This window comes from Aethina tumida, chromosome 3 (assembly GCF_024364675.1).
Source record: "Aethina tumida isolate Nest 87 chromosome 3, icAetTumi1.1, whole genome shotgun sequence".
Taxonomy (NCBI): Eukaryota; Metazoa; Arthropoda; class Insecta; order Coleoptera; family Nitidulidae; genus Aethina; species Aethina tumida.
Window position 1 is genome coordinate 28,947,978 of NC_065437.1, and position 990,207 is coordinate 29,938,184.

Genomic DNA, 990,207 nt, shown 5'->3' on the forward strand with positions numbered 1-990,207 from the left:
AGTATAAACCAATATTTATGGTAACAATAAAGTAACAATAAGTATAAAAATACTTTCTTAATATTAATATATTACAGACCTTATATTAAACAAAATATTTTTAAATGAAGTAGTGTATCAATAATTTAATGTATAGAAAGTGAAAATAAAATTAAATAAAAGAATTTATACTATCACAAATATCGGATCCGTCTCAAATTTAAGCGTTCAGTGGTTTCATTTTCATAATTTTTCATTAAAATATTTATTCTTGGGGGAACGATGTCGACTCATTCTCTTGGTTATTGATTAATCATGTTTAGATGTCGCCCCAACTCTTTTGCAGGGCCTGAATAAATGACCAGTTATTTATCAAGGCCACCTTGACGAATTGTGAGGTTTCCCCGAAAACCTCAATCGAGGATTCCAGGACTCGGAATGCACTAAACTGTTCGGGTAATTTATTTCGCTAAGTAACCAATACGTGCACTGTTGGTTAACTTGGATTGTTTCGAAGCGATACACTCGACTGGCTCTTGTGGTAATGAATTCTACTCTAGAATAGCCAAATAAATTTTCTCGCAACGGCCAATTTTAGAAAGTTAAGTCACTGAGAAACTTGCGACTCGGTTTGTGTTTCGTATGCATCAACAACTTATTTAATTGTGCGACAAATTTTACATAATGCTTCATAACGTCTTAGGTTGTGACAAATGTTTTTGCCATTAGTTTCGGAATTAAATATTTTATTTTCTCATAAAATTTTAAATGTATTAAATCTTTCATAGGTTCCCCTTAAAGTTCTGCAGTCGAGCCTAACAAAACTTTTCCAGAAGTTTGAAGCAGTGAAACTGTGAAAGACTTTTCTATAAATCATTTCACACAAATCTATTAATCACGCATGGATTTATAAAGTAATTAATTTTGGAATTTGAAATAAGGAATTTCGAATGGTTGATAAATTAATTTGGACAACACAGTGTTCTCCGCCCAAACATCTAAATTATATGAACCTTGAATTTCCAGGCGTACTTCTTCGTCACATCCATTATGCCTGTTCCTGTTTTTTTTTTGTCAGGAAAAAGTCTCGGTTCACTTCCACTCATCAATGACTGGTGATTCGCCTTTTTTCAGGAAATTAGTCCAAATATATGTTAAGGGGACCGTAATGAAGATGATTACATCAGTTGGCTCTAATGTTGTATATTGATCTAGTCAACCATTAAATTTGGTTTGCCAAAATAATTTCTTTCATTTAAAATATAGAAATAAATAAATAACACATACTAAAGAATCAAATAAATAAATAACGAAGAACGTTGATCAACAATGAAGAAGTTTCTTTGTATTGCATCAATTAGACTATGATTGAATTTTGACTGTCTGACTGACTAATTAGATTCTTCAGTAATCAATTAGAGTGTTCTATATGGTGTTCAGCCTTTTGTATGCCTATATCGAAATGTCGCAGTCTGTTTTATTTCGCGTCGTTTACCCCGTGATTCTGTTTTCAATATGTTAAAGTGGGCATGTAAAACGAACACAAGAAACCTTTTGCGTCCAAAAGCTAAAAGTCTTTTAAATAATTGGAGTATATTTTACAGAATTTTTTTCAACACAGTAGAAAGTTTTTAATGTAAAATTATCTTTTTATACTAAAATTTTATGTATTTGTGCTTTCAAACAAATAAGCTGATTACCCGCCATATTTTTTTGGAAAAGTGGGTCACGACTCCCTTTACTTTTATTACGTTGCGACCTAAATACTCCTTTCAATAAAAACAAACATCTTACTATTCCACTAAACTGATTCTTGAACTAAATGTATTCAAGACTAGAATTTACCTTCCCAAGAAATTTTCCGATCACACAAACTAATGTATTATGCATTTATATTATGCATTGTGCTTTATCCTCACAAATGCGTTGGAAAATATTCAAGTCGAACTTTGATCAATTTTCAATTACTCCAACATCAAGGAAAATGTTTATGTTTATTAATAAATAGTAATAAATAGTAATCTTTAGTTCAAAAATCAAGGTTCACTTGATAAATACAGAATGTGCACGAATATATCATTTAAAAGTGCTTTTAAAAGATATATTTAAGTATTTTAGTCACTTCTGAAAGTCAAATCAAATATTCAAGCTTTGAAAGTTTTCATTCTCATAATTGGAGGAGGAAGGAAGTCGAATAATTAATTGTTTTTCAAATTTAATGAGGACGTCACAGTTTAACTAAATTAAGTTTACTAAAATACTTGGTTTTATGATGTTTAATAATGAGATTAACCAAGTTGGTAAAGACGAATTTCCTAATGCATTTTAGTAAATCAATCTTTATGTTGGTTAGAAAACTTTTAATGGATTATGAACTTCCTGTTAGAAGATGATTTCTATAGTTTCATATTAAACGTTAGTCTTATCTATCGCTCATATGTAGAGCAACAAATTAAAAAAAAAAATCATTTTATTAAAATTCAATTTTCTTTAATTTGAATAAATTTTGTAATTATTAAGTGTCTAAACATTTCGTATCTCCCTTTATACACGGATAATATTCATTTTTATACTTTTATACTACTAACTTTTTATTTAGAGCAGGGTAAAGCAATCAAACTGTATATTTAATACAGTTAATTTTATAATTTATTTCTGTGTTTGACATCGTTTCTTAAAGATAGAACTTCTCCATTTATCGGTATAAATTAAACAACAAATTGTAGAAAAGTTCGTGAAAGGTGAAAAGCACAGTAAAATTGCAGTCGATTTAAATTTAAACAAATCGATCATTTCAAAGACGAAAAATGTATTAAAATTTGCTTATGTGACATTTGTAAAAATATAACTAATTACAATTTACAAAAGTAACTATGATTAAGCTGAAACTATACGCAGAATCGATATTGAAGTTAAAAGACCATTAATAAAAGTACTGAGGTAAAATTTCTTTTTGAACTTTATCGAATGTTTTGAATTACCTTGCCCAAATTAGAAAACTTTTAATAGTTTGTTATGGAAAGTTATCCCAATTAACTTTAATAAACATGTTATCATTTTATAAAAGAAATGTTCATAAGGAATTTCAAATGTGCATTTAAACGAAATTAATTTCTATTTGTATATATTACATAAGTTAAATTAAATATTACGTATATTTGTATAAATGTAAAATGAAGCACCGATCCCATATTAAGGAAGGTATTTAATATTTACAAAACCATGATGTGAATCCACATAAACATGTGCATTTTGCAATAGAACTTCTACTTTGCAATTATCAGTGAGACTGACAGTTTACTTCTGTCAGTCACTCTGAAGTCACTCATTTAAATGAGTTGTAACAGTGCATTTTAATTAAATTTTAAAAAACTTAGGTCAATTTTTTACGTACATATTGCGTTTGATTTTTAGGATGACAAATATTACTCAAGATCTTCTGTCTGTTGTGTTTGACATTGATAAAATAAAAACAATAGAGAAGGGAGCAAAATAAAACGCTTTATCATCCTATAACAGAACCGCCCGTCAATGTCTACAAAGCGAGATAAATAGGCAATAGCTTGAGAAAATGGCGAAATGGTATTTTACATATTAAGATATGCGTGGGATAGGTTGCGGCATTTATTATAAAAGGAAGAAACCATGACATGTTGGAATAAACTTTATGCTTTTTTAAATGTATGTGTTTCTTGATATAATCAATAGTTTTCGTTTGGAAGGGGGTTGTAAAAGTAGTACAAACCTTTTCCCTTATCGCGAGACAATTACGCACAAGCGACGAATTTTACTGCGTCTAAGATGGAAACGACAACAACATAAATCAATGCGTTTTGTATTTGTGTACCAAAGCAGCAGAGATACCTTGTCATCGTAAAGCAAAACCGTGTACGACTCCATAAAGGAAGTCGGAACGTGCTTGATCTCAACACAACCCATCTATTCGTTAATCCATTTCGTGAAACACATTCTACTAATTTGCTAAAATTGCTATTTGAATTGTGCTTTCATCCTTTAAACAGGATTACGTATGTACATTGTTAATCGTTCGTAGTAACATGTACTACCTTAACGACTTGGTTAAAAGTTTCATGCTTCGTCGTTCCGTTGGGAAGTGGAAGAAAATGTGTGTTTTTATTGTTATTAAATATAAGCAATAGACACTTTTTACAGTATATAGACAAATCTATGAAAAAAAAAAAAATACTGTAAATTACAAATTATCACAGGGATGAATATCAAAGCTATACATAATTTAATAATTCGTAAAGTTAAAAAAATATTCTATTTAATTAAAACTCTCTTATCCAGAGTAGCAAATAATTGGAGGCGAAAACAATACCAGTTTATTAAAGTCAAAATCCAAGGATGAAGACAAGATAATGACGTTGGAACTTTATGTAATTTGATATTCGAATAAACAAATTCGTAATATAATTATTTCGTGATTATAATTAATTATAATTGCAGAAATAAAATTCGACTAATTTTGTTGTTTGGATGTTTCTCATCAAACGGCGATTAACAGACTTAAATTTATTTTTAAATTTATAAAATAACTTTTTATGCAAAGAAAGCAGATCCCAGATAATGAAAAAGTTTGTTGGCAGTTAATTCATTAATCAATAAGTTACCTTCATTATAATTAATACTTTATCATGAATATGTACCTAATATAAATCAATGCTAATGATAAATATACCATATCATATACTTTTTTAAATTTAGAGAGGAAAATAATTTATGTGGAACTCAATTAACAATTAATTTGATTACGATAAAAAATAGGTATACATTTCTACAACAGTGTAATAATGGTATTTTAGTATTGTAAACAGTTATAAAATGAAGTACATACTAACAATCAGGAATTCCAGAGAAGTTAACGGTGTCAAAATTCAATTAACAATTTGGAGTTAACTTCAGCCCCCAGTTATATAATATCATATATTTTTTTAAATTTAGAGTGAAAATAATTTATGTGGAACTCAATTAACAATTAATTTGATTACGACAAAAAATAGGTATACATTTCTACAACAGGGTAATAATGATATTTTAGTGTTATAAACATTAAATACCATTATTACATACATTACATTATTACAAATTACATACTAACAATCAGGAATTCCAGTTAACTGCGTCATAATTCAGTTAACAATTTGGAGTTAACAATTCTGTTAAATTTAAAACACTCAAAGCACTCACAATTTGCCAGTGTTTATTAAAAAAATCACTTGGTAAGATTGGCAGGAAATAGAGCTGTTTAAGTTTTGATAGAATGTATGTTTTTTATTAAATTTTTTTTGTTATCAGATTAAGTAAAGTAGTGAAAGAAACGATCGCTTAACTATTATATATTGGGGCAAAATAAAATACATGGATAATTCAGGTATTTCACATTTTATTTATTCTATGACAAATAAATATTGGGACAAGGTACAACATTTTATGTTTAATATGGAGTCACATTATTTTTCGCTTTAATAACCGTATTCTTTTAGGCATTGACTCCACTAGGGATCTGTACTTTTCTGGGATATCATCAATTCTAATCTATTTTTGTCTTAAGTTGGGGTTGTTTGTTTTTATGATTCAATGACATTCAGATCAGGACTGCTGGAAGGCCAACGCCATTTTTTTGTGGTTTCGGCTGTGACAACATTCAGTATCTTGTTACTTGGCAGCTGGCTATTTCGCAGTATTTATTAATATTTTCGAACTTTTACAATATCATCAATAAATATAAATAACTAAAATAAATATAAATAAATAAAAAGAATCCTAATACTGCAACCGCCATTATCTCCAAGTCATAGCTCCTTTGAGAAACTTTACCATGCGTTTTAGGCAAACCTTATGTGAAGCCTCATGTTTATTGCAAATAAGTCGTTTTCGATCATCACCAACACAAACGTCGAATTTCGATTCATCGCTTAAAATTACCTTGAACCAATCTTATACATACCAAGACAGCTTTGACTTAGTCCACGTAAGCCTGTTTTGTTTTTGTTTTGACGCTAACAGTGACTTTTCTTTTGCCTATACAAATACAAAATTTTCAATGATACACACCATTAAGTTGTTATTTTAGTTAAACTTAATCCATTCAGCTGTAATTTAACCCATTTTTGCTTATTTTTATTAATATTCTTTTATTCCTTTCTGAAAATTTTGGACGATCTGGACTTTAGGAATATTAAGTTCATCTGCTATTGCATGTATTGTTTTACTACGACAATAATTTTTAACCATGAATTTTGAAACTTGGGGCTCTGTCACGCAACATTTTGCTCGATTAATCTAACCCGATAACAATGACGTTTCTTATTACATTACTTCGTAGTCCACTACGTCCACTTGTATTTTTGATTGATAATATTTATTGAAAACTAATTAATTATGTAGGATTAATTTTTTGAAAAACACTTGGGAATAAATAAAATGTGAAACACTTAAATTATGTAACATATTTATTTGTCCCAATACATAGTTGTTGGGGCTCATATGATTGAATGCAAAATTAACAGGACAATAATTACCAGTATTAACCAAAATATTAACTTCATTAATTAACGAATAATGGATTAAATCATTTAATTGAAACTATACATTTGGTAATATACTTGGATGATTATTATATTTAATACTGACGTCAATAGCCCTGCTCAATTACAGACATACTAATAATAAGTTCATTCATTATAGCTTACAATTGATTTTTTGTATTGTTAAAATGCAATCGATAACTATATTTAGAAAATCTTAAACTAATAATGTTATGATGTAACAATTGAAATAATTGTCAGTGCACATATTCGATGCGAGTAATTAGTTTCAATTGGAATGATGAATAAATTGCATGCAGTAATGGGCAATTTAAAAAAGAAAATATTTGTTCTATGTGTCATATGAGATTTTCAGTTTTTTAAGTTAATTGTACTATAATATAATGTATTTTACTATGACTAAAAACGCTTGAATTATGAAGAGACACTATATAATTAATATGTGACATTTTTATAAATTCTATAATAAAACAATGTGTTATATTAGTAATAAATTATATTAGTTAATTTTGAATGCTGATAAAAGAGTTTTCAATTATAATTAAATATTGTATTGATATATTTAAAATATTGTAGGAGAATCATATTACAAATAATAATAATTATCATTTTATTGCTTAAAAAATTGCTAAATTAGATACTATTAACCCGCCAACCATTATTCGTTTCTACCTGCAACTTCCAACTTGACTGACAGGCACTTGTTTTGTTTCAGAGATGGACTTGAAAAGACAGCGTAGCCATGAATGTGTCTGAACTTTACGAACGCACGGATTGGGAGTTCATAAACATAACAACGGCTGATATAAACTGGACCAACATTTCAGATCCGGAACGGGACGCCTGGGATCGTTGGAACTCCTTAATCCAAGATCATGTGGTTGTGGTGTCGCTCCTCCTGCTGTTTTCAATGACAACAGTGTTCGGCAACATGCTGGTTATATTAGCCGTGGTGCGAGAACGTTATTTACACACAGCTACCAATTATTTTATCACGTCGCTGGCAGTGGCGGATTGTTTAGTTGGGCTTGTGGTGATGCCCTTCAGTGCCCTGTACGAAGTATTGGACCATACGTGGTTTTTCGGACCGGATTGGTGCGATATATGGCGATCACTCGACGTATTATTCAGCACGGCGTCGATTTTAAATCTTTGCGTTATATCGTTAGATCGATACTGGGCCATCACGGATCCAATCACGTATCCCATGAGGATGACGCGAATAAGGTCAGCGTTGCTCATTGCTGCGGTGTGGATCTGTTCAAGTGCAATTTCCTTCCCAGCGATTGTTTGGTGGCGAGCCGTAAGGACTGAACCGATTCCACCATACAAATGCCCCTTCACCGAACACTTAGGCTATTTAATATTCTCCTCGACGATTTCCTTCTATTTACCATTGTTCGTGATGGTGTTCACATACTACCGGATTTACAGAGCAGCAGTCGCACAAACCAGATCGTTGAGACTCGGCACCAAGCAGGTGCTCCTTGGCTCCGGGGAACTTGAACTCACACTGCGCATCCACCGTGGAGGTACTTGCAAAATACCTGAATCCAGACATCTTTACTCCACTCAAGAAGACGAGCCTTTGACAGCATTGCAAAATAACGGACTGGCTCGTATGCCGTCAGCACGTCTAGGACCACACAGCAAAAATTTCTCGTTGAGCAGAAAACTGGCCAAGTTCGCGAAAGAGAAGAAGGCGGCGAAGACACTTGGTATTGTAATGGGAGTGTTTATTGTGTGTTGGTTGCCATTCTTCGTGGTGAACTTGCTCTCTGGATTCTGTCTGCAATGCATATGGCACGAAGAAATTGTCCTTGCGGTAGTCACGTGGCTAGGATGGGTCAACTCCAGCATGAATCCAGTGATTTATGCATGTTGGAGCAGAGACTTTAGAAGGTATGTTTGCACTCAAGTTTCTGTATGTAATGTAATGAATTTGAATATTATTTTGAGTGCAAGAATTTTCGTTGTTATTCGAAATATTTGTTTTGTTATTAAGATGAAATTAAATTTCTAAATAAATTATTACTGTTGCGTAAATTTCAGGACTTGTGTGATTATGATTCATCTATTATTACAGAATATATTACTTTTTTAAATTAGGTGTCATTGGATAAGAAAACAAAATAATATTATTTTTAGCTCAATTTTTTTATAATTTTTGTCAAGATTTCAATACTTCTGGTTAATATTCCATTAAGTTTTTTAATTCAATTTTATTATTTAGTTAGTTATTATTAATTTTGTATTCTACAGAAATTAGACTAAAGGAAAATTTTCAACCCGGATGAGAAATTGATTTGTCACTATAAATTGGATATATTCTATCCTGATCTGTTAAATTCTTAAATAATCAATGACTGCTCTTACACTATGTCTAACTTGCTTGTAGTAAAAAAATAATAATTAAAACTTAGTTTATGACCAATGTCCCAGATATTGAAGGAAATCGGTACAAGCGAAAGCTTCATAATACATAATGTTTGTATTTTAAAAAGTAAACAGAAGTAGACAATCAATGCATGAATATTTACTAATACATTATCATAATGTTACCTTTGTCAAGTTCTTGCTAATGCTATCAGAAAATATTAGTAAGTACCAACATTTACTTACTTTTATTCACAGGATCCAATACAGCATATTGTTGTAAAGAAAAAGTTTCATATTTTCAAAGAATTTCAATCCCTCTACCATCGTTACAGAATAAAAATGATATGACGAATTATTACAGTTTCTATCTATCAGAATTGCATTTGTAAAATTGCACCTGAATTTTTGCCATACAAAGCATTGCTCACCTGCATTTTCGTAAAATATTTTACAATGTAGAGAATGTATCCATTTTCCCCTATTTCAATATTTTAGTGTTAACAATATAATTTAATTTTCTATTATGGGCATCTTAAATTAATAAATATTCGTTTGTCTTAATATTCTAAGAGAAAAAGTGATATATAAATTTATTGATATGGACAAATTTTAATGAAATTTTAATAAAATGCCTGAAACAATAATCGAAACCCACAGAACCCGAAACTCATAAATACTGAAACTCCATGACTTTATCGCACATAACCAGCGAATAAAAATCCATAAATTGTTTTCATCCTCCACTTGGGCCCCGCGGAAGGTTAGCAGTCATTACTATAAGAATTTTCTGTCATCGACAGCCGAAGTAGTCACTTCGGAGACTTTCTTAGCGCGACAAAATTTGATTTAGGATATTCAATTTGTAGAGATTGCAGCCGTGATGTTCCGCTATTCAAGGTTATCACGGCGATTTTCACTGGAATATTTGGGACACGAACATGGAGATTATTATGAGAGACATGACCCAGTCGATATGTAAATTACATTTCATTTACACCGCTAAAATCGTTCTTATGCGTGTAAATGAAATCTCTTTATAGGAGATAATTAGAAATAAATCTATAATGATATCTGCTAAATAATAAATTAATTAAATGAATATGTGTACATATGGATTGGTTAATTTTAGGTTAAAGTTCAAATTATACAATACGTAACCATTAATAATTAAATTTAACAAACTAATTAATGTTTAATTAAGGAAGAGATCTCGTATATTACACATTACAAATATTTGGTTAAGTTATCAAACAACAGTTTCTGTTACTATTTTGACTGTTTGTTCCCAAAATTATAACTAAGTTTTAATGTGTCCTTCAACAATAGTGGAGATAATTCGGCTTCAAATAAACAGTGCTGCATAAGTTAGGGATGTTATTAATAATTTATAAACAGATTAGAAATCATTTATCGCTAAAAATATTTAATAAGTAAAATACTTACAAAAAAAAAAAATATTATTTTGTATTATTAGACATGGAGCCTTAATTAGTCGAATGTTCACCATTGGTTTCAATTATTGCTTGATACCTGTGTATTTTCTACTAAATTATAAACATAATCTTGAGTTATTTCCTCCCATAATTATGCAAAAATACCCGAAGAGTTTCTGGGGGTGGTACTGATTCGTAAGCCTTGTTTGTAGCATGTCCCAAGCATGTTCGATGGGATTGAGGTCTAGAGAGCATAGTGGTAGCTCCAAATGAGGGATTCCAAGCAAATTTCGTCTTCGTTCGACAATTGCAGCTCTATGTGGTCGGCGATTATCGTCGAGGAAAAAACTAATTCCCTCAAAACAGATTCCAGCACAAGTCATAAGAACTCCACCGCCAAATGAATGAACCAATTGGCATGTCCTTCGATTTTTTTGGCACCCCTGAATTACTGAACGCCATTTGTCCCTCCAATTAAGGATACTAGTAGCATCATAAAGCCGTAACACATCTTATTGTTTGTCGTTCAGCTACATCTTCCGAGTTCTGAAATCTACACGCAAGTCTAGTCTGAAAATGTTTGCAACTTTAGTCTGTAGGCGTTTTGAAGCCTTAATTTATGACGTGGCATATTTTTACTAATCACAAAGTCACTTAGAATTCGGTTTATTGCAATAAAAGTAAAACATGGAATGAACGTTTCGTGAGTATTTTTATTTACTTACTTATTTCTTTAGATAGTAAAAACGTAAAATAAAAATTGACCTCTTTTTAATATAAGTAAGTGACACGATTTAGAAAATAGGTACAAAGTCATTTTAAGTTAACTTATTCCGCACAGTGTACTTTTTCGGGCAGATTCAGGTGTAAATTATTTAATTAAATGGACAATAAATTATAAGATGTTCTTAAGATTGTGAGATCACGAAAAATTTATTATTTTATCTCAATCTACTATGTACAATCTAAGAAAAAACATTTTTATAAAAGACAAATTAAACGTTTGAATAATTTTTTTATCAAATTTAATTTATATTAAGTAAATATCTAGTCATGACCTTTATGGAATAAGTGGGAAAAAAATCAATTGGATATAAAATATAATGCCCCATGTTTTCCATTTTTAGTACCTGGTTTCCAGGATAACCGCACGATTGACGCAAGCTTAATTTGATTCTAAAAAAACCTGCGGTAAAACCGCCACAAACGTCCGGCAGTTTGTGCCACATGAAGGTTCACATCATTCGTGAACATTAGCAACACAAAATTGCGGGAGTCTCTCATGTTTACTTAATTACATGAAAAACTCATTGCTCTATATGTCAGTTTGTTTGCCGACTAATATTTTAATGTGATGTTTATTTAACGGTCTTGTTACAAGGAGAATTAATGTCGAGGATGTTGAATGAAATAATGCTCATAATTTAATTTATAATTTATTAAATTTATATTTAAAAATCAACAGAAAAACTGAAAGGGTAAAATTTAAATTTTAAATATGAATATTCATTTAAAAATATCGTTTTTAACCGAATAGAAGAATAAACAAGAGGTTTGTTATTATGTTTAAATAAAACTAAACTAAACAAACTAAATATTTGCATCATTGAAAAAATAAACAAATAAACGAACAAACCCAGAAGCCATATAATGATATGAAGATTTTTTATATGATTACAGTATAATTTTTTATTTTGTGAATTATTCAATATTATTTTATTCCTTTAACAATATTTGTAAGATAAATTTTATTTCTAAATTTCAGATTCAGTTTTTTAAACTTGAATATCATTTAATAATGAATAGTTTGCAATATTTTTTTAATAAACGTATCTTATTATTACGTATTAAAGATGATGGTTACAAATTTGATCTAAGTAAGTATTTTGTTTTTTTACAATTTGTTTTTTGTGCGCAAAATATCATTTATGAGATTAATGAAACGAGTCGTTTATTTATGTTAGTTAATTTATCAACGACATTTTTGAATTTACTTAAGTAAACAGTGGGTCTGAAGTTGATATTGATAAACTGATCAATATTCTTTAATTTTCTCAACAGTTTATTTTTAAAAACTCAATTACGTTTTAATAGTCATTATTAATAATTGCTGAATATATACGAATATATAGAAATTTCATAATTCACACATTTTTTACATTTAAAACAAACAAAAACTTTTTGTTGACAAATATACAATTTTCATCATAACTTCGGTCAACATTTTGAGGAACATCCCGGGAGACGACAGTAAAATTCATGAATAATTTCAAATTTATTCCGCCCTGTAGATACGCCTGACACAACACGCATCCATGTTTTATTTGAAAACGGTTTATGGGCATTTTTAAAAAAATTTGCCGTTAAATCAAAACCTTTAGTTCGCAAATAACAGACTTGGAGTTGTCATAAAGTTCAGGGATGGCAATACATTGCAGGGCCGAACATATGGTGCCGACATCTGAATGCTAGTCGGGCTAAGGATGTTGATCCTGGAAATCCTCGCTCTAACTGTTTTCACATTTTACATTATCCGAGGAAATATATGTTTGGGTTCGGCCGGGTTTTTGCCGGTGCATCTTTAATAAAAATGTAGGGGTGGAGTGAAAACTTTCCAAGGCATATGAAATTTTATGATAAAGCCGCTGAGAGTACAGTGATCCAATTCTCTCAAGTTCAGGAATAGTTGTGAAAATTGCGATTTCCCTTTAGAAAATAGGATTGAGGTTTACCAATTTACAGTAATAATGAAATTGAAACACGTGACACTGACACTGGTTTAAATTTTAAGAATAACAAAAAAGTATTTTCTGGCTAATAATACACCTATAAAAGCTCCAAACAATTTATGAGAAATGTTATTTGTTGAGTAAATTAAAGCATTCAATTTACAAACAACAGAGATCTAGGAAATTCACAAGGAAACTTCGGCTATATATTACCTAACTTGGTTGGTAGTTTATTTTAAAATGGTGTATACTGTCTCTTAGTTGAAAAGAGCTATTTGTCATATCTGAACTACCTTTCATAAGAAAAATACAGTTTGAGCAATATTATTTTTTTAATATCCATTTAAATATAAGCTTCACTGAGATAACGGATTAAACGACGATGATAAATTATGTGGATTTAATGTAAAAAATTATAAATGATACAGAAACTTAAACTTGACCCAGATCAATAACTTTGTCAGCAGCAGAGAAGCTACAAATACTAGTCAAATATGAAGTATTAAATATTATGTGCAAAATTCATAGCAACTTTTAAAAATGTTTGTCATAAAATTTATTAAAATAATTCATTTTTCTATATATTTTTTGAATTATATATAAAAAACTAAAACAAAATTTTAGTATTAGTTATATTTTCAAATTTATTTTCATTTATTGTAATTTAAAATTCAAATTGAAACTTGGCTCTTGTGAATTTTTATGTACTTAAACTAGATTGTTAAACGAAGTTTTTATGGCATGTTGTAACTGTGTTAAAGAACATTCACAAAAAAATTGCGAACAACAGTCGTATAGAAAAGAGCATCGCTCCCGGGATTAAGTGGTCGACTAGAATAAAGTCTATCCAAAACGTCCGATTACTATATGTCGACAACAAAGGGAGAAAAATTTAATGTGCTGGAAACTTTAGAGATTATAAGGGTGGTTTCTAAGAAGTTAGTTATTGTCAGATTGAATTAACGATGGACACACAACTTTTCATGTCGGAATTTTTAAATTAATTAAAACCTCTCTGCTTATACTTACAATTAGTTTATGGTCGTTGATGAGAAATTTGCCTGGATTTATGACAAGGGACGTAAAAAATTTAATTCTAAAAATCTGCTTTTAATTGCACTAAAAAAATTTCATTTAAAGATATGGAATGACGAATAGTTCTTAAACTTTAACGTTTTGGTTTATTTTGCTCATTTGCTTACCCTTTATGATTTTAATAAAACATTTTTGTTTTACAACGAACATTATGTTTCAAAACTTTCTTTCTGTCCTACTTTGGATTAAATGCAATTATTTTTTATTATTATTAGTAAAATGCCAATATTTGATTTTTATGTGAAATTCATCTCAAATTATTTTTTATATCTGTAATTTTGATCTTTAAAGTAAAACTGTTTTTTGGACAATGTATAACTAAGCACAATTTTTATTTGTTTACTTGTTTAAAGCTTTATCATTATTATTTTTCAAGTTGAACTAAATGCGTTTATTATACAGTCTTAAATCGATTTTCGACTATAAAGGCAAAACTGAAACGAAACTGTTTCAAACTGCACTTCAAGATGACAATAAATAACACTGCGTAAATAATTGTCCACTTATTTTATCCGTTTATTTAAAAAGGACCATTTATTTGGTCAAGTAATTTAGATCGAAATCTGGAATAAATGCGAATGCCACATAAAGGGGGCGAAGAATTTAAATAACGTTCTACAAACGAAAAAAAAAGAAAACATTCCGTTGATAATAGCATTATACGTAAAATGTGATAAGTTACCCTTATTTTATTAATATGAATGAGATTTTGTGAAGTGTGTTGTTAACTCGATACGGTTAGTCGTTATCGGAGGGATAAAAGGGAGTCGATTCTTTCCTTAAAAAATTACTTTATCCATGTTACAGCTCAACAAACAAATTAAGGTGATGTTTTCGTGACACTGCCAATTGATTGGATATCTCTTTTTTGATCGACGAAAAGTAAGAGATTCACTTTATCACGAAACGGTATCCATCATCAGTCGTTTTAAAGTGAAAATCGTTTTTTAATATGAATGACTGAACATTTGAGTCGTAGTTGGAATTATTTTAAAATTGTAACTTGTTTATAATCATAATCTTCAATTGCAATATTTTTTTGATCATGAGTAAACATACCTTATGAGTAAATTAACTCATCTTTATGAAATACTTATTAATATTTTATTAATAGCTTATCGCTCCTGTAAAAAATAATATGTCGTTAAGTTTAGTTCCTGGATCAAATATCCAATAAATTTTTATTAATATTCTAACATTAAGTTAATTTATTATCTAGAAATCAGTTCAAAATATTCATATAACATAATTTAGTTTATTAATTATTTTGTCGTCTCGGTGCATCAATTTTTGATAGCCTTGGAAACAAATTATTTTATGAAAAACTCTCTTACCTTAACTGTCAATTAATTATCGTCATTTCGAACGAATACATTGACATTCTTGATAGCACAATGCTAATAAACGACCAGTTCTAACTTTTTACATTTGCTGATAACAAATTTTCATCCTAATTAGAAAAGTTTTAATTGGATCACTCAGCTTTTCAAGCCCGGTATATGTATTAATAACTTCATTGAAATGAATTTTAAGCCCATATTTTCTGGGTTGTATATTTGATTTGTAAAGATTGGAATGTTCTTTGTTACGCCGAGTAGAATAGAGGAATTTATTAACGATGTCTGGATCTAATACAAAGAATATGTCGGGAATCTCATTGGAAAATGGTTATACTCATTCCCATTGAATAAATTCAAAAAATACATGATAAAACAACTCCGTTGTAACAAATTATATGGTATTATCATGTGTGTTTATGAAAAATACGTTATAATATAAAATGAAGAAAAAAAACTTAACAAGGCAGCCGCCTTCACAATCTGACTAGATAAAAGTAAACGTAAGTTGGGGTGACAACATGGTGACGAGAACGACAACGTGTGTGACACGGGATTCAATTTTCCTGACAAATAAGCTTCTAGTTAGGATTCTGTATTCCACAAATTTGTTGCGGGGACAATGAACCGAAGGAAATGCTAATAATTATATTCCAGATTACGCGATATATGGCACTAATACTGCAATCCCGAGATACGAGGTAATTTTCATAATAGAGTTAATTTTCAATACAGATGTATATCTTGACGTCGTTTAATTATTTACATTCTCATTACTCCATTGCAAAATTTGAAATCAATTTTATCAATTACAAAATAATATGATTGTTAAACAGATACAAAAATTTATTAGTTTTAAAGAGTAATTTGAAGGCTTTAGAGAATATACTGGATGTGGTTTAATGGATATTTACTTGTATCTAGTTTAACTCCTATGTAATAGAATCATTTACTGGAAACAATCTTGCAATTTATTTGGTAAGCAACACATTTACTTGGTTTCTTCAGGATCAATATATGTTAATTTCAATGAATACGCTTACATCTTATTTGATCATTTTTAATCGAAAAAATTGATGAGTATAAAAAATATTATTGAGTATGTATATGTGTAATATAAAACTCATGTTCAGAATTAAATATTAAAAGTGCTTTAACCACGAGAATTCATTACAAAGAAAATTTACATCAAAGATAAACAACATAATGTAATATTTTAAAACTAGAAAAGTAGAAATATAATATTTCTGTGTGTTTTTAAATTTAATTAACCTAATGTACATCACAAGTAATTTTAACATTTTAAAAAATATTTTTATAATAGAAATTTGAATGGTATAAATAACGTAACGTTGAAACTAATAAAGAAGCTATTATTTGAATGAGCTGAGAGAAGAGTGCTAAAGATAATCGTAGAGAATGGATATCTGTTTATTTTCGCTGAGCCTGCATCAAAATTGGAATATACTTTCTTTTTAATAGCAAAAATAATGTCATTTGTATCGAATGTTTTATTATAATGTTCAGATAATTTAATAAAAGTTTAATGTAATAACGAAGTTTACTACTTAGTTGTACTTTTTATCCTATAATTTCTGTAATAATTAGTCAAAGTATCATTTCCTCAAAGTACTACTTTAACACAAATTCAATTTAATATAAATTGTTTGAAAGTTTAAACTGGACCGTTTGTCGCTTCTTAAGAAAATTTTATTAAATTTTCTAATAAAAATTTAGGTACAAATTACTTTTTGAAATAGCACAAATGGTTCAAAGAGATGACGTGGACGTAATGTTTTAGTTTTTATTTAACAAAGAAAGTCACAGTCAAAGGCACGACAGTTAAACCGACTACAAGACACAAAATAATCCAGCTTTAACTGCGACTTTGTAACAGGGATACTTATTAATGCTCATATCAAAGGGAATCAGCAATTAGGGGTTGCTTGTATACAATCTGCGATTATTGTCTCTAGACAATTTCTCGGTTACAATTAGAAGAGCCTGAATCATATACGTAGATGATAGTTACCTGTTATAATACGTTTGGGATTGATCTATTGTTCAATGTTGAATGCAGTTTTAAAGACAGATCAAAACCAGATGTTTTCAAGTAAAATTACGTTTAAAAACCCAATCAAACAGTGCGGTAAAATAGAGGCCAGTAGACGTAAAATCAGCAATTACGGCAAACTGAATTAATCGAGATTTCGTTAATTAAGTAAACTGCTCTCGTTTCGTAGCTAAAAGAGGTCGAACATGTTGGAAATTAGGTGGTTTAATGAATTAAACGAATCCATCTGGGCAGAATATGAGAATCGACATGAAAAGACTGCGCCAGTAAATTAGCGTGGCAGTTTCGGCAGCGACATTTTAGCAAAATCAGATAAGCGGGGCCCGCGTGAGCGAGAACCAGTCGTATCGTTGAATCTTCGAGATAACTCAACGGATTACGCCGATCCCCCTGACTCACCCGGACCATCCACTTTGCCGAGGACTTACCACGCACCGTGGGCATAGCACGCTATAATTTCATGGTTTTTTAATTCGTTTTCATTTTTTAGTTCAATGCATTTGTACTGTTTTACTTTTTTATATTACTTTGTGATTAAATAAAAATTTATTACTAAAAGCAATCCGAAATATAAGAAAGAAACAATTTTTAAATTTTTAATTTGAGTTGCTGTATTTTATTCAGGAGAAACTTTTATTTAGATTTTTTTTGGACTGTTTCATTACTGCTCCCAAATTTTGTAATGAATTGTAAAATTCAGTTTTTAAAAATTAGTAGTTAGGAAACAAAGATTTCAATTGGAGATAACCTGAATAAGTAAGTAACCTTAATAATATTTTTATATTTTATACTTTATTTTTAAATTAAAAAAATAAACTGATTGTAAGGCAATTTTTTAGCAATTATCTTTTTTTTTTGTTTTCGATACATCAAACTTGTTTATTCCACGAAGTTCCAACTGGACTATTCAAAAACAATGTGTTTTCAATTAAATTTTATTGTTTTACAATTTCCAATTTTTTCCACTATTTTTTTATAATTTATAATCATTTTATTTGGAATTAAATTACCAAATAAAATATTTTAATATAGTATAAAATATTGCAATAATATAGAAGAACCTATTTTTGTTAATGTTTTGTTATGCATTTTAAAACCCACACATTTGTATCATCGCCTTTTAAAGTTTTTCCGTAGCAATCCTAAATCTGTATAGACAACCGGAAATTTCGTGATTCCGTGAATCGTTGTGGTGTCTATTTTAGGACTACAATCAAACTCCCCGTTTTATTCGGCATTCCAATCTTCACAAATCAAACATAAACCATCATTTTGTCCGGGGAAAATGCCACCTCAAAATTGCCTCCAGACCATTTCTGTGGCGAAAGTGCAATAAAACTTTTTTAATTGACGGGAATAGAGATAGAAATTGTTATCTTTCTAATTCCAATTTGCAGTTCCGAGCGCTGTTTAATAAAATGCTTACTATATCTCATACTTTTTTTCTATACATATAATTTTGGAATTCATCAGACATATTTTTTTGCGTTAAAATATTTTAACAACTTAAATTAGAGCACGTTATAAGGGAAAGATAAATCTTTAACGTATCTTAAAACCTTGTTTCCTTAATTTACAACGTTTCAGATTGTTCGTATAAGAAATACGAGAAACGTCAGCTTTTATTGAGATAAATGATTCTCGGTCTAAGATTACAATATATGATTGAAGTTTCAAGATGCGTCTTACGTTCCCCTTTCCTAAATTATACGTGTCATCAAAAACTTCTCATAAAATGTAACCACAATTAGGTTAATGAAATTTACGTTTACGTACAAAATGCCGTCATCGTTTATCAAAACTATAATTACCGAACCGACTTTCCTCAAACATTTGTATAACATCCATTCAGTGCTAACTATAAATTATGACATAGTGTGAATTACTTTACATCTATAGAAATTAGTGAACAATAGAAATTTTATTGTGTGAAATTAAATGGTACACTGGAGTGGTGTTTGTTGAGTCTGTTTCAATTATACAAATTAGAACTCGACGGTAAATGAACCGAAATGAAGTATAATAGTCCTTTTAGTCGGTTTATAAAATGTTATTATTTAGATTAAAATTAGCCAACCCTAAACAAAAGGGATACAAAAATCTACGTTGGTCGTAATCTTAATGCAGCTGTAAAATGTTATTATTCGTTTAAATTTTATAGCAAAATTATTTTATTATTTTAAATTCAAGATGCATGATATAGTATAGAAGTTTAATATCAAATCAATATGGGATCCAGTCATAAAAGGAAATGATAAATAAAAAATTTACGACTTCTACTACATTTAGAATGATTTTAAATCATAAATCTAAATCATTTTACGAAAAGCGGAATTTTCTGTACTACATTTACGATACAATTATTTAAGTATATTTACCTTATTTATGTATATTAAAATGTATTTAATAATTATAAGTCACTAATCTATAGCTAGTTTATAAAATAGCGAATGCGCATGTTAAAACTAGGGTGAGTTATCTGCAGATATTCGTACAGTTAATCCATTTAGTTTACGCATCCTTGTGTTATAGGTGTTTGTGGAGACTGCCACTTTTAAGGGTCTCCCTAATTAAATCCCCCAAATGGCTTGGCTTGATTTAGTCCTTATCGTTATCCTGGTAAGATTTAAATCTTAGGTATCCTCTTCTCATAAATTCAATTAATGAAAATGATCGTTTCTCCAAAAATTACCAATTTTAATCAGCACTTAACAAATAATTTACTTAAGCAGTGAACCTGTGTTTATAAAACTTGTACTAGCTATAATTATTAAAACTGAGCGCTGGAAGGATTTCATTAACATTCATTTTTCGCGTTTAATAATGATTCAACGTGGAACCAATGGCATTGAAAATACACGTTTTTATGTTTATTCACGAATATTGTTTCCAACTCCCACATTTGTGAAGATGTGTATGGAAGCAAAATTAAATAACTGAGAAGTTCTTAGAAAAGATAACAGAAAAAAGAGAAAACTAGATTATGTCTAGACTGTAACAAAGTACAACCGTTTTGAAAATACGATAGTCGCATATCAAATGCCAGAATGTCAAGAATGGAGACATTAAATAAGCAATTTTTGAAATTGAAACATGTATAATGCACACACACATTTATGTGTATTTTATATGACTTAATTACTTTATTAGATAATTTTGGTAAAATAAAAAATAATCAAAATATCATATTATTGCTATTTTAGCAATATTTATTTCATATTAAAAATTAAATATTTAATTTGTAATATGGTAATTGTGCTTTTAATTTACGAAAAATATCGAGGTTGGTTTTTGTAAAATTCTAATTTTGAGATTCGTATTTAATCTTAATAAAATAGCAATCGAAAATTACATGTTATTGACAGGTTAATGTACATTAATTATGGTTGCCAACAGCACAATTTCAAATGGAAAATAGAATTTGTCTGTAAAAGTGTGGAGAAGAAACAAAGTCTCCAAAAATATATAATTTTATCTTAAATACTAAGATAATAAGGATATATCTGATTAATTAATATTGTTATCTATGTAATGTAATTTTTCATACCTTAAATTATCTTTAACAAAGATAATATGAATATTTTGTTATATTTTGTGATAATTAATATTGTCGTCCCTGAAACAAGAAGGAAGTACATGATAACTTAGTATTTATTAATTATTGAAACAGTCATAATAAATTTTGTGATATATTTAGTGATATTTAAAAAGGGGTAATAAACAATGTAATTTTTGATAATCTAAATTATCTTTAACTGATAATGTTATTTCTAATAAATTTTAAAATAATTAATATTGACTATGAAGCAAATAGGGGGTAAATGATAATTTATTTTTGTTATGCTTTTGAAACAGACACAAATAATTTTGTGATATAATTACTGATTTTAAAATAATAAATACATAAAATATATAAAACCATATTTCGAATATCGTTATTTTTTTTCTGTTTCATAGACGACAATATTACATATATGCCGAAATATTATTAAACACACTATAACTCATATGTAAAGCAACTTTAATTTTAATTTGTTTTAATAAGAGTGTATGTTTAAATATTTATATTATTGTCAGTATATTTAACAATAATATGGTAATATCATTGTTTATTAGAGGGTTTAGTTAGGCATTTAGGAATTTCAAGGGTCAAAAGCTTTCCTTTATTTAGTATCTTAGCATATCCATTATTTTAAATAATTTTTAAACATTTTTTTTTTATTGATATAAGTAGTTTTTCATTCAAGTTTTCAATTGGATTGAAGTCTGTGCTTTGTGCTGGCAAAGATATTTCATTGACTTCTTGTCACCATGCTTCACGGTAGGTCTAGAGTACCTTTCAATAATTGGTCCTCTCATCCATGTAATGTTATCAGATTTGAATAATTGGAATCGACTTTTATCGGAAAACAAATTTGTTTTGCATTGTCCATCTCCCTAACTCACGTGTTCTCTTGCAAAAAGGCATCTTTGAGCCTTTTTGCCGATTTTCTACCATGAAAACCAGCTTCTTTTAATCTTAACTTTATGGTACTCACCTACACTGAATTTGTTTATTGATGATAGATTTTTTTAAATCTAAATCCACTGCAATTTTACTCTGATTTTCACCATTCCGGAACTTTTCTACATTTTTAGTTTTAAGAAACGGTGTCGGACACAGAAATAAATTATAAAATCTACTGTAATGAATATTTGGTTGGTTACTAATAACTACTAATAACCATGAAAATGAAGATATCCGTATATAAAAGGAAGTACAAAATATTTGGACACTTACTTAATAATTATAAAACTTAAATTAAAAAGAATCGTTCTATTAATAAATGATTATTTTTTTAATTTGTTGCTCTACATATGAGCTATAATATATATCACAAGTTAAATATTCCTTGAAAGCTTGATTATTTTGACTTCTTTTACAAATAAAAACGATCTGATATTATTTTGAAATTTAATGGAGATATATTTAAGATAAATGTAATACTAGGTAAAAAAGTTTCACCAGGAAATTTTTGTTTCATTCGTTATTTAAATAAACACACATTTTGGAAATCTTCCAAATATTAATTTTCGTGAATATTTTAGAAACGATCGCATATATCAAGTGTGAACTCCGGAGGCTGAAGTTATTTCTTTTGGACCGGTGGACCTATAGTAGCCAAAATTAACCAATAAGGGGCAGCTGTATGTTTACAAATCACTTAAACATTGGATATATGTCGTCAAAAATATTTGACAGTCTATCAAATATCAAATAAAAGTAAATCGCCCGTTTAACCGAAACATTTCACGAGCAAGATCATTCGGATAAAGTGTATGGAACCAATTATTCGACGAATTTATGATAAACCGTCGGCCAAGTTTTGGGGGCGGACGAACACAAAAATGATTTACGTCCTTTATATGCGTGCATTTTTTGAGCGTAGCAATGATGGGACGACGCCTTCGCCCCGAAATAGTTGTGTACGAACGAGGACACCGGGGAATGGGTCCCGGGACGAAATAAACAGCCAGCAGAGTTTGAAGGTCGCAGTCTGGTGCGATCGCGAGATGTGCCATCCAGGCGGACTTTTTGGCGCCGCGATCGTAGGCTCCTTGACCGACGCCAAATATGCGATGGTGCGGCATCGGCGTCCCTTTACTGCGCGCACATACGAATGCCGCGATTAACATAAATCTCACTATTACTTCTTCCACTTCGGGCTAATATCCCGATGTTGCTGTTGCTCCGCAGGAATTAACATAATCGCTGACTGTGAAAACAAGATACGGGAGATGCGTGAAGTCGAACAGCGTCAGCGTTGTTGGCGCGAACTCGAAATGGAGTCGGCCATAAATTTAATTGGGACCATGTGTTAGATTTAGTTTAATTGCATCTTGCGATTATCTCGCGTACTGTAAGGCGAAGAATTTGAATGTATAAAACGACAATACCCAAAACGCTCCGACATTATCATTATTACCTACTAACAAACATTTTCTTTCATACTTTATGGGTTCTTTTGTTTTTAAACAACTACGAACTTCTTATCTCAAGAATTACGCAATAAAATTTACAAACTTTAAACATGTAGATTCAGTTTTTATACTTCAGCAACATTTTCAGTTTACTAAAATTATTCTTATTATAATTATAATTATTGGAAAACAAGTACAAAAGGTTTTTCTTCATTCTCAAGTCCAAATGAAACATACACATTTTCTAACTTAAACAATAAGTTACCTTACTACATTTTGTGTCTTTTAAAGTACATCCTCTAAATTTTGGAGCTGGTGGTTTTGAGTGCAAATTTGTCTTTGAGGGCGGCCCCATACATGTTCAGTCGGATTGTTCCCGATTTTGCAACGTCAAATTTATCTCACGATAAAGTCAGACAAAAACTAAATCTGATCCAAGTTCTTGAGCAAATGGAATATTAAATGGTTGAATAATTCAATAGTGATATTGTCGAACATTTAAATTTTTCCGATTTAATATGAGCAACTCCGTTTCTGTCTCTAAAGAAATTGGGTGTGGTGACACTGTTACAGAATCACCTCCAAAAGTAACAGTTCGAGCCATGTTTTGTTTATGATATATCCCATTACCTTGCCGCCATGCCCATCTACGGTTCTTCAATTGATATAATAAGATCTGAACAAACATGCTCTGTGGGTAACCACATGCTCCCTATGTAACAGAGGATGTTGGAAACGTCTTCTGACAATAGACCAGATTCATGGAACCTAATGACAAATGATACACTTGCAGTACAGTCAACGTCTGTACGAAACCTGGATGAAAATAAGAAAATATGAGATTTCGTCTAGCAGAAATAAACAGAAACCTATCCTGACTTTTGATCATTCCAAGCACTACTTATTACACTTTGAGAGTGATACTTGACTACTTGTTGTTGTCTCATGTCCCAAAACTGAAATAATATCGGCAAAATCTTCAAAAAAAGCCTTCTATAAGCAAATTTATGGTTTTAACAGATCAACTAAAAAATGAACCGAATAAAATGTGTTTAAATCCGAAAAGTAAACTAAATTTATTATACAGTAGAAACTCCTTATTCGCGCTTCCTACACACGCGTTTTCACTATTCGAGGATTAAAAAAATTCGACTGTATTCGCGACTAAAGATTTCTTTATTCGCGGATCTAAATCTGAACATCGGTACAATATCCTTTGTAAACGCATCGTCAAATGCACTAATAATAAAGTAAAATAGAGCTTATGACAACTATGCCAAAAGTATGTTTTTAAATAATCATATTTTTTATAGTATTTTAAAGGATACTTTACTGATTAATTAAAAAAAATTAAATGGTACCTATTAAAAATGGATGTAACAGCGTATAAAATAATTTACTTTTGATATAATCAATTTATTCTTAGAATTTGTTTAATAGTAACTAATTATTGGAATGGTTGCGCATTCGCCATTTTCAACAACGGTTGTAAAAATGGTGAATGCAAAACAAAAAACTTAATTAAAATATTCAAATGAATTAGGATAAGATATTTGAAAACATAAAATTAATTACCTTTTGGATGTAGTTGTAATTATGCAATTTGTTTGCGCATTCACGATATTTAAACATTTATTAAACATCAAAATCATATTTTTTATAGTATTTTAAAGGTTACTTTACTGATTAATTAAAAAAAATTAAATGGTACCTATTAAAAATGGATGTAACAGCGTATAAAATAATTTACTTTTGATATAATCAATTTATTCTTAGAATTTGTTTAATAGTAACTAATTATTGGAATGGTTGCGCATTCGCCATTTTTAACAACATTTGTAAAAATGGTGAATGCGAAACAAAAAACTTAATTAAAATATTCAAATGAATGAGGATAAGATATTTGAAAACATAAAATTAATTACCTTTTGGATGTAGTTGTAATTATGCAATTTGTTTGCGCATTCACGATATTTAACAGCCATTTTTAACAACAGTTGTAAAAATGGTGGTTGCGACACAAAAAACATATTCAAATGAATTAGGATAAGATACAGTAAGCCTGAAGATAATTATTAATCAATATGGTTAAAAACTTCAATTAAATTGATTTTTTGTTTGTTTGATTTGTTCTTTATTTTGTCACCTAGGAACGCATCCCCTATAATCCCATATAAATTGCCATTTCATATACACGGTTTCTGTATTCGCGGCATATTTACGGAACATATAACCCACGAATAAAGAGCTTTTACTGTACTGTAAAATAAAATATTGAAAATATTGTTAGTCCGGAAAATTCAAATTACCCACTTCAAAAGACATGTAGTGTGTATTTTTTTATTAAACACGTTATTTTAAGCTAAATTTTATTTATTAATCTCGCAATCAGAACATTACTTTCGTTTTTATTTTCAGTAACCTTTATTCATACTATTATGTTATTAACCATTCGAAACGTCATATAAAGAACAAAGGACAAATTCAGAATATTTATTAGAAGTTTCTTAAGCGCTTTTTTTCTCAATTACAGTGCTCCTATTCCTAATTAAAGATAATTTAAAATTATGTAACAATTTGTTACAGAATTAAAATCAGTAGAAAAATTACAAAGGGGTAGATAAAATTGCTATTAAATTATTACATTCAATGGCAAAGTATGCAATTAAACAGAATCCTCATCAAATATGAATCGCACCAATTATAATTATGATTATATAGTTACATATTAATTACAATCAATATTATAGTTACATTAATTATATATTACACTAATTATAATTAATATCTAACTATTCTGTAACGAGAACAGTCCGGAAAGTGGTGTAGATCCGCCACCGGATTATAAGTTGTCCGCTACCGGTCGAGTAAATTCAAGACAGAAGTCGACTAGGTAGACATTGCGTGAATCGTCGGAACAGAAAATAAATCTTGAAATAAATATAGTGCAGCAAGAAATTAATTATACATTAACGGTCAGTGTTAGTGTTTGTTTAGGGTGCAATTATGTACAGTTGTGTTTTAATTTGGAGTTGAATTAACTGTTATTCGCACTAACAAATCACTAATAAGAATTAAAAGAAGTGTACAGCAAATAATAATTAACTTATTTTGAACATTCTTCATAGATGGATCAAATTTGAAATTGTTAAAAAAAATTTGTGTATATGTATGTAATCACAATAAATATTTCAAGCATAAATTTTCAAACATGTATGGCATATGCAGCTGCATTATTAGGGATTTGCAGAATGTGTAATGGTATTTAAAATGCGAGACATCATAGTGGATCAATTTTAGCACAGCAAATAGAATAAGTTAATATTGAATCTATGTAGATTCACATTCAATATCATTAGAGTAATTAGTGCAAATCACACACTCACTGAATTTAATAGGTGGTTTATAATGAATGGTAGTAACTGGAACATTTTACCTATTTACATTATCACATATTTAGGAGGCCAAAGACATATGCTTGAACAGTAAATGAAGAGAAGTGAAGTACTTTTAACATGGAATTTTTTATATACACTATCGCTCATATATAGAGCAACATATTAGAAAAAACATAATCATTTTATTAAAAGAACGATTGTTTTAATTTAAAATAATTTTATATTTATTAAGAGTCCTAACATTTTGTACCTCCCTTTATATACAGATATCTTTATTTATATAGTTTTTATATAATTTTATTTCTATGTGTGACATCGTTCCTTAAAGCTAAATATTCTTAGTGGTGTCCATTTATTGAACCAAATTAAAAAGCAAATTGTATAAAATTTCCGGAACAGTGAAAAGCAGAGTAAAATTTCTGTCAATATATATTTAAACAAATTGAGGACGATTTCCAATTTCACCAGAATGAATAAACTGAAAAGAGTTCCCAAAAGTAGTAGAAAACGCAAAACTAACATAAGCGTGGACAGGAAAATAAAAATGGATGCTGTTCGGGACCCTTTTATCAGGGCATTCCGCATAAATCAAGAAATAAGAAGCTGGTCTCTATGGTAGAAAATTAGGAAAGAAGTTAATTACTTCAAAAAATAGAGCAGCGAGACTACAGCTAGACAGATGGACAATGAGAAACAATTTTGGTTTCCGATGAAAGTTGGTTCCAATTATTCAGATCTGATGGCATTTCATGGATGAGAAGACCAATTAATGAAAGGAATAATTTCAAGTACACTAAATCTACTTTAAAGCATGGTGGAGGAGGTGTTATGGCTTGGGAATGTTTTTCTGGATTTTGGTATGCCCGCTGGTTAAGTTAGATGGTATAATGGATCATTTTGTTTATCGTGACACTCTGCTTCCATTTGCTTAAGATAACATGAGTTTAAGGTAGACCCTCCAGCATGGTAACGATCTGAAACACACATCTAAGTTAGTTAAAGGATGGGTCGCTTCTTAAGAAGAAAGTGTAATGTCTTGCCAAGTACAAAGGCCAAACCTCAATCCAGTGGAAAACCTTTAGGATGAAATTGGTCGAAAATCCATACAAATTTGAATGAACTCTACGAAGTTCAAAATTAATGGAAAGAAATATCGGACGATTATATTGAAAAATTACAAAAATCAAAGAATAAATGGTGTTTAAAAGTTGTTAAAGACAATGGATATGTTAGTAGATACTAAATAAAGGAAGGCTAAATGTACGTAAAGTTGTTTTATTTTATAGTTACTCCAGTTTTGAATTTTTTTCAAATATTAGTAAATATCTAACTTAACCTAATAATAAACAATTATATTGCCGCATTATTATTATCAAATATATTGCATAACTTTTATCAAGACACATTCATATGCTTTTCATATGAACGTTAGTGTATATCAACATTATCTTCGAAGTGACAGAATTTATATCCATTAAGTTCTCGAGTGGAACATACTTTTAGGCCATAAAAAATGAATGTTAGGTTTATGAATACCAGATAAAAAGAGTTAGAGAACTAAGAACAATAGACGATGAAATAAACATTTTATTCAATTTCTGCGTGGAATGAGGGTGCGTTTCTGAGAAGGAGAAAGTCACTCTTTTTTGTCTTGAAAGTGCGAGAATTTTGAAGTACACCCAACTAAAAGTTGCTCGTTAGGATTGCATCAGGATTACATACAAATGAGACTGACGAAGCAATTCCAAGGATGAGGGGTCCGTATCTAAATCCTGGCATCGGCTGAATCTGACTGAATTATTCCAATTTCTTTAGCTATTTACCTCTCGGAGATCCTCAGTTAGTCTTTTCACTTTTCTGGGTTTTCAACTTCTTCCTTTATTGAAAATAAAATACAAATCAGCCAAAGCGTACGGACTAAATTAAATTTCATTTTCTCATGCGGAATAGAATAAAAAGTTGCCAATGCTGAATAGGCAATATGAAATAACCTTAAGAATAAAATTTACGACATTTAGTTGGAATAATGCAAAATTTACACAATATATTTTATTTAGAATTAAGAAAGATGTTACAAAAAGGGGATGTAATTTAAAACTACACGAAATTGAAACGTCTGAACGGATAAACTCGGAAGCAAATGCATCCCGTAGTTTTTGCTTAATAAATCAGGCGGGTGCAGGACTGTATACCGGATTTTTTTCATTTAAAATCGCGACAATTTATGGAACCGAATTCTCGGCAAATTCTCCACTATATCGATTTTCTCCAAGAGTTTTAAAGCTACCCTCTCAAATGCACCGCAAAAAAAAATCCATTTTATAATTGAAATTTAACGCGACTAGCATTAAATCGTTTGTTTCGAGGGTGGATTTTCCTCACTTTTAACTAATAATGGTTACTAATTTTTATACAATCTGTTTTTGTTTCAGGTAAGTTCCGACAAACTAATTAGAGTAGAAGGTAAGAGAGACGGTGGTAATTCTCCACTAAATTTACAATTAGGAATAAGGACATGAAATTTAATTTAATAACGGTTAATTATGGTGTCTTCCGCATGCATTAACTGGTTCTAGAATGTCAACTACCTACACGAAATTTGTCATCTCGTACTAATCCTAGTGTTATCCCAAGTACGCTGCAATTGTACTAAACTGTGCTTGACCTTCGCATATCAACTTATGCAGATGAGCATAATGCAATTGAACTATTAATCTCAATTATTTCTCGTATATGCAGACAAAAAAAAATACTAACAATATAAATATATTTTTTAGTGGCTGTATACGTATTATATGAAATATGCGAATTTATTCAGAAAAAATATATTATAGTTTCCCACCTGAGAATATGAAACACATTCTGCTTATCCAAGTGTGACTCACGTTTTGTCATATATGAAACACGTGTTTATTAATGTATTCGTGACCCGTCTACTAAATTTTCACAGTATTCTTAGAAACATACAGTTTTATTTTAGCTCAGTAATTTTAACCTTTATTTTCTAGACAAAATATAACTATAAAATAAATACTTAATTTAATGTTTTAATTATACATATTTTGTCAGTATTGAGTTAGTATCTTGAATAGGAACACTGAGAATAGTTTGAATCTATGAAGAATCACTTTGCAGGCATATTACATTAATATTATCTTCTAGATACCTACTAAGAACATTATTTATGTACTTACAAACTGTCCCAAATTAATTTACTAGTGTTCAGCACTAAATTTGTCTAAACGTTGAACATACAAACCCCATTTTAATTTTCATAAGGTTTCTGAAATGTTTAGAATAATCAACTATTAGTAGATTTGGAGAAGTATCTTTTTTTTTTTGACAATGAGTCGAGTCAAAATAAAAATTAAGCTATATTAAATTAATAATTTATTATACATTAGAATATTTTTAAGTGAGATATGAGATGTTTCTTATAAATTTCGAGATATTTAATATAGTTGTTTGTTAAAGCTCCTAATATGATACTATATATAGAAATTTTTTATTAACTATCTTAACCAAGCTAGTAATTTTCTCTTAAAGAAAATATTTTTTTTATTTTTATCGATATAAAAGTGTCAATATTATACGACTTGGTATACAGGGGTTTTTGGAGTAAAAAAATTCAAATATGTTAATAAATACCATACATAGGAATTTTTTTATTAACTATATTAATCAAGTTAGTATTATTATATTAATATTTGAGTGTGTGGGTGTAAATATTTTTGTTACATACATAATAACACTAAATATATAAAAATTTTCCAGAAATATCTTAGCTAAAAATAATTGAACATGTGCAAATTTTATATTTTTATTTCATGAATACAATTTATCTTTAAAATATCCAACTTTCCAAAAATATACTGAGTGTCTTCAAAATGTCTGTCTGTATATATAATTTTTAAATTTATATTTAAAATATTCTGCCTTCCAAAAATATATGGGGTGTCAAAGTCAATAATTTATTTTATTTTTTTTAGTCTTATTGATAGAAAAGTGTCATTATTATAAAACTTCGCATACAGTGGTAAAAAATCAAAATATATTAACAAATCTGATATATGAAGTAGAACGCACCACATACCACATAATACATCGTACATTTGCAAACCGCTAACTTTTTTGCCATTTACTGTACATGATGGCAATATTTATTTGTCTACGTATTCCATGTAAAGAAATATACCTCGTTAATGTCATTAGTATCATCTGTTTGACAGAAAAATCAACACGCAATAAAATGAAAACGAAAAGATCTGATTTTTATTAATTATTCAAAAACATTTCAACATGTTTAACATAGTTAAAAACGTTCGAAAATAATATTTTGGAAACATGTAGCTTTAGAAGTCTATTAACGAATTCTAAAAAAATTGTTTGGTTCGCTATTTTCAATAATTAATTTTTTTTATTTGAATGTTTGAACTTTTTACTGGGTTAATATTTACAGTTTTAAGGTTAACACGTAAAGTGGACTGTCGCATTGTAATGTAACACAGTCGAGAATAATTTCAAAACTATTTTTTTATACATTAATTTTGGGCGAAATATAATATAATTTTCATCTGACTTCTAATTAAATATACTTGTAAAATTTATAAATATGTACTTGAACATATAAGTTATTGAAGAAATTGGTTAATTCCATAATTATTACACACACTAAGATATATTAAAATGACGAGTAGTTTTATGTTTTAATTAAATTGTATCCAATTGAGAATGTTGCGAATTGGATTTGCACATGCTTAAAAAAATTTATAGAAGATACAGAATTACATACTTCATGTAAAAATCCCAGTCTTATCTAAATATAACATAACTTATCTATTAAAGTCTTCAATTGTATCATTCTGTCAAACCCTGAGAAAATGGTTTTGCCTAGCTCAAACCTGGTCCGGTTCAGGATGGTGTGACCAGTAATTCAAAAGAATAAACCAAATAAACCAATAATATGAAAAGCAATAGAGAAAAATAGGAAACCGGGCAGCGAACCATAAAGGTCGAAATCTCCACAGGCCCGAGCAAATGTAATCCGAGATTAGACCTCGTCCTGCTGTCTCGGATAAGAGTCGCGTACTGTGGCGGAATGATCGTCGCCCCCTCCACCAAAAAAGGGGACGTTTTGGCTTTCTTTGTCTTTAACTCGAATACAAGCGGCGATTTATCCTGTTTATCACACACGTTTCTCCTCGTTTTGCACTTTTTATTCATTAGACATTAAACGGTCCTGTAAGTGGATTTATGGCAACCGGTTCCCCTCTTTATTGAATGTTGATGTGGTATGTATCATCCGGTGATTCAATTTTTTTGGGGGAAATTAAAATATGATGTTGTGGCAAATCCGAACATTTCTTTGTTATATGAAATTCCTCGAAATGAAAGTGTTATGTGTGTATTTTGAACTGTATTCAACACAATGCTTTGCGTGAGTATTTAAATTTTATTTGCCGTCAAAGCAGTAATAATAAATGTAGTACGGTATTTCTGGACCGGAGGTTGCAGTAGTGTTGAAGATTAAATTCAATCCGGCTACATAAAATAGTCTGACCTCCTTTCTGAGTTAAGCTTATCAAATGCAAATACTCCAGGTGAAATTCAACAGGTGGCCATCCATTTACTCGGTCTTTATATTTGTTTTAACTTAAACCGAGGTCATAATCCGATTAGATTTTGCGGACTTAAAAATTATTCGCTAACATAATTTTAGATTATAATTTATATAAAATCATTAAGTAAAGTAATTTAAGTTTTACCCATTCAAATTTTTATCCAAAAGTTTCGTTGAACTAAGATCAATTTGCATACTAAACTTTATTTAATTATATGCACCAATTCAGGTGCAGTTCCACCTTTGAGATTATTCATTTGTGTATCCGACAAGCGCGCGGCCCTTATTTGCTGGGAAAATTTTAAACAGGAAGTTTGGGAAGCGCATAAACGATGCACCGCGCTGAGTTGACATTCGCCTTTGGGAATTGCCGAGAAATTGGGATGTAAATTTCAGATGGGGTTATTTTGTTGCTCAATTATTAAGGTGAGTGTTTGACGTCAGGACCGCTGTCTGTCAGAAAATCGCTTTCGGGAGACAATTCAGCTTCACAGTAAATTTCTATACGTAGTTCAATTAAAATTATCGGACATCCCAGTTCACTGCAGTATAGCAATAATAATAAAAAAGTAAAAATAAAATTTTGTTGGCATCAGTATATTGATAGATATACTCATATAGCCGTGGCCAGAGAAATAGCACACATTACTATTTATTGTTAATCAGGAAAAGAAAACCTATTAAATGCAAATAAAATATTTTATATTTTATTTAAAGTTATTACACTACATTCTTTATGTAATTATTTATCTTGCACCTATATTAAAATAATTTTAACTTGAATTAAATCTTAAATAAAATAAATGAGCAATGTGGTCAGTCACATATTTAAAAAATGTGGAACTGGCAAATAGTTCCATTACATGATTCATAATAACTCGATACATGAAATGGTCCATTTCACCAATAATTTTCTGTAACCTCTATACCATGGCATGATAAGAAATCCCAAATCATAACGTTTTCTCCACCGTATTTGAAAAATTCTGGAGGATATTTAATATATTCTTGAGTTCTTTACTTCAGTACATCCCCACTAATTTTATTCTTTCAGTCAAGATTGTTCTACTAAACACTCAGTATTGTATGGCTCAATTAATTAATTTTTTTATTTTTCTTGAAAACAAAAACATTTCGTTTACTGGTTCTTCTAATTTGTCTGTCTATAAAAGGAATTGTTTTTTTGTTAGGACGTTTTCTTATTGTATTTTCAATTGAGTGCGTAGTTTCATAATTATAAATAACATCGTAAACCATTTTTCTGGAGCAATTTACGTTTTTAGCTATGTCAGCATTATTCAGACCTGTTTCATGTTAATTATTACTTCCTTCTTCTGTGAAGTGCAAAGTCTTTTTCCTCCCACTGGAAGTGAGTTATTCAGTAAAATAAATAATAAACAAAATTAACAGTATTGTTAAATAGTATCACAAAACGTACAACTTATAAATTATAAAATAGCATAACTAAATATAAAAGGAGACAGTGTATAACACATTTTTTTAATACCAAAAATAATGTATTTTTTTACTATTTATCGTATTTCTGGGTACCCGTTAAACGATTTAATTTAGTATCTTGTGTTATTGACTCAATATTCAATAATATTCATAATAAAAATACTTTTATTATTATGAAAAGGCATCATCTAAATGACAAACAAAAATTAAGAAAAATTGGAATGATAGAGGATAGATCATCACATCGTCATCAAATGGACAGTGTTACAAGGAGATTGTGAAGACATTACAATGAATATAATGCCGAAAAAGAAACACATCCAGGCCGCAGTAGGATAACTACCCCAGATAGGACAAGAGCTTCTTAGGACCCACGATGTGATTGTGACAGCCCAAACCGTCAATAACCTTGTCCAATAGTAAGCTCTATTTCAGAGACGACATTTAAGGGTACCCTTATTGACACAAGAACATCTTAGTTGAGGTTCTAATGATTGGTGCCATATTCTCTTTTCGGATGAGGGAAGATTTTGATAATATTGGCGGAAGAACCGAGACCTTTTTAATCTTTAACGAAATTCGATAACGCGACAACATAGTTTTACTCATTGTTACCCTATTTAACCAATATGAGCCCAAATCCCATTTTCCAGCAGGATAATGCTAGGCCACATACTGTGAGGATCGTTCGAACAGCATACGAATAGAATAAAATATGCGTTTTATCTTGATCAGTAAACTCTCCAGACATTAATCCAATAGAAAACGTATGAGATGCCATAAAAAGAAAACTTTTAAATCGCCAAAACCATTATGAAGAACACCAATAGCTAATTTTGGCGATACAGGTGATGTGGCGAAATCTGGACCAAAATCTATTTGACAGGCTGATATTGAGAATGACAAATCGACGTAGGGCGGTCGTAAAGAATCGATGAGCTCCGTTTGGATATTACGATATAATTACAATATTATAATAATAAATATTTAAATATTTGGAGAGTGTTATTATTTTAATTTATAAGGGATTTTTAACATCATTTTTTTAACACTTTTTTTATGAAATCATTATATTTTCACATTAGTTTTTTGGTTTTATTGCAATAATTTAAAAATATTTAGGTGTTCCCTACACACTTTGACCGAGTTTATATTTCAATGTTCTATTTGGCCAACTAAATCAAAGTAATATGCTAATATACCAAAACCAAAAAATAGAATATATAGAATATTGAAATATATTTTTATACTGACTAGACAGATTTTGAACAAAATCTCTTTATGAAATATTAAAAAAAATAAATTTTGTACTATTTCTCTAGTCACTGTATATTTTTGAAAATAATAATAAAAATTATAAAATTGTTGTTGTTGAGTAACATAATTATAATATTTATTTGCTTATAATAAGCAAAATGTTTATTTAAAACATATATTATAGCACTTAAATATAATGGAGGCACTTTAATACAGAAAGATTAAAATATATATAAAAGTGTATTCAAATAAATCCCACATACCAAAAACGTAAAATACTTTTTCCGGTACATAATATGTATGTATAATTGAATGAAAAGCTCTCGATTTAATTATTTAACCGAGAGTACCATATTTGATTTAAATATTTTTCCATAATCTTTACCGCATCATAAATTTATAAACGAATATAAGTACACTTTAAAATTGAATAAACCATTACGCTTTCTTTGAGTAGGTCGAATAAAACATCATTTTATAATGCAAATTGTATATGAGGGCTATGTAAATTTTTAATTTAAATTTTAAATGTGACATTTTAATTTTTAAGATTTAACAGCATTTAATTTATGTTCAATTAAAAGTGACGACAATCCAGTGCTAGTAACTTGCTGTTAATGCAATTTTTTATACGGTTAAAATGCACCCTCATAATTAGCAATACCTTACAGCTAATTAAGCAACCATATTTCCTAATTAAAATAAACATCCGGTTACGCGAGTAAATCCCAAAACAACAACCGGTGGTGCTTTTTATTTTATTTTATCTGTAACACACACCTAATAAAAATGCAAATCAGGCATTTTTATTTAAAACACGGACAAATTAATTCTTGTGTAAGGACTTACGGATTTGTGGTACATAAATTAAGCTTTATTGGAACCATGGAACACAACGTTGGGCGTGCGGATTGTTAAGCCGGGCGCGCCTTCTAACTGCAGGCCCCACGGGTATTTTCGCATAAACAGATTTTCAACCATTGTTAATATTATTCCCGGGTGATTACTAGACTAGCTTTATATTCACCACTTCAAAGAATTGTTTTTTTTCTGCGTAATCAGTTAAATTGTATCAGATCCTAATGCAAATTTAATAATGTTTATAGATTTAGGCGGGATAGTGAGAGAAAATGTTCAAAGCTCCCACGCCTTGGATTTGTAATTAAGGCGAATTTCGTTTCGGTTAACAACGCTCATGGGATGATCCTCTTGTTTCTTTTGTGGGTGGAAACGTTTAGTGGCATAATTATTATTAAGATTAATTAAAATATTTGCGTGGTACGAAAACGAGACGAAAACAGGATTATAAAAGAATTATCTCCATAAATTTACAAAAATAATTTATTTTTTTATGCCATCACAGCTATTTTTTTAATTTTATTTTTTATATTTTAAGCTTGATTTATTTAAATTTAAAAATTTTATATATATTACCATATAATAATTATATACAGTGTGGCCAACTTGAAAGCGGATTGGGGTAAGTTATGGTAAAATTCAAATCAAAATTTGCTCAAATATGTTTAAAATAAGATTTGTTGTACGAAATATTTTCTACTAAAACTACTATTACCTGTTAGTAATCATTGTTGTTAATAACTATTGTATAATTAAATAAAATTAATAAAAATTTTACATACCATATGTTTTGTTGTCATTGTAATGTTTAAATCAGTCTAATTTTAATGTAATAAAACTGAAACATAAGGTTGGAATGGAGAAAGTTTTAAATATTCCACTGAAATTTAGTAGAGTGGATATATAACATATGAGAATAGGGATGTAGACATCTACTTTTTCGTAGTATGTAATAATAATTGAGACTAAATATTATATATTATAGAATAATATACATAATAATTAAAAAAAAGAATTTTTTGATACTGACTCAAATAAAATTCTGTAATAACATTTGCATCAAGTAGGTGAAATAATTCTATTAATATCATTCAACTATTATTTGACAAAAATATTTGTTTTATTATATTGTATTGTATTTAGTTTCGTTATTACAAAAATATTAAAATAATTTACATTTATTTTAACTCACTAATTTGTAGAAAACTTCTCTAACATTTATAAAATAGTATTAATTTTGGATTTTTAATTTATTAACTAAAACAGTCACCAACTCTTAGACTAGTTACTTATTAAGTTTATTAAAATTGAGATAAAATCAATATAATATTATTGAAATAATATAATGTGAAATAAATTAAGAGTAATACCTACTCTTTGATTTGATTTTATAAAATTTGTTGGGCTAACAAGTAAAATATTTAATTTAATGATGTATTCTTTCGTAATATAAAAACTAATTTAGAAATGTTGCAAATGTTCAACAAATTATTGGGTTACTTTATCTGATAATAAAGTAAATCTTTAAAGATACTTGAAAAAATACGTAAATTTATTGATTTTGGGGTTAATAAACTTAATACTATAGCACAAGCCCACTAAAATAAGGAATTGAAAATAAATGTTTATAATCGGATTAAAAATACCATTTTTTGAGGATGTCCCTCATTGAATTGGTTTGATCACACTGTATATATGAATAGTTAATATAGTGTCGTTTAAAAACATTTGTTCAAAAAAATATTCAACAAGGTGCTTTTTGCATGCCAAAGAACCTGAGCCAAAGTATTTATTTATTGGTCTATAAAGAATTATTAAATCTTTAATTTAAATTTAATATAGAGGAAAAGCTAAATTTGTGAAAATTTTATTTTTTTTATACAAAGTTTTGCAATTACATTTTGATTTTTTATACATCTTTCCAAATCATAATGTTAAGAATTTAATAGAAATAATTGTTGTAAATTTTTGGAAAGTATTGAAACATAATTTTTATGAATATAATAAAAATAGTTATAATAATATATCAACGCACATTATGTAAATTAAAAAATTTTATGTTTTCTTTCTTGTATTATAAAAATAACATATTAATGTGGATAAATTTAATAATTTTTATACTAAATTTATTCTTTTTAAGTGTGAAATCAATGTTTGTTATTTTGACAATAATAGGACGAATAAATTTAATAAGATTAGATCTAAATCGTGAGGACCTGAAATAATGGTTAAATACAATTTTCTCAGATAATAAAACAAGGAAACACGTAATCGACAAGAATGCCGTGGATATTACAAATGACCTGGTATTTTAGGTTTTAGTGTGCCGTTTAAATCCATTATACACGTGCTGGGCGTAGCTGAATACAGAGCTTCGTGGTCGCATCTAAAAAACTTTAGGAATTTATGCCCTGCATTTGTATCCTGAATGCGATCCGATAGCGTACATAAATTTGATTGTTGTTGCCCAATGCGCCGGAATTACAAAATAACAATCTCAAAAAGTGTTCCCCGAAAAATCTAGTTTAGTTTCCAAACGACGTTCCGCCAAACATATTACGTGTTACCGTCCGTGTAAATTAATCGAAACGCAGGTGGGTTGTTTTCACGTTGTAACCCTCCATCTGTTATTCGTAAATTTCAGTAGATAGTAGGCAATTAAATTCAAATAAAAGTGAAGTAAATTTTTTAAACGCAAAGACAAATATATCTACCTAAATTGCAGTTAATTTTGGTTTTTATAGACTGCAATCAAAGTCAATTTAAACTTTTCTGAAATTACTACTTTTTACGATTCGCAAATAATGAATCCCATTGTGAGTCAACTCATTTTAAACATGGCAGACGCAATGTTTACTATCTATTAAGCAGTATTTAAATTTTAAATTTAAAATTATGAGGAAATATAGAAAGGAGAATAATTTAATTTTTATTTCACGACATTTATATCCCATCCAAGTTGCGATGTTAAAATGCAAACCGACAATAAATGAGATCATTAATGGAAAACCAAGTTATAATAAATATTTTATATCCCACAAGATGTTTTAAAATTTTCTCTAGATTCACAGATTGTAACCCAAGGGTTTTTGAGTAGTGTATGGAAAAGCGCAATGTCTAAATTCCATTTAAATTAAATTATTTACCACCAACTAATGGCATCATTAAGAAACGACTTTAATTTAAAAAGATTCAAAACATAAACTGAAATATTCTTACTAAGCGTCATGAAATTTTCGTATATTCTATACGACAATCAATATAACCGACTTAATCCACTGTCATTCTTAGACGGGCTAACACCTTAATTAAAGTTATCCAAGTCTATCATAAAGCGTCGCAAACAAAATCGATATTAAATTATCAAACCGTACACCTCTTTGAAATTTAAAACAACGGTATATAAAAGGAGGACAATTTAATTTCATGAATTATCAACTTCCTTACATCGGTTGCGAAGTTGAGGTGCAAAACGACAGATAAATAAAATCTGAATTCAAGAAATGTTTCACCCTTAATGGAAAATGCTGCTGTAATAAATATTTTATATTCCACAAGTGTTTAGAATTGTGTCTTTTATTCATGAATTACGATCTGGCAACTGAATAAGGTTGAGTGGTTATTGAAAAGTATTAGTATAAACTTATCAATCTTTATATATATCTGGTTGCACTGAAAATATGAAACGATTGTATTATGTTTATTAAATTTATTTTTAATTAATTAAAGTTTGTGAAATTATATTTAACTTTTAGTTTTTTCAGTTTTTCAGTTGAAATATCCTGCAGTTAAATTTGCCTAGCAAAATTTGCATGAAACTTATTGAGGTTGTAAAGAAACTGCATCATGCCAGTAAATTTTAAATTTAAATTTTATGTGTGTAATTTAAATTTATAAATAATGTAATAGATAAATAAAATGTTAATGGATTTTGTGTTATGTTATAGGAGTTAATAATTTTATTTAAATATTACAATTAATTCTCGATCAATGTTTTAAACCTCATAATTTTTAAATTAGAGGTTAATTTATTTGCTTTATTCTTTCGTAAAACTGTACGTTTCCAATTTAGGCGAATACCAAAACAGTCCAATACATGGTAAGCGTGTTGGTGAAATGAAATGGGATACGTTGAAAATGTCTTTTACTACCGACTGTTTAGTCGTTCACATATATACTGGAAATCCTTTTGCAAATCGACTGTGAATGTCTGCAAATACACCACAAGATTGCGGTAAAAGTGAGTAGTTTGTAAGGATCAAGAAGCTCCGAGCGTGTGCATATTCCAAATCGGAATGTAACTGAAAAATGCTAGGATAAAATGGCCTTTGGAAGCTTGAGAAAAATTCTAAATATTGTTCACTTGTAGACGACTTCAAAAAATTGAAAAGCAATATTTAATATAAAAGTTAAATTATTCACCTTCATTCACCTGTTGTATTGTATAAGTCTATTGTTTATAGAAGTGGACATATTTGTTAATAAATAATTTTTCCTGTTGAAGAAAGACAAATTAAACACAGACTAGTAAGCTTGAACAATTAGCTAATCCTCACAAAGGCCTAGTATAATATACATAACAGAGTTAATCCTTAATTGTAATTAGCGAGCACACTATGTCATTAAAAGCAAACATACCAAAGTTAATTTCAAGTAGATCCAATTCCATTAATGTATTGATTACTTGTATATATTTGTGGTCACTTGTTTGGTCACTTATCTAAGCCTATAAGAAAACCTTTTAACAAAATTTTCTCAAAATACTCAAATAATTCTGTATACATTTAGTCAATGATTTTATTAGTAATTTTTGACAATTTAAAATATCAATTTCCTAGCAAAACCTGAAAATAAAAGTCATAAAAATTAAAGCGTCTCTTGAGCACATCCGTGCAATTTAACAAGATGCAAACATCCGTAAACGAACAAACACATTTATAAAACCCGGAAAACGGAGAAATATATTAATAAAGAACATTGCACGATTACATTTGGATATTAAAACCTATCGGAGCTTTAACTTTGACCCAGTTTTTCAAAGTTCAGCAACATATGTTCAAAGTTATTTTAAAGGGGATAAAATATTTGATGCCGTTTATGAGTCCAAGTTTCATCGGTTTTTACGGTTGTCCTTGACTTGTCATAAACATCTTGATTTTATGTCGACGCTAAAACGGAGATACCACATTGTTCTTATTAAACTTCTGCCAAATTTTAAACATTGTTTTATTACAAACTCTATTTAAATTTCAGTTAAACTTAAACTGGATGGATTAAATGAACGCGAAGGGATGCAGGCATAAAAGTCAAAGCGATGTGAAAATATCTCAAGTGCATCTTAACGAACATCCATTTTTCTTTCGTTACATTCATCATTCATGAATACCAAATCAGAGTAATTTGTAAAGGTATTTTCGTAACACTTCTGATTTTTTTTTAATTTTTTTATTATTATTGTCTAATCAACGTTATACCTGAAATAATATCTCTAATTTAGTAGTGTCTTTACACAAACTATATTGTTTTTCTCTGTAATGTCGCAGTGGCACATTCTCAACGGGTTAATCTTGTCTTTTGTCTTCTGTTGATTAAAAGTTCATCTTATTCATTTATTATTTCATTGATTATTTCATTGACTTGTTTGATTTCATTTATTTTGCCATTGGTTGAGACATGACTGTCTAATATGGTTTTAAATGCATATTAAGGATATTTAGGAGTAGGAAGTGGAAGTGTTATTGTAATTTTTGAGGCTAGTTTAATTATTAAATATACAAACATAAAAATTTAGTTTTTTAACAATTATGTTGTAAAATTCAAATTTATCCATTCGTCATTTAAACGAATGATGTTTAAATTAGGTTAAATTTTCTGAATAGTTCTGGTAATTGTATAAAATAAATTTTAATTAACCACAACAACGAACTACACGCATACGCTCTTTATCGTCGAATTGACGTGCATAATGTTGCAGGAAATCCACAAAACTCAATTTTCATTAATTTGAGATTGAACTATATGATCTTCTCATCCGAAAACTAAATTGCCGCTAGACCACTGACGAAATAGCCAGTTAAATATCAATTACCGGCTTCGTTGCCCTCTTGTATGTTGCATGTTATTCGGAATTGCCTTCTGTATAAATCCCTGAAAAGACTACATAGATTATAGGATATGGGAATTAAAATTATTTTGCAATTTACAATTTCAATTTGTTTTTAGGTTTCTGTTATAAATTTCATTTCCTGATTATCCGAATTCTCCATAATCAGCTTACCAATAATTATAACGGACCGATTAATTAATTACGACACGACAATACATACATATCATACAATTATAATATACTATTGTCTATATGTAGTTTCAATGTAAGTGATAATTTATACAATAATTATCTGTTACATAAAAAAATAAGTAAAAAAAATAAATTACTCCCCATGACATATTATAAATCTAAAAACCTTTGATGTCAGTAAAAATAAATTAGGCTATTGATATTCCAGGTGCAATTCTCAATTCTGCACCGAAAATTGCTTAGAAAGCTCTTACAGAATTAGTACAAGTCAAACATAAGTTTAAAACTAAAATCAGCTGTGGCTTTACCCGAAATAAATACACCGAATTACGTAAACGTAAAAAACTCAACCGACAAACCCGAACGTGAATCAATATTCTTTTTACCCGCTTTTAATTAACATGACGGTCAGTTTCTAAGAGAAGTTTATTAAATCAAGAAAATTCCAATTTACATTCCGTTTCTTACTTCTTCAAGCTACTTATTAAGACAAATATTTTCTTGAAATCTTAATTTTATTTAACTCGTCAATAGAAATAAAAGTGAAAGTGAAATGAAACATTTAGATACTGATGTAATAAAGTTATACTTGTTTCACACTCGCTGAACGGTTAGAAGATATTACGGATATAAAATACTTCAATGTAATCAATTCGTGTCATAATCACCTTATACTCAGATAATAATCTTTACAATGTCATTTTCATCGTATAATAAAAACGCCCATTGATAAAAAAAACCGCGTATTTTTACCGTAACTGCCATTCAGGAAGCCCATCCGAACGTAAATTCAAACTGAATCGTTTTTTTTTTTTCAGCAAACAGAAACCGACAATTCGATCTAATCTACAATTTTCGTAGAGACGCACAATGAAAAGTTACGACGATCATTTTACGGTCGTTTAATGACGAAAACCAACTTGGTGGATTGAGTCTGCCTTATAATATCTTATTTCGTTTTTATAGCCACGATTTTTTCCTTGTGTTCGATTAGCCAGATTACGGTTAATATGACTATAAAGACGCTGAACGATTTAAAACGCCATTTCCTACTAAGTTATAGTCTAAGAAACGATATCTTCTTAATGGGGAATGGAAGTGAATTTAACAAATTTAATTATATGATTCTCGGTTTCTTTCCTAAATATTGTTCATGTATTATCTAATTTAATTTAAATTATGTTATTAAATGGATATAACCAATTTAAAATATGGGAAACAATTTCTTCAGGTGTGTAGTCAATCACATTAAAATACCATAAAAACTAATGAAAACCCACTGAAAACTTAGATAGTCCTACAAAATTAAATGTTTTGTTTTTAAAAGCAAAGAAGAAGAGCTTTACGATTAATTTTTTTAACCAGAATTTCGTTATCAACTCTAAATACCTTGAAAATAAAAAAGTCACCATGGTACACAGCTTTTGTTTGTACGGTTGTAAATCTGTAATTAAAAAAAATATACCTTGTGTTTCATAACTTATCAATTGTGCGGAAAATCTGGTGAATTTGGCGGATGGTGTTCCAATGAACGAGCATTGTCATGAAGAAGAACTGGTTCCTTTCTGTTGACTAATTCCGGGCATATACGCTGCAATTTCTGGTGCACTTCGTCGATTTGTTGACAGTAGTGGTCTCTATGCCAAACCCATCGTTGTTGTCATGTGATGATTCGGTCGTTTTTAAACCTTGATTGAAGTGGAACAAGAAAATTGTACGATTTTAAGAAAATGACTTTAAAGACATAGCTTAAGTAAATTGTTTAAAACAATACTAAAAAATATTATAGTCAGCTCTTTCAAATTAATTTTCAGCTCAGCACTGAAAAATAAAATGACGTGATGCTTAATTTACTTCACAAGTCATAATCCAACAACAATTATAATTAATAATATTTTTAATTAACTAAAAGCACGAAAAAATACCTTCAATTTTTTATTAAGATAATTAATTCCTCTTTAACCCCACATTTCCTGGTAATAATACATTTTCTTCTGGACATAAAATGAATTCACCCTCCATTTTCACTTTAAAAGAAATTTATCTGTAAGCTGCGGCAACAAACACGCCACTACATCTAAATTACCACGCCAAAATCAGTTTTGGGTGGGCATCCATTTAAATAATACGACGAGATTTGTGTATTCGTGCCAAATTTGATTTCTGAATTTAACGATATTGCACGTTTTGTGGATGGACGCGGCTTTTAAAATAAAAATATGTTCGATGGTAATAAATTCCGTGTTCATTAAATGACGAACAAATTAAGGTAATGTTCGATACTTGCGGCAAATGTTTTACAAATTGACGCTTCAAAACATTTCGATTAGTTTGTAGCACATTTTTATAATTGTTACCATAATATTTTCATAAAGCAATTTTTCGGCGTTATTAATCTAAACCCCTGCCATTAATCTATAAGTTAGAAGATAAAAAGTAAAGCGTATTCCCAAACCATTAATAACGTTTCTTGCGGGTGGCGTTATAATTCAATCTTAACCCATTGTAAACGGTAGGAACTTATGGAACTGTCACCGCATCGTCTTCCAATCATTTGCATGATTATAACAATAAATCGTTATCTTAATGGAAAGATAATGTACCATCAGTATAAGTGTCGAATTAGTAGAGTATATTTTTAGTAATTTATCATTAAATTTGTACCCACTAATATTTATTTATTTAATATTATTATTAAAACCACCATCTGATGTAACAAGCTTTCAAAATACTGTTTACGCATTTTAGTTCTCGCAAATACTTAAAATGTAAATTTAAATTCTATTTTGCAGGAAAATAAATTTCGAGATTATATTTCATAAATATGCACGAGGTTAATGCAGATGCGCAATGTAATTTAAACTAGTTTTTAATATCTAAAAATAGTTTTTGAATAATTATATACAATGAAAAAATCTATTAATGTAAGACAGCTTTTATATTTTTAAATGTCATAGTGGTAGACCATTTTTAATTACACCAACGGATTAAATGTCATAAAATGTCACATGTGTGGGGCAAAATATACTGCTCATTCAATATTCTAACTATTACAGACCTAATTAATTAAGCGGTGATACATATTGGTTGACATAAATTGTTACATTATGAATATTTTGAAAGAACATGTTGTGTCACTTGCAGCCTACATAAAATTTTACATTTATGTCGACTGAGAATCAATATAATCGTGTAACCGCAAAATAATATAAGCCATAATTGAACATTGATTGTGACTGGAAAATTCATAATAAGCAGAATATTCTAAACCGTCTAATATCGAATGAAAATCTAGAATATAATTAGATACGATGCAGTAATTCGCGTATACAGAGTGTTTCATAATTTATCCGAAATTGTTTAACCCGATATGCACTTCTAAATAATTAGTCAACTTCTTAAAAAATCTAATAATAAGTTATGAAACACCTTGTATAATAAAACTATTCATAAATGGCACTATTTTATTTAAGTTAATGAGTCAAATATCGATCTTTTTCACTTTTTATTTGTTATTTTGTTAACATACGATAAACATACTTGAATAAATAAATATTTCACTCAATATTTTTATTGTCTGCAAAAATTCTAATCTTAATGTAATTTGATAAATTGCATAGTATACGCTTTTCTGACTGATTTTTTCTATTAATTATTTTACTTTCAGGATTTTCTGCACAAGAAACTTTTGAATTCTATATTCTCTGGTATATTAAGAGACAACTAATATATATACAAGTATTAACAATTTACTCCCCTTGTGTTTTAATCTCGATATTCTCTTACACTTTACATAATTTTATACAGATATTTTGTATATCGTATTAATTTAGAGCGACTTTGTATTGCAAAATTTCTGACCTGGCAATAATCTTTTGCGTTTATTGTTGACAACGGCGTCTCCTAAATAGCTTATATTTATGCCTTCTTGTATTAAAATATCTGAAGTATCACAAAATAGCTCCCAACATGATATTTTTTCTAGTTTATTTGTGCTTCTAATAATAGTAATAAGTTTATTAATGTAATTTGACATATCAATTTTCTGATAAATATATTGTAAATAAAATTCATTCATGTTCATTTTTCTGTCTGATGTTTTCTTCTTTCATTTTATGCAAACAAAGTCTGATTATAAATTTTACACCTTATATTTATGTGTTTTTGTTTTTTAAATATTACAAAATATCTCACAAAATGAGTCTTTCTAAACTTTCTGTTAGATGAATATTGGGTTAATACAAAAAATTAGTAATAGGTTTGTTAATGTAATTTGATAAAAATAATTTTCTGAAACGTAAATTATATACAAGAATAGATTTGAGTAACTTTAAATGTGTATATTATTTAATTCAATATTTTTTATTTGCAACATTTCTGACCACACAATATATTTTTTTCTTTTATTGTTGGCAATTGCGTCTCCTAGATACCTTATATTTATGTATTTTTGTATTTAGTTATCTAAAGTACGGCAAAATAGGTCCCAACATGAGAATTTTTTATATATATCATTGGCGTGAAACCTATTTATGTGATGTTGGGGAATCATTTATGGCTTGTTTATGGTCTGTGCGAAGTTATGGCGAGGAAAAAGGCCAACATTAACTTCGCACAATGTAATTTAATAAACCTAAAAAATGGGGTATCATGTTTTATTTAAATATATTGGGCAAAATATATATAATGATGTATTTAATACAAAATGTATTACAAGGATTACTACATATTCAAACATAATTCAACAATGCCGGAATAGAATAAAACAATTAATTTTCCTGCCAGTATCCGTATTTAGCTCGCCTTAAAAACAGGATTTAAGCCAAGTCAAATAAAATTAAGCTCTTGACTAGTTACGTGATTTAGATACAGATGAAAATAAACAAACAAAAAAAAGCAAATAAACGCTGACCTACTAAGAGGGTTTAGATGTGACTAATGAAAAGACAGGCCTACTAGTTTTATAAACTTATCTGCAAATTTGAGGGTGGGGCGAAAACGAACATAAATTACCAGCGATATTTCTTTACTTTAACTGCTGTGATAAAATGCAGAGAGTGGGTTATATAAGATAAATAACTACAGATAAAAACATAATAAACGTGATACTTTTCAGGATTTATTAATATTTTAAGATAATATATTTAGTTTTGCGACAGTATCAAATCAAATGCGCACATTAACGGCAATATGTTAATTTTTTATGTAACTAGGTAGAAAATAAGAAATTCACAATTAAGTGGTAGACGACCCAAACGACAAATACTCTCGTATATCAAATCTGATACGCTGTGTCAAGCACAAATCAATACAATTCACACCATTGTAACCTAATGATTAAAACCTGATGCCCGGATAGTTCCATTAGGTTAATTCTACCATGTCTCTAGACGAATAGACACTTGTATTAAAACAATGTTGGAGGTAGATTAAGGTTGCATTATATCCTGCACTCAAGTGTGGACTGGGCACACAATTACTTGAACTAATGAGAAACTGGCTTCAATTGGAGCGTTGTTTTTTAAGAATCGAACGGACAATAAGCACAAAAGTCAACAGTTGGATGGATTAAATGGAATGTTGAAGATTGAGAAAATGAAATCTCAAGATTAAATTAACGAACGAGCGTGTTAAAAATGAAAGATGATTGTGCTGATGTTACAATTCAACACGTTGGTAAATTTGAATGATTTACCATTTTAAGACCCGCTGATTAAAATCCCTAATCTCAGTCTTATGCAAAATCTGCCATGATGCCGGACAATTAGGTTCTTCTATTAAAACAGTGCTGAAGGAAGTTTACGACTCAATTATGTTACATAGTCAAGTGTACTACAAGACTCTACAATTACTTGAATAAATTAGACCCTACAGTTAAATTGGGATCAAATATAATTTACATCGTTACATGAATTATTATTTATTTCTTGTTTTCCGTAATCTTTGAAAATGGTTTTGATTTATGCAATTCAATACTATAAATTCTCCCCCAAAACATTGTATAAATTATTATTTTTAGTACGGAATTCATATTAAGATTGTTAGTCTGGCAATTTGGAAAACTAATGTGGCGGATAATAAATTAGAAGTATCATTGTTTACGCTTAGACACGTTTGGTTTATCACTACTTATTTGATTTATTTTCTCGACGTTCACCTTCGACCGAGATTCGTGAATTGGATCTATCTTCAATACCTACGAGGCCCGGGTTATTATCCTCTTGAGACGTTTGTAAAATAAACAGAATTCTCTTGCCTTAAGGCGCTGACAAATGGCAGAAAAATGTTTGATGTTAAACCTTTCAATAAATACGGATGTTGTTATAAGAGACTTGTCTACTTTTGGAGGTAATGTAATGAAATTAAAGTGAGGTGGGAAGTTTTCAACAATTTCTTCAATTGCTGTTCTAGTCGGAACGGTTATATCGAGTCTACTATTAATTCGACTAACTTTAGTTATTTGAAATTTGTTTTAAGATTCTTGAAAACAAATATTAAAGTTCACTTTAAGGGTTTACTTTAAGGGTTCGTTTAAAACAGACTCTTTAATATAATTATTAAACTACCGGTTTAGAAAAAGATTTAGTAAAACTTTATAACTAATCAAATTAAATCAACGTAATGAGAGTTTTCAACCACCTATTCCGTTTTAAACCCTTTAATACAAATATTAATTTGACGTGGTTTAATTTAATAGATTTTTAACTTTATTCTACATCTTCAACATAAAATCCTTAGAAGATAGAAGATAATGGGTGGTAATCTTATACCGTAAAAAAAGACAAATTCTTGGTTTACTTTGCATTACAAAAGTGTAATATTTCAACAACGCATTTTTCCGAGGAAAATTAACCTTCAGAAGTATAATTAATACTTGAGAATAATAATAGGGCCATATTAATGCGGGTGAAAGAATTAGGAAATGATAGTGTATTAGGGAGGTAAGGCGGTAATAAGGGTTAACGGTTAATTGGACTGGTGTAAGACAGGCAGTCGCGTGGAAGGATATTTAGCGCAGTAAAGGTTTCTTTGCGGTCGGTTAATTTCGCTCTCGGAGTGAGCTGGTTGGAACGTGCTACGGCCTCTGACTCCTTCATATCCTTCATGACACATTATTACGATTTATTGTGACATCGGAGCTATTTTACAAATGAACACGATATTGATCTCTCCTGTGGCTATTCATTCTAAACGGGCTTTTATGTAAATTTTATTCAATTAATACGCCTAAATCTAATCAATTTATAATTTATGTTGAATGGATATTCGGACAATGAAAAAAAACTAATTCGGTTGTAATTTATGTTGCTAATAATAGTGGTTTGTTAATGTAATTTGCTCGTATAATTTTCTGAAAGGTAAATTATGTACAAGAATAGTCCTAATCAATTCATTTTTCTCTCTGATTCTTTTTTATTCCTTAGTAGAATTTTCTCAATCATTATTTTATAAAATATCTGTCTGGTATTTTTTACAATATTTCAACTATTAAATATACGAAAATAGATTTGGTTGAGATGATAGATTTATTTTCGTTTTATATCAATCTCGATGTTACAGAATTTTATTATGATAAAAAATATTAATGTTAAGAAAATATTTACATAGTTCCACTGTTAATAGTTCAAGGCAACTAGGCCAAGAGCCAAGTTCTAGAAAAATGAACAACCCAGTTTGATAAAATTGAGCCAAAACGGATTTAAAACTACCATATTGATAAAGTTGTAAATCTATATTAAATGGTCGAACTTTCTAAAGAATAAAAAGTACCACGATGTTACAATCTATTCAAGACCATTATTCTTTCAAACATATTGTCTAATCATACATCAGTGTCCAAATCACAGCCAAGAGAACAAGCTAAAAATAACAATATAAATTTATGTATCGTAAAGTAAAGCTGGGTCCCTGTCGGTTTATTTCGCAAAAGGGGTTCTTAATGCCGATGTATGTGTAAGAGTCCTGCAACATGCTGTACCATTATACAATGGCCGCTCTAACGAACTCGATTTTATGTATTATTGTTGCTTCAGTATAGCAGATGAACCGAATAGTTTTGTGCCTAACAAAACAGTATCATGAGGACAATATACCTAGTTCAATATACTGTATCAAGAAACTTTCGCATTGTGCCCTGACTACATAATGAAAGTTATAATTGGAAGTGAATATACATTCAATTTAATTATTATAGGAAAACTTCTCCAGACGGTTATGAAGTTGTTATAGAGGTAATCATTCTTAATTAACTACAGTTAATGCAACAAAACTGAACAAACGTAATCAATTCATTAGTTAGTCAACTATTCCAAGCAATTATTATCCATTTCTCAAAGTCCTAGGTTATTACAATATTAATAAACATTTATGACAAATACATTTCATTATATGAACCTTCCATGAACTTATATTGGATCTGAGAACACTGACATAACATTGCGAATAACAAGCTTTCCTTAAGGTTTCCCTTTATATTTTAAAATAACCCTTTGTGTATATTTATATTTTTATTTTCCATTACTGAATTATGAAAAAACATTTACAATTACTCAGCAACATAAAACATTTACACTTTGTCAAAAGTTTAACGAGGGATGAATTTCTAATTTTTTAATACATTAAATGAAAAATTACATCTGTGACTTAATATATATGTTTCAGCATCTAAGTCATATATTTTTAAACGTTACATTTTATGGAAAATAAGGGAGGCATTTTTATAAGCTATTTACAGACTCCTCCTGATAGAAACAATTTTTTTCTAAATCGAGTTCGAGAAGAATCAATCACATGCAAATAACAAAGACTTACTCAGCCCCAATTTTCGATTTTCCTATAAAGAGCTGGATAATAAAACTGTCTATTTTATTATTTACGCTTTGGTTGGTTGTTCCAATTCGGAACAAAATTACGATTTGGGAATAATAATGCTAACTACGGTTTTCTTTAAATAGGCTTAGTTAGAGATTTATGAACCGTTCCTTATGGCGGGTTTATAAAAGTTTGCTACAGTTTACAAGAGAAAGTTTCACAATTAAATCGGTTATCTAGATTTTGGTTCATTTTATGATCAAAATTTAAAAAATATATTTTTTTCTTCGACTTTCTAAGAGTAGATACCAATGAGAATGAATCTAAATTATTGAATGGACAATATATGTGACTCCCAGAAAATTCAAAATCAAAACAAATTCGTATTGACTTTAATGGAGCTAAAAGGAAATTAAAACGAAAATGTCATTTTAAAAAATACAAAAAAGCATAATATGAATTGTTCACGTTTGATGAAATATGTATACCAATCTGCTATTAAGCTGAAAACCACTCAGACCAAACAATGGATTATTAAAACAAAAGCCCTAGGTAAAATAATAAAAAAAACTACAAGTAGCACAAGACATATGTGAAGTGTTTTTTTCTATTATCATTTTTTTGGAGTGAGACAGACTGAAGTGGCGAACAAAACTTTGATAGCAAGAAATATGAAATAAAGGAAAGTCGTTGAAAGACTCAAGTGGCTGAGTGAGATTGTCACTTCCCCCATTTACTTGTTCCTCCCTCATCCTTATTATATTTTGCATTTTAAACCCCGCTCTATGCACAGTTAAATTATCCGGGATCGCACACACGTCGCTTTATTTTAGTTTCCGGGGAGTTCGTCGTAAAAAAATTGTTTGTTGTTTGTTTTAACTGGTTGTCTTCGCTTACGTGAAATGGTAATTTGTAATTAACAAGCCCTTAAACTTGGGCAAACATTTGTACTTCAAATGTACCGGACTCAGATACCTGCAACTAGGACACTTTGAAATTAATTGTTTTATCGTTTCGTTCCGCATTTGCGCAAGAGTTTTGAAGTTATGAGCATCAGTATAATTTAAGTAGCCGATTAAATGAGCTTACATGATGCATTCTACACTAATATTTTAGGTAAAAAGATCAAAAAATATTTTAAAAATTTATGTTTAATATAACAATACGTCAGAAGGTTTTAAAAATTCGTTTCTTCACAATACACAAAAAATACTAAAAAATTGTGTATATCAAAGATAACTTCCTTGCTAGTTTTTAAAGTAAAATATTAAAAACTTAAACAAATTAAAAATGATGGTTTGTCAGATGTTGCTGAAAATTTGGAAACCTAAAAAATATCAAAAAAAAAATCATTTTAAAAATGTTTAAATATTAATTTCTCATGTCATTCTTTTAGATAAAAAATCGAAAAAAAGCTTAAAATTGATTGCTTGTCAGAAGTTTCTGAATATTTTTTGTAGTTTTCTTCATAATACACAAAAAAATTCAAGAAACTATGAAAATTAAAAATTAAATTTTTTCGAAGGATCCGATTTGGTGAGCAACGCCCCGAAGAAAACAAATTCTTGATTATTGAAAGTCAATCCTCTAACAATCACACTAGCAGTAGGTACGTGTGATTTCATTTCGACGTAAAACACGAATTCAATAGCGAGGTTTTTCAATTTACTCTAAATCTATTCTGGAGCACCAAACATCGGATCGTCGTCTGACCACATTTCTGCTGATATTGGTCTTCTTTTATCCAAAAATAAATTGAAAGGAAATCCATATATGTTATACAATTACATGCATTATCCTACTTTTGAAATTACGGTGCATTCACGTAATGACATACGTATCCAAATCTACCTAACTAACTAATTGTTATTTGGAACACTGTTAACACGGCTATTATGATTTACAATGATTGCTCGTGCAAGGATCATTCATGATGTCTTTGATTGGTTTAATAATCTAATAATATCAATAGCTGCAGTTTACTGGTGATTAATTATTTGAAACGAGTATTGTGCATTAGTGTTTCGTGAATCTATTATCAAAGTTCTGACAAGCGCTGGACCTACTAAATACTCCACAATGGACGATTCACAATCGCTTACATACATTTAAGTGCATTATACTGTTAAAGCTGTTAGGAATACACACACAACTGTGAAAGATAAAACTTTTATACTGTGAATAAAATTATATCTATTGAATTTATTCTAAAAAATTGATATTATTATTTAAGTAAATTTAATATTGATTGTATACTTTCCAGGCTATAACAAAAACAAAATTTTAATTAATTATTTTCACTAATTAAATTAAGACTGTAATATGTGATTTCCAATCAAAAATTTAAAATTCAAACCTTAGGTTTGTTTAATTTTAATATATTAACAAACGAATTTTAATTATTAGACAAAAAATGAATACATTTTTATTTTTACGCCAGAAAAATTTGAATATGTTTTATGTAAATATCAATTTTCATTACCTATTTTATTAAATTTTGGGTTCATGTAAAATTTCAATTTTTTCAATACGACCCAGTTTTTTTGTGGAAAATACGTCGTTTAAAATGGCCAAAATCAAATTTACACACCAGCTGTAAATCAACTTTTTCCACCTTCACTGATTTAATATTTCATATTCAGCAACTTTATCTGAAAAAACGCTTTCATGATTTATGGTTGATAATCTGACATTTATTTTGGTATTAGATTTAATTTTCCTGATAATATTGTCAAATTAATTCTCTATTATTGCGTATGAATCCTGATGAATTATTTTTTTGTATCTAAAATTAACTATTACCTACATATTTATTTTTAGGAAAACTGTAATTTGGGATAATGTATTTTTTGTAATAAACAAAATTGTATAATGTGTTAGTTAATGGAAAACTGTATTAGATTAAAAATAAATTATTTTCTATACGAAAAAATTTCCCAGTTGGCTAAAATGTTGACAAAATATTTTCATTAGTGCTGTCACTTGGGATGAAGGGAACGAATTAAAGGCTCCTAGTTTAATTTCGAAATTCTTTGCCAAAAGTGTCCAAACACTTTTTAATTAACTTTTCTTAGTAGATGAATTTTATAGACAAACTTTGAAATTTTTTCGGAGGACATTAAAACCAGTGAATTTAATTTGGCAACATTTATTAAGTCATTAAAATGCAGTTACTGAATAATACAACGAAGATACTGAACTACGGATACACAAAGTGGTCAAAAAAGGAAACTTTAAAATCTCTGGCGGAATTATAAAGTTATAAAACCTCTTGAAACGTTCTATTAAGAACACTGTACGATAATGATAATGAGTCTCCATTTATTCACCGTCCGTACTTACACTGTTCATATTTGATAAAGATATTTTAAAATTTAATGTAACGTTAATCTACTTTATACAGTCATCTTATTTATGTGTGTAAATTTATTAAAATTGTAGATAATTATACCTACAACTTGAAAACTTGAGTCTCTGGAATGTGGCATAAAGAGACTGAAAGTGATTGAAATATCCCCCTGTGTGTGTGGCTGTAGTTAACGGCTTCATTAAAACAAATTTTGGTGGGTTCAAACAACTAACTAAGAGGGCTTGTTATCAGTTTTAATTGCAATGCATAGATTGGTTAGGACTTGAATATAGATCCGTCGTAACTATGTTAGTCGACTAAATTTGATTTTAGAGATTGGATTCGCAAATAGATGTCCCATGAAGTCTTGCTTTGTGCATTTGTTGGTATTAGGTGTTTAAACAAGGGATTAATTAGGGTAAGAACACGTACACAAATATACTAACATACTATTGTATATTCGACAATTTAGAGATTTCTTAACAAACAAAGCCCGTTTTATGTTTTTTCTACAAATACCTACTTTTATTGGATAACCAAGAAATCAAAAGCCGGATAATAAAAATAATATTTATATGCTAACATCGTCTTTAAACTTTCTGAAGGGAAACTTCAAAATTTATTTCATAAGTTTGCGTGTTACATTAAGCAGTCGTCTGGATTCTGATTTTCTGGTTGGTTTACACTCTTTCATAAAGCCTCTATAAAAATCCGGGCAAATTTTTACTTTGATGTCGACGGAATTCAAACAAATTATTCAAAACTCCATAATACTTGTGTAAATATCGATATCCAATATAAAATCTTTTATATTCGTACTTCGATTCCAAGACTGTTAACAGTTTTGTTGGATTAAAAAATATTTTACCATTTTATTAAAGCTACAAAAAACGAATTAAAATGTTACGGTGTATCAATTGATATTTACTATATTTTTTATTTGAATACAAATTTCTATTATATAAATATAATAAATAATTTAAATATAAAATAAAAAGTGTAAGATTATATAAATTATGATTGAAAATCGGAGGTACGTTTTTGTGACAAACGACAAATTTACAATCTAGGACGGGCATTAGATTAGTATTCAAATGATGGGTCTTTGTAGATAAAACGAATTCGTGAACAAAAAATAAGATAAATTGTACACGTCTTTCGATCCCGATCAGACTTCGATAAATGGTTTCCATAAAATTAAATACTTCTTCAAAGAATCTGAATGAATACATAAAACGAACTTCAATCTTGTGTTTTGGAAACAAATTACATCAAAATATTTACGAGAAAATTCTTATACATTTAGAAACACCGAAATTTCTTTGTAACCATTTTTTAAGAAAACAAATTTAATCAATTTTGTGGAACAGTTTTACGAACATTGTTTCATCAGTGTGATATATTCTTTGATGTCAAATGTTCTTGAGTTCTTGACGTGTTTGAGACCTTTACAATACTGAAATACAATAATCCGATACAATTTGATTAAACATTTAAAATAAGAGAAATATCTTAAATACTAAAACATTCATCGTAGAAAAAAATGTTTAAAGTGTATTTACAATACACACTCAGCACGTCCCCGTTTTCCTTTGTGTATTGTGAATTGGCCCTTGGACGTAATCTTGTTTTGTTTGACTCTGGAAAAGTCCACTTGAGAGACCACTGGGCGTGAAGTGCGTCTCCCAGTTCGATCCTCTTAAAAATTTCCTCACTTGGTTTAAGACGGTACGATTACACTTGGATGAAAGGGATTGTTGTTGCGCTAACATTTAATTTGGACCCTTCCCACTCCAGCAACTGGGAATTGTGTGAAAATAAAGATGTGGATAATTAGTGCGGCTTTTACACTTTATAATAACACACTCGTTTAGAACTTTAAATATAATTTTGTTGAAGTTGAGTTTGCGCAGAAGTTAAAATATAATAGATTTTTTAAAATTTTTTTAGTTTACACATTTTATTTTAGTTTTGTTAACGCTGATTTTTTATAGAAATATTCTGGCAAATTTTTAAGGTTTTCATAGTTTAAATATTTATTATATTTATACTTGTGATGCCTTTCTTAGAATAATATTTTTCTTATTTTCAAGTTTTCATTGATAAACAGGCACTTGAGGAGTTTATCTTCCTGAAGCCTATCTCAATACGCTGTTTTATTATAAAAGAAATTTGCAATTTACTTCACTTGTAAATTATGCAAAACAGACTCCATTTTTACAGTGCAATATTTCCATCTAGTCAAGTAATTGAGATACACTAGCTTACATCAAAACTATTCTCCTACTAAGGTATTTCGCACGCCATAAATCACATGAGAACATTTTACATGATTCATTATTCATTTTGACGTCTACTTAATTTTAAAATGTTGTTGTCCCCTGTCATTTGTACGTGTACTCGACCTAAAATCCTAATCTGTAACTAAATTCATGTACATGTCTGCTGTGTATCACAATATTGTGGTAAATTTGCATTTAAAATTAAATCACGTTTTTTGGCGAAAGTTTTCAGGTATATATAAATGGTTATTTTCAAAGTCGTTATCATATAGATTAGAAGACTTCTTTGCTGTATATTAGTTTCTTTCAATATTAAAAGAGAGGCTAAATTAAATGTAAATCGAGTAGACAGCTTTTCAATTAAATGGTCGAAACCAATTTATTGTATACATGGAATACATTTTCAAGAAACTATTACTCTAAAAGCAATTTTTTAATTTGTTTCTAATTCCTTAATTAATTACGTATTTTTATGCGATTTAAAAGCTTTCAGAATGTATTTTTTTATTCTCTATGGTTTTTCATGATTAATAGAATGTGAGCATAATTATCCGACGTGCAATAACCAATAATTTATCTTTCCGATAGCCGTGTAAAAAAAGGCCATCATAAATCCATATTGGCGGTTTCTAATAATATTAATGGGGAAAATTGACTAGACAAATTAAAGCTTTAATTCATTTTTGCAGCCGCCGCGAATTTTGCTTGCAGCCTTGATGCATCATAATAGTGGATTCTGGTAAATTGGTCCCGGTAATTGCTTTCGTCGAAGATATTCCAGTCGTCGGTTGGTTCGGCTTAAAAAGAAAATGTTGGCGTGATTTCATAATTTATCAGCCACGTCATCTGAAGGTGCGGGAATACTTTTTTATTAATAAAACATTTTCATGGCGCGGATAAATTATTCGAGCGTTGGTGGAGATGCATTTAGTCGTGCATAAATAACTGAGCTTCTGAATATTGTCACGGTGTAGGGCTTCATTAAAAATATGTGGGCACAGCATAGATTTTACGAATAAACATTTTACTATTTTAATAATATATTGTTTACTTAAATAACATTATGTGCTCTGTTTGATTTGAAATTTTAGTAAACAATAAACCAATCCTGAAATTTTATTAAAAATACAGGGGCATAACTTATCCGAAATTTTTTAACCAGATATGCACTTCTAAATAATAAGCGGATTTCTTAAAAAAATTCTAATATGGAATAGATTTTTTTTTCCCGAAAACCACTACCGACATTGCCTGCAAAAATGGTGGAGGAGGCCGCCATCCATATACCAAAAGTTTCGTCTCCTATCTTGTGAGATATCTTTGGGGCTTGTAAAGAAGTATCTCTTTAAATTGAAGATACATTTCCTCAGTCAAATTACTAGGAAAAAAAGTAGAACCTATTAGTTTTTTTTTTTATCGTTGAGGAATTTGGAGAAATCTTTAATAAATATTCGTAGAGTGAGACTTTTCTTGTATTAGGTTATTCATCATCCTAAACATATTCTTTATGCTTATTAAACACTATTTGGTGAAATTTGCTTCATCAGAGAAAACTGGACTGGTCGATACTGGTAAGCATACAACTGTTGTCCTCCAAACTATCGAATGCGGTAGTTGGTTATGACAACTATTGCATGTAAAGGTCGCTCAGTAGAAAGGTTTTTTAATTACTATACTCCATTTAAACTAGATACGAAGTAACAAATTGAGTTGCATGTTAAGCATCTGTTCTCAGCTCACCGATATGTAATTTGTTTCTTATTGGTTTGTTCGGAAAGGTTGTTAATACTTAAATTTTGCTAGCTATAAAGAGTTCCGTGCCATTTCATTAATTTTTATTTTATGTACAACACAATTCGACAATTATACAATACAATTACTGCTTATCACCTTACAAAAGCACATAAGCTCCCATGACATTCACTTAGAGTTAATAAAATATATTCAGAATTTGTGTGTTATGTAATTGTTACAAATACAAATATAAATATTATATTATCTTCGTCATTTCATAACCACTTGATTTTGTGGTATATGGAAATCTTTTTAATATTCTTCAAACATTAAAACTAAAATATCTTAAAAACGGCTATGATAATCAAATTTAATAAAAAAGTATTTTTTTCTAAATTAGAAAAATGAATATAAGAATCTTAATAATTTTAAAAAATATTCATTTGCGTATAAAATAGGACGATAAAAATGAGGAAAACCCCTTAGAATCTACGCTGTTGTGTTATTATGGAAAAAGTTGATTATATTGAATTATGGGTAGGTGTTTTAGCATAATAGATAGTGTTTAAACACTATTGGACAGAAATTACAGAAAAAAATGAAAAACATTTTTAAAAATTTAAATTTGAGTGACTGTTTTTACTTTAAGAAAAAAGTTTACTTAGATTATTTCTTTATGGTCGTATTCTATGTGTTTTAAAATTTTGACCACCAATTTAACGAATATTTGGAAATAAATTTTTGTTAAATAGATTGTCTAAGCGTAACTTAGAATCAAAACTAAAGAGACAATTTTAACATTAGCACCTAAATATATTCTTTAAACACGTTTAAGTTTTTACTTTATACTTTTAAAGTTAAAAAATAAATATAACCGTAATAATTAGATTGTGAAATTTACTAAAAAAATATAAGTACATTCATTTTTTTAATCACTTCCATTATAGTTAAGTAAAAAAATATTCAACAAGAACGATTTTGGCAGAGAAAGCATTTTACAAGACGAAAGTCGAGCCGCAGCAACCACCAAGATAACACATTTATCGTTCGATAAAGTATTTATCGTTCTAGACGAAATCGAACGGAGCGATATCCATACACATAAGCATAACATTATTGGGAGCCGATATTAACGTCTTTAGCGGGGTTCTGAATGCTCATATAAAAAATATAATACCTGTATGGGCCCTAGTAAATGTGATACTCCGTACGGGTCAAATATGCCGTATTTGCGTTCTACTCCTAATATTTCGCACGAGACCCACTAACGAGTTGAGAAGGGTCGTCGCTGAACTGAACTGGATGCTAGTTTGCATTTAATCTGATAAAAAAGCGATAAGAGTTAAGCGTCCGGTTGCAAGGCTCTTTCACTGGTCCTTTAACTGCCTGCCGTCAAAATCGGATTTCATATGAAATTTTCCGATACAGCCCCTTTAGTGGAAGACACCCGAATCCTTTCTGTATCCTTCGGTGCGGACAAGCAGATTTCATAAAGGATTTTTGTGAGATCATTGGCTAATACCCGTTCTGTTCACGTATAATGCAAATTGTCTACGCGTCAAAAAAATCTCATTTGATTTTATGTGGAAATATTTATTTTCGATTTGTTATACACTACTCAATTTTAATATTATAATTTTAATGAAATTCACCTTTTAATGTAATTCACCTAACTAATTAATTAGGGGTTATATATCTATCTGAAATTGTGAATGCAGCTATATATAGTCGAATCTTAAAGAAATTCTATTAAAACTCACAGAAAACGAGATAAAAAATGTCTACAAATTTTTTACGCAATTATTGTAACCCGAACAATTTTTGTCTGGTTTTTTGTTGTTTCAACCGGGTCCAAGTTTGCTTGCAGGTCAATGGAGGAAACTTTGAATAGCTTTTGTAGAGTAAGGTTTGTTACAAACATTTTTTATCTTGTATTCATTTGGACTTTTATTAGAATTTTTTTAAGAAATCGACTTATTATTTAGAAGTGCATATCTGGTTAAAAAAATTCGGATAAGTTATGAAACATCCTGTATATGGTAATGTTTATTGATTTCCTAAATTATTTTCAATGCATTGCGATTTAACCAGAAGCGACCTTAATTATCTATTTTAATTGAAATTAATTATTTTGTATTGTTAACTTTTATATGTTATTATGCTGTTTCAATTTGAAATAAAAAGTTATTGGCATTTGATGTGATAAAATAGTAAATAAAGATACTAAAACACTTCACATTTACGAAAATATTCATTTTAGCACTAAGATATAAAATATAAGTAGAGAATAAATATATAATATATAATAATAAATTTTTAATATATAATATAATCACTCTCCTTATAAACATCTTTTCACCATGTAGTATGCAAATTTTCAATCTCGGACTGATAAAAATCAATTGATTCTTGAGACAGATATCTCGAAATGGCATTTTGAACTTCATTTAAATTTACAAATTTTTTGCCACTAAGAAAATGTTGTAGGGATTGGAATAAATGGAAATCCGTGGATGCAATATCGGATGAGTGAGGTGTGTGAGACAGTACCTTCTACTCCAATTCATTTACTTTTTCCAGTGGTTGTTTTACATTGTTGTGTTGCAGAATGACGCCTTTTTTTTTCAGTTGATATCGCCGGATACTTTTCGACTAAATATTGCTTCATTCGATCCAATTGTGCACAATAAAGATCTGCATTAACAGTTTTTCTAGTTTTCAGCATCTCAGAGTGAACAATTCTAAACACACAGAATCGCCTTTTTGAGATGTAATCCCGGCTTCGTAGTACTGCGTGATGATTAATTCGGAGAGGACTGCCTTTTGCATTTTGGATTATCATATAGAATCTACTTTTCGTCTACAGTAATCAAATAATCAAAAAACGGTTCTGTATGGCACTGTTGAAGTAATATGTTGCCTGTGATGGATAGGTTGCCTTAGTTCTCTTCGGACACATTATATAATCTATTGTAAATGTTCCTGGATGGTCTACCAAGGTTGTGTTTGATAGTTCTTCGATTGTTCGTACTTAATATGCCGTTGGTCTTCCTTATCAATAGAAGTTTAACATTAAATTATTTGATGAACAGATCGTAATAACCTAACAACGACTTTGGCAATCCTTCGCAATACACAATAAGCTGACAATTAATGGCTTCCGGTAAAAAGAAAGAGAATTAAATTCCATGTGTGTTTTTTTTTTAATTAAATATCATAAACAATCTAAAGAATCATATGGGTGAATTCCATATATGATAATTTATATTACCAGCTTTCCCACTCTAAAAGGTCAAGAAAAAATTATGCCATCAATTATACAATGTGGCTGTAATGACAGGTTCAATATGAATCAGAATATTATGAGCATATTCAATACCTATTAGGACTGAAAATTTAAGCAACTCGAAATATAAATTTGTAAAACAGTTTTTCATTATTAGACGTCAACAATTTATAAGCTTAATAAAGTTCCCAATTTTTCGTGAAAGCGTTATTCACACATGAAATATATGATCTTCTAGGACAATTTATCACCGGAACAGATTCCACGAACTATCAGTCTATTTAATGCAACAAAGGACTATATTGTATTCAATCTGCTGTACACATTGCTGTGAAATATTACGGAAATATTTATGAACTTCCGTTGTTGGTCTCTTTGAATTTTTCAACGCCACACTTTAATGCCGCGAACATTCATTCATCAGTATGCACCAGAAAAATTATTTAACTTGAGATATAAGCTGCAATTAGTCATTTAGCCATTTTGTGTGGCACCAATTATGCTCATTTTTGATTTACACTTTTTTACACTTTTTTGTAGGTGGTAAAAGAACGTCCATGTTAATTTCAATGAGTTGTGAAGAAACGTTAGAAAGACACTAATAATTGGACCATTGTTTAGATTTATTAAAGGATTCCTTTGTCCAGTTCAATATCACTGATTTAAACGTCGCAAACTACAAATCAATGGAGGACAATAGTCCTTAATAAATCTAATCAGTATTAATCTTCGTGTAAAAGTCCTAAATTGGACCCTTATTACATCTTTTTCTAATTCACATTTTAATTATCGTGTTTTATAATAACAAATGGAATAACTAATAAAAAAATATCATAATGTTTAACATTTTATATATTATATTTTATGATACAACAATTTGTTTCTCTTCATCAGTACTTAGCTAGAAGCAAGAATGTAGCTATAAATATGGATATGTATGTACAATGCAAGTTCCCTACTTTGAATCTAGATTCTGAAGTATGTCAACATTTAATATGATTTTGTCATACGATAAAAAATTTTATATGTTTATTATGGCCCATAAAGCGCAACAAATCATAAATTCCTTAGAGTGCTTAGTTGATATAAGGGTCGCATTGAAATTTAGAACAGCATTTCTTGGGTCGACTATACGAATTTAGATTTCTCGTAAAAAATCCTTAGTCTGGGCGGGTCATTTTTTGCTTGACACTGCTGATATTGTCAGATGCGTTACTTTTTAGTATGATATACTATGGTAGAATAAGCTAAAAAATCCCATCCATTTTTACATCGTAATTTTTATTATATCATCATTTCCTTCGTAGAAATTTATAAATTAACTTTGAAACTGTGATTGTTCTTGACCGTGAGCAAACAAAAGGGATCGTAAAATCTGATTCGTTGGAAGCTTGCCGAAGTGGTTTTCTATATTATCCTTTGTAGGAAATACCTATTTCTAATATTGCTGACATTTTCTATGCTTTAAACTTTGGCAATACACTATTGTATAAATGAAAACATACAACTAAATAAAGTTTACAACCATGGCTCTATTTTAAGAAATGAAAGTAAATAAGTTGTGTCATTTTGTTTCTTTTGTAAGATCATCAAGTAAACATAAGGGTAAATACCTGAATGAATATTAATAAATGTACTCGATAAAACTCTGTCACGAACAAAACTGTAACCCTGAACTAAAATAAACGTAGTAACCGTAAGTAAACGTTGATACAAAAGTATCCGAGTGTTCCCCAGGAGGTCTAGGGTTCGTGTAATAAAAATGAACGAAACTTGCATTAACCGTGCGTTGTTCCGGGTTGGAAGAAAGCTGCTAAACGACTCGGAGTGCGTTCCGGACGGACGAATGCGAACAAGTAAATAATTTGGAACGATGTGCACATAATGGCCGTCACTGTAGCCGGAAGTAATTGAGCGACTGGTCTGGCAGTATCATGTCGCTCCGGGAGATTCTGGATGAAAGGGCCGCGCTTATGGAATCTTCTGTCAGAACCACGCAGTGTTGACAGACGCGATGCTGAGTGAAGTATGGCTTCAAGATTTATACTTGTACATGTGTAATACTTATTTATGCGAATATTTTTAGGTTTTCCTAAGGAACTGTATATTCTTTTTTCAACATTTGTTTTCCTTTTTTAATTTTATGAGTGTCTGGTGGTTCCGGATGTTTTTGTTTGATACTGAACAGCTTGTTTCTATTGATCGATCTCTTAATAATATAGACAGCATTTTAAGACAATGTAAATCCGAAAGAACTTTAATATTTATTTATTATGCTATTATTGTTATTATATTTAAAAAAATAATGAGATTCTAAAAAATTCTATTAGGAAAAGAAGAAAGAGTCCATATATGGAAAAAAAATAAGAAATATTGAATTGACCGTTAATAATGAAATTATTCGCAGTAATAATATTTTACCGTGAATTTATTGCTTGGAACCTTCATCAAGAAATTAGTGCCACCTCGTCATTGATTTGTAGTAATCTGACAAGCAAGGGCAATGGAGCCAAGATATCACCGTCTGATATATGTCTGATTTTCAAGGAACTATAATTTATTACACAAATACAGTTGTTTATGCAAATGAGACAATTATATGTAGTTTATATTACAATAAATTATTGAATAGGATCAATTTATCGTGAACACTTATTTATATAGTTATTTTAAGCAGGCAAATTACGTAAATTGGCCTGAAAATAGATAAAGGTTAGTTGTAGAATTAGCATTAGAATTTTTAGTTTTCTATTTCAGTATATGTGTTCACGAACAATTTTATTTGCTACATCATTGATTGAACACACATTGAACATATGTCCTCAAAAAAATTGTATTTTTCGTCCAATTATAACAAACTTTTTTCAATTGTAAATCGTGAAAATACATACTTATCGACAAAATCTCTCGTCATTTGGTCCAAAACTAAAACCTAAAAGAAAATTTTTTAGTCATGAAAACTGAAGAAATTATACTCCATTACTATATTAAGCACTCCCTGAAATGGGTATAAAACAATTTTCATAAAAAATACGCATATTTATAATTCTGTGGACAAATATAAAATCATATTATCTTTATGGATTTCTTTTTCAATAATACCGGAATATTATATTAATAATACTGAATGAAATTTGGTATATACCAATTTCAGGAGGTGCTTAATCCAAATCTAGTGAGTGAGTGTGTGAAGTCTAGTGAGACTTAATCTGTAATCTCTGTAATCTTTTGTTTTTGATCAAAAATCGTGAAATTTTGTCTAAATATTTTCATGCTTTACAATAAAAAAAAGTTGTGTTAAAATCATAAAAAAAAATATTTTAAAAAATTCTCAAAAGTCACAAAATATATGAACACATTTAAATGTGTTTGTCGTATACTCTCAATTTTACCAGCTGACAATATGGTAATCCTGAAAATTTTAGTTTTTAGCTTGTTTTATTATGTTACAACTGTAACAAAAAGTTTACTAAACATCGAGTTAGGATTTAAGCTGCTATCGTAATGAAAAGTTTTATCAAAATACGTAAACATACAGAAACACTAAAAGTTTATTACATGTGTATAAAATGCTCAGAAACAATATGTGTTAGTTAAATTTAATATTTTCTTTAATTAAAACCTAATTTCTTTATTTGAACTAACACACTAACAATTTGAATTATTTATTTTAAAATATATGTTATAAAGATATCTATTTTTATTATGTTTTAACAAAAAAATAGAATACATATAACGGTAAAGTTAAATGAGTTATTAAACCTAATTCTAATACATACAGTTTCAGTACAGAGGGCAGGAAAATTAGTTTGACTTGTTGTGGATCCAATTGTGGTAAATTATAAATTAAACGGAAGGGTGAGTGGATACAGGTATTTAATAACAAAATCAGTACAGTGTGTGTCAATGATTTTAGTTCCATAACTTTTAATTACAAATACTTGTTTAATTTTCACTGCAAGTGCAACAAATTAAGATTGGTGGTCGCATGTAATGGAATAATAAATCTATTAAAACAAACCGCCTTGATCTAATTTTAAATAATAGCCAGAATAGAACATTTTAATTCAAACCCAAACAGTCGAATGTTACCTTATCCCTACTAAGTAAATTGAAATTCTTTCAGACAATAAATTTGTTTTTTCTTCTATTTCTGTTCACCGTTAGAAATCCTAGCGGAATATAGATGGCCGGGTTAAAATCTGTTCGGTTTGAAGGAACGGTACTCCACCGACAATTTCATTCGGATTATACGGAAAGAATGCAGTCCGCGAGATTTAAAACTCCATTTATATTCCCGCAAAATACTTCATAATGAATGTCTTTTAGAAAATGAAATAAATCAGAATTTAGCGGGATAAGTTGGAATTAATTTGTGACAGCGATTATATGAAATCGGAGGCATGACCGTGCACATTTATGTCCTGGTAAAACAAATTATTTTTTTTTTAATTTGTTATTTCTACTTTAGGAAGTGAATTTAACAAAATAAATATATGCATTGCCTGCATTAAATATTGAAACACATATACCGAGATCGAGTGGTTCCAAGAAGACACATTTGCAACAGTATTTGTTTTGTGAAATTGTGTTTTCTGGTACGTTAAAATGTGACAAGTGACAGGCAGCGTTCGCGGTATCTACTTCGGGAGAACAGCAATAAATAACAAACCGAGTGAATGTTATTTTTATGATAGTTTTTATTTTGGTTTGTAGGAAAGCAGTAAAACTGTTTGTCTGGAAGTTTTTATGGATGGTTTTGAAATAAATTTCCTGGGATATTGTAACTCATCGAAGCATTTTCGTTTTAATAAAAATCCTTGTTTTATGGTGTTTAATGGATAACAAAAATATTGTTAAGTTAAATTAGGCCCAGTGTTGGCCATGAAGTATATACCTGATGGGTAGAGTGGATAAAACACTGGTAATAGTTGATGCGCCGATATGATTCATCAATTCGCCAATCTGCAAATAATGAGGATAATGCGTTTCCTCGATGCGATTCGTTGTGCGCCAATTCATACTGATTCGTCAAAAAGGCAATTTTTGAGCGAATCATCAAAAGAAAAATAGTGGTAGTTTGACAACACACCAGTTCTTTTCCGGCTCTTGGTGATGAGATCAATTAGTTTTTGGAATCCAACATACAAAAATTAGAAAAATAGAATCAAAGTTCACAATGCCTTTAAAAGTATTGCAAATAAAATGCTGAAATGATTACCAACACCTGGATGCTTTTATATAGAGACTGCATCTCTTCTTAATGAGAAATAACTATGTAGCAAGTTGCAATTGATCTTCTGAAAAAAAAATCCACACTGGACACTGACTGATACTTCAACAACGACTGAATATAATAAATCGCATCGCAGACGATTTCATAGGGACACACTGTCAATATGCATCATTGCACTATGAGAAGGACGCAATGCGTTGATTCACCAATGCGGTATATTAGCCGAACTGCATCGAGGAAACGCATCACGAATCAGATCACGCATGAGTAATCGGCTTAAAGTAGGTACTATCCATTACAGAATTGCATTACCACCTCAAGGATGATTTTCGCTTGCTGTGCTCGCTGCTACGCAACAAACACAGACCGATTCACATTGGAATTTAACTGCTAGACGTTGCACAAATAATTTTTTTAAGGTATTATTGTTTCCCTTTTCCTTCAACAACACGAATTTTTACTTAAATTCTAATAAAACATTGACATTCAGTATTGACCATTATATATGAATTTTATTTCTCTATAGTAATATCAATATTAATAATATTCTAAAATATATTAGACATATTTTATACTATAATGATTAGGTATTTCATCCACTCTGTATAGCACATCAAGAATTTTATGAAATTTAAATTTTTTGGTTGGACAAATTACTTTTTTAAAAAAAAAAGCTAGTATTGAGAATCTGAAACAAATAGATTGAATCCATGTCGAACTATAAGAGCCAAAGGGTACCATACAATATATTAATTTAATTTTTTATTTGTTAAAAAATAATAATAAAATATTTTTCGTCCAGCTATATATTTTTTAAATAATATAAAAATTTGAAGCAAAAATAATACAATAGTACGATGGTATCGCATATATCTAGTGTAGTACTAAAATTATTAACAATTACAATTTTCAACAAATTTTATGGCCAATTTATTAAAATGTTTATATTTAAACGCTTAAAGCAATTTTTTAACGTTATACTTTATTTAATTTTGAGATTAACATAATTGTGCCCTAATAAATATTTATTATACTAAATTGAACCAATATCAGATTGGAATTTGAAATTTAGAAAGGAGTCCCCATTACACGAAACAAATTAGGTAAAAGTAGCAGAGTAGAAAATACACCATAAGAATTAAAAGATGTCTACACTGAAGCACCGAAACTTTCAAAAAAGAAATTATTATACAATAATTTTGATAACCCAAAGAATCGCTAATAAATAATCAACTGAAATTCACACGGAACAATAAAATGAACGAATAAAACTATACAGTTTTTAAAAAAATAAAATTATATTGATTATATGCTTATGATGCTTCATACTAAACACAATAGTAACTAAAACAACAATAAATGAACCTGCATCCAATTCAAGCACTACAACTTATATTTTAATATTAATTTAATGAAAAATAATCCATAAAAAATTATTTATTTTATATTATTTTTAAGATTAATATTATTTAAATTAATGTAATTAACAAATATTATTTCTAGAATAAACAGTCAAAATTATGGCGAATGCTCAAGTTCACAATGAGGAAATAATTTATTCAAAATTACTTCAATTGCAATTAAAATTAATCAGTTAATAATTTGTGTGACCTATTCGATTTGTGACAACTGGGAACTGTTCTGGCCATGATAACACATCAATGTGGTTATTTTCCATTGCAATTCTTGAAGCTCTTGCATATAGAACGACTATTGATGTCAGTATCTGATAAACGTATAATCTAGCCGTCAAAAAGATCTCCAACAAAATGAGGACAGTTCTTCCTCCGATACTGATTGTTAGGTTCTCTCCACACGTGCACTTCTGGAATCAGTATAAATTCCAAAGCTGGATTCATCACTAAAAAGCAATGTTGTCCAATTTTCATTTTGGCACAATGAATGTTCCCGTGTCAAACAAAGGTCAAACAAACTCTCAAAGGTCGACGACGAGGTAGATTGTTTTCATATAAACGACCACGCACAGTTTTAGCCGAAATTATGTACTTGCTGCAGCATGATTTGCTGGTGCCGTCATAGTAGGGCGACTTCGTGCATTAAGTTGCAGAAAACGCCTTTCCCTCACATCTCTTTCTTCTCTATATCGTGCATAAATTCGTGAAATCACGCTTTGAGCAGTATCCTTTTCCTCCGCAACCTGAGTTTGATTCATACCACCGTCCAAAAGACTCACCGCCCTTATCATTTCTTCTCTAGTGAAATGTCCATAGTTAACTAGCATCATACCGACTTTCACGAATAAAATTAAAAGTAAACAATAGCTTTTTGTAGGGATAATTAATAATATTATCGATGAATGATTGTTTAAACATTAGACATTGCGGCGGTGTGTATTTTCAAGCTACTTAATTGAAAAAAAAAATGTCAAAATCGAGCAAAAATTACAAATTTTATAGTGTCCCTCTTTGAAATAGGCCACACTGATTTATATAATACTAAACGATTATAATTTTCCCAATTTTAAGAATATAAAAATGAAATATGAGAAACCTAATTTGTCTTTTTAGAATAGAAATTCTTGTACCCGTATAAATATTATTGTTATAAAGTTTATATTATATATTATATCATATTAATAATTTTTATTAGAAACTCGACATAAAGAACAAATATTCTTTTTTTTGTTAGGTACTTCAGGACTTTCACAAGTCCGTCCATGTCTTTTCTGAAAATAATACTGTTGATTTGTAATATATATATGTATATATATATATATATATATATATATATATATATATATTATACAACTTAAATAGAAAAAGATCAATATTTTTTTTAATATTTGACTATGTTACTTTTTATTCATTTCTTTCCGCATCAATTTTTTCAGCCGCCTCATTAGGAACCGAACATACTCTGATATGTAACAGAAGTGCATCCAAAGTATATCTGAAAAGTCATCCAGCAAACATGATTCATTTGCAGCGAGGTTTTTGTGTTAACACTAATGAAGCCATGTTAGGAGTATAATGAGCATAATTCTCCGCTGATTTAAATTTCTCTTGCTACCAAAGGGTGATTCGCATTGTTCATGGCCCATTTGTATGATAATTCGCAGTTAGAAATTAAAAAAAAAGACCTCAGCTCGACACTCATGCATTTAATAAAATTAATTGTTTATTGCATGGAGCCTTAGGGTTTCGAATTTATGGGATGCATTTTTTATTTAATCATTTCAATTATATGCATAAATATAACGTACAAATGAAACCGCAGATAAAAATGCATTTAAATATAAATGAAAGGTAATTTGACAAAATGAGGCTCATTTTATCTTTACTTTTATTATGAACATCGATGAAGCCATATGATAAGCTTAATCAACATAATTTGCCTGATTTAAAATTCACTTCCTCTTAAGAAACGGTTCCCATTCTTCAGTGTATATTTCCATAATAATTCCCTGATTTACATTTTAAATTAAAAAAATGTCTTGTTTGACGACACTTCATTTTTATTATTTTAATTTTATTTAATTAGAATCCTCATTAGTAAATTTTTCGTTGTTAAATAAATTCGCTGCTGATTTTAATCGCATTTAAATCTGACAAAAAATAATTACTTTTTGGCTAACGTAATGCATAAAGGGTCTTAATCTTTACGTCACACGAAACATATTTGTTATCCTGACACAGCAAAATAATTGCCCGAATAAAACCTAGCCTAATGTCTATTCAGGTTCTGTTTTGGTTTGGTTTAGGAATGCATGAAAAAAAGGTCGACTAGACACCCCAAACTGCGGTCATGCATTATTCATGTGAGGTAAATTAAATACCTAAACGTTTATGTCCTCATTCGTATAATTTCTGTTTTTACATGTCAGTGACGTCTGAATAGTTTGTAAAACGGATTAAATCTATCGATAAGGTTTATTATTAGCCAGTTATTTTCAGCTAATCGATCGTGAACTGTGCCTAATAAATACTAAGGGATCATTTCCATAACTCAAGTTTAAATTCTCATTTAAGCCCATACAACTAAGCACGACATAAATATTAATGCGCTTTTACAAATATTTTAACAGCATTAGACCAAACGTGCCACTATAATTCCGAAGACAAGATATTTAATGATATTTGAATATGTTATTTTTTTGGCCAAATATATCAGACTAATATATGAGTTTAAAGTAATATCTTTGTCAATTTTAAGATGTGTAAGAAAACAAACAAATATTAAAATATATTTTTTATGCTGACTGGACAAAATTTATGGTTTTTATTTTAAAATCTTGTACTATTTCTCACGTTACCACCTAATAAAAATAATATTCAATTGTAATTATAAGTGGTATATAAATAATAATAGGACATAAACTTTTTAAAGTTGAATTTAATAAACTGTATATTTGAATGTTCTCAACAAAATATTTCTAATTACTCACAAAATAATTTTAGTTAAATTGGAAATATTTTATCATAAATAATTTTATAATACCAAGAAAAAATTCTTACAAATCTACATATCTTATAAAATATATTTGGGAAATTAAATCAAACTAATATGTACGTTAAACTTAACTCCACAGTTTTTAAGATGTGTGACAAAAAAGTAAAATAACTTTTAAGAATATTTAAATATATTTTATATTTTTATTCATCAAAATAATAATTTATATAATCTCATGAAAAAACATTAATTTTGACCTCCTCAGGATTAAACAATGGCAAAAAAAGAATAGCCTAAAAGCCAACGTGTGGCCTTAATTACACCATTTTTTGACCCAAAAAAGGTTTTTAGTATAATGTAGGAAAAAGTAAATAGCTATTGTAATTTAGAAGGAGCCTAGAAAATAATATAAACAGTACAAACAAAACGATAAAATAAAATCGTAAATTTCTTTTTCGGTAGCTAATAGTAAAAATATATATTATAGTTCAATCATTTAATTCGAAAAACCTCCTAAAAACTTGTTTTGTTTTAATATACAATTACAATAATTTAATTTTTACCCAAAACACTTTTTTGGTTTAACACATTTAGAGTATTTATTTGTTGCTGTAGTTCAAATGTGATTTCCCTTCAAGCAGTGCATTTAAATCTCAACCATTCAGAAGGAATGTGCAAAAATTTAATATTACAGATATTGATCACACAATACTAAGCACTTTAAAGTGGTAAAGAACGCAATATATCTTTTTACGATTGACTTGCCCCGCTATATTTGATCTCGGAAAATATTTCTTATATCAAAATCCAATACAAAATTAAAATAACAAAAATACCGGGAACACAACAACAAGACAGAGTATTAAATAATTAAGTTCTTTTAAGTTTAGTGAGCAATTTTTTTAAGTAATGACTAAAATACAATTTCTTTAGCGCTTTAAATTAAATTAAATTCACTTTATCGTTTTTATTTTAGAATTTTATAAAAGCCATTGTATAAACACCTGAAAGGCAAATGAATGCACTAATTGTAAGATGAGTTCTTACTGAATTAAATTTATCCGCAGGTCCTCTTTAATTTCTAATCTAAACTTACGAAATAAAACAAAACGAAGAATTTTTTCAATTTGCATGGTAAATTCTCGGCGCATCTTGACTTTTCATTATTACATTTTCAATTTTATTTTTGGTTTAATAATCCACCGAGGGGTGAATGTTTTAACATTAAAATCCAGTGGAGGTTCAAAAAGTTGACTATGCCATAATGATGAAATTAACAAAGGAGACGATGACAATGAATGTATTCATTGAATAATAAGCACATCATATATTTAAACTGCATTCCAACTGCAACTAAGAACATTGTCCGAATATCCCTCATTGTCCTTGTGACAATTCTTGGTAAATACGTATGCATATCTATCCAAATATGCCCTATTAAATTGTAGCGCGCCAATCTCGTTATTCTACTATGTGATATCCGGTTGTCTGATCAATATTCTGTTCATATTGTTTTGCATTTTTATTAAAGCGAAATATTCAGTGCCATTAGATTCAATAGGAATATGTGCAATTTCGGAAAAATGTTGTTATTGAAATTCTGAGATAAAATTAAAACGAATGAATTTCCATACCTTAAATATTTGATATGATACCAGTTGAAATAAATGTTATGTTTGATATTTCTTATAATTTTATTTCTGTAAATACTTGGAATGATATTTTATTAATTAATTAAAAATTAATTCAGTTATTTTATATTTAACCTACAAAAAATAGTAAAGCCACACATTTTTATATATTTTTGTTTAAATTGTGGTAAATTTAAACCCACAAAAGGCAAGAGATTACCTGCGGAAACAAATACAAAATATAATCGAAATGAAAGTTCAAATTGGACCTGAGTTAAAGCATCCGGTATAAATTTAAAAAAGCTTTTAATGGGGTATCTGATGGCTGAATATTATTCTCAAAAGACCATTATTGATATTCAATATTGATTTTCCTTTGTTGATGTCAGTGTCGGTGTATTGAAGGATTTTATTCTACATTTACGCTGTATGGATCAAATTAACTTTATTAGATTTCCGCTTCTGAATAGACACAACGGATCTCTCAATTTAAATAATTTGCACGGCAAATTTAATAAAACCATTTCGTAACTTTCGCTTATACTGAATTGAAATCAAAAGCCGAAAAGGTAATAGAATAATTCTTGAGAAATATAATACATAAATAAATCGCAAATTTTGTCGTATATATACTTCTTATTTTAAAAATTAAGTCGACATTTCATAAAGTCATTATAAAAATAGTCTTTTTATAAACGAGTCTATTAAAGCAACTTTGAGGATGATTTATTATTCTAATTTATATACCAAAACTCAGAACATATTGATTATTAATATTAAGTTCTGAATATTATTAATATACGTATATTTGTGGTGACATATTACGTATTTACTACCACAATAATAATAGTATACAATAGGGCTATTAATTGATTAATTTTAATTGAAATTGTAATTGAAGTAATTTCCTCTTGCTGGCTACCTAGTATAGCATTCGCCATAATTTTAAATTTGCTTCATCTAAAAATAATATTTATTATTTATATTAATTTAAATAATATTAATCTTAAGAATAAAATAAGAAATGATTAATATTTTTCATTGATTATTTATTCATTAAATTAATTATACAATAGTGAACATAATTTGGTAACTTGGTAAATTATTTAGATATATTAAAAATATGAGTTTCTCTTACTGAGTATGTTTATTTTTTATTATATTACGAATTTCTCTGGATTATTTATTAGTGGTATTTTGTTCATTCTAATTATTTAATAATAGAATTTAGATTATCATATTATTAAAAAATTTAGAGAAACTGGACTGGAAAGTTGTAGCTACAAAATATATTGGTCGAGTTCCGGAAACTTTAAAGAAAACTGGATAATTCGAATACCAAGAAACAATTCATTCTTATCGTCAAATTAAAGCCGGAAATAGAACTTCCTAAAATTAGTTCAAGGACTATGAGGAAAAGTTTAGTAGATGGGAGTTGATTTGGTCGCAGATTTCGATTTGTTCAGGATCACGTTCATAGAACCACAGAATAGTCTAAACTTAATTTGTTTCAAAATGATGGACCTGTTAGACGGGACAAAACTACAAATTTTTTTTATACCAAGTTTGGAAAAATATAGTTAGACCTGTATATTTGGAAATTTGTTGAGTCTAGGCCACAGGGCTGTGGTAAATAAAAATTATATTATGAAAAGTACTATTGTTAAATTAAATATTACTCATTCATTCAACAACTTTTTTTAATAAAAGTTGGTAATATTTTATAAAATCAGAAAATATGGTCACATTTTGGCTATAATAGTTAGTTTTTTACAAAGTTTGTTATAATCTGTATAGGGTAGTCCGAATTTAAAAATATGGCGAATGCTCAAATAAATTGTCAGAGCTGATAAATTAATTCATTAATTTGAATTGAAATAATTATCAACGTGTCATCAAAAATATAAACTGCACGATATAAGTTAGGGATATTGTCAATAAATTATAAGCAGTTTAGAAATTCTATATTTTTTTAAATTATACACCTCTTATAGTAATTTACAAAAAAAACTTTTAACCCTAAAAATATTTAAAATATAAAATATTTTATTACAAAAAACTATATTTATTTGCATTAATATACATGGAGCCTTAATGTCCACCAATAGCATCAATTACTATTAAATTATTATCTTTTTTATTTCTTCCCATAATTGTGGTAACAATACTCGAGTACGTGATTCGTAAGCTTTCTTTGTATAATAGCATGCAAAGTATATATATATATATATATATATATATATATATATATATATATGCGGACATATATAGTGATTAAATAAAGAAGAACATGATATGATAGAATCCCTTTAACTAGAATAATTATTTCAGATTTTTTTATATTATTTAAACATTATTATAATATTATCACTTTGATTATTGTCAGTTTCTTGGTGAACTCAAAAAATCTTCATTATCATTATACAAATGTACTACATAGATTGATAATAAAATGAAACATCCTATAATTTTGACAGAGATTTGTCGTTCCTTTATGTCGTGACACAATGATAACAAAGGCGCAAATAGAATCACCCGGTATAGTCGTTCATATCTATCGAACACGGGTCGCAATTCCAAGACCGAAATAATAGAGCTTTTGTCGTTCGGCAAGTACATCATAATTTATACCGGCGGCACATTATAGAAGATTAGGAGCCGACTGCGGCACGCACATTAGCTGCGTTAAATTCGCATCATCCCGCTTTAAATGCCGACAGGCCCTGTGAAAAATTGTTGTTGGTTTATTTCGCGTTGTTAAACGCTAAACTTGTATATCTCTAATTCATATTATGACTACGTGTTAATTGCACGAAATAATTAACGGCTGGAAAATTCATTATGAATTATATAATATCATCCATTAAATTTGTAGTTTCAATGTTTATAACGTTATAAATTGTACTTGTTCCGAGAAATATTTTATTTGGTATCTACGATCGTTAAGAGAACTCTTATAAGGTTACTTCCTTTGTGTTACTTTTATAAAGTTAATGTCAGTTATATTTCAGGTAGTCGGACTTCCTGAGTTCTATTTTTAAAGCCTCCGAGAATAATACACAATACGTCTATTGGGAATAATACATTTTTCTATTCGTTGAAAGCCACACGTTTCATTGAGGAGGTAAAATGTTACATAAGGTATTTTATTATTTTAGTTGCTTAACTTGTCCATCCGCTACTTTACCTTAAATCTTCCGTTTGAGACGTAAAATCGACCTAAAGTACAATTTGTCTTTCTCAATGATGATTGCGTGAAGGCCGCACAAATAAATGTTAGCTTTAATAATCGTTTTCAAAACAGACTGGGGAGAAAAGTAAACAGAGACTGAAATAAAAAGGATGGTCTTTGTAAATATTTCGAGAGGCGGAAACTGAAACCGCCACCTCGAACAAAGCGTTTCCTTTACTTATTTTAAAAATATTTAAACTGAATTACCTATAAGTCGTGAAGACACTTAATATATTATACGGGGTGATACACCTATCTTATTCGTTAGAATTTTGTATAAAACTAAAAATAATATCTTCACATATTTTAGATTATTATTAATGCCTCCTGATAGGATATAATTTTGTTAAACCATATAATCTAATAACATTGTCATTGCCACATCATAATTTTGTGTGTTCTCACCTTTGTTAGAATATTGACCAGGAGTTAGTACTTTGTTTTTGTCGCTGTACCTCTCTGTACAGCTTATTATGTATCTTGAAGGAGTACCAAAGTCAGTTGAAATTTATTACAACGTGTTCACTTTTTAATAATTCAATATTAAACATTTTCAATTTGGGGTGAAATGGTCAGCCAAATACCAAAAGTTCATATCCGATATTGTATGCTCTTCGAGTTTTGCAAGAGTAATAACGCAACAGTTATGACCAAAAACATTTACGATGTTTGTCCAAATGCATTAGACGTTCATAAATGCCAACGAGCATGATTATATTATTGATTAAAAATAAAAACTTATTAAAAATTTATTTGAATTTAATATAATAAAGCGATTATTTTCCGGTCCCTCTAATGCTATACATACCCACCACCTTGTCAGTATGGAAGATGTTTCTAAAATAAATCAAAATCTGGGAGCAAGAAGATTATAAATATTTTTTTTTATGTTTCTCCTTAAAATAAACTATCTGTCAAATTTAAAATTTCAAAAATTGTTTTTCTTCTCCTATTTCTGTAACCTTTGATCCAATAGTATTTAAATTTAGTATGTATTATCTTAAAACCTTTAATTTAATGTAATAAACTTCAATAATTATACAGTAGTTTAGAATATGAGGGGTTCTCCTCTTTTTCTTGCTTTATTTTTTACGTCACAGCTATTTTGAAATATTTTATTTTTAATATTTAAAGAAAGTTAAAGTAATTTTTATACAATACAAAAGCAGGTAAAAAATATTTAGATTAAAACACATTTTAAATACACCTTGTATATCTAAATTTGCCATAAAAATGCATGATTATTCAATATATTGACCTTCCTTATTTGCCTTTAACAAATAAAATTCATACCAATTATATATATTCGCATCATTTTAATTTGTTAAAGACAAATATAAAATATGCCAAATAGATTAAAATGTCTACCGTCAATTTAACAAATTTCAACACCGATCATAGTAATAAACATGTAACTTTAATACATCCCAATGTTCCAGATGCATTTAATAAAGACTTCCCATAATTTGTGGCAAAATTGAAACGCCAGCGTGAGAAATTTGTGATACATTTCGAATACAAATTAAACATAATTTTGCAGCGCCTTCGGTTATTCTTGCGTTACGATTGCAATTACCGGGAACTAATAAAAAAGTTCTGCATAAATCAACATTTTTTATAACCTCCAGTCTTCCACTCCACTTATGTTTCGCTTGAAAAATTGCTGCAGATGCAACACAGTTCAATTATAATTTTGTACCTCGCATTTTGAATGGGCTTTGTAAATTTATAAAGCGTTTATAAAATAGGGTACAATGAAGGGGATGGTTAGTGAAATGTTTCGACAAATTGCTTGGCTTTAGAATTTTGCTAGTCAATTTGGAACAAACATACGATATCACTAATCTTAACGGGATAAGTCCTTGATTAAATTATCTTTGAATGTACCTTTGAAGTTTCAGAGGTATAACTTTAGTAAAAATATGGGTGTAATAGTCGCCTTCATCGAAAATGCTAAGCTCAGGTTTTTCCGAATCGATAGGGGATACGTGAGTTGCAAATTTATATACTTTTGAGTCTCTAATATAGTTGTCATATATGGTATTAAAATATTTTTATTTCTTATTATGCTTTTTAATATTTTTATAATTATAAAATATTAATTATACATTAAGAAATTTTAAAAATGAAAATCGTAGAGGGATATAGTAAATATTACAAACGCATATTTTTTATAGTATATAATTATATAATAAAACTTATTTATTTTTAATATAAAGTTAGCTTACTTCAAATCAAAACGAAATTAAATGCAGAATTTTTTATTAGTTGTAATTTAAAAATTAAATTTATTAATTAGTAATTTGCTAGTTAGTTGTGAAAATAATCATTTTGTCGTTTAATTTTGTATTTGTGTTTGACTGTTTGACTAATATAAATCACAGCAAATAACTTTGGAAATTTTTTTTTCCATGCTTCAGCAAATTAACCGTTAATTAGTCACTAATTAGTTTTGCAAAAACTGGTATTATCATTCCAATATATATATATATATATATATATATATATATATATATATATATATATATATATATATATATATATATATATAAAAATTTATAAAAATCCCTTTTATCTGCTTTGTAATTTAAAATTAAATAGTAGCCAATTTTTTATTTTTAAAATAAATATAAATGAATCAAATTAGGGCATTTAACAGTACCGTCAATCATTACAAATTCTTAGACAACTAAAATTATGTACCAATGTCGAGATTTAGTAAGTATTACACATTTTTTCCAATTTAAACTAACACGATGAGAAAACTTAACATCTTCATTTGCCATCGATGTCGCCCGATCTTAATCCCATCGAACACATGTGGGATGTTGTCCAAATAGCGTTAGAGACTCATGAACCGGATCCTACTATACTTCTGCAGTTACAGGATGCCTTACCTCAAATCTGAGACAATTTCAAAAAACGATTGACAACTTAATAGGAAACATGCTTTATTTTTAATCTTTCCTCCTGTTAATCAAACTTGCAGTATCCCCTATTTTTTGTCGACAATTTATATAGTCTCATACTTGCAATTTGTATTTTATTTATTGAAGTAATCTTTAAATAAAAAATTTAAAGAATACAATACAAAATTAATTTTTAATTTAACCTCTTGAAATTTTTATAAAATCCTCTGTTAGAATCAGAAAAATCGTAGAACAGCACATGACAAATTTACAAAGTCAACACAATAAAAAATATCAAGAAATTTGTCATAAAATTAAAATATGTCAAAAATGCTTTTGGTTCATGTAATTCCGATGTATCGAAAACAATATAAGTTTAACCTATTTAATTTAATAAAAATAAACCATATATTAACAAATAAAATTACATTAATTAGTTTCAATTATTTTCAAATTATTTTTTAATTATATTATTAAATTAAATATAATATAAATACCACCATAACAAAATCATCAAATATATGGTTAAATATTTGCATTTTAATTTGATTTATTACAGTTACATTTCGATAATCTTAAAAGATAAATTTGAGTGTTTTTTAATACAATAGTAATAATATCGAGTCTCTCAGTGAAATTAATTCCTAAACTAATGTAATAAAGAATCTCATTATAACATATCCAAAATTTCTTCAAATTTTCATATCAATCTCACAAATCAGTCAAAAAAATCATAGGCCATCCCGACACATTTATGTAAATATGAATATTAATTATTTATTTTATTATAGAATACGAATAAGTTGATAATAGTAATTTATAACAATATTATATAAATAATAAATCTTAAATATAAAGGATGAAGTTTAGTAAGCCGTACACACATTACACACGATATACATTACTTACGACAGTTCGATTGTACAAAAAAGCTTTTTATACAAGATAAATAAAACACTAGGATTGTACGATGCATCATTATTCATTCAATTCTGGTGTTCAACTTGGTGATTTCGTTAATTTATGTAAATTACACGGAAACCATTATTATTTGTAAATGAATTTTAATTTCAATTAAAAAAATGAATAGTAAGATAGATGTTTAAAGTTATTTTGTTATTTTATTTCAGGGCCTTCTTGAGGATTCTTTGTGTGTGTTGTCCACGTCAGGTGCGACGTCGATATCAGCCGGCGTTCAGAAGTAAACCAAGTCAGGTACTGACAACTATTTAGCACGTTCTTCGTCGAACAAAATCCTTTTTCCTTTCTATAAACGAAACTTGTCCTTTGACTGTGAAAATACAGCAAAAATCTATTTTAATTTTATTTCAGGATAAATATCCCTTTTTTTTCTTAATACTAAGTCTTAAAATAATAAAATAAAAAATCAAATATTGGTGGTAAAACTAACATTTCTTATACTTTTTCTCCAAATCAAATTACATTTAAATTCCACACACACATTAACTATTTGATATATATTTTTTTAATGTCAGAATCAATTAATTAGTGAGTACAATGAAAAGAAAAAAATATAAATAAATTTTCTTAAATGTAGTTATGTAATATTCTAAAAAATTCTTTTGATGAAAAGCACACAAACTATTTTATTTTCCCCATATTGCAAAATTATTCTGAACTAACAATATTTTATGTAAAGCTGTTACTTCGATTTTTATTTAAATTCTAAAATGTCTACAAAAACTGTTAAAGGTCAACATAGGTCAATGTTTTGTATTGACTGAGTAGCTTCCAGTTACCCGTATATCGAGTTTCTTTTATATAAAGGAAAAGATTATGGTGCGAAGGTAACACAGGATATTTTTAGTTCCCGGGCTCAAAAACAAATATTACACTGCCGTCTCATATGTGTTAAATGATAAAGCATATTGTTTTTTAGATAGACTCTAAATTGAAAGTATATTATTTCACAAGACACTCCAGAAAAAAATATGTTTTTATTACCGGCTTGTAAACTCTACTTTTTCTTCCAGCATATGAGAAGATTTTCTTGATGCATTGTTTTTAAATTACTCAAAATATTTTTGTTATCGGTTAAATTTAAGTAACGTTTTAGGTATATAAAATGGGATAAATATTATTTTATTAAAATTGACTTTTAATTACTTAGTAACTGTAAACTCGAGAATGGAATACAAGTAATATAGTTTTCAGGTAATATATTCAGAATAATTATAAACGACTGTTACAATATTTAATTAAATCTACCGTGTCTTAATAATTTAAATTCAATGGGTGATAAATTCATACAGGGATTGTACACTAGGTGGGCCCGATTTCCAAAGTATTATTAATCACAGTCCTACACTGACACAAATGGGTACTTGATGAGTGTGATTGTTGCAGAGATTCTCGTCGCAGCGCTATTACTCGTCTTACTCCTTGCGCCACAACTCCTGCGAACAGACATACATTTAGCACACGGCCCCGCCTCGTGCCCCCATGGAGATCGCTTCCAACTTACCCTTTACCAGGTCCACGTCCCTCTTCTACTTTTAAACACTAGTCATACCTTTATAGTCCATCAGGTCCAATCCTCTTTGTCGACCGGAGGCGACACATTGCTGGGGTAGTGTGCTTAAGGTTAGATTGATGCACTTGGTCGTGTGTATTGAATTGACTGTTGGTTTTTCGGTTTGTTTATGTGCGTCCCAAGTTACATGCATGTTAATCAATTAAGGGTTGTAACAGGGGTAAAACAATGTTCACTGTAATTAACATTGTGTGTGTAATCACATCTTTATTGACACTCCATGTTTAATCAACGACAGCGATTTTATATACCATAATAATTTGTGAACATGTTTAAAAATTTTCTAAATTACTATATAGTTTTAAATCCATAAAGGACCGTGGAAGAACCGTGAGCTAGTTTTTAAGCATATTAAATTGAGAAACGATTCTTTTTTACAATGCGAAAAGTTGCCAAGATAATTAAATTGGCCAAGTTCATTAAAACTTCTTGTTACAATGTAGTTATCAGATTAGACAAAACATCGGAGTTTGTATTAAAACTTTTGCTACAATTAAATGAAAGGATGATTTAAGGTTGTTGCTGGAGGCAAAATCAACGAAAACAATGCCCCAATGGACAAAAAAATCACTCAATCATTATTTTATTATTTCAACGCAATTTGGCAGTTAGTTTGGCAATACATTTAGATAAGCAGTTCCCATTTAGTGCAGTTTAAAAATTATCGTCATTTATTATCTCAGTTCCTTTCTCCAACTATTCAATTTGAACGGATAAATTTCCACTTGGCAAGTGCAGATATCGATGCCATTTATTTCTTTGCACTCCAAATATCCCCATGCGGATTATGTGAAAGTCCGGCCAATAAACAATTCAGAATTATCACGATTTGGAGTATTTATTTAGGATTCAATCAATCTCTTTTTATATTACTTCATTAATTATCCTCTACTTAATTTAACCCTCCGAATATATATATATATATATATATATATATAAAATTTTCAACAGAACAATAAATGAAGTTATGTGATATATAATTTGATTCTCGCAACGATTAGATATTCCAAAGGAAATAACTTTTCAGTCAGCCACGTTTTGCTCTATTATTTCGAGTAGTACGTACAATTCAATTCATTAAATTTTCATCGCATTATTCCATAACAGTCAATTCAATATGCCTGTAAAATTAAATGTTTCGCACTTGTGGTGTTCATTTGAACTTTTGTGTTTGTTATTCTTTCCACATACGTTTGTGTTTTCACCAGTATTGACACGTTTAATATTTGTGTTTATGTTCTTAATGTTATATGTAGCTTTTGGAATCCACTGTTGTTGTGTGTTGGCAACAGAATTTACTAACTTATTTGTTAAATTTTAATCATTGCATTAATTAATTATGTCTATCCAAGCTAATTAAATTTAATAATGTAAAAAGCAGCAGCATACATTAAACAAACTAAAACAACTAACTAACAAAGAATCTGAACAGTCAAAATGAACATTTTCATTGCAGAATTTCCTAATTGCAGTGCCTTTGTAAATAGGTTCACATGCGTGGATTTTATTGTTGACGTAAAGATTGCATCTTAAGCCTTTTTACTTTAGTGCGGGGATTTTATTTCGGTACACAGTCGTTTACTTACATCCCCCGCGACGGCTTTCATAAGGGTTTAACGGTGGAGCAAATACTCTTAATATTTGGCAGTGCCAAGATAGTTCACGAAAGATTACTTTCAAGTAATACATGTGTATACTTTGTGCTTCAGTGTTTTCAGATGAACGGTTTTCAAAAGACAACGAATTAGATTTTAAGATGTGAGAGATTTATATTGAGTCACGATTTGTGTTTTCAGGTTGATGAAGGATTTGGTGAGGTCATGTATAACTTTTTGAGCATATTTAAGGCCCAGGCGAGAGACTAAGTTAAATGTGAGGTTACTGTTAATATAGGCATGAAAATCTCGTGGATGAAATGAGATGCAACCGTCTAGAATTTATGATGCATTAAAATTATTCGATAAAGTTTTATTTCCTTTTTTGTATATACTATATTTTATAAAAATTTATTGTACATAATGTAATTTAACAGCTTATACAACTTTTGCATGTACGTTTTTAAAGAAAATACTGTTTATTTATTTTATATTTTTATAGAGTAATGAAATAATATTTAGATAAGCAGGGCCAAAATTAGTAAATAATTAAAGTAAAAATTTCTTAAAAAACAAAATGCTGTTGCATTTATAGTCTAGAATTTATAAAAAACTTATTTAAAGAAGGAATCTTCAAAGAGTAAGTAACTGAGTGAAAATCCCAAAGTGCCCTATCAATAAATTTATAAATGCCTCAGTAAACTTATTTACTTTAAAATTCATAATCATTAATTCTATTACTAATAAACTTAAAGTAAGTAAGTTTTAGAGTTGTTAAATCCAATAACTATTTATACCCATATTAGTGTTTCACCCACTTTTGAATGACATTGGTAAACTTATGTAGACACTCATTTATATTTCCTGTCACAATCACCCATGTTCTATCTTTCTATGTTCTAAGGCGGAAATGCATTTTTCAGTGTACCTTTTGCATTCAACTATTGTCACATATTTATTACATATTCTTGTTTGTTGTTATTTTGCAGTAGTTCGAAAACAATCTGCATGTTTGTGGATTTCATATTTTCATATTTATATGTGATTCTGTTTTCCAATATAGTACATTCCGTAAGTATTGAAGATATCAGAAAGTAAACAAAGTTTAATATAGTATATAAATTTCCCATATGATATATATATTTTAAGAATGGTTTATTATTTTTATACTTCAAATCGTTAAAAGTTTAATCTGAAACATTTTATTCCACCTCTTCAACTAATGAGTCAAACTTTTCTCAGAAATAGTTACTAAAAATTACAGAAGTTGGTTCTCCAACATTAATTAGTTCATAAAATCACATATTCAGATGAAAACATGCGGATTGGTGCAAATTTTTTGTCGACCAAATGTTCCTGCGATCTTTGAGCCAGACATTTTTGCAGCAATACTTCAACTCTCACCCGATGGAGTCGACCGCCGGCGTCACCTACTCGTCGGTCGGCCAGCACGAGCTGTACCCGTTGTGACGCCACGTCAGCAGGACGAGGCACCAGAACGCGACGCTGCCAGGATCGCCGGGCTCGCCCACGCACCGCGTCCTGCACTCGTGTTCGCCCTCGCCCAGCACTTTAAGGATAACGTAATGCGCATTTCCTGGAAGCGCTGGTGTAATATTTTGTAAATAGTCCGTGTAGATCTCTGCGTTTAAGGTTTTAAGACTCCGGCGTGGCTAGCACACATTTTTTTAAAGAATTACAGTTAAATAGGATAAAACTTTGGAGTAGTACTTTAATACAAAATCAAATATATGGAATTCTTTCTTCAATACTTGGTTTAAAATCGGTAAAACTAAAATCAATACTTTATCTTATGAAAACCTTAATTATTTTTAATATTTTTTCTACTTAATAATAATACATTAATATTGAAATTTAGCATCTATATTTATGTCACTTTTGTATCATTTGATATTTATACTTCGTATAATATGTCATAAATTAATTTTATTGAAACTCATGTAAAGCGTCCAAACCACAAAGAGTGTCATGTTCTATTCAAATGATTCTGATGGCCTCGGTTTGCTCATTGAACAATAAATTGTACAATTCAAATTTGATTATCATAAATATGAACAGAGTAGCACTGTCTTTTTTCTCTGAGTATTTTTAACTTAATTGTTTATAAAACCTTAAACGTGGAAATAAATATTGAAGGTAATGATATTATTTTATAATACTCATATGAACAATCAATATTTGTTTACTAAATCTTGCCTAAACTAGTATATTATTGTTTTTTGTACTTATGTCTAATATTTACACAATCTTAATATTGTATGTTTTGTTAGATCTAATATAATAAATCTCAGACTGTTTTAATAATTAATTAATAATAACCAAATATTAATAAAAAATATCTCCAAATTAATGGATTAATATATATATCTTGCTGGTAAAGTTACATGATAACGTAAAAAATACTCTATAAAGGAATTTTACTGTGTAAATTACATATATGTTAAGTAATATATATTTTTACTAATAAATTTTTATTTATACTAATTCAAAGCTTGCTTTGATACATTTCTTAAACAATTTGAAACACATTTAACATTAGTATTCAATACTATTGTTTCTTTTTGATTTGGTAGAAAATTTTAAGAACACATATTTTATTATACATTATATCAAACAGCAATTTGGTATAGTAATAGATTTAAATATGTCCGTTCAGTTACACGGAGATATAAATTTAACCATGTCGTTGCAGTAGATTTATCTTCCAATCTTTTAAAACGATAGCTCAATGTTAACACTTAATACTTGCTAGATTAAAATTGTATTGTCAAGTTTTCAATTTATGGTGGTAAACCGGAAGGATAAATTTTATATTTATGGCTGCATTGATGACACTAGAAGACGGAAATTTTAAGCAAATATTTTTGAAAACGGAAATACTAATGTCATAATAAAAATACAATAAAAATGATTCTTAAAATAGAAATATCTGGGACATTAAAACCAACTACTTTTTAGCTAACTCCTTTAAAGATTTAATCCGTGTTTTATCTGGTACTGTTTATTTATAGACGGATTAAATGGAACAAGTTTTAATTTTATTAGTATTTTATTTTATGAAATTTATACGAAAAGTGTGCATTGTATAAAGTAGCATTTAAAATGGAAAACCAGACACTTGATATTGGTTTGTATTGGTACTATATTCGCTTCCTCAAATACTGAAACTTTCAAGACATTCCAAATAGATTACAAAGTTTCTTATGAATGCTGAAAAGTTTAAAGAATTATGCGAAGTTATTACAAGAGTGATTCATTTTAAACTCTAATCTAGGAAAATGGTAGTTCACATTTTTGCTTTATACGCCCATTTAAGTTGTCGCCATTAATATTAGATTCCTTTTATTCGTTTTACAACATTTACTTGATAAATACTTTCAACACTTCTCTAAAAGCTGTAGTTATTCCCAAATATTTTAGGCCACTTGTAAGGTAATACAAATTTATGCCGACTACATGCTTTCATAGCAGCAAATATATCTGTATTCTTAATGCTTTCAAACTGAATCAAATTTTACTAAATGATTTTATAAAATTGTTTAAATGTTTCAGAATAGTAAAAGTGGAAAAATTCACCAATCAGGATTGGTATATTAGATTTTAAAAAATCAATAAAAATGTAGGTACAATTATTGTCACAATTATCACTAGACAATTCATTTAAGTAATAGCGTGAATCTAACATTAAATATAATGTAAATAAAACATTGTGAAATAACTCAATTAGAATTAGGAAGTTAGGATAAATGGGGAAAATTTACGCTTTTTAAGAAATGCAATGGTTTAATTAAAAATTTGGTAAACAACTTGAAACATATAAAAAATATTTTTTGATTTAGAACGACGTCAATGAAAATTCAATATTTTTTGTAACAATATAAAAACTAAAAAAAATAATGTTACATTTCTACTTGTTGCAAGGACATATGTTCTACTTGTAACAAATTACTAATATCAACAAAAAGTGATTGTTCAATAGGTTTAACAGGTGACGTAAAACTATAGTAATATACACAGTAAAGTTCATTTTTTATGTAAAAGAACCAGAAACCAGATATGTTGTACAAACTTACCTTACATTACTGAGTTGGTGTATTTTATGCAAATATACATGTTTAACTGTAAATTTTAAGTATTTAGCATTTAAACACATTATATTTAATAACTGAATCTTTTAATGTACCTATTTCCAGCTTGTATGTAAATAAATGTACAAATATATATTTTTTATTCTTCAACTGTGATACTATATGTAATTATTTAAACTAGAAATAGGTTGACTATATTGAAAAATTCACCTAATTTTTAAATTTTGTGTATTTTTATAAAAAGATATATTGTTGCTATTGTATATAATTTTATTTTTAATGTTAATATGTAAAATGTACAGTAGAAATAATTTTAAAAAATGTTGCTCTATAATTTATGATGATAAAAATAAATGGAATTAGTCAATTGCAATATATAATCACCTAAATTAAAAATTATGTTGTAAAATGTATCAGCAATGTTCTCATAACTGAATACTATGAATGTTATTTGTTTTTGATAAAATAAACTCTACAAAAATAGTCTATTTTTTCTTTCCTATTAACATTTTTATTAATACATTTGCATGTCATATAAATATGCAGAACGGGGTTGCTATTTGTTTTTTAATTCAAGAAGGAAATGTGAATGGTTAAAAACACTTGTTCGTGCGTTTTAAAAATTGTTTATTCGCCTGTTCATAGTATATTAGTTTATTTTTAGAATAAAACATGATTTTTTAAAAGTTTCTAAATATAAACGTTCCTATTATTTTAAGATTTAGTGTAGATAAGCGTGTACATTCGAGTCCAAAGTTCCTCAAGTACGCCATATAACTGCAGATCTGGCGCTGACCGTACAATGTATGTGTTACTTTCACTTAATAACTTGTACAATTTATTAAATGATAGTAACAAAATTTAACGAATTTCTTTTCTTAGTTTTATGTTTAAGAAAAATGGTCGATTTTCATCATTCGATTAGATTAAAAATATAATTAATTCAACTAATATTACCATGATTAAACCATTTTCCTTATATTTTTATTATTATTGTAAATAATAATTAAGTAATGTAAAATTATTTATAAACTAAATCTCTAAATTCTTTTGAATCTACAAAGATAATTTTTAATTTTTTAATAACCCATAATAAACCGTTCGTATAATTATGGCATACAAATCCATTGTTTTAACATTTAAAAGTTTTCAATAGAAAACTGCTAATCCTCTATCCATAAAATTTTACTACAAAATCCATTGTTCCTTTAAAGGCATCTGAATTTAGAAATTAAAAAGTTTATTTAGAATAATTCTTTTACAGCCATTGTAATAAATTCCCATTCCCTTTATCAATAAAATATTTTTAACTTATTAATTTGCACTTGCACTTAATGGATAAAATTAGAGGAACTTTATATTTTATGGGTCTTTATTGCTCTCTGTGAAATTAAAACGATTATTAAGAGTTTAGAGAAACTGCCCAAGTGGGACGTAGCTTTGAAAAAGTTCTAAGAACTTTAAAAAGTCGATAACTGGATAATTCGAATATCAAAAACAATCCAATCTTATCGTCAACAGAAATTAAAGCCAACCTGGAGGAAATGGTTGAAATCAGTTCCAAGATTATGGGGAGATAGTTGATGGGGGTTCGATTGATCTCGGACCTAGAAGAAAAACCGTGTTTTTCACTAAAAATAATATTAATTAATTAATTTTGACTTGCTTAGGATCACACGACAGTGGGGACGAATAGTTTTTAATGACGAGTCTAAATTTAATTTATAAAAAATTAATGGTTTTGTTTATGTTAAACCTACAGGGACAAAACTACACAAAAAATTTGTCAAACCCAAAGTGGTACATGTTGACGAATCAATTTTGTTATGAGGATGCTTCAATTCTTCTGACATAGAACACTTTAGACTGATTTATGTACAGAAATATATTAAGCAACTATTTACTACCATATATTGAAGAATTAATGTTCTTAATAAATGTGTTTCAACATGAAAATAATACCAAACACAAATCCAAAATTGTGACGGATTGGTTAAAAGATCAAAGCATCTAAGTTTTGTCGTGCCCGTCCCAATTTCCAGATATCAATCCTATAGAAAACAAAATGTGATGAAAAAAAGCTTAAATAATATCACTGCAATTTAAAAAGCTTGAGGAAAAAAGACTTGTCGTGTATTCGGAAAATAATCGAGTCTATCTCACAGAGATGGGATAAAATTATAAAACAAAGAGGATATTATAGAAAGTGTTTATAATATTGTGTAAAACAACAATAGTAAATATTATTTTATTTTATTTATTTTTTTATTTATTTAATTCACATTAACCCATTTTAAAAAGTTAGAATAATGAACACTACTGTACATTATTGTATTATTATTGCATTCTATATTTATATACAATTAAATAAATATAAGTAAAATATATAAGGTAAGGAAATTTTAGGATCAAGTCAATTACAGAAATACTCTTGAACGCCCTCTTTGCGAGAGTAGTCGGATTATTCCTGCACTGAAAGATACTTATTTACTGCTGAGTGAACTGCAGGATTAAACACTTCTTTGTCATTTCATTTAATTTACTTAAGAGATGTCTATAGCATCTAAAATTTGTCTACAAGAACAAGAATTTTAAAGAAGATATTCTTGTTGACCTAGGTATTTAATAATAATAAATTATTATTGTAATTTATTTATTTACTGACTTAATATGTTGTCCAGACGTATCTTACTCTAACTTTAGATATTCGCTTTCCAAAATATTTGTTAACCACAATTAAATGTAATTAATGATTAACAAACATTGGAAACCGAAAATTAACTAAATGCATTGGAAAAACTGGTCATACGTTAATGATTAATCAAATATTAGTTTGCCAGACAAAACATATCTCAGTTTAGATAGCTTTAAATTTATATTATAGTTTCCTTTTAATAAAACAACTGATATCGATTCGAAGTTGGTACAAAAATAGGTTTCACATTTTTTATAAACAAGTTAATACTTCTATAAAAAATAAAACTAGATTTTCGTTTTCAAATATTGGTCAAATTGAATATGTCATGTCATTAAATAAATTAAATCAAATCAAGTTATTAAAATTATATAATAAATGTATACGTAAAATAATAAGTATTATTTAATATATGTATGTATCCAGTCTATACTAATACTAATGCAATTTAAAAAATGTTAAAAGTCTGTGACAGTGAGACTAAAAATGGGAAGAATGATAAAGACACAAATAATATTGCTCATTTAAAATCAAAGCTTCCCTGTTAGGAATAAACGGTTTATTCCATGCCCATTTTTGAATATTTTCAAGTTGTTGAATCACACGTAAGTATGCATGTAAAATATGATCACATAGTATGGCAAAATAATACCACAGGAAAACGAAATCGAAAACATATGGTCATATTTCATTTTAAAATTGGCTCCAGTTTTCATACATAGTTTGAGTGATCAACAGATTGATTTTCGTTTCGTCTAGTTTCGGGAGTACATTTGTTTTTATTTGTCATTCGGTAAGCTTCATTTCGCAAACAGGAATTGTATTTGGCCGTTTAAATGACATCAGATACTTTATCCATTCAGTTCAGGAAAATGTTTCTATACATAATATAAATTAAATTATATTTCCAGTACTCAGTATTTGTTATTAAAATTTAGGAATACCTAACTATGTGTATGTTAGAGTGTTTTGGATTTACAAGGTTCTGTGAGAGATGATTATTGCTGCATTTAGACGATCACGACGATCTGATAACCACAAATTACTTTAAGTTTTGTGTGCCTGAGTCACAGCTTCATTGGGAGCTTTAAGTGAATTATGGTAATGGTTTTAATTCACTTTCATTTCTGTCGGGAAAGTAAGTTGCGTTTGGACCGCTTTTATCCAGGGCATTGGAATCTAATTTCTCCGAATTAGCTACTATTTTCTACCAATACAAAGTTAATCAATAAATTTCAACGGTGCATCTTAATTGAAAGCTATTCATATAAATAACAATATAATGGCTGACTTCTGATCATTGTCATTGCCTGATTTCAAAATTTATAAATTTAGTCAAATTTATGTAAGAAAACATTTTCATCGCAATTTCTTTTATTATTTAAGAGCTATTGTTGGGAACTAATGTTTACCAAACCATTTAAGTACATTGTTTATAATCCTTTGTCTAGGAAATCGAAATTATCAGTCCTTTACAGTGTGTGTAACTGCCAAGTCTATGAAACTTAAGATTTTAACTACCCTTTGTATCTCGATAAATATGAAGTGGCCCATGCTTTGTGGGAACCTGATGCCCTCTCTTTATAAGAGGGATTCGAAAACGTCTTCTGCCTCTATGACAAGCTCTAAGCAACCTTTTTCTGTTAGTAGAAGACTGGATATAGAAATAACCAGGAAATGGTAGTGTCTTCTGGTCGTATTTTCAAATACACAAAATGGAATGTTGCTTATTATTTTGTCTATTAAATATGTTAAAAATAAAATTACTGTTCAGAGCTAGAAATATTTAAATAATATGGCTGGTTAAAATATATCATATTGAAAATATTTTTAAATCTATTTAATTTAGGAAATTCAAATGATCCACCTGGAAACATACTGATATTAAAATGTCTTTCAAAATATAAAATTGGATTCTAAGATATTTTTTACATTTCATCCCTTGACTTATTTCATTAGAAGAAATAAATTTGTCAGAATACTCTGATTAATTGTACTGTAAGTGTACTGTGCAAGTGTTCAATTGTGACTTATATAAATATAAAATTATAAAATATAATTAATTGGTAATGTATATTAATAATAATGAGCAGTCGTTGCCATGATTTATTTTTAAATATGTGACAAAGTAAATATATTATTTATTTTATTTTATACTATTTGCATTTGCATCTCCGAAATTGGTTTACAGAGTTTACAGACTTTTTTCCCCATTATTTATTTTTCTATCAAATCTTGATCTTGGCTGCTTAAATTATTTATAACAAAATCGTTTAAAAATTTAAAATGATATTAGGAATATTAGTTATTTATAAAAAAATTCAAAGGGTCAAAAATTGAATGAAATTTCGTTAGTCATAATATTTATGAATATTAGTTTTCTTTCCATCCAAAGAGTGCTGTTGGATGCCTAAGTTCAATAAAATATTATTGATTTTGAACGAACTTTAACTGACAATTCTTTAAGTGAAATGATAAATAAAATGCACCCACAAATGCACATTGTATGGATGAAACAATTGAAACGAAATGAGTAAGTGATGTTGATTTTTCATTATTGGTTTAGTTCTGTTGTTTTATATTTTATTTTATATAGTTTATTTTTGTTGATTAAGATTCATAAAATATATTATAAATAAATTTATTTAATAAATAATTCAAATCTACTATATTTATAATTTTGAAGTATTGATATCAATTTAACATGTTTAACTGTTAGTCATTTACACAAAATATAATAAGTTATCATAAACACGTGGAGTGAGCGGGTGTGGGTGAGTACATTAATTAATTTTTACCGTGGCATATTTAATTTACTTGCATTAAATCTATATTATAAATGTTTATAAATTTTAAATTTAAATTTTATTCAATACATTTAGATAATACGTTTAAAGGATAATAAAATTTTGTTTTGTACTACAATTATAATAAAATTATATTAATATTGATGACACCTAAACTAAAATTAATTTCTAACCAAATATAATAAATAATATCAGCGTAACATAACCAAGATTTCTTCAAATTTTCATAATTCCGATGAATTCGAACAATATTAATAAAAACTATATTTTATATTTTATTTAGTTTTTGTTTAAATTTATTATTAATATGCAATTCTAGGAAATAACAATTAAAACGCATGAAACCAGTCACAAATATATATATATATATATATATATATATATATATATATATATATATATATATATATATATATATATATATATATATATATATTAAAAAATTAAAAATATTCAATTATAAATATAAAATATTATAAATCATTTTTTAAATAATAATAAAAATATATGATTTCAATTTAACTATTTCTATTTAATTTATTGTAATCATATTTAAATGATAAAAGAGAACAATTGTAACTATACATCAAAATTAAATTAATTTCTTTTAACTTCTTAAAATTAATTATTATTATACTAAACAAAGTCGCGACAAAACTTACCATTTAAATTTGCAATTACATTTAAATATTTACATTTATTAGACCAACGTATCTAAAGGTGTTCTACCAAAATTATCATATTTGTTTAATTCACTTTGTGGTGCATTTTGAATATATTCTTCAAAATTCTTTAGCTGCATTCTCATTACACAATACCTAGCTGGTAAGGATAAGTTATCAAAATTATCCAACGTTAACGAAACATTTTTTTCTTGGATGCTTATCTGAAAGTTCAATAATACTACACAAAATACATCTATCTATATCCACCTCATTCGACAATGTTTCTTCCTGAATTGGAATGGGATTTATAAAAAATGCATTTGCAGTTAATAGAATCTAAAATAAAGAAATATTATTAATATATAATAATAGAATATATCAAAATTAATTGATTAAAAATCAATATATGTATAAGCAGTTTCATTTTTAACAGGATTTTCAAATATTGTTTGAATGGAGTAGTGATTCCAGGTCCTCCATGAGATGTCACCATTCCGGATACCAACACGTAATCGTTGGAACAACATAACCTCAATGTTTTGTAAGTAACTAAATGAAAACAATTTTAAAAACAAAGGAAATATATTCGTTATATTTGTTTAGTTGATTTTGAATGCAACATAATATAAACTGAAAATGGATGTGGCGAAGAAACTGACTTCATTGCAAGAAATATCCAAAGCTCAACTCTCAAAAATTCTAAGTACTAATGCAAATTTAAAATACTTAATCCTAGAACCTGAAATTATTCGACCACTAGAGAAAGTATGTGGTGTTACGTGGTTAAAGTAAAATTTCTATGGTATTTTTTATATACTGTAATGCTAAAGTTACTTTTTTAGGGGAAATGGGGTAGAGAAAATATTTAAATTGGACTCGGTCTCAAGTTTTTCTAGTAATGCTGTCTATTACATGATATATGCTAACTTCAAAACATTTTGCACAGTTGTGAATCAAATAAGATCCCAGGTAGACATAGAAAATCCAATAAAAAATAAATTTCACATTATTGTAGTACCACATATCCTACATAATTTTGAAGAAGAATTAGAAGGATTAGGGTTGCTTCACTCAGTAGTAACACTGCACTCATTCCAATGGATGCCTTTACATATTGATACAAATATACTCAGTTTGGAAATACCTAATGTTTATCATAATTTATTTGTTAATCAAGATATGGCCACTTTGCCCACTTTGTCAAAAACTCTTTGGCAATTGAGTTTTGTAGTTGGACGGCCAAAGTTTACCCTGGCATTAGGAACACTTTCAACAGCTATTTTGAAACAGTTTGATGTAATGTGTGAAGACAAAGGTGAAACAGACATATTAGATTCAGACTTTGGAAGTCTTTTAATTATAGACCGCAGTGTGGATTACACTAGTGCCTTATTGTCCCCTGGGACTTACTCAGCTTTGCTTAATGAAGTTTACAATGTGTCTGTAGGAGTTTGTGAAAATAAAGAAGAACATAGTAGTGATTATGATTCTAAAAATAATCCAGTGGTAAAGAAAAAGGTCATGAGCTTCAATCTTGACAGTGTACAGGATTCTGTATATCTAGATATAAAAAATCGGTATTTTACGGAAGTGACAACAGTTTTAAGCAATTTAACTAAACAATTAAGATCTGAAAAGGTCAATTCTGAAGATATGGCTTTAGATGAGATAAAGAGGTGAGTTTCACTTGTTTTCACTTGAAATTAACATCAAATTTAAATATTTTCATAATATTTTAGGTATGTGCAGACACAACTGCAAGCTACTAAAGCTAGAAAAAAATTCATAACCAACCATTTGAATGCTGCAGAAAGTATTATTCATATTCTGGGTCACCGATACGAGAATCAACGTGAAATAGAAGGAAATATAATGAAAAACAGCAATAAAAGCAGAAACTATAATTATTTGGAAGAGATACTGGTGACTGAAAATGATCCATTAGTATCCCTTAGATTGTTTTGTCTAATTTCATTAACACAAACTCTTTCTGATGGTGAAGTCCATTCATTTTGGAGAAAGTACCTCCATCATTTTGGTTATAAATATGGATATGCTTTTCATAATTTGATTACATGTGGATTTATTCCTGAACCATCCCAATCTATTTCTAAACTCCCAACAAAGATAATTAAAATACCTAAATTTACTTCAAAAAACTTTTATATTAACGCAAAAAATGTAAAACAAATCATCAATGAACCAGAGAAAGTGAATTTAAAGTATCCTACATGTGCAAGTTATGTTTTTGGGGGAATATACATTCCGCTATTAGTTCAAATATGTAGTATGGTATTGAGTGCCACACCATTGGATGAACTCAAACAGAAGCTTGAACCATTTGGAACACTAGCCATAAGAAATGATCGCGGGTTTCCTTTACAGTCGCGGTCAGTTTTGGCATATGTTGTTGGTGGCGTTACTTATGCTGAAATTGCGGCTTGTAATTTACTCGAAACTATTACAGGGTCCAAAATTGTAATTTTAAGCGATAAAATTATAACAGGGAATGATCTAATGAAAGGGTTACTGAAATATCCAGATTAATATGTATTTTGAATTTATTAGCAATATTCTCTAATTAGATATTTCTTTTAAAACTTATTCTGTGATATGCTTATATTATACTACTAAATACTATACTATGACTTTTAATATAAATTGTCTAACACCAAATATTAAATTATTTATTAAAAAACAAATATTGTATTTATATAAATTTTATTATAAATATAACAATTAAAAAAAATTATATATACGCAGGTGTTTTATTTATTTAACTTCTATTGGTTGACTCCTGATAGTTTTCTCATCATTAATTGTCTCAGCCATTTCTGAATCACTGTCTGTTTCAAAAGTTGGTGATGATTTGTTTTTTATGATGACATCATTTCCATTGTTACTGCCACATAGACCATGTATTTTAAACTGTGATGTCCTGAAATAATAAAAAATAATTTTCAATTTCCATTCCAAAAGAGACAACTTACAGGTCCAACAGTTCAAAATTTCCTATTTGTTGTTGTATATTGCCAGTAGATTCAACAATAATCCCAGATTGTTTACAGTTGTTTATTGTTGAATCTGTTAAGTTGACTAAACAGTTATCCAAAATCTTTAATCCAATATCAACATCATGTATATTGCATTCAGTTAATGAAATATTTGAGTAAGCATTTCCTGTTATAGCAGTGCTAAAATTCTCTATTTCACAGTTAAATAATTCAAGTACAGCTCCTGGTAATACAATTATTCCCTGTGATGTAGATGCACCATTTCCTATAATTTTTACATTTTTTAAAATGGTTTTTCCCGTTCTCACCAAAATAACACATTTCAGATGTTTCACACTGATTGTAATATTTTTTAATTCAACATTTCCTCTTATGAAATCCCACATTATATCAGTTTTTTCTGTAGTGATAACTGTTGAATGCCTTTCTGAAACACCTATTAATCTTCCTCCTATTTCTAGAGCTCCACTAGATTTTATACAATAGTTTGACTCTTTTAAAATAAATGTACTATTTGCTTTTGCAATTTCTAAAGTGTTGGTCAAGTTTGTTGCGACACTTATTGTTGTAGAAGGACTCAATTCTTGTTTAACTTTAATTAAGAAATTTACATGGTCTTCAACAGTACCCTTCTCTTGTATTGCCCAAAACTGTTTCTGTTCATTTTTCAGTGGAAACTCAACATTTTCCCTTTTTATCACAATTTTCCTGAGATGCGGATTTTCGAGTATCAACATTTCGTTTTTAATTTGTAACATTCTTAAATTCATTTCATCAATTAACTCCTCATTTTCACTTTCACCAAGTTCTTCCAACATTTCATATCGAGCCTGTATGTTCCTCGCTTCTGTTAAAAGTGAATTGATGTGTTCAGCTGTAGCTCTGGGAGTAATGCCATTTCTCATCTCGTAATGCAGTCGCAGACGTGGTTCTAAATGTAGATCCTTCCAGTCAGTGCTGCTAAGATCCTCCGCATCCCAAGGCATGTATAATTTTGTATAAAAGAAGCGTACTACATCAAGAGCATTGGCAGTATTATTCACACTTAAAAGACTTAAGTTACTATTTTGTGTTTTAGTTACCCAGAGTTGAATTAATGGTACAACGTGCATGTCAGATAAATGTATGCTCTCATCTTCAACACCCAAAATTTTTACAAGTGCTTTTAAGTTATGTATGTCTGTATCTACTACTAAAACAAGGGCTATTGATGGAAATGGTATATTTAGAACTTCACACGTAACTCGTGGAATCTTCCAAACGGCCTGCCATCCTTTACGGCACAAGTTAAATTCTAAATACGTCTCCCACTGTTTTCTAATTGAAGACAAACTATCTTCTAAATCTTCGAATTCGACTAATCTATCTTGTAAACTCTTGTCTAGTATTATTATATCACTCATTTCGGTTCTGGTGTATAAATAAAATTATAATTTATAAAAAAGTAATTAGAATATCAGTTATTTGCTGTTACTACTTAAATTTAAACTGTACGGACTACCAACAACACCCACCTGTTAAACGGTGAATAAGTTTCGCCAACTGAGTTTCTTAAATTTGGAAAATACAGTCAAAATAAGTATTGTTATTGTTAAATACACATTTTTAAATTAGAAATGGTATATACCGTTCACACTTAATAGGATTTGTTTAGAAATTTGTCTTATAAAGAATGCTAAGTTTATAAAGAATATTTTATAAGAAATCCGTTGAATATTGGTAATCCTGTTTGACATTTGTTTAAATTTTCAAAGTTGTAACAGTAACAAGTGTTTTGTGAAATATCAGAAATTTTGTAGAAATGGATGGTGTATTTCATATCGATAAAAGTCTTCAAGAAAGGCTAACGTTGTACGAAGAAGTATTCCCCCCAAATTTTTCATCAATAAAACAGCAGTGGTCATGGTACTTACAAGACAATGTAGATACGAATGGATGGCAAGCTGTGTGGAAGATTCCCAGGGCCACTTGTGAATCATTAAACATTCCTTTTCCATCTATTGCCCTAGTTATTGTTTTGGATGTCAAAGTAAATCAGTTGGAAGCTGTTGTTAAAGTCTTAGGCGTTGAAGATGAGGACATACATATACCAGAAAGGCACCGAGTGCCTTTAGTACAATTATGGGTGACTAAAACACAAGACAAAAGTATTGGATTCCTAAGTATCAACTCAACTGCACATACTATTGATGCATTACGGTTCTTTTATTTACATTTATACATGCCATGGGATAATGATGAAATAGAAAATTATGAATGGAAAGAAAAGCACCTGGAATCCCGGTTGAGGTTGTACTATGATATGAGAAATGGAATAATACCTAGGTCTACATCTGAAACCATTAGATCACTGATATCTGAGGCAAAAAGGCTGTATACAAAAAGAGAATTTTTAGAAGAATCAATTTCAGATATTCAACATGAAGATGATCTATTTTTAAATAAAAACACAGAAAAATTGATGCAAATTCAAGTAAGAATGTTGGAAATAAAAAGTGCCATAGAGGTTTATGAAGATCCTTTGTTAAGAAAAGTGTTAATAAAAAGACAGAATCAAGAGAGTCCTATGACTATATCAGAAAAACAATTTTGGTTAGTATTTGAACAAGGAGAAGTGGAGGATTACCTCAAGTTTTTGGAGAAAGTTAAAGAAGATTTTGGCAATACTAAAACTATGAGCTTTGTCTCAAATTTAGCTCAAGTATTGGAAATAGCCAATGCAAATAGCACTTTTATTTTGAAAGATTCCATACATGTTATTCACTCAACTGGTGCTTTGGAGAATGGAGGAGAACTTATTGGTGTAGTAGATAAAAGTAAAACAACAATTATGTCTGATATAGATGATGTTATGTTTGACTTTGTTGATAATGTTAAAATAAAAAACTTAACTATAAATGCTGGGAATGCTAAATGTGCAATTCTTGTAAGAAAAGGGAAAGTCACTTTGGAAAATGTTCAAATTATTGGTAATGGAAAATCATCCACAGCTCAAGGAATTATAGTATTACCAGGTGCTTATGTTGAATTAAAAAACTGTGATATATCTAAATTTAGTTGTGCAATCACCGGAAATCCATCTTCTGAAATTATAATAACAAACTCTGAAATTCATGATGTTCATTATGGATTGAAGATACTTGAAGGTTGTTCTGTTAATGTTCAAGACGCCACAATAAGAAACTGCAAACACTATGGTGTTGTGCTAGAAACACAAAAAGGCATAAGCAAAAATGTGGGAGATTTTGAATTGCTTAGAATGTAAGTTATTTTATTTTTTAATATTTTTAGTAATATTGATTGAATTTCTTGTTTCAGTATACCCCATTTTAAAGTACAATCTATTAGTGGAAATAACAACAATAATGATGTGATGATAAGACAGAAATCGAAAATTCGTCCTATAGAAGACCTTTTTGCTGACCCCAGTTTAGATCTTACAATTTGCGAAGAGAGCGATGATGAAATGAATAATACTATGAATGCGACAGTTATAGAAAATGAAATTATAGAAAATGTTTCCTAAGTGCAGTTTGGCCACAATATTTATTTTTTATATATGTATATATTTTCCAAATGTCTATTGTTTAGTTATTGGAAGAATTAAAATTTTGTTTATTATTTAGTCTTTTTATTTTCCTTCAATTGCCTTTGTTTATTCTTATAATTAGTAAAATAAAAAACATACATAGAAAATATAACAACTTTATTAATAAAAAGTATATCAATATTCTAATATGAGATAAAAAGGTTCATCAGAACACTTAATTATAAATATTAAGTAATATAGCTTGTTAAAACCTTACATCTAATCAGGCAAGATAATTAAAACCTAAGGTCACCAATAAATTAGATATTACATAATACCATATATACAGAAAATAAAATGCAAAAAAAGTAATTGTTAAAAACTTAATAATACTTAACTGCAAATACCAGATATAATGATCAAAAGGAAGGTGTCTTTGTGTATAAAAAATGTATATTGACTGTTTAAATTTCATGATTAAGACAACTTTCCATATTGAGCATTACTTTAAAGAACAAAAAATATATAACAATTTTGATTTTATCTTGTAATACAGGACTCCGAAAATATACGAGCTAAAATTTGTACCAAGTTGATACCGGATATTTAGTATCATTTAATGTTGTAAAAAGAAATGAAGCTCACTCACTAATAACTATACATTATAACAATGTTTTAACTTGTCAAAATATAGCAACAAATTTATATATGTACAAATAAATAATGACAATGTGAGTAATAAAATTAATAACATAACTATGACTAGCTATTATAAAGTTATGTGTATAAGAAACAATTAAACAATAAAATTACCCTATTATACATAAAATCAACGTTATACATTCTAGTAATGGCTTTTGTAAAAATAAAACACAATATCTGAAAATATCACAAAGGTTTTATAAATTAGCTTTTGTTAAAGTTTTCGTTTTGTTTCTTCCTTCTACGTCCACCTTCTAGTAAGTATGAGACATCTAAAACTTGTTTTACGGGCATTTTACCAAGTAGGTTTATCAGAATTTTGTTTAAACGGGTTTTCTGTTCCGCCCGAGTCTGAAAAAAAAATGTTTTCAAGTTATGTAAAGATTTTTATGCAATATATATTTTTTTAAGAAAAGTATAATCACCTTTACAACAGGCACACATATCGTTGGCACGGAAAGAGCGACGCTCTGCGACACAATTTCCTTACTCTCTTTCGTCTCCTTATCCTCCTCTTGAGTTTTGCGACCACGAGGCTTCGCATTAGCAGCCGCTGGTCCCAGGTCATGAGGTGTGTACGTCCTCGTAACTTTAAGCCGCTGTTCAAAGCGTTCGAAGGCGAACGATTTGGTACAAAGCGGGAACTTGTTCTTTGACACTTTACTGAAAAGACGTGCGCATTTATCGACACGATACTCGCACACGTAGATGTGCTCTTCGGGGGCGCCTATCGGCCGTCCCTTGCAGTATGTGTTTAAATCCATTACCCAGCAATGGGATATTATTAGTTCGACGGGTACCGCCTCATACAGGGGAACACGCATTACTTCATTAGGGAAGAACCTGTAATAATTAATAAAGTTATTAATATTATTCTTTATTTTACAGAAGTATGTACTTACTTTCTTGTAGGCTCATGATAAGTTTCATGGGGACGTAAGTAGTGATGACCATAAGCCAACCGCTTTCCAGTTCCAGTTTCCTTCCACAGTCTTTCTATGCGGAATATGTCCAGCTCCGTAAATTCAATATTTCCTATTGTGTCATAAGTGTGCTTCTTGTCAGTTCCAGGTATTGGAATGTCACGTAGAACGTAGACAGTATCGCCTTGACGTAACTGCAAGTCGCCTCTCATCAATGTCAAGTAATACCTACAACATAATTTTTATTATTATGTGAATACAAGAATATCTGGTACAGTATTAGGTGTCAAGAATTGTTTATATTTATTACCTGTGACCATGTTCTGTAAATTCATCTAAAGGTATTTCATAATCTACGGCCCTAGGCACGCATATTTCACAATGATAGCTCGGTGCTGATGCATCAGCCTTGACGCACTCACAGTGCTGCCACACCAAGCAACGTTCGCACTGAATCATAAGGCCTTCATCACGATGCATGCCACATATGCATCTTATTATATCTTCCTCTTCATCTAAAATTAACAATTTATTTTTATATTTTGTATCGAGATTAAAATAAAGTTACTCACTGTTTTTCTTAGCTGATGTAAACGTTGGTGGAGGCTTCTGTCCTAAAGCTTGCTCAAATTTCTGCAGACTCTGTTGTTTTGCCTCGGTATAGATTTTCTTCAGTTTCGCAGCGGCTATTCCCAAGTCGTTTGTCCGACCGTAAAACTTGATGTAATTGGCAAACAATCTATTCATGTCCTCGTTGAACGCCTCCGGAGTTTTATACACTCCTGTGGCAATGTTCTGTTCGACCGTAGTCAAGTCGATGGGGTCGCTGATTCGAGTATAGAATTCGGGAACCTTTCTCTTTGATGGCATGGTCATAAATGGAGCGCTCATTAACTCATTTTGGTTATCTAAAAATTTATACATTGTCAATGAAATGGGTTTTTCTTTCACAAAATATAATTAATTCAGTTCATCATAAAAAATGTACAACAAAATTACCTTTAGCAGTTGTAACTGCCACCCAAATTTCTTTAAGTACAGCAGCCAGCTTCACTGTTTTACTGAGCTCTGGATCTTCTTCCGCCTGAGCCAATCGCCTCGTCTTCATATTGCGAGGCTTCTGGAGTGCATTCAGATGATTAAGAAAAGTGCTGCCTTGATGTTGATCGGCCGTAGGTGTGGCTGACTGAGCTCTCGCCGTTGACGATGACGCCGCTGCTGACATTGAGACAGCTGCAGCCATTGACCGGTCTCGTACCTTTCGTACCTTTGCAAGATTGCGCAATAGGAAGCAGTGATGTTCTAATACGAAACAACGCTGTTGATGACTGATGGGCTTAACAGCGACAGCGGGTATTGCTTGCAACTGTTGTGGGAGTTGAGCTGGAGCTGTAACGCTTTCTTTTGAGGCGTCCTTAGCAGATTTTCGTTTGGCTTCGGTCTTTCTCGGTCTACCAACTCTACCGGGTTGATGTTTTATTACTTCTAGACAAAATTATTGAATTTAATTAGTAAGAATGTTTTATGGTTTGTGTTGCTTAGTAACTTACCTTGTGGAGGAAGCTGTCTAACCCTTTGGGACTTGCCGCCAATGACGCCACGACACATCTCACTACCACATTTACACTCTTGACCTTCAGCTGCATTGAACAATGAAAAGTTGTAGTCGTACGTAAGCTCTTCGTTAGGTTCAATGTCGCGCAAGGCGAATAATGCCATGCGAAACTGGCCGTTCACCGACCATTTCTGCATCTCACAGTTGGGCTGACAAGAGTGATTGACGAATCTACCGTCTCCACCCATTCTGTGCCCATCAATAACTAAGCCACCATCCAGATGGAGGCAATAGTGATGTGTGTCATTCTGATAGATGGTACCCATGCGCTCTTTGAACTCTTGGTCTGAGACAACCTCACCCACGTACTCCAATATAAACTCGCCATTTTTGATGGCCAATTTTGTGCGTACACCCCATCCCTTGGAGTCTGTCATGAATTTTTCAAGACCTGGAGACCATTCGTGACGCTGGATTCTTTGATTGCCACATTTGTGACTTGCTGGACATTCTGCCAAAACCAACCTGCCAAATTTATAATATTGTATAATGATCAATTTAAAGTTGCATGGTTGAATCTTACCTATTAATGCAATCGTCGCCGCAATTTGAATCGGGCTTGCAGTTGCAGGATTGAGGTTCACACGCACCAGTCGTAATCTTAGCACTATAAACATTAGTCCGTATTTTACGGTAGTTCCACGACGGAACCAAGTCTCGGCCGGGCAACTGAGAGTGAGTGTGCTGCCACCAAAGATCAAAGGGCAATTGAAACGGTAGTCGTCGACACCGCAGGTACTTGCCACAATGATAAGGCGGCGGTAATAAACCGTATGGATGTTCTTCCGGATTGTATACGGCACGTGTTTTTGAGGAGGCTGCTACATCGTTACGTCGTTGACGAGCCGCTTCACTAAAAGATAAAATTATAGAGTCGCTATTATAAACAGAACTTTTACACTTACTCATCCTCTTTGTAATAATCCGAGAAAAGTCCAGCAACTAGATATTTCTTCTTCCACTTGGGTGGTCTCCTGTTTTTCTTGATTTCGTCGCCCGAAGCGGAAGCTCTGTCATCAGCTCTTAACCTCTTGTCGGTGATTGGTTCGATACTACTAGCAGGTGACACATCTCTCAACCTTCTTTTAGGATAACCAGTCGACGACGTCTCAGATTTGTCCGAACCACGTTTTCGTTTCCGCTTGTTAAGGCGACTCTTCAGTCTTTCGATGCTTGACTCCAGTGATATTGACGACGCATCGTCTAAATCGATATCGTCCAGTTTTGATTTATAGCTCTCACTTAATCTGGTGTCCACCGAAGTGGCAGGCGACGAGTCTCGCTGACGCAGTTGCATCCTGTGCTCCGATCTGCTGTCGTCCAGCTCATCAATCCTTTCATCCTGGGGCAAGCTATCACAGTCGCTCATCGGCTCCCACTTGGACAAGGAGATTCCATCTAGTTTGTCAGAGCGAGTCGGCGAAGTGTCAGAGTTCTTTGTTCGTTGCACGAATTCTGTGTATTCTTCACCGTCCTTCGGCACACGATCGCAAATTTCGTGATGTTTGGTATCAGGGGTGGCCTATAAATATAATCATTATTTAATATTTATAAATATGAAAATTATTAAGTACTTACATTTTCGGGCGCCAAAATAGGTAGCTTCTTTTTCTTCTTTTTAACAGTGGGAAATCCTGTTCTATTATATGCTCTTCGTTTACGCACCTTTTTCTTTGCGGTTTCTGGTGATAATTTCGGTGGCTGATGCGAATCGCAGTTCAGAGTTTTCCTCTCAACAATGTCAGGTTTCGTTTCCTCTTCAGTTGTAGGAGCTAATTTTGGTATGAGATTCCGTTTCATTTTCAGTTCATTTATGTAAGATTCAACTGAGATTTTTGTTTTATCCTCGACGGATGACAATACGTCTAGTTTGGAACACGCATAGACATTTTCATTAGATGCCATTTCTAATCTATGACGCTTCTTAGGTGTTGTTGCCGTAATAGATCCATTTGATGAATTTAATTTTTCCTCTTTAATTGGTGCATCTTCTATTTTAATAGCTTTGTCTTCTGATACTTTATTTGGTACTGGTGATGTGGCTGTACTGGATACCAGGCCGTTCTTTTCTTCCTTTTCATCATATTCATTGTTATTGATTGTCTGTAACTTTGGTGATGTATTATTTGTTTTAATTACCGGGACGTATTTGGCAGTTGTAGTCTTTACTTCTACTTTAGGTGCAGTTGATGATTTAACTTTATCGACCTTGGTCGATGTAACAGTCTGTTTATTTACTCCTTTAACTTTGTCACTTTTAATTTCAAGAGAATCCTTTTCCTCCTTTTTAGTTTCAATTTTTTCATCATCAGCCTTATCGTTATTTACAGATAGATGATAATGCCTCTTTTTAAGAGGCAATCTCTGTTCATTAGAGTTATTCGAGTTATTCACTTTACTAACTGTCGTATTAACATTCTGTTTCTTTTTCTTTTTTTCGTTATACTCGGTGGTTTTTCTTTTCTTAGAGACTTTCTTCATTGTTTTTATAATATCTGGTAAATTTTCTCTTGTCTTTATGCTGCCTATAACACAGTGCTTCACAAAATCTGCTATAAGTTTTTCAATTTCAATATTGATTTTTGGATCTACGACACCGATAGGTTTTAGTATTTTGAACTTGTATTTTTTATGTTTGTGTTTCTTGTGTTTGCTGTGCATAAGCTTCGCGTTCTTTAAGACGATGCTCTTATTTTTCATAACATCCAGCTTATTTTTTGTCGTTAAGACTGGTTTGTTATTCTTATTGTGTTTAGTTTTCAGTAGTTTCGATTTGTCTGAAGCCTTTTCCTGTTGTTTATTTTCTTGTTGAGATTCAACTTGAGGTTTGTTTTTTGGAGGTCGACCTGGACCTTTTTTAACAATAGGGGGCCTGCCAACTTTTCGCCTAGGCGGATACAATACCCTATCTGTATTGGCATATAAAACTCGGTCAAAACGATTGGATGTCACTGGCAATTTATTAAGGTCCTTTGATTTGCTAACACTAGGTAAACTTTTATTAAATACATTTGTCACTGATTTACCGGATTTATCACATCTTTGAGACTTTGCTTTGTCATTTGTACTTAATTTTTTCATGTCCTCCTTGCCTTTCATTTTAATGTTGGGAGAGAGCTGGGGTTCCGGACTGGAAACGTGATCTGGACTATTTTGTATACCGGAATCGGGCGACACGTTCGGATTAGCACAGTAATCCGACGAGAGAGCCTTCTCCTTTGCTTCCAGTGCTTTGTCAACTTTTTTGGGTCGCCCCCGCCGCTTCTTTGTGGACTCAACCTCCGTTTTGGTGCTTGCATTATCCCCTGCGTTGGCGTTGCCGGTGGACTTGTTCGCACCATCTGACGCCGGAATGGTGGTGGTGTTCAACATCTGCGTTTGGGCGACGAACTGTTGCAGCAAACTGTTGGCGTACAACGAGCTGGGCGGCGGAGGCGCGTGGGACTCCGATTCACTCGAACTTTCCGTGGTTCTCTGGATGAGGGCGTTGACCGCCTGCTGAGGCAACTCCATGTCGGAACCGGACAACTCTCCGGTCTGTGGCGAGTTCTTGTCCGTCCTGTTGCACTCGAAGTCGCCGAAGGCGTCGCATTCCTGCTGTTCGGGCAGTATGACCGCCAGATCCTCCTGGCTTATCTCCTGGAGGCTGCACTGGGCGAGCATGGCACTGTCGGCGTCCGAATCGTCCGAGTCCGAACTCGAATAGGTCGAACCTCGCGAAAGAGGCAGTGAAGCCATCTGAAATTGTGAAATTTAGGTTAGTTAGTACGTCGAATTGAGTTTTAAAAGTAACCGTAAAAGTTTATTTTTGGATTTGAAATGTGAGTTTGTAATTACAAATATACGAGATATGTTGGTAGTAGAATAAAAATTAAATTAAATAAATTATACAAGGTGGCCCAAGAAGGGGGCAGTATCTCGAAAACAGTTAGTAGAATTCAAGTGAAATTTGGAGTACATATATCTTTAGATGGCTTATGCATACTATAAGGTTTTTTATGAGAAAATTCGGGGTATTGGTAAGTGAAATTAAATCGAAAATATCTAGACATCTTAAAAATTAATAAAATACTAGCAACATATAAACAATTTAGAATTGTTGTGTTAAATGAAGTAGATATTTTTAGATGGCTCATGAAGTAAATAATTCAGTGATACCATTTTTATAGGAAGTTTTTATAAAATATTCAAGAGAAATTATTAAATGAAAAATATCTAGTTATATTGAAAATCAAATAACCTTGTTACATTAGTAATAATTATTTTAGACGTATTGTTGTTTATCTATTGTTGGCATAATTGGTAACCTTGTTAGGATTCTTAAGGTGATTTTTTTTTATGAAAACGTCATAATAACCATGAAATTCGAAGAGTAGAAGTATTAAATTTATAGTATTTATTTCATTTAAAATTCAAAAGTTGATGTCACGACGTCGAAAAATGATAAAAATCGAAGAAATAGATTATTTTCACATATATTGCCGACATATTCCAATAAAATATTGACGGTTTTAGCAATATGCATGATAAATTAAACATAGTATTTATGGAAAAACGTATAAATCATGTCATTTTTGGAATGAGTAACCTTTCAATAATCATAAAGTTAAAACGTATCAACACGTTTAATGAGCATTCCCAGTGAATGTAATTTAAATTATGGCATATACGGATAATTGATGTGTACGTTTATTAACATATTTAATTTTATCGTGTGTTTGATCTTTGCAATACTATTTGGCCGTTGTTGCGGGCGAGTGGGCTGTGAAACCAGATTAAAATGATCAATTACGTTAATGAAAACGGCCGTGCAAATAATCGACTGACTGACTGTTGTTCAGTAACGGCCGATACGACCGGCAAAGCATTTAAAGTGCATAAAAAAGTGAACCCGTTAAAAGTTCACAGCCGGAGTGGGCGAGATGCATTTCGCAACCTTTACAAGAGAGTACCACCGGTGCAGTAAATGAATAACGAGACCTTTTCCAGCATGATTGTCAGAATGCGGCTGGAGGAGCTCATGTTTGTTCGACGGCGCCGTGGCAAAAAGCGCGGGAACACCAACGTAACACACATGCACACCGGATAACGAACGGCACACTCGTTCGTTCACTCGTACACAATCAGCCTGGGCGGCGATGGGGTGGCGATCGATGCACAGGGGGATTTTGTCACCAAACCGTCACGATTCACCGTGATAAATTTGCGTGCCGTTAATACGTTGAGGAGGACCGTTTTTCCCGGCCGCCATTGACGTCGCTGCCGCCGCCGCCGTCGCCGCCGTCGTTGCACAACACAAAACGCATACGGTCGGGCAAATGCACGCAAGACCTGCACACACTAGCACGCGGGGCTCGGCGTACGTACGTGCGTAGTTGGCGCGGGTAAAGGGTGCATTGGCGGGTGCACGCAGCCATTGGGGAGAGAGGGGCCGGCCGATGTGAATATTTATTCGGGGGAGCGATAGCGCGACCACGCACGGTGCTCTCGTATTCCACAAATATAACTACAGTTGGGTTTTTGTGATTTATCACTGGATACATTTATGATTCAAAATGAAAAAAATGCAGAATTTGTTATAGAAAATAGTTTTTTTATTAGTTTTTTCTCTTTGGAACCAAATCGGTCGAAAAAGAAATTAAAAATTATAATTTTCTTTTTATAATTTGATAATTGCAATTAAATTTATTTTATTATTATTAATTATTTGTCTAAAATAATAAATAATTATACTTCTATCTAATATCATTTTTATGTATTTTTGATTATTATTTCTCTGAAATTTCGAATTTTATTGTTTAATGCCTGATTGTTTCTGAAATATTTACAAAAACAATTGGCATATTTCGACAAGGTTTAATTACTATTTTGTCTAATTTTCATTCATTTTAATTCAAAGGAAAACATTTTTATAGGCAATTTTATATTCCCTTCAAATTTCGAGATATATCCAACAAACTATTTAATAGTTTTCAATTGAAATATGTATTTTTAATTTTATATTTAAAATGTATGTACATATTTTTTGATATTGTAAATGATCTCAAGCTAAGATATCACTATATTTCTGATAGATAAAGAGATATTTAAATATTTTTACGTATAATCTTTATCAGAAATATTATTGTATATATATATATATATATATATATATATATATATATATATATATATATATATATATATATATACATTATATATTTAAGAAAAATATATTTTTTTCATTTTCCATTTGAAATAAAAAATATTTTTTAAAAGAAGTATTACGTTTTTTGTTTGTAAGAAAAAAAATTATACTTTATTGAAATCTGTCAAATGTCCCTTTTTCATAGACAGGTCAGAAATAGTCCGAGATATAATAAACTAATAAATAAAAATTTAAAGGGGACTCTTGTAAAAAGTAGATAACCAAAACCTAGTGTATTTCCTTCTATCCCTTTTTAAATTTTGAACCACCGTGTGCCGATCAACATCTACCGATAACGCGCCCACTGCCAGGTGTAGAACGTCGACATGGAGATGCAAGGTGTTTACTTTTCCTTAAACTGATATGTAACTGAAATGCAATCAACCACAATAATCTATTATACTTTTAAAGGTATTTAAATGCTAAATATTTTTCAACCCGTTATTTTATGGTGTTTTAGTAATTGAAATTTTATATTTTATTGTTATACTTTAAATACTAATTTAAGTACTAATCTGCATATTTAAACACAATGGAAATGAAGGAGGTAATTAAAAAATTATATCAAGTTTAATTTAATAAGGCCTCTCATGAATACGTTGGTTTATCAGAACTGTTGACCCTTTAAACGAATGAGGCGACCGAATTTAATTTAAATCGATACTGCTCGTATTGTAGTTGCAACTTCCGTATGACCCAGATTTGACTTCCATGCAACAAATTCATCTAACGAGCCAAATAATTTTAAATATACAAATAATTTAAATGACTTGCCATTTAAATTAAAATAAAATAAAAGGAAGACAGGACAATAAAAGAAGAGTAACATATAATCCTAGGTTATTACCATTTGAGGAGCAAAATATGCAACAACAAGAAACTCTTGAATTTCAATGTGCATGCAAATAATGACACCTTTTGTCTGCTAAAAGGATAAGGTACAAGCCGGTGAAAATGTCAAACTAGTTCCTCCATTCACTAATAACGTCTGCACAATTATCCCCTTTCTATTAACTCAACAAGTAGGAATATACAAAACCAAACACAATTGTGTTGTCTAACCTATGAATGAACCTTCAAGCAAACACATGCAAAGTTTCAGGGACAAAACACAAGATGCTAATACTAATACCGTTTTTTATGGTCAGAAGAAAGTGCACATAGTACCTGTAACGGGTACTCAAACCGAAACTAAACCAATTTATTTCAGATTCTCACAACAAATGGCAAACTGAAACGCAACGAGGATACACATTACTAACGGTTATGACGTGCACGGACAAAAAATTGCAACTTCTCAACATATGGCCATGTGCTGATAAATAGGAAACACCAGTTCTCGAAAAGGGGACAGAACCAACTAACAATTGCGGACCAATATTTTTAAAGTACAAATCAATCCGTTCAGGTAAACGATGTAATCATCCTTACTTGTCCTTGGCTCACTCGATTTATTTAAGACTTTGGCGACGTTTTAGAATTTCAATTTGTTGTTGCAGCACGTAATTGGACAAATATAGTTTTGCCGCGTTATTTACGCGCCTCGGTAGAAAGTTTACTAACCGTTTTATTAAGGCTATTAAATTATTTGATTTTATTGTTAATTATAGACAATTAATTGTTGTACGTAGTTGTTAAAAAATAACTTAAATTTAAAATAAGTATTGCACTGATGCTGTAAAGCAAATATTTATATATAGATATAGATTAGAATCTTTTGAAGTTTCGTTAATGTTGAGAAATATGACCACATGAAAATATCAAAAATATATATAAATTAGATAGTGACAAGAATGACGTAATGTGAAAAATGATCATGTTTTATATCTTTAAATTGTTTACTCCAAAGTTGTCATTGTTGTTTATCTGTTGCAGGAATACCTAACAAACTGAAACAAAGATTTTTGGAGCAACTTTTTTAATTAATAATTCCACTTATCAATATCTTGAATATTATATTGAAATTATATATATATATATATATATATATATATATATATATATATATATATATATATACCTTCTTCACGGTATAAAAAAGGCATTATTTAGAGTATTGGTGAGAAATTAGTTTTTTCGTTTTTGTGGAAAATATCAATTTATTTGAATAAATAACATTATTATTTTATTTACTGATAAAATTAAGAGAAACGTTGAAAATAAAATTTATATACTGTTACATTGTTGCAAATCCAATATCAAAATTACCAATTTACTTATAAATATCGCTAAATTTTGATATAATTATGACGAATTTTGAAATAAATATTATGAATTTTATGTATATCACAAATTTAAATATAAATAATTCGTTTAATAAAAAAATCGCTAATTTAGCTATAAAATCATCAAATTTAGATATAAAAATAAATTTTTGTTAAATTCTTCAAACTTTGACCTCAATCTTCTGTAGGATAAGAAATGAGTGGGATGATCTTCCTATTAAAATTAAGAGCTCATCTTTGGAGACCATTTTTTAAAGGTAGCTAGGAACCAATTTTTCGGTGTCGGAATATACAGTCGATTTTTTTTGGCTCACCCTAATACATATATAACAATTTTTATCTGAATCTCAAAAATTTTATATAATATTTTAATAAATATTTCTAATTTTGATATAAATATCATAAATTTTATACACATATCACGAACAACATATACGTATTACCATTTTTACCTGAAACGCACGAATTGTGACATTAATAATTCAAATTTAAGTAGTAAAGCAATTTATGTAGCTGAATTTGATGTAAATACATATGCAAATCACGATTTTATCTACATATCACAAACTTTATATACAAATAAATATAAAAAATGGTAACTTAGTTACAAATATCACTAAAATTGACACAACTATCGCGAATCTTATATTTATATCACGAATTTTGATATGCCACGAATCGTTATATCAAAATCAGTATGTAAATATCTGTAAATTTGTTATAAATATCAATAAATTTAAATATACCGACATTATTGAGAAATAAGATAATTTGTACTATTTTTGACATTTAATTGTAAGTAGTTTATAGATGTAATCAAGTTTAGAAATATGAATTCATAAAAAGAATATAATTTTTAATTTTTTCACAGAATTATGAATATGCATATTTGTTTATGAAATTTGATATATACCCATTTCAGGGGTTGCTTAATCCAGTGGTGTTAGATTTAAAAAATTATTCTGTAAGTTTTGATTTTTGTGCCAAAAAATGTGATATTTTATTAATGCTTTACAACTGAAAAAGTTAAAATGGGATAAAAATTACAAATTTTAAGGGGGGGGGGGGTCACGCTGTAGATGTAAATAACGCTAAATTTGATGTATTTTGATATTAAAATCGATAATTTAGATGTAACTATCACGAATTTTATACACAGAAAACAAATTATATATGTATATCACGAATGTTTATATAAATATCAATACTTATGATACAAAAATCACAAATTTCAATACAAATTAACGATATACATGGATAAATTGGACGAATTTTTATATAAGTATGAACATTTTTTATATAAATTTGCGTCATACATAATGGTAAATGTCTGTGAGCCTCGATTAAGGGTAATTAAACGTGCGCGTAAACTTATCGATTTTATGTGCGATTTCCTTCACCTATTATGCGGTGATTGTCGGCCAATTTGTACGCTCTCGTTTCGGCGTGCACGCATTTTTATTACCGTTTGGAATGCACATTTGATAGATATCGGACATAAGTGGTGGACAAAGACAGACACCGCTGACAATATTCTTCCATATAAGCGCATTGAAAATGTTACAGAGTTATGAAACTTACACCTTTACTTGATATTTTGTGACCGACTTCGGTGCAACCGCATGTTTTACTCTCGGGCCAATTATTGTCGTGTCTCCCGCGATTCGAGGCTATTGTAATTGGCGTTCTTATTTTTATTGATTGTCGAACGGCGAACGGCGTTTGCATATTTCCCATCGTTTATTGTGCGGGGATTATTGATATGTCGATTATGATTTCGCTCGGGCTTTATTGGCGCAGTTGCAACAACCGGGCCGTGTGCGGTTTATTGACTTTTAACATTATTTAACGATTGTTCACTGTAATGCACAGACGCCGTCAAATGATCGTGTACTTGTGCAATTTCTATGGGAAGCTACCACATTCAATTTTATCTGTCTAAACAAATTTATCTTGTATATTCACTGGATTCTGGAATTTAAATAGGCTGCGATACATGTATTAAGCGAACGGATGCGATATAATTATCACCTCACAAATTGCACATTATTTATATCCGTGTTGATTAAAACCATTGTTATTTATGGAATTGTGGTTTGTCATAAATAGAATATTAGCCTTTTTACACTGTACAAAAATGCTGTAATTTATACAAAAGCTTTCTAAATAAGACAAATTTATTATCAGTAATAGGCGTGAAACTGTCACATTGAAATACTATTTACATGTAATGTTTCAATTCGCATTAAAATCAATTAATCTTGTAGTTTCTTGAAGCAATTAATAATTCTGAATGTCAAAGGTGTAGTATTTATTTTGCTATGAGTGATTGTGTCGATTACATGTGCATATAATCATTACTTCCAATTTGGATATGAGTAGGTAGTTCAGTATCGATAGATTTTGTTAAAAAATAAAATGTAAATTCTAGTAAACGGTTATTTACTGTAATTTATAATTATGTAAAACGACAGAAACTGCAATAAAACTTGATTTTGTTGAAGCTAAACGTTACATTACTGGAATTTTTTAGAAAATAATCGATAAAAACATATTTATTTGTATGTCGACATTTCAGTTGATTGGAGGTGAACAATTAGAAAATAGATTACATACTTACAAAACCACATACGTAAATAGGGAAACTGATAAAAATAAGGTCAAATAAAACGCCGTCGTAAAAAATTCTTATGATGTGTTTATAAAATCTTTATTAATTTAGTTTAAATAGAAAGAAACTAATTACAAGTGACATTTGACTTTTAATTAGAGTTGTGTCATGGTTAATTCATCGTTAATTATTTTTTTAATTACTATTGAGTTTTCTCATTACTTCACATTATAAAAGTATAAACATAATGAGAGTTCGTTTTTATTTGTTACATAATAACTATAAATTTTCAACGCAACCAAAATACATTGAACAAATTTCATTCTGAAACATGAATCAGTATAATTTAGTATATGAAGATGTCCTTCAGATTATACAGTGTAAAATTCAATAAATTTGACTGCATTGAATGTTGTTTCTGGACTTTGCTTTTATATTCTTTGTTCAATTAATTTTAATAATAAATATGTCTTAATTAATTTGATTTACTTGAATAAACTGAAAATTTTAGTAATATAAAATTATAAATTTGGTATAAATTTAGTTTTTATTTAACTAATATGTTTTATTTGATTAATAACTATTTTATGTTTAATTTTATGTATTATTTTTTTTATTACTTTTATGATTAATTTTAGATAATTTTTAATAACTGCTGTTTCTTTTACTAAAAGAAATTTGAAGAATCAAAAATGATTTATCAATCTTCGATCTTTTTAAATTAATTTAAATAATTTTTAATATCTGCTATTTTTATTTATGTAAAATTTATGTTTATTTTCTTAATAACCAACATGTTACATTTAGTTCAACTTTTTGTGAAAGTTTTTTTATTTTGTTAAGAAACAAAAATTATTAATCGATCTTCTCTAAATTTCAACAATACGTTGTATCTGAATTACTTTTTTATTTTTATGTTTAAACTGTCTTCCTTAATAAATAATAAATTTTTATAGATAAAACTAGGAGATATAAAAATATATATCGATCTTTGATTTTTTTATTAATTTAAATGATCTTGAACTATATTTTTCATTTTAATATTTAATTATGTATATTTTTAATGACTAACATGTTTATTAATTAATTTGACCATTTTTAAAGTTTAGGAGGATACAAAAATTCTAAATCGATCTAATTTTTAATTAATTTATATATTTGTCGTAAAATTTATTATTATTAAACTTTTTTGGGTCAAATTCCTATTTCTGAAATTTTTTAGTCTGATTTAAGGATACAATAAATTTATTTATTGATCTTGGACTACATTTTCTATTTTTATATTAAACTTTTGTATTTTAATAACCGATGCTTTATTTAATTTGGAATTCTTTTGGACAAACTGTTATTTTCACTTCAATTAACATACATATTTTATTCAATTAGAATACAAAACAGATACAATTTTTTTTATAAATCTACGGTATTTTATTTTTATTAATATTGGAACATATTTTTCTATTTTCATATTTATGTAATTTTTATTTTCAGATTTAATTTACTAATTTATAAATTATTTTTTGATTGATTTTCGATGAGATTTTTTTTACCAATATGTCGAAAATATAAAAATATATTTATTATTAAAAGATAAAATAAAAAATATATATTTTATTTTATTTTTTAATAATAAATATATTTTTTTCGATTTGAGTTTTTTTTTGTACAATCTGCTATTTTTAAAGCTTTACTTGATTTTTGGGGATAAAAAAATTATTTATTGATCGAGAAATTGCTGTCTGAACATTTAGACGTATTTTGAAGATATACAAAAATTATTTTATCGATATATTTTTTTGTTTTATATTTATGTGTTTTTAATAACAAATATGTTTTATTTAATTTGAGATTTTTATATGAACTGCCTATTCTTCAAGTTTTATAAGTGAATTTTGGGAAATATAAATATTTGTAAAAAATAAGGGTAAAGTTGCAGAATCCGTTACTCTAAGGAATATTTTCTAGCGCATGCGTCGTGAGTCGCTTGTTTCGCGCTTCTGAACAATTTGTAATGCTGTGTTGTCGCTTTGCAACGGTCAAAATATTCGAATTGTTCTTTGTGAAAGTTTTGTGTTCTTTGAGAATATTATTGTGAATTACATTTTTTATTTTTTTGGTAAGTAAATTCTTTCTTCTAATTTGATCATTATTGCTCATTAATTAAACTATTTTACTTTACAGGTTATATTTCCGTGGTGTTTTTAAAACAATATATTTTCTTTACTCTTCTGGTAATTACATTCTTAATTTATTGATTGGTATGCTCATTTAATATATTTTACTTTACAGATTATTTCCATTATTAACACAGATTACAGATTATTAACATTATATTTGTACTCCTTTGGTAAGATCATTTTTAATTCATTTGTAGTAATTTTTTAAGTTATTTTACTTTATAGATTATTTCGGTGCTATATTTTTAAAATATTACATTTATATTATTATTATATTTATATTTTTTGGTAAGTACAATCTTAATTTATTGATATAATTGTTTCCATCGTACCTCCACGAGTTTATTTGGAGGAACAAATTTAAAAAATATAACTTGTTTATAAGCATACTAATGTGTATTAGGGAGCAATATCCTTTAGAATAATTTATATATATATATATATATATATATATATATATAATATATTTAATTAGACATTAAACTATCAAAGAAATATAGAGTAAATAAAAAATTAATATAGTAATTAATAAACTATGATTAGTAGAATTTTATCTTTTTTAGAATTCAACTACATAAATGACATAAGTCGTACACGAAAAACAAAATAAATTACGTAGAGATTTTTCTAATAACATTTTTCTCTAGATATTTTGTTAAAACTGAAATCTGGCAACTATGCTGTCTAAAATCTCCAAAACAGATGATTTCAAATCAAGTTGACGCATGCGCTAAAAATATTCCTTAGAGTAACGGATTGTGCAACTTTACCCAAAAAAATTCTTGAACAACATTAAACAATAAACGGATTTTTTTTAAATATTATGTATTTGGACTATTTTTTTATTTAACCCTCCATATTAATATATACATATGTGGTAATTTTCATAATTTAATTAAAAGTGCAAATAGTCGTAAGCAACATCGAATCGAATTTTTTAAAGAGGAACGTCAACCCTTGCGGACAATGGTAGCTGAGCGTTTCAAAGTAACAAGTAACCAAGCGACCGAAAGACGCGAAATATGTACGTCGCTCTCATTTCATTTTGATTGCTCCCATCGCCGATCTCGTTGAAGTCAAGGCCGACCGCTCGACATTGTTGTCTCGACGCGCGCGAACCTCGCGGACCTCGCGGACCGTTTCCCGCCCGCGTCTCATCTCCGCGCCCTTTCTTTCCGTCCGCGTACCTAATTAATCGCCCGGAATGCCGTGCGGACGTTCGTTGGCGCGCGGGATTAAGAAACGTGGCCCCCCGGAGATGTCCATTGAGGACCTGAATCCGGTCCCATTGGCGCGATCGCATCGGGAAAACGAGAGCTCTTTGCTGCCGATCAAAGGCGAGAATGCGAATTAGTTATGCAAGTTGTGCGAGTCACTTAACTAACAATTGTCAATGATCACGTTGCTGTTATTAAGAGTGCTAATTTAAATTTTTGTCCAAGTAATCGAACCATGATTTAAAAAAAAATAAATAAATAAATGCAGAGAGACTGTCGATAGAAGTAAAAACTTAGAACTTTTAGTATTAAAATTAGAAATTTATGGACAGTATTTGTATTTACTTAAATTTCAATGCACTTGATTTTTAACATTATTTTAATTATTTGCATCATTGTTATCATTAATTTCAACAATACTTTTAGACTTTTTGTACTTTCAATTATTTCATTTTGTTCTAAATAAATACGATAGGCTTATAGTAACTAAAGTAAGAAATGAAAATGTTTGATTCATCTAAGTATCGCGTAAAAACGGAATTGATGTCGTTTTATATTTTGTAATACTGAGTTTTCGATCATTGGACTTGAACATTCAAATAATAATCAATCAAACACACTATATCAACAATGCACAGTAAATACACATTGAATTTTTCACTAAATCCATTCAATTTCACTTATAAGATATACAAGCACTATACACCAGCTGTATAGCTACAGATATACTGCTATAAGCATGTCGGTAACGCGAATACACGAGATTTCATCCATCCAAAGAGTGTCTAAGTCGCCCAGCACACTGCGCTTGCGTCATTATCAACGCGATTCCCTGGTTGCTAAACAAACTTCGAACAATTGATGAACGAGCATGTCGGTGACGGAAACCCATAAGACATTCCCCTACCAAAAAGTGCCAAACGCGGCTAAAGAAGTTTTCACAATCGAGTTATCATAAATACTAATACTTATAGAAGTTTATATTTACATATTTTATTTTAAAATTTATAGCTGTAATTGATATAAATTGTTAAAATAATATTATTCTAAAAATTAATATTACATATATATTTCTGTATTCAGTGGGCCATAAATATGGTTGGGAAGAGCTCCTTTGTATAATTTTTATGGCGAATATGTTTAGCAACGAGTTTTCATATGTTTTCCAATGAGTTGATGCTCTGAAGTTACGACGACCAAGATAAATCGATGCTTTGATCGTGTAACCAATCCGTTGTGTTTGGAATCCTTATCACATCGAAATACATTTCTTAATAGCACCATTCTTCAGTATATGGAAGCACTTTGTTGTTCACTATATCCCTCTACATAATTCTGTTCACGTGTCGTTTTAAACGATGAAAGAGGTCTACGCCAGAAACCATACCGTGATTGAACCATCACTGCGATTCACAGTGAGTATAAAATTTTTTTGGGTAGTCTTGTTTCTATATGACATACAATAAGTAAGACCGTCATTTTTTAATACATTAAATTTATACTCATCACTAATAACTATCCACCTCCACTGTTCCGTTATTTATTTCGAAAATGGATCTTTTAGTAGAAAGCAAGGTTTTTCAGGTCTGCAACCACTCGACTTCTCACAGTCTTTCAGGAAATCATATTTCCTCCAGGACGACTTTAATTTGAATTGACGATAAAAATACATTGTTTTTTGACATCGAGTTATACGGATACAGATTTTCAAAATAGCCTAATATTTTTTCGTAGTTACCACTAACCTAGTTTCCTTAAATCTGTCAATAATCCGGAAACTGATTGACTTATTTAAATTCTTAGAAAATTCTATTTGTTTCTATTTCTATTGAGTAATTACATTAAGCAAAATACTGTTAGTGAATAATCGGGTGAAATACGTAGCAATGAAATACTATAAAGTAAAAAGTAGTTATTATAATTTTGATCAATTAAAAAATGTACGTAAAATTTTAATTAAAATTATATTGACCAGCTGAATAGATGAAACAAAAATAGAAATAATAATAAACATTTTATATACTTGCACCCAAATCTAAGTAGTACAATTCATATTTTTAATATATAGTACTTAATTTTTTGAAAAATGAATACTTTTTTATTAAAATAATAAATAAATTAAATAAAAAAACATTTTGTATATTGATAAAAATGAAACGAAGCATTGGAAAATAAAATTTATATCTTTAAAATAAAATATTTGATATAATCTTGTGAATCCAGTTACCTTAAAAATATTAAGAGGCATCGTATACTATATTCAGCAAAGGTGAAGTAAACAACACTCATACGCTATTCACGCACAGTACACGTGATTGTCGAAAAGTCTGGAATATTGCAATTAATATTTTTAGGCAAATATTAAAAATTTATTATTTTGAGTTACTGAATAGTATCCTGGAAAAATTTAGGTTTGAAAGAAGTATTAACACGAGCCAACCCTTCCGAACTGACCAATAAGAAACATGTTATCCATCAGTTCTGGGATCAAGTTCTTCCGCAACTAATTTGTTAGTTACTCCGTACCTAGTTTGAATGAAGTATAGAAAAACATTCTTATAGTCATCAGTGTCCTTGCTTGGCTGATCATTATACCAAATTCAGATTTGAGATTTTATTGAAACAACACCGAATTTTTTTCTCGTCAATTCTGCATATATTTGCGTTCTCAAAATCTGATGATAATCGAATTAAAAAAAAAGAGACATAAATGTGGTAGAATCCTTTCAATTAGTTTCTTTGTCTAGTCAACAGCATTACATAAAAGTATTTGGGTTAGCCTTAACATTTAGTCGTTTATGTATCTATTTTCATACATTTTTGCATAAATTAAGTCACGTGTATGTCTTTGGCACATATTACATAATACAAACAGCAGCAAGTTATGTTCATTCAGTGAGCGTTTATGTAAACGTACGTCCAAACATTTGCCACGATATTATTTCTATTTATGTGCGATTACCATTTCAAAGGAACAAGGATTTTCTAAATTTGAATTATTCATACGCGTATTTTTTGCAACGTACTTCTGTTTGTCCATTTAAACCGGGTAATCTATTCATAAAATTAAATTTCGATTCACCGTTTCCAAGACTTCATCTAATTATTCCCACAGAACAACCATTTCAGTAATTTAAGTGCAGCGTATAAAGATAACGACGGCGATAGTAAAAAATAAGGCGCCACATGCAAGCGTCGAGACGGAGATTTTCATTTATCGATAAATATTACCGGTCACAATTGCTGAGTAATAAATGTAATTATTAGATATGGTAATATGTTGCATTTGCATGTTCTAAACATGAAAATGTAATTTTTGATTTACCAGATTTTAGGATGGCCTTTAAAATTTCTAAATTATTAACATAATATATTTAATTTAAAAAATAAACATAAAAGAATATTAAAAACTAAATTTCAAAAAAAGCAAAATATAAAATTGTAGATAAGAAAAAATGAAATAGAAATAAGTTAAATTACTTTTTATCTAGTTTTTTCAGTTTAATATCACAAAAAAAGACAAACTTAATTAAAGCTTGTTTTTATTTGTTACATAATAACAATTAACACATAAATTTTGAACCAAACCAAATTATACTAAATAAATTTCACTCTGAAATCAGTGTAATTTAAAATTATAGGGTGTTATTTAAATATTTCTTAGTGTAATAAGTTGTACTGGACTTATTTTATGTTCAATTCATGTATTTTTTATAACAATAATGCTTTATATTATTAGATTTTTAGGGAAACAAGAAAAATATTTTTCATGGATCTTTTATTAGAAATTTTTAACTTAATTAGTCATATTTTTTGTTTTTGTTTTTACCTTATATACCTTTTTAATAGTAAACATGTTTGATATTTTTTCATACAAACTGCGTCTAAAAGTTTTTAAATGAATTTTGAAGAAATACAAAAATTCCTGATAGACCTCCCAATATGCATTTGTTTGTTTGTTTTATTATTATTTAAATTATCTCACTTTTAATAAGATATTTATATATTTATTTTTTCAGATACAAACTGTTATTGTTGAGGTTTCTAAATTCTGTGGAAATACAAAAATTCATTATAGATCTGCGACAGAATTTTTTAAACCTATATATATGTATATATATTGTATTTGAACTATGATTATTTTACTTAATTAATTTTGAAGGAATCTGTCACATTATTATTATTATTATTATTATTATTTATGTTTAAATTATTAATTTTTAATAACAAATGATTATTTTTTAAAACTATTTTTGAAGGATGTTCAGATTTTTAGAATATTGAGGGATACAAAAATTATTTGTTTTGATTACCTTTTTTAATAACAACGATGTTTTATATGAATTGTTTTTTTATTATTTCTGAACTTTTTTATCGAATTTTGGGAGAATACAAGAATTTTTCATTAATTTTCGATAGGTTAATAGTTGCTAGCAAGAAATTTTAATTTTTGTTTTTAATTTTTATATATCTTTTAATAGCAAACTTGTTTTTTTATTTTTTTTCAGGTACAACTTGCTATTATCATAAAGCTTTTTATACAAATTTTGAGGAATACATAAATTCTTGACCTTGATGTAATTATTAAAACATAAGTAATCACTAATTAACCATTAATGACCGACTCCTGCTGAGTACATTAATGGTTGTAAAAGTAAGTTAATTTTATTATTTATTGATACTTTTATTATTTATTGTAACATTCTAGATCTATAAGAAATTGAATATGTTAATGTAATTTCTAATGTCATATTAATTAAAATAAGCTAATAAAAAACATATAAAAACCTTAATAATAAAATTATTAATGCACACATTAATAAAACCCAATACAAACAAAGCAACTGGTGATCCAAGGTCCAAGAAGCTAAAAAACCGTTGAGATGCTAAGAATTTACATTCAACATGTATGGTGTCATACAAGCAACGGCAACAAGTTTCCAATCCCATGAATTGATTTGTGTCACACGTGAAATTTCCAAGAACGAGCCGATTCCGCCAGTGTCGGTTATTTTTGTTTATAACAAAGACATCAACAAATCACTCGTGCTGGACCACGTCGATGGCAAGAGAAACAGAAGGCCATGACCTCGGATAATGACATCCCACAAGGTTCCGAAAATCGCCCGGCGATCGGCTTTTTGCCAATAATTTTTTTTTGCCACCACGTTCCTGTAATTGTTTATCTGTCCGATTCGATGAGGCGATTCAGTTCAGGTTTCGCGATGGCTTTTTGTGACGCTGGTGCTTATGATTTATTGCGTAATTATGTTTCGACTTGTTTTAAGTTCGTTTGACTGACATGACTGGCATGCTGTAAATCGACTCCGCGGATGAACAACGCATGTCGCGTATGACGAATTTGTGTTCGATGTATTAGTCATTCTGTCCAGAATAATAACCACTTCTGCACCATTTGGAGACCAAACGGGCGTCAAAAAAATAAAGGCTTGAAGTACCACCCATAAAAAGCGATAAAAAACATTTTACACGACCGAATTCCTTTTGTTACAAGAGAAAGTTCTTCGAACACCTGACCCCTAGGCGCACCCTCCGATCGATTACAAACACCCCCCTGCACCAGCAGTTCGCAGATTTAATATTTGTACCATTGTGGCGCGTAGTACCCCCGTAGCCACAGGAAGGAGCTCGCCTTAGTCACCCGACAACAATGGTGGACAAAAGAAGGCTCTAATGAATGCGCGTAGCGAATGGGGGGTTCCTCTTCACGGACTCGTGGCGTAGTTCCTCGGAAGTCGGTCGGACGTGCGGCCTCTTCTTAGGAATACCCGCCAACACAATGGGAATTAGAGCGTGGAGGCACCCGAAATGAAAAGAATCACGCTGGTTCCAGCGCGGTCTTGAAAGGTTTAGGGATCGAGACAATAATTCGGGACCGTGACAACTGTTTCCACAATGGTACCCCTGCAAGTAGTCATTTCTATGTTTGGAAATTCACCATTTGGTACAAATACAGTCGATAATTCGAATGAAATTTGTTGGCGATTCGACAATTTTACTTGAAAACTTCGACCAATAATAGAATTTTGAAGGGGAATTCTTAATCCCAAAATATCTAATTGAAAATTCAATAAACTTAATTTTCTCCATCAAATATAGCAACGAAGATGCAATCACTTGATGATGGTGTCATATAAGTGTGAGATAAATTAAAAAAAAAATGAACGACCAACATTCTGAGTTGGGGGAAGGAGACCATATTATTTTCATAAGTGAAGGATTGACGAAAAATAGTAGAGACGACATTCAACTTAAAATAGAATTTGAGACTTTGAAACTTACTAAAAATTTACAACATGTTTTCTTTAAATATTAAAATTTCCTACAGATGAGAATATTATCAGGTTCTACAAATTTGAATTAAGATTCACAGTGTTTTGCATTCCTATTTAAAAAAATAATAAAGGTAACTTTCTTTTAAATGAAGCATTAAAAAAAATATTATAACAGCCTCTCGTGAATTAAAACTAACCAACTTTTAGATGAATTGCAGCTTCTCTCTTCAAAGCTTCTGGTGACAAATTCATTAGTCAAATCTTTATATAATTATTTATATGACTTTTTTGAAAACCATGGGCAACTACACTCTTGAATCAAAATGAATCAACTTTTAGGGAAGTCACTAGTTTTAATGACAAAAACAATTAAAATTAGCCAACATTTTCATAATGAATAATTACGATTAAATAAATGTATACTGGTCCTATTTTTTAATTGATATAACAAGTTATAAGTCTATAACTAAAGCATTTCATAGCAAGTCATTATACGAATTATCGAAGTTTTCCAATAACGCTTTTGATTGTCAGCGATCAAGAAGTAACAAGACCGAAAACATTCATACTTGAAGGAAGTCTCGCAGTCTGGTGCTTTGTTTCCGAGACTAATTACGGAGCGCTCGATCGCCGAACGAGGAGAAAACTATGCGGATTCGTTCGTTTCATTCCCAGACAATCTATCTCGCGGACTGCCCCCTACGTCTCGCCCCTCAGGGAGTAGCTCTTCCAAGGTCAATGTTACGCGGGTATTTATCATTATCTCTCGCATTATTATTGGTTATTCGCGCTTGTTTCACGGAGCCGAACGAAAAAGCCGGCATATAAAACTCCGACTATTTCATGAAACGCAATTCAAGGCCGCCATTTTTAAAATTCATATACTTGACGTCTGACCACCACCAGTTGTTACCGTTTCTTGTCTTAAAATCACCATAAATATCATGAATCTTTTTGAAAATATCATAAATATTGAATGAATATAAATATGTACAGGCTGTACCAAATTGGTTGATTTTGGCTACATAAAAAAGCTACGTAAAAAGTTTATACCAAAAATTCAATGGTAAAACTAAGATTTGTTGTAAAAAATACAGTAAAATTTTCGACTAAAACCTATGCCGATTTTTTAAATATTTAATCAGTTTTCCCAAAACTTTAGGTATTGTTGGTAAAATATTGTTTTTTGACAACCATGATAGTGTTATTGGCTAGAACTGTAGACAACCATGATTAGCGGCGGTTGGTGAGGTATCTGGTGAGGCACATTATATACAGAGTGTCCTAGAATATGTTGGCAATCTGTCGGATTCAGATAAAACTCAAAAATAATAGGACAAGTTCCTTTAATTTATTTTCCTACGGTCTTCTTTACGGAGATATGGGCCCATAATGGAATATTCAAAATAAGAATTGGACTGTTGAATTCTTTAACAACAAACATTTTGTCATGGTAATAAATTAAACTGAAAATATTAAGTAAAAAATTCACCACGTCAATGACATTTCTTATGTTAATAACTTCTTTCTGTTCTTATTGGTTTAAAATTGCATCCACCAGATGAAATTTAACGTAAAACTATTATTGCTTGTTTAATTGTCGGTTTTACAAGTTATATTTTAAAGAATAAAACATAAAAAATATTTTTTATATATTGACGTTGTGTGAAATAAATCATTTTCAAGTGAATCAAAACAATTAACGGTTTTTAATCCGATTAAATGGGCAATGAAGCAAATTGAATATTCAATATCTGTTGTGCATGTTCACACTTCCGTTCCGTGCGATCGATTTCATAAACATCAATAGCGCAAAAATCCAGCTCTGCGAAACCGCAAATTGATCTTTGTAATTAAATACGAGATTCAAAAACAAATTTAATTGCAGCATCCGGTTGATAAGACTCCCGCTTAATTGGATTTGGTTAAATAGACGGCGGGAAAAGTTAGTCCCAGACTAAAACTCCTCGCTTAATTAAAGTGGGTGTGTATCACTCTTCGTAATGTTTATTTAAAAATATTTAAAAGTCAGGTGATGTTTACTGCGACAATAGCACAGTTCATAGGTTATTGTAAATTTTAATTGAGTCATTTAATAGTTATGAATCATTTTAATAGAGATAATCCTTGTCCAATGTTGCACAATTTTATATTCTAAAATTAAACACAAATTTGTCATTATTTTTATGATAAATAACTAAAAAATAATTAAATTCGACACCCCTAATTAATTTGTAATCTGGGAGTGTTGACGCACTACATGTGTTTAACCCTCCAATTAATTATGCGTCAACGGTGTTCTCCCCGTGAGTGAATTGAGTGACTGGTTTTCCCTTTCGTCAGTGACTCATTGGTCTCCGGATATTCTTGACGTGGTTAGCACTCGAATGATAACATCAATAAACTAACACGAAATCAGCACCCTCACAAATATGAAAACGAACTGAAAATATGACGCTCGTAAAATGAAATACGTAAAAGGAAACTCATATAATATTCAAAAACTCCCCCAGAATTTTGTATTTATAGAAAATATGTTCTCTTTAAGTAAGAATGACGTGTGTTTTAGAATGTACACGAATATATGGCGGAGTAATATTCAATAAGTAAATTTTATCTGAAGACACAGACTATAAAGTCTATTACGTGGATTATTTATTTAATTTGTGTCACACAAACCTCGCGGATGAAGCTATAAACAACAGTAATAAACTACCAGCACTTGTTTATTATGGTTGTATTTAGTATAGTAACTTTAAAATGCATACATTGTTAGACAAGAATGCACCTAGCTCAATACTGGCTACAAGTTACAGCTAATGAACCGCAACAAAACAGAACCACTATGAAATAGAAAATAGGAAGTACTGAAGTAGTTAGTTGTCTCAGTAAATTTATAGTAATTAAACGAATACCTAAATGTTTAATGTCATTCTTCAGATTTAGGCTCTGTTTAAATTAAAAGTACAAAAAAATTAGTCAATAGACAATAGAATTAATGAACCACAACAAAACAAAACAGAGGAACAGAAGTCCTAACATATCTGTCTCAAAAAATTTATATTAATTAAAAAAATAATAGTATAATGTCATTAATTAGTTTGGGCTGTTTGGTTGTTTAATCTAAATTAAATTAATATTAAAAAATAATAAGCAATAGATAACACAACTAATGAACCATATCAAAACACAGGACAACTCTGTAAATTTATATTAATTAAATCGGTGATTCTAGAGATCCACTGACTTTTTTAGTCTAAATTATATTAAAATAATAGAATTTAATCAATAAACAACAGAATTAATGAACCACAACAAAACTTACTGTGGTTTAGAAAATGGGAAGAATTCAAGTATATATCTCAGTAAATTTATATTATTTAACTGAATAAATGACATTGAAAATTTGGGGATCTACTGTCTTTTTTAGCTTAAATTAAATGAAAATAATATAATACATAAATTTTTATTAATTAAAAAAAAATAAATATTTAACGTCGTTTGTTAGTTTAATTAATTATTAATTTAATTAATAAACATATATAATGAACCACAACAAAACACAGAACTCTCAAAAAAATTATATTATTTAAATAAATAAATGTTTACCATCATTGGTTAATTTGAAGATCTAGTGTCTCTTTTAGTCTAAATTAAATGAAAATAAAACAATTTAATCAATAAAAAACACAGATAATGAACCATAAAAAATATAAAACTGCTGTTTAGAAAATGGGAAGATATGTCTTAGTAAATTTATATTAATTACAAAAGTAAATGTTTAACGTCAATTGTTACTTTTGGAATCTAATGCCATTTTTAGTTTAAAGTAAATCAAAATATAAAAATTTAATCAAATACGAGGAATTTTCATTCAGTTTCAATTCATTAGTTAGTTTTGGGACTTATAGACAACACAGCTAATGAAGAGCAACAAAACATAGGAAAAGGGAAATTCCTAAATATCTGCCTCAGTAAATTTAAATTAATAAAATTAATAAATGTTTAATGTCAGTTTTCAGTTTTGTGTTAAATCAAATTAACAACAATATTTAATCAACAGACAAGTTTGTAAAACCACAAACCTGATATTGCTCATTTTCCACACTCTCCCTGGTCCGGTAAATCTTGACCAAATTACTGACATATTCCCAAACACCCTCCGCCAAATCACCGCTCCCCAATGTGGTGACCAAATCCACGTGTCGCACCATGACAAAACCAAAACAACAAAAAAATAAAGAAGCAACCTTCCAACACAAAACACTGCCCGTCTAAACAATATATATCGGAGAGTCGCGTGTACGCGGGCCCGCGAATTCGAAAATGGGGGAGCCGGGCGTTTCGCGCTCCGGCGACGACGTTTGATACGCGAATGAATGAACCGGCGACGTCGACGTTGTGTGCGGTGCTCCCGCGGCCCCGTGTTTTCTCGACGTTGTTTGTAATGAGCGGCCGGCGATTGGTTAACAAATTAAATTCTCGAATTGTTGGCTCGCACGTCGCGCCAAAACGATTCTTCCTCTCGACGCGCAGCACAATGCTGATATCGACGAGATCGATCCGATTATAATCTGTTCAGTTGTGAAGCGGAAATATTTATGTGCCGTCTTGACGACTAATCAAAAATTTATCATTTTTACAAACTTTTAAAGTTTTTTTTTTAATTCTTTTTATTGCTGTTTTATTTATCTTCACAAATCTCTCGGATATTTTAATAATATATTACTTTTAAAAGCTTTAAACTTTTTATATTTGTTGTTTTATTCGACTTCACAACGCCATCAGACATTTTAATAATTTAATACTTTCATAAACTTCAAACACATTATGTGAGCTCTACAATGAAATATTTCTTACCACACAACGATATTATATCGAAAAGTATTTCTACTTTTAAAAATAAAGAATGACTGTAGGAAAAAACATTATTGTGATTTTAAAGTTATCCAATTATGCCTGTAGGTTTCTTACGCATTTACCGGAAAACAAGCATCAAATCGTCAAGTACCTCATTATAAATTCCAAATTATAAAACCATCTTAAAGCGTATTATACGACCGGACCGGCAATAAATTGTAAAAACACGAATATATTTCACTCCGCCATTGAGCATATGTTCTCTCAGCGAGCCAGCTCCTAGTTAATGATCGTTTAGATCTATAAAAGGGTGCAACGAATGTAAAGTCCGTGCGATTATTTAATGAATTGTAAATGAGGATAATAATAGACATGCATAATGAGCGCGAGAGTCAGGCCTCGTATTTGTATGTTTTTCACTTTAACATTTAGACGGAATTTAAATCCTGTCTAAATTAAAATATTTATAGATGTATCCGGCATTCCACTATCGTGCCGATTACAATAACAGATAATATGCTGCTGCGTTTTAAAATATTACACTTCAGGAATATCGTTCAGTCTAAAAATATTCAAGTAATTGTAAATTTGCATGGCTGAAAATAATATAAACATCACCAGTTTGAACTTACTGACATTTACAACTTAAAACAAAGCTTGTTATTTCTTTATATGGTTAATTGGGTGTTATTGTACTAAATTTAATGCAATATGTTTAAATAAGAGATGTAAACAACTCATTCATTTTAGATTATTGACTTTATTTGCTCTCAAACCTATAATCTTTTCACAATTCACAAATTTCAGCAATGATTATACATATCAAAAAAAAAAAAAAAATATTGTAAAACAATAATCTCAAAATAATTAAAAGATTTTGAAATTATTTGTTTTCAATCTGATTCTAGTACTTATTCCGAATTTATATATGAATAGAAAAGAGTATTAGAAAATCTTTTGTTGAAAAAAGATAAAAACTTACCTTTTTGGTCTTTTTCTTGACTCTTGCCCTGCCATTAGCCCCCTTGGCAGAGGACAATGTTTCCTTCTTTGTAACCTTCTTGTCATCTTTCTTCTCAATAACTCTAGTTCTTGTTTTGATCACTGGTTTCTTAACATTATCCCTTAAACTTTTAACACTGCTTTTAGGCACTGGCAAGTCACTTTTTGATGAGTCTGAGTCACTGTCTGAATCCGTGGAGGCCGGACTGCCTGAACTGGAGCTGCCACTTTTGCAAGACTTGTCTCCAGTTTTGTCCATGCTTTTTTCATTAATTGGACTGCTAGGTGACTTTCGGACTGTCTGTATGGTCAGTCTCAAACCGTCAGTTTGGGAACTGGTGACAGAAAACTCAGGTGATGGGCTCCTAGATGAGGACTCTTGGCTAGATGTGGAGCTGTCCGAGTCCGAAGAATCGGACTGGCTGCATGATTGGGAAGCATCACTTCCAGAGTTCTAGAAATTTAAACATGTATACCAACAATTGAAGTTGCGATTTTGAAAAATGTTTACTTACACTTGAGTCTCCATCTGAATCGCTGTCTGAATCACTGTTGTCATTGTTTTGTGTGTTACTGGTTGGTTCAACATTTAATTCAGTGCTGAAAGCAGCCATATCAACTGTGCTGGGCAGTTCAGATTCCTCTGGTTCTTCAGATGGTTGGTGGAACACTGAAGACCAGCCAGTAAATAGTTCTGCGTTTGCACCCTCATTTCCAGCCATTTTTGATGCATCTAAAACGAATTGGATTTGAGCAATTGCCCAAAGACACTTTCACAAATCAAACTTGGCGCCAAAACAACGATAAATCCAATTGTCAATGGGTTAATTATGTTTTGTATATGATTGCGCTAATTTTTGGAACACTTGTGCTTACCGGTTCAACACTTAAAATGCATCTTCCATGTTAACACAAAAGATTACGGTCAAACTTTGTGATAGAAGTCGATTTCCATGTTTATGTTTTAACTGTTAAACAAAATGGCACCCAGCTGATTATGTTGACACAAATCCGTATTTCCGCGCATTTAGCACCGTTCCAGCCGCGCACTTTTACGCCGTCCTTCTGTTAATTAATTTTTAACTTAAAATAGTAAAATGTTGAGTATATTTTTCATTGTGACAAATGTTAAAGTATCTACTTGTCAGTTGCGCAACAGCGTCTTCTTTGAACACTTCTGTGACCAACACAAGAAATACAAAGAACTGTCAAAATAACGGTTTTCTTGCTGCTCAATTATAGTCATTGTTTGTTTTGGCGCTCATACACATTTTATTGATGGGGTGTGTAAAGTTCCAGCCTTTAGAAATGTTTACTATGTTTAAATTAATATGTTACCGCTCCTAAATTATTTATTGTGGGTATTTGTTTCAATGAAATCGTTTTACGTAAGTGCTTAGTCTTACTATCTGCGTATAGGTGGCACTGCCGGCTAAATATTTTCACAATCATAAAGTATGAAAATTTATTAGTAGTAACTTGGTATTTTTTGAATCAAAGCAGATTAGTGTCGCTAACAATTATTTATGCATTCATTTTATGTTTTAAAATTAATTAACACAACAGATAAGTTTTTTGATTCAACTTTTTCTAGCGTAAAGTGATTTTTGTAACAAATTTATTTTGTTATTCACATATACAACATTTAAACAGATTGTGCATTGATATTTTTAATCTTTCAGTTCACTAATTGGAGTTATTGCCGGCAATAAATTGCCGTTATGAAAATTGTCAGTGCTAATCACCATATTTGTGTATTCATTATTTCGTACATTAATGGTGATTTGCATTCAATTTAATATCTATTCAGAATAGTTATTTGGTAATTTAAATCTATATTTTTAAGTAAGCCTGTAGTATTTAATGTCTTTAACACTTGTTCAACCGCATCTCCATAAAATATAAACAGTAATTTGTTTGCAAAAGTAGTACAATGACAACTGTAAGCAATTAATTTCAAGACTAATTATTTAGTCACCTTTTAATAAAATCAGTTCGCAATGCGAACTTCGCATTGGTAGTTGATGATGTTTGATAATTTACCACTGTCGAACGTAGTTAATTCTGCAATTATATGGTCACGTAATTCATCGCCGTATATCCTTGAATATATAATTGAGAAGTGTTTCACATTTTTGTGTTGTGTATTTCCTACACCATGTGACTGACACCTGTATTTTAGAAGCATACAGTGGATTGCACAATTTGTTTGAAACCGTTGTTGGAGATGAGGCTGTGCGGTGTGTTGGCTCTGTGCATTTTTAGTGTGACATGCTTGGAAATTACGGAAAATCGTGTTAAGTTGGACATAAAGTATCGAAAAGAGGATTGGTGGGAGCACGCAACATTTTACCAAATTTATCCGAGATCATTTAAAGACAGCAACGGCGACGGGATCGGGGACCTCCAAGGAATTATTTCTAAAATAGACTTTTTGAAAGAGGCTGGAATAAGTGCTATTTGGCTGTCGCCGATTTTTAAATCGCCTCAGGTAGATCAGGGATACGACATCAGTGATTATAAAGACGTTGATCCAGATTATGGCACGTTGAATGATTTAAAGGAACTTCTGGAGAAAGCACATAAACGTGATATGAAAGTCATTTTGGATTTCGTTCCGAATCACACCAGTGATCAGCACGTTTGGTTTAAATATTCTGTTGCTGGCGCCGGAGATTACACCGATTTTTATATTTGGTCTGATGGGAAAGTTATTGATGGACATAGGGCACCGCCAAATAATTGGATTAGCAATTTCAAGGTAGATTAAATTTTATTTCAAAGGAAATAAGAGGATAACACTAACAGCAACGTGTAGGCGTAAATTATATACTCTGTAGTAATAACATTGTTAACAGAACAAATACAAATTAAATCTTGTTTGTTGTACCATAAACTGGTAAAAATTATTATATTATGGAATTTCAATATCCATAACGAAACTTGCATGATAAATTATAACTACATGTGCGAAATATATGCGAAAATACCTGAATTATTAAAACGTTCCAAAAACCAATTATGCATGTTTCAACTTTAATTTATGGTGCTTTATATAGTCTCTTAATATTATTAAAACTAAAATTTTACATATATCCAAACATTAAATTAAAATTAACTGGATTGTGTTTTATTATCAGTATATTTAATATTTAATGAATCAACAATGATACAACAATTTAATTTCAATTTAAATTATAATACATAGTACGTATATGTATTTTAATTATTGGAGATTAATGTGAATTTAACAACGTGTAATTCAAAATACCAAATTAAAAATTAATTAGGTTAATCATCAAATATTTAGTAAAATAATTTTATTATAATTGCGTCACAATTTTATGAAACATTTCAGGGTTCTGCTTGGAGCTGGAATGATGCAAGAGGCCAATACTATTTGCATCAATTCGCATCAGCGCAACCCGACCTGAACTACAGGAGCAAACAGGTTGTAAATGCCATGCGAGATGTACTAATGTACTGGCTCGATTTCGGCGTTGATGGATTCCGAGTTGACGCCATACCATTTATTTATGAGGACGCCAAATTAAGGAATGAACCACTGTCCAACAAAACTGGTAAGTTACTATGTGATATGATTGTACGATTTTCCGATACGATAAAAGCATTGTGAATACTCGAGTTGTCGCTTGAAGGTTGGGAATATCCATTTCATTTAAATGACACTGTTACGGGGTCAGTATTCAAAGGCGTCCTCATGGCGAATGTTTCCAGTAATATGAACGCGAGTACATTGTACAATTTGAAATTCCGAAGCGAATGGAAACCGCTTAAACTTCTATTGCGAAAAATTTTTTAATATGAAATCTTTTGAACGAAGTTTAGTACGATGAAATCACATCGTAAAATTGTCTAAAAACATCCTTGTGTGTCGACAATTGAGTAATCAAAACTAAGTGTAAAATGTGTTAGACGACACTATGCGTTAAATTATCATCGAAATAATAAAGTTATACATAAATTCAGTTAAACGTTGCACTTGGGAGATGCATCTACTATGAACTCCACTCGAGAACACTTGCCACAACAACATATTACGTTAAAATTGACTTGACGACCAGGAGAGTTTCGTAAACATCTGACAAAACGTATATTGTGCAACAAAAAAAAAAAACAAGACGTTCTTATTCTTGTTTTATTTGACCGAAAGAAAACTGATTTATTGTTGTTTGAACAGACTATGTAAGCAATACAAATAGTTGGGTACATCGATCTAGAAATTTTTTTATAAATGAATTACAGTATTGATGTGATGTGAAAAGTTAAATTTAATTTCCAATGAAATGTTCAATTTATATTGAGACGCAATAAAATGCTATACATATTTGTAAACAAAAGTAAATTGTTATTTTTTATCTTTCGTATGATTACTTGTGTCAGTTAATTATTTATTACTTTCAGTTATATAATACATTTGTGAAACTTGGTGAGAATGGGGAAATCTTACCAATTTTGTTTATCTAATCTAATAAATATGTAAATTATTATTAGATTATTTTTAAAAATACTTTAAAATAAAAAAAGAAAATATTTACACAAAGTATACATTTGAGTATTTCGCATTAAATTTATCATGAGTCCATTTTTTTACACAATTTTATGATTTTTTATTACTGCTATAAAAAATGTGTCATATAAAATGCGCTTTTTATATTCATATTTTTTTACAAAAAATTATTTCAGCTTTTATTATAGTATAAATATGAGATTTTTCGAAATAATTTTTCAAACATTAAGCATCATATTTGACATATTGAACTGGAGTAAATGCTTCAGTGAAAAATGTTAGAAATCACAATTACAGTCAAATATTAATATAACATTTTTTTCAACAGTAACATTGTATTACTCACATTTGTAACAAGGCAGTGAAAGAGTATCTGGGTCAAGCGTAAAATGGAAAAGTTTTCATGTTCAAATTTTTTGTAAAAAATTGATTAACAGTGATAACTTTAACTAAGTTCACAAACTATTAACTATTTTATTTAAAAATTTCAATTCAATGTACTTCTAAACCCTAATAGAAAAGATTAATTCTGCTAGTGCAGTTTTACTTTTGATGTCAAAAGACGGGGTTCAGCATAAGTGTTTGATTTAAATGACCACCTTGCGTGATTACAAATATTAAAATAATAAAAACCTAATAGATGACCGACTTTTTGTACTTTTTTTAACGTATTTGATGTAAATATATCTTGTAAAATAAACAAAATGGGATTATAGTACGATATCACAAATGCACGATAATTTTAATTGGGCAAACATTTATTATTAAATGCCACAGGTCAGTTAATTAAGTCAACAGGAGACTTGTTTAATTTGCTAAATTGAACTAGGCATACGAACTTGTTGAAAAACTCAAGCGAAGCATTTCAGTTTGAAGGATGATAAATATTGAGAATAAACATTAGTTTTTAAATTGTTTTCAACGAGAAAATTTAAATTACATTACCGTTATTTATAGGCTACAACTCAACAGATTACGCATTCCTGGATCACACATATACTTTTGATCAGGAAGAGACTTTTCAACTAATATATGATTGGAGGCAACTATTGGATAGTTACACTAAAACTCATGGGGGAGCAACTAGAGTTATGATAACAGAAGCATACAGCCCTATGAAGAACATCATAAAATATTATGGAACCGACAGTGGCAGCAAACTTGGTGCACATTTTTCCTTCAATTTTGACTTTATCACAAAACTTTCAAGAAATGATACCCTCAATGACATAGTTAATATTATCAAAGATTGGGCATCTAATTTGCCTGAACGTTATACCTTCAACTGGGTTCTTGGTAATCATGACAACTCTAGGGTAGCTTCGCGTTTAGGAAGATCCATTGCAGATGGTTTGAATATGCTGGTTTCTTTATTACCTGGTATACAGGTGACTTATAACGGTGAAGAAATAGGAATGGAGGATGGAGAAGTTTCTTGTGAAGAAGGTAAGGATCCTATGGCAATTAAGGACTGCACTACATTTGACGAGGTAAATAGAAATAACATATGTGAATTATTTTTTATCATTGTAATATCTGTTGATTTAGGTCAGTCGTGACTTCGAACGAACTCCTTATCAGTGGGACGCCACCACAGGTGCTGGCTTCACCGACGGTTCAAAAACGTGGCTTCCAATAAGCTCCAAATTCAAATTGACTAATTTAGAAGATCAGAGATCGGAAGGTGTTAACAGTTTCTACAACATCTATAAAATGATGATGGAAATTAGACGAGAATTGCATAAATTTAAGGAGGATAAACAATTCATATTAGAAAAATCGAATGAAAACGTTTTACAATTGTATCATGGAAATGGAGAATATGGTTACAATTTGCTGTTTAATTTGGGCGATAAAACCGAAAACGTTCAAATGATTGCAGCCGTCGAAGATGTTAATTATACGGTTTTGGTCAAAGGAATTTCGTCATCTAAACAACACGGGGATCCTATTGATCCCAGTTCAGTGGATCTTGGCGCCTTCGAATCTATTGTTATAAGTCCAGCGAATGCAAGAATTATAAACCTAGATAATTATTTGTATACAGAAAGTTCCGGAAACCATCACACCCTTCAGCTATTTACTTTTGTTATATACTTCGTTGTTTATGAAGTTATACTGTTAATTGTTTACGATTAAATAAATAAAATGTATTAAATAGTTGCATTTTTTTACAGCATAAGTTCATTTTGATGAAGAAAATAATAATTATCACAACTAAATAATGCGATTCACAGATATTTAGCATCGAATGTGTTATAACGCAATATATTTCATGTGACCTGGTTGTGAATGTCAAAAAAAAGTTGTAAAGTCGTTATATCTAGAGAATAGTATACTATGCAAAACTTGTAAGTTTTTATGCGTATGTCTCCCAAGTTTCTAGGGATTTCATAAAATATGCATCGAGTTAAGAATTCTATATTTATTATGTATGTACTTGTCTCGCCTGGACTTGAATTGAGTTGTTACTCATAATTGAGGGTTCTAATATAAATTTTAATTGAAAATCTGACATGTATTTTGAATTTTAGAGACAAAATTTTAGAAATAATAACAGGTTTTGTTAATTTTTAACTACTGAATTTGCCCATGGATATAACAATGTGAAAAATAGTTGTTTTTTAATTCCATTTGAAAAAATCCAGTTATTTCATTAACTGGGAAACGTATATGAAAGCACAGTACAAAAGCTGAAACATGTAATGGTAATCACACAAAAAAAAAATCAAAATTGATCATCATTTATTTAAGTCAGTCATAATGTGTTGATGCTAAATTATATATATTTTCAGTTATCTTAAATTTTATAGACATTGTTAAGCTTAGAGAGATATTAAAGTTCTATAGAGCTTTATTTTGTGCTCAAGTTTGTGGATGTTAATAAATTATATTTTACGTATTATAAAGTTAGTCATAAAAGAATAAATGGACTGTAAGTTGCTTAAGAGGAATTGAATAACGCAGTTGAAAATAATAGTCAATTATGTGTATCTAAAGGAATGAAATAATAAGTAACAGATATAAACATTTAATTCTTAAAATAAAGTGCCATGTGTATTTAAATGTATTTCATTTGATGATTTGTTTATGCTAAATTTGAAGAAATTTATTTCAGTTCTGTTAAATTGTATAGATATTAGATTAGATTTTATAGATATTATTATACTGAAATTCAATGAGCAATTAAAGTTGTATACAGCTTTATTTTGAATATTAGAGTATTCAAGTTTATGGCTGTTAATAAGTTACATTTTCCGTATTATGAAGTTGCGCACAAAAGAACCAATGGTTCGTAAGTTTCTGAAGAGGAATTGAATAACGCACAGCTGAGAATAATAGTCCGTTATGCGTATTTAAAAGAACAATAAATAACTGATATCAAAGCTTGATTGTTGAATTAAACCACCATAAATAAGAAATTTAAACATGTGTATTATCGTTATATAAGTTACAAATTTATTTAAATTGCTTCTGTATTAGATGTTGAAAACTTCATGTAGTCCAAATTAAACATTCATATTCATTTTACTAATATGGCCATTAAAATACTTAATTTAATGAATATTCAACATCCCGTTTCAGTTATTATTTAAAATATTTCAAAATATGTACGTTATTAGTAACGGAAGTTGTAACAACATACGTGACAACATAATGCTACTATTGTCAGCATATATCTACATAAATCCATAACCAGATTTGTTTTCATTGTCAATGGAGTTTTGTCACTATGTGAACTACGGTGTATTTAATAGTTGGTCTATATAATTTTATTATTATAATCTACATGAAGCATGGAGCCCAATGATGTACATAATTAATTAATTGTAAAAAAAATATATAATATGTTTAGTTTAATTAAATGGAAATACAGGAAAAGTGCTGTTGTGTTTATAATTTTGTAACTTTTCAACTGAACAATTTCTCAGTAAAACCATGACACAATCTAGTAGGAAATTATAGCAACTTAGGGTTAAATAAATGAAAATAAATTATTAAATACTATTAAAATTGTAGATTTTAGAGCACATTGGAAACAGGTAAAATTTTGTTTATACTGTGATTTAGTTGGAAGCTTCCAGATAAGCCAGAAATGAGTTTAACGCTAATAATTTTGTCTTGAAAGTAGAGGGTTTACAAAGAGGTATGTCGTTTGAATGGAATCTATAAGTTATATAGAAGCTGAGATACAAATTTTTGAAAATTAAATTTCAACAAATTATTCAGTGGCCAGATTGAATTGAATCGGGCTCAAATTTTGAGAATGATCTTTATTTCTGATGTACTTTCAAGGAAAAAATCAGCTTTACAATCAGATGCACGATAGAAACAGTAAAATTTACTTTGTAGTGGGAATCTTTTATTGTCTCTGTCAAGCATCATGTCTCTCTCAAAATTCAGTATGATCAAAGGCTTTCTAATTGGTATATATTTATATTGTTAATAGACCAACAATTACAACTAGCTTAATAGAAAACAGTTTTTGTGATATATTAAAGCGGAGAAATCCTGAATTGTTACTAAATTCAATTGGCGGTTTCCAAGACAACCAAAATATATAGGATTTTTATTAAATTACTTAGTCGTCTCTCGGATAACGAATGAATGAAGACAAGCGATACTAAATTTGCAAATACCTTCATCGGAACTTAACGAAAACTGAAAATTTAAAATGATTAACAATTGTATTTTAATTAATTATTTTTTTCTAAATATCAATGTTAACCAAATAAGGAATTTATATTAGAGGATACTGAATAACTTAATTTCCCTAACAATTTTGGCTGGCTCAGATGTGTTAATTTTCGGTATTGCAACTTATTTAATAACGTCATAGTTTGCAAATATTAAACATTCTTGGTTTTGCCCTCAAGTATTACATGTATAAAAAGTAATTACAAACGTGTACCAACAATAACCAACTTACTTCTAATTAATTCTATAAATTACAACTATTTAATTACATATTGATTTGTAGTAGTACAAATATACAAATATATAATTAATTAAAATACATGTATAGTAATTTTTTGCTTGTTATTTTCACCAGAATACTTTTAAAATATCAATTTAACTTAAATGATAAAATTATAAATGCGTTAATCTTAAAGCGACCACACTTCCTTCCATTATAAATGTCAAATTTAGATATTACACAGAATTGTTCATTTCGTTGTTGCTGTGGAGTAAAAATAATGTTTCTAAAATTATTATACATTATTTTAATATACAGTGCTAACGGACACAACTTTTGTGTTAAAGAGGTTGACACTAATTGGATTAACACTGAATTAGATGGTACGTGATTATGTGAATAAATTTAGATATGTCCCAATAAATATTGTATTTCAGGGATTTCTTTAAGTAATATCACTGGTGAATATGTAGTTGATGAAAATTATTGGAGTAATTTTGATACAAATATCGTACTAGACTATAGATGGTCTCAACTGCCTAAAAATATTATTGATTCTATCACCATTCATAAATATTTTATATTTTCACTTAAATTTAGTGACTATGCTTATATTACACTAACAGATAAATGTGGAAAATATAACATATCTATAATATTTGAACAATTTAATGAAATCTCCAACGAATTTATTTTGAAATGTAATATTTGCACTTACGATAATAAATGTGTTTTATTTGAAAATATTAATAGAATTTCACATGTAAAACGTGAAAAGTGGTTCAATTTTGTCCTTCCAATGAATGCATTAAAAACTAAGTTCAACACTAATTTTGAATTGTTAGAATTTAATTCTAATTATATATTAAAACATGATGAACATAATGAATGGAAATTCCATAAATGTATGTACTGTGTATATATTACTGTTGAAGTTGTCAGATTCTTAAACTACCCATTTTTTAGATAATGTTATACAATTAACAACAGGTATGAAAAGCTTGATAATTCCAAGCAACAAAAAATGGACTTATATATCATTAAAAATATATAGAAATATTACTGTAACTATAAATAATACACTTTTAGTAAGTATTTATATTATGACATTCAATGTTCGTATTATAATTGATAAAATTGTTTTAGAATATATCCAGTGATAATTGGTGTACTTACGAAATTCTTAATGACGGAAAACCTCTAAATATAAGCATTATTAATATGATAAATGATTCAATACTGATTGTTGCTGATAAGTATTTACCTTCAGGTAATTGTTAAAATTATATATATATATATATATATATATATATATATATATATATAACAATTTTTTTTAGATACACTTATCCACATTCAAAAGGACAATGATTTTGAATTTATATATTTCAACTTACAACAAATTACAAAAATGGATATAGCAAAATGGATAAAATATTCATCAATAAGTTTACTATTATTATTATTAATAATCTTATTTATTTCAATTGGTGTAATTTATATCAATAAGAAAAAAAAACGAAGTAACATAATTTCTAACGAAATTTATATCGGTAACGAATTTAATCCAGTTATAAATAATTCTGAGGAAATATACAATGATTTATATAGAAGCTATGGGCTTGAAACTCAAAATACGTATGAAGAAATTATATATAATTAACTAATTCATATATTTCTATTATTGTTTTTGATTATATTATTTTATATTATTTCTGGAATAAATTAAATGTTAACTTAATGTTTTTATTATTGTAGTATATTTTATAAAATAGTTAAATATACGTGTATATACACACGTCCTTGCTCTTGTGTATATATATAAAAAAAACAAAATAAAATTAAAGCCAAGCTGTTTAATCATTGAATGAGTAACTGCACAATTATCATAATTTATCTCGGGTCAAAGCAAGGGTTATCAAATTTCACCTGTTTCGCCTTTCCGGTATGAATGACCACCATGTTACTAATGCTGTTGACTAATTGTTCAAAGAAAACGAATGAATTATACTACAACAAAAAACGTACGCAAATCATTGAGACGAATTTTACTATTAACTATTTTAGATAACTAAACCTACAATTAGATGTAATTTAATTAAAAAATTAATGTATGGAAAAATTGAATAATTTTTTGTCTTATTACGTAAAAGTATAAAATCCCCATCAATGTATCTTTGTTAAGTATCAGGAAAATTAATTTGTTATTTATTGATATTAAAATATAAACTACGAAAGGGAGTAGGTCAGGTCGTTTTATACGTGTAAAATATATCAGTTATCAAGTTCTAAATGTGGTATTAAAACCACACATTAGAAACAACAGAAAACCATTTCCGGAAGTTGGGATTTTAATTTTACGTAAAAACAAATTTTAGCAGTAAATTAATTTTAATGGTTTAGGGGAATATATTTTTTATGGATGTAACACAGAAATATTGTTCTCATTAAATTCAATTTTTTATTTAATTGACGTTTGACCAAATACCAAAATAAAGAAAAATTTTAATATTTAATTAAAAATATGTTTATGTAAAAGTACTACATTTTTAGATAGTTTTTCTTATTAACTTATAAAATTACAGTAATATAATTAATTAAAGTCTGATATCTGGGAAATTATATTGTTTGTAGATATGAAATTATAAACGGCGAAAAGGAATACAGCTGAGTAAACGGAAATAATGAACAAGGTAACTTTTAACACCTAAAATATATCTGCTATTAAGTTCTACATTTTGTATTAAAACCACACTGTATTAAAACCACACAAAATTTATAGTGAGTCAAGAGAAAACCATGATGTTAAACGAAAGTTGAAATTATATTTTATATAGAAACTAAATTTGGCCGTAAATATTTATTGGGAATATAAATTACTATGAATGTTATACGGAAAAATTAGTTACGCATTAAATTAATTTCTTATTTAATTGAATATTTGGTGAATTTCAAAAATTAAATGCATTTTAAAAAACCATTTTAATTATTTATTATTTTTTTATAATTCAAATAGAGATAATTAAAATAAAAAAAAATAGATTTAGATAAAAAAGTAAATTTTTCTTATTCATTTTGTATATGTAAAATATATTATCAACTAAACTTTAAGTGTAAACCATAAATTAAAGTCCATATTGAAAAATCATATTTCATATTATAATATTGAAAACAAATCAAACTTAACAGTATATAAATTTCAATGCCAAACTTTAGTAAAGAAAACTTTGTCTTATGAATATAATAAAGAATTTTTTTATAAAATTAAAAATTTCGCATTTTTCAAAAATTTATACATCTTAAAAAATCTTTTTACATCCATACATCTATTATTTTAATTGTTATTTTACATTAAATATTTTAATAAATTAATTAAAATATATATGGAATAAGAAATAAAACAAAATGAGTAATGTTGAAAAAAATGGAAAATTGGAAAAAATAATGAATTTTATCAAACGGAATACTATTATATTATATTATATCTCATCTAATTATAAAGTCTAAAAAATGCACAAAAATGGCCAACAATGTAACTAATGTAGTTTATTTTTTAAATATTTATAATATGTTTTTTGTAAAAGATATACCATTATATTATTGTAAGAAAAATATGATTATATTTTATTCCACCAAATTTTATGAATTTTTAATTATCAGCAAAAAAAACCTGTGCGTAATAGAAGCTAAATTACTCTGGTTAAATTAATTTACGCATTGTTGTCTTCCCGGGGAAGTTGATTAATCATCTTTGTTATATAAATGCAAGTAATTTACTACATGTATCATTGTGTTGCAAATTTTCTTAAAAGAACAGTCTGTGGATAATTGTTATAATTAAATTTCAAACATTATTTTTTAATCATGTTGAAGTTAGTGTTATTAACAGCGTCTTTTACAATTTTTGTAAACTCAGCTCCAGTCCCTCAGGTAATTATATTTCGTGATGATACATTCAAATTAATCATTGATTTGTGGCTAATTGTAAATTATACGAATTAATTCAAGGTGGTGTAAAAATATCAACTTCCCTTGTCTTGTACATAAATCTGTTGCGAGATCTGAGAAAAACATTTTTCAGCCTTTAGATTTAATTTTTGATCCGAAAACGTCCGAAATCGGTGTGGAACATAAGGGATTTGAGGCCGTAGCCAATATATCAGGACCATTTAATAAGAAAGGGTTAGACTTTTATGTCAAAACTCCAAACGGTTATAAATATATGGGTCACATCGAACAAGAGACTGTCGAGAAAGGTAAAACATCAATATTTAATATGTACCATGAATGAAACGAATTTGTTTGTTTTAGGGGTAACAGCGGTTAAAGAAGCAACTAAAAAATTGGCCAAAAAGTTCCAGGCGAGTCTCGGGGGATGGAAAGCTAAAATATCAAATGTGTGGAATAAATTTAAGCAATGGGTTAAAAAAATTTTTGGTTAATAAAGTCTCCATATAATGTTTCGTGTTTACTTTATAACATCCATATACACTTCATTTTAAATAATAATGTGAGCGTGTTTATTACTAAAGTAGAAAACAACCGTATATTATTCGTAATTTCGAATTCAATACTTCAATTTATAACGGAACAGTGGAATTCCGATAATATTTGCCTGCAGAAACATGTAACGACTGGTAACAAAAATTTACAATTGTTTGTACAACTTCTCTTTTGCCGTTTTATGCGGAACGGGTAAACTGACAAAGCAAATATTAAAGAAAAATTTAAACAATCCGAATTAAGAGAAACGTATAGGTATAGAATAATATGCAAAGATCGCAAACGTTTTACCTCCTAAGCATTCTAGGCAGATAAGTAGATATTTTGCATTCTCTTTGTATCAAAGGGTAAACACAGTTTCCTAACAAGAGTTATTTGTCTGATATTTCGTTTGTTAGATACTTTACTTTTAACTGTTGTTTACACAAAATAACAAAAAACAAATCAAATGAGTGTAAAATAATCATATAAATAGGATGTAATACAAATATTAAATAAATTTATATTATTAATAAGCATAAATTTTAAACTGTACATAGAATTACTTGCAACGAAATAATTTTGCTGAAAAAAATATTTTGGTAGATTTGTTTTTTTGACAAGTTTAAATTTTTCAAAAATTATATTTCATCTTATTTCTTGTTTAAATATTATGTTTTCTATTTTTTGTATTATATATATATTAATCTGATCAATTTATCGCAGAGATTTGATATGAATATATCGTGATTTACTGTGGGTTTTATGTCTGTTTAACAACAAAACACACATTATTAATAATTTATTAGTGCAATACTATGTCAACAACATTCACATTTTACAAACACACATTTTCTAAATAATTAATTGTATACAATTGTAATTAATTTCCTTATACAACAATGTTATATATCGTATAATAAATTGAAATTGTCTCAAGAAATTAAATTAACAAAATAAAAAGAATAATAAGACAGATACTGAATATTTTGAAAGTTGTGTAGTATAGAATAAAATAAAACCAGATAGTGACGCAATTGATAATTTTTATCAATTAAATTGCTTAATTGTAATTGAATTTAGACTTATACAAATGAAGATTATAAATTTCATTTTGACGTGTTTTAATTATGATTTTATATTTATTCTTATCATATATACGTTATACGAGTAAAATGTGCAGATTTAATAAATAAAATACTGTATCAGCACAACGATAGATAAATTTGCGTTGACATTATTATTTCTGTTGTTAGTTTTATGTTTTGTGCTTAAAATATAATAAAAAAACAAAACGTGTATTAACTAAAATATAAATTACTTTGTGTTGGTATCTTTAACAAGTAATCAAAACGTTGTGCAAATACTAATTTTAATTTCAAATTTGTTTTTTTATTTTCGCCAATAGTAAAGAGTAACTAATTTGTAATTTGGAATTTCATATCAGGATACAACATTAATAAATTAGATATAACTTATAGTATTAATAAATTTATATTAGATTTATTAAGCAATTTATTCATGTACTCTCGAGTTATGTTTACTATTATGTCTTAGTTCATGATAAATTGGTATAATTTACTAAACCAGTGTAATTTACATGAATATTTAGCTAAAAATATGTACAAAAGATTTACGTTTATTAATTTGTAAGTACATAATAAGTGAGATGACTTAAACGTATGATTTGGATTTAGAACATAATTTGAATGAGACAAAATGTCTAATTTACAAAATATAAGTTATTTTGTGTATGTTTTTAATAATTAATATATAAGCTTATTTTAAACATCCAAATTTTAATTTCATTTTGTTTTTTTATTTTGCAAATAGTAAAAAATAATTAAACTATAATTAAGAATTTTGCACGGTAAAAAAAGTTCTTAACTTCAAATGAAACATAAAAAACGATACAAAGATCAATTCCGTTGCATGATGTTGAATGTATACTAACAAATTTCTCTACATTTTCCGAATATATTTTCAATAAAGTGTTTTATAACGAATAAACGAAAAAATGGAAAGTTGTCCAAGGAATTTTAAATCATAAAAAAAACTTTTTAAAAATGTATGTATATTGTGTAATACAGTAAATTTGCGAATTCTTGTAACTGCGACTCGCTTTTATCCAACAGTTCATAAAATTTTAATTTAAACAAAATATAAAGTAAGTGTAGCACGTTAAATTTTGTGTTGCAATGACTAAAACTTCGGTATAATAATCGCAAATGATTATTATGATTATAATTATGTTCATAAAATTTACTGTTAAAATGTTTTATTCGATAGACAAAATGGCATATAAAAGTACATTTCTCACTTCATCACACCTTTATGTGTGTTTTTAAAAATACCACAAACAATTTAAATAGATCTGAAATTTGAAATGAATACAAAAAATATGTGTAACTTATAATATAAATTTTAACTAATAGTTTAACAGCTTACTGTAATAATAAATATTTATTTAGTTTATTAAGCAATTTATTCAAATAATCTCGAGTTTCATTTTCTAAAAGGCCTTTGTTAATGATAAATTGGGGTAATTTACATGAACAGACACCTAAAAATATGTATCAGATTTACGTTTATTAATTTGTAAATACAAAATAAATGGGACAATTTAAATGATTTGAATGTAGAACATGAATTGGACGTAACAAAATATCTGTTATATAAAATATGTCATATTGTGAATGTATTTTTAATGACTAATAATATAGATTGTGTAAAAATTGTAAACTTTCATTTTTATGTGTAATGTAGTAAAGAATAATTAATTTGTCATTTAACATCAGAAAACAAATCTATGGTCCAAAACTCTTAACTTGAAATGAAACATCAGACACGATACAAATATTGAGTTCAGTCGCATGATGTTAAATAGATATCGACACGTATTTCTTGACATTTTCCTAATAGGTTTTCAATAAAGTGTTTTATATGGAATAAACTAAAAAGTAAAATATTGTCAAAGGAATGTTAAATCATGAAAAGCTTTTTGAAAAACGTGTGTTTGATATATTGTAAATTTCAGAATGCATATAATTGCAACTGGCTTCTATCCAACAATTCATAACGTTTTAATTTAAAACTTTCAAATTAATTTTCATCTCTAAACGTCATAAACGCAAAATAAAGTGTTTTTACTATGTTGAATTTTGAATTGCAGTGGTTAAAACTTTAGTATGATAATCACAAATGGCTACAATAATTTTTGTAAAATTATGTTTGTAAATTGTATTGTTACAATGTTTTATTAGGGAGACAAAGTTACATATAAAAGTGCATTTCTCACTTGATTATACTCCTTACCATGACTTAATAAGACTTAGAAATTAATTTAGAAGAGATAATTAATTTTAACAAGTGAAGAAACAAATTGTGTAATTTTTGCTATAAATTTTTACAAATTCTTTAACAAATAAGAAATAATTCACAGTAATAAAGAATAATTATTAGATGTTTTATGCAATTTATACGTATAATCTCGAGTTATATTTTTAACAGACCTTAGTTAAGTAAAATTGGTATAATTTACTGAACTACAGTAATTTACATGGCCAAAGAAGTAAAAATGCATATCATAAGATTGATGTTTATTAACTTAATAAGAGTGCATAATAACTGTGATGACTTAAATATATGATTTGGATTTAAAATATGAGTTACAAATTGGTGCTACCATTTTAAATCCATTATCCGCCGATTGAAGGTAAAAAATCAACAGTAATAAAAACGTTAATTAACAAAACTTAATCAAATATTTACTTAGGCTAGACGCAATTAATCTTACTAAATTCAAGTTTTTTTATATCATTTAAATAAATATAAACCATGTTCAAATACTGTGGTTAGTTGATAAATTAATATTCTAATTCAAGTCAGTTAGTACGACGCGACTATCCACATAAGCTGTTACCTACGTTAATAATTGAACGTATTTATATCTTTTAATATTTGTGAGATTTGAATACTTATTTTGAAATAGTGCTTGTTAATATGTAAATTTGTGTCGTTAATTGAAAATTAATAATTACAAAATTTTGACATGCTACTTGTTCAGATAATTATTATAAATGAATATGAATCCATTTAAGGTTTAACATGTTCTGGGAAAATGACACGTAGATGCAATGCGATTTCGATGTGAGTAGAGGCGGATTTAGGGAGATCAGCAGGAGTCTTTTACGAGATACACATTATTTTATTTTTTTATATACGAGCAATTATTTTTTGGTATATAAGTCAGATGGGTAAGTTTAAAACGTTGTTTTCTTTATAAGAACTAAGCAATTATTTAAGTTGTTCTCCACACATTTTATCCATCTCCAGGGTAATTTATAGGTACCATTATGTGTATTGATCAGTCAGTGCGTATTCCACCGATGAGAAGAGGTGATAATCAGAAGGGTCTAGTGAATACGGCGGTGGTGTAGAGATTCTTAATCCATCCTAATCCTAATCCTTATTTTGACCATTTTGGCGGAATGTGTGCGAACGTTGTTATGCTGCAGAATAATTTTGCTATGTTTTCGAGACCATTCTAGCTGTTTTTGGGTCAATGCGTGGATCAAATTAATTAATTGTTTTTCTTCACAAACCGATCCGATTTTGCACTCAATGTTGACGGTTCTCCTGGGGTTATCCATGAATTTTTGCGTTTGAAATTTTCAAAATATATCCATTTTTCATCGCTAGTTACAACCCGATGTAAGAAACCGTTACTTATTAGCATAAAAGTTATAGTTATCTACTTCAATACTTTTTGGCGTGTGCACACAGTTTTTCGCTTTTCCTTCAGTGAAATCCTTTTTCCAACCCTTTGAATTTTACACATGCCTTTTAGGCTATCGGAACTTGCTTGTTGAGTGCGATTTGATTAAACAAGAAATTTATCACATGCCAAAAATGCTATTTATTTGGCTTTTATTTCACGTTTGCCACGAAAAAAAGTATGTTACTAACCTCTAAACAACTAAATGAATATGACGTTTTGTAGTGGGGTGTATTTACCAACAAAATAACGCTTTGGGTTTGTACAATAGACTTTATGTAAAAACTCTGAACTACATTTTAAACTGACGTATTTTATTTATTTCATTTTTTAATAAATAATGCGTCACATAAATCATGCCTCAAACAAAGAATTAATATTTTAATAACTAACAATAAAGATAACTATAAAAATTATATTATATTATTATATTTATGACAATTTAACATTTCATTCAAAAGTTATAGTGGTTACAGTTTTTATTTTCAAAATAATGGATTCGTATGTTGAGAAAACATTGAATTTTTATGGAGAAAAACACAGTTGAAACGGAAGCATAGCTTGATAAGTGTTATCCGGACACTGCATCGGGAAAATCGTTCATTATTCACAGGTTCGCAGAATTTACCATAAACGTGGTTGCCCAAAAGAGGTGGAACACTGGAAAACATCAAAAAAGTCATAAACTCATTTTGACAAAAAGTAAAGTGAAGTTGCAGGAGATAGCTGGCATTCTAAACATATCAAGGGAACATGTGGGCTTTATTGTGCATGAATATTCCTCTATGAGAAAATTGTTTTCGAAGTGGGTGTCGTGTGTGATATAGTAGACCAAAAACAACAACGAGTCGATGATTCCGAGTGTCGTTTGGAACTGTTTTGGAGAAATAAAAGACTTTTTGCGTCGGTAAGTAACGATATAAGACCGGCAAGATTATAGCGTCCGTATTTTAAAATTTTGTTTATAAACTACTTTGAAAAAGGTAAGACAATCAATAGCGATCGCTACATGGCCCAACTGGTTTGTTTGAAGGAAATTTAAAAGAAACAGCTCCATATGCAAAGAAGTGACTAAGACACCAAGACAATGCATAATGCCGCAAGGCTTTGAATACGATAGCAAAATAGCATGAATTACGATTCGAATTGCTTCTGTACTCTCCTTATTCTTCAGATGTAGTTCCTAGCATCCCGAATGAGGAAATGATCGCCATAACAAACGTCTATTTTGACGTCTAGGAATGGTATCGAAATGTTAGAGAAGAAATGTTGATCCGCTTTTGAATGAAACTATATTAATGAATATAATTGAAATCGAAGGAAGTTAAATTATTAAATCTGTATGTATATTTATTATCTTGTTCTTGTAATTGTTTAAGTTTCATTGGGTTGGTTTCATTGATTTTCGTTCAGTAAATTACAACAGATAATAGTGATAATTCGAAAAAGATGTTTTTTAAATGTCTCCATTGTCAGCCTCAGACAGGGATAAATATAAGGAAGGAAAGCACTTTTAAGAGTATAGCTCTTTTGTTTATTCATCGACCTGTTTCCATTCAAATAAATTCTTTCTTTTTCTTATGTTTAATGTGAAACGAAATATATGTATGTATGTTTAATATATATTTAATATTATATTTATATAGGATAAAAGAAATGAACTAAGTAGTAAAATTTCTGTTATTAAAATACATATAAAGTAAATATATATTACAATCTCCCTTTTAGTAACTTGAATGGGTATAAATAAAAATAATTTAGTGGCGATTTATAATAAGATAAATGTAAGTATCTGTATGTATAACTTATTAAAATTAAACTGTACTAATTTGATTAGACTATATAACAATTGTTTCCATGTTATTATGCAATAATTAACTTACATTATACATAATATTTATCTGCAATTAATTATCTAATAATTATAGATCATGTTTTCATACACATAAATTCGGAAAATTATACCTATTCTGTTTTACAATTACAAATTGTGTATGGTAGTTTTAAGTTCACATTCCTCGATTGTTAATTAAGCCAAACATCTTATCTAAAAACTAATAATAAATAAATTTGCAATTAATGATATTGCTTTGATTGACATATTTATTTCCTTGTTTCTGATTAAAAAAATATTATCGATCTTACATTTTTTGTTAAGAAATAACTAAAATTAACATGTTGGTATAAAAAACAAATCAAAAACAGCTGTATTAAACGTATTATAAACGTTCCCCTTTTATACGAAAAATACAACTTGGCTGAATGAATGAATTCATTCATTAATTATCGAAAGTTTGTCGCATTTAACTATATGCCATACAAAAACTTCTATTCGAAATAATTGTTTAATGTTTAACAACCGACAAATTTCACAGTTTCAACACAATTAATTTGAATTTCATTTTACTTTCAAATGTGGATATCAATAATGGACAATTTGTATGCAATATCAATTTATCTCGTTCGTCACTGAGGATGTAATTACATGATTAAACACCGCCACCACCATTACCAGTTATCTAATCCACCAAAATTAAGGATATTTTTAACTCTAAATAATAATTTACTTGCTAAAAAGCTTGTATGCAATCATGGAATAAAACTATATTTAATTATTGATTTCGCTTACATTTTTGTAATAATAATAAATTCAATAATTTCGCAAGACCCCAAATACATAAAATAGTAGAAGTTAAAATATACATTTGGGAAAATTAACATATTATATTAATACCCACATGAATAGTTAATACGTTGTTAAATATGTGGTTACATGAAACGTGCGTGTGTTCATTAATGAAGTAGGTGGTGGTATATAGGTAAAATTAAAACATTGTGTATCCTAATTGAGGGTACAGAGTTATTGCAGATGTAACGTGTAATTCGGAAAAAGATTTATTGAGGGGTATATCACACTCTAGACGTGTGAAAGGCATGATATTTATTTATAGCCTATGAAAAATGCTTACTATGAATTGTTATATATTCGGCATTGCAGGTGATATTACGGTTGCATATTGATATTATCCTTTATTGAACAGTATATAGCATATTTACATAGTGTAGAAACTGCTACATCTTTATTGCAATTGCATTGCAGTCAGGATAAATTTTTAAAAATTTTAATATACCGAGTACATTTAAAGCCCTTGCAAACCAAAATTGAATAAAAAATATTGAGGAAGGAAAAATAAGTGTATCAGATTGCTGTTAAACCTCCAGTTTTTTTGTTTATGTAAAATACGTAAATCAATCAATATTATAATTAAAAGACTAAACAAATTTCTAATAACTACTGTAAATGGTGAATGCGCCAGTATAATAGTTATAGATTGTATGTTATCCTCTAATTAAAAACGATTAAAACTCAGTAAATCTTTCTATTTTGTTAAAATAGCGAGTTATTATAAATGACCTCCTACATTAATGAATAATTCACTTTTTCATACATTAACCCTCATTTTTGAGAATTCTAAAAATAATTTTACTTAATTTACAGCTTAAGTTGAGGTTCGTGTCGTAGGAAAAAAAATGTACGCATAATATATGTTAATGAGTGTGAATATTAAAATATATGTTGTTTTTATTTTAATAATTAATAAAGCAATATATGTTAAATAACATTTTTATTTAAATTGCTTCTATTATAGTACGTAAATATCAATAATTATATAAACTTTATATTATAAATATCTCGTGTTTAATCGAGTAGTTATTTCACATATTATTGAATGAGGGACACCTCCATAAAATTTGTATTCTTGTTTGATTGTGACTTTTTTTCAATTGTAAAGTATGAAAATATGTATTTATAGACAAAATGTTTCGTTTTTTGGCTCAAAACCAAAACGTACAATGTAGTTTTTGGAAATATTAAGTGTTGTTAAAAAAATTGTGCATATTCATAATTCTGTGGAAAAAGTAAACATCGCATTCTTTTTATTAATTTTATTTTTTCTAATCAAATAGTTTATAGGATAAACTGCCAAAAATAATACAAATTATATTAGTTTTCAATAATGTTGGGATATTATACTAATAATATTTATACTGATACTTTTATTACTCAAATTTTATTTACTTCTATCACTCTAATTTTCTATTCAATGGATTAATTATGTCGTAAATTCGTAGGTATCCAATTGTTCAAATTGGGGTGATTCATTAATTCAAATATGAACATAAAATTCAATTCTAAAGGTATTTATTTATCCAGTGGTGTAAGTAAAATTTGCTGGAAGAAGGTTTTCAATATTTATTTATAGTATTACTAATTGCTATTTAAATTTTATATAATAAATAATTCATGTTAAATTGAGTGATTATTTTAATATGTTATGATATATTTTATTATTTTAAATGTTAACTGATATTTTTATTAAAAGTGCTATTTAAACTGTTATAGAGCAGTAGAGTAATTATAAATAATATTTCAATACAGCAATTTGCAGTTTAAATTAAGGCAGGTTTAATTTTAGTAGTTTCAAATTAGTGTATGCTCAATATAGAATTAATATTATTATTTTTATTTAAAGTGTTGTATCTATATTTTATTTTAACTTATTTTATATTATATTTTATATATTATATATAAGATATTATATATTTTAAAATATTTTATGATGAAAATTGAATTCATAACGAACATTAAATTGCATTCTAGATGCGTAATATCCTCCTATAATTCTTGGAAGTAGTTGACTGGTTATCCAGCGCCAGAACCCGTGGTGAATTACGGGGGCGTTTGTTTCGTGTTTTGCGAGGGAAAATAGCGCATGACAACGGTACGAGTGAATGGGCGCCCCAAACTTTCAAAACGGTAGTCGCGCGCTATCTTCGCAGAAGCCGTTGCTTTCACCCGTAACCTAGTGCGTTCCTCAAAAGATTTTAATTAGTAGCTGTTAGGAGTTATTTAGCAATTAGAATAATTAAATAATTGTATAGCCATTAAGATAATTAATTTAGTGTGTTGTGCGTTTAAATTGAGTGTTTTCGGTTTTATTGTTTAAATTTTTCCGGTGTGTGGACTTGAAATTGAAATTTTTTGGTAAGAATCACTTATTTAATTTACAATCAATTACATCAATACAATTTTTATGCATTTAATTTTTACACCATTACACAGGAAAGTAAAAGTTTTAACAAAATTAAAAGCTTTTTGCAGATTCAGTAATGTACTTCCAATTACTATTTTAGTTCGTTTAAGGCAAGTCGTTTTATTTTTAATTAAGTACATTTCAAATTATGAATTGCAATAATAGAAAATTATTTTCTGTATATATTATGTAGAAGTGTTAGAAATAATAATAATAAGGTTCATAGAAAAATCAATAAAAATGTTTTATAACATAGTGATGAATGTATGTAAAGCTACTTTGTTGTTTTAATACGAAATAAAATAGTAAAATATTTTTCACCGCATATTAAATTTAAACATATTGGATGATATAAAAATTTCTATTCATTTAATATTTAAATAATGCGAACTTGTTTAATCATACTATTACGTATGAAGATGCAAATAAATAAATAAAATAACTGCTTATATATAAATATTTTGATATATCAATTTTATTTAATTTAGTACCTTTAAGAGTTAAGTGAAATAATTTTTTTTGAACATGATTTTCCTTTTCCAACTTTGACACTATTTAGAAAGTTTGTCGGCAAATTCTTGTTAAATTTAACTAGACAATGTCTAATTGTTAGTGAAGTTTTATTATATTGTTAAATATTGTGTGGTGCAAAAGTTGCTCAGAGCCCCCCAATATTTTAACAAGAAACTTCATAAATTAATCGTAATAAATTTCGAAGTGAATACGCTTAGGTGGAGAACTTTTTAAATTTTGCACTTTAGTAATATTAAAGAAAAGGTGCTAGGAAAAATTAAGTATAAAACCAAATTTGTTATTTTTACGATGATTTATATTATATTTAAAGTTGTTTTATATTATATTTACATATAAATAAATTCATAATACATTTTAAAACTGTAGGGAAGTAGTGGAAGGTCCAAACTTGCAAACACTGGAAACTTTCAGTAAGTACTTGTTCGGATCGTCAATGAGGGGCATAAAATAAAAAAAAAATGTTCATGCTCTCACGCGAGTAACTCTTTAACTTCGCAATACATTGTTACCTTAGGAAAACTTTGAAACAAAATATTTTTTATTAATTTACAATACAATACGGACACAATACAATTTAATTTATTATAGATAAAATAATTTAAACAGCGCATTCGCCATAATTTAAAATGATTGCGTATATTTTCCTTATAATTTAATTAATGTATTTTATTAGTATTATATTATAGTAGCACAACTTTATACCTTTACCAAATAATTTACTTTTATAATAAAGTTCTCATTAAATAAATCTCTTTCAACATAATTACTTTACACACCAGTGAGGTTCTTATTGCTTTTTTTTCTGATAAATATTCTCTATTAATTTAATATCCTAAAACGTGGTTAGTGAAATAATCTTTGATGAAACATCTCAACGACTTTTTTATATAGTTATTAATATAATTTTTAATTAAATTTGAGAAGCAAATTATTAAGTCTCTATTAAAATTCATATCGAAGAAGTTTCCAGTATTAAGTGATGTTAGAAATGATGAAGTTCCTTCTGGAACATTTAGCAGACGCTTTCTTAACTAAGCTCATCAGCTTTGAGTCACGTCAATATGTGGGTAATTTCTAAACCATTTATTTCTGATTCACCACAGTCTGGTTGCTTTGACTGAGAGTAAATGCTGGATTAAAGTTTCATCACTGAATTCGTTAGTGTTCCTTTTTATCTATGTTAATCAGTTTTTATTTTATAAATACAGTATAATTTTGAAATATACTTATTAAAATTTATGTGATGAGATATGATATAGAATAAAATATTATTAATTTTAATAACATGGTCCACTGCATACCTTGATTAATTTTAATAAACTAGCTTCAAAACGTTAAAATATGATTTTTTATATCTTATTATTTGCAGAGAAATTTGACCAGTCTCGATTTATGCAAACAATAGAGACTCAGTTATTTGGGCTAAACAGGACCGGGGTCCCGGGGGAGTGGCTCAGATAATGCGAATCGGAATTTAATCCGTCTTAACTTACCGTGACTTGAGTTGATTCGGCATTATCCAAGTGATAACGTGTGTTAAATTTAAATTGGAACACCGATACTCTGGTTTCTTTTCGGATATAATAAGAAACTTTACAAATTTGTTTATTATTATTTTTTAATTCAGACTATATACAGGATGTTAAAAATTGATTGTGTTACGAATATTTCCAGACCAGAAGTATCTAGAACTCAATTTCTTTCTCACTTCAAAATATATATATATATATATATATATATATATATATATATATCCATTAAAAATTTTGAGTTAATATGTAATATAATAAATTTTCTCGTAAAAATATCAAAAATACTTATCACCTATGAAAAATATATATGTTTCATATATTTTGTTTCAAGACTATGATATAAATGTCTCAAAATTTTAATATAAAAAGTCTTGCATTTTTATCAAATTTCAAATAAAAACACAATTATGGTTAAGTTAACTATAAAAAGTTATTAAAAACTTTTGAAATCCGCCAAAAGTCAGTTTTCGTAGATATTTTAGAAACTATCAGAAATAGAAAAATGTATTTTGGGGCAATCGACCTTTAAAAAAATGAACCCTTAATGCTTAAGCTATTTTATGCCTAGTTAATTTGAATCACCCTTTATATACTATGTATACATTTTTGGTAAATGCAAATGCCATTTACATAGGTATATTAATATTCTCTTAATTTGAATTGGAAATTTACTTCATATAAATCTAAATGTGAAACAATATAATGTTGCCCACGTATAATTTACAAATTACTGTGTTATTATATTTTATCAAATATGAGAATATTATTACCATAATCTGTATTTTGTTGATATAGGAAAAATAAATGAAACAAATATTTATTCAATATAAATTTCCATATCAATATGCATCTAAATATTTAAGATATATAATAGAAAACAAAGACAATGGATGATTTCGATGTGTGAGATGGAGACATTAACATTTGGAATCATTCAATAAAAGAAAGAGAATAAAAAGGACGCCGATAACAGAAGGATGTCAAAGGAAAGGGTGTGCAAATTGTTAAAATAAAAACAATTAAATCTTCCGTTAAAGGAACTACTTAGTATTTTATATAAAGAAAAATTCTAGAATGGTCTTAAAAAAGTCGTCTAAAAAAGGAACATTGTGAATCTGCATTTTATATATTTCTTAGTAAAATAAATGTAAAGTATATACGTATAACTTGGAGCTACTGTTGCTATAATGATCAATTAGAATGTTTGTGAAGAAATTCAGAATATGAAAAGCGTGTTTTAAATCCGGAAATAAAGCAAACAAATAAAAGAAGAAAAAGTTTGACTGTAAGAGGAGTGGTAAGAGAACTTATGCAAAACAAGTCAAGATGATTTCAATCAAGAATCACATTTTTGAAAGTTTGTGTTAAATTAAAACTCTATACTTATATCATATTAGGAAAAAAGTTAATCTTCACATTTCATTCGCATATTTTATACGAATATTTGTCAGGATGAATGTTAACTCTCAGATTTACTGAAGGTTGTTATTATTATTATTCATAGAGGAATTTTAACCGAAATTAATAAACGATATGAAATTACGCAGTTTCATAAAATGTCAAATATTTAATATCTAGTTCCAGACATATGTATGTTTGGAAATTTCATGTTATTGTTTTCTGAAAGTGACTACTATCAAATATTTCAATAAAATTCAACAGACTTTGTGAACGTTTAAAGCGTCATAGAAAATATGTTCATGATCTTATTTATTTCTTAAAGAGCAAGTACATAGAAATTACAGAAATAAACAGTTATATACATACAAAATGACATCCAAATAGACAATGAGGTATGGATGGATGATTTTTTAATAGTTTTCGTCAACTAAGTACAATAAACTAGTAGTTTATTCAGTTGTTTGTTCCTTACTAGAATCAACATAAAGGCTGTTATAATTGCATTTAAGTTCAATTCGCTGTCTACACCTCAGGAGAATATAATTAGAAGTTTGCAACTTCAATAAATAAGCTACTCATGTGTCACATTTTGCATTTATATTGGATACTAATAAACTGTACTATGATAAAATAAAGTAACTGTTGGTAAAAATAAAGAACTCTTTGTAAAATAAAGTTAATCCGAAATGTGATAAGCGTATTCGCGGTGGATTAGAAAAAGCGGAAAAATATTTTCGATTAGAAATCATATTTAACAGCTTCGGCAGTACGTAATCTCTTAAAACCGTGAACAATGTTGTGTGTGATTTAGGCGCCCAGTGATAAAATCAATTCTCCCTTGTAAGTTTGTGGTTCACGTGTTGCATTATTGAACTCACGCGAGAGATAGGCTTGTTCAATAAATGTAATCAGTGGTGGCAATGTACACGGTAAATTATTCTCATATTTACCCGATATTTACCAGAAAATTAAAATTATGTGTTATGTGTTTATTATTAAGGGCATGATAATTTATGTTTTAATCCCCAATGAATATTGGACTTGTTCAGTAAATGTGATGACTATTTTTTGGGTACTTATTCTGATATTTACCGAAAAAATGGAAAATAAATTATTGTTGAGTATTTTTTTAATATCTTATTGGTGAAATTTATTTGATTCTTATATTAAGAAAATTAAATGAAAAATGTGAAATATGTGAAATTTAAAATACAATGTTTACCAGTAAAAAACTGGTAAAAAATGGAAAAAAATTCCATATATCCATCATAATACTCAGATATCATAGCATCATATATGGTTGATGGTATGACAGATATATGTGTTGTAATGGAAGTAAATAATAATTAATTAAATTGAATAAATCATTGTTTAACTGTTTATGTTTTATGTGTATTTATGATAAATAATGTTAAACAGTGTGTAGGTTTTTATATTTATCCTCCAATATACTACAGCATATACATTGTGTTCCAAAAGTAAGGTAAAATATTTAAAGAGGCGATTTTTAGGTTAATTCTAAGAAAAAAAGTTATATGAACGTTTTAAAATACGTGCCTTTGAAATTTCCTAAGATTTTAAAATTTGTAAGAAAAAACGAATTATTAATAATAATTTTCAAACGTTTCAACTAATTTTATTAAAACTTCGGAAGTTGCCTCAGTACACCAAAATACATTGTTTAAAATAATTGGATTGAGCAGGTTTTTATCAGTAACGATCACTGAAATAATGCTCTTAGAATACTTTTTAAATCACGTAAGGACTCGCTCCTTCAAATATTTTACCTTACCTTTAAAACACTTTTTACAAGAGGGTCTTTAAAACAGTAAAAAGTTATTTTTATATCAATTTCCACGCTACAGTCATATGGCCATGCACAGAAATGTTTCTTATTTTTTTTGTGAAAAAAGAAATCAAATTTGCCCAGGAATTTGATTAAGAATTATAAAAATAAAGAGAAGAAGTAGTGGCATACTACATTTCCCTTTAAAAAAATATTGTTAAAGCATACGAAAATGCCTCTAGAAGAAAGAATACGTACTTCATATCTTTATCACTACTATATCACAAACTTGTATAAGGTTTTCTTAATAAAATTTCATAACAACAATTTTTATGTATTTTAGTTAAATGTGTGAAAAATAGAATGGAATATAATATGTATAATATAATTTTATATTTAAACATAAACATTTAATGCAAATTGAATAATAACGAACACCTTACACAGAATACTTATTTGCAAACAAGTTTTTTAATTATAATATAAAATTGGAGTTAAATGAGATGCAAATTTATAATAATTTTTATATACACATTCCATATTTACATTTTTATTAATATTAAAAAACGTAATATGCGTATAAAGATTTCTGAAAATTTCAGACTACCGAAAATACGAAAGTTGGTAAAGGCACACGCATTTTTAGTGTTGGCAATGTATATCTAATGATGTAAAAGCATTGTAGGCTCTAAAATGTAGACCTTCATTTTCTCTGCTTTCCGGACAGTTTTGATCGAATTTCGAGGGACAGATCTTTATTTAATTTTTATACGTTTCTGGATAGTTTCTACGTTGTTTCTTAAATAGTTGATAAGTGTGCATTAGACTGATATAATCGTGAAATTTTATTTCTATATTGATTTTCACACTGTCTTCTTCACAGTTTTAACGTTTTAAGTTGGAAATCAACATAATTCATTTTATTACACCATGAATTATGAATATAAAATAAAAGAAGTGAAACATATGTTTTAAAAAGTGATAATTAGTTTAAGAGATTGATTTTAAAATTGTAAATAAATCAAATATATAAAAATTATATAAAAACTGAAGAGAAAATTAAATTAACAAAATATGCCACTGTCACAAGTATTAACTAGCTTCAAGGCAAAAGTGGACCACATCCAAAATCAGATTACTTTTATAACAATTTCCCATTTCTTAGTTAATAAAATTTGCAATTAAGATGAAAACAACAAATAAATTTTTTAATAATACAGAACTTAAAACAAATATTTTTCAAATTTAGGATAAATGGATATGGTCACTACTGCTTTGAATCCCTCGTATCCAATAGGGGACCAATAAACACTACAATAATTAAAAGGAAGAGGCACTAACAATAAGTGAACCGCGCTACCGAATCACCAAATTAATTTATGATCGACCCGAAACACACTTAAATTTTGGTGGCGTTCTGTAGTTCAAATTGAGCCCCCAGCGATCTATTCATTTAAATATCTATTCAATGTGTGTGTGATCCACAAAATATGTACGGTACATATTTTTGTTAGCTTGTGGTGTAAGTATAAATATTTTATATAAATAAAATTATATAATTATAAGTAAATAAAGATAAATTTGGTTAAATATCTGAATCTGTTAATATAATCATATCAGACCTAGCTAACTTTGATAATTAGTCGAAATATTAGCGCCCTATAATGATGAACAAATTATATTTTTAGCGATGTTATTAGATTACGGTTAGAAACTATGCAAGTTTTAAGTTAGAAAAATTAAATTTTGCATGTCGTCTAATTTAAACCATGATGCTTTTACTTTGTCATAATTATAAAGCTCTTAGAATTTAAAGAAAATAAAACATACAAATAATAATATATAACATAATTATTCATACTAAATTATAGAATATAACCAATGAATTTGTTTATTTTATTTATAAATAACAAAATCTGTCGGTCACATTCAATTCAGACATTACATTATTTTTAGTTAAAGTTAAAAAATCGATTTATTAACAAGTATGTACTAATTGTTTATAGTAATATGTTACAAAGTTGAATTTGTCTGCTGTTTTCAGTTAAACACACAATTCATCAGAAAGGTAAAATGGATCGTGTGCAAAATGTAGATAACACAAATGTAAGATAAAACACGGGTTACAATTAGCATCCACAAAACTCGAATTTCAGACCATTTGAGCTAAAAGTAAATACATTTTTATTTTTTTAATTATACAGAATCTTCAGCATTTTTATTTTATCTAATCAGATATACAAATAAAGAGGCAACCTTTGAAATGTTAAAGGGTACATGCGATATATAAATGATAATTAACAGATGTGCAAAAACAAGTGGGTTTCTAATCCGTGTTCATCATTGTTACGCATAAACGGTTTGGGAGTATTACTTATAAAAAATCTTAAAATTTAACGGATCAAACCTAATCCGATGAAACAGTCAACTTCAAGCTTAACATGGGTCTACTACTTTCAACGTTAAAAGGAGAAAAAATATATACAGACAGATTTAAAAGATTTACTTTTTTGGTCATAATTTTTATAACATTGATTGTTAGATAAGTAGCCATGATTGTATTGGAAAATGTAATTAATGTTTTCGATTCATGATTTATTTTAACGTTTTCTACCTCTACTATTTATTTGAGTTTCAAATCAGCTTAATACGTTTGATTTCCAGTCGACAAATTTTATATCCACGTTGTTTTGAGCATTTTAATTTGTCTGCTATTAATAATTACGTACCTTCAAAAACTGCAATTTTGAATTTAAATTACCGTAATGAAAATTGGATATTCGAATTTGAATTCAGGTCATTCGAACTTAAAGTACAGTTTTAATTAAGTGACGCGTGTGCCAAAACAGTGTGTGAACTATAATGTGGAAACTTTACCACCACAATTATAGTTCTCTTGTTGAATTTAAAATAAATACTTGGCTACCTTTTATGAAAATCATGAACTGACTTTCAAAGTTAATACAAGAAAAATCAACATACGTTTTGTTGTTCAGATACACATATTTTAATTTTTAAAAGACTAAAATTTAAAATAATAATCTAAAATTTTTACCGTATATTTCAATAACTTAATATTCTTTTCTTGATGTTTGTACAAAATCTCTCTCCTTGTAAAAGTAGCGATTATTTCTGAAAAATTTAAGTACTGCAGAAAAAGAATTGAAATTCATACTTGAAGTTCATGTTTTTCCGCTACAAATCTAATTTCCACTAATGGCCTTTTGTGGTAACCAAATTAATCTGTTTTAATTTGATTTCGTTAATTATTAATTATAATTAAAGCCGCAAGTTCCATTAGTATTTATTTGTGCTGGTTGCTGTTTCACATTTTTATTTTTAATTTCAGTTAATTTAGTTCGTTACCGCAATCTGGATTAATTAATCCAATAAAAAAGATTTTATAAGGAATCAATATTTCAGCATTCCAAAACATTTGCCGTATAACTTTGAAAATAAATTTCCTTTATTAAATTTATTTGGTTGATAGGTATGTGAAAATTTCAAATAAATTATCGGGGGACTTCAATTATTTCGAAAATATCAAATATCGTTAAAGGTATTAGGTTCCTGCCATCTGAACGAAGTGGCAAATTCGAGAATGGTAAGTAATTTTCTGTCAAATTGAATGTTTGTCCTACATTTCCATTAATCATGTATATACATTCGCGACGAAGTGTATCACGGAAATACCAAATGTTTGTGTGTTCATTAAATTGTAAAAGGAAAATAAAACTCCTTTTACACGAGAAACGGGGTCTAATTGGTCGTATAAATTGAGAGACAGTTTTTCAAATAATTAAACGTCCAAGATTGTATTCTTGCAAAAAAACGTACATTGTGTAAAAGTATTTTTAGTTGAGAAAGCGAAATTTTCCTTTAAAGTGCTCCGTATTTTTCAGCTGATAGACCTTGAGTGTCTATAGACAGTTCTGAAAACATAAATTATGTTTCACATTACAGATTTTTCAATACACTTATTTAAATGGAAACACACTTACTTAAACGGAGAACAATATCACACATAAAGATCCGACTGTTACACAGTAGTAAAATTAGTTTTGATATTATATTTGCAATTAAATTGACCTATTAAAATCAATTGCTGACACTCGCGTTCTCCATTCGCGTTTGGCTAAATAGTTTACATGTAATTAAATTATGTTGTGAGAATATCAACAGTTGAGCGCAATCTAATTAAATCCGTAACACATTGTGAACGTTGTTTTATTAGATTCTACTCCGTAATACCTGATGTAACTGATCACGTTAAAATATAATTTTTGGAAATGATCATTAACCTTAACTAAATTTTAGTCTTTTATGAATCAAATTTCGCTAATTTATCGACGAAAAATCAAAATCGCACTAAAATGATTTTGGTAAAGCACCAGCAAGTATTCTACTATTTGTGCTATAATTATTTTTCTTAAATGATGATTAATATTTATCATGTCAATGTCTTTTATGAATCAAATTTTATTATTTTATAAATGAAATATTACTCACAAAGGTATTTTGGAAAAAACTTATTCTAAGTACCCTGTGCAAACCCTAATACCTCACAATCACATTAAAATGTAGTTTTTGGAAATGATCATTAATCATTTCATTCTAAAGCAGCCATAAGAACAATATGTATACAGTATACCAATAATAATTGATTATTATTATTTTCTGAAAACGGGTATAATAAACGTAATAACTCTTTTATTTATAATTGTTAAAAAAAATTAAAATTATATGTTTATAAAAAAAATAGTAACTTAATATGGGGTATTTCCACCTCAACCACGAATGACGGCCTCACATCATCTGTTTATACTCAAAAACTGGGTTCAAATTTCACTTTGGTCCAAATTGTCGTAAATTTCGAATAGAAGACGCCTTACATCCTCTAACTTATTCTCCCTAGTGTGTACCAGATATATTCTATTGTGTTAAGGTCTGGACGGAGAGTTGGACAGGCCATAGCATTAATCCCAAAGAAATGCTTTTCCTCACCATAATTGAGACCATAAAGGTGAGGTATTTATGAAGTTACATTGAGCATATCTAGGCAAAATAAAAAAATCATCTGTAAACAGAACTTGTTCCCATTCCGCTTCTGGTCAATGGACTATAAAAATTTAGCCGGGCTCAAAAGTGATTTTGAGCAAGAGTTGCGGCACCATTTCTACCCTGACCTGATTCCTAGTATGGTCAATAGTCTCCATGTACCGTTGTAACAAACGGGAAATAAATTTATGGGATACACCAAACGTTCCGGCTATTCTGCGGTAACTCTAACCTTCTTCCACTAAAACAACAGCTTGGGCGCATTCATCACGAGTAAAATGTCTAGATTGCCAATGCACATTAACAATTAGCAAATATTAAAATAAAAATGGGGATGATAAATGAGTTCTAACGAAACATGGCTCTCCGTCGACAGTTTAACCTGTTGTACTAATTACCAGTATCGGTATATTTCAAATAACAAAAAAAAAAAAAAATTATCATCTTATAAAAACATACACATACTTTTTGAAAGTAAGATTTTCTGTGTTGTCCTGACGAAATCGTGGTAAATTATGAAACGTATTTATAAATTTTAGTCTTTAATATATAATACATATAAAAATATTTAGACAAAAACTATCAGTCTAAAGTACCATATATATATATATATATATATATATATATATATACACCATATGCAGAAAATCTAATGTCGTGTTTTATTAGTTAAAATAAATCACTCGAATTGGAAGAATCTGGATAGTAGGACATTTATATCTGTGTGAATTGAAATTTATTTAGCATTTGGAGATTAATGTGTTTTCTAATACAATTTATTAGATCGTTTATTTATTAAATCACCCTATATTTCCACATTTTAAATTATACTACATGTATTGGTAATATTTGCTATTATACAGAAAATGTAGAATAAAAGGAGGTTAACTAACAACGATTGCTTATTAAATATATTTTTAAGTATAAGTATATTAAAACAAAATGTTCTTAAAATTCACAACATGCGATATCTCACATGTACATTTTTTTATAACATTTCTTATCTAATACTTAAAGATTTTTTTAAATCTCCACTGCACGATAAAAAATAAACTGGGGGCGCTCAGAAAATTGATATCGGCAAATATTCCAGACGTACTGGGTTAAAAAGCTGTCGTGGTTTTAACCTTCATAATAAACTCGGATTGTGTTAACAAGCACATCGTTAGAAGTACAATCCCCCTGTGCACGTACCCTGATCCTTAATGCCGATAGGATTTGGGGATTTATATAGCCATTTATCATTTTTAAATTATTTTTTTATATAGTTTTGTAAGACTTAAAGTTTTTACTGTTATGTTTTTTCAGACATTCGTTAAATTGAGTTGTTGGCTTTTTGTTTTATTTATTCATAAAAAAATTAATTTCAAAGTGTTATACATATTATATTTACTTAGAATTTAGTAAATAAAATTATTTTTAAATATTTAACGGTAGAACAATAGAACGGAAAAATCATAACGAGAAATATGTTTGTACATGTGCATAAACAATATTGACGCAATAAATAAATTACTGAATCAAACAATTCAATACACATTCAATTGTAAACTGTTTCATATCATATCAATTTGTACAAATTAATACGATATAAATATACATGTTGATTGTGCAATACTTTATTTCATATTTTGGACAGTAATCCGACCTATTTATTTTGTTTATGACTTGCATCCCTTCGTTGTACTCCAAAGCTTAATTATCATGCTACTGAAATTTTAATACCTGTGATTTTCGCTTTGTGGTCTTGTTATTTTTTTTCAATATGAAAGTTATGCCAGATTTTATATAATCAAAAATATTTATAATAAATAGGAATAAAATGTCAGTATTCAACGAAATTTTAACAATTATTTTTTTTTAGTTAAATACAATTCAGTTATCGTATAATCTTTATCTTACAAAAACTTATACTGTGAACATCACAATTTATTTCTGATTTAACGATGCAACAATAACATTACATTAATTACATTACATTTACATCCAACGTTACATAATACTTATTTATTTATGACTCATAATTCATTATTATGATTTGTAACTTTACTCACACACTTTTCGCTAAAAAGTGCTCTGTGCCAAATTGAAACGTATCAATTCATTGAGTCAATGATTTATACGTGCCCGACAGACACATTGATGAAATCTAACATAAATAATTTCTGTTCTTTGTAATTAATGTCAACAAATATTTTTGAATGTTCCAGACGGTTTTATTGGAAACGATATTAGCCAAATAAATCTTGGAATAGAGTATTTAATTAAAAACTTCTCCTATTCCAGGCGCCTCAAAGAGTAAGTTAAACTCTTGAACTATAAATTAGTTAGGTAAAATCAATGTTTATTTCATAAGTGACTTACTATTTACAATGACAACGATTTATTTATAATGAAAGCTGCCAAGACCAGACAGTAACTATAGGCACATTAAGAAGTGACAAGTCATTTGTATTTAATTCGGATAGATTATTTAGACCTGATTTTAGCTAAAAACAATTCAGAGCATTTATGATTTGTATTGTCTGAAAAACGAATTTCAATTTACAAGGTAATTTAGTCATTTTTTGTTATTATGACTTAGATATTTTTAACACATTTAAAAGCTACGAGTTTTTTATATGGTGCGTTAAGGTTTAACGATTAACTCGAGAACGTCTTTAAAAAAATGGTCATTATTTAGTTTTTTATTCGTGACATGCATTTTTATAAATGGATTCATATTCGTTTTATTCGTCAACATCTGTTTGAAATTATTATGTTTAAACTCCTCCTTGTTTTTAATATTACAATCATTTTTTGTATAGTAACTGTCGGGACTTGTAAAATAATAAGGTACCCTTTTATTATTCATCAAAAAAATTGTTTAACTTTGAATTGAGATGTTAACGTATGAGTAAGCATTAAACACTGTCAAATGTGATATTTTTCATTATAAATCAGCGGAACTACCATGAAATTAGATGAGTTTTGTCAGCCGTTGAAAATTACCACACCAATCACTGAAAGGTTCACCCTCTGATTTCATAATAAACATTTTTGGTTATTTCAAATTTATCATCGATATAGCATAGCATAGCAAAGCAATTTTATTCGCTTTAAAACCTGATCAAAAGCAATATTATACAACGATAAAACTTCATTTTCATGTTTCTATGAATAAAAAAAAAATACTAAACATATTTATAATCAAAATAATTACATTTTTGATTAGAAAAGAGTGTAAAACTAATAACATTCTTTTATCATAAAAAGAAAATTCAAAAACCGTGTTTTCGCTAGAGGTTATGACGAGATAAGTGGTTTTCAGAAAACACTTTGCACATCTTCCTTCTTTTTTATAGATTAGATTACTGAAATACTTTATTCTTTAAATGCGAAAGGAAGTGGTGATATAATTCTGAAAATGTGAATCCGGCAATTTTATAGAGTTATATTCTCGAGTAAAAAAAAATAATGTAAAGAAGCTTTTTATTGTTGTAAAATGTATCTGTCACCCTGGGTTAAATGCCTAAAATAATGTAAAGAGTAAGATCGATAATGGCTGAAAGCAACAGAAATTACTTGGATAATTTGGAAGACTGATCATCGGCTTTGACATTTATAAGTGGTATGCATGTTGACGGAAATAATGGACAAAAAAATAAGAGTTTCTCATTCAATTATTTTAGAACAACCATATTTTTTCTAAATTGTTATCGTTTTATTGCTTATTCCCAGCCTAAATAATCTTTGCTTATGTTTATCAAAAAATTAAGGTGCAACTTTAGTTTTATGTATTCTGAGAAAATTACATGTTGTAAAATAATTTTAATCACAACGATTCGTAATTTATAAAAATAAAACTAATATGGAATAATGGAATATAGATCCACTGGTCAGATTTTATTGATTTTTGGAGTAAGTGATAGTGAATGATTAAAAATTGAGATAAAAATATTGAATATATTGATTAGTATCATTTTTTGAACTAATAATGAGTTGGACATTCTTGATGATCCAGATACACATTGATTCATACTAGAATTGATCTATTGATGTCGATAATTTAGTCTTGAAGTACACCTCTACTGAAAATAAAGGCCTGCCAATGTCTGAATTTGCAGCGTTCGGACTATGAATCTATTTATTGCTTCAAATCTGGACTATCCGATTAGTATTTCCCACAAGCCTCTTTTAAGTTAATAATTCACTCTCTATGAAATCTCTATGAAATGCACTTAGTTATCTAAAATTTGCTCACCAACATATTAACAACAATTGAAATTCCTTAAAGAGTAATTTTCATAAATCACATTCCATAATTAAAATACATGCATCTTAAGCCATTATTAAATAAAAAATGTTTTATTAATGAAACAAAACTTTTTCTTACATATATTTTAATAAAATTATATTTTAATATTAAAGTACATATTTTATTCCAGAGAAATTCTTGCAGAATTAATTTTCGCTGCAATTTGAATATTCATTTTGTAATAACTTAAAAAATGCAAATTGTTAAATGAAATTTTAAAAAGTTTTATATATTTAATCTTGATAATTTTTGTGAAACTATATTTTATTCATTTATTTACTGCATGTATTTTAAAGTGGATAATTTGACTTATTTCAAAAATCAGAATACCAATGGAATTATATTACATATTATATACGTTTCAATAAACCAATAATAGAAAACAATCTCTTGAACAAATTAAAGAGAATTGCATCAACAATTTTTAATCCAGTAATAAAACTAATATTATAGTACAAACTTCCTTGTGAAATTAGTTAAACAAAATTAATTAAAAAATAAAAACAGAATATTAACCGCAACACTTTACACTAGTTAGCGAATACGTTGATCTATTCTAAGAGCATTAGCAAACTTCTTCAAATTTTGAGGCTGGTGGTTTCGAGTGTGTTTTTAAGCTGGTTCCTATGTGTTCCCTTGAGTTTCAGTCTATTGAAGTGAAGTTGTGAAATCGTCAAGTGTTCATAGTTTCTCGATTTAAGCAACTCCATACGTCTTTAAAGAAATTCCACCCCATACTCTTTCAGAATCACCTCCAAAAGCAACATTTGGTGTGAGTAATAGACACAGTGTCTACTTAGTGTGCAAAAAGTAAAGTAAGTTTAAAATATTGACCGTCTAGAGATGAAAATATTCAAATATTATCTATTAAAAAATTAAAACATGTGGAAAATATTTTCAAATCATTTTATTCTAAGGAATTGAAATTGTCCATTTTAAAAGACGCACATATATTTAATGTTACTTAACATTTTTTTTTGTTTCAGGGTTGATAATAATGTCAACAGTTTGCTCAAAAAGGTACCAACATCCATCTCAACCGGAAGAACTGATCTACCGACAATCGTACAACCCTTAAACAAAACAAACGATGGAATCAACAAGCGTCTGGCAAATCTACAACGAGATGAACGATGAACCTAATTCGAATGCCAGCAATTTGGATGCACATAACGGTTCCGACGAATTCAAGTCCAATCACACTGGTCCCCCGGAACTAATGTTGCAGCAAAACTTCACGGTCATTATTGTGTACAGTGCATTGTTCGTGGTCGCCGCCATTGGAAATCTTACGGTTTTCATCTCGTTGTTTCGGTCGCGGCATCGGAAATCGCGGATTAGTTTGATGATCAGACACTTGGCCATCGCCGATTTGATCGTCACCTTCATCATGATCCCCATTGAAGTGAGTATTTTCACCTGACGTTAATTTTTAGTTGTGTGTTTGTCCGTAAACACACAATACAATTTACATAATATCTAACCCTTGCAAATATAAATTAAACACTTAAAATTCATGACATCTACGTTATATTATTACAGCTCCTGTTATTTGCATATTTTTATAATATCCTCAGGTCAAGAATTTATTATAAAGCTTCAGTCCGTACTGAACAAAACCGCATAAAATCCAGTGAAATTTACTTGGACCTCAGATAAGTTTGTAGACCCGAGAAATATTACATTGTAACGTAATAGTAAGTTTAAGAATATAATTTGCATGTAGGCTTAGGGACGAGAAATAGCAATTTAACAAAAGATGTTTTAAGGGCATAATCACCGTCCTGGGAAAATGGCGTGGTTGCCTAAAGTTATGAACTGTACCAGATATTATTTACGGTATCAATAATTCACTTTCATAAATGAATATGTTAAATCGTGGTATCTTTAGTATTCACATATGTTTTTTTCTCCGTCTATACGGCATGTGATGGTAATTTTCGGTATAAACGAAAATTTTAAAGTCAAATTTACTGTTGCCTGTGGCTTATGAAAGCGAATAATTTCAACCAGATTAAAATATTAACGTATTTGTTTTGGTATTCTTATTGAAGAGACCATTTTGTATATATAATTTTAAGGTACTTTTTATGTTACATAAAATGTTCGTAACATATTCTTTGTTTTCTAAATTAAAATCACTGACGGCCTTGGCCGATAAACAAATAACCTAGCAGTCGGTTTTTATAATAACTTGAATAATTAGGTTATTTAATGTGCCTAATGTAGAAAACTGATCATGCAATTGTTTGAAACCACTTGAAAATCTATTTTTTATACGGTGTTTATAAAATTGACTTGACTATAAGTTAGTGATTTAAACTCTAATTAAAATATCCAATAAGACAGTCAAATAAGACCCTTATATTATAATTTTATTGAAAACTACTTACAGTTAATCCAGGGGATTTTGTGACATGTAAAATAATTTTATATGGCAGTACAAAAGACAAATTACTGTCATATTAAATTCAAATTTAATGGAACAAATTATAATATACATGATTGATTAAATTTTAATGTTACTTTGTTTGTACGGTCTAATTAAATAAAGTATCCAATAATAACATTTGTGAATATAAAATATTTGTAATGAAAATATTATTTGTAAATATATACTGCGGCGTAACTCCAAAAATAAACTTCTCACAATATCAAATGAAATTTATATTTTTGAAATAAAATAAACAGTTGTAAAAACAAAGTTGTAATCATTTTCAAATTTAAAAACGAATTAATTTAAATCTAATTTGAGCAATTTTCATCAAAATTCTGTTTCATTAAGTACTAGAAAATACAATTTTGTGTTACGTTTATTGTGTTTAAATGTATTTACCTTCGATAATCAGATAAAATTTAAAAACATTTTGCCAGTTTTAAAATTTTCTGAAAACAAAATCACGTTCGAAACGAATAATTCTTCCCAAACAAAAACAACAATATAACCCTGACGGATATTATTCGCATCTGTCGCAATTTAGTAATATTTCTCAATGTTTATTCCAAAGGCAGCGAAAAGTCGTTTAACATCTATCTAAACTAGGTTCCAAAGGTAAAATCTACTTCGTTTTACTACCGCTTGAAACCATTTTACCATTCCAGCTGACACGATAGTCGAATAATTCCTGAAAGAAATGCCAAAGTAGATTTAGTTCCTTAGTAATAACGAAATATTTGAATATTGCTACGTAAACATTATATGATATCTAAGTTATATGCTGAGAAAGTGTATGCACATATTTCAAATAGATTGAAATCAACAGTTTTAAGCAACATTAAGTAAATTTTGAATATACCGAAATTTCGTTATATAAATTTATTGGTATTGTTCTTAAGAAACGTCGAATGTGGCTCTAACATAAATTTACCTTACAAGCTTCCCTAGAATTTGTCATTTGGCATAAAAATCAATTTCGGCACTCCACCACGCTTTCTATAGGCAAATTTTGTGAAGGGTGATTTAAAAAATATAAAATTAATGTTCATTGACACGTGTTTAAAGTTTATTAATTTAATATTGTGGTAGTTACTTGAGACACACAAAATATAATTTGTAGTGTTCAAGGAATATGGTTCTTCCTCTCTATATATTTTGTCTCCCTTGTTAATTAGACTTAATTTAATCAAATGTTTTGAATAATTTATATATGCAATTCTGTTTTAATTAATTGTTTCAATTACTGTAACTTGTTTGTAATATGTCTGAATAGTTGTACAGCACTTATCCACTTTACTTTTAAGCGTCTTTACTATTTTTATAATGAAGTTATATTGTTTTCTTAATGATATTAACGTAATAATGGTGCATAATATTAAAATAAGAACCAATAAAAACTAATAACAATTGTAGTCATTAGTATTTTTTTTTTCCATAGGTCTATTTTGTGAATGCTATGTTGAAAAATATTAACGTGTGTATTAAAGACTCTATTAGTTTAATAATGAGGAAGTCTAACTAATTTTTAAAGGAATTCCGTATTTAATTTGTAGAGAGTAAATGGAGTTTTTGTCCCCACGTAATCGGGTCAACATTCGCTAACAAACAACGTACAAATTCAAGGATGATGGTTTTTATACCGTGCCCGTACATATATTTTATGTTTCTCTTTTTTCAATTGGAGTTAATCTGATTTAATGTTTTGCTGTAACATTGTTCTTTTTTGGTTTGTAATTTGTAAATGCCATTTTACTGTGACGTGGTTTTAATTTGTTGTTTAATTTATTATGACAAAAATCTAAAAAACTAAAATTTTAACTAATGTAACAGTGTGCAGAATAATAAAATAAAAAATATATATTATCAAATATTACGGATAGTGTTCCACGAGGTATTAGGCCCATTTTATGAAATATATTGAAGAACATAATTGGGAAAATACCAATGTTTTTTGATTTATTGGTGCATTCAAGTCCCAACTATTTAATGTTGTAATAGGTAACAAATTTTAAATTGTGTTCGAATTTTCAAAGATATACGGAAATTAATTAAGTTTTCGTTGCCACACAATCGCTAAGGTTCGTTAACTAACAACCTACAAATGTTCAAGGGTGGCGCTTTATATACCATATGTGTACACATATTTTTCTTTCTCCTTTGTTAATTGGGCTAATCTAATTTAATGTTTTTCTCTAATGTTGCGTTTTGTGCGTCTTAATTTGTTGCTTTTATAGCGCATTCACCATTTTTGTAATTTTGGTCTTCTCAATTATACCACTGTAAGAATAAATAAAAAATAAAGTGGTCATTAGAATTTTACGTATTAACAGAAGGCATGTGAGGGAGTTCCATGAGGATTTCTAGATGCATATTTTGAGAAAGCAGTGTTGAAGAATATAATTAGAATAATGATATAGTTCATTGACACGTGTTCAAGTTCCAATTAATTTAATATTGTGATACTTACCACAATATTAAATTAATACTGTTTTTATTAATTGTTTCCATTACTGAAATAAAAACTTAACAGTTTCTAATATATTTAAATAATTATACAGAATTCTAATATTTATTTTGCTTTATTCCTCACCTTCACCATTTTTGTGTGATATCATTGTAATAATGCTGTAGATTTTAAAATAAAAAATGTATATTATATTAACAATAAAAAAGTGATCATTAGTATGTTCAATATTAACAGAAGGCACGTGAAGGAGCTCCACGAGGGTTTCTTTACGTCTATTTTGAGAAGGCTATGTCGAAGAATATAATTAGGACAACATTAATGTTCATTGACACGTGTCCAATTTAATATTATGATAGTCATTTGTGACAGATTTTAAATTTTCTACTAATCCCTCAAAGGCACTCGAATTCAATTTGTAGAGAGTAAAACGTATTAATTGAGTTTTGGTCCCCACGTAATCGTTTCAACATTCTTTAACAGATAATCTACAAATGTTCAGAGGTGAAGTTTTTTATACACTACCTCTACATAATTTTTTTTCTTCTTCTTTTTGAATTGGGGTTAATATAATATAACGTTTTGCTCTATCATTGTTTTTTTTCATCTTAATTTGTAAATGCCATTCTATTGTTATATTATTTTAATTAGTTATTTCAGTTACTATAAAATAATTAGAAACTTAATTAACTGAATTTTGCTTTCACGTTCTTTAGCTATTTTAAAAATGAAGTCATTATTTTCTCAATGATTCTAATATAACAGTGCTGCAGAATAATAAAATAAAAAATTATATATTACCAATAATAAAACTGTAATCACGAGTATATTCAGTATTAGCAAATAATACAGATTATATTCGATAAGGTTTTTTAGTCTATTTTGTAAACATCTTGATAAACATAATTGAGGCAAAATTAATATTTATTGACATGTATTCAAGTCTCGATTAGATTAATATTGTGATAGTCACTTGTAACAAACTTTAAATTGTTTACTAATTTTCAATGATATACGGGATTTAATTAAGTTTTTGACGCCACATAAAACGTCCACGTTCGTTGCACAACAACGTACAAATGTTCAAGGGTGGTGTTTTATATACCATATTTTATTTTTTTCCATTGTTATTTGGACTTGGGATTTAATGTTTTAATTTATTGTTTCAATCCCTCAAACAATGATTATGTTTAATGTTTGTAATATGTCCAGATAATTGTACAGAATTAAATTAATTTTTATGCGCATTCGCCATTTTTGTAACAAACTATTTTCTCAGTGATACCATTGTAACAGTGCTGTAGATCCATCTTGTGAAGTATATTGAAGAACATAATTGGAGCAATATTAATACAATATTAATGTTTTTTTTGATTCATGATGTATTCAAGTCCCAATTAATTTAATTCTAAAAAGTTTTACATAATCGGACAACTTTCGTTAAACAACAACCTACAAATATTCAGTGATTTATATAGCATACGTGTACACATGAAACCTAATTGAATGTTTTTCTCTGACGTTGTGTTTTGTGCGTCCTAATTTGCAAATTTCATTCTATTCCCGTATTGTTATAATTAATTGCTTCCATTACGGAAACAAAAACTTGTAATGCGTATAAATAACTGTACAGGATTCTAATGCAGTTTTGCTTTATTAGCATATTTGCCATTTTCGTAATAAAATTATAACACTGTTGCAGAATGATATAATAGCAACAAAAAATATAGAAGACATTAGTATTTTTAGTATTAACAGAATGCACGTGACCGAGCTCCACAAGAGTTTCTCTATGTCTATTTTGAGAAGGCTATGTTGAAGAATATAATTAGGGTAACATTACTGTCATTGACACGTGATCAAGTTTTGATTAATTTAATATTGTGCTAGCCACTTTTGACAAATTTTAAATTTTCTTCTATTTTTTAAATTCAATTTGTAGGGGAGTAAAATGTTTTAATGGGTGTCTCCATGTAATCGGATCAACATTCTTTAATAAACAAGCTTCAATTGTTCAGGGATGATGTTTTTTTATATCAAGCTTTTACATGCATATTATGTTTCTCTTTTTTTAATTGGACTAAATCTAATATAATATATTGCTCTAACGTTGTTTTTTATTCACAATCTGTAAATTCTATTCTACTATCACATTGTTTTAACGGGTAGTTTCAATTGGACTTCAATGGATTTAATGTTCTGGTTCATAACTTGCAATTGTTATAATATAAACAAATAGATTTAGTTTCTATTGTTATAATGTTATTGTTATAATATCATATTGTTATATGTAAATAAAACTTCGAATATATTTAATAATTACATACGTTTTTAATGTTAATTTTGCTTTTATATGTATTCAGTATTTTTGCAACGAATTTATTTTCTCAGTGGTGGTAATGTAACAATGCTGCAGAATATTTAAATAAAAACATATTACCATTAATGACCTCCACAATATTTGTACAATAGGTCTGTTTGGTGGAGGCTATTTTGAAGAATATAATTGGACATTAGTACTCGTCGACACCTATAAAAGTCCCAATTACATTAATATTAATATAGTCACTTGTGACAAATTTTAAATTTTCTACTAATTTCCAACTTGACAGTAAATTTGAAGAGAGAAAAATGTATTAATGGAGTTTTTTTCCTCGCGTAATCTAGTCAATATTCGATAACAAACAACCTACAAATGTTCAAGGATGATGTTTTTTTTTAAAAAAATCCTTTTTCAATTGGAATTATTCTAATTAATTGTTTTCTCCCAACGTTCAATAAAAGTAATTTTAGTCATTATAATTTTTTATATTAACAATTATCTATTCTATTCAGTTCTAGATAAATTAATATTGCTGTATATATACATACCAATAGAAAAGCCTTAGATTCGACTGCATTTTGAAAGAGACATTATGCACGACAAAGACAGTAAAAGTCTGCAAATTTGCTCCTTAGTGGGAACGTTCACTGTCTCTGTCATGCATGATGTCTCTCTCAAAATTCTGTGGGATCAATTCAGTAAAAACAACTGTAGCTATTATTATTTTTAGAATTTACAGAAGGCTAATAATAGGGTACGAAAATACACCAGCAGAATAAGTATAATACTACTTGAATAAAAAGAATCGAGTTTGAAGGTTGTGACTTGACATGATAGAAATAATTCGATTAAATTGACATGCGAATACCTGTGAAAGTGGTCCAATTGAACCTGCTGGAAAATTGAATCGATCTGTGGAGTCATTGATTGCAAAAAATGTGAAAAGAGTTGTATCAAATAACGGTCGTGCTCCAATTAGCGTTTCAATTAATTTTTAACTGACGAATTATGATGTTAAAAATTAGAATTGAGATAGATAATGTTTAATATATCTGCGTGAATAAAATTTAATTTTATAGTTAAAATCGTAATTAAGAGAAAAATGAGTAATTTAAATACTAATTTCATCCCAGTAATGTGCTTTTCCGTTATAAAGCTATTCATCAAAATTTGTTTAAAAAAATTTTCCTGTAGGGATATTAAACTGGAGACATTAAATTTCAAAAAGTACCATATAAAGTACTATGAAAAAGTAAATTCATTTTTTATGGACATTTTAGTAAAGCTTTAAATTGTGGTAGGCAAGCTCAAAGCTTTTTTCCATCCGACACTACTTTACGATCATTCAACCGGCTGCGTTCAGGAAGTGTCTGAAAAGGATGAATCTTTTTTGTTAACCGTTTTACGTCCGACTCGACGATATATGCGAATTTAAATGGGCACGAATATCCGGCAAACATGTTTGACTTCAATCGAATTACGGAATTCTACATAGGAAATTCGTGATTTTTACCGGCATTGACCTCTGCAAACTTGACCATTAAACACTTTAATAACTTCCTGTATATTTTAATTTGATTAGTATCAGAGATATTTATAATCCAATATTAAAATTCGAGTTAATACAGATTTTATCACATCCGCTTCGCAAATTTGTTCGTACTGTATCTGTCGTGTGGGTCTAAATATTAAAGTGTAATTTACGTTTAAAGTTTTGCTGGAGAATGAGCTACTTAAGATGAGATGATATTTAAATGACATCTGATGTAATTAGTTTAAAACTAAGCAAACTTAGAAATTAAATAAGTTAATGCACAGACTCATAATTCATGGGAAGCTTTTAATCCGTGATGATTCATCAGAATTAAATTATTTTTTTGAATGCGAAAATATGTTCTTAAATTACAGATTACATTTTTTTGACAATAATAAAAAAACCCTAATTCCTTAATTAACTAAAACGACCTGATAAATTATTCAAGAATTCCTTTGTTTTTATTCGAGAGCATTTTTTTAAACTCAGCCAACTTAATTGAGAATATAATTTTAATGTCGGCCTTTTAAATCTTATTGTTAAATGTGCCTAGTAAATGAGTTTCTTTCGCATTGTGTTTTAGGTAATTGCCATTAATGCTGGTTTCTATTATTTTAATGTTTAAATTTTAAATTAAAATAAAATTGCTCCAAAAGATTTTATATGAAGAACTGCCAGCGGTTCAGTTACACGTGTAATAATTTTACTTGCAAATGCATGCACGGTTTAAGTTACATAATCTCCACGTGTATTTATTTCCTTTTAACTTGAAAATTAGTGCACCAATTTAAGCATTACGTAATTTCGTATTCATATACCTACTATTGAATAAGTACTCTTATCTTGTTGGCAAATATATTACTTCATTTCTTTTAGTAGAAATAAACTGACAAATATTTTACAATTTACGTTGTCATAGTAAACCCTCACTTAGGAGGTTGATGTTTTGCTATGCTTTTTGCATTAAAAGTTATCCCCATGGCAAATAAACTTGATGTGGTTTTGGATTTTATTAAAAGGTTCTTTCCCAGTCTGTAATGCTTCGCAGTACGTCTGTAAGACTTTTGTTTAAATTTGTGTCTATTTTAGTTTGAACCATTTAGTATAGCAATTGGTTTCTTTGACCCTTCTCAGAAGCTACAAATCTCCCATGGGGAGACTGTCCTCTTCGGCCTATTTTATAGTCAATAAGAACGCTTGGACAGTATCTGTATGTTTAACTTTATATATGTTTACGTTGTCCTCTGATTCTACATTTTTAATCATATTAATGCTAGTGCTTTTTTGAATAGTTCTCCCTCAATAAATCAAATACAAACACGTATTCTTCCAAAGTCAATGTAGTATCAATAACATTGTATAGTTCGGTGATATTTTCCGAATCTTTTTCACTTATTGGACCATATTTTATTGGAGTACTTCTCTTGAATGTAATGACCCCAAGCAAAACAGAACTTTGTTTCTTGTTTATATTATTTCCGTGCCCGAAGTATAGATGTAAAATCCACAAGGTGCCAGAATAATAAGCGTGTCAGGACTAGCGAAGGTGTATGTATAATTTTTGTAAATGTTTAAAATTACAGAGACAATAAATGTTTCATATACTCATAATTATAATCAAATATATAATATCGTAAACACTCTTGTACTATATATAACAATCACTGCAAATTCTCCCTACATATTATGCATATTTAATAAGACAATAAAAATTACTTAAACAAGGGGAAATTGATATTAATATTTGAGACCTTACTAAACAACTTTCGTATTTATTTCCCATCGGCTTTATCTCGATTCATTCTCTTGAGGATGTTTGAGTGAAGTTACATTGTCAAATTCTGAAACTTGCAAAACATACTAACTTTTATGTTTTTGTCATATGTATTATTATAAATTAAAATAAAAAACTTATAAATATTGTTCCATATTTATGATTAGAGTTTGTTAGTAATAAGTTCTAAAATTAAATTGTCAAAATATATTTTATGAGGTTTATTATATGATTTATTTTTGTCTTTGTCGCCGTTTTGAAGGATTTCAGTCAAGGTAATTTTATAGTAAAAAAAGTATTTTAACAGTTTTTCTTTCAAATGTAAACTAAGTAGCGATAAAAATATCTTATCAAAAATCTTTTGAAATTTTAACTAGATTCCACTGAAAAATATGTGCCATATTTGCTCTTACGAGCTCAACAAGAGATTTCTTTTTAAAACTCTTTGGTAAAGTTAATGTTATATTAAATCCCACGATGTTTTCAATTATTGGATAAACGCATATTCAAGAAGCAAAGATATTATTTAATATAAAAATTGTACATAACTGTAGAAAGTTTTTCTTAAAACGTGTGATATTATTAATATAATAATTGTTTATTCTCTGATGTCTAGGATAATTGAAACAAATGCGTCAAAAATAATTAACTACTGCGAAATGAAATTCACATAAACTTTTTATTTCAATTACAATTATGCAAGTTTATCAAGTGTGCACTGAAGAATCTTCATCACAGATGTTGTTATAATAAGTGCGGGTTTAACGGTAAGAGTTTCTGTCAAACAAATTGGCACATCTGCCGGAATACTAGTCGCTCCGGAAATAATGTTTGTAAAACTTTCTAATACACTATTGATGGTGGTTGGGATTTTTTGTAGAATTTTCATGGCATCAGCGGCTTTAGAAAATAAATTACCGTTCTTTGTCGGCAGCCCAAACAAACCATACACGACGGAAAACAGATCTTTGACTTCTTCAAGTAATCCAATAATATTATTTCCGAGAATGTCTAATTTACCTTTGAAGCAACCCGCCACATTTCTTAAAATTTTTTTCGGTATATTTTTACCCTCTTTAATTGCACAATCTTGCGCACCATGTAGTAATTTTTTAATTATGTTCAAATTTGGAAATATTTTTAAGCCGTTTATTCCTTGTATAACTGCATTTTCCAATCTTTTGACGACTGCATTGCCCCCCTCGACAACTTTCAATCCCGGCCAAATTATAGTTTCAAGAAGAACGTCGAATCCCTTATCCATTGTTATGTTCACGCCTTTTACAACATTTTCTGCCAAATTTATAATATGATCCGGGATGGTGTCGTTTTTTTTGCCTAAAAGTTGAGTATTTAATATTTGTTCTTGGAATGAAATATTATTTACCTTCAACGCAACTTGCTAGGACCTAAAATAAAGCAAAAGAGAAATTAATTTTAATATGAAAACCAGTGTTGTAGGAGATGGGTAATCTCAACTTACCAAAAACAAAAATGACAACAAAGCACTTTGTACCTTCATAATTATAACGACGTTGAAACGGAAACAAACAACTAACTGATCAATTTTTGTGAGAAATACTTGATAGGTTGCATATTCATTATGATAAAATAATAATTGACTGTTACTAAGATACTTTATCGACTAATATTTAATGAATAATTATGAATAAATGCCTCCTTAAAACATCATAAAAATAGAACATTTTTACCCGAACAAACAGAATGAGCAGCACGTGTATGAACAAACATGTCCAGCAAAAGCTCGTTCCGTTTAGTGTATTCGCTCAACTCGTAATGTTTACTGTATTTCCACTTGTAGAAAGTTTGTCTTTATGCAAATAGTTGAAAAATGAATATATATTTTTTGTTTACGATTGGTTTATTTTTTGCTATTTACAAATTATTAAAAAGTAGCAAAAGAACTACTTTATTGACGAATTTTTTGAGCCTTTGATAAATTCATGTATAAAAAAATTCCATCCCTCAATCAATTAAATAAATTGGACACTTTGATGATGGTTTATAAAAACCAAAAATTGTCGAAGATGACTTGATATACAGGTTGTTCTTAAATTACACCTACAATGTTTAACTGCGGAGTTAGGGCATAAATTATGTTTCACTTTGTCATTAATCCAATGACCTCATTCTATCCAACCTTTACTTAAATCCAGAGATTAAGTATAGGTACAGATGTGCATACTCAACTTTGTTCCAACATATATCAAGTAAATTCTGAGCAATTTTTGTAAGTAGGTCTCATTTTTTATCATATCAAATTAATTTTAACCCTATTTTCCTCTTTCTTGTAATGGTAAAAGTATCTGATTAGTGAGACCAATTTACAGATTGGATATACTGTCAACCACAACTTTTAAATTTGTTATTAAATGTAAAAAATATAATTTTTTAAATTGTTAAATGTTTCTTTGAAATTATATACATATACCAATGTTATATAAATATGTTAATTTGGTGGTCCCATTACATACAGTAGTGGTCATTATTATAGCAAATTTTTAAAATGTTGAATATTTTAGCCACAACTTAATACTATAACTACTATACTTTTATTCTGCAAAGTTTTCCATATATTTTTCTGAACTGAACTAGATTAAATTATTAAATCTCTGTTATTTAATTTAATTGACATTAACATTTTATAAAAATATTTTTTATTTATATTCCTTCAAGCTTGAATTGCTGTGATGTTGTGAGATTGGGACAGGTAAGACAAAACATCAATACTGGTGTTTTGACCAATCTACCTATTTTTAAACACATTTATTAAGATGATTATTTCGTCATCATATGGAAACAATGTTTTAAAATATATCTCTATCATAAATCAGTCTAAGAGGGCTAGAAGAATTGAAGCACCTCCATAGCATAATGGTACTGTCACCATGTTTCACTGTGGGTAAAAAAACTTTTTGTGTAGTTTTGTCCTGTAGCACCTTAAAAAAAATGATGTATCTAATTTTTTCTGTTGTGTTCACAGCTCAGTAATCAAATAAGTTCCGTATCATATCAGTTCAAGAGTAAAATTATTAAGATTATTTTGAGCAAAAAAATGGATTTTATTTTTTTTTCAATGTGGCGTACCGATTTTAAAAAATCCAAAAGCACATATATTTATTGAAAATTGGACGAGGAATTCAAAAAAAATAGTTTCATAATTGTGTCGTAATCGTAAGACGGTTAAAAATTGAAATTAAGAAAATAAACTCATTTTTTTAAGGTCCTTGTGAATCGATATAGCTCTCATTTTTTTTCCGAAAAGCTACCATCGTCCCCTAAAACATATCCGGTATCTAGATCAATCGATTCACACAGCGCTGAGAAAATTAATTTTTCCGAATTTTGAGTATTTTCGATTTACTCAGAAGCGGTTCTAGATAAAGACCTGAAACTCGCACTATCGAAGTATCTTATTGGTACTAAGATTCCCTGAAATTATGAGCCCGATCTCTTTCTGGGGCCGATTAGGTATATTTATCGTCTCATGGCCTTTGTCTTCCTCAATATACACAAAAGCGAGTTGAATATAATTCAAAAACACCCTGTACCAATTCTCATAGAAATTGAAATAACCTAATAAAAACTCTAAATGGATATTTCACTACCGTTTAAATGTATACAACACGAAATAATGTGTTGAGAGAAAATTAAAAATAGCGGCCATTTGTGAACATGTAAAAAAGTCTTTTATAATACATTATTAAAAGCAAATGTACCCCATTCATTCGATCAAAGAAATTGGGTAGCCCACTTACTAGGGTTGTGTTAAATGAAAGTATTCATGAGAGATGTCCTTCCCAATGTAATTGTTGTTGTTAAATGTTTCGTATGATTTAAAATACTCGTTCAACTTCTTTTTTGGATAAATATGAATAATACGAAGGAGCTTTAATAAAATTATTGATTGGCAATATGATACGATATTTTATCATGTAAATATGATTTACAATTTTTCTCTGAACTTATTATTAATGGAATTGACAGATAAATTTAAATTTTAAATTGATAACATGTAAATTAGGAATTATTGCGAATTTATAAAATTATATTTTAGTAAATACATAAATATAAATAAACAAATAAAATAATGGCACTGTTCAGTAATGAATTTAAATAATAACTCACCATTATTATTAGAATACGATTAATGGATATCGTAGTTTATAAAACTTAAGATAATAAACAAACACATATATTTCAATTTAATTTTTAAAAATATTTTATTAGTATATAAGTGATTATCAATTTAGTGATTACGATCCTTTTTTACTGAACATTTACATAAATCACTCGTTTTTCAGCTCTAATAGGTCCATAATTATGTCTAGACCTATAATTCGTTTGGGGAATATTTAATTAACTTATAAATTAATGTTTGTTGTTTAATAAACAGCTCACGTAATGTGGTAATAGCCTTTTGCTGTTCATATTTGATCCAGTTATTCTATCAACAGATCCACTTGTGTGTACCTGTTATAATGTGTTGTACATCGTACTGCAGTAATTGAATACTAAATCCCGCGTAAATATTGGATACGTACGAACACAGATTAATGACTACTTTATCTTTAAAATGAATCTCTTATATCTGACTAACGGCGGTATAATCTTTAAAATATATCTATTTCAATTTCCTGCCGCTCTAATTTATTATGTGGGCAGAAATGCTAAATTGATATAAGTTAAATCAAATTCAGAACCTACAGTTCTATTACCTAGCTTAACCGAATTGGAAACAGACGGTAAAATGATGGTCCCAACTGAAGCATTAATGAGAGGTCTTATTCAAAACGTAATTGCCTTAAAGAAGGGTCCAGTTTATACTGTTCCATATCAAGCAAAGTTTAATTATCATTTACCGAGGTTTGAATAAAGGCGACTATCGTGGTTACATGTTGTAACAGTTTAAATATGGATAAACCACACGCATATTTAAACTACTAAATGAATTTGCCATTTGTTTGGATTAACCGCTGTGGTTTAGAACAAATCTATCTAGATGTCAGGCACATTATGGTAAACGACATTTAAAATGAAAAGAAATGTCATTTTAATGAAGGATCTAAGTAATTAAAATTGAATAATTCAAAAAATTACTGTATTTATCTGAAACAATTGGTCAAGTATACCAAATGTTGGCTCATATTGGAAATTTTTTTTTGTGGAATATGGGCAATATATATATATATATATATATATATATATATATATATATATTAACAAAAAGCTTTTTACAAATTCACTTCGTGAAATGAAATTATAATGAAATACTGGTAAAAGTTTCAGGGTAAATCGGAATATAAAGTGATAAATGCATCGTTAATATTAAGAACTTTCGACTCGTTGGAAATATTCATATTAAATTCATATTTAAATTTGTGATAAAGTTATCTTTTTTCAACAAAAAATATTTTAATATAATATTACTCTCTGCTTTAGAACTGTTTAAGGCAGTTTAAAAAATATGTAATGGACTTTTTTATAAACGCAACCGAGTGTTTCCTATTTTAAAATTAATAAGTGAATTATAGTATGTGATATTAAATACAAGAGGAGAAGTATAACTTGAAATTGGTTATTGTAAGTGTTTATTTTAGCAGCAAATGAAATTATTTGTATAAACCTGAGTGGGCATATTATGGTATTATACACGCAGCGCCACTTTTGAAGTGGATAATTTGAATTAAATAGATTTAAAAATATTTCCAATATGTTTAGTTCACTATGTTATTTAAATATTTGCAGCTCTACAACAAAATTAACAACAATCGATATCTTTATTTTTATGTCAAAAAAAAAAAACAGGGGGAGAGTTTATATTATTTGAGGCATTCTTAATTTATGTGTTGTTTAATGTTAAAATGCCTCAAAGAAAACTTTCTTCTGAAGACTTTGCCGCTATAATTGCAATTTTGAAACATGGTATTCAAGACACGTGTCTCTCAAAGAGTAATAAACCCCGAAAGGAATCGTTATTGGCAAACTGGTAATGCTAGTATACGACTTCGTGGTGGTTGATGGGTTACGGCCACATGACACGACTTTTTTCTGATTATTTCTGCTACATGAAATCGCACATTAGATCTGGAGTAATGGAATATTTCGAGCACAAAGGATTCGTTACTCGAAGTAAAAGTATCAAGTACTCAATGAACTTGGTACTTGAGATCATCCTCATAGGCAATATTTATTTACTTTACTCGTAATGGTCATACATCTTATACTTTTACTATGTCCAAATTATTGTTTGTTTTATAAGCATTAGTTTTTTTCTATTACTCGTTAAATATTACATAGTATAATTATATTTAATATATTATTTTGGTATTTTGTTGTATTTCTAAAAGTAATCAGTTTAAAAGTATTATTTTTATAAGAACAACTATGTAAATCTTTTTGGGGCCTACTATATTTTTTAATATATATTGATTTGGGAATGCCATGGATGGTGAAAGGTATTCGTAGAGAAAAGGGCACTGACCAAATACTGATTGTAAAAATGTACCGCTTAATATTCTGCTTCTTTAATATTAATTAATTTTGTTTCATTAATTTTTTTAAGTAATTTGGTGATGTTAGTTTTATTATTGTTTTAAAAATTCTGTTGTTGATAGAATTTTGTTTAATTTATGAAGGATATCCTTGTTTATTAAAACTAATTTTAATAATATAATTTTAATATAATGTCATTGTATATATTATCCATTTCCACGTTCAGTGTATTTATTTAACTAATTAAAAGTTAAACTAATAATAGCATTGAAATAACCAACACGTTTTTAAAGCGATTACGAAGCAGTAAATTCACAGAATTTTATAAACAGAATTTCATATGGTATAAATTAACGATACACAGCAGTATAGCATTACAAATACAATGTTTCTAAAACTTGAATTAATTACGTTAAATGGTACAGGTGTGCCAGATATAAAATGGGGACCTATATTAGATTACAAATGGCAACTAAGTGTTATTCCATGTATTAAAGACCGCGTAGCCCAAACTAATTAATTTGAACCCAAGATAAACAAAATATTTATTTTGAATTTTATTATTTGATAATCACACAGATCATAGATGATAAATTATGTATTAATAATATAACAATCCAAATAAAAGTATGATTAATTTAATAAAGAATCCTAAAAAAAATTACAAGGAGAAATGTCTCAACTAATGATCCATCTATATTAAATATGGATGCTCTCTTTTCTTTTGATTAAAAATTTTCATGAGTTCATGAGCCTAAATTGAACAGTGAACCGGTACAAGAAGCGACATTTCAATATTCTTATAATGAGGTATGATAACTTAATTTGGGCAACGAAATTTTGATTATTCATTGTTTTTATATAGGCTCTTGTTTTAAAAGTAACATTTACGTTTCATTTACAATACTGTGTGTTTCGAGAGAAAAATTTCAACTTCTTAATATGCTGGATAATTCATAAATCTCAAGTTAATAGTTAAACTTAATGATGATGATGAATTAATTATAAAGTTCCTCATTTTATATGAAGTAAATATTTTATGGCTGGTTAGAAATTGAATTTTTAATATTCTTTATATGTCTATGTGAGAAACTAGGCCATATACACTACCACATGATGTTGACGCTGAGATCGTTAACATTTAGACAATAGATTAACGGAAGGCCAACGTAGGTACTAAACCCCAATCATTTATTTTCGAAATGTTTGTTATGGTACATTCAATTAATTAATTAAAAGTACATTAGCTTTATACGTAGAGTAATTAGCGTTGCAATACACTACATCTAAATAATACCCTTATTTTATTAATATGTACTAAAATAAATAAAAATAACTGCAAACAATTTCTAAGGCAAATTACAATAATGCACTTGAAATTAGAAATGCCTGCGGTAGAAGCAAGTGTGGTAACTCATGCAGTTTATTTGAGTTGAACAATATAATTAACAAACATTTTCTGTAATATTATGTTTACCAAGATTTGACTATTTGTCAAATTTGTTTGTTGTGCTTGACAGTTTGCTAAGTTGTTTTAGTTTCAATGATTTTTCAGAAATAATAAGGGGCAATATAATTTTCTTTTAAGGATGTTACATTAACATAGGTCAGTGATTAAGTGTAAATAACTCTTTCAAACCATGCCATTTTATAAAATAGTTTTTTTAATGAAATATTAAGTACCTGAAAAAATAATTTATGTTTTCAACGTCAAACAATATTTAAAATATGATATAAGTACAAAAATAAATAATAGTTATATCGAAAAGTATATGATCCATAAGAAGGATAAATTAGAACTCCCAATTATCAAGTTGAAACTATCTCGCGTTATCGTGAAAAAGCTTTCCTATTGATAGAGGAGCTTGTTTTGAATAAGTTTTTCATGAACTTGGTCAATTTGTGATGACGCGACAATTGCATTAATCGTTTAGCCTTTTGGTAAACAATCAATGTGTAAAATTTCATATGCCATAGTTGTTGTTATTCTTGAACAAAGTTTACCACCCATAATTAAGACTCTCAAAAATTGTCATGATCAACACATTTTTCGTTACATATAAGAACACGATCGATAAAAATTTTATTTGCATTGCTTGCAAAGACAGAATAGGTAAATGTCAAACTCATATTTTTGTTATTCTCACTTAATTCGTTATCCATTTGTCCAACTTTCATTAATTAATTTAATTTCTTCGTTGGTACAGGTTTCGGATCAGCCTTAACGATGTTCTTTTTCAATTCATTTATTGTCACTTTTAAACTAACAGTATCTTCGTGCCATTTCTGTTGTTTTAAGTTGATTTTTTGAACTCGCGAAGAAAATTTGCACGAATTATTATAGCAATAGTATTTAGGCATAGCGTGATAAAAAAATAAATAGTTTAGCTATAAAGCATGGAAAAGCTTTTAAATAATAATAATAATTCAGTACAAAAGTTTTAAAATTTAATAAAAATTATTCAAATAAATCATGAACCAAAAATATAAATTACATTACTTTTTCTGGAACGTTTATTGTATTGTATGTATAATAGTTGTAGCCTGAAAGTTTTCCGTTTTACCTTAAAAGGAATCGGTTGAAATGAACTTTCCATTTACATCGAATTTTACTTTTAACACATTAAGGCATCTCTCCGGAAAACATTTATGTCCTAACAGGAGTTCAAAGAGAAAAATGCGAATGGTAGAAAGAACCTTGCAATTAGTATTTAAAAAGAATTATTCGTTATAATTGAGAACAGAGATAATAGAAAAAATGCAAGCACTCAATATATTAGTAAAATTTGGTGTTAAATGACAAGCTTCCTTTAATAAAAAGTGAGACAATATTGAATTGATTTTCAGTTTTACAAATTGTAAAGTTAAATTAATATCGTTAGGGTTTTGTTGGAAAGCTTTTAAGAACGACTATTAAGTGCGACCACAATGGAAACCAACCAAAGGACTAACTTAAAATGCAAATTAAATTGTAAATTTGTTTAGTTTCTCTTAACTGAAGCAAGCAAAAAAAGTAATGGCGAAATGAGAAATTAATTTTGACGGATTTTATGTGAGGATTAAAAACAGTGTTTAATCATTATATTAACTAAAATTAAAATTAATTACACACTCTAAAATTATTTTTAAAATTTAATACGCTCATTGAATTAAAATATACGTATAACTAATATTGTCAGTTTAAATCGAAAATTAATGTTTGTGCCTCCCCTTGTTAGGATAAAAATTATTGGAATATCAATTATCATCAGTTTACATAAAAATATACGCCATATGAAATTATTATTCAATTTTCTTTTCACTTGGTCTATTCATCTAGGTAATGGTAAATTTCCGTTTTTCGGTTTTTCGTCCAAAATAAACTTCCTGTCGAAAATAATATTTCTTTTGAAACTCAATAAGCTTTTAACAGTACTCAATATGTTTCCATTTCGGCTGTAAAAAGTTTACATTTCAAGCAATTTTTTACTATTTTAGATTAGTTTATTCACTTACAAACTTTTCAACTTGTGGGCCGAGATCGATTAAGGAAAAAGGAAAGGAAAATAAATAAATATTTAAATTTCTTACTAAACTATGTTTATCAATATGATCTTTATATAAAAAACTGACGATAGTCAGCCATCATCTGATTATCTCTAAAGCTTTGACGTTTTTCTTGACGTATTAATGAAAATTTTTACTTTGTTTATTGTTTACTTAGATTTTCTAAGAGGAAAACTAAATAACTGAAGTCAAAACGATTCTTAATTGTCTCATTTGATTGCCTATATTTTTATTTAAAATTAATAAAAGTTTGTTTTTATTATACTATACCTATTATTAAAATATTTTCACATCTGTAAAGAACGAAATAAAATGCCTTCACCATCAACTAACTTTATTATCAAAAACGATAACAACAATATAAGTTAACAATTTACTTTAGAACTTCGTATTTCTAGCTCTGCTTTGAAATAAAGCATTTTCATGCCTCTTATTAGAAGATCAATAAATCCTTGAGTGATATAACTCTATTCTTCAACTGCAACCTGTAGTATGTGTAAAATAGTCATGGGAGGATTTAAACGACCCCGAATTAATCAAGGTAAATAATTCCATACATACTCAATTGGGAAAGCGATGGTCACTCAATTCTTTCAATTTCATCGTCTTTAAGAAAGTCCCGAACCGCTTACGATCGATGTGGCCGAACATTGTCGTCCTTAAATACGGAATTGTGATCATCTGTTCCCGTATTTGTTGTACCTACAATAAGTCAATTATAAGATATATGTAAATTTGTTCAGTCTTTGTGACTTTGTGAATATTTACTGAAGAAGTTCTTCTTCCATACATGATTCCACCCCCGAACATGACTGGTCATATATGGAACCACTTCACTGGAATAAAGGCAAGGCTGTGGGATGTTGTGGACCTCTTCCTCTCTAGAATCGAATTCGACTGATTGAGGCAAAAGCCCTATTCCAACCTTGATGTTTTGTGTAATAGACTAGACACTCTTAAAAGTCTTCTAGATCGTAATCAATTAGCAACAATGATGATAGTTGCATAAGAAAATAGTTGGTGGTATGTAGCCTGATAATGACTCCTAAGGCTGTTAACAATAATATACCTATTTCCTATAACTATTTGGAGCACGTACCTTTCTTGTCGACCTTGGTCGTGTTCTTCAGGTCTAGTTTCATCAGAAATCATTTCATTGCGTCGTTGAATTCAACTTAACCGTATTGTGATGAATGATCAATCTTTGAGCAATTTGCCCATTGACAAACTTTTTTCTACTATTTGTGAACTGAATGTTTTGTGATACACAACTAAATGCTTCTTTTTTATTATATTATAGTTGTGACAAGAATGATTTTCTTCTTTTCATTATTTTTGACACAAAAACCATTAATTGTACATACTGCTACTATACTGCTTAAATTAAATTTAATGTGTTAGAATAATGAGAATTGATTTAAAAATTGTGACCCGGATAAACCAATTGCGTTGTATTTTGTAGCAGTGCGTTGCTCTTTTCTACGTATTGGGACGTTTTGTATTGTCCCAAAAAGTTGTAAACGGGTCTTTGAAATGCTTCAAAAATTCATTAAAAACATTCTCTTTATATAGCGTAGTAATTTGAAATATCTACTTCAATGAACTTGTTGTTATATTGGAAATTTGTTTTTCAGGAAACAGATATTATTTAAATATCGTATCCATGTAATCGAAATTATAGGAAATCTCAATTTTGTATCGGTTTACAAACTGAATATGAAATATATTGAAATTTAGTATTTTTAATTAAAAACAATGACAAGCGTATATCGAAAAGGAAAAAATAATCGCTAATTATATTGAATTTTTATACTCCATTTCTTCCAAAATATCATTATTATCATCAATAGGTTAAATTAATTAAATTGTAAATAATATAGTAAATATAAGTGATAGTGTAAAATAATTATTATTGTATAATGAATTTTTGTTTTAATACATTAATTAATTATAATTGTTTGGGTAATTATTTATTATTAGTTAAATGCATTATAATATGGCAAAATAATTACATGCGTCACGATTATTCAAATTAGAGGATGCTTCACGACTTCATTTAATTTGCAATAAAGTTTAAATTAAAATTAAAACAAAATAAACAATGATAAGCTTAAACAATAACAAATATAAATTGCAGGATAATTCACTCCATAGATAATTTTAACAATTCTATTTTAATTAGTTGATATAAACATATTGCTCGTATTATATGTTACAAAACATAAAAAATATCTGGTATCTGAGTTTAAAATGCATAAAAACTATAAATAGGAATAAATAATATTTTTTATCTTACTCAGTTGTCGTAATTTATTTATTGTATAATTCTATCAAAGACTCCAATTCGACCGTTTCCGTTACTGACTTCTAAAACCTAATGAGCAATTTGTTATTTTCATTCATTTTATTTGTGCGTATATCGAAACAGAAGCACAATATTTCACATACATGATTCTATTTATCGTGATCGAATGTAACGCTCACCAGAGTGTATGTGTGCATAGTGCACTTTCAAATAGGACCGATATATTTATCCTATATATTTATAGGATGACATATTTCAATTTAAAATGATTGAAACATGCTTTGGATCTTGCTCTTTAATGATTAAAGAAAGTTGTTCGCTCAAGGTAAATAACTCTGCTGTAAATTTTTGAGAAAGCTCAAAGTAATGTAATGAGTTAGTGGTTTGCTACAGAAACAAATTAGATCAGCGATATGTTATATATTTCCTATTTTATCAATTAGTTTCTTGTAATAAATCATGCAATGTGTATGCGTGTTCGGTTCAAATCAAGTCATCAAATGAAACGTGATAATTACTACGTATACTGAATATTTCGGATGAAGTAAGTTATGTCGGCGAAGACGTTGATATTGAAAGCTTGTTTGTCAATAAGTGAAGAATGTCATCAGGAAATTATATCTGTTATTATGTAGAAATAGCTCCACCAACCTCTCCATTAAGTGCAGAATTATTTAGACAAAGCCAAAAAGGCACATGACTCCTCTGTTTGGGGATATACATGCTGACTCAACTTGCTAAACATGAAAGAATTGATAACGTTCTGTTTCTAATGGCCTTGGTTTGTGCGCAATGTTCAAATTATCTGTGATATCAGATGTCATTCATGCTCATTTTAATTTTTCATTCATTTATGTAGCTGTTCCTTTATTGATGTGATATACCCTGAACCTGTATGAGTAGGAGACCGATGCATGAACTGTCACTAATCTTAATCATCCTCAAATCAGTTTAAGTAAAATCAGTAAATTAATAGTATATTATGAGGTTTTATTATGGTGGATGATACACCATATTCTTATACAAAAAAAATAACTGTCTAAATATTAGAAAAATAATTTTCAGGTTCTCGAAATGAAGGCTAATATTACCGGTGGTTATTTTTTCTTGTTAATAGCCGTTTTTTTAATGAATTTTATTCAATCATCTTGAAATATGCCATAATTTGGAAGGAGTTATTTCATCGTATTTTTTGTAAGCTTTCGTTTATCACTTATGGAATGTAATTATCCTTTGGCACATACTTCTTCATTTCAGAATGTCTCAGGGATACGCCTATATAAATGGAACATTATTTTTGCCTTCATATAATGAAAAAAATGTGCTTATTTTCCATGTATTTGTTACCAATTGTTTCTCCCCAAAATTACTTTTTTCCAGGTTACACGTGTGTAATTATTTTTTTAAGGAAAATTTTAATTGCGTTTTTATTGAGTAAAGTGAAATGAACTTTGTAAGGAAATTATTGCGTTCGTTATTAACTCGCCGTGTTGCTAAAATATCTTTCGTTATAAACTTGTTCATTAAATAACAGTGCTTGTCAACATAATCTTTATTAATTATAATATTCATTAAAATGTTTAAAGAGAGAAGGAAAATTAAGTGAAAGGGAACCCGCAGTTTTTTACAAAGTTTGATTGAACTTGATAATAAATCGTTTTCTAATACTATAGAACTTCAAATTTCTTTGTTTTCGGCCAATCTTGTAAAATAATACACTTTCCTTAAGTCAATTTTCCAGATAATTTGTTTTAACTTCATTATTCTATATTAACTTAAAGCAAAAACGAGCTGTGAAATTTAATTATGTTGAGTAATATAAAACGTATTGATTAAATAAAATATTTCTTGTAAAAAGGATTATTATTACTATTATTTATTCATTTATAAACAGTCTCAATAATAAGCACGTTTCGAACTATAAACACACTCAGTATTCATTGGATACACATAGTAATGCAGAGTTTTCAATACAGTACCTCCCATGGTACTGTAAGTAGAAACTCGATCTAGGATAGCTTGGCTTGAACCAATTTAGAAGTAAGAAGTAAGTACGTCCTAAAAACATATACGATAACTCTTTGATTTTAAACAGAAAAACAAACTCAAAATTAAGATTATAACAATTTATAATATTAAATATAAAAATCTTAAAAGTGTTTCGCAAAGTTATATTTGAAGAATTTTTAAGAAATCTAAAAATATCAAAAATTAATATTTTAAGTATAATTTAAAATACGAGGTACAAATAGTAAAAGACTTCGTAAATAACATTTTGAAAAGGGCTAACAATAAAAAATAAATTCAGTTTATTTGTTACACCGTTTATCGACTTCTGCATTGTATGTTTTCCTATAAAAATAAAAAATTGTTTATACGGTGTTTTTAAAATTTTTATTGTTCCGCTGAAATTCAATGCAAGTGGAAAAATACCTATTCAAAGTAGTGTTTTACCGACCATTTTGTAAGTTAAGAAATTGTAGTTTATTTCATGTCAGAATGCAATTCAAAAGGACATGTGATTGATAATCATGAAACTCAAAACATTTGCAGACTTGAGAATATGTTAAAGTTAATAAATTGCTTGAGGCTTTTACCCGACATACTAAAGTGGACCCCATTTTTAACTAAGAGTTTTTTTTTTGTTATTGTTAGTTTAAACAAGTAGTAGATAATGTACTGTGGAAATTGAAAAAGGGGATTGATGTACATTTTAAAAATTTAAATAAGTAATTACGTATTACAAGTAGTGTTTTTTATGATGTGGGCAAATAAAATTTCTCAACAAAAAAGTATTATTTAATTTCAAGTTGATTAAATTAATAAGGCAAACCCAACTGGAGTTCTACAAATTATTATTTTCCCAGGAGAATCGTAAAATTCATTTTATATTTCGTGTCCTTTGTATGTTGGTCGGTAGGCACAATACCTAAATCTCGTCAATTTATTTCTTACATAAAAACACATTTATTGTTTTTGTTCCTTCTTTAATGAATTTCCATTTAATTTTTGAAACTGTGTTGGAATATTAAACCAATTAATATATTTCATACCAATGATTTACTATTTTAATTAAAAGATTTTTAGTAAGTAAATGATTGCTCATTTTGAATATTATGAAAATGTTAATTAACTAATTGAAATTGTCATTAATTTTTATATCTTTTCTTAGTATTGCAAGTAAAAACAAATCAATAAATTTAAGTTAATAAACACAAGCTTCCTAATTTATTTTTGCATCAGAGAGTACATGAGTATTTCATATTTGACATGTTTATTGCCGTAAAATGGCTTTTTGACATGACAGCTTCATTTACTCTTATAATGCTAATAATATTCGACATGAATATTGCGTTAATTAAAACAACATTCCTCATTGTGAAATCCGGAATAAATTAACAATTTAATATTAGATATTGTTATTTCATTATAACTATTGAATTACATGAAAATTAAAATTTTTAAAACTATAGAGAAACAAAGAACATAAGTTTTTAATAATAAAATTCTCTATGTCTCTATAATTGTTCAATATTTTTGATTTAATCTATTCAACTGGGCAACGAAATTTATATTTCAAAAAACTTTGAAATGAGTCATTGAAATTCCATGTTTTCATATTTGATACAAAGGCCACATTCATTTTATGTAATAAAAAATACCCAGAATAAAATCATTTTTCGAATAAAAGCAAGCCATTACATTTTGCAATTTCAAATTTCACACAAATCTACAGGAATTCATTAAAATTGAAGGTGATTTTTTAATTTATCAGTCCCTTTATGGGATGGGATCCGACAAAAGTTTATTAAAGCAGACACGAAAGTAATCATAATTATTTGCTGTACATTGAATATAAAAATCTACTAGATTTAATTAATTGTTGGAAAAAAATTCTATTAACTCTCGTTGTCACAGCGTACATATATTAAGAATATAAGTATTTATTTCAGGGTAATATGATATCAATTAAATTATTGTTTTTTATTAAGCTGCAAATTAAAATTATTAATTGTTAGAACAATAAAAAAACGAATCTATAATTCAGCAATGAAAGATTAGTAAAAATGTTAATTTTGTAATAAATTGTGTCGATTTCTAGCTTCTTACCTCTTATTGTAATCGTCGGGATACTTTCACTCCGTATTTCATTTAAATTCGCCTCACGCAATTCATACAAATTGTGGATATTAATGACACCCTACAATTTATTTTCTCGGTCGTTCATCTTTTATTGGGAACATCTATATTTTACCCAATGACTTTTGCAAACGGGGAGAGAAATAAAATTGAATTAACTTTTTTATTTGTGTTAGTTTTTTTAAGTACTTTCATTATGGAAATATTTAATTTAACGAATGCTGTGCGAAAGTTTTACGTATAAAACAAGTTTTCTAAGGTAAATTTGATGTAAAACCAAACCTGTTTTTTACATATAATTTTAATTATTAACGGTTGTATATTTACGTAAATTGAGGTATACATAAAAAAATACTGTTTACTGCTTTTAATTAAAATTCTTAACTTCCAAAACATAATTAATGTTATCTGCTTATACACATAGTTCACAAAGTGTTTCATAAACAAACTTGTTTTCTACTTACAAGTGTATATTAGATTTTTTATCTTTATGCCCATATTATTTATATGTGATTTTGTATAATTAAAAAAAAAATAAGCATCAATTATTTAATTTACAGATTCTAGATTTTATTAAAGCATCTCTGACAAACTTGTTTTTTAATTCGTCGATGTCATTTTTGACAAAATGGTAAATTTTTCAGTGATTAATTTTTCTTTTTGATAAGTCTAAGGAGGAATAAAATAAAAAATTGTTATAAATATTGGTGAACCAACTCTTTTTAAAGACTTGCCCATAAGAGCAAGTTGTTATCGGAAAATAATTTCCGATAACAACTTGTATTGATTAGAAGAGTAATAATGGGATTTTGCTTTCTATTACATTTTTGAAGGTGAAATTAACTTCAATAGGAATTTTCAGTTCCTCTCTTAACAAAACTTTACTGATAGAGACAGAAAGTAGTTTAAAACTTCTGTTAATTAATTGTTTTTGATACAATCAAATAAATTTAGGCGAACTTTACGGTTAACTTTATTTTGTATTTTAAAAAGATCGGTTAAAAAGTTTTACAAAATTGAATATAACATTTTGAAATGGTTTATTTATATTTGTTAATGAATTACTAATACAAAAATACTTCATATTTTATGAAATATAAACAGAATTTTGTATTTTTAAATTTATTTTATTTATTTAATTTTTTAATCTCGCCAAAAATAAATTATGTGTATATAGATGTAAACATTTAAATAATTTATTTATTTAATGTGTAATGATTACAGGATTCTCATTTCAAAATAACTTTTTATTTAATATTATTTTTATATAAGGAATTGTTATGATGTAGAAAAACTTGATTGTTTTCAGACAAATCACAGGCGATTTTCTTTGTTGTTCATCTCACGATAAAATGTCTTTCAAACTTTATAGATTGCTAGACAGTTCATCATTGAATCAGATATTACGTTTACAAATGGGATTTCAGAATGTTTCTTAACCGATAAATGTAAAGAAGCGTCTGAGGGTTAATGTTAAATATGCGGATGAAATTGAGGGCAAGAAGTAAATAACGTCTAGGACCATTTGTAAAGATGAGTACCACAAAAACTTTATTCATAGACATTTATTATGGGGAAATACTGAAAAAATTGGCGTTACTAAAATATTGTATTTAAATTTAACCAAAAAGATACATAAACTTCCTCGTTTATATAAACCATTTATTTTCGAATATATTTGATAAAATTCAGTCTAAAACAATATATTTGTTTTCCCTGAAGTTTTCACATTTAATAAAATATAAAAAGCGATATGAACGTACAAAAGTTCTTAAACAGAATAAAATCTTGTATACCTAGATGCACCAAAAACATATCCCGTTCATAAAATCTCATATAGATAAAATAAGAGAAGGAAACATTGCACGGGGAACCACATATAAGTAAATTTTGTGAAACTGAGTTAAATATTTTTCGTGTAGAGAATAAAACTTTAATAAATCAACCTATAACATATTTATCAAAAATTCTTAATACGTATTTTCATTAGATTTTCATCAATTTTATTACAGTCAACTTGATATTAATGAAAGTGTAATGGAGAGTTTGGTGGAATTACGAAGAAATATTTCAACAAACTTCATGAATAATTAGTAAATGTGTAATTCTAGACAGAAATTAATGTATATTACTATATCTCATATTTCGAACAATATCTAGAGTTAAATTTAAATGGAATGTTAATTAATGTGGCACTAAATGTATTTTTAACGAAAGTTGAAACTACAGAGACAAATGTATATTCCAACTAATATCTTATAAAATCTCCATAAAAATGAATTAGTTTATCAACGTTTATATAAATAATTCCGCTTCTATTGCAATGTGAAAGTAATCGATTCGCATTTAAGGGAAAATTAAATAAATAGCTCCCACGTAAATAATTTATACTTGTCTCAAAATGAGCGACTTAAGTGACATTTATGAGGCCATCGTAGATACAAATAGCTTTTCTTAGTTGCTATTATAGATATAATTTATATCAATCCTTTTGAATGCATTAAAGGTGAATTTCCACCATATGCACCTTAAAAAGAACATGAAAAATACATAAATATTTTGTGTCACAGTGGATTAACTTATTTTATCTGTATAAGCCAGATTCTCTTGGACTCATGGTTTTTTTGTCAAAAGTCTTCTATTAATCTGTAATCTTATTTATTACATTTTTTAAATGTCTAGACAACTTTTTTTTTGTTTTTATATAACACATTGCTTAACATTTTAATTGTCTTTTACGTACTAAACTGAAATATTTAAAGAATATTTTATATATTAAAATTCTATTTTTTTAAGGTTGTTCTCTAGGTTAGAATATGTCACAAATTACTTATACGCTTTACCACTTACATCCGCTTTCTAATACGTGACATGAAGATCTTAATTTAATTAAAACATTAATTAATTTCATCACACTTTAATGTATTTTGAGATGGAGTATTTGAATTAAACAAGATATTAGAGGGTAGCAAGGAAACCTTGTTCTGATAGTATTATAATTAGTTCATAAAACTATAAATTGAACACATTTATAGATGGTAGTTTGAACAAATAAAAGAAGTTGGCAATTTACATACAAATGAAATCTATAAATGCAATGTCTATTGCGTATGTGTTCACGATTATAATTATTGAGTAAATAGATTCTTTGACTGGAGATTAATTTGGATCGAAACCAATTACCAAGTCTATTTTAAGTATTAATTTACCTCATACAAAGGATTTATCATTAATAGACAATGGTTGGATTAACTGATTTAGGCAGCTCATTATGATGAAATTTGATGGAACAACAAAATCAAGTAATTGGCCTAATTAATGATGATTTTTGTGGGCAGTAATCTTGCAGTATATTAAGATTAATAATTTAATTGATTTAACATATTAGGAAAATTTATTTTTTCACTTTAGTTCTTATAATTTGTTGTACGTTAAATTCTTATGACTTGAAAAAACAATAAAAATAAAAAAATTCTCATTATATACAAATAATTTTAAATAGGAATAATAAGAAATACAGTTAAATAAAACTGGAACTTTATTTACTTTATTTAGGGAATCCTCCTTTGAATTGAGTGTGTGACAAACAGTATTAAAAGTAGAAAATCAAGTGTAAAAAGAACTATTCTATTCTTGAAATTGATTCAGAGAAATTGAGATGTATTTGTAAATATTTAAATATTCAAAAATGTTCAATGTCTTAAGTAAAATCATAATAAATCTTTATAAATTCACGGTTCTGGTACATGATTTATTTGAATAAATGAAGAAGCTAATCGATTAATGTAATTAATTACCTTCTGCCAATAAATTAAGCAAGTTCATGAAAAACTTATTCAAACACGAACTTCTCTAGTTAATAGAAGAGGCTTTCTGCTTCTTCCTGATAACGTATAACTTTATGTAATATTAAATATTTAAAGGAACCTTTAAAATGTTAAATGGAAAGTTCTATCTTATACACAATATTGATTAGATATTTCTCCGTGTTATGATTGCTTACTTACGATCCATGTATCTATAATCTTTTTCTTGTCATGAATTTTTGCATGCACAAGGTTTGCAAAATATTGCTGAGTAAAATAGTTACTATTTCGTTGAATAAAAATTATTCTAAAGAAAGAAATATTTTCAAACTTAAACTTTAAACCTTTTAAACGTAAATCATTTTTCACGTTACTTAACATATCCTGAACACCTTAAAAGTTTGCTTTGAAACTATTTATAAGGCTTGAATCCATAAATCGTGGTCTATTGAATTAAAATTAACGAAAATTTTTAATTTATAACATTATATTGTTAGACTGATTTATAGGTAACTTTTACGACATAAGAACCACACTTCTCTTCTTTATATTCGTATCAATTGTGTTCCATTCATTTTAGGACCACTATACAAACTTTAGATATTGTATAAATGATTTACTAACCTTAGTTTTATTATCTAAAGGTTTTATATCCTTGACGAGTAATTTTTTACACGTTTTTTAGTTCTACCTTGTAAGTCGCTACTGTTTCGGGCAAAAAATTTTGTTGCAACCGTCTCTTGAAAAAGAAATAAAATAAAGCCACCAGGATAAAATTTTATATCTCAATTGCTTCACAAAATCGAACCCGAAACATAGTAGTAAGTTTTATTGTTGACCTTTTAAATAAATGTGTTGATATTTTATTACTTGTATTTTGTTTATCAATTTTTTATATTATTGTGGTTGTTTATATGACATATCCGTATACATTATAAATTATAAAAAGCTTAAGAGAAATCTAATTTGGGTATAATTAGATTAACAAATTCATATGAGGGTGAATTTTATATGTATATACACTAAATTACTTAATTTTGTCAGATTAAAAACACAAAATATAATTGTTTTTAGTACATTTATTTATACACCATAAAGTAACCTGTTTTTAAATTAAATTGCAATTGATGACGCATAAATGAATGGTGTTTTCGAGTTGAATTTACAAATTTAACATTATTCGATTTGCAATAAATTAACTGGTTGTAGTAATCAAAATAGCGTAAATACTGTATTGAGTATATTTATTGTATTTTGTGTTAATTTAAAATATATTAATTATAATTATGTAGGTCAATTTTATGCATGCAATTTCATTTAATCTCAAAAATATAAAATACTTACATTTTCTCACTTTATGCGTATGCATTTTCCTATGCGTATCAAAATTTTTACGCCTCTAATAAAAATACCAATAACTTTTTATTAGTTTGCTTATGGAAAATTAAGAGAACAAAATTAAATTTCTCAATTACCCACTCGGAAACATAAAACACCGATTGAGAATTGTTGAAAAAGCACGAACATCACGCCGTTTGACTGAGTAATCATTAAAAAATCCTCGACAAGAAAAGGAACGTTTCCTAATCCTAGAAATCCTCTTGCAGGTTGGCTGGAGATTAACGGGACGCTGGATTGCCGGAAATGTGGCCTGCAAAGTATTCCTGTTTCTAAGAGCTTTCGGTCCCTACCTAAGCAGCAATGTCCTCGTGTGTGTCTCATTGGATCGCTACTTTGCCGTACTGCACCCACTCAGGGTGAACGACGCACGTCGACGAGGGAAAGTTATGCTGGCGTTCGCTTGGGGCACATCATTCATCTACTGTTTTCCTCAGGTGGGCACGAAAACACACGACACTATCTAGTGGTCTAATATACTCACCGTCAAAAGAAATATTTATATGTGTATTGGATTCTAATTACACTATGTTACATTTTTAAAAGTTTTTTATAAATCCCTTTACTTATTTTAACCTTGTATTGTGCATAGTAAAATTGAATATTCCGTATTCACACACAATTTTCAAAATGGAGCGAGCCGTTAATTTTTATGATATGGTGATGTTAAGAATTTGACACCTTTTTTGTATTTCATATTACTTTTATTACTTCTATTCAACACAACATTGGACATGAAAAAACATCATTCTAATAAATATAGTTTAATATTGAAATTTTTTGTAATTCCTATAATTTTAAATTAATTATTCATAATTTGGAAAATACGTCGTTGCACGCACAAATAAATTTTGTTTAAAGAAATATTTTCCATATTTTTATTAATTAATTTTAGAATAGGCATATTTTATAACCCTCGAATAAAAATTCATATTTATGAATGGGTGCATTTTATAAAATAACAATATCTCATGAATAATTCCATATATTTTAATATTTAATTCAATAAATAAAATATAATAACCACAAAGATATAAGTATTAATGGATTATGGTATCAGTTTAATGAAATTTTAGTATTAATATGTTTAATCAATTTGCAAAAGTTGTGGTAATTAAAATGAACTGCTACATAAAGCTGAACACAGAAATCTTCAGATTATGTGTTTATACTTTAAACTCGTTCGGGTGCAATATTTTTATGGACCATTAACCTATTTTATGATGATAATAGGGATTAGTGTGGGGATGTTTATCTGCATCCGTGGTTCATCAATTACAACATTGTTTCAAAAAAAAAGGTTACGACCAATTTCAAGAATGAAGTGGCTTTACTTGATGTGCAGACCCATCCAGAAGTAAGAACGATTCAATTGCAAGAGTAAGTAGTTTTGCGAGAACAATTTAAAACTCTTTGAAAAGACAGGGACATAACAATTTAATCGCGTGGGGCACAATTTTAGTACACTTCGATTATCTTTTTAGCTCGTGCACGACAATTTTAAATGGAATGTGCTTCAACACGAACAATTTGCATACCTTATTGTTTTGAAAAGTTTTTGATGGTGTTGGGTTAATTGGGTTGTGTTTCTTTAAGTTTCAAAAAAATCAATATTACCCACAATTGTCAGATGAAGTTTTGACAGATGTTATATTTTTTACGATAAAGGTCTCATCTCATCCATTATAAATCAATTCGGCTGGGTCAACCAAGCCATGCAAAAAGAACCTGCCAATTATAGTTGAACAATTAATCAATCATGGGATTAAGGGTGTCTTAAGTAAAATACCCGACAATGGAAATTTAATCATGTCTAATTTATGAAATTATCAATTATTAACTTTTTGACAATTTTTAAATCTACGTTATGAATGACAGTTAAAACGTTATCAGTCATGGGAAAAAAAGCATCTTAAGTAAAATATATTGACAATAAAAATCTTATCATAACTAATTGAAATGAAATCACCAAAAGATTTTTTCAATATACGCGGTCAATTACAATTAATCATTTATTTAATCTTGATAATAGGAATATTTTAAGTAGAATACACTGAAAATGAGAATCCAATCGTGACTAATTTATTAAGTTGTCAGAAACTTTTGTCATTTTTTAAAAATAGTCAATAATGAGAATAAAAGAAATATCCTGACAATAAGAATCTAATAATGACCAATTTATGAAGTTGTGTGAAATTCTTGCCTTTTTTAAATATGGGCTGCCAGTTACAGTTAAAATCGTAATCAGTTGTGAGAATAAAAGCACTTTAAGTAAAATATTCTCACAATAAGTACAACTAATTAATTAAAACACCTAAAGCTTTTGTAATTTTTTCAGTACACGCTATAGTTAAACATTTAGTTATGGGCCTAAGATTATCTGAAGCAAAATGCTTTTACAATGAAAATCTAATCATGACAAGTTTGTAAAGTCATCAGGAGTTTTTGTTATATTTTTTTAACTTATGCGACCAATCACACAGTGGATTACTTTGACAACAAGAGCCTAATCATAACTAATTTATGAAGTCATCAGGTTTTGTAATTTTTAAACATACGCTAACAATTACTGTTAAACATTTAATTAATTTAGAAAGTTAAGTGAAATATTCTGACAAGGAGTGTCCAATCATGATAAAAACCAGAAGTTTTTGTCATTTTTTAAACGTACAGAACCAAATACAATAAAACATTTAATTAATCATGACGGTAAGAACATTTTAAACGCAATATTCTGACAATGAGAATCTAACTATGACTAATTTATGAAGTCACCAAAAATTTTGGCCTGAAATGAGAATCTGATGATAAATAATTTATGAACTCATCAGAAGTTTTTGCCATTTTAAGCTATCCATACCAATTACAGTTAAATATTTAATTAAACATGATAATAAGAGTATCTTAAATAAAATACCCTGACAATGAGAGTCTAATAATCATGACTAATTTATAATGTCGCTGGAAATTTTTTACTATAATATTCTTTATAAATAACGGTGTCAGCTCGAACAATTTAATTTTAACTTTATTGCCATAAATAAATCCCATTATGCTTATTTTTATTTAAAGAGTTTCCTTATTGAAGTTTATTTTTGTACTTCTACTGTTTTTAACGAAGAACCTGATTATAGAACACATTAATAATTACTTCACAAGTCAAAATTAAATTTAAAAATGTCAAATCGTAATTTTCCTTTAATTAAGAATTTTAGCTGAAGCAGAAAAAAACATTAATATTAGTCGTATAACTCGACTGTATTTTTATCTCGTATTTTGTAGAAATGAATTATGTATCCTCAGTTGCTTTTATCCGTTTAGTTTATTCTACAATAAGGCAGTATTGTATAATACAATCAGAATTTATTTATAGTTATGTTTCAATTACAGTAGTATTTGTTCCCGCTATTAATGGTATCATTTAAATTGAATCCATTCAGTATTACTAATAAAAAGTGATACTCGAATAAAAAATTTAATTTGGAGTTTTAATTTATTATTAATAACTCCATTCATTTTACTCAACCCACGCTTTATGTGAATTGAAAATAATATTTCCGTTTAATTAGTATACAAGTTTATTTTAATACTTTGAAAGTGATTTTAAGTACCTAAGCTTGCCATTCAAAGATCATTATAAATTTATTTTAAATACCTAATTTTTATTACTTAGATCTAGATATGAATGAATGTCGTTCGTTTAATTTATCTGAAAATATCTTTTTCTATTCCATGTAATCCAAGTCATTAATGAGATTTTTTTTTGTTACAGAGTTTCGTCTTTCGGGTGCAAAAACATCCCGAGTACCCCCAGTATGAGCAGTGCGTGTCATTTGGATTTTTCACTTCGACTTCTCAAGAAATTGCGTATAATTTAATGTCTGTGATGTTTTTGTACTTTATACCTTTATTTGTGATTGTAATCGCGTACACCGCTATTATGTGTGAAATCTCGAAAAACTCCAAAGAAACAAGAGGTAAATATGCATGAAAACATGTTTTAATTAAAATAACTAGAAAATTGTAAATAAGTATATTTTGATAGTATTCTGAATTAATATCTAAGCTTTGAGGAGCGTGATAGCATTTATGAAATAAATATTATTAAAGTAAAGTTTTTATTAAGTGCCTGTAATAAAACACTTCTTCAAACACTTTTTAAAATATAATGATCCCTCTAAGAGGTTTGTAACAGATAGGTGCAACTTAATCCAAATTGCACAGTTTTATAACCATTAAATCTTCTGTGGGAGTAAAGGTTTTGACCAAAGTGTAGGAGTATATTGTAAAAGAGTTCAGTAAAACTTCTAAAACAGGCTATAAATACACTAAGTAAACTGATAAAATATTATGTGAAGATTGTCACATTATGGAAAGCCATGAAATATTAGAAAGTAAAATTGTATTTATACGTAGAATCATATTAGACTTTATTTTCAGACATTATTTTAAACTCTTAAATTAATATATAATATTTCCCCATTATAACTTGCTGCAAAATTTTGAACATAAATATCTTGTCTTGTTTTCTCCATATTTATTATCAAAATAACTTATAAACAGGTTAAATTACAAACAAGTGCAAGTATATGAACCAAGTTTCAAAATTCTCCCCCATAACATAACTATAACCATAAACATAAACCACAATCTAAGGTTAAACAGTGCCTTGCTGTTTAAATTTAACGAAGAGCTTTCAGGACACGTCCCAAAACTAATTCCGTTTCTGATCAAATAGTTTTCTATTCCAATCGACCATATTACCTGAAGGTGTCGCTATTAATACACTAATGAACATTATAACGGACGTGACAATGCATAAACTAACGGCAGTAACTTAACCCCTATAAACTGTTTACTTTGGAGTAAGTGCGTTTGGATTTATTTAAGCAAATCGTTTAAGGAGCTCTAATGTTTTGCGAAGCAAATAGTCATAAACAAAGGATTTAATTTTTTGTGTAAGAGGCTTAATTAAATAAAAATTCTGAGCAGTAATTGGGGTAAAGTGCTACTTCATTAAAATGTTTTTTTTATTCCTTATACATTAAAATTCAGTCAACCAGTTTAATTTCACTAATATATTTCTTAAAAATATAAGAATGAAGTTTATTTTGGTTAAAAATTTATATTTAGTCGATAGTCCAGATAGTCCATGTGTATTGAAATTGTCTTTATTCTATTCAAACTAGGTGCGGAGTAACAAAAACAAATTTAATTGCATGATAAGTATTCAGAAGGGTCGTGGCACACATATTTATTTAATTTATTATTAATAATATTTATTTAATGTTAATTATAATATTAATTTTTATGTTAAATTGTGTCCATAAGAATACTTTTTTATATTTATCTAACAATAGATTTAAAAATGTTATATATTGACCAGTAATTGAATTTGAATATTTGTTATTTTATTTTTTACATTTTTCAATAGACGTAAAATAAACATCCATTTCTTGTAAATTTTTTTTATTTTCAAAAATAATGAAGCCCCAAAATATGAAGGAAATTGGTAATGCTTCTAGAGAAGAATAGGGAAGTATGGATTTAGAATTTATTCACTCACTAATTTTGTGTATGCCTAAGAGGATGGAAGCCATTTGTCGACCAACTACTGATTGGAAAAATTTTAATAATCCATTTTTTTAATTTTAGTTAACTTTGTTTTATTATTTTTTCCAAGAAATTTGGTAGACATTAGTTTTATTACTGGTTTAAAAGTTCTGTTGTTGATAATTTTGTATAATTTATGTAGGAGATTACATAGTTTATTAAAACTTATTTTGATAATATATTTATTGAAATAATGAAATTTATATTCTGATTTTGGAAATAATTCAAATGGAAGTGAATACCATTTGTATTTAAGTAATTTGTAAATAAATATAAACCAAAGGAAGTATACGCTCAAAATTGTTAATTTATAATATAAATTATGTTTTAATCTTAATAAAAATCCGTAATAAATACAGGAAGGTCGTAAAAAGTTTCCCGAAAGTGTTTATGTGGAGCAAGTTGTCAAATGTAAATTAAACTAAATATTGACCTGCAATATTTATTTTTATTTATCCAATCCATTTTAATAAGAATGGTTCACTGTGCCCATATGGTTCTGAGCAATTAGGTACATGGCAAGTTTATAGTAAAATTTACTTGGGGTAATCTATATCTTCCATTTAAAAGTTATTGGGACAAACTCACCGAATAACAGACTCCTTCTAATTTGTTAAAAAAAATCTACTGCTTTAGGCTACACGAAATACGAAATTATTATTGAATTACAGCTTTTGGTTTACTTTAGGAAAATAATTATTAATAGAGATGATCCATCTTAAACTAAAGTAAACATCATATTTGTAACTTTAAATAAAAGTAAGTTTTAATTCGTGTACTTTTACAGTGAATTTCAACTCGTTAAAATAATATTCGTAACAGAACCGTTCGTTCAAAACCAGACATGTTCACTTTTTAGATTCATTTCCAATTATATAAATTGCGAATATTTTTCTTGGATTATATCAGTTCCACATAAATATTGTAGTTATGTCGGAATCATGCATATCTAGATATAAAATTAGTTTCATCTTATCGGTTAATACTAGACATCTACGAGAATAAAACGAAATAAGATATATTTATGTCTCTGTTTCGATGTTGCATTATCAATGAGAATTGGCGAAAATTTTAATCACTAGAGACATTGTGGAATATTTTTTGATATTTAAGTTTTCTCACCTTAACTATTAATATGTGAAACAGTAATATCATCTAATCTTCTACGACATTATGTGGAAATATATAGTTTTAAAGGAAAGTTAAAAATAATTTTATCATTTACCAATTTATTTTATTTTAAATCTTGAACTTCCATCATATTCTATTTTACGTCTAGAGACTTTACGTTGCAGGAAATTATTAGAATAAGCAGATCAAAGAGTTGATAATTAATAATTAGTTTGGTAGCTTTAATGTTTATAATACCTATTAGAGACTGCTCTGAGTTAATTATATCTGTACTTATCACCTAATTAAAATCTTAAAACAAATTTAGGCGTTATTAAATTTGTGATCTCTTACATTTATTAGAAAATTAAAATAAAAAAATTAAAATGATAACGTGATGTGCAAATGCACATCTATATTAGAAACGCCGTTTTATTACAATATTAAACACCGCATCAAAACCTTTTACCTTAAGCGTCTCATAAAGTTTATATATTGCTTCAACTAACAATACATTATTTGCAGAAAACAGTTAAGTAATGATATCAGAAAAATCGTTAAAGAATTTTCTTGAGGCGCTTCTAAAAATATTAAATTTGTCTAGCTAAAGAAAGTAATTTCAAACAAACAAATATAGAATAAATAAATAGTGAATAAGTTGTGCATAGTAATAAAATATACTATTAAAATCTACAAATATTTAATGGAAATTTTTGATAGTTCGTATTTTTATTTCAGATGCTTCCAAAGTTTGCAATTCAAGTTCAGAAGGTTGGTATTTTATTGAAACATCTTAAATCATCCATTTGAAATATATTATTACATTTATATTTTTAAATAGTTATACTTATTATAGCTATGACGTATTCTGATTATATGTATTATGGTTACAAATATATCTGTAACGTAAACTATTTTCTAAAAGTTATTACTAAATACAAAAATTACTTTTACAAAAGCAAGGTACAATAAATAATATAAAATATTATTAAAATTTAATTATTAAATTATTAGAGATTTGTTAATTCAGTTCACCGTTAATGAGTAAGTTTTTTATATTATGTCAAATAACTATTTGGAATACAAAAATTTTATATTTTTGGTTAATATCCGTTAACAAGATTTAAAAATAAACTTGCAAACCTTGATTAAAAATTCTTTCTCTAACGAATGTGATTTTCCAAACAAGAATGTTATATATTTTTTATCACGCTGGGGACCTTTAAATTGCTTGTATGTCTAAATATATCTATCGATATGCCCGTTAATCGAACTGATTCAGATCAAGCATAAAATATTCTATTGAAAATAGCCTAACAAATTCAAGCAAGCTTTCCAAATTGTATTTCTATTGATGACTATTTTTACTTGCCTCTTCGTAGCAAATCGTTTTTACTATCTACGTTTTTCACAGAAATGTTTTTACTTTACGTTTTTCAATATTGAATCGAGTTATTAATTTATTATAATAGAATTAAAAAATTTCATTAAAATATCAGTTACGAAAATTGTCAGTCAGACAGAATATTCAGGCATTCATTTATTTAAATCATTTTGTGACCCAATCCTTAACAGTCGCTCTTTTAACTTTTAGTGTTACTCAAAATCATTTGAATTAGCCTGGAGATCTTAAGCAAATTAGCCGTATCACTTGACGACGTTGTTGCTCCACTAAAATGTAAATCTGTTCCTTCATTTGAAACGTGCTTTTACAGTCTGCTAAAAATGCTTTTAGAAAAGTGTTGAGATGAAAGAACAAAATTGACTTCGTTTCATTCTTAACTTCAAATAAGAACAAGAAATTCTCTATAACGTGTCACTTAATGATGTGCAATGACTTAATAATCGTATCAGTAATTTATGTATATAATATTTGGTTAATTGTGAATCAAAAGATTGTTTGACATGAAACTGTAACCGGAATCTAATGAATGGGGAATTGCTAGTGACGCATGCACTGTAGCAATTGACTTAGTTTCAATTAAACAGCATATTCGGGCGTTATTAATTTCGCTCATCTCTACTAATATTGAAACATTCCTACATAAGACTGATATTACATACGCGTGTTCTTACTTTTTGTGATCTCTTTTGTAAGGTAGATTTTGTTTTATCCCTGAAAGTTGTTTAAAATTACACACATTTTGCTGTTATTTTTTTAACCATTGTTTGAAACGTTTTTAAAATCAATTTAGTGGATTGTGTTTACTGTTTTCGTGTGGTTTAATAAATTTTGTTTGTTTGTTTGTGTTTATATTTAGTTTAACTATTTTTCAATCCAATTTTATTCAATATTTATTTTTTAAACAATTTTATGTTTATTTATTTCAGGTTCTATTGCTGCGCAATTAGATTAATTAACCTTAATTAAAATTTCATTGAAAAGTTTATTTTTGTTTACATTTACGGCCACATCCTTCAGAATTAAAAGTAATTTTTCAATTAAAATTTTAATCAACTTAAAATATAAAGAAGATATTTACAGCGGATTTATATACATTCAGGATATTTTAGGCAATAAATCTGATCAAGGAATGTTACATTATTTTTAATTCATGATGTTAAAATTTACATTTAATCCATAACAAAGTTGTAAAATGTTTCTGACAAGATAATGTATATAATTTAAATATATTTAAATTTTCAGAAGGATCGTATCGAACGTCTAATGGGAGAATGAGATTAAGAAGATCCGACATAACAAATATTGAGAGAGCAAGGAGCAGAACCTTACGAATGACTATTACGATTGTTGTTGTATACGTTATGTGCTGTACTCCATATGTGATTATTACATTATGGTGAGTAAAAATAATTGTTTCATAAATTCATTTACCAGGTCTAAAAAAGTTTAAAAGCAATTCAAAAAGGTAAATGTTTACTTTAAAATTAATAAATCAATTTTTATTGAACTTTCTTGTCTCATAAACTTAATCCTTTAGAATATTCTCCGGCGATAAAATTTAATAAACTACATTTTTTTCAAATAATTTGATTTTAAATTCATTTACACTTTTTGCTTTGCTTTTAAGCTATAGCTTTTCTTATTTCTTTTGCAATTCCTTTTTTATTCATTCATTACTTATTTAAGGCATATTTTCCAATTTAATTATTTGTCTTTTGTCTTATAATGAAAAAGGAATTTAACGACTTCCATAAATGTTTAATTTAATTAAGGTTTGTAATATTGAGATCTAGTATTCATTAAATGGTTGAAATAAATATGGTGTATTTATTTTAGTAATTAAAATATTTCTCATTTGTATCATCAAATTAAATTTTACATATTTATAATGTATAATGAATGATTATATTATATAGTTAATTATATTAATATACATAATAATAAAATATTAATTAATAATATTATAATATTTAATTAGCTTCAATGATGAGATTTTAAAAACATTAATAATTATCATTAAAAAGATATGTCGTGATCGTCGTGTCGTGAAATATACTGATCCATATTTTAGTATCAAAATCCAACGTCTGAAATCTATTGATTATTCCGATTACTTCCACCTTAATTATATGTTGTAAATTTAAACATTTATTATGGCGCATTCGCCATTTTCTAGACAAGTATTTCACGGGTAATATACACTGCGTGTCTTTTGAAGTAGATAATTTGAATTTCCTAGATTAAAGGGATTTCGTGGAGATAAATACATTTAGCTTTGCAAAATTTCTCAAAGAAGACTTTCTTCTGAAGATTTTGCCCCTTCAATTTGAATTTTTTAGCATGACAACATCAAGTAGCTCAAATATATAATGTGTCACAAAGGGTAGTAATTTGCGCTTGAAATCCTTATTGGCAAACTGGTAAGGCCAATATACGGCAAGATGGTGGCCGATAACGAGCTACGACCAGAAGACGGGACCGTTTTCTGATTATTTCTGCTAGACGTCGCAATATCTTTACACTCAGTCTTCGTATAAACGCAGGAATTTTCGTAAGTTTGTCTATCATCAAAAGAAGGAAGCTGGTCATAGATCCAGATTTTATGTGTGATGCAAATGCAATTTTTAAATATGCCAAGAAGGGCGGAAGCTTTTCTGTCGACCAAGTACTAATTGGAAAAATATAGTATAATAATGATTATAATTATAGATTATATACATAGATTCAGTTGTTGATGAATTTTTTAAATTTATTCGTCTGTATTTCGATTTTCAAATTTTCCAATTATCCACTTCAAAAGAGGCGCAGTGTTGTGTTATATGCCGAAAAACCAACAAAGATCTATTGCAGAATGTAATTGATCGAACATGGTAATCAATCAAATGAATGTTGTCAAAAATTAGTTGACTTAATGCCGCGTATTTGTGCTGATCTTATATAAAATAAAGGTTTTGCAACAAAATATTAATTTTATTATATTGTTTTGTTATTTAATTTTCCTATAATTATCTATTCTTTTATTTTATTTTCATAAGTATATTTTATGGTTTATTTATTATACTTTTAAATATTTATTAAAATGTATTCTTATGATATTTACAATACATTTGTTAGTGAAAAAGTTTTTTTATTTTCATAAACATGTCGACTCATTTTAAAAAGTGTAAATATAAAAATTAAGAAATTATTGATGTTTATTCGTAAAAAAATCTTATTTATTTACCGAAATTTCGTTTCAATTGGTTCATTTATTAGAATTATTTTTCATGTTTTGGTTAAAAAAATATGTAATCAGCAAAACTGTCACCGCACCTTAAAAATGTTTAAGCAACATTTTAGAATTTTTAATTTTTAATAATAGGTAATGGTTTTAATTGTACTCCCTATTCAGTATATTTTTCTTTCTTCACTGAAATAAATTAAAGTTCTAAAATAATATCCTACTGAAATGTTTTATTATTCAAGTGTTGGCCAGTGTTATCTCAACCACTGAAAATAAAAAAGTACAATGGTTCTATCAGAATGAATTTTTCGCGTTTTAAAACGAATCCGCTGTCGGTTTAGCACACTCAGTTTTTTGAGTAAAAGACATACATTCATATGTTCTTGACTGACCTTTGTTGTTTTATCTCCTTTGAGTGATGCTGAATCATGTAAATATTCCATTTCTATAGTTTTTCCGTATCCGTATTTAGTATATTTTGGCGAATGCGCCTCTCCTTATTCCACTTTAAAATTAAAATATAAAAAAATATTTCCCTAATTAGCATTATTTGTAATAATTTCCATATTATACAAAAGTAAGCACTTTTAACAATTTACTGTAATACTAATGAGTATCTTTTATATAATTTTATTTTGCTTCAGTGCTTTTAAAATTTTTTTGGTTATAATCAAAGTCAGAAAGAACTGTTCAATAAATAATTTGTTATTCTAAATAATTTTTTAAATTTGTTTTATTATTCGTTTTCGGCTCAAAGTAGCAAATGTTTTATACAAAGAGTCTGGATTGCTAATTACCAGTTTTTCGACTTATATTGGAAAGTAATTTTGTTGATACTGTCTGCTGAAATATATATCCATTATTGTATTTAAATTTAACGGTATTGTAATTAAAAACAATAGACTGATGGCTAAACAATTTAAAAATACTTTCATAAGTAATCTGGTGTTATAGCATGGAATTATTTACGTAAGTCCTGTCAACACTACGTTTGTCACATCTGAGTAAATAACAGGAACTAACTTGATAATTAAGTAATAAAACAACAGTATCAGATTCAGGTCAACATCTTTAGAACATTGTATTAAAAGTTTATTTTGCTTGTATAATATTAGGAAGTTTAGTGGAAGGTTTATTATCCTTTCGTAGTGGTTATACACTTATATTTATAATTTATTTTTATATATTTTGTTAGTAAGAAATAAGACAAATTATCCTTTATTCCTTTGATTTATTTTTTAAAATTTAATTAAAAACAAATACAAATGTGAATATATAAATAAATATATCAATAAAATAGTATTAAAACTTCAACAAACTTTTTTCTTTTAAACTTTCTATTAAATCCAGTAAAGGAAAAAAAAAATGTATATGTCAAAAACAGTCATTCGACAGCTATTATTAATAAGAACATTTCAGAAAATTGCCTTTTCGTCTTAATCAGCACCCTATAAAATACTTTTAACATAACGTGACAGTTAGAAAATCATTTTATCAAAGAATACAATATCAGAGGGAAAGCGAGAGAAGCCGACACAAACATAATAATCCATACCAAAACCAGAATCCATCCGAGGCAATGAACTTTGACGTGAGTTACTTTGGAGATTATTCCTAAACCTAAGAAATATGCACATTTCCTGCTTTATGTTTTTGGGGAATGGTATAAGTTTCGCATAGATTATGGTCGTTAACGCTAACATATACGTCTCATCTCTCTTAATTTATCAAATATTCAAGACATCACTGAGTTTCTTCTTAATATTTTAAGTTCTTAATCTTTAACATGCTTTAAAGCAATTATGTTGAGAAACAAAAAAAAAAAAGAAATTTAGTGTCATTAGAAAATCAAATTTTCTTTCAAATTTACCTATTAAAGGTACATTTTAATCATCTGATATCTTGAGACATTTTTTATCATAATTTTTTTGTCAAATCTCATAAAAATAAAGTGCTTCTAATAGGTTAAATATTGGAAAAGATAAAACTTTATAACTTCAAACTGGCTGAACAAAAGTTGAAAACTTGAAAAAGTTTTTTCCATATTTCTAAATTGTTATACCTTTATTACATCAAATTACATAAAGTTAATTTTTTTTTTTGAGTTCTTTAAAATTCCTTTAAATTTTTTTTTCTAAAAATGTAAACTATTCTAAAATATCACATAGATATAGTGCCTGAATACAATGATTAAGATTTCTTACAAAATAGTGAAAATGTCCTTCGTTTGTATAAGACATTATTTATTTCACATAAAATTTGTTTGTTATCAAGAATTATACATATGTATGGGTTTTATCTTATTTTTCAAATGTTTTTGAATCCTTAAACATCAAAAATGTATATGGATTTAGCTGAGGAAATTTTATACCATCCCACCTTTGGAATGAAAGAGAGGTTCAAAGTCACAATAAACTTATCTTAAACTCCAAATCTTAGATTTATATTTTTTGTCCTTTAATTAACAGTCGTATTTCGGGTTCCTTGAGGATTTTGTGCGAATTCAGTCTCTGAAGTCTCTTTTTAAATGTATTTCCCATGATGTACATATCTAATTCTCTTAAACCAACGATATAATTAAAACTCAACAAAGTAATGTTTAATTAAATTAAAATGTTATTTGAAATTTTAAACAAAAAATAATATTTCCTAAAATTAACTCTTATTTTACTAGTGTTTATGTTCTCATTTATTTTAGTGTTTTAATTGTATTTCTTCAGAACTTTTGCAGCTTTCACAAAAAGGACTAAATTGTGTGTAAATAAATTTATTTTTATCTAATATTTAGTAACATAATCTTTCATTCTTATGTAATTGCAAGGTTCAGATTTATTCAAAACAGTCGTGATTGAGATTTTACAATTATAATATTAAAATTTATATTCCTATCAACTACAAGGGTCATTCTGTCACCCATAAATTGTATCAATACTACGTGATCCATCGTCGAAAAAGATACATGACATATTACCAGCAGACATATCAAGATAAGCGACAGTCTCCTGTGAAAATGTAAAAATGCCATATAAACCGTGTGCAATATGAAAAACGAAATTGTAGACATCCACGTGCTTTTACCCTTTATACGGTAATATCTGTCAAGAATATTTTCATTAGATTTATACTAATTGGATGTGTGTTGATTTGTATGACGGTTATTCAAGGAGAATACTATAAATTGTCATGATGTTTTTCTCTATAAATACATAAACTTAATTATGATTTACATGTGAAGGAAAGGAAATTCATTAAAAGTGACATAATTTTCGAAAACTTCTTGAACATAACTAGTAAAAGAAGTTGTTTAATATTTCACAATTGCAGATTTTGTGGCTTTCAAAGTTATAAATATATCTTTGTTTAGAATAAAATATTCACATACGCTGTAAATTGTGGTAAATGTTTTAAGTCACAACTCGGTGTGGATATCAAATAATAAATTAATTGCTAAAAGCTCTTTACAACAAGAATTTACTGCAACAAACTAGATTCCTTAAAATGTAAAACATGTTTATTAACACTTGCAAGATAAATTATACACTTTCAAACTGTAACTCAAAGTAAATAAACTTGAAAACAGTTACAAAAGCCCCGCTAGATCCTTGCCTCTTTGTCACCAGCGTATGTCCATATCAAAGAAAAATATGTCAAAAATCAGATAACAGATTTATTACTAAAATAAAGTAGAGCTTATAAACTGTCATTTACTAAAAATCGAGTTCATTACACTACATTAAATTTATAAAATTAATAAATCAAATATTTAATGACAAAAGTAAAGATAATAGTGGTGGTAAAAGAACTGCGAATATAATTACAAGGCTGTGTTTGGTCATATAGAGATAACGTACGATTAACACCGTTTAACTTTTTAGCTAAATCTAAGCCAAAAGTTAAACGTTGAGTTTTAGTTCCACAATTGGGGAACTAATTCCTTGTATACATTTAGACATACATCTAGATATACCTAGTAACGTTAGATCAGCACTGTTTAAAATCAGTTAATTAAAGTAATTTCTAGTCTGATAAAAACGATGTATTACAATATTTTAATTAAAATTAAATAATCCTTTTATTTTTACATTAAACCCGCACAACATTGTGTTCCACGAAGCTGATGAAATTTGCAGGCGGCTTTGATAGGAGCAAAATTTAATAAAACAAACCAACTTGATAATCATTTTAAATATCTAGCGCACGGCCACGAGTAGTTTGTTGCAAAGATTAGAGTAGCGAGGCAACAAAATAACAGTTGGTTAATTTATTTTAACTGGTGAGTTCCATCATAAATTCGCCTCGAACTGAGTATTTACTTATTCAACCCAGGGTAGTTCAGAATATTTTCCAGATTATCTTCACAATGTGTTTTTATTTCACATTTAACATTGTCTCAAGATGTCGGTTACATAAAATATTCAAAAATGTTAAATCTAATTATCTATCATCCGGTCAGAAACAATGTTGGCTACGTAGATGAATAATACAGATGAGTAACTATTATTATCTGACAAAATCAGGTTTGCATTGTGAATGTTATAATTCAAACGGTAAATGGGTTCTATTCATCTATAATAAGAGGTATAGATTGTCAATTTGATTTGAGTTAGTCCAATTTCAAGACGACATCCTTAAAATATTAAATATTAATCGATAAATTCCGATGCAATTGTTAAGAAATTTCAAATTCCTTTGACCACGTTTATGGATTAAACGCGGTTATGAAAGTATCTGAGGTAAAGTTTACAATGGCAACATCAACGCAACTCCATCACTAACCAGCATATTCAAAATTACTTACTCCTGTTTGGTCATATAAGGCAGTCCCTCGAGGGAGTATTGAAAATTCACAGCTACAAAGATTAAACTTTAAAAAGAATCCTCAGACAACCGAGCATTTTGAAGTTATATTCTAACAAAGGATTAATGTAAAACGTGTTATTTTGAAATTTATTTACTGAGTATTATATAATAATACAATAAAATAAAGAAGTCCCTATGTAGTCACGTTATATTTAATTTATTATTGGAAATGAGTAAGCCAATTTCAAGTTTAAAAAGTTTAAGTAAAATAATTAAAAACAAAAAAAAAATAAATCATACACTTTAATTTAATTCATACAATTGCAGTGAATTGATTTTTGTTAGTTTTGCGAGTGAAAACACCTTCTTATTCCATTTTTATTTTTTTTTTTTTTTTTGAATTTATATAATAATTGATACCTTAATTATTACAGGTATATGTTCGACAGAGATAGTGCAAAACGTCTTCCAGATTGGCTACAGGATACATTTTTTATGATGGTTGTGTCCAATAGCTGCATGAATCCTATAGTTTATGGTAGTTACGTGCTCAACTTCACCAGATCCAAATGCTGCTGTTGCAAAAAGGGTTCGAACGATGTCAATCTTAACAGTAAGTAACCATAAATATGCCTCTATTAAAGTACGTATAAAAGTATACTAATTAATATAATTATATGTGTTTTTGCTTAGGCTCAGAATACTTATAATATATTGACTACAATATACTTATTAGGAAAATTGGAAATATTGGTTTTTATAATAATTTGCACGTAAGATTGTCGTGATAAATACTTTTTTTCCGCTTGATAAATTGTATTTAACGTATGGTTCTGAAAATTCCCTCGTCCTTTTTATAATATTATCAAAATCAATTGAATTTTTCAATCCGTTGTGCTTTTCAGCAAGCAATTATCTCCATAGCAACTCAACGTATTTCAATTAAATCTAATCCTAAATTCTATCTCGTTATAATAAAGTTTTGTTAATCTAAAAAATCACCCCATATTAAGGGTTTAGTGTAGATTTATAAATATTTAAACTACAATCCAGGTTTCATAAAATTGTAGCAAAGCTTAAGAAATAACTTTTGTTAAATACGTTTAGAGATTATAACTTAATAACAAAAAATTTCTTATAAATATTATTTATTTATTTCTGTGTATATAAGTAATATTGTGTGTATTTGTCGTTTTTGTATCAGCATTCTAAATACTGTTCTTGACTATTTACCACATATTTTCAGTATCTAGTTCAAGGTAAAAATTTTTTAAATGCTCCATTAATTTAAATTCATACACTCGCTTCCCTTGCTGTATAATTCAATTGACAAATCTTCTTTTATTCACAAAACTGCCCAGCTGCTCGCCTTTCTCTTTTCCTCACATAATTGTAATTTATATACGTGGTTTCAGATTGCGAGGAACAGGCGGCAGCTGGGCGTGATACAAACAGAAGATTAGCTGGGAGAGTAATAAAGGGTGTCCTTAGTTTTCGTAAAGGTAAGATTAATATTTATCGGGGTTTTACATAAAAAATGAAAAGAAAAATATATTTATAGAATTCTCATTTTGAAAAATTAAATATTTCATAATGAATGAATGACTAATCTCTTGACTTTCTAAATTCACTGATTACCGAAAATATTCAAATATTAATGAAATTACATTGTTGATTATAAAAAAAATACACTAAATATATGTTAAGATTAATAATAATATTGTTTAGGCCTCACATACAACCAATGATACAGTATATTAAACACAAATTTTGTAGGTAAATTATTGTGTAATATATTAATTCCACTTCGTTTTATACATTCATTAGTACCCAGTAAATGATTGATGTTGACATTGAAATTGCCTCCATTTTCAAATAAATAGAATACTATCAATATGTCCACATTGTCACTTAACTGAGATAATAAATACGAGATAATTGACAATAAAACCGCAACTAAACTTTAACAATTCTGGAGTTTTAATGAAAATAAAACAGAACTGATTCAAATTTCTGTTTGTTGGTTTAGGTTTCGGATTTTCCCAAGTAATCTCAAACAAATTTTCAACGTATTGAAAAATAACAACCTAAAAATATCCTTTTATACGCCGTCAACTGAGACATTTGACTAGGTACAAAAAATTTATACAGAATCAACATGTAAAAGATTAAACGGAGACAATAAATAACTATAAATTGAATAAATAAAAAGAATACTTTTTCCCTTGGACCTGTGTTATGGTTTTGTTAAAATGATGTTGAAGTATGATTGTTTGAAATTCGTACAAATATATACAAACATAAAGCGGTTATAGAGTTTATCTATAACAACATACAAATAAAGGCACATGACATTTACGTATTCGTGCTACCTTTGTAATGTATAAGAAAGCCGTTTGTGAAGGTCTTGTATTTTTTACGCTTTAATGGGAACAGGATTTATTCAAAGGTACTACCTTTGACTCAACTAAACGCATAATTGCACAATACACATTATATATTCACTTTTAACATTAAAATAAGAAATTTCGTAAAAATGGTCGTGACTTCATACTGTACCAAAGAATGCGACGCAAAACCACCAGCCATTAGTTCAGATGCAAGGTCACTTTTCTCATACTGATCCGTATATTGCCCCCGTTGTATAATTTAAGGAAATGGATAGAATAAATTAATTTTTAGATTTTTTCTAAAAATTTTGAGATTATTTCATTATTTTTTATAATAGCCTTGAATCGTAAAAATTATTATTATTGTCAATTTTGTAGTAAACTAATTTGTTGTTATAGGTAATTAAGTTGATCTGTCTAGGACAACAATTTTAATCGAAACGTTCTTGTATCGAAAATCATAAATATTATAATTTATAGGAGTGCCTTTCTTTTTCTCTGATGAAATATACGAGGACTGTTCAATTAAATATTTTAATACTTATTTGTAATAATTGTTTTGAATTAAAATTTTTTGATCTACCGCACAATAATTTTTGAATTTATCAGTACTTATTTTCATTAATGCGGTACCATCTATTATTCGAGATAAGCCCTATCCCATATTCCAATAAAACTTTTGATTAAACTTCAAAATATAACTAGCTATTAACACTTACATGTAGTTCTTTGTTAAGGTGACAATATCAATAAATGTATTGATTCAGTTTGAAACATTGATAGAATTTTATAAAAACAATAAAAACTTCCCTTTGCTTGAAAACATCCTTGTCAAATTTTTATATCTTTACATTGATATTGAAATGGTTATTTGTTTCATATCAAATGCATATATTCAGTTTAACTGTCAATGTTATAGAATACTTATATTATTGTGGAGAACAGAAAAGATATTAACTTTTTTGATCGATGGTAATAAAATATTGATATACAGTAAATTTATTGTTTAAGATTTGAGAGGAAATGTTAATCAAAGGAAATTTGTTATTTTATTTAAATAAAGCAACAATTTAGCCAGTCGTATTTGGACCATAATTCATTTATTTCCAAACAATTACATACATTAATTAACAAATTTAACTACATCGTGACATTATCATTATCGAAATCAGAATATTTCAAGCAAAACTAATAAAAACAATGCCAGTTTTTCTTAAACACCTTTCCTTCGCGAATTAATTGGTTCACCTAAAATATCCGGTTGTAAGGACAACGCCGGGCTAAATAAGTTGATTATGTTGACGAATTTTTGGGCGTGGACAAGGTTGAATTTTCATATAAAACAGATCGCGAGGACCGTTTTGGTATCACTTGTTCGGGTTTCAACAAGAGTCAATACAAAATGAACACCTTCGTAAGTATTCAAATTATTCAAATTAAGTGATGTGCCTACAGGAAGTGATAAAGTGTTGTGAATTACCACCATGGTGAATTTAGCAGAGTTTAATTTTTGTGTTTCTAGCTTTTCTTCCTTGGAGCTATTGCTGCCGCCAGTGCCGGTATTCTCCCAGCCCAATTGGCTTACGGAGTAGCCCCATTGGCTGTGTTGCCGAGAGGCCATGGATTAGAAGGACAGTACGTTCCAGACAACCTCGAAAAACTCTACGACGATGGATCCTACAAACCAGAATTGAGAGCTGTTGAATTGAGCCCATCCCCATACGGTCTTACCCCATCTGGATCTGGATTGGAAGGTGCCTACGTTCACGATCTCACCGAAAAATTGTTCGACGATGGTTCTTACAAACCAGAATTGAGGGCTGTACCATTGGCCCCATCCCCATACGGACTTACCCCAGCCGGTTCCGGTCTTGAAGGATCTTACGTGCACGACATCACCGAGAAACTTTTCGACGATGGCTCCTACAAACCCGGATATTACCACTAAATCTTAGTCAATATTAGTCAATAAATTGTATAAAATTATTAATTACTTGTCTTGTTTATCCACATTATACATTTTCCCACGAACTTCCTATATATGGCAGCCTACAGAATATTATTTGAAATAATAACAATATTCGACTTGGTTGTTTAGCATTCAAATACTTATTTAAATTCAATATACACATGTGTATATTAGGCAAACACAAAATTATGCGGTAAGTCCTGGCAAAAAGTTTCATAAAGAAAACAAAACTATCATCAAGGCCGACAAAGACATTTTAAAATCATGTTTACTCATTATAATCATTTCCCTTCACTTAAGCCAGTCACTTCCTATTAAAAAAATTAAAGTGACACCCCAGATATTAAAATTTTGAACAACGAAATTGCGAAGATACTTATAAATTGTCTCTGATGGAAGTGAACACGTTCCACCTACATATTTGAGATAGCAGGTGCTATAAATAATGAATTTGTTACATAATTTAGCAATTATTAAAGTTTTCCTAACGTCTTTGCTCTACGTTATTTTAACGGATTTTCAAGTATTTTGCCTTTTTGAAGACCTTTTTAAATTAATATTATGATTCGTATTATAAAACTTAACTCAAACAACGCAGCCCATTTTTTTTTAATTTTTTTTATGCATGACATGTTTTTGATATAAGTAGACCGGTTTCACCCAACTTATCACAGTCATTGTGTTAATAAATAATGCCAATGGAAAACAGAGGAATATATCCTTCACTATTTAATAATGGGAATATTTTATTAATTTTCCTTTTTTTTTGCTTGTTTCAAAACGTTTACAAATTTATATTATGACTCGTATTATAAAAATTTACTCAAACTGCGCTGCCTATTAAATTTTTTAACTTTTTTATGTATGACAAGTTTTTGATGTATGAGACCAGTTTCATCAAACTTTATATCCTTACACTCTTTAATATTAGAGATATTTTATAAAATTTACTTTGTTTTACTTACTGAAAACAATAAAAATCTAATTATAATTTCATTTTAAATGCATATACATATACAAACTTTAAGGGGTCAAAAGTCTGAATAAACATGAACATTTATTATATTTATTATAATACAAGAAATACACAATATAATTTTTTGTTGCATCATTATTTTAATTGCTTAGGAACAATTACGTTCATAATAAAAATAATTCAATAAACTCATTTTGGGTATAAATTAATACAAAATAGTTATTATATTAAAAGTGGCAACCAGTATAAATAATTGCATCCAACTGTAACACGTAGATTGATGTGTGATATTTTATAGTTTCCATAATCTATTTATAACTTCATTAGATAAGCTGTTACAATTCCGGAAATTAATCGTTTATTAATTATGCACATTGGAAATGTAATAACGGAATATTTAACAAATAATTTTAATAAAGACATTATGGACAACTTTAAATATTAATTAAAATTATTTACAGTATCATCATAATAGATCAAAATATGTTGCCTATTTTGTCCTTCTGTTTACAAAAGCCAATTTTATCATTTGTTACAATACAATGTAAATATCATAATTAAAACATTGATGTGACAAATAACGACCCATTCACTATAAGTACATATAACTAACAAGCGAAATTGTGTTTAAAATGAAGTTTCTTGTTGAAAATAGAGTACAATAAATCCGGGCAATCACCGCATTAACCGAAAACATAGAGGCACACTTCAATGTTTTATAACTTCCTCTTTGTAACTCCATTACCTAATGGAGCTATTATGATTCCGGAAATTAATATTATATTTATGGATCATGTAATGAGGTAACTTAAATATTATCGTCTGATAACTAACTTTGTATAATTTATTGGAAGAAACATATATTTGTTATGAATTTTAATAAAGTGTGAAACAATTTTGTCTGGATTTTTTATAAATAGTCGACTCTATCATTTTAATGTAATCTTTTATATCTATATATTACTTTGAAGAGAAAAGTTAACTAAGAATAAGATCTTTCCTAAGGATAAATCAAAATATTATGAAGTAAACGTCATCCATTCATATATTTTTAAATATGCAAACTTGATTCTAGATTCCAGACTTTTTGCTATTAATGATCATAAAATGCAACTAACTACGCCTCCAAATATTATGAATGCTGAGTACTTAGGATAGTGTCATTAATTCATATTAATCATATTAATTTATAATTTCATCAAATATTAATTATGTTTAAATTAATTGATTATATTGAGGAACAACAAATTTATACATTTATTTACAATTACTAATATGCAAAAGAGGAAACAGTATTTTTTTTTATTATACTCTTTCAATTTAAATGAATAAAATTATTGCAAAATGAAATGAACATATGCATAGTTGACTATTTAAGTTTATTAAACAACATATTTTTAACACATATTTTTAAATATTTCACATATTTCACTGAAGAATCACTCTTTAAAAAATATTTATAATTTATCTGCTTTATGACAGATTTTATCAAAAAAAAAAAAACAATTAACACAACATTAAATTAACAAAATAATCAATATCACAAAATAATCGGTTTTTAATAGTTACTTCTTAACTATAAATTACACCAAACAATTAATTTATGCATCAGTCAATTGGGTTTCTTATTCCAACAAACATGAAGACTATTGTAAGTAAACATTTTCATATATTCGGTGTAAATATAATAAAAAACTTTTAAAAACTTGTTTATTTAGATACTCATTCTTGGACTAATTGCATTCGCCGCTGCTTTGGATAGTTCGGCACTTTACGATGATGGTTCATACAAACCTCAATTGAGAGCCATACCACTGGCTTATTCTCCATATGGCTTGGTTCCAGCCGGTTCCGGGTTAGAGGGGCATTATGTACCAGAATATTTCCACCAAAGATTTCTGCCACCTTTCTTATAAATACATCAATAAACTTTGAGCAATAAACCTAAAAATTTTATTTATTCAACAAACACAAGGGTTTTGTCAAAAATATCTGTTATAGAATCGTTTATACATATTTCGTTTTTTTATAAAGCTATTTTTGTTCCCATCTCATTTTATATCATGTTGCGAAATGTACTTGTAAATTGTCTCCGATGGATGTGAACTCGTTCCACCCACATATTTGAGATAACTGATGCCATAAATAATGAATCTGTTACATAATGGAGTTATATTAAAGTTTTTTCAACGTTTAGGCATCATCATACATATCTTCAAGTATTTTGACATTTATAAACTTATTAAATAATTCGTATTATAAAACTTTATTCGAATCACATTCGTTGTGATAATAAATAATAACAATAGAAAATTGAAGTTGAAGTACTCACACTCTTTAAAATTGGCGTTTTAAATTACTTTTAAGTTGCTTAGTGAAGGTAATAAAATAATGACATAAAATAATTTCATTTTAAACGCATATGTATTTATTGTCATCGAATTTAAGGGCCAAAATATGAATCCATGAACATATGTTTTTTGTATATATTTATTATTGTAATTTTTTTCTGTTACAACCGAGAAATATACAATAATAAAAGTAACTAAACTAATTTGGGTATAAATCAACACAAAATAATTATTAATTAATAAAGTTCACTGTATAAATCGTACCAATAATTGCATCAAATTTGCAGCACGTAGTTTGATGCGTGATATTTTATAATTTCCATAATTTATTTCTGTTATAATTTCGGAAATTAATCGTTTATTAATTATGCACATTGGAAATAAAAGAACGGAATATTATTATTTCAAAATAAAATTTTATCATTTTGATATAATACAATGTAAACAATATAATTAAGACATTGATATAAGAAATAACGACGTATTAACTAAGTACATATAACCAAGGAGCTTAATTGCGTTTAAAATGAAGTTTTTTCGTTAAAAATCAAGTACAATAAATTCAGACAATCACGAGAACAGAGGGCACACTTCAATGTTTTATAACTTCCTCTTTGTAACTCCGTTACCTAATGGAGCTATTATGATTCCGGAAATTAATATTTTATTTATGGACAATGTGAATGGGGTAACTGAAACTTTATCGCCTGAAAAATTACTTTATATACCTTATTGAAAAAAATATATGTATGTTTGTTATGGATTTTAATAACATATGAAACAATATATTTTTGTTGATACACAAGTTGGTTCCGATAAAATAATTTGTAATATTTTTAAAATAAAGGGATTTCTCTGGAATTTTATTTGACTCTTCTGTTTTATGTCGTTTTAATATAATGATTTTATATCACACTTTTTTAAGTTTGCAAACTTGATTGTAGATTCCTGACTTCTCCCTATTCATTATCATAAAATGCAACTACACCTCCAAATATTGTGGGCGCTGAGAATTTAGGACAGGGTCACATACTTGTTAATCAATCATATAAATCAGTAATTTTTAATAATTATATTATCATAATTAATGAAATTAATATTTTTATATATTTAATTAGAAATAACGTTAAAAAATAAGTGTTGTTCGTATATTTTAGTTTATTTTTCATTTTCATTATTTTTTTATTGTAATTAGTTTTCACTTTCTTTAATTCATTAATTAGGTTTAACTCATTATATTGAGCAATAACAAATTTATAGAATTATTAATTTGCAAAAGAGAAAATAGAGTATTTTTTCCATTATTCTGTTTCAATTTGAATTAATAAAATGACTGTAAAATGAATTGGGAATATTCACAGTTACGTAATTAAATTTATAAAACAATGGATTTTAACATATATTTTTATATATTTTACATATTTTTTTATTCCACTGAATCTCCCTTTAAAAACATTAATTTTATCTGCTTTATGATATAATTTAGCGGAAATATACATTAACATCACATTAAACATTGAAATATATTATCAAAATAATCACTATCACAAAATAATTGGTATTTAATTATCACTTCTTAACTATAAATTACACCAAAAAATTGATTCATGCATCAGTCAATTGGGTTTCCGATTTCAACAAACATGAAGACCATTGTAAGTAAACATTTTCATATATTTTGCTTTATATAATAAATAAATTTTATTTAAATAACTTTTAAAATCTTATTTAATTAGGTTCTCATTCTTGGACTAATTGCTTTCGCCGCTGCTCTGGATAGTTCGGTACTTTTTGACGATGGTTTATACAAACCCCAATTGAGAGCCATACCATTGGCTTATTCACCATACGGCTTGGTACCAGCTGGTTCTGGATTAGAGGGACATTATGTACCAGAATATTTCCACCAAAGATTTCTGCCACCTTACTTATAAATACATCAATAAACTTTGATCAATAAACCTAAAGGATTTATTTATTCAGAAGCATAACAGTTTCCTCAAAAGTACATGTTGTAGCACCATGGAATCGTTTGTATATATTTCCCTGTTTTATAAACAGCTATATTTGTCCTCACCCCATTTTTTATAATGGTTTTGATTAGTTTCTTTCCCTAAAACTGTCTTTGATACTTGGGCGTGACAAGGTTGAGCAGCGATATATAACCGCGTAGTACCATTTGTTTTGATATCAATCGTTCGGGTTGCAAACAACAGTTCATAATGAACACCTTCGTAAGTATAATGTGTATTATGCAATTGTATAAAATTTTTAACCCGCAATCCGTTCGAACATTTCATTATCCGCTTATTTGAAACGGTTCCGCGTTCGGCAACTGTACAGTGGTGGTTCATGGTGCGTCTGATTTTAGCTTTTTGTCCTTGGAGCTCTTGTGGCAACAGCCAGTGCCGGCTTGCTGCCAGCCCAGCTCGGTGTAGCTGTAGTGCCAAGAGGCCATGGATTAGAAGGACAATGGATCCCGGACATCAATGAGAAATTGCACGACGATGGCTCCTGGAGGCCGGAACTGAGGGCCATAGAACTGGCCCCATCCCCGTTGGGTCTCACCATTGCCGGTTCCGGCTTGGAGGGTACCTGGGTGCCAGATATCAATGAGAAATTGCACGACGACGGTGCCTGGAGGCCAGAACTGAGGGCTGTCGAACTCGCCCCATCCCCATTGGGTCTCACCATTGCCGGTTCCGGACTGGAAGGTGCCTATGTTCGTGACCACAATGGACATTAAATATTTTTTTTCAATTTCTCATTATGTAAACGTTGTAAATAATTTCTTAATTAAATAATATTTATACACATACCGTGAGCACTTTCATTTGATTGTCAAATAAACTATAAGTATGTAACTTCACCAAAACTAAGTGTACTTAAAAATATACATTTTAAACTGTATAATTTAACATTAATTCCAAGAATGAAATTTTCAAAAAGAGTAACTCAATCATTTTTTAAATTTTTAATTGTCAATCAAAATACACATTATACCATTCAAAAAGCAAATTACATGTATGTTCAAAAAATCTCGAAAATCTAATACCTATCTACAACTAATCTAGCTTGATAATTTGAAATTGAAATGCAATACGACGCTCATGCAACGGGGTCGATCGAACACTGGCAATTCGCATCGAAATTTTGTAATTAAATGGGTTTAAATTTGAGTTAAAAGTGCAGTTCTGATTAACTTTTAACTTACTCATACAAATACAATAATTAAATTTAATGAGTTTTATTGTTGTTGGAAGAAACTTTAACAACATTACTGTTTCACTGCAGTTTGTACCTTTGTTGGAATAAATATATTTGGTGTTGTATTACATCATTTTCAAATAACAACCGAAAACAATTGGAATTAGCAAATTTAATTGATGCTTCCCGTAACTTACCGGATATGATGATATGTGGTGAACAATAGACTGATTACAAATAATTACGACACGTTCGATTTTTAATAACTTTAACTACATTTGCATTTTATTTACTGTCAATAATAAATTTTCATTTACCATATGTATATGCAATATAGTTTTTTAATTGCGTCATTATATTTTACCTTTAATTTACGATGTTAAAGTAATCCCGAAAATATATAAAAAGTCAAATGTCAGTTCTCAAACATTTAAAGTATAATTTTTATACACTCTATTTAATTTAATACTTAATAAACAGATGTTGAGGATATTGAAAAAAAAAATGTTTTTAGTTAAAAGTAATATCTAATAAAAAAATAAAAAAATAAAAATTTTTATAAATTTAATTTAAAAATATATTCGACAGTAAATTTAATATAAATTAGCAAATTATTTTTTGGCTTGACGTTTATGTGTTTACTATAAAGTTAATCATTTCTTTTTGAGGTATATTAGGTCATATCGGCGAAATTATACTTATATATTATACGACGCTCTGGGAGAGTATTAAGGTGGGGGTTAATGGTCTGTCACCATTTTAGCATATTCCACGGATGCACAATTCTTGAACGGACAAGCATTATCGTCTACAAAAATGAAGATCTGCCCGATATCAGATTAAAAATTTGGAAGTAGTGGTGGGTAAAATTCTTAAACTTTTCAATGATTTAATGGAAAACCTCGCCCTCTCGGGAACCAGGCGTAAATTCGATAATAATCATCGATCTTACCAATTCTAGTTTCATTGGTGAAAAATGATGATTTCCATTCTTCCGTTTATATACTTCTAAATTACATAGTATAACAAAAATCATTTTAACATCTACATTTACCAATAGATCCTTCACGATAGCATCACCTAACATTGCTGCCAAAGTACAGGAACGTGTAGGCTTTTGCTTATTTTTGGTACCGGTTTTGCGAGTGGGCTAGTGATTTATCTTTCTGTCTCCTAAAAGAACCACGTACTTACCGCCAAGTCTCATTTCCAACTCACACACCATCATTTTAGAATCTTATCGAGTTGCTTCAGCTTGGACATGGGTATGTAGACAATCAGTGATTTTAAATGATTGAGTTCAATTTCTCTCACCTTGGTGATATGCAATTCTTGCAGTTGAGCCTTCATGTCAGGTCTGACCTCCAACTCAAACAACATCAAGCCACTTGACCTTCACCCTCACTACGATCGGTAGCACCAGATTTAATGATTTTCGACGACATCTTGTTAAACGGATTATTCAGATTAAACAAGTATTGACAATCTACATAATAAGTGTTAAAATAATAAATTAGTAAAATATTTAAATGCCAATTACGACCTTCATGGACATCAAAGGTATTTAAATTTTATTCAGTTGTATTAATTTAACTCGAAGTGTATAAATTATATAAACAAATTGCTCTTTAGTTCACCTATAAATCTATTTAAAATTCAATCCTTAAACCGCTAGTTTTACATTATTCATTAAAAATTCGTAATTGTAACTCGCACGTTAAAAATTGCACTAGTTGAACTTGAGACTAGTAAACTTGCTACACTAAATTAATATTTAATTACCTAATTTATTTAAAAGTAAGAAATGCTTGCGTAGGGCGTGTCAAGGTTGGGTTATAACATATAATACTGTACCCACATGTTACCGTCGAAGATATATATTTCCTCTGTGCAAACCGCTTTGGCCACTTGCTGGTGTGTGACATTTAATTTGTTTACTGGTTTTCTTGATACACTCTGTTAATTTTATTGTTGCCACGCCAAATTTTACTAGTCCTTTTTATCCTCGTAATAATTTAATGGTCGTGATTTATTAAAAAAATATTATCTCAAATTAACAGCATCACCTTGATTTTGTTTTCAGCCAACGCTTGTATATCGAGTTACTTTATGTGTGCTATTTGGAAATTGTTTATAATTTACTTCACGAAGTATTCCAATAACTGAAAACCATCCCATGAGATTCAATTGCTAAAACAATGGATTCAGTGTGCTTTAAAATGTTTTGTGAGTCAACAAAACAAAAGCAACTGGAAGCAAAAACGCTACCTTTGAGTAAACATAATATCAAATAAATTAGAATGCGACCACGATAAAAGGATTACTGGATGTTATAAACTTTACAAGAATTTTTTTAGGGTCCTTTGCCGAAGTTTAATTGTAAAACTTTTTTTATATTTCCGTATTTTGTCGGTTATTAAACGAAACCGCCCTAAAATATGGTTTTATGGTATATTACCGACTGTGCAATGTATTAGTTTTAAATCATTACAGATTGTGTAACACATCTGAATGTTGTTATTTCTTCTGAATTAGGAAGTGTTGAGATTTCGTTTAATTGCCACCGTCGACGACCATTGAACATGACATGGTTGACCACAATGGAACGACCTTGCTTTTATTATTATGTGTATTATTAATATATTGTTAAGGCGAGTGTCCAGGTTGACGCAATATATAGATCAACATTTCCTATAAGAATGTTGTTTGGGTGTTAATGAACAGTTGTCTTAAAATATGTCCGATAAAATATATAAAATATTTGTGTAATCGTTTTTTTCTAAACTATTTTTAATTTCTGTAATAGTTTATCCAATTCCAATTTGATACTTTTTAACGAACTTCAAGGTTAATATTCTACATTAGTTTGAGGTACAAGAATTAGATCAAATAAATTCTCTTTAAACAGTTTAAGTAAGATCGTGAGGCGCTCATAAAAGTTCAGAAAGCCATAAAATATCTGAAGCGAAATTACTTCATAATTTTCGATCTAGAAAACTCTCATTGACAACTTTTAATTATAATTGACTTCACTAGACATAGTTCCAAATACATAAATTTTCTGGATAATCACATTATCTTTTTATTCATTAGTTTGTATATTCGTGGATGGAGGTGGTTGATACAAACAATTTTTTTAATCTAATCTGGTTATTTCATATGTAACTTTGGACTAAATCAAATAAAAGTGTCCTATTTTTGTTCTCTTTCTTTTGTTGTCTTGCCTGATGGTGTAAGATTTTAAAACTGTCCATCCCTTTGATTTTATGAAGTGTTAAAATAATCAGAACTTTATACCTTTAACCATTTCCTATTCCCATTGTTTTGGAGAATATTTAACAAAATCGTTTTATTTTTCCCATTTTTCAATAAAAAACTTTTTAAAATGACATGGCACTTTGAACCAACTTTTAGACACCTTTCAACTAATTACAATTGAGGTCAATACATTTTTTTCGAAAGAATTTAACAAAATCATTTTGTTCTTTCCCAATTTTCAACAAACGATTGAATGCTTTTTCGAAAATTTTTCAGTTGACTCATAAAATGTTCTTATCCTTTATTATCCTTATCCGAAATTTTTTCAATTGACTCTTAAAATGTTCTTATCTTTATCTATCTTTTATTATCCTTATCCGATTGAAAGTTTCTTAGATATTGTTGGTACTCAAAACTAAGTTTTGTACACTTCCCAACCAGTTACAATTCAGCTAAGATGAGAAAATACTTAGGTTCTTTCTATTAAAAAAAAAAAACTTCAGGCACCTTCTGGAAAATTGGAAACTTGTTAAAATTAACTTGTGCCCCTGTAGGCCAGTTAACATATGATTCGAACCGTTCTTTTCGAATATATGTTATTTAACAAAACTATTTTGTACTTGCCATTTTGCAGCATTTTACTTTGACTCAGTTTTCATCATTTATTACTCGATTGAGAATCTTGCTGTAACTTGGAAAAAAACATTTAGACAACCAGTTAACAACCAGCTACCAGCTATACCCATTTTTTTCGAAAATATCAAAATCATTTTGTTCTTAGCATTTTTCAGTAAAAACTTTTATGTTTTATGAGAAAAAGTCACTATGACTCTTAAAATATTCTCATTCTTTCTAACCTGATTGATAACTTTCGAGAAAGGTTGTCAAAATCCCATTTGAGCACCTTCGAACCTATTCTTTTCGAGACCTTCGAACTAGTTACCATTAAGATCAAATCATTGTTTACAAAAATAGTAAATAAATAATTTTATTCCTTTTCATATGAGTTTAACGAATTATCGCTTCCAAACCAATAACTAAATCTGATTTTACATGTTATATTAATGTACTAAAGTTTTTTTATCGGATTTTTTCAGTTACTGCTTAAGTTACCGAACAGTACGTACATAAAAATTTAAATGAATATATTACTAAATTTATTAATATTAAATTCTTCTAATTAAGTATTTTTAAATACAGTTTTTAATTATTTTAGACTCAAACTGGTTGTAAAAACAATGAAATTCTAAACAGAAACAGTTGTAAAAGTGGCATTATAAAAAGGAATCGTTGTGCATTAAACCGAACTTAACAACAGGAAAGAATATCGCATATTTAATAACCACAGTCAGAAAGTTCTATATATCCCCCTAGAGAATATCACTAGCAAGCGCTCATATTAATTTGTAACTTTATTACTCGAAACTTACGCCATTAGACGTGCCTTTAAAAAGTATCGTCCGAATTCAATGTCGCTGCGAACGATACAAGTTCATTAACATCGCGCCGCGAATCAAGCAAGTGAGAGTAATATCAACGGTATCGTACAGGGTCGAATGGGGAACGCAAATTGCATCTGCGAAACCAGAGTTGAAATACCCGCACCCGTTTCACACGTAGGTGACAAATTTCTCAACAACATAGCAACCTGCAGAGAACACGATGCTGTTGATACTAAAACATTACTCTGTCGAATGCAACTGCTGTTTATTGTAGACAATCGTCAATTGTGTAGGTAGCATTTAATCTGTTAATTCGGAAGATCAATACGAGAGACAATAATGGACCGTAACCGAACGAATTAGGACGGATTTCTGTTGAAATTCAATTGGATAAAACGAAATTAAATTTTAAAGAAAATAAATTTTGTTCTTTATTGTTATATTGTTTATTGTTTGAAACGAAAAATGTTTATATGAAAGAAATATACACTATTTCTTTAAAATTACAACATACATTTTTTTTCTATTTATATTGGGCCATATTGATGATAGTAAAGTAGGGTTTCTAATTAAATAATCAAAATTTGTAAAATAATATATATTTTGTTAATTATCTATTTAAGAATTAAAAATGAGAATCTTAAAAATCCTTAAAAAGATTTAAATTACTATGTTGTTTAAAATTTTGCTACAGTATTTCAAAATTTTAAAATTATATTCGAATTTTCCGATAGTTAAATACTCAAATATTCGAATAATTTACTTTTATTAAAGTATTATTCGACTTACTCTATTTGCTTTCTCATTTGTTCTTAATTAATTATGCATTTGTGCCCGAGGTATACGCTTTAAGTATTAATATTTAACAAGTAAATTTTAACTCAACCAAACAAAAAAGGCCTGTATTACAAAAATTAAACAAGCTCCAGAATAGAATTCATTAATAATAACTTGGTGTAACATGTGGGAATTTTACGCCGGAAATGTAAACGTGGTTGCCTCTGTTCATTTGTTAATGCAAAGTTTGTGATACAGTATTTAATCAAAATATTCATTAATTACTATTGACGTTGTAACTAATACAAATATACATATATTGGCCATTATTTAAATATTTAATTATTGAGACAAATCTATATATTATTAGAACACATGCATATTTTTAAGAATGTAATATTTTATTTAAAATTTTTTATCATTGTTTATAAGAAAAATAAAATGGTTGGACAATATACTTTATTAAATTTGAATGAATTGCATAATAATAATTTAGTATCTTTGGTATCCAATTAATTTTTCAATATGCCTTTCTTCAGGCTTCAGACAACTTTTTGTATAAATATTTACTTGAATTGAAATGTGAACTCTAAAACATATTTTTAACAAAAAAGCTACTCTTGAAATAGTTTTCAGGTTTTAGAAATGTGGTGAACAAGACCTACAATATGTTTAACTGATGTAATCGAAGAAATATGTAAAATACATCTTAGGTATTTAAAAAATAAAATAACATAAACATATGATAAATTTTTTTGAATATAACTTGTATTATTATTGCATATTATATTATTTTTATTATAGTTGTTTGAAAATAGATTTGTTGCTTATATATAAACTACATTTGAAAATATAGGACAAGTTAATTTACTTCACAATACAATTTTAAATAAATGGAGACAACTTGACGTGTTTGAAGCAAAATGACTTTAACTTTCTGAACAAAAGTACTTACCTGCAGAATTATTTTTTATCAGGCAAAATTAGTTTAACTTTCTGAACAAAAGTACTTTCATGTGAAATTATTTTTTATGAGATTAACATCAATATATATTTTTTAAATTTCTTTGTTATCATATCACAGATATAATAAAAATGGGTGTTGGTTGACTAATGATAGTATACCAACTAATACATATTCATAACGTAATCTATACATGTAAAGAAGATCAAGGAAACTCTTCTTTGTTTATCTTATATACGAGTTTGCGTAATTTGAAACTTCGAATAGACTTTCAAATAAATGGGTTTTGCATTACATTTCATGATCAGTTCATCTATTTCATATTTTATATTTTCTATGAAAAAAGTTTCTTTGATACAGGGTTTCAGATTACTTGATAAATTATCTTTAAAATATCTCTATAAATATTGCATGATTGAACGTTATGGTTGATTTATTAATTAATGTATAATTAATCTCTCGCCTATTATTAACCTTTCAATAAATTTACACTTAATTTTATAGAATATTTGGAAATTTTATATACAGATGCATTTTCAGACGTACAACATTTCTGCATTAATATCTGAAATTGAATGAGCGTCTCCTTCGTTTTAAGAAGTGTATCATGGTTAAAGAAAGATGTTTAGCTCAAACCGCTCACGTACATCAGAAAATGCCTCTTGGTGCATAGTTACTATGTATTTAATATCATTAAAATGTCCAGTGTCATATTTCAAAATTTAAATAAAAATTTTTTCTTAAAATTAAACCAATAATCATCCCTTTTATCCCAGATTTGAAATATTCTGTATTTATTAGATATTTTGTCACAATTAAATGATTTGGTGGTGTGATTTTATTAAAGCTTTTCAGAAATAATTAGCATTTTTAAATTATGTATCGTATGATTTTTAATACTTTCTTTTGTTTCAGTGGGTTCAGGAGCAACCAGAAGTACTACAATGCACGGCAACAACGTTATATCACGATCACCAACTCCCAAAACACTCATAAACAACGTGACCCATATTAAAGTAAGATATTGCATTTTCCTAACTATTTAATCATAATATAAAATGAGTTTTGCACCTTATTTATTGACATATGTAAACACAAACGGGTTGTTGCATAGTAGCAAATTAAATTACGGTATCGACGCATAGTTCCCTGGAGTGTTCATTAACGTTTTGATTCACGTATCCGTTAATGTGTTTAACTAATTGGAAATACATTAATTAATACATTGATGACACTATGACCGACAATGAATAAACCTTTTTATTCGTTCACAGAAGGGTCGCTTGCCGGATCGACCCCCTAGCGTGGGTCACATTTCGTTTCTGGATGAGCCTGGCAGCAGAGGTTACAGGCAAACCTTCCACAGCGATCCGTGTTCGTCGCCCTATTTTTCCGAGTCGAGAGGTCTAGATATCGCTTACCAATGTGCTGATTACACGAATTCGGAGCCGAACATGTCGCCCAAGTGCAACATCAAAATGAATATTAACAGAGCCGAAGTATATTACAACAGGGAACGGACGAGGACTCGGTACATATAGTGTCAAAGTGATACCTTGGGTCAAAGAAAGTGGACTCAAGAGTACATGTGCTAGGCGAGTTTTCGGGTTTAGTGTTCTGGTGTTTTTTGACACAGGGTACGTGGTATTAGTATTACTGTTTTTGTAAATTGTAATTTTTTATACTTATATATGTGTTTTGTACAGTTACTGGTTAATTTAATGAAAAGTTTTATAAAAGTATTATAATATAATAATAATCATTATATGGTAATTTAATACAAGCTGTTACAAAATATTAAATGTGATATATCTAATAAAATGTAATTTTATAATAAGGACGCTTATTTGCCTGTTTATAAAAATATAAGTGAAGAATTAAAAGGTAAGTAATTGAAATTGAAAGGTCGCTTAATTTCTTGTTTATAAAATTGTAAATGAGGTAAGTAATTGAAATTACTAATTTGTATTATTGTTTTGAACATTCAGTGTTGTAATTGGCAACACTGAATTATTACAACCTCTAGGAATGTGATTAAATTGTTTATTCACAAATATTTCTTGAGGGTATCGCGCATTTCTGGCAAAGGGTCACTTTAATTAAATTTGGTTCTAATTAAAAACGCCCCAAAGTGACAAAAACTTTGGATATAGCTAAATTTTAATAGACCTAAAATTCTCTAATAAACAACATAAATTTATTGTTTGCTAAATGCCCTAAATTACAAATATATTAATATTTCACTTTGACATTTAGAGTTAAAACTTTATTCACGGTTCTATGGAAATAGTTGTTTATCTAATAATTCTCACTAAATTGGTTTTAAAGGAGCAAAAAACAAATTGACCGTAAATAATATTTATTTATTATTAGGTGTCAGATTGTAACATCTTTAACTTTAAAATAACATCGTAACTTTTATTCAACATCATTATAATCAAATTTGTATTTGGGATTTTTTATTAACTAAAGTAGCTTATTTTTGAAGGAGTTTTTAAAATTTAATTGTTAAAATTTAAATTTTTGAATTTTTATATCAATAAAATATACAAAATTAAATTGCTAATTTTATATTTTTAATTTTTTTATCTTTAAAAATATAAATTACTTTATTCTTTTAATTTAATTGGTAAATTTTAATTTACCAAGGTTAATTTTTAAAATTTGATAAATTTACATTAATAATTTAAATCTTTTTAGAATTTAATTGCTAAATTAAAATTAAAATTATTATATTTTATAATATATAAATATAAATTGATAATATATAAATATATAAATATAAATTGATAATTTTCATTTTTTAAGATTAATTTTATTATTTATTATAATTTATTAGTTTTTTATTTAATATTTTTAACCTTATTATCACATTTTAAAATATCAAACAATCTTTATTATTTAATTATTAAATTTAAATTTATTTATGCCTACTTTTTTAAGATATATAGATTTAAATTGCATTTTTTTTACATTCAATATTTTGGTTTATTTTTAAGCGTATTTTAATCTTTATTTGATTAAAATATCCAGAACGTTTTAAGGCATTTTTATAAAATTTGATAATCGGAAAATGTATTGTCAGTTTAATTCGTTTTTTTTCTCTTTATTTAATATGGTGGGGTGACGCTTAACGAATTTTCATTGCCCATGATATGTCAATGAGAGTCTTTTTGATTAATTTTTTAATCAATTTTTATTTCGTAATACGTTAATACTTTTCTAATAAATAAATAATTGGAATAAATCAATTATATCTAGGGGTTGCGTTTTTGTGTTGCATGCAGTGTATATATTATGTTATTTTGATTCATGTTTCCGGACCTTGACTTTGTTAATCTTCAGTGCGAATGCGACGTACTTTTTAGAAAAACCATTTAAATAATATATATAATTTAATCCAAAAATATTTGACGTTTTATTAAAATAAATTATGAACCAAAAATATTTTTTTCAGAACCTAATATTATTCCAGACATAAAAAATTTTTAATCCAGTTTTCACTTACACATTTTATACACGGTACGATTGTCTTGTGATGGGGTCACGTTAATTAATTTTGGAACCTGATCAAAAAGTTTATAGCTGCAATCTCTAAGGGACAAAAAATGTCAGTGATTTCACGGAACAATTGAATGACCTGCCAAAATAATAAACTAAACTTTTAAAACATTTGTCATTTATCCAATTTACAACAAATTCAATCTGTTGAAAAGGTGGGGTAGTAAAATACGCAATATGTATATAAATTGGTTAAAATGCAACCACAGGTTCTCATAATTTATGCGAGCTGTGGGAGCAAAAGGATCCATCATTTAACTGGAATCGTGGATATGTTTTTTTTCATATGTATAATTCAGTACGCGTGTGTCAGACATTCGTGATTTGTTAATAATGAACAAGCGTATACACCCTGGACCAAGATTTTTTACCTCGGCGATTCAGTTTCGTGGGTTTACGTACGTATATGTACATATATCAAGTCTCTCGTGCATGTGACATTAATAATGATGGCACATGAATGGCAAGTTCGGTTTAGTATTATTTATTCCAAAAACATTCTTAAAAAATTATATAAATAAATAACTGAATCAATATTCAGAAAAAATATATTTTGAAATTTACAATCAACACTTAAATTACTGCACTACCCACTATGTAAATGTTTTTATTACATTGTACTTTGTTATAACTTATGTAAATTGTTGTCTAGTATAAGATGATCTCTTTAGTATGTGTTTGTTATTGAGTTATTGAAAACGAAACTTCTGTCTGTGTTTTAGACGGATCTATCTACCTGTTAAATCAAATTTCAGATAGAGAATCAACTTTGCCCGTTATAATGGAAGAACTGGAAGTGACTTAAATTTTTCATCACTTGTATCTGGTTTATTGTAATAGCTACATAAAAAATTTGCACATAAAACATAATGGCAAAATTAAATTCTGTTTCGCATCCACTTGTTGGCCTCCTCTTGAAGCTAACAAAAAACATCTTTTTATTTAAAGTAGAATTAGAAATAATGATGTACATTTTATCACGATGCTAAAAAAAATCAGTAAAATTATAAATGTTGTAAAAACCATCGACTAGCTCTTAAATGTAAAAAATATTATTGACATCAACAACATCGTTGCAGTTATTTTTTGAAAATTATTCTCAAACTCATTAATATTTACAAAAGTTCTGTCTGTTTTCCGCTCCTGAATAATGAACTTCATAATTTTTATAATTATTTTTTAATTTATCTTACAGTAAATATGGGCACCACAGTGGTCTATAATAATAATTATTAAAATATATTGAAGAAAACTAAAATATCAATTTATAGTCAACTACATAAGTGCATACAACAGTTTTATTTGTTATTACATTGACTTTATTTGTTGTTCCCTCTAGGGAGAATAATATATTGAAAGAAACGAACATAATATCATCTACTGCTCAATTATCTATCGGTCGAGAATTGATGATTTGATGTAACAGGTTAAATTAATTGTCCTGACGCTTTTAGATTTTTTATTTCATTGACAACCTTCTAATGATTGCAACCCTAAAGCATTGTCGTAAAACTGTGCGGTGTCTGTCATTGTGAAACAAATTTATACATAACTTTGTGAAATGTTTTTTAAATATGTCACTGCTATTTGTAGTAATTTATTTGAGAATAATACAATTGAAAGTCATGATAAAATTAATAGAATAATTAAATTGAGCTTTTGAACAGAATAAAGGACGAATATTAAATGGGAGCTACTTAAGTAAATTTATGTTGAAATAGAAATTTTAATTATAATATTACGATAACAAGAAAGAAATTTTTGTGTGGGTGTTTAAAAATTAAAAAAACGAATCTAAACGATATTCATTTTTATATGTGATGGAAATACCGAAGACTTAATTAAACAAAAAATCAAATTGTTAAAGCAGACCACTGGTGGATTAAATTAAAAACTTATATAAAAGATACTACCAATTAACCAGAATATGATGTTTAATATCATGATTATAATCTCAATATCGGAATATTACAATTAAAACATGTCTCCCTATTTGTGATATATTTACCAAAGTCATTATAAAAATAGTTTTAATTAAAATTTTATGAATATAACGTCTGAAAATTTATCAGGAGGAATATGAAACTTGACTGAGAAAAATTAAAAAACATTAAAAGTTTCTATATATATATAATTAAGATTAAAACAGAGATTAAATAAATATTAGATTATATATAAATAACTACATTATCTAACAACAACATTTAAATGTTCAATTGTAATTGGAAAGCCTAAAAATTGTTATTAAATGTTAAAAGTGGTTAATAAATAAGTGCCAACATTTATCTCACTTTCACTTTTTAAGTGAAGAGTAGTCTATTTCGACATCTTGGCCAGTACAAATATCTTCCTGCACGTCATTATAAGTTGTGGTGGTTTCATCGAATAATTTGATGACACTGATTTTATAGTTATTAGTGCAGTCACCAAACTGAGATATCGTCATGTGGTTGCTAGTAGAAGAGAATGTTAGTTTCGCATGGCCAAGAATTATTGATCCCGTTGCGTTTTTGCCTTTGTCGCTGCTTAATGCTACGGTAACCGTCAAAGACTGATCATTCTACAATAAAGATTGGTTTTTATGTACTCAATAAATCACTGTTGATTTCTACTTACAACAACTGATAAAATAAATCCTTCAGATATGAAACCAATCCAATCCGTTTCGACCATAGTGATTCGGTGCCATCCACCTACGGTAGCGTTTTGTATTTCCCCACCCCACATTTCGTACCACACACCCTTCGGAAAATATACATTTAAACTGTATTGTCTCATGGTCATCGGATGTGCGATGAGAATGTTATTTCCAATCATATACTGCTGATCGAGGGATAATGTTGCAGGATCCTCGTAGAAATAATAAAACATCGGAGTTACCAGCGGTTTGCCTTCACTTAAAATTGTTTTGTAAAATGGTAAAAAGCTTTTCCGTATGTTCATAGCCCTTTCTACGATATTACCATAAAACTTATATTTAAAATTTTCTGGATTTCGTTTGGGTTCCACTGAAGTGACGGTAAATCCTGGTAATGTTGCAGCTAGCAAATATAGTCTCATGCACAGATTTTCTTGATTAGCTTGATTGTAATTGGCGTTTGTACCACATACGGGCAAATTAACTGCATAATTTCCAATTGCACTGTTAAATAAAATATTTCTTAAAAAATGTAGAAACATGGTCCAACTTATATCCACGTTGTCTAGGATTGACGGTTGAAATGAACCAAATGAATTTGACGAGGATATAATTGTTTTATCTGGGAATTTATTTTTAAAAGCTTCTACCATTGATTCGCCATATGTGTTGTGTTTGTAAATATGAGGCACGTTGTCTTTTGTGGTGGCATTCCAAGGTATTGTATTTGTAATGGCTGCCTTTAAGTCCTTAAATAAGCATTAAATAGTTGATCTTACTTAATCAATTGTAAAATTAAGATGATTCATTATACTTACTTCCCCTAAATAAGGAAATGTGTCTGTAATCTCCATACTCTCGTCATTTTGCGGCCAATTTTTAGTTAAAATAAAGCCTTCAATATAATCTTCATAATCCTTAATTACTTCTTCTATAGCATTCATATATTCCGTCACTGAAGGATTACTAAAATCTGGATAAACTACGGACTGATTTAAATATTTTCCGATGTAATTTTCATTATTATACTGATAAAATATGTCCGGATGTATCTTCGAGAAAAAATCTGAACTACTTATCACCTAAAATTAATTTTTGTATTACCTAGACATAACCATCACAACCATTAGTTTAAAGGATTTATAAATAATCCTGAAAGTTTAATCAATGAAATAGCACACTTCGTAAATTTACTTTCCATCAACTAACCCGATATACAATGTTTATACAATGTAGTTTGACTAAACATTATTGACTGGTTAATAATATTTAATTAATTTAAGCATAAACATTTATGTTATTTAGGATCAGAAGGTTTTGCGCTTTGCCACACCTTGAACGCTGCAGCTTACTGAGGTGTGGAAGCTACGTACGAATAGAACGATAATTAATAGCTTAAAACTATGCCAGCAAATAACCCCTTAAGAGGTTTAATACATTTCTGTACCTTTAACTAATAAATTACTAAATCTTTAAGGTAAGGTTTAACTTCACAAGATTGCTTTAGTTTATTTATGAAAAATTGAAATGTAACATTATCTCACTACCAAATAAAAATAAATAATTTTATTTATGGTTGTTATATAATCCAATAAATCATTTAAATTAAAACTTACATGAGGTGGAATTGCAAGGTAGAAGGATTTATTTAAATTTGTAATAGTCTCTTTTAAATTTTCAATTTCTTCGGGAGACGGATTGTTTGTTAAAGACAAAAACAAATTTTCATGGATACAATCACTATCAAAATTATCATCCATGTCATATTCATCTAGCAAATCTGTCAATGCAAGCTTATCACTGAACCTAAAAACGATAGAATAGAAACAAACAATTTTTATTACGAATCGTAGAACGATGATTTTAAAACATATGTCCGAAAGTATATTTACTAAATCAAAAAAAAAACTTTTAAAAGAAAAGTAGTTCGACTAGCATTTAAATAAAATGAAATGGAATGGAAACGAGTTCCGGAAAAGAAAGAATTCGAATGTTGTTTGAGTGAAATTAAATCGTCTGAAAATGATGTAGTCTAATTGTAAATTCTAATATTCCAATATTTATTAAATCGATAATTGCATTTTAGTTTCCTATAAATTGGAAATTGAATGTATTTCTCTAATAGCATCTTTTATACCTTATAATATTTTTTAATATTTAATTAAGACTAATACTGACCTGCATATATGTGTTTTTAGTATATTATCGATTATATCGTAATCCAGGGTAACATTATTTTGCAACTGTCTTAAAAACGATGGTGGTCCACCGATAGATAATTCAATTTCGACGTCAGAAGGACAAAGCCCCCTTAATATAATCAAATTTGAAGACAAAACTGTCACTTCTACTGGTCCTTCGTGTCGAATAACAATACCGTGAAAGTTACCATTTTTGAATGCCCAAAATACAGGGGGTGTGTTGTGGTTATTTTTATTAGGATATATCACTTTAGTTATAGACTCATTTTTCTCCAGTTGGATAAGGGTTTCGCCAAGACCAAAGAGCTGTTTTTCTGTTAAGAATAAAGTCCACTCCCAGTAATTTTCTGACATTATCAAAGGTCCTCTAGATGTTGTCAGTAAAACTTCGTCGTTTCTTTTCACTTCTATCATTAGCGGATCGTCCAATTTGTTTATATTAAAACCATTTGATTCAGTTATGCTATCTTGCTCAGTATTACTGCCATTGTGAAGTACTATTTTTACTTTGTTATCATTTAAAGTTGTAACTACCAGACCGATATTACTCGACATCTCATTTTTAAAAGGAGTGGTTGTAATTGAGGGATTGTACTCATTATTATTGATCGCATAATAATATTTTGATGGTAAATAATGATAGCAACTTTGAGAATTTACATCATAGCAACAATGAATATTTAAGCAATCACTTTGAGAAATATTTACTCCTCCACACGACACCCGAAACGTAGAATTTACTAAGCAAGTGGATGTTTCATTCTTCTCCTTAACAATTTGATCCATGAAAAAATAGACAACAAGCGGAACACATACCATGGATATTAATAACATGAGAAACACTGCCTTAAATTTGGCACTGCAAATAATAGACTGGACTCGGTCCATATAGCCATCTTCAGTGACATTATCGTCTTTATCATCCAGGCGCTGCTCAATGAAGTTTTTCTTAAAACTACTCCTTCTTGAAGACTCACTACTCATTTTAGCGCAACACAATTTTACATTTTATGTGGTATTTGTCAGTGACTGGTTGAACTGTATTACTGTGAATCGGATAATCTCTGATAAGTATTTTAATAATTATCTCACTATATTTGTCAGATAATGTAAGATTCTATTCTAATGAAACGATTGCCGTTATCTAAGTGATTGATAACTTTTAAAATTATTTTCCTTATAATTTTTGCTTATTTAATGGCAAAACTAATTTAATTTTATAAATATTGATAATATGCACTGTTTCAATAAATTAACAGATTGTAACAATAATAGATGACCGTTATTAATTTTTTTTGAAAATGATAAACATTTTGTATTTTTACACAAAAATATGTTTCATTTCGAATTACTCTAAAGAACACAAAAATAATTTAATTCTATAAAAATAAAAAATAATAACGAAAAGAGTATGAATAATCGTTTAATCATGTCTCTCCAAATTATTCAAAAAGTAACACTCAGTATTAAGGTTTCCATAAAGTCGGTATTGCTTAGAAACAGTTTGCATTTTATTTGGATAGGATTTTTACTTTAAAATTAATAGTTCGCGTTCATTTCTTGAATCAATGTAGTTTATACTTAAGTATTATTTAATATTTATAATAATATATTCAAACAGATTTTTATTTTAGGAAATTATAGGTCATACAATTATTTTTTAAAAATCAATATGTTGTTTATATTTAAATTTTTAATACTGCCTTTTAAATTCTTAAAAATATATTTTCTATTTTTAATATTATTGAAGTATTAATGCTACAGAGGGCCATCTAGTGAATAAAGGTAAAATGTTGAATTGATATAAAAAGAGTTCTTTTCCTAATAATTGAATAAATGTAGGTTACTTCACTTATTGCGGGAATTTTTGTTTATTTTGGGGAATTTAAATATATATTAAAGTAATTAATGTAATTTTCATACTTTTATAATTATTATAAAAATTTTAACATTAATTATATTTATAGTGCACTATATTAAACTGTGTTTACATTTCCTCCCAGGAACGTCAATTTTTCCAACTCTCGCGAACAAATTCTTTTCAGCAACTTATATTTTATTTAATTATAGACGCAATAATTCAGTGACTAATTTGTCGATTATTTTATAGGAACTAAAAAATTGGTAATTTTACATAATGGATATTATTAAAAGAAAGAAAAGTAAAAACAATCTACGAAATAAAACGCCTAAATAATATATAAAAATTTATTAATCAAATAAACATTTAGTTCTAAAAAATAAAACGTCCTCAATAATTGTATAATTTTTTAGGAACTTATTTTCTACCGAGCATGAATTACACAAATTTCAGTTTTTCAGTACATATTAATGCTTACAGAAAAATATATAAACACTCTAAGTAGTAATTTCTTAATTGTTATATAAAAAGAATTAACAAAATACATAAAATTTATAAAATTAAAAATGTTAATTTAAAGATTCACATCTAGTAATACTAAAAGATCTACGATATACATGATATTATGCAGTCTTCATGAAACCTGACAAAATATATTCAATCAAAAGGAGGAAAGTCCCTTCTTTTCAATAGCAGCAGATACAGCTGCATTTAAAAATTCCATTGGGTCCTCGACTTGCGAATTATCACATTCTTTATTTTCCTCATTTTCTTTATTATCGTTTTTATGATTCTCAGGTGCGGATCTGGCACGTTCTAATTGGTCCTGCACAGTATTCCAATCAAATCGGATATTATCAAACCTGGACATTTCTCCCACATGCAAATTCAATGAGCCTTCCCCATTTCTGTATCTACGTAATGGATTGCTAAAGCTTGGCTGTAAACCATGTGATTGTATTGCCATTAATATTCCCTCATCTTCAACTTGTCCACCATTCTCACAGTTCTCCACCAAATCACTGGCATCAAAATTTACTGGAATGCTCTTCCAGTTTTCCAGAATAGTATTGATAGTGTTGTCAACAAATCCGCGTGCTAATCTTCTGGTTTGCCACTTATGGAGAAGATACTCTTGTAATCTCACATTTGGATTGACCAAAGTGACCGGAATATCACAGACATCATTTGCCGAGACCCAGTCTTCATCTTCACTATTCTCCATGATGATACAGTGACAAGTTTCACCTTTCTTATGCCTTTTGGCAGTTAATATACCGTCATCGCTCTCTTCATTGTTGTTTACTTTTGAAGCTGAACTGGATCCATTGGTTTCCTTCAGGTGATGTTTACCCTTGACCTGCCATTCATATTTCGCCTTTTTCATCGGTTTCTCGTCGTTCTTATCGTCCGGTTTACGTGAATGTTCCCCTCGATCTTGGTCTGCCATTTCAATATTCTCTCCAACGTTTTTACACAACACAGCGATGTCCTGTGGTCAAACGCGATTTCACTATTACAACAGTATTGATTCGCCCACTGCGGTTAAAAATGTGGAAATTGGTATTTTTTGGTGTAACATTTCCATTTAACGGCGAATGACACTCTTCGGGCGTTTCAAATTTGAAAACTGAACGCTTGAATACAAGTCAAACTTGCGTATTTATGTATTGTTTTAATACTGTTAATGATCAGATGTTTCCAAACGAACTAAGTGGATTACTTCACGTCACACATGTGTTATCCCTCTTTTTTCATCCAATTAGGATAGGCGGAAAAGAGATGACGACGTTTACGTGTGTTTGTTGGTGGCGACATCGTTCGAGAGATTTAATATGGATAGGGCGTTTAGTTTATGTTTACAGCGTTCTCTTTTTGTACCTCCTGTTAGCTGATCGTCGTAAGACTCTTGACCTCTCCAGTTTGAGTTCTCACTAATAGATGGCGCAGATTCGTGGTACTGTTAAAAACATTCGAATGAAATTAAAGATTTCTATTTTAATAAGGGTCATTATTTGTATATTCACCAACAGACGGATATGTAGATTAGGTACTTACTACTTGAACGAATGTTTATGCATTTATAAACATTATTATATAAATTTACAAAACCAACTCAAATTAGTTAATTGTAAAAATTATGTAAAAAAATATTTTTCATTTGTTTTATTTATTAGAATATTAAATATACTTATTTTTTATTGTTCTTGAAAGAGTGGAAGGATTTATTGATAATTTAAGGACTACTTCTAATGAGTTATAAGAGAGATTCTAGTCCCTGCTTAACTTAATTTTTTTACTTGTACAACTAAGGTACCCCTAGGTAATAAGAAGTTATGAAATGATAAAAATGATCTATAACACATTAACATTTAACTAGTAGAATCTTCCCCGAGACATGCTGTTGGTACCATTTGACGCATATAACACTATTTTTAATTACTGTCGTATCTATAGAAGGGATCCCTTCTTTATAATTAATGTTTTCTTATTTATTTTCATTAATATTTTTGTTACACAGATGTCACATGACTAGATTTAGCTAATGTTGATGCTAATACACAATAAAACAACTTTTACTTGTTTTTTTATTCTAATTTTTGGAACAAAGGTGGGAAAATCTTATAAAAGACGCAATAAATAAATGTGGCTAACTCTAAGTATCTATTATTTAAATAATTGCTCAAAACATGATTTATACTGTAATTTTTTTAGATCATAAAACTGTTCATGAATGGACAAATACAATGCAGATTTACATAATACAAAAAATACTAAATATTAATTATAATCGATTTTTACTATATGAACCATCGACTGTCTGATACGATATTGCAGGTTAGAGAAGAGCCATGCTTGTATTGTAGCATGTTGGTGTGTGAGGCGTTTGTGAGTATGGCTTTGAGCTAAATTTACAATTTTAAATACAAATTTTATTGGTAAGGTCTAATTACCCAACGGGGCTTGTTAGCCGCAGGTACTTACACCATATTTGAAACTTTTGTAAGTTTAATTGCACATATGCTACAGAGAAACTTTCTGAATAGAATAATTTTACAAAATAACCGCCAATTTTAAGTTTCGAATATCAATCCCATCCGTTCTACCGTCTATCGAGCAATAAAAGAGAATTATTCACGGGAATGACTAGTTCTTGAAAATTGTACGTTGCAAACGACCGTTCAATGTTTTAAAGATGAACGTCAATAAAATGCGAGTTTTACTATTTTCGTTTACCGCAAATGTCGGAATCACGAAGCTACGTATTTTTATTTTTACTCAAATAGTTGGTAACATAGTTTAAAGGCACAACTTCGGCAAGTTTCATTTTATTTTAGTTTAAAGCTTGTCTACAAGATTTAAACTCAGTACACAGTAAATATATAAAAGTGCAAAGGAAAAGTCAATGATCCTGTTATAATGGTAGTTTAGTGGACTCGATTTTATTTTCCAACACATCTGTTTTCATAAGAGTATGTGGTATAATGTGTTGTGTGTTTCATAAATTTTATTTAGTTGATCAAATGAAATAGAATTTCCACAAAGATAAATAAAAACTTTAAACTAAAATTTAGTACCGACGAAAATTATGTGTATAATTTAAAGCATTTAAATCGTTTTTATTAAAAAGGCTTATTATAGATTAATTAGACTAAGTGGTGCTTAGCGTAAAATAGAAATAGATGAGAAGTTTGATAAAAATTTAAACGTTGTTTAATTGGTTGCGTGGAACCAAGGAAAATTGTACAATTCAATGAATAATTGTAATTTAAATGGATTGTAATAAAATTTGATTATATTTCAAGAAAATGAAAAGGATAAAAAACGATAATTTATTGCGAACGTCTCGCAAAACATAATATTAAGCTGTGGTAATGGATATCTCGAAACGAAAACACCAACTAAACAACAGTGAGTCAGACAAATTCGCTGGCCGTGCTTTCTACGTGATCGGTATAAAATTAACAAATTATCACGACGTACATGTCAGACGGCAAGTACTCACTGCCACAGCTAAAGTATTCCTTGAGAATGTTAAAACTGGTTAAAAATGGCCTTAGATAAGACGGGTCAAAGTTGAATTCATAAATTTTCGCCGAGTTTCCAGTTATAAACTATATGGAACTAGATTAATGCATTTGTCTTGTGGATCGTATTTTTATTTTTGTTAAATATGACGTTCAGTTGGTACATTCACGCGAAAGTAATAGCGGTTTATTCTCGATCTTCGCTGTTCGGTTTCTGGAGCAACGCTTTGCACAAAATAGAATAAAGAACTGTGTGATTCGGATTTACGATTCTTCTATTGTGATTAAATATGTATAAAATTATGAAATATGGACAGGCGAAATGTCATTTTTATGTGTTAAAATAAATTTTAATTTCAATATTTAGGTAAGTTTAAATATTATCACATAAAACATCACATAATCTAATGGATATGCAGCAATATTTATTTCTTATAACCAGTTAAAAAAGTATTATTTTCGAAAAAAGTTCTCTAAAAATTAGCCAATGAACTTAAAAAAAATAAGTTATTTAGCCGAATTCCATCACTGATTTAGGCCTTTTTAATAATAAATGTGTGAACCAGAGAATTTTCGTGATAAAACAACACTATCTTTTACACCACCATTTTTTTCCCTTAATTTTGATAATGAAGTGCTACAATAAATTCGCATCATACTAGGTTTGGTTCTTTTTTGAAAAAATTGCACGTGCGTCGCGTAAATCTTATGCAATCGCCTTACCAGCAGGCAGAAGTCTTCTCTTTCATTGAAGCCAGTTCTTCTCTTTCAGTCCATTGTTTTATCTGTTATTTCATCTCAGGAGTCTCATGACGATGTTTTTGTTCAAATGTGAGATAGATCTAACCAATCCATTGGAATATATTTTTTATACACTTATTCCTTTTGTACCTAAATCAAAATATTATCATAATATTTCTACTTAAATGAAATCTTATACAAATATTTTAAGCAATTTTGGAGACATGCTTCACATTATTATGTATGAAAATCCATACAAGTGACAAATTATTTTGGGAAATAATTCCAACCCTCTATGATACCTCTATACATGAAATGATCAATTTTATAAATAATTTTCTTTAATGGCCCTATACCAGTTCAAGAAATAGGACTATCTAGGACTTAAACTTTTATTTGGAAGAAGATGAATATATTGTTTACCATCTGATTCTATTATATTGAACTGGGAATAATCACTTGGTGTTCCTATAATATATTTTTGAGCAAACTTCTCTTATTTGAATATTCTTTTTTGATTCAATGATTTTTTTACTGAAATATATTCTTGCAAGTTTAGTTTATATCTAATTGTTCTAAAACTATTGTTATTATATAACTTCATTAATTATTTATTAATACTTGTTAATAACATTTTAAACCATATGTCGAAAATATCTTAAGGTTTTATCTATGACAGACAGATATTCATTCTTCATTTTAATTAATATTTTTGTTTTCTCTGGAGTGCAACGTTTCTCTGTTCTAGCTAGTGAGCTATGCCATTTCTTTAGTCAATCAAATCGGATTAATATATGCAAGCAAAAATAGCAATAAAATGTTTAGAATATTGAAATATTAAATTATATTTTATATACTGACTGGATAAAATGTGCTATTTCTCTGGCCACTGCTGCATATGAATATAATATTAAAAATTAATTTGAAATTTCATCAGCTGTAACTCCGCCATTTTTCATTCAAAGACGATAATTAAAAATGTTAATTACAAATTTTATTAATTATGTACTAAAAGTTGAAACCGCTAACTTTATAAGGTTTTAACAATTAACCAGTTTCACATCGCTTTTAAGCTGAGCCTCTCTAATCGATGCTAAAGTTTAACATTACCCAGACCAACATATTGTTCACAAACATTTGCATTTTTATAGTCTCTTCAATTTAAGCCTTTTACATTCAATATTTAACTCAAAACTTAATAAAAGTCAGTAAAACAGTTTTTAATTCTTGTTAGTGCCATTAATTGTACGAACTGAACGCCTGAACAAAAAAGTAATACAGAAATTAAACTGTGAATTTAGTCCTGACGATTAGATTACATTTATTAGCCTCCCCAAAGTTTTCTGGCTCAAATAATTAAAAAGTACTTTAGATAATTATTTAATTTTCATTTTAATACTGGCTAGGTATTCGAATGCTAATTTTCCGAGTTTTAGTTTTTAATTCCCTCGCTTCTCTTTATTTCAGCGAAATTTTTTCACCATTGTTAATAACTGAACATGTGTGTCTTTGGTGCGCACATGCGATATTAATTTCTAAGACAAATATTTTACGATGCATACGAGAACAACGTATGCTCAACTACCATAAAATTATTGAATATTCTAAGGCTAAATTTGTTTTGTTTTTGCTTTCCCATCTGAATACGGACGTTTCATAACTAGGGTTCATAACGTAAATGCTTTAATATATAGAAGGTTAGAGACTTTATTTAACAATCTCTATGAGAAATTTCAGAAAAATAATTATATTGAATCCTTATTCTAATGTACTTAATTATAATTAGTATTTAGCTTTGCCTCTAGTCAACATTTGTATTATATTTCTATAATTAAACATTTGAAATCAAAACAAACTGGTCTAGTCACGCATTTATATGCAATTTCACATCGAATATCGATAAATAGCTACATATGTATTAATGTATATTTGTTTAGGAATTGCTATTTGCCTAATCTTTCCTCAAATATATATTTGTATCAGCACGTTTGTGATTGATTTCGATAACATCGTATAATTATATCTATTCTAAATTTACTTAAAATAAAAGAATTATTATTATCCCTCGCGAAATCTCATCTAATTCAATTCAAGTAATCCAGAAAATGATAATTGGACGATAATTCAAGAATTACGCAAATCCTTAAATGCTTATGCATGAGCAACGTCATGATTCAGTAGTCCAATGATTGAGCCACAATCCAATTTTGAATTATAATTTCGAACAGTGTGAATACGTTATTGGCCCCGCATTATTGGTTCCTATCTCGAATAATTGTTTCGGCAATTAAATTTAATGAAACTCGTTACAAAGCAAATATTTTACAAAAGCCAGTTAAAAATGGCGAAATTTGAATGGAAATGTCTATGTTTAAAGTGTACTGGGTTTGAATTATTTATGTGTCCCTAATGGCGTATCGTTATATTTGATTTGAACTCGGGCGACGTTTTTTTTGCGTTTGTTTTACTTGTAGTTTCATCCGGAGGTTTACTTATCTAAATTTACTTTATGTTTAACGGTACAATTATTTTATGTGTTTCTGTATTGATTTAAGATGTTAATACAATAAAATAAACCTCTAAAGATATTCACAAACAATAAACATTGAGGAAAAATAGTTTCAAATAAAATCTTAATTTAAAAATCAAGTCATTACTTGTATTAACTTTGATGAAAATATACAAAATGAAATGAAATGGGAACAAAGTGGATGCATTTGTGCTTTTTTCAATTTTTTCCACTGTTATACTTTTGACGTTCAGTATAAGTAAATATTACGAGTTTTATATTTTATATTCTCTATTGTATATTTCGTGTGTTCTGAATTCGCTGCCAGTTGCCTGATAGCAATCACAAATACTACAATAGAAATTACGACAAACAAATAAATTTTCAATATACACGAAAATGCACGTACAAAGGAAATTTTTATTAGTCGTTTTACTTATCAAGAATATTACGAAGTGAAGATTTGAACTAACAATATTTAAACAACGAAAAATACATGTCCTTTGACTACTATTAGAGATGCGTTTCATTCAGATATCATTGGAAATGACAAAACACGAACAAAAATAAATAAAACATACACGAACATCGTGATTGTGCATTGCACATATTTCGGTTTATTTATTATTCGGTGTGGAAACGAGCCTTGTTACGAGTTGACATTCCGAACTGATGTAATTCCGTAGGAAGTCGACGTTCCGGCTGCGTGGGGACCTCAATGCTGAAAAAAAACTGCTCCTGTGGGTCACTCGACTTCCTTTCACACATCCTCGGCTTGTTCGTAGCTGAATTTTGATATTTTTCAAAGATGAATTATTTATGTGGGCTTGATTCAATTTTTTCCAGATTTGAACGGTTTATCTGTTCACGCAAAATGGTGTGGGATAAATATTGATACTGAATACAAGTTTTTTTACTTAAATAAGACATGACAAAGCATACAATATGCAAGGAATGTAAATTTACTTTCGGTGTATTTTAAAATCTTTGGTTTTACCCCCAGTCACCCTACATGGTTTACAAGTGACAACCTACCAATTGGGATAATCCACACAGTGATTTAAAAACTATGTTGATTAAATATAATATACATATGAGTAATATTATTCATAAACCCATAATTTGTTTAATTTTTGTTGTAATATTTGTACGTCCAAAATAGTAATCTTTTATCAAGGGAAGTTTTTGTGCTTATGTTAACTAAGCGTATTTTAAATATTTGCCACCCCACTTGTCTACAAATGACATCTTATTTAAAGTGCTGCTTAACAATATATAAAAGTAGTAAGTGATGGAATTATGTTAATTCCATATAATATACCATTATTATTCTTAAACAAAACAATTTGTATAATTTTTGTATATTGAAAATGAAATAATAATATTTTAATGTAAGAGAGAGAATTTTTTTACCTAACATATACATCACAAGTATACTATTATGTGTAAGGAGTGTAAATTTACTTTTGGTGTATTTTAAAATATTTGTTTTTATATCCAGCCATTCTACAAGTGACGCCCTACCGTCTGGAGTATATAAACGTAGTAAATTATAAAATAAACCAAATAATTTCTTTAATTTTTATGGTAATATTTGTATATTGAAAATGTAATAATGTTTTAATTTAATAAAGATGAGTTTTTGTATCATATACATCACAAAGAATACTATTGTACACTACAAGGAGTGTAAATTTACTTTCGGTGTATGGTTTTATCTCCAGTCACCTTATAAGTGATACCCCACCATCTGGGATACCTTAAATGATAGATTATTTAAAGTGGAAGTGATCTGAAAACTATGTTTATCCACTATAAAATACATATAATATAATAAACTCCACAATTTTTTAATTTTTTTTTGTAATATTTGTACGTTGAATATGCCACAATATTTTAATTTTATGTAGAAAAGTTTTGTACTTAATAGGCATGACAAAGTATACAATATGTGAGAAGTGTATTACTTTCTGTAAATATTATACCTAAAATGAAAGATTATTTAAAATGTTCCTTAACAATATATAAAAATAATATTTATTGGAAAAATTATACTATAACTCAATATAATAATCATATAATTATGAGTAATTATTAATCATAAATCAAAAAAATTGCTTCGTATTCGTATTCTAAAACTTTTGGTTTTACTCCCAGACATCTGTTGTACAAGCAATGTATCATTTAGTATATGCCGAATGATGAATTATTTAAAATATTACTCCACAATAAATATGTTTGTTTATCTAATTATCTAAAAACTATGTTGTCGTACGAAAATAATATTCTATTAGTTCTGTAGATATATAAACATTGTAAAAATTATATTTCATTTCATAGTATTTGTACAACATTAAAATAAAACAATAAATAAATACTATAGTGTTGGATAAAATTTTATTTAATTTATAAAATAAGAATGATTCAATTTTTCCAAGATGTTTAACATTTTTAAATTAACATCTTTCATATTAAAGCAATTAACGGCAATTCAGCGAATCCAACTTTCCGTTCTTAATGAAAACTTCTCTTTTCCCTTAACAATTCTTTATGGAATTTGATTTATGATCTCTTTACCAAAAGTTGGGTCAACATTCTTTCCCTTTCTGCCCGGTAACCAACCGGAAAACATTCTGATCTCGTTGCAACCTTGCGAAATCCTTCTAAATTTCGTCGATAATAACACACTTTTCTGACAGCGACGCGAACCTCATAAAAATTGTAATTAATTCGCCAACTTAATGAGATGCGATAAGCGAAAAGAAAAGGGAAGTTTAAATTAAATTCGCAGATGAAAGTGGTTAAGTTTAGTGGTAGATTGCGTTCAGAGGCGGTTAATTATTTTTTTTTTTTTTTTTGGTGAATACGATTCATAAAATTTAATAGAAATAGACCGTGGATTGCTATTTGTATTAAAACAAACATACATCAATGGACACGATTTATTTATTAAAACATCATTAATTTCCGGAGGGCCGATCGTCCCCACCCTGTATTAGTCACCGGTGACGTTTCGGGTTTTCACGGAGAAAGCGCTGGCGTTATGCAACTTGCGGCGGCGACAGAAGTTCAGACACAATCCGATACTGCATGCAAATGCGTATTTGAATACTGAAATCAATATAGCGAAACACGACTGAAAATTTTATATCTAAGTATCTATGTTCCAAGGTGACATTCATGGTTTGTGCCAAAGGGTTTCGGGGAAGACAATTTTTTGAATTGCTTTGTTGCAGGGAATAACTGATACCTAAGATACTGCTTGGAACTTTGGTTGGAGTAATGGTTTTTGTTGAGCCTTTATGTGCAATATACAGACATACTTCGTCCAGAAATCGTAACTCGTAAGATCTCTACATGTGTTAATTTGTTGAAAACCTTATGTTGTTTAAGGGTATCAATTTAAATATCATCGTACCATACAACAGTTAATAGTGTGGTTGAAATATTTCATCAACAAAATGCTAAGGAGATGATAAATGGACGGAACGAAATTCTACCAACGTTCATAACAGGAATCCGTTTTTCATGTGAAGCTTCAAAAGATTTCAAGCGACAAGCGACTTTACGATAACATGTGCAAAAGTTGATGCCAATTAACAGTACCAAACATTAACAAAAAGCAACATTCACTTAAAACTTAGTTACAACAAAATAATTGTTCATTAGGCACAATGCTCCGAAGGGGATACTTCAACAACCATTCCAAAAAAACCTGAATAAAACATAACCACTGCCAGTGTTCCATCCTTATCCTAGTGTTGATTATATTCACAAATCTGTTAAAACTATCAATATACTACAGAAGACTTGTTGAAGTGGCGTAGGTGAAATCTATAAAACACAATAAGGACTCAAGTTTAAAACAACTTATTAAGACATTTTATTGTTTGATTATATTTTATGTATTTCTTTTAAATTGGAGAAAATCTCATGGACGTTGTCAGAACTTGAATCCAGGTAAAAAGCAAGTTTGGTAACTTGTTTTAGGAAACAATTTAAAGTAAACTACACATTTTATTATCTTGAAATAACGCAAGACATTTATACAATATCCAACATAAATAAAAAGTAATAAAGTTTTATGTCCAATAAGTCCAATTATTATAAAAATATTTGAAATAAATATAAATACTTTTGTAATAATTGAATTATACTATATTTAAGGACATTTCAAACGGAGGTTTACAACATTTAGAACATCACTACGTAAGAAAATACATAGATTTATGGGGAATTGATAAAGTCTGTGATAATTTAATTAGTATTTAATTGCATAACAATTACGAAAAGATTTTTGTATGCTTCAACAAATTTTCTCTGATTATGAAGTATCAATAATCTACATTAAAAGCTTCAACCAAGCTTTTTCTGCATTTTATGAAATTTTTAATGAAGGTTTACATTGGTATTTTTAGATGCCCCAGATTTTGCGCCCAAGTTTGTGTTAAAATACAAATTCCTTTTCTTGTACAATCAGACAGAACAATAAATAAGGACGGGGAAATTCCTAGTAGTGTTGTAATTTTCTAAAAGACAATTACTAGAGCCGTCGCCAATAATGGAATATTTCTGGTTTAACCACTGAAAGGGGTAACTGTTAGTTGACACATAATGAATTTATAGATACGTAAATAAGACATTGATGTCTATTGCAATTCCACAGTCGGAAGTTTGCAATGTGTAAAATCTTTCAGTAGCGAATGATTACTCTTTGTAAATGTGAACGGTGCTTTCCTAATGTTGAACGTTTCTTAAATTTCAATGTGTAGATGTTCAGCTTTTAATTAAAAGAATATTAATCGCAAAGCTGCTAAAATTAAATGATATTTTTAGGGATATTCTATAAACCACAAGACGAAACTGGAGCTCCCGTTTGGTAATTCGAAATACGCGTACCGACACATAAACGGCAGCTGTTTCTGTTCTCTGGAATACGCACTTTCATTACTCGAACGTCTCGTTAACGGTATGCGGGATGCATGGCAACTTAAGTGATACCCATCCAATTAAATCCGGAGCACGGTCGAGATAATTCTCGATGTTCTCCCTCATTATGTTCGTGCTCTCTTCAGCGGGGCTCCGGAACTGACCCCGGGGATTTATAAGTAAAGTGATGGGACCCCAGTAAGACTGCACACTTCCAACGGTAACGGACCGATCGACTCCATTGTCAGTTCCACCGGCAAGACACTTTCACTTGCACTTTCTTAGCGATTGGCAACGATACAACATGGTTAGACAAGTGCAGGTATTTACTATTTTTATTTGATTTGTTTTTGGAATGTGGTTTTTCGTGAAGTGTTTTGTTTTGTGTTACTTTAAAAACTGGACCTAGGTTTGTTTATCTTGAAGTATATTTAATCAAGGAAAATTAATGATTTTTATTAAACTATCATAGACATTTTTGCTTTATGAATATGTGATTTATTATTATTATTAAGTTTAGTCATTAAGATTTGTTGAAATCATACAAATGGTTAAAGAGTGAAGTTTTTAAATGTATGTTAGGTTATGGTTAGAAGATTTAATTTTAATGATTCTTAAGCATTTACTCATTAAAATTTTAACAAAAATGTTTAAAATTAATAATTGAAATTCATCGAATCAGATTATACTGGTGTTTATATAATTTAATATGGGAGGTCATATTCAATACGGCAAACAATAATTGTACAATTTGCATTTTTAATTAACTAATTTAGAGTCGTCAAGTAAAACAAATAGTCTTGAATATATATGGACTCATTACTATTGATTCATATTTGCCGGTATTATTTTCGAATTGGTTCGAGACTTGTTGGTTGGTTATAACCATTCGAAATAAATGAGGTCGATGCCAAATAAAGCTGGATTTGTTTTCGAATTTAAATGGAAATACGCAATGATATTAATTCAAATTTTTTTTTAGTTGATTAATTCAAATTCATACCGTATTAACCAATATCGTAGTGTTTTACAATTAGTAATAACACTTTCTAATTCTATGTTTTCGTAGAACCAGAATTCTATTCTAGAAAAATATAAAAGAAAGTTGAATTTGTTTGTTTATATTGTTTTTTTTTTTGTTTGAATACAACTTAATTAAATAATTCAGATTCCATAGGTCAAGTGTAGAGTAGAGCTGTGTCTAGTAGACTGCAGTAATTATCTTCTCATTGAGATAAGTTAATTAATCTTTCAAAAATTACACTTTTGGTGTAAACTGGAAAAGAAAGTTACTCCTTGAATTCCAGGTAATTATCGAATATTACTAGCTATCTTTTGTAGCTTAAAACAAAAATAAATAATGTAAATAACATTTTTATTCATTAAGATTTATTGTTATACGTGACGTGAATAAAATATCGCAGTGATCTGCTTATTTGCATCACAGCTAATTAGTATTAGTTCTTGCATTTCATGCTTCAACACTACGACCTTTGCAATCGTAGGTAATTCCAAGAGAAACTAGGCGCAGCAACAACAATAAAACGATTTGCATAAAAATTCAACTTTTTTATTGAGAACATGTTACTAAACTTTCTGGGAACATGTGTAAATAAATATTCCTTTGTTGTAAATAAAAATTATTCTCCTGTTTGATATTCAATAAATGTTTGATCAGTGCTTAAATCAAAGTCGATGATTTATGTGAATAATTTAAAGTATTCCCTTTATCCGTTATTAATTATGATTAATATTGGTACAAAGAAATGATAATTCATAAGACGCCGGAAGTTTTAATCTTTCTTATTTTAGTATCGGTCCACATCCATTTTTATTAGTCCGATAGTCTAGAGTTTAGTAATCGCTTCATAAAATTTTACCCGGGAATAATTTAAAGCGGCTCTATTTATTTTCATTATTTCCCGTCCCGTAATTTAGTAAGCCCAAACAACTGCGGACCATCACAATTACACGAATTAGAACCATTAATCTCGTACGCGAATCCCATTTGGCGAATTTATGGAACTGGAGAACAAGTCAAGGAGATGTGGGACATAAATAGGCATATGCATAATTCCTAATTAAATTGGGAATTAAATGCCATGGTTGTAAAACACCTCGATGCTACGACGGCTGTTTTAGTGGTTAATGGTCAAATTAATCGAAATGATGTATGGGAAATTATGTAAATTTCCGGAAAGTTCCTGTCTAATCCACACGCGTTCTTTATTGATTACATTAAAAATGTTGATTTCAGATCACTTTTAAGATTTATAATTTTTTTTGTAAAATTTAGGAGAGTAGTGTAACAATAATTGAAACTAGTTCAAATTTGCATTTAATTAGAACAGTTATATTTTAAAATGTAAATGTACAGTGAAAATTATAAAATATGCTTTTGAAATAAAACAAGCACAGTTCATACGTAATTTTAAAATTTCAAATACGAATTTTGTTGACTTTAAGTTTCATGTTTATTTATGTGTATTTTTGTATTTTCTCCATAAATATTTTATGATATTAATACCCAGAATTACTTATTAGTTTTTAACATATGCTTTCAAAAAGAAAAAATTAAAATTTGAATTTGAATAGGAATAAATTTTTTTTGTTCAGTTTCACGTTTATTTATGACATTTTGGTACCCTTTGTATTTATGTTATTCATACCGACAAAAACTTATTTGTGTTTGTTTTTAATATTTACTATATGATTGTCAGATTTGCAAGTGCATCATATATTCATACAATCTCGAATAATGCCCCGAACAAAAGTAATCTTTATGATCAATATTCTAGTAGGCTACGCGCCACTCCAGAACGAATGGTTTCGATTTATTTTCAGCATTATTTATGTTTCAGTTTTGTCTTTTGGTTTGCGTTTTCGTGGCGGCGTCGGTGACGCTGGCCGTCAGTGCACCGCAAACCGGCCAACACGAACCGATCTCCGACGAAGCCATCGAATCCACGCTGAACGATCGTCGTTACCTTCAAAGGCAGCTGAAGTGCGCCCTCGGCGAGGCGCCTTGCGATCCAGTGGGACGCAGATTAAAAAGTAAGTTGCCGCCAAATTTGCATAATTCATCAGCCCCGGCGGATTATGTGTATTGCTTCCACATTTTTGTTTTTGATTAAAAATTGGACGCCGCCAACGAATGTGTTTTGCGATTTTGGTGGGATTTAATTGGATGGTGAATTGGAGGAAGCAATTAAAATGGGAAGACGTTCGCGGGACGAATTTATGGTGCTTAAATCAACAGAGGCTGCGGCCAAGAACGTGAAATTGCCATCTTAATAGGTTTAATGGCTTAAATTCCTTTTTGAATTTATAGAATTATATGTTGCATTCAATAATTAATGAGGCAATGTCAAATCGATACACGTAGAATTTATAATGAATACAAATTAATTTCACTATTATTTGATTTACATTGATAAAGTATTTTAAAATGATAATTTAGCAAATTATTGATAGAATATCAAATAATAAAATTATCATAAATATTCAGTCAGTAAAATGAAACGTATAATTTTTTACTTTTAATATTAATGTTTGCAACAAATTTGACATGTTGCGTAATTTTTTATAAATACGGACAATAACTATTTTTTTTTCATTCCGTTCAATTGTTCCACATTGAATATATTAATGAATATGCCAATTAAAAAATTTAAAAAGAAGGTATTATAAAGAACAAAAATAAGTAGATTATGTTTTAACTAAATAAATATATGCTAACTTTCTAAAACTTTTAAATTATATTCGTCAGCAAGATAACGTCATTATAAAGAAATTCATTATTATAATAATGACATAATTATTAAGCATGCGCATGTAACGTTATCAAATGAATGTTTTCACTTTCTTCCAATTTGGCCGTTGCATGTTTAAAATTGTACGATATTAATCTGTCCACTACTTTCTCTAGAAAGTGAATTATTCGTCCATCCGAAGTATTATGACATTCGTGTTATTAATTGGCGAATTCACCGGCCTTATTACATTGATAACAAGCAGATGGATTCTAATCTGTGTAATTACATGTTTCACTCATGTTCTATGTATCCACTTTAAGCTATTGTGCTCACTTGTTGTTCTAAATTATTCTGATGTACGATTACTTGATACAAACAATGTGTAGAGGTACCACTTACTGGGACAATGGAGTGGGATGCTTAAAATGATGTATATGTTATATAAGTAGAGAAAAGTATTCTGTTGTGGCTGAAAGTCTTTCTTGATGTTGCAACTTTAAGATAAAATGTATTAATATCTTTTTAATTAAGTTGAACAATTATAAATGCACATTTTCTCGAAGATTTAGTTTATTTAAAACTGTTAATCACTATTTTTCTTTTCTTTGACTTTGTACTTATTAATATATCATGAACTTTTCGTAAGCTCTAATTAAATATCCAGGAAACGTAAAAAATATAATTATAAGATACTTTTATGAATTTTCGTCGGAGGAAAATAATAATAAAATCACTTTGTTTTAGCTTACTTTTACTACAAACACATAACTTGATGTTTTGTTTAAAATTACATTATTTATTATAATGTATGTAAATTCTTTCAACACTCATACGTCTGTAAATGTGAGACGACAAAAATGATTAAACGTATTTTATACAGAATATTATACAATGCAAATGAGAAAACAGTAAATCTTAATTGCGTCAATTCTAAAGTTGCACTTTTTTTAAGGTCTCGCAGGGTGTTCAACCATTTTACCTCTACTTTATGCTTAACGAGAAATTTATAGAATAATTTACGATCCATAAAACGTTTATAAAAAAACTTATTTGAAAATAAGTGGTTATAAATTTGAATCCCCAGAGTACAGAAATATGAAAGCCTAGAAATAAGTATTTTGCCAAACGACAAAAAACAATGAACCAGTTATTGTTCTCCATATACAATTTACGAAACTTCAGTGCAATGAAAACAGTTGTAAATTAATTTAATTGCTAATTCGTGTGATTTTTTTTTGTTTCAGGCTTGGCGCCACTCGTGCTACAAGGATCTTGTCCCAACTGCACTCCGCAGGAAGTGAAACAAATAAGAAAAGTGTTGAGCTTTATTCAAGTTAATTATCCCAAAGAATGGAATAAAGTGTTGCAACAATATTCCGGTTAAAATTTATGGAATGCTTTTAATTATTATTTATTGTTTGTATATATTTTTATTCGAAAATATTAATGTTTATAAAATTGTCCCTTTAAATGTTAAATAAACTTATTTAAGCTATATTTTTATATAATTATTTTCCTTGTTAATCACATGAAATAATAGAAACGTTGACTACCATTTTCTGTTATCAAGTTAATTAACGGGAGTTTTCAATGAGAAACGCACAAACTGCTTGTTTAATTAAACAATTTTCAGGCTATATACTACTCTTTTCAAACCAACATTGGGGCAAAGTACATTTCAAAATTCCTAGTCAGTGCAAAACTGAAATTACATTCCTGGAGAGGTCTCTACAAAGCGAATTTTTCAGTCCCCTCACGTCTTTTCATTTCCTTAAATAGTGCAATACAAAACCGTTGTTCTCAAAGTCATTTATTCAACCCAACACAAAATCACTTGCTAATAGGAACATTGTTAAACCATACTTTATTATATTTTCCCAGAAGCATTTACTATAATTGGACCTTATGTTCATTGTTATATTATTGATGTTATACAATTGGTGCAATTATCCTTGAATAACAGAAAATAATAATAATAATAATAATAATAATACATCAAGCATCACTTTCTAAAAAGGAAATGTTTCTTTTGAAATAACTACGGACGAACTGTTTATTAAATATACATGAATTTTTGTGTATGATGATAATTTTTTGTTGTTGAACTTCTGGACATCTCTAAGGGGTCTTCTGGCGTCCCCAGTGGCTTTTTGGACAATGACAACTTCGCCTGGTGCCTTTGATCATTTTTTATCCACATGGCACTTTTGATGGCAGAATTGACATCTAATGGTTTAGCTCTGGAAATTGGCTTTAATAAAAAGTATTCACTATGAGTATTGTGTTCATTGATGTTTCTTCGATGGTCATGGATATAAACTGATATAAAAAAGTTAGGCATATTAACATATTTCGACCGAAATATAAATTGAACCATATTTTTATACGTAGGGAAAAGTAAAAACCTTAGACAAAAAACAACGAGGTAGAAAAAACGCATCATGCGTTTCAGTTGATATTTAAATATCCAGTTTCATTTCAACTCTGTTAAAAAATTAATAGTCAATTTCTACTGCCTTTTCTTAAAATCATGCAGAGACGTCATTTATTAGAAGCTGACCGACATCGTGTTGTAGGAATGCTTCAGGCTGGTTCAAGTTAAGTTGTTGGGGTGACAATCCGTACTGTGTAGACGGTTTCTAGAGACTGGACAAGTGCAAGATCGGCCTAGAGAAAGTCGACCAAGAGTTATATCTGATCGGGAAGATTATTAATCAGAGGAGTTTGGAACCAAATTTTTGATTTTTAGACGACAACGCTAGACCGCACAGATCTATTTTGTAGAATAAATTTTAAGTTACCTTTGGTTTAATTTCTTATTGATATTTATTACTTTTATTGCAATTCTACTATTACAATTTTAATTTTTAATAAATAATTATTTAATTCTAAAATATTTCAATTCAATTTTTTGTGGTCATTTTAAGTGATGTGTTCATTGACGATTTACACAATAATATTAGTTAATCCTAATTTGAATATTGCATTAGAAGACTCTTTATAAGATGACCTAGTTTGTTACTCTTATAAAAGGTCTTAACAATTGTTATTTATTTTCTGCGTACGTTATATTATAGTAAAGGCTTGTAACAAAATTATCATCATTTGCATCAAATACAATTCAATTTTTGATTAATTTTTAATAACTCTGGCATTTTCAGTGGCTTTTTAGATAATGAAACTTCTCCACTTGGCGCTGGTGCCTTAAATGAAGACATTTTTTTAATCAAATATAGTGAGTAAAAAATATTCACTATTGAATACTGGTTTTATTGATATTTATTTGACAATTATTGATATATGTTTGTCCCTTGATTTATAATGTTCAATTTGCTCTTTTAAGTTAAGAGCTAACACTTTTCAAGATTAGATTGTTACGGTCAAGAACAGTCTTGACCATAAATGTATTCATGTTTTTCAATGTCCAGTTAAACAAAATATCTAGTGCAGCTATATGAATATATATAGAAATCATCAGAATCGATCTAACAACTTGGAGGATGGTGTCATCCGAAATACAGGTTGAAATAACCGATATTAACTTAACAAATGAACAATGAATGAATCAAATACCAGAAATTCATCATTTTTGTCTTTTTTTCTTTTAATTATTCAATGTTTACTGAATGTTAATGTCAACGTTAAATCAAAACAGTTTCGTTGTCATCATACAATTAATGCATTAAATTTCAATTGTTTTTTATGTTAAAAATTATTTTAAATTAGTGGTGCGTTAATTAAGCAGTGTATTATAGTCTCACATTTACAGTGCTTTTGAATAAAAAAATTAGTCCAAATATAAATTAGAGAAGCGTAAATAATTTCTGAAACATATTCAGTTAGAAAACAGTGCGCAACAGATTCCACATAAATTGCGATTCTTGGCATAGCGCAAATCTAAAAGTGATAAAGTCAATTGGAATCCACTAAATAATTCCATTAGAGAATTCGGCCGGACTTGGTCGCCCCGAATTGCCGAACAGTGCCTCTGCGACCGGATTCCGGGCACGCAACTCAGTTTTGGTTCGGTTTTTGGTTCGAATGCCTTCTCTCACATGGTCGAAAATTCATCGTTAGCTTTGTTGATGAGAAAATGTAAATTAACTGTAATTTCTATTGAAACCAATGATATCATTTTGGGATTAGGTGGAAATATAGAAAAAAAAATTGTAATTTAGTTTTTCTTTTTTATTGTACAAATTTTTAATCATGTTCTTTATAGTTATAAACTATAGCAGAAAGAGCAAGGAAAACACGTTGCACAATATAGCTTCGAATTCCTCGAATAGTATCTCAAAATAATTAATCACATGCCACCATGTTTCCTCCCTTGTTTGTACTAAAGTAATACTTTTCAACTTGATTAGTGTAATTAATAACAAGGATTTTAATTTTGAAATCAGAGTTATTTTTGAAGGAAAATCAAATATTCGGTAAAAAACAAAATCATTCATTAGCAAATATTCAGATATCGCACAAAGAGTCTGTTTGGATTTAAAATTGAATAGAAAATACATTGAAAAAGGTCAATAATTATACTAGCCATTAGTAACTTCATTTAATTCATGTAAATAATTATGAATATTTTAATGTGTTTGCATAGTAAGCCTTCCAAATTTATGTTTTAAATTAACATTAATAATTAATGGCCATTGCTTCCATAATCGATAATTTATTGGTAAATTTGATTAAACATAGACGGTGTTAATTTATTTACAATATATATATATATATATATATATATATATATATATATATATGGCAAATGGTATAGAGAGAGAAGACTTTTTTTACACTTTTCGGTCACTTCGACTTTTTGTATTGGGGGCATAAAACATTGGTAGCTCGAGGAAATCGTCTGGAATCTTCGAATGGTATATCCAGAGAGATTGTCAGACTTGAAAGACTCCGCATTTCAAGATAAACAAAAACACGTGGACTATTCTATCAACACAAAAGATTGCAATGAGCACAAAAATTGGTTTGGATTTTGACTCATAACAATTTATTGACATTTGAAGGTGGGAGTATTATGATTTGTGATGATATTATGAGGGAAACACTGATGATTCTACTGGTTTTGGAGAGAAGAATCACTAATTGAACTGGAGGAATAACCACAATATGGTGGCCCTGACATGAACGTCATTTAATATGTCTGGAACAATGTCCCTCTTACACTGCCAGAACTACAAAATGCTGCTAGTGAATAATAGGACGCAACTCTGCAAACCCAGCTTGCATAATTTATTTTTAAATTTAAATAGTATATTATAAACTTTTCGCTTCGAAAGAATGTTTATCTCAGAGTTTTAATAAAATGATACCTATCTATATAAAAAAATATTTTAAACTTATTTTCGATTTCTCAAAGTGTTCCATTAAAACCACTTCCACTTTAATAATGTCAAACATAACTGGTACTAGGCACTAGAATAGGCTTTTATTTATGCATAGGGTGAGAAAATGTACGAACTTTTTCAGATGAAGATTGTGATTACCAAAATAACTAAAGAGTATCCTATCAATTTTTTTGTCGGCTAAGGTACTACTCTCAAAATATTTATTTATTCTAATTTTCCGTAACGTAATTAAAGTATTTTTTTATTTATGGTAACAACTCATAAGGTAATGTAAGGAAAAATTAGTTATAAGACATTTTCTCTCGTGTGTGAACTTAACTGAAAATATCCTTACAATTTAGAAGGATTTTAATGGTTTACATTATATATAAAAATGGGAGAGTATTTTGTTGTTGATAAATACTACAGTATTTCATATTAATTAATTCCCTGTATAAAAACTTATGAACATCCAAAGTCTGATATTACTTAATGAACGTTTTGCACGACAGGATACATTGTTTTGTATGTGCTGAACTCATTACTTAAATTTACACACAACACATTCCCGCAGGTTCTTAACTTTATTATCTTTTGGAAATAATTATGGAAGTTTGATTGTTAGTGTGTAAAAACTATGATTTATAGTACATTACTTAGTACAATTTAATGGATTTTGGTCATAACTTACTACAATTCTGAATCAGTTTTATTGAAATTAGCGATTATGTATTCATATAGAGCAGGGGTGGCCAAGGTCCTTGAGAATCCGAATCATTTTTCAAAGTTAATGTGTATTGAATTTTAATATTAAAAATTAAACACATTTATTTCACTTCTCTTGAATGAAAAGGGAACTCGGATACATTTATCGGGAGCCACAAATAATCCTTCAAAGGCTCGCCAACCGCAGGTCGCCCCCTTGGTATAAGAGCATCAAAAATTGATAAGCGAGATAAAATCTGAATTTGTCTGATCTTATAAAACATGTAATATAATAGCTGAAAGAGGAATAACTAATACAAATTTATTGTCTTTTTTTAAATTTTAAATTCTAGCCATTATACATTATTCCTAAGGTGTCTATGGTTTCAAAAATATATAAAAGATGACTATCAAATAAATATATAAAATAAATTCTATATGCAAATTTAATTAAGTTGAATACAGTGACATCACATTTAATACAACATACAAGTGAATTTATCGGTGTCGGGACGGATTTTGCCTTTTAAAGAGGAGATTCGTATTCGTCCGCTGTCCGCTTCGATGTACATAAATATCTCCGGGCCAAAACACCACGAGAGTTTCACTTCAAGACGTGAAATCGCCAGTTTTAAGAGTGTACTATAAACCACAGCTGCGAAGCCCCCCGCTCTTTTGTTCATTACTTTCAGCTGACACGAAAATCTTTACTCTTCTTTTAACTCTCTGTTAACGCAGCTTTCTATACACTTGATGTTGGCTATAGTTTGTTGGTCGGGTTGTAATTTCGGGCCGGACTGCGTTTGTTTATTCATGCAAGTTTTGAGCGAATGTGCATTAACAAAGTTCGTCGAATGCTCCAATAAGTTGCGTTTATTGAAATGCAATGCACCATGTGCTTTCAACTACTTGGCTTACTGGTTTTCGGCATTTGCCAACTTTTGTTAGTTTGTTTTTTTTTTTTTTTTTTGTTTAAAATGTATTGGGAAATTATTCATGAAATGCGTTTTGAGACATTTACTTAATTCGAATTTAAAAATGGTATGTGATAATTTTATTTCGTGAATAGTATTGGAAACACAAAAATATGCACAATATTATTTTTTATGACCTAGCTAGTCATTTATTTATTGAAAATTTTCAAATTTAAAATCCTTATCAAATTGTAACTACAAGTCGTACAATAAAAATGTTTTGTCTCAAAATTTAAAAGCGTAGATAAATCAAAAACAACTGGTGTAAATATTAATTAACGTGTCGTTGAGTTTTCGCAATGGGATAATTACTGTCTCATAAATTAATCAGTTTCACCGCTTCATGAAGTGATTTCATTACACAGGGGGATAACGTAGAAGACTAATTCAATATATAAACAATGAATTTAGTTCCGGCGACGTTATATTCGTACTATCAGTATTCTGTCTCAATTTCGTTCCGTTCCGTTGAATTTCACTGGTCTAAACGACATCGTTTGCCGATTATAGTATTTTATCAATTACCTTTAATGTCATGAGTATTAATTAGTTAATATTATTCGCGCATTCTCACTTTTGTGATTATTTTCAATAATAGTTTATAAATAAATAATTTATAATAAGTTTAAAATAAAATATGTTAGTCTAGGGCATTATTACATATTAATATATATAATTTGATGAAAATATGGGAGAATTACTAAAAATATGCACAAAATTGTTCTTATTGTTCAATAATACATTATCTACATATTAAATTTTGTGGGATGGAGTTAAATTATATGATGTTATATTTTATTTGTTTCGTTTTCATGGAAATTACAGCAGCCGTGTAATTATTATATAAATTAAATACGTATTCACTAAATTCATAGCGTACATTATTAATTTAATCCGGTATAAACAATAAGGTTTGTGCCAGCAATATTATTATATAGGAATATCATTGTGCTGTCTGTATTGCACTGCAGTTGGCTCCATTAATTATAATTCCTAAACAAGAAGATGCTTACGTGAAATATTAATTACAAAAGTCTTTAAGCTATATAAACTTACATTAATCAATGAATTAGTCAAATTTTAAATATAAAAACAACGTGTTGTCAATTTAGAAACACGTTAATGTTAGTGGATTAGTAGTTAATTGCTCGAAAAGGCTGAATGCAAAAAGGGGGCATCCAAATTATTTCAAACTCGAAATTAAAACTGTCATGGCACGCAGAACGAAAATGTGGTTTTATTCCATTTCGTTAATTGTTTTTACTTGGTTCTTGCACTCCTAGTAACGTGTGAATATGTAAAATTATGGCGGAAAAGCAATGTTCTGTTTTAATTACATTCTACGCTAGCTAGTGTCTATTGCGTAAAGTGAGAATTTTGTTAATAGGTAATTGTTTCTGGGAGTGAGTTAATGTGAGTTTTAGTTTTAATATGTATAAAATATATAAAATAGTTAATAATATATATTATAATATTAGTTAGAGGGTGTCACAAGTTGTTCTAGAATTGTTTCTTAAATATTAACAAAAACTGACATTTAGTTTCTTAACTTACCTCAAAAAATATCTTTATCTTGATTTTTACATTACATTTTAAATTTTAAGATTTAAAATTGTCGTCAGTGAAATTTATCACAAAGTAAGTATTAAATAATAAATACTTAATATAAATATTGTCTGTTATCTGTTTCGTATATATGTTGTACGTTTGATGACAACAATACGGCAATATTAGTTTATCAGTGGGTTTAATTAAGTATTTATTATATATATTATTAATTTGAAAAAAATTCAAGCATCAAAAGTAGAGTAACTAGTAGCATATTCATAATCTTTATTAACTTCTAAACACTTCCCCATCCATCGTTCGATATTTCTTTCACTGATTTTGAACTTTTTCGTAGAGTTCATTCAAATTTGATAATCCTTTTGCATATACTTTTAGATCAATTTCATCCAAAAGGTTTTCAATTGGTTTGAGGTATGGCTTTGTGTTTTCCAAGACATTACACGTTCTCCTTGAGAACCGAAACATTTTTTAACTAATTTAGACATGTGTTTCGTATCGCTATTGTGCTGGAAGGTCTACCTTAAACTCATGTTATTTTCGGAAAATGGAAGTATATAATTCTCCAAAATGTCACTATTAACGAAACGATTCATTATCCCGTCCATCTTAACCAGCGGGCCGATGGACGATAGATGACGGATAAGTCGCTAACTCCATGATGACCTAAGTCGTTTAAAATCCCCAATAAATCATAATTACACAATTAAATTTTGGATTTTTTATATGTTTTTGAATAAAATATTTTATTATCATCATTATATTATAGTTAGTTCTACATCTAAAACTTTTGTGATTTATGAATGCAATTTGTTCTTCGATCTGTTTGTAAGTAAAAGTACGCTCGGTACACTTGCCGATTTTATTATTGGGTCCATCCTTAAGATTTATATCGTTACGCAAAAGCAAAGTTCCGCGCATATCGAACACGGCTCATGCATTTTACAACTGAGTTGTGAGTTTCCGACATCCGCCCGGGCAAGGGCTTTGCGGGACACCGGGAAACAATATACCGGCCACGGAGGAAAGCCTGCGGTTGCCTTGTTTACTGCTTCAATAAACTAGACTTTACACTTATCGCCGTTGCCGTTTGTTTACCTACCGACCCCAAATCCGACCTTTAGTGCAGCTACGTCGTTTTGTTTTATTGTCATTAATCCCGACCGTGTCTCACATCTTAATCCTGATTATGATAAATTGGCTCGGCAGTGATATATACATATATATTCAGGAGAATCGAAGCGTATTGGGTCCACTACGGTGGCAACAACCGCCACCAGTAGTTTGCTTAGTTCATAAACATGGGACAGTAGGTTTCGTAATAATCTTGAAACAGGTCACACGAAACAAGTATTGACCAAGTCAATTCAATTTTAACACATTAGTTATGCTATTTTATTTATCATCTACGAAGTAGTGCTCAATGTTATTGTTAATAAATTAAACTTTACTGCAGTGCTTGTTTTATGGCCATGAAGGTGGTTTCTATCTGTAACTTTACAGCAATAAAATTTATATATTATATCTTTAGAAATTGCTCATCCACTATTGTGAAACAAATATTAGTTTTAAGAATGGTGGTTGGGCTACATGATGGAGTGGATTTGGAGCTCTCAAGCAACTCAAATATAAAAATAATTTTTAAAAAATATCATTTTTGTAATATTATAATATTACTGCAAAATCTATTTCCATAAATTTATATTGCAATATAATAATATAAAGGTGCACAAAGGAAAAACGAATAGAATTACAGATTTAGAAGCAATCTTTTAGATTTTAGATCTAGATCTAGAATTTAAAACAAATTCTTTTATTATCCTCGACTCTGCGCATGTTAATTTGAGTAAGTAAGAGATAAGGTGAACAATGAAATTATATCCGTTTTTTCTAAGAAAAAGCTTTACCATCCTCTCCCTTAAGTTGAGAATCATTCAGATCATACCGTTGGCTCTTCTGTTTGAAGCTGTGCAAGACTCTACTGTTAAACTTGAAAGAGTTGATAACCTAAGGCTTTTGTAGGAAAACTTGGTAAATCAGTAGTTGATTAGGAGTTCGTAGAATGCAGATATATTGGTAAATCCATTAGATTAACATTATTTACATTAGTACAAAATATATAAAACATTACAACAACAGTCATTTAATTCATTAAGTCATTTAAATAAAAAATAATTATAATATACGTTAAAAATATTATTTGTATTTTTTATCTTATCTGGAATTTAAGTCAAATTTAAATTTAAAAATTTTAAAAATGTTATAAAAATATATAGTTACAAGCTTTTTTAAAGCTAATAATAAGTACTCTTGTATAGGTAATATGTCATCTCCCGTTATGAATGCATCGATACATGTGGAACTTTTCCATGGGCATTAAATTTGAAGTATATGCATAGTAAATCAGTCACGTTTCCTGAAACTTTTACTACTTTAATACGGGGAACATACGGAAAATGGTGTGAACTGCTACATACTTAATACTTTTTTAGAATATACACTTTGGAAAGTGTGTCGCCTTTGCAACGATTTATAGCTATCATTTCTGTCTTTATCAAAAGTTTTCGAAATCCCACTCAAACAACTCAGACACGACAAGAACTTAGATTGAATTTATAAGAGTTTATTATTATCTAAAGTGTTAAATTAGAAAAAAAAAACTGGGAATCGATGAAAAATCCTTATTATTATACAGCATGATTACTAAATAACTTTTGTTGTTTTTATATTTCTTCAATGAACTTGCAATTGATGAAACTGAGGCTTTTGGAATATTATGTTTTGATGATTTTCTTATTTTTCACACTACACTTTATAGATAAGAAAATGAGGCGTGGACTGCTGTAACAAGTCTCTAGGTTTCACGAAATCGCAGTACTACGAAGATATATTTGAAGAACGTCTTCTTTAGATAATTTGATTATATTTTTTTCGTTATAAAACAAAAAAATTTTTTAAAATTTACTATTTATGGGCATCTTATAAATCATTTTATTCTTTCTCTAAAATCTATCGAAATATCATGGAATGTAAGAAATATATAATAAATTAATCAACAGTTTCAAACCATAAAATATACAAATTTAATTAAAAAATATAAGAAGTAAATTTGTAAGTGATTTTAAGTAAGAGAACGATCCTGATTTTTCCCGAGTCACCAAGATCAGTTTTTTCTACGGTCTCAAAATTAAAATTTAAATACAACTCATTAAAAAGAATGCCAAAACGGGGTTATTCTTGGAGGCGATATCGATTTACGTCCGAGAAGTTGGGACAATGGTTGTTTCCTGTGTTTTATAAATACCGAGGACCGTTAATAATATGCCTTGGTCGGCTGTGTTGTGCCTGCAAAGATCAATTTTCTGATAATTCCTATAAATTTATTACGTCCCCCCTATCGGAATATATATTGCGGGTGAATTATTGAATATATTTTCTCCCCGGTTTATGGCTTAAAGTTTTCTCAACTTTATAATATCGGTGAGCATTTTATGTATAGTATATACTGGTTAAAAATTTATTTCGCTCTCAGTTTCCGAAAGACTTGCATTACAGTTTTGGGATTGAACTACTAATACTTTTAGGTAGGTAGGTGGAAAGTTAAATGCTGGATCGAACAGAAATACGAAATCGATTTATATGTTAATCAAATTACTTTTATTCGATCTCTATTAAAATCCTCAAACTTAGTGTTTAGTTGGAGTTTCCTAATAAATCTAGAGAATTAACCTGTCAAGTGATTTATCCCTGTTTCTTTAACCGTATAATTAATATATAATTTAATTCTTGTTACAATGTTGTTGGGTAACTATTAATCACAAACTTTCATTCTTCTTACTGGTAAATCAGTTGATTCAAAGGGGGGTGTTTGAAATGTTAATTAATAGATAATTGGAAGTTTTGATGATTAATTTAGTTAATATCATTTAGTCAATATTAATGAAATTATAGATGCTAGATATGAAGTTTTTCATTAGAAAAATATAATTGTTATTTGTTGTTTTTAACAATATCCTAAATTCGAGTAAAATTTTACTCATACAATTTTTATAGTGTTATAGAATTTCACTCGCCTAATCTCATTTGCTCAATTTACCATACTCTAAATGTCCTTAAAATTTCAAATTCAGTCGCATTAGGAACTTTCAGCAACTTGGGGTGGATGATAATTTGAAGCGCTGATTGAAAAGTTCGCATTAATATAAATGTATGCACAATTTCGGTTCGGAATAGGTGCGTGTTTTCAACGTCAACACATGTGTGACATATTTTCAACTTTCTTGATTTAAAATTTCCACTTGACGGTGCGAAAAACTTTTGTGAATAAATTACCGCAAACGGCAAAATTCGTCACGCATCTGTGTTCTTTCATTTCCGACGTCGATTTCGGATAGTGAAACGTGTTTCTTTATGTGAGAAGGACGTGTATGTTAAAATAGCTTCCCATATATTAGATACCGGAAAAAGTAATCTACGTTTTCGACGCTTAACTTTATAATAATTGCAAGAAATTTATAACAGGAAATAATAAGAAATTCTAGATTCTTGAAACTGAAGAAAATATTAATTTCAATTTCCGCTTCTTCAGAATTAAACCGTCTATTACGTAAAACGTAAGAATTTAAAAAAAATAATTATACAAAAAATATCTGGAATCATTTATATGCAATCTATTTCTCCAACTATTTGATGAAATTCATTGCATGAAATCTCTTTTTAACTATTTATTCCACCCAGTTGTGTAATGTTCCACGAAGAGTTTGCACGAGATTATGCTTAATTTATTTGTTGGTTCAAGTTTCTAGACGACGTTGACGACGACTTTTAAACTGACAAAACCAAAATCATAAGACTTCATCACTTACAGCGTCTTCTCCAAATACATTGCGTCTGTTGGTTTAAAACTTTTTGAAGTCAGAAAGCAAAAGTAAAATATGTTTTAAATACAATTGTATTAAGTACAGAAGGTGAAAAAAATATATATTTAATATATAAGAATATATACGTTTGACACAAAAATGTTACAATACATATATGAAAAAACATAAATTACTTTTTCTAGACCCTACTATTATTACATGAATAGAATCTCTATTTACAATCACATACAAATATAATAAAAATAAAATTCAGTACAATATATAGAACACAACAGTAAGAATATTTAAAGAAACATTTTCATTCTAACAAAATGACAATTTCTTAGGAGAATTCAATTATCAATATGTCGTTTATTATGATTAAAAATTTAAATTATAACTCTAAGTAGATCTATATATTTTATTTTAGTTATTATTCCCTTACACAGAGAGTAGAATCTAGTCAATTCCCAGAGCAGTGTTTTGGTCTTGAACATTTCAGACACGTCCCAACTTATGTGGATGAGGTAAGCGAATCGTGTCTGTGTCTCACTGTATATGTAAATTTTTCATATTGGATTGAAATCTTATTGTCAAATACCAAAAATAGTCTGAATTTGAATTGGATATGTAACAATGACCAATTCAAAATCAACATTGTGTTAAACTGTTTAAAACTAATTGTAGTAGGTGTAGTTAAATTATAGTTATACAACTTTTATAATTTATATTATTGGAAAACAATCTAAATCTTTCACTGACAAAGTTGCAGTGCCGAAAACTAAATTGTAGGAAATTAGAGTCCGTCGTGCTTTTTACTTTACTATTATAATTATAGCTCCACGATATTTGCAACAGAGCTTTCCGTAAAATAAAAACTACTGTTAAACGTCAATTGTTGGGAGTGATGCCTCCGGTTAACATAATTACGACCGCTGTAATCTAGTCACTAAATCGACTATGACAATAACAACAGGATTTCTCTCGAATTTAACCCTTATGCACCGAGTGTCCAAACGATCGATAGTTAGACATTTACGTTAAACAGATTCATGATTTTATTTACCAGCTTAACAAGGATTCTGTTAAACTGCAAACTTGTGTTAGCGGATGTTGTATTCAAAGGCTTACTATTAAAAAAAATATTTGTGATGCATAAAATTAAAAAAAGGTTGAAAAAAATTTTTATAATTTATTGAAGAAACCTGTATGAAATTTATTTTTAAATTTGAGTAAAAAATTAATTATCAAATCATATTATTTAATTTGCCGTATGAATTATTTCTTAGCCTAGACTTAGATTTGATCAAGATCGAACAGGTCCTCAAAATAAGGTTATTACTTCAGAAAAATCTACATTATCCTAATAAACAATCCGAGAATAAAAGTGTGTGAAATTGTTGAGACTTAACTGAATAGGTGCAGAACAAATTTTCTGTAAAATACATGACGAGGTTCATTCATGTGTGTCAACTTTAAATTATTGTTTGATTTGCTTCCTCATTTATTAGGTTTGAAAAGGTTTAGCACTCAGCAATTATTTTTTATTTTCAATAATGAAATGATTATTTCAAAGGACCTTTGAATTATGTGTGTCAATGGCAAGGATACTTAGCATATATCCCTCGTACATGCATATTAGTTTTATTCTTTATTCATTTCCACAATATTGGACATCATTATCACAACGTATGACAATAATAAGAAATTATAATATTACAGTTTAATTATTTCACGTATACAAAATTATACCCTTAACAATGCTAATGCCTACGGAAATTCCGGACGGTAAATTGAATTTCATGTTATTTTCTTTTATTGCCACAGTTGTTATTGTGTCCATAGAACGTGAATAGAGTAAGGGATAAATATGATCTAATTTTAATTTAATTACAAAAAAAAACAGACAACAATCTTTTCAATTTCCTTCTCAAAATTACCACGTTTTGTTTACACACAATTGCAATTTTTTATATTTTCCTTTTCTCTCTTGCAATTTTTTCGGATCAGAGGAGTAATAAGAAAAAACGGATAATGAAATACAGACCTTTCCGGTAGGATTAATCACATTAAACAATGTAAAAAAATCCTTATAAATTGTTTCAGAATTTGTATTTTCCAAAGTAAATATATTAATCACATAAATACAAATAAAATATATATTAAATAACAAGATAACAATAATTTGTTTTTGTAATTGTTATTTATTTTGTTTAAACAAACATATACACTTTTAATGTATAATAAAAATATGTGCAGATTATCCCAAATTGATTGGTTTGGTACTTATGGGTATTTTCAAACCAAAACTAGTAAAAAAACTGATATTTTTATATTTTACGCTTAGTTTTATTAACATATGGTAAGAACTTTCAACAAGGACTTTTCGATGATATATTAAAGGTTTGTCTCAATAAATAAATAAAATTTCGAAATATATTTTTTTAATTATAAATGGATTTAGAATGTCGGAAATAGTAAAATTTTTTGAAAATGATTTAAAACATATGGAAATTAGAATTTTAATGACTGTTTAAATTATCAATAATGATATTTGACGAAGATACACTCATGAATTTTTATGATTTTAAAATAAACTACTAATATCTTTTTCTAACATAAAATTTTAAACAGCCTGTATATTAAATTATTGACCACACACTGTAAAAATTGTCAGAGGCTACCTTGACGAGCTAAATATTCTGTTGATGAACTGGTCAACTAGAAGTCCGGATTGAGCATCTATGGGATTATATGGGAAGACAAATAAAATCACTTCAACCACCATCTTAAACTAACTAAAGAAAAAGATAATAGAAATTAGGAAGGGCATTGATCAGGATGACATACGGACATTAATTTTAAGTAAGAGGCAACGTTGTCCAAAGGCCATTAACGTAGTTGATTATATTCCATATTAATATAAATAAGCTTAACTTAAAAAATGTTAAAATTTTGTTATATTTAATTATTTATTGTATTGAGGATTGTGTATTTTTTTCTTCTTCAATATAAAATCATAGATTATCATTAAAACTGTAGTTTATATAATTTATTTAAAAAAAATAATATAAGAAAAATAACATACTTATTTCAGTTATTTTAATTTTTAAAAGTATTCCATAATATTGCGGCGCTGTGTAAATTTTAAGATTCTTGCTTTAAAGTAAGGTTTTATATTATTTATATTTATTATAAGTGCGGAAAAGTTTTTACAGTAAGTTAAATATAAAAATTAAATAGAAGAACGAAATTTCCGATAAATTTCGAAATAATTTCTGTTGTTTATAATAAATATTTGTAGAAATTTTTTAACGTTAATCAAGAAAATAAATAAAGAAATATTTATATAATACTTTTCGAAATTTGCAAATTATAAGTTTTGGAAAATATTTGAACAAGAATCAGTGGTATTAAAATATTAATTCTGGACAACTAATAATTGGATCCCTATTTAATATATTAATTAAAAAAAACCTGCTTTTATATTTGTTAATTTAATAAATCAAATTTTTAGTTATTTTACTTTACTATAACATCGTATAATAGTAATAGTCAAATATTAGACATTTATACTTCAACAAAATAAAATGGCAATGGCAAACTGTTACGCTTTTTAGTGTGACTCTTAAATGTGGTAGTTTGTACTAAAAATGTACGCCACGTCTTAAATGCCATTACATTTGAAATTAAGCTCAAGGTTTACATAAAGGATAACATCTACTAATCGAGCCGAGTAATTGCCGTTTTATTTCAGGACATTTTGCTTCACGTTTACTCTGTCACACAATATGTTTATCAGCATTAGTTTTAACTTTAAGTACGAAATTAATAATCTATTATTATTTTGTACGTAGCAACAAAATTAACAAACATAATTTAATTTGTATTATATTTCAGTAATTTTCAAACCACAACAGCGTTTTTGTTAAACAACATTAACATTAACCCTTTAATTAAAATCACTTGGCTTGGGGAACGAATTCATCACAACGAAATTATACGGTTATGCGGGCATAGTTTTAGTGGAATACATTTCGCGATGTGGCAATGGAATGACAGTGGATAAGTAGTTTGGGGGTAGAGGTTGGTGACAGACTGAAATATTCAGTTTTTGCTACTTAACGCGGAAACGGAAGCGTGTTCTTGTGCCATGTACTCGGGGAAGTGATGCGATGCGCGCTTTAAAATCTAGACCAACACATCTGTGCCACTTCTCACGATGTGCCGGAAAATACATTTTCAGACTTGTTTGTTTCATTTGGTTAAAACATTTATTTTTATAAATCCACGGATCCATGCGCATGTTTATTCGCGTTAAAACTGAAATTTGAAACTGGATTATTGTCAACGATCACTGAATATTGGTCGAATGAATGGTACAGATAACTTTTATCCTGTAGTAAAACGGGGTTTATACTTGATGTATTTGGCTTTTATTTTATATTGTTTTTATACTTATATAAAAATAGTTGTAAACTTTATTAGGTGGTATTTATGCGTGTTTTACAGGCGGCTGCATCTAATTTAAGATTGCAAAGGATTCGTATTAGCCAACTGGCTGAGAAAGAATACTCTTAACCAAAATAATTAATTGGAATGGCAAGAAAAGTCTTAAAACAGACAAACTTGTTTCAGTTTAGGTTTGTTTTTATGGGTCCTTAAAAGTTTAGGTAAGCAGTAAAAAAGGAAATAAGATAATTTACAATAGTGGAATAAATTTGAAATTTAAACTAGCTCAATGTTTGATGCACATCAACTCGACATTTTCAAATACGAAATGCTCTTAAACCTCTCATTTTACTGAGTATTTTCCCCTTGTCGAAATTTTAATACATTATCATAATAGATTATGCATTTAGTGGAAAGAAAATTTAACCAGTCGCATTTCTGTTCATTAGATAAGCATAAAAATGGCATAAAACGGTTTTAATTTTTACTGAAAAGAAAAAGAAAAGATAATCAATTCTACAAAAAATTTTATTATAATTATATAAAACAAGAAATATTTCTTATAAATGTGTTTTCATATATATTTGTGGTTTCATGTAACAAAAATATTCACCCAAAAAAGAATATTTAACAAGAAACACCCTGAAAGAACACCATTAAGACACTATATTCAAAAAGAAACATTCAAGATTGGTAAAACATAAAGATGGTATTCTTTTCGAAAGATACTTTGAAAAGCATACTAATTAAGACCAATTCGAATGAAACACTAAATCCGGTATGTATGGCGTGTGAAGAGTCCTGTGATAGAGGGACTACAAAAATTTGAGAATACCCAACATGGATGAAAGTATAAAATAAAATTATTACATAAAGAGAAACACTGATGAAAAAGAAAATTTTAGCAGCAGCAGCTCTTCAATGGGATCATCACCCTACACAAATTTTTGATAGATTATATTATAATATAAAACGATTATTTTAATGAATATACATCAATATACAATGTTGTGCGTTCAATATTCAATCCTCATCAAGGTATATCGGATCTTATATGTTATTACTCAAGAGAAGAAGCAACAAAGAGAAAATAATTAGAAACACCGAAGGGATGGTCAAGAGTATTAAAGTATCTTAAGTAAAAGAAAAATCTGAGATTAGAAAGACAGTATGCAGGTTTCATTGTCACCCACCGTAAAAATCATCAAACAACATAAAACGGTTTTATTTTTTAATGAAAAGTAAAAGTCAATCAATTCTGCAGAAAATAGAGGATTTCATTTCGAATAATTTAATTACCATATATGAAATTTGTAAAGGTTTTTATCATAAAATGAAACAACAAATATTTTATTGAAAATGATAGATATTGATGACAATGCAAGTAATATGGAAATGATATTCTCTTCCATACTAACCAGGTCTAAACTCAAAATACTGTAATATATAATATCTCTCGTTTGAAGACACCCAACGTCCCTTTCAAGTTAGATTCAAAAGCTTCTAAAAAAGCACACATAGAGAATATTTGGAATTTGGAATACACATAGAAGAAAAGACATAAAATAAACTGGTGTAAGCCATTACATAAAGAGGAACACTGGCATGAAAGAAAATTTCAGTAGTAACACCAGCATTCATGTGGATTAACGACAGCTACAGCTCACTCAGTGTAGAATTTAGCAAACGGTGGAAGTCGAATGGAGAACTATTTAAATGTCGGAAGACCAAAAATAAATATGATAAAACAAGGTTGGACACAAACTTATTTTAACTTTTATAAACTGTTTAACGTATGTTACCCATATTTATGAATGATATTATATAAAAAAATTAACATTTCAATTAATATGTAAATAAGTCTTCTTGAATAAGATAGCCTTTGTTCCCTCAGTAAAATATGCAGTACATAAAATTAATGAATAAACTTCTATTGTCGTATCCAAATTTAATATACTCGTAAGTATATTTAGCTACTATATTTCTTTTTGACATATTATCTTAAATAAGGTTATAAAATTTTTGCAGAAGCTCCTCACGTTTATTATATATTTATTACCTTTTATTTTTATTTCATTCCTGCTTCAATATTTATTATTTAATATTGCAGATATAATAAAAATAAGTAATATTTGTTCACTTGTGCTTATTATAATAACAAAGTTAAAATAATAAACATATAGATCATAATATCTTTGGATTGTGCATTTTAATGAGTTTAATAAAACACCGTTTTTAATTAAGGAAAAAATTTAACAGTGAAAAAGTTAAACGTCAAGTTTTTAATGTCAATATATTCATAACGTTAATAAGTATTCGTGTTTGCCGTGCCACGTTCACTCCAAACAAAGTTTCAACCTTCATTATAGCAAAGTTAAAACACTCAGTCAGCATTAGATCCCCAGCTCAAACAACACAAATATAAATTAAATATCACGAACAATAAATATAGACGCCACTTTTCAGCGAACGATAAACAAAAAAAAACGAAAGAAATAAAATTAGACGTCGGTCTGGCAAGTTTTAAAAGTTGTGCAAAACGAAAATGATTTTCCGCTGTGAGTGATATTCTGCCGATTTCCTCAGCTAATGAGGTTGGGTTGTAACAGGGTGTGTAATGTTTGTAATCTGCCGTACAGATGGGCGACGAATTCAATGATACGATTATACTGATGTGCTGTAATACATATTTAATTACTTTTATTCCTCGGGGATGGAAGAGTGGCGAAGGCGGGCGGTGGAAAAAGCACGGATAATTGATCTCGGTCTTTCTGCGTCGCATCATAAATAGCCCTAAGAAAATAATAATGTCAACCGAAATGTTTTAGAAATGTAATTAAGATTTTAAGCTGACGCTACTACCTACGTAATGTTTTTCAGTTTTATCGGTGTTCTCAAGCCGGGCCGAGGCCTTTATTCCCGTGATGCTATGCGGAAAGGGAATTTTGGCAACAGCTTTGCGTTTTAATTTTATTTCTTTTATTGCGACGTTCTCCTTCGCGCCTATTTAATTTAGGCTACGGGTTATGTGGATTCGTGACAATAAACTCAACAATCTAGTGTTTTTATAAAAGTAATATACAGTTTTATGATAATAAAAGGTACAAACTACAATATGTAAAGCCTTTTTATTTGTATATGTATATTTAATGGGAGATTACTGCAATTCACATACATATTATTTTTAAAAACATCCTTTTCCACAACAAGAAACATAAATTATAATTATATATATATATATATATATATATATATATATATATATATATATATATATATATATATATATATATACAGAAATATTCGAAATATTATATATTTTTTACTTTTACACTAAACCATATTTTCCAACTCGAAATAATAAATTATTGTCGGACTGCATTTATAATTTAATTATCAGTTAAAATTCCCGGCGTCGCATTTTGACCAAACCAATACACAGTTTATATCTTAGTAAAAGGGTCCAGTGATTAAGTAACCCTATATAGATATTATTAACATTTAATGGCGATAATAACACAGGTTCATTATCGTTAACGCAAAACGGAACCGAACCATAATTCATTTAGGATAGGTTTAAATTTTGTTTGTGTCATTATATAGAAATTTTCTCTTACATTTTTTAAGGTTTGGTTCATTTACTTAAGTAATGACAAATTTGAGTTTTTGAGGTGAATAACATTTCGTTGGAAAGGCGATTAAACTATGCGTTCAACTACAGCTACATAATTTGTTTCCATAAGAATGAAAATAGCTTGGCTACAGCTGATGGAACTTCTTTCAATTTTTCACTATTTTCAGTAAATTTTTCATCAACAAATAATTAGTTTTACTGGGTAAATAGATAAAAACTATCTAACTAAAACTTATTATAATTTCATTGGTGTTTTAAAATGGTATTCTATGATGTTTGAACGCACTTAGAAACATAACAGACAGGTGTGAATAAGGTTTATGTTTTCCCAAGACATAACTGAGTTAAAAATGAGGCATCAGTGTCATGAAGGACCAAATGATGGAAAGCTGTGATTGACTATAGTCGATGTTTAAAAAGAAATAATTAAGATTCATTTTCTCTTCAGTCACTTGGATATCTTTCCAAAAAATCCCACTGATCAAAATGATAAGCGATGTGAATGGTTTCCTCAATACATGACGGAAATAGAAATAAAATAAAAAAGCTTCATGGAGGACCTAATGATGGGATATTATTGTTGATTTCTTATACGAGAAGATAAGCAAAATAAAGAAATTTAGTAGTAAATTAAAAGATTTATTTATTATTCTTTCCATTGTGTATTAAAATTTTTATTATGCTTCTAATTTTGGTCTACCTAAGCCTAAAATGACTGTGGTAGATTAAATTTCCAATCTAAAATATGAATGAAAATTAGCATATTGGGATTATTTTCAGTCACCTTAGTAATTTTTCTGTTATGAATAAAAAGATCAGAGTATAAATTTGCCGCTGATTCTCAATTCATAAAAACTGCGTATGAAAAAACGGTATCTTCTTACTGAAACAGAAATTTTTGATATTACCAAAATCTTCAATTAAAGTGGATATTTAGAACGCTATTCAATGATGTTTTATGGCAGTTCATTTAAGAATTCCAAGGAGTCGTTATCAAATTATTGGGACAATAAAAGTAAAAGGGTCTCAATTATGTCAAAACTATGAAAGTACAGAGCTTTTGTTGTAATAAAAAGAAATACAAATAATTACCAAAGAATAATTATCTCTTCAGTTATTTACTTTTCTTCCCAGACTAAAATAGAAATAAGATATCAATCAATGCCAAATGGACCAAATGATGACAGACTATTGTGGGGAAGAAATTTAGCAATAAATTTAAATATTATTTTCCTTTCCATCATATAGTAACAATTTCAGGTACCCGATCGTTGTTGAAATGTAAATGTAAAAAATATAAAAATTGGAATATTGAAATTATTCTTCTATAGTCGTTTATTCTAACGTTAAATAAAAACAATACATTGAAAAACACCATTGCTTAGGCAAATGACCAGTACTAGTGATGGACATAATCGGATTATGTTAATACTCAGGCGGTAATGCATATGAAAAATTTAATGATTCATCTAACCCACAGTAGTGAATAAAAATATTAAATCAAATTGGACATTTTATATGTTTTAGATGAAATAAATCATTGACCAAAATTTTTGGATAAATTTTTTAACAAATATTTAACCTTCATTATATTTTATTATACATTAATTTGAGTTTGTTCAATAGTTCAATATTTTAAAAGTCATTTTTTGGTCAAATTTTGATTATTATATATTTACGAGATTGATTTTTGTCCTATTAAATCTTAAAATACACACATACATTTTAAACTTATGATTCATTTCTGTTTATTTCAATTAAAACAACCGCACTATTTACATTTATTTATATTTTATTCCAATTAAACACTGCACCATATTTCCCAACATGAAACCATAAATTTCTGTCGTACTACATTCATAATTTAATTATCATTTAAAATTCCCCGCGTCGCCTTTTGACCCGACCAATACACTGTTTATAACACGGCATGGTAAAGGGGCCCAGTGACTAAGTAACAGAGATAACATTATTAACTTTTAATGACGGTAATAACTCAGCATCATTATCATTAACGCACCAAACTGAGCCATAATTCATTTAGAACAGGTTCAAATTTTGATTGGGTTGTTGTAATACATACATATAAACATGGGACTGTAGAACATATATATGGTAATTTCTGAATAAAAACGTGCCAACCACATAACGGATCTTGTTGATTAGAAAACTTTTACTATTTACATTTGTCCTGTAAAATTAATTAAGATATGACAAGAGATGAAATGTAGCAAATTTCATATAAACTAGGTTTTAAATAAACAAACTTGCGGAAATGTAGGAAAAAGTACGTACATTAGTTGATTAGAAATTTTGTAGGATTTTGATAAAATATTAAGTAATGAAAATTTTAATAAAGCATCTCGTTAATATATTCTGCATAATACTTATTTTATTTCTCTTAATATTTTTAATATTAAAATATTAAAGCTGGACTTTTATTACAGACTTGCATATTTTAGTGAGTTTTATTTTAATTTCTTAGCTGTCTCTAAATAACTGTTATAAAAACAAATTTAAATCCAAATACGTCTCCAGCTCATAAATATATAAAAGTTTAACAACTGAGCAAACTCGGAACTTATTCGTAGGAATTTCATAAAATTTCTTTGAGTGTTGACAAAAGAAACAATTTCGTTTATGTTGTAATATCAAATCGGCTCACGTACCGATCTATATTTTCTGTATTTTACAAAAATTTATTACACGTGCAAGATATGTCATTACGGTTATTTTCTGACAGTGTTATCCTCTTAGGCTTTTACCAAATTCGATGTAAAATTTAATTATAACTTTACAAGTCTCCGTGACGGGATTGCAAGAAACAATTTTTATATGTCCGTCCGGACATTCCGTAAGTTTGCTGACTTCAATAACGATAATATACGATCCTATAAAAATATATCTTAGCACACAATTAAAGTCATTTTTCATTGGATAAATATTGAGAGTTTGATGATGTGGAAATTGAAAATAGTTTTATGTCATTAATCTAAATTGATTGCACATAAATGTACAGAAATCTTGTTTGGAGGCCATAACTTATAATAAAGGTCGCGGTAACCTACGAAATTAGTTTAAAAGTGTGTCTAGGGCAATAAAGATTTTCAGCGTTTTAAAGTTTGCCTAAGTATAGGTTTAAGAAAATTTATTGTGTAGTGCCAAAGTATTAAAGATGAGTTAGGTCCTACTTTTATGCAGTAAGTGTCTTCAAACAAATATTTATTTTAATTAGCGACCATAAAATTATGATTCATGTCAATTTCACTGTTAAGTCGTAATATTTACGATGGAATCGATTTGGAACAGTTGCAATAAATCTTTGGTGAAACTACATCAGTAAGGCGGAGTTGGACCTTATCTGATTTCAATCTACATCTACACCAGAAATGTTTTAAATGTATTTCATAACTCATCAATATCAAAACAGTCGTCGAATAGAAATTCAATCGTGGAATTGACATTTTTACTTAATACATCTAATTAAACATCAATTTGGTCGATTAATTTCCAACAGTTCGGTGATCCTCAGAAAATGTAAAGACCGGTGTCAAAATGATACCTCGTATTGTTCGTTAGAATTAGAAATAAATGCTTTTAAACCCACTTGTGCCATTGCTTCTGACAAGCGAGGCAGCTTGCAAAGCTGTGATAAGTTATATCTTAAATATAAATCCGACATCCACAGATTCAGTTTTTAAACTAGATTTGTCAGCATGACATGAATTTGTATGATTCTTTTTATTTTTTAATAATTGGATGGTCATGTAATTAAATTTTGAAGTTGTTTAAAGTTTTTAATTAACCTTTTCAGCTAAAATGGTGGATGCGCCGGCTCTCTACATAAAATGTATAAATATATACACTACACTTATTTTAGGCTTATACGTCTATGAGCAGTACAATCATAATTTGTTTTTGAGGTTTTATTTATTTGGCTTCAAAAACTGATTATATTTTGAATTTTGAAATTCTATTTTTCAGAAAATAATCTCAAAAACATGAATCCCCATAAAATTAACTTAAATTGTCTTAAGACATGTTTTGTTTTGATTAAAAAAAAAATATATTAACCAATTTGGAATTTTAGTAAATAAACTATTGGTTTCAAAAAAGACCCAATAAGGCTAAAGATTTCACAAAACATAGATTAATTTCCTTTTTCTCCGGATTTTTAACGAAGCATACATTGGAGTGATGTTCTAAACGTCCTTCCAAATAGTATTGGTCTCAGCTTCACTACAAATAGTTTTTTTAGTATGGAATAGTACAGTACAGGGGTGGCCAAGCTCCTTGATAGCATTTTTTAAAATTTGAAATGTAGCACTAGCCGCAATTAAATGCGTATTTAAAAAGTATGCAAAAAAGGTAAACAACATTTGAAAACATATAAATAAAAGTAGAAAATATGTATATTAAATTTAAATATTAAAAATTAAACGCATTTATTTCACTTCTCTTGATAATTATTGAATAAAAAGGGAACCCTGGTACATTTATCGAGTGCTACAAGTAATCTTTCAAAGAACCGCATGTGGCTCGCGATGTTGGCCACCTCTGGTATAATATATTACTGAAAATTGTTGATAAAGTGAACAATTCATTTATAGAGAGGGATATTATTAGAGATGTAATGGAACCATTTGCCAACAATAATTTATCTGTTATATGGATTTTTGTGCTTGATAATGATCCGAAGCATGCGTCCAAAGTAGTTTAGAATTGGTTAAATGATAATAATATTGAAGTTCTCGATTGACCTGCACAATTGTGGTTTTTAATGAGAGTCGTGGAATTTAATTTCAAACAATCATCGTTGATATTTCGTTAAAACTAGGCCTCGACATTCACAGGCAGTTATAACCAACAAAGTGTATCCAACAAAATATTAACATTTTTAATATTGATTTTAATTATGTGTAATTTCTCTGACCATTACTGTATATACCACTAGTGGTAATCGAAAAATCTAGTCAACACGACATGATTCTTTATAATATTCTTTATTTTTTAATATTCTAATTTTAATTAATTAATTTTATCATATAAAATAAATTTATAAAGTGTAATACTTAAATTTTTCAACTTAATAAAATGGTGAATGCGCAATTTACATACATACATCACATTTCACAACATAATATTAATATAAACGTATAAAAATACAAAATACAAAATTTATATATACATATGTACCCTATATAATATCAGCAGGGTTTTATTTTTTATTTACAGAATGGTATATAAATTCACAAAATCAACACCAGTAAAATTTAAAACAAATATAAATTTAACGTATATTTATGATATAGTCATTTAGTCATATGTAGAACGAAGAATTTGTTTTCTTTCATAACAGTAGTTTATTTGCTATCCATTGATATTAATTATTACAATTCTGTAGAATCCAATTTTATATTATTAAAAAAAAGTTTTAAATATTGAATAACGACTTTGTTTTATAATCAAAGACAAACAAATTAATACCGCTAAATCGAGGCCTTCATATTATGACACGTAAATTGTAGATGAGTAATTGCCGTACGAAATTTATAACAAAATTTTGCGACGCAGTTAAAACAAAATGTTGTAATAAATTTAACATACATAATTGATGCTACACCACATTATACTTTATTTTATTAACAATAAATAAACTGCAAACAAGTCGTTAACACGAGTCCATATAGTCGCAAATCTAAAATTTTAGTGTCACCATAAATTATGTAACTATAGCACAAAACGTATGCTCCAGCAAGTTAATTTTTACAATGCTTTTTGTTTTGGATATTTCATTCAAGTTGAACGTGATATATTAGAACAGAAGGTCGAACTTTACAATGGCAATACGTGACATGTTTATGAGAATGAGAATTTTACATAAAGTTATTGAAACACCAAACTAAAAAAATGTATACGTGTATTTAGCAATTTATGTTTCCGCTACATTAATTTCATCACAAAAATTTTATATTATTCCCTTTAAATTTGTTTGATTTACTTGAATACTTTTGTGAACTCTTGTTACAAGGTTTCGTAATAGCAGAAGCAATAAAGATATCGAAAGAAAGTTGATAACAAACGTGGATATAATTGTTTACTTTGAAAGAGTGCCATTGTCGGAACAAGAAATAAGTTGGAAATAATAAGTTACAAAAATTTGAAATGTTTATATTCACTTGCCGCAATATCTGTAAGAAAGAATTTATTGTGCCCCCGTTTTAAACACAAGATGTACTTTTAAAACTTTTAAATTGACTCAGGAGAGTAAAGTTTCCGCTTCATAAAAATGTTCGTGAATTACATAAATCTCAATGTTTTTAATTTTCACTCTGGATGTTTTTACGTGCACTTTCATTCGCATCTTCGCTGATTATTTTAATATATTTTCATGTATCTTGGGCTCAGGAGAAAATGGAAAGGTAATATTACATACTGATTCGTATGCAGAAGGGTGTGTCATATTAAGCTGATTTATATGTGGGATAAATATATAAATTATTTTTTACGGTTAAAGGTAAATCGTTCGTATAAGTAAATAGTTAATCATTAAAATGTAGTAACCATAAATAAGCTTTCTTACAGTTGATGTAAAATTTTTAATATACACGGTGATACAATTGATTGAGATTGAGAAGATATTGGAATTTCCAGATAGAAAAAAAAAACAAACTTAAGTATTCAGAGCATATTTTTATTGACAAATAAGTAAAACTTTCTACAAAAATATTTTCATGTAATTAAAATATTTATTTAAAAAAATTTTGAGATAAAATATGTAATATACAATTCAAATTTAAATTAAGCATCAGTTACACTCTAGATGACAATATTAAATATCTCGAAATTTATCAGAAATATCTAATCTAGTATGTCACAAATTATATATTTTGGCAACCTTTTTGAAAATTTCTCGATAAATTTTATATATAATATTCCATTTTTTAAACATAACATATAATATATTTCATAGGTGACTAAAACTAATCATTAGTCACTTGGTAAATTTCATAAACAACAATATTGAATATCTCGGCATTTATCATAAAAGTCTAAACTTGAGATAGTTTAATATATTAAACTAAAAAATTCCGAGAAATATTTTGATATGTATATTTTATAAAATTAAATATAATATTGTAGTTTATTAAACTTTCTATATATGCATGAATATTTCATAAACGATAATATTAGTTGAAATTTAGTTCATATATTTATATATTTTTGAAAAGGTTAATTTTAAATTCCGAGAAATATGTCTAAAAAAGTGTAAGTCAAATATAGGAAATAAAATTTGTTTTAACGTTTTTTAAAAAAGTATTAAAAATCCAAAATATTTCCCAAATGAATACTATTTTTAGCAGGAGGTGGAAGTGAAAATTATGGTTAGTTTAATGGACATATAGTATCTCATTTTGAACATTTATTGACTTATACTCGAAATTTAATAGAAATAATATTATATCTTAGATAAAGATAATTTTTTGTAACAAATTATAAATATTTTAAAAGTTTAGTGAATTTAAACGAAGAAACGCGTATGCGTATTGTAGTAGTGCAAGAGAAGAATATAACAAATCTGTAATATTTTAATTTTTAATTAAAAGAAAATTACTTGTAGGCTTTTCTTGTGTTGGTGGTGGGTTTGTCCATGGTTGGTTGGTACATGATTTGAGAATGATTAGTGCATGATTTGTATTTTTGGTAATTAAAAATGACTAAATTTTCTAATGGCCAATTTTACCTTATGACTGATTTTACCTTATGGGCAAATTTATCTTATGATCGAATTACCTTATGACCGAATTTATTTTATGACTAATTTTATCATATGACAAAATACCTTGTGACCAAACTACCTAATGACTGAATTACCTTACGACCAAATTACTATTATTAAATGAATAAATGTCGAAAAATAGTTAAAACTACAAATTTTCTCGAAGTTGGGAAAGTTGTGGAATTGAATATTTTAATGGTAAATTTAAAATTAATTTGCAATGTGGTAGACCACTTATGCACGCTACAGTACGAATTACAACTTGCAATATGACAAATTATTCTGCGCTGTAACACAATTTTTTAAATAAAACTAAATTTTTTTAAAGGAAAAGGTATCTTGACAAACGGTACTCCCTAATTTATAAAATAAACGACTGTTTAACAAGCAGGAGGATTTGATACGTAACGAAGACCCATTTGGAAAACTGTAATTGTTTCGCTTAATTGGTGGAAAGCAATTTCAATATCGATTTATGACGCAGAAAAACATATAAATGAATTAGGCAGAAAATTTATATGAATTCTATCGAACGGCCGAATGCGGTGTGACAGCGTGGGGTTTAGTGTGTTTGATCGGTGTGGAATATTTGTGATACTTCGTAGTTAATGCGATTTCAACAGCAAATTTAATTATCAGCTGGTATTTTAATGAAGTAAAACGTCGGTCCAAATTTGTTAATATAATACTCGTCAACAGTTTAACGCCATTGGACGCGTTGAATATACCTCTCACTCCATGATGTGAACTATTTCATAAAATAATAAATATACTATTATAATTTTCTTTTTTATTTTAACTCGTCTGTTAAATCGGAGATTTAAACATTTTAAATTAAGTTGTAGCAATGTGAGTTTTTAAATTGCATTTGGATGGACTGTTTTACCGTAAATTGTCGAAAATCGTATCGATTACAATCGCGACTGATCAGAACTAATCGAATTCACTAGCACAGATAACTATTGCAAAAAGAACACGTTTAATTTATATCCACTTTGAAATACGATTAGGTTTTTTATACTACTGCAATCGTGTAATTTTATTGTTCGTAAATAATGTATGAGTACATTTCCCCGGCACTTTTTATTTTGCAATTGAAATTAAATTAAAAAATAAAGCATAAATTATACCCGAATCGTTCTTTAAAAATGAAAATCAAGAACAACAGAACCGCGTAAAATGATTTATATTTGAAACCTAAAGGGTAATATGAAGGCTCCAATGGCATTATTATGCAACCCGTACAGCGGTGGATGCCTCCGGAATTTACAGGGTAGTTAAGATTTATTGTGTAATACGAAGTGGAAAAATAAAAGCCAATCTACCTAATGCACAAAGCGAGAAAAGAGAGCCAATATGCCGTATAAATACTGGGTTTGTTACACTTGTTACAGTTTCCCTTCCAACGGTGATTCGCTTACGAATGGACTGTGGGCCCGGCGTATTTCCCCGAATTATATTTGCATTATTTGTTTCGATCTTAATTCCAATAATTGGTTTCACTTTGCAAGAGATTGATTTTTAAAATAAACAATTAGAAGTCTATCATAAAAATATTAAAACTAACACAGATATAAAAATATTCAATTTGAATGTGTACAGCTCTACACGGTTAGTATTTTAAATTTATTTTACTTTTTATTCAAGTATTTATTCGTCCAAAGTAGCGTTGACTGCTTTGAAGATGTTTAGGTCATCCTGAAACCTGTAATGAAAAAAACATTAAAACTGGTTAGTTATTCAAAAACTGCAATGAATCAATCATTAGAAATAATTTCATTAAATTAATTTCAACAATAAGTTGGTAAAATTTCATATTCCACATAAATTGGGCGAAAACAACGTAATTAGGTGTTTGACTTATATTGTTACAAGTCACAAAATTCAGTTGTTTAATGTAATTTTTATCGAGATGGTCAAGAGTTTGAAGCTAGTAAACCCTATAGAACAATAGTTTTAATCCAAGAAAAATTTTGATAACTTGTCAAAATTAAATGTTTAACTCTAAACTCATCAAGTCAGACCTGATGTTGTTCTCTTCTTCAGTTCCAAGAACTTAGAAATGATTGTCGTGGCATGAATTTGCTTCTAGAACGTTGGCAAAGGATTGTTGATTACAGTTAACTTATTCGAAATTTGGCTAATCTTTGGATTACAATAATTATGGTTCCTCTATTACAGTTTTATTATCTATTATCTTAAAATAAATAAAAATCTTATTGACGCATTTATTTACATAAATTTATGTGATTTGAAATGTAAATTGTGCTAAAAATATTAAGATAACCAGTGGCTATACCTTTCACTTTGTGCATTTACCTTTTAATAAGTTCCCATGTACACATGCTGTATCAACGCGCTGCAAAATTCAGAAATTCTCTCAAAATGACAGTCGTAAATTCAGTGCGACCATCAAAAACAAGCACTATGTAGCGATGGCCCAATCTGCAAGGGTAAACATGTGATATTAACGTAGTCTCTGCATTGGCCTATAAATATATGGAGGTGCATAGATAAGCTTCGCATCTGTCTCTTCAATTCCGCCGTGCAAGTTTCATTACGGAAGCTGTGAACATGCGATTCGAGTATCGCACCATATCTCTCCTTAAGTTTGTTAATCAATATAAAGTATCCTGGACATGGTGCAGTGATCACTTGCATGTATGTTATTGTTTACTGAACTTTGAGTGACCTAAATGTTGCATGTTCCATGTTTGTATAAATATGTCATGATAATTTAATTACATTTATTTTTGTGGTAAAGGCACATCTGGATGTGATGTAAATACACCTTGACGTAAAAAGTTGTAAAGCATTGTTAATTAATTAATTATAATTCATTATTGATCCATGTGAAATTTAGGTTAAAAGGGATTTATTACAACATGATCTTAAGGAAGAAATCTAATTATGTAGTTTGTAGTAGATCGTATAAATATTAAAACCTCAATCCAGCAAAATTACCCAAGTGAAATTTGATTGAATTACTTCACCGAGACTTAATATAGTTTAAGTTTATAAATCTTTAAAACTTCGAATGCACCTTGGGACAGATTCGGATCACTAATGATATTACAAGTGGCAAAAGTTTAGCTCATCAATCAGTTCTTGGGTAGTTAGTACGACCTCAATAAAGCAAAGTAAAACAAAGTAATGCATAAGAAAATTCTAAACACACAAAACCACTCAAGCTATTGTTTAAGTTCATAACTCAAAGCCGCAATTTCTTGCTGACCCGCACTTAATCTACCGCTGAAGGGTTAATTACCAGAAAGAGACGGCCGAAGAGAGTAAACTTCGATGCGGTTTGCGGAATTCTGTCCTGGGTTCGGCGGGACGCTGTTTTATTTTGCTATTATTAACAAATTACATTCTTACTACTGTCAGGACCGGGTAATGGATTTATAATGTTGCAGCAAAGCATTGACATGTTTGGAACTTGGCTGTTGAGATGTTTTTAGAAAGTTCAAATTTGGCATAAAATAATAAACTTCTTCATTTAGTCACTTAATTAAAATAAGGATAGAAGAGATTTTCAAGCAATTAACAAACAATTTAGTGGCACATTGAAATAAATTCTATTGGTAATAATCGTTAAGATTTATTTTTAAAGCTAGATCGGGTAGCGATGAATTTCGCCGTACATTTTTCTAGTTCCATACGATATCTTGTGAAAGCATGTAAACAACTTTTTGCTTATAGTTTTAAGTCGGATCAATTTTCAGGCAATAAACTCCTTTTAGCCAGTTTAGAAAATGTTCGCAAACAAGTGTTTAAGATCGGATTTTATGATTTCATCTCAGCTAAGTACGACGTTGAACGTTTTAGGCAGAAAGAAAAAAAAAATACTGATGAACTGTAATAAACTTCAATTTAAACTTCATTGATATTCAATAGGTATGTGAAATTAAAAACTTTCTAGTAATTTTCCTGATTCTTTGACAGAAAACAAAGTTGTAAATACGAGCCAAAAGTATAAATTTGTTTTAAAATTAGATAAATTAAACCGGGCTTCGTCGAACAGATGGTTTTGAACAAACTTTCGAGATCTAGTTTCGTTAAAAGTTATCGATATACAGTTAGTTTAAAAATGTTATCAAACAAGCATAAAGATCCTTAAAAAAACATAAATATGTATGAAATTTTCCCTAAACGTTTCATTAAATATTCTTGTTTGTCAATTGGAATAAAATTATTACTTTAACTGTTTAACAAAGAATACTTATTACCTATATAGTAAAATACAAATATTCCGATTTCATATGTTAGTTTAAATAGAAAACAAAACGAAAATTAAGTCAATCCATGAGATACGGAGAACATTCAAAAGAATCAGAATTTAATATAAATGAGATTCCCAAGGCAGTGGCTTAGATGTTAGAAAGGTGAAAGCTGGATCTAGGAATCAAGCATTTTCCGAGGATTCTAATGGCTTGGATTTAATAAAAAATTAATTGGCCGGAGTTCATTACCTATTTAATTTTTAAGCTGTCTTTATTAAGTTATTTGTACTCATTCATTCAAGAGATCTAAAGTTTTTAAATCTTGAAAGTTTAAAGGTGTCTTACAGTAACAAGTGTATCGTTAAATGGATTAATTTTTACTTCATTTAAATCTCATTAGAATCTTATAATTTGGTAGACATAAAAATATTTGTTTAAGGTATGATTGGTTAATTAATGTTAGTTGTTAAACGAAATTTAAAAATTGAAATTATATTAAGTGATTTAAACCCCAGTAATAACGTTCTGATGAAATTTCAATATTCAAATATCATTCTTTATAATAACCAATGAAGGGGAAAAGTTGCTTTTGAAGAAAGAACAGTAGAAGAACAAAGTAAAAGGACGCTAATTAAATATGGGAAGTTGAACAAAAGAAGGGTGTTCATAGTCTAGAGGGATTTGTTTAAAATGGCCTTAAAACTTTATTTCAGATATTCTAAATGGTAAAATTTTGAAATTAATTTTGATAATAATTAAAACAATGTTGAATAATACATTTTACTGATATTATTGTCTTAATATCATATCAATATCATCATATTTAATTGCATATTAACTTGAAAATTGATTTTTTATCAAAGTGATGAGAAACAGTGTATCCAATGAAATCCCCGATTAATTACTCGAAATTCAATTAACTATCCTATTTAAAAGGAATTCAAATAACTCGTTAAACCTTAAATTAACTTGAAAAGAATTGGAGTAGAACACATTAATACTATAGCTTCAATTTTAATAGAATTTCGACGATCGAGATTGTCGTATCTCTAACGCAATCTGTGTCGACATTTATCGAATCCGTTTTCCGTTTCGTAGTGCGATTTAAAGTAAATCGAAACACATTTGCAAATATTGACGGCAATCATGTATTTGGTTATAAATTAAAAAAGGTTTCCGTCCAAAATCCGAATATAATGTATTGGTTTAAAATATAATTATATTGTTTAATTAAGTGTGATAAACAGTTATGAGTGACTAACTTGTTATCCTATTAGTATTAAGACTAATTGTTTTAGAAAGACTAATTTATTTTATACAGAGATGAACTATAATTTCGTGGACATATTGAAATTTTTAAAATTGTAGTTTAATTCAATTTAATTCTTGGAAATTCGATTTGTGTTTAGAAAGATAAAAAAGAAGAACAATTCACAAGTTATTCGAATAATTTTAACCACATATTTAATGAACAATATTTTAATATAAGTACTTCACTGAAAGACATTGAATTTTTTTAGTAAACTGACCTTATAAAGTGAAGCGTATATAATTTTTATAAATTAATCTATATTATATGTAAGACTGCGATAGTTTTATTTTATTGAGTAATTTTTCTTCGTAAATGTCGTGAAGACAGTGAATTTATGTATTATTTTGTGTTGCCGCAAAGCATAAAATTCACATAAACTGCAATGATCTTTCTGCTTGCGATGGAATTTTCTGAAATTTTCCACTTAAATTGCATTTGTAAACAATAAAATCGGATAGTGGCTTTATTCGGCGTGGGGAGACATACAATAAAAATAATAGGATTTTCTAAATTTTCCGTCAAACTGTTCGGGAACACGACGGAATAAAAAACGTTTACGAGTTTTACGGACCGGCTACCCTAAAATAAGGAAACTTTTCATTGACTCAGTCACCATCTGCTTTAAGTAGTTTTCTTTTTCAGTTTTCCTAATTTACACCATCTTAGACATTGCGTTATTTGTGCAACTTTTGTAAGTGAAATGAATTTTTATTAGCTTCCCTTTGTTTAATTTTAAATGTATGTCATAATTAATGCGAGTTGACCCATGAGTCCAGACAGGGTTAAATAAAATAGACGGCCCCCATGTTTGTGTGGCCAAGCCCATGATTACTTTAACACGGTTATTCCGCTAACAATAAGATGGATTTGAAGGAGGACCTGAATCGAAATGGAGTTAGTTGTCTGGGCTACAATTGTTATTTGAGCAGGTCGACCCGAAGAATGAGCCTCCTCAGTTATTTACCCTCGTATTACCTTCCTACGGATTTGATTTTATCACTTTTGCAAGTTTAAGGTATCAATTAATTAAGTGGAAAACGTTTGCTAAATAAATTTGAAGTAATTTAATAGCAGACACGCACAGCACTTTATAATTGGTGGAAACTGTACGTTTTAAGAGTTATTATTTATGTAGGAGTTTTGTCTTACTTTCCTGTTATTTGTCAGGAAACTATTGAATAAAATGTATTAAATTTCTTGTACTCTCACGAGCACAGGAAGGAGAAATGGAATCCTTTTCTTTTTCTGATAGCAGCCGTTATCATTTGTCAGAAAAATAAATTGAGCGTACTTTTCTCCTTTAGGCATTATTAATGTTACTGAAAAGATCCCGTTCTTAGTTCACCTCTTACAGGAATTTTAATGTATATTTATACTAGAAATATTAATTATATAATACGTGTTTGTGAATGGAATTAATATAAAGCTCTAGGAAAACTTTTACGTCATTTATCTCTGTCCAAATTATACTTTGTGTGTACCTGTAGCGTTCACATGTTTTTATTACAAATGATCATAAAAAAAAAGGTGGAGAATAAATACTGTTCACGAGATATAATCATAATAAATAGGTGAAAATAATTTTATTTCTCGTTGACAGAAACTGTATGTCCTTATAGAGTTTCACCTAGTTTAAATATATTTTTGTGTTTATTAGACATTTTTGCAAATAAGACCGAATAAAGTTAAAGAAATGATTCATTAAATGAAAACATGTGTATAATCTTATCAGTTTATATAAGGTGTTCCTGAAATAGGTGGAAAAATTTTTGGAACATCTAATAATGAAGAAAATCTAAATTAAATTATTTTTCAAAGTTTCTCTTAAACAAAATACGGTCCATAAATTTTAAATTTCAAAAATTTGATACGTATTATATTAACTTAACTTTTTCTATAATGATGAAGTAGCGTAAATTATGGGAATTTCTCACTTTTTTTCACTGCTAAATATTTTTTAAAACTTTTAAGATTATCATTTCTTTGCACAATTTCGAAAAAAAAATTCGCCACCTATTTTAGAAACATCCTTTATAATAATAATTAATTTTAATAATTTTTAATCTAATTACAAAAATAATAAAATATCAATGTATCAACTACTTTAAAATTTGCTCTGTTCCCTACATTTTAGGAAGCTTCAATATTCTCGACAACAATAAGTTGGAGATATTGCGGTTCTTAAGGCAACACAATTCACTAAATAATTGACAAAATTCAATCACGTGAGTGAATGTGATATGTTGTATTCAATTTTGTTTGTGTTTCAATTTTCAATCACACTTGTTTGTCTTGTAAAAAAATAATTCATAGTACTTTTAACAATGTTGCAGTAAATGGAATCAGGTGCTTGAACCAACCTGAATTGATCCATTATTACTGCGAAAATACCAGACCACATATTTTAAAACATAATGCGAGGTTTCAACGGAATATGTAATGTTATAGCTCCCATTATCCCACATTCCCTGTTTTCGGTCTACCTTCCATTATAGCTAATCTGTGACATATTTTTATTACTTCTGTTCGGAAATAAAACAGTTCTGACTGAAACGCATTTTTGTTTACACGTACAGTGTATTTTTGGATTAGGGAAAATTGATAAAGCCCATACAAAGTGAAATTGTTGCGTTACATAATTAAAGCTAAAAATGCATGTACTCATATTTTATGTAGGAATAGAGTGCATGTAAACATTAGTTTAAACACTTTTCGCATTTCTGTTGGTGTCAAAGTGTACAACCAGTATATCGATTAATATTAATGCCAGGGAATATTTCAAACTTGACATACGTGTATATTATACGTCAACCCTTGTTAAAAAATGGACTACCAAAACCTACTGTAACATAGATCTTCTTTTAACTACATCAACAGTTAAAAAAAGAAATTTGACTTTTTGTGTTAATTAGAGGTGCGTCAAATATTATACCTGACAAAGCGTTGCTCTATTCCGCAGTCAATTTCAAGAAATTTTTCAATATTTTGCCGTAATAAAAGCGGTGCATTTCATACACATCATATATTTCAAAGATGCATATTTTATTATACGTTTATAAAATGGTGTGTATCATGTGACGCTGTCTGGCAGGGTGGTACACTGACTGATGTTTTCTCTTGAAATGCGCCGTTCCCGCCTCCGGCTTCATTATCTTTCCGGTTCGAATAATCTTGCTTATTATTTTCATGTGCCAAGAATACATCAGCCATGGTCGGAGAAGCACACTTGTAACGCATTTCAACTACATTGTGTTAATGTTAGAGTTTCAAATTGATGCCACTTTCTTAACACTTGTAATTATAACTTTGGTACGAGAGAAATCATAAATATATATTTTATTTATTTGTTATGGAAACATTACCAATCTTTTCACTTTTATTAAATCGTTCTTAAACGATCATTAATACGCTTTTCCTGAAAACATGATTGAACTTGTTGCTCGAATTTAATAATAAAAGTAATGATACTTTTAAAATTCTGATTTTATAGATAGAACCCGTTTATTTTGGTGACCCATATTTATTATGACTTTTCGACTTATTCTGCTCAATATTATTCGTTTTTTCAGCACTATATAATAGAGTTCATAGAATAGTAATAAAGTTTATAAATTTCGCAAGTAAATTTAATAATTTATTATTAATTAACAATCTAAAAGTTTGTCTAGTCTAATCCAAGATTTATAGATATTCATTTTAAAATAATTTAATAAATTCAGGTTGTCAAAAAGTCTAAATAATTATTCCGTAACTAACTTCAGTTGTCCATATATGTTGTTATTTTAAAAATAGAACGTAAATAACAAAGAGGAAAAAATTAAAGTTTGATCTATCACCGATACAATAAAATAAACAAAAATAATATAATAAAAACTGGCAATATTTGATAACTACCCATAGGAATAATAACCGAGTAATTTACAGGCTCGATTTTACATAAAATATTGGTAATAAATAAACAAAAAAATATTTTTATATGTACGCATACCATTTGACACAATGTGACCAAACACAATATGGTAATATGCATAAAATTATCTATGCGTCGAACATCAGTAAGTACGCTTGTTACTCTACTCCTAAAAGTATCTAAAAGGAACGTTTTAAAGTTTGTCTAGAAAAGTTTATAGCACATTCGTAAAATATTTACAGTACACTAAACTTTTATACAAGTGAAATATCTGCGAAACTTTCAGGAAATGTGTTTTGTGTACGTATCCTTGCAACACATTGTTGTATTTAAAATATGCGAGGCCAAACACAATTTTAATTCAAGAATGTATCACACGATCAATACATGCTAAATTATAAATGTTGCGGATACTTTTATTGAACCATTTTACTTGAAAACCTATGAATTTATTAGGATGTATTTTATTTGTTTCCTTTGAATATCAGATCATCCGTCGAGCCCCAGGCAAATCGCATATTCCCGATCTTCGGCGCATATATTATAAAACGACGCCCTCAGATATCAATATTGACATATTAGATTGTGAATTTATAAAATCAAAGAAAATCTCTATTCTAAACGTTGCCTGGTTGTCCCCAGTTTCGGCTTTCAATATATTGAAATCTGATATATAATGGCTTCGGCGCCATTATTAGATATCTGCGACAAACGTAAGGACTCTGACAGTGTAAATTGAGCTACAGCTAGGAATAACCAAAGAACGATTTTTCTGACTGTTGCAAATTGATGATAACAATTGATGTAGGTTTAAGTTACAATCAGATTATTTACACCATTTATTTCGGGTTGACAAATGTGCAGTCTTGGCTCTCGAAAGTATAGGATGAATCTGAATTTTATATCTCAACTTGCAAATTCATCAACGAAATAAATTTCAAATGAATTAACTAAATATTTCAGTGTCTACCTTTAGAGGGTGCAAAAGTAATGGAAAATCGTACCGATGTGTTAAATCTGAAATGAAGATCTTCTTCAAAAATAATGGTTTTTAAGGATAGGAGACGATCTACATGAACTACACAAAAAATTGTTTACAAGATATTGGAACATTCTCGACAAAAATTTAGTAGAAGTTCTAGATGCTGTAAGCTTTTTTTAAATAAAATTTGAAATTCCAAAACATTTGTGTAAAATGGGTGTCGTAGAATAGAACAAAACCTCATTCAAATACACTGGTTTTTGTACGTTGTTTCTTAATTATGAATGAGATTTAGATGTACGACTATTAATCTAGGGAACAAGAGTCTAATTAGAAATATTCAGGTTAAAAATCAGTCAAGTAATAGTTAGACTCAGCTTTTTTTAAATGCAAAAGGTACCTCCAAATTGGTCAAAAAATAAACTCATATTATTATTGTAACATTTTATTGCAGTCGTATGCAAATATTTATGAAACACAACAAATAGGATAATTTTTTATCAGAATAAAAGTGCTCACAAAGAAAGTACCATAGATTAAACTGCTGTAAACTACTTGTAAAGGACCAATTTTTGGAACATACAGATTTAGTTCTCTCTTACCTCAAAAAATCTTCTCTTGAAAATGATTTTTTAATTAAACAAACAAGTAATACCAGCAGTAAAGAAATAATTCGCAGGACTTCACAGAAGGGTTATATACACTAGAGACACGTTGGAATATAAGTATTGAAATAGAGGTAAAATGTAGTATAAAATAAGGTTAAATTTATTGAATAACCGAGTAGAATTATCTGACAAATTAATACAGTCATCTTATTATTCAAATAGTTTAAAAAATATACACCATATAGTAAAAAAGTATAAAGATACGTGAGATAAAATTCCTAAAATATATTGGAATGATACATTTGCGTAAAACGCCTCCATATAGTTTTTTGAGTTTAATCAACTTTTACAACAAAAAAATAACATGTCTAGTATTTTTATGATACGAAATAAAATGAAATACATAAAGGAATTGTGAAGGTAAAACGGAAAGCGGGACATATAAGTACATGAAAAACAAAAGAATGCGACTGACATGTTAAAAATATTAGTTCAGAGATGCATTTGTATGTAATGGAAACAAACTAGTATATTTAAAATTATATTTATGGAAACATCTTTGACAAAATAAGACAACATTTATAATTTTTTCTATTCAAAAATAATACGACAACATTAACATTTAACACGTATCATTTAGAAGAATGTTATATATGGAAAAAAGTTATCTCCGTACAAAAAACAATGCCACTGGAGTTTTCGTATTTCACATCACTTAATCGGAAGGGTATAATATTCGCTTTTCGTTTATACTGTAAATATTGACTTTCGTCGCGGTCTCAATAGGATCGGAAATAAATTACGTTCAATTGTCACTGTGGTATTGTATCTGAGAGTCGTGCAAACATATTTTCCCTTATAGATCCCCAAGTATTGAACAGATATCCACCAGCATTATGGTATCAATGGTCCGGACCCTTCATCAGTCATATCTGAAATTAGTATTACCCAATTCTGTCTTCAAAGAGTTTATTATTTGGTGGGGAAATGTAATAGTCATCAAAGATAATTTACATTGTGAGTTGTATAATATGTAGAATTTATGTGTATATGTTACAGTTGTGAAAATGATCGAGTATTTAAACTAATACCATGACCTCAGTTTTGCAAAACTTGTTTGTTTCTGTATGGACCTATTCTGCGACATAACAGAAAAAAATATAATAAATAAAAATTAAATTCAGAAACCACCAGTTATTGCAAAATTTGATTAATTATTATGTCCCATATATAAATAATTTAATTCTTTATTTCAGAAAATATTGAATTTCCTACAAGTTTCTGTTTTATAGTTTTATAGGACAGAAACATAAAAAATAATCATAAAATCAAAAATATAATAATTGAATAAGCCTTGCTAAAAATTAAATAAGATTAATTAAATTTAAATCTTTAAAATTTTTAATCTTGTATATTTTATTTTTATAAAATTAAAAAATAATTTTGAAAAAAATGTAACGATTTAATTAAATTTTAGAACACATTTTAATTTATTTAATTAATTCTTCCTTGCTTCAGAAATAATTTAAATTACTGTTAGTTTCAGTTTCATAAAACCATCATTAAAAAATATTAAAACCAGTAGCAAATTAAATTATTTCTAAAGCAAGGTAGTATATATCAATGATCAATTTAAACAAATGTAATTTAGTTAATTAAATTTAATAAATTTGTAAAAGTTTAAATAGGATTTTCTCTATTTAAAATTGTTAATATTTCATTTTATATTTCATTTTAGATGATTAAAAAATAACCTTGAAAAATTTGTTAACGATTTCATTAAACTTCATATCATATTTTAATTAATAATATTTAATAAAAAGAAAAGATTTAATGTTCAGATTATCATCAAAATACTAAAAACTTATACATATTTAAAATTTAATTCTCAAAAAATATTTTTGTGTCATTTCATATGAAAAAATTGATTGTTTCGATATTGATCCATTGTATGATTAAAAATTAAATTATACTACAGAGACACTACAGGCCAAATTATGATTATAAATGTGGTTCTCTCTAATTATCAATTAATTGTGCAGTGAGTATATTTATAAAATCAGTGGCAAAATAATTATTTTCTTTTTTTTTCAAGAGTATATATATATATATGTTTGTATGTTTGAAACATAAACATAAATTTAGACAATTTGGTAAGTCATCATCAGTTCTTATTTTAAATAAGTCAATGTTTAACTGACTGCCAAAACAGTAAAAACTTAATTCAAATATTTTTGGATCTTTGTCATATGTACAATCAATATTTGATTAAATCAGCCTCTAACGAGTTGTAGCACTTATTTAATTAATTACAAATACATAAATCTAAAACGGAATTATGTGCAGCCATAGGAGTGTTATAAAACATTGACCCAGCGCCTAAAGTTATACGACCGTCCCGTAGGGTCATATGTTAGTGGGTAATACTGCTTTCGGTTCCACCTCTGAATTTCGTATTACTTGTATCAATTTAATTGCTTTAACTAACGCAAAATGCAATCAACTTCGCAGCAGTCGCTGTACAATTAAATGTTTATTCTAGTTCGGTTGCAGCGTATCCGCCGAGTTTCGTTCGAGTTGTAAATTTCGTATTTGGTCTCTCTCTTTCTTTCTCTGTGGGGACGTAAAATACGTTGGGAACTTTATGGATACCAGTTTAATTCAATGATCGCCGCTTTGCCGCTGCCCCCTGCGTTTCCGGGTAATTTTGATAATAAAAAAGTTCATGTTACCTTTGTATCTACTTTTAATTTTAGTTGAACGCTGAAACCGATCATCCATACTACACATACTTTTAAAGGTCCCTGGATTTATTGGTTTTCGAAACTTTACGATATTACGAGTGTGGGTTTCGTATTTTACCCAAAGTTGTCTTACATATCACGAATCGAATTAATCTTAATCAGAAGATTAACACCTTTAACACATCTCAGTTTCATATACGTGACGAATTACCAACTTGATCTAGTTAATTTTACCTTAATCTATCTAAATCCACCCGTGTTATTTCCAACAAGGGTGGTAGTATGCTGTTGCAAGTATTAGATACTCCAAATTCAACACCGATGTAAATTTATATTACGTAGATGATCCTTGGTTAAAGTGACGCCGAAGATATTGTCAAATACATCGAGACGCTGTGTTCAACTTAATTAATTGTATATGGAGCTTTCCTCATGTTTGCGTAATTTAAATCTAGTGATATAACGCTGAATTGTCTTTATTAAATAAAATTAGATTTGAGAAATATAGTTTGGAAATATTGTTTATTAGTCATAATTCAAGAACAACGTAACTAAAATTTGATACACTGAACACGTTTTTTCTACATTGTTAAATATAAAATACCATCCAAATCTGTGTAAATAATAATTTTAGCATATTCTGCACAAAAAATCTGCCTAAATTTCACAAGCTTGTATATGTATGCAGAGAAAACAAAACGTAGGTATTTCTACAATGTAAACAATGTAATTTTGTTTAAATTAAAATTTGCCCCACAAAATAGACCGTAATAAAAAATGGTGACAAAGGGGTAAATTTAATATAATTAGAATCTTTTGTATATATTGTTAGTATGTCACCAACAAATGTGTAAAGGATAATATGTATTAAAATCAATATTAAAGGTTTTACTTATGTTAAAATAATAATACTAATATTTTTTTTTTCAAAATATAAATCTATTATTTGTATTTTTATTTAATTATTGGTTATGGTAATAATAGAGATAATTATTGTTATTAAAAATATTAGTACAATATTTTTTGATACTAATTATTATAAGGGTCTTGTATTGAATAAGTCTCTTTAGTTTGTAAAATTTATTAACGTTTCAATCATTTTGTCGTAACCTTCTCCAAATTCATTATTCTAAAATAAAATTTTCCAAAAATACAATACATTTATTAAATACACTATTTACACTGTTACGTTGACAATTAAAACTAACAATTAAATCGAATGACAAACACTCCAGATTCATTTTGTTAACTACACAATGTGGTGGAATAAATTTGACGTAAAATTATTGTTTTCGATGTATATTTAGAATTTTGATTATTTTGAATAATGTTTACAGAGAAAATAGTTTACATCGTAAAATGAAAATATGTAAATAATAATCAATAAACAGTTATTATTTATTTATAATTCGGTTATTATATTTAATAGTAATGCATAGAATAGTTGATCTAATCTACAATTTAGATACTTTAATACACATATAAATATTATGAACAGATTAGAAATATTTATAGATATTATGTATTATTATTAATTAAACATATCTTATAGTAATTTTACAAATGACTATTTTTACCTTTAAAAAATATTTATAAAATAAAATATTTCCATACAAAATAAAAAATATTATATTGCATTAATGAAGTTTTAATAAGTTGTACATTTACCATTGGCATCAATTATTGCTTGACACCTGCGGTGTGGTACATGATTCGTAAGTCTTACTATCTGCATATCTCGAGCACGCTCGATGGGATTGAGGTTTGGAGACCAAGGTGGCAACGCCAAATGAAGGATTCAATGCAAATTTTGCCTTTCTTTGACAATTGCTGCTCTATATTGTCGAGAAAAATACAATTATGTTTCGCCTGCAGATATCACTTCTCTTATTGGCCTGACAAATGTATGAACCAATTGGCATGCCCTTCGATTTCTTGGCATCCCTGATCTTGTCCATAAATGTATTAATCGAAATAAGGGTACCAGTAGCATCATGAAGCTGCTGGGATAATGCTCACGTAGTAGTTAATGACTCCCTTCGCTTAATTAAGATAACATGTCGGTTATATTGAGAGGTGGTAACACTAGGCCGACCTGTTTTTTGTCGTTCAGCAACACGTGTTCGGAAACCTAGACGCAAATCTGGAAATAACACTTCGTGAAAATGTTTGCAACTTCAGTTTGTAGGACACCATTTTGAAGCATCTCCACAGCTCAATTGGCTTCATCTTGGCTTAATTTACGACGAGGCATATTTTTACTAATCACAAAGTCACTTAGAGCTCGATTTATTGCTAAGTAACAACTGGAATAAACGGTTAAAGCTTAAAACAAAAAAAGGTCGTTATTTATTTATTTAATTTTAAGCCATAACTTATACCGCCCAGTTTATAAAGATGACAGAATTAATTTATTGAACTACGCAATATGATGAAATAAATTTGGGGAAAAATAATTATATTCGATATCAATTACTAATTTCGATTAATTTGAATATTGTCCCACATTTAAAAAGAAAATAGTTTCCATATTAAAGTTATAATAAATAAATACACTGTAGCTAAACTAGGCATTTTTGGGTAAATCTATACAGTAAAAATTATTGGTGTTTAAATATTGTCGTCACCTTATTCAAATGAAATTTTACAAACAATAAAATAAATTTATTTAAAATACATTTATTAAAATACAATTTATTTTGTTAATTAAATTAAATCGAACATAAACACGCCAGAATTATTTTACTGAATTATACATTATTATGTCTATTATTTAAAATAGTTCGTAGTTGTAGAGAAAAAATAATTTTCATATTAAACTAAAATATATATTTAAACTAATTGGTAATAAAATATTTTATCTAATGTACTAATATGTATACAATAATACATATACCAAGTAATTTGATAAAAATTGAATATTTCAAGCAAAACGATAAATTCGTTTAAATTAAACAAATTATTTATATTGTCGTGTTGTTAAATCCAACTATAAACACACCAGAATATTTTTGCTATAACTACAATATAATGGAATAAATTTAATGTAAAATAATTGTCGATTTTCAATCTGTTTAGAAAAAATAACGTAAAAATGTATAATTAAAATCATTTTATTGTTTTATTGGTAATAAATACCATAGAATAGTTCATCTATTGTATTACATGGATACAGTAATATAAATACCGTGTAATTTATTAAACGGAACTGAAAAGTTGTTTATTAATTAACTACGGTTGAAATGGAATTAATTAAACGTAATAATGGAACTAGTAATAATAAATTAATAAATTACAACAAAAATTAATTCTGAGCTTTCTTTGTGTATGTAAATTTAAATTACATTGAAACTTCAAATAATGGTACACATTTTTTATTATAGAAATATGTACATTAAATTAATGTTTAATTAAAAAAAAAATCAACAGACATATTTGATTGTATATTAAATAATTTTGTAATTTAAATAATATATTTTTATGATTACATAAATTTAGCCATTCGTGCGTCATTTTAATGAAAAACGAAACGAATCCGGCTAAATTTAATTATATTTCGTTCAGGAGTAATAATAATAATTAAATGTAAAAGCAATAATTGTCGAAATTTAATTATATTTCGTCCGATAAAAAATATATATTTTTTTATTTTAAATCACCTAATTATATAAAATAAAAAGGACACAGGTACGTCAGTTTAATACATACAATAAGATTTTGAAAAATGTACACGTACTCAATAATAACAAGTCCACGCAGCATAAACTGGAAATTCTGTGAATACAACACGTATAATGAGTTTAACCAACAAGCTTACCAAATATAAAATTGCATCGGGCGCGAGTGTACCAACCGTATCGACAGTTCGGATCATTAAATTATTTCGTACGAGATTCGAATATACGCTGTTTTATCATTACGGTCCTAAAGTTAATTGAGTGTGGGTAGTCCGTAATTGTTATTATTTTTTCGAAACTTACACTGTAAAATAATGAAACCAACCTTGCTGTGGCGCCCGGTAAATTTTCGTACGCTCTAATCGTGCAAAATTCATTTGCATATGTCCTTTCAAACACCGGTCATTTTAAAACGCTCCGAGTGATTACAATTAGTGTTAATAGCTTCCACAGGCTTGGACTAAGCCCGTTTTTGGACGTGAAGCTTCACTTTATTATACGGGCATTTAAGTCATTCCTTTTTTATTGTTTCGTCGTTCTATCTATAAAAGCTAGAGTTTTAAAACGAATGCCGGTGAAAATGTTGGCTCTGTCAGTAAATTGTCTTTTTAAATTCATTTCCATAATACATATATAATATAGACAATCGTTCAAGTCAACTGATGTTTATGTTGTACTGGGTGACGTGTTTATAACACAAAGCATCCTGAAATTGCGAATTTACTTATTGTTTAATGAAGCTTAAATACACTCCAGGTTATTAATTTATCTCTTAGGCAAGTTTAACTAGTTCTCGAGCAGTTTTGATAAAATAAGTAACTTGTAATGAAGATTCAGAATCTGATCATCAAAGTTGTTCCAAGCGATGGCGAGCTTAATTGTTCATCGAAACACTATTAAGTCGTAACAATTAAATTATTGTCCTAAGTTCCGAACGCAATTAGACAGGGTCAAGGTGTGTGCAGGAAAATCGATAAAGGATTGATGAACCAACTGCTTTGGAATACTTAAGGTCCACTCGAACAAATCCGGGACCAGATCCTGTTGGCGGTGTTACAATGCTAGTTTGTAAGGGATTATTGGATAATTAGCACTTTGAAGGAAATCCTCTACAATCTAGGCATTTTACGAGTGGGGTGTCCTACATTTCGTCACGTACTGTGTAAAATCCTTCGTTTATTTTGCCTGATTTTACTGATGGATATTGATTCCAGTCACTAAAAGCGAAACGTGTTTGCCAAATCAGATTATTGGTGTATCCATACAGTTTTGCTGTAGCGACAAACATTACATTATACTAACTGATGATAAAGTTTTCACGGCCCACTGGGTAACTATAATGCATGTATATTTACAATTGTTTCAAAAAAATTCTTTCTACTTTTTTGTCCTTTCGTTCTTTAGAGTCGTTGTGTTTCCGGTACAACCCATAAACTAGTTCGTTTAAATTTTTCCATTCCTCTTATTGGCACGAACGATGTGTCAAAATCGATACAACACATGCAGTACATCAGAATGGCTGGAGAGAAGGTGGAAGTTGACTTTTCGGCGATTCATAAAAATAATAAAATTGATGATGTTTCATAAGCCGTTGAGTTTGATGGAGGCGGCGAGGAACTGAACGTGTCACGTCATTTTTTCACTGTCGAGAGAAAAGCAGAGAAGTGTAGAAACGAAGTTAAGGGACCCTGGTGACGTCACCTTTGGGAAATAACCTGTAACCTCCTCATATACCACAATACACTCGTCTTTAGCGCTCCAGGCCTCATACGCCTTCTGGCTGATAATCATTCGTTCTTCTTAGGATTAATCCCGCCTCAACAGCTTGTGCAAACGCCCTCAACACTTATATTCGCATTCCGCTCCCGAAGATTTTATTCTTATAAGTGTTGATGATACCTATTATTGCGGATGACTCTATACTATTCAGGTTTCCTTATTTGTACAATTTTTGTTCGGTTCGCTCAATTATTATGACACGTAAGACTTGTTTTTTCACACTTCATGTTTCAATTAAAATGCAGAGTCGATATTGGAAGCATTGATGAAGAATATTATTGCATATTACACATATTTTATTTGGAAGTTCCTCTTCCATAATCTTAGTAACATCTTAAAAGAAAAAATATTTATTTAGATATATACTGTTTCAAGTATAAATTCTAATACATAGATTGACAATTTATTCAATAAAATGTTAAGGTAGATAACAATTAGGTAATACGGATGTAGAAATTGGTTGGAAGTAGTTGACACTGGTAGAATGTCGGGTAAAAAATTATATTCATCGTAAAAATTTAAAACTCCTCCCCTTGATTTCCTGTCACAATATTATACGACCCGATTTACCAGTAATTTAGATAAAGTTAAATGATGTGATAACATAATGACAAAATGACAGTTCGGCTAAAAAAGGCCATCGGTAAATACCAGGAAAACCGGTCCCATTCAAAGATATTAGATTATTTATTATAATAAAAGAAATAAAATTTGGCATTTTAGAAATGGCAGAGGCAGTTATCGAATGGATGTGTCAGAGGGAATGAGTCTGGGCCAGGCAGTAGAAATGGGTTATCGGCCGCAATCCAGACCACTGGGATGCGTATTTCGGATCGCAGTGATCGGCGGTTTCCAGTAATGGCCTACTTTACAATCTTGCGACCAATATCTCATTATGGGAAGACACGGCTGCCGATTTTACGACTGTAGATCCAATACTTGTGCCGGCGACGATATCCTATTACCGTTTCGGGCCTTGATCATCCTTTTATTGCTGTTTAAATTAAATGTTGATTATTTATTTTCTCCCCTTCGTACCTCTGTTTATCGCTCGTAAATCAACAGTATCTGACTTCGTAGCGAACGGCCACTGAACTTTCAACGCCTTCAATGGAAGGTTCGGCAAGCAACAATTCAATAAAAATTAGATGTGGAATTGATTAAATTTTACGAGATGAGAAAATAATAAATGTCTAAAATTATTTTAGCAACGGCCGTTATACACGGCTCTTTGTATTTTTCATAACCTCAAACACAATATATTGTGCACATTGAATTGGATCTCAGAAAATTAGATTTCGATTTATATATTAATTTATTATTGCTAATAGCCCTAAAATATTTTTACTCAACGATTTTCCATAACGTCATATACAATACAATGTATAAAAAAGTTTAATATTGAATTATTTAGAAGTCAACAAGTCACAATAACCTTAAAGGGTATCTGGTTAAAAAATTTCGGTTAAGTTATGAAACACCTTGTATACAGATATATAATATTTTCCCTTAAGAATTCAAATAAATGCCAAATTATTAAGTATTTATTTTAATTCTAGATATATAACAATGTACACTCTTTTAGATAATAAAAAAATTAATAAATAGTAAATTTAATTACTATTTGATTATGAAATATCTCATTATGTTGGATGGCTTTGTTCCAACATAAAACATACCCAGAGGTAAAAAAAAAATGTGACATTTCCAAAAGTAGATTAAAAATAAAATTAAATTGTCTGTTTAATTTTTAGAAGCGTTTAAAATTTTTTTACATGCATATCCATTTAGGCTATATTTTCCAATAAATTGTTGCGGCTTGTGTTTCTGACAATAATAAATTATAATTGGAGTTCGATAAAATTTATATTTTACGATAAAACTACAATGATAACGAATAAATTGTAATATCATGCAAATGCGAATTAAAACCTAGGTATGCACCACACATGACAACAAAAATGAAAATTACATCAAATTAGGTAGAGGGATTAATTATTTTTGACTTTATGCCAATTACAAATAAAATTTATTGACGTTGCCGGGCAAAATTAATTAAAAATGAACATGGAACTTAATTAGTTGGATAGTTAATTACTCTTGCATATTAAAAATCGTACTCTGCTGTTGCGGTTTAAAGACAGCCGGGATTGCGGATTGCAAAAGTTGAAAATTCAATATTCACTTGATAGGGACAAGTGACTTAATTAAAATTGCTGCTCACATAGTGGCTTTAGAAGCAAGTCGTTTCTCCAGGATTTTGCTGCATAATTGCGTTATTTCATTTTTTATGTTTTTTAAGAAATTACTCTTTATGCTGTGTAAAATAATAATGTGTTTATGGAACATTGATTTCTTTTTTTATATAATACAATAAATCTGTTTTAATTTATAATCGAATAAACATAATTAATTAAAAGTACAGACTTAGTTGATTATTTTATATATATATATATATATATATATTATTATATATTATTTTTATTATTTTCTTAAATAGCTTTTAAATAAATTTTTAAAAGTATTATTGGATAATTTAAAGTTTTACTCTATATTTATTTTCAACTGTTAAAAAACATTTTCCAAGAAATAATTGACCAAAAATATTGACTGTGATGTGCTCATAAATTGAACTTGTCTCTCCTGTATTATAAATGAAAAAATTATAAATTTATTAAAAAGAGAAGTAATAAACAACATATACAGTATCAAAAATGATGAACGTGTCTACTCGCGTATTGAGACGGAACATCAATACCCCTTTGTAAACAAAAAAGAAAGATATACATGCAATTATGTGAGCGGGCCGGACTGACTGGAGGGGATCATTTGGTTTTGCTGTGTTTAGCATGCGGTTCGTCTCCGCAGACGAGTCGGTGTCTTTGAACACTTTATTTAATTGTTTTTAGTTTTTTTATTTATGCATTTATTTATTTTATTTAATTTTTGGGATACATTTTATTTTGAAAAAAGAAGTTTATTTTTAGAATACTTATTTTTGTTTTTGATATCGCATATGGAGAGTTACTAAATGCATTCGCAAAGATTAATTTATATTGTGCGCAAGCGCGCACTAGCACGGCGCATTGTCTCTGAGAGTGGGGATTCCTACTACCGGGCAAAATTTTTCTCCCTTTGTCGTGCATCCATCTTTTACAACATCCAGACACGGAGAGTATATTTCGCACTGTATACATACAAATTTATTTAAAAACACGTTTACAAAACTTTGACCACTTCAGGGGTCGACGACAGTAATATGTTTTCAAAAAAACTGTTATAAAAAATTAAGACAAAAAATTAACATCTTGTATGTATAAAATAGTACTATAACTTACAAAAGAGAAAATGGAAGTATAATAATTCCTCGATGCTGTCTAGGAGGCGTACTTATTAATTAATTAAATTGTACTCACTTGAAAACTAGATACGTAAAACCCATAAAACGAATAGTTCCTTTGTTAATATAAATGCAACTGTATATATTTGAATTTCTGTTTCTCTGCGTTGTATATTCGTTTACTCAGTAACATATTCATTAACTGATGAATGGATGAAGAATGTACAGAATTTACTTACAATTCGCAACTAAATTTCAATCTGGTTGGTTGGTGTTTATAGCTTCTAGTTATTGCAAATGGTATGTGTTATTTAATCAAGGCAGTTAGAAGGCAAACATTTTCCGGTAATTGAATGTGCGTCGGTGGAAAACAGTAAGTAAGGATGCGGGCTTAAAATTTTAATTACTCAAATATCTAAGTTCAAATTTAAATCGTTTAACTGAAATGGTAATTTATTAACCATCACTGGCAAGTAAGGTTGATTTATTATTCACAAAGTGTTTAATTTATGTGATACATTATCATCATATGTAGTAGAAATTTTGATAGTAAATAGTTAAATATTTAGCACTTTAAATTATTTTATACTATAATATTATATTAGTGTTATTACATTTGACATGCTTTGGTAACAAGTTATTTGTTTGTATTGCAACATGAGCTATTAAATTTTGGATGATATATCATGTACACACTAATACATTAATTCTATTAATATATTAATGTATTAATTATGTTCAGTATAATATGAACTATGTTAGTTTGTTAATTTTGGTTAAGTTTCATAAATAAGTTCCATTTAATGTGTTTCTTACAAATGATATACAATTTTAATTAACAATTTGACATACTGATTCCAAAATATTTTAATTAACAATAAAGGAAACCGATGACGTTATTTGAACTAGGTCTTCACAAGTATAATTTCTAAGAGCACCATTCGAATGTATTTCAACAACTTTTTCATATATAATGACAAAATGTGGCTACATTTTGAATACTACATACATAAGAAACTTTTAATGAGTACATACAACTAGCACAGGTAATTCACAAACTAAACAAATACTTGCAAGCAAAATAATCTCACATTTCCCACAAGTCTATATTAAAGAGTTATATTTGACAATAGTCAACATGTTACTTTAACCATTATTTGAAACTTTTAATTAATTGAAAGTTGGTCTTTGAAATGAATAATATATAATAATACAAAATGTAAAATAGGTAAAATTTGGAATAAAATTTGGAACCAGTTCTGTCTCGTTCAATAATGATGAAAATCTAATTAATTTTTTTCTTGATGTAAATGAAAAATGAAACTTAAATTTAGAAAATTGTTTTTTCTTATATTTTCATAATTTTGTGTTTTAATCATATTTAAATTTTGTATGTATTATTAATAAACTTTTTCCATAGATTCTGGCTTCTTCTCCTTTTCTCATCCTATTTTTTACGTCACTTTCTTTCTTATCTTTTAACACTAATAAGCCTTTCATATTATTTGCACAATATGGAAAAAATATATTCTTGATATTGATATTGAATTAGTAACATCAAAGTAATAATTATTTAATCCATTTTTAAATTATATAAAACACTTGTTGTTTGATTCGAATTATTCTGTACTCTTGAAAGCACAGGGTAAATACAATAATCAACTTAATTAAAATAAAATTGCTGGAGGCAACTGCATTATAACAGCAGTTTAATGTTTATTTTCAAACAATAATGTTGTAAACAATGAACATTTCTATCAAATTGATAACCCATAGTGGGGTAAAACTAAATACAGTAAAACTGTTGCATAATTTTCTACCCTAACCCACAAATTTAGTTTGGTTCGTCCCAAGGGCGAAGAACATTACTATTTACTCCCAACGGTGGAATTAGTTACTTGAAATTCGTCCAACAACTCTTGTAGAAAATTCTCGTTAAATTAGTTAAAAGCTCCTTCGCAGGAAATGAACATAAAACTTCCCAACTAAATACTTATTATCGTTTACAGTAAACGTAAAAGTTTTTAGATTACTGATTCTCTTATATCAAGGAGTCGAAAGTTGCTGGTGTCTAATGCCAAATGGATTAGCCATTTTAAGCTCAATTTTCAGCTTCTTGCTCTATTTAATTTCAAGTGTGGAGCATTAAATTATAATTTCCTCTAAGTTCGATGCAATTATTGCACGTAATAAAAGTTAAACTTATTTCAAAATGAGTAAAACAAATAAAATAAGAATTTAAGTTCAATTATTAATATATCGATCATTCGTTTGAATGACACTCGAAACCTACGAACCGTCTAAAAGCCCGTGATGCATTTCAGCATTTTTATTTTCGTGGCAAACGCATCTAAAAGCACCACTGCATCAGCGTTAAGATTTCATATTACAAAAACCAGTTGTATTTCAAAGGAAGTACCGAAATCAGTGTGACGCGAGATCTATTTGCTCGAAACGGTTCCGAGTGCTTGGCAAACGTGGGTTCACATCTTTAAGCATGACATTGAAACCTATAATTATTTCACAAATTGATGAATTAATGAACATAATCATAAATACGTTGATAAAAGCATTTAAGAAGTAAATAGGATGGTATGTTGTGAAATGGAAAAAGCTTATAACGTTGTATTGAGTGGAAATGGACGAATTATGTTCGGAAGGGTTACAAATTTGTACACTTGATTGAAGTTCAATTAAAAATTAATATTAATTGGTTTAATAGTAAATGTGTAACACAAACATTTTCGTTTATAATTGAAGACAAACACTAAAAATACTGTGTAAACTTGAGATCGATGTAATTCATTTGACAGGAAAATATGCTGAATAATTCATTTTAATTTAATATTCTCGTTCTTAAATAATCGATTTATTAAACAGATGGATAACATCAACAATCGTGTTTCGTTTGTCTTTTATTTTCATTTGACTGAATTATTGATACTTCAGTCAAATCAATGTTTTTTTTTTTGATTTCAATGTCTCCCAAATGTAACTTTAAATTTTGATTAATTTGTAAATACTTATTAAGATTATATTAAGATTCCCACTTCATAGACACAACAGCTTTGTAAACAAAATACATAAAGTAAAGACACTTAGTAGTTACAATGACCAACGAGATGTCGTCCACACGCTTTATTTTCAACAAAGGACCTTACACACATTTACAACAGTGGACATCAGAGAAGCTCGTATTTTCATTCTGTTTATTTCAGCAGAAATGCAGCTGCTATTGTTTACACCAAACTGAGTTTCCGGGATAAATTTCAAAACTGGAAACTCTATGCCGCATGGTGGATGGTAGATAATCTTAATATCACGTGCAAATTGGTGCATAACATACATTTGATTTAATTTATAGAAATTAACGTTGCTTTTAATTGGTAAAACTCACTTTACCAAAAACATATTAATTACATTGTATGTATGTGGGTAAGTTATATAAATGTATATAAATTAAATTATTATTAAATTACATTTTTTGTATCAGTATACAAAAATCTTTGTAGTCGCACCTTAAAATATTTGTATAACTTTATGATTAATATTATCTTCTTTAATTAAAAAACACTTTTGAATCTAATTGTTTTATTTTCAAATTTAAATATAATTGTAAATTAAGTGAAAATGATATAATATTTAATTAGGTAATGTCTTCAAAATTACTATTAGTGGCATAATGCAGTGATATTTCGAACGTGATAATTATGTGTGATTATCTTGTCCGTTATTAAGCCCGTTGATCAGCTATTCGCATTTACATGGAACGTAAACTAACATTATGTGTTATTGTAAAATAATCTTGTTATTGCACGTAATAACTCACAGCCACGAAATGAAGGATCATTGAGGCATTCTGGCTGGCATAATTCGGCTAAGGCTAGTCGTGTGCGATAAACGGAACTAAATAAGGGATGAATAGGTGGCACAATATGTGCGAGATAAGCTTATTATTTGTGGGTGACATATGATGTTGGTTAATCATTAATCAAGCAACCGAATAACACGTCCAGTAGGCGACATTCTCTATTAACAAATCAACATACCCTGGAAATTGGCCGCAGGATCGTTGCCAAATGCGCCAAATTAGCACTTAACGTACGCGGGGTGATCGACTTATCCAGGTCTGGGTAATTAACACATCAAAGTCAAACTCGAAAGCAATTGGTTTAGGTACTTTAGAAATATGATGATGCGATTTAAATTAAGTATTCCGAAGTGTTCATGTTTAACTGCTTGTATCAGCAAAAATTATAGGCATTGTTAAATATGTGGTATATATACAATTTTTATTAAAAATATTATTTTTTCTTGCGCAAATATAAACAATTTTTCAACAATGTCTTAGTCTTTCTTTCTTTCTCTTTCATATTTTTCTTAGAAATCTACAATAATAAATATTTTAATATCCCACATTTTCTACTTTAATGAATAACAAAATTTTGGGTGTTGGAAACTGAATTTCAGAAATGTTGCCTGTTGTTAAAAATATGAACAAAAACGAACTTTTATTGTATGAAAACCGCTAAACACAAAATAATTTCTGTTTATTAGTATCAAATAAAAATTGTATATTCAATTATAAGGTGAAATATTTATCCAGTTAAAAAATCAGTTACCAGTTTTTGTTGTGTTTAGTCGAATACGGATAACAGATAATCAATTAATTGTTAAACAATTTTCAAAATCTACACTTTTATTGAAATACATGTATAAGCAAAACATATTTCGATAGTAATGAGAAATATGAATAACTTAAAAATAAAGAAAACCATTTTGTAAAAATTTCAGATTTCATGAGTAGTTTATAAAATATGTTTTCTATTCAATTAATAATTAATTGATTAATTATACTATTCAAATTATATGGAATTTCAATAATCTCAATACAAAAATATTTTTCTACATTTATTAATAAATTGATAATTAAAACTTTTTTAAATCGTCAGCAATTAAATAGAAAACCTATATGATTTAACTTGTATTTTTCAGATCTTCAGTTTTTTGTTGGTGTTGCCCTCCCTAGTTGTCAGTTTTCGGTAATTGTACTTTTCATTTGAGATTTTATTACCATTTCTGCCTATAGATATGACCCAGAAAAATATTAGATTTATATATTTCTTATTGATCTTTATAAGGATTTCATTAATTTTTTGTTGTAGAGGGTGTTTTATGAATAGTTGTTTAATTGTCCTTCATATGTTATGTAAATGACAATAAAAAAGAGCATTTAGATCGAGACAAAAAAATTGTATCAATCCCATTTTCTAACTGTGCCAATTATTTAATTCTTAAACAAACCTATGATAAAATCTGCAAATTTTATGTCACACAAACCAATGAAACTACTGGAAATAAAATAACTGTGCTAATACAATTCCAAGAGGTAAATCCGGCTGTATGTAGATCTCGGCCCGAGATATACCTAGTATCTAGTTAAGATTAAATGTCAACAGTCTAAATAAATGAAACAATGCAAATATAAACAGACAGAAGGGTCTACCGGTGGCTCAATGTCCTTATTATAAGGGTTTACCTTGTGTTCAGGTTCAGTTCATGGAACCTTTATTTTCTAATTAGAACGTAGCTGTTTAATTTGTATTTTATATTGATTTTTCACAAGTTGAAGATTTAGTAAACCGTGTAATATGTCAAACCGTGTAATAGTCATAGTTAAGAGGATATTTTAATTTATGGCCAACATTTACTCCGGTTGAAATTTTCATCAATATTGTGGCTAAAAATTAACGTGGCAATGCAAAATTGATCATAAAATAAATTAATTGAGACACAAAGAGCCGCCCAATATTGAAACGAATAAGGTAAAAAAATAAAATTTTCGAACACAAAAATTGAATTAAACTATTACAGCAGTAAAAGCTGCGCAAATATAAAAGTTTTGTCAATCGATAACGTTTCAGTCTGGAGAGCCGAATTCAAAATTGAGATTTTAAATAAAAAATGCCCTAACTGAAAATCGACACGATTACACCGAAGGAATAATTGATGATGGGAGCATTCGGATACGGATGCATCAAGTTTTAATTAATCTTTTTGGTGGAAACAGATCGGAATGAATAAAATATTTTTGCGGGCCCTGTTTGCAGATGTTGTCAATCGTACTTTTGTTATTTATATCAATATGTTCAAATATATAAACATGGTATATATATATATATATATATATATATATATATATATATATATATATATATATATATATATATATATGTTAGCTTACGTCATCACCTTCACCGATGGACCGATGCGACGTGCTCACATCTATTTAGACTAGTTTTGTTTTATAAGCAAATCGAAGTATTTGTTTACATTTAATAATCGGGGCAGTTCTTAAGAAAGAACCAGGCAGTCAAGCTTTAGATGTCGAGGGTTAAACCACGTTTGTTGTAATAAAGCGTATTATTGTGAATTTAGTGTTTTAATCAAACTAAAAAGACAGATTAACAGTCGCTAATCTATCATCAGAAGTGGGATATCTTCTCGTGAATTATTTCCAGAAGAAAGGACCTAAAAAAAAAAATTAATTTTTTTTTTTTGTGTTTCTTTGTGAACGAACAGACAATAGTGAAAAACACAAACGCGCAGTGAATCCGAACGTTGTGAACATTACCGAAAGTGCATCGGAGAGAGACTAGCAGCAAGAAAGTAACAACAGATTCCAAAAACAAAACATGGAAATTTTATCGACAATGGCCAACGCCCAAACTACTCAAGCAACATTGAAGATGGCTGCGCAGAAGGTTTAAGTGTGGCTGCAGCGCAGTTTCGACTTGTAAGATTTAGAAATTGCATTTGAGGAATATGACTTGAATTTGTCAGGAATGGACGAGTGGGTTACGAAAGAAATAAAAGAACAACCGAATGCCGTTTGATCTCATAAACTCTCCATCAGATTATCAGAGCGCCATCGTTAAAGCCCTTGGACCACTTAAAGACGATATTGCGTTTGTTTATGTTGATGATGTGTTGTGCCCTGCTCGACCCATTCAAGAATGTCTTAAGAATTTAAGAAAGGACATTGACGCCCTTAAATATACAAAAATGTAACTTTTTCCAAACATCTGTGAAATATTTAGGTGTGATCGAAAAAGGACTGGCTGGATATTTTAGACATCTTGTGAAAAACTTTGCTACTTTAACAGCACCGATATCTGCACTGTTACGTGAGGAAAAATCGTTTGAATGGACATGTAAATGTGAAAATGTACGATTGACTTCTTATCCGATTTTCAACATTTTTGATCTGGAATTGTCAACTGAACTACATACAGAAGCAAGTTCGTTAGGATTAGATGTCGCTATTAGCTGTCGAATGGAGGAAAGTTGAAACCAAAGTATCACGGACCCTTTGAGGTAACGCATTGTTTACCTAATGAGAGGTACGCACTCCGAAGGATTGGCAGCCGAGGTAGAACTACAATAGCAGCGCATGAACAGTTACGAACCTGGCCAGATACAGAAATTCTATAAGGTATGATGGATATAGATTTATTTAATAAGATTGTGAATGTGTGTAAAGGTCCCTGCTTAGTAGGCTGTTTAAGGTCCCTGTGTATCAGGCTATATGTGAAGGTCCCTGCTTAGTAGGCTATGATTAAGGTCCCTGCTCGGCAGGCTATTTTTAAGGTCCCTGCGTCGCAGGCTATGTTTGAGGTCCCTACTTTGCAGGCTATGTTTAAGGTCCCTACTTTGCAGGCTATGTTTAAAGGTCCCTGCTTGGCAGGCTATTTTTAAGGTCCCTGCTCTGCAGGCTTAGATTGTTGTGTTCTGTGTCTGTGAGACAAGCGGGTAATAGACCTGGTAGTGGTTGAACCGCCTCTGAGCTCCTGGCTAGAATATGGTATCTTTTGATAGCACTTGAGAGACATGGGTGTAACAGACCTGTTGATGGTTGAGCCGCCTCTGTGCTTCTAGTGGTTGTTAACTGTGCCACATAACAGTCTATTTTGTTAAATGAAATAAGGTTTAGACTTAGTTCTTCGAATATATTTTGAGCTTGTACTGCTGCTGTTATAATGTTTACAGATTACCGGTGTCAGGTGAATCTTTGCAGAACTGAGGAAGGTGCGAGGACGCCCCACATGTCAGGAAGGCCGTGTTAGCTTACGTCATCACCTTCACCGATGGACCGATGCGACGTGCTCACATCTATTTAGACTAGTTTTGTTTTATAAGCAAATCGAAGTATTTGTTTACATTTAATAATCGGGGCAGTTCTTAAGAAAGAACCAGGCAGTCAAGCTTTAGATGTCGAGGGTTAAACCACGTTTGTTGTAATAAAGCGTATTATTGTGAATTTAGTGTTTTAATCAAACTAAAAAGACAGATTAACAGTCGCTAATCTATCATATATATATTAGAACACAAAATAATAGAATTAATTAAAAATATTTTTCAGTTATTGCTTTATTTTAAATTTATTATCGGTATTCTGTTATAAGATATTCAATTTTTATTAAAAAATTCTATACTTTCTCCACTGCTCCAAAATTAATTAAAATCAGAACTTTGTACTTCATTTATAAGAAATTTTGATGGCTTAAATGGATACATAAACCATGTAAAGTTTTACACTTAGCAATTAGCATATTTGTTTGCTATTTTACTAAGTCATAATTTAAACTTGCTTTATACACAATGCTCTGTTTTACATTAACTGTACTAAGCCGTATTCACATTATACATAACATGAAAAGTTACTAAATCCGCTAGGGGTATTATAATTCGATTAACAATAATCTACAAAATAGATAAGGGTAGACAATAATTAAATTACTGTTAATAATTCCGATCAAGTTTTGGTGAACTTGCGAGGGTCTTTGAATTATTGAGACACTATTAGTCGGTTGCTAGTTTTCACAATTATTAATTTCTGAATCGTGCTGCTCCTATTGTTTCATCTATTGCCTACCGTGATAATGAGTTTGATAACTTTTTGCTTTGGTCCCACCTATAGTTATTAATTACTATGATTTGTTTGCCAAGATTGATATTAACCAAAGTTTTGAACATAAAATACGTTATTAATATCAGTAAATTTCATAATATAATTTTTGTGAACTACATAATTTAGACGTCACCATATTAATCACAAGGGAATGTGTCTGGAAAATATTATACAGAATAACCAAAAGTTTCAGAGTTCGTTCGGATCCTTTCAGACAAATACATATTTATATAAACTTTCGTTAAAATAAATTGCGGCATTTGTTTGGGGCATAAATAAACGTCCGGAGTTGGGCAATTACCCGAACGAAGTGAAATTCATTATAAATTTCTGTTTAGTTTCGGTTACTTCGAGCCAGGCGTATGAGACGCGGTTGTCTGGTTTATCCTCCTGAATTCGAAACACGTATCAGCAGAAAGCACTAGATAATTCCAGAATCCCTGACGCGTAAAATATTTAGTTTTGTTCCCAAATACTAACAGACTGACTTCATTATAGATAAAATATATCGCAATGCAGGTTTATTTTCTTTATTCAATTTTCTTTCAGTCGGAGGCTCAAATATTTAAAGGGACAACTCACGTAGAGAGAGAGTATTTCTTTGTGAGGGCTGAACAAAGCTTTAATTATAAGATAAGACCGGTCAACCTTCTTTTTAAAGATAAATCATTGTCAAATATAATTGTACCATCAATTGGCGTTTACACATTTTTGTTTTCGTTGAAAATGAGAGTCCTTCGAAGCTTAACACAATGTACTGGACTGCAGAAAGAAATTAAATTCCTACGAATTAATTTATTTTTAATTTAACAGGCGCGTCACTCACACGCATGATGTATCATAATGGAAAATATTTTTTACTGTTGTTTTATATACACTTTGCTGTCGGCATTAATTGCAGTACATACTATAAAAAATCAAATAGGAATTGATAATTTTGATTAAAATATAAATATTGGATTATTGCAGATTATCATTTAACAAAGGCTCAATTAGTGCATGTTTCATTATTGACATTTTGATTGTTTTCACATGAATTAATTCTATTTAGTTTGCTTTGAATATTCAAACCTGTTTTAAGCTGATGTTTTAATATTAAATTGAGGTTGAAATCAAATGGTGTTAAAATACAGATCCAGCTCAAAACTAAACTGTCAGTAAAATAAATACTTTCATATTTTTCTATTAAACCAACAACAAAACTGATTTTTAAACCTCCAAAATTTAATTTGATTCCCGAGCTTTAGAAACTTCAATATACATAAATATTTCAATTTTTATACCACAAAATTAAATTTAAGTCAAATAAATTAAGTCAATTTACTACCTATTTATAAAATATATGGTTTATACTCTTTATATTTATTTTTTTCTTAAAATAAAATTATTTGAAATATGAATTGGAAAAATGATACCAGCTTGAATATATTTAAAAAGTGCCTGATAGATTAAGGTAAATATTTTCAAATATTTTACATTTAGGTCAAAGCGTCGATAGAAAAAAGCTTTTAAGCTAAAACTACTCTCGTTTATAAAGAAAAATCCATTTAAAAGTTTTTAAACTTATCCATATTTATATTATGTACACACCTAATTTTTTGTCTGTCACTTTACTAATAGTTTAAATATTATTGTTTTAAATATTAATAAACCCTTATAATTATATAATGTTAAATAATTAAGACACTTTTTTATAGTTCAAACTGAAAAAATAGCTTTTGAAGTCAGTGTATTTTCTCCAATAACACCTCACAAAAAATCGACATCACCTCGAGCTTTGGTGAAGTAATGAACTGAAAATAATTTATATAATCATATAATCTGTGGGGAATCGCTGTTTGTCGTCTCACACGTACTATTGAATATAGCTGCAGCAAAAAATATTTTCTATTTGAACCAGCAAACGAGGAAAAGCGTCGAGAGACGTACACCAGGCAACCGATATGAAATTAAATATACTTGCAAAAAAATGTGCGAATATCCCTAGATGTTCTAAATGGTCAGCAAAAAAGTTGAAACCTGCTTCGGAAATGGACAACATGTGATATTGCTGTTGCTTTACTAATTTTTTCTTGTGTTGAGATAACATATCATTTTTGGTTTATTGTTTTATTTTATATTGCCGTCCGACTTCAAAACTCGTAAATAATAAAATGGGTTAGTTAGACAATGGAAATTTATCGCTTTACGTCTTTGGATAATTTAGCTTAAATGTCTGCAAAACGAGTTTTTTATTAACGTTAAATAAATCTTTTCGTGATAAGCCATGTGCCAACCTTCAAACGTGACTGAAACCTTTGCCAACATTTAGTAGGCAATAGAGACGTCAACAGTTTTTACAAACTTCAACAGCACACTTTATTTTCTACTCCTCCCGCCAACGTAACTAAATAATGGTTTATGTTCTTTCAACATGATATTTCTTCAGTTATGAAATACTCTGGAAAATATTTTGAAGTAAATTGTGTCTTAGATATATCGTATACTACATACGATGTAGTAAAAATTATTTTAATTTTAACATACACAAAATTTAAATTTATTTAATGGACAAAAAACATTTAAAAATAACTTTATATTTTAAATTAAATAGGCCAAGGTATAAATTAGCTGCTGTTATGTATAGTCACCACAAAGCAAACTTAATTGGATTAAATTTAAATTAAAATAAATTAAATACGTTCGAACACAATCAAAATGTTAAAAATGTAAAATATCAGTCGCTTTAAATGGAAATTGGCTATAAAATTGTAAAACACAAACACAAAACGTTTTACAATGCAAGAATTTTCACACCTACAGTTTATTACCAGTTATTTATTTATATTTTTCTTTAATAGATTTATTTGTACCATAAATGAATAAGTTAAATACAATTTAATTTTATTTATTATAAAACATTTTTTTAATTCCATGTGAGGAGATTATAATAATTTGTTTAAATTTTTAGTAATATTTTCTGAATAAAAACTGAATTAAAAAACTAATATTTCTGTTTAATATTATTTAATATGCGATACAAATAACACGATTTAATTAAAACAGAATATAATTTAAATTAGTTTGGACTATCTTTAAACCTTCGGTTTGAATGCAACACGCAAAAATTCCGTATGTGTGCTGAATAGTACGAATTCATTTGTGTACAATCAAAATTTAGCGGTTAAATACGCGAAACATCGGTTGCGTTGAATAGAAATTGGCAGCAAATTGCAATTTGCACAAACGTACAATATGATACGCCATTTTTTTATTCCCAAAAAAGTGTTGAATTTTTATTTCAGATGATTGAGATTTCCATATTAATTAGAAAAAAAGCCAATACGTATGTTTCGGAACTATGATATTTCATCATATTATCGTATCGTAATAACTAATTAATGTAATTATAACTTGGAACGCGAAGTTTTATTGAAATTTCAAAGCCGACCAAAATAAACTTCCTTGAAACACAATACAAGTGTCCTCACCACTGACTCTAATTATCCCCTAAAGGGTTATTTATATGAGAACATTGCGGAAAGTTTAAAATTTAGAGGTAATAAGTTTAATCATAAAGAGTAATTATGTAATGAAGCGGCAGATGTTGGTGTTCAAGTGGCAGGAAACTTTTAAGCGACCTATTATGGCTCACTTTACTCAACTTTATATAAACACCTTCACCCCAACTTGGTCACAAAATAGGTTGTATCCGAATTTAAATGTAGTATGCACATTCCTCTTAACGATTATTAGTTTACTTTTAATTGTAGGCCCCCACCAATTTGTCCTTGCTAATGACAAAAATTTCCCTTTTTAATTCCCTTCCACAGCTCACACCTTTTTAGTACATACTTCATCGTGATATTGTATTATGTAAATTTATTTAAAATTAAGACATAACTGTCTGTTAGATTGAATATGAAACGATATCTTATATCTTCTTTTTATCCATAAAACTGCCAAGTTTATCTATTTTCAATATATACCATCGTAAATACTGATATCGTTTCCACTGTATAGAAATATATGACCCCAATGTCTAAACTAAAATGCGTTCGACGTTTGAATTGTTTTCTGAAAGGTTTTATATGCTCATTTTAAAGAAGGATACTTTTACACTTTATGAAATGCTTTCTAGATAATGAGAACAAAAGGACAATTTTAATGCCAAGTCGATTCTGCGATTTTTCGCTAAAATGAAATACGTGACAGTATTAAATTGCAACACTATTGTTAGGAAATGAGAAATTTTTAAAAGAGTTGTATGTTCACACCATGAAACTATTTAATCAACACTATAAATCAAAACAATTTATTGTCTATGTACATTAAAATAATTATAATTCATTTTAATGTTCAAACTTTCAGTTGATAATAAAAAATATGTTGAAATATTAATATCGCTAAATAAAAGAGTAAATATTACATAAAAATTAAAGAATTAAGTTGAACTAAACAAATATATTCAATTCTCACACATTATAAATTATTTTACAAAATTAATTCATATTTTATGTTTGGCGTCCTCCATAATAAATATTAATGGATTCAAATCACTAATAAAAGGTTTCAATCAATTCATAATGGGAAATTCTATAAATATTTGTAATTTATGTTCATTTGAAACACTTTTAACAACAATTAATTAATAATGACAACAAACGTACTAATGCAATATCGTAATAAATATAAATATAATAATAAATAAATAAATAAGTTTTTGTATTAATCAAATAATTATCGTGTTAGAGTATTTTACATTACTAGGCTATTTAACTAATTAATAAATATTTAAAATTAATATATAATAGATGTTCAGTGTATACTTATTATAATTATACATGCATATAAAGTTAAAATGGGAACAAACATGTTTTCATTTCAGTACAACTATTAAACGCACGCTCTTGTCTAATATTGGCTATGAAATTCTAATAACAATAAGCGTTGTAGATATTCTCTTCTTTGTTCTAAAATAGTTCATATTAAATTTCTAATGAAACTTCATGCCATCTTTGACATTTTATCTGTTTTTTGAATGGTTTACATGAATGTGTTATATATTTGGTATGAGTCTGCATGACTGACGTAAAACTACATGTTTGTACGGTATTTTTATGATTTTAAGTTTTAAAAAGCTAATTTACATAATGCAAAAGTGTAAATAAATTGAATATTTAACAAATTTAATGAGAGATTGTAGAAGCCAACCAGTTACTTATTCTAAATTATAATTTTAATCATAATTAATAATTTAAATTACTTTTTGATTTAATTTATTCCAGTTGCATTCGCCATATTTTAAACTTTAAAATAAAATTACATATATTGTATATAATTAAATCTGATAATGTCTATTGAATATGAGTAAATTAAATGTTTAAAACAATGAATGTGGTATGGAATCGCTTAAAATAAATATGTATCAGTAATATATCAAATAAATTTGTAGTAAGAGACAACCCCAGACATTCAAATAACTGCGGCGAGACAAGTTGTAGTATTTTTTGTTCACACGCCCCCTGAATGTGTATGAGATATTCCAATAAGCAAAAAAAACTATAATGGATGGTGACAAATATCAGTTTCGGTATATGCCACGTTATTAATCTGTATTTAAGATTTACAGACGGTGGGCTGTAATTTTTGTTATGTAAAATTGGTTTATGTTACATGTACGACAGTATTTTCTCTAGAAGTCTTCGTTTTTTTTGTGAAATGATGGATCATCTTATGTAAAAAACATTTTGTCTATACGGGTTTTTAAGTACAAAATGCAAGGTTAAAATTAAAATAAAACTAATGAATATACTTTTTTCCAAAATATTTAATCAGGCGAAAATAAAATAATATTAATTAATAATTGATTTATTCCATTTTTTTTAGAATAATATTAATCTATTACTGGATAATAATTAAACAAAATCTTAAAGCATAAATTGTCAGAAGCTAATAATTAATGCCACAACAATTAATGCTTTAAAATTTTTGTTTAATTTTTTAATAGATTATTATTCTTTGATTAAGACACTCAGTGGTATCTCAGCTTAAGCGAACTGAACCGGATGTACTAACAATAATTAAATTTCATCGTATTAGTGTCAACAATTTTACCAATCTATCAACAATACCGAAACTTTTGAGAAAAATATTAATAAATTTTAAGAAGCTCCAAGATTTTTAATATTATTGTAAATTATACTAAAGATTTTTTTTATAAAAACATTGTAGCCGATTCGACATGAAAATTAATTATGAACAAAAATGTACATAAAATTATAATATTAAAATATTAAGATTGTGGTTCTTATGATACTATAAATCTTTCAGAACAGAACACAGAAATAATTCTGCTTTTTTATCGAACGCAGAAAAGATGATATCTGTTTTAGAGATCTATTCTTCTCCATAAACAATCACTGTAGCGTGATGGATTAAATTTGTGAACAAAAATAAATTATTGTCTACGTATCTGACGCGTTTTGAGATTAAAGTACCGACATTTCTTTTCACGTGTCCTTAAAAACGCATGAATGGCGGCGGACAAATTGAATAAAGATATTGTTAAAGAACAATAAGTCTCGACGTATTATAGTTCTAATATTGAAAATGTATACAGTAACCGTAAAAAGTGAGGTTTTTATCGATGGTGGTGTTTGCAACAAAATAATAAAAGTTTGGTATCTTTATGTAATTAATCACGTACTTATACAATGTAGAACCGCACTTTTAATTTTTATTTTCGAATTATAACGAAGATTTATTGCTGCGTCTTTTTAAATAAGTTTATTTTAAGACAAAGCCCATAAAGAATAAAGCTGTAATTTAGAATTATATATCGATTATTGAACGATATAAATTATAATTGTATAAAAGTTCATTAAATAAATATAAATTAAGAAACTTAAGGTGGTTGATTTAACTCATCAACTATAAAGCAAAGAGACAAAAATTAACACGTTGGAAAAGATCAAATTGTGTAATTACAATTTCTTCCAACGAATACATGAAAGTACTGTATTTTTCTTAGCGAAATATGATCGCAATTCCTTTTCACTCGTTTTCGGGTGTTCCGAGACTCCTTGTAAATTCACTGGGGAGATTACGATGTTAGACAAAATTGAATTAGAATCGTCTGGAAATAATTTAAATACAATACGAGATGCTTTTATTTACTAATTTGCATAGTTGATCCGATTCGTTTTCCGAATTTTCTGATCTGACTTGCCGTTCAGAATTGATATATCTCCTTTAAATCATTAACATTCCTTAGGCTTTATCACTCTTCAATTACATCACTTGTGCATTAACAGAGCCACTTTACAGCCTATGGCAATGTTAGGTTTATACTCTAGTTGTATCCAGACTATCTCAGTAAATTATGTTCCTGTTTTATACAGTGCTAAATAAATAATTAACGCGAAGATGAAAAGCGTTTAAACTTTATAGTGGATTAGGAAACTCATAAAATTTCACCCGAAAAATATGCCAGCGAAAAGTTAGTTAATAAAGTTTGAAATTTGTAAGTGTTACCCACCTTAGGTTTATTTAATTTTTTTTCTTGTTATGCTTAACTAGTTTTGAGTTAATTGTTAAAATCGTAATTAAGAAAAAGTTGCCCTGAAACAAAATTTTTATGTTGGTTTTATTGCCGAAGTTTGCAATTTTGTAAATTTAATTACTAAAATTTATGATAGTAGAAATATGACTATGAAATATTTTTACTGAAATAAATCTTTTATAGAAAAATATTTAAATTATTTAAATTAAAATCAGAATTTACCAAATTTGTTATTTGAATGCCTAACCAAACCTAAATCTCAAATTTTTATATATACAGTGGAACCAAAAAAAATAGCAAACATACTCTTTAATATCAATATTTAAATATTTTATTTTTTAAATAATTTTACTATATTCCTTCTTCCGTTATAACTATTTATAAACGGCGAGGCATAGATTCAAAGAGATACCAGCAACAGTCGCTTGAAATTAAATTCTTCAACAATTTAAATCTTAATGTGATGATTTTTATTCATTTAATTTAATTTAAGTCGTATGATAGATGCCCAATTTATCCAGCCTTTACACTGGTCAATCGAGAAACTCATGATTATCTTTTAATCAATTTTGAACAACTTTTAACGATTGCTTCATATTCATTTATAAAAAATTCATGTAACTGGTAAATTATTGTTCCATTACATATACGAAACGGTCTCTTTGATTAATAATATTCTGTAATAGTTTTATACAATGTCAAAAAAAGATGTTTCTTTTCAAACCTGCGTTTCCTCCACCATCTAATTTTTGACAAAATATTGGAGGATAATTAATATTTTTATTCAAACTTTTGCCTTCTTTAAATATTCTTTTTATACATACCTACTTAAGGATATTTTACTGAAATATTACTTTGCAATATGCAGTTATCTGATAGACACACTGATATTGACACACACAAATATTTCATTTTTTTATAAGATTGTAAACCATTTTTCGGGAGCAATTTAAATTTTTAGCTATGTCAACAATATTTAATCTTTGATGTTTCATGTTAATTATTATTTCTCTCTTCTCTGAAGTGCCCTCTAAAAGGCTTTCTTTTGATGAGAATAAAAAAATGGGAATTTATTCTGAAAAATACAATTTTATTCGAAATATAAACAATTTTAGACCTTAAATAAATAACTCAAAAACAAAATTTAATTTCAAATTTTTTCCTGTTGATGTGTGAGATATTCAAATTTATATTTTTATTTTAAAATAGTAATAATAACAATGTTCTATTGTCAATGATTACATTTTTATTTATTGAAATATGTAAAAGTACGGTACAAATTTATTACTAACCATTTTAAAAGCACGTTTCTAAATGTAGAATTTATTTACCTAGATAAAAACCAAAAGCATTATTTGCACCAACTAATAATAAAAATTATTATAGCAATTTATCTCATGTGTTCCTTATGATTTTAGTATGGAAATTTCATCATAAAAACGTCAAAATATTTTTCCTTGTGCAATCTTACATAAATAGGAATTGGTATTTTTTGTCATTTATATGTAAATTGAAATGCCGCACACCCTTGTAATACGGTTTGCAGAACAATAAAAATACTAACCGAAAAATCGAATCAATTGCCAGTCGTAAATAAAAGTTATTATCCTTGGTTATATTTAAATTTCCTGCACATGCCAGTGTAGGTCGAGTACAGTAAAATGAATTTTCGAAAATGAACGAAAATTTGTATTTTATTTAAAAATTAAATAAAACATTCCTAAAGTCTAAATTAATAACAAAGATTAAATTCCTGAAATTTATGTCCAAGTTTTTGTAACCTTCATTATTCCCTTGGATGACATTTCAGTATCTACATCTGTATTCTTCGGAAGGCATGTAATGCAATGGGACGGTTTAATTAAAACTTTCGAGCACTTTTTATATTTTGAAAAATTCCTTGTATTTTCAACAGACTGCTCAACTCACTAATGGCTTACAAATTTATGCCAATGAAAATTAGAAATTGTATAAATTTTGACTTCTACGTAAATTGGGAAAATTAAAATTAAAAACGTTTATCTCTTCAAGGGGTTTTAAACTTTTTTTTTTATCGCACGTCATCCAACTGAAGTTTAAATTACAGTAAAATTAATACAAAGTTATTGTTCGTAAATAAATATTATTGAATGTTAATGACTGTTCCAATTAGAGGAAAACATTACTAGGTTTTAATAAGTAAAATTGAATTGAGTTGAATTTATTAAGCATATTGCAGAATATTAACGCGAGATAAGTTTTAAATTGAATCAGTTATTTAGTGTAGAAATTAAAATAACATGACTAGATAAAATTAAAAGTAATTTAATGTTTCCAAGATATTTACTTTAAAACTGTTTTAAAATGTAATTTATGAAAACACAATTTAGTAGCAATTTATGTCTACGGCTTTGAATTAATTTGCATTTTCTTCATTTACATTTTTATACGGTTCAACGGTGTATTTTTTCCTGTTAATAACGTTACACCTTGTGCATATTCCCAAGCTTGAATAAATTGTTGGGAATATAGGGGTTTACACGAAAAGTATTTTTAAAACTGTTCCCATGTTTAGTGTACTGAAACAGCTTAAACACAATATTTAAATCAATTAGACTTTATTTGTAAAACCATCAATCGTTTACAATAAGTTAATTGCAATTTAATAGGTAACTAGGATATTCCTGTAGCTTATTGACATCTTGTCTTGAATTGAATCCCGCAATATCATTATTAAGCGTCAAGATATTGTTATATCAGGAATACTAATCCCTAATTTACTAGTACAAACCATGTGACCTGAATATTCATTATAATTATAACAGACATTATCAATTGTTACTCGTAAATTGGCATGTAAATGTGTCCGAATATAACAAAATATTTAAAATGCGGTCAATTATTAACATCATACCGACATACCGAATTGTCTGAACACATGATTCGGTTTGCCGAAACTATGAAATTCCTCACGGATTTACCAACATATATCGGAAGCCCCGATTATCAATCCGCACTTTGACGATTTATCGCGTCTAGAGAATTTAATCGATTTACATAAACCTGGGTTTGTTGAGATGACGGCATAAGCTGATAATAAGTTTTAGGAAGTTACGGGATTCGTACGCTTGGTTTTCGGAAACGCCGTCCTAAACGGCTGCTAAACTAGTTTCTAGAGGACAATTCCTTGAATCGAAGTATTAAAACTTTGGTCACTGTAGAATTATGCCTTAATAAATGTATTTTTTGTTTTAGAAGTACGCAGACTAATAGACTAGGTTTTAAATTACGTATATTAACCGAGATTGAAGCTGGTGCTGAAACTTTTCGGCAGACGGGCAATTTTATCTGATGAACATTAAACAATTTGCTTTTCGTTTCGTAATTAAAATAAATTTCTGCCGCCTGGAAACAAATTGAATATGCTTTAACCTTGTGCTTGAGCTTTCACGGTCTAATCAAGTTGATATGTCGATGTAAAGCAATTTTATTTTGTGAGAACCTATTTCCACGTTAATATATATTGCTCGGAAGGTGTAATCCATTCAGTTTAATTGGCAATTAAATCTTGCCAAAAGGTAAACGTATATGAATCCTTAAACGCTTCTAAGAGAGTTTTCTCGTGTAGAGTGTTGAAGATATTTTTAGAAAGGTAGTAGACAGATTTAATCCCTTTAAATCGGGTTTTTAGAATTTATTTATTCCGCATTAATATATAATTATCTCAATTCTACCAAAGCACAAATAATAGGTTTTAGAGCAACATCAAAAACGGATAAAGAATATCCCTGTTTAAATATTTTTAAAGTTTTGTTTGTTGTTGTGCTTTCAAGCTGATAAATTATTTGCTTTTTGTGAGTAGTTTTATAAGCTTAGCAAATCCGATGGAACTTTGCCAACTCCATAAAGTACGAATTCGATTTCTCATTATTTAAAATTTTAACAGTGTTTTATTGAAATAATCGATTCCACTGCGACAGACCTGTTGTCTTAATGGCTTTCAAATAATAATGAGGAAGTTCATTTCCGATAGTTTCTTTTATTGTAGGAAACTGATAAATTTAACGAAGCATGTAGTAAATTTTGTAATAAAGATTATTTTATATTTCCTTGCTAGGATTTTTTTGATTTCTATTTCTTGTTTCGCTCTATCCAGGTTTAGTATCACGTACAAATTGTCAATGCATTTTTGATTTACTCCCATAGTGTATATCTTACTAACCGGACCACGGTAAATCCACCATAATCTCTCAATTTACACACTATTTCTAAAATTTAGTATCAGATAATATAGTGTTTAAGTCACCCTGTGTGCTAAAAAATAAATCCACTGCTGGATATGATCAAATACACAGTTTTCTGCTTAGGGACTGTGTTTCGTTTTTTTTTCCACTAAGTATTATTTTTAACATATTTCTTATAATCCATTCCATTCCGATAAATAATTATCTTTTTTTACAAATATTTTGAAATAACTCTACATCAACTGATATTCTCTTTTATTAAAAATCTCCGAAACAAAATGGATTCTTTCTGACAAGATCAGCCACAATAATTTTAACTTTAATTTAACAGTATACAGCTGAGGCTTGGATTAGTGTCAGAAAGTTAATATTATATACAGAGTGTCCCAGAATATGTGGGCGTTTATCATGTGCCTGTATCTCTGTAAAGAAACTCGTAGGAAAAAAATTTATAAGAAATTGTCCCATTATATTTATGTGTTCTATCTGAATCTGGGAGATTACCCACATATTCTGGGACTCTTTATTTTGATTTGCGAGGTGTGCCACAAGGTTCAAATTTAGGAACTCTTCTAATATTAATAACTTGATTAAATGTCAAAAGTTATTTTTCGATTATGTTATGAAATTATATGATATTTAATTTACAGAATTATTGCGCCTCACAAACTCTCATTGTTTAAGTTAATTATTTTTTATTTATTTTGGAGTTGGTTATAGATAATTAACGATTTATATATTTTTAAGGCTTTCGTGACCATTGTTTTCATTTCTATAGTTGTTTATATTTCGATGTTTGTTGGAATTATTTCCTGACGTTTCACTAGCAGTATTTTTCATATTGTTTTTTTTTTATCGTATTTTCTTAAAATGTAATGGTATTACGATGGTACGCCGTATCAGGAATGGATAATAGAATTCCTTCACTTTAAAACATATTTTGATTAATTAAAGATTATTTCCGTTTCCTACCCAAGATTGTTTTGCTTTATATTTCTCATATTTCACTCCTTCCAATATTAGCAATATATTCAGTTTTTATTATAATACGTATCAAGTGTCTTCTGTAATATGCAAAACCCTCCGACGTAATAGGGAGTGTGATTCGCTGAGAAATACAAAGAGTGTAAATGACTTTTACATATATTGGATTCAGAGGATTTGTAGCCAACAGCTATGAAACGATATTCGGAAAAGTAATATTTGTGCTTGATCCTTGACACGGTTTATTGCCTACGTGATGTCAATATTCAAGTCAGCCGTCGGCAATTCCACATTCACAGCCGAAAGGGTGGCGATATTTTATCTACCGTTGCTGACTACACTGACCATATACGGCATTCTACGAAGCGGCCCTCATTGAACTGAAGAAGGCGGTCAGTGATTATTATGACTGTCCCGAGGATGATAATTTTTTCTCATGTCCCATGAGTAATTGATAAATTGACATGACCCTCGTTAATTTCAACACTGACGCCCCTATACGATTTATCACAAATAGTGTTTTATATTAATTGACAATCCTTTTTCACTGAACGTTATACATTACATGATGAATCAGTTTACACTTCCAGTGCATTATTTAAATATCACGGAGGTGCTTACAAATAATTTTAATGTACACCAGCCAACAAACAGAAGTGTCCAAGTAAATTTTATGATGTCAGAAGATTAATTGTGTTCTGAGTGGCGCTACAAGGGAACGGTTTATCCTCATAAATTAACTTGCACACAAACCGTTATAATGGTTGCAAATATATTTGCATTAGAAATTTATAGGTAATAACACCATCAAAGATTACGTGCACATTGTTAGTGATTAATTTATAGGTAAGGGAGTTGGTTAGTTCATCTTCGAATTATTATATACTGAAGAAATTAATAAGTATCCTAAAGTTTAATAAAATGTTTAAATATAATTTTAGCAGACCATTACGATAATTTCAGGGATAAGTAATTAATATGTTATGTATTTTACATCACTAAATTGTAAAAAATTTAATTAATAAAGTTCCTTTTTATTTAACAGATTAACCAGTTATACATACATTTATAGGAGAATACATTAATGTACTTACATATGACAATTATGAACCAAGATTTTCGGTTACATAAATAAACATCTTAAAATGTTTATCGACATAGTAATTAAAAATTTCGTTCGAGATTGCTTAAAATTTTAATTATTTTTTAATGCTTGTAAAAATCTGGTCTAATGAACTTTCTGTTCTTTTGGTTAAGCCAGTTTGTGAGGACTGCCAGCGATAGGAAACCGACGTGCATAAGACGCAGCTGGAACTACATTCTTTTTATTTATGTTTGTGCCTTGCGAATTTGAGTCATGTTTTAAAGAAAAATCTTTATATTTCGATCTGATATAACGCAAAGCAACGAGTTCTATAACTACATTACCGTGAAAAAAGAGTATTTTCGGTATTAAAAATTTTAAAACTTTGGAAAACTTTTAATAGCGACTAGAGTTTAGAGATTAACACGACGTAAGAAAAATTAGTTACAGGAAAACTTTTAATTAACAATTATTTATTAATACAGTTTTATAATACATAAAAAAGAAAATAATAATGTTTTTGTTTCACACCAACTAATAATAACTTTTAATTTATGGAGGAAATATCAATATTGCCATTGTTTCATCTTAATTAGACATATTTGTTTAATTTAGATATATGTCTAATGTATCGTAAATAATTATTATTATTATCATCATATGTTTTCATGTAAATTTACAACGATGATTTTTAATAATTATTAAAATTTAATGATCAAAGAAAACAAAGTAGTAAGAATATATTTGAAAAATAAATGAAAATAATATTTTTCTGTATTTTTCATTTTTTTAACATTCATGGAAATCATTTATTAAATAAATGTATGTTGAAATACATAAATGAAAATTAAAATAATAATTTCTAGTCAAATGAGTTTTTTGTTATTGGTAATTGTCAAACAAAAATATTTTTATCAATACAGATACAAGCTTTAAATAAATTTAAACCTATTATTCGATATAATACAATTTTTGTGAATAAACTGAAACAAAAACAAAAATAATTGCCGATAATTTTTCTTTAGAATATGTTGTTGTTGTGGTATACATAAAATTTAAATTGATCATTAACTCGATTATTCAATGTTCAATGTTATTAAAGCCGGATGTATAATTTTAATTACTTTTAAAACATATTCTAGGTGAAAGAAAAATTGTTGCTTTTAACAAGAAATTTAAACTACGTCCCACGCACATATAATGTCTCTTCTTGCTAGCTTTAATGATGTTTTCGTAAATCATGTGTACATTAAAGTTGAAACTCGTTATAAAATTATTTTTATTGAATTTAAACATTGGAACAAACACAATATATATTTGTTATTCCATTGTTAAAATATCAATTTGAAACGTAAAGTTGTTTGTAATAGGTTTTATGTAATTTTATTATATCGAATTTTGTTTAAATGTTGAGGTGTATTATACAACTAGAAATTGGATCACATATCAGTTACGGGAATATATTGTCATACATAGTTAATTTTATAGTTTACAGGTAAGTTCACAAGTTCTACACAGTTATAAAGTTAGTCCATGTTTCATGTATTTTTAATTAATAATCAATATTTGGTAAAATGGGTAATGAAAATAAAGTTGTGAGCATATTTTTGTAAATATTTACCGGCGGATAAGATTGAGATTGAATAATCTTCGACAAATTTATCTTACTAATTTAATCACTGCTAAAATACCATTTTGAAAATATAGAGAAGTACTAGCGATTCCTTTTAAATTTTAATTGAGCCGTTAAAGGACCACATAGTTACTAAGTACTCAATATGTTACTTAATTTATTATATTTAAATGTGGTTAATAACTTTTTAATGATTCGATGCGGATTGATTTTAACTCCGTACCTCTCATATTCAAGAAAGCTTCAATAATCAGCTAAGGTAAATTGAACTAATTCCTTATGACATAAATTATTATCTAAGCTAATTTAGCTCATCTTGCCATACGACACTAATTGAACAATGGCTCGTCCTCGTATTCAACCACAGATATGAAGACGTATGAGTAGGTTTACAAATTAATCTTAATGATTTTAAGCGAATGTCATTAATTAATGTTAATTAAATATTCTAACCATTAAATAATTTAAATAATTTTATATTAGAAGAAAAATGACAGAAATTGTCTTGTCTTTGCCAAGAGAAATAAAGTGCATTTGCTTAGAATTATTGAACAATTTTCGATAAATTTTAATTATTAATTGAATAACTGTCAAAATATCATAGTGAAAAACATACAAAAGTACTAGTGATCCGTGTTTACCCTCTTAAATTTTAGTTGAAAATACGTATAACAGTTACTAGATACATTAATTATTGTGTTATATTGAGAAGTTAGTTAATAAGTTTTTGAATTATCATTGACTTGAATCAATGTTTGTCGTACTCAAGAAAAACTTCAATAAGTAGTTAGAATAAAATTAATTTTATAACTTAAATTTACTAACACTTACTTATTTTAGATGAAGAATGGAACAAATTTAATGTCCTGACTTGCAGAAAGGAATACACTTGCCTAGTTTTTTATAAGACCATTGATTAATGTCCGCAGATTAATTAATCTAATAGTATTTAGGTGAGTTTGATAGACAAAGAACATCAATATGTCAGCATTTAGTGTTGTTCACATTTAAAATGAAATACAGAGATTCATTACAATCTAGTTACCTTATAACAGATTATGTTTGTTAATCATGAAATTCCTTTTGATTACACTATATTAGCAATTTCTGATCGTCTTTGATGCTAAATTGTGATTTACCTTTATTGGAAATTGCACTCACATAAAGTTCAAAACACCTGCGTCAGACACTTTTAAAATTCTTATTTAACGTCTCGTCTGCAATATCGGTGCATAATTGAATTTCGTTGCACTACAGCACCCAAACTAATAAACGATTTCTTACCCTCACCCTTGATACTTCAAGTAAGTGCAGAGGGAACGAAATTAGTTATTATAAATTATATATTAGCTAGGTCTTCTGTTGCCCTAACAATATGCGGTAAATTGGATGGAGTTTGATTGCCTAATTTAGATTAGGGGAAAAATTGTATTTAATGACTACTTTATATACAATGCATAAAGTTTGGTATAGAATGCTCCGAATTGGGCGTAATTATAAAACATAATTGTATAAGGTACTCATGCTGCCTTAAGACAATGGAATGCCGCGTTCCACGTGGAGTGTTAAATTTCGAAACGCAAATATTTGATATGTAAAGTAACAGTCAGTTCCGGGTAAAGCAGAAATGTTAATAAGTGTCTTACATCCATAATTTCCATACCTAGACTATAAATGTCTAAGACGATTATAATTGTATACATTAGAGCTTTCAGTCGCATAATCTCAGAAGTTTGCGCTGGGCGTAATAAATCTGATAAGTGGGAGTGGAAGGAAGAAAAAACGAACGCAATAAAAGTTCGTTATTACTCCAGGATCCTTGAGGGCATGCAAGTTTGTATGTTTTAGGTGAGAGTGCCCGTTTTTATGAGTGTTTGTGGCAAAACCTAAGCGATCCCTCAGGACGTCGGTGATAATCACGACCGCATTATTGTCGCACAGTGGTGAAACATCTAATTGACGAACAACAATTGCGGACACACTAAAATAAAACATGTCAGCAACATTTTGTTTGGCGTATTCGGTTCTCTACCGTAGATTTAATAAAATGTCTCGATGGTGTGTTTTGCTGTGTATACAACAATATTAATTCGTCTAATTTAACACAAATGTTTTCAGCCTACAAGGTCCTGTTGTCGTTGGCTACGGTGAAATTTTCCGCAGTGGAAAAATAAACAGTCCATTTAATCTTATTCAAATATATTTGGAGTAGCTAGGGAATAAAAAAGTGTCATTACCATAATAGTCTCATTTCCGAGATATCTTGCTTTTTGTACTTATTTGTCTGTCGTTTTACACTGTTTTTCCTGTATCTAATTAATGTGCTTTGACCAGTTTTAAGGACAATATTTTTCTAGACGTGAAAACGTTTGAGGTGGGCAACATTAAATACGAAAGTATTTTTTTTTGTTTGGTAAAAGCTTTTGTAATTTTATTTAATTAAATGTAATCTTGTTTAATGTTAAGTTACAACAATATTCCTTACTTATTGAGTTTATTTTAACAAACGGTCGGGGAAAAAAAATATATCACATAATGTTGAAAACAATTTAATCAAATGTGGTATAAATTCGCACATTTATGTTTTATCTCATAAATTACTCCTTTATGGGTAAACAAGTACTCAACAGAATAAAAATTAATTTGTCACATGAAATGTTTTTAAGGAAGTATCCAATTACGATTTCGTCCGAAGTGATAATATGACTGTCATAATTTTATAGAAGCTCGGGGCTCGTATAAAAAGGCACGTGTTCCAAAATATTGCCTATATGGAACTTCGTCCGCCCTCGCGTAATTCTGCTGATCGCATCAGAAAAGTTAACTACTTTAATTGAGCGAAAAAAATATAACCATTTAACACGACGATTATATGTTCAGCCATCTCAGCAAAAACCACAAATTGAATAATCAACAGAACACACCCCTTGCAATTCATCGTGTAATGTCAAAAATAACAAATTCATACATTTTCCAGATTAAAATTATAATCGACACTTACAATTGTATGGCTTAATTTACATTTAGACGAATATGCACTCTTGGTTAAATTTGTTCTGTTGTTAAAGGAAGCACCTAATATAGTTTCCCAGGATTTCATTTTAACTCTCAGAATCTCTGTTTGTCTAAAGCGTTGCCCACAAAGGAATTTATAATTAATAACAGCTGACACATGCATTTCTCTAAAAAGTACATTATTTTATGTAACAATGCATTATCTTGAAGATTAAATTATTATTGTTGAATTTTACTTATTAATGTGCCTTTGTCATTGGATTTATGTGTACTGTTTGGGTCATTTATAAAATTGTTGAATGTAGTGAAAGAAAATTACATTATTTGGTTCGAGCAAAATTGGAGGGTGAATTTTAATAATAAATCAAATAATTTTCTTTTATGTCAACAATAAACTACACAGTACATAAAATTTTAAAGATATAATATTAATTTCATATATCAGAAACAAATTAATTCATTTTCAAATTTCTTATTTAATTAAGTTAATATTTTGTGGCATCGCTTATTTGTTTAAGTTTTTTTAAGATAACTTAGTTATCTATTTCTCATATATCCAATAAGATTACGAATTTATTGTTTTGAAATTGGGTCTATGGTGCAACAATTGCATAATACAATTTTCTATATAAGTTGATCGAATTCCTTATCCACCATCCCCCAAAAGGGGATTAACATGTCATATTGTTTTGGAACCATTATGTTCCAACTTTTGACATATCATTGGCATCATTATCGTACCGTAGATTTGTGTTGTGTTGAAATGAACTATTTCTTCGCAGATTTTTGATTGATTATTGAAGTTGATTCTTCCTCAGACGATCATGAGCCGCATGTACAGACAAAGGGTCCTGCACGGAGAGTTGTACAGTGTTTTTGGCGACATTGCTGGTTGTTTTTCAAGGTCTACATTTAAGATAATTAACTATTCCTCTTTGTAGAAAAGGTTTGATGGTTTTTCGAAATAATAAACTTATTTAATTCCAATTACCTAAAAATGTGAGATTGTTTAACTCCAGCCTTATACTTTGATTATAAAACTTAAATGAACAGCCTCTATTTTTATCTATTTAAAGTGAGATACATTTTTTGGTGCTCTATTTTTGCTCGTTGAATTAAATTCAGAATATCTCTTTCAAATAATTAATAATTGTAAATTAAATATTTTGTATCTATTTCTCTTATTTCGTTCGATGCTGTAGGTCATTTATTTTACATTTGTTATACATTATTTTATAGTGGATAATGATATTATGCTAAAAACTATTAATTAAATGCAAATTATGTATTTCGGAATTAGATGGGCTATAATTAAATGAAACTGTGAAAAGTAGACAGAACAACAACATCATTAAAAGCTCTATGTTTTAAATTAAATGTAACTATTATATAATAAAATTTTGTTTGGATATTTTCTACTAGCCTCAGAGAACTTGTTCATCGTTATCGATGCCTTTTCTTATCGTTGCCGCTGAAGTAAAACAACTTAAGTCAACACAGCCGGATTTTTTTCTAGTAATATATGATGCTCATTAAGAACAACTAGCTACAGCTCTGCCACTATAAAAAATTGTTGTTTCGCAGATAGAGTAAATTATCACCGTAGACAGCTAGTGTCAGAAAAGATGGTGGCGGGAAAATTTATATGCACAATAAAAAGATGTTGTGCCAGTGACAGACACAGTAATTATGAAGCTCACGATAGTGGTGGTATGCAAATATTACGGGACTTGGCGCCCCTCAATGCTTCTTGATTATATTGTTAAGATAAACTTCCATCCTGCATCCCGCTTACAGACAAATAAGGCCTAATGACGTCAGAAATGCGGGGCTAGTCGTTGCTTGACTCTGGTTCTAGCAGGAAATTAGCGTACAAGTTTCGGTTTATCCTTCGTTAGCTTCTTATACGTTGTATTTCCTGCTCACTCATCGTTTGGCTGCTTGCTTCTGAGCCTCCACTCTTGCCGGGAATAATTTTAAATTGGTTCTAACAGATGCAGCTTAATTTTGTTTTTATTTATTTTTTACTGATTCGTTAATTAAAAAAGATATTGGTCAATTATTGAGATTTATTACCATTACCGATTGTTGTAATAAAAACTTCAATAGTTATTATGTGGACAAGTTTGATTTTATTTTATTTAAGCTTTATCTTTATTACGTTGTCCTTTCTACTGAAAACCTAATTAAATTTGGGCTTAAATGGAATTAAAAACAAACTAGTCGAGGTCGTGAAATAATCAAGACTAGAATCCATTCAATTTTAATACAGATGAACTTCCGCTCCTTAGTCAATATTTCATACATCCAAATGCACACGTACACACACACATACACACTATGCTGAGGCTTGTGTCAATAGGAACATTTTGACATCGAATAGTATTGTCTTTGTGCCGCCTGCTACAATAACAGCCTTTGAGTACCGAATAAACATAAAGCTGTGTGCTGCGCAAACCTGAATATAATTCAAAAACGTTCGACTATATCTATTTACAACTCTATTACTTAGGAATTGGCAATTAAAATGAATCAAAGGGAACCAGGTGCTTTTGGGCAATATCTTTAGTAAATCATCATTTATAATCTGTGGCAAATTAAGTGAAATTCTTTTATAGTAATCTTTGGAAATCTTTAGAAATATATTATAAATTATAAAGCTATATATATATATTTTTCTATTTATTTGCTATCGACTATTTAGCAATTGAAAACCTCAAAACTTCTTTACTAAACTATTGTTAACTTTTTACTCCAAAATTACCAAATGTTATAGATGATAAAATTTGTATAATGACATTTATTAAATCAAGTTATCTCATTGGTACACATTTTTGATCTCGACAATAAAAAAGTATATCACCATCAATATTAAATGCAGTATGTGTCAATTTACTAAAAAATATTCTTTAATTTCATAAATGTCTTTTGCATGAAAACTCACCTGTATAATCTAAGCATAAAGTACCGGTCTTAGATATTAGAATCCCCCAACATTTTAAGTGAAAGGAACACAACTCCGGGGAGTCATTAAGTAAACCTTATTATCCAGGTTCCGTGTTCTATCATATTTGCTGAGTAGTACAAGAAACTAAGCTTAATTTGCTTACGACTACATAACTCATGGAATCGCATTTACCTATGATAGTACACGCGAAGAAAATGTTGATTACTTTATTCAGAACAAGTAGTTACGAAGTTTGTAATTTTCCACCAAGGGGACCTTCACAATACAAATTATGGTTATGACAATTTTGTTTAAACTTTGACTAAAGTTTTCGAATGAATTATGAGAAACTGATGCAACGACTTCACTTAACATTTTTGGCCATTACGTTGCTCATACATATTATTAAATTTCATTCTTATAAATTATTAGACAGGTTTAAACATTATGAGTGCTTCGATACCTTAATTTATTTCACAATTATTGTTTTGTAATTTAAATATTTGAATTTGCCCCCTTTAATTTCCCTTGTAGAATAGAGAAATCATTTGATATATTTACCATGTCAAAGGAAAGTGTTGAATTACATTAGCAGTAGTTGAATTACTCGAGACGAAATTCCATCAACCAGAAAATAATTATCGTTCGAAGTTCCATGAGTACAAACATCCTAGTGCTTATTTTAATATAAACACAATGCCATTGTAACTTTAATTGAAAGCAATTATTTGCTAATTAATTTTATCTAGTTTTGATGTTTTATTTTTAAATCGTGTGTATGACAAAAGCACACCCCTCATTACAAAACAAGGGCAACAAACAGTGCAAAGAGCTTTGAGAATTTATATTGTTGTGACACACTGACTGATGCTGACTAACACACATGAGAGATAATATGAAGATACATTTATAATTATTATTATCATCGCCTCTTGGGTGTACCTTTCAAAACAGCTTTAAGTTTAAATTTAACAAGTATGTCACTGTTCATGTGATAAATAAAGTACGTATACGAAAAAAAAAGGTTTATCTTAAAAACACCAACACAAGTTGAGTTCAGTTATTTAGCGGTGAGTGTTGGGGATTGTGGCCGAGTCTTAAAATTCCCGGAATGTCGGGCCTTCGACAGGGATTGAGCCGAGAACACCGGTCTCGTTCTTGCGATGCCCGAAATCTGTTCCGAAATGTAACAAAGATCTGGCGCATGGGCATCCGTTCCGAAGCGGCGAAGATCCGATTCGCACCCAGTGCCAACTTGGTTTTCGTGTTGTGCGGGAGACGAGCACGTGCGTCGGTTGGAGAGACGCGCGTCGCGACGCCGTTTAAAAATCGCGGTACGCGACAGTGATTGATGCCGGATCGGGTCGCCGCGACCGATTAACGTTCACGTCCGCCGGTGTAGCCTCCGGATCTCGAGATAATCCGCTCAAACAGTCGAACCGTCTGATCTCGCGTTCGTGGACAATTGAGAATTGGCGTGGTTGTCACAAAGTATTTTTCATAACTTCTGTTAGTCGGTTGGTTTGTTTTGCCGACAAACGGAAAAGTCTTTGGTCTGATTGGAGGTTCCGGATGTATGAAAAATGAATTGTGAGGCTTAAATTATTTTTAAATATTGAGATAAAATGTCATATAAAATTAATTAGGTTAAACAATATGGATGTTAGTTTAAATTAATTAGTTAGTTAAAATTAATTAAACGTATGTTTTTAATAAAATTTCGTACTTAAATATTTTTTTTTTAAAAATGACATTTGAAAAGGGTTATTAATATTAAACGACTATTCGAAAAGTTTGGTATTAATTTTGAAAATCAAATTTGCTCTGTCCATTTCAATTACTAATATTTGTATTAATATTGCGAATGTGACAAATGGAGGATTGATAGTGAGGATAAATTATTTCTCAATATTGAGATAAATGTTATTTGAAAATTAATTAGGTGAAATAATATGTTTTTTTTTAATTAAATAATTACTAATTTATTTTAGATATTTTTATACAATTAAATGTATAAATATCATTTTCTGTACGTAAATTTCTCCACATATTCATTGGATCTAATAATATATCCATATATATTAGTTTTCTGTATGAAAGATGAATATGACGCTAAATAATTTTTAAACACTGAGGCAAACGTTCATTTGAAATTTAGTTTTTAGTTAAGCGTGTGTTTTTAACAAAATTTAAAAAAAACATATTAAAAATTAATTAAAAAATATGAAAAAATATTTGATTAGTGATAATAAAAATATTGCAATATTAAATTTTATCGATCGATCGTTTTCGTAAATTAATTAATCGTTTGTTTTTAACAAAATTAAATGAATATTTATATTGAAACAAAATATTTTTTTAAATGACATTTTTACAGTTCAGTATTACAATTTATTTTTTATAGTTATTATTTTCTGTATGTACATTTCCTGTTTCTAATTTTGATTTACTAATATGTGTAATATATTTCACATGAAAGATATATAATTAAGCTTAATAATTTTTGAATATTGGGGCAAATTGTCATTTGACAATTATCTTAATATTGTGAATTCACGTCTTTACAATTAATTAAGGGTTTGCTGTTAACAAAATTATTTTTTAAAAGAATGACATTAAAGAAGAATATTAAAAAAATATTTAAAAATGTTAATCGATTAATGACCGCAAAAAATAAAGTACTGCACTCTAAAAATAAAATTTATCTGTTTTTATTTTTTTAAATTAATTAATCCTTTGTTTTTAACAAAATTAAACAAATTTTTGTATTAAAAAAAAATTTTTTTTAATGACATTTATATATAATTATTAAAAAATATAAATAAATTACTATTTAAAAAATGTAGTACTCTTTTTAAATATAAAATTTATTTTTTAAAGTTTTTAGTTTTTTTAATTATGTTTGTATTATCAAAATAAATAATTTTTGATATTTATAAGAACAGTATATTAAGACAATAGTAATAAATAATAATAAAAAAATAAATTGGTTATTAAGTGGTACTTATTTTTTTATAGATGTCTTGAAAATAATGTTAATTTTTGTTCCGTATGAAAGTCAAATAGTTTAGTTTAGTCAAATGGCACTTAATTTGTTTAAACATTAGATTTTTAAGTTAATTAAGCTTTTGTTTATCACAAAAATTAAATAAATCATAGTATTAAAAAAATTAGAGTTAAAAAATGATACTAAAATTATATAATAAAAAAATATTAATTGATTGGTGAACAAAAAATACAATAATTCAGTACACTTTTTTAAAACCAAATTTATTTCCTCTTTATCTTTTAAACACAAATATGTGGTTTACATACAGAAAATAATATATCTATACATTCTTTCTATGCTTAATTTGATTTTATAATATATGTATTAATATTACAATTATAAAAAAATATTTTATTTAAAATTTAAACGGATGAAAAAATTATATGGGTGACTGGTGACATTTTCCAAATGAGTCGTTAATAATAATTTACAGTTGCTAGCTTTTTAACATTAATTACTAGTATTTCTCGATAAATTGTGCCAATTATGTGAATTACATATTTGACAGCTGATTGCACTTCACCAATTTCGATATTTATACAAATATTTACACATGTGCATCTCAATTCACATATTTGTAATTTATTTTTTTATCAACTTAATTAATTATTTTTACGTACAGATAGTATGTTTATATAAATTAATATATACATATGTATGTTTATCAAAAACAATAATTATTAGTTTCAAAAACCCTCAGGACGTGAATTATAATTATAGAGCCCCAGGTCTCATGTAAATATGCATTTGAAGGACAGTCTAGTTAAGTGCATTATTACCGGGTAAAACTCTGACCCACATATCCATTAACGGGATCTTCAAAAGAATCGCCAGTTGGAAAATCGTTTTAAGGGTTTTATTCATATGGAACTGCCCGCTTGCACATTCATTTTGAACCCTTCGGACAAACACATCTGTTCGAATTTAAGTGCCCACTGTACATTATTTACAATCTAATAAAACCAACGAGAGTATAAAGTATACAAATTTATGTGGTGGAAGACATAAAATTATAAATTATTTGGTTCAAAGTGTTAAACGTAAAATAATAGAAGTTTCAAAATACTTGTCAAGAGTGTCTTGGAATGGAGAGTTACAACGGAGGTATAATAACAGAAGTGTTTTGCAAAGAAGGAAAAATCCAATGAGTTTAATTCTAAATCATTTCCAGTGAGCTGATTTTTCCCTGTCAAATGGATCCACGCATAAAATTTTGTTTGTTTGTTAAACATCATGTAGATGCTTTTGATCTACATTTATCGACAAGGTTTCAGGCTAAGTTACTTACTCCCGACAGCCAGCCGAATTATAAAAAATAAATTGCTATTACATGGCAGCACGGATAATAAATATTTACTGAAACGTTAAAAAAATACCCGGGATTTATTGATCTATGTTAAATTTGAAATTTCATTCATATTTCATCGCACTAACTAAATTTGATTAAAAATTGAAATATATCCGAGTATTGGCAAAATGTTTAACTAATGTCAATAGTGAAATAATTAATAGGCATTCGAAATACATTGATTCAATTAAACAATTTTTAGTTTAGTTTATTACGAATATTACGAATAAAAAGTTACTTCATTTATCCATTATGATCATCCTGCTTTCTCATTTTAACATACACTAATTATTAAAATATAGCTTTATATCGTACTTTGTCTTAAATTATAATTATTATCTTGAACTTCTTAAAATAATATTAGGAACTGATAATAGGTGATGAATAAATTACAACCGAAGAATTATATGTAAACATGAAGCTTTGAAACAAAATGTATTATGCATATTTAAATCATCGTGTGTGATTCTTGTTTAAAGTAAGGAAATTATTTACATATTAGGGCGATTTAATGCAAAACATGAGAGTTCTAAATCACTTTGATAATGTAAATACACTTCAAACTACATACTTTAATGCATGAGCATATTCCCGAACGAGGCATTTAATCCAGAAAGCCATTAATTTTAGATGGCTCTTGTTATCTTGGTTTATGAGCATTAATATTTTTCGTCCTTTGCCACTAATTAATGGTATTTATTGAGGAGTAATTTATAAGCTTGCTAAAAGTTATTCACTCATATGAATTATGTATGGGTTGGGAATTTTATCTGGGTATTTTATCCTCCATTGTGCTCAAGTAGTATTCAATCAAGTTTCAGGTGAATTTAAAGTTTCTGTACGTACATTGATGAATGGATAGATAGATATTGAATTCACTAAGTGACGATGCAACGTCAGACTGCCAATTGTAAGTTGTTTTTCTAGATATCATGGTTTTGTTACAATTTTTATGTTAAATATGTTGCTCCTCAAAGATGAGTTCTTAATTTTAATAGGAAGGTCCTCCTCATCTCAGTTTTCCATTTTTTCTTCAGCTTCATATACCAAAATATATACAAGAAGACACAGTTGAGGAGTTCCAAAAACTATATATGTAATGTAGAAATATCAGGGGAAACACAGAAATGAAAGAAAAATCAAATGGCGCCAGTAGATCAAGTTATGAACAACATAATTATGAACATTTGAAACTAATTTTTCAAATTCCCTTGACAAAAAATATTCATTTATAAATTTTGTGAAAAAAATAAATTGAGCTACATTCACGATACTAAATTGTGATAAGAGCAATATTATAAAAAGAAATTATTGTTAAAAAATTAATTAGAAAGATATGTATTGTGAAACAAAAGACATAAGTTAGAAATTGTAATTCTATTAAAATAAACTCAAATTTTTGTAAATATCTTCAAAATATAAGACTTAAATGGATAAATTTAAAATATTTATTAAAAAACTATTATTAAACTATACTAGAGAATGGGATTCGAATGCGAATATATTCTAAATAGTTGGAGTAATCGGTTAAGTACAGCAGACCTTTTGTGTAGAGCGTTTAATTTCCTACAAAAATATATACTGGGAATTTTCTAATATTCATTTATTTACGAGTTATAAAATTTAGAAGTAAAAGAAATTTTTGTTAAATTTTTCAAACTTTCACCTTCGATAACTACCGTTTAGTAGAGTTATAAAAAAACAGTGAGGCCTCTTTTATAGAGCATATATTACTTCCTACAAAAATGTATATAGAAATTTTTTGTACGATGATTTAATGGCGAGGTATGGATTTTGCCATCTTGGACTGAAAATGGGAAACTGAGATGAGGAAGACCTTCCTATTAAAATTAAGAACTCATCTGTGAAGAGCATTTAAGCAAGTTAAAAAAAGTTGTCAATTTTTTTGGCCCACCCTAATTAATATATAATATTAATATTAATTAAGAATCTTAATATTCTGTGACTGTTAATTAAATTGAATATGAATATTATGCTTGTAAGTTTTGTAACGATAAAAAGTGAATTCGTAAAAACTTCTTCCTCGGTAATTTTTTTATTAAATAATCTTAATAAACAAAATCACTTTTTATTAGTAAAATTTGAAACTTCGACAAAAAGTAATCAGGACAGTATCTCGTTTACTTCTGAGTTGTATGTATAAAATAAAATATAATTTAAATTTTAACGCGGATCATTTAAAACACGTTTCAGAATTTATAATTTATGTTTTGATGTTAAAAAATAAAATGTTCCCTTCAACATTCTGAGAGCTTTAGTTGCAACATAAAATATATAAGTTCCCGTTTCCTAACACGTTTGTAGTGAAATTAATTTAATGTTAACATTTTGTCAGCTTTGTATTAATTAAATTAACACGTTGACAAGCTGGCATTTAGATTTCCATGATTTATAATATTATTATCACTATTTTATGCTTAAATTTAACTCTGTAATTATAAGCGGAACAAGCCATTATTCTTCTCAATTCTATTAATAAACGAGCATATGTTACATCTGTCAGCTTTACAAATGGTCAAAATAGTCATGTAACATAATTCCCTGCATTTAAAAGTAAAAAACTTAGTCATAAATCAAATAAAATATTAATATGTAATACGGTACAATGTATTTTTAAACGGAGTTCATTTCTTCGTTAAATTAAATTGAACCGTATGGAAACGGATCCACGATCTTCAATGGGAACTTAAAATGCCAATTAACTTGAATTCATCAGTTTCTAATCTCCTCATCTTTGGTTTTATTTTCTAAGATAATTAAACACCCAAATTCTGATTAAATTAATTGAGACAACATTATTCCTGTACAAAGAACTACTTTCAGACACTGGCTGGATGACGTTTGCCTACAAGCGTTTGCTTTGACAATGAAATATTTTAAATAAGCGTTTATTTATGTTCTGTTAAGTTCTGATAATTAATTATAACTTTAATAAAGAAGCTTTTTAAAACATTACTTTTCGTAATATCACCTTTATACATTTTATAAGTAATAATTAAATCTGATTTTCTTTGAAGTTGTATAATTTTACTAATTATCCTTCGGTAATTAACACGGAACCATAAGCATTCATTATTTTTTAAGTAAATTTAATAAAATTGTTCAGTTTGTCGGTAAAATAACGATGCAGTTAATTACAGCTGCGCATTATAAAAAACAGGGAGGAGAATCGAGGCAATTTTAATAACCAAAGTGAATGGGAAAATTAAATCGTTTTATTAAATGTAGTGTGGAACATAAGTACGTGTTATTAAGAACAATGTTGTGTTTCATTTCTATATTGTTAATTCATGGAGCGGCTGCGATTAAAGGTAAGTTATTAGAATAATAAGCAATGGACTTTTCTGGAGGAATTAATTGAGATGTATTTTAAATTATCTTTCTCTTAAAAAAAATCTATTTCATCAGTTGATCATCCTTATAATATAAATTTGCATAAATTTCCTGAAACTGTAATATCGAAATTGTTGTCTTATTTACGACTGAATTTCTACTATAGACATTTCCCTTTTACAATAAGCATGAAACTTGAATTACTGTGTTTGTCTTAAATTTAGAAACTCGCTTGTTACTAGAAAACAACGTGCTATGTAACGGTTACGTTTAATCCACAAGTCCCATAACATTGACACAGACATATTGTCTTCGGTTTTGAAATTCACTTGCAACACTGTGTTATTATAACTACAGCTAAGAATACTGTCTGTTTAATTATGTGTAAAACTTTCCTCGCCCATGCTCTTTCAATGTGAAAGATCATTCATTTTAACCGAGGAGAAAAGATGGTAAATTATGAGGTTTAAATAACAGGCGGAATCCAACTACAACTAACCAAACGGAGTTTAAATTTAGAGTTATTAAGTACTTACGTTAGTTCTGGAAATACACTAAATAAGTTCTTTGGTTTATCTACACTAATTAAAGTAGTTTTAGAATTCGAAAAAATCAATAAGTTTTGAAATATAGCCAAAAGACATACTTTTGAAAAATTGAGCACAAGGTGGCAATAATAATATTTACATACTTTAGTCGGATTTTTTTATTACTAATTTATTGCTAACCAATTATGATAAAAAAGTAATTTTTTTGTCTTCATTTCTACAATTTCTAAGCATTAAGAAAAAATAGAAGACCAAATACTTTCTTTATTTACCTATAGGCATGAAACACTCTTATTCTGCTTTTCCTACCATTTCCTTATTTTGTATCGTAAAACTGATATTTTGTATACATGTCATTTCTTCTTATTTTTTACATTTTCATGCAATCATTAATTACTAATTTGCTGTGCAGGTTCAAATTAAGATTCAATTTGGCCAATAAGAAAAGTTAAATCTTCTTGTAAAGTTGTCCAATTAAAAAACTGTATCTAACTCTATATTTCAATATTTTTTGTCTAAATTATTAAAGAACATTTGTTAACACCCTCAAATATGTAAGCTAATGAATAAAGATGTTGAATCTGTGCAGAAATGAAATGAAACTAACAGTTTATTTTGGTTATCATTTAAAATTATTTATTGTTCTGGTTTTTATTTAAAATTTGCTACTTTTAAAATTACTACTTCTCATCTAGATTAGTTTTTCCCTAATTTTATAACTGAAAATGATGAATAATATTATTATTTTCAAACAAATGTAATTACTATGGAAATAAGTCATCCGTATTATTAGAAAAAACGTATTGTAGCTGTCTAATGCAGGATAACTGTATGAGAAACTTAATATATGATAATAAAAAAAAAAATGAAAATATAATTTCGTTCTTAAATTCAATTTCTAGTCATTGAACTACTATTTCAAAATAATGCATATTTCGAAAACGGTGGTACTACTTTAGAATATAGTACAAGATATAAAAAATTTTTTTCTCGCCTTCTATGATTCTTGAAAATTATAGAATGCGAAAAAGATGAAAACATAATTTCGCTTTAAATCATTTTTTTTTGTAGTTACTGAACTACTACAGAATTTAAAAGTTTAAATGTTTCTACTACAACTTAAGAACATAGAGCAAATTCTTACAAAAAGTTAAACTTCTAAAAACAAGTATATGACTTTTTTTGTGAATATTTCGAAATTTTAAAATCGATTTTTTCGAAATGTACGGGGAATTTTATCCTAGAAAAATTGGGCTTTGTTATTGAATTCAAGTTTAAAATCTATATTTATGGAGCCTTTTCAATTTATATGCCTAACGTACTATACAAAGCTGATAGGGCCAGCCATTACAAAAATTAGTAGTCCACCCTCGAACAATATATATTGTAAATGCTGCTCAAGAACCCTTTAGTCGAGACCTCATAAAACAAAATAAAACGGAAATATTGACTAATATTTCAAGCTATACAATTTGATATATGTCCGGACGATTTGGGTCCGAAATCAAATAGCCCGCTTACGCTCGTTGAACGGTGTATTTATAGACCATATTTTTCCACCATTTCAGTTACAGTAATATTTATTACACACGAGGATTTGCTGATGATATTTGAATAAAATATATTTTAAAATGCCACCGTCGCGTAATTTATGCGTGAGTTCGCGTCGGGGTTGCCGCATTCTTTATTTATGAACGCAATACAAGACGACTTGACAAATACACAACGTAGCAGAAGAAATATGTTGGGCTTTTAGATGTTGTAACCTAATCAATTTAATACGACCGCCACGAGCTGCAGGAGTAGACTTTAAACTCACGCTCACACACTCAATTTTAACCAAAATATTTCCGCATCTGTGGGAGGATTTTTATTTCAACACCCGATATGATTGATAAATGTATAAAGTATAGATTTTTATCCACCTGTTTCTCTTTAAAAAGTGATTGATTTAATAATTTAATAGGTCTTTTTAGGAAGTAATTAATGAGCGAATTGACTCTTAAATTAGTTGTACAATGATCGAAACAATTGATTAGTTGAATAATTACAACAATAAGGCGATAACGGTGTTACTGATCAATGAATCCGCTTTAGTTACCAATGATTGTTTTATTGGATCACAAAGGTCTTTTGTAAACAAAATTTAGTTATAAGATAATGAGGAATTTGTACAATTATCGTTATTGTTTCCACACATTGGTACGATATTAGTACCGGATTTTGTGTGATGAATCTTTTGATCTGAGTGTGTCATAGGCGGATTAAATTCTCTTCAATAATTCAATAAAGCTCAAAATCGTGTTTCTGTGTGACCAACAAGTTTACCGGCTAACAATCCAACGCTATTACATCGAATAATTCATTCCGCTTAATTAATCTGAGTAATATCAATCATAGTACAATAACAGGTCTACCGTACACTGGGCAAACAACTGTCAATTCGTTTGCAACAAAATCGTTTGTAGCTTAAAATTTCAACTGCGTAACTACTATTTCATAAACAAGTGTTGTTTATTGTTTGTGGAAAAAGTCATCAGTTGTGAAAAATATTCCAAATTAATTTTCAATATAATACTACGGGAAATTTATTTTTTCTTAAAGAAGTCATCGCATTAACACAATTAAACTTCAATTTATAAGAGAGCAAGATTTTTCACATTTAGCGACAACTGTTGAAGAAACAATGGATTCCCCGTCAAGAGATGCTTAGGGGAAAGATAAATGAGTTACCGAGGGACCAATCAATTTACGCGGAATTAATACGTACTTAGGAATTATCCGAAATATTTTTAGATTATTCCGAATAAAGAAAACTTATTTACATATTTCATATTAATATTAAAACACTACGGATGTAATTATCTGGAAACTCATTAATGTGTATTTTGCATATAAAACATAATAATGGTGATTATAATTTCATTGGGCAGGAATTATTCATAATTCGAGGCGTTATTAAATATTAAAGAGGCGTCCATTCAAAAGTTATTAATGACGAAACTGTTTTCACTTCGGTAGCACTTAAGGACCCCTGAAATTGCTGTTTTACAGTGAATTTACATAATAAAAAGAAATCTCTTTATCTACACCAAATTAGCTTAAATTTATAAGTAACCGAGTTGCCGGGAAACCTCCACCTAAGGGAAGAGATACAATAGACGCTTTGTCAGAAGTTCCAGCCAGGAGAGACAAATGAGCCGGCAAGGGAGTAATCAATTTCCCAACAAATTAAAATATAATCAAGAATTATTGAAAGTGATTTAGGGGGGGGCGACTTTCTTTTTCACTAATATGTCAAAATTAATGTCGACTACGAAAGTCAAATTTCAATCTAAAATTGATAAATTTGTGATCAGTAATTCCGGTGGATAGGAATTGGGTCCATGTTCACTGAGGGATTTTAAACTTAAATTAGTGATTTTATAATTTTATTAATGCAATTTCTCAATAATAAATATAGTCTCATTCATTGTTGTTAAATTGGCGAGACAAATTTTACTTAACCTTAAGTTTAATTTTGTATATACGACAGGTTTTATTGTTCTACAGGATAAAACAAAATTTATTATAAATGAGTTAATGTTTAAATATTTGTTTTATTTTTTTACAGTTTTCATAGATACATTTTAGAAACTTGAGGAATGTTTTTGTTATCTATAGTAGAGTAGGATTTACTAATTTACTGGTTTATTTATAAATATTGTTAAAAAATTAGGTAAAATATTTAATAAAAATATTATATTTTATTTACTATAAGTAGCTAATACTAAAGTTGATTTTTTTTACGTCCCAGCAAAATGTTTAATACCATTGTAAACTTCACTTCTTAATTATTTACTACTAAGTTCAGTGACTATTGAGTTTCTCTTATAATGTCGCTTTTAGCTTAATATCTTTTGCAACAGAGAGTCTAAAAGTTTAAACTAGGACGGTTGCTAAAAGACTTCGGTTCAATGAATTAAATAAGAATGGTTCTATTTTATAATGGGGATATAGATCACTTTTAAACTTTTCAAAGTTCATCGAGATGCAGCTGAATCAAAGTTTAATGTGTATCCATTTACTTTTTTGGTTAGAAGATTCATTTTTCCTCGGTAAGTCGGTAATTCTAACCTTTTAACTTTTCAACTTCAAATATGATTTTAAATTTAAAAATTGATATGTAGTCAGCTAGTAAAATTTAATTGAATCAATCCACACACATATTTGGCAACATTAAATTATAAATACCTCTAAAAATTGGTCAAATGTCGAAATTAAATTAATAGTTCAGTCAAAAATAATTTATATAAATATGACAAATTGATTTTCGGTGTTGAATATTTATTCTAATCACTAAATGAATTAAATTTAGTGGCATATGAAAGCAACATAATTTAATTTATTATTTATTTATAATTAATTTATATTAATTTAATTAGCTGTATCATGAAATATTATTAAAACAAATTATAACTGATTGATTTATGTATGTATAAGTCATCTGAAATAATTATATTGAAACCTATAGATATGTAACAAATGTGCATATTTGTAGTAATATAATATTTAGAAAGTTTCGTATTTGTAGAACTGTCACTGTAGAGAAAGGTATGCATTTTCTTTAGATCATAAAACTGGTAACTTTTAAAGGCACATCAAACTTTCTAGCGAACTTGAGAACACGCCATTAAAACACTGAAGTTTCGTATTTATCCTATATATTTTAATTCTTAGAGCAATGAATGATATTGATAAAAAAATAACTACATAAAAAACAAAATAAAAAAAAATTCCCAAAACGAAATATATACTTTTTGTTAAATTATTTGTATTCTACTTAATTGTAATAATAACTTATACTTTAAGCATGTCAAATCAATTTAAATGCTAAAAGGTTAAATTTACCTAGACATATTGGGAATTATCATGTCTAATGCAGGAATGCAAATCATAATTATTTGCGATTCAAATAGACATTTCGATGGCAGTGAATATAAAGCTGGCGCCGATGAGAGTAGACTTCTGCGTCGGAGGCGTCGAAGCATTTTATGTCAATCAGATTAGCTTGGGAATGTCTCCTAGTGAAATTCATTTTTGAAGGAATTGGAATAGACATTGACATACACACCTAGGAGAGATCAAATTCAATTCACATACAAAGTAGGAAATAAGAGCGGAGGACTGCTTGATAGATGTCTCGGTGGAATTGAAGAATTTATTGCTTCTATAATTTAAACTGATTTATGACGGCACTTTAATTTATTTTAAAAGAATTATCGAAGTCGTCGTTTAGTTCACGTTTAGTCAATGTAGGTCGGAATGAATGTGACGCCCGGCATTTTTCCTCCCAACGATTTGTGATCCAATATAAATTTTCTTTGAACTGTCAGTTTAGTTTGATAGAAGTAATTTATCTAACATTAAGCAAAAACGAATTGGAAAATTAAAAAATTGCTCGCGTTTGAAGGAAAACAAAAAAAAAATTAATAATTATGATCACGACATAAAATTGATATTAGCTAATTAATTATTAATTGAGTATACAAAGGAGAATTGGATAATATCGGTTTGCGATTTACGCACACCTCAACTCCCGAAAGGCATACTTAAAACAATATTTCAAATTTAATTAGCACCCTAAAAGAATGCTTAATTGTGTGACAGCTTAAGCCGTATTCGTACATTATTCCCAGATTGGAAAGCTTAAATAACTCATGTTAACGCTGCTGGTAGGTTCAAAGGATTTTCTGCGTTCATTATACTGTGCTAAGGGTGCATAAAAGCATATAGGCAATTTGAACTTACATGTTAATTACATAAACTTGTGGAACTTTTATGCGAATTTATGTTGCGCATAAACATTGCCTTTTTTCCTCAGGCAGGCAAGCTTTCAGTTTTTCACTCAATGAAATGCCTGTCGCATTGGATTCATCTTTTTGACACACACCTTTTGTTCGTCGACGCCCTTCATTAAAAGTTTGTTCCTACTTGGTTGTATTACTTTAATTAAATTTACTTACTTTATCTCATTATATTCTTAATTTATAACAGAGGCGGGCGTGTATGTAAAATTAATTTATTTTAATACTTCTTGAAAACTATAAGAGTAGTGGATATAGCACAATTGGCACGATGACAATTCTCCCAATAAGTTATGTCAGATACTCCCTTTGGAATATACAAACAAATACTTAATTTCTACTTAAAATTTTATTCTACAAATAACATTTTCTTATTTTATTCCATTTGTGTAATGAGATGTCTTTGTGATTTTTAAGAGAACAAAACTAATTAAATGAGGGGAATACAATATTTTATGGAGATAAAACGGATTCGCACGACACATTCGGTTGGTGTTTTGGTTTGGGGAAGTCAGGTTCTACGTGCTTTTCATGTTATTTTACGATATTTACCAGACCATTGTTATATAAAATTTATTAGACAATTCTGCAATGCCAGGATAATTAATTTTCTCCATTGTTTTTTTGTTGGATTGTGCTCGAAGGGTTGAGATTAAAAATGACAAGCTACGACATAGAATTGTATTAAGATAATACCAGTAACAAATATGAATCAGAAATGTGTCCATAGTTTATCAAATAGGATCTCAAAATGAAAATTATGTTGATAATTTTTTGTTTATAAAATGATTTTTTTGGGAACTTGATCCATCTAATTACTCATGCCATACGACCCATAAAGTCGCATTGTCAAGAGACTATGAACTTTTTAATAAATAAAAATATGACCGACTTTTCATGAGGTCACACCGAGAGAGCAGTGGAAGTTTGTGGTGTAATAAATTTTCTCTCGGTAAATTATGAGTCGTATTTTTATTTTCATAGAGACAATTCCGACTATCTGCGCCTGATAAACTATGATAATACGAATAACATGGAAATGGAACAATTATACTGAAATTTCGCAACGGTCACGAAGTGCAGCAGCGAAATAAATTTATTTATTGTCACTGAGCATATTCCATGTCTATTGTTCTGTATTGTTTTTTTTTGTAGTCGTGAAGGCACACTTCATTATCGCGGAGTAAAACTGTGACATTAAAAAAGCAATTTCGATTTGCATAATAAAAACGTAAAACGATTTTTTATATATTTGCTCTATGTATCAAAATTAATTAATAAACAAGGTAACTATATGTTTTGAATTTTCATTCATTGATTAATAAATTCATTTGTATGTGTGGATAAGTATTTTTAGTAATACATATTAATATGTGAATTAATACTTTATTTCAAAAGTTTTATTATTAAATGAATTTTATACATCAAAGTATAAATATGATAGAATAAATTGTTAGAGACGTGTTTTAATCATAAATTATATAAAATTTTCATTAAAATTGAATAGCACTCCCGAGATTTAGTTACTTTTATGTTATTGAATTTGTTCCAATAAACATATTAAAATGAATGCATTCATGTAAAATATTCATATTTAAATTTTCTTCATATATAATTTTTTATTTCATACATTGGTTACGACTAAATGGAAAGTTCGAAAAACTACATCTATAAAATTACGTTTAACGGTAACTTTTAATAATACAGGAAAAATTACTTTATTATTTAAAACAACAACAAAATAAATGTTTAAAAAAGTTTAATAGTTTTTTAGAAATTAAAATACAAATTATACAGGACTTTTTATGTAATATAAGTAATACCTCCATACAATTTTGAGGCCTTTAAAATATGGAAAGGGACTCAACTAATTATAAAACAATAATAGCAGTACCAAACATTTAGAAGAAACTAATTGACGTTAAAATTTTAAAAAGTTGTAAGCTTTTAATAAAATTATAGGTTTTATATCATTTTTACAAAAAAAAAAAAAAAAAAAAATCAATGTGTCCAATTCGAGTACAAATAAAAATAATATTTTGACAGCTTCCAGAGGGAACAAACAAGTGGAAGCAAAATACGACAACAGATGTTAGTTTTTTGGCAATTAAATTTCATGTGTAAACATTTTATGTAGCTTTTACAAAAAACCAAAAATAAGTGATGAAAAATTAAGCACATTTTCAATTTTTCCATTATAACCGTTAAAGTTGATTTCATTTTCATCGGTTCAATAATCGGTTTTTTTAATCAAATATATTAACAAACGTATCTGAGAATATAACTAAGAATAATATTAACTAATGTATTAAAAATATACATTGACACACAAAAACATTTTTATAATATAATATATGATGTTATATAATAAATATTTCAAATTTAATATTAAATGATGTATTAATTTTAACATATGAAAATATTCAATTGGTTAATTAATTAATTATATACGAAATATAAGAAATAATAATTTTAACATTATTATTAATTTTCATACAAATTATCAGTGGTTAAGTTTTATACTTTTGTTAAAAATTAAATGTTAGAAAAAGTAAAGGTTATGGTTCTCGTGACCATTGTTTGAATATGTTAAACCTATAAACCCGAACAAATATAGATACTCAAATATGAGAAAAGTTTAATATTATAAATATATTATTTTTCATATACTTTTTATATAACGTTATTAAATATCTAAAATTTGTCAGGAATGAGGGTTGTTGAATTTTTTCTATCAGAGTAAAGCTAAATTTAGTTTTCCATTTGAAAAAAAAAACTTGCATATGTTATCCCGAGATAATTTTCTGAGATAAGTACGTAAGAGTACTTGCAAACTCAAGTGCGTTTTATTTCTCTTAATAAATTATTTAAAGTATACCTGTTAGAAGAATGGGCTCAGTTGATATAATAGAAACCCAACAGTCTTATAAAACGAAACAGGTAATTCCTTTTGCAGAAAGGTGTGACTGTGAGTTTTTATTACAATAACTTATGAAGCATAGTTAACATCCAGCCCGGCGGAAAACTGGCTGATTTATGGATTAGTGCGGCGGACTGCCGGAACATTTTTCAGCAATTTATCACGGAATATAAATTAAATATTTACTGAATCATTTTCGGTATAATTTTAAAAACCTCTTATCCGGGTCAGCGATGACGTGAACAATAGCCCCGTATATGCGTTAAGGGAGACGAGTCGGGGCAATTTATAATGCCAACACATACTCGATGTCTGCAAGTTGAGAGGCCCGAGATTAAACGTAACGAGATTTGCAACCCCCGAGCCTTCAAGTATAAAGCTACAGCTTAGTGCCCTTCCGGGTATCATTGATGTGGAGGTCAAGATATGGTCATATTGTGGTTAAGTTATACCGTGGTCCGTTACATTGTTGTTGTTATTGTTGTCGGGGAGATAAGTGCTCACGTTAATTTACCACTTACGACGACTTAAGTATTCATGAGCATTACCGAACGGAACACGTGTACACTAAAATCGCCGCAGGAATAAAACACTGCACGTTTCTCGCTAATAATGTTATTTTACACCGAAGCTGTCTGACACTTTTTTATGGCTTGAATTTATCGTCCACGATTAGTAAGCGAATATTACCAATGGGACAGTTTAAAAAAGATGATCAGGAAAAATATGGTGTAGGCTTCTAGGAAGTTTAATGTATGTCCAATATGTGGACGGGTATTATCTTGCTGAAAAATTAGTCCGAGATCACTTTTTATATAGGGAAGAAAATAAGGCTCCAACACATCATCCATATATCACTGGAACGTCATATTGTCACTAATAAAAACTAAGGTGACCTGATAGCATAAGCAATAGCACCCCATTCTATTAAACCCATAGTGTTGTGAATATGATTCTCCACAGCGAGGATCACGTCTTTCTTCACGTCGCCGTCTTACTAACACATGACCATCATCCATGCATTGTGACTCCATTCCTCATCCTTCTATTGATGTTCCATACACCAGTCACGATGTTGGCGCGTATGCTGTTAGAGGTAAGACCAAAAAAAAGTGATAAATCCGAATAGTTTATTCGGAAGTAAATAGACCGAATACCAATTGGCCTACGTTCATCGGCAAACCCGCGTTGAACTCATCCAGTTCCTTAGGGTCAATAATCTAAGACGACGGTCTTGTGGCTCTTGCTCTACCTCTTATGACCTCTTCACTTCATAACTGCCAATATCGCATCACAGTACTCACATTTCTGTTCAAATGCTGCGCTATTTCTCGACACGAAAATCCTGCTTCATGCAGGCCCACTATTCTACGTTACTACCTTATTCCTTATTCATACTTTAGGCTATTAAACGTTTAATAATAATTACTGAATAAAACAAATTGTGACAAAAACTTAAATATGAAGAAAAAAACGAAAAACCGATAATACGTTTTCCGATTGATTTCAAATTTTAATCACTTCTTATTTCAGTATACCAAATTTTATGAAAATGTTTTAATACGTTCTGGATGTGGAACATATTTTTTTATTTTTGACATGTTCATGGAATCTGTCCCCACTGACCAGAAAAATTTATTTTTTTTTTTAATACCGACTAATATACAGATTGGATAAGATTAGAGCGACTTTCTTTTTGTTTAAATACAAAACCAAATATACTTACAAAACTGAATTTTGTTCCATTAAATAATAAAACACATATATAAATTATGTTATTTATTGACGAAACATGTCACGTTCACGATGACATAACCAAAAACAAAAACTACAAATTAATAATTTTTTTCGCGACAAAATTGGAGACTTCATAAAAATGAAAAAAAAAGTAAATCCAGCGTAAATGGCTTAATATTTAGTCCAGTATCCTTTATTGGGTATAACAACCTCACATATTTTTGGCATAGATGAGATTAGATTGGAAATTATTTCCTCGTCTATATTGTTCCAAACATATGTGATTTGTTCAAACAAATTTGCTTTATTTGGGATGCAATTTGCTCTAATCTTCTTACCCACAATCGTCCAGAAGTTTTCTATTGGATTAAGATCGGAAGATTGAGCTGGCCCATTTAGATATTGGTTTTTTGTTGAACAAAAATCATTCATTAACAAGTGTGTTAGTGGTCATTGTCATGCTGGAATATAAATTTTAACGGCATTTCTCAGTCATAATAGGGTAGAAAGATATCTTATATATATATATCTAATACGTTACGATACACAAACCGATCCATTTTGTCTTCAGTTTGTGAATCGAGTCTATACTGTAAGTGGAAAAACAACCACAAACTATATTTTGGATGTTTTAGGGCGATGAATAAACTATCCACCATCACTTCTGACAATATTAAACTTTGATTCGTCTCAAAATAGTACTTTTTTACAATCTCTTCCTGTCCAGTTCCGATGCCTATGACCGAAAACACATTATTCATGTATGAAAGATATAAATACAACTGAAAAATACTTGAGTCGCTTGAATTTTGTTTCGTACATTTTTTTTTTTTTTTTTTGTTTTTAGAAATAACTGAATAAAATCAATTTCTCTCTTACTGAACATGAAAAAAGTGTGGGACATAAGTGAATTAAAAGAAATAAAGTAACGGACATAAATAAATGTTTTATAATTTAGTTTTTAAACATTTTATTTAATATTTAAAATAGTTGCTCTAATTTTGTCCTATGCTATATATTAATTTTACAACTGTCAAACAAAATTTCTATATGAAATGCCTTAATAAAGTATAAATTATCAAAGAATTTGGTGAAAGTTTTTAAACCAGTCTACATTTTGCTATACTGTGGTATAGAGGTTGTTTTTTTTTTAATTTTTCTGTCGCCAAACACGTAAGAAATACCTTGTTCGACCAGAAATTCATAAAATACTAAAAGATGAGAAATTTGACCAAAAATTAAAATATTTGTTTCTACACTTCCATCTAAATTTTGTCACGAAAATTTGGGTGGGACGGGCAAGGTGAAAGTCAGTATTTGCAAAAAAGTTGAATTAGTATAAATGTATTTTAAATCTTCTTGTTTTAAATAAAACCCGTTGTTCCTGAGTTCTATTTATTTTGTATTTTAATCAAATTGAAATTTGATGGAAAGTTTTCTAACTTAAATTCATAATTAGGATACTTTAAATAACACAGTAGAAGTTCAACATTTTGTTGAGTAGTGTTATTATTATTACTCTAAGATTACTATATTATGGTAGATGTTTATTTCCCAAGTCGGATATGGTAAATTTTTTACATTATCACGTAGAAAACATGGGACATTGGCTTATCGTAGCCTGAAGGATTTATAAAAAATTTATTTACCGTATCTCTTAAAATACGGAGGTTGTAAAGGCGTAAATTTTTTTTCTCTTTACTTTGCAACACAAAATTTTGTATTCGCACAAAAAGAGTAAGATGTAAATTTTCAATACATTTGTCATTTCAGCCAATTTAGCCACAGATGTGCCATAATATATTTCATCACATGATATCTACATTCTTCTTTCTTTGTTTATAATATATACCTGTTAATCAAGAAATTAGAAAAAAGCCAATGATTTAGTTTAGTTTTTTGTGTTTTATTTATTTTTGCCAATTTATTTGAAAAACTTCAAATATATATATATATATATATATATATATATATGTAGAGTGGTCAGATTTCCATGTTGAGCCAAAATCCGCTTGTTATTTAGTCGATAAATCTGAAAGAGAAATTATTTTTTCTTGTAACTCAATAGTGACACTCCCTAGCGATTATTTTATAAATTTAACTACTAGCTTCTAGAATCTGGACTATAGTCTGCTCCATTGGACTTTTACAACTTTCCTTTTCACATTTATTTTACAAGACCATATGTTCGATATGTTCATAAAGTCATTAAAAGATTAACATATTTTTGTTACTGCACATCGACTGAACACTGATTTAACGAACGGCTTGCAGGCTATTGTGTATGAAATGTTCGACAATCGAGGAATATTCATCATGTGCTTTATTGGAAAAGAAAATTTATCGGTCAACGATATTTCTATTTTTATTTGCATCGGGCTTTTGTTCGTCATAATTAAATTCGGCCGAGCGCACTTTTATTAGTGTGAATGTCACGTGCATGCACAGAAAACATTGCAAAATTTGCTTGCATGTGTGTATTCTAAACGAAACGTGAAAATTAGAAAATGCATATGTATGAGAGTGGTTATCTTAAATTATGCCTGTATGTTAAAGTTAGAAATGTGCCACGCAAATTACAAATTACACAAACAATCAGCAAATGTAATATTTTGGAAGTTCTGAACTGAAAAGGGTTATTGTTGTAATAATATCATACGACTCTATTATCCGTTCTTGTCTGATAGGTTTTTGCGAACAATGACGTGTAAATTCAAATCTCTTGGGCACTATTGCTTTTGTTTACTAACTTCGTGCATAATAAGTTCAGGTACGATAAAAAGTTTTTAAATTAAACTTTTGTATACTGAACTTTATGATTTTCAATAAAATTAACCCTATACATTGCGCCGAACTTCAAGTTAGTTGAAAACAGTAGGTACGTACAGAGTAGAAGCTCAATTATCCTGCTTATGGCGGATTCTTTTTATTAGTGTGAAAAATACGGCTGAAATACAGTGTGCTGTAATACATTTCATCACATGATATCTACATTCTTCTGTCTTTGTTTATAATATGTACCTGTTAATCAAGAAATTAGAGAAAAGCCAATGACTTAGTTTAGTATTGTCTGTTTTATTTACTTTAGCCAATTTATTTTAAAATTTTCCAAAAATATGTATGTATGTAGAGGTCAAATTAGTATATCCAAGGCTAATGTAGAAATAAATTATATTTCAATAGTAATCAATATTTCGATTTATGTTGAGCCAAAATCCACTTGTATATTTAGTCTGTAAATCTGAAAGAGAAATTATTTTTTTTTGTAAGTCGGTAGAGGCAACCCTCTAGTCAAGCTCAATTATCCTGCTTAGGACATATTCTTTTTATTAGTGTGAAAAATACAGCTGAAATACAGTGATTTATTTATACTTTATATATTTATTTTTTAATTCATAAAATTTAATTACCATCAAAACTTAACTTTAATTAAAATTATGTAGTACTAATAAATGAATATTTCTACTATTACACATGCATTTACTCTGTGAAAATAATTATGTTTACATATTCTCCATTTTAATTATTAATCATTATAAAAATATTAATTGTATGTAAAAGCCACAATGAAAATTGGACATTAAATTTATTATATTAAATTATAATATATATTTAGTAATAAAAACATAATGTGTCATATAAGGGGTATTGTTAATGTAGAAAAATAAAGTAACAGATTAAAAAAATATTGAAATATTGAATTGTGAAAATCTGTATATTTTCTTTTAAGTTTTATTTTAAACTCTAAATTCGATAGTACTGAAAGCTCTACAGAGAAAATGTTAAATTATTCATTTATTCTTTATTTTATACTTGCAGAAAAATTTATTGAGAGTGCAAAGTGATCTTGCATTACTATTCAGTGTACCTCTCAAATTCTGTTTATTTTATTTCGTTTGGTTATATTCCTCTTTACGAAATTGTTTTTAAGTGTCCAAACTTTTAAATCGAAAGTTTAGTTAATAAATTTTCTGTTAATATTTCTAAATTGTCCGTTTCATTACTATTAATTAATTAATATTATTATAGAATAATTAAAATTATTCATTAAACACATAAATATAACATACAACTTCAACTTTCAGATGCATTCTTTGTGCACATAATTGTCAATTACAACTACCTCAGTAGCAACCAATGTGAACGTTTCTGCGTTTGTGAATGTAACAGTACAGTGAGATAATATGACATGAGGCAGAAGGTTCCGCTTGTATTTTCATATCCGTTTGGATATGGGTAACAAACAGTAACAAACTCAATATTATCTTTCTCACAAAAAGCTAAATGTACTTTAACACCACATCCACAATGTTTAAAGAAAAACCCTGTAAAAGCTTTGTTCAGTAAAATGTGTATTATTTAGGTAGAACTATTTACAAAACACAAAAATAGAAAATTCTGTGAGAAAAAGTTAGTTTTCTAAACATTTTTAGTTTATAACTACATCTGTCAATACAATACAAAGTTAATTAAAACTATCGTTTCATACATCAGAGTTTCGACAACCTTCAATTTACTTAAGTTCAAAATAATTAAATTTGTTCCCCATTGTCTCATATTTGATTGAAAGTTATTTGGGAATTTGACGTTCTTTACATAATAAAGATTCATTAAACTTTTGCGGTAAATACTACAGAGTTTCTTTGATAAAATTAATTTAATCAAAGGAAAAATGGTGTAGAAGTTTTATTTCTACTTTATTATTCGTCAAAGGTTTCGATTTAGTCTAAAAATGGAAATATGCTATTTTAAAGTTTTACTCATTTCTATTTATTTTATTTTATTTTATTTTATTTTTTGCTTGCTTTTGATCTTTGTATTGACATAAAACTTTGTCTGGTTTAACAAAAAAAAAATCAGACATACGTAAAAACAATATTGACTTTGGTCGAATTTAGAAATTTAATTTTCATTGTATTAACTTTTTTTTACAGTGGAAGACTTAAGCAGTATTGGAGGATCGAACATTCCAAATGGAAAGTTTCCCGTGGAGACTCCCAGTTTCATGGGGCCGATAAAAAATGTAACGGTTGCTATTGGAAGAGAAGCCGTGCTGAGCTGTTTGGTAACCGACCTCGGTCACTACAAGGTAAGATTATTGTTTCACTAAAACGACGATTTCCTTTTCGTTACTCGCAAAATGACGGTAAAGTAAATTACTGCATCCATTATGCCAACTCTATTAAGAAATCGTAGCCGCACATTAACCAAAGCATTCAAATTCAATTACATAAATTTCCTAAAGGAATTCCGCAACTTCAACGTGACTACTGGGTTTTCTTCGTGAAGCGCCATTGTGTTTAAACTTTCTTAATATCCACGAGTTATTCGTTTCGTTCTTTTATTGTGTCCAACATGACAGTTTTGCTTTTCATACTGCAACGTGAAAATTTAAATTTTTACATTTCTCAGACCCGTATTGGACTTCAACATGCAATTGCTTTTAGATTCAAAATACGTTATGCATAATACAACGGTCTCGATAAGGCGGTGTCGTTTTCCAAAAATGCATGTATGCCGCAATTACGATCCCATTGAATAAAGGATCAAAGTTCATTTCGGTTTGCGAATGTGTTCAAGAACGAAATGTTATTCACATTTCCAGATTGTTTTAACCATATGCCAAAAAACAATGATTAAAAGAAATAAGGCATCACGTGTCGTTAATATTAAAACCTAAATCGTAAAGTTAATGTTCTTTAATCTGCACTAACTCTAAAATGAAAATATAATTACTCTTACAACGACCATACCGTTATTTGGAATGCTAAGTGGCTGTTGGCTAGTCGAATTAAAGCAACTTCTGAGAGGTTTTAACATTTAATTGTTCGAGGATTACTTTTGGCCGAAATATCGCCATTAAAACGCGGATTTAAAGGCTGAATGCGAATGATGGTAATCAGGCAGTTGGTGAAATAATGGTGAGACCTTTGGCTTATAAAGGGCTATTCGCCCTTGTCCATATACAAATTAACCGGAACCATATTTTGAACCTTCGCAAAGTTCCAGCAATGTTAAATTAATGCCCTTTGTTATATTAATATTATTTTATATGCTCAATTTACCGGAATAATAGATAATAATATTTTATTAATATTCCTGCATCATTACATGATTTTGTTATAATATATTTTGAACTAATATTAATTATAGTTTTTATTTAGAATTAATATTATATGTTCATAATATATAAAGTTAAATTGTTAATTTTATTTTGTTCACATTTAATTAATAAATATTAATTTTTTGAGCTTATTTTTTTTTTAATTTTAAAAATTTAAAATATTAATTTTATATTTTTTTAAATTTAATTTATTTTCTTAAATATTATAAATATAATTAAAAAATTCTAAATTTAATTGTTTAGTTTAAATGTTTAATAATTCATTGTTTCAAACTAATTTATTTATTTATTTTATTTATTTATTTAATTTGGTTGTTTTTAATTTGATAAACTTAAAATTTTAATTTTTAAGTATATATGAATAATTTAAAATCGCTATTTTTTACATTTAAATTTTTACTTTTTATCTTATTTTCTTAATTCTATAAATATAAATTAATTTTTGCAGTTAATTTGTTGATTTTTAGGATTAATCTTCACTTCATAAGTAAACTTTTAATTAATTAATTTCCAAGTTTAATCTTTTAAAATATATATAAATTTAAATTATTAATTTTATTTTTTTTAACATATAATTGAAGCATTTTAATTTTTTGAGGTCAATTTTTTAAATTTTATAAATACAAATTGATAATTTCCAATTTAATTATTTATCTTTTTTTTATTATGTAAATTTCAATTGGTAATTTTATTTTTTTACATTTAATTAGTTAAGTTTAATTTTTTAAAACATACACGTTTAAATTGCTAATTTTACTTATTTTTTTTTTTTAATTTTAAAAAATCAAAATGATAATTAGAATTTTTATTTAATTTGATGAGTTGTTTTAATTTAATAAGCTTCATTGTTTAAATTTTGTAGATATAAATAATTAATTTTAAATTTAAATTATTTTGTTAACATTTATTTTATTTATTTTAAATTATTTTTAATTTATTAAGCCTAATTGTTAAAATTTTGTAAATATATTAATAATTTTATATTTTTTTGTTTATTTTCTTTTTTTTAATTAATATATATATTTTGTTATTTTTTATTTTTGTGGTTAATCATTGAAATTCATTTATAATTTGAATTTTTATTTATTCCGGACTTATTTCTGTAAAATTTATAAATTTAAATTACATATTTTAAATTTTTTTTGAAATTTAGTTTATAAATTTTGAGGCAATTGAAAATTGGTAAATTTTAATATTTTAAATTTTCTCTCGGGACAATTGTTTTAAATATTTTACTGATATGTAAATGACATAAGGCATTAATAAGTTGACTTTAAAGATAAAGAAATTCAATTCCATTACATCTGTAGCTATTTGGCTTTGTATGAAATAAATTTAAATCTCTTTAGTTTTTCTATTGCACTATTTTTACAGAAGGTCTGCTCCAGACGTTTTCTCTTATATTTGTTTTAATATCCTGGCACGAAACCGCAGTTCGCGACTCCACGAACAATACGAATCCAATAATTATGCAGTTGGCATCTGTTGTAAAAGGGTTGATAGCAGACACAACTTTCGATTCCCTCTAAGATAAGCCGAATGTTGCGTGGCTTCCAGCGTAGTTTACACTTCACAATGCGAAATGTTCCTGATATTTACACTTCTCCCGTTTCGTTTCACCCTCTCAGTATCTCATTACTTCGATGCCGGTTTTCCTTCTTGCATGCGTGAAGATCCAAACCAAATCATGACTCCATTTCCTGCTTTCCCCGTTTGTAATTCGTGGGATTTCATTTGACTGCTAGAATTTACGGGAGTGGGTTTGAATTTTGGACGATTGTGGTAATTTACTGGATATTGATGTTTGTTTTAACAAACTTTGTTATGGTGGTTAATGTGTTTTGTCTATAATATTTTGTAATGACATCATTAACAAGATTTTGAATTTTATTTTTTTATTACAAGATACAATTCATCCTAATAAACTTCGTCGTTGAATTGTTAAATAAAGAAAAAAAAAACAATTATGAATAATAATAATTGGAAATTATATTTATTAATAGTTGAAAATAATTTTTACCGACGTAAGCATTGAAACGTCAAATTAAATATTAATCGACCATTGTTCGGCATAATTGTTAAAATGCATAACAAATTGTTATATAATATGCATAATAAATAACATAATATAATTTTAATACCGTGTTTAATTCGTTTTCCATATTAATTATAAATTTAATTTGAAATATCATTATTATTAATATTGAAAAACGGCAAAAGTACTGTTCTACAAGTGAGGGTTTTATTTAAAAATACAATTGTATAAGTTGAAAGGATATTTTTGACACGACAAAAATATACTGGGCAAAGTCTGTTTTGGCATTCCCTTTCAATACCGGTAATCCCTCGAGCATTTGCTTTTTCTTTGTTACTTCCCGAACTTGTATTCCCAACGTTATTAATATTCACTCACTATCTTTTGCAAAACAAAATTTGATTTATGGTTTTGAAGGTTGAATTTTATATGAATATATTTTTTACTACAGTTTTTTGAAAGCTTAGTGTCGACAGAAGAGAGTTTGTGATTGATTTGATCTTGTCCATCTGCGAAAGCAATTAGCGTTTATGTCGTAATATTACCTAGACTTTATGGATACTACATAAATTTCCAAAATAAATTGAGAAAAATTGCTGTACCTGAAAAATTTACTCAATGAATCTTTTACATTAGAGAGAAGGAAGGCAATACTAAAAAGTGTAAATAAACCAACAATAAGCTTTGATAATCAACTTATCATAAAATAAAATAACCATTCAGTAACGTACGTACACATATAAACACAAAGACTGTATTGCTGTTAGTTGATTTTATTCGCATGTCAGCGGAGTTTCAATTATATGGCCTCTTTGTAATCTTTGTTGCTGACTATTTAGAATATTCAGTAATGATTTTATTGATTTACATAATTTTATAGACACGTTATTAAATCACCACAAGCAATTTAGGATAATCAAATTTTTAAATAGACACATAATGACTAATACAATCTAAAACTACTTTCAAAATTAATTTAAATCTAATTTCTGATGAACTTAAACAATAAATAAACAAGTCAAAATAGAAATTTAATTACAATCCACAGCCTAAATCAATTTGCATAGTTCCAGTTTCTCAGGGTGTTAAACTTCCTAATTTTCATCGATATTATATTAAACTTGTCAAATGGGAGTCGATTTAAGACAACCACACACACAAACGGCTTTTGAACACTATTGATTCTATTGTAGTAAACTTCGCTGATGTAATTTCGATTTAATTTATCCACCGTGAGACAAACTTTACAATACAAAACATAAACAATCTAATTGAAATTGGGTCCACATGAATAATTATTGTCATCTTATAAATAAAATTCATCTAAAGCAGCATATTTTTATTTGACATCTGTATCATTAGAAAGGCAAAGCAAAATGAACAAAGTAATAAACAGTTTTTCATTTTTGAACTAATTAATATGATAGTTCGTAAAATGAGTTTATAATTATGGAGTAACAAAATTGAATTAAGAGCAGCTTTTAGTTTTACAGCTTTTCAGTTTACTTTATGTTAATTTTTATATGTTGTTTTTGCACGAATTATGTATTTAACAACATTTTAAAATAAAATTTGCCCTGAAAGTTTTTATTACGTCATTAACACTGATGCGTTTTCAATTTTTTATTGTTAATTTAAAATGTATATTTTATTAAACAGGTAAATTTGAAATGAAAAGCAAAGATTATTTATTATTAAAATGCTTTAACTGAAATCAATATAACGTAATTAAATATTATTTCTATAATATTTGCCAGTTAAGCTCGAAGTACATAACTGTTCTTTTACAATTAGTCTACTTAACTAATAATTCATATGAGCGGACAACTTTAATAACTATTTCAGGTGCAAAAAGTGTACACAAGCTTTATTCAGTTAGTGCTGAAGTCGGGACACTGATTACAATTAGTGACAAATTTAAATTTTAAACCAAATAAAAATGTTAATGACAGGAACTTCAGTAGTTATTTATGCACAAAGGTTAATTAATTTTAATTTTATTTTTCTAAGGGGTAAAAAATAATTTATAACATTTCTTTTAAAATTGAAATATTTCCGGTTTAACTAAAAATTTTAAATAAAACTGTAACTAGGAAGTCTTAGTTTGTTTTTGTTATTGCTGTTTTCAACCCTAAAAGTAAAATGCACAAAGTTTAAACAAATTTTTAAACCATTTGAATCAATACGTTTTTTGCCAACGAGGATCAAGCTGATTTATACCGATGGAATAGAATTCCAGGGTCCTGGTCGCGACAAAGTCGTTGAAGACATTTTGTGCATTTGATTTTTAAAGCATATCATGTAAGAAATTCCCAAGGCGTTAATCAGTTGGCGAAAAGTTTGGTGGATATGAGGGATGACGCAGATATTCGAACCTCAGTTCGTTCAACTTGTACAACGTGTGGGCAAGCCTTGTCATGATGAAGAATTGGCACCTTTCTGTTGATCAATGCCGCTCACATACACCACAATGACTGGTATATTTCGTCGATTTGTTGACAGTACTCCACCGCTGTAATTGTTTCACTCGGATTCCAGAAGGTCTAATGGATCACACTGGCAGCAGACCAGCACTCAAACTTTTGATGCAATTTTGTTTCTGGGAGCTTGGTTGAAGTCCAACAATTGTGCTGAACATAGCCGATTATCGGACTTTTCGACACCAGTCATAATCCAATTTAGATTTTTGGCCTGGCTTGAAATGGAACAAGAAAACTGTACGAATTTTGAAAGAGATTCTTTTGTAAATTTGCATTGCAATTTATAGTTTACTTAAAATTTACTATATCTCAACTCAACTTTATGGAAAAATAGTTTTTAATTACATAGTTGTTGTTTTAGTTAATTAAGTTTGTCTAGCCTGGTCCTGTTTGTGGTAATGCCAAGTACTCATACACAACGTAGCTACGACAGATGAAAGTTTCATACATACATACATTCATTACTCGTAAAATTACATAATATAAAAATTGTTTATAAAGAAATTTATTATATATTTATTTAATTATAAGAAATTTTAGAAGATGTATCTATCAATATTCCATATTATTCAATAATGTACTTCCTTTTCTATGTTCAAATTATGAAAGTTATTTATCCTGTAGCTAATAAGTGTAACTTGATCCATCCAAAATATATAACATGAGACTACTTCTTAATTTCGCCTTGTAAATTCTTTAATTTTTTTGGTATTAAAAGATATTGTTTTTCGCGTATAAAATTAATTTAACCCGTTTCTACATTTAATTTATAAACACTTCTGGAACGAGTAGAATTTTTCTATTAAGCTAGTTCTGGACGTCTGCATAATTAAAGTAAATATTTATCCATTACTCTTGCTTGAACTTCACTTACCAGTGGTGCCAGAATTTTCCTAAAACTTGAACGTAAAATCTAATTTGAATTTTAAATGTAATGAAAATTCGTATCACACAATTTCTCAAATTAGCCAATTAACAATTATATAAATTTTTGAATTATTGAATTAAAACTAATTTTAAAATTTCTAAACATTTAGAAGCAATATTTTCCAGTTTCCAATCGTGTTTTTATACATACTTAGGGAATAAAAGTTTTTAAAATAAAACAAAATATCGTATTGTACGTTTTACAAGTTATATTTAACTTGTTGAAGTAATAGTAATTCAATGACACATTAGATTTCTTTCATTCCGTTTGTTTTGTATTTTAACCTGCTGTGTTTGCGTATATCCTGAACTTTTCCACGGTTAAAACGAATGCATAATGCTTTGTTTTCTTTTATGCTGAAACTTCAGGTATGCTCAGTTATGTATAAGTGTATCTCTCTGTTAGATTTATACTTTTTTAAGTTTCTTGCTTCTTGGAATATTGCCAAGAGAATGCACGTTTCCGAAGATAAACATAAAAGATTCCATATATTACTTTTTAGATTCGGAACTTATAAATTGTGTGTATTCTTCTCTTTGTTAAGGCATCGATCAACTGAAACCACTATTAAAACCTGACTGCTCAATTTCTGTACATAACCCTGAGCGTTTTTTGACTTTAGACTGTAATATTTGTGTCTTTATTATCGTTCAACATTCTGTCAAGGTTAGCCCTGGAGTGCTGCTATTATTCTTTACAAAACTTAACATCTGTTCACTTCTTGTCATAATAATGTTATGAAAATAAAATACTCATTAAATTCTGAAATAACATGTATAATCTTGCTGAAGAGATTTAAACAAAGTTAGTTTGTGCAAAATTATGCCCCCAATGAGAAAATGTGAGTAAACTGTTTTGATAAACTTTCGGTTTTATTTTGAACCTCATATATTATAACTAAAGTTTTGCAATTAGAATAAATTTCGATTCTATTAAAAAGTAATTAGTGACTGCTTGGTTCTTAAGAATGTCTGAAATTTTAATTAACCGCATAACGTAGAAAAGTTTGTTGAGTTGAAGGTTTTAAAAGTTCCGAAGCCGCTATTTAAGGGAATACAAAGGTTTACGTACTTTTTCTTATAGATCTTAAGTCTTCTTTGGAAGCTTTGACGGGTTTTAATTGGACTTTTTAAAATGAATATAATATGTACTTTGTTCTAAATTACATTTTTATGAATTATTCATCTTTTTTGTTTAATTGATTATTTGATGGCAAGTGGCATGTATTCAATTATACTCTTTATAAAATCTCAAATAACACAGATAAATAATAATAACAATACGTTTATTACTTAACTTTCACAAGAAAAAAGTTTTTTGTATATGATAATAATTGAAGAGAATGATTGATTATAATGATTAATGATGATAATGATGATAATGATGATAATGATTAATGATGATAATGATGATAATGATAATAATGATGATGATGATAATAATGATAATGATGTTAATAATTATAATAATGATATGATAATAATAATGACAGTAATAATTTTATATATATTTATATAATATTACTTTACTGTCACATCTTGATTACATGTTTCTCTTCACAATTTAAATATTAAATTAGGAAGTTTTTAATTTTAGTTGTCCTCAAATTCCAGGATATTGATTTAAAATTCCCCTACAGAAATCGATTCCAATTAAATTAACAATAAGTCTAATTTCATTTCACAACAGAACTCAACGTAATTCATTTTATTTGTTACAGGTGGGATGGATGAAAGCGGATGATCAAACAATTCTTAGTCTTCATACACGTGTCATAACACACAATCCACGCATAACAGTCACCCATGATGACAGCCTCAAAACCTGGCAGCTTCGAATTAGGCAGCTCAAAGAATCAGACCGCGGCTGTTACATGTGCCAAATTAACACGGGTGAAATGAAAAAGCAGCTGGGTTGCGTGGACGTACAAGGTATGTAATCCTCTTATCAAGATTTATGTATGTAAATTTTTTTAACCCCAAATACATAAAATAAATCAAATTATAAGAATTAATTTGAATTCACAAGGAACCGTGCAAATCAACAAATAAAATTTTATAAGAAACATTTGTCCACCTAATTCTTATGCGATGTTGATAAAAGTTCCAATGGAAATTGTGCTGCCCCTTATAAATATTAAAGAATGTATCTCGTAAATCCTACTTATACATAATATGCACATATGTATACAAAACGGATGTTGCAAGTGATATAAATTTGTTCGTAACCACAATGTGGAAACAAGAAATGTAACCGAGAGAAACGCTGACAAACTTGTTGAAGTGATTAATGATGTCAACCGAATGGATACCCTAAGCATCTTGTAGATTTTCTTTCTCTTATTATGGTATTAGCTAAATGAAATAAAATAAACGAACAGCTCAGTTTTACGACCACGAGAAGCGTATATATTCTTTTTATCTGCAATCATCTTGACATCAGTGTATTGGCTTTATATCCCGAAACTTTGTGCACAGTTTTTGAGATATCGGCCAATCTAACGGTGACGTATATTGGAGCAGATAAAGTTGTTGATATATATATAAAGTTTCATAAACTGCTAGAGAAACTTCACAACGGGTTAATAATAATTCATAGACAAGTTTTTATCTTTACATATATCTAGGTTAACTAATACTTCTTATCATTTGAGAAATCTAGGTTAGGTGTTACCTTTTTTTTGCTCTTATTTTTACATGATCAAAAGTTAAGAGACATTTGAAAAATGTCAATTTTTTAGTAATTTTCGAAAATTTGTATCTCAGCTTCTATATAAATTAGAGATTCCCTTCAGACGACATTCCTCTCTGTGAACCCTATACTTTCAAGACAAAAATAGATATTAGCGTTAAATTCATTTTCGGCTGTAAGCTGGAAGGTTGCAACTAAACAACTGCTCTAGCATAATATTACCTGCTTCCAAAATGCTCTCAAATCGACAGCTTCCAAAGTATAGGGTTAAATAACTACTCATATCTTTCGTAGTGGTGTATTCTGTAATGAATCCATTTAATTTATAAAAGTAATATCACTTACTTTTGAACATATTTATTTGTGAATATGAGTTAATAAGTAGAAGTATATAATATTAAATTTTGGTATTAAATATTGGCCCATATAAAAAGACATTTTTTGGTAAGTTTTACACAAAAATTTTCTTTACTGAAATCCAATTTTAATCAAGAATAATCACATATCGACCATTATTATCTACGACCTTCTACCATATTTCGGTAACTTCACAATTCCATCGGTGTAGAACTTGTGTTGTTGTGGTTTATCGTCGGAAAATTAGACCAACATTTTCAGTCGGTCAATTTTTTACCATCAAAAAACTTTTGTAACCATTTTTATAGTAAAAAAGCATCACATAACTTTTTACAAGAGGATGTATATATTGCCTGACATACATATAGGCATCAATATCTCCTAGTAGCAAAAACCGTAGACTTTTTTATGTCCTATTAATGGGTCATACCTGAGGTCTTCTTTTTTTCAGTTCCCAAAAGCACATTTGCTCGTAGAACGTTGACACAAATTAGTTGCTAATAATGGTGAATATTTTATTAAATAAAAGTTATTTTAAATAAAATTATGTTAATATTATATATTTAATTTATGCTTACCCACCATTAATCAAATAAATTAATGGAACAATAAATTCACTATAATTCACATATGCAAGTAATCAGTTTGGTAAATACTGGTATAAATGAAGCACTTTTATTAGTAAATTTGGAACAAAGCATTTATTGCAAATGCATTATGTCCATATGACACATTTTCAAATAGCTAGATATTAATAGTAAATTACAGGTTTGTGAAAAATAATTGTCGGTTTTGTAAATATTTATGTTAATTATTTGAAATTACTAATAATTTTCAAATAATAATATTACTTAATATAGGCAGTCACATTTCATAGTTTCAACTTCTATGACAAATACAATAATTGATTTTCATGTAGCCATTGTTATTGTATAGTATAATTTTGCATTCTATTTATTTCATAATTTAAACATGAGTTAATTATGTTTAATAAAAACTTATAATAGCACCATAAAATGTGTACACTATTTATTATTTAAATACAATTGGAATCCGGCAAAGTTGCAAAATCGCCGTTAAAAATACAGTTAACATAAACATACTGTTTGCTATTGTTGTGAACAAAGAGTATAACGAAAACAAGAACTTTTATAACTAAGCCTCATTTTTTGATATATACACACAATCGAGTTTTTATTGTTACATACGAAAAAAAAAATGTTTGGGGGAATTATGGACACGCTATGTTTAACTTACAACAGAATAAGGGAAATAATTTAGTGGTGTTATTGTATGAAAATATTACCATAAAATTATTGAATTAAAATGAACAAATACAAATAAAATTAAATCACACAGATTAAACAAAATAATAAATATTGTAAAAGCATATTCCGTAAATATAAAACGGAATTGATTTTAGATTGCCAACCATGCGTATTGAATAATTAAATAAATAAAATATATGTATATGTGGAAATAAAAAACAATTTTTTCTCTACTTACATGAAAATTGAAATTATTTAAATGAATGGTCACCCAAAACGAGAATTTATTGTAAAATTGACATTTTGTAACCGTTAACACATGAATCAAACACCACCACCCGACAACGAGTGATGAAAAATTGATAGACGATTTTTTATGTTTGCAATATGAAATGTTAGAAGTTTCCCTAAAATAAATTTATCAGACTATTTCATGGATTATCATCAATCATATGTGGCATGTTTCCGCAAAATTCCACCATTTATCTCGGCGCAAAATGCTTTTTTCTACAAGTGAGGAAAACAAAAACATAGATTGGATAATGTCCACGATCCACTGTGGTCCGTTTAAAATATGCATTTGATAAAATTCTATCGTTCGATCGACAACGTTCATTTCACAAAAAGAGGATTAGCCGATACGCGTTGATTCGAAAGTACGCTAATTTATGGCCTGTTTGAAATGCAGCGGCATAGGTGCATGTTGCATAAAACGCTTAGATCTAACGGCGATACGAAGCTGATGTATGATCCACAGATCATAGTGTTCCAGTTTAACAATATTTATCGCAAAACGTATGGAAAGCAATTTCAATCGTCCATTGAGAACTGGTGGTTTCAGTTTGTCAACTAACACAATGAATAAATTGCACTGATTTAATGTTAATGGCAAATTGAAATCATTTGATGGTAGCCTTTGAAGAGATCATTAATTTGATCAATTGAAGGTGTATAAATTTTACATCAAAATCTCATTATGATCATTCTCAAATTGTATTAAAGCATAATTATTTCCAAGTTTCAATTAACTCTGTTGTTATTTTTGACATATTTTCTGGCTTGGTTAATTTATCGATGTCAAATATCGGACATAATGTTAAAAATTTGACACATAATATATATATCAAGTGTAGTTTTTTATTGTAAAGAATATATTATTGGTTTGATGTATTACACGTATGCAGTTGACACGAGTCATTTGTCTCGGTATGTGTAAAGCTCAAAACTGTGGAAAAAGTTCGGCAAATTTGCTACCTTCAGTCCTTTCTGGTTGTAACATGTGTTACACACCAGACCAAACTAATAACGCGTCAGCATAAAAAGTGGAATATTTAAGTTACCAACTACGTTCCACGAGGAATATCAAACCATAACTGATAAAGATAAGTAGAATATAGTAAGGCCTAATGGCAAGGTCTAAACACGTTAGGTTTTAGACAGCTTGTTGGAGCATTGTTAGCCATTATATAACATATATATATATATATATATATATATATATATATATATTATTTACGTTTGATTTCTACTTATTCCATTCTACCGGATTATAAAGTCTCCATTGTATCAAAATTATTGTGTGCTTCAATGGAACGTTGTTATTTTACTTCGGAAAAAATGAATCAAGCATGCGGACAGGTTCAAGATAACGTAAAGCAAATCTAGGTATCTAAGAGGTTTAATGTCATTAGTCGGTTATGGAGACACTTTAGAGAAACTGGGTAGTTCTGATGAACATCATCCAGGTCCACACTGTACAACAGCAATAGATATTTGACATTAATTGTTCGAAGACAACATTTACAGCAAGCACCTAATTTGAGAAGACCAATAAGATGCGCACTTCTTGCCAGGAACAATCGCGAGGGAAGATTAGAATGGTGTGAGGATTCTCAAAACTGAATCGAAACTAATTGGACGATGCTCTTTTTTATTCAAATTATTCTTGGATAATTTAAATTACATTTCATACTATACTAAAAAATAATAATAAACTTTTTATATTTAAATTTAACAAATATTTTTTACTTTAGTTTGGTTTAAATAAACAGACGGGTAATATTTCGTATTTTATTTACATACAAGTCTACAATAAAATTCAAAATTAAAAAAAAATCTTTTGACTTTTCTTCCGTATATTTATATATTCTTAATTAAATTGTAACCAACCAATTTAAAATAACCTCAAGTCCAATATTTAAATGCGTGTAAAAATAATATGAACATCCACAAAGCACATTTCTAAATAATTTAATTTTTAATTTTATTTACCGTAGATTAAAATGCGGTTCCTTACCTCTTTGTTCAAGTTTCCATAAATATGTTTTCAAAAGAGACGTCCGGAGGTGAAATAATTAAATTGCGTTTTAAATTTAAATGCGTACTCTCCGCAGGCACAATTTATATACAGAAGATAACTGAAAAATACACGATTAAAGCGATTTACAGTTAGAAGTTTTGCGTAAACCTTTATCTTGCAAAGATTATCAGTCCATTTAACATGGCAATTACACGTATTTTATTGTACCGGTTCGTGATTTCTCTTTTTAATAAAAAACATAGTAATACATTTATCTCCGTAAATTCGGTTGAATAAAAACGCAATTTAACCTTTGATAATGAAGGTATTACAATCAAGTTTTTGTTCCGTTGAATAACAGGAAAGATTTAGTTCATGTAATATGTGTGAGAAATAGTCTAAAAAATTCAGCATTTTACCAAAACCATCAATCACATCCTGCACTATTTCACACATTCATAAAACGAAACTACAGCATGGTAAAGATATGCGGATGAGAAACTCGGTAGCATAATCATTCATTTTTGGGATGATGATGTCTCGGGGCAAATTTCACGGTTGCCGAAATATCCCTTTTCCACACATCCTATTTAACTCACTGATATTCGTCTGTATGTTGAGATATGCCTCGATATATCCCCTTTATTGCAGCGGCGGTCCAGTCAATTGCAGATGTGCTTATCGTTCGGCACATCTGGATTTAAGTCTCAACGAAGTGGTACCTATTTCAATCAGGATACCGTATCTAGGCCAAATAGATACTAACTAAACAAACCAATCGCAGTAAATAATAGTGCCATTGTTCTTATCTCTTTACGCCACTTCAGATTCCTTTTTCGGCTTCAATTTCGACGGATGGAAGAGCGACGACAAATTTGAATTTAAGCCGGGATCGTTGAGAGATTGAAAGGTTTTAGTGAAATTTAGCTCGATCTAATCTTTACTTGATAAAAGACTACTGATACTCTGTAATGTGAAAGTAACAAATTTAATAATTTAGTAGCCTCACAAAGAAGTCACTCATTGACTACAATTTAACTCCGAAACAAGTATATTGAAAATCTGAGTTTCATTGGAAGTCATCTTAGTTGCAAATTTCGAAACTCGCTTCGTATAATAGGTAGTTCGAAACATTCCGGATTTCACCTACCGATAATTTCACGGAACGACAAAAGTTTGGATTACCGAATATTGGGGTATTTTGTTAAAATAGGTCAAACACTATGGTCAGCTTTTAGACCGAATTATTGCGAACGGGACGTGTACCATGAGTAATGAGTGTCTTGATGAATGCTGCTACGAGGATATGTTTGATTAATAATACTCTAGTTATTGATTCAGATGTTTGATACCGCTGGAGTAATTATAATTTGAAGTGTATTTGCATAAAGTGACCATTTATTTAATGATGGGAATAGTCGATACTGGAAATAAAACAATATAATAAATTTCACGTGGTACATGAAAATTCCAGTAACATAATGGTTATTGTATATTTAAAATGTATGTAATAGTTACGACATGTATATGCAATATGAGCTAGTAATCCAGATTGAGATTTCGACTACAACGACAGCTAATTATTGCCGACTAGATATCTTCTCTTACAGTAAAATTAATAATATTTAAGTTCATCATTACCTAACACTCATATATACCAATATTTCCTTGAAAATTATAAATAGGAATTTTGTGCGATTAAAAGTTAGGTATACTTTAGGATACGAAATATTTGTGTGAGATTTCACAAATCATATAGAGGCTTTTAATGTATTATGTTGTCTAAATAATAATTTTTCGTAATAAACGTGTAATTAAAAAAATATATAGAAAATTATGTACATTTTTAGTTGAAGCTTAAGAAAAAGTGGTTGAAAACACTACCCCAGTGGCAGTGAAAAATGATTACCGTCAACATTAACGCCTCCCCATAAAGTGAAATGTGCAGAAAGTAAGTTTTATGAACCATATCCGTGTGTTATGACACCAATACAGGGTCGGTTTCCAACCAGTCAGCTGTTGTGGTAATCACGTCATAAAACTTACATGCCACAACCTGATAATGAGTATAGTAAAAACACTACCGTGGAGTAATCATAACATAAATCTGACAATAAGAATGTGACATATGATACGGAGGGGATGTAAATAAAACAATTTTGTAGTGGGATAAATATTAATTTGGGAATACGGTTAAAATTTATATAAAAAGTAATGAGCAGTTTGAAGCGTGTTGTAATGAGGTCATAAAAATCGTTTTCAGATTTCCAGAAACTGCAACATTTGCTTTATATTTTTTTTTGCTAGTATTAAAATATGAACATATTAAAAATATTCTGTTAAATATTCTATGAATATTTTAATAATAATATACACACCGTAAAAACTCTTGGACACCCTAATATTTTTGGGAATTAAAGAGAATGACATGTACGTATTAAATGTATATAATTAGTTGTTTTATTATAGGTTTTTAGCATATTTATTTGTTTGGTTAGGTGTGGTAGAGAGAAAAATAAAAAGAAACAATAAACAAAAAAACGTAGTTTATTGAAATTTATAAATTTGTAAAATAATGTACTTTAAAGAAACACAAGTCTTCCTCTTTTCTGAAACAATGAATTAACTCGCAGTCTCCAGAATTAAATTATTGATGTTCTTTTGCAAAATGTTGACCCCTTAGCTTTGAATTCTACAATTAGCTCCTGAGGAGTTGTAGGCGGATTTAGCTTTTACAATTTAGTTTTTACAATTATTTTATATAATTTAAAATTTGTGGCAAATTTAAATAAATACTATAATAATTAAATATAAAATTGTTTTACTTTACTAACACCCCTGTTATAAAACAGTTATTTTTCGAGCCCAAAATGTTTGCTTTTGGGCCGAAATTAGTCCATAGAGCCAGAAATTTCAGTACTAGGAACACAGAACCGGTAAATTTAACCGCTTAATGTCAGTTATAAAACTATCAGAACATACAAATCCTAAAATTTAAAAATCCACTAATTTTTGAGCCATATTTTTTTCTTTTGACCATTCATGAGCCCATGAAGGCCGAAATTTGCTTATATAGTAAAGGGTCCGAAATTTTATTACTATGGACATTTCAGAATCGATAGAATTAACCGTTTAATTATGAATTAATAAACTACCTGAATATAGATTTTTTTTATTTTGTCCATTAGGGAACCCATAAAGAGCTCAAAATTCTTGTATATAAAAAATTTTGAATTGGCTAGTCCCAGTACCCGAAATTCAGTGGACTTTATGGTCAAGCTAGACCCTCCCTTTTTCAGAAATAAAAAACCGATTATTTTTCGAGGCCAAAATTTTTACTTTTGGGCCGAAATTAGCTTATAAAGAGCCAGAAATTCCTGTATAATTATTATGCCATTTTGTCGAAGTGTTTCTGTGTGCAACTTTTCTCACCACCATTTTCTATGCTTTCTATGCTAAAGCTTCTAGCCGATGTTTCTGCTCAGAACCAACTTTTAAACATCTTGGAAATATTGGGTTGTTCGGAAAGTCATTTCGTTTTTTCCCGAGAGAGGATTTAATTGTATTTTTTTGCGCCCAACTTCACACTTAAGCCGTATAATTTTTATATGCATTGAGAGCTCCTATAGCAAGGCTTGTGTGTGAAAAATTCCAATTAATTCTACGGAGTAGTTTTTGGCTGGTGCCCTTTTAAATATGGAGAGCGATAAGCAGCATTTTCGACATATCTTACTGTTTTACTACAGAAAGGGTAAATATGCTGTTCAAGCCAGAAAGAAATTGACCGATGTGTTTGGAGAAGGTGTGTTGACAGTACACCAGTGCCAGAACTGGTTCACTAAATTTCGATCCGGCATTCCGGCCGGTTGAAGCTGATAAAGACGCGATAAAGGCATTAGTTGATGCGAACCGTCGAATAACAAGTGAGATCGGATTGAGGTTAAATTTATCAAATTCAACATTTTATGACCGCTTGAAAGGCCTGGGATTATCCTCGAAGCTCTCACAGAGAGAAAAAAAAAACGAAATTACTTTCCGAACAACCCAATAGTTACGATTGAACTTTCCGAAGTATAAGTATTTTTTTATAAACTCTGAACAATCCATTCTCCTTTCACCCATTATTTTATTTATTCATAGTTGATGGATGTTTTATACATGATGTTCTACTCTCATTAAAATGACAAAAATCTAATGTTTTATATTTTCATAAAATTATAGCCAATTTCTGTTCTCTTTGAAATAGTTTTCTTATGTGTCTAACTCATTGATAGGATGTGGTCTACAATTTTAAATCAATAATTGTGTCTAAGTGAATTTTGTCTGATTTTCTTGAGAATTTAAGTGATTTGAAAATAATATTGTTTTCAACGAGAAAAACGTGATATTGGTAGTCATTCACTTGAAATGTTCTTAACTTTTATTACACGATTCAAAGCTTTTAAACCATTTCTAAAGGTTTGTAATGTTTTAAGTGATTATAGTGTAAAGTACTGTGTGTAACATAACCCATTTATTAAAATAATCATAATAATTTATGAAAGTTTCAATAAAATAATAGGTAGCAAAATAACCATAAATTATAATTCACGAACTGCAAAATAAAATTATAAAATCATATATTCTTTTGGTTGGTTGTGCATGATTATACATGTTTACGGCCAAATTAAATTTTGCGCGAATGAATTCTCAAAAACAAATATAACGAATCCGTACTAAAAACGCAATTATTTAAAATTATTCATTCGCGTAATCATCATTATAAAATTCAAATAGTGTCGCCTCGTGTATAATTTCATCTTTTACCGCACAATTCCAGATGGAATATAAAATTAGGTTATTACGTGTGGCCGTTAAGTTAATTAAGTGATATGTTATATCAAGCTTTGAAACGACATTCTTCATTATTACACTCACACTCGTATTTATTCATTACGATCTTTTGTTTTGCAAAAAATGTTTTTCCAGTTGTTGCCCTCAAATGTGTGGATTATGGGATAATTAAAATACATTGTGTAACATTGACGATAATTCAAACTTAAAAACACTGATGACAGTATCAACAATGTGACCATAAATCCTGTATAAAATACATCCACAATAAATAAATACGTCCACATGCATTCACACCAATAAAAGCTTAATGCACTGCTCCTCCATGTGCAGTTCGATTCGATTCAGGTTTCCTTGAGCCCGCATTCGTTTTTATTAACGCATTATTTGTATTGTTAGTCCCGACAAATCCCAAGAAATATAGCCCGGATCTGACAAAAATCTTGTCGGGAAACGTTACAATAAAAATTGAATGGCGCACGTGCAACGTAGTTACGTGAAATCCCTTTTCCACCGCGGGTTATGTGCATTAGCCTTTCAGATGTATGTATGTGAATTACGAATTTTGTAAGTCAGACATTTTCAAACGTTCAGACATTTCGCACCTGATTCTCTTCATAAGAAATTGCGGTTTTGGTTTCAGAATAACTGAATATAAACTGGTCTGACTTGGGTTTAGATTTCACCTGAACGTGAAGCAGAAATATTTCTCTAATGTTTATTCGTGGATAATATTAGTATTATAGATGAAGGTGTCTTTTATTCAAACAGCACAATAGACCGCACTACATATTGGAACATTTTATTAAAAGTAGATTTCTATAGAAATTTTATAATACGCAGTTTCATAAGGATTACATTCAGCTCTCGGTTGTTGCAGATCAAATTGTTAATTTGTTTCTGAGTCTAAGAGTTCCATATTACTCAAATGTCGTGCAACAATTCTTCCACCTCTGGTCTCTTGGGAAGTCTTTTTCCCATTATATCCTACAAATCTACAATTGTAGTTGCTATGGTAAAACAATAACATTATCTAATTTTAAACACCCCATTGAAATACGGGAAATGTTTCTTGGGTGTTATCCTGCTGTAACAGTGCCAGAGATGCCTTGAACATAAGGTATATCTACGGACCTTAGCACTTCCTGTATATACTACCGGTGGGCATTCTTAGAAGTGCCCTGTATAAACATAAGAGGAGACCTACTTCCATAATAAATAGCTTCCAAATCATTACCCCCAGTGTTTGAGCCACGTGCGGTTCCACTTGTTACCCCTTGACGTCATTCATCCTTAGGCCAAACCAGAATTCGTCAGAAAAGAGAACTCTCATCCATGTACCATAACAATTAATTTAGTCATATTCAAACATTACATCTTCGACACTAATGTTCTGGGGTCAGTGGAAGTACCAAATGACTTGATAATACCATTTTACTGACCATGCATGCCAACAATCGACTCCTTGTAGACAAAGACTGATTAACTCTTGTAGCAATTTCTCTGATGGAAAAACTACCTGCCCTAAGCCTTATAATTCGTTCCTGTTCAAATTAGGTTAATTAACAGAACCCTCTTGGACTTTCAAGGGATTAATTTTAGAACATTTGTTGTGAAAAACATTTTATCCTACAAACTGTATTTATAAAAAGTTGAGAGCATACTGAAGGCAAAGTAAACACGCAGTGTTCTACATTATAAAATTTGCATAAATCTTGTATGTAATTTGCAAGCCCTTTAATTAATTTAACGAGTACTATTGATTTAATCATTTTGCTCTACTTACTAATTTATCTGCACTAGTAATTAATTAATCTTATTACATAATTCAAGCACAAACCGATTTTTAAGGGATAATTGGATAAATATGGTAACTACAAAATTTATTATTATTTAGATACACGCTGATCACGATGATATTGAAACTATTCAACCAGAACCATAACTATAATATGTATGTGGCATAATCCTAGGGGCATAACTACTCACTTGTACATGTAATTACGGAAACAGAATGTTAAATTAATCCTTGTATATCAGCATAACTAATCACGCGGTTCAGAATTCAAGAAATTAAACTTTAATATTACATTAAAATGCGGCTTGGTAGATAAATTATTCTCAATTTGAGATAAACGGTTATCACTAACTGACGGGGCAGCCGTCTGCAATTATATTGATTAATCAAATCTAAAATAAATTGAATGAAAAGTTTGTTCGGCTGGTTTTATTTTAAAATTACTTAAAATTGCCGACTAGATTTATGCACTATTGGCGGTTCTTTGATTAAACCGATCACTTGCATGAGTTAATATTGAAAATTTAATCAATTTCATTTAAAAAATTCACAAAAATATTTGTATTTATTAAATATATTTAATTGGAAGCAATAACACATTTTTGACCTGTTGACAATTATTTTATTGTAATATTAATAATATTTTAATAACAATTATTCAGTTTTATAATTGGAAGCCTGGAATTTTAATATATAGAACACAATTTGCGATAATTCTATATATTTTATTTAAATTATATTAAACAAATATATTTTCAGTTACAGTATTTAGATAAATAGTAAATACTATACTGTTTCATTATATGGTTTAAAATTATAAGACCAGGGTAAAAATTTGATGGAGCCTTTTAAATTATTCGATTTTTCATTTGTTATAGATTAATTACTTAATTATTATTATTAATCGAAATATAAATCGAAGGGGTGGACACAGAGGGGTCTGGTCCCGCTAGCCCCTCCTTAAATTCGTTTCCATTGACATTTCTAAGAAAGGAGTGCGATCAATCTTAAATCCGTGAAAGATTTCAAATTATTGAATAGACTGTGGACTTCGGAAGTCAATTCATGTGAATAGGCACACTTTGATGAGAAAATTTGACCTTATTGAAGTTTATAATTCCCAACATTCTTTTGGTAATTAATCTAGATGATATAAAACTCAACAAATCTAAAAAATAAATGTTAGAATAAATTAATTCATATTATATTATTATAATGTTATTTTCTTTTAATGTATAAACAACTGTTTGCATTAAAAGTTGGCCAATAAATATTCATGAAACTCTCTTATTAATAGGTTCAAAGTTTTGTACACTAAATTTATTTAAAAAATTGTCTCGATAAATTCGTTTAATTGTATATACTGTTTTACTGATAAAGTAACAAAATATTTTAATTAATTTTTAATCTCTTTCATCGCACATAATTTTTAATTATTATTATAATATTAAATTCTTTTCATATAATATTCTTTTTAAATTTGAAATAAATTTATATAAGTATATTATTAGTAACTTTTTTTGAATAAAGTCATAAATGTACGTTTAAGTTGTGTTTTCTTAGATTACCTTAATTTATCGTTTTACATCAATAAAGTTTACTATGTTTATTACGGAAGATAAATCCAATTAGAATTGCAATTAATTAAATTATTTTAAATTGCAATTGTTTTTGTATAGTTAAAAGTAATGGAATTGAATTATTTTATATATTTAACAACAAATAATATGTTTATTATTAAAAGTAAAATATCTACTAATAATTCGTACTTTTTATATACAAATTGATTTAACTGAACAAGAAACTTGTTTAGAACATTCTGAGCTTAACAGGAAGAACTTGTCAAGTGTCAAACCTTTAGCCCTGTGAAAGTATTGAACTTTGTCGACGGACCGTGGACGTTAAGAAACCATTTGCATGACTGAGCACACTTTAAGTGTATGAATATCCTATGGCAAATATCCATAATTGGAGTTTATAAGGGCAAAATTCGTGGAATGTTTACATAAAACATTCCCATTGATCTGTAACTTAATTTTCATATTGGAATTGTCAACATCTTGTAAGTAAATGGATCGAAATATTTCCACAACAGTAGTAAAATTTTAGATAAACTTTAAATATAATTACCAAATTGGGTATATCTTGAATCTGCAATAATCCTTACATTATATCTACTCATTAGTCTTAGGTAATTAGGAAATGGTTGAACAGTCCTCTAGTGACAGTTCTAATTATCTACATATCCGGTTGCGAATACTAAATCAATCTCCGGTTAGTAATTAGCACAATTTTACATCTGACAAAGTCAATTTATTTAAGCAGCAATTTCAGCGTCTTTAATCTTTTATATCTAATTACCACCGGTCCCGATTTTACTAGAAATACTGGAACTCATACATAATTATTAATCCAATTATTTTTTTGTTTGGTGATAACTGCTGTGCGAAACCATTATCATGTAAAATGAAGTCGAGTACTCCGTAAATAAATGAGCAACTGAGATTTGAAGTTGTTCACACCTTGAAACTTCTCAATTGTATTTTAAATTATGTAACTAAATGATCACGTGAAAGACAGATTTAATGCTTTGCTCGTAGCAAATTTCATAAAATTCAGATACAGTTCGTGGAAAAACCGAAAGAGTAAATTGGTGGGTTTTCAAAGGTGGAATTGTATCGAAGCGCTGCCTATTGTCTGCCTACGCTCTAGCAAATCAGTCCATCACGGGCACGAATGGAACGTCGGGCTTAAATTGACCTATATACAAAAAAAAACGTGACTCTTAACGAAGAATTATGAGTCATCAAGTACAGTCACCGCATTGTCCTTTAATAAATGGTGAAAAATTATTAAGTGGCTGTGCTTTGATTAACCAAGCTTAATTTTTGTGATTCGTTGATTCACACACTATTTAATAGCTTGTTGCAGAAAAATTGATCACCATTGTAGATGAAATGATGTCCAATCCTGTACATATTGAAACCAATATTGAGACTCAAATCTTTTGTAATACTTTTCACTCCACTTTTGTACAACGTAACTTATAAATTTTGCACTAAGATAGATAATTAAGCAAAATGATAAGAGATAATTGGTATTTTTTATTGGGACAACAATAAAAGGTAAAACAGGATACTAGTTATAGTATAAGTTATAAAGTTATAAAGTTGGGATTCAAAATGCTGTTGTATAAGTTGAAAAGCAGCCCTAATATTAGATAGGTCAATTGATGCAATTTCAAATCAACTTTATAATACATTTTTAATTGTGATGTATAGACTATACAATATTAGTACTATTTTCAAAAAAATTCAGTTCACAGCTTCCGGATAGCCCTGCTACGTCAATTATTTCAGACCGTTGAACTGAGCAATACAATATAAAACCGGATAAACAGTAGTCATGACAACTTACTGAACTGAATAAAGGGACATTAAATTCATTTAAAAATTTAATTCAAAACGAATGTGTGTCTGAAAGCACAAGACACAATTTATTATTCATTTCACCTTTATATATATAAAAAGGTTTGCCGAATCCACCGTTACGTAACAAATTTATTAGTTTACGAACTAGATGAACCAACCAGATGAATATAAAATACGGTGGACTGAACTCTTTGACCTGTGATTAGAATTTGGCTGGAGGTCGAAGACGAGAGCACCATCAGTAAAATTGTTCTCTATAGTAATTTTATATTGATTACACTCAACTACTCCTCTCAGTTTGCAGCTGTATATCAAGTTGTTAACTTTGTTTCTGAGACTAGGAGACTTCCATTCCGTTTGCCGAAAGATAACTGAGCTTGTGTTAAACAACCCATTGAAACACGTAAAATATTTCTTGAACTAAGCTCCTTTGAACCTAAGGAGCTTAAACTTTCTGCTAATTTTGGTGGGCATTTGTGGTGCCCTAAATGAATACAGGGGGCACTTCTTCCATAAGAAATAGTCTCCAAATTATTACCTACATTGTTTGAACAACGTGTCTTTCTTGAGTTCTGATTACATGTTTTTCTTCGGGTTTTTCTAATTCTTTGCTTTATTCATGCTTAAGCACATCCAGCATTCGCCAGAAAAACTTACCCTATCCCGTACACCATCCCAATTCTTTTAATCATAGCAACATTGTCACACCGACGTTCTGGAGTCAGTGGTAGCACCAAATCCTATGGTAATTGTATTCTGTATTCTACAGACCATGCATGTCAACACTTGAGTAGAGGCATATGGTAGACCGATTAATTCTCTAACTCTATGATGTACAGTATACAATTTATTTAAATCTTTTTTATAATCTACAAACATTTAATTAACTGGTCTTACTATGTAATTCAAATATGAATCGATTTCATTTATTTTATATATGTATATACATGTTACCTGCAAATTTATTTATTTAAGCAGGATACTATGGATAATATTGAAACCATTCAATCCAGAATGATATGTATATGTATGTATGTATTATAATATAATCCAAAAGTTATATCCACTCACTTGCACGTGTAATTACAGAAACAAAATATTGAATTCATCTTTGTATATCATCATAACTAACTATTTATTTCACCGTGACGAATTTGACGAATTCAAATTACGTAACAGTTATTATCAACCAATATGAATATAAAATAGGGTGGACTGAATCCTTTGACCTTTGGTTACAGTTCCGCCGGACATCGAAGACGAGGGCACAAGCAGCGACGTGACCGTGACCGAAGGCGACAACGTGACCCTAAGTTGCAGTGCCAAAGGACATCCCGAACCGCGTATCCTGTGGCGTAGGGAGGACGGCGGCCACATCAACTTACCGATCGGAAGCAACGATGACCAGAAAGGTAAGGGATGAGTGAAGGTGTAAATATCACTTTAGGGATTCATGTAAGTTCATTGAAGCTTTTTGGTTCGTTTGATATCTTGAATGGTCCCTGACTCAAAGTGAAAACTTCTTGCATGATGAGGTTAACGTAATAATTTATTCTACAGCATTTGAAATAAGAAGCAAATGATAATTACAAAGTAGGAATTTCCTTCCTATTAAATTGCTATTGTAAACTTACTTTATTCATGTTAAGGCGATAACTACTAAGTATTTAGTATTTTCATTCACTTAGATGAATGCAAATGTTAGTTATGGAATAAAATTTACATAACAGTAGCAGTTATTTGATACACCCATAGTTTATAGTATATAGTTTACAAGTCACGTTCTTCCTTTGTATGTACACTCAATAATATATTCTTGAATTGATGCCTAGCGATCTATAAACTATTCATAAGAAAGATTTTCTAGCTATCGAACATTCGAAGTACATTTATATTGTAACAGCATACAAGAAACTTCATTTTAAAACTAAATATTTATCATGTTTGTAATTTTTATTAGCATAACAAAACCTGAAAATATTCTACAATACGAAATATGCTAAGCAAATAATAAAACCAGAAATAACAAAGTGTTAACCGTTGTTTTATAAAAACTTTAAATAATGTTTTCGGCTTGGGAAACATTCAAGAACTTATTCATAACAAGGATTTTCTGATGGAGTTAAACAGTTCTCTTTATGGATAAATTTGCATTCAAAGATTAAATAAGGGTTTTAGGTTATTTCTAAAACAAATATCCACAGTATTTGTATTTGCACACGTTGTAATTGGATGGTAGGTCTAATATAAACTTTGTAAGTAAACTTTGCGAGAAATAAATATGTACGCTAATAACAATTTTGTGTTTGCATATTTAAATTATTTTGGTTGAAAGTATTATGAGAGATATTTTAATATTCATGGATGTAAAATAAAATGAAAGGAAATGTTAAAAATATAAATATTATATATGTATTTAAAATAGATTTTAATCACGCACATACCTTTATTCATATATGATTCTCCAAATTAATATAATAATAAATTTATTGAAAATATAATATAATATTATAAAATATATATATTTAATACTTTAATAATGTGTACAATTTTCCTTTAATTATTTTGTATTTTGTCATTCCAATATCATAGATCTAATTGTATTATGTTGTACTAATTTTACTTTTAAATAAAATAAAAGAAAACAAGAAGCATAAGAAATATTTCAATAAAGTTTAAAAATTAACTTTTATATAAAATAAAATGAGGAAATATGATCACATAGATTAACATTTCAAAAAACGTATTTTTGTTCCGTAGTGAACTGTTGAATTATTACAGCAGTATATATTTTCTAGAAAGAAATAAAATGTTTATTGTCAGATATGTGTATAAATTTTAACTTTTACTTAAAATAAACTGAAATTTTTATTTAATTATGTGTATGACAAAAATAATGCTTTTTTGGAATTTGTCTATCGATTGTACAAGAAATAAATTTATAAAGCACCAGAACACTGAAACGTGTTTTCCAGTGATGGTGTCATATTAGAGTAGTAAAATCGTAGGATTACGCCGAAATGAGTGATTGCATTAATAAAGTTGTTTGTGATTGGACCTCGGATGGTTTATCGACTTAACCATAAACTTGCGGAGACCACAGACATTTATGGTTGTCGTTACATTTTTACTGTGATTTAGTGATGCATCCTGAATTGGTCAATTTCACCAGAAAGCATTTAATTAGAAAGTTTAATTCGCAGTTAAACTAAAATAAGAAATACGTTTGGGGATCTAACAACTGTATAATAAATATAGACGAGAATTACAATCAATATTAAACTCGCTTTATGCTATTTTTACATCTAGGTGAACGGGCCAAAACATTATTATTGTTAATTAAATGTGTAATATAAATAATACACGTTATATTTTTATAAATGTAATAATTATGTCACAATGAAACAAAATCTGCCAAATATATCATGGATTCAGCATGATAAATAGAACATGTAACAAATTTTATAAATGGTGAATTCAGTATTAATTAAACTCTCCGTTGTTACTAATTTAAGTTTCTTTTGGATGTTAATAAATTAATATTTTATAGAGATATATGAACTACTATAAAATATAATTTCATTAAAATTTGTTTAAAATGTAAAATAAACTGTTGACATTGGTTTATATAGTTCCTTAATTTAATGGATTATAATTCGTTATAATAATGTACTACAGTAATTAAAATTGATTTAAAATGTAAAATAAGTAGTTAATATTGATTTTTTAGTGTATTCTTTAAGAAATGGATATTTTATAATTTGCTATAATATAGTTCATAATAATCGAAATATGAATGTATAAATAACATTTTATATTCGATTTTATGATAACTTTAATACAAATCACTCATTTGAAGCAAGATTTAGAGTCAATCGGTTTTTAATTCAGTTAAATTAATCTTTAATTTATTAAATTTAATATTTCTATTTTTATAAATTTATTTTATTGTTTATTTTTAACTTTTCAAGCGTACATTAAATATTTACTTTTTAATATATTTTTTTAAACGTAATATTTTAAATTCTATGAAATAAAAATATAATTTTTTTAAATGTTTTACTTTTTTGTTATTAAGTTTATCATTTTAAATTATATAAATTTAGTTTTTTAAGCTTAATATTTCTAATTTAAATTTAATTGTTCATTTTTAATTTTTTAATCTTAATATTTCAAATTATAAAATTTAAAATATTTTTTTGTTTTATTTATATTTTTAAAATTGTGTGAACTGTATTATAATGTATTATTATTTTTTTAATTTAAATGGTTATTTTTAATGTTTAAGTTTAATATTTAAATTTTTATAAATTTTATTTTTAAATTGTAAAATTTAAAATAAATTTTTTAAGCGTAACTTAAATATTTATTTCTTTAACATGATTTTTTAATTTAAAGGTCCAAATTTATTTTTTTTAATAATTGTTTCTTTTTAATTTTTTAAGCTTAACTTCATAATTTCATAAATTTAAAATAAAATTTTTATTTTTTTTAATTATTTTTTTTCAACTTTTTAAGCTTATGTTTTATATTTTATAAACTTTAAATATATTTTTTTAATTTTTATCAAAAATTATTTTAATTTTTAAGTTTAAGATTTTATAAATTTAAATTAAAAATTTAATTATTTACTTTTAATTTTTTAAGCCTAATTTAAATATTTAAACATATATTTTTTGGGCATAAATATTTTAAATTTTATAAATTTAAAATAAAATTTCAATTATTTTTTAATATTCTTTTTATTTTTTAAACCCAATATTTAAAATTTTATAGAAAAAATAAAAATTTGAATGTTTTTAAATTTATATTTAAAAATAATGGTGCTCTCAGAGATTAAGTTTACAGTTACATTTTCTTCTACTAAAAAGACTGGACAAATGTTAACAAAATTTTACCAAATTTTAGTGATTTGTGAATTTATTAATTAGATAGTTAATTTCTAAAACAGTCGAATATGTATATAGAGAAATGGAGAATAATATAAACACATATGTGTTTCTCTGTAAATAACTTCGCAGTTATTTAAGACTACCGATTGAATTCCGCACAAAAGAATTAAATCCTGTGTGAAGGCCAACGATTTTATCCTGCCCTTCACCATAAAATGGTATGTGATACACTGAATATAAATGTGTAATCCCTTTTGAAATAAGTTAATCCTATTTTGCGGAAAGTCCTATTAAATTTCGCCGATAATATTCGCGTCACGTAATGCTTTTTACGAGTTTAGGCTAAAAAAAAGTTGTATTTGTGTTCCAGTGGATACTTTCAGTGGGCCGACATTGAGGCTTTCCAGGGTTGAGCGGAGACAAATTGGCGCTTACCTGTGCATTGCGAGCAACGATGTGCCGCCTGCCGTCAGCAAGAGGGTTACACTCAACATTAACTGTGAGTACACCATTGACATATTTTAACCTTTATAACAGCCTAAAGCAGTTCTTCAATTCGAAAGGTAATGCGTTTGGTAAATGTACAGTTACTTCAAAATTATTAGATATCACCTCCACGCGTGTAAAAAGATTACATTGGAATTTTTATTGATATTTAATAATAAATATGTATGTCTCATATATCTTAGTAAAAAAGAACTATACATTATTTTCTTGAATAAATTAGTCTAATGTCTCATGTATTACATTTATTTTGATCAACCGAGATCTATTAACTATATTTTATGTTAGTCCGCTTGCTCGTATTCATTTATGCAAATTGTTTGTAACGTACATAAATCACGTGAATGACTTGGCAGATACATATAGTTATTTGCATTATAGATAAAAAGTTTGTTGTTGGGATTTCATTAATATGAATGGTTTCTTCTGTAAGAGACTGCAATAATTTTTGAAAGCTTATAAAGATAAATTTTACTTTGACATGAGTAATAAAAAATAATTTTGATAATATATACTGCCGGAAAATTTGTAAAATACAAAATACGAAAAGAAAAAAAAATTACGCTAATAAAAATAATTAATTTCACTTAAAATTTTTCTTAATAAAAGCTTTAAAATAATCGTTTATTGTCAGATTTAAACTATGTGCCATTATGTCCAAATAATGCATCACAATTAATCTTTATTAGAAAGATAAAATGATATATTAGATTTCCAAAATGGACATTTTTTACAAGCCTCAATGCATGTTTAAAAAACATAAAGAAATAAATTGCTCTCTTTTCTTGATAAATAATAATATTAAATATCTCGAAATTAAACAAACATATAGTTATATCTTAGCTAAACTTTATATAATGTATATTTTTTAAAGCCTGAGGACATCATGTATAATATTATATTCCTGATTCAGTACAAGATCTAGTTTCAAAAGATTTGTTAATAAAATTTTTTAAATATTTATTAGTATTAACAATGACACTGGTCTTCAACAAAATCTTCCTTTAAATAAAAATATGATAAATATAAGAATTTAAATATGCTGAATTACTTTTTTCAATCGCTCAAATTATGTGTTTTATCGGTGGTTCTTAATTAACTAACTTAACCTTTCGCACATGCAACAAACAAGTAGGAAAATTATGGAAATATGAAGTTATTAGAAAAAATTCAATATTATTCGTGTTATATCTGTATGGAGGCTACACCAAATTTTATTTTTTAAATGGCACTTGTGCAAGAGATAAGCACTACGTAGTGAAAAATCCAAAAAGAACATATTTGATACCTGGAAAGTCAAGAATATAAAACAGAAGAACCTTTAGATTAAAGTGAAAAAAATTTCTACCTCCACTCTATATAAAGCTAGGTTTTATGAAAAATTATATAAATGCCATGAACGAAGATTTTCAATAATTAAAAACAAATTTCCTCGAATTAGCGACACGAAATTGAAAGAAGGAATCTTTGTACGTCCTCAAATATGAGAGCTTATGAAGGACCCAAATTTTATAAGCATGAATGAAGCTGAAAAAACGGGCATAGATCGCCTTTATTGAAGTGTGTCATAATTTTCTTAGAAACAAAAAAAAAATTTAACTACCAAGAACTTTTTTCATTGTATAAAGCTTTGAAATGCAATACGTCCCTTAAAATTTATTTTCACCCTCTTACATAGATTTCTTCCCTGCAAATCAGATGAACACGTTGAAAGGTTTCATCAATGAAGAATTGGAAATGGTCAGAAGCAATGCTTGTCGATTATTGTTGGTCAATTCGTCGCGAAACTCTAATATGTAAAGAAAGAAAACTACCAGTGTAATTTACACCAAACTTTTCATAAATGAAAATCGATTCGAATTTAGGTCGTTAGTCCGAGCTAGCCGCTAAACAGGTGCATTAGGTCCGATCCATCGGATACATTACAGACATTACATCTAAAATAAGGTGGTGTTACCAAATGAAGCCTGAATATTGAATGTATATATTCTATTAACTCCGGTAAATTATAATGTAAAAGGTTTAAGTGGTCTAACACCAAACGATCCGATTAAATTTCCAAAATGTGTTCTACGATAATTTTCCACGTGCTTGGTTCATTAGCAAATAATTTTTATTGACATATGATTTGTTTTGACACTAAAAATTTACAATATTCATTCAAGTTATATTTATAAACATATTTATTAATAAAATTTATCTAATCTTTATTAAATAATTACTGAGTAGTTTTGAATACTTAAATTGTGTTAACTCTGTTAACATTAAACATTAACACTATCTAAACATTATCTATTAAATTACATTTAGATTTAGAAAGATGACAACATTAAATATCTAAAAATTATCTAATATATCACATAATTATAGAGATATATAGAATTGAAGACACTCAATAATATATGCCTAATTCGGTACAAGATATAGTTTATGAAGCATTGCCAATAATATCTCACAAATATTCATTATTATTAACTTCAATAACGTATACCAAACTTTTGATAAATGAATATCGAATCGAATTTATTTAGACCGAAATGGCCCCAAAACATTATAAGCATTAGAACCAATTTCTCGGATACATTAGAGATATTATATTTCAAATATTAAAAACGTATCCTGTAATAAATGCGGTAAATTATAATCTATAACAAGGTGTTTTACGACTGGGGTGAGAATATTCCACATGTTTTGTTTGTCATCAAATTATAATTATTAGAATAATTAAAATTATTGATAATGTTACTTTTTAATACACATATTTATTTATTCCCATTGCTACTCATAATTTAAATTGATATTATATTTCGAACACGTAAAATCAATAATTCAATTGTTCAGCATTGTAATACATTTTGCTCGCATTAATAAATTCGATTATTTAAAATTAAAAGCGATAAAACTGAAATCGCTCCTTCATTAAAATATGAATGGTAAACAGGCAAACAACTTTTAGATTCTTTTCGCTTTTCGAGAGTCCCTCGCTTCAATCTAGAAAGGATGAGCTAAGTATCGCTGGAGGCAGATTACATGTAACAATGAATTTTGCATATAAATACGAAGCGACTTTCCTCTACACAATGCCTTCAATTTTACAATGAAAATATTTAAAATTATTTTTGGCTCGACGATATTATCTTATCGTTATTAAGTAAACGGGTTGCATCCGATTTATTATATACGGCCCCGGTTGGAATTAAATCTTAAATATGGTGAATGCGCCCAAACAATACTGGAATTAATTTGTGTACCTACAGTCTTATTAGATTATCAGACACTGTTATAAAGTTATACAGTGGCAAAGCAGAGCAACAATTAAATGTTATTTCATTTGCAATTCCCCATGTAATCTCAAGTGCAATATTCGAAACGGCCGAAACTTTGTCCATTAAGTCGCAGCAATTATTCACTTCTTACACCTTGTGCATTGTGTTAATTAAGCCAGTATATCCCGTTTTACCGGGGTCATTGATGTAATTTACGGTCGATAGGCGTACAGGTCATTTATCTTATTTACGACATTATTCTCCGGATGTTTGCGATACATTTGTTTATGCAAGTCATGACACATGTTAAAAAATGATCATCGACGAACATCAAGTCTAATTAATTGTAATCTGTTTAGAAGGAAAAAAATATTGGTTTGTTTTCCGATATCCACATGTTTGACCCGCCCATATGGTTTGTAACCGGATGGTTTGGTGACATCCGTTTTGGTGCATTGGATGTTTAATTAAACAACCAATGGTACAGAGTCAATCTGCCCGCCTGTATTCCCGAATAGTGGCCGGGTTTAGTTTTAATATCGCTCCTGATTAAAGTTTGTCTTTTCAGTTAGTCCCAAGGTGCAAGTTCAAAAGCCTTTAGTGGGCGCGCCACTGCAGACTACGGCTAAACTCAAGTGCGACGTAGAGGCTTTCCCTAACTCCAACAACTACTGGGTTAAGGAAAATGAAGTCATTCTTAGTGGGTAAGTTACACTGGCCTCGCAAAGTGATTGGAGGCCACATATTATAATATAAACACAATGTGTTTAGGGAACACATAAACATTTTTAAATTCTTGCAATAAAACCAGAAAAACTTATGTGAATATAATGTATTAATATAAATAACTGTTTTTTACTAATTACATAAAATATATTGTAAAATGATGTTACAAATACAAATATCCAAATATTTATTATTAAGATATTTATAATAATTATGCCATATTTATTTTTTATTAATAACTAACATTGTTTAGAAGCTTATCGAGTAACTTTTGGTCCAGATTTCGCCATACCTCCGGTACCGAGTTAACACTCTTCTTTTCATAGCATCCCATACTTTTTTTATTGGATTAAAATCTGGGGAGTTTGCTGGTCAAGGTGGAACGCCTACGCTAGCGTAATCCTGCTGGAAAATGAAATTTGGGCTTATATTGGTTAAATAACACAATGTTGTTGCGATAACTAACTGCATTCAAGTTGTTTCCATTAAAAAGAGCTCAGTTCTTCCGCCAAATTTTATTCCCCCCCAAAACATCAATGAACCTCCTTCAAAATTTACCATCTCACGAGTATGATGCAGCCGTGCTTCGTTTCCTGGTTCTCTCCAGATACGTACTCTTCCAAAATTGGGGTGCAAAATCTTAACTCATCAGAAAATAAAATAATCAGGACCCCGATTAAGATATTCTTATACCCAAGCTAAACGAGTAGCGTTATTTCCAGAGAGCAATCGGGGTACCCTTAAAGGTCGTCTCTGAATTAGACCTTGTTCTCGGACATGGTTTCTGACTGTTTGAGCTGACACAATTACCGTGGGATCTAAGAAGGTCTTATCTTAATTATTTCCAGGTGTTTTCTAGCTTGCGAAGGCAACATGCGGTCTTGTACCAGATTAGTTATCCTACTGCAGTCTGGATGTCTTCTTTGTGATTATACTTAGTGTAACGTCTCCACAATTGACTTATAATATTCAGAGATGTCTCCATTTGATGAGCCACTTCGTGTTGTGATGATCCACCCTCTATCATTCCGTTTCCTCTTAATTTTTGTTTGTTGCTCATATGGTGTCTTTTCATAATATTAAAAGTGTTTTGTGTCAATAACACAAGATATAGTAAGTTGCACCGTTTAACGGTAGCCAGAAATACGATAAATAGTAAAATAGTTGACACGTTTTGAAGTTTATATTACGATTATTCATTTAGAGGATAAATTATCAATGTGACTAGATCTCTAGTAAATTGAACAAATTCATGAGAACTGTATCAGAGACTAAATAGAGTTTCAAAATGATTAATTTTATGCCATAATATTCGTATATTTTTCTTCATTTGATTATTAAGGGGTCAAAATTTGTCTTTAGTCACTTATAACTTAAACCCAATTTTTTTTTTCACCTGGTGTATATTTCGCTTAATAAAAATTATTTAAGTGACTTTATTTTATAATTATACTCATTCGACGTTGGTCGTATTCTAGTACTAGTACACAAACAAAAACACAACAAATAATTACACACAGTTTCGAACTTTAAAAATTTAATTAATAACTAACGAAAAGGTTGAAAAAAATAATTAACTTTAAAACCACTGTGCGAAAACTACTCAGTTTCTAACTCCGACAGTTCATTCTATAAAGAACTTATTTTAATAGGATGGTTCAACTTACGATTAGTCTAAAACTTCTAGAAAGTTCCGGGGCTTTAAAAAAAAATAAATGCAAACTTTTATAAACTCCGGGTGCATTATCAATATTGACTTTTATACACGTGAAATATATTGAAATTTTATGTATATTGAAAGCTTCCGATAATATTTTTATTCTGTTTATCTGAGATCCAAATAATGAGATTAATGTCCATTATATAATTAATTTCCAAATTGTTGCAGACATAGACATTCAACGCAGGAAAGACGAACGGGATTCAAAGTGGTTATGATATTAACAATCCAGAATATAACGGATAAGGATTATGGAAATTACAATTGTGTAGCATCTAACACAATGGGAAAGGCGGAAGAATCAGTTCGATTATATGGTAAGTAGTGAAATATCTCCTTCTTCAAAGTAAAGCGTAACTTTATTAAATTAAATAATAAAAAAGGTAACTTCAATTTCATGTCGTATTGAAGGAATACTTGCTCTTCAATGTCTGCACTTGTCACTACGATAGAATGTAATTTGTCTATTTAATCGGTTTCAATATTCCATTTGTTTCAGTAAATGTAATTGAATTTTATGCTGTAATTTTTATCAATTCCCCCTTTTTATATAATTCCATATCTCTATTTTATTTGTTCCTTTTTTAAGTCTATTACTTTTTAGTTTCAAACGTCAAAGATGTTTATGATCTAAAGACTATACATTAACATACATATATTTTTATTTATTTTACATGTACTTCTGTTTACGAAGAATAAAATTCTTAAATACTCAAATAGGACAGAAATCTTTTTATTGAATTGAAAAGTTAACCAAAAATCAATAAAAATAAGTTAAAATTAATGTTTCAACTGAAATTTGAATGGAGTGGTGAAACTAACCACACATGCAACAATAATTATTCTCCAAATCTCTCATGAACAATAAAATACTCATTAAAAAGCAATTTCGTGAAAAATCTTGAAACCTAGAGTTCTCGTGTCGTCACCTTCTATTCCAACAGTAAAAATAAAGCGGAATAATTTAATTTAAATGCAAATAAGAATACATATTTTAGGAAATCTCATTACCTGTCTTGTAAAAAGGTTGAATGTTTAGTCTTTGTAATATTGGATATATTTTTGTTTTGAGGTTTTAAATTAAACGGGATCATCCCTTGCTGACACTCTTACACCAACGCGCCAGTCTGAATAAATTGTTAGAATGGTTTATGCTTCAAAGCTGCACCGCTTGATGTGTTTTAACTTTTACATGTCCGTCCTTGGTATGGCTTTATTTCCTCCGTCTAGATTTAATACAATTATATTAAATTACGAATCACTAGATTACCACTGCACAGGGTAAAGAAATTTTTAATGAGATTTAATTAAACCAACTTAGTAGACGCGAGATAGAAATTCCCCCATTTATTTGTTAAATTCTTTTACGAAACTTTTATCAAATGCTAACTTTAAATTCTAAATGTTTTCTTAATTAATATTCTAGAATAAGTTTCTTGTACATGTTTCAAAAATGCTCAAGAATTTATTTTTTTTGAATATAATTGCTAATATAAATACTGAAAGCAGAAAAAAATTATATTAATTATTTCAGTTACACACAGCAAATAAAATTCTCAGTTCGAAAAAAAAATCGAAATCCATTTAAGTTGTTTCAGAAACTAAATTTATTGTAAGTTCTTTCAAAAACATTCCCTAACAGATGCTAAATTTTTAATATGGAATATTGAGATCAAGTTTATGTTTGAAATATCATATCATAAATTTCAATACTTAATGAAAACAAAAGATTTATTAGCATAATTTTAAGTTTTGGCTTGACCTGGATTTCGTTGGGCCATATCTGAGTTCAGAGCAGATGGTAAAACTTTTTAGAAATTACGGAGTTAAACTGGTTATAAGAAGGCATTAAAATAAGATATTTATTTAGTTTATCTTATTCTGTTTTAATTAAATATTCTTAATATTCTCCAGGGAAATCATATTATTCTAAATTATTCTTTTTTATTCTAAGTGCATGGATTTAGAGAGAGTTTTATTATAACATTTTCTAAATACTAAAACATTATTTGTTTTAGAAATAAGAATAACAACAACTACAACTACAACCACGACGACGACCACTACTACTACAACCACCACAGAAACAAATTTAATTTTAGGTAAGTGCTACGAAAATTACATGGAAAAATCCAACATAACAACGACAGAAAATATCTAAATTAAGTTAATTAAAGTAATTTACATCTAGAGTTTAATGTTCCGAGTTGTTTTCTTTGTTTGCAAAAGGAAGATTATTTTGTCCCTTGCTTTATTGTAAGACGGGTTATTTAATTTTCATTAGTGGGGATCGTATTATATACTTTCGTCCAAGTAATTTGAGTATCATAGTTTTTCTATATACAGGAAAGTACTTTCCATCGGACTTCTATAATTTTTTATAATATATATAAATAAAATAATAAATAATGTATCTATTACTACCTAAATATAACGATAATTATTTGTTTTTTTAAGTGATTAAATTGATCATATATTATTGAATAAAAATTTTATCCCTATAACAAGCTCATACACAAAAGTGAAATGAAATTAATTAATAACCAACAAAATTAATTGCCACTTTCAAATTAATTAAAATCAAAATACAGCACTAAATTGTAGTTACAATTTTATGGCTTTTCCAATTATTGTATAATAGTTGAAGAGAACTCCAATTTAAAATGGATTGCGTTGAAAACAGTAATTAACACTGAAATAATATCCATGTATTAGATTTTATATTCAGTCAGCGACTGATTGATTTACTTGTTATACAATTATTACAAATAGTGTTTTTCTTTCAGAAATAACTAGTAATATTAGAAGCACAAGCTCAATACTTCTCGGCAACCCTTTGGGTGAGTATGCGTCGTGTAATTACATAACTTATGTATTCCTAAAGGGAAACAAATAATAATAGGAGTGTAGACCATCTTCTTTGGCAATAATTTACTAAAGTGTTTATTCATTATTCACAAACTTTTCAGAATTAGGGGAGGGGTGAAAACTAAGCTATAATAATAGTAAATTCTAGGCTAGATGATCAACAAGGGACCATTATGATTATTATTAATGATAAGTGCAATTTTCGAGAGAGGTCCTCTTATTTTTGCCTCATGCCATTTTATAATTAAATTATTAAACTCATAACACATTCAATTTAAAATTAAAGATTTAAGTTTTCACATAATTAATGGAGAAAATAAATAAATATAATTAATTTACTTGGATTGTCGTCGACTTGTAAAAAATAAAAAAGAAATTCCAATTTAATACCAGCCTTTTTCCTCGCCGCTTTACCGCGATACGTCTTTGCCAAGATTTAATTCGATAATTTGTCCTGTTTAGGAGAAAGGGTGATGGAAGAGGACCCGTCTGAAAACTGGCTCTTTCCGAGCGTGGCGCCCGCCCCTCTGGAACTGGAGACTATCTCGAAGGCCTCTTGCGTCCAGAGATCCCTAATTTTTCATTTCCCCTTGATGATAATGCCGCTGGTTGCGGTTCTCAGGTGACAAATATTTTAAAACCGCCGTTGAAAAGTTCGCCGTTGAGTTTAATGATAACTGAGGAGTTCCATTTTCAGCTATGCGCATTTTTTTGTACACGTATAGGTGCCCAAAAACTTTTGACGTTAATCATATCAGAGAAGATATTGTAAAAATAAAGGTTATACTTATTTGTAAATGTTGCATTATGATGGGTGTATAAAGACTACGTTGGTAATAGGTAATTTTTATTGAACCGTGATGATAAAGGTGATTGGATTGGATAAAGGTAAAATTGACTATAAAATTAATGTCTCACGATTATTTATGTCCGGACATTACCAAATGCACACAAAGTAGTGAACATACCAAGTAGCATAAAGTTTTACACAGCCAGGCATCTTTGTCACTGTTGTATTTTGAACCTATGTTATAAATATTGCATCAAATTAAATTTGAATTTAATCATCATGTTTACGACTTTATCCATCTAAATCATACTCGATAGATATAATATCACATAGAGGTTACCCGTTTAAGTTTTAAACAATTTGTAACATAGATTTTATATGTATATGTAGAAAATCTTAAGGAAGCAGCAGTACTTAATATTATATTATTTATTTACTTTGCTCAATTAATATAAAATATGTATAGTACGTAAGTCAAAATTATTGTAAGCTAAATGGGAACAACTTTAACTGTCTAAATTTGTTTAACAAAGTATTATTACATTACTTTGTCAGAGAAATGTTCATGTACATGTGGAACATTGTGTTTGATAAATATTCTATAAGTATTTCCCATTTAGTGGTAAAAATTAAGACTGTAATCAAAATGACCTAAACTTGTAAATATACCGATAGTGAAATTTGTGTGATTCCGAATTAATTATAATAAAACAAATATAGCATAAATGTTCTGTAAATGAATGTACATATCCTGCAGTATAGCAGTAAGCACGTTATTAAAACAATAAAGTTAATTTATTATAAAATGTGGCCTATTTATTTTGGCCCACTACCAAAAATTCTTTAGAATAGTTCACGAAGGTAAGTATTGCAGAAGATACAAGTTTCTAGAGTTCATTTGAATATATACATATTTAATATTATGAATTAAATAAATGATTACATTGATTCAACTTGAAATGAAATTATAATTAAAAATATCGGTTAAAAATATCAATTTTAGAAAAAGGTAAAAATAAAAATGTATTGTTATGAATAATATTTGTACTGTCAGCTTTTAATTAAAACAGCCAAATATTAAAATATATACTAAATGAATAAAATTCGCTTTAAAAAGATATAAAATTATTAATATAAAAATTAATGAAGGGAAAAAGTTTATTACAGTTTTTAAATAATATTCAGTGGCAATGTATTTTATACTTACATTTTACATATTTACATTAAAAACAAACCATATGATAATAGTAAAAAGCAATGTTTAATCACTTGCCAACAATTTTATACGATTTTACCAGTAATTCAATAAAACTTTAACATTATATACTAACGGGTTATTTCCTAATAAATTGAAATAATCTTTTTCCTACACATATTGAGTGGAATTATCGTTTCGTAATTGCTTTTCCCTCTTGCTGAGTCCAATTCTCCCCTAAAAAACACGCCGTCGAAAGCCAGACAGGGTAATTTTCATGATGAAATTTTCTGTTCAATTCAAATAGCGAATTACTCTGAAATTCGTCGCAACACACGGAGTTACACCGGGGTCCGACGCCTGTCTCAACGATTCCGGGTAGTTATCCGAGATTAGTTGTTGTAATTAGCCGGAGAAGATTGAATAACTCCTTCTGCAATCAGGTAAGCAAAATAAATACAATTATCTTAATGAACTCGTTAAGAAAAGATAACAAGATTACTTAATTATTATTGCGGAAGGTTCACGGCGGGATGGGTTTAATGAAAATTGGAAAAATTAAATTTTATTAACAGACACAAATTAAGATGTTTATTTCTGTTAAAAAAATATATAAATTTAATATTGATGGGTGTGGATTAACTAATATTTAATGCACATATTGATTAATCAAAATATATTTATTTATTACATTTCAACATTTCACTTTGTTTGTTCATATTAACAACACATTTGAAATAATACCTATTTCGTCATTTGTTGTTACCAATTTATTAATGTAATCAAATTAGCATATCAATTAAAATGATTAATATGAAAATTTTATTAGCACATGCTATTGATAGTTGTCATTAATTTTGAAACAAAGTTTGATCGTAAAACTAATGTTGATTGCATTCAAGTTGTTATTTTCATTACTGGTAACTGGATTAATTAATCATTAGCATATAGATTTAATACGGGCATTGCGGCAATAATAAAATTTATTGACCGGTATTTAGACAGTGAATTTATTTGTACGTGAAACGTTTCAATATGTTTATTCAGTACAAAATGCCTACAATTATTAAAACTGAATTAGGTAATTAGAATTACATAAATGAATATTTATATTGGCAGAAGGTAAAAATGTCAGGTTAAGTTAAATATGTTCTAGTAAATCAAAGCTAAAACTTCCAGCCAAATGAAGCGTAATGTGATGAAAGTAATCAAAGTCTCTCAATTACCATGTATGCTCCAATGTAGGAAAAAACACGAATCGACTAACATTAGAATCGAATGACGCCTTCCAAAAAAAACCCGTTATCGTGACATTAAATGAATGGGGGAGCTTCGTTTTGCGACCCCGAATTCTCACATTCACATTCCGTAATTGCGAATCAACGAGGGCAAAGATACGATCCGTCCGATGGCATATATCACGTTACTTAGGCCGTATATCTGCGGCAGTAGTGAGTACTAATCGTGTGTTGCTCCATCTCCCAACTGAAACGCGACGTTGATGTATGTTTGTTCGCATGAGTGTGAATCCAGGTTTATTGTTTACATCCATTGAGACAGTGGCAACCCTCAAACACTATCGGATCATTTGCTCTGTATAAATCATAAGGAGGAGGGCGGGTAGGCTTTCTTACTTGCTAGAAGTTGATTTGTCTTCTTGAGAAGTTTTGGCGAAGTAATGGTCTGAATATTAATTGTGTTACTGTTTTAGATACAATAGTAGTAATGATAGTAACTTTTCGCTTTATTAATTGTCCCAAGATGCCATGATTAATTGTATCACGTTATTTCTGTAAATATTGTTTTGTCATTGTGAACCGAACATCTGATTATTTATTAAAAATTCAACAGAATATTGAATTTCGATGTTTAATTAAACGAACAAGACAGTGACGGAGTGTTTTACAGGTCAGCGATCTAATACGAGTTAATGTGTTGGCTTACTCAGAGTAATTGAGTGACTTAGGCGATGGAATGAAGGCAGGAGTATGTGATCGCCCAATTGGGATGGCGAACTCCCACCGCGATCTGTCAATAAGATACGGTACATAGACGAAGTGTTTCAATCATCCTTCCGCTCCAAATTCTCTTAGGTTTTGCACCATTGCAATAAATCTTTGTTGATGATTTATGAGCAAATTTAGATAAAAATGTTGACTGAGTTGAGAGTGGATTTATAGTTCAAGAAGTGTCCAGAAAAATTAGTACTTGCCACGGTCTATAAACGTTTATAATCAAAATATTCCAATTGGTTGGGTAAACTGGTCAGGTCAACGCTAAAATGAACACCATTATTCGTATATTGCCACATACAGCACAAGCGTTGTCCGATCGCGTCCATTGATTGTAATTTATTCGCTCGTTACAACGGGCTGCCTTCATACTTGTTGTATCTGTTTTGTACTGGCCGTCGCTATCAGGTAATTACATGGATTTGACTTAATGGGAAATTTAGTGAATTTTACCTTGTTAGGTTTAGCCAAATTCAATTTAGCAACAAATGATTCCATATTGATTCGAAGACTGGCGGTTAAGTATTAGCTTGTCGATCCGATAGCAAATTCAAACACGCTGACGCCGCGTTGTGGACAGTTGGAATTAATGCGTTTCTAATCAGATTAGTGCATTTGGACAAATTCAGAATGATGGATGTGATAGGTATTGTTTACTTTCGAATTGCAACAGGCTTTCCACCTTTACCGACTGAAGGTTTTACAGACGGATTGTTTTCTCCCTCCTTCTCTAATACCGTACGATAAACCATCCAATTTTTCATTTAATCTAACAATATTTACTTTATTTGAAAATCAAACAATTAATAATTAAAAAATTACAACTAAGACAATATAGTAGACATAGTGTTTAAAATTATCTAGTGAAAGTTTTAAATTTAAAATATAATTTTTTATTACAGGGTCATGAATTTAACGTTCAGTTGCTTTTCACATCTCCCATTATTTGTTGGATATGAAAGCTTTAATCCAAAATCATGCATTAGGTGATAATTTGTCATCCTTTAGACTCCATTTTATTTACTCTACAAATTCCTACAACTCGTTAATCATAAAAAAAATGTATCATAATCTGAGGTACCAAAATAGTTTTTTTTTTTATACAATAGCTGTTTTTTATATGGAATTATTAATTATAATTTATTTTATACTAAACTAAATCTAAGTACAATAATTAAGAAACTTAGTGAATGTAATAAATTAATTCTGTGTTTTTTTTTTGTTATAATTGTTTAGTAAAAATTTGAAACAAATAGAAATGTCTCTAATGTATTTGTTTTCTAACGAATTCTATAATTTTTATTTATTTTATTTTTTTTAATTATCTATTTTTGCTATATTTATTTAATAAAAAAAGTCTTTACCATTTACACCTATCGGATGATCACCCACCCCTATCACGTAATCACCCACTCCGATAATGTGATCATTTTACCCCATCACGTGACATTCCACCCAATTACCGAAAACTTTAATTAACAATTAATAGTAATAATAAATTATCCATATTTTATGTTAATATTTATTTTTTATTGATTAAGAAATTATTTTAGTATTTATGTAAAATTTGAAAGCAACACAATTTTTTAAAAAATTTAAATATTAAAATTTTAAATTTTAAAAATATTAAAATTTTCATAATTTAAATTTAAAATTTTAAAAACTAAAATATAAATTCTTAAAATTTATTTTTTTTCGTTTAAAATTTAAATTTTTAAAATTCAATATTTTAAAATTTTAAATTTGTAGTTATGATAGAAATGTATGTTTAAAAATTTAAATTTTAAATTTTTAAAATACAAAACTTGTTTAAAATTTAAATTTTTAAAATTTGTTAAAATATAAATCTTTTTTGTTTAAAATTTCAATTTTTAAAATTTTAAATATCAATTTTTAAAATTTAAAATTTCAATTTTATTAATTTAAAATTTAAATTTTTTAAATTTTATATTTCAAAATTTTTAAAAATAAATTTTGAATTTTAAATTTTAAAACATTAAATTTTAAAAATTTGAATTTTAAGAAATTATATTTTAAATTTAAATTTAAAATATAAATTTTTATAATTTAAAATATAAATTCTTAAAATTTAATTTTTTAAAATTTAAATATATATTTAAAATATTAAGATCTAAATTTATGGTTATGACCAAAATTTATGTTTAAAAATTTTAAAATTTAAAATTTAGAAAATAAAAATATTAAAATTTTAAAAATTTTAATTTTAAAAAATTGAATATTAAATTTTAAAAATTTTAATTTCAAATTTCTAAAATTTAAAATTTTAACATTTTTTTTTTTTAAATTTAAATTTTAAAATTTCTAACCATAAATTTTGGTCATAAATATAAATTTTGGTCATAACCATAAATTAAAAGTGGTCATAAACATAAATTTCGGTCATAAAATTTAGATCTTATACACAAATTTTAAAATTTAAATTTTAAATTTTTGAATTTTAAATTTTTGAATTTTAAAATATTAAATTTTAAAAATTTAAATTTGAGATAAAAAAGTTTTAAATTTTAAAAATTTAAATTTAGATTTTAAAAATTTAAATTTTAAATTTTAAAATTTTTAAATTTAAAATTAGTAAAATGATGGAAAAACTAAATAGCTTAGTCAGAAATAGCATAAAAGAGCTTTCAAATATCATATACGATTTAATATAATATATCTAATATAACAGGAGTGGCCAACCTTCTTGATAATCCGAGCCATTTTTCAAAATTTTAAATTTTTCGCGAGCTGCAATTAAATACGTATTTAAAAGGTGTGCAAAAAGGGTAATAAAAAATTTTTTACAGAAATTATATTTATTGAAAACATAAGTAAATGTACAAAATGTCTGTTTTGATAATTCTGGAATGAAAAGGGAACTCGAGTACATTTATCGAAAGTAACAAATAATCCTTCAAAGAGCCGCAGTTTAGCCACCTCTGTAATATAATTTAAAAAAAAAATTCTTTACTGTAGTGATAAATGGTGCAAATATCCTTTAAACAAAAACAAAAAAAATATTTCATCCAGAAATTACACTTTCAGTTTACTTTAGAAAGTATAATTTTAAGGAAAAACCTAACATTGACCTAATTCAACTCGTATTATTGGATTAAACAAACGACATGAATGATGAAATTGTTTGCCATCTTTATGAAGTAGGAATGAAAATTGTCATACACAAGTAGGTAGGAATCCCCGCGAATTTCGACGGTGGCGCATTGTCAGGACGGCAGAAATTCCTGGAGGTATTGTCACTGAATAAAAATTTGAGCCGACCCGCGAGACCAGGGGTTTATAAAATTTTCTGCACTAAATAAATATAAATGTCAAATGCAACCTGCATTGCTGATGTAACCGCAGGTTCTAGCACCAGATTTATTATCACGTTAGTTCCAAATGTGTAGGGGAATTTTTCATTATTTCCGCGGTGTTTATTTTATTTGCATACATGTGTTGCAATTGTGTTTATGCATTGCCATACTTAATCACCGTGTTTGTCAACATATGAATTAAAATATGATGGAACGGTATGAAATTATTTAGAACTGAAATATGGCACCATTTACATTAGCGTTGGGTCACATTGTTTCCATGAAGATTTTTTTTAAACAACTTGTTTGCAATTTGAGATTTGCAATTCGCGTGACTTTAAAGCATTGTTATTAACCGCAGAGAAATATTCTGTACCCACTGTTGGGTAATATTAATAATTAAAATTCGTTCAGATAATTTATAACTTAACACCACAATATCTGTCCTTTGTTCAAAGTTTTCATTATAGAACCTTCGTCAATACAAGCATTGGCGTCAGCTGGTAATAAATTACCGTATCTGGGACAATGCTATATTTACTCGGGGATTTCCATGCCGTATTATGTACACTGATGAGATGTTTGATTATTCCCAGGAGCAGGACTCAAAGAATATATCTAATTTAAATCTCAACAATTTAAGTTCTTAAATTGAAAACTGAAACGTTATTATACAAATAAAATGTTTCCTATATATTATATATAATATATAAAATTCTGATACTATTTTATTATACAATTATTACTGTTATTAGTTTAATTATTAAAATAATTAAATTTATGGTACTATATGGAATATCTAACAAACATTAATAACTGCACGTAATACTGGTGAATAATTTAGACAAAAATTATATTCGCAATAATTTGAAATTTATATTTGATATGCGCATTAGATTTAGTTCTTTTAAAGATACTTCTATAAAATAAATAAAAAATAAAACAGGTATTGCATAAAAAAGAATATATCGTATTCTGATAACTCAATGAAAAACTGACTAATTTTATAAAAAATTTATTGGACATTCTGGATTAGCATTAACAATTCTTTTTAATTATTTGCGTTAGATTTTATAGCCAACAAATATTAAAAATAATAAAAGTCAATAATTTATATTTGATGTATTAGGAATGTGTAATGTGAATAAAATGGTATGACAATTTATTTTCTATTTTATGATTTAGGTTAAAGTTTTCATACTGAAAGAAATAACTGTTGATTATAAAGTAATTGTTTTGCTGAAAAATTTTGCAAAGGGAGTTATTTTGATGAAAGTTATGTTATTTTAAAGTTCAACTTTAAAATTGTAAATTATGTTATCCAATATTTTATAAACATTAAATAATGAATATTATTATTTATATAATTTTTAATTTAAATACAGAAACCAATAACGACTAGAATAGTTTATTTTCAGTGGATTGTACATTTATAGTATGTAAAAAAGGAAAAGAGGATATTAATAAAATTAAAAAATATTCAGTAAATTATGTTAACCTGCTGTAACATAAATACACTGTGGATCTTTTTAGGTACTTGAAATAATTTAAAAAATCAGAATACAATTTCATTGTATAATAATAAACGTATCATCAAAATAAATTTTAATAAACAATTTAATCTCTGAGTTTTCGAGTGTTCATTGTATTACAGTCTGGTGAACGCGGTGACCACTGTTTCATCACAACACCAAATTTGTAAATTTTTTACTATATTGTCGTCTACAAAAATGAAGTCTGATCCCAATTTTAGTGCAAATAATAATATGTTGAATAATTATGATAATGTCGAACATTTACAGTTTTTCAGTTTTATATGAGAAATCTAAAGCCCCTCCTTAACAGAGGGTGTCGAAAACGTAGAGAATGTGCAATTTCGTTTAACAGAAATAATCAGAACACAGTAGCTCATTGTGGACCACCACCATGTCGTATATTTATATTACCAGTTTGATGATAATGATTCAAAGCTCAACTTATTATACTTTGTGAGTCACTATACATACTGGTTACTTGTTGTTGTCTTGGCGGATGTTCAGAAGGAAGATAAATTAAAGAACGAACCGAACAAAATGGAAATGAAAATTGTAAAAGAAAGGAATGTAGTATATTTTTATTTCTATTAATTTATATTATTGGCAAAAAATAGAGACAACTTTAAAACTATATATATTGCTAACGCTGTGTATATACAAATGTACTATAGCTGCTGTCAAAAATAGTATTTTTACTAAATGTCTCTATAAAATCGACAATAATTTTTAGTTTTACAGTATACATCTAAGTAGCTGAGTTAATAAATGCCTTGCGAAAAGAAATTATGTTGTCAATAAAATCCCGGATTGTATTCAATCCGTTGAGAGAAAAATCTATATCGCTCGACGATTGAGTCTAAATAAATCGATTGTAACACGTGTTTTACAACAATTTTTAAGATTTAATAATGTGGAAGGAAAAAATAAAACTGGCCAAAACCAATAGACTTCACGATAAACAAATTTTATCCTTATTCCAGCAAAATAAAAACTCTACAGGAGATACAACTTGAAATTAATGTTTCTCCAAGAACCATAAGAGATATATTACTATAGAGGGGTCTTCATACGAGAAGGTTAGTCAAAAAACCACTACTATTAGAAAAAGACAGGTGAGCCAGACTTAAATTCCGTTCACACTGGACTGGATGATTGGAAACGAATGATTTGGAGTGACAAATCCAAGGTTAGCTGGTTAGTTGTGATGGTATTTTACATGAAGGCGACCTATTTATGAAAGATTTAACCCAAAGTATAGCATATCCACTGTTAAACGTGTTAGTTTGGAGCATTTTATGTATATAGAAATATTGAGAAACATGATACCGTATTGTGATGAAAATATGACACTAACATATTATTTTCAAAAATTAATGTTATGAAAGGCCATCTTAATCTCTCGATCTAAACCCCATTGAAAATAAGTCACAAGATTTATTTACGGTTCTGCAGGAGGCCTGGCAAAACATGAATTCAATGATTATTGACCATTTGTTGATTTCCTTCAAGAGAGGTGTCTGGAAGTTAATTGTAAACACTTTATTTTTTTATTAATTGACTATGTAATTGTTAAATTTATAAAGGTAAGTTAATCTTTAATATATATTTTTTTAACATAATAATCGGCACAAAAATTATTTGAAAGAGTTGCTCTACATTCTGTCAATACTGTATAAAAAGTAAAATACTGAACGAAAAGCTACAAATATTCAAACATAGTCAAAGTAAAAATATTTTAACAACAGAATATTTTTAAATTTATTTAATTCAGGAAATTTAAATTATCCACTTCAAAAGACGTGCAGTATATTTACATAACTCAATTTTTGTTGAAATAAAATATATACATACATATAGCAAACAATATAATAAATAATTTGATCTTTATTGTCTGGAAAACTAATAATATTGATACTGCTTTCACTATCACGTACTTTTTCGATCCACTCATCCATAGCAGTCAATCTCGGAATAAAAAAAGGATAAAACATTAATTTAATCAGACTGAAAATGACAAATACAAATCCAAGTTGCCACCATCAATATCGGACGTCACCGGCCAATATATCTTACAATGAGGATTAGGACAAATATTTGCTCATCACGTTGAGAGAAATTCTCATATGTCATTTATCCAACCAGTAAACCATTAATTTATAAAATATATGCGCATTTTAAATAAATATAACAAATAAATAAACCATTATTTATTTAATTATTAAAATATAATTTATTTAATTATTATGTTCATGTAATAATGGGACTAAATATAAAATATATTAAATATAAAATAATTAATATTTTATTAAACGTTATATTAACTCCATAATTACTTGCATGTGACCTAAACCACTTCACTAAAATCAAACATATTAAATAAAACGCAGTAAATGAAATAATAAAATGCAAAACTTTCAATTAATTGAGTGGAAAATTTATAGGACGGATTCGTCGAGGGGGAACTAAAATACGATTAGAACATATTTCCGTAAAGAATTATAATAAAAATTGGCTCCTGACGTTCATGAATATTATCTAATAACCAACAGATAATTTGGACATCACAAATTCAAATTGATCTAACTGGAGTTGACGCCTTATAATGTATGTAATACGCCTCTAGCCAGTTCATCACTTCCGTTACTGAGGAGAGCGGTAATCAAATAATCTAAGGGCAGAGAAAATTCTGGAGGGCTCCGATCCTGACAATATCCTCCTGTCCAATTCCAGCCTCTTAGTTTTATGTATGCCATCAACGTGGAAATTCAATTTGTAAGTGTATAAATATTTCGACAATGCGACACTAATTTAATTTTTAACATTTTTTATAATATGTTTTAAAACATATGAAATAAAACATTTTGTTGTACTAATGTTGGGTATTCCCCAATGAAAATGTACCCATAAATTTACTTCCTAAATGTTGCATAAACTGAAAAGCAAGTCTTTTGAAAGGAAAGTTACAACTTTAGTCGGACAATTGAGTGGGTAAATGAACAAAGGATTTTACGTGCGAGGACAATTAAAGCATCCTGAAACAATGACCGTGCAAATAGATTTAGAAGTTTATATGACAAATTGCAACGAGTTCCATACCGGCATGAAAATTTTAGTGGTGACGAATTAGTGACAGATGGCGGGCAGGAAAATTTACACGTAAATGTTAAGCCAAAGGATCACGCTCGGCTATTGTGTAAATTGCTCTGAATATAGAACATCACGTACTTTGGTCTTCGTTACCGACAATGAGTGGAGTCTGCAAATTTCGACTATAATTTAAACAAAATTAGAATTACTCGAAGAACACGCCGGATAAACTAGTTTAACTAACTTTCGAGACGAAAAAATTGCGAGGTTTAATTAAAACGGTTGCCTTGTAAATTATTAACTTGAGTTTATTTAAATTAATTCATTGTTATTATAAACAAAACACTTTATTGGATTAATTTATTTGCTTACATACAACACTCTATTTAAGAGTAATTAATAATCCAGAATATCTCTGGTGAAACAGAAGTTTCATTAAGTCTGCAGTTTAGTGTAGATTAGCAAATATACATCATCGACAATGAATCATACTCTGATTGTAATCTTAGTTTGATTTATCGTTTTGGAAATTTACAGGGATAATATCCTTCCAACCTTGCTGGCAAACGTTTCAATAAAATTTTAAAATTCATAAAAATTGTTTTATTATGGAAAATCAAAATTATAAGGCCCATATATTATATTTTATAACAAGTGTTTAGTACTTTGACCTTTTGATTATTTCATCCATAACTTTTTGATGATTGATTGTTTAAAACGTAAAATGGAAAATTAACAACTCAATAAAATATAAACTCGATGGAATGTATAGTTTTTTTATAAAATTGCAAATATTTATTATTTGGAAATTTTATTATTCATTGTAATACAGGGATAATACCAATCATACCCAATTAAAAAAATTCTATTACTATTTTATTTTTTTGTTTTTAATTAAATCATTCGTTAATATTTGACGGAACCAAATATAATTTAGTTTAGAAATATTTTGTTATTATGTATTTTACACCATTAAATATGAATCCGTAACGTCAAAAAAGTTCGTATCAACTAGCATCAGAAATTCCTGTTAAAATAACTGTTTCATATTTATTAATTCAATGGAACATCAATATTATTCAATTTTAATTGATACTCTGATATTTCTTCTATGCAAATTTAATTACACTGAAACTCATTTATAATAGACGGACATTGTAAAAGTTATAAAGTACTTTTTAAACTTGCGACAGAAATGTGAAGAATTATGGATTAAGCTCAGAGAAAGATTAAAATATTTGTTGAAGTAAATAAAAAAAACAGTTCATAATAAAATTTTAATTAACCTATAATAGACACAGAATGAAAAAGTAATCAATTACTATTTGAACTTGCGACAGAAAAATTACACATTAAACTCAGGACAAACCGATCAAATATTTTATGGATATTATGACAAAATATAATTTTCGTCTTGTTAATAATAAATTTTATTGGACAATAAAAGTTTGTTAAAAACTTAATTTCAGTAGCAGCATTATATAAGTGAACCACTAAAGCACTAAACTAATTAAGAAAACTTTAATTAAATCTTACTTTATTGTTAATAGTAAAACCAATGCAGTAGGTACTAAGATAATATTACCCCATAGGCGACACATAGTATCCAAGATCACGTTTCATTAAAGGATGTCAAAAACTGCAAGTTTAAGGAAGCTTTTAAAAATAATGTCTTTATAGGATAATAATAACAACATATATTAAAGATAAGGGTGATAAAAGTTACATTGTCTTATCTAACTTTGAACGTTAAATGTAACAGAGTAAATCTTTTTGTAGATGTGTTTTATCTGAACTTTCAAAACTAATATAATTTTTATTAGTCTTATTTTATCTATAGAAAAACAAACCGTGTTATTATTATAGAATATTATCGAATATACATTCGTACCTAGTTCCCCACAAATATGTATGTTACGTTAAAATATTCGCAAATTAATTAAATTCCGTTAAAACCATAGTAACTAATTGTAAGAGCTGAATTAATTGTACTTGTAATATAATTTTCAAATAACGCTTCGAGTGCATAAATATACCCAAATTAAACCTTATTAAGTTCACCACCAACTCCAGTAACCTATTCATTTGCCATATACTTCGTTATTTATTTGGTTGCGGCATTCTCGAGATTGCCAGCAAATACTTACATAAATTTTAAAACTATGTACAATTAATTACGATTTTATTACATAAAAGATTTATGATTAGGATAAATTTAACTTTAAATATAATACACAAATGTATGTATGGGTAAAGATTGTTTCAGAAGTGTTCCTGAAAAAAAAAACATATTTGCTTATAGATTCCTATGTTATAATATCAAAATAAAGAGCTTCTTTCAGGGGTATGTTCATTTCTTTTGAATTTATAAAGTTGTAATTATGTGAAAAAATGTAATAATTTGTAAAACTTACAATAATTATAATTAATTACAATTTTATTATTATGAGAGAATTATGTTTAAATGTACTTAAGTCTAATTTACTACTGTTATTTTATAATGTATTTTAAAACTACTTTAATATAAATATAGCAAACGTTAATTTTGAATGATATTTTTATTGATTAAATCTATGTTTTTTAATGTAACATTAACAATTTCTATAATATCCTTTTTGTTTTTTAATTTTAGCTTATCTCTGTGGCATGGACACCACCAATTTTAGGATATACCGCAACTCCATATTCTTTCAAGTATCTTGAATTGACGTGAAGAATTCATTTAAGTTAAGTAAAATTTTTATGTTGAATATGATTATAAACGTGTTTGTACCAATTGTTTTCTATAAGGTTGATGTTTGGATATCGGGAAGAGCAAGAGAAAACCTAGATTTTTGATCTTTTAACCAATTCGTCACATTTATGTAGTTTGGAATCGTATATCATATTGAAGGATATTTATTAAGGGCATCATTCCTTCAATATAAGCAACGTTTAGCATGGATTAGTCTATACGTTCTACGTGCATTTCATAAGCATTGAAGTTGCTAATGGATTTAATTTCTCGGAGAGGAAGACTATGAAGTAAAAAGATGTTATAATTTTATCCAATGAAAAATAAAAAGTATGCAATTTTTTAAAGAATAAAATTAAATTAATCATGATAGAAAAAACAATAAACTATAATCCATTATATATTTATTTAAATTTACTGTAGGTAGCCTAATATCCCCCAGGATGGATCCACCTTGTCGTGGTCCTGGAGCTCAGTACCACTAGATAAACCAGTGGCAGTGGGAAGTTAACTCCAACCCCGCAATTCCAATCATCCCCAAAAAGGTCTCGGATCTTTCTCAGATGGGTCTTGCTCCGAACCCAGTTGACACGGGGCTGACATCTTTACCTGCCTTACGTCTTTTGGTTCAGCAAACCCGTATGTACCCTGCATATACGTCCTGTGTCACCTATATATGAGTTGCCATATAAATGAGACATTTGGCAATGATCTTCGGATCGGTGCCCGGCGAGAGGTTTTTAGTTGGTGTGAATCCGAGACTGCCTCCGAATTCCAACAGGAGTGCGTCTTTTATAAGATTTTCCCCTCTTTGTCCCTAATACTTATCTTATACTTATCTAGACTTATCCAATATACGTATATCAAAATAAAGAAAAATTTCCAGCGGTACTTTTGTTCATAAAATTTTTTTCTACAGATATAATTTTCCCTATGTTCACTTATTTTGTGTTATAGAATTTATAGTACGTAACTATTTTGTTAAGATTTAAAACAACTTAGTTTCTTTCAAAATATTTGAATTATTGAGTTTTTTGGTAGTGTGAGATTAGTACTCCCCTGAGGAAAATAACTCCACGAGTACTTTAGCTGATTAGATGAATTTTATGAGGGTTGTCGTAGTATGATTATTTTTCAAAAGAGTACTCATCCCTAATGTTGGAGAATTAGCATCCAGATGATCGATTTCAAGTTTCAAGTTTAACCACATATGTGGGGATTCAATTAAGTTCAGTAAATAATTAATTTTAAGACGCAGGTATTACCCATTAAGAGTATACATGTAAAATAAACTACTTATTTAAAGCATATACAGATTGCAAATTATTAATTACCAAAATGCAACTAAAATGATATATGGATTATGTTTAAAATATTTAAGTAGAACAGCTTTAGAGTGAAAAATAAATTAATCGCAAAAAGTTAAGCATATTGCCTTATTTTAGATCTAAATGATTATTTATTAAAAATTAAAATTGTATTGGTAGAATTGTATTAAAAGAAATAAATATCAATAAGGAATTAAACCAAAGCCCATTCAATGTTTATTTTACAAAATGAATAAGAAATTTTGTTCTCACAATAAAAAGTAATTCCTCCTCCTATTACAGTTTATACCCTACGTTGTATACTTCTTATCAGGTCATCCAGATGATTTTGATCCAATTCTATAATTCTGGAAGAAGTGTCTTAATTCTCTGATAGTATGAGCACGGGGCTGGTAGGCTACGAGGGTAGGCAAGAGATATAGTCGCCTTATGGGTCTCCTGCATCATTTCACTGATTTAAAACTGTCCTTGCGCTTATATGATGTCCAGTAGTCAGGATCAGGTCTTGTCTGAGAAATGAGCAGTTTCTTATAACGTCTGCTTGTGTTCCTCTGTTTAATAATCTTCCTTTCTGGGTCTTAAATGCATTAAATGCAGTGACCACATCAACTTTTTTGAGCCACCCATTCCTACAACACGATGTCGGTCAGCTTCTAATAAATGATATTTTAAGAAAAGGCTGTAGAAATTGGTTGTTAATTATTGAACAGAGTTAAAATCAAACTAAATATGTAAATATCGATTAAAAACCCTGATTTTTCGACAAAGTTTTTTTTTGTCTAAGGTTTTATTATTTTCATTTTTACGTTTTTATTCACAGATAATCAACGTATATAGGGCATTTAAAAATGTATGGTTAAATTTATATTTAGGCCAAAATAATATGCTTAACTCTTTTCGATCAGTTTAATAAGTTTAAATTTTACTTATAAAGAAATATGGTAATACACAAACAATATTAAAATTTTAACCATCTGCCATCTAGGTATTTTTATTGGAACTCAAGCCAGTAAAATGCATAGAATTGTAAAAGTCTTCTTTGTTTAAACACAGGAAACTGTTTAAGCTAATTTTCCCCAAATATCATCAATTGAAATATCACTAATTATGGGCGAAAACTGTTTAAGGAAATACTGAAATTATCCTGCGCATGAACAAGTATTATTTTCCGCTGTAAGATGGCACTGAATTCAGTGTATTGTAACCTGCTATTTTATCCTGCAGGACCCAATGCAGTTAGCATAGTTGCCGAGAGAGGCCGACGAGAATATCAACAAATTTGTACCTGATGCATGTATATCACAAGAACGATATTTACTTCAAATTTTGCATTTTAAATGTCAAATCCAACATAGTGACATTGGAAAAATTTTGTAATTATGAATAATAAATATGTCTATTTGATACTGACAGTTAGAAATTATTCTAACCATAGAACATGTTGATGATATATAAACCATTGTTGATATGTTATAAATTATTAAATGAAATAAATCACATTTTAACTAAAACAATTCTCGTAACACCTGGAATTCCAATTAATACGAATGCAATTGCAATTGCAATTGTATTTTATATTTGAACCGTCGAAAAAAAGATTAATCTTTTGAAATTAATTTCATCCTAGGTTTTAGTTGTTGAAACTAGTTATTCCTTTGGATAACAGCATTAGGATTTTATAATATTTAATAAAATGAAAAATATTGAAAACTTAAATTCATTCTAACCATTTCACTAAGATCCTTTGTATTATTTTTGTAAAAATTTCTGCTATATATAGGACAGAAACAGTAAGTCCTTCACATTAATGTCAAAAATAGTTAAACTTTTTGTCTCGTTATAATCGAAAACTAAATTTAATTGTTGTTAAATAAATAAGTTAAATCCTTTTTGAGTACAAAGTTAAGCCAGCCTGCAATAAGCGAATTGAAACAATCTTATTAGTTTTTTTTTAAATAAAATGATATTAGATGTTTCCTTTACATCTCAGGTTCCCATTGATCTAAAATTCCTGTTTCAACGTAATCTCTTTGTATCCTAAATAAACCGACTAAATAACGTCAAATTAAATCAAGTCTTGTTGCGAATCGAAAGCTCCCGAAGGTATAATTATTAGTTTCCCATCCATTGAAACGCAAAGCGAAACACATCAAATATTCGTAATTGTGTAACGAGACAGATATATTTTTTGCTGTCGTCTAAAGCAAAGTGAATGATAAAAGAGGCCGAAGAATTACATCGGCCATTCTCGTTTTTTCCTAATCTCACCTATGTCGCAGTGCTGTATTATTAATAAGGAGGAATTATTCGCTTCACTGACTCCATCTACTCTTTGATAAAATGCTCCAAGTACTTAGGTTTTGCTTTCATCTTTATGACTTTTTATTAAATCTGTCTAGCAATTAATTGTTGATTTAATATATTAAGATGAAGTAGTAAACTTTTGAGAAAACAACCTTAAAGAAATTTAAATAAAAATACATTTTCTTACATTTTTTATTTAAAAAAAGTATATGATATTAAAAGAGAGGTTTTACTTGCCACTAAATGCATGCGCAGCGGTGAATTAACGTAAATTAGAAAAAGGTCAATGTTTACGCTTAAACTGTGTAATTAATCATTAAATCCACCCCCAAGAATTCACTTCGTAATCTTGAGGTTGGCGTAATCTCTGATCACGTGTCATCCTTCTCTTACCACCACTTGGTTCGTAGTTACCTTGGCGTAATTTCGAAACTTAATTCGGTGGATCAAGTCCCTTAAGTCTAATCAGTACAAATGACTGGTCAAATTAAGACTAAACCACACTAAGCTACCCAAGTCATTCAACGTCATTGCTTACATTCGCTATCTCAATAAATTACCTAGCGCCGAGTTCGTACTGATTTTTTTCGGGCTTTAAACTGTAAACTTTGATAATCCTTAATTTATGGGCGAAGCCGAAGTTTTTTTATTAACCTTTGCCTTAACTAATACTTTTATAATTCCTGTATCAAATTTTAACATTTTCGTCATTAACCTACTTTAAAATAATTCATTCCGAAGTAGCTACTTTTCACATTTTTTTTTGTTCTTTTTGGTGTGGCATTTCAAGATTTCGTTTTATAAAACCGAATAGATCAGAAATAAAATAAGCTAAACGCCATATCCCCACATCAAAAACATTATTCCACTTTGCACGGGGAATTATACGCGGCAGCATTCGGTTAGATTCGTTATTTAAGGAACATAAAAACGAACGGAGGCAATAAAAGAAGCCACGAATACTTTAATACTTTCGAGATGCCAATCATCCACAAAATATTTGTAAAGTCTAAAAAGAATGTATGAAGATATTACCCAATTTTAAATTCAGCAGATGGGAAATGTTCGCGCTCGCAAGTTTATTCTTAGTTCAGAGGGGGTGGGGGTGGGGCAGCCCACGAACGTAATATTGAATTCGAAATTCTTTTTAATAAAAAAATCAAGCACCTACATTTATAAGTTGGAAGGAAACATTTGTGAAAGGGGATTAAGGTAGACAGATCTCGCCATCACAACCCCTAGGTCGTAGTGCCAAGTCGTTAGAAACAGAGAAGTAACCTAGCCGGTGATCAATAGTCTGCTCTTCCTGAAAAATCACGCGTCTTAAAACTATTATTTTCTATACTCTTGCAGCACCTTTAACACTTTTATCCATTAGTTACTTGACTTTCACCCTTTAATGTCTTTTAAAACCGGTTATCCAGACACAGATTCATCGATCATGTTTTGATGTTCAACGATAATTCACTTAGTCACTATTCAATTGTCGCATGTTTACTTCTTGTATTTTTTATGACATTTTAATCGATTCTGATGAAATTTCCTCTGAGAGGAACAAATGTCTTCGTTCAGCGAAATTTCGCATTTTTAAATTAAGTATCATTTTAAATAATAAATAAACAAGTCATTTTAATGTATTACGTTGCTTTGAACGAACATTAAATTACAAACAAAAATCATTTCCTCTCGAAATAAATCAAGCGAAAAATAAATGTTGTTTTTCAAATACACCTTTACTTTAATATTAATGTGTACTTTGTGATAATTTAGTCAATTTGGTTGTTAGTAAATATACACAGCCAAAGTGTCAGGAAACACCCAGAAAAATCGAATTAAATTTAATTAAAAAATAATTATTAATTAATAAAAAATTACAAATTATAAAATAACATAACTAAACATAAGAAACACATTATGTAACAAATTTTAATGAAAATATAATATTTATTTAATATTTATCGTATTTTTGGGTTTCCGTTAAACGGCATAATTTAGAATACCTTGTGTTATTGACTGCATGTTCATCAAATTTAAAAAACAAAAATTAAGAGCAATTGGGATGATAGATGGATCATCACAACGTGAAGTGGCTTGTCAAATGGACACATCTGTGAGTGTTAACACATTAATTGATGATTGAAGCCGTATTCTCTTTTCTGATGAATCAAGATTTTGGTACCACCCAGATTCTGGAAGGATACAAATCTGGAGAGAACATGAAAACCAAACACACACCAAAACATGCTCGTGAGGTGGTGAATTTTGGAAGAGATTCATTGATATTTTGGGGAGGAACTAATACTGACGGAAGAACCGTTACCCATAGTGTATCCTATTTTCCAGCAGGAAAACGCTAGGCCACATACTGCGAGGATTACACGAGCTGTATTCAAAGAGATTGAATGAAATAAGCGTTTTACCTGGATTAGCAAACTCCCCAGAACCTAATCTAATAGAAAACGTATGGAATACTATGAAAAGAAGACTGTTGAATCGCCAAAACCATTATGAACATCAGAAGCAGATAATTTGTGTTGGTGTAGGGCGGTTGTAAACAACCGAGGAGGTCCGTCCGGATGTTAGTTTTATTAAAAAGAATAAATATGACATAATTATTATAAATAACATAATAATAAATCATTTTACAACATATATTTTTTTTTTATTTTTTTTTACGTTTTTATTAATTCATTATATTTTCCCATTTTTTTTTGAATTTATTACAATAATTTAAACATATTTAGATGTTCCCTAGACACTTCGACTGTGTTTATGATTTACATAAAATAAGTTTACACAGAATACCACCTTAAAAGTTATGAAAAATATTTATGACAATTTTGTCATATATCAGTACATTTTTTTGACTTGAATACAAAAGTAAACTCATATTTAAAGGATATGTGTATTAAAAAAAGTAAGTAACACTGACGACTTCATTGACTTTTCGTTGTTTTACATTTTACTTAATTAAATGTAATGTTCTCGTGGAATATTTAATATATTATTAATATTATTATTATATTAGTTATTTTAATGCCAAAAAGTTATTTGTGTTTGACGAAAGGAGTTTTACTATCATTTTTAAAAAAGTTGCGATTAAACCATTCCAGAATAGCTTTGTTTACATTTTCATACATAGGTTTTCTCACACGAAGCCTAATAGCGAAATATAAGCATTACCATTAATTGGCCCACGTTGAAAAAAATTGTAGCTTGAATCTCTGGAAAAGTATTATGACGAAGTTCATCTCAGATTCCAACAGTCCAATTATTCTATGCCCCTGATCTGGAGTTAATTTACATATAATTTTCCTAGCAACTTTCGACAAATATTGCTCTATTGCAATCAGTTATAAACTAAATGCATATTGTATTGTCTTCTTTCAAAAATGTATATAGTTTCTTCATCTTTTTGTACAGAGTTCCAAAAAAATTCAATCAAGTACAATTAAAAATGATCCATTTTAATTTACAATATAATAACCAAATTTTTTTTATGGTATATGACAATTAATTCATATATAACTTACTATTACTATTATTACTACTTTATTGTTTTGTAAGTTTTTTAGTAAACGTTTTATAGATACAGATAAAAAATAATTTATGTGAAAATGTAACTTTTTATCATCAACCAGGATTATACGAATGTTCACACTAACATATATTCTTTTAAGGGATATATGTCAAAAACCCAATTCAAAGTTTTTAGATTAAATTTATCTAACACATAAGTTTCATCGCTCATTAATCTTAGGAATTTATCCTCCACCAGGTATAATAAAACTTGACAAAATTGCTCATTACTCAACAAATCTAATCAATTTTTACTATTAATAAAATGAATACCGCTAAAACTGGAGGAGAACTTTTAGAACCTATTATTTATTTACTACTCCATAAATATAATCCCATTATAGTTAACTTCCTGTTTTAGTAATGCGGTTTTTTTCTAAAGTCGTAGCATCACTGATATAAATTGAACATACCATAAATGTAAGTGACTATAAAAGGGGGCAATGGTAATCCGAAGAATTTCCGGATATTGTTATGATCTTCTTGAGTACTTTTACCTTAAAGACATTCGGAATCCTATCCCAAATTATATGGTTACGTCTGGTTCAAAGTACAAAGTAGTTTTAATGTAACGCAAAGTGTAGACATTAGTTAGAGTTATTCTTTGTGTGATAGTTATCATTTTTTTTCTTTTTAACTAGAGTAATCGTATGACGTTTATTAATTTTGTTGCCTGTGTTTTAGGATTTAAACCAACAAAATCCACATATTTGCTGAACCGCTGCCATTAATCTTCGACGATGAGCAAACCAAATATCCAATTGTATTAAATTCCGCGGGTGTATTGTAACAGCCATAACAATTCTCTAATTAAATGCATAATTCGGTAAGTGAAAGACGGAATTTTATGGGAACGGGACAGGTAAGAAGGTCCCACAGCACACACTTATACATATAATTTGGAGACTCCTCCAGGGAAATTAAAACAAAGTGTTTGTCTTTACTTTGACTCCATCTTATACGCTCCTGTTGTTTGCCCAGCACCGCCGAATCACTATTTACTATACCGACTAGTGCCACACACAACTTGTTCGCACTTCCACTGTATACTTTGCAATTTACCACCGTCATATTATTGTTCTTACAGAATTCCGTGTTTAATTTGGTTTTGTATGTTCCAAGTCGACGAATTAAAACACACACCAGCGAAAGGATGATGTTTGCACGTTAAATTTGGGTAAATATTGCCGAAACACGAAATTGACGAAATTCCTTACAACATATACGTTTTTAGTTATTGTTTAAGTTTCCAAATAGGCTCTACAAAGTACACACATAGTGTAATTAATACAAAACATTCCCACAAACAGAATTAGAATGATCATTGTTTTAATATGTTTTAAGTACATACAACATTTGTAATTATCTAGTTACTGGATTCTAGAACACTATTAATTTATTTTAATTATTCAAACTACTGAAGCTTATTTAGTACCTATACTATATTATGTTAATAAAACAGAAGGATATACGGGAATATATATACTCATATAAGTTAGGTTTATAACTAAAATTAAATTTAATTACTTTGAAAATAAGACTTTTTAATATTATTTGCAATATATAATATACTTTCAAAGTTAATAAACAAATATCTATTTGTTAACAAAATTTATAAAATATCAATTAAGAAAGTGTTAAGTTAAATACTCTTTATATCTTTTCATTAAACTGCCTAGCAATATTAATTAAATTTTAACAGACGTACATTTGATATAATTTTATAATGTATTTCACATTAAAACGAGGTTTTAGCGAATGCCATTTTGTGAACTTTTCGTAATTTAAGAGGAATTGCGAAGGAAAATCGGTCCAAATTATACTTGAAAGCCTAGATATAAAATTGCTGTAAAACTCAAATAACACTTTGTAAATAAAATCGACAATCTAGGTAGATTAAAATTATAAAATAACATACTTTTTAATGATTAAATAAAATATTAATTTCCTTTAATGTGTACCAACCAATGAACATGTGGAAGAGACAAAGTACAAATAATTAGTAAATTAATTAAAATTAATTAAAGTTATTATTTGAACTTAAAGTTGCAAAGTAATAAATCATAACTAAAAGTTATTTATTTATTTAAGAATCACACTTAACTCTAAAGGTCTTTTTCTAAGTTATATATGGTATAATTTCTTGACAACTAATGCTCATTAACAAGTATAGTTAATTTTTTTTCATATTAATAGTCTTGAAATATTGCATCAGGTTCTGTCCTGACAATTTGTTTAATAGAATTTCTTATTGGGTATGTTGCTGGTGATATTTTTTCTGGAAACTCTTCTCATTCAATCAGAATATAATTTACTATTAAACAACTTTGGTAAATCTCACATACTGGTTGCTTCTCAACACTCACAGATATCTTTGTGTGATCCTTATGCCCAATTCTAAGAAATGTTACATAATAAAAGAAAGAGCTGCATTTTTAATTTTGTTTGGCCAGGTGGGGTTATTTTGTTTTCCTGTTCACCTTCATCTGAGGTAATGGAGTTCTTGGCTGCATTGACAGATACCTCACAATCCACGATCTGATGAAGCCCAGATGAAATGAAATATTTCGTTTAGCTATGGCATTTCCTAGAGACGTTTCCATAATGGAACTTAATGAGTCTATTACTATAAGGATTGATCTAATGAGAGTTTAAAAAAGTGTTGAGATTTTCATGAGTGCTAAAGTATTCGATGTGTAACATTTGTAACACTAATATGAAAAAAGATTTATTATAGGAGTAATAAAAATTAATGATATAATTAATAAGCAACTAAGAAAATATTTTTTAATATTTTGTATTTTAACAAGTCTTAAATAATTTTATATATCAAAAAAGTTTTACATAAATTTAGTGTTTGTTACAAAGATTAATAGTAAGTAATCATATATAAAAACAAAGAAATAAATTGAGTAATCTAATATTAGTAAAAATTTTAACCTTTTGTACAGTTGTTTGTTATCAATGAAAAATGTTGTAGTTTTATTAGACTTACTTCTTTCATTCAAAAAGAAATTATGTTTTTACATATTGTTATTAATAAATCTAAAAGTTCTTAAATTTAAATAATTTTAAATCAAAATTGTATTCAAGATCATTTAAACAAATTTTAATCCATAATCAGTTAGTGATAACATAAACAAATTAAAAATATTGAGATTCGTAGTTTTCAAATGACATTTAATGAATTTATAAATTAATCAAAGTTGAATTAACTCTGTTTTAACGTTGAGCCATTATTATTTCATCCAATATCAATTGAACCTGTGCAGCTATTAATCACTTAACACATGTTTTATTGATTTTTAATATCCAAACATTGCACGAACTTACCGATAATTTGTTTAGTCGATATGTAAATTCGGAACAAACAAATATAAACTCATCCCAAGACAATTAATTATAAAGTTACCAGCAGTATATTTACATATAATATAAATTTACATGTTGGTATTGCCTATATAGTTTATTACCCAAGTTTCCAATTGCTCGTTACTGCCAAATATTGCATATAAAGTAGCAAGTTCACCAAATATTACACATGTAGTTCATTAGATTTAATCAGGTATGAAATGGTAATTAACAAACCAGCTACTCTGTATTTAATGAAGTGTAAATTTAAATCAAACATACTATTTCTAGAATCGATCTGAACGATTAAACAAGATACATTTTATACCAAAGTAAAGATAAAGATAACAGAATTTGAAATCACAGGAGGGTTGGCAATCAAAAAGTTGTCCGTAACACAATTCTCCAATCTTTGCGGTTTTTGTTCCGCAGATCTGTCAATTGAAACACCACCAAACGAAGCAAAGAATTCCCCACGGCCAGAATAACACACCGCTTTAAAACTTTAATTGTTTTCGAAAATTCACAGCCACAATATCTGATAGATCCAGTCAATCACAATCTAAATCGTCTACACCGTTTATAAAAATGATTTTAATTTAAATATATCTTGTAAATTTAACAAATATAAAAAACACTTTGGTGACTTGTTTGATATTATCTACAATTTATATTCAATTCCTTATACAAGTGCCAGTAAATAAACGCAATAAACAAAATCATGCCTTACGGACAACATTTCCTGTTGTTCGAGGGCGAGTGAAAATTATATTTTATACCTGGTTTCCTGGATGAAATTGGACTGGGAAGCTTTACGGAGTCGTCCTAGTTCTGAACAAACAAATCAAGTGAGTTTCGCAAAAAAAAATACATGTACGAAGTGTGAGTAAGTTATAAAAATATAGTTTGCAATTCTATTAGATAAACAAACCAATTTCCAGCACAGATAAAAGTTTAATTTCTTTTTACAATATTTAAATATGTTCAAGAAAAATATATAAAATATAGCACTGTTTTAAGAATTTAAATGTTAGTGTGTTTGTCATTTTTGAAGCTTACATTATAAATAAATTACCTGTAGCTGTAGATAATAATTTACAGTCAAAGTTTAATTTATACACGGGAAAAACAATTTTTTCATCTCCCCTTTATTAAATTTTTACAAGATAAAATTTTAATAGACTACAAGGAAATGGAATTAAGAAATTACAAAACAGCTTCTTTTATTTTTTAGTTAAAGTGGTTTTTAATGTAAATTTGTGATTATGAAATAGATTTTTTGTTTTTTGAATTCAGTATATACGAAAAAAAGTGATTTTGAAGTGTGAAACACATTATTAAACTTTCTCACTTTTGCAATACATACAATAAAATAATCAAACAAGATGATTATTAATTAATCGTATTAGATTAGCACTTCTTAAACTTTTAGAGGGCAAGGAGTATTATGATATCGGTGAATTTTTAAGTGACAACGTTGTTATTTAGTCTAGTTGCATAAAATTGTCGTTTTTGAGTCTTTTAATAAGTAATTATTTTATTATTTGTTGTATATTGTATACAATTTGTATTCAATTGATATCAATCATCATTATTAATAATCATTTTTACTCTTACGATTATTACTTTTATACAAAGTGTTTCTAAAATAGGTGGTAAAAAATTTGGGAGCAGCTAGAACATGATTAATAATGAAAAAAATCTCAATAAGTTTTCTTCAGTAAAAAATGCAGTCCCTCAAAACAAAATTTTTAAAAAATAATTTCTTTCTCATATTTCTGTAACCGTTGGACCAACCGTGTTTAAATGTGGTATGTATTGTTCTAAAATATCTATCTATGATTACACAGCCGTTTTTAGATCTTTCAGATTTAATGTTCATTTCAATTTTTTTCAAACATTAAAACTGAATTATCTAAAACAACTGTGATTTCCTACAGGATAAACTTTATTTGTTTATTTGTAAATTAATTAGTTTTGTTCTGTTTAGTTTAAAATTATCAATATAATTAGTTAGTAAATATTTATTACAATAAAATACTGAAAAACCCAAAACTTGTAACCTTTAAGCATTTAAGATAATTATTTACTAAGCTTCCTGTTGAAATCAACCAAATTCGGTTTCCCTCGTCATAGTTGCGAAGTTTAAATAGCAGCAATAATTAGAGGTATCAAATGCTGCCGACAGATTAGTTTCAATAGTAATAATATATTTACCTTTGTCAAGATTTGTAAGCGCTTCCTGTTGATCTTCCCTTCCAAAATCTCTAAAGGAATTTATTATATTTATGTTTATTATTATTAAATTATTTTAATATATAATCGAAATATAGTCTAGACTTTTTCTAGATACTTTTAAGTGTCTAAAGCAATTTTTAAAATTACTAAATATTTTAATCTACAATTTCAAACTAATGGCATCATTGATTTATTATTAATGAATAACGTACCAAATAATGAACGTTTCAGATTTCCATGAATATATAAGACGGGAAATTAGCATATCAGAAAACTTGAGTGTACATTTGGGGTCTAAACACTCAGTAAACGGTGGGTCATAGGAAGTGAACAGGTGCAACGTGACTTGAGATGTTCGAAACTAGTTTACAACTAGTAGGGCCACTCACGGATAGTTGCCGAGTAATGTCCGTAAATGAAGTAAAGTAAAGAGACGTATAAGACTGGTCGGGTCGCAGATCCCCCTGTACTTCGACACGTTGTTTAATTATTTACGACAAAAGTTGGAACTTTGCAGGTTTACCTATATGTAGTGAGCAGAATATAAACACGCTGACCTAAGCTCTAAATCTCTGTTTGGCTCCGCGTCTCCGAAATATGTGTAACGCCGCACACAGTGGATAACATTGTTGTTTTATAACCAGCATTTGATCTTAAAAACGTATCAATATGTGATTTAATTTGACACTTTCAAATCACTGGTGTGACTACACTTAAGTAAATATATTTATTTACTTTAGAAGAATCATATTTTTCTCACTAACTTAAAAAAGAGTAATTTAAACTGTTTCCTTACGGCCAAAATCTATTGATATTTGAAATAATAATTTTATTAAATTTTAAAATCTGGAAATTTATTTTTGAAGTAACAAAAATTCGTTGTCTAAAATTTTTGACGACTGTGCGTTGTATGGGTGCAGTATGGTGTTAGCTGATACTCCAACCCTCAAAGGCACTTGTGGCTACGAAATATTGCCAAATATACACGGGTCCGCTTCCAATAGCTATACAAATTGCCTGTCAATTTTTACAACGCGCCACTAATTTTATGTTCTTTCTCTTGCCATAGAAAATTTAGACATTAACCGGGACCGCAACCTAATTAGGAATTTTCCGATGATTCATGTTGACAATCCAAGTTCTAATTATTCAGAACAAAGTTCGTTAATTAAGTGTGGCCGTAAATTAACAAAAATGCAACCGATTACCGTAACATTTTTAATTGGACTTAACCTTACTGATTTAAAATTGATTATCTACGTGTATTTTTTGTAACTTAGAATAAATGTAATAAAAAATTTAATTTAAAATTTAATAAACGTCTGATAAAATTGCGCATAATAGTATGAAATATAGTTCGCTAATGAAGCTATTAATTTGAAACGATCATGTAAAGTAGTTTAATTATTATTACAATAACGCAATTTGAAGCTTAACACCCCATTAAATGAATTTATTAATGTTTATGTCATTATTAATTAAGTTATACGATGCATCCATTACATTGTTTAAAATATATTAGTTTTGTTAACACTGAATGAAAACGAATGACAAAATGAACAGTAGAACCATACTATGGAGGACATTAAAAGCAATGAGCATCGCTATATTGCTACAATGCTCTTTATTCCATTAAATACATATGAAACAGCCGAAGTAATTTAGTGTGGCGAATTAGCGAATTATGATTTCCTGTGTTTAGTCAAATTCGTTTATGAGATATTATAATTTATTTGTATTTCCATATATCAAACAACAAAATTTCAAACAAGCAAATTTGGAGAAATGCGGTAATGCTAAATTTAAATTGTAAAACTTTATTTTTCTTTTTAAAATAAAATGATTTTTGACATCTATTTAAAATTTAAATATCGTGAATTAATATTTCATTTCCGGTTTGCAAATCTAGTTTGTATTAGTCGCATTTTGTTTATGTATCGATAGTTACTGCTTAGTATCACAACTCTAGCAGTGAAACTAGTGAACAGTCTAACATGAAGCCCAATAAGTAAGTCTTATTTAGTAAAAAAAATTGTATGCACAGTATTTCATTTCATAAATTTCTCATAAACAAACCATTTGTAATAAATATTATCCGCATCCCTCGGTGCAATGTTTGTAGAACACAATATCGCATATTTCAGATCCACACAGGTATATGTGACAATGATACAGAGAAAGAAGCGAAACAGTACAGACCCATCAAACCTCCCGAGAGGATTACCTAGAGCTGCAGTTCAATTTGCTGCTACTGGCGACACCAATCGGTACAAATATTCTGATTCTTTTGTAGTTTTTTAATTATTTTTATTTTTTAGAATTAGAAAGCCGAAGCAAACGCTTATTTCAAAAGTTAAAATACGTATTTGTTGGTAAGTGATATACACCCTAAATTTTGTTAGTTAACATTAAAGCGATATTCTAAAGTCGCATGGCATACATTTAAAATGTTTTTTTTAGCGAAGTCTGTTCCAATCCATTGTCACCTAATATTATTCGCAAAATTAAAAGGAGGTAACTGCTAAAAATCAAATTGTTTTATTAAAATATATTAATTAATAAACGTAGACAGTGATTATTTAATATTAAAATTCTAATGAACGATATTCTAGCCTGAGAAACAAGTGCACCAATCGGAGTAATCTACTATCCCATAAGACAAACGCTGATCTTTCAAATATTAGGTATCTTCTCACTCTAACTGTTCATTCATTTGTTCTTATTTTAAATTCAGTCGTAGAATTGAGAATAACCTAGCAACCTTAGAATTGACTGAAAAATTTAAGCAAGCTATGAATATTGGAAGTGATGAAGAAAAGTTGGAATTGCAGACTAACCAGTAAATACTGTTCAAATAATTAATATGAATAATTTTTCTTAACAGCATTGCAAAATTTTTTAATTATTTAATTTTCAGAGATGTTCCGGTACCAAATACTGTGACTCAAGAATAATGAAAACTATAATTTTTAGTTTGTCCTTTAGCAGCTGTACATGTAGTTATAATTTTATGTAAATAAAATTGCTTATGACAAACAAATGACACGTAGTTTTATTGAGAACTCCGTAGTTTTATTAACGTCATGTTGGTATTCATTATTTGACCAGGGGAGGGCCGAAAAGGCACGAGCTTTATGTCTCGGGATGCAGACTGGTGAGAAATGGAGAGTTGGGGATTTGTAATATTTGATTTTATAAATTGGTAATAGACATTGCACAAATGAGATGAGCAGGGAATATCTAATGTCTTTAGTTGGAGAAAATAATTTACTAGATTTCAGAATAGTGAATCATGGACGCTATAACTTTGTAGATTTTAGGTTATAGAAGACTGACTGTCAGACAGATGTATTATATTTATTATAATATTTATATTGTATTATATTTAGATATGTATGTATTTTTAATTTGTTTTTATCATGAATAATAAAATTTATGCAAAATATATAATTGATTTATTTTTATACTCTAATGTTTCTTATTTATAACATTGGGTTGGTACTTCTTAGGTTCTTAGGTTTTCTATGTTTTTGACATTCTGATAGTGCTATACTATACTAGTATAATATTATGGCGTAAATACATCAATTTGATTTATTCAATAAACGTATCAACCAAACTGAATAGTGTATAATATTCATCCATATAGTGAATACATGTGTATAGAACTGTCAAATCTAGAAGACTTCATCCAAGTTGATTCTTCAACTAAAGTAGAAATTCGTTATACTTTTTCCAATATTTATTTTGGTTGAAGTTTCTTGGAAAGTACACGGTTGAAAACCACAAAAGCAATTACAGATTTGAAAGGTGGATTTCACCTGTTTCAATGTAATAGTAAATTCCAAATTTATCAACTAAACTTAAGTTTTTATATTCAATATGCATGTGTAGACTTGTCATATATTATATGAATCATCCAAGTTGAACAAACAATTAAACAAAAAGTGGAAATTTGTACTACTTTTTTCTGTATTCATATTGGTTGAACACTTTATTGGAATAGAAATATGCACTGTTCACTTGGTTGAATCAAAGAAATTGTTCAGTGAAAAAATTAAAAACAGGATTCAAATGAGTATTTCACCTGATTTAATTTAATTGCTACAACTATTAGTATCAATCAAACTGAATATGTATAGCAATTGGAATGTTGAAATCTGAGGTTAATCAAAATCGGGTAGACTGTTTTTAAAGTGTCATTTCCCGCTTGTTTTCTATTTGATTAAACTGATTCTACTTCACATAACCCAAGAGGTGATAAACCAAGGAAAACTACCAATATGAAGACCGATTTTTCTCGCTGAGAGTCATCATACAGCGCCCTCTTTGCAACTGATTGGTCAACAAGGAAACGTTTGGTAAATGTAGCTTTTCGTTCATCAATCATCACTGGAGGGAAGAATGGAAATGTGTACTTTTCAGATATGAAAGTATAATTGGGCTAAACAATGATCGTCAGTTTCACGTCTGGTCCAGACGGGGTGTGTTATACATTTGAATAGGTTTCCATTATGGTATGGGAAGAAATTTGTTTTTCTGGTGGTGGCGAATTGTATCTCCATGCCCAACGTTGGACAACATCCCTCGAGGGCACCTGACATAAATTCTATCGAGCATACTAAAACGGCGGCTTCCATCAACTCCATCCTAAAACTCATCAAGAACATCAAGGCTATAATTTCGACGAAATAGCCCAGTATATCCTAAGAAGAATAGAATAACCTCAAAGAAGATATGCAGAACAGATGAGAAGCAGTCATTGATGCACGTGGAGGACAAACAACGAAGTAAATTTTTTTTTTCACGGAAACATACTTTTAATTAAAAAATTCTAAAAGAGAAAATGCCGAAGAGTAAATGACAACACATACTTTTTTCAATATCTCTAATTTTCAAACATGAGTATAAAGTTTAACTTTGAAACGTATATTTCATTTTTTGTTTAATTTGTTTTTTCGGACTTTACGCCAGTTACAGTAAGAGTGAAACTATGCAAAATAAAGTGTTAATCAGCACTACCACACCATCAGTATCCATGGATCTGAACCAAATTCAATCTGGCCTAAAACAAATTTGCTGCAGGGTATCCGATTCCTCCCGCAAGTTTGTGTCGCACGCCGGAATTGAGATCGGAGTTATAGATCACCCGGGGTAATCAAGAAGTTCAGGTGGCAATCCAATGCGGTCTACACGTGAACCTAACTAATACTATTTAACCGAAAGTTAGTCGCAGTTATGGTTCAGCCGGTTGAACGGGGTGATGTATCTGGGTGTCGGCGGTGCGCGAGACTGCGTCGTCTCGGGGGACCCATACGGCCTCCTCACTACAGTGTGTTACTGCTTTTCACGTGAAATACAGTCGGCCCACCTGTAATTATCCGGTTTAATTGCCGAAGCGGATGCTAATAAAAATTAAACAGTTTATTTTCTGGCGGCACTTGTATATTTCCAAGTTCGCGACGACGATCTTTATTGACTTGAGAATTTCGGTCATTTTAATGCAAGCATGCTCGCTCTCTAATGTAGGTTTAAATTTAATAATATTTATTAAAGAAATGTGACTTAGAGCTTGCGTAATATAAGTTTGGAACCACGAAAAAGTTGGCAACTGAATTTAACAGAATTAAATAAATCCTTTCTTTAAGTTAGGTTATTAAACCTGTACATATGACAGGTTTGAGTTCGATTTAATTTGTTTTGACAAAATATTTACTTTTCAAAAATGTGGCAACAATGTCCAAATTAGTATTAAAACATTATTTTTTTAGATGCATGTTTATTGAAACAATTCATGCCCTTTATTTATAGAACTGCTCGACATGATACCCTTTAAACGACTCCACTGACAAAATATAAGAGGGAGAAAATCCCTTTCTGAGGGTTGAAGTCCTTGCTCGAGAATGCGTGTAACATGTTTCCCAATGCATTTGCCACAAATCTCTTAAATATCAAACAATTTTCCGACTAAGCTGGGAAAAAATACTACTTACAATAATTTAACATTATTCAGCCATACATTCTTTTTTACTGCTTATATGGCCAAATATCCTTTAATAAATTTTCCCTAAAATAACATAAATTATTAATTACATATTATACAGACGATCAAATGTAGGTTATAAACATAACAATGGTCTCATTTTAATTCCGACAGGATGAATAAGTTATCTTATTTAGTAAGTGGCAAAGTTTATACTTTTACTTTTAATACTTAAGTCCTATCACATTTTTCTCATATAAAAACTGATAAACCTAGCATTTACGTGGTGATTTTTCTCCCCAATGTACACTTAAAGAGAGCATTAAAATGATAAGCCGGTACAAAATGACTTGGGTTCTGGAAAGAGAAGCTGTATTAAGCCCCGTTAACTTTTAATACCTGTTAAATATATTAAAAGTTCTATGGAATATGTACGTAAATAAAGACAGCTTTTTAAAACTGATATTTATTAATTTAATACAGAAATTTATAACATTTTTGTAGCCAGAAGATGTATCAGTGGATATTATTTTATCTATTTAATTTTATAATAAATTTTTTGAAATATTTACTGAAATGAAGAAGGTTATGAAAAGCTATTAAATAGAAGAAATTTTGTAAAAAAAAAATGATCAGAGCTTTAATAATAAAAATGTAGAGCAACATCCCAAAATATATACCCAGTTTAAATTTATAGGAAATATTTATAAAAGAAAAGTGAACAAATATGTGTAAATATGTAAGTAATTTATTAGTGTTAGATACAAATAGTTTACACACCTCAGACAGTTGGATACAGTTACAATTCTGATTACAATGTATAAAACTAATTATTTTAAAACTAGGTTACAATCCAATCATTAAAATAATTATAAAATATTCCTCTTTTGAGTAAAAGCACTTAATCAACAAAAAATCATTAACAACACTAGCCAATTTTACGACAGTCAGACTCTTAACTGAAGAATCCCTAAGTGATGATGATCTTAATCCCAAAAAGGTATCATCCGCGAACAGAGTAACGTTCAACTCATGTAAGAATACACGAGTAAGATTGTCGGTATTAAAAAATAATAGGGGTCCAATGGCCGATCCTTGAGAAACTCCATTGTATATATTATATATTATTTCATTAGATGTTTCATTTTTGAACGAACTCTTTGGACACGATTGCTCACGTAAAATACTAAGAGCTTAGTTCTTTTGGGATCAAAACCATAGTAAAATAATTTATGCAACAAATTCTCATGTGATACTCAATCAAAGGCTTTACTTAGGTCCAAAAATAAAATATAGGAATAGCATTTGTTTGTTTTCAAAAGCCTCTATAACATTGGCATCAACATTAGATATTGCATCAGACGTTGTCACCCCTTACGAAATCCGAACTGATTTGAGCAAAAAACATTATTTCTACCAAGGAAATTCAAAATTTGTCTCAACAAAACTTTTTCGAAGATCTGAAAAAATAGATCTCTAATTATTAATATCATGACCTTTTTTCTGCACTGGAAGTACCAACGCTGATTTTAGACAGTTTGGAAATATATTGTCTCTAATGCAATGGTTAATTAACTTAGTAAGAGGAGTAACTATTTGATTTTTAATAGATTTAATATTTAGTCCATAAATATTCTGAGCATTGGTATTTTCTAACGTATTTATTATGTCTCTTATCTCAACAAATGTAACCTCTCTAAATTTGAAAACTTGCGTAATCATTGCATATATTCTGGGATCTTTTTGTAAATGTTAGAAGCAACATTTCTGAAGAAATTGTTAAAAACAACCGACAATAACTCATCTGGTATCACACATGAAAATAAAAACCTTCAACGCAACGAAAATAAATACAATCAAACAATATATAAACATGTACTAAAAATATAGTGTCAACTGCAACAATTTTTAAAAAAGGTGATCTACTTTTTCCATTGGAAGAAAATCTAAAAGAAAATAAATGATGGTCTAATTTTGAATGATGCTAGAGTGAATTGAATTCTAGTCAATAAATACAATTGACTAAATATTGTTCTGAAGCAAAAGTTTTTTTATTTGAAAAATCTATTAAATGAATGTCGAAGGGTTAACAGCATTTACATAAGTAAGTATGGATATCTTTCTATATTGGGTTATGCATCATCATGTTTGAAGTAAGTCTCTATGTGAGATAAGTTTGAGGTATCATATCATCATATCATTTTTGTGAGATTTTCTTTGATGTTATTTTAATCTTTGCAGGTTTTATAGTTTAGGCAATGAACCCATAAATCAACAGAAAATGTTATTTTAAGATTCTTCACGCTAGCATTTCAAAGAAGGCTTTTTTATGCGATGCAGAATTGGGTTTCTTGGATAAATCTGTTTAATACCAAGAATGATTAAACTTGTTGGCAGATTACAAATAGAAATAATACATGGCCTGACAAGACCCGGGCCTAATACATAAATAGCCTAGTTTTATTTCATTCACCTCTTTTTCAGTTAATACAAACCTACAGAAGACAGCCCTTAAAATTTTATAATATTTTATTAATTTGTTCGTGAGTTATTGTGCTAAGAGTGACGCTACTTTTGTTAGCGAAGTAACGAGCGCACATGACAAAAAAAAATTGTTTCATCAAGACAACGCACCGTGTCAAAACTACATGAATTGAACTTCGAATTATTCCCACATCCACCGTATTCGCCAGATTTAGCTCCCAGCGACTACTGGCTGTTCGCAAACTTCAAAAAATGCTCGCCGGAAAGAAATTTCCCACGAATAAAGAGGGCGTATTTTGAGGCAAAAGATAAACTATTGTACAAAAATGGTATTAAAATGTTAGAGCGGCGCTGAAATGATTGCGTTGCTCTTGGAAGAGATTACGTTAATAGATAAAGCTAATTTTGAACAAAAAAAAACTTGTTTTCTTTGTTAGGCCCGGGACTTTTCAGCCCATGTGTTATATGCGTCTGTATGGACATGTTCACAAAACAAGTCTAAGAGATAAATTGCCATAGCATTTTATTAGATAATAGTCTATCAGCAAATAAAATGTACCTACTCATTTAATTAAGTATTTTCTGAGAGACTAATATAACATCGTTGACAGTTTTATAATGCAAATTCCCCGCAATAAATGGAAAATAGCCATTTATTACGGGGACCATTTTACTGTGAAAGAGGGAAAGTAACCATAACTCATATGGAAACAGGTTAAAAGAACAGAAGAAGATAAACGCATTTGTGAGTATAAGGAATATACTTAAAATTCTCCACAATTGAATGTAGAGAAATGTGATTTCCGTTATTTCATTTCCGTTATTTTCATTGTCGGTCGCAACGTAGGTTATAAGGAACGAGAATTGCGGGCCTCCAGAAACACGTTTGCCACCGGTTGTTTGTTGATGGTGCTTTCTCTGGAGTTATGCCCACGAGACCCCGAAAGCCCGGACTGTGAAATGGGGTCCCATTAGAGGGCTCCGTCGCGTCGGACGGTACATGTGGCCAATCATATTGGATTTGCGGACTGAGCGCTGTCAATTCTCACGCCAATCATAACAAATTTACACTTTGATGTGCTTATAGATGTCCGAATTTCTTTTCTGTGTCCGGTCGACTGAAAAGAATCGTCGGGACAATAGTAACGACATTTGGTTTAATTTATTTTGTTTCTTGTCGAAGAAAAGTTTCTCCCAGTCTATATTCTGATAATTTATAAGATTTTATTGTTCACAAGACTGTATAAGATTTATATTGTTCGTTAAACATTCTCTCAGCGATGAGTTACATTTGATATATACATATGTTTTCCTTATAATAAAAGTTAATGTGAAGAAGTGGGTGTTTAATGTAAAAAATCATATCATATTAAAATCAGTGTCCAAGGAAAAACTGCGTCTAGACGGAGCGTAGAACATCTCCTCAGACGTTCTGCGATAAAACAAACAATAAATCATTTCAGCTAAAAATGGCTTATCTTAAAGTTTATCACTTTTCTGCAATTGTCGTTAGAGGGGAATGGAATGGATTATTTTGTCAGATCACAGAGATGGCATCTTCGGCGAGAAACGCGCGAATTCTCAGTTAGTAATCTCAAATAGCTTATAAACCCTCTTTAACAAACTTGAATTAAAAAAGTTTCCATGTAATCTGCGTACAATCTGATTAGATTGTTTTATAGGACCAGCAGCACCGGACAAGCCCGACGATGCCCTTCGCATCGCATGACTTGACGAATACCCGGAGTATTAGAACACTTAATGCGATTAGTTGATAACTTTCCAACTTAATGTATCTACTTTAAATATATTTCAGTTTATATTTGGTAGACTCCATTTCCATTACTCAATGCTCTTTTATAATTGGAGGAGATCAATGGAAGCAAGTTGTATCTTTAAGAATAACACAAATACTATCAGTTACAGGATAACTAGGGATCTTTTTTAATTATTTATAAAGTAATTTGTTTTGGAGATATAGCAATTTAATATTAATCTGGGTTAATAAAGTGAAAACTAAACTCTCATTTTCTAAATATTTTATTTATATAAGAGTAAATTGAGTATTAACCACATACACGTTATACAATTCAATAGGATTATTGCACGGTTCGTCCAATTATCTAAAATGTCCAATTATAATTTGAACTGATGTGAATGGCAATTCATATCTATTTCTACACTATGATTGTCAAAAGCTTCAATGGTTCTTACATTTTTTAATGTAGGATCAAATCTTCTAGTATACTTTTATTTTTTTAATGATTTTTCAATTCTAATAATGACAATCATGTTTCACATTTTATATCAGGATGAGAATAACTAGGATTTTTTATTAAATTATAAATTAAATTAAATTTTACAATTTTAAAATAATTTTATTAAGAGTACTGCAGTCAAATTAATATTTTATTAATTTTGCAATGTGAAAAATAAATTGCATTATCCTTTGTTCAACAAATATCTGACTTTTTTTTTTGAATATTTTATTTTTATAAGGGTAAATTCGAATAACCAGTCCATAAACGACATCGCACGCTTCGACCAGTTGTCTAAATTGTCCAACTGTATTATGAAGTTAAATTTCCTATATGTAAATAATAAACTTCATATAATTTAAATATCTGCGTAAATATAAAAAGGCATAGTTATTTTAATTTAGGAGAAAGCCTTCGTGTACTCTATTATGTTGGTCTATCTCTTCTTGAATGAAGTGAAATTTCAAATCAAATAATGAAACATGATGCAAACACATTTTTTTTAGAATCAGTATAATTAGAAATCTTATTATTTATTTATTTATAATTTTACTAAGTCGACAATGAACACGAAAGCGTTAGTTGGCCTACCAGCGTAACTGCACGCTGCTTTATCGAATTATCTAAAATGCTCTCTGTAATTTGAAGTTAAATTTTCTATATACACTAACGCTCATATGTAGAGCAACATTAGAAATTTTCATTTGTCTTCATTCATTATTTGAGAGTATTTTCGCATGGGTTTTCCCATCAATTTCATCTCAAATGTTTTCAATTCGACAGAGATCTGAACTTTGTGATGGCCAAGACATTATATGTACTCCTTGAGAAGCGAACCATTCTTTATCAAACTTATTAGTCTTGTGTGTGCTTCGGATCGTTATCGAAGGTCCATCTTAAACTCATATTAGATTCGCCAAATAGAAGCATGTGATCTTATCTTAACCAGTGGGCTCATGCCAAACCTACAAAAAATATCCCCAAACCTTTCCTCCTCCATGCTTAACATTATTTCTAGTATACTTAGGATTATATCTTTCTTAATTGGTCTTCCCACCCATGAAATGCCTTCAGATTTGAATAATTGAAACCGACTTTCAGCGGAAAACAAAATTGTTTTCCATTGTCTATCTGTCCAGTTCACAAGTACTCTCGCTGCTCTATTTTTGCAGAAATAGAAGGTTTCTTTGCTGATGTTCTACCATAGACACCAGCTTCTTAGTCTGTTATGGTACTCACCGTAACTCACTTTGTTAATTTCTTGATTTATGCGGGATGTGCATAAGATTTGTTTAAATTTAAATCGACTGCAATTTTACTTTGCTCTTCAACATTCGGGAACTTTTCTACAATTTGTTTTTTAATTTGCATCGATAAATGGACACCTCTAGGCATTTTTAACTCTAAGGAACGACGTCGAACACATTGTATTAAATATACACGTAAAGTTTGGTTGGTTTACTTATGACCACTGCTGGAAATAAAAAGTTATATGAATACTATCTAAATAAAGAGATCCATATATTAAGAGAGGTAGGAAATATTTAAAATATTATTGTTGCTCTGCATATGGCCGAAACTGTATGAATGGTAATCTACATCTGATTAAAGGGTCTATTTACATACATATGATTTTAAAAAAAATTAATTTTTTTAGTAGGATGAAGTGACATTTTAAAAATCTATTAATGAAAAAAGATTGCAAACACATTTTACATTGCGTAGCTAAAACAATCGATATGTTTTCAATTCGCAAAAGTAAACACGCAATGCGCGAAACGAATGAAAAACGCCTGGAACCCGCTGACCTGAAAATAATAGAATTTATTGGAAATTCCTGCAGGAGTGCGGCTGTAAAAAGGGCAAACTCATCGGCTAAGACCAGGTATGGCGCATCATTTCGTACACGTGACATCATTACGGGGCTTGAGTTTAATTTGTAGCGACAAGACTGCAATTGGTCCACAATATTCGCATGGAAACAAATGGATTCGAAAGTGATTCCATTTTCTGTATCATTAGTTCCCGTTGCCGGCGCCAAAATCGACTTCCAAAGCTCAAAATAAAACTTAAGGAATTTTCAAATCAACCGTTCTTTTACACTTTTTTTGCTTCTTTAATACGAAACGTGCCCAACGCTTGGTAAATATTATTTTGATTTCCCTTCTTCCTGCAAATAGGCGCTAATGTTCTATAAAACAATTGGCCGCACCAGTTTTCATTTCGTTTTATTTCTCTCAAAATTACCGGGGATGTGCGTAAAAACATCAATAAGAATAATTCGTACACCATTTATTTCACCTCCTGTTTAAATTTATTACAGGAATAACGATTTTATCGCCCAGATTCGTTTTCCACAATTGAGACTTTATTGTTTATCATAAATTGTAACATTGTAATTTCTGTTCATTTTGAACTCGATACACTGTCGCCAAATAACTATTAAAAAGTGATTAAATGCTGAAACTCCATCCATATATCATCAAACTTTTAATAACAAACTTAAATGAATCAAAACGGGAGGCGATAAAAATTATACGTCAGACTTATTGGAGTGTCTCCGTATTGTTAAATTATGGCATTTCTTTTATGTAATAAAAACGGAACAGCAGGGAATATAAAAGCTGTATCAGTTGTTATTGCAGAAGAAATTGCTTACAAATGAATCGCTGGAATAATTTAAGATGGTTCTGTTAGTCTGAGAAAATTGATTTCTTTTGCATAATGTTTGGCACATTAAATAAATTTGCTTAAAAATTTTACACATATAACGTAGCAAAATAATTACTTGCCCACCAGTATTTAATGCATGTGTTATTTAATTCATTAAATATATTTCATAACCACTCTCTTCAGTGATTTTTTATATAAAAATCTTTTTTATTTTAAAATTAATTTTAGAAAGAGAGAATGATTGGTTTTAAGTAAATGTTTATTATTAAAACGGATTAATCTGATAAATTTAATTTCCAGACTGTGAATTAGGTTTTCACATTTTTATCAGTAATCTTTATTTGTAAACTACTTATTATTTTTGATTTCTTGCTTTTATTATTCTACATATTTATATAGATTTATTATCTTAATTCCTAGAAAGATAAAAACAAAATACAAATATATTTTACTGTCTCTTTTTATATCTTTACACTTTAACTATCTTATTGGTTTCATTAATATGCTTATTAATTCCTTCGAGGACTTCAAATGAACCCTCTATAAAATTGTCAGTATCTAATGTCCACACCATAACTCCGCCAAGGTTGTTATTTAGTGCATATTTTACCTGAAATTATATTACAATAATTTGGTATTCAAAGAAAATTTATATTAATTTTAAGTTCTTACCTTTGTAGAATAAGTAGTAATATTATCATACGTTAACCAATCATCTTTATAATATGCGTATAATGTATCATCTTCCAATTTTTCTATATAACTTTCATTCTTCATAAACTCTAGCTAATAACCATTAGGAATTTTATATATTCATTACAAAATGTATTTGTAACTTACCTCATAGTAAGCTAAATATCCAATCTCACCAGTAAACTGACTGACTGGACCAGGTTCAGCATCAGCACCAAGATCATGATTTTTAGCATCTTTCAATTTAAAACGTCTCGCATAAAGGGGAAGTCCCAAAATCAGTTTCTTGTCATCTAAACCTCTATCCAACCACTCCTTAATACTATTTTTCTAGAAAAATTATATTATAAATATAGTCAACAGTTTAACATGAACATACTGGCACTTACGATTTTTGAAAGAGGTGCGTTTAATCCGGTAGCTTCGGAAGCAGATGTGACATAGTCGTAAGCCATAAGATGTACAGCATCGATATATCTAAGAATTGTACAAATATAATGTTTGCTTATTAATGTTACAATAAAAAGCAATACTTATTTAATTCTGGGACATCATATGCTTCGTCAATGAAATTGTCAGTAATGGGAACTGCGATGGTGACTGTCATACCCCACTTACTAAGTTTTTCTTTGAGCTCTCTGATAAGTGTGACGAAATTTTCTTTGTCAAAATTCCTACCACCACGTTGAGTTGGATACTCCCAATCTACATCTATACCATCGAAGTTATAATAGGCAAGGAATTTTATGGTGCTGGTAATAAATTCTTCACGAATATCTGGTTCATTAGCCATCTGTTATAAATATATGGTGTGAATTTTATACATACTTTTATTTGATTAATCATTTACCACTGAATATTTGAGAGATCCTTCATTCCATCCCCCGATAGCCAGAGATGTCCTCAAGCATGGATTTTTCTCTTTTAATGCAGTGAAACCTGATAAACCACCTATAATAAAAATATGTGATAATATGTATAAATCTGCAGGAATTCTGTAAATTTTTACCTTGATTTAAATCAGCCCATGAATCAATGGAACCAATATGAGCGTACACATCCAGACCAGCGAAAGCATAAATTAGATGAGTACATAGGTTTGGGTTAATTTCAGTAACGTTCAATGAGGCTGGAGAAGGGCGATAGATCGCCCAACTTGCATAATAGCATACTACTTCAAAGTCAGCTAAAAAAGTAAAAAATAAATAATAAAATTTTGTTCAACTTTTTTTGATCTTATTAACACAATAAATCCTTTTTAGAAATGTCTCATCTATCGATTGTTTACACTATGTTTTATACTAATAATAATTGTATTGTGTTTTAACAAAATATTATTATGGAAAATATATTAAATATTATTATTATTTACTTACGGCAATTATCTGCCTTGACAGCAAAAGTTTCAGTTTGACTTAAAGCAACTAAAACTAAAGCAAGTATCACCTTCATCGTCGAATACTAATGAACAAAAGTAAGACAATACACTAAAATAAATTTAATTTATCAATTATTATCTTATCAGATTGCGACTCGTTTTTTTGTATTTTTAAACATTAATCCATATTATCTTTATTTAATCAATCATCAATCAATTACTGGCATGTGTAGTACTTCACTTTTTTCGAAATTAGTTAATCCCAAAATATGTGTAGATTACAATAAGAGAACTAAAATAAAATAACTAAATAAATTCAAATTTTTAATTACATGAATGTACATCTTGTTTTGTATTTTTCAAGAACAAAAGATGTTCATTAAAACCCACACAATGGCACATTATGAGTATGAGTGATGAGTGTCGTTCATTTAGGCACTAATAACGAAATGACATCGCTGTCACGAACATACAATTTATGATTGGATACATGAAATCTTTTTTAAAATTTCAAAAAAACAAATACACAAATATTTAATATATTTAAAACAAAAAAACTTCATTCTAAAAACGGATTATTTTCGATGTTTTACATTGTGGTACATTCAGACAATGTTAGACTACAAAATAAATTCTGTTTTATTGGCAGTTCCAAGTTCAATTAACAGTCCGACGTAATTAAGATGATGAACCGCCCGGATCAAACGGAAATAAGCACATTTCCGGCACAATAAAAAGTGTCATATCGGAGAACAATACATTGTACGGCCATAATTCAAAGTGCACGAAAAGTGAATAGTGCGGTAATTCTGTAACGGAGTGCATCGATATAAAGGTGCAATAAAATTTCGATGCCGCGTTCCGGAAGAACAAAAGAACGGCATCTAGCACATTTATATCCTATAAAATCGCATGTGCATTTTATTAGAGTATCAGTTCGACCGCCAGAGTAACGGCCTTGTAAAGCGTGTTAAAACTTATGGTTAGTTGCAGAATTCGACGTAGAACCTAAAACCAACTTCGTCCATTATGTTAGGATTATTTAAAAACTGAAAATCTCGATATTTATGTCCTGGCTCTTGAAAACTCCATAAAACTTCGATACTTTGGGCGTCAGGTGCGTCGAAAATTTAATTCTGTTTGACTTTTTTGGATATAAACATTTATCTTAACCAATACAGGATATAAATAAATATTTAAAATATATAAAAACATATTTTGGAATATAATAAGCTCTATAATTTAATAATTAATTTCACATTAATTATTAATATTAATTAATAATACAATTTAAGATGAAAATTAGTTTGAAAATAGTTTTTCAATTTAGTCTACTCTATTCCCTATAAAAAAAAAATTTGGCAGCAAAGTCGGTTATTATGAAATCTAATATTGAATTAATAAATTCGTCGTAAATACCAGAGTTATGATTGAAACCCACTTGGCGTCTTTGTGAATTTGATAAAGTGTCCTATTATATAATGTGGTAAGGGCGACCACTAAGGGTCAAACGACACAGTTGCAGTCCCGTTCCTCTTCTGACCCCAAGAACTCCGGCAAAGACCGTAAGCTATGCACTTAATTGCCAATAGTGGAGAATGGTTTCGTTCCACTTCCTACAGCGGAATTCATTGATTTTGACTACTTTTATCTTTTTTTGATTTTTCATTGTTTTTCTTCCATCTAAAAAAAAAAAATATCTAAAAGCTAATAAAAATTTAACACACTGATTTTAAATTAAATTAATTAATACAACAAAATTAATAGTAATTAATACAATGTTAATCAATATTCTTAGAAGAAGTCACATCGTAGAATAAGAGAAGTTAAATAAAATTAATAACAAATAATTAATTTAATTGCATGAATCCCCAATAAAATCAACAGCAAATAAAATTGAAGGAGGAAGAACATATTTGTCAGGTGTCAAAGCGACCGAATTAATTACTAGTCCCGGTCCCATCGCATTTTTTCGTCTCAAAGGCAAAAAGAACACGGCGAAACGTGTCTCGAAATTGAGGAATTGATTTGCGATTTTTTCCAAGCGAACGAAAATGAAAAAAGTTCACGAAAGTTGAATAATTTATGCGGGAATTTATTAATGCATTAACGAAGTTATTGCTGACATAGCACCTAAGCAATGTTGGGCGTAATTATTTTTCTGTTTTGTCTTATTTGAAAAGAGCATAACAAAAAAAATTATTTAATGTAGTAATAAAATGAAAAGTAATTTAAACTTATTTGTAGTTAATGTACTAGATTTATGTGTCTCTGTTAAAGTTATTTATTATTACTATTATTATCATTATTTTTTCTGCATTGCAGTTGTCACCTTTGTCCTCATCAATTTTTTTAATAGTTCATATTGTCAGAGTTTTCTTCTATATGTGTTGTATCTTGGTTGGTTATTTCCTAGCACCAGATAAATTATAATCTTTGTTCATTCATTTCTACAAAAATATCGGGGCAAAATCCTTTTCTTATTTTAATTCACTTCGTGACCTGACTGGAATTGCGTTTATAAGTCCCTCCATCTTTGCAGATACATCTGCCATCTCTTACTTCCAATTCAAATTCATATCAAAGTAATATTTTGTAAACATGTGTTCGGATAAGAAAGTCTCAATTTTCATATCTCACACAATTATATTATTATATGTTGTAGAAGATCGAGAAGTTCAAAAGTTTTGTTTCCAGTAATAATTCTTAATTCCTGACTGGAGTTAGCTTTATAGGTTCTGCCATTTTTGCACGCACATCCACCTTCTCATTATCTTCAATCTCCACAGGTGCAGGAATCCAAATCAAAGTAATATTTTCGTTGTTATTTAGATAGTATAATAACTTTTAAGTTGTGACTAATGATTAGTAATTAGTCTTAATAATTGAAACTAAAAGAGTCTATACATATAAGAATATATAAATTTTTAGATATCAAAGAATGTTTTTCATAATTTCATTTGTTTGTTGGAGAAATCTGAATTTTGCATATATTTCATAATATTGAATTTATATCTTATTATGAATATTCTCCTTGGAAATCTCTCATTCCTGACATTACTTGCCATTTCATTACTCAATTATCGCATGTCCATATCAAAACAATATTTTTGTTAATACTTAGATAGAATATCTGATAACTCAGGTCTTTTTGTAAAACAGACTGTCTCTAAAAATTTGTATTTTGTATATTACTTACCTCTGTAAGTTGTACTATCTCTGTTGCATTAAATTTTAATAATTCTGAAAAAATTAAATTGTCAGATTTTTCTATCAAACATTTTAACAAAATGCTTCGTCAATCGGAAGAATTATTTATGGTGCCCAGGGCCCTGTTTATTGTGATTTATGTCATTACACGAAGTTTTATTATCAGTAACAGAGTTTTATCGATCGAACGGACATTGCAGTGGGCTCTGTAATCGACAGTCCATATATAACTTAAATCAGGAACAATTTTCCGACAAAAGAAGCAAAAATCAAACAGTGTGATTTTAGTTTCGATCAAGTGGCCGTGATAAATGACGTGGAAAACAAAAGAAGGCAAACTGTTACGTCGGTGTCTTGGAGAAGTCGAAGCCGAAGTCGGGCCGGCCGATATGCCACTTGACTCTGACCGGTCATATCATATATTTTCTTCGGTGTTCGAAGTTTCGGCGGGCGGACGCAAAAAACCATCCCCGGCATTTAAGACTTTGTGAAACAAATTAGCGCGATAATTAGTCAAAAATCCGAAATCAACTTTCGAACTTTTGCGCGGCATTTAACTTTCTTTACTTAACCCTCAACGAGTTTTTTGAATTAGGGAAATTTATGGTCGAGAAAATTATTTTTCATATTTTCGGGCAAATTGGTTTAGAAAGTTTTACTTCAGTTTTCCATAAATAGTTATCTTTACTTGATTCCAAACGCTTTTTTTAAACGGATTATTAATCCGATAAAGTTTCGAAGAATTTTAATATTTCACAGTATTATTCGTTTGGATAAAACTTGAAGAATTTTTTATCAAATTCTTTCGAATACGACAAGGCAAAAATATGAAAGTCGTGCATACGCTTTCCTGGATTTATTGATTATTTTAAACAAACTCAATATTTGAACGTACGGTCAAAAACATTTCCCACTTAACTGCGTAATCGAACCAATTATACTATATTCAGCATTAATATATTATCCTGATTAATGTTTTATAATTAGTTACGATAGCTCATTTAATATGTAATGTTACGTTTTAAATGATTTGAACATGTGCTGTAAATTCAATTTATAACTACAAAGTCAATTTCGACCTGAAAAGAATTAGCAGTAAAATATATACATGTTATTTTATTATAAAATTTACATATATACTAAATATAAATTGTGTCTGATAATTTCACATCATTAATGAAATGATTTACAAATGACTAACAAATATTTTATGCGTATTAATATATTTTTAACCACATACAATTATACATATTTCTATGTTGACAATCAGTTTTTTATTTGTTATATTAAATCTGATAAACAATTTAATTAATCTATTTGCATATTACATAAACTAATAGATTCATTTTACATATTCTATAAATAAATAGTATTGAATAGGGTCAGTTACTTTTCTATTTTACAAAAATATACTCGAATGAATACTGTCAAATTCAAAAAATAAAATATTCTTTTGAAGCCGGTGTCTGAAATACATAATGCATATCTCTTTATGGCGTTGAACTAACCAAATGTGGCATGACACTATGACGTGACTTTAAAATAATATACATACAGAAAAGAGGAATGAAATATGCACTTCTGCTTCTAGTAGTTGCAGTCACAAAATCCTTAAATAGTTAAAAATATACATGATAAATGTTGGTATTGATTAAAGAGTTTATTGTCTGACTCCATCAACAAAACACCTTTACTGAATTATGATTTGGATAACGGAAATCAAAATGATGAAACTTTTTCAATATTCACGTATAGTCTACACGTGTTATGTGTGCAATACAATCACGATAAATAATTGAGTTGTCATACAGATAATTTCAATGAACGCCTACAGTGACACTGTCCTGAGGTTTGATGAATTTTACTGTGGAATATAAAGGTACTGGAGCTTCGGTTTAATTGAAGCGCAGAGTTCTATTTGTCAATCAAGTTATTGTACATGCTTTTTATTGTCAAGGCTTATTTAAATCACGATGTAATTTCCGTATTTCCGAAATAATCAACCGTTCCAGAAAATTGGATTGCTTTGTTCCATTCTTTCCGTCGGCGTATATTTAATTGAAAAATTTCACCTGACTATTTCCACACAATGTTTTTATTATTAAAGAGTTTGAGAAACAATTTTAATATTTGCTAGCAGATTACTAATTGTAAGTAAACATTAAACTATGAGAATATGTTTTTGGCTCTAGGAAAATCGCGAAAATAAACAGTGCAGCTGTTGCACGCGGATCACCATCTAAAAATAAGGCTGATTAGAACAAGAACGTTAGTTCACCATGATGAAATCGCATTGTTCCATTATGGATACGTAAAGTGTCGAATGTGTGCGATCGCGGATTGAGGAAGCAGATGAAACGACAACACCAGAGGGTCTTATCTGCAGCCTGACAGTCGACTGCACGAAGCCAAAATCAACGGCCGCCAACTTGATGGATGTTTATTTTTCAGCTCTTGCGAAATTACCTAATAGACGTCAATATGTTTCAGATACGTGGAACGAGGATGCGCCTCCTTTCATCGGGAACACTCACAATGTCTCCTCGTCTGAACCATTTAAATTGGATGCAATTCCAACATGGAACGTAGAGATTGATATATCTCCCTCAGTATGGTGCACCGAGTATGTTATATTATAACATAATTAGTTCTTTACAACACCATCTTTTAAACCTAAATAATATACGTTGACGGTTTGGCATTCGAAAGAGAAAAATTATAATTTAAATTATACTCTTTTTCAATCGTCCCAAATAAAAAAAATAGCTACTCTGGAACAGTTAAGTTTCAGAAAATGTAGTTACTTCAAAGTATAATCCATTTTAAAACTTCTTAAACATGCAAACTTTAATAAAAACTTACTTAGAGAATATAGAAATGGATAATTCAAGTCCAGGAGCTGGATGCACTTTGTGTAATGAAGGTCCAATTTACTAATTAGATGCTGTTCGGTAAAGATTATCAAGCACATGTGGTATAGACAATATGATTCTGACGTTTAATAAAATTCATTGTTCTCCACACACTTAACGGATTTAAATTCTCCAACTTTCTCACTGGGGTTTTATCGAAGGTAGGGCAATAAATTTGGTGGAATTAGGATAACTTAACTAATAATACCTTGATTTATTTTATAATATTGACCGTTCCTATAACAACCTGAGCATAACTAAAACAACCTATTCAGGTTAGAAGTTTACTAATAAATATTATTAACTAATATCACCTGAGTGAAATATAATGTAATCTAATAATGGTCCTATAGTAATTTGCTTCTATTCGACGGGATGGGATTCTGATTTCACCGAATGAATGCATTTTGTACAATATTCGTTGTCTTGAAATCATACCTTTCACGCCAACAGTGTCTCAAATTTCATTATTGCGATATATTTAAGCCTGCAAGACTCCATGTTTGATGTGTAGTGTAATATCCACACATTCGCCGTGTGTACCTAATAGTCGACAGTTAGGGAGTAAATACTTGAGGGGGTGCTGAAAGCACACACATACTAGAACGAAAAGAAAAAGTGTGCTTGATTTAAGCTCTGTCGAAGTAAATGACCTCCTTTATGCTACTAAAAGGGGCATTTATTTTCGTAATACATTAAGAAGGCCACTTGCTCACTTGATGGCAGTCGTCAACATGATATACTTCTTCCCTTTGCACAAAATTAATATAAAACTGTTACATTCATGGCTTATTTACCGTTTCTAATTTGTCACATGACACTTTGGCCCTTTAAGAAAATCAAAGGCGTCCTTGGCTTAAATGAAGCCAGTTAATATGAATTAAAATCATTAAACTTTGTAAGAGTTGCATAATGGTACGTCAAGTAATTACTAAAATATCGTATTGTATTACTTAATCGGTTCTATTGCGTATCATCAAACCCCGGAACGTTTTGGTAGAATTTGAGAATTGTTTAATTGTTGAGGTAGGTAAAGAAATATAATATTAATGCCGGAACTACATTTCTTTTATTTCATAAATGTAAATATTCCGAAATATTTTTACGCGTTAATAAAAATACCCCCATTACATGTATAAAAAGATGGCACAGTGCCGAAAATGCTAAATTTATCTCGGTGTATCTAGTTTGCTTGTTATTGTTATGCAAAACAGCTGTTTAATTCACAGTGATCCACGAGCGAAATGTCTCCTAAAAATCAAGTGCTACCCTTAAGTTATCTGTCCCTGCAGGTTATTTCAAGCAAGATAATCCACGCCCTGGCTGACGACGAAGGCGTGAACTACACGATAGTGGAAGATTACTTGCTCAGTGCAACTTACGAAGTGATACAAGACTTGTTAAAAAATATTCTAAATTCTGTGAACTTGGACGCCTCAACAAGATACAGTTGTCTGCAAGTTTTGCTGCGCGAGGACGTTAAAAAGTTAGACACCGGCATATTTCCCAACTCGTATTACGCTCAAATATTAGAAACAATAGGTGCGAAGGGGAAAAGATTGCAACAGCTTAATTTGAAAGGTGTATGGGTGCGGGACTACCCCGCCCTGCTTTCAAAATTAATTCGAAGTTTAAAGCATCTAAAGGTTCTAATTATCCCGCACATGGCAGATGATTCCGTGATAGAAGCGATCGTGCAGTGCAAGGAAATATCGGTGTTAGACATTTGCGGAGAGGCGTGTTATACGACCGATGGCATTCGGAAATTAAAAAGTGACAATATTCGAGTTCTAGACATTGGAAATTTCGGCAAATTGGACTTGTGTCAGCAGGAATCTGGCGGTCCAGAATTAATTGCGGAGTTAATACAAACTTTACCGAACCTGACAAGTATTCGAACATACTCATTCACCGGACAGGCCTTATTGATTCTCTACAACAAAGATCCGACAATTAAAACAAAACTGGCATATCTACACGATACAGGAACGAGTTTAGACGTGATGACGGCAATAATAAATTCATGCCCGCATTTGGAAAGCATTCATATCGACAGTCCCCAGAGTGGTGTCATCGAGAAATTCGTCAAGCTAAAGCGTCTGAACTGCCTCAAACTGACTAAACCTATTGGGGATGAGTTCGTACAATATTTAAGAGTGGCAGGATCTCAGCTTCAAGTGCTCAAGCTGAACCACAACAAAAATTACACGCTGGATCTGTCCGAGATATGTCTCTGCGCTCCCAATCTCCGAACGCTGGAATGTTTCCAAATGAAATTAACATTCTCCCAATTAGATACTTTTTTCATGTGTCTGGAGAACGTGGAACTGCTTTACTGCGACACGTCCGACTTCGTGCTGAAGTTAATTTTATCCAACAGCCCGTTCCTGAAACGAATCGTCGTGGGCTGCGTTATCAACATGACGGACGGCGACGTGTTTCGTTTGTGCGCCGAATGCGAGTTTCTCTCACTCGAAGAGTTATGGTTTTCGTGCGCTCGCAGATTGACGGCAACTTCGGTCGAACTTCTAATGGGTCACTGTCCAAATTTAAAAGTTATAGGTCAACTGAGCGGATGGGATATCCATCAGGAAGAACTCGATTATCTGCGGCTGGTGATAACGGCCACCAACACTGATCTTACCTTGCTACCTGTTGGAAGTGGACCTTGATAATTGTATAATGTTTAGTTAATATGCATATTTTATATAATAAAATGGTTTATTAAGTATTTTTGTTTAATGTACACATGACATATTAAATTTATGTTATTAATATAAGTAATCTAATTTTTATTCTATAGTAACTTTAAGTGGAATTAATTAACATTAGTTTTTTAGATTTAGTTTAAGCTGATATTAATTTTTCAATCTTTCATAATTAAAATGATTTATCGTAGACTCATTAAAACTGAAATTTAAAAGAAATTATATTTTATGATAACTACGCTAATTCTATATCATTTCATTATTCGTTTTTAAGCATTATATTTTTACTTCCATTTTCTTTAGCAGAAATTTCAAATAATCATCATAAAGCCAAGGGAAACATAGTTTAAGTTACGTAAGTATGAAACGATGAAATTTTGCCACAATAATTCATACATAACTTAAAATTTTCGACAAAATTGAATCACACAGGTATGTCATTATTTTAGAGTACTCTCAAGATAACCAGAAGAAGGATTTCGCAATTTTAAGGGGTACGAGAAAGTAATAATGGAGGAGATAAAGTATCTAGACGAAATATCAGTTGAAAGCTTTGCAATTTTCTGGAATATCCGGAAATATGAATGAAATGTATGCAGTATTTTTTTGTAATATGTGGAGAAGAGATTTACACACAGCATTTTTTTGTTTTGTCGGCCTTTCTCTGCGATTTGTTTCAGCTCTGTCGCTCCACATAATGAGACAATCTTCCAAAATGGTACTTTTAGGTATAATGCCGGTGTATAACTACAAAGAACCGCACAAGAAATGCTTTGTCCGATGATAATGGAACAAAAATACTGCATTCGACCCGCTATTTAACATTCTTACATTGAATTTGCATGCGAATAACTTCCGCTAAACGTTTGTAATGTAGAAAACGTCCGAAATAATTTCACAAGAAGCTAATATATTTAACCTTTGTGTGTGAAAGAAATGCGTTGCACATTTTAAGAGCTTTCTTTTATTTTTCGACGAACAAAACGTTTCCTATGTTATTTCTTTTAACCGGTTCACGCTAATATTTTAGTAGGTATTATTATACTGGAGTTAAATTGGTTCCTCAATAAATTAACGATTTAAATTTCTAAATAAAAATAGTTGACCTGTAATTTAAATATCTTGTAAAATAAGCTTACAATTTTCTCAAAATTGTTTATTGTTTACTTTTGTCCATTATTTACTAGACTAATCTTAAAAAAGAATTTTCAATATTACCTTTCTAATATCTTTGAAAGTTATATCTATATCTAATTTCCGTTATACGTTTTTATTTTTTAGTTTCATTTATTTTTTCATTTATTTATTTTATAATTAAAGAATAAAAATGGATTAATTTAGTTTTATTAATACCTAATATTATTGCAAATTGCAAAAATAGGTGAGAAAACCTCTTTAAAAGCTTCTCTTTAAAACTTTTATAATGCCCTATATAGTATAAATAAAAAATTTAATAAGCTATTTTTATATATTAGATACGACAAGGTAGTAGATATTACTATATAATAGTAATAATAGTAGATAATAAATACTATTAATTTCCAATTTTCTAGACAAAATGTTTAAGATTTACATATTTATGAAATACATTAAATGAAGCAACTTTTTAATGACGAATGTTATAAAATTTAAAAATGAATTATTTAAATGTGAAACTATATTTAATAAATAAATACAATATTTATATATATATATATATATATATATATATATATATATATATATATATATATATATAAATTTAATATATATTTATAATAATAAAAAATAAGAATATTGGATAATAAATTCTATTAATTAAGTTTAGACATTCTAAATTTTCTCCTAGACAATGTTCCGCGTTTGCGTATTTGTGAAGCAAATCAAATGAACCAACTTTGATTTTTAAATTAAATTTAAAAATTAATTATTTTAGTGTTTGTAAGAAAATCATTTTTTATTATATAAAAATAACAAAATTCTTTAATTTTTGAAACTTATAAAGAAGAAATTACTCTGCTTCTAAATATTTTACCATAGAATCAACCTTAAAATTGGTATATAAAGAGTAATTTATACTGTAAAGTGCATTTAAAGGTTAAAACTGAAAAGATACCAGAGAACAATTTATTATTATTTTATTATTATTATTTTTTAAAAATGGATTAGTGTTTTACAAAAAAAATATTTAAATTTAAAAATTTTCATTTTATAGCTTTGATAATATTGTATATAGTATAAATTAAAAATATTCAAAAGCTACCATAAAATGTACAAAAAGTATTTCAATAAAAATTAAATATAATAATGACAATAGTAGATATATAATAATAAATAATATTAAAATAAAAGGTTTAAATATTTCAAATATCTAGGCAAAATGTTAGACGTTCACGTATTTATGAAACACATCAGATGAACCATAAAATTCGGCAACATTTTGAGTGAAGTAATATTCCCAGGATTTTAAGTAATTTCCGCTTCTTATAACATATATCTCAGTTCTCCCGGGGAACATCCATTATCGTGTAATCTGACCCTTTTCTATCCAACTCATGCGACAAATAAATAATTTAGCAACACAAAACTAACTCACATCCATTATCGAAATACCCTTTCGTGTGATACAGTAAGTCTTTGACGGAAAATTGCTGAATTAATTACATGAGAAATGTAGGTGGTTTGATATTTGTTATGAAAAACTACTATGCGCAAAGTACTAAGGAAGGATCAATGCATGTTTACACCACCATCTTTCCCATTCCAACTTATTATAAAGCTGCCATAAAACATACATTATCAGTTAAACATATCGCATTTTTTTCTTACTTTTAATTATAATTTCTACCTCGTGTATGGTTACAAGTTTGATGTTGAGATTAATTAAAAATAATGCCTTATTTTTGTAAGCAAATTTTAAAACACTGTTTAGGTTTTGTAACACAAAACCATAGATGATATTTCTTTGTGCTCTAATTAGATGTTTTTAATTATGATTTTTAATAGTCCGATATAACGCTTTTATGCGACATAAATAAAAAATATCCGAACCCCAAAAAGATATGTGTAATGTTTTATCGACAAAAACTGTTTTATTTGTGGACGGCAGCGTTAAATATTCACATAAAAACACACGCAGAATCATTTGGCACAGACTGAATGACTGTCGAACAAAAAGCTTTACAATTTATTTCAATATAAAATAATTCTTTGCCAGAGAGATTTGCTCATTCATCTGTTTATGTGAAAATAAACGTTTTCCAATTTGATTATCATAATTCTAGATAAAATAAATTGTTCACCATGCGTGTTCCATATCTGAAAATATAACGATTGTTGTCTCATTGTTTGGCCACAATGTGTCTCCAAATATCTTTAGAATCGAACACAATACCGCAGATGACACGTTTCCTTAATATCGATTGAAGATTGATAAAAAACTAATGTATACTGGCTTTTCACTTGGCTTGTTTTCTATGCCACTCGCTTTAATTGATTACTTTTCCTAACGTATTTCACGAGAGAGAAAAAAAGGTTAGTTTGAAAGGAACTGCATGGCAAAGTTAAATATATTGCTGCGTCTAAAATGATTGGCTGCCACAAAAAAGTCTCACGGATTTAATTTAATTAAATAATTTAATTATTATTTTTTGTTTATATTCAATCATTAAAAACCAATTAATGTGTATTCCTGATTGAGACCACTGGCTCAAATCACATTTAAACCTACTTTGATGAACTGAACAACAAAGTAACTTTTAATCAATCAACCCTTGCTATAAACAATAAGCCTACATGGCAACGAACTAATTTTAATTGATACTGAAACTAGTAATTACCGCCCCCTTTAATACACCGTAATCTCTGATCCAGGTAAAATCGTTTCGAACTGAGGATCTACAATACATCCCTGATGACGGCGGACGGTTCTGACCCGTTCCGAAGAACCGAATCTAAATAGAATAACTTGATTGTTAATTTGCCGGTGGAAATAGGCTCGGCCAGTTGTCAAGACTGTCCCAACAGTAAATCCACGATCCGTGGGAGTAGACGTTGCGATTGGAGTGACGAATGCATGGAGCGTAAAATTGATGTCGCCCGGCGCAGTCCTCCATCCCGTACTCCATACACCACCTGATCCCCCACCCCGCAGCCAAATAGGAGTCAGGGGATGAGCGCCTCCCCAGCTCTCTATATCGACACATGCCAATGTATTTATTTATCAACTGTCAACGATGTGCTTTTTGATCATTCGTTCATATAATACACGTCGAGCTGGAGTTTTTTATGGTGTTGTACACGAATCCAACTTTGCATTGTTTCGAATTTGAGTTTTAGATCATGTATTTAATACCCAGTTTATGAACAGGCGGCGATTTGACATGGGCTTTACTGAAAACTAAATCACTCGAAATTGTAAAATGAATTACATAATTTTTAAACATCTTTTCATACTAAATTTCAAGTGTATCAATTTTAAACAAATTTGATGTTCACCCTCATGAAGACAAAAGATGAATAGATTTGTTTGTGGAAGAAATTTTGTGTTATATTTTTTGTAGAATTTGAGCCTAAGATACTACTAATAGGAAGGCCTACCAATGAGTTCATCCCTTTAGTCAGTGATTATTAACATATTTATGAAATGATTCGAAGAAGAAACCATCCACAGTGAACAACACAAACTTGAATTAGATACTGTGATACTTTCATAATATCAAACAATGGTTTGAAAAAACTTAATTTAAGATGGAAATGGTAAAGATAACGTAATTCATTCTTAGATGTACGGGTCTAGAAACAGGAACATCAGCATCTTATCTTTATCTCCAATCATCACATCACCATTAATAAAGGTATCATTATATCACTTGTAGGTCGAACTAAATATTCCTAAATCTTTGACTGAAGAAATGTTAACAACGTCTCCGAAAACTTGAAATAAATACTACATAAAACATAATGTAAACCATAAACGACCAAATTCTTAAAATCTCCTTACATTAAAGGCCAAAATGAAAAATTAAAAAGAATACAATCTAAGAACAAAAAAGACACTAGACATTCTACTTATAAAAACAAAATGCTCATGCGAGTGTGAGAAATCGTATATAGGCGAGACAAAACGACCAGTATCCCCGCATTTAAAAGACCGTCAAAAGCATACGACAATAGGAGAAACCGATAAATCTGGAATAGCCAAACACTTTTACCAAGAACATCATAAACTACTGCGGAACTAAGAGTATTAAACGAAGAAGAACGTTGGTATAAAAGAAAGTTTCTGGAAGCAGCGTACATAGGGCAAAATATATCAGTATTTAACCAACAGAGGATAGAAATTGCCTGTGTGTAAACTGCTGATCCACTGGATTCCTTTGCTTGAAAATAACTGGAGATTCAAATCCTAAATAAAACCACTACCTAATTCCAAACCTTGTCTAAATTTCAAATAAACATAAAATATAGTTTTTTTAACTATTTAAAAGTTGTGCTTCCCTTCTGTGTCAAATATGAGCCTACAGTACCTATCGATTTGTGAATAAAGTACCCCAGGTCGTAATTTAACTTAAATCAGTACCGAGGCGATTCAATGACTGTCTAAATCACATTGGAGATCTTATTAAGATTATTTGTTAAAAAAATTATGTTATTCAATATATTCAATATTTTTATCTAGATTTTTAATCTATTACCATCTATTTACTCTTTATTATCATAAACTGTATAATAAAAAAATTAATGAAATCTGACTAGTGGATCTAGGATGTTCAATTTTTTAGCTTACATCTACATTTAAATAAATGTTTAATTAATATTAGACACACTATGGATGAATCTTATCAATACTTGAAGATGCCATTAGTTGTCAGAAAATCGCAATAAATAAATATATGAGTTCTGAATTCTGTTCCATTCAATTTTGCTGTGCGTCGGAGCTTGTGACAGGCAGGTCTTAGATTTACTCTTGATGGTGCACAATTTATAGTGTGAAACTTTTCCGGTGATATGTCAGATGTGTAGTCCTGCGAAATGCGTATCTCAAATAAGATATTGACAACCGAGAATTGGAATGTCCGAGTACATAGTTAGTCGAGCGTGGAGGAATCTGTATGTTAAGGAGCGATAACGGCGTCAAAGCGTAGAAAAAAACGACGCGACGCTGAAACAAGGGCTGCACGCAGTCGGAATGGAAAATGTGCACAAGCATTGTTAAATGGCATTCGGAAAACGCGTCACACACCTAAGTCCCCATTCAATCTCACAGTTAAAAGGGACGATGTGATTCACTTGAATTTTTATTTAGATTCTGCCACACATTGCCATAAAAAAATTACCGTGCAACACATGAGATTTAAGTTTAGTGCATGTGAACGGGAAGCTAGCTTTTAGCATTTACAAGTACAGATGTTTTGTTAAATAGGGGTTTTGTGAATAAAAAGACAATAATTTTTTAATACTCACTTTGCGTTCTCAGGCACGGTGTACCCCATGTAGTATTTACAATTCGAATTTTAAATGACTTCAAAGTAATATCGCTATCGATCGTATTTGTAGTTCCATTTTCCCATTACTATTATTTGATTATTTTGTAGTTCAATGAACTGTTAATACACAAAACAGATGATTAATTCTCACACCCATTGCATTTATTGGGCTCTAAATTATCAAATTAGTATCTACAGATATCACATTATTTTATTTTAAATGGAACCTTAGATATAAAACTACTTTTGTCATTGTATCTATAAATTTCAGTCAGAACAAATTAAGTAGATACTTCCAGAAATTGGTTTTCATTTGAAGGACAATTTTAGATTATGTCGTAGGGTGGGATTTTGCTGGATGTGAATGTTTTTGAAATATAGTTTTGTGTCATGGACAGGACTGTTCTTGAAGGAACTTGTTGAGACATCCGGAAGTTCTTATCTCTGGAGATATTGCAGGTAATCCCCCTGTCTTAGTTTTACACTTATCAGTTCGTTGTTCAGTAAATTGATTTCGTATCATGTACAGTATGACTTTATCTGAAACGTTTGATGCTGGACCTTATTTATTATTCGGCAACACAAAATGAAATCAGTTTAATAAAAACTTGACAGCAAATTTCCTCAAGTTTGGTTTGACATGTATGGTGTCTCCCCTAATCGCGGTTTAGGGAATATTCTGGTAGGGAGAAAGTAATTGTTTGGATTCTTGAATGATTTGACAGATTTACCCATTTAAACTGTTGGATAACTTTCAATTCCTTTCATTCCTGAATTTTAAATTGAATTTTTATGGATCGTTTCTGTATCCACATACAAGATTTCCATAAACAAAGTGTAAATGATATACTCTGCATGAGAAAATACTCTACTATTTATAACAACATTGAATATTTTATGCTTTACACTAAAAAAGTAATTTATAGTCATAAATAACTTGACACTTTGAGTTTCTACTGAAAGTAGCAATGTATCCTCCTGTAAGAGAAGAAATATTATTTATGTCGCGCTTAATACCGACACATGTGCAAATGTCGGAAGAATCTCCATAAACATATCCTAAGCCTTATGAATGAATTTGTATGGAGGATATTGATAAACTGTGACAAAAAACCCAGACAAAACTTATTTAAAAACTTAGTTTAAACTTATAATTAATATTAATTGAATTGAATTATATATTATATTAAAGATACCTACTGGAACTCCCCTTCAAGTTTTGAGGAGGATTGGTGAATTTATAATGATATCAGTGGAAATGTTTAATAGTAAGCATAATTGACATTAAATATAGTTCCACTTATATTAAAATTAATTAACTAATAAATTTAATACAGAAAATTGTAATTTTACATATTTATTTAAAATATTCACAAAAATTGGGAACAGAGACGGTGTTTGACATCGTTCAAAACATGCAAAACAATACATCGTCCGTCTCCTAAAATATTGTATAGCATCGTAAATCAATAGTCATAAAATAAATTTTTTCGATTTAAAAGAAATATGAGCATCGTAAATATCTAGTGCAAGAGGCGAAATCACCTGGTCCCTTCTTAAAATTTCCTTCATTCTTAGTTTTTCTGACAAGGAAATAGAACAGTATACTGGCACCCGTATTTCCTTGAGTGGTTTAGCGCCCCAAAGAATCCACACCTGAGCTCAACTCCACACAACTCCGTATTCACACTTTGCCCCTCGCGTTCTTCGCTTCTCTTTCTTTAATCCGTTACAGAGTTTGTTCCTTAAGATTTATTGTTTTTTTCTCCTTTCTGTTACACGTACATTATACCGGGAAGTAAGTGAAGTTCTCCACATAAAATAAGACTAGTTCTCGATGGCTGGAACGACGAAACGAAAAACCTGCAACTGACCACAAAAAGAAAAGTCATTACTGTTGCTACTTTTTATATAAGGACGGTTTGTAAATAGACGAGGAAACTACTTAATTTCACCAAAATACTTCAACAAGTACATTAAATTGTTGGAAAGTGTTGAGATAGGAATACGCTATTTTTACGATAAGTTTCCGAACTGCGACTACAAAGTTACAAAACTTAACGTTATCAAATCTTATATTAATATAATACTGAAACTGAAAAGAAAGTTACTAATATTTTATATAGATTTTAGTTTAATATTAAATCACTGTTTGAAGTATCGTCATTTTATGATACAAAGCATAGATTATATTTAATTGCGGTTATTGAATTTACAAGGGTTTGCCCTAACACATTAATTTTAAAGTCTGACCGTCGACCTTCTAATCCCATTGACAATGTTCGACATTTTCAATTTTTTGCATTAAATTTAACTCGTAAACAAGGAATTAAAACCTCTTTTCGATTCATTCGTGTTACTGTAACGTGTGACGTAAATTATTAATTTAATTTTATTTTTCCTTTGTCATGCCTAAAATAAGTGATAAAACATTTTTTCCTTACAGATGTAACTTTGATAATTCCCTCACCCCATGCCGTTGCTAAAACGACTTATGCACATTAAGCCTATTACGCTTTTTCCATTTTGTGATTGTATCTTAAACTGGCGGAAGCACCAGGAGTACTCTTAACACCGCTGAAGAGAGTGTGAGTAACAACCAGAGCGTGCAAGGTTTTATTAACCGGGACGAGTGAAGTTAATTTATGTTGAAGTGTAGGACGACAAATAGTAGAAACAAGTATTGCAGACTGGCAATTTGGCAAATTGCAAATTTTAAAAATTTTACAACTTTTTATCATTACACAATTGGCTAGAGTAATAGGTCACTTTATTTTTCAAACCAATTTCAATGTTAATTCAAAGGTTTATTATTAAACTATTTGAACTGTAAAACCTGAATTCCTTTGGGTTTAATGCACCTCTGTATATTACATGGTTTTGTTGTTATTTAAATTAAATATAAAATCTGTTGCAATAAAATTTATTACAAACACAATCATCATCAATACTAAATTTAAAACACAATTTAACAATGTATTTTTAGGTTAAATTTTTTTCGTGATATATCAAAACGAAAATATTCAATTTTTCGTATTTCTATTCATTTATTCAAACACAAACACTGAAAATATGTGTATTGCCAACTACGTATAACAAAAATATTTAATTAAATTGTTACAAATGGTGTTTATTCTGATAAATAAAAATGATACCTATTGTTTCACCCTCTTCCATCAACCCGGACAAAATTATACAGTCAGCCATCCCAAGTAGCTTATTACCATTTTTCAAACGTACAACAAGGAAGTTATTTATGAAGAAGGGCAGCAGTAATCAAATTTAAAATTACTAATTCGCTTCACAAATCATCACGATGACGACAGCGAAAAGGTAATGAAGATGAAGAGTAGGGTGGATGGTAAGCGGGCGTTTACAATGCGTAGGATTCACCTACTTGTGGGTTCGTGAATGAGAAATGTTTCGCTCATTTGTGTATCAAGTCGGACCCGGATTGCGGATTTCAGTCCTAATGATATCTCCATTAATTTATTAATTCATAAAAGCACATTCAATTGTGGTTTGTTCAGCATCATGGGACCGTAACCGACTCGTGAAAATTTATTTTTGTAACTTTGTGCACAATGTATATGGTTTACTTTTACCCTTATGCATCATATATTTCCATAGATTACAGATATTTCTCTCGCTACAAGAAAGTTATTTTTGCTTTAATACTCATTCACACATTTTATGAAGTGTAAGGAGAGAATATTTATCAATATGTGTCGCCTTTGTCATTCAACTTCAAAGACATACAAATGGGAGCGTGGTGGAATTTTTCGTACCTAATTCGGCACTGCGTATCCTGTTGGCGTAGAATGTTGCAGAGCTATAACTCATATAGGCGAAGACTAGTGAGAGAATTAGCAAGTTAATTATTATTGTAAGTGACATTTGAAGATTTGTATTTTGTTTGTCGCAGCCGATTGCACGAAAGGGATCATAACAGAGGTTTTATGACGTGTTGGAAGCTGCGAGCAACACTGTTAAGGCTGTAAAATCTGTTATGCCTAATAAAGACGGTGGGATGCTGAAGGTGCTTAGTTCATTAGGTGCATTAATGTGACAATTATTCAAAATTATACCATCAAGAGACAGTCCCCATCGGGGGCCGTAAATTAAACATCCCACTTGTGTTGGGCAAAACGCATAAATTTCATTTTAGCTACTTATTATATTTCTGTCTAACAGTGAGCACGATCAGTAATTGAATTTAAATTATACCATTTACTATTCTAGATAAACTTGTTTTTATTATTGTCTTTCACATACGTATTTTAAAATAAAATTGCATACCAAATTTACCTTTTAAAGAAAAGACAAAAAATGAGCCCTTTTGTCTCGATACAATTTTCCCAGCGATGTCCAATAGCTTCGATATCCTGTTTATAGTGATGAACGTCCACGTCTTTAAAATGACCATCAAGTAACATACAAACTTCATCTATTTATTGTTGAAAAATTTTTTACCACCGCATCATTGTTTCAAGGATATAGAAAATAGCCCGATGGGTCTAAATCATAGAATCTAGGATAAAACAGGGAACAATTTCAAATTTAATTCATTGATTTTTTTGCTAAATGTGGTAGTTCTTTCTCAAATTTTACATTCAAATGCTGTAGCAGACGTCTTTGTAGCTGACTCTCCTTTTTATAGTCCATTGTCTTAAATATATTACGTCTTAAGAGTATATTGCTTTTTAATTTCCAAATTTTCTATCAATATGCAAAATACATCCTTTTTTACATCAATATGTTTCTGTAGAAAACGAAAAAGCAGACTTTTCTGGAGTAGAATTTAACACGATTATGATATTGATTAAACTAAGACGTATCAAATGAAAGTATTGAATCCCATAACGATGACCAAATTTTTCCATATTTTCAAAGTACATGGAAAACCTTACCATTAATAACTGTCCAATAAATACTTAATGTAGTGTCTTAAAATTAAAGATTTAAACTTTTTAAAGATGACAATTTAAGTTTACAATTTTTAACAAATCTTAAATTTTTTTCAATTTATATTATTTTAAAAATAGTAATATTTATAGTATTTATCTGCTAGACAAAAAATATCAAATATTTCATGCAGGGTGTTTCGCAACTTATCCGACAAATTTTAACCACATACTCACTGTTGCATAAGTAGTCGATTTATCATATTTTTTTATATGTATATATACAAGATTTTTCACAACTTATCTGAAAAATTTTAACCACATACCCACTGCAACATATATAATATATTAAATTAATATACGGAAATATAAAATGTAAATTCCATTTAAATATTGTATTAATAATAAAATATATAGAACAATTATGAAGATTGTTTTACTGAAATGCAGTAAAAATGTCTAAAGCGAGAACTTGTTGCAAATCCGACGATATGAGCATAAAACTATTTTCATTAAATTTGAATTAAACTGAAGTGTTGCAGATATATTTGACCATGAATAGAGTTTGAATTGTTAAAGGAAACATATAATATGTGAAGAGTTTGCAACATTTCAAATATTTTCCCCGTTCAAACTATTCATATACTATCAACTTCTAATTGGATTAAAGAGTTAATAGCAGTTAACTTGGGAAGAATGTTAGCTGAATACTAATTAAGAGCCGGCTAATAGTTGAATTTGACTGTAAAGGAGACAATGTAACTGTATATTTCAAATGTGACAGTATTATATAATACTTGAAAAATTTATCTTTATCCAAAATAGAGAAACGGCAGTATTTTTCATATTTATTTATCCCATATACTGCGGCAACACCATAAAAGTCAAGCCCGGATTAGATGTGGGACTCATTTCCATACTGGAAACGTATCTAGGCTTTAAGGTCTAGTTTATCTAATAACATAACATGTATGTACGAACTAATGTTGCTTAAATAATTTAACTAATATATCTAAAGCATAACTTTATTCCGAAACATATTATGGGTAACTCAGGTAGTTTTGTAACATTGTACATAGGCAAAATGTGTGCTAGTTCCTTCTAGCTAGAGGTATCACAAGTAATTAAACTACATCTTTGACTACTATTGTAACATTTCAACGATCATTCAAGTAAGAGAGTCGGATTTAATGTTATTCGGAAGACCGAGCCGAGAATTATAATGTACAATATGTGCATATTAACACAATACAAGTAGGCATCTTAGTTACTACACAACTTTGAACATGTTTTGGTTTATTAATGAATAGAGTTTGCGAGTTGTACATTTTTAAATCCATAAAGGCCACTATAAATCAATTACGTGATTGCACGAAAGAGCGTTTAATGTTCCAATCGGAACAGCAGCAATTAGTCAAAACCAAATTAGTCAGTCGCAAGCAAAACAAAGTGGGGATTATAAAAATGACTCGATATCCATTTAATGATTCGAAAGCGGTAATCATTGCGGTTAGCTGTTATTACGTCGTTTTGACGGCCGTTGGAAAAATGAGTCGTCGCAGGGTCAGGATTCCCCACAAGAGCACTACAACCGGCGAACCGCACACCCACGCAAACCGACGACATAAAATGTTATGATTATTAGTGACGAGTTTGTTTTGAATTTGCTTTCGTTGTACGTTTAACACATTAAAATATAAGCGAAAAATTATTATATTATAATTATAATATAATATAGTATAACGCGAATCTTTAAAATATACTTTTGGTTAGTCACTCTATAATGACCTAAACTTATCTAATTATCTATCTTAATTACATGAATTAAGCCCCGTATCCAAATTATTAAATTTTTATGTAAAGTGGGCCTAATTGGTAATAATAATCTCAGCGTAATGTTTGGGTCACTGCAATTTATCCTTGATCCGCATTTGGATTAGTGCATCATGTGGAAGGTAACAATTAACCAGCATAGGTCCTAAGCAGTAATCTTCCAGAAGCATAGGTTGAGTATTCCTGATGAAGTAAGTTTTGACGACGATGACATTAAATGGTCCAATCAAGCCAAATATGTTGGTGCTATCTTTGACACTTAACAGCAAATAGGGTATATAAGATCTAAGACGAAGTGCATTATCATGAAATTATACCTTTTTCTGTGTAGAAATAGTTTCACTACTCTCCATGTTAAATTAAGAATTTTTCAGGCTACACCACGGAATCAGCTTCTGTTGTGTATCCCGTTCCGTCTTCAGTGAATTGATTTCTTTCATTACGCATTCTACAATTACAAATTCTTCTATAATGCTGAAGTGATGTGATTACAAATCATTATTCCGAGGGGAAAAGAAAATGACATGTATCGTCATCGACTCAAGAACCTACTGTAGGTCTCAGTTTCATATTATGAAGAAAGCTCTTACAATTTGTAGAAAAAACTAAATAAAAATTCTTTGTAGAAATAACTTCCCTGTTAACTTCACTCTGTTTGGTGATATCCATATAAGATTTCATTTGATGAATTTGAAATGGTTGAGAATCTACTACTTCGAATGGTGGCTGGCAAGTGAATTGATTTATATACCGTCATTAAGAATAAAGCTATCAAATCCTTTAGAAATGCTGTATTTGAATTACAATAATATATTATAATTGAAGTTTGTTATTATTCGCAGGAGAAAAAGTCGGATAATGCCGTTTATCATCGTCGGCCCAAAAATCTTGTATAGGTCTGGGCATTCGAAATAAGTAAGTAATTTTTTTGAGGTAAGTATCTTGAATCGGGTAAAAAGGATTCACCATTGAAATAAAGAAATAAATTATTACATTTTTTCGAAATTTGCCAAATGACAATTTTTATAGATCAATGCAATAAATAGAGTACGTTAGAGCTGAGACGAAGAACGTCCTGTGAAGAGCATTTTCTTCACTGATAACTCTATATTGAATGATTTATACACCTTCATTAAGAATAAATTTATCAAATTCTTCAGTAATTTTTCATCGTCGATCCAAGAACCTATTTTAGGTATTAGTTTACACAAAATCGAAATTTTAAGTAGATAATATTCAGCGGTTTCAAATAAATTTGTTGAAGCCTAAGCAAATTCAAAAACTAATCCATCCAATCATGTTTAGTTGTGTTGCTACAATTACATCGACACTGCGAGCTTAGGGCTACGCAACAACAATTGTAACCGTTAACAAACAAAAGTTACACCTCTGTATTGTCTATCTGCATTAAATATTGTTCGGCGTGGTGGCGAACTAGTTTAAAACGCAAAACTCACTAACAAGGATCGCGTGGTGAAATTAGAAAAAATGACTGATGCATTTAGGCATTGGACGAATTGACGCATGCCCGCTGCTGAAAAGTCCTGAAAACTGAAATACAGGCTATAGCGCTGCAGACAGTCGGTTCAGGACACTGCTCCGGTTAGCAAGCTGATTCCTGCGCGTGTCGCCGCTTCCACTCGTAAATCACGACCGGGATTCCTGCCACTGCGGCGGTAAAACACCGTGACAGTCCAGTAAAACGGTTCGTCACCGGTTCATGCGACACGAAAATTTATACGTGATATATGCGAATGTGGATCCACGATTGTTGAACTGTGAAGATTAAATAGAGATTTGAATTTCGTTTGGACCGGATTTCAAAGTGCAATCGGAGCCGGGTTGCGTACGTAAAAAACTTTGGTAATTGTGCCCCGCCGTCCAGTCCATCTGCCAAATAAATCGGAAACCACTTGTTACAGTAGATTTATGTGTGTAACTGAAAACGCAAACAAAGCTGTGGTGTAGTGCGGGAGACCAAAAAGAATTTGATCGATTTCGACACGGCACTGGGAACGTGTTGGTGGCGATACTTGCCCGTTTTACATTATGTAAGTTCGGTGGAGTATTTAATAAAGTTTTTAAGTGATGGTTAAAAGGAGAATGGGCAACTTGAGGGGGATTCGGCTGGCGATTGTGCCACTGCTTGCACTTCTTGTCACATCTCTTCACGCTTACCAAGGTAAGTTTTATCAATTAGTTCTGATTAAACTTTCAGGAAGTGTCCCACTGCATGTACAGCGAATGGCAACTAGATGTCTTCTGATATTGTTTAAATTCACTGCACTACGTTTTTCAATTAAACCAATCAAGTTCTATTCAATTTACTTACTATGAAAAGAACTACAATACATATTGTAAGATTTGTAAATTACTAACCATACATTACGACCAATTAATTTCAGTTTTATTACTTTCTTTCTCAATAGAAAATGCAATTTCTCAATTTACGCAATAAAATATAATTTTCAGTAATATTAACTTCTCCGAGGTGGGAATGTAATTTTGTTAATTAATTCTGACAAGCAATTCAAGTGCGGTATATTTGTCGCTAATTGAATTGCAGTGGGAAATGTTCTATTCGAAATTCCACATCAGGTAAACTTATTGTCATACTGCTGTTATGTAACAACGTAATTTATTAATTTGGTAAAAATTAAATTAATAATCGTTGACAATATCTATTTTCAGGATACCAAGTTGATGTAAATCTAATAATTATTCAAATTAACGACACGCAAATGTATTTTAAAATAATGTTTGAGATCTTTTTGTAGGATAAATGTCACTATTTGAAAGGCAATTAAGTATATTTGATAAACAACAACTGCATTTTCCCAATCAATTGTCAAATAAAACGCTAATAGCGTTTTATTGTCAGTGTACAATTGAAATTAAAAATAGAGGTATTTGTTTTACATTTCAAAATATTTTATTTTATTTCGAGGTAATAACACATTTATTTATCCAGCTTTATTTTCAACAACCATTCATCATACATTTATGTCAAATCTAATTATGTTAATTATTTAAGTAAATTTATAAACATAAAAATTAGGTGGCATAAATAAAGAATAAATGATCATTTAAACTTTTTTAAAGTTGAAACTGGTGGGAGTAATTTAACTCACACAGTTAAAATGGAGATAACAACTGCTAAGCTTTGAATGAATAATTAATTGAACTGAAAAGGGGAACTTTGAAACTACTTTTAAAGAATAAAATATATACTTGTTTAATTTGTAAAAATACACTATGTAATAAATATTTTCAGTTTAATTTACTCTGTTGTGTCATGTACTGTAATTAATATTTAATATTTATTTTATTAAATTAGACCTAATTTTATTAACCTGGGTATGTCTCTACTTTAAGGTTTGTTTTAAATTTTTACTGGGTGTTCCACAATTTATCCGTCAAATTTTTAATTTTTTTTTTAAGTCTGTTTATCAAAAACAAAAAATAAGAAAAGTTGTAAAAAGACAAAAAAGCTGTTAGAAATTGTTTCTATTAATTTGAATGCAAGCTTGGGCCCATTAAATTAAATTTTGACACACTAGTTGAAATACTCCTCTTTCCTACTGATCCCGAAGACATAATTTATCGTATGCCGTTCTGACCCGAATCCACAATTCTTCAATATTTTAAACATCAGTAACATACTTCATTTTTTAAATTGTTCCCACAAAAAGACCGTGGAGTCTAAACTAATTTATTGTTTTCACATAAGGTTTCTAATACTAAAGATAGAACTTTTTTATTTTTTAATCTCGTTTCTTGTTGTATTTTTTTTTTTTTTTTCGATAAATCGACTTCCTATAGAACACTGAGTGAGTGGTTAAAATTTGAAAAATTGTGAAATACCTAATAACACATTTTTATAAGAAATTATATATTAAATATTTTAAATTCAATTACAATTCGTGTGGTTTATTTACTGATGAGAAACCTTATTTAATAAAAATGTGTCTACGTCCTATCAAAACGAAACTATTTGAATGTGTTAATTTTTGGGTGTTGAGCTAACTTTATATGAACTCAACAAAGTACCTCCCACAAAAATAACCATAATAAACAGATAATTTTTCCTGGCTTATAATTTGTCGTCAATTAATCGGTAAATAGTTGCGGATAATTTTGTCATCCAAATTATTAATTTAACTTTAATGACTATTAATACTTAAGATACGATATATTATATAAATAAATATTAATATTCATATTTAATCAAATCAGTAGTTTTCATTTAATCCTTGTTTCAACTTTTATCAAAATAATTGTAACAAAATATTCTTTTTTTCTTCTTTCCACCATACATACAAAATAATTAACATGAATTGACTAAAACAAAAATCACATTTGAACTAGTCATCGGTGAACAATTTTATGTTATGTTAATATTTAATAATTTAAGAATTAATTTTCAAATCAAATAACTAAAATGATTTTTCCCTTTCCGATTTTAAAGAAGGAATAAGACGTGCCCACAAATTTTACTCGATTTTACGACAATTTTCTTCATTCATTAACTTTGTACATGCAACGTGTGGTGTTTGATGATTCCATTGACTGAAAATATAAATTCAATAAATTTTAAAAAATTGTTAATTTTTAACCATACATTTTTATAGTTTGTTACGAATCTGTAACATCAGCAACTGAGAAACAAAATATAATTTTTTGTTTAAAAATATAGTTTATATTAAAATGTTTCAAATTAAGGACCGATATATTCTTCATTTCGACTGGTTGACATTTACCCGGTGCATTTTAACCGATTTTATTCAGAGTCGATGCGTCCGCTGATTTTACACGGTTTTTTCGGCAATTTTCACGAATTTATTTATTGTGTTGATTTTGTAAATGTATATATTAATGTGGTTCAAATTAAACACAATTAAATAAATAAGTCTTTCGTGTAAATACCATTTCAAGGAAACACAATGTATGTATATATATGTGTAGAAATTTTAAGTGTGTGGTGTTGTATTTTGTGTTTCCTGTGATTGACGTAGGTACGTAAGTTTTAAAGTAGAAGTATTTTTAGAACTGTTAGGTTTAGAACTAATTTCATTTTAAGGCACACTAATATCATTACTACTAAACGAATATCTATAATTTTATAGATTAAATAAAAACTATATTTTTATATTTGGCTATAAATTCCATGATTCAAAAAAACTTGCAATTTTATTAGCCAACGGAAGAGAATGAATTATAGCAGCTTTAACGAATTTTATGAGAATAAGAAGAGCCTGCTATTTGTACTCGATTTTACTACCATTTTCGCGATTGTTTTTTTAGACATTGTGCCGTGTGATGTTCTGTTTTCTTAAACCTATGTGTGTTATGTTTATTAGTTTGGGAATGAATTTATTTTTGAAAGATATCCATATCATAAGCAATGTATTAAATGATACTTACTTTTTGTCTTTAAACTAGGTATTTAAATATTACTCTAATAAATTAATTAAAAATTCCAAATTTCATAATTGATCCTAATGAGAAAATGTCAAGAAATTTAATTAATTATTAATTTATGTTTTAAAATATTTTTTAAATTATTCTACAAATCTTTTAGTCGATGGTTAAAAAAACATTTTTAGGATATTTGGATGAGAATATTGATGATAATTTTTACTTAATTTTTGTGTGATGTTCTGTTGTTTTCAACTGAATTATGTAGATTTAATAGTGAATTTTATAAAAATTTGAGGAAATTACAGGTAAATTTTATTAGCATAGTTAAATTGAGACAGACGATATAATCATTATTATTGTACTAAACATTGAAAATTTATATTTTGTTTATTTAAGTTGATTATTTAAATGTAACCGCTACAAATAAAATAACCACAAATTTTTATAGTTAACTGTATATTTGCTATGGCAACAGAAAAAGTCAAAAATAATAATTTAAGAATAAAATATTAAAAACAAAATAAATTAATATGAACTAATATAAATATATTTAAAATTATTTAAAATACTTTGAAATGTTAATTGTCCCAAACCATATTCTGATATCTCTATTTAAGAAATATCTACGAAAACTGACTTTTAGCACATAACTCCTTAAAAAATATATTTATTTTGGTTTACGGTAACTAAAACAGATCTCTGAACACATAAGAATTTTTTTATGTTATTAATTTTTTCAAACTAATGATGATTCATATGAAGCGAAGTATTCAAAAATAAAATAAGTTCTTTCGTATATAATTAGCGACTAATTAACGGCAAATTATTCTTCTAATTGCGTTTTAATTTGCAGTAGGTACTTTAACAACTTATAACATATTCATACCTCTTTAAAATGTGAAACTACAATATAAAATTTGCGTGGAAACAATTTTGTACAAAATTAATAGTAAGTTTCATTCCACAACTCTGCATGTGTAATTATTAAAGAAAAATAGGTGCCGCAACATTTTACCCCAGGTTAATATGTTACGATATTGATATATTTATTACGGATTTTCGTGTGGCATGTCATTAACTCGAAGAACTAAGGTGAAAAATTAATAATGTATTTGCTGTAGTTCAGCTAATTGATAAACATTGTAATAAGTAATTTCGTACCAACTTCTATAACTGTAATTAAGCATGTTATGTGACACAATATTTAATAATTTTAAATTAATTATGATAGTAATCTTTTTATCGTTTTTTAATTGCAGTTTTCTTTTTAATTAAAACATGAACCTAATCAAACAGAAAGTAAGTTGTTTGTTCAAGGTGTTCTGAGAGTGACCTGTGCTTGATGAAATTTACCCTGTACACACCACAACTTTTTAATAACATATATTAGGTCCATGTCCAATTTTGACTAACTCAATGTTGCAAATCCTAAATTGCAATATCTGGAACTATTGATTTTTATTTCAAACAAAACTTCGAATCTCCGCCTTAATTTAATTTATGGAAGATCATTTGCAAACAGTGTTATTAAATAGGTTAACGTATAACAGAGCATATGCAAACGAATCCAATTTGTGCAGAAGGGAAACACAAACTATGATGAAACTGTATTAAAATTAATAAGCTTAAGTTCTACGGTTGTTCGACTATATCTGATATATCTTGTGCAAGTTTCAAGCTTCCGGAAGGGAAAAGAATTAATTATATATGACAGAATATAATTAATAACTGCTCTAGTTTTTATATTGAATGTTCAAAATACTGTTAATCTTTGTAATCAAAGCGTAATGTGTTGATTTATTAAATATTTAAATCATAACTTCATAAGAATGGAGAATTGGAATCGAATTTTTATGTCCATGAAGTTTATAACCCTTCTAAAGTTTTTAAACAAATTGTGTATCTATAGTAAATTTTGACAATAATACCCTGTACTTAATTATCTCAAGCGTAGATTGAGTGTATAATAAACACATATACATAAAATGTTTATTGCTCAACTTCATTTTAGTATTATTATATTTAATTAGTAGGTATTTTCAGTTTAGTTTAATTGTATGTACCTCGTCTTAGGTGGCTCATAGAAACAATTGAGTGAAGTTAATTATAAACTTGTAGTGTACATAGTGTCGAAATAATATCTTCTTTCTCGTAAATTTACAATAAGGGTCCAAATATTTAGAATATCCTTTGCTTTCTCTTCACAACCCAGACTCCACCAACTTAAGATATAATACGGCCTTTGACTCTCAAGTGCTACATCCGGGAAACCGGGAAGAAGTATAGGGTTGCTATTTTAAGGACATCAAAACGATGTTAAGACATCCTTGGCTCTTTGTTAACTCCAGTTGTGTAACGATAACTGCAATAAAATGGAAATCACTCCCTATGCCTTTATGCTTGTATTGTTGCTCAAGTAAAAAATAATATGTATGCAAGCACTGCATTTTAATAATAGTGTTTGTATTGATTTTTTTTTTCATATTTGGAGGTAGCTATTCATAATAATTTTAAGTTATATTTCAGAAAATACTGATATATTTAGACAATTATATAAAATTTATTAGCCCGAAAAACGAGAACAGCATTTTAATTTTTATGTCTAACTTACAACACTAACTTGCCACAAAAATTAATTTTCTGTCTAATTTAACAACTACATATGCATTTATTTTCAGAATATTCGTCATATTTTATATTATTTTTTTATTAGTGCGTTTTTTAAAATAAAGAGGAGGAAATTCTTTAAATACCGAAGAAAATTAAGGTCATAACCTCTCCCTTGATTAACGAACAATTAGGTATAAAAATAGAGTCTTTCAAATTTTGTAAATTATTTATAGCCTTATTACATTAGCCTCTGGAAATATTAATTTTAACCCTATATAAAATGAAATGGAATAAATTTTTAAGCAGAAAAATAAAGTACAAAAATTAAACATGTCTCATCATGTCATCTTTATTACCAAAGATATAAACAAAAATATTTGGTAAGTACTTACATATATAGTACTAAACATCATTCTGAATTGAAATTTCAATGTGTTATAATGGAGATGGAAATAAAAATGTAGAAGTCTATGTTGGTACAGGCGTATGTCCACGATTGCGTGGTATGTCGGTATATTTGTTTACTTTTTAATATGCTCAATTCTAGGAAAATATTAATTTGTGTGTAAAAATAAAATGAAGATCTAAATAATTTACCTAAAATTTTATTTACTTACTAAACTATCTAGACCTAAATTATAGAACACTTTGCTGAACATCTAAAAGATTTCACTACATTTCAACAACAGTTCCTGCTCCTGCTCCAAAACTCTAAAAGAACTTAATAATTACTATAAATTAAGGTGTAAAATTCTATTGGAACACTTGATACCGATCAAATTATATATACTCTCGATATCTTTCCTATGCCTCAACAATTCCTAACAGACAGTATTTACGACGACTCAATTTCAAAAAAAAAAAATACACAAAGGGAGATAGGCGTATCTCCATCGTTCAATCAATAAATTAAATTTTCAAGTAGAACGTGCCGACAACTTTCAACCTAAAGATTTTATACTCCGAAGTCACAAAACTTTTCTTATTTCTAATTTTCCATTACACTTATACACAGACAAGGCGGGACTTAATGATGCAAAAAGAATAAAACACTTGTTGTAGCTCCAGTCAAAATCTTATAAACTTAATAACTCCTTAATCGATGTTTTAACTTTTGAATATTGTTAAGCGTTTTTCGATCACATTCGCAAATAAATCAAATTAGAGACATGACATCCAGTCAGAGATACCGCTTAATTATTAACAAACGGAAACAAAATAAGAATTTAATTAAAACGAATCGAGTGAATAATTCTGTGCATTCCCTCAATTTCATGTTGCTGGGTCACATAATATTAACGCGTGTTTTCATTTCATATTTTTCAGAAAGACTGTTGACTTTGTATTTCAGGGGGCGTATATTTTAACTTTGTTTAAACCGTTTTATCCAATATTCTGTTTTATATTATCATATCACAGCACAAAGCTTCCATAAAATGTTGTGTCTTTTTTCACTTCGAATATTTTTTATGGAAATATATGACAGTGTCGTAGGTAAAATTTTTTGTCCTTTGAGCGAATGTCGTCATCACTTTTGTATTATCTTTTTCGGTGTCGAAATGTTCAAATACATTTAGTTTGGTTTATTAAAAAAGTTACATACACCAAATAATTTAATGTACAAAATTTCAATTTTGTAGTTTCGAATTTTTAACAGTAACAAGAGAATTTCAGTATCATATATCGCGGCAGATCATGAACATATTTTGTGCTTTCGTTGGCGTCCAATATCAGTTCTGCAGCGATAGAATATGATCAAGTTGATATAAACAATTTGAAAGTCCACGTCCAACCAGAATATAAAAATTTGTGTAAGCGTCGACATGCAATTGCGAAAAGTAAACCTTCTGAACTCGTAAACGGAAATAGCCGACGGAAACGTGATTTTCTACATTTTGTCCTTAAATTGATCTCGGGAAATGGACTTCTTTAAGCTTTCTTGCGTAAAAACACTAACGTATTGATCTTTTTATTAATTTCATGATTCACACGAATATATAAAATTCTTTCGACATTTAATGTATTTTTTAATTTTTTCCATGATTCGTTTTTAACACAGAAATTAAATTAGTTGTAGTTTACTGTTACGAGTATTTTCAAAGAGTGAGAAATTGAATTGATGGAAGCGTCCGCAGCACAATCCATAAATTATTCAATAAAAATTTATTACACATCTTTAAAACTTGCCAATAGGCAATAAATATTTAAGAAAATGCAGCAATCAATATTTAAAAAAAATTGGCCCTGGACTCTCAGTTAGTTTCTCTTTGATCTGAAAATACTGGCAACAGTCAAATTTAAATAATTTTTGGACTCATTACATTTACTAAACTGAGGTCAAGACACGTATGTAAAAATTCTGAAAGTAAACAACACTTCTTCTCTTATTCGTTTGGTAATACAATTTAAGGCAACGTCAGAATATTCAAATAGTGTAGTGTAGCAAGTTGTAGAAAACCACCCATTTCGATCGGAAACCTGCTAACGTACAAACCATGAAAGCTCGCAGTCGAGAAAACTTCGGATATCTATTTTCAAACTTTTTCAATGACCTCTGGATTGTCTGCACGCTTAAGTCAAATGGAGGATGACACTCGCTGTCGGAATACGTTGAATATATCCGATGTAGAGCTTTAGGTCAACGTATGAACTTATTTTAAAAAATCGGCAGATTGTCTAACTTTATATTGCTTCACTGAATGTAATTTGTTTGAAAATCTGTCATGCCCAAATTGTAAAATGATTTTCTACACGATTGTTATTGAATAGCGTCTAGTCAATTCGGAATGAATGAAGCAATTTATATACAATTAGCATCAAACAAATACCATTATAAAAAAATAACAATAACTAAAGCTTCATTGATTTAAATTCAGCAACAAACAGATTTTATATTTCTCTCTCACGCACTTCGATAATTGCAACACCATAATCTCCACTTTTCCCCATGTTTAATCACAATCCGACACGAACTCAGTGGCCATGTTCTACAACTGCTCATTACACAAGCTCGCACATTCAATTAATAAATTAAAAAAATAAACGCCGCTGATCCTTAAAGCGGCAGGAAAAGCTTGATCCACAACCGGACTATTTTTGCCAAATCAAACATTGAACCGGCAACATTAAATATTAAATGTGGACGGGCGTACGTGCCCGAGGGTCGAAACACAATTTGCAATGAATTACCTTGGACATATTGGAATTACCATTCAGTATAATAGACACCGACGAAACCATATCCGTGATAAACAGCCAACAGCCGCGAAATATCAGCAAACGGTAAAATGTTCCGGTTCAAGTTTTGCTGCGATGCGACGGTCATGCACGGTCTAACTTATATCATTGGATGGATTGGCGCACGAATAGCACGACAAAATTATTTGCCATGTGTTTTAAACCGCAATTATTAAACAAAATTGTGTGCAATAATTTAGTTGAAATGGTTTTAATCACATTTGTAATTATTATTGACCTAGTTATGTTGTGTTTTACCCCTTTTGACACGACAGGCAATTTTTGGTGAAATTCCATATTTCATAAAACCCTAACCGTAAATGGTTAATTATTAAAAATTGAATGAATGAAATTTTTAGTTTTATCCACATTACAAAAATCTTCATTAATTTCCTTGTTCATCAAATGAACAGTAATAATGCTATAATTAATTTAATTCTGTAGTATTCCCTAATGTTTTGAAAATAAATATTATTACATTATCTGCTCCAAATTATTATAATAGTTATTGGTTCAATATTTTAACAAATATTGTTTCAATGAGTTTATTTTATTGCTTTATTTGTTGAACCTACTCAGTCTAAATTGATATAAAATACACTTTGCTTTGTCAATAAGAAAAGTACACTAAGATTTCCAATTTCTCTAAGAGGAAATATTAAATTTCATAGTTTTAGTCTTGATAATAAAATTTAGATTAATATTTGGAAAATAAACTATTAATAATAATTTATACTCAATATTTAACATGTCTAGAGTATGAAGAAGTAAAAATTTTGACCAATTAAGCGATTTTGGTAGAGATAGAATAGTGGGCCTGGATAAAGCAGATTATTGAAATACGTTGTAGGCAATCAAGGAGTGAAGAGAGCACTAGGCTTACTTCTACCAGAAATCCACAGACGCCAACATAGTGACTGGTGTAAGGAACGTCAACAGTGAGATGAAAAATGGAATCACTATGTGTTTAGTGATAAATTACGCTTTTGCTTGGGTATACACGATGGTCATGTAAGTGATTCTCGCTTTGCTGTGAAGAGTCATAACACCATGGGTTTAATGGTATGGGGTACTATTGCTTATTGTACTAGGCCACATTCTGTTTTCATTAGTGGCAAAATGATGCCTCTGCGATAAGTGGATGACGTTTTGGAGCCTTATTTTCATCTCTACATAAGAAGAGAGGAACTAATTTTTCAACAAGATAATTGCCAAGACTACATTAAACTTCTTAGAAGCCTGAACTCACTGCCTTGACCACCCAGATCTTCATACCTTTCCCCAATCGAACATGTGTGGGCGTCGCTTAAGGAATTTACAACGCCCTCCACGTACTCTTAATGAACTAAGAGGTCAGATTTAGTTGATGTGGGATGAGAAACCACAAGAAAATGTCGATAATCTCATTAGATCGATGCCTCGACGCGTCAATGAGTGTCTTAGTCAAAGAAACCCCGACCCATTATTAGCTTCTGACAATTTATGCTTTTTAATTTAAAATCAATTATATCTAGTTGCTGCGTTTTTTGCACGCAGTATAGTATAACGTGGTTCTAATAATGTCACAGTATTGAAATGGTCAACGCAGTCCAGATCATAACTCCATTGAAGATGGTGAAATTACACATACAAAAAAAAAAAAATTTGAAAATTATAAAGAAAAGAATTATTTAGTGCATTTTTATAGTTATTTAATTTAATATTGTATAAAATAATAATTTATACTTTATATAATTTTAAATATTCAAAATTCAGTTTAAAGATTATCATATAAGATGTTATATAATATATATGTATGTATGATGTTAAAATATATAGAAATATAAAAAATTAAGGGGATAATAATGTGTACCAAAATCAGCAGAAAAGGTGGCTCAACAACAAGATATCTCTTTTTTTAAATATTACCAATTTGCATACATTTTTTAACATCTGTACATGAGAAATTCACTTCAATATTTTATTTTTGCATGTACCCACCGTATTAAGGTTTTCTTTAAGCAGGGAACTAATTTTAAGTTTATAAACAAAAAATACTTTTCTAAAAAAATAAATATTGAATTGAAACATGAATTAAACATAACACCAAATTCCTTTTTAAACATTTTAAGTTGTTAGACAACAAATTTTTACTGATAGATTAAATGTTAGAGCACAATATTTTTATAAAATAACTGAAAATTTTAAATTTACAAGGTGTAAACAGGATGCCCAACAATTAATTAATTATAAATATTAAACTGGGATTTTATAAATGATACGGTCCCAAACAAACAAAACCTGTCGTGGACCGCAATAACTCATTTAATTTATCAAATCCATGATACAAACGAGGCGGAAAATCAGAACAAACTTGGCCGACCTGTTAATTCATTGTTGCGTCGGTTCCATTATCTGAAGAGGATCATTAATAAAGGCCATTGCATTCGCCCCAACGCATATGCTACACACTTCCTCCGGATCCAATTGATGGAGAGACAATATTACTGTATCCTGGAATACGGATTATGAACGGACTTGTTGCGCACTGAATACGTTCTCAATTTAACGAGCGTTAGATAGTCGTAAACGTCATAATAAAACTGGTAAGTTACTATACTGTACTGTATTCTGACGCAGATGTGCCAAAACCATTTTTAATAAATCTTAGTTTGCCTAGTACATTTGAACACAAGCAAAAATATATATTTTTGAAGTGCATCAATAAATGTTAAATTTGGACTGCTGTTGTGCTTACCCATTAAACACGGTTCGGCAATTGACGTTTTTTTAGAAAATCAGTCAGTCCCAATGCGATATATGTCAATTCCTAAACCGACGAACGAACTATCGAGTGAATTAAAAGCAACAATTTTAAATTTTAATATGTTGAAACACATCATTAAATTTACCTGAAAGTCAAACAATATGTCCCTATTACATTAATTGAAAAAGGCCTAACAAATGTTAAAGAGATACAATAACAAATCTGGATAAAAGAACTCTTCTCTTTCTAAAAGGCTAAAATTTCATTAAAATATTACTCTCCCCCAAAATGTTTTCACATAATTAAATTTAAATAGGCCCAGATCTCATTTCTAACAACAATGAGAGTCACATGTTTACAGATTCATTAAATTAAATTTAACTCAATTATCTCGAACTGTTCGCTCGGAATCTTGCGTATCCAAATAATCCAATTGCTTTTGTGTGCAAAAGAATGACTTATTTGCCAAATTATATTTTACTTTTGTTCTTTGGGCGATGTTCTGTAACTTCATGATTTTTTTTATATTTCAGATTATCCGTTAATCAAATATTTAAAGCAACTTAAAATAATTCAAAGTGAAATAAGGATTAAGTCACTTATTTATGTAAAAATATTTATTTTTAACAGTATTAAAAAATAAATAAAATATAAAAATTTTAAATCACATTTATATTTAAAGCAATCATTGAAATATGGTTCGATTTAATGATGAAAGTAGAACAAAGTTTATTATAAGCCTCAGTTTTTCAATAAGTTTATTATTAAAATTATATTGATATATTATTAATATACAAATATAGAAAATATTATTTTTATCGTCGGAAACACATTTATAATTAAATGAGTTATAAAAATAATGACAAACACATTCCCTGTAATATTTACATGATTTTACCTTAAAATAAACCAATAAAATATTCAAATAAAAATATTTAATTTCTAAGAGAAACTAATAAAAACATTATATTATTTTTATATATATATATATATATATATATATATATATATATATATATATATATATATATATATAAAATAGCCCCTTATTATTTTTTTATGTGTCAGGTAACTTAAATATTCATATCTAAAGTAATCCAAACAGCAGTGGCTGGTTAAGCGACCCACTAAAACGTAATTTAAGGCACAAATCACGGTGATTTATTCATTGAATACTAAATCATTTCCCAGTAAACACCTGCAATAATAAAAATTTTACTGTCGCCTCTAACACTGTTCAAGCATAGCGTAAATCTTTACTACAAACTTGGAATGTTTGCCTTTGCTAGTGCTAACATAGTCTAGTATGTTTTATTTCAGTTTTGTTATTATGTCTACAGCCTCACTTCGCATTATCAAAACTAATGGATGCAGCCTAAAGCAAACTAATTATAGGTTTACAGCATTCACAGTAAAGTTAATTTATGGTAAAAAGTTAATTGGTTCTTACTGTTACTATTTACTATTTTTTTAATGAAATTCATTTCATGAATGTCAAATAGAATTAAATCTTATCCATTTGGAGATGTGAGATACACATATACACATCGTTCATATGTAGAGCAATTTTCCACTGATTTTGAGAGTTCATCCAAATTTGACAGTCTGGCCAAGACATTACACGTATTCCTTGAGAAGCGAACCATTCTTTAACTAACTTAGTTTACCTTAAACTCATTTTATCTTCGGTAAATGGAAACATATGATACTCCAGAATATTACCATAATCCCAGCGGGCCTATGATAAACCCAGAAAAATATTCCCAAACTATAACGCCTCTTTCACTTCGATAAGGCCTGGATGGAATTATTTCATTATTTATTTCCTCTCATATTAGTTGTGTCATCAATAAACGTTTGCTATTATGGGTATTATAACTATATTCAGTTACCAATATAAATATTATTACCTGAGACTACATTTAATTTTGTTATGTATTATGAAATAAAATGAATAGCATAAATAATATAAAAACTTCTCTTCGAAATTAACTCAAGCAAATAAAAATACTTACAATCCAGATAAAGTGATTACAAAATTGTACGGTTTGGTGCGCCCGTACAATAGAAATGAATTAAATATGGTGAAGCGGGTTTCTTAAAGATTCAACCCATAATCGTATCGGGATATAAACAACATCAACGTCTTAATGATTTTTGGATGGTTTCCCGTGCAACTTCGAACCGACATAATCTCTATCCCTCGTCTCAATTGTTTAACCGCACGAGAGCTTCCTTTGTGGCTAAGGTAATCTTTCCGAATTTACTTCAATATTTTTATTAGTCTCCTCAACTACTCCACTTTATGAGCAAACTTTTAACAAAAGAGTTGGACTACGGACGTTCAATACTATTGTGTATTTCATAACGGTCCTGCCGATATAAAGTTAAGTTCATGTTTTACGATGTAGATATAGGTTTTGTGCGGCAACTTTGACGTAATATCGGACCCACTACCCGCCACAGTTGCATACTAAACAAAACATCTCGGGCGTTTTATGAAATGTGTTGCGACGAAATATTATGTGGACAACGTATACAGCTTTAGGAAGATGGGCGTGTGGAGTAAAATAACAATCATGATCACGGCAACAAATGTTATATAAATGTGACAACCTTATTTTATTTAAAAAATATTACTTTAGCATTCGATGTAACTCGAAGAAAGTTCAATGTAGGAATTAATTTTTTTACTTCATAATCTGAAATTGTGTATTTCAGGATTTTCTATAAATGGTTTGTTTCTTTATGATTCCTTAGCAATTTAAAATTCTGTAGTTTTACTGGAAATTTCTAATTCATTCTTTATCGATGAAACTGCATACATAGGTTTGATGCCATTTTATAAATAATGATATTTGAGCGATTTAGAGTTAAATTAAATTTGAATAGTTTTCAATTAAAGATAAGCCTACCATTAATAATCATTAGAATTGTCCCACTGAAAATGTTTATTATTTTACGTTAGCAATTTTGTGTGATGATATGTGTGTGATATGATTTATTTTGTATAGATTTTAACGTTAAATTATCGAATAAGGCAGTTTTTGTTTGTTATGCCTGATTATACTTTAATGATGAAGACAATTAAATAATTATGTTATTCATAATGTATGATGAATAAAATATATTTACAACATTTAGTATATTAAATAAATAAAAATAGGTACTTTTTTTCTTTTCCCAACTATTAACTTTTTGGAAAAAGTTTTATTCCTAAATTGAATTTTCTTCAAGTGATAGTTGCAACCCCAAATAGGAAACTTTTAAAAATAAAATAAATTCATCACTTTTGTATTGTCACATATGGACAAAAAGGTATTCCCGAATGTTTATTTTTGTTTATAGTAATGTATGTGTATTTATTGTTTAAATAAATAAAATTTAAAAGTTGAGTTGTGGGGATAGGTGATACAAGGTGAAGTAGGTACAACCATGTAGTCACCCTATAATTAAAAATCGCCCTTAGCGTTCTAACTTACGTATTATTATTGTTTGTTTCCTATATTTAAATATTTGTTAATAAAGTTTATTGAATATAGTTAGATTCTGTGTTTATCAGAGCTACCTCACAACCCCCAATAAGTCACAGGATAAAATTACACAATTCATTACATTTAGTAGTGGTCATCTCCTATTTATGAATTTAAATCTATTATTTATTAAAAATTTTTTAATTATAATAATTATAGAAGAAAAACTATACCAAGAATTATAATTCAGTGATACAAAAATCTACTAAAACAACAGTTTACAGCTAAATAAGGTAATGGTTTCTCGAATTATTAAATATTTTAGATAAACTACAAATTCAAAATTGAGATAGACTAATTAAAAAACCAAACCATAAATGTTTTATTTTGCCCATCCCAATCTCCATACATCAACTCTTTAGAAAACATGAGGGATTACGTTTATAACCTAATTTTACGTAAAGATTTTAAGAAATATATATAAACTCATCACATTAATTCAAGAGGCAAAAAGTATATTATACAAAATATTAATGTAAAATTAAATATTGCATATTTAATTATTAAAAATTTCTTTCAAAAATTAAAGTTGTTAAATTTATGTCCAGCACAATTTAGAAAAATATATATAATATTTTATAAAAGAAGAATATAGTAGTTTTTATAATACTGAGAGAGAGAGAGGCGTCATGGACGACAGGGATAGTAAAAGACTCCCACTTAGAGGCAAACTTGCAGACCTTTACTGTCTTTGTCGTATACGATGTCTCTCTCATAATTCAGTCGGATTAAACAATTTTCTATCGGTATAGTAAATTAATATTATTCTAATAGTTAATATTAAAAAAAAAGTTGCACATTCATTTCTGGACAATCAATCTGGCTTAAAGATGTTATGTATCCATAGTAAAAATGTGATTAATTTATGAAGGGTATTTAAGTTTTATTACCGCATTTATTTTTTTGTAAATCCATAATCCATGACGCTAGTCACATACACTGAAGCTGTGCTTTTATCATTGTGATCCTGACCCATTTTGAGATAAAATTGTCCCAGTGCCTAGTACAATTTCGGCCAAATTGTGGCGTTTTTGCTTCAAAACCGGAAAGAACTTCCGGAATATTTTACAGGTAAACTTATCGCCGACGTGGATATTTAATATAGTCAGGTCGCAATAAAAGTTTTACCTCAGTCCGCAATAACAAAGAAATCGTAGAAAAATATCATTCTAATGCGACGATTCCGAAACTTTATTCTCTAACAAACGTTTTCAGTATTGGTTTGAGAGCGGGACTTAAAAACAAACTTTCTATGGAAGTTTGCGTTCCTCTCGACACCTCGAGCTTGTATTGAATCGGCGGCGAACCGAGTGACTAACCTGGGATAAATCGGCCTTCCGAGAGTTTATATGTGTATTAGGTTATGTCCGGTGGGTGAAGTTATATCTGGTTATATCGTTAGTGTTCGGGCGAGTGAACACTTCGCAGACCCTGTTTGTTTCCTCCCGACTTGCCGCACACTGATTTACTCCACTCCACCATCAATCCAGATTCCACCTTAAAACTCAGTTTCAAACAAGTTTTCATTTAATATGCTTCCTTCAAATTTGTAATGAAAGTTAAAACTAACTTGTGCCGAGATCCTGAACCAATTCGAAAATTTTTCCTTAGTTACATAAAATTTAGTTATTTCTTAAAATATTTTATTATTTATCATTTTAAACTATATGTTTCAAATATCACCATTTCCAATAAAAAAGTCATTAAGTATACAACAATAAATAACAAAAATAAATAAATCCAACTGAAAAAGATCATAACTTTGTACTTTATTTAAATATTCATTTAATCAATGATAGAAGAAAGGAAAATTTAAAAGGCAAGATGACATTAAATATTAAGTGAGTTCTAAAATAAAAATATTTATACAATAACTCGAATTTCACATCTTTAATTTATATTTGGTACCCAGTTGAACGTTGTGCAATTATTGATTAAAAACGGATTCCTGCTTCAGACACGATTCTCAATAATTCATAAACCATACTCCGCCTTACCAAAACTTGATTAAGTATTCATTTAAACGAAACCGCAAAATGGCTAATTCAAAAATAAACTGACTCCTCAATGTGTTGATATGTTTGTACAGTGCATTTTAAACGAAATCCACCCTAGCATAGATTAGAATAAATAGCCGAAAGCCAGGTTGGATCTGTTCCGGTATTACCCAATATAAATATTGAGCCATTTACAGAGGCAATCTGAAATTTTAGTTGCACTTTTAACTGTTTTATACTTAACATTTTGTTAGTAAAGTGATTAATATATAAATTTATGATTCTCGATTCTCGAGTATACCCTTTCATGTCAAATACGATAAAATTAGAACAACTTGGATGTTTTACAAAAAGAAAATGAAAAAGCTATTTTTTATTTAATTGATTGAGCCTGCCCCACATTTTATTTATTTATTTAGTTTTATTAATATGAATATTCTACAATTCAAAATTAAAACTTTAATCTGATCCTATAGTGTAAACTTGATTTTAATAAATACTAACATATTTATTGGATATATGGATTATAAAACAAGAAGTTTGTGGATCTATTTATCTGGGGGGAAGATTTTTCTTAAAAAATCTTGAAGGAGTTTTATAAAATGAAATAATTAATTTCTCCGAACTTTCAGATTTGTGGGTGCATATTTAATGTGATATCTTTATTATATTATGAATTTGTATCTTAATTTTGTTATGAAAATGGAAACATTTGGGGTGAGGGTTTGTCAATTATTGATGGAAGTTGGGTTTAACTTGTTATTTAAATTTAAATTGGGGTCGGGATTGAGAGAGCGATCAGTTAATATTTAATTAAAAATAGAATAGATAGTTGGCTAATCCAGTTAGTCTGAATGAGATATTAGTTTCGAAGTGTTTTATTTGATTTACGAAACAACTAAGATAAGCATAAATGGAAAAAAATCGGTCGCAGAACGTGATGCGAAAGATTTACAATGTACACCAGCATGCAAATTAAGACAATAACAAAAGCGGTAGGAATTTCCGCAGTGCAATTGCTATGCATATTAAGCGCTGGAAAATCTATCGAAATTGCGAACAATTGGAATGCTGTTGAGGTTATAGAGATGACACCCCTATTTACATAACGCCGTCTGCCTCCGATTACGCCAATAAAAAATCAATAGCAAATTCAGGCTTTGCCATCGGGTTGCATTTATTAATTTTCCTCGCAAAACCCACTGAATTTCTTTCGATTTACTAGTTCCATTTTCAGTTGACAACACAAGTTTCACCTCAATACTCGGAGACTGGCCTAAAACTTTTTTTAGGTCATTTATTATCAACAATTGCAATAATGAAAAGATTTATAGATTTATTTTTTTATAAAGTTATACATATATCAATAACTTACTTATTTCAAAGGAAAATTTGTTTTAAATACTTAATTTTCGAAACGTTTTGCCTAAAAGTTTAAGAAAGATAAAAGAAATGAAAAATAAACTTAATAATTAAATTTATAAAATGAAGCTTAAGAAAATAAACTAACCAATAAAATTAAAAATAAGATAGTTAATTACAATTAAAAAAGTAAAATAAATTAATAAATTAAGCATAAAAACTAAAAGTTATTAACTAAATTTAAGAGAATTAATAATTTAACTTTATAAAATATTAAAAAGTAAAGTTAAAAATTAGAAATTATCAAGTAAATTAAAAAAAGTAAAATTAATGATTTTAATTTATAACATTTAAAGCTTATGAAATTTAACACATTAATTTAAAAAAATAAATAAAATGAGTAATTTAATATTTTAAAATTTAGAAAGTTAACCTTAAAAATTAAAAATAATCAATTTAATTAAAAATAAAATAATTTAATTTGTAATATTTAAATAAATAAGCTTAAAAACTTGAAAATAACACATTGAATTAAGAATTAAATATTTAAAATAAACATTCTAATTATAATAAATTAAAATAAATGGGTAAGTAAAATTGATTATTTTATAAAAATATTAAAAAATAAATTTAAAAAAATTTACATTAAATTAAATTTAAAAAAAAATACATTAAAAATAATAATAAAATTATTAAACTTAATTTTAAAAATTTAAAGAATATTCTTTAAAACATAAAATTAATCAAATTAAAAATAGTAATTTAAATTTATGAAATGTAAGTAACGTATATAAATAAATAAATAAAATATATAAATTTATTAAATTTAAAAAAATAAACTTAAAAAATAAAAATTATCAATTAAATTAAAAAAATAAAATTAATAATTTTAATTTATAAAATTTAAAGCTTATTAAATTTAATTTGATCGATTTAATTAAAAATAAAATATATATTTATGCTTATCTAATAAATCAAATAAGTAAATAAAATTTATTATTCAAAATTAAAATTAATAAATTAAATTATGTATAAAAATAAAAAAAATAAAATTAAAATAGTATAAATAAAAAAATTAGTAATTTAAATTTATGTAACATATGAAATTTGAAAAATAGAAATAGAATTCTGCGTTGTTTATATATATATATATATATATATATATATATATATATATATATATATATATATATAAATTTGTACTGATTTTAAGTAAGGATGTGAATATAAAATTAAAAAATAATAATATCATACACAGCCGTAACGAAATTTTAGTTTGTTTTTTTTAACTTCCAATGCATCAGTTAGTTGAATTACCTCGTATATTGTTATTTCATAATATTCTAACTTGTCTATATTTATCTTCACCTTGAGATGTCGTAATCATTAAAAATTGCTTGTCTTTTGTGTCAGCTCTATATATAAATTGACAAACTTCCCATGGATACTGTCTGTCTCCATTGAGGCACATTAATTTTGATGAGTACCAGGAAACGATATAATTCACGGCTGACATCTTCCGCATCCAACCTGTAGATACGTCTGTCAAGTCTCATCCGGCGAATGCAAACAAAACGAGCCGAGTCTATTCCTATTTGTGTTGTTTCCATGCCCGCCGCGCGAAAGAAAACCACATAATCAGATAGTTTTATGGGCTCCGTATTGTGCGTAACTGCGAAGCCCTCGGTGATTCTTTATATGTTCCGAGGCCCCTTTGAAGCATTCCAAACCATACGAATAATGAAAACAACGCGGCGGTGTGTACCACGCCCCGCGACCGAACTCTCCAGTGAATACCGGGATCCATTTACAGCTTCCTCTGCAGATAAATTTCATTATAATCCTCTTTTGCTCTATCAAAGAACGAACAAAAGGTGGATGAAGTCGACTTTATTATTTACCAAAGGGTATTGTATTGTTACCATACATAAATAATGACTTAAATAAACAAACCTTATTTGGTGTTGTCGGCTTGTCCATCTGTCAAAACAACACGAACAAAATTTATATTTATTTTTGAACTGATTGAAACAATAATGTTTGTATTAGATGATAAACGTAGTTGTAGGCTTAGATTATATTTCGGACCACATTATAGTACTACAAAATGGTATGGTTGAGCAGTTGAATAATATTTAATCAATTAAGCACATTCCCCAATCACTACAACTGTTTACTCAAAATGTTTATTTATATTACCATTATTCATGAAAACAAACATCCCAAATTGTTAACTACCCAACATTTGATAAAAAGTGTTCATGTGTATTTACTTGTTGTTTAAAGTACAACTTAGAATCCTTTCCATTACTGAAACAATTAAATTAAATTTTGAGCAATTTTAAGTGCTTGCGAAATATTCGTTATGGCTTATTTTGCATATGTTTCTCCTTTACCCTCCATTTTTGTTATTCCGTTTTTCTGCTTTTCCCTCTTTGCTTATATGAAATAGAAATATTTTTTCTGTTAGCATAATATTTATTTTTTCATTCTTTTTTATCGTTTATCACTTGTATTTCAATAATAATACTATGACAAATTTTGTCATTTTTCAATAATTTAACACAATTAGCAATTTTATTATTTTTTAAAATTCTTTGGGAATAAAATTATTTTTATTATACGAGTGTCCCAAATTGGCTGATATTGGCTGTTATAATTTATTTATTACTCCAACCATCAATAAAACAGAACTGGAAACAGTTGATTTATTTAATTTTTGAAATTTATAACTAAATTTTACATTCACAAGTCCCAAAAATATATTCAAAATAAATAAATAAATAATACTCCTTTATATAATACCATTTGACAAATTTTTATGATTTTAAATTTGAAAATTTTATTAAATATCTCAAAAATTACCAGAAATATTATATGTTTTTGTAAATGTCGATTGTTAAATGCAAATATTTTAAGGATAATTATATTATAATTTCTATTTGAAATAAATAAGTTATTTAAATTTTAAGGTGATATATTTTTTGAGATTATTATTTTATATTATGTAAAAGTCTGTACAAATAATACAGCTTAAAAAATTTAGACATTTGTCAAATGTCAGTTTTTGGATATCAGATATCAGATAAAACATCTTAAAAGAATAACCTCTGAACACTCAGTCAGATTTCCTAACTAATTTGGAAATACTAATAATAGCCAAAATTAATTAATCTGAAACACCCTGTATAACAATTCTAATATACTCATAATCACATATTGAAAGATTAAACGTTTTTAAATTTAACGAAGAACTTCGTGACTGAATCTTTTGTGACTGAAATTTGTTATGTATTTTTTTTCTTCCTCGTATCCTTTATCCTTTAAATGCATAATATTCCCCATGAAACTAAAACACTTATCCCAGTTTATAATTTAGATAAACGTGTAAAATTGATTTAGTTAATTGAAACATCTACTCGTGTATTGACAATCATGTTTTAATTGATCTATAAATAGGGGTGCTAGTATTAGCATTCGGTATTAATTAGAATGATATGCGGCTAGTGTGGCACATTAAGACCGCTCTATCGTCGCGTTTTAGGATTAATCACTTTTGTTTAATTATAACGAAGCACCAAGGCTGTAACGGGGTTTATCCTTGCAGGCTGTGTAAACAGCCACTCTAACCAGTCTTACGGGTCCTGTGTATAACTGGATTTATGGGCGACGTATTACATTCAGAACTGCCTTAGGAAATGTATTCAAATTGTGGACCGGAAATAAACTGTAATGATATAAAGCTGTGTGTGCCGGTAGGAAGGTTAAAAACATAATACGTGGAACACTTGAACGACAAATTTATGCACCTCCGGCTTCTTAAGGCCAGGTTACTGTTTGCTCAGTTTATGTCCAAATCTAGCTATTCAAACAGAAACGTGTCATCCGGAGCCATATTTCGCAGCTTACTTATTTACAAATTTTATTGTGGCCCATTATAATTCACAAACAGTGATTTTTTTATTAAAAACTGTATTAGTTTTTAATACATATATTAGGAAAAGAAGTCTTGATCGATACTCTATTAATTTTATCTGCTTTAGACACAAAGCTGTAAACTTGTACTCAACAACCGTTCTCAAGAATCCCTTTTCAAAGGACTTGCTAGAAGGCGAGACGAAGTTTCACCCGTTCAGGCCACGTTTAATTATTTCTTATTAGCTTACAAATTAAAAGCCTTTATCGATGTTAATTATAAGAGGTAAATCCTTGTAAAAACGTTCGGATACAAATTAATTATCAGAGGGATAGATGCTCGGAATATCGAATTAAACCCATCAGACACAAAGTCCCGATTAAATTATTTGAACACGGTCTACTTAGAAAGACTCAAACGGCATTTATCTTAAAATTGATGTATACTTATCTAATTTCCGTTTCAGGTATGTAAACCGTGACTGGAGTAAAGGTAAACATGGTCTTTTTTATAATTAATTTTGTGTTCACAAATTTAATAATCAAGACTGGCGTCACTGAAGTATATTTAAATTAAGAAATTTAATAAATTGAGTAATTTCAAAAGTTCTGCGAAACGTGACATGACTTTCTGATTATCTATTTTCTTTTAGGGCTAATAGTATTTCAATATTTACCGAATCAATCCATTATTTTATTCAAATTTGAAATTCAAATTTGGCATCCAGCGGGGGTGTTGAGTGAAGATGAAAAAGTCGTTTAAATTAATCAACATCTCATTAAATAATACATTATCCGACGCTTTCTGAACACCTTCGAATCAATAAAAGCAATGAAAATGCACTTAATTTATAAATAAAATAATTAACTAATTAAATTGTTAATTTTATGCCAAATTATTTAAATTTAAATTGGCATATATTCAGATAAACTCCTTTCCAATCATGAATTATTTATTTTAGTCACAAATATTTTTAAATTACTTAAAAATAAAATCGAATTTATAAGGGAATTAATATCTGTCCATTCAAAATGCTTAATTTTACCAAATCTGAGATAAAACAAAATTATCTATTATCTACTAATGCAGTTAATTTAACTTTTATATCTCCGTGATCATTATTGTTGATTTTAGATATATTTTCAAGGAGGAAATGCAATGTCTAGACAGACTATTATTTTCCGATAAACGGACTATATCTCTGTTACCATTAATTATACATACAAAGTTACCACGTCCATTATCCATTCCATTGGTCTATTTCATAGTGAATGCGTCGGTATGTAATTGTTACTTAAAATTAATTGCTCGAGCAATTACTATAATAATAATTTACGTAATGATTTATTAAGCTATTAACATGTTATTACGGGTTATATGAAGACATTTATCTGCATAAATCATAAAGTATAGTCTGTCCTCTAACCATAAGTAAATAATTTACAACAATCCTCATATTATTTTATACTACAAATTATTATTTACTGATTTAATTATCGGAATTAAGATTAAATATTTAAATGTTACATTTTAAATCAACATTGAAAGAACCATTCAATTATTTTCCCCCTCTGCTACTTAAATAAATCGGATAAACAGCATATTTATTTATTTATATATGAAGTCAACACGTCAACTGGTAATTATGTGATTTTACCACGCAAATATGATAGTTGATATTAAAATTAGACCACCTGCGGTGCAAAATATACTAATTATTATATTATTTATATTTGTTTATTGACGTCAATCCAATATATTTTATCGTGCCACACAACCTATCAACATTAACATTCCTTGAATATTTCACATAAAGAGCATAAAGTAAATTACGAATTTTATCAAAATCATTGTTGTATATAAGCGGATTGTCTTTTGGGATACATTAAAAGATGTATGTTCCCAAAAATGTGAAATATTATAGGGAGTGTCCAACACTGAAAGAATATGTGGTTGCATTATTTATAATAATGGGAGCCCTGCTGGCCCTAAAATCATGTACACCACAGGAACAATAAGAGAGATCGTTCTCGTAAAATTCTCAAAGAACAATAAATATTATCATTAAATGTGACAGTCAATTTTATATAATAGTTTCTAAATATTTAGCTTGCAATTTCTTTTAAATTCACGTTGATTTGTTCCTGTAAGTATACTTAATTTTCATTTGTACAATTGTATAATTACAAATCTATTAAAAAATCTCTTGCTACTCAGATTTTCACAAATTTAATTGAACTTTAAAACTAAAGTTTGGATTAAATTGTTTTAAATAATATTTATTCATATTTATTATTCCCAATTATTATGCAAATAAAACGAAAACAGTCTAACTTTCATCAAGTAATTACTTAAAATTACCAATATAAATAAGGACACTTTATTTGAAATAAGTTTAACTTCCGATTCTACATCTTCCTTAATTAATTTAAATTCTATTTTAAAGAAAATATTCTTGCAGCTAAGATAACTTGGTTTAAAGAACATTTTATGACTTTTGTTGCATATAATTCAGTACAAACTCCTTTTCAAAGTAAAGTATCCCCCTTTCATCGCTTTGGGCGGATCAATGTTTTATCCGTACATATTGTTTTCCTTTTTGGGTAACATTACAGTGAAGACAGATATTCCCACATTTCATGTCTCCGTTTCTTTAAACAAAAGATACGGACGATATTATCTTAAGTGAAATATCGCGGGGAGTGTCCAACCTCCGAGAGAATATGTTGCTGCATCATTTATAATAATGGCGTCTGATGGGATAAGGCTGATGGAAGCGCTGAAACTGTAGTATAAGTAGAGCGGAAATATGCGACTACAGGGGGTTAATATTCACATCTTTATATACTTGTTTTAATGTTCAAATAAATACAAACTATGTTAAAATGTTTCTATAACAAACTTTAAAAATGCTATGTAAAATACACAAAAAATATTACTGTAATTTATGGTATTCTCCAGAAAATTTAACATGAATGCGAAACTCCAATTACTGTAATTTCTATCGAAATTATAAAAAACGAAATGCCTATAGAAAAATGTAATGCCAAGATGCAAAAATCGTAAGCATTTATTTTCCGGTAAGAGAAGGAAAAGACAGAAAAGCTAGCTCGTTAAAAATGCAAATAGTGATAATAGAATACACCCGAAGTTGGCCTTCTGTTCCCTACACACAAACTTTGTTTATCCTTTTATGTTTATTGACAATAAAATATTAATATAGAAAATATCGATTACCAGAACCCAATGTTACCTGCACACCGCCGCCAGCTTTCCATGCTAAAACGTTTTAGTTTTCATGCGACCCCGCCACATTTAAGTTTCATTAAGTGCACACTTTTTTTCTCGTTTCTATTAATGCACCTAAATAGATAGCCGCAATTTTCTTTGTACGCCTTACTTTGTATTTTTATTTGGGTCGATGATAGCTTTGTTAGATTAGAGAGCTGTAATGAGTTTTATTAAAGTTTCGTATCCATGTGACCGTAGTTTTAAATTTCCTCGTTATAAATTTATAATTGCAAATATGCAAATTTGGCACACGTTAAAAAGTAAAATTTCTAGCCTAAATTTGAATAACATTCGGCACCAGAAAAAGCGTATTTATTACAATGTATGCAGATTATCTTTCGACTTTCAATTTGTTATCACCATTCGTCGAGAACTGAATAGCAAATTGTGTAATTTTCTGATATGTAAATATTATTTTATTGAAGTTATTCCTAAAAATTATTTGCTATGTAATTATTGGTTTATTCAAATAATCGTGATTATTTACGGAATTTAAGTTGTTCCCACAGTTTCGGTAATTAACTGATGTCTTATGCACCCTCGAAAACCCGCATAAATTAGTATGTATTTAAAATTGGCACAGACTTATCTAATTTTATATTTTTGTGAAGCGTGTGCCATTTTGATTTTTATTTGAGTTTGAAATAAAAATGAATAAGTGTCTTTATTATGAAGTTACATTTGTCGTTAGAAAAGTTTGTTCCAACTTAACTAAAGTTTATATTGAGCGTAAAAAAATATTAAGTTAATTAATCATATAAATATGTTATATGTTAATATAAAAATATCCTTTTAAATGCAAAGTTGACAAATAAAAATTATATACAGTAAAAGCTCTTTATTCGCGGGTTCCGCCGCCAATACAGAAACCGTGAATATGGAATGATAATTTAATGGGATTATAGGGGATACATTCCTAGGTGACAAAATAAAGAAAAAATATATATAAAAAATCAATTTAATTGAAGCTTTTAACTACAATGACTAATAATTATCTTCAGGCTTAGGCAATGGCTTAAAAAATTTTGTAATTTTTTGTTGTTTGGCAGGTTTTAGAAGCTCTTTCAATTTAAACTTATATTCAGCAGAAGCATTAGTAATTTGCCTCTTAAAAATAAGACTTCATTCCATACACGGATCAATTTAATTTCATTTTTTGGATGCGGTCTTCGATCCATAATGATAACGCCACTTTATGGTTTTATACAATTTGTTTGCGCATTCACGATGTTTAAACGTTTATTAAACATCAAAATCATATTTTTTATAGTATTTTAAAGGTTACTTTACTGTTTAATTAAAAAAAAATTAAATGGTACCTGTATGAAATGCATCTAACAGTGGATAAAATAAATTACTTTTAATATCAACTTATTCTTAGAATTTGTTTAATAGTAATTAATTATTGGATTAGTTGCGCATTCGCCATTTTTAACAATAGTTGTAAAAATGGTGGATGCGAAACAAAAAACTTAATTAAAATATTCAAATGAATTAGGATAAGATATTTGAAAACATAAAATTAATTGCTTTTTGGATGTAGTTGTAATTATACAATTTGTTTGCGCATTCACGATGTTTAAACATTTATTAAACATTAAAATCATATTTTTTATAGTATTTTAAAGGTTACTTTACTGATTAAGCATTGATATTATTTAAAAACATACTTTTGGCATAGTTATAATAAGATCTATTTTATTTTTTTATTAGTCCATTTGACGGCGCATTTACAAAGGATATTGTACCGATTTTCAGATTTAGATCCGGGAATAAAGAAACCTTTAATCACGAATATTTAAATTGGGTCGCATTTTTTTAATCCGCGAATAGTGAAAACGCGAGTGTAGGAAGCGCGAATAAGGAGCTTTTGCTGTAATTTTTTTTATGAAGATGTATTAATGAGAAAAAACATACATGTGTTGCTATAGCTAGCGTGGACTCCCGATCTTAATCCTATTGAGAACTTATTAAAATTATTAAATTATATACATACTATTATGAGAAATATTAAATAACACGTATACAGAAAACTGTAACTTCCCACGTTATACGATTAAAAATAAAATAAGTAAATGGTGAAAACCATATTTTGCAAATTGTCAATAACATTATTTAAGTGTTTGGAAGTATATGGATCGAAAACTGAACTTCACCGGTGCTTCAGGTTCCCTCACGTTAACACATAACTTAGGAGAAATAACAATAAGTACAGTCGTGTGCAGTATTTGGAGCTGAATTATTCGGGAGGACCTTGCACTGAATGGTTGATTCACGCTTGGCTTGCCACGTACACATTTATGCCGCATAAACTCCTTATAGTGCATTAAAGTGCGCATTTGAAACAGGAAACCTAGCTTCGGGCTTATCACCTATTGATACCTGAATACCAGTATTGGAACGGGAGCCAATAACAATATAACGGTATAATTTCGAACATGGTTTGCAACATTGAAACAATATAATGGACAGTGCTAGATGGGTGAGAAAGCTCATTTAAACTTTCACTATATCATATTTTCATCTCATACACAATTGTTCATTCGAATTTGTTCAATCCAAACAATCCGGAAGTTTATTAAACCTGACTTCTCTTTTTACACAAGATCTTTCATATAAAGTGCGGCATCAAAATAATCAATCCATACCTTTTTAATTGCTTCCCATGAATCATAATCATGTTAGTTTATCATTAAAATAATATTAAAATTATTAATAAAAAAATACAGTAATGATCATAATTATAACAACTCTAAACTTTATCATTTTATTTGAAAGTAAAGCATATTTAATAATTTATACTTTTATTGGTAATGTATACTGAATGTGTTAGAGTTTTTTCTAATCCTTTAAAAAGTCTCTACGTTTTGCGTTGACTAAACTTTTCGCTTATTAGTATTTCTTTCCTTTATAAATTAAAAATTAATTTTATCTTGATTAAAAATTCTTGACGAATACATAAAACCACCCAACAAAACGAATAAATGTCTAATTTGCGTTGTTAAAACAATACATTCCAATGGTCAAATCAAATCAAAACCAATCGAAGAAAATATCATCATATAATTCGTCGCAGATTTTGTTTCAAAAAAAAAAAAATGTGATGGTCTGACATCACATTCCACAGAAGAATGAAAACATCTAGTATTTGAACTTGAATTTTATGTATGAAGACCCACTAAATAACAATTTAGTACCATATATTGACGAATCGATGCCACTGCGAAATGTGTTCAATGCTTGCTAGAATAAAACATAAATATTTTGTCGGAATAGTCTCCCGATCTTAATCCTATTGAGAAGTGTAATTAAACAAATTGTCTATTCAAATTTAAATGAATTCTTGAAGTTGGCATATTCCTATTCACTCTGAAATTAATGATTATTTTAATTTTTTTAAGAAAAAATATTTGAAGCTCCGATATTTTTAAAAGCATACAACATTTTTAAAAAGTTCTAATTATATCCATTATTGTATGAAGAACGTTAAATTGTTTATAGTAATCGAATTACTAGTAATATATACATAACTTGGAAAATACTATGGAAAATTGTGTTTAAGAAAATGCATTAGGAATGAAATTCAGGTTGTCGTTAACCGGAGTTTTAATATTGAATAAAGAAATTAAGGTTAATGCTACATAATGATACAAATAATAATTTTAAAATAGCATTTTTATTGCAGTTTTCACCTCTGTTCTATTTAGAAATACTTACAATTAGTGTTAAAAAAGATTTCTATAATTATTTCTGTAATTCGTTGTCTAAAATAACAATTTATGTATGTATTTAATAGTAAGGTATAATTACTTTTCTTAACTTAACAACTTTCACTGAGCTTCTGTAAGTGGAGTGTCTGTATGGCTATTAGAAACATAGACAAGTAAACTAATAAATGAAATTATTAGTCTTGTTTAAATAATTAGCGTTAATAGCTCATATTTTGAGCCCACGTAGATATTAGTTATTCTGCTTTGAAACATTATGGTAATATTTTGTAACATATCTTAGTTAACTACCCGTAAATTTCTTGTATATAGAGCTTTAATGATAACACAAAGCTTTGTGTTTGTATAATAAACTATGATTTCATGTGAATCAACTGCTTTAAATACATTTATGTAGATGTACATCCAATATTTTTATTTAATTAAATAAATAAGCACAGTAGAAATTCAGGATATATTTTATCGAGAAGTTGAGCCGTTTTGCGGCACAACGAAAGCACATAATTTTTATACACACAGTAAGTAAGCAACTTCTAAAATATCATCCTCAAAATTATCTTTAATATTACCTAAAAAAGCGTAATTATCTCGAAAGTTCTTGGGGTTGCCATCCACTATGTGAATAAAGTTTTACCGGGCTAATTTCAATTTTTCTTCGTTACTGGTCGGGGGTGTAATGCTGTCGCTGTAATTTCAATTTGTTTTTGAAGAAACTACGTTCTTATGTATTTCGAGCAATGAAGGAGAGCTCAGACATTAATTATTACCACGCTTCTTTTTCAAGTATTAGCACGTATTAATTAATATATTTATTTATTAATCTAGTAGTTTGGTACTGCATCCGTTATACCCAGTGTGGTTTTTGAGCGTATTAAAAAGCAATATGAATTTTTTCGTGAATTGTCCGAATATTTTTACGTACATACATTTTACAAATAGGACAATAGAATATTCTGATTAATTCTGAACAATTAATACAGGGCAAACATATTTATAATGAAAGTTGATGCTATTATTCTAAATTATCCAGTCTACATTAATTTAATTGTTCCTTCTTTTAGTCGCTTTTCAATTGTGCATTTAAAGACAAGTGTAAAATCGCGAATGAGCTCAAGAACCTAAAATTTGATTAAATCCCATTGTTCTTAAATGAAACATCGTCCCTAAATCCACCTTTCCTTTAGTTGAACGTTTAAATTCAATCAGTCTTGCATTTATTTCACACAATAAAAGTAAAAAAGAAATGAAAATAAACCAATTAAAAAGAATGATGTTAAAACTTGGTTTAAATTAACAAAAAAGTTTTCGTTTAAACACAACTCCGCATAATATTACTAATATGATGCAGTTAGTGTAGTAGTTAATGTAATTATTAATTATCTAAATAAACATCCTGTTGAACATGTGTCGTTGTTTTGTTTATTACGACAAACAGACGTAGGAAAATGCGCCGTTTGTAATTGTTGCTCGGATCAGCTCGTTTTCTTTCTACGTACACACCGTCCTAATTACGGAACATTTTCCTGCTCGTGTAATTGAATTCGTGAGAATTTCAGAATTTTCAGGCATTAAGCTGTTGTAAGACACATCGCTGTCAGCTTGATGCTTGAAATTCGGTAACTGTAACGAAATAAATGCATTTTCCTGTTATTCGTTGTGTGCCGTTTAAGTTTTATCGGTACAGGTTCGGAGGAGATAAGGCAAAATCAAATTTCTTTCGCGAATAAAAATAATTATAAAAGGAACGGCGTCGGATTATTCGAGGTTTACCGGGTTTACCTAAATTATTCCGATTATCTTGGTTTTTATCGTTCAAGCTTTCGTTGAAATTAAAACAATTATGTAGATAAATATTTGTGGTGGCACGTGCAATTATGTACTTGGTTCATAAAATTCACTTAGCTTTTATGATATTTACTGTACGGTATGTTAAATTCTGTTTTACATTACGTTAACGGTAACTGGCTTAAGTCCTGTTTTATAATGCTCGGCAATTTCTTTCTTTTGCCATGCAGATGTCCGTGGCCGATATTCATTGCATTTATTTTTGCCGGAACTATCGAATGCGGAGAAAAGTACAAAGTTTCGGGGCCACAATACGTATAATGCGACGGTAAAGCAATAACAAGTGGCACGGACCGTGACACGTTTGAAAGTGTATCTTTAGTGACATGCTCCCACTGCAATGCTAAGTAACGTACCGCATTCGCAAATACATTACGTGACAGCCATCCTGTACGACTACTGCACTGTCCTGTCTGGTGAAAAAAAAACGAGATGCTCACAGTCCTGCGCCGGCGACATTAAAGCCAATATTTATAGGGCGGTCGCGACTGCAAATTACGCGACGGCCCCGACCTTACGAAATTGAATATGGAAATCGGGATAGCTAATATTTACGACGACAAGGTTTTAAACAATTCATGCCTCCATTTTTTGTACCAAACACTTTTATCTACGTAAATCAATTAAATGCCAGATAAATAAAGTTATTTATGTAACTAATGCATGTAGGACTTTATCAATTTTAAAATTGTCCTATTTATATTTAAGTAAAAGTTCGATTTCACCCTAGTTTCTAAATGTTCCATAAATCTATTTATAAATATACTACCTCTGTTTCACTGAAATAAATCATAAAAATGTCAAGGCAATTTAAATTCCACTATACTTTTATTTTTGATGGTGTCCCCTAATTTAAAAGCAACGACTGACAATAAAGGGGAACTGTAAAACTGCCGATAAATACATGTAAGTACGCCGACGAGAATTCAAATAAAAATAAAATGAATCACTATTCGAATACATTTTATCTCTACTTTGGATGTATAAAACAGCTGAGGTTTCAGGGATGTAAAGAAAAAAATAAAATTTCAGCCGTATTGGCAATTTGTACATTTTTTAATCTGAAATACTGGGAAATTCTATTAATTTTATTGCTACATTTTGTTCGTATCTACAGTTTTTATATAAAAATCCATTTATTATATTAATTGAATAATGAACTAATTTCTTTAAAGCAAAGTATTAGCAATTTACAAACATGATTGATTTTCTCTATTCATAATAAGTTTCCTTTTATAACGTAACAGTTTTTAGAATACTTATTCAACTGTTGAGTGAAACATTAATATAATTGCTTTATGCTAAATTTTCCAACTACTCCTTATTATTACCACTTGAGTGAATAATTACAAGAGTTATTTTATTATTATAAATTTAAATGTAGAGTTCTTATATTACTTTGCAATAAGTTTCCATGCAAATATTCTGTGTTAAATATGGCCGATAAAATTCTAATTTAAAGTGCATTTACAAAATAGATAAAACAGAATAGGAAACCTATTTTATATGGTAATTATTTTATAGTTTAATTGCCCTATGTTATTCACAAAAGATCACTTAAAGGCCAACAATAATTATGCATTGCACACTCCGACTGAAACATGCAAAATAGGGAGCGATCCAAATTTTCCCTAGATAAAATTGGATAACAGAGCTTTTAAAGGAAACTTAGCGGCTAATTCCGGAATAAATTACAAAGTTCGGAGCTCATTCATTAAATTATATTAAGTTATTATTAGTAAAATTAAAATTGATTAATATCCCATTTAATTTTCCTTGTCGGGTTTTCCCACGTATAAAACTGGTGCTCTAGACCACGGTTTAATTAATTTTTATTTTCTTTACCTGCGGTCATTTTATGTGGTGAGAATGGTTTTAATCTATGAGGAAGATCCCCTCTAACGTAGTTTGGTAAAGACCAAGTCCTTAAAAGGTTCTGGATGTCTCACAATTGTGCTAACTTGTGTAAAATCCAATCACCATATAATAGTTATCTGGTTTTTATCTTACTTTTTTCTCTTTCAGTGTCTACGTTTGTACATTTAGGAGCTTAGATGTGTTAACTGTATGTTTGGCTTCTGTACAAATTAAATACTCAGCAAACTATCTGACTAAATCCAACAATATAATGCGTTTTATTATATTCATAATCATAATGTTAATTTATTTTATAACACAAAATATTCGTTTCAGTTAAATGACTAATCTTTCTATATAAATATTAGAGTATTTTGTATACAAATGAGCTGGAAGAAATACCTCAGAATAAATACCCTATCCAATCAGTGCGTCATATAAAAAATAGGTGAGGGTTTAAAAATAATAACAGTGCAACTGAAAATTGGCTCAGATAAATATGGATACAAAGAGTTTCAGAGCAAATGTCGTGTTATTATTACATAATCCGATTATAAATTGTATATGCTGTCTAATAAGAAACACACAAAGAGTATCTCAAATGGAGAGACTAACTGCCGAAGTTACACAACTGGATATGCAATTGCATTTTAGTTTAAAGTTATTGTTCTTTGAAGTTTGCTGCTTCGAAAATAGAATTATCTTAAGTTGGAAACTATTACTTACAACTAGAGGAAATTGCATGTATACTATAGAAAATACATTTGAATATTTCAAATAAATGTTACTTTTTCACATTCACATATTCGACGTGTAATATATAGATAAATGAAAACAAAGACAAATTTAAAATTTTTATTTTTAGCAATCAAATTCGTTTAAGTTATCACATCTCATATAACAATTAATTGAAAATTAGAAAATCTAACAAAATCGGACACGTACGTACCTTTACCTGATTTTGATATATCAAAGCCATTCACAAAAAGGAGTTAATTAACTGCTATAAGTAAATTCGTGTGAAGGTGTTGGAACGGTAAAATGACATAATATTTCGAGTTCGTTTCTGCGGTTATAGTTCATTAAGTTTACAAGACAAGTTCCCGTAGACAATTTAATATGGGCTTGTAAAAGGGGTAGGTGGATTAGAGGTGCTTAACTTTTCATGGCGAATGTGACGAGGTACAGAAAGATGACGGTTTTAAAAGGTTGTTCAATGTGCTGGAGGGCGTGAAGTAAACATCTGAATAATAGATTACTGTAACGGCGGCAACAAAAAGTAATTATAAATGTTTGTGCTAATCAGAAATATCCCCATTTGTTGTTACGTTTTATATGACGTTCTTATCGGTCTTAACAAATTATTAATTTTCAAGGGATTACTTTTATAAGTGAATAATTCCTTTTTGATGAATTAAATTGTGTGTATATATTTTGAGGAGATTAAAATAATGTCAAATTTCCTCTACATATGTAAGTTTGTTAAAAATTATTTTTGGGATATTAATTAAAATTTGCCTTTTTATTCAAGCAATATTATTGTTGTTAAATTAAATTAAAGCAAACAACATGTGTGTTATTTTCAATTTTTTTACGAAAAATAAAGTCTTCGTAAATAATATATGAAGGAAGAAGTTGATACAAACGATATAAATATAAATATTTATTAACCTTTATTATATATTCAATAATACAATAAAACAGTAATATTTACATATTTATTGTTAAAATACTATTCGTATTTTTCTAAATTTAGAATATTATGTTTATACTTGCATATACTTTTTCAATAACAATAATAGATCTATTAATTTCATAGAATTATTTTATTCTCTTGATTTCTTTTATGAATATGATAATTCAACAACTTTTATGTCAATAAATTGAAAATTGTACTTTTATATGCTTCATAAATTTAAATGTAACACTCTTATACCATTACAAATTTATAAATTTAAAGTACACGTTTCAAGTATACAAGATTCATTAATTTGTTGTCCGTAATCAGATATTGTACAAATTTGTAACTTACGATGCCTTCAATTTAGCTTTTTATTGAAAACATACCTCCGGAAATTTAAATCCTCTCCGAGACAAAAAGAATAAGCGGGCGAAGTGTATTAGGGGAGTTGAGATAATCAGATTATGAATGTTACAAAAACTTGTACTGAAACATATCAACGAATAATTTAAAACATGCCGAAATTTACACGATATTAACCATGTAAATTAAAGTTGATGTAGAAATGGGATATTTTATTTATATTTATTTGCATGATTTATTTCTATAATCGCAAGTACTTATTCAGAAGAAAAATTATAATACACGAGTAATAAATAAATAATTTGCACTTATGTTGTTTTGGCGACATTTTCCTAAAAGTTCAAAAATAGAAGTTTATTTAAACATCATTTTTTTCTATCAGAAGTTGAGGTTGTAACGTAAGATCACCTCTTGTTTGTGTTGCACAGGCAAGGTAATCTAACATCTCAAAACCAAATAATGTTAGGAAAGCAATTAAATTGATTATGTGAGTTTGTATCTTATTTTGTAGTTGAGGGAACATGTTTCAAAATAATTTCCTGTTAAAGGAGTAGCTAGCTATCTTAATTCCTCCACCACTGTGTGAACAACTGCAAAATTAACCCACCGTGTGGAAACTACAACGACAACATTTAAGTAAACTAAAGTAACACCGCGTGCTGCTTCATAATTAATATCGTTTCAGATTTCGGCGGAATGTCTCGCAGCCTGTCATGTTTGTGTAACGCAAATATATGTGATGACGGAAATTAGACAAGCAGAAATAATACGCTAAAATTTATGTGGAGAGGATAATGTACTGTCCCAACATCTCTGTAGATTAATTAAGATGTTACGTGTGATTCAATTTTGCGGTTTAATTTATTGTGATTAAGAATCTATGACTGCATAAACGGGCCGTAGATTACAGTGGCGTACCGTAATACGTTATAGATTATCAGGATCGTCTGCTTGACCTAAAATAGCCGGTGAGGTGAAGCGTAACAAATAGAAAACAAATTGATGATCCCCCTGTCCTTTGCATTATTTACGCACACCCTCTGAAAGTTTATTATTTATTGAGTTAGGTAAATTAACAGGGAATATCACTTTTATAATTTACCACCTACCTCTTTTTCGACGACAGCTTGTATCAGGAAATAAAAATTCTGTTTTGAGAATCTGCAAATTTTGTATTTATTCTCGTTTTTAGTAAATTACATTCACAGTAGATATATATGAGGATGTGGAATCTTAGATAAATACATGTTAAAATATAAAATCAGTCCCACCTTCGTTAAAAATTCACTTCAGGTAAGCGTGGACTATTCCCAGAAAAAGCCATGTATTGAGGCACATTGAAGCTAATTCTAAAATATCTCCTCTAGTGAACATTTTTCATATATGTTGGAGTATGAGCTTGAAGAAAATTGATATTGGACGCAAGTTAACTTCCTTGCGTCTTTTTTCTTCAACATTTTATTGTAAACAAATTTGCAGTTCTTCTCGCTTCGTCATTTTGACAGTTCAATGACAATACCTCAATAATAACCTAACAATTAATTAGACGTTTGCAAGTAAAACCACTTAAGATCCGTATTATACGCAAAGTTTTATTAAAAGGATACAGATAAATGTTATCGTCAAAGTGCGTTCACTGCCAACAGTATTACTGCTTTGTTTCAAATCTTTCACGTTCTGGTAATGATAAAATAGGAAACAGTGTCGTGCATATTCGACGCCACTGACCCCATCTCGCCCCCTCTCATCTGCTTCGTCAAGTTAGCTAACATAATGAAGATTACCAGTCCCCGGGGGCATTTTCGAACTAGAAGTCGGATAATCACGGCTCACGCCCATTCTTATCGCCGTACACATATTCCTTTCGCATGCTGATCAACGTCCGATCGAAAAAAACCTCAATCAAAAGATCCAATATGAAGTTTCAATATTATTAAATTTATGGTTAATGTGATTACATCAACGGACATAAAAGCGAATTTTTGTTTTTATCGAAAAATCTTAGCCAAATTTAGGGTATAAAGCGACGGGGTATTATCAAAATTGTGTATTTTTAAAACGAGTGAAATTGGCAAGCCGAGACTGACGTCAGTCTAAATTATTAAAAGCGTTTTATAATCCATAAGGCCGTTAGGATTTTATTTCGCATTTTAAAAAGCATTACACGTATACCTGTCGCATAAATAACTGATGTTATCCCAATATTTTTACCGTACGTTGAAAGTCTGCAGTTATTTTTCCAAGAATATAAATAACATATCGCGCATTCACCATTTTTACAAGGCTTTTATTTATGAAATTACAGTTGTTTACACATGAAAATTTCTATTGATTTTTTTATTTTTACTAGAAATAAATTTTCACCACAACTTTGTTATTTCCATTTAAAGTTTTAAGATGAGTTTGTGGTATTATCTTAATGTTATACATTAAATCACAATTTATGTCAGGCAGTATTAAATATAGAAACAATGAGTGTATTTTCAAGTCTAAAGAATTTTTTCATCCATTTTTATAGTGTCAATCTAAATATTCAAGTGTCATCTCCAATCAAAAATCACGAATGTCATTTTAAAATATTCGGCTAATGTAAATTAACATTTATAAAAATGAATTCCAAGTTGGCGCAAGTGCTTAAAATTGGAGTTGGTGTATTTATTATAATGAAAGTTCTAGAATGGATGAGGTAAATTTTTATCTTACGAAGAAAGTGTTAAAATCTAAATTGACTTAATTTATAATTTGTATAAACAAAAATAGCGTATTTGCGACAATAATATTAAATTGGACAATTGGACTTGTACAAAAAACAAAAAAATAGGAATTGTCTGTTTAAATTTATCGGGGAACCGGCACTTTTCACTAATTACATTAAACTAGAATTAATTTTGTTACTCGCATCGTCGGCTATAAAGAATAAATATATTTTGCGCGAAAATTCGTAATTCTCCCCATTAGACATAAAAATAGTCGACACTTGGGGTACCGGTATTCTATATCCGAGTAAAGGAAACACGTTTGCACCCCGGGCACGATTTAAATCCTCTATTATCACTGCCATCTAACTATTATTAATGGGCATAATTATGCTGGGCACACGCCACACTCAGAAAAATATTTATCGCGACCCGTTATTACCGCTATTTCCGCATATATTTATTTCCGGTGGAAATGCCGTCGAGCAAAAGAAAATTCATGAGTTACCCTCACTCATATTACGTCTGTAAATGTGCTGCTCTGGAACTTTTTAATGGGACTATAAATATCAATTAACTCGTGAATAATAAATATTTAATGATACTTGTATACAATATTGAATTCGAATCGATGATTTTACTATATTAAACGAAGATATAAAATGAGTTATTATTTAATTAAATAATTATCTCTCTTTTGTTTCAGGTAAAGACTCCAAAGATGCGAAAATATTTCGCAGGAACAAAATATGCAATGTAAGCTTCTTGTAAAAACTTGTGAATTCTGTAAATGTAAATAATAAAAACATTTAAAGGAATTTGTAAATATTATCTATATATAAATGTTACTATCTTTTTGTTACAATTTATATTTGTTAAAATTTATTTTTCTACAAATCTAAATGGGATCTCAACCCAAAGATGGCGGCACTCGTCAATAAAAGCTGGTTAACGTAGTTGTGAATCTTTTGAAAGTTACTCACTAAAGTTTGGGCCATTTTGGGTGCGCAGTTTTTAGTTGACAGTCCTTTGAATGAGTCGATGTGAGTGTGTTTTTGAAAATGAAAAGAACTGAGTGTCGAGCTGTTATTAAATTTTTGTTTTTGAAAGGCAATACGCCTACGCAAATCAAAGATGAATTGGACTATGTGTATGGGGATTCCGCACACATTAACATTTCCAACGCTCTGTTGGCGCAGTTTAGGCGCAATAACTTCGAGTTTTAGCGACTATTAATTACTGTAGGTGAAACTTGGATACACCATTATATGACCGAAACAAAAATGCAGTCAAAACAGTGGACTGCAAAGGAACCGGCTCCAAAAAAAGCAAAAACTGTTTTTTCGCCATTTTTTTGGATAGTCATCATCTTCATTGATTATCTTCAAAAAGTAAAAACCATTACAAGAGCATACTACACGTCACTACTTGACAAACTGAAGGGAGAAATTGGAAAAAATCGGCCACATTTCACCAAGACAACACGCCATCTCACACCTAAGCAGTTGCAATGGCAAAAATCCACGAATTATGGTTTGAACTGACTGACCATCCTCCTTACTCACCAGATGTAGCCCCAAGCGACTTCTTTTTGTTCCCTCATCTAAAAACTGCGCCCGGAGGACAGGAATTTTCGTCAAATGAAGAGGCAATCTCCTTTGTGAACAATTATTTTGCAGAGAAACACGCCAAGTACTATTTGGACCGGTTAGAGAGATGGGAGCATTGCTGAGAGAAGTGTGTAGAGTTACAAGGAGACTGTATAGAAAAATAAATAAAAAATTAAAAAAAAATTGTATCATTGTAAGGTCGGAAACTTTTCAGACTACCCTCGTATATATAAAATGAGGTTATATTCTGTCTGATTTGGATCGAACCTCTCAAATGCATGTTGGTCCATATACTAAGAATTCTTTATTAATCAAGAGAACTGATTAACTAGATCCGTCATTTCCTGTTGTGGTTAATCTGTTTCTGACTTGATTTCTGATTAGTTTCGAGTATATCAAGTTGGAAACCGTCTATTAGGTCAAGTAGTAACAAACCACAAAACCTCTTATCATGTACATACATCGACAAAATACAGTATTACATTGTTTTTTATAAAATTTCAGATAGTTTTAGATGTGATTTTGGAAACAACATCAGTTCATCAAAAATCTAAGTCCTGTGAAATTTAGAAATAGAAAATTAATCATGAAAGATTCATTATTGAGCTCTTATTTCTTGTGGTGGGTATTTTCATAACAATTTATTTTAATAAATCAAGACTACAAATTGAACAATGTAAATTCATTCATTGCTTACTTTGTGGCCAAATTCTGATCTTTACTTCATTGGCATAAGCTCGTTAAGTTTTTGATTACCTTATTAAAAAGTCTAACGTGATTTCAGCGCAAGATTCAGCGGATAATTAGATAATCTTTATTACAGAGTCAGTATAATGGCAAATTAAGGCATTCTCGTTTTTAGCAGATCCTAAAACTGGATTTACGCAATAACGGAGCAACAAAAAGAATTCTATACGAAAACTAATTTAAAGAAGAAAAAATAAAAGCATGTTACGATTTTTGCCTCCATTAATTGTTACATATACTATTGAATATTACAAAATTTATTCTAATTTGATTATTATAAATTGGAATTTTGTATCGACAAAACTATAAAACGTAAAAGATTTACTTTCCTTTTTTTGATTTAATAATTATACAATTTCATTCAGTAATTGTCTCATTATCACTAAAATCATTAAATGCCAGTCTCTTATAAAAAATCCTATTAAGAAGATTATTACTGTTCGACATAAATTTAGTTTCATTATTATTCGTATCTAACAAAGAAGCTTGGAATAAAGGGTTGGGGTCTTTAACAGAACTTAAGAAATTATTGATTTTATTAATTAATTTGAGGGAAAAAATCGGTGTAACAGCCAGCATTAATCCACTGTGGTGTTGGTTTTTGCTAAAACATTTTTAAGTAAATTTGGGAAAAACGTAAACGACAAAGTAAATTGTGAACCATGTTGAATTTAAAAAGCAAAATATCAGACACGCAGCTTAATTATATTCATCTAATAATCCACAGAGAGTTGTTTTATAAATAATAAATTTAATTATGTTAATTCATTACGACTGATAATCCCCAAAGTATCCTAAACGTACATTTAACTATTAAATTTTATGTAATTAGGTGCCCGGGTCGGATTCTCCAGCCGGCAATATAATATTTCACAAATCAATTGAACGGAAACTTAATCAACTAAAGGCTTAAGGTTTCACTAACCCCTCTTTGAATCCAACTTCAGGCCACCACAGTAATATGGGAATTTGACCTGAAACCGTACAAGGGCTGCATCAAGACAAACTCGGGGCTTGTCTTTGCGCCAATGATAAGAGGTTTACGGGGTTTACCACTACTTGACCTGACGAATGGTTTCTAATTTAATACACAACTAACTAATCTGATACAGATTCAACGCCTCTATTCACATGATATTCATAACGCGCGTGTCATTATGTCCTTTAAATTAGTCCCTTTTCAGTCATTTTATCTTCAATTTCAAATTGCAGTGACGAGTTGTTAATTAATATATGCCTGGGATTATTACTTATGCATCAGACTAAAATAACATTTTATGAATATTATATAAATGTAAATAATTTGTAGTAAAATAAATGGGATGTCATAGTACGACAGACATTATTTATGGGCATTGGACAACAAGTAAATATGAGTTAATAAATATTTATGTTTTAGTTCGGCGAAAATTTTAATAGTATTACCAAACAGTTTTATAAAATCTGAATATTTTATTAAGTAGGTGCTTTTAATGTTATAAACTTGTGGTGGAAATTAATTAATGGTACTACTTATTAGTCATGTTTGCAAAAGTATTAATTTATTATTAATTGTAGTTATAGTTATAATTTCAATATATATATTTCTATGGAAATAATAGAATAAAAGCGAGAGCGAGTAAATTAACAATATACACATTTAATATGTATAACAAGTCTGAAGAGAATTTTACACTCATCACAACGTATTTTGATAAAACTTGGCAGAGTAATGTAAGCTTACATCCTGGGTCAACATTTAAAACATTATATTCAGAGGACTAGTAAAACTTTGATAAATATGTGGGAGAGGTCAGGGTCATAACTGGGAACCAGTAAATTAATCAAATAAAGGAAAGAATCATTTTTACTGATTTCTAATAAGTGTATAAATATATCATATTCATTACACTGAAGACGAGTGCTAATTTAGAAACTAGTGCGATTAAAATTGAGAATATTTGCAATAACTCAGTTTGCGGTTTGTGCTTAACTTTGGCTTTGCTTTATACAATATAGTCCGGAAACATGTTGTGCATATGTGCAAGAAATCGTCGGCAATGTAATTTACCATAAATATAAATTGTATTGCAAGAAGTTGTAAGTTACAGTTGCTAACTACACTTGTGACACCCCAAGGAACAGATTTGTGCATCCCTTGGTGACCATGCACACGGAATATTAGACATATTTGTTGCCGACAATAAAGATGTTCTCCATTGTCATAAAACTTATTATTTGATTGTAAATAATTCATGGAGCAAATCTTAATAATACTTCAATAAATAAGTTTTATTCGCATTGCAATGTAGAAGCATAAAAATTTTATAGCCATAGGATTCTTTTAAATATAAAATATTTATCACCACATTGCACTGTAAACCCTTTGAAATTGACCGACTTCGTCTGGACGCTTCAATATTAATAACGTAGAAATTCGTCTAGGTCTTGATATTTAATATTGTGCTTTGTATTCAGGACCTTGAATAAACCTCACACGCAACATATGCGTGTGCATTTACCAAATTTATTTTTTATACAACTAACTACTAACATCTATTTAATTACTTAATATTTAGGTACAAATGAAACCTACCCTTTGATTAATGTTTATATCAATAAAAATATCCTTAACAACTACACAGATTAACAGCATAACATTAAATAATTTAGGTGTATAGATGAAAAGGTTGTTATTTTATGATAAAATGAACAACATACATTTCATTATATAGATATAAATCTGCGGTAGTTATTTAAATTAAAATATTATTTCACTTACATGAAATTTTCATTATTCTATAGTTGTGTATACCTAATTAAATGAAAAAATATTAAGCATAAAACAAGTGAATTATCCCGGCATAATGTCGGGTCCATGTGGTGACAAAGTTAATGTGCAGAACGTACCAACAAACGCGTGTGTTCGGGACACATATGGGAGGCTTAACATTATTCAGTGTGCACAAAGATCATATTCCATTTTTTGATTGTCTCGTGCTTTTATTTTTAATTAAGTCAACTTGGAATTATCTCCTAAAAAGGGACACACGAGCGTCAATATTTGTTATCACAGACATGATAAATTGCTTTTATCTAATAAACTTTATGCTGGAATAGGTTCAAAGAAAAGTACGGTAAAAATATTAAAAGTTTTTATAATAATTGTACTAAAATGCATATCACAAACGTTTTCTAACAGAGTAATAAATTTCCATGTAATGAACATTACATTTCAAATCTTATAACCTTCCTGACACTGCATTTACTGCGGAAAATTTTACGCTATTAATTTTCTTTTGTAACGCTAACATGACATGTGCTTTTAATTTTTAAAATAAAGTGAAGCTATATTTCAGAATTCCACCAGGAAAACATTTTAAACACTTTAGTGGAAAATCCTTATTACTTTCAGTTCTCGTTTTTTAATAGGATTATCAAACTTTAGTACTTGCAGTAATTATGATTGGTTGTTTAAAAGATAAAAATAAAATAATTGGAACAACTCCTCGGTCTCTGCATTTTAACAAAATTGCATATTATTTACGATTTGTTAAGTAACAGTATAGGTAACGATGATATGGAATTAAAACATTTTTTTTAATCGCCAGATTATTGTAACATAAAAAGCGGACAAATATATCAACCCGCATTTACACAGAAGAATCATTTAGAACACGTTATTTTGCATAAACGCAATATTTATGGGGTTTTACATAAAATAATAATAATTTACGGACTTTAAACTGACGTTTAGAGGGTTAGAAGTTGTATTTTATACACTCACATTTTAACCTCCGGGACAAAGGTTATCTTACATTTTGTGTGTGTGAGGGAGAATGCGTTAAAATGTGACCGTTCATGTAAATTTTTAAATTTGTTTTTATATTACTATAAAATGTTCTTTTTTAATTAAATTATCTTAAAATATCCATAATTTAGATTAACAAAATACTTAATATTTTTATAATACGTTAAAAATTTGAAGCATATATTTTTAAACTCAAATTTATTATATCATAAATATATATTTGGAAAGCTTTTTTCCAATATTTTAATGGCCAATATAATAATAGTTTCCACTTGAAATAAAAATGTGGGAGATATTTTTTTTGAAGTATTTTACACCATATAAAAAACGCCTGGTTGGGTTTTTATCATTTGTCACAAAAAAATACAAAAAACACATTTTTTTCGTTTATATTTCAGAAATGGCCATATATATTAAAACAGGGTTTGGGGCGATCAACTATTAAAAGATTAAACTCGATACACTTAAGTCATAATCTGGTTTGGATCAACCCAAATAAATAATTAGTGACACCCTGTACAATATTATATACAAATAGCCATAAAAATATATCTTAAATCTTATTGAGTTACCTAACGCAATTCTTCTGAAATCAGTATTTAATATTTTACCGTGAATCCAAATGTGTTTCATTTAACTAAATAAATTGTCGATATTTATTCTCAACTCTTTCATTTAAATTTGCATTATTTAAGCAATACAAGACGATGGGTGAACATGTGTACTTTGTTTTGACGCATCATGATTTTTGTTATTTTAAAATACAATTTTCAGAATGTTTAATTAAAAACTACTGAACGTATAAATTGCATACACTAAAAATAAAACACCCAATTAAAAAAAGGTTTTTAATCCATCATCTAGATAATTGTTTTTCATTATTAAATTTTGATAAACACGAAGGTTCTCGAATTCAGACAATAAAAATCAAATTTTTTTATTACGTGTTTGACTTTATTGTGTATTGTAAACTTGCTCCAAACAAACTTTATTGTTTTCAGAATAAAAGCTCGACCGAAATTTAGTTTTTTAATAGTCGTCTACTTAAAATCAATTGAATTATTAATTAACTGATCAGACTAACTTTTTAATGAGCCTATTAAATTTCAGCATATGTTTTTTTTACTAAAGGCACAGTATGATCAGCGGCAAAATTTTCTTAATTAATTCAGTAATAAGCCGTGCAATGTTAATAAACCGCACAACTAATTATAAATAAATTGTTCGCCACTTGTTTTGTATTCATAACGTGGCTTGAGTTTTAATACAACAAGCGTACGGCTCAGCCTTTGAGGGCGGGTTCGTTTCATAAGACAAAACATAAGTATAATAGTAATGAAACAGTTTTGAATACATGACACTTATAAAGAATAAAATGAAACACGTGAAAATGGCACCCGTAACTAGCCTATGTATATCGTGACACTGTGGGTCAGGATTCGATAAAATATGCCGATTTAAATTGTTTTTTTATTCAAAAAATTTTACTAGACTTTATCAAGTTAAAATGATCTTTTCTAAAATTAAATTTAGGTCAAATTGGAAAATCTCACCCTCTGTTTTTAAAAAATAAGTTAATTTTTTTTTAATTGTAGTTAAAAGATAAACGAACATTTTAAATCATTATATGACTTCGACTAAGAACTATAGTAATTTTGGCCTATACTTTGCTTAATTGTATTGAGGACACTTGTAGTAACAAAATAAGACTATAGACATACTTATAGTAGCTCGTATAAGATAAATATGGCTATGTTCTTGACACTGTCTGATTACCAGTCAGTCTATTATACTTCTTTTCGCACATGTTTCTTATTTGAGACTATATCTTCTTCTTTGTTTATCATTGATATACTAATTTCAATGAACAATATAAGTCTTAATCAATTTCGTGTATCTTGCTAATCCAGCTACTGTCGAAACAAGAGCAGTTATGTTAAATCATCTTTATGTAAAACTTCAGTTAGTACGCCAATGTAGAGATATGACAAATTTATGGATAAATTTAATGAAAATGGTTCATGTTCTTATCATTTAAGATTCTCTTACTAAAGAAAATTAAAAATTATTATGCTTGTACTATCACCTAGATTCTAAGTAAAAAGCAATGAACAAGGAGAACGTTTTCACAAAAACTTACTTATCAGGGTAATAATATATCAGAATTATTATAAAGAAGACATGGGTGATTATTGCACGAGAAACTGATAGTTGATTCAAAATTGTCCTTTGATAAGTCGTGATCACCCCACGTTGACGTTCAGCCCATAAGCAGGTTGCAGAGCACCAATTTAAGACACGTGCGGAGAACATTAAGGCAATACGTAGGGAATCGCGTGAACGTGGATTTTCACGAATCGTGCGAACATTCAAAATCAACATGGGACTCGATGCGAGTAACTGATTTTCCAATTAATCAATACCAGCCACTTTCCGAACGTTGAATTTGTACCGACGAATAAAATTGAAACCGCCCGCAGTCAGAGGTGCATATTCGATTCGCAACGTACTGCACTAAAATAGTAGTTGAAACTTGGCGTACGGGAAATGAGCGCGCTTGAAGGGGAAATCGTAAAACTATGAGTGTCTGTTGATATCTATTGCGATCGGCTCGATATATCGTTTCCAAGTGAAATCACCGTGCATGCAGGTAACATGACCTTCTTTCGAAAGTGACGGATAATGTATTAAGGAAAAAATGTAATATATGAAACTGACGTTTAGTCAATATAAGGTAATAAATAAACATAATGTAAATCTATTCATTTATATCACGCAATATCAGTTTCGTCGACTGTGCTAATTATCTATTATATTAGACTGATACTCTTTGAAGACTTTTTTCTAAAATGATTGATTATCTTAAATGACCAAACGTAAAATTAAATTTTAATAATAAAAAAGATAATACACAATTTCTTACACATTTATTGATAATTAGATTTCTGTCTAAGTAACAATCACGTGTTGTTTTAAATGTGTAATGAATACATATTTTTTAATCAAAATTAAATAAACAAAATAAATAAATAAAATATATGATTAAAACTGAATGTAGAATAAATACAAGTTTTTAATTAATTTAATTTAATTCTTTATAAATATTAAAAACTACAATATAACGTTAACAGTAAACTGGGAGTAATAATTAAAAATAACATTTTTCTTGTGAATTTTTTCCTTTAGCTCAACACTTAAAGCTGTTTAAACCATCAGTTTTCACAGTTAATTTAATTCTTAATGCCAAGAAGGCCACAAATTCAACTTGTCTGTTACATTAAGTTTGTTAATAACACTATTATATACTATTAAAAATAATAATTTTATTATTTTTATTTATTTTTGTGTCATGCATGGATTTTTCATTGTCTTTTGAGGTATTATAGATTAAATCTTGAAAATAGAAATTCTAGAGTGTTTTCATTTCATTTTTATTTAATGAATGTAATGAATAAAATCTCAAAAAATAGAGAATAAAGCAACATTTTTTAATGTAGAAAAACACCCAAATATATTAATTGGTTTTCCTGAAAAAGAATTTCTTAATAAAGCAGATAATTAATTATTAACAATTTCAAAAATATTTATTTGCTAATAACTAATTGTTTTTACAATGATTCATGTAGAATAAATACAAGTTTTAATTAATTTAATTTAATTCTTTATAAATATTAAAAACAATACAATATAACGTTAAAAATGTTAAAATATTTAATATAGACCCGTAAACAGAGAGTTTAAAATAACATTTTTCTTGGGAATTTTTTCCTTTTGGTCAAACAAACCTTAAGGTAAAATGTGAAAAATAACTCAGAATACCTAAAACTGCTTAAACTATCAGTTTTCACAGTTAATTTAATTCTTAATGCCAAGAGGACCACAAATTCAACTTGTCTGTTACATTAAGTTCGTTAATATACTATTAAAAACAATAATTTTAATATTTTTATTTATTTTTGTATCTGGATTTTTCATTGTCTTTTGAGGTATTATATATTAAATCTTAAAAATAGAAAATATAGAGCGTTTTCATTTCATTTTTATTTAATGAATGTAATGGATAAAAGCTCAAAAAATAGAGAATAAAGCAACATTTTTTAATGTAAAAAAACACCCAGATATATTGATTGGTTTTCCTGAAAAAGAATATTTTAATAAAGCAGATAATAATTATTATTTCAAAAATTATTATAATTTCAAAAATGTTTATTTGCTAATAACTAATTGTTATTACTATGATTGTTTCCATTTATAACATACGGTCAGTGACAGATCTGCAGTTACACTTCCAATTCAGAATCGTTACTATCCCTCCTTTTTACTTTAATACCAGTTGTATTTTATATTTTTGTGATTATATATTTTACACAGCAATATTCTTAATTTGTCAAATATTAATCCGTCGTAACAATACATTAAAACACTATTGTCGTATTTGAACACTTTTTTATACATTTACACAGTTTTTAATACCCTCTCTTCCACTCCGCCACACTCCCTGCAAGTGAATATAGCTTTCAAGGTGTAACTGCAGATCTGTCGCTGACCTTACATACATACTATACCGATTGAAAAATGTCGGACCTGACTGAATTTTGAAAGATACATTATGGACGACAGAGACAGTAAAAGTCTCCTACTAAGAAACAAACTTGTAGACCTTTACTGTCTCTGTCGTATACGATGTCCCTCTCATAATTCAGTCGGATCAAACGCTTTTCTATCGGTATATCTGTAACAAGGAATTACAAGAATTTTAAACGTAAATCAATTTATAAAAACAATATGTGTACAATGTATATACAAGGGTCAGTTAGATTAAAATATCCCCAAAACTAAACAAACGTAATTAATTAACTATTTCAATAATATTTTATTTATTATGAATTTAGTTTCCATTTATGATGTTACAGTGTACAAATATTGTTACTGCAGTATCATTTTCAATTACTTTCAAAACGACGTTTAAAATTAATGAATTGCATGCGCCCAAAGATAGCACAGATAAAACTCACGATGGCCGACTGTAATAGGTAAGTTGGACATCGGTAACGGGGAAAATTACGGGGTGGAAACAGGGGAGCAATGACTGCAATCGAGTTGTCTGCTGAGTCGCTTCCGGGGAGCTCTGGATATACAGTATTGTCTGTACTCCGTCTCGCATAATTGATGTTCTATTTTCAGTAAAGAGAAATCGTTACAAACGTTAATTGTGTCGAAGTGGGAGATTTTACTGGTGCTGCAGAGGTCGGGGAATTATCAGAGGGCGGAATACCACTTCTAACATAATAATAGGTCAGGGTAAGATGGATAAATTCTCTTAAATAAAAAGTTTTTTTATCAGGTCTATTATAAATTAATGCAGGAATATTTACAATATGCAAGGTGTCTCAAAATGAGTGGTTTTCACTGTTATGAATATTTCCAGGCTAGATAAAATATAACTGAATTTCTGCGATACCACTGCAGTCAGTTCAGCTCTGGACACTTAAGAAAGTTTTTTTTTGGAAATACTCATAATAATTAAAGACAACCACGAACATAAATATTAATAAAATTGTAAGAAAAAAATTTCCAATAAATCATTTTAGTCATATTACTCTATTTTGGCTATTCATTTAGAAATACTAACCAGCCATGACGTTACGTAAATCTAAATATGAATTAATCAGTTCATTATATACAAGTTATGCATGATAAAATGAACAAGCGACCGCTCCGTAAATTGAATTAAAACATAAAAACAAATGAACGTAAAACGCCAGTTACGACTGCAGCGTGAGGTTGCCAGGTATGCAGATAACCAATGACCGTTGGCGATTCGGTGGCAAAAGGTCCGTCGGTAATGCTGCCGCGGCACATCCTAGCTCCGGTACGGACAGGACTGCGACCATGTCGCTGACGCTGCACCCGCACACTACAATTGTGCCAATCAGATCAGTCAGCACCGGTCGAGATTTTAATCTGCCGCCATTACATTTTAATTATACTTATTGGAATGTTCGGGCACCGCAGTCCGCTGTTTGGTGTCAATGGTCGGCATTAATTGTGTTCGAATTAATTGATTGGTGTTTATAATGTCCACGTACCCCGGGGACACGTTTTACGAGGGGTTGACCGAACTGTTCTGTTCTTTACTGGTTTTTACACTTTGGCTGAATTTTTCGTCATTTTTATTGTGAGAGCGCTTCGCCTGTGCGAATTTAGAAAATTGTCACTGGGAAATACGGTTTGTAATTAAAAAATGTAACGTATTGATATAATTCTAAAACGTTTATGCGGAGAACTTTTTAATTGGATTATATGTAATGACATGAAACTCAGGACTATTAAAACTTTTCTTCAAATTAAGAAAGCCATAATTTATAAAAATTATAATTATATATAATTATTCATAAAATTTAATTTAGTGCTTTAGTTTAAAATGAACATTAAAATTATAAAACTAAATTATTTCATAACAACTGTACTGTAAATTTAATTGCATTTAATTCATATAACGTTAAAAGTGACTAGAGTAACTTGCTATTAGTAATTTAACATATGAAAAAGCTTTCACTTTAAATACAGTGAGGGTCATTTAACATAAAATGAAAACACCCGTTTTTTTATTTATAATTTTATTTAAATGAATAATGGCTTCCTGCAGAGGTATACCACAATATTTTTTGTATTAAAAATTGATTAGCGTAATAAATATAAAACAATAATTACATATTACTAAGTCTGTAAAAACTTCAAATTACAGTCTGTAAGTTTACAGGAAACAGATGTAAAAAATATTAGAAAAAAGTTCACACAATTAGAATACTGTTTAATACAATTACTTTAAAAATGTATAATATAGTAATCATAACAGAACATTAAACAACTAATAAAAACTATAACTGACTAATATTTTCAAATTTATATTTTGACATTTTATTTTATGAAAAAAATAGATTCATAGAAGAAATTTTGTATGTTATATTTTTTCGTCATTTCATGCTAAATTAAATGATCTTATTTTTCATGAAAAAGTCTTCAATTATAAAAAAACCTTTTGGTACCAATCGTATGATATAGAAAATATTTTTCTTGTTGGCATTAGTTTATTTTATACTTTTTAGCTATTGTTTAATACTATAAAAACATATATGAAGAAGTTAAGGAATATTTTCATATTGAATTGCAAAAATATATATTAAATAAATTTTAATTAAAATCTCGGTGCATTAATGAATAAAAAATTATCCTATAATATAATACAGCTATAGTATAAATTTAACGAATATACATATTTTATGTCTCTGTTACAAAAATATTAAAACTTTAAATTATTATTATTATTTGAATTACATGTGAAATATATATTTTCATATAAAAACTTGATTGCAAATAAAATAAAAATAAATGTAATGAAAAATACTTTAAAATTATATAGCACATCCATCAGTAACAGTGATTGTTTGTTTCAGGTATAAACAAGTCAGGTTTGCGACTATAAATCAGGTGAAGTAAAACATATTATGTACACGATATCTGTTGGAAATGTGCCCTACAATTTAATGCGATTTTACAATGAATGTTGTTAATGTTTATTGGAACTGGATATAAATGGTGTTTTACAACTTGAATCTGGATCACTGAATTATTAAAACGACAATGCTGTTGTAAATTATTTTATATTCCTATGCAGGCACTTAAATTACTTTCAGTTTATTATTATTTTTATAACAGTTTGATGTATGTATAGTATTTTGTTCATTTATTTTTACGACATAAAGTTTATTATTATTAATTTAATGTTATTACCAATTTACCAATTAAAACTGTTATTTTAAGAAATAAGCATTTTAGTTACGTATCAACTTATTATAGTTTAAATGGAATATGAATACATATTATTATCAGCCCTTTGAGTGTGAAATTTAAAACCCAATTAGTCGATAATTAGAGTTTAATTAATAAATGTCGGTAGTTTTTAAACTGTATGCATTTAAGCCGATTATTGCGTTAGATTCGGTGCGTGGGAAATCACAAAAATACCAGAAAATTCCCCCTATTAATTTTGGATCCCGATCGTCCTCGGAACCGGTCGACTGAATATTCACAGGCCGCTAAATAAAAGTCATAATCATACCAAAAACAGATTAAATTTTGTATAATTTGATGGTTATCTTTTAATGAAAGATTACCCGAAATGAATGTGCACCGTCCGCAAACAGGGCGGATCTATCGAAGGCAATATTTGATTTAAAACGGTTATAATCCAGGTTATTCGCGGTGGACAGTAATTTTAATATTCGTGCTCAATGTAGTAAGTTTAATGCAGTCATTAAAACCATCATCATGAAATGCAGTTACACGCAAATGTATTCATAAAATATTATGACAAGATAATGCCGGTTCGTTTAACGTACCAACTTCGATAATCCCGTCCTCGATATACACTGTTGTTTTTATTTCTGTCAGTAGGGTATATCATTATTTCGTATGCATTTTACTTTCTTTGACACCGCTCAATTTGCATATCAAAAATTCATGAATTTTAGTAATTGGTAACGGCTGATAATTTAATTGTACACATTGTTAGAGGACGTCCCAAATATTTACCAGTAATTAACTAGATGGGCAGTTATGGTTTGTTTAGTTTATAATTCAATTTCAAATTTACGTTTCGCTGTATTAGGATAATTGTAACTTCATTGTGTTCTAAATTATGCATTCTCATGCATCGTTATGTAATATTGACGAGAATCCTGCAAATTGATTGGCACCACAGTTTTACGAAAAATCAATGTGATTGTTACATTTTTTAGTGTGAAAATCTATATATAAATAAATAAATATATCAGCCATCACTTTTTTATTAAATGGGAACTGATAACTAATTTACTATTGTTGTTTTATACAGTATTATAAAAACTACTATAATCTTATTCTATAATATATTACAAATATTTTTCTGAATAGGGCTAGATATTATTATATCAACTTTTAATACTTTTATATTTTCCGAATATACGACAAATATATATTTTTTCAAGGTTTTGAATTGATGATGAGTTTATTTCAATTTGTATGTGAAATTAGGTTATGAACGTGATGTCCCATATTTTCCAAGGTGCTGATGTCATTTTCATATTGAAACACATCCACTACAGTCTTTGAACTAAGTTCAGGATTTAAATTCAGTTGACGATAAGACTGAATGACATGCGAATTACCCAGTTATCGATTTTCTTTCAAGTTTTTTATAATTCAGAGAAACTTATTTGTTTCTACTATTTGGCTAAAATATCGTTAATTTTTTAATAATACGTGAAACGATTGACTTACTTAACCGCAATCTCTTGACCATCTATCTCTTCTTGTTTCTCTTGGTCTTCGTAAAGCTAAATTTAACATTTCTTACAGTTTCACTTCCACTAATAATTAAATAATTATAATAAATATAAAGCTGTTAATAAATAATTGAAACCACTTAATTTAAAGTATGAATTTTTAATATATTATAATATAAGTTGCTATATTATGGCCACTACTGTATATATTCATCAAATATATTTTATAGTTTGGGAATGTAAGGAAATTGTTATTAATTCATATGTTTAATTTTCTTAAATTTTGATAATTTACATTTTAAACAAAAGTTTATGAATCAATCTAATAGAATCATTTTAAATTAGATGTTTACTATTTTAGGATAAATCATAAATTTACGAACAAAGAACTTACGAGAAAACCTAAATGTCTATCATTTTATTTCTCTAGCTATAAAATGTAAGAAAATTGTACTAGTTCATTTTTAAACTCCCCCAAGTTTGTTCATTATATTTTTTGTTGTAGAAAATTCCGAAAATTATTTTTAAACAAGTTCACTCAATTAATATTCCTAATTTTTAAGCATTTATGTCACATATGATTATGATCTTAATATAAATCATAAAATACAGTTTATATACAAACATCTTAATCAGTCTATTTCCTACGCTTTCAAATAGCCATTTAGAATGAATTTTTTATCATAGATCATTTTTTCTAATGATAAAGGTACTTTTAGTAATCTAAAAGAAGAATATCCTGGTTATGAACAAAATCCATTACATAAAATTGATAATAACAATGACGATAACATGTTCCAAATATATTTTTTTATGTATCATTATGTAATATTGATGAATGATGATTGAATTGAATCCTACAAATTGATTGATATATCAGTGTTACAAATGTCAATTTAATTGTTAACATTTTTAATTTGGGTATAAAACCAAAATATTCATCATTTATTTTATTTCTGTAGCTATCAGAATGTAGAAAATAAATAAAGTTATTAATTATTATTAATATTAATAAAGTAAATTATAAATTACTAATATATATTAAGTAAATTATTTTTTGTTACTTCTAATATTTAGGTAGTTAAAAGTTTTGTTGTAGAAAACCCAAACATATCTTTTTAAACATGATATTTATATATCAATCTAATTATCCTCAATTTATGTCACATTTCTTTAATATTTTGCAGTGAATCATAAAACAAAATTTATGGACGGGGATCTTATGTTAAAACCTAAATGTCCATCCATAAAAGATAGATAAGAAGAATGTTTCCAATTCATTTTTAAATTTCTCCAAGTTTGATAATATTAATTTTTGTTATAAAATTCAAGAAAACTGTATTTCAAAATTCATTCAATTAATATTCCTAACTTTTAAATATTTATAATTAACTTTTGTTATTATTTTAATACAAACCATAAAATAAAGTGTTGTTTTAAATTTTAATCTTTTTATCTCTTATACTTTCACATAACGATTTCGAATGAAGTTCTCATCGCAGAACATTTTTGCGAATGACGGAAAGAGCTCTTAGTAATTTAAAGAAGAATTTCCCGGTTATGCACAAAATCCATCATATAGAACTGGTAACAACAATGACGAACGGTTGTCTCTTGTAACAATGCTTTGTGTTTACAATGTTCACACAAACGCCGCGAATGCAGTACGAAAATTGCTTTACCCCTTAAATTGCTTTCTCATTGATTACAGCTCCAATATTAAAATGCAGTAACTATTTATGAGTGCAGATTGTGACGTTATCTTGATTTTGGTACTTTGCGTCATTCAGCAATGCTATAGGTATGAAGGCAATTCATATCAATTAATCGCGAAAGTCACAAATCAAACCAAGATTAACTTTGAATTCGCATACAATGCATATAAATTCCAATCCGGGCTTAATTACAACACAGCACTGACCAAGATAAAGCGAATAAAAAGATAGAGCCAGGTATGCGGCAACGAAACGTTGACTATCTACGATGCTACAGATTAAAATATTATGCGCGGACGATTTATGACGGCCTCTCGCTGACGGAATGGCCAGGCGGAATGTTGACTTAGATTAGCCAAATTACGGTGCATAATTCATCCCGGTTCTTATTCGAGGGACGAGAGTTTCACCCCTTAGCCCGAAATATTAAATTCGACGCTAATTATTTTAGGCTTTGCCACATTGTCGCATGGAGTTTCGTTTTAAGTGCAATTGTCAATGTTTGTCTTTGCGTTCGTTTCGCGTGTAATACGCTACAGAAACTCATACATCATTAAGATTTTATCGGTTCCGTTTTTAATTACTTTCAATATTTGCACAGTCTACAAATTATGTGCCACAAATACTTTGTTATTAACGTACCTAAATTCATAAGTCCGTTTGGCGACCTTTACAAATTGTACGTTAATTTAATTCATTCATTCCACATGTATGTCATTTGTGTGCATAAAATGCAGCTATGTAAATTATGTTCAGTATAAGCCGGATTTGAAAAATCAACATTTTTCATCTCACCTAACACGCTTAAATGCAATCACACACTGATGTGATTAATAAGCATTTTCCCTGCTCATAAATTATTAAAAAAATTTAAAAATAAATAGAATACAAGAAATATTTTAATTGCGAATTAATTCCACTTGCACATGCAATGTAGCGTTCGCATAAATCATTTCGAGTGTCTGACAGGAAATATAGAATATCAAAATTTGTCGTTAGTAAGCGAATAGATTGCGCATTTAGAAATGGCAAACACTGTTAATATTTCATATAAATTAGAATTAAACCAATCAATCTATTTCTGAGTCTGACAATGAATCGTGTAACTGAGTTTTAAAGTTCGTCTGATTCACAATGCGTGTGGAAAATTCATTTTGTGTTGTTATTTCATGAATTGGGAAAAAATACGTTTATTTTATGTAAACAATTTGTGGAATATTCGAGCTACACTACTGATTATATTAACATAAATCTTATTTTTAAAATAAGAAGATACGTATAATAATGGTCATTTCAAATAAATTAGGTCACTAAATGAAGATCGGAAATAAACGTTATCAAATAAACAATTTGGGTAAATATGTGAAGGAAATACAAATATAATTACAAAGTAAATATTGTTTTTATTTTATCATCCGATAATTATACTATTCCCACGTGAAATGTAAACAATACAATGTAGAAATAATATCACATCAAACATTTCCCTGAGGTGGTTAATGACAAATTTGTACTTTTTTTTAATATCAAGAAATGTGTTGTTTAGATAATACTTTTTCTGGAAAAAAAGATATTATCATTCAATTGGTCCATTATGTCTTGTTCTAGAAACACAAATTGTGTAAATTTCAATATATTAACGTTCAAAAAAAGGTGAGAATTCTTTAACAAATGTCAAATAAATCCTTACAATCTAGAATCTAGTTGCCAGTGTGTAGACAAAAAATATATATAATATAAACTATTGTTGGAATATCGGAATAAACTTTTCCATTACTTTCCAGTTTCGTTAAAAAAATATTATCGAATCTGCCTCATTCGTTATAGGAGGTGCAAATTCTTTTAAATTCTCCTATAACCCGATTATAAGTATCTATATTTGTTCGGGTTTATAGGTCGACGTTTGTTGGAATTATTATAAATATATTTAATAAGGAAATTACAGTTCTATAAATAACTAACTCTACATTAAACGTTAGGTATAATATATAAATGCACAATTCATTATCTTGTTATTTTATTAAAAATAGAGTGATACATTATATAACTATAGTAAAAATTCAACAAAAAGAATAAAATAACAAGAAAATTAATTATACTAGTAAAACTTCAACACAATTATTGACCAAAAGATCCTCTTTAGGTTGTCCCCACTGACTTTAATTCCAAGTTGAATAGATTTGGCTTCAGGAATGGTAATTGTATCCTTCAGTCTTAAAGCCGTATAGCCTCGACGTGCCTGCAAATAAATTTACTAAAAAATTCTGACCACTCACTGAATTGTATTTTAGAGGGTAGTGGTGCTCCACACATATAGCATAAAAAACAACAGAACAAAAAACTAAATGTTTATTTTAACTTAAATCTAAATTGTTTATGTCACATTTATCAGGAATCAAATTATGGACAATTTCTGAACTATTGGAAGTAATTTCGTTCTGTCGTCTTACTCACTGAAAGGATGTGGTCAACAATTTTAAATCAATAAAAGAGTATTGAAGTAATCAGAACTTAATAAATTCTTTTCAAATAATTGAGAAACGATATATTGTGAGTATTTCTCTTAAAGTGTTCTCATGCTTATCGGATTGAAAGCTTTCAAGGCATTATTGATACTCAAAGGTCACATTTAAACCAATTACGATTAAACTCAGTTTATTCTTTACGAAAACAACAAAATCATTTTTTTACAATACAAATACACTAAATATATTTTGTTGGTATGATAGCGAAAGAACGCAGTAACGTGCGGTCATTAATTCGTGTCCTTTGCACCGTCAAACGTCATAACGATTATGTCAGGAAGGCTAAAACTGGTCATCAATCAGGGAAGGGTATAAAATGGGGAGGCCTAGGCGGCAGCTTTGTGAAGCTTGGGCCCGACGTCTAATAGTGCTTAACATACGGCCGGAGAACGATGCGGAACTATTCAATGCAAGCAGTAATCTATCAGATAACCCAGTAACGAAGGTTACATGTTCTTGAAGCGATTAAATGGTTGTACCTGCCCTCAACGACCTAATCTAGATCTATATGCCGACTACAAGCTAAAGTAAGTTAGATTATACACATCGTCTATCAGGTAATCACGATAAAATACTTGTTAGTTCATTTAATTTGCCGTAAATACACACTTTGAAGCGCCGGTCGAACTCAGCGCATACAAAACAGGCAATGTTAATGGAAATTAATTTGTACATGAACGACACATTTTCAAATGCACGGGGAAAAACTGCTTGCATACATAACGGCGAAAAAAAAATCCTTTTAATACAAAACAAGGTAGAATTATTTATTTTTTTTTAATAAAAAACATACTTGACAATTATGTGAACAATTAGGTCTTTATTTTCGTTTTGTTCTTTTGAAAACTGTTTTATTTAACTGCCGCACAATTTTAATAGCGAGTCGAAAAATTCAACAAAAGAGAATGCTTTCTCATTTGCGACTCCTCGAGGAGTATTTAGTTTCATGTGAGGCGTGTAAACTAATGATCTGTCTAGAACGTATAGAATTAAATAAAACGTTCCAGAACAATACACTGGCTTAATGTTCCATTAGGTGCAAAGAAAACTTTAGATTTTAAAATAATAGTACTTATTAATTACATTTTATAAACATAATCATATATTAACATATATTAGATTACTTGGTACATGCATCTGCAGCTCCGCAACAAATATGTTCACAGAATAAAATCCATTAATCAACCCTGTTATTCAAATCCGCATCGCAAATTGTGACAATTTCGATACTAAGCGCGAAACAGCGATTATTATACCAAACATTAAACAATGCCAGTTATACCGAGGATTAATTGAATTCAATTTAGATACCCTAATTACGTTCAGTTACTTTGTAATTTGTCAAATGCGCAGAAATTGAGTTTTTTAGTTAATCACTGCAGATTGCAATTGCAATATACAATTGAATTATTCGGACTAAAATGAATGGACTGTGTCTATATTTAATCTTGTATTTGGGTTTAATACAATTTATTGTTATTAAATTATGAAAAAGTGTAAATTATAAATTTTACCGTATTTTACATTTAAATGAGAATTGAACTATATAGGGTGTAACGTGAATTCTAATAATTAATAATATTTTCCTTGATAGACTAGAATACTCATTCCTGTTTAAAGTGATGCGATAAATTCAAATCATAAGAATGACGGTCTACTTACTCATGAATTCGCACTCATATTATTTACTCTTTGTATAAATTTTGCAAATCATGTTCCAAAACTTTCCTAATTAAGACTGTGCTAATGACAATAAAATTTTAATAGTATGGAAGCTCATAAATCAAATTTAATTAAATCAATCGGGAACTTAATTAGGAAACATGTATTGAAATTCAAACAATTTTTTCAACCTTATTATTATGTTGTGTACACGACTACATTAATGATATTAATAATGTTTTATTACGTTCGGAAAATGAAGTCAAAAAAATGTCAAAAAAAAGTGTTTTCATTCCCTGTTATTAATATCCATAATATTAAAATACAATGATGCTCATGTCGTGACCAAAATGTTGAATATTATTAGGAAAGAAATATAGTTGAAAACGAAATAAATGTAAATTACATTTCTGTGAACGATAAAATATATAAAATGAATAAATTAAAAGTATGAAATTTTATATTATAATTCATAAAAAAATTTGTAACTTATAAATGAGAATTATTGTCAATTTTAATGATTAATTTATTCTTGAATTAAAATAATAATTGTTATTTGGTTAATTGAAGTTGAATGAATTCTACACAATTATTTGTTAATTATCAATTTGTGTTTTCACGGTATTATTATTATACTTTGTTTAAAATGAATATTTATTTTAACATTAATTTTGATTGCATTTACCAACAGGGACTATTGAATTGTATAAATATTAAGTAATTTAATTTAAAAATAAATATCAATAATACTCAAAAAACTTTTTTTATTCCAATTTAAAATAATATTTTAGTACGAGTGTAAAAGTGTAATTTTAGCCAAACCAATGGCTAGTTTTTATTTAATAAAATGTTCACTTACTATTTTTAAATTATGAGTTAGTTAACTTTTAATAAATATTTTCATGAAAGTTTCTAGATTGTGTTCTAATTTTATAAAACTTTTACGATGAGGCTTTTCGTTTTACTACTTGGTTTTGCTACTTTTGAAATAAATTTTACTTTTAACAAGATATACTATATTACTTTGATTACTATACCCTACTACTTAACAATATATTCTTGTATATCCTATTTAAAATTAATTAAAACCTTACCTTTATTAGGATTTAAATATAAATAATGTATTGTGTTTTATTTGAAAAATAACTAAATAGAAATTTGAACATAAAATATTAATTATTTTATTTCATTATGACATATCCCTACTATAATAAAAATGAACAAACGATACTCAAAATGATCGTTATCCTTAAAATCCGATTTTCAAACTCAAACTCGTAATTTTGTATTGTTAGTTAATGAGTACTATTAAAATGAAACATAAAACGGTAATTAGACCTTTTATTTACCAACAGATTTATTTAATACGTACTAAACCAAATAAATTATTATGATTATATTTTATAGGAACAAAGCGTGGTTTATACATAGAAGGGAAATGCGGCGAAATGTGGTCTATAAAATGGAATTTTACACAAATGCTTTATAAATTAATATCCATTTTGTTTTTAAAACCGATCATTACTTTTGTAACCAACTTTTATTTTACCGCAAACTATTGTGTTAGAATTACAATTTGTATGTAGGTAAATTCCACTAAATTTATTTGTTTCCCAATGAGAGCGAGTCAAATTTTGATGTGAAAATATTTAATATATTACATTTCGTGTTACTTTATATAAAACGTAAAATGTTTTATGTTGGTTGTTTTATAACAAAGCTGTTCGTGCTAGACTGTCTAGACCCAGTTGCTTCAATCTCATGTCATGCAATATTTTTGAATACATCGAAAATATTGTAAAAATTCTAATGATGGTAACAACACCCTTTTGCTTTGTCATAAGATAAAAAAACATTCTCATCAACGCCTTGCGTGCTCCACATAAAACCCATCGGAATCTTTTGTCAGTCCAATTTAAAGTTACGTTTTTTGCTTAAGAATAATTTTCCAAGTCATTTATCTAATTCACGCCGAAAAAGGTTTAAAAGGCAACCAGATTTCTATTATGCATACATTAAAAATTCCGAATATTAAATAAATTACAAGAGCTATTTCACGTTAATTGGTCTACCGCCATAAAAGGCCAACCATCTCAAAAATAATTTCTTGACGTGACTAATTGGACACATACAATTCACTCGATTTTTTGTGTTATATGACTAGGGGAATTAATTTGTAGTAAACTTAATACATAATAATAATTTAGCACATTGACTTGTTTGGCTGGCGTATGTCTGACATAATTAGTGTATGCATTATTATTGTTTTGTTAAGATTGCGTGAGGCGACTGTTCTATGTAAAATCTGAAATTGAAGCTTAATTGCAATTAAAACGTGATTGTAACTAAGGATTAGCGAACAAAGTTTCGTATATGTAAATAGAAATTGAAAACCTTCCGAACTTAATTAAACAAATGTAAACTTTTCCTGTTTGTTTGCAACTGAAATCTTAATAACGTTATATTTGTTAATAAAATTTTTGGACGCGAATTTGGGTCGTGTCACCCTTTCATGAAAATTTTACTGCAAATAATAAAATATATTTATTTTATGCACATGTGTACATTAATATTTATAAAAAAATATGGTTGTAGGTTTATCAACAGCAATGGTAATGTTTGGTATTGATGGAAATATATCGGTGTGTTCCTGGATATCTTTATTTAAGATACAATAGCGTGAGAATAGTATATGAATTCTGAATATGTAATTATCATGTTTAACCATAAACACGAAATGCCCCAGGAACATTTATTGTTGTTTAATTATTGTACAGTGCAATAGCAGCAATATATATTTATATACAGGATCTCCCAAATTGGTTTATTTCGGCGACTACTAAAACTGACGTTAGATTTCGAAGTGTAATAACTTTTTGGAGAAACAATAAAATTTCTTAATTATTAATAATATAATATATACGCATCTGGAAGTTAAAAATTGAAATATTATCTCATAAGTCATAATGTATAAGTACTATATAACTATCTGACTGACAAGAGTATTATTAACCATCATTTTATTGACGATTTTTTTTGTTATATATTAATAATTTCGAAATGTACCCGAAATTTTCGTCTTTTGAAAGGCAAACTCTTCGCTTTCCGTGGAAATATAGAAAAATTGTACTCCAAAGAAGAGAGAAATAATATTTAACATGAAACATCAAGGTCTAAATATTTTGCTCATATTGTTACAATAAATAGACGTGGAAGAAAAAAACTTTCAAGGATATACTTCAGTAAAGAAACCATTGGTATCATAAAAAAAATCTAGGACGGATCTAAAGTTTGCGCAAAAATGTATTAGTTATCATTCAAAATTATGGTGAAGAGTACTTTGAAGTGTTAAATCCAATATAATAAATCAGATGATAAACAACACATTCGTTGTTCCCCATATAAGAGTTTAGAGCCTAGATCCTTCATAAAAACTTTTTTGATACACGGTGGAGGAAGATTCCCTTTCTTGACCTGGTATAGGACCATTACAAAAATGTTTATGCATAAAGATATCATAAGAGATGTAATAGAATCATTTCCCAGAGATAATGATACGAAGTATGCATCCAAACTAATTCAAAATTAAAGATTAAAAGATAATCATGTCGTAGTTCTCGATTGGCTAGTGCGATGTTCGGATCTAAATCTAACTGAAAACTTATGGGACAACATGAAGTCTCGATTATAATACTAGTAACCATCAATTTAGATAAATGATGTGCGGTTATAAATTAAAGAGTCGTGTATTATTTAATAAATATATTTTTAATATTTTTATTTATTAAATATATATTTAATTTTTTTATTTAATAAATATATAGTGTAAAAATAAAATTGTTGCTATTTTTTTGCCATGTCATTTTTAGTAAATATATGCAAAGTTCAAAAAAAAAAAAAATAGAAAAATTCTTAATGGGTATTGTAAATCTTAAAAATAATAATTTTAAAAATATGTTGTATATATTTTTGAAGTAAATCCTTAGTAAAAGATTTAGAGAAAGCTATTTTGAACCCTGTAAATAAATATTAAATTTATATTAAATATAAGTTTTTGATTTGATATCGAAATGGTGTATTGAACTTACATTGTATAATGTTTCTCTGTTGAAAAATCAGTAATTTTCGAGTTCACACAATAAGCACTTTTAAATGTGAAACTCGAACTTGGCAGTTGTTGGATTTTTTTTCATGTTTCGATTTGCTATTTGCTTACATGCACATGACAACAATAGCAAGAGGGATGTCGCAAAGAATTCTGTTGAATACAGAGGGAGCCGGTGACCTGGGACTTGAGTTCTGCATGAATACTCAATCAAGTCGCCCCGACAAGATGCAGTCGGAATTTATCATTATACGTAGCTCTTTGCCCGTAGTTTACATTCTATCACTCCTACGATCCGCGGACACGAAAGCCACCGACTTGCACGACCGATGCGCCTTCAAACTGGCAATCTCCCTTTGTGTCTTGCACAGAATGGGAAATTATATTGAGGATGTCCGTTAATGATATATAAGCGGATTTAATATGTTGATATTATTCGATAATCGACATAATTAAGTATGAAATTAAATTTTGAATACATGTACACAAAAATTATATTTATTATTTTATACATATATAATAAAACACAGATTGAAATTAATTTTCTCTAGTATCCTTTAAATATACTTACTTGTCCATTTTACGTATATTCACACCTATTTCGCACCCAGTAAATAGTGATTTCAATTAAACGTTTTTTGGTACATTAAATTAAAAATTAAATACAAATGTTTTGTGGTATGATATTAATTTTTTTTAAAATACGTGTAAGTTCATTTAATTTAAGTACTTCATTCTTTAAAATCGTAGCGGGTGCTTGTAATAAAGTCCCGCTTCCTTCAAAAATCCTATTAAATAATATTCAAAAGTCCGTTTCCTCACTGCGAATTCCATTTAGTATACATTAATTACTGAATTTTTAATTAATTCGGTTCCAAAAGATGAAGTCGTCCGAGAAAAACAAGATTAATTTAAAAAGTTGTTTTACCAAGTGTACTCTGTAAGCATTCGTTAATTTTTTAAGTAATTTAATTAATCATTTACACAAGTTTACTAGTGCCCTTTTCCAGTTCAGTAACTTTTCATTCTGTTTTTCTATTTAAACAAAACTAATGGGAGTCCCTCCTTGTGCAACTTTACTACGTTCACTTCAATTTCTTTACTTTTTTTTTATTCGTCCTACGACGGACTATTGTGCCATAACCATTTTTAAAGACTAGGGATAAAAGGAAGTTCTACAACTTTCAAGTTGATCAAGATTGAAGCAAAGAATAACGGACTCGAGAAATTATTTCGGACGTTTTTATATAACCACCAAGTCACTTACATACAGTCCTTAAACCTATTGTCACTTTTAATAACTAAAAACTTTTTAAGGGACCTAAATCTTTATTTTATTTTTGTTTAATTGTCGAATAATTTATTTTTTATTATTATTTTATGGTAAAAATAAGTTTTATTTTAAAGGAAAGGCGGAGCAGCAATAGGCCACAATCAGTGTAATAAGATAAAGCCGGGGAGGTTTTGCCGTCCACTTTAAAATGCTTATTTATGACAGGCTTATCTAAATCCAATTCTTGTCGTGCGGTTTGAGAATTGGGTTTCATTTTCCCCTGAACTGGAAACATATTTTTCGATGCAGTGGTTTTTTCGGAGAATTTATAAGTCGGAAAATTAGCGTTTTATTTTCTTTGCCAGACAACAGAGAATTTATGTTTCGGAATTGTAAGGAATTTTGGTTGAGACGGCTTCTTTAGCCTCGGTCATTGTGTATTCGGTAAATTTTGATGGTAAAGGATTTCGTTCATAAATTTATCGTTTGAATGTAAATTTTTGGTATTGTTTTAACAAAGAGCTTTAAACTACATAATTTTGGAAGCGGTAAATCCAAATAACCAATGATCTGGTAGTTTATGTTTATGCGGTCAGTTTAAATACATAAAACATTTAAACAAAACCCGAAACCGTGATAATAATCCAAAATGTGAATTGTTTCTCAATGGCTTTACATGTGTAAAATATATTTAAATTAAATATCAGTAATGCTGTAATTAAAGGTTTATGTTTTAATAAATTATCCTATCAGTAATTGGTTTACACCACGTTTGATGGACTAAAATTTATTTAAAATTACGGTTTTCCTATTATTTTATTTACGGATTTGATTTAAATATTCATGACTGTGTCATATATTATTCAAATTGGATAAACATTTTATTTATTAATAAATATTTTTATGATCGCAATAAAAATTATTTTATGTTTTTTCATATTCAGAATGGATACATGTATATCCATTAATTAATAAATTTTACCAGTGTTTTAATTTTCAATTATATACCTTTATTTATACAATTATACACTTGGAATAATTGGAATATATTTACAATAATAAATTCCAATATTTGCATAAATTTTCAATTAAATTAATCCTTTAATTATAAAAATGTTACCTTGTATATATCATTTAATATTTTTAAAAAAGAATTCACATGCTAACTAAAATACTAATTCTAATATTGACATTCTTATTTATAATAGAACCACCAGAATTTTATTCTCTAATGATAATAGCATAGTTTAAATGTTTTGAAATGTTTGACAAATAATATGAGTAATAAATACAACAATATGAATAATTTATATATAATTAGATATATAGAAGCGTAACTCTAATCAGATTTAGTTAGGTAAATCATCTCATATATTGTTATGTAAATAGACATATTAAAATGACGTGTTACAAAGTTGTCTATAAATGTAATTCCAAAAGTCCACATCGAATTACAAACAAATTTCCTTCTGATAAAAGCAGCATACATATGCATGTTATGTGCGGCTTCGAGTGCAATTCGTAGAGATATGGCCTTTTAAAATTTTTATAACACACTTCCTCTCTTCCAGCACCGGTGTTCAATTGGCAATAAACTCCGCTATCTTAATTGAAACGGCCATGTCTCTCGGCTTCATCCACTGCACAATTTCCCTAAATCAATTCAGTCCTTTTTTGCCGATGCGTTCATGTTTTATGGAGTCAATAAGTGTAATAAAAAATCCGAAAACGTCGCTCTCAGGACATGGACCATACGTTTACGAGCTACGTTTTACAACGGTTGCTGCGGTGAAGCGAGGCCGGCTCGCAAGCCGTCCACTTCAGAAACGGACGCGCCACGTTTTATGCCGCGCCTTCATCCTTCATCCGACAATCTTTTTTATGTACTCCCGCCGCCGGCTGCTTCCATCGTTTTGATTGCTATTTTATTTTCTATAAGGTCCTTCCGTACAAGGGTTTATGATCTCTTAAAGAGTTTTATTTAAATTAATGCCCCGCTTTATATTCGTCCCGATCGATTTGTACGATGCGGTTTTCGATATCTGAGATGAAGGGAATGGATACTCGCTTTCTTGTTTGTCGAAAGAAGTAATATTACCCTTCTCCCATGCTCCGGACAAATAAAGAAGTTGGACTATTACAGAATGTTCATATTGCATAATATTACGTATTTCAGAATATGTGCATAAAGTATTTATTTAAAAAATACTTATCACAAAGATTTTGAAATTATTGGAGTTTATCCTTTCAAAAAAAAATAATAATAATAATTAGTAGTTAGTAATGACTTAAAAGCTTAAAATATTTTAAAACAACTTCAATTCAACCACTTTTCAATGTAAATACTTGTGATATCAAACTATCAAGAAGTAAATAGTATTATTAAATGAATTAATGTCGAATTGTGTACAAATTTTAAAAACAATAACAATTAACAATCTTATCAATCTTAAATATTAAATAAAATGTTTAAAAACTCAACTATAAAACATTTATTTATGTCCGCTACTTTATTTCTCTTAGTTCATATATGTCTTACACATTTTTCACGTTCAGTAGTAGAAAAACTGTTTTTATTCAATTATTTCTAAAAAATAAAAAATATACGCTACAAAATTAAGCGACTTGAGTATTTTTCAGTGCCATTTATGTCTTTCATATATGAAAAATGTGTTTACATTAAGAATGTCACGTGATCAACATTGGTCAAACAATTTAAAAAATAAAATTATTGTGACCTATAATTCAGGAAGATTGCAAAAAGTTATAAGCGAACAGTTTCTTATATCAAAATAAATGGTATCAAAAACAATTAAGAGGTTTCGAGTTAATGGAAGTGTGGAGAATCGAAAATGAGGTGGGCGGAACAGAAAAACCTCCAGAGCTTTAGATCGTCGCATAAACATGCTTATTAGAAAAAATCCAAGGATGTACGCAACTCAAATTTTAAGATAGGAGAGATAGGAGATTTAGGAGACATATCAATTAGTTCGATAACAATTCAGCGTCAGTTAGTGGAGGCAGGGATGTCAGGAGGACATTCAGTAAAAAACCTTTCAGTTTCAAAGAAACTGGATAGCAAGAGATTGGAAAAAAGTACTATTTTCGGACGAATCAAAGTTTAATAGTACTATAGTAGATAGTTTAATAGTAGATAGTAGACAGTTTGTTCATCACTCTAAAAATAGTAGACTTCATCCAAAATATGTTACAACTTTTAAACATGGAGGTGGCAATGTTATGGTTTGGGGTTCTTTTTCCTCTTACGGAATGGACCCCATTCACAAAATAGAAGACAAAATGGATCGTTTTATGTATCGTAACATATTAGACGCCATACTAAATAAAAAGAAAGTCACTTTAATTTTGTCCGATACTGTAATTTGTAATGTTTATAATTTAAAGATTTTTACAAAAAAGAAAATGATTTTTTAAATGATACACCGTTTTCTAAAAAGTATAATTTTGTTTATATGCTAAAAACAGATTGGAATAATATAAAAGAATAATTGAGTAAATATACAAAGTATATTTGTAGCTCTAACAATAAATTGTCTCCAAGACTCCAAGTAATTCTTCTAAAGGACGCAATAATATAAATTTCGAGATCGGATTCGTCGCTATTGAATAATATAGCCAGCTTATAAATAGCTGGGGGTTGACTTATTGGCAATGGCAAATTACATGCTTCGTGAACAGGTTCTACTCAGTTATTGACTTTTAAGAAAGTTTACGTTGAAGCTAAGGACAGAGATTCCAAAAACTACGAATATTGTCGAATACCCGGAAACCTTTCCCTATTGTCGTGAGGTAAAGGTATATTGGAAACCAAGTTCTTGTTGGAAATTAATATTTAATAAAATTATATATATTTAAACTCATACAAAATAAATAAAATATTCACTGAATTTTCCACCCAACCAATTTTGTTGAATCATATAACTGTAATTAAACATGAGTGTAATGTAATTTTATTACTTTTATATCTTAAAATTAGAAATTTAATTATATCTGAAAAATTATGTACATACAAATATTAATATTAAATGTTAATTCATATTTTAATGTACTAAAGTAGTATTATTGTTCACTTCAATCAACTAATTAAATGTAAATTCAAATAATAATTATGTCAACTGAACTAATTAGATAACATAATAAATAATTAATAAACATGCATAAAATAGAATTTATTAATATAACACTAATGAATTATAATTATACCAAATTATTATTAGCTTTATGATATTAATACAGAGATTCAACCCGTCATTAAAAGCCTAAGTAGAATGCTACCATTATTGTTGTTAATTCCAATAATAGTTAATTAAAGGTACCATTTAATTAACGTGTAATAATTAACATTATTTTGAATTAGTTTAATGTAGGAATATAATGCAAAACTTAGTATCAAATCAGGGGAAAAGTAAATGCAGAAATGTGACACGTACAAAGATTATTAAAAAAGCTCCAAAGTTGTTTGCGACACATCGTAAAATATTGTCATGTTTCAGTTTTAGTGCGCAATCAAACGCAAGAAAAATAAGAGGCTTTTTCTGCAAGTGCTCTATGTAGATGTATATCCGTGTAGGAAATGTGATTCGGCAATATACACAGGGCAAATGAACTGTAACATTACCAATGGCGCACCTGTAAACATCGTAAAATGGCACTGTCAACCTTTCAAGATTTTAGCAGTAACTTCCACCTTATTCTCTGTATGCCAACAAAGTTTTTTTATAGAGCGCTCTTCAACTTTCATAGAACTAATATTTTTTATTATGTATAAATTATCAAAATTCACTGACGTAAAGATATGCATTAATAATCCAACTTGAATACGAAAGAATTTTATCAATTTCGACACTAATAAAATATTAATGGAAGTTTCAAAAATGTTTTCCGTATTTTGGTTTATTTCGTTTTAACAGTGACGCTGTTTGAAACTGCCTTTATTATTTTTGTTGCAACAGATAAAACACGGCACATTTTCCGCCAGTAATAAAAAACCTGAAGAGAGTGAGATGTAAAAGAATGTTCAACATATAAATCCCGAAAACATCTATACTGGCCCATTCCGTGTAACGCCATCATAAAAAATATCGTCGAAAATATGCGAACACTGAAATGTGTCATTTTATGACATATTTCGGCAAATTAATTGCGCCAAAAAAATGTTAAAATATGGAATATCTATTGTTTGGCTTTTCCAGGAAGGATCGTTTCATTCAATTTTATTTTATAGGGGTAGTTGTTTGGACGATATTATTAGCATTTCAATAATTTCTTTTGAAGTGTATTTTATGGAACGTGTTTTTCACAAAACTTCAAAAGCAACAGCAAAATAAATATTATTCCCCATTTTATTCCCCGTTGCTTTTTTTAAGTTGACGAATTTACTTTATAAACTAAACAAAATATTCTGAAATAAATTCACTGACAATTTTAAAACATTCCATTTAAAATTCGCAAGCATTTATTCAGCAACTTGCATCTTTAGTGAAGGTAAAATTTATATATTTTTTTAATTTATTACATTTTTATAGTACAACGTAACAATTCGGAGTTATATCCTTTATAATGCTGGCGGATACTGGAGTTTTAATAACATCGTAACATTCATTCAGGTTACGATACAATAATCCTCCACGTACAAAGAAAGTTTTTAATTAAAAAGAAGTATAAATTTAAAAATAAAATATGTGTTACATACTAAAATATAAATGTCAGTGGCATAATGCGATTTTTATCGAGGTTACATATATTCATATTTATATAAATCTCAAATAAATTATCAAAAATATTTATATTATTTTAATTTTGTTCATTTTAATGATGCCATTATAGAAATATAAAATATTTTAATGAAAATTTTTAATAATATTAAAAGTATTTGTGGTTACATACATTGGATTTTGCTCCTGCATGCACGTAAATAGATTTTTAGGGGCACGTGTCTTCACATGTGAAATATTTCTATATATTCATTATTAAAATTACCCTAGGTTACATGAAATTTTATGTTCTTTTGTAGCATGTGTATGAAGTTGAAAATATGTGGGAAATAGTAACTTGAAATTATTAAAAATAAACTAATAAACTTTTACAAAAGGTAGAGTGTTAAATTTTATAATGCGAAAAATTCAAGACTTTGAAGGAACGGAAAACTTATTATTGCAGTTCGTTTAAAATTTGAAAATAAAAAGCTACTTGAACTCCTTAAAACAAATTTTCCAAGTTAGTTATGTTTAACTTTATAACGAGTACTTCAGTATCAATATAATTTAACACGATACATACTGAATCGACTACAACCGCCGATTGCCAGTTTACGTTTAGTGTTTTGGCGCCGTGATATGTTTGTCAATCAGAAACGTATTGTGCTATACCCCTTTCAATAATTGGATGGTTCGTTTGATATTAAATTACTCCTGCAGGGTGAGAAACTCCTGCCATCACCGACAACTAAAACTATACGCGTCTGCTTTATTGGGAATGGCGGCCATACACTGAGGACCAATAAAAAGGAATAGAGTTGGTATAACAGTTTCAATCACACGAATAAGCAATTCCCCCTAATTGTACGGTACAGTGGATTTTATTAATTGAAATCTCTCTGTCTGGGGAAATTAATGTGTCAGTACAAACAGAGCATTACCATAAATAATTATTTCGAATATTTGAAGGTGTACATAACTTTTACATTAACGTCTAAACCAATTTTATATTATATTTACTTGATATAAAAAGGTAGTCATCAATAACGCAGTTGATTGAAAACGAAAGCAGCGGTAAATTATCACCTGAAAATTGCATTTAAAATGAGCAGACGGATGAATACAAATTGGGAAGTAAGACTGCCAGTGAATCTATTGAACGGGAGTCGATCAAAAGATGGTCCTTCTATGACAAGCTGTTCGAAAAACATAATCTTCGTAGCTGAATAGCTTATGAATAAAACTGGTCTTATTTGAATACATAATTTTCAATTATAAAACGGAATGTTGCCAACCTCATTCGCTCCGCCTTTATAATATACCCACTTTATGTTTATTCATAATTGAAAATGAAATTTTGACTTAGTTACTACTAATAAAGTATCAATTAAGTAATCGTTGAGTCAAAACTCTCAATTGTATTAGTATCTTAATCATTTAACTTATCTTAATCGACTGACAAATAATTATGTATTTAACAGCCAAATAAAAGTATTTGTTTGTGAATTTATACATACGCGGTTGTTGTGATGTTTGTTTCTTTTGTTATCTTCCCAACGTTCGATAAAAATAATTTAAAATACTTTAATATTTTGAATTGCGGATTCCAATGTAAGTTTGTCATTTATTTGCATGTTCCCAGATTGTCAACATTTTATTATTACTTCCTTTAACCTGACATAATATTTCTTTGAGTTTTACAAATCTGTCATATAATGTTTTGATAACAAATCATAAAAGGTTCATTTTTTATGACTACTTAATTATATAATAATAATTATTTTGAATTAAAACGAAACACTAAAATGATTTTAGATAGTATTTTACTATTTGTTAGGCATCCAACTAAAAATATGCATATTGTGAATTATAAATATTGTGAATATAAACTTTTTGTAAATTAATAATTATTAAAAATTTCAAATATTTTTTCTTTTATTATACAGCCTCAGGACATGAGCATCCAATAAATTTTATTTTATTAATTAAACTATGTCGCATCCACCATATTTTAAAGTTTTTATAAATGTTATAAATGTTATTATGTTATATACACTAAAGCCCCAGCCTAACCAATTTTGAAGATTTCTTTAAATATATTTTTAAAATGTTTCTAAATTAAAAAACAGGATAAAAGTCAAATGTGAAACAAAATGTTAAGAGAACGTTAGTGGAGTGCCAAATTTAAAAGAAATATCCCCTCTAGCAAAATATTTGTTAGAATAAATTGATCTGAAAAGATTTGATGCTCTATAAGTTGCCAGAAAAATGTTATAGTAACTTACCTTTTAATGTTGTTACCTATTTGATGAAGATGAAAAATTATTTTATTTAATATGTTACCATATTTTTATCTATATAAAAATTAATTTTAAAAGAAAAAGTTTAATGGACTTCTAATGTAAATTTATAAAATACCAATTACAGGCTATGTCAACATAAAAAAATGTTAATTTATTAATTGAAATTGATTGAAATACAAACGTTGTTTTAAAAGACTTTTTTATATTCATATAGCTTTATATAGATTGTTTACCATATAAACGAGGTTTTCATCCTTTCATAATTTATCATTTTAAGAGCCTATTATTGAGCCAAACAAAATTCTAAAATACATGTCTGTCATTTTCTATACTATAACACTAAAATTGTTTTATATACAATTTTCTATATTGTTAAAAACTTCAGGTAAGCAAGAAAAAATTTTTTTTTTCACATATTAAATAAATTATATTTAAAATGTGATCATATTTCTAAAGTGAAATCAAATAAATAGGCCTTAAACGGTGTGGAAATCCCTAAGAATAAAATTTATTATATTGTCCCCTTTAGTTCGAACATTTATCTAATATTGGTAACTTGGATTGCAGAAGATTGGTCGACGGCCCGGATAATCGACGAACCGGAATTCTTAACGCCCATACACAACCTGACAATACCTGTGGGACGAGAGGCAATTCTATCGTGCACAGTCAGTAATCTTGGAAGATACAAGGTAAGTTATCATGATTGTTTCATATCTTTTGTGCATTAGTTTCCCTGGCGTTGTTCGATGTGCAGGTTAAGTAATACAAATTACGGTATATCAGTTGGGATTTATCTTTGTATCGATTAAATTTCGTTAATACCCCATCAAACATCGGAGTCCGTTTTCCAACTCTGTGTTTGTGTTAAAACCGGTTATGTAGTGAAGCAACGGAATGAAAAAAATATCGTCAATTTTCTTTCCACTTAATCCTGCAAATTGTTAAAATTACCTAAATCTTTCACTTTCTGGTAAAACGCTAAATCTGCATTGATTTATAAATAATTTTCTTATCAAGTCGATTATTTGTTTCGCTTTTATGCCGGGATTACCGACACAAATCCCCGATTTGCGATAAATCAGATAAAATTGATATTAACAGCAAGAACGTAGGATGGAAATGCATCAACAAGTTCCGGATAATTTATTTACAAGGACTCAACGTAAACTCTGTTCGATTTACGAGTCAGACATTTAAATCCGATATTTCACGGTATTTATGGGGATGCGATCCTCTTTCCATTAATAATTGCAACCGTTTGCTTATTTACCAAGACCGAATTACTGTCTCCTTTTATATCACATAGTATTACTTATCCGTGCATATTTTGTTAATCCTAATTTTTTATAATATTAATATGATTTTTGATAAAATTACGTCTACTGTAATAATTAGTTTTCGTTTCCCACAATTAGTTTCAATCAAAGTTGAACCATTTAAAATGGTCTGGTGCGTGACTCGCGAAATTCAGGCAGGTATTTTACATCGATGCGTGAACTAAATATCTTAATTAACAGAAAGAGAATGACACAGACGTGCCCGGCGTTCCTGCATTTTAAACTTATGGGCCGAACATAATACGTTCCGTTGTGGCAGGCTCGAGCACCTAAAAATAGAAGGAACGCGATGTGTTCGTAAATAAGTTTTTTGATGTGTTGGATAACGGTCTTAATAGGTAATTTCACCTGTCAAGCGATTACTTCATTATTGAAATAGAAATTTAATACTTCCCAACATTTTATTTCTACGTCCAAAAATTCTTAGCAGAATTAATTTTGTTTCTTGAATTTCCAATAAATTTTGTGAATGAATTTTTATTTTTTTTTTTTGTTTAGATATAGTTGATGCCTGATAAACTGGTTAATTTAGGTTATTACGAGTATTTTAAACTAGATAGTGACTTAAGTGTCCAGAATTAAAAATTTTTAAAATCAAATTTTCCTAAAATTTATAATTTTGGGTTGTTAAATTACTTCTAGAGAAAAAATGTTAAAATTTATTCTAGACATATATTAACAATTATTATATCACATTTATGTATCACATTAATATTTTAGAGGTAATGAGTTCACATTTATAGATTTTAAGTTATATAACCAATAAAAATATAAAAAATAAAAAAGGTATAGAAATGTTACTTAACATCTTAAATGAGACTGATAGTTGTGATGACTGATATTTGATAATACTTATTTAATTATTTTATTTTTTATTTATTTATTTTTTTTTTTCTAAACATTAAAACAATATTTAGAATACGAAAAACTAATTGTTCACTACATTAGTTTTTATAAATAGTCGATGAAACAAACTATTTTTAAAATTGAAATAATATAAAAATTAAATAATATTTCGGAACCAAACTTTCTTTAAATATTAAAACTGGAATATCTCAAAAACGGCTTTAATAATCTTAATTAATTAAGTAGTACCTCTTTTCTAAATTGTGTAATAAATATGAAAATCTTTGACAATTATTCAGTGTCGTAGAAAATACAACGAGAAAAAAAGGAGCATCCCCAGAATCTACGCTACTGCATATACCGTGTCATCATGGTAAATGTATTAATACCAAAGTTAAACACGATTGGACTAAAAGTTACCAGAATATTAGAATAAAACAATTTTTCAGATTTCAATATTGATGGTTGTTCTCTCTGGTTCCAAATGTTGATAACCTATTTTGGAAACACTTGGTATATTACATTAAAATTTCTGGTAAATTTCAAAAAACTTAAAAAATATATTCAGAATTTTTCTATTATTGGATGTGTCCTACCCATCCCCAAATTTTGACCCCCTATTTTAGAACACGTTTTAAAAAATCTGCTCACTTTAATCAGTATTTGTCTATCCAGCCTGTAAATATTCCTAATAGTCAAAATTAACCAATTTGGAATATTGTTTTGTAGATAGTTGTTTACTGTAATTTTACTGTGCTTTAATAATATAGTAGACCAGCTTATATGCATGATATGACGCAGTGAAAACTTTTCTGTGTATGTATTGTCATTAAAGTTTGTCTTTGAAAGATAAACACAACTTTTGAGAACGGGAGTTTAACAAACTTTCTGTCATATTTATTAATTGTAACGAAGCATTATTAAGGGAAACATAGAAACATATAGTTTGTACCAATTTAACTCGGTAATTTTCCACAAAACATTAAACAATTTTAATTTATAATTAATTAATACATACATGAAATTTACTAGGTTAATTAAAGAGCAAAAAAAAACAGGTTATTTAAATTACAAAGTTTAATTCGTTAAATTTTCTATAGAAAATAATTTTATTTATAGATATGTAAAAATACATATTCAAAAAATGTCAATTATAAGTATTAAATTGATAATATGTGTGATTTGAAGCAGAAATTTCTGCGAGTTTTTTAATAAAATTTTTGCCGTTACGTAATAGCTATTAATTATAATTTCAAAAATATTTAATTTAATTTTATTATGACAGTGAAATATAAAATACATTAATTTAGCATTTCTCAATTTCATTTGAATGCTCGTGTTTCACTTTTGTCAGTTACTTTATATAACGAGTTTATTAAACTATCAACTATGTTAAGAATTAAAAGGAAATTGTTCAGATATTCAACTCACGCGATTTATATATAGACAGCTTTCCATTTTCAAAGATTTGAAAGTAACTAAGATAAGAATAAATTAATCGTTTATGTTTTTCTATTTCTAATTAGACTAATTAATTTAATTAACATAATAATAGTATAATTGCAAATAGATTTAAAACGACCTTTAAATAAATATATGTCTATAGGTATCTTTGTCGACGAAGGGGGGAAATAATTACCTTAAACACCAATACGAATTTGAAGCAATTTGTCCATTTCATCGTCTATATCGAAAACAGACTAGTCTAATCTGGCAATGAAACTGCGGAAGGGGAATAAACAGTCGGCGGGTTTTAATTTGGCTAATGTTCGTCATTATTTAAAAGTGCAGAAGAAAGAATCCATTAGTCGAAGTTTCCAACTCAATTGAAGCCGACCCGGTGTGCGGGAGTATCCCGTTTTGCCGGTGGCACGTTTCCACCCCGTGAGAGATGCGGACGAAATGGAGAGAGGACGGGCCTACCGCAGTCGTACGTCTTGCGACGTCCGGACCGTAATTCGGAGGGTGAGTTCGGGCGGTTATCCGTTTTCTCGAGTTGCCACCAGTGCGATGCAACGTGTGGATGGTATTTTCACTCACGGATACCTGGGCTCCCTAAAGTTTCTCTTGGATTAGTTCTATGTGATCATATTTATTGCATAAGAAGTTTTTGCATCCTTTATAAAAGGAATTAAAATTATTACAACTGTTAGGTTACATTTAAAATGTGTCACAAGCAGATGTGAAAGTTAGATTAGAAGCAAGTTTCATTTTAAAATTTGCCGTTTCCTTCACATGAATGAATGTTTATACATTTGGTTATAATAATACCATTTTAGCTTTTAATATCGATTTTATTAATAAATAGTAATTTTAATCGCCGTATTTTGATTTCTCTGTCTGTTACTGTATTTTTAGTATATCAGATTGTATCATTCGTAGGGAAACTAGATATATCAGCCAATAAATTTATGATATAACTGTTCATTATTAATATTCTTAATGGCCAAAAATCAACATGCAATCCCACATGGCATAAACTTCGTTTATTCAGCAAAGTAATTAATATTAATTTTATAAATTATATTGCCCGAGTAATACAAAGTAAAAAGTACATTAAGTATATTAGTATTTTGAATAAAAAGATATCGTGAAAGGTTGTGAAACTGCTCGTTTGAAAATGGCAAAAACTTGTAAATTTCTATAGAATTTATCACCAACTCTTTTACCAAAACAAGAACAAAACTTATCGAAAAATTGTTTTCCCTATGTGCAGAATCAGATGGCACTTGGAAAAGAGCGAGCTCCGGAGCATCGGGAGTTGATGCTGCGACACTCGCTATAACTCTTCGAGAAGGCGGCCAGTCGTGTAATAGCCTAGTGACTAGACTCCAGTCTTTCTACAGCCCGGGGAAACTTCACTATTTACTGTTCGTTGCCTGTATTTATGCCTTGCCGTAAGAACCTTTTGAGTATCGTTTATAGTACGGGTGGAAAACAAAAGTGTCTGCTTCCCTTGAAATATTTTATCGGGGGACGAGTCAAGTATAATGTGAGCTCTTAGTATACTGGCACTTCCGGTTAACGTTATCGACTTTTTAGGAAACGCTATGAATGTCCATTGGTTTCTGTGGATTTATTGTATTTGGTTATTGAATGGATAGTTGAAATGACATTCATACAAATTTCCATTGTTTACTTATTTTTCGTCACAAAAATAACGCATATTAAGGTAGATTACAAATTGCTTGCAGCATATTATCTATGTCAATCTATAAAAAGTTTGAAAAATATAAGTACAACATAAATAACAATACAATAAGTCTAATCATGTTTGCTTGGTTTTATCAAACGCACAAAGGCTAATCACAAGATGATTATCTAAAATTACGTTGAATATTTTAAACGAACGATTTCATGCCCTTTTTATGGATAGAACAAGCAGTAAACTTTAAAGAGCTATAATTAACAGTGCTATTTTTATATATGTGGGTTACTGCGGTAGAAACAAGCACTGTTTTGTAAATGAGGTAAATTACACGCCTACACATTGTTCAAATTCAAGATAAAATAATTCTATATAAGGTAAACGACCTATTACTTATATGAACATTTGTTTCACAATTGGTAAATACTAAATACAAAAGCATCTGATCAATAATGTACAAATACCCCAAAATAACAAAATGATTCTCATAGTTTTTTTTAATTCACTTTTGATATTTTTGGACTAAATATATTGATAAATTTATTTACAATTAACAAATTTTCGGTAAAATAAGTAAGTATATCAAATTAGATTGTTGGATATTTGTAAAATGATAAAAATATAATTAAAAACTAAATAATTATTTAAGCAATAACGGTATTTTTTAATGTCCACAGATTAAAGTTTAAGTTTTATATACAATAAAAATATCTAAAGAACATATTTATGAATTTCCTGAAAAAGCAGATGCAAAAATAATTTTAAATCCCATTCTTTCTATATAATTAAATCGGAATTCGCATGTATATGGACGCTGGACCTTGTGTTGGGATGAAAAATTCAGTTTTCAATTAGCCCGCTTTTTCCCAAAAGAATTTGTTTCCAAAGTGGCCTCCGATTGCACGTTTTGTGTAAAACAAAAAAGAGGAAATTGTGGTGCTAATGAAAACACGCATATCCAAAGGAGATTTGCAGTTACCTAGCCTCTGGTGGGACAATGAAAATAGTAAACAGTAAAAAGGAACAACACTGGATACAGTAAAATGCACTTAAAGTTTCAATGGCGCTTGATTTAATACAATGCAAAACGGGCGCTTTTTGGCCCGCAGCGTATGTTTTGTGATTTATTGTTGTTCACCCCTAGGGAGAGGTTAAGTCGGTTTCCATTTCTTGTTGTCAGGATATTTTATTACCAGTGTTTTATACTGCAAACGGCGACTAAGTGATTCTAACTTTTTCCCTTGTTTAAACTAAGTTTTCCGATTTATATGCCAACTTATTTGAATACGATGTTTCGAATGGGTAATAAACTAACTCTTTAAGTCACTTTACACGATGAAATCGTGTTTTCTTTTCTTTCAATATGTGAATTTAAGTAAGACCGCAAAATTACTATGTTAATCATTTAATATAGTATGTCACAACTCGTAAAAATATTACTATTAATACAAATTTAAAATTTAGTTTAGTATAAAATAAATAACTGCAATATCTGTGCCAGCAACAAATATTAAAACCATCTAGACTTTCAGTAGTTTTAAGCATCTTAGCAAAATAACCGTGATAAACCTAAATGAATATTTCCATTAATTAAAGAGGAAGAACAAAGAAACAAATAAAGAAACAAACGCAATAATTAGTAGTAAAAATCCGAATTATGCATTAAAACCGAGTTTCGAATACCGTAAATTTAAAGATAATAGCCGGATATATCAAAACAACGGAGTAAGCTAATAAACTCGGACTCATTTTATTGTATTCGCACAGAAAACGGCAAGCAAATTGTTCCTAGGTTTAACAAAACGTTGCATTAGCGAGCTTGCTGCTTTCCTTGATTTATTCAGTTCCAGCCGCCATGTCAATTCATTTATTTATTATTGCATTTCGTGCAGTCGCTACTTTAATGTCCCAACTTGAGTACTTCACCTATACAGTAGTAGCTGATTCAATTAGATGTTTGATTTACTGCGTAATGCTTTGGCTGCCATTTAAGCACCGTTAAAAATCAACAATAAAACACTTAACATTATTTAGATTTTATGATAATTCTTGAATAGAGTCATTTGTCAAGTTTACAAATACATTTCCTGGAATAATTACTTAATCATATCGTGCACTTAGGTTATTCTTATTAATTCGCTAATTGTTGTTAAGGAGAAATTTGCATTTTTCGCATAACAATAAATTTTCATCAGATTTGTGAAAACTCCCGCATGTTATATATTGTAACGTGTAATTTGAATTACATTAATATTTAATCCAGGAACGAATATACACATCAAGTATGTAAAAGCCGTAATTTTACGTCTTGCATTGTTTATGAGAAAATTTGTTAATTAATTTGAATTCTTGATAGTAAATCTATAACTGTAAATTTATAATAAGCTTGGATAATAAATTAAAACAAACATTTTACATAATAGAAACTGATAAATGTATGTCCAGCTATTGCTGTAATTTTATACATTTTACCATATAGACAATAAATCGTACAACAGAAAAAAGGTTATTTCAGATAATAAATGAATTGAAAATACATAAATCTGGAACTGAAATTTTTTGTGATACAAGATGAATACTAAATCTCTATAAAGCCTGTTATAAAAACTAGACTTTAACCACATCTAATTTTATATAAAAATGATAGTAGTTTGAATACAATGTGTTCGCTTTCTTTGTTTCTAGTTCGAATAACCATTCTTCCTATTTTAATAAAATATAACGGGAACACTTTCCGTAATATTGATTTCAAATATGCAACCAGTTTTTAACAAAGTTATTTAATTACATTAAAAGAACGATATAACAAATGTTTGTAATATTATCGACTATAGAACTCGTTGTTGTTGTTTATCAATAGTGTTTTAAAACATGTAAATTAAACATTTATTTCATTTTTTTTTTTTTTTCATTGTGATTTACCTACGTGTTTTCGCAATATCACAAAGATTTTAAATTTTACTTGCTGTTTTTGTCTAAAATAAATCGACAACAAATGCAAAATCGTAATTTATCTGAAGCTGAATGCAACAGAGTCGTTACTCTTTATGAAGGTTACACTTAAGATAAGCTGGCTCAAAGGTTGAACCAATCAACAATCTACAGAGTTCTAAGACGACTTATCGTAACGGATAACAATACAAGAAGGCCGGTTAGGAGAAGGCACTTCTTTGCAATTTATGGAACTTTAAGAATAATTTAAGTGACAATTACAAAAAGATTTACAGAAGATAGCTAGGAGCTCACCAGTATCGGAGAGGTCGAAATTGAGTACATATATTATATGATTGATAGACTAAGACAACTTTAAGAAATTTGGAACGAAATCACGTCAGTCCAAATTCAGTCATTAATTAGCACGAGAGATGACTGTCAAGTTGTAATTAATATCTATCGAGAAAGTATTCGATATTAATTTTATTTTATTTATTTAAAAAAATAATAATTTTGCAGTTTTTTGAATATTTTAATATTTTGAATAAAATCAACATTTTTATTCAAAATTTAGTAAATTATGTTCACAAGAAAACATAATGTTTAATTTCATTTCGTAATGACACAATAGTACATTTATAGAATTATGCGTTAATATATTTTAAGCAATAGTTAAAAATTATAAAATTACAACAATGTAAAATACATGAAAATTTACACTGTCGATAAATTCTGATTACTTCTTCTGTGATTTTTGTTTGAACTAAAATTATTGAGAGTATCTTAGATAGAAAAAACTTTATATGAGATGGTACTTCATATAGAACCAATTTTAGAATTGTTATTGTATTGTAGGAAAATGCTTGGACCAATAAGCTAATTTAAAGTTTGAGTATGTCAGAGTCTCACAAACTCAAATTCACAATTTAGTTTGACATGAATAGTCTTTTAAAACTATTTAGCATATACTGCAATAGCTTCTTCTAAGTAGAAATTTATGTGTACAAACGTAATATTTCGTGAGTGCTACGAACATACAGTGCCATAAATTAATAAATTGAGCTATCGATGTGTTCTTAGCTATGAAATCGTCGAACCAACCTTTCACATAAATTACAAGATAGGATTCCAGTCGGTTAAATATTAGATAATACGTAATGATCAATCTGTCTAAAAATAAGGTTATCAGAAACTACTTCTATTAATAATGGGACTGGTTGCACGCTAACGTTTATTTGTATTCTATTTATTGTAGTTATAGTACACGCGAACGAGTTTTTGAATGGATAATGCGCACACCAGCCAAAAGTGGGAGTAGCTGATGAAAGGATAAGAGTGATAATTTAAACTTCACTCCAAATAATAATAATGCAATGTAAACAGTCGTGCAGATAACATTTCTTGAGAATATAATCTTCGCAAATAAATACAAAACCCTTATTATCGAGGGAGTGTTATGGGGTTTATTTGTCGAGGTTTAATCCGCGTCACTTCAATTTCCTGTTCACTTGCTAATGAAAAATATATTTTCATAAAGAAATCAAATATTTACCAAATGACGCGTTTGTTTTTGTTCTCCCCAACTTTATTAAGAGATACAAGTTTGATAAAATTGTTTCTCAATTATAAATGTGTTGCATGTGTTCAAAAATTTGTACACGTTCGGTGTTAACTTTTGAAAGAGCTTACTTGTCGGTAAACAAAATTAATTTAGTTATAAGCAAAACCTATTACGGTCGGGGACCGTAAAAAATTGAATAAACAATGAACTCTTATCGGAAACACTTTAGCCTATATTAAAACGTAGAGGAAAGCCCATCGATTTAGAACATTAACATTTTCGTAGTATAGTAACAAAAAGCGGTTAATGCTGCCGTTGAGTCTACTTTTTATGCATGGTTATCGGCCGACCCTCTTCGAAGGATCAACTAAAGGTCTTTTAGCTTCTAGTTTTTATCAGTACTGCCAACACTCGGCTAAGTATTCATTTATCATAGAAACAACGTTAGTTTTATGCGGGGATTTATATAAACCCTTATTCCCCGTACTTGATAATCCATATGTTACTAATCGTAGAATATTATGAGGATACAATCGAAGTTATTAATTTAATAAATATTCATTAACATCTCACTTATTTACACTGAAACACTTCGATCCATTTTAAATCCGTTTTTAACTTAAAAATAAATTTTGTACAATAAAAATTGCACAGCATAATTCAGCAGTTTGGAGTTTTCCATCCCTCGCACTCTAACATAGTTGTGGCAATTTTAAATTAAAGTTATAATGAGATATATTTATCATTTAAAAGGTCGGGGAACCAATTTAAACTTTTAACATTTATGTTCCAATTATTAATAAAACTTATTTTTCTTGCATTTCATATTCTCTTGGCATTTCTTGATCATTTGGTCTTTTTAGAATTTAGAATCATGCACAGCAAATGTTCATGATTCTAAAAAAACAACTCGTATGTAAAAGCATATAGTAAATTATGGGACATTTATTTCTGTCTATTTTTCCATGTACATGACATTATGGAAGTGGTCGTTCCACAGATATATGTGCCATTTTATCGTTTTAAAAATGTAAAATAACCATAAATAATAACAAATGTGCCATAGGTTTATCGGAGTATCAGTTAAATTGAATCATTCATTTCCAAACAGTCAATTTGGAAAATTCATAAGTGTAGTAAAACGATCTAGTCTCTGTACATTTTTTTTAATAACAGTGTCTATAACTTTGATATCTCATATTGTATACTCTTTAATTTACTTTTCGATATGCAGTGGAAGACATTTCTCAAACCCAAGAAGGAGGGTTCAGCAAAAATATTGCATTGAATTATTTCTTGTGATGTCTTTACCGAAACAAATTATGCATATTGAATTATGGAAGAAGTAGGCGACAATCTGGCCGTGATGTAAATCCGACGGGGGTTCATGAGCAGCGAGCGAATGCGGCCAGTACAGACACGGACTGCATATTTGACTTGCATTAGTGGTGTAACGGCTAATTAAGTTAGAGTGCACTAACTACCCAGTAGCGAAATGCCATCTAAATCGTGTCACCGGTACGAAGTTCCGCTGTCTCCATGACCGAGTACGCTGCCGGATTTTCTCTTTCTTCCTTAATTGTACCAATTATGAAATAATGTATGTCTACACTTGCAAAATGTATAAAACTTAAAAACTGTATGCAAAAAGAACCCTCAACCTTTTTTTTAGGCCAATAAATAATAATTGTGTAATTATTGTATTTTCAAAAATGCTAATGTTATTCAAATAGAATGTATAATTTTTTGTAAAATGTAATTTTATAGATTGTTTTTGAAATTATACGAAAAAGCAACTCAACTTAATCAAAAATATAGAGAACTATAAAATGTCAGTTTCCTGACCTGTGTCTTTAATGAATACGAATAGAATAACTGAGTATTCGTTGTACCTCTATCTAATGCTATCACAGAAATGCAAATATGAACTTTCAGGGAATGGTGGTTTCCAAGAACTGTGAATAAAGTTCCCAGAAAATGTCAAAGTTTACATAAATTAAACAAATGCGAAAGGGAATAAGTAAATAGATGGTGCTAATGCAATTGAATACCTGGAATAATTAATTAATCACATGAGAGTAATTTAGATACATCTGATTAATCAAGGTTTATCAGTTAAAATAAAAACATAAAAAATATCATCAATCATCAGACTATATCAAACATTTGCCCCTAATTAAAGCATATACTACATTTAAAGGAAACTGCGTATAAAACAAAATCGTGTAGACCAAAAGTTTATGTTCGTAATAATGGACCGCATTTTACGGAACATTTGTACTGTAAGTCATAACCCGTTTATGAAGTGCGAATCGTATACGCTCTCCCAGTGCCCTAAACGCAATAAAACACACTGTTAATGTCCGAATAGATTATGCGTTATGAATTAAAAGCAAACCTTGATTGGGAGGACCGTAACACCACCATGAAATGGCTCTGCAGTTTTTTTTTTCTGTTTTGTTTCATACAAACTATAAATTACTATGCAGTTTGCAAATGAACTGAAAGCAAAAATAAACGGAATAAAATAATAATTTTATTTATTGAGCATATTTATAAAAAGTTTCGCAACGCTTTAATTTCTAAATTATCAAGTAACATCTATTTATATCTAAACTACACACCCCTTGTAGAGTAATAGTTACATTTTTTTTAAATGTGAAGTGACTTCATTTTCTGTTTGTTCAAACTGTAATAAAAAGCATCTCATAGAAAGTATGAAAAACTTACTATACCGTTTAATTCTTGGTAGTTTGGTATTACCAGTTATTACATTGGAAGACTATGGATTTTGATTTTATTATATTTTTAATTTAATTTTTATAATTAATTTAAATTCAATATTTTAACATTATTGAATAGATAATTTAAATTTGAGGGTCGATAGACATTCAAAGATGTCATTTTATACTTATAATATAAAAATTAATATTTGTAATAACGTTTTGTTCTCCTTTTTAATGTTACCTACACTTGTTTTAATTTAAAAATGCGAATTTATTGAGCAATTTTAATGAAATCTGTACAACCTAGTGAGATATATAATATATACAAATGAGTATAATTTGGTTATATTACAATGAAAATTGTTCGACTTATTTAATACTGTGTGGTTTCGCAATTAATAATATTATACATAAAATGATCAATTTCTGCCTGGCTTATCTCATTCCAAGATTGCAAGAGCATCCCAAATTATTAGGAGGATGGGCCAAGGAACCGAGTCGTCTACCTATAACATCCCAAACATCTTCGATGGGATTTAAATCTGGTGACATTGTGGGCCATGGGGACACCATTATATTGGCATCTAGCAGGATGTGCCTTGTGATCATTGCCGTATGAGGGCGGGAATTCTGGGCATTTTTAATGCGTTGTCTACTTAACACCCAACATTAGATCTAACAAAAATCCTATATATTTTTGTATTAGTTGTATTTATTTTGAATATTTAATTAAAATTCTAAGAGTTACATTTTTTATTAAAAGCAGTGTATATTAACATTTATAAAGATATTTTTAAAACGTGAAACAAGAAAAATTTCATTCATCATAAATTAATTAAAACAAATTATAATCAAAATTGTCAAACATGTATTGATACACAATATTGTTTAATTGTCTTCATTATTAAAGTACATTCAAACATACAAAATAAAAACTGCCTTATCCTATAATTTAACATTAAAATCTATCCAAAATAATTCATATGGCGTGTCATTACACAAAATTGCTAATGTAAAATAATAGGCATTTCCAGTGGGACAATTTTAATTATAATTAATGATGGCTGATGATTTAAATTGAAATTTAATTTTAATTTGAATTGCTTAAAAATCATTATTAATAAAGTGTTATCAAACCTTTTACACAATTTGTTAAATGAGGAATGAATTAAGAAAGTGCTAAAACCACATAATATTAAGATTATAACAAATAATAAAGAAACGAGGACTGGTTTGGTATTTATTAAAATCTATTTTATTTGTTTTTATTCAGTTTTTAGATTAAAATAAAATATAGAGCTTTCCTTCGATTATAATCTACCGTAGACGTTATTAAAGAGATTAAAACATAAAATAAAAAAATAAAAGTAGACGGATTGCATCTGGTTTCCGGATTCTTTTATTTTCTCATAAATTGTCTGGTTCATAATTCAGAAATAATTTTTTCCATTAATTTCAAATTTTAATCCATCGAAGGAATACTATTTTGCACACGTATCTTCATAGTTTACATACAATGTATATTAATCAAATAGTTTCCACTGTGCAATGGCGCAGTAGGTATTTAGGTATACATGTACTTGCATGTGTAATATAATTAACTAAATAGTTCCTAAATAAACAAGGAAGTTACATGTTATCAAATTGAAATTATTTATGCACTTTATTCGAAACACGTTTGCTGTTTAAGGTAACAAGATTGTGTATATTAATTTTCATATGTTTGCTTCATTACTCACCAAGAACTACATAAACGTACGCTAAAATTAATTGATTAAACCTCGGGCATATACAAACAAAGCGTTAGTGTGCTTAAAGACGGTCATCAAAAACGTAGTCTGCTGAAATATATAACAATTTAATGTTGTCAACTTTCAAGTTGATATATTTTTAAATTTATACTAATATAATTTAATTCTAGTTATTAAAATTAAATTTACGTTTAGCTAAGCAAATTTAGGCGTTTACCCTTACACTTAATAAATATTTAGCATAATCTGTGGCTGAAATGCTGTAATAATAGACTTTAATGTCCACAATTTTTGTTTAATTTCCGCTCAGGAATCGTTGAAGTGCGAATTTAATCTTCCAGATAGGCATCAAAATGCGATATTAAAATATAATTTAGTTTCATTTGACATTATTCCTAAACAACGTACGGGAGTTGAAATTCATTATTAGGGGCGGATGTAAATGTTCTCATAAAATAAAATTTACTGAAATTTTACCACTAATTCCATAATTCAATTAAATGTATGTGCAAATTTTGTATACAGTTTGTATAGGACACAAGATTGTAACCATAAATTACCAGTTGATTTTATCATTTCAGCAAAACTCATTTAGCAAGTTTTCGGGCCGCTTAAACCTCCTATGTTCATACCAATATATCCATGCAAATATGTTTTAGAGGGCTTTTATCTTTATATACACAAAATACAGTAATTACAATTTGAGGACACACCTAAAATAATTGATAAGTTACATATTTTAACTTTTCCATCTTGAAATATTTAGTCGCAATTTTAAGAATGTACTCTTGCGTCATTTTAAATATTTATAAAGTTTCCAAAGATTGTCGTAGTTCCGTTACCAATTTAAACTAGTTCCCTGTTGCTCGTTCTTTCTCCAGTTTTCAAGTTTTCCTTGCCACTTCCATTTATTTTTTAATTATTCAGTATTTACAGTTTTCTAATTCCGATTCTACATTAAAAAAGAGCAGTACTCAGATGTGAAAATTTGAAAATTAATTATATTTAATTAGTAATTAATTATTGACTATTTAATATTTATTTGACAAACGTTATGTACTTTAAATGTTTTCACGCTCTAACAAAATACATAAATATATTTGTTTGTATAGGTCTAATCTGCTTTGTCATTGGGGAGAACATCAATATGCTTCTTAAATTTCCAACATAAAATCAGAAAAATTTGCTGTTAAAAGCAAATATGGTAATTCAACAATATAGTGGATTTAATGGATTGGAAAAAATGTTTCAAGCTTGATATTTGATTTATGAGTTGTATTTTTTCTCGAACACATCAGTATATCTCTTAACATTAAAGTTTTTGTTATAATTTAATTTAAAGTAATTAACAATGAATGAGTTTGCAAATCGATTGCCGAGACTACAAATTGAGTAATTTTAAGTTCTTAAATAATGCATGGAATAGAGAAATTGAAATTTAAAAATCGAGACTCAATGCACTCTGATCAATATGTATGTCCATATAAATCAGACCAGCAACGTCGAAAAATCTAAAATACATAATTTATAAATTCCACAATGCAGTGAATAACACTTGCACGGTATCAGTAAAATTCATTCATTTCTCATTATTGGAAATCATACATTATTGAAACGGCAAACCAGTCCAAATCCGTCTTTTATGCGATACCAACACTATTGTATAAAATTTTGTCGTGTATAGGAGGTTTTGAACTCAAACTTCGAGCTAGTTGAGTAAATCTGATAAGCCGATTCTCCGATATCCGGCCCTACTAAGACCGGGTTTTACTTGTTTCAATTGAAAATGTGTCTTGGAAACACTTAGGTCTAATTTACGAATGATATCCCCAAATACGTTCTTTATTGGACACTATCCCGCTTAAACCATTTATTGAATTAGGAAATTAGTGTTTCGAGAAGATGTATGGTAAGGCTTTTGCCAAGTGGCATGTAAACTTTGTTCACATGTCGTCCGAAAATTCGACGATAGATTAAACACCTAAATGACACGAGAAGATTAATGTTTACAATTGTAATTAAATAACGTACTAAATCCTAACGTTAAACAAGTTCAAATTGTAATGAGACATACACTATCACTCATATGTAGAGCAACAAATTAAAAAATATAATCTTTTTACTAAAAAAACGTTTCTTTTTAATTTAAATTAATTTTGTAATTATTAAGTGTCTAAACATTCCATACCTCCCTTCATATACGGATATATTTCGACCAAAATTCATAAGTAAAGCAAGAAAACCGTATATTCAGTTGATTTTATAATTTATTTCTGTGTCCGTCATCGTTTCTAAAAGCTAAAAATACCTAGAGGTGTTCATTTACAGATACAAATTAAATAACAAATTGTAAAATTTCCGAAATTGTGAAGTAAAATTGCAGTCGATTTAAATTTAAGCAAATCGATAATTTCGAGGACAATTTCCAATTTTAATAGAAGGAATACACTGGAAGGAGTTTCAAAAAGTGGTAGAAAACACAAGACTAACACAACCGTGGAAAATAAAAATGTTTGCTATCCACGAACTCTTTATATAAAAGAAGCAAGTCTATATGGTAGTGAATCAGCAAATAAGTCCCATATTAAAATTAGAACAACGAGACTACTTTTTGCAAAAGAACATGTGAACTGGACAGATGGGCAATGGACCAATTAATAAAAGATTTAATCCTAATACTAGATCTACTGTGAAGTATGGTGGAGGGAGCGTTTGGGGATGTTTTTCTGGGTTTCGTTCGTTTCGTTTATCGTGACATCCTGGTGAATAGTAAGCTTCCATTTGCCGAAGATAACAAGAGTTTAAAGGGGACCTTCCAGCACGATAACAATCTCAAACACACGTCTAAATTAGTTAAAGAATAGTTAACTTCCCAAGAAGTACGTGTAATATCTTGGCCACGTCAAAGCCCAGACCCCAATCCAAAAGAAAACTTTTGACATAAAATGAATCGAAACAAGAAACTGTCAAAGTTGAATGAACTCTACGAGAAGTTCAAAATCAATGGAAAGAAATATTTAACGATTATATTGAGAAACTACTGAAGTTGATGAAGAAAAAGTGTTTAGGAATTATTAAGAATAATGGAAGAATATATATACATACATTTTCTAAAATACTTCCTCTGAATAAATGAGTTAAATTCGACAAAGAACGTTGCTGAATATATAAAATCATTGACGCACAATATCTAGATATTAAATAACAGCGGTAAGGCGAAATATAAAATGGAAAGACAAATATTATAAAAAATAATATATAACATCAAAGCTATATTTTATGGAATTTACATTACAAAAGGTTATACTAAAATAAAAACGAAATGTAGAGTTGTTGAGCCAGTGAAAGAAACAAGGAATACATAATTTAAAACTGGTTGCATTTCAAAACTGAGTTCTCTGTGACATTGAATAAAAGATTGGACAAAAAAAGGCGATTGCAAAGTGGCTTGACATGCGAATGTTTGCATGCGCAATTTTTCCACAGTTAACTCTCATCCAACATCGCTAGACCCCATTTAATAAACGTTTAAAGTTAGATTTATATCACGAAACGGCGAGATAATACTTATTGTTAGTTTCCATGATTCAAACCATAACCATCATTGATTTATGGTCCGAGGGGTGAATGGCTGTAGCAAATAAAGTCGTGTAGATGATTTGAATAAATAACTACGTCAAAAATATTTCACTACGTCTGTATCGACTTTTAACCGATGTTGACATACACGTAACGTTACATAAATTATAACAATTGTTGCCAGTTTTTTGATTGGAAAAGTTTCTCTTCCATTAGTTTATATTTATCTATTGAAAGTTATTAGTCAATAAACTTCATAATATAGAGTCATATATAACTATTGAATCAATTGATTATCATGTTAACAGAATACAAGGTGTTTCTAAAAATGAGGGCAAGATTTGGGAGCAGGTATAATACATCCAATAATGAAGAAAATCTAAATAATTATTTAGAAATTTAGAAGTACAACAAATGTATCTAATTATAAAACCTTTCTTTCCACTGAGTGACGTTTTCCTGAAAAGGTACATTTAGAAGTAAAATTACAAATACAGGAGGATCAAGAAGAATTAGAACAGTTAACAGTTAATAATTGAAATAAATTGAGAATACCTTTAGTCTTCTAATTTATGCAAAAAAATTAAAAACTTATAAAAAATATTCAGACAGCGATTGTAGAGAAGACCAGCTTTTGTACTGCTTTCTACTTAAATAAATCTTATAAATAAATGATTGGTCTGCTGTGTCCCTATCTACCATATAGAATCAGTTAATAGACAGATTTATACATTAGCTCAGTGATAATTCTTTCTACATTTGAAAGCTCACAATTGTCAGAACAATACGACAGTATTTGAAATTCAAATTAGACAGATCAGTTGAATGAAGTGATACATGCATTTAGCAATGACCTCATTATTCAACTGGGCCATTATTAAATATAACTGACGGTGTACTATTTAATAGATGCATATAAAAGTATTTTACACAACACCTATTTGCTTTATAAAATTAATCTAACACGTTAATTGTGTACTGTTCTACAAATACTTTGAAAATGGAACAATAATAATAGTGTTTGTTTTGTATCAAGGCGATGCGACGTAACTTTGTGTATATTCGTTATGCCTCCTTTGGCGTAATTGTTTTATACGGTCCGGAATAAACTATAAATTACAGCGTGCCACACAATCTGCGCATGCAAGGACTATTACGTACCACAGTTTATAACTGAATTTTCTGCAATAAATCTCAGATTTTAGTAGCAGTTTTAGTGTTTTATGTACCTATGCGGCCAGTATCAAATTGGATAAAAAAACGATTACAATATGTGTGTAGAATTCACTTACGCCTCCGAATGTGCACATGAAGTAATTTGTTGCAGGATACGGCAATGCACTAGATTTTTCATTTGAGTACGAATGCTCGGTTTCCATAAGTAAAGCAATTTATTTAAACAGCAACATTGTGACAGTACCAATAAACGAAGTTATTGTTTTATATGGATTTTCGTTGATATTTTATCTGAACAATTTTTACATTGCGTGTTCATAATCCGAAAATATCCTTTATTCTCAGAACCATATCATATCAAATTTTTTCTTGACCTTATTAAGTTCATATATAAGTGAAAAATTACACTAGGTTAATTCAATATTTCTTAAATAGTCAAGTAACTGAAGGCCTAATACATGCAGTATGGTACGTTTCAAACATCATGCAATTTTTGATACACGCCAACCAGTTGTTAGTTTAATTTTGATCGATATGGTGCTACATGTGCTCATTTCATTTTCAAATGTTAACTCAGGTGAAAATTAAATGACCCGTATAACGCGCAATGTTGTTTAATACAAATTTAATAAATTTATGATGGAAAAAACATATAATAAACTCGCTTTAATTAATATTATTTTAAACAATAACGCAAAAACGTATATTGAACAGGCTTATAAGCAAGTGTTGAACAAAACACTCGATTTTAACAATGGATTCATATAATTTGTATGAAATTATAATTGGAATATTAATTGAAATTTATTTAAATTCAATTATTTAAACAACCTAGCGTATATTTTTTTAATCCAATATATTAGTATCAATTCCATTTAGAAAAACTTGTTGTGTAGGCTTGTTATACCCAAAAAGATTAGGATATAATAAATTAGGAAGATCGCCACATGAGAATCCCTTGAGTATAAACAATCTCCCCAACTCTCCTGTATGTATCTATTTATCTTTCAACGATAATAAGTTAGAGCTCCTAATCCAATTTAGTATTATCTCAATGATTATTTTATTAATTGCTTTAATTGGACGGGAAAGTATATAAATTTTGCTGAGTGCTTTCGCCTTTAAAGTAATGACATAATATAATGTATATAATAATTTGGTTAATCCATAACATTAAAAATGCAGTGCTCATATAGCGGAAAGACAGTAAAAGAAACAATAGTATAAAACAATTATACTTTCAGCATGGTGGAAGTTTGGAACACTTTTCCAAGGAACATTTTCCAGTGCTTACTGCTAGTAATATTCCAAATTATACCATCTAATGGGTTAGACACTATTTATGTCAGTAGTTTTTATTTAATTCCTGTTTAACGAGCACTTACAGAAAATTAAATGATCTGAGGGATAAAACAACGAAGCGAAGTGTGCCATTAAGGCTATAATATTAAAATATGATAAATCCATGCTGTGAAATATAAAAGATTAATACTGGAGAAGGAGTGGAAAAGTTGAGAAGACGTAACCCGATTTGCAATGCATATTAGTCTTAGACAAAGAAATAACTTGTTCATGTGCCATTTAATAGTAAATTTCCGCATGAATGACTGTTAGTAGCTGATGTCGTTTATACAAGAGTGTAATAAGATGCTTTGTATTCAGTATTCAAAGATTCACGGCAGGGAGGGAGTAGAGGGTCTATGATCAAGATGCCTCGCTAAGAAGGATTTCAAGAATATGCCTCCGCCCCCGCCCGAGGCTTTTAAACCAATTACATGCACCACAATTAAGCGCTCTGCACGTTTAATTATAACTAATTGTTCGAGGATTGAGGTAGCCCGGAATTTTACAACGTGCTTATGCTAATTGTTGTCTGTCATTTTTTTCTTGCCTTCCCCACAGAAAAGATTGCCAGCCATAATTATGAAAACCGTCTTAAAGGAATTGTTTCAATGGTTAATGTCCGGGGGTGGCTTTTTTATCATTTATTATCTTACACATCAAAATAAATCTCATAAAATTTAATTCATTAATGGTTATTACAGTGTTAATTATTCATGTCGTTCTAGAATGACTATAAATAAAAAATACTACACAAATCTATTTGTATATTGTGGACGGCACAGTGGCAATTTTCCGGACGGGGTCTATAAATAAAAAAGTAATTTGACGACATCAATTTTACAGTTTATCTAAAAGATTTACGAAATCCGCCCAACTCCGGGTCGGGAGCCGGAAGACAAAAGTGTCAATAGTGGTATTTTCTTGGTGAATTTTCGGTTCAGTACGTGCGCCTAGGTCGGAGTGTTTTCAGCCCCCTTTCATTCCGTCCATTTCGTTCGGAAACCACTTAAAATGTTGAACGCGAACAATTATAATTTTGGTGAACAATAAAGGTTTAATGCGTGGTGCTTTTTGAATAACCGTTGATCTGCCATCAGTCTTGACAAATTCCATTAATTTCGTCAAATTTATTTGATTCATCGGAATTTCAATGACTAACAGATGTCTAAGGGTTGGATTGACACATTTGAATTTCTTTGAGAACAAAACTGTAAATGTCTTAATAAAAGCGTAATTTAGTTACTTATTAACAATAAGCTATTATTTTGCATTTCTGCTTGTATTCCTTGTTTTATGTTTAAATACATGTAGCCGTTATTGTTTAGGAGAAAATTATATTTTATTAAAAGCTAATTGTTCATTATATCATAATATAAGCAGAAGGAGTCCTTGAATCATTGTGAGCATCTAATTTCGTGTATTTAATTAACAAAATGAAATTCCAGTTTATTTTGTTGAAAATCTATTATATTTGACGTTTGCAGCTTCCACCAGATATCTCTCTGAAATTTAATAAAGTCAGTCTTAAGTAGTTTAAGAATTTACAGCTTGAACTTCCATAAAAAGATGGAGAGAAGTGCCAAAGTAATTCTAACTTTTATTGTTTTGCTGTTATGAGAACAGACCCACATCTAAAATTTGTTTCATACACTATTCGAAACTAAAAGTCATAAATAAGGGTCGTGATTTTAACGCAAAGATATTTAATGTCCAAGAAGGATTGCAAATTACAGATAGGGGTCACAATTTTCTAAATACGCCTTCGTACAACTAATCTTATTTCATTTGTTTTCTTTACAACACATTTATTTCTTAATTAGTGTACTTCTGTCTCTTATTTTATTTTGACTATCATTTACAATGATATTCATGATTTGACTAGATAACAAGAGTTATTTTAACATTATTATTTATTTCGCCTATCATATTATATTATATTATTAATGGAAATTCTTGAATTCAAATATATCATATTTTACATTGTCCAAGCTGCCCTAATATTTTTATTTTCTTATACAGTAACGCTTTGGGAATAATAATTTTCGTCGGAATTGTGCCATTTTGCTAGCATTTATGGCCTTTAAATATGAAAATGAGAATATCCGCTCTGGATTCCATACGATGGTAATGGCAATAATACGACATCATCTCTAGCATAAACTACATCTGGTAAAATGAAACCTGCGTGAAACGGCGACCTTTAAGGATTTAATAATGTTGACTAATGCAATGAAACCTTCCATTAACATTTGCCTCCCCTTTTGTTACCGACAATTTAATTAAAAGTAATAATAATCATTTTGAAAAACCTTCCTTATGTTGCCAAGTTTTATCTCCCAAAATCTCGTTGGGTGGGAACGAGGTTTAATAAGCAACACCTTTACTTATTAAAAGTTTTGTACAAGGTAAATAAACTAATTAAATAGCTGTAAAACTGTGGCTTTTAAGTTTATTCGTGTTGTTAGGCATTATTTTAAGATGTATTATAAAAACGAAGAGTTTAAATGAAACCGCTTTCCGGTATATATTTTTAGAGTATCTATAAAAGTTAATTGGTTGCAACATTTTTGCACCGTTTTCTTTAAGATAACGGTTTGTGTTTATAGCAAAGTTTTAACAGTGGATAACTGTACATGAAGAACACTTAATTCAAGTTTACCAAATTATATTGCAGATGATGCTTAACTGAAACGATGATTATATAAAGATTGGTATATATAACAAAAACCCACCAAAAGTTTCCAGTTTTTTCTGAATGAATTGAAGGAACAAAATTCTTTCAAAACTTATTCACAACAATAACTAAACATCTAGAAAATGTTTGCTTTATTAATTTATTTTATTTTAACAGTAACACAAACACTAAATGATGAAAATAATCCGTACTTGTAACATGTTTTGAAGAAGAAATGATAATAATAATGTGCAGTGGTAAAATAAATCACATTTTTTAAAAATTTATTTGATTATTTTTAATTTCTAAACTTGATATTCTAAATTTAAACGAACACTTTTTTATTAAATTAAGCAGTTTGCTTATGGATTAATTATAATAACATATTTTCTTCGTATTTAATAGTGTTTTAATGAAATAAAAATATACAATATAATTATAATAAATTTTATTGATATACTATTATTGACTCATAAATTTATTTGTCAATCAATAATATTGTTAAATGTTTATCAAAGGATAAATCTAGCAAATGAAATAAATTGTACAAATAATAATAATAACATTAAATAATAAATTTATATATTGTTCAGCAATTCCTAAAAAAATATATTAGATCACGATAAAAGCTTTGTTATTAAATAAAAGCGATTTTGTACGTCGACATAAACATATAAAAACTGTAATGCATTTCGCTCAATAACGGTGACAAATATCGTGTCATATATAAAGAATAGAGGCCCCACTTGCAATCTGTCGGATGACAGATTAAGACAACCGAAAACAGTAGAGTGGACAATTGTGACAAGTCCAGATTTATGATTTGAATTAGTACCCGAAGGTTCAACAAATATGAGACAGTTATAGCGGCATGGGTCCGCACCAAACAACACGACTGTGGGTAACCTGTGCGAATTCTGCGTTGTGTCCCTCAAAGGTCCGGTCAAAATCGATTCGAGGTCCAACCAATCTCTTACACTGTACGTGTTCTTAATATAAATTGATGGTTCAAACTTGTTACAAGTTTTCCTTTATTGTGCGCCTTCCTTATTTGGTTTATTCGCATACAATACATTGAAAAGATTAATAACTTGTACTACACTCTAAAACGTGGTGGTGCTACACTTTGAGGTTTGAGTATAAATAGAATGTTTTACAATAATTGATAAAATGAATAAATTTTTATGAGTTCAACTGATTTTGTACTAACACTGATTATACTAAAAATAATTATTGATAAGCCATTAATTGCAGCACGCCAACTGATCCAAAGCCTCGGATCGTTTAATGCTATGCGATTTAACTTTACCGAAAATGGCCCATTAAATGTGGTATTAAGTTTTACGAGCTTTAACTGAAATACTTTACAACACAAACTGTTTATTAAAATAATACGTGTTTTCAAGTTTAATCAATTGAAATAGAAATGATTTTACTGGTGGTAATAAAACTTAATGATCCATCAAAAGAAATATTATATTTCATACAGATTTATAATGTTAACACATTTATTTTTAGGTGTTTTTTTTACATTTCTACAGAATTATTTACATTTCTACAAAATTATTTAAATAAAACCAAATCACTTCTTTTATTTAGGATACTTTTGGTGCATCAAACAATACCTATATATTTAAGAACAGTTTTTATGTCTCTTAAAAATTAACAATTCAATGTCATCTAAAGCATTAAATATTTGAGCCTTAAATTAATAAATATAACTATGAATATGACAATAACAATTTGATTAAATACTGAAATTCTATTTAATACATACTACTGTTAGTAGCATAATATATTAGCAAATTTGGAACTGGAACACCTGGGTAATGAAGAGCCTGACAACTAATTAAAACTACTGCAGCATAAAAGATTGGTAATAATTCAATGCGACGAACTATGTAGGTCAAATCAATAAGTTATTTACATTAATAATTAAAATTTAACTTGTTAAAAATGTAATTTATAATTTTATTCTAATAAACAAGTTGAATTAACACTTTTTCTTATTTAAATAGGATTGATTTATCGATTTTGATATTACAAATTATAGTACTCATATAGATAAAGAAAAATATTGAAGTTTTTTTTCTAACTGTAAATATTAATTTTTATATTCCTTATTCGACACACATATAAATTAAACTATTTTCACTTAGAAATTACTAATTTCATTAGTATAATTTAGAATATCTCATATTCTCAAAAAGTTGTTAAAATTAAAAATTTCAAAATTAGCTTAAAATTAAGAGAAATCATTAACATCCAATTTTGAATAGTCAACCAAAAGAGATCACTCCTTAACAATTTAATTACTTTTCTATTAAGTATCTGTTATATGTAACACTATTTTAAACGACATGAAAAATGAACATTTGGAATAAATTATGTAGGTAATAGTTAAAAGAAAATTACACTTCTCGCTTACAAACAATTTAGAGCTGTATTTTCTTTATGATTAATGATGATCCGAAAACAGATAGGATGCACGCGTTGTTATTTGCCTTTCGTTTTTCCACTATATTATCGTTTTCATCAAACATGAATGTTCATTCGAAAAATGGTGTAGATTACATAATAGCAGCTGCTCCCATATTCAATTATAGAAATATGACAGCAGACAAGGTTTAATTAAATTATATCAATCAAAGTGGAACATTGTATTGAAATGAATCACCTCAAATGACTCAATGTTATACAAGACTTGGCTTTGTTTAGGGCTTGGTTACATAAGACAAAGGAATAGTACATTAATATGTCGTACTATAAATTTAATTAACAATTAATAAAAATAATGTAATTGTTAATTATCTTTGCACTGTACTTGCAACTGTTGTACTTGTACTCTTGCAACATACAACTAGGGAGAACATATTTAACTGTTCCAAGAAATTAAAGCTCCACAACAATAATAAATGATCATATTTAATTTTTGTGAAAACGGAAAATAAATTATGAACTATTTGTTTTGATACATAAAAATATCTTTCGAATTATCTCAAGTAAAACTAAAAAATAATTTAATTCTAAAAAAATTCACCTCTTTTTCCAATTACAGCCTCATGAAAACTGTTCATACTAAAAATCATTCGAATTTTGTTTTGATCCAGATTATTCCAAATTTCTACAAAAAGGTTGCAAGCATGTCCCAGATATATTTGAAGGAATTAAGGTTTGAAATGTAGGCTGGGCAGGCCATAATACGAATTCCAATGGAAGCAAGATAACCCCATAAACACTGTGTGGTAGAGCATTTTTCAACATTTTAACAATTTTGAATCAATATATGGAGCATAATGCATGACATTTTCTTCCTAAATGTCTAAAATGATACATTCTGCATTAAGGTTGCCAACACAACTAAGTCAGTGCGTACTGTTAACTAAATGCCTGCTCACACTATATTTGCTTCTCTGCCAAAAAAGGTGATATTTAATAAGTTACATCAGTTACAGTATCTATCATAAGGCCGTGGAAACACACGAATCAATCTATTGCATGTGTACTGGCAAAATCTAGGCTCATCTGTAAAGAGAACTTGTTCCCAATACGCTTTCCACAATTGACGTACTCTCTAACACAAATTTAGTCGGTCTCTGTGATGCCTAAGACCTCGTTGGATTGATTCAATATTTATTCGGACACCTTTACAGTTTCTAACTACGACTGTAAATTCTTTTAGTTACAAACCGTTGTCTTAAATTTGAAAGTTTCTAACTACGACTGTAAATTCTTTTAGTTACAAACCGTTGTCTTAAATTTGAAAGTTTCAAAAAACGATTTTGGGCAGGAGTTGCAACACCGTTGTGGTATTCGGGAAATTAATATTTTAGACGCACCAAACCTTCTGTCCTTATTATCTATCCTGCGGTAATGTGAAAAGTAATTCAAAATAAAAACCAATATGTAATACAAATCATTTATTGTTACAAACAACAAGCAGGTTATTCATTTTCATCAACTTGTTACAGAAGTTTATCTTTAATTAAAAAATATAGTAAACTAAATTAATGTTGATATAAAATAATATTTAATAACACGTGTTTCTTTCAGTGTGACTAATACTTAATTATGTCCGGACGAAATTAAAAGAAAACATGTTTTTCCACCGGCAAAGTAAACGTTGATAGATTATATTACTGGGGACAGAGACTAACTTTTACAAAAGTAAATTGTTATTAAACTTTACCTCTCACCAGTTGGAGTTTTATACGAAACGCAAACAAGGAGATAACTAAAAATAATTCGACTACGTGTAATTACCTTGGGGAACCTATTACTATTTACATACAACGGTATATTCTACTATTTTACGAACGAGAAAAAGAAAATAGAGGGCTTAATATAATTCATACTGTGTAAGAGCAAATCTCGGTGGGATCAGTTAATTTTGTTCCTTGCATTTTTATTTGAAGATATCACATACCAGAGTTGATCGTGTGGCAGCAAATTACAAACATTTCTGGCCGGGTTTTCCCACCTAGTTCACATAGTTGGAATAAGCGTCTGTATTTGAATTCCGGTTCAGATTTGAAAGATCTTATTTAAGATTTTGAAATTTTACCACAAACGACATTCTGCTAATTGTTTATTTAAATATTCCTAATGACATATGCAATGCATGTATTTGTTAATTAAATGCTTCGTTAATGTCGTTGATTAGTTTATTAATTCATTTACATGTTAATATGTGCTGGTCTATCCGCAATAATTCAACACACTTATTTAAATTATTTACAATAAATCGATGTAAATTTGGAGAGTTGGATGGATTTTTATAAATTAGTAGCGACCTACAAGTAATAAGACCTATTAGTAATATTAGTTGTAGTTAATTTGTGTATAATTATGGACCGTAGTTCATGGTAAAATGATTTAATAAAGCTACTTTTTGAAAATGTTATAAATAAAGCTATAACATTTTAAATTCTAATTTAGCTTTTACTCAACGGCGAATACTATTCGACATTCGAAGTCATTTTTACAGTTGTCACGATTTCACTTACATTCACATGTTATTTCCGTAATTCACTGACAAATCATTTCCTTTTTATAAATTGCAAAGTTTTCTTTAACTTCAATTCGACGTTTTATATTTGAGGCTCTCGCCTCTTGGCTCTGTATTTAGGAATTTAATTCAGTCGACCGATTCCATTCAAAGTATATCGCTTATGTTTAAAAGTAAAATACAGATTATACGTCCATGATTGTTTTAAATATTGACAACCATTCCAATATAACTTTAGAAGTCCATTGAAATTTCATTGATGACATCGTTAAATAGCTGGATCGCCTATCTCTTGTCTGTTTTTGAAGTGAACGCCAATTAATATAAAAGGTCCTTTAAGGATCAAACATCTCATGCTGCGTAACTCTGCATTGTTATAAAACATCAATGCATTTGATTGGTTTGCACACAAAAAAGATATTTCCTTACCTGACATATTTTCCTTTTCAGTTGTAAGCTTTTATAATGTATAATAACCTGCGCTGTACAATTATATCGAAAAATCTTCATTAATGAGGAATCTAATTTCATTCTATACGTCAACTTGTCATAGTGAGAAAATAATTTGCCAAACAAGAACAACGTTGAACTGAGCATCAACGGAAGCCAAGTGAAATTAATTACTTATTAAACACAAATTACAAAAGCCTGTAGACTAAGTGTTATTTGTTCGACTTTAAATATGCAGATTGTGCTCGCTCTCGACGAAACTATTTCAGGTCCTTTGTAGTTCGCCTTTGCATATTTATATGAATACTGCAATTGAGGTTGGATTGTATTAAAATAGTGAGATTAAAAGATCAATTTCGGGGATTTAGGAGAATCCTTATGGGCTAAATTTTAGATTTGTATGCGGAATATCGATATTATAATACATCATAATTCGTTTTGGATATTTGAATTTGTAAGTCAATGCGAAAGAGTCATTTTAAATTTAAAGTGATGAAATACTAGTAGGTGTGTATTTATAATTAATTTTAAAAAATCATTAAGTTTGTCTTTGACCTGCTTAGTAATGATTGAAGGAACTGTCAAAATCTGGTTTAGTCTGGCAGGTCTTTTATTCTTTAGCCAAGATGATTATCTTTTATTTGAACCCGCTCCTTGTTTATACGAGTATTACTTACATAAAGACGATAAAGACCGTTCATCAAAAAAATGACCTTATTGAATAGAATTTCGTACACGACATCGTCGCCGCGATAACTAAATCAATTACTCTTAAAGGATTCCCGCCGTTCATACAGATCTAATGACGCGCCTGTTACAGTTTACGATCCCTTGTTACAGGTTGCCTGGGTTCGGGCCGAAGATCAGACCATTCTCAGTCTCCACACGAAGGTGGTAACTCACAACTCCCGCATCAGCGTGACTCACGATAATTTGCGTACGTGGCAGCTCCGCATCAGACAACTCAAGGAGTCGGACCGCGGCTGCTACATGTGCCAGATAAACACGAGCATTATGAAAATACAGAAGGGATGTCTCGACGTTTACGGTAAGTCGGTTTCTTTGCACTCTATCGATTTAGTCGGGCACGAGAGCCCGCTGATTTATGTAGGTTCACGTAGACCTTGCCTTTTTACAAGCTATTTTCTTAAATTGAATTATTTTGTTTATTTAACATAATAATACTAATAAATTATTTATTAGGGGGAGGAAATTTAATAAAAAATATAACTTATTTTTTCGAAATTGAATAATTTTATTTAACACGACAATTCTAATAAATTATTCATTAGAAAGAAGAAAATTAATCGTAAAGTATAGGTTTAATATAGATATTCAAAATATAGGTTTGTTAAAATAGTTTTTTTTAAAAATGTGATTAGGTTCAATAATTCGATTCGATTTAACAACATATATGTACCTGTAAATTATGCATTAAAATATAATTTGAAATTATATGTAACATGTCGATTATGTGTTCATATCTGTTTATAATGTGTCAGCAGTTTCTATTCTGGTTATTAATCAAACAACCAATGATTTGATGCAAATAAGCACTATATGTTCGCATGACAGTTCTCCTTTGTTAACATCATTCTATACTGATAAAATAAACATTCTCTAACAGAACATCACAGTCAATTTATTAAAACCACTCTGTTTCAAAAGTTTCCTGTACAAGAGAAGAAATACTATAATGAGAAAAAAGCCTTTATATTTATTATTTTAGTAAATGTAATATTTATTAAATCGTAGCCTCAGTTAAAAATAAATCATTTGACGTTTGTGACCATTCAAATCCGATTAATCTCAATAATAACACATGCTAAGATACGACATCGGATTGCACAACGAAAATGTAAATGTCTGGATGAAGTTTCCATCTGGCTTATGCTGGCTCACTTGTCAAATTACGCTAGCATAATGAAAATTCAGACGGGATGTTTAGAGGAAGTTTTTGTTTCGTTAAGTGCTGCACCTTCGTTTCGGAATATTGATTTTAAGCCGGCGCTGATGCTGGAGACAAACGTTTTCATTCGTTTTCTTGGCACCGGATAACTGTTTACCTAACGTGTGGTGGATACTAATTAATAAAATGTGCCTAAACGGTATATTAGATAGACAAAGCCAAGGGTTGGTCGATTAGGCGCATCATATTCAATGTCGGTCTAAATTTTGCGTAACTAAAGCAATATTTTTTATTAAATTAATTAATTCTATATATAAATTGTGTATTTTTGCTACAACATACTATATTTTAACTCAAAACTTGATATTATTAATTAAAAATAGTCTAATCTGTGTAAAGTTCGAAGTTTACAACTCGTTAACTTTCAATTTAAAAGTATTGTAAAAGTTTTTGAGGTTGCCAGATTACAGTTAAACTTCGTCTGAACTCGATAATCACGCATATATTTCATATTTATAATTTTAAAGTCGCACCACGAGTGCAGGAACTTTGCAAATACATCCATTGAATTTATTTTGTAATAACTAATATTATTGAGTTTAACTAGGCCAATAAATGTGCTCATTCAATGCTGCACGTCGTGTTTATGTAACATAAGGTTCAACTTATGCTCTTTTAATAGTGCTGTTCAATTTTGTATTAATACTCTTTTTTGATAAAATATCAGTTGTTTAATGTCTCTTTTATGTATAATCTGAACTCATTTGGTTGCAGTTTTAGACAAGCTTCTAAATGCAAATTCTAACATTTAGCATCCTCACACGCCATACATGACATCAGTTTGCATTGAAATTGGTAGATTACCATCGACACGTAAAAGTAGAGTGTTAAATGAAATCCATAAAGACATAATTATAAGTTTAACTTTTTATCAATTTATCCAACTTCTACTGTTGGATTAGGTAGCAAAAAGTGAACAAATATTAAAATAATTACCATATCTCTTGAATTTTTTTAAAAAAAAGTAATAATTAACTTAAGTTGAATTTTGTTTGAAATAAAAATGTAATTAAATTGTTGATCCAGAAGAAAAATATTAGCTAATTTGCATTAACAATAGTTATATTAGTTTTATTTCTCACTATGAAAGATAATTATATTTATCTATTCAATTCATCGTGCCCAAAAAATATACAAAACGCATTTATATAGAAATGAGTAACATTATTTCGAAATCTTATATGATCGGATATAATGTGTACAAATGTCAGACATACGGAGGATAGTCTGATATATATACGTAACTGTTACCTTTCTCTCTGAACTGTTATATATTTTTATTCCGAGTCGCGAGCTGGAACATAACAAATAGAAATACGTTTTCTGAAAGATAAATTTATATATCTGAAATGGGAATGATGGTACAAGTTAGATCTGCATTATGTGTATGCCCTACTATCTTTTCAATTTGGCGTGATGAGACACGCTGATCTTGTACTGGTTAAGGGTTATTTTTCACCGGATTTATCGAATCCTGAAAAGAAAAGTGTGTAATATAAGAGTACGAAAGTTCAATCCGAAAATTCAATTTACTGGAAATAAATATTACCTGAAATGAATCATATACGTTTTCTAAGATTAATTACATTTGTGAACTATTGTTGTAGGAATTAACCTAACTTTACTCATTATAATTTCGTTATCAAGTCTTCCAAGTTAAAAACAATTACGTCTTAGATCCATTGACTTCTTCTGAAACAAAGTTTTCCAAGACGTCTAATATATGACATAAAAATACCTTAAAAATAAATTAGTGGAACTCGAGCACAAAATCTTCTTCAGTAGTAGTTAGTGCAACCGTGCACTTCTTGCGAGAAAGTGAAGTATCTGGCGTTAACAGCTGCTGTCGCCGCCAGAATGCCGTGTCTCATGCAAACGTAGAAGCATGATTGAAGTTTTTATCGTGGGTGGCATCTATGTGAAACTTGTCTGAGGGCGCCGCAAACTATCGAACTGAACGGGAACTGATCAGAACGGATTTTAACGAAGGTTTCGTTGATTGGAAGTCTGTCTAATTCCTGCTATGTGTTCAGTGCACAGCTCCCAATTTAGGCAGATTTTAGATGCCGCTTTCCAAATTGAATTACGGAAATCCACACTGCTACTGAAAAATTTCGTTCGATGACACAAAAGTTATAATTAGAATAGTTAAATAATTTATCATTCTGCAAATATATATGCATTCAGTTGAAAATTAGTTATTAATGAGCAGAAACAGAATAATCTAATTAAGTATATAATGTATTATTCACCAATTAATGTTTCATAAAGAAGTATCCGCATAATATATACCTTAAACTAATGCAGCAGAACATTGCATTTTAATGGAATGGAAATGCGACGAAACAAAAACTAAATTTTCATTTGGTTTACCCACTCAATAATTAAATTTTTGTTACGGAATTTTATACTCTTGTAATATTAGTAAAATAAACACCCCTCCATATTATTACTGTCAATAAATTGTGTAATCACAATAGTTTCAGCTATAAACTATCAATTACACTCTTCAGTCCTTGAAATATTTTAAACATGAACATAAATAGATGGAAAAACTTTTTATAAATGAAGAGTTTTTTCCAGTATTATAACAACATCTTTACGCGAAGTAATACAGATTTTAAAGCACCAATCAATTGTCCTCTTGGGGACCTTTCTGCGTCATTAAAGTGTCACAGTCACTAAGGGGCAGGAATTTATTCATACAATTAGGGAAAACAGTAGCTGTTACGATGGGATTCCGTAAAATTTCTTGTCCATTTAAAGACACGACTTATTTGTTGTTATAAGTTAAATTACGTAATTCGGTTCACAATGGTCAAGCTTTGGCCAACTTTCCTCAATCCGGAGTTTCGTTAAAACCGACTCGGCTGAAAGGGATTTACAACTTAACTAATGATTACACAAGAATTATATAAGGGGTTTCGCTAGAAATAAAAGTTTTTATTGTGTTAATACAATTTTGGTAGAGTAATGCTAATTACATTGTTGTTAATTAAATTTTTTTAAAACTAGTAAGCTGCTGAAGGATGCTTCGGTTAACAAATTTGGATTCATTAGAGGTGTGCTCTCAAAGTAAATATTGTTTAATTAAATGCACCGAATAAACGAAAAAGCGTATTTTTATATTTTTCTTTGTTAGACATTTTATTATTCCTGTCTGAAAGCAGTATGTCATTAAACTTTTATTAAAGAGAATAATTACATATAAACCATTTTCGTAATTATAAGCACATCTGACTAAAGTCAAACAAAAGTTGGGTAAATTTATTGATTTTTTTATACTTTTTCCATTAAACTTTTATCAGAGTTAGAATGAAATGTAATTAAAAATATGCAGTTCACTAAATTCTTTCAAGTGCAGAATTCAACTAATTTAAGTTTCTTTAAGTTTAATTGCAATTTTTAAGGCACATTTATACGTATCTATGCTAATTAAAAACACGAATTTAAAATAATTAGTTTTGTCAACATGATAGCAGAAAATAATAATTACTCCCATTCTCGTAACCGGTGAATGTTTTAATTAATTTTTTGACATTAGCAATATTTCTTGACGCTGGCAACTTGTCAGTTTCAGAATTATATGAACATCACAGGCTACCACACATATTTTAATTTTTAAATTCAGGAAATAAAAATATCGTAGAGGATGAAACTAATTTAAGTTGTTTTTAGAGTAACATTCACCTTTATGAATGCGTTTGATCGCTCGTTGAATTTAAAAGAAACAGCAGCCTTCGTAAAACTTTTAAAACCCTCGATATGTTTATATAAATTGAAATTCACAGAATTAATTTCCTGCTCGAAGCGAAATGCTAATTTCAATTTTATCAAAATTCTCTATTCGTACATTTTCTATTGCATGTTATTTAATACATTTTACCTAAACACTAAACTGCGATATCATGCAAATTGAGGAGCGGAATATTCGTGAATCGTAGTAATATTTTATAACAGTCAATGAATTATGCCTTAATAAAATTCAATTATAAATTCAATATCAGTACACTCATAGTTATGCAGCACAAGAATTTGCCGAATAGATAAAGTTAAAATTTAAACACCTACTTTTCCAAGGATAGCATTAAGACTTCATGAAGCTGTTTTCAATCTGAATTGTAAATTTTCACCAGACTTTATTCAAAAATATACCCATTAAATATTTATTTCGTTATAATGTATGATTTATAACTAAAATACTGCAGTAGTAACATTTAAAACATACATATATGTCTAATAAATATTAATGATACACGATATCGCCATTTTGCGCTTAACAGAAATCCTAAAATTAATAACAGGTATTGATGTTAACGGATTGAAACCGGCACTAATTCGAGAGATTATCCTTAATTTTTATTGTCAAATGAAATGGTTCTTTTAATCAATTCAATCCTTGATCATTTGATCATTTAAAATAATTACTAATACTACTAATTGAAACGAATAGCAGTATTTATTATTACTAGGACTTCTAAAAGAATTTGTTACTTACATTTTTAATTAAATAAATCAGACAGATATTTTATTAAAAGTAATTTTGTGAACCGACGTATAAATTCCAAATTAATAAATCTTTTTTATTCCTATCCCGATCTTTCCATTATACTGGTTAATAAAGCAGAGAAAAAATGGGACCTAATTTAACGAGAATTACCATCAATTAGTCTCGTTTATGGGTACAACAAACGAAAAACACCGCCAGTAAAACTTAGTTTAACATGGTCATAAACAAGGGGTTGGCCATGTCGCAAACTACCACATATATAATATCGTATGTGGTCGCCTAACGCAATATACAAGAGAAGCAACGAGGAGACTAAGTCCGATCCCCTGTATGATATATTAGACAGATAATTTGAAGGCCCGAAGATGGTGGTCTTAACCACTGGGAGCATAAGAAACGTTTTCAGGCGGAGGGTCCGTGAGCGGTGTATTATTTACATATTACAAGGCGGGCTGACACCGTCGGGATAATATATACGACTGGCCGAGACCACCCCCAAACTCGGCCAGTTACTATTTAGGATATGTTGCCAATTTCTTTCCTGCGTTTTAGCTATCGCATACCTACATTTTATAATAAAATTTCCTAATGGTGAAGTTATTCCTATAAATATTAGGACCTATTGTCTTTTGTATACATTTCCGTGACAAAGTTTTTGAATTGACCCACGTGGGATACATCAATTTGATAACCAGCTCACAGTTCCGTTGTCACGGAAATAACATTAATTCTAGTTGAAACAATGTCACATATGACTTATAACTTTTGAGACATCGAATAATTATTCCAACTGTCCCGAGAGAGATTTAACTTTACCCAGCTTGTGTCCCTTGTCAGTTCAATTTTAGACTATTTGATGCAAAAGATATTTTCCATGTTGAGTGGCTTTCTATAAAGCCGATGCAAAAGCGTAGTCGCCCACAATGACTTGTTCTCGACAGACTTGAATTTCTCGACATCGAATAAATAATATATCAAGCAATTTTGACAAAATAATGATATTTCTGATCATCTTGATACTTTATTATTCAAATCTCTAATTAACTATGTCTTCAAATATAGTATTGATTGAACAAATTTATATATTAATACAAATTAATTAGAAGAAATAGAACTGACTTAATTTTATCCTATTATGTACACTGTTTGATAATATATCTAATGATAATGCACACCCTTTTATATAAAGCCTATTTAAACGAAGGGTATGTGCATTAGATTTAAAGGGAAGGGGATGGATTTATATATAGGAAGATACAAGGGATGTTCTAAAAGCGTAAGTCCCATTAACCACATTTCACATACACGATAACAACTTCAAATAAGCTTGAAAAGGTTGGTTGGGTTACAAAAAATGGTTTGCCTATCCAAACACAAATGTTTATTATGACTGGAGTAAAGTTTTAAATAATAATAAATTATATTAAACTTCCAAAATGTAAAATTAACATATTTAAAGTTTATATAAATTAAGTTATAAACTCCGAGTAAGTATACAAGATAAAATTTCATAAGTCGTAAATCAAGATATTCAGAATTAACATTATAGAGGTTCATTTAACAAAATTCATCAATTCTGTTCTGCTTCTGTGTTTATACCTTTATAACATATTATGATTAAAATGAATTTTCTTTTAGTTTTTCGTAATTAAAAATTAAATTAAGATATTTTTCTCACTGGATAAAGTTTAATGAATATTAAGAAACGAATTTTATCCACATTATAGTCACGCCATTTCTTACTTAGTGTTTTCTACCCCATAATAATAATCACATTAGTAAAAGGTTGACATTTCCCAGCAGGTAATATTGGCCTCATTTACCCAATTTGTCGAACTTGGAAATTACATCCCAACAGGATCAGCGTTTTTGTCAACAATTTCTGTATTAATTACAATTAATATTCCTTACCTTGTCTATATATTTTTTTTGGTAAGTTAAATGAAAATAAATAAATAAAAATTGTAACAACTTTATATTATTTTTTTAAGATAACAATTATAAACAATCACATAACATTATACATTATTATATTCTATTTATAGAATATAATTCCGGGAGCCACTTTTAAAATGAGAAAACGGTTGCATAAATTTCCATAAATTCTTAAAAGAACTGTGTCTGGTGCAGATGGATTCGAGTGTGTCAGGGGTTATTGCATTATTCACACACCCTCTCCGAGATTTCTTCCGCTTTGTAAAAATTTTAAAATAAAACAAAAATAATATAATTAATTGGTTTCAAACAATAAATCCACGGATGATTTGTTTGTTTTAATACGTCGTTTGGAAGGCCCGCGATGATTCTGTAATAAATGGAACGGCTAATCCGTTTTCTCGTCCGTAATTAAGAATAAGTTGCAATAGAGGCGGGTATCGACTATTTCTGAGAGTGTAAATTAATCACGACTTTCCGGCAGCAGGCAAAGACGCCGGAGATCAGAAATGGCAGATTAAAGTTTCCTTGTACGACTATTGTTTATTTATCCTTATCGAAATAGGAAACAAACTCACGTTTCGGCCATTATTAATTACATCGTTAAACGGATTTTCACCCCTCTCACTGTCTAACATAAGTCGTCTATTTATTGCCTCCGAACCCCGCCGCCCCCAACTGATATGAACATATGATGCATGGCTTTGCCCTTTCAAAAACTTTGGATATTAGTTTCTCCTATATTGTTATTGCGCTCACAAAATACCGGCACATCCGTTAACTTGTGCAGATAGTTAATCTATACGACACAGCCATTAGCGCATCCACAATAATCATCAATCGTCTAAGAATGTATGGGACGTTAATGTGCATGCAAATTTACTCACAACTATTTTATCGCGTGTCTATTTTCCAGATTCCATAAATTGTCTTATAAAGAAGTTGATAAATAGTTGGTAGTTTGTTCTACAATCGATAACACGTTATGATGATTAAACATCACCAAATTTGGCTACTGCTGGTCCCCGTAATGGTTTTACCGATCCAAAAGCCTTCTTTTCGTAGCACCCCATACTTTTTCTATCGAATTAAAATCTAGGAAGTTTGGTGGCCAAGGTAAAACATTTATGTTATTCTCTTCGAATGTTGTTCGAACAATCCTCGAAGTATGTGGCCTATCGTTATCTTGGTGTAAAAATGAATTTGGTTTTATATTTATTAAATAGGATAACACGATGGATAAAACGTTTTCGCGCTATCGAGCTGCATTCAAAGTAATTTCCATTAAAAAGAGCTCAGTTCTTTAATCAATATTCCTTCTCAAAACATCAATGAACCTCTTCCAAAATTCACCACCTCACGAGCATGTTTTAGCCGTTTTTTGTTTCTAGGTTCTCTCCAGATACGTATCCGTATGGAATTTGTGTGTACCGGAGTAGCTATCCTACTGCGGCGTGAATGTCTTTCTTTTACTTCATTCTACTCTTCACAATCTGCTTATAACACTCACAGGTGTCCATTTGATGAACCACTTCACATTGTGATGATCCACCCTCTATCATCCCAATTGAGAGAAAAAAATCATTTTTTGCATTAAAAATGTGTTATGCAGTATGTTCTTTTACATTTAGTTATGTTATATTATAATTTATATGTTAAATTATTTTTTAATTTAATTTAATTCGATTTATCTGGGCATCTCTACATACTTATATACCCGAATATATAAGTATGTAGAGTATATAATTTAACATCTAAATATAAATAATAATAATTTTGCTTTTTGTTGTTTATCTATGGTTTAATACCAAACATTATCTAACTCATCATCATTTAACAACGGAAGCCAATAAATCGATTACTTAAATTCATTTAACAGCCGATCAATTATGAATATAATTTAAAAGCCGGTGTTCTCGATGGAAATTATTCAGCTCCACCTTGTTTCCAAATCGAACGTACAATAAAGCTAAATTATGAAAAATGATTTCAACCACCTCCAACAGGTAAAATATAAAAAAATCACAGATCGTATATCAGCTGCATCCTGTCCACCATAATTAATTTTTTTGCATCATTTTTGAAGCAAATTTAATTTCGCCACGTATGTGCCATTAATAAATCTTGTTTATGTGTTGAGCAATAATACGCTTTTATTACGTTTTTATTGAGAATTCTCTCGTAAAATTCATCCGACAAAGTTTTTTATGACCAAGTACTCAAACTTCATTAAATATTTGGTGTTAAATAGCTATGGCATACCCCTATACCATTATTAACCCCACAATCGATTGCTCCACGTGTAATATTACCTTCACAAACTTCGAAGTAAAGTTATTAAAGCAGATGAAGCACATTCGGTTTTAGAGAACGTTTATGATTATTGAAAAAATATTACGTGTAAGTTAATACCATGTTTTAATTCAGTTTAACAAAAAATATAAATACTTTAGCATTATTCCCAAATACGTCATTCCACAAAAGTTTCCTTAATAAAGTTTTGTTAGGCGCGTCTGGGAAATGTGTACGATCATGAAAAGCTTTGGTATTGTTTCTTAGGTTCGTGCTTTTTTCTTGGTTCTGGCAGTTTATCCGTCTTCTATTTATTCTAATAAATCTTTGATATAAATTTAAGATTATTAACTCTTAGTTTATATAAAAATGACTATATTAAGATGATTAATAAAGTTAAAATTATAAAGATATTATTAAAAAATAAATTAATCTGGAAACAAATTTAATAATATTTCTGTTTAATAATAACACTAAATCCTAAACTGAATGTTTCAATAAGATTTTTCTTCTATTTCTACCAAAAATATTTAAATTTTAAAGACATTAAATGATTTTAAACTTTCTAAAAATGAATAATAAATATTTTTCTATTCTATAAAAACCATAAGTTTTTTTAAAAAGTAATTTAATTCGATTTTAAATAAAGTCTCTAATATAAGTAAATGAGTTATTTACACTTTCGTTTTTAATATAAAAACATTTATACCTAGATGATTAAATAATCTTATAAAGTTTTACATACATTGCACAAAAATTAATTCTTAAAGTTGTATTATACATGTATATTAAGAAAAATAATTTGAAAACTGATGAGTATGCTTCAATAATCACTACGTCTAATGGATTCAAGCTTAGTATTACATGTGTAACTTTATCGGTAAAACCCGTTCACCATAAAGGAAATACATATCTTTTCAAGTCTTTGAATAGATGCGGTGCCATTCTCCGCTCAAGTTTTATCTGTTTATATTTAAAAGCAAAACTTTCAGATATCCGCGTCTGCTCGTTGATTGAAATTATTTGAAACCGCCAACGTGTCTGTGATTTTCAACAAAGGTGCGTTTCAATCCTATTGAAAAAGTTTTCATTTCCGGAACTCTATCTTGATACAGACTGTTATTACTTTTATTAAACAAATATTGGTTTTAAATTCTTTCCAGACATTGGTCGATCGTATTTATTTCATCCTTTTAAATCTATTGTGTCAGTCGAGGGTTGAAATATGATTTTAATCCATTATTCGCGAAACTAAATTAAAATCAGAATAATAAACAATGTAATTTTAATAGAATCGTACACTAATGCGGAGGACTATATGTGACAATATGAATAATTCGATATAAATCAGGTACGAGTTACGTATAAACAATATCATACGTACTAGTGTTTTGCATTTGGGTAACACATATTCCTATTAGGACACGCCAACATCATCATCATTCATAATGTCAATTTGATCCATGCGCAATTGGAACCAATTTTATTTTGTAATCCTTATACCAAGTTTTCATATAATTTTAACAAAATCACGTTACTAGTGGGTTAATTGATCATTTAAAAAGTATGAATAATTATGTTTTTTTAATTTATTTTCATTATTTAAATTACAATTCGCAATAAATACATTCACTTGGTGTAATTTATTGCTAAGCTCATATTGTTTTTTTTAAACCCGCTGTTTCAATTTGTTTTCCTTTTTTAACTGGGAATTTAATTCTTTGGAGAGATCTGTGGTATAAAAGCAGTGGTCCTTATAAAAATATTTAGTTCTTTCAAGTCTCAGAAACAAAACGAAATTTTACATCCACAATTTTATGTTTACGACTACGTTTTATTTTCTATTGAACCTATTCGTGTTTGCAAAGCAATTACACCGGAAAATAGGTTTTAAATTAATTCTCTCGTTTACTCAGAAAGGCTGTTTCACATTATTACTTCTTATGAACGGTTTATGAAGAACTGTGAATTTTATTTCTGTAAAGTTCGAAAACAAGTACCTAATTATCAGTGTAGTTATAACAAATCAACTATCACAGTTTTTTCTAATTATTATTAAAACTTTCAATAAAAAAATATTTCATCCAAATTTTGATTAAAAATAGATTTTAAATTAATTCTCTCGTTTAATCAGAAATATTGTTTTATACTATTGATGCTAATGAACGGTTTATTACAAAGAAGTGTGATCTTTATGACTGTACAATTCAATAACAAGTACCCAATTATAAAAGTATAAGTTATAACAAATTAACGCTCACAATTTTTTTATTATTATTATTATAGATTTTGAATCTTAGGAACTTAATATGACAGAAACTATTGATTTAATTTATTATTATCAAGCTCATATTGTTTCTTCTAAAATCCAATGAACCAATTTGTTTCAATTTTTCGACTAGAAATTCCATTCATTTATGAGTTATGAAAAAGCATTAGCCCTGATAAAAATATTTAATTCTTTCAAGTCTCAAAAGCAAAACAGAATTATTTATCCACATTTTTATGTTTACGTGTACGTTTTATTTTCTATTGAACCTATTCGTGTTTACAAAGCAATTATGCCGGAAAATAGATTTTAAATTAATTCTGCTGTTTATTCAGAAATATTGTTTTATATTATTACTGCTTATGAACGGTTTATTACAAAGAACTGTGATCTTTATGACTATACAATTCAATAATAAGTACCCAATTATCAATGTACAAGTTATAACAAATCAACTATCACAATTTTTTATTATTATTTTAACATATTCAATAAATATTTAATTAATTTAAAAAATATTTCATCTACAATAGATTTTGAATCTTAGGTATTACAAACTCTTATTAATATGTACAGGAACTAAATATAAAATTCTGAATTGTTTTGGTTATAATTACGGTTATTATTATAGGAATCATTAGAAAATTATGATTTCAAATAAAATTCACTCACTTAGTTTAATTTATTAATATTAAGCTGCTATTGATTTTTCCGATTAACCAATATGTATCCCTTTTTACTTAGAAATTTAATACTTTTATGAATAATAAAAAAGCATTAGCCTTTATAAATATATTTAATTCTTTCAAACCTCAAAATCAAAACAGAATTTTATATATGTTTTATGTTTCCATTTTATTTTATTGAACCTATTCGTATTTGCAAAACAATTATGCCAGAAAATAGGTTTTAAATTAATTCTCCGGTTTCTTACAAAGAACTGTGAACTTAATTTACTATATTATTCGATAAAAGGTCATCAGTTTATAAGTTGTAACCAATTCACAGTTTTTTTTTGTTAGTTATAAACTATAAAAATTTAATTAATTGACAAAAATGTTTTGTTCAGAGTTTGATTTTTAGTAATTACAAAAATAAATAATAGTAAAAACTAAATATTGTACCCTAAATTAAATTGTGTTTATTATAATTATAACTATTATCGTTGACAATAATGAAAATTTTAAGAAACAAGCGTTGAAAGCGTTGGTTGTTTGTTCATAATCATACTTATTGTTAGTCACAAAACGAAAGTTTCTCTCGAGAATTTTCAGATTTCTAGTATCTTTTTCCTTATGATGACTACATTCATGCTACAAGTAATAACACGAGGGAACTAAATACTACGAAACTAGTTTGAAAGTTCATTAACTCTTAGTAGCTTTTAAATTCTTTCTTTTTAACGCAAAAACGCTTATTTTATTTTATAAACTAGAAAATCGTAACATAAAATACAATTTAAATTAATCAAAAATAATTTTAATAAAGAGTGTGTTCCCCTTGCTTTATAGTATCTCTACATCTTTTGGATATGGACACAGTGAACTGATTAATATCATTTTGAAGTATTTGAATACAAATACAAATACCTATACAAAAACGTTGTGAATATTGTTTATTTGTGGCGAAACTCTTCTTTAAAGGATGTTTAAGCCTGGTGATTGTGTAGGTCACAGCGAAACCTTAATTATGTATATAATGGAAATTTATATATTTATAATAAGAGTAATGTCAGCAAATGGAACGGCAATTGTTGTTTAAATATTACTATGATTACACCAAATCATTATTGTGCCAACTCTATACAAAACGAAAAGCGATTGACTCACCTGAATCTTGTGGGAAACATCACGCACGACAGAGACAGTAAAATACTCCCACTATGGAGAAAACTTGCAAACTTTTACTGTCTCTGTAGTGCATGATGTTTATCTCAAAATTTAGATGGATTAAACGCATTTCAATCTGTATGTAAAAACTTCCTGAACGTGTACAAAATGGTTTAAATTTAAATCCTCTACAAACTCCTATTCGACAAGAACTACATTAAGTGCTTGGAGCTGCGTTACAAGGCAGAATTTATAATAAAAGGTTGTTGAAGCAGTTAATACCAAACATCGATCCTTAATTACAATTGTACATCATCCATGATCTACTTGTTCGGTCAAAAAAGCCACATTCTCTAAAATGTCTCTACAATCCACTAATTTACCTTGAGATACCTTGATGCTGTCCCACTTCTTGAGTCATTTCTTCTAATGTCACATGACATCATTCCGTCGTAAAGCACAATAATTTTGATACAGCACTTCAAAAAATGAATCAAATCATAAATGTTAAAAACGTTTAAACTCAGCATACCACCGACAAATCGTTGGTTTGGATGTAGAGTAGTCTGGGTAATGTTTTTCAAGCCATTGCTGGGATTCTACGGTGTTTTTACCCATTAAAAAACAATGTTTTATCAACACGCAAAACTCACTTTTCTCCATTTTTCAAACAAATTACAAAGTGACTTTACTCTAACCTCGATAATTCTGCTGTTTGTGGTCCGATCGACGTGAAATTTTTACACGTTTCATGTAAAGGTTCGTACTTTAGGGAAATGTGACCAGTTTGGTACTACTAGTACCACTTCTGGGTTAGTCTCGGGACTTATTGATCGATGTGTTATTTTCATACAACATAACGACTTCACAGTACAGTCCAAAAAAGAATGATATGAATCTATGTTAGATAAAACTATGTATTCACAATTATTTTTTTATTTTTTATACATCCAATTTTTACAGGCTATTGTAACACCCGAGTTTAATCGATTAAATTTTTCGTATAACTCGAGTGAAAATTTTACCACGATTGATTGTGAGATAGACCGCAATCCAGCAATTCATTGCCGGAGGCTGCGAGTAAACACACGCGTCATGTAATGGGAAATAATTTACCACCCTTATTACACCATATGTTGACACGGAGGTGCTGACGTATATATATTTCGGCTGATTGCAACTTGTAAACACCAACAGTCATAATTACAATGTCAGTTTGATTCCTCCAGAAGATGAAGAGAGACAAACGCAACGGATGTCTGCGGTCCGGACGTGTCGCAATTAAAATAGAACCAAAGTGATAGTTCGCCTACAATATTTAGATATACCGCAGCGGTAACATGTTTACTGCCACGAATTATTGTTACTGGCTTTCAAATATAAATTTTCAATTTAATTTGCATGTATAAATTATGTTTATTTGTACTGAATGAAGTAATATTAAATTATGGATAACCCACAAAGGTACATAGCACTTTGTTTGCTGTGTGTCTGTTAAATAAATTTTTATTATTAATTTATAAACTCTTACTTACTTCTTTTTTATTTCGTTTATATTTCAAGTAAAATATTAATATGGCTAGTTCTTATTATAAAAGAATAAAATAGAATGTTATCAATTCCGCACATACCATATTTAGTGTGCAACATGGACAGAGATCAAGGATTTGACTTAAATAAATTGAAGTTTTGTGGGTGAGACAAAATATTGGTAAATATTTAAAATATGACCTTTTTAAAATAATTTCAGAACAGGTAAGCGATACATGACTCAGGAAATTGAAAATAAATTTTACACATGTATAAAAATGCATATAATAAATTACGTGAATATTAGAGTGAGCCAAAAAAATCGACTATTTTTTTTAACTTCCGACACTGAAAAATTGGTTCTTGACACCTTTAAAAAATGTTCTTCAAAGATGAGATCTTAATTTTAATAGGAAGCTCACCCTCATCTCAGTTTTCCATTTTTTCTTCAGTTCCATATGGCATTTACATTTCTTGTAGGAAACTGAATATTATAATATTATTATTATATATATATTTACTGTAAGTAAAAAAAAATTTGTTAAATTCTTCAAATGATACTGGAGTCATTTAAACGGTACGAGTTATGAAAAAGTTGTAAGATACCTCTTTTGTACTTGTTTATTTATTTTTTCTTGTAATTTCTGTAATGTAGTGTCTGCAAATACTTATTTACTACGATTCCACAACTTTCAGTACTTAGAGAAAATTTATAATTTTAACTATTTTTCATCATTTCGTCATTTGGTAATTTGGACTTAAGGTAATTCGGACATTAGATAATGAATTCAGTAATTTGGTCTTTAGGTAATTCGATCACTAGGCAATTTGGTCATAAAGTCATTAGGTAATTTGGTCATAAGGTGATTCGGTCATTAGGTAATTTGGTCATAAGGTAATTTGGTCATTTTTTATTAATTTTACGAAGGGCCACAGGGTCATATCGTAATTTGGGTATACTGAACCCACACAATCATTTAATTCTTTCTGCAACTGGCATAAATTAATTTTCCATTCACAAATATGAATACATTTTTCTAAAATTTTCAATTTTCATTGAAATTTACATAAAAAATTGTCTAACTTGTGTAATTATGTCGGCGTCTGCTCACATTTAGAATTTTCTAAAAAAAAACTATATTTTCTGACCTCGCTGAATTTCAATGATAAATCTGAAATATTAAAAAACTATGGAACTACGTATAAGTTGAAGTTAACTGTAAGAATTAACAATATATATTTATATAGACATTTTATAATTGAATATCTAAATATCTTCGACATTACATAAGCCAACTAACAATATATGTGAAATTACTGTATCTGACATGTGAAACAATTCAAAAGAACAGTATTTCTTCGATATGAATACACACTGGCAAACAAATGGAATTGTACAACTTGCAAAATACTTATGCATGGACGTAAATATACATACTATAGAATATGTCTATAATAAATAAAATTAGTCGTAACTAATTTACATTTCCAAATTAAATAAAATTTGAAATGTTAACATATAACTTTATAATGCAAATTAATGCAGTTAAAAGTTGTTACGGCGCTACTAAAGTACTTGATATTTGAAACGAAAAGATTTACATAATAATACCATCACAATTTAGCTAGAAAATTAATTTAATTTAACTTGTGAAGTTTAATGTTTAAGAAACTGTTATTTTTTATAAGTTCGTGTAAAACTTTTTCAACATACACACAGTTGTTGCTGAGAATGTTAAATCCAACATTTCAGGCACTTTTTCTTCGTTAATCAATTTAAATTAAAGCAACAACTATTTATTTTGCTTACCGAATTGTATTCCTGTGCGTTTTGGGCCCAGATTCATTAAGACCTAATCAAGTTGTCCGCCTGACAAGAAATTATTTCTTTCGTGCGGTTTATTCAAGGAGCAGTGTGAATTTATCTTCATTCAACATATCATGTAACGAATGGAAGTGAAGAGCGAAGGGAGTCAGTGTCAAAGTGGAGAGAATAAATTGCACGGCATAAACGGTCGAAAAAACACACGGAATACAATTAAACGGCTTGCCTAAATAAGTGTTATAAATCCTCGAGTCCATAATTTAACGCTGCGTTAATTATAAGTCTGTCTTCCTAATATAAACGAGGAGAGCTTAATGCATGTGAAGAGAGTCGGAATGAAGGAACTAGTGCTGGAAAATATAACAAATACACTTGTAAATAAGGGAGTGGAAATTGTGGAAACACGGACTGGGTAGACTAGATAGACAGGCCTTGCGTTCATAACATTCTCTAATTAGTTAGGCACATGCCTCTGTCGCATCTATTGGCAAATAGAGTTTCCAACTTTCCGCATATTTTACCACTTAACCTGTGTTTAAATACAAATTGATGGTTTCTTTTCAACTAATGTTCCTGCCCTAGTTCCAAATTGCCGCTACTCTTCCGAACTAATTTGTGGGGCTAAAGTGTGTCGTTTTGAGATGTTCTGTGCAAGACACGTAATATTACATAAAATAATAATTAGCTATTCCAATTATTCATTGGAAACCTCATGTAATTGACATGAATAGACCCCGAGGTAATTTTACTATTGCAAACACGGGTGAATTCATCGAACACACAAATTCCCAAGGAATAACTAAATAATCATCGTTAAAATAGTTGACTGAATGGTAAAACCCACAATAATGAGTTATTTGTCTTCTGTATTGACATTTTGCGGTGACGCAGATGTGTTGTACATTCTTGGCACAATCAAATCTTTGTTATCGAAGACAAAAGCCATTTTGATGAAAATGACGATACAACAGAACGGTGCAACTGTGTTGAAAAGGCAGTCGGCAGATTGAACTATGGAGGCCCATTCTGAAATCATATTCGGAATATGTTCGATGAAAGCCGACCGACTTGTTTATGGTACATTTGCTGAATGAAAAATAGCTCCCATGTTTATTCGTGATTCCTGACGCTACGCAAAGCGTAAATTTGATTTATTCGAACGAATTAGATTATAAGAAAATTGATACGGTACAATTTTGTTTTACACGTACACAAGTGCCGTAAAAAATACATAAATGGGATTTGATGACGGACCGACGAGAACGGAAAAATGCAACGTCCAATAAACAAAACACTGCATTTTATGGCTGATGCTCTAAACCTGTGAATGTACTATAAACTACTCGCTGAATTAGAATTTGTCAAGTTTATTGATATTTGACTTATTTCTGAAACAAAACACAAAACAAATTTTAATTTTAAAGTTAATATTCTACAATAAATTTCTTATAATCTTATAATAGATACTATAATAATGTTTAATTTTTTAATAACAAATTTGTTTTTTGAAAAAATTTCATTTTATTTATATTATTATTTACCAGATTATTCAATTAAAATAACAAAAACATAAATATTAATCACAGTAATGTCAACTAAAATCTGAATGATAACCCCATTTTATAATACAAGGCTACAAATTTTAAAGAAGTATTATTTTATTTTTAATTTAGACAGAGTACTTCGTAATACGAGCCCAAACTTGTACATAATATAGAGTACTCAAAAATAAAGTTTCAGTTCATATCTTCTCAATTTAAATGAGATATTTTAAAGTGATTGTTTTTTAAACCCACAGTATATTCGTTACAAAATATAAAAAGAATTTTTTAATAAAATCTCTGTATTCTCTATGAAAAATATCCAATAACGTTCATCCTACTTATTAACAAAATGTTTTGATATTTATATATTTAAAAAAAATGTAATGACTGAATCATGGGCTTATTGATTTAGTGAAACAGAAACTTACATTTTAGAATTTAGGTAATTATAGAATTATCAATTTCATAATCAACAAATAATAAAATATACTATATATAAATTTATACTTAATAATTATGCAAAACATCATTTTATTAAACTGTGCTACAATATTCGAAATAATTATTAATTTTATTATATTAATTTATTTTTAAGTTTTATCAATCAATTATGCAAAAGTAATACTAAACGAATATTTTCAATACGTCATGGGTTAATAATATTAATTATCAAAAACTTACATTTTCGAGTTTAAAATAAACATTCATAATAATTATATATTGGTTTTAATAAAATTATCAATTTCATAAGACTTGTAAACATTAACGAAGAGCAATAATTAACATCAACTAAATAATAAATTAAAATAAAATTATATAAAAAATACTGAAATATTTGAAATACTTATTAATTTATTTTTAATTAGAAATATATCAATTAATTATACAAAGAATATTAATAATAGCGAATATCTTCATTCAAAACTTTTCGAGTTTAAACTAATAATCAATTTTTTGTTTTAATAAAATTATCCAAAAATAAATTAATAAAAACAGCGCTATCAACAAGAAGTAATTTTATAAAACAAGTATACAATATTTGAAACAATTATTAATTTATTTTTAATTTAAATTTTATTAACTACATTAATTATACACATAATTAATAAAAAACAAAACAAATACTTCCAATGCAATCGTCGATTTATCATATCAATTTTCAACTTTGGAAGAATTATTTATTTATTTTTACGCGAATATTTACGCGGTATATCATATTAAATGATATTATCTAAAACCAATAATAATAATAATAATAATAATAATAATAATAATAATAATAAATTAATAAAAATAACACCATCTGAAATCAGGATAATTATACAAACCGCAATTTCATAAAATAAACTGCATTGTTTGAACGAAGTTTCATCTTAAACTTCTTTAATTAATTAAACAGAAGAATAATACTAAAGGAATATTTACAGTTAATGAAAAAAGTGTAATTTTCTTTTTATTTTATTCACCATAAAACAATTTAAAAGACACACAACTTTAATACAAATCCATCTCAACTTTTATATTATAGTTTCGCCTTAATTTGCTCATACTCAATTTTCTTTGAAGATTATAATAATATCCGTGAAGTAGAATTTATGATATTACCGGGAAGCAATATTTTTTTCTTTAGTTTTACGGTAGTAAACTAGATGAAAAAACATTGGCATCGCGATGCATGATGCATCGTTCGCTTCGGGGTCCGTTAAAATAAAACAAAATGAAGGACGATTCGATTCGAATTGCATATTAAATTCGCTGCAAATGCAATTCCTGTACATTATGGGTTTGTCAGGATCTGAATTCGAATTTGTAAGGATCTCTTCTTATTCAGTATCCACTTATTCCATGAATTAAAATTTATGCCAATATTATTATGAAAATAAAAAATAGTATTCTGAAAAAAGATAAATGCCAATTTGTAATAATTATTCTAACAAAATTGGAATCAGATTATTATTGTCTGTAGGATAAAAGAAATATTTGTATAAATGTAAATGTATTTTATTGTCACCATTTGATATTGATTTCCTTTGGTAACAATTTAAACGGATAATTTACTTTCCGAGTTATAAATTAATTTAAAGTGTCAATTTATTATACGATTGAATATTGCCACAATATTTAGAATTTAAATTAGTTCAACGACATGACGCATATTTACATTTTGAAGTGCCATTTTAGAACGTAATTCACTTAAAGTTCTTACCGTCCTCTAAAATTTAAACCTGTCATCTGGAATGACACGAAATATTTTCAATTACATATTATATTAATTATTCAATTCTTCAAATTTTTTACGAAAATTGGTAGAATTTGTTGTGTGCACTATTAGTTAATATTTTTGTTAAGAGATGTGTCTAAGTATACAAATTGGTTAAGATTTAGTCATTTTTTTACCGATAATTAATTTTAGCTCGTACCATTAAACAAGTTTAATAGGCTGACTATAAAGAAAATTAAAATTGCAAGTCTCAGCTATATTATAGTAATAATCGTGCTCAGTTATTTTACATAATTTTTCCGGAACAGTCTATTAAGCGCACAGCAGATTAAAGTGATAAATTTCATTAGACCACTTACAGCAATTAAAGCTCAATTTTGATCTTTTTGCGTGTGTGGCAATTAAGATTATTCAAATCTACGTAAAAATTCTTGCAATTTGTTCCTCCGCAAAGCAAAAATTACGTTATCTAAATGGCAATTATACCCAGGAGGCAAAATTTGTGGTGAACATTTAAGCTTTAATTAGTAGGGTCGTGTACGGTCAGATAACGGTTTTTTAACTTTTGTCTCACGCCCTTTTCTACTACTTGTTTATTTTCCGCAATAAATAGCTGTAATTAAATTACTTTAAAAATATGCTCCTCATGTAATAATACTTAATAATTGCTAAACCGCCGGCATTAATTTCGTTAATTAAATTTTCCCCAGTGACGTTTTGTTTATAATATATTTGTGCGCTATAAATTAATGCCTACGTGCTACACTACTTTGGAAGAAGACATTTGCATATTTGTTAAATGTGTATGCATATTCACTCCGCACTTCAACTCGTCCATTCGAAATTCTGTATTTTAAGGGAATATTACACCGCAAAATAACCCCTTTTAAAATAATTTTAAGACATTTTAAAATGATCTTGTTAGCCATTAAAATGTTTATTGAAAATATGTGTAGATTTTTTTATATTCCGGTCTCAAACTTCAGTGCCATAAGGTGCTTGAAAGTGTATTTTATTGTAAAAAAAAATAATGCTATTTTTCATCTCGCTACCTTTCAAAGCCGAATGAAAAATGACTTCTCAATACGATGTAACCTGAATAAGCAATCGATTTTTATAATTGAAAATATAAAATATTATAAATTTATGTGTAGCATTTCCGCGAGCAAACATTCTTTAAACATCTGTCCGATGATTAATAGAGGAAAATAGAGGCCGTGAAAAATCGAGCGCTGTATATTGATGACAGTAAATGTCAAAGGACGACAATTTATATTTTCTTCCGGTGGAACGGTTCGCCTCCTCTCGGAAATATGAAATTGCACAGATGAGATGGAAACATATTTTTTATTTTTCTAACACCAGTCTGCAATATAAATAGGACTACTTTCATTTGGACACTCTCTTATCTCTCGGAGGGGATTATTCCGACTGGATGAATATATTCCGGCTTGTGTGCGACTTTGTATTTACTTTAGTTGCACCACGTTCTTGTCTCTCTTAAATTAATATTAAAGGTCAGCACAATATCATCTGTTCGTGTGTTAGTACGAATAATATTAATTTTACTGATTTAATTTTCTTCTGAAACGAAAATAAATTTAGTTTGTTTATTTTTGTTTCTGTGAAACCAACCATATTACAAAATGTTGATTAAAATCAATACATATATTTATTTAAAAACAGTGTAGCTCATTTAAAATAAAAACATCTTTATTACTTGATTTTAATGAATTGTAGAATAGATAATATTTTATAACATTTTTGAATCGAAAAATATAAAAGTTGATTGAAAAAGGCATAAAATGGATGAATATCAAATAACTCCAAAAAATAGGTTTCTATCAAATAAACCATATAATTTCTCTCAAAATATCACAGAAGATATTAGTATCACAATTAGTTTTATTGCTTAGTGCTAACAAGTTGTTCAAATTCAATTTTGTCTGTTACTCAATGGCATAACATGACTCTATGCAGTTGAAAGATTTAAAAATATTTTCACATACTCTAAAATATTTTTTGTTTGTAAAGTTTATTATGTAATTTAGTTAATCAAATTAAAATTAAATTTGATTTTTAATTCTGTCGCAGATTATTAAAACTCAAAATCTTCTTTTTATGAAATGTGATTTGTACCATATTTTCAGTGGGCTACAATGAACAGGATGTCTAAAATGATTAGATTGTTACGATTAGTTTTAGACCATTTAAAAATGACTTAATGTGCAGAGCTCAATTTTTTTTATATCTGATTGTTTTTGAGATATCAATGAAAGTTCTAATTCTGTCGCAGAAATTAGAATGTTTTTATGAGATGTGGTATGTTCCGATTTTAAGAGATGTTTAATTCAACGAAATACTTTTTTATAAAGTATATCCCAATAAATTTTTCACCATCTTTTGGCAATAAAAATTTAAATAGAAGGCCATGTAAGATAGAAAAAATAGTTTATACAATGACTTTTTTATTATCTGTCTTTTGTGGCATTATCCATTAAAATATTAGTTTAAATAAAAAAGTTACAGGGTATTTCTATATTCAATAGGCCACAAGGAACTGGGTGACCAAAATAATTTTGACAATTACAAATATTTCCAGTCCAGATGGTAAAGAACTGTGTATCAAACTTAATTATTTTTTGATTTATTTAGCCTTTTTTAATTAGAAAGAGCTTCCCAAGTATATACAATTTGTAAAATATTAAATTAAACATTTCTGGTAAATTTCAATATATTTATTACTTTAAAACATTTTTGTCAATATAAACAAAATTTGAATATATATATATATATATATATATATATATATATATATATATATATATATATTTCGAAATATACATTGATATTGACTAATATCGGGATAATATGTGCAAGATTATTTCAAAGAGAAACTATAATTTGTCTTTTATAAAAATAAGTTAATATATAAGTTGTTTTCGAAAGTATTTCAGAAGCAGGGGCGTACATAGAGCACAAAATAAATAATAATTTATTTTTTATTCTTTTAAGCTTAAGCTATACCCTTGTGATAAAATTTCAATTTACCGACTTACAGTGTTTCCAACAAGCATCCAACAGCAACCAACTACTGGAGACGTGAAAGCGATTCACTTTTACTTAAGGGATTTCTGATTTTCATATATGAATTTCAGATAGGAACTCAATTTTGACAGAGGTGTGAGATGTAAAATCATGTTTGTGTGGTAATATCAACATAACAACCAGCAGCAGAAAATTATTTGAAGCTGTAAATACAGAATGTAAATCACGTGTACCTGTGTATTTATTGGCCGATGACCTGATTGAACTGATGATGTTAATTAAACTGGTTTGTTTTGTACTTTTCGAAATAAATTGACATTCATTAGTAATACTTTGATTTTAAATTAACGCGAATGTGTACGTATCGTACAAACTGAATTTTTAAACTCGTACTAGTTGGTTTGCTTCATCGATATACGTAATAAAAACGAGTTTTCTATTTACAGAGAAAAGTTCAATTAAATGATAAGAAACTTCACGAGCGTGTACGAGCCCAAAAACAAATTATTACGTATATCTTCACATGTATCAATCATGTGAACATGACAGCGTCAATAGTGAGAATCTATTTTCACACATAATTGATAACCTCGAACTGAATTAGAAAATTCGAAAATCTTGTCATTGAAGATTGATTATTTATATGATATTGGATCTTATTTGCACACATGTGTCATTACTTGTATTCGCATGACAAATTTGAATTAAGTTGTTCCATTAAAAAATGTTCATCTGTTAAAATTAAGAATGGAATTGACAGTTATCTTAACGTTTTTTATTGAAACTCCAACGAAAATAAATAAATAATTGTATTATTATTAGCCCTCTACAAAATTATTTTTGATTAGCTAACATCGAACGAGTAATTATAATTAAAAGGGATAAGAAAACAAACAAGTAAAATCCAATTAGGGATGCTGTTGTTTATTAGATTCTAGTATAATTGTTATCAAGATTATTTCCGACCTGCGATCGCAAAGTACTCGAAATTAATTATTCCGTAGTGCACAACGGTCGAGATAAATACAATTTAAGCGGAGCAATAGAATTTCCGGCATTTTATTGTTTTATTTAAAACCAATTGCGACATCGGCACAACGATTTTCGCCATGCGAATTTTCTAATTATTGGATATTTACAAAGGACTATTATTACGACACTCACGTGAATATATTAGAGCGTTTTCCGGAACGGAAGATGTTTATAAAACAAATGCAATTTAAACAATAAATACATTGAATTAGATTAAGGAATTACGTGTTTAGAAACTCAAGACTTTCGTCCGTACCAATTTCCTTCATTGCCGCTATTATTTTTAAATTCCCCAGGCTCTAACAAGATTTAAAAGACCGGTTTTATTAGTGAAAACATAACATAAGATTTCCACTGAAAATTGCACGTGTTCAATAGATAGGCAAAAAAAAATAAAATAAAAGGAAATATTTCAACTTGTATAAGCTACACACAAACTAATTTAGATTTCATTTTGTTGGCACGAATGAAAATTAGATCTCGTATAATTTTCTACCCCAGAAATGCTGTAACTGTTAAATTCGACTATATAAAAGCAATTAACGAAACGAAATTAGCCACTAAAAACTATTAAGTAGTTTCATAAACTACTAATTCAGGTTTTAACAACAAATATCAGGAATAGTATGCAAAGAGCTTAACTCCACTTTATAATAGTTAAGACCGAAGAAATTACTGAAATTTTTCCAGTTCTAGTTTATGTGTCTGGTACTTCAACTGAAGCGATCGTTTGATTTTAGTGTGGAAACGTTTTATGTCTCATCTAGATATCAATTCCGTTTATTACCACAGAAGTTATCAGGAACTGGTCCAGTATTATATTCCTAACGGTTATTAAAATTTTCATTGAAAGTATATATAGTATACAGTAAATGTGCAGTCGTACCAAATTTCAAGTTAATGATTAAGGTTTATCTACTCATGTAGTGCAGTTCAGATTCGGAGTCTATTCATTATTTTGTATGTTTAACAAGCCGATCTGATGCTTACTGAAAATTATCAGCTATTTAATTTACCTTTAAAGTAGATATTTTTCTTTGCCAACCAAAAAAGGTATACTTTTAATATTTAAAAGTTAAATTGAATGTTTATTCAGTTGAAACTGATTTAAGTATTTACATAAGTAAATTAAGAGCTTTGCTTTAATATTTTTTAAATTAATATATTCTTCAGAAATATTATAAATCATTTAACCCAGTTTAGAGATATGTTCACTAAAATATTGATTGTTCATAAAAAGTAATTATATATTCTAATTAGAATACAGATGTATATTTAAATTAAGTTTTTTGTAAAATCGTTTCATAATTATGAATATTTTTGTACCATAATATTTGTTTAATATACTCGTAAGTTAATTGAGGCGTGAATTTTGTTTAATGAAATTCAATAATTTTAACATAAACATTTATTGCGCCCGAAGGGTTAAACGAAAATTAAAAATTTCGTGAGAACCTTTTAGTAACCTGAAAATTGAAATATCTAATATTTTATTTAATTTACAATATTCAAATTTTGTGTAAACACAGGGTAATTCATTAGAGATTTATAGGGAACTAGTTGGAAATTTTGGTTGAAACAACAGCGTGGTCTTACCTGTTTAATAATGTTAAATTAGTTTCAGTACTTACTCATTTGCTATTCAATCAGAAGTGACATTGTCTTTTAATCTTAATTAGGAAACGCACCTCCCTAAATGCAATCACAATATTTGTTCTTACTACTGAATTTCTACTTAAACGAAATTTAAAAAATAAAAATAATAAATGAATGTGTTATGTTCATTTGCAAACGGCGAGGCATAGTTTCAATGAGATATTGGCAATTGTCGTTTCAAATTAAATTTTACGTCTCTTCAATTAATGACCACAATTCATATAAATTTGATAGTTTTTGGAGTTTCAATCGAAATTCCATTATCAATAATTTATTATAATATAATAATATTGATTCTTCCAATTCATCTATCTATAAAACTAATACTTATTGTATTTTCAAATTTGTGTGTTGTTTCATATTTGTTAAATATATTATATTATACATATGTTATATACATTTATTATCGTAAAGTATGAAATGTAAAACCATTTAAAGAGTGCTTGTAACAATATACAGTTTTTAACATTTTTAGTAATATGTAGTATATTATAACAAATTTTATTTTGATTCCATTTGAAATAACATATTTATTGGCATTAAAAGAGATTAAAATCTGAACGTAATTTCCAAATCCTCGGTGTAATACTGTTTAATACTGTTAATAGCTCTTAATAGGATACTCTTTTTTCTTAACATATATAACCAAATTTTCTACATTACACTATAGCCGATTTAGTTACTCACTCCATGTGTAGAAATTAAATACGACAAAAAGAAATGAAGTAAGGGAAACGATTTGAAATGTAATAAACCAACAATTTTAAGTAAAATTAAAAATGCAGTTCCATTTGAAAATTAATTTAGAAAAGCATATAACAAATTTTACGTTGATGTCTCTATAAACTTTAATGTATCACCCTATGCATATATATAATAAATAATAATTTTAAATTAAATAATTAAAATTATTTGAAATGTATATAAGCTCCAATAATAACGAATTCACTTTTTTTACGTTTTTACTTTAACAAATGCAGAATGTGTAAAAACAGCAAATTCGTGAGAGCTGAGTATTTTAATTAATTCGGGACTCAAGCTCAACGGGAAATTTATTTTCGGAATACTAAAAAGAATTAAAATATTTTATTTGCTCAATAGATTAATTCGTATTCATAAAGACACTTATTTAGTTTTACGTCCCTTATTTGTGCAATCGTGCCGGCACGATCTGGCAACCTGATTATAGTGCGGACATAAAACAAACTAGTCCCGCATCAAATGATCCAATATAAAAGCCGTAATTTATTTCAGTATTCGCTGAGCAAACTACAGATGGAAACAGGCTCGAACGCTTAAAACGGGCAAATAGCATCGACAAAGGATTGCAATGGTGGCCGTTAATGAATTTAAAAAAAAAAAGGAAAAATTAATAACAATGCGCAGGCCGCGAACTTTTCTTTTACTTGCGTAATTTATATTGCCGCAAAAACAATTTAGCCGGTTTTATTAAGCGCGACGCCAGTGCCGCAAATAAAAATAAGGCCGGGCGAATTTTGCGAAACAAAAACCGTAATAAAATTGAAGCGTACGTACTCTTAATTTGCAACACGGACCATTTAAACGGTCGGTTGTGCATGTTTGAAACGGCATTATATTGTACAATCTGAAATAAAACAAAAAGAATCGACGGCGGCGGCGGCGGCGGCGGCAACTCTGCCGAACCTAATCCGATATGATTTAGTGACGAATGATCATTTTATGATTATCGGCGCGCCGTTTTTCCGTCGTACTCCATCAGAGTGGATTACAATGGTACGAGTAATGGTTCAGAAAGATTTGTAAAAACAATACTAATGATTTAAATTCACTGATAGCGGTCGTAAATTTATTTGTATACTCGGCTACAGTGGCTTTTTTTGCTTTATTACATGCTATGTCACAGTTCGGTTACTGATTAAAATAAAGCTGTATGCGATGCTCAACCGAGTGATTTTATTTATTTGTTTGCCTCCGGGGATTATTATTTATTGTTTAAAATAACAAAGGTTTCATTCTTTTTTTTGTATGCATATTTAAAATATTTTGCCTCGCTGACAATTAAAAAATAAATAATTTGTCTACGATATATTCGCCGAGTTCAATAGTACATTGGCCGTATAGCCAGATTATGAACGTAACTATTTTGTTTTTCTTAGAAGCAAACGTTTCAAGCTTATCTCATATCTTCAACGAAAAGCTGTTTATGTCAGTAATACCTCGAGGAAAATATGATGCTATCGTGAAGTCGAGTGTAAGAAACTAGAAACTGTATACATAATAAATTTTATTGAATACTATTTTAGACAAAAATCCTTCATCAAAGTAAAAGCTTACTTATACGGAGTGGAAGAGCGAAATGCAATAAAATCGCTATTTTAAATATTGAGCTTGCTTATAAATAATCATAAACAATCATGATTGTTATTAAATATGTTCCAAATATTAACATCAGTTGCCTTCTGAATATTCCAAACAAATTTCACAAAATGTTGCATATTAATAAGCCCTCATATTTTCAAATTTAATGCAAAAATTAATATGAAAACCCCAAATTAACGTAACATAATTTATTCAGTATTGAACCGCCCAATGTAATAAATTCATTTTTTTTAAGTTTGAAAAAATCGAGAAACACGTTAATTTGATATTTTGAAATAATATCCTGCACCAAAAAAAATAATCCCTACATTGAACCACCCTCGAATGATGGTTTAAGCACAAATTTATTAATGGGATGATACTTTTTTAAAAATGTTATTGTTTTAAAATTTATTGCAAAAATTACACTAAAAATAAAAAAATCGCGTATAGGCTTAAAATAGATAAAATACTAACAATTTATTAGATCATTTTTAAAGAATGAAATAAGTTCTCTTCTGAATTTGGTATTCTTAAAAATAAATATTAATAAACCAGTATTCACATACTTAGTGAACATAATAAAACAGTCGAAATTGAATTTGTGCCTATTGTTGACACTAAAGAATTAAATTAACTAACTAACATATTTCACAGTTTACTTGAATAAAAGTCATAAATTCATTAGAATGGAGACATTTAATTATCCTGCACCTCCGTATTCTGACTTACTTTACATATTTTAAAATTATTAGCACGTTATCATGCACGGTACCAATAGATTCTTGATATTTTTAAAAAATTACCTTTAAATAAATTAAAAATATCTATGTTTCTATGTTTAATTTTAATCTAATATTAGATATACAAAATGGTTTGAATTCTTCGTCAGACATATTGTTGCTATTTCATAATATAATTTTCTAAATGAGTCTTTTAATGGTATTATTTGTCACCCATTTTCTTTTGAAATAAATTAGAAGATGACGCTTTTACTTACGAAGTTGAAGATGAAGCAGCTTTTTACGTAAAAAGAATTTATCGAAAAGTTCCTTCCCTTTATAAATGTATGGTGTGGTGGTGCAAGCAAATAGAAAAGTCATTATTTAAGTTTATTCATGAACTTAATTTTACAAATTTGCCAAAAATTCTACCCTTTCAATGAACCCCCTTAGAAATGATCCTTAAAAAATATAGTAAGGGTATATTTTTTTTCAAATGGAACTAGAGATTAAGTGATACCTATTTAAAAAAAATCGATACAATTAAATTCAATTAAAAAATTATAGGGATGAGATACTAGAAATATGACTGACGAAATGATTATACATGTGGAATAAAATATGAAAAAGAGCTCAGAATAGCATATAGTGATTTAACGCCTTAGTTCCCACAACTAATTTGATTCTTTTAGAGTCAAACACAGGCGCAAGTTAATTCAACTTCATCAGTTTAATTATGTTCATGATGTAACTTTATACAGTATTAAAGTTACTTATATGCTTTGTTATAGAATTTATTATATACTCATATTTAAGAGATACTAAATTCAGTAGATAACTTTATTAATTCCATTAATAAACTTGAACCTGCCATCATCAATTCAAGTTGGTTCAATGTAGGTATTTTTTGCAAAATGTAATTTCGTAATCTAAAATTAACGTGTTTCGATATTTTCAATAATTAAAAAAATGAATTGAACCCATTTGGCGGTACCCTACTACATAAATTACATTGCGTTCATTCGGCGTTCACGAAAGTTGAAACGTTCGTGGAACATTAACAGGATAATTTTCTGGTGGTTCAAAGAAAATTTGACATCAACTGTACAGTAACTTGAAGAATGCCATTACATTTTAGAACATATTCTATATATTAAATTGTTCTGACTCGATTAACAAAGTCAGACATTTGTGGAGATCTTTAATTAAAAACAATTAAGGATCCCACCGAATTGAGAATAATTTATGCCAGTCGAAAAGTTTTCTCACTGCTCTTGAATGATGTTGATTCTGATACGAACCTATTGTGTCGAGGAATTACTATAAGCTCTTTATTATAATGTACATTTCGAATACATAAATTCCCTCAGACAATTGATTCAATAATTAATCCAATCTAACATTAATTGGTTGTCTGTTTTATTATTATCACTTGTCAAGAATCCATTAAGTATCAGGAATTATGCTGTTCTTGTACATAATTACCTACAAGAACTTTGGCAGTCGATTCCGAATACGATGCTAATGATCAAACGGAACCAATCACAATTGTCTACAACAAGATGTATTGGTTATGAATATTTGACTACAGTAATTTTCGATAATTGGTATTTGTGAATATTATGGATAATTTATTTTACTTGTTGGAAATTATATATTAATAAAAGCACGTATCATTTTTACAAATTATTGAATAAAGAATTGAAAATTGTTGTCCCTGATATAAATAACGTGTTGCCTTGGTAATTAATCATGTCCATGAAGACCTTGCAGATATAAAAATAGGTATGTATGGATTTCTAATAGTAAGTTTCAAAATATTATAATATTGGCAAAATTACAATTATATACATACACTTACAAATACCTACAAATACTAAAGCTTTTTTAATAATTTAATTTTACTTAGGCATTAGTGCCATTACTGTGTTTCATGCTTTAGAGGCTTTTAATCTCTAATAGTGCATAGGAGGTTTCAAAATAATACTTAATCGTGAAAAATTCCCGCTGCCTTCGTCTGATAAAAGTTTTAATATTTTACTACATAAAAAGTCCGCAGATTAAAAGCCGCATATGTCACGGTGATTATCCGGAATGTAGTGGCGGGACAGTTTTCCGAGATAAAGAAGAGCGATGGGTTAATTTGCATTATCCGGTGTTGATGTCGGTCCGTGCGGACTGGTGTGGTCTGCTCGACACGTGCCTAATTACTCCTTGGTATCGGCGGTCCCCCCGTTTAAGTGCCCTCCACCTTAGCAAAATCCCACATCAGCCTACTTACGACCATTATGTGCGTCGACAATTGCTCCGGGGTTTTTACCCGGATACCACCACTCGTATATTTCACCGTCCACCGACAAATTGCGCTCATATAAAACGTGTTAATCTCCTGCGATGCCGCTTTAAACTCTAACCATTCATAAACACTTCAACAATCGTTTAGTTATTGCAATTTAATTAACCGCCGTGGAAGGCAATTATGCCTCCCATTGTCGCGAGCTCTCGCCTTCGCTCATCTGTTGTTAATGGTTAAATTAAAAAGTTGAGGGAATGCGGCGGCATGTCATCAAGGCGGTCGCTTTTTTGTCACTAGTATTTCGCAAAAATTCTTTCGAATATATAAATATATTATTAGTATTTATGTGAATTTCAATTAGCTTGAATAAAAAATAGTTATTACGAAAAGTTTTTTGATTATAAATAATATTATTAATAATCTGAAATATTCAAGAATTACCCTTTCAAGGCAACAGCATCAGACAGAAGATAATCCCAATCGGAAGGGATTCTTCTCTAAGCTCTTCGTGCATAAGATCTGGAAAAGCAGCTTAATTGTCGTACACATCATCTATCAACATAAAGTGCTTGATCACTATCGATGAATTTAAAAAACCGTAAACTAAAATGAGAGCTAAAACAGTTGGGCCTGCGAAAAGTTCAGCAGGTGCCGGCGGGGTCTCAAGAGCGTTTGCTACTGAGTGCATTACCATGTTCCCAGTTATGTAGCTTTATAATCTCGGCATCTGTAGCCGATGTTAGTGAGCTTAGTGCGGCAATCCGATCACTATAACGAGTGTGCACTATCAGAAATACCTTCCTTCAGCCACACTTTCCTGACATCAACCTTTTACCGAGGATAAATGTATACACACTACGAGCTTGTCTAAAAATAAGCTTAACTCTCTAAGCAGATCTGAGAGCATATCGAGCTTGTTTGCTAACTTTCTAGATTTATGTTTATCTCCGCATTCATGTATGCAGGCTTGTGTACTTTTCGAATGCTTTAATTCTTTAATTTTAAAGTTTCACTTGTCTATTACATACAGTAAAAGCTCTTTATTCGCGAGGTATATGTTCCGTAAATATGCCCCGAATACAGAAACCGTGAATATGGAATGGTAATTTATATGGGATTATAGGGGATATGTTCCTAGGTGACAAAATAAAGAACAACTATATAAAAAAATTAATTTAATTGAGGTTTTTAACCATATTGATTAATTATTATCTTCAGGGTTAGGCAATGGCTTAAAGAATTTTGTAATTTGTTCTTACTTGGCAATTTTTAAAAGCTCTTTCAATTCAGACTGACATTCAGCAGAAGCATTTGCCTCTTAAAAATATACATACACGGATCAATTCTCATTTTTTCTATTGCTGGATTATGAACAATTTTAGCTGAGAGTGAAGTTGAAGACGACCTTATTTCTTATCTTCGGATTTTTTTATTGATCAATTACTCAATCACAATTTTTGTAACGAATGGAAAGATGAAACTATAAATGCACACACAATGCGGCTCTTACCAAAGGAAGAAACTGTTTGTTTAAATTAAATTATGTCAAAGGTCGAAAAAATATAGCGGTATTATTTAAAAACATACTTCTGGCATAGTTGTAATAAGGTCTATTTTACTTTTTTATTTGTCCATTTGTTCAGATTTAGATCCGCGAATAAAGAAATCTTTAGTCGCGAATACAGAAATTGGGTGGCATTTTTTTTAATCCGCAAATAGGGAAAACGCGAGTGTAGGAAGCGCGAATAAGGAGCTTTTACTGTATTAGATTGGTCGCGCATTCGCCATTTTTAACAAAAGTTGTAAAAATGGTGGATGCGAAATAAAAAACTTAATTAAAATATTCAAATGAATTAGGATAAGATATTTGAAAACATAAAATTAATTGTCTTTTGGATATAGTTGTAATTATACAATTTGTTTGCGCATTCACCATATTTAAACATTTATTAAACATCAAAATCATATTTTTTTTAGTATTTTAAAGGTTACTTTACTGATTATGTAAAAAAATTTAAATAGTACCTGTTAAAAATGGATCTAACAGTGGATAAAATAAATTACTTTGAATATTCTTAGAATGTGTATAATAGTAATTAATTATTGGATTGGTTGCGCATTCGCCATTTTAACAAAAGTTGTAAAAATGGTGGATCCGAATCAAAAAACTTAATTAAAACATTCAAATGAATTAGGATAAGATATTTGAAAACATAAAATTAAATGTCTTTTGGATTTAGTTGTAATTATACAATTTGTTTGCGCATTCACGATGTTTAAACAATTATTAAACATCAAAATCATATTTTTTATAGTATTTTAAAGATTACATTACAGAATAAACATACTAAACTAAAATTTAAACAGTACCTGTTGGTTCTAACAGTGGATAAAATAAATTACTTCTAATATTTTACATTTTTATTAGTCCAATTGACGGCGCGTTTACAAAGGATATTGTGCCAATGTTCAGATTAAGGTCCGCGAATAAAGAAATCTTTAATCGCGAATACAGAAATTGGGTCACATTTTTTTAATCTGCGAATAGTGAAAACGCGAGTGTAGGAAGCGCGAATAAGGAGCTTTTACTTTATTAAGGTATAACTTCACTCAGTGGTTTTTTATAAATACAGAGAACATATCGTCATTTATAAATTGTAAAGAATCGTTTAACATAAGCGCTGAAAAGGTAAGGAGTAAAAAAAGTTTTGGTCAATGTCTTATGATTTAAGCAGAAAGAACGATTTATGTTGATGCTCCAGCCAGAGGAGCAGGGTAAGGATTGAATTTCAGCCGGCGTAAGATATAAAAATGTGGGCCAATATATAAATGCTCAACTGCCCATATATGGACATATTTCATCCAGAAAAGGTAGGAAAGTGAAATTTATTTCAAGATTTCTCGTTCATTTCCATACAGTTATACATGTCCATAAACCAAGGGGATAAAGAATTACTATTCGTCCCTAAATCATCTCGGATTAAGTGTGCAACACTGAACAGAGTTCTTGCTTCCCAGTTTTTGTTTTAGTTTTTTTTATTATAATGCGATGAATAATATTATTTGAGATTCCTATTACGTCCATAAAATGAAACGGGTTTTAACTTTTTGTTGCACTTAGGAAATACAAATTTTAGAGCTGTTGTAATTTACTGCTAGAAAATCTAGAAAAAATGAGCAGATTACTTTTTCAGGATTATACATATTATATCTAAATATACTTTTGTAGGCGATAATTTGGCATTTTTCCCATTAATGTACTGTTGTTATGAGCTTCAAATTTATCAAGATTAATACATAAAAAACAATATGATGCAACAATGTAATGTATTTCATTTCAAATAAAATATAAAAGTACTTATAACCCGAAGTTTAAAATTATTGCCTCGTTCTTTAACTTCAAGTCCTCAAATAAATCTTCGCCGGATCTTTTAACTTTAAACTACGATTTTATTTTAGTAATAAAAGTTCCAGTCCTTTCATTCTTGATACATATGCATACTGAAGATAATAAACTGCCAAGCACACTGAAATTGTTTCAAACGTTTATTTAAAGAATATCGTTTGAGATATTATTTTTACTCTTTTTAAATAAACTTTAATTTCGACTATTTTCAAATTTGGTAAATGCGATAATTAAATATTGAATTCTTTAAAAAAAGTTTAGCAACTCAGTAAAAGAAATATTTTGTATTATGGTCATAATTAACTGATATTTAGTCGTTATTCAACTAAAAATCGATTATCCAAATGATAGAGTTTTTAACAACTACAAATATTCCAAATAATAAATAATTTAAACTAGTATCTGTTATTATTATTTCATTTATACATGGTATTTGTATTTTGTAACATCCATACCAAACCCCACATAAAATATGCATAAATCTAGTGCAGATTTGAATTTTTTAAACTAATGTGAACGTAGAAAGAAATTTAATATCCTGTGCGGAAGAAATCCAGACGCCCGAATATTTCAAACTGAATTTAATATCTTTGTAGATCGTAAAGATCAGTGTGCTGTTTCATTATATTTACCACAATCATGTTTTATAAATTGTTCAGTTATTGGGGTTTATTAAAAAAATTATGGTACAGTATAAAATTAATTTTATTAGAATTTTGAACGGTTCCATAAAGCGTGAATTAAATTTCTCTCGAATGAAACGGGTTTATAAATTAGTAAATAGGAATCTGAAAGGGGACAGAAAGCAATAAATCTTGAATAATTTTAGAGCAGTTAATATTCTCCATTGAACACGTCTCATAAAACTAAAATATGAATAAAACTACCGAAGTACATAGTTATATCCCCAGACATAAGACATTTATGCACATATGAAGTTCATCCTATTGCATATGTGCATTTGTTAACGCTCAACTTGTTTTCACTGTAATAGAAATTATAATTGTAGTCTGATGAAATACTACAATGCGTCTGTTGCTGTTTATCTACCGCAAACGATTTTGTAAATTAATTTTGTGTTCACTTCGACTACATGTACCTTCAAATGAAATTAATTACAGTACAATGTGAATTGTTACAATCCCATCAGCGAAACGGAAAATTATGAGTAAGTTATTAGTAGTTCTTAAACCAATTATAAATCGTTCACTAATTGTGTAAAATTTATTTTACCGCCGAGTTCCTGTCAAGCACAAATGTTGGCTGTATATCGAAACGACGAATATAAATCCTAACACTTATGATTATTTCAGTCGCACGGCAAACCTGGATTAACGTATAACTGTTGGTTAAATCAACAACGCTATATCACTTGTTTTCCAACACAAATTAATATTACAACACGTCATTAATTTATTAGATAAACAGGACCATATATTTGTTGTGTAAATATAATTTACATTATTTGCAGAAAAATTAATTACAAAATATCATAAATTAATTTGCAATCTAGAAAAATACAAAAATTACAAATCACCCCTTTAAACTAGTGAAGATTATCTGTTACAGATAAATTTTAAATTATATGACTACAATTTATATTTTCTATTTATATTTTTTATCCCGAAAAAAACCATTTCGCGTAGAGTATCTTACGGTACGTACCCAGCAAAATTAATATAGGATTTCCGCCATATTTAAAATTCTGCATGCTCGTGAAATAAAAATAGCACCCGGGAGTTAAATATAAGATGAGCTTTATATACAGTTGCATAATATCCTTTGGTGTTCCATTCAGGATAACGGAGTATAACATAATACTTCCTTTATAATAATAAAAAGTTGTTATCTTTATTAATTCATATCCCTGTGTACATTCAAAATGAATACCAAATGAAATGAACATCGTACTTTTGGGGATGTAATACTAGCGAGATTAACTAAAGGAGTTTTGTTTTTATTTTAATTATTAAAGACTTTTTGTAGATATTTATATATTACTTCTAATCATAAAGGTTATTGTATAAATTAACTCACTAAATTCTATTTGAAAAATTGTAATATATGTTCTAAATATTGATGGTTTGTATTTATTTATTAACGGTTGAGTTATTAGCAGAGATTCGCACAGTGTCACAGAAACTGCATTACATTTTGTTTAAATTAAAATAAGCCAGACACAAAATTCAATTTGAACCCAAAATTATTTTTATTTACGATGACCAATTCGAATGGGCCATGAATTATTCCGGGCTGGTGCGAAGTTTTAAAACCATTTTTTATCGTCAAATTCTCAATTTTACAACTAAAAACACGGATACGATTATGTGTCAAAGACAGGTCTGTTTATTTGGGATGATTTAATGCACGTCGTAAAGATAAATTGCATGAAATTTATTCCATTTTAAAGACGAACCGAGAATTTTTTTTTTTTGTCAATCCTGCCTTTTAAATTTTCCCTACCTGTATTTGATTATGAGGCGCATTTCATAAAACTCATTTATATTTTGAATACATAGGTATGCATAGAAACAATAAATTTAAAAACTCTGTCGTGCTAGTTTTTAATGGAAAAATACGATTCTGTTTCATTGACTGCAGTACAATATTAATAGCGGTAAATTTGCATTTGTGATAAAAATTTACACCCATGCTTAAAATTTTACGCTTTGTCAGGCACATCTTATTATTTTAATAATAAAGAAAAAACAAATTTTCATACTAAATGAACTAGTTAAAAAGTAATAATGAATTATCCTTGTTTCAAATAATGTTTTGCTGATGGATTAAATTTATAATTACTTTTTATGTCAATTTTATTGGCAATCTCCTCCCATCCTAACGCCAAGATGGGATAATACAAAATAGACAGACAAAATGGCTATCGTACAATTTAGAATGCTGTAAAAGTGTAATAAACAGAAGGCAACTTTAACGTTGGCAATATAATTCTACGTCTTATTCTCTAGGTTACATAAGTAATATTGCAAAGGGGCCAGCTGTTATACAGGTGTAAAATCGTAACTTTCCTAGGAAATTTTGTTCTTATTGCATGTTTAATTTATTTAGCATATAAATTAGAATGTATTTTAAGGGATTCGGTGTTACATAAATACAGAAAGTTTACGTAACAACTGTTGCAAGTGTTCATACGCCCTTATTTTATGACGTTTGCTTTGGTAAAATTTTTAATATTTGAACAATACGGTATTATGGTGTAAACTGTTCTCGTCTTATATTACGTTGCAATATTACCAAGTTTCTGTATTATGTAGATGCATAGCTTCTATCTACTACTATATTTGGATTTAATTACAATCAGGGAATGTTATAATTAACCATGTATGTGTTTGTAGTGCCCGTGACAAAATACCTTGTCATTTGATTGAAATTAAATTAACAGTTAATTTCCAACAAACTTTATGTGTGAACAAATTAAATGTCTCATATTCTATGCATGTCTATCTGGTACATCTCTAAATTCGAATCTCTTACACATTCGAATGTAGTTGATATACTGTAACATATTCTTATTTAATTTCATGTATGTGAGTAAATAATGAGTCAATCCATGCGTTAAAAAGAAAGAACGAAATCTGTAAATGAATCCAATTTAACAATTTAATTTTTCAGCGGGACGTAATTGGATATTTCACACATAGCAAATAATGATTAAGTACTGTTTCCCTCGTGTAAATTGTCATCAGTTCAATTATTAAAGTGTTACTGAAATTGACTGTTCATTTATCAAATATAACATGTGTATACGCATGTGAATTGGTCAAGCCATGTTGCTTTCCAAAGCACATTAGATCTGATTGTTTGCTCAAATGAAAGTGGGCATACATTTGATGACATATCATTAATTAGCAATTAATAATAATTATATAACAACACATGATGAACATATTAAAAAGAACAAAACTTAATATACTATCTCATAAACTTTAAATAAAGACATTTCAATTCAAATCGTTGGCCATACTAAAAATGGAACCCTCGGAAACTACACACCAAAAATATCATAATTAAAAATTAATCCTTTTAGTCCGAAATAAATTGTGCACGTGGCACTTTGATTGCCTTATCTTTACTGAGTAAATTTCACTAAATGAGACAAAAAATAAATTACAAGGGCATAATTTAAAAACCCCTATACAAAGTCTTAAAATGTCTGAATAAGTAATTGCATTGCTCAATATTTTATGTCAGGAATTTATGAGCATATTATTTCAAGAATTAAATGTCTGAATGTTTTTAATTTGTAACAGTTGGTGGGTAGCTTTTCCAAGACAACTTATAAATAATTGTATATGTTATATTCAAAAGAATTTGTAATTTCATTACCGACAAAGCAAATGTTTACAACCCTTCTACAAATATTTATATGGAATACGAAAAACATTTAATCAAAGTTGTTGCATATGCATATGACCATAAATATTCATGAAAAATCTATATTTGGCGCTGTCTATTATGGGGAATTTACATTTAAAATCATACTGCGTTGAAGATTTTTTAATTACATATTTTCTATGTTCAACTAAATAGTAATACTTTTGTAACAAATAAAATGACAAGTGAAACGTTGGTTTCTAATAAATCAAAACTGATTTATAAAACATTTTATGAATTTATAAAAAAATAAACGCAACTGTATAAAATATAATATTTATTACAATGGGTAGTTTTCTAACCAGAAAAAAATGTTTTAAACATTTTTAGAGGTAAAAATAATTATTTTTTAAAATTACCCCTAGTCAAGGAAACAAGGAGGGGGAGGGGTACTAATTTTAACACTAACGTGTTGATCTGAGTTATTAAATTTTTATTATGATTTTTTTTTTGTAGAACGCTTATTAGATTTCCAAGTTTCAAAATCCTCATCCCGTATATCTGTAATCATAAATTGGTTAGATTTATTGAAAGTTTTTCTTAGTGTCAAAAAACATTGTATGTACTACTTAAATAATTAATTGTTAAATCAATTGTTAACCAATAACAATGTTATAGTTGTCATAAAACAATAATATTAAGAGATTAAAAATTTTTAAAAGCCCTTTAAATAATATTACTCGAGTAAGAACAAAAAGATTTTTTTTTCAGCCAATTAATTTCATGTATAAACTTTTAATGTAGCTTTCACAAAAAAAAACAGACAAAATTAGATACTTTTTCAGTTTACCTTTCGGAAATTTGATTTAAAAGGTATATTAACCCATCAAAAACGTAACAAATCACTTTCGGAAAGTTTTCATCCTCAGGCCAATAACAAAAGTACATTAAAATAATAAATTGTATCCTCTTATAACACACGCCCTGTATGCTATTGCAATTCCTTAATGACGAAATTTATTTCTCTTTAACTAAATTGTAAAATTGCAAAATTATCAATAAGTGAATAACACAAATTCAATTTTATAATCTTCTGTACAAATTTATATTGTTCATATTAAAGTCTGTTGTGTGTTTTAAAACTTGCAAGTCTTAAATTATTAAGTAAGCCTATCAGTTTGTTCCGATCTATTACATATAAAATCTGACGCAGCGTTGGTTCACCAGGAATAAACAATGATGAAATTTATAATTGTTGGCGTGGCAGTCCGACCTACTTTGCCCTCCCTTGATGTACGACCGAACATAAAAATTACATTCATTGGTGAATCGAGCGAGATTCACAAGTAGGTAAACATTATTCAATCTGTCAGCTGGTAATGTGGAAATAGTGTATCAGCAATGACAATTTGTTTCGCATTCAGTCGCGGTGGCTGCGAAAAATGAGCTGCTTTATATGAACAGACGAGTGTTTCTGTTGTTGCACGACAATTGAGAAATTTCAGTTTGTGCGAATTAGTTCGAGGCGTACGAAAAGTTTTATTCGATATTGCTCCTGAGAATTTCAGTTGACAATGCTTTTTACATAAACTAGCAAATGATGTACATGAAGTTTTAATAATGAAGTGTTTAAAAACGTGATGATTTACTAAACGTAAAAGAAATGTACAAGAATGTGTCGAAATTAATCAATAAATTGTTTATTAATAATGAATGTATGGTATAATGACAGTTAATTTATATTGATTAGATTACGCCGTTCTGAAAAGAATAAATTAAAATGTACCCCGTAATTTCTTTGTAATAACCTAGGAACAATTCATGCTGCTACTAACCGTTGTAGAATTGTGACTTTTTATCATGTCAGAGGAAAAACAAAGGGAATTTTACTCGACCGATTATCTGAAGTAAAAGATCAAAGTTGGTAATTTCACAATTTTGTTCCAGTTCCTCCAGACATCATTAACGACGACACAAGTGGCGACCTGTCGGTATCAGAGGGAGAGAATGCCACCCTATGGTGCAGGGCGACAGGTCATCCTACGCCCCGTATTGCCTGGCGGAGGGAGGACGGACAACCGATTATCATCCGACGGGGTGCCAGAGAAACCATCAAAGGTAAAAAATCGAGAGAAAATGAGCGTGGGATGAAAACCCTGCAATTTTCTCTCGAACTTGAATCACTTCTATTATGAAATGAAAATCAATTGTCTGACATTTTATTTATTTGACGAGAGAAAATTTGTAATAGATAACGTAAATTTCAAACTGACCATTTCATCATTTAATAAAATGCTTATGCTGATGCTCATTTGATTATTCCGGTCAAATATGTGATATTTTCTGATTTAGGTCGTTTGACACCTCTAAGCTATTAGCACGAAAACGTATCAAAGGTGGAATTAAAAATGTACCCCAGTTATTTAGCTTTTGCGGCAAATCCATCCGTAAGCATGCTTTGTTTGCTTTAAAAGTTAATTAATAACAGACGCACGTTCAAATGGAGAATCAAAGTCCTTGTTTGTTTGTAATCGCATCGAGCTTTCATCCTATTTCTTTTCAACGTTTTGTTTACCCTCATGCATGAAACCTATGTATGCATTCATGACTCATTTTAAATTTATTTTTTAAAGAAACTAAAATCACTGTATAAAAGAATTTATTCATTTACAATCCAATTCTGTTTCTATGTGTAATTAAAAAGTACATAAACTAAGAATTTAATTAAAAGTTAAAATGTCGCTGAAATTATATGTAATATAAAAACAGAGTAGCATCCTATCATTTTGAAAATTATACAGAGTGTTTACTTATTTGGGTAGACATTTACTAAAATGTCAACCCTAAAAGAGGTAATCTAAAATTAGAGGATGGGATAATAACGTATTTTGTTCTGTATTCAGGGTACCAAATATAGCCACTATTTCTTCACAATTTCAATATTTATACAATGAGGTCGTAAAAAGTCCTCCTCCTTTGAGCAGCTTCGAATAAAGACAATTTAAAATATCTATTTAAATTAATTTATTAGTTGCTCTGAATATTGTCGTGTATATTATGACAATAAAATACACTGTTCCAAGAAATTAACGCACCACATCAATAATAATTGATTATTATTAATATTTTCTGAAAATGGGAAAAATAAACATATAAATACTTTGAATATTTATTTCAAAATAGGTTTTTACTTATAATTGTCTTAAACAATCTTAAAAAATATTGTTTTTCTAAAAAAATTCAAAATTAATAAAATTTTGTTTATAATAAACAAAAATTTGAACTTAATATGGGTATTACCAGCTCTACTACAGATGACTTCTGTTTATACTCAAAATCTGGGTTGGAATTTCATTTTGGTCCAAATTTTCCCAAAATTAGGAGTTATTCCAATGGTTAGTATGGTCCCTTAAACGTCTCCAAGAATGTACCAAGAATGTCTATTTGGTTAAAATCTGGACTACGCATGGGCTGTATGTGGTCGCGTATTATTCTGCATTAGTAAAAAATTTGAAATAAACGGGGCATATGGCACGATATGTTCTTCTAGAATGTCCAAAATGTGACACTCAGCATTAAGGTTCCCATATTCGCTATGACACGTACTGTTAAAGAAATACCGCCCGTTGCCGTGTTCAGGCAAAATCTACATTCATCTATAAACAGAACTCGTTCCCAATCCTCTTCTATCAAATTGACGTGCTCTCTAACAAAATTTAACCAGGATCTGCGATGATCCGTTGTCAAGATTGTCGAATCTCCAGTGAAACTCAATATGTATTTGAAAACAAGTAATCATACACAAACTCAACTTTTCTAATTATTATATGCGGTACAATAACGAAGGAAAAGCATGAAAACGACACAAGAGTTAAGAAGAAAATATTAAAGTAAAACCAGAGTTGTTCTGAAAATGGCAAAATAGAGAATAACATGCTTTTTATGTTAATCAAAATTGCCAAGATAAAACTTCACGAATGCATAAAATTTAATTAACCGCTTACTGTAGTTAACAGTTGTTCATTATTCCAGTTCCACCCTTATGAATAAATATTAAAGTGTGCCTGATTTATTCTTACTTTATGCTGAACTTACGTTACTCTTGTTTATTCTTTGTTGTACCTGAACTTTCCGACAATGGCAATAAAGGCTAGGAGAAGCGATACTCCTGTGAAAAAATTGTGTTCGCTCGTTAAGCATGAAAATTTAATGTTGCAGAAGCTTCAATTTTCAACTTAAATGTGTTTTTCTTGTTGAAGTCTGATTGAATTATATCTGCATCGGGATACTTATATTTCTTTTACCATGGTTTTATAAAAACTATTAGCACAAATATGAAAAGAATTTACTTTTTTTTTAAATTTGGCACGTTTAATTTGTAATCAGGAGGCAAAAACTGCCCTAACGAATTGTGATTGGGTAAATTGCACAAAATTACTTCAGTATGAAAATTCGACAACATTTAAATTTGCATAATATTTATGGAAATGTGATTTTATGAATCGAATATGCGTGTTTTCATTATATTTATTATTTAAAATAATTAAAATATACAGTAAAATTTGATTTGCCTATATGAACTTTTGATTGAAAATTTATGAATTATTTGTAATCTGTTTAAAAATTTTTTGATTTCGTTTTGCTCGTTTAATCTGTACGTACTGACGTCAAAACCCGAAGCTTAAAATAGTATTTTATTGATTGTGCTCAGATGTAATTCAGTTTATTGAAATATTTTGTCAGAGTATGAGGATTAAAAAGGTACACATTTATTTTCAATTTTATCATATTTATTATAGTAATAAATTCATATTTATGTATATAATATAAATAATTGAGTAGTTATTTAAGTTTTTTTGACACAACATTATTAAATAAAGTAAATTTTATATTTTGAAATGAGTTTTCTTATTTCAGTCGAAAGCTACAACGCAACAAATTTACATTTTTGGAGACTGGATAGGAAGCAAATGGGAGCTTATTTATGTATAGCCAGTAATGATGTGCCACCAGCAGTGAGCAAACGGATAGCATTAAATGTAAACTGTAAGTATATTTTAAATGTTATACAAAATTAAGTCATTCAGTTCATTTATATTGAGAAAATTAATATAAAATTTGTACATGTATTTTTACAATCTGTACAAAGCAAATTTAATTTGTTTAAAATTTCTAAATAAGGTTTATAATTGAGTAATGTTTTTGTTTCGGATTCCATTATCTTACGAATTTTTGTCTGCGGCGTTTCTTCTAGGGTCGATTTCCAGACATTTTCAAGCTAGAGAATTAAGAGGAAGTTTGTGATTTATCTAAAAAAGAAAATAACTAGAGATTCAACATCAGTTGAACCGCTGCAGATAAAAGTTCTTAAAACACTACATAATTTTAATGAATAGAATTCTTCGGCAATTATAATTATAAATCAAGATAATAAACTAATTAAAGTTAAATTATACAATTTACAACCAATATGATTTCAATTTCGACAAAATAAATGGAATATCAAATGTAGTTAAATTTAGTCCATAGTCCTTTCCTTAATAGGACGCTATAAACTTGACTGAAAATTAAATTTTCCGGATTTACCTACTACAGTTTCTCCACAGTTTAGAAACTCCTTTATACCTTCTTATCTTATGATTCTACAAATATACTTCTCACCTTTCCGTCTCAACTGCCGGGTGAAGTTTCAACAGAGAATCTTCGTGCTCCTACATTCATCACAATTAATTTCTACGTAAACATTATGCTCCAACAAATATACAAAAGCTCGTCGTATTTCCGAGTGTTAGAATGACGGATTGTTAAAAAGTTTGAAACACTGTTTTAATTAGGTAGTTAATTAACAGTGGAAATATTTCGTAGTTATAAAACTTAGTTCAATATTAATAGTGAATGGATATATGACCGGACTTACATATATTTGTTTAATTAAGAATCCGACATGAAATTTTGCACTGACGTGGAAACTTCGTCAATTTCCATAGATGCTCGAGCCCAATTACGCGTTTGCTGGCAAGTTAAACAAGTTAATTAAATAGTAAGGGGGTATTACGCGAACTAAAAAACGTATCGCAGAAGAGCGACGGTTATTTTGTGGACGGAGCAACTTAAACAGATAGTTGAATTGTGTGCTCCGAAGCACTCTTCTAATCCCGGCTAAGTCGGCCAACTTCTCTGAACCATTTATCGGTGGAGATCACACACCACCCGACATGTCTACCAACTTTTGCCCCGGGCAACTTCCTAATTACTTTATGACCATGTGTTAATTCCCATGTCCGAACGCTGCCACTGCCTCAGAAGTCAACTCGCCAAAAAGGAGACGTCAGACAGTTTACTTACTCGTTATCGTCTGATGTACTGAATTATTTGTACTGGGAACTGTTCTAATTGTGCTAAATTAGATCTGCATATCTCGTTATCAGAAAATTTAAAACCAACACGATGCATAAATATACTCATTTAAATAAACTAATTTTCAGTATATATTCACTGATTACTTCATTCAAAACTCTGCTACTGAGAGTCAGTGTAACTCCACTTTATAATCAGCATAATTTCACTGATAAATCAGCCTTGCACCACTGATTAATAAGCTCCATTAATTGATCAGTATAATTCTTCAAAATAATCAGTACAATTCCAATAATGAATTTACTGACAAAATAGTTATTATTATTTTAAATTGGCGCCTATTGATGACAAATTAATCAGTAACTTTCAGAAATAATAAAAACAATCTGTTATGTTTTACTAATTAGTAATATTTTAAAATACTTAATAAAATAGTAGAATTTTACTAATAAATCCGTAGTTTTCTGAACAATTGAATCAAGAAGTAGAAACTCTACATATACTAATATATAAGGTTTCTTCAAAAATAATTGGTCAATAGGTAGAATACAATAACAATTCTTTGATGTAATTATTATATAATATCTTATAGACCATCTCTTTCATTTGGTTCCATACTGTGAAATCCATTGAATTAAAATCTAGAGTCCAAGTTATTGCCACAACCAAACATCAAACCATTGATGTTGTATATTTCTAGACAGTCACTGACTACATGATCTACTAAAATTGGGGCCAGTACCGTCATGCAAATATCAAAGATCACTTCTTTTGTTCAGAAAAATATCTTGGAGGTCTGGTAACTGAAGATACATTTCTCCAGCGATCAAAGAAAAGTATAAAACAGTAGTTTATTTTTAATGAGAAACAAATTATTTAGATTTATTTTAAAAAATATTTATATTTTTGATTTTTTTTTTTTTTTTTTTTTCATTTGATCTATATCAGTAGTTGAATCAACAATCTAGTATTTTTAATTTAACATGTGGTAGTTACAACTCTCTTGAAATAGTTACTTTGCACACCAGAATCATAATATTACCAAATTTGAGACAATTGTATGGTTAATAATAACCAAACCATTATGAATTACCGGAGCTTTAATTGATATAACTGTTTTTGTAATCAGCGGTGAATTGACTACACATTCCATATTAACTCGTTCATTTATTCAGCCATTACACATGTTACCCGATATTGAAAATGAAGAGATAACGATATCGAACTTTACGCGGATTAATTAAGCGGCGGATCGCTTGAAACCTTTTTAACTTCAAAAGAGCACGCCAGACGGAATTATAAAAAAGTTAATTAAAAAATACTCCAGCTAATCACCCACAAAAAGACATCAATATAAACAATATTATTCAAGTAAATAAATAATGAATAAATTGGTAAATTGAAAGGTAAGTATGATTGACATGAAACTTTGTACGTGATCTTTGAAAGATGTGAAAGAGTCTAAAACGCGGCAGTAATTTATTTCGATAAAAGTTTCAAAAACAGATTGAAAAGTTTAGACTTAAGCTGCTTAAAATGAATAAAATAAAATTACAATGTAAAAAGTTGTTCTTGGTGTAATATAAACTTGAAAAATCATAGCTTTACTGCACTTAGTTTCAATGCGTTCGGTGGTATTATGGTCTCAAAGTTTCATTTGGATGTTAGAGGCGAAGATAAAATTCAATGCCGTTTTAATACATTGTTTACAGGGAGCAAGAGACAAAAGTTATTCCAGCGGGAAAGTATGTTCAAGTTGTAAACCTTGTCAAATAAACAACTGGTTTTTAATTTGAATAGCAAGATAAACTTTGACTTCAATTATTTGCAATAACAAAAGCTATTGTGATTTTTATTTTATACTATACGTCTTTGTTGCTTACATTAAATTGATAAATGTTGAACCTAACGTTCATTTGATAAACAAATTTTCTTTTCAATTAGAACGAATATGGGCAAGAAAATTAATACAAAGAAAAATATATATTATAAACTGTAATTTGTGTCGCTGTCATCGCAATTAAATGTTTATCGATGATGGCAAGGTCCCTGGGATTATTAACAGAAACTGGGATCTGCCAGCAGTCTAATTAGATTGTAAATCCCCGGACCCAAACCATTTTATAAATATTGTTCTGTTGTTGCTTCGTCTAATTCGCTTTTATGCATTAAGCCCATCTAAATTGGAGCACTCAAGAAACTTTACAATTATTGTGAATTTCAATATTACCTTTTTAAATTTCTTAAAACCAATTTTTTACATATATAGAAATAGAATATGATTAGATGTTATCTGTTTTATTTGTTATTTTACTCAAATATAAGTTCTGTAATATCAGATGTACTACAATGACAAATGTCGATAAAAATGAAAAACTATGTCAAGAGAGGAGTTACACACATAAACAACTAGGTAAACAGTTTATGTATTTGGAACACCGTGATTTGAAGAGTCAACAATCCCAATTATTGACGAAACGGTTATGTGATGTACTATTAACGATTGATCTGTGATGTGAGTAATACTCTCGGACTGGAATTAATATTTATCAAACAGGGTATGGTCGTTGACTAAATTTCATAAATTGTCTAACGTAACTTTGTTATACTTGTAGCAATAATAATGTATACCAAATTTCGTTAAAATGAATGTAGAATGATATTAAAGATATAAAGAAATTGCTTTTGAAAATCATAAATACAGTGATGTGAAAAATAAAAGGTCACTTATCGATATATAGAAAAAATGTAAATTAAACCAATGTTTTCAATACGTTTCGGAAGGAGTATTTATTTTTAAGTACTCTTATGTTCTTAGTGTACAAAAAGTAAAAAAATATTACAAATTCCATTAAGAAAAAAAGAATAACAATTGGTTTGTAAAGAATGGCCAAAAATGTATATATTTGAATGAATTTCTTTAATGTATTCGGTACTTAGGTGTTAAGTCTTTGTTTTTAAGAACAGCCAAAGATCGACGAGGCAATGAGTCTATCATTTTTTGCACATTTACTGGGGAATTGAATTTCACACTTCCTCTACCAGGAACCAGAGAGCTTCTTTATTAGTAACACTTTTATCCCTCAGAGTTATCTTCACAACGTGCCACAAGTTCACGATAGAATTTAGGTCAGGTGATTGAACAGGCCAGCTTAAAAGCTGAACTTTATTGTTAGAAAACCACTTCTTTACCACCTTCGATGAATGTTTCGGATCGTTGTTTTGTTGAAACACCCATCGCAGTCCTATATTGAGGACACTGTTGTTGTCATTTCGTTAATACAGTATATTGAACCGAAATCTTGATAGTATTGAAGTACTGAAAAAGGATTTTTATCAATTAAATCGATATCTCCATGCACATTTCACAAAATGATAAAAACGCGCAAGCCGATAATAACATTCTACCCCAAGACAATTTTTTTGTGCCTAAAGATCCCAATTGCCAATTTTATATGTAATTTCGAATAAATTTAGACAAATTATAACCCCGGGGCATTTTCAATTTATTTCATAGAAGTGTTCCTATGATTTTATATAGTTTATAAATATTCAGTAACGTAGAAAATAGGACAAAAAAGGAGAAGAACCTTCAGAATATTTGCTAGTGCATAAATATGATTTGTTTTTTAGGATAATACATATAAAATTTAAACATTATTGGACTAGAAATTACGGAAGTATAAGAAAAAAGCCATTTTTAAAATTAAATTTGCGAAACTGTATTTTATTCAAGAGAAACTTTTGAAAAAATTATACTTATACTTTGTAATAAGTACATTTTTAAATATAATTTATATACAATTATACTTCCCTATTCAAAAAAAATATTTTTTATAATTTACTAAGTAACTGTAATTGGAGTAGCACAAATAGTAGAATGATCTATAATTAATTAAAGAATTAAGTGATATGTTTTCCAAATTATTGTAATAGGTCTAAAAGTTAATCAACCGCATATTTATCTCATAAAAGATAAATTAAAGAATATCTATTAAAGCAATTTATTGTCGCAATATTCCCTTTAATCCTAGCGTTTTATAGCTTAGAAATTGATATGAAAAAGTCGTAAATTTTACCCACACCAAGACTATATAAGTTTTATAACCGAAATGAGCAGTAAAACAATTCGGATACCTCTAAAGTAATATTTATAATTCTCCACACGAGTTCAACTAGTTTTCCTTTTTTCCGTCTGCTGAAATCTCCACTTAAGTTGTCTGTCTGCGGCAAAGGTATAAATAAAAAAGTTTACTGCCAGTCTGTTGCGTGAAGTTGGTATCAAAGTATCACTCAGATAAATCAATGCATATTCATGTCTAGGAAGAGCTGTTAGGCAATAATATTGTTAACGGGAAGTAAAGCTCTTTAGATAAGAGAACGTCAGAACTGGTGGCATGCAAATATATCAAAAGCGAGAAAGCATCTTTTCATTGATAGGCGGACGGTTTGTTTGTACTCCTCAATTTGCAGCTACTTAAACCCGTATTTAAAATGTAACTCGTTCTCTTTATCTTAAAAATAAACAATAGCATTTAGCATTCATTAAATAAATGCTATTTTCGAATACATTTTACAGCATAACGATAAACAGGAGGATTATGCAAATCATGCACTTATCTCAGTATCGTTTATCAACGTTCCAAGTTTTCAGTGGTGGTCAATTAAACAATTAGAAACAGTGAGTTTGGTCGAGATTTCCATCAGTTAAAGTTCAAACTTGTCTGATTGTACCTTTGGAATAATAGAATCTGCGGTATCTGAGTGCAGTACTGATGGAGCATATCAATTTCGACGGTGACATGACTAAGCGTTCAAATAATGTAAGGCTGAAATTAGAGTAATCTGTTCTACAGAAAATCTGAGAGTTTCGAGCGAAACTATTAATCGAACTGTCGGGAGCGTAATTTTTCAGTTTTCACAACGTTTAATTACCTTTATACCACGTTGCTTTTATCGTTCTCTTACATTTACTATTACTAATATTACTTTATTAGGACTAATATTTATTTTGTATGAACAAAAAAGCATTTTTTAAAATCATGTGACATTAACAAAGTTTAACCAATGTTGCACATTCGCCATAATTAATACTGGAATATAATTTAACATTCATTAATATATAATATTTAAAATCAGTTATAAATTTAGGAAGAATTCATTCATTCTACGACCATTGAACAAATGTGTTTACTTTAGATGTTATTAGAATCTGGTTATTATAGTTGGTTATAATGTAATTTTGAATGATACATTAGTGGTGATTAAACGACACATGAAAACTCTAATAAAGCATTTATCAATGTCCATTTAATAGTAATGAGCCGATGTCCGATAAAATAAAATACGGGTACATACAAACTTCCCACGCAATGCTATGTTACTAGCCCATTATTAGTCTGATAGCGTACGTAAAAATAATTATTCCACGTCAAAAACTCGAAAATTTTATTTTTGATCTTGTTTACCTACCCAGTCAATTAATGAGATTTTAGTAAAATATTGTGCGCGGTCAACGCTGTTTTAATCTGAACAGTAAATAAAGGTTTTACAATACATTTTAGAAAGTATGGCCATTATGTTCCATTAACTAATCGATTATCGAGACTAATGAAGGTAGGTTGTTACAAAGTACTGTTCGCTGAGTCTGAAATGCATTTTATCCACAATTTCATATTAAACACTCTCCCATGATAAATTATCATAAAGTGTTTTTCATTAAGTGCACGGATTTATCCGGAAACTCACTGGGGGCCGTGGAAATTATGTCATGTGGAATTTATTGGGATTATTCGGTTAGTTCTGAAGATAATCGTTTTTGGTTTTGTTAATGTATTACATTATGGATTAATTAACAACGTATAACATAATAATATTGTTCACTGAATCATAATAAATGTGATTTTAGTAAAATACCAACTAATCTTATTAAATGCACTGTTCAACATGTGTAAGTACGTACAGCTAACAATAATCTATTTATTATAATTATTCTCTACAACTTTAAACAATATTTTCCAGTTATTTAACGAATTATTACATATATACATGGACACATTATTCTATCGAAATTTATCTGTATGTTGTTTGTTACAGTTGCTCCTGTAATTAAGGTTCCAAATCAACTACTTGGAGCGCCTTTAAATACAGATGTCCAATTGGAATGTTACGTAGAAGCATTTCCAAACACAATAAATTATTGGGTCAAAAATAGAGGAGAAATGCTTCTGAACGGGTAAGTGTTGTTTTAAATACACTGCACGATTTTTGAAGTGAATAATTTAAATGTCCTACCTTAAAGAGATTTAAAATTAATTTTAGTACGTGTTCTTTTTATCATTATTATTATTTGAATTTTTGCCGCCCTGGCCTTCGATGCAATAGCCCTTGCGTTCACCTGACTTAAATTCAATTAAATTTTGAGTATGTGATGAATTGTGGAGGCGGCTCGTAGACCAAGTACTGAATGGAAAAATGTAGTCATTAATATTGTCTTTTTTAATCTTAATTAATTTTATTTTATTATAATAATTTTTCAAGGAATGATAATAGTTTAATTATTGGTTTTGAAGTTCTGTTTTTATGCAATTTTATTTAATTTTTACACGATTACATTGTATATTAAAACTTATTTCGATAATATATGTATTACAATACAAAGACATTGGTATTTTTAACATAATTCAAATTATCCACCTCAAAAGACGGGTCTTAAATTTTTAATGTGGTAATTATTGAGAAACTATAAAGTAAATGATACAATTAGTTAAAATTAGTTCATACAAAAATTTTTCATATAAAATAATAATTATTATTCTCTGTATGTCCACAAACTCTACGATAATACTACGATAATATTAATAATGTTATTAAGGTTAAATTGGAAGGCGTACAATAGTACATTGGTTAAAATTATACAACCATACCATTGTAGTTTCTGGGAATTTTCATGTTGATTTTTGGAATATTATGGAACACTGGAAGCCACAAGTTAGTTGAAGGGTTTGCTTTGACAAAGTTTTAGTAAATGTGATAAATAGTATTATTTAAATACACAGTGCAAACTTCAATTTAATCTAGTGATTATCATGTTAAAAATTCACGTAGTTAATTATAATTAAAGTTCATTCACCACAAGTTATCCTTTTTGAGTTATAATCAATGTTTTGTAATAAAATACACAATAATTATCCTCATTATGCTTGTTCTACATATGATATTAACACTAGGTTATAACGTAATACAGGTATTTAAATGCGTCAGAATAATATTTCTCCCGCAGCGTTGATACTGCGCAGTGATAATAATCTGCAACTGGCAGGACCGAAGGAGTCCTTGGCGTTATTTTTCACTTGTTTGCTTCACCGGTCACACTGGTACACTCTATCTCCGAATGGAATCCGTTTTATTGGTCCCATTCTCTCCGCACATATCACCGATCTCTTACTGCCGATGAAAACCAGTAAAGACGGGAACACCTTTCTCGGTTTCTAGGAGATTATCAAACGGCAATTATCGGTTTATAAAAGGGGGAAATCGTTTTGTTTTCGGGCTAAACGATGGATTTTTTCATGTGACATGTGTAATTTGTTTTTTGCTCTATTATTTCTTTATAAACATTTTTTTATATTAGTAAATTAAACTTAATGTTTAGAGAACAACATTTTTCTGACTACTTAATTATGTATAAAAAAGTATAGTTTACTTTGGAAACTTCCAAATGCAACACGCACATCTACCCTGATATTTTAAACCAATTTCTGTTGATGTCATATTCCGTGTTTTATTTTATTACCATACATAAACTTCCCTGTAATTTGAGCATAATATAATATTTCAAAATTATGCCTCTGAGTAAAGTTTAATATTTCAGAATCGATTCAAAATACATTGAGATTAGCTATGGTGTTTGTAGGTAATGGTTTCCAACATCATCTTGATTTTCACAAACAGAATATCTTTTTTTGTAATTCAGTTTAAAATATTTTATTTTCAAAGTTTAATTTACGTTCTTTTTAAACAAATGTTGGAATAACTTGCTGGATATAAAAGAAGTTCAGCTCTGCTATTATATTTCAGTAAGTTGTAACTTGTTCCTTTTGTTTTTAATACGGTTTTTTTCTTCTGTTCTTAACATACAACATGTAATTACTTTCAAATCTCTGTCAAGTGCGTTATGTATGTATTTATTGTTTCAAATTTACAGGCCACATTGTTTCACAAAATTGCCAATCATTCTTGGAAATGGAGAAAATTTACATTTAGTAAAAACTTCATTAATCCGAAGGTTAGATTGACGAACAATGGCGAGGTCAGCTTATTTCACAGGGGGAAAAATTTATTAGCAAGAAGTGACTATGACCCTTCATTCAATGGACCCCATCCATTCGCTAAAGCATATTTCAATAGCTTCCCGCTTATAATGGACAACCAAAATGTACCTTTATAATCTTTGTGTACTAAAATTCTCCGCACTTAGGAGATAAATTGTATTTCCGAAAAGAAACAGTCGATCGTAAATTCGTTGTATGACAAATAAGTAATCAATCAAAATGCGTTGTTGTACTTGCAACACAAATCATTAATCTGAAATTTCTTTTGTTCAGTTTTGTTACTATTTTTGAAAACTTTACTTGTTAATTATGGTCTAATTAAACTACTGATTCTTTTTAATGGATGTTAAAGTCTAAATAAATTCACACGTACAATACAATTAACAATTCGTTTCAGCAGTAATAAAATCCAATAAACTCCATTTAGGGCATCGAAGCTTAAGTACTCGTTCAAGTGAATATACACAGTCACGCTAACATCGAAGTAGAAAGTTACATCGTAGAAATCTGTTCCGTTTTAACCACACCACACCTTAGATTATATTACGACATAAGATGTAATAAAATTATTTACTAACTAGAACTGTGCAATTTTGTGCTTTTACCACAATGAAGCGATATGCATGCAACTGTATATGAAATCTATACCGACGCCCCAGAGAGCACTCCACGTAAATGCATACAGGAAACACTTTTAGCCAGAGTCAATATGTTTCTCCATTATAAACACCAATGAAGTTACACGATTTATATAATTAAATTCTAAAACGTAAGAGTGTTTTCCGAGAATTTAACCCGAAAATAATTAATTAGCCACAATTACTTATTATCGATGTCATAATTTATATCTCGATGTTGAACAAAACCAATGAAAAACGGGAACACGTAAAAGAGCAATAAGATTGAAATATTAATTTAATTAATTCAACTTTCCCGCTACCCACACCTCGAAATTAGAAATTCAGTTCAAGTTAAACAAAACATTTCCCGATTTTCCGTTCCAACGCGACCATAAATAACAATTCCACGGAAAGTTGATTTGATGAAGTATACTATTTTATGTAGACTTCGTGAAACTTAATTATGGCGCGAAATTATCGAGGACAATGGGATATTTGAGCGAACATTTTTAATTCACGGCGACTTTTACTTCCTACAAGTGCAGTTCTCGATTCCCTATTTTGTCAATTAATGGCCCTGTCCTTTCTGCTTTATCCAACAAAGCGCCGCTTATTTTGCAGATTCCTTGTAATAAATCAACTAGTTTAGAACAACACATTCATTATTTAGTCGTCCGTCTTTTGATTATTGCATTCTTTCTGTGATTATTTTCGTATCTCAAATGAGAATAAGGCGAACTGACAGCCGACGAGGCACTGTTGCAATTTAATTAGAAAGTAGAAAATTGTGCACAGAAATAAGATAAATTGTACACACGGAAAGTCAAATGAGTATACTTATTTGAAATATAATATCCAGGTCTGAAATTCTATTTCAAATTGCTACTACAAATTATTATTGCCTGTGTTGCTATCCAAAATAAACAAGTACATATTTTATTATTATTTAACAAACAGAATAAACTTTATACAGTTTAACGTACGGAATACAAGATATTTAACTCAAAATAATAACTGAGATACCTTTAAAATATCCAAAATTATCAACATTTACGAACATTTATAATTTATTAAACAAGGTGTTTCATAATAATTATGACGAACTGATATGGGTATAATAAATTATAATATAAATATAATTAAAATATAAGGAAATTTCTGTTAATTTTTTTATTTTATTATAACATTGCAGTCTTGAGACACATAAAAGACAATTTTTTACTTCAAATAGAATAAAAATTACGGAAAAAATCGAGATTTTCAAAAATATGTAATTTATGATCAAATAAATAAATTATATTGTAATGTGTAATTTTTTATTTTAATAGGATAATTAACTAACTATGACTTTAATTATGATTTTCATTAGAAACAAAGTTTACCAACTTAATAAAACTAATGTAAGAAGTATTTTAAAAGACTGAACTGAACACACTCATTAAATTTAATAAAATAATAAACAAATGAAATTGAATTATATGTTACCCTGTTGTGATTTATAAAAATTATAATTAAATTAATAGTTAATTAGATGAAAGGACCAGGTTGCAAATTACTAGTTGGCACTTATGTAACTTTGTTGGAAACCCGAAATTAGTTCGGTTTGAGTATTACTAAATTGCTACTAAAGCCACGTCCGACAGCTGCTTTCCTAACAAAGAAAATCTGCTGTTGATCTGTAATACGCGATACATTTGGTAAATGCTCCTGTTAATTACAATGTTGTTGTTAATTTGAATTTACTTGCTGACACATCGTGATACGTCACAAATGATACATTGGACAGCCTGATGCTACGATGCGCCTTCCCCAAATTGTTTCTGTCTAACCTGTGAAATTAAAGCAAGCAATTTCTTTTTAACATTTCAGCGTGATTGAATAAAAATGCCTACGAACTCAATTTAAATACTAGGACTTTATGCAAATTGCATACGACAAGAATTCCATTACACTTGTTCCAAACGCGAAATTTATTTACGATTGAAGCAAAAACATTTTTTAATTCGGATGTTTCGCTCCATAAAATTTCCCCAGGGAGTTGCATTAAAAACTCCTGAGAGTTAAACGTGTCCGCCACTGAATACACTCTCCCTTAAAATTTACGGGAGTTCAAGGGATATTTTCACAGATATAAATTTTCATTCTCAAATAATGCAAATAAGTTTGGCGTATAAGAAGATTGGACATCTTTTTACTCGTGATAAAATGTCGTATCTCATTTTTCGCCCAGTTAGCCAGAATTTGTGACAGTAAATAAAATCTGAAAGACACTTCGGTTTGTTATTTGTTATGGTCGAACACAAATATATGAGTCACATTAAGTCCCTGCTTGATCACAACAACAATTTCATCACTCGAAGTTCATTTGGATGATTGTTCAATCATTACACCTCCTTCAAGTTGAATAGATGTAATTTACACACAGCCTTATTTGGCTTAAATTAAGTATTTATCTGAATAATTTTATTAAAATAACTTAACAAAATAAATTTATGTCCTCAAGAATTTACTTAAATTGCAACCAGGCACATCAGGAAAGGAAATGTAAATTTACTTAGTCTCATCGTAATTTACAGTTTCATTAAAACTGTTTACCCTCCCCGGCCTCACAAAAAACCATCAATATTTGCATCTGTATGTCTCCTTCCATTTGTCCAAGTACACACAGATGTGGTGTGTTTCTTTGTGAATAAATTATAATTTTGTCGCCTCCTTGGTCACAAAAATTTTCACCCCTGTGCTTGCACAAATAATATTTTTTTATCCTTCCAAAAAGGTCAACTGATGCATTTATGATAAAAGTTGGATAGCAATTTGAAATAGTATTTACGACAATATTGACTGATGAACCGAAATCGGTAAAAAGAGAACTTGTACACGGTAAAAGTAAAGAGAAAAATGCCTGAACGATTGAAATACATATTCATGCGGACTATGCACACGTGGTAGTTGAAGGTTTTTATTCGTTTCTTTTCCAAACTTATTCAATTTTAAAGCTGTCACACGTTCTATCTAGTCGCTATTGAATTTTTCAGCAGCGTATTTCATTTAGCGAATCTCATGATTCAAAGCTGACTTGATTGTAAACAGGCCGTTCTGCTTTTTATATACGCGGGCAAATATTGACTGTTCATAAATTTAGTGTGCTGAAATGGCGCGTCCACGCCATCGCACCAAGCGGCAGGATAAACTTTGAAATTAAAAGACTGGAAAATGTGTGAAAAATGTTTTCTCTAAATAATTTTTCCCCGAAATTTGATATACATAAATTATAAGGTGTTTCTAAATGGATGATGATAATTTGAAAGCAACAATCCAATAATGGAGACAATCTAAATATTCTTTTTTTCAAAAGTTTTTCCAGAAGTAAATAAAGTCAGTGGAACTTAAATTTTAAAAAGCATTTTGTTTTCTTATACTTCCGTAACCTTTGGACCACTCGTGTTCAAATTTGAATTGTCTTATTTTAAAACACATACATTCGACTTCAATGTAATAGACTTTGTCGTAGTTCTCCTCTTTTTTCTCGTCCTATTTGCTAGTCAATGAATATTTTTTAAAACTATTAAGCTTTTCACAATTTAGAAGAAAAAGGGTACCCTTTATTAGTTTAATGTTTAAAAAAGAATTTCATACAATACAAAATTAAATAAGATACTTTTGACAAGTTTTCATAATTAAAAAATTTAAAAAAAGTTACTATATATTTTTATTAATTTAATTAGCATAAATTTTATTCATATTTCAAAAAGCCCAGCTTTAATGCTTTTACTGTTTGCTAATTTCATTAAATGCATTTTCAATTATTTGATGTAATTGTTTTATGTTATTGACTGGCAGAGGATAGCACCCTCTTTCATTTGACCTCCGGTAAAATCTAATGGATTAATGTCTGGTGACCTTGAATACCAATTTATAGGATCATCATTCCCACGGCCAAATCATTGATTTGACGAACAACTTTGCGGACTAAAATGGGTAACTCCGTGGTGCATATCCTTAAGACCACGTCTGTTTTTAGTTTTCCTCTATCTGTAATTTTAATTCTTAAAGTGTCTGGTTTATATAAACGTCATCCAATGGACGGAAAGTTTCTAAAATTAAGTAAATATCTTTTTTTCTGCAAAAAACATATAAACAAATTTGTGTATATTAATTTAGTAGTATTTACTTATTACAGACAGAATTGCACACAAATACAATCTGAAATTATTTCATTATATCATACCTATTTGATTTTGTATTTTATAGAAATCTCTAACTTTCATCAAGCATTAAAATCAAAATTGAAAATCAAGTGTAGTTTTAAAGAATATTCAGTCGTATAGAAAATAGATCAAGAGAAAGAAGGGAACCTCTCAGAATTATAGAAATAGTTTATTACATTGAATTGTTTCTTAGTTTATTACTATACTACGGGAGATTCTTTAATAACTTATTATATAATAATTTATTAGAGAACATTAATTAACATATCCAAGAAAATAATAATAAACAACAAGTCGTTAAAAACATGATAATAAGCGACTCCACTAATTGAAAATTAAAGTTTTCCTATATTAAAAATAAATTTTAATAGGAGATTTTACTTGTTTATGTCGCAATTAAAAATGCAAACTACATCATGAATCGTTAATTACTGTCTCATTTCCTTTTTGTTCCAGGACCAAATACACCATCAGAGAAGACCGTAGTGGATATAAAGTATTCATGTGGTTGATTATAAGAGGTTTCTCAGCTTCGGACATAGGGACCTACAACTGTGTTTCGACAAATTCGTTGGGAAGGGCGGAAGGCACCTTGCGTCTTTATGGTAACAATATTTAATAATTTAAATAATTTATTCATTCTTCCGATTAGTAAATAAATGTTCGATTTTGTAAACGAGTCGTGCAATAAATTCGAAAATACTCACTTAAATCTCCGGTGCGGGCGGCAATTTACATAAAATTCATTCGAATTTTAAAGACCAGAAGTAGGAAAGTCGACGTTTTAATACACTTCAAGTCCGTCGATGAAAAGACAATATCCCCTGCCGGATATAATTCTGATCCCTAATGTCGTTTTCTGTGATGTCATTAATTCTTACACTGGAAAATCATTGATTCGTGTTGTTTGAATTGGAGCTTCGACTGACTAGTGTTTGTATAGCGTGATAGAAAGTCTAAACGGGAAATTCACTGTTCCACTCCATTGTTTCAATACATTACTCTTTGCAAGTCCTAATCGCGTTTCCAATGAAATTAAGTATTTTCTTCAAATTGTTGCATTCTAGATTTCCAATCAATTTGACATATCCGTTTATTGTACGGTTGTATTTTCGTTCATTAGCTAAAGAATTGGATAGTTGAAAACAAATTTCTGATCGTCGGTCACGATTTCTTTTTTACAAAACAAAATAAATAAATTTGGTCATATAGTTTAATAGCTGCAGATGCAGACACACAGATCATTGATACATGATTAATCAGGAGCTCACTTAGTGTGGTTTGAGTAAATAACCACTTCCAATGGTCAAACATTAATTAATTAAATTGGTCATCATGAATTAATAATGCCAAACTGGTGGTTCCTAACCAACATTACATATTCCCACAGATACAAGTTTCATTGATTTCACAATTGTCACAAACAAGTTGGAGGAAGTTCATATGCGACCTCAACTAACGTTGCATTAATTGGCTGGGTATATTTTCTGTAAATATTATACAAATTGGATAAATTCAAACCTTTAGATATTGTTACACAGTTATTCCATGTTTAAAATTCAATTAAAAATTGGCTTCACTTTTATTATTTTTATCTCCAAATATCTAATTACATAATTTTAAAACCAACATAACTAGCAAATAAAACAATTATACGAGATTGAAGATATTTAATATTCTGTAAAATAGTACTCGCTACATATAAATAATTCACATGGAAAACCTCTTCATTAATTCGGGATAGCTGTTAGCTAGATTGACATCTTTAAATAGCTCTGTGTTTGGTGCGTCATTTTTGGGAGTAACATTGAATTCTTTGGCCAAAAAAGCGGATTTCGTAATGTAATCGTCAAATGTCTCGCAAGAATCCACTTTGGTGGAAGTTTCTTCCATCCATTTCGTATACATTTGAGAAGATGATTGTATGTCGTCAATGTCGCGACAAAGTTTATCGACGTCATACATACTTTTCGTAATCTCATCGATTTTCTTTATGGTTTCTTCTGAGGGTGTTACTTTGCCTTTTTTACCACCAAAGAACTTACCGGTATCAGTGAACTTAGTAAACTTTACATCGGTTTCTTTTGAAGATAGTTCGGGCGGCTGGGCAATACTTTCAAGGTCTTGTTTAATGGAATGTAAAGTGCTCATTAGTTTATCTGATTTTGTTTCCAAAGTGTTAAAGTCATCCTCAGCATATTCAGGTTCTAGAGATCGAATTTCATTTTTGTATCTTTTTTCAAAATTATTCTGCTTTGCTCGCCTTTCAAATTTCTGTATTATGTTGTGGTAACTATCGAAGTCATCGGTTGGTTTATAACAGTCACCCATGTCTTTAGCTTTGAACTTTGTTTGCTTTTGTTCTTTCTTCTCTGTTTCTGAGTGTTCCTCTATACTACGAGAAAGTTCTTCGTATATCTTTAACAATGTTTTACTGTCTTGGTTAATTTTTCTCACATTTTCTTTGGAGTTATTAAACGAAGGTGATTCGTTCCAAAATTTTGTTTTCATTAAAATATCTATTCCTGGAGGTGTACTATCCTTGGTAGATATATCAGTGGTTTGGGACGTCCTGCAGTCGATAGAACTTCTGGAATTAAACTGGTCAAAATAATCATCTATTGACCTATACTTCATTTTAATATTGGTGAGACTCTCTAATTTGCTATGTGATGCGACACTTTTAGATATTCTCCTTCCCCTTTCTGATAATGATTTTCTACTTCTCTGCCAAATGGGCGTTCTGGGAGTTGTTGGTCTACGTTGTTGCTTCCCTCGTTGTTTATTTGTACCTCTGTTGTCAATGTTTACCTCCTTAAAAAGATCTATTTGCTCTCCTACAGATTTCGTGGAAAATTTCGCTTGTATTTCCTTCTTCGAATAAGCAGGTACGACTCTAGAAAATGCATTCTTCTGGAAATGCGCCCTCTGTTTGAAAATTAAAGGATCTGATGATTTCCGAGGTACGGCCATTTTAGCCTTGTTATCTAGTACGGCCTTTTCCAATCCAAATGTAGGAACATCAATTCTCACCATTTTTACTTCTTCTTTGTTCGATTTTAGGTTAAGTTTCATCAAGTCTTTTTTCGGTGTTGAATTAAATGTGGTCGGGTTGAGGTTGTAACATTTCTCTTTCTGTGGATATGCTTCTTTGACCAGCACATCTCTGTAAACGCTTTGGAATTCTCGGAAATGCTCTCCCCGTTTGATGCTGTCGTAAATGTGACATGTGGGAACTCTAGGAGAAAACTGATCCACACGTAGGATCTCACTCGGTCTGGTTTTTGATGTTTTCTGAATATACGAAAGCATTTTCACATGTTAATTCATAGGTGTCAATAAATAAAATTTTGAGGTTTATTAATAATGTTTATAGACGATATCTGTGAATTATAATTGACGTATTTGTCATAAAAGGTATTGACAATTGTATGAAATATTACAGACTATTTATCTACATGTGAAAGCCATTTAGGTTTTGGTTATTTTTATGCAAGCTCAATAAAGTGTTAAACGACACGACATTTTTTTGTTTCAGAAATAAAAGTAGGACCAGGTGGTCCGCATGATAACCATGTCACAATAGTAGGAGGTAAGTAAAAATACCATAATTAATTGTACATGTTAAACGAGTAAACAATTAATGTGTTCAAAATTGGGGAGACAGTTTCCATGTAAATTTGTCTGCCTAAAAGACCCAAATAGAACAGATTTTATTTTAACATAAACGTAACAGGAGCAATTCGTTTCACCATTTTATTATATTGTATTGTTAGAGCTCACATATGCTGGAATGGCATTTTATTTTATTATGTTTTGTTCCCTTTTAATTTATGAAATAAAGGCACAAAAAGAACCGCAAAATGTTCTTTATTGTCGCAGTTTTAAAAGGATCATTATAAACGGGAAGATTGATTCGTGTTTGAAAATATTTTATAATAAATAGTGTGATGAAATGTTGGCCTAATTATCCCAAATTGGTGTTAACGAGTTTCACTAAACTTCAGTAACTTATTTCATTCACTATGTGTTCAATCATTATAAAATTTAATATGTCTAGTATAATTTTTTTCATTATATGGAAGCTGTAACAAACCAGAACAAAAAGTTCAGTTTTTAAATTGAAACTCCGTCTGAGCTTCGAACAATTAGAGGTGCTTTTTCATTCTCGCTGGCTGAAGAAACCAATTTAGTCCAACCCGTCCGTAAGACCGAAACAACCACCGGAATTTTAAATCGAACAGTCAAATTAAAGACCGTTTTTTCACAGGATTGGCCGAGCCAGCCCGAGGTCACCGGTCAAGAGGAAACGACGCGTTTTCATCGGCGGTACTGGCTCGTCCCCTGCTCCTCGCCCTGATATCGGGCTCGCTCTTGTGCTCAGTGGCAATCCGGTGACGCCATTAGTGTAACCGCAAGATTGATGAAGAATTTACCTGTTCGACAGCCAAATGAACTGAGCGCCGAGACGCGTACCAACTACCAAATCAGCCCAGTGTTTTGGTGCATTACCAGAAACTCAATAACATCACATCCATCCATCATTCGAAAGAAAAACTGGCTTTCAGCCACGTGAAAGAACCGCCGCGAAGTCGCTAATAAGACGTGACAGTGCAACGTTCGATTTGCACCCGGCCCATTTTTCAAATTCGTATCCATCAACGTGATTTCAATGAGGATATTTCTAGTGAAGATTGATTCACGTCTATACATGTGCTATCAGTTTGGCATGTTATGTACAATTCTTAATGAAAATGGTGGAAAATTTTTCTTACATTGTACTTCACCATCAATTCTTGAGTGGAATTACTAATACTACAATTAACGTATTCGCGTATAATAAACAAAATGATAATTTAAACATTATCCAAGCTCTTGCCACATGTATATTCACGTCGTGTATAAACTTAAAAATTTGTAAAAAGCCTTTTTATAAAACGATATTTTTAATAAGTCGAAGTAAAATTGATTTAAATATCAACACGGTCTTTTTAATAACTAAGACTTAATTAAGAAGTGATACCATAAAACAATGTGAACAAAATTAGTAGCTAGAAATCTTGGTAGGACAAAACTGTTTTCCATTATTAGCTTTATTAAAAAGATTTATTTCAAAAACGTTTGACACAACATATTTTGCTGCAGTTCACTGCGACTCAAATCCATCAAAGGCTGAAAAATAAACTTTTGCACATGAAAGGAATATTTTTCTGTGTATTACTTTCTTGAAATATGCAGCAGTTTACGTTTGTCTATAATTTTTTTTTTTTTTTTGAGTGGGGTTTCATTGCATTTGTAGTGTAAATAATAAACTGATTTGACAATGAAAAATGTGGTTTTATAAAATTAATTTGAAAATGTGACGTGTGGGTAAATGCAAATTTTAATAACATTTTCAATGCGCTTGCTGATATTTCCGTCCAGTTTAATTACCTTAAATCAAATATCCTGATTATGTTCAACTCCATTACATAATGGATACGAAACCGCAGCTGAAAACTGCAAAGCCAATTTTTGTTCATTAAATAATGCAATTTAAATTTTAAATATCGATTTTTAAGGAGTGTAATTACATACTTCAATTCACATTTTTATAGTCCACGTAGGAAATAAACACTTTTATTGTTCCGCAAACCATTCCGCTTTCAGGATCGTATCGATAAAATGTACTGGAAACATTTTCAGTTTATACATTAACCACAATAAGCGACATTAAAATTAAAGTTTTATACGTTACATATTTCTATTAATGGTTGCAACTGAAAATGATTACAAAGAAGCGAAAAAAAATATAAAGTTACACCAAAAACGTTACTTTCGATTGGTTGAATTTGATTGCACTAAATTTCAGTTCGATTCGCACTTCATATATTGTAGGACGCGTTTATTTATTTAAATTTAGTCAAATTTCAATTAAAAACTCGTTTTCCAAATAATAGTCCGAAATGCAAATCCCATTTATTCTTTCGGTTTATTGATTTAACTTATGCCGAAATAAGGGCATGTTTAAGCTATTAAATTAGTTCTCGCAGTGCGGTCGACCAACGTGTTTACATGATACGCCTTTTATTTATCGTAGTGCCGTTGTATGCTAATACCGGGTCCTGTTCAAAAAATTTACAATGTTACATGCCGTTTTATATACTCGGATTTAACTGCACTTCTCCATGCAATTTTTCAATTTGGGTTAGTTACGTACATCGATTTTCAACTACTATGTATTTTGTGTGCGTATTTTTAATTACAAATTGTAAAATAATGAATTGTAGCAAAATATATTGTTTATAAATGTTTTTTTAAAACTCTGTATTTGTGATATTATTGTGTTGTGACATAATATAATACACAATTTTTCAATTTTCTGTACGATTTTTATCATTTTTTGTATTATATGTATAAGAATCGTGTAAAAATACTTTACTAGATGTTTAGACAAGAAGAAAATGTACATATTTGTAAATATAGTTAAGGTTTTAGTTAAGGCTGTAAGTGTAATTTTCTTTTTTTTTATGAAATTCTCAGTCAATTTATGAATCGATGTAAATCACTACGATGTAAATATGTAGGATCAATTTAAGGGCTATTATTACTCAATAATATGTATTGATCATGGTGCCAAATTATGAATAATTTTTAGGTTATATATGCAAATATATGTAAAAATTTTCTTGTCTTTTAATATTTTCAATTCTCATCAAATATTATTATTTTAATTCATCCTTCTGTACATAGAAATAAACTTCCATGCAGATTAAATTTTGTAAATAATATTATAACTTTAACATCACTTCGTTCAGTACTATACTGTGAGGTCGTAAAAATTTCCCTCCTCTGATTACTTTTGAACGGAACAAGATATCGACCTCGAATAAAAACCACATACAATTTTGACATAAAGTTGATATGTGCCAAATTACCTAGTAACATATGGGCGCTATCAATTATATTTTTTTAATGGAAAGGGTGGTCTTGTGATAATTAGAAAGGTATTTTTATTCATTATTGATTACTATTTTACTGGCTAAAATCGAGTTAGTACTACTTGTTATTAAAAAATTCGATATTATTCGATATTCGATTATAACGTAAATACAATCGGGGCTTATTTCATCACATCATACCTACTTTATTTTGTAATATATAAAAAATCACTTTAATTTTGTTCAAACATTAAAACTGAAATATCTCAAAGAATATGGAAAGCTTAATAATCTTAAAATACATTAGATTGATAGAAAAAAATTATTAAATTGAATTATAGGTAGGTATTTTAGGATAATATTCTGCGAGCAAAAAGACGCAACATCTAGATATAATTAATTTATTCCAATTTTTTTTTTAATATTAACTTAGAGAAAAAGCATCATAATATGCCAAACATGTTCGATTGGTGTCTGAAGATCTGGGTAGCCTAAGTAATAAATTCACATGGGAGACTTCTAGGAAGTTTAATGTATTCCTGGCAATATGTGAACGGGCATTATCTTGCTAAAAAATTAGTGCGAGATCTATTCTTATGTAGGGAAGAAAATTCATACTTCGTATGAAAAAAAAAGAATTTTTTTTTTAAATTTTCTTCATTATTGAAACTCCCAAATTTTAACCACCTATTTTAGAGACATCTTGTTTAATAAATAAACCTGTTATATTTAAAAAAATCTGCTAATAAAACTTATCACCGTTTCCACTTTAGGTAAGTAATCTTTTATCATTTACATAAACCAACATAAGTAAAATTATCATAATAAATCGTAGAATCGTGTTTCCGTTTCAAATGACCGATCATCGTCGATTCAACTCACACAAAATCAATCAATCTCACTTTACAAGTGAACGTATTTATTCAACGGCGAAAAAATATCGTATGCGGTCCTTCGGACCGTTCACTGAAACATTAACGTCGCACTGAATACTTAATGTCGGTTACCTTCATCTTGACATGCTGCGGTATATCGTCAAAAGCTAACTGAGTATCGAAAAGGTGTCTTAAAACACATGGCACGTTTGATGTGCTTAGCGATTCACCTCTACGCACGGGGGTCCACGCCGCCGGTGACCCACTGAATAAGTAATGGCGTCGCTTCTGCAAACGTCCCCATCAAAACGGGGTTGTGCCGTAAAGCAATGAACAAACTGGCCCAATAGGGGCACACTGTTTATTCAAATGTGTTTCAGATTGTACTCCAGTTTAAATCCCGGTGCTAACAAATTGTGAGCTACGCAAAATCTTTGCAATTAGATATCTTGGAGTTTGCTGTTAGTTTCACGTTTTGATAAAATTAGGAAAGTTATTGTTGTTGTTGTATAATAAATTAGCAAATAAAGAAAATATTTAGCCAACATCTACTTATTTGTTTTCCTTCGCATATGTATTTAATATTCAACAAACTTTACGTTAATTATCCTATTTCCAATAATCATCACTCTGCAACAAATTTCACCGTGTAAGGTGTATTTTCCTACTACACATAAATCGATACATTTATTAAAATAAATAGTGTAGTTATCCAAACACTAAACTACCGTTATAATAATTGATATGGTGCAATATTATTGACACGTAAAAGGTTAAAATGTCCAACAAAATTACTATTTTTTTATACATAATTGTTATATTTATTTTGCTACTTCAATTGTTTCATATTATTTATACATTATTTTACATTACTTTATTATTATTTACAATAATAATAAAAGGAAAATAGTTTAATCTTTAATTATATTTTTAATCTAATCGAATGAACATGAAAATCGACCATTTTTCTTACATTTAAAACTAAGAAAAGGATTTTGATGAATTTAATAACTTGTACAAGTTATTAAGTGAAAGTAACACATACATTGTACATTGCCTTAAGTAAAAAATAAACAAACTCACGGAAATAATGATTAATAATTACTCTTAATTAGGATATACATATCTCTAATTAAATACAATCAGAATAGTTTATATTTTATTTTAAATAATTACACGATATTTCATTTATTTTGTAAATAAATCAAAATAATTTATGATTAAATTAAATCTTAAACAAAACAAATTAGCAATGTGGCTAACCGAAGAAATAACACATATTTAAAAAATATAACATAAGTTATGTACAAATTATTATACACATATTTAAAAGTATTTAAAAATAATTCGCATCATTAATTTTTGACAAATTAAGATTATTGCTGTGTTCACGATATGTATTTTGAATATAATATTAGTGTATACAACTTTTTTATAGTTATTGTTTAATTCGTATAACAGCATCTAATTGTTATCCTAGTTCTAATATATTTATTCTAAAAGATATTTTACTCAATTATCATATGTTGGTAATTAAGAATTATATTCATATCGTACGTTTTTACCATATCGTATTCGTTAAAAAAATTAATGTAAAACAAATGAATTAAAAAATAAGAATATATTTAACAAAACAAAACATTCTCAGTATTAAATGTCTATTTTAACAAACTATTGTATCTATAAATAACAATAAAAATGGAACAGTTTACCGAGTTTATAGACTTTTTTTCTCCATTATCTATTTTTTTATCAAATCTTGTCCTTTGCTGCTTAAATTATTTATAACTAAATCATTTAAAAATTTAAAATGATATTTGGAATATTACTTATTTAAAAAAATCCAAATTGTCAAAAACTGAAAGAAATTTGATAAGTCATAATATATTTATGAATATTAGTTTTCTTTCCACCAAAACAGTGTCATTCAATGATGCAAAATGCACACACAAATGCACATTATATGGATGAAACAATCGAAACGAAATGTAAGTATTGTTGATTTTTCATTATTTGTTTAGTTCTATTGTCTTATATTTTTATTTTATATCGTTTATTCTTTTTGATTAACATACATAAAATATATTATAAATAAATTAACATATACATAATTTAAATCTACTATTATTTAAAAGTTTAAATACCGCCCAAAAATTCATGTTATAAATATTATGCATATTAAAATTATAACTGAAATTAAATTTAATAATAATTATGAGCAGTTTTTCATATAAAAGATTCTCAAAAAATGAGAAAACAAAATAGTAGTTGTTACTGATAATTAGAATTTTAAATTTAATTACAAGGTTTTAAATTTAGTTTTCCGAACAGGATACATTAATCTTTCACGAATTTTATAAAGATATTAATAAAAATTTCATGATAATAAATCATAATTGTATTTCAAAATGTGTCACACTGCATTTTCATACATATAGAAACACAATATATAAAAAATATTTATAATTTTGGGAGTATTGATGTCAATTTAAGTTTAGCTGTTAGACAATTACACAAAATAAACACATTTATAATGGATTTTAAAACTAAAGATAAATTATAATATTGGAAGTAAAAAAGTATCGAATAAATAAGTAGTATGACCCTGAACTATATGTGGTGACACACTTCTTCGCTACATAAAAAGTTCACTAAAAATAAAATAAAATTAATAATTCATGCTTTTGCTTATTGAAAACTTTTGAATATTGTTCTGCAAATTTGGACTAAATTAATTAAAACTATATTTTAGATTATGATATTACATTTAAGTAAATTAATTAATTATATTTTAAAATGTAAATTAAAATTTTTAATTTATATTCATTAATCCAAAATAATTTTAAATTATTATAAAAATATAATTTTTAACTTTCTCAGTTGTCAGCAAAGCAAATTTATGGCTACATTTTAAAATAAGTTTATAAAAGTAAATTTAAATTTTATTTGATACATTCAGATAATATGTTTAAAGGATAATAAAATGTTTTGTACTACAATATTATATTAATATTGATGAGTCTCAAACTAAAATTAATTTCTAAACAAATATAATATTCCGATGTTAAAATCACACAATTTGGACAAAAGAATCCTACAACAATGCAAATCAAATTCAAACAATATTATTAAAAACTATATTTTATATTTTAATTAATTTTTGTTTAAATTTATTATTTATGTGAATGACACATGGACGGACCTTGAATATATTAATTAATAACCACAATTTATATAAATTTTATATTTAATTGTGTTTTAATCGCGGCTTTATGTTATTCCACCAGTTTTCAACTGGATTTAGATCCGAACTTTATGATGGTCTAGTACTCTTCACTAAAAATTTGGAGGTTATTTAATAAATTTTTGAGCAAACTTGTCTTGTTAGAATAACTAACTAAACACACTGTAATTATATGAGTCAATTAATTCATTTTTATTTGCTTAGTATACAAGAAAATATTTCGTTTACTGATTTCTTCAAATATCTGTATATCTATGAAAGGTATTCAGGTAGGTACTTTATTCATATTATTATGTTCCAAGACACATTTCAATTTGCAGTATGTTATTATTTTTCTAATTTAACTCGTCATTTCATTGAAAACAGAATTAAAAATAAAATATTTATGTACTGGATTATTCTAAATAAAAACATAAAAGGAACAGTATGCGCCACTATGCAAGTGCTAATACCGTGCCGAATTCGATAAAATATTATTTATTCAAACCCGGCTTTTGTGCAACGTCCCCGCCATTCATCCAACCAAATAGCTCAAATAAAAACTAGGAACGTCAATTAAATAATTGAGTCGGTCTGGTCAACAGTGGCCGTAATTAATGGCATAAACGTGAAACACACTGTTATTCGACTTTATTGTGTAGTTATCATATTGTGCAAAATTTGAAATCGGTGGCAATAAATAACCGTGGCATGGCGGCCATACAATTGAACTTGGACTGAATGGCAACCAGTATAGAACATCGGATCTAGTTTCTATTGAGGAGGAGATTATGCCATTTCTGGTTCGGAAATTAAGGTTTTCACCGAAAAAAATATATATAATATTTGTGAAATGTGAATGGATACGAAAAAACTTTAGAACCATTTAAAAGAAGGTAGATCTATAGGAACACGGTTTTGATACATTATGACGCTGGTTTAAAAATATACTATATTTTGAAATATAAAAATTTTGTCTTTCTTTTTTAAAGTAATTCGTGTATCAATTTTTGGGACGTTCACTTAAATCTGCGTCGAGAATTAACCTCAATTAAACTATTTAGTGGAATCATGTATCTTTCCATGACCTAAAAAACCAGAATGTTGTGATATAAAGAAGAAGAAAACACTGTATCTGTTTCGTGAAAAATAGATTTCAGATATTATCAAAAAGTTCATTAATTTAAGTAGGTAATTCAGAAAGACCTTCATTAAATCATTACGTTGTATAATGAGAAGAGGTGAATTTCCTAGACCAAATAGATTTAAAAAATATGTTCAACATCTTTTATTTTAATCAGTAATATATTTGAATATTCACAGGTCCACAAGTCTTTTGCTTATTATAATTATATGAGTGGTACTGTATCATGCACTGTACCAAGGCCAAGAAAAACAAGTAGAGCCTGCTGAGAGTTTAGAGTAAAATAAGTCAGTCGTTTCCTGTATTAATAAAAATTTAGAGAAATAAGCAAGTGGTAGCTTCGAAAAACTTGAAATTTCCAGGTTCTAATAAGTTAAGTATTATTTTATTTTTGTCATTTGGTTTCCCTTTCAAAAAATCTCAAAATGTTGAATAATATGAAAGGTTTCACTTAATATAGTCTGATAGAAAACGTAAAAGTTTCAATCGAAATTTAGTAGTAAATTAAAAATATTTGTTTATTTTTCTTTCAATCATAACATTTCCATTATGTATCCTATTTTGGTTTATCATAGCTTGAAATGTTTATAATTCATTCGATTAAAAGTGTTGAACATACAAAAATATTTCACTAGTACTTGTTTTAATTAAATTAATTAATTAATTTTGTAAATGTTGTTACTTTGCTAATAACACAATAACATATATTATTGTCGTTATTGGACAAAATTTGCTTTAACTAAAATAATACGAAACATTATTACTTTTATAAAAAATGAACATTTTCCTTGAGAAAAATAATTTAGTACACTGAAAGTTCCTGTAATTTCCAAGCAAAAACACTCCCGCAGTCTTTTTGTCATAAATTTGAAACAATTTGCTGAATTTTACTAAAAAGTTTCATGACTTAGAGAATAATGTTCATGAAATTATCTAAAATTAGATTTTATGAATGTTTTTAAAAACAAACAAATTGTCAGTTTCCTCTATAGCTCCTCTTAATCCTCGCCTAGTCTACTTCAATAGTGCTTCCGCTATGGAAGCTTCTCATACATACACACGTATATCGGTACGTACAATTATGCACATTATTCAGACAGCCAGCACAGGACCATAAATTAACATTCCGACCCATTTAACAAAAGGACCCACAGCATAAAATGGTCGCGGACGATCTGCGGTCCATCCCACGGTGACATCGCATTTGTATCACGTGTGAAATTGATTAAGGACGCCAATAAATAAAGAAGCAAACAACGATCGAAACGGTTTCCGACCGTTGCCAGAGCTTGTTTCTACTGAATTTTTACATGGAAAATTCAGGCGTTGTAAATGCTGTTTAATTTTGATGTGTAATCTAGAATTTCATTAGATATCCAGATCATTCAATACCACCAATAAGCTGAATCTGATTGTTTACTTATGATACAATTACTAGATTTATAGAGAATTCGGGATAGCTAACAGAAATGTAATAAGTAAATTGATCCCGTATTAACTACAATTTAGGTCATGCTCTTTGTCAACGATTCAGTGAATGCCGGTATTAGTTGAGTTCGTATTTGAATTGACTAAATTATAGAGGCGAGAGACTAAAATGTTATGCATTTCGGTAGCAGTATAAGGCAGCTTGGCGTCAAATTTATTATTCCAATGAGTACATTCACCGCACTCTTCGACAGCAAATATATCAAGTATAAAGTAACGATATTACATTATTTGGATAATGCATAGGAGAGGCTTAAACTGGCTGTTCTATTTATGTTACTTATTTAGTATGTTGGCACCATGCACTAATTTCGCTGTCAACGTAAAGATATTATCTCCACATTCTGCAAGTTTGCATTCACATTTGTGGTCTGTCTTTATTTCCATTCTATATACGCGCAACGTTTACTTATCGCACTATTCAGATGTGCCGTGTCAACAGAATAATTTACTGCCTAATACATTGCAGACGTTTAATTTTCTGCGGCTCATAAACAAGTATTTCTTCAGACGGGATCTTCTAAATAAATTGGCGCGTTTAAAATTTAACTTTACGGTGTCTATGCGGGCTCCAAACTTACATTTAGTTTGAGATTTATTTAGCTCTCGTTTAGATCACTGACACCATAATATCATCGATTACAAATAAATCTACATTAATATGTATTTAAACTGCCCTGAGCATCGTTTGGAGGGAATAATATGAATTATTTAAAAAATCAGAAAATCAGTGCTGTTGTAATGCAGATTTAGAGTGTTTATGCAATTTTGTTTAATTTATGTAGAATATTACATTGTTTATTAAATCTTATTTTTTTAATATATTTGCTGATTCCATATAAATTAAACACATTTGCATATAAACAAGCATACTTTTATCCCAGCAATAAAACTGATATCACCAAATTCCTTGGGAAATTAATAAATGAAAATTAATTAAAAACAATATATCCGCTACATTTTTCCAATCAGTCTTTGTTCGGTTCCCTCCTGCTTTACAAATAGTTTTTACTCTCCTTGGCGTACTCAAGGTTACTAAACGAATAAATTTCTTGATCAATAGCTACTATACATACTTCTCCAGAAGCAAGCTCCTCCAAATTTTGAGGCTGGTGGTTTCGTATGCATATGTGTTTTTAAAGTTAGTCCCAGTTTCTCGGTTTAATATGAGCAATTCCGTATATCTCTAAAAATATTCAACTACCCTGTTACAGAACCACCTCCAAAAGCAACAGTTGGAGTAATATAATGTGTACTTAAACTTATCTGTAAACAAACAATTACGCCATTCAGCTATAGGCCATAGGCTATCGATCGATGGCCCATGCTCTGCGGCAAACCAATAGTTCCTCTTCATCGGAGAATGTCGAAAACGTCTTCTGGCTCTAAGACCAGATTCATGCAAGTTTCTTCTGATGGTAGAGAAACTTACATTGATTCCAATGACTGCATGAAGCCTGGGTATATACAATGAACGTCTAGCAGGAAACGAAACTGTCTTCTGATCGTAGCTTCTTGTCGATCAACGCCACGTCATGTGATAAATAACATATAAAATAAGACTGAACCGAATAAGGGTGTTCAAATCCACAATATACGTCTTTGGAAATATGTTATTAATAATCATGTTATTTGTTTTTATGTTTATTAAATATATAAGGAGTAATGTCAAAAATGCTTAGATTAAAATACATATAAACTCTATAAAATCATAATTATAATTGAACTTTAACCTTTAAGCCAAAATAAAGTTTAGTGAAATATAATAAATTTGTAATATGTACAAAATAAATAAGTAATTTTTATTAATTATACCTCATTTTATTACTAACAAATCAAATCCAATCATAACTTTCAATAAATCGAAAACCAATATCGAAAAAATGCAGTATTTGAGGTAAATATTCACTATTAAAAATATATGAATATTCAATTAACTAACATAACGCAGCAAAATTCGACCATTTACAAGGAAATTAAAAATTCCTATATATACATCAAATAGAATATTCATTTTTACACAGAATATTTTGTACACGTATGATAGATTGATGATTACGTTACAAATTCAGTTTCACAATTTCAAAAAAAAGGATTAAATAGAAAAAAAATGGATATGTGTGGATAAATATATTGATAGTTTAGAACAATGTAGATAACCTTGTTTTAAATACAATGCAGTTTAATTTAAAAAAATAATTGTTTTGATATTTTATAGTATATGGATAAATTATATTTGTGACGAGTTTCAAAAAACAAATTTCTTAATCAAATCCTTTTAGTACCAAAGCTAATACGAATATTATCAGTAGATCTCATATAAGTATAATTTTCAATTGTGGCAAATATCTCAGCAAAGCTTTGAAACGAAATAGCTTCAATTATTAACTACAGGCGTTTCTTTCACTCGGTTTAAAGGTCTAATGTTCTTAGAAAACAAAAATCCCAACAATCCAGGAAATGAGCTGAAAAGGGAAAATTGCCAATAAAAATACAATAAAGTTTAGTCGAGAGTGAGTCAACACACATTCGCCCAGAAAAGTCCCCGCGTTTAGTATGTGTAAATCAGTCGTCCTCACCCAGTACAAAGCTTTAAATCACTCACGACTACCATTTAAAGCCCATTTCCTGGAACGTCATGTACCTGTTTACATACCAAATTGTCATGTATAGGATCACGGGACACAGTCAGCCTCAAACACTGCCATGACGTCGTTTATTTAAGTACTTTGGCCGTACAGACAAAGCTGTTTGTGACAATTTAGTTATGTTTTTGTAAAATTATGGTTGTGGCTTTGAATGAGTGCCAACTCCAAAAATTATGTTTGTATTGTTATTGAAGAGGTTGTGTATATTAAATTATATAGAGAATATTCAAATATATTAATTTATGAAATCATACAATATAATATATAAACAATAATAGTAAAAGCTATTTTAAAATATTTTTAATTTTAGAAACACAACTAAACTCAAGTTCAAAAAATATGAAGATTAAACTTTTTTTGAATTAAAATAGGTACACATTGATTATACTAGATGGTATATATGGCATGATTATTTTATTAATTTTTATGTAATTTAAAGCAAAAAGAAAACTTTGTACGTTTTTAAAGAAGTCAATACAATATGTATTTAGTATATAATTTCAGTAGTATATGTTGGGTATTTGTCGAAATTTGTTCAGATAACATGCTTAAAGGTAAATTAACTCAGGATGAGAGGATTAGAACCATTGGAAAGTTTGAATTTGGATTCAATTAGATCGAAATCGCAGATAGATCCAATGTTGTACATAGTGTTATTTCCCGCTTACGTGGTCTATTTCATCAAACTGGCTTTACTTCAGAAAGACTAAGGAATGGTAGACCAAGGAATACTCCCGCAAATGAAGACCAATATTTGCCATTGAGAGGCAGCAGATATCCTCCAACGTCCTCCTCGCAACTAGTTGGTCAACTACTACTCAAACCACTTCAGATATGATAAGGAAATGCTTGGGATATAAAGGTTTTGTTCACAAAGACCATAAGTTAACAGAAAAATGAAAATCTATACTTTTTACAGATGAAATAAAATTGAGCTATACAATAATGATCGCCGAGTTCCCATCTGGTATCGATGTGTTCCACGAAATCATAGAATATTTCAATAATTTTTCACATTTCAATGTGGTCAATGGACGAGAACTTTTTGTTAACAAAATGCTCGTCTGCATTGCTTAGGAATTATGCTCCATCGTCTCGAAACGCTGGTTAATAATACCTTACAAATTCCGTCTAGGTCACCTGACCTAAATCCCATCGAGCATGCTTGGGATATGTTAATACAGCGGTTTTCGAATCATCAACCCCGCAACTGAAGTTAAATAACTTCATACAAGGTATCAAGGAGTGACCAATACGCAATACAACATAATACGTGGTGTAAAATAAGTTAATGTGTGCATAAATTTGATAAAAAAATAAAAAATGCTAGTTCAATTTGTTAGGTCGCATATACATGAGTTTATTTATCAATTTGTTTCTCAAAAAAAAATCTCACTATTGTTAAATAATTGTATAGTGAGTCGATCATCCTCTATGGTCAACCATCATCATAATCAATACATTGTCCAGCGAGAGACATTTGCGGTCTATTAATTAGGAAATGGTACAAAATTAATATAGGACAATCAAAGCATACGTGTCAATTTACGTGTTAAATGGATTACCTGCCTACGACTCATTTAATAATACACCTATACATTGATTTGATATATTGGGTACAATGAACTGATTTGATTCTGATAAATTGTAAATTATATATATATATATATATATATATATATATATATATATATATAATTTACAATTTATTTAAATTTGAAATTTTCTGAAATTTTTGAAACATTTTATGAATATGGTTGAATATTAGTTAAAATATTTAATATAAAAATTATTAATTTTGTTATATAAAAATAGTATAAATTAATAATATAACGTATAATAATAATATATAATAATTTAAAAATCATTCTAAACTTCAATATTAATTGTTGATTTTGTTGCTTAATAATTCTACAAATATAAAAACAACATAAATGCTAAGCGTTTTTAATAAAATAATTCTCTTTGTATATTTACCACAATATAGGCAACTCATATCACACATTCATTTTTATATGAAATATTTAATAAAACTATTATATGAAACGTAAAATGAATAATTGTAATACAAATGACAATATATATATACATATTATACGCACAAGTAAATCAACAATTTATTCTCATTTAATCAAAACTTTTTGGAACCATTTACACGTCATGTAAAATCATCTGTCAACTCAAGTAATTTTTCATAAACAAATAAAATGGGGGATTATTCTGTAAATCAGCAAGACTTTTATTGGGGGCAACAAGGAGATGCTACAGGCAATGGATATTACAACCAAGACTACACCCAATTTGAGAATCAACAACTTGGTAAGGTTAACTCCCTTAATAAATCAATTTGTTCTAACATATACCCGGTTCCAGACTTCAAGAACGTTAGCGAATATGAAAACACAGCTTACGCAAGTTACGCGGCACCACAAATGTATACACCCACGGACTTCGTTGATGAGAAGGGCGGTGTAGATGAATTTGATGAACCACCCTTACTCGAAGAGTTAGAAATTTATCCTGATAGAATACTGGAGAAAGTCTGTGCGGTTTTAAACCCATTAAGAGCCCACAGTCTAGCTGATGACGCAGATTATCTAACCAAGGAAGCAGATCTGGCTGGACCCATATTTTTTTGTTTATTATTAGCCAGTTGTTTGTTTATGTCAGGCAGCAAAGTACAATTTGGTTATATCTATGGAATATCAACTACATCTTGTGTCTTAATGTATGTGTTATTAAATTTGATGTCACACTCCAGTGGTACTTTCTCTCTAAGCACTGTTGCAAGCATACTAGGATATTGTTTGATTCCAATTGTGGGGCTATCGATAATAGGACTGTTTTTTAAATTCAGTGGACTGATTGGTGTAGTTTTGTCTGCCCTTGTAGTCATTTGGTCCAGTTTCTCTGCTTCCAGATTGTTTACAACAGTGTCAGGTGATAAACAACAGCAACCGCTTATTGCTTATCCCTGTGCAATTATTTATGGTGTATATATTTTATTGGTAGTATTTTAAGTAATATATTAGAGTTATGTGTATCTATTTTTTTACTAAATTGTAAATAACAGCTACTACATGCTAGCAAAAACCAAAATGGAATTAATAAATAACATCATCTTATACTATTTTTTTATTACAAAATATTAAACATATATTTATTATTCAAAATATAATACAATGTGTATAAACCTTACTTTAGAGCATCAGGAGTTCTTAGTGTGTCTGCTGACCTCAATACTTTGTTCAATCTTTTTCCTATCAGTTTTGGGTATGTGTTATTTTTAATCAAAAACTCTTTACTTTGATGTGACACTGCTCCATTGTTAATTTGAAACATGCACAAGGCCTTCAGAGGCTCCAACAATTTTTCTTTGTACACAGAATTTTTCTCAACAATTGATAATGTTTCTGCTGCTGTTTCTAATGTACTAAGACAACCATCTGTTGGTTGTGTCCGAATTATATATTCACTTGTACTGGTGGTTAAAAGTTTAACCTGTTTCAATTTATGTAAGTCTGGACTGCCTGTATAAATGGCTTTAGCTTGTGGCCAAGTTCCATCAATTATAATAATGTTATAACTTTGTCCTGGGTTTTCTTCAACCAATTTGTTTATATCAACAGCAGAGGGACTGGGATACAACAACAATGTGTTTGGCTCATTTAGAATATCACTCAGTACTTTGTGTTTGCCTGGAAATCGTTTTCCTTTAAATATTAAGCATTTATCCTGTTCTAATCCCAACTCAAGCATGGGAGCTGTACGTAAACATCTTTTCTCCTCAGCTGGATGTTGAATTAAAATTATCCTGCTTTCAGGCGACAAAGGGGGTTTTGGCACCCATTGGCAATAACATACGGTTTCGGGACGGCTAAAAGTGTATGATTAAATATTGTATCAATTATAATAGGGCAAACTTACCCACATTTGTCGCAAATATCTCTTTTTATTGGTGGATCAGTTGGAAGCCCTGCTAATTCTAACATTACGTCACATTCTTCGAACATTCTGATTTACACAATATTGTTTCTTCAATTTTTATTCTAATTTATTAGATTTATTCACAACTAACCTATAAATTCCTTTTATCTAATGGAAATTTGAATATTTGGCATGAACATTTTCTTTTTATATTCGAATGTTATAATATTTAATAGTAAGAAAATATAATTTAATCTCAAATATATCTGTATAGTTCATATTCTGACAATCCAGAATATTTTTTTAATTGTTATTGTTGTAATTAGGTTATTGTTGTGATGAAAAAATTAACAGACTTAATTAAATAAAATATTTATAACAAATACAAATGCAGCAAAATAATGTATCCAAATAAATTATGGTACTCATTAGAAATTGGAAGTATAACACCTTTTATACTTCATGAAACTAATTACTCCAATAGAGTAGTCATTTTAAAAAATTACACACAACTAAAAATTACACAGGTAAATATGTCACTATTGATATATAGGACCTAACTTATTCAATTCAATTTTATGGAGAAAAGAAAATGTATTAAAATATAAAACAATTATAACATGAACTACTTTTCTAATTTATTTTGAACAAAATTTCATTGCTGGTTTTTCCAAAATTGACAACTTTGTTATTTCCAATAGAATATCTGCAGCTATCAATTTTGATGTAAAGAAAATTAGTTTGGCATAAATGTTAACCAAGTATCATCCTATAAAGAACATTATTAGTGCTCCAATACATTATACAGGGTGCTCGTTATTCAGTTTAATTTTGTGCATCTTGTATCGTCAATAACTTTATTTTTAAAACTACATATGTTTTAGCATATAAAAATTAAATTAGTATAAGTAATTCTCTATATATACAATGAATATTAACAGAGTTTGCCAAAAATGTAAAAAACGAATAATTTCCTATGTACATGTATAGAATTGTCATGGATGGTATGTATTTTGTAACTAACATTACATTATATTTTTGGTAAAATCTTTACCTATTATGCTTATACCAATAAGTTTTTTAATGATTATTATGACAACACATTGAAAATTACAGTTATTGATATTTTAAAATGCACAAAATTCAACGTAAATAACGAATACTCTACACATTTGCAAGTACTAATGGTTTATTATAGGACGGTACTGACGAAACTGATAATAAAATTTTGTTTCAAATAAATTAGAAAAATAGTTCAATTGCTATAAAAATTTCAAATCAATATCTTTTTCTGTTGTTCTTAAATTGTTAATGATTAAGGTGAATCATATGTACATTAAAATTATTATTTTACTCAGACTCATTCACAGCATTTTACTTACAATGAACTGAAAAAGTACATTGATTGTAAATTTGTGAATAATCAGTTTATTAAATTCAAATATATTGAATCAAGAATGAAAAACAAAGAATATTCTTACATTAATTTTTTTTGTCAAACTATATATATATATATATATATATATATATATATATATATATATATATATATATATATATATATATATATATTTAATATTTATATCACTTTTAAATATAAAATATGTTTATTGCGATTTGAAGACATAAATATAAATATTTTATTAAAATAAAGTATTGTCATTATTTTATAAAATTAAATTTTGGTTATATTTACTCTTGGTTTTGTATTTGTGATTAAAACCTTACATGTGCTACAATTATATTCATAAAATTTATTAATTTCCCAAAAATTGTAATAACAAGCAAAAAATATATGTTGATTTAAAACAACAAAACTTACAAGTTTATACAATCACTAGGAAATATTAGTCAAAAATACTATTGCATTCATCAGATGCTAGAAACCAGTATCAAAGTTTCAAAAGCATCAAAGCACGACAAAAATTAACGCCAGTGATCGTGAATGGTCTTTAAATGATTATGTGCTCTTTCGGTGATCATGAGATCGGGATAAATGGGACTTAGGCCCTCCACACCCATTAGGCTCAGTCCTGCCAAACCTAAGCAAGTGTGCATCGGATCGGGCACGGAATTTATCGTCTTCGATATTCCGCCGTATTTGTCCTGCGTGGTAAGTATAAATTTCTCGCAGTCTTCGGTATCAATGAACTGATAGGAGTTCAGAATTTTTAATGTGCCTCCAGTCCAAAATGAGTAACACGTGTCGAACGGTTTGTTGGGTCTGCCGTTGAAGCCACCGTTTAATCGATTTATGAGCCACAAACGCAATGCCCTAAATTGGGCGTCGGATAATCTGTGCAGCTGGTTACTCAGCTTGAGCGCCGCTATTGCGCAGAAGGTTGAACCGCTGTGAGCCTCCAGGCCAGGCCCTTGCCCTATTCCACCTTCATATGACTGAAAAATACAGAGGTTTAAGTAATTTGAAGGTTAATATAATTTATTTATGAAATTTAAGTTTTATTTTTCATTATGCACTATTTCAAATAATTTACGCACGACAAAAATGATCATTACTAATTAGTTTTTTCTAAAAGTGAGAAATATAAAAGTATACATTACTTATTTTTGTATATAAAAATATGTTTCCTTCCTAAATATCCTAAAAAAACTAAAAAATAATTTAATAAAAAAATGGGGAATAAATCTATATTTTTATATAAATTAATTAATATCATTTAATATTGGGTACTATTACAGTTTCACACCATCTATTTATACTTATTTTCACATATGTTCTATTGGGTTACACTTTGGACTGTGGACCAATCCCAAGAGAAACAAGATAATTTTGGACTACATAGGCAATGTGTAGTCCAGCCTTATCCTGCATATGAAGCAACGAGTTTTTATTGTTAATAAAAAATACACTTTTTAAAAAGCATTTATGAAGATGTTATTATTAACAAGCTATTTACTTTGACCGTTTTTTTTTAATTTAAAAAATATTAATTTTTGGACAATTTTTGATAAAAACATAAATAATCAAAAGGATTTTAAAATTAAAAATAATTTGTTTACTTAAAATTTTCACCTTATGTATTTTGTTTAATTAATAAAGTTATATTGTAATGAAAAATTAAATTGATTTTAGTCATAGTGATGTAACAAAGCCAATAAATTGGCATTAATATACACTAATCACAAAGAATTACAAAAAAAAAATATAATTTGTATTTCATTTGTTTAAAAATAATTAATGACACTTACTATACTGTTTAAGATAAAATCTACCATTTTCTCAATATCTACTCCACTCCAGTCATCCAAAATATAGGATACTGCAGCAGCACAATAGACAAACCTCATGTCATCTTCAGTTCCTTCCACTGCTGCTTTAAATGAGCCATTTGGTAGTTGGAGTGCTTTTAAACCTGATAATAATTGTAAAAATTAATTGCATCAATAATAATATTGAATGTACTTACTATTTATAATTGACTTCCTGTGGACTCCACTTAAATCATCCCCTAATATTATTAATGTACATAAGGCGGCATAGGTTGTTGCGATATGACCCCATTTGTATAAACTATTTTGGCCCCTATTTTCTACAGTATTAAGTATTCCAGTTGCTTGAAATCCACTTACGAGATCTACAAGTACATTAATAAAAATTACTCAATTTATTAACTATGATGTTACCTCTATCATTAAGGACTTGAAACGAATACAGTGAATTGATTATTTCTTTCTTTTTCTCTTCTGTGATGGCATTTAACTTATCAAGAGTATCCAGTCCTGCTATGCTGAAGAAGGCCACTACTACTCTAAAAGTAGACATGTCCATTTAAAAATTAAAACAAGCTCCAACTGTACAAGTAACTTTACCTACTAGGCTCCAAGTGAGCATAATAAGACGGCAATATCTTAAAAAAGTTTAATAAAAATTTCTCATGCAGTTCTGGAGTAAATATAAATTCTATATTGCTCATGTTTGTAATGGGTAACGCCTCTTTTTAAAACTATATTAATTTGGGACCTCTATAAAACATATAATCTTGTTTTCATACTTAATTCAACAATATAAAAATGGTTTATAAATAAATACTAGTTATCCCATTATATATATTAAAATACTTAGAACACATTTAATAAACGTAAAATATGACAGGATGTCAAATTCAACTGGTGTCAGTAGTTCCAATATTTCGTAGTTCGTTTCACACGCACTTTTAATATAGTACTACTATATTATGGCATTTATGTATTTCCTTCATATTTTATGTATATAAATGTGTTTTGACTTTTGAAATACAGTAAATATGATTACCCGTATTTGAAATACAATGATAATAATAGTTTGTAAAATGAGTTGCCTACAATAATAAACTTGTAGCATAAAAGCTCAACATTGTTGTCAGTTTTCCTGTAGACAACAATCACATTTAAAAATAGTGAACAATAACACGCAATTACGAACTCATAAATACATTTTTCTTAACATAACTTTAAAATTAAAAGTACCTACAATGTCATATTTTAAAATATATGGCAATAAAAATACGATTGCATACAAGTACGTCAACAATGCCGTCAGAAATTCCCTGAGCTTTGGAAGGTCGTCTGTGTGTAGCAGGAGCTTTCGTGCATGTAGCCTTCGCCCCCCTCCATGCGACCGTAGTATGATACCTCTTTTCAATGTTTACCATCGCGATGACAGGCACCAAACAGTCGTTTTCAGTTCTTGGAGCACGTCACTAGGACTCTTGCGACCGTGTGGTGAGCGTGGACAAGTTTATGTGTAAATTTTGTGAAGGAACGAACGTGTGTGTGCACGATAATTTATCAAACGAAAAGCTGTAACATTCTACGGTTGTTAGAAGTGGAATTTCCATCCTACTGGCTCAGTTCAATTATTTTTGGTAACGTTGGCCTGTTTATGTTATTGTTTATTTTAATTTGTTGTGGACATTCGGCAAACTTAGATCACAGTTCACGACACTCCTTTTATATTTTATGCGAATATGTAAATTTCTTTATAAATATGCGATACTTGCTGTTTGTTATTTCATTTTGTTTGAATATAATAAGAATATGTGGTTAAATAATTCCAATTGGAGATACAATTTTCATAATTCTTTCTTAAATGAATGGAAATACATAATTTAATACGATATTAAAATCCCATTCCTAGAATTTTAGTAATATGATATATTTCAACACAATCATTAAAAAATACACTATAACAATTGGTGATGAAAAATCAAATATACTGAAGATTATAAATCATTTGTTTGTCCACAAAAACCGTTAATGTCTTTTGAAAATTGATAATTTTGTCCATTATGATAATGTAGATCTTAAATGCTTTTAAATTGCACTCATTATATTATACATAAATAAATTTCAATAACTATTTAAATATATTTTATATAATCTGACCTTATTTTATTTACATATGTATTATGCATACTATTTGCAAATTTAATAAATTGTACCTTAGGTATAAAATATTCCTAAATGTATTTATTTAAATTTAATTTATAAAATAAATTTAAAGGGATTCTAACTAAATATATATAAATATTTACAGAATCAAGAACCTATTTTTATTGTGTAGTAAATTTAACTAAGATTAATTGATTAATTATCAATATCAGTTGTCAAAATAATTATTATATAATTTAAATATATTTAAATTTTTTATTTTTAAACATTTATTGATAGAATTTACTTGTATCAATTATTTTTCTTATAATTAAATTATTTTATATAGACAATTTAAATGAAATTTGAAACTGTAGTTTTATCTTCCTGTAACTTACTTTGTGTCGCAAACACCACTATTTTATGGCGGTTTATATCGAACATCCTAAATATGTTTGTTTAAACGCTACCTGGCACTACTTAATTGAATTTCCCTGTGATCGCAGGATACGCATTGACATTTAATATATCAATTTGCAATTTAATGAGTTTTATTAATCATATTACAATGAAAATAATAAATAGAATATCGGAAAATCATCCCCTGAGCAATTACTGTTCAAATTTCCCTCACCACAAATAATTAAAATGAAAATGAATGTAAATTATATGAAATAATCTGATTAATTACAAACTGTCACAGTTAAAAACGTACATTTCATTATCGATATGCATTCTTAAATTATTACTAATCTCAAATACAAACGTAATTTGTAATGTTATTATGCATCGTAGTAATGTGGTGATAAATAAATAAAAGCAGTTCCCAGAACCTCAATAAATATGCTCTTGTGTCTGTATATTTTCCTAATTGCTCGTAATTGTTGTTAATTCGCGGTTGTCTGTGCTGTAATTAGACTGTAAGTTTCAGCAGATATGTGCAAATAGGCGAGCCATACACACAACATGTGTATTTATGTTTTTACAAGCACTAATTCGGTCATTACACTTCTAGACCTTAATGGTCCCAGTGTTATGCTCGTTTTTATCCCCGGGAGCTACATTTCATTACGAACGATTTGACGTCGCAACAAATTTTACGATCGGTGGATATTTTGAGCTTTCGTAAATTCGGGACCGATGATGGACCATTAACATTTTCTATTTCGCCACAGTTCAAAGACCTCGAACTTAATGGTCTCGGTTCCTGCACCGAAAGTCGGGAATTTATCTCGAAAACTCAGAAAGATTAAAGAAAACATTAGTTTTCTTCGATGTTAAATCCCCATTTACAAGTACGTGTTTAATCTCTGAAGTACAGAATCTGTTTGGCTTATTGACGAGAACAATTGTGATTCATCATCAATTAAAGATTGGCTGAGTGGAACCAATATAGATCGAGCTTTGTAATTTGCCATCGTTTATCGCAATTGCATAGTTAGTTTAGTTGCATATTGTAATGATTGTATATAAAAAAAATTAATAAGACTCTGTAAGGAATTGATACTGTTTGGGGAATTTTATCATAAGCTAATATTTGCTACTCGTATCTTTAAATTTTTTAACACACATTATAATTCATTATAGTCAAACATATCGAAATATCAAAATGCAAACAATAAACATTCATAGCACTCATCATCTTGTCTAAACTTATTTCCTGCAACGAATGAAACTTTGCATAAAACATTATATTTCAATCCACAATCAGGCAGATAAAACATGCCTTAATTTAAATTTCAAATTACAGTTTCAATACAGCACTTCCTATTTAACCATCATTGGCAACCTTGACTTCTCATGTAAATTATAATTGTTGCGCTCGTTTTTAATCTCGCCAATAATTATTTGCTATACGCTATAATAAATCAGATCTCAACCGTTAGTAATTTGAACACAACTCGCAGACCGAATAAACAAGTTATCAAGACTCGAGGAGAACTAAACATAATAATTATACCTTTACACCGAATATATGTTTGAAATTAATTAACATTTGATGCTTCAATTTAATTTAGTTCACAATTACAGCCTTACACAGATTTTACTTTTAACTAAATTAAATTATAAAATAAAGCTTTCACATTTGAAATCCGGCAACAAAATTCAATTAACCTTAATTTAGGTTGTCAAAATAGCATTTTCACCTAACAATCAGTTTTAAATTTATTTTGTCGGAATGAAATTTGCGAAATTAAATTTGCCTAAATGCATCGAAATGTCCATTAATATCAAATTGATGTAAACTGGACAATGCCACCTATAATACTTCCCTAATATTTGCATCAAACTGATTAATATCCCCGACGCCGGGTTTCGTTGTTCCTGTATCCGAGTAAAGTTTTGACATGATTGGTTTTTAGATTTATTTCCTAGAAATTCCCTATTCAGGACCGACGTTCTGAAATATCAGTTCGCGTGGATGATAAGAATGCCAAATGAATTTCTTCAGCGGAGGGCTTTAGTATGTCTATATTTAGATGTATTGGGTGAGGTCGCCCGTTCGTGCATTCATCTTATGAATTTCAAAATACATCTTTTGTCAGTTTCCCACTCCGAAAATACGGTTCTGCGAAGGGCCAAAAGTTAATCTAAGCAATTTAAATTTACATCGATTAAACTTCCAAGATATACTCCCCGCCATCAAAGGACTCCAGATAATTCACGAGGCGTTATTATCCGAAAGTGAAAATATGTCTGCTGCTCTAGTTCGCCACGGGCTGCTCTATTCATTAATGGAAAATCAATTTAACTTTCACTAATCCCCGGCATCTACGGGAAACTAATTTTCCAAGAGACCCATTCTAATTTTGTTCGTATTAAAAATAATATAAATGGCAACTCTAATCACAGTTAATAAATCTGTAAATTTGTGACTAAACGTTTCGTTTGTTTCGTTTAAACTGCCATGAGTAATAGCTAATAGCAATGATTCATTTACGAGTTGGTCAATGGATGTTGAGACATTCTAGTCTGTGTAAATATTTTTCTATTATTAATTTTATACCATTTACAATACAAATAAACGTAAACCAAGAAAAAATATTTGAGCAAGTGGGTGAAGAATGCCATTAAACGTATGTTAAAAATATGCGTGGTAGTTATAACAATGCGATTGCAATTTATGCCAAGTTCAAGATATTTTAGTCTTCATCTTTTTATTGATTGACAATCATTATGCAAAACATGGATTTATTCAAACGTGGAAATGTCTAACTGCAACAATTAAATAGAAGCTAGTGAAAAATTATTACTAAATAAAAAAGAATTATTTAAAAAGAGAAAGAGAGAGGGTGAATATCATCATCAAAAATTGCGATATCTTCATTTTTGAAATGTTTGAAATACATAAATTGAATAAGCATAAAAGAATAATATATTAGGAATTTATCATACTATTGTTTGTGTTAAGCTTTTGAAATCACATATTTCCAATATGATACATATTTCGAAGTTGTAACTATTTTGCATTAACAGTGAGACAATATAGAATATAGTATAAAAAATATTTTAATGAAATAGAAATTAATTAGATTATTTCAATTATTAATATGCCATTTGTAGCATCAGACATACATTTTCAATAGACGCAATAATTTTCAAGGAGACAAGATTAAATTTTAATGACTCACTCAACAATATTTTACTTTTTAAAGTACTGAAGTTAATTACTGAAAAATGTTATGCTTCATTACGATAGTAGATGAAAATACTGTTATGAATTAATATACATAATTAAATTATAAAATCTGTAAATGGTTCCAAACAGATGATTGGTGTCCCAGTTAAATATTATCTAATATAAAACCACAAGATAATGCTGGAAATACCACCATTATAAAAAATCTAACTGTATATAGTTTTTATGATCTGACACGAAATTCAATACTGCAATTAATTAGGGGAAAATATTATCCAATTTATTATAACTTAATGGCTGAGGTTCAACTTTTTAATTAATGAAGTAAATATCATTAAATTATGTGCAGTATCTATTACGCAGTGCAAAGTTTAAATATTTGATAAAAATTGTGGTGAATTAAAATTATCGACTGGTTTAAAAACGGAACAAAATTAAAATATGTAATTTATTTAATTCTGAGAAGTAAGTTTTCAGTATAATGTTTGTGAAAATTTAAGTAATTGAAACCCTCTTGTTTTGGTAAAGTAATATAATTAAAGAAGACTTGTGTAGCAAACCTTTACCGTCTGATCACTTATAAAAGCAGTACTAGACTTGGAAGATGAAAGGCTGTTTGTTTATGATAAATAATAAAATTGAAGTGCTTTGAAAATTTCATTAACCGACAGTTTATTATCAGTTAAATGCAAATTGTGGTACGGAGCACAAATCAGTTTATCAGTTTTGGCATAATGTGAACTAAATTTACCTTTGGCATTAAACTTCCACCAAATGCAACGAGTCATTTTATAAATTATTTTAATCGCAGTAAACGACAAGAATTAAAAAGCAAGAGTTTGAAGATTTCCCCGATCTTCGTCGTCAGAAGATGGGGACGTCGGACAGTGCCACTCTGCATCGCACGAACGCGGAAGGTCATTGCCGAGTGGAAAGAAATTCCGTCTGAAAAATGAAAAATAAAGTGATGGAACGTGAACGGCGTACATACGTATAAAAGCGCTGGGGACGTTATATCTGGTCGAGAGGAATCTGACCCGTTTGGAATGCGTGCCGTTCGCGGCCGTTCGGAATACGATATTGCTTCGGTACCTTCAACAAAGTGTTATGATCGATCTGTTCATAATATGTATATAAATTACATATTCCAGATAGATAAATATATTTATAGTTGTTATAGTTCGATTATAAAATTAAAGTTGGCCAGACCAACTTCTTAGGTTAATGAAATACTCCTGGCGGAGTCTATTATGTGGAAAAGTTTTTTGATAATTTACATAAAAATTGGTTTTTCTTCGATTTCTGCGCCTCTGAACTTGAAATACAACTCATTCGTAACGATTACGCAACAGCCCGAAAGCCAGCTGATCCTGATGTAATATTGATGAGACGTTGTCTTCAGCATGTCTCTTAAACATTAAAATAGTTTTCGTGAATCCTTTCGACCGCCAACAACATCAGATTGACAACGTGTCACTGTCATCTTATAAATTTCGTAACAAATGTGTTTTCAAAAACAATTTGATGTTTGTACGAAGCTAGTTTAGTTTTCTATTTTTTTACAACCAATTTTATTAGAAAATACAGTTGATGCTTTGATTAGAGAACGTTTTTGTTTTGTTTCGTTTAAAACAAACAACTTTATTGCTATATCATGGTATTACTCAAGTATTAGAGTGATAGAATTTAATATATTTATAGTTTTAAAAGTTTTTTAAGTAAAACATAGAAATTTTGATTTTCTTATTGCTACTCACATGAGTACAAAAAATATCAGATTTGGAAGAAGGAAAATATGAAATTCCCATTTCTTTTAATGAGACCTGTACACCAGACAGCTGTAGTTATGGTTTGGGGTGCTACTGCATATGGTAGACAGTCACCTTTAATTTTCATTAGAGGTAAATTGTCCGCCTAACAAAATAACCTTTTAAAATCCTGATTTTCAACAATGATCGACCTCATATTGCGAAAGTTACTTTAAGCAATTTAAAACTGAAAATTTGATTTTATTACTGCTGGTTTGACAATTACTCATTGAAATAGAGTATAGAAAAAATATATCTAGTGGTTTAATTTTAACATTAGATGTGTATACTGCCCATATGAGCATATGAGAATAAAAAAATATTAGAATTGTAAGATGGAAAATATAAAATTTCCATTTTTTAATGAGATCTGCACACCGAACAGCTGGAGTTATAGTTTGGGGTGCCACTACATATGGTTGTCAGTCACCTTTATTTTTTATTAGTGGTAAATTGACCGCCTAGCAATTCATCCAAGAAATTGTGGAACCCCATTTGCTACCATACATTAGAACCTTTCAAAATCCTGTTTTTCAACCGGATAATGATCGATCTCATATTGTGAGGGTTGCTTTAAGATGCAACATTTCGATGTAAATTTGTTGCTACGACTAGTAAAATATCTAGACACTTGACAGACTAAAAACACTTGAAGATCAGAAGACTTCCAAATTGATGGACATTCAGTATCAACTCATGGAGATCCAACTCATTTAGTTTAAAAAATATTACTCATCTATATATTCAATATTTCTGCCTGTAAATTTCTATTATTTCAAACTGAATAGCAAAAATCAATGAAAACTGAATACTGGATGTGTGTATTCTATTTTCTGTGTCCCTGAACATGTTTTATAAACTAATTCCAGTATTGTTGAAAATCTCAATTTAATAATATAAATTTGTTTCAGATATACTCCAGTTCATGAGAATACCGACCAAATTTACATATCGATAATAAATCGATATTGCCTCAAACTTAAGTAAGTATTTCGGACCCACCTCAACATTATGTTAAACATATCCGGTTATTCTTCAATCATAACATGAATTAACATTATACGAACATAAAATTCAATTGCACAAACGATTCCATTCCTTCCTGGAAATGCGTATATTCCACGTTTCTGCCTCGGTTTTCCTGATTCACGCTTGATTAATGTCGCAATTTCCAACGAAAATTATGAATTCGTTTGAATCGATATGTTTAAGTTATTCGAGCTAACGGGACCCCTTACACCCCGGATTATATTCACAAAAAAATGAGTGCAAAAAACTCTTAAAGCGGCTTTGTTCCCGCTGTTACATTTACTTTTTTTCGCCCGAAGTCTGGCGTGTTCATCTTTATTATTCGTTCGCGCTTGTCCCATTTTTATATGAAGGATATTTCTTTGAACGATTTATACCTTTTAGTACCAGACATGGCAATTCCAGCGGTAATAGATTGGATCGTTCGGAGACTGCTTTTTGTGCCCAGCCTTCGGGTAAAACGGTGACTAAGCTCGAAACAAATTTATACGCGTAAACGTCTAAAATCGTGCGTTACTGCGATTGCGAACGCCAGTAGTTTCAGCAAATTAGTGCTGTAAATGGCACATTGTGTGCAAATTTTATTTGTTCATGAGTAACGGTCGTTTTGTTTTTTTTTTCGAAGAATTCATGATGTTTTTCTACCGAAACTTTAGCTGATATGCGATCTGAGTCATTTTTAATATTGTCAACGGAAGTACGGGTGAAAAAAATGTAATCAAGTTATTTTTATAAAAGTTCAATAAAATTACATTAGTAATTTATATAAGTGGTGTAGGTTGAACCAACTTAGGAAGATACGTTTATGGCATTTGTGTGTAGGCGTACGTCATTTTTTAAATCGGTATTTTGAATGTTTTATCTAAATAGGTATCTTTAATAGGACTATTAACGAAATGGCTTCTATTTGTATGTAGGTTGTTATTTACGCGTACTTTTATAGATAAAATTGTAACTAAAACCAATTCCAAAATTGATTGTATTTTGATTTATCAAAATAGATTCCTGAGATAAAGAGCAAATTATTTGTTATTAACTCATAAATAATAAAATCAATCAGTTGAGTTGAATTTACGGCACAAGAATAAATGGTAAATAATTAATTTTTATTTTTTTCAAATATTAATTTTAAAAAATGATCCTTAAAATTAAACAAACAAAAAAATATTCAATCTACTGGGTTTTAATATTTTAGCGACAATTTGTAATTAAAAAACAAATCGGCAATTTTTCTCGCAGTTTCTTAAAATGTATAATTCGATATTAATTATTATATATATTATATAATTATTATTATTAACTATCTGCATGCTACATATTTAACAAGTTTCTTAAATTTATTAAATTGTATACTTTTCATAATTTTCTTGTATAAATTTTTTACACTAATACATTAAATTGTGATTATGAATTATGAAGAAAATCTCTAATTTTTCTGCAGAGTAAACGACAAATAAAATACAAACAACACTAAATTTTAATTTTAAAATAATTTTATTACTCATAATTACTAATAATCGGAAAATATCTAAATGATGAATTTTAATATATTAAACATATAATCTAATAATTTGTGATTACAAAAATAATGACTATACGTTTTTATAATTTATTTATTTTTTATGCAAAATATTAAAAACCTTAATAAGAGAAGAGAATATAAATACATTTTATTTATTTATTTTTTTATATAATAGAATTTTGTATACTGAATATTATTAATATATATATAGAATGTGAAATTTAAATTCAAGTTTTTTGCATATTTCTATGAAGAAACTGTTTCTGATTCTTCTGAACAAATATTACATATAAGAACAGGATTTATTTTTCATACAGGTCTTTGAAATTATAACTTGAATAAAACGGTATATTAATACATTTTGTTCAGAATGATACATTGATTATATTACTATTATAGTATACATTTAATAATGTTTTTAAACTTATCAAATCTATGAAGAAACTATTTCTGATTCTTCTGCGCAGAGTAAATGACAAATAGAATGTATTCAACATAAAATTTTAATTTTTTACATATTAATCTTATTCATAATCATAAAAATATTACAGTTTAATTTATATTATTTTAATATAAAATAAAATAAATGTTAATATAAGTAGATGATATAAATAATAGAAAATATTCATTTAATATTAAATTTATATTTTATAAATAATTATATTATTCATAATTTCATTATAAATAATTAAAAAATATTTAAATAGTGAATTTTAACATATTAAATAAAATACATCGTAATTTGTGACTGAAAAAATAATGTATATTTTGTACAGGGTGTTTCATAACTTATCCGATTTTTTTAAACAGATATACACTTATAAATAATAAGAGGATTTCTTAAAAAAATTCTAATAAAAATTCAAAAGAAAACGAGATAAAAAATGTTAAAGTTTGTAATAAACCTAACTGAAACAACAAAAAACCAAATAAAAATTGTTTGGGTTACAATTAGTGAAAATATTTAGATGTAAACACTGCAGAAAAAGTACATTTTTTATCTCATTTTCTGTTGAACTTTTATTAGAACTTTTTTTAAGAAATCGACTTATTATTTAGAAGTGTATATCTGGTTAAAAAATTTCGGACAGTTATAAAACACCCTGTGTATATTTTTTAACAATGTTCTCAAACTTATTGAATTACGTACCATTATTTATTTTTTGTAAATAAATTATTTTTTTTTTTAGTTTCTAATTAGGATTAGTATTCGGATATATTAGTTAGTTAAAATATTTGTATAAGAAACGGCATTTTTAACACTATTATGTTTTATTCTACATGCATAATTTTATTTACAACCGGTTTCTTTTAATACAGTTAATTCTACCTTGAGGAATGTCAGTTTTAGACTTTATGCAAGAGGACAACAGATTTTGTTTGACTCTAACTACAATATGCACTGGCAAACTTTTCCTACAAATGTTGCATTACTTAATATGTAAACAAGACTAAGTAAAACCGCAATTACTTTATTGCAGTTCCATTGTAATCTTAAATCAGTACGTTGACACAGTGTAACAAGTTATAAAACTTGTCAAAAACATTATTGTCGCACACAAACGCATTTATCTAGAATTCCATCCGTGATGGACACAATAAACACAGACATGTGTGCGAATTTACAATGGTTATTGTTCGTCGACGTATCAAATCCCACACGTGCATCAGTAAACAAACAATGGTCGAGTTTGCTGCGCCTTGTACACCCAAAAGATTTTCATCTTTCCGCCCGTCTGTGCCTCTAATCGTCGCTCTTCAGCGGACGTGGAAAATGGAACTTCCCGCGATCTGTTTGCGAACAATCGTTCCGAGGCACGAGCCGATGCAACCGTTACGGAAGGCCAGACGTTACCCACCTGGAGGCCAGGTGCGTCTCCAACGACTTTCACGTTGTACAAGGTCCAAGGCGGTCGTCAAGACGTTGTCGTTCAGCTGTTCGTGGCACATGCGAATGGGGTTGTTGGCAAAGGGTCTTCGTTCCTTTTGGGAACGAGAATCATTTATACGTTATTCGATTGAGGTTACGCCGGAGATCACTTCTTTGTTTTGCTTATTTTAATTGTGAATATATTGAAATATTTCCTTCTAATGGAATGACATGTTAAACAATCTGATGATTAAAATCATAAACTGAAATGCGTCACAATTTTTATTATTCACGTTATTTTATTTGGTACGTTTATTTAAATAATGTATAATATATCATAATAGGATGTACAATTTATCAGAATAATATACGTTGTTAATAATAGCTGATAAATGAATAAAGGATAAAAAATGGTATTTATAACGAAAACAATTTTTTCATTTTATTTAAATTTATTTACATATGTTATATAAAGTTTATATTAATAATATTTTTTAACTTTTTGTATTACAACAAATCAAGAAAGTAATTAATTGCGAAAAATCGTGATAATCCCTTCCTTCCTTCTTAATATAAATTAAGTAATTTATATGAAAAAATCCTTTCAAAAGTGCATATATAATTTTTTAAATATACATATTATGTTTATCTAAATTCATTTTATTTATTTTTTTATTTGCAATTTTTTGTTTATACTTTTATTATTGGTAAATTGAAATATGAAATTGTTTTTAAACTTATCATATTATAAGAATCTAGAAAATATTTAAAATGCTAAAATAGGGGATAATTTATATATAACATTTTCATTCAGAATTATTATTTTATTTTATAAACTTGAAACATATATTTATAATGAAACCCTTTCAAAATATTTTACTAATATTTTGTAAACTTTAATTCACATGCATCATTTTATTAACATATTTATTTTTATCATTCAAAGTATTCTGTTTATTTCAAATACATTTTATTGTTATTTTTGTTTATTTTATTTAAGTTGAGACAACTCTGAAATCTTTAATAAATAAATTTAAGATATGAAATCCACAGTTTCAGCATTTTCCAATTTTACACACTTTTTCAATCTTATTAAATTACAAAAAATGAAGAATATAATTGAACTAGTGGATAAAACATATTTTTATTCGAGAAACTGTTTCATAATTTATTCTACATGTGAAATTTTATTTACATATATTTATTTTTAATATTCACAGTATTCTGTTTATTTCAATTACATTTTATTATTTTTACCTTCTCATTTTTATTTTATTTAAGTTTAAATAACTATGAACGAATATATTAAAGATATGAAATCCGTGAAATTATCATTGTTTCTCATCTTTACAACTTTTTTTCAAACATTAAAACAATTCAGGAAATTAAAACAATTCAACAAATTAAAACGATTCAGGAAAATAACTAAACTTATAAACTACTGGATAAAACATATTATCTTTGAAGAAGCGTTTTCAGAATTTTTTGAAATTTATTGTATATGCTTAATTTTATTTAGATATATTTATTTTTAACATTCACAATATTACGTTTATTTTAAATTCATTTTATTGTTTTTAATTTCTGACTGTAATCATCATTTGACATTTTTATACTATTTTTCACTTTAAAATAATAATTAAAATAGTAGATAATTCTCTTAAAGCATACTTCTTTACATTTTTTGTATAACATATATTCACAACAAATCAAGAAAATAATTAGATTTCTAGATCTTTATTACCTTTACTACAAATACATTTTATTACTTTTAACTTCTCACATTTATCTTCATACGTATATATTTTTAATTTTATTTAACTGTAAATTTCAGTGAATAACGATGCTATGGGAATCTTAAAATTTTCAATATTTCTCATCTTTACACTCTACATTTAAACTTATCCCACCTACCCTTATACTCAAAATAGTGAACAAGTTCTGAACTTTTTTCAAATTTATTGAACTAAAACATGAAAGTATCTAAATAAAATAAAATACAGAATAATTTACACAAAAATTTTTTTTTAATTTTTACACCGTATTTCAGACGCATAATTTACACGTCTCTATTTTTTATTATTTATAGTCTCATGTTTATCTCAAATTTATCTTATTGTTTTTATTTTTTATTTTTCAACTTTATAAATTTTTATAAATTTTGAATAATTGTGCTTGTTATGGGAGATAAAGATAAGAAGATATGATAACAATTTCAAGGATTTCATATCTTAATGTGATTCGTTGAAAGTAAGTGCATCATATAATTTTTAAGGCAAGTAACAACAATTTCTTATTAATTTCCTTTAAAATAATATTTCCTTGTATTTCACGCAAACAGAATTTTAAGCTAAATACGCAGAATTATCAGTTTTATGTTAATGTCTTTGTTTGTCCAGAACAAAATGCAAATTTTGTTTATTACTCTGGATGCAGGGTACTTATATTATGAATTGAGTCGTATTATTATGGAATGCTTTTATTGGTGTCAAGGACTTTGGGGATGTTTAATACATATTTAAACTGGGAACTTATTTATAGATATTAATCCATATTTTTCCATTATTAATGTACTTACGAAGTAAGTTTGACGCTCCCGATGTGAAACACAAACCGAAGAATCTTAATGACGATAATTTCAGAATTTTATAATACCTGTTCTACCGCGCTGCCTCTGACTCAGACGTCCTTCCTCACATTCTTCGGCATATCTTCAACAACCTGCTCGCTGCTATTTACGAAACCATCGCCATATATGACGTACTACATCCATATTTAATCCATATTTAAATCATACTAAATATGGCAGTCTCTAGAATTGTGAATGGCGTTTCACAACGCGTCATGAAATAATCTGTGACAATATTACTAACTTGTTCTCCGGTGTTTAAATTATCGAAATAATTTATGAAATATTTATATGTTCTAAATCCATCCGGAAGCCCCTTACAATTCAAAAAAGTCCATTTAATCTGCGGAAGAACACACGTGTAAGTGTATAAAAGAGACGACAGGTCCCTGATCAATCAGGCTTTAAAAATATTTCAATGAATGCCACATGAATCGGACACAATGCGGTATTCACCTCGATTTTAATTGAATCATGCGAAACAACAATATGCCTCTTGCAATATGCTCATTTATCTTTACGTATTGTGTCTATTTTTGGAATCACGTTGTTTTATGAATTGTGTAATTATTTGGAAATGAAAAAATTGCATGTTATGACGAGTAATAAATCATAGGTTTGCAACTGCAATAAATCTAACCTGATGATTTATGAATTCGTCAAAAATAGAACAAATTGCGTTGGATTTAAATTTGTTTATCTACCAGATTAGTTTACCACATTCCAACCGCTATGCATTTAAAATGTAAATAAATAACCATTAAATTTAATTGCAGTTTAATGAATTCAATAAAAACTTTTTAAGGTCTAAATGTAACAAGCTGTGAATGGTATTTAAGTTTAACAGGTTTTTTTAACGAATTAAATATAATAATTTGTCACCTAATTATGAATAAATTACTAAAATATGTAAATGATAATTCTGTAAAAAACTTCAGCTTTACTCATATAATTAAAAATTAACTAAAACAACAGTTTAATTTTTTAATGTTGCTCGTAATTATAAATTTAATGTAAAACAGTAACGATTTACAATTATACAATCGGTTTCGTTACTCTTCGCATGCAATGATGATGTAATTAAAAGAGTTGAATGAACGAATTGGATACAAAGCGAAGATTGCAATTATGATTATCTTGATTGTGCTCGTTAATGATTGGATAACGGCATGTAGATTCACGGAAAGAAAGTCGACGTTCAGTTTCATGCAATTTCTAGTTTAAGTTAATAAGCACACCACTAACATACTCAGCTGGATTTGATTATTTATTCAACGCAACTCGAGGCCTCTTCTGATTGAAATTGCCAAAAGATTAATTGCTGCAATTGATGTTGAAATGTATCTATTTTTTTAAGTATTAGTTCATTATAAACTAAATTCTCCTCGTAAAAGTTACATAATACATCAATTTATGCAATCGTTGCAATGTGGGTATAATAATTCAATTTCATAGACATTATGGGTTATTATCTGCACATAAAGTTTAAAGCAATACTTTCGCTTGGTTTATAATGTCATCTAAACGTTGTTTAGAGGAGGAATAATGTTTCAAGAACGGAGTCCGTTGTTTGACTGGGCTCAATTATTTTAGACAGGTGCCACACCTTTCTCATGCTTTAGCATTCGTTTACTCTGTTATTTGAATAATTTACCTAAATTGGGCCTTTATAAACATTCTAGATTACATTTCGTACTTGAGACGAAAATATTTTAAAATCTTTTTCAATTATATATGGGTTTATGATATACGGAGTGTTTGGATATGCTCACACCAACATGAAGATGACTACTAAAAGTACGTCTTCGGGCAAAATTTTGTGGGCAATTGTATTTTAGGGTACGTTTTTAAATAAAGATTTTGTTGATATTGAAAAAATTATGAAACAATATCGTTGTCGCTGTCTCTTTGTTATAAGTAAATTCTCTTAATAAAATAAAGATATAAAATTTATTTAGTAAAAATATATACAACTTAATAAATTTCACATAAATCAAAAATTTTTAATTTTAAATAAATACACATCACAACAAAACGACAATATAATTGTTTATTAGTTGGTTTAGTTAGGTATTTTTTAATATTTGAAAAAAAATCAAGATTCAAAAGTAGAACAATAAAATAGAACAACCTTACGTACATTTAGCCTTCCTTTATTTATCTAGTAACATATCCATTATTTTTAATCACTCTTTCACACCTTTTTTTTATTCATGGATTCTCCGATCAATTTCATCCCAAAGGTATTCAATTGGATTCAGGTCTGAGCTTTGTGCTGGCCAAGACATTACACGTACTCCTTGAGAAACGAACCAGTCTTTAACTAATTTAGACGTGTGTTTCGGATAGTTATGGTGCTTAAAGGTCCACCTTAAACTCTGTTTTCTTCTGCAAATGGAAGCATATGATTCTCCAGAATGTCACGACAAACGAAACGATCCGTTTCTATCCGTTCAGCGGGTCCATGTCAAACCCAGAAAAACGTTCCAAAACCATAACGACTCCTCTACCATGTTTCACAGTAGGTCTAATGTACTTAGGGTTATACTTTTTATTAATTGGTCTTCTCATTTATGGAATGCCATCAGATTTGAATAATTGGAACCGAATTTCATCGGAAAACAAAGTTGTTTTCCATTGCCCATTTATCCAGTTAGAGTATTAGGGCGGGGTTGGTGGTACGGAAGTTTTTGCATATCCCATGCATATTCGATAGGATTTAGGTCAGGGGACCTAAGGAGAAGTTGTAAGGTATCGATACCCAGTTCTTCAAGCCGTTCGAGCATAATTTCTTATATATAGGGATGACCATTATCGTCAACAAAAACGAAATTCTCACCGATAGCAGTTTGAAAATTTGGTAGTACACCGTTAGCCATTATAACAATTTCCTCTTCATACCATAATTTAGTGGACCAGACCAGACTCGAATTCGACAATCATCATTGTATGGTCCAATTCTACTTTTATTGGTGAAAATTATCCATTCTAATCGTTTTCCTGAACGAATCTGAAGCGGTACGAGATCCTGTAACGTTTTCTAGCTGACCAGACATTTGCAAGTAAGACGTTGTAGGGTCTCTGCTAACTCTCAATAGCAAATATCGGTTTTCATCTCCTGTAGTTTTTCTTAATCTACCACTCCTTGGCCTTTCTGAAGTAGAGCCAGTTTATTACAATCGAGTACATAACACTTTACGTAACATTGAGTTTACCTGCGATTTCTAGAAGGTTAATTTTAGATTCTAACATACCAATTGTTCTATACCTCTCATCTAAAGTTAATTTATATGTACGTATAATTATCCAAACAAATTTCGACAAACACTACTGTAATCAATTATAAACTAAATGCACACTTCTGACTTCTTTAAAACGAAAAGTGTCACCTTTTAAATACAAAACCTACTTTACCAGTGTCCACTGGTTTTTAATACTTTTTACAACTCGTTTAACATGAGCATATCCAAACAACTTATATAATTTAGTAGATATATAATAAAATGATTGATCCAATGCAAAGAGGTCTCAATCACTGAAGGTTAATAAACCATTCAAGTGCACTAAATTTTAGTCAAAATTGATCACCTAAAGCTACTACACTCACTCGGTATGAACACGAAAGACCTGTCAATCTGGGGACGCCTATATATAGAAACAGGTTCGTTGAAACTTTCCACAACAATTAAAATTAATTAATTGTGAATTCTTTTTAAAATTTTTAGCGCATCCACCAAAATTCCAAAAGCACACTGTCGGAACTGCCTGAAATAAAGTTTGGCTGCAATTATTAATTGGAATTATTCCCGCTGAATACCGTGATAAGCTTTAAATTACAGCGCGAGAGAGGTTAAGGTCATAAAGTGCTACTTGGAATTGTAAATTCGTAGCAGGCATGCAAACACGCGAATCGGACATTAAACATTATTTTTTTTTATTCGCATGTCTAAAACGGCTGCATAGTTTTCATTAAACGGCGACAGAAACGGGTCCGTTTCGTATTTCGACGGGACTCACTGAAAACATTACGTTCCATCGAATCGATAAAACACCGTGCCAGTTCTTTCTTGCCGTATCCACTGCAAGGTTGTACGTAAGTCATACCAATTTGGCGTGACGGAAAAGAACCACCCTTAAAATCATTAGGGCCCAGCCGGATTTTAATGGTATTAAGTTGCGGCGAGTTCAAGGCGAACGATCAGCCGAAAGTCAAGTTTAACATCTGGGTTTGCATGTACATTATTAAAAAAATGTTTCTATGTAAGTTTGTGTAAGTGCGAAGTTATAAAAAGCTTATTATACAGGGTGATTCACCTAATTCACTCATTAGAGGTTTATAGAGAACAAAAAAATATCTAATCTGAAATTTTGTTCTGTTATATTAGTCCTATAGTTTTAAAAAGTTCACTCTTCATTAATAAAAGAATAACTTATCAAAAGATATCAATAATATTCCAGAATATTAAACAAGGTGTTTGGTAATTACTTTCTTATCTTTTTAAATGTCTTATTACATTCTTATTCATTGAATGACCATTCGATGTAGAATTTTATTCTCTATTAATATTAATTTGTTGTAATATTTTTGTAATATATCTATAAATATTTGTCTTAGATGTAGAATATACTACAATATATCAACAGAGAATAAAATTCTTAATTGAAAAGTTGTTGTTTATGTTGTTTCTATTTGTAGTAAGAAAGTTGGAATTTGAAGTGGTAAAAAAGTACGAGAAAATACCACTAATATATTGGATTACTATTAAAGGCTTCTATTAGGATATACTAAGAATGAACTTTTCAACTTGTTGGTAATAGACATTTTAGTTGGAATGACCAATCGTTGCAAGGTATTCGTCTCTATTAATACTGAATCATTTTTAGTAATATATCTGTAAATATTTTGTGTCTTTATAAACATCTAATGAATAAAATAGATTAATCAGTCTGTATATTTAAGTAAACAAGTTTAATCTATCCTTTAAAATTTAAGTAGAAGACTTGAAGGCCTCCCGAACATATCGCACCTTTTCCAACGAAGGAAGTAACGTTTCTAAATGAATTTGCAATAAACCGCAATCAGAAAATCCTCCGGATTACCACATTGTATGTTGCATTGAAACGTTGGAGTTTATGGCAAAACACTTGGCTTAAGTACGCATCATAAAATCGAAATGTCAGTTTTATCGTTCCCTTGGAAAATAATTTGTACGGAAGAGTCATTAATCCTGACACTGGTATGGCAACTGTCCGTTTGGCACGCAAAACAACCCATTATTGGTCAGACAAGTTCACGGCCCATGGACGATCGATATTTCACGGAAATTCGATGAATAATTTTAGTAATATTATCTATTAATATCGGACCGGCGAATAACTGGGTCAAATTTCCTTCGTGCCATCCAGTAAGATTAATTGAACAGTAACAATGGTTGTTTATTCAGGAAATTGTGATGTAATAAGAAAATCAGATACAATGCGAAATTATTCATTAAAACTTATTTATATTATATGATATATTTTATTTCTAACATAAAATATATGAATTAAATTGTCGATGTAAATAAAGTTACTGCTAGTTACTAAAGTTGTATTAATCAAAAACTCAATTATAACTTTATTAATGGATTATATTTAATCCAACATGACCCATTTAAGTTCAACTAACAGTTACTCAGTATTTAATTTGATTTATTTAAAAAAAAAAAAATAGACCGCCTCCTATTTGTAAAATGTTCTTTAAAAATATTATTATAGTACCAAGACTAATATTTTATTAATTTAAATTATAGTTTAAAATATTTTCACTTATTTTATTATTTTTCGATGAAATAACCTAAATGTCGATAATAGATTTGAATAAATGCTAAAGAGATAGACGGAATAAAATACAATATTGAAGTCTGGCCTTTTTTATTATCATAATACACTAATCCAAGAAATTAGGCATTTCTTTAATAGTACGTACCGACTTTGTGGTGATAAATAATGGGAAACTTAATGCTGAGCGTTACATTTTGAACATTCTAGAAGAACATATAACCCAATAGAACATATCTGGGACAATCTTGGGAAATGTTTAAGGGACCATTCTAACTATTTGAATAATTTAAGGAATGTAGAGTGTCGTTTACTCAAAATTTGGGGGAATTTTACCAAAATGAAATTCGAGTATGAACTGACTCGTCATTCGTAGTAGAACACCCCATATTAAGTTCAAATTTTTATTTTTTATGAACATCAAATTTTGTTAATTTTTAATTTATTTAGAAAAATAATTATTTAAGTTTTACATAATTATAAATAAAAAGTTATTATTAAATATATACTTATTTCCTCCGTTTTCAGAAAATATTACTAATAATCAATTTGTATTGGTGTGGTGCGTTAATTTCTTGGAACAGTGTATATTGAAAAATAATTAAATAAACTATAAAATATAATAAGAAAATGTTATTGTAATTAAGTTGTTCATGTATCGTTCATGAAACGAATCAATAAAATATAATCAGGTTGTAATTAAAAACTACTTCTTATAATTGGGATCTACCCAGTTAGTATACTAATAATTTTAATAGTTTTACTCTTAAAATTAATTATAATAAGTTTTTATACAGAAACTTGAGCACTTTGATACATACAAACCTAATAAATATTATGAGAGAAGTATTATTAAAAACTAATTAACAAAACCTTTCTAAATATCATTATTTACCTTTACAAAGGCATCTCATTATTACTTATTTATTTGACAGTGAATTATATCATATTTTATTAGCTGTGATTTGTTATTTAACGTCAAAAAGTTAAGGCGAACTTTAGTAAATGCATTGTAAAGCGTGCTTATGTGGGAGTCCAAAGTATGATGAACGAAAATGCAACAGGAAACTGTCGAGCACTTGTAATCTCAACAGCCCACGTGCCAGTTTTATAAAATCCTCTTTGGTATTTCGCATTGTAACAGTATTGTAGCGCTTTTGGTTCTATTGTTAAAATAATCACGGTATTTTTGTTCATTGCATACATAAATGATTGTTTTGAACACAATTCTCGAAACAGCAGTGAGTAACTTTCATTGTCTTATCAGCGTTACAATTAAAACATGTGGTTTCGAAATTAAATTCTCGGAAACTTTATTACAATGGACAACTTGGAAACGACTTCGGTGCGATGTGGAACAGGCAATTTCTTTTGATGGACCGCAGCTACATCGAAAACTCCGATCTCGTTAAATTCCCGGATTATTTTGTATTTGTCGCGGGCAATTTAAAGTTTCCCCGAAAGCCGTAAAACCTTTTGATGTCTCAACTTGCAAGATTAAGTTACACCCGGTTCGATTTATACCCCCGTCCGGCCGAAATTACAACCCGTTCCCGACAAAAAGAAGGATCTACGTTGCGGAGGATTGATGAAATTCGTTGGGAAGCTGTGCCTCTGTTCCTTTCAACGTTCAACCTTTTTTTTGTCGTAGAAATAATTTTTGAATATTTTATAAATTTTAGAATTTTAACACGAAATGTTATACAAGACAAAACTTTGAGAATGTTGCGAAAAGTTTTCAAGGATCAAGGTCTATCAAAAACAATAACATTTCATCGGTACAAAATGTTCAAAGAAGGCAGACAACGCGTTGAAGAGTGTTCCGAATAATCATCCACATCATGAGCAAATGTCAGTCAAATCGAGGAACTGGTGCGTGCAAACCGCCAATTAACAATAAAAGACCTTGCTAATGATGTTGGCACACCAGTTAATACTATTTTCAAGGATATTTTGGACCTCAGATGCGTCAAATCTTGATTGGTACCAAAAACACTGATTTTTTGACGTTAGTTTTTCGCCAAAAATGCGACAAATATCATTCCACAACCACCGTATTTTCCTGATTTAGCCCCGTGGCTATTCGATAAACTCAAAAGACCACTCCGGCGACGCCGTTTTGAGCCGTTTGAGGAGACAAAAGCCGAATCGAAGGTGTTGAAGGTCTTTCCGGTAAATTATTACTGGATGGGGTTACTTTGAAGGCGATGAAATAGATTTGGAAGATTAAATAACATTTTTCATTTTACAACAAGATTCCGGGTATTTTTGGGACACAGTAATATTTTATTCATGTGTAATAAATCTTCTCGATTTCCAGTTTCAATATTTGACGTTGCCTTGAGGCGTTTCGCGTGTCGTAATTAAATTCTCCGTGGTTGTATTCGCCCCTAACGAACCTCCGTACGCATGTGAATATTCATCAGAGTCCGTTTGACGATCCGAATGTAGGACAGATGCGAAACTCGCCCGAGTTGCCAATTAAATTTTGATTGCACACGGCTACATTATTGACATGCAAAGTGCAACATTTAATTACTGCCAAACCGGCACTCAACAATCAGCGCTTCCGGGGATCAATTTCCGACCTCGTTGCACCAAAATCGATGCGACGCCGATTTTAAAACACCCGGAGAAAAATTGAACGGTTCTTGCGTTCGGGACCGTGGGAGTTGGCTCATCAATTGTTCAACCTGTCTTCTCGCGACGGACGGTTTTTGGAGCGGGTATTTATGTTTCCGGTCGCGGTGGTTTATCTGTCGTATATTCGACGCACGTGCCTCTTACGTTTGTTCACGCGTGCGGTGCGGTGTTTTTTATTGGGTCAGGTGTGCGGATGGTCAGAACCGTGGCCGAGTCCAATCGATAATTCATCCCATATTTGGGATGAAAGCCCTCACCTTGGACGATAAAGTTTTACGGCTCCGCCGTCAACCGTAGGACTAACTTCGTTTCGAGTGGAGCGCCCGGATCCATAACGATGCGAAGAGTTCGTTGCCTTCCCGGAATAAATAGAATGTTTTGTGGAAAATCAATAGTCGTCGCAATTCCGGCTTTCACTTTTCGCGACTTTCATTGTGGCTGAATACGGCAGGGGCATAAAGAAATTTTTTATTCATATCAGCTGGTGTCAGGACAGGTGCGGAAGATGGAGAAGAGGAGGAAAATAGAGGCCATTAATCTCAATGAACGGAGACGTTTGCAGCTAATGAACACATTATATTGTTTATGTGTTTTACACGAGTTGACAGATACTGAGTCGCTTTTATTAAGTTTATTTCGCCGTTTTATCCTGCCCACTAGACTCAGACTTCCGTTTTGGATTTATAAAGCAATGAGATTTTAATTAAATAATACTTCGTGTTCCAATTTAGAAATTCCTGTCTTAAATAAGTGGATAGAAATGAGGAATTAAATTTTAATGAGTCGTCTTAATAAAAGCTCGAAATATCTTATTTTCATATCAACTGGTATCAGAACAGGTGTGGATATTGGAAAAGAGAAGGAAGATAGAGCCCATTAATATCAATGAACGGAGATTTTTGCAGCTATTGAACACATTATATTGTTTTGTGTTTTACACAAGTTGGCAGATTCTGCAGAGCTTTTATTATGTTTATTTCACCTTTTTTTTTTCTTGTTTCACTAATCTCAATATCCGTTTTTGATTTATATGGTAATGAGATTTTAATTAAATAATATTTTTTGTTCCAAATTAAAAAATGCCTTAAATAAATGAGACTGAAAAGAAAAAGACGATTTTTTATTGAAACGTTGTTTTAATAAAAGCTCAAAACAAATTATTTCATATCAGCTGGCATCAAAACAGGTGTGTAAGATAGAGGAAAAGTGGAAAATAGAGCCCACTAATTTCAGTCAACGGAGATATTTACAGCTGACGAACACATTATATTGTTTATGTGTTTAACAGAAGCTGACAGATTCTGTACCGCTTTTCACAAGTTTTTTTTGTCGTCTTTTATCTTACTAGACTTCCGTTTTGAGTTTATGTGGAACTGAGGTTTTAATTATATAATACTTCAGTTTCTGTTTAGAAATTCTAGTTTAAAATATATCGAATAAAAGAAAAGAACAAATTAAGTTTGAATGACACATCGTCGTCTTAATAAAAGCTGAAAATATCTCATTTTATTATTTCCACGTTTTTCAATATCTTATCATTTCTCAGTTAATTATCAATTATTTTTGTTACGAAAACTCGAATGGAATGCCTAAATATAATATTCTCGTATACCTTTAAAATATCAAAGTTCATGTCTTCTATAATAGTATAATCTTCTTACAAAAACTCCCAGTGGGATACTATGTTGAAAAATAAATTGAGCGAAAAGTGAACTGTCTGAAAACAAATGCACAGATTATCGATAATGGGAAAATTCACAAATAGGTATGCTTCCTCTCTGTCTTTAAATATAAAGTATACGACACAAAGAATAGCAATGTAGTAAATCACTACAAACTGAATATATTTCCAGAACTATAAATAACATATTACACATATCACATTTCGTAGAATAATTTAATCAATTACCTGTTTATAATTTGAGTTTCATGTGTGTTGGTGATTAATAATTTTAGAAACTATAGTTTCGTTTTCATTCTTAATTACCAGGAAAAAATAACTGTAATTAATATAGTATAAAAACACAACTTGTTCACATTTGGATGCAATAATTATCTAATATAACTGTTAGAATCTAACACAAATTACTGTAACAATTTAAATACTCCAGTAATTAGTAATATTTTAATCAAATAAATTGATTAAAGAATTTATGAATAAAATACGTACATACTTAAGCACATATAACTTCAATGTATGTCAAAACTAATTTCATTAGAAACTGGGTTCATTTTTGTTATTACATTGGTGAGAGCTGTACTCACAGAACTGGTAAACAATATGTTTTATAAAAAAGAATTTATAATATGTTTCTAATTAATTAATCTAATTTTAAATAAGCTACTTGTAATTTTACGTGAATGTTTCAAAATAAAAAATAACAAATCGTAATCGTATAATTCCAGTAAAATGTTAGTAAATGTCTTGTAAAACTTATTTGTGAGCCGTAAACCTAGTTTCAAACAAAATTGTAGGTTTTGTTTTTTTCCTTGAAACTCAACTTGTTGACAATTAAATGCGTGAAATTGAATTTATGTAAGTACTTTTTTCTTATCTAGTTATATATATTTTAAGAAGTGTTATGTTATAAGATAACTTTGAAAAACACTCTTAAAATATACACTTTAAATGTATTACATTGGAAATAAACAACTTTTGCTTGCCGACTCTTGAAATCAATTAACTAATTACTTCATGCAGATTTTATTATTAAATTAATTTATTAACTTAAACAACTGAGCGTGTTCCAATCCACGCACGTCATAACTTAATTATATTTATAGGCGACTATAAATTTTTTTTTTATAATATAAATTAATATTATCTACTTTATTAAAGTGAATTTCTACTAAAACCTGATTCGTTGTTCATCAAATGTAATAATCATAATGTGTCATTTTAAACATGTAAGCCCGGAATATTGAACGTCGTGTTTGTTGACTTTGCAGACAGTGTAGTTATTTTCTACATTCACTGCCCCCTGCTGCCTACATCAAAATGACAACCATGGTAGAACTTGAAAGCTGGTTAATCTACCAGTGCATCGCCACCGAATGCAGCAACTGTCTCTGTAAGTGGCGTTTGTCGAAAAAAAGCTGCACTTTGACTTCCCTTTTTCGTAGCGCACCAGCTGCTAAACATTTATTATTTGCGTTTTCGTTTCCTTGTTTTATTTTCGTTTGGTTTTGATTTTCGTTTTTTATTATTTTATAGGTATTTTTTCTGTTGGTCCCAATTTTTAAATAAGCCGCCAATGTTGGATTCAGGTAAGTGTTTTTATTTTAGCTTACTTTTTTATTACATTTAAGCATAATTCTTATCCACTTTGTTTAACTGAATTTTAATTGTAATGGACATGTGAAAGTATCTTGTTAGTGATTATAGGTTACATGCATTTATTTTTCCCTCGTTTCCATTAATGATGTGCCTTATTATATTTATCTGTATCTAACTTTTAATGATGTCGTTAACCATAATTTTACAAACTGTTTAACAAAATAAGGGAAAAATATACGTAGTCGCCTTAATTATAGCAACTTATCAAAATATATTAAAAGTATGAGCTGTACGACTTATTGTTGGTTTTTCTATTTTCCAACTAATCAATATAATTTTATTCTTTAATAAATTGGAATTTTTACCTTCATTGATTTGCGAATTATTTACTAATAGACTTTTGCTGATAATTATTTAATTCAGCGTTGCCAAGACTGAGAAAAATAATAAGAGAAGTCTCAAAGTTTACGGCTTCAGGTTAATCGTTTCCCGAATTCTTAAAAAATTTAAAAAAAAATGGCAAAAAACTACGAAAAAAATTGTCTGAATTCATAAAAATTGCTTTAAAATCGATAACAGGAATTTGTCAAATGTTAAAGCCAACATAGAAGAAATGGGACCTGCTGAAATTAGTTGAAGGTCTGCGAAAACATTACTGGATGGAAGATCTTTTGACCTCAAACGTACAAGAAACACTCTAAAACTGTCGAATTTTGAATCATATTCACTAGACCACAAAATAGTGGGGGCAAGTAGTTTTTAGTGGAGTCTAAATTTAAAACATCCTACAAGGATAAAACTTGACAAAAAGTTTGTTATACCCACACTGAAATATGGTTGCGATTCAATTATGATATAGGGATGATTAAATTTTTTTGTCGAACTGCGTTTCCACATGGAAACGATCAAAAACACAAATCCAAAATTGTGATAGATTAGTTAAAAGACAAGAAACATATTTTGACTTGCCCATCTCAATCTTTACAGATCAACCATATAGAAAACATGAGAGACCACCTTTATTACAAAATTTGACATAAAAATTTTACATAATTTAAATGAACCCGTAACAGCAATTCAAGAAACTTAAAGAAATATAGACTTGTCGTATATTTGGAAAATGGTCGAGTCTATGGCACGGAAAAATTATGAAACAAAAAGGATACGTGTTATAGTTAAATTAACATTACACAGATTTAATGATTAAACCTCCCTTTTAATATTAGAATTGCTACATTTATATCCAGGTCAATTCAGAGAAGTTTTTATAATACTGTATAAAACAACAATAGTAAATTAAATTATTTTAACATTTCGTATTAATAAACGAGATATGGCTAAAATATTTAACATTTTAAAAAGTTGCTCTAATAATGACCACTACTGTAACTTATCACATTTTCCTATATTAGTAAATTTTTATTTTAAACAATATTTTAGATTTCCTCCCTAACATTTTATTTAATTTTTAAAATTTTATATTTCAGTAAGATCTCATTAAATTAACTAGTTTGAAACTGATAATAAACATATCATAATTCACAAATCGTAAATATTTGGTTTATTGGCAATGGTTTTCTTTCAGTTATGACCGAAAGCGCATTCAAAGCGCGAGATATTGGCCTAAGGGCCCAAAAGAAAATATTATCTCGCATGGCTGGAAAGAATGTCGCCAGAGCCTTCATAGACGACACAACGGCCTCACTTCTGGATAACTTATACCGTCTCGCCAAGCAATATGTAAGTTTTCATACTTGAAGACGTTCCAACTTCTTTTTTTATGTTAAAATTCATTCATAATTTCCATGCAATTAATTCTCATCACTATTTTGTCACTTCCAGTCGAACAACAAAAAAGAAGCAGAAAAAATCGTAAAGAACATAATAAAAGTGGTGATCAAACTAGGCGTACTGCATCGCAATAACCTTCTCACCGAAGAAGAACTGCGCCAGGCCGAGAAATTCAAGGCGAAGTTCCGTATCGCCGGGATGGCGGTGATCTCCTTCTACGAGGTGGACTTCAGTTACGACCGCAATTACATAACGTCAGCGCTGAACGAATCACACAAGTGCCTACAGTACATCGTTTCCAATCATCTGACCGACAAGTCGCTGGCGAGGACTGACAGTGTTTTTCAGTTTTTCACAAATGAACAGTTCCTGGACGCACTTTTCAAAAGGGACTCCGAGTATAGGGAGGCCTTGGGTAGGTTGGTGGGAGATCTAAATAAGGCCATAGAAAACGGCGACTTGTAACTGTTGTTTGTGTGAAAAAAATCTTTATTGTCTGATGCCCCTGTTCATATGTATGGTCTGTTGTCTCGGTTGAAGTCGAGCCAAAATTCAGAATTATTATGCACCAAAAAATATATACTTAATTAAATGTGTGCAAAAGATCTGAATTTTGACAAAACTTCGACTTAGATTGTAGAGCATACGGTATTTCTGTGATTCGTATAGGTCAAATTTAGTTTGATGTTAAGTGGTTATGTTCGTGGTTAATGTATTCAATCGATGGTTATTTCTACATAGCTAAATGGTTCTAAAACTTGTACTTAACTTTTAATTGGAATGTTAATACGGCGACTCTTTTAGTGAGTGTCGTCGGTCTAAATGTGGAAACGGATAATTTTGAATCACGATCAACTCATTTAAACTATGTATTAGTCAAGTTGATCTACATTCAATGTTTGTCAAATATGTATGTAGAAAACGATAGTAACGTGTTTATTACTTTAAATTGTCTGCTCAAAATTTTCGCAGGACATGTGTATGTAATAACATTACATATCTATTTATTTATTATGAATTCTAATTTGGATTTTCTTATAACTAACTAGATATTAGAGATATTCATATTTTTGCACCAAAACACTTCAATAAATTTAAGAAACGGTGTAAATATATTTAAACATCCGCACTTGATTTACAACAATATGAGGTATTTAATCTTTATGGTATTATTTCCGAATAACGATATTTAATAAACTGGTATTACATATCTAAACTTAAGTTATTCATAATCAGATTTATTAATCTGAATTTTATATTAAACTATCTATGTACGTATTTATTAACATAATTTGTCTATTATCCATCTGTTAAGACAATAAACTATTATTTAAAAGTAAGGTGTATAAAATGTTTCTGAAACACATAATTTTTGCTAGTCATAAGAGTCATTATACTTTTTAAGCTAATTTTCCAATAGTTTTTTACTGGGAGTATAATTTAACTAATATTGCTTCTGTTGTTATAAATGCAAAGTTTAAGATTGAAGTATTTCTTGTCATTTTTATCTGACCGATTAAACATTTCCTTGAGGTTGTTCAGAGTATAATATGTATAAACTTTGTATTTGCGTTATATCTGGAACTTAATTTTTCTTAATAAACTGAACTGAACTTTATTTTAGAAAATCGACTAATAAAATTCTTTAGGGATAAGAAGGATAGTGAGAAGGTGTACATAATTCGAGTCCGATAAAATTCCATTAAGCGACCAAAAAGTAACGATTTAAAGTAGTCGTGAAACGACTATGAAATGCTTGCCACGTCTGAAAAGATGATCGCCTAAATACTAGAGTAGCTGTACTTGCCCACATTTTAATGGACACAATATATTGTTAGCAATACTTTAATTCATGCGACAAGCACAAATGAACCAAATAAAAAATATATCTGATATATTTTCGTTATTATTAAACAAATATCATTTTACAAAATCATAAAACCTCCTATATGTAAGTAGATCTCAGTAGAATGGTAAAAAAATAAGGTGGATGATGTTTTTAATGTTTTATGTATTTGTTTGTATACATGATATGTTATAATAAATATAAATATGTATAATGTGTTTCATTTTTATTGAATAAATGAATAACTCATAGAAAACGACAATACGAAACGTCATAAATTCGTTTAATGTCATTTGACTTTACTTAATTCTCAGTAATTTGCTTTATCTACCGCTATGTCCGAAACGAAGGTTTTAAATCGCCCTTCTAATGTGGTTCTGTTGAGCCAATTGTAAGTTAATAAATCTTAATTTTATTACATGTAAATGATTCTGTATTATTTTAGAAATGAATCTATTATGCAGTTTGATGTGTCCCGTAACTGGGTCGATCATCCTAAAAGACATTTAGGGCTAACTTCATTCTTCCTTGAAATGAGGCAAGAGATACATGGACTCGACAACGCATATAAACAGGCAAGTATAAATAGTTACAGAAATAAATGAAGATTAACTTCACAGCTTCTGTATGTTTAAAAACTATGTTTGTTAACAAACATTTAATATTTAATTAGAATTCAATTATTATTAAAAAAATCAAAAACTACAGTATTTGATATTTCTCGTGAAATAATTAATATAAACAATGTATTATAAAATTAATACTATATTCACATTTTTGTACAATTACATTTGTATTTGTTTGTTACACCTTATGTATAATTCATATAAAACATTGGAAATTAAACATAAAATTGTATTTATCAACTTGGTCTGCACTTCTTTTAGTTTCTGAGTTGGAGACTAGGAAACAGGTTCTGCAAAATAAACAATTATTTAATATTACAATGTTTTAGATCAGACATGACCGAATGAGAGCTCAGTTGATCCAGGATTTTTGGAAAGAGGATGCAGAATTAAGGGAAGTCGAATTGGCATACACCAACACGCAGCCCTAAATGAAAACTGTTTGTTTTAAACAAAATTTATTAACAACTTCTTTTTAAAACATTTTCAAGATAAAATTACAGCTATTCTTTAGCCACATGTAAAATTTTATGTGACAGGAACTAATCTATTAAAAATCACTTTATATATACAATATATCATTTTTTAGAATTAAAATATTTAGTATAAATAATCAAATTATACTCTTAATAAAGATATTGCCAAAAAATAAAATGAAATTTTTCTTTGAAATAATTAAATTAATTTATAGAACGAATTATTCTTATAGATTATTATCATAATCTCATTGTTTTACCCTAATGGATGTATTTAAGTCATCTTCCTCAGATCGTTCTGCTCCCGATTGCGCGTCGGAGCTCTTGTCTGAATAAATCGGACCGGCTTCGCCTCTCACATATTCTTCGGTGACATGAACGTTTGCTATTCCTGATCCAGGGACTTCAAACATAGGTTCCAATAATAAGGATTCCTTTAAAACACAAAAAATATAATTAATCTAATACTGTCAAATAGTTTGTTCAAATTACCATTATGGCTCTTAGACCTCTTGCACCAGTTTTTCTTTCCATGGCTAAAGTAGCGATGGCGTTCAGAGCTTCAGGTGTGAATGTTAGTTCACACTGATCCATAGCCAAAAGTCTTTGATACTGCGGAATTAAGGCGTTTTTAGGTTCAGTTAGAATTCTGACGAGCATCTTTTGATCGAGACTGTGGAACGGAACGAGGACGGGGAATCTACCCACAAATTCCTAAATAATACAAACAATTTAGAGATATATTTTAACCAACCAAATATTTTATACATACTGGAATCATTCCAAAATCAATGAGATCCCTAGCTTGCACTTGTTTTAAAGCAGAATCTTTCTCCATGTTTTCTTCTTGGGCTGTTTGTGACGACTGGTGTAACGTTGCTTCCTGCGCCACAGCCCTTCTACCTTGACCCGCCGATGAAGGCGCCCCAAAACCTAAATACTACACAAAATAAAATTTTTAACATTAGAATAACCTAGTAAAGAAAACGTTCGTTACATTTTCGTTATTCCTACGCTGAATAAGCCTTTCTAGACCGTTGTAAGCACCGCTGGCGACGAACAGTATATTGGTGGTGTCGACCTGGATCGTTTCACCTCGTAATTTCCTCGGTGAGTTTCTTTCAGGAACATTTACCACTGTACCTTCCAACATCTTTAGCATACCTTGTTGTACACCTTCGCCGCCTACGTCTCTTAATTGGTGAATGCCGGGCACGGCACCAATTTTGTCCACTTCGTCCAAAAACACGATGCCGATTTGTGCCCGGTCCACGCTATACCCGGCATCCTGGAGCAACTTGCCTATTACGCTTTCGATGTCTTCGCCAACGTAGCCAGCTTGGGTGAGCGTCGTACAATCACAGATCGCGAAAGGCACATCTAAACATTGAGCTATTGTCTGGGCTAATAAGGTTTTACCTGTAACAATGGCAAGTTAAAACATGAATATCCGAGAGTGTGTTGTTAAATACCTGAACCGGTTGGTCCTAATAGTAAAATATTACTTTTTTCTAATTTTAGTTCATATGACGTTTTATCTAAGATTTCTGAGCCGGCTGCACTTCTACTAGCGCTTGTCATCGTTGATTCGCTTGCTGAACCGAAATTAACACCCATTGATCCGTGGCCCATGCCTGTTATATGGAGAAGATCTGCACAATATATTATGATCAATTTAAAGTTTGAAATCATTAATTCTCATGAAGGGATACTTGATCATTGATTTAACTTCTAATTTGGGAAATACATGATTTAGTCAGGGTAGTTACACCTTCATTTGAATTACTTATTATCATATTCATATATGTATTTTATTAATATACCGACCTCTATGTGAAAAGTTTTGATGGGGACCTTGTTCCATGACCGCCATATCTTGCCTAGTGTTTGTACTACCGGGATTATTGTTATATATTCTTTTATAATGATTATATACAGCTACTGATAATACCTAGGAAAATAAAATTGATATTACGTGAACATTTTATTTATGCAGATTTTACCTTCTTGGCAAAATCTTGACCGACGACGTGCTTGTTCAAATAGTCGTAAATCTTCTTGGGAGGTGGAGGCGGCTTCCTGAATTGTCCCGTTTTCGCATCCACACCTTCCTTCTTCTTGCTGTCGACCTCGCTCAACACTACGAAAAAGTGGTGACACTTCTCGCACTTAACGAAACGAGTCGAACTGACGAACGTTTCGACGTGGGTGCAGGGGTCGCCGCATTTTGGACACGAGAGCGTGTTCTTGCTCTTGCCGCCGCCTCCATCACTCGTGGTTGTGCCGCCGGTGGTTTTGGAGGGCGGTGGCGTGGTGCCGCCCGTATTCGTTGGTGGTTCCGTCGATCCCGCCGTTTTCGACAGAGTCACCGAGGTGGACAGACATTTGTGATGCGAAGATTGGTGGTGGTGATGAGGGACATACAGGGCCGAGAGCATACCTAAAACAAACAAAAAAATAATTTTCATTAAAAAAATTTATTTAATATTGACATTACACGGTTAATTCTGTCGATTCCGAAGTGTTTTTGGTACAGAAATTTCGGGCTTTTTATGGGTTAATTTCGGTCCAAAAGTAAAAATTTTGGGCTCGAAAAATAACCGTTTTTTTTATTTTTTTAAAGTGCGGGGTCTAGCTTTTTTTTAAAAAAAAATAAAAAAACAGTATTTTTTGAGTTACATTTTTTTCTTTTGACCATACGTGAGCCCATAAGAGCCCGAAATTCCCGCACGTAAAATTTTTTGATTCATTAGCCACAGCCTTTGAAACTCAGTGCGGGGTGCAGCTTTACGGTAAACTTACAATTTCACCCAGTTTTTATTTATTCTGTTAAGATTTTTTTAAAACTCGTATAAAATATGATAGAAAATAATTATTATAATTACATACTACAAAATTCCAAATATGGTATACACAGTGATGAAGTCAAAAAAAAAGAAATCTTGATTTGTTTTACTACAGATTTGCATTACTATGTTGTGACTTTTCAGACACTCCAACAATTAAAATATTCTTAAAAAATTAAAATTCAAAACCAAAAAGAATTATTTGAAGAATTATTGTTACTAGCGGTTATTAAAAAATTGACCATTTTATTAAATGATTCTTCAATTGACTTGCGCAGTATTTGCACGTAATTGATTTAATGAATAAAAAAATTATATACATGTATATCAAATTCATTACTGATCTTCTGTATTTTTCGCTACAAATCTCTAACACTTAATATGATGTCCTAAATTTTCAATTATAATAATTAATAACCCTAAAAAAGTCAATATAAAAAAGACACCGTTAAAGATTTGGCAAAAAAGGATGACAAGGATGAGTTTCACATGTAAAAAGTTTATTGTCGGATCTTTTTGTTTAAATTGACCCAATTTTTATGTGTAGAACCATCCAACCTTGAGGTCGTTTACCTGACTGGTCGTGTAAGCAAATAATAATAAAACCACTTGTTTTGGGACAAGGACTTTCAGTAGGGTTATTCTTATCACAAATGTTCAATAAAATAAATACATAATTGTCGAAATGACCCATAAATTGCTCGAATTGATGTAAACTTTAAATGATTCGATAAATAACCGAGGTGTTAATATTTCTGTTACTAGTCAATAAATTTAACAATAATAATTGATTGATCAATATTATGATGTTACATTGTGTTTTAATAAAATGAAACAAATACGTAGTTGCAAAAGATCGTGTGTGAAACTCTAATTATTTCCCATTATTTATAATTATGTTGTTAATAACAATTGCAGCTTTTATGCGTTTATTAAACACTTATTTATAAAGTGAAATGAGTTGTTGTGCAAATATTTCTATATACTTATCATATATTTAACGTTTTTATGTTAATTAAAAAAGTACGCAAGATTTTATACAATTATAAATAAATATCAAATTTCACTGATTAAATTGACGAATGTCACATTAAAAAAAAATATTTAAAGCAGTTGCTGGTATGTTGTTAACTAACTACCTTGAATATACTGGTCAGATCAGTTTATTTCAATAATCTTTGACACTGACCTTACTTACGTTCTTATTGTATTGCATGAATCTTTTAAATAAAAATAAATTAAATTCTTACAATTCTGAATAATATATTACAACATAAAATTAAACGTATACAGATATAACATAGATCTTACATTATGTATACGTAATTTGTTTTTATTTGCAAAAATATTAATATATTTCATAAAAATAGGCATGTGCGTCGAAATACAAAAAGCACACCTATCACTAAAATGTTTGGCATCAATTTTCCATTCACCGTGCCAAAAATTAACGATCCAACTGCTAAACACTGTAGAAGTAAACGTTTCAAATAAGAAGCTTGGTCTCCTAATTGACGCATTCAAATTGGTATTTTTACGAATTTTATGACAAAAATTGCAGTGCACACATTGTGCATTTCAATTTCATTATCCTTCTTGTTTAATACGTGTGTGTATTACAAAAAATTAACCATTATAAGTACTTGCAACACGACCCATATGCATAATTGCACATTCAGGATATCAATTGTTTGTTTTTCGTTTCGATCATCGAGAAAAACCAACATCCTGCAACGTCGCAGCCTAGATCTCTAAATTAAATCAGTCTAATAATTAGCATTAAGTTTTCTATAATTATCGCAATTGGCAATCGTTAATTTATTACCCGCCTCATTTAGTTGCAGTTCCCGTGAACTGCAATATTTCCTGCATTCACCTTGGCCCGAAGCAACCGCTGTCGTGAAAAAATTTGTAATTTATGCGTATTTCAAACCAAATTGCGTGACTGAAAATTTAATTTATGTGATATCCAGTCGGAGATTTGCACAAGCTGAAACAGCCTGCAAGGTTTGTGTTACTGAGGACAGTAATTTTTTTAACTTTTAAGTTTTAAGAATATTATATTTTATAACAACACAATAATTCCAAAGGACATTGAAAAGAATTACCTAATAAGTGTCGAAATCTAAGAATTTTCAAGAGCAACGCAGCCTTCTCATAAGAATTTATTTGAATCAAGTTAATTTAGTCAGCGTTTTATAATTATATAACCAAAAACAATTATAGAAATCGATCCTCATTGAATCATTTGAAGGTGAATTTCGTGCCACAGATTGCACGCATGCCGTTCATCAGACCGATTGCTCATCCTGAATTTTACATATAATGCGCCCGATTGTATTCAAATTAGATAAAATTAAATTCTCCAAGACTAGGATCTCCACACACCACATCGACTGTCTGTTAATAAATTAGTGCCCTACTTTCCAAAAACTGATTAACAATTACTCTATTGTAAATTTAATATCATTTTTATATATTAGCACGTAAACAAATTAGTTAATGATGAAAAATTTTAATAAAATTTATTGGTAATTAAAAGTTAATTAATTAATAAAACGGAAACCGCAAATATTCTAATAATAATAATGCTTCCAATGTTTCTAATCGAAAACTGGAATGTCTACAAGAAAATGTTAGACTTATACGAATTAAAACATAATTAGTTGACGCAACATTAATTTTACCATAGTATATTCTTATATAACTCTAGTTACATGGTTTTAGTTTAGCAGTAGTAATTTATTTGTTATTACAGCTATTTTTCTTTCAATTACACTGAAATATACAAATCCGCCGCATTAGCAGAGAAATATATGTTATTACGGCAAGAAAGTATCATTAAACTTTACGAAAGACTGGTCATTTTAAACTCAAATTTAACGTTTGAAGTAAAAAGTAAAATTATAAACTGATATTAAAATAGCATTAAATGTAATAAACAATCTAATAACACATTTATGATTAGATATTTTGTTTTCAAACAGAAATTAAGTAAAACGGCATTAACCTTGAATATTTCGACAATGATATATGCTGTTTATCTCCTACATAGTGTAATCAATAATTGGTACAGTTTATAGACTACAATCTATTAAATAAATAAAATATTTCTGCTAATTTCATAATTTTGTATGACAAATTACTAAGTAGAAGCAAAGCAACTTTATGCATTTAAAAGATTAGTAATTATTGACAACATTCAATAGGAAGAAACGAATTAACATGGTATTAACCTCAGTGATACAGGGTCTAATTTGAATGTAATAACGATAAACACGTCCAAATTGTGTGTTGGCACGGTGACTATCAAAATAAACCACGTCGTTAAATTATTTTTAGATAGACACTTATGTACAGATTAGCACTGCACTGTTTGTAAACTAAAATCGCAATAGAAAAATCCGACTGCGTGCACCAATAGGTCAGGATGTTATCAATAAAAATTTGATACCGTTGAAAATTAGCTTGAAACCTGCACCACACTGTGAAGTAACAATTACGATTCGTCGGTGAAAAAAAGTCTTATAGGGAACTGAAAGTTACTTTCCCTAGGAGCATTTTTATTTGCACACGACCTCAACACGACCGTATCTCACGCGCAAGGATTATTTTGCATTAAACCAGATCTCCCGTGTACTTACCGAGCTGGTATTTTGGAGTTCGGGCAGCGAGGGCATATTTCCCCGCGGAGATCAGAGTACACCTTACACTTGTCATTATATTAATTTGTTACTGTCTTGAGTTCGAGGCGCGTGTATACCATTCACCTTCAATAACACTGTTCTTCCAACGTTTAAAAAGATCCAATTCTTTGGCGCAACAATCCACTTGGTTAAACCTTGATGTCCAGTCAAGGCCCGTGTGTCATGACGCAATAAAAACAAATATCGTTTGGTTAATTAACAGTTTCGTTGTAAATATTTTGCGGCGGACGATGCACTTAGGTGTTAAAAGTAGCGAAATGTTAATTTGTAATTGTACTACTAGAATTTTGAAACAAAATGATTTATCGGCTAGTCAGCCATAACAACTGATTTTTAATGTTTACTTCACTCTTGACAGATGACAATTTTGATAATCATTCGCACTACTCGTAGGAACCTGTAACTTTATTTATATATTAATTGTCAATACTTTCAAAAAATAAACTACCAGTAAGAATGCATCCCTAAAAAAATTGTATTTTTGAACAACAAATATAAATTTCATTAGTTTTGTTGTTTTTAAAACAAATTTAAGACAGTAGTTGAATTATAAAATCATAGATGTCGCTTTAAAAATTAAAATTGTGTTTCTCATTAATATTTTTTGCAATTTATCTCCTTTATCAAGAATATTCAAGTAAGTTTATTTTCGTCTCCAATAAGATGGAATTAGATAATACGATTTAATGAATATATTACAGACAAACAGTACTATACAATACTATATATTGTTAATTATAAAATGCGCATCTCCAACTAAATACAATGAACATATTTTTTAGTCAATTTGAAACAATTATATTATATTCTTTCTACAATTTTGTACCTTTTTTATTTTGAATTAAACTTGCACAAAATAAATGAGTAATGGTTACAGAAATGGCACACATTAAAAAAAATATATTGATTAAATAATTTATACATAACTTAAAAATATATTAATTAATATTTTATTAGGTAATCTTTGTTTGTTATAACCTCTTAAAAATGGTGAGACATAAATTGAAGAGAGGATTTAGGAAACGGTCGTTTGAAAGTAAATTCCAAGACTTCAATTAATAACCATAAATCCTCTAAATTTGACGTTTCTTGTTTTTTTTAATGGAGACTTTATATAATTCCATAAGTTTTCAATTGAATTTAGATCCAGACTTTACGTTAGCAATGGGGAACTTCAACATGATTATCTTTTTACCAATTTTGAAAAGTTTCGTATGCATACTTCAGACCATATCATACATAAAAATCCATGTAACTGGTAAGCTAACGTTGGTAAATGGTCCTATTACATTTTCCATAAAACACTCTGTGTTACCAATAATTTTTGTAGTGGTACTATACCATACCAAGAAAAGGAACCCCAAATCATAACGTTTCCTCCACTGTGTATCAAAGTTTCTGTAATGTATATATCATATGATCCATTTCACCAAAACTCTGGAGGGTCCGTATTTTTCTACAAATTTTAGCCTTAATTGAATATTTTTTTGGTTACCAATTGTTTCTTTACTAAAACACATCTTCGCTAGTTTTGTAAACCATTTTTCGAAAGCATTTTAAGCTTTTGGTGACGTTTAGATCTTGATTTTTCAATTTAATTATTATTCCTCTTTCCCCTACCTACTAAAAGTAGATATTAAATAACATCCTATTAAGAATAAATTCTTACTATTAAGAGGACTGTTAAATAGTACCTCAAAACGTATTTGAATGTGCTATTTTTTTGGCTAACCAAATGTGCAGTTAATTTCTACTAATAACTATTAATTTAAATCAAAATTATTAAATAAAATTCTTGAATTATTATGTGTATAAATTATTAGATAAATTGAGCTCTTTAGTAATGCATCAAGTCAATTTATTATTTTAATAAATGTTTGTTGAAAGTTAGTGACTAAGAAACCAAAGACAAGATAATATTTATGGGTTTGGCCCATTTTGTTCTCTTCAATTATAACACTTATAAATAAAACAAAAGACATTAACTTTTAATTTTTCTATTCATATACTCCTTATAAACTTGATGATCATCTAGCAATGACATATAAATAAATAAATTTCAATATGTGGCGATATTGAAACAATGGTAAACAACGGACCAGAATGTTTCTTTAGACTAAAATGGCAGATCACAAATGTTAAAATCAAATAAATATTGAAATATAAATAATACTGGAAAAAAAAAACATTTTGGTTCTATCTCACCTATTATTTACAAAAAAATGCAAAAACAGAAAAAGTTGTTAGTTATTTACATGGTAAATTGTGTAAATTATTACACAAGAATTAATGGCAATCTGTCATTTTACAACACTGTATTACTTATGATTGAGCATAAAATTAAATGAGGTCAAATGCCTACAGTTTACGATTTTTGAACTTTGTCGCAAATTTCGTTGGTGAATTCAGAACATTTGGCTTTGCCACCCAGATCTCCAGTTAAATATTTGGCTTCCTTGATGGTCTCAAAACAAGCGTTCTCAATTCTGTTGGCGTGATTGGTGAGACCCATATGTCTCAACATCATTACTGCAGAAAGTAAAAGTGCAGTGGGGTTGGCCTTGTCTTGACCAGCAATATCAGGGGCTGTACCATGCACCTAATTAAAATAATTAAATTAATAATGGTGTTTTTGTGTGTTGTATGAACTTACTGATTCAAATAGAGCTCCATTGAGGCCAATGTTTCCTGATGGAGTCAATCCCAAGCCACCAACAAGACCAGCACACATATCTGACAGGATATCACCATAAAGATTTGGCATTACAAGAACATCATATTGGTTTGGATCTTGTACCATGTTAAGGCACACAGTGTCGAGGTATTTTTCTTCAAATTTAATCTCAGGAAACTTTTTGGCCATTTCTCTGCAGCATCTCAAGAAGAGACCATCGGACATGCGCCTGCAAAAAAGTGTTTAATTAATATGTATTAAGTTTTGGGTTAATTTGATTCATTACATAATGTTTGCTTTGTGAACAGCAGTAACTTTCTTTCTGTTGTTTTCTTTGGCATACTGGAAGGCAAATTCGGCGACTCTTCTAGACGCATCTTCTGTAATGAGCTTAATACTTTGTACGACACCATCAACAATTTCATGCTCAATGCCTGAGTATTCACCCTCTGTGTTTTCTCTGATTGTTACTACATCCACTTGATCATAGAGAGTTTTGTAACCTTCTAAACTTCTGCAAGGTCTTACATTAGCATACAAGTTGAATTCTTTTCTCAAAGCTAAATTGAGTGATCTGTGTCCTTTTCCGACGGGTGTCATAAGGGGGCCTTTCAAACCGATCTTGTTTCTGTTAACTGAGTCAATGGCAGCTTGAGGAATGCCAAATTTTCCGTCAGGTCCCTGAAACCACAATGTTAGTTGTGTTGTCAAATCAACATACCTTATCACTGGTTACCTTGACTGGGGTAACATCAACAGATTCCCATTCAATGGGGACATTGGCGGCAGCGAAGATTTTTTGAACTGCGGCTGAAATTTCGGGGCCGATGCCATCACCAGGGATTAGGGTGCACTTTTTGACGTCGCTGCTGTAGAATCGGGATCCTAGCGATGGTGTCTTCGACTGAAACAAAGAATTAGGCATGTGACATAACCTCTACACATAAACGTCAAAGTTACATTACATAACACTCACAGTTATAACAGTTTCTTTGAGTTGTTTATCGGAAATTATGTTAAAGTAACTTTGTAATTTACTGACCAACGCTCTATAATAGCTTTTGTCAATTATATTTCTTATTAAACCCGACATAACAACGAAATAAGGTGCACACACACAATCACATCAAAGGAATGTATATGAATGAGTAATCAATGAAAATTTATTATATAACTTACAATTTTCCTCAAAAATCTGCTTGCCATTTTCAGTATTTAATATAATAAGATATTGCTATTTTTTCGTCAATATCGAATAAGTCACCCCTTATGTCACACGTTGTGGAAGAGGACGTTCCGTGAAATTAAGTTACAAGAATGCTAAACCATAGATAAACGCACCGTAGATAAGAAAGGAGTGTGTTCCGAAATTATCCGAAGTGTATGTCTATGGAAAATTATTTTAGTTTTTACGCTATTGATAATAAAAAAAAGGTCATAGGGTATTAGCAGGACCGGGTTCGGAATTCTGATCCCTTGGGTGCAATGTCCGGTGCATATTCTAAACTTTTTCAATTTCTTTCTATTTTCATACAAGTGAATTAAATAAAAAATAACGTAAATAATGAAATGTTATCGGTGTAACGGGGTCCCGAGACTGATGGAGATGTGAGACCTAGACTCTACTGACCCTGTGCCAAATCCACCTCTGGAGATAAAAATATTTTATTAATTGCTACTTCAGAGATACGTAAGTAGACGATACAAATGATAACCCTTAAAAATCACACACGTTTCCGTAAATAAAAAATGCAATGTATCACATATATTAAAATAAATTTTCCTCGAGAACGACTTAATTCAGAATGATAAAATTTTAGTATTTTACAAGGGAATATAAAGAATCTAAATGTAACTCTATTACATAAATATATATTATTACAAGGAAATAAAAAAATATAACAAAGTGAATATTATAATGGAATAATGATTAGATCTATATCAAATTGTTTATTTAGGTTTAATCTGGAGAAGAATTCCTCATTAAATATATTTTCTAATTGATTATATAAATTAATGACAATTGAACTGTATTACGAAAAGAAAAATTAATAGTATCAATTTTCTCTAAAACTTTCTTTGACTTGTGGTTCAAGCAATTTAAAATAAATATAGTTATATTTTTACAATATAAGAAAAACATAAACTTGTGTATTTAAATAAGTCGAATGTAAAAGATTCTTATCAATTATACATTATATTAAAAAATATTATATGATGCCAAATATTTTTTATAAAATATTGTATACTAAAGATGAAATGTTTTTCAAAAGAAAGTTTTTAGAATTACTTTTATCTGAATTTATATATAGTATCCTCGAAGTAGAAAATTAGTAGTTTAGATTTTCTCAAAAACTTTCAAACTATTCCAAATAAACAAACTAACATACCTATACAAATAAGTCGAATGTAAAACGTTCCTAACCGTTATTCATAGTAAAAATTTTAATAATATAATAAATAGGTAGGTACCTGTAAAAGTTTTTCAAGAAAGTTTTTGCAGTGCTTACGTTTTTTATCTGTATCTACCAGTGGTGACCCGTTAAGTTTCAGTCTGGTGAGGCAAATATCTTCACTACCTTTTGAAAATAAAAAAACATGGTTAGCTAATAATTTATTCATTACTTCGCGTTAGCCAGTTCAGTTTATCATATGAAGGATTTTGGTCCCGTAAATCCACCAGACATAAACACGATCAAGCAGTTTTTGAAACCAAAAACATTGGCAATTGTGTGGTATTTGGAGTTCTCTCATTGGATAGAGGCGCACCTCTACTCCCCTACCGTTGAAAGCACATGAGTGAATGTTGGAACCAAATAGAAGTATTCAACATTGTCTAATGAAACGAAATGGCGCGAGGAGGAGTACCTGGAGAACTTGTGTACAAAAAATACTTTAAAATGAATAGAAATATTGATTGTTTAATTGTTTCTTTTACAACATATTACCCTTCTATTTTAGTTTAAATAGTATGTTATATTCTATTTTAAAGAAGAAAAACATAAAAAAGCTTTCTAGGTAGTCATTTTTATCTGTATTTGGACATCGTCAAAGTGGAAAATTAAGTTTCGTATTACACATATTATATTATACTAAATTTTTTTATATAAATTATTATTTAGTATTATACTAAAATAGTTGACTTCAAGTGCTTCAAGAAAGTTTTTAGTATGTTATCTTTTAATTATCTGTATTTATGATAATGATCATCGATTTAAAATATAAAATTACAAATTTCAAAATTTTATTATTAAAATTGAAAGAAAAATATGTAAGATGAATTGGATCCATTTTATCCCAAAATTATGTTGATGTTTTGAATACAAAAATTAAATTATTTTGAATATTTCTTGTTAGTTCAAATGGTTAAAAATGTCGAGGAAGCTTAAAGGTTTTGTTATTTAAGATGCATTGACGATAATTTATTCTATTGAATAATAATAAATATTACTTTTATTTACTCAATAAAAGATATAAAAAATATATAGCATAGAAATTTGGTGGGCATGGTGGATTTAGATGAGAAAGAACGTAGAATCAAAATATGCACACAAATTATCCAGTCAACATTAATTTAACATCCGATGCATACGAAGTTATAAATCTTACTTTTATTACTTGGTTTTTCATCTTCCTGGCACCCTCCTTGTTTGCCGTAAATATTAGCTTATAAATAAATTTAGTAAAAACGAATATCTACTCGCTGTCAGCGCCGACAATATAATAATGATATTATTTCCTAAGCGACCGGTGATTTATAAGGGATGCCATAAATTGGAAAACTTTTCTTAAGGGTGGTTGGCAGCTAACCATGTTACTTAAATTTTTGGTTTAGACAACTTTAACAACGTAGGCATGTTGCAATAAAGAAATACAAAGAAAGTAAAGAATGTTACTGGTTCCAAAGAGTTTTAATACGTACTTAAATATAAATTTATTCTCGTATAATTGAGGCCTATTTTAAATATATTGACCGTCACGAAAAAGGAGCATAAAAAGGCGATTATTATATTTAAATCGAAGATTATACAGTGTAAGAAAGAAATTGAAATCTCCAAGCCGTACACCCAGACAATATTTACATACTCCTTAGGAACTGTCTGAAAATATCTACCCATTTAATCGGTTTTACGCTTTATTCGCATCAGATAATTTGTCGGATGCTTTAAGAAATCCATCCCCTCGAGGGAATATAATGCTGAGAAAAGAGGCGATGTGGTTGAGAGTGCATAATGTGTCGTCATTTGCTGCGCCAACTTCGCAGACTCCACTGCCAGTGGAAAACTGATTTATCCTATTTTATATCTCCACTTCATTTCTTCGGCATTATCCTTATTATCGTCCAATTTCCACCACATGTTCCCGTTGACAATAATTTTTTACTTTTCCCACGTGATGTTTTTCTCGCTTTTGTCGCAGTGAAATCGAGTTCCATTTCCCTCGCCGAGTTTATGTTTGTTGTGGCGTAGGCGATTATTACACGCGGTGCTTTTTCCGTGATTTTTACGTAAAGAAAAGTTATGTTTTAATATATGACATGAATAACGTTGCCAAAAACTTTAAACCGCATTGTACCGTGCACGAAGACACACGATTGTGTCCATTGTAAAGGAGAGACCAATGAATATTTAATAGAAGTTTACGGGGTGGGCACACACAATACGCTTATTGTTGTAACACGCGTTTAAGGTTATTCGCAACGTATGAAGGCATCGACTTTGTCGGATTGTGAGCCGATGTCCAAAAACAATGGAAGACAGTGGAAAAATGGAGTGGAGTAATGTTGGCGAGGCATCCATCAGGAAACGAGCACTTTTCAAGAACAAAAACACGGGGGGCACGAGGGACGGAGGGGGTCGCGGCTCCCACACACCCCTTCCGCCGCCGCCGCCGCCCCAGTGCCGTTTCAAACACGCAAACATCGCCTCGGCGCGCTCTGATTTCAATATAGCCCCGACATCAACCCCTTCGGGGGCGATTTTTACATCGAGTCGTATCAACCCCTTTGAATCCCCACACTCGGTCCGACGAGCACAATAAGGATTTGTCAATTGTGCGCTAGCGCGCTCTATTTGCTTACACAATACTCTCTCGCGCGTTGCTATGATATCCATTCGCGGATATCTAGGAAATGAAAAATGTATGTTTGCCATTAAAAGCTCGTTGCAAAGTATTAATAGGATCGGCTGATGCCGCTTTATCCGGCCCTGTAATGAGCACATCTATGACTTTCGGTTTTTTCCTATTCCATTAACGGTTATTTATGTTTGATGTTAACGTTGCCCGTCATACGTACATATGCGGTTGGATAAAATTCTTGTTTGATGAGTATTCCTGCATTTTATCCGCCCTTTTATCTCTTCCCGATTCTATGCATGATAAATTATTACTTTTTAAAAATACTTTATTTTTAGTATTCAAATTTTAGACCAAAACAGTAAAATAATATTCTAAATCACTAATTAAAAAGTAAATGATTTTATTTTTGGGAATTGAATATGAAGAAAATCATAAAGTAAAAAAATATTTAAAAGGCTTATTTAGGTTTAAAACTTATAAGCAGAAAAAAAAAATTAAAATAAATTTAATATTGTTAAATTTTATTATAATAAAATTAGAAATAATCTTAGTTTATAGTTTATTTCTATATACTAAAAAAATAACAAAAAATCAAAAAAAATATTAAATATAAATTATTTTCGTTTGTGAAAACGAACACAGGGTGAACCAAAATATTTAAATAATATTTAAAATTTCATATGACTTAATTTAATTTTTGTCCTGGTTATTTTATTCAAAAAAATGTATATTGAAAATTAACTTCCCTTTTATAAATTTAACAATTACATAGTTACAACAAACAATAAAAAAATAAAGAGTTTAATTTTACTGATGATTATTTGTTTTGGGCTACCAATACTGTAATTAATAAATATTATTTTGGCATAACATTGTTGTTTATCTATTGCTAAGATAGCTGATAACCTAATTTTTATGTGACTGTATTTTTTATTTAATACTTTTTTTAATTTATTTTTTATTTTTGTATATTTATTTCCAATATTTGTGTTATTATAAAAATTTATGGTAATTAAAAAAAAATGGGGATTTAATTTTGAAAATTGAGTATGAAGAAGATCAAAAGTAAAGTAAAGTAAAAAACTATATAAGAGAAAAGTTTATGAAATTTATTTTTATTTATTTTTTTACTACATATAATTGAAAGCTTATTAAATATTATTATAATAATCTTACAAATTACATTTGTAACTTTGATTTTTATATGTAACTTGTTTTTAGTTTAAAAATTAAAAAAATAATAATGTATAAATCATAATAATCATAAATCTTTTTGATTACAATAAAGTATATATTCCTAGGGTAACCCAAGGCTCAAATCTACTTTCATATTTTTTGTTCTTTTCTAATTTACTTTATCAACTGTCTCAGCAACACTAAAAATAAAGTTATGTCAAAATTATTGTGTATAATAATCGTGCTTACAAATTTTCGTATGATAAATATAATGATTTGCATTTAGAGAAAGTGTCATAAAATTGATTTTTTCCTTTGGGGATATTTGAAAGATATTGAGTAAGGTACAACAAGTAATTTGAAATATATGCAGGATACTCAGTAATCTAATTTGGATTAGATTATTATTTCTTGAAATATGTTTCATTTAATAATTTTTTAATTCATTATTTATGTTTAGAAATGAGAGACTGAATTTTAGGGCAGACATTTTATTGTCAAGAGGGGCAAGATTTTAGGGAATTAATAAGTTAAACATTCATAAATTTATACTTATTAGATTTTAGCCAACAAAAATTAAATGAAGAATAAAAATACCTTTCAAATTATCTATCACAAGATTACAGTTGATAGACGAGACAATTTGGCATATATCAACTTTATAGAAAAATTTAGTTATATTGACAAAATTTTACATGGTTGTTATTTGAAATTGATATTTTGTTCCATTCAAGACTTTGTACATCTTGAGTGAGTATTTTTTATTTTATTAAAACCCCATTATAGAGTTTTAACTTTTTTAATGAATATGATAATTTCTTAATTAATCCAAAAATAAAAATAGTACTCTAGAATAATGTAATATTCTTTTCCTTTGTAGCATATTTTTCTTAAATTACTTTTTAATTAGGTCCATTATAAAGACCATGGATACTACTAAAAAGGAAGGGAAAAGACAGAAACGAATTATGGACCCTTCTTTTTAAAAACGCCTATTTGAAAGTTTGTTAATTATTAATATATTTAATTCAACGTGTTATATTCTAAAAGTAGTTGCACGTTTAAATCTAGATTTTTGTCCAGTGCATTATATGTTAAATTGATTTGTTTAATTAAATATTGCAATATTTGTGTGTGTTTTGTGTTCACTTATTGATTTTAATGACATGTTCATTAAATAAATAATTTGTTGATCGTATTGAGTTTCCAACTTTTGTACAGATCATATGCAATGTATCTGCAGAAGCACCTATTATGCCCAACAATGAGTTATGAACAGTATTCTATCATGAAAATAATTAATTAATTTTAATAACACACTAATAGAAACAAAGCCCATTATCTCGATAACATTATTTAACATAATAGCATAAAATACAATGGCCACATTACAGCTATAAAATTATTGTACTTATTATTTCATTTGTAAAACTGTAGCCAAAAAGTTGCACCAAATGCAACGGTTAAATCAAGCGAAATGGCATGCAATCATTTGAAAGGGAATCCGCAAAATAATTGGATTAAATTGTAAAGTGCGAATGGATTTTGTTTAATTGATACTTGATAAAACGATATGAATTCGCTGCGGCCACAAAAACAAGCTCAGCGGTTTGTTGAGCGGATGAGTTATGGCTTTGTTGCACAATATCAATAATAAAATATAGCCGGGGTCTCAGCCATGTGTGGTCAAATTGAATGTTGAGTGTTGATTGGCAAGGGACTGCTGGATGTGTGATGCGAATGTTGGGGTGCGAACGGGGGTAGGTTAATTTCGAGCCGGATCTCGTTACATATTTGTGCGAATTGAGGGTCGCGCCATCAGACATCTCTAACACGTAAAAAGACACTCGCAGGACTGGACTTATGTCTTTTTATCGAATCCTAATTTTATTTTTATTTTCAGATATTTTATCTTTTAATATTTTTTAAAAAAGCTGCCCCAAGCTAAGCTAACAAACTATTTATTACTTTATTAAACTCAATGAAATTTAAAAGTTTAACACGTATACGAAATAGGTTCAATTTTAGCAAAATTTGTACTCTCTCCCATATGAGGGCAATAAATGAATTGAAGCAGAGACGGCTACTCAGGTCAGTCAGGTGAGACAGTGCTTCACCTATGAAAATTATTCTTTTTACTATTAAAGTTAATTTTAAAGAATACATTTTTTATGATTTTATTGTTAAGAATAGAATAGATCTTAATATTTAAATAAATGTAGCGGAGTAATATGTTGTAAAACCGACAATTAAACAAGCAATAACAGTTTTATATTAAATTTCAATGAATATTTTTTGCACACGTTCTCCTGAGGCACTTTTAAATGTGCCTCTAGACGCCAATTCGTTTCATAAGCAAATCTTGGTTTTAAGTTGGATTAAGTTGTGAAAAGATTTTTAAACCTGGACCTCTTTTTTATTACGATAGTGTATAAACTAATAATAAGATGAATAAAAATTATTAATATAAGAAATGCAGTTAACGTGGTAAACTTTTTATTAAATAAATGTGTATTTCCAGTTTAAATTACTATTAAAGAATGAATCCATTCGATTTCTAATTTGAATACTTTATTAACAAATATTAGACAAAAAACCGTAAATTTAATATATTTTGGTACGATAAATTTGATTGGCCAACAGGAAGTACGCTAAAGAATAAATTATTTTGCTGACCATATCTTTTATTTCCAAAGTGTGGTGAGGATATTTGGTACAAAAGGGATTTTTGTGATTTAAACTAAATTTAATTAATTTACATGACAAAAACACTGATCATTCGAATTGTATGTTGTTAATTATGCGTAAATAAAATTTGTGTGTTTTTTATTCTATATATAATGTGCCCCACTCAAACCTCACGAGCTGTCACTGAATGTTTTTTGACGAGTTATTATGCTTCAATCCCCTTTTTTACAATAATTTTCTCTTTTTATAAACTTCATGTGTAGATGGTACGAAGATGTGCAAATTTTAATCACCTAAATGAGTTTGATAGAGGGAGTTTTTCTTTTTTTTATTGGTTATCATGGAATATTGAAAGTGAAGAATATAATGCTCAATGACATCCTTTTTTAAATGAAAAGAAGATATCCTTTAATGTCTACGATTCTTAACCAGAAAATGATAATTTGCAGCACCTTCCTGTTTTATTTTTACTCCAAATACTATTACCACTACAAAAATTAATAAAAAAAATCAGAAAAACAAAATGATGGGTTTTAATTACTTCTAACATAATTAATCTTATTTAAAACTGTTAGATTTATTATAAAAAAACTACATTAATCAGGCCCTGTTGCGAAAGATTTGCGTCAGTTTTTGCCAACGGCAAGAAAAAAAAGGGCATGTCATCCGACAGGCCGCAATAATGAGCTGGGGCCACGCGTCAACGGCACTTGCGGTCTAGTGCGATACACTGAAAATTATTAGTTTTCCTGCCGTGGTTAATGTCAGGGGTGAGTAATTCCTTTAAGGCCCGCCGATGTCCCATTAGGGGCCGTTTGGGGCCACTGCGACCTTTCACATTGCAATCAATTAACTCCCCGCTGGATTTGCAGCGGTGCAATTTGGCAAAAATTCGCACACCGTTATGAGAATCCAATCACAATTACCGGATCGTTTCGCTTTAATGTCCTTTCATTTAATTGGACAAAATGAAATCCTTACATGCAATTATTGTGTAAATATACTGAGTGTGTGGTTTGAAAAAGTCGCTTTTTTAACTGATCCATCAATTTATAAAAATACATTCATTTAGTGATGTAACCCCTGTCCCAAAGGAACTATCCTTTTTTAAAAAAAATAATGGAAGTATGATGCATTATTGTCCATCCTTCATTCAATTTTGTTTCGAGTGTTTGATTTATTTTCATTAACATAAGTGTCACTAAACTTTAATAAGTAATAAAAATTGTTTAATTGTTTCGATAGTTTTTTATTAATATATATTTTATATTATATTGTCAAATTACGAAGCTAATTGTTCGGTTCTACACATGTTCAATCGGAGATAAGTCGGAGGATCTTGTTAGTTAAAACAAATTTTTTACTGTTATGTGAATAATTTAATAGTTCAATTGCTCGACTTGTTACATATGTATTATAATTTACTAAAAAATACAATTTGTGTGCTTTTTCATTAAACCAAATGCAAAAAAATTAATATAACTTAATATAAATAACCATTTTTAGGAAAACTCAAATAATTCTGTTTATCTTATTAAATTCCTATGAACACGATTTAGTAGACATTTTTTACATTTATCCATAATTATAATTGAACTTCGATAACTCGAACCATAATTTGAAACAAAAAAATCTAATTATAAAGTCTTCGAGTTGTATTTATGACGCAAGTATGATTTAAGCTATACCTAGCTTGTAATACCTTTCAAAAGATACAACGAAAGTCACTACCAAACTTATAAAATATGTAATACATAATACTATTATTATTATTATGTAAAGTTTTTATTTTAATGCAAAAAAGTCAGTAATTTGTTTTTGACGAAAGGATTTTATTTTCATTTTCAGAAAACCATTAAACCATTCCAAAATAGCTTTGTCGACATTTTCATATATTGGTTTTCTCACACGAAACGAAATATAAGCAATACCTTTGTATAAGTTGTCTTTAAGACATTTAATTGGAAAAACTATTAATAAAATGTACTTCCATTTAGAATTTAAGATGCTGTAATCATGTAAACACCATAAAGTAAATTGTAGGAGTTTCCGGCATTATTCTAATCAATCGATAAGTGGTCTTGTTGTCGACAGAGAATGCCGTTCGGGCAGATGTCATAGGAAAGGAAAAACACAAGGAGAAATTCGAGTTACCGAAGGTTGTGCCAAATATTTAGTTCGAGTTATCAAGTAAAAAATACACATAATTTTTAACCTGGATTCCATTGCCAACCAATTTGCTTCAAGTTACCAAAAATTTGAGTTATCGAAGTTCGACTGTAATATCCAAAAGATAAATAAAACAACAAAAACATAATTAATTAAATTAATATTATATTCATTGTTAAAAAGTAATAATTTGCTTATCCTACTGACTTTATTTAAAATTGTGGCTTCGTAGTGGATTCAAATTTTGTTCTGGTCTGTAAGTCATAAAGCATCTTCAGAGGTCTATGACTTACAGACCAGACATGTCTATTATATCATGGGGAAGAATGTGGTCAATCACTTCTGGACAATGACAACCAAATATCCTACCATCATTCAGAAACAATTCATTTTTCAAATATAATAATATTTTTTTAGAACCATTTGAAACACTGACCCACTTTTTTGCGACACTTACTGTTTTCGACATTTGAGTCATGTATTAAGTTTTTTGATATTCTGCACAACTCTGAACAGACTTATGACCATGACTGGTATATTTTATCTACCCTTATGAAATCTAAATTCTGAATGGTTCTAATGTAAGAAGGCTTATGGAAAATGAAGGTGACAGACTACTAATGACTCCCTAAACCGTAATTGCATATCGCTACACAAAATCGATGTTGATGGAGAAACACAAATTAAGTGTGGCAGAAAACTCCAAAAATCCCGATTTTACAGTAAGCTCTTGCTTGGTAAGAAGAAGAAGAAGCGTTCCTTCGACCTTTTTCAGGTGTCCAATAATTCATAGTGCTCCAAGGTTAATTCATCCGATTAGCAATTTCCAACAATATTTTTGACCCTTTTACTATCTGTAATTAATTCATCTTCTATCAAAATCACATGGATGACTAAAATTTGCACTCCTTTGTACCAACAGCTTTTGAAATGATTGAAAGTCTCTTTTAGACAACACTAAAGTGAAATTAATACTAAATTGGACCACTGAATCTACGAGTTCTATTTTCTATGTCTATACACAATAATTAATAGGAAAATGTGTTCAGTCAGAATCCGGCACAAGTTTTTGAATGCATATGTCATAACTTCCCTAATATTATTCCCCTTTTTAGCCGGCGGAACACGGAGGCCGGTAGTAAAAATGACAACTATGTTAGACATAGACGGTCGGATTTGTTTAAAATTAATATCATTATAATGAAACTCGTCAGGCTGGGGGCATTGTTAAAATTACATGCAAATGTGGTGTTAGGATAGGTTACGCGGTGGTCGGCGAGCTTTCAACGTCCAACGTTATGTAAAATGTGTAAATATTCACACATACTCGAACTCGAGCCGTTCTTATGCATATTCATAAACTGGCAAATATTAACATTCGAAATTTTACCTCACCTAACTTCAGGGGTGGCGATATTCCACAACGGCTCAATCAGCATCCGATATTGGTACATACGTTTTCAATAGTCAAACACTACGGTACTGCTTTTGTCAACAACCCTCGATTACATAATGTTTATGCAAGAAAATTTCAAAATAAATCAATGCTTTATATTAAATCAACTTCCATTTTATTCTCAATGGTTTGGCTGTGGTTAGATGAATATTTTAATGTTCAATCATTAAACAAAAGCACTTTTTAATATTTAATATTATCTATTATTAATTTGAAACTGAAAAGTGAATATTTGTTTACTGTTATTGTTTAAGATAAATATTTAATCTATAATTTAATGTAAAAGTTTTGTATTATTATTTATATTTTAATGTTGCATTCAATAAATACAGTTGTAGAATTATTATTTAAAAAAATCTATTAATTATTTGAGATCAGTTATAAATTTAAAATTAGTTCAAGTGTGTGCATTTTTCGTGGACGCCCCTGGATAACTACTTTCCATACATATGGTCCGGTCGCCAGAGGAAAATTTTGAAAAGTTTATTAATTTCCCTCACATTTTAATTGAATTTTACGAGCGACCAGTCAAATTTATTCTAGTCCGACATCACCGACAACTATTGCACGTTTCATTTTGAATACGTTAATAAAAAAAGTTACGTTTTATATTTCGGCCTCGGGAAAATGAATATAGTTTAAAAAAAATGAACATTATTCACAGTTTTATTTTATGAGCAATTATTGTACCCAATACATACATGTATGACATCGTTTTTGTATTGCAGTTTAATTGATTTTTAATTTTTTATTTAGAACATGTATATTTAAAATATTTATATATTTTTTCCATCTATTATGATGCTTAAAAAAATTTAAACTCTTTTGGTTTTTAATTGTTTAATAAGTTTTTAAAAATAAAACAACGACGTATTGTTAATAATTTATTTGACTAGATTTAACATTGAATATATCACACTAAACATCTAATTCTACAATTTAAACTGCAAAATTGATTCGTATTTACATCGAAACAAACACAGTGCCTTAAGATTCGTCATTTACTGCCACCACTTCCAACGCAGGGCTCCCGATTGATTCAAAATCCGTTGAATTTACTGATTCAGCCGAAGATGAGTTGTGCACCGATTTTGTATTATTCATGTAATCAACAACGAAATCTAATCCAAAAATGCTTTTCAAGTCTTTATTCTTTTTATGTCTGTCATTGCTGTCCTCATCCGAAGCGGATGGAGATTTGATGTCATGCTTCACAACGGTTTCATCGTATGTCACGTTGTCATGTTTGGAAGCATAAACGTTGCCGTATATGCTCTTGATATTGTTCATTATATAATTAGTGCTGGTTTTATTGCTGTTCTTATCAAACCCCATAGATTTAACGTCAAATTTGGTTTGCTGCTTCTCACTCGGTGGATTGGGATGTGACAAATTAATCGGTGAGCCCTTGGAGGATGATGGAACAGAAAAAGCGGATGCATGTCTTGACTGTCGGAAAAAATCTTTCGGCGATTTCCTGTCTTCAACTTTTGCCTCGGGCACATCCTGCTGTGTCTTTTCCTTGGACAAAGGACTGACAATGGTGGAAGATGGACTGTTAGGAGAGTCCTTTTGATTCTTTCTGTCATAAATGTGTCCTGACACTCGTAAATCAATAAAAAAGTGAAGGGGATCAATGCCATAAGGTGGTGCTGGATACAGTGGCGGATACCACATGGGAGGTGGTGGAGGTAATACCAGATTTGATGAAGGATTACTGTCTTGATTTGCAATCGGATGCAGGGGAAACATGTTCTCTGGTAGGGGTAGCTCTGGCTTACCACTAAAAGTATCTAATTTAGGGTATAACATAGACTTATTTTCCCTCGGTTCCGGTTCCCTGTTTGTTTCGTATTTGTTCATCGTTAGTTCCAGAGGTATTTCTTCCTTTTTCTCTGCGTTGTTGCTCTTTAACATCCAGTCGTTTGGTGGCTCAGGTTTTTCGGCTTGTTTTGGAGAAGTTTCTGGTTTTTGAAATAGGTCTGCCCTCGTTGATGTCCAAGTTCTCTTTCTGGACCTCCGATGAACGCCAGGAACAGGCGCTCTGTTATGTTCCGCTTTGGCTTGAACGAACGACCGGAGCATTTCACTGAAGAAAAATGTGTTTGGCAACAGGGACATGTTGTAGAGGTAGGGAGGCGTGGCCGCTAAAAGTCTTGAAACCAAATCTGTATTTCGGAAATCCAGAGGTGACATTCGAGGCTTCAGAGGTGGCGGCGGTGGAAAGTGCTCGTTAGCCGAAGACATCTGAAATCAAATGCCATTTATTAAATTACGATCTATTAATAAAAATAGATAAAAAGTATCATGTTTCAAAGTTTTAAAGTTAAAGGTAAAGGAATATATTCATAAAGTTTGAGCTAACTTAAATTACAGATCCACTTGTGTTCTTGCACCATAAATTTTAATAAGTTAGCATCAATATATTTCAAAGGAAAATTGTAGAATTAACATTCACAATTTGCTGAGCAGGCGGTGACCAACTGTTATCTTAAGAAAGTTTCCCTCAAGATATAAACTTTCTGCTCCGCATCATAAATATTATTTCAGTATTTACTTAATGCACTAATTATTTGTGTAAGAAAGTTACTCTCCAACATCTATCTAAAAAGTGGCATAGAATAAGTTTCTTGGGAATTGAACGAACGTATAAGTTAGACAATTTTAAGTTTTAATAAAATTATGGGAGAAATGCCGTTTTAAATATTTGTCATTTATTTACTGAATTGTTAAAAACGATTTGATTTGTGAAAGTTTGTAATTAAACCTTTAATCCATCCTTAAAAAGTTCCAGAGATAGAAGAATGAATTACTCTCCTTGAATTAAATGTAAAAGTGGAGAACAAAAACGATCGAATTAAGTTAATAACCCAGCATTTCTGACTTATTAAAAGTATTCCAATGCTCTGCGCATTCTGTTTATAATTCAGAAAATGCTCTGCTCGGAAGGATACACAATTATCCGCTAATTATTCGCCGACGAAAATGCATTACACAAAATCAGAATTAATGAGAGCCAAGAAAAATTGGCAACATTTAGAATTCCCTCGCTTATATTCAAACAAAAAGTGGGCAATTTATTTCCAGCAACTTCTTCGCGTTTTGATAAGTAATTATTCTAAAATCCAAGCGAAAATAATATTGCCAACTTAGGGACCGTTTCGACCGGTTCATTTAAATTACCATATTTTTATTTCGGTGTATTTTATTCAATATATTTTAGAGTAAGAGAAAGTAATGGTTTGTCTCCAGCAAAATTTGATTTTCGTCGTTTATTCACATGTTTATTTAAATTTTTTTAATAAACCTGAATGAAACTGCAGTGTTCCAAGAAATTAACGACCTATAATTTTGTAAATATATTTTTTTATTTAAATAAATAGTACATTGTTTGTATTAACTTCGTATATGACTTTTAAAAAGTGTGTAAACCTTTTTACAAAATGTTTAGTTTTCTTGTTATTTGAACTATATAGATTCTGTTAGATTAATATAAGTTAAACCATCGTCGTAGCATTTCGTTAGAACTCATTTATCACCCTCATTTTTTTTAATTTTCGTGATTTGTCAATATGCAACGACAAATCTAGAAATTTAACTAGCAATGATTGTGCCCAAGTGGTTGTTTTAGTGGAAGAAGGTTGGAGTTTCCACAAGATAGCCGAAAGGATTGATGTATCCTATATATACATTTCCCGTATGTTACAATCTGTGCATGGAGACTGGTGACCATACTAGGAGACCAGGGGGTCTACCACGAACCTGAGTGAGATATCTCACCCGGTGAGTTAACTCACTTATGAAATCAATGTGGCAACATCGCATTTCGTCTTTGTTTACAATATTTTCTCCACTATAAAGTCTATAGTAATAAAAAAAGTCCAGGAGAACTTCTACGAAAATCTATGAGATATTTTATCTCTATTTTATTTAGTATCGGCGCTCTCGTTCTATATATTTTGCTCATCTCTCAAGAAATTTGTGGGTACCATTCCAAACAAGAACTTCATCTTCCATTAAACTCCATTGATCATTTGTTGTCGGGGACGGACGTAGTTCACTAGTACTTTCGGATCCCACTGCACACATTACATCTTCATCTACCCAAACCTATCCGATCTCGCACTCAATGTTTGTTACCCATTACCCATTATTTTTTTGTCTTTGAAAATTTCAAAATATATTAATTTTTGATTGTGATATCTTTTCGTTATGGCGTAAAAGCATCATGTCACGTAGTTTTTCGTTTTTCCATCTGTTATTCATTCAGTTTGTGTTAAATCCATTTTCCAACCTTTTGAAGCTTTCCTATGGCTTTCAGGCGATCGGAAATGGTTTAAAGAGTAACATTCAACTCCTCCGCCACCATTGTTTGTGTTTGTATATCATGTTTGTCCAATAATACTTGTAATTCATCTTCAAACTTCTTTGGTCGATTTTCGTATTCTTTGACAATAACATTGTAATCGCCACTTAATGGTTACAGCACGATTGCTGTCTCGACAAGAATTTAATCACTTTCCTATGCCTTTTTCTTTGATTAAACAAAAAAAATATCACAGACCACAAATGCTATTTATTTGGCTCAACATTCGTCATGTTGACCACGAAAAAAAATATCTTATTAGCTCATAAACAACTAAATGAATATGTTGTATTGTAGCGGGGTGTCCTATCAACAAAGCAGTTGTTTGCGATTACCTTTTGCTTCAATATGTTTTATGTACGGACTCTTGATAGAAAAACATTTCAAACTTGCACACCTAATAAATAAATTGATAGTTCATAAATTGTATTTTAATGATTAAAATATACACAAACCTTTCTTTAACCATTCCAAGTTAATTAAACATTAATTTTTGCACTTGTATGAATTTTGTTTGGATGTTAAATTTTAAATTTGTAAATATAAATTAACCTAAAATTTGAATTCCCCTAAAATTTACCAAATATAAACACGAAATGCGCTGTTGCCACGTTGATTTCAGAAGTGAGTTAACTCACCGGGTGAGATATCTCACTCGGGTTCGTGGTAGACCCCCAGGTCAGGGTAGAAATCGTGCTACAACTCCTGCTCAAGATCGCTTTTCGTTCTTCGTTCGTTTTGGGGAGGCATTTCTTTGACCTTAACCTTAACCTTAATACAGAGAGTTACATTATGGACATTCTAGAAGAACATGTCATGCCATATGCTCCTTTTATAGGTCCAACTTTTTTATTAATTGAGGATAATGCACGACCACATACAGCCCATGTTGTCCGAAATTATCTTGTTGACGTTGGAATTAATGCTATGGCCTGACCAGCTCGCAGTCCAGACCTTAATCCATTTGTAGTAGAGGTGGAAATACTCCATACTAAATTCAAATTTTTATTTTTTATAAACATAAAATTTTGTTAATTTTAAAGTTTTTTTAGAAAAACAATATTATAAATACCAATTTTTAAATATGTCAAATATACAAAGAGTTACGTATATTTTTCCTGTTTTCAGAAAATAATAATAATGTTAATTTCTCACAAGAGAGTTTTAATTAGGAAGTTGTTCTTATAGTTGAATGATGACAATCAGAATTCGCCAAATTATCTGAAAGTCCATGTTGGCGAGTAAGTAATTTAGAGAAATAAAAGCGTCGTCGGTCGTTTTCTGGAACAACAAGTCCTGGAACAGAGAGCGTGGAAGTTTCAGGTAATACAGTGTGTATCGAGGGGGCGGCGTGCACCGGGTGGCCGACCGCCCGACCGCCCGACCGCCTCCATGACGATGTTGATGGCGATTGTTCGTAAGTATATTGTGTGCGGGTTGCATCGCCGTGTCCGGACACAATGCCCGTCTCGGCCATTGTGGCCGGTCGCATATCATCACCTGCGAACCGCCAGCCCGCCAGTTCCGTGAACTCTGGATAGCCGTCGAGGGACAGGAAACGCGACCCCATTGTCCCGCAAATGTAGGCTAATGAAATCGAGCCTTTCGAATCTCGACTTCATTAACTCTTTCAATGGGATTCCTCGATGTTTTGTCCCATCCGTTTTTTTGTTGTTGATGCTGTTTTCTCGTAACTGGTCCAAAAATGCTATTTTCAAATTTTCAATTGTAATGTCGGATTATGATGAACGTGACATGGATGTTTTATCCTTTGTTGGTTTTTATATTTTGTGCTGAATTTGTTTTAAATTTTAAACTCATAAATACCGATCAATTGAACATAAATATTGGCAAATTGTGTTTTATCATTAAAACCTGAACCGCAATCAATGTCAGATGTGTCAGATGGAAACCATTTGTTAAACCACACAATAGACCGCTGAAGGTGATTTCCTTATTGAGTACGGTCTATTCATACAATTATGTGAATATCATAGATAATATAAGATGGAATTAAGCCATTTGTAGATTGCTCGAGATGCAATTAAATCATCCGTATTTGCAGTGCGCTAGATGTCTATCGTCCCTCCAAGAAAGGGTTGAAAAGACGACGTCCTTGCTGGCTGCACAATTGTCCCTCCCATCTTGGGGAAATCCCTTCTCTTAGCAGGATAAATGATCCTCCGACGGGATGAAAATTATTAACAGATGGGACATTTTTCCTTGCAGTCCATTAATAATTAGTAAGACAAGTTGAATTAATGGGTCAATCTAGGATTACATTATGTTTCATTTTTTAGCTGTGACAATCGGTATTCATTAGTTAATTCCTTTAACAAGTACGTGCAGACACGCATTTCAATCATTAATCTTATCTAATCCTGTATGTGCAAGACAGACGTCTCAAGCAATTATCAGTAAGACTAATTACTACGTAACAATGTTTTAATTAATATCATAGGACGACTGACTGTTGGGTAGCACGTTGCCCCAAACTACCTCTTCTTCAAACTAAAACTTTAATTAATTCGCCATTAACTGTATAAGTTTTCCACAATTGAAAATAGAATTCCTTAACAAATTTGAACTAAGGAAAAACTTAATTAACTAAGATAGTGCAATAAATGATAATTAAAATTTATCCCGTTACATTTTCTCGAGATTATTATTGACGAACTTAATTTTGATGGATTGTCGTCGTGTCTTTTCTGTGTAAACTTTATAATGTTGTAATAAAACGAAACTGTCGAATGCAAATTAATTGAAAATGAAATGAAACCGCCGCTTTATTAGCTTTTCTTGCCAGTCGCGCTTGGTTTCTTATCGTTCATCAAAACTTCAGCATCAATTTTACATTGTATTAATTAGAGAATGTGCTACAATTTTATTTGTCTTTGTGTAAATTGTAATTTTTTAGCTACTCTTCAAATATTTTTCCTTTAAGTAAACGGTCTGAAATGTGGCGTTCTCCCTTATTTAGTGGGTTAACAAACATCGAAAACGCTTTTAAAAATCCACCTCCCACAATAATAAGAATATTCAAAATCCGTAGCTGGTGATAAATCTCCGATCCACCACCGGGAAAGATGTAAATTGAACATCTTCCCCTCAAATTATTTTAAAGTGGGCTTCGGAATTTAAAAGGTTTTTATCGTGCAGATATCAAAACCTGAGTGTATTTTGTTGTAAACGACACTGGAGACGTGATTTTGCATGTTTTCGTGAGTCGTGCCGAATAAGAGCCTAGACACTATTTGCTCACACTTTGATTTCGAGACGACAACACGTGGAGATGCATACGCAAATACCGTTTGCTCGTTGTTTTCTAAATTTAATTTGTCTAGTTTTATTGACGGGTAAGCCAGAAACCTGATAGAATAGATTTAAAATCGTTCGTTTTCTATTTTGTTACAGGAGTTACGTCAGTCTCAATAAGGGTGAGTGTATTATTTAACAAGTTCTTGTATTCAAAACTGATTGATAAATATTGAAGTTGAACTTATCATAATTTCTTAGAATATGATCAATTATTCCACTAAATTTTACTTTTAAAACAATTATAGGTACCCCTAATCGATTTGGTAAGAGAATTTTGAATATAGATGTTTTTGGCTAATATATATTTTAATTAAAAAATGTAAATAAGAAAACTTTATATTAGTTTTGATATATAATATATTCATCATAGCAAAATTTATATAAAAAATTATTTATAAAACTGTTGTATCCATTCTACCAAGTAATAATAAATCAAATATATGGACTTGAATCTCTTTAATTTCCTTTTGGCAAATATGTCCATTGAAAAATAGTCTCGTTTCTTCTTGATATGTCTCAGTTTTTCTCCATATGCAATTTCATATTTTCTAGGAAAACACAAGATATTAAATTATATTTAGTATATAATTAACAAGTTTTAGAAAATGTTAAATGGGTATCCCCCCCCTATCTAAACTTAAAATACCAAATTTTTATGTAGTTTAAGGAAATGTGAGAGTATATATAAGAGATCAAAAATCTTTATCAAAAGCTGAGTTTGTGTTTTAGTTTTCCTGCCTTTGAAATTTTAGTCTTCTGTAGAAACTCAAATTATCATATGTTATCGGAATATAACTGGTTACTCAGATTAAGATAATTTGACTAAAATAATTATGGTTGTTAATAATTGATAATCAAAATAATCGATAATTAAAATAATCGATTAACAAATTGGAAATAAGTGTTTTTTTGGTTATTCAAAAAATTGATATTTAAGTCACTTATTATGGATAACATTTATATAAAATATCTTTTTAAAAAGGTTCTGTAGCCATTCTAGTAAGTATTTTAGTATAAATGTTGTACTTGAATTTATCCAGTATAATTTTGGCATATAAGATTGTTGAAAATTAGTCCTGTTTCTTTTTGTTAAACTAGTTTTTAACTTTCCTGCTTTTGAAATTTTATATCTTCTTTCAAAACTCAACTTAGTTTTGATAGAAGTTTTAATATATAAGATATTCACTAAGGATACAATTTATATCAACACACTTTTTAAAAAGCTGCTGTGGCCATTCTAGCAGGTTTTCAATCATAAATGTGTCTTTGAATCTTTCTAATGTCGTTTTGGTACATAAATTTTCGGAAAAATAGTCCTGTTTTTTTATCTATATTGTAGTTTCCTGCCTTTGATATTTTATTTCTTCTTTTCTAAATTTGTGAAACATTTCAAGAGACAGTGGTTCCATCAGAATGAAATTTATATCAGTAACTTTCCAGAAAACGATATTTATTTAAACATCTGAAGAAACTTTAATACGGAACAATCCGCATAAACTACGTCTCTTTGTATAAATCTGGACTTTGTTGTCAGAAAGATTTTTTAATCCCAACCTACTCAGAAACAAAGGAGTAACCTCACGTAATCACTCATCGTATCTGCATGACAAATGTCAAGCACATATTAGTATGGTATTTTTTTGGTTTCATACATAATCGTAGGTTTGAGACAATCAGTACTTCCAAGAGATTTCTAATCCCAAATAAATGAAACGGCTTTCGGATGAAAGCGAGTAGTTTTTTGGATTAGCCGAAATTGTGGGCTGAGATTGGAAACGAGTCTGGCTTTTTAATATCGCCGTTGAGAAAACAAAGTGGCAGCAATTACCAGGCATATTGAGGGAATAAGATATGCAAAGATTGTTTCCATAGAAGTGAACAAACAAACTGGGGAGTTGATACCGCGTCAAGGCAAAAATATTTCTTTGCAATTTCGTTAAGCCGTTCCAGTCTAAGAGTCGAACACAATGCGGGCGCTGTGGAAACGTCCCGATCCGCTGCGCGAAATCATACAAAAGGTTCGCCCACAAAAGATTATTAAGTTTGATGAGCCTTTAGTGCATGCCAACGTATTAGGGTGCGGATTGTCAAAGCGACGGATAAACGACAGTTTAATTGCTGAGAAACCGCTCACTGAAAATATTGCGTTAGTAAGCGGCTTAACATTACCTCGCTGAAATTGCAATTCACTCTCAAGTGACTTCATTGTGTAATATCTTTCCAAAAGACAATTCCGTTTTAAATGTAGCCTGTTCAAACACCTGGATCCGTGCACGGTACCGAACTTATTAGCCGCCCCCTTAGTCCCACTTTTATGACGTCTTGCCAGACTCGATGCTAATACCATCCTAATAATATACCCGTTCTAACCCACTGCCATTGTTCTTCTTTTCAGATTTGCAACAGGATGACACCAGGCTGCTCATCCCTCAAAACTTATTAAACTTCTTTAATAATGGAAATGAGCCACCGGTTTATTTCTCACTCTTATCTGTACTTTCCGAATAAATCTTTGCTGTTTTTACAGGTGAAATGAGAGTCATTTATATGCCACATTATTTTATACCACTTCTTAGAAGTGATACTTTTATCCCGCAACTTCACAAAATGGCCATAGTTTTAATGTCATTCTGTCCCTGGATTACCTAATTCCATTCAATGAACTAGTTTTATCCATTTTTAATGGTTCATACTTACGTATTTTTGTAGTTTTTAAGCCATTCAAATTTAAAAAAATAATTCCGACAATGTGCAAATGTAGTCTAATATTTATTTAATTGTTTAGTTTGCTTGTTATTGGTATATCCCATTCTGAATGCAATAAAAACAATTTGATGCACTGTTGTATTGCTGATCAAAATGCATTGTCCAGATACGATTCGTGCTTTTTTTATTTTGTTTACAAATAATTTCCATTTTTGACGAACCCGAAGTACAGTTAATACCGCATATGGAGTCCGTATCATGTATCTCAAAGGTTTTGGTGTCAATAAATTAAAATTCGGATACACGTTCCACGCTCTATTATTCCAATTTTGTATTGTACTTTTATTTAAAATACGAATTTGTAGCGGTTATCGGGCACATTTCCACACATTATTGATCACAGGCGAAAAGTACGATGCGATTCACAAAACACTCGTTTCGAATTTGCACTCGAATCGCATCAGTTCTCCTAAAGTTTTAAGAATTATTTATTAGTTGATGGATGCAAAATGGGACAAGATAAACAAAGTAAAGAATTTTTTTTTAATAAAACCATTGTTTTTCTTAGCACTGGAACGTTTAAAACACTAATTGAGTCAGTTACTTGCTAATTGAGTCGACATTCCTTCCAGCTAAATCGCATGTCAAACACGAATATGTTTTACCTCACCTTCCGTAAGATAATCCGCATTAAAAAAACGCTTCCGCCGGTTTATTCCAAGCTGACGAACTTGCATACATATTAACTTCTACCCCTCGGGAAGTGTAAAAAATGTACTATTAGGGAAACGCGCATTGTATTTATAGAAAATCCCTCTTCTATTTCGGATGCTGACGGATACGGTGTCCCTTAAGTGTTGCCGTGTTTTCTTTGACGCGCCAGAATGAATATATACGTATTTAACGCCTTGGGATAATAATCCCTGTGCCGCACAAGAGCAGTTGTAACAATTCTGAAGACTAATGGATTTATCGATGTTATAAGTAGCTCATGTGGTCTGGTAAATTTATATAAAAAAAGGATTTATATATAAAGTTTTTTACTGTGGTTTAGTAGTTTTCTAGAAGCATCTGAGCTTTATTTAAAAAGTTATTTCATTCCTTTCATAAGGAATTTAAAAAATATTATAAATCATTATTTGTTGGAAAAAATTATATGCTTAGCTTTATATATCTAGAAATTTAAATTTACCTTCCAGAAATATCGTTGCTTCATATATTATTTATTCTTGTTCAGATCTTTTCTATAATAAACTTTATTTAAAAAATTCTTAAGCGATTTTATTAATAGAATAAAAAACTATTTGAAGAAATTTAAATTCTTAACTTTGACATAAAAAAATGTATCTCAAAAAATATTTTTCTTCAATATTAATTATTTAGAAATTTATTTAGCCAGAATATCGTTGTTATATTTTATTTTCTAAAGTTTAGATATTTTATAGATTAACTGAGCCACGTTTAATTTTTTTAAGCGTTTTCATTAATAAAATAAAAATATAAAATTGTAATTTGTAGGAGAAATTTAGATTCTTAACATTGTCAGGAAAAAATTTTTAACTCAAAATTGCTCTACCTGTAAAAACCGTTATATCGTATATTATTTTCTATAGTTTTGTTCTTGTTTTGTGATTTCATTAATGGATTTAAATAATAAAATTGTAACGTTCACAGTATATTGGAGAAAAAAAATTTTCTGATTCAAAAATTATTTTTCTTCAAAACATTCAGATTTTATAAGGCTGTTCCAAATTGGCAGTCTTTAATGGGCGAATTTCAATGTTTTAATGACTTATTTATTTATTTAATCATTTAATAAACTGCTACAATTTTATACAAACTTTTTTCTTGTTAATATAAAATACTTAACTAAATAATCTCGATATTTAATATTGTAGTCTATGAGAAAAAGAGACCGTAACTGATTTTTTTTAATTATGGATGTTTTTAAAACTAATTTTATATAGTACTTGTGGAAATTTGTATTGTCAGGAAAGGTTAAACGAAATAATATTATCCTTTTTCGAAATCTAATAAATGTCAGTGATTGTAGATGTTTTAGAAATGATCAGATATATCAAAATTCGATCAGGAAATCAACGATTTAAAAATAATGAGACATTTAAGTTAATTTTATAATATAATATATTAATTGAACCCTTTAATTCTATTTTAAATAGAAAGTACATCTCTCATTTGGATTTAATAAAATATAATAACATTTTAACTAATTTTAAAAATATATAATTATTAAAATATATTTTTTATAGTATATTTGCTAATATGTATTTTTTTATAAAAGTTTTTTTGCAAAATTTTACACAGCTTATTTTTAATAAATTCAATTTAAATATTTTAAACTTTTAATTCTTTTTTAAACTGAAAATATTTTCCTATTTATTTTATTTCATGAATTTAATAAAATATACACTAATTTTTTTAGATAGAGTATCAAAATTACTAATTTTAATTAATATACCTTAATAACAAGTTTATCAAATATCATAGTTGTCTAAGATAAAATATTTTTTTCCGACATTTTACATTATATTACATTACATTTTTAATGTAAAGAAGTACTCGTGGGAATTTGTTTTGTCAGAAAAGGTTAAAAGAAATAATCATTAGCCTTTTTCGAAATCTAATAAATGTCAGTATTTGTAGATGTTTTAGAAATGATCAGATATATCAAAATTCGATCAGAAAATCAACGATTTAAAAATAATGAGCTCTAATTGGGATACCCCGTATAAATTTTTTAAACAAGTGTCATATATTTTAAGTATATAATATATAGTACGACCTAAAATATAACGATTCTTTCTTTTTGGAGCAATGGTATACTTTTCTTGACTGGTACAAAACAAACTTTAAAGGGTGTAGTATAATTTAAAATATAAATAACATTATTTAATGATCATAGCACTGATTTCGGAAATTCCAAGGATTATTTAGGATATTTCTATTGCATCAGAGCATTTTATCTTTTCTGTTCTTATTAACAAAAATATACTATTATAGTATTTTAGATCATTGCGAGAATTAATTACATTTACTATTTAAAGGACTTTTTTATTTATTTAGTTAAAATGGAGTATGCAGATATATAATATTTCTAAAACTAAAGAATCAAAAAAAGTTTACTAATGCTAGAAGAGAATAATCTTCTATATTTCGGAAACCGTTTATTAGAGGGTTCATATTATTAAGAATTTTTGTAATATTTTAGCTCTTACAATACCATTTCCCTTAAGTTTTTATTTTTTTAATATTTTAAATAAATGCTGATAGATCAAGAATTAAAAATATCAAAACACATTGTATTGTTAAAAAAAAACGACGAAGTACACATGTTTCCGGAAAACAACCGTTGGTTCCTGGACGTCGGTTCGAAACGAGGGGCACAAAATCGAATTGACTCGATAGTGGTATAAATGTATAAATTTATGAACGATGATCCGTCACACCCTCGATGCGGAAGTCGTTGGACGTTGACAGTGACGTGAAAAGTGAGAGAAACGGGGGGACGATGGGGGACGGTTTCTGACCTCCGTCGCGACACATCGACAACCTGCACGGACCTTTGGCCACGACTGTTGCGGCGACGGTGGTCGACGTCGTTCCCGCCGGATGCCCGCCGACAATACAATACACGGAACATCAAAATCAGCTGTTACTAATGCCTCCTGCTGCCGCCGTTGTACAAACGTGTGGGCTTTTATCACGCACTAATGCGTTCCGCTATTTAGCTACACCGATTTACTGGGCTGTTATAAACCGCGTGTTTGTTTTCGGAAGTATTATGGGGGTGAAATTTATTAGAGCTTGTCTAAGGTTACTTGGTTTGATGTTTAGATATTATTTTTCAGTTTAATTTTATGCAAATTACGTACATATCTCAGAAAATGATTTTATTGAAAAATATTCCTTAAGTGACCAACGTTTATTTAAAAGTATTTGAATTGATTTGTAACGGAAAATTAATTATACAAATTAACTATTTTGTGACATAAATCTTTCAGAGAAGTTATAAATTCCAGTATAACTATTATTACAAAAATCAATCAGATTTCTCTGAATTCTTTGTCTTTTTTACTTATATTTTAGATATTTTACTTTTTGGGTAAAATAATATTAAAATAATTATTAACATTTAATAACAAAAGCTGCTTTGAAAATATCTTTGAATATGCATTTAAAAAATTACAAAATACAAATGAATCTTACAAAAAAATATTGTAAATAATAATAAAAAAATTGTTTACACCACCAAAAGCAAATCCATTCCATAAATTCCTCATTAACAATCTTAAACAACTAAATTAATTTGATTAATTGATCTTTTCATCTTTTCATGAATATTTTAAACACATTTTATGTAAAAAAGCAATCAGATTTAGTAAATTAGTCTGTTGACTATTTTTTCAATACCATATCGAAAACATCAAACATCATCACTTTATTTATATTTTGGGATAATTTTTTATATCCAAATTCTTTATGTTTCTGAATTATTTTGAGAACAATTAAATTAATAATTATTATATTTTGCTTAAAAGAAAAATTTTATTTGAATATATTTTATAAGTTTAATAAATTTAATAATTGAACCCTTTAATTCTCTTTTAAATAGAAAGTACATCTCTCATTTGGATTTAATAAAATATAATAACATTTTAACTAATTTTGAAAATATATAATTATTAAAATATATTTTTATAGTCTATTTGGAAATATGTATTTTTTTAGAAAGTACTTCTCTCATTTGGATTTAATAAAATATAATGTATTAATATTAATATATTTTTATAGTATATTTGGAAATATGTATCTTTTTATAACAGTTTTATTTTTTCCAAAATATTACACATCTTATTTTTAATAAATTAAATTTTAAACTCTTTTTTAAACTGAAAATATTTTCCTATTTAGTTTATTTCATGAATTTAATAAAATATACACTTATTTGTATTAGATAGAGTAATTATCAAAATAGTTTTTTAAAAACTATTACACAGCATATTTTTTAAAAAATTAAATATTTGAAATTTTTAATTATTTTTTAAATGGAAATATTTTATATTTTAATTCATTTAATAAATTTAATAAAATATAATAACATATAAATAAAATATTTATAATAACTGATATATTTGAAAACTGTCAAGAAATTTCAGCATAAACTATTCAAATATTCAAATAAAATTAGAGATTATAATTACCTTAATAATTATTGTATTAGTTGAATCATTTTGAAAAATTCAAATAATTGTATTTTATAAAATAATCTAATAAAATAAGTATAATCTATTTTCTATGAGGTACTTGAAAAATTATTTTTTAATAAATTAAATAATTTTTTTAATTTATTAAATATAACTTTTAATCCTTTTTTGAATAAATAAAATATTTAAAAACTGTAAAGCCATTTCAGCAAAATCAAATATTCAAATAATTTTATTAAATAAAATGATTATTAAAATATATTTTTTTTATGGAGTACTTGCAAATATGTAATTTTCACTATTTATTTGACAGGTTCATTTCTAATAAATTAAATATTTGACTTTTTAATTTAAAAAATAGAATGTAGTTGTCTTACAATTATCTTAATAATTATTTTCTGTATTTGAAAATAATCAAATAATTGTATTATATAAAACCATTAAAAATATATATCCTTCTATGACCTATTTAAGTATTATTAAAAATAAATGAATAAATAAACTACTCACCTTCTTAAAAATGACGTCTTGTAGGTAGTAGAAGCACAAACACACCGGAAGAAGCCAAAACCAAAAAACAGCGGCACCGCGTCGTGATGCGTCGGTTTAGGAGTACGTCGCGACGCTCAGCCACCACGTGTTTTCCCGTTGACAGCGAAGCACGCTATGAGCGTCCATAAATGCGATAATAATGACGGGGGTGGGGCAACAGCGGGCACGTGGGGCGGCGTCTACAGGTGACACACGCACCCTCAACTTTGACAACACCCTCTCGCCGCGGTACTCGCCCGCACAACACCCCGACGACACACCGTCTTCTCTTTTCCTGTTATGTGTTCGACGGCTGTCGCAGGATCGTGCCACCGCTGAAGGGGGTAACGTGTTGATTCGAGTCGGGGATGAAATTAATTTCGACGTGCCTTCATTATCTGGGCGGATTACAGATTTTTATTCGTTGTGTTTTATGAATGCATATAGAAAAAAATGGTATGTGGGTTGAATTGTATTAAAAATATTTGAGGTTTACAAATTTTTTCTGTATATTATATCAGGAATATGTACATCAAAATATGTTCTAATTAATTATAATATAAGTATTAACTAATACACCACCGACAACGGTTAACTATATAATTATATTGATTGTAATTCAGTAAGAATACCTGACGGTTGACATCATATACAAGTAATTCCTCGGCGTATGTTAATGAACCGCATGTGGATGTGAAAGGGCCATATGGCAGGGGTTGATTTTCGGCTCGTCATTGTTTGATGGACAGCTAAACACGACACATTTTGCCTCTGCCCGACGTAGATTACACCGATGATCAGATAACCGGGGTACGGGCGACTGATTTTGGGGTGGAGTCCTCGGTTATGCTGATTATGATTTTCAATCAAATGGCCGCTACGGTTCTGGCTAAACTCAATCACATTTTTTCAGACTATGAAAGGAGTAATCCGATAAAGAAATATTGTTTTTTTATTTAGGTCCAGTTCGCTGAAATAATTTATTATCTAGTTATGTATTTATTTTATTAACGAATTTTGCATTTTTGAAAATACTAATTGTTGATTGAAATTAAATATTATTTTTGTCAAAATTTACGGAAAAGTAATTCAGTGGAACAACAATTTCTTGTTCATTTATTGAATTATAATAAAATTATTCGATATGAAGCTAATTCTAAAATGTAAATTAAAAATAAAATTTAAATTATAATTTATTTTATTGATTTAAAAAGTTAAATAACTAAAAAAATGTTTTGTACGTACAGATATATTAATAATTTAATATGAATATGAATGAATATTATCGATTTATTACTAAATCGATAATATTCAAAATGACATACATTCATTGTAACAATTAAACTATCAATATTAACTGGTCTCTATAAGACACTTATTAATATTAAGATATAGTAAAATAATATTAATATAAAGTTATTCTCATAGTTCAATCAAATTTGTAACTTTCATCATTGACCCTAATTCAAATATTAAATTATAGAAAATATAATAGTTTGTGGAACTTACAAGAAAAAAATTAATCATTCATTAGGCTTTTATTATTTTTATGGAAGTATTTGCAGATACGTCTATTGCCGAAGTATTTGAAATATATGATACACTGGCGCTATCTCTGAGGTGGAGGTTGAAGCTTAAGTTCCATTTAATGGAATCGCCAAGTTTGTTAGATGGTTCCTGTTTTTAAAATCAGTAATTCACTAATTAACTAACTTCTAATTACATTTTATCTTTCCTAACTCATAAGTATTTAGTGATTTTATAAAAGAATATTTATCAATCTCTCGAGGAACAATTTCATATAAGTACAGAAGAAATAAATTTTCAATAATTTAGATTTTGTCATATTATTATATCATTTGGTTCATTCAATAACCAATTTTAGTATAAAAATAAAAGGGTTATTTAAAATTAGAAATATATTACCATCAATCATTGGAAATATACGTATTAATAACTGCAAAAATTTACATTCAAAGAATAATTAAAAAAAATATATTTTCATTAAATATAAAATAGTGATGAAATTGTTACATATCACATATAAAACGAATTTTCCTATCTATTCAAATCTGAATAGGATTAGAACAATTATTTTAAAAAAGACTGCACTATAATTATAAATAATTTCTATTTTATATAAAATAAAATTATATTTATATTTAAAATTAGAAATATTATAAAAACAAAATTAGAAGCTATATTTAAGATTACAAATATTTTAAAGGAAAATCAAATTAATGCAACTCAAAAATAAAAAAAATCAAATATTATCAAACATTGGAAATATACTTTAATTTTAAAAATTGACATTGAAAGATAAATTAAACAAATAGTAATGAAATTGCCCTCTTTCATTTATTTTCGTGCTCCAACAGTTTATGTACATGTTCTGAAAATATTCCTCAAAGTAACAGATTGCAATATCTAAAATTACCTATTCATTTCATATTAATTATCATTCATCATAACGACTCATTAGTATTCGAAGGTTTCATATTTAATTAAAGAAGAATTCAAATCTAAATAAGAATAGAACATTTATTTCTAAAGATAATAGAAAATAATACTTCTAAACAATTCCTAAATATTACTATTAGTTTTACTAATTTTAATATATGTAATAAAAATACGTCCATCTTTTTTGTTGGCTTTGAATATTTCTTGCTTCAACAGCAGCAATTTGTATAACTAGTTGTTCCGTCAATTTTACTAATAATTAATGAATGACCTAAACATGGTATGGTAGTTATTCATTATCAAGGCCGTCGGAGAATTAATACAAGTTATATTAAAATATCTTTATTTAACATTAAATATTAGAAGTACATATGTATACGATTAATAAAATTCGGAGAATGAATGCAAAACTATATTAAAATATCTTCATTTAACATCAAACATTAGAAGTATACGTTTAATAACTGAAAAATGTATAATAAAAGAAAATTTAAAGTTATATATTTATTAAATGTGAAATAGTGATGAAATTGTTAAATTTTTCTTACTTGTTCCAATAGTTTATGCAATTTACATATTTATATAGTTTGTTCTGTACAAGATCTATGATTTTACCTAATCATTCCAAACGAATTGCCACTCATCGTTATGACTCATCGGTGTCGAGTGAAAATTAATTTATTAAATAATAAGTATTGGGTTAAACACAGTTATTATACTTTCAGATTAAATATCAAAATACAAATATTATCGTCATTTATATAAAGAAGTCATTTCTTATTTTAAAAAATAAAACTTATTGTCACTTTTTTTGTTAAACAAATAACATTGAACGAATTTTCGAAGTCTTTTAAAATCTAAATGAAATTACAATATTTCTTTAAACAGTACTACAAAATAATACTAATAAACAGGTTCTAAATGCTAACACAGTTAGATATTATATTATTCAATGTACTTTGATCAAATTAAATAACCACATTAAGTATAAAAGAACATTCAAATTAATGCAAAACTCGAAAATATTAAATAATCATCACACAACATCAAACAATGAAAATGTGATTACTAATAATCATAAAAATGACGATGAAAGAAAATTTAAACAATCATTTTCATTAAGTCAAAATTGGTGATGAAATTGTTACATTTTATTTATTCATGTCACTGTTGGCATTGTATCTTTCATGCTTCAACAGTTGCAGTTTGTGTAACTAGCTATTTCCCAATTTTACTCAATAATTAAGAGATTACAAGATCTATCATTTTACCTAAGCATTTCATGATAGTTATTATTCATTATCGAGGTTAATTTAATTGGGAGAATTAATGCAAAACTATATTAAAATATCGTCATTTAACATCAAACATTAAAAGTATATATTTAATAACTGTAAAAATATATATTGAAAGAAAATGTTAAGTTATATATTTATTAACTGTGAAATAGTTATGAAATTATTAAATTTTACTTATTGTTCCAATAGTTTATGCAATTTACATATTTATATAGTTTATTCTGTACAAGATCTATGATTTTACCTAATCATTCCAAACGAATTACCACTCATCGTTATGACTCATCGGTGTCGAGTGAAAATTAATTTATTAAATAATAAGTATTGGGTTAAACACAGTTATTATACTTTCAGATTAAATATCAGAATACAAATATCACCATCATTTATATAAAGAAGTAATTTCTTATTTTAAAAAATAATACTTATTGTCACTTTCTTTGATAAACGAATAACATTAATCGAATTTTCGAAGTTTCTTAAAATCTGAATGAAATTAAAACATTTCTTTAAAAAATACTACAAAATAATACTAATAAACAGGATCTAAATGCTAGGACAGTTAGATATTATATTATTCAATGTACTTTGATCAAATTAAATAATCACATTAAGTATAAAAGAAAATTCAAATTAATGCAAAACTCGAAAATATTAAATAATCTTCACTCAACATCAAACACTGGAAATATGCTTACCAATAATTATTAAAATGACGTTGAAAGAAAATTTAAACAATCATCTTCATTAAGTTAAAAATAGTGATGAAATTGTGAACATGTCACTATTGGCTTTGCATCTTTCTTGCTTTAACAGTTGTAATTTGTGTAACTAGTTATTTTTCAATTTTACTCAAGAATTAACAGACTACAAGATTTGTGATTTTACCTAGACATTTCATGATAGCTATTATTCAATATCAAAGTTGATTAAATTCGGAGAATTAATGCAAAACTATATTAAAATATCTTCATTTAACAACAAACATCTCTTCAAATCTAAATAAAATTAGAACATCTCATCATCTTTTAAAAAATACTACAAAATAATACTAATAAACGGAACCCAAATGCTATCACAGTTTGATATTATATTATTCAATGTACTTTTTTGATCAAATTAAATAACCACTTGAAATATAAATGAATTATTGTATTTAGATTTAAAATTAGAAATATTTCTTAAGAAAACTCAAATTAATGCAAAAGTCGAACGTATTAAATGATATTCACTCAACATCAAACACTGGAAATATATTTACTAGTAATTATAAAAATGACTTTGGAAGAAAATTTAAACAACCATTTTTATTAAATCCAAAATAGTGATGAAATTGTTTATTTTTATTATTCATGTCACTGTTGGCTTCACATCTTTCTTGCTTCAACAGTTGTAATTCAAGATCTGTGATTTTACTTAGATGTTATCATTCATTATCTTTCTTTAACATGAAACATTAGAAGTATACGTTTAATAATTGTAAAAATGTATATTGACAGAAAATTTAAAGAAATATCTTTCTTAAATGTAAAATAGTGATTAATCTGTTAAATTTACATACTTGCTCCAACAGTTTATGCAATTTACCTTTATATAGTTTGTTCTGTATAAGATATATGATTTTACCTAATCATTCCAAACTAATTGCCACTCAGCATTATGATTCATCAGTGTCAAGTAAAAATGAATTTATTAAAGTTATATTAAATTGAAGTGTATTATATTTAAAATTAGAAATATTTTAAAAGCAAAAGCAAATTAATGCAAAACACGAAAATATTAAAAATCTTCAAATATAATCACATTTTGAAAATTTACTTTTTAAAAAATTAAATTGATTGAAGGAAAATTTAAATAAAATAGTGATTAAATTGTTTCCTTTTACTTACTCTTATCAGTATTGATTTTGTATGTTTTTTGTTCTAGCAGTTCAAGCAATTTTTCTACTTGCAAGTTCTGTTAATGTTCCTCAATAATTAACAACATGGCACATTAGTATTTGAAGGTTTCTTTAAATAAGAAATTTTTTTATATAAAAAGAATTTATTAAATTATAAACATTGGGTATAACATAGACAACATAGATTCACATTAAATATGAAAATACAAATATCACTGTCACTTATATAGAGAAATCATTTCTTACTCTGAAAAATAAAACTTATTGTCACTTTCTTTGTAAACAAAAAATATAAAAAGGAATTTCAAAGTCTCTTCAAATTTGAACAAGATTAGAACATTTAGCATAATTTCATTAAAAAAAAATACTGCAAAATAATACTATTAAATGATTCCTAAAATGTTATCACAGTTTGAGAATATATTACTCAATGTACTTTGATCAAATTAAATTGAAGAGACTGATTTCTTTAAAATAAGTTACATTCTATTAATCTAAACTAAATAATAACACACTAAATAGCATGCAAAACATCACAAAATAAAAACAGTCTTCTAATAACTCGTCTTTCCAAAACTTATTATTTCTTGCGTTTCTGTAAAATAACAAACACATATTAAACTACAAAGAACAAATACATAAAAATAAGTAAAATAATACACCAAAAGCAAAAGATCAGGGAATAATAATTACCAAAAAAAATTATGTTATCTTATTACTAGGAAGTATGTTTTTGGTTTCAAATATACTTATAAAAGCAAAGTCAAATTACAATACTCAACAATCTTAAAAATCTCAAACATCAAACATTTCAAATATACTCATTAAAACATTATAAAATTGACATTGAAAGAAAACTTATTGCATGCAAAATAATAGTAATAATTCTCACCTTTTCCTTATTCTTGTCACCATTATTGGCATTTGCTTTGGATCTTTCTTGCTCCAACAGTTTATGTAATTTGCCTACTTCTTCTGTTAGATCCTCCTTCATTGTTGTAACTTTTTCCAGTTCCAACAAGACAGATGCTTTGTCCTTCACTGTAAAATTACATTAATATTAACAAATTGTGTTTTTTCAATTAGTTTGAATTGATTGATGTGATTTTGATAAATTTATGCTTACTTTCTCCCTGACTTAACAGACTGCATAATGTAGCATTTCGAGCTTTAACAATAGCAAGTTCTTTATGAGCAATTTCTAATTCCTTGGTTAGAGTAGCATTCTTTTCTTTTTCTTGCTCATATTTAGCCTTAAAAAAATAATATTTAATAAATCAAATCATTTTTATTTGTATATATAACATACTTGATACTGAGCTAGGGAAATTACTTCATCAATATTTCTTTCCCTTTCCCATCTCTTGGCATTAATTTCTTCTTTCGTAAGCTCCTTCTTTACTGTAGCAGATATTTTATCAAAAAAGTTGGGATCAACATCATCATCCTTTGGTGCAACTAAAATACAAATCATATTACAATCTATAAGTTAATCATTAAGAAGTTTGTACCATTCTCATTTACAGTTCTCTGTTCAAGGAACTCATCTAAAGACATGGTCTTACTCTTTTTCTTCTTGAGCGTTGAGACTTCAGTAATTTGTACAACCGGAGGGTTTCTTTTTTTCTGCTCAAATTCCAGCTTAGATTGAAGTATTGCACATTGCAAATCTTGTTGATAATGATCATTGACCAGTTCATCATCTTTTTTCTTCCATTCTTCCCACTGCTTGTCCTCCTGTTTTGCCTTCGACTTTTTCTTTTGTTGTCCATTAGTCACCTTAATAATAGAGCAACTGACATAAAATATAACCGTTTGACAATCGTTCAATCACTTACTTGTTTATTTGGTTTTTTATTTGTATTCGCATTTGTGGGCTTTTTATCGTTTTTTTTCTTAGAATTTTTGTTTACTACAGGTCTAAATTCATCGTCTTCGATTTTAAGGCAGGCGAAGCGAGATGGCACGGAAATATCCGTGCCGCAATTTCTCTGCATGGTTATAATTTTTATCTAAATTGTTTAGCTGCCAACCGGCTTCACTCACAATCAGATGTCAGAAAATTTCAGATGTTTAATAGCCAACCACAGCGTATTAAAATCACCAGATTAGCCGCCACTCAGAACGTGCGATTTTCGCTATGTTTCGATTTCTCGGTTGGTAGCACTGAAAGGCAGACTTTTTTTTTACCGTAGCGGATCGTTTTTGTAGTTTGACAGGTAGTTTCGTTCAGGTTGGTTGTGTTTTATAGGTGAGTTCTAAACGGCGTTTTCTACGTTTTAATGATAAATTATGAATATTTGTCGTCAGAAATGATTTAATTCGTTTATTTCTATTACCTGAAATGGTTAAATATGTATGTCAATGTTTATTTTACTTAAAAAATAAGAAACAATGTTGTCCAATCGGACATGACCTACCATAAATAAATTATGTTTCCAAGGTTCATCTATTATACGTATTTCTCTTTAGATTTTAGTTATTAAACTAAATATTACGATCAATTGCGTTGTTTATATAATATATCCCGATGATGTTCCTCAAATCCAAGGTTTTCCTATTGTCCGTAAAAATTGCGTCGTCATAAATTAACCGGTTCGTATGAAGTTCCTAGTTTTATTCCATATATATCGTACTAAGTATTATAACAAATATTTATGTTGAATATGAAGTCTCTGATGCGTTTGTGATCAGTTAAAATCGTTCATCTCAATATTTTTAACAACTAAAACTGGATCAGTATTGACATATTTTTTAATTGACATTAATTTGACAATTTTTAATGTACAATTGAAATTGAAATGTATTATGTAAATACGCCTTTTTATATCATTTTGATTCCAGCAGACATCATCAATTTATTAGTGTACAAACCACCTAATTGATTACATTATATATGTTAAATAGTCTGGACTAAAAATAACTCAAGTGCTTATCAGCTTTCGTGTTATGTTGTGAAAATAACTGTGCAGTATATTGATAATATTGTTATTCTTAAGATTACTCATCGAGTCTTCGTACTAACCTGCGAAATTAATCTGTGAGAGTGATTTAGCAGATGTATGGTATGATATTTGAAAATATCTGAAGGATACTTTCAAATTCCAAGTATCTTTCATAAAAAGAAAGATAAACATTAAATAAATAGTATACATAAGTGCATACAAAATAGTTTAGAAACACTCTACAGTTACTTAACAAGAACTGTAGCACAAAACTCGTATTTATTTTCATTTGTTTAAGTGATGGTTGACAGCACATCTATGCACCAGTTCAGATTTTTAAATTATATAATGTCGGGTCACTGATACATTTGTTTTAAAAATTTCAAGTATCAAATCAAATTTCACTATAACAAGATTATATAAAATTGTCTATACAAGGCGTGAACTTTGGTTTGTTTGATACATTTCTTTTCTTAAGTTTTCTTCTTAAAATTTTAAAAATATCTGTTGCCCCAAGCTGGATACTTTTAACTAACATTTACATGAGTGAATACTGTTTATAAATCATTCTATTTTTAAACGCATAGTCATTTCTATGGAATATGAGCAATATTAAAACGATAACATGCCTGTTAAAATGCTTCTGAAAGAAATTCAATATCAATTGTTTCCCATGTATCAAGTTTCGGACACCTATATTTATGTTAAGAACAAAATTTCTCTCATTGATTATTGGTGTGGCATAAGTGAAGATTCGCGACTTGTTTATTTATAATTGCAATTGTATAATAAAAAATGTTTAATCTTTGCTTGTACTTTAATTGATATAATTATAACACTATATCCTTGAACCAAGTTCAGTAATTGCGATTTCAAAGGTATCATTCTATTTTATTGCACTTTGATGCACACTAGTTCATTGCGCAACAGATTCTGATAATGAAAAAACACTTCTATTTGCCAGTATGCAAAAAGTATGAGGTAATTTTACTAACCAACGACCCGCTTTATAATTCACATTAGTAGTTAACCATTATTTAAATTTCAGCTTCCTCCCAACATGACAGACAGATTGGATATGTTAATTTTGGGCGCAACCGGATTCACCGGTAAACACTGCATCGCACCTATCGCAAAATTGTCCAAGGCTCACGGTAGGAATCTGACATGGGGTGTCGCCGGAAGGTCCGAGTCTAAATTGAAAGATGTTTTGGACGAAGTAGGAAAAGAAATTGGTATGACGATGCGATTGTAATATTTTCTGAATTCTTATTGTGCATACTCATTGTAATTTGATGTAATTGATCTCTCGCACGCATTTTGTATTCATTTTTATTTTACACGTATCATAGGTTTCGCAATTAATTCATCTAATATAATGTCTAGCCCACAATTGAATAATTTTAGTAACGGTCGGCTAATTGATTTGCATATAATAATCATTATGCTGCAGCACTAAAAATAAATTTCAACACATGCATAAAAAATGTGATTAGATAACAGAGCCTTAACAAAATCCACAGATAAGGAATACTTGAATTTGTAATATGCCCAATTATTTTAAAACTGTTATTTTTCTCTCTGTTAATTCGATAATTTATAATATATTATGTACACAGTTCTTGCAGTAATTCTTAATTAGTTACAGTTAATTATCACATTATATGTTTATTACTTTATTTAATGTAGCATGAATTGGTGTTAATCAATTATTGAGAATTTTCTTCTAATTTGTCCAGAAAGCTTGTGAATAAAGGTTTGCAGTCACAATGTATAAATATATATGCAATCAATAACTTCTATTTCAAATAGGTCATTTGGAAATATCTGAGACTGTATCTGTTTTAGCAATTATATTCTCTTTGAACAAAAATACCACGCAACCTCTGAATATTGAGTTTATACTTTATTTTATCTATTTAATTAAATACTAATGAAAATCTTTTCTAGGACAAGATTTATCAAAAATTCCGTTGGTTATTGCCGATATTCATGATGATGATTCTTTAAAATCCATGGCCGAGAAAACCAAATGTGTCATTAATTGTTGTGGACCATATCGTTTTTTGGGGGAAGCTGTGGTTAAGGCCTGCATTGCTGCCGGTACCCACCACGTTGACGTCAGCGGTGAACCGCAATACATGGAGAAAGTACAGTTGGAGCAAAGTGAGGAAGCAGAGAAAAAAGGAGTTTATGTTGTCAGCGCATGTGGTAAGTATTCTTATTCGTTCAATAAACACCAGTATCACAATTTTTTTTAATTTTTGAGGTTTCGATAGTATTCCAAGCGATTTGGGCGTTGTGTTCCTCGAACAGAAGTTTGAGGGAACATTGAATTCAGTCGAAACATATTTGAAACGATGGGAAGAGGGAGAAGTAGCCGCTTCGGGACCAGCAGGGAACTATGGAACTTGGCATTCTGCAGTTTACGGATTAGCACACGCTGCCGAATTGAAAACTATTCGAAGGATGCTCTATCCAGAACGTTTGCCTAAATTTGAACCACAATTACAACATACGTGGGTATCAAGCAAATAATTATGGAATTCGGTTATTAATGTCATGAGAATTTGTTATTTTTAAAATATTTTTCAGTGCTCTCCCCCACAAGGTGGATCTAGAACCTGGATGGGCCTTACCTTTTCCCGGTTCTGATAAATCAGTCGTGAGAAGAACTCAGAGATATTTTTATGATACAAATTCCAAGAGACCAGTCCAAGTAGACACATATTTTATGGTCGATTCTATTTGGATTGTACTATTGATGGCGTTCTTTGGAAGCATCTTTGTGTTACTCACTAAATTCAAGTGGGGAATTCAACTACTTTTAAAAGTAAGAATTTATTAACTGTATATTAATCTACTACTAACAATAAACTAATCATCCATGTTTTTGTAGTATCCAGGTCTGTTCAGTGGCGGTTTGTTTGGCACAGAGAATCCTTCAGAAGAAAAAATTAGCAAGTACTGGTTCAGCATTACGTTTCGTGGAAAAGGATGGAAGGGTGATAAACAAGATGGACCAGAAAATAGGGAAATTGTGGGAAGAGTCAAGGGAAGAAATCCAGCATATGGCACAACTTGTATTGCCCTGGTCTTATCTGCAATTATGATTTTAACTGAGAAGAACAAACTTCCCCCAAAGTATGTTTTTTTTTTACATTTTATAAATAATATGTAATATATTTTAAATTGTAGGGGTGGCGTATATCCCCCTGGAGCCCTTTTCGCCAAGACAACCTTGATTAATGAATTGAATGAAAATGAAGTAACTTTTGAAATATTATCTCAAAAGGACATCTAAAATGCAGTGACTGTTTCAATATTAATTATTAATTGTAATCGTGCATTTATATATTATGTATACGTAAATTTATTTAATGTTATTTGCTGAAGACTTTTGTCTAGTTATTATAATATTACTAATAGTCTGAAATTTATTGAAAAGCTTTATATTTTTATATTGTAATAATTGAAGTATTAATAAAAGTCGGCAATGGGAACGTGTTTTTTAAATTAAACTTTACCTTCAAGTCACTTTAAACTAGATATTTGTATATCAGCATGTTGAATATGTAGAATATATATCAAATGTAAAAGTATTATTTAAAATATATTTTTATATGAAATTAAAACAATGTAATCCTAGAAGCACTAATGGAGGTATTTGTTACACTTCAAAGGACACTCATTAGTAACTTTTTAAAATCTTTTATGAATGTGCTGTAAATTTCAGTTTATTAAAAAACCTGGAAGCAGTTTCGTGTAGTTTTGTGTTGTGAGCTTTTCTAAACATCGTTTGAATAAATTTAATTAGGGGTATCAAACAGAGTCACCCTCAGAATGCTTCCTCTAAAATATTTCAAATGTTGAACCTTGGACGTCCTTTGAAATATCAAACCAAAACTGAGCAAATTGAAGGAGTTAACAGTCAAAGCCTCATAACTGTTGTGTCCTCTTATAATCTTTCTGTGTTCCGCTTTTCATTCTTTTTTAAATATACTTTTGGAATTTAAAAGCGAAACGAAATGTTGCAGCCAACTCTGTTCGTTTAATTATGGTCAAAATATTTTTTATGCAATGCAATTTAAAAGTCCGTTGAATGAACTCTGAAATTAATTGAAAACTAATTAAAGGAATAATGGTTGCTTTTAATTAGTTTCATTATACTGCGTTCCACTGAATCAATTTATTTGGAAAAATAGATCTGACAGACAGTTTTTTGCCAAAAGCTCATTTGATTTACAAAAATATTTACTATAAATAGAGAATTATTTCAATTAATTTACAAAATAGCGTTTCATTAAAATTTATATTGTGTTAATCTCACTGTAAAATCTATAAAAAAAATTAAAATATTATTCATGAAGGACTCTCTAAATTATATTTTAAAAACTGCTAGTTTCAATATAAATTATTTAAATCGGTATTAAAATACATTCATCAAAAAATATAATTTATCACTAAAAGTTTGCAGAAAATTGATGGATGAGGGACGTTATAGGGCTCAGGTGCCGCTGGCTGTTTTTTTATTATGACATAATGACCTAATAAATCCATATCAACCTTTTCATAAGATAAAAGTTCGAGATAATATCATCATGACTAAATTGACGTGTTAATATGGAAGACAAAAGGGTAGTATGACCAATTTTTTTAAATGCATGTATGTATCTAATATTAAAATGACTCAAACATTCAAGACATGTATGAGTTTTATACTTTGTATTATTGATTTGATTCCCTACAGAGTTAGACCAGTGTAGGACTTAACTTGCATTCGTACAGTAGCAAGCTTCAAGCAAGTGTTTGAATAAAAATCCGAAAATGAACGTCACTAATGGCAGCGGCGCTGGTTCGAGCTTCGCTATGACTTATGCATGGAAGAGCGGCGGCAAGACCATCTGTCACTACGTTTGGTCATTATGCTCCCAGTTAAAACACCCATTTAGTTCGCAAAGTACTGTTTAAAAACCTGACCGTGCTCTCGTATTTATTTTTTTGCTTGCTGCTGGTAATTTATCGATATAATTATCTGCACGCTACAAGCTTTCAATTGTAAGGTTCATTCTAGATTATAATTTATTCGGATGTGAAGACAAAAACGTTAGGAATATGGTTGTGGGTGCGTTTTATAAAGAATCGTTTAGATAAACACGCAGGGGTATAAAATGATTACGCAAGGGTAAAGACAAAAACGTTGGGTTGTGCGGTTTCACCTTTGTTTTATCCCTCTTGCAAACTAAATAAATACACTCGACCGCAAAATTTACCAGGCACTAGGTTTTTTTAGAAAAATGTGTTAAAAGGTTTTTAAAGTAAAATTACAATAATTTGATATTTATGATGATATATATCTAAAGGTCAACTTCACTCTTTAGTGCTATGCTTTATATTAATGCAACGATCACATACTGATTCCCTCTGTGCAACACATCATAATCCTATCTAATCCTAGCACCTAGGTGAAGGTGAAGGTATTAGAAAAACTGCGAAATAAGCCTGTATTAATATCGATTATTTACTTATTTTATCTAAAGGACAACTTTACTCTTTGTGCCATGCTTTATATTAATGTCACATACTGATTCCCTCTGTGCAACACACCATAGAACTATCTAATCCTAGCACCTGAATATCAAGGTGAAGGTGAAGGTACCGACGAATTATTAGGGCTGTCTAGCATTATCTTACAATAAAAGAAAATTATTTCCAAGTTGTGCAAAAAGTAGACGTTACCTTTTTTTCTCGGCACTCCCTCTTGTGCCTTTCAATGTTGGTGGTATCTTCCAGAAATGACAGCTGGATGTTCCCTTAGTTTTCTTACTACAGTAGTTTAGGTACTGTGGACATCTACCAATCTGTCTGTCAGAACTTAGAGTGGCAGAAAACGATGTTCAACAGCGTTTGTTAATGGTCTTTCTTTTACAAATTATCTTGGGTAAGAAACTGCTTCCCTTAATATTTGGTATCAAATACTGTACATCAAGGCATGCTAGCAAATTAGCGATATGTTGTATGTTTTGTCTATCATAATGAAGTGCGACTCCTTCTAGACCTTGGAAAAAATTATTGAAAGTTGGTCGTTTGAATGGATGTAGTGATGTGGAGAATCATATTGATGCAAGGTTTAGACAAGTTCTTTCGAAGTTAAGTAACCAGACGACAATTTAGTATAACAGATTTTCTAAAGTCTGGATGCGATACATCATCCGGCGAAATTACACGCCATACACCTGGAAAGTAATGGGGACACGCACGACACAGTACGCCGTGTCGTGTGTCGGTTAATCCTGAACATCTCGACTTGAACGATGATCTTAAAGTAAACTCCCCGGGAATCAGACATTCATAATTAACAAGTCTGTAGTTTTATTGGGTTTAGGGAGACAGTTAGGGGCATCTATTGTATTTATGGGTCTTTCACGTGAGATGAATTATGAAATAAAATCCGACACATCTTGCGAAAAATGTACTACAAATATTACTTTTACCGGAATTTACGGCGAGATTAGAGTGATTAAAGTATGGAAATGTAAAACAAAACGTATAATTCATTAGCCACAATTATGGCTTTTATACACTGCGAAGAACCATTAGCAGTTTCGAAATACAAACCGCAAAATATTTTAGCGACCATTGTGTCCATTCAGTAAAACTCTTTCGGCGGGGTTTCATGACGCACACAATGGCTTTCTCAGTGCAGAAACCTGAAATTATTTCCACGCCGTGCTGAATCATTGCACGAATCTGTATTTAACGACTGCTGCGGAATACACGCTTCTGATGCCCACTGGAAAATTTGTGTCTATTTTGTTCAGGCGGCCCTCGCAACAGGCCTAAACAATTCGATGAGGCGCATTCACTCACTTTGGACATTGTCCTATGGATTTAATCGGCAATTTAAAGCTGAGCTACGGCGCAAATTTCTGAACGTACCGATTACACGTCAAAAATGAACAAAAGCTTTTGCTTAATGAAACGCTTGGGTTAAGAGATTTTATTTTAATGTACGTCAGACTAATGTAAATAAACGAGTCTTTTTCTCAAGAAATAAATTCAAAGGGAAATCAATAAACCTACAGAAACAAGCTTTGGCTGCCGCAAAAGCCGAAAATTTACGGCATCCGAGTTAGCGACCCGAACATCATTTTAATGAATAGGAGGGAAACCGTTAAAGAAAAGCGCCAAAAAGAAATAAACTTTATAAACTATCGAAGGTTCGATGACGAAACAATACATTTAAAAATAAAGATACAAGAAGTATTAAAAAAGCTCTCCTAATAAATATAGTAACACAGATTCATTAATATAGTACGATAAAAATTGATAATTAATACTTCGAATGTTTCTATTTTCAACACAATGCTGCAAATCCATGGTTGGTTTTTATTAGCTAAAAAGCATTAAATGCAAATCTATTTTCAAAGAGTTATATATGTAATATGTTTGTATTTGGTGTTAAATTTTTAATGAACGGTTTTTCGTGTTGATTTGAAAAAATTATTATGGTTTGGATTTTGTAGTTACGTTATTTTTCCAATAAAAAAATTATTCGTTTCTGGCCCAAAAAGTTTAATAAAATGTGTTATGTTAATATTTTAAAATGGAATAAAGTTGATTTTAAATTTAAATTTTAGGTTTAATTTAAATTTAAATTATAAATAGAACATGTTAAATATTATTTAATTTGAAAACTGTTAATTTTAACAAAAGATAAATATCATCGAGAAAATAATTAATAACGTATAACATGTGTATCGATTTTTCAGGTCACACAATTTAATTCTAACGTTAATTTTTTTATAAAAAATCAGGGACGAAGTTTATATAATATATAAAATGTTTGAAGTAGATGCCGAAATGTTGATAAGATTGGTTGTGGGTATTTTGTAAAGTGATTATATTTAAACAAAAAAACATTCCGGTACGGCCTTAAAGTTTAGAAGAAATAATTTAACAATTTTAGTAACCTTGGACAAAAATAAATCAGAAATAATTACCTGATTTCAGTATATTCAATTACAATATTCAAAATATTTATAGACAAATTGTGTTCAAATTCATTTTATAATTCTGCAGATAAAATGTAAATATAAAAACTTAAAATAAGTTTTTACAATTATTATTTTATGATAGTATGTAACATGTATTTTGTAAAAAGGTGATATGAAGATTATAAAAGAAACATATGTTAATATGGTCTTGGTAAAGGATTGAAGAAATAATTTAACAATTTTGGTGACCTTGGGTAAGAATAAATTACAAATAAATATCTGAAATCAGTTTACTCATTAAGTTACAATTTCAAAATATTGATAGACAAATAATTTAAAATTTTGTTAAAAATAGTTTTAATGTTAATATTTATTACAATGTCAAATATTGAAGTGATAATTATTATTATATTCATTGTACTTCTGCTAAGGTCACACATGATGTGAAGTAAAGCATTTGTTCGATATTAATAATTTTGACATGTTGAAATTAACAGATCATCAATAGTTTACAAATAATTAGTAAATACCATAAAATACAGTTCAAGTCGCTCCATTTTCCATATACATACATATATGAAAATAAATGCCATTCTTTCACTAGACGAAGTTCTACGAAGGCGTTACATATCAAGTAATCAAATTAGATATAATATTTTAAAATGGTAATAAAAAATTATTAACAATTTTGGTGTCCTTGGATAAAAATACAACACAAATAATTAATGAATTCAGTCTTTTCAATTAGTTACAATTTCAAAATATTTATAGACCCATAATTCATTAAAATTTTGTTGAAAATATTTTCATAAATTCTATAGATAAAATGTAAATATTCGAACTTAAAATAAGTTTTAATATAAATTTTTATGACAGTGCCAAATATTGGAATGGACATTGTTTATATTCATTGCTGTATTAATAAAGACACTTGATGTGAAGTAAACCATTTATTGTTGGAGATAATTTGATCAATTTAGTTGTAATAGATCATCATGAATTTACCACCAATAGATAGTTACTATAAAAATAAACTTAAAGAGGTGTAATTTTCCGTACGTAGTTAATGATGAGGAATTGCACAATATTTGGTGCAATGGTGATTCCATTTTTCCACCTCATGAAGTGCTGCGAAAGGGGCACATAAGTCAACAAACAAGCGGCAGTTCATATTGGTAGTGAATATTTTTGTAAAATGATGATATAAAAATTAAATAGAAAAAAATTTTATGAATTTTGTAAAGATTTAATGAATTAATGTAGCTATTTTTGTGACCTTAAAAATAAATCATAAATAATTATCTGATTTCAGTCTATTCAATTAGTTACAATTTTAAAATATTTGTAGATAAAAAATTCATTAAAATTTTGTTGTATTAAAATATTTTATTTAGTTTGAACTTAAGATAGGAAATGAAAATTATTTATTTCCGTTCTATTTAAATCAAATATTATGTAAAGTAAAATATTTATTTTTAGAGATACACAATTTTAACATTTTGAAGACAATAGATCAACGTCAATTTACAAATAATTAAAAATATTTGATAATGATTGTCCATTCTTCACTCGACCAAACTCTGAGAAGGTGGTGTACAAACTTAACAAGTAAACTGTACATAATAAAAAACTTGTATTGCCTGTACAGACTTACTTAGAGATCAAAATAATTTAACAATTTTGGTGACCTTGGATAAAAATAAATTATAAATAATTGTCTGATTGCAGTCTATCCAAACATACTACAAAAATAAAGTTCATAATTTTTCATATAGATAATGATCAAAAATTTGAACAATATTTGAAAACGATTGTCCATTCTTTCACTCAGTGAAGCTCTACGAAGGGAATACATAATGTTGACAAATAAACAGGACATGTAGGTTTGTTTATAATATTGGTAAGTGATGCTATCAATATAATAAAAAAACTTGTAAGATCTAGTGATCTAATAATTTATTAAATCAATTTTTATAAATTCTACTGAAATGTAATTATTAGAACTTTAATATTCTTTTTTACGACAGTGCCAAATAATGAAATAAACATTATTTATGTTTATTACTCTTTTACTAAATTCAAACTAAATATTGAAGTAAAACATTTATTAAATTTTAACATGATAGTATAATTAATTTACAAAAAATGTGTAGATACAACCAAAATAAAGATGAAGCCACATAATTCCTTACGTAGTTAATGATGAGGAACTTGAACAATATTTGAAAATGATTGTCCATTCTTCCACTCGACGAATTTCCGCGTGGGGACACATAAAGTTAACAAACAAGCACATAAATCACCGCAAATCGATCCGTAAGAAATGATCTAAATATTGGAAGCGGGATATCGGCTCTGTTCCAAAAAGGACATGTTGTTTTTCTTTTTTTTTTTTCGTTCTCGCAGTGTCACACGTCGAGTTGACACCTCGGGACGCATTCGCGCAAGCTCCTTCCCCGAAACGTTTCCACACAATCCTGAATCCGAGCGCCAGCAAACGTCGCCACCAATTTTCCATTTCGCAGTTGCGACGCGAATGCTCAGGCGTCCCGACGTCCCAGGCGCATCAGGCTTTCGGCCGGCATCAGAACGTATTCTGCATGTCACACAAACCGGTACAGGTTTCCAAACAACGCATCAGTCCCGACACAAACGTCGACTCAATTTCATCGTAATTTATTATGTTTGGTTTATTCTAATTGCGTTGGCACAGTAAACAGTAAAATTTTTGCAGTGTTTTTTTTAATTTTTGACTCTGTATGACTGGTTAATTGATGTGTTATCCTAAATGACCTCGTAACGTATAGTTTTGTAATGTGTGGAACTTGAACTCTCCTGAGAGCACCACGCTGTGGCAGCAGGTAATATAAGCAGCTTCTTATCAGTGTCCTTGAGCAAAATTTTGTGGATGACCACGTTTTTTAGACAGTCACATTAATTAGTTGTTTAGTAGTTAAGGCTTAGTTTATTGTTAACAATAGTTGCTTTATAATTGTCGCGTACTCGTCAGAGTTTGTTTCATGTTTTCATGTGTTTTAAGGTTTCTGCGACATGTCCTGACCTACATTAATTAAATGCTAAATTGTGTGAGAAAATATGATAAACCGGCATCTGTTAATCTTGAAACACGTGTTCTTTTGACAGTGTTTTTAAATTCTTAGAAATGTTTTTAAAATCTTTGTTCGGGTTACTAATACTGCATGCTGTGGACTGAATAAAAAAAAGTTAATGTAAGATGTCTTGTTTGGGAAACGTTGCCATACTATCTTCTTTATAAACATGAAATTCTTAATAAAAATTATGAATTTTTTGAATTTCAGTGAGCCTTTATTTTATTACTTTGAAAAAACGAATCGAATAAAAAACATTAATTAATTATTTTTCAGAAAACTAATAATAATATTGATTAACACACAAGAAAAACGAAAGCATATACACAGATAAACAATTTCCCCATATAATAAAACCAGCAAAAATAACACTAAATTTTTTATGTATATTTTTTTTCCATCATTTATTAACGCCACCAGTTTATCTCAGTATTGATAAATTGGATTGTTGGATGTTAAACAATAAAAAATAAATCGAGTTTGAATATAAAAAACGCTGTTTAAATAGATTTAAAATAAAAAGTGTTTTAAAAAAATGTATATTTGTTCAACATTTGTATAAAAAACTGTTTGTAAACCAGTGGACAAAGAGATGTTGGTACCATAGAAACAAATACCACTGGTAATAAAAAATGTTTATTAAATAAATTCTTAGGTCGAATAATCTATTTGTTTTTTGTAACTAAATGATAAACTTTATTGAAATAGATCTGACGTAATCTTACAATTCGGCTGAAGTCTTTGTCGTCGTATGGATGTGTTCAAATTTAGATAAACAAATGTGGGATTTTAATAGAATAATTGCATTATGATAAGAGATAATGCGAAATTTATTATTCACATACTATTTGTATAAATTTACCGAAACGGATAATTTATACTGGAATTTCAAATCGAAAATATTTTATTACGCTGATTCGATTTTATTTTTATTTACGGAATTGCAAAAAGATTATCGATATTAATGTCGAATCGTTAAATTTTTAAATTAATTAATGTTTGTGTGAACCGTTTACCTTTATGACCGTATAAAAATATTGAAATATCGTAGAGGCTAGTGTATAAAAAATATTGTAACGCGTGTCTATCATGAAAATGATCGCTAAAATTGATCTGTAACAGCACGCACGTAAAAATTTAATACATGAAAATATCAGTTACACGATAACCTATTTATAAGCGTTTAAGCATCTCGTTGGAAATAGGTTAGTCAAATTATATAAAGCAAATTTTTACAATCTCATTTTGTTCAAATTAAATAAATAGGCTTCATTTATTTTGTTACTAAATAATTATTGAATTAAAATGATAAATTATTGATTGAATAATTGGAATCGTGGTTGTTTCCATTTCTTCTTTACAAATCACTAAAATTATTCTGATAGATAAACAATAAAAAATCAACTTTAAACAAAATACATACAAATTGTTAAATTAAAAGCTATTTATATTACACCTAAAACAATTCTGGTACTATTAAAAGTCGGTATAAATACAATTTATACTTTTGTTAATACATAAAATTGAAATTGCATAGTTTATATCGGTAGTATCGACTTAAAATAAATAAAATGGTCGGTTTAAAAATACATTTCTATGCAAGTGTCAAGGCCAACGACTAACAAACTGCTAATATTTGTTAATAAATAACTTGAAATGGACAGCGAACCTAAAAAAATAGGATATTGTACAATTTTGCAATGTTGGACGTTCGGTAATTGAATGTTGAAAAGCAAGATAATAAAGATCTGAATTTGTAATTATGCGTACGCGGTGAATTGTTATTAATGTTGTTAGTTTCTACAACGTCGGCTCATATATTAAAGTTTGGGGTAAAGAGTAAATTAATATTTTATTAGGGCCGGCGAATTTTAATTAATTAATTTTTAGTTTCCGTACGATGTGAATAATAAATTTTATATTTTCGTTGAAGTTAAGTAGATTATGAACCGTACAGGTGAATGCGGATGTGATAACGAACCTAAGCTAGGTATTTAAAATCGATTTCAGTGGTTTGGCGAAAAGATGAAATGATCCCCATTATTTCAGCAGCCTTAATATAAGCTGCTTAGGACCATATGTTGTAGTCTATTATATACCTCGTATTTTTAACAACTTTTGCCCATTCAATTTTATTTCATTCGTTCTGAAAACTCGTACAAATGGAGCCGATTGTTAAATATTCATGGAGGAGCAGAACGATTGACGTATGTTATTTAGGTAATATAAAATTTCTATAATGTCTTGAACATCTTTTGCCATCTTGAAAATCTATGCATCAGTTGGACGTTTTTCCGAATCTACAGAAAATTACTATCGACAGATACAAATGTGACATAAATTGTGCGCTTCGGTTATTTTCTTATTCCGTTTCAGGATAAATCTGAACTGTATGCTTTGAATATTTAAACGTTTTAGAAGATTGTCATTAGAAATGTGATGATACGAGGGCAATCCCTTGAGAACATCAACTATGAAAGAAAACACAAAAATATTAAGAAAAGAAATTTAATTTTTAGTCCATCTACTTATTGTTGGCAAATCTTTAACTATCGAGCTAATTTTTCAAGTTTGGAAATAGGAAATAATCTAATGAAGCTAAATTTGGTGAATAGAGTGCGTAAGGAAGCAATTCAAACTTTAATCCATAGATTTTGGCCACTGCAATAATGGATATGCGAGTTGATCGGGATGATATACTTCTTCTTTTTCTTCTTTTACGTCAAATGCAATTGTTTTTTCTTAATTTTATCAGTCCAACACTGCAATAAGTTCGCATAATACCCGATGTTGATGTTTTTTTCCTTTTTAAGTATAATCAAGGAAAATTATTCCATCCCAAAAAATCAATGCCATCACTTTTCGAATGGACGGAACAATTTTCGTCTTCTTTGAAGACGATTCTCTTTGTTTAGTTCATTGTCTTTACTCTATTTTCATCTCAGGTGTGACACTGTGGACCCACGTTTCATCCATTATTATAAATTGACGTAAAACTTCGGTTTTATTGCGACTGAACATCCTATTATATCACCTACTTATAGTCGACGATTATCCATCAACTATTTAGTGGATTTTTTAACCACTTAAGGTCAAGTCATTTGGCTTCATCATTCATACCTCTCAATATTTTATTGTTGAAAACCGAAGAGCAGACTTTCTCAAAATAAATCTTAACTAGTTTTTTATATTGACTGGACTTCTCAAATGATATTTTTCACACAGTCATTACTATGTTTTTCTGTGTTCACAAAATTCACCGAGGACGTTCATTATTGATGACAAATACATAAATACTAATTAATGTAGCGCCTTGAAACTTGAAACTTAAACATTTTACTAAGGTTGCTACTTTCAACCAAAGCAATTTAAATTTTTTCAATTTTAATCAAAACGGGTTATTAAATAAAAAAAAATATTAAAATTAAATTTCAATTTAAATGAATGAATTCCAGACTTAATCTCTTGCTGGATCATTTATCCATATCCTAAAACGGATATCACGATTTAACCTACAAAATTTATTCCATTTTACTCTAAACGTTTTTATTTATCGTTGTCCGGAATTCCGTGAATAAAATTTCGAACTTTCAGAGAATATTGAAAGAGTTTTTTCATAATGAAATTGATAAATCATTCTTTGCGGTAAAATATGTATTTTAATTTCACAGTTGGTAGTAAAAAATAATTCCAAACTTGACATTTTCTTCTGCTCTTCGTTAGCATTCCCTCGGGGGTGGAATATTTTAAAATTAAAATTGTGTCAGTTCTATCACAAGTTACTTTTCATATTCGTTGCATGAACAAAGTCCAATCAATAATTTCCGACAACTGCAAAAAGTTATTCCGCATGTCATATACGCTTTTGTGATTGATAAATTTTGATACGGTTCAGCCGTGATTACAATTTCTTTTTACTTTTTGTGCCTTTCGTCTTTTGTTTAAACTAAAACAAATTGAATTGATAGATCTGATTAAGATTAAAAGGTAAACTCTGAAAGTGGGTAAAAAATGTAAGTGCTTAAAGAAAGATTGAATTTCTTATTTGTATTTCTGGCATTCACTTAAATAAAATTTATTGTAGTCGACACTGATTCGATTTTCCATTTGTTATCTGGGGATTTACAAAGTTTCTACTTTTCAGTTTACGTTTCAACATCATCGGTCAAATAATTTTTCTACGTACCCAATAAATATTTCTTGTTTTCAATTTAACCGACATCAAGACTGTTTAAACTTTAATATATTTACATGAAAACAAATGGTAACAACTTAAAAATTCATTGTTTACATTTGTCTAAGTAGTTTTACCACTTGCAAGTTCACCAACTGTTTTAAAATGAAAAGAACTTCCAGACATCTATTTGTTTAGTATAAATTTGTTCTTCGCATAAATCCCAATTGAAATATTTAAGAAGACGTTAGACTCTTTTACTTAACTAAGCATAATTTAATAATTGATGCAGTTGCATACATAATTAATAGTATTAAGGCCGTAGGTAAATAATTTATAAAATAGCCATCGGGAATGATTATTTATGAATTTTAAATCACAAACAACTGTTCGTACAGGGTGCACATAATTGTTTTCAAATATCATGCAATGGATTGTGGTGAAGCGATAATTTCAAATGCAGATGGAATTTACAGCAAATTAATATTGCACAAAAGCAATTATTTTTGAAATACACAAATCAACAAATTAAAATGTGAATAATTTTGGTAGATTTATAATCAATTTTTAAACATGTGGGGCCAACTTTAGTATTTGCTTGTTACATTTTGTTGCAATTATTCTAGTCTCGGCTAAAACTGCTCCAATGTTTATTATTCATTAATGTTAACATGTTTAATTAAATATTTGATCGAATTGCAATTTGTCTTTATAAGTGTTTCATCAGGTCTCTCTACTTTAAATAAAGACTATTAACAATATTAAAAAACGTTAACACTACGAAAATCAGAATAATGTAATAAATTTCAGTTTCCATATCTTCTTTAAATTTTTATCATTGTCGCAGGTTGTTGGCCACACATGACATAGATACTTTCTGTTCGGTGAAGGAAATTAGGTTAGTAGTTATAGATGTTCTGTGGTGTTGATTAGACATCTATTAAATAGTATTTAACCACAATTTTTTGATCACAAATGTGCTACATTGGAGGTTTAATCAGATATTTGTGATATTTTTATTTGGCTGATTTTCAGGTCTATCTTGATTGGTTAGAAGTGTGTCTTTATTTATCATTTATTGTTTAAGTTGATTCTCTGATTTCGTCATTGGTAGAAGCTAACTCTAATAAGGATATTCTGAGAGTAGGAGGTGGAATAGTATGCAGCCAGTTCACATGTAATTCAATTTTTTTCTTTATTTATTATTTTTTTGGATTTGGTGGTGTTTTCTTGTTCGTTGGTTCTACAAATAAGATATTATTAGTGTATGATATAGAATGGTGTATGTTCATTTCGAAATATATCTTCTTTATTCATTATTTATTTGATTTGATGGACTTTATTTCTACACTGATTCCATTCATTTTGTTATTAGCAGAACATGATTCTCTAATATAGATTTTTTTGATAACATATGAGATATTCTGAGAGTAGGAGAGTAGGAGAACGACGTGTGGTCAATTCATAATTCTAAGTTGTCTACTGCCTTCTGTTGGTTGGAAGTGTATCTTCTTTATTCATTATTTGTTTGATTTGGTGAAGTTTATTTTTAGATGTAAAAATTGTTTGGCAATTAATACTCTGAAATTACAATTTCTCTTTTGTATGATTATTGGATGAACTGCTTTATATTATGAATTCCGTAATAATTGTATGGACGATTTTAAATCTGTTTATATATTTTATGCCAAACTTCGCTATTATGTTACAAAATTATTATTATTCGTAAATGTCAAGTAGCATTAAATAATTAGCTTGAAATTAAATAATTGGCCGATTCCGAATAAACTGCTAATTTTACAATTTACACATATTTAACGTGAATCGATACCACATAAATTATTTTATGCTACATTATGCAAACAAGCTGTTTTATTCGAATTAACCGAACCCAATGACATTTTCAGGTTTAATCGGGTGATCCCTTGGATATCCCGATTTAAATATAAAATCAATGCCTGTCGGAAAGCGGTTTTTTAAAAACACAGGGACACATCTGTATTAGACCAGGTTTATGTCGAAGGACTGAATAAATGAATATATAGCGTATTAATTATTCATGTGAAAACGACCAACACGATTGTAAATAATTTGTAATGAATTCCATTTTGTTGGGAAAAGGGTAACCTTTAATTTTACTATGTAATTCTCCTTCTCAGGATCACTGTTTCTGAATTAACTAATTATTAATTATTTAACCATTGTCTTGTCAAAAAAATAATTAAATTCCATAAATTCACTTGATGCTCCCACTTCGAAATCGGCCTAATCTTTCAGGGCAGTCAGAAGGTATAAAAGGAACGGTTTCCAGATGTAAAATTCGATTTGTTTTATTGATTGCAGCGTCAGAGGAGGCGTAATGATTGCGTTTCGGTATCGTTTTTTTCTCAAACTTTTTGCCGATTCAGACACTGTCGCATTTCCAATTCTTGTCCTAGTAATTTAACCAACTACCGATGTTCAAATTGATTTTCCGACATGTCGCATACAAGGCCCCCAGGTGTTCATCAACGCCAAAGTTTGCTTTCGAGAATACAAATACACGAAAACTAGTCCGGACCCGGCAGCGACGCTTTGTGCTTTTTCAGGCGTCGCCGCCGCACCCGGAAACGTTCCTTTTTTATCTAATACCATGCTTTTTTTTCTTTATCGATACGATCGTGAAGTGATTCTTTAGCTTTGTTCTAACGTGGTTTAAGATGGACGAGCGGGGAATGAAAACGAGATGAACTGGTGGATTGCTTGGTAAATAATTAAATAAATTATTCCAGAACGAACTGCAAAATTTATTAGCACAGATAGAGTTTTACCTGTTAAAACATATTGTACTTTGTATGGTCGAAAGTTTGAATACGTATTGTGCACGGTAAAGCAGTAAAGTTGCAGCATAAAACCAGCACGATTTCGTGGCTCAGAAACCAAGCAACCACCATTTTATTCACTGAACGAAGTTGGACGGTAAAATTGAATAGTGAAAAGTTTTGAATTGGCAACAACACTATCTAATCAATAAGTGAAATGGGCCGTCGTCATCAAAATAGTAACGAACCCTACGATTATCTAAAAGTTTTTGGATGGAGAATTTGGCCGTCATGTCAGAACTTGCAGGACATCACGTCGAAATTGTATTGATGAAAACAAGTTTAGTGGGTCAAAGTTAAACACTGTTATTAATCGGTACAGCTCTAACCAACCGATTTAAAATAAGTTCAAACCGATTTGTTGTATAAACATATTTTAGACAATACACTATTAAATTTTGGTTTTAATCAAGGTTGTGCCGTTGTACAGTAGTTTGATGTAAACAATGCTTACAAGATTATTGCGTGTAATTAATTCGGTACCAACAACGATATAACAGAGTATTAATGACAGAGTTTATGTTGCTATTAAATTAAACTGTCGTATAACAACGTAAAGTTAATTGTACCGAAAAATTAACAACTGGTTAAAAAACTATTTGCATTTAAATTAAATCAAGAGCATAGTTATTTTAATTGCAATATAAATGTACACTTAATAAGATTAAAAAGGAAAATGTGCAACTGAATTTGCCGAGTAAGGTGATATTAAAGGGGGGTAGATGAATTTTCCATTTCTATTATTTTTATTTATCGATTAATTGAGAACTATTGAAATATTTGATGCCAAAAAGAAACAGCACACATTACTATTTATTGCTCATTAAGGAAATTCACATCTTTAGTTAAGGATAGTTAAGGTGTCTAAAAATTCATGTAATAGATATATTATCGTTGGTAAATAGTTAAATCTCATATCTATACATATACATTGTACTAATAATTTACTGTAAGGGTCCTATATCATGTCAAGAAAAGGAACCCCAGACCATAACTTTTATTTCACCCTGTTTCAAAGTTTTTATATTGCATCTAAGATTCAAAATTTTATTTGGACGTATGGTAATCATACCATCTGATTCTATTCTATTGTATCTTGAAATCATCCATAGTACTCTTGGCCAAATTCTTGGAGGATAATTAATATATTTTTTTTCAAACTTTAGTCTTGTTCTTCTTTTTCAATTCTTTTTTGTTACATATGCTTTCGTTACTGAAAGCATCCAATGACATAAATAATTCATTTTTTTTGCCTAAGAAAGTAAGAAAGAATTTCATTTCCATTTCTTTCAATTTTTCTGTTGTTAGGATGTTTTCTTGTTTAGTTTCAATTGAATGTTTTGTTTCATATTTGTTAATAACATTGTAATTTATGTTTTGGAACATCTTAAGTTTTTTGCGAGGTCACGAATATTTAAACCTGAACGTTTCGTTAGTTATTATTTCCCTCTTCTCTGGATTTTTACTTTCAAGATATTGTTAAATTGTAGCACAAAAGTTTTAAATTGATTGATTGGTTAATTTATTTGAGAGTGCTATTACTTTGTCCAACCGAAATAGAATGTTTAGAATATTGAACCATATTTTTATAGTGACTAGTCATATTTGAATTAAATCCTTTTATAAAATGGCTACCACAGATTTTCTTTTAAACAAATTGAATACTTGTTTGTCTTCTAGGTTTCGTTTATTCCTTTTTAATTTCCAGTTAAGTTTCAATGAAGTAATATTTTGAAATAAAGATATGAATCCGATAAGAGGAGCTTTGTTTTTATGTTATTATTATTTTGCTTACAATACTTATTTTATGTTTACATTTTGAACATGTATAAGATATTTCTATATGTTTCTTGTTATAACAATTCAATGCAGTTCCCACGTTTAAACCTCATGCTGGTTTTTGCCTTCATGAATTTCCCTTGTGTAGGAAAAAATAGTATTATCTACGTGTTGTTCACAATGCACGGCGTTATCTGCAAAACGTCCTTTTGTTTTTAAATGTCGGTGGTGTATCTACACACTAACTTATCTATGCACTTTATACTGGCGTAACTCAATTAGCTAGTGGCGTTAAACGATTACCTTTATCACCAAAGAGTTTTCGCACTTAAAGCCACCGTAAACATAAAACATAGATGATATATGAAGGTTAATAAAGGATATTAATTAATTCTAATATAGCATATACATATTACATAAATATATTACATAAACATTCAGACATCTTTGTGTTGGCTTAACAATCGGTTAATAACTTGAACCGTTAATAACTCGAACAATTCCAGTTGAATTGCCAGGGGTCTTAGTCGGGCGATTATTTTAACTTCTAAATATTCTGATGTTCTATGACTGTTATATTACTGTTGTTGTTTGTGAATTATTGCTGAATGTATATCAGGTATAGTTTTTTGCTTATTAGTTGGTTGTTTATTTCTAAAGTTTCTCCTCAATTCTACCCACTCCAGTATACCGTGAAATTATATTAGTTAACTTTCAGCAATTTAATTTAATTAAGTTTACCTTTTACATTTAATGAAATTTTTAAAATACTAAATAATTTTATTTTATTATTTATAAATTAAAATACGGTATTTTTTATCAATCAGCTTTAATTGGACCAGATAAAAAGTGTTTTATATTTAACAATTGCAAAAATATAACAATACTTTTTATAAAAATAATAAATTATATTTTATATACATTTAACAAATAAACAGTGTCACATTGGATACATTAGACGCCTATCTTCGGTGGGCCATAAGTTTCAAACGGGATGCCATATTCTGGTTGTGGCGCTTTTACTTCTGGAACACCATAAGTCATAGCGGGCTTAGGAGCTTCTTGCGGAATGGAGTAAGAAAATTTAGTAACAACGGGTTCTGAATGTTGAGGTACACCATAGACTTCAGCCGGTTTGACAGGTCCAATGTGTTTTTCAATGGGTGCTCCGTATACTTCTGCAGGTTTCACTATTTCGGGTACTCCATAAACAATAGCAGGTTTCGGTGCTTCTTCTGGAATTGTGTACGAATATTGGTTGACGACAACAGGTGCAGGCTGAATTGGCACGCCATATACTTCAGCTGGTTTTGCTGGTTCGACAGTTTTTTCAATTGGTACGCCGTATGTTTCTGCAGGTTTCGGTACATCTGGAATTGAGTACGAATATTTGTTGGCGACCACGGGGGTCACTATTTCGGGTACTCCATAAACAATAGCAGGTTTCGGTGCTTCTTCGGGAATTGTGTACGAATATTTGTTGACAACAACGGGTGCAGGCTGAATTGGCACCCCATATACTTCAGCTGGTTTTGCCGGTTCCACAGTTTTTTCAATTGGTACACCGTATGTTTCTGCAGGTTTCGGTATTTCTGGAATTGAGTACGAATATTTGTTGACGACCACAGGGGTTGGTTTAATTGGTACACCATATACTTCAGCTGGTTTAACATGTTCGACAAACTTTTCAGTTGGTACTCCATACGTTTCTATAGGTTTTACTACTTCTGGTACTCCATATACAACAGCTGGTTTTGGTGGCTCTTCCGGAATTAAGGATTGAATAGTAAAAGGATCCAAAATAAGTTTGTCGGGAATTCCATAAATTTTATGGGGGATTACTGGAGCTTCCCCATTAACCATTAAAACACCAATAAGCAAAATTAACTAAAAGAAATATTTTATAATATTATATATACATATATAAATCCATATTTTAGAATTAATATGCTTACACACTTCATGATGTCCGTTACAATGCACTCACAAATATGACTATCTAAGTTTTTGCTCATTATTTATATATATTTTAAAGTCTAAGACTGGTTTTTTAAATATTTTACAAACACGTAAATTTTATTACCAGTATTTCTGCATTAAAAACATTTTTTGGATTTAATGAGCTTTTAACGAATCTTCTTTCTTAATGAATTAGGATGAATTGCTTGTGAGAGAAAATTTAACCGGTTATCCTTCAGTGAAATAAATAACGTAAACTGTGAAAGGAAAATATACTATAAAAGTCACTTTTCATTTTTAATTTACACGTAAAAGAAATTATATTAATTGCAGTAATTTTCATAACAAATTAAATTTAAAAAACAAAATAACATAAATATATATCAAATAATTAGATATGGACCAACTATTTTTTACCAACTTCATATTTTCTCTGAATAACAAAGTTTGAAATAATTTAACTTAATTTACTAATTGTAAGTACATTAAAACTTATGAAAATAAGTCAGTTAAATAAAGTTAAAGTAAAAAGTAATTTATTTTTTAGCATATTCTTGAAAGAAACTGTTCTTAAAATTAAAATATATGAAGTAATTATATTTGATTCTTCAAAAATTTTCTTTCTTATTTTATAATTTTTAAAATATAAAATACTGCCTAATTTTGAAATTAAATTGTTTCATTCATTGATTTACCATCACTAATAGCTTTGTGCACTATAGAAATAAATCAGCAGATTCTATTTTTATACTGTTTATTTAGTAAATTGATTTTATCATAATGGAAAAGCTTGCTTAGAAGTACACTATATACATAAATGCAATGTTATTTGATATTTTCAGTGCAGTGGGTGTTTAAAATAATTTTACATAACTTTTTTTACATATTTTTTATTAAAAATGAAAATTAAACTTTTATTTATTGTTGTTCAGGATGATACTTAACACAAAACATTTAAATACAGTATTAATTTATTAAATACAAATATTATTTTCTGTTTAGTCAAAAGGAACCCATTCGTGGTTCAAGATTTTCCTCTCACGTTCAGCTTTTAGCATAGCTTCTTTTATCATTTCATCTAAAATCTTTTCTGAGAGTCTTGTTCCAAGTAATGGTACTGGTCCGTCAGGAATTTTATAAACTTCGACCGATGTTTGAGATCCAGTTGGTACATTTTGGTTATGATCTACTGGCAAGCTTTCAGGTAGTTTTCGTTTTTTTCTCAAATGCCATACGAATTCCGGTGTGCCATAAAATTTACTAGGTGGTTCTTGCGGTTCATCATATACTTCACCAAGTTTTGCGGGTTTAATAGAATTTTCAATTGGTTGGACCGGTACATCATAAACAAAAAATGGTTGTAGTGATTCCAGGACGAAATATCTGTATTTGGAAATTCTAAATGGTTCCATTTTATTGACTGATTCGGACGAATGTTCAGTTGTCAACAAAGGTTCTTCAGTTGGTTCACTTGGTACTCCATAAACTTGGACAGGAATGGCTGATGTTCCATGATTGATGATTAAAATACCGATCAGTAGTATTAACTGAAACAAAATTTTACGAAAAAATTATACAAAGAGTAGGTGTCTGTTTTTGAAGATGATGCAGTGTGGATACTTACGATATTCATGGTGTGAGTAACAATGGTGACTAAAACTGACCACAAACACTTCTGGATTTTATAAGTTTTGCAACTGATAAGTATCTTAACTGGAATTTTTTAGTTGCTCACATTTATTAACCCATAATTAAATGTCAATTAGTAAAAAATGTTTCATTTTCAAATAATTATGAATGAAATTCCAGCATATTTTCATAAATTCACTTCACATTGATAATATTTTTTCTAATGGAACACAAAAGTAACTAACGCAGCAGAAGGTTTTATTTCATAGTTAGTATTTAAATTACAAAGAAACTAAGTGGTGAGTGTCTCACGCTTATTTACGCAAAACTTTAGCTCGAGCAGTAAGAAACTTTTAAAAAGACATGAAATTCTGGAGGAGTTTTTGCGACATATTAAGTTCTTCAACTTCGCACTAAAGTGTAATTTATAGTGAGCGGGTTTTATTTTAAGACATCTTGAAATGTAACTTTTATTTTATAGAATTTGATGAGAAATAAAGTGCTTAGTTGATATAATATTGTTTTGACTCTATACAATACACAAATGTTAGTCTTGAATAATGAATTATTACATTTTGCTTGTAGGTTAAGAAATTTTCAAATAAACAAAAATAAGCTTTTAAGATTTTGCAATCAACAAAAATATCTATTTGTGGAACAAACGTACTGTAAAAGATTCTCTTAATTTTAAAGTATTTGAATAGCCAAATTTAAATTGCAGTATAAACATGGAACGCGTCTACTCATCTAAGAAAAATAAATTGGTGCGTAACGTAAACGAAGTTTGTGTTATAAATAAAGAATAACAAGATGCAGGGGAAGATGGTGCATATGTTCAACATATATAAGACCGAACAGCACAATATATAACAATATTTTTGAAGTCACATTATTTTTTAGTTTTTAGGTATTTGTTGCCAGTATTTTATTACTTTAGATTTCAATAGTCTTTTATTGGTATTTCAAGATAATTACATGGAGGTGGTTAGTTTATTCGACATACCAAATGCGGTAATATATGTTTACTTAGTTTTTCATTTACGATTCGTGAATGTCGCCCGGTCGCAAATAAATTCGGATTTTATAAAACAATCCAACCGCAGGAGATAAGGAAAATTTATTGTGCACGCTCCTGAAGGTGGAAATGTTCCAGGTGGCGTAATTACACCGGACAAAGAGATATGAATGCGGACCGTTGTCGTTCCGGAATAAGAACCGTCCACCGTCAAATAAGTTGCAGGGATTCCGGAACTGAAAAATATATAGTTGATCCAATGGCCGCCGGTTCCGATATTTTATTCTCTGGGATTTTCCCCTTGCGTCTTTGTTAACCAACAATATCCTTTTTAAGGCGGACTTTCATCAGGAAACCAAATAAAGTCTATAAATTCTTCATGCGACAACTCCGAAAAGAATTTATGGCCATAACGTATAGAAAATTTATATCTCCGCCCGTTGAGTTCGGTCTGCTAATGCACAAGTTGTGCCCAGTTTCAGGCTACTTTAAACTAACTTTACACTCGTGACGACAATTGGACATTAGCAATGATATACAACTCTTTAATGACCGTTCTATTTCTGGTTATTGTATTATTATATTCATAGAGTTTACATTAAGGTCGATAACAAATTACCTTACTTACTATTACAAGGTAAATAAATCATTTATTGCTAACTATTAAAGTAACTGTTGGTTATTAACATTAATGAATCACCATTACCGTTAATAAAATGTTTTAAATTCCCCTCCCAAATGTTGGCTTATTATTTACTTTTAGTACTTAAACAGTTTTAACGCTCGTTAGAATAAAGGTCTTGGTGGTTTGTTCCAAGTATATAAATGCAAAACTGGCCGCTCATTATGGTTAACTAAGGCGAATTTGGAAAGTGGCATTCCTTTGTAGGTTTAATAATAGGTGACCCTTTATTACCCCTATAACCGCCATGATAAAATCTACACATCAACATATTATTACGTAGCATGTAAAACACATTTTTGTTTTATTTGTGGATTTTTGAGAGGGTTCTCACCCAAACTCATAATTATTGTCGAAATGATTGATGTATTGTAAAAATTCCGCAAACATTGTTTGTCCAGTTACATTCCCTATAAGTGATAAATTGTTCTTGGGCCAGTATTGGTATGGGATATAATTAATTTTACATTAATTTGTGTTTACCAATAACCATTAATTTTGCCACGGATGACGACGTTCTAATTGCATTCAGTTCACCTTTTGAGCATGTTAGTCATTAACATGTAAAACACGATTTATATATAATAATTAATCTGTATTAGAATTATATCAGTTGGTATTTGATATTACCATAATAAACCAAAATTAACATGTCACTGAATCTGTGCTAATGGTGAATATTTGAAGTACAACTTATTTATTCTGTAGACTGGAAATAGTATTTAATAATTTTACTTGTTCAAAATTAGACATGTTTTCTTGATTAAATAAAGGTTCAGTATGGTTTTAGAAATATCGATATTTCTAAAGCTGTGGTGAACATTTGTTGATTGTTATAAAATAAACTTCCAGAAGGCTCATAATATGAAGAAAAGAATGAACATAGGTCAGAAAATAGCTGGATTATTTTTTTTTATTGCATTAAAGTATTTTTTAACCTCTTTCTTCCGAAAAATATATAAAAAATATAAGATGTAAAAAAATATTTAAAGTGATTATGGATCAAAATAATCAGAACAATCTGGGTATGCAACTGAACTAGGACTGCTACCAAAGCACGACATCATTATGGTGAAGTTTATCCATATTACTAGTTTTTTCCACATTGTATCTTTAGAAGAATAGGTACCGATTCATTGACTAAACAGCGCTAATAATCCGATTGAGATCTGCATCTACTAATATTCTTCTCCTGTTTCGAGAACTCTCTACAAACAGCTGTTTTATTTACTCCGTGCACAATGAGAACATGCCTTAAGTCCACTTGATCATTCAAGTTCTTTACTCCTTACTACTTCTTCGCGAATATCCTCAAGAAGTTTGAAGAATTTAAAACAAATTGCGTGGCAATGAAAAATTGAGCAAACGGTGCTATATCTAGAACAGAAGGAGAAATTTTGTCATGGATGACAGAACATAATCTGGAGACGAGCTTGAGGATAATATTAGGGTAGGAATTAGTTTTCCTCCTGTTTGGAAACTACTACTGGTTTCTTCTCAACGATGCCGAAGATCTTCACTTTGATAATTTTCATTTTAAGACTCACGTTTGAGCTGATGAAAATATAATGTTGATGGCAGATTCTGTGGTTTTACCAAACTGATTACTAGGTGGTGCTTATCTAAGCTTTATGTATGATATTTCTTTAGAATAAAGAAAGCAAATCATTTAGATAAAACCTCTAAACGTAGATGAAGAGAAAGGGTTGAGATTAAATTATATCCTACAAAACTCCCTGATTCAAATCTTTTAGACTTCATTTTTTAGGGATATGTAAAAACATTAGTCAAAGGTAGTTAGAAATTCTCTCGAAGAGCTTAAACTATGAATGAAACAAAAATGCCACGAAGCCATTTTGGCGGATTTAGAATGTTTTCGATCATTTACTCATTTACATGTGTTGTCTACTTAGAAATGGAGGAAGACAGTTTGAACATTCTTTTTTGTTTGTTTGTTTGTACATGCCAGTGTTAAGAAATTACAAATAAATGTTTTATAAAAGAAACCTCTCAATGGTTGATAGATCTTTTTCCTTATTTTGGTTCTTAATACTATTATGAGAGAAAACATTTCTTTGTATATTCCTTCATATATATTATATTATATTTAAAAGAATTTCCTTTTACAAACATTAACACATCTATAATATAATTTGGTTCAAATTTCAAATTAAATTACGATTTCCTAAATCTTTAAAGGTAATCCTTCTGTGATGCTTTGTTCTAGTACATGTAGTACAGCTAGTACATCTGGAATGTTTGCAAATATCTACCCTCTACATAAATTTAATTGAACTCACTTGTCATGATCAGTTCGACATTCCGTGTCTTTGAAGTGGAAAATCCATGTGCACTGTAAAAGCTTTATACTATATAGAACCAACAATAAGCAACTACTTATTTATTATCCAACGAACATAATTTGATTTCATCAAACAATAAACTACAGTTTGAAGAGATTCATTAATTAAATTTACTGGTCATTATCATCTGCACATTGTTGTGAATTCATTTACGTTAACTTGTGTGTTTAATTACGTTGATTTATGTATGTTGTTTTATTCATTTATTGGATATTGGATTTCCTTATGTTAACATTTACGCGGACTCTGCATGTTTCCGATGTCGCAAATATGAAAACTTGAACCAAGATAAATAATAATTTCTCGTAACGAAATTGAATTTCAACCGCTGCACCGCAATTTTGTGGTCCATTTAATGTCAACATTAAACTATATCGTAACTCAATTCAAATTTACTGTAAAACCGTTAAAGGCAAGCCATAAAAATTTATCGGTAATATTTTTCTAGTAAAGTTATGTGAGAAATATTGCGGAAAATCTGTATATAAAGCGGCAAAAAATAACAATATTGGATGTCCATAATTTTGCGATGTTTACACGACAGTGTTTGGCGACATTGTGATTCCGGTCATTTTAAATTTAGATGCAACGTTTGTTTACTGCTTTATTAATAGACAAGTTTGTTACAAAATGTTTGAATATTTATCATAAAAGGCAACTAACACTTCTTACCAGATTTATGTAAGTTACGAAAAATGTTCCCATGTAGCTCATAATAAGACTAAAGTCATGTTTTGCCTGCAACATTAAATTTTAACGATACGAAAAACTATTCCAGCCGTGAACGGTAATCTCCGTTCTACAATATCAATATTTTACATGTTACGTTGCGAAGTTTCGTTTCCGTGACTTGAAAGAGTTTACTATTTTAAATTTTATATTTGGTTCCATTTATAATTGATGCAAACGGGGAACAGGACAAATTGTGTGCATTTGTTGCAATTTATTGAGGAAGTCATTAAGCTCGCGAATTTCGTAAACTGCATTTATGTTCGTTCTTTGTGCGGGGTTTATTCCGTGAGGTAGGAAAAAGGCAGCTTATTATTCATAAAGTTATCTTTTACGAAAATCATTAGGAACTAAAACCGCGACATAATTCTATAGTTAATGCCTTGCGAAGTTTGTAACTCAGTTGCATTTTGATGGTCGAAATGTGAAAGATCATTAAAATACCTTCCATTTTAACAGTTTATATTTTTTATGAACAATGCGGATTGTGGTAATTAAATGCCATTATTTAATGTATTTTTGATAATGCTTTGTCCCGTTCATTAATTGTGGTCGTACAAATTTTAGGTTATTATTACTCGTTTTGTTCCGATATATTTAATAATAAATTTTGTAGTGCAATGCAGCCGGTTAATAAAAGGTTATTTTTATGAAATAATATTATTTCATGGAATTAAATGCGTAAATTACACTCATAAATTTAATAAAATTTTATTATTGTTGTTTTACATTTTCAATTAAGTTTAATATGTGTAAATTATTACCATTTTATATTACGTTTACTTTATACCCTTAATTATTAGTATATGATATTAGCACATTCAGTATCGTTAATTTCTACTTATACTATAATGATATACATATCATAGTCAATTTATTATTACTTATATATTTTATATTTACCTTATGTTCTTAACTACAGTACAGTACATTCTAAAAGTACTATTTACTAAATACATGATTAATATTAAAGTCTTTAATATTTTATACCAATCTAATTAGTTTTTTGTTTAACTTTTTATTATGCCTTTGTATAACATTTACTTTACATTCTTAATCATTAGTTTATACCATAAACACTAGCGAAATTGTTAGAAAATTGTCAACATTTGACTTTAAAAGTCAATGCAAGAATTTATTTTATTTTGATTTACTTATCAACAATATAGGTATAGATTATTAATAATGTAAAATTATTTAAAAATCTTGCTGGAATATTATACCAGTGTATGTTTATTTTAATTTTTTATTATTATGTATTACATTTACTTCATATTAGCACTAGCTAAATTGTTAAATGATATACATTTACATAGTTAATAAGATGTCTTACTAGTAGTTTAGTTCAGTATAATTTTTTTTTGTTTTTTTGTTCATATTACATTTATTTTACATTCTTAATTGTCAGTATCATTATTTGTATTATTAACACTAGTCAAATTGTTAAAAAATCGTTAACATTCTAGTCCTTTTAATAGTCTAGGTGAGAATATACTATTTATATTATTAATGTTATATGTTATATATTATATATTTACATAGTACATTCCATTTTATGTACTATTTATTATTTATTTTTATTTTTATTTATCTCTCCAGTCTTTCCAAAACTCGTGGTGATATTTTCTATTTTTTATTAATGATATACATAGTTTAATAAAAAGTCTTACTAGTAATTTATTTAAATACAAAAATTTTTTAAAATGAGAAAGTTCTATTTATTATAAATAATATACATATATATAGTTAATAATATGTCGTTGTAATATAACACTATAAAAATTATCAATTTTTTATTTAATTTTTTATTATAATTTCATATATTTTTAACTATTGGTTGGTCTTTTTAAAAGTTAATTTCAGAATTTATTACTTCTTCCTAATATACATTATAGTAACACTTAAAATGTCTTATTGGTATATTATACCAGTGCAATGTTCTAATTTTTTATTATGACTTTGTATTAGCCAGTTTTTTTAAGAGTCAAAATGAAAATTTAGTATTTCTCTAAATATATACATAGTTCATAAGATCTCTTACTAGTAGTTGGCTCCAGTATAATTTTTTTAAATTTTATTATTACTAAGTCATATATCATTATATTTCTAATTATTAGTATTCTATCAGTACAATTCATTAGTCAAATTGCTAATTGCTTATTAATGATAATATCTACAAACGTAGTTAATAAAATGTCTTGCTAGTAATTGTACCGGTAAAATAATTTTTAACATTTAATTTAATTTTTATTACCACTATATCTTATATTTATTGTATATTGTTAAATATTGATATATACTATCTGCACTAACCGAATTGTTAGAAAATCATTAATTTTCCAGTTATTTTAAAATTCATTGTGAGGATTTACTACCTTTTTCTAATATACTTATACATAGGTAATAATTAAAATGTCTTACTAGTATAATAATTTTTAATTTTTTATGATGACTTTGTATCTCGTTCACCTTATATTCTTAATTATTAGTATATTTTATCAACACCAGTCAAATATTTAGAAAAGAAATTTATTATTTTTAATTAATAATACATACAATAGTTTATAAGATGCCTCACTAGTAATTCGTACCAGTAAAAAAATATATTAATATTTGATTTAATATTTTATTACCTCTATATTACATTTACTCTATTTTCTTAATTATTATTTATTTTAATGCAATTGTTCACAATGCAATTGTTAGAAAATCATGGAGAAAAATGTGTTACTGGTATTTCATACTAGTGTAATAATTTTTGAAGAAAATTTACGTTCTGTAATAAAGTCTCCACAAATGCATGAAATTAAAGTGGTTGACAAACTGCTAATTCGGCCGGTCTTAACGGCGTATTTCCATAAGTAAGAAAATAGTGCCCGCGGGAACCACAATACTTGATTACCATCGTGCCCGACTCGCAAATGACATCGACGTCATCCATGTCGGGATTACTTATCGCCACTAGTCGACAACGAACTGAGGGATACCGTTCCTTTAGGACATCTCCACATATTATTCCCGGCGCTTTGCACAAGGTGAGGCGCAAACAGTAAAACAAACTTCTCTAATGATAAACTTTAACGTCACGCTGTAACTTAAGTTTAATTATGGCCCGCCAGTTTCATTACCTTGGCGTACAGATCTATAAATTCGCCGTTTAATGCCGAAACGAACGTGTGAGTGTGTGTGCATGTCACTCAGAGTCTGTCGGAGGTAATTTCACCAGGCGCTTATTAGTAAAGTTGTTAGTGTTTACATGACGCTACAAACGGGACGCACTTCAAAAAAAACTATGTACTCCACTTAATGACATGTTTAAGTAATGGGACTCTTAATTAAACCCGTCATCGATGATTTTGCAAATTAAATTTATGCGGAACTTCGGAATTTGCCTAGTTTAATATGAATTTATTAGTCGTATGTATATTACTGGATTAATTTAATAAGTCATACCTCACAAGTATTTAAAAAAATAGTCAATATGTAAAATTTCCTGCTCCGTCTAGCATAAAGTCATCAAAATCTTGGATTAGGATTTTTTTGACTAAGTTTATCAGCTTCAATACAATGTTCAAACCGACAAGGATTCCTATAATCAAGGTATTTTTAGTTGCTAAGATAAAACAATAAAAGGGGCATGAATGCATGAAATGCGCCGTGAATTATTTGCAGGCTGTTTTTTCTTTTTTAATGATTTGATTTTCTAACTTGTATTTATTTTATTTTTATATTCATTTCATTTTATTTTTATATTAGGATTATATAATTTTGATCATTATTTTGTTGTAGATTAAAGATATACGATATACGGCACATTTGCGTCGCATGCAAGGGAGGAATTGGCCATTGTCAAACGCCTGATTTTGTTATTCTCACTTAAATTATGTGGAATGCTTTTTTCCATCTTCTTGAACATTATGAATGTGATGTGCTAATATGCTTTAAGCTTATCTTTGAACTCATAATACAAATTTACACGAACTGTAAACTGCACTTTATTATGACTTTGGATTTCATTTGCACAATGTATGACGCTAAACAAATTTTCTATTTGTACGCGTATCGCAAGGAATGTACTTGATAAATTTTAATGAAACTAGCCATAGTAGTAGTTTATGTCTTTAGATTAACGTACATGCTATTTTTATAGGAGAAAATATGAGACTTTTTTCTGAAAAAAAAACAAAAGTCTGTTCAAAATTAAATTTTCAGGTAGCGACATCCATCGGCCAAAACCAAGATTCGAGTACCGACATCTATTATTGAGTAGGCAAACTCTGATTGAATTGGTAATAATAATAAATCAAATAATTGGTTTTAAATATTTAATAATATTTATAGAAAGAACTTGGTGTTTTCAGCCACCATTTGATGCAAAAATATAATAATCGCTAATAAGTGTATTATATGTAAATATAACATAAATCCCTTTATCTGCTATTCACATACATTGGTAGTAAAGCTTTACTTTAAATCACAACAGTTTTCAGGAGTGCACAATCGGCAATATTTCAAAAGGATTGTGTTTCACTGCACAATTTACTGCCAACAAATAATTGAATAAATGCGAATTTTTCCGTTTATCTTTGCACTCAGATTTATGAAACAAAAATATTTACAACAGTATAGGAAATAGAAATACTTATTTGTTGATAAGACTGTGACATTGTAATATTGATACAATTTGTAGAGTTTATTCATTACTTATTGTTAAACAATTATGGAACACACATTACGAATGATAAAAAGCTTTAAAACAATAGCATTGAACCAAATTGGCTTTCGAATAGCCTGCTTGGAAACCAGCAAATACCAAACAAAGAGAAGGAACACAACCGTAAAATTACATGTTAGTTTTCGATTCAGTTCCGGTTGAAATTTTAATAGCAAATTTACCTATTCCACCGCCGGTACTTTAGAATGCCGTTTTGATGTCCCAACCCCTGTCAACAACAGATTTATTTAGATGTTCGTTCACTTTGAATAACCCGTTCCTTTAGAGTCAATTTATGTGTCATCGCATTGTTTTAAATCCCACAAAACTGTTGTGTAAGCATTTTTACTCATCACAATGCTCGTGACTTTTTTCGACAATACGAAATACGTCAAAATCAGCACGTTCCGCTTTATTATTAGTTTGATCTATAGAAATAACTATGTCGATGTTGTCCTTCCAATGTAAAATAAAAAACATTTTTTTTCTTGGGATCATTGTAGGGATCTTAACACGTTCGTGTGTCATTCACGTTTTCACGAAGTACTTAATGAAGTAATGCGTAGCTGAAAGTTTACGGGTAGAATCATTTTTCAAACTTTCCTGCATTCCGACTTCTTAAGTAGAGCTGTCACGGTATCACTTAATCAATCTTAAACGTGTTTCTGTTATTTAACTCGATAATAGAAACTCGCTTCGCTTTCAAAGAGATTTAAGTTTACTTTCCAAGGAAACATATATATTGCTTTTTTATATCAATACAAATAGTACTTGAATAATCTTGTTCTTGGGCACAGTATAATTAACTGGTTAGTATAATATTAAAATGACATTTGCATATATAATAACTGTAATTTACTTTTATTTACTTGTATTATCTTATTTTTACTCGAGGTATAATTAACTGGTTAGCACCACACATCAAGTTAGTATAACATTAAAATAACATTTGCATAAGTAACAACTATAATTTAGTTCCCCCCGAAACCCTCTTGTTTGAACACACTTAAAATAGATACAATCGCTCATATATATCCCGTATCCACTTGAGAATGGCGTGAAAATTGTATCCTGCACTATATAAAAGAAAATACTCTGAATTAATACTCAATCCCCTCGCTGTGCATGTATATTAAATTTCAACAAGACGAGCATCAACATCAACACACAAAATATAATATACACGTACCAAGTTTTACTAGATCCTTCATACGCCTATTCCGCATTCAAGCTACGTTGTATGTGTGTACATTTGGAGTAAATGTACGCTCCTGTTGGAATAATTTTAATATTGTTTGGGGGCATGGTTCAATTTACTAAATTACATATTTGTTTATTAATACATGGGAACTGTGCATGTTTAATGTATACGTATACTGTTTAAAGGTAATACTGGAATAACAGGAGTATTGCAACGTAGCATGTAAATAGACGTATTTTTTTTAACAATTAATGTTGTTTAAGATGTAATGTGCGCATCCACCATTTTTTAAACTTCATTTTTTCATTAGAATATACTTTAGTAACTTGGTCAGTCCTTTTGATATGTAATTCATTAATTTATTTATTTGGTTATGAGAAATTTATTTATAAATTGGTAGTATTGTGTTATAAATTTATTTACTTTTATTTGTAAAATGTTGAATCAAACTTAAAAAATGGTGGATGCGCAACGTGAATTATTTGTAGGGTGTTTCTTCTTTTTTAATGATTTAATTTTCTAACTTGTATATTAAGTAAAACTTGCTAATTTTGATTTTTTATTTTATTTTTATATTCATTTCATTTTATTTTTATATTAGGATTATATAATTTGGATCATTATTTTGTTGTAGATTAAAGATATACGAGGTATCGTATGACACTTTGTATACTTTCTACTACTATGAAAATTTTAATATTTTATAAATAATTATTTGTCCAGTATTTTTGGTAGAAAATATCTCGGAGATAATTTTCGAGGTATGTTTGTTTAATAACTCAAGTTAAATTTTGATCATCATTTTACTGTAGATTGAAGGGGACACCTTAATACATTTTAAAACCATTATAACATTTTTACATCTTGGAATACATTCATGTTTTATAAAAATATTCATCCTGTCTTTTTAGTATAGAAAAACCTTATGAATATCCCTCAGTGTTTTAGAAATATTGATATCTAAAATATTCGATATAATGAATTAAAATTGATAACGTTGTAATATTTTATCAATTAGGCTTCGATTATATTTTGTAACATTTGAATAAATCAGTTCTTTGAAGCAAAATTCGGTGAAAGGTTTTTTGTACACGAGAAGAAATTTATTGTAAAGAGTAAATTGTAAGCAAAATTTGGTGAAAACTTTTTTAATCCAACTAATTAAACTTTGAAAAATTTTGATCATTATTTTATTGTTCATTAAAGGGGTACCACGTACGATACTTTGTAATCTGTAAAATGATTGCAATATCTTAATGAAATTTTATAGTTTTTGAATAAGGTACGTTTAGTTCAATCTCAATATTTTTTCGATATAAATATCGTGTTAGCTACGAACATTTAATTATGGGAGACCCTGTAAAGTTTCAATTTGAACACTGAATAAAAAGTCAACTGAACCAGAATTTTAATGGATGATCGTTCTTCCCACCGAATTAATTCTATTGTTATACATAAATCGATTTCGCTTAAACAACCGTTTAAGGTAGACTTGCTATCAAATCCAGGGGAACGTAGGAAATGAAAACATTCTCCGGCGTTTCTCCAATTAATTGGATGGAAAAAGGGTCACTGGTAATTCAGTAAAAACTGCCAATAAACGACGTCCAACTAAATCTTGGGACGAAAGGACCTGGCAACATTTGTGCCCGTGCTTTATTGCATATAAATTATCTTTAATTTATTTATAGAATAGATAATTGCAAAATACATAAAATTGCAACTACTTTCGGAAATCGTGACCGGATTGTAAATGTGCTCGTGTTTGTACACCAACGTTTTAATGAATACATCCGGAACGGTTGATGAAGTTGCACAGATGCTCGAAGGCAACTAATCGATTGCAGCTTTGTTCTAACATATTTTACTGATATGCAAATTAATCACATAGATTCATAAATATTTTCCTGGAATATTAAATAGCATAAATCCATGTTCAAAACTCATAACCATAAAATACACACGAATCGTATTAATTTTATTTGAAACCACCGTTACACCCTTTCTGCAGATTTCGCGTGAGATTTATAATGTTCGGCCCTGTAAATGATTCTTGGCATCAGATAAGCTCGGGAATTGTATACAGAGGTGCTTGGAACATCCCCTATTTTCAGTGAAGGTTTCACGAATTGTTTCCTCAACCCATGTTTAATATGAAGGGTGCGGTAAGCTCCATTTTATCAGGGTTACACCGTATATGATCCCCATTTAATTCACGCATAAACAAAATTTAATTTTTCTGTTCACCTCTATTTGTAAGTTACTAAATTATATGTTATTTTGCAGGGCTACATTTATGGCACTCCACGAAGCGGTTAATTTAAATTGGTTAGTATATTTCTTAGTTATTTAATTTAGTTCACTGAGCTAATTGATTTGTAATTAAAACAAAAACAAAAACGAGTTTCGAAATAAGGCATTTAACTCAAAAAAGGGGGCCTCTAATGCTCGGTAATCTCCGATTTAAGAAAATAAACAAAAAAGTTTGAAACTTCTATTCGAATTCCAACCCTCACCAAGCATTCTAATTTAAAGTAAATTCGATGTTTTCGTTTTATTTGGTATAAACTAAGCCCCTGGATTATATGGAGAAAATAAAATCAACGCTAAATTGATCTCTTCAATGGACAACTTTTATCCCATTTAGCTGGCCCGAAGTTTCTATTAGAATGGACTAACAGAGTTTCAACTTTTACAATAAGCCCAGCCCCAGATAGTTTGCATCGGCAACTTTGTTAAAATAAAGCGGTTTATTTGATTGTATTTATAACAGACTAAATTTGTTTACTTGTCAGAAACTTACGTTGGTAAATAATTTGATTCAGTTTGAATAAGGTACGTAAGTATCTTTTTATGTGGGTAATTTGAATTATTTCAAAAATCAGAATATCAACGGCATTATATTGCAATAAATATCTCTTGAAAATATGTTTTAATAAACAATATAAGCTCCTGTATAAATTAAACATATTGCGTCAATAACATACATTGTAAACCAGTAATAAAAATCCAAATTCCTTGAGAAATTAATAAAACAAAATTAATTAAAATTAAAAAACAAAATTAATCGCTACATTATTCCAATAAGTACTTGGTCTGTTTTTACCCTTTTTGGCATTAAAATTAGATAATGTCATTCTTTGCCATCGCAAACTTCTCAAATTTTTGTGTCTGGTGATATTGTACGTAAAGTTGTCTTTGAGGACGATCCGAGTTAAATTGGATTGCAGTCCGAAGCTTCATGCAACCTCTTCTGATAGTAGACCGACTAAAGTCTGCTTGGATGTGTGATTTTGTCTAGCAGAAATTATCAGCTCGTGGCTCGTAGACCATTACCATGTCGTACATTGGTACATTATACAGTTGGACTACTTACTGACTCAGACTGTTCTAAAATTACAATTGTAGCGCCAAAATCATTAGCACAGTTTTTGGGACATTTTTCGGTGGTAAACAATTGTTAAATTAAGAATGAACTGAATATAATATTAAATTTCATTAAAAAATTATTAATATTCTTTTTAAATAAAGTGGTCTATGGAATAAACCGTAAAAAATAGCATACATCATATTTCAACAATATTGAAATATTGTACTAATGGTACTATACTTATACTCTTAATTCTTTTGTTTAGTTTCACCAATCCATTGTTTATTTTATTAATTCTTTCCAAACTTTCAATTCTTCCACAAACTTAAAAAAATGTAAGTCTTAAGAGTGTTATTATAAGAATAGTATAATTAGTATTATTACTAAAATATTATTGAAAGTTTACTTTACATAGAATATTTAATTAAAAAAAAATAAATTTATAAGAAAAATATATTTAATTTTTACCCAGAATTATGAATGTGCATATTTTTTTAATGAAAGAAAAATAAATTTGATATACCGACCCCAAGGACTGCGAATATTCAAATAATATTATTGATCAATATAAAATATATGAAGAATATTCTTAAATTCATCTAGGGAAATAAAATTAAACACTTCAAAAGAATTTACTTAATGACGAGTAGCAGAGAGTAGATAAGAATTAAAAATGAGCATAGAACTTTTTAAGACATAGCGTGGAACAAGGCCCCCATAAGGAGCATCTTGTATATCCCGGGGGTCTTGAGCACAAGTTTGAAACCGTTACATAAAATATCAATTAAAGTCACTCCATAATGTGGTCAGAGAACAAATCTGTTGGCTCCGCGCTAAAAACAAAATTTCACGAGACATTTTCGTTGACGTTTCCTTTCCGTCTGTTCCATGTAATAGCGATTTTAATTACTGCTCGGCCAATTACCGGCATCTCCCGCAGTACATAACCGAAGTCGTACTTTGAGACGTGAAACTTCACATAATTAATAATTCGTCATGAATGCGAACCGATCGACGAGAGCACTTATCGGAAATTCAGGGCCGCGACATTAAACATCAATTAGGACGGCGCGAGTCCTTAATGGCGGCCTCCCATGTGGTCAGACTAACAAATTCGCGGTGCAGGTGACGTTGCACAACTTGGACCGATCGCGGGGGTGGTGCATTTAAAGCGGTGTTGTGGCGGTCGTCGAACGCCATTAATTTAATTTATTGCGCCGCCACTGCACTTCGTTATTCGGACACTTACGATAAATAACGCTTCTGTGGTATACACGGTTATTAATCGAGGAGTAGGTTTCGCACCGTTTTTTTTGCTTGGTAAAACGTGTGTACTGTGCTATATAACAATAATGCTGTAATACATGTACAGAAACAGGCTACAAGAATTTTAATGTCGCCATCGATTGCCGTGTCTTTGCCTCATGTACAACAGTTTTACTGAAAGCTTTATGCGTACTTCTTCTACTAAGGCATTCAAATGAATAAAAGCAAATTTAAAAGCAATTTATTGATCGTGAAGTAAGTTTCAAGTCATTATTTCTTATTAAAACTTGTAGACTGTATGATATAACAATAAAACTACATGTAGATATTGGTTTAAATACGACATTTTACGTACAACAATTTTACTGAGAAATTTAATTTTTTAACTAGATAATGAAAATGTTGTAGACATATGAGATAAGTACTAAGAAACACAAATCCATAAAAGAACCTAAACACATTCTCTTAACTTCATTAAAATATTTAGAACCGTTTATTATTCGTGGGATAGGTTTCAATTAATTTTTTACTTATAAAAATTTGTAGAATGTTTGTTATAACAATAAAGGTAAATGTACAGATATAGGTCAAGTCTACAAGAATTTAAATGTCAACAGTAACATTTTAGGTGTCGTTGTCTTATGTACAACAACAGTTTTACTGAAAGCTTATGGGTAGTTTTTTTTTTTACCAGTCACGAAAATTAAAAAGTTAAACAAGTTATATACTAAGAAATGCAATTGCACAGAAGTATTGATACTTTCATAAAACATTTTATCAATTTCATTTAAAATATTTAGAACCGGTTAATATTCAAGGATTAGGTTTCATCCCTTATTTGTTTATTAAAACTTGTATACTGTATGATATAACAATAATGCTACAAGTACGTATATAAGTCAAGTCTACAAAAATATAAATACTAGCAGCAACATTGTACTTGTTTTTGTGTCATGGTCAACAACATTTTTACTGAAAGCTTTATGAGAAGCTTCTTAAATAGTTACAGAAACGCAAATGCACAAAAGTATTTTACTTTCATAAGACATAACTCTATCAAATTTATTTAAAATATTTAGAACGGTTTATTATTCAAGGATTAGGTTTCACTCCATTTTTTACTTATTAAAACTTGTATACTGTATGATTTAACAATAATGTTACAAGTTCAGGTCTAGTCTACAAGAATTTACATACCAACAGCAACGTTGTACGTGTCTATGTCTCATGTCCAACAACAATTTTATTGAAAGCTTTGTGAGTAACTTTATAATCAGTCAAGAAAATTAAAACTTTTAAGACACACAAGTTATCTATTAAGAAATGCATAAATGTAACTTACTTTCATAAAACACATTCTATTAACTACATTTGAAACTGTTTATTTATCAAATTATAGGTTTCTCTTATTAAAACTTAAACCGTATACTATTTAGATATGTCTACAAGAATTTAAATACCAACAGCGACGTTTTCCGTATTTTTACCTCATGTACAACTGTTTAACTGAAAGTTTTATGGATACTTTTTAGCCAGTCACGAAAATGACAGTCATGGACATAAAAACGTTAAAGACATACAACTTACTAAGAAATGTCAGTGCATAAAAGTAACTTGCGACATCTAAAATATTTAAAACCGTTTGTGTTTCATGTGATGAGAAAACTTTGGCATTAGTGATTAAACGCCAAGCAAAATTTTAATGCGAAGTAACCTTATTAGGAGATTTTCCCCTTTATGAAAAAGTTATGCCACCTTAAGACACATAAATTTTCGCGTCAAGTGCGAAGGAAACTTTCTCAAAGCCACTCCGACATTTCTATCAATTATTAAGGGACGGACGTGAGATGGAATAAAAATGCGAGTCTCAGTTTGAGTGAGAATACGTCGTTGCCGGGGCGAAGGTTGTGTACGCCTCCGACACGTTGCGATAAAATCAGAATCCAAATAATGCTTACGTGTTATAAAACCTAAGCACCGTTTTCAATCTAAGCTTGTTAACTTAATGATCTTTGATTTGTGTGCTATCTAAATTGCATCCGAGTTTCCACCGTAATAAAACCGATCATTAAGATTAATTGGCCGATGCAGTTTAATTTCGTTCATTTATTTTCTTGTCATTAATTTGAATTTTTGACGTTGTGTACAAGAATGCGTAAAATTTTAATGGGGGTATATTTTATAATACGACTTGTTTCGCGTTTATGAATTTCTATATGTATATTGTTAAACTGAGTAATAGTTTGAAATGTGTAATTACATTTACTTAACTCTTTGTTACAAAAGGACAGAAAATATCAGTCTTGTAAAATACGATAATTTTCTCCCCTTCAATTGTTTGTTTGTTAAATTTAAATTTTTTGTGAAAATTAAGCGTTCAATGCAATTTCACACCTCCTAAATTGGATAGACTTTTTCAAATAATAATATATATTATATCTAATAACATTAAATTAAAATTAATTGGATTAACTTACACATCTATCTGTAAATTTAACATCGGGTATTACACAAAACATCTCTCTTCTCTATTTAAAAGTTAAATTAGTTTTTTACACAAGCTCCCTCCAATTCAATTAACTGAGATTGATCTAAATAGAAAAAAATAAATCGTTCGCTTTATTTATATTTACTAAAACGTCATTTCAACCCGAGTGATTTCCATTCAATTTGGTACTGGAAATTTCAAACGTTTCGATTTATATTCTTTCTCACTTATTTTTTGCCCGGATAATTGATAAGAGTTCCTTTGAAGACGTTTCTCCCAGCATTCCCTTAACTTCCCCCGAAACGTTAAGGTTTATTCCGAGCAGAAAATTTAGTGGTTTAAGTTATTCATTAAACTACCTTTGTAGTGTAAATCCAAACATGCTCCCTAATTGAGGTAGGATACATCGTTCATTTAGGTATACACTTTCCCATCCTGCATACCATTATCCTTTATTGAATTCCATTGAAATCTCAGATTACTCGGTTATGTTTCATGAATCACAGATTTATTAGCATCCTTCTTTGTTCTGTTTATAGCCGTTTCTCCTGTACGAAAACCTTAAATGTAATTTATTTCAGAATGAATGTCCTTGTGCAAATTTCTTGGTGTGTTTTCCAACCAAACAGAATTGATGGAAGCCTCTTCCACACACGGGTTCTCATAAACCTTTTACTGATTTCGTTTAATCGATACTTTAAAAACCAGCAGGGCGTAAAATAAATAAAATGAGGCAAATCTATTTTTACAAAACACCTCTCCCTGGAATTCAATGTATATTACTTACCTGGTCAATACGCTTGGTTACGATAATTACGACTAAAGAAATAGATTATATGAACAATAATTACACAATTTTTGTCGACGTTAAAAAAAGCAATTATTGTTATTGAATCGTCATCAAATTGAAAGGAAATTCGTTTCCTATTAGTTCCTCTTCTATTTCGTGCTCGAAAAAATCTGTGCATTCCCCGACGAAATAAATTGTCCTTGTTTCCTTACATCCTAAACTTTTTTCATTAAGTTCCCGGATATTCGTTTCGAACAAAATTATTTCTAATCAATTGTTTCGATCCGGAATTTAATTTGCTGATTGCTTTCGGTGGGTCTTGATTTCGATTATAATTAACCGGCAAACTTGGAAATTATGATGAACAAAACTCGTCGAGGCATAAAACTTTTCTAACTATTGATAAACACGATAACGTCAAACAGATGTTAATTATAAATTTACTTTGATAAATCGTTGTATTAATTTTTTAACAAACTTGCAAATATAGTATTCATATTTTCACAGATATATGTATAATTATTTTGCATGTGCATTTTTTTACAGATGTGGGAATAGTATCAATTTTTGAATAATTCGACTATTATATATTGAAAACTGGAGGTATAAATATTTTTCGATATTTATGGTTCACTTGTGTTGCTAACCGAATATTATATTTTATTGCTATATAATATCATTTCTTGTCTCGATTTAAAATTTTTGAAATTGAACTGAAAAAAGCATAAAATATTCGTTTAAAAATTATATAAATTTGTACACACAATTTTAAAAATAATCAAACATTTCATGACATGAAATAAATAAACGATATGAAATCACAAATTGTAAATATATTATATTTGACTGAGTGGTGAAGGAAATTCTGTCTTAAATATTTACGGTTACCATTCACATTATTATTTTTATAGTGTTTGTGGGAAAATATTTTGATAAAGGAGTTTTCCCACTACACTGTATGGAATGCTTCTAAAAGTTTTTAAAATATTTTCATCGAGCTCATTATAATTGGTTCCAAGGTTTCATCTATTAACAATTCTATTGAATTGGATAGCAACGAATTGCGTCTTTAACTTATTTGTTAGGGTAGGTATCGGATTCCTCCCAAAAACACATGCACACATTATGCAAGTTGCATAATTTAAGTGTTTCACATTTTATTTATTCCTGTTAAAAATTAATCCTATATAAAAGGTAAGGTAAACTGTAATAAAAAATATATATACAAGTTTACTAGTGGGCTACGAAGTAATGTGTAAAGAAACGTCACTACTATCGGGTTCATTTCAGAATTTAGGAGTCGTAGTAAAACAATACGAGAAGTGGCAGATGAAGGCTTTATAGTCAAACTGGAAATATTCTTAAAAAAATATATCAAAATTCGACGTTTGTGTTGGTGATAATTGAAAACAAATTATTCGTCATGAACATGAGGCTTTTCCCAAGGATTGTCTAAAACTCAAATTTATTGAGTATACTACACTATAAATACTTCAAAATATTAACAAACACTGCAAAATAGTCTGCTGCCAAGGATGGAGCAGCCTGTTATACAGCCAAAATCACAAACAACAATATCAATGTTCTGTTGGCCTTCCAGCAGTCCCGATCTGAAGGTCATTGAAACTGTATAACATGAAATGAAACAAACATTAAGAAACAACCCACAACGGACATTACTACAACTTAAGGCTAAAATAGAGGAGATTTGGCATGAAGTTACCCTGGGAAAGTACAAGTCCCTAGTGGAGTCAATACCTAAACGGGTTCAAGCGGTCATTAAAACGAAAGGTAATATGACTTGTCATACCAAATTGATATTTTTCTCCTCTATAAATTATATTACTAAGAATATTTTGTTTTTGATGTTGTTCATTGTTTTCATTAGTTGTTATTAAGGTAATATATAGTATTAAATTAAAAAAATGTATATTAAAATAAAAAAAATGTGTAAAATTATTATGCATATTATGCATTAATTTTACTTTGTTCTTAAGTAAAGAGTTCGATAAATCGTTATCTGATTTATTGAAAAAATGAAAAATAAATAGATTTTGTTTAATATAAGCGAAAAGAATAATGACTTAATTATAATGGCTTCGAAGGTCTCCAAATAATCAGGGAATAAAGGATGAAAACATTTTTAAGACTTGAATGTTCTATAAACTCCTATCAGTAGGCGAGATAACTGAAGAAAGTTACCTCAAAGGGTACATAAATTATTTTCACTGAATTACTCTTACATAGTGTTAAATAATTTTATTCTTACAATTGTTATTAGGGAATTAATATAAATATTTATCATATTTACGCTCAGTAACTATTATTATTATTATACTTGAACTGTCAGCAAAATAACGAGGTAAAGTAACATATAACATATGGCAATATCTACTTCAAAACAATATTATTTATTGAAAACCACAGGCAGAAATATTTTTCGTTATTTATGATTCACTTGTGTTGTGTTAACCGTATATTGTATGGATGTGTGACATCAAATTCCGAAGTTGTACGGAGTAAACGCGATGTTTGTCAATAGGGTGCCAGACGAAAAATATTTATGCCTAGATTGGTATATCCCACTTTCATATTCACACTTCGTTACACTGACACTTCATTATTTATCAACAATACTGCAGGAAACTAAGGCGTTATGAAAGAAACTTTCTAGAAATTCACGATAGGCAACAAAACAGAAAAGAAACTTTGCGAGAAGTTTGAAATTTCATCGTGGCCGCGGAAGTTTGTCAGTTAATCACGTTTGAAATGAACAAATCCCTGTGAAAAGCAATCGGCAAATTAAATTTGTATTTGCTGGTCAAAGCCATTGATTAGAAATGATTATAATGAAGCAAACGGTCCCAAACTTTCCAGCCCCAAACGAACGGGGATAGTTCCATTCACTGGGGAGTTCTCTGATTTTTTTCCATTACGGAATAGGGGGAAACTAATAGAAAATTACTCCCCGAGGGACCCTGATACATTTCGAATTCGAACTGTACAACCGAATCGATTTTGGTATAAAAATAATAAATAGATTCACACGATAAACATAAACCAAGAAAAACATCGACATTTATATTGAGGTAATAAGTCGATGGTGTTTGATTGTATCTATACAAACACAAATAATTACTCAACATAACCCGAATATTAAACTGACATTTCATTTAGTTCCCTCCATGGTAAATTCACCGCACAGTAAAATTAATGTCGGCGCCTAATTTCCATAATACTGGGTTGATATTTGGCCACACCGAAAACTGTCCGTGAGACATTTAGTGACATTCACCTTGCGATCAATTGCAATTTTGCCGGAAAATAAACGAGCTGTTCGCATTAGACCCCGTTCCCTTTAACTAATTAAATTGTTTCTCGCCAAGACGAAATAAACCATAACCGTTTCAATTTCCAGTGTTTACATTAATCACAACGAAATATATATAGCGTAAATTGAGCACACAAAAGGCCCAACTAAATTGCCACACTTACCTACGTTATTAACACTTAGCGAAATTCTTGATAATTATGTATATGCTTGGGGAATTTGGAGCATCCTCCCAATGATTTATGACAATTAAGATGCTGTAAATGTTTTGTGATTAATGACTTTGTATATTCTTGTTATGTTTCTTGGAACAAAGCATGTGGTACACTCACTGTTAATTGTTTTTATGGCGGCTTAACATCGAGAGAAATTATTTACTACTGACAAAACTCCTGGTGTAAGTTTATAATAGCAATATTAATGAAGGGGGACCCCAGTGAGATAACTAATTATCTATATCTCTGTTATGTAACGTTTAGTAAGTTCTACATAATCATATTTACAGTAATGTCAAATAATATTACAGCTTTATGAAATATTGATTGATAGTCAATGCAAATTTGCATGTTGCAGGTTGATGGATTCTACTTTTAAGACTTTTAAAAAGTCTGATCAAATTTTTTTATTAGAAAAGTCATGATATTTTGCCTGTGCTGCAAATCTTTATTCGTTAAAATCTTTGACTACTGATGAAACTTCTGGTTTAAGTTTGCAATAATAATATTAATGTTGGAAGACTCGAGTAGCAGAGCTTTAAGCAATTGTGAGTTTTTTGTTACCTAGCCGTTAATACTTAGTAAGATCTGTTTTTTGTTACATATTTGCGCATCCGCCATTTTTTAAAATAAAATCATGGTGAGTTTAAAGTAAAATTTGCTGCTGAGACCCGTCTCCTTCAATATAATGAACACATAAATTATTAAACATGTAAACACCATAGTTAATCACACAAGTAATTTGGCGCTTAAATATTTATTTTATAATTAATACTTGGAACAAAAGGTGTCACACGTAATGAGGCAACAAATCCCCGCATCCCAGTTTCTTCGCTAATTTCGAGAGACGTTTTATAGTAACATAAGAAGATTCTACTTAATATGCAGAGACACGCTGATAGAGCCACAGTCTGCATACAAGTAGATACACCTGTAAGTAGTTTATTAATAAATACATGCAGTTTTGATGCAAGCTGCTTTAATCAATTTTCTTTAAAGCACCTCTAATATTCTTGATGTAATTTCAGACACGTATTTAATACCCACCGTGTGCAATTACTTTTAAAAAAGTCTTAAATTGTATCAAAAGCGTAGTGGAAATTTAAATTTAATCACGAACTTGTATGGAGGTAATTAGTATACTCTTGTTGGTTTTAGAAATTGAAACTGAATTACGGCATTGCCTGTTTTTATGTGTTTATTTCAAAATGTGGCCTTTTAAAAAAATAAAGGAATGCATAATAGTGAAATTATATATCTTACAATGATCAATTAATTAATATTTTAATAAAATCTCGTTAAAATATTTGTGGGAATGAATATAATTAAATCTAATAAAAGTAATACGATTAGTAGACCCATTTTAAAATACTTGAACTAAAAAATCTAATTTTGGATTATTAAAAGGTTTGTTTTTAAATAGTTAAATATCTATTTTTAAAAAACAAAGAGCAAATGTATATTTAAAACAGAATATATATTATTTCTATAACAATGTATGTGTAGCTAAATTAAATATTGCATTAGTAAACAAACAATGTTTATTGATTAATCGTTAAAAACAAATATTTTTGATATTAGTATACTTTATCAAATCTAATATAAAAAAAAAACTAAAGTAAATCAACAGTGAACAATACAGCATAGAATAGTTAGAATAGAATCTGTGGTGAAGTAAACAAGCCTTACAATTTTTTTGAATAATAATTAATTAAAATTATTTTAAAATTAATAAACATTTCAAGTATAAGAATAATTTATTTTTAAATTTTATGTCGTACATTATCCATTACTTTTGGAATGGGGAAGCAAATATCGAAGTAACAAACTCTACTTTTGGGTTACCAAAGTTTAACTTTAAATTAGCATTTTACAAATACGTTTTATATATTTTTAAAATACAATATGAACATTAATAAGTATCTGTTTTTAAAGAGGCACAAATCTATATTTAAAACAGAAATATATTTTACTTTTTTAATTGTAAAGCAACATGTAATATATCTTTTTTTGTATAAATAAATATTTTATTAGAATTACTGAACTAAATTATACATTAGTAAAAAACAAATCTAAAACTAAAGTGAAAAATACGAATATCTACTTTAATTTAATATTGAATATAATAAAAAATAAGTAAAAATATTTCTGAAATTAATTAATTTTATTTAGTCGTTAAACATATTTTTAAAATAATATATAAATCTATTTGGGATATGTAAACGAAACAATTTTTTTTTTATTTATAGATTTATACATAAATGGACAATAAATATATTTTTCTGTTGTAATATGTCGTTAAACCTAAAAAATATTGAAACAGTAAACAATTTTACGTTAACAATGAAGAATAAATAAATCCACTACTTCTTTGTAACACAGATATTATTTTAAAATTAATAAAAATAATATTAAAATTTAAATTTATCATTTTGTTTAATAAGTACATTTTCAATAATTATTATATAAACGTTTATATTTTAAGAAGTTAATATCTAAGCTAATATCTATATTTAATATAGATTATATTTACTTTATTTTTAAAATTGTAACAATAAAATTAATTTCATTAAAAAATGATAATTAACCAAATTTGTTGTTATAGTTAATATTTGTAAACCAATAAATACTAGGATGGCAAATGTAAATATCTCTTTCTAGAACAGTGTATAAGTTTTTAAATATTTAAAATAAACATATTTCTGAGATTGATTGATTTCATGTAATGGTTAAAACATAAAATATTTTTAAAATAGAAAATAAATCGGTTTTATATTCGAAAACAAACAAAATTTATTTTTCAAATGGATAATAAACATGTTTTTATGCTGTAAAATATATCGTTATCCTAAAATAAAAAAATAATAATAACTTTTAGGACATTAACTAAGTTAATTTATTTAAAGTAAAGTAAATTTAATAAAGTAAGTGGGAGTGTAAAAAACATATATTTTTAAATCGAAAAATAAACTAGTAAACAAGTAAATAATTGAAGGTAAATAAACGATCTATATTCGAAGTAAATAATAGTAAAATCTCTTTTAAAATTAAACAGAGCCTTTTATGTCTTACGTTACACAAATAAGTCGTTTTACTCTATTTTGCAAGAACAACAATTTCTGACAAATAAACAAGCCAAATCAATATTTCTTTACTTTTGAACATCCGAGTACGGTAATTGCATTTACACTTCTGTCGTATTTGAAAATGTGAATTTTATCGCGTTATCGTAGCATTAGAGAATACTTATGGAAAATTGGATTTCAGCATTTGTAAAATATTTCTTTAAATCCATGTATTATTGAAAGCAGTAACGCATGTCCAATCTTTACATTTCGAATATAGGAGGAAATATTAAACTTGAAACGTCATCCTGTGAGTCCGCACATAAAATAATTCCGATGGTTGTGATAATATTCCCATGGGAAATGCGGCAAATACGGGGAATCTGGAGTCAGGCATACAAGAATGCACTGAACGTTTCCTTGGTGTGCATGCCTCCGCGCAATCGGTACGAATGCCTCGCCTTATCCTGAATCCGACCGACTATGGTTGCATATGTGGCGGATGAATGGGTCACCTGGATTATTGATCAACGAGCCGACGGCGTGCCACAGGCGAAAAGGTACGCGGTTCCGACGTCAACGCTCAAACGAAAGTACGTGATGTGATTTACTGAAACAGCATTCATAGGAAATGGGCCAAACTGGTTTTAACTATCGCCGCAATGCCAGGAATAAAAGTTTTCCTACCACTTCACGCGTTTAATTTTTGCGGGGTTAATTTTAAATTTTGATTGAACGTAAAATTATTTCTTGTTTTTTTTCATCAATTAATTCAATTCATATTAATTTATTAAGCAAAGAAAGTGTCTATGTTTTTCTTTTAAGATAAATATTAAAAGTTAAATGAAAATGAAGACAAATAATTTAAATATCCAAAGTTTTTTATTTTAGAATTGATCAACTGGAGAATAATTTAGAAAGGTAAATTAACAGTCTGTCTTGAGTTAATCAGTAAATCATTAAGCAATAAATGAAAATAAATAATTTAATGGTCCAAACTCTAAGTACAGAAGTTTTTCAATCTTCTAAGTGATAAATCACAAATAATTAATTTAATTATACAGAAAGTACTCAATAAATAAATTTGAAAGTATTAGTTTCCCATAATTATGATAAATAAAAAAATTATAATTTAATTAACCAAACTCAAAGCAGCCAATAAATAATGTTGAAACGTTCCTTATAATCCGATATTCGTAACCCTAATTCTGATATTCAGTTAATTTGAAAGTGATTAAAGTTCCATTGTCAATTCTTTCTTCTGGAATAAATAAATCAGGTAATGATTTTGAAAGGTACAGTATTGGAAAACTCAGATTAAATGATACATTAAAAATAAATAATTTAATTATCTAAACTCAAAGTACTCAATAAATAAATTTGAAACATACATTATAATTCAATATTAGAAAACATAATTCGATAATTAATAATAATTAATATTAAATCAAGGATGATTAATTTTCTCTAACTTTTTTTTTCTTTTAGATAATAGTTACAACTCTAGTAGGATAGTATGTCTTTATTTTTTAACTAAAATAAATTAATTATGAAAAAATAATAATATTAAAAAAAGGATTTCTTACAAGTGAGACAGTCTCTCATTATCCTGAGTTAAACAATAAGAGCAGAAATACTGTAATCCTTTAAACACGATAAATGAATAATAAATAATCTAAATTTGAAACATTCATTATTTTCAAATATCTGAAATCATAAATCTAATATTCAAATAATTCAAAATCAAGAATTAGAATTAACTTTCTTTGTCAACTTTGTCAATCTGAATAAATTAATTATATAATAATTTTGAAAAGAACATTTATATGATAAATATGAACAAATAATTTAATTATCCAAACTGAAGGCATCAACTTTATTTGCCATTTTTTAGAATAATCTTCTCTCTGTCTAGAGATAAGTAAAAGATATGAAATAGTTCAAATGTTAAGAACATAAAGCAGTCAATAAATAAATATGAAATGTTTATTATAAACAAAATAATCGAAACAAAAGTCAAATTCAAATAATTCTAAATCGAGAACGAAACTTCCTTTGTCAATTTTTCTTTTTGTAACTGGAATATAAGTTGAAGTCTGTCTCGGAATAAGTGGTAGGTGCACAATTATATTAGAAACTCATTTAAGTGATAAATGAGATATAAATAATTCAAATACCCAAACACAAAGCAGACATTAAATAAATACGAAACGTCCATTATGATCCAATAATCGAAACCATAAATCAAATATTCAAATAATTCGAAATCAAGAGCGATTAACTTCCTTTGTCAATAACAAATTGGTTTTAGCTTTCATTGAGCACAATGTGCAATCCACGTTAATTTTGAAAGTTTTGTGTCTGCATTTATAGATCCACTTAAACCGCATTTGTGTTAAACACTATTTGACTAAAATTGCGATTTATCAAATTTAATGTGGCTCGATGGAATAATTTGCATTTATATATTATTCTCATAAATCAATGAATACGGGCTATATGTACCATGAACTATTGCTAAAATTCAAAATATAAATATTGTTTAATATTATATTGTTATATAATGCATTTAAATAAATAATAATATTTTAACATGCGCATTCACTAAATTATATTTAATTATAAACATTTAATTAAACCCATGCATGTTTACAGGTTGGGTTTATTTAACGACATATTTTATACTGTACAAAAATGTTTAAAACTATAAAATAATACAAATTGTTACCTAAACCTAATGATTAGAATTTGGTTTAGTTCAATCTTATCATGGCTTGCAGGTGGTGTCAACACTAGGCAAAGAAGGACCCACGGGTAGAGTATTCTGTCATTTGTGGAAATTCCCGCCATTAAATATTTACTTCTATTATATATTTTTTACTTTATTGGCATCAAAATTAAGCATGTTATAAGAAATCTGTCATTGTAAATTAAGTAGTAATTATCTCAGATCTTTGCAGAACATTGCCTCACTTCGATTATGTTCCCAGATTATTTTGTGTGTCCTTTTTCCTTTACAAAAAATGTATTACTATAACAGTTAGCCAGAAAGTAAATACGTTTTAAGCCAGTAACTCCAACAAAACTATTTACTATATTGTAGCAAGTTAACACATTCAATTTAACATTTAAACTTAACGAATCGAAAGAAGAACGAGTGAAATAAATTTGGTCGTTTAAACTGCCCCGACGTGAATAATGTTAAACACCATTTTATACTAACGTTAAATGGAGATCTATAACATTTATTTTTTATGCTCAGAAGTGCGCAAAACAGAAAAAAAGTAGTACAAATCGTGGTTCGAGCGTTCGAAAATCTTGGGAAGTTTTGTAACAATAAATTGCTACCGTAATAAACCTTGGCTAGCGCGAATGGTGTTATAAATGGTTATAAAGTTCGCAAACCGCATAACGGCACTATTAATAGAACACCATAAATTTTTCGGTAACTTCCTTTTGTAGCTCGTATTATAATGGAAATCTATAAAAATGTATGCGAGTTAAAAACAAAAAAAAGGAAATGCCGCAAAGGCGACCGGGCCAAAGGGCGGAACGAACTACTTGGGGGGAGAAAAAATAAAGTTTCCAGTCTATCACACAGTAAAACACTTTACGATCTTAGAGAGCAGGATTAACTGCCTTTATTTATATGTGGAGGGATGTGGCGAATAACATATTAGATTTTTTTACCCCCCAATGATCACAGTAGCGTTTCTATTTCTACTTCAATTAAAAATGAATGTACAAGAATACACACAGACGTTTATGTATGTTTGGAGTTAATGGCGTTGTGTAAAAAGATTATATTTTATTATACCTTGGAGATTTGCCCGTTACCTTTATACATATTTAATATTGCATGACTATGGGATTTTTTATTTATTAAAATGATTTAATAAATTTGTTGCTTGAAATTGAGCATTCAAACATTCCGCTAATAAAATGGATTTAAAATGAAATACAGTAAAACCTCGATAAAGCTAACAATACCAGCAATAAATGTTCCATTTGTATAGAACATTGATAATAAAAATAACTCAGCACGAATGGTTCTATGGATAAAAAGAACGAATTAGTCGAAAATAAATATCTGGATACCGAGCTACATCGAATATCCGTTATTTGATTACCTCATATTCGTTGAGCCTTTCTCGAATTCCCATATATTGTGGATTAAATTTTTATATTGCACACGAATATTATCTCTGTTTTATGTGACATATTACAATCTAGATATTTTTGTGGATCCAACTGCTTTTTAATTTAAAGGCGAATTGCTATATAAAATTGTGCACTCATAGAAATATTATTTTCAGAAATTAATGTTTTGATAAGGTTTTAAAAAATTGAGGTAGTTATTTTATAATATATATATAAATATTTTCAAACTAAATAAATATTTACTTAGTTTTTCAAATATATGTTTCGTTTATTTGGTTGTTCAGTTTGGAGTTTACTGTAAAACAACAAATATTCCCAGTGATATAGAAAATTGAACACAGATTCAGTGGTCCAATTTTAACAAAATTATTAAATTATTATATTCATCCATATGAGGACAAAATTATTAGATTTTAAAGATTATTTGTTTACTTTTTGTTTATTGTTTAATTCAATTTAGTATTCATTTCATTTTTGTGATGTTTAAAGGATTTTTTAAATTATACTGTAAGTACGAAGGTGTGCAAAGATTGGCAAGTCTCAATTAGCAGTTGGATGAACCAGAGTCGGGATCTGGAATTGTTGGAGAATGTGGTTTGAAGAAATTCGTGAACGACGTGTGAGGAGTTCAAGAAGGTGTGAACCGCAAGAGAATGTCGCCTTAGCTCTATTACATTCTTTGGTTACCTCTACCTACATTTACCAACCAAAGATTTATAGATGAATCGAAGTATTTAACGAAGAACCCAGTGCTTTGGACTATTCTCTAATCGTTCGTAGTTTGGGCTTCCCCTCAGATTGAAAAATCGTTATCAAGCGGTAAAGAGAACGACAGCTTTGTGATTTGGAATGGGATAATGCCGTCTTCTGTTAAGTCCGAATTTGGCAATGCCTGATGAGCGTATAGGAAAAATTCACATTTTTTTATAGAACAACTGTAATCATAGTTAGAGTTTATATTTTATATGGATATGAGTATACATTGAAATTAAGTTAATAAGCAGTTAAAAAGTACGAGTATTTTATCATAAAAATATATTAGCTGGGAAATTTCAATTTACATTTTTTACTTCAAATAAGTTACCCTTGTGTAAATTACTAATATATATATATATATATATATATATATATATATATATATATATATATATATATATATATATATATAATATTTATGCTATTTTTATAAAATCAAAAAACTGAAAATGAATACGTCTTCCATTTTTGGAAAAACTAAACTTATCTAATTTCTTTATGCTTAATCCAAAGCACCTTTAACCATAATATGAGGCATAGACGTAAATTTCCCTTCTAACATTAGTTAAACATCTATTAATAATACGTAATGTATTTCCAGATATTATTCATATTGACAGCGTAATAATGTATGAATATGGTTTGATTAACGACTTCGCAAATCACTAAAATTAAACAAACATATCGGCGTATTGTAAGAACATAAATATGAATGGCAGATAATATTATCATTAATAGTGAAGTAGTATTCTTCGTTCGACGTTTAGTATTATAGTATTTAATGATTCCATTCCATTCAATCATTTCCCGTTTGACATTTCTATCAAATAACCATTATAAATCAATACTAATTCACTGCCTCTAGAATGTACAATAATAATGACTTCATTTACTGATTTAATCGTTCGACTAAACAGATTTATTTATAGCTTTGGGAAATTAAAATCCAATTAAGAGTATAAAGAAATTGTTCCCGGGGAAAGTGGAAACATTGTGGAACCCCGAGAATTTCCGCTCTTTAATCAATCATTGTACGTAGCGGGGCGGATATTTTCATAAATTATAATTACAGACTTTGGAAGTGGATTAATATGTGTCGTTCGAAATATTGCCTGTATCATGCAAACCCTGAATATGTATAAATTAATAATGAATGTTTAATTTATACGCGGCACAAAAATGTTTGTTGTATGTGAATAATTAAGTTTTTAATTAACCAAATTCCAATAAAGCATAAATCGTTCAATTTATACGAGTGCTCTTGAAACGTTATATTATGGATCAACTTTCCGTTCCGTGATCCACCGGCGATTTGATTTTCTGGCATCCTTCAAAATATATCCGCATACGTCGACGGCATGATGGATATACTATTTTATAAAATCTGCAACGTAATATGCATACTGTGCATTATTTCAGTTTCCGTTTGGGGAACCCCATTTTGCTTCCCCTCAATTAGTTTTCCGGTTCTCTGCCACTGAAGTCCGGGACATTAAAATATATTGATGGCGAGACGTTTTACATAACTTTGTTCGAAAAACCGAACAGAAAGGGCCCCATCCAAAATTGCTATGTTTTGAAAGTATAATTTAATCGACAAAGTTCCGTTCCGATAAAACAGGTGCGTTTAAATCCATCCGATCGAACGCCATAAGTGTACCATATATAAGTTTTATTCCGTATAAAATCATCTTAAATATCAATTTGCTATATATTGAAAGTGATTCAATATAATTTGAGGTCGCTTCCTCCTTATTTATTTTAAGCCGGATTGTGGATTTTTCCCAGTTATGTTATATTTAATTCAATTTCACATACTATCTGAAACGTGTTGGGAATTTAATTATTTTTTGTGGCATTTTATTTAAATTTTTTAATATAACAAAATTATACAGCAAAGACTGCATGACTTGCCTCCATAACCATTTGATTTTATCACTAAAATATACAGGGTAATTCAATTTTCTTGACTGATAAAATTAATTAAAATTCTTTCATTTTTGTTTTTTTTTGTTTCATCGTAAAACAATAATATCGATCCTTAAATGTTAAATAAATTTATTGAGTTAATTAATTATTAAACAATATCTATTTGCAGGTGCTTCAGTAAGCATCTGTAGAATGACAGAGGGTGACTAAAACAGTTATTTTGAAATCTGGCTTCCAAACTATTTAGGTAAGTTGATTAGCAAATATGAGATTACATAGTTGACGTAATGAAATACCTTGTGGACCTCGGCTTTCCTGTATTTATAAGGGATTAATATTTTCATGGACATAAATTAAATTTCCTGAGAATATTATTAATATTATTATTCATTAATCAATTATTATTAGTTCAATTTCCTGTTTTATTCATACACTATTAATTTTAAATTATATACAGTGTGGTGCATTTAAAATGGAAATACTTTTATGGCTTTTTATTTATTTCTTAATTTTAATGAATAGTTCAAACAAAAAGCTGCATTCATCACAAAATTTGTTTGACCCATTACAGATCTATTAAAAAAGTGTCAAAAAATTATTAGAGTATAATTTGTCTTACTACAAAAAAGTTGCAATAGATCACTGCCTTAGAAAATAATTTTATCGTCAATCTTTTGAGCTATAATTCATTAAAATTGAATTATATACAAATAAAAAAATGTACATATTATCATAAATTGTAACATAGCTGAGAAATATGACAATTTTCTACACATATATTTCTACACGTAATAAATTTATAGCTTTCAAATGTAAAAATACAAATTTATGAGAAAAGTTCCTTGACGTAAATCAGTATGAGAAATACTTTATTGTTGAAAGCTCCTTTTGCACATAAGTAAAAATAGAGCAAACAATTATGAAATACCGGAGATCTGGCATAAGTGCAGCAATAAAATCGTAAATATTTTTATATGGACTACGTCACATAAATATACGATTTTCCAGCGTTAAGAAGCTGTCAAGTTTTTTCCAGCGTAATAATTTCAACGGCGTTAACACGTACAGCTGCAGTTCCCTTAGAATACAAATCGTTCTCTTATATTATACTGTATAGATGTTGAGACTGTTAATAAAATTAACAGACTCAAACAAAAGAATAAAGCGTCCGCTTGCGTTGATTCAATTAACTTTAACGTCTTGTTTTTAGTATTTTGGTAAACATTTACAATTAAATTATAAGTGATATCAATGATGGGCAGTGAGTAATTACCAAAGGGGTATTAAAAAGTAAAATTAAATAAAAGAAATGAAGGTACTTAATCGTTGTATTGTGACGAGGTACAATCTCATTGTCTAAAGTTACCACAATAATAATACCATAATAACTGTTTTAGTTTCGATTGCGGACGCTCATTTATTGAGAGTAGCTCTCGAAGTGTAAGTGAAAGCCAAATCTCCAATATTTTGAAGTCATTTAATATGAGAAAGCACATTTAACCACTTTATTATTCATCTACATCAATTCGTCATTTAAATCAGGACTAATCATTTCTCAAGAACAGCAAATTGATACTATAATATGATGTTCATATATAAAGATTTAGATGTCATAGTTGATTTTATAAAAAATGTAATTACTAGTTTAATAAATTATCTGAATAAATGTCTACAAACTTCTTTTCTACTCTACATCTTCGTTTTCTTGATGGGGAGAACTTTTGTTTGTCTGAAGTTGTTGAAGAGTTTTAACTTCTTATGTTTTATGAACACACTATAGATCATTTACCTCTCTTTCATAATATATTAATCAAACATTTTTTCAAAAATTTCATACTAGAATTCGCTTGCAAAAACTAATTGTAGAATGGCTAGAAAATAATTAAATAGAAGATGTACTAATCATAAAGTTTGTAAATAAATGTCAAGAGAAAAGCACTTTCTTTAAAGTCCCTTCATTATGCATCTGCATTAATACATCCAACAAATCATGTTTAAACCTTAATCAAGAAGAACAAATTCATTTTCAGTTTCAGATTTTTATATAAATTTATTGTTTATTTATTTACTCTTTTTTTATTTTTAAAATAAGTACATTTGGTTAGAATGCATTAACAAAATACTTTGGTCACATATTTAGATATTTATTTAAATTTCAATGTACGGGATTTTTGCTCGTCACTGACAGCTACTTTATTTCAGTATTTTTTTGAATTAATATAATTATCCCAGTTAAATTCGCATCCCCAAATTCATTCCTGTTCAATTAAGCGATCTAAAAATTTCCACTGTTCTGTAATTTGTCCATAAAAGCTCGGACACAGAGTAAAATTTTTAATCAGAATTCCGTGTTGTCTCGTCTGGGAAAAATATAAATAACCAATTCAATTTGGTGAGATAGTATTCATAACGATTTGCCGGACGAATCCGGCGCAACGCTGCAACAACACACGGACGGACAAAACGTTTCGTTAGAAATTGGGTCGTTGAATATAAAAAAGGGTTCGTTGATGGTGTGAGTATTTCGAATTTATGAATATGGTGTCACTCTAATGGCGTTGTATTTCTCGCGTATTTTTTTATTTTGCACCCGTATAAAACATCCCCGATGTTTTCGTATCTAAGCTCTCTAATGGATCCGCCGCGAAGTAAAAATACCAAAAAAACGAAGAGATCTTAATATTCGCGCCGTATTATTTTACACTGCGAAGTGTATTAAGAACGATGGTTTCGGAGTCGAAGGGAATTTCTGATGGGGTGCACGAATAAAGAGTAGGTTTCAGTGGGATTGAATAAAACATCTCATACATAAAATCATTTTTTAAATATCCGTATCAATTTACAAACGGTTTTGTAATGTTTTAAAACTCGGTGATTACGCTTCGTTATTTTATTTAACGATTGCAAAAATACGCTAATTTATTCGCAGTGTATGCTGAAAATATTAAAGTTATTACACATAATACATTTTGTCAACAATGGAATTAAGACCTTAAATACGATCAGCAATCTAAATCGCAGCACCTGCAGGAGGGTGAATATTAATTTAATTGCTTAAACCGACAAGAACAGGAGGATTTTAATTTATTTTGATTTCATAGGTTTTTCATAAATAATTAAATTTGCAATTCTCTTAATTTTTTAAATTATGTGTATATACTTTGGAGTGGTCGTAAAAAATTAAATTTCTTGCGACGTCCCCTAAAAAGCTTTCACTAAGAAAAATTGATTTAATCAAAATTACATTTGCCTAAATTAATTTATTGGTAAAATCATGTTTTTTGGTTTTTTTATTCTGAAAAATATAATTTTATTCGTAATATAAACAATTTTAGAACTCAAATAAATAAAAACTTAAAAACAAAATATAATTTCAAATTTTTTTCACTTTGATCTGTGGTCTATTAAATAAAAAACAAAATATATTTAAATTGATATTTTTATTTTAAAATAGAAATAATAACGGTGTCAATAATTGTCAAATGTAAAAAAAATTATAACTACATATTTAATAAAATATTTAAAAAAATATATTTTACTAAAAAATTAACTTAGATCTTTTTGAGGCACGTGTTGTGACTAAAAAACAATCCTAGTCTTTTCTCATCAAAATGAAGCTTTTTGGGGGGCATAGCACAAAATTTAATTTTTAAGGACCAGTCTAATATACTATACGTCACTTTAATATATTTTTGTTATCACACCACTGAGAAGTAATTTGTTTAGTTTTTTATGGTTTATACACCAGTTTATTTAACAGATAAATAATACATGTGTCAAAATTTTTACACCCTGTTTAGTATAAAAGCTTGTACCTGAAATTTCATGACAAAATTAAGATCTGTTGTCTCATTTAAAAATTTTTGTACATTTCGTTTCCACTTATTTTCACCCTCTTGAAGCAGACAAAAAATTCTTTTATTCATTCTCTAATTGGATACATGTTTCTTTTTGACAGAAAGAAAGTAAAAATGACAATAATACTAAAAGCCTCGAGCTTTTTAATTTTTTTAAGTAGTTTTCTGCAACTGGTTAATACTGCTGGTGACTATAATGTTTGAAATATTATTGTTTATATATTCATGGTAAAAGTGTTGAAAATCATGTAAATTAATTCTATTTATTTTTAAATAAGCCATCTTTATTACCATTTAACAAAAATTCTCTTTTCTGTTTAACATTAATCTACAAATTTCTTTCTGTTCTTGCCTTCTTCCTCTATTAATTGATTAACTTCATAATCATTGTGTTATAATTTACTTTGTTCTTGAAGAAACGTCTACGTTTTATGCGTTTGCCTTTCTGCATAATTTAATATCCGATTCACATTTAGTACATTCTTTGTGATCTTACTATTTTATGAACCGTATGCCTTATTGCTATTTTTAAAATTAATAGTATTTTAAAGTCCTAATATGTCAGCAATATCAAAAGAAAATAAACTAAAAATTTTAAGAAACTCAACTTATTTAATAATAGTTATACTGAAAATTAATCCAAAATTGTGAAATGAAACGAAAAAGTGGAATACGACCGTGAGAATACTCTGCTCCAAGAAATTAACACACCATCCCAATACTAATTGATTATTATTAATATTTTCTGAAAACAGGAAAAATAAAATAATACACTTTATATATTTATTTAAAAATAGGTTACAAATAATCTTTTTAAATTAGAAATTAACAAAACTTGAATTCACTATGGGATATTTCCACCTCTACTACGAATGACAGTCTCACATCGTCTGTTCATACTGAAATTTTGGTTTCGAATTTCATTTTGGTTCAAATTTTCTTCATTTTGGGATGCTTATAAATGTCTTATAAGACATGTACCAGATATGTTCTATTGGGTTAAGGTCTGGACTGCAAGCAGGCCATGAATTATCTTGCATTAATAAAAAATTTAGACTATAAAAGGGACATATGGTGCGACATGTTCTGCTAGAATGTAACTCTCGACATCAAGGTTCTCATTATTTATCACTACCAACACATAATTGAGCCCCCACCATTGAGCATCTTTCATTTGGACGTCGAAACACATGAACACATCTATCGTATGTGTTCAGACAAAATCTAGATTTATATGTAATGTAAAACTCGTTGGCAATCTGTTTCTGCCCAATTAACGGCTCATTTAGTCGGTCTCAGTGACAATCCATGGTTAAGGTCGGACCTCGAGTAGGAACACGGGGTAGCATATTATCTTCACTAAATCGTTGTCGAATAGTTTTAATACGTATTCCCTTTTACGTTTCCTAAGTGAGACTATGAAGTATCTCAAAGTTTAAAGTCTCAAAAAACGATCTTGAGGAGTTGTACCACATTTTCTACCCTGACCAGGTCTACTAGTATAATTACCAGTCTCCATATACTGTTGTAAACTTTTTTGTTAATTTGCAGTGACTTCAACCTTCTTCCACTAAAACAACCGCTTGGTCACATTCATCAAATTTCAAAGTTAATACAAAAAATGTTGTACTTACTTAAATAGAAAAAATGATTTACAAAATTATGAGTGCGTTAATGTCTTGGAGCATTATGTATAAATTTACTTACGACAATAGATCTCCTTTTTGCCATTAAAATATTATGTAATTTTTTCAATCAATAATATAATTGATGTAAAAAATGACATGTTTTCAATTTTTCCGTTATGAGTCAATTATGTACCTGACATTTGATTTAACAGGAAGATACCTATCATAAACATAACAAATCACATTGAGCTTTTTGTTCTCAGGACTCAAATGTAAAAATATACTATAGTAGACACTTTATGCATGTATAATATTACATAATTTACAATGCCCGTAACTATAGGTACAAAATATCAGAGCGTTTCATAACATCATATTGGGTATTTGGTGTCAGATTTTGTGTTCAGCAACATTACCGTCAAATTCAGCATAAGTTAAATCCATGGCGGTTTCGTCTAATAGTTACTAGAATATTATCGATAAACTAGATCATAATTCCATAACATTCGACCAATGCAAAGTTAAATTTGATTAGGTTGATAGTCCGACCTACAGTAACATATGTGCATTAATTAAACTAATCCCTCACCTGTATGAGATTAGTACATCAAACTCTCCATTTAGATCTAAATTCTCGTTCGTCGTTAATTTTCATATTCTTTGTTTTTACACCTGGATAAATTAATATTATTCAAATACTTTCCTATTTAAGCGTATTTTAAATGAATAAATAATTCACGGTGGCATCCAGTTTGGCATTTAATGTTTCAATTTAAGCAGATATTCTCGCTATTTACTCCCTCTGACAATGGGAATGTCTGATTTACATACTAAAAGTCCAAAAATAGTCACTACTCACAGTTGGTTTACTGCGAGCCCCTAAAGATAATTGCCGTTCATGATAAGACGTAATAATTTAAATTGAATAAGATTCCTTCGTTGAAGTTATTTGCATTTACAACAGTGAATGCTTGACACTTTATTGTGGCAGCAGTTTTGTAAGGAAGTAAATTACGAGGGTTATAATGTCTGGAATGTTAGATAGGAGAGTGACGTTTCCTTTAGTAAGGGTAAATCTGAGAAAATGTCACCGAATATCTTGTCTATGACCTCGTTGTCATCTTTAAATAAATAGTCCCGGAATTTATTTCATTAAGTCGTAGGACACTCTGTTATATGAATTTCTAGACATTAATCATGCCGTATAAAAGCTTCATGGTTGATACTCTGAATATAAGATTCGCCTTGTTATTTGGTGTCAATTAGAGCGTAGAAATGTCAGACGAGCTTATGCTATATGATCACAATACGATTCAGCTCATTTAAACTGACTCGGCTTCTCAAAGCAATTCATTCTTGCTTACCATATAGTTCAAATTAAAAATAACTAATTGTAAAACATTGATCAAACACAATATCACACAGAATATATTGCCAAATCACAACAAAATACCATTCACTGTCAGTTTTATTTTCCTATTGTAATGAATACTGACTTTTGGATGTTGCGATCGGCATTTCCTCTGGAATATTCTCTGCTGTCTGTTAGTCCGACTGGTAGAAAATCAAATAGGTGTTTATTTAGCATGCTCTCTATTAGCAGGTGAACGTTTGTTTCAAAAACTTCGCAATCCGACACGAAACGCTTACCTTCCATTATTTTTTTCCATTTTGGACCATCCAGTTCACGTTCGGAACTTGCAAAGTAATGCGTGAATTGGCCACGCCTCGGAGCTCTATTTTCTTTTGGGCCGGACCCACTTTTATTTTTATTATTACGTACCGTCATTTTCAAAGGTCTCGCTGTAAACACGCTCTTTTTTATTTAGATTTATACTTTGCAAGCGGTTGCTTAGAACGATAGTTTATTAAATGTTTCATTTGAGAGTTTTTACCACACTCCAAAGTTTTATATTATATGCAACGAATGTTGGCGGCATACTTTTGAAATGTGGTTTAGTTAATATTTATAGCAGTATTAATTTTCATAGAATATGTACCATACACATTGTTTGATTTAACTCTTGTTTAAAAAAATAATTGGTACGTGGTGAATCACAAACAATTTAGCTCATTTAAACTCCCCGCTTCTATAAGCAATTCATTATGGTACACCATAAAGTTCAAATTAAAAATAAGTGTAAAACATTAACCAAACTTTGTCACACAGATTATCTTTTATTCTCGTCTAGTAATGACTTTTGATGTTACGATTGGTATTTCCTCTATTTTCTCTGGAAAATTAGTTTGACTGGTAGGAAATCAAAAAAGAGTTTACTTATAATACTCCCTATTAGCAGGCGAACGTTCGTTTCAAAAACATCGCAATCTGATACGAAACGCATACCATCCAATATTTGTTTTCCATTTTGGACCATCCAGTACACGTTCGCAACCAGACTGGCAAAGTAATGCGTGAATTGGCAGCACCAGCGAGCTCTATTTTCTTTCGGACTGGCTGTTTATTTTAAAATCGGTTGCACGAATTGCCTTTCCCATGTTAAAACGCAAAGTGTGGTGTAATGGAGCGGATTCATTTTATTTTTATTATGACGTACCGTCATTTTTAAAGGGCACGCTGTAAACACGTTCGTATTTATTTAGATTTGAACTTTGCAAGCAGTTGTCTAGAACTGTAGTATATTAAATTTTTCATTTATGAGTTTTCATCACACTCCAATTTGTAATGTGGAACGAATGTTGTCGAAAGACCTTCGAAAAGTGGTCTAGTTCATGTTTATAGTAACATAAGTCATGGAATTTGTACATCAAACATTGTGTGTATTTAAATCTTGATTCCTAGAGCATAGGGAAAGCGAGACTAGCTTATGCTTTATGATCAGAATTCGTTTCAACTCATTTAAATTGGCTCCGTTTATGCTACATGATCACAATACGATTCAGCTCATTTAAACTGACTCGGCGTCTCAAAGCAATTCATTCTGGCTTACCTTATAATAACATAGCTAATTGTAAAACATTGATCAATCATTAGAGCATAGGAAAAGCAAGACTAGTTTATGCTTTATTATCAGAATTCGTTTCAACTCATTTAAATTGACTCTGCTTCTATAAGCAATTAATTCTGGCTCACCATATCGTTCAGATTAAAATTAACTAATTTTAAAATGTTGGCCAAACATTATAACAAAATATCTTACCAAATCACAACAAAATATATTTTATTATCACTTTTATTCTCGTATTGCCATGACTATTGACTAGTGTCGATTAGATAATAGAAATGGCAGACTTATAGGACAACTCTTCTCAAAGCAATTCATTTTGGTTTACAATATCGTTCAAATTAAAAATAACTTGTATTGTAAAATATTGATCAAACACTGTCAATTTTATTGTCGTATTTTGATGGCTATTGGACCTTTGGATGTTGCGATTGGCATTTCCTTTGGAATATTTGCTGCTGTCGATTAGTTCAACTGGTAGGGAATCAAAAATGTGTTTATTTAGCATGCTCTCTATTAGCAGGTGAACGTTTGTTCCAAAAACATCGCAATCCAACACGAAATGCATGCCATCCAATATTTGTTTTTCATTTTGAACCATCCAGTGCCTGTTTGCAACCATACTGCCAAAGTAATGCGTGAATTGCCAGCACTTCAGTGCTCTATTTTCTTTCGGACCGGCTGTTTATTTTAAAATCGGTTGCACGAATTGCCTTTCCCTTAAAACGCAAAGTGTGGCGTAATGGAGCGAAAATAAATTCGGATTCATTTTATTTTAATTATGACATACCGTCATTTTCAAAGGACTCGCTGTAAACACGCTCGTTTTTATTTAGATTTAAACTTACAAGCGGTAGAACGATAGTTTATTAAATTTTTCATTTATGAATTTCTATCACACTCTACATTATGTTGTGGAACGAATGTTGGCGAAATACCTTTGAAATTTTGTATTTCATTCTATAGTAATATTAAATTTCATAGAAACATTACATCAAACACTGTTTGACTGTTTAGTAAAAAATAAATTTTTCATGATTTGGAAATAATTATGTGCAAATTGTATCCCAGATTCGTAGATTTTGAGTGTTACAAATATTTCCGTACACGATAGAGTATTAAATTTTGAGAAATGTAATTACAATAAGTATTGTAATTGCTCTTCATTTTTCGTGAAACACTTATTGCTAGTTATAAGTGAATACAGAAAAAAATTGCCAAATTGTAGTAAAAGTCTGTTAGTGTAACGGTATATAATAATATAATATACTTTGATTATAATAAACAATCAATTTTTTAGTAAAAATCTATTTATTTAAATAAAATGATTAATTTTAAGCAGTAAAATAACATTTATTTAATAAAATTTGTAGTTTTCTGCAGATAATTTATGATATGTAAAAAATATCAAAAACTTTTTCAGAGATAAATTATAGGAAATTGAATTCTCTGCAAAAAATGTCATATAATTTTTTTCCCATAAAGATGATGGTTGTGTCAGAAAATGAGAAAAATGTCAAAATTTTAAATCAGTCCAACTTTAATGTTAAATAACTTTTGAAAAAATGAATATATCAAAAAACTGTAAGAGACATTTTTTGTAGAGCGTTAAATTTTCTATAAAAATCTGTTTTGATCATTTTGAGATATTATCTGTAACGAGAGTTAAAAAATTTCAAAATTCAAGAGAACACCGTTCCCGTGTTATTTAAACGGGAAATTAAAATTTACGAATCGGCACCTCTTAATATTAATATTAAGAGCTGTAATTTTCGCATACTTTTTTTTACCATTTCCAACAAGATTTTCGATATAAATAAGAAAAAAAAAAATTGTCGATTTTTTTGAAAGTCTAATATATATCCTTTAAATATTGATAAAATTTGTGCAATTTATTGTTTATAACTAAATTTGTATTTAAAATATCAGATTTCCAAAAATAAGTAACATTTGTTTAAAAGATATTTTTGGATATTTAAGTTTGAATAGAAAATTGCACAAATTATCTCCCAACTTTAATAAATAATATTTAACTTAGGAAACTTAAGTCAAATTTTCTCCGACCTCGAAATACAGCAAAAATCAACGAATTTGAGACACCCAGTATAACAACACATAGAAAAATATTTATCCTAATAATAATAATATTTAAAAATTATTCACATTAATTAAAAAATATGTCTCACAAAAGATTTAATTAAAATCATTTTTACAGAAGAACCCTCGCTCGTACAAGACTTATGACAGATGAACTTGTTAGTGAAACACCTAGGTGAGTTATTATGTTTAGACGTTATATTAAAATAATACGTTATAATTAATTCTTCAAAAACTGATTAAATCTTAATTCGACATCAACCGCGGCCTCTGTGAGTTAATTTTTTTTGTGGCGTCGCTTGCGTAATCTTGTCAGATAAATAAATTTGAAGCTGCGGCCCAGCGAAATTGGTGAGAGGCATTCTGCGGCTGCGAGAGGCCGCGCGTTTGCGAACGTCGAGGAGAAAAAGCCACCGGAGAATTCCGTCCGGAATGCTATTAGTACGTTCATGTGGAAACTCACATTAATCTTGGTGTAAGAAGGTCATAAGATTTTAATAGAAATTATGAAAATGAGCTGGGACCCGCTCCAAATGGAAAACCGCAAATAATTTTCCAGTCACGTGTCGCAGACTGAATGAAGAAATTAATGTGTGGCAGTTATTTTAATTTGGATTTAATTGGATCAAATGTGCTTATAAATTATCCAAATGCTGTTTATAAATATGTTACATTTTATGTGTTTACTTATAAAATCTGTACTTTTCATTTATTCAATATGTAATCCACTTATAATAACCCAAATGTTATTTACAAATGTTGCTGTTGTTTGTGAGTATGCTTAGGAATCTGAATTTTATTATGTTTGTAAAGAGTGTAAATATTTACTTAGAAAATGTATTATTTGATTAACATATAAATTCATCACTTTTCATTTATTCAATATGTGCCATAAATCTCTGATAATAACACAAATTTTTTCATAAATATGTTAATATTTAGTGAGTGTGCTTAGAATACATATCTAATAAGGAGTGATAAAATTTTCCTTCAATATGTATTATTTTATCAATAATAAATAATTTTATCACTTATACATTTAAAATCTGAAATTTGTTATTAGGTTAATAAAGGTAAGATTTACTTGCATTAAATGGATTAGTTGATAAATAATATAAAACTATATACAGTAACACCATTTTTATTTATCCAATGTGAACCACTCATAATAACTCAAATGTTGTTTACAGATACGTTAAAAATTTTGTGAGTCTGCATAAAAATCTGAATTTTATTATTACGTTAATAAAGTGTGATAAGATTTACCTAGAATTTTTATTCATATTAAATTATTTGATAAATAATAGATTATTTCATTACCTTTATTAGGGAGTTATGAATTATTAAGTGTGTTTTATATATTTTGGGATTATCATAACCATTTACATTATTCATTAGATGAATCTTGATAAAAAAATTTATGTCGTTTTTAATTTTTTACTGCGAGCATGTCTCACCGAACTTAAATATTAATTCAGTTTCTGCTACGTAAATTGTTGCATAAAATTAAAAAAGATATACATGCAAATAATCGTTTTAATAACTAATTACTAATATTTTTATAAAAGTTTTATTAAACATTTTGATAAATTAATATTTACGTTTAAATTTTTTACATTCATGAAATAATCACTTTGTCGCAGCATTGTGATTATTACTTTAATAAATTCTTGGTTGAATTGATTTATATGATCTATTTATTACTTTGAAGATTTAAGAAAAAAACTTTGTGCAAAAATGCGTACTTTTTGAGGGGTGCGTAAAAGATGAGTAATGCGTTATTCCGTTTTCTCATATTGCAGTGACACATTTGCAATGCCAAAGAAAAACACAGCAGTCCATTTGGGGCGGAGGGCAAAAAACTTTCATTGACCTTCCTATATCTTTCGCATTCTGAATATTTATTTGACGTTTTTTGTGGCGCCGTCAAAGGCGCAGTGAATTTCCGCACCGCAGAAGTCCGGATAGACCACAATGGTTGCTTTATTTCCCTGAGGATTTTGAAAATATCAATTTTGCCAACGTCGCGGGCTCAACATTTTTACTTTATTGTAGAAACCGTTCGGGTACAAATTGTTAGTTTCTGTGAGATTACTTTATTACGATCGCTTATAGCTGTAACATCCCCGAGTGGTCTTTTATCTTAAAGGACGCTCCCTTTTTTTCACCCTCTCTCTCTCCCAATCCACCCCAACAGTGGTTTCGTACAAATACATTTCGTTTTTATTATCGCAACGACTTGTAGAACATCAAATTCTCTGTTAGACGTTTCCTATTATCCTTTGGTCGCTTTCATGCACTTAATCATAAAATTGGGTTTTCCAATATACCCTAACACGATAATAAGCTTCCACAATTCGATTATTTATTAAATTGGGGTTTAGTAATGGGATTTTAAAAATCTAAATTGTGTCTTTCGTTTCCATTTCCTCCATTTTAATTCATTTATGATCAGTATTGTGGATATATTGATTATATCTGATTAATTTTTTGAGAAACTAAATTCAATTCTTAAAATTAATAAATTATGCTCATAATTGATACACAATATGTGCTGTCATTTTCAAAACTCTATCCTATATATTTTCACGGCACTGAGTGACGTTTTAAATGCACACTGACATACTGTGGCTTTGAGTGGTTTGGTCACGTACTGAAGTTAGGAGAATGGCTCTTTAGTCACGAAGCTTCAAGTTAATTGTCAATTGAATGACAGTACAGGGTATTACAAATTAGTATATTTGACTCTAAACCAAATAGAGAAAAATTGATTTGAAAGTCCTGAACTCAATTTATTTTAATAGGCATTTTGTTATCTTAGACAGTTGTTGAAATATCTATGAAAATTGTCATTTGGTCGATTTTGAGAAGGTACATTAGCTTTTTATTAATTATGATTTTTATGAATACTATTTGTAAAAAATCGAAACACCCAGAACGTATTAAGATCTTTTTATAAAATTTGGTATATGAAGTCAATCGGAAAATTGTAGTGTCGGTTTTTCGTTATTTTTTCTTCATATCTTTCAGGTATCTCAAACAAGCGTGTACTTAGTTTTTGTCACATTTGTTTTATTCAGTAATTTATTTAGTATAAATTAATTTAACATGTCTAGAGTACGAAGAAGAAATAATTTTAGCCAATTAAGCGAGTTTTATAGAGGTAGAATAGTGGGCAGAAATTTCGTTTTGACTAATAGCACGAGGTTTGAACAGAAATATGAGTAAAGAGAATAGACGAGGTACAGCAGGAGGTTCCGGAAGATCCAGAGCTACCACAGAGCCACAAGACCATCGTCCAATAATATAATATATAATAAGGACAGGATAAGTTCAGCACGGATAATTGCTGATGATTTTTGTGCCGATGAAGATAAGTTAAGGTATATCTAAATACATTTTCTGATAACCAACGTAAAAAAAATATATGTGAGTTTTTCTCTATCTAGCCTGGAGATACTTATAACAGGCAAAATCTACCAATGTGAGTCACCCTATATTCTTCTCTATCTCTGGTATTCTGGGGAGTAGAGTTTAAAATAAAGTAGTTGTTTTAAATAAACAAATAGAAATATGTGTCTGAAATTCCATTCATAAAAGTAATTACTTAATATACAGTAATATATATATTAGCATTAAAACATTTTCAATTACTTAAAACAGGATATTAATACAGTTATATTTAGAATTAGATGTAGTAGTAAGAGTTTTAGTTAAATTAGATATGGCAGAATAAATTGGATGACTATGAACATATTAAATACATGATATCCACAAACTTTTCGTTTATTTTTTGTATAAAATCAAACATTTTAAAATAAAAATATATTTTCAACAAATCTGTGTCAAACAGTTTCGCCTCAATGAACGATCCGTGCGTTAAAATAAATCATTATTTGAATACGCGCTGATTAAATCTACCGATCTTACGCTCATAAATTAATCATTCCGGGCGGGCCAATTTACGGAGTGTACGCTAAAAATGATATAATGCACGCATGTCATCTTGTCACTGCCAACACAGATAGATCACGGCATTGTACAATCGAAGTCCATTAACGGACACGATCGTAATGATTCCGGTGACTCTGTTCCATCTCCATCCATTGCAGTTTATTTCGACTCGAAAACACTATTCCATCAAAAATAATAATTTAAAGGTCATCAATTTTTGTGCATTGTAAGAGTATTTTAATCATTTTGCTGGAATAAATTATTAGTTGCGTTCGATCTATTGCATTAAATCCTTTATGTACAACAATCGAAGTTATATCTCTCCGTCTCATCTGTGCGAACAAATTCAATCTTATCCGCCGTCAGAATGGGTTAAAGAATGGTCTTCTCCAAGACACCCCGAGCAATTGTCATCGTGCCCCGGATAATTCCGCTGCATCTATTCATACAGCCGACTATATAGACGGTGAAGAAAGACATAAAAAGAAAAACCAAATATCTTATCTAAAGGAAAAACCAACAGAGAGGACGGTCTAGACGACGATAACAACCGGTTTTGTGAAAATTTAATTTTGTAATTCTTGTTGTTCCATCTTTACGCTACAAATAAAAGAACCATTGCCATTTTGAAATTGCCAAGCTACAAACTGTTTGGTTCAATTTACTTAACTCAAATTTAATTCGGTAACGGATCCTGAAAATTATAACTTACATATATCCACTAACAAAATTGTATTCAACTAGAAATTACATTGTGAATCTGTATAAAAAGTAAGCGGTTTATTTCTCGAACTGAAATTGCCAATTAATTTGGAAACGTCAAATATAAACATGGAAAATAAATGGAAAAAGTTAAGCCACTCATAAGTGCTTGAAAAAAACGGATTATAAAATTACAATATTAAAAACTTGATATAACATAAAACAAATAACTAGTACTAGTTTACATGCAAGTATATTACTTAATTTATTCGTGCCTTAACTAGAAGTGATGTTTAAAGATTAATTATCTTTGTACATTTCAACATTTTATCTGGTGAAAAATGGTTTGTTGAACAGCTGTCAGAAACAAGTAGTTAAATTAATTGATATCCTACTCAAGCCGATGAATCTAGTTCTGAATAAACTTCGAAAACAGACACTGATACAACAAATTTTATGTAATTGTTGAAGATTATTGGTTATGTATAAAATTAATTATTAAATACTTAGAAACTAATGTAGGTTTAATGTAACATAACTTTATTCAAAATAATTATTATTCGACAAAATATGTTTTTTGAGGTTGATTAGCAATGACAAAAATAATTAAGTCACATGGGGAAATATGAGGAGTATATGGTGAATGATAATGAAGAAGTAGAATGCTTTTTCCATTCACTAAAGAAACAGTAAGGTAGTTATGTTACCACAAGAAGTCCACCATACAGTCATCAAAAACTTTCTTATTTCAAGATAAAAAATAATGTTCCACCATGTTTATCAGCTTTAGTCTATTGTTCAGACTAACCAGAATTTCGAAACATGTTGCACTAGAATATTGTCCAAGATATTTCTTTGTTGGTATATATATCATAAACCAAAAACGTACACTATCGAGCAAAATTAAGGAAACAATTTTGTTTTATATTTTTTATTAATAATAATAAATTAAATAAGTTTCTTTTTTGTCAACAATAAAACACACAAATGAAATTTTAAATATTAATTTAATAGCAAAATAATATTCATGTTTCTACTTAATAAATTAATATTTTATGGCATATTCTTTGTTTTTTATAAATTTTGGCCATTTAATTTTCATAGTCTATAAGGTTATAGATATACAGTTTTGGAAATGAATTTATATGCTGCAACAATTATACTATACTCTGAAATTTTAAATATTTCTATATGGATTGATTTAATTTTCTTATCCTGCCTTTTCCTGCCCTTGACCCAACGAAAACTGTCTGAATTATACAAATCAAACTTGTTTTCATCAGAAAACAGCATTGTGTTTCACTTAGTAATGGTCCAGTTTACATGCTATTGGGCAAACTATATTTCATCGATTTTTCATGGAAATGAACGCTTTATTCGCAGGTTTTCCCTCAAAAGATGACGAATCGTATGTACAGGAATGTAAACAACCCTCCTTCCTTCTTCAATTCAACTGTTGTTCTAAAGCGATCATACATATCTTCTCTGTAGAAAAAGTTTGAAGGTTTTGGAAATAATTATTTAATTCTAATTGTCTAGAAATATCAGCTTTTTTAACTCCAGCCTTAATTTTACAAACTGCTTTAGCAGTATAGCCATTTTTATGGTGCTCTATTTCTGTTCGAGTTAACTGCATTTTATATTCACTTATTATTGTATTCTCAGCATTATTTATTCTAACACTTGGCATATTTACACGAGTCATTCAGTTGTAAAAATGGCGAATGCACACAATTTGTTTTTAATGGTGTTTATTTATTTATTTCAGAAAGATACGCTCACGAGCTGTGATGATTCGACTGCTAGGTACGAGGCTCTTTACGCGCCTCTTGTTGGTCGTTTGTTCCCTCAGCCTGCTGAGTCTTCTATTTCTTAGCAGATGCGGTCTAAACGGTCTCGATTCCACGTCGATTTCCGCTGAAGACAGTGATGTACAGTCACCATTTATCTCTGGTAAGTTAAAAAATGCATGTTATAACAAGTGTTTTGATGGATATTGTAATGTTGACTATATACGTTAATCATTTTACATGAATATTCTCCTGTAAAAGTCGATATTTCCGAGTAACGCTCAAAATGTAAATTTTCTGAACCATAAAGGAGTATTTTATCGAAATAATCCAGCATTACATTGTTTAAGACTTATAAACTTTGCTACGGTTTCATACACGCCATCATAAGATGTAAATATTTTGTTGCTGTAATATTATAGTAGTATGAATTTTAATTTATAAATATAACTAGAAATAATAAATCTATTTCCAAGCCTATAAAATTTGTACATTTTGCATGAGTTGGTATGGTAATAATCGTTATCTATTGGGTATGTACTTTGCACTACCACCGTTCTTGGTTACAAGTTCCAATTGAATATGCAGGTAAACTCAATTCCCAAAACGTCGCACTATGCAATTCATGAATATTAATCTGGAAAACCAAATTTCATAACTTCTCCTTTTATCATCAGTTTCGCCAACAAGTAATATATTAGATTGTTTCAAGACAATGCAATTACAATGTAAAAATACGTACTCTTTCATCCATGAGCCAGACTTCGTATTTGAATTTGAAAAATGGATGGCAAATGCAACATATTTTACATAACGTTCTCGCCGGACTCGTCGTGTTTTTTAAAATGCAAATTATATTTTGCAAGCTTTTACTTTTTACGACTCGACGTACGGCTTTCCTTGTGATTTTGTTTCCAGTTCCGAAGCCAACCTTTCCAATAAAACTACCCGCATTAATCTATTATAAAAATGACATTGTTAACATTTTATTCGGAAGTAAATTTATTCTGACAGAAGATAAACTTCTGCGGCAATATACAACATATATACATAAACACCAATAACGGCGTAACCGCTTTGTGTGGCTAATATAATAGTCCATTTGTGTACTTTTATGTTTGTTCAGAAAATAATGGTTAAATCAAATATTCCAAATAACATGGCCTTCTGTTTGCGTCGTGTGTTGTGTGCTTAAACGTTAGGATAATATTTACGATAGCCGGGAAACATATTTATATTCATTAATTTACATAACGAAACAATTAAACCGTTACATTGTTTATTTGCTTAACACAATTATTGCTTTATCAATATAACAGGCTTAGCCCCATCGGGCATAATTTACCCTTTTAAAAACATATTAGCTCGATGTCGATGCGTTCATTAACAAGCAGAAATAATTGGTTAGTACCTGTGTAGCAGGAGTTGCGTTGAAATATTGAATCAGAATTAATCTCATTAAACCGTTTTGCGGGTTCGAAAGTTTTGGTTAGTCCAAAGGGCACCGCTAAAAGTTAGATGTTGTTAACAACTATTAGTTAATAGCTTGCACACATCATCTGTTGCTGCTTTAATCTTTAATGATCAGCTTTGGTTTGTGAGTTAATAAAGCAGATTATTTACAATTTGAAATTTTATAATTTATGTTAAATATTTAAAAATAATTATCACTAGATAGATATTCAGGATAACACAGATAAATGCATATGATGCTTAAATTGTTTTAGAGATTAAACATGTTTCGTTACATATTATGTAAACATATGTAAAACAATGTCACATAATCTGGAAAATCAAGCTTTGACTTGTGATTACCATAAATGTATGAAATCCGCATTTCATTTTAAAATGTCGAATTTAGTATACAACATGGCAATAATAAACAATATTTGTCAGACACAGCGTAATTTATTTTAAAATGCATATTTTTGTCCAATAGCAAATATAATTTTTTTTATAAAAGACTGTTGTATATTTTACACACAAAATCCAAGTAAAAATATTACATATTATTATATGTTCATTATTTACACTTAGAACATTTTAATTTAAAATACAACATAATTCATCTCGTAAATTGACAAAAACTGAACGGCGCCCCGGGATGAATTATCGAAACGGGATTTTAGACTTCGGAACTTTGTCATGCTAGTAGATTCCAAACGGCGAGGCGTAGCTTTAAGATTTTATGGACGTTCCCTGGCCTGATTGATGGTTCCCACGACAGTTATATTGAAATATTTGAATAGTCCAGATAAATAAGAAAGGGGCGAAAAATCATCTAGCATTTGCTCCCTCTTAATGGAAAATACCGAGTGTATGATTATTTTCCATTTATCAAATGTTATGAAGCTCGGAATACATTTGATATTTAAATTCTCACCGGAGTGAAGATCGATAGTCAGTTTGCCGCATTTTCCAATTGGCATCTTGAAAGCTTGATCGTGTTAGTTGAGAACCTAAATTTCATGATGTCAATGTGTTTGGAAAAAGAAGAATAATTAGATTATCATTGTCATTTATTTATCATGACATTTCTCAAGTAAATTGAAACATTAGTATCAGTGACACAGTAAATCATTAAAGTAGTACTTATGACAAAGTCAAAAACATTTGCTGTTTCCAAAAACTTTCCAAAATGAAATACTTTGGTGTTATACTGTGTCGCTAACTTTTTTAGGTGTTCAGTAGTGCTTTTATGTAAAGGTAATTAAGATGTCCTTACTTCTCTTTTTCTTTCATATTTGAAGTAGCCTACACATATTTTGATGGTTTATAATTTTGTCTTGAAAAGTTCTTGGTCACTGCAAATGTTTTTTGATGTCATATGTTACTTAGGAAACACATTATGTTGCAGACCATTTTGTGTGGCCAAATGTACTTTTATATAGGGGAGTTTAAGAATCTCCAGGCTTTAAAGATATTTTCTATTTTTATTGAGAAGTACACATATTATGATACGCATTTTTTGATGTATTATAATTCCGTCTCCATAAGTACTACTTTAATAATATATTTTTACTAACCTTTTTATGTGTTGAGACATACATTTTTTGTACGGGAGTTTAAGAGTGTTGTTTATTTGGTTTTAAATATGTTTCCAATTTTTACAATGGTGTATCCATGTGATCGGTCATACTTTGTATGGAAGGATTTTCCATTTTTATTGAGAAGTATACGTATTGTTGTATTTTATAATTTCATCATGAAAAGTTCTTGGTCACTGAAAATGTTTTTAGTTTTCCATTTGATAATGTATCGTGTTGTTAACCTTTTTATGTGTTCAGACATACTTTTTTATATTGGACCATAACACTACATCTACAGCATATCATCCGTATGTGCCAATAACGTATTTGGATGAAACTAAAAGGTCATTTCAATTAAGTCTCAAAGATCACAAAAAGCATACATAAAGAACCAAAACTACTAAATGAGACAATGGAGGAATAATCTATAAGAATTAATAGAAAATTCAAAAAGGCAATATATTAGAAGAAACAAGCTTGGAAACGTCATGATACAAAAAAAAATTATGACAATTATAAACAAAGAATCTTTCCTATCTTCATTTCCTCCATTATTTACAATTTTATAGATTCGCCAAAGTGGAGTTATTAATGATAATATACTAGTTAGTGACATTTTTATGTTAATATTAAATACGGTTGAATATAAATTCCGAAATAAAATTCATACGTGTGAAAAGATAATAACCGTATTTCAATTATCCACCTTCGTACGTCATGAAACATAATAAGCCTGAAATCACGACACCGGGGAGGCAATTAGTTTTCGTATGGGCTGTAGATCATTTTCACTTGAAAAGTTCCTTGTTCACGTTCAACTATTTAAACGGATGTACGTAGACAAACAATATTCAGGGTAATTCAATTATCTACCATTAAGCTCTATTCATGTATGAACATGTAGTGGATTAAACAAATACTGTGGCCGTTACGTTAAACTTTCCAGTGTCATGTTAAACGGTACAATGACGATACATGCATGTTACACTAATGAAACGTACCGTGCTCTATTTGTACTTCCTCCCCTTAAATTATCGGCTACGAATCAGTATCATCCTATATATACGCAATGATCAACTCTATTATGGAACTGCACGAGTATTCCTCACGTTATTGTTAATTGGTAAGTTACGGATTGTATATAATATTGCATTATCACATTTGGATATTAGCGATCAGTCTCTACTTCCATCAAATCTCCGCATCCCGCTTTGTTAGCATAGATTTTGGACATTAATACAGAAATTCATGGAAACAGTTCAGCAGCTGACCGCCACTGAATTCTAAACCCATTTACGGAAACCTGGATATCAATAACTGAGTTTGAAATCACTGGACTTTGTTTCTAGCATCCGCTTTCATTTTAAGATAATGGGCTCATTCAACAAAGAAAATGAAATTAATTAATCGCTTTATTTCTGTTTAAAATGATCCAATTTGCTTTATATATTCAACCGAAACACACAAATTTACTGTTTCGATTAATTTAATATTAATTTAATACCACTGAATAAACAAAGATATATTAATAATTAGTTAGACATAAATATGCAATTAAGTGAGTGTTTGTGAGTGTTTTCTCTGCACATAACCCATGTTCGTTGCCGAACTAATGACGTTGCCGAGATCGTTTGATGGGGCCTAACCGAGAAAATTATTTGGCAAACATCTCTTCCCTTATTCCATAACATCGAACCACAAGTATCCTTATCGCATAGACCCGATGCCAAGTGAGGTTTGTTATGCGAAAACAAGGGGTGGTGTATCACCAGGAAACACAGACGTTAGACTGATTATACCACAATGTCAACTGGATATATTAAATTAAAATAATAAATACCACCTATGTGTATTTAGGTATTTGCATTGCCGAAGTATACTAATCTGATAGTGATCTGTTTATCTACGATAACATTATTGGAGAACAAACAAACATACGACAAAGGATTTCTACATATTAAATATTTACACTGATCTAATTTTGCAATGATTTTATTTATTGTTTCCAACTAAAAATTTTATGTATGTTTAAATATTGTGAACTTAATACAAAAACAAATATTTTGTTAGTTTACTTCATCCCAAATATTAATGATTTTTGAGAAGAGTATTTATTTTTAAGCAATATTTATTTGTGAAAGGCAAATATTTCAAAATTATAAAATAAAATTATTTTTTATATGTTACTGCATATTATATCATTTCTTTTCGTTTAAAGATATTTGTTATTATAAACTTTAATTTATCAAGACTTTTCTAATTTACCAATTTTTGGTGCCATTTCTTTTCTCGAGGACATTTGCCATATTTTTTATCAAAATCTTCTTGCGGCATCTATTAAAATAAAGTGATGCTACCCATTAAGTAATTAGCAATTTAGGTGAACATAAATCGACAAATTCAGAAAGAAATAGTTTTTATCTATTTTGTACATTCCACAGTCTTAGAAATATTTTTTTTTTTTTAAAAAATGTAAGTTATTCTAAATTACCACTTAAATGCAATGCAAAAACATTAAAATTCGAAAAATCAATAAAACATTATCAATAAAATTAGGGGTACCCTCAAAAAATTCGAATTATCGAATTGAATTAAATATTCTGTTCGAATTATGAAGATATTCGAATTATAAACTAAAAATTACACCTAATTAATAGTCTTGTCAATCAATTTTACTCTATTTATCGTCTATTTAATTTCGTCTGTATTTCCATCCATTTTAAATTAGTATATTTGATAAAATAAGAAGAGAATTATTTTTTGACATAAACAATTTTTAATTAAATTATATTTTTATCTCATTGTCAGTATAGCTAGATTTGAGATTCGAATATACCCGACTATAGTTTAAATTTTAATTTAATTAACATCAAATGTTTTTTTTAGTTATTTTATCATACAAACTCGAACAATGAATCATACACGTATATTTTATAAATGATAAACAATAAAACATACGTGGACAGTCCAAAAGAAAATCCTAAAAATATTTTTTATGTGGAGCTCTTTTACCCCGATATACTCTTCTCACATTTTTTTTTTGATTCTGTTCATAGTGAGAAATGTCGAAATCTTATAAATAGTCATCAACTGCCAACTTCATCTTTTTATTAATGACAGGTGTTTTACTACCAATTTATATTTTATTCATGGAAATAGAAAATAGTCTGGCAGAGCAAAATTTGACGACCAGGATGCATGAAGATGATGTAGTGTAACTTTAATTTATTGATTTTGACCACTACAAATAACAGCCATCTTTCAAGTAGACGGACAGGTTTTTGTCTTCTTTGGACTTGATTGGCCTATTTTAGTCAATTATTTTGACTGTTCTTTCGCCTTAAGTGTGATATGATGAATTTATGTTTTATCCTATATCAATTGTCCCAAAAACATTTTAAGCTAACACGGCACCTACCTCACATGCAGCTTATTCATGTTCAAAATTTTCTACTATTTCTACTAGAACAAACAGTCGTCGATCAATCAGAGTAATTTTGTAAATTTTAGTTATAATTTTTCTGGTATTATTACCTCATTTTGATTAGAAGACCAGTAAAATCTCTACCTTTTAGCAGTGGCAATCAACGGAACGGTGTATGTGAATTGAAATAATTGAGCGACGGTTTTATTCACAGACAAATCCCGATTTGAATTTCATCCAGATTCTCGTCAAGCAAGAGATTGGGGAAGATCTGTAAATTTGGAACACCTTAGGCACCGTGAGGAAGTTTTTACATGTAGAGGTGATACAATATTGGTTTGGAGTGGATCGTTATTGGTGGTAGAATTGATCTCTTCTTTCGAAAGGTCATATCAATATTTAAGAAACATTCTTCAATCAATTGTCCTTCCATTTGATGATACTATTGGTGAAAATATTCACCCACATGTTACGCGGGTTTTGATAAATTTGATGACTATGAAGGAATTGGAATTTTACCATGATTTGCACAATCACCAGATTTAAATTCGATATACCTATACCGCCAATGTTTTTAGAGAGCCCTTACTTAAAGAATGGATTCATATATCAATTCAAATATGATATTACATTTAATGTTTTTAATTACATTTGAGAAGGGATAGAAATAAATATTATCCGAAACATCGTTTTAAAAATGTTTAAAGTTTTTATTCTTTATTTTTATATTTTAAATTTAATGAATAGTTTTTACTTTAATTTGGTTTAAATAACTGGGGGTTAAACTAATTAGTAACTTTGGGGGTACCCTCATATTGTTTTTTGCCAACATGTATTCACAATCTTTATTTTTTATTTTAATCCATATAAATTATTTTTTTCAGCCTATTTAATTTAAAAATATGGATATTTCGGGAGTATTTGAATAAATTTTTAATTTATAAGTGCATAATACCATTCCTAAAATTCCCGTAATATAAACGACTCCTGAGCAAATCCCCGATTTAATCTATTGAACAAGTGAACCAGAATATGGCAATGCGCTTAGCAATAATCCAACGAAATCCCGAGAGGACTTTTTGCCAGGTCTTAAGTATATCGCGTTCCCCAAGTGTCATTTATCTTAATTATACTGCGGATGTACCACCAAAGTCTTTTCGAACGGGAACCCAAAGCCTCGGGAGTTATTGAAAGTTATTACAAACCCACCTTTCAAAGAGAACATCGACGGAATGTCACCCTCCTAGCATTTATGAAAAATGTTTTTTTGAAGAATTACCCAAGTATAAGAAGATCATCAATTCAAGAATCTTTTCGGTAAATGTTTAGAGTTTTCTAACATGAAATAAACAGTAAACAGTTTTATAGAACAGGTAATTAACATGTATTTCGGTAGATCTGTAGTAAATTAAAAAGTTTAATGTCAAAGTAAATGCCTAATCTTCAGCACGTAATTTGAAGAGAACTTTTATTTAATCAACATAAAAGTAGTTCCTATCAAAATTTAAAACCAACCGAATTAAACCGCTATAAGTGTGAACTTGTTTGAAAACAAAGTTTTAAACCAGTAAGGTCTAACGTCGGATATTGGATTTAGCAACCGGTGAAATCCTCCTCAATCGCATAATGCACTTGTTCCATTGGAACGTGTGAGTGCACCATTACCTTAAGCCGGCCTGTAAATTCCTGATACTAGTTTATGTTACGGTCAGACTCCCAAAATAGGTTGTAATCGTCCCCAAATTACATTCACTCAGTCCCTTTAATATTTATCAGACTGCGGGATGCGTACGGATACAGCTATTTTGAACCTCCTAAAAGGCAACATTCTCATTGTGGATTTAATTAAACAAATATGGGGACTAACATTCATTTTTTACCTTAAGGACGAAATTGAGCAATGCGGTTGATGATTAAAAGTTTAAGTGTTCCATCTGTCTCCTTAAAACAACTCGTTTATACGATTTAAATAACTGCAGGAGAACTCATTTAACTTTTAGAAACTTTTCATTAATCCGGAGAATTATAATTAGCAAAAATAAAGACCATTAAACAAAATATGAACAAATAATGAAAAAGGTTATTATGTTGAAATTATATACTTGTATGTCAGATTAGAACACTCCAAGATTATTGTTAAATTATTTCGTTAAAACAGAAATGTAACAATATCCTTGGTAACATGAACTCTAATGTTCTGAGAGAATTACAACCATTCCTGGCAGACCAACGCTTTTAAAGAAATTATAGATAATGATTGCACTAACTTTCCTCACATTTCAACGTTTCAACCATTGTTCTGCGTCTCATCTCCAACAGTAATCAAATTTTATTTACTCCATTAGATTGATTTAAACTGATTCAAGTGCATAGTAACGGCTTGGCTGTGGAATTGTATGCTGTGTACTTATGTGTTTCCATCAAATGGAGGCACTACAATTAATTGCGAGGATAAAAGTGCAATTAAATTTTCAAATTTATTCTTTCTCAAGGTACTGATGGCAAATTTATGTGTGTAAGCAACATTTCCCTCGGTTAGACAAGTTTCAAAGTGGATAATTGTAAAAGGAATGATATAAAAGGCATGTACAAAAAACTATATATTTAAACTGGTTGTGAAATACGAACGGTCTCGTTGAAACCAGTAATTGTATTCTTTTAATTTTCTTTTGCACCTCAAACGTAGCACGGAAGACGGATCCGAAAGAACCTCAAGTATTTATTATTAAACGCGACGAGCTCTTTGAGAACTCGCTTTATCCTTTCGCGAGTCCTACATTCGACCGAAGAAACGTGTCGGGCTTTATAATGTTTGATCCTTTTAAAAATATGAAGCCTGCGCGACCCCTTTTGAATAATATTGAAGTGTTTTACCTGCTCCTGGGGTTAAGTTTTATCGTTAGCGTTGTAGTTTGCATAAATTAGACCGAAGCGAGGGCTCCGCCGTATTAATTACAAAACACTGAGTCGGTGCCTTAATCTCCGCCAGCGAGACAATCAGTCCCTGATTGGTATTGACACAGATGACAGGAAAGATATTGTCTTAATAAGATTTCTCCTTCGTTCCTTACTGTTTTGTTATGCAAATCGATTATTTAAATTTCGCATTTCATATCGGACGAAAATAATTATTGAAATTAAAAGAATAATTCAGCGTCGGGATTTAATTAAATCCGAATTCTCAATTGTAAATCAAACAATTACTGGTGAAATTCTTTTCTTTGGCAATTAGGCAAATTACAAAGTTTGAATTCATCCGTTATAATACATGGCTCAAATTTTTTGTACGCTGTTCATTCATTTAAATGAATATTCAGGAAAAAACTAAAGACAAATTGAAATTTATAAAAATTTTAATCTTAACTAATTGTGGTCTCATTTCAGTTTGTTTTTGTTAAATATAAGGGGGAAGGACGTTTATATTAACTAAACAAATAAATTATTTGGATCAAAGACGGTATGGTTAAGGACAGCATTTTATTTAAATGCAGATCTGTGCCTCCCAACACTAAAAAGGATGAGTCACACAAAGGAAACACTTAATTTTGAAGACAACTGAGTATTCTGTGGAAATCAGCAGTTATATAAGACGGTATATCTTACAGAACATTACCTCAGTTTTATGAAGTAATTAATCTAGTGCACCCTATTCTATTATATTCATCTTTTCTAATTAGGAAATAAATGAATGGCATTCATTATCAGTTGGTTTGTTACCCGGAGTATTTAGTCCTCATTTATTTTCTTTGAAACTATGCGAATTTCATTTTAACGTCAGGTTAAAAAAATTGCAGTGTAATGAATTGTATCTATAACATAATTATAATGATTCTTTGTAGTTAATTTTAATTTCCTGTATAATAATAACATATATTAAAAAAATTTAAAAATATTTTCAATATGTTTTATTTTGAATATTTGCATCTTTAGACGATCAGTTTTAAGTCGTTACGTTTACATCTCCTCATAGTTAAAATAAATGACATCCTGATCAATGATCTTCTAAATTTCTTTGATTTTTTCCTTTAGTTGGTTAAAAATGTTTGGTGGTGGTTAATTTGCTCTTATTTGACTTCTCATATGGTCCCATAAATGTTCAATCGGATTTAAGTCCGGACATCAATAAATGGAGCAAACGGTATGACTTGTGGTTCTAGGATTTTCCTTATATCTATATTCTTCTAAGATTATCATCACTATTTAAAGAAAACCTAGACTTTTGACTAAATAACCCTTTTTATACGATTTTATGACTATTTTACGATTAACATGTGCAAGATTAATTTTAAAAAAACCCATCAAAAATTTGAAACAAAAAACGTGAGAATCTAAACAAATTGGTGGTCTCAAAAATTAAATAACGGTTTCTAGATATTATTACAGCACAATTTTCTTTTGAAATGTTGAGATTATTTGCTCTGTTGTTTATTTTAAAGATTTTAAAAAATAATCGTAAACTGTAAAATACTGTTACAAGTGCAAAATAGAAAATAAAAAAAATAAGAATAAATGTCGATCTTTAGTTTTTTTCTGTTTAACGTACAAAAACAAATATTTTGGCGAAAATTTTAAGATACTATATGGCTAAAATATCATAGATAATAGTTTAATAAATAGTCCATTTAAAATTTTATCTTAAAAAAAGATGTTCAAACTTTAGTAAAAATTTCATAATTTTGCGGCGCAGTGTATTTTATTGACTTAAATATAAACAACATTCTGACTCTAAATTTTTATTTCGAAAAAACATATTTTATGGATTTTATCATAGCTTATTCTGCTCATTCTTCTTCTCTTCATATATATATTGTTTAGCTCCGTAAAATAGTTAAACACTGTCCTCCTAAGATTTTGCCGTTGTAATAGCAATTTTGCGATGTGGGAATCTGAGTCAATAAGTATCCCAAATCTTTAATGTCTTACAAAGTGTCATGCTTAGAACCATTAGCCTTAAACTGGTAACACCAATATAATGGAAGGACTGTTTAGAAAAATGTGACGACTCGTATTACGTTTTTTTTTAATTAATTTTCTTATATTAATTTTTCAAGGAATTTCTTGGTTTAAATCTTCTATTGTTGATACGATTTTGTTTAATTTATACAGTAGATGATAATGTTTAATATAACTATTGATAATATATTATATTTGCAATATAATGCCATTGATAATCTGATTTTTTAAATATTTCAAATTATCCACTTCTCATAAGTTTTATAAGAATATTAATTATTTAATTTAGTTGTTAAAAAGATTTATTCATGACCACCTATGACCAATGACTGAAGCCTATTACGGCATATTTTCAAAATCAATTATCTTAATTGATAGCAAAAATATCGTTGTGAAATATTTATTAGTATAACCATATCTCTCCGTCAGTAGAAATTCCCGTAATCTTTATTTACAATCAATCACGGTTTTCTTTGATTGTGAAGTACCTCTCGAATCCGACTTAAAGGTGATTAATAATTGAGCCACTTCAAGCGTGCAAAAATAGTTCATTACTGCTAACAGAGATTAATATTGATTTAAACAGACATACGTTTAGGACTGTTGCAATTAATGACGGCAGGACTTGACAAATCTTTAGATAAAGTGCTCCCCAAGATAGTTTCGAAACAACTTTTGCCAGAGGGTCACATCTCTTTGTCCCATCGTGAAAACTTTCGGGCCGACCATAAACATTAGGACCTGATTTATAATGTCACTAATTACATTTACAACCTTCAGGGCTGTCATTGCGGTGCATATATATTTTAAGTTCGTTGTTGTGTTCGGTTTCGACCAACATCCTACTGACCCTAATCCCTTGAACGTGTACTAATAATTGATTCTACAAAGTTTACAGGATAACTTCGAGTCAAACATTTGTCAATGCTAATTGCTTCTAACCGTCGTAATTTTACGTTTAGTGTGGTATGTAGTCAAATAAAATTCCCATTTGGTTGAATTGATTTCTTTATTTATTACCTTAAAGTACTCGAGAAAGTGTTATAAATTTCTGCGTTACTCCCCATTAATTTCGTCGTCAATGCAGTAAAAAACGTCTTCCAGAATGTTCATTCCCATTTTGGTGACCTTCTTAATGGCATTGAATATACAGGCGTCAATGGAGACCACAGTCCTCAAATTCATCGATTGGATGCGGGCTGAAATCGTGAACACTTTCGGAGGAACCTGTAGACTTTCGGAAATGGCATCGCCGACGATAGTTTTCATGCAGCTTGCAGACAATCCACACTTTTGTATATCTTTCCCAATAACTTCCGGTATGGTCATGAAAGTTTGAGCCTGGTTCAAACTGTCACTGATCACATTGACCACTTCCTGCATAATGGTGGTAGTGCACGTTTTGACTTCTTCGTTGATTTGTTCCTCGAGCACATCCAAGCTACCTTCGTCCTCAATGCACGAGGAGACGGCGTCATCACCACCGCTACGAGAATTTCTTATTTCTATCAAGGACTGACGAAAATCGTCGATGCTTTCCTTGATCAGTTTTGCGTTTTCGACCATGGCTGATTCCGTCATGTTTTCCATCAGGATCTGGTAGCTGCTCATGCTGGCTTTGATGCTGTCCACCGTATTTTGGACCGTCAAGTTCAGTTGGTTAACGATGCTCTCTTGATACTCCGCCATTTGGGCATCAGTTATTTGAATGTCATCTCCAAAGACGGACGTCTAAAAATGTTAAATGTCTCATTAGAATTATTTGGTTTAGCAATTTAGGTATAATAATGAAAATTAGAATTTTAATATTCTGTTTTAAAACTGCTTGAACTTTTAAGCAGCTTGATCAACTTAGTACAAAAGCAAAAGATCGTATTTAATCGTTTAAGATAACTTAATCTTATATTTAACAATGATATTCATACACCAATTTCTTAATATAATAATTATATAAAAATATATAGATTGGCTTCAATATTGTATTATAAAAAATAACTAAAATATGCATGAACATACCTGCATTAGCAGACATACGGTAAGTGTTAACAAAACCTTCATCATTACCAGCACTGATCGTATTCAATCAAACAGAGGACTATTTAAAGGTGTCAATTTTTGAAATGTACTGCTAACAATAATTAACAACTAATTAGGAACAATAAAACTAGCGAATTCGATTTATCTTATCTAGTCAGATACAAAAGTTACGACTTATCCTTAAAACGTTTAAAAGTAGGGGAATTCTGTTGAAAACTGAGAAAAATTTTATTGTTTTTCTGTTGATATGGTGCGAAAAGCAAACACGTCGAACTAAATTTACGACTAAAAGGCAAAATAATGCATTTGCTTTACTAAGCAACCCATAAAGTTTATTGTTATTAGCACCAAATTATATTTGTGATGTGTGCGAGGCATCTAAACTAATCTTTCATCAAACACAATATTAATTTAACTGTTTGATTGTAATTAGTTAATAACGTATTTTTCACGCAACAATAGTCAATAAAATTGAAATAAAATCAAATATTCACCGAAAAAGTACGTGGTCAAAATTTTATTTATTTTGGATACACAATTTAATGGGTGGCGAAATTAATTACGTGATGTAAAAACGTCGTCAGATCAACGTATTTACATTAGCCCAATTCCATCGAGAACCCTTAAAGCCATCGGCATCCAATCTATATGCTAAATTTAAACCCAAAAATAATATAACAGGCATTTGAACAATCCAATCCTTGGCATGCATTAAATTACCTGGCTTTTCGAGTGATAAGCGGAATTATTATCGTTATTTAAAGTAGGAATCGATAAGATGAAACGTACGAGTGCCTACATTAAGATAAAGCTTCACAAACACGGGAATTCGAATTGTGCGGGATTCTGCAGAATTGACGGCTTTGTCGTGATCTCAGACACTTCAAGATGAAAATTTTCGTTTGAACAACTGATAAATTCTTTTGCCAAGATAAACTGAATTATTGCTTATTCGATGATAAACAATTTAGTAAATATAACATGGTCAGTGTTCAAATTACTTTGGTAAATGATATTATTCACATGGCCGGCGGAAGCCTCGGACTTGATTAGATCGCGTACGATCTCATGTATACATATTGCAATTAGGACGACCGTCGATGAAAATTTAATTTTGAACGATATGTCGTCCATTATTAGGACATGCCGCATTAACGAACACATATACCGATGTCACTTCAACAAGAAATCAAATTTACCGTTCCGGTGCCGCATATCGGATCGATTTGTTTGGTGATTTGCGTATCGTTTGTACACAGCATTGGTGCAATCAAATTTAAGTACAGTTTACAAAGTTTATCTCCAAAATACGTCACACGTTAACCCTCGAACATGATTTTATGCGTTGACGTTGCTTCAATAAAAACGTTTGTTATTACAACGTCTGTTATCTGAGCAACATCGACAAATAAAAACAGTTTTTATTATATTATCAGACATGTAGAGAAAAAAACATAAACATAAACCGACGCAAACTTCCTACAAACTAATAAAATATTCAACGGACGCAATCCTCCGTTCGACGTTCGACAAGAAGGAAGCGACGTCCAATTTAAATTTATAGGAACGGTCGCCCGCCGGTTTCCCGGTCCCCGAGAGATAAGACTAACCGAGTTTCGTATTATTTCAGGCTCGACAATAACGGGGAATCAACAGTCCGCAGGAGATGACGTCGCCGCCCGGACCCAGGACAACGGCTACTCCTATCAGCAGCTGCTGCAGCAGCGGGAGGAGGAGAACAGGCAAGAAGTCGAGAGACTCACCGCCGAGATACGCGCCCTCAAACTACAACTTCTCCAATTTACGAGCAGTAAGTTTAAATTGACGCTCGTCTTATTAATTAATATTGTTGTTACGAGCATTCGGTTTTTATAAAGAATATTTTAATAACGTGGCAGTTAATTTGGAATTACATCAAATCTATTCAGAGTAAAATTGCATCTATGGACAAGTTCAATTCCTTTTTAAAAGAGTTTCTTTGGGAGTTCATTATCTTAATTAGATTTGAATCCGCCTGGGCTTACACTAGCTAACTAATTAACGTTGGCAGGTATATTAAACTTTAAAATAAATGGAAGTATCTAGTTAATTTTGTATTTTATTAATTAATTAGCTTAATCAACGTATATGAACAAAAGTAGAGATATATATAATAAAAAATTATTGTTTGTAAGCAGTTAAATAAAAATAACACCTAATTGTAAAACTAGCGAAGTATTTCGATCAGCTTTATTTGAAGGGAAACTGTAAATGTATAAGACAACCCCGAGGCTGAGTTACGCGTCTGAAACTTGAACTTCCTCAATTTACAGGCACTGAGTTTATGTTGATTAAATTTCAACTTTAAAATACTGCAGCTTTTCATGTTATTTTTATGTTTTTAAAACTGCTGTTATATGGCTGCCGGTGATTCGCCAAGAGAAATTAATTTATTATTGCAGTTTTGATTTAAGAACCGGAAAACAAAATTAATTAGTTAGGTTTAAGTAATTTCATTGTTAGTTAATAAAGGGTTTCTAGTAACAGCGTACTGTTCTAGTTTTTATAGTTTATACACTTCAGGTTTAGTTATCTAATTGTGATTTTCTGTTACTCTATGTTTAATAAAATATTATTATTACTCTTAAAGAATAAATTTAAAATTGATATAAACTGAAAATGAAAAATGATAGATAAGAATATATACGCGACGAATTACAGTTATGATATTAAATGTTTGAGAATGATAAGAAATTAATTAGTGCAATTATAAAAGACATTGGAAAGAGCTCATGTCTGAAAATGTCTTCCAGTGATACTGTGTTTTATCAAAATTACGTCTTTGAACTTCAACGCTGAGATGTTACTTGACTTCCTAAGTCTCCCGATTTAACGTCTTTATATATCTTTCTGTGAGGAATATTTGATATTAAATCTCTGTATCGTGCCGCTTATCTATAAATTACTTAATTTAAAATTACAAATAAATTTTATTATAGTTTATAAAGAGATATTTTTATAAATATACTCAGTGACATAAAATATGGAATCAATATATTTATCCGTCTGGTTCAATTTTATCAAAATATCGTAAATTATTGTTTTGTTGTTTTTTCTTGTACAATTTTTGTATTTTAAATTAATATAATGCAGACAGAAGTCAGTTTTTAATTATTTTTTTTATGTTGGAATGTTGATCTGAACGACGCGCGAGGTGTTTAAAAAAACGTGAAGTGAACTTCAAAACCTACCTTTGATCTTTAGCTTTTCAAATTCACTTTGTGACCACATGAGCTATTATCAAGCACTGGTTTACAGAAGAAGGAAGGCTTCTTACCAAACGACGTGTTTACTGCACAGTCCAGAGTTTTTTACTACCATCGCCAGTTTGTAGTTCCTACCAAATTACAACATTATAGTCAAAGATTGGAATCATTAGAGGTAATTTAAACGTGCAGAAAGTTAATGTCTTACCTTATTTTAGCTTTGAAAATTCAGTTTTCTACTAGAATAGTGCCCGACCTCGTATTTACTTCGGAGTGCTTTCAACAGACCAATGTAAATTATTTGTTATGACTAGTAATATATCTTCCTCATTGCCGATTGAACACAGGTCGTACGTCATAGACAGGAGATTCCGAAATTCAACCATCCTTTCCACCAAAAGTGGTACAGAATTAGGTACTTCAGAACGAAATTTAACACTTCAATAGATTATTACCGGGGCAAGTCTGAGATTGTCTAGATTATCGTAGAGGTGCAAAACAAACTGGACATCAAAAGTCAATAAAATTTGGTCATTATGGTGGTACATAATAAAGTAATCCGATAAATCACAATGCATAATTTATTATTGTACATTTAATTTTGACTAATACATCAATTTATATATTTACATGCTGCTTAAATTAAATTCGACTAAATTTGTGAAATCAAATTTATGTTATTATGTTTTTTATTTTGTGCTATTCATTTTCCCGGGTCTGCTAAAATAAAATGCCATGGTCGGCAGTAACATTAAGCATATGTAACGGTTGTCATCAACATTTAATTTATCTTTTAGCACTTGGCACTAATGCTATAGTTGTAAAACTGGTAAATTTATATGTCTCTTGCGGTGACCACTAAAATTGATAAATACTTTAACATAAATTCCTCCAGTCGAATTTTCCGATGATTACTGGGCATAAATCATCTTATAAAGCGTTTCTCCGTCGTCTGCGGAGCAGCGTGGTGTGAAATTTTATTGCATCATATAAAGAAAGTTTTGGATTTGATTTATTTCGATGTACAAAACCAATATCTAGGTTCGAATCTACGCTCATATTTTAAACATCGAAATGATATTTACGCTGACAGGAAATATGAACAGAGTGCCGGAAACATAAACTATGAGATGGCACACGCTACAATTCAATATTGTCCTGCGACGCAGTAATTTGATAGTCCTTCTTCGGGGCTCTTCCGCATAATCAAATTTGGAGGAAAAATTTATATAGACAGTAAGCTAGTACAGCTATCTTATGAAATAGTTCAATTCGAAACAATCACTTCTTTAATTTTGCGTTGTTAAATTTTATTGCCCTCAAACAGAAGCCATTAACTCGAGTTTTAATTAAAATTTTGACTGACGACCGTGTAAACATAATCTATAAATTAATTTTTACATATGATCCAACACGAAAATTAAGCACATCATAAATTCTTAGCCGAAACTAATTAAAACGTTGCATAAACGGTTGCTCTAATCATAATCTGGTATAAATTGGAAATGGTACGAGTATAGCGAGCGAAATTTTTAAATTTAATTAGATTCGCCGGGTCAAGCCGCCTGGATGTGAGTGATTTAGCACGTCCGATCTTATTAGCCACGTAGTTTGTGACCCTCTGTCGACGCTGCAACTTTAACTGGAACATTTGCACTAATTGGACGTGCGACGGAGACCCAATTTCTGTTTGTACAACAATTTAATTTCGTCTATATTTTCGTTGGGAATAATTAGATATTTACTGAAATGGTACTGGTAGAATAAATGGTATAGTATGCATCTGACACTATTAAATTGGCGATGTTGGTACACATTTTTTGAGTTTCTTAAATTTATTTATCTAATTTTAAATAAACTATTAATTATTGCTGTAGTATTTTAGTTTAGACTGTCAGGAATATAATGGCAATATAAATTATATAATTAAAATAAAATCATTTCAGAATCAATTAATATTATTTTTATGTATTATATCAAACTTCTTTTGGTAAAATATAATACACTTAGTTTGAAAAGTGTTGTACCACGCTATAATTCGATTTAAAATTAACCAGAATATAGTGTTATTATACTATACTTATTATTAGATTATTTTCACATCTTTAAAGCATCTCAAAAGTGTTTTAACATTTACCAAATCATTGTATAATAATTAACTTAAAAAGAAATAATAGTAAAATACCATCAACGAACTTCATTGTGAAAAACAATATAGGTTAACAATTTAATTTAGAACCTCCTATATCCACCTCCGCTTTGTAATATAGAATTTACAACCCTGTGGATGCCTCTTATTAGATTATCAATAAATCCTTGAGGAATATTATTCCATTCCTCAACACCTCTAGGAGGTGTGGAATACTCGTGGGAGGATTTAATCTGGATATGTAATCCCATGCATTCCCAATTAGGTTCATATCTGGGGTAAGTGATGGTTACTCCATTCTTTTAATTTCGACCTCTCTAGAAACGTCCAAAACTACTTGTGTTCGAATTGGAATCCAACTTCTCTCTTCTTGGTTGTACAATAGGTCGAATTTTAAGATATATGAAAATTTGTCCAGTTTGTGTCAGGAACGTATACCAAAGCAGTTTTTTTTCCCCACATGATTCCACTCTAAAATATGATACTACCGCCCTAATATGAGATCACTTCACTAGCAAAGGCAGCACTCCAAACTTAAACTCGACGGTTATCATTCTTCCATCCTGTACCCTTTTCGTCTCAAAAAAGGACATTCCATCATTGAGGTAATGTTCTATATCTGAGTAATTGTCTAGGCACTCTTAATTGACTTGTACATCGTAATCAACTAGCACTATTATAATCAACAATTTTTTTGCGTCTTACGTTCTACAAAAAAATTCATGAAACCATTTTTTTGACTTTTCATGATTAAACCATGAAAAATATTTCTCCATGAATAAATATCTGGAGTATATAGATATTTCCTTTGAGTATCTAATGCGCTATATGGTATTGCATAGTCATGAACAAGCACAGCACTTTTTTATTGGGAAAGAAACTCATCTATGAGTATATTTTTCGTAAACTTGACCAATTTATTAACAGTAGAGAGTTATATTGATAATTTGAACTGAACAGTAGATATTCAATATGTAAAATATTCTTCTTTTACACGATATAATCATCAACATTTTTCTTGAATGAATACTTTTAAATAGTGTTTTATGAGACTTCCTGATTTCAACAAAAATTGTCCTGATCTAACAATTTTTTGTCACGTGTAATAGTACTATCATTGAAAGGTTAATTTGCATTGTGTCTAAGGGGAAATTGGTAATTGTCAAACGACGACGAATTTTGTTAGCCTCATTTAATTTATGTGTAATCCATTTGTGAAACTTTTTGATGAAATTCGATGCATGAAGCCTTTATCTGTTAATTTAATGACATATTTCACGAGGACTTTACATTAAATATTGCTAATTTCTTTGTTGACACAGGTTTCAGGACGACCTTGACGTCGCTCATCTTCAAGACATTCATTTTCACTTAAGGAAAAAATAATACCATAATTTGAAAGAGCATGAAAAAGCTTTCAAATATTATATAGAGTTCAATAAAAAAGTTAAAATATGATATAAAAATTGCCTCAAATAAATCCCGAACTAAAAACGAAAAATATTTTTCTTGACGTACAAGTTGTAAAGATTCGAGTGTGTAGTTCCACGGTTTTCATTCGCTGAAACCAATTGAAATGTTATTACTCACATCTAAATGTAATTTAGTAATGAGAACTCTATGTTAACATTCATCAAACTATTGATAAACATTGCAACATATAATTCGCGTCTATAATTCTTCAAAGTAAATCCTTCATCGCAGACTGCCAAGTATACTGTTATCAAATATCTTAATCCGACTTTACGTGCGCCTTTTAGCATAATAAACTAATAAGAAAATTTGTAAATCTCAGATTAAATATTCTCTTGAGGTATAAAAGGAGCGTACTGAATTTTATGCGAGTCGATTAAAATTTAAAGATAATATTAAACGCGATCACGTAGTTTTATTTCTGATTCCAGTTCGTAGAACGGAGATTTTGCTGTTACAATTCAGCAAAAATTGCATTAAAAATCTCGTATAAAATTAAATTAACTGTATTACGCATAAAATCTATTTCTCACTTCATAAATTACATCACGATATATTTAGCGTATCATCGAAAATTCAATATGTACGCGTTTAAATCAAAGCACACAATGAAAGTATGTCAAAATGTATTGGCTGTCGAGTCGGTTGACATATTTATTCACCGTTTAGGTAAATGATGTCCAACGTGCGGCTGATAAAAACGGCGACACCCCCTCAAACACAATGGGCAGCGGTACAAAGTGAAAGTGATATTTCAAAAAGCCAATCGAGTGTTGTGCTGAGATTTTTTTCAATTTCCGTTCTCAGTGTTCAATCTACTTTTGCGTTGTATATTTGGTTCATCGGGGACATACAATAAAGGCACTCAATTTCCTGTAATTAATGTATACGCTTGAATTTATTTTCACGTGTGAAAATTTGATAAAAATACGCATTTATATAAATGTGAATCATTCTGTCAAATTAAAAAATAAATGAAATTTTAAACCAGATTTGTTAAACAGGTAAATGCACATGTAAAATTGTATTTAGTGACATATTTTATGTAAGAAAATATTTATTAATCAAAATATTTATTATTTTACCCGAAATGAATGCTTATAGGATTGTGGATGAGCTTTAGTTAATAGCATTGCACATAATAGAATATGAAATTATGTATATTTTACAAAAATCTACATTTTAAAATAAATATGAATAATTATTTTAAAAGATTATTACAAATACAAGTTATATAAATATAATCTAAATAACGTAACACTTCATTAAATTTGATTTATTTTAACAAATCTGGTTGATTGTGCAGGTATTATTTTAAACATATCCCTTTTTCAATGTAACAACAAATTAAAAGTTCAATAGCAGATTTAATTGAAATTATTATAATGGATATGAATTATTATTTGAAACAAAAGGATTTATTTATACATGTACAGCATATATAACACATTGCTTCCATTCAATTTATTATTTCCAAAGCTGATACAGTAAAAATATTTTTTAATAAATCACTTAATCAATTTAAATTTTAAATATCTGAAATTTGTTTAAACTATAGAAAAATTGTAGAGATTTTAAATATATAATTTTGAAAATAACTATCATCCATTTTGTGGAGTAAAAAATACAAAATGGATTAAAAGTGTTTTAAAATAAATCGTATTTATATAAAATTTGCCCAAATTTATAAAAATGCACAAATATCATTTTTGTATATATACAAGGTGTTTCACAACTTATCCGAAAAATTTTAACCACATACATACACTCCATTTGAAAAAAATATGATTAATCGACTACTTATGCAATAGTATGTGGTTCAAATTTATTGGATAAGTTGTGAAACACCCTGTACACAAGATTAAAAAGTATCTGGTTAAAAATTTTCGGATAAATTGTGAAACACCTTGTATAAATTTGATAATGTATTTTTAGTTTGTGTACAGAGTATCTCAAATTGGTTATCTTTGACTGTTAATGGTTAAATTTTTGTAACTCTAAATTTAAATATTAACTATTTTATAAAATATATAAAAAAATTTAACAGAATTTTTAAATATGTGTTTTTGCAAAATTGCTCCGAATAATTAATATATTTCGCTTGTTTATATCACACTGTGTTTTAAAATAAAATGTTTCAATATAAAAACTATTTATGTATTTATTATTTGAATAATTAAACAATTGGCAAAATTTTTATTTACTATTATATTTGATAAAATTTATTGTCCAATTAAGAGAATAAATAAAATTTATAAAATGGGTTAATATACTAATTTGAATAATTAATGATTTTTGTCTCATACAGTGTTATTAAATCTGAACAAATTATTGTGTTATGGTTTTTCTTTGAAATAAAAAGTTGCACATTGTCAAAAGTCACAAAAAGTCAGAGATATTAAACGTTTTGTTTTTTTAACACTCAGGACACTTAGTACTGTCTTTCTCTATCTGATCTGGAAATAGCAGGCAAAAGCCAAGTTATATTTATTATATGTTATTATATTATAATATTTATTTTTTCTCTTTGAATTTATACAAATTTTTTTATAATAATATTATAAAAATGTATTATTTATTTTAGGTAATAATGGTATACAACATCCTCCCCATCACGATTCTTCCTCCTATTCGTTAAACGTGAACTCCAATAATTCATCATCTGCAAACCTGTCGCCAACTATAACGAACTCCGAGTGCTCGAACTACATCCGGAAGCAGATAATGACGGCGGAGATTTTGCACGGCACGCCCTTAAACAATGAATACGAGCTTATCCCATTTAATCATTTCACCTACAATCGCGTTTATCCCATAGACCTGGGTTTGGGTAAGAGGGTGGTCGAGAAACCGATCGGTTTCAAGAGGAAAGACCTAATGGAGGCACTGATGAAAGCATTGGATTCACTCAACAGGAACGTGACCGAGAAAAACAACAAGTACACACTGGACGATTTTTTAGAAGGGCTTTACAGAACAGAACCGACTACCGGGACGCAGTACGAGTTGTTTTTTAGGACTAAAGTGTTAAATAAGAGCACGCCCGAGCAGCATCACAGCTCCAGCGGTGGAGGCGGCGGTTACACTAAAATAGTATTAATGCGACCGTTCGCACCGATCCAGGCGATAAAAACGGAAGGTCTGATTGGGCCGCGCGATAAAGAGCTCATTCAAATAATTCTTCCTTTATCCGGACGAACGGCCACATTCCAAAGTTTCATGGATAAATTCGTCAAGATCGGCTTAAAAAACGACCGCAAGGTCCATTTGACGGTCGTCTATTTCGGCGAGGAGGGCCTGTCGGAGGCCAAATCTATAATGTCCCGCGTACTGATGACGAAGAACAGCGGCGGTAATGAAAAGAACCTGAAACTGTTGGCGTTAAACGAGACTTTCTCGCGGGGCAAAGGTCTGCGCGTCGGTGCCGAACGGGTCTGGGATCTGGAGGGTGGCGATAAAAAAGACGTGTTGCTGTTCATGTGCGACGTGGATGTGGTGTTCAGTGCGCGATTCCTGGACAGGTGCCGTTGGAATACTAAACCGGGAAAGAAAGTGTATTATCCTGTCGTGTTCAGTCTCTACAACCCGCACGTGGTGTACACGCTCCAAGGCAAAGAGGTGCCGGCTGAAAATGATCAACTGGTTATCTCCAGGGACACCGGTTTCTGGAGGGATTTCGGCTATGGCATGACATGTCAATACAGGTAAAATGTTTTCTTTTATGTACTTGAAACAGTTTATTTTTATAATTACTAATTGCTATGTGGTGCAGATATTGTGACAAAAATATCAGGAGCTTATTTTCTTTAAAAAATTTGTTTCAAATCACATTTTGATATTTCCGTCCACGCATTTTTTATATAGTACAAGATTATCTTAAAAAATATATAACCTTAAAATTATTAGACAATGTAAGATATTTTTTCATATGAACACCATATTTTAAATGAAAATTAAAGATTTATTGATCAATTATTTAAATAGTCAAATTTTTCCTAAATTTTGAGATAATTTCTTGATATGAAAAATGTAACTATTGATATATGTTAATTATGTTTCTAAAATCTCATAGACATCTTTGAAAAGTACTATTCTATTCCTTGGAAACTATTAAATTTTGATATTAACCATAAATAAATTAAATAAAAAAAATAAATTAATTTTTTTTTCAAAGTTTGATTTATTCCTTTCACTTTAAATGCAAATTCAATTATAGTATCCATTTGAAATTTAAAATTTGCTTATATTACAAAGAAAGTTTAAGACTTTGTTTAATATCTCGAAATTTACCAGGAGCATCATTATATCTTGGCTTAAAATAATTAGTTTAATATAACATGAATTATATATTTTTTGAAAGCTTGACTTATTTTCGATATTTGAAATGTAAATTAAATTATATCTTCTATTTGTAATAAAAAACTCGTATCTCGAAATTTACCAGAAATAACATTATATCTTCACAATACGTAGTTTAATAAAACATAAATTATATAATTTTTGAAAGCTTGATGTATTAGTGACATTTTAATTGCAAATTATTAATTTCTATTTGAAATAAAAAATTGCAAATATTATCTCCACATTTTAAGGATATGTTTTTTAAAATAAATTTCTTATATAACGTGACATTGTGTTGAAAAATTATATTATTCTTTGTTATTCATGGGCGACAATATTAAATATCTCAGAATTAACATTGTATATTGGCTTAAAATAGTTTAATATAACACAAATTATATATTTTTTCTGAAAGCTTGATTTATTTCTAATATTTTAAAGGCAAATTCTATTATATTTTAACAACGTTTTTAACAGATCTCTGATGTGGAACAGACAAAACAATCCAATTAAAAACCCTATATATAATTATTGTATATAATTATAATTATTAGTCAAATCATTTATTAAAAAATAAAATAAACCACTATAAATAAAATAATATCTGATGATGACATGTTGAGTCTACTAAAAGTATATATTCCTTTAAATGAAAATGCAATGAACCAACAATGTAATCAATTTTATCACAGATAAAGCCTTCTCGATACCACTGAAGACCATTACTTTGAATTCCTTTGAACTAGAAAATACATATGAATCAACGTCGCTATCTATTCCCATAGCAAAGAGCTTTTTACAGTTATTAACACAAAACACATTCAAAGTGAAAACAAGCGGGTAAAGACTTGTTTTTGTTCGACTCGGTGTTTAAACGGGACCACCCAGTCCAAAATCCGCGTTCCGTAAAATTCCACGAGATAGAAGAAATATGAATCCATTTAGTAATGCGCCCGTTAAATATTCATAAGAACACGTCTTGAATAAAGTAAATGAGCATGAATAAACAAAGGATGGCGGCTGAAATATTCATTACCTGTACTGACAAGCCGTGCCATAACCGAAGTCACTCCAGAAAGCTGTATCCCTCGAGATAACGAGCCGGTCGTTTTCCAACGGAACCTCCTTCACTCGGAACGTATACACCGCGTGGGAATTATAAAGACTCCAAACTACGGACAATATACATTCCGGCGAGCGTTTCGCGTTCCACTGACACCCATCCCATACAACGACGACGTCGGGGTTCTTTTTTAATGCCAACTCGGCTTAACTGATGAATTTTACACTATGCACCTTTCTTTTTCTATTTTTTATTTACAAAAATGGCGAATGCACGTCAATGTGGAACAACATGTGGTAGAGACTTTATTAAATACTATTAAAATTCATAATTAAAGGTTATTTTTATATATTATATATTTAAAAAATTATTTATATACTTTTCAATATAGAAAATATGTTGTGTTGCCCCAGTTTAAAAAATGGCGAATGCTCTATATACAGCATGGTTCATGGAAGATGGTAATGGCTTCTTTTTTATTTATAACAGAATGTACATATAATAATATCCAATCGATATCCACAATATTACAATTAAACATTGATTAGGTTATTTTTTACAAAAATAAATTCTCTTTGATTTCTTTATTTAAGATACGTATTAAATATTACAAAAAATATTGCCAAAAATTTGCATTTTTCTAATAAATTTAAAGCTTTTTCTGATTAGGTAAATCATGGAATAGAATGTTAGAAATGTCTGAGAATAATAGTTACAGACTTAAAGCATCAGTTCTCACAGACAGTTTAATTCTTAGTGCCAACAATACGTTCAAGTTCAGTTTTGTCTGTTATACTAAGTTAACTAATGGCACCACTCAGTTATACAATTTTGGAGAACTTTAATAAGCATTAAACCGATTGTGAGAAGTAACGTTTTTAATCATTATCATATATTTTCAAATACCTTTGATAATTTATTACATATATGGCTTATTAGCAGACATTGTTGAAAGAAATACATACATTCCTAATGTTAGCCTTAAGGTTTTAACTATTAAAGCACTTTAAATGTCTATTTTTGCATTTGAAATTTACTCTTTCATGGTGCTATGAACATATCCGAATACATGTTAATAAAAAAATAACTTCAATTTCAGAAGAGCTAGATGCTCTTAATGTTATTTAATAAAAATTCTTCTTAGACAATATCCAATGAATAGTGTTAAAGTAAAGCCTACTTTACGATTGCACAATGGATGTTGTTCAAAAACATGTGCTACAAGTTATCTTTAACAGCTTTTATAATTTCAGATATTAAAACTACAATACAATATTTTTATTGTAACGGGTTACCGATGATAATACAATCGGTATAACCAAAGTCTTTTTGAAAGACTCGTTACAACAGGTTAAAGGGAGTGATTTAATTTTACACAAAATATTGATGAGGTTAGACTATACAATTCCTACTCTATAATTAATTTCAATATCACTAACCTTTGTTTTTGTTGAACAGATCTTCTTCAACTAACGTGATGTATTACACTCAATACTCACACCTTTCACCAAACCGAAATATTAGATAATTTCTACTCACTGTTATATTGTTTTTAATTTATAGTTTGGAATTAATTAAAACTCAGTTTTAATCAACCTAACTATATTAACAAAATAAATATAAGAAAAATAAAAACAAATAAATATAAATATAAAAAAAATTGAATGATTTAAATTTACTTAAATACTTGGCAAAAAGGTTGAAATTTGACAAACAGTAAGTAAAAACAACTAAAAGAACTTCGGTCTCGACACTTGAAAAATTCGGGTAAAATCTTCCGAAATAAATGAATCCCAGAGTTTTATAAACTCGGATTCTAGGAAGGGGTGAAGTAGGTGGTGACTTAAGACCCTTAAAAATCTGAATGTCTCCAACAACGATCCTACTTCAACCAATCAGATGAACTAAACAAATGTTCCTTTTCTCAACATTGTTGCCAAATTAATTTAAGAGTTTTTCTATATGAAACCCTAATCTAAATAATAATAATGTACTTGGTCTAAAAAACCTTAATGCAATTCAAAATACAATACAATTCATTGTTTGAATAATATTACAATTCTGATGTTATTTGCATAAGGAAAAACCATTGTACTTACAAACATTTTCAATCTTTTTAAAAATCAATTCATTAACTTAAATAAGACAAAAATAAAAGAACAAAGTTACAATTCTCATGTTGGGGTAAATTATTACATTTTCCTTTAATTAATTTAATTTAATTACTGAATAAGTTCTACGTAGAAATATCACTATTTAATCTTCGAACCCACTGTGCGACCACACCCTGACACTAGATAAGGGTTCGAAAAGAACACGTGTTAAAAAAATCAACGAACGTTTAGATTAAGATAAGTAATTTTTAAAATAAATTTTGTATTTTACGACTACCAAATGTAAGATTAGTTTTAAGAAAACCCATAAAAATATGAAAAAATTCGTGAAAATCTAAACAAAGCGGTGGTCTAAAAATTCTCCCACGAAGTCATTTATTAACGGTTTTCTAGCTCTGTTACATTATTAACCGTATAAATCTGCTTTTGCATTAGAAAATTGCCCCATCAAGGTGGTGTGAGTGTATCCAAACTTGAGTACATCTTGATAGATTCAATTTCAGAAAAATTAGAGGCTGTTAAAGTTGACCAATAAATCTTTGGACAATGTTTTGATTGATGTTTTCAAACAAAGCCTACATTGCGATTGTTCAATGGATATTGTCTAAAGAATCATTTCTTAAAGATTCTTATCACAGCAGTTCTTAATTTTTTTATTAATATTTTTAACAGTATTTAGATTAATTATTTTCTACATATCTACAAATCTTCCCCTTTTCAATTTTAGCCCCTAAGTCGTTGAAAGAATTTCTTATCTGACGCCCAAATTTACCGTTTCAATCATAACGCATTTCCGTCGCCGTAACTTCCAGCAGGCAATTACAGCGCCCTAAATAAATGATTTTCTGTTTCAGGTCCGACTTCCTGAAAATCCGCGGATTTGATGAAGACATAGTGGGATGGGGTGGCGAGGACGTGATGCTGTACAGAAAGTACGTCCGCAGCGGCATGAAAGTGATTCGGGCCACCGACCCTGGCATCTTTCACATATGGCACCCGAAGGTTGGTAACGCGCCACTTAAATTATCGCGCCTCCGGGTGATTTACGACTCGGACGGTTTTTTTATTGTTTTAATTTATTAGGTTATGGCTGCGAGGCGGGAACGGTTTTATTCGAGTTGGCGAAAGTGTGGCCTAATATCCTGAAAGTTGAAGAAAATATGGGCCATGTCTGGGGTCCACAGTTTTATCGACGTTTATAATAAAACTGATGTCTCACTGTTTCAAAAATTCTGGGTCAAGGAAATAAAGGTGAAATTTTCCAATTCGGCGTTGTAATAGGAAACTGCCGGATTCACAATCAAAATTTACATTACGCAAATGATGCAATAAAAACGCACGCGTAATATAAGACTAAATTTCGGGTTCCAAACAATGGAAATGCGTGAAGTTCTTATCTTTGTTTTCGCGTTTATGTGGCAACCTCTCCCATAAAATTAGCTTTACGGGATCAGATATGTGTGTAACACCAACTGAATTCTTTGCAATTGTCTTTTATTAGAGAATTAGTATGTAAAATTATTCCATTAACCCGGTGAAATTATCGAGTTAAGCGACGATGGTTATTTTAATTAAACCCCGTTGGATTGTTGTGTAATTTTTATAGTTCACGTTGCAGCTACTAAAGGGGACTGCGTTATAAAGTGTTTTCCGGAGTTGTCTTATCTCGAGGACTATTAAAAACGAAATAAACCGATAAGACCGGTAGCGCCATTCAAAATAGTTTTAAAGCTGCTGTGTTAAATAATAAACCGCAACGCGTTTTGTTTGCGTGCTGTTCATAAACTAATAATATTTTATATTCACAGTGGTGTATCACGTTCAGTCTAGCCAATATTTCGGAAACATTTGGAAAATAAAATTTCTTATGTAATATATATTTTTTTAGGAGAAATTTTTCAGGATATTTAAATTCATTCCCAAAAAATCTGATGTATTGAATAGCTAGCAGCCTAGTCGCAATATTTAAAACGATACAGATATGCAACTATTAACGGAAAATTGTTTAATCATCTATCGCAAAAAGAGATATACAACGCCAAACTAAGGCAAAAATAATAATTATTAATTTTTTAGTATGAAGTATATGCTGATTTCTTCTTATCTGTCAGAGTGTTATAGAAATATATTTTTTCTTTGGGGACATTTAAAGGGCACATCCACTGGAAATTTTGAAAAATTGAAAAAAAATTTCATATGCGTTGCCTATATCTTCAAAAATAAATTAGTCAAATGACTCTCAAATAGTTTTTGGGACTTCTAAAAAGTAGCAGCTCAACAGTTAGAATGTTACGTTTACTACGGGCCTACCATGTTATTGTTCGGGCTTTAGTAATGAAAATATTCTGAGTGATCCAACTCATGTATAACAAAAAATTTGACTTTTAATCAAGCATACATCAATTCAGGTCCTACGAGTTAAGCCAATGAGCTGCCTCGAAAGGGGGTCGATAATTTCGAAGAAGAATTTCAACAGCCCAAGAGAATTTTTTGAAGAGGAAGTTGAATTATATGGACCTGGAATAGAAGATTAGCTCAGATGTGATATTTATCTATTCATCACAATGAAATCAATATGATTTTAGATTCAAACACGTTTTCCCAAAACTACATTTTTCAAATTTGATGCAGTTGTAACTTGTCAAGACAAATCATCTTATTACAGATCTTCTTTTTCCTGCTTATTTTGTTTATATTTCTCGGTACAGTTTCCAGTTTTTCGATTGTTTAAAAAATTTTACTTTGTCAGGCCAAAAATCATCAAATTTCCCGGCGAGATTCGACACTTTTTTCAAAACAGTATAAAGTTAAATTTCAATTTCTATTTGAATAATATCTTTTTTTAAATTCGTTGTTTTGTTGTTAATACATTCCGATACAAAATACATATTTTGTTGTTTACGAGTTAGTAACATACTTTTATTTCATGGTAAACATATCGAATGTGAAGCTAAATAAACAGTATTTTCGGCGTTTGATGATTTTCCTGTTTAATCAAGAGAAAAAGGCATCGGAAAGTCAAGGAACGATAGATGAAAAAACGAAGAACTGTATGCGAAATGTAGATTTTACGCCAAAAACAAAAGGTTTCTTGTATCGGGTTGTAACAAGCCATAAAAAATGGATATATTATAAAAATCTCAAACGTAAAGTGATACGGGTAACACCAGGAGAACAGTCAACATTGAATGCAAAACCGAATCGGTTTGGGAAGATGATGATGCTGTGAATATGGTGGGATTAGAAAGGAGTGTCCTATGTCCGTTCCAACAACAAATGATCAATTTGAACCACGCACTGATCCAAAGACGGCTAGATTGGACTGGAAAACATAACGTTCCTGCACATTCATTCAAAGTGGTCAAAAAACGGTTTCTTTGCTTGATTAGGAACTTTTATGCCACTCTTCTTTAAAACTTCCAAGGATGTACGAAAATGATTCGATGAAAAGATTTCAACGAATGACGAAGTTCTTGCTATATGTTATTACCCGAGAGATGGACTAAATATGTATAGCGGTACCGATAATTTGAATAAAAAATCTTTTGCCATTATCCTTAAATAATAGCTTTCTTTTCATAAAGAAAACGACATTTTAAACTTGAGCACCGTGTATTTGAATGAAATTGTGTGTAAAATAAAGGTAGCCTAAGTTACTCCTTATTACATCAGCTACCTGCCAATAAAAGTCCCGTCAAAATCGGTCCAGCCATTTCAGAGATTAACCGGAACAAACAGACAGACAAAAATTGTAAAAAATGGTATTCTGGTGTATGTACCATATTTATATTCATATGCATGTAGTTAAAAAACGGTTATTTCAATATTACAAACAGACACTCCAATTTTATTTATATGTATAGATAATTTTATAATAATTAATATTTTTAAATTTTATTTTATTACATGTGTTATTTTTAAATTATAAATATAAAATGTGCTAAGCGGTTATTAAAAATATTGTGGTAAATAATTTATTTTTACCTGTAAATTCATGAGCTGGAAAATATATTGTACATTTAACACTTTTTGTGGCTGAAAATGAAATAATGTTATACAGCAATTATATAATATTATTTATTTCAGAGATTATAATAAAATATGTATATAATTTCGAATATTCAGGTGGTTTATTACATTTTAATATAATTTTGAAATTATTTAAAATAACGTATATAAATGTTTAATAGATTTCACACAAAATTTGAATGTTTACCATAAAATGCACATACAATAATCATTATTTGTCAGTAATTTAAATTTAAACATGCTTCATGTTTATTCTCTATATTTTGTTATAAACGTTTATTATCAAATTTTCCTTTGTACCGTACAAACGATTCGGCCAAAAGTTATCTGTTGTTTACGCTGTACACACCCGTGTTTAACTTCGTTCATTACACATGAGTTTTTCACGTGCACGCGGTCACGGACGGCGTACGGGTGAAACCCGGTCGGGCACAAAGCCGAAATCTCTCATCAATCACTTTAATTTGCAGGTGTGCTCGGGCGGTCCCGGGGGACAGCGACTATCCGCCGACCAGTACAGGGCCTGCATAAGGTCGAGGGCTCTGAACGAGGCGTCGCACGCCCAACTGGGCTTCCTGGCGTTCAGGGACGACATCGCGGCGAACAGCGGCTCTGCAAAGTACGCGCCCGCCTCGCACAACGCCAAGTCCCCCAAGCAGCAGCCGAAACGGAACCGGTCCTGAACTGGCGACGACGCTAGGGACGCGTGAGTTTTTTTTCTTTCACCGGGTTCGATACGTTACGCACACGGACAATCCGAACGCTGCTCGCTTGCGACTACCCCCCCATAGATGAAGAAGGTGCTACTTTTACAATTTATACGATTGCGGTTGGTTTTTGTAAGGGATGGGGGACCGTTTTGTCACCGGTGCGGCAGGATTATCTGGTTGCGATGGTCCTGTGGTGTGGACTGCTGTTTTCTGGACTTGTTTTGGAATGAATCTCAGTTTTAAATAAATATTCCACACCGGATTTGTGTAACTAAAAACGATTTTAATATAATAAATAAATTTTTATTGCAACTATTTATTCAAAATTGAAGATTAAAATTTTTAATAAACTGAAATTACTGCCTGGAGTTCAAGATGTTCCCAATTGATTGATTTTGATTCTTATGAGTATTTCTAGATTTCATGGACAAAAACTGACATCTGTAAGTGTCCAGAGCTTATTTTATTATAAAAATGTCGATTGTCGCAAATTACATTTTGATATTTCTGGCAGTCGCTGAAATGTATACAAAAACTGACATTTGTAGATGTAATAAATTTTTTTTTTACAAATGTTAAAAATTTTCTGCGGACAATTTTTTACATAGTATTAGTTAATAAAAATATATATCATCATTATTTGAAGTCCAGACCATAATTGAATTTGTCTTTAAAATGTTATGAAAAATCAATTTATGATATATAAAATTATTATTAACGTAACGTGTAACGATATTTCTGCTAAAATTCAAGATATATAATATTGTTTTCTATGAAACATCTGAAAAATAGTTACTTGTTAAATTTACCAGATATGCTATTTGGTATGTTTCATAAACAACCATTCTAATTATATCGAAATTTCGATTTATCTTAGCTAAATCAGTTTGCCAATAAATAATTAAATAAAAAAACTATTGCATCTTTTCGCCATCAGAAAAATCACTGTTTTTGTAAATAAAACATTTGGAAAATATAAATTTTTATAGTTGACTTTGTTAAAGCTATCAAATGGAATATTTGGTTATTATTAACGTAGAGTATTGACCATAATACTTGGAATTCTTGAAATTGTTAATAATTTTAATAGTACATTTAGGTATGTGCGAAACCATCATACCATTTCATTATTCTGAGTCAATTATTTTTAAAATATATAGCTAGACAAAATACGTGGAATATTTTATTATTTTTTTTTTAACAAACAAAATATATTAATTTGCCTTTTGTTCTATTGAATACCAATCTTCACATAATTTTTCAAATAAATCGGCCTTGTTCCTTGTGGTATTAGTACCACTGATTTTGCGTTCAAGAATTTCTCACAGATTCTCGATAGGGTTAAGGTAGGAAATGTGTGCCGGCCACTTCTTTACTTTGATCTTTTCCGTTAAAAACTAATCCTTAACTAATTTTGAGGTGCGATTTGGATCCTTATCGTGTTAAAATATATGCCTTATAGGCATTTTTTAAACGAACCAATCCATTATGCCATTTATTTGGCGTTGTTAAACAGGTTAAACTTGGAGTCGTCACTCCAAAAAATTATTTTTCAGTCGTTCTCTGTCCATCCAATGTGCTCCTCTGCAAATTTTAGGCTCCCTGCGATGTTCTTCTTGCGTAGAAGTGGTTTTTTTTGCTGGCCTACAACTTTTTAAGCCAGAATCCAATAGTCTGCGACATTTAGTCCTAGTAGAAATCCTAGATGGTCCAGATTGGTTCATAACAGCGGAAATTTGGGCCGATGATAAGAATGGGTCGGCCTCAGCAATATGCAATTTTTTTTATCCTGACGTACCTATTTTAATAAGGTTATTAACACATTCAGATGTATAAATGAAGGTTTAAAAGACTTATTTCGACTTAAATTTTAGGATTTTTAAAAAATACTAGTTATTTATCCAATCAAAAATTTAAATTTCATACAATTCTTGGTGTGTTATACAGTTGGTAAAATACATAATCATTATAGTTTACAATTTGTCTAGATCATTAATAATATTGATAATACCGTAAAAATTTTCCAAATATAAAAAATTAAGAAATTCCAGGTATTATGGCTAGTACTGTAATTTACCTATTGATAACATTTTTGAAAATTATTGATTTTTCCAAAATTTTTCTTCAATGTGTGTAAACTTTGTTACAAATATAAATAAGATAAAATATCACTGACTCCATTATTGTTTCATAAGCAACAATATTAATTATCTCGAAATTTCATTGTTGAAAGAACTTGCTTATACTACTATCTTAAGGGAGATATATTATTTAGATATAAATATCATATATTATGCAAACAACTTATTAAATAAAAATGCTATTACTTCTTTTCGAAATCTGACATAAAATAGTAATGCTCATATCAACCTTTATGAAAAATATCAAATGATATATAACAATCTTATTATTAACATACATTAACCGCAGATAATGTCTAATTATTTAAAAATTTTACTTCAGTGCGTGTAAACTCTAAAAATATAAATAAATTGTCAGTTCGCTCTCATTATATCATATTTTAGAATATTTTAAAGACAAACTAAACGATGAAATACTAGCACATACTCAACATTTCAAGAAGATATATATTTTGACACCTAAGTCAGTTTTTATATCTAATAACATACCCATAACAATCAAAATCAATCAGTTTGACACGCCCTGTACATTCAACATTCCACTATAAATTCCTTTTAGAGAAAATGCGTTTGTTACAAATCAAATTAAGAACAGGTCGAAATAAAAAGGGCAAATTTAAATAAAATTTGATTATTGATATTATGAAGTGCATCAAGTGCATAGTTCGCTATAAATTATGCATTCATTTTAAGTCAAATTTATATGTATTAAATTGAATGAAGAACAAATTGCAAATTTTCATGACAACTCTATGTAATATCAAAGAAAAAAGAAGGAATTAAAATAAAAACAATTTTATTTATTATACATTGTACTCATATACAAATTTGAATTAATTAAGTTACGTTGGGACCAAAAAGTAAAAAACTGTTAGCCGGCATGTTCAGGCCACTAAAATATCGTCATAGACTTTTCAGTAAGTCCTGCTATTTCATACAAAAACTAACACGCACCTTTATAGGAAAGATCACTTATTGTTAGTATAATGAATCAATTTATGTGATGTATAAATGCCGAAATTTTTACCTGTTACCATAATAATTTTGTTGATTATTTAAATTTATTTATTGTTAGTACATGTATTTTAAGACTGTTGCGGCCACATCGAAATTAGTTTAACCATAGAACAATTATCATTATTTCGTAGAATTATATATCTATACGTAGTATTTTTTTCTTAGCATGTTATCAAGTGCGGATACAGACAATGGAAACGAAAATAAAATATATGACTAATTATATTGACTAATTATAGGTAAATACAGAGACCGGTCGTTTACGAGAGTCGGCGGCGTATTCAAAGCACCACAATTGCAAGAACGGAACAGTAACAGGAAATGTCACTGAACGGATAATAGATTATTAGTGTCGAAGTTTACCAAGAAGACTGTAACTGCGGATCTTTGTGGCCTATGATGTCAATAACTTCAGTAATAAAACGACTCGCAGACGCTGCAATTGTACAACAACTTGTAGAACTAATGATCGCTCCTACAGTTTGGTGCAACTGTGTGTTTAACTCAAAAACTAAATTAACTCGTACAGATCGGATTACAGAATGATTTAGAGTGTTATTTTATTTTACAACGATGGGAAAAATTTTATTTGGTACTGGGATTACGAAATCCAATTACTTTTATATGCAGGGTGGCAATGAAAATTGAATTTGGAGATAAGAGGGCTATTTTAATGTATCTTTGTTATTCAGCTGCTGAGGAGGAAACTTTCCGAACGTGGTTTGTTGTGTTTTTGATGGGTTGTTTAATTAAATTTCGGATAGATAATTAACATTGTCCGTCATAATGAAAAAACTGATAATGTATCCAATTTTTCCCAACTTGTATCTTGTTTATTATAAAGTTTACACAAGATATTTAATGGCAAAACTAAAATTTGCTGTTGTGTGTAAACAGACTTTATAAATTTCGTTCGCAGTTGTTGGCACCCTTTTGAGGCAGCCAATAAACATTATTCATTCTTATTTGAATTGGACACATGAATGTTTTTTTGAAAAAAGTAAAATTCGGTACAATTTACAATATGATGATTTAGTTGTTGATTAGATTTCTTAAAGTTTTTAGTACTGGTATTAGTCTTAACCTCAAATGAAACATATTTATTAATATTAAATTATATATTATTATAATATTAATTAATTAATAAGTAATTTTTATTTAACATTCCTTTACAAAATTCTTACTCTCTTGCCTTGTTTCCTCACAAAACAGAGGTCCATAATTGCATCGTATCAATATTTACCAAATCTCTGGGATATCAACATTCACAAAACTTTTAAGAGAACTAATAAAAACTCCAAGTTTTTAATAACATTGTTTTATTGAATTTTAATTTCCATCAAGAAAATATCTTTATGTCCAATTTGAGTTTGAATAAAAATTATTGTTGTCACTTTCAAGAGACTGGAAACAAGTGAAATCAATAGATTTTAGTTTTGGCATTAATTTTTGTTTATGTTGTTTTCAAAATAAATCAGGTCATAGGTCATGAAAAATTCAAATTTGTAAATTTTTTCAATATAACGGACATTGATTATCTATCTAAACATTAATTTAACAGGTAGTCAAAATCACAACAAATCACATTCGAAAAATTTCGTTCTTGTCTGCTCAATAACAAAGATACATTAATTCTCTTACAGCAGACACCCTGTATAGGTTCTTAAATATTTCATTTAGGTTTTCATTGTCAATGTATTCAAATTCCAAATAATAACATTCCAGTAACCTCATTCAAATAATGCTAAGCAAAAAATACGTTTGGTTTACGGTGGCTTACGAATATTCTTTCCCAGTGTAGTCTTACCGTAATAATTTAATAAAGTTGACAGACCTTAAGCCATCGAAAATCAGAAAATCAAACTGAACTAGTCATACATACCTATACATACAGGCTTTGTACTTATGAAAGCTGTTGTGTTTATTACGTCCCTATGAATGTCTGGAGATATCACTAGATAAATTTATAAAAATGCATATATAATATATAAAATGTGAGCCGATTTTGGTAATAAAATATTAAAATTACTTGTGCGTTTTATTTACAACAACTTCCACTGAATATGTGAAATTAATATTTGCCAACCAACAATAGGTGTCAATGGGATCTAGTTAAAGGAATGATTGATGAAACAGATTCGCAATAAAATTATGTTTAATCTGCTCTATTAAATAAATATTTGATTGGTATCTCAACATCGCAGTAATTTTCAGCTTAATTTCAATGAATGGCTGGCATTCAGCCGATAATACCTTGAACCACTCGAGAGAAGAAATCAAAATTAAAACGATAGGACCAAAAGCCCCTTCCGTTATGTTGGCAATCGTCTCGAACAATCGGCAGCAAATATTCAAGGCGGATGCGATGTTGGTCTTCGGCGACAAAGCGGGCGCACGGAATGCGGTACCCATTGATTCGTAATGCAAACATCCCCCCGACAAGAACACACTTACAAACTTGCGGATGGGAACTGCTGTTTGCGAACTATCTAACAACAACCGTTCCGCAAACTGTTTTTGCGTTCATTATACCCCGGAATCCGCGCATATTGGAAACTTACCGCAGGCTCAATAACGAATCTCCGCCATGGCGGACCACAGCAGACAGTCCGCTTTTTCCCAGTATACCGTTTATTTGCGTACGTTCTGTTTGACCAGATTATGCCTATGCCGCCGCAATATATCTCAATTTTAATCAAAAAATGTTTTTGATCTAAGAAATTTAATCAATATTATGCTGTTGAAGAATTAAAAGTTGGGTACTTTGTAAAATAAGTATATCAAAAAAAAAAATTAAATAAAAATTGTGCCAAAAGTTTACATACTGATACAAAATTGTTCCACATCAACGGGATTGAAAGTACGTAAATTCACATGAGTTTAGATAAAATATAACTCAATATTTATTGACCTATTTTCACCCTCTTGTCACCCTTCCAAAATATTTTCAATATCTGAATTATACAGTGTCTGTCTAATTGAACCATCTGAAGTGAATGGAGAAATGAAATTTTCGTTGTAGCTATAGAGTGATGTTATGTTAACTTTCTTTTTAATTAAACATTTGTTGTTCCGTACTTCAGACTACACTCTGGGAGAATATCTTACTAAGTACGTAACAATGGTGGATATCAATTAATTGATTGGATAATAATCCAACTACATCAGTATCTGATATCTACAGCATATTGAGAGGTTCTGAAAATCGTATGGCAAATTTTGAAATTATGAATTTTAGAGTGGTATATTAAAATTCCGATTATTAACGATTTTTACGTTTCTTCTCCCTTTTCTTGAAGCACCTAATATTAATCTACCCTTAATACTACGATTTTTGGGGTACAGCCATGATAAAGGATTATGTTTGGTTTCTCATACGGGAAATATATTACAGGAACAATAATAGACAAAAAATAGATTTTTATTACAAAATAATCTACAAAAGTAGATTTAATTTCAAATATTTTAATAAAAGATTTTCATTTTCAGTAGTTAATTTCCTTTTTAAAAGTGTGAAAGTCTATTGGATTAATCTCAAAACTATGTAAATAAAAATTTTAGAATGTTTCATATTTAATTTCAGTGCGTGTTTAGCCAAATCGGCCAATTAGCGTAATATAAATACAAATAGCGGAATAAGAATTCTTAAACTTCTCTTTTTCCTTTTTATCACTGGTTACACTTTACAGAACATCATAGACAAAGAAGTTCTTTTCCTATGTAAATTGATATGCTGTCCGACTTTCCACTGACAACGTTTTTTGTTTTTGGTTTGTGTACTTGGCGTTTAATTAAAGCATATAATTTATTAATCGTGTTTTAAATGACACAACATGAAATATTAAACGGTACGTAGACACATTTAAGTAATAGCAATATTAATTATTTATAAAAAAATTTAATTAATTAATATCAAAAATGTTATTTATTCTAAGGGACAAAAAAAATTATAGATTTTATATTTTGAGACTTTTATATTTTATGATGTAGTTTATCTTGTGTTTTAATTATCCTGTATCTAAGATGTATCTAAATGTAACTTCAGAATGTATCTGCGTGAGACTTCTCGGAAACATCAAAATATGATGATGCCTATATCTTAAATGATATATTTGACATTAATAAGAAACGGAATATTTGGTATCTTATTACTTTTTTCCCACTTCAGATTCCAATATATTTCTTATTTCAAAACTTATTCTCTATTTCAACATTATAATTGAGCATTGAAAATATTTTTAGAAAACTAACAATCATAAATCAGCAACTCGCATTTCTCTATAAACTTCCAATGATTCAGTCAGATGAATCACTCTGTAAATAGTAATATAGTGTAATTCCCAAAATGGACAATTTCCTATTTTTCCATGAAGTTTGTATTACAATAATATTGAAAATTGAATTAACAGGAAAAGCTCAAAAATATATAACTTTTTATTCATAAAATACCACTATGTTTAATTGAATATGTATATTTGTACCACAAAAATTGTTTTAAAATGAAAAACAAAATGGGAAACAATTTTCATTTAAAATCAGATTAAACTTTTAGCAAAAAAAACATAAACCCACTGTCTTGTAAAATTGAGTTACAATTCAATATGTACAAATGTTATCAAATTAAACTACAAAATTCTGTGAGCATTTATGATTTAAATTTTTCACTGCAAATCTCTGTTGTGCTTCGTACAATTTTTGAACAATACGTTTTAATGATTTTATAAAACCGCATGGCTCGAGAAACACGCCATGTAACAAATTGAATTAAACATTGTATGACTGTGAACGATGAACATTTAATTAAATTACATAACTTACACTGTCGTCTGGTTTTTATTACATTTTGTCTTGTTACGTGGAAAAATATTTCCTTTAATTTTGTTGGGGATTTGTAATTTTTAATCATGCTCAGTGTTCCAGCAAACTGGCAGGTATTTTTCATAATAATATTATAAAAGTATTTTTTAAAATGAAATTATAATACTAATTAAAATGACAAGAATGTATCCAAAGCAGCAATTTTTAATATTTCATTTTTACATTTATAAGAATATATTCTTTTATTTAGTTGACTAATTTTTGTATACAGTTGTGGGTAATGAGAAATAGTTAGAATGATTAAAAATTCAAACAAAAATATTGATTTTTTTTATTAATATCATTTTTTAAATCAATAATACCTTCACGATGATTTGAACCTTCGGACAGTGAAAATCTGTGGACGAACGACTGAGTTGAATCAGTTTTATAATTTTTAGTCTTTTCAAAGTCTTTTTTAAAAAATTAATTCTATATAATTAGTTTTCAACAAATATTGTCAACCAAAAGCACAATAAACAAAATAAAAGTATAAAAATTATTACTAAGCTACGATGTAATATAAAAAGAATCATCATCGTGATCGGGTTAGATCAATCTCTGCGTTAATTGAACAAAATGATGCGTGGTATAATCGCAAGTTTCGTGAGTTAGTGGTTAAAAATTATTGTCGCAGCAAAACAATACGTGAAGTGTCACATGAACTTAATACTCCTAAATCAACAGTCTGGAATATAATTAGGCGTTATGGTCAAACTGAAAATATTCTGTAAAAAAAGGTAAAAGTCCAGATCGTCCAAAATTAGTTTCTGAAAGGATCAAAAGAATATTAATAAAAATATACAAAAATGGTCGAAGAAATACTTTACGACAAATTACAGCTGAATGAAATAAAGTAACTGGATTAAATTTATCAAGAGAATGCTGTGATTCATAAATGTGGACTTACGTTTTACAAGGTAAAATATAAAATAACAACAAATGGTGTATATCATTAAAATTTTCGCATTGTATAGGCAAACGTAAAGCCACTTTTAACGTCAAAACAAAAGCAAAACAGGCTTACGTAGGGAGAGTCAAAGCGGTCTTGGTCTGTAGAAGATTGGTCCAGACTTTTCACAAAGATTGTCTAAAAAGTACGGTAAAGTTTCCCAAAGGAGTTATAATTCGGGGTTGCATGATGACTATAGGATTAGTAGGTTAGGTTAGTATCCTTTGAATTTATTGATGACACTGTGAACACTGCAAAATATCAACAACTAATGCAAAATAGTCTGCTACCAAGTATCGAAAAACTGACAAAAATTACATTTTTCATTTTCAACAGCCTGTGATACAGCCACAAACAACAATTTATGATTTTAATGTTATTGAAACTGTATGGCATAAAATGAAACAAACTTTAAGAAACAATCCACAATGAACAACTTAGGGCCACACACAAGACAGGAGATTTGGCATAAATTGACCCCAGAAATGTACAGGTCCTTAGTGTAGTCAATGCCTAAACAAATTCAAGCTGTCATTAAAGCGTAAGGTGGGATTGACTCCATATTAAAAATAAAATATCTTACCTTGTCCCAATATTTATTTGACATACCAAATTAATATTTTTCTTCTTTATAAGTTATAATGCAAAGAGGATTTTATTTTTGATGTTGTTTATTGTCTTTATTAATCATTAGTAAGCTAATGATAGAGTATTAAATTAAACAATTGTTATTAGAATAAAAGAATGTGAAATACCTAAATTATGCATGCATTTTATTTTGTCTCAGTATACACTTGTTAGAACTCGTATGAAGTCTCATTCGGGTTCAAGCGTTGATAAATTCTGAATCAATTGACCAAGATATTTACATCGAGATGTTGGAAAATGAATTACTCAATATGAGGTCGGGCATTTTGCCATTGAAAAACTGAAGTTTGGAGGACACTCATTTAAGGCAGCAAATGGAGTTCCAATTTCCTACAAGTATAGCTGGATGGTTAAATTACCTCAAATGAAAATTAAAGGTGACGACAATACGCAATTGTCATCCCAACAACTCCTGCTGTTCAATCTATAGATCTTTCCATAAAATAATGTGAATTTCGCCGTTTTTTTAGAGGTGCGTGTATACTGAACTGTGATAGGATTATATGAATTTAACATATTTGTTAAAATTGAACCATTACATCTGTATGATCTATTCTAAGTAATGAAAAAATGAGATTGATATAACACACAGTGAACAGTTTCAAACAATAAACGATACGTTACAAAAGAATCCCAATTCGAACGAATATTATTGATTTTTTTTATACTCTATTTCCACTTAACGTCTATGTAACATATAAACGTGATTGCATTTTGTCATTACTATAATAGGGACCAATAAACCGATATTAGTGCATCAGCCATTAGCCACCATGTGGCACAGACATTGACTAATGCATAATTAAATCCATGAACATTTTAATCAAACCGGGTTATTGTTTTTCATCAGTTTTAACCCAAGATGGCTAATTAGCGTCGTAAGTTTCTGAAAGCATATTGTATTCAAAATAATGAACACAAAAGTTTATTCACACATCTGGAATTTCTTTTAAATTTTAACATGTAATAAAATTCTTCGTTCTCGTTAGAAAAGTAAAGCAAATTTTGCCTTCAGCAAATTGTGATACACAGTTACATTTACGATTACAATTCGGAGTAAATAAGTGTAAACCTGAACCGCACAAACTGCTAAGTTGTATTAAGGGCAGATCATTACTCTTCGGAACAGTGCACTTACAAATATTGAAAACTAATCGTAAGATATATGTGTATTTTCGTGCTTAGATTGCGCGCTGCTGTACAACTGGCGACTTGTGTTTTTAGCGGCCATTCGAAGTGTATAAATCAATACTTGCTTTTATTAGTTCACAGCAGTTCGAAAATAATCTCGTGTGTTTTTTTTTTTCTGAAACGAAAATATCGATAATGGCAAGGATGGTTCCTTAGAGACATATTTATTTTAAGACGGCCCCAAGAAACTGAGAGCTTTGATAAACCGTTCACGTACCATAAAGAATAGATTAACCCGCAGACACAAACACATCCCCGACTGTACGAATAACAGATTAGCAAAATATTATTCCAGTGAGTATTCGACTTAATTAAAGACGTGTTAGTTAGACACCATTCTCGTGAGGTTAGGACTTACGAACTCTAATATGTGCCTTTCACTTTAAAGCTAGCAATTTCATTTTCTATCACAATTCAGCAAAAACCCATTCATAGATTTTCAAGTCTGCCAATCCTTGCAGAATAAACTCGTCATCGACCCGCTGTCATTCCTGTTGGCTTATGACTATTTACATTCCGCGGATCGGAAGCCCTTCAATCATATTTTTCTTTGTTTAGATAGCGAGAAATCATGAGTATGACAGAACGTATAAATCCCACGTAAGGCGGCTTGACGCGACGTAAACCAGACACAGAATATGGGACGGAATATTAAAAGCGCCCTTGCTCTTTTCATATATCTTCACGATCGATGTGTTTGTACCTGCAAAAGCTTTTATTAAAGTACACAAGAGATGTGCCTCAAGATACAGATATTAATTTAATATGCGGTTTTATTTCCACCAAAAGAACATATATTAGGCACCTAAAGAGTAATTTAAGGTTCATAATTTATTTGAATAAATTTTTGTATAATATATTTTTGTATTAAATTTTATGTACACTACACGTATTTTGAAGTAGATAATTTGATTTATTTCAACAATTTGAATAGGAATGGCATTATATTAACACAAATATAATAAGTTTTAATAAACAATGTAATCTCCTGCATAAATTAAATAAAAATGCGTTAACAAAAGAACTTTTACGCCAGTAATTAAACTATAATCATTAAAGTCCTTGGGCTTCCTAACTTGCACTTCTTCTCTAAGAGCATTAACAAATACCTCCCAATTTTGAGACTTTGTGGAATCGTTGCTCAGTTTTTTATAAAGAGTGATAAACGTCTTCTGGTTATAACATCATCTGTAATAATCTTCTGATGACAGTGTTTCTAATCATTTCGTTTAACAGAAATAATTAGAAAAATGTCCTGTCTTTTGGTCGCAGCCCGTTGTCGACCACCATCATGTTGTATAGTGGAATTCCAAACGTGAACAGAATGAAATGTGTTCGAATCAACAAAATGCATTTTTGGCAATAAAATTTTTATAAGAAATCTATTTAATCTAGAGAATTTAGCTTCAAAAGGCGTTCAGTGTATCAGTTGAGCTTTCATAACGTCCCTTTTAACCATAATGTTCTTCTCCTTGATTGAATTTAAAAAAACTTGAATTTGCTTTTTGTTAAAGCATCAAAAGTGGCAAGTCCCATTCGCAATGCATTTGAAGAAAATGATATAAAAGTCGAAGGATGTTAGTTTTGACTATATAAAATGGCAATTAATGCAGTGAACAAGTTTGTTCTGTAACCTATACCATCGAAGACATCTCCTACAAAATCGATAAACTCACGAATAGAAGTATTCTTCATTAAATAAATTTCATCAAACATGGTATGGTGAACAGCAAGTGGAATTATACAAAGCCAACCACCAAAGGTGTTAAATGGAAAGTTTTTACTCATCCACTATATAGTCCTTATATTTCTCCATGTGACTTTTATTTATTTTTATTTTTCTTTGTTCGATTTTAGTAATAAACGAATTAATTTTAAACAGGAGGTCAAAGCTAAGGTTGATTTTATCTTCATTTACAAGAACCTAGAATTTTTTTCTCATAGAATGAATTTTGTTGTAGGACGTTGGCATAAAATTGTTAATTATAATAGTGATTATTTTGCGGAATCAAAGGTATTTTAAAGTAAAATGTTAACAAAGTAAACTACTTTTTCCGGTACCTAATAGTTTTATATAACATACTTCCTTTTCCTTGTTTTATAATTAATACGATAACTTTTAAACAATAGCATTAGGTAATTTTTAAAAGTGTATGGGAACTGAAGAACAAAGAACAATATTTAGGATAATTTAGTTTCGTATTATTTACAAATTAATTTAAATTAAATATAGGGAATCATAGTAGCAAATCCAAAAATCAATAAAGAAAATAACTATCTTTTAAATCTAATTCGCATGATTTAACATATTTGATCCACATTTTCCTCCGCCTTCAAAAAATAATACACCACAAAATTTAAATCAGGTTACGGATCATTTGACCAATTCAATTTAAAAGTTTCCAACATTCCTTGAACATTTAACGGAAGTTTTAAATCCCTTCGACTGAACAAAAAGAACCTGATTACCGTGGAGGCGTTTAATGCTTTCAGGAGCAAATGGATTTGTTTGTTTTTACAGATATATCAATTTCCCCAATGTCCGAAACTACGGAATTGAGAACAGACTTTTGTTTGCTGAAACTTTCCGCACTAGAAATCTTCGATCTATCGAATGGTGTCGACTAAAATCCAGTACTTATCATATCACCACTTGCATTAATAATCGGAAACGCCTTATTTGGGTCAATAAACTAGCTACGAGCAATAATTATTCACAATACAGTAGTCGTATTATTAGGAACATTTCGTAAAATAATGAGCTATTATTAAAGCATTTATCTGATACAATCGTTGTATGCTAAATGTCTTACGGTTAATGATTTTCCAAGAATTAACCTTGTCAAAAATTAATTTCTTTTACGAAATACCAAAGCAATTTTTATTTACATACAAACGTAATAGTTTTATTATAATCATACATATAATTTGATAATTACTGTAATTGCACAGTTCGTTGATTACTTGTCGAAATATAAAAATGATATATTATTGCAAATACTGTTAAAATTCGGTTCGTGTATTTGAAATACCAATGCATCATAATAACGAAAGCATTATTATAAAATCAATATTTCAGTCAGAGCACTGGTTGTTAACTTTGAAATAAAATCCAATTTCCTATTACAGCTCTACATACGTACTTAAAAGAAATCTCACACAATCATTAAAGTACATTCGAAATGTCGAAGTTTTTAGAGAAATTAAAGGGGATTTAAGCGTTAAATGAAAGCCGTGTAATACGCAGTCTGGCAAAAACTAAAACTACGGAACTTTCCTACTTAAAAAGAGTGAATTTATGTTGTAGTGGTTCGATTTTTAAATTAATTAAATTGGAATTTTACGGTGTTATATTATTTTAAGTGGCTAAAATTTATTTTGTTATTACCATTTAAATATATTAAATTTTAAAAATTATTTTATTAATTTCTAATTTTAATTTAAAATTCTTCAAATTCTAAAAAACTTGTAATTTGAAAATTTGTTTGTTAAATGTTTATTTATTAAATTAGCCATTTATAATTTTGTTATAATTTTATGCAGACTCAAAATATGCTGAATATGAATTAATTATTATTGATTTAATAACAAATTATTTCCAATATATCAAATGAATGAACAAATTCTAAATTTTAAATTTTTTAATAATGTTGCTGTAATTAAATATATGGGATATTAATATACCTATAAGTATATTACAAACTCTTCCTATAAGGAATGAATGGGAATAGAAACTAGTTTTAAGTTAACATTACTTTGTTACTTTCGTACACAGTTTTCATATTAATTTCTAAGCTCTTTTATAATATTTTTAAAAGTGACACACATCCCCAAAAATCTGTTGTCTACATGATATTATAATTACAATTTTGTGAATATAAAAGTCTGAAACCAATATAAATTAAGTCAAAATATTTCTCAATCAACACGTATATTATTTTAGTATCGGATAAAACTGAATTCATACCTTTACTTTCAGACTAATATTTACAGAGTTGGTGATATTTAATATTTTACTTGTAAAACAGTGTTTACTTTATAAATAATATAGAAGTTTTCAGGTTTATTTAACAGGCCCAACGTTATAAATTTTAAATTGGATGAAAATTAAATTTTAGTAAATGTTAAACTTATTTAATTAAACTAACTAATTAAAAGTACTAATTCTTTTTCATATTTTAAAGATTTTATATATAGATAAAAATAAAGCATGAACAATTATTATTATTTTAACACAAAATATAAAATTTTTTAAAAATATAAGACTTACAAAACTTTTCTCTTGAAAAGTTGAATTTATATTAATATGCTTCAACAAGAAATATTTAATTAATTTATTTAGAATTCTACAATATTATGTTAATTTAAATAGCGAAAAATAATTTAATTATTACTATTTAAAAGCATTCTTATAAAAAATGTTGGAAATATTAAAATTTTAAATACTAATTTAAGGTTTAAATTAAAATTGTTTGTCCCAATATTCGGTAAAAGCCTCGAAACACTTTAGCTTTTTCGTTGTAATCTAATCTTGTTAATCTGTAATCAGTTTAAATCCATATAACCAGATAATTTGTAAATTTGGTATTTTGGCCTGACATATATTAAACATTATCAATACAAATGTTTATTTATTAATTTAATCACCATAATAATTTTATAATAATTTTGTGCTGATCCAGAATATGCGAAATATAAATTAATTATTATTGCTGTAAAGGTTATTTAATTACAAATAATTTCCAAAGTGGCAAAATAGCAAACAAAATGTAAAATGCAAACTTTACAATAATTTTACTGATTTTAATATTTATTAAATAAATGAGGTATTAGTATTGCTGAAGATATACTACCAATTATTTCCATAAAAATTATAATGGAAGTAGAAACTAGTTTCAAATTAACATATGTATAAAATAATACATAACCCTCATAACAGTTTTCATATAAATTACGTATGCTATAATTATCAAAAGTATTTTGAGGATATAAACAAAAATTCAAATCAAAAGTAAATTTATTTAAAATATTCTATAATCAATATGTGTAATTATCGCATAAAATTTTGTGATATTTTATTTTATACTTGTAAAACGGTGTTTATAAATAAATTAAAAGTTTTCAGGTTTATTTAACATTATATCAGGACTAACGGAATAAATTTTAAACATGACAAAAATTAAATTTTAGTAAATGTCAAAGTTATGCAATTAAATTAAAAGTTACTTTCATATTTTAAATATATTGTCACTGAATTTTACATTTTAAATTAATTTAATTTACTTATTACTATTTAAAAATATTTTTGACGTTTAAATTTCTAATTGTCATAAGAGTAAATTTATTAAATAAATTAAAAATTAATTTTGTAATAATAAAATAAATTTTAACTGAAAATTGTCTCTTGGCCCACGGTAGATATCTCAGTAAAAATTCTTACACATATATTATATAAACTTGATAAAAGTAATTATTATTTCAACATTTTGAACAATTGGTTTTAACATAATAAGATACAATTTTCATAAAAAAGGTGAACAGCCTACATTTTAAACAAAAAACAGTCCTTGAGAATTACATGTCAAGCTGTCGTTGAAGAAATTATATCTCAATTAAAGTTAAATACCACATAGGTTATTTACATTTTTCATCAAAATAATTCAAGTATCCCTAAATTACAAGTCGACGGTTGACCATAAAAAACCACGCTTCCTGTAATTATCGTTGCTAAACCTCGCTTTTAAAAGTTAAGTGGCTGTGTACTCGTAAATTTTAGAGCTTCCATTTTTTTATTGTATTTAATCATTGCAGGATGAAAACATGAGTCAGATGTAGATTATTTAGCATATAGGGCAAAAAGTAAGTATTTGAGGGCATAAAAAGAGAATTATTAGGGATGTTATTTTCCTGAACGTAATTAAGAACACAACACTTTAATTATGTCAACTATTTTATTTATTTCTCAATTATAAATATTCAAAAGAACCACTGCCTTGTTTGAAGCATTAACTGCATGATTTTCTACAAAAAAAAAATAATCCATTAATCTTAAGTTTCAGTTCAAAATTAATATCTTAATTATGTCATTCGCTGATGACGGCATAAAGGATCAAACAGGCTTCGCCATTACGCAGATTAGATTGCCTGTATCATTAAGGAAATTTAAACTTGTGAGCTCCTTGGGTTGAAATTTTTAAGGAAATTAACTTTCTTTAGTACGTACTTCGGATAACAAAAACCGGTATTCATAATCTAGACGTACACATAACAATAGTTTGGGCAACAACAATGGGTTTTGTTCTTTTCAATAAAGAACTCCATTTATTAGATTGCTTTCAACGCAAATACCACAGTTTTTTAATCAGTTTTTATGTATTAATTTGTTTTAAACTTATTTAAACCACAAAAGTTAATTTTTCCCCTAGCATTTAATAGTCCTCTGTCCAAAACCAAAGAGACAAACATGAAACAATGACTGGTTACCCCTCCACCATTAACCTTATCATTTCGCATTCAAAAAGGAAAATACCTTTAATTAAGAAACTTCGTTTATTCGATCTTAACATGTTAAATACGACCAATAATTTACCATAATCATGGCGAAAGATCTTCCATAATGTACGCCGAGACTCGACTCGAGTTCAGATAAAATTAGTCGACGTTCGGTAAATATGAGAACTGAATTTCACACTGACTAACAACCGGATGCGTTACGCTCAGACGCTCGCATCCGTTGCGGCAAAATCTGCGTCCATTGCCCAGTCAATTTGACAAATACCATTTTTTGAATAATTATCGCCGTTAATCTGATTAATTTTGTGTGTATTTGTCGTAATCAGGTGCATGAACTAGATACGGCAAGTCGTGGGTTATGTGGTGTGAACATGTTTTATGGGTGAATTGAAATTATTTGGTTCCCAGTCAAGAGCGTTTGTTATACTTAGAGGATGCATGGTTAAATTGTACACCATTCATCGATTAATAATTGTATTATTTTTCCTTTTTGTGACTATCATTCTATTATGGAATTTTAAATCCGTTTAACAAAAACCTGTTACGTATGTTATAGTCCTGTACCGTCACTTAAAATGTATATTTATAGTTGATATATCACAGACAGAATCTCTGCTGTTTCAATTTTACAATATTATTTTTTCAAACAATATGTGATGTGATGAGAGAATATTGCTCCTGCTGAAATTTTCGCTATCTGTCACTCCTAATCAAACTTTTATAAAATAAAAAATCGTGTGTAATATTAAGAATTTCTATGAACCATATAAATTTATTTACTGAACATTATTATATTATTAAAATACATGATTGTGTATTTCACATTTTAAACTTTAATGTTGGAATTAAAATTTAACATTCTGAGAAAAGGGACAATCAATAATAGCTGAAAGGAAAAGGTGTATTTATTTTTTTTTTTATTTTCTTATTTTGAATTGTTTAAATACATAATCATATAACAAAAAAAAATGTTTAAAAGAAATCCAATTTTAATAGGTAATTTTAGGGACTCTACTTGAAAATATAATATCGTTCAACTAACTATTTTACAACTTTTTCACCGATTTCCTGAGTCCTGAATTGTATAATATCTTTTAAATAGTAATCTTTGATAATAAAGAAGGCAAATATTTTAAAAATAATGTATAATTTTGTTGAACATTCTTGCCTCAATTGGATGAGATAATATTATAATATCAAAAATCATGACACAGTTATGTTTGTTGGAATACATAATTAATTCTTTTTCCAATTTATGGTTGACAATATTTTTTAATCGATAGTTGAAATATTGACTCCTTACGTTGTATGTAAAAGAAAGTAAGTCACATTGTCTAAATATTTGGAACAGTAAACTTTGTTCCTTTGAGTTTCCAACGTCACATCTTGAATATCTTAATTGTAAACGGAACACGATTTCGATAAATCCTATAAATCCAAAAAAGGCAATAACCAATAATTAACAATGTTAAAGACAAATATTTGTAGGGAAAATGGGTACTAATTTCTAATAACATTTTAAATATATTAAATATAATTTTTTCTTTTGTGATTTTGAATTTATCGAGAATCTACTCTGTTACAAGAAAAGTTAGCTAATTTTTTACAAGACGAAATGAGGATTTTGTATCAGTTATGGTGTGTATTTCCAATCGATATGTCACAAACCAATCTACCGTTTTAATGGAACGATATTATATTTTATAACAATAACACAACTAGATGTACTGTCAGAGTATATTGCTTTCGCTCCTTGAAATTTTCACCATCTGTCACTCCTAATCAAACTTTTATAAAATAAAAAAGCGTATGTAATACCAATAATTTCAAGAAATCATATAAATTTATTTGCAGAATATTGTATACACCTCAGTTACGAAATATTTTTGCGAAGTTTTATTTTACAGTGAATTTTTCAAATAACAAACTTACTAAAAAGATTTTATATATATATATATATATATATATATATATATATATATATATATATATATATATATATATATATATATTTAAAATTTAATATTGATATTTGTATCAATATGTTGATTTAAAAAATTCGTTATCGTCAAAGGAACTTTGACTACATATATATGTAATTTTTCTCTGACATATTGTTATATAATTCCATAATTACCGTTCTTACCAAGCACAATCAACAACGGTACAATACTTGTAAGGTATACTTCAAAATGTTCCTCTTATTTTGAATTTAATGAAAAATCACATGTTTTCCATATTTTTTTTAATTGTGCAATTATACAAACAATAATAAAAGCTATGACTGCATTATTTTTAATTTAGAATCTGTATATTTTAGAATAGATGAAAACAACTGCGATTTCTAAAATAAAAAAAAAACGTAAATTTTATCCCGCCATTAAATAAAAAAAAACAAATATTTTATAAAAATAATCCAATTTCAGTGAATAATTTTTAAAGGCTCTATTCTTTCTGTCTATACTATTTGTAAATATAATATAGTTCCATCATTTCAAAAACAACTCTTTTTCAATGAATTCCGAATCCAAAATTGTATACTAACCTTATAAAAATCCTTAGTTGTGAAAAGTATTGTCTTAATAAAATATATTTTGTTGAATATCTGTACCTCAATTGGATGAGACAATATATGGTATTAAAATCATAATATATTTATGTTCCTCGGAACACACATTAATTAATTAATTATTTCTTCCTCTGATTATTAAAAAAACATTATTATTATTAATTATTTGTAAAAGTTTTATTTCATCGTTAACTTCATAATAACCTTACTAAATAAATTTTCCTAAAAATATTTTCCAGAGAAATTTTCTTCTAACAGTGGAAAACTCATTTATTAATTATGTTAATAAAAATTATAATTAATTGTGTTTCAATTAAATATTAACAATTAAAGATTAACAAGTCTTCCTGTGATATATTGCTATTGACATGCTTTATTTCATAACTACCTCTTAACAAGCTTTAAAGTTCTGAAAAAAATATACAAACAACAATCTTTAAAATGCTGAAATAAAAAGATGCATTTCAAAATAACATAGCATAAATATTAAGAAAAAAAAAATGATAATTTTAAACATTGTTCGTTTAATTTTGAATTACTTTAATACACCTTTAATACCTACATTAACTATATAAAGAATATTAAATAATAAAAGCTATATTTCAAGGAACAGATATAGATGTAGAGATAATATTTAAAAATAAGGAGGGTAATTACAAGCTAACACACGGGTTTTCATTTTCCTTACTCTAAATTTCATAAAAACCTCCTGAATTATTATAAAACAAGAAGCTGTATATTCTAGAATAAATGAAATCAACTATAATTTCTAAAATGAAAATAACGAAGCTTATTATCCATCCACTAAATAACAAAAGAAATATTTCGTAAAAATAATCCAATTTTAATGGGTGATTTTTTTCTTCATCTTTTCTTACACCATTTTTACTACCAATAGTGTTTGAAAATATAATATCGGTCCACCATTTAACAAACAATCCTTTCTCAACGAATTCCTGTGTCCAGAATTGTATACTACTCTTCAAATAGTAATCCTTGTTAATAAAAAAGCTTGCCAAAAATGTCTTAAAAATAATATATATTTTGTTGGACATTTTTGCCTCAATTGGATGAGACAATATTATGGTATCAAAAATCACAACACAGTTATGTTCCTTGGAATACAACACATACATCAATAATTCTTCTTCCGTCTTATTGCTGTTAATATGTCTCGATTGATACTTGAAATCTTCAGTCCTTCTTACGCGGTATATAAAAGAAAGCAATGTCACTCTATCTAAATATTCAGAATAATAAACATTGTTCTTTTGTGTTTCCAATGTCACCACATCTTGAATATCTTCATAAGGAACGGTTAACATGCTACTAAGCTTAGCTGAATACAAAGCGTTAATGTTCCAACAAAAAAGACAATAGCTAATAATTAACAGTCTTAAAGATAAATACTTATATGGAAAAGAGGCACTTACACCTAATAACATTTTGAATATATTAAATATAATTTCGCCTATTGACATTTTGAATGATATTTTTAAATCTTTATACAAATACACGACTAATATCATTACCAGCATAGTAAATCCTAAAGAAGTCCAGACCGAAAACTGTAATACTCCAAGTAGTTTACCATTCCTTTTAATATTAATTTTATCGCTTAACATTACCAAGTACATTTTTTCTTCTCGAAAAAGAGGTCCGTACTCACATGGTATTACATCTGTGCCATTCATTAGAAGATGTCCAATAGCAACATTAATGGTATTATCAATAAGATGTGTAGTTAGCTCGTCGATTGTGCCATAATTTAAATATTCATTGTGGTAAATTTCACTGTTAACAAATTCTACATTAATCCCTAAAATATTACTAAGGACATCCAGCATCGAAACATAAATTCCGGGATTGTTAACCAATTTTATATCTATTACAAATGGAGGTTCTTTAATGTAAGCAGCACGCAGGACAGATGAATTTATATCAACCGAATTTAATATTCTTTTAAGCTGATATTTACCGCTGTTGCAATAATTCTTGTACATTTTGTAATAAACTCTTTTAAGCGGCCTATTCAAATTTACATCAAGCGAAGAAAACAGATTACCTGAATTAAAAATACCGATCCTACTATTGTACCTTATCCAAGTTTGCGATATCAATTTCGTCGTTTGTTCTTCTGTAAAGTTTTGATCGGTGATGAGAAAGTTACTGCTTTTATCCAAAGTGTCAAAAATATTAAGATAATGTTCTACTGAAAGTTGACGTTCCGATGATAATATTGTATATATTTCTGAAATGGAATCATTATAGGTTTGAAAACACAAGTGGCTCTTGATATTTCCCAAAACATCATAATAAATATTTATCTCCTCTTGTATTATATTATCTGTTAATGCTCCATATGAATATTGTAACAACAGGATCAAGAGGAACATGTTTGTAGATGTCTTTGATCTTACAAATGACGCTAAAACTAAGATTTAGTAATCGAATTAATGTTGTTGACCATCATCTATCATAACACCTCCCCATTACTTATTTTGTCGTAACTGTTAATCATAAACTCCAGATAATGCTTTTGTAAAAATTGGAGCCTGAATAATCTGAAATTAATATGGTTATGGAGGTAACAATGATTTATGATGATTGGAATGTTCAATAAAATAATAAAATTGCAGTATAGAATATTTTCAAAATCTGTCAATGTAAACCTAATTTTATGATATATAATAACAGATAATTTCGCTTCATTACGTAGTCAATTATGTTCCTGCTTACAAAATCCCTCGAAGCTTCATTATCAGCAACAAACATTGAATTGTTGATTTTAATTCGACACGCAATTCATTACACTGCAAATGAAATTATGCCCGATCAATTAGTTAATGAAACACATGAATATGGAGAACATGTTAATAAATTAAAATAAATAATTTCAAGTTAGAATGATTTATTATACGTATTCACTACAATTTCCATTAGTGCAGTTTTAAAGGGCTTATACAAAATCGTTATTCGAGATTAGATTTTTGATCATCCCGATTTTTTATTTACAGTTACTAAATAATGTTAACAGAATGATTGATGGATGTATTCCAGTCGGATCGATCTTCCGTTTTACACACCTGTTGCTTTCAGATTTCAGAAGTTAAGCATGTTTTAGTTGGAACCACACGATGATTTGGTTCCCCCCATACGGGGCTGGACAAGGCCAGTCATCCTAATCCTCTGCATTTGCGGCGATACGCTGTATAAATCTCAGACAATGCCGTTGACCATATTCACTAGTCGTTGGCTATTCGCACCTGTGATCTCTTTTTTAGTTACCGTAGTTTAATGCGTTGATAGTGTGCGAACGGACCTTCGTTATCTTTCCTATTGGTGTACTAACGATACAGTGTTTGTGGGTTCCACTGATCTCATCATTTAAAATGCGGTGTTTTAAGGTAATTTTTTTATTGTTAAATAGCCGAATTATTTGGTTGATGGTAATTTTATAATTAATAATTCTAAATAAATAAATATTAATTTTCTATGAATATCAAAGAAAATTTTATTTAATTCTCGTTAATTAATTAATTAACATTGTTAATTAATTAATATTTTTAAATTATATTTATAGATATTATGTTATAAGTAGTACGTAAATAACCTCAATAAAATTTATGAGTGTTATAAACATACCCAAAAAAAATTAATTACTTCATTGTTGCTAAAACTAACGATGTTTTTTAAAATTTTAAAAATCTCACAATAAATTATTTTTTTAAATATTATTTTACACAATTTAGAAAGAAAATAATCACATTACATCAACTTCACGATTAATATACCAAAAGCAATATTAAAATTAATTTTTTATAAAATTCGTAGTCTCTTGCCATCTAGAAGATCGTAAAAAAAGGGCGACAGTATCTGTTTTCTTTGTGCAGAGGTTTTGTATAGTTCCGTATTCAATTAAGAAAGTTAGTTAAAATGAATTAACCTCAATCGCTTTTTACGGCACCCCAAAACTTAGAATTTAATAAACCCAATAAAATAAAACTGCTTCTCCTCTCTACTTAATTACACCAACTGGATAATATCGAGAAAATCCATTATGTTTTTTGCGGTTCGAGTTTCTGGAACTAGAAGTAACTCAGAATTAGATTCTTAGTTTAAGTTTGGCGACAATGCAAAAACAGTTATCGACAATTTAAATTGTTACGAAGTTAATGGTGTTTAAAGTTTGCAGCATACCTTGTGCCGGAAGATAAGCCGTATTTATAATTAGCCCGTCTACTTATGGAAATTAAATTCGCAAATGCAAACAAACCTTAAGATAATCACGTTTAAGTCGGATACACTACGTCATTAATATCGTGAAAAGGCGCAGGCAATATTGTCGATATTAGCATATTTAAGATTTCATTTCATATCTGGTGCTTTTGGTTTGATGGGGCATGAAAATCTCCAATATTAGACATATATACGTAAAATTTACATAATTAAGTGACAAAGTAGTACGTATAAATTGAACATACCACATATCTGAAACAAAAATATATATTTATTATTAAGACAATGATCTAATATGGAATGGAAACGTGAACAACTTTAATATAAAATTTAAAAAGGAAAAAATATGTGTTTTATTTCATTTTATTCCAAATTCCCTGATATATTACAGAACATTTTCTATTTTAATTAAACTGAACGTTGCATAATATGTCTACTGGGAACACTAAACAAATGATGCAGATTGCACGAATTCATCATTTTTCAATTTTTAATTTAAATATTTCGCAATTTACAACAGTTCGTTTTATTACAAACTGTAAAGTTAATATGTGAAATGATATAGGAATTTCTCTGCTAAATGCCAAAACCAAACGGATCTAGCTGAACTGTGTTTTATTTACACAACAAAACCATATATTACCTTATTACGTTTAGCCTAGTACTGATTTTATTGCTTTTTTCAAATATATTATTATGAAATACACCAACATTGCTAAAAATTGAAACTAAATTGTTAATAATAATTTCCAAATTAAAGTAAACACAAGAATTAAATTATTAAAAATTGGTTTGTTTGTAGGGATAAAATATATAATTCCTAAAGGAGTACAAGAATTTACATATATGTATATACATATATACATATTTTTGGTTTTTATACGTTCCAAACACGTTATATTTGAAAATATAGAACGAAATGAGTTTTATTCGTCTGAATCTTGAGAAAAAGCATCACGCACGACTCCAACTATGGAACTTTTACTGCCTCAAGATTCGGGTGAAAGCATTTGATAGCTTTTCTTTGAAATATATAGTGTGACCCATTTGAAAGCGGGACATTTCCATAAAATTCGTTATTTTTCCTCTGATTTTTATACATATTTTTTTCAATTATAAAATATGAAAATTTGAATTTATAGATAAAATATTGAGTTTTTGAACCCAAAATCCAAAATAAGTTTTAGAAAATTGTAGTAGCAAAAATTAAAAATCATACTTCTTATAAATTTATTTCTTTAACCAAGTCTATGGAATAAATTATCAAAATTGTGCCTCTGAAATGCCTGAATATACTAAATTTTATAAAAAATTATACATAATCATAATTCTGTGGATAAATTTAAAAATAGGATTCTTCTGAAATAAATTGTCAAAAGGGCAAATTATCTTATTTTTCAACTATATTGTAATTTTATACTAATAATACAAAAATTAAACTAATATAAAATTTGCGAAAACTTTCCTTTCTTAGTTCTCCCGATATAATTTCCATTATTTCTTTAATTTACCTTCTTGATTAAAAAAATATATTCATAAAAAGAATATCATTTTTATATTTTCCATAAAATTGTGAGTATGCATATTCTTTTTACGAAATGGGGATGATTAATTCAATCGTCTAGTTAGTACTATAAAAAATTTACTAGTATTTTCTTGACTAAAAAATTACACAGAAGACCAAAGAAAGTGAATCTTTACAATTGGAAAAAAATCGAAACAAAAATTCAAATTTTATGAAAGTGTCGCACTTTCAAATGGGCCATACAAACAAACATTCAAACAATAAGTAAAAATATACTTCTTGTTTGAATGGAATATGCAATTCTTAAAAGATTACAAATATGTTTTTTGATAATTTAAATAATTTAATAAAAAAATTATTTAATTTTTATTTTTACTATTTGTTTACAATGTATCTATATATATATATATATATATATATATATATATATATATATATATATATATATATATATATATATATATATATATATATATATATATAACTAACAAGAAAGTATTTGGATGTAGTATTGTTAACATTAATATTTAATAAATTATACTTGTAATCAAATTTCCAATTTGACCACCACACATATTAATTAAAATCCCCGCTGCTTTGACGAGGGTTACTTACTTATATAAACCCAGGTGAAATCCAACAGTTCCAACTCATCAACCAATTGAAACACGACCAACCACAATTCCCCACATTTATTAAGTAAATCTGTGTTGCAGGGCACAAGCCGGTCCGCCAACGTTACGGCAGTCATCCTCCTACTTGCAATTCCCGAAATATACACTCTGACTATTAAGGACGTATTCACGAGCACAGAGAGTCTTGTGCGAGTCCCGAGGGAAAGCAAATATCCCGCCAGATACGGATCTTCCGGTGACACCCCCTTAAGTCGGACGCTCAAGCCGGAGGAGACTCCCGAGGCCAGGGAGGACGCGCTGGGCACGTCGGTCGGCAAGAGATGCATCCGATGCGATTCGGGATATTATGATCGTTACGACACGAAACGGTACGACGACAGGGACAGGCGGCGTGGATACGACGATAGGTATGACAGGTACGACGACCGGGACCGGTACGACCGAGACAGATACGACAAATATGATAGATACGATAGGGACAGATACGACAGCAGGGATAGGGACAGATACTACTATGACAGGAGGTACGACGATTACGATAGATACGACAGGGATCGTTATGATGTCGGGCGCTACGATAGAGACAGATACGACAGGGGAAGGGACAGATACGACTACAGAGACAGGTACTACGACAGGGGAGTGGGCTATGACAATCGTGGGTATGATACCAGAGACAGGTACGACAGGGACAGGGAGGGCTACAGGCCATGGGATGAGACTTACAGAGGTGTTTCCGGATTTGACACCAGCGGAAGGGGCTATTACTTTGCGTCGTCGAGACCTGATACTTATGGGGGAGGATATGCCAGCAGCTGGAGCTACGGAGGCGGCAGAAATGATTACAGGGATAGGTGAGTGGTAGACCATTGAACGCTTATCACTAGTCCACTTTACACACATGTGCACGCATTTCAGACCTTCCATTTGAATATTGATATTCCAAATTAATAATTCAGAATTTTAATTTTATAACAAGAATCCTTCAAGAGACACATGGTTAATTCGTATTATTGGTCGAGTGAATGTTCGTTTTATTTCGCAGGAATTTGGCTACTAGTCAACTTCTGTCGGTGATTCCCAGCAGAAGGAAAAATGAAACTACAAAATAGCGATATAGAATATAAGGTATTAATCTGTAAATAGTTTTACTTTTATTAAATATAAAACATAACACTCGACTAACCATGGCATAATCACTAACCCTTTATTATAAATAATTCTATAGTTTAATGAGTACGTATTTAATAAAATTGAACATTAAATCATCAGTTTCTATAATAATTTTTGTAAAAAAATATACCAAAATAAATAAAATTTAAATATTTAAAAACAAAATGAATGCTTGAAGGTGTCATTAATAAAATTCAGCCACTCGTATATTTAGGTTTTTATCATTTGTCATTTGGATTCAGTTTTGTTGAGTAGTTTTATTCGTTTTGGGTCGTGGTGTTATTACAGGACACTCCAAGTTCGTAGGACCACAAAAATCACGTATGAAGATGTTGTGGAAGTTACTTCCGACAATCGTACATTAATTAATATAACTAGGGAAAAATTTCAAACGATTAATAACAAAAATCAGTCGACTATTGATAACAATAAAAACGTTTCATGGTATAAAAAGGTGGAGCATTGGACAGAGACAAAGTTGGACGAGATGGTTAACTCCTGAAAGAGAAAATAGGTTTGTTTACGGTATTCTAATTTTTTCACTGGGGCACACAATTATCTCCATTCAATAGCATATTTAAAGCATGATTAATCACCATACTATGTACAGTGTTCTGGATTATTAACAACACAAATTTGTTTTTATTTTGATAAAATGTCATTTTTTATTATTTAATTGTGTATTGATCGTGTCATATTCTGTTCATAATTATATTAAAAAACTATTTGGCCAAAACATTGCTATTACACGTCAGTACTTAAAATCGAATGAATCCGCAACTACATTAACAGTGTAATGAAATGATTTTTAATTAACTAAATTATTTTGTACGGATACCCGTTCTGGTTTGCATCGATATTTAATAAAATATCGGGGGTTAGAATTTGGTCTGCTGCAAACTAAGTTCATTAAAACATGCACATGGAAATTCAGTTTTTTATTATGTTATCAATAATTAAAATTCATTATTGTACTGAAAATTGATGTTTTGATAAAAAAATACAGAAAATAACGCTTAGGGTTACGTTAAGTTAAACTAAAAAAAAAATCAAAATAAATGAGATATTTTTATGTGCAGTTCGTCTTTTCAGCTGAACGTAAACTCCTTACTTAAGCGTTTTTTCTTCCTTAACAAAGTATTCCTGCTCCGTATCCCATCGGGATAATTCGCCGGACTGCCTGGCGCATAACCCCACGGGGTTTGCTTATCAATCGCCGGTTTATAGACCGCGAACTCGAACCATTTTAGCAAGCCACTACCAACGCAAATATTGTACACCGAAAACGTTCGTAATCCATTTCGATTCCGTGGAGGGAATACGTTGCATGTTCCACGATAATCATACGTATCCTCACACTGACACGTTGTTTAAACCCCCCGGGTGAATTTGTCTTTTCGTCAGACCGTTCGGAGGTCATCAAGTTAGTTCCAGATTGAATTTACTGTTTGTCAGTCGGCTAGTCGAAATTGGTTACGGCAAGTTACCGGAATATTAATCAATATAATTCAGATGAAAGTTTGCACTGATGCAACAGACGGACACATAAAAAGCCTTTTTGTGATCATGATTATTGAAATGTTTAGGATTTAACAATGTAGGGCCAGGGCTGAAACATATGGCTACGTTGTAGTATATTGACAGCATAAACTCCGGTAAGGGCGGTAATAAAACGTGCGATCACGGACAGTCCGAAAGTCGTTTCGGCGAATTAGATTCAAATATTTATGCCGCCGATAAATCGCTTTAATACAGCTGAAAATTGGAGTTGTGTGGTGACCAGTAACGAGACGAGAAGGTGGCGACCATATTAAAGTTTTACGGCTGCACTATCCGCGGGATACCCACAGGAGTTATGGCGCATATTTTATCTTCCCAAACTAGAAAATCTCTATTCAGCGAAACATTAAGTATTGTAGCTATCGCATTAATCCGGAAGACACGGCATTATATAGTCTCGGTGGATGCAACGAATTTTATTAGTGTAGATTTTCGGTCGTAAAATATGCACATTGAGTGCCTATACAGTCGAAATATTTATTGCATGCGGTTTTGAATAATATTCCACATATGACTCACATAAAACCTTTAAGTTAAACTTCCGGAGGACGAGGGCACTCAGACTTCCTAACAGTTGACTTTAAAAATTTTACCTTCTAAATGTTAATCCTTGAATGTGAATTAGAATATTCATGCAATCCTTAATAACTATTATATTCACCATATAAATTTTGTTGTGATAATTAAATTTTGAAATACACAGTATGCATATTAATAACCAAAATTTGTACGAGAGCCACAGTTAATTCCAAACTACTGAAATTTGTAACTACCAATTAATGCAAGCCTTTAATCTTATTCACTTTAATGTGATATTGTTTTGGGCACATTCGTGACGTGAACTTTTGACCCACATATGCTACCATTATTTCATTCGATCGTACGTCCAAAAAATGGTCCCGATAGTCAACCAAAAATATCCGAATATTGACATATCCTCTTATAGAGGTCGGTCCATTGAAATATAATTAGACTCAAACAAAAGGGAAGAAATTTTTGTATTGACTACATCGAAAGCCAACAGACGGTTCTGTTTATTCTTTTATCTTAATATTGATATTTCAATTCCTATAAATTTCAACTTATAAATTGGATTACCAACTTTACAAAGGAGCATCAATTTAAAAGGGCTGACTTTCGAATATATCTTTCATATTTGACGGCGTCGTAACATAAATATGTTACAAACGAATGCTATCAGCAAAAATATTCGAAAAGTTGCTTACTTGCCTGTGATGTGTTTCAAATAAATATTGAGATTTTAAGATAGAAGTTAATTATTTTCTTATTCTTTTATTACTTGATTCATTTTTTTCTTGATCTTGATTAAATTATAATTATTCAATAAAAATATAAGGTGATTTATAGTAGTAAATAAAATATTCTTAACTGAATATACTAAATGGTTAAAATTTTAATGATTTTTAAAATGAACTTATTATGTTTTACTTATTTTTGACTTCGTTTCATTAATTATAACAAAAGAATTTAATTACGCTAAAATTATTTTATATTTGTATAATTTAGTATTTTATGTATTAGTTATACAGTGGCTTTGATAAGTAATAATCACTCAATAAATATATCTGGTGCTTTGAGTTAAAAGATATAATTTTAACATAATTTTAAACGTATAAATAGGAAATCATTTCATCCAGTTAATATTCAATTTTGAAAAACTTACCTCTTTTTACTCCTTCTTAGCATTTTACGTTTATCTGTTACAGTTATTATTAAAATATTCTGAAACTTATTTTCGATTATAGCAACAATTGAATGATGACGATTTTGATTATCTAATTTATTCTAAATGATTAAAATTTTAAACATATTTAAAATAAATTTCTTATGTTATGTTTTTTTTATATTTGAATAATATAGTGTTTTGAAAGTTATATAAGTTGCTTTCTAAGGCTAATTCTTTTTAATTAAACATATATAAAAACCTCAAAAGATTCCTTACTTGTATATTGTATCGATTTTAAAAAATAAACAATCCTAATCAGCTACTACAAGTTAAAAGACAACCAATTATAGTAGAGGATAAACTTTGAAAAAATCTCCTTTATTTAATTAATAACATCTCTTTTATGTCTCTATTTATGTTCTTCACAAATATTTTATTTTTAACATAATTTTAAACACATAAATTATAACCAATTTACGTCAGTTAATTTGAATTTAATACAGCTTATTTTGAAAAAATGCATGTTGTTCCTTCTATTTTATGACATTTTAAATTTACCGATTAAACTTATTATTAAATTATTCTTAAGCTTATTTTGACTACACCAACATTATGATTGATGACGCTATTAATTATTCTGATTATGCTGAAGGGTTAAAGTTTTAAACATTTTTAAAATGAATTTATTATGTTTTACTTATTGTAAAACGATTGTTTCATTAATTATAACAAAATTTATTTATCGTGAATTTATATCTGAATAGTTTAGTCTTCTGAAAGTGATACCAGTTGCTTCCATAAAAAGCTTTCTTAAGTAAACAAATATAAAATCAAGATTTTTTCTTACTCATAAAATAAATCTATTCTTAGAGTAAGTATTTATATAGTAATCAGTCAATAAAAATATCTGGAGCTTTGAGTAAACTTTGAAAAAATATTCTTTGTTTAACTAATAACAACATTTTATCTCCCTACTTATGTTCTTATTCGTGAATAACTCGTTTAATTAAAAACGTGGAAGATTAAACATAATTTTAAACTCATAAATTACAATTTTGTGTAGTTTATTTTGTAAAATTTTGGCATTTTAAATTTACGTATTGGAAGTTTACTTTGTTTATAGTTTATAATGATTGACGACATATTTGATTATTCTAATTATCCTGAATCGTTAAAGTTTTAAGTTACTTAATTTTTAAAATGAATTAATAGTGTTTTGCTTATTTTCGCCTCAACGATTGATTTAATAATTATAACAAACAAACGAGTAATATGAATAAATTTAGCGTGAATAACTATTTACCATAATTACATTAATAATATTCCATTTAAAAAAGTTATTAGTCGCTAGTTCCACAGGTGTTTACAATTGTGTGAATGTCCGCGAGTTCGAAGGTCCTCCAAACGTGCAAAGCACATCGCAATCCGTTAGTTTCATAACACGAAATATTATATGCAAATAATTTTTCCCCCGTCGGTCAGTCATTATCCGACTTGAAATCGCCAGATTATGAATGAGGCTGAACGCTGAAAGTGAAACTGGCGATGTTTTTTTTTCCGACGAATATCCGGTGATTTTAAGAGTGGACGGAAGTAGGTTCACGTGCTGATTCACTCGCATGTTTTTTTAATTGGTTCAATTCTGTCGTTGTTTGCTGCGGTCGGAACGTTGTAACGGCCGACCTATGAAAAATCATAAACATTCATATTTCCGGTAATCCGGGCATTAATAATTCAAAATTATGGTGACACCTCGCAATTGTGCGGCGATGTCAATGGAGTAGTTCGGGGGGGAAATTGAACGTGAAATATTTGCTTTATTAAAAATTTTTGGTTCGTGCACGCGGACCTTGACCGCGTCAAATAAATTTGGCGCAATATTTTTTTACGGTCCGTGGAAGAGGATTGTTTGGAGAGATGCTATCGATGTTCCAAAAATCAAGGTTCGCCGTTTACATGCAAATCACCAAGTACTTTCTAGGAAGTACACATTCACAGTTATATTTTTTTATGGCTGTGAGTGAAAATCCATGCTGTAATTACGAAAAAAAATCGACTGAATGACCGAAAATAATTCAATGCCTTTGACTGGAAAAAATCATGGAGTGTTTGTTAATGGGTCAGTGATTTACATTGCATATACACCAAATTGAAATCTATCGTTTACATTTTCAGGAAATTATAAACAAAAGTGTGAATGTACAAAATCAGACCCAAAAGCATCCAAAAAATTTCAGAAAATAATCAGCAAAAATTATCCCGTGTTCATCCAAGAAAAAACTGGGGCCATCATCTTTCTTCCAGACGCAACTGCTTTCGCCTTATTTGGAATGGGTTCTCCTCTTTTAGTCCATCGTTTTGATTATTCATTCATCTCATTATTATTATTTCTCATCAGACCTCTTTTAGCTCGACACACTTAACCCATGAATATTAAATAGTTTCAAAATATTGTATAAAGTGAAAAACGTCGAACTCTTCGAAATATTCATCTACCGCAAAGACTTCCTCCAAACTGTCGACAGTTTAGGAATAGAAATAGCTGACGGGGCTAAATGTCACGAATAAAATGTATGAGGAAGTAATGGAATTATTTATAATTTTGGCTACAGCAACAACAAATATGGGAATCGGCTTTCATGATGGAATAACACATTGTTTTTTGCCAAAGGTGTTATTTTTCTTAATTTCATCTGTGTCAAGATCACTCATTGTTGATGGTTTCTTAGCATTGCTTGGTAATCAATGAAAATTATCCTTTGGATATCCAGAACTAGTGACACCATTACCATCAGATGAAGAGAAACCAGTTATCTCTCGTTCTTTAGACATTGTTCTCCACTTTTTGTCCATTATTTGGATTTGGAATGGTGCATCCATGTCTCATCCATTGTTAAAATTTGACTTTATTGCGATAAAAAATGTCCAATCACTCGATTGACATTTCTAAGATTGATGATTTACACGACTGGTCGAGAACTTTTGGGATTTCCCTCGTATGAAACTATAATTAAAATATAATTAAAATGTACAAATAGACATAAATATTTATATTTTTATGCTTTGTTTACACGGAATAAATTACATGAAAATTATAATTCGTTTCTAAGAATGTTTCACAATTTCCGTGAAATATCTTCTCATAATTAATTGCTGTGTAGTGCTTGTCGGTCATTGTCATAACTTTTTCTAGATATTAATTTTAATAAAAGGCCATGAAATTTTCGAAACACTGACATCAATTAGCGGCAACTAATCAGCAAAACTAAATCTACATTTCCGTGGCAAAAAGGGTCAAATCACTCATTGCCAATTGTGTAATTACAAAATTGATTGTTTCCCATGTAAAACAAAAACATAAATAAGCGCCCCATTTTTTACCGTTTGTGGTACTGATTTATGTGTTTCACATCGGCTTTTTTCCACTATGCACGACTACAAAGGAACAGTGGGATTAAACGGACAGTGCAAATGCCCACATTATAAATATATAATGACCCTTTTTATTTAAGAACGTGAAGCCGAAAATCAGTATATAAGTAAAATAAATGTGCCCTCGAAAAAAAAGGGCTTCCCGATTATAAATTAAACGTTGTAAAGTGGCGTTTGCCAGCTTAAGCCGGTATGTAGGGCTTTTATTGGTGATATATTGTTTTGCGGCTGAAGTTTAGAATCCGATGGCTTATTTATAATTTACAAGACCCCTGTAAGCACGTTAAATTTTGGTTAAACATTATCTTGCGCCGCAGAATAGTGCCAGGGTGCGGTGTGCATATTACTAAGACCCCCTGACTCGTTTGGATACGGTCCTTTTAGCCGTAATGTGCACTAAACGCCCTGCAACAACTAAGTTTCTACTTAGAGAACATTAATTTTGAGATATGATTGCAGACAACATCATTCGTGAATGGGAATAATCGGATAATTGGCTTACAAATTATTAATCACATTATAGTTCAAAATCTATAAATACACAGATGAAAGCTTGGTTTATATATAAAATAAGTGTTTTCCAGCTTGAAGGATTTCGTATAAATAATAAATAATATATTGCAGGTCGTAAATCATCAATACATAATGACTTAATGTATACACTGGATAGATATTTTAACAAACAGAAAATAATTCTCTTTCATTCCGTGTAATTTATATCAGCAATAAAAGCAAGTGAAATGCAATTTATCTACTATTCTACTCCAAATTACGTCCTCAAAGTTTATGTTCAACGGTTCTATAAATAGAATGCCCTCTAGCCTCAGCTTAATTAATTGCATACGTCAAACTCTCAGGAGTATTAATTATATGTAATCAATTAAGCTTTTATCGATGCATTAACTACATAATAATATTGAATATTGAAAACAATAACAATCGTGAAGGAATCTGATATATCGCCAAGCCAAGTCAAGTAGTTAATGCACACTTATAATCATTAGTTTTTTGTCTATATCAATTTTGTAGATAATAAGTATCAATTTGTCTTCAAGTATGTTTTTCTTGCAGATACGGAGGAAGTTATCGCCCTTGGGATTCCTACGACGGTTATCGAGGAACAAGTTATTTATACGGTCGGCCGTCATCGACCACGACAAATAGATCAACAAATTCAGCAGATAATGATGCCGGCATCACTCAAAGTCCGCAACAGGAAAATCCCTCAGGATAACGTAAATGTTTAGATAGTGTTGTAAACAAAGTCAACTTGTACGTATCAGAAGGGTTTAAATTCATCCCAGCAATTGACTTTGCTTGCCGTCCCATTTTTACATGTCTAATTTAAGTGTGCAATTAATTTCCATGTAATTAGTAACTTATTTTATAATTTAGTTTATAAGCAGATTAGCATTTTGACAGCAACAACTACTGCCACAGTTTAGTGTTTTGTACGACCAAAGATAATTTCAATTAAATAGTATTTGACATTGCCACAACTACTGGTTTTAATTACTCACTAGTTGAATGATACAAATGTGTGGGTAAATTTTATACATTTTCAATTTAAATCAGAGATTCAGTTACAAAACGGTTGTAAATAATGTAGCCAATACCAAACTCCATTCCGAAGTAGAAATAATTCATCAAACTTAATATTTGATGAAGCAAAATTACAACCTCCATAGTGTGCCAGTCCAATTAAAATTGAATGCCGTAAATGTCTTCATCCTTTCACCACCCGAATACATTTCAAATCTAATTCGAAGAAGTTAAGAATTAACTGTATATTTATGATTTGAATAATTCAGGAAGCGCAGCTGCATAACGTCATGAAAATAAATCATCTTAATTAATGCTGAGTACATATGACAATATTATTGGTTGCTAGACACCTTAAATTATAATACTTTTAAATTATTGTAATCTGGTAAATATCGTGACAAAATAATTCCCTCCTTTATTTCCCACAAACTTTTGTAATTAATACAGACAATAAAAATTTAATGAAGTATAGGTGTATTATGATCGTCCCAAGAAAGTTTCAGTACTTTTCCAAACAAAAATATTATTGGTGCAATAAAAATATTAATTAATAATAAAATAACGAATTTATGAGGTGGTAAAATTTCCTCATTAAATTTCATCTAGTGAATATAATCCGGGATGTATACTACACGTATCTTAAGAAGCGTCGTTTATCCAGATAAAATCAAAATGGTGTGGAAAAATAGATGAGAGATTTTATTAGTTAGCCACTTTTATGTTCTTATTTAGACCCAAACCGTAAAGCCAACCACCACCAATTTTTATATGAACGATAAAATTGTTCCAAACAACCTTTAATTATTGTTTTATTGGTCCTTTGATTTTAACCATTTTTTATTATCAATTATATTCAGATAATCGCTTTATATGGTTTTAAAAATGTTTAAAAATTTTAAATCCCTGTTACAAAGTATAGATCATGCGTCACTTTTTTCTACAGATATGGTTTTTCTGCCTGACATGCTTTATATATCCGTAACTTTATGAAAGTTTTCAATATGAAATTTCTATCATTAATAACGTCTTGTCGCCTGTGACACGTTTTTGCAAAACTTTAATAATATTTCTTATCTGTGATGTGACAAAGGGGAGTCGTGGAGACAGGTTTCTTTGTATAAATACATGCTGCCATGGACCAGAGGTAAATAAAACAAGGGACACATTCATTTCACTTGTGACGGTGTGATTTGGGTGACTCAAAAATTTCCAAACAAACAAAAGCCTCCTACGAATGTTTAATGCTAGGCACTTTTAACAAATAAGTTATCTCTTTGCCCACTTAATGTCGCTCATTATTCGCAAATTACACACAATTCATCCTCAAAGAGATCCTGATCCGGATCGGCGTTTGACGCTAAAGGAAAAAATAAATATTTGCTAAGTACGTCAAGAGATACGTATTTATTATCTGAAGTCAAGACAGCCATTGTGTACACTTTGTTTTCGGAACAGACAACGCGTGATTGATGCTGTTTTTCAGTCAAGCCGACTAAGAATCCCAGCCTCACAAATAAACCGCACTTCCCTTTGTTCAAAACAGGCTGACACATTAAGTTGACTTTTAATCCCTCCTTAAACTTACTTGTTTTAAGTAAAACAGTGCTGAGCTATTAATTTGATGACATTGAAGTTTTGATGTGTTACTCAAACTCATGATTATAAATACATTTATTAGCTGTGTTTATACAGTACGAAAAATGCTCTTCGTGTCTGGATGTTGTAAGAGATGGATGCACGACAAAGAGAGTAAAGTTTTGCCCGGTAGTAGAATCCCTACTCTCAGAGTCAATGTGCCGTGCTGGTGCGCGCCGGCGCACAATGTAAATTTATCTTTGCGAATGCATTTAGTAACTCTCCATATGCGTAGGGATGTAGTTCGAGTTCTTCGGATGCTCCATTTAAATTCCGTAACTTGTATAATTTTCAATCTGTAAAATGAAATATTTTTTGAGGGTATATCAAAAGTATTCTAAAAATAAACTACTTTTTTCAAAATAAAAATGTATCCCAAAAATTAAATTAAATAAATAAATGCATAAGTAAAAAAAAATAAAAATAATTAAATAATGTGTTCAAAGACACCGACTCGTCTGCGGAATCGAACCGCATGCTAAACGCAGCAAAACCAAATGATCCCCTCCAGTCAGTTCGGCCCGCCCACATAATTGCATGTATATCTTTCCTTTTTGTTTACAAAGGGGTATTGATGTTCCGTCTCAATATGCGAGTAGACACGTTCATCATTTTTGATACGGTATAATATATTTGCTGGACGTAATTTGTATTTCATAATCCATTAATTTTCATACTTATTTATTAATCATATTCCGAAACTTTCGTTCTTTGTATTAAAACAATTTACACCGACTCCAATTAAAACTTAAATCAAAGACCGGAGAACTGGTTTAATTAAAAATCTTAAAGAACAATGAATAATAATTTAATTAAAGAATTCACTAAATAATAAAAAGCCAACTTAAGTTTAGTTCAATTTCCTCAGTTATTAATTAATCCCTTTCTGCCTTTGACAATTCTTTATAGCGCAGAGATAATGAGATTTTAAGACAAACATCCCAGCAAGTGTAAGAAGCATTTAAAACTCTTGTAAATTCTTTTGAAATTGAAAGCGGATTAAATATTCAAATTTCCATTTTAGAATCAACCGACTGTGACTATAAATCTAAGTGTAAGGTAAGTACAAACATCATTAAACCTTAAAACAAAATTTCATATAGTAAGAACAATTAGTTGTAATTAAAATACGGCTATCCCATTCATTTGCTCATTGCTTAAAATGAAATAAAGTGCATAAGAGAAAAGATTCGGGTTGCATTCGAATATGGAAATGGTGAGGTGTTCCCGAACTACATTACCTCTGGAAAATCTACTTGATATGCACAGACGTCTGGGTAATTTATAGCAAACAACGTAGACCGCGCCTCCAGCTTGCAATGAAAGCTTAAAGTACCATCCGTCTCTGTCGAAGAGTTTCTGGCCTGCCGTCATAATGCGACTGCTTCTAATAAAATTTGCGAAACGGCTTGTACAACTCCATGCCAATTGACGCGGGCACATTACGAAGCAATAAAATGACAATTGCGACACACTGCACCATCTGCTCAATTTCTGTATTATTGAACCTAATTCACTACTAAAATCTTTATGAACCGTGCATGAGTTTAATACCAATACAAATAACAAAAAATATGTATTAGAAAAGACGATCAGATTTGTAATTATAATTTTTAAAAATTTATATGCAAAATGATTTTTATTGGAAAGTTCTGCATATGATTAAATATTGATATACACTAATCTGCTTTACTCAGATTAATAATGAATGCAGTAATCTTCGAATAGATTTATATAAAATTAATTATATTCTAAGAAAAATTTTAATAATAAATTAAATAAAAATTTAATGTACAGAAATAAAATATAAGCTGGTACATTTTTATTCAGTGTATTTATCAGTATTCTATTGAATGATCAATTTGTGTACATTATTTATTAAGTAAAGTAACATACTTACATTATTGTGAATTTGAATGACAAAATATTTTATGGATTAATAGAATTATAAAGATTAAACAGAAAATTTAATTAGGTTCGTTCAACTATGTTTTCATTCGTGATTTTTGAAATGGATCAGTTAATATTAAATATAATTAAATAATATTGTTTGATCACATATTATAAAATAAATTCAATAATAATGAGATTGATTTAATTATATATTACAACAGTAGTTTTTGTTAAATTTCTGCATTATAATTTTAGGAAAAAACTGTACAAAATAAAATTATAAATTTCAATAATTCATAATGTGATAAATATAATTAAAGAAATAAAATTAACAACAATTAAAAGTTTAATGCACAAAAATTGAATATAAGTTGTTTCATAAACATATATTTACTCCCTACTAGGACAATTTAAAAATTTATTTATTTAATTAGTAATGCTGTTTCCAATTTAACGATAATGTTGTCTACATGCTTGGGTAAATTAAGTACTTCAATTATTTTGAATTTAAATATCAATTTTTTTAGGGATTAATGAAATTATAAATAGAAAAGAGAGTTCCTTCATCAACATTTTCATTTGTGACTTTTTTGATGTTTGAATATTAATATTCTCCAATGAACAAATTCAATAATAATTCCACATTACAAGGGTAGTTGTTGTCTATTTCATACTAATATAAATTTAGAGTAAAGCTATATATAATTAATTATATTACTACTTTCAATTAATTCGTAATAAGATAAATATTCCATACTAACTAAAATTAACAGTAGTTAAATATTTAATGTGCAAAAATAAATTATAAACAAACATTTTTACTTTCAATTGAGATTAATTTTAAATAATAAATATGTTTAATTGGTAATTTATATTGTAAAAGTTAAATTCAGTTTTCAATTTAATGATAAAATTGTGTAAATATTTGCACAAGAAAAGTGCTTACATTATTTTGAATTTAAATATCATAATATTTTATGAATTAATGAAATAATAAACATTAAACAGAAAATTTAATTCAGTTCGTTCATCAAAGTTTTTTAAAATAGATCAATTAAAATTAATTATAATTAAATATATATTAATGATTTAATTATAGATCACAAAAGTATGGTAGTTTTTGTTAAATTTATGCTTTTATAAATTTAAATGAACTATGTATAAAATTAATTGCATTATTTTCAATTAATTCGTAATAAGGTAAATATAATGAAATAAAACTAGTAACAATTAAAAGCATTTTTACTGTCCACTGTGATTAATTTTACATTTATTTATTTAATTGTTAATTTATAGTGTGAATATTAAATTCAGTAAATATGAAAATATTTATGTAAGGATTGATGGAAGTATGAAGATAAAATAAAATTTAATTGAGTTCGTTCATCAATGTTTTCATTTGTGATTTTTGAAGATGATCAATTAATGCTAATTATATTTAAATTATATTGATTTATTGATTTAATTATACTGTAAAATGATAGTTTTTATCAGTTTCCTATTGTTATAAATTTAGATAAAATCTATATAAAATTTATTACATTACTAATTTCAACTAATACGCAATAAGGTAAATATTCCAAAGTAGCTAAAATTAAATATATAAAATATAGAAATAAATTATAAACTTATTTACAAACACATTTTAACTCAACTGAGATTTATATTATATTTATTTATTTAACATGCATTTATATTATAAATCTTAAATTCAGTGTTCCATTTAATAATAAAATTATGTGTTTGTTGACATAGGTAAAGTACTTACATTATTTTGAATTTGAGCGTCAAAATGTGTTATAGATTAATAGAATTATAAAGATTAAATGGAAATTTTATTTTAATTTGTTCATTAAATTTTTAATTTATGATTTTTGCAATTGATGAAATAATACTAATTGTAATTAAATTATCTTGAATATTAATATGTTCTGCTCTATAATACGAATAAATTCAGTATTAATGATACTGATTTAATTACATATTACAACAGTAATTTTTGTCAGTTTCCTATTATTACAAATTTAGACGAAAGTTATCGATTCCAATATATTCATAATAAAGTAAATATGCTAAAATAAACAGAATTAATGACAATTAAAAATTGAATGCATCGAAATAAATTAGAAACAGATTAACAAACTTATTTCTTACTTTCCAATGAGATTAATTTTAAATTTATGTATGTAAATAATACTTTTTATAAATATATTTGTATTATTTATCAACTTAAGAATAAAATTTTGTGCCCAAGAAAAGTAATTACATTATTTTGTATTTAAATAGGTATTAAGAAATAATAGTAGGAAAAAAATAAAATAAAAAATTTAGATCATAACCGATTAATTAATACTAACTATAATTAAATATTTACATATTATGAATTGATAAATACACAAATATTGATATTGAATTTGTTATATATAACAATGGAATAATACAGATTAAAAATCATTCGTATTTTGATTTTTAGAATAATTTGAACAATGTGATTACTGAATAATCTACTCATGATGAGTGCATCATGTTCATCAATAAATAAAGGTACAATAAAATATAATGAAGGCTTGGACAAATAATTTTACCAAAAATTTATGATGATAACCTGATTTAAAGCATTTATCTGTTCAATCTTGTTCAATACAGCTTTCGGATGGTACTGATGCACTTAGTAAGCATTAGAGACATACATTCTCGGTTATGTCAATCATTAAATTATTCATCCGTATTATCATCCGAATATTGGAATAATCCAGTTACAAGGTATCCAAATATTGGAATCATCCAATTATGAACGTCACTAATTAGTCACAGTAATTTTTGTCAGTTCTTCTATTATATATTTAGAAGGAAGCAGTATAAAATTAATTGCATTACTAATTAATTGGCATTAAGGTAAATATTCTAAAATAAATAAAACCACTAACAATTAAAATGCGTCCAAATAAAACAGAAACTGCTTCAACAAATACACTAAAATTGGCTTTCCATAGAAGTTAATTTTAAATTTATTTGTTTAAATGGCAATTAATACATTAAATGTTAATTTCAGTTTCCAATTTAATAATAAAACGTGTATCAACGTTTGCATAAGCAAAGCACTTACAATCTTTTGAAATTTATTTTCAATATCTGATATTAATTGTAAATAGAAAGTTTAATTGAATTAAATCGCTTGTCAATCTATTAGTTTAGAAGTTTTAAAATATAGCATAAATTCGTAAAGATACCCAATAGAAATAGATAAACAAATATAATATACAAATTACAACTTTAATACACTAGCATTATAAAAGTTTTTGTCGGGAATTGTTATCACAATTATGAGAAGAAATTGAACAAATTTAAATCATTTATACTACTTACAATATGCTTATATCGAGCATTTTATATTAAAATACACTTTCCTATTTTTGTAAATTTGAAGTAAAGTAAATATATTAAATAATATCAATAGTGCTTAAAAATTTAAAACAAGAAAAAAATATCACTAGAAAGTTAATTCTAAATTTATTCTTTTAGGTGATAATTAAAATTGTAAATGTTAAAATCAGTTTAAAATTTAATTTGCTTAAATACGCACTCTGTCTCAAAAATTAGGGGTGTGATCTTAGATAAGCGGAATGGATAAACAAATCGTATTTTTTATTTAATATTATTCGTACCTTCGTCATTTATATAACGTTGGACCGTATTTTGGATCTCCTTTAGTCAGAGACGCCACGATCCTTGCTCCTGATATTCTGGCTTAACACGGATAATTATTTTCAGCAATCGGTCCAGGATCCTCAAATAATACTGACCAATGATAGTTTGACAATGGGGCGTGAATTCTTTCTTCGAGTCAGTCTGCTTTTTTACGGCCACAATTTTTAGTTCTCTGTTCTTCGGCATCCACCTACTTTGCACTTTCCCGTTTTGTAAACGTATTGGAAGCATCATATCTCACAACCTTTGTCAAGGTTTCGGAAGATGATTGGGTAGTTATCGGTACTGTTCCACTCTTGGCTACTTGCTGATCATCAGTAAGTCGGTGAGGAACAAAGCGGACACAAACTTTCTTTTTGTGTAAATTTTTCTGTAAAATGCCATGGGCAGTAGCCTTTGATATGCCTGTCATATCCTCTATCAATCTGGTCGATCGATAAACACTTATCAATTTTCAAAGCATGCATCATTTTTCTCACGTTTTTATCTCTGCGACCATCTTTTGGACGGCCTGACCGGTAATTTTCAATTTCTTCTCGACCAGAGTGCAAACCATTTTAAAACATTCTTACGGCTCTTAGATTTCTTTCCATGTTAAAATTTTCTTTATAATTTTCACTAATTGTCAATATGCCACGGAAATATAGAAATTTAACTCGCAATTAGTCTGCCCAAGTGGTTGTTTTAGTGAAAGAAGGTTGGAGTTTCCACAGAATAGCCGGTTTATCGTTGTAACATACAGTTTGGAGTATTCCATTCATCCGTTTTCCGTATGTTACAACGATACACGGCTGGAGTCTGTACTAGGAGACCAGCTCAGTGTAGAAATCGTGCTACAACTCCTTTTCAAGATAGTTCTTTGAGGGTTCGTGGTGTGGGAAAGCATTTCTTACTTGGTGGTGATAAATAGTGAGAACCTTAGAGTGCTTAGAGTTAAATTTTGAGGATTCTAGAGGAACATATTGTACCATATGCCCCTTTTATAGGTCCAATTTTTTTCAAATGCAGAATAATACCCATGTTTTCCGAAATTATCTTGCTGACATCTCGCAGACCAAACTTTAACCCAATAGAACATATGTGACATTCTTATTTTACCCGTTTTCAAAAAAATATTAATAGTAATCAGTTATTATTGATGTGGTGCGTTAATTTTTTGAAAAAGTGTAATATTTAATTCATTTATTTCAACAAAATACAATTTCTAAAGTGCTTAGGTGGTTGTTATTTGTAAAAAAAATCAGAATCTAAATGAAACATTAAAAAAGATTGTATTGACCAATGTAATTAGTGTTAAATTTACCCAGAAACACAATAAACATGGCTAAACAGTAATTTACTTTATTCATACAAAAGCACCGTTAGTAGTCCGTACATAAACAGATCGTTTGTATAGTGTATATTTTCCGTCCGATTTCATTTACGTAATGACAATGTCGCGTGTTAAAAGTGCAGGTTAAATCCTTTGAAAAGGTTGTATACAGGTAGAAGTTGTTTGTAAATGTGCCCCGTTAAACGAGAATTTGCGACGCGCTTTATACAGTCGCCCGCAAATTACAGCCAGACATAAAACATGATTAGGGTTCATTAAACAATAAACCGGTAAAAATTATGCGAAACTGTAAAAGGCGGAGGTGAACAAGTGCAACACACATTTTGCAATTTAATTAGAACACATAATTTTGTTTCGAGTAATGCGCGGCGTCGTAACTGCGTTGTTTGCAGTTGCCGGTATAAATTGTCACTGCAGGGCTAAAGGGTAAACGAGTACATGAAAAGTTTCGCTAACTTGTAATGTGCCGCGTCAGAAACTTTAGCAAATTCAGCTGAGGCATAAATTTAAATTCCACTTCTTGACAATTCCAAGTTTTCCGCCTTTTCATATGTACCAGTTCATTATGCTTTTGCGATTCAACCGAATTTACTCGGGACCATTTAAGCAATTTTCGGTAACGCGCATCGCGTTTGCGGAATTTCAATTATACGCGCTGCATTTTCGTTGCAAATTTGATGCCCTCTTAAAATTTATGTATATCGAGTCAAAATTATAATCAATAATGAGAGGCAAATTCGAGTACTTCAGAAAATCGAGTTGTCAGTACTTGAGTACTTCAATGTCATTATCCGAAAATTGAGGCGAATTCGCTGTTAATTGTATGCTCCTCCCACTCGAGTACGTTGAGACTTATTGAGTTCCATAAACTCCATGGAAGGATAATCATTCCAGTACGATAAGTACGCGGGTGCAACAAGTACTCGATTTTTCTAAATTAACTGATACCACTTATATTGTATATCTATAAATTGTTTCGAGATTCCACCACCTAAATAATGGCAAAATTGTTTTTTTCAGTTTATCATGCATGATTTTATTTTTTTTAACTTAATTGGTTATTTTTATTTTTTAAAGCCTAATATTTTAATTTATAAATTCCTAATTTTTTATTTTTTTTATACTTAATTTGATTTTATAATTTATAAATTTAAATTGTTAATTTTATTATTTATTATTATTATTATTTATTTGATTTAATAACTTTAATTTATTATGATTATTTTTTAATTTTAATAAATTTAAATAAATAATTACCTTTTTTGAGATTTAATTGGTTAATTTTTAAAATTTTAAGTTACCAATTTCGTTTTTTATTAAATGATAAATAATAATTTTATATATTTTTTATAAATTTTATTTTTTTAAACCTAATTTAATTTTAAAATCTGTCAATTTGAATTGTTAATTTTTTTATTTTTTATTATTTATTCGATTTAACAATTTCAGTTAATTATGCATATTTTTTTAATTTTTATAAATTTAAATTAATAATTTCATTTTTTTTAATTTAATTAGTTAATTTTATTTTTTAAGTTTAATTTTGTAGATTTAATTGTTTAAATTTAATATTTGAATTTTTTTGATTTAAATTAATAATTTTACTATTATTATAAATCGGTTGATTTTAATTTTTAAAATATTCGACTTTTATTCAAGGTTAATTTTAATAATTTGTTTCTATTAGAAAAAAACGTGATTCTTAACAACTATCGCCAATTAAATATTTTTTTTCAACAACAGATGATACTATTAAAAACATTTCAAGCTTTAGCAGAGGTCGATTAAAATATAAAAAATTTGATTAAAAAAAATAAACTATCAATTGAAATGGATGTTTCAGAATGATCAAATATTTGAATATAACTTATAGTATATAACGAGATTTAATTTAATAAAGGATTCCGAGGAGTTTATATTTTGGAACAATAAAAAGATCCCAATTACTTTAAAGAGATCGTAAGTGATAATCATAAGTCGCAATAGTAATTTAATACTCATTCGTGTTGTTTCGATATTCAGATCCAAACAAAACAATTTATATTCATTTTCTTTCAGTTATTTTGTTTAATTCTTGGAAAATCTGGATAATCAATCAAAACAATTAACTTGGTGAAAGATTCCGTCAACATATGTTTGAATTAAAAAAAAAAGATATGAAAGCTTCACGGACGAGGAAATGATGGCAGACTACTGCTGGTTTATGGGATAATACAAATGTCCCAGTCACTTCGAACAAATCAAAGCACTGCTATCATTTCCGAGAAAATAAAGATTGTTTCAATTACTTCAAGAAGATCAATGCATTGATAAGATAGTACAACACAAATAATTTACTCAAACCACAATTTTTAATTTAATATTAATTCATTCTAAGCGCTATTCATCTATATTCAATTTCGGTATCCCGATACAATTAAAACAATTAAGATTTCCTTTTCACTTTAGTCATTTAATTTTTTTTCTACAAAATCTAGGTGTACAAAGAGATTAACTAGATAACAGGTTCTATTCACAAAATTGAAATAGAAAGAAAATATGAGTTTCAGTGATGAACAAGTAATGATGAACATTCAATGATATCTCGAACAATACAGATATCCCAATTACTTCAAAAAATTCAACGCATTGGTACATAAGCACAATGCAAATGGTATGCAACTTGTATGTTCGTTCCAGTCTTTGTACAGTTAAAATATATGTGAAACGTTAGAAATACAACAGTAAATTTAAAAATTCATTTAGTTTGCTTTCTGTCATAACATTTTCCTTAAATGTACGATATTGATCTACCAGAGTTTGAAATGTTTTTAACATTTGATCTTTCTGAAGCTGTCCAGATGAATAGTCCATATGAAAAAAAAAAAATGATTTCCGTGATTCCGTAAATGCACGCAAAAAAGTTTGTACATGTCTGTTGTAAACTAGTGTCATTATAATGGTAAACAGGAGCTATGACAATCAAAACTAGATCGTGACTACTCCATTATTAATATCGTCGCAATGCTTCGCATAATCAAAAAGATGTCATATCTAGAATAATACCCAATCAACGGAGACAAATGGCGGACATGGAATCTGAGTAACTGACAAAACAATGTTGTGTCGAGATGAACCTATTCCGAATGGTCGGTGTATTGAGGATCGCTTTTGCGGCGATCGCTAATGCTGGACTCACACGTGACTACCTAATGTCGGCCTGTAATCCGGTCCGGTGGGCCATTAGACTCAATTTAGGCGATGTCGGACCAATATTGACGCGGTTGTTGCATCGAATGCGAAAGGCCTTAATAAAATCCGCAGGCAGTCCAGTGAGATAGTGAAGCAGGAACATTTATAAAACGTCAAAGCTTTCGCATGCAGCCCATGCTTTTATTCGGTGATTTTATTAATTAATTACTAATTGCGCAAATTACAATTTTTTGGAGTTTATTGGTAAAATAATCAACACAGAATTTTATTAAATTATAAAACAATTTAAGAGTAGTTTGTCAACTAGATTTCTCATCAGTAAAACAGTATAGCCAAGTAACCATGGTTATTCTATTTAAACTGCACAACATTTTTTTGAATTAACACGTTTTAAAATTTGAAGTGGAACATAAATCAAAAATTTTTAGCAAAAATGTCTGGTTGCCCACCTATGTTCAGTTGCATGTACACTCCGTACGGATGTCCCCCTTGTATGCCCTGTTCACCTTGTGGACCATGTCCACCGCCTTGTCCACCGCCTTGTCCACAACCATGCGATTCCAGACTTCAGTATTGTTGCATTAATCACGACAATAAAGTAAGTATTTAAATTGTGTGTTATTTATTTATTCAATATTTTTTTTATTTCAGTGTCCCAGTTGCTAAATAAAAACTGTTGTTTTAACTTTAACTAAATAGGATACATGTAGAAGATTCGTCCGTATAAAATACAAAAATTTCAAAGAAATAGTGTTTTATTATTTTTATTTAAATATACATTGATTTAATTTGAGTTAAATATTGTCAGAGTTGACAACACTAGTGGTATTTTATATATTAAGTTAATTAATTTTTTTTTAAAAAAATGGTGAAGGCGCTGTAACGTACTCTAGAAAAGATAAGTAATACAATTCTACAGGAAATTGCGGAAATATAATTTTAATAAATATTTCCGCAAATTTCAAAAAAAAACTCGTATACATAAATACATTGAAACCCAAATATTTAAATCTGCACACTATTTGCATATAAATTCAGTACTGTTTCATATTTATGGCATCATTAAAAATGAATATTTTGTTATCTGAGTATGAATGTAGGATGACAATGATCTATATTTTGTTGGCAGTTATACAAAATATATACGTACAGTGGATACTCAATTATTGAAATTTATTATACGTGTGTACATATACGGGCTGTTACCGCTGTCATACTAACTTACTTGCTAATTAATGTTTAATAAATTTGAAATTGTGCCAATTTCGATTTATAGAATTGTATAGCATATTGTTAAACCTGTGTATTACTAACTACCGTGCATGTAGATGTATTAATAATACTCTAAAGGCCATTGTTATTAAATATGTCAGTTGAATCATTCACAAAAGTCAGTCTTTATTGCGTCCACGTCAAAAATATAATTGCAGAACTGGCAGATGGCAGTGAAAAGTCAAAAAATGAGGGAAACGAATGAAGTATGCAAATTAATTTGAAAACGTGTTTAAATAGAAAAGACATTACTTGTAGAAAAATAATCAGATGTCACAATACACCAGAATTAAAAAATAATCTTATTCCTTTCTTAATTTGTAAAAACTCATCTTTTATACTAATTGGCTAATGTTTTATGAGATAAATTTTAAGTATTTAACTATTATCATGTGGTACCGATTAAATTTTTTATTTGTTATAGTTGTTCACTCTAACAAAATTAACCGACGTTCCTTTTTTTGACTTTATAATGAAACATATTCATATTGTAAGCTTCCTTCACATTGTATTTTTTGAATAATTTTTAAAAATTGCGTGATACCAGTACTGTTTCTTTTTTCAGAAAACGAAAATTTATTCTTTTCTCTAAGGAAAAATTAGGTGATATAATTTTGATGAAGTTTATTCATATTGTCAACTTCCTTCACATCGTTTCTTTGGAAGAATTCCTCAAAGATTTCCTGAAACGGGTTCATTGAGTAAATAATGTTATTTTTTCGGAAAATAAAGATCCCTTATTTACTCTAACAAAGAATTAACCGACATGCATTTTTGATCTTTATGAAGAAGCATATTCATAATGCCGGCTTTTTTACGAAGAATTCACCAAAGACTGGTTAATAACGGCTCCTTGAGTCAAGAACGCTACTTGTTCGAAAAACTATGTCTACTCCTAGACGATATGTAGAAATATTAGTACGGGTAGATTTTAATACAGAAAGGAGTGCGCAGACCGACAGGGTACCTGGCATCTTTGTCTTCTGGTTCAGCACACCCATATATGCCCCGCATATATAACTTCTAGACTTTTTCCATCCATTTATGAGTTTCCTCATATATGCCATCCATTTTAGTCGATAAAAATCCGATACTATATCCAATTCCACCAGGAGATGTCTTTTGAAGATTTTTCCCCTTTATTCCAAATAAAAAGGTGCTGCTTATCTAAACTTTTTGAAAAACCCAATTTGTGATCTTTGGATAAAAAGCAACAAATGTGGAATTATAGCTCGCTTTTCAATTGCCATTATAGAGTATTTAGAAGAATCGTTTCCACATAGATGAATATATATTTTAACCTTCAAAATCTCTTGAATTAAAGTCATTAAATTTTTTTGGAGTTACTTAGAGCAGTTTAAAAATCTTTTGTAATTTTTTTGGAAAATATTTTGTACAATATATATAAATAATTGTAAACAGAAAAATATCCCTTCTTTAACATTCTTTTTTTAACAGTCTGTACTTTAGAAAGAAATATGATTTAGTGAAAAAAATGAATATACACAATTTTCTACTTAAAATTCAATATGTATTTACTTCTTTTTCACATTTCACTAACTCAGGGTATTCTAAATTTATTTAATTTTGGCGGTTTTCATTAGTTCAAATAGATTAAAACTATGATTTAAATGTTGAATAAACAAATAACAAAGTTGTTATTCTTTATCTAATAACTATTTAACATACGCCAATTTTTGTGGTCAATTCAAAAACACTAAAATTTTGAATTGACCAATAAATTAATGGAAAATAAAACATGTTTTTTTATCTTTTTTTTCGGCAATTTAGTATCTTTTTAGTAACATTTATACATTCTGAAGAAACGTTGCTATCATTACTAATAATAAATTAGCAATAAAATGAATATAATGCACAAACTGCTGATTATAATTACATACAAAATAATTTGATCAACTAATTGCCGATCTTTATCGAATCTGGAAATACCAATAACCAACCAACTAAAATCCATTTGGGCCATTCTGTGTATCGTTATGAATAAGTACAAAAGAGTAAAAATTAAGCATGGTCCCACTAAAGAATCGAAAAACACACTAACATTAACATAAATTTCCTGCACAGCTTGTTAGAAAAATTAAGTCTGCGAAATTAAGACAAGTCAAAAAAAAATTGCAATAAAAAATTTCCCGGTTTTATATTTAATTTAAACAAGGCTAATTATAATTTCACAGGGATAAACAGCAGTGTTGGTAATATTTCCCCCAAGTAATTAAGGAAAGTCATTTACTGGCTTATGTTACCCGGAGCAAATGTGTTTTTATGAAAAAGTACATATTTGCCTACATAATTATTATTATGCACGTCGAGCAGAGCAGGTAAAGATAGTAAACATTTGTGTAAAGGACTTAATGGGAATCAACTAATATGAAATGTCAATAAAAATAAATCGTATTATTATACGTGGTATAAATAAAAATTTATGTATATTTCCGTAATAACTTAATCCAAAAACAAAATTGAACTTCAAAATTGAAATGTGTAAAAATTGATGGAAAAATCATGCAAATAAAACGTTTAGAATGCAAGAAATGCAGTGATATAGAAATAACAGGGGCGAAAGCTGTTTGAATCAAGTGCGCTTCATTTGTGTACGAGATAAATAAATAAGCGAAGCTAAAATGAATGCTACGCAAAAAAATTCAATGAATATCTGAGAGAAAAGCGGAACGATAAAGTGTTCCACAATGAAACGAAACGGGTACGTCAACATTAAGTTGGGACAAGATATTTTATTTAATATTTCAGAAGATTTGTTTTAAAATTCTCGGAGATTGTAGTTTTCTATTTGCTTTATGATACTGCTGTTTTAAAGGAGTACCATAAATACTTGAAAATGCTGATCCTGTGGTTACATAACTTCGGAATATAAAAGAAATCATTTACTTGGAAGTTCTGTGTTAGAAATGAAATGTACGGCGGATTTTATTTTAGAATGTAAGCCACATGAAATTTTATTCTTTTGTGAATGCTACTTAAAAAGTACGGCTCGATAGCTGCATGACATTTGAAAATTCTTTATTCAATTTTCATGTAAACATTGTTTTGTTCACATAGTAATTAATAGAGCTTCATAAACTTTAACAAAACTATACGTAGTTAAATAAAGCAGTGACATAAAATATGCAGTTAATGTTGAGGCGTTCCCAACGATTAATTTTAGATTATGTACCAAAAATATGACCCGGAAATTTTTACTACAAAATTCTGTATTAAAATTATTAATTCACGTCGGATAAACTTTAATCCACATGTGTATAATAATGCAACTGCTCGAAAGCACAGCTTAATCCACATCTGGAGCCGACGTCCTAAAGTGATTATACTAAAAACTACGATTAATATTCCCAGGTCTAAAAAGTTTTAATAAATTATGCGCTAGATACATTTATTACGAAAGTTATGATCTGTTCAGTTTTGTACGACAGCCAGAACGGCAGGGAAAAATTTCATTAGCTAAAATTACAAAGTGTCCCGATTGTATTGATTTATTCTTTTAATTTACTTCGTTACAACGTTGCTCAAAATGTTGATCAATACATACCACAGTTCCATTATTAAACTCAACTCTCACATTTAAGCATGTGACATTATGTAAATATCAAATTGGTACATTTAAAATCATCTTTACATTTATGGCGAGTTATCAAAATTTAGGTTAATATTTATCCAACTAATAGAGATTCTGTTTTCCTACAACATAATTTCAAATATTAATTACCTTGTTAGAATAGGAGTAGATGGGTTTGTGAGAAAACCAGGAATATGTTTAATTAACAAGGAACTTGATTAGATCCGGCGTTCGTAAACGATATGTATTTAAGTGTGACTGATCAATGTAATATCCTTGTTAGAAATATGATATTCAAGTAACGCGAATGCATTTACCGCTACAATATTGTTTATTGTTCAGTTACAAATTGGTTTACCTACAAATACGAATATTAATGAAATGCAAATAGGAGATAATTAATCATTGCATATTTATAGTGTAAGTTCAGAGTGGTTTCTATAAATTACGTATGTTATTTCAAATATTTATATAGTTTTAGTCATTATTTTCAACAAAACTGCAGGGACCTTATAAAATTTTATTTTTGAAAAGATTTATCTAACGATTTTACATATGTAAGTTCAAGTACAAACAAAGGTCGAAAATGTAATTATTAGTATTAGATTATGCCGGTCCACTGAGATATATTCATTATATCATAACTTTTGTAAATACTCGACTTCACATAATATTTATATATTTAAATTAAGACAAATTTACATTATGTGCTCGTGTTGCTGTCTTTCCTACAGTAGCTCAACCACCATTTTTCTAATTTTTTATACGGCGACAATTTTTTTAAAGATTTAAAAAAAATTTCATAGCACATAAAAGTCAAAGGAATAAAGTTTTATTTAACCATTAAATTGTATTCAGTCGGACGTCTGAGTAAGCTAGTATATCTAAATACACATATTTTAGAGCGATTCGTTTAACAATTTTTAAATATATTTTAAATATACATTGTAATAAAAAATATAAAACTGTGGCGTATTGAATTCTACTACAACGAAAATTTCCTTCATTTCCATTCCATAGATTCCATTCCATTTTTAGAATAAAACGAATTTACATAAACACTACTATTTCTTTTTTATATTTACAAAGTTCAGTACTCATAGTAAAGTATTATTTTCTTTTTATATTTACAAAGGTCAAAAAAGTAAAGGGCCATTTTACCGATAAATTATGTTCAAATCTACATTCAAATTTGACAGATTAGTTGAATCAAATGGTATGTAGAGAATATTCAAATAAGGTACAGATTGAAGTAAACAATAGGCATACACTATTCAAGCACAACAATACACGTGATTATCAACAGGATCGCATTTATAACTAAAGATATATAAATAATATTTTTAGCCAAATATTAAAAACATTCTTCAGGGCTCAATAATTTAACATAAAAATGATTACCGTAATTTTAAATAAATAATACCTGAATGATAATCTAGCAAAATTTATATACGAAGTATGTATCAACCAGAACAAATCCTTCGGAACTAACCTTTAATAAACATGTTATCTATCAGTTAACTGCTTATCAAACAAGTAAACTTGTTTACGTTACACCGTACCTAGTTTGAATGGAGTATGTACGTTGCATACATATAAATTAAGTAATTTGAATTTCGAAGGAATTTGTTTAACGATTTTTTAAAATTAAATTTAAGTGCAAACCAAGGTTATAAATTTAAAAATCATTATTTGAAACCATATCAAATCTGTCAGGGTGTATGTTCCTCTGAGATATGCACTATATCGTCTATTTGGTAAAAGTTGCACCCTATTTACATATTGAACTCGACTACGTCTAAATTCACTTTGATTCTGTAACCAATGATTTATTGAATATTTAGATTTAAAGAATTTTACATGTACACGTGCTCGTGTATATTTTATTTTTAATGGTGGCAATTTGTACCATTCTTAACAGCCTACAAACGCCAAAAGAATAAAATACCACTTTACCGTCAGGTTATACTCAAATCTACTTTAAAATTTGACATATCGAATAGTATGAAATAAAAATGATACTCCTTTTATGGCGACTTCTGTCTAGTGTTAGTAAAATTGCGACTACAGATAGATCTAACAATGAGATAAAATTATATAATATAATTTAATTGTTGCTATAATCATTTTGAATTTCTGTTTATCCAAAGAGGAACGCAATCTCCTTTTAGAATTAACTTTCATGTTTTATTGATGCTTTTACAACATATTGTAAACTTCGTTTTATTATGATCCTCGAAACGAGCGACATAAAATTTAAATACTTTTCCCCGTTCTTCTGTCCGGATGAAACTTTTCAAATTAGCCTATTTCCTTTAAGTGAAAAACTACTGTTAAAAATCCTTTGGAAGGAACCGCAATAAAAAGCCATTCCGGCGTATTTCCACTAAAAGCACTGTATTTGCTCGGCATTCTCACCTCCCCAACGGACTCAATGTGGAGATTGTATTTGCTCCGTGTTCGATAGCGAAACCGGGCTTTTTAAAAGATTTAGCCGATCACTACATTGTTCTACAGCAGAAAGTTTAATTTGAGAAAGAGCACCGTTACTCCCGAGTTTGTTCAGGTTCGAGGTATTTATACAATGTAAAACGTTACACCCCGCTCAACTTTAGAGGGGGCGGGGATGACGTAAAGTTTCGATTTGGCCGATTTTAATGTATCGATTTACCCACGATAAGATACAGACTAGTTCAAAAATTATAAAGACATTCAAGTGTTACAAAGTGAAAACTTGAGTAAAAAACTATTATACTATGTTAGACACTTTAAAACAAGTTTTTGAAGTGAAATTTTCAATAATTATTGGATATAACTAACACACACAGTACATGTATGTAATATACGCAATAGTCATATTTACAATAACATTAAAGAACATATTTCATCATTATCAACTATTTGCAATCTTGAATGATTTATCAATACACCTGAGCTAAATTATCAAATTCATTTATTTTATTGGCATTACAAGAATTCTTTGTTCGTTAATGTCAGTTTCAACATATGAAACCTTTCTCCAATTTCTCAAAATTCAAAAATCCTCAACTTTCCCTAACTTAAGGTTTTAACCATTGTTCGTCATTTGGTCATTAGTTCTTTTGGTCATCTGGTCATTAGGTAATTTCATCTTTTCTTCGTTTCGTAATTTTATTATTTTATTTTTTTTTTAATAACGTTTTTATTTTTAGTAACTTATTGAGATTCTAGTAAATTTTAATAATACTTCATTTATAGTGAATTTTTAAGTATTTAGTTTTTTAGAGATTTTTTTGCTTTCTTTAATGATTTTTTTGGAGTTTAGTAATTCTGAAATTACAATTAATATTTTACATGAATTACAGTTCATTCTTTTTTATATTTTTAGTAAAATACTACTATTTTAATAACATTTCATATTTTTAGTGATTTTTTGGAAGTTAGGAATTTTTTTCGTTTTCGATGATTTTTTACGCTTTATCCGGTTTTTTGCGTTTTTAATCATTTTTAACTTTTTAATAACTTTTTGAAATCCTAGTAAATTGTTTCGTTTTTAATAATTTTTATGAGATTTTACTAATTTTTATGTTTTAGTTATATTTTGTAATTTTTTGTAATTTTAATATTATTTCACATTTTTTTTTAGTGATGTGTAACGTGCAGAGATACTGATGATACTTCATATCCGAGTACCCGATACTTTGTATTCGTTACAAAGTAACCATAAAATATATATTACTCAAAACTACTTGCGATTACTCTAATTTGATGTATTCAAATTATTTATATATGTAAAAATGTGTAAAATATAGTACTATATATATAGTAACTTATTACCAAAATATTATATGACAAATTTAAAAAAATCACTTTTTTATAAAAAATCTATTAAAAGTCCCAATAATTGATCCTTAAAAATAAAATTTATGACTATTAAGGGCGGCTAAATTAAATAAATGCGAACGAGGTCAAGTGCCGAGTCCCTTGAGTACTTGATACTTTTGCTTAAGATTGGAGTAACGAATACTTTGCGTAGAAAGATTCGATTACTTTAGATCCATGCGAGTATCAGATATTAAATATGGCACAGCTTTACCATGAACATATGAAAGAAACTTCTGCATTTCTTTTATACCATATTGAAATTCTATTTACTTCTCTATCTAAAAGCAAAAACTACAATAAAAAAATAAAAATGATAACTAGAGGAATATTTCTTTCACCATAAACTGTTCATGAAAGAGTAAAATTAAAATTGACAGTATAACCAATCCGCAAAGAATTCACCAATCAGAAACATTTCCGCTTTCAAGAGGAAAAATAGATTTAAAAGAAACTACAAAAATTGCTCATAACTTCATATGATAATCAAATGAATCATCCTGCATATTTAAAGTTCCAATCTCACCTGAAAAATATAGGTAAAAGGTCGATTCGCTTTTGTTTATTTTCTTGTTGAGAGAGAAGCATTACAAAATTCCAATACATAATGCATGTCCGTTTCAAAGTTCCTAAATTTGAAATGGTGGCATGTAACTCGTAAAATTTCAGTGGTTTTCGGTGTTAGATTATGCATAAGCTCGTTAACATGTGCACCGTTCATCATAAATTTAAGTGCGCCGAAAAACTCGACTTGAATCCGCAATTCAAAAAAGAATGGCCAACGAAGGATCAAAGGGGGATGATTTTGCGCGCAAACAAAGCAAATAATCTAGAGCTGAATAGTGTGTAAGGCACAAACGAAATTAAGATAGCATATCTAAGGTAGTAAAAGTATCAGGATTGCTTTATCTTATTCCCCAGCCGTGCGCACGTTATAACATCCACTTACAATTTCAGCGCGAACCCCGGAGAAAAGTCAAGTATCTTGTACAAGACGGTAACGAATTGCCTGTCGTATATTTCTTATTCTTGCCATGGAGGCGAGCATTCTGTCGCATGTTTAAGAGTCATGAGCTAGTGAAACGGGATACAAATATATGTGCATAGATTACCATGTCGGCAATTTGCACAAGCAAACTATTCATTTGTTATCCTTAACGCGGAGATAAACTTCGACAAATTGAGAGAAGATGGATCGCGAAACAATTGTCGTGGTGCCCGTCATAAATCACAAAACACCAGTCGCAAAAACGTGTCGGAATCGTTAAGCTGTCGGCGACGTTTGCAATTCCAACACCAAAACCACATTGTCAATGGAAATTAGCCGTGATTTAGATATAATGACTATTTTGTTGTGACTCTCCTCTTCCATAGATGAAATCACATACCTAGTACATATTTAGTCTAAAACAAATAAAAAAATGAATAAAAAAAACTGTTATTACATCCCATTCTAGTGAAATATTAATTTAAATTCTACCGGGTTTCCAATTTGATTTGTGTGATTGATTCGACTTGTATTCTGGGTTATTCTGCGTAAACGTTCGTTTCTGTTATTAAATTAATTCCCGGAATTTTACAAATTAACACCTTCACTGTCGATTGTATTCAATTAGTCACCACGGGAGTGAACAAGTAGAACTTTGTATAAATTGATTTTCCTTAATTAATACAATCGAATAATGCCAATTAGCACCACCAAGTTTCTGACAATTGAAGGAATATGTAGTTGAATTGTTCCATTTTACATTGGCGATACTTTTAGGTGAAGGCTTTGTTAATATTAGAGACCAGAAAAAGTAATTTACGTTTTTAATATTTAACATTAAAATAACTTTTACTACTATTATTATTATTGATGTTGTTTATTGACTATATACGAAAATATAAACGAAAATGTGATTGATAATTCAATTCTAACGAAACAACGATAGTTTAACTTGTTTTACTAATTTACCAGAATTGGTATATTCGACATAAAACATTTTAACAAAAAACTGTTTCAGGATTAATTGAAACAGTTTACTATTTACTTTGAAATTATTTTTTATCACAAAAATAATAGGGGGTGCTTTAATTTCTTGGATCAATGTATTGGGTGGATGAGTTTGAACTTTTCATTTAACTCTTGAATCTCTAATATAATATGTGGTCTTGCGTTGTCATGAAGAAACTAAAGAAACTAAATACCTTTTCTAGTAAGCTTTAAGTTCATGAAGTTGGTCAATTTGCGATCAATAAACAGCACTTATCGTTTGTCATCTTGATGGTGGTAGTGAAAATATCAAATATCAATGGCGGCACCATACAGTTATTAAAACCTTTCTTGGGGTTAATACTCTCTTTGGGTAGTATTTCAACAGGTTTACAAGCTTCAACTCAGACCGGTGAAAATTGTTATAATCAACCTAAACAATGTCTAATTTTGTTATACTCACTTAATTTATGTGGAATCCAATTGACAACTTCTTTTTTAATGAAACCTCTCTCAGTTGGATAACTGCAGTGTATTGATTAGCACGTTTTCAAACATATTGCAAAAGGATTTTACACGAGATATTTCTTAATTTCTTCCTTGGTACAGGTTTAAGAACAACCCTGACGTTATTCATTTTATTGCTACTTTTAAACTGATGAAACCAAAATCCTGACTCATAATTTATACTTCTCCAAAAGCATTGTGAATGGCGTCACGTTGCTTCTGTAACTTCAAGTTGTTTTTTTATAGGATAGGAAAAAATAAATAGCATAGTTGAAAAGTGCATAGAAGCCCTCAAATAATATTTACAACTTAATACAAAAAAGTTCAAATATAAAATAAAAATTATTAAATGATTCAAAACGTAAATTAGTTCTTCCTGTGACTGATATAAAACCAAGACAGTATTGTACCCCTTAGCCCAATTCTTCTCAAATCTAAATTAATAACTATAGAACACAAAAGATTCTCTTATATTCAATGAAGAAACGAGTTCGATAATTTGATTTCAAAACAATTTCCAACCACGTATTAGAATTCTAAATCTGGCAGTGACACACTTTTTCGGTAAACAGTCTGATTTCGGTTATCAGTGAATGAAAAACGCATTTTGTGGATTCGGAATGCGTGGGCGTAATGCTTCTTTCTCAGACGAATTGTCAGATATCTGCAAACATCTGCAAATGACATCGTCGAGATGAGTGTAAAGAAAAAGCACTTTGCAAGTTTATATTTTGGCATATGACACACCTTATCATTTAAACTTGTTTAATTTAATAATAGCCCCACTTAATGGAAGTTAATGAGAAGGTTATTGTTAATTTCGAAATAAAAAAAATGTAATTAATTTCTTTACTCCGCAGTAACTTTTAACGGCCCTTTATTAAAATGAATACCCGAAAAGAGAACATGATTAATCATTTGCATTTTTTCCCTTTCGGCTGTTTACGAGTAAAGATTAATTGACTGCTAAATAAAAAAGAGAAACGTGGAAAGGTAATTAAACTTTTTAAATTATTTAATTTTGGTACGCATTAAGAAAACCAATAACGACCTCGGTCCGAACCAAATGAGTTGTTTGAACAAGTTTCGCAAGGTTTATACGAAAACTTACAATTGATACATTTCTATGCTGGTCAGAAAACTTGTTTAAATGCCAACGTACTTCGTTTACTTGTTTATTTTAGTTTTATGTTACATTCGTTAAAGTAGAATCGCCGAACTTCAATTTCAGACATCAAGGATAACTTTTAGTTGTCTTACAATTAGTTTTATTATATATAAAGAGTTTATTACATAAAATGTCTATATAAAATAAAATTAATACTTTTTTAATCATTATTAATCATATATGAACTTAATTAAATTTATACTATTTATTTTGAATATGGTGTTCAATGTATTCGTAGTCGAAATATATTAATATAACTATGTAAATCTTATATTTAAGTATTTTTGATCTACGAATTTATTTAATATATAATATATAAAATATTAATAAAAAATGTAATTTAGACAATAATAATTTTTATTAGTGTCAATACAATACAAATGTTTTCAATGTCAGAAATACTGTATAAATACAAATATATAATGGTTTTAAGATCCAAATTCTTGTTAGAATTTATGATTTCACATACCCGATCAACATGTTTGTTCCAAGACAGCTTACTCCCGAAAAACATGATTTGAGTTATGTGTAACCTCTTTTCATAGAAAACTCATAACCTTGGTTTAAAATCACTCGATTGCACGAGAACCATTCCATGACTTTATGTGTTATTTTTTCAGCTTCATTCATTCAAGTACATTACATCTGAACACATTTAATAACATGTTGTCATCCACATATAAAATATAACTGGCAGAGTCACACTTATTTATGTTATTAATACAGATCACAAACAATAAAGGCCCCAATATTGCGGTACACGAATATTAAGATTAGTTCTCCTTCGAGATCCTATCTGCAAGATAAAATCTAAGCGAGGTGACTCATCTCCCAATTACCACCCCATTTACATTTCTCTTTGGAGATTTCTCCAAACAATGTGAAACGTTCTTTACAAGTGCATTTATGTCGTCATATGTGGATATGTATTTTCTGTAAGTTTCAAAAACCCTTAATTAAAATGTCCAGGATATTATAGAAGGATTTTCTTCAAATGTGACATTTTTTTTGTTTTTTGGTGAATGTACAGATATCAACATAAGTATTTAATATATATATTGTTTGAACCAGGGATATATACAGTGTGTTTCTTAACTTAACTCCGAAATTTTTTAACCAGATATGCACTTCTAAATAATAAGTCATTTCTTAAAAAAAATCTAATTAAAGTCCAACAGAAAACAACATAAAAATGTTAAAGTTTGTAACAAACCTTACTCTATACAAAAGCTGTTCAAAATTTTCTCCATTGAACTCCACGCAAACTTAGGCTCGTCTTATCCAATTTCGTCGCACTTGTTCCAATGGTCCTCCTTGATGCTGTTCTCAGAGACGCAGATTATAGGCAGTCATATTTGATACTTCCGTATATTATACTTCGGTTGAAACAACAAAAAACCAGATAAAAATTGTTTGGGTTACAATAATTAAAAATATATTAAGAAGTAAACACTTATAAAAAAGTTGTAAGAGTAAGGCTTGTAACAAACTTTAACATTTTTTATCTCGTTTTCTATTGGACTTTTATTAGATTTTGTTAAGAAAACGGCTTATTATTTGGAAGCGCAGATCTAGTTAAAAAATTTCGGATAAGTTACATCCTGTATAAAGAAAATAAGAAGAAACCGATAATTATAGTTAAACAGCTAAAAAATATTTTACTATGAAAAAAAATATTCCTCAGAAACTGAATTTCAACTTTTAAGAACAAAAAGCAAATAATTTTTAAAGAAAAAGAATATCAACGATTGATTTTGGTGTTTGATTGATTGATTTTGGTGTACCACAGACTCACTTACTTACCGCTCTTAATGTGTTCAATGTTTAAGTCAAATACTACGTTCATTTAATTTTGACATTCTGCGCAACTTCACATGTAGAACTTTCAGAGAGAGAACAATCTCAGTAAAGTTAATTTCTAAAAGCACTTTTCGCTTAAAAAATGACTAGAATTCAAATAAATTAAATAAATTAAGCAATATAATTTTTAACATATACATAATATTTTATCAACGAATGAATATTTTTATACAAAATGACTGCTAATTAATAATTTAAATTTGATAAATTTATTAATTTATTGAAACATTCGTACATGATTTAAACTTCACATTATGGACATTTGTCGCAGTTTCAAGAGATTAATATAATTACAAAAATAATAAATTATATGAATAATAACAGTAAATAAAACGAATTTGTCATGCGAAAATTTACACGACGAAAGAGTTGAATGACTTGAATAATAACAAATTAAATTTTATAAAAACAAATTAAATTGATGTACTCAATAATATTACAGCAGTTATCATATTATTTTAATAAATTTATTGCACAATATAACAGAGTAAAATTACAGTGCAATTTATAAATTACTTTTCGAATAAATTATTAAATATACGTATGAATTTAATTACATTTTCACATTTTGTAAACTCTATCTAAATTTTAGGTAATGACAAGGTTGTTAGTTTGAATGGAACGTTAAGTAATGAGTCTTTCGTTTTTAACACTTTGTGATTAAACTTTAACATTTTTCTTCCGACTACCCGACGTAATCGTGAAGTAGTTAATACATTTGAGTTTAGTAAACCGCATTGAACACGGTAATGTAGATTTTACAGCGCATAAATTAAATTATTATTTCGGTCCCTTTCATGAACGGTTTATTGTTCTGGGATGTAACTCCATTACGAGCAGCTGTAAAGTGTCTTACACTAAAGCCACCTGAAATTTGATTACGGCAAAGTGAAGAAAATTATTAGCACTGTCGAGAACCTTAATCACGTATATAATTCGGTTTGCAATTTCGAAATTATTTACCGGATTTCCGTCACGGAGTACGGGAAAACGAATTGGAATTTGTCAAGAGATTTTTAGACGCGAGCTTTAATAAAGTTACTTGTTTTATATAAAGTTTCACAATTACGTTTTGAAACTTTGCGAAATGAATTTTCGGTGTTTACTGTGGGACATTCGCGAGGTTGTTTCGTTTATGCCAGACAAAAGTTATTATTCAAAGCTAAATTTCTGGATTATTTTGCGTTAAAATGTTGCCAGTGATTTTAAATTGAGACGACATCATTTGTCGCATACCGTTTGTGACGTTCCAAAAATAAAACAAATTAAAAAGAGTAACGTAGAAAGATTATCTATCTTTTTGAAGTAGGGCTATGCTAATCCGCCTTTATCCCAAATATCACTGTGAGTGGAGCAATGCAGATATGTAAATCTCTTTTATACATCGCTAAATTGAGGAAATTTTAATATCAAAGAAACTAATCCGCACAGAAAAAAGTATCCAACGAGTATTACCTTATCAATCGATTAAAATGCAATTATGCAAATTTACTGACTACCGTTCACTGGAGATTTACTGCGACAAAAAAACTACAAATTTCAGACATAAATGTATAATATCATAATTGATATCGATTTAAACCGTTCCTTTGCACGCTTTTTCGCATCCTTCCATCGACAATTCTAAATCGGTTCGTCCGTACTCGGTCGTTCGTATTGTTTATCTCAAGTGCAAAACTAAAGTGCAGGTTAAAAGTCGACGATAGTTCCTTCCGGCAAATTTAATTTATTTGCAAGGAACTCGACGATTCCGGTTTAATTTTTAATTTACGGATTCGACGTAATTTTAATTACGCGAGGACAAACACGGCTGGAACAATGTAAATATCAATAAGATTGCCGGCAAACAAACGCTGCAAATAAAATTGAGCAAGTCGCGCGGGACAGAAACATTTCCAAAGTAATTAAGTTGTTACCGAAGGGAAAGGAGATGTTTAATGAGAGGAATTGTTCTGGTTCGGACAGAACTTTAATTAGGAATCTACAAATTTAGGAAAGGAAGAGGCTGAATTTCAAGCCAGTTACACTCAATCTTTAAGTGTATGATTTCATTAACTAGTGTTTTTTATTACTCCCTTCATTTCCTGATCATGACACAATTAGTTTAACACAATATTCAGCATAAATAATACAAGATGTATAACAAGTTCAGTTAATAATAATTTATAATTATCGACTATTATTGGAGTATATGATTTATGTCCTCATTTTACCCATAAGGTGCAAACCATTAATTAATTTACCAATAATGATTGTTGTCTCAATTATGATAATGACTAATGAGGACATGAACATCACTTGATGGTGCAACTGATATGCACTACTTAATGGCTATACAAAGCCAATTACCTATGCATATCCACTCGACTGTTATACAACACAGATTATTATAATGGACCATCTTCAACTTGTAAACAAGCCACTAAACATGAGGATACAATGAAAGCATGCATCTGTTTGCATCTTATTTGATGAACAAGTATGTAATGTAATAAATTTATTAAATAAATAATAACATTATTCTTCTAAAAGACGATCAATTGTACTAAAATATATACTAAGTTTTTAAAGTTAAAACAACATTACTTTCTTTAAATTTACTTGTATTCAACAGTCCTTGGAACTGAAGAAAATATCGATCTTAGTTTTGATCTCTTCTTGAGAATTATTATTATTATATATAGCGGCTGAGGTAAAGCTTCCCATTTAATATTTTGAATGTTTCTTTGAAACCAGTGCGAATTGTCTAATCAACTAAATTTTCATCGAATGTATCAATATGATCAATAAAAAGCGTGCAAGAAGAGAATTGAAGAGATATTGCTTAATTTCTTCATTGGTACAAGTTTCAGGACGACTTTACGTTGTACATCTTCAACCTATCCATTCCCACTTTTAAATTGATTAACTTAAAATCGTCTGACAGCATAGCTAAAAAGAGCATAAGAAGTTTTAAATTTATATATAGTATAGTTAAAAATTAAAATATAATTCAAAAAATTATTTTATGTCAAAAATAAAACACACAATGCATAAAATTTTATTAATTTATTTGTCATTAAATATTAATTTTAAAGAAAAGGGAATAAAATTGAAGAAACAAATTCATTTTCATATTTTTTATTTAATATTTTATAGCATATCCCTTATTTTTAATAACATCTAGATATTTATTTCTTATAGAACCAATAAGGTTATGGATATATTCTTCTTAAATTGATATCAAGCAGTTGCACTATAAATTGTATAGGGTAGAATTTTTAGATTTTTCAATGTTGGTTGATCCTTATTCGCTATTCCCCAAAGGTTCACTGTGGGTTTAAGATGTGTTCTACGCTGCCCATTTCAAAACGGTTACATTATTGTCTTGGAACCAATGCTTTATAACTTTTGACGTATACTTAGGATCACTATTATAGTGATAGCATTATATTATTAATATATTTTTTTATTACGGTAATATGGTGTTGCCACTGATTTTTTTTTTTTTCAAAATACTCACTACCAGGAAAGTATTTCCAAACTTGCTTTCGTCAGAAAACAATACTGTATTTCTTTTGGTAATTATCCAGTTTACATGCTTATGAGCGAACTCAAAGAGACTCAAATGATGAAATAAATATACAGAAATGTCAACATCTCCTAGCTGTATATTTATTTCAACTGCTGTTATAAAGAGGTTAGATTTTTGTTGACATTGCTGGTCATTTTTCTAGATTTACCTACTTTAAGGGCATTTAATTAAGTATCCTCTGTATAGAAAGTTTAATGTCAAGTTACTTAACGTCAGCCTTGTTGATGTTATATTCTGATTTAGCTATTCACGAATGCCACGATCAAATATATGTGATTGTAAATAAGGTTTAGCCAGAAGATTACCATTAGTTAGTTACTATAAATATTTTATATGCTTCTCTAATTTTGGTCGGTACTGTATTTAGATCAAAAATAAATTATCAAAAATGGTGAATGCGTCGGTGAACATCGAAATAATTCCTCTGTTTGTACACTAAAGCACAACAACTTAATTAACTAGTCATTTACACAATTAACTAAGTTAAATAAAATTAAACCGACATATCTATAGGTATATTGTTGTTCATTGAGTGTATGGTTGGTTAATATGTGCTGTGATATGCAAGTAATTAAAGTTACGAAATTGATAATTGTATACAAGCTAGACAGCGAATTCTAATATCGAGAACAATAACGAACTTTGCGCAATATGTTGTAGAGAGAACTTATGAGATCCGAAGATAATTTTAGTTCGAATAAACTATTGTTGAAATAGTTTTAGTTATGACCTAATAATTGCATGAATATTCATGAGAATTTAGTTTCTGTTTTGAAATTTATAATAAGTTAAATTTCTTAACGACATGAAACATTTATACAGGGGTTTCTTATACTTCTAGCATTACCATTTATATACGTTATCTATTAAAATGTAATTAAAGAGTTTATTTTATTTTTAATTCTATAATATCTCATTAAATTTAATAATAAAATTAAAGAGCGAAGCAATTTTTGCAGAAACCAGTTCCAACAACACTCGAGGAAATGTTTGGATTATAAATTATTTTTGCTCCACTATAATACACCAAACCCTCATGTTATTAACGTATTCTTATGGTTACATATTTATTTTACCCTTAAGGGCCTTCTCATATTTTTGTATTACATGTAATTAAATTTCTGTGTGCTAGCATAATTTTCTAAATTACACCAGGACCATACAGAATTCAATTAAAGGATAGTAATTAAAATAATGAGCCGAGAAAACTTTTATACAACCATCACTTGAAGAAAAAGTATTTAATGAAATGGTTTTTAAAAAAGTAAGCTTCAATGTGCATTCATACTTATTTGGGTCGACAAATTTTACTCAAAAGATATTCTTTTAATATTTCAGGACTTTTCATTCATTTTTACACTATTCATATCAGATAAAGTTATGTTATGTTTTGAATAAACTAATCATTAATTAATGTCCCTCATATCAGTATTAAAGATAATTTCTTTTGATATAAATATAAAAATGTGAAGTCAAATTAAAACTATGAGATACTGATGCAATTTAGTAAGGATTATCGTTGGCCCATCATTTTCAATTAAAATTTGAAAACAAAATTCTCAACCCCGAAAACGAATTAAAATTAATTACAATTAATGGGTACTGCCCTAAATGAAATAATCGCTAAAATAGATAACCCCGGCTTAGTAATGAACATTAAAAGTTATTTACTTGATTACGGTTAATTTAAATTTTAATTGGATCTGAATGAATGCTAAATTGCCGATAAAAAAGTTCAGCATTTCCGGATTTTAAAGTGTCCTAGAATCAACTTGAAAGTATTATTCACAAACAACCATTAATTTGCTTCGTTTCCTCATAAAAATCCCATCAATTCACAGGTACTAGTTTATTATTAAAGGATAGAAATCATATTTCACGATAATTGAATTAACTACCACTTGCCACGTTTAAATTTCTAAAGGGTCGACTGTATCCGACGTTCAATTTGTCAAATTTTAAATTCATACAGCAAAGAGCAAATACCTAGAGAAGATAAATGATGGTATCTATTAACACATGACCGACGTCTATGGTCGGAAGACGGCATTCTGCCGACATTCCCGTGATATTTCGTGGCACGGGGCAAACCTTTCAGTACAATATTACTACATTTTAGGCATTCATCGAGCCAACAACTTGGGGTTTGGTTCATTGTGTTCCGAATCTCAAGAAAATGTACTATAAAGCAATAAAAACGGTCGGCTACGTCGGATCTGTAAAAGCTTTTATAATGGCACCAGATTATTTCGGTATTTTCGGATACACTCCCATCTGTGTACGTCTCGCCGCATGCCTTCCACCTCCATCTCCCGCCTAAAATGTGAGTTTATTCGACCATTAAATTAAGGGTGTAATTAGTACGGACCTTGAGTTTAAACGTGGAATTCTGGCCTTTATTTCGCTGCGACTAATTCGTTCGAATTGTTAGTCGGAATGAGATTCAAAAAAAATATATACGAATATGGGAAAAGCGAAACGATTTCACAATTTCAAATATGTGTCATAACCATTCTTATTACGTTGTTGGTGCTTTGCTTCGCACAAACAGCTTTTACATTACAAATTTATGTGTTCCAACGTTTTATTAGAAACACATGTACCGACAGCATCGATATGTTTGATTTGCCCCGAAGCACCAAAGTATATTGCCGATGTTCCCAGATAAACATGCTCCGTAAACCGTTCAATTCAAATACACGGTAAGGCCAGAAAACTGAGATAATAAAAAAAGGTAAACAAGCGTGGCACGTGTCTTAAGAAACGGCCCAGCTGTGCACGGCACAAATCACGGAGACGAAAAGAAAGACGACGGAGCCGCGGCACAATGGTCGCTTTTGATTGCGACCAATGTCTCGGGCATAAACAGCGTTCTCGTGTGGTGCCAGCTGCCCCTAGTGTGACTCAAAACCTTGAAAGGAGCCATTCATCTTTGCACGGGGGTTCCTTGACGCTTACGGAGGACTCGGCCGCGGCGTCTTGGGGTGTGCTACACTCTAGACTGCGGGGAGCGCATTCGACGCACAATAACCGACACACAATGCCACTCGGGGAAGAGCGACTAAGAGTGTAATTGATTTTATAATAAAGCCGATAGGTAATATATAATTAAGTAATTTTTTATTGAGACAACAGGTTAAAAGGGATAAAGGGTACAAGTATTATTTGATTGAATCTTTTATGTATTAAGTATAAATGGCAGTTCTTGAAACTACTGGAACTGATAAGTTCAGTATACGGATATTACATATATTGCGGTTTAAGGATATTACAAAAATATTCTACCAGTCTTAATTTAATTTTAAACATATACCATACATTTAACCAACTACTCCATTTTATAAATATGCATATTTAAATATAATAATATATAACATTATATAATTTTATATTTTAGAGTATCGGAATTCAATAAAATATTATTCGTTTTACCAATTTTTTATCATAACTTTTTTCAAATAATAATTTTATATTATAATTTAACAGCATATATATCAAATCTAATTTCAATGAAACAATTATTTATTGTTGGTAAAATGGGAAATTCATGGATAGTTAATGTACGATAACATATTTTTATTTTGCTAGACGTTTCTGTTAACAGCATACTAAAATTAAAAACGCATAATAATAATACTAGGTAATAAATAACCATTAGGTTGTATAATTTACAAGAAACATCTCTAGATTATACATTAAGAAATCTTTCCTTTAACCAAATTTCAACAATACAACAAGTTGCAAAGCAATAAATAAGTAATAAAATAATTTGACAACTTAAGAGGCTTATAACTTTAAAACATTGATATTATTCCTAATTTTTTTTACCCTCTACCTACAACAAAGCATCATCGATAAATTGAAGAATAACTTTAGTAGACTAAAGTTAAAAATAGCAATAATGTTTGAAAAAAAATCAATATTTTGGTATTGACTGAGTCACAGATTAGTCAGTTTAAAATGTTTTAAACACTGAAATCTTGTTGAAAAATAATTTAGATGTGTAGTTGAAAAAAAAGCTGCCCTCAATCTACATTTAAGCATTGTAGGTGAAATTTGAGATACCCTGTATCTGTGTAAATTTATTCTACAATCAAATCTAAAGAGAGGCTTTTAAAATTTTCAAATATTCAAACTTTTGTACTCTCTTAAATAATTATAAATTTGTTCCCTTCATATTTCCCCCTGTTAAATATTTTCAGTAACTTTTTTAATTAAAATTGAATTTTCAGTTGATGTGTTCCTAAAAATCATTAAAAACAGCAAAACTATTTGAAAATATTACCAATATTTTTGTAATTTGAAACAGCGATTCAGATTAATCAGTTTAAAAAGTTTTTAACGTTGAAGATATAACTGAATTCTCATTGAAACTGTTTCAAATTTGTAGTTGTATTGGAAAAAACTTAAACTTTAACATATATTAAATTTGTTCTATGAAAGCCAATTTTCATTTAAATTTTTCCGCCAATGTTTATCTATTTTCTCAACTTCCGAGGCTTATAACTTGAAAAGGAAAAACACTTTATAAACATTTTTTGATTTTGATTAAAATCTAGTAGGATGCTTTTGAATGTTTTTATCTTAAAACTGAATATGTTAATGTGAATTATAATAAATAAATATTAGAGTATACTTTCTCTTAATAAATATTTCAAATTTCTTAATAAAAAGAGAAATATCGATTTATTTTAATTCGATCGTTAAAAATAGTTTAAGACTAAGACTCAATTTAGTTTGTTTAAAATATTTTTAACATTCGGAATATTTCTACATTCTCACTGAAAAATGTCACAGATATGTACTTGTGTCAAAAGTTTAATTTAATTAAATTTTAATATTTATTCGAGTAATTTTTTTTTTTTTTTTTCATGGAAACTAGTTTGCATTTAAATCTTTTCATCAAAGACTACCCTCTTTATCAACTTTTGAAACTTATAACTTTAAAAGGAAAAAGTTTTATCGACATTTTTTGAATAATCGTCCTAATTTTCCGTCTACAATCTACATTGAAGATGAAGTGAAATTTAATAATACCCTGTATATGGGTCATTTATTTTAAAATAAAATCTACTACAATGCTTTCTTATATAATTATATTTTTCTCTTAGACTTTTATCTAAAACATGTATACGATTCTCTTATTATTAAAACTTCTCTTCATTTTTCTCTTATTAAATATTTTCAGTAACTTTATTTACAAAAATTGAAACTTCGTTTGATTTATCCCTATAGATTATTAAAAGTAGCAAGTATATTTAAAAAAATATATCAATATTTTTGTATTCTAAGAGCCACCATAGACACGCTGTGTATGTGTATAGTAAATCTAGCGAACTTTTTGAATATTCAAACTTTTCTTCTATCGAATACAATTACAAAGTTATTTGAAAGTACCTTATTCTTTTTTCTTAAAAATTTCGATCACTTTATTATTAAAATATTTACCAATATATTTTTCCTTATTAAATATTTTCAGTAACTTTCTTAATAAAAATTAAAACTTTGTTTAATTTGTTTAGAAAGACCGTTAAAGACACAAGAAGAATATTTGGAAAAAATATCAATATTTTGGTATTCTGGCATTAAAATATTTTTAACATTGAAAGCTAATACATTCTCACGGAGAAATGTATCGGATGTGTACTTGTGTCAAGAAAATTTTAAGCTTTAATATTTTTTCCACGAGACCCAGTTTGCATTTAAATCTTCCCGTCAAAGTCTATCCGTTTTGCAAAAAGTTCCGGCGGCGTGTTTACCATCACATCCCCCGCCCCGCAAAGTGTGTCGGTTACGAATTTAAAATCGTAACGAATGGTGTATTGAAAAACTTTCCTTTCTGGGGCGAGACGGGAACTTTAAACTCGATCGGAAACTTTGTTATATATTCCGGTCCAACAGGCCGAAATCCAATTCTCCAAAGATGAGCTAACTACATAATGAAGTTTTGATTTATAATAACGGAACGTTATGTAATGTTAACCGACCTCGTTGGATGCCCGTATTTCCCACGGGGAGACACACAAACACATTCACCTGAGAAACTGGTTTCCAAGATGGGTCCCTTTAGGATGAATCCGTTCATTCTCCAAGGATAACGGACTAATAATTTTACGCCCATAAATAAGTAACCGTTGCCTTGCGCCGCAATTTGACAAGGGTTATTTCTTATCAACGTTATTGCACAGCCAAATGTACAACTTTAGTTAAATATTATTTAAGTAACCCCTCAAGGTAACATAAGAAAACACTCAAAGAACATTTTTACCTGGCCGGAAGATGCATATTTAATCACATTCGGCAAGTTTAACTTGAATTAATAATGTGGTTTTATTTTTTTTTTTTTGGACACATTTAAAGAAACTTGTGTTTGTTTTAGTTTAACCAACGATTTCATGAATATATAACATTTACGCATTTGAACAGTTGGAAAAGGATATCTTGTCAACGAAAGCATGTTAAATAAAGAGGCTGTCCCAAGGAATATAAAAGTTTGTAACGCTGTTTCTTTTCGATGTAATAATTGAAACGAGAGGATGAGGAGTTTCTTTTACTGCCAACATGACGATTACAGACATTTTTGATCACAGCAACAAAATGAGTTTCTATCTAAACTAACCACAGTGGAATAGGTATTAATATTTAAAATAGGTATTAATAAATAAATAGTTCGCATATTTTTTAGATTACCATATTTAATCTTGTATGCATTATTTACACTACAGTACATTTTAATATTACAAAACTCAAATAATTGAAATTGATCATAAAATGCTTCAAAATAAACTCGTTTAATTCTTGAATAACATTATTTATCAGTTGTCTTCACCATGCTGTGCCATCAACAACGGTGCTCTAGGAAGGCCTGTTGTACGAAGAAGACGTCTCAATCAAGATGAAGTTGTCAGGGCTTTTGCACTTCTGCAAGAAGATCGATCGCAGAGGTACGTGGCAAACTTGCTAGAAACGGCTGAGCCGGTTATTCATAAATTGCGGAATGGGTCCAGAGAAATTAGTATCAATCATGTCAGACCATATACTACTCGTCAGATGAGACCATATACTGGTTCAGATGTCACTTCAAGAGCGAACAAGAACACAGGACACAGGGACATATTTATCTACTTAAATCATACATAACAGACTTCATGAAGCCAATTTACATTCAAGTTCCTGAATTAACTAGAGAACACAAGAGAATGAGAAGAAACTCCACTAATCAACACATTTACTAGAGCATGAACCAAGGTAGGTAGGGAGGTAGGTCCTCTTATGGATAAATCCAGGTTTTGTTTAAGATTAAATGACGCAAGACGAAGAATCTATAGAAGCCGAGGAGATCGATATTTAAATGCAACTGTGGCTGATAGAAGAGCTTTTGTAGAAGGATTAGAAATAGTATGGGGAGGTATAACTTCAAACCGACGTACAGTCCTTCACGTCTTGGCCAACGGTTCCTTGACAATATACATTGAAGATATTCTGCAACCTGTCGTATTACCTTTCATGAATGAGTATGGATCAAATTTCGTTTTATAACCTCAAGTAGATGAGGACATATTCACTATTAAAGACATATATTTTTTCGACATTTCATCTTGTTACACTAATTTAAACATTTGCGAATAAATTCTGTAAAAGAGTTACTTATACGTGATCAATATTTCATTTCGATATATTTATTAAATAAGAGGTTATAAACACTTTTTGAAGTAATACTTATTTCATTGTGACTAGTTTATATTATAATTTATATAAAATGTTAATACAATGAATTACCACATTATACAATGATGTAAATCGGATCAATTAAGTGACATTATACAATGATGTAAATCGAATCAGTTAAGTGACAATTAAATCTAATTTCCAGTATTAACCACAACAGTTGTTAAAATACGAAACAGAGTTCTATATGCCTCATTAAACGGTAATGAGCGGGAAAATTGCAGTACGTTGCTTTAAAACTAGTTAATTGAACCGACTCCATGAGCTGAGTGAATTAGTACTAAGGACCTTTTTCTAATAAAAAGTATAAAACTACAACGCTGTTTGCAGCTCTTTCACAAATGGACGATACATACGTGCATATCAATTCTGATTAGAACGCTTTCAGTGGCAATTCGGCAAAGTTATCAATAAAAATAGCCAATGCTAGGCGGGTCATGCATTTTAATTGATGTCGTAAATGAAGGGAATGTGGTACGTTTAATAAAAAATCGCACGCAATGCCACGATGCACATATACCCGTTGAAAGTTACGGTTAAATATTTAACAACCCCCGGTCCGAAATGGTCGTCGAATTTAATGGCTGCAGAAGCGTGGCACCCGTATGACTTGATTAGTTGAACGTGACCGTCATTCACGATAATTTCGATGATACCACCATAACAATTTCAATCTCGAATATGCTGACTGGATCGAACCCCATACTCACGGACCGACGTTAATCACGATCGTTAATTTTTGTATTATGTTTAACATACGGGATCCAATCGATGGTGCAGTTTTCCGCTCCCAATCCCATTTCTGACCCTTGTTAAATGCAATTGATGTGTTTTAAGTGGGTGCCGATTACTGGATGGTTTCGTGCAAATTGTTAGTTACTATTTGATGTCGAAAGTTAACTAGAAAATTTCATTCTACTAGAATTACAGTAACAGATGTTAAAATTTTATTTCTATTGGCAGAAACTCTTTAATTAATTTAATATTTTAAAGTTATTTTCAAGACGTCTTTGTAACATGTTTCACGCATGCTCTATGGTATTGTGATCTGAATAATACATGGAAAATCTTAAATACAGGATTCTAAGCAATTCACGACCTCCTTTGACAGTTGCTGCACATACTGAATGCAATCTATAGTTGTAATTCTTTTTAGTCGACATTATCGTCAATAACAAATAACAGTTTACAATGAGTGCACCATTTTTACTAATTAGTCTTGACTCTTCTAGACTAGAATCTCTGTACTAAATATCCAAACTGCCCTTGAACAGTTTCTTCCAATAATTGAAGTTGCTGAAGAATTTCTGAATGTGGTACATGATTTTCGAGATATTTTTATAAAATGCTGAGTGGTATTGAGTTCTGGAGAATATGCTGATAATCTTAAATGAAGAAATTCAAACAATTCACAAGCTCCTCTGACAGTAGTGGCACATACTGGATCTAATCTAATCCATGTAGTAGTAGAACATTATCGTGAAGATCAAATACTACTTTCCAATGTCTGTACTATTTTTATTAATTAGTGCTTGACTTCTTCTGGAATACCTTCTATTAAATTTCCAAAATGCCTGAAGTTGCTGAAAAATATCTGAATATGGTACATGAATTTCAAGACATCTTTGTAGGGTGTCCAACACATGCTCGGTGGTAATGAGATCTGAAAAATCTGTAGTTGCGATTCTATTTGGTGAAACATTATGATCGTCCAATGGTTGCACTATATCTATTAATTAGTGCTTGCTGCTAACTTTGATCTTAAGAAAATAGCATACCTCTATTCTAGCTTCATCTTAACTCATTTCACAACGAAGCATATTTCTAAACACTGTCACATGCAGCTCAGGTTATTGAATAATTATTATGGTCTGTATTTTATTTTGTAACTTGAAGACATAACTTAGTTCCTATTTTTATAACAACCTAAAATAAAAGCAAAGCCTTTTTTGTTCCTTGTATCAATATGTATTCAATTTTCGTTTATACCCTTAACTATTGTAGCTGATTAGATCTGAATTATTTATCTATGGAAAATTTATTCATATATATTATCTATATTTATATAGTTTGATATTGGTTTAAAAAAAGCAGGGGACAGAACAATTTTCATTGATTGACAATAACGTGTACTACGTACTATAGAATTGAAAAAACTTATACCATCGCAAAACTAAATAACACATCAAACTAGTAGTTAGTCATCCAACAATAGCACACATGTTGCCCAAGAAAAATACCCACACTAAACCAAAGGCTGACCCTTCGGAAAATCGTGCTAAATCACACCCAAACACCTATATATTAAATTTTTAAACACCAATTTCGGCCCCTGCGTTCCTCTACATGTAAATGACTTCCCTTGTTATCAATGATTTCTCACAGCGTGCCCCTTCGCTCGGTGTTTAGTCACCTGAGGGTGAGGAACGAAAATTCCCCCACACACACACATTCCCACGGTCTTGCGTATGTACGATTTGCGACACCTTGAGTCCGAAATCACCCTCCGTACGTTTGGTAATAAGTCGGGCTTTGTAGTCGATCGGTTCCAAAGATCCGCCGTTTTCCCACGTGTCCGATATGTGGATGATCGCAATTGTCAAGGATAAGGGCCGGATCGATGGTTGAGAATACTTTAGGAAGGTTACTGGAGCATTTTAGGGATCGGCAAAAACTGATCGTTGAATATGATCAAAATCGTTTTTTATTGGTGATTAAGTGCATCTGGTTGAGTCTCAAGATCAAAAAACTTAACCAAAAGCATTGGATATGTTTTAGTTTTATTATTTAATTTACTTGTTATTAAAAGAATACTACTTAATTAAAAATTTATTTATTACATTTGTATTTCACTTTTATGGAGCAAAATATAGAAACAAATATAATCCATTAATGTGTTGATAAAGTTAATTTGTTGTTGTTGGATACCAGAACAAGTAAAAGTTTATCTAATATCCACTCAATATTATGCAATTAAAATACAAGAAATTAAATTATATAAAATAGTCTAAAAATTTCATTATGTTCGTCTAACATTAATGGATGTAAAATGTGTTTTTAACTGCTTTGAATAAAATTTAAAAGGTTTATTTATTATTTCTGTTAATGTATTTTGAAATTAAAATATTGAGAATATTAAGGAACAAACATTAATTTGGAAACACTTAAAATTTCATTTTCGATCTAAAATACATTAAATATAAATGAGAGAAATATTTTAATTATTCTTTAAATTAAATATTTTGATGATTTAGAATACCAAATTATATTTTAGTTTAACAAATAAATAAAATTATTATTGTAAATATGTATCAAAGATTTAAAAAATGTTTCAAAACTAGTAATAAATGTGAACTAATTTGAAATTAAAGTAAGCGTAATTAAAAAAATTAGAAATTAAAAATTGTGGAAACATTAAAACAAAAACTATTAGTTATTTAGTTATTAATATTCTAAATATTTTAACTAAGTTAAAGTTGTGAAAATTAATAAATTTTAAATAATCTGTTTACTGTGATGTCTCTGTTTGTGAAACAATCAATAACTTTCAAATATTTCAACATATATTTAATCGTTTTTCATTAATACAAGTCGTAAAAAGTAATTTTGAATCAAAAATGATAAAGCAAAATTCAAGATTACCCTCGTACCCCCATGCAGAGCTCAAAATACGATCAACATGCGCCACAGAGCACGAGTACAGGGCGTTCATAGTTTTCCCACGTGTTCACGGAACTATTGTTGTACCAGCATGGTGGCGAATAAATCTTGGCCTGTCACTTCGATGTCAATGTTGATTGTTCAATTTTTACGTCGAAGACTTTACGTACGTGCGAAGTCGACATAAATGTCGCAATAAATTTGCCTATATCCCCAAATATATAATACAAAATATAAATATTCATTTATTTAAAATTTATTCTTTTAACACAAACATTAAAAAGATTTTAAATTCTAATTTTAAAGTAATGGGTTGGTCAGGTAAATAGATTAAAGTTCAGAAATAAAAAACACTGTATTCATGTTTAAAAATGAAGCGGAAGCGATGAAAATAGTGTTTTGAACCGGCGGAAATAAACCAACAACCCTATTATAATCTAAATTATTTCCCGTTTGCAGGTTGCAAGTGTCCGCTTTTAAAATTTAATTTCGGAACTTTTGAAATGATAATTGTTTGGAAATGCGCAATTAGGGTACTATGTGACTAATACACCGGTCAATAATATGGAAATTTGTTACATTTATGTTTTTAAATTTCCAAATAAACCTCCGTAATTTTCCAAGCGTAATATTTGTTCCATGCAATGCAATAATTTATGAATAATACTTCTGTATACCTACTATTAACAAATATAGTAATAAAATATATATTATTTTACAAGGCCACATTTAATTCAATTTGAAGAGTACTCTATTAGTCATAGAAATGTCACTAAATTGTAAATGGACAGGTAATTAAGTACACAATTTGATGATTATTTGTTGTTTAGCTTTAATTATTTATCGATGTAAACATAACAATATTTATTGAAATTGAATTTGTGATTTTATCTTTTTAAATCAAATAATGTCTAGAATATTTACTATAAATATTATAATAATAATTTCAGAATAAATATATTACAAAAGCCAATAGAATTGCATTCATACAAATACAAGGTATAAAAGCGACTAAAAATATATATGTTACTGGAAAAAATTTAAAATAACAGTATAACGTATAATTTTTGGTATAAAAGTGAAAGTAAATAACTTTTTGTTTGCTGTTGGACTTATCAATTCAACTAGTCCTTTGTCCCGATTCAAGTTTCTCATCGGTATCATCTGCAAACTGGGTTATTTGAATAGATTCTCATGAAATCTGTCTAATCTGAATACTCGCAAAGAAAACAAATTGCGCAGTACTAAAAGCCCGACCATAAAAACGGGACCAACTGCCGTTTTTTTCCTTTCTAACCTGTCTATTTCTTTGTGGGACCAGAAAGATTTTCATGGGTAGGTCTGGAGAAAGGGAGAGTGGCGATGAGCGGCGGTCAGAGGGTCGCATTGTGAACCCATTAACCTATTGTACGGGGTACTCCCGTTTACATTGAGTGGTAGGGGTACGATGGGGTGCAAGTTGTATAAATGGGCCGGCGTTCCAACGAAAGACATCATTCAGCGTTGTAGTGTGGTACACTACAGTACGGCGGTTGACTCGAGGGTAGCCCCATGTGGGCACTCTTGGTCTGACGGCCAATTTCGAAATTGTTGTTGAGTTTTTGTTTTGTGATGTCCCCAGTTAGTGAAGTTAGTGATGTCCACGAAAATTCAGGGAAAGAAGGCATCGTTTTAAAAGGTATTTATTTTATTTATTGTGGATTTTTAAAATCATTCCAATATATTCGTTTATTTATTTATTATTAAATTTTCACAATATTCAATATCCAAGCAGTGAGCTTTCATTCAAACATTCGATACACATTTCCTTCTCTCGTTCCAATAATTTACAATGGGCTCGTAAATAACACCGGTGGAACAAAAGGTGAAGCTCAGCTGCGTACACTTGTTCAAAAAATTAAATTCCCATACAGTAAACCGGTTTCGTTGCGGAAACTGTAACGATGCACTTGCTTCTTGATCTCCCGCCACCCCAAAACACAATGCAGGTAGAAAATCATACCGTTGCATTGAATAGTGGACTATTTATTTCTCCCCTTTGTTCAATAATATTTTTCTGTTACAGATGTAATCTGGAAGAGTGCCGGACGATAGTTTAAGGCACACGATGACCGATAATGAGTCGCACTTCTCAGGGCAAAACGTTAGTTACGTTTACGTTATTCCATATAGTCTATGACAATGTTGTTTTGTTGAAACATGTTGTTGACCGTATCACCAAACACTTGGCTTAAAATTGAAGAACCAACCCATTGGCTGCAGAAAACCCCATAGTTCTCTCCACTGACCGTAAGAATTTGTTGTTACCCACTTTTTATGTTTGTTTGTTAACCATTGTTGCTGTGTTGTTGAAGCTGTTGAGTTTTTGTTAAGTTTGGGCATCAAATGCTCAACCCGTTTTGTTATTTGTTAAGTTTTTAAAACCATCCACCCTTTTCCACCCGTTGTTGCCGTTCCGTATTTGTTAAGTTTAAGTTATTTGTTTCACTGCTTTACGCATTCTGTTACGTATCTGTTCACCGTTCTGTTGCATCAGTTTCTGTTATATATCTGTTCTGTTTTCCTGTTACATTTGAACCACGTATTTTGTTATTCTGTTACGTTTGAAACCCGCCGTTTGTTACAGTACAAGCTGTTTCTGTTTTCTTTGATTTTCTGTTATACTCCGGATTCTGTTACAAACTGCATTTGTTAATACAGTTTAATCATTTTAATTGACTCTATCAAGTCATTATCAAGTGATAATTTACGTATGCAACTTATGTCGCAAAGTTTTAAATTGATTAAACATTTGTTTAGTTGTGTTTCCCGTTACTGTTATCTTATTAATTGTTATAGAAATCCGTTACTAAAAATCAAATGCCATAAATATCCGAAAGGTCTCGTTTAACCTTCCGAATTAGAAAAAATAAATTACATATAAATCAAATTAAAATGCCATTACATTTTATAAAAAGCAAATCCATTTTAAAAGTAAAAAAATCAATTAACTGTTACTGTTACTAAAAAAGAAATATGTTATTTGTTATTATTCGTTGTTATCATATTGTGTTAAACAAATCGCTGAGCTCTTATATTTGTTTTACTAATTTTTTTTTCATCTAAGTCTGTTGCCAATAATAACAAGTTTGGGGGTCATTAAATATTAAAAAGAAAAATGTATTATAATGTTGTTTATTACTTTTGTCTAACAACAATACTAAAGTAAGCCTTCTATTTTGTTTATCCAAATTGCATACTAATTTCTCTAAACCAACCATATTGCAGTAAACACACCAAGTGCTTATTTATAATTGACATGGAAAATTAATTACGGCCCATCTGAAGACATTCTTATTATTATTAATAATATAAATACTTCTCAATAAATTTTATTTATTTTTGGAATTATTTTTTGCATGGTATTCGATTTTTATTTTATTTTTTTACATATTTTTCTGTATTGATATTCGAATGAATGCATGTTGATCAAAATTACCGTTTTTCTTTATTTTTTATTTGTTTATTTTTTATTATTTATTTTGCATGTTTTTTTCAAGTTCTGTTTTTATTTATTTATTTTTTATTATTTATTTTGCATGTTTTTTCAATTTCTACTTTTCAACAATCTAATGAATGCATGATTAAAAAATTCCTTTTTCATTTATTTTATAACATGTTTATTTTTGCATCTTTTTTATTTTTCATTTTTATTTATTTTATTATATTTCATTTTTAATTTCTGTTTTTTTTGCATGCACATATTTTTAGTTTACTTTTTATCTATTTTATTTTTATTTTTTTGTTTAAATTTAATTTATTTTAATTTCTGCTTTTTGCATGCATATGTTTTTTATTTATTTATTTTTATTAATCCAAAATGAGTAAAATATTCTACAACAAAATTTAAAAAGTAATCGATAATTAGAAGGCGAAAAATTATAGAAACAATAATTTTATGAAAAGTAAAATGAAGATGAGAGCTCATTTATAAAGATGCTAATGTTAGTGAACACAAATAAATTGCATAATCAACAATATGCTAACTACCAAAAAAAATTTTACCTTTTTTACTATTTATTTAACGTTAATTTTTATTTCTCCTTTAGTTCATTTTGTTTTATTTTATTTTATTTTGTTACTTTTATGTTTTTTATTTTCGTGTGTTTTACCAAAAGAACCAATGAATTGAAAGAAAAACAAAAAAAAAAAAAATAAACACCTCACGGTTTATATTAATTTTTTACATTTCAGTTTCATTTCACTTTATTATTTGTGAGGTTTTTTATTTAGTTAACCAAAAATTATATTTTATTTTGGTCATTATTATTTTAATTTCGCAGGAAAATGGATCTGTTTTTATTTTAATTTTATGTTTTTAATTTCGTGTGTTTTACCAAAAGAACCAATGTTATAAAAAAAAACAAAAAAAAAATACCTCACATTTCTTTTAATTTTGTATTATTTTATTTTTCATTCATTAATTTCAAAAATACATGTGGGGTTCTTTATTTTATTAATACAAAATTATGGTTTAGTTTTCCATTATTTTTTATTTTTGCAGTCAAAGTAATATTCAGGAATTTTTTGTCAAAAAATAATATAATAAATAAAATTTTATATAATAATTTTGTGTGTGACAATTAATTTTAAGACAAAAATTTGTATGTCTAAATTCAGTAACGTAAGGTTTCTTTAATTTTAAGTTTATTAGGTTTAAGGTATATATGTATCTAATCGTATTTTCTATGTCTTAGTATCATGTTTAGTTTAGTATTTAAGATTCATGTATTGGTTACCGTGTGCCTTATTTTGTAAATTTGTAATTGCTTCTTATAATTTTTCATTTAACAAGATTTATTCTTTTGGAAAAGTACACGGAAAATTTCAAAAACTGGCTAACATGTTAATTGTTTGACTAGCCCTTTCTGATTTTTTCTGTGTCATCCAAAAGAACGAATTTTTATATGTATGTGTTGTTATATTTTCGTTGATTTTTTGTTGTATATTTCACAAAAGGGCAGTACACTTGAGAAAAGTACAAGACATCATACCAAACAATAGTTGTATTTTATCATGTGTCTAAAATTCGAAATTGTGTCACATTTTTGTTTTCTTATTAAGTTTTTGTTTTGTTTTTGTTTTATTTTGATTTATATAATTTATTTTTGTTATTGTTTTTATTATTTTTCTGTATATATTGTACATAGCATTGTATATAATAAAGAGGAGCTTAATTGCAGTTGTTATTTCATTCTAATCAACCCCATTTAATAAATATTTCATTACCCAATTTAAAAAATCATTAGTATGCAAAACAATTCAACAAATGCCGTCGAAAACAGATCTTTTTCGTGTTAGAGAGATCCTAGTGGCTTTATTCAATGCGCAGAGATCAAACCGGGCTTTGTGAGGCAAAACGGACGTCCTGTAGTGTGGATAAAAGGAATTTAAGGCCACATATCCGTCCAAAGTAGAAAAATATGCAATTTAGACCATTATTTTGTTAAATCCGGAGAAATTTACGGCATTTTCAATTTAATATACAAAACCGTTCTCCTAAGTGCAGTCTTTATGGGCTCATTCGGTCTAATGGCCGACCTGAATCTAGTATTAATTCAGATTTATCTTTTGCAGATGTCCTCTCTTAGATTATCGAAATGAAAAATTCTATTTACACTTTTTTAAACATAATTTATTAAATATTTGGAAAATAAACTATAAGACATATATATTTAAATTATTTAGGATAAATTTTATAAATTTAAGCCGTGTAATCTATATTTGATAAATTTCATAAGGACACATAAAACTTAAGCTTTACGATAAACCAAGGAGCTGAGTTAAATGCAATCGCCGAAATCTTGGTGGTCGTAAAAGAAATTCGCAGACTCTCAAAGAGCGCGACAAAAAGCCATTGTTCGCTGGCACATGCCGAAAAAGATAACCAGAAATTATGGATGTAATATTGGAATATTGTTGTTAGATTCTCTTTAGACGTCCATAAAGAGAAGAGTGTCTTGAATAATAATACCTTTCTAACAGCCCAGTAACCTCTCCTAAGCTCCACAAGCGGAATAAAAACGCCAGAGCCAGATGTTACATTTTTAATAATTTGCCCTGGGTATTTGATTATATCTAGTCATTATATGAATTTAAATGAGAAATTTCATTACACAGTATGCAACGAAGAGCCAAGAGTCTTTTGTTCCTTTGTAAACATAATTAAATCCCAAAACCACAATTTTTTGTTGGTACGCTGACGGGGTCGCGTGTAATCTGCAAAAGCGTCCAAGCGGATTCATCTGTACCTAATCTAGATAATGTACTAGTTTGCTAAAGGTATTATTTATACGAATTGTATGTTGATACAATTTCAGTGCTAATTTCAATATATGCAAATTTTCAAATTAATGTAATGGTCATAATTATAGCAACTTATTAAAATGTATCAAGAATTTGAGCTAAACTACTTAAATTAGATGACAATTCCGTCAATTATTTTTTCTGTCATTGTTACATCTACTATGCAACTGGTCTATCTAATAATATTATTATTAATATAATTATTCAAATATAAAAAAACTTTCCAATCTTATCGTCCAATGAAATTAAAGCGAACATGAAGGAAATGGGTCTTACTGAAATTAGCTCAAGGACTGTGGGAAGATAGTGGAACTGCTCATATTAAACATCCTACAGGGACAAAATTACACACAAAGTTTAGTATGTTATGGAATTGCTTCAATTCTTCTGACGTAGGTCTTCTTCTGATTTATGTACATATATTGAATAAATGTGTTTCAACATGAAATCGGTCCCAAACAAATCTTAAATTGTGACGAATTGGTTAAAAGAACAAAGCATCAATATTTTGCCTGGGTGGTCTCAATCTCCAGACAATAAACCTAAAGAAAACATGGGGGATCACATTTACAACCAAATTTGACATAAAAAAATTACAAATTTAAATGTACTTATCAAACTCGAAAAATGGTCTAATATAATGCCAAGTTTTAATGTTAAATTAAATAATCATCAAAACCCTTCCAAGAACAAAGAAGAAATAGTGCACCTTTTTATCAAAATTTCGGATGGTCTAAGTCAAAACAAAATTCAGTCGCTCATATTGAATATAAACAGACTATATGAGATTGTTATTCTTTATTGGGAATCCAATATTAAATAAAACTTTTATTAAAAATGGAGTTTAATTTAACATTAGGATTATGTGATAGAAAACACATTTTTATGTACAAAACCAAATAGTTTATATCTTTAATTTCTTAGTATCAGAAAAAAATAATAAAGTTCCGTTATTATTGTTGTGTTGCGTTAATTACTTGAAGCAGTGTATATAGGTATGCAGCATTTACAGCGACATCTATTTGAACATACATATATTAATATAACATTTATACAGAAATATTTTGTACGCTCTACTCTAAAAATTTGATATAAAAACAAAATGGATGTGTATTATTTGATCCGACCAACTATTCAAAAACAATTCATTATAACTTAATAACTACATCGTATGGAAGAATACTTCTTGTATATAAACAGGTAATTAATTTATATCTAAAACAGCTACAGGTTTAAGTATCAGTTTTTTATATTACCCTGTTCTAGGCAAGACTAATATATTTTAAATCAAAATTTGAAAGTATTTATAATCCTGGCAATCATCAGATACATTAGTAAACTTTGGAAATATTAAAAATGAATATCTGTAGGTTATGTTTATGTGAAGGATACAACTACTCAAAAGTGGAAAAAGGATTTTCTTTGAAAATAAAAGAATGTGTATCAATTGATGTAAGATTGCATTTTATATGTATTATCTATTTCTTCTTAAATCCGTTTTTAGGTTTTTGAAGGCTCAACTATTGTCTGCTATATTTGTACAAATTGTTTAAATAAAGTTAATGATTGGTTTGAATTTAAAACAATGTGTTTAATATCAAATAAACAATTTATTAACAAAAACGTGGAAGATTTTGAATACATATATTGCAATAAAGAAAAAGCATTGGAATCTGATGAATCAGTTTTAGATGTAAAGGTGTGATATAATATTAATCTTAAAAACGCTATTAATAATTAATTATTTCATTTGATTCTAGGAATGTTTTATAAGTCACTCTGAATTTAGTGTAAGTTTTTTTGTTTATATTTTGAACATAACTGATTAAAACATTTTTGCAGGAAGAATTCCAAAATACTTATAAGTGTGATATATGCTCAACAGTATTTGATAATTGTTTTGAATATTTGAATCATCAATATTCACATGATGGCAATCTTGTATTTAATTGTTCCATGTGTTCAGAAGTAATATTTTCCTTAATTATTTATAACATTATAATGTATGAGCTTCCAGGTATTTCAAACAAGATCAGAATTAATCGAACATGATAAATCCCACAAAATTACTTGTACAATTTGCCAAACCACACTATTAAAAACTAGCATGAAGCACCATATGAATAAACATTCTGATCGTTTCAAGTAATTATAATTTTATAATCAAATTGTTTGTAAATATTAAACCCAAATTTTCAGATGTTCCAAATGTAATACAAGGTGTATTTCACAGTCAGATTTAGAGAGACATGTAATCAACAAACACACTAAAACTAAGGGACACATATGTGATGTATGTGGCAAACAATTTAAAAACGTAAATGCCGTGAATATCCATTTGAAGACGCATAGTAATGATCGTCTATACCATTGTAAACTTTGTTCTTATTCTGCAAGAACCTCGTCATCACTTCACATTCACATGTCAACACATGCCAATGAGAGACACATGTGTGAGGTTTGCTCAAAGACCTTCAAAAGTAAAAGAAATTTAAAAGATCACCTAAGAAGAAAGCACTGTCAAGAAAAGAAACACAAATGCAAATACTGTGATAAAACGTTTTTGGAGATTTACATGTTAAATAAACACCTTCGAACACACACGGGATTGCGCCCATATAGTTGTGATTTGTGTAGCAAAAGTTTTAGTCGAAAGGATACTCTTAAAGCACACATGGTCATACACAACAGTCAAAGAACATCGATTGATTGTGCAACTTGTATGAAAAAGATTATTTCTAAAAAAACTTTATCAAGACATCAGTGTTCAGCTAAACAGTATGAGTAAAGAGAACAAATACTGACCTAAGAAATATTTGAGATTGTTTGGAAAACCAAATTTTTGTATTTCCTTAGAATTAATTGCCAATTATTTTTATATGATGTATTCTTAATAATACTCTTTGAATAAAACAAAGCGACATATTGTTTCCTAACTACAATTTACATCAAATAGAAATTCACCTTTGGTTAAACAACAGCAATTTACGTGCCAGTATATTAAATGAACAATAAATAAAATACTTGTTGAAGAATTCTCAATAAAAACTGAAAAAATAATTGTATTATTTCAAAATTTTAACATTTATAAGTTGAACGGTATTACCACTAATCTACGTAAAAACCCTAATGAATTAATAATCATTAATTCAGACCCGCTCCTAGGTATATCTTTATGTTGCAAAAATATTTGTACTCAATAGCTTTGAACTAATTGGATTAACTGTATATCAATATTTATTTAAGAATTAATATAAGATAAACAATATTTACATATTATAGTTTTCTGAAGTCCAATTCCAATATACCACGCCTAGGAACAGGTCTGTACAAATTAATCATACAAATATACAGTATTTATTCGAATCCTTGAGAATTTATCTACTCATTCTGTTTCAAACTACGGTGAAGGCAAGGTGAGTCATATTTATTATGAACATGCACTCAAAATCTTTGAAGAAAAACGAATACTTTATTATATATTTATTATATTAAACATTTAATTGGTAATGTTGTATTTGCGGTTGATAAGTATGAACCTATGCAGAACGTACGTCGCTATCTGCCCGCTTTACTTCTAAATTGCGGGCGGTGTTGCCAATTTGTGTTATAAGTCGTATTTGGAGAAATTGTAATTTATTTTTATTTGACATTATATCATGCTTTGTTCTGGCAAATAATTCGAAAGAAATGAAACGAAACAATAAATACGGAATTAAAATTTATTGTAAGAGAGGATATTGTTGTCTAATGCACTTAAGTATGGCATTGAAATGGCCCCCATTTCGGAATTTATTTCTCCAAATAAATTCATGCATATATGAGAGAAATAAATCTTCTGTAGTTCCAAATTGGTGACGAAGTTTCCTTTTGCATCCCATCCACATGTTCTCAACATTTTGAGTATGAACCATATTATTTTCAAGATGAACGAAATTTTGCTGGTGGATATTTTCAAAAAAAAAAAAGAAATGGAAACCTAATGTAACCTAACCTGACCTATTTTTCAGTTCATTAAAAATAGAATATAAAAAAATTGTCAATAATGTAATTTGTCAATTTCTGTTGAATTTTTGAAAATTTTGTAATTTTTATTAAATTTAATATTGACAATTTTTTTTGATGAACTTTCTGAAAAAAATATAGGTCAGGTTAGGTTATATTAGGTTTTTATTTATTTATTTTTTTTTTTTTTGAATATATTTTATTTTTGTTGAACTTATTGAGAAAAATAGGAACACAATATAAAAAAAATTGTTCATAAAAATTTCAATGAAAAATCTCATTAGTCATTATTTTTCAACTTAAAATTGAATTTTCTATAAGAAAATCTTAATTTTTTACTTGTTGAAAACATACTCTTCGGCGCGAGTACAATATTTTGAAAAAAATAATAGGAAGAATGTCTTTCTTTCTATTTTTTACAGCCAAAATTAGGAGCTGCGAGTCTAAACAATTAACAAAAGTTTTATACGAACCATAAAAGTAAAGCTAAACATTACATATAATCTCCAATTTGAAAGAAAAGTATACTAATTATTAATTATTATTATTATTTATTATTATTAAAGAAAAACTAGTTAGGAATTTTATATAAAATTTGGTACCTCATTTGAGACTCCAATTACCTCAAAAAATAACTTGTTTAAAATTTAAGAACGAAATAACAATGCTGAAAATAAACAAATAATAATAAGTACATTTTAATAGAATAAACATATCAAAAATACCATTAACAAATAAAACTATGTAAAAATACAAATACACAAAACGAGGCACAAGACACAAAAGCGCAAAGACTAATAAGAAAATAATGAAATGAAATGTGAATGGCAACACAGCGTATGAAGCTCACGCCGGTTGTCGGTGACGTACGTTGGGGATATACCCATACTTATCAACCGCAAACACAACATTACCATTTAATTTAATATTTCTAAAATAAATTTCATAATATTAAATATTTTTCAATGAAAAAATAATATCAGGTCTCACAATTTATTTTTTTTTTTTTTTCATTTTGGTTTTATAAAAAATTATGTAATACTTTTTCTAGAATTATTTATATACAAATTAATTTTACACACAATCTCTCCATCTGTCTGGATTTTGTTATCATCTATGACATTACAAACTATTTTAATAGATAATGACGAGCATCCATGCGGGCAATATTACAGACGTCTATGAGATGCCGATCACTGAAATAATAAGACCATTCATGTCAGAAGTAAGCGAAAATAAAGTCCGATCCATAATGAAAACATTATCAAATCCAGCGACCGCTGAAGAAGTTCCACCAATCGACGTTATGTGGGTAGTAGGAAGTGAAGGTGGAAATTATTATTACAGTTTTGGAGGATGTCACAGATACATTGCACATATCAGACTTAAGTTACCCACTATCAGAGTCAAGTTAGTAAGATCAACTGTAAAGGATCTTTGGATACACCTTGGCTCTAGCACACCTGATTTAAAGTAAATGTTTGTATGGAGTTGTGCCTTTTTTTACTGTGATTTGATGTATTTTTTAATTAATTTGTTAATGTAAAAATGCTTTTTTCAGTGTAAATATAGAAGTTATAATAAAGTGCATTGAATAATTTCTCAATTTATTTAAATCACTAATTATCCAAACAAAACAAAGGAATAATTAAAAGGTGGAAGACCTATTTACAATGGTGTTTTGTTTTCATAATTAACATTAGCTGTTAAAATAAATTAGCGTATTAATTATGTCACTAATTTAAAATATTGATTTGCATACAAAACATGAAGAATGAAAATACACCATTTATTGATTAAAATTTCAATTATTCATAGTTTAGTGTCACATCTAGACCTTCATGTTAGTAAACATTGTAATTACTTAAGCGTAATAAAAAACTTGCATAATTGGATAAAAATTTATTGATCACAGAAAAATACAATTATATAACTAACTTCAATCAACAAAAAGCTTTATTAAATATTAATAAAGCTGGTTTCTTTATAAATTCATATCACAAAAACAGTACACACGTTATTATTTATATTTTACCTTTTCTGATAGTAAATAAACTAAAACTAAATTTCACTGGTATTATTATTGCATAGCTCAAATTTTGAAAAACTATTACATAAATAATAAAAATATATATAAATTTTTTATCTGAAATTGCATGTGTCATAATTTTAAACACTGTGCATTAAAAACTGCAGATGTGTTTTAATATGTGTTAAAAACTATATTTAAACACCAAATTGTAAACTAATTACATTATTCAAAATATGTCAATTAATTAAACTCGGTAAAACGAAGAAACCTTCACCCTATATCTAAAATTAAAATGCAAGTTTTCATCCAGGTGATACAAAAATATATTAATTTTTGGCATCAAAGATATTTTATGATGAAAGTAAGTGTTAATAAAAAGTTTCAAAAAGCTACATTTTAAAGTCCTTACATTATACATTATTTGTACACTTTAGCTTCCTTAAAAGGAAATTTGGTTTTTAAAATAATACTTAATTGCACTGAGCTGAAGGTGACAATTATTTCATAATGCAACCAACCCTTAATCTGTGCAGACTATGAGTTAAGAAAAATGCATTTTAATTGACCTTATAAAAATCGTTGCCCGTTTTAACTAAATTCTTGATGAAGTAAGGTTTATATGGCTTTTTTGTGTATTTCGTTGGTGAACTGGCATCTGGGTCGCTTACATTTTCGGGTTTGGGTGCAGTTGTTGCATTTGTTGGGGTACGGAGATGTCGAGGAATAGAACCGTACTTCACATGGATCAGCCTGGTATCCAGTACTTCACAATCAATCTGCATTAAGGGCATTAGCTGGCCCTGTGAAGAAGTTGATCCTGTAAAGTATAAAATATTTAAGTAATGAAATATTAAATTATATAATTATTTACCATTGGGTAACATTGAAGGCATTATAAGAGACATCTTTGGTCTCTGAGTTTTGTTATGGTGCAAGGCGGGCAATAGCATGTGATGGTCGCTAAAAGACACGACGTAGAAAGTGTCATATTGACGATTTATAGCTTCGAAAAATTCGGAGTATAATTGTTCCGGTGACGGTTGGAAAACTTGCAGCTCATTACTGCCTTCCTTAGGCAAATCCCCTATCCTATTGCTTTTGTACTCCATCAGAGGTGCGGTCTTGTACCTAAAATAAATTATTAATAGTGAAATGCAACAGTAATAAATGAAGAATAAACCTTCTTCTTCTGGAGCCGCGTTGTTTCTTTGTAATTGTTGCTGTTGTATCAGTAACTTTCTTTTCGATTGGTTTACCAATCCACCGTTCAAGTTCGAGCACCAAGCGTGCACTTTCGGTTTGATTTATGGTCACTGGGCACATTGTAAACGGCGAATAATTCGAACTTGTTTTGTTATTGACTACTTCCTCATCTGGAGCCCACAGAAGATTTCTGCCATGATGGTCTAAACTGGAACCTGGACTCTTCGGAATTAGATCAAGATCTCGTTTTGTGTTAAAGGTTGTTCTGTAAGAGATAAATTAGTATAAATCTTAACATTTAAGATTTTATATTATAAATAAATTTTTTCGCGTCATTTTTTTTATTACTAATAATTGAATGAATTATGTAAATGTGTTACTAGAACTTATCTTATTTACATTAATTGGTGTAGTATTGTATGGTTTACTTGTCCACAACAGATAACAAATGTTCTAAAAATAATTTTATCACAAAAATACTGTACCTTAAAGCATCAAAGTTTATACCAACGACAAACAGGAAAACGCACAATACTATACTTTGTTTGAAGTGTTTGTTGTTTAAGGTTGGTGTTGGGAGTGTAATAAATTCCTGAAGTCTTTCTTTCAATTGTTTGTTTTCCTAAAATATGTAAAAATTAATTTTGAAACTATCACGAAAAATTAATTTGATAATAAATAATAAATTTAACGGAAATCAACAATCTATGTCCTCATAATTAATATGGGGAGTAGTACATATTGTATTACATCAATATAAAACAATATATAACCGAAAATACCATTATATTAGTATAATGCATCCTTATCAGAATTTCGTTGTTATCGGTTTTTGTTGTGAATAATTTAGTCGTTAATTAGAAAATACATTCTTAAAGGTTAAAGTTGTGGTTTTAAATGTTTCGATGATATGATAAAAAGACAAAACAACCCGAAGACGATATTAACCTGTATTAAAAATATATTTAATTTTACATAGCAACAAAATAATTTCAAGTATTCATATGTAATATAATTTCCCCTCCCCTATTTATACAAAAGCTAAATTATTTATTAAGTTTCAGTAAGCTATTTATCTTATCCATAATTAAATTTAAATATAGGAAACTTTTGTATAATTCCATAATTATATTGTCTCATCATATATGCATTAGATCAGAATATGTCAACTTAATTTCACATGGGATATTTCTTCTTAGAGAATTTATTTAAACTATATTTAATATTTAATTCTTAATAAAATTTAATATTTAATTCTAAATAAAATTTAGTAAATTACTCACCAAATGTAGATTTTGATTTTCTTTAGTCAATTCCTTAACCTTCTCCTCAAGAGACGTCAAGTAGTCCTTTTTCTTTTTTCTTGACAGACATGCAGATTCTCGGTTTTTAATTTTCCTCTGCTGTCTTTTTAATATTTTTGGATCAATATTTGGATCAATCCCCATATTTAAACCATTGTTAGTGTAAACCATTGAAGCAACAGGGACTTTTTGATTGGGCACCGAATTTATAGTTGTGACTGGAGTAATAGTTTTCACATTATTTATTGGTATGTGCCCAATATTTTCTAATACCACTACATTTTGTGTGGGAGGTTTAACAATGTTAGGTTCCTTTTTTATTACCACAACTTTGTTTTTGCATGGGGGTCTGGTGTATGGTGTTTTAGGTTGAATAGGAACTTGTTTTGATGGTAATTTTGCTATAGAATTCACTGTGTTTTGTGGTAGAACTACCACTGGTTGTGTATACAAAATATTACCAGGTACAGTTGTTATTATTGTGGAATTTGGACTTGCAGGTGGACTTTTTATTATGATTTCTTCTTTAACTTCCGGTACCAATGTTGTATTAAATAAATTAACTGAAGAAACTGAATTCTCAGAGTCTGATGAACTTTGTACTTCTTCCTTTAGTTTTGTTTCTGATTGTAAATTGGGAAAAGCTTCAGGTCCCCATTGTGAAAAATCAAGTTGCTGTAACTCACTGATTTCCTGACTAATTTCATCCTCTTTTGAACTGGCTGGAGATGCAATAGATGCAACATCAGATAAAATTTCATCTGGACTCTTATCAAAGAATGAATTAAACATTCTCATTTCATCTTCACCCTGATTTAGCAGAAGTGGTATATCCAAATCACTAGACAACTGCGTCAGAAAATCTTCATCCGACTTCACATCCAGAAAATCTAAAATATCTAAATTATAATTGACTAAAGTACAACAATAACAAAGCAATACCTGTGGAATAAGTTGAATTGTCACTGCATGATTCCGGCGAGTCCTTAAACTCATAATTGCCGAAATAAAGCCGGTCGTCGGTCGTCAACATGGTCTATAAACACTTTCACTGGCTCAACAAATGCCGATTACCATAACCATGCTTCGCAGTTGCTGACGTTTTCTGATTTGTTATTCTCGGTGGAAGTGGGAACGTCAAACATCTAATTGGATTTTTCGTTACTTCATGTTGGCACACATGCAGAACCCCCATCTATTAATATTGCCCAATTACATTTAACACCGAAAGAATTATATCTAATTAGATTTACGGTAAGTTAAATATGTTGTCCATAAGGAATTTAGAACAATTTTTGGTTTCTAATGATAAACATTTATCAAAACATGTTTATTTACTTATTATTAATGATTTTGATCCTGTTGGGCATTTTTAATAGTTGCATCTGTCACTTGAGATTTGAACGCACATTTCATTTTCTTGTTGGGTAAATAAACCAGAATTTACTTATATTATTTGTTAAATATTGAAAGAAGTAAAAAAAAATTTAAATTTGACAAAACTTTCTTTGAACTATGCGAGACTATATATGAGTCATCAGCCAGAAACTCCCGTTAACATTCTGAAGAATATATTTATATTTATGAATGTGTTAATAATTGTGTAAATTTTCTTCTTTCAGTTATTGACCTCTTGTATTTAAAACATGACTAATCCAAAGTTAATTTTACTTATGAGTGGGAAACGTAAATCCGGTAAGGATTATTTGTGTGAAAAGTTAAAAAAATCGTATGTATTTAATCTGAACTTAGATTATCTATCTCAGGTTATTATTTTTTTTTAGTTTTGAAGATGAATGTATTATTGTAAGAATATCTGGACCATTAAAAAGTCAGTATGCAAAGGTTCATAATCTTAATTTTGAAGATTTAATGGGTGATGGTTTATATAAGGAAAAATATAGAATTGACATGATAAATTGGAGTGATGAAGTGAGAGAAAAAGAACCTGGCTATTTTTGTAAAATAGCTACACAAGAAGGTAATTTAAATTTCAATTACTTCTGTTACGACAAACTGAAAAGTATAGTAAGTATTTAGTATAGTAACTTTCAATTTATATGTTTACAGAGAAAATATGCATTTAATCTCTGATATAAGTTTAAAAATACTCTTTTAATATTATCTAGTATGTTAATGCATTTAAATATGCATATGTATATAGTCACATGTATGTATTAAAATAAAGATATGTAGTAGATACACATGCATAATAACATATTCAAGTTATATATGGTATACTTTAAAATTGATTATTTGTAAAATTTTATAGTATCTGTACGTAGGATATACTATTATAATTATTTTCAAATTGCTTCCATTTTACCCCCAAAACAAACGTAACAAAATTCATTACAATTTTTAAGAAAGTTGTAAGATTTTCTCGTTTGAATTAACTGTCTCTTAAATTAGAAAAAAAAAATGAAATATTCATTAATTTTTGTGTAATCCTAATTGTCTATTACGAATTAAATAAACGTATTTTATATGATTACATTGTTTGCAATTAAAAAACATTTTATATTTCGTTTTTACGTAACATCTACCAGCAATAACGTTGATGTTATCAGTAGAGGCCCAATTGAGGCAAGTTTAATATGTTTAAAAATATATTTTTGGTCAGCATACAGTGGTGGCTAGAGTAATAGTTATATTTTATATAAAGTCATTGCTCTACATTCTTTCCCTTATTAATCATTTGATATCTAAATCAGAATAATTTTTACTTAAGTTTTAATTTTAGTATTAGATCCAGATTTTACTTTTGCCAATTGAGAACTTCAACAACTTAAGTGACAAAACTTAATTAAATTATTTTTATTTGTCTAAAAGACAAGAAAGAATTTCATTTACTGTTTCTTTCTCTAATTTTTATTAAGACAGTTTCATATTGAATTTTCAAATGAGTGTACTGTTTCATACTTTATTATATGTTAAATATTATTTCCCTCTTCTTCCGGAAAGTGTGTTATTCATTAAAAAAATGTTATAATAAATCCTACTAAGAACAAATTTATATTAAAATTATTGTTAAACAGTGCCACAAAATTTAAATATATTTTATTGTGCTATTTTGTGTAATCAAATCAAACTAATAGCTGCATTTAAAGTAATATTTTTTGTTTTAAAGATGTGAGAAAAAAAAATTAAACAAAAAATATATAGAAAATTGAAATATATTTTTAAGCTCACTTGACAAAATGTTAATAAAGTTCATTTATGAAATATTTTACAAAATGTTTATTTTCATTTATTTATATGTTATATTAAAAGAAAACAAAGAATAACAACTTATTCCTTGATCATCAATATGTATGTATGTTAATATTTACTACAACAAATTAATAACCAAAATATTAGTTATACATAAACATAACTGATATATATTTTAATAGCACCTTCGAAAAAGATATGGATAGTTAGTGATATTAGAAGGAAAACCGACATAAAATGGTTCAAAGAAACATATTCGGATAAAATAAAAGCCGTAAGAATTTCAGCTGACCAAGATGTACGTGAAAAAAGAGGTTGGGTTTATCAGGATGGTAAAATATTTATATCTATTTATATTTTTTTATTACTTTACATCATATATATTTAGGCGTGGATAATGTTAAATCCGAATGTGATCTGGATGATTGGAACGATTGGGATTTGAAAATGACGAATAACTCTGTTGAGGATGGAGAGGAGACATTACAGAAACTTATTGATTACATCAAGATGAATAGTTGATTTAAAACTAAATATTTTATTGGTAATGGAATATGGGTTATAAAATCGTGAATAACGATCTATTTTTGCAGTCAGGTATAGAGTCTGAATCTCGAGAAAAAAATAATTTCCGATAGTCTATTATTTATGTATTTTGTTCTCGTTGTGTATTTTAAAAGTAGTATTAATAAATTGTTTGAAAAAATAATTAATTTTGAATATGATTTATTCCCGAAAACACTAAATAACTTTTTTTGATAAGTAGAAGTGTGTTTTTATAATTAATTTCCGTTCAAAATAAAGTAAATAAAGCAAGTGTATTATTTCTTTGTTGTACCATAGTTATTTGGCACATATTGTAGTCGAAAAACAAACATCTCTGATTCATTTCAAAATTGGACATATCTGTTGTTTAAATTAGGCGCCTTTAAACGTCATGCCCCCTCTATAAATCCGATAACTTTTCATTGCCGGATACGTTGACTGTTTGATTCGCATTATGTTGGCCAGCCTGGCAATTTCACAACAATCAACAAATATGTCGGACGAGAAATTAAAAAATAAAACGCAAAAGCCTACAAGTTTATTATACACGTAGTTTTTAAGGTTTAAAGGTGTTTCTCTCTTTTAAATACATGTGATTCGTTGGTGATAAAATAATGACTGATCCGGAAGATACTCAACTGAGAACGGTGGAACATTCGATTCCAATTGATATTCTCAATGACCTCTTGACGTAAGTCTTTCATCTTTAAAAAATCAACTCAAGTTAAATATACATTTATCGTAGGAGATTTTTGATTTTCGTGCCAGAATCCGCTAAGAAAGACTTAATACGCATTTGCTTCCAAATTGAAGCTGCCCATTGGTTCTACTTGGACTTTTATGTAAACAATGATCCTCAATTGAAAACATGCACCATCTATGAGTTTGCTGCACATGTATTCCAGGTATCTAACTATGCATTTAATTATGCAACAGTAGTAATTTGAGGTTGTCTCATAATAACTTGAATGTTAGATCACATATGCAGAGGCATCTTAGTCCCTAGGTACACAAGTTTAGGGCAGTTTTTTGTAAAATATACTGAAAATTGTCTTCCCTCTTTAAACCAGTGACTTTGAGGCCTTCATTAAACCTGGGGCCCTGTGTTCATGCTCCATGTATCCTTACGGGTAATGCTTACATGAGTACTTTTCATGCAAAACTAGATGGATCCATAAAGTAATTTCAGTGGTATAGGTCTGATTTTGTTTAAACATGGTATGACTTTCTTGTTTTTAATGTACTTATTATAAAAAAAGTGTAGTGTAAAAAAATATTTTTTGTCAATAAATACACCTGCAAGAATATTATTTCAAAGATTTTATTACACAAAAATATACTCAGAAACAAAATTTACATGTAAAATTTTATACAGGATATATTAGATTTAGTAGTATTGTGATAAACATAATTGATAAAATCCAGTTAAAATATTCGTATTTTGTTAAAAAGTGGACACTCCTGATCTGAAGAATTTATTCATAGAAAATTAATAGTTAATTAATAGTTTGAATTTTCATTGGTAATAAGTAGTTATATCAGATGTAATTTGCATATAATTTTTAATGCTAACATTTATTCCTGTAACCTTGATAGTCATGATATCTAATAAATAAATATCAACAAACTGTTACAGGAATTAATAGTAAAGTAACATAATACTAAAATAAAGTGTTAAAAGACCAGTTATAATTGCTAATTTCTTTTGAAGCATATACCATACCTGCAAAAGGAGATACCCAAACTTCCAGAAATATTGGCTAATTGGAAGGAGTACAAGCAAAGTGTGCCCACATATGGGGCAATAATACTATCAGAGGGCATGACTCATGTCCTTCTTGTCCAGAGTTACTGGGCAAAATCTTCTTGGGGTTTTCCTAAAGGCAAGGTAAATGAAGAAGAGGATCCGGCCCATTGCGCCGCAAGAGAAGTGTTAGAAGAAACGGGTTTTGACATTTCCAACCTCATCGATCCAAACGAGTTTTTAGAATCCGTTATAAACGATCAGTTGGTTCGTTTGTACATCGTAAGAAATGTACCCATGTCGACCAAGTTTCAACCAAAAACTCGTTGCGAGATCAAGGCATGTTCGTGGTTTGCTATCGGCGATTTGCCGAACAACAAGAAAGACGCCACGCCAAAACTAAAAATAGGCGTCAGTCCGAACGCATTCTTCATGGTACTGCCGTTCGTTAAACGTATCAAAGCACTGTGCAACAGTGGCAGCATCACCAAACGACAACGGCACAAGTCGGCCAGCATAAGCGAGGGTGAGTATAGCACGGCCAAAAATAAAACGAACAATGTCAAGAATGGTAAGTGCGAAACTGATGAAGTCAAGCATAACAAAAAGCGACAGGACAAGAACAACAGCAGACAATACACGAAGAGACAACTGTTTCCCGAAAAGGACCGGACTGCCGCCGAATTTTGCGCACCTTCTTGGTTAAATTTTAAGTTTGATAAAACCGCGATCATGGAGTGCATGCCGTAATTAATGCTGCGGCGCGTTTTAAACTCCTGTACAAATCATCGTTTTGCAATATTTTGTAATTGTGATTCTAATGCACCAAGTAATTTACAATGGCACACGACAATACCGTATTGGTAGCAATAGTTACCATATTAATATATACAAATTAAGTAGAAACTTCTTAAACCATTTTTATTTTATATTTTTACATTTTATATATCCACGTACTTTTTTATTTTATGTTATACACATTTAAGCAATTTTATCTATTGTAAAGTTGTGAATTAATTGGTGGATTGTTATTGTCATTTTTGACATTAAAACGAACCGTACAAGTTTTATCACTGACATCATTTGTCGACTTGGAAGACTTGCGATTATTATTTAAAAAAGCAGTCTTCCTAATGTTCGCATACGTAATACCAACGAATGTTGGCTTTGAACATTTCTTGAACGTTTACTATTGTTAATTGTATATTTTTTTAAAATGTTTTTTATTATGTTTTTCCCCAATTTCTAGTCTCTACCTGGAATATTTGCCATCTAAAATTGGTTGATTTTGTGATATAGGTTTGATTAAAGATGCAGACATGTTTTTAGTGCGTCTTAAGCTAGAATTAATATTAATTTTGAACTGTTTTGAAGAAATAAGAATGATTTATGTTCTAAACGTTTTTAATTTTTGACGTAATTTCTTTTTATTTTTTTCTCGCAATTGTTTAATAGAGCACACGTAATAAGTTTACCAAATTGGAAATTTAAGGTGTAAGACACGTTGCATTTAAAAATAATCCTTTAATTTAAACCTCAATTTTTTTTAAATTTTAACAATTTTCTTTGTTTCTGTTTCAATGTTGTTACTTATTCAAATTGCAACTTGCTTAGTCCTTTACTAATTTAATGTTTATTGCTTGTTTTAATTCTTAAAAACTAGTCTGCATATTGTCATCTCATTTATGTAGAGATTTGAAGGAAATATAATATTTGTATTTGTCCTTCATGACCAGCATCATCATAAATTGTTAATATTATTTACACACAATTTCTAAATGAAATTTAAATATTTGCTTCAGATCAGCGTAACATTATTACTATTTTTAATATTGTTGTGATTAAATTTTAAAAATATGAACTTCATGCTTCATGATATTTATTATAAAAAATTCGATATCAGTTGGTGTTAAAATATGTTTATAAAATTTAAGTGCAACAATTTCTATATCTTGTAACAGGTTTTATTTTATATACAAAAAGTCATTGGCTAATTATATTTGTAGCTTTAATGTATACAGTAAACTTTATATTTTTTATTTTATTTGCGAGGATTCTATATTTTCTTTGTATCCTCCCAATGTGAAAAATATATGTGCACAAATAATAAAATGCAAAATATACTACAACGCATAATTAATATTTGTGAACATATTACTTTTATTAAACATTATTGTCACGGATTTGCTTTATTTGAGCAGTGGTAGGGGTAATATACAGTCACCTGAAACTAGTACGTACCATGTAACATGTTCCTAATTTGTTTTGTTAAAGTTCCAGCATTGTGCGAAAAATTTTAATATTAGCAATTTATAAGTTTGAACAAAATTTTCCTCCTAAATGTGGTAGAAAAAATATCGGCTTTATGTCACTGATGCTTTAAAAAAGTAGGAGGATTCTGGGGTGAATGTGACCACATACAGAAAAATACTGTTGACATATCAGTATTTTTATTTTTTTATTTACAACTATACAATATGTTATTTTTTTGTTTGTGGACACATATAAATAATAACTTAAAACAGCATATTTTAATAAAACGGTTGCATAATTGCAATGCTGAATAATATTTAATTCAAAACAGACTATAATTTCATTTTGAAAAATTCTAGTATCACCAATTTCATCATGGTAGCTGTTTTAAGTTATTAGGACAGTTAATTTTATTTAACATGTAGGTAAAATAAGGCTGACTATGTATAAGAAATCTCATCCTATTTATTTACATGTATTAAGTTCAAAATTTGTTCATGATTGAAATAAATTTTATTAAAATTATCTACATTTTATTTACCGTTTATTGCTTGTTAATACAATAATGATTTAATAGAGTTTACCTCAATTTTTTATTGTTCACTGTGGATTCATGTTGTGGAAAGTTTGGAGGATCTAAACTACTTCGATTCAGAATATACATATTATAAAAAAGTAATTTCGTTCGCAATTTTGTAAATTACGTGGCAATTAAATTTCTATACGAATTGCGTCAAAGCGCATTAATTGCATCAAACCTTGAACTTTAAAAAAGTGTCGTAGATGTAATTCTATAGAGAAAAGTAAGTATTATTCAAAGACGCATGACTTGGTTTTCCTTAAATGTTTTACAAATATGTGGAATTAATAAAAGGAAAAAACAATTACATATTGAGATAAACATGTTATCATCAAATCAAATATAACATAATTCCTGTTTTATCTGAACTTGATTGAAATTGCTGATGGCAAACATACTTAAGTTATGATATGTAATAATTGCAATTAATAATTCCAACAAATCTACAAAACAAATTACCCGTCACATGTTTCCCATACAAACATAACAGCGGCTTCGAAATAATCCGAATCTGTGGTTCCATTGTGAACGCGGCTTTCCGTAGATCCGCGAGGCATGTTCCCGTCTTTCTTCAGTTTTGTTTGGTGTGCTGTGGAGTGTGTATGTTAGTGGATTCATCATGGCTGCTACATTAACAGTGGAACAAGAAAATGTAAGTGGCTTTTCTGCATTGCAATTCATCGCTTTACGACTTAACAACACTGTTTTAAGTGAGATTAATCACGGTGTTTGTTCTGACGTCCGTTATCGCTTTGTTTTCATTCATGTTTTCTCGTTTTTGAACAGTTGGCTTTTATATTATCAATGAAAATAATGTTCACTGCCTACGCAGTTTTGTTGGTTTTAACGCGATTTTCATGTGATATTTAACGATTGGTGTTTAATTGCACGCTATAATATTCATTTTTAATTGACAACCTGTAGATGTTTATTGTAAACAATGAAAAAAATGCATTTTTCCCGTTCGTTCATGTTAAAAGTCAGATCAAGTTCCATACGTAGTAACAGTCAAGAAATTGTACATCATAACTAAGTTCAGATATACTTATTATGTTATTAAAGTTTGTGTGAACGAAAACTTTAAAATAAATTCTGTAACATAACCTCCAAAACACGCACATTCATGTTTACTTAATTTTCATTACACGTCATGTATTTACGTGTGTATTTTGTGTAAAATTTAATAAGTAAACGATATTTTATAGGTCAATTTTTATTTCAACATCGTAAAATTCACTAGTGATTTAAAAAGAATTATTGACCATTATCGATTTGAGGTCAATAAACTTTTGAAACAATGTACGAATGCTTGAATAGGAATATTATCGTTTATGACTATAATATTATCAGGTTGAGCTTCTAATATAACAAATTATTTAGAACTTTGATGTTTTATTGAATTGCCAATATCGAATCGTGTTGTTTCCCGGTATATCCTTAAATATTGTTATATCAGGTTATCTCTCGAAACCATATTAGAATTCTTTTAAAAGTGTTTATATTTTTAATGATGACAAAATAACATTATTATCGTTTATTATCATCGTATAGTATAAAGATAACATAAACTTGATACACTTACATATATTAATTTATAATTAACAACAAAAATAATTGAAATTTTATATATTACTCATTAATATACGTATTATATTAATATGTAAAAAGACTAAATACTTGATAAAATCATTTCGTAGTATACAAAACCACTTTTACGATAAGAGAATTAAGATTATTATTTCGATTCAAGTAAAATGAAGAATATAATCAGAAATATGATACATGTTAAAAAAACAGAACTCAACAATCACAAATCAAAATATGAAAATTCTTCCAGCATAAAGGACAAATTCATAATCGGCAATTTTCCACTCCATCTAACCGAAATAATCCTTTACATGTGACTGGGGATTTTCATTTAGACTTTCCGGATTACGATGTACAGTTTATAATACAAAATTTAAAGTGGTGTCAGAGAAATAGAGCACACAATATATTTATTGTTATTAGAAATGGCCAGCTCTAATTAAAAAAAATATTTTATATTTTATTTAACGTAATAATAAAATATTCTTTCTACGGTAATTCATTTGGTATTTAAGGGACTCACCTAATGTGATCGTCTAAAAGAGTGATTTTAGGAATTTTTTTCAAAGAAAACTACTGCATCAAATATTTTAAAATTTGGAGGATACATTTGTGTATAATATACAATGAAATTTTCAAAGGAAAAAAAAACTTTAAGCAAAAAACACACTTCTAAGTTATTAAATAAAAAAGGTCTTCCATTGTTGCAGTGATTTCGGAATTTACTGTAGCTAAATTCAAAATTCCCTAATTTGTGTCGAATTTTGACCGAAAATTTGATGATCTTTGGCCTTCCAAAATTACCTTCTTTAAGCAATTGACAGCGAAATATATACAAAATAAATTTAAAAAAATTTAAGCTATCGCATGTTTTCTTTTTCGAGTTACAACTGCAGCAAATTTGAAAAATGTAGTTTCGAAAAAAAAAACGCGTTTAAAGATGAAATGATTAATTTCATTGAAATGAATAGAGAAATGCTATATTTAGAGAAAATCTGATATTCCAGTTCTACATAATTCACTCCAAATGGGCTTCTTCGAGATGATCGACCCTCTTTCAAGGCAGCTCATTAGTTTAACTCGTTATTCCGATACCCAAAAGGCGCATCACAACCACTAAATGTCTATTTATTTCAAAAGCATTGTCGAGCCCGGAATTGAAATACATCTTTCACACATTTTTGAGTTTTGCAAATCATTAAATTGCTAATCGCATAAAAAAACGAAACAAACCGAATAATGCAATATCCGTGAGTTGGAGCAATCAAAAGATTTTCATCATTACAGCTCGAATAATAACACTGGTAGGCCCCATAGTAAACGTAACTTTCTAACTGTTGAGCAGCTACTATTTAGAAGGTTGTAACTTAAAAGCTATTTAAGATATTTATTTGAAATTTTAGTGTCTTATTTTGGAAGATATAGACTATCGAAATATACAAAAATGGGGGTACGCCCCTTAAATCAAAATAAACTACTACTTAAATCATAAACATTAAATAAATTACAAATAATTTAAAAAAATATTTTGTACACTTTGTTCGTATAATCAACGAGACATCAGCAACGGTAGTTTTTGGTGCTTTAATCGAAATTTCATGTGGATCCATAAGTGAGCAATAGGATTTAGATATGGACAATCGAGGAACACAATGTGATTATCTTTTGACCAATTTTTAACAACATAAAAATAAATCTAATTGGTAAACTATTGTTGGTACATCTTTCATGATTTCTATACATGAAATGATTTATTTTACCAATAATTTTATATACGATTCTAATAAAAGGAACCTTAAACCACATCGTGTTTCATATTTTTTAGTGCATCTAGAGACTCTATACTCTTGAACTTGAATTCATCTCTCCAAAGTACTCTTAATATATTTTTGTGCCGTGTTCAATGATTCCTTAACTGAAATACATCCTATAAATTTTAATATAAAACAAATATTCTATAAAACTAAAGTGACATAAATTTTTTAATGCTTACTGATATTTAAATACAGTTAAGTATAGTACTAAAATGTATTTAAAATGATATCCGCATATTTCATTTGTGCCATTAATCACTTGTGACCTTTTGTATTTTTTATTTTAACAGTATTAACGTGCAAAAGTCGGCAATGCGAAAATATTACGAAAGCTATTTATGCATATTAATGCCCCGCATGTCCGATAACGAAGCATATGCATATCGTTGAACACAAAAAACATAATTTTTTCGCGAAAAGCCGTGATAAAAGTTACGTTGTACCTGGAGTATTTACAAAACGCTTGAAATAGAACATGCTTGATATTGCAAGTTTACAAGTCTATTAATTATGAACACATTCGAGTAATTTTACTGTTAAATTTCAATTCAAAGAAATATTTACTCTATCAAACCTTTCGAAACCACAACCAAATAGTTAATGCGTATGGTTATTTGTTTACTTATGTCATCATTCAATTGTGTCATTTTTTTGCTAGAAATAACTGCTCATCTCTGTACATTTTAAATAAAAGATTGACGTGAGGTTTTATTTATAAAACTTCTACGGTAATACTAGTCGCACAAGTGTAACCACAATTATTATAATCGTCCCTCATCTGCGGAGAATGCATTTGTGCATATACAATGGAAGCGTTCCTCCAATTGTGAAATACATTTTCCGCTGCAATGTGGGTCAATGTTATTTATTATAAGAGTAAAATTGCTGTTTGATGCCTGAGTTTGCATTACGGCGAATTGCTTAACCTACGTCAGGGTTCTTCAAACAAACGATCTGGTGCTCCGTTACTTGATAATATCAAGTTGATATAAACCGTGGAATTTTCGTATTAAAAACAAGTATGTGGTAGAAGTTTTCAATGTTTATTGCGTGAAACGTTCATATTAATTAATATGTTAGTTTGGTGTATTAAAGAAGTTTCCTGTTCGGTTACTGCATTATTATTTTATCTTTGTTTGAAAACATCAAATGTCGTTTGGTAAAAATGAAATTAATTCATTTATTAAAAATTTTCGAAATTTTCGATTAAAAAATGTTCCACTAGCTGTCAGACACTCTGTGATGATTGCAATTTAATTTTAAGCACAAATAACAGTTGCTTTTACTGTTGAATATGTGAATTTGTCGTGTTAAAACTTGCTTGCCATTATTTACATATGTTTGACTCATTTACAATTAGGTGATTCTGATCTGATTCACCTAATTCTTCTTATTTACTCAGTTTACTTGAAAATAATGTGCAATTGTGGTTTAACAAGATTCACTACAATTCCAAGTTAAGTACTACTTTATAAACTTAAAAACATTTTGATTTTGTTTTTTTCTAATTTTAAAATTTTCATTTTTTGTTATTTGAAAGATTATTTTATGATTTTAAAAGAACTGTGTGTTACAAACTCAATATGAATTTTTAACCACAATTTTCAAATACATACAGGTAATTATATTTATTTTCCTATGTTTGAATTTTTTGTTTGCATAATATTTACCCGGAATGTATTTTAATGGACAAAATTTGTGTTAAATCCTGAAATGAAAGTATATTAATAAATTTTAATATACAAAAAATATTCTATAAAACTAAAGTGATATAATTTTTTTTCTTTTTATTTTATTTATTATTTGACCAAAAAACTAATAAATTAATATATTTCATTTTTTGTTATGTTTAAATATTTTTTATTATTTTAAAAGAATAGCGTTTTTGAATCTCAATATAAACTTTTTAACACCACTTTCATTGACAGACATTTAATTATATTAATTGTTCTATAAATGTATACTTTATATAATATTTTACAATTTTTAATATTTTTTATAATATTTTACAATTTTTAATATTTTTTGTATTTAATAAATGAATTTAATCTAATAAATTGTGTGAAATTAAATTAATAATTTCAAGTTTTTATCAGATAAATAAAATAAACCTTCTTGATTTTTATTTTATTTTTGATTATTTGATTTTTGATTTTTTTATGATTTTAAAATAATTATGTTTGTTTTACATGTAAGTAAAATAACTCATTTTGATCTTTAATATCCCATAATTATTTGAACATTTTTATAGTTTTAAATGAATTATGAAGACCACAATTTCCAAGCACTATTTTTGTAACTTTTAATTTTCTATAATTTTTTATATGTTTCATTATTTTATGGTTTTAAATGTATTGTAAACACCATGTTCATTGAGTTATATATAAATTAATTTGTTTTGTAAATTTTTAAATACCATTCATTATTTTTATTTTTACATAATATTTCTCAATGTTAAATTTTATATTTTTAAAACAAAAAAACTATAAATTGTATTAGTGAATTAATTTTCTTAAATACTTTATAAAATGAACAACATTTTCAAACATCTTTTTCTTTGATGAATAAAGTAAATTGTATTTGTAATAAAATTTTTGTATATCCAGATTTTTGCTTTTTAATTTCATACTACCTTGAAATTTCCATTATTTTTATATTTAACTAATTTTTATAATGATTAAGCGAAATGTGTTAAGTATTAAGATTTCAAAACTATTTTCATTAACATAAAAGCATATAAGTTGTATTAGTGAATTTCTTTTTATACTCTTTGTAATTTTAATTTTTAAATAATATTTTATATCGTTTACTATATTCTCTATTTAATTCGTAATGTTGAATTAATTTTAAAAAAGACGAAAGATAGATCTTCAATCGAGCAATCTTAGAAGTTATTTTGTCAATAAATTATCTGTCTAAATACCGTTCTGTATAATGAATTTGATAGTCAAATCTCGGTAAAATCTATTTCCTCTCATGACATCGCAGTGTATCAGGCAAATAGATAAAGTGATCCACCAGATGGTCTGCATGCAAACTGAACGTGGTGACGCACCGTCCAACGGGTTTTATCTTCTATAACTCATTGTACTTTTTTAAAAGGGTTTTCACAAAGACTGATTCGTTTGTTGGTGTGCGCTTCCTAAGAATCGACGAATTAATTTACACACGAAACAGTTACCAAATAATTATCGGAGGTATTCTATGATTGTCCTTTTGTGTAGTCTTCCGGCATATGGCGTGCATCTCTTTGTAATTCTAAGTGCATATTTCTGGCATTGAAGACGAATCTATCAACATCTTATTGAATTTATGTTCTTAGTGCTAAACACATTCGCTTTAATTTATCCATCCCATAATGATGATAAATTGGTCCTGTAATAATTATTAAACATCACCTGAAAAGTCTATTTATACCCCAGCCAACGTCGAGTCGTGATTTGTAACCGTTGGTTACGGTGGAAACGGCGCTAGGGATGCAGATTTTAGCGGAGTAGTTATTAAAAGAGTTTGGCGGCATAGGTTGTCGTACGTGGTAACGGAAGTCATTTTCAGTGTTAGCGTCTCTACCGGAAGCTTCTATTTATGTCCCTCATTATTGCTCGTAAAAATAAACACCGTAAATTGAAAACAACCCGCACGAAATATCGCTCTTACGGTAAAATACGATTTATGTTTCTGGGTTGTCAATTCCATAGAATAAATAAGCAATATTTGTTTAATTCTGTGTCAATTCTAACACGACGTAATTTACATAATTGTATGAAATTATGGAGAACTACGGTCACTTAATGTGATATCACATTAATTAGATTAGAATATAACATTTGATTATGATTATTCTAAGATTTATAAGGATAAAATTTATAATTTTATTGACAGAATATTAATGGATGATATTAATAAATTATGCCACTTACAATAGGAAGCCACCTACAGATAATAAAATTCGCTTTCAATTAAGCTATTTTAAGACAATTTGAATTGTTATCAATATATATCCAGTTAAGATCAATTGATGGTCAAGGGTAGTATAATGATATTTTTTATGTGAGTACTATTAACATGAAATGGTTAAATGAATGAACTAATATAGATTCTATATATTTTGCTTTCAATTAAACATCTAATTTCCAGTTGTTATCAGTATACTACTGTGTCCAGAAAATACCCGGAATCTATCTATTTAAACCACTCTTGGTTTTGTACGATACAAAAAATGAGTACAAAGAAGGCAGGCAACGCGCTGAAGACGATTATCGATCAATTGATGAGCAACACGTCAGTCAAATCAAGGAATTGGTGCTTGCAAACCGTCGAATAACATTAAGAGACCTTTTTAATGATGTTGGCATATCAAAAGGATCAGTCAATCCTATTTTTAAGGGTGCTTTAGGCCTCAGACGGGTCAAACCTCGATTGGTAACGAAAATACCAGATTTATTAAGAGAGTTTTCAGCTAAATATGCCAAATATATATATATATATATATATATATATATATATATATATATATATATATATATATAATTATATAATTCCAGAACTTCCGTTTCGTCTGATTTAGCTCCGTGCGACTTTTGGTTATTTGCTAAATTTAAAGACCACTCCGGGAACATCGTTTTGCGTGGATTGAAGATATAAAAGGCGATTCGAAGATGGTGTTGAAGACCATTCATGACAATGACTATTTGGAGTGCTTCGAGAACTTGAAAAAAACGTTGGAAAAAGTGTATTGTAATGGATGGAGAGTACATTGAAGGCGATGAGATAGATTTGGAAGAATAAATAAGATTTTTCATCTTATAAAAAGATTCCGGGTATTTTTTGGACACAGTAGAATATCCAGTTAAAAACTATCGGTGGACATATTTGTTCACAGTATTAGTAACTTGGAATATCAACAAATGATATAATATTTGAAAGGAAGGAAATTCTATGACGAATATATACCCTGAATTATATATAAATATTTGATAACTTAAAGCTGTTATAAAATTTTTTTTTTAATGAGCTTTTGCACAATTTAAATTTTTTCATATTTATGCATAAATTCTATTTCTTTTGTTTTCAATTAAACATGGTATTTCTAGACAATTTGGATTTGGTTATATAAAATCACTTATAAAATAGATTTTTTAAGAACAAAAATTTGATAAAGATTGTAGAAAGTGTGAAACATACAATTTCATTGATAAAGCTTTGAAAAGTATTAAGCCATTTACACTACGAAGTTACGTACGTATATGTTAGAATATGTATATTTTGCTTTCATTGAATATGCTAGTTCTAGACAATTTGAATTGTTATCAATATGCATCCATTTAAGATCAATTGGTGGTCAAGTTTACTGTGCTGATATTTCTCATTGACAGTGTTAGTTACTTAAGGTATGAATAAATTACACAATATCTCCTTAATACTTATACTGAAGAAACTTCTGTGAGTAATGAATCATTTAAAATCAATTATGAAATTTAATTCTTAATACTATTAAAATTAATACTAAAAATATTTTTGACTACAATTGTTTAAAAATGTATATATCTGTATTTTTATTATTAAAACAAATTATTAAATTAATAATATACGTACAGGCATTTTTGACAGCTTGAATTGTTATTAATATGCATGCATATTTCTCACTGCCAGTTTTATTAACTCGGAATGCGTGAATAAATGAGCCAACATCTATCTAATATTTAAACGGAAGGAAATTCTATGACGAACACTTGTCCTGAATAAATAACCATTTGGAACCGATATGTAAAATAGAAAGCTATATGACACAATATATTTACTATGAAGACAACATTAGCAATTCTGCAATTTTACCGGAGGACCGGAAATTGTTAAAATACGCACTATATGCGAATGTTTCCATGTGTACATATAACTTGAGTAATAGTTTTCTACGTAATGGTTGGCATGATTGGATTCACATAAACGTTTTCTAGTTAAATGCTAACAATTTTAAACCACAATAGTTTATACATTCGCAATTTTTAAAATTGCTTGTCGCCATTGGCGTAGTCTTGTCCCAATTATTATTTAATGTTAACAATTTTATTAATACGGTTTTATAAATTTGGCAACGTGATAACTAAGATGAGGTGGAAAATATGGCGGGTCGTCCGTCTACGGCGCAACGCTTAAAAAATTATTGTAGAACGGGTCATTGCACCTGGGAGATTTGTTTGAAGTCTCTACTTTGAAAGGTTTCCTTTAGCTGGTAATCTTTTGCTGTCTACAAGGAGCAAAACGACGCAAAATGGGATTTTAAATTAGACGTGTAACGCAAAACCGTGGAGGGTTTTTCTTGATTCAGGCAAAAAATTGACGAAACGTTTCGAATTACTCTTATCGTAACTGTAGCGTTACACATTTTTTTATAATATAGAAGTAAGTTTATTTTATAAAGCTTAAAAATAAGTTTGATAAGTCGAATGAAATTGGTGGGCCAAAGCGTCAGAAATAAAATAGATTATATTTTTTTAAACATCATGAAAGGAAAAAAGAAATTGTCAATTTTCTCTTATTAACCTCTGTAGAGGTTTGATGTAAAAACTATATAAAATATGGAAGATGTACACTATTGCTCATATGTAGAGTAACAAATTAAAAAACAATCATTTTATTAAAAGTACAATTCTAATTTGAATTAATTTTATAATTATTAAGTGTCTAAACATTTCGTACTGATATCTTTTATATAGTTTTTTATTTCGAGCTGGGTTCATAAGTAAAGCAACCGAATCGTATATTCAATACGGTTGATTTTATAATTTATTTCAGTATCCGACATCGCTCTTTAAAGCTAAAAATGCCTAGAGGAGTCCATTTATCGATTCAAATTAAAAAACAAAGAGTACGTGTAATGTCTTGGTAGCACAAATTCTAAATCTTAATCCATTGAATGAAAATTAGGATGAAATTGATTGGAAAATCGAACAATTATATTAAAAAGCTACTGAAATCAATGAAAGAAAGGTGTTTAGAAGAAAAATTGATATTTCTGACATGCTGTTGGTATTGGCTTCCTAACTATTATCTTACAAACTTATTTGATAACATTGAAGTCTTCGTAAGTGGAACTTTTCCCTGTCTAATAATAATGGTTATCGAAGTTTGACAGTACTCTAAGTAACACACTATGGGTATTCATTTTGTTGAAACCGTCCGTTATGTCTTCAGCATAAATGTCTCATTATGTTATGCTTGTGATTACTGTACATATTATCTAAATGCGATTTTAAACAATGATTTCATACCATACAATACAATAAGTTGTATGTCGTTTGTTAAAGAACAGACCAATAATGCTGAATTTTTGCCAGACAATTGCTTGGTTTGTGATTCATAACTCCACCTGTATGTATTGATTTTATGGAAGATAACGCATACTGTCACAAAGTAAACTATTTTATTTATGGCATCTGCTCTGACTAGCATAATAAACGCTTATCCCAATGAATATGCACAATGTGAACACGTGAGACTCCCAAAGATGGATCGTATATTAATAATTAATTGATTATAATTCAGTGTCTTGGCGGATATTTTTGCACAGCAATTACTTTATCCAGGAAATTTAGCGTGGGAGTGATGTGTCTATTATCGAATTTTATTTGAGGTATTCTGGGAAATTCTCAATACAGAGATAAAATGAAGGTTAGAGCCGTGGCAGAGAGTGGTGGGCGTTAATTGAATTGAAGTTTTAGTATCGTGACATTTTCCAAATAGCAAAGGCCATCATCAAAGTATTTGAGCAATAGCGACATAAAACATGTGGCGTAAGGACTTACGGAGAGTTTCCAACTCTGATATTGTATACGGATCGTTTTCAAACTTGTAATTTTAATCAATTATGCAGAAACGAATAAAATTCCCATGTTTTGCATGACTACACCTCTGAGATTTACTGTATGCATTACAATACTCCTGAGAATTGAAACCTGGCTGTTGAGTAAAAATTCACAAACCCGGTCTTTGATTTTTCGTGTTGAATCTGTGAAAAGAAAAACTGTAGTAGCGTTAGTAATGAAGACGTAATTACGTCTAGAGGTGCACTCACTTTAATTACGACAATTAAATGTTTTATTATACATTTCCTTTATTGCGCCAGTGAACAGGCTGTCGTTTACAATAAACAGTTATGCAACTCAGAGTACAACATTCGACATCAATATCTAAATGCAAATTAACACCAGTTAATTAGAGGTGATAGGGTTTGTGAACCGCATTTGTTGCAGCGAAAATGCACTTAAATTGTGTTTTCTGTCGAAAGAAATCTTCAAACCTATGATCATTAATTTTAATGGTTTCAAAAATAATTTAATAGGATTGTGGTTATGATTTGATTAGTGTGAAGTTCCAATTTTCATTATTGATTTGAACAGTTATTAATTCGTATATCCTGGTACGAAATAATCGATTCTATTTATACACAGCATCGTTTCTACAGTTACGTATCAAAACAACGATTTCTTAGAGTCCTAATGAGATTAACATTATTTCTATTATTAAGCGTTTAAAGCCCATAATGAATGGTATTACATTTACGATAATAGTAATAATAGTTTCGAACGGGCCAGATCCAAATCTGCCTACCATAATACGTTGTTCTGTGGTTTCAGTTTTGTTTTTACATATTGCCATCCAGTAACGGTACCTATTTGTCCAAAAACTCTGATATGGAGTTGAACGGTCTGTTACATTTTTAGATTTATATCTGTTGCGTTTCTAATAGTTTAACGCTTATATAATTATTATATGACTGTGATCAATCTAATATAAAAAAAAGTATTTTTTTCGTTTTGTTTTACATATTTTCCGACAGTCAAGCATTAAGAATCATAGAAAACATGATAAAAATTCTTCCCTTATTTGAATATATACAGGGTTCTTTAATGATAGCAATAATTACTGATTTCTCAGGTAAGTTTACTAAATTCTGTATCATTAAAATTATGATCAATGTGCAAGAATATTATATATGTTCAATTTGGTCAGTAAAAAAAATGGTTTAAAATAAGTTTATGATTGTTGCTAATCCAGCTCCTATTGAAGAAATCAAACGTCTTCTTCAAACCTGCCTTCTCCCGTTTTCTTTGTCACGGAAACTACCGTCACCATGGGCAAAATAATATTATAATCGTTTTGTATAGTCAGTAAGAAAAGAGTTCGAAGTAAGAACATGAATGTGGCTATTCCTGATTTTTAAAAACAAGCAGAGTTATGTTTCCTCTTCTACACATAAATCTCTTTTTAATATAAAACTATGAAAACTTTTGACATTAGTAACTCTGTATTTCAATATCGTATCATCATTTTTCCACTATCTTTCTAAATTATGAAGATAGTATATACGAAGACCTTCAGACTCATAAATTGATATAGAATGATGACATATTTGTATGGAAATTAAATGATAATATGGACGATTGATTGTCATTTTCTCATTATATTTGTGCATATTCATGCAATAATAACACTGATTTGCAAGGTGGATTTTCTAAATTCTACTGAATTTTTTTGTCATTGAAGTTACCACTGTGTTCAAGATAATAATATTACAAACGTTCAGTTTGGTCTGTAAGAAAAAATTTCGACATGTACGTCGCTGAGTCATTAAGAGTAAGTCAGCAGTAAGACTTTATACATTCACATTAGCATTTCAATATGTTATAACAGTTTTCCCTAAGCTGTTTTTCCAAATATATTGAAGTCCTAACTTAGCTCAATGTAATAACATGACAAATTTGAGCAGAATTTAGATTTCTTGGATTATGCGTATAATGTGTCAAATTATTGCTATTCAGTTAGATGTACGAGGAACTAATTATAAAAAGTGCAAACAAAAATTTTCTTCATGAAGATTAACTGGGATTAATTTACACATACTATAATATTTGAATCCAGATAGGAAGACTTATTGTATGTTATATCTATATACTATAAGTCATGTTGTTAAATATATATTTTTTTGTTTGTTTTTTGTGATTCTAAATGGTACGGAAGTAAGATGAAAAAAACATTAAATTTCTCCTTTACTTCATTCCCAAAATTAGTGCAATCACTGAATTTTCTGTTAATGTATCTGATAATAATTTTTTCGTTGTTGCAGGTGAAAAAGGACTTCATAGACAAAGTGCACGCCAAATTTCGGAAACGGCTCGACGATTCGACGGCCGTGCGATTTTTGTACGCGCGAAAGTTCGACGTTTCGCGGGCCCTCGCTCTCTACGAACAGCACTACCACACCAGGCAGCGCGAACGTCTGGACAAGTTCGACCCCCAAAGGGATCCGCTGCAGAGCGAATTGAAGACGGGGAAATTCACTATATTGGTAAGTGGTTGTGGGTGAAGGACACACAACTACACAAAAACTTTTGCCCCACAAACTATTTCTAACTTACTATGTTAAGCATTTTTTTAGAAAATGCGTTTGGTGGAGTTGAACAAAATTGAGTTATTAACTATTTATAAATAACAGACAGCAATTTGTGAATGGAATAAGTTATTAATGACAGGAGATCAATAACCTTTAATGGTAGCACCAAAACTAAACGTAATTAAATGAAATTTACTATTAATTGTCCAATTTTCACTCGAAGATTATAATTTAACTCTGAGGTAAATTTTGTTAAATGGAACCAGGAGTTAATGAGTTTAAATTTTAATGAGCGCAATACTAATGTAATAGGAAGCCGTTTAAGTGATTTAATTACCAACTTCCACTTACTGAAATTATTTTGAACACTTTTAAGACAATTTTAGACCATTAATTCAAGATTTGATTAAAAAAAATAATGCGATAATTATATTCTAAAAATTATAATTTTAAATTAAGTAATTATCAGGGGAAATCTTTTTGTTAAAAATGTACACTTCGTTTTCTTAAAACTGGAATATTTTAATTTTGATAATTTTTTTAATTGTTTCAGCCTAAAAGAGACAACGGCGAGGCCGCCATTGCTGTTTTCACCGCTCACAAGCACATACCGCAGAACAGCTCGCATCAAACTACTCTACAGGGTGTTGTTTATCAACTGGACGTGGCCTTAGAAGATCCTACCACACAGAAAAACGGGATCGTTTTTATATACGACATGTCTAATTCTAAGTACTCCAATTTTGACTACGATCTGTCCCAGAAGATTTTAACACTTCTAAAGGTATTTACTTTATATTTTTTATGACTTGTAGCTTGAATTGGGACCATAAATGCAATTGTGTATTAATACCATTCACATTATATCAATTCGGAGAATTAGCTGGTGTTTTGCACCTGGGGAATTTTATGTTCATTGATAAAATTTACTCGGTTCCCTGAACCGCTTGCTTCCACATAATTCTAAAAATATACTTCTAAAAGGTAGAGTTCGTTTTAATTTTAATCGTTAATAGGAACGATTTATAATGGACGGATTTTAAGTTAAATAATAATAGTATTAAATACACATAAATCTGACAAATTGAGTTGCATATAACATTTTACTAATTTATACTAAATATTAAACTGGTCGTTAAAAATTAAATTTCTTGGAAATTTTTTGGTAAAATCATTTTTTTAAATATCTTATTAAATAGTAATTATTAAATATTTATATATATTTTTTGACGTTTTATTTTCAGTGATAAATTTCAATTAATAGCTTCATGAAAAAGGGAAAGAGTAAAATGATTCGTCATTTGAACTCATGTTTTAATTTTTTGTCTTTTTTTTTTACGTCTAAGAGCAGTATAATTATTTTTTGTTTTAGAATTTTATTTATTTGGATTCTAAAATTATTTATATTTCTAATAAAATTGTATTTTTCAGAAAAATTTCTAAAAAATATGATTTCATCAAAAAATTAACTTAATAAAGTTTTAACAACCAGTCAAGTAAATATACATACTTGGATTTCACTCAAGTCAGCATCAGGGGCTATGTCAAAGGTTCCAAAGAAAATACAAGTGGTCCACGACGTCTTTAAAATTCTGACTAAGGTGTTATTCTATTTTGTAAATCTTGGAGGTTTCTAGGTTTTGACATACACAATATCAACATATTTGTCATACATAGGTATGGTTAATAATTATTTTTTTTGACATTTGACATATGACCATTAATGTATATTTGTTGCTAGGATACCGGACAACTTATTTAAGGTTTTTGAGGTTTTACATTTAATAATTTCCTTTTCCAATATGTCGGATATTTAAAAAACTAAATTATACAACGATATGGTTCAAATATATACAGTACTGGTTATTATATCAACTTTTTAAAACCTTACTGTTAAAATAATATTAATTTACTAATGTTGTTTTATACTGTATTCGACAAACTATATTTTCTTATATTACATATATTTTTCTGAATTTCGTTCGACATAAAAATATCAACTTTAATATTGAAACTAATTTTTTTTTTATTAAACAAGTAATATTTAATTTAACATTAATATTTTTTAACTATTATGAATAAAAATATGTGCATAATTTTTACGCTTGGTTATGAATATGAGCTTGTTTATTTGTAGGGTTAATATCCGGATTATATAACAGCAAAGGCAAAACATCAATGATTTGATGGGTCTCATTGAAAAATTTAATACAAAAATACCTTGTATAAACCAGTGTCACTTATAAGACATCTTTTTGGAGAGTTACTCGAAGTAAAATGTCTCAAAATAGTAGCAAGGTAATCACACACAGAGCCAATAATGCTAGAACAGGGAAGCAACTCCTGTTTCACAGTGGGTATAACAAACAAAAAATAAATCTACTAATTTTCAGAACATATCAGAAAAAACAAATTTTTATATATAGGCATTCAATGCTTTTTCGAGGTATTCCCTAAACGGAAAGTGTAAATAACACTGAAGATAGTATGGTGTAATATTAAGTTTTGACATACTGATTAATTAATTACATTTAAGCCTAATTAACAGATGCCATAGCTGGGCTGGATAATAAAATTCAAAATATTGACCAAATATGATTTTATATTTAATAGTTTATTGCAAAAACTCAATAGTATTTGGTGCTTTATAAAACGTCCTTTGTTGTGATTTATGGAGATTTACAATTCCCTTGACTTTTGCGACAACATAACCACGCGAAACAACGGTTGTTTATTAATTCATTAAATGATACGTGAAACGTGTTAGCGGTTCAATTTTTCAGTGACGTGACTGAAAAAATGGAACACACTCGAGCCTCGTAAATCTCTCTGCGTTATTAACGTTCCCTTAATTAGGTGAAACGCGTTCAGAAAACAATGTTGCTGGTTGCCTTTGTGTTTGGCTAATTTTCAGGTCGTTCGTTGGAAACGCGCACTTGGGAAGTGGGTTAGTGTTATTAAAATTGAAAACAATAAACAGCGCGATTCGTTATTTTGCCACGGCCCGACGTTCGGATTCACCTTCGATGAATGGACGCGTTGTTTGTGCGGACGGGCACGTGTCCCATGCGGATTTTTCACAAAACGAATCGATTACTAATACGTCGAGTTGTTTAATAAATATGGAGGAAGTATACATGCCTTTATTTCTAGGTAATCGAGTACATTTCCTTAACAAAACAGTTGCAGGAATTTCTTTAACAATCATCGGCTGGATGGACAATGCGTTTTGTTATCTTGAATTATATATGTTTATTATTATTATATGTAAATTTTGGTGGAGACGTCACTTCATTTTAACACTGCTTGATTGCAGTGATATAATACTAGTTACTTTATATAGAAGAGAATTATACGAAAAACCACATATTTTACGTAAAGTTATCTACAGAAATTTGAAATATTAATTAATGGCTATTTAATTTTAGCTCCTGTTTCGAAATATTCTGAAAAAATAATATTTATACACATTCCAATTCATTGAATCACATATTGTAGAGGAAAAATCGTCTAACCTTTGAAACCACTCTAAGACTACTCATCCGTAGTACTTCAATAAATATGAGTAATTGAAAGTAAGAAATATATATATATATATTTGTCTTTTTGTCATGTCTTTGAAGCATTGAAAATCATACAAAATAATAATAAAAAAAATATTGATTGTATAATGTATTATGTATGAAATAATTTTCCTCCTTTTCTTATTTCAATTTAAATTATTGTATAAAATAGAGTCAAACTTGGATAACTTGATTTGCGTTAAAAAAATTCGAGTTATTAAGACTTCAAGCTATTAAATAAAATGCATACATAGAAAGTTATAAATGTGTATGTATCATGTATGTATGCCTTAAACTAGATGTTACAAAATATACTGCTAAAGTATACTACTTATCAAAAATAACATTTTGAAAGCTATAAAATATGTAATACATAATATAATCAATATTGTTTTTATTATTATGTGATGTTTTTTTTAATGCAACGAAGTCAGTTATTTGTGTTTGACAGAAGGATTTATATTTACATTAAAAAAAACTACGATTAAACTATTGTTTATTAGTGAGTTTAGTTAGGTATTTATTAATATAAAATATAAAATATAAAATATAAAATATAAAATATAAAATATAAAATATAAAATATAAAATATAAAATATAAAATATAAAATATAAAATATAAAATATAAAATATAAAATATAAAATATAAAATATAAAATATAAAATATAAAATATAAAATATAAAATATAAAATATAAAATATAAAATATAAAATATAAAATATAAAATATAAAATATAAAATATAAAATATAAAATATAAAATATAAAATATAAAATATAAAATATAAAATATAAAATATAAAATATAAAATATAAAATATAAAATATAAAATATAAAATATAAAATATAAAATATAAAATATAAAATATAAAATATAAAATATAAAATATAAAATATAAAATATAAAATATAAAATATAAAATATAAAATATAAAATATAAAATATAAAATATAAAATATAAAATATAAAATATAAAATATAAAATATAAAATATAAAATATAAAATATAAAATATAAAATATAAAATATAAAATATAAAATATAAAATATAAAATATAAAATATAAAATATAAAATATAAAATATAAAATATAAAATATAAAATATAAAATATAAAATATAAAATATAAAATATAAAATATAAAATATAAAATATAAAATATAAAATATAAAATATAAAATATAAAATATAAAATATAAAATATAAAATATAAAATATAAAATATAAAATATAAAATATAAAATATAAAATATAAAATATAAAATATAAAATATAAAATATAAAATATAAAATATAAAATATAAAATATAAAATATAAAATATAAAATATAAAATATAAAATATAAAATATAAAATATAAAATATAAAATATAAAATATAAAATATAAAATATAAAATATAAAATATAAAATATAAAATATAAAATATAAAATATAAAATATAAAATATAAAATATAAAATATAAAATATAAAATATAAAATATAAAATATACAATATAAAAATTTAAAATATAAAATATAAAATACCATATCCATTACATTTAATAACTTCTAACACCTTTTTTTTCATTGATTTTGGTAGCTTTTGAATATAGTCGTTCGATATTTCCACTTTCCACAAATTTTAAACTTCTTCGTAGAGTTCAATCAAATTTTATATGGATTTTCAATGTCATGCCAAAGATTTTCAACTGGATTGTCTGAGCTTTGTGCTGACCAAGACATTCTCGTTGAGAAACGAACCATTCTTTAACTAACTTAGACGTATGTTATTGTGCTGGAAGGACCACCTTAAACTCACGTTAACTTCGACAAATAGAAACAAATGATTCTCCAGAATATCACGATAAACGAAACGATCCATCTATGTGTCTATCTTAATCAGCAAACCCAAAAAAATATCCCCAAACCATAACGTCTCTTCCACCATATGACTAACAGTATATTTGGGATTACACCTTTCATTAATTGTTTTTTTTTCACCTGTGAAATGCCTAGATTTGAATAACTGAAACCGACTTTGTTGTTCTGCCCTGTTTATATGTTCTCTTGCAAAAAGTAGTCTCGCTGCTCTACTTTTGCAGAAAAGAAGGGCTTTGCTGATTGTCTACTAAAGAGACCAACTTCTTTCAGTTTTCGTTTTATGGTACTCATCGACATTTTTGGGAACTCCTCCTAGTGTATTCGTTATTTTAATAAAATGATCGTGCTTTTTAATTTGACTACAAATGACTGATAGTGTAATAGGTTTTCTATGTACGAGAATACAGAGAAAATGATAATATCGTGAATTATCATTTAATTTCTCTTTTTCAATTATTTGGAATTATAGTTTCATGAAAACGGTAATATTATACTGAATTGTCTAATATCCAAAGTCTTCATGTTTCAAGTTTTTTATTAAGCTAAGGTTCATTAAGGAAGGAGGTAGCATAACTCTGCTAGCTTTTAAACAACAGGATTAGCAGCATTACTTCTATAGGTGTAGTCTTTTCTTATTGACCAAATTGGACAATTTGCTGATTTTACTCGTTATAATGGTTTAAATGTTTAATTTAATGTAAACTGTTGTAGTGCATACTTTAATGATTTTCATTTAATTTTTTAATCCTGCTTAAAAAAATTATAAAAAGTTACTGAAATAATTATTTTAATCTGTGCTTCAATTTCGACTGAAAACTTTTAATTATGCACGTTTGATTATGGGAATATCAGCTTTCTTTCAACATTCTCGTCTAAACTCCGCGAAGTAATCGCCCCCAGGAAGCAAGTTTAGAGAACGCCGACACATCTCATTTGCCCGTGAACTTTGTGCATTTCGAAGTGATTCCGTGCTGTACTCGGGAAAAGTTGTGATAACGACCTCGTGCACGTGCCGTAATCGGTCTCACCCTGAAACCGGGCAAATAAAACGTGCCAACAAAATGTGCATAACGTGTGGGTGTAAATTTCCAACGAGGATCGTCTGAATTTACGGATAGATTTTGAATAACTTCTCGCTGTGTGTGTGTCGGGAAATCGTCGGTATTTACTGGAAACGCGTGGTACGATTTGTGATGGATCAAATGGAGATGTAGCTTTAACTAACTAAGCTTTTAATCATCGGTCACAATTTATCTCGATTTATAAATTAATTAGTAATAAATCTGTCACATCCAGCACTTACTTTGTTGACGCGCTATTTATTTACCTTACAATTAAAAGCAGAAAGAACTCCATTCAAATCTTATACACCGGTGTGAGTCATCGCGACCGACGTGACCGTAACGTTGCGCATCCCAGGGAAAAAATTGCATGGCGTAAATGGTCAATCATTGAAATGACATTGAGATGGGAAACTTATCCGACTACCGCTTTAATTGTTTCAAAGAGTCTAAGGCCAAGGTCGGAGTGTAAGCACCAATTTAGCATGCACAATTTACCTAGTTGGAGACAGTTGATGGTGTGACCCTTGGAAATAAATCAGATTTGTATAAATGGACTTTTTTTTCTTATGGTCAAATCTGTCGTTTTCGGTGACTGTGTGGCCTTTTTTGTCAATTGAAACCTGACTACGAGAAGTGCGTAGCAATAAACGTCGTGTTTTGGTTTGGTTAATTGCCTGTCCACTGTAAACAGTAATTTTATGTACAGCACGTGTCATTGCAGCCACGTGGATTGTCACATACTTTGCACACTGCGGTGGTGCCCGATTCGTGTTGCCGCATTTAACGGCGACAACATTTTTATACGTCCATTGTTCGACACATTTGTAACAATATTAACAACATTTTGGACACTACTCACATATTGTTACAATGTATTATTTTGAATAATTACTTCCCATACAACAAACAATAAGTTACCATTATTAACAGTTTTTAAATCTTCTGGTTCAATCTTATTTAAATTTAGTATGTATGCTACTAAGGGATAGATTCTGGGGGTTCTCCTCATTTTTTCGCTACTGATCATTATTTAAAATTATTTGCACAATGTAGTAGAAAAAATTTACTCTTGATTAATTTTGAATATCTTAAGAGTTTTTGAGATATTTCAGTTCTAATGTTTGAAGAAAGTTGAAGTGATTTCCATACAATAGAAAGTCAAGTAGGTTGATTAATTTTGATGAAAGAATGAAGAAAGAAAACATTTACTGTATCTTTTTATTCCTTTAATATATAATATTTTTTTCTTATATTTCTGTGACCTTTGGTTCAATTATATTTAAGTTTAGTATGTATCATCTTAAAATAGTTATAATTTAATGAATAAATTTTTATCACAATGTTACTAAAACGTAAATTTTTGAGTTTTCCTTATTTTCTACGCCACTGATCATTTTTTAAAAATGTTAAGCTTTTTATATTTTTTACACAATTTAGAAAAAAAGAGTTACTATTGATTAATTTTGAATATCACAGGAGTTTTTGAAATACTTCAGTTTTAAGTTGAAGTGATTTCCATACAATAGAAAATTAAGTAAATTAATTAATTTTGATAAAAGAATGAGCAAAAAAGCATTTATTATATATTTATTAATTTAATATACATAAATATAATTTTTATACGTTTACAATAACGTAATAATACAATTTGTAATTTTATATTTTAATGTGCTTGTTTTACGTGAACGTCGCTTATTTGCAAAGTACGGTTTTTGTAAAGGTAAATTTCCTCTAGGATATTCTTCTGCATAAATATGTTGATACCATATCAACATATTCAAAAATGTAGCGGTATCTTTTGTTACAAATGCAAACATTAGTATTATCTGGGGTTATTTCATCATATAACCATTTAATATTGATGAAATAGGATTTTAAATTTATTTTTCAGTTTACAGAAGAAGGTAATCAAGGAAAAAAAATCCACACAATGCTGATATTTCAACGCAAATTTTGATGGCAGAGTGTAATAGATTGAGGTAAACTGTAATTACCTATATAAAAAGTGCTACAAAATTAATTAAAAAATATGACTTTCGTTTAATTATCAAACATATGAATATGTTTGAAAAAGTAAATAATAATAATATATTTTTATCCACTAATGCTTTATATATATATATATATATATATATATATATATATATATATATAACGCACTACAAAAAATGTCTCTGACAGTTTTTTAATATATTCATTTTTTCAAAAGTTATTTAACATTAAAGTTGGATTGATTTAAAATTTTGACATTTTTCTCATTTTCTGACGCAACCATCAACATTATAGGAAAATTTTATATGATATTTTTTGTAGAGAATCAATTTAAATTGTAATTGCTCTTCATTTTTTCGTGAAACACTTATTGCTAGTTATAAGTGAATATAGAAAAAAATTGCCAAATTGTAGTAAAATTATGTTAGTGTAACGATATATACTACTTTGATTATAATAAACAATCAATTTTTTTAGTAAAAATCAATTTTTTTAAATAAAATGTTTAATTTTAACCAGTAAAATACATTTATTTAATAAAATTTTTAGTTTTCTGCAGATAACTTATGATCTGTAAAAAATATCAAAAACTTTTTCGGAGATAAATTATAAGAAAATTATTATTGCTTTATTAACATTTACATTTATTTAAATTAACAACAACCTGCTCACAATGTTGTAGATAGTCGCCTGCTTGCTTTGCAAAATATAACAATAAAAATTTGTTCTGGCTCTGCTACATAAATTACCTATTGCAAAATAACAACACAGAGCATGAATGAATCAAATAAATCGTCGGACACTTAATACCCAGTATCATGGCTATCCTGTGTGCCCGTTCTGCATAAATTACCTACGTCGTGACGTAGCCGTTCTTCCAAAATCGTAGTAAGCCGATACGCGAGGCATTTTAATGAAAATAGAAGGGTCATTCATAATTTCAATGTCGATGTGTTTAGTCGGTTTGGCGCAGCCACCGGACTCGCTGCCCACTGTCATAAAATTTTGGACGGGTTTGTGCAACAAAATATACACACATGTGTTACTTCAATCACGATAATTATAATAACAAGCACTGTATTTGCATACGTAATGAAAATGAACTTTTTAAAGTAAATAAGTGCTTTGTTTTGTTCACGCATAGTTTTTCCATTTAATTATAGTTAGTTCAGCCAATAAAAATTAATTGGTTGTTGCGATTATTTTGTTTATTTGCATATTTGATTCTATTACTTAAGTTATTTAATTACTGCTTCTGGAAAACGTGATATTTACATTTATGATGATTTTACAGAATTTACAATCGTTCCTGATAAAATTCTGAGTTTTCATTGTTTTTTAATATTCTTCTCACTCCTTAGCAGTAATAATTTTTTTTATAAAAGTGTTTGGTTTTGTTTATACTTTCCACATTTTTAATATATTTGTTTTTTAAATTTTATCATTTTTTTTTACTTATATATATAATTGAATTTTTGTTTCAAAATTTCATATTTGAGAAGAATTTAGAATTACTACTTCTGAAAAACGTGATATTTAGAATTTATAATCTTTTGTGGTAAAATTCTGTAAAATTTTTAATGAAAGTTTTTGGTTTTGTTTACACTTTCCGCATTTTTAAAATATTTGTTTTTTTAAATTTTATTACTTTTGAAGATATTATATATAAATAAATTCTTGTATAATAAAATTACACAAGAATTTCAGTTTTTTGTATATTTGAAAAGAATTTAGAATTACAACATAAGTTGTTTTTTTTGTCCAGTAATTTCTACATGTTTCTAGATTTGTTAATATTGATATTCATTAAGAAATATTTTAAAATAAAAATAAATGAAATATGAACAATTTAATTATTTTGGACAAGTTTTCAATATATGTTCAATCCTTTTCAACAAAATATATGTAGATTTGATTTAAAAAAATAAATAAAGATAAGTAAAATTTTATTATTTTAGACAGAATTTCTACAATAAATATTTCATTTTTCGGGTTGACAAAATGTCACAGAAAAATTAAAAAACAGTCGCGAAAGCGTCAAATCTTGCAAAATTTCAACAATTTTTAGTTCAGCTTTGTTAAGCAATGTTTATCTCAGATTTACAAATAATAATTAATTAAATTTATTTATAACTTATTTTTTATTATTATTTTTTATAATTCTAAATGGATTTGCAATATTGTTGATGTTTCTATCATATTTTAACATTTTCATTATACAGGTGTATAATTTTGTTATTTTAAATTTGATAATATATATTTCAATTATAAACAAATTAGAAATTTTATTTTATTGGACAACACTACTCACATTTTTTCTGATTAATATATTTTTTTATTTTAATATATATGTTTGACAGATTTTTAAATTTAAGGAAGATATTGTACTACCTTCATTTTTATAAATTCCTGAAGTTTGTATTGTATTTTAACATTTTAAAATATATTTTTATTACATAAGAATTTATCAATTTGGCAGTTTAATATAAATTAATATTTTGGATTTCGTCTAATCAGGTTAGAAATTTTGTAATTTTGGACAAAATTACAATGATTTTCATCTATTTTTTTTTCAATGATTTCCACATATGATTAAGATATTTTGCTTATTTGATTTAATTTATGTTTTTGATTTTGCAGGAGTGCAGATATTGCAAAATTGTTTTTTTTTAATTCAATTCAATTCATTTATTTATATATATAAACTCAAAATCCAAGAGAACACCGTTCCTGTGTTATTTAAACGGGAAATTAAAATTTATGATGCGGCACTTCGTAATATTAATATTAAGAGCTGTAACTTTCACAGTATATTTTTTACCATTTCCAACAAGATTTTCAATATAAATAAGATAAAAAAAATTGTCGATTTTTTTAAAACGGTCATATATATATATATATATATATATATATATATATATATTAGAATATTATAATTATTTAACTTAGTTTTTAATATTTCCTTTTTCATTTTTAATTTATTTAATAATTATGTGTGACATTTTTTTTTATTCTGAAGTGAAATTTTATTTAGTAATTATGTTTGAAAAATTTTTGAAATTTTGAAATTTTCAATATATTTTAATATTTTTAACAAACTTTTTTATTTTATAGATTGATACTTTATCTTTTTCTTAAAATATTATATATAAATATAATAATAAAATAGAAGTGAATGAAGAATGAAGCTTTTATTATTTGAATAATAAATTTGTTAATATATTTTTTATTTCGTTTTTCAATTTTATTATTATTATTTTTTTGATAGATTGATAATAGTATATTATGATACTTTTAATAACTTTTCTCAATTTTTTCATACCACACTGCTTTTGTATCTTTTAGATTTATTGTTCTAATTTATCCTTTTATCCTATTAAAGCCTAACAGTATGAACGACAAGTTTGTAAATAGAGCTAAATGTGACAATTCCCCAAGACTCGATCACATGACAACCACGTCTGGACACTTAAGTCCGTCTTATTTTGCCGAGAACACAAACAATAGATAACATCGCGACCTAATTACAGACACCATCGAGATAATGCGCCGGCTAAAGACGATGAAAAAGTGTTGAATGACATGACTGGTATGCGAGTATGTGAGAGTGTGAGTGTGTGTGGCTTGTTGCAGAAACCCATCCGTCCACATGTGTGAGCGAGCGCTGCGTCGCATCACGACTTTTCGATTCAAAGCGGGCCGAGCCGTCCTTCCAGCCCAATCGAGATCGGACCTGAGCGAGAGACGCGCGAGATCGTGGTGCGTGTCCGTCGAGAATGTGCCCGTGTGCGTCCCACGATTCGATACACTCGGTGTCTAATTGAGGCCCGGTTTTTTTCTCTCTTCTTCATCTCCTTCGTCGGGTAATTCGGTAGCAGTGTAATGTGCTTTTTCGTTCCGCGCTCCGTTGTTGGTTGCTGGAATTTCTTGCATGGTCTGAACAGTTTCGAGGCGGATTCGTCCAGCTGCTCGTTCCGATTTGGATGTTGTTGAATTTTTGACGACACGTAAGTTTCGATATTTGATGGTACTGCGACTGGTTTCGATGTAGGTTGAATGAAATGCGACAGTTCGGGTGACGGCTTCATTGAAATTTACAAATTATGTTGGAACGGCCAATTCGGCCAATTAAATGCCGCGGCCAGTGGTTCCTGACCTCGGAAATTACGTGCAGTTTTATTAATATTAAACGGTCGACGAGTATCAGCCAAATGAAATTTGAAGCATCAACAAGTGGTCAACTTTTCTCCGCATCGGAGATGGACTAATTTCTTTGGCAATTTGCTTAACCGATCTTAAATCAGCAACTGGAAGACTCATAAAAGACGGTACTGTTAGTATCTGTAATTATATTATAATTAGAGCAAGTGACATCTTCTAAATCGTTATTTTTCGGTGGTTTCTTTCTACATCTTTATCATATAAAGATTTTGCTTTCATAATATTTGTGTTGTACGGTTCTACTGCTTTTTTTAATTCTGCAGGAGTGAAAGATACTTTATACAGTTACATTGGTTAAATATTAATTTTTCTTGATAACTTTTTATAAATTAAATTATATTGCAATTCCTAGACGATATTTTTATTAGACAGTACATTAATTTTATCAGTTTCAGATGTCTTAATATTTGGATCTGTTAGAAGCAAATTAGCAAATTTTATTTTTGGATAATTTCAACATTTTTTTTCTTATTAAAATATACTGCTTTTTTAATGTTTATATAAACATTTATTAACAAAACTATTCTGCAATAGAATAAATAAAGCAATAAAAGTGCTATAATAATATTCTTGGTATTTGCAAGTTATTTCAATTATAAAGGGGTTATCAATTGTCTCAATGTTAGTTAAATATTTAGATTCTTTAAAAGCAAATTAGGAATTTATTTTTTTTTACTAACTTAGAATTCCAATAATTTTTAGTTTAGTTATTTGAACAATTCTTATATTTCTTCTAATTAAAATATTTTGTATATTTAATTTATATATGTTTATGTTGTCAAATATTATTTATTTTATTTAATTCAGCAGGAATAAACTTACTATACAATATTAAAATTTTTTGAAAAATTCTTGTAATTTTTATTGAATTTTATCAAGCACGATTTTTATTTTTAATTTTATGAATTCCTTATAAAAATAGCATATAATTTGTCTGATTTTTTAACAATTTGTACATATTTTCTGATTAAAATTGACGGTTTTACTGTTACTATCTGTAATTATTTTATAATTAGAGCGAGTGACGTCTTCCAAATCGTTATTTTTCGGTGGTTTCTTTCCTATGATTAAATTGCCCAAGTATAACAGGATCGCAATTATGCGTATACACGTCAAAAAATCAGCCGTCGTGAAGCGAATTATGTTTTGTATTTAGTGGGTCACACCTTCTTGATTATGCCTAGACCGTATCACCAAAGAATTATGTTAATTCGTTTAACTAACTGCACAAGTAATAAGGATACTTTTGGTCTGCAGAAGTGACACGAAAACGTGATCAAAAAGACGTGTCTGGTAATTCTGTTGGTGTCTATATGTTTGTGAATCTAGGTGAATCAAATTATTTTTGCTATTTTGTCTTAAAAGGCTGACAATTACTATTAATTATGGGAAATGTACTAATTAATATTCATTAAGTTAATAAAATTTGAAATATGTACTGTTTAGTATTTTTATTGCATCATTAGTTTATGTATCGATCAGTGGAAAAACTAGAAGTAATACTAATTGTAATTGTACAGAATTAAAAATAATACCGCCAATATTTCAACAACATAAAAAAAATTAATCATAAAATCGGGTTTTCTGCAATTTATTCAATTAAACTACTAGTTAATGAACTAGTCAATTTTAATTAAAATAAGTCCTTAATTTGTTATTCAGAAAAGTGCTTACGAAATGATTATTTCACTTATAATTAATGGTTAATAAAACGTAATTTATTTGACGTAATTAGTGATTTAATTTTCATATTTATCTGATGTTTGTTTCGGACATTACTTATTCAAAAAGATTAATTTGACGATTATATCTATGGAAAAGGTTGAAATTCTCGAAGTTGAACAATTTGATTACTATTATAATTAATTGTGATCAATGAAAAATTACTATTTTGTTGAAAGAATTTGTTAAAAAAAAATAAACAAGATAATTATTTTTAATTTTGAGGCTTTCCAACATTTTTAACATATTCAAAATTATTTCAAATTATCATTCAACGTGTGGCTATTTAATGGAATACAAAAAATAAATTTAAATTTGCATTTTAACAAATTAAAGTTAAAAATGAAATTAAAATATTATAAAATATGGTAAACTAACTTTATAGTATGTGCTTTGTATATTATTATTTATGGCTTTCTCTGAATGTTTACTTTTTTTCAACATTTTTATTATTCGAATAATCATCGAAAACTTTTTAATCTGAACTAAAAATTAATAATACAAAATTATAAATACAATTTTAAATGATATTAAATTACATTTACGTCAATATGTATTTTTAAATATGATCCAGTAAAATAATGATAAATTTTAAATTATCACTAAGACGGTTTGGCAGAAACGAAAAGAGGAGAAAATAATTAAAAAAAAAAAAAAATTAATTCATTAATGGAGCATAAAATTCAATACGCAAACGCCTCCGCAAACCCTTATAAATATTCATTTTGAGGCAGATTTAATTGATCGTTGGTGACATAATCTTAATTATAATATCATATTTAATATTCGTCTCATGTTCAATCGCGTGGCCTGACCTTTGTAGTGTAATTGCCTTAATAACATATCATTCTAATTCTTTCAAGCAAGGAGTACACTTTCAGCTAGACCGCACACTTCATACGCAACAACAAAGATATCATCTGGGTGAATCATTTTGCTTAATTAGCAGCGGGGATTTTCGCAAAATATTACAATAGAAAATTGCGTGTGAGGATCCATCGTTCCTGTTTTATGTAACTTTTAATCATACCCTCGGTTTTAATTGTAAGGAATACATTTACTTTGAAATTACTCGTTAAATGTGTTCTTTAAATAGTGTATCTGGTGATTTTTATCTTCATTTAAAAGAAACGAAAGAAACACAACACGACATCAGAAATATAAAAGTTGACTTGACTTGAAGTGTCCACAGCTTGATTTTTTAAGGTAACAATAGAGACAAATTTTAAAAAAGTGCTATAATTCTTTTATTTTTATTATTATTTGACAAATGGTAAAAACTCTCTTTAAGTAATATAAGATACCTCATGATGACATTGTCATCTGTAAAAGAAAAATAGAGGACGTGGCTGATAATTACTAATTGGCTAAGATATTTTCATAATACTTCTAGAAAACTGACATTTGGTATATTTCGAAAAAATTTTTTATTTTATTTCATTTTGATAAAATTTTTTTTATTTCAAATGGATTAGAGTGTAAATAAAATTTTAAGGGGATGTATTCAACCTAAAATATGATGAAAAGTTTTAAGGAACATGGGTCTGCAAATAATCGTTTTTGAAGATATCCATAAATATTTCTATCCCAAATATCAATTTGGGACACTATAAAAATATTTGTGTCTTTCTCGTTAAGACAATATTTTATCTTTTTGTATTGTTATAGGTTTTATCTATTGTAGACAACTATAGCAATTTAAAATATAAAATTTATTAAAATTTAAAATGAATTAATAGATAATTTTGTATACATAACTTTGTAATTTATTTCCTATAACATAAATTAAAATCGAGAAGTCATGATTTTTTGTTAAATCAACTGATTCCTTATATATAATATTTCGTATGAATTCGTAACAGTGATTTATAATATAAGCTCTAAAAATATGAATTCTTCAATTAATAATTTCATAGTTTTCAATTTTAATTTTTATTCTAAGAGAGAATTTAAATTGTTGATGGATTTGAAAAATCTAATCTGTAATAAAACATAAGAAAATTTATTTATTTTTTTATTTGGTAAGTATTTTTTTGTCTACAATACAAATTTTTTTCTTGCCTTGTGTTCAACATAGTCTCGATGTGCAAATTCCATTATATTGTTAATATATGTGCATTAAAAAAGAACCTTCTTGTTTAAAGGGGACAAAAGTTTTTAATTTTTAAAATACCATAGAAATGTTTACCAATTATCAAATTTCAATTCTAATTTTTAGATTTAAGGAAAATTAATAATTTCAACATCTTCATTGAAAACAAACTGTTTGAGAATCACTCTTTTTGTGCTAAAAATTTCACAATGTCACTGTATAATTTTGCCATAATTAGTTGTCTCTTAATTAATTTCTTACCATTTCTATTGAATTTCTAAAAAGAAATTCAGCTTAATAATATATGTATTTACTTTTCATTGTGTTCTATTTCACATAGGAGTTAAAATGGATATAAATAGAGTCCCAAATTACATATATAATGAATATGAGATTCTCATATATTTAAAATTTGATCTCATTTAAATAATATACCATTTGAAAAATAAAAAATTAAGAAAATTATTGAAAAGAAATAGAAATACAGAATCATATGTAATGAACCAAAGAACTTTTAATAATGGGTTGACGAAAAGTATTCTGTATAATACTAACATCTATGCTTTTACTGGATTGAGGTTATTTTTTTTTTAAAGAACATAAAAATAAATAATAAATGATGAAGTACAGACGTACCTATTATATCATAAATAATAATAAAATAAGATTAAATCAAAATAACATTGACCACTCGCTCCTCACTCAAGAACTCCCCCAGTACCACCCTGTCGAAACAACCCTCCGAAAATCCCTCGTCGGGCACGGTCCTGCGGCGCCCAAGTGCCAAAAACGTGTAGTTTGACGTTAGGACGCGTGCGCGACATCTGCGGCGTCGCGGCGGCTCCGACGGCATCGATTTAGTCGATCCGGCCGCACAAACGATACGGCACGAACTGTTGCTCGTCAAAAAAGCCCCGTAACCTGTCCCGAAAGACGGACGCCAATCGACGTGGATTTTTACACGCCTGGAAGATATAATCGGTAAATTTTTTGAATTTCGCGTGCAACAAACCGAGTAGTAGTGTTTGTTTTACCGTTTTGTGGCGACGTGCTCTTCCAGGTGAGTCCTGTGTTTTGGTACTTACGTAATTTGTGTTTATTTCCGTTCGGGCATAATTTTCGGTTGTTGTGCGAAGTAAAAGTTGTTCCGTGTCAAATTTACAATTGGGTTGCAGCTCCGGCATATTGATTAGGTCAAATGTTACATTGTTGCTGATGGAAATTTGGTAAACATGTTCCAAGATTCTAATTCAAGGAATTTGTTTTTGCAATTAGATTCTATTATTATTGTCTAATTTGATTTACAAAATTAGTCAGTAAAATATTTGTTTCTATTAGAAATTAAGCTTGGTGTGCATTTGACATAGTTTCTTCCACAAATTTTGACAGTTGCGTAGAAATGGAACACAGCATCACAGTTCTAATAATATTAATACTAATTTACAGGAACCGCAAAATTCTAAACTTATTTGAAACCATTCAAAATGTTTGTTGACTGAAATAGTACTAAAAATTATATATTACCCGAATAATTATTATTTTAAGTTAATTGTCATATAGGTTTACATATATGAAAAATACTAAACTATTATAATATTGCTGATTATAATAAAAGTTTCACTTTTGACTTAGTCATACTAATTTAAAGACTAAGTTTTTTACAAAATATATAATAAATCCAATTTGATATGTTATTAAATTTTCATTATAAATTTATCATTATACTATTTTAATTTTAATAAAGTTAAGTTTTTCTTCATTTTTATCCAGTCAATGCTATATTGGCTTTGTAAAAGTTTGTAGTGGAGGTGAGGATTATAAAACTCGTACTGGAGATTAAAGTGAAGCCTTTGCACAAGCAGACGGTTCTTATTCCTATTATAGATTTATAAAACGTTTTATGCAAGACGTAAATGTCATTCCGAAATGTCGACTGCTATAATTTAATTTAAAATTTCTTGTTAATCAATATATGGAATTGGAACGTCGAAACAAAATAAATTATTAAATCACCTCTATTTGATATTGATCATTTCTCCTGGTAAAGTTCCCCACTAGGTGATTATAAATCAATGGCACGATCAACAATACGGATAATTCAGGCTTATGTAAAAAAAATCAATTATATATTTATGGTAGGTTGTTCAAAAAGTGAATTTATATCATTATATAATTTATATAAAAAAATGTGTGGGATGCAATTCAGTAATTGCTTGTTTCGCCATTCGCTACGTGACTCATAAATTAAGACAATATGTTAAATAAATGGGGGACTTATTTACATTTCGCGTTTGTACAAACAAATTGGACATGAAAAATGCAAATTTTTTGGAAAATATACGATGCCTTCATAAATATTTCATATGAAAAGATTAGAGGTTTTTAAATGCCACATAAATGTTGTTTTTAATCATACACAAGACGATAATATACAAATCATTTAATTTTAAGTTTTATTGTCTTCAATATCCTGATAACGATTGTTTTACAACTTAACAGGGTTCTAAAAATTCAGTTAATTATCAGTTTTTAACGTATTCAAAACTATTATTCTTATACCTTTATCTTGCGTAGTTAAAGAAGGTATAAGGTAAATTTTCTTTAAAACAAATTCCTAAATCAAATCAAAATTGCTAACTTATATAAGAAAGTAAGTTAATATAGATAATAAAAATTCATAGAGACATCAAAGAAATAAATTATTAATAAGAAATATAAACGACATAATGGGAGGTCGTTTATATTTGTATAACTGTATATAATTGTAACTATTAGGTACAGGAAGAAGTTTTTAATATTTATTTTTAATATTAATTTTATTCAACAAAATAATCCACATTTTTATGTCAATGTGCTACAAGCAAATTTATGCTACATGGTAATAATTTTGGATTCTTAGAATTTTAGGAATGATCAAATCATAGTTTTGCCCTCCTCTTCACAATTGAATCATTTATGAATTAAAAAATTAGACATTGAGCAAAATAAATAACAGTCTCCATATTGTGGATGAGGTAGAACTTTCCATTTAACATTCTGAAACTTCCCCTTCTAATACAACATTACGTGCTTTTGGTCTGTCATGATAAAGGTTTTTCATGAGCTTAGTTAATCAAAATTTTTCATGATTTTTTTGAGTAGAAGGAGAAAATTGGCAATTGTCAATACTTAATTTTGTTATTCTCACTTAAGTGGAATCCATTAGTCAAGTTTGATAAAATTCATTACATAAAAACAGTTTCTAATTATTGATTTTGCTCGGAATATTGCTTAATTTCTTCGTTGGTACACGTTTCAAGATGATCTTGACTTAGCTCATCTTCAATTCATTTATTACCACTTTTAAACCGACGAAACTTAAATCGTGCAACTTCATCACTTACAGCATTGTGAATGTACCGTTTTTGTTGCTTTAAGTTGATTTTTAATCTTATATCTAACAAATTAGAAAGAGCATAAAAAAGCTTTCAAATAATATATATTGTTGAACGAAAAACGTAAATCCCTTTTTTATTTGATATAAGACATTTTGATAAATGATTCATGTAGGTTTTCTAGACGATTTTTTGGGAAATGAAAAAATTCTTAAAAGGAAACTAGAATTTTAGGATTTTTTTTTAAAATATACATTTGTTTCGTTATTATCCAAATAAGAATACGTATTATATTTATTAGTCTATAAAAATGCCTAGCTAATTTTATACATACATAAAGTGACATTTAACTTCATATGGATGTAATTTATACTTCAATATATCTGGAAATTATTGAAAACATGTTACAATATAAAGATTGTTGTATAAATGATTAAAGCAAACTTGTATGATTTACAGCACTTCAATACATAAATTTTAACCTGAAAAATGTACAAAAAGTGGGATAATTACAAAGATCATAAAAAGACAAAATATGTTGAATTTTTTAAACACTCAACGTCTTAATAGTAATTAATAATTATCACTGAATCCAGCAATATGATTTAAACGGGAAATTGAATTTGGAATTTTTGATTTTCAAACAATATCATGCTTCCCATAAAAATAAATAAAATCCCGTATATTAAATATACATTCGAAATTAATCCCTCGTTACCGATGGACGGATTTCAATTTAAATTTCGTCATGGTACACACAATTTCCAGCAGAAAATCCATAAAAACGTACTCGTTGGATTACGACAGAAAGCCTTGTTTTAAATAAAAAATTATGCTGACTGACATAATTCAGTTGAATTCAGAATTTATAACGCAACTTTTATGCTAAAGTGTATCCAGTGAGTACTTAGCATTTTTCATTTGGCGCCTACACATATCTTTTGTTCTTAATGCGGTGCAAAAAAATGTGGACAAACCAGATATGCTTTTAATGAATCAATATGCATGTTCGGTATTATTTGTTGACGCGCGTTATGTTCCACCAACAACACCGAATACGTGATTGACGGAAGAAAGAATCCATTCAGTTGTATGTTTAAAGCAGACGCTCAAAAAGTAACACAACAATACCACTTTTTTGGGGTGACACGTGTCGACGGCAGGTTCCAATCGGGATATTAATTTTCGGCTGGCCGACTGTCGAAAAAGGTGAACCCGTATATTTTTATGAGACGCATCCCGAACAAAATACACAAAAAAAAAAGCTGATTTTCCACCCACACCGACCGTTCCGAGTCCCTGCGTTTCGGATGAGTCGCGTCTGAGCACAGCTGTTCAGAATATTTCCCAGACGAATCATTGTCTTAAAAATTCCACACTGTTTATCAACAATTAAGTTTGTTTATGTGGCAAGTGTAAAAGTGTCCTTGGGATTTAGTGCACCACATCGAACCGTCGAACGTTGCTAATTGCATTGGTGTACATGTTTAGATTTGATGTGGAATTCTGGAAAAGTTTTGTTGTTGAGTTATTCTGGGAATTGTTATTAAACAAAGCCATTGTATTTTAGTTAAAGCAATTTTTTCCTACTAAATTGTATATTGCTGTGAACCACTTATTTTATGTACAAATTTTTCATTAGTTTATTTAAGTTAAGTAACTTATAACTCCAGATATTTTGCGTTCGATGTAGAATTCTAAGTACCGAATTATTCTGGAAAATGTAATCAAAGAAAGCAATTAGTTTTACTGCAAACTGAACTGAATCTAAGAAATGTTATGGAACAAAACATCTGCAAGCAATTTCCCATTATAAATTATGTACCATTTTATATTATATAGTTTAGGAAAAAATTTGCCAATAGTTAACTAGTAGTTAGTTTATTTAAGTTAACTTGAAGTATTACTATAATCTATAACTTTAGTTATCCTGATTAGAGTCGATGTGACATTCTGGATTTACTAAATTATTCTAAAAAATTATATATCTAAATTTTAGCTAAAGTAATTTTTCCTACCAAATAGTATAACACTTTATACCATATATTCTAAGTACAAATTTAAGTTAACTAAAGATTTACTGTAAACTATAACTCCAGTTGCTTCAAGTTTAGATTCGATGCTAAATTCAGAACAAGTTATGTACCGAATTAATCCGAAAAATAAATTTGCCAGAAGTTTGTCCAAGTTTGCTAGAACTTTAGTTCCTGTTACTTCAAAGTTAGATGTGATGTGGCTTTATGGGAAAGTTAATTACTGAATTATTCTAAGAAATGTTTCATGCATTTTTCCTATTATAGATCACTATACCATATATTTTAGGTAAACATTTTTCAGTAGCTTAGTTAACATGAAGTATTACTGTAAACTATAACTCCCTTTTACAGGCTACATAAACGGTGGTGGCTGTGACGTGTGTGTTTTTAATGATCTACGCATCCAAGCCCAACCTCGTGGCACCCTAAAAAAACACCTCGTGCTCCCGATAGGAAAAAAAAGAACATGCGGAACACGTTTAAAATTCATAACGCGCCGCGGTTCCTATCAAATTTGAAAGTCTGCTAGATAAATTAGTTAGTTGGCACATTGCTGTGCGTAGGAGACCCGGTCCCAATTAAATCATAATGACCAATCAATAAATCAAATGACCCAATTCTCGTGGTGTCACTGCAAATGTGCGACATGTACGATGCGTGCACTTATCATGTACGTATACCCCGGAGACAATGTTAATTAAATTTGCACATGCATGTTTGAACATGAAATTGCACTGCGTAGGTTTTAGTTCCCGTCAGCATTCTAAAATATTTGATTAGATTGGATGTGGCAATTGATGGAGTGCACATGCAGATTGTAACTAATAAAATTATGGTATTAGACACGTTTTTTATCTAAAATTTAATTGAGTAACAATTCTTGAATTTATTCTTTATACTAGTTTTAAAAATTATACAGTTTATTGTCAACTCCAGACAGGAGAAACTCGACCTATCGATGGTTGTGCCAAATATTTTGTTCCAGTTATCAAGTAAATGCACATAATTTTCTTCCTGGACGGCATTGCCAACCAATTTGCTTAGACTTATCAAAAATTCATGTTATCAAATTTCGATTTATAGAAATTCGACTGTTTTTAGTTTTTTCTAATATATTAATTACTATAACTGATTTATAAGTAAACAAATAATTATTCTAAAAAATCAACAAACTTACGAATTTGAATAATTATAAAATATTATAAAAATATTACAAATAATAGTTAATTTGATTTTATTTTCTCGTTATTAACTTGTTGTTTTATCTTGATATAATCACTTATTATTTATTAAAGCCTAATTTTTACAATAGTACAACCAGTAATTATATCGTGTTAAAGGGAACTAGAATTAGAATTATAGAGATTTTTTTAAAAAATAAACATTTATTTCGTTATTATCCAAATAAGAATACATTATTATATTTATGAGCCTATAAAAACGTCTAGCCAATTTTATACATATTAAATGTTACTTTATATGGATGTGTTTGACACACATCTCTTTAAAATCATTATTTCATGTATACTTTATACTTCAATATATCTGGAAATTATTGGAGGTATGATACAATACACGGATTGTTGTATAAATTACTTGTGAAGTCGGGGTTTTGCACAGATGCGTGTGAAATACCTCCATTGTTTATGTTTTAGTCCGCATATTAAAATTCGCTCATTAATATTCCAGGCATTTTTCCAATTATAATTATTATCATATTATGTTACGTAAGTGAGTTTGGGTACTTCCTTCGCATTTTCTAGGAATAACACATTACGGCGTCTTGAAAATATGCGAATTTTAAATTTGTACGAAACGCATTTAATTACGAAGATTGATTCGCATTTCGACATTTCTAATTAAATTATGATACAGACCGAATGGCCGACATTGATATATTTTGTTCATCGATCAACCAACGTAGTCAGAAACAGTTCCCATAAAGTCTGCTTTGACTTGTTTATAACTCCATCATGCAGATACTGCAAATTCTAAACTTGCACAAGCGAAACACTAGCCGAACGGCATCGAAAGATCCTGTATGTTCGTGTCCTTGAAATTGACTCCCACTTTATTAATAATTTTTCTGGGATTTAGACATTTACTGGAATTTCGTCGTTCCAAATACGCGAGTTCTGAGTAATGAAACATGCTGATGCGATAAAATCTCATTAAAAAAGGTTAATTCGATTTACTAAAGAAAGAAAGAAAAACTGGAATTTTAATAAACTTGGCAGCGATAAATTTTTTGGCATAGGGTGTGGTTGCATGTTACGCGACACTAATGTGTTAATTACTTACAAAATAATTCCAGTCGTATGCGAACGCCTTGTGTATGTTTTATTCAAATTCTATCGAATTAACATATAAATTGATAAATTCATTTCAAGATAACGATTTTCGTAGGTATGTTTAATTACAATTATAAATTAGTCAGAATTGGAATAATTTATCTGGTTTGTTGTTGGTTTGTTTTATTGTAGATTTACTAAGTCAAAAAATGTGAACTGTACATTGTAATAACAAATGTATGCAATTGTTTTTTTCCCGAACAATGCATGACAACCAACAATAACATCATTTAAAAATACTAGGGTACCGGAAAAAATAATTTACATTACATAAACAATTTTTTGCAATGCAATCTACAAATAAATTCATGACACTAGAAAAAAAATTCTGGAACTAAAGGAAATGAACTTTTAATCGTCATATGTAGAAATATCTGGACTACCATTTGTGGTGGATGAGGTGAACTTCCTTCCCATTTAATAGCTCAAACCATCATTTGCCACAAAAACTCGAGTTACTGAATAAAATACATACATAAAAAATTATAAATGTGTATTTATTAAATAACTATGACTTAAATTAGATTTCATAAAAAATACTGTTAAAGTACAGTACCTATAAAATATCTAAGACTTAATACAATCAATATTATTGTTATTATTATGTGTTATATTATTTAAAGTTTTATTTTAACCCAAAAAAATCAGTTATTTGTTTTTGACGAAAGGATTTTTATTTTCACTTTCAAAAAAAAGCATAGGTTTTTTCACACGAAGTCTAGTAGTGAAATATAAGCATTACCATTGTGAGGGTTGTCTTTAAAGGTCTTAGTTGGAAAACCCTTAGTAAAATGTACTTCTATTTAGAATTTAGGATGTAATTAGTAAATTGTAGCAGTTTCCGGCATTATTCTAATCAATCAATAGTTGGTATTAGAATTGTTACCGACAGGGAATGCCATTCGGGCATAAGACAGGTGTCATCAAATAGGAAAAATAAAGAAAAAAAGTTCGAGTTATTAAGAAAAAATTGTACATAATTTTCAAACTGGGCGCCATCACCAACCAATTTGCATTTAGTCATAAAAAAATTGGCTTATCGTAGTTCGACTGTTTTTAAAACATCTTTCAAATCTCCAATATTTCATATGGACAAAAAAAAAATAGTTAATTGTCAAAGGCCTATTTTTATTATCCTCACTTAAATTATCTGGAACCAATTTGTTCAACTTTTTGATGAAATTCATTGCATAATGCCTCTTTCTAATGATTCATCATATATTTCCTAATATTAATTAATTTCTTCTTCGATGGTATAGATAGTATAAGCTTCAGTACCACCTTGAATTTGACCATTTTCAGTGCCACTTTTAAACCAACGAAAATAAAATAATGAGACACAGCATTTTCTTCAACAATTTGCTTTAACCTAATTTTGAGCTTTGATATAGCCTAGTTGGAGGAGCACACAAAGATTCCAAATAATACAGTTTAATTCAAAAACGTTAAAATATGATATTCGAGTAAATCATGAACCAAATACCCAACGTTAAGAAAAACACTTGTTCAAAGCTGGAAGCCATTTTAAATTACCATGTTGCGATTGCACCAGCATGACATCTTTCCCTAAACAAGCTAGAATTACGTAACGCGGGGTTAACACTGTCGAGCACGTTTGATCTATTTCGGAGATAAAACATGTTGACTCATCCGCGACAATAATATTCTGCACACGTAGCCCTGCATTCTGCATTTAGAGAGACACGACTATCGCAAGTCTTCCTTATGTAAATTGAACTAGATCTATTTTGGACATAGACCGGATACGGTGTCCCCTGCATATTGGTTTGACCCACACACAACCGGGTCATCTTCTATTAAATAAAGCGGGACGTGGATTAAATAATATAAGCCTTTAAGCCGCCAACAATCGCGGACGGTTTTTCTTGTATTTAGAAGAAACATTCTTTGAATTTTTGCGAAATGATGACTATTTATATGATGCCATCAGGTACGTGGAATGACCATATTTTATTCCGAGAATCTTTCGTCCATAAACGACCTCTCGGAACGTGCGGGCTATAATCTAATTTGTAATTTATCGGTTTCCATAATGAACTTATTAAAGAATATCCAAACACGCAGTCATAATTGTGTTCGAGGCAAAAGCATTCTGGTTATTTTTACATTAAGTACATCGCCAAGCCGCTATTTTCGTGCACTCAGATCTAATTATATAACCTGGGGCTAGTTCTGCTAAAAATTAGTTTATCCAATTTTTTGGAACTAGTGATAAATAGCCACATTGTAAACAAGCTTCCAGATTCTTGTTATTGTGGTCGTAAAATCCACAACAAATTTATACAAACCTGTTTTCTATTAGAAACATATTATTTGTAGTATGTATTTATTGTTTTTGACATGGAGCCTCAACTTTTATATGTTTTATCATTAAATCAGTATTACAAATGTTTTTTGTAAACATTGTCTAATATTATGTTCCCCAATATCTTTGGCACAAATTTGTCATTGCTGTAAATCCGAAACTCAATTTCAAAAAGGAGTTTATTTTTAGCTTATGTACCTTTATTGAAATAATGTAAGTACCTGAATTACAAACTTGGTTTTTGATTTTTATTTCTGTATTTAAGTTCCAAATTGGCTAAATCACTATTAACTTAGAGGTAACATGAAGTACGACCCATTTAATACAGAAATATTTTTGTAATTTTTTAATTCTATATAAATTTATAATAAAATATTATGCATGCAATAAAAATTTATATTCTGTGTCCCAGAATATTTAGAAAATGAAAAAAGTTTTGATAGGGTCATTTTTTATGGTTTATATAAGTTTCCCATTGAGTTTAATATCCTACAAACTGTGTACAAGGTAATTTCAGACAGGTCTGAAAAAATACAGATATAAGTGATATAAAGCTTTAATTTTTTAAATGTTACTGCTAACCAACTTTTTATATCTGTCAGCGTTTTTGAAATATCTTCGAAAACTGACTTAATAGTATTACAGTGTAGGCGCAGTAACCTTCATATTCAATTTTTACATAATAAAAGAGATTTTCTTAAAAATGTCCAATGTATAATTTGTGATATAAATATATTAAATTATCTTTTGCTAAAATATAAAAATGCAACCGAACTTATACAACTTGAACCAAGATTAACCTATGAAAATTACAATTTTCTCGTAAAATTAAGTTTCTTCATCAAATATATTAAATTATAGATATTAATACGTTAAGTATCAGAGAATATCAGATGCTGACCTAAGGCATTAGTTTTCACAATCAATTAGTGCTTGTTGAAATATTTTTAATAGTATATAATTAAGTGTTGTCATTAGTGTAACATAAGTTAATTATGAGAATTAAGCATTACCTGATATTCTGAAATATTTATGATATATTGTTTCATTGATTAATTAATTAATTAATTAGAAAATGTGATATTTAATTGATTCAGTATTTTTTCCGTAAAAAAATGGCCTCAATCAATTTTTGTCATTATCTGGCTATAAAAAATAGAATTAGAAATCTTAAATCATAAACTACTTTATTAATAAATCAGAGTGACAAAACAACTTGTACAAGTCAGTTATATATCAAATAATATGTTAATTTAAATTTTTAACAGTTATTATTAAACCAGTGTTTTCTATTCTTAATTCTGTAGTAAAATCTGTAATTTTGAAACCTTTAATTTATTATTACATGTAATACAGAAATTGGCTGATAGTGTTCAATTTTCAATTGATTAATTTATTGTCCAATTTTCAATTGACCAATATTTTTCGCCAATTTTTTTGTAACTTTTGATACTTCCTAAACATAATTTGTTTCTAAACATATACAATTTACATACACTAAAATAATCTAACCTGCTGTCTATAAAAATTGATTTGTATAAAATACACGAAGTATTGCCAATAAAATGATCAATAATATGGTCACCGAATTATTGAAATTAATTGGTATTTGTAAAACGTCTCTAAGAAATATTTCGGATATACAATGAAAATAAAACAATGTTCGAATGTAAAATAGAAATAATTCCTCTCTCAGTCCACTTTCGACATGAATCCTTTCAAAAGCGGCTCAATTCCTTGGTTCGTTCTCAATAGGTATTTGTCCTACTCCCCTCCGTTTGCCGTTTCCTTTTCAAGTCGTTCACGAACACCGTTCATCTTCAATCATTCCTCGGATGACTCACCGACTCACTGTTCCCCCTTCGCCAAGCAACTACATACAAAAACGGACGTCCCAATCAGAAGCGCACGCTGCACTTTTGTTTTCATCGCACTTTTATATAACGTGTGCGACGAAGATTTTGTTTTCTAGTAAAAGTTCAGCCCCGTTACGTAAGAGCGGAGCTTAATTTTAATCTAAAAGCGGATAACGGTTTAAAACTTCGTAAATATATAGTACGCCATTTCCGGGGAGATGATTATCTTGTGCCCCGGATAAAATCGATGAACGACTTTAAAAGTGTGGCGCTTAAATAACGAGATCCGTTTTCAGTTTCTGGAAAATTCAGTAAAACTCACTTTAATCTGGAGACTTAATTTTAGTCGTTCTAATTTTGCTCCGTCATATTAAAACGGGGAAAATTAAATTCGGTTTTGAAAGGTGACTTAATAAGTTTAATAAGCCGCGTTATCTGCATAATAATTTATAATTTTCTTATAAGAAAGTTAACACAGTGATCGATAAATGACTTGAGCCGTAGATTCAGTAAATTAATTTTGTTTTATTCGTTGTGGAATGTTCTACATGTTCTAATTATTCACTTTGGCTTCGAATTTTGTGGCCATTAATTATATTGTCTATTCGTATACTGTTTCCATCAGTTTAACATGTGGAAATTTGTAAAATTCGTATGCTTATCCAAAACAACTAAATGAACTTTTAATTAAATGCGATAGTTTCAGACTTGATTAATTAATTTTATAATGAGTTAGTTTACATCAAATATTAAATAATCCTTAACAACACTCGACTTTGAACCAGGTTTTCAGGAAATTTGAATTATACTTAAATAAACATTTTCAAATATATAAATAGAAATTTTATTAATGATTTTTATAAATTACATCAAAGTAACAAAGTGTTGATTACCAACCCAAACACAAATTTATTTTCATTTTAATTAAAAAATCAAATTATCTATAAAACTAATTAACTATTTAAACAGCAATTTTAATTAATTTCCTATTTTTTTCTTTACTGAACACTCGTGGGCATACGAAGCTTAATTAGCCAACGTGGACGAATCAAATTAACAAAGGCAACACCTCTAAAGCACAACAATCGGACGAAAATCCCCTAATCGTCAAACAAACGCAAGTTAATTCGTGTCCGTTTTTCCCACACGGGCTTTTTTTTCAATGCGGCCTCTCTCGCACGAACCGGGCCTGCGGAGATGGAATAAGGTCAGAATGAAAATGCGGCGTGCAATTGTCGACCCACCCTCCTCCCGTTATTTCGATCGTCGATCCGCCGTCGTTCCTCTCGCAACGCACCTGGCATGTCGTTTTTGTGCATACGGGACAATCGGGGATCGGGATCGGCGCTCAACCCCAGTCGGTTCTCGTGTGTTGCAATCGTCGCCGGGAATAGATTTCAGACGGCCGACGCCGAACGGTGAGGGTCGCGTTTTCGTTGCATACGAAAAGGTCGTGAGTTTTCACGTTTGTAATCGAAACTGCGCTGTGGTGAAGGTGGAGGTGGTGAAGGTCGAAATCTGGCTTATGTAAAAGTTTGCAGTTTATACGCATTCGTATGATATAGGAGGGTGAGAAATTTATGTGTCTTTCTAAAATAATGGTTTTAAGCAAGTTTAGAGACAAGAGTTCTTGAAAATGATAAATTTTCTTATTAAAATTTTTACAGAATTCTTTGTTTAAATAATTATATTTATCCACTTAAATTTTAATTATAATTAGTTTTTTTTATCACAATTTACTCTATATTAATATATATTTTCACTCTCAATTATAAATTTAAATATTTCATATTACTTGACTTTAATGCAATTGTTAAAAAATAACTTTAAATTATGATTTAAAATCAATCATTTTTATCACTCAATCAATATTTACCATTGATTTTACTTTTTTATGTTACCTTTCACCTTTTTCCATCAAATAAAAAATTAAATCCTTCATATTACTAGATTTCAATGCATTTGTTAAAAATTAACTAATTAATTCCTATTACTTTCTCATTATAAATTGACTATAAATTATGATTAATAATTAATTTTTTATCATACAATCAATATATACTATATATTTGACTTTTTATGTTATCTTCCACTTTTAATATAAAAATAAGTCTTTCATATTATTAGTTTTGAATGATATTGTTAAATAATTAAGTAATTAATTTAAATATTATATAAAATGATTTATAACTACCAATATTTATCATAAATTTCACTTTTTTGTGTTATATTCCAATTTAAATTATTTGAAAGAGTAAGTAATTATTATAATTTAATTGGCACTACTTGATTGATCATAAATTATGATTATTATTTCAATTTCAAATTCAAAATTAAAAATTTCAATTTACTGGTACCTTTAAGTTAAGTAATTAGTTTCATTTCTTAAACCACTATTTTGTTGTAATTACTTCATATCTCGAATATTAACTTATCTCGCAAAGCGTCTGCAACTGACACACAGTAGCAAAACGTTGGAACGTTATTCCACCATGAATTGGCAACATCCCGATATAACTTCAGAAACAGAAACTACCCAACTTCTGACAGGATAAACCGTTTATGTTTATTTTGTTTCCGATTGCCAAAGAAAGAGAATCATACAATCATACGTAATTTATAATCCGACATTGTTTTTGTTATTGTTTTGTTACATACCAAGAAGTAACTTAATTGATTACTTTAGGTCATTAATATTCAAAACTATTTAAATTAATTGTTTCTGGGAAATCATGATAAATGTTATTTATTTTGATTTCTATTGGTTATTTATTGATGATTGTGGTCAAATGATTTTAATAAAATTCTTATAAAATATATGATTTATATTACGTTGTTTATAATTGTTGTATAATAAGTAACATAAGGAAGGTACAAGTTGGTCGTACTGGGAAAATTTGGGAGTAGCTTATCTAAAAATCTATTTTGTTTACCCTAACTTCATTCGTAGATTCAGAACCTGCGTCACAAAAAGAATACAGGATACATACAATAAATTAGAATGTGAAGCGGGTTATTTTGAAATCCGCAGATAACAGCTCGACGCCCTGCTTGAATTTCCGTAGCAGGACAATACGAATGAATGTTCGTTATTGCTCTGTCCCAATTTCGGAACAAAGCATTTCCATTAGATGTTTCTCTCGTATTAATTGGGATAAACGTGGCTTTTTGCTTTATTTTCCTCTGGGCAATGGTTGGAACTGAACTTTATGGCATGGTTAATTAAAACAGGTAAATCATGGCAGTGTTAAATAGAATTTAATTGGGGCTTTATTTTAGAACTACAGTTTCACAACTTTAGAGGAAGTAATTAATAAATATTGCCTGATTAATGGTGTCATTGTTGTTAAACTTTTTCGTTGTCCTAGTTTTTTATTTATAGGAAAATATAATTGTGTCATTTCATGAAATAAGTCGTAGTAATAAATAATTTAACGTTGATTTATATTATTTTCAGGGCGGTTACCCAGCTAAATTGAAGAAGGTGCTGATTGTGACGGCGCCCTTATGGTTTAAGGCCCCGTTCAAGATCCTGCGGCTGTTTGTGAGGGAGAAGCTGCGCGAGCGCGTCTACACGGTGTCGGTGGCGCAGCTCCTGAACCACATACCAAGGGACTCGCTGCCGACCCAGCTCGGGGGCTCCTTCAATCTGGACCATCATGCCTGGCTGCTGCACTGCCTACAGTCAATGAACACCCGCCCGGAGTCGCCTCTATTAAATTACGGTGCGTTACTGGATTTGAATAAATGTGTAAAGTTTTATAATTTTGATTAATTTGCGATTACAGATGGTAAGACGCCATCACCCCAGAAGCAGATACAACAGCAGCGCATCAGCGGCGGGCCGGACGTGGACGGGCTCACGACGCCACCCGCCAATAACATAGGCCACGTGGTCGTGGTCGACACCTGGGCCGAGGAGGCGAATCTCAATCCGCCCTCGAGCGCCTCGAGCGGTTTTTCCGACGACGACAGTTTACACGGTGATGGCACTGCCCTCACCATGCTTCAACTAGTCGATTACGTCAAGGTAATTAACTACACAAAAATAAGTGTACCAAATGATAGACATTTGTATCTTATTAGGATCGTGGAAAGACTGGGCTGGTGAAGGAATACGCCGAAATCCGGATGCGTCCACCAGATGGAACCTTCAATGTGGCGAAGCTGAAAAACAACCTGCCCAAGAATCGGTATACGGACGTGCTGTGCTATGATCACTCGCGTGTTATTTTATCGGAAGTGGACGGTGACAGAGACAGTGATTATATTCACGCGAACTTCGTCGACGGTTACAAGCAAAAGAACGCCTTCATTAATACCCAAGGTAAGTTTAGTGCACCAAGAGGAAACTCAATCAAATATAAACGACCTATAGACGACTTACAACAAATTATGTTATACTTTTGTAATAGTCACTTAAACAGAAAGTAAACACCCTCCTTGTTTATAGGTCCTTTGCCCAAAACCACCCCAGACTTTTGGAGAATGGTGTGGGAACAGCACACGTTAGTTATAGTGATGACGACAAGGGTAATGGAAAGAGGGCGGCCAAAATGCCATCAATACTGGGAGACGGAAGTTAACGGGGAAGCAACATATGGTCAATTTACTGTTAAAACAGTGGCAATAGATGCTAGTACGGATTATACGATATCGACAATAATTCTTACTAACACTAAGGTATATTTTTATGGTATTTCAAAGTTATTTTAGTTACTAAACTGTTTATGTTTCAGACGGAGGAGACTAGAGAAATTTCGCACTGGCAATTCACCTCGTGGCCGGACTATGGGGTGCCACACGCCAAGGTGATGCTGGAGTTCCTGGAAAAAGTTAGGAATAAACAGGCGGAAATGGTCAAAAATCTAGAAGACACGTGGGCTGGACACCCACGAGGGCCGCCAATCGTCGTGCACTGCAGCGCTGGTATTGGACGAACAGGTGAGTAATCAAAAACTAAATTGGATTAAAGATTATTCTACATTGAATCCTTGTAGGTACCTTCTGTACGTTGGACATCTGCATATCGCGATTGGAGGACGTCGGCACAGCCGATATACGCGGTACCGTTGAGCGAATACGCTCCCAACGTGCCTATTCCATCCAGATGCCTGACCAGTACATATTCTGCCATTTGGCATTGATCGAATACGCGATCAACAAGGGTCACCTGCAGCCGCCCGATCTCACCGATTTCGATGGCCCCGAGGAAGACTCCGATTAGATAGATAGCCAACAAATTGTATTCTTATCTGTTTCTTAAGTCCCATCTTAAATATTCTTCCCCACGTCCCCAGATTCCAAAAAATTGTGCTTTATTCAATTCCAATTTGGGTTCGTTTGATTTGACCATGTGTGAGAATGTCAATTTGCGGTTTAACCCACGAAATTTGCATTGTATTATATCACATGTCATGTTCTAAATTGATTCAACTACTGGTGAACTAGTTACTGTATTCCTGTATTAATGTGGATATACTGAATCAAGAATTGAGTACATAGAGCTTATCAAAGCATCAAGAAAAATGTCTCACTTTCTTGTGTTAGATGAATTCTGTCTGGGTATAAATAACCAAATACAAACAAATTACTCATTAGGCTTTGTTCCAAATTACTAATAAATAGAAATCATCATTTTACTCACAAAATACGTGATTAAAAAATTTAAAAACAGGGTCTAACATCTACTTGTTATTTAGGACCAACATTAGGATAGTTTCGGAACTTTTGGGCTTTTGTAACACTCGAACTAATGGCGTTTAGATTATAGTAAACTCCGATGTCAAATCAAACGGACTGAAGAAACTAATAAATTTGTATTGTGATGTGGATCGTTAAAGAGGTTCGTGGTTTTTTTACAACGGCGATGCCCTTTTCTGCTCGGTTGTTATTTATTTCAAAATGTGGAAATTACGTCCAGTAAGTGTAATGTAATGCGTATTTTTGACACTAATTCAGACATTTGATTCAGAAACAAGTCGGATTTGGTATGGTAAACTGAAATTGCACTATACTATTTATTGAAAACCTGTTTCGTTTGGCCGAATCTGATTGGTTTCTGTATATGAATGGCCAACGAAAACTGAAACATAGAAATGCTTATGATGTAGGTAGTTGGAAGTTCGCAAACTATTTTTTAAATTTCACTTTAAAATGTATGTAAAAAGCGCATTAACATGTTTGTAAAATAGTGCTCATTAAGCGTTAAATTATTTATGGTTTTTAATATTTAATTTAAATTACATGTATATAAATGTAATTTATTATAATCATCTGTTAATTGATACAGTTCCTTTGGAAGGTGAGACCCTGTGTACACATTTTCGATTAAAACAAATTCATGTCCTGTATATTTAGACAAATTTATTTGTATATATTTAAGCAACGAGTGATGAAAATTTAGTATTGGATTGTGTATGTGAATAGTATTGGATTTTTATGTGATTCATTTTAACGTATTCAATATATTTTTCTAGGAAATTTACCTAGATTATATAATTAGGGATTTACAATTTTTACATATCTTCCTGAAATTTTATTACAATTTCTTTCATTATTGACCAAAACTTATTATTTTTAATAGCTGTTAAGGGTTCCAAAAATGTTCCTCATATTAAATGTACTAAAACTACACCATCATATTTTAATACGTGGTTTATTATATTACAATCAACTTATGATTTTAGAAAGTTTAATATAATGGAACACTTTTGAAAGATTAAACTAAAATGTTTTAAAGTAATATAAATAAATATATTGTGAATTAATTACAAATAGATGAAAAAGTATATCTGTTCAATGAACTAGATATATTTCTATATGAAGACTGTCCAATTCTCATGTTGTCTTTTGTCTTTTATTAAATATATGATTTGTCAAGGTATCTGTTTGAGAAACATATACTAAGGATTTTTTTGTTGCTAAAGTATTATATTCTGGAACTATTTATGAAGATTTTATTTGTATTGTAAATATTTTATTTCATAATTAATTCATAAAATGCTTTATAAATATATGTTTTTAATTATTTATATATTATTTATTTTGTTCCCATTATCACTGGTGTTTTTATATTGGAAATAGATTGTAAGTTAATTAATATGCCACTGGAAAGTAAAAACGGAAAATTTATTTTAAAAACAAACTAGTTTTTTAATAGTGATTCATCGAACTAAAAATGGATTTTCATAAATAAAGTAAGTATTATAATAATAGTAATATATTTATGTTGGACAATCTTCAAGTTCATTTTAGATTTTCACGTCTAAAGTTTTTTCAGATTTTAAATTTGAAAGATAATTTAAATATTCAATTTTAGCAGTTCTTTATAGGGAATGGAGAAAAAAACCTCGTTACACTAGCTGTAGCAATGTATTTGAAAATCTACCATATAAATAGAATAAAGAATTTACTATGAGTCCTCAGTTATATCATTGTATTTGCAAAGATGCTCTGGAGAATGTCTTTATGAATATGACGATCCACTGAGACCTGTAAGATATGGGCTCTAGACTGCACTACTTGGGATTTATTATTTAATGGAAATGTTAGACTATAATCTTAAACATTCCTGTTTTTATTTATAAATATAAATAATAATAAACAATTTACAATCCTTGTACAATAATAAACATAAAATATTAATAATATTTAGACATATTCAAATCCTTTGTTAAATATTAAATTAAGAATAATAATATATTAAGTGGATATTAAAGGAAATAAATAAAAGAAAATATCTCTGGTATCTATAGGAATTATTATTATTATTATTATTATTATTATTATTATTTAATCATTTGTAGATCATTGATTTTTTTTTGATTTGGTAATTTAATACCTAGATAGCGCATATATGTTGTGGAGACATCCCTCATTAAGACGTTAATCTGAATTAAAAATACGTTTTAATGAAGATTATTAAAAATTACAATGAATTGTAATTTATCGTAGGATTCGCTGATCATTTCACTCATTAATTTAAAAAAAAACTCCAGAAACTGCCATTTCCCAGTACATTTCTTATTCGTAGTTTCCAAATGTGTCTTTTGGACTCGAACTATAGGAGACAACTTTAAAATAAACATTATTTAAAATATTTGTTAAAATAAACAAGATAATAGTTTTGATAATTATTACTCAGATTGTACGTTCCGGCAATGTTCCTAGGACATCCTCAGTACATTCCATACAGACGTACTCCGTACGTCGGAATTGCTTGTGGAAAAAATCTAAATATACAGTAATGTTAATCGTACTTATCTTTCAGAAGTCCTTTTAACTATAAGTATACTTATTAGCTGCAAAATACAGTATGTGAATTTTATCTAATTACTTTCTATTCAATACAATACAGGTAGTCGCAAAACAATATAATTTAATCATACAGTATCTTAGGGAATAGAAAAGTATGTTCTACCACACCCGCGACGTCCAATTACAGTTTTCCAAATAGGTACCGGACAAAGCTTTCTTGGGATATCTGAGACATTGGGATCTAAATATCTGTTTGGGACATTGTGCTACTGAGCGTATTGTGCTATCTCGGTATTTTATCATATCTTATAATATAATCAAATTTATTGTTATTTTAATAGGACCATTTTTCCTGATCCCTGTCTAACTTTCTGATACTTTTTTATTATTCATATTGAATATATCATAAGAATAATTGAAGCTATACTTTACAAAAATCTAAATAAAAATAATGTACATTAGTATGCTAAATATTAATATTTAATAAACCTTTGATAAAAATTAATTGTCCAAAATTTGATACTCCATTTCATTTTACATAAAATAATAATTTGTAATTAATTGCAGGGTTCATTGATGATTTTTACTGAAAATTCTCATTGAAATTGTATCAGAAGTAACTTTTGTTTTATCACAAAATTATAAAAATTTTTTTAGACATATCAATTTGTTAATACATTTCTTAATAGCATTATTATTAATTATAGACATTATTTTACTTTTACCAGAAAAATGTTCTCTTCAGAGTGTAAAAGAAGGAATTTACCATTTTTTCTATTTTGATTTTAAGGATTCAATAAGATATAGTAAGCATCTCTAATCAAGTGATCAGGGATCTGCCCTCCTTGTTTATACTTGTGATGATAAAGATTTTAGTTTTAGAAGAAATAAGTACAAAATTTTGTATCAAAATATTTTTTAATACGATTTCAATATAT

At 29.1% G+C, this 990,207-nt stretch overlaps 37 protein-coding genes and 2 long non-coding RNA genes across 57 annotated transcripts; 23 read left to right on the forward strand and 16 right to left on the reverse strand.

The window, feature by feature from the left end:
• Positions 1-7,293: 7,293 nt before the first annotated feature.
• LOC109602068 (dopamine receptor 2-like) lies at positions 7,294-83,874 on the forward strand. The gene is made up of 3 exons (XM_049964653.1): positions 7,294-8,453; positions 80,459-80,543; positions 83,679-83,874. Exons 1-3 carry the CDS (start codon positions 7,294-7,296, stop codon positions 83,745-83,747), a joined length of 1,314 nt encoding a protein of 437 aa, XP_049820610.1. The 3' UTR covers positions 83,748-83,874.
• Positions 83,875-94,277: 10,403 nt separating this feature from the next.
• On the forward strand, positions 94,278-96,446 carry LOC109594917 (vacuolar protein sorting-associated protein 33B). Of its 2 annotated transcripts, XM_049964961.1 has the most exons (4): positions 94,278-94,294; positions 94,357-94,541; positions 94,596-95,429; positions 95,493-96,446. In XM_049964961.1, exons 2-4 carry the CDS (start codon positions 94,390-94,392, stop codon positions 96,298-96,300), a joined length of 1,794 nt encoding a protein of 597 aa, XP_049820918.1. In that variant the 5' UTR covers positions 94,278-94,294; positions 94,357-94,389; the 3' UTR covers positions 96,301-96,446. The 2 variants fall into 2 exon arrangements, with proteins under 2 accessions (XP_049820918.1, XP_019865743.2); XM_020010184.2 differs by lacking the exon at positions 94,278-94,294 and having other exon boundaries at positions 94,323-94,541.
• An 11-nt stretch (positions 96,447-96,457) lies between these two features.
• LOC109594918 (protein nessun dorma) lies at positions 96,458-98,244 on the reverse strand. The gene is made up of 2 exons (XM_020010185.2): positions 96,744-98,244; positions 96,458-96,691 (listed from the first exon to the last, which is right to left on the reverse strand). Exons 1-2 carry the CDS (start codon positions 98,168-98,170, stop codon positions 96,526-96,528), a joined length of 1,593 nt encoding a protein of 530 aa, XP_019865744.1. The 5' UTR covers positions 98,171-98,244; the 3' UTR covers positions 96,458-96,525.
• Positions 98,245-98,512: 268 nt separating this feature from the next.
• On the forward strand, positions 98,513-100,388 carry LOC109594920 (protein nessun dorma-like). Its single transcript, XM_020010187.2, has 2 exons — positions 98,513-100,028; positions 100,086-100,388. Exons 1-2 carry the CDS (start codon positions 98,569-98,571, stop codon positions 100,291-100,293), a joined length of 1,668 nt encoding a protein of 555 aa, XP_019865746.2. The 5' UTR covers positions 98,513-98,568; the 3' UTR covers positions 100,294-100,388.
• Positions 100,389-100,456: 68 nt separating this feature from the next.
• Positions 100,457-131,275, reverse strand: LOC109594925 (histone-lysine N-methyltransferase ash1). The gene is made up of 13 exons (XM_020010191.2): positions 130,988-131,275; positions 130,627-130,844; positions 130,092-130,565; positions 105,115-107,274; positions 104,442-105,058; positions 104,060-104,389; positions 103,472-104,001; positions 102,921-103,406; positions 102,494-102,829; positions 102,232-102,436; positions 101,901-102,149; positions 101,424-101,841; positions 100,457-101,349 (listed from the first exon to the last, which is right to left on the reverse strand). The coding sequence occupies exons 2-13, from the start codon at positions 130,831-130,833 to the stop codon at positions 101,203-101,205; spliced, it is 6,159 nt and encodes a 2,052-aa protein (XP_019865750.2). The 5' UTR covers positions 130,834-130,844; positions 130,988-131,275; the 3' UTR covers positions 100,457-101,202.
• An 829-nt stretch (positions 131,276-132,104) lies between these two features.
• Positions 132,105-136,802, forward strand: LOC109594923 (maltase 2). Its single transcript, XM_020010190.2, has 4 exons — positions 132,105-132,872; positions 133,470-133,692; positions 135,600-136,132; positions 136,191-136,802. Exons 1-4 carry the CDS (start codon positions 132,339-132,341, stop codon positions 136,779-136,781), a joined length of 1,881 nt encoding a protein of 626 aa, XP_019865749.2. The 5' UTR covers positions 132,105-132,338; the 3' UTR covers positions 136,782-136,802.
• A 3,048-nt stretch (positions 136,803-139,850) lies between these two features.
• On the forward strand, positions 139,851-144,018 carry LOC126264862 (uncharacterized). Of its 2 annotated transcripts, none has more exons than XM_049964471.1 (3): positions 139,851-139,943; positions 143,642-143,816; positions 143,872-144,018. In XM_049964471.1, the coding sequence occupies exons 1-3, from the start codon at positions 139,941-139,943 to the stop codon at positions 144,000-144,002; spliced, it is 309 nt and encodes a 102-aa protein (XP_049820428.1). In that variant the 5' UTR covers positions 139,851-139,940; the 3' UTR covers positions 144,003-144,018. The 2 variants fall into 2 exon arrangements, with proteins under 2 accessions (XP_049820428.1, XP_049820427.1); XM_049964470.1 differs by lacking the exon at positions 139,851-139,943 and adding an exon at positions 143,096-143,490.
• A 25,595-nt stretch (positions 144,019-169,613) lies between these two features.
• Positions 169,614-235,792, forward strand: LOC109594915 (adipokinetic hormone/corazonin-related peptide receptor variant I-like). Its single transcript, XM_049964654.1, has 9 exons — positions 169,614-169,928; positions 200,976-201,203; positions 204,539-204,743; positions 208,228-208,260; positions 210,137-210,290; positions 217,352-217,530; positions 218,333-218,419; positions 235,167-235,267; positions 235,526-235,792. The coding sequence occupies exons 1-9, from the start codon at positions 169,614-169,616 to the stop codon at positions 235,790-235,792; spliced, it is 1,569 nt and encodes a 522-aa protein (XP_049820611.1).
• On the reverse strand, positions 179,716-180,621 carry LOC126264861 (uncharacterized). The gene is made up of 3 exons (XM_049964468.1): positions 180,539-180,621; positions 180,443-180,464; positions 179,716-180,393 (listed from the first exon to the last, which is right to left on the reverse strand). Exons 1-3 carry the CDS (start codon positions 180,575-180,577, stop codon positions 179,750-179,752), a joined length of 705 nt encoding a protein of 234 aa, XP_049820425.1. The 5' UTR covers positions 180,578-180,621; the 3' UTR covers positions 179,716-179,749.
• On the forward strand, positions 192,961-652,046 carry LOC109605622 (protein YIPF5). Of its 2 annotated transcripts, none has more exons than XM_049964466.1 (3): positions 192,961-192,971; positions 651,104-651,240; positions 651,295-652,046. In XM_049964466.1, exons 2-3 carry the CDS (start codon positions 651,129-651,131, stop codon positions 651,939-651,941), a joined length of 759 nt encoding a protein of 252 aa, XP_049820423.1. In that variant the 5' UTR covers positions 192,961-192,971; positions 651,104-651,128; the 3' UTR covers positions 651,942-652,046. The 2 variants fall into 2 exon arrangements, with proteins under 2 accessions (XP_049820423.1, XP_049820424.1); XM_049964467.1 differs by lacking the exon at positions 192,961-192,971 and adding an exon at positions 543,938-543,948.
• LOC109594926 (uncharacterized) lies at positions 220,594-221,297 on the forward strand. The gene is made up of 2 exons (XM_020010192.2): positions 220,594-220,721; positions 220,830-221,297. The coding sequence occupies exons 1-2, from the start codon at positions 220,710-220,712 to the stop codon at positions 221,253-221,255; spliced, it is 438 nt and encodes a 145-aa protein (XP_019865751.1). The 5' UTR covers positions 220,594-220,709; the 3' UTR covers positions 221,256-221,297.
• On the reverse strand, positions 240,085-243,553 carry LOC109594914 (uncharacterized). The gene is made up of 5 exons (XM_049964463.1): positions 242,629-243,553; positions 242,067-242,256; positions 241,269-241,532; positions 240,429-241,199; positions 240,085-240,372 (listed from the first exon to the last, which is right to left on the reverse strand). Exons 1-5 carry the CDS (start codon positions 243,537-243,539, stop codon positions 240,106-240,108), a joined length of 2,403 nt encoding a protein of 800 aa, XP_049820420.1. The 5' UTR covers positions 243,540-243,553; the 3' UTR covers positions 240,085-240,105.
• Positions 244,846-246,197, reverse strand: LOC126264860 (uncharacterized). The gene has a single exon (XM_049964465.1). The coding sequence runs from the start codon at positions 245,960-245,962 to the stop codon at positions 245,174-245,176; it is 789 nt and encodes a 262-aa protein (XP_049820422.1). The 5' UTR covers positions 245,963-246,197; the 3' UTR covers positions 244,846-245,173.
• Positions 256,730-261,969, forward strand: LOC109607859 (uncharacterized). Its single transcript, XM_020024318.2, has 3 exons — positions 256,730-257,041; positions 259,581-259,773; positions 261,719-261,969. Exons 1-3 carry the CDS (start codon positions 257,024-257,026, stop codon positions 261,856-261,858), a joined length of 351 nt encoding a protein of 116 aa, XP_019879877.1. The 5' UTR covers positions 256,730-257,023; the 3' UTR covers positions 261,859-261,969.
• Positions 344,047-405,506, forward strand: LOC109594921 (lachesin-like). Of its 2 annotated transcripts, none has more exons than XM_049964464.1 (11): positions 344,047-344,351; positions 350,310-350,490; positions 366,498-366,652; positions 374,851-375,061; positions 391,049-391,219; positions 395,070-395,198; positions 399,038-399,173; positions 401,084-401,232; positions 402,934-403,017; positions 403,702-403,755; positions 404,246-405,506. In XM_049964464.1, exons 2-11 carry the CDS (start codon positions 350,376-350,378, stop codon positions 404,407-404,409), a joined length of 1,368 nt encoding a protein of 455 aa, XP_049820421.1. In that variant the 5' UTR covers positions 344,047-344,351; positions 350,310-350,375; the 3' UTR covers positions 404,410-405,506. The 2 variants fall into 2 exon arrangements, with proteins under 2 accessions (XP_049820421.1, XP_019865747.1); XM_020010188.2 differs by having other exon boundaries at positions 350,320-350,490.
• On the forward strand, positions 433,136-434,293 carry LOC109594922 (uncharacterized). Of its 2 annotated transcripts, none has more exons than XM_020010189.2 (7): positions 433,136-433,258; positions 433,395-433,517; positions 433,569-433,622; positions 433,711-433,764; positions 433,863-433,934; positions 433,985-434,089; positions 434,168-434,293. In XM_020010189.2, the coding sequence occupies exons 1-7, from the start codon at positions 433,245-433,247 to the stop codon at positions 434,202-434,204; spliced, it is 459 nt and encodes a 152-aa protein (XP_019865748.1). In that variant the 5' UTR covers positions 433,136-433,244; the 3' UTR covers positions 434,205-434,293. The 2 variants fall into 2 exon arrangements, with proteins under 2 accessions (XP_019865748.1, XP_049820426.1); XM_049964469.1 differs by lacking the exon at positions 433,136-433,258 and adding an exon at positions 433,276-433,331.
• On the reverse strand, positions 444,890-446,793 carry LOC109594912 (probable chitinase 2). The gene is made up of 8 exons (XM_049964655.1): positions 446,718-446,793; positions 446,351-446,527; positions 446,192-446,292; positions 445,875-446,134; positions 445,731-445,818; positions 445,489-445,671; positions 445,321-445,434; positions 444,890-445,258 (listed from the first exon to the last, which is right to left on the reverse strand). Exons 1-8 carry the CDS (start codon positions 446,791-446,793, stop codon positions 445,118-445,120), a joined length of 1,140 nt encoding a protein of 379 aa, XP_049820612.1. The 3' UTR covers positions 444,890-445,117.
• Positions 454,064-455,538, forward strand: LOC109594911 (uncharacterized). Its single transcript, XM_020010178.2, has one exon. It carries the CDS (start codon positions 454,086-454,088, stop codon positions 455,511-455,513), a length of 1,428 nt encoding a protein of 475 aa, XP_019865737.1. The 5' UTR covers positions 454,064-454,085; the 3' UTR covers positions 455,514-455,538.
• On the forward strand, positions 470,857-637,604 carry LOC109605762 (lachesin-like). Its single transcript, XM_049964656.1, has 9 exons — positions 470,857-470,935; positions 544,377-544,501; positions 573,187-573,394; positions 615,053-615,223; positions 618,023-618,151; positions 625,559-625,697; positions 633,080-633,228; positions 636,162-636,215; positions 636,894-637,604. Exons 1-9 carry the CDS (start codon positions 470,857-470,859, stop codon positions 637,019-637,021), a joined length of 1,182 nt encoding a protein of 393 aa, XP_049820613.1. The 3' UTR covers positions 637,022-637,604.
• Positions 652,047-652,049: 3 nt separating the features above from the next.
• LOC109605761 (tRNA-uridine aminocarboxypropyltransferase 2) lies at positions 652,050-653,156 on the reverse strand. The gene is made up of 2 exons (XM_020022350.2): positions 652,849-653,156; positions 652,050-652,798 (listed from the first exon to the last, which is right to left on the reverse strand). The coding sequence occupies exons 1-2, from the start codon at positions 652,932-652,934 to the stop codon at positions 652,117-652,119; spliced, it is 768 nt and encodes a 255-aa protein (XP_019877909.2). The 5' UTR covers positions 652,935-653,156; the 3' UTR covers positions 652,050-652,116.
• A 1,421-nt stretch (positions 653,157-654,577) lies between these two features.
• LOC109605763 (geranylgeranyl transferase type-1 subunit beta) lies at positions 654,578-656,970 on the reverse strand. Its single transcript, XM_020022352.2, has 5 exons — positions 656,680-656,970; positions 656,494-656,618; positions 656,277-656,444; positions 656,059-656,222; positions 654,578-655,245 (listed from the first exon to the last, which is right to left on the reverse strand). The coding sequence occupies exons 1-5, from the start codon at positions 656,781-656,783 to the stop codon at positions 654,775-654,777; spliced, it is 1,032 nt and encodes a 343-aa protein (XP_019877911.1). The 5' UTR covers positions 656,784-656,970; the 3' UTR covers positions 654,578-654,774.
• A 461-nt stretch (positions 656,971-657,431) lies between these two features.
• LOC109605620 (tumor necrosis factor alpha-induced protein 8-like protein) lies at positions 657,432-686,298 on the forward strand. 4 transcript variants are annotated; one of them, XM_049964846.1, is made up of 6 exons: positions 657,433-657,713; positions 664,578-664,649; positions 682,129-682,250; positions 682,394-682,446; positions 684,042-684,196; positions 684,299-686,298. In XM_049964846.1, the coding sequence occupies exons 3-6, from the start codon at positions 682,234-682,236 to the stop codon at positions 684,710-684,712; spliced, it is 639 nt and encodes a 212-aa protein (XP_049820803.1). In that variant the 5' UTR covers positions 657,433-657,713; positions 664,578-664,649; positions 682,129-682,233; the 3' UTR covers positions 684,713-686,298. The 4 variants fall into 4 exon arrangements, with proteins under 4 accessions (XP_019877772.2, XP_049820803.1, XP_019877771.1 ...); XM_020022213.2 differs by lacking the exon at positions 682,394-682,446 and having other exon boundaries at positions 657,432-657,713; XM_020022212.2 differs by lacking the exon at positions 682,129-682,250.
• A 542-nt stretch (positions 686,299-686,840) lies between these two features.
• Positions 686,841-694,077, reverse strand: LOC109605621 (ATP-dependent Clp protease ATP-binding subunit clpX-like, mitochondrial). Of its 2 annotated transcripts, none has more exons than XM_049964830.1 (9): positions 693,686-694,077; positions 689,199-689,635; positions 689,023-689,146; positions 688,668-688,847; positions 688,193-688,614; positions 687,968-688,135; positions 687,688-687,909; positions 687,456-687,629; positions 686,841-687,009 (listed from the first exon to the last, which is right to left on the reverse strand). In XM_049964830.1, exons 1-9 carry the CDS (start codon positions 693,759-693,761, stop codon positions 686,977-686,979), a joined length of 1,836 nt encoding a protein of 611 aa, XP_049820787.1. In that variant the 5' UTR covers positions 693,762-694,077; the 3' UTR covers positions 686,841-686,976. The 2 variants fall into 2 exon arrangements, with proteins under 2 accessions (XP_049820787.1, XP_019877773.2); XM_020022214.2 differs by having other exon boundaries at positions 688,668-688,829; positions 693,686-694,076.
• A 1,652-nt stretch (positions 694,078-695,729) lies between these two features.
• On the reverse strand, positions 695,730-697,753 carry LOC109600609 (probable isocitrate dehydrogenase [NAD] subunit alpha, mitochondrial). 2 transcript variants are annotated; one of them, XM_020016782.2, is made up of 5 exons: positions 697,602-697,753; positions 697,159-697,326; positions 696,709-697,103; positions 696,402-696,651; positions 695,730-696,347 (listed from the first exon to the last, which is right to left on the reverse strand). In XM_020016782.2, the coding sequence occupies exons 1-5, from the start codon at positions 697,626-697,628 to the stop codon at positions 696,114-696,116; spliced, it is 1,074 nt and encodes a 357-aa protein (XP_019872341.2). In that variant the 5' UTR covers positions 697,629-697,753; the 3' UTR covers positions 695,730-696,113. The 2 variants fall into 2 exon arrangements, with proteins under 2 accessions (XP_019872341.2, XP_049820919.1); XM_049964962.1 differs by lacking the exon at positions 697,602-697,753 and adding an exon at positions 697,399-697,546.
• A 12,108-nt stretch (positions 697,754-709,861) lies between these two features.
• Positions 709,862-725,237, reverse strand: LOC109600612 (uncharacterized). 2 transcript variants are annotated; one of them, XM_049964553.1, is made up of 3 exons: positions 713,812-713,894; positions 713,692-713,753; positions 709,862-711,237 (listed from the first exon to the last, which is right to left on the reverse strand). In XM_049964553.1, the coding sequence occupies exon 3, from the start codon at positions 711,235-711,237 to the stop codon at positions 709,978-709,980; it is 1,260 nt and encodes a 419-aa protein (XP_049820510.1). In that variant the 5' UTR covers positions 713,692-713,753; positions 713,812-713,894; the 3' UTR covers positions 709,862-709,977. The 2 variants fall into 2 exon arrangements, with proteins under 2 accessions (XP_049820510.1, XP_019872346.2); XM_020016787.2 differs by lacking the exons at positions 713,692-713,753; positions 713,812-713,894 and adding an exon at positions 725,116-725,237.
• Positions 725,238-730,919: 5,682 nt separating this feature from the next.
• On the reverse strand, positions 730,920-732,894 carry LOC109600606 (G kinase-anchoring protein 1). Of its 2 annotated transcripts, none has more exons than XM_049965273.1 (6): positions 732,633-732,894; positions 732,306-732,573; positions 732,104-732,252; positions 731,921-732,047; positions 731,687-731,835; positions 730,920-731,041 (listed from the first exon to the last, which is right to left on the reverse strand). In XM_049965273.1, the coding sequence occupies exons 1-6, from the start codon at positions 732,789-732,791 to the stop codon at positions 731,030-731,032; spliced, it is 864 nt and encodes a 287-aa protein (XP_049821230.1). In that variant the 5' UTR covers positions 732,792-732,894; the 3' UTR covers positions 730,920-731,029. The 2 variants fall into 2 exon arrangements, with proteins under 2 accessions (XP_049821230.1, XP_049821229.1); XM_049965272.1 differs by lacking the exon at positions 730,920-731,041 and adding an exon at positions 731,095-731,389 and having other exon boundaries at positions 732,633-732,889.
• A 28-nt stretch (positions 732,895-732,922) lies between these two features.
• On the forward strand, positions 732,923-737,242 carry LOC109600608 (saccharopine dehydrogenase-like oxidoreductase). Of its 2 annotated transcripts, none has more exons than XM_049965268.1 (7): positions 732,923-733,045; positions 734,788-734,974; positions 735,690-735,950; positions 736,009-736,258; positions 736,335-736,572; positions 736,639-736,883; positions 736,938-737,242. In XM_049965268.1, the coding sequence occupies exons 2-7, from the start codon at positions 734,800-734,802 to the stop codon at positions 737,041-737,043; spliced, it is 1,275 nt and encodes a 424-aa protein (XP_049821225.1). In that variant the 5' UTR covers positions 732,923-733,045; positions 734,788-734,799; the 3' UTR covers positions 737,044-737,242. The 2 variants fall into 2 exon arrangements, with proteins under 2 accessions (XP_049821225.1, XP_019872339.1); XM_020016780.2 differs by lacking the exon at positions 732,923-733,045 and adding an exon at positions 734,664-734,720.
• Positions 737,243-754,519: 17,277 nt separating this feature from the next.
• On the reverse strand, positions 754,520-755,730 carry LOC109600613 (uncharacterized). The gene is made up of 2 exons (XM_020016788.2): positions 755,616-755,730; positions 754,520-755,547 (listed from the first exon to the last, which is right to left on the reverse strand). The coding sequence occupies exons 1-2, from the start codon at positions 755,673-755,675 to the stop codon at positions 754,615-754,617; spliced, it is 993 nt and encodes a 330-aa protein (XP_019872347.2). The 5' UTR covers positions 755,676-755,730; the 3' UTR covers positions 754,520-754,614.
• A 685-nt stretch (positions 755,731-756,415) lies between these two features.
• On the reverse strand, positions 756,416-757,254 carry LOC109600614 (uncharacterized). Its single transcript, XM_049965279.1, has 2 exons — positions 757,244-757,254; positions 756,416-757,166 (listed from the first exon to the last, which is right to left on the reverse strand). The coding sequence occupies exons 1-2, from the start codon at positions 757,250-757,252 to the stop codon at positions 756,618-756,620; spliced, it is 558 nt and encodes a 185-aa protein (XP_049821236.1). The 5' UTR covers positions 757,253-757,254; the 3' UTR covers positions 756,416-756,617.
• A 48,637-nt stretch (positions 757,255-805,891) lies between these two features.
• LOC109600607 (chondroitin sulfate N-acetylgalactosaminyltransferase 2) lies at positions 805,892-844,070 on the forward strand. The gene is made up of 7 exons (XM_049964657.1): positions 805,892-805,935; positions 806,296-806,480; positions 821,391-821,570; positions 829,212-830,331; positions 835,000-835,147; positions 838,645-838,880; positions 842,282-844,070. Exons 1-6 carry the CDS (start codon positions 805,892-805,894, stop codon positions 838,855-838,857), a joined length of 1,890 nt encoding a protein of 629 aa, XP_049820614.1. The 3' UTR covers positions 838,858-838,880; positions 842,282-844,070.
• Positions 818,714-819,938, reverse strand: LOC109600610 (uncharacterized). The gene is made up of 2 exons (XM_020016783.2): positions 819,740-819,938; positions 818,714-819,454 (listed from the first exon to the last, which is right to left on the reverse strand). The coding sequence occupies exons 1-2, from the start codon at positions 819,782-819,784 to the stop codon at positions 818,780-818,782; spliced, it is 720 nt and encodes a 239-aa protein (XP_019872342.1). The 5' UTR covers positions 819,785-819,938; the 3' UTR covers positions 818,714-818,779.
• Positions 844,071-861,996: 17,926 nt separating the features above from the next.
• LOC109600611 (uncharacterized) lies at positions 861,997-874,947 on the forward strand. Of its 2 annotated transcripts, XM_020016786.2 has the most exons (4): positions 861,997-862,179; positions 865,253-866,025; positions 866,217-866,299; positions 874,095-874,233. In XM_020016786.2, exons 1-3 carry the CDS (start codon positions 862,165-862,167, stop codon positions 866,281-866,283), a joined length of 855 nt encoding a protein of 284 aa, XP_019872345.1. In that variant the 5' UTR covers positions 861,997-862,164; the 3' UTR covers positions 866,284-866,299; positions 874,095-874,233. The 2 variants fall into 2 exon arrangements, with proteins under 2 accessions (XP_019872345.1, XP_019872344.1); XM_020016785.2 differs by lacking the exon at positions 866,217-866,299 and having other exon boundaries at positions 874,095-874,947.
• Positions 874,948-886,655: 11,708 nt separating this feature from the next.
• Positions 886,656-887,077, forward strand: LOC126265033 (uncharacterized). Its single transcript, XR_007547585.1, has 2 exons — positions 886,656-886,927; positions 886,981-887,077. It is a non-coding gene; the product is annotated as an uncharacterized LOC126265033 (long non-coding RNA).
• A 29,981-nt stretch (positions 887,078-917,058) lies between these two features.
• Positions 917,059-920,747, forward strand: LOC126265035 (uncharacterized). Its single transcript, XR_007547587.1, has 2 exons — positions 917,059-917,204; positions 917,592-920,747. It is a non-coding gene; the product is annotated as an uncharacterized LOC126265035 (long non-coding RNA).
• Positions 920,748-922,982: 2,235 nt separating this feature from the next.
• LOC109600741 (putative sulfiredoxin) lies at positions 922,983-927,476 on the forward strand. Of its 3 annotated transcripts, XM_020016919.2 has the most exons (7): positions 922,983-923,071; positions 923,138-923,323; positions 923,376-923,570; positions 923,632-923,661; positions 923,714-923,839; positions 923,889-924,016; positions 924,071-924,931. In XM_020016919.2, the coding sequence occupies exons 2-7, from the start codon at positions 923,228-923,230 to the stop codon at positions 924,657-924,659; spliced, it is 1,164 nt and encodes a 387-aa protein (XP_019872478.2). In that variant the 5' UTR covers positions 922,983-923,071; positions 923,138-923,227; the 3' UTR covers positions 924,660-924,931. The 3 variants fall into 3 exon arrangements, with proteins under 3 accessions (XP_019872478.2, XP_049821227.1, XP_019879087.1); XM_049965270.1 differs by lacking the exons at positions 923,138-923,323; positions 923,376-923,570; positions 923,632-923,661; ... (1 more) ...; positions 923,889-924,016; positions 924,071-924,931 and adding an exon at positions 927,018-927,476 and having other exon boundaries at positions 923,057-923,071; XM_020023528.2 differs by lacking the exons at positions 922,983-923,071; positions 923,138-923,323; positions 923,376-923,570; ... (2 more) ...; positions 923,889-924,016; positions 924,071-924,931 and adding exons at positions 925,144-925,287; positions 927,018-927,476.
• Positions 927,477-927,765: 289 nt separating this feature from the next.
• Positions 927,766-931,531, reverse strand: LOC109600745 (cyclic AMP-dependent transcription factor ATF-6 alpha). Its single transcript, XM_020016922.2, has 6 exons — positions 931,358-931,531; positions 930,395-931,305; positions 929,597-929,733; positions 929,089-929,376; positions 928,780-929,036; positions 927,766-928,725 (listed from the first exon to the last, which is right to left on the reverse strand). The coding sequence occupies exons 1-6, from the start codon at positions 931,446-931,448 to the stop codon at positions 928,466-928,468; spliced, it is 1,944 nt and encodes a 647-aa protein (XP_019872481.1). The 5' UTR covers positions 931,449-931,531; the 3' UTR covers positions 927,766-928,465.
• Positions 931,532-931,652: 121 nt separating this feature from the next.
• LOC109600748 (phosphomevalonate kinase) lies at positions 931,653-934,337 on the forward strand. Of its 3 annotated transcripts, none has more exons than XM_020016926.2 (5): positions 931,653-931,669; positions 932,038-932,144; positions 932,200-932,396; positions 933,811-933,960; positions 934,017-934,337. In XM_020016926.2, exons 2-5 carry the CDS (start codon positions 932,062-932,064, stop codon positions 934,148-934,150), a joined length of 564 nt encoding a protein of 187 aa, XP_019872485.1. In that variant the 5' UTR covers positions 931,653-931,669; positions 932,038-932,061; the 3' UTR covers positions 934,151-934,337. The 3 variants fall into 3 exon arrangements, with proteins under 3 accessions (XP_019872485.1, XP_049821235.1, XP_049821234.1); XM_049965278.1 differs by lacking the exon at positions 931,653-931,669 and adding an exon at positions 931,812-931,842; XM_049965277.1 differs by lacking the exon at positions 931,653-931,669 and having other exon boundaries at positions 931,858-932,144.
• Positions 934,338-934,648: 311 nt separating this feature from the next.
• LOC109600742 (m7GpppN-mRNA hydrolase) lies at positions 934,649-938,696 on the forward strand. Its single transcript, XM_020016920.2, has 3 exons — positions 934,649-934,865; positions 934,920-935,079; positions 935,886-938,696. The coding sequence occupies exons 1-3, from the start codon at positions 934,789-934,791 to the stop codon at positions 936,666-936,668; spliced, it is 1,020 nt and encodes a 339-aa protein (XP_019872479.1). The 5' UTR covers positions 934,649-934,788; the 3' UTR covers positions 936,669-938,696.
• Positions 938,697-939,263: 567 nt separating this feature from the next.
• LOC109600752 (tyrosine-protein phosphatase non-receptor type 9) lies at positions 939,264-988,042 on the forward strand. The gene is made up of 9 exons (XM_020016931.2): positions 939,264-939,403; positions 952,279-952,500; positions 953,099-953,329; positions 984,468-984,735; positions 984,799-985,040; positions 985,097-985,337; positions 985,464-985,693; positions 985,750-985,954; positions 986,011-988,042. Exons 1-9 carry the CDS (start codon positions 939,371-939,373, stop codon positions 986,235-986,237), a joined length of 1,899 nt encoding a protein of 632 aa, XP_019872490.2. The 5' UTR covers positions 939,264-939,370; the 3' UTR covers positions 986,238-988,042.
• The last annotated feature ends 2,165 nt before the right edge of the window (positions 988,043-990,207 follow it).

Excerpts from the sequence above, each read along its gene's own strand:
- LOC109600610 (XM_020016783.2), bottom strand. The coding sequence starts at position 819,784 with ATGATGAAGGTTTTGTTAACACTTACCGTATGTCTGCTAATGCAG. Across the intron at positions 819,455-819,739 it reads CCGTATGTCTGCTAATGCAG|ACGTCCGTCTTTGGAGATGA; the intron begins GTATGTTCATGC and ends TAACATTTTTAG.
- LOC109600752 (XM_020016931.2), top strand. The coding sequence starts at position 939,371 with ATGGCTGCTACATTAACAGTGGAACAAGAAAAT. Across the intron at positions 939,404-952,278 it reads TAACAGTGGAACAAGAAAAT|GTGAAAAAGGACTTCATAGA; the intron begins GTAAGTGGCTTT and ends TCGTTGTTGCAG. Across the intron at positions 985,694-985,749 it reads TAATTCTTACTAACACTAAG|ACGGAGGAGACTAGAGAAAT; the intron begins GTATATTTTTAT and ends TTTATGTTTCAG.
- LOC109605622 (XM_049964466.1), top strand. The coding sequence starts at position 651,129 with ATGGGGGATTATTCTGTAAATCAGCAAGACTTTTATTGGGGGCAACAA. Across the intron at positions 651,241-651,294 it reads ATTTGAGAATCAACAACTTG|ACTTCAAGAACGTTAGCGAA; the intron begins GTAAGGTTAACT and ends ACCCGGTTCCAG.
- LOC109594915 (XM_049964654.1), top strand. The coding sequence starts at position 169,614 with ATGGAATCAACAAGCGTCTGGCAAATCTACAACGAGATGAACGATGAA. Across the intron at positions 218,420-235,166 it reads TGTCCTTAGTTTTCGTAAAG|TGGGTTCAGGAGCAACCAGA; the intron begins GTAAGATTAATA and ends CTTTTGTTTCAG. Across the intron at positions 235,268-235,525 it reads ACAACGTGACCCATATTAAA|AAGGGTCGCTTGCCGGATCG; the intron begins GTAAGATATTGC and ends ATTCGTTCACAG.
- LOC109602068 (XM_049964653.1), top strand. The coding sequence starts at position 7,294 with ATGAATGTGTCTGAACTTTACGAACGCACGGATTGGGAGTTCATAAAC. Across the intron at positions 8,454-80,458 it reads TGGAGCAGAGACTTTAGAAG|GGCCTTCTTGAGGATTCTTT; the intron begins GTATGTTTGCAC and ends ATTTTATTTCAG. Across the intron at positions 80,544-83,678 it reads TCAGAAGTAAACCAAGTCAG|GTTGATGAAGGATTTGGTGA; the intron begins GTACTGACAACT and ends TTGTGTTTTCAG.
- LOC109600611 (XM_020016785.2), top strand. Across the intron at positions 866,026-874,094 it reads AGAAATGATTACAGGGATAG|ATACGGAGGAAGTTATCGCC; the intron begins GTGAGTGGTAGA and ends TTTTTCTTGCAG.
- LOC109600609 (XM_049964962.1), bottom strand. The coding sequence starts at position 697,515 with ATGTCGGGTTTAATAAGAAATATAATTGACAAAAGCTATTATAGAGCG. Across the intron at positions 697,104-697,158 it reads TTGATGTTACCCCAGTCAAG|GGACCTGACGGAAAATTTGG; the intron begins GTAACCAGTGAT and ends TTGTGGTTTCAG. Across the intron at positions 696,652-696,708 it reads GTTCACAAAGCAAACATTAT|GCGCATGTCCGATGGTCTCT; the intron begins GTAATGAATCAA and ends ACTTTTTTGCAG.
- LOC109600613 (XM_020016788.2), bottom strand. The coding sequence starts at position 755,675 with ATGAGCAAAAACTTAGATAGTCATATTTGTGAGTGCATTGTAACGGAC. Across the intron at positions 755,548-755,615 it reads TAACGGACATCATGAAGTGT|TTAATTTTGCTTATTGGTGT; the intron begins GTAAGCATATTA and ends TATTTCTTTTAG.
- LOC109594911 (XM_020010178.2), top strand. The coding sequence starts at position 454,086 with ATGTCTCCTAAAAATCAAGTGCTACCCTTAAGTTATCTGTCCCTGCAG.
- LOC109605621 (XM_049964830.1), bottom strand. The coding sequence starts at position 693,761 with ATGACAAGTGTAAGGTGTACTCTGATCTCCGCGGGGAAATATGCCCTC. Across the intron at positions 688,136-688,192 it reads AGCGTAGGAATAACGAAAAT|TATTTAGGTTTTGGGGCGCC; the intron begins GTAACGAACGTT and ends TATTTTGTGTAG. Across the intron at positions 687,010-687,455 it reads ACTTAAATACATCCATTAGG|AACCTGTTTCCTAGTCTCCA; the intron begins GTAAAACAATGA and ends TTTATTTTGCAG.
- LOC109600608 (XM_020016780.2), top strand. The coding sequence starts at position 734,679 with ATGAAAAAACACTTCTATTTGCCAGTATGCAAAAAGTATGAG. Across the intron at positions 735,951-736,008 it reads TTATGTTGTCAGCGCATGTG|GTTTCGATAGTATTCCAAGC; the intron begins GTAAGTATTCTT and ends TTAATTTTTGAG. Across the intron at positions 736,259-736,334 it reads GAACCACAATTACAACATAC|TGCTCTCCCCCACAAGGTGG; the intron begins GTGGGTATCAAG and ends AATATTTTTCAG.
- LOC109600607 (XM_049964657.1), top strand. The coding sequence starts at position 805,892 with ATGAACGCTTTATTCGCAGGTTTTCCCTCAAAAGATGACGAATC. Across the intron at positions 806,481-821,390 it reads ACAGTCACCATTTATCTCTG|GCTCGACAATAACGGGGAAT; the intron begins GTAAGTTAAAAA and ends GTATTATTTCAG. Across the intron at positions 835,148-838,644 it reads TTCACATATGGCACCCGAAG|GTGTGCTCGGGCGGTCCCGG; the intron begins GTTGGTAACGCG and ends TTTAATTTGCAG.
- LOC109600748 (XM_020016926.2), top strand. The coding sequence starts at position 932,062 with ATGACTAATCCAAAGTTAATTTTACTTATGAGTGGGAAACGTAAATCC. Across the intron at positions 932,145-932,199 it reads TGTGAAAAGTTAAAAAAATC|TTTTGAAGATGAATGTATTA; the intron begins GTATGTATTTAA and ends ATTTTTTTTTAG. Across the intron at positions 933,961-934,016 it reads AGGTTGGGTTTATCAGGATG|GCGTGGATAATGTTAAATCC; the intron begins GTAAAATATTTA and ends ATATATATTTAG.
- LOC109605620 (XM_020022213.2), top strand. The coding sequence starts at position 682,178 with ATGACAACCATGGTAGAACTTGAAAGCTGGTTAATCTACCAGTGCATC. Across the intron at positions 682,251-684,041 it reads CGAATGCAGCAACTGTCTCT|TTATGACCGAAAGCGCATTC; the intron begins GTAAGTGGCGTT and ends GTTTTCTTTCAG. Across the intron at positions 684,197-684,298 it reads ACCGTCTCGCCAAGCAATAT|TCGAACAACAAAAAAGAAGC; the intron begins GTAAGTTTTCAT and ends TGTCACTTCCAG.
- LOC109594918 (XM_020010185.2), bottom strand. The coding sequence starts at position 98,170 with ATGAGTGATATAATAATACTAGACAAGAGTTTACAAGATAGATTAGTC. Across the intron at positions 96,692-96,743 it reads AATTTTGAACTGTTGGACCT|GACATCACAGTTTAAAATAC; the intron begins GTAAGTTGTCTC and ends TTATTATTTCAG.
- LOC109600606 (XM_049965272.1), bottom strand. The coding sequence starts at position 732,791 with ATGCAGAGAAATTGCGGCACGGATATTTCCGTGCCATCTCGCTTCGCC. Across the intron at positions 732,574-732,632 it reads ATAAAAAACCAAATAAACAA|GTGACTAATGGACAACAAAA; the intron begins GTAAGTGATTGA and ends TCTATTATTAAG. Across the intron at positions 731,836-731,920 it reads TCTGTTAAGTCAGGGAGAAA|TGAAGGACAAAGCATCTGTC; the intron begins GTAAGCATAAAT and ends GTAATTTTACAG.
- LOC109594921 (XM_049964464.1), top strand. The coding sequence starts at position 350,376 with ATGGGAAAATTAAATCGTTTTATTAAATGTAGTGTGGAACATAAGTAC. Across the intron at positions 350,491-366,497 it reads TGGAGCGGCTGCGATTAAAG|TGGAAGACTTAAGCAGTATT; the intron begins GTAAGTTATTAG and ends TTTTTTTTACAG. Across the intron at positions 395,199-399,037 it reads GGTTACACTCAACATTAACT|TTAGTCCCAAGGTGCAAGTT; the intron begins GTGAGTACACCA and ends TTGTCTTTTCAG.
- LOC109594912 (XM_049964655.1), bottom strand. The coding sequence starts at position 446,793 with ATGAAGGTGATACTTGCTTTAGTTTTAGTTGCTTTAAGTCAAACTGAA. Across the intron at positions 446,293-446,350 it reads ATGGGCTGATTTAAATCAAG|GTGGTTTATCAGGTTTCACT; the intron begins GTAAAAATTTAC and ends TTTTTATTATAG. Across the intron at positions 445,819-445,874 it reads GATGTCCCAGAATTAAATAA|ATATATCGATGCTGTACATC; the intron begins GTATTGCTTTTT and ends TACAATTCTTAG.
- LOC126264860 (XM_049964465.1), bottom strand. The coding sequence starts at position 245,962 with ATGGCAGACCAAGATCGAGGGGAACATTCACGTAAACCGGACGATAAG.
- LOC126264861 (XM_049964468.1), bottom strand. The coding sequence starts at position 180,577 with ATGAAGGTACAAAGTGCTTTGTTGTCATTTTTGTTTTTG. Across the intron at positions 180,465-180,538 it reads TGTTGTCATTTTTGTTTTTG|GTCCTAGCAAGTTGCGTTGA; the intron begins GTAAGTTGAGAT and ends GCTTTATTTTAG. Across the intron at positions 180,394-180,442 it reads CCTAGCAAGTTGCGTTGAAG|GCAAAAAAAACGACACCATC; the intron begins GTAAATAATATT and ends CTCAACTTTTAG.
- LOC109594920 (XM_020010187.2), top strand. The coding sequence starts at position 98,569 with ATGGATGGTGTATTTCATATCGATAAAAGTCTTCAAGAAAGGCTAACG. Across the intron at positions 100,029-100,085 it reads GATTTTGAATTGCTTAGAAT|TATACCCCATTTTAAAGTAC; the intron begins GTAAGTTATTTT and ends TTCTTGTTTCAG.
- LOC109594914 (XM_049964463.1), bottom strand. The coding sequence starts at position 243,539 with ATGGACCGAGTCCAGTCTATTATTTGCAGTGCCAAATTTAAGGCAGTG. Across the intron at positions 242,257-242,628 it reads CTAAAAACACATATATGCAG|GTTCAGTGATAAGCTTGCAT; the intron begins GTCAGTATTAGT and ends TATCGTTTTTAG. Across the intron at positions 241,533-242,066 it reads ACCTTGCAATTCCACCTCAT|GTGATAAGTAGTTCAGATTT; the intron begins GTAAGTTTTAAT and ends AATTAATTTTAG.
- LOC109600745 (XM_020016922.2), bottom strand. The coding sequence starts at position 931,448 with ATGTTGACGACCGACGACCGGCTTTATTTCGGCAATTATGAGTTTAAG. Across the intron at positions 931,306-931,357 it reads CAATTCAACTTATTCCACAG|ATTTTCTGGATGTGAAGTCG; the intron begins GTATTGCTTTGT and ends TAGATATTTTAG. Across the intron at positions 929,037-929,088 it reads CGCGGCTCCAGAAGAAGAAG|GTACAAGACCGCACCTCTGA; the intron begins GTTTATTCTTCA and ends AATTTATTTTAG.
- LOC109600741 (XM_020016919.2), top strand. The coding sequence starts at position 923,228 with ATGAATATCTGTAGGTTATGTTTATGTGAAGGATACAACTACTCAAAA. Across the intron at positions 923,571-923,631 it reads AATCAGTTTTAGATGTAAAG|GAATGTTTTATAAGTCACTC; the intron begins GTGTGATATAAT and ends ATTTGATTCTAG. Across the intron at positions 923,840-923,888 it reads ATTGTTCCATGTGTTCAGAA|GTATTTCAAACAAGATCAGA; the intron begins GTAATATTTTCC and ends ATGAGCTTCCAG.
- LOC109605761 (XM_020022350.2), bottom strand. The coding sequence starts at position 652,934 with ATGTTCGAAGAATGTGACGTAATGTTAGAATTAGCAGGGCTTCCAACT. Across the intron at positions 652,799-652,848 it reads GATATTTGCGACAAATGTGG|CCGTCCCGAAACCGTATGTT; the intron begins GTAAGTTTGCCC and ends ATACACTTTTAG.
- LOC109594922 (XM_020010189.2), top strand. Across the intron at positions 433,765-433,862 it reads ATTCGCAAAATTAAAAGGAG|CCTGAGAAACAAGTGCACCA; the intron begins GTAACTGCTAAA and ends ACGATATTCTAG. Across the intron at positions 434,090-434,167 it reads TTGGAATTGCAGACTAACCA|AGATGTTCCGGTACCAAATA; the intron begins GTAAATACTGTT and ends TTTAATTTTCAG.
- LOC126264862 (XM_049964470.1), top strand. The coding sequence starts at position 143,425 with ATGTTGAAGTTAGTGTTATTAACAGCGTCTTTTACAATTTTTGTAAAC. Across the intron at positions 143,491-143,641 it reads ACTCAGCTCCAGTCCCTCAG|CCTTTAGATTTAATTTTTGA; the intron begins GTAATTATATTT and ends AACATTTTTCAG. Across the intron at positions 143,817-143,871 it reads ACAAGAGACTGTCGAGAAAG|GGGTAACAGCGGTTAAAGAA; the intron begins GTAAAACATCAA and ends TGTTTGTTTTAG.
- LOC109607859 (XM_020024318.2), top strand. Across the intron at positions 259,774-261,718 it reads AGTGGGACGCAGATTAAAAA|GCTTGGCGCCACTCGTGCTA; the intron begins GTAAGTTGCCGC and ends TTTTTGTTTCAG.
- LOC109605763 (XM_020022352.2), bottom strand. The coding sequence starts at position 656,783 with ATGAGCAATATAGAATTTATATTTACTCCAGAACTGCATGAGAAATTT. Across the intron at positions 656,619-656,679 it reads GCTCACTTGGAGCCTAGTAG|AGTAGTAGTGGCCTTCTTCA; the intron begins GTAAAGTTACTT and ends GTCTACTTTTAG. Across the intron at positions 655,246-656,058 it reads ATTTTATCTTAAACAGTATA|TCATATGAAGGTGGAATAGG; the intron begins GTAAGTGTCATT and ends TGTATTTTTCAG.
- LOC109605762 (XM_049964656.1), top strand. The coding sequence starts at position 470,857 with ATGGGCAACTTGAGGGGGATTCGGCTGGCGATTGTGCCACTGCTTGCA. Across the intron at positions 615,224-618,022 it reads TGCCAGAGAAACCATCAAAG|TCGAAAGCTACAACGCAACA; the intron begins GTAAAAAATCGA and ends TTCTTATTTCAG. Across the intron at positions 633,229-636,161 it reads AGGCACCTTGCGTCTTTATG|AAATAAAAGTAGGACCAGGT; the intron begins GTAACAATATTT and ends TTTTTGTTTCAG.
- LOC109594923 (XM_020010190.2), top strand. The coding sequence starts at position 132,339 with ATGAGGCTGTGCGGTGTGTTGGCTCTGTGCATTTTTAGTGTGACATGC. Across the intron at positions 132,873-133,469 it reads ATTGGATTAGCAATTTCAAG|GGTTCTGCTTGGAGCTGGAA; the intron begins GTAGATTAAATT and ends GAAACATTTCAG. Across the intron at positions 133,693-135,599 it reads ACCACTGTCCAACAAAACTG|GCTACAACTCAACAGATTAC; the intron begins GTAAGTTACTAT and ends CGTTATTTATAG.
- LOC109600612 (XM_020016787.2), bottom strand. The coding sequence starts at position 711,237 with ATGTCTTCGGCTAACGAGCACTTTCCACCGCCGCCACCTCTGAAGCCT.
- LOC109594925 (XM_020010191.2), bottom strand. The coding sequence starts at position 130,833 with ATGGCTGGAAATGAGGGTGCAAACGCAGAACTATTTACTGGCTGGTCT. Across the intron at positions 130,566-130,626 it reads ATTCAGATGGAGACTCAAGT|AACTCTGGAAGTGATGCTTC; the intron begins GTAAGTAAACAT and ends TTAAATTTCTAG. Across the intron at positions 101,842-101,900 it reads TATCATGAGCCTACAAGAAA|GTTCTTCCCTAATGAAGTAA; the intron begins GTAAGTACATAC and ends TAATTATTACAG.
- LOC109600742 (XM_020016920.2), top strand. The coding sequence starts at position 934,789 with ATGACTGATCCGGAAGATACTCAACTGAGAACGGTGGAACATTCGATT. Across the intron at positions 934,866-934,919 it reads ATTCTCAATGACCTCTTGAC|GAGATTTTTGATTTTCGTGC; the intron begins GTAAGTCTTTCA and ends CATTTATCGTAG. Across the intron at positions 935,080-935,885 it reads TTGCTGCACATGTATTCCAG|CATATACCATACCTGCAAAA; the intron begins GTATCTAACTAT and ends TTTCTTTTGAAG.
- LOC109594917 (XM_049964961.1), top strand. The coding sequence starts at position 94,390 with ATGGATGTGGCGAAGAAACTGACTTCATTGCAAGAAATATCCAAAGCT. Across the intron at positions 94,542-94,595 it reads TGTGGTGTTACGTGGTTAAA|GGGAAATGGGGTAGAGAAAA; the intron begins GTAAAATTTCTA and ends TTACTTTTTTAG. Across the intron at positions 95,430-95,492 it reads GCTTTAGATGAGATAAAGAG|GTATGTGCAGACACAACTGC; the intron begins GTGAGTTTCACT and ends ATAATATTTTAG.